This window comes from Cyrtonyx montezumae, unplaced genomic scaffold (genome assembly GCF_038088225.1).
Source record: "Cyrtonyx montezumae isolate F1298 unplaced genomic scaffold, pur_monq_1.0 scaffold_8, whole genome shotgun sequence".
NCBI classification, from domain to species: domain Eukaryota; kingdom Metazoa; phylum Chordata; class Aves; order Galliformes; family Odontophoridae; genus Cyrtonyx; species Cyrtonyx montezumae.
Genome location: NW_027072089.1, coordinates 64,701,682 through 65,707,705, shown reverse-complemented (window position 1 = coordinate 65,707,705; position 1,006,024 = coordinate 64,701,682). Strand labels below are relative to the sequence as shown.

The 1,006,024-nt window shown below is 38.8% G+C and overlaps 8 protein-coding genes and 1 pseudogene across 22 annotated transcripts; 4 read left to right on the top strand and 5 right to left on the bottom strand.

Moving 5' to 3' along the window:
• Positions 1-106,233: 106,233 nt before the first annotated feature.
• DDC (dopa decarboxylase) lies at positions 106,234-618,885 on the bottom strand. 2 transcript variants are annotated; one of them, XM_065751729.1, is made up of 13 exons: positions 618,658-618,885; positions 613,381-613,494; positions 612,585-612,704; positions 607,772-607,906; positions 604,386-604,529; positions 598,539-598,605; positions 595,868-595,962; positions 594,045-594,112; positions 588,719-588,795; positions 584,577-584,596; positions 583,765-583,863; positions 576,630-576,731; positions 572,475-572,777 (listed from the first exon to the last, which is right to left on the bottom strand). In XM_065751729.1, the coding sequence occupies exons 1-13, from the start codon at positions 618,856-618,858 to the stop codon at positions 572,562-572,564; spliced, it is 1,458 nt and encodes a 485-aa protein (XP_065607801.1). In that variant the 5' UTR covers positions 618,859-618,885; the 3' UTR covers positions 572,475-572,561. The 2 variants fall into 2 exon arrangements, 1 of the variants encoding a protein (XP_065607801.1); XR_010623129.1 differs by lacking the exons at positions 572,475-572,777; positions 576,630-576,731 and adding an exon at positions 106,234-106,249 and having other exon boundaries at positions 582,939-583,863.
• Positions 320,500-372,271, top strand: VWC2 (von Willebrand factor C domain containing 2). Its single transcript, XM_065752365.1, has 3 exons — positions 320,500-321,213; positions 328,450-328,579; positions 371,890-372,271. The coding sequence occupies exons 1-3, from the start codon at positions 320,500-320,502 to the stop codon at positions 372,039-372,041; spliced, it is 996 nt and encodes a 331-aa protein (XP_065608437.1). The 3' UTR covers positions 372,042-372,271.
• ZPBP (zona pellucida binding protein) lies at positions 380,086-400,822 on the bottom strand. The gene is given in 11 exon segments (XM_065752663.1): positions 380,086-380,166; positions 383,837-383,847; positions 383,921-384,068; positions 385,558-385,580; positions 388,006-388,224; positions 389,475-389,569; positions 389,571-389,622; positions 395,372-395,497; positions 397,413-397,474; positions 398,844-398,912; positions 400,779-400,822. Coding segments are annotated over 11 exon segments (930 nt in total).
• LOC136058878 (protein SPMIP7-like) lies at positions 404,323-404,837 on the top strand (annotated as a pseudogene).
• On the top strand, positions 410,730-426,391 carry LOC136058877 (protein SPMIP7-like). Its single transcript, XM_065752662.1, is given in 9 exon segments — positions 410,730-410,815; positions 411,734-411,807; positions 412,514-412,534; positions 412,537-412,637; positions 413,107-413,174; positions 413,989-414,046; positions 414,613-414,722; positions 425,467-425,574; positions 426,382-426,391. Coding segments are annotated over 9 exon segments (636 nt in total).
• On the top strand, positions 479,569-548,281 carry IKZF1 (IKAROS family zinc finger 1). 9 transcript variants are annotated; one of them, XM_065751728.1, is made up of 9 exons: positions 479,704-479,773; positions 492,220-492,273; positions 499,573-499,692; positions 527,317-527,376; positions 529,362-529,622; positions 534,853-535,020; positions 536,642-536,767; positions 542,159-542,293; positions 546,481-548,281. In XM_065751728.1, the coding sequence occupies exons 2-9, from the start codon at positions 492,234-492,236 to the stop codon at positions 547,185-547,187; spliced, it is 1,617 nt and encodes a 538-aa protein (XP_065607800.1). In that variant the 5' UTR covers positions 479,704-479,773; positions 492,220-492,233; the 3' UTR covers positions 547,188-548,281. The 9 variants fall into 9 exon arrangements, with proteins under 9 accessions (XP_065607795.1, XP_065607798.1, XP_065607797.1 ...); XM_065751723.1 differs by lacking the exon at positions 527,317-527,376 and having other exon boundaries at positions 479,569-479,773; positions 542,159-542,263; XM_065751720.1 differs by lacking the exon at positions 527,317-527,376 and having other exon boundaries at positions 479,570-479,773.
• Positions 566,298-568,655, bottom strand: FIGNL1 (fidgetin like 1). The gene has a single exon (XM_065751715.1). It carries the CDS (start codon positions 568,453-568,455, stop codon positions 566,368-566,370), a length of 2,088 nt encoding a protein of 695 aa, XP_065607787.1. The 5' UTR covers positions 568,456-568,655; the 3' UTR covers positions 566,298-566,367.
• Positions 618,886-649,193: 30,308 nt separating the features above from the next.
• On the bottom strand, positions 649,194-785,851 carry GRB10 (growth factor receptor bound protein 10). 3 transcript variants are annotated; one of them, XM_065751717.1, is made up of 18 exons: positions 785,783-785,851; positions 785,482-785,650; positions 751,054-751,151; positions 729,182-729,275; positions 703,951-704,167; positions 701,537-701,678; positions 675,667-675,823; positions 669,944-670,059; positions 667,079-667,153; positions 663,362-663,499; positions 662,637-662,747; positions 660,903-661,001; positions 657,489-657,566; positions 656,721-656,837; positions 655,772-655,838; positions 654,742-654,829; positions 651,590-651,683; positions 649,194-650,807 (listed from the first exon to the last, which is right to left on the bottom strand). In XM_065751717.1, the coding sequence occupies exons 3-18, from the start codon at positions 751,102-751,104 to the stop codon at positions 650,661-650,663; spliced, it is 1,791 nt and encodes a 596-aa protein (XP_065607789.1). In that variant the 5' UTR covers positions 751,105-751,151; positions 785,482-785,650; positions 785,783-785,851; the 3' UTR covers positions 649,194-650,660. The 3 variants fall into 3 exon arrangements, with proteins under 3 accessions (XP_065607789.1, XP_065607788.1, XP_065607791.1); XM_065751716.1 differs by lacking the exon at positions 785,783-785,851 and having other exon boundaries at positions 785,482-785,684; XM_065751719.1 differs by lacking the exons at positions 751,054-751,151; positions 785,482-785,650; positions 785,783-785,851 and adding an exon at positions 735,144-735,160.
• Positions 785,852-858,396: 72,545 nt separating this feature from the next.
• On the bottom strand, positions 858,397-1,005,179 carry COBL (cordon-bleu WH2 repeat protein). Of its 4 annotated transcripts, XM_065751711.1 has the most exons (16): positions 1,005,011-1,005,179; positions 965,221-965,427; positions 958,231-958,441; positions 957,282-957,510; positions 955,112-955,156; positions 953,104-953,198; positions 949,790-949,873; positions 929,688-929,882; positions 907,490-907,628; positions 904,428-904,598; positions 882,511-882,814; positions 870,917-871,014; positions 867,640-869,651; positions 866,923-867,042; positions 864,668-864,928; positions 858,397-859,748 (listed from the first exon to the last, which is right to left on the bottom strand). In XM_065751711.1, the coding sequence occupies exons 1-16, from the start codon at positions 1,005,052-1,005,054 to the stop codon at positions 859,731-859,733; spliced, it is 4,233 nt and encodes a 1,410-aa protein (XP_065607783.1). In that variant the 5' UTR covers positions 1,005,055-1,005,179; the 3' UTR covers positions 858,397-859,730. The 4 variants fall into 4 exon arrangements, with proteins under 4 accessions (XP_065607783.1, XP_065607784.1, XP_065607785.1 ...); XM_065751712.1 differs by lacking the exon at positions 949,790-949,873 and having other exon boundaries at positions 1,005,011-1,005,178; XM_065751713.1 differs by lacking the exons at positions 949,790-949,873; positions 955,112-955,156 and having other exon boundaries at positions 1,005,011-1,005,178.
• Positions 1,005,180-1,006,024: the final 845 nt, after the last annotated feature.

Genomic DNA, 1,006,024 nt, shown 5'->3' with positions numbered 1-1,006,024 from the left:
TTTCCACATCCATAAAATCTTTATCAAGAATATGATACTGAAAATAGTCCAGGAACAACTAAGTGAACAATGCTGGAACTTATAACACAGAAAACACCATGATCTCTGAGATTCTACTTTTGAAAGATAACTTTTTTATCATAAGATACCTTAGAAGTGTAATTCTAGCTTTCATAAATCAGTTTTAATGTTTGCAATTTCAAGTGATAGTAATTGAAATACTGAGGAATTAATTGAAGAAAGCTGTAGTAGAAGCTTGAGAGTTGTTTGTTGTGAGCTATTACATAGAAATATGATATACATATTTTTTTATGTAGCAAATGAAATGCTGTGTTTCTGTATGGAGGTTTGTATACTGAAGTGGTTTCAGAACAAAAAATAAGCTTTTGCAATACTAACACTGAAACCATCTCAGCAAAAAGAAAACACCAAAAAGTGATCCAGTAACATGAAGATATATGTAAGATGCATATGTTCTAAGCCTGTCAAAGTGCTTTTCTTGTTTCCATGAGGGGACCTGCTCATCAGGAATAGAATACTTCTATTTTCTCTCCAAAAAGACAGTTCACACAAGCACAGAGGCACTCTCTCAAGTACTTTTTGAGACAGTAATTGTTATTCTGTATGAACAAAGCATTTTAAAAGATACAGCAACAAGGACAATTTAGTGAAACCTGATACTAAACAAGTCCAGGCAAGATTGTGTGATATCATTGGCTGTCTGTCCATCATTGTGTGCATTAGACATGCGTGGATACTCAGAGCCTTCCCTTTGGTTGGGACCCTCATTGGCCACAGTGTAGTCCAGTTCTGTTCCCTCCTATGTTTAAAATATTTTCATGGTTGCAACATCAAACAGTGAATAATTAAAGAACAGCTTTTTTGTTACAACTATTTAGCACTTACATGTGTGAATCAAGCAAACAGAACTCAGACCTCAGTTAGGTAAAGTTTGGGAGTGTCATCTAATGCCTTAAAGCTCTTTCCTCTCAGAGAAGCTTTGTATATAATTGATTAGACACCCATTCTAGACAGGGAACTTGTATAGTAGTTGCTAAGGAACTGTGTCATGAAATATTTGGAAAGACAGTACCTACTATAATGAGGAACATAGCTTGTGGGTTAGCAAGCAACTATGATCCTACGAGGGGCAAGATACTGCTTGTTTCAAGTCACTGGGAATTTTAGCAGTTATTTCAGTGGAAATAAGTCAGGCTAATGAACTAGAATCTGTTTTGTTTGTTTGTTAATAAAAATATTTTCTGAGTTAGTAATATTTTAAAATTAAGCACCAGATGTTGCATTTATTTATTTTTTTAATTTTTGAAATCAAACCCATAGGCCAAACAATACTAAAGAGTGATGTCTTGCTGTGGGAACTGCTTTACTCAGCGATTCCTTGAATTGAAGCTCTTATAAAGATGAATGCATCAGGAACTAACTATAAAGAACACTGGGGATATTTCTTTTATCATAGTTGTGCCTGCCTTAAGCACACTATAGTTAAGGTTATAGCTCTGTCTTGAAACTCTTAGTCTGAAGGGGTTTTAACTTAGTGGAACTCAGTAAGCCAGCAAAAGTCTCCAGGGTCAAAATTCATCTGCCCTTCAAGGTACCATGAGCTGCAGTACCAGAAGGGAGAATATTGAATGGTTTTAGATTTTCTGTCTTGTTTTCTTGGGATTTGCAGTTCTTAAATAATTCATTTGAGGCTGCATATGCTAATTATAAAAGAAAAAGGCAATGAGATACGCCAGTATGGTGAGTTACTGCTTTGTCTCAGCTTACTGAATAACAAGACAATCTTTTATTTTGTGTGTTTATTTTCCATTTTCCCAGTTGCCTCTGATTCTCAGGTGATATATCAAGTACAATTTAGAGTCTATACGAAGACAATTCCTAAAATAGAGAGCTTTCTTCACTACATAAAGTAAGGAGTTTTCTGTAGTGCTCAGAGAATAATACCTTTCTCCTCTGTATGGAATACACAATAGGAAAGATAACTGATATGGATTTCTACCTGCCTCTTGACTATATACTAATCAGGTCATTTTAAAAAATGGAATACTTTTCATTACTCATCTAATCTAATTTGACACAGCTGAAAAACTTGAGTGAGAACCATGGTCACCTTAGAGTGACTTGCAAGAGGAAAGAGATAAGCACATCCAGGCATGATTCAGCCCATCTCTCCATATCTCTCTTCTGCTATTGGGCATTTTAGATAGCTATACTCCTACACAGATGGGGGCTGACCTCACTGAAGTAAACATGTTTGTTCACAGTTTCATTCAATCTTTAGCAAACTTCTTTGCAAAGAGGGAGTAGGAAATAATAGATTATGTCTGTACAATTTCACCCAGCTTTAGTCCCTGGAAAGATTTGGAGATGTTTGTGGTTTAACCTGTCAGGTAACATATGGCTCAGCACCAAGCAGTCGTTTGCTCACCCCTCCCTCTTCATGGTGGGATGGGAGAAAGAATAAGAAAAAAATAAGTAGAATTTGTGAGTTGTTATGAAACTACTTACTAAGATAAATGAATGGAAAAGGACAATAGCTATGACTAATCTATCTATCTATCTATCTATCTATCTAAATGTATATAATAAGTGTCGCACAGGCAATTGCTCACCAACCTCCCTCTACTGATGGTATATCCTTCGTTAGATGTATAGCCATCATAACAGGAGAACCAGTTACACATAGGGAGGAGTCAGTAAGAGTCAGTATTTCTTATAATAGATTTGAATACAGTCGGAAGGAAAAGCTTTGAGAGAGAGAGGCTATGTAAAAAGAACAAAGATGTCTGAGATGCTACAGTCTGCTCTATGCAAACAAAAAGGACAGGATTTATATGTGGAAATTTAGCCTCGTGTATTTGGTTTAAAGGTTAGAATTATACTTGAGAAGGCTTTCAGGTAGGTGTGATTCTTTTGGGCTGACAAACCAGTCTATGATGAGTTATCTCATTTTTTGTTAGAAGGAGATGCACTGCATTGAACAAGTGCAAAGCTGATGTAAGCTGCAGCCTCAGAGAAGTACTTGGTGTATTCAGAGTAATTCTGGACTATGGCAGGACTTCTCAGATGTAGGAATAATGGAATTAAAAGGTGTAATGTAAATGAATATCGAGGTTTCCGCTTGTTATCACCTAAAGTTCAGTTCTAATATCTTTGGGAGATCTGTAAGCACTGTTGTTTTCAGAGCGCCACTAGGCATGTTAAAGCTTTAAGATATTAGACTGGTTATGCTAAATCCCACAGTAAATCTGCAGAAGTGTGAGGGCAGCTTGTGAGGTCAGCTCTGAGTCTCCACTCTAAGATGCTGTGTCTCTTTGCTCAATCTACTAAAAGTGCATTCTTGTTTTTTCCAGTACCTAACACAAGCTATTTTCTCTAATTTGTCTCCATTGCTTTTCCTCATCTAACCTTTCCATAGCTTTTGTTAGCTGAGCTTCCATAATCAAAAGGACATAAAGTTTATACAATCAAAATTATGTACACTATATATACATAGTATGCCTCATTGAAGCCAGCATAAAAATTTCAGAGAACAGCTTTGTTTCTCTTCTTACTAGCTTATGTTGAAGATATTATGCAACTTGTTATATTTATATGTGCTCTTTTGAAGCTGTGTAGAGTGAAATTCATGCCACCTTTGTAGTACATCACAAGACCTAGCAAAGACCAATGCTTTGCTAGAGCACAAATGAGCCTGACATATGTGTAATTTCTGTGTTTGCTTCTGCACATCTGAGTTAGTTAGACCTCTCCAAAGCAAATGTTGATATCCCTGCAAAGCACTCTATTCCTTATTGCATAAATCTCAGGAATTATCAGAATTTGCAAGACTGCAAATATACTTAGATGATTTTGGACTGCTGTACTGTGTGTTGAGGTTGATTCTGCTGAAAATTTCTGTGCTTTGGATCTCTCTAGTAGTGCTATCTCCTCTTCTGCAAACACATGTGTATTCACACACATTCTAGGAAAAACTTGCGCTTTATTTAAAGGCTTGGAATTTAGAGATTCAGAAGCAGTGACCAGAGACATTGTATACTAAAGGTGTTTGAGGAAAGGAAATTCTGTGGGATATTTTCTGATTAGCTGAACTCTCTTTTAGTATTATGTTTTCTGTGACCTTTATAGTCATTTTCTGTCATCCTCCGTCCTAGTTATTCACAAAACATTTGTGGTTGTAGCTTAATAACTTTGCCACTGGATACTATGAATCCTTAGTATACAAACCCACAAAGAGATGTGAACAATCTAAATTGTAGCAAGTTCTGTGACACTGACTGAAAACCTCCCATTTCAGGTAAAATGCCCTGTTGTCTCAGGTGGCCTATGGACAACATAATAAAATTACTTGGTTTACACTGAACCAGTTCTGCTTGTATTTTTTTGTGGTGTTATTTTTCAATCAAATAATCATACTTCCTCTGGGTTAATTTTCTAACATTGCTCTTTATTTGATCTCTACAGCTGTACTTTGGAAAAGAGAAGACACTAGCATATAGTTCTCATTTCTTTAGGTGATATTTAAGAAACTCTAAATGTAAAGCAGTGAAAAATCTCATTTCCATTAGATCTCCTCTGGCAGCAACAACTGCGCCTCTGGCATTGAGAGTCACCTATGTGTTGCTTGGTTCTGTCGTTCTATGTGTTGCTATAATAGACTGCATAATTTCTTCCCATTTAAGTGATTCAATGGGAGAAAACAATATGATTTCTTTTGTTGCATTTTGAGATTTGACTAATTATTGTTTTTAAATCCAGTTCTTTTAAGGCTTTATCATGATGTTGCTAGTGGAATTTAAAAAATGTGTAAATAATAAGGCACTGAAAGAGAATCTCAAAGGTAAGGTTCTACTTATAGGTTCATAGGTTCATCGGTTCATTAGGTTGGAAAGGACCTACGAGATCATCTAGTCCAACCATCCTCCTATCACCATCCCTACCCAACTACTAAATTAAATCCCTTAGCCCCTCATCTAAACGCTTCTTGAACAGTGCTAGGGATGGTGCCTCAACCACCTCCCTAGGCAGGCCATTCCAGTGCCTGACCACTCTTTCAGAGAAAAAATGTTTCCTCAGGTCTAATCTAAATCTTCCCTGGCGCAACTTGTGGCCATTCCCTCTCATCCTGTCATTATTTATCAGGGAGAAGAGGCCCACCCCCTCCTCACCACAACCCCCCTTCAGGAAGTGGTAGAGTGCAATAAGGTCTCCTCTGAGCCTCCTCTTCTCCAGACTAACCAATCCCAGCTCCCTCAGCCGCTCCTCATAAGACTTGTGCTCCAGACCTCTCACCAGTTTTCACCTACTTATGAGGTCTAAACTTGCTTTCTATCCTTTGGCACTAACTACCATAATAATCTGCACTCCTTTGGAACCTCCAGCTTTTTTTGTAACATCAAATGGGAATGGCTGATTCCTTTTAATCTAAACACCTTGTTCAGGAAATGCCATTTGAAAGTCCTTCATGAAAAGGAGGAGAGGGAACCATTCTGAGCATCAAATATCAGCTGACTGTGCCAGAAAGAGGTAAGACAGAATACAGATGAATTCCATGTTTATCTTGTTAGCTCTTTTTATGAATGTGCGATTTTGTAAACCTTCAGCTTAGTTTATGAGTTTAGTTAATATTGTAAGTTCTTAATCAATGTTATAGATACTAAGAAGGGGATACCTCTTCCTTTCAATGTAAGGTGATCTGGTTTTCCAACTAACGAGACCCTCCTGTTCTTTTAAGCCATTTATTCTGTGCATTATTCTATTTTAAACAATCCAGTTCTGCAGTTCACAGAGTTTTCTGCATTAGTTTTCAGCAATCTACATGGAGAAGTCCTAGGCACTGAGGCATTTTCCTCTTCAGATTTTCTGTTTGTCAGTGTAAGATACCTAACTTAAACTGTTTAATAATCAGGTTGCCTCTTCGATAAAAGGTTTACCTCTTTGTTTATACAAGAATGATTGGAAAATAGTTCCAGTTATTTAAGAATACTGTATAGAAATGTTGACAGATTCAAAATACTGTGACTCAATAATAATTAGGTTTTTTTTAAATCAAATCTATAAAGTATTATTGTTATGATACAGGATGTCCCAAGAGAAACTATCACCATATCTGCAGCTTTTCTGTATACATTCATATTCTTGCTATTCATCATATTCAGGAATTTTTAGTCAGCAGCAGAACAGAAATTCCATAGTGTGCTAGCTTTTTTATGGTTCTTTCATCTTGAGACATTAGAATTGGGCAAAAGAAAAAGTAAAAATCTTTCATCTTGTATGCAGAGGCAAACAACATATAGTCTTGTCTCTCTTGCCAGAGTAACTGAGAAGAAACAGACTCAGGAAAATAGAATTCCCTTCCGGAGAGGATAACTCAAGGAAGGCTTGTGAATGCACAGCAGTTTGATATCCATCACAGCATTTTTCTTGATTTATGTTATTTTTAGCTTGGGACAACTTAAAACAACATAAAGACAAAGCATGGTCAGGAATCCAAAAATGCCTAAGGATGATATTCCTTTTCCCTACTCTCTCCTCATGCATTTCATGAGTGGGGTAGGCCACTGCCTCCTCTCTTTCTTTGGCTGAAAGAGAGAAGGTCTTGGAGAAGGAGCTCTTGATAAGTGCAGCACTGTGGAATAAGGGGTTTTCTCTGGGGTTTAGGGGGAGGTTTACATGTAGGGCTTATTTAAAATTTCTTATATACAATCTCATACATTCTGTAAATAATTAAATATATAGAGATAGGTAATGTATAATATATAAAATATAGAGATCATAGATATATGCATAAATATACCATATATTCAGTATTTGGGAAGATATGCTAAAAATGTCCCTAATGATTTAAATTCAAAGACTAAGGAATATAGCACAGTCCATTTCATTGTAGTAGCATTTCAGGAATGTTTCTTGACAACAGCAAATAGAAAAACTTAGATTTATTTCAACTACCAAGTCTGTTGAGTTCTTCATATTTAGACCAGAAAACTACTTGTGTAACTATCCCCACATCTGTGCCCCAAATTAAATTTTCATGCACAGAACTAAAAACTACTCAGTGAACTATTTCAGTGATCCCGAAAAAGTCTGGGAAAATATGCTGATGACAAACAAACTTCTTGTTTGTTGGATATGCATAGCTGTACAAATACTTAAGAGAAATATTTGACATGCTAACTGCTTGAATTAAAGCTAAGATGGAAGGGGAGCTGACTAGGTACTCATGGGAGCAAATCACTTGATATTTTAACTATTCATACTTCTTTCTAAGCAAATCTTTACAAGAAGCTTTGTATAGACAGTTGCTGTTCTGTCACTACACTACAAATAATGTTTGTTTGTAATAGTATGTAGGGAGGCTTCAAAATAATGGCTGGAAAAGTCAGTAGCAAAATTCCAATATATGAAGTGTTCAAAACAAGAAATATAAGGCATCTTGTAAATAAGAACAAAATTATAATTACAGGTGGAGAAAGTAATGGTATGTAGGTAAGGAATGATTCTACTGAAGCTGGAGAATAACTGATGCATGTGCAAGAGGCTTTGTAATTTTCATGAACAGCTTTATCCTATAAAACTGGAAAAAAAAAAGAGTTCGAAATGCAAGTAACATTAAGTGGTTTGGGCATTGTTTACATTGCAGCAAGATAAAGCAAGGGTGATGTTTGTATACAGTCATTGGTTTGGAAGCACAACAATAAGAAATCTAGAAAGTATAACTTGTTAAACACTATTTCTCCTCAATTTAATCAGACAATCACCAATATGCATGATTCCAAAGTGTAGTTGAATTGGTGTTCTGAAATGAATGACCTAGTGCTCTGTAGAATTAATCGTCATAGGATGGTGTCATTCATCTGGAATGATAATGCATGTGAGAATTTTGAGTCTTTTCCTCAAGGCTGTTGTTGTCTTCTGTTAGCTATATGTGTTAATTTAGGATTATTTTAAAACTATACTCTCTAGTTTTTAGGTGCCTAGTCTGTGAAGGAATCCAGACCTGCTAATTACGGATTACTGTATTCACAGCTTCTTGTTTCAAAAGAAAGCATTGGTCAAGGCCATGTGCTGAGTGGAGTGGACTTACATCAGTCTGACTGAACATGTCCTACTTTACACACTCATCACTTCAGTAGTGCCAGTTTAAGTTCCACTGAGTGTTTATTCAAGTACTATTTATTATTTGTATGTTGAGCAAATATCAATCAGAAAACACGTGTTTGTTTTGAGTTTTTTTTTTTTTTTTTAATATAGAGGGCAGTGTGACAGTTTCTACTATAATGAATAATGATGATAAAATTTTCTGAGACAGTTCTTGAATGTTCTTTGCATGAGAAAATTATGTGTAATGTTTGCCAGCAGGATCAGTGGGCATGGCAACAGAAGAAGTCACAGGAGGTTACACTGCCATGCTTCAAAGGCTGACATGATTCTAAAAATCCCTACATAAAGTCTGAAAATATGTGCACAGTTTGGGTAATTTATGTTCATCTAGAAACATTTATTAATTTAGAATGCATAATTTACCATAAATAATTCCCATCACCACTCTTCTGTTGCAACAAAGTAATTTAAACTAAGTAGTTTTTATTTCTTCTAGTTATGTTTTTATTTGATGGCTGCATTCAAGCAGTGGTGAATTTGCTTTTCCCCCACTTCAGAAATATTTTTCATTTCAAATTCAATTTTCTGTTTTTCTTCTCTATCTCTCTCCAGTGCTGATCAATAACAATTGTTTCTTCTGGAAATTGTTATTTAATACTTTACTAATAGCCAGTCCTGATATTTGATAAGCACACTTAAAATTGTTCAAAACTGATCAACAGTATAACTCTGATTAGCACTTCAAAATTCAGTAATTGATTGTAACCTAAACCTCTTCAATTACAGTGACTGCTACTTCACATTGCCAACCAAGTCTGTATCTATTAAAAAACGCTTAAGTTAATTTTGAACATCCTTTACATAGGCCTTTTTTCTGTCCAGTCTAATTATTTTTCTGTGTTTGTCATGGAGCTGTATAGTTATGGGAATCTCAGAAATTTTCACTAACAAAATACTAATTCTGTCTTTTATGTAAGCAGAGCATTCTTGTACCTAAAACATTTAGGGAGAGCAAAACGTGCTTCTTGTTAAATAATCTTAATTTAATTAATTAAGGTCCTTTGAAAGAGACTTGAAGCATAACTTGTGCTGTTTTTTTTCTCCTCACTGTAACTTTTCTCTTTTTGCCACAGGTAAGTTCTGAGATTTCCACAATGAGTTTCTTTTCAATGTCTAGTTAAGAAGAGTGCATTTTTAAACTTGAATATACATTCCTTTTCAGTGTAGAGCAACAGCTACTGAGAGAATATCTGTTTAAAGTTTGCTTGAAAATAGTCTATAAAGACTTCCTCTTCCTTATTTGAGTCAATAATAATGCTTTCAGTACATATGTACATGCTCATTAAACTTGCTGACATATTGGTAGGCAAAGTACGTTTGTTATGTTTATGACTCAATATGACGGTGCTGAAAGGTAACCTACCATTAACAATCAAATATTTTTTTTCAAAGCTAGGGAAAAGATTGGTCATTCCTAACCAATTGAAGCATCAAATCTTACCAATATAGACAGTACCACAAGAGGTACAAAACAGCACTGGATTTTTCTTCTCACCATTCTTAAATACTAAGTCTTTAAACTCTTATTTAATATTCACGGGTTTCTTAATTCAAATTGCAATATAAACAATAGCTATAATAAACCATGGCAGCAGTCCTCATTCCCTTCCACTATGTCCAAATTTGAAATAGTGAGAAATTAATTTACAAAAAAAAAAAATCACTGTTATAGGGTGCTAACAACCTGATCCCTAATGCTTCTTCCTCCTTTGATATCAATCTGAGAGCAAGAAACATTACATTTTTCTGTTAAATACAAAAGAAAGATGAAAGATATCATGGTGATGCATTGTCAGCAATTGAGAATTCACAAAGAATATAATTCCTAAGCTTACGGAGTAGGGCGTAAATCTTTTTCTTGTACACTTCCCTCATCTTTTCCTAGCTTCATTACATTTTTAGTATTTTCACATGCAAAGGCAAGTCACCACCTGAACTTGATTGTTCAGACATTATCTATGTTTGTCTCCATTGTGCTTCTGCTGAAACAATTTTAATAAAAAAAGAGATGTCATAACACAAAAATGAAGATGGTAATCCAACTGCTCTTTGTGTGGTTTCAGTTTCTTGACATCCTCTGAGCAATACCCTGCTCCCTAACAGTTTACCTAATTTCAAGGAAGGTGGAGTCACAAAGTACCCGTCCTTGTATCTGAGAAGAGTGATGTTTTATCAGTAAGGAGTGAAGTACAGTGCAAATTCTGAGCTTGAAACAATGATCATCTGTAGTCATTTCAAATATTCTGTTGATCTTGATGTGTGAGGATCCCTTGAAAAGATTTGCTGCCAATGCAGTTGTACAGCCTCATCTCTTTGGTTTTAAAATTAATTTACTGTCCTGTTCAACAAAAGGTGAAAATAGCTTTTTAAGATCAAAGACTTTGTTTATATTTGAATCATCAGAACAAAGTTCCTAAACCACCAGTTTAGAGCAATGACAGAAAACAACTGTAATTTTTTTTCATTTTTCATTTTTTAGGTATATCTTACAGCATTTGTGCCAAGTGTGCCCTCCTCTTACTAGAGTCTCTGGATACTATTGTCACATTCAAAATGACATCAGTAAGTATGGCATCAAGCTTGTATTTGCACTCACATTGTTCTATTTGTAAGAGCAGAATAAGTTAGTGGTCTTGTAAAATTGAATGTACTTTTTTTCCCTCCACACTAAATGTTATTTATTACTGTTAAGGATATCTGGTTAGCCCCAAAATGGCTTCTTTCCATCCATCCTAAATCTGAACCTACATGCAATGATACCAGCTTTGTGTATTGCAATGTGCAAACATAATCATCACCTCTCATTTTACACTTGAGAACTATATACCCTCTTGAAATACAGTGTCAACATCTGTAAACTTTCAAAATGCATAAAAATTAAGTACATCATGAATTGTATCCTACAGTTTGAATCTAAACATAATTACATATATTCCCTCATGTGTGCCAGGTAAAACATGATGCCTTCTTATACACTCCAGGAAATGCAACTTGAAATATATTTTTTTCTTTCTTTTTGTTCTTTTCCTTTCTTTGTCTCTTTCTTTGTGATGTGCTGGTAAGTCACAGAAGCAGAAATCATAATTAGGCCATAGATTGCTACAGTTGTGTGAAATGTATTTTTTTATTTTCTACTGCAAAGATACGCAGGTAATAAATTATCTGTGCTCAAGGATTACCAATAGGTAATTTGTCATACCTACTGAGGTAGGTTATCTTAAATGTTAAATTCCACACAAAGGTCATTAAACTTACTCTCCTTTATATTTTCAGAGTTTATCTGGAAACTGAGTCAAGACTTGTATAGACTTGCTTAAACTGGGCCTCGTAGCTTGTGCAGACAAGTAACTTTAGGAAAGAAGTCAGGGACCATAGAAATGCATAGTCAGGGGGGAGTGAAGAGAAGGAGGCAAAGTTGTGACACAATGCAACCCCCTAAAGATTTCCAAGAATACCACCAGATATGGGCCTACAGACCCTCCTCACATTCTAGGATGTAACCAGTTTCTTGGAAATGCAATGGATACGTGTATACTGTAACTACAAACGTGTAGTTGCTGCTTATCTTGGTGTGCATGTTTGGTGAGTGACCCCCATACACCCAGCACTGTAATAAAGGGAATACCTGCTTGACATAACTCATTGTCATGTCAAGTTACTCTCTCAGATTTCTCAGTTACATTGTGTGTCTCAAGAAGCACAAGCAAAGAATTCATGCAGAACCTGAATGTCAGAGTACGTCTCTCATGTCAAATTGTTGGATAAAATGAAGTTTTTACCGAAGTCATTACTTACGTATCTAAATGAGTGGCTTTATTTAAAAAAAAAAAAAATCATACTGCAGTCTCAGTTGTCTGTATTTAGAGGATGGCACTTCTGTACCATGCTAGATATGCATATGCATATCTAGAGCATATCTAGAGCACATGCGCTGCACAAGGCTGTGTAGGGATTCTGCTTAGCCAAACAAGAGCCTTCCAATTTCCAACCCGCATGCTATGGAGTGGGTAACAAAAGAGTTCTTTCTTTGTCTGCTGCTCTGCCTTGAACAAAGGGCATAGCCCTCAGGCTATCCAGTGGGGCTGGGCAGACTCCATCTTGAGCGTTCTGTCCAAACTCACTCAAAAGAGCTCTTTTGGGCGCTCTGAGTTCAGCAAGGCAATCAGATGAAACTGGAGGAACGCAGTAGCCCGCAACATAAAACAAGTCAGGCTCAAACCACTGGGCTGCAATCAGATCAATAGTATACCCTCTGTGCGTGCTGCCTTCAGTAATAGTCCTTAAACAAAAAGGAAACCAAAAGAAAAACAACAACAGAAAAAAAAAAGTCAGGAAGGAATAGAAAATGTGAGAAGTTTCTCTGCATGAAGAGAGACTGAAAACCCAGGATAGTTTGGTATGAGAGAAAACAAGCTATCTCCATTGGTGATAGAATAAGGAACAATGGGTGATATGTAAAAAATAGATCAGATGTTTTCATTAATCATCGCTCAGGGCGGCAGCTTAGTCTATTATTACTTCTGAAATAGTTTCAGGCCTGCTTATCTCCTGAGACTATGAAGCAGGAGATATTTTATATGTTGTAACAAAAACTGTTTGCAATGTTCAGATTTGATTTTTTTTTTAATTTTTATTTAATTCTGAAGATACTTCTTGCTTCAGTCTTGCAGCAGTGCACATTGTGCTATAATTGCTTTGAATATAGACATAGCACAGGAATGATTTTTCAGAACAACTTTCTTTATATTCTCAGGTTTATATTCCTGAATCTTCTTTAGGTGAACTGATACTTTTTGTAGGATGAGTCTTTCCTAATCTGTGTAGTTTTTAAATTCATGTTTTAGATAAATAGGTGTACTAGGCTGTTAAGAAACTGCAAGAAAATGGCAATTTGCATTTCTATGCTAATTTCTTTCTTTGCATTGAGGTGGTGAAGTAGTAGAAAGGTTGTTAAGGTGAAGGTTAAGATGCAGATAAATTAAACCACAGTAAGTCATGCATGTGTCTTCTCATTGTAGGTTTCTCTAATTTTTATTTCTCTTCTGAAAAGGCCTACCATGTAGGAGGCCTTCTGGTGGTCTCAGAAAATCACCGAACTGGTTACTTGTGTTTCTCTAAAATTGATTTTGGGGTTTGAAATTGTGGAGGCAAACACGAATCAAAACCCCTTTGAAATCACATTTGTGATTACTGAATAAAAGAAATCTGCTACACAGCTGTGTATTTGAATATAGAAAATGCACATTGATTTGTTGTAAGAAATATGATAAATCGAGACCATTGTTACCATGCATTATGACAGTTTAACATAAATTATGGAATGAGAAGGGATGGAGATGCAGCTATGCATTCAAAATCCAGCCTCGGGTACAGCTTTTTTTTCCCCACAATTTTAAACAAAATAAAAAATCATCATGTGCTGATACTGTAGATGCTGATGCCAGTGTTTGTGATTTGGGGCACATGACAGTTACAGAGCACTATAGGCCACAGATGCTAAGGAAAAACACAAAACAATCTGAATACTTTCTCATTACACTGATTTGACTGCCTGAACTCCTAACTTAGAAAATTACTTCATTTTCCTCAGAGTGCTGAGGCAACTCAGGAAGTTGGTGGTTTCCAAGGCATCCTGCTGACCCACCAATAGGGTGACACGATTCCTTCCTTCTTCAGCCCTCCTGCACTGTTCCCACCACATTTGCTCTGATGTTCAATACCAGCCTCAGGGATTGATACCATCCTCAGAATTTCCTTTCCTGAGGATTCCTTGAATGCTGATGAACATTTGACAGCTCTAACTGATTATGGGGTCAAGTTTGTCTTGTTGTGAAGATTTACCATGAAGTAACTCCATAGCTCTGGAACAACTACTTGACTAGCAAGTCTTGCTGTTCATCAGCCTCTACCCATTCTACCTACCATATGGTGGTGTTCTATTAGTATATAAGATTTGGGTAAATTCTTAAGATATCTTGAACATCTTGATTTGTTGGATGTCAGTGAATTAATTTTTAATCTGAATTTTGAGTTGAATCTGCATTGGGTTAGAAGAAGATCCAAGTTATTAGCATATACTTTAATCCTATTGTACAAGAAGTTGCTGTTGCCTATGTGGAACCATGTGGTACTATGAGGAGATGATGAGATATGTGGTCATTTGCTGATGGCACAGCATCTACCCTTGGATATTTCTAACTGTCTTTGATGGGAAAATCCTGAGTAATTGGCCATATATATATATATTTGTTCAATCTTGAGCTGTATCTTTAGTATTTTAAAAATATCCAGTTATATCTGATATTATATTTAAAAATCAATAGGAAATGTACAATAAAAGTATAATTACAGAGTTATTAGTATAGTGGATATATTCAGCTGTATGCTTACTTTGCATAGTGGATTCAGCATAAAGTAAAAGTCTCAGGTTTCCATTTTTGAAATAGCTGAATAGGCTGATGGCTAATTCCTACCAGAACCAATTATAGGAGTCTATGAGAAGAGGTGACTCTGAATTCAGACAGTGAAACAAATGAATTACTTGAGTATGTGTTCCTGAAGTCATGTAGAGTAGAGAGATAATGTTTGTATTGGAGACAATAGGAAATATGTTCTTATCTAATCTGTTAAAACAGTGTGTGAACTCTTTGAAGCTGATTGTCTGAACTGATAAGCATCTCCAGGGATGTTTTTATTTACTGGGTGTAAAAAAGCTAGTTTCTTGTTTACAATGTTTGTTTATTAAGCAGTAATATACAGCAGTTGATAGTAAATAATAGTGTTTAGAGGAAAAAAAACCAAAAACAAACAGCAGAGTAAATTTCAGTTCCAGTGAACTTGCCTAGTAAGGCAGAGTAACTAATTGCATTGTACTGTCCTCCTGGCTGGGTCTCTTTAACAGTTCTTTTTCTCCATTTATTGTGAAGATAGCCAAAGCAAAGTAGCTCTTTTTCTCTGACAGGTTAAGTTAGTCTAAGTTAGATCTCTATCTTACACCTTCTTCACAACACTGAAGTCTCTGAAGGGTTACTGGCTGAAGTGTGTTGAACTCTCAAGATATTCGTGCTTGTTTTCTTAGTTTCCTGAATAACAGGATATGTCTTACATATCGCAGTAACAAGTCAGCAATATTTCTAACTTTGAGTTAATCCTTCTTTCTGTATATGAAAATATTGGTCTTAAGGAGATGCAGTACTGCTCTTTTACATTGAAAAGACATCCTCTTTCTATGCAAGTATTTCTATGCATTCTCTTAGGATTCTCTGGGCAAGTATATTCAGTGAAGTCTGTTCCTCTAATTTTTCTGCAGTGGAATGTTCTAGATTTGCTTACATAATTTTGAAGGAGTATCTGGTTATCAGCTTCTCTATCCTGTTGGTACACCCTGTAATTCTTTTGCATGACAGCATAGGAACATACTGAAAATCTGCTAATAAAACTTCTGAGGTAAATTCCATGAGTGCTGCTAATATATTTTGATTGTACTACAGCTGACTGTGGGAGAAATTAACTGCACTAGTCAACATCCTGTAGCAAATGAGATATGATATCGTAGATATAATAAAGACTCAATTTTACAAGTGTCATTAGCTTATATGGCTATGACAGAGAAAATCCTTGAATCCAGAAAGCAAAATTTGCCACAAAAACTCAGAGTGCATTGTCTCCTGCATCTTTGTGCTCTATACTCATCATCTTACTGTTTTGGATAGCCAGTGGTGCTTTCTTACTCTCCACTCACTCCTGAAGGATATTAGTAAATATGAGGAAGGTTACTAGGTAAGGACAGTCAGGAGCACTGATGTTCTATCTCAGTGCCTGGGTCCAGTATCTGGTATCATAAACAGCCTGAGACCCATTGCATGTATAACACTGTTGTATCCATCTCTAATTCACTGTGGGATGATTTCATGCTGAATATTCAATATAGCTAGTAGCTATGAATTGCTTAATAGCAATCCATCCTGTCTACCCAGTTCATTCTTGGAATCAGCAGAAGCTTTCTGCCTGTTTTCTTAAATCTGCCTCTCTTCATCACAAATCATCTTTTTTTAACCTCTGATAGCAGGAGGTGACGCAGGGAAGCAAACATCCCAAGACCAGTTGTCCTAGCACATGCTCTGAGTCGGAAGGATATTAACTATAAGGAGGAGATGTGTAGGGAGCTATCCTTTCCCAGGCTGAGCTGTGCAAGGGAAGAAAGTCTTTTAGAAGCTCTCAGCACAGAGGCAAATAAAGGGCCCAGTGCTTCCCTTGGAGCAGATAGACCCTTACATCCACTCAGAACAGATGCAGGCATTTTTATTTCAATGCAAGATATTTTTAAGCATTGTAAAACATCCTTTTATCATGCCCTTTTGAACACCTTGCATTGGTTAGCTTGCTGACCTGCTTACTTATTCCTCCTGGTTAAGAGTGGGGTATTCTTTAGATTTAAAAACCTCTTATAACTGCATAAATTCAGTAGATTAAGAATGGATAATCACAAGAAATGAAAAATCACCTAAACAAAAAGAGAGACATGCTTGTGTTTATAATGCTAAGAAGTAATAAAATTACTTGAAATGAAAACTTATTTGGCAAGGGGAAGTTACAAGGCTCATTGCCTACAGATCATTAATGATCCATCATTGGTGTTGTAAGCTCAGGTCATATGATATTTCAGAAAGACAGAATACAAGAGGGACACAAAGCCCAGTAATATTCATTAGATCGGTATAATTAAAATAATAAAGTGAACAAATCTATTATAGTTTGCATTAGAGTGGAGAAAGACTGATGGCCAAAATCAGAGATTAGTCTGAAATCTAAACTGTTATAATTTACAGTTTACATAAAATTTCCCCTGAAGATATGATCCATCATTTATTTAGAATCCTTTTATGCTAGCTGTGCAAAGGAGTCCTTAATTCTGAATGTGAAGCATATTGTTGGCTCTGAGTCCCCCATAATGATGCCTGTGGCACAAAAGCCAGAACAGAAATTGCTGGAGCATCTCTGCATTTCTTGTATCTCCTGCTTGCAGCATCCTGGGCTAAAAAACTGGGCTTGTGTCACTGAGCAGTCCCAATGGATGGATTTACCCTGTGGCTCATCCAAAGGGATTTTATGATGTGTCACTGTAGGAGATGATGAAAAAGATAAATGCTGAATTAAAAATTAAATTAGTAGAAAGTGAAATGATAAATATCTACCAAGAGAATAAAATTGGAATGAAAGAGATATGGCCTCCAGATCATATCTTGGATTCAGTATTGTTTTATTTAAGATCAGAAAGCACCTGGCATTTCCCTGTGGACTGAAATAAACTTGATTGAAATATGAAGGACTCAGCAGTGAATATCCTAGTTTATATAAATATCTATTTAATGCTCCTAACTAAACACAGTATAAAATCACAAGGCTGATTTACACAAGAATAGAAGCCAACAACTGTGTGAGAAGTGTAAGCAGGAACAGAAGAGGATGTAAATAATTAAAAGAACTCAGGGAAAATACTGAATACAACTAAAAGAACTCAATGACAGAAGAACTAAAAGTAGACCTATAGGAACACAAATCCAAGACTTCTTATGCAACAAAACTGAGAATTCACAGAAGAAAGAACTGAAAAAAATCAGATGTGGAGATCAGAAAAGAAGATGGAGAGAACGACAAAGCAGACAATTACACCAATGTATCTTCAGTTATTTTTGCTGGAAAGGTCAGAAAAAATATTCCATCCAACACTCTTTTATGCAGTATTCTGAATGATTCTGTGGCCAGGGAGCAGTGAAATGCTGCATAGATTTATTGTCCAGATATGGCAGGTTAAGAAAACGAGTTAACATTAAAAATAAGCCAAATATTGTGAAATTAGTTTCCTATTCTTGTGTAGGTCATAGAAAAGTAGATCTCTAGTGGGGTATCATAGCAGAATTTTCTTAATAGTTTATTTATCTAACGGTTCTGATTGGAGCCTAAACTCATCATTTCCATGCCGAGAGATAATTCCAATCTGGTGGCTGCGAGGAGGGCTGAAGCTGACTTCTCTGAAGTTTTACAGAGACTACTTCACTGGTACAAATAAGCACATTTTCAGAGGAAAGACATTGGTTTAGACAGAATTTTGTCTTCATGCTGGCACGAATGAAAAAGGAAGCTTGGTAAGTTTGAAAGAGTGATGAGAGCAAGACAGGAAGTCTTCCAATGGAACATAGAGAACATAAGGAAAAGGAAATAGTTTTGTCAACTTGTTTTAGTGAGTTCACATGACTGGCCCTCATGTGAACTCATGTTGGTAGAAAAAAAAGTTTTCTCTTACTCTCTCTATTAAAAAACCCTCACGAAGAAAGGTCTACTTGTGCCCAAGGTTGTCTCTGTTCCTTGGGCTAATGGAAAACCACAACTGCGCTTTACCACTTAAATCCTAAATACACAAAGCACTACCTCTCTTGCATAACATGTGCATTTATCTCTGACAGATGATACAGAAGGAGAACAAAGGCTGCTTTTTTGTTGTTGTTTTCCACTAGATTTCTCCTAGTAACTAAGAAAAAGTACAGGTTGCTCATATTACTTGATGTCTCCATCTGTCCCTTTCAAAACTCCATAGTTTTCCTGCCATGTTTAGGATTGTGGCAGGTATGTACTTTCTAATTACAGTCTTGGAACCAGAACTCTCAGACATACCACTTTCCATCACCTTTGTGACAACCTAGTGTTTATATTTGTATGCACATATTTTCTTTGAAGTTTTGATGACACCTTGTATTTCATTGTTATGCACCTTCACTGACATAAAACATTCAGAACTGCTTAGTAAGAGTTTGTTCAGCACTGTATGAATTAAGAGTTTCAAGACAAATTTCTCCTAATTGTAACTATTACACTTGAAAAGAATAATTAAAAATAAATATGACTGTCTTATTCAAGTCATTGAAACTGGGGAGTTGTAAATCTTACTTTCTTCAGAAATCCATTTTCCTTACTTATTTCTGTATACTTTCTTGTTAATTCTGCTGTATACTTTCTTGTTAATTCTGCTGTGTAAATATGACAATGAAACAATGTATTGGAAACTCTCAGTTTATGCATCATCCATCCAATTTTCAACAGGAAATATTAGACTGAGAATGATATTGGAGGAAGAAAGTATGTAGTTTAAATATCACATTCTGTGCTGAATTTATGGGTAAAGCTTCTCCATTGAATCATTGTCATGCTCCAATATAAAGGAGTGAGATGAGGTTCTTTGATTATGTGTATACCCAATGGTGAGATTAAGACACAACGGGTCAAATGTTAGCCCAACCAGTTTATTACCAATACTAGTTGCTTAGGGATATGGGGAAGGGAAGGTGAGCGATAGAAAAGAGATGAAAAAGCAAGGAGACTTGGCAGAAAGTAAAAGGGTGAGAGAGAGCATCACCACTGTGGATCCAGTGAGGTCCATAGTCCGTTGATCTCAGGAACTTGTCAGGCCACCGCGGGGGATGGGAGATAGCAGCAAGCAGGCCTCAGGGTCCATCCTAAGTCTCTTCAGGAGTTCTCCTCAAAGATTTTTTTCTTTGGGAGTTATTCTCCAAAGTTCTTTTCTGAAAGTTCTTCTTCTAAAATTCTTAGTTCAGTGAAAGCCTTTTATCCCCCATTTCTCAGGTGTTTTTTCCTTTTCTCTTGGCTTGTGTGACATGTCTGACCCAACAGATAAGCCAGCAGTGGATGTTGCCTTCATTGGCATGCAGAAGCATTGTTGTCTTCTTTTTTTTTTTTTTTTTTGTGGTGGTCAGCTTCTCCAAGCCATACCCCCCAGAAAAGACTATTTGCCCCTATTTCTACTTATCTTTACAACCATAAACAGAGACAATGAGGCACAGTAACACCCATCTAGATAACCGGCAGTTATCAGTCAGAGTCTTGTCACCAGAAAAGGCCTTACTAAGCAAGCTTTGAGACAAAGGAAAACAGTTTCTGTCTTTCACAATCATATGTTTAGTTCTGAATGCCCCAAGTTTTTTAAAGACATAAAAGGAAATGAACATAAGAGGTAAAGTATCATAATTTTTACATAGGCATTGCTCAAAACTAAAGACAGAATTTACCATCTTCTGAACACGCTTATAGGTTCATAGGTTCATTAGTTTGGAAAGGACCTACAAGATCATCTAGTCCAACCATCCTCCTATCACTATCCCTACCCAACTACTAAATCAAACAACAAAAGTGAGAAGGAACAAATGTTAAAGAAGAGCTAATACTCTAAATAGCTTGACTTTTTATGCAAATTCAATTTTTTGTGGAATTTACCTGATCTCATGCCTGTTGTTTGTCTTCTGTGCTTTGAGAAAATTGTGGGAAGGATATTGCATATATTGATACAATATATTTCATTTAGGACTGACATTTCATGATGGGCTGGCAATATTTACTGCAGTTCAGACAGCGTCCTGTGAAGTTTATCTAGAAGTGGTAAATATTTTCCAGGCACAGTGTCTGAGATTGTCATAGTTTAACAAATGTTTCCTTGAGCAAAAGGCCAACTGGGGTATTGAACTGTGCCAAGGAGCTAACTTATGCACTACTCAAAACTTCTAGACACAATAGTCATGTAGTTTTTCCTGAGGCAAAGCAGTACTGTATGGGTACATGTTTTTTTTATTATTATTATAAAACTTTGATTTATGATTTTTAATATTAAAAAACAGCACTTTCAAGTAGATTGATCTTTAAATAAGCAAATATGTTGTCATTTAACCATACCCTTAATGGTACGCTACTTATAATTGTAATGATTGTTTGCCATGCATAGTTTCAAATAAAGAAAGAAATGCACAGATGTTTTTCTTATTTAAGTGCATTAAAATGCATACAGAATGTTTAGAAATGCAAATCCTTTAAATCAACTACTTGACAAATTAGGCTTTGTTCCAAGTTGTTGTAAAAGGGCCCTTTGCATATAAATAAAAGATTATGTTACAGGGAGAGAGAATAAGTCATCTGAAGAACAGCAGTCAAGACAAGAGGAATCTGAAAAGGGTGAAAACACAGGGCTGTTGTAGTACTGAGCAGTTTGGAGAAGCAAATTCTCTGCAGTTTTTTCTGTAGGTGATTGTACAGCAGCAGAATTATGTTGATGTACTTGACCTGCTGTAGTGGCATAGAAAGAATTTGCTCGATTTAATATCTCAGTGTTATAAGTCAGTATTGCATTGTTTTTATTTATAGCATTATTAACACAGTTGATAATACCGTGCCCCCTCTTAGTCCTCTCATTTATAGTTTTATACCAGTTTATCTTGGATTTCAGGAAAGACTGACGTTTTCCATGGGAATAGATGTTAAACCACTGCCAGCTGTGTTTTGAGATGGTCAAAACATAACAATTTCAGGACACGTAGATAGGCAGTCTAGTGATAGACTGCTTACTACTTCTCATACTAGAAATGTTTATTCTCCTGAGAAATTCAGAAGGGCACTGCTTTTGGATCTAAATAAATCTCAGGTGATTATCTCCTCCTGTAATGAAAGGTAGATTTGAGGAAGCCCATGAGAAAAGTCTTAGGAAAAATCTGGGACAAGTAAGAAGTGCGAGAATTATTCTTAGTAGAGGAAGCAATAGGAAGAAAGAAGGCTACAAAGAATAGGAAATGTGTAATTTGAGGAAGGAGCTGAGTTTTTGATCACCAAATTACCTTGTTTTTCTTGGCTACTCCACTTTTGTTGTATGACATCTCATCTTCCCATGACTATAGAATTAATGTTCTGTATAGGAAATCTAATGCATAAGTAAAAAAAAATATTGATGGAGCCAAACTAGAAGGGAGTTTAGTTACCACACGATGTGTAATGCTTCAATGGTTCTTGTGCCAAGAGTTTTGTGGTTTGGTATTTAAGGTGGATGAAGCACTTAGCAAGAGATATCTGCAGTTGTGATGTGGATCAATGGTTTCTTTGCTAGCTCAGCAGCCTAGTTGTGAGGTTGGATTTGAGAAGGTTTCATTTGATTTTCCCTAATTTTCTCTTTTTCGGTTGAGTAACTGAAATAATGAAGACAGTTACTCAGGAGATACTAGTACTATTCCCAAGACTCTTAGGCAGAGTAATGAATATTCTTTGCTACTGAAAACATAAAAAGTGGAGAGATACTTGAAATATATGCAGTGAGGAAAGGCTTACATTAAATACTTTTTGTAATACAAATCAGATGAAATAGACAGAGATCTGTTTATCTGCAGCTAGCAGTCTTATAGTCAGATCATATTGATGACCCTGTTCTAGCTGGTGATCATAGTAACATTGGATGTTACCATTTAGCAACTAGTCTTCACCTGAATATATGAAATCTAGAGCCTAGAAAAAAATGTGTTCTGTCTGTTTTTGGTGGCTTTTTTAATAAAGTTGCTAAAAACTCTAAAGATTTAATCCCATACATGATTATTGTTGTATTGCTGCTCCTGATATTTAATGCGAAATTAAGAGACAAATGCAGCAATGAACTAATATATTAAAACAGTGATTAACAAAATTTTTTTGTAATATGTTCTGGTAACTTTTCTTAGACTCAGATAGCTACAGGGGACAGAATTTGCTCTACATTCTCCAGAACAGAGTTGTTCTGTGGAATAAGTGTAATGAAATACTGATTTTGTTAGATCAGGTGTAGGATAGATAGGGCCAGGAAGAGTGAAGACAAGAACACGAATTTTGTTTTATATTGTAGTTTTGTTCTACCTAGCTGTAATAAATTACTATTGGTACAAATCAAAGTGGCACTTATTTCTGATCAATTGTATTTTAAATCCAGTTTGCTCTCATGGGGTAAGGTTCAGAGGAATGGAAACAGATCAAAATTTTGACATAGCAATCCTTTGTTTAAAAACAAAAAGGCATGTACCAGTGAGACATCAGCTTCTTTCCTTCCCTCTCCAGGCATACACTTTTCCAGTGGGATCAGTTCTTTGTTCGCAGTAACAGCTGTATGTATATTTGCATGCACATTTGCATGCACATTAGAGGTTGAGCTTGGAGGGTAGACATTTTTACTCAGTAAAGTTTGAGTTTCATGTACCATAGGAAGAGAGATAATAACCTGTGAGGCCAGTGATCAATGACAGATGAGTACTTAATTGTGAATAAAATGCTCCAGGAATTGCAGTTGGAAAAACAGCTGTACTAAGTTGTACCAAAAGATTGTTTCACTTCATATCCTATTTGTAGCAATAGTTGTGAAAAAAATGTTATTAGGCAGGAAAACTTCCCTTAATATTCCTCTTCTCTGCTGAAATACATGTTATCATTAACTATTCACTATATCTGTCAATAATGTTCTTCAATGAACTTGAGTCACAGTCTGTTTTACAGTACAGGCAATTTTTTGTTGTCATGTTCCATGAGAAATTTCCTCCTTGTGTTGGATTTGAGCCTGGCTCCTGGCTTCTTCTTGATTCTTGTCCTGGGAGAGCTGATCCAGTCTAGTGTCTTAGTCCTTGAAACCTCTGATTGAAAAAGATCTCTTTTGTATCATCTTCTGTTGTTGCTTGCCTGGTCAATTCTTCCTCATGCACCTTCTAGTCTTTATGCACTTCGTAACCCTTCTGTGAACCTCTCAATTTTAGTCTTAAGAGTGAGTGTGTTGATCAGATATTCTTTTCTCCACTCCTGACATCATTTTTCCTGTGTCCTGATCTTTCAGTATGACAATGCTTTTCTTACACCAAGTTTCCGGCGTGTTTATTCATTCTGATAAGAATTCCTTTTCTGCTATGTGGTTTCTTTTTAGTATTGGTGTTACTTTTTAGTATTGGTGTTTTGCTTCTCATGACATCTAATATAAATGTCAGTCTGGTGTGTCTTATGGAACTGTTTCCTGTTCTTCATGAGTTAGAGAATTTCTATGGCTTGCTTTGTAAACTGTAGAGTCTTATGTAAATCTTGGCTTTTCCCCACTTTTCAGTTCACTTATAACTTTCTTGTCTTTAAAGACCAGCTACCTAATTCATTTAAGGATCAAATGAAATCCACCCTTCCTTGTTGACTTTCTTTTACTCCGTAAGACCTTAGTGTTTCATTGTAATCTTTTACAAGTAATGAAATATGACATAAAATATGTTTATATAACTGAAATGTGAAACAAATGTGTAAACAAAAAACACATAAAATATTTTAAAATGTAGCAGGGAATAGAAATTTATATATATATATATATTATTATATATTTTTTCTATTGTTCAAATATTTTTATTAGAGAATTAACCTATTATTTATCTAACAAGACCAGAGAATGGTTGAGAGAAATTTTTCATAAGAGTTACTGACAGTAACTAAGACTTCAGTTCTCTCCAGAAAAATATGAGAATATGTAGGTGAGAAAATTCATTGTAGCCTTGAATGCTTTTTCAGGATATATATATAACTATCTTGCTCTTATGAAAGATCAAAAAAATATGTTAGATAATAATCTAACATATTTGAAAAAGTATGCTTTCTGACTATTGAAAGAAGTAATCAAATTATAAATATTCCTACAATAGAATATAATATTGATTTTATTTTTTAATGTAGCACATAACATATAACAATATTTTCTTTCTGAATAGCCTTTGTTTTAAGTGGGACAAGCCCATCTCACATGTATGTTAGTGGAAGGCCATCTTGGAGATCAGTCACCCAGTTTGACAGTGAGCTAAAAAACAAAGAAAATTGGTATAAAAATAGTGCTTACTCTTCCCATGGTAACAATGCTTTCTTAATCAATGAACTTACAAAGCTATATTGGCTCTTTATCTGTCAGAAATTAATGGTGAGTCTTTTGACTTTTAAAAAACATTTATTTCACATCAATGAGGTTGCTTACTTGGATTATTTTTATTGTCTAAGTTGATGTCAGGAAAATTGTCTCCTGAGGCTATAGCTGATGGAGAGAAAAAGAGAAAAAAAAGTCTCTTCTAGATTTATGACTTAGATTGGGAATTTAAATCATTGACTGATTTGCCCACTGAAGGATACTTCTCTTGTCTACAGCTGGAGTGGAATGGCTGATAAAGTTGGAAGTATAAAAACAGTAATGATAAATTCACAGTAGTCTTTTTGACTGAGTTTTATGAGATTTTCTCAAGTGGTGTTGTTTTTCCTTTGTTCTGTAACTGTACAAATAATGACAACATTTTGAACAGAAGATACAACAGAACGTGGAAAGCGTATTTATGAAAGAATGTTTTTGTATGTCAAATGAGTGCTTCTCAGTGTGGAAATCAATCACTGAGAGATAACAAACAAGAAAATAAATAACAAGTCTTTCTCTTTGCTCTACAAAAGAAAACTGCAATTAAAATAAATAATCTTTAGTTTTATTATAGAATTACAATTAAAACAAAAATCTTTATCTCTTTATTAGGATAGATTTCTTAACATCTCAATATATCAATACATTCCATTTTCTTTTTAACTGTTATTTGTTCTTTCCTGCCTGAAACATCTTTCCCTCAATGTGTTGTATTGTTCTTGCCTATTCAAACATCCAGAAGGACTGTTGCTAGGGTAAATAATGAATGCTCTCTACTCATTTTGTATGAAAGAAAGAAAAGTAACACATGTATAAGTTCTCTTTATGTCTCGTGGTGTTACTTTTAGTGTTGCAAATATGACACTACAAATGTAAGGTGCAACATAAGGTATGTGTAAATTCTGAACAAAGATAAGTTCTAAACTGATAATGCATAATCAAATATATAGAATTTCTATCCTGTTTAGGTTTTTCTTGAAACTGCAACTCTTTATCTTACTCTTGTCCCATTATGCTTCTTGTTTGTTTGTTTGTTTGTTTTCCAAGTAGCAAATTCTGAATATTTGTGAATGATACAGCACAGTCTTAATTTTCAATACTGCAAAGCAAAGTAAATCATTTATAGGAGAATCTGATAAATAGCTTTAAGTGACATCATTTGTTTCTTTCTAATTCTAATCTATCCTTTAATATCAAGAGTTCTTTGGCAGAATCAAGTTGCATCTCACATTTGTTGTAGAGGCAGACAACTTACACATGGGAATCCTCAAATTTTGTGTAATTTAAGTACATTACATTTCTTTTTATATGAATAGTCAGCAGAATGACAGAATCAGAGTTTGGAAGGAACCTCTGGTGATCACATAATTCAACCCTCCTGCTGAAGTATGTAAGTCTTATAATGAGTTTTAGAAATCATAGTTAAATATATTGTACTTCTCACTATATGTTGTCTCTCCTTAAGAAAATAGACAATAAAAAAAAAAAAGGAATTTATTATTCTTCTGATTTTCTCTTGGATTTTTTATCTAGTAAGTACATAACACAAGATAAGATAGTTCAACTATTACAGACATTTTATTATCAAATCTACTTGCCGTTCTTTCTCTGCTGTAATTTCCCCACAATTTCACTAGGTAAATTAAGAGGCGCTACTCCTTGATGAAACTATGAAATTAATAATTGTGTATTTTCTGTTATTCAAAAATATACAAAATAACTGTTTTAGTTACTCCATTTCTATGAGATCTGAAATCCTTATAGCATTAGATACTTCTTGATTAAATAAATCTTGTCTTTCAAAAATAGTCATTTGGCACAAGAGATAAGCTAAAATAAAAATAGTTAGATGCCATGGCAAAATTACTTAATTTAAAAGCTACCTCTTGAAAACTCACCTACATATTTAGTGCCAGAACATTCTTTTTTAATTATTATTAATAATTTTTATTATATAATAAATATTGACTGTCCATACAAAAAAAGGCATTCTTCATAATGTGAAGTTTTTATATTGCCATCATTCAGTGAATTGTGGTATGTTGTCTTAAAAAGATGACCTACAGAAATATTAACAATAAAATATTTTAAAATCCTTTATTAATATATTTTGGGTAAGTGCAGCATTAAGCTCGACAGCATGTATTTTCTTGACTGTCTGTTTCTCCACGTCTTGAACATCCAGCTGAATTATGTATCACCTAAATTACATGTACGTTTAGCTTTAATATATAAAAGGAAAATTTATGACCTTTAACTCAACATACCAAATCTGTCAGAACTAAAATTACCACATATCACAGTTCTCAGGTCCCAACCAGCCTGATTTACAGGTCCCTCATGCTTAGCTATTCTATAGTATTCAAACCTCTTAATTTGTCATTGCAACTTATCCATGTTAAGAACTGCTAATGAGTCAGAGAACCCTGCTGTCAGGTATTTAAATAAAGTTGTCTTAGAAATTATGTGAAACAGAGGGCTGATTTATAATCCCTTTACAGTCAGTCCACATTAGAAAGGGTACATGAAACATCCATTGGTAGATCCCCTTTGTGTTTTATTTACTCACTTTAATTTGTGATATACGTGATTTTTTTTTTACTCAGGTAATAATTCTGAATGGCTCATACACAACATATGTAAATATCTGGGGCAAATGCAGAAACAACATTATTTGGAAGAAATATATTGAAAAAATGTAGTCAGAAAAATAGGCAAAAATAAGAAAAGCTTAAAGTTCTCTTACTTCTCAGAGATAAAATGCATAACGTACTCAATATGCCTCCAGATTTGAGGAAGGGATACGTGAGGTATCTAAACTAATCTTGTCATATTTTTAGCTGAATGCACAAAGAATCTCTTCAAAATAAACAAAAGTAAAAATCCTGTGTAGTGACATTTTTCCCATGTATCTGTTTTAAAAAATTGTGGTGTGTGTGTGTGTGTGTGTGTATAATTTTTGTTGTATTCATTCAGTTTTACTCAAAATTTGGTTATAATCAATAGAAGTTCATGAAGTTCAAGGAATTCGTATTAGAAGCTGAACAAAATGGGAAAAAATGGATACTTGATTAAAGCTATATTCAAATAATGATGAGTTTTTCCTGAGTGAAAACTATTGACTTTTGTTTCCAATAAGATATTGTATGTTATCTGAGACCTGTATATGTAGTAAATAACCAAGTCCTGCTTGAGATTTTTCTGTTACAGACATTGAACTGTAACAGTTGATAGATCAGAACAGGTAGTCCTACATCTTCTGAAACATCTTGCAGGATCTGGGTGGCAGAGGAGGAAAAAAAGGAAAAACAGAAGTTGTAATGCACAAGCTATTTAATTCTAAAAGAGGCTTGTTAGATAGTTGGTTTTGTTTGTTTGTTTGTTTGTTTGTTTGTTTGTTTTTTGGCTCTGTTTCTGCTTCTGTCAAAAAATTACTCAAATTCTCCATCAATGGGAAATTGGTACAGTCCACCAGTCCTGTGAATTCCACAGAACGCAACACAGCTCAGGTCCTGAAAACAAGAAATATGGACTCAATTAATAGGTTAAAATATTTAAAAGATAACAGATCTATTAAAAGCTAAAGTATATTGTCATGGGTAGAGCATTGCAGTAACATGGTTGTGTGTGTGCAAGTCTCTGAGTAACACCAAATACCATTTAGTGTCTCTGTGTTCAACTCTTTCATCCTATTCAAGTACACCAAAAGTAAAGCACTTCATGAGCATCTAAGAATCAGCATGCACCACAGATGTTTTGTTATCTGTCTCTTCTTATAGAACACTTTTAAAACTCAAACGCTTTAATATGTTTTTTTAAAAAGCCACCTGTACTCAAACAGATATGCCTCCGTTCTACTTCTTCTGTCAAAAGCACATGGCAAATAATATTCAGAAAACCTTCTCCTTCCATAATTTAATTCAGAATATTTATTAACATGTCAGTTTTCTCTGGGATGTAGTTCTATAAAATGTAGACCTGGCACTTAAAGAAAATCAAATATTCTTGTGATTTTGTTGCCCATTTCTGTGCAAACTGGGCACTGACTGCCCCTGTATGATCAGACGATCATATAGATGCTCTATTAGTTAAACTCTTGTCAAAGAAAATATAGCAAGCGACCAAGGCTTGAAAGAATTTGCTCTAGCATTTACACTGCACTGCTCATCTGTAGTTTTCAGTGAATGATCTATACCTGTGCTTTACAGAAGAGAAATGGAGTTGGCATACAGAATTGCTCATATGAATATGATAAACGGATGAGCTGCATTGGAGACCAGATTTTCATCCATCTCGTATAATTTCCCTGTGGTCACATGAGAAGTTTGGTACAGAATCAGAGACAAACTTCTGCTTCCCCACCTGACAATCTACTTTTGAATCTGCTGAAGAAAGGTATGGCTTATGGTTCTTTATTTGAAGAGCATATGGATATGATACGGATAGATTTCATTAGTAGCAATGGTGTGAAGAGGCTGATGAAACGTGTACGGTTGTGAGACCAGTAAGAATTTATCAGAGATACAGTGAAGATTACATTGAATGAGAAAAATACTCCTTGTACTCTCTGCTTCTTGCTGCTTGCCATGGATATATCCCCAGAGAAACCGCTTTCGTTGTTCCTTATAATGAACTGGTAATGTCATATAGTGGAAACTTCAGTTTGAGTCTGGTACGAAATGAAAGATGGGAAATAAATATTTCTGTTTGGAAATAAAGAAAAAAAAAAGAATAATTTATTCGTTATTTACATAAGAAAAATGTCTTATTTTGTTTCGCCATGCTGAGAATCCTCGTACACTTGAGAGAGAATGTTTTCTAAAGAGCAGATAACAGAGAGAAGCCAAAGTTGAACTAGTTTAGTACATAATATTGCCTATTAGAGTAATAACTATATCTACTAGGTTGAAAACTTAGGCAGAAAATTTATGTGAAAAAAAAAAAAAAGATGATTCCACTGGGTCTTGCAATGTACCTTATTATTTCCTTTAGGTCACCAAGGTATTTGTTATTGTTACCACTGATGGTTACTTAGAATGCTGAAGGGATAAACATAGTCAGCTTTCTGAAGGAGAATACTGGTCTACTCACTCTAGATTTTCTTCTCTTGTAATTATTTTGTGTCTATGGCAATCACATCATTCCGAGTAAGCATCGATTTACAATTCTACCTCTAAGCAATTGTTTTTATTCTGATAGCTGTAACTAATAATGTTGTGCAAGAGATCCTAGATTTAGGTGGCTACTTTGCACACCTGAAAATAATTTCTTTTTTTTTTTTCTGCATTTGTAGAAAGGAGTGGGAAGAAGCATTGTTTCACAATATTTTTTACATTAAACCTTTGACATTTCACTACTCTAGTAATGCCATATATTTTCAAGTGCCTTATGAATGTTCATAAAATGTATATTCTATTTTCCAGAGCACCTTTTTATCTTACTAAACATTTCTTCATCTTGTTTCTGGGTATAGGAGGTCTTGTCAAATTGATGAAAGTAGTACCAGTGATGGATGATGGATATACCACTCCATAATTATTTGCATTTTTCATTTCCCATTAAATGAAAGAAAAGTCTCATGGAAAGATCTGAGTGCAGCTGCAACTGCCACATGTGATATATGTCAAAACTGATGAGTTGACAATTTTACCTATCCTCCTAACAGTTTGGACAGAACAACTAAGGAAAGACTGTTTTCTTATGAATTACCATCACACTTGTGATGTAAAATGCACTAACTCTCATCTTTTTTATTGAGATTTAAGCTAAGGACAGTGTCAGAAGCTACTGCTCAGCTTTTTAGCTTTATTAGTCACTGTTTTTCTGACTACCACACTTTAAGTTGATTTGCTTGAATTTGCATTCTAGTGCATACATGGTTATTTTCCAAATCTTTTTGCCATAGGAGCACAGACTGGATATTGTTAGTTCACATATTCTTCCCCTAAGCATTTTACCACATGGCTGAGATGAGTCTCCTCCATTTTACAAACAGTTCCAGCACTGACTCTACTTTGCTCTGCCATGTGGTCTGCCCTAAGAAGATTAGCTGCTGTGAATTCTACTGACTACTCAGGTTTTGCTCTGAGTTCATTAACAAGGATGTTATATCTCCTATGGTCTGTAATTTCCCCCACTACTGTCAACAGTTTGAATTGTTTTCTGAATTGCAGAAAAATGTGTAGTTGATTAATAATTAAATATTTTCTGGTGGAACATTTGTTCACCCATGAGATACTCAGTTCTTAGAAATATGTGAGTTTCTATAGCTCAAATACTGATTAGAATTGTTTAGGAGAAGAAGTGAAGATAAATGTCATAAGTATTGCAAACTGCATGGGGAATTGCAGGCAGGCAAAATGAAACTTGCAGATTACATACTTGATTGAGATGCTGGAGGCTCTTTTTTAAGTTATTATGCTATATTATTCTTCCATTTAGTGTAATTTATATTCTACCTCTTGAACCTGTGCAGATAGACTTATTAAAATACTGTATCTGTTCTGAAATAGGTCCACATTTATTTGCAGTAAAATTGCATTTTCCAGATAATTTCCCAAGTACTTAATATAAATGACATATTCTAGTTTTGGTTGCACAAAACCTATGCCATTTTCAGTGTTCTGGTGGTAATTAAAAACTGGGATATTTTTAAAATAATTTCTTTCTTAAATGTTAAAAGAAGCTCATTTTTAAAAATTATTCTTTATCAAGATTTTGCAACCCAGAAGTGGAAAGGAGTCAGTAATTTCAAGTGTGGCCCTAATTGTGTTAAACAGTATCAGTTTTTAGAGATGGGTCAGCAATTAACATTTTTATGTTAACTGAATAACTTATGCTAAGCTGGTGATACATATAGACTCTTTTAAGATACCTACAAGTGAAAGCAGTAAGTCATTTCTTTCTGGTTTAGGTTTAGAGTGGACAGATATGTACAGGATTCAGAATATAAAAAAAAGGAACACTATTACCTAACAGCCTGTGGTGAAAATATATTCCAGAAATGCAGTCAGTGAAGACACATGATTGATAGTAGAATAGTTGATGATGTTGATGTTTTACTTTGTCTGAAGAGACATTTAATAAAGTATATGGAAGGTACATTAAGAACCCTGATAACTCAGGGCGTTACATATTCATTACTAGCAAAAATAATAAATTTGCTATTCATTGAATCATGAAGCTTACTTCTCTAAATATTAGAGTTTCTAGACTGAAAAGGGAAGGTGTGCATATAGCAATTGTCTCTTCCCTTTATTTGCAAGACCAGTCAGAATCATAGTGCTAGAGATAAATTACTACTATGCTTTCAGATTCTCATTAACGTTCTTCTGTGCATATATCAGAAAAAGAAGGATCTGTCCTTAAATTTTGCCATTCGTGTTTCTGCATGTAGAAACAGAGCCACATCCACCCTTTAGTTTCACAAGAGAAACAATTCCATACATTTTCTTAGAACCAAGGATACTGAATGTACCAACTCGGCCAATTCCCCCTCATCTTGCCATGCAAGAATAGGCTATAGCATTAAAAACTTGTTCTGCCTTTAAAGTGTTCATAGCTGCCAGTAACTATAATGCTTTGGTTGGAACAGAGTAGCATCTTGACTGGCATCATATTTGTCTAGTGTCCCTAGTTTTTTTCAAGATGTCAAGGTAATGTTTACATACCTTTTGCTGATCTTTGAACTCACGACCTGAAGTGAAAATACTGTTCAAATCCACAATGTATCTCTGTAGTTATATTACCCTTTCAATTCCTTACATATAGTTTAGAATAGTACTGTAGTCTCTTTTATATTGCCTACAAAGTTGTGATTTAAGACAATTAAAATTTTACATTAGTAGAAGTTCTGAACAACATAATGGAAGATCAAAGATCCTAGGTGATGCTTCATGGAGTAAAAGAAAATTATGAACTGAATCTGATTGCTAAATTGACTTGTATACAGTATAAATTGTTTTCTTGGGGATCTCCTGGGTCCAATGAAATCCAAGCTACTGATAGTTCTGAATCACAGATCTGGAATGAACCTAGAGAGGTTAAACAGTACATTTAACTGGCCTAGAAGAGAATCAACTACACCTGTATGGTTTTACAAGCATAATTTCTCTACCTGCCAAGACAGAGCATTTTACAGCTTTATACATGTACTGTTACAGAATGTTATTGGAACAAGAGACTGCTTTAATGTAAGATCCTCTTGTCCCACCTACCCTGAGAACATAAATGTCCCACTACAGGGGAGAAACTTATTTAGGGAAGGAGTGCCTCAGCATAGCACTATCTGTGTCCTTCATGGGCATCCAGACCAGTTGGAGTTTATAAACTGAATTCTGCAGTCTCTTTAACGGCTGTCCTTTTGCTATCTGCTTATGTACCTGTTATCTATGCATTTTTCTCACCCCTTTTTAAATGTGCACATCCTGTCTGCCCTTTGACCTTGTTGCAGCAAGCTCCAGAAGGTCACTGCATGTTGTGTAAAGAAGTAGTAAAGAAGTAGTTATTTTTATCTGTCTTAAATGTAGCCTGCCTCAGTCCATTTGTCTGGCTTGCTTAACAGTGTTGACTTGCATTCAACTTTCAGTCTCCAAATCCCTCTCTAAAGACACAGTGTCACAACAAGTTGCACCCTGTTCTATGTGTTCAGGTTATTATCCCTACCTAGTAACCCTAACTACCTGTACAATCTTGTTCTCTGTAAATTCCAATGTACTTGTGACCCCTCTCGATTTCCTGCTTTATTCAAATTTAAAGTACATCATCACTGTGTAGGCAGCATTCCACCATCCAGGTTGCCTAGCAAAGTAACAGTGCAGAACCTCTCCGAGTTCCACTTCCTGCAGCTCTCCATTTGGATGGCAAACTATGTGTGACTTGCATTTGGCCTCTTTTAAGGCTTTGTTTCCACATCCTAGAAGTTTTACTAACAAAGCCATTATTTCCAGAAAGCTACTCTGAAACAAGCTTTAGTTAAGATTTATGGCTTTGATGCTATCTCCAAAACCTGTTATTCTATAATACAGGGGAATAGGTTGGTTTGACCTAAATTGTCTACTTTTACATTAGTTATCACACATTTATTTCTGTTTTCCAATTGTTTGTTCCGTAATTTTCACAGGATTCAGCAAATTTCATGACAATTCCCTGGCTTCCCTTTAATGTCTTCTTCTATTTCTTCCCCTTCTCCAACCATATAAATGCTCTTAGAAAGGACTGTTAACAACCTTGAGGTTGCTTCTGACATCTAGTTTCTTAATTACCCTAGCAGGAAACCTAGATGATGTTAAAAATATATATTTATTCATATCATCTCTAATCCTTTTTATCACCAAATTTTATGTTGAGAATTTATTCCCATTCCTGTTGGTATACTCTGCTAGATGTGACCTAACACTTTATAATAAAAATTAATGTGAAAAAGGCACTAAATATGATGCCCTTCATGGACCAACTCACAGTAGCTTCTCTTATCTGATGAGCACTAGATTAATTAATTCCCTTTCTTTCTGCTACTGTATTTCAAACAACAAAAAAAGTTATTCTTGATGTTTTGAAATTGTCACTTAACATTTCATACCTTAGTCATTCAGCATTTTATTTTTTTTCCTGTGCTTCTCTTTCTTGTCTTTTCCTCTTGTCCTTGATAGATAATTTTTGCTTTCTACCTCTTATTTTTTCTATTTGAGATATAAGAGAGCATGTGATTTATCTAAATCAAACAAAGGCAGCATTTTGCCTTTAGAGGAGAGTTGTTTATCTTCACCCTAGTTTGGAGATCTGCTTTTTCCAGAGAGCACTATCTGTTTGGGAAGGTCCAGTTCTAGGTTGCTCCATTTTTTAACTTCCCTGTCTTGTTCCCTAATAGATATAGGGTCATTGTGTTATGCGTTTATGTGAACTAGGTATGTGACTTCTATTAAATCAAATAGTTATATATTTATGTTTTTATTTGATTGTCCAGAATCACAAATGAGATAAAATATATATTTCACATAATAGCCAGATTGCTTTTTTTGATTGTCATCTCGTTCTTGATATGTCCACATAAGGAGGAGTTAAGGCATTTACAAATGTGTAGATTCTTTATTTTCCCGGTTGAAATTTCACTTAATTCTTCAGTGGAAATTGTTCTGAATAAACCATGATGTAAGCAAATTTGAGTAGCGGGTGCTGTAATAGAGTGTTGTCATAGAGATGAGGAGCAAAAAGGAAGAATATCAAATTAACTGAAAGTGAATAGCAATTTCCCATTTTTTTCACCCTCTTCAGGTGCATGGAGGACTTGCTCAAAAGCATCATCCTTGTGTCTCTGTTCTTAGCTGCCACAGCATTGCATACCTGCTGATTTGGCAATAACTTTCCTGTAACAGATGTAAGACTGGAATAGGGCAGTGTCAGAAACAATTATCCTTTATTTTATATTGAACAGGAAATCATTCTCTGAATATAAGATTGGTATTATCGTCTTCATTTAACCAATTTGTTTTCCATATTAAATGGAATAAAACTGAACAAACATCTGAATAAAAAGGGTGTGAATTTATTTCACAAATGCTGAAGAGGAATGTCTCATGATGGAAAATTCCATCCTATAAAGTAGAAAAATATGCACAAGTTGTTTACAGCTATGTCACTTGTTTCAGTTCTCAAAATAAAAACCTGCAGTACATTTGATGACTCTTGAAGTTCTTAAGCTTAAAGAAGCACAATGGGAAAGTGGAAAATTATTGTTACTGACAGTTTCTTCTAGTTGGGAATATAGAGAAAGCAAGCAAACTTCAAATACCATGATGCTTTTTATTCAGTTATCTTTTTTCAATTACATGCGATTTTTAGAAAGTTCTTCCAAAGCATTGGTGGCCATGGGTCAAATAATGAAATGCCTTCTACTTTTGAAATATTTAAATGACATTGTCTACTTCACAGTCTAGTTGTACAAAAATTCAATGTAGGACTTAACTGTAAATTTATATAGATTTTTAGAAGGTAAAGCAGTAAGTCAGCATAGTAAACTGGAAACATTAAGAGAAAAACCCAAATCAATTGTAGCTGTGAATGCTTATGTATGCAATCCTCTGAAAATGCCTGTCTGAATTTGGATGTGGAAAAGTAGACAGACACACTGTCATTTCAGATGTTTATTTTTGAGTGGAATTCTGGGAGGAAAAAGACAAGCTTCTTGGGTAGGAGAAAGAAAGATTGATCTAACTAAGAGCATATGTTTTCACAGTGAATGTTTGTGCTTCTTCTATAAGAATCTGCTATTGTTGCCAGCATGTGTAAGTGAATATTATGATATCACAGGTGAATATTGTGATATTAAAATAAAACTATGAAAAATTATTGAAGGCTTACAGAATATAAAGAAAAGAAATACAAAATATTTGAAAAATCGTCAAAGATGTACCTAGGAATTTCTATAGAGAAGTTGTAGAGTAAATAACTCCTAATGACGATACTCCACCAGGGAATAGTATAGAAGATGGTATATTTTGAGTAGTTCTATATAAACAGTTATACAGGTAATACAAAAGAGAAGATGGCTCACCTTTAAGATGACAAGGCTCGCAGAGGACTCCACATGGGAGGGATCTCCAAGAAGAGATCCTTCCCTGGTGGTGGTCAGCCCTTAAATGGGGTTTGAGAGAGGAGGAACTAGGCTCCACCCCTTCCACCCACACAGGTATATCACCTTCACCTGTGCCCCCATGGCTGACTTGGTGCTCACCTCAGGTGACCAATCAGTGGTTCAGGCCGTGATTCAGCAGTTCCCATACAGAAGTCTTCTATGGATTTGCTTTTAAATAAGAAATTGTCTGAACTATGAATGAAAATGAACATCATTGCCAAAAGGATTCCACAAAACTGAACATTAGTTTGCAAATATGTCTCTATTTCTCTGAAATGTCTCTCTTCCTCTTGCTAAAGGCTATATTACATTGGACTATTTCCAGTGTGCTGTCTTCTTAGATTTGCCCATCAGCTTCACTACTGTTATTCTTGCAACTCTTTCTGATACTGCTTGTGCCAAGATTTCAGTGCAGATCAACTGTGTTGCTTCAGAGGTTTCCCCTCTAGTGATTTTTAACTGGCACAAGTGGTGTGATTTTTAATTCTCTGAAACCTGAATGTGATTCTGCTGGAATCATTTGTTCTAATTATTCACTCTTTGATATTTCATTTCTCTTTTTGATGTCCTGTATTCTGATTTCTATAAGTAAAACACTGACTGGCATTTTACATGATGGCACCTTTTCCCACAGAACCATATTAACGTGTTGAAAGGGACTTCAGAGGGTGTCTAGCCTAGCTATCTCAAAGCAAGATGAGCTGTGAGATCAAGTTGCTCAGTGTTTTGGTCTCTTGTTTCTCATTATTTTTTTGTAGGACTCAATACTATGTTATCCTTCTTATTTTCCAGGAAATATTAATATCATTTTTGGCTTCCAAATTTCAGTATGCAGTATAATAATCTTCAGTGCTCCTTAGCTAGTTCATGTATTACAGAGTGATAACTCTGATTGCACTGTTTACTACTTGTCTGATAAAGTAAGGCACTTAATGTCTGTGAGTAATACCAGCACCTGCACTGCATTCCTGTGTGCAACAAGGAAATTACAAGGCACCATGGTACAGTAACTGATCATTTGAAATGTATGCAACTGTTCAAAAGTGTAAAATCAGAGATATAAATCAAAATGAGTTACGTGGATGAGCACAAAAAATCTCCTGAAGTGTCCTACATTATCATGGTACAGGGAAGAAATTTGCAACCATTTTTCCACTGAAAACATTCTGTGTATTTAAGAAATGACTATTGCAATTGTGACTGAAATGGATTGTTGAACTTTCTCATAAATGAGAGACGACTGATGTACTGCAGGAAGGAAAAAGAAGGAAAAAAACTTTGCCTAACCCATAGCAAAAGATAAGCATCACCTCTTTACAACTGTGGAAGTGTAGTCCATAACAAGTACAGAAGTCTGGCACATTAGTTCAAGAGAAAGCCAGTGGTGGGACTGCCCCTCTCCTGCATCATGGCCTTTGATTTCATTACAGCTGAGAAAATAAATGAACATTCTGAAATCTTTCTTGATTTCATAGGACAGACAAAACTGCTTTCCACACAATTTTCCACCATGCAGCTGTGACAGCTTGAAGAAAATGTTAGTATTTTGCCTTCTTTTATTGCCATATTTGTTTAGGTTTTTTTCTTTCCTTCATTTGAGACTGATTCCTTCACACAGCCAAGTTTTTAATTCCAGCCTATGCCACAAACCCTTTGAAATAGTTCTGTGTGAGGAAAGGACTGCACGGTGTTTGCAGATTGAGAAGTGGCACATCTGTCACTATAAAAACTGTACAGCAAAGTGGCATAAGAAAACCATTCCATAAAATGCTTTTTAAGTAGTAAAACTAAGGCAAAGAAAGGGAAGGGAATTTTCAAATTAAACATGGCACTGCCTAATCCTGTTTACACATAAGCTTTAATTTTCAGGTGTCTGACTGATGTAACAATTCAGTTATGACAGTAATGGGAAAATAATATATTTCTTTATAGTCCTCTACTAACATAAATTACAGCCTCTGAAGGAGACATTAACTCCTTCCCTTTTAAAATGTGTTTTTCCCAATTGTAAAGGCCCTCCTCAGATCACTTGCTATATGATATAAATTTTGTTTAGTGGCATCACGGAGAGTGAACCTGTTAGAACTGAAGCACACTCATTCAATCTCTCTCCACAACTGATGTCTCTTGATATCTCATTTCAAAATGGAAACTGACACCTCATCTCTTTGTCTGCCCTAATCCAATCCTTTTCTTCTTTCACCATAGGCTGCTGTTCGGTGGAAATTATATTTTGGTGTACATTCAATGTCTCATGAGTCTGGGCTACAGGTAACGAGGTAGGTAAAAGCAGAGGCTTACTTTCACCTTCAAAAAAAAAAAAAGCAGTCAAATTTGCTTGTTTCAAATTGAGCACAGAGAAGCTGCATGAGAGCAAATAAAAGCAGAGCTCAGGTTTAGTTGCTTTCAATTTTTGCGGCCTAGAAGTTGAGATATTGATAAAAATGTTGGTGATATAAGAAGGAAGAAACTTTTCTTTGCAGATTTGAAGAAACAGAAGCTAATGAGCCCTCCTCTAGTTACATTTTCTCCTTTACAAGCAGATTTTCTATATTCCTGGTTGTTCTTGTAGCCAGAGTTAGCCCCCAAAAATATGTCCCTGAAGTTATAACTATGAATTGAAAGATATTAAATACAGGAAATTTTACTCTAGTATATTCTTTATTTAATGTGAAAAAAAAAGACTTTTATTTTAAGTACATAAATAGCCAGCCTGCATCAACCCCCTATATCTGAAGTGCCTTGTTAGGTACGTAGTCATTGTAGTTAATGGGGAGGAAGAGATTGCTCATGAGGAGTACCTAGTTCTCTTCATATCTGAATTACTTTTGCAGAGCTGTCTCCATTTATAGATGGAGATTAGAGTACAGTTTCAGTAACAACCCCAAGGAAGTTGCATATAATATGACTTTGTACCACAGTGCAGAACTGAGTGCAGAGCTGTAATTACAGAATTGAGGAAAGGGAGAAACTTCATTTTAATGCGGTTGCCTTGCGGATCTGAAAACAAATACCTTATTTAATGGCTGTATATGACTGAAGCTCGGAAGACTGAGTTCTGAGAAAAGTGGTGCAGTCTGTGTGTGTGACAAATGCTTGGGCTGCCAAATCAGACAGGTGGCTGATGTTGCATCCTTAGAAAAGTGACTTCAGTAGGGTGGAAGAAAAGTCTAAAGCTGTGGATTCTGTGAAAGCTTGAGTGTATTCCCTGATTCTTCACCACTGGTGAGGAACCTTCCTTTCATTTAGTTAGAATACTAGAGACTGTGCAGGGAAGTGATATTACCCTTCTGTGTAACTACGGAAAAAATAATTCTCTTTAAGATGTCTGAATGAAAAGGTCGAGTTCTACACAGTACAAAACCAAGCCCACAAATGCCTAGGCTATTACCCAGAGATTTAGGAAGGAAAAACTGAAAGATTCCACTGAAATTGCAGAAGCCTTTATCAAACTGAAAAAATGAATGCCAGTTAGAGCAGAATAATTAATAGGAATAATTATTTTTAATAGAATAATTACTTCTGTTTCCTTACTACATTGGATGTTTTTCATCTTCAGCATTGGCCATGCATGTTCATTTGCATTTTGATCTGTCATATGCTGATTCTCCCTGCCTGCAGGGATGTAGGTTAGCTCATGTTTCCCAGGGCTGGATTGCTGAGCCCTATCTGATGGGATAATCTTCCTTTTTGTCTTTTTTTTTTTTCCTTATTTTATGGACAGTTACCCTGATCAATTTTCAGAATGATTTATTTTAATGATTTTGCTTCCAACTATGTGCAGTGTGCTATTCTGCCTCTCTCCAGCTTACTTAGGGAAACACACATTCATTTTGGACAACTTGCACAGAGCGTGGTAGGCTGTGAACAGCATGTACACCTGTACTATTTGTTTCCATACAGAGGAACTGCTGTTAGGGTGTATTCATTTTCTCCCCTCTATATGTTGTCATTCTGTTTTGCAGTGAAATCTGAGAAACTTTCTCACAGACTTATGTGGACAAACAGGTGAAATTCAGACACTGCCAAGATCACAAAGATATCTACAGACACAAGATAAAACATTGTTGCAACTCTGCATGTTCTCCTTTTCCTTAAAGTTTTCTACAGATCTTTCTTTTGTTAAATTTTCACTGTAAAACACATAGAATTTGGGTTCGATTATGCAGATTGAACAAGAAAATGAAATCCATGTAATTTGCACAGATATAATTTATAAGGAGTCAAAAGGACAAGGCTGGACTCTTCTCAGCAGTGTGTGGTGATAGGACAAGGGGAAATGGCCACAAACTGATGTGTAGTAAATTCCACACAAACATGTGTGGGAACTTCTTCCCAGTGCAGTGACGGAGCACTGGCACAGCTGCACAGAGAGGTGGTGGAGCCTCCTCCCCTGGGAATGTTCAAGACCCACTGGGATGTCTACCTGTCCAATCTGGTCTAGAAAGCCTGCTTTGGCAGGGGAGTTGTACTTGATGATCTCTAGAGGTCCCTTCCAACCCCTACAATTCTGTGATTCTGTGATAATTCTTCTCAAAATCATATCAACTTCAAAAAGAGAATATGATCAGCATAATGTTCTATTTTGTGAGAGAAAAATGTAAATACTACTGCTCTTTCATTCTCAGCATTACTCTCTTTAATTTTCTGACTTTTAATTTTTTATTTCTTTGTGCACAGCACAAATTGACTACTTATTGTTAATTTTTCTTTAATTAAAAAAAATAACCATCAGAAAATAGCATTATTCAGTAAACCTTGGCCTTTGACTTGCAATCCTTTTGTGTAAATTCAGGAATAGAACAAACTATATGAGCGTAAGAATTGATGGCATAGATTGGTGTCATTAATTGCCTTTTATCTACTTCATACTGTCATCTGGAGAAACCTGGTTCGAAAACTGTTGATATGGTCAATTGCTCAGGCTACTTAAGTTCTGTATTCAGTTCCAGATACATCTAGCACCTAAGAAAAACACAAGTGTTCTGTTGACTCTTTTCCAGGATATTCTGACTCTTCTATGGACAGGGAAAGCAAGGCAGATGCCTCAGCTTTTTAGAGCATGTTTGTACTGTGGCTGTAACTGATGGTGCTTTCTATAAATGAGGCAACATTGTCATAAGCATTACATAAGCATCAAGTAGCAGGATGATTTTTTCCATAAGATTATACTTGTAGAATTATTTTACCTGGAGAAGACACAAAGCAGGATTTATAAACGTCTCAAATTCTTTCACAGCTAACTTCTTTGTATTTATTAAGGCAATAACAGGACAGTGTCTAGGTGAAGTATGTAATTATGAGGTTCATTTTGGAAGTGTGTATGCTTAATCAAGGAAGTAAGTAATTTGTGCACATTGTGGAAGTGAGGAATTTTGAACCTAGTAATTCCAAACCCCATAGTATGTTACTGGATATATTTAGAACAATAGTAATTCAGAAAATATCTCACTTTGCCTATTCAATGACTACAGAAAAAATCTGATTCACACCCCATTATATTTTAAATTGACTATTATGTTCTGAATATAATTGCCAGACAGGGATAGTTCATGATGTTGCTGAAAGACCACAATATCATAGGAACTTCCGTTAGCCTCCATGAAATACTGCTACTTCCCATTGCAATGTGATGCTAAATTCTGTTTTTCCAAACTTAAGTCAGGATTGATTTCATTCTTATTCCTTACCAAATCATGTGAAGATTACAAGCATATGCAGGAACACAATGAATTATACCTTTTTCTAAATAGAGTTCTAATGATGAACTATCACAGAGGCTAGTAAATTCTCTCTGTCTGTTTGACAGTGACTCTCAAAAGGAATGCTGTGATCATAAGAAATTTTAACTGTCAGCACCAGGTGTGAGATATAGAAAAATAAAGAGAACTTTTGATACTTTTGAAATATTTGCTCCTTTCAATATCTATATGAGCTTTCTAAACAAATAAAGCCTAGCTTCACAACATAGTTTTCATTGATGTTGAAACAAGGCATATTCAGATCATTTTGGTTCAAAATATATATTCTGTATATTTGATAAATTCTGCATATTCAGAATAGAGTTGTCAGTGAAGTTAGAAACACCTCTATTTCGGATCTTACGTTTCTCATATCTACAAAGAGTTGCATGCTGCATGCTAACCCAGGATATTTTTAGGGGTTTACCAAAAGCCTCTAATTTATATTTTCAAAGATGAGACAGTATGAGGAGAAAGCCAGGAAAACAACAGGAAGATTTCTAATTTGATGAAGGAATGCTATGTTTTTATGCAGCATTTTCTGTGAAGGAATAGCATTCTGCATTTTTTGAGCCTATTTATGTAAAACTGAAATCAGTTTGATTCAGGATAGAGCTGTAGTGCTTCATTTTTTCTAGGTCATAGTAATTAGCTGTTAACTTCCTGTTGCTCATTTTAGTCATTGAATCACAGAATGGCTTAAGTTAGAGGGAACATTAAAGATCATCTGGTTCCAATCCTCCTGCCATGGACAGGGCTGCCAGCCATTAAAACAGGCTGCCCAGGGCCCCATGCAATTTGGCCTTGAACACCTTCAGAGATGGGGCATCCACAGCTTCTCTGGACAGACTCTGCCAGTGCCTCATAGCCCTCCAAGTAAAAAATTTCTTCTTAACATCTAACTTAATCTCCCATGTTTTGGCTTAAAATCATTCCCCCTTGTCCCGTCGCTATCAGACCATGTAAAAAGTCAGTCCACCTCCTGCTTGCAAGCTCCATTCAAGTACTGGGAAGCTGCAATGAGGACTCCCAGCAGCCATCTCTTCTCCAAGCTAAACAAACCCAACTTCCTCAGACTTTCTTTATAGGAAAGATGCTCCATCCCTCTGATTACCTTTGTGGCCCTTCTCTGAAGCTTTTCGAACAGCTCCTCATCCTTCTTATTTTAGGGGCCACAGGCCTGGATGCAATGCTCCAGATGGAGCCTTGTAAGGGCAGAGTAGAGGGGGAAAGTCACCTCCCTCATCCTGCTACTACTCCTCTTTTGATGCAGCCCAAGATACTGTTGGCCTTCTGGGCTGCATGGTGGCACATGTATGGTTTTTCGTCCACCAGTACCCCCATGTCCTTCTCCATAGGGCTGCTCTCAAGGATTTCTTCCCCCAGTTTGTACTCACATTTTGGACTGACTCAACCCAAGTGCAAAATATTGCACTTGGCCTCCTTATACTGTGTTAGAGTCTCATGTGCCTCCACCTGGACAAAGAGCCATGGACCACAGCCCTAAGGCTGCAAGCTTCCAATCAAATACTTATCCATCAAATAGTCCAGCATTCAAATCCACATCTCTCCAATTCAGAGATAAGGATGTGGTGAGAGATTGTGTCAAAGTCCTTGAACAAGTCCAGGTAGCTGACATCAGTTACACTTCCTTTGTCCATCAATGCTGTCACTCCAACACAGAAGGCCACCAGACCAGTCAGGCACAATCTACCCCTGGTGAAGCCATGCTGGCTGCCTCAGAGATGATCCTTTTCATCTCACATGTGCCTTAACATCTCTTCAAGGAGGATCCAATGCATGATCTTCCCAGGCACACATGAGACACTGTGTCTTCCTTTCTCCATTTCTTGTATATGGGAGTTTTCTCTAACATCACTCATTGGTGAGACTTTGCTGACTTCTGTTTATCTTGCACTGTGAAAGGCATCTACTTTCTGTGGTTCATGTCTAATGTGTTTTGCTGTTGCAGCATATGCAATTCAGTAAGTTTACTCTCCTTGTTTCTATTAGTTTAACATCTTGCTGCATAATTTTATATGTTGTGAAATAGTTTGTGTTTGCATCTGATTTTCTCCAAATCATTTCTTGTTGCTTTGTGCAAATGGGAAAATCAGGTTTACATTCAACAGGATACTCATCTAGATGGTATAAGGAACATCATAGTTCCATCAGCAGTTACCTAGATAATGTTCAGTTCATTTATTTTTTCTTTTAGCACTTACCAATATTTTTCCTGTAGCTGTGATTCCATGATTATTAATACTAAATCTGTGCTAGACCATTCAGCTATACATGGTAAATATTTGTTTTCACTTTTATTTTTGGGTAAATATAGCATGATACCTCTATATTTTTGTTTCAAATCATTGCACAATAATGGGAAATACCTGATATGGTGTGAAATCGGTTGGTGCTGAAAAGCGATACTGATCATGTATAGAAAAAACTTGCATGAAGGTTAGCCATCAAAAGTTTTTGAGCTTCTGACAAGAAAAACTGGTATAATTCAGCAAAAGAATGGAACAACATCTGGCCTTTTGAAGGGAATTCAGGGGTTAGATCATATATGAATCAGCATTTGATTTATAAAGATTAAGGCTAAGGTAGTAATTCAATATTTTATTATTAAAATATCATTGGTATCTTCATATCTTATATAATTCTGTCTAAATGGGTAAGATGAGTTCTGTCCACTTTCAGTTCTTCTCTCAGGAGACAGTAACTGAGCCTCAGAAATGCAGATCACAAGATTTTGTTTTTATACACTGCATTCATTACTGTGTTAGAGGAGAGATCTTTTTATTTCCCTTTTCCCTTGATAGCATAGGAAATTCAGAAATAAAATTGCTGTTGAGCAGATGACTTTGTACATCAGCAACACAGCCAAACAATATATTGATTGGAGCATTATCCACTGCATTGAAATTCATATTTCAGAATGTACTGTAGTTTAACATTAAAGAAATAAATCTGCAATTAATAGGTCAGTGATTCCTAGTAAGAAATATAGGAATAATGTTCTCTAAAATAAGTTCTGTTGAAGTCCATTTCCAAATCATAAGTCATTAGATAAAATACTATTCTTTTATTTTATTTTTTATTTTTTGCAATGAGATGGAAAATAAAAGCTGATGGAAGATCGCTGTATTCTGACTTTAATTTCTTCTTCCCTCCAAAATAAAAATTATATGTTAGAACCTGCTTAGAATCAGGGTTTTCACTTTTCTTTTGATTAGAATGACCTAACTCACATATAATGAAAATAAAGATAGTGAAAAATTTAGAGGAAATTTCTAAAGGACTAGTGAAATATTTAAGAAGATAAAAAATCTCAGATAATGTTCTGCCACTGTTCTGTCACTCAGTGTGTTTTTGAAATGATTATTGTGTAAACTCTACTCTAAAGAAATGTAAGATCATAGTTGATATTCATTATGAAAAATCTCACTGTCAGAATTGTTGATTTTTCATGCCATCCACACACACAAATAAGGATAAGGCCTGTCTGAACTACCTCAACTTTATTTATTATACTTTTAAGATATTCTTCAGTATGCAGGAGAGGGCTTTTTTTGTTTGCTTGTTTTTTTCTTTCTTTTTTTTTTATTTGTTTCTACAATTTCAATTTGATAAAGACTTTCCTACCTCTGAAACATGTAGGTGTGGATATATTATACTAACTCTACAGACTTCAGATTTTCAGCTATAACTGCAGCATAGCTTTCTGGTTTCCAGTACTTGCCAGAAGCAGAAAGAATAAAGGTCATATCTACTTCTTATAACTCTCATCATCATTTTTCTGTGTCAAGGACATATTTATTTATATGTGCTCCATGATTTTCTCTAATCCTTTATTCCACAAAACAGCCATTTCATTTTCAGAGAGAGATCTTGGAAAAATCAGAATGTTTGCCTTAAGTTGACCTATACAACTTATGAATCAGAATCACCCAAGTAATCAAGAAGAGAGAAATGTATACATTGAAGAAGGAACTCAATAAGGATTGAGCTAGTAAAATCATCTGTTACAAAACAAATGGTAGGCATTACTTTTCCTGTACTGCAGACCACGAAGGTAAGGAAGACCATTAAAAAAATGAGTTGTTTATATTAATCCAGCAGGTCAGTGACAGAACTAACTGAATTTCAGTTCTTTCAGGTTACCTGTGTTTGAAATAGTGTAGATTTTAAAGCAATAGAGTTCACTGAGTAAATCAGTTTCCTGGAAGTCCAGGGAATCTTGTTTTGTTTCCTGGTTTTGCTGCTACACAAAATGTTCTTCAAACCTTGTGCTTATCCACCAGGTAGCTTTATTTTTTCTCAGTACATTGCTGTACCTCACTTCTGCAGAATGTGGTGCACAAGTGCCAAATTTTACAAGTGCATGAAATCTAGTTGGAAGGGATTCACGTCTGTCTTCCTTTAAGACTCCTTGTCCCTTTCCCTGGATAACTGTACTATGTGTAAATGCCTCTAAGTGACCTTTGTGGGAGCACAGTTTTGCCATTAGGTTCTACCCACTGGGAATATGTCTTCCTTCTACATGATATATTTCTTTGGATGGGCCAGGCTGGAGGGCTGGAGTCTGCACAGCTGACAGATTTTGCTGTAATTAACCCCTGCTGGTGTCACTGGTGCTACCAGCACAGCTAAGGGTTCAGTGCTGGAGGACTGAGCTCCTTGTCCCTAAGAGAATGCCAGGGACAGGCCTAAGACCTACTATTCCCAACCCCACAATTCTGAGTGCTCCTTCTGAACACAGAAACAAATGGTGTCTTTAATCTCTGTCCCCATTCAGCCTGCTGCCACTGAAATGATAGCAGCACCAGTGAGTTCAAAGCGCTTTCCGTGAAACTGGGAAGACCTTTTGCAGAATGTGTTGACTGTGGCTGCAGGCAGTTTACCCTTCCTTCAGTACCCATTTACACTCTAATACCCCTTGTAACACCCTGACCCTAGAGCTAGAAATATGCTTAGCAGATAATCTGGTTTTGAGAGAGCGGCTGTGTCTGTAATAGGCATCTGATGGGAGGGCAACAGGTCAAATATTTGAGTTTTGTGTAGTTAGGAACACAAAATGAGTCAAACTTCAAGATTCTCATTTAGAAGGACCTCTGGAAATTAACTTTGGCAGTGTGTCATTCTACTAGAGTAATCAGTGGCAGTAATGATGTTTCTGAATGACAGTAATAATAGTGTTAGCTGTATGAATTTAAAATGAAGTACTCATGATTTTTTATTTTTATTTTTTCAGGAAAACTTAATGCCTAATAATTCAATTCACTCTCATCAAAAAACGAGATAATTATCTCTAATTCTCTCCTCTGGGGCTGCAATTTTGTTATCATGTAGACACTGTGTATTCTTAAAGCAAGTCATTGTTAAATACTAATCAGATCACACATGACAGGTTCCAGACAATCTAATCAAACACTAGCTCTTAAGTCAGAAATCTGAAATAATTTAGACAATTTACTTAATTGCTTATGTGTTAATTAATCAAATGCCTTTCCCAAGGTAGTGATTATTTTAGTCAATATTCCTCTCTCATGTGCACAGACACACACACATGAAAATTATTAAGCAGCTCTTTAAAAAATATTCTATATGCTTTTATTATTTTTGTTGAGTGTTTATTTTCCTACTTCTGCAAGATAGAAATTGTTAGTTAAATCATAACTCTTAAGTTACTTCTATTTTATACTATACTGTATGTCCTGTGATATTAAAATAATCAGAAATGCATGGATTGATTAACAGCTTTTGCATTCTTTATATTCCTAATACCTGCAAATTCATTTATAACAATTCTGTTCAGATCTCAAGTTTGCTATTACAGTGATGTTCCATACTGCAGTGTTAAGCATGTACCATAAAATCAGGTGGAAGAATAGCATTAAACAACATTATGTATTCTGCTATTAAGTGTTTAATGCATAGTCACATTCTGTATCTGCTACTGAAGCATACATCTTCTAAGGAGTGATTGATTTTACCAATGATATCACATTGTGCTATTATCTTCATTTTAGGTCAACATATTTGAAACCCTCTATTGCTTATAAAGGCAGGGGAAAGAGTTTTATGTGAAAATTTTCAATTTCTGTAGACAGCTTGAATAAAGTAATGCTTTTAATTTAGACTCTTGATCTCACATCCTATCTTTCATTACTCCTTTACTTGATACTGTGGAACTTGCATGGTAATAGGATGTTCAACTGACTATGGCCTTCTTTCACACTGGAAGGTTCTAAATTTTAAAAGAAAGTCCAGTCCTCTCCTATTGTTAACAGCAACAGCCACAAAAAATGTCTTTCGTAGGTGAGGGCATTTGGAGAAAACATGATAATCTTTTAGAATGAGAACAGTATATTTTTGAAATTTCCTTTTGTTTTCCCCCCAGTTGATTTGTGAGACAAAATCCTATCAAATTTCTGAGAGCACTTTAGGATAGTTTGAGGTTATAAACTACATCCTGAATTTCACATACGGTCACAAAGTGACTTCAAATCTTCTGATGTTGTCCCTATAAGTACAAAGTATTTCCTACTCTTGTAGTTTTGTTTTTAAATATGTTTGTTGCTGTTATAGCCAGTAGCTGAAGTGTTTTATCTTTAAACACTATGGAGGCTGGATCCCTGAAACAAGATCTAATGACAGATTTCTTCAGTTGGTGGAGATAGAGTGGCACATGTAGAGTTGTTTATGCAAAGGTGATTTCAAACTTACAGAATCACTGAAGTTGGAAAACATCTTTGGAGATCATATTGTCCAGCCTGGTCCCGCAGTTCAAACAGGGTCAGGGACAGATTTTGATTCTAAACAGCTATTTTTATTCTGGAAATATTTTATTGTTACAGAACACTGTACTTTATCTTGAAAAAAAAATATTTATTTTTTAAAGAGAATGCTGATTTTATTGTGTGGTACCTTTCATCTTTGAACAAATATGGTTTGCTTTTATTTAGTGCTAGGTTTTGATAAGAAAAATTGGTCATAGTTTTTAGCATGGAAATCTTTCACATATCTCACAAAATTTTTATGAAGCTTCATAACAATTTCTTCTTTGACAAACATGATGTGGAAGTGATTAGTGTCTGGGTTGCAGTCATATGTTTTTTCATTAATTTTTTTTTTGTCCAAGTACCACAAAGTTGAAAGACAGCTATGTTTTTACTCTTTCCACAAGAGATTTAAGATACGTAAAGAAACCATATGTTTGGTGATATTAATTCTAAGGAGTTGTTTGAAAAAGATGAAGCACTGCAAGAAATTGGCTTAGCAGAACACCCATACTCAGCTCTATTGTGGATGATTCATTGCCTCTGCCATCAGTGAGCCTTTTTCTTAGTAGCTCTAAGAGTAGCATTTCCAAAGCTGGTCAACTCTAATTTATATATGCACACATAACAACAGGTCTTCAGTTTCTGTTTCAAGCCTCTCTACATCCCTCGGCGATGGAAATACTCTTTTTTTTTTTCCTCTTTATTGTTGAAAAACTTTTTTGAATGACCTAATTCAGTACTAAGAGTCCTTGCTATTGTTGTGTAAGTGGCTTTATATGTATTCAAGCATGCTCCAGAACATTTTGATGGGTAGCTCGTTTATTATATTGATTGACAGTTAAACATCAGGAAAAGCATCTGTCTGTGACCGCTTTGTCAGGAGAAGAACTGTCTGTACTCAGCTGTCAAGGCACATCTTGGCATTTTGGCACAACATCCAAATCACTAATGAATGAAGTGCAATTCTAATGAGCACAGTAGTATTGGCGATGACAGAGTATTTAATAACAAATAGAGAATCACGGAACCTCAACTGTAGGAGGTTATTGTCCATAGAGTTTAATCTGTGAAAGTTTTCAATTTTTTCCCTGTCTCACTGGTATTTCTTTTTATTTCAAAATCCCTTGGTACATATTGTGAACATCAGAGATCTTACGACATCATGTAAGCTTGTTTTAGAACATCCATATGAAAAGTAGTCTTATACAGATCCATTTGATAAATCAGTGGCATTTCAAAAAACAAACAGCAACTAACAACCCAGATACATACACTGTTGATATAAATCTGTTCGTGTTGCCTTCCTTAACACCCATGCGCCAAATTTTACAAGGATAAGTGTGCATCTTCTGGATTAAAAAAAACTTGTTTGATTTTTGCTCATCAAAGACCATGTTCTCTGCAGATGCAGTTTGGTATGCAGGACTGTACTTTCAGAAGTTGCCAGTAAGAGTACTCAGAATCTTCAGATGAAGGTTGAGTTTAATAATAGGCGATACTTTTAATAGTATTTAATGTATTCATTTCCTAAATGGGAAGATGAGGCCCTTGTGGATTATTTTTGGAATCACTTTTTCTGATTCCATCTTTTTTTCTGTTTTTCAGTGGCTATGCAAAATTCTGGCATACACATATGCTGGGAAGATGAAGTAGTTTAAAGACATCCCAAAAGAAAATGCTGAAAAGCTTGAGATAAAAAGCAAGGCTCTGAGGTAAAGATATATCTCCTCATTAGTGTCCTGGTTTTCTACCTCCCAAAGCATTGTTTATCTGTGTTTGATTGTTTATAATCCTGCTTCTCTCATCTTTCAAAACCGTACTACAACAATTCTGCCTCTCTGCTTTTTCTTGCTTTTTCTTCAGAAGCAATATATTAATGTCAAACAGAAGTTTGGAGTACTTTGGGCTTACTTGTGTAAACATCTCCAGCTTATTTGCTACAACATCTGTGAGACATTTTGAAGTGCCTGGTGGAATTATTCTATATTTTATTTTTTATTTTTAATATCCCACTGGGTTTGCTTAGCCAGTTTTATCTCCAAAAATACCTGTGTTTCAGTTTGGTAATGCTTTGAAGCACAAAGGATGTGCAGAAGCTAAGCCCAAATACAGTACTCTATGTGTTCATTCTATTCCATGTGTTGAGATGCAGCAATTGTCTTTGTTGGTCTCTTCTGACTCAAGTTACTGCTTTACAGACTTCAAACTTTTGAGAAGTTTGCATCAGATTCTGGATTTCATTTGTGCAGTTTATACTTTGTTCTAGCTGCAATGCTCAAGTCTTAGAAGAGAGTTTTCGTAGCACCTGAGTAGACAAAGGGGAATCTAGGACATGTTTATGTAGTTTTATATATGTAAGCATAGGTCTTCGAGCAGCAGAGTAGGCTGCCCACATAGTCACTGGGAAGAGGAACTTTGTCAGAAGACTCCTGTTGACATCTTTCCTTACTGTATTTGTAATCTGAATTCTTAGTTTAGGCATGGGGGTTTAGAAACCCCATGATGATCTGTGTGAAGGAAAATTCGTAAAAAATTGAAATGAAAGAAATAGTGATGACTTCCAAAACAAAAGATCAGATGAATTTTAAATACAAGGATAATTTAATATTAAAATAGACATTATTACCAGGTAGAGCAAAATAAAATGGTCAGCATATGAGCCATCTTCCCTAGAAAGTCCGTCCATTTTTCTTTGCAAAGGGAAGACAGTTGTGAAAACATAATAAGGAAAGTGTCCCAGACAAAAACAGAACAAAAAATAAATATATCACTATATAAATAAATGAAACACAGTCTAGAGGGAGAAACAAACAAATGGAAGGGAATTGGAAAATTTGCTGAAAATAGAATTTGAGTGCAACAAAATGCACCAAACCAAGATGAAGAGTCAGCAAATAAATTGTGGCTTGTTAAACCCAGGAAATGAACTACATGTCCCACTCCAGAGATCAGGCAGAGACTGTGAAATATTGTGCATAATGTACATAATAAAAAGGTCACTAGTCCAATGGACAATGGATCATTACTGCGGATGTCCCTGTTGCACCCAGCTTCTATCTCTATTAATGTCCCTCTGGGAAAGCATGACAGTTCCCTAGCTACTTTCACACAGACTTTGGTGGAAATTTATTTGCTATACAGTTTGAATGTCTGGACATATATATTTTATTCTGAGAGTATTAGGAAACTGAATATGCATATTTTGTGTGTGTTGTATTGACAGAGTGCTTCCTGTATGACAGGCTGGCCCGCTTTTAATTTCAGTATTACTCAGACAAAGTAGAGTTCTTCAGTGCAACTGGAGTGCAAGAAGAGGTTGGATTTTTTATTTTTTCTGTCATCCCCCTCTCCCTTCTCTTTTCCCCAGGAACTGTGCGCAAATGGAAAAGAGGAGAAAGCAGCAGAAAGAATTAACTTATGTTTCTCTATGTAGATCTGTTTCATGTGAAAACTTTGTTATACACATCTATTTTTCATATTTTCTCCTTCTGCGCAACACTAGATTTTTTTTTCTCTAAAAGTTTGTATCTTTTACTCTCTCTGTTTACAATTTATTTCACAGAATTACCAAATTGTAGGGGTTGGGAGGGACCTCCAAAGATCATCGAGTCCAAACCCCCTGCCAAAGCAGCTCCCTAGCCCAGGTTGCACAGGTAGGCGTCCAGGCGGGTCTGGAACGTCTCCAGAGAAGGAGACTCCACCACCTCTCTGTGCAGCTGTGCCACTGCTCCGTCACTGCACTGGGAAGAAGTTACCATGCACATTTGTGCATATCTTCCTATGCATCAGTTTGTGGCCATTTCCCCTCATCCTATCACCACGCATTGCTGAGAAAAAGCCCAGTCTCATCACTTTGCCTTCCACTCCTTAGATATTTATAAACGTGGATCAGATCCCCTCTGAGTCTTCTTTTCTCAAGGCTGAACAGACCCATTTGTTTGCTTTCCTGTTGTTGTTGCCTCATACTGGATTTCAAGACAAGATTGCTTTTTATCTGCAGAACCAGCCTCTTCAGATTAATCCAAACAGTAGAACATTTTGTGAATCATTTGAAATCTCAGAGTTTCAGAGGTGGAGTTTGGATGAATGCACATCTTCAGTGCTGTTGCTGCAACTGTTAGAGCTGCATAGAAATACTTTTCCCATCAGAGTTTCAATGAAGAAAGGCCGCAAGCTTCACTTTGAATTGACACTGAGAAGTGCCTCTACTAAGAGTTGCAGAATGATATGCATTTTGTAGGATGTTAATAAGATGCACCAAGCTTTGAATTTGAATGGGGGCTCTACTCACTAAACAATGAGAAACAAAACCATTTATACAAATGATCTGGCAGAGGTACAGGAATCACTATACATGTTCTTAAAAAAGGAAAATGAAAGAAAGCTTGAAAGAGAAGGAGATTAAAAAAAATAAACTACCATTGAGAAAGGTATTTCAGTAAATATTCTTGCTCACTGTTACAGCTGCGTTTTTTGTTTTATAGAGAAATTTGCTATTTCAGTTTTTTCCAACTTTGAAATATTTCTAATTGGCTAAGGGTTTTTTTTTTTTTTTTTCTGGTAAAAATGTGTGTAGGAGTTAACTACGTGCTGATGGAAGATTTCCAGACAGCTCTGTTAACTGTAAATCTTATCACAATCATAACTAGCTACTTTCTAATTACTTATACTGGGCAAAAAAGTGTAGATTCTCTGATGATACTGGCAAATGATGCAGGAAGCAGATTGAAAAAAAAATCAAAACATTTTTTAAAGGTACTCTATTTTTCAAATTGAAAGCTGATCTTAGGTAGGAACTTGCATATAGTTCTGTGTCAAGGGGACCAGATTTAAATGCTGCAATTTTAATTTTTTCACACTTTCTGCCATGTCTGATCCATATATTTTCTACGCTCCAGTATAAATTTTAATTTCTTCTGTTTGAAAAAAAAAAGGCTTAATGCCCTTTTTTAAAAATTTTAAAAATGGCTATGTTTTCTAAATGTTCTATGGGATCTCACCTTCTGTTGAAGCCTTACTTGTCCTTTTTACCATCACAATAAATGTATTATTTAGTAATACAATGTACTAAAAGCACAAACTATAGTGAATTCAGTAGGATATCTGCTCTTAGATTTGAGAGATATTTTAATCAGGGTCTGTATATAGTCAGTCTGTAAATATGTAATGACTACTTTTAGGTTTATTTTCATGTGAATTCCCTGTTACTCAAGTTCAACAGGTTGTGAATCTTTCCATGGTCTCACTCAAACTCTTTGGTGGAATCAGAAATGAAAAGCTTGGCTTTAAATTAATTTTGATTTTTCAGGGGAAAAAAGGCAATATATCAGTGTTTCATTGAAAGGTAAAACCACTTCGATACAGCTTGTGTTTTCTGTGGCAGTCGCAGAGCCAGCCTGTCCTGTAAGGATATAGACTGCAATCTTCTGCTAGGCTAATCTGCTACTCTATGAGAATTTTTTTTTTTTTTTGCCAAATACTTAACAGTATGATATATGCTGGTAACGGAAGAGAGAACTTGTACTTATGTGCTTGGTCTGCATGTGACTCTTCAAACTACTGAGCTAAGGATGGGGCATCTCCTACCTCTGAGACCTTTTTATCAGCAGTCTTCCATTCATGGAAGTTTCTCAGTGTAACAATGTGTTAAGGACTAATCAATATAATTAGATCCTCTGCCATTGGTGTTAGGTTTGGTCAGAGACAAAAGGAAATGTTGAGAGGACTACGCAAAACAAATGCTTGGAGAGAGATTTCAACACTTATTAGATGATTTGTGGTGAATAGAAGCTTCAACTATATTTTCTCTAGAAACAAAATATTACTACAAAAACAAGTCCAAACAATTCTAGCCAGAATTAAATGAATGTTGCTGTTTTAATCACTTCCTCATAAGTTAAAGAAATTAGAAACCTATGGAGGGTTTTCAAATTTTCTTGATTTGAGAAACAGTGATTAACTGAAGAATGTCTGATGAGCTAGGATAGCGATAGAGCTTTCTGAGGTTTTGTTTGCCTGTGATTCTCTTGATGTATGCTTATGTATTAATAAAAATGACTATAAAGCCAATATTTTATGTCTAGCCTTGCACCTGTAGTGGTAAAGGGGAGGTTTATTATTAGTGCTGAAGGGCAGTTAGAGTAGGCCCACAGCTAACTCCAGGTACATGGCTTGGTGTAGCTCCTTTTTGCCACTGCTGCTGTGAATATTTCTCTAGTTAAAATTTTTGGAATTTTTTTCTCTCCAATCAAGCCACCATTTCAGATAAACCATGCTTTTCACAGATCTCACTATGGAGCCTAAATACTTTTGTCTTTCTTTAGTGTTGGGCTTAAGTTCACCTGAAAAGCCTCCTGGTAAACTGTTTTCCGTTCCAAGTTTCATAATGAAGCCTCAGCTCATCTGAGTTTTTCATGATTTGGGATTTTGTGCTTTACCAGCTTCCAGTTACATTTTGAGCCATTTAGATCTATGACTTCAGCAGATCTTACTTTTGAGACTTTCACAAATTCCATTAGGGCAATGGAGGAACAGCAGCAGAAGTAATAGGAGGGCAAAATATGTCAGTCTGGAAAGCAGATTTTCAATAGTTTTCTCCTATAGTATCCTGGTATGTCTGGATTATAGTTGTTTTTTAAAGAAAACTTGAGCAGTTTACCTGTAGCTGTAACGTATTATTTCTTAGTGTTAATCTACGTGAGATTATTCAAATAAATTAGTATGAGTAATTTCTGAGGTGAACTATTAAATGTTGGAACAGTCTTTTTTTCAGAGCTAAAAATACCACAGTACAGTTTAACTGGAATCTTGTCTTCATGAGGAGGCTTAATAAAATATATAGAAAATATTTTTCTGCTTTATTAGTTACTTCATATTGAGCTCCATTATCAGCTTTTTCAGACAGAACTAGGCTTTCATATGTTGCCATCAGCCACTTTAATTCTCAGAGTACTCGTGTGTGTGTAACCTGATGAAAATAATCTCCTTTAATGTGCTTTAGTGGAATGTCTTCTTTTAGTATTGAAAGTAATCATTATATGTAACCCTTTTAACTTATTCCCACAGTGATAATTTAGTATATTAATTTTCAACCTTTTCTTCTTTCCTCCTGTCTATCCAGTTAAGTACAATATTTAGTAAAGACAAATTCTCACCTGTGGTCAAGGCAGCTTTGAAAGGTAAAAGTTTTGTGCTATCAGTAATTCACATTTAACATTAGATCCACATTTTTTCTTAATGTGTTCAAAATAGTTTCTTAATATGGAATTCATTTACTGCTGTGCACTGTGAGAATATTTTGGTTAGTATATTAAACATGATCAATTCTTAAAATGGCTTTCAGCCCCTAATTAACTGATTCTATGGAAACTTTAAGGTAGACCTATTTTAGTGGGTTTGTTCCAAAAGATTAATCCATGCATTTGGACATAGCACTTAAGTTTAGAACCACTGTCCTTGTTTGAAAATTCAATGACGCTTGCTATTAATATAAATACAGCTTTCTGTAGGAACAATCTGTTCCTTCCCAGAATATAATGACCAACATAATTCTGATGTCTCAGGTTTCTGTGTAAAAGGCACATGCTTTGGAGGAAAACCCCAAGGATACATTTCACATCTGACATTGCTCAAGGCAATATACTTAACTTTAGAAAAATACTAAAATATAAAACCCATAAATACTGGGGTGGTTTTATGAAACAAAATTTGCAATAAGGCAGATGTAGGTTCTGAGTTCATTTCCACTGATGAGTGATGACATCACAGCAGTCATGTATAGCTGTGCTGTGCTCCATCACTCATGAGTTATATATAAGGTCATCAGAAATGAATAGATAACCTATTTAGAATAAATAACCTATTTACAGTAACTTCATTCTATATTCTTTGTTCTGTACACAACTCCTCAAAAGCAGGTCTCCCCATAAGATCAGAACTTTATAAAAGATATTCAGTGCTCATAAACAAGTAAGTAGATATTTAGACAATAGTAATTTTAGCAATATTGATATTGTAAATATTGCTGATATTTTTGTTATGTTCACATTGGGAAATATATAGAGAACAGTAAGTCAAGAGAATGTCCTTCACTGAATGCTACAAACTTTGACCTCTGTTTGATATCCAGATTTTGGCACTTGGTTTCTTCAGAGTAGGCAAGTGTAGGATTGGAGAGGGCTATAGAGTCTGCTATCTGTGGTCCACAAAGTAACAGGCAAATCCTTCCCCAGAGACAGCATCTGCCCAACTGGAATATTAAAGAAGGGCAGACCATTGTGATTTTGCTCACATCAGTGAAATCCCTACTCTTCACCTAGACCAGGCCCTCAGTCAGAAAAGTGAGAAACAGGAATGAAGATGGTCTCCAAGAGTTAAAAATCCTTGCTACGTGCAGTGTCAAGTCATATGCATTTCTTGAAGGATGACAAATACAGAAGGAGCTGCTAATCAACAAAGGTAGATATAGTGTGTGCAAATTTTGAAAGTTTGCTAATCACATAGAACTTTTTCTTGCTTCATCTCTAACCTTATGTTCCTGATTCCCAAGGGTTATATTATAACAACATTTTCCTTCTTTCAGCTTGATTTGCATACAATGATCTGACACAGCACCAATTTTGCTTCCATTCTTTTATAGCTAAAAATCAGCTGAAGTGCTCAGTGGGAATAACAGCCTCTTAGCTGCCTTATTGTACACTATATCAAAACGGTCTCTCTGGTCTAACAACAACTACAGTTAGTGTACATTAAGGACAAAAGAGTCAACTGTAATTTGTGCCTACCTGCTAATAATGGATATTCTTTATATGCAGAATAATACTAGATTTTAGTTTGTTTTGTGTTGGGTTCTGTGGAGGAGAAAGGAAGGGCTGTCATAAACCTAAATCTGAGCTATATAATTGGCATGAAAAATGTCACCTTATTTTCTTTCAGAGGGTTTGTCAGTATCTTAAAAAGAATTTGTATAGGGCCAACACACATTAAAATTCATAAGGTCTTAACTTACCTGGCTATGTCACCAGCTGTCAGGCTGTTCTTTATCTGTCTCCATTTCTACAATCCCATCCACACATGAAAATAGGTTGGTTTTGAATGTGGTAAATAGAAAAATGATGCCAATTTTCTTTCTCTGTTCTCTGTTTATCTTATTCATTGTCAATCACATTATCCATGTTACTCATCTGAAGCCCTTCTGTTTTCTTCTTTTGTTCCACTTACCGTTCGTATTGCGTTTACACACATCTCTCCCCACCCACAAACACACAAATACAGTCTTGACAGATAGCACTGACAAGCCCCTTAGATTACCACACACAGATAAACAGATGTGGCACTGAAAATGTCACAGCTCCTCTATTCAGATAGTTCTTTAACTTCAGTAACAAGATAAAATAAATTTTGCCTTTTTATTTTCCTCAGTTTCATTATGTATGACTTGAAGTATGAAATCTTTTCATTCCTTAGTCATAGAAACTCCTTTTTTCCCCCACAATGACTTGTTTTGTTGTTTAAAACTGGTTTTCTGAACTCATCCAAAAGCCATGAAGTTTAAAAGTATTCAAATTTGAAAGCAGCTTTAATGTAACCCCTCCTGATGTTACAAAAGGATATTACAGAAAGGAAAATATTTACAGCCATGGCCTAAATCAGTCTTGGTAAAGACAGTGTAAGCCTTTGCAAGACCTCGGTGGCTTTGAATTTGGTCTCAATGTGCTATTTTCTTTCACCTTGTGCAAGTCAGTGGGAATTTTTGGTGCTGGCTTTATTGGGAGCGTAGTTTAAAAAATAATTATTTAGGTTTTACTTTCTGCAAATCCTTCCCCCAGTATTACTGAAAGTTGTGTCTAATGCTGCTTATTCATCCTGAAAGTTCAACTGAATGATTGTAAAGAATACAGACAGGGCTGTCCTTTGAATGTATTCCTTCATTATTAATAGACCAAGCTGTATAAAATTGCTGTGATGTACTTTTTATACCATTTCATCTATAGATAACATTAGATGGAATTTGTTTCTAAATTGTTGTTTGCTGAACTCTGGAGTATTCTACTGAATTTTTTTTGTACTTTGGTGGCAGCTGTGCTTCCTTGTTCTGACATTGTTACCAGATTCACTCTCTGCTGTCCAGCTTTCTCTAAACTTTACCATTGCTGCAGATGCGTGGTTGCCTAGGTAACATATGCCATTAATTTCCACTTTTGTTCTAAAAGTCCATGAGGCCCTCCTTAGTATCTATCTGTGTCCCTGGAGCTGGACTGAGCTGCTTAGGTGTTTGATTAAAGGGACCAGACGTCTGTGGTCCTGAGGTGAATTTGCAGCTCTGTGAGCTCTGTGTTGTGTTTTTCTTGCGTTTTGGGTGATTTTTTTTTTTAAGAAAGACCATTCGACCCACCAAAACACTGCTAATTATTATGGATTGGTTTATAAGGACTTAACCATTTTGGAAGAACAAAATAATTATCATTACAGGTAGACTAAATGAAGCTGTCAGCATAAATCTTCCCTAGGACCACAGTGTCAGGGCAGAGTGGCTCCAGACCTCCCATCCTTTCCCTCGCTTCTACTTCTGCAGCAGCCCTGCTGCCCCCAGCTGGGTCCCCTGCAGGTAATCTCCTTTTTCTTCTGGGGCTGTGTTCTGAATTTTGAAGGCTTCAGTAGGTCAGCTTTGTCTTTAAGAGCAGACATACATATCCTTGAATTCCTAGAGAAAAACTGCAGTTCCACTGCTTTCCCTTGCATCCAGCAGTGTTTTCCTTAGACCTGTTGTCAATAAGTTGTGAAATGGTGAGAAAACAACCAAAAAAAATCCTGATCTCTCTTCAGATACCCTTCCCTGAATTATATACAATTTAGATAATAATATTATCTTAGAAAGATAAAATAATGGGGAAAACTTGCTTTTTATATGGACTTCATGTGTTTTTCACATACTCTAAACCATAGCTGCAAAAAATACTTTCAATAAAAAACAGGATAAGCTTTAGAAGTTGTTTTCCCATCCCGGATAAATGTTTGAAATACAAAAATGGAGATTTACTCGGAATAGAGGGAAAGAATGAAAGCAAATGAAAAAATCAGAATTGAAATAAAAGGTGAGGGGGAAAAAACGAAATCAATGTACAATTAAATTTTAAAAAGATTTGGGACATTTTGTGAAGATTTATGTTCCTTACAGTTCTTTAATGAAGTAAAAGAACCAGATTAGCCAAATGAAATGTCTTTTAGACTCTCCTCATTCATTTATTTAATATCCAGACACACAATTTGACCAGCATGGAAGCTTTATTTTTTAAAATGAGACATGATTTTAAAATGAGACATGCCTAGGTTTTTCCTTTAATACAGTCCTTTATATATTTGTGTTGTCAGAAACATCTGTTTCCAAATCCTAAATTGCATATGAGAGAGGGAACATTTTATATATGCTCTCATCTGCTTGTACTTTGAATATCAGCCACATTTGAAATTTTGAAAAACACACTGCCACCATCAAGATTTGACGGAAATACTATTAAGGACTTAGATGTGTCCTTGCAGTGCAGGTGGGAACTCTTGTATTTTAATTTTATTTCCCTCATGCATTGGAAGATGAGGTCTTTACTATTTGCCTTCCATTGTAGCTCTCTATTTTATTGGAGATTTTATTAATGATACCAAAGTTACAGGAAGGTTTAGAAGTCTGTTACCTTTAAAATGTTACTTTCTTTCTTAGAACCTGTAAGAAAACCTGTATCTTGCCATAATATTTGAAAAATTATTTGTGTATTCATCGCAGTTAAACAAAATATTCCAATAATTTGTTACTGAAAGCAAATAGTGCCTCAAAATCATCAGCCCTTCACCATAATGAATTAATGCGCAAGCAGAAATGAGAACAGTGTAACTGCTATCATGTTCTAGTTTCCTGCTTTTGAAACTTTACTTCCAGCCCTGAAAAAATAGCTAAAACAAGAAAGAATAATAAAAAATACTGTGACTTGTTGACCATGTTATTGTTATACTTATTAAAATTTCAAATCATTTCACTGCATATCTTATTGCAACATAATAATTTTGTATTAGTTGGATCATAATCTGTAATTTGAAAAGCCATTTCATTTTAAAGCCTTTGAATTTTTATATCGGAACAGTAAAAAATTAGTTATCTCTTTAAGAATCTAATAAAGGAAAATAGGAATGCTGTATTGTTGCATGTGCTGCTGTTGTATAAGTTAGCCAAGGATTAGGTTAAAAAAGGGAAACTGTGGCACGAATTCTGATTAGATTACCTTTAAGGTCCTCTGATTATTATTGCCCCTGTTGAAGTACCAAGAAGTGCTTGATTTTCAGACATTTTTCAGACTTTGTGAAATCAAACTTTCTAATCACTGCTGACTGCCTGATAGTCCCTAGTTATGATTGAGCATTAAAAATACAATAACTCTTTATTTTTTAAGTGCAAGACAGAATTTTGTTTTGCTAGAGTTCTGGGGGTCTTCACTCAGTCTCATTACCAGGAACATGTGCAGTTTGGCTAAGATACAGACACCTACAGTAACTTCATCCTATTTCTATAATTTATATATTCAGAAATGTCAACAGTCTATTTCACCTGGTTAGAGTGTATGTCGTGTTTCTGTTGAAAATGTTATTGAATTGATGGTGTTTGTTTGTTTCTTGTGGTTGTTGTTTGTTTTGAAAAGCAATAAAATTTCTAAGAACAATAGCATTTACTGTGAATTATTTCTTTAGTCAAAACCCTTACATTAAGAAAGGTTTTACTGATATTTCTCTCAGTATTCCAGAGCTAGTATCTAGTTACACAAAGGATGGGTGCAACATTTAAATTTTCCATAATGTTAATGTGAAACAATATCTTGTACAAATGGGATACAGATGGGATTTTTTTTTAATATATATATATATATATATATATATTTATATTTATATTTTATATCTTTATAGTGGGAGATTTATAGATAAAAATTAGACTATCACTATTTCAGTGATTGTCTGACGGTTTCATAAGGCGTCAGTCTCGCGCTCTCTGGAGTCCGTTGAACTAACAATTTAGATTTCCTCCTTTGCTCCAGAAGGCAGAACTTGCTGGACAAGGAGGGCACTTGCTTCTAGCCCTACTCCTTCCCAGCAGTGAGGATAGATCATGACAGGAGAGAATAGCACTATCCCTGAGAGATGAAGGCAAAGAGATGGAGGCAGGGCAGCTTGGCCAGGTTTGCATGGGACAGCACAGAAGGTAACACAATTAGCACTGCAATATGATATCTGCAATGTGACAGGTACTTAATAACTTTATCTCATGTGTATGTAGAACAAGGTGTTGACTGAGGTGCACAGAGTGACCACGTGTTGTCATGTTAGAAGGTCTGCCTTCTTAATATTAATATACACCTATCTAGCTCAGGCAGAATCTGTTCCAAAGATATTTGGGAATTTTTGTCACAAGTAGCAGAAAAAATTGTGTTATTAACTGGCATTTCTGGAGGCACTCATTGCAGGTTCTGCTAAGCCTGCCAGTGTTGATCATGTGAAACAGTGGCTGACATACACCTCAGTTTAGAAATGTTGTCAAGAGGAATTAAACTGTCAGCATGATTCAGCTCTTACAAATTGCTAATGGATTTTGTGCATGTGTGATCTCAAGTTACAATACTGCTGTTTTTGTGTGTATGTACTTCTGGAAAATTCTGCTGTTAAAGCTAATAGTACTATGTCATACATGTGATTGGGAAGAAAGCTCTTATCTGATTTTCTTTGGTTTGTTTTAATTTTATTCCAGAAGCACAAGGCCACAGATCCTCATTTGGAAATCAGTTTTTGTTCTTCAGTTTTTAATTGCATGTAAGAGCAATGTTACATTCTATATTGCAGCTCTATTAGGTAGTCCCAAGGTACACCTAGTTTTACACCTTAGGGTAGAAAACGGAGGATGCTTAGCAAAGGGCATGAGAACAGGTCATTCATTTGCCATCACATTCTTAAACTTTCAGTTTATGTTCTAAACAGAGAACACAAACAATGACTGGATGGAGAATTCACCTTTAGGTTTTTACAGGCAATGACAAAATGAGGAATAAGCAGACAAAAAACTTCACTCAAATATACAAACCAGTAACTGAAGCCATTTATTTCTACGTCTTACCCCAGAACCAGTAAAATATCACAGTTAGACAATATCTGTCATTCATATAGAAAAAATGTTAATTGTACTTAAAATCTCACATGTGGTTAGACTAGGACTAAACAGCTTGGCCTATTCAGTGTTTAATTCTCTATTCTAACTGGGGCCAGAGCACTTACTTAAATATCAGAGACAGTTCCTAAAACAAGAACTACATCATTCTCATGAAATCAGTAGATGCAGAGCTATACCAAACAGATCTGGTTATATTCAAAGGACTTAAATTTGCATCATGGGATCATTAAATGTTCAGAACATGGGCAGTGCAAATCATAGGTTATCGTGCGTGGAGTTTTCTGGGCAATCCAAATGGTGATTAAGTGAGATTGATATGTAAGATTTTATGAAAAATGGCAATACTTCTATAGCTGCTAAATTATTAATCCCTATACTATTTATGGTAATATTTTTAATCATAATTAACCTATTTAGTATTAATGAGGATGTAATATGTGAGATGAAGTCCTATTAATTTTGTCGTTAAAAAGCCATTCAAATTTTATGCTGCAGCATCAGAATGTGGACATTAGAGTCATAAGAGCAATAGACATGGAGGGAATAATATTTCAGCAGGCCACAATAAGGACAAAAATCTTTCCCTTTCAAACCTTTGAATCCTTTTTAGCCTATATCTTACTTATTGTTTCAGGAGCTCTTTAACTTGTGAAAGCAAAACCTGCATTTTCTTAATAACAATGGCTTATGTTACAGTATGTGTTACTAAGTAGAACCTGAGGCTATAGTTGAGCATTGATTTGGGGTTGTTGTTTTTTTTCAGTAGAAATCCCTTGCGTTGAAGATGAGAGTATTTACTGAAAAATTGATTGCTTGACCTGCACCTTGATTTAACTCAGACCTGCTCACCTCACATTTTCTGCATTACAGTACAAAAGCACATTGATGGGTTTTCTTCCAATGAAGTAACTTGTCCCTTGATAGACATTTAAAAATGAAGAATATATACAACACGACTAATTTCCAAAAATAACTGATAGTCCTGCCTGACTACATCATATATCTGATGTTAGTAATAGGTGAGAGTCACGTGCTCCTATGCACTCATTATAAGGCAACATTGGCTGTGCTGTTGGGAAAATCATGGCCTGAGGTCCTTTCACTCTAAAATCCATTCTTCGTGTTCTCTTTGAAACTTCTAAGCTCTCTGCTTAATAGGAGTGTTCTTCTTTAATGTCCTGCAGGTAAGTTTTCAATCACCATCATTTTACCTTCCCATTTATAACTGAAACCTAAACCACTGTCCAGAGGCAGGAGACTTTACTGAATTGCTTTAGAAGCCAAACAATTCATGATCTACTTCCTAACCAATGCTTCCCAGGACTGGCCCTTCTTGAAGGGACAGACATGACTTGCTCATCAGACTTTGATAGGTGATGTCATTCTGGTTAGTAATTTGTTCTTACCACAGGAACATTTGTGTTCAAAAGGAAAATTGTGTTTTCGAGTTCAAAAAAGACTAATCTTAGGCAAGCTCTGTTCAATATCAGTGCAGCTACAGAAGAGTGTTTTTTTTGTTTAGGTTAATGACAATGGGGAGAAGGATTTTTTTCTAAGTAAAACAGTTCATTCTTAGTAGGTAATGCTACAGAAGTAATTTATTTATATCTGTTATAAAATATTCCTGAAATAACTTTCAGAGTATTAATTTTCCCATGTTCAGTACTAAATGAATAGCATTTTTGAGACTCACAATTTAGTGCCTCACCAACCTAAGATAGACTTTCTGTATTTTAGAATACAGTATTTTAAATGAGGGTTGTTCTTTTCTTTTTTTTTTTCTTTTTTTTTCTTTTTTTTTCTTTTTTTACTATATACAAAATCTTATATATTCATTAAATTGTGAGTTATCTGGCTAATACTAAAACAGTTTTAGAATTTTTTATATCAGATTAGGCAAAAAGTTGCAAGACTGCTGTGCTAGTTATCTCCATATCTCTCTTGTATACACACATAAATTTACTTTGAGTCTATGACTAGCTTTATATGAGAGACAAAAGAGTTTAAGATAAAGAGGTGACAAGAACTGCTGTAGTATTTCAAAACAAGTGAATATCTGTTAAAACTAGCTCTTTTTTTTTTTTAATCATTTTATTCTTCCTTTTTTTATACTTCCTTTATTTTTTCTTGTCTCTTATTTCTTCTTCTTCTTCATCTTCTTTTAATAAATCTTTTGACAATTTCTTTCATTTCTAAAGAAAAATGAAGCACAAACACAAGGGCTTAGCTGGAACTGTGTCGGGAGAGATTTTTTTCTGTCTTATGCTGAAGGTTGAACACGCCTCTTCCAGTTATGCGCTATGAATTTATCCTTGCTGATTTGGAAAAAATGTCAAGTAAACTTAACCTGAAGTGGTACAATTGGCTGAATTAAACCGAACCGTGCTCCTGGAATGGGAATATTACAGCAGTACAGCTGTGAAATGGAATTCTCAGGTATGAGTTCATATTAACTGCAACTTTTTGTCATAAATGTTGTAATGTTATATTGCTACAACCCTTGAGGAAGACAAATATATTATTCCAGCCCCTTTCTATCCCATGCAGTCATTTTAGAGATCATCAGGCTCTAGTGTGAGCCCTAGCTAGTTCTCTTGCTCTTGTTGCTCCAGCTGGAAGGGGTTCAGTAATGCCACCACCCACTTGCCAGGTTACCTGAATTGCCCAAAGCAATGTGTTGAGGAGAGATTCAGCAAGCTGCAGAAGGTCACCTAGTATTTTGCTACCCTGTTTTGCCTAGTGACATTTCCACAAAACATTGGACTTGCTCTGTTCTGCATGCTCCAAGTTCAGTATTTCTAAAACATGGTCACCTTACCAGGCACCACGATTCTACAGCATATTTCTAGTGATTGTGAGTGAATACTTATAGGCATTTGTTGGTGTACATAAGGCTGCTCTAAGCTAATATTATATATTATGGTGTACATAAGGCTGCTCTAAACTATATATATATTTATAGTTATTCAAATAACTAGCATAGTGACACAGCAATTTTTCTGTCTGAAGCTGAAATTATACCTAACTGTTGTCTTCTTATGTTTGCTCGGCTTCAGGAATCAATAGAATGAAAATATCGAGAAAAATAATTTAACAAAGTAATGATGTTTTTTATTACCTATCCATGAAAGAATTCAGATTATTTAAACAGCGTCAGGAAATATTCTCAGCAAAGCCTGACTGTCATGATTTTGTATCCTCACAAAATAATTCAGAGCACATTATCTCCTCATCTGGGAAATAAATGCTGAGGAAAAATGTGATTTCCTTTCTCATTTCATTTTGCTGATTTTGATTATATAGCAGCCATGGTTACAGAAAAAACTTTATATCCTGAATGTGCAAGGAGGAAAAGCTCAGAGTGTATCCCCTCAATATATCTCTATAGCCAAAATGTTTGTATGACACATTCTCTTGAAGTTCCAAGCTTAAAAATCAGCATGGATGGGGACAGAGCTAATTAAATCCATGAATGTTCTTTTCCAGTGGACTGAGATATTGTTTATGCAAGGGAGACAGATTGAAAAGGACACATTCTTTTATTTTCTGCTGGGCTATCTGACTTTTGGATTTTGGTCATTGTGTATAGGTATGAACAGTAAATGTAGAGAAGTATCTCAGTGGCAGCTCAGAACTGTAAGTTAGATGGCTACATGCTGTCTGTATAGATCTATATAGATCTATCTATATCTGTATAGAAAGGCTGTATAGATAAGCTTAATTAGATCTGGATATTGGGATTTATATGAGAACCAACATGATTAGAGCTTTCGCCCTGTTTGATCCTCCCATAAACTCACTCCCATTCTTTCCCTTAAAGCTATATTCACTGTTCTTGAGTTTCCTTCCCCACAGGATGATTACTACTGGTTAGGGTTAGGGTTAGGGTTAGGAAAGGTTGAGCAGAAAGACACATCAGTTCATGCTGTGCTTCATCTCGCAATCATCAGTTCTGGGCATTAGTAGCCAAGGACCCGAGCATTCTCTGGCATTCTTTTGCACCCAACATCTCCATCTCTAGGATTTTCCTCAACCTCTCTTTCCTGCAGGCAGAGTATGACCTTTCTGTCTCCAAGATAATTTTCTCTTTTTGGGAATCCTTCTTTTCCACACTTGCCCTTCTTTCCTGAGCCAAAGCCCCAGTTTCCCAATAGGAATAGCTGCTCAGTAGAAGCACAATATGTGACATCCTAATTGGTGATGCTTCTCTCCATCATCCAGAGAGCAGAGAGCATGACAGTTCTATTTTGTCAAGGTATTATGAGTATTTGCAAACAGCTCATTACCCATAGTTGCTAGAAACCAATAGACTAGAGAATTCAAAAATTTTGTTTCAGACATCCACCTGTATATGTGCCATAATTTGTTGCCTGTCAGTAGTCCCGTTTGTTTTTCACCTAAAACATCTTCTCAAGGCAATAATCTTTGGGCAATATTGCTTTAGGCTGCCCTTCCAGTTTAGGTTTAATTCCCTTCTAAAGTCCAAGGTCAGTCATAGATACTAATTGATGACAAATAAAGAAGTCAAAGGGAGAGGATAGGAATCCCATTCAAATGCACTCTTTTCCTCCCTTTTTCTTTACTTTTAGGTGAGAGTCAGTGAAGTTGATCTGCCTGCATGTTCCTTGAACTGTACTTGAAAAAGAATGATCTAGTTAAAACTCACATCATTGTTGTCTTTTAATATTTTATGGGTGACTCTAAAGCAAATGGTATGAGTAACTTATTTATCAGGCTATACATGAAAACAGTTGATTTGTTGACAAGGTCTTTTATCTCTCATGAATAATTCTTCTTCAGAAAGAAGCAAAAGTTTTTAAATTTTTTTTAGAAGCAGTTCATGTAACTCTGAAAGAAAATGTTTATAGTTACTAGTTATTAATGCTGTAACATTACTGAGTATATAGAATACTGTACTTAATAACATGGGTACAGCTGACATTTGTATTGTACAATAGCATTCTTCCTGTCTTTACCAAAAAAGATTTCAAATTAAAGTATTTGCTGAATATAAATCCTGTGACAATACAGTGGCAAACTTACTGAAGAAATAGATTAACATGCTGCAGCAAGAGACAGCTAATGAGACAATATGGAGCTGAAAAGCCATCAACAGAAGTATAAACTTAATACTGTGAAAATTAATCTATGTCTTCACACTTGCATGTATTTAATTTTATTGACAGTGCATCACCATTCTACTTATCTGTGTAAAAAGTACATTGCAAATAACCTAAAAGGCACCTGCAGCTAATTTTTTTTTGAAAAGACTTATAACTTATGTGAGACGTGTGCTAAGTGCACCCCATAGATCAAGTGCCTCAGGAGCTTCAGTAAAATCAGGCATAGGTTGGATACAGAAAAAGATGCATTGTAAGATAGGTGAGAGATATTTGTTGCACTTTTGTATGTACACAAAAGTCAAGCATGGTACTTAGGGAAATTACGAATTAGAAGCAAAGGAAGAGAGAAGAATCATATTCCTCCAGTTAGTCAGCTAAACAGGCTTCAGGACTTCTGTACACAATGTTCTTAGAAGCATTGTGTCAAACTGTGCATCTTAAGTAATCAAAGCACTTTTATTTCTTTTCAGATCTGGTCATAAGTGAAGATTCCATTATTCTATTTACTGCATAATAAAAATATTTCTTTGAAAGTTTTAAGCATCTTGTACCACAGGTCCAAATAAGAAGGATATTAACAGTAACACTGTGTAGTATAATACTATGCAATTATGGTAATGACTGTTTACATGTTAATTTACATTTAAAAGAATATATCAAAGGAGCCTGAAACCTTGCATTATAAAATTCTCTTGTTCTATGAATTAGAGTCCATTTTTGATGGTAACAGATAAGTTATTTTGCCACACATTTGTTCCATGACAGCAATTGCTTGCATATTATTATTAGCAGTAAATATTTCTGTTGCTCTATGGTGACTACATGACTAACCTTACTTTGGTGGAGAGCATAGGAAAGAAGTAATCTTATAGATTCATAGAATCACCAAGTTTGGAAAAGACCTACAAGATCATCCAGTCCAACAGTCCACCTACCACCAATAGCTCTCTCTAAACCATGTCCCTCAACACCATGTCTAAACATTCCTTGAACACCCCCAGGGTTGCTGACTCTACCACCTTCCTGGGCAGCCCATTCCAGGACCACCTGACTACTCTTTCAGAAAAGTAGCATTTCCTAATGTCCAGACTGAACCTCCCCTGGTGCAACTTGAGTCCATTCCCTTTAGTCCTATCACTAGTGCTCACAAGGGAAGAGGCCTACCCCCAGCTCACTACAAACTCCCTTCAGTTAGTTATAGAGAGCAATATATATAGCAATCTACACATCACCTGATCTATGTCCAGAATTAATTTTAATTTAACAGCATTTTGTTTGCAGAGGCTCCTATTTAAACTTCCAAAGTTAGCCAATAAGCTCAATTCCTTGGAAAATCCATGAAATGAGAATCAAAATACATGAGAACAGTTGAGTTTTAATTTCTGAATCATAACCTTTGTAAACCATAAAGCTTACAGACCTATATTGCAACAGCAGTTATAATAACAATGAATCCAATAGTCTGTAGTCTCTCAGCTGGAGGATGTTAAAGGGCTTTGAATAAACAAAGTAAACTCAAGTAGAAAAACAAGAAACAACAGTATCCTATTGGATTTGTTCTGTTATGTTTCTATGTTTAAAGTAATACTTTTTTTTTTTTTTGTAAGAGAAACTGAAACTTCGTAGTAAATGCAGTAAGAATAAAAATGGCCTATTTCTTAAAATAAATAAGTAAATAAATAAACCATTGTTTTTATTGAAAGACTTTTTTATGGTATGTTATTTCTTGCTGCTATCCATTTTTCCATTCTTGATTATCAAAATAATCATTGAAATGGCAGTGCTTAAATCTTTAAAATCTATTTTTTTTAATAGCATGTTGATAAACTATTAAACTATTAAAATGTCTTAATTAAATTTTAATTTTGAACAGTAAGTTCATAAAGACATAGTACCTGAACTTTGGGCCTACAGCTTGAGGGAATCATTTTCCTTCTCCTTTTACAGAAGAAAGAAAGGAGTAAGGCAACTTCAACATTGCTCTTAAGTAGGACTAAAATAATCAGAGCAGGGATGCACTTGGGGTATGGAACAACAGTGGCAGGAGTAAAGCTGAATTATTCTTTAGGAGAATTGATTCTTGTGATCTGAACTTTATTTAGTATGTAGCGATTGATGGACAACATATAAAAATGTTAAAGTATCATTAACTTCATAGAAGTGCAGCAGCAGCAGACCAATTATAAGGAAGTCCTAAAAAAGCAAACTTTTTCTTCATTGTTTGATCAGAATGGTTTTAAACTTGCTCACTGTAGCTTCTGAATGTGTATTGCTATGCTGAAAGCTGAAAATTGGTTTGTTACTGTACGAAAAAAACTTCATTTGAGATGAATATAGAGAAGTCTCCAGTAGAAGAAAGCTTGTAGATAAAGTATGTAAATGTTGAAAACTCCAGGCCTCAATGAATGTGGTGGTAAGGACCCATGGGGAATAATGAGAATTTTAACTGGGAGTGGTCATGTGTAATCCTCCTAGCTAACCTTAGCTTCTGAGCAGAATCTGCAGTTGAGCTGCGCAACCATGAGGAAAAGTATAGTTACAATAGTGCTCATAAGTACTTTGCTTCTGTAAGCTGCTAGAGGTAGGGCAATTACTTTTCAAGTTAAACATGTGTAATGATAAAATCCCTTAATAGGAATATGGAGATTGTAATGCCAAAGAGAAGAGGTTGCTCTGGTGACCATGGTGGACTGCAGCTGTTGCATATTTACTTTGTATCCCTCCAGTCAAACTAATAGTCTTGATCAGCCCCTTGTGACTGACAAATTTCACCTGCAGAAGAGGGTTATACTCACTTGTGTTAAGTTAAACTGCGAAATGAGAATGTGAACTGAGTGAGACTGTAGTGCCTGAAATTCCACTGATGGGTTTGTGAGGGTCCCATAGAACTTCTGAAGGTTCAGTAGAGCTATCTAAATAACTTGGTTTTGAATAGAAAATGAGAAAGATTTGGTAATCTAAAGGAGATATGAGCTTTTGGGATTAATATTCAGCTAGCTATATGTAAAGTCTGCAGCTTGAGATACTGTCATAAGGCAAAAGACATCATATTTTTTCTACTATCTATTTCCAAGACACATTTCTAAAAACATGAGAAAATAGTTTCTGTTGAGTATATATATATTATATATACATACATATATATATATATGTAAATACTGTATAGATATAAAAAGGCATATATTCTTGATAGATTCTCAGTAGGAATAAAACTCCTTCATTTGCTGATCTTTCTACTGAAATATTTCAACATGGGGTCCTATGATTTATGTGGACATCTGTCCTGTGAGAAGGGATTGCCAGATTTAACTAAGTTAAATCTACCTACTGACAGATGGCAATGATGGACACTGTAAGAAGTGCCTGAATTATTTAGAAGTAAGATGCTCTACACTGTATTATTGTTCTCTTTAGTCTAATTTTGCTGCTGTTTGTTGCCACTGTTACTGGCAACAGAATTGTTGAAATTATGGGATTATAGAAGAGAGTAAAACCTTTTTCTAAAGCTATTATTTGATGAAACACATCAATATACTATTAAGTTTAATATGGCTAGGTACCGTGAGCACTTCATGGACTGGAGTGAAGTGTTCTTGACTGAATAAATGAAGTATTTCCAGGGACAATCAAGAAAGGCTTTCCCACATATGAGAAGAATTGCACAAGTGCAAATGAGGTCTAAGAAAATTCTAACTATTTGTATTTGGTGTATTTGTTTTTGTGAATATATTTTTTAAAATATAAGCTTACTTAGTGTATAAGTACTTCCCCTAAAGACAAAATATGCTTTCATCATTCACCAACAAAAGCTATCAGGTCTCTCACTTATTCATGAAATAAACATAAAAAAGAGGAGGTGGCAAACCCATCTATCATATCCACATACAGCAAACAAATACAAGTGACAAAATATAAAAAATTGTGTTTCAGACTCTTTGTCCAAAGCCACGAGAGTGAATATTCCAAAGAAATAAATAGACAATGCAGACATTTTTCTTTCACTTCCATCCCTTGTGGGAATGTCTTTTTATTTCAGTTCTTGAATATGAACAGCAAACATAAAAAAAAAATTATTTTGTTGGGAAAATAATACCTTCTGCAGTTTTCTAAAAGTAAGCTTGTTCTTATGTTCATCTCCAGTTCTGTGCTAGTTATGTTAGAAAAGTGTTTTTGCAAAAGCTGAAACTGAGATGTGCAGCAGTTATTTCTGTGGCTATGCAGATGAGATGCAACAACACTAATATGCAAAGTGGGATAAGACTGGAAGAGTAACTGTACATTGGAATGTGAGTGTACATGAGAATGTGCACTGGGAGAGGTTCACAGTGGACATTAGGAAAAACTTTCCTGTGAGTGTGGTCTAATACTTGAATAGGCTTCCTAGAGAGTTAACTGATGATCCATGCTGGCCAGTGTTTAAGAGGCATTAAAATAATGTCCTCAAAAATACATGTTAGCTTTTGATTAGCCCTAAAGAACTTGAGCAGTTGGTCTAAATCAGGTGTGTCCAACTCATGAACCAGATGTGACCCTGTACAATAAGTAACGTGGCCCCAAATGATCATAAACTTCTAACGTTACTATATGATTTCATTGATTTATTTATCAATATGTAAATTATCTTATTTAAGTGGGCTTGTGTTATTCTGTAAAATAATTAAATAAGTCAACACATTTGCCGTGGAAGAAAGATCCAGAATACCCATGCAGTGCTGACAAATTTAGCATTTCTGGTGAATTTGACTTCTGATTAAATGAGCTAAACATGCATCTTCAAGGTGAAAATCAGTATATCTGTGCTGTTTCAAACCATAACAGCACTCAAAATGAAAATTAAATTATGGCAAATAATTTTATGCATTTTTATACAGTTCGTATCCACTCAATATTTATCACTTGAGATCTCAACTGTGAATCGTGAAATACATTTATTTCCGGTGTTTTACATGACATGATCTCTTGGTTTTTTTTTTTTTTCATTCCCTTTCATTTAGATTTGGTGACAATATGGTGCTCTGTGGTGTCTCTTTCTGAAGGACTTCAGAGCTATGGGCTATTCTGTCAGCATTACAGCCATCAAGGTTTGAGTCAGGCAGGTACACACTGCAGACAGATGTGAGACCAGGAAATAACAGTGAACTGAGGGGCATATGCACTGCCCATAATCAAGTGTGTGAACTTGTTAATCAGAAGAGAAACCAAAAAGTTTCCACGTGCCTCAGTGCTTTTGACACATAGAGGATGACAGCCTTCCAGATTGTGATGGTGTCACGCTTCTGTTGTTGCTGCATATGTTTGTGTGTGGATTTTTTCCCATTTGGAGACATCAGTGTTCACGCCTCATCCTACTTTTCCTGTTTAAACTTAGTAAAAAAACCTACAAGTATATTGCATACTAACCTATAATTATGTTACCTTTAAAACAGGAAGAGCTTACTGTTCTGACAGAAGTCTTGTGTCTTTCTCAATATTTAAAGCATTCTGGAGACAGGCAAAGGCAAAGGCAAATGCAAAGGCAAAAAAAAAAAAAAAGGCTTTATGCTGACTTTTTCATGCTGCAAATTGTTTTAGCTGTGAGTTTTATACAAGCATTGTTCTCAGAGAAGTGGACTTTGCAACAGGCAGATGTTATTTTCCTTTCAAACTGAAACTAATAAGGAAATAAAATATTAATAGTATCAAATTACCTTTGGTACATTGTTTGTCCCAGTACAAACTCTTCAGATACAGAAGGTGTTTTCATCTGATCAAATATCCATCATTTTGTAACAAATAATGAAAAGAATGTGCTATTACTCAGAGCTAGCTTCTGAGGAAGTCCATATTGCAAAGTAAGCCAAGATGGTTAGTTATCACTTCAACATCGAAGGTGTGATATCAGAATATTTGATAAGGATTGCCAATAATGGTTGTTGTACTTTATGGCCATTAGGCTCTAATGTTAATGTACTAAATCAATAATTCACATACACTTACAGAACCTTATTCTGATAAATTAAATTAAAATAATACATGAGCTCCCTTGAATTAGAAAAAAAAAGTTGGCTTATGACCCAAGTGTGATTTCTTTTCTCTGTCAAGTTTTCTCCTGCCAATTTCAGAACTTCCTTGAGGAATAGCTGTTAGTCTTTGGAGCAAAAAGCAATATGTCTGAGCTTTTTCCAAATTTACAACTAGTCTGTCATTTCCATCAGGGTAGAAGGGTCGCACAATTTTGAACAAAATTCAGTTTTTTTCGGACAGCGTACAGAAATAGGGGCTGCCTAAAAGAATTGAGGCTTCTCATTGGTATATGCAGCATTGGTATATGTGTGGATCCACATCTACCAGATGAATCTGATTTGACTAGGACTTAGCAAATATGTATTTATGCTTTACTCCATTATTGTTTGATCTCTTGCTCTAAAACAACACCAGTTGTTTGATAAACAAAAATCAATCATGAGGTTTTAGTTGTTAAAAAAAAGAATAAAATTTAAAAAACTGATTTTCTTGTCTGTTATAATCTGTACTCCTGTCCTGGTGATTAAGACATTGTTGTGGCAACTTATATCACCTGAGGCAAAAATTCAAAGAATCAGAAACTTAATTGCACTTTCTATAAATAATCTGCTGTGCATTTTCATAGTTATGGGATTTGGTATTTACTTTCTATAAAAACTGTATTTATATTTATATCAGATTTCTCTAGCACTCGCTTACAATAATGACAGAAATACTTTTCTAAAACTTGGTCTTATAGACAGATTACTAACAAGGCAATTCTAGCAAACAACTGGAATATTCTGTCCCAGTAAAGACTTTGTTTCTTTGTCTTCTACCCAATAAATGAGAATATATATATTTTTTCAGTAATAGAATAGCTCCTGCAGGCTCCGCAATAGTAGACACGCAATTCAGTTCACCTAATAAACACTTGTCAGGAATAATTATTCCCTACTAACATTTCTGTAAATAACGGAAAAATAAACCTCCCCAAAGTCAACATTGCCATTAGTCACTTTGCTCAGCAAAACTTCTCTGTGAAAATTTGGGCCAAATTAATGAAGTTTAATTAATAATCGGACATAACTTAGTATGATGAGAGAAAGTTACTTCTAGTTCCTTCAAATTAAACTTAACCCTTAAAGTTTTTACTAGGACATGTGAATACTTACTGCTTGTATTAATTATAGCCTATATATTGCTAATAATAGTTGCTAATATGATTGACATTACAGTTTCTGACTTTTCCCAATTAATTGTTTCCATAGATGACATATGAACATAATTTATGATTATCTGATCAGCTCTTTCATGCTTTGTTCTTTTGTGATTTAAAAAATTATTTTGATATTAGTTGGTTTTTTTAATCATTGCTCTTTTTTAAAATATTATTGTGATAGACAGTATTCTGCAGTTGCATTCTGTTTATCTTTTCTCCTGGCAATGCATTAATTTTATTGCAGAAAAATATGGGTGCAGATCATTTTGCAGTATTATTCCCCTTACACCTTTGGAAAGCAGTGCCTCATATTTCTGTTAAGACAGACATACAAGAACAAGAAACATCTGTTACAAGAGCGAACCAGAACAGTGTACTGAAATCCTTAATGAAGGTTGTCTCTTTAATATTACTATTTTTCTTCTCGTTCTCTCACTTTTAATATGTTACTACTTAAGAAGCTTCACTTGGATTGCATATCCTGAGGCCTGAAGACATCTTGCTTTGAATCTCATTGTAGGAAAATGGGCTACATTCATTGAATATAGTTAATAATGTGAGAGCGTCGTTCAAATCCCTGCTAAATTAACAAGAATGTTATAATCTGTGATGATTCTGCAGCAGTGAGATTCTCTCTGGCTTGTCAGATCACCTGTCTCTGTGCAAGCTGCCTGATTATATTCAGTCCTGAACTTCATAGGTTCTAATGAGAATTTGCTTCAGAAGGTTGCTAACGATACAAAAAAAACACAGAAAGAATGTCATAAAACAAAATGGTAAAAAGTTTTTGTCTCTGATTGAGAGCCAACTTCAGTGCATTCAGTTCTCCAGTTGTTCATCAGGCAAAACAGGCACAGGCCAGCAAGTGTATGCCAGTGGACCTTTTTAGCTTACTTCTCTGCTGAAAAGTTACCCCAAAGGACTAAACTCGAGGAGGATGTTGAGGCAGATGAGAAGACATCAAATGAGATTCAGCCAGCACCTCCTGTCAGCACCTTTAGTCAATGTAGAATGATGATTTCTGTGCACATATGTATACACTCTTCCTGAAAGTAAGCTTTGATGTCTGCCTGTGCCAAACTTTTTTGCACACAACTTTTTTTTTAAATGAAGAGAACATTTTTTCTCATTTTTTTTTCTTTTTTTCTTTGTAAAAATAAGGCTGTGTAAATCCTTCAATGTATTCAGCTGTGATATAATCCAATAGTTTTGGTTGAATTCAATTATAGTAGCATCTTAATTGAAGGTAAATTAAACAAGACTAAAACCAAGAGCTGTCATACTAAATGAAAATCTAAATTACATCGGTAACAGACAGCTCTGTCCTAGAATTATGACTTAAAGAGTGTGACATTTTGTTTTCAGGTTAATCAATGAAAGCTTCACAAATATTTTGAAGCTTTCCTTGATCTATTAAGGGCTAAATTAAATCTAAACTTCTGAAAGACACTGAGTAGGAGAGCCAAGTGTGTCAATTCACTTTGGAGAGGAAAAAATGTTTTCAATGAATGAGCAGGCCTTCTTGAAGCTTTGACGGTCTTACAGAGTGGGGGTTCTTCTAGTCCAGTGACAAATACAGAGGTAACTGATCACTCGGTCTTATTTTTATTTATTTTAATACCTGATCACCTAGGTGTTATTTTTGCCATCATGTTTACTATGGTGTTAACTTGTGCTGGCAGCCAGCTGCCCATGTTAGGAGTGATTGCCCTACCCAAGACTAGGTGAGTGAATGAAGGAGGGGACTCAACACCCTGTGGAAATGTTTGCCTTCCTCTTCTCTACCTTGTCTCAGAACAGCACTAACATTACGTTGTTTCATTATCATAGACACATCTATCACTATTTTGTCTTGTAACTGCTGTGATATGTATCCTCCAAAACCCTCCATGCTGGCACAAAAGGAACTAAGACAGCTTTACTAACACATGCTTTCCTTAAGATCACCAACCTAGGGTTTTTTCCATTATCCCCCACAAACAAAAATTAATAAAAATAAAACATAAACAAACAAACAAAAAAAAAAAGCAGAACCAAAAACAAAACCCAATAGAATAATTTGATGCATTCTAAGTCACCAGTCATGTCACCTCCTTCCTGTTTCCTTAGCTGTTGAATGGGAACTGTTGAATCTTGGCCTAAACCACTGATTGATCACCTGAGGAGAGCACTGACAGGAGCACAGGTGAAGACAATTCACTTGCGTGACCAGAAGAGGTGGAGTCTGACGCCATCTCTCCTAGACTTTATTTAAGGGCTGACCACCGCTGGGGAAAGGTTTTATTGTTGGAGGTTCCTCTTCTGTGGAGCTTCTACCTGTGAGCCTATATCTTCAAAGATGAGTGAGCATTTCCATTATTATCAATTGTCTCTTTGCTATTTTGTTCATCTTTCTAAATTACTCTGTCTATTGAATATATGACTGACAATGCTATTCAGTATTATTTATTTTGTTTTCTACACTACAGCTGTCAAGTCAACCAGCCTCTGCAAGTAAACTACCAGTCCTTCATCAATAGAGCTTGTCAGCTGCAGGCTCTGTAACCACATTTTCCTGCTTTTTAGTAGCAGATCTTAATATCCCTAAGAAAATGAATGCATAGCTAACAGCCTGTACTTTTTATCCATCCATAAATGCACAGCTGGCATCCTTTTGGGATTCTTCTATTATATGTATTCAGACTAGTGTTTTCAAATCTTCAGATGTGGCCTGTGTTATTTCTTCTAGCAGGGGAATAACAGCAACAATAACAAATCTGGTACAGAAGTAGGGGGCTGTTCTCTTAATCTTTTGGAGTTACCTAAGGTTATCTTTGGGATGTGAACAGAACCTTTTCATTTTTATTCACTATTACCTTTAATGGAATTCTAGAATGTATGTAGTCACTTTTAAAGAAACAGGCTCACCCTCACCTTAGGAAATATACAGCTGGAAGTTGATCAAGACACAGGTTCCAGACAGCTGTTTAATATCATGTCCTAGCTTCTCTTTTCTCCAGGGAAAGTTACTAGTTGATTGACAGTTGTAATGGTCCACAGAAACTAAAAAGTAAAGAAAGTACAAATCTATCATTTTCTCTAGTTTTACTTGCTTTTCTTTATTCTCTTAGACAGCACTGTCAAAACTATGTGTTTCTAGAGGTACTTGCTTTTTTTAATTTTTGAGATTAAGTTTTGTTCTTTTGTCTTCCTGGACACTCAGAGAATTATGTTTGGCATCATGGTTTCTCATCCCTGGTGACCTCTTCAGAGTCATATCCAGACTGACCTATTCATAACTACTGACCTCTTTATTATTCTAACTCAAGCAGCTCAGAAAATTATATAAAATGTCCTTGATGAAAAATACTTTTTTCTTTAGACAGATAATCTGTCTTATTGAAAACCTGTCCTAGAATGTCATAAATATCTACTAAGAGAAAGAGGAATTGTTAGAAGCCCTCTACTAGAAGACAGCATGGGCTAGAAGCATCATAAGGTACGTCTGTAGACTTCAGAATCAGTTTCATTATCTCATGGAACCAATTTGGTGTTCTTTAACAAATTAATCTATGATATGCTGTATATGGCTATACACAAAATTTTATGTTAGAAGAAATCAGTGACCTATCACTAAAAATACTTTAGCTCAGAAGTCATTTGTCCCTCTATTTTCCATGTTCTAGGGGAGAACTATTATAAGGGAGAACTGTTATATTTCCAAGTTCTAGGGGAGAATTATTATAATTGTATACTTTCGAACATCTTTCTATAGCTTTTCCCTCTCATGGCCAGCTTGATCCAGCATCATTTTACAAGCTTAGATGTCTAAAAAGCAGTGGTTTCTTTATTATTTGTTTGAAAAATCAGGATGCTTGCATCTTGTCCAAATGGTGGCAAGACTTCAGAAGGAATAGTGGGATGAGGGGACAGGTCTGCTGTCTTTGCACCTGCAGATGTTATAGGGAATCACTTGGACCATGGGATTTGAATGTGCCTCTGGGTCCTGACCATGGCTTCTAGGGAACTGTAAAATCTAGAAGTTAAATAAAGGAATATTGCTTTTCAAATTCCTGACCCAAGTAGAAGAATCCAAACCCATAAGTTATCTTTTAGGCCTCCTATGTAAAGGAATAATTAGCTGCTTCTGAATGGAATCTCCAAGAACAGTGCACTCTCTAGATACCTGGTCAACTCACCTGATATAGCAATGCAGTTTGAGATAGCAGAAAATTCAGGATTTATCTTGGAATATTGCCTCTCTGGAGACTCATATAGAGAATTATTATTACTATTGCTATGACCCTGAGTTCACTTCTGAAGGCTATTTCTTCTAAATAGGGAGGAAACTCCCTTTTAGTGGCTTGAATTTGTAAAGGTGGATATTGGAGTAAGAAGGTTATCTCTTTCTGTTGATATCCTGTAGTCTATAAGTTGTAGTGTTAACTCAGGAAGTGGTAGAGGAAGATTTCTTTCTGCTTCTTCTGCAAAAACATAGTATGAACAATGTGGTCATTAAAATATCATTTAAAAAAATGTATGTTTAAGAAAAAGCAAGATTTCAGTCTCAATGTTTCAGTCTTCCTGGTTCAGAGTTTTCTATTCTTTGTTATATCTTGGAAGATTATAGAGTCATAGGAAGTTCCACAAAATTGATTATAACTTTGAATTAAATTATATGTATTTCACCCTACTGGGCTGGAAGAGATAACTTGCTTCTTAGCAGATAAAGAGCTGAGCATGGTTTCTTTAGGAAGACTGAAACCAGTTTCAATTTTCCTTAATAAGCACTCCAACAGTAAGTTTCTTCTCTCACGTGAGGAAGGGAAAACTCCTCATCTAGTATTTTTAAAAGAAAGTCCAGATTTTAGTTGCATTTCTTTGAGGAATTTTGATTTTGTGCTGTTCACATGTTTACAGAATGTGTAGTAAGCTACTTAGGGTAGTGAGGCAAATGGTCATAGTATTTCCTTTTTGTGTTTGAGTAAGTGGTAAATTGATAGTATAGTTTGATTGTGATGTCTCTCAATATAAATATTTAAGATAAAAACAAGTCGGCACATATATGACGTTTCTATTTTGCAGCTTAAGATTCTCCACATTTTACAGATTTGTAGAGCCAGAGAAATCACATGCAAGTGCTCTTGATGTCTTATTCTTTTGATATTTTTTCATTATCCAAAGCTTTTTATTGTGATACTCTAAACGGTAAAATGCTACATTAATCTACAGGAGTATTGATGACTATTTTATAAGTTGAGGGTAGTTAAAACACGGAGGCCTGATTATCTGCATATACTATATACCTATTTAAGTGCTTATGCATTTATTTTGTGATTCCAGCCATTTACACTCAATTACAGATTGAGTAATAACACCAGAAACCTGGCTATGGTGACTAATTTTTCCTGGTTGTTAACAAAGCTCTGGTTAGAGCTGGTGAGCTGTCAGGAAACTTTCAAGGGATAAGTCTTTTTCTGGAAACTGTGAAGTTCAGTGACTGGTGAATTCAACAAATGGAACATGACCACCTTCAGGGCTCATGAATAGTAGCTATTTAGGGCTCTATCCAAGAGAAAGCCGGGGGTTGTAGTGAGCCATTTGTATAGCTAACCTGATTTGCTCCAGGAGTGTGCAGATAGTTTAGAAGTACAGTCCCATGATAGCAAATTTCTCAGGGCAGCTGCTGGAAGCTATGAAGTTAATGTAATTTATCACTAGCAGATACCAGAGCATAAGTTTAGCGGATGCCTTTTAGATATTTGCAAATAGAAACACCTGTTCTCAAGTAGCCAGGTATCTCCAGTTCCCCATTGAGGCATGGATAATGAAAGCGAATTGCAAGCAAAATAATGATGGTGTTCCAAGACGGTTTCCACGGCATGACTTAACTTTATTCAATGTGCATTTTGTGATGACATTTGTGCATTATGAGTGCTAAAAGATAGTGAATTGCATCATACAGCGCATGCTCTGTTTCTTAAAGGCCTTATTGTTCACTAGTTAATAATTCAGTAATCATTTTGGAGAGTTTGGTGTGAAGTGCCTTTGTAAGTTTGTTTGGAAATAGATTTTCCAAAATTAAGGGTTATCTCTTTTGGCAATGCTCTTCCAGCTCCAGGAAACTTTGTGGGAGTTTATTTTTCTCAGAGATATGTTAAGTTCTTGTTTTGACTATTTTTCATTTCTAGTATATTTAGCTCAGTTCTTCACAAGTTGATTGTCAGCAGAGCAAGGAAAACATGGTCAGTTCACATGTGAAAATGCTGGAAAGATAGCCTATACATATTCCTGATTTTCTATTATATCTATTTAATAAGGTACCTGGGTAAATTTTAATAAAGAGATGAGAAATTGAGCAGAGTAAGAGAGAAGCAGAGATCCTCAGTGCTATGAGGCTTATCCCAACTGACAGAAGTCATCTCTGTACTTACAGAGACAATTGCTACATGTGAAATGGCTTCAACTGAACAGCTGATTTTGTATAACAGTGACAGCCTCTGTCTTATTAAAAGCCTTTTTAGCCTACTCCCTCACAGCATTCTGCTTCTACTTTAACTCTTAATCATGTTGAATAGAAGAGTATAATCCTGATAATTTGGCTAAGTGACTTGTAAAAGCTTCTTGGGGCATAACAGAAAAGTTCTGAGACACTGCAAGAATAACTGTTATTCTACTAAACTATTATATAAACTACTAAGCTATCTAAACTTCTAAACTAAACTTCTACTGAACTATTATAACTACTTCAGTGCCTCATAAAGTCAAGGTGACAGCTTTTCTTTTGGATCAATGTTCCACTTTCTGAAATCTAGGTGGCAGTCATCATAAAGTTATCATATACCAGTTCAGCCACTGTGAGGCAATGATCAACTCACATTAAATATAGAGGTAAACAACTGATTATAGTTCCCTTAATTGTTTATTGAATGCAATAGGAAGCCATTGGCCATTAAATGCTTGCTACATGGGAAAATACCCTTGAAATTTGAGCAGGATCTGCCTTTGCAAATTGGGCCTCTGTTTAAAAGAGTATGAATTGCTGCCACAGATTAGGAAGCTGTGAGCATAGTTGCAGGTAACGTGCATTCAGAATGCTCCCAGGCATATGCCATACCCAGCCAGTTCTTTAACCACTCTGCCACACTTTGTGTGTAGAATACATAATGCACACATACCAGAACCCCAAAAAGTGCTGCTGTCTTCACAGTGCGCTAGCCAGTTTATGAAAGAGGAGTGTCTGACTGGCATACAGTTTCCAAGTGCTAGGCATATTTCTTGGCAGTAAACTATATTTAAAGAAAAGCTTCATGAGATTGTACCTACTGATACGGAAATTTCTGAGAAATAAAGGAGAATATACTCCATTTCCCCTTTTTGCTGTTTTCCCAATAGCACCATTCTGGAGTATTTGCCTTGTGCCATGTTAAACTGTATAGTGGAGGTGATCATAATGAACAAGCCTTTCTGTCTGAAGAAGTCATGACTCAGTGAGCAGGTAGACATGCTTTACAGCACACCAGTGACTCCACATTTCAAAGCACATAGGTGTGACACGCATCTCTGTTGGGTGCCCATTGCCTGTAAAAACTGACAGTAACCAATACACTGAAAGTACTCTGCTCCTGTTTAGCTCCCTCGTATAACTGACATCAGCTCTACCTGACATGGCTGTCTGCACATAAGGCTGAAAGTAGACAACTTATAACAGCATGCTGCACTGGTAGTGCACAGGCACTTCTGTAAATTACCATGCTACTGACAGTTTTTTATCATTGCATTTTTAAGGCAACTGCTTTTAACCTCTCCTCTAGATAGTGACTTCTCAAAGAATACATCTACTATCCAAAGGAATCTTCAAGCTTTTTTTTTTTTAAGAGACAAGCTGTTGATTTTTTTGCTTTAACAAACTGCCTTGAAACTATTCATTTTCAGAATATTCATTGCTAATATATTTAAGTTTCTTTCCCTCCAGCATGAACAAAGTAATATTTACTCTCTGAAAGAAAATATCAGACTTGACATTTGTAAAATATGACATCTTTGAAATTCTTTGTGGCAATGGTGTTGTCCTTAAATCTGTCAGATTAGGCACAACCCCCTCATTGCAGCAACGTTTGAGCAAATATCAGATGGGAACATTCTCAATGTCTATTACATCTGCTTCTGCTGCTCAGGGCAGAATCATAGTTCTGCTTTAATGGTTAGAGAAATCATCTGGTGCTGTGGATATACATTTTGTATACCTCTTAAACTGTTTTATTAAAGAATGTAAACTTCCTACTGATGTGAGAATTGAACTCTCCCTTCATATTCTTCTGAGTTTAGATAAGGAGCTGTCACTGTGAATAGGATAAGAAATTTTATCTTATGTAATTACTGTTTATAAACAGATGGTTGAAGCTTGTTTTGCATGAATGTGATAAAACTTTTCTGCTCATATGAACCTCAGTTATCCATAAAAGGGAATGCACATAATCCCAATACTAATCATAGTTTAGGATAAATAGGATCATGCATAGTATAGTTTTCCAATAATCTCAAAGTACTAAATGCATAGTGCGTGAGGAATACTATCAGCTCTGATTGCATGAAGAGTCCAGAAAAATACAAAATGAGTTAACTTTGATCCACAGTAAGTGATAGCCCCAGTGGTTGGTGAGAGTTGAGCAGGGAAAAGGAGAAAAGAAATAATTTAAGATAACAGGATTGTTTCTTCAACTATTAAAATCTTTCAACCATTTTCCTTAGTGCAAACATGATTTCCTACTCTTTGCTGACCTAAAGTGTGAGGAAGATGTCAGTAGCAATATAACAGTGAATGGTCTTCATATGTAATGCTGCTGCAATGGGGTTGATGGAGCAAGGCATAATTTTCCTAGTAAAGAGATTAAGAGACTTCCTTCCTTGCTTTCTTTAGAGAAGTCTTGCATTTCTTCCAGAATGAATATACGACACTTGCAAAGTTTCTGATTTCCTGCAGACTTTACCTCTTCATGTTGTAGCATATGTATAACTTACAAGTATGCCTCTTGTGGGATGAATATCATTGTGTCTATCACTAATTAGAGCAGCAAACTTGGATTTGGTGATTGTTCTGTGGAATTATTGCTTTCATTTGAAAAACTTTGTGAACGTAGCAGTGCTACCAGTGACCTTTTCCAGAACAAGTATTTTGCCTTTGTTTCTCTTGGCTTTAATGTTTTTGTGATGCTCCGACATTAGAAAAGGCTGGAACTGTAGAGTGTAGCAAGCATAAAAAATGTAACATTTCTTCTTTGTGCCTAGCATATTGATGCTGATGGCATACTGCAACATTGCCCACCATGGGAACAAGTTCTGATATTTCCCCTTCCTCCTCATCACCCTTCTCTGCACACTAAATACCCATATATGTTCCCTATCATTATTCATACATAATGGTGAGGAAGTAGATGTTAAGGACCCTTTTCTGTCATATAGTTGTGTGTGATTATAACAATATTTTCTGGAAATTTTAAAATTTCATGTCTCTCACTTTTAATTGCTATGTCTGAAACTTATACACGTAATATAATGTGTGTCTCAGGGCTATGTGGAGTGTAGAAGATTTTTGTGTGCGTGAAGTATTGTTAATGAGCAGAGACCTGGGGATGCAAGAACTGGCAGGTGGGTTGGCAAAGAAGTGATGAGCACTCACTTAAACGAAGGCATAATTCTGGCAAGCTGCTGAAGCGGTTCTGTTTCTGAGAGCTGTGCTGAGGTATTTTGTTCCTGATCATTTGTACATTTTGCCCTCTTTTTGCACTCATAACTATTGCATCTTCATGTAAAATCGTGACTATATCTTTCATGGTGGAATATTTTCAAAAACAGGAAAGGAGACATTTTTCCCTCTGGAACTTTCAACCTGTTACTGCTATCCTTCACTCTTTTTGTATTTATATACGGTCCTCCCATGCACCCTACACTTCAGACTGTTTCATCAGCTGTACAACAAATTACACTCAGTCTCTTCAGAACAGATTTTGTTTGCAAGATTAATGTTTGAGGTGGATTTGGAATACTTCTGGCCTGCTTTTCTAAGGAAGTGATGCATGTGGACTTACATCGCCCATCTGCCAGCTTTTTAGCTTTCCACTTCTTTTCCTCCAGGGACACTTATGCCTTCTGGTCAGATTCAACTAAGACCAAAGTCACTGACTCATAGAAGACCACAGAAAATTTATTATGAATAGGGGAGATGAAATAATATCACTGCAACCTCCTGACACAGTGCAATATGGTGAAACCAGCCTCTATCTGACCTACTTAGCCTGTCAACTAGCAAGCATGCACTACCTAGCTAATTAATACATGTATGTCTCCAAACTGACCTTCTCTTCCATAGCTGGTTACTTTATGACTCAGGGAGGTGTTAGTAATGTAGTGATGCTTGGAAGGTGTTCAGACAGCTGTAATTGTTTCTGCAATACCTGCAGAGGATACAAAAGATAAGAAAAAAAATCAGTAGGCTACCAAGCTTCAATTGTTTGGTTGCTCATTGTTTATTTTGGTCTGGTATGTATTTCACAAGTATTTCAGAAATTACTGGGAGAATCTGGGATATAAATGTCCTTACTGCATCTGAGCATAAAGGAGGACTGTTTCTACCCATCTTCCAGAATGGATGAATCACAGCATTTAGCTGAATCTATGTATAGTTCATCCTTATTGTTTCTTGTTTTATGTCTCTTGCTGAGGATTTCTGAAAGTTGAAGACCAATAATGCTATGAAAAGTAAGAGATCATTTTTATCACTGGGAAAGCCCTCTGAAATAGAAAGATGCTTATCTGTGTCAGTGGATAATTGGAAGTGATTTGAAATGTATTCACTTATATAGAGGCAAAGATCATCTGCACCACTTTATAGAAAGGGCAGAGATATAAAAAACAAAAAAAATTTAAAATAAAAACATATGGTGACTCTTCACTTCTTAGTAGGCGAAGATTTTATAGCCACCATTGTCATCCATTGGGCCTATCTAAGTGATGATCTTCCAGTCTTCTTCACAGTTATTTTTCCTAATATAGAGAGGTTGATCTCTGGTCTCTTCCTTTCTGAGCTAGAACTTAAGGAATGAATGAGGACTTCTCCAAAAGTAATACCTTCTGTTTTATTGTGGAGGCCCATGACATGGGCAGACTTTGGTGGTAGGGCAGTAGAGGTTGAACCTTCCCACCAACATTCAGTTATGTTTTGTTGCAGTGTGACAGATGGAAGGAAAGGGGCAGTGTGACAAAATAGCATCTGACATGGATGTGTCTAGGAATCAAATATGTGCTATTAAATTCCCCCATATGGAAAAAGTGGTGCCTATTGATATTCATCAATGCTTGCTGAATGTTTTTGGAGACCAAACAGTAGATGCGAGCACAGTGAGATAGTGGGTGTTGCATTTCAGCGGTGGTGACAGCAACAGTTGGTCATCTCTGGTGCAAATTTTTATTAGTGCAGCATGCAGGATCTTGCTCATCACTGGCAAAAATGCATAGCTAATGGTGGTGACTGTGTTGAATAATAGCATTTTGTAGTTAAGAATTTGCTCTATCTAATAAAACTGTTGTTCTCTTTGTATTGTTTGTAGTATCCGGGAAATAAATAGGAAGAGTCACTTTCTAAGCAAGTACATAACATCATGTTTAGGCACTACATGGTTCATGTTGCTTTCTACTCTAGCAAAATCCTAAGCTAAACCCAAAGAGCCCCCCATGTTACACTTGCAAAGATTTTTGTGTTTCTACATTAGTTTTGGCTTCACAACAAACTGTATATAATACTTTTCCGGTTTTCCCTACAAAAAAAAAAGTACAATCTAAGCTTCTTCTGTATTACAGAACAGCTAAACATCAAGAGATTAGGATAATTCTGTGTTCTGGGTGAGAAGCAAGTGAAGATTTTCTTCCATGACTGAAACTCCATTAAAAACTACAAAAAAAAAAAAAAGCACATTTAAAAAAAAACCACAAGCAAATATGCCTAAGATAGCTTCTTCAGATAAGTTCTACTAGCTTTAATCTAAATATATATTTGGAAAACATTTTTTGCCTTCACATTTTTCAAGATATACATGTGTTTGTAAATGCAATCATTTACTTAAAATTCTTGGACCTATTTGAGACTTATATTCCACAAGTTACGTTTTCCACATATGTGAATGTCAAGAAATAGATTAAGGAGTCATGCATTATAACACATTTCAGGATGGAGGATCTGATAATAGATGTCAAACCAATCAAGGGTATGGCATGATCTTCAGTTTCAAAGCTGTTAACAAAATGTCTGCTCCATTCATGAGTTAGGAAATAGAATCCTCTGACCTTCAAATAATACTGAAAGTAGTCACAGTTTTTTTTATCTATGATCCTGTTGCATTTCAGAAATTGAAAAGCTATACCTGGTGCGTGTATGTTTACTTCAGGAATGAAAGATTTCCAAAGCAGATCCAGGGTATGAAGAAAAAAAGTCAGATACTTATGTATTAGATATTATTATTTAGATGATGATTATTACTTAAATGATTATGAAGATTAAAACATGCCATATCATTATGGCACACTGTGCATATAGCCACAGAGTTAAATCAAATAACATTACAGAAAGTGCCTTGACACCTTGATTTATAAAAACACCCCACATAGAAGTTTTAGCTATATTCTCCACTGAAAGTTGATTTGTTACAAAACCAGATAAGGTTTCTATGATGTAGGGTGCTGTTTGCAGTCAAAGTTTATGGAGAAAAGTATTTGAGTGGCATGTGCTTTTACTTGGTGTACAGAAAAGCTCACTTGGGGTCTATCTGCTGTGGATAAAATGAGGATTTAAACATGATCCATTTGCATATTAAATGAGCATCATTGTTGAAACATTTATTATTAGGGATTAATATTTTCCAAATACTTGAATCCTTATGTATCTAGATCTTCGGAAAAGGCTTTGACTTTTGTACCACGTTCTTCTTATTGCATCCAACCGTTAGTAGATGCTAGATTCACATTTTTATCAGTGTTGCTAGAGTAAGTTATTGATTTAATTTGGCTATATATTGTTTAAAACTACAAAATTGTCATATTAACCAATGAGTCAGTGCTAATGTTAGATAGAAGAAGTTATGTCTGTATTAACTAATATAAAGTTATCTTACTGAGAATACCAATAGTTAAATGTTCATAAAAAGATGTGAGTAACATTTATTCATAGAATTACAGCTTCTTTTAAAAATTAAAAAAAGGAAGCAACATGATGTAAGCACAAACAATAAAACAAGAGGTCTTTCAATTAAATATGCATAACATCTGGTGAGAAAAAAGTAACTAAACTTTATGAAAATCTATGATCACAGACTGCAGGAGTTGGATTGAGGGAAAAAGAAATCCAAGTTAGCATGTTAATTATAATCAGGAAAAAAAAAGAAATAATGCAGCAGAGGCATGCTACTGGTTGCTGTGACACAATGAGAAACAGAACAGTAACACAAATCAGGCATGAGTCATTACCGCTAAAATCCAGGCTGCATTTTTAATCCTAAAAATATCCTAATTTTTTTACCCCTTTATAGTAGGAACTGGATTTTTTGCAGTTGTAAAGGTTGTCCATGGAACTCTGATTTGTCTCCAGTCTTAAACTCTCTCAAAGTCACTGATTTTTAGAAGAGATTTACACTTAATCACTTCACTATCCTAGTATTTTCATAAACAGTCCAAAAAATGTCCAGATTTCAAAATTTTAATTGAGCATCAACTGCTGGCCACGTCTGAAACAGTCCACAGAATCATTTCTAAGTTCTCATTTTTCTTGTTGTTTAACTGTTTATTGTTACTGGATTTTTTTAATTATACCTAAATGTACACAGTACCTCATAAACAAGCCTTGTGAAAACTGGTTCAAAACTGAATATGTCCAATAGGATTTTTCTTCCAAAGCTGTCATGATTTCAGGCATGGCTGTGTGTCCTTGCAGTGATTAGATGTGCCAAGCATTGCTTGTCTGATGGCGAGACTCAAAGATCCACATTAGGATACTACTATTCTGTAAAGAAAGGAAGAACATAGATTTCACACAGCTGAATTTGTGAAGATGAGCTTCTAATTATTCCACTTAAAAATGTAAAAAGAGAAATGAATTCACAAGAATTTTTTTGAGTGCTATTCCCTGCTATTTTATGGTAAAAGCATTTAGGCAAACTAGTTTGCTCCTGGGAGGTGCTCTCATCAAGAGCCAGCAGTGTAATACTTGGCCAGTAGCATGACTAAGCTGCACATGAGGTGCAGAGCAATACCGTAACACCACAGACTGCTTTAAGTTCTTTACTTCATGCCTGTATATTGAAGGCTGTTACTCATCAGCTGTTCAATCTATCTCAGCATAAGTAACTTAGCATGATGATTTCAGACAGCGCAACACATGTGGGAAACAAACAAATCTGACTGATAGTTCAGAAGATTTCATGATGCAGTGGCACAAACAGTGCATCCACAGCACATTGATTCACAGTTTAATGCAATCAATCCAAAGCTTGTGCCTCAAAATTTCAGTTTTGTCATCAGGGACTGGAAAGGGGATAATGACTTTCATCTAGAAATATAATTGGAGGACATAGACTGGTATTATGGGACTATCATGATAGAAGTCACTTCTTGGTGTTCTAAACTGGCTTGGGAAGAAATCTCCTCAACTGACCTAGGTGTTTTCTGCAGCTGGACTCAGGCCAGGATTCTCTGCAGTGAACATCTCCAGAAATAACATCACTTAGGCCTTAAGAACTAACTGGAATTGTTGCATATTGCCAAGAAGTATCTTCTAAGGTCGGAGGGGGAGTTATGGGATGTCATTGTGACTGATCCTTCCCACAGGCATCATGAAGGGCATGGCACAGTCCTGATCTAGTCTGACATCTGAGGTATGTCTGTCTCCATTCCCAGTAACCTCTTCCCTCTGAACTTACATTTTCACACAGGTGGTCATGCTTTCATGAGTCTCATGCCAAGGTTTTTCTACAGACATAAGGTTAGAAACTTTCCACCTTATCCATCAAATTTTGGAGTACTTCATGATTATTGCTCTTAAACGTCTGCTCTTTTGTCCCTGTGTAGGGTGAATAACCCAAAAGAATAGTATTCACAGAAAATAGTGAGAAAGATGGTATATTTTGCTAGGCTTATCTGGATGATAAACAGACAACCAGTAAATAAAGAGAGGCTCACCTTTTGCAGATGGTCAAGGTTCACTGATGACTCCACAGGGGAGGAATCTCCAACAAGAGATCTTTCCCCAGTGGTGGTCAGCCCTTAAATGGGTCTGGGAGAGGTGGAGCCAGACTCTACCCCTTCTGGTCACACAGGTGCATTGCCTTCATCTGTGCTCCTGCAGCTGACTCAGTGCTCAACTCAGGTGATCGATCAGTGGTTCAGGTCATGATTCAACAGTTCCCATACACCCTGTATATATTAGATAAAGCTCCAGTGTTTACACCTCTGCTTCATCCCATGACAAGTGCTATTTGAATACAGGAGTCAGATCTGTGTCCCAGGCTGCCCAGTTCCTTGAAGGTGAAAGCACCTATCTTCCCAACTCCACCTGTGTGAATCTCCTAAAACTGCCTGCTGTCTCCACCGTAACAAAGGAGGTGCTTTACAAGCCATGTGTTTGCAGTTTGCTACTGCAAATTACTTTTCTCAGCCTTGTTTGAGAATCATAGAATGAACGCATCAGAATTTTACTGGTTTCTATGTTTTCCCCCCTTGGCTGGAGAGAAACATAATTGTAGCAAAAGCCCCAGGAGCTGTCACATTGCTTGTGTATTCCCACTCATTCTGTCCATCAAAGTTGTCTTCCTAAATAAGAAGTTAGTAGCCCAGTTCATTTTTCAATTTAATTTTTTGGATTCTGTTTCTATTTTATGGCTGAATACCAGCATTTAGATCAAGAAAAGTAAGGTAGTAATTTTGATTTCACATAAATGCTAGCACATTGAAAATATACTTCACAACAAGATTTTGATTTATGCTGCTGGCAATATGATCTCTTCGAGCACTGAGTTATTAGCAAATATTTAGTGATTAAAAATGTCCTGCAACCAGACAGCTAAATCCATTCATTAAATATCTTTGTGTTTGTGAGACAGCACTGTCAAGTGAATAATTAGTTCCTAGAACGTTTCAGGCTATACTGTTCTCTTAATGAGTATGTTTGTCCACTTGCTTTTGACTGGTAGATTTTATTAATTTCTGACATGTGCTTTACTCCCTTGATGGCTTCTCTGTTTGAAAGGACATAATTTTTCTGTGTCTGGTAGAAGTTTTAAAGGATGAACATTGTTTTATACGTAATGTCTTACTTAAGTGCTGGACTTAATGCTGTCTTTGCTCATTAACTTTACGTCTCAACTTTTGTCCTCAGAATGCTCATTTTGCCAAGGAAATCTCTCTTACTTAATGAGAAGGCACAAGCAACAAAACTACTAAATGAATTCAAGGACATTTATGGAGTAGATCTGCTCACCTTCTGAAATGAAGATAAGGTTAGAAGGAGAAGACAAATCTTATACCCAGCATAAATGGAAAAGTGGAAAGAAAACATGGAAATGGTAAAAAGCTGTCAGCCATGGAGGGAGTTGTGTCCTCTGGGGGAGAAGTATGTAGATATGGACAAGAGGATAGTTTTTAGAGATATGAAGCAGTTATGTAACATGATGAAATGCAGAGAGGCAGAGCTCTAGGGCACAATCATTCTCTGCTGGCACGATACTCAGTCATGCAAAAAACATTTCCAAACAGCAAGTTAACTCAACAGGAATAGAAATTGCAGCTGCAATGAAAAAATGCCACATTCAGCATTAAGGTTGTTCTGATTGGAAACTGTATGTGAGGAGTTCTACTCTTCTGCTCCACATTCCTCAGTCATTCAACAAACAGATGCAGGAAACTGCAGGAAAGATTTCTTCCTCTAAAACTGTATATGATCCTTTATATTTTTGTTTTTATTTCCTAATGGAATAAGGGCTATTGCAGTATTGCTGCCTGGATATCTGTTCACCTGCTCATCTGTTTCATTGTTTTTCCCTCTGTTTCCACAGAAATTGGGACCTATTTATTGGCTTTGGAGGAAGGGTCTTACATGCTGTGTAAATTCATGGATCAAAGCAGAAGACCTACTATTCTACTGGAGAAAAGGCAGGTAGAATTCAGGGGTCATCTGTTAACCCAGATGGGAAATCGCGATGCCCATGTTTCTAAATAAGAATATATATATATTTTTTTTTCTTGAGAGATGCCTCACAAGTACTTCATGAACTTGTCCACTTCTTGATAGGAGATTGAATGTCAGAGAATGCAAATTCAGAAGAAACATTTCACTATCTCTGTTTTTTGGACAGGACATTTTGTGAATTTTTTCTATATCAAAGAAAATATTTTATTCATAACACCCCTGCAAACTAGTGAAATGGGCTATCTTGGTGAATGGCCGGGATGCTGGGTACAATTGCAAGCAGGGAAAAATTAAGGAAGTTCTTCACTAAGGTGATCCTATTGCGGTATATAGATCTATATGCTCCTTTTTGAAATATTTGTTTAATTCTCCCAAGACCAAAAGCAAATCTGCTGCAAGTATATGGACAAACGAGGCAGAGTAGACAGGTAATGTTAAACTGTAGCTTGTCACTCACAGTCTTTTCAATTGTAGCTACGTATCAGCCTCTCAGCAGCATCTTTTAGGCATCAAAGCAAAGTCCCTTCAGAAGTGGATTCTCCTTTTCTAATTCCACTTACCATCTTTCTTGTTTTCATATGGCTAACATGGAATCTGTTATTACCTCTAGCTGAACATCTCGAATTTGTTCTGCTTTCTAAGACAGCTTTATTTATCATGCTTTTTGATTCGGTGTGTACTTTGAGGGATGTTTTATATGTTTCATTTATTTTTTATATTTTTTTCTCTCACATCCAACCTCATCTGTCCAAAGATCATTTCACAGTTATTGATGTTTTATTATTACTTTATTGACTAAATAATATAAAAGCATTTTAATAATTTAAGAATAATTCTGTTATAAACATGAAAGATGTATTTGCTTAGTACTTTTTTTTAACATATGAAAATATTGAAAATCTATTAAGAATGAGAGGATAAGCTAAATAAAAAGGTAATTTCTCTTTGCCAGATAGGGGCTAATTTCTATTCCTTATCTCTTCATCAACTTATTCTATCTTTATCTAACCACAGCGCTATTATAAAGATGAAAATACTGATCAATCAACCCTGAAGTGTTTTTTAAAGCTGAGATTAATTATAAAGTTCAATACTTGCAGAAATCAACGTGTAGCTGTTTTGGAAATCAATAGAAAGGAGATGTACTAGATAATACATGAGGATATCAATTTATTGATATAAACAATGGGCACAAAACTGAGAATGCATTAAAAAAAAAGCAAAAATTCTAGATAATTACACAGGCCTACATCTTCAAAAATAATTGACAGTTAAGAAACCAGCTTATAATAAAATCCATAGGACTGTCTAAACACATAATAAAATGCTCTTACATATGGTGGTGTGAAATGCTTGGTTTTCATTACTGCTTAATCACTTTACTTGTATTGCAGCATTTCCCAAACTGAATTTGATTTTTGCACCCCAGTAACATGCATAGTTAGGAAATTGCCCAATTAAAAGAATAAAAACCTTTGTTGATTGACTATCTTATTATATCTTTCCTTCAAATTACTCACTTTTGAAATGCTCCACTGGCTTTTAGTAACATGTACTGGTTCATAAGGCTAGTCAATCACTTAAATAAATGTGTGATGATGCAGTGGTTGATGAAAGATATGATCTTAAAGGGTTACCCTGAAAATGAATGCTGAAAGTTGGATGATTTACGGTAGCCGGCAGAATGATCTCTGCCTAAAGTCACAAGCGAGGGCAAGAAACACTGTAGGTTAGTGAAAGGTGAAGCTGCCCTATATTTCTAACCAATTTATTGAAAATAGGTAATGACCTGAAGCCAACAGGTCTTATATTTCTAATAAACTAAATCTAAACTGATTTGAGGGGTATCATCTTGTAAGATTTTCTTAGCTGAAGTTGTTCATGTACCCAGTAATGCAGTCTACATAAACTATGGAAGTGCTCCTTTTTACACTATTTGCTAATGAAATTAAACCTAGTTTTTCTTAGGGAAAGTTTTCCAGTGTTATTTTGTTGTTACTAAAATACATAGTACCAAACTCATGACTTTCTATAAGCTGTTTTCCAATTTTACTGAATCTCATTAAACATAAATGACCTCACCACAAACAGATTTTATAGTTTTGGATAACCTTTGCAGTTCCAGGAGACCAAGACCAAACTGACTGAAAATGAGTGTTGGAATATTCCCTTTTTCATTTGAAAAGCAGCCAAATGGTTTCATGCTTTTAGTACAAACAGCCAATATAAGCGAAAAGTGAGAAAATACATTCTAGTCTATTGTGCCCAAGGAAATAAACTTATAAAAGCATTTCATTTCTGCTACCTTGAATTATATTTCCCTCCCATCCAAAGTTGTGTCACCCATGACTCTAACTTAACATTAATTTTGGCGCCGGTTCATACAAACTATTCGAAATCATAAAATCACAGAATGGCCTGGGTTGAAAGGGACCATAATGAAATGAAAGAACAAACTTCTCAATGTCTTCACATTCAAAAATAGAATTATTTTTTTTTTAATGTAGTTAAATCTCAGGAATTATACACAAGGTTTTTCTTTACCAAAAAAGAATGAAATTAAAGAGGCTAGATAGTATTCCAAGTAAATGTAGTAATTATTAGTTCTGAGAAGGCTACAGTTACCATGGTAATATTAAAATTTCCTGGCACTGAACATGATAGGTTATCATTAATTTTAGAAACTGGTACATGTCCATTATGATAGCACTGGGGCATAATGTACATTCTTGGACAAGGGTATGCAATTAACTGTAACTGAGGGCACAGAGATACTTATGGAGATCTGGTAATTGTACTAAAGTCTGACCAGCAGGAAGCAAGATTGCACCTCTAGTGCTGCCAGGTTTAGTTCTGTATATTCTCTTTTCATCCATGAAATACAAACAGTGACCTGCATCTGCAGTCTGACAGACTGCAGGAAAAATCAGAAATTAAGAAGGTTCTTCAGCAATGCTAGAGTCATTTATTGCCAAGCATTATCAGGCTGAATACATTTTCCCCACATAAAGATAGCTTTGCTCTAATGTAAACCCATTATCAATTCAATAGAAAATAATGTTTCCTATGCAAACCCAAATGTCCTTTAGAGTTTCCTGGAGCAGTGCAGGCTGTGCTCCTACTGTCATCAATGAGATCTGCTTGCATAGATGTGTCCTTGCATGACAGGTTTCATTCACCTCGCTGGATTTATTTACCAGTCAATCTTTGATTTTTGTTCAAGAGATAGGAGGAATATAGGAAGTCACAATATAAATGTACATACACAGAGGATATTGATTCTTATCTGAGATTATCTACTTCAACAAGGAAGCTTACACTGCTCTAGAGAAAGTGAAGTGACAGAAAGAGAGCAAGGGGAAAGGACCGTGTATCTCACTGCTGTGTGATACAGAACATGTCCAAACACCTTGACACATAGTTGCAGTTAGGGATGAGCAGGCTCTTCCTGAGCGAATCCAGTTGGTGCATAGATGCATTGTACAATAAAATTTGTACAACTTTGTGGACTCAGCCCGTTTAGGCAAACTGTCATTAGAAGTTATGCATCTGGGAGCATGACACAGCACGTATCAAAATAAATGGATTTCTAATTGCCAGTAAACTTATTTAAAGTTTAATAAACCCACAAAATTTGGTGCATTTGGGCTGTTTAATGCTTTAAGCTTGAGATTGTCAGTTTCTCAGTGTTGATTGCTGCAGCTATGTGGCGATCTGCCAAGCATAAACACTGTGCAAAGCGTTCTTTGAAAGGTCACCAAACAGTTGCTTTTGTTTCATTTCTGTATATTTAGATTATTGATATTCACATGCCATTAATCTTCTCTTCTTCGCCCCAAAAATGCAGAGTTTAATGTATGTATTAATAAAGGAGAAAATACGTTCCACCTGAACTTTTATTATCATTTGTGTCTGTACAGTGGAAAGAGTTTTATTAATCCTGATTAATATCATGCTTCTTCATCAATCTTTGTTATCCCTGCACCTCATAGGAGTGGAAATTCAATCACAACATATCACCTCATCATAATATTGCAGCTAATTCAATCTAGAGACAAGTGCGTGAACTTAACCTATCGCGTTTTTCCCTGCGGAGATTTATTAACTGAGATTTTATTCAGCCTAAGCAGCTGTTGATTTATCTGAGCTGCTTAACTTTCCTGTGCTGATGAGTTGACAGAAAACCTTAGAAGAGTATGTTTACTTATGACACTTTCAGGACCCATTGCCAGTGAAATCCCAATCCCATCAAAATAAATGTGAGTTTTGCTATTGGCTTCAGGGTTTTCCTTAATCGAATGAACTCATCATGAAGAGGCTAGGAACTTCTGGACCTAAAGTACAGTGTGTGTATGGAAATAATTGAAAAACAAACAAAACAAAAAACCCAAACCTCTTTTTCTGGCCAAAAAAGCCAAATAGTTTTGGATTTGGACCTCTACTAGCATGTGTCTGCAAATGAGTAGTTCTTGTGTTAGCTGAAGCACATGTGTCTTTACAAATGATGGCAAGAGCTGAGTTCAAGTTGGAAGCAATGCTTATGGGAATGAAGCAAGGCAAACTGCTGGAATTACAAAAAGACTAGGAAAATGATGCATCTTAACTGAAATTACAGAGACAGAGAGAAACAGAAAATACAGCTAACAGAGAAGACTGACCTTTTCGCTGCTTCCAGGAACTTTGTGTTGAGAATCAAATTTTTTTTCTTCCAACTACACCTTCAGGTTTACTGAGGGATGGAAACAAGCTCCCAGCATCTGTTACAAATTCTGCCCATTACTACAAATTGCACACTACTCATCACTCAGTCTACTCGTACTATCTTTTTATTAATTTCTTCATTGCATGTGTTGGATGAAAGCCCCAGCTAATGGTATAAAACTTAGCTTGTAAAAATCTAAAAGTTGGACTAAGATGTAATTATTCATTGACAACCAGATGACCTGTCCAGTAAAAACTGGCATCCTCTCTGATGATGTACAATTGAGAATAGGCTAAGGAGCTAGCTGATCAGTCTTTAGGTGAAAGTTAGTGATTTTGTTGCTGAAAGTGCCACTGTTTTGGCTCATATGATTCTGCAGAGTATTTAAAGTGTGTCATTAATGAATGATGCACTTGATATCAAGACCAGCAAAATTGCTAACTATGAATAATTATGTGAAGCATTCTAGCAATTTACATCCAAAATTGTAGTTCTGTGAAGACTAGTATTTCATAGAGATACAAAGCAAATGTTTCAAATAATTTGTTTGTTCTTTCTTTTCAGTGAATAAACTCAGTGTGACATATAATGATGGAAGATTTGGGTTTCCCAGTGTGATAATAGAAATTTGCCTTTCAGAGTCATCTTTTTTAAAACATGTTTTAAGATAACAGAAGTTTACAGGAGGCTAACACTTTTTCAGGGTAAGTTTTCTTCTTTATCGTAGTTTCAGTCCAGCATGGTCAAGAACAGGGATCACAAAAGTGACCTAGCCCCATTATTCTATTTGAATTACTGGCAAGATTACTGTGTACTGGCTGCAGGTCACTAAACACACCCTTTCACACTTTACATCTTCATGTAGTTAAAACTGTTTATACATCTGCATATACTTATTCATAATTCCTAATGTTGATGTTTTCTATTTGAGGGTTGGGGAAAGATCACAAATAACGATGTCTCCTGCTAATTAAGATGGCTGCCCTGAAAGTAATGCATACTACTTTATTGTGGCTGCCCATGAAGTCAGATGTGGATGTTGGTGGTAGGGGATGAACCTTCCCACAATATCCCATTACATGTTGCTGCTGTGTCACAGATGGTAGCAGAGGGGTAGTCTGACAAAATGACATCTTTACAGACATGGAGCAATGGTGAGTCATTTAATTCCCCCATGTGGAAAAAATGGCAATCAATGACATATATCAATGCTTACTGAATCTTTGACACCAAACAGTAGATGTAAGCACAGTGAGATAGTGGGTAGTGAGTTTCAGCAGTTCTGATAGTAACAGTGGGTCACCTCTGCTTATTCAGATATTTATGAAGACAGTATGCAGAATCTTGTTCATGGCTGGTGAAAATGCACAGCTAATGGTGGTGACAGAGTTGAAAAATAGTGTTTTGTAGCTGACAATTTGCTCTATCAAGTAATATTATTGTACTCTTTGTTGTAGCTTCCAAGGAAATAAATAGAAGACACTTCTTTTGGAGTGATCTACATAACCAAGAGCAAACAGTAACTGTCTTGGAAACATCAGTGAAGTAGCATCTTTGAAGATAATTCAGATCAAATGCAATTCCATTTGTTATTCAAGAAAACAGATGTCCTATGTCTGACAAGTAGTAAATTCCAGACGAAAACAATGAAGTAGGTGCATGAGGCAGAGCTTGAGAAAAATAAAGGGTACATGAAATACAGTTTGCTGTGCAATATAAAGGACAGAAGAAAAAGTGGGCATTATTGTACCCTCAGATCCTCTACTCATGCATTGTTGTTATGTTAGTTAAGTGAAATGGGATTCTGAATTTCTCTACTCAGACAAATTTTTGTGGAAGATACAGAAAAAATGAATCATTATTTGGTCTAGATTACCTAATATTCTTCACAGAACACCATTGGCAGATTCTGTATTTTGGTTTCAAGAAGGCTTTAGTCTTACAGTATAAGAAACTCTGATACTGTTCTTGCCATGACCTAAACAAAACATTTCATCTCCAGAACTGTATTTTTCTAAAGTATTCCAAATGCCAACTGCGGGCTCTTTGAGTGTCTTCTTCCATCACTATTGATTTATTCCATAACACACTGAGAGAATAGCTGGATGCATCTTTGAATAAGGTTGTATTTTAACAACTTTTAATGTCATGCTGTTTATTCATATTTTGCTTAAAATTCAAGATTTTTTTCTTTTCATTTTTATGTATTTTAAAATACTGCTGAAAATGCACAGAATAACGTGCAAAACCACAAAAATTAGAGTATTATTTTCCTTTGTTCTATGCTAATGAATTCATTAACGGTTGTTCAGTTATTATCAGGGGCATTCTTCAGTTGTTATATTAGAAAAATATTTATCTGTTTTTATGTGAATCTGTTCATTAAATATCTGAGAAAGGGCAGATGATTTTTTCCTGCAGAAAAATAACCTCCAAGCCCTTGAAACACACCATGAAATGTTCTGGTAATTTTCTTGACTCTGATGTGTATTTGTTTATGCACTTCACTGTGTTTTTTTGTTTGTTTGTTTGTTTTGTTTTTTTTGAGACAGATTTTTGAGATCACTATGAATCATGTAAACATGCCAACAACTGTAAGCAAGGAATGATAATACCCATTCTGTATTTATAATAAGCAGTGTAAACAATAACACTTTTTTTTACAGTTCTGTGTTTTGTCAAATAATCTTTTCTAAGGCATAGAATAAAATAGGTTCTCATAGCTTTACTTATGTTGCCTTTAATTAGTGATGAAATTGCTTAATTTGTAGATAGTGCCACTTTTGTTGCTTAAAAATTTTAACTATAATGAAATTTTACTTCTAAGAGATAACACATTTAATGTAAAAAAGCTAGAAATATTTTGAAATCCCATCATTAATTAACAATTGCATCTACTTGTGAGTGTATTACAAGTCCAATTCACTGTTTTACCTGATGACCCCCTCTCATTGCTCTTTGATTTTATGCATGCTATCTTCAGATTTTTAATGCCTTCTAATCACAAGCCCATTGGAGGTATAGCTTTGGTATTACAATTTTAAGGAACATTGTAGAGACATGTCTTGATTCCTAGTGGAATTTTGTACAGTTTTATGAATTACAGATGACCTTAGCAGGGGATATAATAGGTGATATATATATATAATTGAGGTTACGGATAGCAATTGTCCTTTCTAGAAGGAAAAGTTGTACATGACGTGAATGAGAAATGAAAACTGAAGAAAGGGGAATGTTTTACATAATATTGCTTCTGGTACTTTTCAAGCCCGTAGTGGTTGTGTGTGAAGTCACAGGCATGACTAAGTACAATGCAGAAATGCTGTGAGATAAACCCATACTGTGGGGTAACTGTCAGTCATGGTACCAGTATAGCCCATGCTCTACTTTTGCTCTGCTCGTGTTATACAGCAAAGACACGTACCTTTGTTTTGGTACTGACTCAAATGCTAAATGCCATAATCATGTAAATAACCTCATGAGAGGTAAAAAAAGAAGGTGGGGATTTGGGACAGTCATTATCCTTTTGAAAGCCATGATAGCATGTCTGAAAGTAAGCCTGGGTGTAAGTGCTATGCTGGATAATAGCCAGAGCACTCAACACACAGCAGAGTAAAGCGTCTCTTCTCTTGCAGCAGCAGCTAGTGACACTAGACAAACCAGCTACATTTATCTTGCTGCCAGTTCCAGACCCTTTCCCTGGAGGCATTGTTCCTTCCACTCATTCTGAGTGGCACTTCAAGGCAAAACAAAGGTCCCTGACAATGAGAGATGCAAAAAGTCAGCCCATAAAAATGATACCACGTAGACACAAGGACTCAAGCAGTAAGGGAGAAGGAAGAGAAAATTCTGAATTTTGTAGTAAGTGACAGAAAATAAAAGTGTTCCTAGAGAGCAGCTGCAGTGGCTGGGATCCCCTGATCAGATAATTTCCTTGAGGCTTAAGGGAGCCAAGAGCTCTAACCATCATGACAAATGGCCACTTTTACATTCTGTTTTGGCTTTCAGGACTTGGTGTCCTCTATAAAAGGGAAGCTACCATTCAAATGTAAGTGATGGGCTCAAGGCAGAAATTATGAGTAGAGCCTTCTATGCTTGTGTTATGTGAGAAGACAGATGAAACAGCCAGAGAAGTCCCTTCTGGCTTGAAGAGATCTGGGAGTTGAGCATTAAAGATTTCAGCTTCCTGGACAAGCTAGGTCAAGTGTGCAGGATAGATCTTGAGGGAGTTTTGAAAGAAGAACATTAGGGCCTGGCAGGTCAGAAAGGGTATCCCTTAGAGAATAAATTAGTGTCAAGTTCCTAAAATAAATTGTATCTAGAAATACACAAGTGATCCATGTGCTTTAATTATGTTTGTTCCAAATTCGTACGTGATACACAATGAATTTTGAATAAATAGGTAGCTATAGAGGGTAAATTCTAAACTTTCATGAGCAACTGATAAAGTATTTTAAACTCATGCATGCTGAAACTATATAACGTGGGGCACAGCAGCTCCAAAACGCTTGTTCTCTATGCCAGAATTTAGACAACCAAATAAATCAGACAAGCATCTGGCCTCATTGTTGCAGTTAAAACTAGACATGAAGAATTACTTTATATGAATGTGATGAGACAAAATTAAATTTAAACTTATAATGTAGTCAATAAATTTTACAATAGTCTAATTTTTCAAGGAACCTTGCCGCAAGCAAGAACCACAATGGGAAAGATATATATATATATAGTTCTTAACTTCTAATACTGAATATCTGTTTTCTCCATTTAATAGATTCAGTGCTTCATCAACTCTATAACTGCACTTATCCAGTTAAGAACTAGGAGGGCTGCTCTGAAAGTAATGCCTCCTATTTTGTAATGTTGGCCAGTGACATCAGAGGTGGATGGTGGTGTCATGGCAGTATAGATGAAACCTTCCCAACAATATTCCATTACAATAATAAACCACATAAAATTTGTATTTTCGTTTGTCCTGCAAATAACACAAGGAATGCCCCTGTTAGGGACTGAGATGTGATGTGAAATCTGTGTGGTGTTTCTGTGTTTGAATAGATACTAAGCAGGCTCCACCTACTTTAAATCCATATATCTCTCTCTTTACAGGTATTTGTCATTCATGACCTTTCAAATCTTATTGTATTAGGATGGTAGTCTTGATGCATTCATGTCCTATGGAGACAGATATGTAATTCTCTTGCCTTGTCATCAGAAACCTCTCTGACAGAGGTAAACTCTGTTTTTTTTCAATTATATAGGCCAAGATTTTTCAACCCTGTGTAAAAGCTTTATAATTACCAAATATCAACAGCTGAAAAGTGGCTAATAAAGCAGAAGTTATTAAGAAAGAAAAAAAGATCCCTTAGAAGTTTATTTTCAAAATTCTAACCGTAACGGAAATGGTGTAGTCTGAGATTCTGAAATTATTTCTTTTTAAAGGATTCCACACAAAATGATAATGTGTACAGAATATCAGATTTTGAAGCTGAAAAAAAATACTGATGAAACTAAAAGAAATGTTGGTCCCCTCTAGCATCTACAACCAGCTCATTCTATCTCGTACAGTCATTATTCTGAAGTGACCTATTTTTTTTCACAACACCTTCATATTTGCATGACTACGAACATTCGCAGCAGTAAATAAATTCATTCATCTGAATAATCTCACTGAACACAAATAACAGTCTATGTTACAGCAGATCCTGGGTGGAGGGAGATAAAATAAGCCTCTGTTCCTCAAATCCATGCCCACAGGGACACAGCCAACGCATTAGCAACATCTCTGCCTTCTTTGTGCTGTCTTGTCTGTGCCTGGGGTGAATGTAGGAAAAAAAAGCATGGTAGGCATGGAGTAACAGAGGGTAGGGGAAAAAATGCAGTCACTCCAGTAGAATGATAAGGGAAGTAAGTTTGTCTTATTGTAGGCAAAATTGCTTCCCATTATCCCACTGCAGTTTCTTTTGTAAATCTTTGTTACTTGCAAGTCTTTCTCATTCAACCTTTTCAAACTACTTAGAGCTTCTGATCTGAAATGTATGACATTTTTCATCCTTGCTTCCCTACTGCTCTGCATGCCCCAGAGTCTGCACACCAATAATGATTTTCTGAGTGTTTCTACTTTACAAGGAACTCTACCTAAAGAAACTTAAGAAACAATCTGTTTAAACTTTTATCATGTTTCATCCTGGTTATATTTTCATTTAGGCCTATAAATGTATTCATGCAAATATTTGTTTGGGTTCTGTTATAACCATTTTTTCCTTTTTTAAACCCTTCCAAATATTAGATTTGTGTTGAAAACTACTCCCACTTGTTTTGCACTCCAACTTCTCACTACTTCTGTTGATTTTATGTAAATCTTTTCTTTTAGGCTAGAGATTTCAAGGCACTTTCAATGGTTTTTTAATGTTAAATTATTGAAATTGCTTTCTTTTGTTCTTTTTTCTCACCCAGCTTTAAAAAAGGATGTTTATATAGACTCCGAGGTAAAGCAGGAAATTCATGCCTGTGCTAAGAGAAGCATAAGAAAAAAATTAATCCATCCAAATAGAGTTGCTGTGAAACACAGATGTTTTGTTGTGCCCTCCCTCAGCAGGACTGGCTTTTATTCTAATCACCAGAGATCTCAGATCACTTTAAAGACTTGCCACGGTTTGTGTCATCGATCCTTGTTTTTCTGCCTCATAGTCTTCAGATCCTCTGTAACTTTATTATATGTATTTCTCCTTATCTCTGCCAGAGTCAATAAAATTCACTTGCATATTACCATATTTTAACAGCCAGAAATATTGCATTGGCTAGAGTAATTCCATGAGACTTGGATGTGTTTATGAGACTTATGTGTGTATGTTTCTATGCTCATATTTCAGGCATGTCTGCTGGGTGAGAAATGCCAGCTACTGTCCTATGATGATACACTGGGCTGATGTTAAAGTAGGTGCAGGAAGGACCTTTGGAGACATTTACTAACAGTGTTTTACCATATGGCAAGAAAGAATCAGCACAAATGGGAGAGCAGTGCTATCTATCATCAGAGATCAAATCTACATCCAGTTTACTTCAGTGTAGCAATATGAGCAGTAAGCACAGCCAGAGGAATTGGGTTTGATGTTTATCAGTTATTGTTGATATCCAGTTATCAAGGCACACGTAAATTCCACACAAGAAAACACCAGCACAATTAATTAGTGATAATTTTCTCCTACTTGAGAAATTGACCTGGATGGTTCTCTGTGCTTTGTGGGTATTTGAAAAAATATCTATTTCACTCCATTATGGTTAACTTCCGAAGTCAGAGGCTAAAGTCAGCTAATAAAGTGTGTTTCCTTTTTGCCTGGCCCAGAAGAGATGTTGAATTGTTACACTCATGACAAGCATTGACTTTCCTTGTGTAAGGAGCCATAAATTCAACAGTATGACTTAGCCATAGTATCACAGAGGAAAAGCATATGGGTTTTCCAGACAGAAAAATCCCCTTGTAGTGTTTAAAAATGTATTTTTTCTAATCAGAAGAGTGTCTCAGAAAATGATGAAAACACAAATAGCTACTTATTACAATAAGCTGTAACGAAACTCCCTGTAGTGAGTTAGTTCATTTTATTTTATCAATGAATTGCACTTTAATATAGACTCCCATAAAAACTGACAGACTTTTACACTGACTTGAGAGGAGTATATGCTACACTCAATAAACCCTGTCAAATAAAGGCACAAATCTAATTAAGGAATAAGTCCATTAAAATTGTTACAGACAGTTAATGAATGGCTTGCATTCTCATAACAGCAATGACATATTAAAAAAGCATTAGCTGATGTAGTATAGCTGGAGTAGTTATGCTGACAAATTAGTCATACTGGCATTTCATGACTGACTTTTAACCACTTGGAGCTGCATAGATCTGCTTGGTTTAGAACTTGTGTTATTATTCATAAATTCTATTAAGTGAGAGTTAGTCTAAGTATCTATCCGTATTTGTAAGATATCAGTTTTACAAAATGAGTTTGGTTCTCATCTTAAAGATATTCTTCTCAGTAGAACAAGCACCTCTGGCTGATAGCAATCTAGAATGAATATTAAATTTGAGACCAAAACCACCAGTTTGTAATACAGGTTGTAAAATCAGTGTATTTAACAAAAATCTAATAAAGAGATACATTGCTGTGATATGTTGGTTTTAGGAATACAGCATTAATTGAACTCATATACTTTGGTTTGCATGACAGGAATACATCTAAACCTTAGTTCATAATTTGAGTTAAGCCAAAGTTGAAACAATAGCTAGGATTCACTCCACTCTCCTCCAATTTCATTACTATGTAATTTGGTGGATTTTGTTGTAGTTTGCAGTTGGTGTTTTTTGAAAAAACAGTTAGCTATGGGCTTCTTTCTGTTTCATGTTAACCCCACTGAGTAGCACCCGGTTCCTGTTTATTTACCAAGTGACTGCACACTGAGTACCAGCAAATCCAGTAGTTTGTGGAGAGTGGAGATTAGCATCAGGGGTACCAAAAAGTAGTAATGTGCTTGGGGCTGGTGACCTCTTTTGGGGTAATGCTTCTCCCCAGTAATCCTGAGGGTCACTTACTCTCATGCTGCAGTCAATCTTCACCATTACATAACAATTATGCTATCGCAATTTCAGACAGCAAATGTCTGAGCCAGGTGCTGTGCTTATTTCTAACAGACACACATTATATGCAGCTGTTTTAGTTTCTGGTGTTGAAAATATGTATGGAACTTTGAGATGTTGTAATATCTTTAGTAATAATACTGTGTCCCTGAACACTGCTTCAGCTGGAGAGACAAATGATCTTAACAGGCATTAATAATAAGAGTCTAAAATATCTTTACTTTCATTTAACTTGTTTTTGAAAAATAAACCCTTTATTCCTCTTTAAAATGAATGTATGATATCTGTTATTTTTAAAGAAATATTACTCGGTTTATTTAATGTTCATATTAATAGGAAAAAAAAAAAACTGGTAAAGGTTATAGGCCAGCTTTATTTATATTTATCTTTCAGAGCAAGGGCCTGCACTTGTTCATGAATGTCAGAGGTGAAAATCAAACTTCTGCAGAAAGGTCACAAAGCTTACAAGATTTGTTAGGCTCTCAAAGAAAATCTTGTATAGGATTTGACAAATTGGTAGGATTTCATGTGAAGAAGAAAGAACTACAGAAGATGAAACTACGTTATTTATCTTTGAGGAACTGCAGCTGAAACTTTTTCTTCTAGATGCGTTGCTATATAAATTTCCTCCATGGAGTCACATGCTTTAAAATTTTGTATCATTTCTTGAGTAGATTCTCCCCTTTTTCCACTAATGTGTGGTAAGTATTTAAAGGAAATAAAGGTGTTGAGCTTGTGCTAAGAACACTCATCTCTACCTTTTCACTTGTATGAAGTGACCCTATTTAAGAGCACAGGTGCTGGGAGTGATTCCTATAACCAGCCCCATCCTGACACTTCTGGAGCTGTGCAGGCCTGAAACAGGAGAGCTAAAAGAGAACTAAAAGATGGTACTTGGAAACTGATCTCCTGTTTGAACAAATTTCTCCAACGACAGAATATCTTGCATTATCATAACTCATTTTATAGATAATTAGTGAGTTATACTCAAACATGCCAGAAATACTACAATGTTTAACACATGAGAGATGAGGGGGTAGTTGGCAGCTTGAAAATGTTCATCTGATCCAGGAATCTAGGATGGGGCTTGTCTGAAACTAGCAGGCTGCCTGCCTGTCACTGTAGGCAATGGGATAAAGTCAGACAGAAGACAGGCAGCATGCTGTCTGGGTGAATAATCATAGAATCATAGAAATCATGGAAAAGATCTCTAAGATCACCTAGTCCAACTGCCTAACTACCACCAAATTATGTGAGTAAACTTATTCTTGTTCTATTTGTACCTGCAGGGTCTAATCAGGAAGGAATTCAGATAGCTTCATGCAAGTCTAACATTAATTAATTCTGTTAACTGGCTTGTATAGATCATAGCAGCAGATGAAGGATTTCATGGCTTTACTGTGGTAATAAAGATGGATTTCATGGTATGTCATCTTTTTGAAGATTAACAAGATTGATAAAAAACTACTGAATAAGTTGTTATGTTGTAAAAGAAAGAAATATTCCCAAATTGTTTAAAGACGATTTAAATACAAGAAATTGTGTTAGCTTTTATTTTCTAGAAATCGACAATATTCTTATTAAGTAATTATTCTTTCCACTAACATAGTTTGCAAGTTATTTACAAATGACAGTAAAGTCAGAGAAAGCCACAGAAAAACTATCAGTTCAGGTATAGGATAATCAGGATACATTTTCTCTATAGTCACCATTGGATCAAATTCACCCAGTGCAGAGCAAGAGTTCATGCCTTTGTGAAAAAATCTAATTTGAACTTATAAGACATGTGTAATTGCCTTAATGAAGGCATCTCCAACATGTTTTGTTTGTTTGTTTGTTTTGTTGTTGTTTTTTTTCCCTCTCATTAGTCTTATCTTCAAATTAACAAGGTATTTAATGGCATGTGTTCACTGTTGAAAGGTCCACAGACATAAAAAATGCATTTCAGGTTTATGATATCTATCACAAGTCATCCACTCAAAAGTACTAAGGTACTGTCACAAATACTTTCATGTTTAGAAAATACAGTTTTCTTATCAAAAGAATGACAGAAAGATTCACATGAAGACTGAGAAGTGATTTAATATCAATTCACCTCTTAAACTGTTATGTGTACTCTTATATCTAGTTGAATCTTAAAACCAATACATTCTTACTATCTTTCAGTTGATGCTCTCTCAAAATGTCTTTTATTTCATTTTTTGTTAAGCTTCTTATACCTGGTACAAGCATAGAACATCCTTACAAAGACCATGGGGTATTCCTATATTCTTTAAAATTTATTTGTCCAAATCTCTAAATCTAAATGTCTATTTGTACACTTTACAGTTAATTCTTCTATCAGAATTCTATCAGGAATCTATCTTTCTGGAATTTCTGCCAACATTCACATCCTGGTTGCCAGATGCTTACATGATATTTGCCTTTTGCTGTAGGAAGTCCAACACACTGCTCCCCATGGAGATGTTTACAGGTTTTTAAAAGGGCTAAAAGGCATTTGAGACCTCAAAGCTTGTGCGTAACTGGAAGGCTGCCCAGGAGATCAGGGATGTATATCGACTTAGAGAGAGACAAGTTGGAGTGGATGGAAGCTGAAACTCATTCTCAGGTGAGGCAAAGAGGATCACCACCCACACAGTTTCACTTCTGTATTTTCCCTTTTCTTGTAATGTTTTGACCTAGAATATCAGTTTCCTTAGTGAAAGAGGCAAAACTATATTTCTGTGCTCTATCAGACAGAGCACTGAGTGGTTAGCTGAATACTTGGACCTCAGAAGTGCCAGAAGGCAAGCTAAAGGTTAAAGTGTGGATAAACACTTTACTGTTCTTAGCTAGTGCATCAGCTCATTTCCTGGTCTTGTTTATTTTACAGATATGTATGTAGCCAGCTGTCTGCCAAAGCTATAACTTTTCCATGAAGTCATTTATCAGTAGGATAATGAATCAGACAGATAATCAATGCTAAATTTCAAATATGGCCTCATTAGTGCCCTTGTTTAGTGTCAGGGAGAAAATATCTAGCAGGTCACTTGTTATTTTCTCCTCTCACTTCTGGGAATTACATTTTTCTTGCTTTATTGTCTTTACACATTGTGTTTAATTTGATTCTAACCACTAGACTTATAATCCTTAGATTGCATCATGCTGTATTTTTAGGAACTTTGACTGGCTATTTCCTTTCCCATCCCTCAGAGTTGTTCACCTAGTACTCCAAGTTGAGTAATCTGCTTACCCATCCTGAGCTTATTCTGAAGAGTCACTGAGGACATCGCTGTGGTCCCCATGCCATACACATAAGAACTCCAACTGAGCAGGGCTGTTAACTCATATGGCTGTTTTACCTCTTAAGGTAACTTCTATCTCTATACAAATGTGCTATGATCTCCCCATTCTTGGCTTTCTGTCTCATCATGCTTCAGAGCTTCTGTGTCATTTATTGTTCCTTGCAGCCTAAGAGAATCATTTCCTTTAAAGCAGTTCCAGACTAAAGCACTTTGCACCTGTCTCTTTGTTTTTGTCACTCACTCACTGTCACTGTAACCCCATCTCTTTTATTCTCAACCCAGCTGGGTTTCTGTGTTTGTTTGTTTAATGGCAGTGCACCAGAAGAACAGATCTGGACTACAAATACCTTCATTTTATTTCATGTTAAGAAGGCCTCATTAGCAGATATATTGCACAGTACGGTTGATGATCTTTTGCAGCAATATGAAAGCACCAGAGAAAGGGTTGGAGCCTGATACTGGAGAGAAAGAACAAGGGTGAGCAAACAGTGCAGTACGTAAGCAGGCATTGCCATTGGGGAAATACCATAAAGAAGCCTCACTCGGTACAAATATATTTTCTATGATATTTTAAAATGACTGTATAAATGATATAAGTCCTGTGGCATCTAACATGCATAGGTAGTTTTGCAAAACCTGTTGGTGGAAACTGATACCACCAAGTTTCAGAGCAATACTCTGATTTTTCAGTTCAGATAAGGATTTTTCTTCACATTTTTTCACTCTCCTTTTTCCCCTTTGTATCTTTACACTCACAACTTCCAACAATTTTTTTCCAATTTTTAATTTCCACTATATTTTGTAAAATCTTATACAATTTTCAGTACATCTGTTGCAGGCAGAAAACCAAATACATATTTATTAAACATTTTTGATCTCCGAGAAAAGCTGCTTTTTAAATTGTCATATTATTTTACCACTTTCAACATGTCATGCACGTGTTCATGTCTATGGAATACAATGTCTACAGAAACAGCATGTTCTGTAAGGTGCCTGGCTTCAAAGTAACTGAGAAGCATTTGAGGATCAGTCACAAAGTGGTGTTTGGAAAAAGCAACTATTTTGGGTTTCTTTCATCCCATGATCTCATAGGTCAGATTCTTACAACAGCTACACAAGAGACAGAAAAATGACTTTCTGAGCTGTAGAACCTGCTAGAAAAACAAAAGCAAGTCAGTTCTGTATCAAAATGATACTGAATGTTATTTATTTGTTTATTTATTTTAAGAGAAGATCAAGTTTTGTGGATGTCTGAAACTTTTCAATTATAATTCTCTGAATTTAGTAATGGTTATGTCTTTGTCACCTCATTAATTTTAATTTAACAAGACTCTTCACTTTTACCTAGGAAACATCACCTTTGTATCTTGGAATTCTTAAGTCAAGTTTTATGACTTAACATATCTTTCAGTCATGAATGATCAGTACCCTATTTCTGCATCTAGGTAACTATGAGACATTTTTAATGTTCACTCTTTGTACTACTATTACTATGGCATCATTTTAAGTTAATTCATTCTTTTCTATCTAAATTTTCTAAATCATGAATGAAATAATGAATTGAGATACAAATTCCCCATTTTTTTGAAAGCATTGTACCTGAAAATTCGTAATACTGCAGATAATTTGGTAGGATTCATTTACATTTGAAAATGCACGCAAATTAAGATAAATCACCATAAATCAGTGAATCTTCATGTAACTCGGAACCACAACCAAATTGTAATGTCTCATCTGAGTATTAGTCTCACTTTGTTAATTGCATTGTATTCTGATTTTATATAATTAGTTTTTCTTTTTTAAAGTTCAGTGAGTAAATACGTAATGATCTGAGGACTCATTGCTTTCTTTCATTTCTAAAATCAAATATTTGAACAGATTTCTCACTGTTTCTGATTTCTCCTTTGAACTTGATCCATTTCTGTATCCAAGTACTTAAAGTGAAAACAATAATGAAGTTCGTCATGAAGCTGTGATGACAGTTGTCTTGCTTTTTATATCTAACTTCCAGTATGACATTTTTAATGATGGTAGATTCTCTCCAGATAGTTTTTCTAGTATTTGAAAGTACCCATCAGGACTGGAAAAAGGTATTGCATTTCACTGGGAATGTGCACACTGTGCTAGGTAGCAGCCAAATAGATTTGTGTCAGTGATGCAATTTCAGCTAGCATTAGGTGTTTCTTTTCAGTGTTTTTGTGAATGGTGAAATCCAGTTCTTTCATGAGCAGGCACAGCCAGGAATTATGCAGAGTAAGGAAATATTTGATATGAAACCAGCAATACAGTATCCATTGGGTTACTAAATTGATAATTACATAATGCTGTACTGGACATAGTAATTTTCATTTAGGAACCAGCATGAGATTGACATAATGACCTTCTTAGCAATATCATTTTTAAGCACTGGGTTCTCAGCTGAGTATTGCTACCTTTGAGATTCTTTCATCTCTTTTATGCAAATAAAAAAATTACCTTCTTTTTCCTTCCTTCCATTGAAATATATGCTAAATGAAATATTTGTTATGCCTTCTGGGTTACTGTCCTGTGGAATTAGTGTTTGTCAAACTAATTATTTGATTTTTTTTTCTTTTCCTTAGATGGCTTCTATATTATTTCTTATTTTTTAGAATTGTTGAAATAACTTGACATCACCTTTTTTTTTCCTTAGGGTTTTTTTTTTCACCATTAGTACAGTCATATCCAATAAAAAAAACCATAAACAATGAATAATTTTCTCAAATATTAAGAAAAGAATATTCATTTGTTGGTGTTGTCTACCCATCCTATTTAAAAATAAACAAACAAACAAATACAGAACTCAGAAGGGGTATCATATGCATACAGCTTACCTCCTTTGTTCCCGGGGTGAGAACAACTGGGTAAAAGAATTTTGGATGACAATTTTTGAATGACAGGTTTTACCTATAATCAGCATATCAAGTGTTTCACTTTACTCCTGTGGGTAGAGAAATTTGGAAAACAAGACCATCTGTATGTAAAAGTCTTTTATGCTAGATTTATATCAAAGTAACTTTGTTAACTTCATGTCGCTTTATTCCAGGCTTTTATTAACATGAGATAATTCACAGGCTCAAACAAGGTGTCGTTAATACATGGATGACTATACCAACAGGTAAGCAGCTGTTGTGCTGGACACAAAGTGAATATTTTAGGAACCTGCATGATGTCAGCATAGGCAATGTACCTGGTCAATGCACTGAGGTTTTCCTTCTGCAAGCTCTGTCTCCTATCGCTACACTTTTTAAACAGCAAATACTCAGAGAGGCTGTGACAGTGGCATAGGTTAATTTAAATGCCATTAGACAGAGATTCAAACAGCTCAGCTCCCAGGACAACACTTCTATTCTCCCTCCTGAGGAGTATGGCCTATGAGGACAGCATTAACTGAGCCAAACTTCAACCATACTGCAGGAGAAGTTTATGAGAATCACCTTCTACTCCAAAAATTTGGATCCATTTAATAGAAAGCAAACTGTAATTGGAGAAAAGCTAAATATTACCTTCTCCATCTCCCCTGCCTGATAAGTTCTCAGTGCTTTTTTATCAGAGTTTCAGTAATTTACTGTATTTTGCTTTGTGAAGATATTTTGAAGCAAATATATTCATACTCAATTGGGGTTACTTTTATTTTAACTTACTGTTACAAAAAGCAAAATGAAAAATGCAGAGGAAAAATTTTCATGTCTCCATGAAATAAGATTGAAAATTACCTGTAGTTTGATTTTATAAATATATTTGGGCCTTTGTATATTGGGATTATTATTATTATTATTATTTTATTATTATTATGCACTTTATTATGTAATCTCTGATTCATAGATTTTTATTACCTCTTCTCAGTACTCTAATTTAAGAATTGATGACTACAAAGAATACATAATAATCTAGGTCCAAAGCAAGGAAAGGGGTGTATATTAATAATTGTTTACTACACAGGAAAAATCACTGAAGCTAAAAACTGCTTCTTTGATCTCAGAGTCCAGTGTGGCTTCCACAGATAACACCATAGATACAGAAATTCTCTCAATTTTATGTGTAATTTTTATTTTAAACTGAAATCATAACAAGATGTTAAACCAGGCATTAGTCTTCATTAAATCTGTCAGTATAGGAGTCTATAAAGAAGGCACAAGAACTTCAATAAATAACCTTGTTTTAAAGAAATTACTCGTTCTCAATACGCTGTCTTTATTGGGCATTTTTTTCAATTCTCATTTTTAAACATACTTTTCTTATTGAAATGGAGCCTACTGTTGTTGCAGAAGCATTGTATGCATTATCTAGATGGGTGAGTAGAAAACACGTAATTAGAAAGACCACAGTCAGCTGATTTGTATGAAGATAGGTACTGCCTTTTTAGTTGTTATCTACTTACTATAAAGTTACAGTTGTTATTTATCAAAGTTGGCCTCCAGCACATAGCTTTTCTTGTGCAACTCCTAACAATCTCTAGGGGAGATTTCAACAGCAGCTGCTACTTCTAATACTGTAAGCAAGCAAGGAAGGAAGATGCTTTTGGCTGTGAATGCAAATGATTAGCTCAGGATGTGATCTGTATCTCAGAATGGTTTTGATAGCTCAGCATTTTCTTGGCTATTTATCTTTCCCCAGTGAAATAACAGTCTTTTCAAATAAGTCCTGTCTATCTTGGAGTTACAGAAATGATATCATGCAGAATTCAACATTGCCACTGCTCATATATTAAAACTAGTAAGTAATCAACAAAATATTTAAGACAAATTCAAACTCTCAAACTTGTACTTAAATCATCTTTTAAATATTCACAGATGCACAAGTCTAAGAAAAGCACAAAAGAGCCAAAGTCAGCTTTTCAGATATTCCGATCTATTGCAATAGATGTAGATGACAAAAGTTCTCTTTAAGACCTTAGCTAGTATATTTCATGGCTAGTTTTGGAAGATCTCTTGAAAAAAAGTTATTGTCATTGTTCTTTACACACATTGACAATGTTTAGGCCAACTGATATTGGATATTATGATAAAGTAAAAGCTGGTTGAATAAGGTGACTTTTGTCCTCCATTACGCAGGTGAGAGTTGTACCATGCAAATGAATCAGAGGAGAAAAAGAAAATCTTGAATGGCACAGTCAGTAGTTATTTCAGACTATGGGCTAAAGCAAAACCATAGGTGAGGACTGTGACTGTTGGCCTATGATTTTTTCTCTTTACATGGCCCAATTCATTCCAAATTACAGTCCCTTTTATTCTACTGGATCCAGGGTTTATGTTTTTGAACTTTTCTTCATGACTGCCAACACCAGCTTTGTTCAAAGAAGTGCAAAGTTAATTGGAACTACTTTAGTTTTTCACAGTGAAAAATTGCCTCAAAAGTACTGGAATTACTTTTTTCTTGATAGATCTTTATTTTTTTTAATACTCTGCTTTGGCTTCATGGTATAGAAAACAAGCCAGGAAGTGACTGCCATTCAGAACTTCTATTGGCAGTTCTCTGTGTTGACTACTACAAATAAATAGTAATAGCTTTCTTAAATTTATATATATATATATATATATATATAATAATGTTCACCATATTTTTGTTAATAAACTATATTTCTTCAGTACAATAACACTACAGGAGTTTCAGAAATGTTTATTTATGAGGAAAAAAATGTCATTCTCACTGCATTCAATGCCTGTTTTTGGTGACACCTTTTTACCCTTAGGGTTTGCTTGCAGGGATCAGAGACAGAATGTTCTTTTACTAAATGTTTCACTAACTTTTCACCTGCTGTCATTAACCCTCGGAGAACTTGAATAACATTACCCGATAAAGTAATTTCAGCTGAAAGCAAATAATTGGCACTTGTATTTCTTAGAGTTTGAGGACTGTAAGATGCTTTGCGAAACATAGAGGCTTGTGAGAGAAAGGATTTTCCTCATGACAGCTGTATTTCTGTTTACTGTATGAAAATTTTGTGTGTATATATATATATATATATATATACACATTAGGAATAACAATGGATTCTGAGAAGCTGTTTTATTGCAGGATGTTTTACCTCTAATTTGACAGTCTGTTGAATTTGAACTTCCTTCTCTGATGGTTGTTAAAATGTACCTCGTAGGGTGAGCGGAAGGGCAGTGGTTATTTGTTTGTTGCTCCTGCTTTTAATATCGATAAGAAATTGGATGATGGTGGTATATAAACTTTAAATTAACTACATTACTACTGCTGTATTAAGAAAAGGTTGCTAAAATGGAATGTAGCATGCATGTGGAACAGTGGCATGATTATACAAACTATACCAGTGGTGGTAAGATATAATCCAGTTCCTATTAAGACTAAAAAGAGAAGTTCTAAATTCAACTGGACTACATTCAACCATGTGTTTCTTTAATTATCCTTGTTAACTGTGACGGGTGAGGGAAGAAGCAGATATGAGAAATAAGTGTGAAAGTTCTAGCTGTTATAAAACTACCTGACCTGATTCTGGCCTAAATTATCTTCGCTTAAGTGGTATGCTTTCTTAGGGACTATGGTTCAAAAATTGGTGCAGAAGAATATCTTAAAAAAAATGTACCTAGTGCATACAGAAAAACAAATAACGTAGCTCCTTAAATTAATGCCATTGGGAAATAAGAAAATAAGTTTAGGAAATAGAATCAAATTACTCTTTCATGTCCTGAAATAAAATGCAGCTGTATAACTAAACAGGGACCAATCCTCTTATTTCGTCAGGTAAGGAGTAGCGTATCAGTGATTACTGATTAGAATTTTTTTTTAAAGATGTAAGCAATTTTAATGCTCTCTGTAATCCTATTTGTTCTTGATTTACCTTGCTAACAACTATTTCAAGTAACTACTTTGCAGGATAGAGAGTTTGGGCTGATGGAGTTCCTGGAGGGAAGGAAAGGCTACAGAAATGCCTGTGGATGCAGCTTAAAATAACCCATGCTGCTTTGAAGCTTAGGCTGAAAGGAAAATTTGTGAAGAAGAAAACAAGATTCTCTTTCCATCCCACAAGTTGTCCTGTACAATGTACATGGATGTGGCTACCTGGATGTCTAATGGAGAAAACCATTAGATAGGCTTAGAGAAGCATGGAAAATTGTTTGGGATCTGACTAGACACATAGGTGTCCGTTTCTGACCTGAGGAGATTTGCAGAGGACAAGAGCATCTTGAGAAACTTGATGAGAAGTTCAGATGCGAATTTAAAACGGTTAATATTAGCAGTGCTTGCTCCATATAATCTTGTCTCCTGAAACAAAAAGACAAGTCATACACTATCAACAATTCAGAGATGACCTGGTGTTTAATTGTTGTTGTTTTTCATTATTGTTGCCAAAACATTCTGCATCTATCAGATGCTAACTGCTACTTCCTCTTAATTCAGCTTTTCTTTGTGAGTTTCCTTATACACGCATGCCTCCAAACATACTTCCAAAAGTAATATTTCAAAGAATCACATAATGGCGTAGGTTGGAAGGGACCTTAAAGTCTATCTATTTTCAATCATGGGCAGGCCTGCCACTCAAAAGATGAGGCTGCCCAGAGCCCCATCCAGCCTTGCCTTATATGTCATCAGAGATAGGGTACCCACAACATTTCTGGGTAGCCCATGCCAGTGCCTCATCACTTTCTGAGTGAAGAATTTCTTCCTAATGTCTAAATTAAATCTCCACTCTTATAGTTTAAAGTAATTACCCCTTGTCTTATCACTATCAGGCAATGTAAAAATCACTCTCCTTCCTGCTCTCTATCATCTTCCAGAGGTGCCTGAAGACTGGAGAACAGCCAGTGTCATGTCAGACTTCAAAAAAGGCAAGAAGGAGGATCTGGGAAACCACAAGCCAGTCAGAATCACCTCCATCCCTGGAAAGGTGATGGAACAGCTTGTTCTGCATACTGCCTCCAGGATTAGAAGAGAAGAAGGTTATCAGGAGTAGTCAGCATGGGTTCAGCAGGGGGAGCTTGATGAGGGGATAATGTCCACCCTCAGCAAGTTTGCTGATGATACGAAGCTGGAGGAGTGGCTGATACACCAGATGCTGCCATTCAGTGAGACCTAGACAGGCTGGAGAGTTGGGCAGAGAGGAACAAATGAGGTGTAAGAAGAGCAAGTGTAATGTCTTGCACCTAGGGAGGAATAACTGCATGCACCAGTACAGGTTGGAGGATGACCTGCTGGAGAGGAGCTCCGAGGAGAGGGACCTGGGGGGTTCTGGGGGATGACAGGTTGGCCGTGCACCAGTAGTGTGCCCTGGTGGCCAGGAAGGCCAAGGGCATCCTGGAGTGCATTAAAAAAAGCATGGCCAGCAGATCGAGGGAGGTAATCTTCCCCCTCTACTCTGCCCTGATGAGGCCTCACCTGGAGTACTGTGTCCAGTTCTGAGCTCCCTGGTACAAAAAAGACAGGGATCTCCTGGATAGAGTCCAGCAGAGGCCCACAATGATGATGAAGAATCTGAAGCACCTCTCTTATGAGGAAGGGCTGAGCTCCCTGGATCTGTTCTGCCTTGAGAGAAGATTCAGAGAGGAGCTAATCCACGTCTATAAATATCTAAGGTGTGGGAGGTAAAGGGACATGGTTGGACTCTTTTCTGTGGTGCATGGTGATAAGATGAGGGGAAATGGACTCAAACCGATGCATAGTTCTGCATCAAATCCACAAGATCCATCGTCATCCACAATGTTCTGCACAAATGTGCGTAAGAACTTCTTTACAGTGCAGTGACGGAGCACTGGCACAGGCTGCACAGAAAGGTGGTGGAGTCTCCTTCTCTGGAGACGTTCAAGACCCGCCTGGATGCCTACCTGTGCAACCTGGGCTAGGGAGCTGCTATGGCAGGGGGCTGGACTAGATGATCTCTAGAGGTCGGTTCCAATCCCTTCAGTTCTGTGATTCTTATAAGACCCCATCAAGTTCTTCTTATTTCCATAGCAACTTAAACAGATACAAAGAGGACAATAACACTATTCAGTAGAACAAATTCTCAGCTACATTTTTCAACACTGTCACCATTATTAGCCAATTTATGGGGATTATTTTGTGCTGTGGTAGTCTTGATGGCCATCTGGAGTGTGGTTTATCTTTCACATCTCTTTTGCCATTTCCGAACCTTACCACCCATTGCCTCATTGTGCTCACATACACTGTTTGATCTCTATAAATGTTCAGCAACTGTCAGTGGATGCTAAGGAGTGCAAATTATTCTACATGGAGGAATTTAGTTCCACGCCTTTATTGCATATTCTCTTCCATGTCAGACACCATTTTGTCATACTGCCCCTCTGCTGCCATGTGTTGCATGATGAAAAAAATGTAACAGAATACTATTGGGAAAGTTCATCCTCTACTGCCATTCTATCAACTTCTGCCTCTGACTTCATAGATCGGCATTATAAAATAGGAGGTAATACTTTCAGAGCAGCACCTATACATGGATTTTAGCTGAATTTTTGAGACAGACCATCATCATCTGTAGTGTAAGTCTAGGAATGTAAGTTGTTTCATTTAGTAAATTGCCTAGGGCTTTTAGGACAAAGTAGGCATTGATCTATTAGCATTTATTGGCTCATTAAGTCTAATAACCTTAGGCAAAGGATTTACAACAGTATTGAGCTTTTGGTTCAATCATACCACTTCTGCATTTTTGTCTAAAAGGTCTTTAGGTTTTAAAAAGGTTTTCTCAACCCTTGCTTTACTTGTTATTATATTCAGATGAAAGGTTTTTTCATAGCTGAGCTAGGAAAATGTTCAGTGGCAATTCAATAATTGTGAACCTCACCACCTGCAGATCTGTTCTTACAATTATGTTTTTCAGTTTTGCTTTGAAAGAAAATAAAAATAAGCATAAAACCCTGTAGTAGGTCATCTTCCTGTCTTTCTTTAATGTCTGTAAAACCCTAAGTTGTTCAGACATCATTAATTATGTCTGATCAATTTTCTCACTGGGAAAGAATTTTCAGAATTAGAAAAATTCTCTTCATATTTTACTCAGTTTCAAACTGAGGTGAACATTTAAGTTTGTGGACAAGATCAAAATACAATTAGACTATATATAAATACAATAGCTCCCCAAATTGGGAAATTGTTTTGAAGTCTTTTTATGCAATACAAAGAGAAGTCCTGAGAAGCAAGAGATTAAATAGAAGACTTTTCTTCTAAGACAAGAGACTACATCCTAACTCACCAGAGTGTGTCCTCATATCCATGAATCTCAGGCAATATTCAGATTCTTACTCGGAGGAGACCCACTGATACACACTAATCTTCCCATCATTTCTCACCTCACATGTATACACTTAAATGGCATCCAGTTTTCATGGAAAGAAATGTGGGCCAGAAAGATGCCTAAAATATTCTCCACCCTGTTTACAGAGTTGCTGTGCATTATATGTACTTTACTATGCATACTGCACATGTGTAAGTTATGTACCTAGAAGACATTAATATAATTTTTTTGTTAATCAAAGGAGACAAATTGTATATTTATGTTAACCAGCAAAGAGAGTGTGTACATGTGGTGGCTTTCTACATTAACATGTACACAGGCTGTACATGATCCAAGAAAGATACCTGTAAAGTTAAATTTTATCAACACCTAAATCATGGAAATAGCTGGTGTGCATTTGATGTAATTTTACAGAACCAATGTTTAACAATAGACTAAAACTTTAAAAATATAGGTTAGAGTAACCTTAGCTCAAAAAACAAACAAACAAAAACCATTGGTAAGAGCTGTTTCTTCCTCAAATGATGTCTTTAATGTAATCTTATCTTACCAAGTGGAATAAGATAATGAAAGCTGCTTTTACAAAGCACTTTCTTTGATTTTCTCTAGTGTTAACTCAGGGTTTATTTGTTTTCTGATGTGTAGATGTGCAATTTACTTGCACAACTTCAAATGTAACTGTTTAGGGAAATACATCTCACAAAGATTTAGCTGAAAATCAACAGGTTACTGGTAAACTAGTTATTTTATTTTGGCTTTAATAAGCCAACCCCAAATGCAAAATAAATAAATAAATAAATAAATTAGCAAAGATCAGAGGAACTCTGTAAAGTAAGGAGAAGTATTTCTTTCAACTTACCTTCTGAAAAAGTGAGAACACCAGATTAAAAAATAAAGTGATCTGTCTTCATGGCTATGCCTGAAGTGGAGTAACCACTGAATTGTTGAGGTAATCATTATCCAAGCATAACCAAATCTTTTGAGATTCCGTCCTTTGATGCAGAAATTTCAGCTCTGAACTATTCTCTCCCTCTCCAGTTGCCAAAGGCAAGAGATATACTATGGTGCACAGCTATTCTGCCATCAATCAACTCTTAAACAACTGCTTTTAAAGTATTATAAAAATAAAGCTTTTTGTTGCCACCCAATAGATCAGACTGCCCAGAATCCCATCCAATCTGGCCTCTACAGCTGGAGCAGTCACAGCCTCTCTGGGCTACTTGTTCCCGTCCCTCACCAGCCTCTGATTAAACAATTTCTTTGTCATTACAGCCTTCCAGTATTTAAAGGAAGATTATAAGCAGGAGGGAAATAAACTTTTACACAGGTAGGCAGTGACAGGACAAAGGAGAATGGATTTTAACCAAAGGAGGGAAGACTTCAGGTAGAAGTTTTTCACAGAGAAGGTGTTGAGGTGCTGAAGCAGGTTGCCCAGAGAGGAATTGAATGCCACATGCCTGGAGATTTTTAAGGCCGTTCTATGATCTTATGAATAATCTGAGGTTTTCTCCCACTGCTTCCTAAAGTAACAGTGTTCCCTGACTCTTCTCTGTTTTTCAGCAGTACATCCCCTTTTCCCGTCAAATCTAGTTTAGAACACTGGTGATGAGCCCTGCCAGCTTGCTGCCTAGTGTATTCATCATAAAATGCAGCAGGTTGAAGACCCCTGATAGCATCTTGTTCATCTAACTTTGCTATGCTACCCCACACCTTGTCATGGGCAGGGTTGCTATCCCCTCCTTTCCTCTTAAAACCTAGTTTAAAGCCCTGTCAATGATCCCAGACTGCTCTTGTGCCAAAATTCCTTTCCTCCTATGACCTCTATGACCTAGTTGTGTCCCATTGGTCCAGGTGCTTCATAAACTGTCCCATTTTATTTAGGGTGAGAGGGTGAGGAGGTGAAAGGGACATGCCAGCCTCCTAGAAAACAGTGGGGACAAACAGAAAGCTGGCAGTATAGAGTGTAGAGCTGGTGAGCACCTCTCTTCTTCCACGTAGGTCATATAATGCAGACTCTCCATGAAAGCCACAGTTCAAGTCTGTATTCATCCAAAAACCTTCATGTCTGTATTGTCTGTTTATATATGAGAAAACATTATTCTAAAGGACTGTCTCACAGAGGAATTTAATGCTGATCACTGAAAAGAAGTTGTAGATGTTTATTCCTAAGGATTACCTCAAAGCTACTCTTAGCATGCAGTGCAGAATTGAATGCTGTAGAAAAAAACGAATCCTTGACATTTGTTTCTGTATCCATGGGAAGGCTTGAAATAAGGGTGAATCTACATCCAAAATAATAGTGATGGAGAAAAAAAAAAAAAGGACCAAAGAGAATCCTCTCTGTATAAGGCACTGAATGAGGCAGAGGTTATATGACTGAGCAATCAGGGATGACAGCCTTCATCCCAGCCTACTGGAGCTACATCGCTCTTCAGTTCCACCAGGTGCAAAGCCCATCTGGCAGCTGGAACAGAGGAGGAAGGACACCCCCAACCCACAAATGCTATCATTTACCTTGTGCTTTTTGTACACAGTCATTCTTCCATGCTGTACCTTCCTAAATCAGTAACAACAAAAAAAGATTTGGATGGTTTTTATATGAATGTAGGTTTTTATATAAATATATATATAGGCAAAAGTGCCTATAAAATCATAACATCACAGGGTAATTCAAGTTGCAGAGAACTGTGAAGGACAGAAACTGTTTTTACTTTTGTTGTCTCAAAGCTTGCTTCACGAGGCTTTCTGACTATAAGACTCTAAGTGACAACTGCAGATCATCTCGATGGTTGTCGCGGCACCTCAATGTGTCTGTTTATGGTTGTAAAGATAAGCTGAAATAGGGGCAGGTTGTCTTTTTCGGGGTACGGCTTGGAGAAGCTGATCACTGCAAAGGACGATAATACTTGTGCATGGCACCGAAGGTGCTACTCCCTGCTGATTTATCTGTTGGGCCAGATGTGTTACACGAACAGAGAACAAAACTTGGAAATGGGGGTGGGCATAAATCAAACTAGTGCCAGAACATGGAGGCAGCTAAACTTGTCGATAAGAAAGCAGGACAGACATCCTGTTGTCCCAACAAGATAACCAAACAGATGTCTCTCTCTTCAGGAATAATGAGGAGCTCTCCCCATTCAAGGTTTGAAAATTTACAGCAAAATTGACCCTTAGGTTTAATCCCCTTGATAACCAGAGTTTGGAATGTGATGAATATGCATGTGCTATATCTTTAAATATGTATTTGTTTCTCTCTTTGTTGTGCATGTTTGGTGGAGTGATTCCCCATGTACCCAGCACTGTAACAGGGGGGAATAGCTGCTTGACATAACTCATTGGTGTGTCGAGTTGCTCAGTTGGTTTTCTCGGCACCACTAAACCAAAGACTTTGAAGAAGAGACTTTCCTGAGGGAAAAACCTCTTTGGAAGAACCCCCCGCACAGTGCCTGCTTGCTGTGAAGCTTCCCAGCTTTCTTCCATCCCCCACGGTGACCAGATGAGTTCCTGAGATCAACGGACTACAGACCTTGCTGGATCCATGGTGGTGATGCTCTCTCTCTCTCTCTGCCAAGTCTCCTTGCTTTTCATCTCTTTTCTATCACCCACCTTCCCTTCCCCATATCCCTAAGCAACTAGTATTTGTAATAAACTGGTTGGGCTAACATTTGACCCGTTGTGTCTTAATCTCGTCATCAGGTATACACATAATCAAAGAACCTCGTCTCACTCCTTTATATTGGAGCGTGACAAGAACCTCTTGACGTCATTTAATGTATCTCCTGATCAAAACAGGAACAGTGATCAGATCACTCCTGGTTTTCAGGGTTCTAAAGGATGAAAACTTCAGAAAGACCCAGAATTACAACAGGAGAGAAAGCTGGGTCACAGCAGAAAGACTGAGAAAGAAAAGGAAGAGGAAAAGGCAGAGGAGGTAGTAAATGTCTTTCTCTGGTACATATACTGTAAATGCAAATAAGACATAAAAAATACACATTACCAATGGCAGCAATTGTACAGGGATAGATATGAAAGAGCAAATCAAGTCTTCTCTAATCATTACTTTAAGGTACACCAAAATTATAGCTCAAAATAACTAATAGTTATTCATTATTCCATTGAAATTTGTGAAATAACTGAATTATCATAAACCTAGGCATACGTATCAGTGCATGTATACATAAAGAAAAATACCTGAATGATAGGTAACTTAGTATCAGGCTGTATTTATAAAAATTTGTGACACCTTGAGAAATTATCTAGAGTGCACACAATAAAGAAATTTATATCAGAGCAGCAACAGAACTTGGCAGCTGAATATTTTGAAAAATCTATCTTGGAAGTTATCACCTGATGCTCAAGCTCCAGATGTTGGTTATAATAAAGAAGGGAAAAACAAACAAACAAACAAACAAAAACAATCAAACAAAAAAACATGCAGGAATAATCGCCTACAAGTGTGTGTGAGGTGAAATGAAAAATTCTGGAAGGCCTACATGATCTTCAGTAGGGTAGTAGGTTACAGAACAGCTAAATAGAGTACGGGATGGATTATCATGTTTCAATTCATCCTAAATGCTAAATTTTTTTTACAAGGGAATATAGATTATCAATTGCTTTATAAATATACAGAGGATGTTCTTGCCCAACAAAGGTGCCCTAAATCATCTTTTTTTCATCTTATTCTATAGAAAGACTAGCCAATTTATATATATATATATATATAGTATACCCTAGGTACACTATTCTTAGGTGATGTAGCTCTCAAGAAGTATCTTCAGTGGATACTGTTTGATTTCTAATGATCTGCTTATATCTAGTTCTGCAACTGAGTAAGTCACATTCTGTAGAATGCAACTAGATGCTTACAAGGAGATTGGAAAGCTCAAAGTCTGGCTGTGACATTCAGCTTTTTGTAAAATCAGGCCACATTTGACAAGCTATAAAACAAAAGGAAATAAAGCCAATAAAAACAGCTTTGTATGTGACTTTCATGCTAGACCTTACAATAAAAGAAATTGCATTAAATTAGCAATTATTCCAAAAATCCTTTTAAGAGTAGCTAGACAGCTCATGTAGCAGAGGAATCATTGTTATAGGAACCATCACAAATCAAAGACATTGGCAAGGTGATTGTACAAAAAGATATTGAGTGCTAAATGGATAATTTTCTTGCCACGGACTTTAATTCATCTCTCCATGGCCAGTTCCAGCAGCTAGGTATAAATTAAATGCACACCAGCTGCTACCTAAGCTGTGAGTCTGTAGTACTCTGACATTTCTTTTCAAATCTCCAAACTTTGTCCTACTTTCATGAACCACCTTATGTGCAATGACAGTTCACCTAGCATGAATTTTCAGTCTTCCCTTAGGAGCCTTTCTTGAAGAAGGAAGGAATATGAAATATCATTTAGAAGTTTTCATTGGTAGTTATTCTTATTATCAAATGCCTAAGGAAAATGTTGTAGATTAAATACCAAAGAGTTCACACTATTTGAGCAACTGTATTATATGAGTTAGAAACTGCGAAAATGACAGTCACCCAGGATTAATCTTCTGCCCATTGGTAGGATTTGTTAATAGTTCATGTTGTACTTGGCAGAAAATTGTTTAGCCTATCCTTAGAGATCTTCAAAGTCAATGTCCCAACATCCCAGAAGACTCTTCTTTATTGGTCTTCACAATTTATCAAGATATTATCTCGTGGACCTCATGTACTGGCTTGCTAGGATGTTGAAACTGCTAAAGAAACTATGGAGATGAAGAAATATTTGAGTCAATTATGCCTGTGCTGCAACAGTAGTATGTTATAATAAGCTGCCATGTAAAGCAGCAAAATGTAGCTGGAAGGGTTATACCACAGAGAGAAAGGTTTTAAAGCCTAGTCTGCAGTATTTTCAACTTTTAACAGAAATATTTTTTTGCCTTCTCAAATCCATAGTGTCATCCCCAGCTTCACTGGTACACTCTGAATTAATAATGGAGCTGTCTTAATATCTTCTGTTCCTCAAAAGAAGAAGAGTGGCTGAATCCCAAAACTTACTGGATGCATGACAAAATATGCCACCAGCTCCAAATTGATGTAAAATTGCTTAGTCCCTTGGTTGGACAGAAGGTAATATATTTTTGATACACAGTCCCTAACTTAGTAAACCAATTAACATAATTACTTTTCTTAAGATAATTTGCTGGGCTTAAAGATGTAGATTATTCCTGAGTGACTGATCATTGTAATTCCACCAATTGACTTTTACTGAGAAAGTAAAAACATGATATGTTTTTAGTTGAAAAACTTATGCAATTAATGAAGAGTATTGTTCCTTGTTTTGGAGAAAGAGAACACTGAATGCTATACTCCAGATGGGGCCTCTCAAAAGGTGAATAGAGGGGGACAATCACCTCCCTCTCCTTGCTGACCACTCTTTTTTTAATGCAGTCCAAGATATAGTTGGCCCTCATGTGCAAGCACACACTGCTGACTCATGTCCAGCTTCACATCCACCTGGACCCCCAGACACCCAAGTCTTTCTCCACAGAGCAGCTCTCCAGGAGTTCTTCCCCCAGTCGGTATAAATACCTGGGATTTCCCCAGCCCAAGTACAGCACCTTGCACTTGGCCTTGTTGAACCTCATTAGCCTCACACAGGCCTGCATCTCCAGCCTGTCCAGGTCCCACTGGATGGCTTCCCTTCCCTTCAGTGTATCGACTGCACCTCTCAGCTTGGTGTTGTCTGCAAACTTGCTGAGGGTGCACTCGATTCCATCATCTATGTCATTGAGGATGTTGAAGAACATCAGTTCCAAGACTGACCCACCACTCGTGACCGGCCTCCATCCAGATGTAGAACCATTGATCACAACCCTTTGGCTACAACCAGCCAACCAGTTCTTAATCCATCAAGCAGTCCATCTTTCAAATCCATACCTCTCCAACTTAGAGAAAAGGATGTGGTGACATTCCCATTATTTACATTACAATGCAATAGAGAGACTCAGATTAAGATCAAGATCTCACTGTGATGAGTGATGTACTGAGAGGTGGACAGAGGCAGTTCAGAATTGCTGTACATCAAGGAAGTTCTGGGTGGTACCATGGACATGAGTGATGTGTCCATATTCATAGGAGAGTGAGAAAAATGGTCCCCTCAGCGCCAACTTTATGAACTTGTTAGTGTGCAGCAAGAATTCTACATTCTTCCATTTTCCCATGTCCTTTCGTGTCTGTTCACAAACTGTTGCATCATAAAGAAAATAGCAGTGTAGTTCTCTGCTAAGTGTAAATAAACTGTATGTAGTTACAGCTATAACATTCAGTGTCCATTCAAGACAGTGTGAAATAGCTTTTCAGTAGTCTTTGAAAGGAAACAGTCCTCGCTCAGTAATTGCATGCACTTTTAGGATATTATGTTTATGTAACTACATGTATGTTCCAAGACAAACATGTTACTTTCAGAAAACTATATTTTTTTGTAATTTCCAGTGGTTTACCTAAAATACAAAGTTACTGTGTTTGTAAAGGACTTGGATATCTCTTCCTCCCTATTTTTTTTTTCTGAGAAGACATAAAAACTTATTTTTCTTTTTAATAATGGCTCTTTTCATGGATTATTCTTGTGCTTTTATTGTAGCCTCTGGTAAGGAGGTACCAGATGAAGAAAAAAATGTTTGCAATGCCCTTTTCTGTCCTGGAAGAAAATCTAAGTCAACTTGCTGGTGATTTGTCATCTTGTTTACAAGTTACCTAAGCTTTGCTTTTAAAAGGGAGAACAGTTCACTCCTTTTATGATTTTATAAATTATATTTGAAGGCAGTTTTTGTTTCTGTCATTTGGTGCAGCTGTGCAGGAATATGTCGAAGAATTTGATATACTATTGACATTATTTTATGAAAACAATGTCAGATTTTATTTGTGTAGATGATAGCTAGAAGACCCAAGTGACTGTCAGTTATTACTAGGAACATCAAAGAAAATAAGCAGATGGGCATGAAATACACCCAAATATGGGACAAGAAAGTCACGTCAATTTGTTGTATACTGTGTCAAATCATAAGGCATTTAATGGTGTTACAGCTTTCCAGACCAAGTGCATTGTCTTAAATTGACTAGTTTTGTTTAACCAAGAAAATAAACAACCAATCAACCAGAACAGTTCTCTTGAGAAATTCCTCAGACCAGGACATGCAGTATCTCTGCAGAAGTTGATCCTTACATGCTATGAGAGAAAAGGGCAGCTGTTCCAGAGCTTTCTATGATAACTTTATTTATAAAAGGTACACTATTAGTACCTGAAACTTCAAAAAAGCGTATTATATGGATGGCGTACAAACTAGTGAGAACTTATGCTTTGTTACACTGGCTTGATTGAACTCACACCTTGTATTTTTCAGAGGTGTCAACATGATTGACGCTTAAGTTCAAGGATCTCTCTCAACAACTTGCACTTGATCCTAAGAACATATAGACCCATTCAACTCTATTTTTCAGGAATAAAAAGTGTGATTCATCTCCAAGCTATCACTGGACAAGGACAGTAAGTTCTATGGCAATCAGATGTTTTGCAGATCCTTTGCTGTTTTCCAGTGAGCTGCATTCTTGCCCTGATTTAGCAACGCTTTGTTTTCACCTTGTATAAATCTGGGAACAAAGCAACACACACCTTCAGATATCACAATTCCATGAAAGATTGTTGGTCCCGCATTTCAATTCAGACACCTTCTTTCCGTTCCACATAATGCCAGCATACTATAGCTGTAGTCAGAAATACAGTAGCCTCATTCTTCAGTGCTCTGTTTTTTCACATTGTTAAAATTTCACGTCTATTACCATTGAATTTACCATTGAATTTGCAGAATATATTTTGCCCATGCCTGTGTCGGTGGAAAAGATAGTGAAAAAAATTTTAAACCTGTTTTTATTGCCTGAATAAGAAAATTCTTCACACAACAAAAATTACCAACCGAAGAAAGCAGCAGGAGACAGTTTTCAAGGTAAGTGTCTTACATTATCTATTATTTTTAATAATCTTCAAATTTTGAACAGTGATGAACTGTCAGTTTTAGACTTAATGATGATACAAAGTTGTTTACTAGACTAAGTGAATGGAAATGACAGCAATTGTGAAGATGTTTCAGATACGATCATTTTTAAAGATGCATAATACATACCATACTAATGAAACAGGAATATTGAGTATTGAAAGAAGAATATAGGTTTGGGTTTTTTTTGTGTGTGTGTGAAATAGGTGCTTTTTACAAAATTTTATTAAACATATACAAATTTAGTGAAAATATAACTTTAGTATATAGAATACATGTATACAGCATGCACCTTCTGTGGTTTAACTCATATATCATGCTCAAATTCATGAATGAGAATTTTAGAAAGGTATGAACTGCATATGCAGTTAATAATTAATAATAATTAATAGTTAATTTTCACTTTACTTTTGCTTTATTTTTCTTTTGAACAAAAGTTACCTGAAGAGATCCTTTTAAATATGAACATTTTTATTCTCTAGTGTGATTTAAGAAGCTGACATTTCAAAGCAAGTGCCAAGTATAGTTTGAACTGGACTTGGTTTATAGCCCCATGGTGTACACAATAATTGTCCAGTACAGGCAATGGATAATTGTGCTAAATAATCAATATTCATACCTGGAAAAATAGCCATACACAGAAAAGAAAATTGTAAATACGAAATTCTTCATGTATTTTCAATAGTTGTAGTAACATTTATACTTACGTGAAAGGAAATGCCTTAAGAATCATTGTAAATTTATCTAAGGTATTGTAAAGTTAATTTGGCTTAATTTATTTGAAGAAGAGCACCAGTATAATCAGAACTAAACAGGTACTATCATTCAGGTATAAATGTAACCTGGCCTGTTTACAGACCATAGTTTATTTTATGGCAACATCAAAGAAATGTTTTGTTCTTTGTAACTGATTAAATGAGGCAAAACCAGCTGGGATTTAAGGTATTGCAAATTTATCAAAGCTGGTAGATTTATATACACTTGTATTAAATCTGAATATATATTACATATAATCTCCAAATCATCATAACATCAAATCAACAAATTACAGTTCTGGAGGTTGCTGGTAAAATTATTACACATAATGCAGACAATAATATACATATGTCCTCTTAATGTTGATAACAGGGCATTTCTGACAACAGGTAATTTTGCTATTGATTATATCTGGCTAAGAATTGGTGGCATATATTAAAAGCCATGGAACAGGTTTTTGTTTTTTTTTTTTTAAATCTGCATTTTATTTCAGCCACAAGATTTTAACCACTATTAGAAGAATAAGGCTGGTTTACAAGAAAATATGTTTGCCTGACCGGAGTGACTAAGGAACTGCAAGTTAAGAGTTCTAGCTTAGTTGCTTGTTAACTTTCAGTTAACTAAGAGCCACTACAAGCAAAATGAAGAAAGGATAGATCAGGTTTGCCATTTCAGGATAACTCCAACTGGGAACAAGTGCACAGAGGAAACTCTCCATGTCCTCAGCCGTCTGAAGAATGTCTCCTGTAACAACTCAGTATTCCCAAGTGATACCTCAGCCTTGTGAAAAGCCTCAGAACTTGGAGATAAGTCCTCTGTCCAGTATCAGCTATCAGCTTAGCATAAATGAGATGAAGCTTAGGATAGGGAAATGACTAACTTAAGTCAAGCTAATGAATACTCAGACAAGCATTCTAAATAATTTGTCAGAGAGATGATGAGGTATATTAACTGCTGAGCACTTATTTTCAATGTTTGTGTCTCCCTCAGTCACTTGTTTACAGTTGATCACTTTGGCTAAATTTTCAAAGGGCAGTCTTTAAAGTTTGCTAGCCTAGACTGAGACTTGGTACAACTGTGATACTAAACATAGCTGATTATGTATCAAGGAACAAAGGCTACCAGAAATAGATGGTATTGTAGAAAATGTTTATAGATTCAAGGAAGAAGATCAAAACTATCCAGCATAGTGAGTAGCTATCAAAGGCAGAGAAGTTTCAGAAAAATAAAGCATTTCCTTCGTATTAGGTATTTCAGTCTGAGCAATGAACAGTACTATGTGATATTCATCATCTGTTAGCCTCCTATCTATTTCATTAAAACCTAGGATGCTCAGTATAGCTATGGTGGTTGCTTCTAAAAGAGTGTAGGAGTCTTTATGTCACTAGCACTTGACAGAGGAGGATCATTGCATTTACTATCCATTGTCCCTCAGTCTGCTGTGCCCCCAAACACAGTCAGAGAGACAAGACAACCCACTGCTTCTCCATCTAAGCTCTACTACCCCTTCTTATAAGAAGGGTAACATACCTCTATGGTTCTCATTTCATCAAGAAGCAAAATGGCTGGCTGTGCCAGATACTGAATGAGGAAGATGCTGATTAGCAGTATTTGGAGATATTCAAACTCATATACTAGGAGGTTTTGGCACATTGCCACCAAATGTTGTCAGATTATAACTTCCAAGAATCAGTTTCTTTGATGGAAACAGCTCATAAAATTCACTAGAAATATAATCTACAACACACAGTGTTAAAGAAGAGAAAAAAGTAAGTACAAGAAAACAAAGAAATAAAACATCTATAAGTATAGGACACATTTACAAAATCAAAAATAGTTGATGTCTGTATGTGTTAGGGTGCACCTCATGTTTCTTGACTTTTGCTCTGACATTTTACACCAGGTTGAACACAAACTGTTTGTTTTGTTACCTGACATTGAAAGCACTGTCAGAAATGAATAAAGCCCACACTATTTCTGCAGCTAGTGTGTGGATACTCTTATGGAACTGTAACATTCTTGGCATTTTTTGAATTATAAAACCATCTTCAGATTAGATGAAAAATGAGCAGCACCAAAAGAGCAAAGTTTCACAGCCTGAGGCCATGTTCACAGAACTTTTCAAATTTACTGGGGAGTGACAAATTTGTAAAACAGCAGAAATACCAAAATATGTCTCAATAATGAACAATATTTTGTCCTGTACTTTGTTAAATATCACCTCCAACGCTGGCTGAAAAATCACTTCTTGAATAATGTATGTGGAGAACAAATTCTGTTGTTCTCTGAATGTGCTGGTTAACATTTCTTTTATTATTCAGCCAGCAATTCAAATATTACTCATCAAATGTGATGATGATCCTATACACGTCTCAAGTTGTGATCAGGCACTTCCAATTACTACATGAGCACAATGAGGGGTTTCTCCAAAACCAGGTCTTTCTCTCTCCATTGATTAAATCACTTCTAGATGGCTTTGTCTGTGTCACATATAAGCAGGGATGGTCTTGAAGGTTTAAGAGTTTGTCTTCCTCCTTTTGGTCATTAGGAATGGGTGCGTGTGACCAAGCATGTTCTTCTTAGTTGATGGAAAGCTCCGCATTGATTTCTGTGAGTAGCAGTTAAGGCTAATAGTCAATAAGAATTTAAGATCTTGCTTGTGTTGACATAAGATGATGAGGAGAATTTCATGGAATGGTCAGTTTGGGTGCATAGTCTGTCCCTTCCCTCCTTCACGAATTATGCCCACTGTTTCTGTTACAGTTTCAAAAAACAAAAACCCTCACTCTTAAATATCTCCTGCATGTCCACCATATGGCTATTAAGAAACTAACTTTAAAAAAGAAAGGAAAAGAACTTACAAAAAGCATGTTAGTATCTGTTGTCAAGGCAGAAAACAAGTTGCATTTTGCCTAGAACCAAATTCTTTGGCTTTTTTTTTTAATCTTTTCAGGTATAGGTCATCCATGTAATAACACAATCCTGTAAATGAGACTAACATCAGCAAGTTGCATACATGACAATCAAGGTAATAGCAATACTGCCTGTGAGCTATTTTAATATATGAGAGCAGAATTTTTTTTCCCCTAAGACTGATAAAGCATTTTCATGACTCAAACTTTTGTTTGAGAAGGTCTGTCCTGTTTTTTGTCCCTTTGGACATTTTTTGCGAGGTTTGTGTCTGGCTGCCAGAGTTCCAAAACTTAAATGATACATCACATTCTAAGTGATAGGAGAATGATGGTTAAATTAAAGAGATTCTTACTACATTAATTCTTATTTCAATTATATGGAAATATAATCTAGCCTAGGAAATAGGTGCAATGGCTCAGGGTCACAGATTAACCCACCTCATGAACAAGTTTACAAGTTACCACTTAGAGCAATTTAAGCATTACTCTGCTGTAAAATATTTGGGTATATATCACTCATAATTACTCAAGTTTATGTTAAAGCAGCACTATGCACACAGTGATATTATTCTAGACAGAAAAAGAAAAGATGTTATTTTCCATTTTTTTCCAGAAGATTATTTCTCACTCTTTTATCATTCCTTATTTTGGCTCTCTCAACGTGCCCAACAGTCAGAATAACAGATATTTTTGTTCAAGAGACTTTCTTAATGGTAATACTTCTCCTTTGCTGTGAAAAATCTATAAAATGCCTGACTGGAACAATACAATCAATAAAACAGGCACTGAACTTGGGTTGGATAATAATATTTTCCTGGCAGTCCAGAAAGAAAAAGAAAAAAAAAAAAGAAATGCACATTTGTGCCTGTGGCTGTCTGTAGTACTTGATGCTAACTGAAACTGTTTTTCCCTGAAACTCAGATTTTACTCCACTCTCTTTGGAGATTTCTATCTTCTTATACTCCATCTCTCGGATGCAGTATAGTAAAGGAACCCTTGCCCATTAGCTTTATTGCAGAAGAAGAAAGAATGTGGATTACTAGGATGTAACACTACATTACCTTTTGTTGCCTCAGGTATTTTTACAATGAGGTTTTCTTTATGATATATAAAAGCTTGCAACAGAATTTTGGAGTTGCAAATGAATTACAAATCAGCTTGAGAGTAAAAGATTTTGTGAGAAAGGAAGTTAGAATGAAAATAAGCGGAGAACAGAAAGACAGGTGCTTTCTGAAGACCATGATTATCTCAAAGTGGCTACATTTAGCAGGAAAAGATAAAACATAAAATTATTGATTATAAAATCAGCTCATTTTTTGATGCAAGCAAGCACACTTCACTATGTTCAAAATATATCTGAAGGTAAATCTCTCATATAGGAGAACAGTAAAAAAAAAAATAGTTAATGCAATCACAAAATGAAGGATTGTAACCTAATGGAAAAGTTGTGAGTAAGAGGCCTGGTATTCAACATTCAAGAATACACAATTAGAAACCAGAAACTCACAGAACACAACTGACAGGCAGTCACTCATCAGGCATCTGCCACCCAAGCCTCTAAAATGATTTGATCAATCCATCCAAGTTAGAGAAAACGGGGACTTTCTGCCCAAATGTGCCTTAACATGAGTCTTGGGAATCTATTAAGCATGACTTGCTTAGTAACTATACTGCCATGAGTTTTCATCACTTTCAAGTAATTCTCTCAAATTTCTGATAGGTTTTGCTCTATATCCAAGTCTCTAAATTCACATTTGTTTTTGTGATATAATAGGAAATATAGTCAGGGAAGGATGGAAAATCATATTCTAGGATTTGGAGAGTCAGCCTGGGTACAGATAGTTTTTATAACTTTCAGAAATGCAGGATGACAAGGCTGTAACCCCAACCATTGTTCTGTGAGTGCTTGGTGAGGAATATGCATTACAAACAAGTTTCACAGACATGGAGATAGCAAGTCAAATATTAGGAGTGTCAATATCAAGAATCTGCAAATTGATTTTTTTTTTTTTCAAAATATCAACACGAGTAAAACAATTCTGGATTATTTTCCCAGCATTTTGGATTCTGGGCTTCTTTCACTTCATCACGAGTAACAGCCCCTAGCTATAATTTGAGGCTAATTATGAAATCCAAGAAAGACTACTACTGTGAGAGTGACTGAAAAACAGACAGGTCTGCACTTCCTAAAATGGGAACATGAGAAAACATAAGAAAGATGATCCTAAAATGATCAGAGAAAAGAGATAGCATTGCACTTCTATCGACCTTAAATCAAAAGGAATGATATCAGCAAAGAGAGGGGGAAAAAAGACCAAACTTCAAGTACAAATTGAGTAATTATCTTCTGGGCATGTCATACTGTCTCTGGAAGAAGCCCAAGGGGATTATATTTTTCCTTTATTTAGGCAAAATTTGTTGTACTTTGTCATACTGATAAAGGTGCATTAGAGTAGTCTGAATTCAAATAGACAGTTATGTCAGGAGCATTTTGAAAGTCAAGGACTAAACACGATATCCAGAAGCTGGGTGTCCCACATGGACCTGATTTCCTGATCTATGGTGTGAAGATGAAGTTTATCTTGAAGAGATCATCAATAAGCGTGGTAAATCAGGAAAGAGTCTGCAAGGCTTCAGTGGAGGGAAATGCTGCCTTGATGACCCATGGGATTCCCAGAAAAATGCTGTCATGGGCCAAGCTGACTTTCTCCTCCTCCTCCCTAGCAGGCAAAAGGTGATCTGCTGGAGTTAATATATCATATCTATCATTTCAAAAAGCCTTTGAACACAGTATTTTATTAAAGATTTTTAAAGAAACAAAATTGCCATGGAATTTGAAGACTGCTTTATTGACTGAAGTTTATTAATGAGTGGGAAACAAAAATTTAGTCTTAATTATATTCTTTCATAATGGGGAAAAATCAGTGTTGGAAGTGGTTTTATTCAATAACATCACCAATGACTTGAAAAATAAACCAACCATGAAATCTCAAGTTCATAGATTAAGCTGAGATCTATCAAGCAATCATATTACTTCAGAAAATCCTCTTCAGAAAAGACTATCAGTAAAAGAGTGACAGATGATCTTCAGTGTTGCCAAATGTGAGACAAAGAGAAAATAATTTAAAATCTGCTGACCTGGGGCTGAACTCGGTACTGATGGTTATACCTCAGGCTATTGGAGCTATCATCAGTGGTTCTCTGAAATCCTCAGCATACTGTGCAATGGCAACCAATAAGCCAACATAACGCTGAGCATCCTTAGGAGAAAAAAAGAAAGGGGACATTTTGCCACTATTCTGCCAATAGAAGTACACCCCCAGGCACCTGCTCTTGTGTACTGCAAGGACACAAGGACACAAAAAAGTTAAAAAAGGTATAGGAAGAGCAACCAAATGATCAAGAGAATGGAGCAACTTCCTTAACAAGGAGAGATTAAAAAGGGTAGAGCATTAAATAACTATTAGAAGGCAAAATCTTTCCATACTAATAAAATTTTGGATTTGTGTGTTTTATGAGGAGTAAAAAAACAAGAAAAAACAATGCCTTAGGAACGACAGGGTCCAAATGGAATCATCTTTTAGTAATACTGGAACCTTTAACATTACCTTTAAAAAATAAATAAGTTATTGGATTTTTTTTTCCAAAATTTTGCCTGATACTATTTAATCATAGAAACATAGAGTCATCAAGTGTGGAAAACACCTACAGATAATCCAGTCCAACTGTCCACCTATCACCAAACCATGTCCCTCTCATGATCTCTAAACCATGTCTCTCAACACAATGTCTAAATGTTCCTTGAATACCTCCAGGGCTGGTGACTCCACCACCTTCCTGGGCAGCCCATTCCAGAGCCTGACCACTCTTTCATAGAAGTATTTCCTAATATCCAACCTGAATCTCCTGACAGAACTTGAAGCCATTCCCTCTTGTCCTACCACTAGTTAAACAAGTGAAGAGGCTGACATCCAGCTCATTACAACCTCCTTTCAGGTAGTTATAGAAAGCATTAAGGTCTCCCCTGAGCCTCATCTTCTCCAGACTGAACAATCCCAGCTGCCTCAGCTGTTCCTCATAAGACCTGAGCTCAAGACCCCTCACCAGCTTGGTTGCTCTTCTCTGGACATGCTCCAAGGCCTCAATGACTTTCTTGCAGTGAAGGGCCCAAAACTGAACACTGTAATTGAGGTGCAGCCTCACCAGTGCTTAGTAAGGAGGGACAATTACTTCCCTGCTCCTGATAGCAGCACTATTTCTGATACAAGCAGGATGCCATTGGCCTTCTTGGCCACCTGGGCACACTGCTGACACATGTTCAGCCAAGTGTCAACCAATACCCCCAGATCCATTTCCTCTATACAATCTTCCAGCCACTCTGCCCCAAGCCAGTAGCATTGCCTGAGTTTGTTGTGGCCAAAGTGCACAATTCAGCACTTGGTCTTGTTGAACCTCATCCCATTGGCTTCAGTCCAGTTATCCAACCTGTCCAGATTCCTCTGCAGGGCCTCACTACCCCCAGGCAGATCGACATCTCCAGCCACCTTAGTGTCACCTGCAAACTTATTGAGGGTGTACTCAATGCCCTCATCCAGATAATCAATAAAGATATAGAAGAGGACAGGCTCCAGTACCAACCCCTGGAGAATACAACTTGTGACTAGTTGCGAGCTGGATTTAACTCCATTTACCATCACTCTCTGGGCCTGGCCATCCAGACAGCTCCTTACCCAGTGCAGAGGGTACCTGTCCAAGACACAGGCTGCCATCTTCTGCAGGAGAATACTGTGGGACACAGTGTCACAGGTCTTGCTGAAGTCTAGGTAAACCACATCAACAGCCTTTCCCTCCTCCACCAAGTGGGTCACTAGATCATAGAAGGAGATCAGGTTGGTTAAGTAGGAGCTGCCTTTCATGAACCCATGCTAGCTAGGCCTAATCCCCTGATTGTTCCACACATACTATGTGATCTCCCTCTGGAAAATCTGCTCCATAACCTTCCCTGGCACTGAGGTCAGGCTGACAGGCCTGTAGTTCCTTACAACCCTTCTTGTAGATGGGAATCATGAAATTGCCACCTTCCTGCCAAGCAAAACCAGATTACATCCTGAAGCAATGCTCTTTTCTGTTCCTGGGCATACAGATGCCTTCAGTTCTGGCTTTCTGATGGAGCTGATGATATTGCATCAAGGAATAAACAAGCATAGGAGCTCCAGGTTTCTGAGAAAATTTCTAAAAATCATGTTTCACATTCATGGTGGTAAGATAACTCACCTTTTAAGGTTATCACAATGATGCATTTGCTAGCAGAAGCAGAGGGCAATTCTCTTAAAATAAATAAACAAACAATGGGAAAATGCCATTCTCTGTATCTGTCAAAGTGCCTTATTTTTTGTCTTTGTTGGCTTAACCACAAAAAGCATATGTGAGTATGGAGTCTGTCACAGTTAATATTTCAAGCTAGATTCTTAAATGCAATAATCAAACAGATGTTACAGCAGCATAAACAGACATGAGCAATTAGAGAAAATGAAAATGATTTCTATGACCAAAAGAAATAAACCAGTGTCCAGGATGGGAGAAATTACTGCTTGTCAGAATGACAGCTGACAACTTTAGTCATTACTGTTTTATCTCCAGCAGGACTGTCTATCCTGTTGGGAGTTTTTACTTCATCGAGGTCTGCAGACTAGGTGGATATTCAACATTTGGCCCTACTTTTCTAGAGTTGATATGGTGGCACTCTTGTCAACAAAAGAAAAGAGGGGAAAAAAATGTTTATGCTGGTGATTGTGGAAGAAATATTGCAGGGACTAATTAGATTCTGTATCTGCTAAGTTCCAGGTAATTATAGCTTTGCAAATTGAGCAGATTTTTCCCTGAGACACAGTTTTTGTGAAGAACATAGGCAAGTATCTCAAAGTTTGGGTAGTGAACTTTCTGGGTCAGTAATTTGGAAAAGTAAAAAAAAAAAAAAAAAACAAAGGTGAAAATCCATTATCTCAGTCCTTAGCATGAGGACTAGTTAAGACTGGTGTGCAATTATGAGGGGAAGCCATGCTATGAATTATTCAGAGCAAAGAAAAGCAGAAAACTCACTGTGCTCAGTACAGCTATTTCTGTGGCAGCTACCAACTGCTCTCTCAGAGGAGAAGGAGGCAATTATGAAATGGGAGGATGAGATTCTGTAGCTGAAGAAACATTGTGTCTTGTTACAGTGTCTGTATAGGAGGCTACTGAGCATGCTGAGGCAAGGAAAGTGCAGCAGAAAGAGAGCCCAAGTGCAGGAGTCTCAAAGACTGAGCAAATTCTGGGGAAACAGGCACATGGGACTGGGTCTGGGAAGGCTGAGTGGCATGCAGAAAATACTGAGTGGAAATACCTGGGAAACAAACAAGGATAGCAAGAGCACAGTCCAGCACCTGCCCAGACACCAACTGTACCCCAAGCATTGTAAGATCTGTACAAGAAACTTAGACAAATGGAACACAATTCGTCCAAGAAGCTTCATACAGCCTCACACTAAAAGTCACTGACATTTGTGAGGACACATTTTTGTTTGCATCTTTACCAGTGTGAGAGAGAGAAGACAATCACCACCTTCAGCTTCCCTGGGACACACATGACAGAATGGAGCAGTGTAGTCCTGCTCAGATGACCAGGAAATACTATCACCACTATCTCCAGTTGAAAAGATGGAACCATCTGAATGATATTATTCTGCAGGATACAAGTTTGCTGTGGGAATCATGAAAAGGAGATTAAATTTCATCAAGTGCAAGGGCTACTAACACTGCAAAATTTAGCACCAGGAATAAACCAGGAATAAGTTTGCAATATTGGAGAAGCAATCAATAGTGGAAAAAGTGGTGAAAATAAGGTGAAAAAATAAATAGGGATTCTGGATAGATTTAAGAGGTAGCATAACAGGGCAATTTTGGGCCAGTGCAACAAAATCTAGGTCAATTTTAAGGTATGTTGTGATCCAGAAACCATTATTAAGAAGACAGATAGAAAAAACTCTGGCATCACCAGTGAGAGTTAAAAAGGAGAATGGGTATATAAGGGTCTTCAGAATGAATATATTATTCAAATGCAGTCTAACAGAATAAGCATTGATATAAAGATCACAAAAATAAATCATTTTGTGATCAATAATGAAGGGCTAGGGGATTTTATGAAAAGCAAAAGAGCTGTCAAGTATTCTCAGTGTTCTAGAAGTTCTCCATGAAGAAATCCAGGTGGGAAATCTTCAGAGCCAGTTCCAAGTTGTAATAAAATTGAAAACAAGGCATAAAGTGGAGTTGTCATTCTAGTAAGTATGCAAGCAATGAAATCAACATTTGGATTGTAACAAAAATCAGCAGTCTTTCATTTGGAAAGCACCATAAATGATTCATTAAATAACATAATGCAGCAGTTGAGTGTGGAACTTCAGATATCCATGAATCAAGAACATGTAGGACAGTGGCAGGAGGCACTGTACCAATCACAGGGAAAAAGTAAAACACTTGTCTTTTTTAAAGTCACGAAACCAGGCAATTGTCAGCTCCAGATAGGGCTGGACCATAAGATGGGCAGGAAAAGGCAGCTAAATCTCCAATGGTATTGGTTAAAACACTGTTACCAAAACACAGTGAAATTATTTCCCCCACAGTGCCCTCAAGGCCACAACTGTGTGTTGTCTTCTATAAAATTAAAATACTTACCGTAAGAAACGTGGGGTATATAGAGACTAGCAGTGTACAGAAACAGTGTTAAAAATTATCTTGATTTGGTTAAACTTCTTGAACAGGGCAAATAGTTTTGCAGAGTCAAGTCATCCACTCTAGTTCCTTGAGTGTTATTTTGAGTTTCTTCTAGTTTTTTTTTGTTTGCTTATTTGTTTTTCTTTTCTAATTTTATTCATGTTTCACACCAGTCAATACTGTGACAAAATAGAGAAGAATAAAAAACAGAAACACAGCACATTCTCACCGTGCAAAACAGGCATTAAGCACACTAACAAATTTTGTTACACTAATGTTTGGCCAAGATTATTCTGTTCCACTTTCTGATACAATCAAGAAAAACAAACAGCCTCTGACTTAATGTCCTGCTGCCAACACACTCAATCTGAGCACCAAAGTTGTTCTCTTTGGAACCTTCATGCAGCATATCCAAGAGCGAAGATGAATAGAAAATGCCTTATGAAAGACAATGTGCATCCCTTGGATTACAAGATTTCCTTCCCCAGGTGGTACCTCAGCATGATCTTCATCAGTTTCTAACATGATGCCATCTAGGTCTCAAGGGAACCATAAAAGTGAGTTCTGACGTAGAAGTTCGACATTTTTTCTAGTCATCAAGACTATCCAGTCTGATGCTAGGCTGTTGCATAAATGAAGGATGCAGACTCCTTACTCTGTACATTCAAGCTTATCCTAGTCACAATGAGATGAAAATGCATTCTTGACTAATGTATTTTATTAATTGTATTGCATTTGTATCTCTCATGAAGTCCTATCTTTCCAGAGGGTCTGTCAACTTTACAGATTTACAGTCTGTGAGGAGGAAAGTATACAGTTAGTTTCAAGGATTTCACATAAAACACCACTTACAAAACATCACTGTGAAGAAGAGAAAATTAGAGGTAGATAATCAAATCAAATCAAATCAAATAAATCCCTCCTTCAGTATATCAAGGATAGCGGAAATTACTGTTTTGAATTGAGATTAGATGTAGATTTTCAGTCCAAGACCTTTGTCCACCATTCCTTAAAACAGATTTTTTTTGTACAGAAGCCCTCAGAAGATTGCTCTCATTTGTTTTTCTTTTAATTGTGTATCATTAATGCTTGTCTTATCAAACATTTATTATCTGCTACTGGTGGAATATCAAAACACTGGTTTATAAACAGGGTGCAGCAAACACATGAGTCAGTCAACCAGTGATGCAAACCTGGTATGTGCAGATTCATCTTCTCTGTACAGCTCATGGTCATGCTATGAAAAGACATAATAGCACACTGTTCAGCATCTAATTCTGCAAATGTGTTTCCATGAATGCTTGAGACCTACATGTGATTCAGCACATACAGCCTAGAACAAAGTAAAAATCTGGAGTTTGACCACTGTACCCTGACCCAAGCCAATGTTGTCACTTTACAGAAGTGAAATGGGCTCTTCCAAATGGGTGCTGAAGGTCTGAATTCTCTTATTTAATCATCAGGAGCAAATACTCTGTCTGAATAGTAAAGTGAAAGAGTACAAGCTATTTTATTTTACTTCATTTAATTTATATGTTCATTTAGCTTTGGATTATGACATATAATCCAAATATAGTTTATGTACTGTATTAAAAAAGACGTAAAATGTACATTTGGACATCTTTCTGTATCTATAAATACAGATGAATAATGTGTTCTTTCTTTTCATCTAACAGGATTTTGCATGGCATTTTATGTTTCTAAACACCATTTTACAATATAGTCTGTCCTTTATGCATAAATTGGTGTTTTGATTTTTTATTATGTATGTCTTCGTCATCATAAATAACTTTAACTTTCCTTTGAAATCTCATAAAACCTACTGATTCAATTTCTGTGATGGCTCAAACAGACAAAGAATCATTGGTTCATGTGAAGCAGTGCCAATTTATTTCAGGAGAGAATTTGGCCAGAAGGAAATGAAGCTATATATACATCTTTTTTTCTATGTTGCTTCTCTAAATGATCAAAATCAAGGGTGGGAAAATGCAATTTTATTAGTCTAAAATCAAAGGCTGCTTCTCAGTTCTAATTAACACAACAAAACTGTTGCTATTCAGGAGCAGATTTAGGCACTGAATGGAGCTGTGTAACTGCACTGTTGTGTGCTGTGTTTCTTTGGCAAGAGGTCCTGCTCCTCCTGTACCCAGCCCAGAAGATCTCTGAAACACCCAACACAGGGCACTCTTTATACACTTTTGGTCTCTAAGCCTTTAGAAGCAACTATTTGTGTGAGCTTAATGAATTGCTCTCCTCTTTGCTTGTGCTTTAGTCCCTTCATTCCTTTCCTCTTGCTGCTTTCTCCGTTCCAGCCCATGAGACCTGCTGCAGCAGCTCCAGGCAACCTGGAGGGCATATCCTGGTCCCACCTGTGCCAATCAGAGGACAGTACTGGTTTCAGCTTCCAGATCCAAGCCATGCAGTGTTCACCCCCTAAGGGCTGGCTGCAGCAGCGCAGACACCTTCTGAATGCACCATGCTCTGAAATACATTTATCAAATAAGGCAGCATTATAATGCATACACACGAAGACAACTAACCAAATGCCAAATGCCAAAATAGGACATGGTGTCAGCCCTCTGTGTTAGTCAGGATCTTGGGAATTTTCAGGTAATGTTCTCATGATGCCTTTTGTTTTCACCACCTCAACCCCACTGATGGGAAGGTCAGGTTGGTGGAGGCACAGCCTGTTTTTGCACACACATATGTGATATGGAGTGAGCGAGGAGGGAAAACAAAATTGTAATAGTTTAGAATATATACATATATGTATGATAATATGAATGCAGTGTGAGTGAGGAAGGGAGATAAAGCCTAGATTTGGAGGAGAGTAGGATGTTGTCTTGTCTGTTCATTGTTTTCTCCAGTGACACCTGAAACCAAGCCAGATGCAGCTACCTTTAAAGTTGGGTTGATAAACTAGGATTTTAACCCCGGAGGATTTTATTTTCCATCAAAGTCATTTGTCAAAGTAACTTACAATTTATGTGTAGGAGCATCTGTCCTCTATTCACTGGTGGAACAATTTACAGTCAAGTGTAGCAAAATCTTCTACCAGAACAATAAATAAAACTCCCCTAACTTGGTCCCAATCTGAAATTATCATAGTAACAGTCTACTACTTACCAATAATTACTTCAAACATGAAGCTAATATTAGCCTGCCTGGGAACGTGCTTCAAAACCAGACTGAAGCTTGTTCACTAAGGCATTCAAATAGTTCCCCAGAACACAAAGATTCAGAGATGAACAACTGCTCATTCCAAAGAAAAAAATAAAAAATAAATAAATAAAAAAGCCCAACATCTGCTTCATTCTATGAACAATGATATTTGCATTTGAAATTATAGTTAAATGGAAACTGTGTTATTTTCTGGCATAAAATTCATGGGTAAAGATGTTGCAATTCAATGTGCATTCTTTTTCTGGATTCTAGATGTGCTTGCAATTTATCTTCCTGTTTTGTATGAAATTGTGAAATTTTTTACAGCATCTATGTGGTAGTATGTCTCATAATGAACTGTCACAAGGATAGATGTTTTCCATTTTTTTAAGAGGTTCTTTCTACTATAATTACCATTTTTAACTTTTTATCTTAATTTCCCAGCTGTTTGACCATGCACCAGGAGGGAAGGAACACGAAACAGACTATATGCTAAGAATGGCACCTCTGCCCTGACAAGCAGGAAATCAAAGTGAGTATCTCCTCCTGCAAACTTGTTCAAAAAGCTGTGTGTCTTGAATGGAGTAAGAAAACAATTAAAACTTTCTCACTGGTCACTTCCTTTGTTACTGAATTGTTCTTGCATATGTGAGAAATGAAATATTTAGAATGTAACTTTTGTCACAGTTGTAGGTTTTCTCCCATGCCAAGTGACTGATGTTCCCCATTGCCATTCTTAGGCGTTATAAGGTTAAGACTGACACTGGAACAGCTGATCTGATGTCCTACATCCAGACATAAGATATACATTGAAAAAATGCCAAGGACACCAGATCTGCACAGAAAAGACTACTTCAATATATAGATTATTTAAAGAGTGGCTATTAGAAAGAAAGAGATTGACTCTTTAGCAAGGCCAGTTGTCACAGGACAAGGGAAATATTAAAGAGGGAAGACTTAGGTTGGATATGAGTAAAAAGGTTTTTACAAGAAGGGTGGTGAGACACTGGCACAGATTGCCCAGAGAGTGGAAGCCCAGTCCCTGGAGACATTCAAGGTCAGGCTGGATGGAGCTCTGAACAACCTGATCTAGCTGTAGATCTCCCTGGTCATTGCAGAGAAGTTGGACTAGATAACCTTTCAGAATCACAGAGTCACCAAGGTTAGAAAAGACCTACAAGATCATCCAGTCCAACTGTTCACATATCACCAACAGTTCTCCCTAAACCACGTCCCTCGACACAATGTCTAAACATTCCTTGACTCCACCACCTCCCTGGGCAGCCCATTCCAGCATCTGACCTTTAAAGCCTTCCAACTCACATTATTCTATGCTTCTATAATTTGTTGCTGCAAAATACACTGTGGTAAAGTATAATGTCTTTTCTTTACCAACAGACAAATACTTCTGCAGTTTAGGTCCTGAGACATCCAACAATAAATGGTATGATTTGTGTTTCTTAATCTCATGAAGGTGAGAGGAATCTTCATGATTTTCCTCTCTAACATTGCTGGTGATCAGTGTGCATGAGATATTGTGAGTAAAAGGGCCTTCTAACATGAGATGGAGTAAAAAGGAATTTGTTCTTTAACACATACAGGCACTAAACAATAGGAACGGTCTCCTTGTGCCTGTTGACTTTGTCTCAAATCTTCATGACATTTTTTGCTCTTTTTATTAATGCTGCCTGGTCTCATTTTTTTTTTCCCCACAAATCAGCCTGAATACACAGGTAATCCAATAATACTTGAGCACTGAACTTTTGAACTAGAAATGTGTTCTAAACCCTCAAGCTAGATATAAAACGTTTCATATCATTTCTCTATGCAGAGAGGGCACAGCAGTCGAACCATGCATACAACTGATTCTTTGCACTAGGTGTAAATCACCATTTCTTTTTCACAGAAGTTATTTTTGCTGCAATTAAATAGCTATATTTCCAATACTAAAGGAAGGTCAGAATTTTCAGTACTGATATCTCATAGCTTTCCATGGAACAAGCACTGCAGAAAAAAATAGCCTGCACTTTCTTCTAAGACTCCCATTTGTAACCCAGCCTGTCTACTGCTCTGTCAGTGTGAAAATCCTTTGCCCTCTGCTCCATCCAACCCTCACCCTCCATGTCACTTTGTACTTAGCACTGTTTACATGTTTAATGGCCACAAAACTAACATGATTTTCTACTGCCATAGTGGAACATGAATATGAAATATTTTTGACAGGCCCTTTTCAGGTATGTTCAGGAGTTGTAAAAAGGACATTACTAGTGGAGTAACCTAAGATCTAATTTCATCCAGACATATCAGCAAACAGCCAGAGCTTATATTAATGATCTTGAAGCAATCCTGAATAAAAAATTATGACTGCTGGAGCTAGAAGAGCTGAAACATTTTTTTCAGAGATTTCTAATCAACTGAATTAATACTTCATACATGCCTATTATGTTCTTTTTTCCCTACATGGAGTGTCCTTTGGATAACTGAATTACTTTTGATATGTATCTAACACATATCAGGAGTACACATGGATGAATAAGAAGTGCGTAAGTGACAAAGTCAATGAATTTTGCCAATATTCTTACTCTTGACTGGACAAAACCACTACTATATTGCTTTATGTATAATAAATTAAATGACTATCAGTTGCTGTGCAATTCTTCATTTAACTTTCTGCATTATTTTGAGTGAATACATCAGCCAATTCCTTTTCCTTTATCACAGGTGACTTTAACCTGCTAATCAGATCCCACATTTCCTACCTGAAGGAGAAAGAATTGACCTTTTAGAGTAATACGGTTTTATCATTTTGCATCCTTTAATAGAATAGGAACACAGAGCAAACCCTCTGTACAGATATGACTCATATTCCATGATATGACTCTTATTATTTTGCTGCCAGAGATGCTGGCACCTTACTTTGTAAGAATAGGACATATGTGATCACAAAGAAATGACAAGTAAAAATTTCTTGCACACAGAATTGAAGAACACATTATCTCCCTTAATCAGGTCTGGATTTCCAGTGTTCACAGTCTTCTGATCCCACAGGCACACCTCCAGAGATATTTGTGTACCGTCAAAGAATATATTTTGGAACATTTGAAAGATGTATTTCATTCTGAAAATGATTCTTTTCAGTGAGGAAGTAATACAAAGTATAAACTTTCATTATAAGGTCAGTCTATTCACTACTAGAGAATGGATTTCTCTCCATCTTTGTAGCTAAGTGAGTTCTACTTGGTTTCAACTCTCCTCCTCTTAGGAAGACTATCGTTTTCTAATGGCTACAAAGGAAGACATCAGAAAAAAGCTTTCCCTCCTACAGTAGGCGGGTTCATTTCATTCAAATTGGATCCCTTCGCTAATTCTTCTGATCTGGAATGTGCCTGTTTTAGATGGGCTGATGCATCAGTGTCGAGTTTCTACTGATAACAGCATAGGGAAATCATGATCTTAACCTAAATGAATCACTTAGGTGAAGAATGACCCTATGTTAAATGTTTAAAATGATGTTAAAACCTTTTGTTAGGTCACATTTTCCTCATTGACACAGAAATGCAGTAGTGTTTCTATACAGAGTTTTCCAAATTAATTATGCTTTGGTTTAGAGATCTATACTACACATGTCCTCATACTCCTCTCACTTAACTACTTCTTGCTTTAATAGGGCAAGTAACTCAATATATTTTTAAAATTCATGTATTGACAGGGAACTATGGCAATGCCTGAGTTTTAATGACTCTTGAATTGGTGTTAACTCCCTTCTCCTTATCTATTTTAACCTACTGATGGAAACCATTACACTACAATAAAAGTTAACTGTTGGGACAACTTGTTCTTGTGCCAATTTTCTTCTTTCCCTGTAGAAAAGTAGCTTTTTAAAAAAAGAAATATCCAAAAATGAGCAGACTAGCTCAGCAACAGTTTTGCTTGTCAGCTGGGGTTCATTTGCAGAGTTCCATTGGTCCTTAAGGGAACTTAGGGTCCTTAGGATCACAAGACAACCAATAGAAATGTAGGTGTTCTTTTTCCAGGTAAGAAAACATGTCTAAGTCCAAGCTATGAAAAATCAAATTAATACTGAAGCAAAGCTCATTGATTTTCTTTCCCAAGTCAGAAATGCAAGAAAGTTTGCTTCTTAGGGTATATACTATAAGTGGTTTTCCAAGAAGTCTCCAGTCCTGTATGCAGATAACATTTACAGGGTTACTGATGTCAGAAGATATGAGGAAGGGATCCTAAAGTGGCAAATATTCTACTTTTCCTGACTACTCAGCAGCAATGCTTTGGACAGGAAGGCATTCCTTCTTCATAGCAGTGTGAAAGCCAGGCTTACCATGAAAATCTGTCAAAAATTTTTGGATAAGTTAACCAACTTGCCTTGTGTGCCATTGCTTGTATTCTTGAACAGGTCCACTTGATTCAGTTTCACCAAGGGCTGCTGAATAAATTTGACAAGATTTCTTTTGGAGGTTGGTCTACATGGGCTAGCCAGCAACTGCAGAAATGAATACAGAGAATAGCTGATTGCTGTTTTCTCACATGGTTGTACTTCAAATGAGTTTGATCAAGACTAACAGTATGCTCATTTCTGCTGCCGTAAAGATTTCTGAATCCAGCAATCCCATTTCCTTGAAGTAATTCCTACTATTTCTTTGGGAGATTGGATAAATAACCGAACAATAATTAACATTTTAATCCAAACCACTTCTTAATCATTGTCTCTTCAATTTTCAGAGTGCTGAGATTATGGCAAGTATAAGAAGCTCGCCAGTGGCCTGAATTAATTGTTCTTAATAAGAAAAAAAAGGAAAAAAAAAAAAAAAGAGAGAAGCTTGGATCTGATGGTCTGACGTAGCTGTCAATAAACTTCTCAGCAGGAAGCTGTTTCAAATCACCCAGTGCTTTCAGCAAAATGTCATCCAAGGGTGATGTTGCTAGATGTTCCTAGACAGATGTTAAATTGGAGAGAAAGAGAAAAAAAAATGAAGAAAACTGCCAGAAGCCCTGCTAACTATTAATCATGAAGAACGCACTAGTGCTTTCTGAATATAAAGAAACATACCACAGCTTAGCAGAAACACCAGTTGTGAATGCACCACCATTCTCTACACTTGTATCAAAGCTGCTGTGAGGAAGTTGGAAAACCTGAAGATGGACTTAGCTCCTCACACACTGCTTCTGTTTTTTGTTGTTGTTTTTTTTTTTTTTTCTGAGGGCAATGCAAGTGGTGTCCAACAGGATAAAGTGATGGGGGTAAAAACTGTGCTTTACACAGTAGCTGTTTTTAAAACAGAAACATAAAATACTTCCAGAGGTAGCAGAGGGAATATTTACCTTGTTAATGTTTCCTTTCCAATGCCACTGCCATACTTATCTACTAACATCAAGCCTACTGCATACTGCACTGCAGAAACTTGCTGAGGAGGGTTACTAAGGCTCCTGATATAGCTGTGTTACAAACATTCCGACACACCCTTATGTCTCAATGATGAAGACCGAGCAGAATACTGAGGACTGTTTCGGTTTGAATTGGCAGGTGGCTAAGTACCACTCAGTCATTCATTCATTTCCTCTCTTCCCAGTGGGATGAGGGAAAAGAAACAAGTAGAACTCGTGTATTGAGGTAAAAACTATTCACTAAGATAGAGAAACAGAAGAGGGAAAAAAAAAGGTTAATAGTACAAATATATATATATATATGTATACATACAGAAGAAACAATGCACAGGCAGTTGCTCACTACCTGCTGATTGATGCCCAGCTAGCCTATGAGCAGTGGCAGGAAGCCTGATGAACTTCCATCTTTTTCAGTGTTTCCTTCCACATGATGTTATGTGGTATGGAATATCCCTTTGGCCAGTTCAGATCAGCTGTCCTGATTCTGTCCCCTCCCACCTCCTTGGTCTCCCCCAGACCCTCCCTGGCAGGACAGCACAAGAAGCTGAGAAAACTAAACATCTTTGGCTCTGTACAGCACTGCTCAGCAACAACTAAACCATTGGGTTGTTGTGTTATCAGTATTGCGCTTGTCCCAAAACCAAAATACAGCATCATACCAGACACTATGAAGAAAAACAACTCTGTCATCTGAAACTAAGCCATCAGAAGCAAAGATAAAGCTATGGTGAAGATAAAAGAGAATAGAAATGCAGATTGGTTATGAATAAAGGGAATTTATAGCTCAAACAATTGGTATCACATGTAGAAAGGGAGAGCTATCAAAGGCTGTTTACCATTATTGATTATTGTGAGGGGTAAGGTGGCACCAGGTCTAAGAACCTGAAATTCTATATTGAAAAAAACAGTGACTGAGCTATTTCTGTGATCCTATAATTATAAAATGGTAAGAAGAAATCTGCAGCATACTTTCTTTATGGGAACTCAGGTGACCCAAAAGCAAACTGCCTATACTAATCTTTGAGAACATCCCATTTATTTCAAAAATTTTTGCAAGACAGGGGAAAGTGGCCTAACAGAAGTTCTACAAACTCTTTGAAAATGATTCAGCATGTTAATAGACCAGTGAGGGAAGTTATACAGAGTCTTGGAAAATGATGTTTACAGCTCTCGTCCTACCCATTTCAGCTGACAAAAACTTTAAAACCAGCCTGTGATTCAATTAAATAGAAAAGTAGAGGGTTTTTTTTTGGCAGAGAAACTAAATTATATCAGCTATGTGAACCACTTGTCAGGAATCTAGCAGCTGTTTTCTTGAATTCACTGACAGCCAAGGGAAAACTAAAGCTGTAAGAGTTACAAGCTGCTTGCTAATTCATCTGTTCCTTTACACAGGAACAATCTGAAACTCTCCAACACCCACTGGAGTGAAAACTCATCCATGCCAAAAACCTTTCCACAGGCAGGCTTCAATAATCTACCTACAAGATTACACTTGAGCTTCCCTTAAGAGGGTGCAAGAATGTGATATTAACAGTGAGCTGATTTGTCTCTTCACATTATGCTCCTGTTCTGATGAGGAGCAGGGAGAGACGCTCTGGTTGCACATGCAGGAGTAGGAATTAGGGAGGGAAGGGAAAATTAATTAAGTGCTAAGCACCTTCCTTAAGGAGGAGCTCCTAACTCTGATTTTATGCTGTTACCTACACTATTCCACTGGCTACCCGTGAGAGGAGCGTCCAGCGCATTGCCTTTGTGAATCACAAGGCCAATCTGCAGTCTGCATGAGTAGCAGCAGTGTTCCAAGGGACTGCTTTGACCTCACGAATACTGCATATGCATGCAACCCACAGTTTTTATATTCTTGTGGCACTATATTGTTATGTTTTAATAAAAGTATAAAACAAGTTTTATTTACTTACATACATTGACTATATTATATATTTCATATGTGGCTCAAGACAGTTCCTCTTCACTCAGTGAGACCTGGGCAAGGCAAAAGGATGGACTCTTGTGAATTAGGTCTTACCCTGAACATGGGTACCATGATTTCAAATCTGTGGTGACTATTCCACAAAAAAAACAGAGAGATTGCCTGCATACACTTTAATGCTGAAGGGGAAGCTTTGGTATGTTTATGACTTCTTTATCTTAGTAGTCTTATAAGTGGCCAGTGTTCCCAGGATAATTATTCCAGCTACTTAAGCAAGGTTTCTTCAATCAATATCTACCAAAATCTAAGTGCCTTCAGATACAACTTCAGAAAATCAGTACTTAAAGATACAGGTTTTTCAGTACTTTTATACAAATATCAGTTTACTTCTTTCTCTTCTGCATGGAATATACTATTGTAAGAGTATGATTCACACCTACCAAAAGCTCTCCTATGCCTTCAGCAGTTTCAAGGAGTACTTCAGCCATATAAAATATAAGAATAAATATCTTTAATATAAGAGACCTTCTTAAAATACATTGTCTTTTATTTCTGCAAGTGGATTGAAAAGGATGATCAGAGGGCTGGAGCACCTCCCCTACAAAGACAGGCTGGGGGAGCTGAGCTTGTTCAGACTGGAGAAGAGAAGGCTGTGAGGAGATCTCATTGCAACCTTCCAGTATTTAAAAGTGGATCATAAAAAGGAGGGGAATCAACTTTTTCCACAGGTAGATGGTGACAGGACAAGGTGGAACGGTTATAAACTCAAGGAGGGAAAGATTAGATTGTATGTCAGGGGAAAGTTCTTCACAAAGAGTGGTGAGGTACTGGAACATGCTGCCCAGAAAAGCTGTGGATGCTCTGTCCCTGGAGATGTTCAAGACCATGCAGAATGGGGCCATGGGCAACCTGGTCTAGTATCAGATCTGGAGGATGGTCACCCTGCCTGTGGCAGCAACTTGGTGATCCTTGGGGTCCCTTCCACCCCAAGACATTCTATAATTCTAAGATTGTACCAAAAAGATGTTGAATGCTGTCAGTTATCAACTCAGATACAGGCTGTAAAGATCTGCTGTGATATTTTGATACTTTTCTGATTTATGCCAGGCAACAAGATACCATAGGTCAATGAAACAGAAACAGAAAGTTAAAGTCACAGTTGCTTTTCAGACATGGTTCCTGCAGTGAATCTGGTTTCCAGGGGCCTAATTGCATATTTTAAATGAGGCGTACACTTAAATGGTTTGCTAAGTCAAAACCTTTTCTGTAAGTTCTCTTGCTAGCTGTTTTTGCCCATTTCCTGGCATAATGCAAAATAAAACTCCCACTTGGGTGCTTTGATATACAGTGAATAATTAGAGCCGAATGGAAAATGGAAATATTTTTCAAGAAAAATACCACCTGCCCCAACTATAAATATTCTAGCAAGTGACTACAGAAAAAAAAAATAGTGCTTATAATAACATCAATGTAAAGTAATATATATTAATGCAAAACAGCTAATAATAACAATGTAAAAATGATTTTTAACTTGTGGAACCATTAAGTAAATGGCTGACTCAGTGAATATTCATATTAATTTCCACAATAAAATTCACTGGATAAAGAAAGAATATTTACTCAGTGGGAGTAGCAGTATCAGAATCTGTCCTCAGTGAGTTAACATTCTGTTTTCATGTATTAACTGCCTTTACTAGCAGAATTTTATTTGAATAGTTTAGAGTAAGTAAGACAGAAAGTGAATGCTTTTTAATAACTGAAGATTGCTTGCTGGTGTCAACCTTTTGGGTTTTTCCAAGTGTATGCATTCAAAGTAAGGTTAGAAAAAAGAGAGTAAACCAGTAACTTTCAGTTGTATCAGTAATAACTCCCAATTTTAGTAGCACACAGTGAACATGTGTGGGTACACCAGTGTACTGTCATTAGATCTGACACAGTATAACCATAAATAGAAACTGAAATTGTACGAAAATAAACATAATAAAGCTTTCTTTGTTCTCATTCACTGTTTTCAGGTTCAGTTCAAACCATCTCAAGTAACAGAGAATTACTGAATGCTCCATGGATTAAGAAGTAGAACAGAGACACTCCTCTAAAAACAAACAAACAAAACAAATGTATACTGAGAAGGAGCATATCTTGCAGGCTGTGCTGCATTAATAAAGATTTTCCAGAGTCCCTCCAGCTCACACATAGCTAACCTTTCTTTTCTCTAACTGTCCCATGTTCTCCTAGTACAGTTTTCATGAACCAATTTAGTCCAATAAAGAATCTCAGGGCTATTAGCAGCTTTTGGTGAATTACATCCGAGTGATTTTATGAAAAAATATCACTGGTTTCATATTTTTTCACAGATGAAAAAAGAAACAGTATAGAAAAGTAGATAAATTTCTGGTTTTACTAATTTCACTGAACTCTGAAGACACTAATTCATAGTATCCTTGAATGACAGATTTTGCACTGAAATCTCTGATTTAGAGGAAAGATGTATTAAATGAAAAGCAAGTGCTTCTTATACTTCTATCAAGAATCCAGTGCGCTCTTTACTCCAGAAAATATAAAGGAAAAAACTCCCATTTCTGAAATATGAGCTGCCACTATCATTGCCTTCAGCAGCTCTGTGAATCTGACAGCCCAACAAGTTCCTGTGGAAATCCAACCTTACCCACTGCCTTCAGATGGACTGTCTTGCCAACTGACTCATTAGTTCACTGTACTTTTGGCATGAGTATCTTTTCTGGAATAATTTGGAATTTCCTATGTGTGTCTTTCTCCTTTCAGGGGAACTACAACCTCATGATTTCTTCATGTCTGTACCTCTGAGTGAGAAATGAGGGATGTCACTGAAGAAAGTTATCTGAAACACGCAAAACGGGTCTATAACAGATGCAGAGAAAGCCAATAATGTCTGATTACTCATCTTTTCTATTAAACCTTTGCTGAGCAAAAGTCATCGTACAGCATCACTGCCAGCAGGAAATGTTCTCCGGGTGGAGCCAAGATAAAAAGGTGGTAGCGGTTATTGACTTAAGTAATTCCTGTCAGTTAGCACAAGTTTTGTAAAGCCTTCTTCCGCTTTTCATCCTTCTGATCTGTACCTCTACTACAATAAAAATCACGCAGAACATCAATGAGCTGTAGTCTGTACATGTGGCAGTTTGACAATCTAAAGCCAGTAATTTTCAGGAGGCAGTGGCAGGAGATAGAGGCAGACTTGAGAGGCAGCAGTGATGTGCAGAGTGGGAGGGAGGGTGGTAGGAAGAATAGAATTATTCATTTGGTGGAGGAGAATTTATATATGTGGGCGTTATGTATTTTATGTTTATATTGACAGCAGATAGATTGTCTTGCATCTGGTAGGCAATGCAAATTAAATCTTTTAATTTATCACTCATTTTATATGTTGTTTTTTTTACTATCTTCCTCCCCTTTAATTCTTCCTGAAGATATATTCTTCAAAATTTATAAAGTTTCATTGTCTGTGTTTCAGAATCATGCTATACTACCTGCTGCCTGAAAGCAATTTGAGGGGGAAAGGGGAAAGGCTTTGATCATATTGCAAGGTGAAATGTTTCCAGAATGCGTTTCAAAGCACGCTTATCAAACCTGTACCAAATCCTCTTCTTCTTGCTTTTGAACAAATCTGTCAGCTGCCCACAATACTTTAGAAGCACAGGTAATAAATGTTGTATCTTTCACATTATTTAGTTCCCCAGATGCAAACAATCATTTTGACACATTGATAGGCTTTTTGAACTCCGTAGGAAACTGGTGCTAGCCTTAGCTTCTTTGCATAATATCCATTTTGCATTAAATAGAGGACATCTTTCCACGAGTGAGGAACAATCTTCAGGTGTTTCACTCTCCAGCTCAAGTGACTAATAGTCAGATATACAGGAGTGCAGACACAGGTGTATAAATACATTTAAACATCCATGTGATATACTCATTAGGTCCTGAAATACTGCACAATGAATGTGCAAATGACCTGTGTCTAGTTGTCTTATATGTTCTAATAAATCCTATTAAATTAAAATTCTATTAAAAACTCTTAAAAAAATCAAACAAAACAAAACAAACAAACAAAAAACCTGTGCAATTTTATAAAGACCCCTTCCTTATAAATCTAAGTGAAGTAGAATTTCTCCCTTTCATTACAAGACCAGCTCTGAAGATATATTACTGTTCAATCCAGATCTCTTCCATATTTAAAGATAAGCCACTTTTTAAGGTGTTTCATGTTTATTAATTCTTAAAAGATAAGCTAGACTCCCTGTAAAAAATAAAATAAAATAAAATAAAATAAAATAAAATAAAATAAAATAAAATAAAATAAAATAAAATAAAATAAAATAAAATAAAATAAATAAAATAAAATAATAAAATAAAATGCAAAATAAACCACCAACAGTGTTGTCTAAATATCTAAATATCTCTGAAACTCTGTGACCCTGATAGATAGCGTAGGCAGAATGGAAAATAGAATGATAGTATGGAATGTGATTAAAACTTCAGCCAACAGATTAGCATCCTGCTCTATTTAACTTTCTCAGACCCATCATCAAGCATTTTTTTATTTTATTTTTCATTATATTAGAATTATGTCCCTGGGTTTTATCAAATAGGATACCTTATATACAAAAGGTGACCAGGGCATGCAGATAAGTCAGAGTTAAAAAATAACAAATACCCAATAGACCTTTATACCAGTAATAGAAAAATATACTAAAACAAACTATCAAACAAACACCCTGAGTGTTAAAACAACAACAGCCACGAAGTACGTTAAATCAATATGAAAAAAATAGGTTAACAGACCTAAAGAAATGTAGGAAAGGACATATTCCTCATTTCATCAGATCACAATCTAGAATGATTTTGTAGTCAAGTTTAAGTTAGAGAGCACAATCAAAGAGAAACTATATGAAATCTTATGCATTTTACTACATGAGTTAAGATTAAGTTCTGATTGACCTATCTGATTTTACTAATAGATTGGCATATGCTTAAATTTAAAATGAACAATTAAAAACAATATTTTGCATGAGTAAGCTTTAAAAACTCCAGTGAACTACACTGTCTCCTTTGAGATGTTTGATCAGTATATTTTACAGATCAGAAAACTGAAGTACACTGAATATATTGATGTGGTCAAGACCTTATAACCTTGTGACTGACAAAAATATGACAGAAAATACAAAACCTTTGCTCTAACCTCTAGCAAAAATCAATAGTTACACTAAACAAGAAAACAATTCAAACCCTGTAATAACTTCAGTGACCAAGGTTAAATTATCTAACATATATTATTTTCCTTCTCAAAATAAACAATTTTTTCAACTACTGTATTATTTACTATGAAACAATATATAAATATTTGTACTAGTAGCTTTGTTGTGAGAAAATATTCTACAGTATTTTGATATTTAGGAAATTTGAAATAGAGTAGTCAAATAATAGTACAATGAAAACTCCTACAACCATTTTTTTTTCCCAGTTTTTCCTGAGCTTGTTATTTGTTTCATTACTAGGACTGAAACTAACACTGCTATTGGACATATACAGATGGCCTTTTCCAATCTTAATTATTCTATGGTTAATGATTCTATCATGGTATTGTTCTCATAGACATTTTAAGGGATTTAATTAGTCTCTGTGTCTGTACTGGCATACAAGTATATATACAGTTACGAACATATGAAAATAAGTTATGTGAGTTATGTGTGAAGGGCTCTCATTAGTCTAGCTAGCTATTTTACAGGTGCAAGACACGCAGTTATTGTGCTTTACATTGAGCAAGAAATCTATACCAGTGAGACCTGCATAGAGGAAAAAGTGAAAAGTGAGATTTCTTTGAAAAACGTCTTCCATTATTCATTGCCATTTACTGAAGTCCCAGTTATGCTGCACTAAAACACAGTGAGAAATATGTGCTCCAGTGTTTTCCTATAGCTTTTGGTGGTACCTCATACAGTAAAAGATACAGCACACTGGAAAAAGTGGGCAAAACCAAGGGTATATTATTGTGTACTTCATATTCCTTTTCAATTGGTACTTCAAATTCATTGTTCAATTTCCACCTCAATCTCTTTTTCCAGTTAAATAGAGACAGCAGTGGGTCTTTTTTTTTTTTTTTTTGGTGTTAAGTTCACCCTCAAAAAGATATACTATCTATATTTTTCTGTATATGGCAGTTGAGAACACGACAGCCATATAAGAGATTTCTGTTACATTCTGGCAGAAAGATGGGGATGAATTGAATTTATTTCAACAGGGAATACTTTTTCAATCCCAGTTTTTACTCTGAAAATAAAAACATATTGTTGAGCAGCTGGGGAAATTGCCTAAAATGTACACACATCCTGGAGTCTAGAATCAGGGTCACAGTTGCTAAGTAACTACTTTTAGGAATAAAATAGATCTGATTACGGTCACTTTTCATTGTGGATAACTGGAATGATAAGGAAGGAATGCATTCTGCAGTGGATCATTCTAAATACAAAAGACTGAATAGTGCTGATTTTTTGTTTCCAGATCACTGCGGGGAAAATAGATTTGTAAAAACAGATTAAGAAGGAGATACTGAATATATTTCAGTACATTTAGATTCAGAATACATTGTTCTTTGGATCCCTAGCTGTGAGATAAACTGTTACCTCCATGCTCTGTGTGAATGGTAAATTAGAGATTTCGGAATTAGCCTGAAAATTGAATTACCATCCTACATAAATACTGGAATTCTAAATTTCAAAAAATTCCTGTAAATAAATTTTTCCATTCAACTGAAATGAATTATTCTAATATTGACTTTTCTGCTATATGACACAAGAATGTTGACTGGGGAAAGATATATTTTAAAAGGAAAACTAAACCTGAGAAAAATGAGATGAGTGATTTTTTTTGCACCAAATTTAGCTTGTATATCCTGATCTTCTGACCAAGATATACTACCATTTTGTAAAAGTAGGGAAGTGTCTCCAGGTTTGTGAGGTATTGCTGACATGGAATAAACAACAACAACAAGAACAAAATAAATCACCACCACCAAAAATGCATTAGGATACCAAACTAAGTCAATAACATCTCGCACCGAGCAAGTTATGACTCTCCCCTCTCCCCCACCTTCAGTCATTATAGATGTATATCCTGCTTGCTGAGCAATGCTATAAAGTAATTCTATAAGTAATCACTAGCAAGATTACAACCTTGAAGAGTACAAAGATAACAAAAGATAGGCAATGGAAAGTGAGCATTTTTGTAAGAATCATGAATGCTTTTATTTAATAAAATAGCATTTCAAAGGCTAAGAATAAGTCATATAAATTAAGAGATTTAAAAAATCCAGATTTTTTTTTTCTTTCATGCTTTTGTTTTAAAGAGATTTAGGAATTCATTATTAATAACTTCTTTCCATGGGAAGGAATTAATGTTATCTACATACCCTTTTTCCATTATGACACTATGTTACTTCCCTGGAGGTTTACACAGATCTTCACTGTACCGTGGTTAGCAGCCACTGTATCTCTGAGAAAATAATGGCATATCACTAATTACCATAAGCAGTATTTATATAAGCTGATCTGATAGTTACAGTTCAATTCCTTCTTTCTTGAACCTAGCTTAACATCAAATTGCTCCGTTCTTTAAGTGCCATATGTGTCTCCTTAATTACTTCACTAGGTCTGTCGTACCTTATATTCATATTTTGCTTGGGTAAAACACAGATATTTATATTGAAACAATAGCTGGGCCCTCCTTTTTTTTTTTTAATGACATATGGATTTGTCTATTCCAGTCTGCTGGTAATTCTGTCTTTCCATCACAAAATATAGTGCATGTGTGCACGTTTGTGTGTCTGTGTTTGCAGATAACAGGAAATAAAATAAGAAGAGGTATGGTGAAAATTTAGAACTATTTTCAATCATGAAGACTTCCTGCTAAGATTTCGTTCCCCAGAGAGCTGTGAACAATGTGTTTTGATTAACTTCAAGAATATTTCAAGCAGTATTATTTACAAAAGTATGCAGGAATGATATTGCATTGTAATGAACTAGTCCAAACTCATCAGTAATGGTGAAAAATTGTATTTCTGCCCTTTTTTCTTTAAAATAATAATTCCCATGTTATTTTACCCTGAGACAAAACAAAATAGCTTTTCCAAAGGAAGCTTCTTTAGAAAGAGCTTCAAATGAGATACAATTTTCAATACATTAACTTAATACTGGACTCAGATTTGAGAACAAAGATCAATACTTTTAAAATGCAACATTGCTTCCCACCATTTGAAAACACAGAAGTGAATTTAATTGTGGAAGTAAAAAGGCATTTAAGAGGTGATGATGCCAGTTAATTTTCATTATTTTCCTCGAGGAAATGAACACTCAAGCAATTTGAGTAGCTTTAAACACACAACCCTAAACATACAAGTATAGATATGAAGACCTAACTTTTCAGCTTCTCTCTTGTCCAGAATTGAGCTGCAGCTAGATAGCATATCCCATATAGTAAACCTGTGCTGCTCATACAAGAAAACTTCCATCAGTACATTCACTGCTCCCTTCTGTTAGCAAATCCTTACCTAGTCAGCAGAGGAGTAAGTGGTCATTGAAAGCATGGAGTAAGTGGTGCTCCTTTCTTAAAATCTTTTTATGTATAAATCTAAATATTTTAACATGAAGATGCTACCTTCAGAAACTCTTCAGTTAAAACTCTTCCGAATATACCCTGGATAGAGAGTAATCTCACTGTCTAATTGGATTGGGATACATTTCAATGTGTAGAAATAATGAATAAAGTGAATAAATCAAGCTTCTTATTCATCTATTATTTTTATGATAATAGTCTTCAAAACTTTACGACCTAAGAGCTAAAAACTTAGTTACTATGCTACTGCTTTTTCTTTCAGTATCAAAGCCTAGAGAAAAGCTAATTTGGTAATGGTTTTCAGCTGTTTAAAAGATGTGGCAAAGCAAAAGGAACAGACTGTTCTCATTGTTCATGTGGGGTGAAGGAACAAACAATAGGTACAAATTGCATCAGAGAAGACTTAATCACATTTATACTGAGGGATTTTAAGATCAGACTAGTAGAGAACAGAAATATCTCAAGTTGGAAGGAACTCATAAGGATCATTGAATCCAACTCCTGGCTTCACATCAGGACCACCCAAAAATCAGACTATATGACTAAGAGCATCATCCAGATGCTTCTTGAACCCAGCAGCTTAGTGCCATGACCACTGGGGTGTCTGTTCCAGTGCCCAAAACCCTTTTGATCATAGAATCGTAGAATCATCAAGACTGGAAAAGACCTCCAGGATCATCCAGTTCAACTGTCCCCCTACCGCCAATATTTTCCCACTAAATCATGTCCCTCAGTAGAATATCTTAACATTTCTTGAACACCTACAGAAATGGTGACTGCATCACCTCCCTGGGAAGGGAGGAACACCAGAACCCGACCACTCTTCTGAAGAATAAATTTTTCCTAACATCCAACTTGAATCCCCCCTGGTGCAACTTGAGGCCATTCCCTCTAGTCCTATTGCTAGTTATGCAGGAGAAAAGGACAACCCCTGCCTCACCAAAACCTCCTTTCAGGTAGTTGTAGAGAGCTATGAGGCCTGAGCCTCCTCTTCTCTGTACTACACAATCTCATTTCCCTCAGCTCCTCTTCATAAGACTTGTGCTCAAGACCTATCACCAGCTTGGTTGCTCTTCCCTGGAATACTCCAAGGGCCTCAATGGAGGTTCAAAACTGAACACAGTACTCAAGATGTGGCCTCATCAGAGCTGAGCACAGATGGATGATCACTCCCCTGCTTCTGCTGGCAGCAGTATTTCGGATAGAAGCAGGATGCCACTGGCCATCTTGGCCACCTGGGCACACTCCTGGCTCATGTTTAGCCAATTGTTGACCAGCACCCCAAGGTCCATTTCTGCACTTCCAGCCACTCTGCCCTAAGCCTGTAGCACTGCCTGGGGTTGTTGGAGCCAAAATGCACAATTCAGCACTTGGTCTTGTTGAACCTCATCCCATTAGAGTCTCCTTCTCTGGAGACATTCAAGACCTGCCTGGATGCCTACCTGTGCAACCCAGTCTAGGGAGCCTGCTTCAGCAGGGGGGTTGGACTAGATGATCTCTAGAGGTCCCTTCCAACCACTACAATTCTGTGATTCTGTGATTGGCTTCAGCCCAACTATCCAGCCTATCCAAATCTCTCTGTAGGGCCTTTCTACCTCTGGGCAGATCAACACTTTCTCCCAGCTTGGTGACATCTGCAAACCTGAACTTGTACTCAATGCCCTCATTCACGTAATCAGTAAAGATATTAAACAGGACAGGCCCCAATACCAACCCCTGGGGAACAACTCTCCTGACTGGTCACCAGCTGGATTTAATTCCATTAACCACCACACCTTGGGCTAGGCCCTCCAGCCAGTTCCTTATCCAGCAAACAGTAGATCTGTCCAAGACATGGGCTGCCAGCTTCTCTAGAAAAATCCTGTGGGAGATATTGTCAAAAGCTTTGTTGAAGTCTAGGTAGATTATGTCAACAGTCTTTCTCTCATCCAAAAGACAGGTCACTAGATCATAGAAGGAGATTAGGTTGATCAAGCAGGACCTGCCTTTCATGAACCTGTGCTGGCTAGGCCCAAATGCCTGATTGTGTCACACATGCCATGTGATCTCCCTCAGGACAATCTGCTCCATAACCTTTCCTGGCAACAAGGTCAGTCTGACAGCCCTGTCCCTGTATCCTCTTTGCAACACTTCTTGTAGATGAGTCACACTGACTAGACTTTAGTCCTATGGGACTTCTCAGACTGACCAGGAATGCTGATGAACAGTGGAAAGTAGCTTGGCAATCACCTCTGTCAGCTCCTTCAGCACCCTCAGGTGGATTCCATCTGGCCCCATGGACTTACAACATGGAGTAACAGGTCTTTAACTATTTCCATCTGAATAGCTCATTGAGAAGGATTCCTTGGTGCAAGCCTCCACTATGAGGCTCATTTACACAAAGTCTTTGCTGAAAATTTTTGAGTTGATGAAGTACCTTTTCTTGATATCCAACCTGAACCTCCCCTGTCACAGCTCCGTGCCATTCCCTTGAGTTCTATCATTGGTTATCAGAGAAAGGAGATCAGCGCCTGCCCCTCTACTCCCCATCATGAGTAGTTGTAGGGCACAATTATGTCTCCCTTCAGTCTCCTTTTCTCTAGGCTGATTTACCCAAGGAACCTCAGCCACTCTTCTTTCCCCTCCGAACTCCTGTGGAATGGTTCTACCATGTATAGTTAAGTATTTAATTCTTAACTGGCTTTATGGAGAACCAATTGAGACTATAATCAAATCCTGCTAGATGCTGAAATTGAGTTGTGTGATGCCCCAGCCACTGTAACACTTAGTTATTTCATTATTATTTTTTTCCTAAATTCACATTTTTTAAAAGTTTGAATTTTTAGAAGAGTTTACAGTTTTAAAAAATCACTTATTCATTCAAAACAAAACCAAAAGCTAAACAAAATAAAAACAGAACAAAACCAAAATCTCTAAGCAGCCAGCTCTACTGACATCGCTATCAATGCCTGCACAAGAAAAGGAGATGAACCAAAAGACTTAATGTCATGTCAGTGAAAATATGGGGAAGAGAAACCAGTTGTTAAGGTTATCTATGCTAGAGCTGACTTAATGTCCAGAACTGTAGTTTGTTTGTTTGTTTGTTTGTGATTAGGAAACCAAACAGGGCAGAAGAAAGTAGTTGGAGTTAGTTGGGCACAGAGCCCAGAAGACCCATGCACTGAAATCTTCTTACATGGATTTCCTAGCTAATTATAGTCAAGCATATGCTTGGAAGAGACCTGGAAGGGCACTTGCTCAGAAGAAGAGCTGAATGCTTTAGGACACCTTCCTCCAAACTACCCTTACTACAATTTATACACCTCTAGAAAAAATCCAACTAAACAGACTAGGTACCTCATAGCTGGAGACAATACCCACAGAAATATTGAGAGATTTTTTTCTTTCTAACTGTGGGCTTCTTAAAATAAACATTTCCTTGATAAACATAATTCCTATTGTTTAAATAAAATATGTTAGTCTTTTTTTGATTCAGAAATAATCTAATTACGGAAACTATTGGAGTAAGGAAATGCAAATGAAAGAGTGGCCAGATATTTAATTTTCCCCCTAAAGAGCATACAGAATTCCTCTTGGAAAAGATATGATTCAAATTAGCTCAGCTGTAATACTTTTAAAATTACAGGCTGCATTTTGAAGATGATATTGTTCCGCTTTAAAGTGCAAAGTCATGCAAATACCAAGATCACACATACTCAGTTTGCATTCAAAACTGTCATGAATATATAATAAACGGGAAGCACAATAGTGTACGTTGTCTTTTCTTTGTGAATACATGATGTAATGTGACTGTGTTTTAAAGTGTGTGTTAAGAAACTTATAGTCTAATTGAGTTTGCTGTCATCTTGCCTTTCTAGCAGGGAAGTAGTACTCCTAATTTCTACACCCTGAAGACTGACAGAAAAGATAAATAACATATACCAAGTCTGTTCCTTGAGGTAAAGCTACAACTTGATAATGTCTTGTTTTGTAGCTACAGCCCTTCAGTCTTCAAATTATGGCACACACACTTCATTTGAAAAATGGATGAGATATATTACTTGTATGTGTAATCAAATGAAAGAAAGAAAGAGAACAGTATTTCTGACAGCAAAAAAAGCCTATTATATTATCTTGTTCATATACCAACCAATATGCTAACTACTGCTGCAACAAATACGAAAAGTTAACTTTCTCTTCCACATAAATATTGATATGCTTTCCTAAAATGATCATACAAACTTTGGATAAGTTTGTACATGTCACAAATACTGGGCTCAAAATGTCATAACCACAAAGTCTCGATAATTCTACATAGCTTTCTTTAAGTCACAAAAGAAGAATTTTTAAAAACAACCAATCTACAACAGTTTCAAAGCTCAGAAAATCATTAGACTTAAGGATAAAGTTAGATTTTTATTTATAAAACAATTCACTCACCAGCTCTTGTAATTTACCTAGAGCAACTTAGAATGTGAAAGAGATTTTATTAGGCTTTTCAAATATTGTTAAATGTAATTGGTGTGAGCACATTCATCTTGGGAATTCATGGTTTCTTGTATTTTCAAAAGACATCTATAGCAATTTATTCTGCATATGCACTGATATGTGACTATTTCTGAGAGGAAGTGTTCATGGAAGAAAAACACTGAAAGGCAAAATCGGTCTCACAGCTGATGAAGAATATTGCACAATATACAGCTGGTATTTTGCATTATTTAGAAGACAGATTGAGATTCTGCTGGAATTGTTTTTTAACAGTTAAGTATACTGGTAGCCCAAACTGGATAGTATTCTGATATTCCAGTTTCTTTATCTTCAACCTGTAAACATGCAGAAAGTTTCAAGACCCAAGAACTCGGGACTTAAAGGTTCATGGAAATATTCATAAAAGCACGCAAACATGAAAATTTGAATTACCGAGTTAGATTTCAATTAGTGAATTTGGCTCTACTTCTTAATCATTCCCAGTTTTTCCAAATGTGTCAGTGTGATGCAGTTTGCTGGAGTTAGAAAATTCAGCAATCTAATTCTGCCTACCCTTAAACCTTGCATTGCTTGGAGTTTGATTCATAAAAGTCAGATCCTCAAAAATGTTAATTCCCATCAATGGCCAAAAATGTACAAAGTGCCCTAAGGAATCTGTACCTCAGTTTCTCAGACTATTCAGTCTTTCAAACTGGCAGTTTTCCTCCACCTGCTGTCTTTATCTGCTCTGTCAGCATTGCAACATCTTACAGACCAACAACTGAACTGAGATGAAGAACGGCTGGCCATTCAGCTATTGGAATAAACACAGAATCATAGAATCCTTAGAGTTGGAAACGACCTCTAGTCCATCTAGTCCAACTCCCCTGCAATGAACAGGGACAATACAGATCAGGATACCCAGGGCCTTATCCAGCCTCATCTTGAAAGTCTCCAGGGATGGGGCACTAACCATATCACTGGGCAATCTGTTCCAGTGCCTCACCATTCCAACTGAAAAAGACTTTTTCCCTATCTCTACCCTATACTTGCACTATTTGAGCTTGAAACCATTTCCCTTGTTCTGTCACCACAGGCTCTGCTACAGGTTGTAACATACGTTTTTTTTTTGTGTGTGTGTGTGGCCTTGGGAAAGGGAAGGGGGTGGCTTGTTCTTTTACTGATGGAGATTTTGTATTTGTGGAGCTCCTTTTTAGTATTTTATTAAAATCCTAGGGGGAAAAGAAAACAACACAGCTGTGCTTTTCATTCACTCTTGTTTGTCAAAATGCAGATCATTTGTACCATCACAGCAGTGAGCAAAACCCCGTGGAATCTGAGCAGCCCAGGCTTACAGCATGCCAATGAAAAATTGGCCATTCATCTAGGAAGAAGCTAGATGCTGAACTCAGATGGATATTGATTATGTTTCACTGTCATGGTCAAGAATAGTGGTATCCTAACAGCATATAGTGGTCAAATGCCTTCAGAAGAGGAAGAAAAGACATTCATACCTGCAAAGACTCACAGCAGAAATGCAAAAACAAACAAAACTAGCAGGAATGTTTAACTAATCAAACAAACAAACAGACCAATAGGGCACTGAAGGAGGTGCAACTGTCCAGCAGTGATACTGGAAAAAAATAACTATTATTTACTAACTATAATTATTCCATACTTTAAAACAGTTCTTAAATTTGCTCTATTAAGAATAAAAAGGATGATCAAAAACGGGTCTACTTAACAGAGAGGAAAATTGTAGGTGGATTTGAACATTAAAGTGTTTGATGACATTTTTCCTAGAACTCCTCACTAACCAAGAGAGTTGTGATCAAGTGATTAATACATTTAATAGGATAGATGCCCAAAATACTGTGGAAAAGATGTTCAGATTAACAGCTTGTATCTACCTGGAAAATAAGGAGGAAGTGACATGCAGACGGCAGTCAATGTGACTTGTTTTTTCTAAGAACATATTTTGTCAACCTAATCTAATTTCCCTCTAGACAGGATGGCAGGCTGGGTGGAGAAAAGTTACTGAGGTCATTTATCTTAACTTTAATAATACTTTTAATATTCTTGCATGAACATTCCATAAATTATACAAGAAACACAGTCACAATGACATTGTTATGAGGGGAATGCAAAACAAGTTGACTAAGTTAATGATATGTCAAGTGGAGTTACACAGGGTTCTCTCATTGCTTATCTCCTATTCAATAGTTTTATTGAAGACACAAATGTTGGAATTGAAAACAAGCTCACTAAATTTGCAAATGACTTAAAGATATGATCAGAAAGACAGATATATGGGTAAATGCAAAGTACAACATCTGAAGACTTAAATAGATGTTTTCTCAAAAATGAGTTTGAAGGGGCAGTTTCATGCTGTTTTTTTTTTTTTTTAATGGAAACAGCTTATCAGGAAGTATGGAGGGAACATCACAAATTTCACTTTGCTTTCCTTATCTCCGATACGTCTTCAGCTGAAATAATGAATAACGTTTGAGAACTGTGTTTCAGAAAAGTAATGTGGACTAATTGGAAATAATCCAGAGGTCACAGTAGATCACAAAGTAATGAGTTTAAATGCAGTAAAGAAGTTTCAAGTGGATATTATGAGCTATATGGTAGCAAAAATCTTTTGTAGTTGATAGAGATTGACTAGGAAGGCTGTGGCCAGTGGAAATCTTTAAGAAAACATCTGAGAAACATTTGCGGGGAATTACATCAGCAGAGGTGATTCAGTCTCAGAACAAAAGTGGGAACAAGGGAAATATCTGAGGTACTTTCAACATTATGCTTCTGTGATTCTCTATGTTTTATCCTGCAACTTTATTTCATGATCCAAGTTTCTTACTCTACTAGAGTTTTGCTCTGAAAGTTGGATGGGCTATCTTCAGAGGTGGCTTACTGGGTAGCTTTGCAATAGCGTAAATAATTCTGATGTCTGCAGTTTTCCATAGGTATAATGCTAGAACTGTTTGTTGCAAAGGGATATATAAGTGCTGAAGATGGTCCTATGGGCAGAGCTATCTGTGGGATGTGTCCTTCAAATTTAATTTCTTGCATTTAGCACACAATTGTGTTCTCAAATATTTACAGAACAGGAACTAATCTCCAATGCATTTTCATCTATTATCTGCAAGCAGAAAATCAGAGAACATGATTCAAAACCTAGCACTACTCATTTTAACACAGAGTGGATAGCTTGAAATTGTGTGCCCAAAGGGTCTATTAAGAAAAACAGTATTCAAATTAGATTAAAACTTGCAGACATATTTTGAGTAATGTGTGCCCATTTCCTACAAGATTAAGGTTTTCTTCTGTTGCCAGTAACATAACACGAATTAATGCTGGTATTTTATTATATATATGGAAAAATATCATTTACCTGCAATAAAAAATATACAAGATCATGTTTACTAAGTTTGGAAGCACTACTCCAGTTATCATGTCTCAGACTAAAATCATTTTCCCCTAAGGCTTACAAGATAATTAGCTCTGATTTTTTCTCCTTTAGCTTTTTTTATGAGTGGAATTTACATCTATACTAGAATAGGATGAATGCAAAGTGAATAAGGAAATTTTAAAATATCAATTACAAACATATTTTCTATTCAAATTATCATTAGGACTATACATTTTCATAAATTTTTGATCATACTGTTTTTTTCTTTTTAATAATACCAAATCATTCTGTTAGTTACAGTAACTATACTGCAATGTCTATAAGAATGTATATATTATTCTCCTCAGTATATCAGATATCAACTACAGAAACATATTTTAATAAAATGAGAGTTAGTTCCTTTAGGCAAAGCATAATTCTCTTACCATTAATCAGGCTTCCTGATGATTGAAAAGTAAGGGTTTTGTTGTGTGTGATTTTTTTTTGTACATTTTCTGTTAAGAGATGCTTTTTCCTTTTAGTATACTGGCATCTAATAGTTAAACTCAAGATTCTTAGTAGAGAAAGCAGTAATAATCATTAAGGCAGAGCAGAACAGAAACCCAAAAGATTTTGAATCCTTTAAAACTGATGAGAAATGTTACAATTGTTGATGGTGAATAAAAGAAAAAAAAAATCAAATAAATGAGAAAGTAGGTCTAAAGGACATCAGCATCTGCACCAGGGTAATTAAATCCATAAAGCCCTCAATCATGGTGGCCTTTAACACTTCCTTCTAGATTGAAAATTTACCATTTTTCAAGCATGATTTCAAACAGAAATTAGAATGCTACATCGGGTTTTATGACGAAGAAGTTTAATCATATGTAATATAAAAACATATAATCTGCTAAAATGTAGGACACAATTCCCTACAGTTCAAAATGTTTCAGAGTTCACTGGCAGATACAGAGAACAAACAGCAAATGGTATCTAGCATGTACATAGGACACTGTACTACCTGAAACTGTCCTCCTCCTTTGTCAAAATCAGATTTAAATCTGAAAGTACAAGCTTTCAGTTTATGTTCACTAGTAATGTTTTTTACCATGGAGCTCAGAACTTAGGGAAGTTGAAAGTGCATTTTGCTTGTTCTGAAACAAATTTCTGTTCCACATTGTGAGGTAGGTGATCAACCAGTACTCCAGGTCCATTCAGTAAATATACACCTGATAGTATTGATTCTCTCTGAGGACTCATTTGTTACTAATTTATTTATGAACTGGTGGTACAGGCACAAGGTTTCTTTGCAATTAATTGGCAGTGATCCGGCTGTGATACTAGTGATGTTATACTGAACGAGCTTCTGGGTGAAGAGTTTCTAGGTCAGACTTAGGAATGGTTCCAGTAAGACCTCCCACTACCATATTAAATAGAAGCTGTAATTCTTATACCATGAGAAACAGGAATGCCCACAAACAGGAGGTGCTCTAAGCACAGTGTCACTGAAGTTGGAAAAGGCCTTTAAGATCAAGTCCAAATCTCAAGCCATCATAACTATGCTCACTAAACTATTTCCCTAAGTGCCACATCTACACATTTCTTGTACACTTCTGGGAATAGTGACTCCAACACTTCCCTGGTTCCAATTTCACACCACTCTTTCAAAGAATAAGTTTTTCCTAGCATCCAACCAGAATGAGTTGAGTGCTATAGCAACGTTCATCTGAATACTCAAGGTTGGCCTAATTTTGGACTTTTTAGGAAATGTAAACATTGAGATATCATGGAAATACTCAGCCCACTGATAGACCATACCCTAAAACTTGTAAAAGCAGGTTGCAATTGGGCTCAAAACATAGGGCTTTTATGTCAACTAAGACTTTCTAAAACTTTTTACTATAAGACTGTCAGACAGGACAAATATTCAGGGGCATTTACTTTGTTCTATTTCAGTGTGTCCGCATCCCTACTGATGAGCAGTAGCATTCTAAAGATAGTAGGAGCAGCTGTGAATTAACTGCATGACTTTTAAACAGAAGAATAAACTGTTAACAGTCAATGCATTTGCTAAGCAAAATCTAATTTTAAGAGTTATTTTTCCTGTCTATCTTATAGCATAACTTTAGCTTTACTGTTGTAGACTGATTTTGGAAAGAATGTGCCTATCTCACAACTAAGAATATGGGACCATATAAGAACAGCGGTATTTTCTGACAGGCACATTTCTTGAGAAATCAATATTAATTCTAGTTTTGTTTAATGCAGTTTCCCATCACTATAGGATTCAACAAGTAGGATATCTGGCTTTTGATATGAGGCCTCCTTGTCATGTATATTCCAGCCAAGGAATGATGAAGACTCTGTAACCAGAATAATCTTGAAAAACAGCACCTCAGAACAATGGAGTAGCTGCTACCTCAGGGGAAACGTCATCTACTCACTGTAGGGATGTTGAAGTGATTATTGGAAAATTATCAGGAAAAATGAGGGAACAAAGATCTAGAGTGTCAAAAACTAGTTCTCTAGGACTCTGGAGCTTAGGGGTAACAAAACACTCTTTTCTCTGAATGACGGAAATATTATGAATGTTATAGATCAGTAATCTCATGGGAATATAATGTAAGAGCCAGTAGATAACTCACAACTTGAAAAATTTAACTGTACAGAGGTGATCAGACACAAGAAGGAGGAAGTGAAATGCCATTATGTATTAATAAAAAATCTAAAAAACGCTCAGGCTAGGAAGAGTAAAGCACAGATTTTTTAAATAACAGATTTGACCTTGATCTGTAAAGGCAGCAAGCTACATGGCAGGATCCCATGGCATGTGGCTTTTGATAATGGTCACTGCAATCTGCACTTGCTTTCTTTTTAAAATCTGTGTATCTCCTCCATTTTGTCACTCTAACAGGACTCAGAAGCCCTAAGCAGCACAGGGAGGCTGGGCAATGGGTCTGGGGACACCTCTGAAAGCCCCACTCTGCCACCCCTCCCTCACATGAGGCACTGGTCCAGCTAGGATCTCCTGAGGCTCTCACAATCCATGGCTACTGGGCCTGGCCATGCCCTCACACCACAGCCCCAGAGCACCTCGCCACCACCTGGTCACCCTCACCCTGTCCAAGTAGCCATCAAATTACAGCTCTGGAGGAGGATGTGGTTAAAGAAGGGCTTGGAAAGGCCTGTTCATGATGGTTAAATAAGGAAATAATGTTGCAGTGCAGCAAGACTCCTTTGGAAATTGGATGCATTCAGCATGTGAACCCAAGGGGTATGATTGTGGACTGTGTCTGGAAATCTCAGAAGCACACAGACTGCCTATATTAAAAGAGTAGTAAAGGAAATCAGTAACAACAGACACTGAAAGGAAGGAAAAAAAAACATAAAAAAGTTTATTAAATGTTTGTTGTCTTCAAAGCTTTACTTATTAATTTTTGTGTTTTCAGCAGAAATTATAACTACAGTGTATTTCAAATATTCAAGTGCAGGAGTCAGGCTATGCAAATACAGTGGCTTTATTTTGAACCTTATTAATCCCAAAGCACAATAGCAATCAGGGTTTCCCTTGTATTTCTTTAATCCTCTGCATGCTTTTGGTGTAATAAACTGCTTTGCTGGCTTGTTTGTAATACATCTTGTGTGACGTTCTGCAGCCCCAGCCATTGCTGAGCTCATTTAAATTCACAGATAAGCTACTTTTCTCCCTTTCCAAGCACAAGGTCTAAAGGAGGCAGTGTAAATATGGGGGATTCAGAAGGCTTGTGAGAACTGAGTTTTTGGAGTTTACTACAACTTTTTGCATAATTCAAGCTCCTTTCTTCAGAAAAATAAAAAAAGGATTCAGTTTATGCATAACCTTTTTTTGCCCTAAGTGCTTCATCCAAAGCTCACTGAAGTTAATGGAATGACTTCTGAGTGCCATGTCCATCTTGAAATGGAAATCTGTGCCCTCTATTACTGTTAAGAAAGCTCTGCACACACACAGCTGCCTGGCAGCAGCATCTTTAATGCACTTGTTCTGCTCTGTATGTTCCTCTTCCTGATTCTTCCCCCATCTATGAATGTGTTTTCCCCTGTCTCTTCTATTTCTCATCCTGCTTTTGTCAGGTTGTTTTTTTCTGTTGACTGTTTTTTCTGTCACAATATCTCTGTGTGAGGAGCAAATAACACTGTCAAAAAATAATTTTTATGTCCCACTTCCCAGGGCTTCATCTGGTGCAGGAGCAAGCAGTGAACTTCCTTAATGTCTCCATCTTAAGGATTTGTCACTTGTGCGTAGCTAAGAAAAGATTTAGGATAGTTCTAATCTCAAGCCAAGATTTTTAAACCTAAATTACTAATCACAGGCTTCTAAATGCACATTCAATCATATAAATAATCATATATTTTCAAAAGTGCTGAGAATCCAGTGCCTTTAAAAAGTAATTTTGCTCTTTATATAGACTAGATAGATTTAAGAGCCCAATATTAATTATGTGGGTTTAAAAATGATGATGATTCTACAAATTTCTTAAAAAAAAAAAAGAATTTATCTGTTCATCATTTTGAATTCCTTATAGAAATTATTTATATGCACAAAGACAACCTGGAAATTTCTGTATTCTGAAGTCTAACTGCAACTTTGTTGTTTTTTTCAATAAAGTTCTCATGTGTGTCACATCACATTTAAAGCGCTGTAAAATGAATAGCAATGATTTTTTTTTTCTATGATTTTCATACAGAAGAATGGAATAAAGGACTGAATCGCCAAACCATGCTGCATTTATAACTGTGCAGAAGAAATCCTCAGATGTACCTCCTGCAGGGTTAAAAAAGAAAAAAAAAAAAACCAACACATATTCTAGTCTTTTTTCATGGTAAAAATATTTGAATTACATAATTCATTTTTGTCTTACTCTTTTCCTATTGTATTGCAGCAGAGTGGTCCAAATGGCTACATTTTATAGCAAAACCTATAACCTATTTGCAAGAAACCACAGAATAACACTTCCATACACACTTGCCTAAACAACACATATGTAAGTGGATTTTTCAATCTGTGAATGCAGATTTTTCAGATGGGTTGTGGATCACAAAGTAGACAAAGAAACTCCAAGGTAAAATTGTGAAAGAAATAAATTTGGGAAACACATTTCTCCTAGTCACCTTCAGTCTTTGCAGCCAGCAGATATGGAGACTATATCTTGTAATTGTTGTCCTTGCAAACAGGATTTATTGTTCCTTTATGGGCAACCCAGGACCAGCATATTCCTGTTCTAAATGTCACAGCCCTTCAGCCCTGACTGAAAGGTATCCTGCAATGCTGAGTGTGTCACAAAAGTCCCATGGATGGTTATTAAGGAGCAGATGTGCTTTCAAGAAGAGATCTTCCATGCATAGCAGCATGGAAGGGAGTCCTGTGTGCTCCAAGGTCTCTGCAACCTGTCCCAAATGCTTGGGTTGGACTGGAGGTTATGGGGACAGCCACGGAGCTTGGGCCTGTTGGCCTGGATGGAGGAGGATGGGAGCAGATTTTCAGGAGCCCCCTCAGGGCCTTCCACCTCACTTGGGGCTGCTCCAGACTCAGACATTGGTCCCAGTTCACAACATGTCATGGATACTGTGCTGCTGGCAATACCCTTCCCCAGACCCAAGCCATCAGCTTGGCATCCTCTTCCTCTACAACAAGGTGCTCTCACAATGTCTGCATGTGTGGAAGATGGCCATAGTAGTGCAATAGTGCAACTCTTTAAATGGACTCATACCACTGGGAATGTGCAAAGTACTAATCAGTTTATTTTACCCTGGCTGTGATGAGACCTTCCACTTAATAAGGAGCGATTAGAAAGTCACTCACTTGGTTGATGAAATCATCCTGAACGTTGTACGTGTTTTCTTAACACAAATCCTTGTCTAATAAGATACATCAGTTCTTTTAATACAGGCCACTGAAGAGAACTAAAATTAATTGGAAGCAGAACTACATCACCATCAACTAAGGCAATTTTTTAAAATAAGTTGTTGAATTCTGTATCAGATGAACTGATGAAACACCCCAGCAGGTGACTTAATACTGTCTCACTGGACCTATGTAATGGCATTCTCAAAACTATTAGGCTTTGGTTTCCTAGATCAAAGCTACATGCAGCTAGTTACTGATTCATATCATCTGTTATCAGATACAAAGTGTAACATACTGATTGGTATATAAAACCATACTGAAGAATGGAGTTCATCACTATTTAAAGCACATTTAAACAACCATTGCATAACGTGTTGAGATTTCTCTATACTTCACGGATTTTCTGAACATCATTTTCTCTTCCTGCATTTAGCCACTGAACTTCACATAAATTTCATATTCTTTCTGCCCTATAAAATTGTACATGTCCGTTGTAAATTCCTTGAAAGCACATCTAGAACTGCTGCAAAGGTTATGAGCAAGCTTGGAAGTAATCTGTTGACATTCACTACTGTTCAACTGACTTCAAATACAGCAATGAAAGAATGTTTTTAAAGAAAACATTTTGCTTTGACGATAAGGAAAAAGTATGCACCTCTCCACTTTTAATCATTGATACTATTAACCACAGAAAAACTCATGATTTGAGGAAAGCATTAATTATCAGAACTTGATGTTCAAATTTACATTCATGCATATAAGAAGTCTGGTAGATTTTAAAGCAGGAAGTGACCATTGTTCTCTAGATTGTCCCCTTGTGAAGATCAGACTGGAAATTAATTAAATTAAGACTACTCTATCTACTGATATGAAAAGAACTGTCTAACCTAGTGTTTCATATTGCCAGGACCATAACCTCTATATTATTCAGTTGAAATATGAAGTTCTGTCAACAATATACCCCATTCTTCATCTCATAACCTTTTTTTTTGTACAGTATTGTATCAGCAGCAAAAACAAGGGATGAGTTGCTCCCTGTAGATGTTACAGATCAAAATAATCGTAACTATGGTAATATCATGTAAGAGTGAGATAATAACAGACTGTACACTTCATTAGCAAATAACATTGAGAGGTGTTAAATTATGGAAATCTCTGAAGAGAACTTCCTCTGAAAAGGGAGAAACACAGTGGAGAAGAATTTCTCCTTTATGTATTTCTATCACAGTTGTGAGATATGTTAAATAAGACCTGTTCTTCAGGTGGCTGATGGATGTGTATCTATCTACATATTCAGAAACCACTGTGTTACATTAAGTTTTAAAACACCACAATTTCTAAAGGTACACTTTTAATTATATATAATTAGAAGATTATTGTTTGTTTTGTTTTGTTTTGTTGTTTGTTTTTTGAGGTTTTTAACTTTGTTGAGGTGATCTGAATCAGGCACAAAAATAAATAAAGCAATAAATCAAGCCTTTCAAAGGAAATCTGTCAGAAGTTAGAGGTGATGTTCAGCTTAGGAAAAGCTTAAGAGTGGTCAGAAAAAAAAAGGATCATCTTGCCTTGTCAATAAAAAAGCAGTCTCCAAGAGGACATTCCAACAGTGAATTCCATATAAAATCTAAGCAAAACAAATGCTTTTAAACAAGGGATAGTCATGTGTATTCAGGATGTAAATTATTTTAAGTACATACACAAATTAATAACACATCCTATTTTTTTGAAGGTGATGGCCTTGCTGAGGAACTGCTGACTTGGGAGAATACAGGGAAAGTCAGCATATCTGAAAGAACTGTGCTAAAAATAGGTATGAAAACTGAAAATTTGATCTTAATTTGTCTGTCCCTCAGAACATGTCACGTAAAAGATGTGTAATCGTTTTAATTTGTAGCCAGAAGATTTTATAGAAGTATACTTTGAAATGTGCATACTGCTGCAAAACATGACAGAATAATAAGCAAAAGAAAAGTGTAGAAAAATAGACAACAATATCTGATTTAATTTATCCAAATGGGAGAACACCATCTTTCACCAGTAAATACAGAACAGTACATTAATCAGGAATAAGTCTAAATGAACCTGTTCTGAATAACACAGGATTTCTGTGAACACAGCCCAGGAGTGTTAGTGCTTGATAAAAATGAGTAAGGAAATATTTACTTCAATAAAAATTGCTCCACTCTATTTAGCCTTCAGTTTTGTTGTAGTAGTCATCTTCATTGCAGAGTGGAGGGCTACTGTTATCTCTGTTCCAAAAACAACACTGCAGGGTCAGAGCATGCATGACCATGACTGCTGGCTATCTTTAATAAGCATATGTAAGAGAGCTTTGCTGATTAAAGAATTCTAATGACATTATCCAGTGAAGCTGCTAGGTGAAGTTCACCCTTGTGCATGAGCTGCAACAAAATACGTGGAGAGATGTTGAGTCTAAAATGCATTGACAAACAGATATTACTGATCATAACCCAAATTCTTGTACAAAACATCATTGTACATTCATTTCCTAACATGAGAAATCATCCCCAGGAAAGACTGGGAGGGACTTTTTATAAGGGCATGTAGTGACAGGACAAGTGGAAATGATTTTAAACTGGGAGAGGGTAGATTCAGACTACATATTAGGAAGAAATTATTGCTCTGAGGGTGGTGAGTCACTAGAATGGGTTGCTCAGAAGGATATAGATGCCCCCCCTGGAACCATTCAGGCTGGATGGGGCTTTAAGCAGCCTGGTCTAAAGGGAGGTGTCCCTGCCTATAGCAGAGGGGGTTGGAACTGGATAACCTTAAGGGTCCCTTCCAACCTAAACCTATTTGGGGGTTGGATTCTATGATTCTATGAGCCACTCAGTCTTATGTTCTAAATTATAATCAGATTGATGAAGGAAAACAATTATCTTTGATTTCTAAAAATATGACAATAATATTTTATACACTTCCTTAATAAACTATCCTAATGAGAGGAAAAAGATTACAACCCAGTTCAGCTTGAGCAAGAATGTCACTACTGTTTCTAGTAGGAACATCTTTGTCCTTACAATAAGAAAATAGAAATGAAATACATTCCATATAATGAAGTTTGGGTATTATTTTTTGAGCTCGTGTGTGTGACCAGGTAAAGCTTACTATTATTCTTTTCTCACTAATATTTTCCTTTAAACTAGAGAATCAAAGAAAATTTCTATCACCATAATTAATTCTTATTGTCACTGTTTAGTTTTATTACTCTAAGATAAGCCAAAATTGAGAGTGTCTGTGAAGTTAGGTATTCAGTAATGACCCAGGAGAAACATCAACCCTTTCTAACTCTGAAAAGCAGAGAACTGCAAATGTATAAAGAATGAAACACATTTCAGGCTTGCTTTGTCTTATACACAATAATATGAGGAGTGTTTTCCATTAAGAAAACCTATTTTTTCTACGAAGGAGTAAAGCCTTATTAGTAAGTGATGTTTGTTGTGAAAACCCTCATGTGCAAAGCTCTGGAACCTGGCAAAGAAATAATTTTAAAGACCTAGACTTGTCCTGCTGTTCGTCTTTTTCTAAAGACAGTTTTTAAGTAATGAGAAAGATCATAACAATGCTGAAAATACATACTTGTCGGCCAGGGCTTTGAGGATCCTTATTGCAGTTAATCTCTCAGACTGATGCTGTCACTGGCCTTCTTTCTGAACTATTTCCTAATTGGCTCCCTTAAAGTTCAGCTTCTTGCCCTTCACGGAGCAGCAGCGTGGTTGTTGTCAAAAAAAGGAGCCACTTAGCTCAGGACAGCATCTTAATAAAAACTCTGTCTTTCCAGAAGCATTACATGTACTACTACTCCCACCCCCACGCCCCCTACTTTCTTTCATACGTTAACAAAAGGGCACAAGAGCTTGGAGTACACAGAAACCTTCCGAGCAAATCTCGTTTAAAGTAGGCAGCCTTGCTCTGCTCTCATGTATCTCGGTGTGATGGGTCGGGAACAGCAATCCCTGAGTCGGGTCGTTTCCCTCTGGGAATAGTTACACGAACAAAGAGCAAGGAGAAAAGCAGGGAGGAGCTGGGAGGAGCTTTATTCCTCAGGCTACGATTTCCAGCAGAGTTTAAAGAAGCCCCAGACGTACTCTGGTTCCACCAGATATTAGTCATGTTTCAAGTCAGAAAAGACTGTTGTGATTTCAGATATGAAGGGAAAGAAAATCTCTGTCTTCTCTTTGATGCTTGCCACAGAGCAACTGAGCTCAGTCTGCCTCTGGGTATTTATTTTTATATGATGTTACTAGGCAATCAGTTTCTTCTTTAATTGCCCCAAATGTAATTGCAAATGTTGACTGTTTTATTAAAAAAAAAAAAACCAAAAAAAAACTCAATGTGGAGTGACCAACCTTTCGGGAGCAGATCAAATAGATCTGGAGCACATCCAGCCGCAGGAGAGGCTGTCATAGGAGCTGCTGGATGACCCAGCAGCAGAAGAAAGCCAGCCAGCAACAGCCACCAATCAGCCTTAACAAATTTTGGTGGGCTGTTCATAGAGAAGACTGGACAGCATATGTTACGAAGCACACTAGTGGGCATAATCCCAGGAGATGAATGATGTGGACTTATCTCTGTCAGAGAAGGAAATTGTCTCCTTCTTATGCATGTCAAGTGTCTAACAGAGTTGTAAGACTCTGTTATAAGAAAAGCATTAATCTTGTTCTGTATTTTGTAAATTGGTCTTTTAGCTGCCATTGCTTTGTGAAAGAATTGCATGAAATTGAGTATTTCAAATCCAATTTTGTTCTACTCATGGAGTTTTTTGTTTGTTTGTTTGTTTCTGGATGCTTCTTTTCAGTGAGAAACAGTCAGATTGTCTATATGAAGTGACTCCCACTCTTCACTCTCACCAATCATTTGGCAACTGAACAAAATAAAAGCTGTTTTTTCATCTATTCTCAAATAAATTTAGTAAGGTCTTAGAGATACAGTTTTGAAAATCCTGTTGTCCTCAAGGCTGAATGCAGTGATATTTTAAATCCATAACATCAGGTAGAGAATGGTAAGTCAATTGACTTTTTATGTTGCTGAAACAACATACAAGGAATGTAGCACTGGAGATTATCCAGTCTGTGTCAATGAGATTAGAACAAGAAAGGACATATTCATTCATGGCATCTGTGAAATAAATATCTCCATGAAAGGTTTTATTTTATTTTGTTGTTGTTTTTGTTGTTTATTTCTGATGGGTAACAGGCAAAACTGGTTTGGATAATGAAAAAGTAAGCATAAAAATATTTTATTTAATTAATACATGCTTATTCATACGTTTTGTGTGTTTTTGACTAACCCAAAACATCTGTCTCTCCTATAAATTCCTGAAGCTACACTAGTCAAATCAGCAATAGAGAATGAATATTTTCTACCAGATTTTCTTTCAATTAACTTCAAAATATTCTTTGAATAAAAAGAAAGAAGAACTGAAAAAAATGAAACATATGTATTGCCTGTGTGATAGCTGTACATATATTAGGCAAATCCTGACAGAGCAAAAATTATTCTCTGATTTCTTCCTCTCCTTTCATTACTTGTGGTCTTGTTTTGCACCTGTTCAGCACTTGTCCTTACAGATGCATTTAGCTATCGTTTAGGCACTTGCAGGAGCAAAATGAGAACAGATGCGTCATAAGTACAAAATATGTGCTAAAAGGACATGCTGTAATGGGAAATCAGAGCTGAATGGGAGGAAAAATAAAACACGGCAGGATATAGAGGATGCAGACCTAAAATTAGCAAAGGATAGATACACTGAAAAGACAAAATTCAGCAGATAAGAGCTCCTGGTTTATTGTCTAAAATATGCCTATCTGCATTCCCAGGGAACAGCATCAATCTGTCTTGATTTCTGAATAAATTGAGCTCTCAAGCAAAATCCCTGTAAAAGAAAGCAACTCTATTTTTATCACTGTGACCTTTTTAGAAGGACTTTAGAAAAGAAGGAAACAAACTTATCTGAGTGTGTACCACCCGAAGTCCAATTATGCTTTCCTGTCTGCTTTTTTTTTATTTATTTTTTGCCAGTTTTATAATCTGTCACTGAGAATATTTGAAAATGCTTATACTGGAACATGTTCCCTTAAACATTTAGTTTTTTTTTCTGTTCTTTAACTGGTATTAAGATGTTACCTAACAATCTGGATCCCATATTCAGTGAAGTTGCTTGGTGTCTTTAGCTAGCCTCAAGTCAAAATCTGAATTCAAATACATGACTTCATATGTATCTGCAGAACTACAGAAAATCCATAAAAGTAATGTCTTAGGAGCTCTGTTAAATGCATTAACTAGATAATTAGTTTTTTATTTTTGGCTTATTGTACATTGCCCAAGATGAGAAAACCCTGATTTAATTAGGAGAGTTACTGGAACTGCTAATATCTGGCTTGGAACAAAGAGAGAGTATGTATTCAGGGCTTCTGTTCTAAAATGAGGGAGTGGGTGTTAGGATAAAGGATTTTTATATAGGGGGTGTTATATAGGGCACGTTCTGGCATTTGCAAAAGCACTGTAGGATAGTAAGATAAGTGGCTGAAACAATCAGAGAATGTTTAACTCCTATCTTTAAGGGTGTGATACCAAGAGTCTGAAAAAGGCAGGTATAGTAATTATTCTTAAGAAATTAGGACATAAAGAACTGTAGACAAATCAGCTTAACTTCAGTTTCTGGGAAGATTTTGAAACAGTCAGTTAATCGACATGTATGAATCTGGAAAATGGAGAAGTGTCACAATAGTCAGGATATCACTGTGTCTACCAAATCATGTCAAATATGTCTATTATCTATGTTAGCAGGGGTATTGAATAGGGCATGAACAGATGAAGCTTTGAACAGATGAGGCTTTTGATACTGTCAAGTAATATACTTTCAAAAACATATCTACAAAACATGGTTTTCATGGACCTTCTCTAAGGAGGGTGTGTATGTTCATAACTAAATATAGCTGAAGTGCAGGAATCAGTGATACAATGGAAGGTTGTATCAATCATGGCTTTACGGGGATGAGTATGAGTATGAAGGTATTCAGTACTTTCATTAGAGATGAGAGTACTAAGGAAATGTACTTCGTGTTCATGAGACACAAGTTAAAGGGCTGCAAAAACTATGGAAAGCAGGACGAAAATGTAAAGTTTGCCATAACACAAATATATATATAAAAAAAGAAAAATCAGTATGAACAGTTGTAAAGTTTAAGCTTACACAGAAAGATGTTTGTGTGCTAGAAGAGGCAAAACACTATTTCAGTAACAGCTTTTCACAAATGTTGTTATATCCCAAATTTCATCATGTTATAACAATATCAGATTCCTGTGAGGAAGGTGGAAGTGATACTTAATCAATAAGAAGGAATGTCCTGAGTGTTTGCGAAATCCTTCTTCTCTCTTTGCTAGCACTGGTGAAGCAGTTATTGGGATGAAAAGAGGCTAGAAAATGGGACCTGCAGGTAAGAGCAAAAAAAAATAAAAGAAACAGGGTTGATGGCAGTGACTAGCAACTCAAGGACTCAGAAGAAAACTAATGACCTAGAAATTTGAGAAAAAGGTAGAAAATAAGGAAACTGCAACCAAGAAGCAATAGAGGTTATTACTTTCCAAGCTGACCAATAACTACCTGGCTGTCATACATTCATTGTTTATGGTGAGGTTATTTATATTTGTTAAGTAGCTGTATGCAATCCGTATGCAAATATATGTGTATATATATACATATAAACATAGAAATTCAGAAAAGATGGGGAGGCAGTCAGGGAGTGCTATAAAAGAGCAAGATATAACGTTTTAAAGTAAAAGAGAGTAAGTTTAGATTAGATATTGGCTAAAAAAAATCATGATTATGATGGTGAGTCACTGGCACAGGTTGCTCAGAGAATCTGTGAGTGCCTCATCCCTGGAAGTGCTCAAGGCCAGATTGGATGGGGCTTTGAGAAAGCTTATCTACTGGACGGTGTCCCTGACCATGGCAAGGGGGATGGAACTAAATATTCATTAATATCTTTTCCAATCCAAGACATTTTATGATTTCTATGATAAGCAGCCCATTATGTGGAGGGTCACAGCAGGAACATACTGGCTTGTATCAACATAATTTGGCAAACTCCATTACAATCTGTGGAAACTAAATGGGCTCATTATTTTAAAAACCAGATCATAAGTACTAAAGCAGGCCCTATCAGATAGTATTGCTAGGGAAATCAAGATGGAAGACTTCGAGATGTGAATGTGTGAATCAGCATACTGTTGGTTCACTAAAACCATGCCTGCAAAAGATCTGTTAAAAATTTAAATCTGTGACATAAATTACAAGAATTGCCTAATCTTATTTTTGAAAGAAGGTAATTAGGTTTCACTCCTACAAGCAGGAGGATAATTGGGTCCCAAAGGTCTAGAATAAGGTTAAACAATTAGACTGTATTTGCAAATGAATATATCCTGATTGGCACTTGAAAGGATAAAAGGTTTATTTGAAGTCATTAAGAATTTAACCCATGATTTCATGAAATGCACATATGTCAGGCTTGCTGCTAACTTGAAAACATCTCTGCAGATACTTCTGGCTGTTCTTCAATGGAATTTGAGGAAAGATGACTATATGATTTTAACAAGGACTGCACTGTGTGATCCAGCTGACTTCTTGTATCAGTGACTGAACATTAGGATTTATTATTAGGAAATTGTTGATTATTGGGTCAATGTATCTTGAAATATACTCAACAAAACACAGCATGTATTTATCACAGCAGTTTTAGAGATTAATAAACGGAGACAAAATTGGACTTATGAACCAACCAGAGGTCACACAAGTGAGTTAGAAGCAAAACAAAGAACAGTGTTTCTAAGAGCCAGCTTCCAGTCTAACACCTGAACTGCATGGGTTCAAAATGAGTAGCGCACAGACAAAGCAACTTGACAAGACAGAAAATCGATGGTAAATGAGACAAGAAATATTGCCACAGAAGTAATTTTTTTCTCATGTGTGGCGAAGTCTAGGTAAAATGCAATTCTGAATGATTTCTGGCTCAACTATGCAGAAGCATGGTCCCAGTTAGTAGTATTTGTCACTAAATATACTAGGCTATAAAATGATGAAGCTGGTTGAAAACACAATGGAATTCAATCCTATTACAACTGCTGATCTTTTCAAAATTTCTTCAGCTCAATACAGAGATTTATCTCCGTTACAGTATGGATACTAAGTTCAATGACATTCTTTCCTCACTGCATTACCTTGATTTAAAATGAGAACTAAAAATTTTCCTCTATCAGGTAATTTAAGATAATTTTTGGAATTGTGCTTTCAGTAATTATGAAATACAGAACAGTAAAGCAAGACATGGTGGTGGATAAACCAAAGAAGTTGTATAAAATGTTGGAACAATTCTGCATTACTGAAATAGAAGTATAGGATGCAGTTTTCAGTATATTTCTTTACTTTTGTTTTTTGGAATTTCAGAAACTGTAGAACATGTCCTGGTGCACAACTGAAGCTACACCAGAAGCAAAGCTTAGATCTCATTCTTAGGAGAATCTAGATGAAATAAAGCAATAATTATAATGGCTTGAATATGTGAAGGTCTTAATTATTCATAGATAATTATTTCAATTCTGTGTTTTATAACTGGCAAATCTAGAACAGATTTAAACTTCTAATTAACTGCTTGTTGCTCACATGTAAAATAATAGCTAAACTTCCTAGTTAAGTGGAAAGTGTGGCAGCATACAGTAATACTATGGATGCACAAATCTTAAATAAGATTAGAGGAATTATTTTTTGGAAAAATAAATTGCCCACACTGAAATTGGGTCAAGTTATATCGTGTTGATATATTAGGCATTCCTACAAAGAGTACAGTATGATATATATATATTTTTTTTCAGTTTGGAGCTGCTTATAGAACTTTTCTCAAAAGTCAGTCGTCTAAATTGCATGATCTTTATACATTTTTTAAAGAATCTGTGTATACTGAGTTGAAATAAAATGTGCATAGTAGTCAGTACAACTTCTCTACAGCTCTCTGGACATAATCGGCTTGGATTCTTTATTGAATGAATGATGTCTGAAAAATAAATCTGTTGTTTAGGGAGTTCAGTAAGGTATGTGAAATGTTGTCTACTATTCCAGAAGAATATAGAGATTGGCTCCATTAGTAAAACAAACAAAATAGGAAAAAGTCTTCAGAAGTTTATCAACCTAATTGCTATGTGTATTGTTAGGTTTCATCACTAAACAGAGAGCTAGAAAGATAATTGGAATATTTATCATACAGTATAAATAGTGAAAGTAAAAGGTAGCTGTAGTCATGTTCTTACCCTCTGTGTCTGCTTGTTTTCTAGTTCATAGAAGGAAACGCTTCTTTCTATAAAAGTGTTCTTGGCGGATTCTGCATTATTTACTGCCAAATACTGATGAACTTGTTGTGTATTGCGTGAGATCCTGAATTAATTCTCACGGACTCTACAGTCATGTTACAGGACCTCCACACTGCTTTATCAGGCAGCACTGACTTCAGGGCGATGTCTCTCCTCTCCTGACACCAAGTATATGCACACAACAACCTATTCAGACACAGTTTACCTTGCAGCCTCCATAACAAAGGCAAATCAGGGCAGAGCCCTTTTCAACTAAGTTACATGCATGAGTGTACCATCTATTCTATCAGCAAACAAATTCAACTGGAAAAAAAAAACAAACAAAATTGTTCTGCTGCTCATCAGGCCAAACTGAGGGCAACTACTTCCATAGGTAAGCAATTGAAGGGAGGCCTGCTGTTCCATCAGCAGCAGTTATTCTTGCTTGCTGTTCATTACCCAGCCTATCAGAGAAGGTTGTGATAACCTGCAGATACACATCAGTTGTCTCAGAGCTTGTTCTGGAGGTCTTGACCATAGTTCCCTATATCTGAATTGATTCGCATCTGCCCACTGTAATCTTCCTACAGTGCTGCTGTAGATGTCTAAAGGAGTTTTCTATTCAGGCCAAGAAAAGCTGAGTTCAAACTGTAGGAAGTTCCTCATGACTTACTTCAGGAATTGATAGCCCTTTAGCTAACAGGTGGCTAAACAAGTGCTATGCAAAAGGATTTCAGGTGTAACCATTTTAAATTGGAATGTCTGCCTGCCTGACTCAGGAATATTACTGGGAAAGCTGAAGCCCTGCCTTGTGAGTTTATGCTTCAGGGGTGTCACGGACTGAAAAATAGGACAGCTGCTGTGTTATTGCATTGCTTCACTACGGTGGTTACAGTTTATTTTCAGCAGAAATTGATCAGGGCTTTGTTCTTTATCTTTAGCTGTCTCTCTGTGCTGCCTTCTATCAAAAGGATGATTTAATTGGTACAAGTATCACAGTGAGAAATGGGATGGTAAAAGAAGTAGAAAATGCTCACGCCAGTTCTATTTTGCTTTTCAGTCTCTGAACAATAGGTAAAGCTTTGCCAGACACCAAATAATGGTTGCTTAGGCTCAGTTTGGGGTTTGTCTTAAGCATTTGTATCCCTTTGACCTTTGATAAAACAGAGATCCCTTAAAGCTAGTTTTGTAAACAGTGCTTCAGTGTCTCGGTTGGTTAGCAGCATTTGAATGTGTCAAGCATCATCCTTTCTGTTGAATATTCTCTTGAAAATTTCTTGCTGTGAAGAAAAGTCTAGCACAAGAAAATGTGCAAGGCAAGCCTTGAAGAAATTCTTGGATCCTACATCCCAATTTCAATGTGCTTTCCCTTGGATGCTTCGGGTGTTTTTTTCCTACTTCCTTGCAATTAAGTTTTTGTTTCCTTAAAAACAAAACAAACAAACAACAACAACAAAACAGCATAGAAGGTGAACTTTTCTGTTTCCAAGAAAGGTGGAATGGAGTTAGGAACCACCAAGAAAACACAGCCTTAAATGAAGAGTTCACCTTGACAAACACAAATCTAAATCTCTCCGATTATATTTATCACCAAAGAGCTGTATTGGGCTTAAAATAATTCCTGTCTTCCCCTGATCTTGGCAGATTTCCAGAAGAAAACTGCATTCTGGAGAGCTTTAATGCAGATTATATAAGAATAATCCAGAAGCTGCATTTAGGGATCATATGTAACATCTGCTTATTTCTAGGAAGTGCAAGAATAAAAAGTTACCATCTTGAAAAGAATGAAAGAGAGAAAGTGTGATATCGGGGAACAAATTAAAACTTTCAGCAAAAAATACAGCACATTAAATTCCAGCAGGTAACTAATTTCTTCTTTTTATAAAATAATAATAATAATATTAAAAAAACTCTTCCTAATGTCACAATAGGTAGAGGTTTATTATACTTAGAGAGGATTGCTTTTATTCCTGTTTGGGAAATGAGTTCTCTTAAATAGAAAAAAGAAAAGATTCTAACTCCTTGCACATGGTATAAATGGAAAGCAATTGCTCACCAGGAAAAAACTATACTAGGTTTATAACATGAAAAATAGGATGGAATCTGTTCTTTAAAGGTGAATGCTGACTCATTTTTTTCATTAAGTGGTATTACAGAAATGAAATTCCAGCCAACATGGGATTAGGGCAAGGATACTATAGGTAAATATGGCCAGAGTGTCCATAAAGGACCTGGGTTTGTAAACCCTCAAGGAGTACCTTCTGACATGTCTATGCACGTGCCCTGAGGTAAGCATGTAACCTAAGTAGATGGGAATCTAAATTAAGGATGGGAAAAATAAACTGGAATTTTCTACCTCAGCTTTCCCAGCTTTTAGCTGTCTGATTTCATGTTTCCAGGAAAACAGCACTGCCCACAGGAAGCCCTGCAGTCTCCAGAGACAGTAGTTACTGTAGAGTGGAAACAGGTTAGAAGGCAAATGAAAGTTTCAGGCTTCAATAAATGCAGCAAGTTGTGCCTGAGAATATTCTGCAGTCCAAGCAGTGCTCCAGGAAAAAGGCTCATCAAGGCAGGTATGAAAGGAGGAATGTAAAATGTTTAGCTGTTACTTTAATGCAACTGACTTTATTTTGAGACACAATGCTTTTACCTGAAGGCACTGTAAAAACCGTTCAGCAGTATCGTTTGTGTCTGTCACCTAATCTGAATCATTGCAGTCATCAATGACTCTGAGCTGTAACTGATACTTAATGGGCTGGAAAAATCAAGGCAGGTTTGGTAGGCTCATTCTACTTTTCAAGTTCATACAGAACACGGAAGACACTATATTTAATCATATATCCAGTCACTACTCTGTATGTTTCTGAAGAGCAACAAGTCTTATCCATTATGCTACTCCCTTATCACATTTTCTTGTAAGTATCTTTTATGGCTGGCTGTATTTTTTTTTCATATATGGTCACATATTAATCATTACAGATGTACTATTTTTTAAGGCATATGAGGAAATGTACAGAAGTTCATGATTTTTTTTTTCAAATCTGATATTCTTTATTAGTAATGTTTATACAGTTGCCTGAGGTCTTTTTTCCATCCTACCTAAATAAATACATCCCTCAGGAGGAAAAAAAAAAAAAAAAAAAAAGAAATTCAGGATGTGCACAAGGTTTTCTTGTGCAGTGTAAATATTTGGGGGGCTTACATGCTGTTGGTGCACTATAGTTAAATTCTGTGAAAATGATTTTATTTTCTTATCCAAAAAGATTTTGTGCCTGGCTGGGTTAAAGCTGGGTTATGGTCTATTAGCATGATGGATATCATGCTCTAAGGGTAGTGTCTGGAAACCATTTGTATAAGTTTATGTGGTGCCCAAGGGTGACAGTTCAAAATTCCTTAGAAAAACAGCAAATCCATCTTCTCAAAGTATGCTCTTCAGCCTGAGTCACCTTGTCAAACAGGTAATAGCAGATGAAAATTCACTAGCGTTCAGTTCCTTGCCTGACAAAGCCATTGTCTCTCTTTGTTTTGCCTGTTGCAGTGAGAGCAAGAAGGCTATTCCCTTTTTGTGAACCTCTGCAATCCCACATGATGAAAGCTTCTTCTTTGGCCCTAGTGTGATTCTGCCATATCTGTCAGATTCCAAGGAGATCAGAGAAAGAAGATAGGTCTGTTATGAATGTAGATATGTGGGGGTATTAAATGTAAATCCTCAAATAGGTTATGTCAAAACTACAGAGGTCTGAGGCAGATATTAAAATTCCAGAAATTTCCAGAATAGAGCTTTGATTTTTAGGAAATACTTTTCCAATTCTACTGAGGAAATGGAGAAAATCATTTATCTGAACAACCTGATTCTGATATTATGAGACTCCATTGTGCTTACCAGTTTAAATGACTTCTTGCCAAATTCAGCACTCCAGGCATGAAGAGGATCCTGTTTTTCTCATCATAAGCTCTGTGACATAAGCAGAAGTTGGAAGAGTTTGACTGCTTCTAGCTTTCCTTTGAGATGTGGTGGCAAGTCAATGGAAAGTATCCATCTGGGAACCTTGAAAACAGTATTTTATGGGAGAAATCAGTACATTTACTATTTGTGAGCAGACTCTCCACTCCTTTTCTTATCTTGTTTCACAGTGCCATTCTAACAAGTAGTTTATGAAATGCCACAGATAGCTCTGTTCTGCCTGATTCATACAGTAGTTTGGAAGTATCAAAATGTATCTCTGATTTTGTATCTGTGATTTTGCTTTATGTGGTTTATGAGGTGCATGTTAATGCACCTAACATGTGCATGTTCTTATGAAAAATCAGTGGTATCTTACTCAGAGTTTGCTCACCATCTTGAACAGCAATGCAATCTGCTGTCTGTAGTGTCTTCAGAAAAAAAGATTACGAGACTTACAAGCTATCCTCATGGCCTAAAAGATATCATAGTTAAGTTTAGGAGCTCTTATCACAGTACAGGGGTCCCATAATAAATTTTTCTTTATTAGATTTCTTTCTCCCAAAAGCACAATTCACACAACACACTCTGATTGAAAACACTGTATGGCTAAGTTTAACAATGAGTAGAAAAATTCCACAAAAACTCCAAAAACTCTGGACACAGAATAAAGTTGATTAGATGAGTGGACCTATTGCTAATTTATGTTACTAACCTTTCAGCTCAATTTTTCATTCTGACATGTTTCTTTAATAAAATACCTTAAAAAGCCTTATGAAAGAGAATAGCCTTTTTTCTCAGTCAGAAACCTGTATGTTATATAGCCTCAAGTTCAAACTCACAGATAATTAGAGAAGTATTCACAAGATCTGGTTGGAAAGTATTTGACTTAAGTTTCTGCAGTATTTTTTTTAACTGGGCTTCCTTTATTTATGGAAAAAAATCTATAACTGATTTCAGTAGAGGAACGTTTTCCTCTGCTTTCCTCTCAGATCTGACATTTTGCAGAGGACACAAAAATTTGCTGACATCCTCAGTATGCAGAACTTTACAGAAAGAGGTGATCCAATATCTTTCAGATATTCTTGAGACGAAGTACACATGTATACCTTTTTGAAAGATGCTATTCTAAGAATAAGATGCTCCTTTCTGAAAGTAGTGGAGATATCCTAAAACAAAGTTGGGTTTCAAAATTCACTTGTTTATTGAAGGGCAAACACATCACTCATGTAACACCAGTATGAAATAGTGATACCTGAGATAGATTCCTCCACAAATATAACAAGGGCAAGTCTATTCAACTGGATGAGAATTCAACCTTGAATGAAGCTAGAATATAAAATGTTGGTGCTAGAAAACATCAGTAGCAGTGGAATATTTCACCTTACCTTTCCAATAGAGTTTTACTCTCTAATAAATCCCAAGTTCATTTAAACTGTGGAGCACTGAGAGTTGCAAACTTATATTGAAAAGTTAAAGTGTTATAATGTGGATTTGCCAGGTAATCAAAAGCAGCTCTTTATAACTTTAAACAAAATCAATGAAAGGTACTTTAATAAGCAGTCAGCAGTTTTAGTTTCAGCAACTTGTCAAATGTTACTGCATACATATATATTAGCAGCAACATGCAGCCTGAATCATTCAGACGCTTAAATGAATATTTTCCACGGGCTCTATGAAGAAGTCATGTATTGCACATTACACTGCCATGGTGGTCTTTGCATGCTGGGATAAAACAGAATCAGAAGCTGCCCTTCTCATCTCCTTTTACTTGGCTGAATTGTGTGAAAGTTTGCCCTCCCTTCCAGTTTCTACACCTAGAAAGTGCATGTGTAGAAGTAATGATCAAATCAAAATTTACTGTTGAGTAAAGTTCACTTACAAACCTAAAAGTCCTGGCTTACCACTGTGAGACTGGGAGAGGCTTGGAGGGTGAATCTTCCACTTCTGTGGGAAAAGGCTGAAGTATGAACCTCACAGTGGGAAATCTCTTCCTTCAGTATGACCATGCAATAATAAATTGAAAGTCTGTTCAGCTTTCTACCTTCCTATCAGTTCCTCTTCCAGAGGGAGCTTCACTGTAACAAGTCTGTCATGAAGAGCAGCCTTCTTCCATTTTCTCTTTTCCAGAGCTTGTTTCTGACCCATCTGTTACACAAGGTATCAGGTTAATGTCAGTTAGCAAAGTCAGTGCAAAGCTAACAGCAGCAATGTTTTCATGAAATCATAAACAGTCCAAAGAAATGTCCTCTGATGTCCTCAAAGCTGGCTGGAAATGAGGAAAAGTTTCAGAGTTTAGTAGTTTATTCTGTTTTGGGGAAAAGGGGTTTTATTAGCCTGAATTGTTTTTCAGCCTATTACAAGCGTTGCTGAAGTCTTGTATAGCCCAAAGGGATTAGAAAGCAAATATTTATCTCCGTTGTTTCAGTCTGTTTACTTTGCATTTGACTGAACTTTGGATATTGCCAATTTCACAGCAAATGACTACCCGCTGGCAGAACAGGGAGCAGTGGTAATCGTGATTCCAGCTGTCACGTTTCTTCTCCTGAGGAGCTCTGGGACAATCAAGTTGCTTTTTGCCCCTTTTTTATGAGCTGTGCCCAGCACATTAAAAGAGCTATTGGGATTTTTGCCACTGGCTTCTATTAGCAACCTTCTTCAGAGCTTACTGTTGCTGATATCTGCCCTATGCTCGTACCTTATACGAGAGAATTAGCAGGTAATAAACATGGTAGGAGAAACAAAGAAAATCAAACCCTTCCAGCTCTCCCAGAAAACAGGCTAATGCCAGCATCACCTCTTTTACTACTCTCCAAAAAGGAGCTTAATGACTGCTTTATTCCAAACACAGCAAAGCACTTCTCATACAGATTTAGCTCTGGGTGCAGACATAATACCGTGAAAAGCTGACTACTCATATAAGGGCACACTTGTAGAAAACAGTTTAGAGATATCTTTGTGACAAACCAAAGGCAGAGTTCTTGATCAGCAAAATCCTTTTTGAGATTCTCAGAGTCTTCTAGACAGTCACAATAGGAATCATTGAAATGTCATTTAGTGTTGCACTAGTCAGGTAAAATTGCTGCTGCCTCAGAGGCAAATGGGAAACATTTTGAAAAAATTAAAAGTAGTAATAAATAATACAGTGTTCCTGAAAGACTGTAATGGCAAAGAGGAAGAATGAGACATTTCTCATTTGCAGGAATTATTGGAAGGGAGAAGAATCATTGCACCTTCATTCTTTTTTTCAGAGACTGCAAAATTCTGTGATGTTCTTCAGATGAGCAGTCCAAACCTACCCCCCTGGAAAAGTGAAGCTAGGTGTGTAATTGTCTGTAAATTTTAGGATGATTTTGGCTGAAAATGCAGCAATTCCAGCAAGTTCTGCAGAGTATTTCATATGTTATCTGCTGGTGCCATAATGAACATTTTGTATTCCAGCTGTCTGGTTCAAGCCTATCTAACATTCAAATTGAGCTGTATTAATCAAGAAGGAACTAGATTATTTAATGTAAAATTCAGATGTTGAGCACAATGAAATGAAAAAGCAAAACAAAAAAAAAAAAACAACAGAAAACAGTAAATGTCTTTCCCTGAAAGCATGAGTTGTCTGGCTCCAGTGGAGATATTAGTGTGAGAGAGGAGCAGGTCTTAGTTATTTTGTCACTTCTGAGACTATTGTAAATTGAGGTATCTCCATTGAAGTCAGGCACTGCATATCTGTAAGGTGAGACAGAGTTTTCTGCCACCTATATGATTAAAAGAAGGCCACCCTGGAAGTACTGAAGTCTTAATCTAACACTATTCTCAGCAGAGATGCTGGCAAATCTGACAGATATGGTGGTTTTTGAAAAAGAGTACACAACAGCCAATTACTATCTTGTTGACCAGACTAAGGTGCAACAGCTGTGCAGAAGTGTAAGCAAGGCCTTCGACTAAATGCCTCAGAAGTCTTTTTTATACAATATTTCTAATATAGAGATTTTTTCTATTGCCCATAAATTGGACTTGCTTGTTGTTTGAACTGGAAAATAAATACCCTTTTTTCTAAAATTATGTTTGAGTTGTTTGATAGCAAAACTTTTGGTTAAACTGTAACAAAATTAATTTCCAGGATACTAGAATAATGTATTGATATAAATTTGATTAAAGTACTGAAGATAACAAACAAGAATTGTACACTGTGCAATAAAAAGAATGTGACCAGCAGGTCAAGCGAGGTGATCCTCCCCCCTTCTACTCTGCCCTGGTGAGGCCACATTTAGAATACTGTGTCCAATTCTGGGTTCCCCAGTTCAAAAAAGGCAGGGAACTGGAGGAGTCTAGCAATGGGCCACGAAGATGATAAAGGGCCTGGAGCATTTACCTCATGAGGAAAGAGTGAGAGACCTGACTGTTAAACATGGGGAAAAGAAGACTGAGAGGAAAAATTGATTAATGTTTATAAATATCTAAAGGAAAGTGGGAGGTGAATGGATGAGGCCAGGCTCTTCTCAGTTGTGTGCAGTACTAGGACAAGGAACAACGGCCTAAAACATGAACATAGGAAATTCCATACAAATATGCAGAATAACCTCTTTACAGTAGGGGTAACAGAGCAGTGGAACAGGCTGTCCAGAGAGATGGTGGAATCTCTTTCTACAGAGATATTCAAGACCCATCTGGACACCTGCCTGTGTGACTTATTGTAGGAAAACTGCTTTAGCAGTGGGTTGGAATCAATGATCTCTTGAGGTCCTCTTCCAACCCCAGCAGTTCTGTGATTCTGCAGCTCTGTGATTTAGCTATTAATTGATATGGTTATGAAAGTTATGAAAGATTTAAGGAATAATGAACAAGATATAAAATAAGATCTGAAATAAGACATGAAACTAAATTGAAGACAGAAGTTATTTGAAGAGATTGTCAGCATGATTTCAGATATGGGTATTCATTATTTTTCCTTATGAGTATGTATAGATAAAAAAATTATTTTGAATCTTCTAAGTGTAAAAGGCTGACTCTCCTTAGTTTCTGTTTAACTGATCCTTTGACTTTAAATAATAACAATCTGGTCAAAATAATGCTATAGACAACTACAATTGAGAACATCTGAACAGTTATATAAATCCGCTCATCACAAAACTTTATTAAAGCAACTTTATTACATTATATATACTATATGCGTTATACTATAATGCATCTCAGGGCACAAGGAAGTACAACAAAGATGATGAAATCTTGTGCCAGACTTGTGTATTCATGTAGTAAAAGTCTAAAAAAAATAGTCTTCCCTTTCATACAAATATTTTAAAAATAATATTATTTTTTTAATCAAGTTGCTGTTGAAACTAAGTAAGCTAGCTATATTCCTTTTCACAGTATTCTCTTTAGTGCATTTTCTTCCCTTCTTCATCTCAAACAAAATAAATGTTGAGAGTATTAGAACAAGAAGTGTTATAAATTTGAGTAAAATTCTGGAGTCAGCAAATAAGAATTGTATGTTTATCTATTATCTTGTGTTATTATGACAGATGTAAGAAAGAATGAACAAGATGTAAAATAAGAGCTGCCTTTTGTATCTCTGAAAAAATATACATTAATAATCATTCAATTATTAGATTTACATAGAATCATATATATAAATCAGTTTTCATTCATTTACTGAGCAGAGGAGGAAATAAAAACCGTTATGTCTGAGATATGTTTCAGTGTGATGTTGTATACACAATTTGTTCTGAGAGGTGCACTGTGTGATAATATCCTCAGTGTGCAAGCGGTCTTCTGTAAATTCAGAGGCAAGGGGCTATCCATGATATCTGCTGGGATTAAGCCACAACAAGCAAATATGGCAAGGCATTTTCTTAAACCAAGATTTTAGAAACCTCCAGAACACTGTGAAGTTTGCAGTATTTGCTGAAGGAGAAGTCCCTAATAGGAATTTTGGCATCCCTCCAGATATTCCCCAGATTCATGCCCATATCTGCTTCTGCAAGGGCACTGAACCAGAACGAATAAGAGTTCTTCATAAATAAATAAATGTAATATTCCAAAAGCTTGTCTAAAGCCAGATGCCACTGAGAAAGTAATACAGCTCTGTGAGGAGGATCACGGGGCCTAGAGAACACACTGAGTTGTACAGAGCTCAACCTAGTGAAGAGAAAGTTAAGTGGTGGTTTGGTCACAGTGTATAGATATATACAAGGAGAGAATAATTCTCATGCCAGACAGCATTTTGATTTAGAGATAAGCTGGAAGCTAGATAAAGTGAAGTAAGACAAACTTAAAATGAAAATGTTTGCATATTTTTCATGGTGATCAGGTATCGGAATGGATTTTGAGGCATGTGACAGTTGGCTTAATTCTTGACTCTTTTAAATCAATCTTGCAGGCCTGACAAAAAGTAGAGGCAGGACCCTGAACTTCAGGAAAGCAAACTTCAGGCTACTCAAGTAACTGCTGGATGGGATCTCCTGGGAAACTGTAGGAACAGAACAGAGCTGGCAGCTCTTTAAGGACACCCTTCTGCAAGTGCAAGAGCTCTCCATCCCCCAGCAGAAGAAATCAAGCAGAGGAGGTGGGTGACCAGCATGGCTGAGCAAGGACCTGAAGCTTAAACTGAGGGAAAATAGAGAGATGTACAGGAAGTGGGACCAGGTTTGCGTAGCCAGGGAAGAATACAGGAATGTTGTCTGTATGTGTAGATATGTTGTATGTATGTGTACATAGGCAAGAAGAGACAGTGCTCCCTGCTGATAAATTAGAATGGAGAATTGGCTTCCACAGTCACGGAAAAAGCTGAGGTGTTCAATAAGTGCTTTTCCTCGCTCTTCCCTGGTGTTCAGGCTCCCTGTGTCTGCCAGGACCCTGATCCTTTAGGTGTGGGTGAGAGCAGCAGAGTCCGTCCCACTGTAACAGTAGAACAATTCCAATACCTCCTCATAGAACTGAATGTATTTAAGTCCATGGGGCCAGGTGAATATGCATCCCAGGGTTCTGAGAGATATGGCTGATATGGTTTCCAAGCCAATCTCCATCATATCTAAAAAATCGTGGCTGTTGGATGAAATCCCCACTAACTGGAAAAAGATGAACGTCATTCCCACTTTTAAGAAAGGGAAGAAGGATAACATGGGGAACTACAGGCCGGTGAGCCTCACCTCTGTGCCTGGGAAGATCATAGAGTAGATCCTCCTAGTTACCATGCTAAGGCAAATACGAGACAAAAACGAGAAGCCAGCATGGCTTCACCAAGGGCAGATCTTGCCTACCCAATCCGGTGGCCTTCTATGATGGAGTGATGGCATCGGAGAACAGTGGAAGGGCAACAGATGTCATCTACTTGGACTTCTGCAGAGCCTTTGACATTGCCCCAGTGCCCAGAAAGAGGAAGGCCCACAGCAGACAATGGCACTCGTCCCCACCCTGGAAGAGGCAGCTGCAGCGGCAGCACTAGGCCAGCAGCCCACCACCACACAGAGCATTGGAGGCAGGTGGGGTGGGAGGCCAACACCTACCTCTCAGTCTGCTTTGGAGAGAGAAACAAAAATTCTAAAAAAGAAAGGAAAAGTCTGTGTTATTGACAAGGCTGTTAGTGTGTCTCTCTCTATCCATGCTGATTTCTTCCTCTTCTGGGCCTGGGTGAGGCCTCAGAGTCATTAGTTTATTTCCTCTACCAGAAACCAGCAAGTTATGGCTGAGCTACTAAAACAAGAAGGGCTATTTCTACAGGAGCTGGCCAGGAACAATATGAAGGAACATCCTTAGAGTATCAGGACACTTGTGAGTGGAAGTCTTTTCTACCATTAAGACTATTATTACTGGCAATTATATTAACAAAACTATTGAAAGTTCACATAAAATGTCTGCATTTTTTTTGTTAACCAGGTACATGATGGACTAGGAAGGCAGGCACAAATTAGAATGCATTATTAAATTTGGGGTCTGATGAGGTTATTAGCACTCAATGTGTCAATTCATCAAATTCACACATCTATCTTCCTATCAGTCCAGATTACATATTCTACAGCACTCAATAGACAGAAACCAATACCAATTAATATGCCATTCAGACATCTCTAAAGTTAGGCATAATTTTCTTATTGCCACTTAACTTACGTTAGCCTTTAAATTTATTCTTAAAGGTTTTGAGATAAGTAGAGGGAAAAATGTAAAACTCCATAAAATCATGATGAGCTTTCCCTTTAGGAAATGGAAAGACCTTACTAATAACGTTTATTATTTTGAGAAAAAAGTAATTCTCAGAAGGATTTATTGCATATTGTGTGTTTATAATACACATATTCTTCTCTCTCATTCAGATTCATCACAAACATATAATATAAGGAATATGAATGCTATGGCCCCAAATAGGAAAGTGTTGTAGGGCAAACAAACAAAAAAGAAGCAACTTGTACATCTCCTTATTCCTGCTTCTTATTAGGTGTAAATCATGGAGGTGCCTCCTGTTTCTATATATGGCACCGCAGTGGGCCATTTGCTTTTATACAGAAACTTCTAGATATTGGAAAGTTAAGAAGAAGGAGGATTTTAAGTTAGATAAAAGACAACAATGACAAGTCTTAATAATATAAGGTGTAAAAGCTGACCAGAAAAGTGGCTACAAAGAAAAGTTTATAACTAATAAATTGCTATTATATGAAGTCAAAAGGAGAGCTTACTCAAGGATTGACCTTAGGCATTGATATTTGGGCATCTTCTCTCTGTAATTTCAACTGAGAATTGTTCTGGTCCAATTATTGCCCATAATAACATTAATGATCCATCAGTACATTTTGCATTGAATTCTTCATTTGACATAAAATCTAACAGTGGTAAATTTTTGATGACTGTTTTGTGACAAGATATTTTTTTTGAAACAAATTATTTTCACTGATTTTTTTCCAACTGAGTTTTCTAAAGCTATGAGTAAACTATATCCCATTGAAATTATTTGGTGGCATAAAAGGTCATTTACTATGATTTACTAATTTTTTTTTCACTTTTTTATTTAACTTTCATGTCAGGTCAATAAGAGTCTATTTTTTATATTACTAATTATTCTATGTGATGCAACTTTGCTAATGAAATAAATAAATTAGGTCTTCCTTGTTGATCCCAATGCTTTGTCAGAGATTACAGGTAGGTAATCTCTGTGCTTATTTTTGGGGAGATATTTCATGTTTGGAGAATGAAGCTGTCTTCTCTTAGCTTTGTAGATACTATCATGCTGAAATTAACTGCATATGCGGACTTTATTTCTTACTGATCCATTTTAATAACATATAATCATTTTAAATGAATTTCTTTTATTTTAATAATTATTATATTTTCTTAGACTTTGCACATTAGTGTTTGTATCATATATCCAGTATATATCCCAACTTTTTGGAACTGATCTACATAAGCAAATGGAGAAGATTCAGGTTGAAATACTGATAATGTTCCCATGCACAACTTAGAAGTTGTCTATTTTACTATGCCTGAATTTCACAACTGCTTACCTTGTCATTCACTGAAAGTTGTGAAAGTTGTGCATTAGAGATCTTGGAAAAAGAAAAAAAACTGAAAAATTCACACATCTCCTTTACAGTTCATATTCTATTGTGTACTATCTACTAAATGTACTATTCCTACTTTCACTAATACTACATTTGCATTTCTTTATTTTGTGTATCACAGAAAAGATACATGAGGATGTCATATCCTGTAATATTTGTTAAAAAAAAATGATGTCTCAGAGTCAGTACATTATAACTGTTGTATTCACAGGAGAGATTGGTGTAGTAAATGGTACATTTTTGAATCTCCTAGCACACTCTAGATCTGCTTTTTAAAAATGGGTTAATTTTGAAACTCTTCGTCTTTTTTATTCACTTTGAGCTGCTAAAAACACAATCTACACAAAATTTGTAATTTGGCACCAGCTGATCCCGAAGTACTGACTAAAGCTAACAAATATTACTCTTATATTTTGAAGTCCTGAGGTAAATAAAAATTAAGTAACATCCTCAGATCCACAGAATGACAGGGGAGAGTAAAAAAAGTAAATCCTTTATATCCCAATGGCAGTATTCATAACTGCTTTCCACAGGCTTTTCAATCTGTGTTGTTAAATCCATTGACGAACCTGATGCCCATATGCTGTCATTTCATGATTTCATTTTTTTAAGTGGCAATTTAAAGAAAAGTATTCTTGTGGGAAAAGAAAATCTGCCTTTTTTTTCTCTATGGTGCTGCCATCTGAAAGCAATTTTCTAGGCTTCTTTAAAATATTTTGAATTGCTGTGTGGGGAGTAGTTTCTCTCCTCTTATTGCTTTAAATGAACTCCACTGTACTAAGTCAGGAAATGATCACTTCAAGTTTCCCAAGTAGCCAAAAAGCCTAAACCTCTACACAACGAAATAATACTTTCCTTGCTGCTGTCTCAAAGCACTTAGCAAACATTAAAGTCCAGACAGCTCTGTTCGAGAGAGATAAGTACTGAACCATAATCAACTCCATTACCTATAATGCTTTACCGTTCAGCTTTAAGCAGAGTTTCTACAGATCAGCAGCTGCAAATTAAAGGTAATCTAATTTTTTATTCTGTGGATTTTTGTATAAAGCGTGTATTGACCTACCAACATTTAAGTTATTTTTATCCACAATTGCGATGTTACTTTAAGTTATCACTTGTAGTACATGGTAGCTGTTCCTCAAGCCAATTGAGAGTACATTTTCTGCTGACTGAGTAGCAGATCTGAGAGATCCTGAACTGGCTAAAGTCATCCCCAGCCTTTTCCATTTCCATTAGTCTTTCTCAATATCAGTCACTTCCAGTCCTTTTTTGATTTTGATTTCTGTTCTAACAGAGAATCAAATTATTAGGTGATTTTCCCTCCTACACCAATCTAATTGAAGTTAATAGATTTCTCTTTTTCAAAAAAATGATGATGAAATATATTGTGCTCTGAAAATTGCAAGTATGGGCAGATCAAAATTATATGTTAATATTTCCAGTATGGAAGAAAATACAATTCAGCATTTCATTTTGATATTTTCAAAGGAAAATTTAAAACTGTTCTTGATTTCAGAAATACAGTTAACTTTTAAAAAGTAAAATAAATGTTGAAAATCAGAATAAATAGCAGCCTAAAACATAATTTTGAAAATTTATTTTTCTAAGCATATCATAAACACGATCTTATCAGGTCCAAGTGAAGTTACCCAAAAATGCAGTAATACCGTGGAGCGTATCACTGAAGGGAGCAATAAGATTAATCCACTCGCATACTGCTGAGTAGGGTTTCCAGTCATTATCACTAGAATTCATTTGTCCAGACATTAAATCTACTCAGTAATAGGATCAGAGAATTGTAAATGTTTTCTATTATGGCGGCATTCCTATTTTGATTTTTTCTGGACATTGAGGTGTGTATGAAGTGTTCTCATTTCTGTGCCATATTCGTTGAATCCTTTTTCTACTTCTTGACTTAATTTTTAATGGGAGGATTATTAGTGATTTACTACTGTTTCACTTGCATTGAGGTCACTGAGCTCATCAAATTCCTTTTGCATTTACTTGTGGCATGGTCACCAAAAGCAAGCAGAAATTCCCACCATTCTGCAGTTGGTTCTGATCAGGTAGTGAGAAGGCTTTACTTTCATTTTTATTCTCCCTTACTCTTGCAGTTATCTTGCATGTGGACATATTTTTCCATTTGATTCTTGTATCTCTGATCCAGGTTTTTCCTGTGCTTCTATTCATGTAGAGAATAAAAAATCCATCTTCAAGTATGTGCATGAACTTTCATCGTTTTCCTTTATTCTTTTGCTATTTATCTATTTACAAGTTCTTTCCATCATGACTGAAGTTATTTCTGATGATTGAATTATATAAAGGAGGAGCCTGATGGAGAATTAAGTTGTGCTTCTGCTCAGTACAGTAAAAATGAACTGCTGACTCTTTTCTTCCTTCCTTACATTTGTTATTTCCTTACATTTGTACATTTCCTTACAACCATAACAACATTCTTCCCCCTAGACTTCCAATTTGATGTAATTTCTGTTAAGCATTTACCTCCAGGGGTATATAGGGATACCTAATGGAGGTGCTATTGTGCTGGCTTACAGTTGTGTGTCCTTAGTACTTCCCCTGAGGGCACAGTTTCTTGCATATTAACTTGTCTAGCAGCCTAAATGCATGCCATTATATGTGGAGCCAAAAGTGGTGCAAAATGTCCCTATTCGAGAAAACTAAAGGAAATAATTGTACTTGACAGGTTTTTTTTAAGACTATCAGGGGACAATAACACATCTAAGAATGGTTCCATACCCTGACGTCTCCTATCCTGCCCTCCATATGAGAACCTGAGCTTTCAGAGGACTCTACAATCCATGCATGGAAAAAAGAATTTGTTTCTGTAGGTCATGTGGCTGATGAGGGACAGGGATTCAATCTAAATCTATTTGAGAACTTAATTCTTGTGAACTCATTAAATATCTTTAAAAGCATTGAGTCAACAACCACTGAAATCATCGTGCAGATTACTGACACAATTAATAGACTTTGGTGTAGGTTCTACATTATATAGCTTGCCCTGTAAGTGTGTTAAGAGAAGAGGCTTCTGTGGTCTGCTTTTTCTAAAAAGAAGTTTTTTGTTATTCTTTGTTGAAACAGCATGTAATTTCACCCCCTAAGAAGACTTATGTGCTTTCATTTTGAGACCACACATTATTAAGCACAGATTCATTTTAGCTTCATGAAACATTAAGTAGATTTCCAGATAAAACTGGTTTTGTTCCCCACATGTGTAGAGTTGTTTGGTTGTCATAACAATGAAAGCAAAAATAAAATATGTGAAGAGTAATGAAATCACTCAATTTATTTGTAGTGATAATGGCATTATTCAGTTCAAAGGATTTCATTAAATCATTGAAAATTCAGGAACAAATTATGAATGATCTAGGAAGATGCTACTGTTAAGTAGCAGATGTGGAAGATTGACTTGCATGATGTCAATTAGAACACAATACAATAGCTCACTTGGGACAGCTGAGATAATGATACATACCAAACATTGATTTACTCAATTCTGTTTTCAGTGGATACACTTACTAAGCCAATGGTAGTTTTATCTGTGCTAGGAATATAAAATCCATCCCAGAATGACTTGCATTGTCCCAAGCAGACAACAAACTTGTTGGAAATAAGATTTCTGATTGATACTTTATGCACTGTGACAAGCTAGCATCTTTAATTTATTAGAACATTTTCCCTCTAAAGTCAATGAGATTTTTGTCATTTGGTTTAATTGTGCTAGGCTAAAGCTCTGCTTCTGCAGCACATATACGGAGCAGGCAGGTCCCAAATTGCCAAAATGTGAGAATTTTTAAGTAGAGTCGTTGACTTCATTAACATTGTTCATCTGACAGAAATTAAGGGGAACAATTCCTTCTTGGAACAAACCTTGCCCATGTGTCCACTTCTCAGTTCCCAACAAGCACAGCTTACTTTCCAGCATTCTCTGATGCACTCAAGCAAGGCAGGCTATTATTTTATCCTAAATATTCACAATTTAATTGAAAAAGGAATTAAAATGTGCCTGCTGTCAGGTGCTAAGTGTATTCTGCTATGTAGCAAGAGGGGCCAGACTGTAGTGGTCCTTTCTTAATGTCAGGCATGGGCAGGAGTGGCATATAATGAGCTTGTAAACTAGCCCAGGAGTGCCCTGTAACAGGATGTTTTCGTTCTTTTTTCCAATGAATGTTTGCACTATTTCTGCAAAGAGCAGTCTATGTCTAGAAAAAAAGGACCAAAGTGGGAAGTTGAAAGTGATGGTGATTACTGAAGGACTAGCTGTTTTATTCAAGTTATTTAAACCTGAACAAATTTTCACTTGTTTGTTAATGGTTTGTATAAAGCATACAGAAATCCATAATAGGTTTTCCATGGCTTCTGCAGCTTTGAATGAAGCCTTTCTCACTCCTTTAAAATACATTTTCCTATCTTCTTTGCTCACCAGTAATTCAACTCTGAGATCACATACATTACAAGTACCGTGAATTCAAAAGTGTAATTGCCCAACTGAGAAAACAGTGAGAAGAGATTAATTAATATCTTCATATCTCATCTTTTATATAATGACTGTTATAACTGAAATTGTCCTTCTCTTATCATATTGCCATTTTCTCCTGGTTTTAACTGGGCGTTACACTTGAGAAGGTCAATTATGGTACTTAAAAAAAAAAGGACAGAATTCTGAAGATGAACAACTGACATTTAACCTACATGATGATGCTCTGCTTTTTAACTGTGAGTTTGATTAATTTAAAACCAATTTGAATCTATTCTTTGTTTCATTGCCCATGCAGTAAAACTGCAGAAATTTGACCCAAGAGAATATATTTCAAGATGGAATAGATGCTTAGTAGATATATATGTCTCACTCATAAATTCTTTGAAGTACTGGAGCAAATGTAATTAAATTAAGGGAGTCCTGTCTTAATTTTTTTTTCTCTCTTCCATGTTAATTTGAAAGCAGAAACAAGGTCTGTTTCCTGAAGAAGGACATCTGTCTTGCATTTACTGCCTCTCCTTTGGAAGATGTTTGTTTCAGTGACAATCCACTGTTGTGTTAGTACTAAACAAACTCTTACTAGTAAATCTGTAACTTGTTCTAATTGGACCTCACCCGGAATGACAGCATTATTGCTTGGTTTTATCCCTGGATGATGTATTTAAGACTTTACTCTGACATCAATGACTAGGAGTAGTATCCTAGCTGAAGTCAGCAGAACTACTGTTTAATAACAGTAATAACAGAACTACTTTTTTAATAAATGAGTGTTTGTATTGAGCAGATGCCATAGGAACCATCACTTAATTCTTTCTTTCTTTCTTACCTACCTTGATGTAGAGTATAGTAATCTGGACTTTGTTAACTGTGAAAATTTGGAAAATAAATGGGAGATAAAAGAGATGGCGTTTTGATTGTTTCTGTCTTTATTGTTTAGATGGTTTTATGCTATGTGCAAGTGTGGTTATGGTCATAGGGTACTCCAGTTACTTCTTATTTTTGAATTTGTGCGTATACTTAGCTGTGGCCTCACTGTCTGCTAGTCCTACACCTGCAAATAGAAGTCCATCAGCTTCTCCTCAGTGTCTTCCTCCATCGTACAATTCCCATTGTAACGCTTCTTACCCAGATAAATGTGCATTCCTCAGAAACGCTTTGTAAGTTGTCAGTATTTCTACAGTGGGTACAATTGCAATCAGTATGAACCTTCACAGTCTTTGGGTCTTTCCTTTTTCAACTGCTGAGCATTCAGGCATGATCTAAGGTCAGGAAAACCCTGCTGTCATTGGGTTGCTTCAGCCTGTCCTCTTTCCTGTTATAGCACAAGACATAGCCTACATATCTATTAGCAGCAAACACTTATCTTTGAACAGTGTCCTGTATCAGGTGACAGTACAGCTAAATTTGGGGTGTGTGTCTTCTGCATAATAAATATATTTCCTGCAAATTACAAACAAGGGTAGAACATCCAGCCATGTTCTCACAGAAAAAAAAAAAAAGAGCATAAATTTAAGTTAAAAAAGAATTGTTTTATCACAAACTGACAAGATATTCATTTTTTGTTCAGACAAATATTCAGGTTCTTCCTATCACCCCAGCTCACTTAGTCGTTTGCCTCAATGGGAAAATGACCAAGGTAAATAAACATGGAAGTGGCACAGTTCACTTCATTTAACTTATGAGATATTGTATGTATTGCTTTTATTAGTCATTTATTTATTCATATTCATATCCAAATATATCCCAGAAGTGAGATGCATTAATCTCATTTTAAAATTTCTCACAATGGCAAAAGAGTACATATCACTCAGGGCTGCAGCTGTCTCAGATGTCTTTTACAGAATGACCTGAACTCTCACCTGTGGTAGATTTACCATGTGCAAGGAAGTTCAGGTTCTCCATCATAAGAAAATTATGTAGCAAGTCTGACTTGGATGCAAGTGCTCCAGCTTCTGTATGCAGCATTTCTGTCCAGATATTTTTGAAGAAATAGAAGGTTACAATCTTTTCTCAGCTCATTTTTTTTTCAGTGTCTCATTTTCCTCTCTATTTATCTTTGTACTAATGCACTCCAGGATATTGTTCCCTACTTGAATCTCTCTCATAGGACTACTGCTTAAGTCTACAGTGTCACAGAGCAGCTGGTAGTATTTAGTGACCTCCTGCTCTATTAGATGGAAATTGATTTTCCTCTTCTAGGCAAGTGAAAAATCCATAATGTGCTCCATCAACTTTGTTTGTGCAGCAGCACTAGAAATTGAAGTTATAGGGGAAGACACAACTCTTCAGACATCATAAATGACAGTGTCTTTTCTGATTATTAGAGAAAACAGATTGTGTTAAAGAAGTTCTCGGGAGGTTTGCAAAATAAAAAATGAAACTAAAAATAATAAAAATAAAAATAAAAAATAAAAACCAACCTAACCAATGGCTTGCTGGTATAGTTTTCTTTCTTTTGTTGTTGATTTCCCCTGTTAATGTTTCTACACTGTGAAGTCATACACAATTTATTACATCGTGTATCCACAAATCTGTCCAAAAGTCTGCAAATACTTGCAGTCTTTACCCCTCAAGCATAGCTGGAGAAATACTACCCGAGTAATAGTGCATAGGTGTGCTTCTCCAGTTAGAGGGGAAACCTTGAGATTTTCTTCTGGTTGCAGCAATTCATCTGTTCTGCTACAGAGTTAAATTATAAAAAAATAGGTATTTATAAGAAATAATGGTGCAAACAGCCTTTCAATATAATAAGATGAGGAAGTGCATCATCTTTCTGGACTTTAAATTACTATCATTCTAGACATCAGTTCTTTTTGAGCACTTTGTCACCCTAAATATAAGGTCAGAATGCATGTTTTCATCTCTGGGTCTAAAGCTTTGAACTTAATTCCTGTTATATGTAAGAATGACCAGAGACATCATCCAGTCTCCAGCAAATATTATTTCCTTGACAATAGTTTTCTCCACAGCAGCTCATAACCAGTTAGTAGCTGAGGAATATGTGCACTAGAACCCAATATAACACACTTCAATGTAAGGAGAGGGAATTGAGAGGAAATTTGGTCAATATAGCTCACCTTGATGGGCACTTAGCTGTATGAAGTGTTCAGACACCATAATCTTGGGTATAGTATAAGAACCTGCACAGAATACAATCAGACTAAAGGCAGTAGAATATATAGTCACAATAATACCAAGGGGAGATTTTTTCCAACAAACTAAAGAACATCTTTTCTGGGAACAACGTTGTTTTTGTTTCTCTGGAAAGATGGATGAAAATTTTTAGGTAAATATACTCACTAAAAAGCAAATGAAAAAAGACATTCACGTAACTGCTAAGGGCAATCACAAGCTAACCACAGTCATAAAGCAGTTAGGAGTATTGTTTAAGCATAAGCAATTTCTTAATTTATCATAATTATCAATGAAAACACCAGACACAAGAAGACAAAAAGAATACAGGAATTTTATATACTGAAGTCCTAGATCATGCACTTGCTTGTGTGATCCAGCATATGGTATAGCCTCAAGATTGTTAGTGGTAGTGTATTTGCTAATACAATGAGAGTATTGTTTCCTTATCATACAAAAGAGGTTACATAACATCACCAGTTATTGTATCACTGTTTTTTTTTTGCATTACATTTTTTCTATTAATGACAATGTTTTCTTGAAATGGAGATAGATTGTGATGCTGTGGGAGTCAGGGTTTGTCTTGAAGCAGAGCACAATACAGAAGGCCTGTAACCATTGCCTCATTTTAAGGGTTATATCACTGATACTCAAATTTTCTGAGGAAGCAAAGACCATGGGAGAGCTCTGTTATGCCTGCAAGAGAAATCCAGCTCTGTAGTTTCAGAGTTGCATAAAGGCAACTACATAAGTATGAGTGGGATATTAAAGACCAGACAAAAACTCTGGGAGCAATCATGACAGATAAGAAGTGCAAAGACTCTCTTGCTTTTCAGTGTCCACTGTCTCACCTCCAAATTACTTCAAAAATATGTGTGTTATTATTGATGTATTTATACATATAGAATAAGCGTGTACATATGAGATAAAGTATGTATAGACTAGCAGGGCATGTCTGCCATTCAAAGAAAAGTTGTGCCCTTTACAATCTGAATTAGCTGAAAGAAAAGTGTACTAAAAATTATTAGGATTTTGTAGTGGGTTAACATTTCATGCTCGTACCTAAACAAATAATTTGTGTTAGACACCAGTATTAAACTACTTTTATGGTCTACCTATGAGAGACAGCAAGAAAATCCATGCTGGATGGTACTGAAATGATTCAACTTGCTCAGTGTTCTGCCTTCATGGTTCCAAAAAGCTGCTAGTTATCAGGGAGAAACATATGAACCCATGAAGCTTTTTAAGACTGTTCTCCCTATTCTTATCAACAATCACAGTCATTGTATTAGGAATATCATACACTACATGCATGTGTGTTCCCTTTATTATCTTTTTATAGATCTGCTCATACATTTGTTGAGTTTTCCCTTTCACGACTACTCTTACTTCTTCCAGTGCGGCAACAGTTCCTAAAGTTCATCAACTTCTCCATGAAAAGATACATTATTTATCTTCTTTAAGATGCAGTTTGGAGTGAATAACACCCACGGTCAAGATATCCACCATTTTAGTCATCTTGTAAAACCCAGTTAAGTCACACCTTACACACCTACTCCTCATTAAGTTGAATAACACCAAGTATTCAGCATCTTCACATAGGTTGGCTGCTTTGTCCCCTTGTGTCTGTTGCCCTTTTCTGCTTCTAGCCCTGCCATCTTGGGATGTGAAGTCCAGAAGTGCCTGAAATATTGAGTACATGAATGCCAAAGCGAAAGTGGCAAAACATAACTCTGTCCTATTCTTATATTCCATAATGACAGTGTTCAGCATTTTGTTGTCTTCTGGTGATTGCTGCTGTGCATGGATGAGATAATTTCAAAGAAAAATCCATGATGACTCCTCAGTCTCTTTCCTGAGCTGTAAATCCCTGTTTTAATCTCAACAGCAAGTAAGCATGTTTTAGGCTATTTAGTCTAACATGGACACTTTTCCGTTTACAACTGAGACCAGAACTGATATATCCTTTGCTCCTGTCATCTGTCTCAGACCTATGCAAAGAGCTTCTCCTCTCTGCTAATTTTCTCTGCCTTGTAATTCATCAATTCCTAGAACTCATGCAGAGGAAGAGAGGATTAAGCCTTATTGTTACTGCTGTATATAGCTGCATTAGGGAGCTAAAATTGACCTTTCTTTTTGTTGGCTCTTTGCCCTCCACATTTACTTTTCTTGCTTTCAAATACAAATCTGGAGTAAGTGGAAAAGAAAATATTGTCTCTTCCGCAGTAACAGCTGTGGGATAAGTGATCTCTTACCTCCCACCATCAGGGCAGAAGTCATGTCTGTTATGGTTTGTGTTTTACATTTGCTTGACAGGAACTGAATGCTGTACTTTCCTGAAGTGCACTCTTTCTTTCATTTGCTATTGAGAGAAAGCTGCCTCTTTAATGGAAGGCGAGGCTTTAAAGGTACTCCATACCCATTTAAAGCTACCTGTATTTATTTATTTATTTTTAATCAGATTGAACACATTACTTCTGTATTGCAGAAAGGTGATTTGAGGTTTCTTTAGAGTTAGCCTCAGGGCCAGCAACAGTGAAAGCTGTGTATTACAGATCTCTCAGAGGGCTTATTCTGGAAATCCAGTTTTGAAATGTCACAGTGTTTTTCTGTTTCCAGCAGTACAGCGCAAATCCACAACAATGCCTTTTTAAGGGAGAAAGCAAAGTATATAAAAACAAACAAAAAAATAAGAAAGAAAAAAGAAATCCTGCAACTTGGGTCACCTCGTAAGAACCTCATGCAGTTTTATATACATGAAAACATGAAATGTTTGTTCTGTAACATGATTTTTTGGAATAGTACCTCATGAAACATTATCTACTAATAGAAGCAATAGGTGTAAACCTCACATTAAACAGACTTAACTCAGTACTAAGTTATAATACATCCTTCCAATTTATCCCCACTGCAATTTTCTCATTCCTTTCCCATCATTTCTTCATAGCTTTGAGTTTATTATTGCCTACTGTGACTTTCAGGTGGATCACGGCCTCTACAGGACAAGATGTCAGTTTTGTAGCCATATGATGGTTAATAATGAGAACAGGTACTCTTATTTTTAGATGAGCTGAAACCAAACTGCAACACCAGCTATATATTTTGTAGTTAATTTCTGACTCTGTCCCACAAAAAAACAGTAGCAACTGTTTTTCTAGAAATCAGCCAGACTTTTACAAGAATGTTCCATATATAAATACTTTTTTAAATGACTATCAAGTCAATCAGGTTGTTATGGCAGCATACCAATGAGACTGTCAACTTTTAGCTAAGCCTATACCTTTTCCTTTCCACTTTTTAAAGTGGGTTTAACCAGTCTCCAAATACCTAGACTTCTGTAGACCTGCAACAGCTAGGTGATACACTTGCAAAGGTATTTGTTTGCATCATTTTGTAATGTGATCTGTAATGAAATGATCAAAAACCAGCTTGGCTTGTCAACTGGGATGTGCCATCATAGCCCACTTTCAAACTTTGAGACCAGCCTTTCAAATCACTAAGAGGCTGACCACATGTCTCAAAGTACTGTTGTCTCTCTATATAGGACAATCATATCATCCATTTTCTACACATAAGGTGTTCTGAAGCTGTGAGAAGAAAGTTTGTAACATGAGAAATTTATATTCTGTTACATGCCATCTACAGTAAAAAAAAATAAAACTCATTTCTTGAGGTCAGGGTAGACCCATGCATTGATATGCATGTATACTGTGTTCCAAAAGAAATACCAGACATGGCTGTCTGGAAAGGTAAATATGTCTTTTAGGAGAGAGGTGGATAGACAGACAGACAAACATGTAGACAAACAGAATGAAAAAGAAACAAGATCCAGCAAATAAGTGGAATATTGGGATGCCTGCAACCACTTCTGTCAGACAGAACTTCTGTAAGGTAGAATAGATTAAATAACAAGGGGCGTAGCCTAGAACAACAGATCAAATTCTTCTATCTATTAAAATTGGTCTAAGCCTATAACAGGGAACACGGCTTCACAGCACCAGAACTTTTTGAAGAAGATTTGAATGTACTTTAATTCATTCATGACCTAAATCCTTTTCTATAAATAATGTAATGTGATCAGAAAAAAAAAATAATCATACTTTAAATCATAATTTCTTCTTCCTTCCTACTTTACAAAGATGTCAGTTTTAAGTAAACATTTTGAAGGATGAGTTCAGGCCTGTAGGAAGCCTTGTCCCTTGACCTAAAAGTCATTTCCCAACTGTTTTGTCCAGACAGAAACATGATATTTTCTTAAAATTCAATGCCTAATTTCTCTTTAAGCACCTGAGCTTTGATTTTCACACATTAGCTTAATGAAAGAGGTAAAGTCTTCAAAAACATGTTCTGAAAATAATAACCCACTGTTTCTTTTTTAAAAGTTCCAGATGTGCTAACATTACTATTTAGTGTTAATATGACACTTAATGAAGTCAAAGCTTTTTTTTCTATGACTACTGTAAAGTACATTTATTGATAAATAAATATTTATTGGTAATAAAATTATATTTCTAATGTGTTACTTGAATTATAAGCAAGATCAGAAAATTTACAAGAACCAAGGACTTATAATTAATTAATAAGTTTTCACCTCTGTTGCAATTCCATATTTATGAGATGCAGGTGGCCAGGTCTGGAGAAAATCCAGAATTTTTTAATGAAAATAAGTAATTATCTATGTAAGACTAATGTTTTGTACGAAGTCCTGAAAATGCTAGTATTGGAAAATAGTTGGTCTTTCCTGTTTCATTCAATTCACATTTCAGGTTACTATTTACTATTTGAGTCTAGGGATTTACTTTCAGTGATTTTTAGGTAGGAGACAGATGAATTTAAAATATATTGTGATGCATATTTTTTACTAAGAACATATTACATGGAATCACATTTTCCCACTGAAAAAATTGAAATGAAAATTTGGCTTAATTTGTAAAAATGACTTCTTTATATTCTTTGCATTATTATGAATATTCTTATTCTTGTGGGATGAGAAACTGAGAAAAAGTTTGCAATCAAGAAGGTAAATATTGTGTCTCATTCAAAAGCCACCTACATTTTACACTTTTAGAGAGACAGAATTATGAAATGAATGCATCACAAATTTTTTCACTTTCTCTTAGCATTTTCAGTGGAAGAGTAGGGGAATCATTTTGCTTATGGAAGATGATGAGAGCAGTTAAAAATGTCAGAAAGTTGGATTTTTTTTTGTTTTGCATTACTTCTTAATGAAAACAGCCTGATGGTAGGCTTTTATAGCTATATTAACTAGAAGATCTGTAGTAATATATTTTCTCAAGTGAACCTCATCATTTTTAATTTTTATTGTGTTGTTCATGGTAAGTTGACTGCAGTGTTTTTGATCTGCATAGTAGAGCATACAATTTTCATACCTGCACCAGATTTCACTGTACCACTTCCACTGCACTTAAAGGGGTAAACTCATCTAACTCCCAGAAAAATAACTCTAAGGACAGTTTATAAACTAGATCTTAACAGCACTAATAAAACTGTAGCCATTATAATCTATACTTATAATTTTGCACCAATCTTTTGTTTGCTGCAAGAATTGGCATATTTTTCACTATTTCTGTAAGAAGTGATTATCCTTTGATCACAGTAAAATGCTCTAGCATGATGTATTTCCCATCTTCTACAGAATAAACTTCTTAATGCTTGTCACTACTGTGTGTAGGACTTCTGTGACTTTTTTTTACTGGTTGGATTCAAAGGGAATAGCTCAATGTTATAATTTTACTTGCTTAAAATGGATCTCCCACATGACTCTTCCTCCTGCAAGCACCAACAAAATGTTATTTTCACAGGTGAGTTATGGACTATTTGAAAGTAAACACTCGGATTCTTTGCAGTTGAGGACAAGAACAACTACTTTTTGCATTAGCTCTAAGTAGGGAGTATGCTAACAGCAAGCACCTGCATGTGAGGTATAGTCTGTTCTCTATGGGCCTCTTTGAAACCTTTTATGTAACATGGCCCTTATATCTAAAGACTCTAAAGAGAACTGATTTTGATAAGGTAGGCTAAGATTCTTGTTTACGTCCTTCTCTTCTGAAGTTGCATGCTTCTTGTCTTAAATACTGGGAGAGGCTAGGAAATGCAATAGACAGCTGCCAAATGATATTCAGCTTCTTAGGGGAAAAGCAGAATTTTAGAGTGCAACCAAATTTGCTCATACAGAAATTTGCAAGATTTAGTAACATTTTAAATTTTCTAAACTCTTCACTAATCTCTCTCTCTCAAGAAAAAACTTTAACTAAAATTCTAATTTTTCATCTTTAAAGCCATATTAGTTCAAACTTCAGCTACAATTTTCAAGTTAACTATCTACTCTAAGCAAACAACTTGTCTGATGCGATAAATGCTTTTATTATTAAATCAAGAACTGACATTGCAGTTCCTAAAGCAAGTATTTGGATTTAAGTGCCTGAAATATACTTTATGTGAAATACTGGTAAACCAAACAGAAGTGTTCAGTATTCCACATCTTTGTAAATGTGTGCCAAGATTTCTATGATGGAGATAACTAAGCAACTTCTACATCAGTCTTAATTTACATTAAATTATTTGTAAAAAGCTTATGACTAAGTTCTTACTTGTCATTATTTTCTAGTACTTTTCTGGTAGCTGGTATTACATTATTCTTTTGGAAACATATTTTCTAATAAATACATTGATGTAAACAGTGGTTCTTTTGCTTTTTATTTCTGACTGCTTTTACCTTGCTGCTTATTCTAAAAGTTTATAAAGTTAAAAGGTTTCTTAGGCCTCAGCCATTTAATTTCTTTCCCTCACTTCATACTCTAATACAACTGTGCTTTTAAAATACTTTTCCTTTGGAAGGGTTGCAAAGATGAAAACTTAGGCAAATCCACTTCAGGGTTATTGCCAGCTCAGTGGCCTGTCCTAACTACAAAACACAATACAGTTGTTTGAATAGGCAACAGTGCAGTGAATTTCCAACTTTAGAGGAGTGAGTTTGACTTGGATGCAAATTCCTTTTCCTACTTTACACGATTACCATTGGTGTACATGTCACTGAGAACAAGATGCTTCCAGCTTGGCTGATACAACCTGTACTCATACATACTTTCAGTCCCCAGCAAAACAGATACTGTATATTTTGTTCATATATACAGAGATGAAAAAATAATATCTATTTTTAGGATGTCAGAGGTGATTTTCTTCTCAAATCTGCCTAAGGTTTTTGAGTAAAAATATGCTGTTTTCCATCACAGTGCCTAGAGTTATGAATCACATGAAACCATTGTGTTGAACATTGGAGTAAGGTTTATTTAGCAGTCAGCTGCAAGGGGAATCACTTCCAAATACTATACTGGCACATTCAAGGATAGTTGCACGATGTTTTTCATAGCTGAATGGCTTTTTTTTCCCCTCTCTTACTCCCTTGAATAGTTCTGTTTGAAACAAATGTCAGACTCTTTGGGGTCTTATTCATTAGAACTACTTTTAATTGAAACAATGCACCTGAAGCAAGACTACTCTTGGTTCTCTGTGTATTCATGTGGCACAGAATAGAATAGTTCATCAGTTCAGTCTGGTTACTCCTTGTTAAATCAGTTCCCTCGATAACTGTACCTGTGGAATGCAGCATTTGAAATTCATGCTCAGAATTTTGAGCAGAGATCTCAAAAAACTTTGCTATGATATTAATTTTCATGTATCTGGATATGAACTCTTCTTTTTTGTTGCACAAATAATCTTCCATGGCAGACGCTGAAATTTCAGGGTTTAAATTACTTCTAAGCCTAATTCCTATGATACTTCTCTCTATGCTGTAACACCTATCTTGTAACTTTTTGGTACAATTCACAAATGGATAGTATAGAGGAAATATCAGTCAATGCTGCTTTGTCTAATCAAGTTCCTCCAAAAACAAATTCATGCAATGAACTGTGAAAAGAATGTTCCTGGACACTAGGATGACTGCATCTCAATTTGAACTGATATTCTTCCATGAGTTTCTTGCAGCAGCATCACTTGTAAGCTGTTCCTTTTTGTCTCTACCAAAGAGCACTAAGTAGAGGCTGAAAGCCCTCCAGGTCTGAATGCTAAGTGACTAGAAGCAAAGACAGATGTAAAATTACTTTCTACATCTTGCACACAATCAGGGTCAGATAGAGCACGTTGTCTAACACTACATCCCTTAGGGTGTCTGTGTATCTCCAAGGGTGGAGATGTCCCACCTTTCTCAGTAAACCTTTTCAGTGTTTTACTGGCTTCATGGTATAGGAGTGTTTTCATATGTTTAGATAGAAATTTCTGGGTTTTCATTTGTTTTAAATTTGTGCCTCTTGTCCTGTCTCTGGGCTTTCCCCATGATCTCACTCCCTTTTCATTTTTCCCAACCATAAGATATTTGTACACATTGATAAGATCCTCACTGAGCCTATGCTTCTCCAGGCTGAACGGTCTTAACTTTCTCAGCCTTTCCTCATATGCAAAGCTCTGGTCTGTCAGACATCTTTGTGGTCCTTTGCTGTGCTCAATACCATGGACTCAAGAAACATTGAGAGAAAAGGCAGTCAAGGAAATGATAATATTGTTATTATAAGAGGGAAATATACTGCAGGAAAGGCCTATATTTTTAAACAGAGTTTATTTCTAAAGGAAGAGATTGTGAGGTAGAAGAGCTGGCATTTTCTGAACGTATAGGGGAGAGAGAGTAAAGATCGCCATTAATATCACTCAGGGTGTTTAAGATGCAACCAGTCAAACGATGTAGGGAAATGTTTGAAAAATTGATAGAGATGTCAAAATTGTACTTCAGCTATTTGCAAATACTGTATTTTTTCTAAACTGAGATGTCTGTGCATGAATGTATGCTTAATTTTCTGAGTATTATCTAGAGTTCTATGAGGCATTTACTGAAAGATTGTCTTTCTACAGAGTTGCCATTGGTATGATGACTATATTTTCATATATGTAAAAATATCTATTTCAGTGTTCTGTAGAACATACCATGCAGATTTATAAATATACAGAATTCTACTTAAATAGAACTTATAGTGGTTTAAGAACTCCAGCTTACTTCATGTGTAACATTGTCAAAGACCAAGCCAGTGTGTCAGAAAGTGATATTTGAAATACTCAAAAAGTCTTCTTTCTAAGAAAGGTTGTATTTGTGGGAGTCTATCTCAAAAGAAACAAAGAGAACAAACATGTAGGGAATGCAAATAGAAAAAGAATTTACACTCTAAGTTCTAGAACTGAAATAATCATCAAATAATTCCATGAATTAATCCTACTGTAGAGGTTTTTCGGCCTCAAAACTAGTACTTTTAACATAATACAGTATATTTTATAAAGGACAGATCACTTGTACTAAAGTGTATGAAATTAAAAACAAGTTCTAATCATGATGAAGATGAGCAGAAGGACACAAGTGATGCTAACAGGGCAGGCATTGCCATTTGCAGATACCAGCCCCAACCATTACTGTTGCCTCTGTTATTTTGTACTTGACAGCAGAAAGACAGCATGCGATGAACAAAACTGCTCCGGGGTTTTTGAAGCTCTGGGGTTTTGAAAGCAAGAGCATCACAGAAGAACTATAACTGTTTGATATTATGCATACATGAATTCAAATAATGCAAGTAGAGCAATTACAACACATGATCTAGCCAGTTGAAATATTCTATCTTAACTGTTGTTCCAGCTGAGATATTCCAGTCAACAGTTAGCTCGAGGCAACTGTGCCTGAAAACAGAGTATTTTTCCAAAATCAGTATTGAAAAATAGGCCCCTGGGAACTACTTTTTTAGATACTTGGTGATTTAAATAAGGGCACTTTTAAAGGAACATCTATTGCCCCAAGATTTGCCTGTATTTGCAAAAGACAGAGCTGCTCTGTTTAGGAAACAGGAGCCTTTGGCATATTATATGGGTTATACATAATTTAACCTTTTAACAGCATGTTCTACATTACCCACAGAAAAAAAAAAATATATATATATATATCTGTACAGTCACTGCAGAGCAATTGCATTACTTCTAAAGTCATCTTCAGACCTGTTTTCCTTTTATCCTGTTTTCTGTAGACACTAATCTTGATCCAAAGTAGTTTCAAAACACTCCATTTGAAATCCTATGGTAAGATTGTTTTCAATGAATTCTGGTTTTCCATAAAATTGAAAGGTTTCTACCTCATTTTTTATGCATTTATCAGGGAGACCTGAGTAAGGAATATGGAAGACATGTAAACAAAGAGAAGAGAAAAAATAATCTCTTATTTTCTTTAGACTTCCATGTAATGCTGAATTTTGTAAACTTTCAAATCTAATCAAATTCTGTGAGTACTGAATATCCTGTACAGAATCGCCTTCTCTGCAGGTTGTAATCTGAATTCTGTGTTCTAATACTCACTGTTTAGTGGCTTGCTATTTTTTTCCTTGTAGCTGGTTCCTTCAAACTAAAAGATATATTAATATTTTAATTCAAATCAGGAGATTTATTTTTGCAGACAGTCTACCAACTGTCCCTTCTTGCTGTGCTTTGCTACAGCACATACCATATTCCTTTCAGGTGTGACTATATCAGAAGATGCACACCCAATGCACGCCAACTTCCAAGGCTTGTTTAAATGTGTTGGGAAATGGCTGCAGGAGCAGGGAAGTCACGGTGATATGTACGAGCATAGTTTGCATGACAGCACAGACTATATACTCATGGAAAAGTATTAGATGTTGATAGGAGGTCATGATGTCCCTGGGCCAAGTGACAAACAAAGTGGACATGAACTGCTTCAGCTGAGCAACCCAAGTTGCCAAGATGTCTATGGGAAACTTCTGTGATTATGTTGTTCAGCCTGCCTTCAGTGAAGAGGGCCTCACAGGACTGCTGATAATTGTAACTATAGGTATTTTTTAGAGTAAGTTGTCCTTGATATTCTATTCTGTTTAGCTAGCAGGTGTTCCCTTTAGGCTCTGTGTTATGCACTGGCCACGCTGATATGGTACTCAAAGGAAACTACACTGTGTGAACCTTGAGAAAAATAAAAGCAGGAGATGGTCTGTGGCGAGTGGGAGAGGAAAAGTGCACTTTGAAGCAGGGGACGCCCTGCCAGCACTGCCTTTCACATCTGCTGCTGACGCATTCCTGCCTGGTTTCTTAGGATTAGGATGATATCAAAAGTCGCCTCCTCCAGAATGTGTTTCTCACTGGGGAGTTGTTTTAAAGTTGTTTTTCTCAAGGCTCTCTACCAATGGTTGTGTGATATTTTTTATACGCCCCTGTCTTAAACACTATAAGAATATGGCTGTCCAGGAAATAAACTGAAGCCTGATCACTCATGTGTTGAGTCCTGTCGTGCTTCCCTACCCGAGTGCAATTGACTCGGACCCTGATATCCGCGGCATAAATATATACCATGTTAGTGTCAGTCTAAAATAAAATCTCTTGAAGTCACATACTTTCTATATAACTTATAAAGTAGATGCCATCTTTACTGTACAGATCTGCTCTTCTTGATGTACAAGGTAGAGACCACATAGCTCTGTACATATTGTCAGAGTTTGTCTAGAGAAATAAATCACTTCCCGAGAAATGTTTCTACCACTGAGCACTTAACATTTAGATCAGTATGAAATCTTTACTGGTTCTAGAAGGGTTTTCATTAAAGAATAACATAGGCACAAATAAGACTATTTTGCTCTTTGAACACAGAATAACACCAACCCATACTGGGTTTAAAGGTAGGAACTGTAAGTAAGTATTCTGAATGTCATTTACTGAAGATGAAAGTAATAGTACTGTGTTTTCTTCTCAGAATTCAAATATGCTTTCTAGGGAAAGCAATTTAAGGAATGAAAAATCTGAGTGATCCAGTCACTTGATGGATTTTTTTCTTCTTAACATCTCTCTCTGACCTCAGAACTCTAATTTAAGAGAATATATAAACTCTACACGCCTTTCCATGCCTTTGTACTGTGTATCAGTGGATGGCAGAAGTTGAGGTTCTCTATTAATCCATCCAAATAATTACCAAAACATTTGGAACTCATGAAAGGGCACAGAGTTTTACTTCATATAGAAAGGTGTTTAAGCATTAATTTGCAAAAGTCAGTCTCCTCCTTAGCCATGATGTAGCTAGGTGTACGGTCTTGTCTGAGTTAACCTAACTTTATATATTGTTTCCTCTTCCATATAAAACAATAAAATCAATTAGTTAATGCCTTGCAGTACCTTGAAAAAAAATACATGGCATTTATTTGCTTTCTTATATTATCAGAAATTTCAGCTATTGAAGATGGTGTGATTCAGTGGGTGTCACTATAAACCTGAAGAGTTTATCTCTCAGTATTCATTTGCAATATCTCCAAATCTGCCCATAATCTTGGATCTCAATATTATTTCAGATATAAGAAAGTATTTTTACTAAAGCCTTAAAGGAGTGTTCTCCTTAATGCTTGAATCTTCTTCAAAGGTTCACTGCACTTTCACTGTCACTGCTGGACGATTCCCCGTACAGACTCAGCTTCTCTGGCTACTCCAACCTGCTGCACACAGAGTCAGTAGCTACTCCCCTCATGTGCTCTGGGCTGGGTGTTCACTGAAGCAGTAACAACCATCATTAGAAATACCTTAATTAATGAAGGGAAGCTCCACCACCCCTCCCCAGTACATCATGATAAAACATGGATGGAACAAAATTGGATTAATTGGATTAATTGGATACAATTCTTTGCATTATTGAGTCAAGGATTTTTTAATACAGAGCAGGTGGCTTTTGTGATAAGTGCTGACTCAGATGTGTTGTTAAAGGAATGACTGAAATCAATTATATTATGTTAGATGTAAAGCGTACTAAATTTATAAGGGATTATTATAACTATAGCCTAAGAGGCAAAAAAAGTAATGCTAGAAAGCAAGATTTAGGCAGAGCTTTTCACTTGGATTTGGTCAATTTCAGTACCTTTAGCTTATGTGATAAACTCATCAGTACTTATGTGTAAAGGAGCACAGAGGTATGGCAACAAGAGGGGGACCCCAAATGACCCTCCTTCCAGTTCCTCCCAGGCCATCAGCTCAGCAAAGGCCACAAGCCTAGGAGGGCAAAGAACAGTAGATGGGAATATGAATGTAGAAGTCCTGAGGAATGGTCACCTTGTCCCAGCAGAGCTATCAGCCCTGGTGTGCAGACTTGAAACCCATACTGTAAGTTGGGGGAAGAAGGTCTCCAGATCACCTGTCAGATTAAGGCAGTTACTTACTGAAGGAGGAAAGCAGTTTGAGGTCACACAGAACTTATGGGATGTTTGGGAAGGGAAATAAATGTGAGACAAGGACGGGTTCTGGGTGACTTCGGGAGAAACAAGTATGAAGGAAAATGGAGAGGAGAGGGGATAAAGAAAATCCAGTTCTGTAAATAGTTGGCTGTTCAATATTCTTGCCTAGCAAGAATTTGTATGTACATATTTACTAGGTGATTTCCCACAGGAACAGGGCTCAGTCTCCCCAGCTACTGGACTCCCAGGCTTTCAAGACTGGAGATCATGAATATAGTTAGACTGCATTTCAAATTATTGTTGATGTGAAATATTTGCTGTAAGTTAAATTCTAATGCCTTTCATTAGTTTTACGTTATTTCTCGTATTGAAAAAAACCTCCAGGGGAGGGAGATACTGAGTGAAGACAGAAGGTACTGAAACTCAACTTTAAGTAAAACAACACAATATTTGTTAGGTTCTTTGAACAGCCTAATATAGATTTTATTAAACGACCTATATGCCATAGTGGTAAACTCACATCTCTGCCATAGAAAATAAGAGCTTGTATGGAAATAGTAGATTAAAAAAAGTGAAAGTTTACTTTCTTTTGGACTTCCTGATAGCAGAGAAGATAAAATAGGAGCAAATGGCACCATGAGTGTATTAAGAAAACAACCACTTAGAGTTGGAAGCTTATTCTAGCTTGAACACTGTCGATAGACACTTTTCAAGCTTCACTCGTTTTCTTTTTAATCGTCAAAAAACATAATGAAGGTTCTTAGAGAAATTAAGAATAGCCTTGTTGTAAAGGTTAAGCAAGGGTGTTACTGCAGTCAGTAAATGTGCTCAAGTCACTTCTGAACTCCTTTACAGGAGTCCATAAGAAAATGATCTTAAAATGACCATTTGAAAGCAGGCAACTAAATGGAAGCCTGGTCAGCAGTGTTGTACCAGCCCTGATTCCTCCCTTCAAGCTGGCAATTACTTTTAGCTATCACTTCCCATATTTTGATTTTGTAAGATATGCAACCAGGGAGAAATAAGCCCTTACCTTGGCTGAATCATATAATGTGTGAATGTGCTGAGTCCTAACACTGACTTTGTTTTTAGCAAAATAAGAAATGTGATAGCTCATTACGCTAGTTGGCGGAAAACATATACATATATTGTTTCAAAATTAGGCCTTTGATAGGGAACAATTAGGCTAAGTTGTAATAAAAATACAACTATAATAGATTTAATTTAAGTCAAGTGAATATTAAGGTTGATGTAAAAGTGAGTGGGAATCTAAATGCATGAAAAATTATGTAATACCAAAAATATTGTATTTTGTAGCATTGTACCGAAGCATGGAAAATGAGTTATAAAGAAGGAAGATATATTTAAAGGTGTTTCTCCCAGTTTTTCCGAATCTGATGTTGACTAGGTAGGTACATTGTGTTCTGCCCAATCAAAGCAGTAGACAGTCTGGGAAAGTGGAAACAGTTTTGATTCTACCACGTTCTGTGCTTTTCTCCTGCTTTTTTGCTAGCAGAACTACTAACCATGTCTTGGCTAGTTTTCTCTTAGTTATTTCTAATGCAACTCATGTTGCCAATGGAGCTAGAAAGGAGAAGGTAATAATAAGAATATAAAAGGTAAATATGTAAAATATGAGATAGATGAATATTACAGTGAAGTGGTCTGGAGGTAGAGGAACAGAAGAGATTTTGCTATTTAGGTTCAAATGGATTATATAGCATTTTTATATTACAGACAACTGCTCATTTATAGTCTTAGCAGTTTTCCATGTATGGTTGCAAATTCCTGCTGTGCATATATTTGGTCTCAAGTTAATAAAAGAAAATATATTATAAAAGAGTGTATAAGATAAAAGATTCACGCCCCCATGACCTGGATTTTGACAGAAAAGGGAGCTATTATTAAATTGGAGGTTAAGGAGCAAATGAGAAGGAATAGGTAGTAGGTTTAGAACTTGAAAAGATGGGAAAAGAGGATCAGAACTGAAGGATTGAGGTTTTTCCTTATGGCTCTTAGTCAGCATATCTTATAGGACAAAGCGCTGTACGATTCATATTGCCTCAGCATCATGATATGCTCTAAGATCAGGATTACCTCATTTTCCATGAAGAAAATCTGCCTTATATCTCTAAGTACACATGATTTGAAATGTGGAAAATGGCAAAGTATTCTCCTGTGAGATATTAGAAACATTTTTCCCAGAAGGGTAAGAAGTTCCCAGCTCCTTGCCTCTTGTCACAATTCTTCTCTAGCACTTTTTGCAGTAATGCTCTTTTGGGTAAAGTATACTGTGGAAGCAAAACAAAAGTGGAGCTAGGAGAGATTTATTTACAATCTCTCAAGGACTGATGACCACTAACATTTAGATAATTAATGCCAACAATAATGCACAAGTAGAAAATTATGGCCAGGACATTTTTAGGTATATTAACTTCAATTATGGATGCTTTTAAAGAACAGTTACCCTTTAAACTTAGTCACAGAGCAACATATTAATTATATACAGAAATTTGGAGACTAGGAAAACAGTAAATTTAAGAGTAGTGTATGCATGATTGTAATTAAGCATGGAAGCATCCAGAAAATTCCTGTCCAAATTTCTGAGAGAGTAGGATAGAAAATCTACTTTGAGCAGACTGTAGTTTACGGCCATCTTGTTTTGCAGTCTCTCTTAGCTGTTCTTTTGAGAGTATGAAAGAATGGTCATTAGACCTACCTAAGGGATCAGACTGACAGAGCTCCAGCTGAAGACATGTTTTCAGGCAGAATAGAAACTTATATTATTTCTGGCTAATCAGTGACATCTTGGCATGTAATACAGTAGCCTACATCATTACCCATGTATGAACATCTCTAAGCACGTTATGACCTGTGCCCCTCTGATTTTTATCAGCTGAGGACTGTAGGCACAGAAATTATCCAGTTCTTGCAATGCAACTTACATTTTCATAGTTCTGCCATCTCCTATGTCATTTTTTCCCTCTAGTGGATATGCCTAGGAGCATGCCCTCTAGAAATGGCATAGTGTCAGTGTTCTTGTTTTCATCATTTATTCTTGTAGCATTTAAATTTCTAAATATGTGTAATTCCATTGTTTATATCTCTTTTTTATACCTTTTTAAATCTTGTGTTGTTGCATGTGAACTATTTCAGCTTGTGGCCAGAATCTGTCTAATCTGTCATTTGTGTAAGATCCAACCCACTCCACCATTTTTTCTCATTAATATTGGGAATAGTCATCAAAAAAGGAAACATTTTCATATAATGCATTCTAGAGGTCATCGATATTTCCTTGGGTAAAATCCATTTCGCCATTGCTTATGACATGCATAGTTATATAAATCCATATTTAGTTCCATGGAGGATATTAGTGCACTTCACTGCATTAAGGTATAATTTTCCAACGTTGGACAGATCCAGTCTAGGAATCAGAAGATTTTTATTAGATGTGAATTACTGATGCCCTAATAAAAATTTGTATCTTCATTTTTTTAAGTGCTTATTTACACTCCTAGTCTAGAGGGGTGAATTTTTCAATAGCTCTATCCTGCCAGAAATACCGCATAATATCATGCATTACCCCTGTGTATTTTAGGCAAAGTCACTGCATTTTTTTACTGCCTAAAAATGAAAGCTCCACACTTTCTTTTAATCTTTATCTTCTCCAAATACTTTAATCTGCAAAGATCCCTTCAGATCTGCAGAAGCTCATGCACCTGTCACATCAAATGACTTTTGTTTGTTGTTTTTTATTGCTCTTTTTTTTTAATTTCATTTTAATAACATGAATCCCCCCGATGCATGCATTGCAAAAATGAATGCAGGAAGAGTTACCCTTTCCATTCCTACCTCCCAGGGCAATCAAGTACTTTGATACAAGACATTAATTCCTTTTTTTTTTCTTCCTTCCAAATGCTTTCTTATTACTGAAGCCGATATGTTTATACTTTAGGGCACCAAAAGACTTGCTAATCCTGTTGATGCTTTATCTCTTGGGACTTGAAAAGCCTTTAAATGCCACCTGCAAACATAGTATTATCATGTTTGTTTCATTTAATTTCATGTAAGTGAAAAAGTTTTTAATGATGTGGTTTAATAATGGACAAGTGCTAAATGATTTGATTCAATTTGCATAAGCTGCTAAAGCTTTTGGACATTTGTTCAAGTTTAAATTCTATCATTACAAAATAGGAAATTCTTACAAGAAAAGACATTGGTACATGCCTGAAGCCATTCCTCTTTCAAGCTAACTCACTTCCAGCAAGAAACAATCTCTAATGAGTATTTATATTGCTGAGACAAGACTCTGTCATGTTCTGTTCTTCCTGTATAGTACAAGGTTATGACATCTGTGGAGATTATGGCCAAAATTCCCAACTCACTTTCAGAAAGATAGACTTGTGAAGAACCACAAAACCAAAGAAATTTACCAAAATTCACTAAACAGTTTATTGAATGCCTAAAGAGTTAGACAAGAATTTTATTTTTGTTTTCAGTTAACGAGACTATAAGATGTGCTATGTGTATTCAAGTTCTGTTCACTTCATCTTTCTCCTTCATTATGTCCATAGTTTCCCTGAGGGACCTGGGCATATATCTTTGAGGAATTCTTGAATCTTCTTCCTAATCTCTTTGCCTTTGCCTTTATATTGGTGATACATTACAACATTTCCTATGCCCATTCTTTGGCTTTGGGTCTTTAAGCATAGAGTAAGGGATATTTGGCTCATATTTTAAGAAAGACATACTCTTGGATCCCCCTCCCCTTCCACTTGAATATAAATAGAAATTATATTGGGAGTGCTTAAAGTAAAAGAAGAGAAAAGCAAACAAAAAAATGGTAAGGTGTATGGAAGAAATTGGAGTCTCTGTCAAACCAGAAACCTTTTTTTGTTATACTAGCCCATGAAGGCAGTAGCATCACCTGGCAAGCAATAGATGTTAAGTCTTGCTGCATTTTTTGCTATTTGTGTGGTGTATGGTGCCATTGAAAACACTGCTTACAAATTTACCTGGGAATTCCCTGCACACAAAGCATGACATTTTCTGATAGAAAACAAACAGGAAAAATTATTGTGAAACTTTACCTTGTTGTCTTTGGTAGAGAAATCTGCCAAGAGTCCTAAGGAAAGCAGACAGGGGAAGACATAAGCAGAGAATGATGTGAATCATGCTCTCACATTAGTGATGGGAGTTAGGTCATCCTTTTTGACATATCACTAGGACAGTGAAGCTGTTTATTCATTGATAAATTATAATGTAATTTAAAAGCTATAAATACCATAAAATTTACTATAATATAAAAAGACATTGAAATCCCCAAGTCTTCCAAAACTGAAAGATCATCCAGTTTTAATCCTTAATATAAAGACTTGATCATCCAGTTTTAATCCTTAATATAAAGACTTCACACACTCAGAGAGTTCATGTATATTTTATTTCCAGAGTCTTCTAGCTTGGGAAGTCATATTATCCTCATTCGTTCATTTGAAAGTGACCACATCCATTGAACATCTTAAAATTTTCATTTATTTCCTAAGACCTGTAAGTTTAGACATTCACATTATTTTCTGTTAAACATTTTATTTTATTGAACTTCTTACTAGACTTGTGACTTCTAGGAGTTGTATTCAAAATGAGCTCAGGTCAGAAGATGCTGTGTATAACTGCCTTTGATGTCCAAATGTATAAATAGACAAATTAGAAATGCCACTAGTGAGAGAGAGTACAGGGATGTATGGTAGGTGTGTAGGTATGGTTGTTCTCTATCTACTACAAAGTAGAGGTAATATTTAGTAAAGCCACCAGGCATAATGGCACAGTAATGTATAGAAAGCTTCTCTTTCATTAATCTCACCAACCTCCCTGCTGGGTTGCATCAGAACCAAACCAACCCACTGATTTCTGAAGCTTTATTTGTTCCTGTAAGCCAATTTCTGTCTTGCTTTCCACCAGCAATGGAAGCTGTGAAGGGGATTATAGTAATTCTCAGAAGACTCAGATGTTGCACAGATTTTTATTTGAATATATACTGATTTCTTTGTATGTAATATCTACTTGCATTAAGATTTCACAGATGGGTGCAGTGAATCCCCAGGACAGCGGTCACAGCCCCAAGCCTGCTGGTGTTCAAAAAGCATTTGGTCAACACTATCAGACATGGGGCTTAATTTCTGGGTGGTCCTGTGTGGAGCCAGAAGTTGGACTCGATGATTCTTATGAACCCCTTCCCACTCAGGATAATCTATGGGCTTCTTGATAATGAGATGGTCTATGCAACACCAGGCCTCTTGGCACCTGATAGGTTGTACCTGTCACAGAGAAGAAAGGAATTTCTGCACAGGAACTAGCAGGGGTAATAAGCAGAGCTTTAGACTAGAAGTTGAAAGGCTACTCAAACACTGGAGTCTTTTCCATTCTGGCTTTGTACACATAACATCTAATTTATCTTCATTAAAATTTTGTTGATTCTGTCAGGCTTTTCTAGGTTATAAAAGCTCTCTTGTTTAGTATGGAAACAAAATAGGGAGTAGATCAACTCTGATTCATTTTGCAGCATCTAGCCTTTAATGGCTCTGCAGTGACTTCACATGCTGTACTTCAGGAATGTGAGAAAAGTACGTACCAATACCAGTTATGTATCTTTAAAACATTCCAGTGTTTCCAGACCTTCAGTGTATATGCACAGACACTTTGAAAACATTTTTCCCCTGTATAGCAAATCCCTTAGTCTTTTTAGCTCAGTTAAGAGAATGGATTTTTCAAATACTACAAAGATATTTTCTATTCACTGAAGTGCCCCACTGAAATTATTTATAGTTCAATCCCTTTGCTTGTAAGGGGAATTTTGCCCTCCATAGAATATTTTAGAAGAAAATTTTGTATTAAAATATCAGCACTGTGCTTCCAAATCTTTATTTTTTTGCTGACTAAAAGGCCCAGAACAATACTTGCTTTAATAAGCATATTTCAGATAAGCCATCTGCTGAGCTGTTAGGTTTATTTTGTTCTATTTCTTCCTGGGTTTCTGTTTCCTAAGAATGTTTTTTACAAAAATGTGATAAATATAATAAAGATCGGAAAGTGAAATAAAGGAATGGGGGAGGGAGAAGAAAGAGTAATGTTGAATCTGACATAGTCCAAGCCCTCTCTCTAACCTCCAGAATATCAGAGAAATATGATTTTTTTCAACTCTTTTTAACTCTTCCCTGCCCCCACTTAAAAAGATACTATTTCCACATTGAGTATGAATAATTTCTCCTCTGATTTTTCAGCTCTTCCAGGGCGTTTAATGAGCTTAATAAGTTCATTGTTCATTTTATATTCTCTGAAAAGAAAAAAAAAAAGAGCTACCCATGATGCCTCTGAGCTTGAATCCCTCAAAGGGGGTTCCTTTCATGTTCCTGGTTAATTAAGAGATCTAGTAGACTTGACAAGTTTCACTCATTTGGCAGGAGGAGCTTTTATTTTGCATGAATTTGAAGTTGTTTCTTAAACATGTTCTTACTTTTTTGTGTCCCTGAGACATTTTTCTGCTTTCCTATTCCTTTGAAATCTTTCAGTCAAACTGTCATTGCCTGACAGCTGCAGATCCTTTTGTATTTCTTATCCACAAGAAAGAAAAAGTGGCCTGCTGAGAAAGAAGATTATTTTTACTTACGTTGTTAAAAACAAAACAAACACAAACAAGCAAAGAAACAGAAAACCCTAGACTGATCATCTGAAGTTAAAATATATTTAATTATAGTAAGTTATAAAGTAAAACCAAAGAACTTTAGTAGCACAGGCTTTTAAATTTAGTTAAACTAGTATAAATAAGAAGTACTTTCATTGAAGCCAGCATCATTTCTGATTTAACCCTGATGGAGCTCTGATAGAACTCTCCCACAGCATTGCCTTCTTATCTGAACAGACTGCTAATAACACACAATATACTCAGTGAATTGAGTTCCTTTTTATTAAGATTTGGATCTTTCATTGTGCCAAGCTCCTCTGCCTGCTCTTCTCTAGCATTTTTTTTTCTGGAAGGAATCCTCACCTTGCATGAATCATGACAGTGTTCATATTGGTAAAATATTTCTACAACTGAACAGGAAACTGCTTAGCCAGACTACTATAGTTATCAGTAACAGTAAGCAAGCTGTGTTGCCTATATGCTTCACATAATCTGAAGCTACCTTGCTTACAAATCTGTCAAAAGACTTTGGAAATACTTCCTAGGGTCTACTCACTGATATTCATGTGTTCACTTCTCTCACCATGGTCAGTGTTCTCACCATCACAGTAATGATGGAAAAATCAAATGCATTTACACAATATACTTGTAGAGCCCCCTACAAACCGAATTATATAAACAGCTTTGTTCACTGATTTCATGACTCTGCAGAAGGTGCCTATTTCCTTCAAGAGAATCACTGTAGAAGTAGGGATAGTGAAAAAAATAAATTTGATCCATCCTGTTTGTGTAGCATTTGCAATGTTCTCAGGGAAAAACATCAGGTGGCAGTCGATAGCACAGAAGGTGATTTAAATATATCTTGTGCTGCATCTGTGTTTACTCTGCCTTGGTGCTGCAAAATCAACCCTCATGTGGGAAAGCGGGCACAAAAAGAGTGTAGGTACAACCATACATGCTGTTTCTTAACATTCTGATATACTTAACCAAGACTCAGAAATGAGGTTGAAGACATTTAATGGCTTACAATAGGTGGCATCAGTCTTATGGTTGACACTGTTGAAGGACTATTTTTGCCTAGTCTCTGAAAAAATATAGTCTTCTCTTTGCACATTCCTGTGGTTCTGCAACATTAATTCCCCATTCTGGAAACTTCTAGCATCCTAGGAGCATAACATATTTGTCAGAGTAGGAGATTATTTCTCAGGTGATTTGTATTTTCCAGTTACTACTTTCTTTTGCCTGTTGTCAGTGTTTTGAAATCAACAGAGGTTTCAAAAGAGATTTTTTTTTAAATCAATAAGATTTTTTTTTTGGTTGGTTGGTTGGCTGGTTGATTGCTGTTCTTGGGCTGTTTAGTAATCCTTCAATAATATTGCTCTTTTATTAGCAAATGCTGAGATATTTCTATAGTCATGATATCATTACAAATTGTAATACTGTTTCAGAAGTGCCATAATGCATGTTGACATTTTTGGAGCAATTTCCATCGTAAAGATAAGTTAATAGAGTAATGGTTGAGTTTATTCAGAATTCTTTGGGAGAGATGCCCAGAAAAATATCCACTTTGTATGTTTATGACTTTAAAAAGGGCTGTGTTTCATTAAAGCTAGCTTCTCAAGTTCTCGCTTTCCCCAAATGAGTTAATAAGATCTAAATTTACATCATCAGATATTCTCCACATGCAATACGCTTGACTATACATGCAGTTCTTGAATTCTCTCACATCTGAGAAATGAAGTGTATTTATATGAATGTAGTCCTTTTGTATCTGACTTCTTCATTAAATACTAAACCCTAAGGATTTGCTTCATAAAGCATTTCTTCACAGTTCATGTGAAAGCAGTCTAGTTTTGTCTACTTTATGACCTGAGGGAGACTTGAAAATGGTTTTATGTTTTTTCAAGTCTCATCACAACTTCACCTACCTTCTCATCCATTCAAAAGTAGCAGTTTATTTAGTCATTGAAAAACAAGGCCAAGTGTGAAATAAAATTAATATAGGCAAAGCTAAAATTTATTTCATCAAACTTAACTAGAGTTTTAAATTTTATTGAATTTTTAACAATTATTATTTCAATGGTACTGTTACCATTTAATAAAAGTACAGCTTTGATTAATTTTATATTACCATGCTAAAATGTTAGAATGCTTTAAATGACACGATGAGAGTTCATAATGAGGTTAAACATCCTTATCTATTTGGTCATAGAATCATAGAGTTGTTTTGAGTTGGAAGGGACCCTTAAAGGTGACCTAGTCCAACACCCCGCAGTGAACAGGGACACCCACAGCAGACCAGGTTGCTCAGAGCCTCAGCCAGCCTCTTATGCCTTTTCATATCAGTATTGTCTCTGAGTCCCTGAATGCCTCCAAGAACAGAATATCCACCACCTCTCTGGGCAACCTGTTCCAGTGCTTCATAACCCTTATAGCAAAAAATATTATCATTTCTTTTTACTACTTATATAAACTATACCTCTTCCAGTATCTTATATTTTCTTTAAAATTTTTTTATCATTTTTTGCAGCTGGATCTGCTTCAACAAGAGATATGTAATATTAAATACTCATTGTTCTCAAACAGTTACTTATATATATATATATAAGAAATAAATTAAGAGCCTTTAAAGTTATATTTGCGGGTGTGTTTGGTGTAGATGGAGGTAGATGGAGGTCATTGCAGAACACCCAAACAATAAATAAACGTTAGCAAAGGCAGATGTGCAATTTATCAGGTGTACTCTTGCTCTTAATGATCTAAGAAAATCTTGTTGCAATAAAAAGGAAAGCTACTCTCTAGATACACATAAAATACAGCGTAGTGAGCAAGAGCAGAAAAAGTTATGAGAAGCTTTTAAGATATTGGCAATAGGAGTCAGTCAGTCTTAGTTATGGAAGTATCTTATGGAAATCTCCTTGTGAATACCATGCTTTAGGAGAGATTATACTTGTGATCCACTGAAAGGAATATTATCAGGACATAGTTCATTCTTCCTTTCAAATGTTTTAACAAGTGCTTCCAGATTTGGAGTGAAACTTGAAGAAATTAAATTTGAACAAAATAGATACATGTAAATTCCTTCCCCATGTCCCAGGAGGAACAGTATGAAAGCAGATCCCTGTTAGCTGTAGAGCTCGTAAATGAAGAATTCTTTGAGACCAGGATTTGGTTTTATATTCTCACAGTGAAAGTTTTCCTTGTAATTTGAATGAAAACAGGATTTGTGTCATTACCTTGCTAAATGGCAGTGATGAAAATTAAGTGAATAGGTCTCATAATATCCTATTTGCCAGTGCATGGATGCCTAATTGATTCAGATACTTGATGTGCAATCATAAGCTTGGGAAATACCAGTGAGCTACATGAAGCTCTAGACTCTAATGACCTAAGTCTATGTGGCCAGTGTATTCTGAATCTTAAGTCCAGATGTGCTCTGAAGTCATTACTGATTACGTTTCTGTTTGCAGTGCTGGACTAATTGTGTGCAATATATTAATCCAGACACAGGCAAGTGCGAAAAGATTACAGTGGTCAATTTATGATAATTTATGACTAACTTCAGAAAATACATTTATCATTTTATATTCTTAGATGTGTGTGTCTGTTTGTGCTTCAGCTCATTATTATTCTGGCCTTTGTTGCATGGGTACAGTTCAGTCAAAAAAATTAGCTAGGTCTACCATCCACTATATGTTTGATATTTTATTGTTTGTAACATATCACATACAGCCTTTGCACCCTTCCATTCCCGTTGTGTAGGGATAGCTTTGTACTTTGCTGATAAGATTCCAGAATATACTCCTGTTAAAGATACTTTCTCCACCAAAATCAATTAATACTATTTGCATTACATTTTAGGGAAGGAATTACAGGTCCTCAACACCTAAAAAAATTGAACTTTCTTTTCAGACACTGAAATGTGAATGTAAGCATGGATCTAGAGTTACTGTGTCTTGCAGTTTTGGGTCTTGACACAATGATGTTCTTGTTGCAACAGATCATCCCTAACCGAAGACATAAAATAGTTAAATATTGAGCAGCAATGACTGTATCCTTAAATATAGTTAGGATTCAGTTTAGAAGAAATAATCTCAGTAAAAGGGTATGAATGAAACAATGGTAGATGTATTTTCTTTCTTTTTATGATTGCCTTGACTTTTTTCACTGAGTCAATTGAGAGTTTCTCAGCCTAGGAAGACTGGTCTCCTATATCCTTCACAAAAATTCCAGTAGAACATAGCCTAATCCAGGATATCAATTTTAGATCAGTGCTACTGGTCAATTTAGGCTTTTGTTTAAAAAAAAAAAAAAACTAATAAAATTTGAATGCTACTGTACATGAGATGAAAATATTTTAATCTGACAGTATCAAAGAAGTCTTAGATTTTCAGCAAAATCCTTGAGGCTCATAAGATACTGGGTAGGGTTTTTTTCCTTTTTTTTTTCTTTTTTCTTTTCAGTAATAGCTGAATTATTCATATTAATTATTTTTTTAGTGTTCAGTAGTTCTGCAGCTGATAGTGCACTGAGATTTATGAAATAAGCAGGAAAGGAACAATTTTAAAAGTTTAGATTCTAAAAGGCTCATGAAAAATAAAGCTTTCATTAATTAAATGGATGTTCTGTTCATAGTTTATTTAAATATTCAGATGTGATGTAGTTCCAAGCCTGCTTTCACAAAAGAAAGTTTGACATATTTGAGAAAGGAACATAACATAGATGTATTTGAAAACTAACCTTTTTTATTTTTCCCCCACCATTATACAAAGAAAATTGCAATGCTACGTGAATTTTATCAGACTTTGAAAAATAAAATTGGAAGGAGATACTTGTGGAGGGAAGCAAGTGGTCTGCCATGCACTTGGTTTAGGCTTCTACCCTTTTAACAGGCAACGAACAAGCACATAAGGATGCTTATACATAATAAACAGTAAAGTATTCTTATCTTGCTCTCTGTGTGCACAGCAGTAGTCTATGCTGTACATATAATACATATAGTGCATTAGGACATCTTGGACTTAATCCCGATAACTTTTACTCAGTTTGTGTCCATTGCTCTAGGATTTCAGTTGCTATACAGCATGATCAGAAAAATCTAGAAAGAGAAAAAAATAAAATGAGCATGTCTAGTCTTAAAATAAGAAGAATGGAGAGTAGCTTTTGCTATTCCAGTTCTCTCTCAATTCTGCATAGATAGATGAGGAGAGAGCAAGCAGCTTGTGGGAGCTCTGCTAATCAGGATCAACCCACAACCACAGATCATCTACATCCCAGGAGTTCCTGGAAGATGTAGGACAGTTTCATCCAATTGCTACATATGTATTTTATTATCTGTCTTTCTCAAATGTGGAAAGCAAACCGAACTTTGACTAAACCAATTTACATCTTCATGAATTCTTTTTGGAATGGGAAGTTGACATAAGGCTCCTTGAAATGACATTCATTGTTTATACTTTCAAAACCACGTAAGGTGGATATATTTATATATTTATAAATATATAAATACATATAATAATATGATATAATATATAAATATATATAATAATATAATATATAAATATATATTTTAAATAAATATATTATTTGTATAAATATATTTATATATTTATACTGTCCAAACCTACATAGGGTAGAATTTTAGTATTATGTAACTTGAGATGCAGTTTTGTGTTTTTTTCCTGCTTTTATTTATTTTGAATGTTTTAGGTCTTCGTTATGAAATATTAATATGCCAATTAAATTCTTACCAGGCATGGATATAATGTATCAGTATAAATACTTAAAGTGCTTAGAGAGTAAGGTCTATAATATATATTAATGTGTGTGTTACATATGGCATTAATGCTCCCACACTGTTACTATTTATTACAATCATAGGAGTCATTTCTTTTCTTCTGGAAGTCAGAGTACTTTTTCTTGGTATGTCGCTATATTAATTGAACATTCAAGTTATTTTGGGGCAAATGTGACACTTTGTTAGAATTTTTTAATCTGGGCATCTTTTACCTTATACAGAAATTCCATAGAAGTACCAGAGTAATTGTATGCACAGTTTGTAAGCATATAGCAATTATTTACTGGTGAAATACAAACAAGTAGATGGGAATAATGAGCACTAGACTAAGCATGAGTATGCTTAGTAGCACAACCATTAATGAGTCACTGCTACCCAGACAATCTTTATTCAAATACATAAGTGTCATACCTGCCTTGGTTCTTTGAATGCACTAATCCTTGACCTTTCTGAGTTGTTTTTTGACTCACTGCTTCTTTTCAGTGCCTTATGCCTTTTCATAACAGTATTTTCTCTGAGTCCCTGAGTTGCTACTACAGTTTCAACAATTCCTGTTCTGTTTTCATTTTTACTTTTCTCATCTTTTTGACTTTATCCTATATCAGCTCAATGACAATGTTTCCATTAAGGTGAGCCAAGGTCACATAACCACACCATACAAAACTTGGCCATGGTCTACAGACAGCTGAACTACTTTGCCATAGATTATATCAAGAACAAAGTTCTGCTGAAAAAAAAAAAAAAGCTATAACTTAAGACCAAGGAGACAGGTATTGCACACATTTCTGAAATAGTATTAAGGTCACTTATATCAAGGGTAATGATTTCTGTTATCTTTGACTTTTACTTGATCTAATAAAGTTTGGAGAAAATCTATTGATGCTTAAGTGCAGTACACACACAGAAAAGAGATGTGTCATCATTAAGAACTCAGGGATGGACGGTTTGTTTACCTGAAAAGTTGTAATTTCTTTTTACTTCTTTTTGTTACCCCAGTGGCTTCTGAATACTGAAAAAAATCTCTCATATTCCTGACAAGGAACAAGAATACCTCTGACAAATGAACACAGCATTATTGTATGGAAACATACAGTTTCTTCAGAGCCACAATGAAGAGCTGGATAGTAGGAATGCAGAGGTTATGTGGCAGGCACCCTCAGAAGGAACGCAAAACCATGCAAAACAGGAGATACTGTTGCTTTTGCATAAGAGTGTGGTGGTGGTGGGGAGAGGGAATTTGTGCTGAATAGTATCTTCATTACTGTAATCAGAACCTGAAGCAGTATTTTTGCCTCCTTTTTAAAATAATCCTCTACTTTAAATAGCTTTTCTTTTCTTATTTTATGTGCTCTGACTGAAATAAGTGCTATTTCACTGTCCTCAGGAAGAAGAAACCTTTGTGAGTCTGTGCTAAAACAGAGTGGGAAAGCATGTAGTTCACAGCTTGCAAATGTAATGACCGGTGTTTTTATTTTCTGATCTACTCTTTGTTGTCATATGGACAGCATAATTCTTGAATAACAGCAGCAAGAGAGGGTAGCTAGAGCTGGTCTCATCTTTTCAGTCCGTGTTGTGATGTTCTCATTTTTGCTTGTGACAAGCACAGAAAGAATCTCCACTGGACCGTTCAAATACATTTTTCAGATAGTTTTGTGGAGAGAATATACTAAGATTGTGATAGTGATTTAATAAGATTTTTAACATTATGTTGATCAGTTTTACTCTATAAATCGGCACAGGATAAACTGAATGTTGCTTCAGGAAGGAGCACGATGTGTTTTCAATGTGTGTAACCACAGATCATCCAGGTTTTCCCCAGCTGCTCCTGACATGGGTATAGGCACAGAAAAGAAAACCTTACTGTGTTTACTTGAATGAATATTACACTCAGGACAGTTTGCAGAGAGCAGTTCTCAGTGATTCCTCTTCCCTTCTGTCATTAAAAGTTTCCAGGATGTAAAGCTATTTGGCAAATTCCTGTGTGATTGACACTCATGCTTGTCCTTAAAATTGCATGGGTTATTGTTTTTTCTCTCTGAGAGCGAGCTTGAATGTCACATTATAGGGAGATGTTCATAATACATGCAGGAAAGCGTGCTGCAGATATTGAAGCTTTTTAGTAAGAAGGGAAATAATCTGCCAGGAAGAGATAGAATAGAAAATATTGCATGTCAAACTCAGTTCACTGCTCTGTGATGTTAACAGTGACACATCCTAGGGACCTTGGGATCAATAACATTCATTATCTGATATCCCAGAATAACTTTTTCTCATATGCAAACATCACCAAATTGTTGTTTACAATTCAGCACTTTTGCATCATGCCAAAGCTGAGCAACAGTTAAGCAAACTCCCTCTCCTAATTTTTGACCTAGAGGACTGGTGTGAGAAAATCTGGGATGGTGTATCTTTTTGATAAGTTCCTGTTTAGCAGCCAGAGAACAAACTGATCTCTGATCTAAGACTGTTAGTCTCTGTTGAAGGACATTAGCATTATTGGATCAGAACAAATCAGTGCAATAGACAATTTTAGTCTCAGGACATTATAAAATCTGAATGATGATACAGAAAAAAAATAGATCTTAGAAGAATGTAAATTGATTGAAGTACCCAAACTACTAAATCTGAGTACCCTTCACTGCCAAGAATGCAGCATTGTATTAGCTTGAAAAAAGTTGTTATAATCTTCCTTAGGGTAATAACTACATTTCAGACAAGCAAGATAGTAACACTCATCTATCTAGGTATGAGCTGTGTAGCAATAAAAAAATCACACTTACAGGTAGGCTAAATGAACTCTGAACACATATAAAGAGTAGACACTGTAACCTCTACCTTGACTTGGCATTATCATTTAGATAATAATGTTATCCAAAGCAGTTTCCATATTTCTAGGAGTATGAGACCTTTAGAGAATTTTTCCTTTTTTTCTTTTTTTTTGCTTTATCTATCCTATCTAGGAAGTATAGGCAGATCTCAAGGCCTAGCTAGACTGCTTGTCAGAGTTACCTTGACTTTTCAGAGTAATAAGTTTATTCAATATGATAAAATAGCACATAAGATGCTCTGAGAACAGAAGCCAGCTTCTTTGCTCTGTTACATCAAATCTCCCTATCTTCTGGTTCCAATAAAGCTGGTTTTATCCTTTTTTTTTTTTTCCTGTCTTAAAATTAATTCCTGACTCTCTTTCTTTGTGGAAAAGTGTGATTTCTAAAACGCAGAAATTACATTCTACTTAAAGCAAAACAAGAACAAAAACACATAATGACCTAAAGTTAAATATTTATCTTTTGATTTGGCCTTGAAACTCTTAAGTATCAATTAAATAAACTATAACAAATGGCCATGAAGAGCAGAAACTGAGGGACAAATGCTCCTTGGCTCAACATAGCCAAATATTTTTCTAAAAAAGTGTAATGACAAGTACATACAAGTATATAATTGTTGCCTTGTCAAAAGGCAGCAAAAAGAGAAAGCACTGTTCCCTCAGGGATGTCTTGAGGCATGAAACGCAAGTTACTTTAACAAGCATTGGGCTCACTATTGTCTACCATCCTGCCCTCAAGAACATGAATCACTATGGCATGTAATCACAGACTCATAGAATTGTTCAGGTTGGAAAACACTTTCAAGATCATCAAGTCCAACCACAACCAAACCCTACCATCCTAACTCTAACAACCCACCACTAAATCAACATTTCTCATGGTGATGAGCTACTACAGGTCCATTTGGAACCATAGAATTATAGAATCACTCAGTTTGGAAAAGATCTTAAAGATCATCAAGTCCAACCACGACCTAACCATACTATCCTAACTCTAACAACCCTCTGCTAAATCATGTCCCTGAGCACCACATGCAAACAGATTTTAAACACATTCAGGGATGGTGATTCAACCACCTCCCTGGGGAGCCTATTCCAGTGCTTAACAATACTTTCTGTAAAGAACTTTTTCCTTATATCCAACCTGAAATTCCCCTGGCACAATTTAAGGCCATATATGTTGCCAGTTATCTGGTGGTTGTTTACCCCATGTCTTGTGACCTGTCACCAGTGGGAAGAGACCAACTCCACTAGACTTCAATCACCTTTCAGGTGTTTGAAGTGAGCAATAAGGTCTCCCTTCAGCCTCCTTTTCCCCAGACTAACCAGCACCAGTTCCTTCAGTCTCTCCTCATAGGGCATGTTCTCCAGGCCCTTCACCAGCCTTGTTGCCCTTCTTTGCACCTGCTGCAGCATATCAGTGTCCCTTCTGTATTGAGGTGCCCAAAACTGAACACAGTACTCAATGTGAGGCCTCACCAATGCTGACTACAGTGGGAGGATTACTTCCATAGTCCTGCTCACCACACCATTTCTGATACAATCCATGATGCCATTGGCCTTCTTGGCCACCTGGGCACACTGCTGGCTCATATTCAGCCAAACGTGTAGAGACTGTTGTGACCAAAATGCAGGACCCAACACTTAGCCTTATTGAAACTCATATAGTTTACCTTGGCCCATCAATCTAGTCTATCCAGGTCCCTCTATAATACCTTTCTACCTTCTGGCAGATCTACACTCCTTCCCAACTTGGTGTTGTCTGCAAACTTCTTGGGGGTGTACTCAATCCCCCCATCAAGAACACTGATAAAGATATTGAATAGGAGAGGACCCAGTACCAAGCCCTGGGGAACAACACTCATGACTGACTGCCAACTGGATTTAACTGCACTGACTGCAACTCTTTGGTCCAGGATATTCAGCCAGTGTTTCACCCAGACAAGTGTATGCTCATCCAAACCATGGGCAGCCAGCTTCCCCATAAGAATGCTGTGGGGGACAGTGCTGAAGGCTTTACTGAAGTCTAGGTAGACTACATGAACAGCATTGCCTTATACTGATAAGGCAGTATACAACTGATTTCAGGTTGTAGAAAAGAGTATTTTGGATGACAATTGGAAGTTTCAGTGCTTGGATATCTAAGAAAAAAATACGTTTTCTCATTCTAGGTTTTTAATTTGGAAATTATAAACAATCCCATAGAACAAGACTAAAGCTCAACTTTGAAAAGCAATGACCATTCTTGAAGGACAAATAGTGCTTGTATTTAAAGTATGTCTACATGGACTGTAACCACAGATCAGTGAAGTGTTGAATGCTTTCACCTGTCTTTTTTTTTTTTTTTAAGTAGTATGTGCATTCAGTCTGTATACTATTCCTCTCCCAAAAAGCCTAAATAAAAGGATGATCTCTGTTGCTAATCAATTCATTTTTGCTCCTAGAGAAGAATAAATCAAGGTCCATTAATTTACAAGACTTAAATTTTACATGTACCCTTTTTCTCTCTTCATTTTCACCTTTTTCGTTTGGAATCCTATTTAGCTATTTGGTTTGGAATATTTTCTCTGTGACACTGGGATGTAAAATCATTTTTATCTTGAGCTACTGTTCAGTAATAATCTTCAATCAAGACCCTGTCACAGAATCAAGTTCTGTAGAGCGCATCTTATTTCAGAAGATTAGTAAGGAGAAATAAATCATGAACCTTAGAACATGGTTTTCACTGGTAGAATATATCCACAAAAGCAAATTCTTTACAGTCTTACTTCAACAGCTGATTAGTGATTGATTTATTTAGAAGTTGTCACAGCATCTTTCTGGGCAATGCAGTTGGTTGCCAACCGTTTTCTCAGCTGTTTTCTTAGGAACTACATTAATAAATCTGATCTTACTTCATCTCAGTCAGTGGAATTAACAGGAGTTGTTTACTCTAGGCTCACAGGTGGCAAAGGCTACAGGAAAATTGTTTTCATATCATTTTTCAGCTGAAAACAGAGCTTCAGAACTTGTATTTGGTCATTGGTCAAACTTAGCCTCAGGTTATTTGGACATTTGGTTCACAGATTTTCTCAACAATATTTGTTCAAGGAATCTGTAGTCTGTTTACAAGCCCAGCTGGAAGAGCATCATGAGCCTTGGAGTAAGCTCTGGCATGTATATTTTTTCTCTCTTTGGTAATGTACAGGCTTGTGAAATGCATGCCAAATAGTTTTATTCTCTATCCCAGTATCTAATGCTTCAAAGATCTAGCGGTTGGAATAAGTATGAGTGAAGAAAGCAGTGGATCACCATTAAGTATGTAGCTTATGATTTCACCATGATGCTGAAAATCACACAAAAGAGCTATGAGCACAGAAATGCTATGACAGTGTTTAACATAAACTTCCATGGAAGAGCAAAAATTAGACTATTTTGAGAAGGACTGACTGCCAATGTAGATGCCAGTGACAGTCAAAGAATCAATAGACCAGCTAGTCTGCATCTTTCTCATCATCTCATTAGCAGCCTCAAAAGGCTCTGACTCAAGTCAGAGTTGAACAAAGATTTCAGAACTGGAAAGTTTCTAGGAATTTTCACTGCACCTGGTAAACACTAGCAGAGATTCAAGGAATCTTCTTAAGGAGGTAGCAATTCCAAATCTCAACAATATTCCAGGCAATTCCACACCTAAAACCATGAGCTACTACATGGTGAGCTTAGAAGCCGACTCTTACAGCTTAGACACTTGTCTACTTTTATGGACGTGATTTAGTGGTAGTGTTTGACTTGATGATCTTATGGGTATTTTCCAGCCTAAATAATTCTATGACATTACAGTGGCATTACAATAGCAGGTAGCACCACTTGTGAAAGAGTCTTATTCACTACTACAGTGCAACATCTAAGAAAATTGTTCACCAATTCTAGTAAATCCATGCACCTGAAATTTATTCCCCCTAGATCAGAATTCCTCTGTAATAAGCTGAGACTCACAAAACACTTTCCGTGTAAAAACAGAACTGTCTCTTTCAAATAGGTAGTTCTTCGATTATGCTTCATAAATTGCCTGTGTGACAACAAGGCATAAATTAAACTATCAGTGCTGTTGAAATTAGAATCTATTAGTCACTTCTGAATCTGACAGAAGATAGCCCTCACAGTCTTAGGACATGAATACAAAGAGAAGAGTTCAACAGGATGAACCTCTAGTTTTAGATTGTTCCAGTCTTGAGACCAGCAAATGCTCTGGAGAAACAACAGATGAGATCTGTTTCCAACCATCCAACAAAACATTCAAAAAAATTGCACAAGAAACCAATTGTAAAATCAGTGGTGAAATCTGTGGATTAGATATTTATTTAACCATTCCATCTTTTTGTAATTGTGTACCTAACCTCGGAGAGGGATTTACCGACCTTACTTTTCCTTGAATAAATGTAGCCATTTCAGGTCATTTCCTAAAGCAATTGTCAGTAAGTATATTCATATTTCAGACTGCTTCAGAGAGTAGATTTAGTTTGGATATATGGAAAAGGTCTTTTATAGCCCTGGAAAAAGTTCCTCATTTCTGGAGATTCTCATGGCCAGGCTATACCAGGCTCTGAGCACCCTGACCCAGCTGTGGATGTCCCTGTTCATTTCTGAGCAGTTAGACTAGAAGACCCTTAAAGTTCCCTTCCAACTCTGAGGATTCTATGAGTCTCTGATTCTATGATTTTATTTATACATCTGCAGAAGATTACATACTGCCTCTTTCTTCCCTAGACATCAGATACTTTTCAGATTAAAGTTAGTGTTTCTATAGGCAAAAGCACTCGTAAACGCAACATATTACATTTTGGTGGATTTGTGGTTCAGGGTCTTCATTGGACTGGATCTCTGGTGTATCTGAACTGCATTTTGAAAGTAAGAGGGTAATCAGTTTTGGAAGCATAGGATGGAAGTAGTTGCCTGTTTAATGACAAAGGGAGTACTCTTAGTTAAGGGACTGTCCTTAGAGGGAAATTGGGTAGTTATTCTATCTAGCATTAACAAGTCCCACTGGTAAGAATAAAAGCCTTTACAATCAACTGAATTATTGCTGAGAAAATTAATGAGGAAAGATTCACACCTGCCTTATTAGCTTATTTTGAAGAATAATAGAAAGCTTTTACCTACAACCTCATTGTGACTCACAAAATATGCTTGTGTCTTCTTGAGAAAGGAGAAGTACTGTGCTAACATGGCAAGCCATTAGCAGTGGGGAGATGATGCAAGGCCTGAGTTGCCAGTGCTGAACCAAGTAAATTTCAATAGCCCCCCCACAGTGTATGGTCAGGCCCAGCAGCCATAGGTGATTCTCAGGAAGAGTCTGGGGAAGAAAGAGCAGAACACCACAGAATGAAGAAGAGGGCTATAGGTGCAGTTCTCCTGAAGGAACTGCAGTCCGTGGATAGGCCACACTGGAGCATGGAAGAGGAAGGAGGGGCAGGGAGGTACTGTTACAAGCTAAAGTAAAATTTCATTAAAAATGTCTGATGAGCACATTGAGAACATTAAGAATAGCAAGCGCTGCCATCAAACTTGACTGGTGTGCTATTTTCAAGGCCACACATCCCATTCCACTATTTTTTTTTCTAGAGTATAGCTTACAAAGGCTGCTCCAAAAGTAATGCCTGCTATTTTATAATATTGGCCCATGACATCAGAGGCAGATATTGGTGCAATAGAGGTTGAATCATCCCACCAGTATTCTGTTATGTTTTTTTGACATGTGACAGATGGCAGCAGAGGGACTGACAAACATCTGACATGCAAGTGCGTATGAAGTGAAGGTATGAAGTAGAAATTATCCATGAAAAAAAAAAAAAGATGGTGTTCATTGGCTTTCATTGATGTTTGCTCAACATTTATCGAGATCAAATACTGGATATATGCACAGCAATATCAGCATTGCATTTCAGCAATGGTGACAGCAGCACTGGATCACTTCTGGCGTAGGTTTTGATGAGGATGACATACACTCTTGTGTATTGCTGATGGAAATGCATAGCTAATGTGGTGACTATGATGAAAACTTTTTTTCTGTTGAGAATTTTCTCTATCAAACAGAGTTACTGTCTTCACTGTACCTGTTGTAGTTTTCATGGAAATAAATAGGAGGCATTACTTTTGGAGCAACCTACACAGCCCAAGAAAACAACTCTTCATTCATCACGACCCAAGCAAACCGAAAGGTTTGACATCCATGCTTTAATTTGTTCCTCTCAAATTTAAAAATCTGAATGAAATACTAATTTCTAATGCTTCTATCCCACTTCTAGTAATTCTTCCATAGCACTAATACAAAATTCCAAGTTGATGGCAGATGAATAATTAATTTGTTATTAGAATTATGTTAAATGACAAGATCAAATGTTTGTGAGTTAATTAACATCTCAACAGTATTCATTTTCTCCTCCAAAATTGGTTGTTGTTGAGATAATGCTCATCTTGAGTCTTAAGCTAAGGAACACAATCAATTCCTGTCAGATACAACTCTCCCTTTGGATTATTTCAGTGATTTTGCAATAAGGGGCAGCTCTGATAAGGCCTAGTCATCATGCATGTTAGTTACTCCATAAATACAGTACTTAGCATGACTTAGAAAAGGAATTTGGGCTGCTGAAAATATGACCATAGTTATCCAGTTATTTATAATGACATATTAACTGTTGGGTTTTGGGTTGTTCTCCTGCTCTGTCCTCCCAAGCAGTGTTCTCCACAACTCTTTTTGGTTTCTTGTCCATCTGTCTCCTGTTGTGAACTTCATTTGTCTAGTCCTTGTTGAATTTCTCAAACAATTTATCTATTTCTATTCTTATATATTCATGCACTTTCTCTATATTTGCCTGTTCTACATATAGTTCTCAAGAATGTTACCTCTAGGTGCTGCTTTTTCTTTAGCAGCAATAATGATTTTGAATTATTTTCTTGCTATTTCAAGGTGATGTGCTGATTTACCTGCTTAAATCTTCACATATAATTTTTGGACCTAACCCAAACATAGGAATGGGAGATTTGCAGTGGATATGTGTATGACAGCTGCTGAGTCACCACCTGAACCACTGATAGAATCTGTAGACATTGATGAAAATAAATTTCTCCATGTGAGAAGTATGAACTAAGATCTTACAATCCTACCAAAAGGGCTTGCACATTGATGTCATAACTATCTGTTGTTGTAGGATTTATTTATATCTGGCAATCAGGAAAAAAAAGTGCTCAAGAGTAGTCACTCTAATATACTTAATGTGAAGAAACAGCTGGTAGCTATTATTGCATATTGTTTTGTACTCACTTTGAACTGTGGCCTTTTGAAAATACTCACTGTTCTGCTACCTGTGTTGAGTTACAACTGATGTGAATGGAACTGTGCTTATTAAAAAGGACACAATTACCTATTTGGAACATGAAGCATGTACTTGGCTTGTGAAACTTCAGTTTTCTGTTCTGAGTATCATTATTCTTTAATACCATTAAATAATATTAAAATCTGATGACTTCATTAGTGATCTTAATGGAACTAACATTCTTAGTGCCCCTCCCTCACCCCCTTCCTTGAGTTACTTCATTTGACATCTTCACTGAATTGAGTTTCCCTCACTCTCTGATTCTATCTTTCACTAGATGACATCTTTCAAAAAGGGCTTGACTACATATTAAAGATGAAACCACATCTTTAAAAGAGGTACTTAATTCAGTCCATGTCCCAGTTGTATACTCAGATAAAGTAATTTGCAATATGGATGATATTAAAATGAGTCAAATCAGCCCTCTGAATCTGACAAATCAATATGTTGTTGAGAGCTGGTTGTGCCTCCAAAATTAGGTGCTAATCAGTTTTTCAGCAAATGTGCAAATGACGGGAATCCTGAGACTTGGACTATTCTCAAAGGTAAACAGCAGTGCAAGCAGCTTTAATAGGACTGGAAGATTGATTATTGCACCTAAGAAACACACAGTATAAGACATAAACAGGCACCTTGAGAAGAATCAGGGTGGTGAAGGGGTATTCTCATTGAGAAGGATGTGACCAGTCCCTGTTTTACCAGTGCAGCCAGTGATAGCAGCCTCTCATTAGAACATGGCCAGAGGGCCTCGTCACCACACACTGCAGGTGCTCACATAACTTTTCATGATGTTATTTTGGTTGTCTTGGAGTCATGATGCTGCTGAAACCTCAGTAGTCAACACCAGCTGATGAAGACGTCTAAACCGTCAAAAGCTTCCAACATGTTGAGACTTTTCCATCCTCTTGTTCCACAGATACAAGAAGATAATAATAATGCAGTGTGATCAGACATGTCTTATGAATGCTGTGGATAGTTTGAAAAGTGTTTTTCATTTCCATTACATTTCTGATGTAGCTGCCTTGCACTAGACAACACTCTTTTCACTCCATAGCCTACTTTTCATTGAGACTAATCGGCCACACAAATTCTTCTGTTTAGTTGAAAGCCCTTCACCATATGCATGGCTTATGCTATTTAGACTTAAAGATGTAGGGTTTTTAATCCTTCTAAAGAAGGAAAACTGGAAAAAAAACCCCACAAATTACAGCAGGAACAATTTCTATCAGCCCTGGAGTTTCATTGTGTTAAAATGAAATTCTATCATCAGGCAAAGACACAGAACTGATATGAAAAGCAGTTTAAAACTAATGTATCACCAACACCATTCCTCAAGTATTTTCAGTATGAAAAGAGGTTATCACTTCTGTATGCCCCTTTGTCAGTGAGGCAGCATGAAAATGGATTGTATTAACTCTACTTTATTGTGAAGTTAGTAATCAATTGCATACATAGTGGAATAGAAGCTGCTCAAAGGAAATTTTATTCATAACTTAGATTTACTTTATTTTTTTGCCTAGTTAAATAAAACAATGTTAAACAGCTATCAGCAAATGCCACTTCAACTTCATGTAATAATATGCATATTTAAATAAATATATTTATAAATACATGATTCTGTGTCTCCAAAATTTTTTGTTATGGGACAGAAATTTGGAGAATTTCAGTTATGTTGTTGAAAACAAAGTAAATTATGTAAGATGTTTGCTGTGAATAGCCAGTAGAAACTCAAAGAAATTTACCTCAATTTCATTTAGCCACCCTTTGCTTCTCTTGTAGACATTTAGTGCATACACAGTAATAAGTGTCTTTTGTTTCCTATTTTTTGACAAAGGGCCATGTTGCTAAAACAGCCTGAGAAGAATTTGTGAAGTTTTGGAATGGATGTTTTAAATTCAGTTTTAAAAATTCAACAGGAAGCATCATAAACCAACTTCTATTTGTTGATAGGCGGTATTAATTATTGAGATTGGTTTATTTAACAAATCAACTGTTTCAGGTTCTTAGAAGAAACCTTTAGATATGTCACACCTGCTATTATAAAAGTGATATTTTCTTGGCATTGGTGGATCATTTTTTGCTCCTGTAAGCATGTGAATTTAGGCTTTTCCTGGGGAACAGAGAGAAGAGAGTGTTACTGTATTGGTTTCATGCTGTCTCTGTCCTTCTAAAATGAAATGATGACATTTCTAATGAACAACAAATTAACAGTTATACGGAATGCTTTACTGTAACAGCCACTGAGAAAACAGAAAGATTTTTGCATTGAAATGTGAAGTACAGACAGAATGGAGTTTGCAGAATGTACTTTTGCAAAAGACAGAGTCTGATATAAACATATTCTTGTAAAGGAAGGTTTTCTTGCTGTCTCTCATCAATTTCTCCTGATAGCAATTTTGCCAAAATCTGTTCAAAAAGTAGATATTGTGTGTTTTCTGATCTCTCACATAGGAGCAACAGTAGGATATATCAGACTTGCTGTTCAGGAGCAATTGATGTTATTTTTTCCTTGGTGCCTAAACAATGACAAAGCAAGAGTGATACTTATTTCAGAAGTCCAGTAACAAAGACTACTCAAATAAATAGCCTTAATATCACCACTATCTGCTGTAAAGCAGATAGGCTTGGTCTTTTTTCTTTTAAGGGTTTTATTCTTCCATTTCTTCCATGTCTCTACAATTTCTCTGTTCAAGTGAACACAGTGGCGGAAAATGCAGTTTGTCTTGGAATATGTAAGTGTACAGATGAAAACCTTCACAGAAGCCAAGCAATGTTCTAAGTGTATGTAGAAAATGTATGTATGTATGTAGAAATACAGCATTTACTTTCCAGTCAGTTGGACAGCCTTGAGGATCAGACAGTCATGAGTCCAGAAGCTTGAGCAGGATGAATAGCCATAAAGCTAGGGCAGAACAGAGCATGGAAATGATGTGTTATAATGTCTAAGAAGGGAATCTTAAGCTAAAGATTTTCATATGAGAAATTAAACTTTGGGAAAAAAAAAAGAAATAAGATTAAGAGGGCTCTAATGTGCTTCTTCATAGGACATGAGGTCTTAGATGCAGACTCATATTAATGAGAGAGAGAGACAGAAAGAAAGAAGAAAAGAAAGATGTTAACTGAGAGAATTAAAATTTAAATTAAGTTTTAAAATAAAGTAATTTAAAGGCTTATTCCTGTCTTATGTGTTTTGATTTCATATGTGGGAAAAAAATTGTAATTTATCTTTCGACATGTACTATATTCTTGTCTTTCTGCAATGTAGAGTAGTTGAACAAATAAAGGACAAAAAAAATGGACAATTCATTTGCCCAGTCTGCTGTACATGGTATCTCAGGTCAGATGCAACATGTTTGCATTTGCAGATACATTTATAAAATGCTTCAACATCAACTAAAACAGCATTGTTTTCTGTGGGAAAAAAGATCAAAATGTGTTTTACGGAAGGCTCAAGCACCATGTATACTTTATCAGAACTTCCTTGTTTTGTAGTCCCTCATATTACTGGGTTACTAGTATAAAAGTTATCAAAGAAATAAAATTTGGAAAAGCTGTTCAAACTCTAAAAAATGCCTTGAGCTGAATTCTTTTTTCTTTTAATCTGAAATACTATAGCTTAAAAAATAAGAACTGCCAGATTTTAAAGAAAATCAAGATATCAGCAGAAATAAATGTTATCAAGACTATTTCCCTACTGAAAACATGGGGTATGTTTTCAAACAGCAGTACCTTAGATATTAATAAATGTAAGATATTTCTTTCCTGAAAATCGTACGTTTTGTGGCTCATTGTGCTGTTATAAACTCGCTGATGTTTGTAACATCATTTCATTTTATTTCTTGTCAGAATGTTCAACAGCTTACTACTGCTTAGGTCTAGCTTGGCATTGGTGACAATTTTATCAGCTTCCTAGAGGTTCATTTAACAGCAGATAACTTAGCAACTTTTGTCCTAAACCACAGGTTTATGTCTCCGCAGTCAGGACAACATCTCCATTATATGTGAAGGTGTTCCAGACAATTATATGTGAATTTATTCCAGACAATTTGTTTGACAGTATGATCACAAAAGACAAGCTCTTAATAGCTAAGTCAAAATCTTAGATTTAGGTAGGGATGGAATTGAGGTTGTTAGAGCAATAGAGGTCTGTCTGGTTGTACACATGCAATAAGAAGCTGAAGTCAGCCTCCACCAGTTCTGAGAGTTCAACCAAAGGGCTCTTTCTCCATAACAGCCAGTTTTTTATTTTGTTCTTCACCTCTAGTCCTGCTTTTTCAATTTCCAGTATTCCAGTTTTGCTTTTGCTTTTAATTTTAGGGACATCCTCGTTCCTACTCAAGCCAGCAAGAAAAATCTAGGTTAGAAGAGTCATAGAACCAGAGAACCAGAGTGGTTGGAAAAAATCCTCTGGAGACCATCTAGTCCAACTTCCCTGCTGAAAGTGAGTTCCCTACCATAGGTCATAAGTATGTTAAAGGATCAGATCCTTTTGTGTGATAGCAAGCAATTCCCAGATATCACATTATATTAATTAGCGCGTTTCCACCTACTTTTCTTAGCAGAAATATTGCAGGCAAATCACAGAATCACAAAATCATTAAGGTTGGAAAAGACCTCTAAGATCTAGTTCAATCCTTAATCCATCACCACCATGCTCAGTAAACAATGTCCCTAGATGGTGTAATTCATGTGCCAACTTGTGAAATGATGAGTTCTAGTCTAAAACTATGAGGAGATTCAAGATGGTTAATGTATTTTTGTGCAGGCTGTGGTCTTGCTGACAGGTGCTTGCTCCTCCCTATGGATACTCCCTTGTTTGTGGGTGCTTTATGCTTCCTTAAGTGCTTCACCCAAGGCAAGATCTGGGCTAATGCTTCAGTACAGTCCTGCAAGATGTTAAGTGGAGAAAAACCATGCTTTCTCCCATTCAGTCTCTCCTCTTACCACCCTATGTGCCTGGCACAGAGATTTGATTACGCGTTTGCATTTCTGCATTCAACGTCATCTGGCAAGAAGGAGCTAACAGACTTGTTTGATTTGGCTCAGGGCACTGTGTCAGACACCTCCATTCCATGGCAGCTCCATGCCAATCAGTGAAAAGAAACAAAGAAGGCAAAAACAATGGAAAAAGAAGTATTTAGATTTCTTTGGGAATTGAAAAGGAAACAAAGGAAATTGCTCAGGTAGGACCAAAACATTTCTTTAATTCCATAATAACACATTTTGTACAGCATTTTGGGTCAGAGGTTAAAGGGTAAAAAGGAAAGTAATTGTGAAAGCTGTCTAATCACAAAAAATAATGAATTTGACTAGTGTCTACAGAGCAGATAGGGTACCTGATAACATCCACAATTGTCCTCAGGAGCTGAAAGTACTGCTTTTATGCAGACAGAGTTTTTCTTAATGCAGATTTTGTCTTTTATTAACTTGCCTACTGAGTTTTGCTTTGCTTCTGATCTGTAGACAATCAAATATATTCCATATTTATTTCTTGCAGAACATTTCTGTACTGAGCGAAATTTGCATTTCCTTCATTATTTCCTTTTCAGATCTTCTAGTTTCATAGATTCTTGTTCTATTATCCCGTGAACTGAACACAGGAGTCATTCTGATGTTTAGCACTGCTATTTTGCGATGGAATACTGCTCTGGAGAGACAGATTTTGATATTTTTTCCACATGTGGGATTTTACTGATTCCAAAAACTTTCCTATTGAGCTGAGAGAGTTATTTTTTGAGGTAAATTGTGATTCAGCAGTAGCTTGAGAAGCTGGCCTGTATCTAACAACCTTCCCTTCTGCAGTTGCTAGCCTACTGCTTCTTCCTAGAGCTCTGGCAACAACACTCCTGAGCAAGAAATATTTCTTACTATTTCTATAAAGAGGGGCCAACCTTAAGCTCTACTACCCTGAGGCAAAGGCTTCCAAGAAGACAATGTGGAGCAGGTGATTAAGACTGGTCTCACCCTGGGAGTTGCATAAACAGACTCTCATGAACATGAAAGTCAGAGGGGAGACTGGAGGAAAGAAAAAAGAAAAAGACAACATAAAAAGAACAAAAGAGGGAGTTATATAAGTTATATAACTGGTTATATATCCATCCAGAAGATTCTATTCAATTTCATAACCCTCAAAGGTCGCGTTCCCTAACATTCCCCCAGACATAAAGAGTCGAGCTACATAACATACATAGAATAATCTGTTGATCACCTTAGATATTTTTTGTCAAATGATTCTGGCAGCACATTAGCAGCACACCCAAGAACATTAAATTCTGGTTTCTAAAAATAACTTCTCACCTGCAGTACATAAGTTTGATTCAGAAAGCAGATTTTTTTACAATTTCGTGAACTGCGTACAATGAATATGGAAGGAGTGTCTTATTTTTGCCTTTGGGGGCAAGTTTTTGCATAATTCATGTTATCCTATCAAAATGGTTTGTGTTATGACTTTTTTAAAGGTCACATACATTTTATCACATTTATGAACAAATGTTTTTGTTATATGTGTTACACTCAGGGAAGTCTGGGAAGTTTACAGTGCATCAGGTGCTTTTGATAGAAGATACCTCATTTCAGGCTTCTCAAAATGTATCAGATAAGATGATTTCTTGTCAACTGGAAATTTTACAATTTCACTTCTATGTTACTGTTCTGTTAAGCTTGTCTGCTGCCAGCTCTGTACATCCTGATCACAACTTTCATTTTATATTTGCAAGCATATCACTATCAAGTAATATAGCAGAACCGTGTAAAGAAAATTGGAAGGAAATAAAAAGAAGTATCTTAAAAATGATATTTGCCAATACTCCAACAAAATATATAAGTAAGAAAGAAAACCTAAGTACTAATCTTCTTTAACTTTGTATTATCATGTTGTTACTTGGCATAAAAATTATAGTGATTTTTACATCTCGCAATTTCCTCACCAGGAGTCCTCCAAAAATATGCATTTTTCCCCCTAGTTTGGTGTTAGCTATGGCCTTTCTGCTTTTTGCCACTAACTGAAGCAGGAAAACAGATCTCATTCCAGCACATGCACTGTCGATCAATGGGAAGAGTAAATTATGTTTTACATTTACTTTAGTCAAGTCACTTTACTGAGTTGTCTATCCAATCAAAAATAATAGAGTATATCCCAAATTAGGTGACTAATTACAACACAAACAATAAATGAAACTGGCTTTGCTCACTTCCTGGGTTATTCAGAATTTGAACGGTTTTCTTAAGCCACAAAAGGCTCTGTTTCATTTTTTTGAAATAACATAGTCATGATTCTCTCACAAGAGTATGTGAAGTGACCAGTAGAGGGGAAGCTGAAGAACTCTTCAGAAAACATGTTAAGGTTCATACTTCAATAACCTTTTGACTAAATAACAACCTAAATCTTGTACTCTATACTGCAACATAATGAATATTTTTGTGAGATTTTTTTTATCTTTCTTTCAATTCCTTGTCTTTCTTTTTATTGTAATTCTTCTAATTGTTTTACTTGCAACTACCCATGTACATAGGTATATACATATACAAGGGATACTTGTAGAAGCTGCACTCTGTTCCCTCCTGTGTTGTGTTTTATATTGCTTATTCCATTGTCTCCCTTTTTCAATATATTACAGATCCCTGTTATCAATGCATAACACCAACAAATAGGTTATTAAAAGAGAGTCTGGGAACACAGGATTGTTCATCATATCTGCCTACACAAAAGTTAATTTGGAAAGGAAACAAACAGTAGTAGATAGAAAATAATGCATTGTACTTGATTTCTTCTGCAGTTAGTCAACAATAGGGATAACTGAATTGTCACTGTGTAACTGCAGAGTTAGCCACTTATTAAGATGAATGGTCAAATTTCTCAGCTCACCTTTCAGGATGAAAGTAGGATTATCGTGTATACTTAGCTCGTATTTTTAAGGTTATCTGTGTCATCAAAAGGAGTAGGAAAATTCTTTGCTTCTGTGAAAGCAGTTCCTAGAACACATTTAACATGATACTATTTTTTTTTACTGGAATTTAAGGAATGGAAATGTACCACCACTTAGGTTTAAAAGTGATAATTTTAATAAGCATAACTTAAACATTTTTGACTGCAAAATTGAAATTCAAGACTCTCTCTCAACAGATATTTTTAGTGAATAGTTTCAGAGGTAACAGTGGAAATTCCATTTAAGAGCAAGTAGTTATTTAATGTACAAATAGTTCATGTTGAGTTCACTATTATAAAGAAAACAACAGTTTCCAATATTGGCATTACTTTCTTTCATAGATATTTGTCCAAACCAAGGGTAAGATTCTGTATTCAGATACATATGTATTGGGTATGTTGTTTTAACTAAGCATTCATCCTTAGATGAATAATTATTACCAGTACTTAAGATATAGTCACAGCTAATAGGCTTTATATTATCTCATTATTTTCTAATTCAAAAATCTCAGTGGTTTTTTTTTTCTTCTTGACTTAATAGAGATGTTTTTGAGCTAAGATGTTTTTTTAATGTATTCTTTTTTTGTTCCAAGACATCTCTTCTCTCTAGTCATTTCTTTTCAAAACTTGTTAGCTAGAAGGTCTGTGTGGCTCATGTCTATTTGTCGTACTAGATTCCCCGAATCTCATCAGAACCATGTCAAATTACATCAATCCAAGCAGTATTCTAGTTGTTTGATAGTATAGCACAAAAGGAAATGCATGGCTTGAAGGTAACTGGAAGACAAGTAGCTTTATCATCATTGTGAAAGTACCATAAGAGATGCAATATTTTACTGAATGTTCACACAATACGTTGTCTTTGCTCCACCACAGTAATCTGAAATTTTCACTGACCTACGATTTGCAAAAATATATAGAGAAAAATGCATAAATTCCACCACAGATTTTGTGCTGGGGGGAAAATTATTGGTTATTTTCCATGGTGAGTTTCAAATAATTCCTTCAAAAGCTGCCAGTAGTAAGAATGCTGGTCTTCATTTCTTAGAGTTAGTTATAAACTCCTACTAGTGGAAGGATGTTCTTTCTCCAAAGCTTTCTTTCTTGCCCAGTCAGTGAGGAACCAAGTGCTGAAACAGGAAATTAGAAAAGAGCTCCCTGAATTAAAGTATGTTGCAAGATACTGCTCTCCTAGCTATGAAGTCTGAGAACATGGCAATTACATCCTCTGGCTGCACAAGCTCTTCTATCAAAACTTCTAGAACAGATGCAGACAAACCAGACAGAGTGATTTTCCATGCAGAACATGACAAAAACCAGACCATCAGAAAAAAATCTATACATTATCATATGCTGTTTCTACCATTAGGCTCTTGTGTCTGTAATGTTTTGACAAGCCTGGTCACACAGAAAGTGAACCTTTCTCATTTTATTCCTGGACTAGTGAAGCACAGAGACTAAGCTGTCAGAACCAGGGAAGAATTGGCCTGTTTCTAAGGCTTCCTCTGGCAAAGTTTATGTCTTTCAGAATAGACTACTTCATTACTCTTTTTGTTTGTTTTTTAGCCTTTTGTGAATGATTGAACAGATCTGGCAGAAGATTTCACACACTGCTCTAAATTTCCCTCCTGAGGAATCAAGAGCTTTGAAGGGACAAGTCTAAATTTTTTCTCTCTCCCACTTCTCCCTTAAGGCCAGTTGCTATTGCACCAAGCTTAACTTGCACAAATCCCTTAAATCATCCTGTGTCCTTCTGGGACTGAGATTAGAGAAATTTTCAGGATGCAATTACCAGCTCATTCAAGGGGAGAAAAAAACAAGACATTCCTGAAAATTCTTTCACTGTGAAGGGCAGCAAGGTTATCTGTCAGTACTTTGAATTCACTCAAGCAATTCCTTCTGTGAGAGCAACGTCTTATCCACTGTGTGTGATCTTACTGTTCCTTTCCTGGTTGTTCTGTCCTAATAAGCCTCCTGTGCAGTCATACACAATGTAATACAATGCCTTTTTCAGATTTAGAGCATATGAATAGCCCAGAGTAAATTATGTTTAACTGCTGTTGAAGATTTAATGCTGAGAACATATTTATTTAAAGGCATTTTATGAGATTCCCTGTCAGTACATCCATGTAACTGAGATCCAGAAGGTTGCCCCATTTTTTTATAGAAATAAAAAAGCTGAGTTTCAGATGGATCCAAAATGCTGGTCACCTACACACCAAGGTTGTGTCAATCACTTTGAGTAGTTCACAGATTTCCTGTACAGCATTGTCAATCTGTTGTGAGCCTGACAAATACTGGTGTTTTTAGCTTCCATAATTAGAAGTTTAGATATATTCAAGTTTCTAAAGGCAAATAAATATCTGTCATTTATTGATTTTTTTTAATATAAAATTGTACAATTTTTATTCCAGTCATGATTTTAATGGAGCATATTAGGAGATTCTGAAAAAAATAAATATCGATATTGTATTCCCAGCTAAGTGTTCCTTTGGACCTGCACAAACCACTCTTAAATTTATCCTGGAGCCTCTGACCTTTGTGGGTTTTGGCTTAGATTCATAAATCCACATGCATAATCAGGGAAGCAGGAGGCACTTTCATGTTGTTTTTGCTTTGGTGCTCTGTCAGGTACAGCCTAGCTTTAAAATATCTAAGTTTTCTATGTACCACCTATCTAGAACAGCTACTGCAGCAAAATCTGATGGTTTCTGATCTGGGTTTCATGCACCCAGAAACTAGTTACAAAGCCATGTGATCCAAAGCTCTCTGAATTTGAAGAATGGAGAATTGATGTCCAAACACTAGACTTCCCATCCAGCGGCTCTTGTCCTACAGCTGTGAACTGCAGTGGTGCACAAACTAATGATGAGTTCTTTGGGCACTTCAGCTGCTAAAGGGGAGTGACATACCAGAGATCTAGGCTGTATAGTCAGGGCCATTACTCCAGGCCACCAGGCTCCCTCTTTGGCTGTTTAGATACAGTGCAAGTGACACTGTGCATGGATGGGAGGTTGATATATCCTTCAGTCTCTTCTTTGTGTGCCCAAATCTGATTTATCACATGCACTGGACTGAACTTGGCTCTGTTCCTTAAGAGGCAGTAGCGTGAGCTGAATCACTTAGAACAGGCTAATAACTGCTTTTGCTAATCTGATGGTGAATATGAAGAACAGAAGTGAATTAGACTCAGCCCATAAGGTGGGCTTTCCACTTCTCAAAATACATCTTTGAGGTTATGTCTTCACTGCTCAGTTGATTTATGTTAACCTACATTTAAGGTAATCTGGTCAGAATATCTTCACCACAGTGAACTAATACTTGATATACAAAGTCCAAATTAGTGTCAGTAGTTCACGTACAACTCTAAGACCTTTCGCTGACATATCATCTTCATTGCTGCAATAAAATTGCTTACATTAGAAATTCATTTATGCTAATATTAAAGAGAGAATTTTCTGTCCTGTAGGATACATGTGGGAGCTGTGAGAAAGCATTAAGAGGCTAATAGAGTTTGATAACTTTTATCTGCATTGACACTGTACAGTGGTCTTTTTAAACTATGATGAGATCAAAATCTGCTGACCCAGGGACAGGACATCAAACTGAGTAAAGCAGCCATAATATGCTCATAGGTTCAGGCATGCATGGACTATAGCCAGGACTAACCCCAAGGCTGTAACTTTGGTTGTCTTCAAAGCAAAGGCAACATTTTCAGCTGGGGTCAGGTTGGTCATATCCTTTCAGTTCAGTTTAACTCACACAGTTTGCAAGTTATTTCTGCATGCTATATGTTATATAATGCTGCCACCAGATATACCGCATTTAGAAAGAAAGAAAAAAATATTTTGGGGGAAAAAACATGAGCATTTCACTGATTCTGAGGAAACATTAGCCCTTTAGTGTGCATTTTAGGCTTTTTCTTCATTGGTTATGTCTTTCATTGCAAGGTGTAATCATGAGCAACAGGCTCCATTGAAATCATCTGTCTTTGTACTGGCTCTGAAGCAGACAGAAATCTCTCAAACAGGGAACTAAATAATCTTTCCACAGTATAAATTTCAATAGTTTGCTAAATAATTTATGAGCTATATCTATCCAGTTTTCTGAATCCTCTGCAGCTCATCCTGATACCAAAAAATTCCTGAATACTTTTCCTCCCACTACATATTGGTACCAATATTCTTGTTTGTTTTACTGGAAACTGAATAAGGTCTTTTTCATTCGACCTTGGTAGCTAGTGAGGAAAATAAAATTTCTTCTTAGGCCAAAAATACACTAACAATTCCATAATTTTATGGTAACAACAGCAAATTATGTTGGAATTCTTCAGTTTTGCCAAACTGTCATCTAAAGCAACAATAGGAATATAAGTCCAGTTTGTTCTGCCAATTTCTGAAGGTGTCATAGAGGTTAAATACAAATAGCTAATGTTTCTCCTTTGGATGATGTTATAAAGGAAATTGGATAAACACTGGAACATAAATCAGGAAAAGGCATTAGAAAATGATGCCATCAGTTAGAAAAATGTGCGGTACTAATACCTGATCTGTCCTCTTGCTTCCTGAAAGTAGAAAAGAGAAAAACATTTAGTATCTTGAGTAGTCTAGGCACTGATTGATTTCATCCCATAATGTTTTCTAATGTATCTTCTAGAGGACCTTATAAATCACCTGTGTTGTATTTTTTTTTTTTTGCCCTGTTGAATGCTACTTGGTCAATTATAAATTGCTCAACTATCAGAACAAAGATAGAAAATCAGTGTCTCAATGGCTTGTGTTTCTCTTCCTTCTGGAGTCCTTGATTTAGTTCAGTATTTAGGTGCATGTTAGCCTGAAGAAGGTGACTGATCCCATTAACGTTGTGTGCTTAAGTAACTGCAAAGACCATTTTCAGTCTTTCCAGATGGTGTAATACTTGTTATCTATTATAGATAGAAATTCCCATTAAACAAAGAACAAAATAAGATGAAATAAAGTAGTTCACAGGGAGAGAAAGAGGGATCACTTTTAGAAAGAGAGGAAAAATAAACAGGAGGGCTTTGGCTACTCAATTTTATTTATTTCAGGGATCTGAGCACCACCATCTCCTCCTCCCAACCATTAGCTGATTTCGGCACTATCTCCTCAAATCTGGAAGATTGTTCACTCTTGGTTTTATTTGTAACATCTTGTGGGGAATATCTTGCAAAGCTTTCTTTAGCCGAGGGTCACACTTAGCTTTTCTTTGAGAGTTAATGTACATGGGTCTTTGAAACAGATTTAGAAATATATAGTGATAATGGAGACTGTGGTAACTGGCAATTAGCATGGTTCAGCAAAACATTGGTCATTATGGTATTCTTCTGAAACTGTCAATATCTTTAGTATATGAAGCTATTTTAAATTGCAACTGGTAAGCTATTCCGCAGAAATACAGTAGTAGCAATTCCTTCTGAAAATGTTTCAATATTACATTACATGTATGGTTATTATCTGATAAAATTATGTTCTGATTGCCTCTGTAGGCACCTTTTTTTTTTTCATCACAAATATATATATATATATATTATTAATGGAATCAGAAGTCACAAATGGAAAACAGGCTGTTAATTCACTTAATTCATCTCCCATCGAGGTAGAAAGCCTAATAAACACAAACCAACATTGTTATAGACAGTCAACAAAAATGACATAAAATTGTAACTATGCCTTAAAACCAATGCAACTCATATTTGGCACACAGTAATCAACAGTGTTCTTTCCTAACTATACTGATAAGGAACTTCAGAGATTTTTAGGATCCCTGTCTGCCCTCATTTTCTAGGCAACGTGCATGATTTTCTACTTCTTCCAGATACAATACTGTTTCCCTGCTGAACATATTTCAGAGGCTTTGAAAGCCAACATTATTGCTTTTGAAACAGATTTAAAAGTATTCCAGAGTCTGGCTTCAAAATGAATGATCTACCCTTCAGTGTGTGACCAGATCGAACTAAAACCTGCTTGTGTTCTAGTTCAATTCACTCATCCTCAGGAGTGCTCATCAGACTTACAGACCAAAACCATACTTGTTCGGGTCCTCATGGAGCTGTGCATTTCGAACCAGCTTGTTAAACCATGGTTGCACAATTACTGATACCCTCACCCACATCATGCGACCCACATTTCCCAAGTCTCAGTTGCCTCTCCTGAGAGGTCTTGACATATTTAGTCATCATGGTGAAATTCAGAATAATACCACTAGTTTATAAAAAGTAAACAAGCTCATTTCAGTGAGAAGGAGAAGGGAAAAGAAGGAAATGAGACGGTTCAAGTGTGAAGTGCAGCTTTTTTAAAGCACATCTATCCAAAGTGAACTTCCCTGTGAGGTAACGCTGCTTTCCTGCTAAGGTATTGTTGAGAGGATTTACATGTAATGGGAATAATGAATAATCCCCCTCATTCTTCACTCATCCTGTCAATGAGCTCATGTACTATGCAGGACTGAAGGCTTATCACAAAATGCTAGAGGATCAGGGCACTGCGGGATAAAGTGACTGTCAAGTTCTACTGAAATGAGTAAATACAGAGGCACTATAAGTTGCTAGAACTGCAAAGATTGTAAAGATTGAAGGATGGTACCACACCTAGTCTCTGTCCTTTGTCCTCATAGCAAGACTCACTGCCTCAGTATGCTTTGTTCCAGAGTGAGATCCATGTCTGAAGGTGAGGCTGGAGAGGGAGAGGGTAATTCCTTTTCAGGCTGAACTGGCATAAACCAAGACTTGTGGTTTATAAACCACTGGAATAACAATGTGAAACAGTTGAGGCAAAAGAAAAAAAAGACCTAAGTATGCTATGCTGGACAGCATATTTAACAGAGAGACAAAAGATTAAAAGAGCAGCACAAATGATTGAATTCTGTCCGTTCTTGTATTAGCTAACATTCTGCAAACACTAATATCCAAGTAGAAAAAAAAATAAAAATAAAATAAGGTGATCTTTCCATGAAAACCCTCCCCTTAGGAACAAATGTGGGACCACTGATGAGGGAACTACAGAGCCCTGTGACAGTAACTGCCCTTACAGTTTCCTGGTGGATACAGAAGCAGCAGTTGACTGCCCCACACTGCACAGTTGGCCTCACCCACTGAGCATCCATACTTGGAGGGATTTTCTGAACACAGCAGAAATAAATGAAGAAGGTAAGAAAACAAAAAAATAAGGAAGGAGGACAAGAGAAATGCTTTGATCCCTAGAAAAAGACTAAAGAAGTATAACAGTTATCGATGAACACTAAATTATTCTAGATAAATAAATAAATATTAAGAAAAAAGAGATGTACTTTTCCAGAAGAATCAGATCTTTCATACAGAAGTGATGTCATATGATGAAAATTGCTTTTAAAACTGCAAAGGTTCCCCATAAAGAGAAAATCCTGAAAATCCCCTACGTGGCAAATGAAAATTATATAATGATACTTGTTCCTATTTATTAAGTTCCTCCATGAATTTAATCCTCTATGTGCACATTTTATGTACAGAAAACTTTAAAAATTATAAATGCACGTGTCCATAATATTGTAAGCACCGGGAAATGCCTGATATGTTCCAGATAGAGCACTGACAATAAGTTCAGTTGGTTAAAATATTGCTTTCCTGTGCTTATATTTTCAATCAGAAAATCCACATTTTAAAATGTCCTCAATGATATGAATGTTTTTTCCAAGTGGGAAGAAATATTATTCACAGAGTGTACAGAACTTATTCAAACAAACAAGACTACAGCTCAAGAGTGCTGTGAGTTAGAAAGGAAAAGGCTCAGGTCACATACATATGCAATTATTAAGTGATAAACAAAGAATTCCAAATATGGGTGTTATCAAACATACAGAGAATGAACAGATACACAGCTACAGCTGATAAAAATCCTTAACCACAATTAACCACAGTTAATTTCTGGATTAATATTTTTAAACACTGTTTAACTTTGTGTGTTATTAAAAAACTGAAACATCTCATGAACAAGACACAGTTCTACGTTTAGCATATTAGAAAAAAAAAAAAACCAACCAAATAGAGAATGTAAGTGGCTGATTGAAAAGTGAAAGATAAGTCGTCAAATCAGCAGAAAGCATGAAATAAAAAATGGTGTGCATTCATACAATTTTGAAATGGAGATGTAACTGAATTTTTATTTTATTTTCCAGCTATTCTGAAAGACAGAATGAATCCTACAGTAGAAAACATGAGAGATTACGTAAGGCATGTAAATATGTAGGTTGCTTAATACAGTAAATAAACATTGCTTAGTTGTTCACAGACTGTGTTCTGAAAGGTTAAAAGACAACATATTACCACTCACTGCACAGTTCTGATTTACTGAGGATCCAGTAGACCATATGAACATCTCTCACGGACAACTCCAGGGCAAGTCATACCTAGGCTCTCCCATGTGAGTAAGGCCAAGCAATCTCATACTGCTGAACACCAAGCTAAGCAGGGTTTAACTGAAAGATCTCCTAGTTGGTATTCCAAAGAAAATTTGTGAGTGTTATCTCTCAGCTACTGTGCTGAAAATCTCCTAATATGTTAATGACCTCTACACTATGCAAATTTTCAACTGTTCTGACCACTATAAACTCCTTCTTAAATTGACACAATACCCGATCAATAGAAGAACTCATAGGTAAATTGTACTTTATTAGTGTCCAGACATGTATGCATGAAAGCTAGATAAAAAACAAAAATAAAATTATCTCAATTCAAGCAATAATGTTGTACTATCTTATACATTTCAAGAAACTTTCTTACTTCTGATAATAGGTGACATTTGAAACGCTATCTGACCCGTCTATTGTACACGAATTACTTTGGCACTTACTCTATTCGATGTCTTCCTAAAAACAGAGAAAATGCATTGATTTCTGTTGCTGCATTTGTTACATGCTTTGCTCAAGTTACCTGTGCAAGGAATTAATGCATTGGATTTTCACTAATCGCTATGCACAATTGTTTCCTTCTTCTCCTCTTAGAAAGACTGAACTGTCTTAAATGGGAACAGAATAAATATCAAATAACAAGTCTCAGATAATGAGATACGCATCTTCAATACCATCTTTTATAGATGAACAATTATTTGTTCTATTATTCTTGAAACATGCTGGATTTACTAAGGCAAATTAATTGCCCACTGTTTGCAGTATCTTTTGGAAGATAAAAAAAAAATGTTGAAAAGCTATAATTTCAAATCCACAATCTTCTGTTGCTGTATGTCTTGTATAAATCAATGTTGCTGACTGAGGGTATCTAAATAAGTAGAAGCACTTGTGTGCCTGTTCAAATCCAGTAAACCAAAAATTCATTTCATTTTAATCACATTTCATTCTTTAAAATTACTCAATTTTTTCACATCAGAGAATAAGATGAATTAATTTGCTTGACATGGCTATCCTTGTTCCTCAAAATAAGTGTTGCAATCGCTTTGTCTCTATTTGTAATTATATCATTTACTTGATGATATAAAAAGTTCTGGTTTTGGTCTATGTTGCTCAGGCACTTTGTGTTGTTCCATTTAACTATCTTTACCCCAGAGAGAAGAGAAATTACAGGGATGAGATGTAGATTTTAGTTACTGCATGTTCTCAGGGCAGGTCCCCAAATGGGGAAGCTCAGAAGGATCCAACAGGTGGAAGCAACAAGAAGTAACCATCCTCCAACTGTGGGAGGGGCACACTGCTGCTGGCATGGCTCTTCCAAGCAGGACATTTCATGAGTCCAGAGAATCAAAGCTGAGGAAGTTTGTTTCTTTTGTTCATGCTGCAATTGTCAAAGATAAAGCCAATCCATGACATTTTTTCCAGTAGATCACCTCCTGCTTTGGCAAATTGCTTGGAAGGAGACTCTGCTTATCACTTTATCTGCTGCAGACAATTAAAACAGATTATATGATAGAATCTTTTATATGAGGAGACTCATGAAGAGAAGTAACAAAAAAAGTAACATTCCTGGTAAAAGAAAATGATGTGACTGCTGCTCCCACATGGGAATTTGTTTTTATATTCCTGGACATAATATTTGCCTGTCCCAGCATAGCTGAAGTTTTGATTTTGCCAACTTTCTGACCTACCAAAGATGGCTGAATCTCAATTTTGATGGAAGTGAATCCAGTTTGTAAAATGCTGTGAGATCTCTTGCATTGAGAGCTGGTATATAAATATGATTTATTAAAGTAAATGTTCTGTAAATTATATGACAGCTTTGATTTACAAATACTTAAGGGGCTTTAAATGTAACATTTCATATGGTCTCTTTGACAAGTTGGATATTATTAGCAAACCCAGAGAAATAAAAAGCCAGAGGGAGAGAAAATTAAAAGCCTATGAATTTTTTTTTTCCTTTTTAAGGATAGTGTTCACCAAAACCCACTTTTAAAACAAAATGTCTTTTTCATTGGTCAGTCATTTGAGGAACTAAAAGCAATTAAATGGCACATTGATTTCAAATTTGTTTCTTCCACACTTCAAGTGTACCTTCTTTGGGAGCTAACAATGAAACATTGTTATTCTACATCTACTTCTGGCTATGGCACAGTACTTCACAAAGCACGCTTTCACATCGTTATGTGAGCTGGAGCTGGAGCCCAGCGTATTACACCAACAATTATGTTCCCCTTAAGTAAATAAATCTGTGAGGGTTGAGATGCAATCTCAACTGTAGGTGTCTATACAGATCCTGATGGGAATAGCCATAAGGCCAGAAAAAGCTATATCTTCTGCAGTCAAAGATCTTTCTAGGCCAGCAGCCTACCACTGACACCACCTAAGGTTTGATAATTAGGGAAGAGTGTAATTGTGTATGATGGGATGATACTTCAACAGTCTGCAGTTCATGTTTGAGCTGAAAGTGGTATCATTATGTTTCATAGTGCTTAGTGGATTTTTCTTATGAATTTGTTCATTCAATTTTGTAGAATCATAGAATCGTAGAATCATGGAATTGTAGAATGGCTTCTAATACCCCTGCTGTGGGCACAGTTTCCAACCATTAGATCAGGCAGCCTAGGACCCATCCAGCTTGGCCATGAACACCTCCAGGGATGGGGCAACTTTGAACTAACATAAATATTAGTGTCCTTCAATAAACTGATTAGGTAGCTAGCAGATGCACTAAGCCTTTGGTGGAAAAAAAAAAAAAAAAAAAAAAAAGCATATTTAATTATTTAAGGTGAATTTTTACTACAGACAAATAAATCTCAGCCCATGGCAAAGATATGAACTGGAAAGGTTCATTTGTAGGCAGAGAAGATAGCTCAAAGTATGAACTGTGAAATTACCTCTCGTATTTTCTCAAGTCACTTTGGCCAGTATGAAGACACAGGTAAGCTGTATACCATGAGCTGTATTTATACTTCAGAAAATGACAATGTCATATATCGTTCTGCACAAACTGCCTACCAAGGTGAAGTGTTTTTAGTTAAGGACTAGCCTTACTGTGAAACAAATGCATTGGGGTTTTTTTTGTTTTGTTTTATCTCTTTTATTTTGTTAGAAGAATACACTGTTGAATTTTGGATGGACAAGGACTAGGAAATATGATTAGATTCACTTTAAGATGCTGATTTAATTGTGTAACATCTTCTCCTTAAAATTGTTTTGTTTCTTTGCTTGTTTGTTTTAACAAGTCAATAGGGAAACATTTTGTCTTTTGTTCTTTTTATCTTGAACAAATTTAACTTTCCTTAGATGTATGTGAGCAATGATTTCCAAGTTAGAAATATTAGCTTCCATCTAATTTGCATACTATGTGGATGTACTCTTGAACTCAGCTCAGTTGAAACACTGCAATCCTGTCATAATTTACAGACCTGTGGTGGAGATATGTCTCTCTGCATTTTCAAATGCTGGATTTGCTCTGTTATCAGGTCTGATAGCTGCAGCACTCTTGACAGCCTACTTTAGGGTATTCAATTCCACTGTAGGTAGAGAGCCTTGATGAAAAGAAAGCTGTTGTGCATGAGCTAGCAGCAACCAACCCCTTTATATACCCTTAATGAAGAAAAATGGATTTTTGAATTCAAAGTTAGATAGGAAGAAATGAAAAAGGAGCAAAGAAATCCCCGTATTCACAATCAGAAAATCAAGTTTTTAATTGTTATTGTGTGTTTTCACTCCACAAGGAGGAAAAACATAGTTATCATCAGTTAACACAATAGTAAATTCAAGAAATCATACAGTACCCTTCATCTAAAGAGACCTGAAGCAGCTTATAATCACTAATTAATTAAGCCTTGTAGCATTTCTGGAAGCGATATGCAACTTGAATAATGCATTTCTCAAGAGACTCAAACACAATCTTTTTGTGCAACCCACAGTTTAACAGGAAAATTCTCCATCTCACATTTTTAATATCTGAGTTATTAATGTATTTTAAACTCTTCCAACTCTATTAAAACAGTCCCACTGTGATGTCTTCCCCACAGAAGAGGAGCAAGCAGAACACAAAGAGGGATTGTGACTATAACAACTGCAAAATAATGGAAGTAGAAAAAGATAGGACTTGTGACTTACTCCATGTACTCAGAGTGTACTCTAAGTTTGGTGGTCAGGCATGTTCTTCCAGAGAATTTCTTATCATGCAAAGCAGGCTAGTGAAAAGTCTATGATGACTGAATGTGTCCCACTTGTATTACTGCCTTCCATATAGGCTAGGTATAGCACAGCTACCTTTTTCCTAAGAGCAATAGGCACTTTTACAGAGAGCGTGTTCATTGTATTGAAACCTCGTCTGGCATAGAGTCTGCCATCAATTTCATGATCAGTAATCTACAACAACTTCGGTAAAGTCACTAAGTGGGTTTAGATCAGCCCTTATGAAGTCTACTAAAATCATAAGCTGACAAAATCAAGTTTTAATAATTTCTTAGAGAGACAAGCTGAATAAAAATGTGAATATTTGCAAATATTTATACCGATAAAGGCTTTCATCTAAGCACTTATTGATTTGCACTAACTACTGGATTTTTCAGTTTTATATATACCCAAAGCACAAATCTGCCTCTAAAGCTCCTCCAGTCTTACAACAAACCTAAATGATGTTACCAATTTCTAGAATACTTTCTTATAATTTCACTACTTCAAGGACAATGCATCCAAAAGTATGCAAAGATGTTCTCTGAGCTGTTCTCCAGTGAAAGAAGCTCTTGTATTTATAATATTATCTGATCTATCTTTGGAACTGATGATCAACTTGTTATTATTGATTTATGTGTAAAAACTTGGACCATCTTCTCGGAGGCTGACAAGAGGGAAGATTTGTGTTGAAGCACTGATTATCTAGCACAGTGTGTACTAAGAAGAAGAATGTAAATGTTTTAAACCATGCTTTGAGTAATACAGTACAGATAGAAGAAAAAAAATGCAAGTGAGGAAACTTAGAGAGGGATCCTGGATTCTTCTGTTCTGAAGCATGATGCTTGAATGAGATTTTCTCAAATTATTTTTCTCTGTCTTAACACCTGAACCTCATCAGAACTGTAAACTTAATGAAAGCTCTCGTATTCCAAAGAAGTAATAGAAAGTTCTAAAGGAATTAAAGTGACAAAAACAAAACAAACAACAACAAAAACAGAACACAAACAAACAAATGTAAACCAACCACCATAAATAAGAAAGGATATTTACTAGTTTATTTTTTAGCAATCCACCAGTACAAAATTTTGTCAGATAGATAATTACTTGAGTTTGTTCTGTTGAATATGCTTCTATTTTGCACTTACCCAAGTACAATCTGCAAGTGCCTTGGGTACATCTGGTGATATAAGTTTTGTCTTCATCTTCCATGCATGTGCTAGTTCATAATACATGACTGTGCTTTATAGAAACATTTGCCTACTTTAATGCTAGTATACGTTCATGTAAACTCATTTGAATAGAATTACTGCACACAGTCTAGTGAGTCTATTTAGTAATCCCTATGTTACCCTAATTTTATTATTCTCAAACCTGAATACATTCTCTGCATATCCAAAACAATAGCAGCCTCTTGGCAAGTGTTCAGTATGCTGCCCCCATCCCAGTTTTAAATTAAGGTCAGGCAAAAAATCCCGCACACATACATTTTGAAAAGGTCAGGTTCTGCTCTCAGTGACAGCAGTATGCCTGAGAATAGTTGTAGAACCTAATGGCTGCTGTCTGTCACACTGCCACAACTTAAAATGGTAGTAATTTCTCCTTTTCTCTGTCTTTCAGTAGTTACTGAGTTATAAAAAACAAGATTAGAACAAGGAAAGTGCTGCTTATGAGTGAACTTTTTATCTAAAGGACATTCTCACTTATCTAACAATGAAAGTAGAACTATAGCAACAGTATGTCATCTCAGATGGTTACCAAGCCTTGCACAGCATATCTTCTGCATTTATATCCTACAGTACTTTTGCATAAATAGAAACAAATGCATATCATTGTAGCACCTATTTATTCTGAAGTAGGCCACTACAGACCAGCATGTTATGCCATAGTGATAAGTCTGTTCAATCACCATCAACCTAAACCTGAGTAGAAGACATTTAACCACTTGCTCCTTGCAAATCTGTTAGCTGAATTGGTTACACAAATGTTTTTGCTGGTGCTTGAAATGGTAGTTTGCAACTCTGAATATAATTTATTAATTTAGCTCTCCTTAGTGGGTTGTTCTATTGCAATAATGAGACAGATTTAGGTTAATATATGTGTTCTGAAAAAATTTTCTTCTAAATTAGAATGTTTCCATAGGCCTCAGAGTACCATCCAGAAACCACAAGAAACCAAGCCACGCCCTCTGTTAAATGAAATCATACAATTTACCAGTGATTTTTTAATGAAGGTCAAAATAAGCAATTAAGATCAAAATAAGAAAAATAGACTAAATAATCAAATTTGTGAATCCTTTCTTTTTAGAACAAGTAAATTTTATCACTAAGTATTGTTACAAGTTTTACAAGAATTATATGAGGCTTTCACTGGGCCTGGATATTATGCACAAAATGTCAGCTAGGGAAAAAAATAATATGCACTCAAAAATCAATGTCTATTTTCTTTTTATACCCACTAAAATAGTATATGAAATGTGTCTTCTGAAAGTGACACAAAACAAGTAAAAAGAAAGAAAGAAAAAAAAGAGTGTTATACTAAATGAAAGAACTAGACTTGTGTTAGGACTGTAAAATGAATCCAAGTGAAAAGAAATTTTGATGGGGATAAATCAATGAGTCTACTTTTCAGTAGACTTATACAGCACAAGCGCAATGAAGAATGTAATGACAAAATGACACACAGGGTTTGCTACATGAGTTCTTTCTAGGCAAGGTTTTTCTATGGAATTTCTTCATCACTTTGGACTCTACGTTCTTCAAAACAAATATTTTTTTGAAAATGGACATGGTACTATTGTATTATTGTTATTTATGTTATTATTTGCATTATGTACGGTTTGCAAGATGCTGGGACATAATTGTTTCAGGCACCTCAACTAATTGCCTTCATTCAAAAGAGTTGAACTGACAAGGAATTGAGAGGGCAAAAGTGTTTATGATTGAACAGAGTGAAAAATATGGTTTCCTGCAAGTCTAATGAAAATGGCTTGATACTGGAAATTGTGATTTCAGCAAAGACAAGACAGATGGCAGCAAAGAGTAAATGACTTACACTGATGACAAGAGACCTTGAAGGAAAGAACTGGAATGATACGTTAGACAAAACAAAGAATATCCTTAACAAAAACTGCTACTTAGCAATATAAAACAAATCCCTCTGTCCTCATCCAGTCCTTTCTGTTCCTACCCAACCTCTACTCACTTCTCGCTAATATTTGGACTGACACCTCACAAAAAGTTTTGTGGGCACGTGAACAAAGTGTGCTTGAGGTAGTTTATCTAAAAAGTAGCCTGCATGGTTTGGAAGGGGTTCTTGGGCTTTACTTCTAATTCAGAGAGAACGACAGTATCACTGGTGATATTGTATTTATGAATGCAAATTCTTTATGACCATCTGTTTGTGATCAATACTTTCAACATACCTCCTGCCATCTATAGATTTCAAAACCACTGGTTTCAAATAATGCACAGGTTCCAAATGCAATACATGGAAATATTTCAATCTGCAGGCAGTAGTAGGAAGCAAAGCCGCAAGTTGGACATGCCCGCATTAGAGCTTGTGTGTGCATCTTGGTGTGATTTTAGGTATTTTCAGTAAATCCACAGCACTGTTCAGATTCTCCTGCATATTCACCAAGAACATTCTCATTTCTGTTTTTGTCAAACCTGGATAGCCTTCTTTATCATCTGCAGGACGCTGACTGACCCCAGGACTTCCTATTTTTCAGACTTTCTACCTGACAACTCCTCTATGAATTGGTGCTGTAAATGAATGTGCAGATGAATGTAATTCAAATACTAAAACGGCTTTGTGCTGCATACTCTGCAAGAGAGAAAGGAACCGCAATGCACCCAGCACCATTGCAAAATTCAGCTTTTTTGTTTCAGAAAATAACTGAGATTCCTTAAATTGTCAACGCCTCACCCCTAAGTAACCTAGCTTCTGGGAGAGCATAATAATGAAGACCAAGCATGAAAAACTAAATTTGAGCAGGTATACTGTGATAAAGTTATGAGTAACTGAAAGAAGGATAGTAACAGAAAGCATCTGTCTCTTAGTATATCTCTTGCTACCAGCTTCAGACACACTCTGATAAAATATACACAGATAAAGACACAGAGACAGCTCAGTTTTGGTGTCCTTGTGGGCTTCTTCCACATTCTCTGATCTCTAATTGAGACAACAAGGAGTTGTGTTCATTTCTACAGTGTCACTTATCTGAAGACACAGAAACATTATCTTTACTCAGCAAAATGTGCTTTGTTTTGAAAATCACTTCACTGAATCAGGTGACCTGCTGCTGGCAAAACAACATGAAAAGAATTTGATTTGCACATTGTCTAGTTCTTTGAAACCACATATAATTTCATTTAGTTCTATTACTAAAACAGATCCAAATATTTCTAATTCTCAATTATAATTGTTATATGGAACAGAAAGCATAAAGTTTCTGCTTTTGCCATTTTGTTAATTTTATGTAAAAATAAATGTTGATATGATGTATATTACAACATCATGGATTTGCCAAGAAGCCATGAAATGTTTCATTGAGATAAAAAAACCAGCTTAGTTGATACAGGTATTCTTCAGGTACAGCACTGTCTGCCTAAAGTTGCCCAGATCTTGAAGAGCAATTCCATAGAAACATAATGAAAAGATTTTTTAAATCATAATTATGAAGCTATTCCTCAGAAGATGATCAGTCCTTAAAGTTCCAAGTTAGAGAAAGCAAATTGAGATGGTATACTAGCTGGGCTTTTATGTAGCTAGTTCAGGGTGAAAATTAAGTCCTACACAAAATTGTTCCTTTTAAGTGAATTTGACCGTAAAAGATCATAGCTTTTATGGCTTATTTTATAAATCTGTCTTTGTGACAAAGGCTTGCCATAACTGATAAGAAGGAACACTGATAGGACTTAAAAATAAATTTGACCCCGTTGTACAGAGTAGCATACTCCATGTGGGAGAAAGAGTCATCTATTTTTAGTTAAGCTATACTCCTAAGAAACGCATTTTTCCTCCCACACTAAGAACTTATTTTACTTTCACACCTCAGTGGACTGTTAGTAAAACATTTCAAGCAGAAAATCTGGTAAGATTCAGACAAGTGTACTGCAGACTTGAAAGTCACTCACCAAAATTTGCAAATGTTCTCTATGAGTTAGTTAAGTCCAATTCCTCCCTGATTAATACAAATATTTCAGCTCTTCCTGCTTGTTCTTTGGTCAAGTTCCTCATGTACAGTATAAATCCCTTCTTAGTTTGTTTGGTTTTGTCTTGTTTATGATATAAAAAAGTCATTGAACATCTGCTTATTTAGCAAGTTAACTTTCCAACAACATTCTATAGATAATATGCTGCTCAAGCTAAGCTTTCAAAAATCATAATATATCTGATGAATTTCCACTATTAGGAATGATATTCTACACACAGAATAAATTAGGTATTTAGATACACCATCAGAAAAAAAAAAAAAAAGCAAGAATACGACAAACACTTTTCATCATGCAACCTCTTTCTCAGTTCTATAAGAATGCTTGAACTATGCTTGTAATGTGCATAACTATCTGAAATGAAAATTTGTCATGATTGTAGTAAGTTGATTTTTTAAAATCATTTCACTGAAAGTAATTAAGCCATCCTCAAGGATAAGTTTACAGGAAAAATCCCAACACTCCTTTTGTCCCAAAGATTGACATGGAATGGAAGGATAGTCGGAGAAGTCTGCATACACAGATTAGGAAGACAAAGGGGAACATCTTGATGCTGTCTGTCACATTTTAGGTGTTCCTTTGTTGGTTCTTTGGCCTTATTAAAACATAACAGCCTTACAACTCTGCCCATCTACTATACTACACCACAACTATCATCCACAACATCTAAAGACTACTGTGTGTTGCAAACAAGCATTAACAGAATATTTTGTCTAATTCTTCAAATCACTGCTCCACAGGGTTTTTCCACTCCAGATGCAGAACATTGCTTTTGCCTACTCTTCATAGTACTGGTTAAAAGCACTCCTGCACTTACATGTGGAGTTGATCTGTGCTGTTAGGGTTTGTACTCCTGCCTAGTGGTAAGAATGAGTTAGAAGCACAGGACAAAAGAAACTGCCAGGTTCAGTTGATCCAGAATCCTGCTATTTCTGGAAGCTAGGGTGATTATTTCCCTAATTGATAACCATTAAATAAATATATCTATTTTTTACTTTTACTGGTTTCCTGGTTTGCATAATTTCTTTCTTGTGTCAATAAATTCTACAGTCCACAATTACCTGAAAATTAACTCCATGTTTTCAAATGATAGCTTTACACTTGAACATGGATGTTATCACAGTTAATCTGTGAATGTGAACATGTACAGTAGTTGTTGTATGGAAGATGATGGCTGAAATATAAAATACAGAGAGGCCTGGCAGGTGGATTATATTATGCTGCCACAAGTCCACCATGTCAAACACAATGTGCTTACAATGGTAGAAGCAACCACTGGAAAACTGGCAACATATATGGCCTCAAGTTGTGTCAGGGGAGGTTTAGGTTGGGTATAAGGAAAAACTTTTTTACAGAAAAGGTTGTTAAGCACTGGAATAGGCTTCCCAAGGAGGTAGTTGAGTCACCATTCCTGAATGTACTTAAAATCTGTTTGGATGCAGTACTCAGAGACATGATTTAGAGGTGGGTTGTTAGTGTTAGGGTAGTATGGTTTGTTTGTGGTTGGACTTGATGGTCTTGATGGTCTTTTCCAGCCTGAGCAATTCTATGATTCTATGATTCTATATCCTGCACACCATGGTGCCTCAAAAAATACTGTCCAGGGCTTTGAAAAGCAAGACTTGTGACAACATGGCACCCCATAAAGAAGTGAATCACATAATACAACTCATTTCTGAAACAACCTCACAAACACTTGAGACAAAGAGTATGGCATTGAGTAGGTATATCACATCCCCTATCATAGAATCATAGAATACGTAAAGTTAGAAAAGAGCATCAAGATCATTTTGTCATTGAGGATCACCACCATGCCCACTAAACCATTATGCACCAGCCTCCAGACAAATTGAATGATGCAACGAGCTGTTAAGGATGACACTGAAAGCAATGGATACTGGGACATTCAAACATTAGGAAACAGGTTTAACACAGGCTACTTGGTTAATCAACACTTGGGAATCTGCCAATCGATCTCACCCTGCCTAATCAAACCTCTTACAAAAAGAGGACGAAGTCACTGTAGAGCACATGAATTACATGCTGGGCAAAACAGTATGAGATATTTCTGTTTTAGACAAAGGCCATCTGCTTTTGATTAAGGACCTGGGTGCACCTGCTGGGTAATGTGCAAGGGGACATCCAGTGAGTCCCTTGAGGGCCTCAAGGGTATTTGATGCTGGGTGAGAACTTATATGGTGAGCTTAAACAGCTGTAAGTATGTAGTTGGGGTATTTGAGCCACAATGCTGATGACTGAAAGAGCCTGATGGAAAGAAATCTATATTTTTTCTAGCTTTTGTGCCATAGGATTTACAGCTGAATTTTACCTTGCAGAAGGGGTGGCTTCTGCTGTTAATGTCTGTTTTGCATCAGAGCACAGTTGGTTGTTTAGGCAGCAAGGCTTCTGTGTTCTAAATGAAGATTCCATAATTTCACCATTAGAGCCAATATATATACAGAGGTGCTTAAAATCTTTTCAATACCAGTTTACACATATCCCTGCCCCCTGGTATAATTCTAGAGGTGATTAGCCTTCAGTAGAGGCTTCCCTGGGTAAAAATGCAAGCAAAGAAGACAGAGGTCTCTATCACATTCACAAGCCACTATTGTGTGAGTGAGGAAAGAGTGTAAGAGCTCAGATGAATGTTATACTGTACTAATCTCTTGTAAAATTTTACTGCAAAGAAATTGTAGTGTCACGCTGTTCCTCAATTAGTATGTGAAATAGTTGTTGATATTTTTGATGGTGTCAAGAATGTCACCTTCAAAAGGTCATTGTCAAGAGTTTTTTTTTAAGCTGTGTGATGAGAATATCAAAGTTGGACTCTAGAATCAATCCTGTCCTTGCCTTGTGAGTAGACAATCTGATCAGGCAGTTTTAGGCTTTCTGAAAGTGAAATACTTGGATTTCTGCCTCTTTGAGGACAAGAATATGAGCATGCCACATGATATAGAAGAAGCCATACTTTAACCTAATATTTCTAAGATTTGATGTGATTTTTGATGGAGACTGTAATAATAAAAAAAGCAAACAATTAAAAATAAAAGATTCGGACATGCTCTAGAAGTGTGCTACCAAGATGATGGCAAAACATTTCACTTCTTTTTCCTTCTAGTTTGAAACCTACAAATTGATCAAGGCACTATTTAAGAAATTTTTCATGTAAATTACTTTAAGGTAGCTACATTTGAAGATACACTGAATGATTAGATAGTAATTATCACTTCAGATGGCTCAAGCTGAAGAGAACACTTCACAGAACCAATTAAAGGACACAAACTTGCTAAGATGGATAATGAACAGGATATAAAGTACGTAAGTATCATATTGAAAATCAATGAAACACTCCCTGCAGATTCGATCCAAAAAAGATTGAAGAAGTAGAGAGTGTTCAGAAACAAACATTGAGAATTACTAGGTATATGGCATTCAAGAAAACTGTTTTATGAAGAGATACAAATTATAAGATCTCAACTGAGTAATTTTTGAAGCTGATTCATTCAAGTTACAAGCTAACATGAGAAAGGCAGAGAGACGTATGTAGATGCAGGTACAGTTCTGGTATATAAATAACATGTGCATATTCTTTTCCTCCACTCACACATGAATAGAAGTAATAAGTGTGGACAGGTAAAATTAGGTTTATCTAAGAACTCCCATCTACTGGATCTTTGTTTCTTCCTCACACTTTATATGTGATATTTAGGAACAAGGTTATAAAAATCTGTGTGTGAGTTAAGAGTTTATTTTCAAGTTCCAGTACCTATATTAATTAAATGAAAATATGTTTGCTTGTTGAATACATTCTCAGAAGACAAATGAGTTCAAAAGCTCCATAGGATACTTAGCAGTCATTGTTGATGGTAGCCTAATTTTAATAGATATTTTAATTGATAAAATAATATGTATTTCAGAATCATATTTAGGATTCTATTCTTTTGAGTATGAAGAGTTCGTATATTTTGGTGATTCTTTTTTTTCCTGAAAACACATCTCTCCATGATCATTTACTGAATTATTTCAGAATATTCCGCTAAAATATCAACTACAACCACCGGAGATTTGTCACTGGACTGCAAAAAAGTACTCTCTGCTCTGTAGCAGTAATTTTTGGGAAAACACAAACATCGCTAGATTTTTCTAGAAAAATATTTCAAGATAAGATACAATTTCTCTCATTTTTGGTCTGTAAGTTTAAAACTATAATTGTAAATTTTACATGGCTATCCAACAGCGTCTCTTCTCATTGAAAGTTATGGAATGGTTTAGCATAATAATGAAATGAAAGTATACTTTTTTCAGAGTATCTAAAATAAAACCACCAAAAACATCCCAGCAAAACACATCAAATTTTAGAAAACCTTTTCTTGTTTTGTTTTATTTTATTTATGTATTCAGATTTATCTGGGCAAAACTCATCTCTGCAGTTTCTCCAATTATTCCTGCATTCTCTTTTTGAGCCAGGACATGTGAACACTTTCCTTAAAACAAATGCCTGGTCTGCAATGCAGAAAGATGAGCAATTATCCAGTTTCATGTATTTTATATTAACTATATCTCAGGTTAGTCTTCAGAAATTGATGTTTTAGAGACCTACCTGTGGAAAGTGACATTGGTTAAAGAATTTGTGTTGAAACTAGTGCTTATAAACAAAAAATCACATAGATTACTTTCTGATAGAAAATGGAATAGCAGTTGAAGACATTTAGACATAGTAGTAATGAAAAGAAAAAAGAAAACAAGTGAAACACTTGATACATCTTTAGTGACATGACAAGAGATGAATAGATATGAAACATGAATGAATAAACACACACATCCACTCACAGACACATATTCTTCCACTTGTTTTATTCTCTGCTTCTTACTCATCAACTTATCAAACATCACCAGCAAAATAATGCAGTATATTGTGTACTAAACTATCTTCTTATCCAGAATTTCGTCATCAGGCTTGGCTATGTACTATATTTTTTTTTTCAGAGAAACCTCTATATTTTTTACGTTCAGTGTTCTGCTGGAGACTGAATAAAATAAATAAATAAATGGAATGTTCTTATAGGTAAAATGAAAGCTATTGAACCTTAGAGGTAGCTAGGAAACAGACTTAGTGGGCACCAAACAGTGGCTGATGTGAGAAGGATCATCTTGCCATGTCAAGGTAGTCCAAAAAACACAGATTCACACAGAAATTGTAGAGTGAAATGCACAAGTATTAGAGATAATGTGCCATAGGATCTTTCTGAAGTTCTAAAACATTTCGTGATTCACTTGTGAGTGTTTAGCACTTCTCTCTAGGTTTCAGAACAACTGTAAATCTTCCTTTTAGGTAAAATTCTGAAACTGCCACAACAGCTGATTTCATCATTGCCAGATTAAGGCTACTGTAGTTATTCTACAGTAAGATCTTCTGTGAGCCATTCATGGTACCTCTGGTGACAGAAGGAGAATGCCAGTCATAGTATCTCTGCTTCTCTGCTGCAGTGACACGACTGTATATTTTGGGTTAATGCACCTAGTGCCTAGTTGCTTATGTTCTATAACTCCCGCAGATTATAACAGAAATATCAAGTTCCAACACTTCAGTTTGATTTTTTTGTCTAAATTCTTTGGAATTGCATACCGTTATTCATCTTTTGTGAGTAAAATGTTATGGTCCTTTTTTGATCAGCTCTCAATTCTGTTGTATGACACAAAGAGTTCTTGTCTACTTCTCTGAGGGAGGGTGAAAATGTGCTTTAGTTATTAGAGTTTTCAAAGTTCTAAGAAGTGAGAGTCCTAATTTCAGGTACCAGCATCAAGATAAAATTATCTCCTCCAGATCAAATCATCAAGATGATTCTGATGCCTTTAGTCATGTAGCTTATAGCACAACGTAAATAGTCCTACAGAGATCCCACTAAAAGTACCTGTGGTTTGCAGCAACATTTAATGCAAACAAGAGCCTCTGCTACCAATTGATAATGAGTAAAGAGGGTCCACTTTGATTTTAGTTAAATCAATAGGAGTGTTTTCATTTGCTTTGCCAAATAGGCACTTCTACATTTTTACAGGCTTTCTAATAGTCCGTTTTAGAATATGTTTCTCTCTAGGGAGATCAAAACACATCCTATACTGACACACAGAGCATATTCCTACTGCTGTTCTTTGCATCAAAAGGAATTTTCAACACAGTAGCAGTCAATGTGCCATTTTACAGAGTGAAGCGTTTACAATGTTAGGCACTGCTTTGGCCATTTGTGTGCCACGCAAATAATAAGCCAGCCACACAGTGTGACATGCAAACAGTAAAATATGTTTTCCTAAACTGTGCAACAGATAACAGTCACCCCCCACCCCCTTTAAATGAAAAGCGTCACTTTTTTTAACCATAAAATAATTGGAAGAAGAAAAAAGTCATTTTGCTGTGTTGGCTAAGAAATGTAAAGGACACAGTACCTCCACCCCCCAGAGAGTTCTTACAAACTGGTAGCCCTTGTAGCTTGCCGGAGCTTTAAACTATTTCAGTACATGATGTTTCTTCTAACAATTGTAAAAAAAAAAAAAAAAAAGGTAGAACAGACTCATTAAAATGCATGCAAATACTCAAACAGAACCTTCCCATCGTAGAGATTTCCCTTTAAAATGTAAATGGTTGGCTGCTCCTGAGGTTGCCAGTTTAGAAAAACAAGACAAAACCTCTGAACATTTTAAATGAAGATATACATTATCTGAAAGTGATTGGGATAGATGGATAGAGCTTAAAAGGAAAGACATAGATGGTTTGTGTGCATGCTAATACTTGTGCTATTGCAGCTCATACACATTCCTGCCAGCATATAATACTGAAATCAGATCTGAAGAGGAACTCATGTATTGGCTTTTAGGGCCCTGCTGTGAAATAATGTCTTGAACTCTATTAGGCCATCCCTGTAGCTTCTCACTGCTAGATGGCAACTTGGCAAACATTTTTTAAAATTACTATATTTTACTAATAGATAGAACTGAATGATCTTTAAGGTCCTTTCTAAGCCAAGCTATTAACTATTTTCATAGCCAACAGTTTCTCCATTTAAGGTTAATTATTATGACAACAATTTCAGCTGGCAATGTATGAAATACAAGTCTACTAGTAACCTACTGAGGTTTGCTCATTTCTAATTTCAGCAATGGCCTGATTTCCACAATTGCTGGAGTGAGTCACTCAGTGGCCTAGTACAACTGAGGCTGTACCCACACAAAGGAAAACACAATCTGGACTGCCTTCTGGGCTTTGCAGTCTGTATGTTTGTATGTTCTTTTAATACAACCAATACAGCTTTCCTGCTGAGTAGCAGACAACTTACTACCATAGTTATTCATTATTTCTTGCAAGCACGTAATTTCAAGTTTCTTTGGAATAGATTCAGCCAGCAGCCAGACTGCATTTTCTTGAGCATAAAATGTGAAGTGAAGGGATGTACACAATGAGTATATTTTTTAATATGATCACTATGTGCATGCAGAAATGCCACATTATAGTCTCTAATTCCTTGAAAGTTACAGGAATTTTTCAGTTTTCTCCATGAATGCTAAGTTCTAAACCCGTCTGCCTGTATTATATGGGTAATTTAATGTAAAGCTTTTTATGTAATAAAAGATCTGATTCTACAAAGAGATAGTCTTTACAAATGTGAATACACAGTCAAAGTGGATTACTGAGAATAGTAAATATAAATGTTTGCAGAGTAAACTGAAAAAAAGAAAAAACAAAATAAAACTTTCCCTCACTTATTTTGTTACAAATGCACTTTTTCATACTTGCAACTAAAAGAGTCCTTATCACCCTCGAGCATTCTCACAAGTTAATGTGGTGCAGGTATGTGGGTAATCCTTTAAAATGGGCAGTGATTAATCATTTTTCTCAAGATAGAGAATGTGATGTCAACAGCTCAGTGAGGGACTTGGGGACATTTGTGAAATCCTTTTGAAAAACCTGAGAAGATTCATGTGAGTAATCCATGCTGATCTCAGCTTTCTGCAAAACCACAGCTAACCAAGTTTAAAGTTATTCCAGTTATTACATATGCTCCAGGTGTCCCGTATAAGATATGGGTTCAAAATATGTAAATATGCGTGCAGTATTATTTTAAATTACATGATGAAATCTGAGATAGATTTTTGAAGCTATCCTGATGAATTTAGTGCAACTCAAACTATATCATTTACAAGACAGCAGACATGCACAGACCATATTAAAATGTACCTAAATCTGTACATAACCTGGTATTATAAGGCTTATAGAAAGGACACTCTTTCCTTAAACAAGCATTTTTAAACTCATAGTTGCACCAGCTTGGGAGATGATTAAATGAAGCTGATTTGATAAAATGTCATTATTAGACATCCTTAATCATTCTTTTCCTGATATCAGAGTGAACATCCTGTGTTTCCAAAATTTTATATACAAGCTCATAAAGATGACATGATGTTCTTTAAAATGCTTTGAAATGTTTTGTATGTATTATCTAGTAGGAGATCTCTAATTCAGCAAAGCACTAAGTTAATTTCATATTTGCCTGGTTTGGTCAGACTCAAGAATCCAATCCTCTCAATAAATATTCCTTGAGGACAGCTACTGTATCTTTTCTCCAAAAATTGCATGCAGAGAAAAACTCTGCTTCTGATTCTGTATTGCTAACTCTTTCTTTTCTACTTCTCCTTTTACTGACATTTGGTAGTTCTTGAAATTTGGAAGTGGCTACCAGCTGCAGCCCATAGGGAGCTGTTATGTACTCTTACAAATACTGCTGGAACCTGTGATTTTTTAACATTCTAGTAAATAATGTTTGAATTTTTGATGATGGTGGTGGTCTTTTTTTTGTTTTGTTTTGTTTTTTATTTACAGCACCTGATAACTATTTGTGTTTTGATATAACTACCTGAATATTTTAGAAAGAGATGATTTTTTTCCCTGGGGTGGTTTGAAGGTGTTGGTACTCTAATATGTTTATGTAAGTTTGATGAAGAGCTTTTCCACAAGTGTTCACTGTTCTTTACAGGGAATGTCCTTCCAACCTTTAAGCATGTGTCTGTTATTTTGAGAAGAGTTAGACACTTGTTTTTCATTTTTGTACTTGCATCTTTTACCTTGGGTTAAAGTAAATGCCAGATTACTTCATACTCTTACCTGTGAAGGGGGAAGCATTTTTACAGCAAGGCTTTCTACAGATTCAAAGAAAGGAATAAAGGAATATACTGTATCTGGTCTTACTTAGCAAACTATAGAAATCTTTATATCCTTGTGGCTGAATGTTTATGATCGAACTCCCTTTGTGCTGTACAAAAGTAAGAGTAGGATTAAACAAAGCATGTTTAGTGTGATCCATTCCTTCTATTGACTGCATCTCCTTTGTATTTTCTCTTTCAGTTTAGCGTGGTTTATCAGGTTGGCTTGGATTTTTATTGTTGAGGTTTTTGTCTTGATTGGGCAGATACTTTTGTATTGTTTTGATTCTCTTGTGTCTACTTAAGGGTTTTTGATACCATATGGTTTTGTTATTTTACTGCAAGATATATAACACAAAAAGTCAAAAGAAAACAGCAACATGGGCAGTAGAGTAGGATGAAATCTAAGAGAGAGTGGGAGAAAAGGAGTAGGAGAGAGAAAAGCCTGTTCTGTGAGCAGAAGTTTCCCAAAGTGGTTAGTTGTGTGGCTGCCCAAACATCAGCCCTGGAACATAGGCATGTGGAGATGGAGCTGTGGAACACAAAGGCTATGACTGCTTGTTCAGGTGCTCACTTTTGTGATGCAAGCTGTGAAAACAACCAAACTATGGAAAGGCAGTGACTAACCCTTCATTTCCATAGCCTGTGCTGTTTTACTCATTTACTCCTCTACCTCAGATATGTGACTAACTGACCCACTTAAGGATGAAAACAAACAGCAGACAGCTGAGAAGCAATTCCTCTTGAAGAAAAATAAAATGGAAGTCTTAATGTAGCACAATATAGTCCCCAAACCCTTAGGCTGGTTTTGCTTGTGACCTAGCAGACAGTGTTCTATGTAATTTTCATTAATTTATGCAATTTCTGACCATGTCAGTTTTGTTTTATGGTAAGTTAAACATGTAATTTAACAGTCTCAGAGAAGGGGAGAGTCTGCAGAAACACAGCTGACATTACTGTGAATCCTCACGAAACAGTGAAGATTATTTGTCCTAATGCATTTGGGACTCTAATTTGAGATAACGCTACCTCTGCCCACTGTGCTTATTCTTCTCAAAACAAGTATAACTGATTTTTTAGCTCTGCAATCTTTACTAATTACAAGCATTTTCCTTTATTTTATTTTGACAAATGTCTCAGGGCTCTGTGTGTTTGTATTTTTTTTCTTTTTTACTTTTTTTTTTACATGTAGACTGAATAAATGTGTGTTAATTTTCTAAATCTTAATCACACTCCTCTCTCCAAGACCCTGTACAAGTGCATAGAAGTGAACCGTTTCACGCAATAAAAAGTATTCCCTTATCTTTCACCTTCATGATTTATCAGAGTGAAGAAAAATGTCTGTTCTCTACATGTGAAAATCCCCAGTGAAATACATTTTTCCACTTGTAGAGCTAGTTTTTAGTGATCTATATTGTCTATGATGTGTGAGTGGAAATACATAAGCAATGTTTAACTTCCCTGTGCCAAAACCTGAGTAACATAAGGACTCAGAATGGATTGCACATGCTACATGCTGAGATCAGTGTTTGATCTGATAAGTAAGAAGAACCATTAACTAATGATGGTAGTTGATATCAACACAATATATCCTGTCTGGATTTCTGTGCCTAGTTTTACAACAAAACATCTCTTTTAAGTCTTGCAGTGTGAGCAAACATCTAGCTACGCTGCCAGTGAAGATAACGTCAATTTAAATTTGTTTAAACGAAATTTTGTGCATGGTGAGGAAGTGTGAAATGCACATAATATTTTCTCCACACCAATGTCTCCCAGCTCATCTCTTTCTCTTACAACAGCACCAGCAACAGCAGCAACATAAAATGCAATTCTGCTCCAGTGTGCTTTGTGATGCTCTTGTTAGCTGTGGAACAGAGTTAGAATCACAGAATCAGCGAATCATTTGAGTTGGAAGGGATGACCTTAAAGACCATCTAGTCCAACTCCCCTGTGATGAACAGGGGCACCTACAGCTAGATCAGGTTGCTGAGATCATCATCCAGCCTGACTTTAAGTGTCTGAAGGGACAGGGTTTCCACCACCTCTCTGGGCAAACTGTTACAGTGCCTCACTACCTCTGGATGTCTGCCAGACCTCCAGGTATTCAGCGAGGTTGGATATTCTGTAGTGCTGCAAGGCTAAAATCAGTAAGTACTCTTCAGTCCTCAAATAGGAGGTGCCTTGCAAAAACAGTGTAGGATCTTAGATGTTATACTTTTGATGTACCTTTCGATGTTGATTTTGTGGTTTTATGGCCATTATGAGCAATCCATGCTTACAGTTTGCTCCTAGCTGTGTACTCACAGAGAAATGCACTGCTATGAAATGGTAAGGAGCATGAATGAAGCTGGAGAGACAGAGTTCTGGTACTGAATACATGAAATGAACCCTCAGAGCTGTAGTGATTGCAAGCCTGTAATTGGTATTTCATTGATGATGTTATTTAGACAAGAGCTCAGAACAGAATGCACATCCACACTGTTGATTGGGAAACAGATTGAAGTGCCCATAGCTGAACCTTGATTTGGGCTCATAACAATTACATTTATCATTTGCTTTTGCTGTTTGAATACAGTTATCAACTTGCTCTGTATGATGAAATTGGTATAAGCATGGAAAGGAATAATTCGCATATAATTCCAGCCTGTAAAGATGATCTACATTAATTTAAAGGTAAATCATACTTTCATATATGTGTTCTTAGAGCTTAGGAATTTAGCAGGGTCTTAGCATATACATTCCCAGTTAGGGAATGTGTATGGGTCCCTTATACTAAAGGGTCCCTTACTTTAGTATTATAGCCATATACGATTGTAATTAAAATTTATTAATTTCAACAACAAATATTACCCCCCTAACATATTTGTGATACAGACTTCACTTCAGAAAAAGAAGACTTCTTAAATGTTTCATTAACAGATGTTGCTGTTAATGAAATATCTCAAGGATACATGCATTATGAAACAATCACCTGGAAAGGATGTAAACTTAGAAGAGGAAATTCAATGCAGAGTCATAAATATTCTATGTCGAGTAACTGCTTGTTACTGCTGTCTTTATAAAACTATGGCTGTAGCACATAAAAAGAAACAAAAGAAAAAAAATTAGCCAGAGACCCTTGCCAGCTAAAAGTAACTGCTGTCTGCGCTGAAGCAAATAAAGAAAAGCTTCAGACAGGTCAAAAAACTTCCAGCAGACTCAGTCCTGAGGCCTTGCAAGCTCAGTACAAAGCTTTTAGTCTGTTACTAACATTGGCAATATTGTATTGCAGTGCTACCACGTTACATATGCAAACTAATCATATTAATGGGTGAAATTTAGCAGTATGTGAGGAGAACATAGAAGGAACATTTACTTTTCAATAAATGAAATGAACAGATAAATGTTTCAACAAGTAATTTTATTTCTCGTTAGTGGTAAATGTGAAGACTTAAATTGATGCATAGGATTATGACTATACAGTTATTATTACAGTTGATTAACTCCTTACTTCAAGTCACGATCTTTCCTAAATCTCTTTGGCTGTGTCTGAATAATTTTGCTCTTTTACTTGAGCACTGTTAAATGTTTGGGGTGAAGCAGAAGTCAATCTCATCTGTACTTCAGGGAATCTAAATAAACACTCTCTCCACTTGACCTGGTTTATAGGTTTATGTTCTGCAAAAAGAGAGTGGTGTTTCATGGCCTCAACAGAACTGAAGAGCGAAGGGGAATGTAATAGAGAGACCAGTTGTAGACAACTGAAATAAATTGAAAGAGGATCTGAACAGGAACATTTATTTAATCTCATTAGCCTCTGTGAGCTCATGGGTCTTTCATGAGCTCATTAAACTTTCTTATTCTGTAAAAATGAGTGACATTTAAGTATGGAAGCTATACCTGTACTTGAAAAAATGGCTGAGTTAGCATTCTTTGGGCACACCTTCACTGCGTGCAGTTGAAGATTCACACCAGTCATGATCACAGTGAAGGAATCAAACTCAAAATCACATAAAAGCTCTGTGATGTGAGCTATTCTTTCCCACCATTCATTCTGCCTCCTTTTTCTGTACATCCTTCAAGATCTACATTCATTAACTTCTAATAGAAATCTTTCTTTAATCCTTTCAAAAGTGTGATTCAATCAGCCACTGAATCTCTTCCTACATTTTAGGTAAATCCTAAGCTACCACAAAAATGCTCTTTTTAGGTATCTCCATTTACTTTTTCATATGAATAATTTCAGCGCTTCAGTGAATTTCACTAATAACTATCTAGTTCTTGGCCTCCATCTCTCACAGTCTGCTTTCAGGGCTATATTTTTATTAATATTTCACCATCCCTTCCATTTGGATATCAAGATTCTCCAAATGTAAGTAACCTACTGCTATAGCAGTGGCCCCAGTTCTTGAGCATTCTTTTTCCTGGGGCTGCATATTAGCTGAAAATCTAACTTGTGTTGCAGAAAAAGTCCTCTATTCCAAAGCTGTGATAGTGGCTTCAGAGCAACATGCCTTGTCTCATGCGTTAAGCAGGAGACTCACTCCTCCTCATACTTCTCTCATCCCATCCCACCACATGGCTTCCAGTGCAGCACCTCTGCCACTTGTTGCTCTTTGGCTCTATATGCTTGATGAAGTTCATCCACAGATCTGTGAGGCAGTAATCAAGGGAGACTTGTTTGGGGAGAATGAAGCAAAAAAGAAAAAGCCAAAAGAATGTTTTAAAGAAAGATGTATTACTTCAGAGTAGCTTAAAAGTGTGAGCCCTAGACATTAAACATCACTGTACACAAATTCTTTGTATTTTTCTGCAACAAGACTCCCATGCCAAAAGTTGTCACTCAAGTCTCACAGACTAGAATTTCAGTAGTTCAAGAAATATTCTCTATTCAGTTCTCTAAAAACTGTATGAGTTTCAATAAGGCCAAGAGTAGGGTCCTGCATTTTGGTCACAACAACCCCAGGCAGCCCTACAGGGTTGGGGAGGAGTGGCTGGAAATCTGCCTGATGGAAAGGGACCATGGTGTGCTGATGAATATACGACTGAATATGAACTTGTGCCCAGGTGGCCAAGAAAGCCAATGGGATCCTGGCTTTTATCAGGAATGGTGTGGTGAGCAGGACTAGGGAAGTAATCCTGCCCCTGTACTCAGCATTTGTGAGGCCTCACCTTGAGTATTGTGTTTGGTTTTGGACACCTCACAACAGAAAGGATGCTGGGGTGCTGGAGCAGGTGAAAAGAAGGGCAGAAAGGCTGGAGAAGGGCCTGTAAAATATGCCCTATGAGGAGCAACTGAAGGAGCTGGGGCTGTTTAGACTGGGGAAGAGGAGGGTGAGGGGAGACCTTATTTCTATCTTCCAATATCTGAAAGATTCTTACAGCGAGAGTGGGGTTGGTCTCTTCTCACTGGTGACAGGGGATGAGGGGAAATGACCTTAAATTGTGCCAGGGCAAGTTTAGGTTGGATGACAGGAAACACTTCTTTACGGAAACGGATTTTAAGCACTGGAATAGGCTCCCCAGGGGAGGTGGTTGAGTCAACATCCCTGGATGTGTTTAAAAACTGTTTGGATGTGGTGCTCAGGGACATGATTTAGCAGTGGGTTGTTAGAGTTAGGGTAGTATGGTTAGGTCATGGTTGGACTCAATGATCTTTAAGATCTTTTCAAACCCGAGTGATTCTATGATTCTGCGGTTCTAAGTGGACCCGTAGTAGCTCATCACCATGAGAAATGTTGAGTATTTCTCTCATCCTTATGGAGACTGATTTAACCTCTCTTATATGGGGTTAACTAGTCTTTTCTCCATAAAAAAACTATTGTGTTTGGAACAGGAAACTTCTCACTGAGCTTGCCTGCAAACTGAAGGGACACAGAAGGTAGAAGCAGGGATATTCTTCCTGGTATCAATATAGAAACACATCCTGAGCATGCAGGGGTGGTGGCATGTACCTCTGAGAAGTGTGAGTATCATAATAACACTGCTGTCTCATATTTTTCAAAAGTCATACCAATCAGGGAGAGATTCCAAAGACTGAAAGAAAGCAATTGTTATGAGTATCTTAAAGAGCAAGAAGTCTGATAAATGTTACTTCCTACACAGGCTGCAAAATAAACCCTCCTTAAAGCCATTTTTTAACTATATGAATGACAAGACTGCTATGAATAGTGGAACCTGTGAATGCAAATCCTGACTAACTCAGCTGATTGCTTTTTGCAATGAGACAAATAGCTTTGTGAAGAAGAGAAACAGTACATACTGTATATTTTGGGTATAGGAACACCATGGTTTTCCATAATATCCCTATTACCAAAGTGATTAACTATTGTCTAGATAAGCACCAATAAATGTCACTTCAGTAAGTAGACAATAAGGTAATGGAAAAGTCGACTGCACTGTCAGGCTCAGAAGGTGCACATCAGTGTCACAAACTCAACTGTGCCTTTTACAAGCGGCATGTCTCAGAGATCAATACTGACACCAACACCATTTAGCAGTCTTACTAATTACTTTTGTAATTTTGTGAATTTGTGAATGACATTAAAATGGAGGAGCAGAAGGGTGTCAGGTCACTCTACTGAGGGCAGGACTGCTATTTAATGAATCCTCCAGAAGATTCAAAAATGTGCTTACAAGGAGCTCTTAACATTTGATATAGGCATGTGTGAAGCCTTGCATTTGGAGATGAATGATCACATATGGTAGGATGCGCTGAGGGAAGAATGGATAGAAGACAGCTTCGCAGAAAATGACCTTTTTGCCTTGGAAGTCACATTAAACCTGGGTCAGCGGCATGAAAAGCAAGCCAACAACTTCCTGGGCTCTGTTACCGCTTGTGTAGTCAGCCTTGACAAGCAGGTCAATCTGACATTTCTGAAACTTTGCTTGTGTCCCTTGTGGACTCACCAGTGAATACCAGGCAATATTCATTCCTCAGTGAGTAGAAGGTGACAATCTGAAGTGGGACCAGTGAAGAACTCCCAGGGACCTGGAGCCCAGGATGCATGAGTAGGCCAAGGAGGCTGGGTTTGTTCAGCCTGGAGAAGATAAAGTCTTGAGGAGACTTTATTGCTGTCTCCAAATACTTGCTAGGAGGGCTCAGGAAAGGTGGAACCAGGCTCTTCTTAGATGTGCACAGGGAAAAGCCTGAATGAGCACCAGTTGGGAGATGGGAATTTGTGATTGAGTGAGAGGAGGAAATACATATTCAGCATGGTAGTGAAAGACTAACACAGGTGACTCAGAGTAAGGCTGTGCTGTGGACTCTGTCCTTGGAGTACTCAAACTCATCTCTAAGCAGCCTGTTTTAATGGGATATACTATGAGCAGGAGATTGGACAGGAAAATCCCCAACAGTCACTTCCTATGTAAATCTCTGATTACAAGTCTGAGGTTATTTCTCTGAATATTTTAAAATGTGCTAACTGGAATATGCTTAGTCAAAATACTCCAAGGTCTTTTGCATTAGTTTTTAATTTTCTCAGACATTTCAGCTGAGTCATGATTTTCCAAAAGCAACTCTTCTGAGAAAAGAAATCTGAGAATTTTATGGACAGCAGCAACATGGAAAAACAGAACTGCAGTTTGGCAGGAGCTAACTCTAAAATAAGCAGCAAAGTTCATGCACTTGTAATCCTGAACAAATTGTGCCAGCAGGTACTGGTTTGGCTCTAGGAGCAAAGAAAATATCTTCTATTTCCCTTCTTCTCTGGCAGACATTGCTCAATCTTTTTTCTCTAACTGATGATGAGAGAGGAAAAAGACAAGAGGAACAGTTATCAAGGCTCCTTAATTCTTAATTTCAAGGGAATTGTCTCAGCCCATTTTCTCACTTGCCTACTCTTCCTAGGCTCTGCTAAGAAGCATATATTAGATGGGGTAAACAAGTAAACAAACATTAGCAAACAAACAGAACACTAACCACAAAACAAGCAAACAATAATAATAATAAATAATGTCAGTTGGAAAACCTATGGAAAGGCACAATCTACTCCTAAGTTTCAGAATAAAAAGTGTTCTTGAGCTAAGTCAAGGGTGATAAGACCACCTGTTTGGATAGTATAACAGTGTTACATTTGTTTTCTGTTTACAATTAAATTTGATTACTTCTCTGATTATTTAACAGTGTAGAAAAAAATTAAAACTTTAAAAAAAACCTTTTTCTTTAAAATTTAATCTTTAAACCAGAAGAAAACATATTTTTTTTGTGCTGGGGGATATGTATTCATTTCTCAGCTAGGAGAACGTTTGATTCATTGCAGATTGCTTATGTCAATATGAAACAATACCATTTTCATCCTCATTTCATTATATGAATCATGTAATGAGATTTAAGCAAGACCCTAAGGGACAACATGGGGTAGGTGCCTTTCCTAGGCAGCAGATGTAATTACCACCATCCTGACCAGAGCCTGTAGGCTCATGGCTCCTGGGGGAGTGACAGCAGTGGGTACAGCAGGTCAATGCTCCTAGCAGCTAGAATGACCACAGCAAGACAGTCATACGGATCTGGCTGTCAGCAACCTGCACAAAACAGAAAATGTTAAGAAAAAAGGGGACTCTTGGTCGCAGTAACTTTAGGGCTGTGCAATCACTTGGACTCTGTCATATTCATGAGGCTATGTGCTGCAATGCATCCTTCAGTTCTATGCATGTAAACACTGGACATTTTAATTCAACGTAGTGCATGTCCTGCTTTTTTGTGTTGTGGGGTTTTTTGTTTGTTTATTTGTTCATTTTTGGTTTTTTTTTTTCATTTTCATCAGTTTTGCTGTCATGACATCAGAGTGAATGAGCACTCTTAACTTGCTCAATGCTCATGACCCAAAAATGACATAAATTCAGTTACTCTTGTAAGTCAGGTTCCACATGATGTGGGCACTTAGAGACCTCATTTACCTCATCAGTAAACAAAAATCTTTATAAGAATATGGACCTCTTACTCATTGTCTATATGCCTTTCCCCCATTCTGCATTAGATTTCCTAATATTTTTCTTACTCCATATTTGAGCTAAAAAGGTTATCTTAATACCATTCTGAAACATAGTTTATGGAGTTAAAATTTAGATATTGTATCACTGTGTAGTATATATGTAGTGGGTAAACCCCAAGTATTTTCTGTCTTAATGATTTCTTTCCACTCCAGCCAGACTTAGTTCAAGCCACTGAATTTCTTCGCCTGCCTTAGGTAGCTTCAGTCCCAATAGTTCCCCAACATTGATATAATCAGGCAATATTCAATTGCATTTTAGAATCATAGAATCATGAATCGTTTGAGTTAGAAGAGACTTTTAAAGTTCATCTAATCCAACTCCCCTAAAATGAACAGGACGAGAGGGAATGGCCACAAGTTGCGCCAGGGAAGATTTAGATTAGACCTCCGGAAGCATTTCTTTTCTGAAAGAGTGGTCAGGCACTGGAATGGCCTGCCTAGGGAGGTGGTTGAGGCACCATCCCTAGCGCTGTTCAAGAAGCGTTTAGATGTGGTGCTAAAGGACTTAATTTAGTAGTTGGGTAGAGATAGTGATAGGAGGATGGTTGGACTAGATGATCTTATAGGTCCTTTCCAACCTTATGAACTTATGAACTTATGAACAGGGACAACTACAGCTAGATGTTCAGAGATGTTTACTCCACGCGCCTTGCTCCTTTTCCTACAAGCAACTCTGTTGTTTATATAATGCTGTTAACTGTGGCATGGTGTCAGGGATGGTGCCAAAGCTTGGAAGTGTCCCCATCATGTCTGTATATGCGTCATGCTGCTCAAAACTGAAGAATCTCCCTAAGAGGCAGGAGCTGCTGCCACACTCAAATAGCCATGGGGAGCTCCTGCTGCAAGCTGCAACTGTGGCTGGGCATTTCTAGTACAGCTGAATCATTCTGCAGATGGAAACTGATTCTGATGTTGTCAGCACAGAGCTGTGATTGGAGTTGTTTGATACATCTGTGCTTGAAAAGGAATGATCACTATTCTAGAGCACAGTGTTGTTGTACTGCAAAAGAAGCAAAGAAGAAAGGTGGGGAACCTGGAGTGGACACAGGGTAAAGGGAGTGTCATTGGACAGGATATTTCAAAAACAAGTGGAACAGAATGGACTAAAGATGAAACAGGACAGAAAAGGGGGGACAGGGGGAGATGAAGAGTAAGGGAAAGATGTCCAAAAGCAAATTAGACAGTTGAAGAGTCTAAATCTGGAAAGGATCTTCCAGTGGAAGCCCTCTTGCACCAAAAAGAAAAGAGCAGGGCTGACTCAGAAAATAAATCAGTCATCATCCTGACTCCATAGCTCCATATTACTCCCTTTTTAAAGAACTGGCTACACATGCAAAGACATTAAGAAAACCGAAAACAGTTCCGAGTTTAAACACTGAGTTTAGAGATTATAGAAATCAGTATTGACTTCAGCTATGTTCCTCACTCTCTCCAATACACCAAGTTATCTGCTCTCCCTCCCACCCCCTCAGGCTTTAAACCTGCTTCAACACTATCACAGTGGGTTGAGTTACTGCAGAACAAGGAATACACGAAGATTCCAGGGTTTTGCCTTTTGCTTTTTTTTATTATCTTTCTTTAACAAGCTTCTCATTGCTTGAAAATGTCATTCTAGCCAAAGATATTCTATAATTAAAGAGCAAAACTGTCCAAATAATTAGAAGTTTTCTCTTGCCCTCAGCATAGCTCTGGGCATAAAAACAGGGAGTTTAAGGCAAACTGCACAGCAGTAGAAGTAATTGAATTATTTAAAATGAATGTCTACTTTCTGAACTCAGTGGGAAAAAAAAGAAAAAAAGAAAAAAAAAGCAGTGAGATCAGGAACAACTGAAAAAACAATAGGGGATTTTCCTTACCAAAATTATCAAAGTTAAAGTTATACAGATCTTCCCCACTCTTCACTGATACAGTGGGTTTTTGTCTAAGCCACTGGGTGTCACATCCCTAGAGTTTCTGGGCTTGATTATGGAGTTTTTGCACGTGTATGACTGGCTACCATCAGTTCCTTTCCTATGAGTTTCCTAGAGAAAATGATAAGACAAAATGCACACTTGGTGCTTTTTGTTCAATAGAAATTGCCTGTTGTAGAAGTCTTTGGTCTCATTTTATTTTTCTGTTGATAGAAAGAGAAGCACCTTGTCTAATTAGGTACATCTCATCCAAGATTTCCTCTCACAAATCTCCCATTTCTGATAATGAGGTGCTCCTGCTCCCTCTGCAGGGGCTAAGCAAGCTGCAGTCAGAAAATAACCAGCTTCTGCATGTCTGAGAACCAGGTGAACACACAACTCAGACCATAACTGTCCTCTCATTAGTGCAGCACTGAAATATTTGTCCAACTAAATGTTTGGAGCAAGTATCATTCAGGGATTTACAACTAACTTTCTCACTGTCTTGGTATTGTAATAATGCTGAAAACATAAGTTTGCTTTGTGCTTGTGCTGATTGCATCTTTTGGTTTGCTAGGCTGATTTTTAGGATATGGTATGGTATGGCATCTTTAGGGAACAGAACTTCTCTCAGCATTGTAACATCAATGCTGCTTGATAGAAAGGATAATGCTAAATGTGACAAGAACAAAAGACAAGGCACATCTGTGTTAACTGCAGCTAAAGTTCCTCATACCAAACTGAAAAACTCAGCTTAATGTGCAAAGCCCTGGAATGCACCCATGCATTTCAATAGTTTTATTCCTATAATGAAGCTGCACTTCACTTATTTACCATAAGATACTTGTGTGTCTGTCACCTAAGTGTTTGAAATAGAGATAACAAATACTCCCCTTTCTTCTTCCTTGGAGACAGGAGAAATGGCTTGATTAATTTACTATAGGCTTTTGTTTGCTTTAAGTTTGTATGGATGACTGGGCTCAATGTGTTGGAGGCTGGGTGAGAATAAATTATCAAAGGAGAACTATAGGAAAGCTGAAAAAAGGGAGATCTGTGAAAGTTCATTTCACTCGAGGGTGCTTGCCACCACCTGAAGTCTTTCTCCCAGTGAGTTCTGTTACTAATAGGATGCCCTGCTGCATTTGCTAACAGTTTTGACTTTTCAAGCTGTCTGGCTTCGTGTGTAAATGCTGTTTGCAACCATCAGTTCTGGCACCCATCACACATACTCTATTAGTTTATACTCTTCCTCACAGTGATCATCACAATTTTGTTACTTGAATCCTTAAAGCAACCAATCTTGTAGATATTCTCAGGCTTTGCATGAGAAAATACTAATACATAAATGTAAATATGGCTAAAAATGTGTCTCCTCTCTTGTAACGCTTCAGCTGTAAGGAAGGGAAAGTTATTTTCTTAACCTCCATATGGAAAAGAAAGAAGAGGCTTCTAGTAGAGATTGAAAAGATGCCCATCAACCAAGAGAACTTCTAGCTTGAAAAGAGAGATTTGATGCTTCACAATTATTTGCACTCAAACTGATGGAATTTAATCAAGAAACTTAGTGAAAACTTCAGTCCTGGCTTTGAGAAAGTCTCTTCATCCAAAGCTAATACATCACTTTCCAGTAGTGAGCAAGCAGGAGGGATGCCTCTAGGGAGAAGTGTAAGCTGGCCAGAGAGATTTTTCCTTTTCACTTTGGAATCACAGTGACAATGTGAAGGAGATAGACAACACCACAACACATACATCTGTTAAAGAGTCTTTGCTCCATGCAAAAAAAAACCCAAAAACCCACACTGGTTCTTGTCATTCCTGATGTTTCTTTGGAGCTTTATATGCATGTATATCAGCCAAACATGCACATGGCCTAATCAGTCACTGGGAAGAGCCTGGAAGTGAATTTTTTTAAAACACTGCTGAAAAGTAATGCTTGTGTCCCTTGGGGATTCATACACTTTAATATCCCAAACAGTATGTCTACACTGGTGTGAGGCTTCAATTGTTTCAATATTTTTCTAAAATAAGAGACAGAGACCTCCCTCCACCCCTGATAACTGCTCACTCAACTCTCCTGCCTGCTTTTTAAGATAGCAGAGATGACTGATTAGTATGAAATGGAATCATAAAACCATATTAAAACCTTGTGATTTTATACTCTTTGTACTACCCTTCAGACTACCTTTTGAGCTCCTTTAGTTCCATCCTGCATTATCAGTGTGTTTGTATTTGCCCTTGCTGATATTTTTTCAACTCTCCTTGCACTGCTCCAATAATATATGGAAGAGCAACATTACAAGTACTGTAAAATTTCCAAAACAAGACTAAGACAAGAGGCAACCATTGAGCTAATGTGGAAGGATGAGGCAGGAAAGAGCAAGATTTTGAAATGAGAAGTAAGGATAAATTAAAACTCTTCACTGCTAAACATATACAAGAATATAACACACCTGAAAGATCTGGATTTTTATTTTGAGGCAAGCTTTCAGACTGTGGCAAAAAAAATGCTGGCAATTTTAGATGACCGCAAGAGATACCACATAAGTACACAGGTTTTCAAAGGCTAGTGGCTAGGACCTTCTGAAAGGTTCAAATTTGGTATCTAGATATTGAAACAATAATTCATTCTGAAAGTTTCAGGCTATATAGACATGATAGATAGGCATTATGGCTATTATAGTTTATGGGCCATAAGTGGATTGAGAAAAACTCTTTTAGGATGCAGTAAAGGTTCTGCACTTTCTTTTCAGCTTTTAGGAGCTCAGAGAGACACCCCAACCTCCACTGTGATGGAGTCAGTCTCTGGAGGTGATCAAGAACAATGTGGATATGGCCTGAGGGACATGAGTAGTGGGTATGGTGGTGATGGACTGACAGTTGAACTAATTGATCTTAGTGATCTTTTCCAACCTTAATGATTCTATGATACTATGAAAAGAGTGAATAGAGTGAGACGGAATGTGGCCTACAGCAGGTTTTGAAGAAGTCATTTTTCCTTATTCCTTTTGGTGGATCTGAAAGACACCCTAATATACTAATGGAAGACAGGAGTGCCTTGATCATGAAGGATTATGAAAATGTGAATTCAGTCTCACCTTTCCAGAGCAGGATCTTCTCTGTGCCATGAACTTAACTCCCAAGTGAATAAATAATACATATCCCAGTGAGGTGAAATGCCTGTTTCTTAAATGCACTTCATTTCCTAAAATCAAAATAGATTAGGAAGATAATTTCCCGAAAGTGTCTGTTTCTATCTAGTGACTACACATGGAACCCAAATTGGACAACACCAAATCACCAAACCTATTTAACATCACAAATATTTGCACATTGGACCCTACTCTACCTTCTTAAGCATACTGGAAATGGTTTCTTTCTGTGCTTATTTTCAGTCTTGTTTCAACAGTTGGCCCCAGTATCAACCCTTTTGCTTCCAGGTCCCAAACAATATGGAAATCTGGTATAGTCTGAGTCAGAGTTGCCTTTGATTTTCTGATTGTGAATTTTCAGATGTAATTCAGAGAGTAAGTGTTCAACTAATATTTTTCAAAGGAGTGGGGATCTGTATTAACTGTACATTTGAAACCCTTGCTGAGAATCAAGACACATTATTTCTGATACATTTATTTTTTCCCTTGAGTCAAGAAAGATCTATAGATCTCTTTAGGAAAAGGCTGGCTTTATAAATTATTGAGGTATAACTGCAATAATCAGCTGGCTTTTTTCAGCATTAGGCTCCATATATAGAAGAGCTGCTAATCTCTCTCTGTTTATTGTTGCTTTTGTCTCCTTATTAGATTACATCTCTGTGATTTTGATCACTTTGTAATGAATATTGTATTAGAGAGTTCTAAGTGGACTAGAATCAACATGTTACTTATTTCTTTGGTATTGTGGAGAGTTTTAAAAGGTATTCAAGTTGTCTGGAAAAAATCCAGTGCTTTGAATTCTCTGTCTTTTCTCCATTGATTTTTTTAATTACTTTTTTTTTTTTTTTTTTTTTTTTTTTTTTGTTATTTAGTGCTAGTTTGGTATAGCTTATAAAAAAACTCCTAGGTCATGTACAATTTCTGCTCTGTGTCATATGGTGCTAGGCTTGCATGTTGCAGGGTTGATTTTACTTATTGTAGCTGTGTAATGTTCAGTGTTTTGCTTCTCCAGCCATCATGCTTCAACTGGCCTTTGGAAATAACTTTGGGCAAATTATGACCGACTTACAGAAATATAGTAGAGTGTAGAGTCAAACATCAGATATGTTGTCTGGTAGTCCCCTAAAGCATATGACAACTAGACATGAGTCCCACAGAACATTGGTTAGTGTGTGCTAAACTGATTTTCCAACTTCTATATCCGATTTGAATGCTTTTCTGCAGTGTTGAGTGGATGCTGATTTGCAAACGAAGAAGCCATTTATTGACATCATCAGTGCCATTCTTTCATTGCAGAAAACCTGTGAAATGAATCAAAATTCACTGCACTCAAACTCCAGAAAGCATTTCACACACCAAGCACTCCTCTGCTTAACACATTTCAAACTACAGTAACTGCTAATGTGATAAAAGCAGTAACAAATCAGAATATTAGCTGCAACAATCATGCATGACTTGCCATAGCAAACAAATCCACTCTGAGGAAAGAGAAAGCTCAGCGTCCATTTCAGGCCTCCTGCTGCAGCCTTTTATGCTTTTTATTTTTATCCTGCTTGTCAAAATAACAGCCCTTTATCACTGCTGATTGCAGAGATTTTGACTCCTCGCCTGCTGTGTTCTCCCTCTGCTCTGTAGGGGTTTTCTAATTGAATATTTCCCCTGTGACTAGGAAAGCTTTGAATAAGAATAGGAAAGAAAATTATTAACATGGTCTTGAAACTTACCCTGAACCTTCCACCCCAGTCTTGCACACAAGATCTTCCCTCCCAAAAGCGCAGAGTATTCTTTCAGTGAGTAACCTCAGTTCTAGGAAGGTGACATTGTTGCATACTGAACATCGTAAATGAACTACAGAAAACTCCTAACTTGAGGGTAGCAAAATGAGAGAGATCCATTGATATGTGAGGAGCAGCTGAGGTCCCTAGATTTCTTTAGCCCAGAGCAGAGCGAGTTGAGGGGAGGCCTGACTGTGTCTCCAGCTGCTCACAAGGGGAGTGGAGGGACAGTGCTGAGCTCTGCTCTCTGGTGACAGCAGCAGGACCCAAGGGAATGTCATGGAGCTGCTATAGGTGATGATCAGGAACAGATTCTTCAACAGAGGAACAAAGCATGGAGCAGGATCCCCAAGGCAGTGGTCATGGCCCCAAGCTGCTGTAGTTCAAGGAGCATTTGGACAATGTTCTCAGCCATAGGGTTTGAATTTTGGATGGACCTGAGTGGAGCCAGGAGCTGGATGCAAACTGGCTGGAGGGACAGACCCAGTTGTGGTGAGAGCTCCTAAACCATCTGGCAACTGGCCACAAGCGGTGTTCCCCAAGGGTCAGTATTAATTACCTGGATAAGGTCACTGAATGCACCCTCAGTAAGTTTGTAGATGGCACCAAGCTGGCTGGAAGCATCAACCTGCTGAAGTCAATGGCATGAGGTTCAAAAAAACCAAGTGCAAGGTCCTCCACTTTGGCCACAACAGTCCCAAGGAAACACTACAGGTTTGGGGTGGAGTGGCTGGACGACTGTATAGAAGATACGGATCTGGGGATGTTGGTCAACGTTCAGCTAAACATGAGCTTGCAGTGTGTCCAGGTGGCCAAGAAGGCCAATGGCATCCTAACTTGTGTCAGAAGAAGTGTTGCAAGCAGGAGCAGGGAGGTGATCATCCCTCTGTACTCAGCTCTGCTGAGACCGAACCTCTGGTACTGTGCCCAGTTTTGGGCCCCTCGCTACAAGAAAGACACTGAGGCCCTGGAGTGTGTCCAGAGAAGGGCGACAAAGCTGATGAGGGGTCTGGGGCACAAGTCTTACAAGAAACAGCTGAGGGAGCTGGGATTTTTCAATCTGGAAAAGGCTGGTGGATGATTGGACTGGAGGATCTTGAAGATCTTTCCCATCCTTGTTGATTCAGTGGTGTCTTTGGCTTTGAAAGGTGCTGTCGTAAATAGTGGGAGAAAAGGAGGTCCTGGACTGTTCCTGAGAGCTTGGTGCCAGTTTTGATTGTGCCTGGAAACAGCCCTGGCTGTAGACAAGAAAATATAAGTCATTCTTTTGTAAATGAGGCAGCTTTGGTAGAGTTAGATACAGAGACTAAAGGTGGGACCAGGTTTTAAATTCCCACAGTTGGTATTTAGAGTAGCGTGCCTCTTCTAATGAAGCCCCGTAGGTATGTGAAAGAGGACAGCAAATGTACTTTGCACTGTGTGGTGGAACACGCAAAGCAGCAGCAAAATGGCTGAAGGCCACAGCAGAGATACACGCAGCACTGTGTCAGTGCAGCTCAGTGAGCTGCTCATGGGTTGTCTGGTGCAGGCAGTGCTGGGAGAGAGTTATCACTAGGTGTGCTCAGCATGGCCACACAGCAACCAGCACAACCCTAGCACGAGGTGCAAGGAGCTGGCACCACAAAGCAAAAACTTAAGCAAAGGAGGCAGCAGGATGTAATAAATAAGTTAGAAAATACATGTTTTGTAAGGGTCATTTGTGAAAGCACATCTGCATTAAATACAATTTAAATGAAGCTTGCACCTAAGCCAAAGAGCAGTGTTCCAACTCACTCTTACCAATACATGTTTTTGTGAACAGATCAATTGAAGTTTTCAGCATACACATGCCTAATAAATATTATATATACTGGAACATGTTCATCTCATTTTGAAATAAAACTATATCTTCATTAAGGCTCATGTGGGCTTCTAGAGATATGATTCAATTTTACAAGTTGTATGCTTTTAGAAATTGCTGGCAGACGGTCTGGATGTCTGAATTTTTATCAAAAGCATTGATTGAAAATGCATATGCATTTAGTTTGACAGTGTCCTCAGACAGTAATTTCCCGTGAAGTCAGTGATAAAATAGTATATTTCAGTTCTTTGCAGATGCCAAACACTTACATAAATACACATCTGATTTTAGTGCAGAAAGTGCATTCAGTTTCCTGAAATTACCAATACTACAATCATGACTCTCAGATAAGAAGAAAATTCTATTAGATCATGCTCACAGAAGCAGTACATTTTGTACTAAATAGCTGCTGAAGATCTTGAAGGTAACATCTATAGAAGATAGTATTTGATTAAATATCATAATATTTGTATGTATTATGCAGCATATATATAAGGAAACCTTTTTTAAATGCTTATATCTCAATTTGATCCTGTAAAAAGGACTAAGTCTATTTCCAGGCATATCTCTATTATCACTTTGCAACTTTGGGGCCACTTTCATTCAGAAAGTATACAAGTGCCTTTAGCTGGGTCATCCCAAATCTGGTGTTTCTAACAAATATGATGCCATGGGGCATTCCTCTTGTCCAAACATTCTTACTTTATCCTCTGTTATTATGGCTCTATTATTTTCCTTAAATATTCCACTTTGATGATATGCTGAATTCTCAGATTTTCAAGAAATGTCCATGATATAATTACTTCAATCACAGTGTGTTTCAGTACATAGTATGTTTTGTCTCCAATTTTCAAGGAGTTTTAAAATTATTAAGCTTCTATCAAAACTACAAAATCAAATAAATTGGTTATGGGTTATGGTCCTTCTACATATGTGGACATATCATTAATGTTCAAACAAAATATTGTCAGAAGTATTAAAAATGTGTATAACAAAGCATGGCAATCCTCACATGCCCAGTGTAGAAAAGATAAATCTGTAGGGTACTTATTTCAATATTTCCATTGAATAACTAGTACAATTTATAGGAGATACTGTTGTTGAAATATGTGTTTTAATCCAAGGTGTGAAACAGCATGGAAAATGATTTCTACTTTAAAAAAGGAGACTTGAATGTGAGCTGTCACTCTTTCGAGATATATTAATCAAGCCCTACTGCCACTTCTATTACTGCTTTAACATAAACCAACACTGGAAAAAATAAAAAATAAAAAGAAGCAGGTATTTTAAATCATTGCTACTAAATCCTAGCTGACTGGCTAATAAATTATATTTAATGTTTCTCATTTGTTTCACATTATCTCAAATTTATTAATAAGGTGTTGCCAAAATTGTTTATTTTTATTTTTCGTTTTATGTATTTCATTTCCTCTGCTTTCTAAATACGTCCACATTATAGATTGAAAAATAACCTAGCTAAGAAGGAAATAAACCTGTAGTACAGAATGCAAATTATCCTAGGTCAGGTTTTTCAGAATAGAAATCCCAAGAATATGAATGAACAAAAGATACAAAGCAGGGACCTTCTGAGTCACCATGCTTTGGAAAAAGATTATTGTAATGAATGGGAAAAGAGATGTAATGTAAGTAATGAACATAAAATTCATTTAAATCGCATGTCAATAACTTGATTAATACTGTTATTAGTACACTGTACATTTTGTCCTGGTTGTCAAGCATCAATCAAATAATTGATTCTTCTGTGTTTAATGATAGGCAGGACTACCTATGTCTGCCTGGACCAACACTTGGACAGCGTGGCTGCAGGTGAGATGCAATCAGCAGAGCTGATGTCAGTGTCTGTATGGGAGATGCCCAAAAGACCACCAAGGAACCACTACTCTAACCCAGAACTTGACCTTATTAACAGCCAAGGGTGTTCTTAGTCTCCTATCTCACAAAACTAGTATAGGTACAAGCTTAAATATTTTCACACTAAGGGTATTTTGTCAGTTTGATACAGGCAGTATGAAATCCTGGGGGAAGCAAAGTCTGCAATGATAATAGAGCCAAGTCAACAGTTCAGAAATGTCTGGGTGTCTCTATTTCCATCTAACCATGACTGCAAAGCATAAAGGCTATGCCAATTGTACTGTAAGGCTACATTTCTGGACAACTCAGTCTCTGGCCTCTGCTAGCCATAAGGCGTTACCATAAGGAAGAAGATTGTGTTGAATATGCTGCAGGTTTTTTCATACTGATGATACTGCCATCCTTTAACATCTTCTTGAAGACCTCATGCTCACTCTAGGTTTCTATGCAAAATTCCTCCAGTGATGCAAAAGATGCAGAAGAAAACAATGCTCCTATTTATTTATTTATTTATTTGTTTATTTATTTATTTATTTATTTATTTATTTATTTATTTATTTATTTATTTTGTCCCAACATTCAGGGACAGTCTCCCTACTTGGCTGCTAAAGAAAGCTGGACTAGTCCTTTCACAACGGGCTGGAGAGAGCTCTGCCAAAAGGCACTTGAGGTTTGGAGAGGAGACTGCCATGGTCTTGGAATACTGACGGAGGCCAGAGGGGTGCCCCACTTAGCTACTGGGAGATAAAGGAGAAGACAACTTTTTCTGTTCTGCCTTTTATCTCTTACTGCCCATGGGCCTCTTACGCAGTGCATGAGTCCCTACCTTTCCCACCCGCAGACAGGTCATACTGTGCTTTCACAGCTCCTTCATACTGATGCAATAAACTTGAAAGAAAACTCTTGTCTGGGTAGTTGTTACCAGTGGAGGGAAGCTTGTCAGCAGACTTCATCAAGCCAGGAAAGACAGAAATGATGTTGCAAGGAGACACTGTAAGTGCAACAAGGGGAAAACAGAGTTAATTGCTTTCTAGAGTTTCTATTGCTAAGCAGTGTGCGCTTTATTTATTTATTTATTTATTGTATAGCTAGTTACTTTATTTCTGTAATTGAGATTACACCTGCCCTATTAGAGTATTCCTGGGTACTTCAGAAACTTAGGAGGAATAAATTTCAAAGAAATCATAGAATATCCTAAGTTGGAAGGGACCTAAAGGGATCAGAGAGTACAACTCCTGGATCCATTCATGACCACGCAAAAATCAAACCCTGTGTCTGAGAACACTGTCCAAATACTCCTTGAACTCCAAAAGCTTGAGTCCATGACCACTGCTGGGAAGCCTGAAGACCATTGCTGTCATTGTAAAATCCTGCTTCTGTGCAGTATTAAACAACATAGTTCAGATTTTGAGTGTAAACATTCCAACTAACATTTCCATCAGATGCTAGAGAACATGTCACATCTGGGAAATATGTTAAGTATAATGCACAAGAGTGGCAAAATAAACTTCAAATCACAAAGAATCCTGCCAATGGGGCAGAGGCTGAGTTCCTGAAGACAACTCCAGCCCATTGTTCCAGGGAGGCTAGCAATCCTGCAGGCTGCCAGTAAAACAGGGAAGTTAATTCTACTAGATTTTTGACTTGATTGTGCAAGAACAAAGGTAACTTTCTTGCACTGAACAATACAGACACGAAAGGATAAGAAGCTGCATAGGAAAAGGTAGGGAAGTGTGTTTTTACGCTTGCGTTTTTAGGGTATGTGGCAGCTGGTCAATCACAGATGGATGCTTTGGGCAAGCAGGTTGGCTATCACAGCTGTTGCATTAGGCCTTGGCTTGCTTCCCCAGTCTGCAGCTTCATCGGGGTGGGTTGAATGAAGCTCTTTCTTCACCCATTCTTCTTGTGCTAAACCACATTCAGTGCTGGGACTGTGCTGTGGTGCGATGCAACTCTGAACAAGGCTTCAGTGACATGAGAGGGAACAGAACAGGGTAGAGGAGTGAGGAAGGACACGTAGCCATGCAGTGATGGAGGGAGGGTTCATGCAGCTCAGAGCATTCAGAAGTTAAGGCCCATGCCTGCAGAGCAGTCATCCAGGCCCTGCCAGCCTCATATCACTGCATACTGCAGCAGCTCAGCAGCTCTTTGTTTCGGACCATGATGCTATGTGTCTTTTTCCTGTGTACACATAAAGCTCCTAAGACTCTGAAATGATGATTGATCTAATTAAAGACTGATATAATTAATGATATATTTGAGTTACCAATTAATTTTCTTTCACTTAAAGGTCTAGATAATACCACAGTCCTTAAAATTCAATAGCTTACTGTGTTTGAATTATCTTATATTTTTCTTCTCCTTCTAATCCTTCTGTCAGTAGTCATTAGAGACTATGATGGACTTTCACCAATTTCCTACATGTGAGCTAGCCAATTCAGAGGCATCAATTAATTCCAGTATACTTTTCTATATCACATAAGTGCTACTTGGAACCAACCATGTGTTCATCAAATTATAATAACAGAAGGAAGAAGTAAGAAAAATGTAGCTGATAGCTCAGGGTTCCTCAGCCCTGAACCCCAAAGGCAGTTACATACCACAGTTCGATGAATGTCCATTTTCTCTTCATCTTTTGAAATCTTCATCCCTTGACTCAGCTCCTGCTGCCCTGATGCCACTACTGGCTAAATGATCAGGATTTTAAAGTCTCAGCTGAGGGCTGCCTATGAACTCAGGCCTACGATGCACACCTTTACAGTGAGGGATGTCTGATGTGAAGCTATTGCCACAAGTACCAGCTAGTTGTGACTTCTCAGTGGGAAGTCTCATGAGGAAGACCTTCTTCCTGAGATGTAGAGCTGTAGGTTCTTTATTGCTTTGCAACCACAAGAGCAGTTGTGAGTACCCGTGGCAGGGAAGGGGAGATGTAAGACAAGGACAACTAAATGAACTCTGTTCGAGGTTTAAGACTCTGATGCACCATGTGTTGACCTCTGCTGAATAGAAGAATCAAGAGATAGCAGTGTAGACTGAGCTCAGTATGTTTTATTTATAATTTCTACCAACATCTGAGCATATACTTCAGAAGAGGAGGATCTCCATTGCCTGCAGGAATTTCCAAAAGACTTCTGGGTCATCACCAAGAAGTCTTGAAGGATATTTATTTCAGCACCCTGTGCCAGTGGACAAATGCAACTGCAGTGTGCTGCTTCCTCTGTCCAAAAGGTCACCTCTCCCACTGCTCTGGTAGTAAAAGATTGCTGGGGAATAGGTGAAATCATAGCTAATGTCTTAAAAAACTGAGTACATAGATGCAAATCTGCATATGAAACAGTGCTACCGCATGTTAAGTATTGAATAAAACAACATTCAGTCCCATGCTGGTTTGAAATCAGAACATACTTATTCATTTGTATTATTTAAAACATTCCTTTTTTTTTTTTTACACAAATGCACTCATTAGAGTCAGAGCATTCTGTATGGCTGAAGAAAAAAGAGAAGAATCAGTAGCAATTAATTTTAAAAATTGGTTACACATGTATTGAATGCATGCATGCATTATATTTATATAAGTCCATGTGTATATCTTCATTATATTTACAGAATTTAATATGGATATTCAGCAACGGCATAGTGGCTTCATTTCAATTACTGTGAGTACATTAAATCTGAAAGCACAAACAAGAGCAAAAGAGAGTATTTTGTCATATAAACCTGAGAAAACATTCCAGTTAATAGGGAATGAGGAGCCAAAGCATTTCAGCATTTGGAAAATGCAAAATATCATGTAGATAATTTACTGTGCACAAATGAGCAGCATTTCCTAGAGGGCAGGGCCTTTCTCTTGGCTAAAACACACAGATTAGACTAAGCCTGCATTTATGAGAAGGTAAACTCATTTACAAAACATTTTTTTCCTTGTCTAAAGAAGGCAAAGTCCGAAGTGCTTCTCACAGAACAATTTGTTTACTGAATACAGGGACTTTCCTGTGTGCAGTAAAGGACATCTCCTGCTTTCATTATGCATGCTCATTGCTGCGCTGGGAGTCAGGAGCTAAGCAGTGTGGTTCGCTGCTGTTCTGGCCCTAGTCCCCAGAGCACTCGAGGAGATTCTGAGAATCCGTTGGCTCCTCAGGGGATGCTGCTGAGATACAGGGCCAGTTTTGCAGCCTAGCATAGGTATAAGAAAATGTATAAAAGCAGCCTGGAATTCCTGGAAGAGCAAATTGGACTAGCTGGCCCTGATGGTAGCAGAGCAGCGATTTGTTTCTCTAGTATAAGTTACAGCCATGTTGGTGACCTGCTCTTCACCCAAATCTGTGCTAGCTGCTTATCATGCCTGCCCCAAGGAGCAGCCCAGATGAGGGGATGCAGCTTCCCCTCTGCCCTCTGTTAAGCAAAGCACAAAGAGTGGTCAGCTTCCCCCTCTGTGACTTCAGTGCTCCTCTGAAAGGAAAGATAAGCCACCAGTGCATCAGTTTAGCAAAACTTTGGCAAGACACCAGGAGGATGATGCTTCCAGCAAAGCAAGGTACCCTTTACTCCCTCTCTGCAGGTTTTATATGGAAGATGTGATTATATAAATCTAGATGAACTTCTGTGAGAACAAGATTGTACAGGGTAAATAGCAGTCTATTTCAGAACTGAAACATGCTGAAAGTGGGTATATGTATACAAATTTCAAAAAGGTATATGGACCTCTATGGCAGATTGTTGTCCCAGGTTGTGTGTAAGACTTTGCTTGCTAAGGCTGTGCTTTTCTCAGTTTTATTTTCAGTAGCATCCATAGAAATCCTTGCCACACCAGCCTGTGGTACCAACTGATTTGCTGTGTATGGCCTCAAGGGCTGCACTGTCATGGGCTTTGTTTAGGCACAGAGAGGAAAAAAACACTGTTCTGTTTCGTGCACAGGATCCTTGAAATCTCTCATTCCTCTGAGTTTTCAGGAAATTAACATCTTGATTTTGGGTTGTGTCAGCTGTAGCGGGGAGAGGAGCAGTTCAAAACGCAGGTAAGACATTCACACATATGCACCTAACACAGAAGGAATGCTTTCCAAGGGAGTTGAAGCAGTCAGAGATTTCATTCAGGAAAATGGAGGCCAGAGTTCAGTACAAACACAGACAGCATCTTTTTGATAGCCATGGCCATGTGCTTTCAAAATGCGTTGCAGAAGGACGGTATTGATTTGTTGTGAATCAGTAATGAGTAATTCTCACAGTTGCTTAGTTCTCCAATCAAAATACTGTTTTTCAGCAGAAAAACAAAATGTTCACCTTTATGAAGTGCTTCAAGAAACAGTTTATCTGTGATGATGCTCAAAACGGCTGCTGTTTTAATATATTTCCTTTTCCACCTGTCCTCCACTGGTGACTTAAACTGCTATTTTCAGACTTGAGAACGCAACAAATAGAGCTAGATCACTGAAAATCTATGGATTTTCAGCCTCATAGGTAGAAATTTTTCTAAGTTAAGCAAAAAATTACTTAGTGTGTCGTTGTGCACTGCACAAATGAAAGGGAGTTCTGCTGTAGTCTGTGGTAGGTATAGATCAGGCCATCCACTAAATACCACTAGCCTTGCTATTGCTATATTGAAAGCAAAAGTTTGCAAATAATAAGATAGAATCAAAATCTGGTCTGTGTTGGTTAACTTTAATAATTATTTCATTTCAGTTCTTTTTTCTGAACTTCCTAAGGACATAACACTCAGGCCAAGGAAAAAGAAGTTTCCTAGGAATTTCTAAATGGATTATTCAGAGCACTTTCTTTCAGAAAGGGTTTGTCAGTCAGATGGAAGTTATCTGACTTCACAAATGCATTCACATAGCAAGATGTGTGCCTTTTATACAAAGCATTAATGCAAATACATATGTTGCACCCAATTCCAGCAGACTCTATTCTTCTAGAACCCTGAGACTAGTCTACGCCTTTGTTCTGGCCCTTTTTGCAAAATCAAAGTGAAGGCAAGGTATGAAGATGTTCAAAATCCCTGGCAACAGCAACAGGATATCTCCTCTGTCCATATGCTGTAATAAACCTCCAAGACATTGCCTTTCCATTAAACATGGAAATGGTTAAGTGTAAGACCTGACAGATGAGCATCAAAGAGTATGCAGTTTTAAACAAGTCTATATTAGATGGGACAACACCAGGGAGATGACTGCAGATTAAATACCCTCAGAGGTGTCTAAGTTACATGGGCTCCAGAGTAGACTCAAATACCCAAGTATTTATGCCTCATTTTTATTACTTAATCTCATTTTCAGTGCCCTGTTATTTTACCTATGTGCAGAAGCAGGATTAAACTCACAAAGATTTTTGTTTTCCCACAGGGACTTTCTTGCTAGGAAAAGGAAAAAAAAAAAGAAAGAAAATCAAATTTGCTGCAGTATATTATGTAACTTTTTTTTTTCCTCCCCTGATGAAAAAGTGTTGATTCTTTCCTTTTCTGCATCCTGGCTTCTCAGCTGCTGGCTTCCTCACTTCTATTACAAATTCTGTCACTTTAATTTGATCCTTTCTCTGTGCTACATGATGTTCTCACTTTAGCTTGTGAAGTTTGCTCCAATTGGACTTCATTCTTTTTAAATGAATTGACTGCTTTCATCTTTATCCAGATTGAAGTCGTGACTGTGTGTAGTTTACCAGCAACATGAGGAAAAAATCAGTTTGCTTGATAGAGATTTGAGGAGATCTTTTAGCCTGAACCATCTCTGCTCCCAGAACTGAGATTTCCTTAGGTAAGCTTATTAATGCGTAACATCATTTTATCTATTCATCTATATTTTTTCTTTTGTTGCTTTAATATAATCATCCCAAAGAGTATCTGTTGAGGTTATACATTATTATTGTGAGATATGGTTGGTTTAGTTAAAGATTCTGCAACATCCTGCACTATTTCTTCATTCCTTGCAGATACAAGGTGGTACTTTTTCAAACAGGATCAATGTTTTTAGCTGAAATCTTTCCATCAACACAGACACTTTCAATGCAGCTATAAACATTTGAAAACCTAGGGCTTATGTATAGCAGCCAGAACCACTTGTAAGAGGTGTTTCATGGCCCATTAACAAAGCTGTCATATATGGCTTGCCTTTAATTAATTATTGACAAGGAGTTAGTCCTAGTGCAGTATCCCCTGCAAATATGGAAAAATCCTTTTAATCTGCATAACAGATCAACATGCCAATGCACTGTTTACCCCTGTACTTCTGTCTGGATGAAGCTGACACACACAAAATGAAAAGGCTGTTCAGTTTCCAGTGCCAGCTGAATCTCTATTGTCATTACTAACACCATAATTAAGGAAGCCAGTTAATGTCAGCAGCAATTTTTGTGAATGGAGACTTATCCACTATGGGATTTTCATTTCCATGATAAGAATTACCAAACAGTAGTTTCTCAATAGAGATTTTATCCTGAGCTTAAATTTAACCTTTAAAAGTTAAGAGGTCTGCAAAAGTTTCCAAGTTCAATGTTAGACTTACACAATTCAATAAATAACTATTTTTCAGTTAAATGTTCCCATCCTGAGAAGAAATCCATTGCATGCTCCCCTCTCCCTTGCATACCCCGAAGACTGCACATCTCTGGAATACTTGACTGTAAATCTATTTTCTTTATCTGCAGTCCTTATAACTGTCAAAGATTCTTATGTGCCTTAGCTGGTCAGTACCATCATGCATAGGAGAGACGGGCAAAAATATGTTTTAAACTGTAGCCTTTGTATTTAGAGGCTTCTGCACTTTTAGGCCTGCCTTTTTCCATTAGCTTTTTAATAAGTACTTGTGACTAGTGATCTCTAAACTACTTTTTATTTCTCAAACAAGAGAAAAAAGACAATGTGCTGACTGTCAATTTGAGTGCAGTATTTAAGACTAATCAGTTTTTTTAAGAACACTTTTCACTCAGCAGACGTTCCACAGAATCAGCAAATTCTGATAAGTTTGAATGATTCACTTATACCATATGAACACTATTATGTGGCTCTCATTTCTTCTGATACTCAATTTTACAGCCAGAATTGTCTCTGAAGAGTACAAGTGAATCTCTACCTGGATGTACAACAATCTTTATATTGCAATAGTGTATAAATAGATTAGTCTACTTCTGACGTGGAGTTCTTCTGAATTTGGTTTTCTTCACCAGATTCAATCCCACATAAATATTTATCTTTCCAAATTGATACAGAATTTAATGAACTAAAAACATTAGCACTTTTTACTCTATAGAACATTTTAATACTTTTCATCAATACAAAGGACATTATTTTCTCACACCTAAATGCTTATAAACAGCAAGCATAAGAGCATTGCAAGACATAAGAATAAGGAAAATGTTCCACTATAAACAGCTGACTCCAAGAATAGACAATTTCAAGTTGGTTAGTTATTGGAATCTGGTCCTGGCAACTTGCTCAGAAAATGCTTCAGGCCAGTGGGGCTTGATAGAGGTACTATTTGCTGATGTGTTTCCAAGTACTGTTATTACTAGACCGTGCAGTTCTACAGTTGTCTTCCTCCACAGGGGGGATTAGTCTATTTAAAGGGATGTTCTCCAATGCCACAGTCAATGGATTCTATTTCTTTGTGCACTTATCATGTGGGTTTGAGTTGTACCAGATAAAATAATCTGACAGCACTGGATCTTCTTTAATGATCTAAGCACAGGTTGGAGTCCAGCCCAGCTCTGCAGATGTTTTCCTACTGGCAGGGTTTGCACTGATGGAAACATAACTTTGGTATCAGAGAAACTTCTGCCAGCACTCAGTTCTGAGCTTTCAGTTTGTGGAAAACTGTCTTAAGATGGAAAATTCCTTACTTTATTGTCAAACACTCGAGCAATGGGTAATCTTTATAACAGTGCCAAAACCCCATCACATTTGTGCCCTGGAGTTACCTTACCTTATCAAATGAAAAAAATAGAAATGAAATCTGAAATAAAACTAATGCAAAACATTAATAAGAATATAGAACCACTGTCACAAAAAAAAAAAAAAAAAGAACCAACACAATATATATATATATAGTGTTGTGGTTTTATATATATGTATATGTATATATAGTGGTTTTATATATATATATATATATATATATATATATATATATACACACCCAGCACCACCAAACAACAACAAAAACAACATCAAAATACTAGTCACTCCAAACAACAAAGAAGCAAATGAATAATTGCTATTTAAGATTTTATTGGAGAGTCGCAGAATTGTTTAGAAAACAACTTGAGTGTTTCTAGAAATTCTGCAGGGCATAACTGTAAGATTTATCTATTTGGTAGATACTACAGAACAAGGAAGCTGAACAAAACTCACAGGAAGGAAAATAAGTGGTAGCAAATTATTTTCCAATTACAGAATCCTGCCTGTTTTGTGAAAACAAACTTCATTCAGTGATACTGAATAGCACCTTTAAGGCGGAGGACTTTTCAGCAAGAGAGGATGAATATTACAGCTTCAGGATTATATTCATTACCACAGTAGCGAGAGGTTACGCAAGTGAAACTTCAATGTGTTTGTTCTTCTGAGTCCAAGTAATGGGATCATGCATTGTGTCCTTGCAAGAGGTATTCAAACATACATAACATTCCCTAATGGGTCTTTATCACCCTCAAACATATATGGGCTAGATAAGGAATTTCCCTATTCTGTACACGTAGAATAGAAAGGTAGGCTAGATTAAGAGGCTTGCCCAAGGGCATAGAGAAAGACTGAGTCTAACCACTGCTCTTGTCAACTGGAGCAGCATTTATCAGGTTGCTGATTAAGTGGAAGCTCCTACACCCTTTTATTGGTGATGCTGGTCTGACAAGAAGGATTCATCAGTCCTGGTAAGATGGCATACAAATGAACCATGTTAATTTAAGTACCATTAGAAACACAAGACAGAAGAGAAAAAAAAAATCAATGCTTTGTTTTATAGTAAAAAAAATCAATAAGGAAAGAAATGGTATTTTCTAGTATCTCAGAAAATGTGTTGGACAATGGGGTATAGTTAGAGCAAATTAAAACTATTTAATATAAGTTGGTCTTGTCCTTCTAGGGGAAAAAATGGTCTAGAGTTATCATTTTGCAATAAAAACCTGAGTAATATCAAGAAGTAAAAATCAGTGGGAAAGAAATAATATCAAGTAGAGGTTGCTTTTTTAATTAAACTGGTAGCTAGCTGCAGTGAATCTGTGAAAACTGCAGAAAATGTTCTAAGAAATAGAATTCAAAAATAAACATCTACAGGAAATGAAAAACTATGTGTAATCCCCAAAAAACATGAGGCAGGTTTACATAAACCTGACAGAGGATCTGGTCTTGTTTTTCTGTATCTCACAGTAGTCTATATCAGATGGAAAGGGAAAAAACATGAAAACAGGCCAAAGATGGAATCAACTTTTCATAGTACTGCCTCTTGGCAGTTTGCAGTCCGAAAGTTTCCTAAAGGTTGCATCTGGGCCATTGTGTTTAATTACCTTTGAAATCTCTGTCATAATTTTAACTGCTCTTTAAACTCAACATAATCTTTAGAAACAAAATTCACCATATAAAGAATGTATTAAAAATAGCAGGTTTGGTTTGCTTTAAACTTGCTTACTGATCACTGAGTACCTCTAATTCCTGTAGCACAACAAAAGCTGAAAAATTGTCCCCCTTCTCCTCCTTATATTGTTTCATAGTTGTCTGACAGATTTCTGTTTCTCCTTGCTCCTTGTGGTCTTTGATATTTATTTTCCATCAAGAACAAATCACTCAGTACCTCTAGATTACATCTTGTTCATCTTTTCAGCTTCAAAGCTACTTTTGGTCAGAACTCTACATAGTGTTCAAGATGTGAATTTACACAGTGTCATAATGATGGTCCTTCTATTTGTTTTTAACTGCTTCTGAATTGTTCCAAATATTTATTTTTTCTTTTCTTTTTTTTTTTTTCTTTTTGTCAGTCAGTCAGTTTGGGGCATTAGATTTTAAACTCATGGGATTTTTCCTTAGTGCTAAGATACCCAATGTTGAATCCATCAAGTATTTGACCTTTTTTTTAATGTTGATTGTCACATTATCTGAAACTTTGTCATTCTACTTTCCACCTGTTTTCCAGATCCTTTCATATTATTGTGAAAAAAAATATGCATATACATTTGACCATCAGAGATTCTACAGCTTCTATCAGCCATGGTGAAAGCTGGCTCTCCATTTCCTGCCTTTCAGCTAGTTATCTGTCCATGAGTAGATCTTTCTCCTGAAGCACAACCATTTAACTTGTAGCCACTTTTGATGACAGATTTTGTCTGAAATTTTGTGGATAACTGCAGTTTACTTCACTTTGCTAGCTGGGTTATTCTTCACCATATTTTCAGTGATTTTCATGTTTGCCATATGTTGTAAATTCATATTCTATGGCCTCCCCACATTTCCATGTCAGACGAATTAAAGCTGGTGATCTATAAGTACTTATTGCCTCCCCATATTTCCATGTCAGACAAATCGAAGTTGATGATCTATAAGTACTTATTGTTTCATGAGAAAAACTTCCCTCTTGTCCAACTTAGTTAAAGTCTTCTAGGAAATATTTCAAAAGCTTTCTCTCCTCCAGACTAATGGTTTCCATTTATTCCATTTATTATTGTTGGTTTCCAAAGAAGGCCAATAGATTTGTGAGGCATAATTGTCTTGCTTGAGTCTCCAATAATACGTTATTTTGTTCATATGCCTACTGTAGTTCAGCATTAAGCTAGAAATCTTGGATGAAACCTGAGAAATTGCTGCTGATCTTTATATCAATTGTGCTTTAAAATCTTCAGTTTGAGAAGCAAGCTTTGATGCAGTGCTATAAAGAAATATTCTGCCACAGTGAACAGATACGAAAATTCATTTAGCTTCTCTGTTATCGCCTGGTTTCCTCTCAGATCTTTTTATGTAGTTTGTTTCAAAGAGATGGTCAGATTTCTTATTGCTTAGCAAAACTGAATTATGTTGCTCTTCAGTGACAGGGATTGAAGAATATAACATGCTGGGTTATCCTCTTATGGTTGGTTCCAGGAACTATTTGTATTTATACATGTGTGCACTTCTGGGCTGCATATTGGATGCTGTGGAAAAGAAGACTTAGCACACAAAGAACAGCAGAGGAGTAAAAAGGTCTAGTAGGTCCATCCTGAGCTGGAAATGAAAGCAAAAAGCAGAATTGATTCTTTTCTCCCTCAATTCAAAGCCTCACAATAGAGTTCATGAGAACATCCCAGCTATTTCAACAGTGTCTGACCAGCTGTGATATCCTGCTTTCACTGGCATAGTCCTTTTGAAAGTAGAACAAGATGAACATGCAAGGACAAACTTGTGGTTATGATGTACTTTATCTGAAGACAGTAGTTTAGGAAACAGATTTTCTAACTTCTTGATTGCTGTATTGCTTTTAAATAGGTTTGTATACGGGTGAAGAGTCTGGCAGGTTTTTATTTTGTTTTGTTGTTATTTTTTACCTGGGATTTTAAGACTGATACAGGTCGCCTCTACTCCACATTCTGCTGGTTGGAGTTTTTTTATGAAAAGTTTCTGTTAAGGAGTATTCCTTGAATCAAGTGGACACAGCCATGGCACTGTAGCTGTTAAACAGGGGGCAACTGGGCAGCAGTAGAATAATTCTTATCCAGAGGTTGGGACAATCCAATTGGACACAGGGAATTTTGATTATATGCTTTACTGCCCTTACAGGTTGCTAGTGGACCATTCCCATTGGGTGATCTTCAATGCATGTATTTCCTTCTCCACTTTTAAGCAAATAATCCTTGAGAGAGATGTTGAAATGTATAAATCATAGATGTTGTGCTGGGCAATATAAGGATGCAGCACTGAGAAAGAATTGCTGCAGAAGTCTATCTCATGTTTTCTCCTTCCTAAACAGATCATTTCACGTTCTTAACTTTTGTGGTGTAATGATCTCAAGCAGAAGTGTAAACAGAGACAATCTAAAATCTCTGAAAGGAGATTGGGCTACTTCAGTAAATGGTTTGCCCATTTACTTTTACATACCAAAATCAAAGACTCAGTGTAACAGTGCTGAAATTCCAAGCCAACCCTCCCCATAAAACCTGCCCTTTCGCTCTCCACATTTTTTCTCCCTCCCCCACCTTTCTCCTAGACAGGTCATTTGATGCACAACCCAAGCAATACTTCGGAGAGTTGAGAAATATTTTTTTATTTACTTTTTTCATTCCAATGAGGTTCTATTTTGCAAGGAGGTCAGGTGAAGAAAGAGAAAATTATTGGCTTTGTGTGTGTGTGTCTAATTCTTGTATTTTGTAGAGTTGTGCATTTTTTTTTATTATTTTTGAAGTATGCAATTCTGGCACGACACATTCTGGGTCTGTTTGCAGGGTTCTTCTTAGATTACTCTAGCTAAAATAAATCCCCATTTCTTTATGCTAGTTCTTTTCTGAGTATAAAGAATCCATGTTGCTACCCCTCCCTGGCAAGGTGAACACAGCACTCCAGCTTTGTCTGTTACTACACTTTTTATCCCTGATGCAACAGCAGTGCCACTTATAAAATATTGCATATATTTGTACCGAGAGATTTGACCTCAGGCTTGTCATCAAGCTCCTACAGCCTTGATGTAATTGACTGGCTTTGACAGCCCTTTTCAGCAATTGTAACAATTAACCCTGGGGACTGAGGGCTCATCACTCCAGCACAACAGTAAATTTCTCTCCTTTAGAAAAGAATTTAATGGATCATCTAAAGATAGTTTCTTCCCGAATCACCTACTGAAGCCTCTCTTTAAGATGAAAAATTGTGGGATCTATTTGTCGTGCACTCAACAACCAAATAATAAAGCACTTTGAATAAGACAAGAGCCCTCAATTGTCCAGCTGCCAACTAGCAAGTAAAAGAGTTACGTTATCTATCCATGTGGCCTCTTCATCTTGCTGTACCTCTGGCAATCTTGAATCGCTGTGGTAGTTTTACACTGGTCCGTAGCTCAGCACACCATGACTCTCCCTCCCCCTCCTCAAAAGGACAGAGGGAGAAAATACAGTGAAAAAAAGCTCAAGGTTGAGATAAGGACAGTGAGACTACTTTCTAGTTACCATCACAAGTAAAACAGACTCAGCTTAGGGAATATTAATGCAATTTATTGTCATTTGATAAGAGTAGAGAGCAGTGAGAACAAGAAGAGAACCAAAATCATCTTCCCTCATCTACCTTCTTCAACAACCTCTCCTTGAGCAGCTGTGATCAGACCACAACACTTCATATCTGTTGCTCTCTCATCCTCACCCTCCATCATTTCCGAGCTCCACATGGCTCCCTTCCGCTGTCTGACAAGGGGCAGTGCTGGGCTCTGCTCACATGGCCGTCCTTGCAGCACCCCTCTACCAAACCTTTGCCAAATAAACCCAGTGAAGTTGTAAAGCATGAAGGCAAAATGTTATTTTTAATTTGAACCCAACTCCTGGAGAAATAATATCTGTCAGGTACACCTCAAAACAAAGTAGCTTTCTCTTGTGCAATCTGAGCATTGCAGCAGGAAAGAGTAGAGAAATTTAGCTGTGATACCCGCAGTGCAGATTCTGAAGAGCAACATTTAACACCAAACCTGACCAACCATATGAACTAAGGCAGCAAAGGAAGCAGTGAATGTATTCTCATTAAATCTTGCTTCTATCAAAAGCCTGAATCAACCTGTCAAAGAAATCCCCCTAGTACCAAAGCAACAGCCTAAACACAGACCCAGTGAACTACTACTTGAGTTCTGCCTCTGCTTCAGGGATTTTATTCCACCTACAATTCACCGTGGATTTGTTAAACAGCAGCAACTGTTTGTTTAAAACCTCAGGTGCACTTGATATTTTCTTTTTACAAAAGTACATATAAACTCAATTTTTTTTCTAAAGAAAAATTAATCCCAACTGAGAGAAGAAAAAATAAGCACAGGAGAAAGCATTTCTTTTTCTTCCTTTATCTCATTCAATTCTATTTAATTGAAAAAGTACAAAACTTCTGAGAGTCTATTCTTATACATATTCTTATTCCTTACTTACATGCTTTACTAGGAATGAAAAATTAAACTCCAGGCAAAAATCTTTGAGAAAGAGCATTGGGAGATTGTGCCATAATCAGCCATGTCACTTCCGTGAAAAGCACAAAAGTTTTTTTCACTAGACTTTTACCCAAAGATAGCCATAATATTAACAACATTGTACTCTGAGATAAATGCAACTTGAGGGTCTGAGCTATAGAGGCTCTGGTCACCGGCAGCTCTGATCAATTTCCATGCGAAGTAGATACCTCTGCAGATCAGAATTTACTGGAACAGAAATTCAGCCTGAGGACAAAATGAGACTTTTTAAAGAAATTAAATTTACAGAGAGAAATGTAACTGCTTAGGGTGGTTGCAGGTTGCATGTGAGGTTCTCTCTAAAGGCCCCAGCTAGTGTTTGATGGAGTGAAAGTAAGACATCTAACACTGTGGCTACAACTCATATAAATTGTTAGTCTCCTTAATTAAAAAAAAAAAAAGCAATTTGAATTGATTGATATCCAGCATATACAGGGGAAAATGAAACCCCAACAGGATATCAGCCATAAAAGAATGAATGCTATGGTAGCTTTAGCTCTAGGGAATAACTGGTTCCCAATTCTTTGAATCATTCTTATGTAGAAGTTAGCAATGTGAAATAAAACCAATTTCATTGTATGAAAGTTCTAGAATTCATCCCAATAATCCATGAAAATTGTGTATGTGCAAATAAAGGTCTGTTCCTGAATCTGTCATGAAAAAGGTATTTAAGTGCAGTCTTGTAATAAAGACAAAAAAAAAAGACACAAGGAAAAAGAACTCTAATTGCTTAAGTTTCAGAAATCAAACAGCTAGCAGAAAAAAAGCTCATTTCAAATGTCAGCACCTAGATGGCTTTCTAGGCTGATTGCTATTTTGCAGAAAATAGTGATGGGGGCAGAACTGTGGCTAGGAACCAAGGAAAAGGACTGGACAGTGTTTTTAGGGTATGGCAAGGCCTAATTATTCCAGAGTCCTGGATGTTCATGTTTCTGCTGTGACACTAACTGCTGTTGTTTTTCAGAGCAGTTTGGTGCCCAGTAGGCTGAGGTCCTTTGACAAACTGGCTCCCTGCTATCATAGTTACATACTTGGCTAGAGAGGACTGTGGAAAGGCTTCCTGAGTCTTACAGCCACCAGATGAATTGATCTGCCCATTCTTTTCCTCTTCTGTTGCTGTTCTTAGGCAGATTCTGAGGTACAGCTCTTTGTGAAATTGCCGCACTTGTTCAGCAATCTGAATCTGCTTGAGGAGTCAGGGATTTTGCTAAAACCTCATTTAATTTTACTAATGGGGAAAGGAAGATTATATTTTGAAAACTTTTGAAGGTATGAGTTTAATGACCTGGGAGGATAACCATGTTAGGACTGGTTGGCTCAGCCAAACCAATTCATGGCTGATCTAGTTTAATATTCTTAAAAGTCTTCAACAACCATTTTACCCCTGGAGCAAGACTCAAATTTTTACTTTTTTTTTTTTTTTAGCTAGAGCTTTGGGCAGTTCTTGGTTTACAATAGTCATTCTGAAAATGTTAAATAGACTCGCAGAAGTAGGGACTGAAGTCATAGAGCACAAGTCTAGTTCATGTGAAAACTTATTTTTATGGAATTTCTGGCTAGGGTTAGATTTGACAGAGCTATTGGAAGAACACATGGTTTAAATCCTATCTGTTTCTAAGTCCTGAATTGAGCTGTAGGGTAGCATGAGATGTGGTTTGATTAGTTCTTCCTGCTACAGGTGTTCTGATTCAAATATGGTGTTAGTTCCTTCTCCAGGAAAATGTGTTGTATCAAACAGAAACAAATTAATCACTGGTAGGACAGTGCTTAGGGTATTTTAATGGGAAGGTAGAACCATGGGGTTAAATATGCTCAGACAGGGGAGGGAGTGATCTTGTAGTTCTACATGGAATATTCAATCCCTGATCTACTGGTCACCAGCATTACAGGGAAGATTTTGTCAGCAGCTAAGGTGTCTCCTTTATTTATCTTGTAGGAACCTAATACAAAAAAGTCATTTATTTACTAAGCCCTATCTGAAACAGCTCTCAGGCATGGATAACCATATAAATTGCATTGTTCCCTGTTATCTTCTTCCAAAAAGGATATAGTAAACCAGCATGACCAACTTGCATTTATTATCAAAATTGCATAACGCATCTATTTCTTTCATGTTCAGCCTGGTACCATTAGCACCTTGCTTACTGTAGCTAATGACATCATACATGGCAATGTCAACTAAGCAAAGTGCAAAGTTTATGCATGAATGAACACTGGTTTTTGTACCAATAAAAGGAATCTACTATACCAGCTATTCAGCTATAGTCTCATTATCTTACTGGGGAACAAAGGCAATGTAGACTAGCAAATGAAATACTGAAAGAGGAGGGAAGCAGGAGCTTTCAGTTATATTCTCAGCTCAGTTGCTGACCCCTCACTGTAAAACTTCAGGGCACTCACTGCTGCTCTCCCTTCCGTTCTTTCCCAGTCACTAGAGGATGCTCAGTTCTAGGCATACTCATTAATTCATTACATTTTTGTGCAACGTGTTGTGACTACATGTTGGAGTCCCAGTTTACTTGGGGTCTATAGACCCTATAAGTAACCAAAATTAAAAATAGTTCTTCCATCTGTCTGTTTCACAAATCAAGTATTAACTCAAAGACTGCATACTCATGGTTGTTTTGTTTTGTTTTGGTTTGGTTTGGTTTTTTTGTTGTTTTGGTTTGGTTTGGTTTTTTTGCTCAGCTCTGACAGCTCATAGTCTAAATCATAATTTCTGGGCTATATAACTTTTTTCATTAAAGGCAGACAGAAAACTGTATCACCACCCTCTGTGATTGCAGAACTTCCTGAATGTAATCATCTCTAGTAATTAGATCTAAAGACAGAACACTTGGGAATGTGCAATTCATGAAACTTTCAATATGCCAGAAATTGTAATTTCTCCAGTTTTTTAAACCATGAAACATATATGAATTAATTTAAAGGCCTTTAATTTAAGAAATTAAAAACAAAATAATCCATTGACAACCCAGTATTTTATCAGAAGGACTGTTAAGGAATAATTCTGTAACAGTGTACAGAAGTGTAATGACAGGAAATCAGAGGGTTTGAACACCAGAATTAGCAGCCTTTTTTTATAGTTTGATGCCTTTAAATCAGTGAGCTCTGATGTTCATGAGTGTGTAAACTCTGATTGTGTCAACTGGAAAATAAGTATCAGCATAGGTGCTGTCTCATCCAGAGCTGCTGGTGTGCAGTAAGGGACAAGGTCACAGCACATCTTCAGGGACAGCCAGTACAATGCTGCTGTTCTCTACCAAGCCATCTATTTTTGTGAAGCTTCAAGGATTCAGTTTCTTTGCCAAGCCTGGTTGAACCTGGCCAACAGGTTCAAAAGTAGAGAGGGCAAGATGTGCCTGCATTTATACATACTATGTGTCATTGCAAAAACTTCATTTGCTACAAACGGCAAGGTAACAAAAAAAGAAAAAAAGAAAAAAAGAAAAAAAGAAAAAAAGAAAAAAGAAAAGAAAGGGAGGGCAAACAGTAGGAAAAGTTTGAAGATACATTTTTGGAATTATCTCTCTAAAGCTTCTATATGTAGGAGTATATGTTCAGTGGGTTTTGGAGATTTTTACCCAAGAGACACAGTAGCTCTCTGAGTCTGAAAACCATTATATTACAGGATCCACTGTCTGGAGGTTATAGTCTAACTTTATAAACTATGGAGAGAAATGCAGGCTTTTTCACACATGGCTACAAATCCCTTAATTTTTTAATATTTGAGTTTGCAATATTTATTTACTCAATAAACAAAAAAAAAAGGAAAAAAAGAATAAAATCTTCCATTGTAATACTAAGCATGTTTTATGACACAAGCTATGTAGTACACTGATTATTTTTAAGGACATGTGTTTGGAGACAATGTTATAATTGCAGCTATACATCAGGTAGCCTTACTGTACACAAATAATGTCAACATGAGTATTTGAATGAGAAAAATCTCTTTAAAATACCTAGTTCAGATACAAGCATACATATCCATCGTTCTAAAAAGTGAGCAAATAACTGTGATGTTGAGCCACCTGCTGGGTTAAACCACAACAATCTTAAGCTAACCTATTTGAAGAACAACAAATTCTTGATAGTACTATTTCTGCTCAAGAAGTTTGAAAGGAAAGTTAAAAATATTACTTAACATTGGTTAGACTTACAGTGCTAAATCAGTTTGTACAACAACAGCCTTTATTTTTCCTTATCATCTTAAAACTTGTGATAGTCAGTTCTTTTATTGAAGAAACTTACTGTAAAAACAAATGTATATAGAGCAACTTAAATAAAACAAGAAGGTAGTTATAAATAGTATAGGAAAACATTAACACCAATCTGTATTTTCAGCTGAAATCTATTTTCCATCTGAAAAGAGATAAACACAAGCTTTGGAAATACTTTGTTCAGTTTTCTAACACAATGACAGTGCAAAAACTAAAAACTTTAGTGCTGCATTCCTTGGGTTTGAAAAAGGGAAGACCAAGGCACTCTATGAAGTATATGTATATGAAAAAGATGGTGCATTTAAATATGTAGTGCTATTCTGTGCATGATCACATACAGGTAAACATGCTTTGTTACCTCTTTTCAAGCAAAAAGGCACAAATGTCTAATAAGATTGTGAACATGATTAAAATCCTATTTCCCTTGGGCTACTAAAATTGTGGTGAAAATAGGTGCATCAAAATCCATTTAAAATTGTCCTCATGTCCCATAATTATGAGCACAAAATATTGCACTTGGATTATTTATTCTCAGAATGAGCCCATCTACACAAGTACTGAACAGTGTTTCTCCTTCTCTCTCCAAAGGTTTCACTGCACAATTATTATTTAACAATGGCAACTAAGACGGTAGTTATCCATCTCTGAAGTTTACATTGTGAAAACTTCAAGTACAGTTCTGTAACAAGCACATAAAAATAGAAAATGATTTAAAGTGGTAGAACTTGTATACATTTTATACATACTTGTACACAGGACGCCCCATCCCTGGAGGTGCTCAAGGCCAGGTTGGACGGGGCACTGGGCAGCATGAGCTGGTGGGGGGCAGCCCACAGCAGGAGGTTGGGGCTGGGTGAGCTGTGAGGTCCCTTCCAACTGTTCTGTGACTGTGTGTCCAAGAAAAGGTAGCATATATTTCCCTTTCTCTTTAATGGGCATTAATGTCCACAAAGGGAACTTTTGCTGAGTTGGAATATATGCACTAGTTTCCTCAGAGATTAAGGGGGCAGATGATTTCTCACCATAGAAAGAGAGTTTTTCTCTTCCCGATATATTACTTGAGGTGAGCATTGCTTTAAACAAAACCAGTCTTCATTCCTGCATTTTGGAATGAGTCTCTTTATGAATACTTTTAATTAAGGATGCAGGTATTTTATTTCTATTTTACTTAAGGTGTGCTTAATTTACTAAAGACCAATCATAAGCTAAAGGCATATTTTTTTAGAACATTTCAGTAGCAGCAAAATTCATCTTTAAAAGATGTTTCATAAACTTATGACTTCTAAAGCTTACAGCTCCTTCTGGACTATGGAGATTTTTTTTCTAATTGAAGTAAAAATAATAAGAAAAAAATATGCATTTCCAAGCCTGCAAAAATGTGATTTACAAAAGTGTAAGGAAAGTGCTTGTATGGAAGAGCCTGAACTCTAAATGACAAAGGGATTTTTAACTTTTGTATTCTTGCATGTTAAGCAGAAGAAAAAATGTTGCAACAGATCACTATCAGTGATAAAGTGAATAATTTAAAAACCATTAATGAAGACAGACAATTGTAAGTACAGTTTGTGTAATATTTCTTCAATAACTACTTACCAGTCAGCTGGAGACATCAGAGCAGGGAAGAAAGGAAGAACTGGAGCACTGTGCGCTCAGTAGCCTTTGACAGCTGGAATGAAGAAAATAGAAGAAATAAAAATGAAAAGATGAAAGCTAACCTAGTTAAAAATAGTTATGGAAGCTTGCTTTTTCTTTCTTTTTTTTTTTCTTTTATAAAGCACTGTTTAAACTGCTTATTTATAATTCAGCCTCTCAAATATACATGAAATGTTGGAGTGATATGTACCTTGGCTTTGTCTCCTTTAGTTTCCAGTCTGACTGCTATTTGGGGGCCTTATTTCAAATGACTGGACTAATACTATTCCACAAATTGCTGCCTTTCTAAGGCTGTGATGTGAACCTGCCTGAACAACTACCACTTTAGCACCACAATAAAAAATACCTTTCATATAACAACGCTCTTCCTTTCAGGGGGAATAATAAAATAAAGTAAAATAAAGAGGAATGCTTGTCTGTTTCCCCAGGCAGCAGATCCAGTGGTACACAGAGCTGGAAGAGTTGCTCTTTGGGAATGTTTTCTGCCCCATAAAATCAGAAGTGGTACACACAGAGCATACACCTCCTGCTGCACAACTCACACTGAGCACATCTTGTACTCACAAATAACCACGTCACCAAAGCCAACCTCAACGTTGCATGGGGTTTTCTGAATACAGAAACTCCACAGGCTCACAGAGGTGCTTCTTCTTTTCTATCCCCGTCTTCTCACTGAAGACAGGAGACACTGAGGAAAATTCTCAGGAAGTTTGCAGATGGCACCAAGTTTGGAGGAAGTGTCAATCAACTTGAGGGTAGGTAAACCCTTCAGAGTGATCTAGATAGGCTGGATAACTGGGCTGAGGCCAGCTACAAGTTTCAACAAGACCAAGTGCCCGGTCCTGCACTTTGGTCACAACAGCCCCAGGAAATGCTACAGGCTTGGGGCAGAGTGGCTGGCAAGCTGCACGGTGGAAAAGGGTCTGGGAGTGCTGGTCAACAACCAGCTGAACATGAACCAGCAGTGTGCCCAGGTGGCCAAGAAGGCCAACAGCATCCTGGCTTGTATCAGAAATAATACAGTCAGCACGACCAGGGAGGTCATTCTCCCTCTACACTCAGGACTGGTAAGGCTGCACCTCACGTACTGTATACATCTCCAGCATGAATGTCACTCTCTCAAGCCAGGTCTAATGAAGTTGTCCATCACACTAGTTTAACTTGAATCATTCCCTGCCAACACCATTTCCCTTTCAGCTGCTGAAGCCTTTGTTTTAACTCCAACTGGTTCCTAGCTGAATTAAACTAAATTACCACTGGCTGTTCTAAAAGAAGTGCACACATCATGAGTCAAATTTAGCCTAGTGCAAAGTTCCCAGGTAGACAAGACCCAGCAAAGCAGAAAGTGTCTTGAAGGGAGATCTAGAATTCAGTTCTCATCCAGAGATGCAGTTGGTCCTTGCTAGTGGGAGAGCAGAATGGGGAAATCTGGACTTATGTTTTTTATAGAATATCTATTCTGTGAATAAACAGAAGGGCTTCAGTCTGCAGGGCTTTCTATGTTACACCAGAAGTTTCAAATTCACATCAGAGAAAGTGGATCTGAAATAAGATTCTCATGTTTCTCACTTCTAGTTCAGAATACACACTGAAGAAAACACCTAACATTTCCTCCATATCTGCTAGCATACCATTTGGATTACAGTATTCTACAGCTTTACTCTACGACATTAATGAAGTAGTCAGGAAGGGTTCTAGCGTCAGGTACCATCCATCACTCGATATACCTATGAATCTGAATGCACAGAAGCGTAAGTCCAATGAGAATTCCTTCAGTTAAAGAAATGAGGCTGTTTACCTCCAGCTTTGCCAAGAAGGCTCAGATCAGCAAGTTTGTTGCTACAGAAGCTCTGAGGCTTCATCTCCCCTTGTACATTGTGGTATCTTGACCCTCCAGCCCTACCTGATCTACATGATGCATACATAGATTCACTTCTTTATCTACAGGTAACTAGAGATTAACTTTTAATCATCAAGAAGTATGCCTTCAAGTCAAATAATGAGAAAGGCCTAGCTTAGCTCTACAAGATGTAGCCTGGAATCTGTGTGACATCTGCAGTTTCATTTTACTTGTGTAACCATTTGGCTGCTTTTCATCCAACATTTCCAACAAATCCAACATTTAATTTTAAAGTTTTAGAAAATGAAACCCTTATATGGCTCATCATGAGAGACGGTGTTAACAGATAATTCCCTAAGCCAAGCCAGGCTCAGGGATGTACTGTGAAAACCCAGCAGCCAAAAGAGCTGCACCTGCATCCTGCCCTGGAGGCGTGTAAGTGCCTGGGTTTTCAGAAGTATCAGGCACTCGGGAAGGTACTTAGCACTGAAACATTAATATTCAGCCAATCTCCATTGCCCTCGTGAGCACCCACACTGCAGTGCTACCATTTTATTGAGGACACTTCCGAAAACTTTACCTAGCCTAGAACTTTGAAGTGCTCTGGGCAATGCGACCCAACAGGCTGCTAAAGGTACACTGCAACGCTGGGGCTAGCACAACTGGGACTACACAGGGACATCTGCAAGGCAAAACGCACAGCATAATATATTGGGATAGCATCTAATGCAGGTTGGCAGTATACAAGTCTAAGTAACCTTCTTGGGCTCCCAACGCCTGCTCAGTTGTAGATGGAAAGCACCACACTTAAAGACCTCGCTCGGGCTTTTCTTCTGCGTTTCTGTCCCACCACTCTGAATACCTGCGCTTCCCTCCGCCATGTGAGGGAGCGGGGGCCGCGGCGGAGCCCGCCCCCGGGGGCGGCGGGGCCGGCGGTGCCGGCGGTGCGTCGGCCTCGGCGGGCGGGCATCCCGCAGCCCCGCCACGGCAGCCCCGAGCCGCCGGCGGGGCTGAGCCCGGCTCCGCGCAGGTAGGGCCGGGCCCCGCCGGAAAGTTCGGGGCTGCGGGAGGAGCGGGAGCGGTGCCCCGCGGTGGTGCCGCCGCCCCCGCCGGGCCGGGCCGCCGGTGAGGGCCGGGGAGGCGGGCGGTGGGGCGGCTTTTAAATGGCTTTGAGGAGCCGTACCTCGGAGGTGGGGCTGCGCCGGGAGCTGGAGCGTCTCGGCTCGCCGATGCCGGAGCAGTGTACGTATATGTGTGTGCGCGTTCGGGGTGCGATGCGCGGTGCGCTGTGGAGGGATTGAGGCGGGAGCGCTGTCGGTGCTGCGGGAACTCCTGCGGGCTCCGCTGTGCCTTTAAAACACGCGGAGGAAGGGATGCTGCGTGCCCGTTCGGGGAGTTCGGGACGGACGTAGTTGGGCTCGGGGCGCTTCGATGCGATGGTAGGTATTTAAAAACCAGCTGAACAAACCGACACTTGAGGCTGAGTGAGAAGCTCGCGAAAAAAAACACCTAGCACGCAGATGAGCGGGACGCAGCCGGCTCCGCGCTGCTCCATGCCGGGCTGCGCCGTCACTCAGCACCGGGGCTGACGTTAGAGTTGGGGGGTTGGACCGTGACCCCGGGACGGGGGTCGGCGTCTGCGGCCCGGGAAGAGGTCCGCTCCGGAGCGGGGGAGGAGGAGGAAGAGGAGGGATGGATGCAGCAGCAGGCTGTGCTCTGCTCGGTGCTCGAGGTGTCGTTGCGTCGGGATGGGGGAGAGGTGGCCGGGCTGAAGTGTTCTTCTAATCGCTCTCATCCTAGGGGCTGCGGATCCGCCGCGCACTTCCCTCCGATGTGAGTGCAGTGTCCCCTGTGGGATGCAGTAGGTGATGCCCAGCTCTACTGCAATGGCAATTGGAGCTCTGTCCAGCTCTCTCCTGGTAACCTGCTGCCTCATGGTTGCCCTCTGTAGCTCCACCATCCCCCTGCAGAAGCTGGCCAGGGCACAGGACAAGCAGGAGATCAAGGCCAGCCAGGAGAAAAGGGACCACACGTCGACGAGGGACAGCCAGGCTGGAGCAGGGAAAGTGGGCGAGATTGGCCGCGGCGGGAGGGAGGAGGGCAGCAGGGACTGGAAGAGCAAAGGCAGCAGGAACTACTCCACCAAAGAGTCGTGGACCAAGCAGAAGCAGGCTTGGAGCAGCCAGGGGACAGGTGGCAAGCCCGCCAGCATGCCTCTCCAAGAGCAACAGGACATGGCGGTCGAGGCGCCTCGTCCAGCTGAGGCCTCGTTGCTGCCGACGGCAGTGGCCAGCGCTACCCCGGAGCCCCTGGAGGAGTACGCTTACCCGGACTACCGTGGGAAGGGCTGCGTGGATGAAAGTGGCTTCGTCTACGCCATTGGGGAGAAGTTTGCGCCGGGCCCCTCAGCCTGCCCCTGCCTGTGCACAGAGGAGGGCCCGCTGTGCATGCAGCCCGAGTGCCCCAGGCTCCACCCTCGGTGCGTGCATGTGGACACCACGCAGTGCTGCCCGCAGTGCAAGGAGAGGAAGAACTACTGCGAGTTTCGGGGGAAGACCTACCAGAGCCTCGAGGAGTTTATGGTAAGGGCTGAGCAGAATGGCGTTTCGTGGGGCCTCGATCAGTTGGGGCCACACATGGTGCTTTGAGTCTCCCCCTCCCCTTTTCATTTCTGCCTTAACGCTGCTTCTGTGGTGCTGAGAAATATTCCCCTCAAACATGACCTTTCTTGTGCTGCGATGCTGAAACATTTTTAAACGAAGGGGCTGGTCTGTATTAATTCTTTTGGTATTTACAGTAAAAAATGCGACTTGAAAGGATGCTGCTTGGCAGCAGCGTGGATTTGAGGAGGATTTCCAGCACCGTGTTTGTTCTTTTATTTTACCATTCACTCTGACACTTGTGCTGTGCAGGGACCAGGCAGGGGTTGTGGGCTGACTCCCAGCAATCAGACAGCGAAGATACCTTTTCTGTAGCTCTTCCCCTTTTTATATGCTGCTTAATCTGAGCTGAAAAGGTTGTGTAATACTTTCAGAGAACAAGGATGGGCCTGCCTTTTAATGAGAGCAGGGGTTACAGTCTGGCTTACAATGATGCTAAAACAAAGGACTTGAAAAGCTGTGTTTAGAAAAAGCTTTTCAGAGCAGAGTCTCTTAAACATTGTTGTCCAAGGTTATTATCGTTAAAAATGCATCTTGTTTGTTGCAGTGCACTGAAAAGTTTTGGAGTTTTCCTGGTTGCTTACATTGCCCTTTTCACATGTTGTAGTGGCTGAGCTCTGCAGGCAGGCTGTAAGGACTTGCTTGGGAATGGCTGAAGGTGCAGGTCTGGATCAGCGCTTCTGTGGGAGCACAGGGCTTTGGCTTGAGGCTCTTTGGAACCCTGTCAGCTTGAGCCTCTTGTAAGGTAAAGGTAAAGAAACTGCATTTGTGAAGGATGTAAATAAGTTGCCCCCTCTGCTCTCTGTGGTATTGGTGTGTTCTTAGAAGCTTATTTCTATTTATAATGTCTCCACATTTCACATGCAGAGCACTGGTTATTTTCACAGCATGGCAGAAAACATTGCATCCTCTCAAAGATGGCATTCAGCACTGGGGCAGTGGTTCTACTTTAAGAGGAAGATTGCTGTAGCAGGGGCTCGTTGGTGAGACTTCAGAGACAGGTTGTAAGAGTCCTTATTTTCTAGCAGTTAATTCTAAAGGGTGGCCAGAGCAGTGATGCTTTTGCACGTGCTCTGTGCAGGTCTCCACATGGAGGTTTGAAAGGCTTCTCCTCACTCTTAGCCCAACTTCTAACGAGTTGCTTTTCTCTGTATATGGTGGTGCCTTGTTAATGGCTGCAAAGCAAATCTGAAGTCCTTTGTTCAATGCATGTTGAGAGTAAAAACTAAGGACTTCTGTTGTACTTGAGTGTGGGTAGCAGCCTTGGTAAAAAAAGGAATGCATGGAGTGGCATGTACAAAAATATTAGTACAGGCTTTGACTTCCGAATTCCTTTTTAACCCTGTTCAGCCTTTAAGTAGTTGAACTGATACCTTCCTGCAACAAAATAGCATTTCCCTTACTGCTTTGGAAAGGAGGGAGAGTGGGTGCCTGCTCCAGGCGTGCGAGGAAATTTACCAGCACTGCCCAGTTTGGCAGTAGGTTTGCAATTGCTTCATTTTGACACGTGAGGACATTGCTTTTTAGTTGGACTCCCACGCTGGTTCCTATAATACAAGCACAAAACTGTAAACACAATCATCTGCCCATGCCACTGCAATCAGCTGCGATGCCTGGCAAAGGAAACCACAGACGTGGTCAGATTGCTGCTCGGTGGAAACAACTGCAAATGCAAATCATTATGTACAAAGGCTGTTTTTATAAGTTAAAAGCTGAGTGTCTAACAGACATTTCTGGTATTTATAAGAGCTTTCTCCTGATAAAGGTCAGGGAAGGAATTATACAGGGTTAGAAGTCTGATTTTATTCTGTCTTCACCTTTGTCTTCTGTTTATTGCCACTCATGAGACTTCACTGAAGGAAGAAAAATGTGACAACTTTTAGGTGAAGTTACCTACACAAATATTTATGTACATATGTGTATATATACATGCAGGTTTAGGAGTCTGCTTATATAAGATTTGTATATAATTTGACACAGCAAAACATCTCCCTGAAAAGAGCCAGTGCTAACTCAGACTCTGAGTTTGCCAGGGAATGGAGATTTGATGCATTTCTTCTTTGATTGACAGTCAAACCCACGAGCTCTGTGTGTGTGTACATTTGTGTTTTTCTGCTTTGCAAAAAAAAAAAAAAAAGAAAAGAAATATCAATACAAAATCAGAAGGATGAAGTTTCCTGAAGCTGTTTTGATCAGCACCATTCTGCTCTCCTGCGGGTATCATGATGCTGTATGGCAGAGGATTCGTTGCAGGATCTGTACAAGTGAAATTGGAGCAAAAATCTCAGCACTGGTGGTGAAATGCAGTTAGAATAAAATTCAGCACTGGAGCTAGGATTTGCTGAGTGCGTACTCCACGAGATGTTTTTCAGTCTTACAATAACATTTAGATATGCAGGCTGACATACAAACTAATAGCCTTACAGGGACCATAAATTATCTCCAGAAGTGTATGATTGTATGGAAGAGACGTATGTTTTTGGAAGTTGTTGTTTTGTGAGTTCTTTTTGAATGTCTTTGCCACCATCACAAATTATGTTTTATTTTTTTTCTTTGTTTGTTGTTGTTGTTGTTTGGGGGAGGGCTGGGTGGGTTAATACCCTAGAAATCTGGAAGTCAGCAAACCTAAATGAATTTTGAAACATCTTTGACACAGAATCACAGAATTGTAGGGGTTTAAAGGGACATCTAGAGATCATGAAGTCCAATCCCCCTGCCAAAGCAGCTCCCTAGACCTTCATACTGTGAAGTGACAGAGAAATGAAAGTAAGGCTGGTACATTTAATTCTTGTCAGCCTAATTCTGTTTATGTTCTCCTAAGCTGTGTGAGTGAAAGAAAATACTTATTCAAATTCCAGCAGAATAGCAAAACAGTTTGGGATTATTATTATTTTTTAAAAAGCTTAGATGTTTTCAATACTCAAGGAGCAAATGTGGATTACGTATAATCTGTAATATTTTATTTGGCATGTGAAACGGGAAAAGACAAAGCTCAGCCTACTTTGTATCAGAACTTTAATGAGTGTAAATGACTTTTCACTTCTTAATTATGGCAATTTAAGTTACAAGTTGCTGGATAAACCCACTACCCTTACTAGCCTTCAGTTTTCTTCATACCCCACTAGTGGGAAATCTACCTGTTCGCACAATTACGTGTTTGCGTTTTTTTCCTACATCTGCAACTTCATAGCAAAACATTTGTGCATCTGCTCATAAACTTCCCTGTAAACAACTCTAAAGAAGTTTTTATTTTTGCCATCTGTACTTCATTTTCTACAGGCTTTACAGCTGTCTGGTGAATACTGCAGACTTCTGTGCTTCTTGTTGTCTTTATGCAGTTTTTGCATAGGCAGAGCTACTGCTGCTGTGTAGTTAGTAACTTCATCTGCAGACCAGAGAGACATGGCATTGTTAGTCTTCAGAGAGAGATTACTAGGTCATGTCATCTCCAGTCCAGCCTAGTTATGTCAAATATGCTAACTGTGAGTTCTGTGTGACTGGTGGTTTCCCAGATGAACAGGTAGGATGTTCATTGCTTTGGCTGTCATTAGAGACTGCTGCAGCAAATGTTATGTTACAGGAGTAAAGGAAAGGAAATGAAGGACCAAAAATGTCTATTCATTCTGATTTATTTAACTTCATTTGTAATACACTGTCTTATTGTCTCTCTCTCTAATGATGATTATGTCTCCAAGTATTTAGCTTCCATTAAGATAAGAAATTGTTTTTCTACAATTCCTGCTACATCATGATAATATTTAAAAGCAGTGCTCTACCATTTACTCCAAGGATGAGCAGATAAAGGTTGACACTAATACCGTTTTAGCAGCTACTGTGGTTCACTTACATGCTTAAAAGAGGTTTGTGAGCACAAACATACACAGAAACTCCTTGATGCCAAGGAGGGGCCAAGGAGGCCTTTTCTCACCAAGGTGGGCTGAGCTTGCATGTATAGCATGTGTTTACTCAGTGAACAGTGCAAGAGCACTCTGAGGTATAAAAATCATCATTGAAGTGGGGGAAAGCAGCTGTGTCAAACAAAAAATCTCTGGGTATGACACATACCTGGAGTTGGATAATACTATGCATGGCTGATGGCTTTGCTGTTGTGTTCCAATGGAATGTTCCTGGGTAAGTGGAAGGTGGGACTTTTGGACTAAAGAGTGACAGGGATTCATGATCTGCTGTTCGTACATTAGACTTCACGGAGAAATCAGAGGAGTGTTTATCTCACCCAGTAAGGGAAAAGTCAGTTCATCCCACAGCACCAGTTCTGCTTATCAGAAGTGGCCCACTGAGCCTGGCAGTTGGCTGTGCGTACTAAAGATGTGCAATGTAAAGATGGAGAAAGACTTTTTACCAGAGCACGCAGTGGCAAGAATAGGGGCAACGGTTTTCAATTACAAAAGAGTGGGTTTAGATAAGATGTTGGAAAGAAATTCTTCCAAATGAGGGTGGTGAGGTGGTGGCACAGCTGTCCAGAGTAGCTATGGTACCTCTTCCCTGGAGGTGATCAAGGCCAGGCTGGATGGGACCTTGTGCATCCTGAGCTGGTGGGGGGCAGTCCTGCCCACGGCAGGGAGTTGGGGCTGGTGGGCTTTGAGGTCCCTTTGAGCCCAAGCCATTCTGCACTTCTATATGCATTCTGCATTCTACTGACATGACCCATCATTGTCACACAGGAGTTCATGACTTCAGTGTAACATGAGCAGTAGTGTACTTGGTTCATGAAAGATGTAGCCCTTGACTGAACACATAGTATAAGAGGAAAGGGCACCATTCCAAATTATCATTACTAGACAAAGATTTGATCAGTTTTGTTTGTCATTTTGCAGTAGTATCAATGCTTTTCTTAATGGTTTGAATCTTATGCATAGACTTATGCATAATTTTAGTAAATAACCTATTTATTTAGAATGTATTTAATTATTACAGATGAACAACTTCAGGAATAACATCTTTATTATTGTTTGTATATTTTGTCATTGTTTCCTGAATATCAGTAGATATCAGTAGATATTTTTACATCCTTTTAAGTACAAAACAGCATGGCTACAAAGTGAAATTATGGGAGAGGGAATTATCTATTGTAGTTACAGGCTTCACTGACTTATGGTGATTAGCAAAGTTGCACTTTTTTCAAATAATAGCAAAAAATGTTGAAGCCTATTGAAAGCTATAGATGTGCCTTGTTGAGCCTGATCCTTGGAACTGAGTTCTAGTAGCACTGATCAAGTAGGATTTCTAATATTTTATTTTCATAATTTAGTGAGCATTTTTTCTGCACCTAGATCCAGAGGGAAGACTCTTACTAATGACTTGCAGATAGCGAGGGGCTCAGTTTTGCTTACATTCAAACTTCCACATGGAATTCAAGTGACTGCCTGAAACAGCTGACTCTGAACACTAGACTAGAAATCTCACCTGCTGACACTCCAACTCTGCAAGTGAATGTGGCAGTTTTTGAACGATTACTAGACAGAGTTTCTGTCCCAAAGCCCGCAATAAAAGTCTGCAGTAGTGGGCTGTCAGCCTCCATGTAGCATTTTATAAATGCATGATGTATTGCTGTCCTGAGTGGAGTGCAAAGCAAAGGGAAATCTGGAAGCAACTAGCTAGAAGAGGAAGACTGAAATAAATAATAGCAATAAAAGCAGAAAGCAACACAGCAAGATACCCTATTTAGGCATTCTAAGTAGAGGGGATGGTGTTAAAAGATACATGAGTGCATAAAGAAATGACAGTCCTGGCAGGTGGGAAGAGAAGTGGCAAAGCATGGATGAGCATTTAGCTGGAGATGATGCTGTGCAAGCATCAATGTATTTGAACTCAGGCAGTGAGAAAGATGTGAACAGGACATGCAAGCCAAGAGTGGACTTGAGGAAAAAAGTGTGATAGGCTGCTTCAGAAACAGGGAGAAGATACCAGAGGATCTGCAAGTTAGAGGCCTGCATGATTCTTCATAACAAAGAGTATTTTTTTTAGCTTTGAGGTTGCTCTGCTCATGATGGATAAATGCAGATGATGGTTGTTCCTCATCAGCTGAAATCTGGGATGGGAAAAACTCTAAGCAAAACCAGCCTCATCAGACTGTTGACCTTAAGTAAACCTGGAATGTGCACAGATTACGGATTTAGAGGATCACTGTTATTAACATGCAGCCAGATTTTCATTCTGCACTCTGAGCACAGATAGCAGTGTGGGTTTTCTTGAGAATAGCGATGTGATTTAACATATAACATTTCTTCTTTGGCACCCTTCCTTCCCTCTGCCTCCAGCTCCTCTAGAAGTACAAGGACATTTGAGATGCCATGTGCAGCACCTTGTGGGGAGCAATGAAGAGAACAGCTGGAATTATACATCTAATGAATGCAGACATATTAAAGTCCATATCTTTCCTAAAGGGAGCCTTGATTCCATTCCTTTAGAAATTAATTTAATTGAAGTAGGTCATTTAAGTAGTTATCTCCTGACTCTTCTATTCTACAGAATTCTTCGAAACTGGTTACATTTTAGTAGGTAGAAAAAGATGCCCCATTTCTTTTTTCTTTTTTTGCCTTCACCCCTTTCTTTGAATTGCAATTTCTTTTTCTGGAAAGTTTTAAATATTACGAAGAGTAGCAGTTAACCTCTGGGAAGTACTTGGATTCAAAGGATGTTTTTCCTGACTTCACAATGAGAATTTTCAGTGAAGTTGCATTCAGTGAAATGCAGCTTCTTGCCACCAAAAGGTTCAAACCTGGAAAAAATGCAATAAAGGTTTCCATTAAAAGAAGTTTTGCATTTCATTTAACAAAAATTATCCTTTATTTTTTAATGTATTTTTTTGTGAAAAAAATTTTTTTGAACATTTAATAAAATTAAACAATTTTAATTGAATTCGGAGTTTCACTAAAAATGCAGTAGCAATGTTTTTACTTTATTTGTGTTGAAATCTAAGGAGTTGTTCCCAGGATCCCTTTGGCAGTTCCATTTGGGGCACAGGTTCAGAGCAGAACCTGCAACTCGTTCTGCTGCAGAACTGTAATTCTGCATGAGCCCAGCCTTGCCCTCTGCATTATTCAGGCCATAAAAAGCATTTGTTTTAAAGGGGGAGGGATAAGAGACAAAGGAAAGAAGGAGTGAAAGAATTAAAAGATGAGTGGATTTGTGTTTCAGGTTTCTCCATGTGAGAAGTGTCGCTGTGAAGCCAATGGTGAAGTGCTGTGCACTGTGTCAGCTTGTCCCCAGACCGAGTGCGTGGATCCAGTATATGAGCCTGATCAGTGCTGTCCTATCTGCAAAAATGGTAAGTGACTGCTGCAAAACTAGAAGGGGGTTTCTCTCACAGGGATCCAAATGGCTCTGTTCTATTTCTGCAAAATAATTTCCTTTGCTCCCTCTTTCTCCAAAGGGAGATGGAGAAAGATTGTGTATTACTGATTCCTTTTCAGTGTGGGGAGTCAGATCTGTCGCTGACTGAGGTGGACTCAAATGTGACCTATTGGTATTTTTGTTACCCAGGAGACAACTAGAGTGTTAGTGCCATTTATCTGTGTGGTTTCTGGACAGAAACTGTAAATAAACTCATTGTGGATATGTTTCATATAGCCACACTAAAATGCATGCAGGCTCTTCATGTTACACACCTTTCAATTTGAGAAGTAGAAGTTAGGTTTTTTTTTCCCCTCCTTATTTCCCCTTTCAGAGATTCTTCCCTCCTCCCCTTTTTTTTTCCTGAGGCAAATCAAATGTACCTTATTGAGCTCATTTAATTTTCATAACTAAATGAATTAAACTCCTAAATTTAATTGAATATTTTTCGTAACTAAATTAGACAGCAAGTCTCTCTACTCCCAGCAAGGGCTTGCATTAGATCAAAGTCTTGGTCTATTTAGAAGAAAAAATTACATGACACACTGGCTCATCATTTATAAAGACAAAATGATAATTTATTAATAGAAATGAATACCACAAAATCTCAAATTAAATTATATTTTAAATGGAAAAAGAATTTGAAAATATTCAGGTAATTTGCAGTCATATATTATTTCTTTAGTATAGGTAGGTTCCACTGCATTAGCTAAAACAAACTGATTAAATTTGTAAAAAAACTAGGGGAGGAGAGATTGTGCAGCATGTGCTTTTCAGAAATTCAGCTGTAGATGATAAGGAATAGTTAATTGTGTTGCAGGAGTTTCATTTGTATGGACATAGAAGTAATTGCTTTCCATCGCTTAATTGGTTGTTACAACCCTGAGGGAATTTGTTTCCATTGGTACAACTTAAGTGCACTCTGCTTTTGGAGATGAGGACAGGTATTTCATGAGGCACTAAGGACTAGGAGACTGCTGGGAAGGGTAAGGTCTGTTCTCGGTGCCAGGGATGGAGCACAATTTGTTAAGTCTGCATGGTCTTTCCCTCTGACTGTCTCCACGGTTGCTTACACTATTGGGAGCTGCAAGGACTTTCCTGCCAGTACATACTCTCTCACGCTTGTGGTGGTGGCCATCTCCCAGTAGTCACTTGCCTTTGAATTAAGCTGATATGACATTGTGGGGCTTGGCTTGAGTGGTTCTAAAGATCCCCTGATGCATTTCCCAGAAAAGGAGGCCTGTTTCAAAAACCGTATATAAGCACCCCTTAGTTACGACACAACTGCCGGCTCTTTAAACACAAAAGCTGGATTACTTGAGTTCTGCCTGCAAGGAGAGGATGTTCATGCCCTCAGCTTCTGAATCCCCCAAATTAATTGCATATTCCTTTGGTATACCCAGAAGCTGGCATCACTGACCCAGTTTCAAACCAAGGTGACCAAAGCTGACTGTTTCCAGTGAGCTGTCCTGTCACTTCTGTGCATGTCAGAGAACTGAGAGTGGTTTTCCTTGTTAGCTTTTAGACAAGAAAATAAAGCCATTAACAATAACAACAAAAACAAGTTGTTTCAAAAGAAGCTTGACTTTTCTGGTTCAGCAAACAGCTGTCATATATTATTGTATAGAAATTCCTGAGGAATCCTCCCCATCTAGAGAGCTAATTTGAAAAATATCAGTCAGTTTGCTTTCAGAGTTTATTGTAAAGCATGGAATGTATGTAGTTTGCAAGGAATTCCAGTGAATTACTGAATGTTTTTAATTAGATTGGAGCAAAAACCTACTGAGCAGGAAAACCTAGGTTGCCTCATCCCATCCTTTTCAAGCCTACTGGAACAAATGTACTGTGAATCAGAGTCAGGGGGAACAATCTCAGCATTGTGCTACAGGGTTGATCGCAGCAGAGATGACATCAACAACATCATGTTAGTAATCCAAAAGAGCTCAAGAGATGTACAGTTTGCTCAGCCTGTGTGGTGGGAAAGATGGAGCCCAACTTTCTAGGGAGCTGTGGAGAGCATGCAAGTGAGATGACTGCTTTCATGCTTGGCATCCTATCATAGACAGAACAAGAAGAGGTAGAAGGTGAAGTTTGGGTCCTGTGAATTGAATAAAATCTGTGGACTATAAATTAATAAAATCCTTTTCAGATCCACCTCCCATTCCTGGCACTTTATACCATAAATGCTTTCACAACTTGCCTGACCTGTAGATCACTAGCAGTGAAGAACAGAGTCGGAGATAGACAGTTGTATCCATCACCAATAGGATCTCACACAAATGATTATGAGCTGTGAAGGAAATTTAGTGGAAGCCAGTCATGTTTAGAAATGAGTGAGCCCAGTCACTTCCCAGATGTGAGTCAGTGTACATTATCTCTTGTAAAAGGAAGGGTGAGTTCTTTGACTTCTATAATCTGATCACAGAATCACAGAATTGTAAGGATTTGAAGGGACCTCTAGAGATCATCGAGTCCAACCCCCCCCTGCCAAAGCAGGCTTTCTAGACCAGGTTGCACAGAAGTACTGACAACCCTTCAGTGAAGGAGGAATAGACTGTTGTGCAACTCTGCATGTGCATATTTTCATGCTTATTTTCAACTAAAGAGGTGAATGGAAAACTTGCAGAGCCAAGAACCACCTTACATATAGAATCTCATAATCTTCTGTATCACATCCTGTCTGTCAAGAAAGAGCCCAGATAGCTTCATAGCTGAAGATGTTACTTTCTTCTTTGTGGACAGGGACAGGCAATACTTCAAAGAAGTATCTGTTCTGAAAAGTAGCTTACAGGAGTGATGAAAGGTGTGCTTCACTGTTAAAATCCTTGGTTACGTGGAATTTGCTTCTTTTTGTATCTGAAGGCACTATAAGAAGGAAGCCGTTTTGTGTTTATCACATCTGTATGCCCTGAAAAGATGCAAAGTAGAAATAGGGGAATGGAAGTGAGGCTTTCTTCATGTGGAGGTTGAGCTTCAGGTAACCAACGGCAGCAGCAGGAAAAAAAACCCACAAACTTAAATTGCACTTCAGAGAGAGCTGCGCTGGGTAGCAAGTGCCATGTCCTGTTCTCCTTCCTCTTTTGTGGCACTGGTAGTGCAGTTGCTTCTGTAGAGGCAGACCCTCTTTACCTCAACACCAATATGCTTAGAATCAGGCACATACATTTCTACAGCTCATCAGGAGTGAAGAATGAAGATAATAAGCATAGCACTCTCCGTCCATTAGAAAAAGGCTGGGTATTTATTGCCAGTGTATCATTTGGGTGGCAGGGGAATGGCTAATACCAAAAGTGAATTATCTTCCTGAATTGAATTACCTTGCTTGTCTGCTCCACTTCTGCTCTCTGTTTGAGCCCCGATAGCCATGCATAGCTGAACTGAGCCTGCTGTGTGGGAGTCACAGAGCAGCTAGGCTAAATCAAGGGCCCAGGAGAAGCCTGAAAGGGAGTTGCTAGACAAAAACAAAAACAAAACAAACAAACAAACCAAAAAAAAAAAAACAAAAGCAACTCAAAACATTTTATTCCAAGGTCCCAGCAGTTTTTTGTTGAACGATATTCCCAGATAAAAAAGAAGCTGGTATAGGTGCCTCCTCAGTATTACCTGTTTGTGTTGGTGGTGTTTCAGTGGCTCAGGTGGGCTTCTGAATGACAGACAGGAAGTTTGTGTGAGGTGCTCTCAGGCGTACAATGTGGCCTTATCTCAGTGTGAGACCCAAATCTACTTAAAAATGGTGGAGAATTTGTGAGTTGTGTCCTGGAGACAAATCCCACCATAGCAAGGCCAAGGCAACTTTCTTCAGGTGGACACGGGGACACTGCTACATGGCAGTGGGGTGTTTGTTCTTCCTGCAGCCCCAGTTTTATATAAGCACCATGGAGAATCTGACCTATAAGATTTAATGTCCTTCTGCAGTGTGCTTAAATAAAATATGATATCCCCTCAACCATATATGGCTCGGTCTTGGGAATGGAGAAAGCATCGCAATGCTGTCCTGGTAGATGACAAGGCAGGACTATTGCAAACATCAAGAATTTAACTGATGAAATTTAAATAAGCAGTACCTTTGATTCTCTTCTTCATCTACTTTTGTTTTAAAGACTCTTTTCAGTCATGTCTTAGCAAATAATTAATATAAAGCAGAGAAGGTGCAAATGTTTAAAAGCCTGGGAGTGAGTCTTAGTCCCCCTTAAGAAAGGGACCACATATGGTGATCGTGGTGATGTTCTGGATGTAACTATGGGATCACAAAGTAAACGCGAAGTCCAGTTGCTAAGATTGAAATAGTACATCATCTATTACAAAAGGAATTTTCATTAAAAAAAAAAACCTTGTAATTGAGAAATCCTTATGCCCTAATCCCTGTTCTGTACATGCTGTATATACCAATTGTTCCCTTCTGCTGTGTTCAGTTCAGGCACTCAAATGACTTCTTTTGGAGAGGATAGTTACTGTTCCATGTTTTCTGTGATCATCAGTCACTTAGCAAAAACTTCTGCACAAACTTTGTTCTTTAATTGGCCGTGTTTCACAAAATGATTTATAATATGGGACTGTTAACTAGGAAATATTAATGTTTCAGTGGGAAAAACACTATTAAAATTTCATGAACAGCTGTATGTGATTAAAATTGCCTAGTGAATATGCAGGTAGGTAGAAAACTGCAGCAGAAAATTTGGCAACTGTTTATGGAAAACAAAGAAATGTTAGACTTGTTCCTTTATGACTGCATTGGGCATTTAGAGTGGCTTCAAATCTGGTAGGTGAAATCAGTAATCTATTAACAGTAATTTTTATTGCTTCTCTAAATTCTGTTAATGAAATTGACAGGAAGATCAGTCTGAGTCATCTTATTTCTAGGGGTTCCTTTAACACTCTTTAATCTCTCTGTCTGCATCCCATTTCTTCTTCTTTACTCTGTAAGGTTGATGGCTACACAATCCACATGTGGTTCCAGTGCAGAAATCCCAGGAATTTGTCATTGGGACTTTTTTTTAATTTTGGATTAGACCTGTTGTAATGTGCTTGGATTACCACTGCAAAGTTGGTGGAACAAATTTTTTTCCTAAATAGGTGTAGTCCTTTTTTATTTCAGTCATATATGTGCATTCCCTCACTGCAAGAAGGATATTGAGGACATGGAGTGTGTCCAGAGAAGGGTAGCAATGCTGGGAAAGGTCTGGAACACAAGTCTTGTGGGGGATGGCTTCTTCTCCCATGTAAATAGCAATAGGATGAGAGGGAATGGCCTCAAGTTGTGCCAAAGCAGGTTTGGGTTGGATGGATACTAGGAAAGACGTCTTTTCAGGAGGAGTGGTGGAACAGGCTGCCCAGGGATATGGTGGCATCGCTGTCCCTGGAGGTTCTCAAGCAATTTGTAGTAGATATGGCACTGAATATCAGTGAGTGGGCATGGTGGTTGTGGGTTGATTTCTGGACTGGATGATCTCAGTGGTCTTTTCTAACCTTGATGATTTTCTGATTCTATGCATGTACATCCAGTGAGATCCATTGTTGACTTTGGAATTTCTATGTTGATCTAGCTAAGTAGTTGAAAATGCTGTAATTGCCCCAAAGTGTATTTCTTCAGTGTGTATGTCACACTGGCTTGCAAAGCATTTGGTTTATTTAATGATAGACAGTTAACAGAGGATGAGAAGGATTTGTCTGAAGACATGGCAAAATTATCCAGTTATGCTGAGCCTTAATCTGTTAATGGAACAAATCTCTCTATATATGTTTATTGCATAAAAGTACCAAGTATATATTCTGTTGTTTTTATTTCTGAAAAGCCAAAAAGCTTTCCACATGGGAATTCTGTTGTTGACAGGCAACAATAACTGTCCTTGAGCATATAGCATGCTGTCATTTTGCTCAGACATGTGAGGGCAATCAGAAGTTATACTAAAGCTTAAAGTGGTGCTTATATACTAAGGTTGGACATGCAGAATAGCCTATTAAAATGTTAAGTCTATCCTATAAGCTTTCCAGAACTCACTCTGCAATATTTTCTCATTACAGACTGCTGCAGTGAGCTTGAGTCGCTTCTCTTCAGCAGCCAGTTTTTCTCTCTTCAGTTGATACTGCAGGTTTAGCTGCTGTGTTACTGCTGTATTCTGCCCTGTCAGTCATTCTTGATAGCTGCTGGCAGGGACTGCCACTTTGCTGTGGGTTAAACAAGTTGGTGAGGAAGTGTGCCGTAGAGCTGAGTGGCAGGGAGAGTCCTAGGGGAACAAGCTGCACGCTCCTCCTAGTGCAGTCAGGACCCTGCTTCAGTGTGTCATGGCTCCTTCAGAAGTGTTCAGCTTCAGCTCCTGGAGTAGAAAGATGAAAATGCTCCCTCTGTCAATACCAAAAACAAAACAATAAAAGCCACCTGAAATTCTTAGGGGTGTGGGAGAATAGCTTTTATGGCAACTTACATGTATTTAAAAAAGAACAACGAAACATACTTTACATTGTTCACCATGATACTGTTATGTACCTACCATCCTGTGTAGTCCTGGATGTGTTTCAAACAGAAAAGGACCCTCATGGTAATATCCACCAAGATACTGTGGTAAACAGCATGCTATCGCTTCATCTGTTGTGTCTGACAGCTTCTCTTTCGCACAGAGGCACACTCAGGGATTTCTTGTTTTCCAATGAAATGAGTATCCCATCTTTCTTCAGAATGAACTCATCAGTTACTTTTGCTTTTTAAAAACAGCTTTTTGTAAAAGAATTGTTTGAGTTTGTGTTACAGTTTAATTTGCACGTAGGTATGGAGCTAGGTAAGAAGTGCAAATTAAGTAAAGGTATCCTGGAGCTTACATTGTGCCCCACAAACTGCATCCAGAGCTCCTTCTTTGCTGTTCAGAGAGAATTCTGAAAATTAGAGAAGTTTTTCCTGCATTTGGTCTTGGTCTTTATGCTGCTTCATTAGGGAGTGTATTACCAGTGTTAATGTTACTCCTATGTTTTGCTCTTGGATTTCTATTTTAATTTTTTATATGATGCTAACTGGAATTGTGGCAAAGTTTCAGGGGGCGTGTGTGAATCCAAGGTCTGAAATATTCACGTGCATTTCACTATATATCCTTGGAATAAAATTCTGTATCAGTGGGATATCATAGCGTGTGATTAAACCTTGATCTCTTAGATTCTGAAACTCTACCTTGCTCAAGATTGAGCCTCACTACATTTGTGTGTTGCCTGACATTAGCTGAGCCACAGCAGCTGTCCATGTCAGCTTTCAGCTGTAATCTCTGCAGATAGTTCCCCTTGCAAATAGAAGCTAGGCACTATACTAATGCAGTGTTAGGAGTACATGGCTGCTGAGTGTTTTGCAGTGCAGTTAAAAGAAGCGATGGAGAAATATACATACTTTGTATATGGTCTTTATATTATTTTGTTGTTTTTTTGGTTTTTTTTCATTACTATTTCATTAAGTTCAATTAGGCATCCGAGAGTTTGCTTGGTTTTGAGGGGAGCTGGAGTCCTGTAGTAAGGTGTTGCGATATGTTAATATATTGGCAGTGCATCACTTTGGAAAGTGCTATGCTCAAAATCTCCTTTTACTTCTCTATGCAGTGTAATTTTCTGTGATAGTTAGGGTGTAAGTGGTAAAGAAGATATGAATTGATTTGGATGACTTGTTGCCTAATGGAAGCTGATTTCATTCAACTGAGGTTTCCAGACTCTGTTTGTTAATGCTTTGCTATTCTCTCATTTGTGCTGTGCCCCTGTGGTGGCCTTTCCTCATAGGGCAGCATTGTGAGTGCTAAAATGAGTGCTGCCCTAACTCCTTGTAACTCCTCCTCCTTTGGGATGTCTTCAGTTTTAAAAGAGCATGACAGCAATCTCAGAAGTTTGTTTCCAGTCTTGTTTAAACTTCATTTCTGAATGAAGCACAGATCTGAGGGAGAGCAAGAACATTTCTTTCCTTTCCTGACATTACATTGGCCAGGCGCTGATTTGTATGGCTCTTCAGATGTTTGGAACAGGACTCTGAAGGAAGAGGAGTGAGGGGTTCTCATCAGAGAGGCTAAAAGCCTCTAATATTTTTATTAATATTTGTAAAATTGCAGTACTGGCTAATTTTTGTCTCGTGGCTGTAAATGGTGTCTTACTGTTTCAAACCATTGCAGTGGGGAAGTCTCCTGCATTGTGTGCTGTGAGAGTCCTGAATTAAGTCCTTGATAATTACCTTTGCCCAACAGGTCTACCATCTTTACCAACTGGAGACCAAATGCTGTCCTGATTTAAAACCTTGGCTTCTAAGTTAGAAGCAGCTTCCACTTAGTGAACCCTTAGATTGTTTCCTTGCAGTTCCAGTGATCCATGCCGTTTTGCTTCCTTGAGCACATTCAGCTGTGTAGCTGCGATTAAAAATATAAACAGAAAATAACAGTTTTTAAATAATTCCTTTCCTTTACCAGCACAGTTATCATAATGATTAGCATTCCGAAGATGATAGGCAACCGAAATTTGTGATTGCTGTTTTCATTTAGGAAAACATTTTAAATAGAGGAATGATTTTCTATCAAAAAACCTTCATTTTCTTCTAAATGCCCTTTTCTTCTGACAAGTATTGAGCCTTTTCTTCTGTGCTGGTAGCCCTTGGTTGGGAGTAATTCTGGCCTGTGTAAAATTCTACATGTAAAAACCAGCGGGATGATGAGTATTTTTCTGCTCTTGACCCCCTTGTTTATTGTGGTGTTGGAGCACACTGCTGTTGTACAGTGGCTGTAGGAAGTGCTACTTGAAGTGCTTGCAAGAAGGCCCTCCACAAGTCACACTGTTCATCTTATACAGTACCAGGGAAGCATCTTTTCACTTCAGGCTCACGTAACATGCCATTTATTTCTTCTGTTTTCCAATGGAATTGATCAGATGCAGTGGTGACAGGAGAAAGAACAAGCATTACATTGTAGCAGGATTCAAAATCCTATTTGGTGAATAGCCTTGAATGTAGAACATCTATATCCAAACAATTGCTTTGGGACCTCTTGTGTTTGAAATATTTACTTAGAATGTGTTCTGTCGTTTCTCAAAGGTACTTCTGCAGTTCTGTGGTGTTAATTGCTTTTCTCAGAAAAAGTAAAGTTGTTACTTCCTTTGCTCCAAAAGCGTTCTCATTCCTTTTTGATAGTATAAACCCAAACTCTATGGTCTAAAACCTTCTGGAACATTTTGAGATCAGAATGGAAATCACAGGTTAAGCTTGGTAATTTAGGGGGAGATATGCAGTTAATGAGTCCAATTAAAGATAGAACAGAAAGAGGGAATCGTGACTGTTAATGATACTTTATGAAGCTGAGTAACGAGACAGCGCAGTGGTAAATGTAATTGACCATACCCATATGTCAGGTAGTGAGAGAAATTGCTTGGGTATTTTGATGACCTCTTATTAAAATCTCTGCCAAAGGGTTTTAGTTAAATATCAATGTGAAATGCTTTCTGTAAACATCTGTCAGGCTTCATTAAGAAAGGCTTGCATTTATTAGAAGTAGGCTGTTATACAAAGACGTGTTCCTCCCACCTGATTTGTATAATGCTGTGTATTTGCTGAGCACTTAACGGGAACAGGTTGCAGAATTACAGTGAGGAGCAGCAAGAGTGTTTTGAAGACCACTGAAATTTTCCCTAAGATAACAGGTTAGGGCTCTGGTATTCTTAGCACTTGAATCAGAAATTGCAGGGTTAAGTGTTACACTGGGGGAAAGGGATAGTACCAATAAACATCTTCCATGTACTCATAAGGCAAAATCAAGAGAAAAGCAAGTAAATTGAAAGTCATCATACATAATAAGGTCTTTAGTGCACTATGTAATTAACCCATGTAACACACTGCACAAGACAGTGCTGATGCACCATTTCCCAGCATTAAAATAAAGATCAGATCTTTGATAAGAGGAATCAAATACCAGCCTTAATCCAGCTGCAGGGAAACTGCTTGGCTGTAGTCTGGAAGAAACCTGGTTATAGGAGCCTCTTTTCAAAGCACTTTGCAGAAAAAGGGCTGGGCTACCTTGACTTCAGCCCAGCCAAATGCATCCTGGAAGTACGCTTATCTTTGGTGAGGGCGAACGACAAACCTGATTAAGAAATCTTTAGAACAGTAGCAATCCATCTCCCACTCAACTGTTGCACAACCATTCTGATGTGTGCTGGGACACAATAGCACCATCTAAAATTGTGCTTTCAAGTTACTCAGTACGTGCAGATGATGGAGAAAAGAATTAATGAGGATGCCTTTTGGCATTTTCTGATTTTAGCTGTTCCAGAAACTGCGTTTAAATGACCTCAAGGTAGGTCACCCATGAACTGCTTGTATAATAGCTATTCATGCTAAAATGGTAGTGGTTGGTCGAAGGGCTCTCTGTAGTTGCAGTTTGTGCATGTTTCAAGCAGTTTTTGGAAGGGTTAATTAAACAAAAATAGGCTTAAAAAGAAAAAAAAAAAAAGATGTCCGTGTATGGAGTTATTTGTTTTGTCAGTGCAATGGAGAAATGTGCCACCCTGCAATGGAAAGCTAATTATTTTCCTGCTATGGCAGCTTGCTAACTTGATATACTGCTAATGAACGGATTAGATGGAGGCTTGGCAACCACTAACATGAGCAAATGATTGTTTTTAAGACCAGCTCCCTGATGCTGAGGTCCAAGCAAGGTAATGATTATGAAAACTTTCAGAGACCATTCTGCATCTGTTATTTAGTGTATCACTCTCTCTCTCATGTCCCATAGGTATTTAATTATCCATGTGCATCCCTAAACACTCCTACATACAGCTGGAATATACATCAGAAAATCTCATTACCTGGTTTGTAGCCTAAACATTCAATCTGCAGGCTTGGTCTTTATTTCACTGTTTAAATAAGGGATGTTTCCCCCCTGGCATGGCTATACTGTTCTGTTGGAAACAGGTGATCTTCTAGCACATGGAGACTGCTAACATATGAGTGCTGGAAAAAGTGGGGTCCTTGTGTGCTGCCTGACTTGGGGAGCACACCTTCTTGGAGCGTACCACATATGTGCCTGCAATACTGGAAAATAGCCTGTTTTCTTGCTGACAGTTCGTCAGCAGAGGACTTTTACCTGTTGTGCAACTTTCATTATGGGATAACAATGCATTTGTCAATGTGAGACTTCTTCATTTTGCATCAGTGGAGGGCTTACTCTTTAGTCTTTTTAGTGAAGTCCATTCTGACAGCTGATTATTTGCAGTGAAAATGACTGGAGAGTCATGTCAATTATTTTGATATATACGTGCTTGTATTGGTGCATATGTGTAACTAACTCAGTTTGGACTCTGTGGTTTGCTGTGGTGCCTAATACTTCACAGGGGTGTGGTACTCTACTTTTGTCAGTGCAAACAGCTGTCTAAAACCATGCTCCAGAAGTAACTTCCATAAAGATTTCCATGATATCAGCTATTTGGAGGAGCCTTCTGGAAACCTCTGCCATCCTCGAATCAAGTTTTGGGGATACTGAGCAGTAAAGTGAATTTCACCTCCAATTTTCATGCCTGCTACTGGAGATAAATATTCTGGATGAGTAGATGACAGAAAGTGGCAATCAACCTTGACATAGGTGATGTTAATGTAAATTAAGTATGTGTGATCCAGACTGTGTAAAATGAATTTATAGATTCAGATGGCATAAAATATGCTCATGTTTTCTCTAAGCTGGGATTATGTACAAAGGTTCTTCTCACCCTGTGTGGTCCAGCCTCTTAAGTGCATCCTTTGTATGTGCATATGTGCATACAAATATCTATTATTAATGCATATGCTACAGGAGTCCATAAGACACCATGTTTAGTGAGAGCATTTCCCACTTGAGGCTCCCTCTTGAAACACCTCCCTGCAAAAGCCATCGCTCCCATACTTCACCTCTCAGGGTAAAAAGACAGTGAGTTAGGTTGTGTACTGCAGCTCTGACTTCCTCATGGCTTTCTCTTACCCTCAACATGGTAAATGGAGGGCACTGAGAAGGCAGAGTTTCTGAACACCTTCTCTGCTTCAGTCTTTACTATAACACTGTCCCTTGGGAGTCCCAGACCCTGGAGGTAAGAGAGAGTGTCTGGAGAAAGGGAGCTTTCCCCTTGTTCGAGGAGGATGTGGTCAGAGAGTGTCTAGGCAAACACAAATTCATGGGCCCCGATGGGATGCTGAGGGAGCTGCCAGGAGAGATTACCAACTCTCTATCATCTTTGAAAGGTCATGGAGAACAGGAGAGGTGACTAAGGAGAGGAGGAGAACCCCTGTCACTCCAGTCTTCAGAAAGGGCAAGAATAGGGACCCAGGGAACTACAGGCCAGTCAGTCTCACCTCTATCCCAAAGAACACAATTGACCATCATCCACAGGGAAAGCTGTGGATGTTGATTTCCGCAGGCTTTTGATGCTGTCTCCCATAACTTCCTCATAGGTAAGCTTAGAAAGTGTAGTATAAAAATGAAATGTATGTGTGGGCAAAATGCTGCTTCTTGAGCTTATGGACCATTGCACCCACAGTTTGCATTAGAGGAGATGTTGTATTGGTAATACAGTCTGTGACACGGGAAAGAGCATTTTGTTTGGCTGTCTGAAGATGTGGGCTGTTATCATCAGATATACTTGGCTTATGTTGCAATACATTTGTTACAAGGCTTGAAATCTTCAGTTCATGCCTTCTTTTTGTTCCCTTTATGTCTAGTTTATAAGTGAAAGCAGAGACCTGGATTTAATTGTAAAATTGCTGCAGGACTGGGGCTGTTTAGTCTGGGGAAGAGGAAGCTGAGGGGGGACCTTATTGCTCTCTTCCAATACCTGAAAGGTGATTGGAGTGAGAGCAGGGTTGGTGTCATGGTTTTATGATTTTTGGCACTGGTATTCCACATCATAATATCATGTAGTGTATTAAGAGTTAATGGAGGCGCAGACGGGGTTCAAACCCACGATCTTCTGAATTGATCAGGGAATTCAGATTCCCTAACTGGGAATTGAACCCGGGCCGCAGTGGTGAGAGTGCCGGCTCCTAACCACTAGACCAAGAGCATTAGCTCTTTAGCTCTTAATACATTACATGATGTTATGATGTGGAATACCAATGCCAAAAATCATAAAACCATGACAGTTGGTCTCTTCTCACTGGTGAAAGGACAAAGGGAAATGGCCTCAAGTTGTGCTAAGGAAGGTTTAGTTTTGATATAAGGAAAAACTTTACAGAAACAGTTGTTAGGCACTAGAATAGGCTCCCCAGAGAGGTGTTTTGAGTCAACATCCCTGGATGTGTATACTATCCGTTTGGATGTGGTGTTCAGGGACTTGATTTAGTGGTGGGTTGTTAGAGTTAGGGTAGTATGGTAAGGTCATGGTTGGACTTGATGATCTTGAAGGTCTTTCCCAACCTGAGCAATCTATGATTCTATGATTCTGTGATGTGGTATATCATCCGTAGTTTACCCTTGGCTGTAGCTCAGGTAGCTGAATTGAATTCTTTAGCTGCATGTTGTTGAAAGTGGGAGTGGAACTGTAGAATCATAGAGTCATCTAGATTGGAAAATACCTTCAAGATCATCAAGTCCAGCCATCAACCTGACCTACTGAGTCCCTGTGAATGCGAGATTCAACTCTGCCCAACTACTCAATAAAAAATTAAATTCCCATCTCTTGTCACTAGAGGTCAGTGTTAAAGTAATTTTAAGGTCAATTTTCTTTTTACATAGTAGCAGATGGTCTACAAACTTGGGGAGACTTTAGGCAGCTGTGGCTCAGGTGGGATGAGAACATGTCAGAACTCTGTATAGGTTGCAAAAGGGCGGTGGGGAAGCTTTTCTGTGAATTTGGTGCCTGGGTGATGTCTATGTGTATGAGAGAAAATTGTGCGCAGTAGAAGACATGAAACTACCTTACCGAATGCCCAGTGCATGGCCAAGTGGAGTTGCATGTGTTGGGATATGCAATGTGCACTTACACAGCTTCTGGATTATCTAAATTTTTGGCTCCCTGAGAATGCCAGGCCTCAGGGATACAGAAAAAAACACTGACAGTCTCTGCAGCTCACTGAGCCAGCTCTAATCTCTGTGGGAGGGATGGGACTGTTGAGGAGTTGCTCTTATCTTCTGCCTGTGAACTTCTTCCAGAGTTGCTTGTCTTTGGGGTTGTGATATGTGCTTTGTTCATAACAGACTGTGCTTAGCAATAATTGGAACTCTGTCTAATCCTTTCTGTTTTAGGATATATTGGTTAGGAAATGAATTATATGACATGAAAATGCCTGGAAAATAACAGAGTAGTCTCCTGTGAACGTGATTCTTCATCAGTGTGTGTCTGAACATTGAGATACACACTGAGGAAAGAAAAATAGACAGTACAGAAAGGAAGGAAGGCTTCACGTGATTTCAGGGAGTCTGTGGTATCTCATGTGGCCTTTGTAATTGTGAAATAATGAGCTTATTTTCAAACAGAAGATTAATAGATTATATTTGCCTTTATGATTAAAGATAAAATATTATGATTTAAATGGGTGTCATGCCTTCCATTTATAAAAGGTGAAATGATGACATTTGCATTTTGTGCCGTCTCAAAGCCTTTACTTCCCCAAAATTGTTTTTCTGTGACAAACCACCCTCAGTGGTAATTAAAGAGAATAGTTTAGCATAAATGCATGTATATGTGCTTTCAACATTTTCACAGAAAGACAGCTGAGTAGTCTGCAGCAGTGAACTCTCACTGCTGTTTTCCATAGGGAAAATTCAAAAAATACTGAAAAAACCCAAAACCCAGTGCTCAAGCTCTTGCAAGATACATCCGTGGAGACACTGTGAGTCAGTATAGATGGGTTTCCGTGGATTATTTGGCAGTTTCTTAACATGACACAGATTTATTCAGTCAACTTCCATTTCTGGGTGTTTTTATTAGGAAGGTCAATGATCTGTCTGAGTCTTAATTATCCCATCTGGCTACTGTGCTTAAGGCACACAAGTTTCCTGCAGTTCATGTACACAAACGTAGTTAGAATGTTATTTATTTAGCTCTGACTTCTCAGCTGAACTGAAAGGTATTTGCTGACAGCTACATTGCTAAGGTAGCCTGGGGTGTGGGTCTTGAAAAGGACTTGAGTTTGTACCTCCAGCTTTATGGAGAGAGCTTCCTCTGCTGTTCCACTCTCATTTTCACCATGGCTTTTGTACTCACTGTGTTGTCTCAGAGAACAACCAGTGTGTTGCAATTTTCAAAAGTTTTTCTGCATTCTTTTGGTAGCACAAAAGTATTAGGTGTTATCAGAAGGGCTTGGATCATGCAGCGTTGTGCTGCTGGCCTTATCTATTTGAAGTCCTCATAATAGAGCGTCATGATTACGGTATGTGGTCATCTCACAACCTCCAAGGCAGTGCAAGCTCACAGCGCCTCTGTAACACATGGAAGAGGGTCATGGGTAGAGGAGTACATGTACAGAACATGGATGAAAAATGAAACAGTCTTGTTAAATTTCAAGTTAGATAGTAGCATGCAAACCACTGAAGTTCTCCATTCTTCTTAGAGTGTCCATTCAAAATGGCTGCTGAAATTCATACGGATTACCAACAGGCAGTATATTTAAACTTCCACCAACTCTGTATGCAAAACTGAAATCTTCTGAGACATTATTAGTGAAGCTGTTCGGTCATATGCAAAAATATAGATATATATTTTAAGATGTCAGTTTCCATGCTTTGTAATCCTATTTTAGCTCTTGAAAAGAATATAATTCTTACTGTAAAAATCATCGATAAATCTCTGAGTTTGGTCAAAGCCACATGTCCTTTGCTTGCTGCTAAGCTCTTTCTTTAGTGGCTCTTGACAAAACAGTACTATGTAAAAGGTGACTGTCAAACTGATAAAAATCAAGTTTTCTTTTTTTTTTTTTAACCAGAAACAGGTATGCAATCTTTGTATTTCCTCCGTGATCTTTGAGACCTTTGGCAGGACTGAGATAGGTCTGTAGGTATCAGGTTTGCAGCTTGAATTCCATCACTGTTTTCCCACTGGTATGAACTGTGTCTGTTAGCAGAGCCACAAAAGAATGCTGTGCTAAATAGTGATAAAGATTGTATGTGCTAGAACTATAAAATAAAATATTATCATATCCCTGGTTTGTGCTGTTACATTCAGTTTTATTTATTTAATACTGTAAAGAGGGAGAGGCATCTCAAAGGAAAAGCTTGCTTTCTCTTTTCCCCCTTTCTCTCTAGACTAATTTCATAAAAGAGCAGAACAGCAGTTACAGAGAGAGTTTTCCAGAGAGTACTAGTTCTTGTCTAGTCCTTGTAATGTCTGTATTTGTAAACAGACAGACTTGTAGATAGTGTAAATGCATCTCTTCTGATCTGGAATGACCATGGGAGTACTTTTCCAATATAGTCATTGAAATTTTTCAACAAAAGGCCTTGGTTTAGGGATTAGTTATTTAGAGGAAAAAGACAAGTGGATGTTATAGGAGTGTGGAAAAAATAAGAGAGAGGAGAATGGAGAGGAGGAAAGGGTGGAGGAGGAATCAACAGAGGGAGAAACAGAGTATGACAGACTTAAGAAAAATGTGCAGAAATCACTGAATTGTAGGGGTTGGAAGGGACATCTAATCCCCCAAAATTTTGAAATTGTGAGGTAGGAAAGAGACTTCTTATTTGTAGTCTGATTTATTTTCTACATGTAAGGGAAGAGAATGTAACTAGGCACAAAGTGGAAATATTTAGAAGTCAGAAATTAGAGACTGTGAGGCATGGAAAGCAGAGCAGTGGTTGCCATATGTTGTGCAGAGCTCCTGTGCCTTCTTGGCTGGCTATAACCCTGCAGGGCAGGGCGGAGCAAGTTGCCTGGTGCATGCTCCACTGGATGAACACCATTTCCAGCTCACTGTTTTAATCATCATCAGTGAAGTCATCCATAAGTGTCTTAAAACTTTCTTCCTTGGATAGGAACTAAGTGGAAGTTTTATTGATATACTTACTGAGATTTTATGTGCATCTGATGGTGGCTTCCATCACAGCATGGTTCTGTGACTATGGCTGGGAAATTTTAAATAAAATGTATGAAACAGAATGGGGCATTAGCACAGCTAAATATTTATTTAAAAATAATTTAGAAAAAATAATAATAATTTGATGGTACAGAGCTGTAAACAGTAATCTGTAATCCATGGGCACTGGAGTGTTCCAGAAATAGAGATATTAGATGAAATTTCATTTCTATATATACAATTTTTTAATTAGTAATTGTCTTTAGTCACAATAGATTTTTCATGAACTTGAAACTAATTGTGGGCATTAGAGGGATTTAAGGAACTTTGAAGTGAAATCACTCAGTTTTAAGTTGTTTTTCCAGGGTGCACAGACATTATGATATTTTTCATTGTTGGCATAATGTGTCACTCCTGAGGTCTGTAGAGGTACTATCTGGTCTTTTGTGGTTACAAAAACCACATGGATATTGTTCCTTTTTAGAAGAGTGGAGGAAGGAGAAGAGATGCAGTCTTACCTGTGCAGTAAAACTTCCTTATCATACTCAAATTCAGTTATGTATTTTATATGCTTATGGGCTTTTTGTGTCTAAGGCAAGCATCCTGCATAAAAAACTCAGAGAACAGTCATAGGGGGACCCAGTGCAAGTCAGTCACGTCTCTGCTCTGTTGTTTGAGGGAAGGCTATGATAGCCAATTCTGCCAGAAAGCTGGTTTCAGCTGGATAAAATGTGTGAGGCTTGGGGAATTATTTTCTTTTTCTTCCTATTTTATTTTAAGGAAACGGCTGATTGGAAAGTGAAAATGTGAAGTTTTGGCAGTGGCAATAGCTACACTATTTGGGTAAAAGGACTCTCTCACTGCTGCATTTGTGCACATTCATGTTTATGTGTGAGTACTTCAGAATGAGTTGCCCAGATCAGTGTCAACGGTTTACGGGCAGGTTCGGCCCAGTTCCGTGATGATTAGTGCGAGGGACCCACGGACCCACGCCCCAGGAAAGGGGAAGAGGGAAAGGGGAAAGGGAGAAGGGAGATGGGCCTAGAAACAAAATAGCGGCAACGATCTGAGGAGAAAAGCTAATTTACTAAATAGATATCGGAAAGCAAAATACCACAATATAATACAATATAATTGGAATTAAAGGTAATAAATCAAATAAAATGAGCAAGAGAGATAAACCGAAGGCCACAGGTTTTCTCACCTTGACACGTCACCTCTTACATCCACAAAACCAGGGGATTTGGCTACCACTGATAAACCTGTCTAGTATGGAAGGAAAATTCCTGATCATTATTTTTATTCATGAATTACACAACTGAGGACAGTGTATTAGTGATGCTGCACCAACATGAAGTTTGAAAGTACTGAAGAAAACAGAGGGTGTCATCAATCAATAATCTAGAGGCTTGGCCAGTTAATGAAGCAAGGAATCTTCAGGACATCTTTAAAAGTAATTGTTATTCATTAAAATGCTTACTTCAGTTTAATAAGTTTGCTTATTTGACCCTAGCTTGAACTTATTTGATTGTTTTCATTAGAGCAATAAGGAAGGTATGAATGTTTAAGTAAATCAGACACTTTGTCCAATCAATTTTATTTATATACTTCTATTTATTTATTTATTTATTTGAGGGGAAAAAAAAAGGTGTAAGAGCTATTGTTAGATGAGGATTTATGTCCAAATGAAACTGAAGCATCTTTTGGGTTGTTTTCTCTTTTTGTATAATTGTAATTGCCAATCATCTGACTCACTGGTTTGAACTGTAGCTGGATTTCATTTGGGTTGTTGCCTATTTTTAGTGTTTTCAACACAGAGCAGGTGTTGAGCTGTGCTTACAGTTATAACTATTTACTGTGGACTTCTGCTTTTAAGAAATTACGGATAATGGAGAAATCTCACTTGTAATAATGAAAGTTCTCTCTGACTCAAGACTGAAGTGCTATCTAATTCAAAACATCAGTCTTAAGAATTTTAAGGATTCATACTGGAGATCAGACTAGATGATGCAGTGGTCCCTCTGTCTTCAAATCTTCCTTATGAAACGGTGAAACTTTTCATAAGTTAATTACTTATTATTAACGTGAATTACACAATAGACCTTTACAAAGGTCTGTTGTGATATTACAAATTTTGCTGCACAACTGCAAGAAAGGAAGGAGTTCTTTGACCTGCATATAGATGTGTAAATACACTGCTAGAGCCTTGAGTTATCAAGTCTGATTTGGTTCTGTTTCACTGTCTGTGGTTATGCAGTCTTAACACATTGAAATAAGGATAGGCTGTTTTCTGAAGTTATCCCTGGAGAAAAAGGAAAGAAAATAAAAAATGTAGATGAAAACAGCAGGACCGCACAGCAGCACTGCAGCAGGATCCTGATCTAGGACGTAATCTCCTGTTGATACTCAAAATAAATATCAGCAGTTGCATTTCACTACTGTAAAAAAATGAAGTAACTCATGTCATTGTGTATTACATTCACTTTCCAGAAAAGACGAAGTTGTGTTATTTTGTGTCTATTTGTTGAACAGTACTGTAGCGTCGAAAATTAACTGTGAGGTAAGATATCAGACAAGTGCTCATATCTTAAGTAAACAATTATACAGATGTAAGTTCATAAGTTCATAAGTTCATAAGTTCATAAGGTTGGAAAGGACCTATAAGATCATCTAGTCCAACCATCCTCCTATCACTATCTCTACCCAACTACTAAATTAAGTCCTTTAGCACCTCATCTAAACGCTTCTTGAACAGTCTAAACGCTTCTTGAACAGGAGATTGTAAGGAGAGTGGGAGAAGGAAGAGTGGTGAAATAAAGTTGTGCAGACACCAACTTGGTGTGTGAAGGTTCTCCATAACTCAGTACTTCTTAGAGCTGAACATTTCCAATGTATTGAACTATTAAGAAAATCTCCTTTTAAACCTATATGTTTAAGTTTGTACTGACCCATTGTCTTATTTGCTAACAACTAACTCTGAATGTATCAGACTATGGGAGGTAGCAGTGTCTTTCTGTGTCTTTCAAGCTGAGATGGTGTGAATGGCTTGGAATGGTTTAATGGAGAAATCCCTGCACCCTTCGAGCAAGGCTTCAGGTTCCCTCTGGCTGCTCAGTCTTCTCTGAGATATACAAACCTCGCAGTTCCTATCTTTGGCCTGCAGTTTTCTATACTTCCCAATCTTTTGCTCACCCAGGAGGCAGGAACTGCCTTTGCTTCAGCTCTCCACGTGTGTATTGCTGCTTCCTTTTCTCTTTCAGGCATTCTGGGCAGCAAAACAGGGTAAATCTTAGTCTCTAGAGTTCATGTAGCAAGACCGAACTGACGGTGGACAAACTAATGCCCAAAAGTAATCTAATTGGGCTTCAGGGGGTGTTTGCGTATGTATATCTAGAGATCAAGGTATGAGAAGAAGCCATGCATCTGAAAATTAAGAGAAAAAGAAGGACAAGGTGTAAGGATTCTAGGGTGCAGAAAAATGGAGGATGACCAAGGTGAGCACGCTTAGAAACTAGCATTTTCCTGGCTTAATCGCTAGTGCTGCTGAGCTTATAAAAAGCAGGCCACGATGAAAATGAGCATGGCTGTGTTTCAGGGAAAAAAGCCAGTCTGTGTCTGCTTGCCAGGTGCAGGAAATAAGGAATCCATTGCCATGCTGTGGCTGAGCCAGTCTGGCTGGCCAGGCTGAGCAAGACGTGGCTGCAGCGCTGTGAAGCTTCATGCACTTGTGGAAGCGTGTCATCTATAAAATGCCTGGTGATTTAATGGATATGTATTAGTTCGTCACAGTATGATGGTCAGGTGTAATATCAAGCCAGCTGGAACTTCAGTCAATTGAAACTTTGCTAGCATCAGGTGGAAGTCAGCAGGACCACACTGACGATGGAACCATAGAATCACTTGAGTTGGAAAAGACCTTTAAGATAATCAAGCCCAACCATCAACCATTAACTGCTAAAACACTTAAGGTCTTAGTTGCAAGGTCTGTGAGCATGAACATGCATCTGAAGTACATACCTCTCTACTGCACTCCTTGGAGGTGCTATTCCTATCCTATCACCACAGTGCTACCTGAGGCCGTGGACTATGTGGGAGGCTTCCATGAAGTTCTTGTCCTCCAAAAGCTCAACAGCAACATACTTCTTGAGTAGGTTGGCATCTGCATTCATATTCAGTATCCTTTGTAACACGAGTGATGATTTTCCCACTCATAACATAAAAAGATGGGAGAATCGTCACACCAGAGTTGTTTGTCACTTTTCCTGCGAATAGAAGTCATCATTGGATTACTGATAATTAGAGGATATGTTGACTCATTTGTCTTTGCTGTTAAGCTAATGATCATTGAGAAAGGCAATGAAGTGGCCTCTGAGCGAGTGAAGTGGGGAGGGGTTACCGCTGCAGGGATTGTGCTCCCAGAAGTAGATTTGAGATTTCACATTTTTCTTTCTTTTCTTCATATTTAATATAATTTAAAATAAATAGGAAAAATGAATGGAGAGGGACAAAGGGGAAAATAAAATGGAAACATGGATGTGATTAAAGTGAAAAAAATCTGTTAAAAAGTATGCAGTCTTTGATGTCTTGGTTGTTTAGATTGCATAGCATTAAAAATGGGATTGAAAACATATTCATTTTAAACATTGTATCTCAACTGTTCCCAGCACTTTCAAGTTGGAGTCAGTTAAGGAGCTTTAATGATAATGATCAAATTATTTTTAAGACTTGATAGTAAACATACCATGTCAACATTTAAAGGGTTTGAATTAATGATTTCAACTTTAAAACTTGGTAAAACTACTGTAAGAAAGAACTATGAAACTCCATTGGCGAGCCAGACTTTAATCATATTTTATTATTACAACAGGAAGCATTACTTAAAATTGGAAGCCTGTGAATAATTATTTCTTTATTTGCATCTGTCTTTGAGTGGCATTGCTATGTTCGAGTCCTGCATGAAAACCATTTGTGGTAATTCAAACATCGTTAAATAATTTCCAGTCTTTCAGAAGTGAGTAACCACATACTGGTGTTTCCCTACACAGACTGTGATAACAGTTGCACTACTGGTTATTTTCTTTAATTTGATTATTAGAGTACATTTTTTCATGATGTTTGCCTTGGAAGGAGATAAGGGAATTAAACTGTACACTTCATAATTGGTATAAGATGAGCATAGACTCCGCTAGTAGTCTTTTGGGGATAATAGAGATGCTGGGTAGGTGTCACTAAGGTACTGTCTCTTCTGGAGTAGTTGCCCATAAGCACACACCCAATGGTAATACTGCTCTGAACCAGTTTATCCCTTTTCTTGAGATCTGAGGAGCAAACAGCTCAATTGGTTGCTGGAAGCAAACTCCCCTCTCATTCCAGCTGCCTGCCAGGACAGCTCAGGGAAATGCTGAGCCAGAAATGTGAGATGCTGCCGTGATTCTGATGGACTTACTGCTCCTTGAAACAGCTGTCAGAAGGGCAGTTCATTTCTCTGCTTGGCAAATGCTTTAGAGAAGGCGCTAAAGAAGTAAGAAGAGATTCGTCTAAGTTGTCCTCTTGTTATTCACTCAGATGCTGTTGGCTTTGTTCCAGTATGACATATTCTGTGTGGAGATAGCCAACATTCCCCAGCTGGGAAAATCTAGTCTGTGCTTCTGCACTCATTTAAGTGAGTAAAACTCCTGTTTTTTGGTCTTTTCTGAACAAACCAAACAAGCAAAAAACAAGCAATAATATGACCTAGAACCGTAAATTTCATCTTGCAGTGTAAATATTTTCTTCTGCTTTTCTTTGCTGTGGGTTTTCATCCAAGATGAAGTGATGCTGTCCAGTACCAGGCCAAGTAGTAAGCTTGCACTGAGGATAGGTGCCCTCTGGCAGAGCAGAGTTGAGCTCTCTTACAGTAAGGACTGCAGTGAACTGTGAAGAGCTGGTGGCCTGGGGTGACCTTTGCAGGGAGTTTGGTGTTCCTTTTCTCCACATCAATGGTGCTATGCTAGGGCACATATATGTCTGTTTCATACGTGTAGTGTCAGAAATTTTTTCCATTCTTTCTGAAGAGGCACAGTACATAATACCTGGATCATGGCAAGTATGTAAAAGAAGAAATTATTTTCACTGACAGTCTTCTATTCCTAGTATTCTGTAATATTTTAGGTCTGTACATATGTTTTATCTTTGATTTATGGAATACTCTCTTTATGGATAACAACTTTGAAATACCATGGAGAAACTAAATAATTATATAATGGATTTGATAAGAATAGGCACAAAATTTTTTTCAAAAGCTCCAGCTTATTTTCCAATCCACTGAATTTCTAGTCTTACTTTTACTATAGAGCTATCCATCCATAGCTTGGTGTTCCTGACAGGAAAAACTTACATTGCAGTGAGTGTTTGCAGTTGACTCTTTCCTTCTCTTGTATGCTGGATGAGGCAGCCTTTGTATGGTGAAGAGTCAATCAGTTTTTGCTTTGGCACAGTAATGTTAATTTGGCAACAGGCAGTGTTAATTGGTAACATTTATGTGCTTTTAGGGATGTGGAGGTGGCGTATGATTTCCTGACATTTCTGGAAAAGAGTAGTAAAAACACTGTGTGCATTCACACACACACAGAGAAATATATTCACCAACAAACATCTGTCCAAATATTTTGAGTTCCCAGCTTTCTTTGCCTGCAAGTGCATTTATCAGGTGTCAGACCAAAAAGACACCTGTCAGTGCTATGCAAGCTTTCAGCCCATCCATTAACAAATTGTTAATCTGTGCTTAAATTGTGTTGCATCTTCTGAATTTATTCTGTGGTGGAAAAGTTCTGTCATTACCGAGCCCCTGCAGAATGCTATGTGTGTAGGCATTTAGCATTAGTATTGTTGGCTTCAGTCTTCTGTGTGGAGGTTGAAGAACAAGCAAAGTAATTTGTTTGTGATGGAGAGGTGATTTGAGAAGCTGGATTGCCTTTAGTTTGCCAGAGGCAAAGAAACTAACCAAAGGCTTGATAAGATCATTCTTCAGAATCTCTCTACTGATAGATTGGTTGGCTTTGCTTTCATTGAAACACGTGTTTGTGAGCCTTCAGTAAATGTTGATGAAACTGCACGTTATTTTGCACATACTAGTGCTTGTGTCCTCATCCTCCAGTCTTTCTCCCTTCATCCTTCAAACAGCCCATTCTTGTTTATAGCCAACTGCTAGAGCTGCTTGGTGTCTGTGCCCACTTGTACCATCTCCTGAGCCAGCAGGAACTGAAAATCAAACATCCATGTGGTCCAATGTGTCCAGAGATGAGGTCCCAAGTGATTACTATTTTACCCCTAAACTTTTATCCATCTTTGTCGAATCTAGTACTGTTTAATGTAGTTTCTATATGCAGTATATATATATGTAGTTTCTACTTCCCACTAATGGGAAGAGGGGAGTGATTTTGAGAAAGTTTCATAAAGAAATAAAGAGGAAGTTTGTTTTTCACTGTAAGCTGTTCTGATAATTAAGCTAGGGCTGTAGAGGTTTACCAGCTCAAAATACATAGGTGCTAGTGAGACAAACATCCCAATCCATATAAATGCATGATAGAAATGAATCAGCTGTAGATTCTAGAAGGATTATTCACAACTTACATCTGCAGCTGCTGTGGATAGAGCTGCTCTGGTTTCTTCGGATGGTCCCTAGTGTCTGAGGGCTTGGCCCCCAAGACTTCGCAGGCTCCTGGTACCCAGTGCTTGTTCTTTGCATTTCTTCTGGGCTGCGTTAAAGATGGCGGAGATGCAAAAGCTGTTCTGTGTGTTCTCTCTCTGTCATTGCTTCCCCCTTTACCCTGGGGCACCTCTATGGGGGCTCTATACATTTCCACATTTAGTTTGGATTCCTCCAGCTGTGCTTGGCGGGGCACTTACTGTGATCTCAGGCCTTGCTCTTTCTTTCAGAGGCAGTGGTCACTGGGGTGAACTGCAGGATGTCTCTGGTGCATGTAGGTCCCTGAGGAGCTTTCAGCTGTTTTTGCTGGAGACTTACATTTCAGGCTGCTTCAGAAGACATCCAGTAAAAGTGTTTTCAGAAATATTTTCAACCACCGACCTGGTCATCACATGTTTCATGCTGATCCATTTCAAAGGCTGATCCGATTGTTCTTCCAAATTATCTCCTAACACAAAACAAATATCACTGAATCACACGTTTCCTACTGTGCCCTGTTGTGTGCCTGTGATTGCTGATAAATACTTATTTCTTGTACAAGCAAGCATCTTTCCAGCTAGCAGGTTTGTCTCCGTCAGGCTGCAGTCTTCATTTCCATTTACAAAGTTGCTGTTTTTGTGCTAAAAGTTTAGTCTTCAAAAAAGCAAATACCTAAATTCTATCCTGTATTTATATTCATATATTTAACTATGCAACAGTATATAATCGGTCCACATTTTCAGCAGGGCTCAAATAATACATGTTGTTCAAGTTCATACCTAAAAGTCAGTGGGGGTAATCTGGTGTATAACAGCCATGGATCTGGCTTGTTTTTCACATGCAATGAAGAATTGCTAAGCATGTTTATACAACCCTCTACTTTGACACAAATTCTTTGTGACCTTGAAAAAATGAGATTTTAGGAATCCCTCTTATTTAGAATGATGTGAACAGTTCTCCCTTTCTCTTACCCATCTTTTTTTTCCTTCTTGACATCAGACTGTGACAGAGCAAGTTTCGTTATTCAGTCATGCGTTGTATCACAATCAGGGTCTCTGGAACAATAAATATTACTATTTATTATTAAAGTTCCAGTTTTTCAGATGCTTTTCATATTGATCTTCTGTCCGTATGTACATGTGCACACCATGGTTACATTGGTCAATGGTTTAATGGTTGCATTAAAAATGAAAGTTTCAAATACCAAGATAAAAACTACTGTCTGTGTTGAGCAGCAGTATGTATTTCTATTTGCATGGGGTCCATGGCATGCTGCCGGTATAGCTCTGGCCTGGATGATCATAGAACTGGATCCTTTGGACACAGCATACTGCACAGCAGTATGTAAGCTACAGCTATCATTAATGGATCACAGAGCAAAAGGTTTCAGTGTTCCTACTGTTAACGCAGCAAAGTAAAATCCTACATAGAAAATAACATGCCCTTTGAGGGATAGCTGGAAGTTTAGCCCACTGGGGAATACAGATTCAGCATAACATGATGGTTTCCCAACCTCTCAGACCCTTGAGATTTACTGTATAAAGCCACTCTGTGTAAGAGCTTCAAAAGGTCTTGTATGGCAGCAGACATTAGAGTGCAGACTTATTTGAGAGGCATACAGGATAAGCTGAGGCAGTGCAGAAAGGCAGTGGCCCTGCAGTGGGCTCACTCCCATAGAACAAGCTCACAAGAGTGAAATTTAGGAAGCATTTGGATGATCGTGACCCCTTTCTTTGAGAGGATGTGCATCTGTGGTGATGCTTGATGTGTCCTCCGTTCATATGCTGAATTCCACAGAGACTGTACCTAAACTACTGACATTATTGTACTGCGGCCATTGTATCTATTTTGCTGTACCCCAGAGACACCTGTATTTCAGTGCCAGATGAAATGTTCTTCAGAGGTTTATGTTTAGAATAATTGACTAGACTCTGAGGTACATAGTAGATGCTTTGTAGACTGATGAATATTAAATAGGAAATATGCTTATTTCCGCAGGTCCATTATGAGTCTTTCTCTCATAATACCTGCATTATGCGGTATTTCACCCACTTGGGTGAAATAGTTTTTGACTGTGTTGTTAGCACCATTTTTTTTTCTCTTATATGGGTTAGTGAACCTGCCTTCCCTCGCAGATATGAACTTGGGGTGGGGTATTTAATAGATTTAATAACCCCCCCTGCAGAGTTGAGGTTTTGTGACAAAAGTGGTCAGAAGGCAGCTCCTCTGGGCTGTAGCTTTGCAGCAGCAGTTAGCATTTACTTGAAGAAGGAACTGATAGCGAAGTCTCATCTCATGGCCTTACCCAGAAAATCAGTTCTGGTGTGACTGCTTCACTTTCAGAAACAGATGGGCTCAAGCAGCTGTGTCAGAAATCAGGAGGGGCTGAGGGTGAGAAAGAGAGGCAATCCAACAGGAATAGGATCAGATTGAGTGAGGAGAGGCAGAGAGAAGAGGTCAAATGTAATGACAGCTTGGAGCTGTTTGATCACACACATTTTATTTTACAAAACATGCATATTAGAAGGCAGAAAAAGTGCATACCAGATTGTACTTCTTGTGTGCATGTAGTGATCAGGGGATTTGTGTAGCCAGAAAAATAACGAGAGCATGGTGGCACTGAAGACTGTGATGCAAACAGCCTTGACATTGAGGTGGGCTTGAGAGAACTCGCTTTGATGTGAGGTGCTCATGCCCTCTCTGATACCTGGAGGAAGAAAGGGTGTTCCTCAGTGTTTTTGATTTATATTAGATGAACTCTTTTGAAGTGTTTCTAGTGCCTTGGGCCTAGTTTGGGAGCATACAGAGATGCAGATTTCAGCTTGGGAACACTGCATCCCTTGCTCCAGGCTGGTCCTGTAGCCTGGACTGCAAGCACTGCTGTCTAGCACTTCCCAAAGGGCCTTGGGTGAGACCTACTGTGGAGGTCAACCTTCTCGCTTCTCTAGAGTGAGTTACAGGGGCTCCAGAAGAAAAAGCAGTACTTGCTTTGCTGTGGCAACTGCACTAGGGATGCTTTTTCAATGGAAGTGTGCCCTTTTGCTCCATTTCCTAAATACAGTGTCCCAGGTATTTTCTTTATCATTAAAGGAGGCGGCTTGTTGGAAAATATAAATATCTCTAGCACATGGAAAATTTGTGTTTCAAATTGGTAGGAAAGAAGGACTCCATATTTCTTCTGAATGACTGTTTAATAACTTCTGAAGGATTGTTTAATTTCTTCACTCTTTTCCAGATTCTTCTTTTCTGCCATTCTTCATTCCTCCTCTTGCCACATGGACAAGGTGCACACTACTCCACTAGATCTAGGTGGCTAAATGTCTCCTTTGAATTTGACTACCCTTTTGTGTAGCTGACACTTGAAAACCAAACACAGGGCAGAAGAACATCTGAAGGGAGAAAATAAGAACCTAGGGATGAGGCCAGGAGTCTCTATTTAAATCTTCTGATTAGTAGAAAACAAATCGGAAACCAAGGCTTAGGAAGTTTGTCTGTAATGGGAATCAAATGTTGTCAAAGATGAGTAGGCAGGCTAACTCCTTCCTCTAGACATTTTTTCTTACTTTTTAGCTGCCTGGAAGCGGAATCTGGCTTTTAACTGGAATCCTTTGTTAGAAATGTCCTTTCAGAAGCAACGTCTTGTGCAGGAAGAGCTTGTGATAGATTAGTTACTGGGAAAAATAAGTGAGTGCAGCTTTTAAAAGCTTTGCTTTGAAAAGATAGGAAGGCTGAGAAGGGGAGGTACCAAAGAGATGAAAAGCAGAGTTTCTCTTGCTGCCTTCCACTATATCTGACATTTTAAGAGCCTTTCTGTCCTGTCAGTATCTATGTTCAATCATCACTTGTCAACACCATTTTTTATTTAGTGTGAATAAATACAGCATAATTAGCTAAAATGTAAGTCTCTTAATTACAGGTGTAGAGTTGCTTTATTTGCTAAGACTTTGTGCCCAGGGAGAATGACACAACATGCCAGGAAGGCTTAAAGCTTGGAATCCAAATTTGTCAATCTAATTATTCAGATATGATTAGGGTATTTTGACTTTGTCCCAGTATCCTTTGACAGTTCTAGTGTTTTCAGCATTAGCTTAAGATGCATTTAAGTATAGGGTTTATGACAGGCATTCTGAAGATGAGTTGCTTATGTTTGCATACCATTCCCTCAGAGAATCTTATCTTTGCAACTGGATTATTTTTTGCCCTGCTGTTAGTGGGGGCACCCGGAGCAGTGTTCCTAATAAGTAGAAATCAGCTGACACTCAAGCTTGAGGGAAGACTCCTTGATGTTTTATTTCTTCATGCAATTTGTCTGAAATCTTACAAATTACATCTCAGTTTACATCCCAAAGTGTCCTAGCCTATTTCAAGTGATCTTGTTCACAACACTATGGTCAAGTCTTCCCTTAAAAAATCATTCTCTTTTTTTTTTTTTTTTTTGATTGCTTCTTAGAAATAAAATAATCCCTTGTTAGTCCGTAAAATAATAATAAACATTATTTCCACATGCATTTTAGACAGCAAGCATGTACTGAATGCTTATTAGAAATTGGCTACTGTCTCTGTACTTCAATTTTAAGGGAACCTTTCTTTCACCTAAAGGGTATAGGTGGTTTTTCCTTTGTTAAAATACAAGGGGAGAAATGTATTAAAAATCATTGTTATTCTTGTGCCTAAGAAAGTGAACAGATCCTCAAAATATGAATTCATAGAAGAGGGGAAATGGGTCATGAAAGTCAGTGAGGAAGCTGAAATCACAACTACTATCACAACTGCCATCCATGGCTTTTTGGAGTTCGATGTGTAGAGGTATGTCTGCAACTCAGTCACTGAAGAACCTCCTTGCTGTTTCCCAGTGTTAGCATGTGTGTCTGTGTTATTCATGTGAGAGCTCTGAGTCTTCTCAGAGCCTCCTGACTTTTGTCATTCTTTGTTCCCTTTATAGCTGATGTGTGAGAATGCATATGTATTGTAATTTTTTCTCACTGTTCAATGAGATATTACTTTTAGTTTAACGGCCATATCAAATAGCTAACATTTAGTATTTGGACTCTGAAGCAAAATTCCTAAATGCTCCTATAGAATGAAATTTAGTGGTCACAATGATGATTAATTTCCAAACTAGGATTGGGGCGCTGCTATGGGAGGTCCTGTGCAAAAAAAAATAATAAATAAAAAAAATTAAAAAGGCAAAAATAGCCTTAATCCCTTGTAAACAATGCAATAACCAAGAAAAGGTAAAAAGGAAAAGGGAAGGAAATCAAAAGATGCCATATGACTCGTAAGCTTATTACTTCTTGCAGGCTGAATTGTCTTTCCTTCGATCTTTGTTCATTTCTTGGTGGAAATGAGTTTCCTCTTAAAACTCCTGCTTTCTGACCACTTCCCCATTCTCTCTCAAGAACATACCCCAAGATTACATTCTGGGAAGATTCCTCACCAAACTGATTTTTATGTACTTAAATACATTGATATCAGTGGCACATGCACAGGAAGTTGAAATAAAGAATTAAAGAAATTACTAATCCGTTAGTGTTTGTAGACTTTTAAGTACATACTGTGTTACTAAAGCTTCTGATATCAGGTGCAAAAGGAGCATTGGCAAGGTCAGTCCCTGAGCAAGACAGGAATAAATCATGCAGTGCCAAAGGAGATGACACAGAGAAGTTGCTGGTTTGTTTCCCTTGGACTGATATTTATTCCCCCTTCAATAGGACATTGCTTCTTTTCTGAGAAACATTCCCCATCTCATAATCTCACATACTTTACAACACTTTGATCCACTCTGTAATTAAGAGTTCCAGCTTTTAATTTAGTTTCTCTTTTGGAGGAGGGGGAGGGGGTGGTTCTGTAAACTAATAACTTAGCATCCACGCCAGCTCTGCCAGCCTTCCTGCAAATGGCGTGTGCACTACAGGTGAGGAGAGATCATTTTTATTACCACAGAGTAGAATGCCCTAAAGACAAATGGAGTGGCTAACACTGTAATCATAAATTGAGTTCTTAATTGCTGTTTATAGGCTATTTAGGAGCAGTAACTTAAGAAGAAAAATAGAATCTATTATTTTCTAGTTTTGCCATTTTCATTTTATTTACTACTCTTTTTCTAGTGCACTAATCTGAGTTTTATGAAAATCAGTTCAAAGTGTCTTGGGAATCATTTATGAGTTCCTGAGGCTCCAGCTTTACCTAGAAGAAAACAAACATAGCTTTCAGATAAACATAAAAGCACCAGCTGTTTTTCCTCCAGAATTTTTACTTCCCTATTACTTGCCTTTGGAGATAATTCTACAAGAAGAAACATGTAATGTGTGGAAATGTTTAAGAATGAGTTTACAATAATTCTGTTACTGTAAACACAACTAGCTTTTGTGCCTCAGTAACTGCTCCAGGAGTCTGATGTGTTGGGGAAAAAAAGTAAGAGAAATCTTGGAAGCGGACCAACTTAACCCTCTGCCAGCTTGACCAGCTTTGGGGCCCATTGCCTGGCAGGCAGTTTGCTTTTTGCCAAGACGGTTTTCTGCTCCGTTACTTCAATAAGGCCTGATTTGTTACTTTTTCCAGAGTGTCTTTGCTGGAGCTTGAAGTGACTGCTGCTGTGAACAGTAGATTATGTAATGTTGGTAGTGCCTGTTCATGGCTTAGTGATAGGATATGTAAAATGTTCAGCCAGTGACAGGGAATATCCTGTCTCTTCCCACTTTGTCACTTTTACATATGTATTTCTGCTGTCTAGATTATATTCTTGCATTTACTAAGCAAGCCTTGATTTCTTTTGAAGATATGCCTGCATCCTGCTATCTGAGTGGTCTCAACTGTTGCCTCGCTGTAGCCAAAGCAGCCCTCCCGGAGATGTTAGGGTTGGTGGCTAAATACATAAAATAAATCCACTGTTACCTCTTAACAAGTTGCAGTTGGAATGGTGGAAACATTTGGCTCATCATCATATTAAGTTTTATTCACAAAAGCTTGATCCTTATAAAATATGTTCATGTACACAAACGTGGCTATTCTAAGGGGATTCACTCCTTTGCTGCTTTCCTCCCAGTTTCAGGCCTTTGTAACGGAGAAAAAAAGCGTGCACTTAATGACAGTTGAAGAGAGTGCTACACTGTCAAATGATGTTCTTAATTTTGCATCTGTAAAAATTCATGCTGAACTCTGACATCAAAAATGAAGAAGTAGAGCAATATTATGTTGAAAATTTATTTTGGCTAGTGCATAACCTTATATGACTGCACCTTCACATGATATGCAATTTCAGTACGGCAGCACTCACCTAAGATGAAAGGGCTTGTATGACTCCCAAGAGACAATTTCAGCGTTTAACAAAACCAGTTCCTGAATTTTTCATTATTCATGTCTCTCACTTCAAATCATCTGTCTTTCCGCGTCAACACAGACGATCCTTTAAAATCTTCTTTCCTACCTTTTTCCTTACAGCTTGTGTTCCCACTAATTTGGTTTCTTCCACCACCAGTGGCTTCTGAATGTTTTGCCTCATAATGAATCTTCTGGTTTCCCTCTCTTCCTACTCAAAAGCATCTCTTTTCTGATTCATGAATTGTGTAAAGGTGACAGACATGGAAACATGAGGGAATTATCTTCTGCAATATAATGATAGATTAAGTTGCAGCAATATATTTAGATCTATTTATCTGCTGTTTGCATTTCTAAGTGGTTGTGTGTAGACATGGTCCTAAACTGTTGTCAGGAACTAGGCCTTAAATTCGCAGCTCTGATTTGCTGACAGATTCTGATTAACATAATAATAGATATTATTTGGTGTGCAACTTCCTGTCCCTTAGGGGATATTTAGAATGTTTATCAGGAAGAATTTCTGCACAGAGATTGTGGTAAGCAGTGGAGTGGGCTGCCTAGAGAAGTGGTGGAGTCCCCATCCCTGGTGATATTTAAGAGATGTGTGTATGTGGCACAGAATCACAGAATGGTAGGGGTTGGAAGGGAACTCTGGAGATCATCTAGTCCAAAACCTCTGCCAAAGCGCATTCTCTACAGTGCTTTGCACAGGAAAGTGTCAGGGTGGGTTTTAAATATCTCCTGAAAAGGAGACTCCACACCCTCCCTGGACAGCCTGGTCCATTGCTCTGTCAACCTCAAGGAAACTGTAACATTCTTTCTCATGTTCAGATGGAACTTCCCGTGTTCCAGTTTGTGCCTGTTGCCCCTTGTTCTTCCAATGGACACCTCTGAAAAGAGCCCAGCCCCATCCACTTGACACCTTCCCATTAGATATTTATCAGCATTGATATGATCCCCTCTCAGCCTTCTCTTCTCCAGGATGAACTGCCCCAGTTCTCTCAGCCTTTCCTCATAAGGGACATGCTCCACGCCCCTCCTCATCCTTGCAGCCCTCTGCTGCACTCTCTAGATATTCCTGTCTTTCTTGAGCTGAGGAACCCAGAAGAGGGCACGGTGCTCCGGATGTGGCCTCATCAGGGCACAGGAGAGGGGGAAGATCACCTCTCTCGACCTGCTGGCTGAGCTCTTTGGATGGCACCCCAGGATCCCATTGGCCTTCTTGGGTACTGCTGGCTCACGGCCAACCTGTTGTCCACCAGCACACCCAGGTCCTTCTCTGCAGGGCTCCTCTCCAGCAGATCAGCCCTTCACCTTTACCAGTGCATGCAGTTATTCCTCCCCAGGTGTAGGACTTGACACTTGCCCTTGTTGAGCCTCATCAGGTGCCCCACTCTCCAGCCTGTTCAGATCCTGCTGAATGCCAGCACAGCCTTCCTGTGTGTCAGACACTCCTCCCAGATTTGTGAGGGATGTGCTGAGGGCACATTCTATCCCTTCATCCAGGTTGTTGGTAAATGTGTTTAACAACCGACATGGTTTAGTGGTGGCACTTGGTGGGTCAGTAGGTTGGACTTTATGATCTTGAAGATCTTGTCCGAAGTAGATGATTCTATGATTCTGTTCTGAGAATTTATGTGGTAAAATCTGCTATCCTGTTTTAGAATCTCAGTCTTTCTGTGCATAACATCCAAAAGGTAAGAAAGTGATGTGAACCCATTTCAGAAATAAGAAGCTGATACATGAAGAGTGCTGGGGAAGAGGAGAACCCAGAGACTTGACTGGTGAGCTGCTGTGGCAGTGTTTGATGGTGTCCTCAGACTGCGGATGGCCATGTTACTCTCAGCTGGCCATCACCACTGTCTGCATGTCAGTCATCCCTACAAAGCTGGAGGTAGAGGTGGTGTGTGAACTGCTCTGGAAAGGCAGTGAGGTGTGTTGGGGCCGGGTGAGCTGCCACCCGTTCTGCTGGATTGGTCACTGCTTCTCAGCACCTCCTAGAGGATGTGAGATGAGCTGTTCTCTAGAGATGCCTCTCCTTCAGTGCACAGAGGGTTTGTGGATGGCTGGCTTGGACCAGATTCCTCAGTTTAAGGAAGCTAAAGCTGGGTTCAAAGTGACTCACAGTCCAGGAGAAGCACGTTGATCCCTGAAGTAGGCACCCAAGCCAGGCTTTCCCTAGGCCTCATCAAGGTCTCATGGGTACAGAGCTGCTCAGGGGCACCCTTGAGAAGGTCGTTCTTTCACAGCACTGCTTTTGTTCTGCCCCTGATTTTTTCTTCATCTTCCTGAACAGGTACAAAATGCAGTCTTTACAAAGTAAGCTGTCTTACTTCTGTGTTTCATAACCACCAGGGAAAAATCATTGAACTGGAAGAAGGAGTAGAGATATTGATTTAGTAGCATGGAAGGCACAGCATAACCTGACTTTTATTCATAATACTGTGATTTTCTCAGTTGTGGAGTAAGTTGGGTAGATGCATCTTAAATTTCGTAAATAATTTTATCTTGAGAAAACTTAACATCTCTGTTATTTTTCCATACATTCATGTCATGCTGCAGCAAGTTAAAATGACCAGCAGTTACAACTGTACATCTTGTAAATTTTTGCACCTCAGGATAGTGCTAATTCATTAGGTCTGAGGAACAAAGAGGCTTTTCATTTTCCATTCTGACTCCAATGAAGTAAACTTGGTTTTCCAGTCTTGGAAATACAGCTTATTATTTTAGTGAATAAAGATGAAAGTGCATGCAAAGGATGTTGTTAGAATTCATTATATTTTAAAGTGATATACAACATGCTTATAATCGTAAATAATTATTGGCATAGGACTCTGCTGCTTCTAACCCTCTAATAAAGGGTAGTATTGTTTATCTATCTGTTTTTGGGAGGCAGATTTTTGAAACCAGTGGAAGTATGAAAGGTGGGAGGAGGAGAGGAAATGGTTGTTCTTCAGTTAAATAAAGCCTACAGTGAAACAGTTTTCTTATGCTTTACATAAATTTTATACTACTTTACTTTGCTTTAGGGCAGTTTTATGCCGTGTATTCTCCACTTAAACTCCCATACAGGATGGAAAATTGTGTAGTTTTAGCACTAGTGGTACAGCTCTCATCTTGAAAGGCAGTAGCAGAGGCAAGGCAGGGTATGGGGTGTCTGGAGAAAGACATGATGAGAAATCCATAGTGCACAGGGCCAGGACATGCACTTGTGTTCAGGAGTGTTTGCGGAGCACGGATAGGAGATTAATCCCAGAGTGAAATACTGAAAATGACTGACATCACAGATGCTTGAAGGGGTGGTGAGCGAATTATGATAATATTCAGAGTGAGGAAATTTGGATGGTGGAAGGTAACTGTTGTTTCAGGAGGGAATATGTTGTGCTCTGGGCATGGAAGCCTTTTGTCAGACATAACCACAGACTAAGATGGTGTTTCATCATACAAGCAACTGCAAGTGAAGGATGATAATCATGCGCTGCAGTCAGCCTGCGTTGAATTCTCACCTTTTGTCACTGAACTCAGAGGAAATGGATGAAATGAGCACAACTCTGTAGATATGTTCTAGAAATTGCCACAGGACTAGTCTCTTGGTACGAAGTTGACACTTCTGATACTCCAGACTATTTCTGTCAATGCACGAACTTTACTCCCTCTAAGAGTCTGAACTCCTAATCCCTGTGTCCATTGTTAACCAAGTTTCTCATAGCACTGCTATGTAAGGTATCACGAGTGGCATCTGCGAAACCAAACTGCTGGTCCTCTGGTACAGCTGCCTCTTCTAGTTTAGTTTGTGTAACTTCAGTGAGAGAGCCACATTAGCTGCATCTCTACGAGTACAACCAGAGCAAGCCAGTGCCAAGGAATCTGGATGAGGGATTAGGAATTTCTATGTGTAGGCAAGCCCCTAGGGAACCAACAATAACAAAAACAGCAAAACCAAGCCCTTATAGATCACATCCCTGATTTAACATTGTGCAGTATATTTATTCTAAAACTAGGTTAAAAAATGGCTGGCACTTGACCAATACCGTTTTGTTGTTGCTTTGACTGAATGACTCCCTGTAGCAATCAGTAGCCATTGGTCAACCTTCTGCACCTATTCTCACTTTCCAGTGGTTTGTAGTAACTAGAAAAACACACAGATTTATATTCCACTTGACTGCCAAGGCAGTGTTACACTGTACTTGAGTACCACTTTAGCTTTCAACTTAGCTGAAGCCTTTAGGCATTTTACTGTAAGAATTCTTAAACATGCATTAACATGCTGCACTTTGTGTACTTTTCCAGGCCTGTCCAATCCTGTGCATTACTGCACACCTCTTGGTGACCTAACCAGGCTGGCTGATGGACTGCATGGCAACCAGTGCAGTAAATGCTTTTAGTTCCTGTTTTAGCAGCATTCTCTGATGCGTTAAATTAGTGGCACACGCTTTTGGAAGTGCAAAGCTTGTTCTAATTTGCCCAGTAGTACTTTAGCATAACTTGCTCAGGATCTGTCAGCAGAGGCATTTCACACAGCTTTCTGAGTCTGAAGGGCAGGCTGATGTGTCCCAGTGAGGCTGAGAGTTTGGGGCTGGAGATGTGTGATCATTCACCAGACTTCAAACATCACTAGGCCCAGCAGTCACTGGGTAAAGAAACAGCTGCAGGTGGAAAGATTCGCCCTGTTAACTCCAGTGCTCCCAGCAGTGAGTCTTTCCTTGTCAGAGGCCTCCAACATGAGTCATCCCAATGTGTTACAGCCCATCTCTCATTTTCCAGTCACCTGGGTGGTGATGGAGCTGCAAGAAAGCTGTGCGCAAAATTGATGTGCCACTTGCTGGCTTCAAAGTGTTGATATAATTTGCTGTGAGATAGACACAATGCTCAGCTCATGTCTAATTGGTGCCGTTGCTGGGTGGAACACAATATCCCTTTATGAGCCATAGGACTTCTGAAAATCATTGTAAGTGGAGTATTTGAGTCCTTCCTATATTTTCAGGGATAAAGGAAGTTGTTTGATGCAGTTTATTTTTGCGGCACTCAAGCCTCATATTTAATGGAGCCCTTTTATGCTGCGAGGCTTTCTGTTTGCCTCGTGCAGCATTTGATTGTGGAGTGTTCGATGTGCCTGAGCTGCTTTTTGTTCCGTACACAAAAAGCCGATATCTAAATTTCTGTTCTTCAAATACACATAAAGATCCACGGGGACAGCAGCATTGTCAGGATTACACACTGTTCCCTTCTCGCAGGCCATTTCTGTGTGTGCAGGAGTAATTGTGCAGCGCTGGTTGCGGTAGGAAGCATTTTGCATGGTTGTTCCACAGGTGCTAATGGCACCACAGAGCACACGGTGGTGAATCGGGCTTGGGCAGTGCTGTCAAGGATTATCCCAGGGGCTGAGATTGCTTTGCGATCCGTCACATTTTTGGACACTTCTCCCATTTTTAGGATGGAAACCAGACTAAAACATGAGTCAATAGTACTGTTATGTATGATAAATCAAAAGGAAAACTGAGCATAATCGTAAGCAGGGTTTGTGAGTCTCATAAGCAGGGTCTAAAAACCCAGTCATGAATTAGGTTATGGCTTTTTTATTTTCTGTATTAAGACGTGCAACACATGCACACATACTAATGCATACAGACTATAGCAGGTGCCTGGCTGTGATATCCCTGTTGTGACAGCCATGCAATTGAGGACGTGATCATCCCATTTCCTTACAAGATCTTCATTGAGCATCTTCCATCTGTCCCAAAGCAGCAGATGCTGTTTACACCCACCCTTCTGAAGTACGTGGCAAAACACTGTTTTTAATTGTTTTGCCTTTGGCGTATTTTCTTGCAATCTGTATGTTTGCTGTGCATCTGACAAAACACGATCCTAAAAAGGGGAGGGAGTTTATTCTTCTTAAAAGCACAAAGGTTCTGTCTGGCATGAACAAAACACTGCTTTCATGAAAGATAGCACATTGCTTCTTGCCACAGCTTGGTGAAACCACAAATGGATGAATACCTTTATTTTTATTTTCCCTGTCATACATACACATTTACTGAGAGTCTATTAAGATATTTGCCATGGTTCTCCAGCTGCCAGTATCTTAAGGCATTGATAAGGCACAGAAGCAGTTCACAGATCCTCAGGGTCCCAAATTGCTCTTCAAATTGGGTCTACCCGAATCCTTCTTCCGTAATTGAAAATTCTCTTATGGATTTGCTTCAGCAGCATAGAAAGGTATCGAGGCAAGCAAAAGGTTGCTCTGGGCTGGGAGTTGTTGGCACACTGGCAGCAGCAGGGTGATGAACTTATTGTTGTGAGGGAATGAGACTCCGCTGCACTCATCACGGACTGCTTTTGCCAGTTGCTTTTTGTGCTTTATCTTCCAGGTTGGCGTTGGACAGGAGATAAATGTATTATATATATCCACATGAGAGGGAAACAAAATCAAATCGGAGAGATACGGACCCTTAGAAGAGATTAGAGATTGGAAGGGCACAAAGTACGCGCAGATACCATCTTCAGAGAAAGTGATTAGATGTGAGAGGAATGAGGGAGGCATGGCCTGCATTCCAACCTGGATGTGTTGGCACTGTGCTGGGGGGCAGGCATGGTCTGCATGTACACCCAGTTTGCTCCTCAGATCTGACTACTGAAAGTAGTCAGCAGGGGCTGTGATTACAGAGCTGGCCTCCTCAGTCTGCAAGTGTGGTAATGGGGGGAACGGGAAGTGTGATGGTGGGCTACTGGGATGGCACAGCAAATGGGGAATGGCTGTTGTTGCCTCTGCCACTAGAGCTACTTGGGGAACCAAATTTAGGTAGAGGATGGAAGGCAGAAGGCAACGAAAGAAAACTGTTTTACCCTGCATGCAAGAGCTGTAGATCTCCTTGTCACCACGTGTGGTAGAAGCTTTTATAAATTCACCAGGGTTTTGGAGAGGGTAATTGTAAAGATATACATTAATGGATACTGGACACACAGGAGCCATTTACAGTGCCTCCTATTCAGAGTTCTGGAAAGTAGCACTGTATGTTAGGAACGCTTGCTGCAGTTTTGCTCTGTTCCTATGCACTTCCCTCTGCACCTTCTTGCTGTTGCAGGTATCATGTGCTTCTCAAGTCTTCCAGGACAAGTATAGGATGTGTCTTTCATGTACTAACTGTCGGAAATCTCTTTGTTAAACTTGAAAGAAAAAAAAGAAGGAAAAGAAACAGAGAGGAGCTATGCTAAATATTGAGGTTATGTCATTTAGAAAGTGCTCTAACTCCACAGTGATGAGTGTAATGTAACTGTCAACATAGGTGAGTCCGCTGTCAGATACCTTAAAAGTGACCTGTTTGACTGCTGCAGGGAGCTATTAAAAGGGCAGCTATTAGAGAGTTCAGTATGAAACCAAAGCCCAGGGCAGTCTTGTATCAGAGTATTAAACTGTAGAGGTTGTGACTGCAGTTCTAATTGGCTAAAATTTGCCATGACTTATTCTCCAGGCAAACAAATTAACTTGCAGTTGAACAGATTTCTCCATCCGTAATTTGGTTTAATACCTGATGAAAACAGTTGATTAAAACACAATTTACTGAGTTACCGTGTCTGACTTGTATTTTTGAACTAATAGGAACATGTGCCCATGCAAAAGCAGGGGTGGGCTGCAGAGAAAATAGACACAACTCTATTGAGTGCAGCTGTGGTTTTGTGGAAGGAGAGGAGGAGGAGAAGCTTCAGAGGGTCTCTGGCAAGGTTGTCAAGGTTACAGATACTGTTGCTACTGTAGGTGAGTGGCTTGGGCATTCTCTGTTGATAATTGGTATCGGCTGTTTTCTTCCGAGATGGCAGAATTTGCATTTTAATTGAATTGTTGCATTTATCAAGACTAAAGAATAAAATGTAAGTCACCAGAAGCTTTGCAAAGGATCAGCATAAGGAATCTGGGGGAAGAAAAAGAGTACAACTGTTGCGTTTACCCTGATAATATTTACAAACTTCTTAAAATACTTAAGAAATGAGACTCCAGTTATAAACTCTCCATGAATTAGCCACCAGATAGGCTCTCTGGATGGATTACATCCCAGCACAAATGCTGTTTTGGAAGCTAAGATTCACCATTTCAGACATTCCAAGCACTCCAGTCTGGTGCTCAGTGTGAGAGTGCAGGGCTTGCAGTTTGTTTGCTGCTTCAAGGCATTGCTGAGACTGTGGCTGCTATGCTGTAGCCCTGGTAAAAATATCTCCACTGCTACCAGCATGCTATGGCTCAAACAGAGTCTGACAGCATCAGGACATACTTTAGGAAAACAAATGATGTCGTGATAGATTTCAAACTGTGCTTGGAATTGCTACAATATGTCATATTGAATTTTCTGCCAGATTTAAGAGTGATACGGTGAGATCTTAATCTGCTCTGAAGATGTGCAGCACCACTGGCTTCCTTAGAGCTATATAAACATATTCCAGTGGGGATGTGGCCCAGGACATTTGTACTCCAACAAGCTGCTGCTGCTCTAGGAGAAGCAGATGTGAGGGTCAGGCAGTGGTGCCACTGCAGGTCAGCGCAGGGAGCAGGCAGCCTGCTTTGTCGGCCACAGAGAGGAGTTGCACTCTGCACTGCCCTTGCACCAGTAACATCCAGCCAGAAAATCCAGCAACACTTTGGCATTGGAGCAGCCCCTGCTTACTTTGGAATGTTTTTCATGCGCAAAGTGAGATAATATGGAGAACTACTTAAGAACTCACCAAATGTCTTGCCCTTTGTGGCAGGAAGCTGTAAATCCCACTAAATCTATATGAACTGCCCGATGTTAAGTAAAGAAGTTCCAGCAAATGCCATGCCTTTGGGGCAGTGTATCCACTCTGGGTTGGGAGGAGATGCTGGCTTCTGTTTTCTTCCTAAAGGAGAGTGAAGAAATGGCACTTTCTGGTCTAAAACCACCCTTCCTGTGCCTGCTCGACCTCCTTGTCCCACTGCCCCTTAAAATCCTCAGTTTCTCGGTTTCCTCTCTGAGGTAGAAGGAGAATGTCATCAGGCACTGGTTCATTTGCACCATCACCATGATGGGCAACACCCCACACCCCTCTGCCTTCCCCATGACACAGGGGCAGGGGCAGGAGAAGATGTCTTAGGATCTGGAGGAATGATGAAAGGAGAGCTGTGAAACTGTTTTTCAGCACTGAACACCATATTGTACTGGCATTTATCTGTGGGGTGTTGCAGTAATACAGTAACACCACTGTACATGGGATTGTCATCACATATGTTTTTCTCATGCCTTTAAAATAGTGGCTGAATTTCAAGTGGACATACAGGTCTCACAGAGAACTTCTCCATGGAAAGTGGATTCTATTGTTAATATTTTAACTCTTTATTGTAGCTTTGTACATCAAGGAGCTGCCAAGAGCCACTATGTAAAACACTCAAGTATCTTCCTAAAGTGAGGACAGACCCCTCTTGGGATGAAAGCTTACTGTGCATCAGAGGAATAAGTGTATTTAACTGATGGAGTATTATGCAGCCTACAGTGGATATCTCTCAGAATTCCGTGGAGGACGACATAGTAACTTTGCTTTATCTCAGTTGTGAGCATGACAGTGCCCCATGTGCAGAGGTACCCAGCAGCTCTTCCTTTCCCTACACTGCTCAAGTCTTCTCTCTTGCTTTGTCTGCCCCAGGGACACTGCAAGGACAGACTGAGGGATGGGCAAACACCAAAGCATGTTAAGGTAGTAATGCAGGTAACTACATGAGATGTGTGGAGAAAGACTTGGGAGTCCTGGTGGATGAGAAGCTGGGCGTGAGCCAGCAGCGTGCACTTGCAGCCCAGAAATCCATGCGCTTCCTGAGCTGCATCAAAAGAGGGGTAGCAGTAGGGAGAGGGAAGTGATTGTGCCTCTCAGCCCTTGTGGAATCCCATTTGGAGTACTGCATCCAAGTCTGGGGTCCCCAGCACAATAAGGATATGGAGCTGTTGAAGTGGGTTCAGAGAAGGGGCCGCAGAGATGACTGAAGTGCTGAAGCATCTCTCTGATGACGAAAGACTAGGGAGTTGGGCTTATTCAGCATGAAGAAATGAAGGCTCTGGAGGGACCTCACTGCAGCCTTCCAGTACTTCGAAGAGTCTTAAAAACAGGAAAGAGATTTTTTACAATCTGATAGTGATAGGACAAGGGCCGATGGTTGTAAACTAAAAGAGGGAAGATTTGAATTAGGTGTCAGGGATGCAATTCTTCATTCAGAGGGCGGTGAGGTGGTGGCACAGGCTGCCCAGGGATGTTGTGGGTGCCCCATCCCTGGAGGCTCAAGGCTAGGTTGGATGGGGCCCTGTGCAGCCTGAGTGGGTGGGGGGCAGCCATACAATTTCAGAATGTCAGAATTTCAACTGCTAAAGAACATCAGAATGCATCAGTACACGCTGTCCCACGCTGCGCATCCCACCTGGTGTGTGCTGGCATGCAGTGCTGCAGGACAGCCAAGCTGTGCTCCAGCAGCAGTTCTGTGTGCTCAGCAAATAACAGGCCCAGTCATGCTGAGAACATAAGTAACAGGAGGTGAATGGTAGGGTTCAGTGCTGCTTTACAAATGCACGTGGATATTCAAGGCAGAAATAGATGCTTCTTTTTCACAGTGCTGTAGATAATGCAGCACGTGCAGCCTTCTGCAGTGGAGAGATGTGAGGATGTCACCTTTTGAAGGAATGAGATCAGTCCTGTGAACTTGGTGCCAGTGGCTTGTTCTCCTGCCTCCTCCTTGGAAATTAAGTCATTTTGATGTAGCACAAAAAAGAGTGTTTGCTGACTTATGTAAAACGGAATACTTCGTTCTGTGCATGAAAAGAAACTTCATTCAGAAGAGGCTGGTGCTTCTACAGCTTGGAATTTCTCACAAAATGGAAAATAAACTAATCTGATACTTTGGCTGCACAAAATGCAATGTATGTTTCCAGTGGAGAATTAATCACATTCACAGTCTGCTCCCTACCAGCACTTCTCCATCACTGATGACCAGGTTTCCTTCTTGCTTAAATCTGTTTTCTGCAGTGAGCAGTCTGTGCCTGTAAGAGACGTGTGCTCCCACAAAGGATGTGCGGTGCCCTCACTTGCAGAGGGCAGGGCAGCCATTGCTGAAACCAGAAGACAATCAGAATGCAGCCAGTTTAGAAGGCAGGGCTCCTTTCCTCTTTGCCTCTTCTTTGTGATGTGCACGACGATCCTGTTTGTTAACTGTGCCCGGTGTTAGATTTTCAGTGCTCGAGACTAAAACTGAACTGTACTGGATTACAGTGTGCTGTGGGTGTCACATTAACAAACTCTTTCCTTTTCTTAGGCCCCAACTGCTTTGCAGAAACCATCGTCATTCCTGCAGGCCGAGAGGTGAAGACTGATGAATGCACTATATGTCACTGTACTTATGAAGAAGGCACGTGGAGAATTGAACGGCAAGCTATGTGCACTAGACATGAATGCAAACAAATCTAGGCAATCTACCAGTCCAAGAACTTTTGTGGTTTTTATAAACTATCTCACCCAGCAGTGGGTGCCGTGGGTGACCCAGGGAAACATGAATGAGCAGATCGTGGTGAGGAGCAAAGAGATGATTGGTACTTGACTTTTCAGAGTCACGTCATTCCACAAGGCAAAGAAGAGAGTATATTTAAAAAGTTTGGACATACGAATACTTGTCTTAATAAATGTGTTATTTTCACAGTGAGTACACTAAAATACACTATAAAATATTCTATGTATTTCTATAATATCATGATAGAGCTTAAAAATAAATGTTTTATATAGACAGTACAGATTAAAGTACTGTATCGTTGCCTGTCCTGTTGTGTACATGCACCATAACTAAACATTGCGTTTCTATTCTAGTTTTATCATGGTAGAGTTTTCTTTGGGTTCTCGTGTTTGGTATTTTTTTTTTCCTGTTTGTTCATTTTCAGTTCAGTGGGTCAGGAAGGAGTCAGTATGTGGTAAAACTTTGACATCCTCGCTACTGGAAAAAAATGTAGTCCAATGTGCAGTGTGCTCACTTCTGCACTTCTGAGTTCTGCTGTAATATTAAAGCGAGCCAGCTCCTTTTCTTAGCTGCACTGGTGTAGGTCTGCTGGTGCACAGATCGGATCACCTGGAGCAGTACTACAAAACTGGTCTCCCTAACCTGTTTTTATAAACCGTTAATTGGCCAAAATGAGTTCCTAATATGAAGTTCAGAAAGAACACGTTTTGGCAGGGCAAATCCCACTGTGACATAAACAATACAGCACTTCTGAGCTGGTGGAAATAGGGTAAGTTAGTGGGTGGCATCATCAATGTAATGTGCAGTAGATGTGAAGTGTGGATGGGCTGTGGCTGTGCACACACATCCTTGGGCAACAGAGCACCATCCCCTATGCCCTGCTGTTTCTGCCTTGGCTGCTGCTTGTTCAGCATTTTGATTCATCTCAGATCTGTCTGGCTGACTGCACAGGCTCTGTAGCACTGTGCATTGACTAGAAATGTTTGGAGCCAGCTCTTCGAATCCATCAAAGGGTTTATAGCACAGAATCTGACCTGGACACACGTGGAGTGAATCACATCTCCCTGCTTCCGACGCTTACAGCCTTTGCTTAGATCCATGTTCTTTTTAATTTAGCTTATCTCCAACTCCTGGACTGCATCTGCTTTGAATATCTGCTAAGACAGTGGCTCAAGAGAACACAAACAAGGGCTTAAGCTCTTCCTAGAAAAAAACACAATGAATAAATATTATAAAATGAATAATACTGCTTAATTCCCTTATACTGCTTGCTACTTATTGTCATGTGGTAACCTGGTTTCTTGGTTTGGATCCATACAGTGTGATTGTCTGGTACTGGTGAAGACCACGATTCGACAGCAGTTATCTCCTGCAATCTGTATTTGGAGTGTGTGTCTATTTGTTGCTGGGATTAGTTTTCCCCAGTGATGGAAAGGGAAAGGAGGAACGATAGAAATGGAGGAACCATTTCTCATACATTCATTCTTGTGGCAGTCAGCCATGGCCTACTCACAGAACGGGGAGAGAGGAAGACATTACTGATTTGAGTAGTTCAAATCACTCAAAAATCCAGTAAATAGCTTTCACTGACATGGATGTGTATGTATGTAAGCAGTGTACTGAGAATGCTGTTCTCCAGTTACCCGAATGCTGAGCAGGGATGCGAGTATTACACCTGGCTTGTCGCTAACTCAGCTGCTGGCAGCGGAGGATGACACAGACTGCACATTGATTGCATTTCCTTGGAAGAGGGGAGGAATTGTTTTGTCTCTCATGTGCAGCTTCTCCTTCACTGAAGCTCTTGTTAAGCTTTAAAGTCTTTCCTTGGGCTTGAATTTATGTTCCTTTGGGAAATTCTCGAGGTATTGAAAACAAAAGGTTAAAGGCTATTTTAATGTGTCTTTCTAGTGTAACTTTTATAACTATTTTCTACTGCCTTTTTTTTTTTTTAATGATTTTTTTCATCTCTCAGCCCTGCCACCAACATATCCGTGTAATCTTCAGTTTGGCAATAGGTTGGTCCGTTCCCATTTGATACGGATTTTCCTGGACAAATTCATCTTGACACACAGCTCTGTGGATTATTTCTTGAAGACTACACTTTGAGATGCGATCTATCCTTTCTTTTTGAGGTATAATCTTCAAGTCTGTTAAGATGTGATTTTTTTTATTTTCTATTATAGAAGTGAGATAAGATTTGGACCTTCTGCATGCCAAGGTCACTGGCCACGTACAGTTTTGTCCTCTGCTATTATTATGATGAGAGCTTTTTGGCCTTTTCTTAGCATGGGCAGATAGCAGAAACCTCACCCAGCTGTGGAACAGGGTGTACCAGCACTCTGTTGTTATCCCAGCAGGCAGGTAGCACCACACAGCAGCTCATTTACCCACCTACCTCTCCCCTCTCTGTTCCCAGTGGGACAAAGAAGACACAAGGAAGAGCAAAAGCAAGGGAATGAGAAGTGGAAGAAAAAAATCATCATGAAAAAACAAGTGATGAAAAGGCAATCACTCGCCATCTCCCATAGGTAGATTGATTCCTAGTCAGTTCATGAGTAAAAACAATTAATGTATCTAAAAATTACTCCGCCTCTGTTTTACTGCTAAGTTTGGTTTTTTGTGGTGTGGAGTATCTATTTGTTGAATCTGGGTCATCTGCGTGGTTGTTACTCTACCCAAACTCTTGCACGCTCCCAGTTTATTTACTGGGGCAGCAGATTAAGAAACAGAAAAGGCCCTGATGTTGTGCGAAGTGAACCACATTCCAGAGAACACTGGCCAACCCACTGAGACGTACTCTTCGGACAGCAGAAAAAAGAAACCAGCACCAAAAAATACTGAAAAGGAAGATAAAGCCTTGGTGTCTCTTGACAATTTACATGCTATTGGGAATTTTACATTTATTTATTAAGTGCACATTTTTTAGCAAAGTAAAAAGCTCAGTTAAAAGTGGGTAAGCTCTACGAAATAATGCTAAGTTACAGTGGGTATTGTCTGTTGGGCACGTTGTCCTAAAGGTGGCACTGGTGAAGCCTAAACACTTGTTTTTAGCTCCAATGAAAACACTGTTCTGAGAGCTGCTCCGAAAGTAATGCCTCCTATTTTATGATGTCGGCCCATGATGTCAGAGATGAATGTTGGAGGTATGGCAATAGTGGCTGAACTTTCCCACCAATATTCCATTACATGTTGTTGCTGTGTGACACATGGCAGCAGAGGGGCAATCTGACACAATGGCATCTGATACGGAAATGTGGATCAAGCAAACGTATCAATAAATTCCTCCGTTTACAAATAATGGCACCCTTTGACATTTGTTGACGATTGCTGAACTTTTATAAGAAATCAAATACTGTGAGCACAGTGATGTGGTGGATTGTGCATTTCAGAGGGGGTAGACAGTGACATGAAAGACAAGCCACATTCTGGACAGCCACGTACAGCTGTCACACTGCAAAATGGAGAGCATCTCAAGCTGCTGACTTGAAATGATGATGGAAATGATGGTTACACTGGAGTCTCACAAATGAATGCTCACAGAGGAACAGAATGAACACCACATGCAAGTTTATAAGGGCCAACTGAATCAGTACAGGGCTGAAGGTGACAGTGTCCTGGATTGCATCATTACAGGTGCTGAGATGTGGTCACCGCTATGAGCCTAAATTAAAATACCAGTCCATAGAGTGGCAACATGTGACTTCCCAATCGAAAAATAAGTTCAGAATGCAGCCCACATCACAGTAAAGCAAGGTGCACTCTATTTTGGGATAAGGAAAGGATGATCCTTCTGGATTTCCTGGAACCTAGTGGAAGCATCATCACTGACTGCTACATTGTGACACTGACTAAACTGAAGCCTTACACTTCCAGAGTCAAGCCGTAGATTATGACAACTTCTCTCTTGCAACATGGTAATGCCAGACCCCACATCAATTTGAAGCACATGGAGTAAATAGCCCATCTTGGCTGAACTGATCTAACACACCCACTGTACAGTCTGAATTTGGCGCCTTCTATCTGTTCAGACTGATGAAAGATGAACTGCATGAGCAACATTCTGCTAGCAATGACACCACCATAGCAGCTACGAAATAAAACAGTGGGTCACCTCCACTGATGAGGCATTCAGTCCCTTGTTCATCACTGGAGACAGCGCTTAGCTAATGATTGTGACTGTGATGAAGAACAGTGTTTTGTAGCTGAGCATTTGCTTTATCAACTAGTTTTATTGTGCTCTTTGTATCTGTTGTAATCTCTATGGAAATAAATAGGATGCATTATTTTCGGAGTTACCAACATATGTATCCTACACATGAGTTTTTCAATTTTGCAGGTGGTTGTCACTATAAAAGCTGTATTTTGGGATACACTCATAGCTCATGAATAATTTTGTATTTTATGTCTGTTCCTTTAAAAAAAATGCATATTCTTTTCAGATATTCATATGTAGCTGCACTGGCATAAGTATGAGATTTCTGCTTCTACTGCTATTGCTTCTGCTTATTTCCCATCTGAAGTAATGCCAAATTAATTCTTCGTTTGGCTTTTTCCATTTTTGTAGGAGTGTACTGTACATTAATTTGGCTTCAAACCTGTGTAAGTAGGTGCCTGAAGAGATAATACTCTCGATGGTTTCGGGTAATTATAAAATTGCAGTTACTGTGCAACAGTAATATTGTTGCTCATGTACAACTCAAGAGGGAAGGGCGGATATTCACCTAAATACTTATGCAAGATTTTAAAGGGAAAATGAGACATAAATGAAAGATGTGAGAAGTGAAACGGAAAAAATGAGCATTACAGCAGGAATGTGAAAAAAGGAAAAAATAGACCTACAACATTGTAAAGGTGTTTTACAGAGATATTTTCAAAGCATATCTTAAGGAAAGTAGATGGGAAGTGTATCTGGGCATAAACTGAAATCTATGAAATTCCATTTTGAAATGACAAAAACATCTTAGTGTAAAAGGAGACTGATTACTGGAAGAAATTGCCCTGACAGGTTGTAGAGTCTCTGCCCATGAAGTTGTTCAAAACCCTGAGTAGCCTGCTCTGGCTGGCTCTTGTAAGAGTTGGACAAGATTGAAAATATAGCCATTTTGAAATAAAATTTGATTAAGCTCTTTAGTACAAATAAAAAGATACGAGGTTCTTTCCCTTTGGAAAACAATCTCTTCTGTTTTCTTATCGTGTAATATGAACTGTACTGTCTACACTTGTAATATTTGATGTTAGTTTTGGTGGTAACTTCAGTATTTAAACTCGGATAGCTCCGTAATAGTTAGGAGGCTTTGAAAGATACAGAACAAGTCCAAACCTGTATGCCATTTATCAGCTACAGACAAGTCAAAATTTAGTATTAATTGATCAGTAATAGAAAAACATTTACATAATTAGCAGTACAAAAGATAATGTTTAAAAACAATCAGCTCTCAACTTACCAGAATTATCTGTTATGTTTATATTAAGTTCATCTGGGGCTATGAGCGAACAGCAATCCTCCTGCTGTGAGATGTTAACAGTTTCCTGTTTTTGAACAAATCATGAATTTTAAGAAATACACAGCATAAAAAAAGATTTTGTTGACAATAATATAATAATGAGTGGGAAGTTAGTCTCGTTGAAGTAATTATTCACGATGTATTCATGGTAAATATTAAGGCTGCCACCTACTCTTATCTATAATCTTATCATCAATTTAGAACTTAGGAAGTTTGCCTGCTTCATGTTTATTTGGCAAAGAGGGAAAATACCACCCGTAGCACTAAACATTCCAGTTCCAGCAAAATGCAGAGCACTGCCACATGTTATTTAAGCAGAGATTGTAACTTACTGCAAAGAGGTGGATTTATGAAAATCTTTGAAGATAGGAATGCTTCTATCAGTTCATAAAAAGAGGGGAAAAACAGCAAACTTAAAGAAGATCTAACATCATGAAATTAAAAGAAGTTTAACCTGCAATTAATTTTGACAGCAGAAAAACAAGGAAAACCTTTTCCCTTGGCTATGTATACCAAGAAATTTCTTTCTTCTGTCTCCAACTATAGAAAAGCAAACTTCAGGTAAGACAGCAAGCGGAGATTAGATGTCCAGTTTAATACTGTTAACTGAGATCAGGATTTGTTTCCTGTGATATATACACAGTAAAGCATCTGCACTTGCCTGCTGCCAGTGAATGAGAGAACATTTGCAAAGGTTCACATGAAGTGCTTTTGTTCATAATAGACAAAATTAAAGGCAAAACTTTATAACCACTTACTTTACTTTTTCCAGTATGTTGTAAAGGGTGAATTAAAATGAATTTTACTTATCAAGACCAAAATATATCATTTCAGTACTCTGCTAAAATGCATATAAATGCCCAGAGAAGAAAGTCAGGTTTTTTGTGTGTATAAATCCCAATTAAAGGCACATCAGTTTTTTTATTATTACCCCACATAGTACAGGTACAATGCTATAAGTGCCTTTAATTGTTGGAATGGTTGGAAACTGTCAAAACCAGAGCTTTCTGGTTTTGAAATACAGTAGAAAGGTAGATATATAAAAAATGTAAAAATACTGTTTAATTTATATTCCTATTGCCTTAAAAAGCCTGCGTTCATTTCAGAGGGTAATTGTCAAACTAATTTGCTCTCCATACTGTAGTAAGCCCTGTGTGCTGCTATTACTTGTTAAGTTGGTTTATTTTACCAAAAGAAATCCCGTATTTTTGCGAGGTAATAATGCATAATGTGCTTTCTCTTTAGCCATTGATACTTCGAACTAATGCTGACTAACACAGTGCTGTCATGATTGGGAAATCATTAAGATCATATAAGAACGTGCAGTACTCCAACCAAACGTAATGACTCCTCTCATTTGCGGTCCATTTATTTCTTGTTACCAAATGAAAATAAGGACCAGGAAGCTTTCAGTCATTCTGTGGATTACAGTGAAACAGAATTGGAGTTCCTGACTAACTGCTAGATGTTTTTTTTTTTTAACATGCTCTTTCTCAGCTGTTCATTTTCAAGCAGTATTTGACAAAAATATCGATTTTATATGTTCTGTTAGTTATGCTGTTTATACTAATGTTCAACCAACAAGCAGTTTCATGTTTAAAAAATATTTCTTAGAACTAGTACAGTATTTTTAAGTCCTTTTTTGAGAAGAAAATATGTGGAGATGCACTTTTTAGACCTGAGGTTCACACTTGTGCTTTAAAACACAATTATATGCAAACCTCATTTTTTCAGATGGCAGACAGCTAAAAAATGACCTACACACATCTAGCTCATGGTCATACAACTGAGAGAGGGAATCATAAATAGGATTTAAAGCAGAACTCTTACAGAATACCAATTTAAATGAGGCTACTAATGAGTAATAACAAGGATTTTAACTTCATCGACTTGTTAATTCTTGACACTCTTAGAAAAGAATAAGTGCTATAAAAATTGTCATTATATGTTATAGTTTGTTCAGGTAAGAGCACGTTATGCTGCAACTGGTATCTTTAAAGATAGAATAGATGCATGACCTAAGTAAAATCTTGTTATTTGAAAAGAATACTATTCCAGTTCACCTTGGAAGAAAGTTTTGTTAATGTTTTTGTACCTGGGCCTATACTGAGCTATTCAGTACAGCTCTCCTAACCAAAGACTGAACAGTTGGGTAGATGAAAGCTGCTATATAGTGCCCTTACACTAGTCTATGTCAACAGGAGATGACTGTAACCTAACTATGCAAAACAGCCCTACCTTCTTTTTTTCTTCTTCTGATTTAAATAGTTAATTATCTTTACTGCTCTTAACCTGGTGGGTAATTACAAAGACCTTAAAAATGAAGTACGTAATGCAAACTAGAACATAAAGATGAATCATTATTTCTTAAAAACAAGTGTATTCTACTGATGTAACCAAAACAAACTGTACTCAGGTAAATATTTAAATAAAAATATTTATTAATATTACTGGGTTAAAATGATTGAGAGCTCTTGCAGCTTTGCCAGTCATTCTACTGTTAGCACTTCGTTGCTCCATATATCAAACTGTTGTTGCACTGAAGACAGTAAATTCCATAACTAGGATTGCATGATCTTGGCTGCATATAGGGACAGAAAAAAAATCAAGGAATTTCAATGGCATTATTACAGAACTGTTTGCATTTGAAAAGGAAAAGATGTTTTTTTTCCCCCATTTGAGCTATTTGGTTACATCTCAAACTTATCCTCTACAACTATCTTCAATTTGTCAATGTTAGCCTTTGTTTAGGAAAGCAATTTAATGAACAGCATTAGTATTCAGTATGCAGGGGTGTTTAAGACTTTCCATCCTTTTACAGAGTCCATGTTTAACTGGTTATTTGGTTTTGCATAGCTTAATAACAACTTCTTAGTCACTGTGGCACAAACCTTCAGCAGAACTTTCAATATCTGGATTACCTCCATTTGTTGAAGCTGGCAGAATTCAGTTGATTCTTAGTGGGCTGTTATACCTTACCTAAGATTTTTTGCCACTTCTATTGACTATAAAAGATTTTAGAGGTCTTAGGAAATACAAGCAGGAGGGAGTCCTTTGCAGATGGCATCTACACTTTGCATTTTTAGTACATTATAATCTAGACAAATCAAGATGGCTTTACAGGAAAGAGAAAGCTTTATGAATATACATAAGCAAAAGCATCTACTGGTATACCACAGGAATAACTATATACTTTTTGTCAAAGCTTATAGATACACTTCTAGAAAATGATTCAGATTCTTTTGTTTATTTAATTGGAACAAGGTAGCTAGCCCTTTACTGCAACAGGATACAAAGGTTGTTCTTCTGTTGTGCAGTCTGCTATCGAGGGGACAGCATAAAAAGGATAATGGAACCTTAACTAGATGTCTTGTAGCTCACTTATACAGCTGCTGGGAACTAACTTCTCTTCATCCTTTTCAATGACTGAAAACTCCTACTGGTAGTAAACCATCACTTTGAAAGTATGAGCCTGACATGAAACTAAGTATTATAAAAATACTAGAGGATACAGAACAAATAAAACTGAACATCCTCCTGTTTTGACATATGAAAACTAGAGTAAGTTTTTGTTTATGAATCACGCAATATATATACTTTTTGGTTTTTTTTTCTCCATGTTAAGGGGTCTATGCCATACTCTTTACAATTCTGTCACATCCTTATTGAGATCAGAAGCATAGAAACATATGTTTCCATATTCCAAAACAGAACTGGCATATGCATGGGTAACACAATTATCTGAGGTTCACAATGCATCTGTGGTGACACAATACGGCTGGTGCTAACCTACGGCTGATGGTTAAGAAATGCATTATACATTTTTCAGAAATGAGAAAAAGAATCAGTTTACTGAACAGGTGGTCAGATTCCTATACTATATAAGATCTCATGAATGAACACATGCATGTATGTAGAAAATAATTCAACTTGATGTGGTTTTACAGTGAAGACAAATACTTAATCAATCTGAAAGCACCTGATATGACAGCACATGCAAATTCAATAAACTGCAGAAAACTACAACTAGAAGAGAAATTTTAAAAGGACTACAGAACAATGCATAAAGAAGAAATAAGAGTAGGAGAGAAATTGATAAAGGGATTGCTCTTGGACCATTTTTACTATTTCCTTTTTCACTAACAAGGTTATTAGAAGTTCTTAGCACCAAATAAATGCAGTAATTGTGTAAAAGGTTCTGGTAAGAACTCATCTGAAACACCCTGCTAAAGCATCTATGTGCAAGAAAATTAAACTCAAAATGGGGCATGTGAGATGAAGGTTTGTCAAATGCAGTTTCTTATAAAAGTAGATGAAAGTGGTTATCTTATTCTGACTGTAAAATAGAAGAAAAAATTTGTGTAATTTAAAGGCCAGTCTCTATACTAGAGCAAATTAATAGAAACTTTCTGTGAATTACTTCAGATTAGAAGCTGGATCTTCTAACGACAGAGTCAACAAGATCAAAACTTCCAAATATTTTTAAAATGGACCTTAAATCTCTTAACAGAATGACATCACCTGGTTCCTGCAACTCCAAGGGAAGATAGTGGACCACTGAAGAAACTGAACTCTGCTTCATGGAAATATATTTTTGAAAATGCTTCTATGAGTGCTTGCATGTTTTCAGGAAAAAAAAAATACAAAACAACCACAATCAGGCACAGAGAGTATAACTAGGCATGTGTCTAAGACACAAAGCAATTCTCCCATGTTAGCACAGTCTTTTGAGAACTACTATGAAATTTGAGACACTGAAAAGAAACGTTGAGAACTTCTAGTGGACAGACAGTAGTTACGCTGTGCAGAGGCCATAACCCAAAACATGACCTAAAAGACTGAACTTTATTTCAATGAAGTTTTCATCAGAAAGTGGTTGGAATCTTCTAGCTGTTCCTAAGGCAGGGTTGACAGAATTGTTTACAGATATACTAACACATAACAAGAAGTAACAGGTATAAACAAAATCAAGGGAGACTATGAAAATTTAAGCTTTCTAATGGTAAGGATTTTGAATACTGAGTTACATGTCCTTAGAAGTCTGTGAAGTCTGTCCTTCGAGCTTTTTAAGATCATGAAGGACACATCCATCCATCAGGAAAAACTGAAGCTCCTATCTTGTTTTGAGGCAGAATGATGGACTGGAGTATAGCAGAGGACTCTCAGCTATATTGCTCTTTCAGCTGTATGTGCTGTTCGGGATTCTGGCAAAGGAGAAGATTAATTATACCAAGAGGTTAATGAAAGAGAAGAGTGTGTCTGAGAATGCTGACAGAATGACATCTGCAGCATGGGAAGTAGTAAGCAGACACGTTTCAGGACTGTTTCAGACTTAGCCATTTCAGAAGTGAAATCTTGCCTCCATATCTGCCAAAGATGCATCTGTTATGAACAGCTGAATAGTGATCAGCTTCTTGGTTTGACACTGGTGTAGAGCTGTGTAACATTTCCTCCTAGAGCAGGAAATAAATAAGACGGTGGCAGCTAAAACAACAGTATTATTTTTCGCTACTGATATTAAACGGCCATCAGAGCTAAGACAAAAAATGATCTTTTGTAGAAGAAAGGAATATAAGTTAGTTTAGAATGGACTAAGATACAGCAGGGCAGAAGACCAAATCAAAACAGCAGTCTTTACAAAACAGATCACCCTTTAGGATGAAGATATGCTTTTCTAAACTTGATTTTCAAGTATCTTTCCTTTAAATCACGTGCATTGATACTTCGTATACAAACAAGAAACGCACTACATTTGGTATATATCTCATCCTTCCTAAAATTATGCCTTTCTCATAAAGACAACAAATGGGAAGAAAAAAACAACCTGCATATGGAAACATTTCCTATGTCCTACAATTTTAGAATTGTCTCTTGTTTGTGTTTTCTCCCATATTCTGAATATTTATTTTTTGAAATTGTAGTCCATTCTGTTAACAGTCTTTGATAAGTAATCCAGTGTTTCTTACAACAGTTCTAGCTGTGTAAAGAACTATCTGCATAAAAGGCTTGGCCACAAATTTATACTCTACAAATCTGTCTCCTGATGTTCCTGTTCAGCACATGGGAATCATATGAATGCCTTTTTTTTCTGAGGGAAATTCAATCTGGCAAAGCCATTTAAAACATAAATCAACAAGTTCTTAGGAAAGTTCTACCCAAGTACTAACCTGAGCTCGTACTGTTTACCCTGACAGACTTGATGGGATCGCATCCCAAAAAACAATTTGGATTAACAAGTTCATAAATTTCACACAGCAAAGTACTCTGTTCAATCAGAGAATGAAACACTGTAACAGTATTTAATGCCTGTAAGATAAATGAATTTTGTCACTTACCACAACACTCTGGGCAGTCTGGTTGCCTTTCAGCATTCACTTCATATCCTGGATAGCAACAATCAACCCACACCACTTGCAGTGTACCTTCAATGTAGTACATTTCAGGCAATGGTTCAGAACGTTTCTTCCTAATTTCCACCTCTTGCTTAAAAATCTATGAGGTACTTTGCTTAAATTGAAACCAATAATTATTTTTTTTCAGAATCACTGATGCAAAGAGATCAAAACAGAAGATAGACCATGAAACATGGGTGTGAGTTGGGATTAAGATTTAAAGGCCATATTTCTAAATCTTTTGATTGTAGCAGGTAGGTAGAATGGAAACAGGAAGGCAATCTGATATTCTTTGATATGTTGTTTTTAATTTAGATAAACCTTGCTCAATTAATGCAATCTCTCTAAATGTGTTCAGGATTATATAAATACAACCATTAAAGCTAATCCAGCTTTAACTCAAGCTGGATTATAGCATTAAGGATGGATTATAGCATTAAAGCTATCCTGCGTTAGGTATCTGTAGCTCATCAGTAGTTTTGCAGCTTCTTCTATACCGGTAGCATTAATTAGGTCCAATTATATTTCATGATTTCCATCCATGTTGATTATCTGTGTTCAATAAAAAGAAAATACACAAATCACAAAAATGGCAAAAATAACTGCATTTATACATTCTTATTTTGATCTTCTTGTCTGTATGAAAAAGATAACTTTCACCATAAGCTTGCCACAAATGTATGCTTTTTTCACTGGACAGGATGGAAACTCTTAAATGAGTACCACATATTTTAGACTCCCTTGCCCATGCAGTCGAATCCCAAAGAATGACTTACATACCTGATATTTATTGACAGTGGATGAAAAATAGTAGATGCTTCAGAACAGCGTTCAAAACCAACATTATATTGAACAGAGCGAGTATCTATAATGAGCATACTGTGAGGGAGCTGCTTAGAGCTAGGCGACAGAAAAAAACACTGAGGTCACAAGTGTCTTGAGCTTTCCTTTTTAAGTCACTGCAGTACTTTAGGTCAGGTTGCAGAGCAGTATAATCATGATCCACATTTTCCTAGGAAGTATCCCCCTCCTAAGAGTCTATAAGGCATATCTTCCTCCTATCCTTCCTTTCACTTCCTCCTTTGCCTTTGAGGAATCTCTAAATCAAAGTAAACCTGATAAGCAAAAGTTTGACTTCTATTTCTCTGCTGTGAGGGCCATAATCTTCAAGGAGCTAATACTTCAGCAGATTGCAGCATCACTTTGATGTGATGGAAAGGCATGCCACTGCAAAAACAGCATGTGTAATATTTGCAAGACGGGTCCAAAAATTCCTGATCATCTTGCTACTGTTAGTATCCTTAAAATATTTTCCTTAATACAAACTGATAGTGTGATCTGCCTTACCCATATGGGCAATGGAATATTGGTAATTTTAGCTGAATTTAATACTTTTTTTTAAATTTAGAACTAAAACTCCCCTATTGGTTTATTTACTAACCAAACTTCGTTCCATATTTTATCTTGATATTATACTATATAATTATAGACTATTATGTTAGTTGTAATTTTATTCCTCTGTCTACTTTACATCGTGTAATCTATGAGCTGCATCACAAGCTTAGTGGAAATTGTCAATTGTTTTCTGCGTCTAAGCAAGTAACTGTAATGAAATAGAGTCTGTTTACAGAAGAACAAAGTCAATGAAATCAATATTTCTATTTACTTGTTTAATATTATAATAATTTCTGATGCAAGTGTTCAGGAACTTCACATCTCTGACTTGTAAGATTTAAAAAAAAAATAATTCAACCTCCAACAGACATTATGTCTATTTAAGTACATTGCATATACTTAAATATATCATGGGAAATCTTCATTTGTAAATTCTGATGGCAAGGAAACATGATGGATGCTTCCCAGATATACAGATATACAAATCCTTTCAAAACTAAACTAAACTAAACTAAACCAGACTAAACTAAACTGAAATAAATAATACAATACAATACAATACAATAAAAACCATAAAATAAAATAAAGCTTCTCTCTCTCTATTTGCATAGGTATTATTAAGGTTTTATAAAAACAGATTCTGAAACAATCAGCCAGGAATCCTATGAGTTCAAGCTTCTGACTGTTCAAGGAACAGACTCCATGTTTTCTCTCAAGAACAACTTCAGCAATACCAGTGTTTTTAATGATTTTCTAATTTCCCCCACTGATCTCTTCCTGTGCCCATATCTCAGTTCCATATACTCACACACTCAACCCATTCCATCCTCATAGGAATCTCTATGAGATACTAAACCAAAGGAAAACTTTCAGTATGGACTGAAGAAAAAAATGTAGTGTCATTTTAGTCAATCAATTTGCATGAGATCACATTCCTCATCAACTATTACTATTATGATAAGGTAAAAGCCTGAGATGTGCTTAAGAAGCTGCTGGCCTACTTTCCAGAACTGACACTTGATTAATCTGCCATAATAGGAATAACATTATCTGTTAACATATTAATATAACTTCTTATAAGAAATCAGAGAAGTAATTCTGAAACACCAAAACTGCTTAGAAATGAAGAAGTACTGATACCTCAAGGTGCTGAAGAGTGTGTAGTTTACCATTGGATTTTATCAAAATATAAATTCACCTAAATCTCTAACTGCAGAAGTTCTCCTCCTGATGGCAGAAAAGCTTCCAAGTATTGCTTATTTATGAAGTCTGCACATTGGCTAAATCTCACTTATATCATCTCAGCAAACCTAGAATTACCCTGAACTAATGACACTCTTCACATCAGTGCTATCCACTACAGTTACCATCTTCAGAGAAACACAACTAATAGTTTCACTGTTTTGGAAAGTGGAAAACAAAGAGAAACTGATGTACTTTGTTCGGAAAGAGATATTTTCAAACTGCACAGCTTGATATATATTGACTAATATAATATATCTGAAAACAATGGCCTTTTTAGAGCTGAAATAATTAAGAGTAAGCTCAATAAAGCTATATATATGTATGTTCTTACCCATATTCAGCTCAGCAATTAGAAACTAGGTATGTTTTTAATAACAAAGTTTTCAAGAGAACTAGACACATACTGGGTCTGCTTTGCTTATTATTTCATCCCTCTTTCACATCATAATGGATATAGGACTTTTTTTCATATGGTTTCAGAGCTCGGAAGGAATACTACGAAAACAAGACTCAATAAAATAATATCTTCTTTGCATTGACACAACACTGAGAACTCTGACTTTCACAGCTGATGCATTTAGTGAAAAGCTGTTAATAGAAACATTTTAAGAAAATTAATGTCTGTTGTGGTGAAAATGTATTTGTAGCACATTAATTTTATGAAAGGATGGTAAGTAACTGATATATATAAATATATTTTAATATCATATATATTAGATATAATGTTTATAATTATTACAATATTCAGTGACAGTAAGAAGGTTTAAATATCCCATAGCGTAGTGACATATAACAGAGCTACCTAATTATTTTCTTTTAGTTGTGACTAAAGGAAACTGAAAATTACCAAAGTCAACACAGTATTTTTGCAAACCAGTTTTACCCACATCTCCCTTGCACATCTTTTGTTTCAGAAAAACTGGAAAATTATTAAATTTCCCTCTTACACTGTTGCCACTTAAAGAAGGAACTGTACTGGGACTCATCTCAATTTACTCCAAACCACATCCATAGAGAGATTTATACCTCTATAACAGTTGACAAGAGGAAGGTCATCTAGGAAGTTATGGAACACAATGCATCACTTTTCTTCCCATGATAGTGCGGAACAAGGAACATGATAAAGTTTTATGATACAAAATAAAACAAACACATTGATCTATGTGCAGTTATAAAAAGTTCTGAACTCTTATGAAATAATGTAAAAGACACATTTTTGAGCAGAGTAGCTCTCTTTTTGTTACTGACATCAACTTCATATGCAATACCTTGAAGCATTTCTACAGTCAAAGAACTTAGGTACAAAAAACACTTTCTGCATGTAACCAGTTAAGTTCCATTAGGTATAAAATATCTAACCATTCCCAAAATCCAAACTAGATTTTTACCTGAAAACGTAAAGAACATTTCATTATGTAGGCCTCCTCTCTGCATTCCTACATGGTGGCATTCTGACTTAATGAATGTAACCTCACATGAAAGGTCAGCAACAAGCTTGTTTAGTATCTAAAACAATGCCTATCCAAAAGAAGCATTATAAAAACTATTGCAGGGGGTGGCGTGATACTGGACTCTCAATTCATAGTAATACCGAGGATCAGAATAAGCTGCAGAAAAAAATACAAAGATGATGAGGAAAATGTATGAAAAAATGAGTTATTCACATACTTGAAAATAAAATTGTCAATTTCAATCTTTAATTTATAAACAAAATTAATTTGAACTATTTTTAATGATAAAATAATTAATGCTGGGCTAGTAGAAACACTTAAGAAACTTTTCAACCCCATATTCTTAATTATATCCATAGTTTACTTACTACTTATAACAAGTAAACTACAGTAGAAGTATCAAGAATATGAAAGCTAAGGTTAAGAAGCATGTTAGAAACTATCCTGTAGTATTAAATGTTATAGCAGTGTGTTTACTCTCCTAAGTCAACTACCACAAAGAAAGTATTTTTAAGGACGTAAAAACTGAATAGAAATTCCTCCTCTACCAATGTAAGTGCCTGAAAAGGCTACCACACAGATACGAAATTTACTTTTAAGGAAGATTCAGCTATTCAAACTTTACTGCAAAGCTATGTGCACAATCAGGCATCTTTCACAAATATAATGTACCATCAAATGTATGGTTCTAGTTATTTCATGATAACCACTCTACTTATCCAAAGCTTAATATGAGCTAGATAATAATAGAATGCTGAATAGAAAACAGAAGTAAAAGAATGAAGAATAAGGGACACAGTGTGGGTAGAAATATAGAAATAAGGAGGGACATTTGCAGAGAAAAAAAATGAAAGAACAGAAATCAAACCAGCTGAAAGGAAAAAAAAATGATAGAATGACAGAATGGTCTATGTCAGAAGGAACTAATTTATTAATTTATTTATTTATTTATTATGTAATTAATTGATACATAATTAAAAATTCAAAATCACATTGAATTAATAATTAATTCATTAACCTATGTGAAAGAAATCCATGAGGCTGTGCTAAAATTCATCTCCTATAGAATAATTTCATTTTAAATCATAATATTTTTATTTTATTAAGGACTACTGCCTATTTCTATTTTCTGCACTCCACTATGTGTTATGATTCTCTTTTAAAAAGAACTGTATTCGTAAATTTCTTAGTCAAATAGTGAGCTTCATTGCAGGCTCTGTAAATGCCATTAAATTAACTGCCTGGTAGCAGTTATTACCTGATATTTAAAACAATTTGTGCAGAGAAACCAAATGTGTTCACCTCTCTGAGTTAAATTCTAAATAAGCACGCCTTCTTCATGAGTAGCAACATACATTTAAAAAGAAAATCTTTAAGGTACCAGCACACTTACCAAGGTTAATAACTTACCATAATAAGATATTTTATTGTGAGTCTTGTATCAGGTTGTGCAGCTATAAGCTTATAAACAAGGGAACAAGTGTAAACTCCACTCAGATCTGAAGTGTCTCAATATTAAAGTTCCCGTTGGTGATATTTGCACACTGCTATTTTCTGGTAAAATGTAACAAAATAACTTTAGCAGTCATCATGAGAAAATGCAGAAAGAGTCCAAATGGTTATGTCCTCTTAAAATGTGCACAGCATAATAATGTTATGAATTCAGCTGAAGGCTCAGGACTCAGAACCTAAGGCTGACAGGGTCTCAGGTAGTTCAGCATTACACAGATATGGTTATTGCTGCTGCTTTTATGTACTAGTTCACAAAGCAGCCCTAAAAACCTGTTTTTATTAAACCTCCGATATCTATTGTTCTCTCCAATACCCACTCCCAGATAAAAAAAGGAAAAAGTGAACAAATAATCTTTACAGTTTTAACTTTCTACACTCAAAGTGAGTGGTAACATTTTGGTCTCTAAGATCAAAAGCCTTAGGGTGGCGGCCTAAATCTTAACACAGTTCAATGCAGATCAGAAGTGGAATCCTACTTTCAAGTACAAATCATATGCATGTCTATTTAATTAGTATTTTTTACAGAAAACAGAAATAACTATTTGGGCTGTCATGTTAAGCCTTACAACTCTCCCATGTAGCCTGCTTGCAGGTTATGTGATGACAGCTGATGAGCCCTTCCCTGACTTGAAGAGTCCTCAGACAGTGATGATATGCCCAAGGGTTTCTTAAATAGTAGCTTATCTTGGTTGCTGTCAAATAAAACCTTAGGAATCACTGGGTTAGCACAGATCATAATAGACCTGAAGGTAAAATTATCACTTTGATAAAATATTTTGAAAATAGATTGTTTTGCTTTCTGGAGAAAAGGGAAAGAAAATAATATCGTGTATGTAAACTAAGACAATTAGTGTGGTGTGAAAAACATGTATTTTTCTGACTGAAAAAGTCAATCTTAAGGACATGAGATGTATATGAAACACATTTTAGGGTCCCTACTTCAGACCAGTCCTAATCTGCTTTAACGAGCAGAACATGTATTATCTCTCAAAGCTAACTTTTCCAATTAGCTTTATCCAAAAGGAATCCAGTTTCTGCACCCAACAAACAGTTCATGATCCAAACAAAATGCTGAAAGTGAGCAAAATTAAACAATTTACGTCAAAGCCACACTCCTATTCAAACTAGCAAACTACTGTTACTCTGGATGCATGCTGATTTTCCTGCTATACAATTTGAAGGAAGATATTAAGAAAAATAGCTTGATCAAAGTGCTTCTTTTCACACACCTGGCAGAAGCATGTGGGACAACTTTGTTCCCCAAGATGGAGCTGTTTTATAAAGATGAGAATTCAAGTCCTGGTTTAGATAGATAGATAGATAGATAGATAGATAGATAGATAGATAGACAGACAGACAGACAGACAGACAGACAGACAGACAGACAGACAGATAGATAGATAGATAGATAGATAGATAGATAGATAGATAAACTAACTATTAAAAAGGCTGAAAGTACAAATTCTTACTTGCAGTGTTTGGGATTCCATAATAACTTAGGTTCTCACATTAATGGGACACATAATTATCAGATTTAGGAGGATGAAGAGCTTTTTAATCCAATGATGAACAGGATGCTAAGTCTATAAACTAGGATGTCATTTGCTAATGAAAGCTGAAATAGCCAGCAGATTAATATTGTCAGAAAACCAGAATAGATTTAAGAATGTAGTTCTGTTCTTTGGTGTATCCAGCTGCCCTGTGCAATAAGCACCATTAACTGACTTGATAGCTGGTGCACCTTTAAGACATATCACAACCAGCTCTGCTGTACCTACAAAATCCATTACAAAATTTGAAAGATGACAAGGAGTCCACAAAATACAAAGCTTGGACATCCAGTGAAGAGATTATATCACAAAATTTTTTTGAAAATGCATCACTAGAAATAGGAAAGTAAAGGATTCTTCTTAAGCCACTGGTTTGACTTTAGCATTTTATCCTACCTTGAACAATGATTACCTTCTATAACAGAAAGGAACAGAACTTTTGAACAGTAATTCTTAATTGTTTTAATGGTATGTCCATTTGGATCAAAAAATCAAAAACCTATTTTATTTTTCTTCTTAGTGTTATAAAGGAAACTACACTAAGCATCCCTTGCTTCGTGGGAGTATCTGGATGAATACTGCCTACTTATATGAATTTGAATTCATGAAAAAGACTGTTACCTTGAAGTGAAACTTTAAAAACAATTTATTTATGCATTTTTTTCTTGAATGTAGCGCTTTTTTCCATGTTATTCTGCTGCAGCAGGGTAAGTAAGATGAGTTTGGATTTCAGGTCACATTTTGTGATGTAAATGACATGTATAAACAATATGATTTAATATGCCTCTCTTACACAAGAGGCATTTCATATATGTGATGGACAAGAGATGCGACCAAGTTCAGAGTTTCTTTGTGGTTGACATAAATTGGCATGATGTGAAATAAAAGAGAAGTTATTTTTTAGTTTGTTCTACAAGTTAGACAACAGGATCTGTGTATACATTAGGTGATAATGTCTATAAAAAAACAGGAATTTCCCTGGAAGTGTTTCAAAAACACCACTTTCTTACTCTTTCCTGAGAATGAATTCATAATTATACATTTCCATTGAAAGGATTATTTTCTTTCATATGAACACACTGAGATAAAGTATCATGTAATGCTTTTGAATCCTACTTTCCTTATAGTATGGACATTCACTATGATAGACTAATATTAGAGACTAGCTGGATGCACAAAGGCCTGTGTGATTTTTCCCAGTTAAAGAGAATTCGACCCCTTGTAAAAGAAGACCTGGCAAAAAAATTCTACACAACAAACAGTTAATAAACTAGAAACTCAAAAGTGTTTGTTTATACTTGAGTTGAAACAGAATGAATGTTGACAACATCCTTAGGAAACTAAGAACTATCTTTGTGTCTGAAGTTGAAGTCTTCTCATTACTATATTCTTTCAACATTTTTTCCTAAAAACTCTCACATCTCTATAAAAATCTTTGTCAGGAAAGCACAGTCTTGGTGGGTTTTTTTGTTTGTTTTTGGGTTTTTTTTTAACTGTATTTTGCCCTCCTGCTTCTGATCTAGCACAGCTAAAGTTTCTAGTCATCCACGTCTGGCACAACAACTTGAGATATTACTGAAGCAATCTTCGGGAAAAGATTTAAACTTGTCAAATGAAAGTCTGAGGTCTCCATGGTCTTCTCTTCTGCATAGTTAACTCTGTCGAAACTGTCATTTGAGTAAGCAGAAGCCAGAGGACTGAAAAGGACAATTTTTGTTAATTGTGAATCAGGAGGCTGCCTTCCGTCTGATCAGATTAAGCTCAGGACATATACACATGACAATGTATCTGATAATGTGTTTGTCATGCATCACAGAGTAGGCATCAAAGTATATCATTTACAAGGCAGGACAACACAGCTAACCACTACGTATTCATTTCAAGAGAGATTAACATTTTCATGTAAAGAGACATAGCCCACAAGCTTAAGTATAAGCAAAAACATCTATAACTGTGAGGCAAAGAATGCTATAAATTCATCCTCAAGGTTAAGCCTGTTATCAGATTGAGAGCAAAACCAGTGTAGTGTCAGATGTTATAGAAATTTGAAATGCTCTGTGATGAAGGCTGGCATGTAGCGGATTAAGAATCACTATGATATCAGCAGTACTTCAGATCACATAACAGGAAAAGGCACTTGAAAATACACAAACACCAAGGATGGAGGTAAAAATTAAGAAGAAAGTGAACAGAATTTAGAAACACTGCCATTGTGAGTATTTAATAACCTAAACTATAAACTAAACTAAAAGATTAAACAGGTTTAAAATTAATCACAATGTACAGAAATTACATTAAAGAATAAATGGGACATATATGGAAGGAAATAAAAAACAGAACTTGGTTTCCCTTCTCAGACTTGGAAAGATATTGCTCATGAGCAAGTCATGATCTCTAAGAAATCTTCTTCATTACGTGAGAATTGTAAAAAAAGTATTCCAACACATTCCACAAAGAAACAGCAATTAGTAGTTTTCCTGCTACACTAGCAGAATAGGAGGATGGTTTCATTGGAAGCATTTTTATGAAAAGTAATGTTTACCTTAAACTAGTCATTAAGCAATTAATCAGAAATTGACCTTGGTAATGGATGCAAAGAGCCAACATAGACACATGCAATAGAAGAGCAACAAAAGTGTCAGCCCAAGGATGGGGGGAGCTGAATGACTCAGAGACAAAGGCGTAGTATGTAGTAAACATTCTTTGTTTCACTCATTCCTGGTAAGAACTGCCTTTCAGCTATTTCCCAGGCTCAACCAGAGCCTAAGGGAGATCATACTGGGAAAGGGAAGTATGATGTTAGGGACTTATTGAAGTGATACACAAGTTAATAGACTAGAATGAGATTGTCTATTCTGATGGTGATGTCCTCCCCAAAGATCAGAAAGAGGCAAATAATACACTCATCTTCCAAACAGACCAGAGGACACAGGGAATCACAAGTCAGATGTCTTCATCTCAAACCCTGTCAAGATGGAACTGACGGACTCCATTTCCAGATCCGTGAATGCCAAAACTGTTTATTAACAGGCAGTACAGATGAAAAACTGGATGGATCTCATTTAGAAGATTGCTTGATAGTTCAATTTGTAACATCAGTACCACTACCAGTATCTTTACCACTGACCTACATCACAGAACAGAATGACTTCTTGTCAAGTACGTAAAAGAAATCAAATTGCACAAGTGCAATCCTGCACTTGGAACAGAGTAAGAGTAGCATATACAGTTGCAGTATACTGTTGCAGACAGGACTTTTGGTAGCAGCCCTGCAAAAAAAAGGAGCCGGGAATCCAGGTGGATCCTGAAAGTGACTCAGAAGCACACTTTTGTAGCAGTGAAGGCTAACTGAGTGCTGGGCTGCATCAGCAATAGTAGAGCCAGCAATGTAAAGTAAGTGATTATTCTCAGCTCTCATTTGGGCACTATAGAACATCGTGTTCAGGTTGAACTCTTCAGTACAAGACAGATGCTAACAAACTGGAGTGAGTCAAACAGGAAGCCTATAAGATGATCAAGGAGATGGAGCACAGGACAAGAGGCACTGGAAACTAGGATTTGTATCCCAGAGAAATCTAGGGAGGGAAATGCAGTGCTTCACTACCTAAGGGGAGCTACAGGAAAGAATAAGCCATACCCTTTAAGAGGTACATCACAAAAAGACAAGCAGCAATAATGAAAAATTGGGATGAGGTAAATTATGTGTGATAATGTGAAATAAAATTGAAGAATTTCCAGAGAAAGGAGAAAAAATGTACATGGAGATATGGATATAGAGATATACAGATACTCCAAACTCCAGAGGTCAAGGCGATATGCAACTTCATGTCTGAAGGTAGCCTGTCATTGAGCAGGAGTTTGGCTAGATCACACTGCCTATGACTAGTATTCTATCCTTATGTAACACTCCCAACTGTCTCTCAGTGCAGCAAAGAATGTCAACCTCAGCCTCAGTTGCTTACGTTACACCTTGTCTTGTCTAGCAGCCTTCAGAGATGCCATCATTTTCTACAGAGATCTCCAGTGCTTTGTTCTGGTTATCTTGAATTTTTATCCAAAAATGTGAAAGTTTATCATTTATATGTATACTGTATATCATTTATGCAACATACATACAAACACTGAAGTCTTGTCAGTTCTCCTCCATTCACAGTTCTCTCTGTCTTTCCAGCTATGTTTTTTTTAGGGGAAGGAGGAGGGTAAAAGAGTGTAGAGGGCCGTGTAAGAAAATAAATTCTTACCTGAAGAAAGATAACCACCTGGTCCATTCCACCAGAATACTGGATCAATCATTTCTGAATTTTGCAGATGATTTGTAATATGTAAAATATGTGGACTGCTGTGATCCAGCTTGACATAAACCTTAACTGAAAAAAGTTTTATCATTAGCATTAAATGCTTATCACTGCTATCCTACCAGTGAGATACAAGATTTTAAGACTTTTAATTGTATTTAAAGCTTTTATTTTAAAATTATTATTTTATTTAATAAAATTAAGAATTTTAACGTTACTATATACGTAATTTCATTATGTACAGTTTGTTTCCCCTCCTAATGACATTCTGCAAAGCATTTGCATTCTTCAGAAGCATGAGATGCTACATATTTATACTCCAGAGTACTCCAAACTTGAATATATTGTGCTATCCTAATGACTTTGAAAAGCCACAGCTACTGTAAACACTACAACCACTACATTTGTGGTCTAGAGAATCTGACTTAATAAGTGAAATTGAATCAAATGTACAAATTGCCATTTATTTTACAATGCCATTCAGATTCCCTGCAGGTGGAAAGCTGTTTAGGTGTTTGTTGTGGGAAGGAAATAACATTTAGAAAAACAGTTTTCACTTTTCCATTATGTCAAGTAGTGGTAATGGCACAACAGTTTTCTGTCCCCTTCAAGGATGATTGTTTCCTTTCATTAAAAAATGAAAAGCCTCTTAACATCACAGCACAGTATTAGACTACTTAAACAGAATACAGACATAAATATTAACATTTGATGCAGAAAAATAAATTTAGAATTTTTATGGTATTAAGATCGGAGGAATGTCCACCGCAGCTAATAATAAGCTTGTTACAGTGGCTTATATTTCAGAAAACAGAAATGTGTATCTTTTTAACTGTATAACAGAATACCATGGAAATAAACATCATTTGCAGGTGTTATTTCAGTTTGTTACTCAGAAAGGACTGATGGGAGGAGGACACATCCCAGTCTTTCTAATCAGAAATGCCTTGTGTCAGCACCTTTCATTATTTTTACCATATAAAGGTATACCTTCATTTGTTTATGATGTTAGTTCTGGGTGGGAAGAGCAGCATGATACAAGGCACAAATGGAAAATTAAAGGACTATATACTTCAAGTATAGTCCTCACAAAGAGGAAAAAAAAATAAACTCAGATTTCTAGTTCATCTCCATATACACTGAATGAAAACAAGTATTTTCAAAGTTTTATCTGTGACCTTGAAAGTGTATCTCTCATTTTACAATTGAGCACAACAGTCTTGACGAAACTCTCTGACCAGATGTTCTGTTCTGAATCTGAGTAGTTTGACAGAGAGATTTACAAAAAGGAATATTTATCTAAAAGCATTTCATTGTTAAATTCCCAATTATAAGTTTGTTTGTTCCCCTTGGCTGGCAAAAGCAATTCTGTATTCACAAGCTGAGTCCAACCATCAAGTTCATTGAGTCCAACCCTCCTGCCAAAGCAGGCTCCCTAGACCTGGTTGCACAGGTAGGTGTCAAAGTGGGTCTTGAACATCTCCTGAGAAGGAGACACCACAACAGCCTTTAATCTTCAGATTTTCGAATAGCTGCTTTATTTAGAAATAAAGTGATAAAGTTAAATTAAATTTAATAAGTGGTTGATTTTTTAACTTTTCTTAATTTTTATTGTAGAATATAACATAAACCTCAAGTCTCAGGTTCTGTGTACACAGAAAGAGAAAAGAAGCAGGAATATCTACAGTGGAAGAAAACAGTATTTCAGGGTAAACACCTTACAGTCAGAATGATGAGTACAAAGAATATTTTTATTTTTATTAGAATTATGGAAAATATTTATCTTCATTTAAAAAAAATTACAAGAATATAAAAAATTAAGTGGTAGGAATATGAGCTGTTATGGCCTACTAAGTATACATGTCAGTCCAGAATTGTAGTTAATAAAAGCATTTAAAATAATTTACCAACACGAAATATGATGGAGAAGGGCACTTTTGTAGAAGGCATATTTTAACTGAAATTGTTTACTTTTAAAGAAAAATACCTGGAAATAAGATGAATCCTACTATTTTTAAGCTATCACTTCTTGACTCTGTGCTTCTCAAGTTAAAAGATAAAACAATTGCATCAACACAAATATTACATTTCTCTGAGAAAGCAAACATGCTTCAGGTCAGTCTACACCCCTTATGGACTTGTTGTTCAACAGACATTAACTTTGTATTTGTCTAAGGTCCTATGCAGGGCAGGTTTCTCAATAAGGCAAGGAAAAGCAATGACCAAGGGTTGACACAGTAAAGAACCCTCATTCTGAACAACACTTTAATAAGTGTTGTTTTAACAAGCTTTAAATATGCTTCTAATTGTTACAGAAGAACTGTCACATTTTAAATGAAGCCTCTCTATAATGACAGTAATGGGAATCGGCACTGTCCAAAAAGGGGATGAGATTTAGCTGCGTTTTTACGATACACTCAGTCTGAAGGTCAGTCCATCTGTGTACTGATCACTAACAAGGCAACAAACATAGTTTTTGTTATTCCAGTGATTTTCTTAATTTCCTCTGTGAAATTAAAATACAAGCTGGTTGTTTTAATTTGCATTGCTTCTACTTAAAAAAAAAAAAAAAAAAAAAAAAACCTTTCATAACAATTGAAAAGCTCTGCAAGATATGCAAAGCTTCTGAAAGAAAACTGAATGATGGTGGGCAGTCTCAGGTGGGCAATCTAACACAAGTCAGATCTGATTTTCTTTTACAGGTATTCTAGATATGCTGAAGACAGCGAGCAGAAAGTGAACGCTGGCTAGCAGACCTCAGCATTTTGTGTTCTTTGTCTCCACCTCCTGTTTAGAAAGAACATGGGTTAGTGGGAGTTAAGGCATGTGTGTGAGATTTAATTCTGCAGGGGAAACTGGGAAAGCAAGTAAATAACAGAGGAATACAAAGTCTCCAACACAAAAGACTGTGATGAAATACTAAGCATACAATTAGTAGAAATTATTTCACACAGATGGGCTAAACAGTTGTGTAGCACCAACTGTGCTTGTTGCTAACTTAGATTCAATAGTTACCAAGTAAAACCAGCAGCAAATAGTCCAGTCAACTCATTTTCGATTGTACATGAAAAAGACTGGGTCAACTCCCAGCTTTGCTTTGATTTACCTTGATTAGAACAGTAATGGGAAATCACCAATTCGCTACGTCTATTATAAAGCTGGTAACTGTACTCCCTTACCATACATTGTTACTATGGAAAACAGAAGGAAGTCAGACTATACAGCAATCAGGACAAGATAATCAAGGTTTAGAAGAATTGTCTTTTTTTGTTAGTTGAGAATATAAACAGAATATTCTATTCAAAATACTTACAGAGTCGAAAAAGAAAACTGAAAGAAAACAACAAGGAGCATCATATCTGATGGATTTCTGCAGCTAAAAGTATAACTTACTTCATAACACTGCTTCACCAAGTACCATTTCACAGCTTCTTTTGTTTTGAGGAGTAAAATATTTTCAAATACCTTAATTTTCCCCAGAGACCTCCTAGAAGGATTGGAGGGTTTAAATTACAAAATAAATCAGATTTGAAACTCAGTTTGAAATATTTATATTGTCTTCCAGAACTCTGCTGCACTGCCAGGAACAGAACTCATTGCTCACTGAAACTCAGTTTGAAAAAGAACACGATCTGGTTCTTCATTGCTTTGATTATAATAAGAGCATACTAGTTTACATCCAATTATAAATCCTATCTGAACCATAGGCTGTTTTAAAATTCTTTCTGTCAATATTATCTGTCCATATGATCAGTTATGTACTGCAATTGGAAAGGAAAAATACAATCAACCCAAACCAAACAATGAGAAAAACTGTTAACAACTGTCCTATACAGAAAAGATTCAGAGATTATGAAAAGGCAGCAGAACAAATGTTCCTAAGTTAAGCACTACAGACAGATGATATAGGAGCAGATACATAACTCTTCATGGGATGTTTAAGGCACTAACCATAAAAGGGAAACAGTGATTTTCTACTGTGGTAATTTAAACCCAAAGATGGAGCTCCTGCTCTTCTAATTCTAAAGAATTAAAATAAGTTGAAAGAATGTAGTTACTGAAGGAAGATAGTGTAAAAAACTACAGAAATTAGTTGTTTTGATATCATTAAGGCCATCACATTTGCCTGCTCTTTCATGTGCCGTCTGTTCAGTCAGTAAATGCTTCTGTCCACACATGAATCTGACCTCAATACACTTTTTCCCTCACTTTCTGTACTGTCTTTACTTTTTTTTTTCTTTTTAAGCCTTTTTTCAGGTTTCCTACTTGAATTCCTTTCCTCTCCTACCAATTGCTTTAGTTTAAATGGCTCTTCCTCAGGCAGTCTCTAGCACAAATGATCTTCTCATTTTCACTCACTAGTTTAAGAGTGCATACAATCAATTTAAACAGATTCTTATCGCAGAAGAAGTATTAAGAGGTCATTCCAAAGAAAATGTAGCAAAAAACACAATAAAGATAGGGCAAAATAAGAGCTAAAACTGCATTTTAAAGTCATTAAATACACTATTCCATCTCCTCAAATTGCAACAGCACTTATGAAGCAATGGGAAAAGCCAAGTTTCATTCATTTTTGAGAAAAATAAAGGTAATTTCTTTATTAATTCTCTCCACATAAGCTTTTCTAAACAGACCAATGGACAGGGTGTGATTCTTCCTTGTATTGCATTTCTTACAGGCATAACACGAGCTGTAAGCAGCAGATCCTTTTGCAGATGAATACAGATGAAGAAAACTTGTTTTGTAGCACTATCAGATACAAAGCAGTGAAGTCATTCATCTCCAATTCTGAGGAAAACTCCAAAGCTTTCTGGTAACTACTGGAACTTGAAGGAATTCATTCCCCTATCTATGTTGATGTATATGGTATCTATGTTACCTGAGTATCTATTTAGTTCATCAGCGGACTCTAAAATCTAAACTTAACAGCCTTACTTCTAACTTATGTCACTGATTCAGTTACGGAGTTCAATTAAGTGTAAAATGTTAACACTTAGTTTTGCTGCATTTAAAGTCTACTTATCTGAAGTATTAATTCTACCCAAAGCAGAAGTACCCAAAGTAAAGAGAAATGATGCTCGTGTATTTCTGAGGAGTTCTGTCTGCAGGGGAAAAGTCTCAGTGCTAGATCACAAGCACAAATAGATTGAATTTGCAGACACACAAAGCCCCCCTTCTCCTCCCTGTTCAACTGTGCTATGCAAAGGGGTCCCTTCTCACTCCCTGCCCAAAGGAAGAATCTGGTTAGGTTAACACTGACTACAGGAGCACTGAGTTGAAAGGGAATGCCACTACCCAGCTCTAATTTCCGCATAAAGCAATTCAACCACTTCATAAAATACTTTATCCTCACCGTTTTAGTCTTAAGATGAACACTACAGTAACAAAATTAGTCATCTTCAGAGTAATTAATCAGAAGATGATATTTGTCTGCGAAGTGCAGTGGCAGGAAGTAGTGCTTAAAATGAGTCTTAACTAATGAAACAATTTTCTAATGAGTAAAATGCTGTACTGCTAGAACGTTCAGTTGGCACAGTTCCAATTCATCTATAAATGAAACTTCTGAAGTTATAGGAAGAGATTTAAGTTATGGTGACTGCTGATTTCTTTTCTCTTTTCTCTTTTCTTTCTTCTTTCTTCTTTCTTTTCTTTTTTCTCTTTTCTCTTTCTTTTCTTTTCTTTTCTTTTCTTTTCTTTTCTTTTCTTTTCTTTTCTTTTCTTTTCTTTTCTTTTCTTTTCTTTTCTTTTCTTTTCTTTTCTTTTCTTTTCTTTTTTTCTTTTCTTTTCTTTTTTTCCTTTCCTTTCCTTTCCTTTCCTTTCCTTTCCTTTCCTTTCCTTTCCTTTCCTTTCCTTTCCTTTCCTTTCCTTTCCTTTCCTTTCCTTTCCTTTCCTTTCCTTTCCTTTCCTTTCCTTTCCTTCCCTTCCCTTCCCTTCCCTTCCCTTCCCTTCCCTTCCCTTCCCTTCCCTTCCCTTCCCTTCCCTTCCCTTCCCTTCCCTTCCCTTCCCTTCCCTTCCCTTCCCTTCCCTTCCCTTCCCTTCCCTTCCCTTCCCTTCCCTTCCCTTCCCTTCCCTTCCCTTCCCTTCCCTTCCCTTCCCTTCCCTTCCCTTCCCTTCCCTTCCCTTCCCTTCCCTTCCCTTCCCTTCCCTTCCCTTCCCTTCCCTTCCCTTCCCTTCCCTTTCCTTTCCTTTCCTTTCCTTTCCTTTCCTTTCCTTTCCTTTCTTTTCCTTTCCTTTTTTTCTTGTAATTATCTTTGGAGGTAACTTTTGTAAAGAGAATTCTGCACCAAAGGAAGGCATAAACAGCGACGCTGCTTATTTTTACCCAGTAGTGCTAACAGACGAATTATCCCTGTATCCAAGTGTTTAAATGATGGTTGGCATTTCCAAGCTGCCTACTGATAGAAAGTGCTGCGTCGGCAAAACCACACAAGCCCCAGCTGCAAGCATCAGTGAGCAAAACAGACAAAAGAACAGTTTAAATTGTTCACATTCTGAACAGATCTGAATTTGGAGTATATTAATAACAAAGTAAAATCAGTGTCTTATTTTGGAGTTTCTAACATCTACTATGCCTATTAAAACCTAGGACAGAGGAGATAATGTAACAGCAACGCTCCAGTGCATAAATACTAAAATGCTGTTAGGGATTTTCTTCTTTTTTGTCCGCTGCCCGGCAGCCCTTAGCGACCCCACCGGGCAGCCGGTCCCTGCCGCGGGGAAGGCTATGGAGGGGCTTTCCCCACCGCAGCGCCGAGCACCTCAGAGCTCCGGCGAGAGAAGGCGGAGTGCTTTCACATCCTCAAAGCCCAGGGAAACATCTGCCGCGGAGGCAGCTCAGGCCAAAACCGTCCCGCTGCAGGGGGGTACGCGATTAATCCCGCTCCATCGGCGCACCAGCACGTTGTGTCTGAAGGAACACATAAATAAGCAAGCAAACAAATAAAAGCGAGGAAGTTTCCGTTGCAAAAGTGAACTGAGCTCGTCAGCATCACGAGGTTCACCGCCCAGTTCGCGTAAAGCGTTTGTAATCCCAGGATGCTTGCATGCCCCTGTGCTGTAAGAGTGTTTTTAACTTGTACAAGGTTAGACAATGCCTGACAGGAAAATTTCACTCCTGGAAAAATGTGATTACTGTGCCAGAGATGAAAACATTTCTGCTTACTCCAAAGACAGACAGTTCCACAGGAACAGGGGCACTGAGACATGGTTAGTGGACATGGTAGTGGTTGGTCAGTGGCTGAACTGGATGGTCACAGTCACAGTCACAGAACTGTAGGGGTTAGAAGGACCCTCTAGAGATCACTGAGTCCAACTCCCTGCCAAAGCAGTTTCCTAGCGCAGGTTGCACAGGTAGGCGTCCAGGCGGGTCTTGAACATCTCTAGAGAAAGAGACTCTTCCAACTCTCTGATCCAGTGCTCTGTCACCCTCACTGTGAAGAAGTTCTTACACACATTTGTGCAGAACTTCCTATGCTTCAGTTTGTGGCCATGTCCCCTTGACCTGTCATCAGAGATCTTTTCCAAACTTAATGACTCTGTGATTCTATGGATCTTAAAACCTTGAGAGTACCACCACAGGCAGGTGACCAGCTCCTCCACGCGCTTCCCTCTATCACAGATCACTTCTGAAAACTGACAGCAGAAACCATTTGGCCTTAGTTGACAAACTTGCTTTCCAGGGGACATCTCTTCTGTTGGCAGATATTCTGCCAACAAAATCCAGGATAAGGCATTACTTGCATTTCAGACTGTGAAATGAACGCAGTGATGCAGGAGTCATCCTTGGAAAGGCATCCATCTTGTGCCTTATTCCAGTCCCACATCTCCTGACATCTCTTTGTAAAACTTTCCAGGAAAGTGGTACAAAATAGGATAGAAAGCAGCTTGCTTTTAATTATTTTTTTTCATCAGAGAACATCTCCAAAGGAGAACCACTATAATTCTGCATTATGAAATATAACTTCTTTAATACTCCAAACCTGTCCTGCGATATACGTTAGATCCATTTCTGATTTCAAGTTAATCAAGAGCAACTTAGGAATTCAAGGAAGTTACACCTTTGTGACAGTGGCATAAAGTAATCAATGCGTGTCAATCTGTCCAAATAAATGTGGTTAGTTTTTGGTTGTTTTTTTTTTTTCATCTTTGCAGATGGCACTGAATTCATGCAAAGAACCAGTATAAATCAGACTGTTTTTTCCTAGGTTGTTAATGAAGACTACCGGATTTGGGATTAGGAAATAAAGCAAATGGCAAATATGCAGGATTAAGCTGCACGGGATGCCATAATGTCTATGGCATTTACTTAGTCCGAGTAATAATTTATCAGTTTTCTGAATTTTTATTTTTTCTATGATTCTGTTTGATAAATTTTGTTTTATGTCAGTGTTTCAGTTTAATTCAGATTTGTTCTCTAGATATCAGAAGAGTAGTTTATTTTAAAATGAGTCAGTGAAAATACCAGATAACCCTTAGTAAAATTGAAAGGGTCTTAATTTTGCCTCTTCTAGGTGAATAAATAACTGGCAGTGTCATTTCATATCTATGTCCTTGTGAAGAAAGAGGTTACTGCAGTACGTGTGAACCATATTTCACACCAGGAGATGTTTCATTGTGAAGTAGCTTCCATCATCACCAAGCAACAAAAAGACCCACTGTTCATTCAGCAGCTCCATTCTTTTTTACACCTTTTTGATAAATCCCTTTTTCAGGAAAGAATTCACCACTTAAGCCACTGCTTTGCTCTTTACAGATGCTTTGATCTTTACAGATGCTTTGCACTGATGTTCTGGAAAATGACCTATAGTTTTACCGTGGTTTGCTGGCTGAAACTTCAGGAATTTGAAGAAACAGGAGTAAACAGAGTCTTTTGAATTTACTAAGAGAAATAAAAGAGAATGACTATGGTTTCTCATGGAGCTGAAAGGCATGCTGCCATGTCAGGTGAACCAACTCATAGGTTGCATCACCAACAGTATCAAAGTCTGTTAAAGAAGACATGCTTGCCCTTCGTCCTGAGAACAGACATGACTTTTCCAGCTTTGAAGAAAAAGACAGCAATTCCTTCCTTAAATTCCACCCAGACATCCCTCTATTTGAGCCAAATTACCCCTTATTCCCACACCAAGATGATGTGCCTTTAGTAGATCTCTGCTCAGGTTTTGTGAGTGCAGGAAGGGATGCTGAGCTGTAGCCTGGCATTGGAAAAGCTAATTAATCTGTGATGGACTCCAGTGATGTGAAACCTCACCAGAGGGTCCCCACAGCAGGAAAGGGAGTCCAGACTGCCCACAGGAGGCATGTGATCCTCCTGGAGGAAACCAGCCAGGACAGATGATAGAATTCCAGAGCTGTGCCAGGTGCTTTGATCAGGGCACCACTCAGAGGTAATGCAAACTTTCTTATTTCTTAATCACTAAGGAAAAATCATTGATGTTTAATAAACAAAGTTTTTTTGTTTTATTTTTTTTTCTGAACACTGTCCCCCAAGGTTTTAAAAGAACAACCATATAAAATATATTTGTGCTGGATATTTGAATTGAATGTATGCAGTGCTGTAGAACGTGTGATACACAGTTCTTGCCGTAGCAAAGAGGTGCAAGTCAGAAAATTCTAATAAGCATTAAATATATATATCTTTGAAAATAAATAATATTTTAAACAATGTACTTAAATTGTGAAGAGATTTATGATAGTTGAAGTGAGCAACAGTTTTAATGTAACCTGAAATAACAAATAAATGCAAAGTGTCAGGAAATCCCCTGAATATTTCTCTGTCATTTAGCATTTCCTGAAAAATAGCAGTGCAGAGCATTTAAAACTTTTGGCCAAAATTTAGTTGATGGGAAAACAGAAATCCTTGACTGCCATCACATCTTGTTTCAAGTACATATTACCTTTCTAATTTATTTCAGTGTGTTACACCTGAAGTTAGGTCTGATTGTTTCATATTAACTGCAGCATGAAAACTGAAATTTTCTAATGGCAAAGTTTCAAAACCATAGTCTGCTGAAAATTATGGAGAGCATGAATATCTATCCAGAGCTTCTAGGGTCAGGCATTATTAGTGGTAAGCAATATGCTTGAATAAGCCAATTCCCACAATTTTTATAGAGAAATGCTCATTACAACCACAACACAATTTTATGAGAACTCAGACAACACACTGAAATCTCTTAGTTAGGAAGGGCACTACTCAGAACAAGATAAAGAAATGTAAATAAGCTCTTTTCTCCATTTTATCATACAGAGATAGCACACCATCTTTACAGTTGACTTTATCCATATTATTCTCCTCATGAAGTCTCTATATACAATATATTCCAACACTATTTTTGGCACCTTGTTTCCGTCTTAGAAATTTTCACTTAAAATTACTTGAAGCCTATTGAAGTCATGTAATAGAAGCCAAAAGAACCCACAAAACCATAGAGAATAAAATAATAAGACCTCATAATATTTTTTCTTGCTTATTCCAAATTAGTTTTGCTTTTTTCTCTCAGAGATCTTCTGAAATTAGATCTAAGAAGTCAATCAGAAGTGACTAGCTACAAGCCTATGAAGAAACAAAGAGGAAGGAGGAAGTATGATATTCTATCTAATCATTAGTTTTTCCAACACAAAGAAGAACAGAGACAGAGATAGAAATACTATGACAAATTAGAGACAGTCCTGAAATGAACTCAGGCAAAAACTGAAACCACATGTCATCAAATCAGTTAACTGTTCTACAGTTAAGAAAATGGAGAGTAGTTCCAGAAGTCAGATAGAAATTGCCTGATGACTTTATGTTGATTTACTGTTGGGTGAAGTTCACTATTAATGTGAAATAGCAACTTCAATGAAGCTGTCTGCAAAAGTTAAACTTAACTTGTGCACCAAACCTTGAAACACAGAGAGTCCAACATACATTTATTAGGGATAGCTCTGCAAATGTTCTTCCAAATCTAGTATTCATTTACCGGTTTTCCTGTGACTGTGTTGACTACAAATGTGTAAATATAAAGTGATAAAAAATAGTTGAGTTTTAAGATGCTATTTTCATCGAGGCTGCGAAAACAAATTCCAGATTTCAGCTATTCAAGTCAGAGCCCAACTAGCAACCCACAGGCACATGATACTTTGAAAGTGCTAATCTTTCTAGACATCGGTCCTGAGACATCATTCCCCAGCCTAGTTGTTTGGGGAAGTTGTGCTATAAGAGAGATAGTCAGGCATTCTGCAAGCAAATTCTGCACTAAGTTTCTCCACTGTGTTGATGATAAGTGGAAAAAAAACAAAGAAGCAGCCTTTGACACTTAATAAGACTAATAAGAAGCAGAGATTACTTTCCTTTTTGTCCCTGCTGAACACTGATGCATGATTCATGTAGATGAAGTTTTCTTCAGAAACATGGAAATGAGAAACACTGTAGTGTTTATCTCTAACTTTGAAACTATTATTTATAAAAAATAAGTAATTCATTCCTGCTGCTACTAGAGTGGCTATATCTGGATCTGCCCAGAAGCCAAACTACTCCAGTATTCCAGAGAGTGGATAATTAACAGACATCAGAACCAAGAAAGCATGCCACTGTACTTGTAGAAGGCGGTGTGCTAGTAGTTAGCAACCATTAATTCATAATTTGTCTTCATAAATACATCTAGTTGCTTTTTGAGCACATAATTAACTCCCAACTCTCTATTTCAAGATGATATATGATTATGTTAAGCAATGAAGTCCTAACTCCAGATCTCCAGGTCTCTTTACCAGGCATCTGTATACATCTTAAGCATTGATCATTCACCCTTTCCTTCTTTCTCTAATCAAATGAATTCTCTTTATTTCACTGTTACTTTAAGAGGTTCTGTTGAAAAATTTTATGTGGAACTTGTTGAAATAATTATTGTCACATTACTCTTCTTCCCTTTTACAGGGAAGTTTTCTTTTCACAGTGCTTTCACCCGTAAAACAAGAAGCATTTTCTCCAGAGGAATTGTCATCCAGGATTAAGCTGCACCCTGAGTATGAGATGTGTCAGCCTCCCCTACTTTTCAAAGGATGAAATTAGAAAATGGCTCTAGCCAGTACTTGTGCTACCTCATTTTGTAATATCAATACTTAGTGAGACAGAACCTGTTGCCTGCCGACAGAAAGAGGAAAAGCTAATCAGGCAGCAACATGAGCAGTGAAGAGCAAAAAAAATCTAACCCATAAAAATAAAAAGTCAAGAGTACTCATGAATAGCTTGTAATTTTTTCAATATAAAGACAAAGTCAATTAAGAATGCAAATTGGCCTACAGTAGGTTCAAGAATATCTCCCTATGGTCAGAAGTACTATTATGTAGTTATCCATAGCACAATGAAAAGAATAATAGCATACTGTCTAAGATGCTAATAGGTCATCCAGAAAATAATACATAAAAACCCCTAACAACCTCTTGAGAAGTGAGTACCATTGCATGAACAAATACTGTGGTTTTGCTAAGGATTTGCTTACTTATCATCTCTGCGATCATGTATTTCACTGTGTACTTGTTTTTCACATACCCAATAGCAGAGAGATATTTCTTTATTTAACAACTTTGTTCCTTGCTTGTTGCTTCTTTTGTCATACATTTCCAATCTAAACTGTCGGTTTTATGCTTACATAACATTCGTTTCCTGTGGGTGAGTTAGGTCTTTTTTTATGGATGTAAAACCAAATAGAAATAATCATAATTGGTTATATTTATTTTTCATATATAAAGAGAAGGAGAATAATTCATCAAAGAACTACGTGAAGAATTTGGAAGAGTTATCTGTATACTCTTCAGGTGGCATTAGTCTTGTTAGACCCATTGAAGTCAACATTCCTACTAATTTTAAAATGTAAAAAGTCAAAAACTGCACACAGTTTTCAACCAACAGTGAAGTGAAGTGAATCTTGTAAGACCGCTGGTTTTGTAAACCTCTTTGCATATGACCTTACGTGATGACATAAGAGTGTCACTTTTTCCTTTATAAACAAAACAAAAAGATATTCTAGATTTTGTGATTTCTGGGAAATGAATTTAAAAAGTGAGTGAGTACGTCTTCAGTTTCTGACTCAGAATGCAAAGCAGAAAAACCTCAGAATTCATTATCCATCATTGAATCCTTCTTTCTCAGATTACAAAATTGTTTAAGTAATAAACTGAAACTGACATAATCATCAAGATATTGATAGTTGATGATAAGGAAAAGGCTGAGGTTCTCAATGCCTTCTTCACATCTGTCTTTAATAGACAGGACAGTTATCCAAATGGTACTTGCCCTGACCTGGAAGTCCGGGACGGGGTGCATAATGCACCCCCTGTGATTCAAGCAGAGACGGTCAGAGATCTTCTCCTCCATCTGAACTGCCACAAGTCCATGGGGCCAGATGGGATCCACCCAAGGGTGCTGAGGGAGCTAGCAGAGGTGATTGCCGAGCCACTTTCTGCCATCTATCAGCATTCCTGGTTATCTGGAGAGGTCCCACAAGATTGGAGGCTTGCCGATGTGACTCCCATCTTCAAGAAAGGCCGTAAGGAAGACCCGGGGAACTACAGGCCTGTCAGCCTGACCTCGGTATCAGGGAAAGTTATGGAACAGATGATATTGAGGGAGATCACACGACACGTGCATGGCAATAAAGGGATCAGACCCAGCCAGCACGGGTTCACCAGGGGCAGGTCGTGCTTGTCCAACCTCATCTCCTTCTATGACTGGGTGACCAGACAGGTAGATGAGGGAAAGGCTGTTGATGTAGTCTACCTGGACTTCAGCAAGGCCTTTGACACGGTCTCCCACAGTATTCTCCTAAGGAAACTGGCAGCCCGTGGTGTGGACAGGTTCACTCTTCTCTGGGTGGAGAACTGGCTGGAGGGCCGTGCCCAGAGGGTAGTGGTTAATGGAGTTAAGTCCAGCTGGCGTCCTGTAACGAGTGGTGTCCCCCAAGGGTCAGTTTTGGGGCCCATCTTGTTTAATATCTTTATTGATGACCTAGACGAGGGAATTGAGTGTACCCTCAGTAAGTTTGCAGATGACACAAAGCTGGGAGGATGTGTCAAACTGCCTGAGGGTAGGGAGGCCCTTCAGAGGGATTTGGATAGGCTGAACAGCTGGGCTGAGCAAAATGGGATGAGGTTCAATAAGACCAAGTGCCGGGTCCTGCACTTTGGCCACAATAACCCCATGCAATGCTATAGGCTTGGGGCAGAATGGCTTGAAGAATGTAGAGAGGAAAAGGACCTGGGGGTGTTGGTTGATGCTCGGCTCAACATGAGCCGGCAGTGTGCACAGGTGGCTAAGAAGGCCAACAGCATCCTGGCCTGTATTAGAAATAGTGTAGCCAGCAGGAGCAGGGAGGTGATCATCCCCCTGTACTCAGCTCTGGTGCGGCCGCACCTCGAGTACTGTGTTCAGTTTTGGGCCCCTCACTACAAGAAGGACATTGAGGCCCTGGAGCGTGTTCAGAGAAGGGCAACAAAACTGGTGAGGGGCCTGGAGCACAAGTCTTATGAGGAGCGGCTGAGGGAGCTGGGATTGTTTAGTCTGGAGAAGAGGAGGCTCAGAGGAGACCTTATAGCACTCTACCACTTCCTGAAGGGGGGTTGTGGTGAGGAGGGGGTAGGCCTCTTCTCCCTGATAAGTAATGACAGGACGAGAGGGAATGGCCACAAGTTGCGCCAGGGAAGATTTAGATTAGACCTCAGGAAGCATTTCTTTTCTGAAAGAGTGGTCAGGCACTGGAATGGCCTGCCTAGGGAGGTGGTTGAGGCACCATCCCTAGCGCTGTTCAAGAAGCGTTTAGATGAGGTGCTTAAGGACTTAATTTAGTAGTTGGGTAGAGATAGTGATAGGAGGATGGTTGGACTAGATGATCTTATAGGTCCTTTCCAACCTTATGAACTTATGAACTTATAAGAGTGACAAAGTCAAGACATTGAGCACCCAACTTAAACAAGAACAGGTCATGCCATTTTTAGTGCTGAGGACTAAGCAAGTCACTATGTGTGTTGAAATCTCCAGATAGTTGACTTAAAGAAAAAAACATTGTTGCAGTTTTTATGCTAGATCTTTCCACTAGAAGCAAAAAGAGAAGCAAATGTCAGCAAGAAAATAAATCATTCCAGCAGCAGGGCAGTAGTATCAAGGTAGTAAAATACTCTAGTAAAAGCTCTACAGAAAATGATATGTACAGTTACCAAAGCAAATTTAAAGTTATATACAGAAGGATCTGTATATATATCACTGTAGCTGAAATGAGTTTTACACATACAGAACAAGGAAAAATATTTGCAAACTTTAGTTCTTTAATCAATGAACAAGAAAAAAACTATTTTTATGGAACAACTAATACATACACATGATGAGCAATCTGCCATTACTGCAGAGAGTATTGCTATGTGAGTATGAAGTAATTACAAAATATAAAACTTAATGGAAACATTCCCACCTGAGTACAACCATACATCTGCAGATAAAATTTAAAATCTCCACCAGGCTGAGGCAGTGAGGATGCAGACAACATCTTTACTACTACGCGTGCATTGACTATTTAAGAGACATTTTCCAATTGACTCGTTTTAATCAGAGAGGGATTCAGTTTGAAAGCTCTTTTCACAGTACAAATATCCATAAATTCTGTCAAGCTTTTTAGTGGGAGGTGTCCCTGTCCATACTATGAGGGTTGGAAATACATGGTCTTTAAAGACTTCCAACCCAAACTATTATATGATCCTATGATTTTATCATATAAGGTGAAAGTCTTAAAGAAATAAGTAAATAAGAAGACATCGGTGAGTCCATAGCACAACCCTAATTAAGTCTTTCCTGTTCTGAAAATGAAATGGTATCCTTCATCCTCCTACACTGATGTTGTAATTCCCAGTCCTTAATGTGTTGTACATGCTTGAATAGATCTTTAAGCTGGACTCCTATAATACCTATAAACATTATACAAATATATCAGGCACGTATGAGAGACTGCATAGTGACTTTATTATGTCATTTTATAAATAGCATAACAAATGGAAAGCTACATTCCTGAGGAGTGAAGAGACAAGGACATTCTACCAGTTTATAAACTTGTATTCACTTATTACATTTTCCTTTACCAGTAAAATTCATCAGAAGTAGATCCACACTCCAAATAAATCTGCAGTGCTGTCTGGTGAGGAACATGAAATTGCATATTTCACTTTCTGATGCAAAAGAATATATTAAACTAGAAAAATGTAGATGCTTTCCGTTCACTCTTCAGCAGCCATAGTATCATATATGTTGATAACATTGCTTTTTGCTGTCTCTTTGATTTCTCTTAGGAATCAAATGATCCTTCTGCAAGTTGGACAGAAAAACAAGAGTGGGGCTATTTCTACAAGTCAAGTCCTCAAAAGTGAGACATCATTTCTTTTAAGCATAGGAATTGTTTGTGCTTTGCTTCATTATTTTCTTTTTATCGTATTTTGCCTTGATGAACCTCTATGTAGCAGAACATGTAAGACCACAATCAGTTTTTCTGTCTCTTCAGAACTTCTGGTATTGCAGCAGCAATTGTTTAGTATAGGATTCATCTCATTACCTGCAGTTATCTAAAAGTTTGTATCCAATCTGTGCCATTCATCTCTATTTTCTCTATAGGCAGTGAAGAGAATCTGGAATTTCCTAAAGGACATTCTGTACATCTGTTCTTAACAACTGCCATAGGCATGATATGTGGGACGTCTAATCTCTATTTATATCACTTAACTGATTTTTCAAACATAGATAAAATAAATCCCATCATCACCATAAGTTAATTAGAAGACAAACTACTTTTGGAAGATAAATTATTACTTTCAATTAGTAAGTGAGAAAGCTTAAATAAGAGAAGCCTGTTAAACTCAGCCATAACTATTTTCTCACACAGAGGAAACATATATTTCCCATCTTCTCATTGCCCTTTGAAGAGAAATACACTTGTTTTTTCCACATCCTTGTCACAAAATTTGTATCTAGCGAGCTACAGATGTCATTCAGTACAGATTATATTGCAGTTTCTTTAATCTCCTTTTTTTTGTGGTTTTTTTTGTTTGTTTGTTTGTTTTTGGTTATCGAATAAGTTCCATGGGATAATATAATGTCATCAAAATCCAGCCACCTGAATCAGCAGTGGAAGTGATGACTGACCCTGTTTCCCAGTGTTTCACAAAATGGAGATACAATCTTGAATCTGAAATTTGCCAAGTCGGTGGACAACTTTCCAACTCTTTTTAGATTTTGCTAATGGAATGTAACCTAAATTTTTCATAGATCATACAGATAAACACACAGTAATGATTTCAAATAAAAACATTCCCAAGTGACTATTTAAAGTCATCGTCACACTTGAGAAATTACCTCACGTTTCATATGTCTTCTCTTGTTCTCCCTGTAAATTGGTACAAAAGATATACATGCACATTACCAAAAGAGAGGACAAAGATACTGATAAAATATTATAGCACAGGAAACTATATGTTAGGTTTCTTTATGTCATTACTATCTGCAATAATGACTATTTTTACTAAATTAAAACTCACTCTTGAAATTGGTTCTGCACAGGTCATCATTTCCTTAACAGTTTATTTCAGTGATGAATTGCAGCATAAAAATGTATTAAGTCAAATTACTTAAGTGATGATGTCTTACAAGAAGCATCTAATTATGATTTTAGGTTATTGGAAACCTTTGGGACAGATGTCAAAGAAGATATTTTATCTCTTCACACAGACCTGTTGGTTTGTACTTTTTTGTTTGTTTGTTTGTTTAATATTGAGGTCCTCTGAACAATTCCTTATGAAGTTATTCTATAACTAGAGAAGTTAAGGTATTCAGTCAATGCCTGTATGAAATGTACACTCCAACATGCTTTTCCTGTGATACTTAAATGTAAAAAGCAGATCAGAAGAATAAGTGAATGACTGTCACGATTGCATGCATCTGATGTTTTTGTTGAGACATGAAATCTATGAAAATACCACAGTGGTAAGGGACATTTACAAACTCAAAATTTTGCCTGCTTTCCATAAAATCTTGAACAGCTTCAGAGTGGAGATTTGTTTGTTCAAACTCAATAGAAAGGGGTACTGGTGGACAGTAAGCTATAAAATGGGAGAGACACGCACCTCTGCAGAGTGAAAGGGAGATAAGAGCTTATCACTGGCTTCCTGGATGTTTCTCTTTCCAAGGAATATAAATGTGAGAGCAGGTTGCAAGGACAGAGCAATAGAGCAATTCGGACCTGATGTTAAATTTTCCCATGTTTTCAAGAACTGCCTAAAGAGTTACAGTTTAAAGAAAACTTGCATATACTATTGTAGGAAAACGCCTGAAGCTCCAACATCTGAGGATGAGGGTTAAAATGAAAGATTCTGCATGCCGAACTGGGTCATTTAGCATATATGTCAACCTAATCATTTACCACAGCCTTTTACCACAACTCAAATGAGCACTGCATCATTCCAAGAGCAAACTGTTGACTTGTCATCACCTCTCTTTTGGGACCTCATAAATATTCTATCAGAATATTCTGCTTGGTGAAAAAAAAACGATTGAGATATTTTGTCTTTAATGGTGTAAGCCAAAGCTCTCGAATCTGTCAAATCCCTTTGTATATGTATGTACAATGTCCTTGAGTCCTTCCTACTTCTTTTTTTTTTATCCCAAGCAACACATCTCTTTCATTTTCTAAAGGAAGAATTTTAGATGAAGCAAGAAGCAAGATGTAGAATACTGGATCTATCCTTATGGTGTTTTCTGTTGCCAGGGAGGAGGGTGTGCTAAGTTCCCTCTGCTTGTGGAGGAAGCCTTCTACCTGTGAAGTAGAAAGCAGGACTCATTATGTCCTCTTTGGAAGAATATCCCAGTCTGATCACTGGCATATGGCATAACCAGAAGGACAAGGGATTACACATTTCTGTGTAACTGCCACTCTTCACAAACCTTCTTTATGCACATATGTACTATGTGCTGTCATTTATTATATGCTGCAAGTTTAGCAAATGATTGTTTTTATCTTGGGATATGCCTAGCACGCAGAGGGGTTCATCTCCACATTTTTTTCTTGTGGAACATTTTAATAAATAACTAGAATTTTGGAGTATGCAGTGTATGGTTCAGCTGCCTCCACCATCTGTCTTATAAATAATGTACATGTATTTGATTTCCTTTCTATCCTAACAATGGCTGTGTTCGTGCAGTAAATTTTGAAGACATTGACAATCCCAGTGTGGACTTTATCGTGTTTAACCATGTGCAAACTTCAAAGCCTTGCTACACAACGACTGCACAGTATGTTCTCTTATTAGCAAGATTATGATGCTTCATCTTGAGTTCTAGATACTTGGGAAAGGAAAAAATACTTAAGATCCAGGCTGGGTCCAGAAGAATTTAAAAAGATAGTAGAAGCATTCCTTTTTTTTTTTTTTTTTTTTTTTTTTTGAATGGGGTACAATTCACACAGAAAGCAAGGTGGGTTTTTCAGGTACAAGGCTGAACTTGAAAAAGACCTTCATGATAACTATGTCAGTAGTAAATGACCTACGGTAGTAAATGCCTACTGCGATTAGTGTAGATCTGTGTAAATATCAGGGACCATTCAGCCTAGATACTCAAAATCTGTCAAGGAGCCTTAAACAAAATGAGCAGAGAGATGTCTACTGAAATCATGATATTAAAGATTGTATATATCTATTTCTTTTATGGCTTTAAATGAAAAAAAATTATCACAGGAACATCATGACAGTAAAGTTAATTCAACTGTATGTTCACGTGACTGTACCAATCTTCTGGTGTTGAAGACAGAGTTTCAAAATCTAGGAGTTGTCCTGTGACCCAAGTGATCCTTACATTCATTTAGTACAAAATGGGAATAATGGACTGACAGTAATTGACTGTCAGATCAAAATCTATCCTCAGTGTTCTTTATCCTGGGAAATATAGGCTATATGTGGTAACAATATGCTTTCATGGTCAAATGAACCCTTCATGATCAGCAGGCTGTGACCTATGCTGGGATGGAAGTCAGAGTATATTCTTCTTTCTGCTTTTAACCTTTCTAGATGAAATGTACATTCAAGATTTAAGAACTGGGCAGGCACCTTTCCCTTTTTCTCATATGAGAAAAGTTGAATGTGAAGCTACTCTGAGCGTATTTGCTAGATCACGCCTACAAACACCCAACCTGTAGCTCCTACTAATGCTCAGACCACCCAAAACAGGCATTTCTCTAAATGTCCAGCAGCAGGAAACAGATTTGTGTTACATTCAAGGCTCAAGTAGAGAGGACAAGAGAAACTTCTGAGCTCAGTGCACCCCAGGAGCTTTCCATTAATGCCATTCTGAATAAATTCCTTTCTCCCAAAATGTTACGTTAATTTTGAAAATATTATTATTTTCATATTTCAAACAGTTCTGTTCCAGTATTCGTGAACATGACTTCTGGTTTAAAAGGGACTATAGCATGCTCCGATGCGCGGAAGTACTTGAATGCTGTAATGATGAAAATGTGATTTTTAACTGTAGCCACTAGATGGCCTTCTAGTTTGCGAAAGTCCTCCGAATGCTATTAGGAATGCATTCTTGTTTGTCGTAGATCATTGACTTTGACGTTTAAAAGTTTTCACTTTAAGTCCTTCCTAATGTTGTCTTTAGTAGTTTGAGATGGTATGAAGCCCTTATTTGCAAGCTTTTCACACAGCAAAATGGTGAGAGTAACAATATAATGACAAGAGCTGAGAATTGTAAAACAAAAGAGGAAAGACAGCTCTGTTTACCTGGTCAGACTTTTCTTTTTGCAAGAGCCTTTTCTTTCTTTCCTTTCCACAATCTTGCATAGTTTTGTGGGAAAACTGCAGAAGAGTTACAGCACTGGAGAAAGTAGAGGGAGAAAATCTGTAAAGACACTTCTCTGTCTGGTATGCTTGGCCTTAGTCATAAAGGGTATTACTGGCTTAGAAATGGCTAGAATTTCTGAGCTTCACTTTAGATCTCTTCCATTCTGTTTCTTATATAAGTTTTTGGCAGAATACATTATATAATGTAATGCATTATATGCTACCACAGTTAGGAGGAAAAAAATTCCATCCTCCACACATCCCTACCCATTATAGCAGTAGATCCACAGACAACATACGGTGCTAAGCATTGTAACAAGGTCAAATTTGACCCATATTACTGCAAGCAAACCTATTAATACCAAGCTGTTAATGTACCTAATGCAACCCTCTGATTGTCTAATCTCACCTCTTAATCTGGTCATCTGTCTTCTCAAAGCCACTACTTCTGTTTGAATTAGAACTTAAAATGATTAGAAAATGATTAACAAGAAATGTGCTTTAAAATACAGCATACGTGAAATACAATATAGTGCTGAACAGAGATTTCTGAAGTTAGTAGATCCATTCACTTTTAGTTCTGTTGTATTATACAGCTGTTGCTGTTGAGTTTCAGAAAACAGAAGTTCATGTGTACACTATGTTGCAAACAGACAGACATCTTGACTGAAGCTATTTGCCATAGTGAAGGATACCATAGTGAATTTATATGTTTGAGCAACAAATTCCATATTACCTTCTCCATTATTCTCCATTTTCTTGTGTGTTAGTGAGACCATGATTTTCATTGATTTCTGGCAAGCAGGAGACCAAGAGCTCTGACACCTTGAAGATTCTGATACCTCAAGGCTGGGAAAAACTCAGTTCCTCCTGCAAAAACTATTCTTGAAGTATACCTCTGCATAAGGTATATTTGTTTACTATATATATGACTGCCAGATATTAAGATCTGTATGATTTTAAGCTGAAGGAAAAGTTGGAATGAAGGCATACATGTATTTTTCAATACCTGGAGGGAGATACTCTTCATCCCCAGACCATGCAAGAAAGTTGCCAATCAAATGATTAACAAAGCTGAAACTAGCTAAGAGTCATCTGTCATGTTATTTCACACAGACAAACAGGAAGAGTGGTGAACTTGGGCATGTTTTGTATGTTACCCTTGTGCCCGCCCTCTCTTCCTTTAGGCAGAGCAGGAAACCATCTTCTGTTTTTCTTTTCTTCTTCTTCTTCTTTTTTTTTTTTTTTTTTTTTTAAGGAATTAGAAAAAAGATAAAAAGTCATAAGTTATGGTTAAGTTGAGCCCAGAATCCCCTAGTGTAAAATCAGCCTCGTGGAAAGGCACTGTGAATATACACACAACTCCAGATAATACAGTGAAGCCCTTACCATGCATTTTGGAAGCTTTACAGATGGGAATTCAGGTGGAATTAAGTGGCTTGCCAAATCCCATTTGGAATCTATAGCACAGTTAGGAATGAAACTTAATGTTCCCTGAAACCTTGCCCTTTTTTTTATCATTTTTTTACCAAATTTTGAACTTTAAACTATTGAAACAGTGCTTAGCTTAAACTTGATTAGATAAATAGTAATAACTAGCAGTAAAAGTTGGTCACAGTTCTTAAAAGTTATATTGAGACACAATTGATATTGAAACACAATTGCAGACACAAATTTAAGTCATCTTTTATCCAGTCTTTCATCTCTGTGATTCAGAAACAGAATGACTGTGCATTCATCATATGTAAAAATCTATATAATAAGTGTTGTGACTCAGCTAGGAGTTTTAAATTGATAAATCTGGATTTATTGATCAAAACCATCTTTGTGTTCTGGTGGTGGTCTGAGATATCAGTGGGCATTTTCATGAGGGAGCTGTGAAAATACTTTTCTTATGTCGCACTCATCATCTTCATACCTAATCAAAGATCCTGCAAGGTAGTTTAATTCTTCTCATTCTCTTCCATGCTTTCATTAAAGTCTGTCCTGAAGGGGAAGGGATGGAATGTATCGTATCATCTGTTCTAGCTCTGAAACAGCATCATTCTTAACATCTTTGATTTGTGTATTCACTCCTCAGTTTGCTTTAGAATGAACTTGTTCCTTTTTTCCATCCTTCATAATGTTGCAACGTATAACTGAAAACTGAAATCTTCTATCATTTATTTGCTAAGGATGACAAAAAATATTAAAAAATAACTGATAGAAATAAGTAGGAAACTGTTATGAAGGAATACTATGAAAATATCTCTTATAATCCCTCCCTGATGTAGTCCTTTCCAATAAGAAATTTCAAAAAATCTCCTATAAAATGTAACATGATCTCATTTTACTTCTCAAGGCTGCACTGACTGAACTACACTGCCAAAGTACATAGGTTTGAAGTCTTCACATGCCATTAACAAGCAAGCTTTCAAATGGAATAATTTTATGTATTTTCATTAAATGCTGCTTGTGCAATTTTGTTAGGTGCATTGGTCAGTGTAGATCTGGTGGCTCAAGTGTTTTTTTCTTGCTGTTGTATTTTTAAATTTATTAATGTTGTTTGCATAGTTTCATCTTTCTTCCTTGTTTTATTTTTTTCCTACTTTATCTTCTTGTCTACCTACTTTAAGTTCTTGTATTTGATTTCTTTTCCTTCAAATTACTGAAACATAAATTTCAATGGAATTAATTAGTTGAAGATATTAGCTTAACAAGATTTCCTGAACAGGGACAGAATTGATTATGTAGTCTTAGACTTTGCAGAACTGAGACTTCTGCTATTTGTTTTAGAAGACTCCAGAGTTTACAATGACCATGCCTGTTTTCTTTAGTTTGTTCTTGTTTGTTTGTTTGTTTGTTTTTGGTAGCATTGTTTCTTACAGATCTGATTATTAATTATTTGCTCATACTATTTATTTATTTGTGGGAGATGAATACTGCGCTTGATTTTATATGTCACATGGCTAACCATCTACCAGGCAGGGAAGCAGCTGAGAGCTAAACAGTGTTTTCTGCAGCCAGACAGGCTTTCAAAAATAGCTCAGCAACCACACTTAAAACCAGAGTTCAGAAAGAGCACACATTCTGCCTGTATGTTGATTGGTAAGCTCCTGCAAAAATCTGGCCGCAAACACCACAATGAAACTTTTAGATATAGAGCACTTTTAAAAATCTGGCCCCATATGTAACTGCTGCTTCAACCCAAGTAAGTATCAAAGAAGAGGAGGATGGTCAGAATTCAGAGGATACACGGTATTTTCAGACCATTTGGACAGTTATGCAGCTACCATGACTTTCAGGAAGGTTCAGACTCCTAAATCCCCTGAGCACTTCAAGAGGCTCCATCTTATTGCAGATACACAGTTATTTAAATGATTGTTTTGTGTTATTAATGATCGCTTTTAAAAAACATTTTCTTATTTAGAAGTGTACTCTGAGCTCAGTAATTTTGAAAACTATGCACGACATGAGTTTGCTGCTTCATATGAATTCCCAACATAATCATCTGCTGTTCTCATTTTCTTATACACCTGTATCAGTGTGCAGTTTTGTATAATCCTCATTCAACCCCTAGTCAACAGCTTTTCCTTCAGTTGACCTCTTCCCCGATAACTACCGAAACAAGGTTATGCTTCATGTGGTATTTTAGTTCTGCAGGTGTTTTAAGGGTCAATGGAAAAAAGCCTCCCACACTGGTGATGGGGTTTTCCTCTGTGACGTTCGTGGGCAGGGCTCTGCTAAACACAGTCTGACAGACTCAAATAACTCTCCTTCTTGGCCTTGTTAGAGCTTCCTTACACACTCTGCAAGTTACCATTGCTTATTATAGTGGTAGTGCAGCATACTTAGTGCATTCCAGTGTACACAGCAACTACTGCTATCAATCAAATGTCATATCTGCTTATTGTATCACAGTAGCTCCCTGGTTGTGGTACTTAATGCAACCTCTTAAAATCTGACAAAAGCAGCTAGAATGGAGATTACATTTTGTTTTTCCACATTAAAAGCCTCCAACTCCAGAATTAAACAAAAATCTGGCATTTGTTCACATTTTAAGACTTGATACTCAGCAGAGGGCAGTGCTTACATAATCAGAACACTGTTGTCTCAGTAACACTTTGGAAGTGTCAGCTAGTTCATGCTCCTAACACAGATAAGGTAGATTATGACATTAATTTTGGAAAGATGGGGACTGAGGAATATGAATTGACTTGTTCAAGGCCTTGGAGTTTTTCTTTATTGGAGAGAGACTAGGATCTCACCCAAATCCATTTCTGGGAGCAGTTGTTTGGAAGGTGAACTTTGAAATGTGAATTACTCTGTGTAATACGCAGTTTCCCGGAAGATCGAGACCTAAGTGTTTTGAGTCCTACCGTTCTTGCACAAAACTGTTCTCTGAAACATAACCTTTGTTCTCAGTTCTCCAAGCACATTGCACAAAATGCTACTATCATACCAGTATATCTGTATTGACTTCAGTCATATTTCTTCAGTGTACAGTCAGCTTCCAACCGTCTGTGTGCATGCCTCCCTTATCATTTCAAGTTACCACAGAAACCTCACAGGCCACAATTAACTGAGGACAGGACCCTCCGCAGCCTTCCACCTTGCATAGTCATTTACATGGGCTGCCTATGAGATCCTTCACACTGTGTCTTTACTTCAGAAACTGACAGCTTATCCACTATGTATGCATTTTCACCAGTTTTCTAATTTGAGTCATGCTGGGGGTGGCAGGGAGTGGACAGAGCAAATATCCTCATTTGACATTTTCCAAATGAAATTTTATAGTTGGCTTGAAATTATTGTTTTTTTCAAGAAAAAATAAAATAAAATAAAATAAAATAATAAAATAAAATAAAATAAAATAAAATAAAATAAAATAAAATAAAATAAAATAAAATAAAATAAAATAAAATAAAATAAAATAAAACTCATACTAAAAAAAGGACTTGAAAAAGTTGAAAGCAGAATTGAAATTATTTGAAATTTTAGGAACAAAATATTCTAGCTATACCTCGTCCAAAATATTTCTAGGAAAATGCCATTTTTGTGTTTTTATCATTAGAAATCCCAAATCCATTCCTTATACTGCTTTGCTGATTAAGGGACAAGAGTATAAATGAAGCCCAGAATGCTTTGTTCAAAAATGCTGTTGGTCCCATTCCTCACTCTGTGTGGAGCACCTTGTTCTGACTTCATAGGCTCTCTTGAGTACATTCTTACCCAACACTGGGGACTATCTGCACTGAGTTTCTTGACAGAAAATAAAGTCAGACGTTTTTACCACAGGTTATTCTGCTACGCAAAATGGGTCATGGAGTAAAAGAAGGGCCACAAGTGCAAGACATGTAGGTCTTCCTGGCAGAGAATTTTAGGTGCAAATCATGTGCAAGACTTACGTATTGTGAGTGAGATCTGAGAGACCTGTTTTGTAATTGCACTAACCAAAAAAACTAATTTATGACTTTATCTGATGACTTAGTTATTTGGGATTTGTGCAAGTATTTCTAAGAATGAGTAAGATGTTAGGAACCCTTCTCAAGTGCAAGATATGAATCTTCAGGACTGTTTTCATGAGACAGAACTTTTGCACAGAGGATTTGCAAATCTCATTCATAGAATCACAGAATGGTTCGGGCTGGAAGGGACCTTTAAGATCATCCTGTTCCAACCCCCCTGCTATAGGCAGGGACACCTCCCCCTAGACCAGGTTGCTCAAAGCCCCTTCCATCCTGGTCTTGAATGGCTCCAGAGAGGGGGCATTCACAACCTCTCTGGGCAACCCTGTTCCAGGGTCTTACCACCCTCGCAGTAAAGAATTTCTTCCTAATATCTAGGCTAACTCTACACTCTTCCAGTTTAAAGCCATTTTCTCTCATCCTGTTGCTACCTGCCCTTATAAAAAGTCCCACTCCAGCTTTCCTGTAGGTCTCCATCATGTACTGGAAGGCCACTATAAGGTCCCTTTGGAGCATTCTCTTCTCCAGGCTGAAAAGCTCCAGCTCTCTCAGCCTCTCCTTGTAGGGGAAGTGTTCCAGCCATCTGATCATCTTTGCAGCCCTCCTGTGGACCCATTCCAACAGCTCCATATCCTTTTTGAATTGGGGTTCCCAGAACTGTACAGAATACTCCAGATGAGGTTTCATGAGAGCAGATTAGAGAGGCAGAATCACCTCCTATCACCTGCTGCTCTTGATAGGATACGGTTTGCTCAGGTTATGGATTCACTCAGATTGAGGTGCTAGGTACAAGGTTTTCAATAATTCCAAGTGATTTGAGGCAATCTTGATTTTGCTCCTCTAAAGACACCTGGGATTGAATTTATGTGACAAAGCTGAGCATACAAACCCCTGCAGATCCTACAGTATCACTTGCAACTGCTGCTTCAGAACAGTATGAGGTGTTATATGGGTCCCATGCTGTACAAGGATGACTTAAATACTGCAAGGCATCTCCAGTGGCACTCAAAATCTTGCAGTTTTTGCATATGTTAACATGGTATATTTATTACTGGACTGAATGCTTCTAGTATGATAATAAGGAAATATATGAACAGGAGAGATGTCATGGTTACAGAAAGGAAGCCTGATTACAACAGCACGCAACAGGGTTTTATATGTTGCCCAGTGGTAGTTTGACACTTAGTTGTTTTCTTTAGCAGCAATAGTCTGCTTTAGCAGCTCATCAGAGAAAATACATGAGAGCCAAACTGCATGATCCATACAGCAATCGAAAGGGGTACTGTTTTAACCTAATTTTCTTCTGCTTTATAACATACATAACTGCAGCACTTTTTTTCCATCTTCTTTGCAAGTTCCCAAGCGAGCAGCTGCTTTACTGTAGTATGTGCTTCCTTATGATCCTGGTACTTTTAGCTTTTCTCTGCACATTTCTCTTTCAGAGTGAGATCATTTCCATGTTATGAAGCTGCTGACTTCTGTGAAACCTTTCTGACAGACAGTCTAAATCAAATCTTCAACTTAGGTCATCTCTCAGGCTTGATTTTTGGGTCACACTTGGTCACTTATGATGGTTTTCTCTCTTTTAGTTTTGCAAGCACTAGAGTCACAATATTTTATCAATCAGATACTTCACAGTGCATAATGTATTTTAATATCTCACTTGTGTAGTTTTTCTGTGAATTAACTCCTAATGAGCTTATAAAACATTAGGAGTTAATTCAAGTTAGTGTGGAGCTTCTTGAGGTCTTCTCCTCAGTGTCGCTCATAAAATTTCAGGGAGTTGAACAGAATTTATTACACACGAGAGCTGTATCTTGATTATAGGGTGCTGCCAAGTTACTATATATCTGTTTGTAGTCTAACATACTGAATGTCAGGTTTGCTTTGGGTAAATGCATGGTCTTATACTCACACATACTTAATGTCCATTGTGTACCTCAGTGGGATCCCTGTGTATGAAAATGAACTTTTCTACACAAAGTTACTTCAGTTGTGTATAATCTGAAAATTATTTGCTTTGATATGAATAGACAACTTTGTTGGACAGCCATTTTGGCCAGTTCTGAAAATGTGTCTCACTGTGATACTATATTTTCGGTCCTGCTTGTTAACACTGTGTGGCTGCTGTGAAGACAGAGAGTAAGTCAGTTACTTGCTCAGCCAACAACTTGGGGATTCCCTATAAAGAACAGCTTTTTAAGTGCTGCAAAACTGCTGTACTGATTCTACAAAAACATCTGGAGGGTCACGCAGTGTAGTGTGGCCCAGGGAATGAAGCAGTTTATGAATATTTGGGTTAGTGCAAGGTTATTTTAAAATCAGACAAAGAACTAATTGATGTTTCTGCCAAATATGGATAGTTCACCCATATTTCCTTACTGTAACTAAGGTAGGTCAATACAACATTTTGTCATTACCTCAGCTGTTCTGGTGAGGAATTTCAAAGCTGAGTTTCCTAGCACGCCAGTCAAAAAGGTAGCTGATAAAACAGTGTATGTCCAGTTTTGCATCCTGCTCTGCATTTAGTTGCAGAGAAGTAGCTAACTGATGATACCAAAATTAACAGCTTGTCTACTAAATGAACTGTTTAATTTTACCCAGAGTACAAGGAAACAAAGAAATATCTCAGAGATTATTTTAAAGAGGGCACTCTTGCTGTTCTTGCAATCAGATGGCTCACAAAAGAGTAATACAGGCAAGGTTAACAGTCCTCACTATGTTGATTCAGTGGGTGAAACAGCTTGCCATGACCACTTATGCTTGTATGTATGGGGATTCTGAATATGTTTATTATTTAGTGGTATCCTCTTTCGAACTGACAGTATAGGATAGGACTGTTGGTACTCCGAATAATTTTGTGTGGAAAAATAAAGAAAAAGCTATTAAATTAGGTTATTAGATTTTTTTCATTATTAAACTTCATAGATTATCATTCTGAATTCATATTAGTGCCTTTTTTCTTTTTTTCTTTTAAATTTGGTCCATCTTTGTTTTGTCTCCAATCAAATGCTAGTAAAATTTTCTGTGTGCTGCTTCAAATAAGTAGATTCCTCCTATAGCTTCTTTGAGAAGCTTTAGTTTTGAATTTCACATTAAAAACTTTTCTTCAGAATTAACAAAAGTGTTTGATATTCTAACATATGATATACACTCTCAATCTTCTAGTGCACTCATGCTAGATTTTTTTAAGTGCATGTATCTGAGCAGTGTTAATGACAATGTACATACATGAGAATTTAGAGAACTTTAAAAATGTCTGGGAAGTCATTTCACCGGAAGTCACATCGGTTGGCTGAAAGCCTACTACCTCAATCCCATGTTTAGATCTGGAACGTACTTGTCAGCTAAATCTTTATCACATTTAGAAAAATATTTTCTTGTTTTTTTATGAACTATGTGACTCCATATTTTCATTGAGATGAAATAATAAAATATTGCTTGTAATCATTAATATCATATAGATATTACATGAACTTAAACAATTGGGGAAAAAAAGATATTGTCATATCTAAGAAAGATTTTGGATCAGATCATCAGTGCGATTAACATGAGATTGTTTCATTGATCTTAAAGAAGCAAGGCCAGTTTATATATTTTAAGGACTACTTACTGTATGATGATTTTTAACCCCACTTATCTTTGATAGAGAAACACTAGCTATTTTAAGGCTGATTTGTAAATCATATTTCAAGTCTGACATCATTTAATTTACTCCTTCTTGCCCCTCACCCTTTTTACTTATTTATTTATCTCTCCAAATATTCCTGGATATACTGGCAAGGTTCATTGGTCAGTAACCCATCTGGCAAATTCTAATCTCCCATCAACATCACCATCAATAATTGCACAAATGCATGGGTAGGTATGAGCTATATTTCTCAGCATGTTCAGAAAGATTACAGGGAAAATCCTAATTGCATTTATTTAATTAAAGAACAATCAAATGTTAATGTTATTTTCCCTTGACTTAAAAAAAAAAAAAAAAGGAACAGTTTGTGTTGCATTTCACAGCATTATTGTGTCGGTAATCTGAAATCATCTTGAGATTTTTTTTAATTTGTTAGAATGTAACCAGGTACATATTGGGAAGGTACCTTAACACGGAGGTAAATAACGATTTCTAAATGGTTCTACACTGATGTATAGTTTCTCTATCTTAGGTAACTAAGTCATGGCTTCAGTAAACTTTATTTTTTGATTGAAAGGAGACCAAAATTAAAAGGGCAAAGTTAAAAATTCCACAAGGAAAATTGTGGTATTGCACTTTCAATATGGTGCTGTCAGATTCTCATGAAATGGGCACGTGCTGTACAGAAATGGTTGTTAAAAAAGAGTGGATTTACTCAGAAGGCAGCATTGCACACCCCGACATTTATGCAGCTCATGATGCTCTAAGTATGAAACAGAATTAATAATCTTTATTCTTTCTTGTTTGTTAAAACTGTGGGTCACATTTCTGAAGTATGCATGTGTCTAATTCCTGTTGGTTTACACAGAAGTGGACTCTTCAGAAAACCTGAAAAACTCTATTCCTTCATACAGAATCTGACATAAGCAAAGATCCAATCTACCCTTTCTCCCAGCATCAGAACTATCAGTAAATACTTGTTTCCCATTCCTTCTTTATGATTTTGTATATTCTCTTTCTGATCTCTTATTTTCTAGGATTATCTAGGACATGGTGACAATATCCAAGTTTCCACATATTCCTTATAAATTTATCTTTAATTAAACTTTAATAGACCCTTGGGATTCTGTCAAGAACACATTTCTCAGCAAGACCTGGACAGGCCGGAGAGCTGGACAGTCAGAAACCAGATGAAATTTAACAAAAGCAAGTGTAGAGTCTTGCACCTAGGGAAAAATAATTGCATGCACCAGTACAGGCTGGGGGATGACCTGCTGGAGAGGAGCTCTGTAGAGAGGGACCTGTGTGTCCTGGTGGACGACAGGTTGACCATGAGCCAGCAGTGTGCCCTCGTGGCCAGGAGGGCCAATGGCATTCTGGGATGCATTAAGAAGAGTGTGGCCAGCAGGTCAAGGGAGGTGATCCTCCCCCTCTACTCTGCCCTGGTGAGGCCTCATCTGGAGTACTGTGTCCAGTTCTGGGCTCCCCAGTATAAAAAAGACAGGGATCTCTTGGAAAGAGTCCAGCGCAGGGCCACAAAGATGGTGAAGGGCCTGGAGGATCTCCCCTATGAAGAAAAGCTAAGTGAACTGGGTCTGTTCAGCCTTGAGAAAAGAAGACTGAGAGGGGACCTGATCCAGGTTTATAAATATCTGAGGTGTGGGGGACAAAGTGGCGAGGCCAGACACTTTTCAGCAGTGTGTGGAGACAGGTCAAGGGGGAACGGACAGAAACTGCAGCACAGGAGGTTCCGCATGAATGTGCACAAGAACTTCTTTACAGTGAGGGTGACGGAGCACTGGCACAGCTGCACAGGGGGGTTGTGGGGTCTCCTTCTCTGGAGATATTCAAGACCCACTTGGACGCCTACCTGTGTGACCTGGTGTAGGGAGCTGCTTTGGCAGGGGGGTTGGACTCAATGATCTCTTAAGGTCGCTTCCAACCCCAATTCTTTGATTCTATGATTCATTACTACCAGTGTGATAAGTGTCCAGAAAATCGTGAGAAGCTTTAGGGAGCTGCCTGACTTTTGAGGAAATCAACTTGTCAACAGTTTCATCGTTGTACAAAATGCGCTGACTTCCATTTCTGCTATCTACCATCTATTCACTTCTGCCCTTTTTCTCCTGTGGTTAGCCCTAGAAAATAGGCAGTCACCTGTAGTCAGTTTGCTGTTGACAGGGAATGAAAACATCCAACAGTTTCAAGGCTGTATAACTAAACAAAACTGAACTCATCTTGATGCAAGACTAACTTGCTTTTAAATGTCAGACAAATAAGAAGGCAAAGCTATCTTAGCAAAGAGCATTTTCAGGCTTCAGACAGTTACCACATTTCAAGAGCAAAAAAAAACAGATGCCAGTGTGATCTAAAAAAGGAAAACACATCTGTTACTTCATTTTACTTTCTACAGGTGTTATTGTGAGCATATTTCATAGAGGATGAATTTTGTTAGTTTCTAGTAGAGAGGAAGAGTAGAGTTTCTTTTCTGTGCTAGTGGAGTCTTTAGAATCAGGACAGAATCCTCTGGTCTTTTGAAGATGGATATATAGTAAACAGACAGCAAGCATGATCATACTCAGAAACTGCAAAGTTTTTCTATTCTTTTTCGGAGCTGAGTGGTATCTCCCCATGAGACTAGAACCTCTGGCTGCAACATTGTAAGAGACGTTTTTTTTTACTTTCTCTCTGGTTTACATGTTAAAATAGCGTTCACTGGCTTAAGAGGGAGGATTTTAGCCCTCTTTGATACTTCTATGTTTCAGGTGCTAGAATTATCTCTCTCCCTCCCCCACTCCCAACATTAGTTAGTGGTGCCCTTAAAAGAGAAATGTTCAACAATTGATTTCTTACTTCTGCAATATCAAGGATAAAATTCCTGTTGATATCAGTGGTCACAAGTCAAGCTAGACTGTAGTGGAGAGGATATGTTATTCCTGAAATGTGGACTCAGACTACCTTGATTCATCTCCGTATGCTTTTCATGTGGGGTGACATCTCATTCTCACTGTTTTTTAAATAGTGACCCATTTGTTTCCCTTTTTGATCTTTTTCAAGCCATGACTGTAATAATCTCTCAGAAAGTAGCAAATGGTTGCATGTGATGAATATTTTATAGCCACTTTACTTGACATGTCCATAATATATGATAATTCTCTTGATGACAATTATGAGTGATGGAGAGAGTCACTCATCTACTGCTGACATGGTCTAATCTTTGAGAGCTAACATCAACACCAAGCAGACCAAACAGCATGCAACCACTTCTATACTGTATTTCTGTTGCATGGACCTTACACAGCATGTGAGGCAAGATTGTTTATAGTATTTTTAAGCATTCTGAACTCACTGGAGTTGTATAAGTTATAGAGCAACAGAAATATTGTTTCTTCATTTAGGAATATGAATAACTTTTTTGTATGTCAAGTTTTATTGCTATCTTGTATTATTTCAAGGCAATCCTAAGGTGAACTTGGAAAATTAAGTTGCAAAGTTCTCTAGTACAGTTAAGTTCTGACCTCTGTGTTAACTCTTGCACAGAAAGGAATATTTGATGTGCATCTCTAGTTGTATGACAATGCCTTGGAATTACAGTAGTTAACACAAGACAGCGCTGGACTTCATTGCATTTTAGAGAAAAGACTTGCATCCTTTCAGCAGGATGTTTTGGAGTCTTCAAGAGGAATCTTTAGGTCAAAAGAAAATCAGTTTGTTATTTGAAGATTTGGTGAACACAAGATATTGTGGTTAGTTCTGTGTCAGATCCACTTTTGATTTGAGGCTTTTCAGCTGAGGTGTTACACTGTATAAGACTGCAGGTATGCAATTATTGATTTTGTGTATCTTCCTGTGAAGATTTTGAAGTATATCAGAAGACTAGCATAAATCATTCGCTTCCATACAGTCCCCAGCCTATTTTCTAAACCCTACCCCAGTATGCCATATCATAATGACTGGACATTTACAGCAGGGTCGGCATGGTGCTAACAAGTTGTTTTTTCAAGACTTGAAAACCAAACCTCCAACATCACCAGGGTTAGCCCTTCAAAAGCTGTAGGGTCTTATGTGCCTGAATGCATTCAGCATACTCACAGCATTTTGCCACATGATGTGTAATTGTTGGAAATAGTTGGAACTCTGCATCTGAGAAAGGTTGAAAAGAGACAAAAGGAAGAACATACCCTTCCTACAGTTCCTGTAGGTGTCTATCTTTCAGCACATCACAAAAAAGTAAGATTTAAAACTCTTAGGAAGATTTATCACCACTGTTCCTAAAGAGACTGATTCTCATAATATAGGATATTACAAATTGTTAATGCTTTCTCTGAAACTAAAAACTCAGAAGAAGAGAGAATGTTTAGCAATATGAGAACTTATTTTGTCTATTTTTTTTCTTTTTGTAATTGCATGAAGAATATACAAACTCCTGTGGAAAGTAAGCTGACAGCTAAACAAGGAAAGCAATGACACTTAGGTATACCATTTTTTCCTAGTAAGGCTACAGCAGATTGCTAATCGTAAAGCAGAGCAGAAAGACTCTGGTTCTTAAATTGTCTGACTCAACACAGAAACTCCATAACTCCTGGTTGTCTCTATTTTCACTGTATAAATATCACAGATACCAGATTATTTTAAAGAGAGGTTCATCCAGCCAGTTTCTCTGTATGCATTACATTTTAATTTTATGTATGCATGCAAAACTAAGGCACACCTGCTTTTGCCTATTATGCTTGCCCATTTTGGAGTTGCACGTTTATGTAAGCTGGTGAGCATTTCAAATAAAAACATAGTCTTTTCAGCAAATCTGACATATTGTGTCTCATTGAAATTACTAGATACCATATAAAAAATATTTGCAAATTTTTTTACTGGATGCAAAGGTTATGCTGTTATGTGCTTGAGAAGGACTCCGATATTTCAGAGTCCCAACTCAGTAGTGAAGAGGTAGTGATCTGGCTTTGGGAATCTAGGAACTGTCTTTGTGCAGTGCAGTGCAGCATCACAGGCTGTATCATGATCAGAAACTTAAATTTCATTGAAATGAGCAGATGAAAACTGATAACATTTTAAGCCAGCAGTGGGCTGAGAATGCTGACTGCAGAGAGATGCTGTCGCTTGAGTAAGTTCAGATTGGATGCTTTGTATAAAAACATTTTACACATAGCATAATTAAGCCACAATAATCTAAAGAGATAGGAACTACAATTAAAACAGGACAGGTTATCATCAAGATAACTCAGTGTAGTTTTCTTTGACCATACATGTTGGGTAAAATTCAGAATCTCTACATCTAATAAGTGAAAGCCATGTGTTAGAACACCTTTACATAAGTCAAAATCGTAAAATAATAATAATAGTAGCAATAATAATAATAATAATATATTTATATTTATATTTTTCCATACTGCTAGATCAAGCTGAGGAAATCTCTTAAAAAAATAAAGGGGAGGAAAGGTATTATCAAAAGTCAGTCCCTAGTTACTTTCAGTTTCTGTGAGTCTTGAACAAAGAGCAGTAAGCACGTGGGCTTAAACAGTAAATTGAAGGGAAATGCTTGCATCCAAAATATAAAGCTCCTCGTTCCACTTAAAAGAAATCAATTAAATCCATAATATGCATGTTTTTAGACAGTTTTTCTCATTAAGAAGTTCTTATGATTTTAACAAATCTGTATTTTTGATCCTAAAATTATGAGACAGTATTCCTTGAAACACAAAGGAGGGAAGATTTTCAAGTATTGAAACAGAAAATCTTACAAAAGTAGTAGTTAGAAAGGAGTTATGTGAAAGAGTCAGTATAGGCCTATTCCTGCTTTTGCTGGCTACAATGGCTTCATTCCTGTTAGTGAAGACAGTTGAGGGCTCTTGACATCATGTCAGTCCTATAAAGAGCAACACTTGATTTAATCTGGACCTTCTTAAGGTCATGTGATGCATGGTAGGGTGTACTACCTATTATTATTTTCAAGCTTTCTGACATATTTAAACTATCCTAAAGAGAAATAAAAAAATATATATCTACAGTATCCTCTCACCTGATTTTTTGGCACGTGGTATAAATTAAATGAAATAAAATTGCTATTAAAGAATCTCAGTTTTTCCTCCAATTGGAAACTGAAAAAGAAATACATTAGTTCATGGGACAACTTCTGCCTTGCATCAGTTGAACACTTTGCCGAATCAAAGATGCCATCAATCAATATTTGGCCACAATAAAACAGACAAATTTCAAGTCATTGGAAATCATTTTTGGATCTGTTCCCTTGAGTTATTGCATCTACATCTAGATGAACAGGAACAGAGGTGGCTTCCGCTCAATAGTAAAACCACTGAAAAACAATGCTGCTGTGAGAGAAATGGTTTCCTGGGTATAATTCATTTGGCTCTCCTTCTACAGTCTTCTAACGACTTGTAATGGTGTTGTCTTCTAAAGCAGATCACTTATGCCGCACCAAAATTTACTACATCTGCAGCTTGTTTCACAGAATTTCTCTTCGTATCAAGGTTTGGAAGGGAATTGATTTGAAATAATCTTGTGTAAAGTAGTTGTTAGCATAGCAACTGTTTTTAGCATGATAACTTCCATGTGCATAGTAAATGAACATGTCAAACTGTTCTACTGCTTTCTAAATATTTCTAAATAATGTATATGTTTTGTATATGCGTAACTATTAAAGGCAGTCAAATATATTTTTGCATTATAGTGAGCATATAATTAAAAAAAAATCAGCATGGAAAAATTAGCTACATAAAATAATTATCTTAACTCTAACTAAAGTTTATATTCTCCTTATATTAGATTCTTTCCCCTTTTGCTCCTTTCCAGGAGCAGATATACACATTGTAAAAAATTGTTTTCCTTTGGTTTGTTTGTTATTTTATTCCTAATGCTTCTCATCTGCCATCTAGTAAAGGTCATAGAAATATTAATGTACTTCCAAAGCAAGAGGACCAAAAAGCTTAGCTTTCAACATAGCTTAGAGTATGGTGATGCAAATTGCAAAAAATCAGTGGCCTGTATCTTCTCACAGAATTATTTAGTAATGAATATACCAAGTGAAAGAGAAGTGCCTGTTGGGTAAACAATGCACACAAACAACTTCATGGTAGGAAAATACTGTGATGTAAAAGGCTGTGGCGATCCTAGCCTGAAATCTTGAAAATGACTGGAGAAAATAGGTACTTTTAGAGGAGACAGAAAGCAAAAGCCTGTAATAACTGTGAACTTTGTTTTGTTTCATTGTATATGGAAGCATTTTTCATCTAATAAAATTCAATTAAAAACAGAAAAACATCATAAATATGTAAATATTTACAAATAAAATTTTGTACTGCTGAAAGGAATTGTTTGAGATAGAATATGATGCGGAGGATAAAACATTTAAGTGAAGTGTTTCCTTCCACTTGTGGGTAACTGCCCCTTGTCTGGGGTCTGAGCATCTCTTAACCTCTGTCATCTTCTCTCTCCCTCAGCCAATGCCAGGCTCGAGGACCTTGTCTAAAGCTTTAGGACCATGTTTTCCCCAAAGTGAAAGATGATAAAACAGTAGTGCAAAGTTTATATGGAGTGCATGTCCCAGTTGCAGTTGCTTTCAAAATACTGACACATCCTATTCTGTGAAGCAGGACTCATCCAGTCCATGTGCACTTAGAAAACATAGTTGCTGGTTTTGTAGTACAGACGGAGGACACTCCTCTTGTGAATACTGTGCCTACTTCTTCCCATATACTGACAATAGGAAGTCAAGACTGCTCCTAATGTCTTCTCTGTGATCAGCCTCAGGAAATGTGTCTCAGCAAAGGCTGAGAAGGAAAATAACCACCCAAATCATCCCTCATTCATTACATTTGACTTTCTATCATTTTCATGGGGGGTTTCTCAGAGGAACATCAGTCAGGCCTAAGTGTAGTTGTCTATGGGACCTGACAAAGACATTATTGCTATTATGGTCTCATTACTAAGCCTACAAATGAGGATATGAAGTAATGAGCACGCTAATTACAGTTTCTATCATGTGTAGTATATTTATTGCACGTGTACACATACAGACCCTTAAAGTCAAAGGCCTTTTCACTGCCTTGGGAGTATCACCATCTCAACAGCTGGATAACATCAGAGCGCTGCCAGTGGCATTCCTTTTGCCATACCGTAGACTGCAAACTTTGGAAAGTGTCCTCTCTCTGCTATCATTAAATAGATATTAATCATGTTCCATCTTTAAATAAAAGGCATTGTATGCCTCCCTGTTGTCATTCAGCATGAAACAATTCTGTATATGTAAATGATACCTAAAGTCATTAAGTTTGGATTTGGCTGTGAAATCCTTCAGCATTTTCACAATTGGACTACAAAATGAAATTTCCAGGACTTTCTAATAAGGAATAAAAAGGAAAAATAAACAGTAAGAAGGAATTCAATGGAACTATACACACAAATAAAATTACATTTGTGCTTCTCTCATCTTTGATGTGGGCCTTTGATTCAAGAAATAATCCCTGTGTAACAGATTACTTATAGACAAAGCCAAACACCAGCACTTTGCTGACACCCAGTTTTAAAACACTGTATACCTTGCTGAATATTCCAGTGTAAACCTCTTCATTTATGTCAATGACCACTGAAAAATAATAATATGCACAGTTCAGTTCTTCAACAAGAGCCTCTGAGTATGGTTTACATCCATATTCTGCACAAGGTTTAAGTCAAACTCTTGACAAATAAAATTGTTTCCAGCTTTCTATTGTGCTCAGTTCAGTGGTAAACACCAGTCAATTCACAATAAAAAGTTACCCAAGACAAGAAAGAAGTCTGGTTTTGGTAACCAGACACAAGCCTGAGAATTATGGTTTTCCAATTTACCTACATCATGCTCTCACTTCTCCTTACATTTATCTCTCTGCTACATGCATGCACTTTAAGTACAGGGATAAGAGCACCTTGCTTTGCAAAAAGAAAAAGAAAAAAGAAAAAGAAAATCAAGGAGGAAAAGGGATAGACAAGATCTAAGTGACATTACTATTATTCCCTATCAAAATTAAAATGGCGCTAATTTCTTTTCTTGCAGGCTCCACGTCTCAGAAAATTTCTCCATTTATCTAGTTCCAACCCTAATCCAAAGAGCTGTTACTGTGAAATTTCTCAGAGCTTCCTAGGCTTATTTCCACATTATTATTTTTTTCTGACAGCCTTGTGTGGGACAATTAAATGATTTGGGTAAGCAGTCACCCCAGTCAAAATATTTTCCAGTTAATTAGCAGATCAGATATCAGTGAAAAAAGCTTATAATTGTATTATCCACCATCAGTTTGATATAGTAAATATGCTAGTATGTACACTTCTCAAATAATGACACAGTCAGCAGGCTATATATCTGACTAATTTATACCTAAAATAATTAGAGAGTGAAGGAGAAATGGCTGGAATGACTGAAGATTTCTTAGAATGCAAGCCACAGCGCAAATATAAATGATTAAAAACTCTTAATTAAAGCCTTGATAAAGACACCTAAATTTAAGTAAACTATTTACTTTGTCAGTAAAGTAGAAAGAAGCCAAGCAAAAATAAAATAAACCAAAAAATTCTAAATTATCCACTGACTTCAGTGGTATATAGCTTAGGTTATAGCTTTCTAATGGACAGGGACTAGGTGCACAGAAGGGATATATACCCAAAGCAGAAGTCAGGGATGTAATTACTCAAATTAAAAACTGAAACAAGTTCTCCCCACAATACAGATCAATCTGCACAACTGCCCATGCATCCTGAACCTGATCCTTTGGCCTGCAAGCTCCTTAAGCACTGAGGCTGACCCCTGGTAGATTAAAATGTATCAGGGACAAGGGTCAAGGAACATCCAAAATCTATACTGTTATTTCTAAGAGACTCCAAAACAAGGAGGCTACATGTAAGAAGAATCAGCTACGCCCTCCAGTTTCCACATTTATTTCTGATCTGAGATATTTTTGGGTGGGTGGAGAGAGATGCTCTAGAGCATAAACCGAAGCTATGTCAGGGATCATGATAACTATTAATAGTAATATTGAACCAAATCTATGCCAGAGGTCATGCAAACTATTAATAGAAAAATTACTGGAGCAGTTGTACAGCTGGGAATATTCCCTGAGAGTTTTTATTTTGGATATACATAAACACAGAGAAATTTGCTTCCAAGCTTGTACAGAATTACCTGGCACAATGCATGCATAAGCCAGAACAAATTCCAGAAACCAGTAATGACAGTAAAGAAACAGTTGCCTGAAATCAGCCTCTCCTCTGGGACTTGGGATTTCTCCCCCAGACCCTTTCCAATTTGTCCGCAGTGACCTCCTTTATCTCCATGTCCTGCTGGATCCTTTCAGCCAGGAGATTAAAGAACTGTTGGAGAATTTGGAGGTTGGAAAGAGGGATAGAAGAAGGGAAAGTTGCTTCCCCAAGTTCTTCTTAATTAGAAAGTCTCTTGTACTATTTTGTCTTAAAGGCTATATTCATCAATAAACAATAGGATTCTTTTACAGAGCTATGTATGTTTCCATATCTATACACACACACATACATTCATATGTGTGCTTGCATATGATTCAGTGTAAGTATACATATGGGTGTATCTCCCACTGGCTTGGTTTAAATGGCTACACACCATGTATTTCAGACAGCCCAGCCCAGGCTTCCACCTGCCCCTGCAGTTCCTGCCTTTCTTTAAACTCTCATTCCCTTTTTCTAAATTAAGGATATGACTTCCCCTATGAGATGGGAATACCTCAAAATTTGATCCCCCACTTTAAGGCACTTACACTTCCTTTTTTGTTGTTTTTTTTTCCCTTTTCATTTGGCTCAGAGTGCTCATTATAAGAGAAGTTACTTATATACTCATTTTTTAACTGCCATGGGAGCAATACGTTACTTTGCAATCCTAAGCCTCTCTCCCAAGTGGCAGTACTGTTGCACGGATGCTATTTTTCAGCCCAGGACAGGGTATCTATTGACTTACAACAACTAACTTGCTTCCATGCACCATTCACTGGCAATGTGCCATGAATTTCCTTTCTAACAGCTATGTCTCACTCTAATCCATCTTTCTAGTGAGCTAATGAAATACAGTGCTACGGTCCATACTTATTAAAAAAAAAAAAAAAAGAAAGAAAAAAAGAAAAAGAAAGAAAAAAAGAAAAAGAAAAAAAGAAAGAAAAAGAAAAAGAAAAAGAAAGAAAAAGAGAAAAAGAAAAAGAGAAAAAGAAAAAGAAAAAGAGAAAAAGAAAAAGAGAAAAAGAAAAAGAAAAAGAAAAAGAAGAAGAAAAAGAAAAAGAAAAAGAAAAAGAAAAAGAAAAAGAAAAAGAAAAAGAAAAAGAAAAAGAAAAAGAAAAAGAAAAAGAAAAAGAAAAAGAAAAAGAAAAAGAAAAAGAAAAAGAAAAAGAAAAAGAAAAAGAAAAAGAAAAAGAAAAAGAAAAGAAAAAGAAAAAGAAAAAGAAAAAGAAAAAGAAAATGAAAAAGAAAAAGAAAAAGAAAAAGAAAAAGAAAAAGAAAAAGAAAAAGAAAAAGAAAAAGAAAAAGAAAAAGAAAAAGAAAAAGAAAAAGAAAAAGAAAAAGAAAAAGAAAAAGAAAAAAGAAAACCACACCAAGTCTAGAGTTCTGAATTGCAGGGAGAAAAAGACTAATATGGCAGAGACCATCTCCCATCATATTTGTAAAACTTTCCTAGGAAGGAAATCCTGTCAGCTTTCAAAAGTTCTTCATCTATCCAGACATTTCAGTTTGAGCTGTGTTTTTGTGTATAATAAATTGCTTCTAGTTGGCTGAAAATCATTTTTAGCTCTTATCTCTGTGATCAGTTACCTCTGCTGTTCTTTAATGGCCTTCACCTCATTATGCAACTAGTCATTAAAAGCTTAGTATCCAGTACAATGGTAGCTTATGTAAAGTGATCTATGAGAGCTTTATATAGGCTTACCAGCCGCAGCCTTAATTTTACTCATTCGTCTTAATTTTTTGTAATCATTTTTTGTAAAGAGGGTATAATGTCAGGCATGCTTCCCTGCTACTGACAGATCCAATCTAGCAGATAATTACCATAAGGAAATTGATGCTTTAGTGTGCAGGGGAGAATTTAATTTACTCAGACATCCTACAGTACAATGCATTCCAAAAGATATGAGGATTTAAGTTTTTAAGAAATTAAATTTCACTATTTAACATGATTACTTATGTTGAACATCATTAACTAGCCTTTTTTTTTTTTTAACTGTTTGATATAATTACAAGAAAAGTTATTTGGTCTAAAATCCGAAGTTGTCTTTAAATAAGGGTTAAGGACCCATGAAGTAAAAAAAGGAGAGTAGTGTTCTTAGTCTCCCCCTCTAACACCATCCTTCCAGCAGCAGCATTAAAAAAATCTATAGAGATTAACTGAGCCAATACTTGAACTATAGAGCTTTTTCCAATGATGTTTTAATAGATCCTTTGTTATCGGCCTATTCCACTTCCACTCCATTGATCAGGAAAGATTCTTTAGTTCTATTCACAAACATAAATTACTTTTAACATTTCAAAAATGATAGAACCTTGAAGGAGTTGCTGAGATCCCAATTAACTGAGATGATTAACTTATGCTGAATTTGGAGGATTTGAAAAATTCCAAAGGAATCCATAGGATTTAGCATTATATTAATTCAATTATTCTCTATAAAACTGTTTATTTTCCATATGAAAATTTTCCTTTTTGCATTGAATACCACAGGGAAGGCCCAAAATGCTGAGTCTTTTGAAAACAAAACTTTAGAGATTATGCTGGCCTTATGGCCTTATGATACCTTGGGAATGCAGTCAGGACAAGGGTCTTTGCCCTACTCTCAGACTAAATGAAGTCGCTGGACACCTGATCACCAGCAGTCTGACAAGCATTTCTAGCTCCACAGGAGACTTATCATCGAATAAATATTCTTTATTATTTAAATGAAAGACATTCAAGAAATAAAGAATTCTTTCAGTAAGGTAAGAATAAGACCAGTTGTTGATGCCTCAGGTAATTCCAGATAGCTTCTGTCTTTCCTTAAAAGATCTTTGCTGAATGCACACTTCTCATATCTGCAAAAGAGAAGGTAAGACACTGTAAATAGGACAAGAGAATCATATGACTCAGTATTATTTCTAAAATAAAGGGTCATGCCATTTTTAGTTACATTGATAGATAGATACACAAATGTTAAATGGAAAGAATATAATGTCAGCAATGACATCACACTCGCTCTGAAGAAGTTGTTTTTTTAGACGAACTGCACTTATAAGAATACCTCAAAATACAGAAAAGAATATGAAAATAACAGCGGAAGCACAGAGGTTATTTCTTGTCAAAGTAAGTAGGTCCATTTACAATGGAAAATATTTCTCCTCAGTTTTGAGTCTCCCAGTAGAAGACATTCATAGATTCATAGGTTCATTAGGTTGGAAAGGACCTACAAGATCATCTAGTCCAACCATCCTCCTATCACCATCCCTACCCACTGAACTACTAAATCAAATCCCTTAGCACCTCATCTAAACGCTTCTTGAACAGTGCTAGGGATGGTGCCTCAACCTATCTGACTTATTTGAGAGAGTCCACATAAGCGCCACAAAAATGATCAGAAGAATGGAGCATTTCTCTTATGAATAATGCCTGAGAGAGTTGGGGTTGTTCAGTTTGGTGAAGAGAAGGCTCAACAGAGACCTTATTGCTGTTGTTCAGTACCTAAAGAAAGACAAAGACTTTTTTACCAGAGTCAGTAGTGACAGGACAAAGGATAACAGTTGTAAACTAAAAGAAGGCAGACCAAGATTAGGTACAAGGAAGAAATTCATTATCAGGGTGATTAGGCACTGGCACAGATTGCTTAGAGAAGCTGTGGCTGCTCCCTCCCTGGAAGTGCTCGAGGCCAGGCTGGATAGGGCTGAGAGCAGCCCATCTAGTGGAAAGTGTCCCTGTCCATGACAAAGTGGTTGGAACTTGATGATCCCTTCCAGCCTAAACCGTTCTATCTTTCAGTGATTTTATCAGCAAAATTCTTCTACAGAATTTCTTGGGGGAGGTGGTTGGGGAGGGGGGAAATAAAGCCAGAAATACAATAGTTTAAAAGAAATTATTTCTCTTTCTGGAGTTTACCAAATGTCAACAAGCTTGCATAAAAATCTCTTGCTCTGAGAAGACATCCTTCCTAATAGTTATCTGCCCAAACACTGAGTATGGCTTATCCATAGTTCAGAAGGGAGCCTTAGCATCTGAGGAGTTTAGTGATTAGGGATGGTACATTTATCATCTGTGCAAGCACTCCTTGGCTTCTGACTTACAAGTTTGTGTTTGCAGACTTGAAAATATCACAGTTTCAAAAGTTTCAAAATAAGTAGGAGAAAAATATGAAATTAAATGGGCTCTCAATCAGTAGTCACAGTATCTTCTGAATCATGTTTCCCCTTAGATAATCTGGAGCAGAATTTGCCTAGTCTGTGACATCCCAACTGTGTCTTTGCCAAGCACCACCTCCTCTCAAACCTATGATTCACTCTAGTCCCTTTGTAAATCTACATATGAAGTGTTTGTAGGTACATATTTGTACATAATCACACATATTTTAATGATATATTTATACAAATGTATGTATGTTGTATAAAAAGTATGTTTTGTATACTATATACATAAAAAAACATATGAATGCACACACACTTCAGTTGCTTTCTTTGGCTTGCTCAGAAGTACATTACTGTTGAATCTAAATCAGTAGCTTCGGAATGTAGGAAATATTCTGTTCTTTTAAGAGACCTCTTTTCATGATTATTTTTCATCTTAACACCATCCCAAAAGCTGTGAAAAAGTTGTGAGCCTTTTTTTTTTTTTTTTTTTTTTTTTTGTCACATAGAAGTTTGTTTTCCTTTCCCCTTACACTCAGAAGACAGTTTTACCACACATTTCCAAAAAGTTGTAGCTTCAGATATAGGCCAGGTATGGAAATTTTTAACCTGAATGGTGAGAGTATAAGAGTGGTTTAAGTGGGTGACTGACAGAGAACAGTGGGTTAGAATGGAAATTATTATGCAACATTGGCAGAGACACGTAGGGGGGTGCCACTGATGTAATAGACTGGGTGTATTAATGCAAATATTTAGCGTAGTGTGCCATATGCTTTTAGCAGCAAACAAAAATCCTAACTTCAACTGAAAGAACACTGTCTCCTCTCCTCTCCTCTCCTCTCCTCTCCTCTCCTCTCCTCTCCTCTCCTCTCCTCTCCTCTCCTCTCCTCTCCTCTCCTCTCCTCTCCTCTCCTCTCCTCTCCTCTCCTCTCCTCTCCTCTCCTCTCCTCTCCTCTCCTCTCCTCTCCTCTCCTCTCCTCTCCTCTCCTCTCCTCTCCTCTCCTCTCCTCTCCTCTCCTCTCCTCTCCTCTCCTCTCCTCTCCTCTCCTCTCCTCTCTTTTTTCTGAAAAGGTGAGCAGTTCAATGTTCCTTATTTCAGTAAGAGCAGGAAAAACTTTATCCCTCGAATAGGCCATGGGGTCTGGACAGACAGCACAGGAAGAAAATATTTCTTATCTTACCACCCAAGGCCTTTGTGTAATTGGAATTCAGAAGACATGAGGGTATCATGCACTAAACAAGCAAATAGCAGCTTTTTTGCCACCATGCAGGCAGAGCACACCCAAAATGGAGGAAATATTAAATGAAAAATAAGAGATCAGCCCAAGGCTTCTGTTGGGTTTAACAAGTTGAGAGCAAAAGCTGTTGTCACACCTCTGAAGAAAGTGATGCCATGGTCATCTTTTCCCAAAGAGGGATAGACATACTTTAGCTGTAAGTGACAATACTCTCTTGTTACACCTGCTTGGGGAAGATCTTATCACTGCACACCAGCAGCCAGGAGATACCCAGAGAAAGCTCCGTTTTGGGTACAGAATGAGTCTAGGGACTCTCTTTGCAGGAGTCTCTAAGATGGTGTCTAGGCCCTGAGAGCACTAATAGATCTTAATTGCCCTGAGCAGCCTCACCTGAGGCTTCTACTTGCCTCAGTTTTGGACAATGAGACAGGGAAGAAAAGTTTACTTTTCTGTGGCTTTCTCCCTTTTTTGTCCTATGAATCATAGAAAGCAGATGCAATTTTTATTTACTTCACCCTTTGAAACTTTGGAAAGAAGGTAACATTTGAGAACCGCCTCAAGGGGACACCTCATTCCTTTGTGTCACCTTCTCACTGAGACAGGTCAAGGGCACAGCTCAGGGAGAGGCGGCCCCAGACAGGCCTGAACTCAACTGGGTTGGTGCAGCTCTGAGGGCCCAGGGAGCTCGGTGCAGCTTCATCCCCGAGCTGCACAGAGTGGGATGCAATTTGAGGATGGCACATGAGGCACTGTGGGTCCAGCTCTGATGCAAACAAAGGGTGAAGGGCTTCATCTTCCAGTTAAACACTGCAGACAGTGCAGACCTTTGTGCTGTCGGAAGGTACGTGTTTTATATTGAGCCTGCAAAAAGATTTCTTAAAAGTTAATATTAAATTAGTCTTGTAAAAAAATGACCCTGTAACAGATATATCCTTAAAGCTTTCTCAAAATTAAAATCATATTTTATTGTTTTCTTGTAATTAAGTAAATTAATTTGTAGCTTTTGATTTAATAATTATGTTTTATTATAACTGAAACTGTCCATTATGACAGAGGGCTTTTTTAAAAATTCCTCTCAGATGTTGAGTTGTGACATCTAGTCTTCTGCTGCTGGTATTTCTGCAGTGGTGGTGGTGCTGGGAAATACTGGAAAACATGGTCCTTTTTCAAAGCAATCACAGTCACTGGATCTAATTCTACAAATAATGTTGCACGTGCTTTGTTATACCATGTTAACTGTTTCTCATAATTGTATTAATATTACTCATTGAGAACCATTGCTGCTTTCTTCCATGACATTATCAGCACAGGCAGGCTGACAAGACTTTGCATACCACAGAGTTGCTCCAGAAAAAACCCCAAAAGGAAGGGAATTCGGCTATGGCAAACATTTGACATGGCCTTCCTCTCTGATTTGTCGTTAGTTGTCTGCAAATTCCCTACTCCAGGGAGAAGCAGAAAGGGATGATCAAGGTTTGGGGAAGGACAGGAAATGAGCGTGCTAATATTGTGGGAGAGATTGTAACCAAAACTGGGGTGTTGACAACTTCGAGAGAGAGAGGGAGATGTGGTTGGAAAATGTGAGTGGAGGAAGAAGTGGAGATGAGGATAAAAGTGCTGATGACAGCAGTGAAACAGTAAAGGAAAGGGATATAGACATACATGTGAATTAAGGATTAGAACACAAATGTCTCTTGCTCAGAGAGCAGGTCTTGTCTGTGAGTGTATTAACAGGAAGGAAAAGATGTGTGTAGGGGGTATTAGGGGAAATTTTGATTCTACTAAGGCGACAGGCAAAACTTACATGGTTTTACCAGTAGATGGTCTTTGATTTGCAGAAGGAAAAAAAAGAAGATACATAGAAACTTTGCTACTGTTGAATCCACTGGTAGCCAATGAGCACAGAGCTGGGAAAATGACAAGTGACTGAAAATCACACATACATTATGGAAAGAAAACTACTGAGAACTTGAAAATAAAAGAAAAAAAATCAACTCACTAAGCTGCCTAAAACTTCATGGAAATAGATACAGAAAGAGGTCTGGGGCTTTGGCTTTTTTTCCACATTGGATATTATGAGGAAGTATTGGGAAAGGAATATCATACATCTGGGAACTACAGGGGGTAAAGATTATACTTCTATCACAGTAGCCATCATTCTATAACACCTGTAGCAGTAAACTGTACGCCTAGTGTTTTGAACTGTATCAATCAAAGCGAAGACTATTTATGACTGAATAGTCTTTTCTTCCAAGCATGCACCATACATAGGAGCTTGAAAAAGAATTGCTCAAATAAGCTGTATGACTAATACTTTGATGTAAATATAGACTGCATTGTTGTGGCCTGAAGTTTTATCTCTTCCTCATACAAATAGATGACTTTATAATCATGATGAAAAACACAATTCCTCAAGAAAGGTCTGTCCTTACTTAGCATTCATATGTCCTACTGAATATTCTCATTTATTTCAGTCGGAAGTCGATTTAATTGCAATGTGGTCAACCAGTAGAAAGACTGGTGCTGTTTTCATTGGACTAGGAACAGACCCATTCACTGGCAGGCAGATCAGGTACCGGAACCATGAACTTCACTGAAATCAGGGCCAAAGATATGTTGTCACAGTAGGATACAAATTGATAAAGAAGACAGTCCAACTAGTTTATCATTAAATACACAGAATTCAAGCAGTGAAATCACTGGAATAGTAATTCTGTTACAAGCCATGCAAATAAGTGCAGTTTGATCACGGGAGGTGAAAAAGGAATCAGATAAATGATTGCTAGCTAGACAGTAAGTAACAGATAGAGAACTGCTTGGGATAGTTCTTCCAAGGAAAACTCAGTTATTTTTTAAAGTTAATACTTCTTCATAACTAAACAAACTCAAAGGAAAAGATTAAAGTGCACTAAAATTCTCCTTGCTTTCTACTATCTTGCTACTTCCCTTCAGCATGAGTATTCACTCATTTATATTCACTTTCTTCCTCTTCTATGGGAAATTTGAAGTACACATGATCTTGATGACTTTTATTTTCAAAGAAATTTCCTGCGAGAGATGTTAAAGTGAGTCATGATTAGTCTTCAGTTTGCAGATATCTTAAAGAACACAGAAAGGTTTATTGTACGAACTCAAGTAGATGTCTTAAAGTCTGACAAGAAAGAATCTAGTCAATAAACGTATATTGAGTAGCCACTGAGTCATTTCTCTTTAACCCACAGTCCACTAAAAATGGGGCATGTGATTAAGATGGGTTCACATACAAATAGACTGAGAAGAGACTGATTGTTATCATTAAGTGACTGAGAATTGGGTTCAAGTCCTCAAAGGTGAAGAAAACTTTGATATTCTGGCAGAGTCCTGTAAGCATTCAGTTAGCAAGAAGGTTGCTTTCCTTCTGTTGAGAAGCTCTGCTTAGGTCCCTCATTCACAACTAGTCCGTGTATTCTGGAATTCCAGAGGGAAGCCGGCAAAAAGAGTGTTTTCTCCTAGTAGCAAAAATGCATTATGCTCTCCTAGCCTGGGGTTGTATCTGCACTACCCTCCCAGGTGATTTTTCCAAGCCCTTGGCAGTTGCTGCTTTTTGTGGAGTCCTGTGCAGGAGCACCTGATTTCTCTGCGCCTACTGTGTAGAGATTTGAGGTGGACAAGTCAGAGCTGTAAACTGCTAGATTGCAATGTGAATCTCTGTTCTGTAACTCTGTCCTTTCATCCGTGTGTCTTGATTCTCCATCTGGTGGTAGAAGTACTTCCTGGTATTGAATATATTTTTTCAGAGAAACTGATAACTTCCTGAGGTTTTATGAACTGAAACTAGACTACAGATGTAGGATAAATGTCCTAGATGGTGATTCATTTTAGTTGGGTACACAATGAGGAGCAGCATGCAGTTTTAAAGATCAGTCATTTGTATCCAGCAATTAATATCTCTAGTTTCAAGATTACTGACATAAGTGCATCTGTGTTCATTCCAGAGCAAAGAGAATCAAAGCAATATAAAACGAGAGAGAAGAAAAAAGATATACATATAGCAATACTAATTTCTCTTAATTTGACTGTGACCAAACTACACGTTTATGCAAAACACAAGTATCCATGGCCACCCAGCTTCAATGCTGACCTAAACTGACAGGGGTTTCCTATGAAGCTGCTTTGAAAAGCACCTTGCCTTCCCCTGTATCTATTCTTGCATCCTTGATAAATCTTGTTTGCACTCCTCTGCACAAGAGTGCCAAGGAAACACTGAAATCTTTATATCAGAGAAGCCCTAAGTTGGAGTGAATTCACTCTAAAGTAAAGTAGCTCTGCTGTGCTGACTGATCTGGGAAAGCAGGGATATGGGTTGAGAAGTGCTGTATAAGGAAGATTCCTTTCAGCTAGGAAAGTCAGTTGAGCTCAGTGCAAGCTGAATGGACGCTATGCACTGCAATCAGGATGAGCTGCATGTGATTGCAGCCCCACTCCTCTCTTGGTTTACTGAACTATTCCTAGGTCTAGGAATAGTTTCTGAACACCGATTTCCTCAGACTGCCTCTCTTTTTAAGATAACCAGACATAAGTTTGGAGTTGATAGTGAATAATGCAGTTTTTTGTCTCTCAGTATATTGAATAGAAGAGGATTAATAATGAAGGAACAGTTAAAGGGCTCCTGGGATATTCTGAACCCTATCTAAATTTTAGTAATAGAAATCTCGCAAAATCCTGCTACATACTGAAATTCTCACTACTTCCTTCTTCCCAACAGCCTGATATCTTTCTAGAAAAGTCTTTCCCACAGTATTTTCCATATATACTTTCTAAACCAAGAAGAACACATCACAAATTACTTCTTGACTTTTTTTTTTTTTTCAGGGAAGTCCCTGCCTTCATTTAGAAGCAAATGCAGATAGTCATTTAGATTTTTAGGGTCCCATCTGCACTTTAGAAATTCCAGGAAGTGATGTATCACACTTAGATATTTGTGTTAAACTTTCAAAACCTTAATATATGAGTGGCAGGCTGCTCTGGAAGTGAAAAATAAAGGTTTCTCCATCCCCACAAAACAATAAAACTGCATTTTACCCTAGGGAATATGAAATCAAAATTGACTTTTTTCATTTGTAGATAATATTTGTGATAAACACAAGTAGAAATGAGCAAAGAAATAGATTCACATCTTGATACTGAGAGTACTTGATCTGAATCTAACAGATTCAAATCCTGTCATCCTGTTTATATGATAGAAGGATGCTATTGGAGACAGGAACTCTGTTTTGATACTGATCTACTTCTACAGAGCAGCTGTAGGTCGCTCCGAAAGTAATGTCTCATCTTTATTTCCATGGAAACTATAACTGAAACAAAGAGTACAATAACACTATTTGATAGAGCGTCTTCTCAGCAACAGAACACTATTTTTCAGCACAGTCACCATTAGCTATGCATTTTTGCCAGCAATGAATGGCATGCTACACATGTAACTATCTGCACCAGCAGAGGTGACCCATTGTTGCTATCACCAATTCTGAAACACACCACTCCCCATCTCACTGTGCTCACATCCCTGTTCGGTCTCCCATCACATCAGCAAGTGTCAGTGAATGTCAGTGGCTGACATTTTTTCTTCATGGAGGAATTCAGTGGCACACTTTTGCTCCTTTTGCACCTCCATGTCAATCCCTATTCTACCAGACGTCTCCTTATCACACAGCAACAAAATTCCTATTCATAGCTCTGTCAGTCAACAAAATTGCCACATGTGGGAACATGTGCTCTAAAATAGAGGTTATTGTGCTGAAAGTGTGATCAGGCTCTGGAACGGGCTGCCCAGGGAGGTCGTGGAGTCATCAACCCTGGAGGTATTCAAGGAACGTTTAGATGTTGTGTTGAGGGACGTGGTTTAGAGAGAGCTATTGGTGACAGGTGGATGGTTGGACTAGATGATCTTGTAGGTCTTTTCCAATATTGGTGATTGTATGATTCTATGAATACTCATATAATAAATGGTTTTTAGGGAAGTGACGATCTTTACTGATGCAGTGGAGGAAATTAATATATTCTTTACTCAAATTATTCCCTGTAAGTCAAGTGTGACAATCAACAATATATTTGTTCCTACAAAAGGTATCTACAAAATGCAGGTGTTTCCCTTATATCAGCTTATATAGACCCTTTTGATATCTAAAATAACACCAGGCCCATTTATTAGTTTCTAGTGGTTTAATTGAAAATTTGGGTCACAAAAAATGTACTACAAATACTATCTGAAGTGCAACTTTGCTGTTCAGTGGTACACAGAGTATTTAGATGGTTGAGAACACTGTTTCCCAGCATTGGGAGATGTCGGACTTGGCAATCATTTATTCCAGTTTCCTTGGAGGATATAAAGGAAAGGTTTTACCAAAGTAATCCCTGAGTAAAAACAGGCAACAGAATGATTACTACAAAGACTCTGGATTATAGAATGAACAACTTTATTATACCTGAATAGAGGATGGAGTGATTGTATGATTTTACCTCTATAGGGAAATATATGTTTGTTTTTTCCACACACACAAAGATGGTGGGAAAATTACATGGGATTGATTTCATGAGTTTGGAAATGAGCCCTGGTGTTGAGAATGACTTCACAGCCCAAACTCTGGATATATTTGGCAGTGTAGACTTAAGAACCTCTCGCTCCCAGCAAAGGCTCTTCTGCCAGTGGTTTCAACACAAAGGGAGTTTGGCTCGGAAAGGGCAAGTTGTGATTTAATGAAGTCCCACTATGGAGTGGAAAAAAAGTGGATTTGTTTTCATCTGGAACAGGATAGTTTGTAGGAAAGGAAGAAAAAAAAACAGTCCGTGCAATTATTTATCTTGATTCCTCTGTAGAGCTATGCAAAAAGATTGTAAAATGCAGGTTTAGCCAATGTAAGATTAACACATTGCTGCAATTTCATCTTTTTTTCCAGAACCTACCTCATCTGTAGAGATTTTTGTAGCAGGACTTTTGGTCTTTTCAGCTTCCTTAAGGACATGAAGATTCTTACACCACCGTAGGCAGCATGCAAACCATTGGGGGTTTCCAGCGATATTTGACATGAGGCAGGGACCATAGATCAATCATCTTCCTACAAGCCTTTCTGAAGAATTCATGCTTGTGCAGAGAAAAGAGCTCCAGTTTAATGCCTGTAGTGAAAACAAAGGGAAGTGGGCCATTATGTTGCCTAATGGCAGCAGGAGTGTCAGGCATGCAGGAAAGTCTAGGAGGTGTACAGGGGTGTTGTGTTTTTTAGGAGTTGAGTGTTTAAAGAATAGGGTATTCAACTCCAGTAATGATGCTTCATGCTCAAAGACACTTCTAAATGTTTAAAAAAATACAAGCTAAACCTCCTGTTCCCTTTTCAAGCTTTCTTTTCTGCATGACCTTTCCCTACCCGCTTGTCTTAACCATGCCTATGACAACATGGAGTTAGCAGCTTGGGTGGGCTGTACGTTTTCTTCAGGAAGATTTTAACCATTCTAACCATTGGAAAAATAAATTAAAACTCTCATGTGTAGATGCAACGAACTGAAACTGTTACATGCTGATCTCAGAATAAGGCATGAGACCACAAAACCTATTTTTTAAGACTCAGAGTAATAGCCTCGCTGCTGAAGCAAACAGAAAATGTGTTGGCTGTGCAGATAAGAGAACCCTAGAGTACCTATGAAACTGTGACTCAGCACACTGAGGCTACTACTATTTTACAAGAAGGTGCTGACTCATTTACTAATTGCATGTCAATGGCAAAGCAGTCAAAAAAGCATCACCCTCTTCCTCCAGAAAGATTTAGACATTACTACTGGCAGTGACAATAAGCAAAGAAGGGTCAGAAATATTTTTTAGGAAGACAAATGATTCTATGCTCTCCAAAACTGGTTGTCCCATTGGGAATTACAGATGGCTTTCAGTAATAAAACTGATCATCGATAACAAGAGAGATGCTGGAAAAGACTATTTTGATTCTGAATGCTTGCTTTCTTGCTGGGCACTGAGAAGAGTCTTAATTTGAAGGAGACTGATCAAACTTTGCATGTCATTCTGATGAGCCATTAGAGATGAGGAAAGGAAGCAGTCAGAGACAGATCTAAGTTATTCTTCCTGCTGTTTCATGCTTTTCTTAAGGCAAGCCGACTGGTTAGAACCAGATTTTTTTCTTCTTTATGGCAGCAAAAAGATAATGTATGTCTCTGCAGAGATCTACTGAACTCAGAAAATGTCTATTCCAATGCATTTGTTAAGGTTTTTATGTGAGATTAATGATTTTCCATCAAAAATAACTTGCCAACCTTGAGTTATTTTCTTTAGATTTCCTAACAATGCATGCACTAAAAAGCAGGAAAATGCAAATTAAGCAGTCATTAATACCCAGACAGTCAGTCCCAGCTGATGTATTATTCAGCATCATGCTTTGTTTCTTCTATCCCAGACAAGTGATGCTCTATTTCCAACATATGGCCACCCATCCCTCCAGTTACTTCCACGCAGCCTCAAATTGATTCCAGCTTCAGTAATTCTAGGTGTCACATGGAAACGTGGGCTAACCCTATGTGAGCACAGTGTACCTAGAGAAGTCAGTGGAATGGATGCCAAAGAAGCACTGGACAGAGATGGTGGCTAAATATTTCTGGGCTTGTCCTGTTGTTAGGAGCACTTTTTAAAAAACATCATTATGTCCACCTGAGACACATGCTATTCAGTTTGTGCGCAAAAATGTCACCCCATCTGTCTCTAAAAATGACTTGGAAAGGATGAGCTTTCTTCCACAGAACTCACTTGGCCAAAAACAAGGTAGGGATCTGAAAGCAAAGACACACGTTCAACTAGTATTTATACGACCTTCTCAGAACTCCCAGCATGGGAACAGGCAGTGCTGCTCCCAAATGCTATATGTTAAAAAATATTTACATCAAAACCATTTTTATTTCTTAGAAATTAAACCAAGGCAGGGTAGGTATGGAAACTGTGAGCAATGGCAATTTGCAAGTACTGCTCTCGTTCTTCCCCTAGGTCAATGGCAGTGCCTCATATGTAGAAAACTCTCTATTCAGCAGATTTGGCAGTGGATTCAAAGCACTATCTTTGCATCTTACTGAGAAGGGCCCAAACCTGAGTTTTCTGTATTCCAACTGAGCATTTTATTCAATTTGTGCAGAAGGATCCTACTAGTTCCATTCATTCTTTTCTTCAGGCCCCACTATACTGCTGACTGAGAAGTAATAGAAATCTTGCCATTGCTGGAGACACCGAATTTTTCTGGAACAAACAGAAGGACCTGTAGGGTTAGGCAGCTACTGAGTGGATTGGATACCACTGACACATAAATGCAGGATTCATTTGAACCTCTGTTGAGTTCACAGCTTTTTCAGAATGCCCTGACAAAGTGCCTCAAGTCTAACCAATAAGAGATAGGAAGCTGGGTAACCTTTTATGCTTTTTGCTTACTGTTCCCTGAAGAGTTAATTAGAATATAGCAATAATAATTGCTTGGTCTCTTTTTTGTTCTTTTTGCTGACTGAGCCAGACAAATAGGGAAACGAAGGCAACAAGCAGATATTAGCCCAAATTCACACATCTAGTGAGGCTTAACACTACAGGCAGCTCTGCTTTGTCTGTTGACTTTTCATTCCACATACCCCCAAAGTCTGGCTTTGGAACCCAACAATTAAATTAAAATTGTCTCTATCACACATTCTATGTATGTGTTCTATACATGTAGTATCTAAAAATGAGGAATATCACAACACATCACAGGAGAAAAAGCACTTGCTATTGAAACTAGAGGGAACTTGAACAGTGAATGCATTGGTGCAGGGATTTCATCCAAAACAAAATAAATTTGTAAATTAACACAGTGGCATACTTCCCCCTGACTATGTCTTTGCTATATAATTGTAGTTGTATAAATGTATGGAAGGAATTACACAGCCAAAGAATATAATATATATAACCAAGTAATCTGCTGTAGGAGATTCGTAAGCAGGAGACAGTCTCTCATCAGAAGTATTTTCTGCTCAGCTATTTGGTAAGTCTCAGGCGGTTTGTGTGATCCTTGCATTTGCTTTTGATGGAGTTTGTTAAGAAGCAAGATAATGGGGAACTATAGCCCGCCTCCAAGTGCTCAGGAAAGTTGCAGAAACATCAGCTCAGTATCAAATCCACAGCATACCAGTTTGTTTATTTTGAGGAGATGGGGAAAATATCATGCATCTACATGGACATGCATCACTGTCTTCTTTCATAATTTAATTTGAGAAAACATAGTGAGCACTGGTTTTTGGATCTGATCTGTATCTAATTGCTTGTGTGTATGGCAGTAACAGAGCTAACACTATCATGCCCTTGACCTTGCCCATTTCCTATGGCAAATTTACTTTTTTTTTTTCTTTACCCACCATGTAACGTTTCAGCATTGTCTCTTTAAATACGTGAGCTCTGCTGTGGTTACTGCAGTGCTTTTATTTCTGCTGGTTGTCAGGAACTGCTCTAAACAGCAGCCAATGCCTAAAACTTTCATCTGCGCTTTGAAAGCAGTTAGTTACAGCCCTGTGGCTTCTGCACATTGTTTTTATCATATAAAAAGCTAAAAGCACAGTGCATTTTCTTCTCTAGTGATCTGCTACCTGGCTGTTTGATTCTCTCTTCCTCTGAAAAGCTTCAGGCTCTGTTTCCTCCTCACAATGCTTCCTATCTAGCACATATTTTTCCCGTGTCTTGTAGCATCGGACCCAGGGCAGAAAGCAGTGAAGCTGCAGTAGGATCTGGAGAAACTTCTATGAGCACCCTGCTGCAGAGGGTCCCTGCAGAGAGAAAGATGAGGAATACATTCCTTGGGGAGAATCCACAGGTGTTTTTAGCTCTGTTGTGCTGTGCATGTAGTGTCAGGGGGTGTTGCTGGATGGACCGTACAACCAGATTTTGTCTTGTTAGAGGAAGATCTGAGTGAGGAATAACATGATGGTAATTCGGAATTTACCTCAATCCATAGAGCTCACTTGGCTGTTGACTTGTTGTTTTGCCTTCCCTAGTGTTTCACATGGACTTTAAGGGACTTAGGGGACACAGGCAAAAGTGAAGTGTAACTTACAAATAATTTCCAGGGTAAGAGTAATGGGGGGGGAGTAATGGGTGGGCAGTTGTTTCCTGGAGATTAGTTTATAGTCAGTATGACTCAACCCCTCAACCCTGATAAGATCAGCTTATAACAGGATAGCTGATCATGATTTCTGAAAAAAAGAAAAAAAAAAAAAAAAGAGAGAGAGAAAAAAACAGTGTAATTTTATGTCTTACAAATTTTTCTTAGAGAAGCCAGACCACTGTTACAGTCAGCGGTTGACAACTTTAAAGAATGAATCTTCAGCATCTGTGCACTGCTTAGTATTTGTCACACAGGTCACTGAGGGGATATGGTTAACATGCTTATATAAGTCATGCATTGGTACTTCTGGGAATGCCTCTCCCTCTTCCTGGCCTGAAGGTCCTTGTGTGGCTTTTGCCTTCCATCCTAAGAGAGTTCAGGGACAAGGCTGTAAGCCATAGCCACCTTGGGTCCTCCTGAAACACAGGCTAGGGCTCCTTCTTCCTCAGTGTTACCTCCCCCAAGTCCCTCTGTATGAAGTAGGGGGCTGGAGGTCTGCGTGTAATGCTGAGAGAAGGAATCTCAGCCTGGGAAAAGGTTCAATGAAGTCAACGGCAAAACTATTTCAGTAGGAGCACATTTGGGCTGTGAGAACAGCTACCACCATATTTTGCTGGTATTGTTATCAGAAACTAGCCATGGCGGTGCCACATGTATGTGCCAGGGTGCTGCAAACAACTACCACTGTCCCCTCACTGGTGACATGTGTGGGGTTTGAGGAAGACAGCTTGAAAATGCCAGCACCAGGATGCCATCAGCAGACACTGCCTGTAGTGCAGCTGAAGTATCTACAAAATGAAAGTGACTACAAAAGAAGAAAAATGTAGATTCCTGTCATTGAGATTAAAAAATCTCTGTGCAAAATGTCCATCTCGGGTGTATATTAGGAGAATGGATTAGGAGAAATAGCATGTGAAAAATTCCAAAGTTTGAAATCTGTTAGTAAAAAGCTTTAAGGTTGTGTATGTGTGTATGTTTTCACTAGTTCCCTGTGAGAAGGTTTTCCAACTAAGGTCTATTGTTGTGTGGAACTGAGAGAATTAGTATTATTATTATATGATAAATACAGTAAGCAATGTTTAAGATATAGTCTAAATGGGATCTTCATAATTAAAGCAATGCATAGCTTTTGCTATAACTACCTTTTCCCTTTGGAAACATTAAAATGCTGTGTTCATCATTAAAAGGCCATTTGGAGATGCACTATGGTTGGAAATGAACAGTTGCTTGGTAGCAGGGGGTAAACCCAGAAGAGCTTATGCTAAGACTGCTGATCTGCTTGTACATGGCAGTCTGAAATTGCTCCCTGCCCCACAGGGTGGAAACATTCTCTGCCCCTACTTGCTGCCCACCCCAGCAGTGCAAGAGCTGCCCAAGCTTTGCTATATTTAGTCAAGGCTCAGTTCTCTCCTGCACAGGTCAGTGGGAGGTGTTGAAACCAAGATGGGGGAAATGAGTGGGAGTGAGCCGGCGCATCCTGAAGCTGGGGGGCTCTGGGAAGAGGTGGGTCACTTTGGGCGGTCTCATCCAGACAGCCCGTCTGTGGGTGTGAAGGCAGAGAATGAGGCAAGGGAAAAGGAGCTGGTGGTGTGGAGGTGGAGTGGGGCGTTTGCTTTAGTGGGGAGCTGTGTTGTGTGAGAAAGATGGGACTGAAAGAGGCGGGCTGGGGAAACTGTGAATGCATCGCTGTTGTCTTTGTGAGCTGGCAGAGTGTGCTGGGACTGTATCCATATAGGCTGTGTAGGAACGATGTAGAAAGGAGTCATACGTTCCTCTAGTCATATGTGGCAGAGAGGTTCCCATGCCTGAAGGCTGAGTTAATATTTCATTTATAACGCGTGTTATTATTACCACCTTAATTGTTGAGCAGACAATATTCCTCAACTCTGAAAAGTCCTTTCCCTTCAAGTTGAAATCTGATGAAAAAGACACAAATATTAAGAGAATACTTCCCTTTCTGAACAAGGCTTTTTTGTTTGGAGTTTTGTTTGGGATTGTTTGTGTGTGTGCATGTGTTTTTTCCTTTTTTTTAAACAATGTAAGTTAGAAATTACAAGTTTTCTACCTGTGCTAATGATTGATTATTATTATTTGCCCAGATTATCTCCTAACTGGAAGGGACAAATGTTTCACAAACAGGTACAAAGGAGGAATTCCTGCTCTGAGTATCTCAGCCTTTGAGGCTCAGAGACAAACTGCAACTACTTCAGGGGAAAAACAAGCAGTGTTCAAGTACAGTTAGAATAAGGAGTATGAATTAAAGACATGCTGAACAGTGAAGTTGCAGGGTAAAGCTAGCATAGCTTTGAATAGGAACTGCCATTTATTCTCATTGTAGATGATAAGCTAAACTTGATGTCTAACTGTGAACACCAACCAAGGATTAAAGTGATATATATTTTATATATGTACATATAGCCTGTCATGTAGCATTCAAAAATATTCTTTTCCTCAAGTAGATGAGATTCTTTCTGTAGGAAAGGAATGTGTATCATCTCAATTTCACAATGGGAACATGCTTGCAATCACAGAAGGAAAACTAAGTGAGGAACAGGATGCAGGTTCCCTTAGCTGAAAGATGTTCTTTTTCTAGGTTCTCTTAGCATTCAAGGAATGCTTTTGAGTTTATATTTGAACCAGCATTCACTGGGTGAAATAGTGCCCACTTCCAGCTCAAGGAACTTGAAGCACCTTTAGGATGGGGAACAGTCCTAATTTTTACATAATTTGTATTTCAGAAGAATATCTATGCATTAATTGCATGCATTCTTTCACACACAGTAAATGAAAAAAAGGGTTGGTATATTCATCAGAACATTACATTTTGGAATTAGAAAAGAAAAATGGAAAAGGGAGAGTGGAAAAGCGGAACTATTTTATTAGATTGCAACTTGCATTCTTTATTTGGCATCTATTTCATTACCTCCTATTTCCTAACTACAGTGTAATGTCCTCTCCTTTCCTGTTACCCAAGCATTTTTACAGAACACATCTTGCATCTTTTCTGTTGGCAATCATGGACAATTTGACATTCTTTGCTTCTGTTTGCATGACTTGATATCAAGTCTTTTTCAAAATTGCTCTCAGTGAGCAGAATACATCTTCTCCTTTCCACCATCACATTGAAGGGCAGTAGATGTTGCCTGCAATGAATTTCAAGGCTACAGATCCCTTTGTGTGCCTTTGGAGTGAGTTGCCACTCTTGGTTGTTACCTTTTTGTGAGTCACTAGCTGTGTGGGACAGACTGTGCCATCTCAGGCATTATGAGGAATCATTTTGTGCCAACCTCTCCCAAGAAAGTGTTTAAATCAACATATTTTTGACATATATGCACTCTTAAACTTGGGAAGACGGCCTCCCTTTCCCTCTGCAGACTCCATTCCCACAGGCCCTGCTGCATCCCTACTGGGAGCTGCCAATACATCAATATATCTGTTCTGCAGACCCTTTAATAGTTTCAAGCTGCTCTGGCAGCTGACTGCGCTCCTTCCTGACTCCTAAGTGAGACACAGAGGTGTGTCATCAGAAGATACATCCTTCTCCTTTTCCACAGCCCTCTGCTTCCTAGCCCACAAAATGTGTTCTGCCCAGGGTGTCTGTGATCACTCCTAGCTGAGCAAGGCATGACCTTACCTGTATATTAGAGTATTTTGGTTCCAACATTTTACTTTCTGTCTTTCATGATTTTACCACTTCATATACACGTGTTCTCTGCCAGGCTGCACTGACCCTGCTACAAGGGCTTCTTTTTTTTTTTTTTGTCTGGACTAAATTAGTCCCTATTAGAGTTTGAATCCTCTTGATCAGTAGAGATAAATTCGTTCTTTGGAATTCCTCTGGAATAAGGCTAATTTATTGTCTGATTCTTAAAATTAAGAAAGCCTCTTTAATGTCTCAAAGGTGATTCAGATGTCCCATTCCCCCAGCAGTTACTGTAGTAATCAAAAGAGCTACCATGAATTCCTGCTCTTCAGGCACTAGTCCTGGCACTGTTAAAGAAATCTGAGGTAGATATTAAAGCAACTGTCAGTAGACCCTTCTCTAATGAAGATCACACTTCCTATAAAAATATCTTTAATATTTAATAGTTGGCTATCAGATATCACTACAGAGAGTGAGAATCTGATGCACCCATGTCTAGAGAAAACAATATTTTATTTTTATCGTATAGAGGATCTGTAAATCAACACTGATTAACAAATTACGAGGAGGTAGAACTTAAGTATAACTTCTTATACAGTGGGTTGTGGTTTCAGTCTAGAACAGGGGAGATTCAGATGGGATATAAGGAAGAAGTTTTCTACAATAACCATGGTGAAGCACTGGCACAGGTTGCCCAGAAATGTGGTAGAAGCCCCATCCCTGGAGACTTTCAAGGTGAGGCTGGATGGGGCTCTGAGCACCTGATCTAGACTCAGGTGTCCCTGTTCATTGCAGCGGAGTTGGATCAGAGGAACTTTAAGGGCTCTCTCCTATTCAAATGATTCTATTTTTCTGTGGTTCTATAAAGTCCCAAACTTGCCTTTTTTTAAGCAGGTTTCTGAGAATGGCGAGCTGTAGTATACTCTCAGCTGGCTAAGTCCCTTTTATTTTCATTGTGAAGACGCTGATACATACCTTCTCACTTATGTTTCTTATTAAGGGAAGTGATTATATGTAAGAAGTGCCTGTGTGGGAATGCAGAGAATGACTTACGATCTTGACTGTTCTCCAGGCAGAATCCTGGAGAAAAACATGGTTATATTCTGTAGATGATCACATTGCATATCAGCCAAACTAGTGAACTCCACTTTTAAGTTGTTCATATGTGTAAGCTTTTTGGATAAAAAAAAATTGTAAAGAAACAATTCTGCCACATTACGATTGTACAATTTCTAAGATTCCGTTTGTACCACACATGAAATAGGTGGTATTTCACCACACGGACCTTAGAGTGAGATTTATACCTTGATGGTCAGGGCAACAGAAGTGGCTTTTTCAGTGCATGCCCAGCAGCGTGGACAGCTTTTGTGAGTGAATCCTTCTGCCTTCAAGCTCTGTTGGGACCAAGGGGTGAGGAGGCGTGAGCTCAGAATGATCGAGTCTAAGAATAGAGGCTGAAGAACAAGAAATTCCCATTCTTCAGTGTATTTGGACTCTTTGCCTCCTGTACATTTGAACATCGAGTACTTTGAAGAGGAGGAAATACTGTGGCAATAAGTGGACAAAGGAGGCGGTCTCTAGCTACATATGCTTCTTTCCATAGAAGTACACCAGCTGAATGCAATGATAGGTATGCGAGAGTCCAAATAAAAGAACCTCTCTTGTCCCTTTTGAACTGCCTAAGCATGGATCTTTGGCCAGAGCGTCTATTGTATCAAACTGTGAGCAGCTGCTGCTGTTATACAATTGAGAACTGAAGTCTATTTAGAGAAATAATTGCTTTAGTTTCCAAGATGCTCCTGGAAATGAGATATAAATTTCTCATTATAGTCTTACCTGGCAAAATACAGTATGTTCTAAATAATGATTAAAAATTCTTAAATTGAAAATTCTTAAAGATGGTGAGTTAGTCTTCCAGGTTTGTGCTGGGCAAAAAAAAAGTAGGAATAAACAATCCTCTTTATTTGTCCCCTCTGTAGAGGGGACAATACTAATTGTATCCTGTTCTCTCATCAGAGTGAGAAATCGAGCACCTGCGTTCATCTTCCATGGAATATTGTCTGAGAGCATATTCCTCACTTGGAGTGTTTTTCATTAAAATATTTAAAAATAAAAATAAGAGAAAAGCAAATAATCTGGATGTCTTTGATTCCAAGTCACCCCCACAAGATATGATGTAAATTGCTTTACTGCCTAAATACTTCACACACACTGTACATTTCAGTAATTTTATGTTTTATTTTCTTAAACTGTTTTTAAAGAGTCATGCTTTTAAAATGCAACCAAAATTACAACTATCAGTAAAAAATGTAAGCAAGTAAAACAATTTATTGTATCTTGCTATTAAATTCCATGTTCCTTTCTAATGCTGCTGATCTTCAGGATACTTCTTCAGAATGCTAAATCAGCAGCACAGTAGAGGAACACAGGTAAAGGCACAAAAAAAAAAAATAAAATCGTCATGTAAATATCATCTTAGAGCCACTTTCTAAGTACTATCTAATACTGGGAATCAGGACATTGGGCAAGAGGTTACTAATTCTGAGAACTCATCTCCTGCATTTTATAGTCAAGAATTTCTTCCCTTTTCCTGTTCTTCACAACCAAGATAGTAACACTTTTTATTTCCTTTCTAAGTGTGGTAGCAAGACTAATAATCTAAGGTAGCACAGTTAAAAAGAAAGTTCTGAACTAACCTTAGAGATGTTATCATTTCTATATCAAATAAACATAGTTGGATTGACACTGTAGGGCTTCACATTCTACCTTTTTTTAATCTTTTTTCCCCTGCTCCTACTCACCCAAATGAGTAAGGACTGAGAACAGTAGGACCGAAACCATGAGCAACAGGAGACTTATTTCCAGAATATTAATTTTGTTTGAAGAGTGAATTCCTAGAATCCCATCTTACACTGAACGTTTTTTTTTCCAGAAGTATGGATGACCTTATGGTTCTCAGATGAAATGAAACCTTGTGAGTGAAAAACACTGTTTTTACTTGGTAAAATAATAAATGTTCAGCCTTTATCTCTTAAGCATCAGTCAGAAGGCTATGCAAATCCGGGAATACCAAGGGAGAGAGCTGACTGAGCTCGTACCTCATGGAGCACAACTATTCCCCCATTGCTTAGTGTACAAGACAAGTATGAACCTTTGTACTGGTTCCTCTACTTGGTGAGCCTTTCATGTGGCACTAGCTGAACACTCATGCTGAGAGAAGCCTTCAGCCTACACAGGTTCCTGTACACTGAGGACTAACTGTGGAGGAAGCATAACATTTGTTGTCTGGATTCAAACATCACTGAGGTTACAGTAAGAGCAAGTATACTGCAACATTTTTAAAAATGAACCAAATCTAACAGTAAAATAAAAAAGGTCAAGAAATAGCCAGGTAGTCTAGGTAAGGTAAAAGCATACTTTAATAATGACACCAGAAAAATAGCCTCCTACTGCAACATTCTGTTTCTGGGACACTGCCTTGAAAAGGGCAGTGACTATTCTTGTTTAGGAGTACAGCATCAAGACTGAATGTCAGTAGATCTTAAGAGTTGTTGCTCACCTGTGTTATATATCAAACCACAAGTAAAATACTGGAAAAAAAAGAGGGAAGAATATTTTAGGGGCAATCTCAGTTGTGAAATCTATGTTGATGCCTGAAATTGAACTGGTTTCTAACAATGCAAACAAATGGGGTGCATAGGTCACAGCCTGTTTCAAAAAAATCCTTCTGAGTGAAATCAGTCATTTTGGTGACAAGTCGAGTCCAAGAGGAGATAGAGGAAGCAAGTTAGAAAAAGGTTTGGAGGCCTAAGACGTTTCCTACTGTAGCATCACTTAGCTCTCCTTTGCCACAGCTTGATGCAAGCTATACAGAGAAAGAAAAGGAAAAATGTATACATTACTGGAGGTTTGTCCTGAACAGGGAAAATCGAAAGGAATCCTGGTCTTAAACTGGAGACAGAAAGGCAACGTAGAGGCTTCCTGATCTCTGGTTAGCTTGAAAATAACTTAGTTTACCAGCTGTTAACCCTGCTCTGTGAGTTCTTTTTTTTTTTTTTTTTAATTATTATTACTGTTTTAATTATCTCATAGTGTTAGAGCATATTGCAGGTTGCATGCAGGGGGTGATGAGTTATTTCAGCTAACAGTGAGGAGTGTGGGTGATCAGCATCTCACAGTTTTAATCCCTTTTACCGAGACATTAATGGTTGGAGACAGTGAGCAGGTGGAAACCATTTACACTACAACTCGGCTAGGAGTTTTGAGTGATGTTGGTAGGAAGCAGAAAGCCATAAATCCACCCCTGCGCCTCACAACCCTAGTAGTGAAATGCCATCAATTTACTGGGACTGAATGAAGACTCAGGAGCAGTTAACGTATTAGCAAACTGGTCTATAATTACCCTAAGAACTACTTTCAGATCATTATTACTGTTACAAAATGTAATAGCAGTATTACATAAGCATAATAACAATAGTACATCTCTAAATGGTTGCAGATTGCCTCTTTTGACAGCTGTGGTAGAAAATGGATCACTGGATGGTCATGAAATGAATATTTTCCCTAATCAGAATGGAGAGCTTTATTACCCTTATAATTACTTGTTTAGCAGTCACTTATTAAATTTTTTTTAGGTCCTTGAGTAATAAAATGGGCCTGTTTATTAAATAACATTTTAATTAGGAATCATTTTTAATGTGTGCCAAGTTCTTAATGTTTTCTCCCGTGCAATTACGTAGATGAATGGTTGTATTTCTGATAACTCCATTGACACCATCAGCCAAACTATGTCTTCCCTTGTGCAGAACTCATATAAAATAACGTTTCATATGCTTTACCTTCCCCAAATCATCTGATTTTTAACATATGCAATAGTATATAGCTTATTTTACTAAATTGCTTTTACAGCCTCCCCCTAGATACTGTGTATTTACAGCTTGTTTGAATTGAAATATAATGGTTTTGCTCAGGTAAATTTCTTATTGACTGTACTGGAGAGCTTACATTTAGACTTTTGAAAATGAATTTTCATGTTTCTATTAAAACACACCTCATAGGGCATGTTAGCGGATTGTTTTGCACATATCTATGTTCTATTTGGCCATGCATAAAACTTGTTTAAAATATTATGAAAGCTGATGTAATAGTGAGTAAATACTTTAAACATTGATTTAAAGATGAAATAGTAACAATCACACTGATTAAATAAAAATGTCATTTGTGTCTTTCACAAAAGCTGTTTTTTTCCCCCTTTTAATTTTGAATGAGAAGCAGCAGCAGCATTATGCCTGCTTGTTCACGCACCAGATATTGGCACAGCTTCTTCTCTAGTCCTAAGTCTGAAACTCTCACTCAGATCATGAACAGAGATGTTTTTCTTTTCACAAACATGGAACATGAGTAGATCAAATCCTCTGCTATGGCAGATACTGTGCCTAATTTTGGTGTAGGAATTATGCCAGAGAAGTATGAATTCTCCTAACAGCACAGGACCTACAGAATCCTTGCACAGATCAAACTGCTTTAGTGAGCCTTTGTTGATATATGCTCACCAGTAATTTCGCTCTGTATGTATAGAAACCATGGTTTCCATGTGCTTTTCTGCTGCTTCCCTAGCACTTCCATATAGACTGAATGGCATAACAAATGACAATACAAACTGTCTCATGAATCGCCATTTTAATTATAAGCTTGTATTTTAGTCCTCTGTCACTGTTTGGAATTTCAGTTGTATGTTCTAGAGTTGACTAAAAAATTAGCCATTGAAGAGTCAGTGCAACTTCACCAGGACAATTTAGTCACTTAGAGGCATTCTTTATACAGAGGTGAGTCCCCAGCTTTCCCATTAAACACTTTCTTTGGAAATATTCTGGTATATAATTGTTAGCATTTCTCAGTAAGCAGTGGCAGGATAAATTTTTGCTTGTAAGTTTAAGCTCTGTTCTGAGTGAAGAAGAGGAGGGGAGGGGAGGGGAGGGGAGAGGAGGGGAGGGGAGGGGAGGGGAGAGGAAATAGTTCTGAAGTATTTTTCATAATATGACATTCTTGGGAATCATAACTCAAAGTTGTGAGGAACTCAGGTTTGTTTTTTACTCATGGATCTTACAGGACTAAAAAGCAAGTGATCTTACCATACATATATACCTCTAATTCTTTGAGAACAAACAAACAACAACTCCATGGTCACTTCAGGAAGCAGAATTTGAAGAATGTAGCATTCCAAAGAGGAAAAGAGCCAGGTGAATGTGTCTTGTGGCCACCAATTGAGTGTATTGTGAATGTATCAGATAGGTGCAGCAATTCGCAAAAATGATGGTGTTTTCCTTGACTTCATGCTGCAGATCTTTTTTCTTGGTTTCTTTCTTTTATCTTTCTACTTGGATTGGATTGTAGCTAGTCTTGGGTGGTCAGTCTAACCAACTCGTATGATTGCACTTTAGCCCTCTCTGATTCAGTTGCATAACATAGCTAGTAGAATCTTTGGAACCATGATTTTTTCTCTGACCACAGATACAGCTTTACCTTACCTTTTACTTTGGAACTTCTTTGGTTTCTTAATCAGATTCTTCTTTCCCCAGTTATGGATCCTGATTCAAATTTCTGTGCCTGATTTCAGCATTAGCCCAACTTATTAGGCCTACTCCTCATTCAGCTAGGGTCTTGCATATGTATTTATGGTAAGTACATGAAAGCACATAACCTGCTTTGCTAAATGAAGGAAGGAAAACTGTTTTCCTTGTTCGTCAGTCATAGCAACAGATCAGGTCAGGTGGCACCAGTGTAGCAACAGGGAAAATAAGCTGGTTCTTGTACTATGTAAGGGCCTGGTTCTCAGGAACACTCAGGTCTAAATTCAAATAAGCAAAAAACATTAATATAAAAACTCTGTGACAGAAGTTTCTGCCTGGTATCAAAGCTCTAGTCTGCATACTGATTGTATGACACTTCATGCTTCAACATCCACATGCACTGATAATGCCTGGGGTCACATTTACTCTATTGATTTACTTTGTTAGCATCTAAGTTTTGTGACTTAAAATTTGATTTGTCCCATGGAACTCAATGCAAATTTCATTGCCTTTACAAGAATTAATTTGACCTTGTAATGAATTATTCCATGGCTGAACTAGCTACCTTCCCTCTAATCAGACAAATCACACAAACATTTGAATGCCTGTTTGTATTTTAAAACTTTGATCATTTATACTGTTTTTTCCCCCCACTTGATGACTACCTTAGCTCTAGCTTTAAAACTGGACCTGCTTTGAGAGCAGAATGGACATGATGGCTTCCCAACTCTCTCCTAATAAGTTTTTTAGTTATTCTATGACTCCCTGGTGCAAGTTTTGACTGGAAATCAATATTTTTGAAGAAAGGAAATTCTAGAGACATTTGCTTATAAGTTAATTTTCAGTGCAGAACTGTCAGTATATGGAACAGTGTGAGAATATGGAAGCAAATGATCCGAGTCTGCTTCCAGTTCATGATGTAGGTGAATTACCCCTAACTTTTAATCTGCACACACATAAAAAGTATTCAGAATGTCTCGCTATTTACATATATATGAAAGAATGGCATAGATTGATTAAAAACTAGCTAACATTAGCTAACATGAGTTTAACAGCAGTAATAATTACTAGTTTGAAATAATGGCATTGCAAAGGAGAAATTCAAGATCTTGCCTTTGCTCACCATTTTGAAAGTTACAGAATTTGTTCTAAATCATAGACTTTCTTTCCAACCCACTCAATAAAATTACCTTTGATTCTCACAAAAGGATACTCCTTTGACAATCATGGTTTACAAGTGTATCCTGGATTGTATTGCTGTGTATGTTCTCCCAGTTTATCTCATGCTAGAGGGTAGTATATGTGAGAGCATGGTTTTCCTGTAGTAAGAGACTGGATTTGAAATTTATGGCTGGTTCCTGGGCCTTCTTTGTCCTTACTGGAAATTCTCTCCAACACAAACATGTTGCAGTACTGAATTAACACTGCTGAAAAATCTAAATTTCCCTATACTGCTGCCTGGTGGAGCAAATATTGTGCAAATATGCCTCAGAGATTAATCAACCTTAGTTTTTGGGGAGGCATTTGAAGGCAAAAGCCACAGAAGATGTGGGCGGTGTTGCTGAACTTCTTAGAAAAGGACCCCTCAGGATCAGTGTGTTGAGGGTGGCATTTTATGCAGACTTAAAGTCGCTCTCTTAGTCACATATGTATCTCCAATTTGCTGGAAAACACAAGCTGGTACTTGATAGTCACAGTCCTGAAATCTCCTTTGGTAGTTAGCTTTGTATTATGTTGTCTGCTTTTTTCTGACAAAACACAGCAGAACTTCTTCCTCTCACCCTGCTTCCTGCTCTCCTCGCACAACCTTTTCTATGCCAATCTCTGTTGAGCCATATATAGGAGACCTGAGTTCAAATTTCACATCTGTCTGTAGAACAGAAATCACCCTTGCTATGAAAGAACATTGCCAGTTGGTTGAGAGCTGAGAAAATGACCATTTGGGGCAATGCTTCAAGAGGCTTGAACCTGGATTCTGTAGAAGTTCCTTTCATGCCTCCACAAGCATGCCTAGATGCTGTAAGCATTCAACCAGCAGGGTGCACAAACTGCAGTGCTGCCAGATTGAGGAGTCAGGTGAGGCTCAGTCTGAGTATTTTGTCCTGCCAAGTTATCTAAGCATGTAACTTCTTCATAATTGTCAGTTTAAGATCTTGTGTGCATCAGCTTCCTTGACAGTTGGATCTGAGGCTTGGACCCTGCTTGTATCTGTGCTTCTTCTTCCTCTCTGAAAAAGCCTCCTGATGTGAAGATTGCCTTATCATGACAGCCTCAACTCAACTGAGTGTTTGGAAATATTCTTGAGACAAGATAAGTTTCCTTATTTTGCAAGGGAAAAAAAAAAAAAAGGAACATTGGTGCTCTAAAGATTAATAAAAGATTTTCAACCTAAACAGTTTTAAAGTTTAAATGGCTGGGATACCATGTCTGGCTGTTCTGGTTTCAAGAACAGAGGCAAACAATGCTTGTCAATGCTTGACTCTCTGAAAAGACACTGGCTTTTTCTGTGGTGGTACTGCTCAGTTTCCACTGCTCTGGCTTGTTCCATTTAAAATTTGCAATGAAAGAAAAAAATTCTAAAGCTGGTAATCATGCGCCTTCCTTGTATAAAAACACATCTTGTTTTTATCATCAGTAACCTGTACTACACAAGAGCTCTGACACATACATTTCAGGATAGATTAGGAATTGCCTGCTACATTTACATAACATTAAAATCACTGTCTAGATACACAAAATAAAATGAATACCTTCCTGATTCTCTGGTATGGGCTTGCATAAAAATGATTTTACCTTTCTTTCTTTTTTTTTTTTTCTTCATGAATGCAACAGCCCCTCTCTTTATTTAGTAGGTTGGAAGAGAGGGATTTGATAGCTGAGTGAGGGGACACTTATGTAATTCATTTTTCTGGCAGCTTTGGACAGCATGCTTACTGCATTTAAAAAAAAAAAATGGGGGGGAAAAGTGTTAGAAAAAAGTGTATGGAGTGTGTGACAGCTAGGACTCTATCTGGTTCTCCATCATTCCCTGCAGCTGCCGGAAGACAACCGCTCGTCTTTCCAAACCACAGGCTCATGTGGGTAATGATATGATTTCCTCTGTCTTGTGTTTTGTGCACACGCTTCAAGAAAAGTACTTCTACACACCCATTTAATCAAGGCAGTATGGGCTCCTCTCCTCCTTCTGAAGTGACTCTTGCAGTGCTGGGACGAACAGTTGAAGGCTACATCTTGGCCATGGAAAAAGGTCACCCTCATTCTCATTTTTTCTTGCTTGCTTTGGGTTTTATCTTTCATCTCATTACTTAGCAGTGCCCTCCCTAATTGAAAAAAGGAAGTGGAATTCATATAATCTGGCTTCAGGCTAGTATGAAATCTTTGCTATTAGACTTTTGGAAGCAAATCATTCACATACAGCAAGAAAAAAATATAAAATCAAGACATTTTCATTTCATTTATCATCACTGTTCTCTTTTGAGAGCCTTTAAAATGCTGCCTATATGCCTATAAATATGGGAAATAATAGATGTTGTACCAAAAGAATTAAGCACAACCACATTGAAAGTATCTATATACCTATTTCTTAACCATAAGAAGTCCCATATAGTTTATTCTTCAAGTAGCCATCTTGTAGTCCACATGAATCCTTCCCTACTATATTGTAGCTATAAATTCTAGTGCTTTTATGACTGCTACAAACAGGTTGTTAATTTTAACTTTAAGAAACAGTAGTTCAAGTTTCACATAAACCTGTAGCTGAGAAACAGTGACAGAAAGGGAAGAATTCCCATTGGTTTCTTTGGGGCAAGGATTTCACAGCCCAGTTTGTCTTTGCCTACTTAAAGTATTCCATTGTTTTCAACGTTTCAGTAGTAACTATATGAGTAGTAACCTGCTCATACTCATTCTACCTTGAACCTTGAGGTTTGTTTTTAAAATATAGCCTGTTGTTCCTAACACTGTGATAAACGTTTTTATTAAATACTGTGCCCTAATGTTAAATGAGTAATGTTCATCATTCTTAGACTGATATGGAACACAGCAGAATACTTTGTTGATTTTAATGAACATTAAAGAATTTCACTATTTATAAAGACCAGTTCATCAAAGATGTCTACAACACACATGATTTTTTCTCATTCAAAATCTATCCATTTTAGATTCTAAGGGCTACCTCTGGCTTACATGTCTTCAGGCTTACATTTCTTACAAGAGAAGAACTTTTTCTCAAGGATTTTGGGATTTACAGTTAGGTATTTGGGATCTTTATTTGTTTATTAAAGACCTCAAGAGAAGAGGAAGTACTGAGAAATGATACTCTTCAGAGTGCTGTCATTCTCAGCTTGCTCACAGAACATAACTATTGTCTAATCACCTGCCAAGGTGGAGTCACAAGGAACATGAAGGATTTCAGGAGCTACTCTCCGTGTGGAGAGAAGAAAGGTTCTTGTTTGAAAATGAAACTGTGGGATTCTGGAAGCATATTTCAAAGGCCCATTGAATGTCAGGGTTTATATTTTGAAAGAATGAGAGTTTATAGGCCAGAAGAGACTCAAAAAACAAACAGATTCCTTTTATCTTTCTTAATTGATAATTAAAATAAAATAAAATAAAATAAAATAAAATAATAAATAGCTAATGGGGGAATTAATCTAGGGGCAAGCAAGAATGATGTTCTCTGTAGCCATATACTGAGTGAACACAACTGAAAGTAACTAACTTTTTGTCATGGTGAGAAGAAAAATATTACAGTAATCAAGACACAAGGGGAGAAGAGATCAAAATTAGCTATTTTATCTGTTGGATGTATAACAAAGAAGTTTTTTGGAAACATGCTAAAGAAACTTTCAAGAACTGACAATAGTTTAAATGTGAGAAACCAGAATTCTGAGCTGAGGAAGAGGTTTTGGGTTATGGGCTGAGTAATGCGGCAAGATACTTATTTTGTCTGCTGTGTTTCAGAGAAAGGAATGACACCTGTTTTGGCACTGTTTAACTGGAGCTTATAGAAATATTCACAAAGACGTAGTAAATAAATTTGAATTTGGAAAGAAAATGACAAGTGTGATTGATAAGCCCGTCAATAACCAACATGGAATTGGTAGCTGAGTTTGTAACTGCAAGAGCACTTTGCAGTTTCTTTTTTGGAAGGAAAAGAAAAAGGCCTAGGACAGAGCCCCACATGCATCCCCAGAAAAAGAGGGGTTTCCAAAAAGTTTGATGAAGCTACGAGGAGAAGCAAGAATCAGCACTGGTTTTGAAGACATCAAGAAAAAAATAGATTATGTAAAAGGGTGCAGACAAGAAGGATAAGAATAAGTAAGTGCTGGCTCTAAAACTTGGCTGGAAAGTGATCATTAGAGATTTTGACCAGAACAGCTGGGGGCGTTGGGGAGAATTCAGTATATACTTGCCTATACTGATAGCACTTCACAGGCATCTGGTTTTGTCCACTGTGGAAGACAGAATACTGGGCTAGATGAACCTTTGTTCTGACCAAGTTCATCTGTTCTTAATTTCAGTGGAGTAAAATATTGCAGAAACTAGATTAAACGTTCTAGGGTGGAAATGGATCACAGGAAATGTTACTGGGGCTTGCAGACAGTGCACTCTGCATTTAGATAGGAAAAAGAAATGTAGCAGGACAGGCAAGGGAAGACAGGAACAAGAGAGACTGCTGTCAAATTGGTATGGAAATGAGGGAGAGGGCATATACAGAAAAGGGAGTCAGAATGGGAGGAGGAGATAGAGAGATGGTAGGATAGATGGAAACCCTTGGGAAACTGGAATAATAATTGAAAAATTCTTGTGCTTGTGGGAGTGGTGAAGGAGAATTGAAGGACACGAATGAGACAAAGTAGTGCTGTTAGAAGTGTAGAGGTGATGTTGGGCCAATTTGCAGTCGTTAAACTTTTGAAGTAAAGAAGCACAGTGAGGTACAAGAAATGTCAGCTGTTATTTTTCACCCTTTTTGTTTGTATAATAACAATGAATTTACAAACGCAATACGAAGAATATTAATACACTTAACACTGAAGTCAACAGCAGTGCTTTGGCCAAAGTGCCATGCACAGAGGTGGTCAGTTGCTGCAGTAGCCTCTGAATAGGTAAAGAAACTGCAGTTCTCTCAGTGTTTTCCCATTTGCCTTGGGGGCTATTGGAGGGGTTCTCTTTTCCTAAACCCTCCAGCAACTGCAACAATTTTCTCTGCTCTTGGTTTCCATCTGCCTGGCCATCAGGAGAATGTGCACACAGTTTGCTTAGTCCTGAACAGCCAAAGATATAAAAATCCATGGCATAAAAAAAAAGATGTGTCCAATCAAGAACATCTAATGTGATCACAGAATGATAATAGGGAGCAGTGTGGTCTAGGGAGTAAGGCATCTGGCAAGGGCTGGAAGATGTGTTATTTCTAGTTCTTAAAATTGTTCATAAAATCCAGCATTAACTTACATGGTCTGAAAATTCCTTCCTGGCACAAAGCTGCAAAATAATAACACATTGGTCATAAGAGCACCTTATTCTACCACACAGTGTTCTATCAAAACTATACACAATGCATTCACATTCCAACTCAGGGAATTGCAGAACCATAGAATGCCTTGGGTTGGAAAGAGAAACCCACCAGCTCAGGCTGTCCAGGCTCCATCCAACCTGGCCTTGGGTGCTGGTGGAAATGGGGCATCCACAGCTCCTCTGGGCAGCCTGTGCCAGCGCTTCACCATGCTCTCTGTAAAGAATTTCTACCTAACATCTAACCTAAATCTCCCCTCTTTTAATTTAAAGTAATTCCCCCTGGTCCTATCACTACACTCCCTGATCAAGAATGCCTCTCCTGCTCTCATGAAGGCCCTCTTTAGGTCTGGAAGGCAGTAATAAGGTCTCCCCAGAGCCTTCTCTTCTCTAGATTTTACATGCTCAGCTCCCTCAGCCTTTCTTCATAAGAGAGGTGCTCCAGCCCTCTGATCATCTTCATGGCCCTCTTCTGGACCCAATCCAACAACTTTTTTGTGTTGGAGGCCCCAGTTTTGGATGCAGAATGCAAGTTCCAATGAAATAGTATGTATGTATCAGACAAATTACAAACAAAGGAAACATAGGAATTTTGGTTTTTTTTACCACGGGGCAATTTACACAGCACCTGGCATGATGGCTGCAGGTGGAAGCAGCCTGTCTCTGAGAGGCAGGAGGATTCTAGCCGAGGAACTGGCAGGACTTATTGACAGGTCTTTAAACTAGGTATGAAGGGGGAAGGGGACAAAATGAGGGCCACTGGGGCTGAGGGGGTAGTTCAAGGCTCAAAACAGAGCTTGCTGGGTGAAGAGAGTGGAGTTCCTAGGCATGGTGAGAAGCAGGGGGGATGCTGCTTCCCTTAAGTGTCTGTACTCTAATGCGCACAGCATGGGAAATAAACAGGAAGAGTTGGAGATCTGTGTGCAGTCGTAAGGCCATGATCTCATTGCGATCACAGAGATGTGGTGGGACAGCTCTCATGACTGGAATGTTGCCATGGAGGGCTATGTGCTTTTTAGGAAAGATTGATTGGCAAGGCGAGGTGGTGGAGTTGCTCTTTATATGAGAGAGCAGTTAGAATGTATTGAACTCCACTTGGAGGAGACTGATGTAGTAGTGAAGAGCTTGTGGGTGAGAATCAAAGGGCAGGCTGGTAAGGGTGACACTGTTGTGGGTGTGTACTACAGGCCCTCTGATCAGGAAGAGGAGGTTGATGAGGCAATTAGAAGTAGCGTCACGTTCCCGGGCGCTGGTCCTTATGGGGAACTTCAATTATCCAGATTATTTGCTGGATGAGCAACTTGGCCAAGCATGCACGGTCCAGATGGTTCTTGCAATGTGTTGAAGACAACTTTCTGATGCAGGTGGTGGAGGAACCAACATGGGGAGGGGTGTTACTGGACCTTATTCTCACTAACAAGGAAGGACTTGTTAAGGAAATAAAGGTTGGGGGCAGCCTGGGTTGTAGTGATCATGAGATGGTAGCGTTCAAGATCCTGAGTGGAAGGAGCAAAGCAAAAAGCAGGATTGCTACCCTGGACTTTAGGAGAGCCAGATCTCTTCTGGGACCTACTTGGAGCTATCCCATGGGCTAGAGTGTTAGAAGGTAAGGGGACCTGTGAGAGCTGGTCAGCTTTTAAACAGCTCTTATTCCAAGCTCAGGGTCAGTGTGTCCCTTTGAGCCAGAAATCGGGAAGGGGTGGCAGGAAACCTGTGTGGACGAGCAAGGAGTTCGTGCAAACTCAAAGGGAAGAACAAGGTCCATGAAATGTTGAAAAAGGGCCTGACCACTTGGGAAGAACATAGAAAGGTTGTCAGGGCCTGCAGGGATGCAACGAGGAAGGCTAAAGCACATCTGGAATTGAATCTGGCAAAAGTGATAAAGGATAATAAAAAATACTTTTTAAAGTATGTTAACAGTAAAAGGAAGATTAGGGAGAATGTGGGCCCCCTACTAGGTGAGGGAGGTGTTCTGGTAACAGGGGATGCTGAGAAGGTGGGGATACTGAACGCCTTCTTTGCTTCTGTCTTCAGTGAAAAAGCTCTCCCTCAGGAATCCCAGACCCTGGAGGTTAGTGAGGGAGTCTGGGGCATGGGAGACTTTCCTTCAGTCAGGGAAGAGGTGGTCCGTGAGTGCCTAGGCAATGCTAATGTTCATAAATCCATGGGACCCAATGGGGTGCATCCACGGGTGCTGAGGGGGCTGGCAGAGGTGATTGCTGAACCGCTCTCTATTATCTTTGAGAGGTCTTGGAGAATGGGGGATGTGCCTGATGACTGGAGGATAGCCAATGTCACTCCAGTCTTCAAAAAGGGCAAGAAGGAGGATCCTGGTAATTATAGGCCAGTCAGCCTCACCTCTGTCCCTGGAAAGGTGATGGAATAGCTTGTTCTGGATGCCATCTCCAGACAATTGGAAGAAAAGGAGGTTATCAGGAGTAGCCAGTAAACCATGGGTTCAGCAAGGGGAGGTCATGCTTGACCAACCTGGTGGCCTTCTATGATGTTGTCACTGGCTAGGTGGATGGGGGGAGGGCAGTGGATGTAGTCCACCTTGATTTCAGCAAGGCATTTGATACTGTCCCCCATGACATCCTTATAACAAAGCTAAGGAAGTGTGGGATAGACGAGTGGACAGTGAAGTGTGTTGAGAACTGGCTGACTACCAGAGCGCAGAGGGATGTCGTTGGCGGTGCAGAGTCCAGCTGGAAGCCTGTAACCAGCAGGGGTTCTGTGCTGGGTCCAGTCTTGTTCAACATCTTCCCCCTTGATGAGGGGATAGTGGCCACCCTCAGCAAGTTTGCTGATGATACAAAGTTGGGAGGATTCGCTGACATGCCTGAAGTCTGTGCTGCCATTCAGCAAGACCTGGACAGGCTGGAGAGCTGGACAGACAGAAACCAGATGAAATTTAACAAAAGCAAGTGTAGAGTCTTGCACCTAGGGAGGAATAATTGCATGCACCAGTACAGGCTGGGGGATGAGCTGCTGGAGAGGAGCTCTGTAGAGAGGGACCTGGGTGCCCTGGTGGACGACAGGTTGACCATGAGCCAGCAGTGTGCTCTCGTGGCCAGGAGGGCCAATGTCATTCTGGGATGCATTAAGAAGAGTGTGGCCAGCAGGTCAAGGGAGGTGATCCTCCCCATCTACTTTGCCCTTGTGAGGCCTCATCTGGAGTACTGTGTCCAGTTCTGGGCTCCCCAGTATAAAAAAGACAGGGATCTCTTGGAAAGAGTCCAGCACAGGGCCACAAAGATGGTGAAGGGCCTGAAGGATTTCCCCTATGAAGAAAGGCTAAGTGAACTGGGTCTCTTTAGCCTTGAGAAAAGAAGACTGAGAGGGGACCTGATCCAGGTTTATAAATATCTGAGGTGTGGGAGACAAAGTGGCGAGGCCAGACTCTTTTCAGCAGTGTATGGAGACAGGACAAGGGGAAACGGACAGAAACTGCAGCACAGGAGGTTCCACATGAGTGGAACTTCTTTACGGTGCGAAAGAACTTCTTTACAGTGAGGGTGACGGAGCACTGGCACAGCTGCACAGGGGGGCTGTGGAATCTCCTTCTCTGGAGATATTCAAGATCCGTCTGGATGCCTACCTGTGCGACCTGGTGTAGGGAACCTGCTTTGGCCGGGGGGTTGGACTCGATGATCTCTTGAGGTCCCTTCCAACCCCTATGATTCTGTGATTCTATGATTCTACGAATTGGGAGGTGTTTTCATGTGGCAGTATGGGAAATGGAAAATCCAGGATTCCCCCCAAGAGCCAAACTCAACAAACAGCTTCTAACTGCAGTTATGTATTACTGTAATAGGAGAGAAACAAGAACCTTAATTTCAGTTTTAAAGAGGGTAAAAATACGGTATGATTATTTTACTTAGTTGTGTATTTATTTATAAAAAGTATTGCAAGGTGTGTATGTTTAAGAACTTTTAAGTTCCCTTTCCTTAACGTAGTTAATAATCTTAAGTAACATTATATCTGTAATGCATTTCTGTTCTTTAATTTACAGAAATGGTGAAAGTCTGGCAATACTTCTGATACCTGTTTGTCTTCTTGACTCTTCACGTGACACACACACACACACACACACACACACACACACACACAAAAGTTGACAGAATAATCTTAAAGTGTTTTTTGCTAGTTAAATTTTGGATACTTAATATTCTTAACTCTGTTTCCCATTTATCTCATGAAATATTACATTATTCAGACTGAGCTCTACTAGGCCAAATTCTTACTTAAGGAGATCAGACTAGCACTTTTACAACTGCCTAGATGACCTTAACTTGTGTGGATTTTATTTTGCATGCTGGAGTTTGGGAGCAGAGAGTTCAGTAGAGTTTATTACTAATAATTTGTATCAGCAGTCACAAGAAAAATAAAGTGGCAGAAAAAAAGCTTTTGCAGTAAATAAAATTTGGAATGTAGGATTTTTGCACACATTTGAAGAAAAAAAACCATTTCCCAGATTCAGAAGAAGCTGAGATTCTGAAATAATGGCATATTCAAATTTCTTTTATTTCAAAATCAGCCTATTAGTTACAATTGTGCAATAGTTAGTTATGATATGTAGACCGAAGATGTGTAATTACAAAGTAGGTTCCACAACTGTTTGAAAGTTCATAACTATTATTTAAACATACACACAAAGGTATACTCCAAGAAGCTAAAAATAAACAAAAAGCAGAGCAATGTATATGGAATATTGACTACTTCAGCTGAATTCAGTGAGAACCACCATTCTCTAATTAGAAAATTGGGTCATATACGTGGATGTTTATTATATTAGCTCAGCACTTCAAAGTAGTAGTATTTTCTGGAATTCATACACAACATCTTAAGTGTTCAGTCCAACTTTTTTTTCAACTCTCAGCCCCACAACTACTGGAGGTAAGGAAGAAAAATATTCTCATTTGCTACATGCTCACTTTTATCCAATTATGAGCCAAACTTTTTTTCTATGTAACAATAAGTACTTATTGATTTAGGAACAAGCAGACATATCGATCCAAAGGGAAAATACACTGTACATGTTGATCAATACTTAACTTGTGGGACAAAACATCCTGATATTCACTTCAAGGCATCAATATATACATATTACTACATGTTTGTGTCATTAAGTCAGGTAACCAGGCTAGATTTCCATCTAAGAGTATAAACTCTCCTAATGATTATTTTTTCTAGTCAAATATTTGTCTCTAAAGGGAAGGAGTAAAGGACCAGAAAAAGAATAATTGTTCACCTCCCTTGACATAAATAATATTTTTCATTAAACTCAGCTAATGCCTATTAAGAGCCACTGGATTGATTATATAATATAAACAGTTATAATTCTGCCAAATCCGAAGAGTATTTACCTGCACTGAGGTGAATTTGGAAATTTAAGCACACGTGTGAAGATATTTAGGAGCATAACTTGTACTTTTTTCAATGTCAGAGTCAACTTGTACAGTAAGGAGATATTTCCTTTTAATATTCAAAGTTAGAGCACATCTAGGTTCGCAGAATATCTTTAAACTCTGAGCAATCCAGACATCACCACTTCATTTCTTTTGGCCTCATAATAAGCCAGGAGTTTCTTCTTGCTGGAATTCACTGACATAGAACTAACCATAAATTATACAAAGATAAACTAATTATAGAGTAATGGAGCAGTTGTGGTACACATTTTTTTTCTCTGACATTTCTTTTCTGTCCCATAATAGCTCTAACACTGGGTTAATCATTTCTATTTAAATGTTTTCTTTATGGTTAATTTCACCCTAATATCACCCGTCTCCATCTTGAGTCTCCTGAGGCAATGAAGGACACACCCAGGGAAGGGGCAGGCTTAGGACAAAGAGAAGCTGTGTCAGCTATGAAGTTTATACTTATTCTTGACATGATCAACTCTATAATAAAAATGTATAATACATGTTGCTTCAGAATGGCATAAATTACATGGCCCTCTTTAAACTGCTTTTATGGTTTCCCCTGCAAAGAATATGCCTGAAAGCTGTGGATCCTCTCTGCACTTCTTTACCCATGTGGGGCCTTTCTCAGGCCTTCACATGGTGGAAATTCGTGTTTAAATTCTCACTATCTTCTGTTTTAGTCAACTTAGCCTCATCTCTTCCTTGACAGATCCAAGCTTGTCCTGTCTTTATCTATTGGAAGCACTGGAAACATTGCCTTAGCACACAGTTTGGGGTATTGTGTCTATTCCTGTCTCTCTCTCCTCAGGTTAATTTTAAAGTTTTCTTTACTTACCCATATTTCTGGGAGGCTCTTGTATCTCTGACCACTTCGTTCAACCTACGTGTAAACACAACTCTTTAGAAACCCAGGTTTAAAGTGTTCCTTAATAATCAGATGCACCCAGATGAGGGGAAGAGGTATAATGTGGATTCACTGCTGCAAGCAGGTGCACACTGGAAGCCAAACAGCCGTGCTTCTGCCTTCAGGCTAGCATCAGCAAGGTGATGATTTTCCAGCGTGCTGGCCTGCTGGCCGGCTCACAGTGATGGCAGGGAAAATGGAGCCTGTCCTGCGGACATGCCAATATAGCAGACTCCTTCATCACACTTAATGAACTTTCAAAACACTTATAGGGTCCTGTGACTACCTTGTGAAAGAAAAACTGTTAATATTTCCTTTTTTTTTTTTTCAGAGAACTAAAGTTCACTTAAAACTGCACAACAAATGCTATTACAAGCCTTTTACTTGTAAACTGGAATCCTAATCTCTAGAGCAATCTTTGTCTCACCATTATAGAAGAAAGCTCCCCCTTGGATTCCTTAACAGACATTTTAAGCTGCTATTAAACTAAATAAAGGTTTCCAAGTGATAGAGATCACAATGGCAAACTGACCACAAAGGCAATATGACCACATACATGTCATTATTAACTGTACATAAGACAATCCAGAGAGAAGACACATACTCTCAGCTATATTGAAATTCATTGGAATAGGAAGGCATAAAGATAAGGAACACACTTTACTTTTCAATGCATCTGATTCCCCAAAGTCAGGTTTTTCGGCATGTCTTTTGCAGAAAGTGTCTGAAGTTATAGTTCCTAACTAACTACATATGTACAGACAGTGGAGTGGACAGTCCACTGAGTAAGGTGGGCCTGTAGAAGATGGTAGACCTCAAAGAAATGACTGGCATTTCCTAGGGCCAAATAAGCATGCTTATTGTAAATCTGAATTGAATTTTACTAATAAAAATGTTCGGTGAAAGTAGATATCTCACAGAATGAATTCCAGATTCACACGTGGACGCTCTTGCCACTTCTAGGCAGTTCAGAAACAGTGTTACATGATTCAAATAATCAAATAAAACAAGTGAATGTTGAATCACTACGGAATGCAAGTGATCAGAGATATTCACTAAATAATTATCAGTAGTAAATAATTAACTTGAAACGATCAGAATTTGCTGTTGAGGCTTTCTTGAGCAGTAAGGTTAGATCAGCCCTTCAAATTATTAGCAATCCTATTAGTTAACTCTTTCTGGAAATTGAAAATAACATCATTCTGAATCACAGCAATGCAAGGAGGAAAATGATGCAGACTGCTATGAAAGAAAGAAGATTTCAGTGCCACAGTGACAATGCTTGGTATTTGTATGTCAGTAGCACAGGTGGTATTTCCATGATCTGGAAGGAGGAGAGATCAGGGTGTCAGTGATGTAAAAGCACTGAACTCTGCTACAAGTGAAGGAATTATTTTCTGAATTTAAAATTCTGACACTATGGCTTAGTGGATGAACAAAGGAATATGCATTCAATGCTAGACATTATGTGGGATGGAAATAGTGACACCTGATAACTGCTGCCTCTAGGCACTATGTGCAAAGAAGACTGGAACAAATCTGGTCATACTTAGTGTTGTGGTAGAATTCAGTATTTAGGGGAGATTTCTGACCATACAAAACAACATCAGTTGCCCATTTGTGTCTCCGGAAATTTCACATGCTTTGAGTGATTCAACGTCCTAATTTTGATCATGTTTCCAAATCGAAGGAGAACTGCTCACCCAACAACTTTACAATCCCAAAAGCAAATCCTGTGGACATTGTGTCCATTTTTCCTTTGAAAAACTAGGACTCAAACATAAATCTTGTGGCACAACAGCAAGAGGAGCACCTGTCTTTTGCATTCCAGTTGTTAGAAAGAATGTGAATGTTCTGAGCATAAAACTTGTTCAATTTACAAATTTTTTTTTTACTTTTCTATCCTATTATTCTACTTCATCATCATCACCTGCCTGATAATGGACTGAAGCAACATGAATGTAGCACACTGTTCATTCTGAGTCTATAAATCTGCTAGTGAACAGAGAATGGCAACATTCTCAGTAGGAACACTTTACCTCCTTCAGTAACAGTTATTACTTATAGTTAAGAATGGAACCTGAAGGATATCTCCCCTATTATTGTCAGACCATGTAAAAAGTTGGTCTACCTCATGCTTGTAAGCTTCCTCCAGGTACTGGAAGGGCGCAATGAGGTCTCCCCAGTGCCTTCTCTTCTCTGAAGACTGAACAAGCCCAACTCGCTCAACTCCCTCAACCTATCCTCATAGGAGAGGTGCTCCATCCCTCTGGTCATCTTTGTGGCTGAAATACTGCCAGAATCACAGCTGAAGAGTCTGGCTCCTAAAGCCAGGGCCTAAGTGTGCGTCTGCAGCTACACCTTAACAGATCTGCTTGAAGGAGCATCACAGCTCTCTCTGGGATGACTGCCCACTGCTGCCAGCAAAGAATTTGCTATGTATAACAGTGAGTTCAGTGCTGCTGTGCTGTGTCACTAGCAATTCTCACAGGCTCCAGCTATAATGGGATCTTCACAAGACTGGTGTCTTCAGAGCTCCCTGGGCTGATGATAAATAGCAGCACTGCAACATGCAGAAGTTGCTCAGCATCTCACAAGGCACAGTGGCAGCCAGCTCAGCTTGCATATGTCTGGCAATTTGATTTCTGACCTTAAAAATTCTTTTCAAATGTTTGATGAGAAACTGTGGATTGTGTAGTGTTGAAGTCATGCTGGAGCAGGCTCAGACCTGCTGGCCCTACAGAAGTTGGAAGGCAGAATGGACATGAGAGCTTCTGAAAGCACAGCCACCTGAGAAATGTCACTCTTTTTGCTTCAGAACTTCTGGATGGGAAATCTGCTGCATCCTTGAGCTAGCCAGGTTCCCTTTCTGAAGAGTGGTTGTGAAGTTCCCCCTGCCTTTATCTCCTGGTCTCACCGAGGCAGAGCTCTGTGTTTCCTGAAAAAAGGCACAGACTGCTTAGCCTTTGGTGGCACCTTTCTGTGGAATTTTTTCCTTTCTTACTCTCCTTCTTTCTTTCTTTCTTTTCTTTCTTTCTTTCTTTCTTTCTTTCTTTCTTTCTTTCTTTCTTTCTTTCTTTCTTTCTCTTTCTTTCTTCTTCTTCTTTCTTTCTTTCTTTCTTTCTTTCTTTTCTTTCTTTCTTTCTTTCTTTCTTCTTTCTTTCTTTCTTCCTTTCTTCCTTTCTTCTTCCTTTCTTCCTTTCTTCCTTTCTTTCTTTCTCTTTCTTTCTTCCTTTCTTCCTTTCTTCCTTTCTTCCTTTCTTCCTTTCTTCTTCTTTCTTTCTTCTTCCTTTCTTCCTTTCTTCCTTTCTTCCTTTCTTCCTTTCTTTCTTTCTTTCTTTCTTTCTTTCTTTCTTTTTTCTTTCTTTCTTTCTTTCTTTCTTTCTTTCTTCTTTCTTCCTTTCTTTCTTTCTTTCTTTCTTTCTTTCTCTTTCTCTTCTTTCTTTCTTCCTTTCTTCCTTTCTTCCTTTCTTCCTTTCTTCCTTTCTTTCTTTCTTTCTTTCTTTCTTTCTTTCTTTCTTTCTTTCTTTCTTTCTTTCTTTCTTTCTTTCTTTCTTTCTTTCTTTCTTTCTTTCTTTCTTTCTTTCTTTTCTTTCTTTCTTTCTCTCTTTCTCTCTCTTTCCTTTCTTTCTTTCTTTCTTTCTTTCTTTCTTTCTTTCTTTCTTTCTTTCTTTCTTTCTTTCTTTCTTTCTTTCTTTCTTTCTTTCTTTCTTTCTTTCTTTCTTTTCTTTCTTTCTTTCTTTCTTTCTTCTTCTCTCTTCTCTCTCTCTCTCTCTCTCTCTCTCTCTCTCTCCCCCTTCCTCCCTTCCTCCCTTCCTCCCTTCCTTCCTTCCTTCCATCCTTCCATTCTCACATTTGCAATTCTGCATGTAACATTCTGCCCTTTCCCTATATGTAAACCTGCTGGAACACATAGGGGTGTTCTGCAACAACTGATAATCGGCTCTGGGTTTCTGTCCTATCAGATTCATAAGGTCTGCATGTAAGTAGTGATACAAGGAGGGTTGTGCACTTCTGCAAAGCTGCAGAGAGAAAAATGACAGCTTACAAACTTGAGAAGCAATAGTGTGTATCTGGTTCACATGGAGTGTGCCCAGATATTACCTGGAGAGTGAAGGACACATGTGCAGGGCTCCACAGAGGGAAGGGGCTTGAAAGAATCCCCCAGGTGCAGCCTTGTCATTCCTGGTCTAAAAGAAAGCCAGCATTGCCTTGGGGACCACATTTTACCATTCAATGTAGGATTTTAGTAACAGACAACTTCTGCAGAGTTCAGAGGGCAGGCCTGGGCTTTCACATGCTTACTGCTCACTTAACTGTGCATCTCTGGATCATCCCTTTGAAGTCCACGAGGTGACTCACACGTGTAAAGTTATCACCATGCCTATTTTTTTTTTTTTTTGCACCGTGAAAGCGCAGATGAGATAGGATGTGAGAAAGGAAGTACGACTATCCTCATCTTGCAGATGAGGAACTGAATGAAACACAGCAAAAATGAGATCCCTCTCCACCACCACAGCGCGTAGACGCGCTTCATCGCTGCGCGAGTGAGTAATCCCCTCCGGATCCTCCGTGCTCTCCGGACCGAAGCGGGAGCTCTGGATTTCAGCCGCCGCCGTTTTTGAGTAAGTTGCTCAAGTTCCGACCCCGAGCCGCTAGACGCGGGTGCGCTGGGGCGGCTCTGCCCGCTGACCTCCGCTCGGGGAACCCCTCCCCCGCAGCTTCAGCCCACGGGCAGCGCGGCGGGCGCGTACCGGCACCGGGAGCACCGCCCGCCCGGAGCTGCAGGTAGCGGGGAGCGGGTGGGTGCCCGTGCGGGGCAGAAGTTGCCGCGGACCCGCCGTGCTTCCTCCCCGTGCGCTCCCGTCCTCCTTCGCTTTTTGTTTAAAAACCGCCGCGCGCTGGGCCGGGGCTGCTTGAATGCCGGAGAAGAGAAGCGAGGAGCTGTGGGCATAGGCTCGCAGGGCAGGGGACGGCGGGGGCACTGCCCCAGCGCTCGATGCTGGCAGCAGTAAGTGCGGGAGGAGGCGGCACAGGGATGGGAGCCGCGGGACCCAACGGGCGGAGGTTTCCTTTGCCGCTGCTCCGCAAAAGTTACCCCTACTGCGGAGGGGCTGTTTCAGTCTGTAGGCAGTATTAAGGAAGATGTGTGTAGCGAGGAACCGCGCGTGTGAAGGAGCTACTTCCCGCTGCAGCGCTTGGTGCTAAGGAAACTTAATTTGGGGCTTTAAGAAACCTGACTACTTCTTGGATTACTTTCCTACCTTGGTCCGGAAGGTATGCTAATGCTGCCAGGTGCGGCGCGAAGTGTTCTGCTAACAAAACTTCTAGAAGATGGGATGGTGGTTAATACCGTGTCAGTGAGCGTTTGGGGCTGAGGTCTGAAATTATCCTAAAAAAACGGGTGTTTTGTGGAATGCAAGTATTTTTAGACGAGTATGGACACTGGCTTATACTAGGTGAATGATTATAAAGGAAAATAATGCTGGTTCTTTTTTTTCTTTTCTTTTCTTTTCTTTTCTTTTCTTTTCTTTTCTTTTCTTTTCTTTTCTTTTCTTTTCTTTTCTTTTCTTTTCTTTTCTTTTCTTTTCTTTTCTTTCTTTTCTTTCTTTTCTCTTTTTTTCTTCTTTTCCCTCTCCTCTCCTCTCCTCTCCTCTCCTCTCCTCTCCTCTCCTCTCCTCTCCTCTCCTCTCCTCTCCTCTCCTCTCCTCTCCTCTCCTCTCCTCTCCTCTCTCCTCTCTCCTCTCTCCTCTCTCCTCTCTCCTCTCTCCTCTCTCCTCTCTCCTCTCTCTCTCTCCTCTCTCCTCTCTCCTCTCTCCTCTCTCCTCTCTCCTCTCTCCTCTCTCCTCTCTCCTCTCTCCTCTCTCCTCTCTCCTCTCCCTCTCTTCTTCTCCTCTATTTTCTTCTCTGTCCTGCATTCAGTCTGCTAACACATAGCACTGCAAGTGGCATTTTCAAAGGCTTTGAGGCATGGATGAGAAGTTAGAATGAGATTTTCCCGACCTCATGTTTTTATTTTCAATAACCGAACGCCACAAATCCATATGCATTTACTGTCCAGCAGTCCAAAAGAAAAAAAAAAAAGATATCTAATTCTGATTATAATTCATGCATTCACCTTTACAACCCATTTGCTAGACTTTAATAATCTAGTTCTAAAATTAAAGGCTTTAGTGCATTGTAAGGGCCAAATCCTTTAAAAGACGCACTCTGCTAGCTTCAGTTGACTGCTCACATGCACACTGAAGTACCAAATAGTGTGGCTGTCTATTAAACATTATAAATGAAATATAAAGAAAAACGTGTAAAATAATAATAATAAAATAAAATAATAACACCATGTTAAAATCCTTCCAAATACCTTGAAAGACTTTGTGTGAATTAACTCTGGCAGGGGATGTTGTGGCTGCCTTTCTGCACCACTCTCACCTGGCTGGTGAATTGCACAGTTTAAGGGTTTGGAGTCTTAGTGAAATGGAGAAAATAACTAACTTTGTTTATTCTTTCTTTCCTCTACTGGGGGAAAATTTAAGAAAAACAAAAAAAATAATAAAGTGAAAATAGGTTTGATTATATTACCACGTAAAAGCCCAATATTCCTCTTTTGAGGTTAATGTAGCAGTATCATACAGTAGTTCATAGCATGTGCCTTTTCCAAAAGGTGTCATCGCTCCCATATAAGAATTTCTAATATCAACATGCTTTCCTTTGAATTTTAACTTATATTTGTTTTAAGACTGAATAAAAAATACAGGATATGCTGCTTAGAGTGCAGTGTTATCTCCACCTGTTCATTTATTCCCAGCCCTCTCACCCCCAAAAAAGAATCCCTCCTTCCTAAACAGCTCTCCCAGGAAGGAATTACATGGACATGTGCCTTGCTGCTGTATCAAAGCCTTTGAAACTTCTGCATGTGGACATAAGAAACCAAGCACAGACCATGTGCTAACACTCTTAAACTGATAGCTGTCCTTAGCAGAACTGCGTGGGGGAAGTGTCTGAAATACTGCAGAGCTCTGCACTTTCCTTAGTTCACATTTCTGTTATCCCAGACTTGCTTCCAGCCTTAAAGATTTTCTCACAAATATTATACTTGTTGACTATTTGAATGTTGTTTATTTTTGGGGAGTGGGGTACAGGCTGAACAGGGTTGAATTAATCTAAACCTGGAATTCGATGTATTGCACATCTGAAAGTATGTGAAGAACTATGAAAGTTGTCACCTAATATGAGGTAAATTGAGGATAAAAAGACAAGGAGAAAGGAAGCTTATCCAGAGTGGGAATGGGAACCACATGGAAGTCAGTGAAAGCACAGTGCAGGCCATCCTCTGGAGCCAGGGTTTCAACCCTTCCGTACTATCTGCAGGAATCACACACTTCTGAGGTATGACTTCCAGGGAAGCAACAGGAAGGCAGAGGCATAAGATGAAATTCCACTTACTGCCTTAATTCAGGTGGGAAGGAGTGGTGGGCCTTGGTGAGGAGACACCAATCTCTTTGCCCCAACATAGTGATGGGAAGGCAGTATGGAGCTTGCATCCCTCTTTGCCCTTCGTGCTCACGGTGACTTGGAGGTGCTTTGACATGGGTCCTATGAGCATTCCCTGTGTAAGATGCATGTTCCCAGACTGACTGCCCAACTTCTGGTGAGCAGAATGCATCGGTGTGATTTTGCAGGACATGTGTACACCTGCAGCTTCCCACCTTGGCTCCCAGCTGCCCGTGCTTACTCTGGAAGTAGCTGTATTTTTAATTATACAAGCATCAGTGACATGTTTGTCATTTGTACTAGGTGCAGAGTACAATAAAAATGCAATAGTATCCACCTCAGTGTTAACGTAGCAGTTTTCCTTTCCCTTGTGGAGGTTAATACCAAAAACCTGGTTTGCTTGCCACTTCCACTGACTGCATAGCTATGCAGAAATGTAAGTGGAGAATCAATCCACAGAGTTTTACAACAACGCAAAGCTTGTTTCTCATCATTAAAATTGGATAACTCTGAAATCAAGCCAAAAAATGTCCAGGGTTGTTTTATTTGAGCTTAGGTACTTCTTACACTATCAGTGCAATCTTACAGAAAACAACGAGATGGGTCCGGTTTGCATTTAGGGGACGGAAAACAAGGAAGGGCATAATGAATTGAATGCTATTCTGGCAGATCATTTTTGGCGACTTTTTTAAAGTCCAAAAGATATCAAAAGTCGTGGATCATAGCCTAATTGTGTGGCTCTTTGTCAGGAAAAACTTCCACTGAGGACTTGTGGGATTTTTTAATATGTTTTATGTGTAAAAAGATCTCGGTCCACAGTGAATTTTATTGTTTTACAGTCAAAACTCACATATGTACTTGATTACATTTTGACCAGTCATTATGTTCTACTATTATTAAAAGTAATAGAATTAGACCAAAGAAAACATAATAAAGTAGTAAAATGTAGTGCAGCAATAATGGGGTCTTTAGAAAAAGTTGTCATCTTTATGTGTGCAAAGAAGGATACGTGGCCGACATTGTAGTGGACTCCCATGGAATTCCCCCTTTCAAAGTGACAAACCACACTTTTCTAGGAAGTTGAGTATCCCACACAGAAGAAAGCTTTGGGAATGATGTTTTCTTCTCAGAATCCTTCCCCCACAAAAAACAAACAAACAAACAAAAAAACCCCAAATGGGAGTGGAGGAGGTTGCATTGCTGGAAAAACATCACTGGGTTGAATGTATTTGCTAGATACGTTCTAAAGAATGCCAGGAATCTATTATGTTAGTGGAAGGTAAGGACTCCTAAAGTTTTTCTGGGAATATGACTTCTTGGGAAATATTTTTGTTAGGTGCCTGAAACTCAGTGCAAGAGTCTGAAGATGAAAGACCCATTCCTCGCAGGCATTCTTTTTCCTTTAATGCAAATATTCTTTTTTTTTTCCTGCTGGATAGCTAGAGCATTCAGAGAAAAGTGTGAATTCCATCAGCCAGATAGGCAGCCTTGATCTTCTCAGTTTAATGGTAATTCCCAGACAGCACCTTCAACTCATCCAGAGAGGCTATGCACCATCTCACCTCCCTTGTGGCTACCCAGCAAAACTGATTCCAGCTGGGAAACTCCCTGCTTCCAGGTCAGCTGTGGTGTTTTGTTCCTATGACTGTAATCTGGACATAAACATAACTACAACTTGGAGTCAACAAATCTTGCCTTTGCTTCCTAAATTTAAAGAGAATTACATTGGCCCCAGAGGCTGCGCTGTGATGTATCTTTATTAAAAAAACATCTGCCTCACCCTTTTCCTTTAAGACCTTCCTCGCTGCTTTAAGCTGGTAGATAAGAAAGGACTGCAGGTTTTTTGGTACTGGGCAGGTGACAGTGTAGGTCCTAGTCCAGAAAATCTACATGCATGTTCTGAACTGTATTTGTGCCACTCAGAATTCACGTGGATGGGACAACGCAGATTTGGGACATACATGGTGCACTTGTGCTTCTGGTATAACTGTCTCAGAAGGCCACTCGGACTGCACATGTGGAAGAGCATTCACACTAAAATTGCCTTTTTATTTTTTGCCATATAAAGTAAGTCTGCCACTTTTGTTTATTGTAAAATATACCTCATGTGAATGATCTAAATTTCTTCTTCTGATACCGGTTGCTCAAGCTTTCTCAGTAAAAGAGGAACTTCTTTTGTATGATAGGTTTGATTCCTTGCTGCATTGCTTCATTTTTCCACTTGTGTCAACTCACTGAGTACAGTGGAGCAATTGCATTATAAAGTTGGAATCGTCAGTAGTGAATTGGCTCCAAAATATTTGCAAAAGCAGAATGTGTTAATTGAAACATGTAGCGTGGAGAAACTTGCTAATTCATTTCAATTACAGTAATTTTAGGAGATATTCTTAGGTTTATTTAGAAAAAAAAAATCACACGGATCTTTAATATGCTCATTCAGGCTGATAATGTCCTTTAATAATCCGTAACAGCTTGAACAGTTTGAAGAGAAATTAGGAAGCAATTCTGAGATTGTGAAGCAGAGTTATTGAAACCTATAATTTGGACAAATCAGCAACTGATATATTGTTCAGGATACTTGGCAATAAGAATTCTAGATATAAAGATCCTTCTGTTTATTCTCTACTGCATATTTAGATATGCTGTTCTGAAGACATCCTATGCCTTTAAATCATACGTATTTATTTAAATGGATACAAAAGGTGCAGTTTTGCATCTGCTACTTGCTTGACTGAGTGTTCTGGAAGAATATCCAAAAGCTCAGTTGAGGCACTGGAGGATGTGCCGCGTTCTTAGATTGAGTGCCGCAATTTCCAGTCCTCACCTTTTTTAATCATTTTATTTACATGATGGAAGTGTGTGCATTTTCTCTTGTCATGGAGAATTTATTCCTCTTTTCTTCACTAAAAATCAAGCAAAAAGGTGACAGAGTTTAATGAGTTAATAAAATGTGACCTTAATTAGGAAAATTATCTCCATATTTTTCTCATATCGTGCAACCAATTTTAATGACTGGTTGCAATTTGAAAACTTGAAGGAAGAGACTTTTTCATATTTGCAATGATATAAAGTCCAGTAATTTGCACACAGTCTCTAAAAGACTTTTTCAAAATCTCCTTTAACTAGGAGTTGCTACCTGAATATAGTCAATACAGACAAATGTTAGTAGGATTACATATGGGAAACACATACATGCATGCAAAATACACTCTTTATCATTTGTCAGTGCTTGTACAAAGAATTCCCAAAGAATTGAGAATCATGTAGGATCTTCGAGACAACATTTCTTACACCCTCACCATTGTTCACTAACATGGAAATTAATTTTACGTGTGCCAGACATACAAATGTTTCAAATATGTACTGTTAGCAGAGTTCTTTTCTTAACCTTACGTGTTGAATTACAGTGCTGCCTTCATTTTGCAGACAGGAGCTCTCCATTGAAATTTGACTGTATGCTTATAATTGTATTGTCAGTTCGTGTATTTAACCAGAATTTACACTAGAGAAGAGACTGAATAAACTAAGCATCTCCCTAGGCTTCACAGAAAATGCTGAATATGGAATTAATGGAGAAGGAGAGGAATAAAGGGAGAAAAAAAAAAAAAAAACACGATCCACTTACATTAAACATTTTAAGTTTTTAAGAAAGGACCACCCTTCATCTTTTTAGTTCTTATTTACATTGGGCAATGTGATGTGGCGGAAATTAAAAATAGAATTAAAATGATTCTTAAGTAGAGTCATTCACGAGATTGTGAAGTCTAGCATACTAAATTATAACAATAAAGCTAATTATCAGCTGCTTGCTGAGATACTGAACACTTTTAATTAGAACTAGTTTGTAGGATTCTGGCAATTTTCTTCAACTGTTTGCACTGGTTATGCAATACATACTACCTTTTACCCACATGTAACAGCCTTCCTGTTTTGTGCTCACTCATTTGTAGGAGGTAAAGGTCGTATGGGAAGGAAAAAACCTGCTAAAAAAATTTAGATGATGTCCTTTTTTTAAGAAAGGGAAAGTCAGGATTAAATTCTTCTACAGGGCTGTCTTTATGCTTCCCCTCTCTTGGCTGTTGTTTCAAAACCCGATGGTTTGAAACTCAAGTGGATGTGAGAAACTTGGTTCTATTAGGTCAAGATGAACTGATGCAATTAGAAATGCAGCTGTACAGGTCTGCAGGTAGATGCAACTCCCAGCTTAAAAACAAAAGGGATGATGCCACAGCACATGTACCACTCACTACCTGTTGTTAATTGTGCACATTCTCCCATCAGATAAATTAAGTGCCGTAGATGTTGCATTCCTGTTGTGTTTTCCAGGCTGCAGCCTGGTTTTGCTGTATTTATTTATTCAACTTCTTCATATCCTGTGGGTGGTGGAATCTAGGACCCATCTTAAGTGCTTTGCATAAGATTTAGGTTGTAAAGCGGGTTGGGGTTTTATACTTTTGCTTACTGGTTTGGATTTTTGTTTTTAAAAGCTGTAGCCTGTATGATTCAGAGCCAATGAGATATGTCAAAGACCACAAAGAGGAGCTGCGCTCTTGCACGAGCACTTGCGTAGAGCCAGCTGCTCCAGTGACCTGTGTGAGTGGTCCCTTTTCCTCCTGCCAGGCAGCTTGCACAAGCTAGAGTTGTGAAATCAGCTCCTTCCCCACACTGGCTGTGGAAGCGAGGTTTGCCAGCTTGCTTCTTCGTTTTGTCGCTGTTAACCCAGATCGACCGCTGCTGAAGAATGTGTGACCCACTCTTTCTATGCTTTCAGAAGCACCTGCAAGACACAAGTCTTCTGTAAAAAGCTCTTGCTTCCCAGCAAACTTGAGTTTTCTGCTCCAAGCCTTCACGTTAAGGTGTACGTGCCCCTGAGGGCTGTATTCCGGACCAAAGAGTTTCTTTGAGGACCTTTCCGATTACCCAGAAAGGCTACACCTACAAATAGGAAACATGCAGCAGGACATGGTGTGCATATATGTCTTCCTTGCAGTACCAGAATTACAGGTATATATTGATGGAAGGCCTGCTCTAAGTTAAGCTGTGCTGCACACCAGTCCAAAGTAACTCCACAAATGTCAAAATTTGTGATTTCAAGACCATAGATGCCACTGTCTTGAGCGTGAAGCCCATCTTGTCATGGGGAAGTTAATAACTACATAGATGGTGAACAAAGGAAAAAACAAAAGAGTTACTTTTTGATACTGAGTTAAGTCATCTCATTGGAGTATATCACTGTTCTTAAGAGAGTAGGATTTGCAGAAGGATAGCATGCTCATACATTTCTTTAAATTGAAAAAAAACTGTATGAGTGCTAAGCATTTATTTTCCTGAAGAGGAAGTTCATTTTGAATTTGTGTTTTAGAACAGAAGATGAAATATTAAATTAAGGCTTGCAAATAATTGATTTGGTGTATTCTGAGATTGAAACATTTTGACCTTGCAATGACTTCATCCTAGGTGCAGTCAGGATCCTGTAAGTTCCCAAATTCACTTGTAGTTGCAGTTTACAACTGGTACAGAGTAGTGCCTCAGTGATTCATGGGGCATACTCTCATGTTCTTAAGAAGCAGCACAAGTTGCATTGCAGAGCTGCAAGGAGATGGATCAGTCCTGTATGTTTTTTGGGGGGCTCAGAGTTGTGTCAGACCTGGACAAATGCCAGCTGATTTAAATCCAAAATTTTTGTGTGATGGTGGTCAATTAGGTGTTTCCTTCTTTAAAACAAAATCAGTATCTCTTCCCAGTTTTAGTGTGTTTATTACTAATTAGCTCAAGAGCTCAACATTTGATTCTTTTTCTTCATTAGCTTCATCTGTGATATGCTATTTGAATTGTGAAGAAGAAAACACATAGGTTTGAGTTCTGTATCTGAAAAGACTTAAAGAAGAAGTTTTATACATTTTAGAGGGAACTTTAAAGCTCTTCAAATAAGGGAGCTAGCTTTGAAATTTTTTGGATTCCTAAAGAGAAAAATAGATATATGATCACCTAGGTGCTGATCCTTTTCCTACCATAAATGAGAGCTGCACACATTCAGCATTTGAGAGTAAGATTGCTTTGGTCAGCTGTCCACCTGTTTTTCAATTTCTAACTTTGGCTCCTAAATTACCTACTGATGTAAACGGATGTGACTGCATTGAAGACAGTGAGGTCATAAACACTTCTTTTGTTAGTAGGAAATTTGATTCTGTGGATACAAGTTAAAATGAAAAAATACAAAACAATTTGTTCTTTTTCTTGCCAAAACAGTTAGGGTACCCATGTCATAAATATTTCAGGTGACAATGTTTTGACTGATTCTAGTACAGAGGAGAAAAGTGAAGTCACAGAATCTTATCATAGAATCACAGAATGCCTTAGACTGGAAGGGACCTTAATGATCATCTTCTTCCAACCTCCCCACCCCCATCCCCTCCTCACCCCCCCCACCATGTACAGGGTTGCTGCTGTAGTTTCCCATTAATAGATTTACCATGCCACATTCAAAGAAGTAAATTCTGCTCTCAAAATTATCCCAGGTCATGTTATGTCCAAGTTCAATTTGAAAAACCTTTTAATAGTCACAGAGCCACAACTGAACACACTGTTGTCATTGTAGAATCAGAGATGGGGGAATGTCCTGCGATGTTTTCTTTGCTGATACAGAGTCTGCACTGAAGTTAGCTGGGATTTCATTGGTATTTACCGGATGCCATAAAATGCTGTGATGTAAGAGTGTGACTTTCCCCTGTGAAAGATTCAGCAACCATTACGAATTTTTAAGCTTGTTTGTTTGTTTAATCACTTTGCTTAGCATTTGTGGATTTTCATCTATATGTAGGAACCATACTTAATTATTATAAGCAACCTTTAGAGAAAAAAATCTTTTCCTACTCAGTTTTCCACCATCTCTATTTTTCTCACAGTGTCTTATCCTCCCAGCAAAAAGAACAGTTTTGTTGAATGTCCTGAAATCATCTGTATCAGCTTTGAAGTCATCTCTTAGATAACTAAGGGCATCAGTTTTTGGGTGGGCATTTATCCACTATCACAGAAAGCAAGCCAGGGAGTATTCCATTATCAAACAAAATCCATGCATACTTCATTTTACCTCATCTTACCTCACCTTTTAAGAGCTGGGGAGTGTTTTCAGACTGAATTCTGTCTGATGGCAGCCAAAGACAGGAAGGAGTAAAACGTAAGTGTGCTGCCCAAGTTGCAGAAAAGCCGAATGTAAAGTCCCTCATGCCAAGAGTAGGTAAATCTGGGAATACTGAAATAGATCAATAACTTTTAAAAGTGCTTGTCTACAAAACAAAAAAATGGCAAACACGTAAAGATATCTTTCTCTTTTGCCACCTCTTCCTCGTATGTTCACTCCCAGCTTTGCCAAAGTTCTAGCAAGAGAGAAAAATGGGGGCACTAGGAATGAGGTGTCCTTCATGGATGTCATTTCCTTCTTGTAGATATTTTCTTTGGATGTTTGCTTTGGTTGACTGAGGTTCACTGTAGTCTGTAGGAAAATACATAGTAATGAATTGATTAATAGCAGCCAGGTGACGCCCACAAGCAGTAATAGATGCATAAGCTTTTTTTTTTTTTCTTTCCATTGTGTTCAATCATGCTTGCAGTAGAAGTAACGGTCTATACTGAGCACTTGTGCTATAACACCTGCCATAATGCACTTTATTTCCAATAACTGAGTAGGCTACTTTGCAGGAAGGTGCTGGGTTTTCCCTCTTGCAAGAGAAGCTGCATTTCCTATTGACAGCTACTTTAAAATGGAGCAGTTGAAAGCTCTAAGGTATGATAAGAAATGATGCAAATTGTTGAGTAGTAGGTGGCTTTTTGCATGGCTGGAATCATTTCTGAGAATTGCATGTGCATATTAAACAAATCGTTTTGTCTGGAATAAAAGTTTAAGACCAGAATAAGGCAAACAGAGCATTATTGAACATTAAGTAGTGCCACAGTATGCATTCTGTGAGAATTCAGATCTTTTTTGCCAACTTTATAGGCAAAAACCTGTTCCCCGCCTCTCTGTCCTGAAGTTCCCACTCCCTTGTTATGAAAATCTATCATGGATCAGATCAGGGAAGCCAGCTTTTGGAAGGTGGTACAGCAGCATACCGGTTCTCAGATATCCTTCTGCCATTCAGAAGTAATGAGGAGACCATAAAGCTTAGGTGATCAATATGTACGACTGCTGCTACTGCATGTCTCCACTGCAGTCTGTGAGGTAGCATGCAGAAGAGCTGGAAAAAAAAATACAGAAATCATGCAAGTTGCGCTAAAAACATTAGGATATCTTCAGTGCCCTTTCTGTAGGAGCCCAGGCCACATCCTCCTCTGCTTCCAACTGTGAAGAAAATGCAATTTAATTTTAGGACACATGCTGATGGGGGACGTATCTTGGTTTTAAGGAACATCACAGAGCCAACTCCTCCTTTGGTGGGATGTGAAGTCAGTCACGTCTGGCTCAAGCTGTAACCTAGCTCACAAAGTGCTTACAGGCTTCTTCCCCTCCCCACCTGAGGCCACCTGCCCACACTATAATTTGAGGTCAGGAGCGGGTCGTGCTGGGACTACCTGCTCTAGCAACGCGTGCGTTATCTGCAGGGCTACCAGCTGTCCGTGGCCGGTGTGTGGGGCCCGGGGCCTGCTGCAAACCTGAGTTTTATTTCTACCCCACTAACCCTCCGCCTGCTTCTCCCTGGTGTTTGTGGTCACTGGTCTCTCGCTCTTCGGAAGATGGTGTGTTGCAAGAGGAGGGCAGGAGCTTCCCAGTATGACTTACCAAGCGGTGGAGCCAGCCATCTGTCAGCAAAACAGGAAGGCTCGGGTTCCTTTTCTCTCCTGGGCCTGTTTTGCTATTTTAGGGAGCTGTACTTCTCCCCACGTAGTGCCAGGCCGGTGTGGTCTGTAGGAAGGGCTCCTGGACGAGCGAGGGGCCCATGCCTGAGGCTGCTGTTCTGCCCATCTGCTGCTGCCTGAGGTGTATTCATTATTAATGGAGGTAGTGGCGGTTGCTGCTCAGATATGCAGCCCTGCCTGGGTAAATGAGACATTCTTCAGCAAATTGCTTCGTTTTTTGATTGCTGATTGTACGCGTGTCACCAAGCTGACTCAAGGTTCATCGATGCATGCTCAGTAAATTAGAAAGAACATAACTATGGATCAACCAAGAGAATGAATTCTGTGCCTACAATGACCCAGGGCCATTTAATTTTCTGCTTAATTTTGTTGCAGTCAGTTTGCATTTTGGGTTATTATGCAGTGGGAAATTAACAATAAATAACAAATTTGGTCCTCCTGTGCTTGTAATGATATTTTTATAAATCTTTGTAATGCTGTTTTTAAAAGGATCAAGGTCTGTGCCAGCCTGATACTCCAGCAAGTATGCAGGGAGGAAATAAAGAGAAAAATACATTATTCTTCCCAGATAATCTTATAGTTAAATAGCAAAGGCTTTTTTTTTCTTTCTTTCCCCTTCTTTCTTCTTCTGTGTGTGTTTTGGGGGGGGGGGGGAGGGAGATTCTTCTTCTGTGTGTGTGTGTGTGTCTTATTTTGCATTAACTTTAGGCTTTTCCTCTCTTCTCAGATAACCTAAGGAAAATGGAAACAGATGAGGTTCAAGATATGTCCCAGGTTTCAGGTGAGGTCCTTAATGAATACATTATAAAGAAAATCCTAAACTCCTGCTCATCTTTCTAGCACAGTACAATGTTTTTCTTCTTGTCAATAAAAATTGCTTTGGGTCTTTTTTAAAAACCAGAGTGGGAATTGAGATATAATTAATGATATCACTTAATATCAAGCTCAACAGTGCATGGATTTTCTAAAAGGAACTGGGTAAATAAAGAAGTCAAGGGAATATAGCAGCATATAAGTAATTTTGCGTCAAACCTCTGGTAGTATATCCCTGAAGTGTGGTCAGGTGCACATTTACACTCTTTCTTTGGGGAGTAAAATTCTGATTGTTACAAAATAAACACAGAACAAACAAAGTTCACCAGATGAGGGGGAGGGCAAATACTAATTAAAAGCAAACAAACTTTATTTACTACATAAGGTTATTTGACTTTTTCCAAAGATTCTGAAACTAAATAAAAGACTGATTGATGTGAGACTTTAAGCTTGTAACTACTTTTGTCCAGAATGATAATATTTTTGAAGCTGCTTTAGGAGGGGGTTGGAGCAGGTCATTCCACAGCCCACTTCTAGCCCCCATGATTCTGTGATTTTGAGAAATGTATGAAAAATAGAGAAGTTAGGTTTATAAAATTTGACCTGTGGTGGTCTGGGTTCTGCAGTCCCATACTGATATTCCTATGGGGAGCTTTATTCTTAATTTACTTGGAAACTGATGTGGAAGAACTTAGCAAAGCAGCACCCTTCAGCAGCTGAAAAGGGATAAGTTAGTCTCTTTCCTGGTTTCCTTAATGTGTTAGCAGCTGCAACAGTTAATGGCTTTCAGTTTGTACTTTCAGTGTTTGATCTGGAGCCCTGTTCACTGTGGCCTCTTTCCGGCAGTCTCACTGGGCACATGGCTACTTTTTAAGGGAGAGCTCTTGGACTCTCAGTTTCAAGACCTAGAGACCAACAGTAAGAGACTGTGAAGCTCCTGATCCAGTGTGGGTGGCCGTATTGTGAATATTTTTTCCTAGAATATATGAACACTATTTTCTGTCTTTTTCCCCTTCTTCATAAAACGTTGAGGAGTTTCCACGAAAATTGGAACACAGAACTTTTAGATTCACCTGGAAATTGAAAATCAGATACATTTTCCAAGTGAAAGAACAGCAATATAGTAATCCTTCATGCTAACAGATGATTTTCAGCTAGATTTGGTATAGGAAAGTTATTCCTAGTAAGCCCTGTGGAAACGTGCTACACTCCCTTCCTCGGTTAACAGTTTTAACATTACAGCTGGGCATACTTAACGTCAACATTTTGTTGCAAGCTGGAACAATTTGTAAATGAAATAAAGCATGTCCCATGCCTGCTGTCTTTGGAGCATGAGTGACTCTAGCTGAAAAGGCAGTGAGATTTTAATGCCACAGCCCTCTTGTGTGGAGAAAGCACTGGATCTGCTCAGAGCATTAAGGCATGTGGGCCCAGCTATTCTGGATGTACAGAAGCCCTTTCCTGCTCATGTGAGCACCTGGGGCCAGGAGCTCTCATCTCCTCTTCCTGTGTGGCAGTGCATACTGCCTCGGATGCTCACAGTTACCTAGGTGGCATTATCACAATGGCAATAATGTGAGTTCCAGACTTGTCTCTTACAAGCACAGTACATTTTCATTGCATGTGAGGAAAAGATATGTGGAAGATGTTAATTAGAGTCTAGTGGATGAGAAGATCATTTGGCCTTCTTTGCTGTCTGCCTCTCTCCTTGAGAGGAAAGATATGCAGGAGACTTTGCAGTGTGAATGTTTGTATATGTTTAAAAATGTATACATGTACATAATTTGTAGCTTTCAAAGTTTTCCAGAGTTTGAACCACTGCCATACTTGTCTGTACCCTTTAGCATTTTTCTATCAAATGATGCTGATGAGTACTCTTCTGTGATTAGGGGTAGTTCTCCTTTTAAAAAATAAATGTGTCAGTGTAGGAGGAATTTTATAACTGACAAAAGACATAAATCTGTATGAACCCTCCCTGCCCTTCCCGTCACTGAGTTGCTGATAACTTCATCTGGTACATTTGGTGAGCAGAGGCTGTATTGGACTCTTAGCTGGATTTGTAAACAAGTGGACAAATAAAGAACTTGCAAATACACTTCCATGTTATGAACTCAGCCTTCTACAAGTATGAGTTTGTCAGATTAAGTTCCATGGATATTTTTTATCTGCTCTTACTAGACCTTAAAAGTAGAGGCTGTGAAGATACAGGGTTGTTGCTTCTTTTTCATAGGCTGTCAGGTCGAGAAAGGAGTTTTTCCCTGTCTTGTCCTCTTCATGGGATTCTACATGTTCCTGGGATGCTTCCTTGCATAACAGTGGAGCTCTACTCTGTATTGGGAGCCAGTTAGACAATTCCACAGTTTCAGGAGTGTGGGATTGTCATGCCAGATGAAAAATACACCTAGCTGTTTCTTTTGCTCTGTGAGTAACGCTCATCAGATGTAGAATAGTCTCTGAGTCTGTGGAATTAGGTGGCTTGGTTCACCAGCACACTTGGTTATGCTTTTTTTTTTTAATAAAGGTTTGAGGAGTTTTTTTTTCTTTCTTTCTTTCTTTTTTTTTTTAATCTGAAATAAAATAGGTCTCTAGAAACAGTCTTCTCAGCTGAAGAGCAGTGATTTGCCTCTGTTTGCTTTGTGCAGCTGCGACTGACTCAGGTGTGGCAGCGCTGAGCCAGGCCAACAGAATACAAAGCTCACACGAGTGAGCCAAATCCCACATATGCACAGGCAGTTCCCACTTCTTGGAATCCAGGCACCATGTGCTCCTAGAGGAACCAAAATACTGCATGACCACCTCAGAGTTCACAGTTTTTACTCTTCTCCTGAAAGCGGTATTTCATGAGACAAGCAGTTGCAGTTCTGAAATGAGGAGAGAGCTGACATACATTTAACCAAGCAGTATCCGGCACTCATAGAAGAGAGTCAGAAAACACAGATAATATCTCACTTAACAAGCAGTATTTTTCCTGCTTTTTTTTTCTTTTTTCTTTTTTTCTCTGTTCTAGGGCATAACAGTCAAGGAAGATGAAAAACTAGTACAAATGTTTCCATGTTTAACATTAAAAAAATCCCCCCAGCACCTGCCAGGCTGTGCCACGTGTTGCAAAAGCAGGAAGAAGAGTTTTGCATTTGAAATTCTCTCTAGATTCTGGGAAGGTATAAATGAGTATATCCTGGGCTGATTTCTACCACCTGAGCGTTGGCTCCTGTTCCAGGGTGACTGTTTCCTCATTAGCCTCAGGTTGGAGATTCCATTAGAGAAAATGGGACATGAACTGGGTTCTGACTCTCATCTAGAAAATCTATATATTGCTGTTCTTGCTTCACTGCTTCATAAGTGGTTCCAGCACTGCCATACAAAAGAACTAACTCGCAGGTGTTAAGTCCAGCATTCCTTTGTGAAAGAGTAGTGAACTAAATTTCAGTAAGAAAACCTGTCCCAGACTTTCCTTTCAACAGCTGTAGTTTTAGCAACACTGTTGTACTGCGTGAAGAGCTTCCACAATGGAGTAAAGCTGTTAAATCACCATGAGGCATGCAAACTTTCATAGGAATAAGGGAAGCATAAAGCCTTACTGGATTGGACACTTCGTTCCCTTTTGTCGTGTCTCTACAAAATGTGTGGGGAACAGATGAGGAGACAGATGAGGAACTGAAGTATGGAGAAGCTGAGTAGATATCTTACCTGGCACCACTGATAAGTTAGGCCATGCTGTGAAAATTTTCATGGCAATGGATGGCAATGTTTGGAAACCTGAGACTGTCTTTCAGAGCTTCAGTATGAACTGGGATTACATCAGGCAGCCTGCATTTGAACTTACTTGCATTTATGGCTTGGCTAAGGGCACTGTCAATCAGTTGCAGAGCCAGAAACAGAACTTCAAGATTAATGGCTGAAGTCTTTTATATTTTCCTCATATGGCTCTTGAAAAAACCTAATAATAATAGACAAACAAAAACAAAAGACCAGAGATTACTTTACAATTCACTTATTGCCTTTGAGCAAAAATCTATCTCTGGAATAATTTTTTTATCTATTATGTGACATTTTAACAATTTACCCCAGTATTTTCTGCTATTTTATTTTTATTTTCATTATTATTTTATTTTTATTTTTATCTCTGTCCCTTTGACCAGTCATTATTCTGGACACGGTTGTTAGAAAGTAAAGGGGAAACTGTTCCTCTTTTCCCTCACCCCCTTTCCATTTCTAAATTCATTGGCAAAAGGATGTTAGTGAGATTGCATATCTGTCAGATTACCATGCAGTAGTGAACCTATCATGGTGTAACAATTTAGATGTAGTTAGGGCATGAAATATGAATATCATGCTCTGGAATCTAAAATGCAGAATTCAAAAGAAGTATTTTAAATCAGCTACTCTTACCCTGCCTTTTTGCATTCAGGGATTTCTTTATCATGTGTAGCGTGAAGAAGTCAAATGATGGTAGATGAGTTACTAAAGCCAAGTTTTCTAAGTTTTCTTAGCTGCAGTTTCCTGTGAAGAAGGAATCATATCAGATATCCTCCTTCTGTCCTACCAGGTCTGCAAGGCTGGTCTGATTCATGGCATCTGGGCAAATTGCTATTCAGTTAATAAACAGGAGGTCCATATTTATTTAGTTAATACAAATTGTCACCATAAACTATAAAAGTACCAATTTATTAAAATATTCATTTTCCAAGAGACTGCATTGACTTATCTTAAAAACATCCTCCTTTGCTTTCTTTTTGTAGGATGCTCAACTACATATTAATAACATTTTGGTTTTGTTTTCTGTTCATAATCTCATAGCTCTGATACTGTTTATATGGGTTTGTAGCCATTGGAATCTTCAGCTTTTTAGGTAATATGTTTTTCTGAATCTAGATTAAGTCAAAGTATCGGTGTCCATTTCTGTAACTGGGAGCACACTTCAAACCTTGGAAGTTACAGGTGGCTTTTGAATATTATTTTTTGACCATATCTCTTAAACTAGATCTAGTGCCAAGAGAGTTGATTTGTAACAGACTGCCTCTTACTTTCAGATCAATATTCTGGATTTTTGTTTGTTTGTTCATTTGTTGGGTTTTGTTTTGTTTTTTACCAGGGAGAGGGTTGAAAAGCCTGGAATATTTCTTCTGTCCCTCCTCACCTGAGCCTATCTTTAAGATATACCTCGGTTTGACAGGCATGGGACTTGCATCAGTAAAGCTGCTGAAGATCCTTACAATTCCTTAATCTCATAAAGATGCCTTTTTATTTTCCTCTGCTGTGAAATTCATAGTCCTTCTTTTTCATTTATGCAATCCATGATCACTGTTGCACTCATGTTCAATGGGCATAATTTTGTCCACTGAAGAATACAACACAGAAGCTGGAGATGGAGGGTGACTTACTAAGTCTTCTAGCCCATCCCTCTGCCTATACATGACTGATCTGTGGACAGTTTTAATTGGTTCATCTGTCTCTCACCACCTCCTTTCAGGGATTGTTCCACAATCTGATTGGTGCATCGTTAAGAAATGCAGTCATTCAGTTATTACATTCATTTAAACCTATATTTGTGCACCACGGCAGTGAATTTCCCCCACTCTTACCCTATTTTCATATACTTTGAGCTGATCTTCACAAAAGATTGCCAGCCATTAAGGGAAGTCGAGTATCAAGTAGATGGATTTATTTTGTTCTCAAGGACATACAGATAGATATTTTTAACAGTATTTCTTGTGGGAATTTTAGTCATACACTCTTCTCCTGCAAAGGGTAGAGCACAGATTATCCCAGTATGAGGGGGTTTTAGTTGCGTGCCCCTTGGGGCATAGGGAGGATATAGCATATTGCACAGCAGGGTAGTGTTCCCTTCAGACTGAGTAGAAAACTGTGACCGGGACTGTTATAGACAGTCCTGAGTTTTCCAGGCTCCTAGAAGAGGGAAAAATGACATGGAAGATACTTAAACTTACCTATTATTTTCTGCCATGATCAATGTGCTCTATTCAAGAGGCTGAAAGCCATTTTCTTTTTCCAAGTACGCTGTACAACAAATCTGTATCAACTGATTGTTAGCAATTATACAAGTAATGTTTGTTTAAATTTTTCTGAGAACTGATTTCAGAAATAATTAACGTTCATGTGTTAATGTGGGAATGCTCATTAGAATAAATACTTATTTTCTAGGCCTTTGTGCCATGAAATTACTGCTCCTGATGCTGTGCTGATTGCCATAGGATGTCTAATAGATTGCATCACTGTAAATTGGTAACATCTCCATTTTGGAGACAAAGGTCTTATGTTAATATTATTGAGTTCAAATACTGATGTGGGCCTTTTTCCTTCTTTGCTGTTAATTCAAAGATTGGTCTTTCAGGAATAGTCAAGAAAACTAATCATTTAATAATTCTTTTGGTAGTTGTTTCCAAGGCATGTTTTGCAAGCATATATATAAAATCACTGTAAAAGAAGCTCTTCAAGACAGAGATAGTCTTGTGAGCAGTACACATACGCTGTGCCCCTCAGTTTCTGGAAGTGCATTACTTAACAGGAGAGTTATTTTCCTTATCGTATTGTATTCAGCATGAACGCAGTTCCATTATACTTAAAATAATCTAAAGCCTCAGACTGATTTCTTCTGCAATACCTCATGTGTGAAAGGCATAGAGGTTTGTTTCCTCTTTGCAAATACAAGATCATAAAACCCTTCAAGTTATGCTTTGGCTGACCTCTGCTAACTGTATGTGTCTGGGGAGGTCCCAGGAGCTGCAGGCACTTAATTATTTGTAGGCAGGACAGCCAAAGCCTGATCTGTGGGTATTAGTGAAGCTTGATGAAGATTTTGTTGCATTTTTAGCTGAAGATAAAATTTCATTCTCTGGGTAGTTATGCTAGTGTCCAAGAGTACTGTGGTGGGTTAGACTTGTTAGACCATGTTGTTCGTGCAAAAATAGATGCACACTCTGGAAGCTTTTGCAGAAACAAGGACAATTTGATACACTTTATACTCTGATACCCTTTATACTCTGTCAGCCTGAGTTGGCTTAACTGAACCTGATGATCAGAGCAGCTGAAAAGCTAAATAAATAAATAAATAAATAAGGTCACAGCTGCAATTCTCCCATATTCTGAAGAAGCAGTCCTTGCAGTGAGGATGTCACACATTTAGTAGTGTTACTAATTGGCAACTTTTTTGTTGTTCAGTTTTATTTGGTTTGTGGTTCCTCTTAACAGTCATATTTGAGAATGAGGCTACTTGATGATTCACCAGTGCTATTTTCTTCACTACTAGGAAAGGAAAGTCCTCCGATTAGTGATGTCCCAGATGATGCAGATGAACCTATGCCTGTACCAGAAGACCTTTCTACTACTGCTGGAGGACAGCAGGGTGTTAAGAATGAGAGAGTCTTGGGTAAGATGAAAAGTATTACTCAAATATAATGTTAAACAACTATAAAGCACGTGGGTATACAAGCAGGTCCTTTTCACCTCATCTAGCAAAGAGTTACTTAGGTGTTTAGTGGTTTTTGCATGCAACCTTCTCCTTGGGAAGGGCATTGTGAAGGATCGCAAGCCTTTTCATCTGCAGAGAAGTTAAAGAAATCTCCTATTTATCATTTTTCTAAAGCATAACTGACTTCACCATGTTCCCCTAGGAAAGATTGTTTTCATTCTGTGAAGGGAAGGAATTGAATGAAATATGTGATTCCAGGTGAAAAGCACATGAATTCAGATTTGATAAAAATTCAGGAAATTGTCAGGTACGTTTGTTAGAATTTTTAAATGTAGTCTTGAAAGTTAACTATTAAGATTATTCCAGGAATTTCATAGCAGAAAACATATAATGTTCATATTTCAAAATCTAATATCTGGTCTTAATTTTCCCTTGCTTTTTTTTAACTGCAAGGATTTTAGAAAAAAAATTGAATTTTGTTCTTCTAGGTAAAAGTCCACAGTCACTGAGGTCTGTTGAATCAAAATTATTTTCCAGAAGTGACTTAGCAAAATCCTGATTCTTTTTAGGAATCTCAGGCTCCACCTGATGGACTAGCGATGCTGCTGACTCTGCTGCATGCATCAGCTCACATTTAGTCCACTACAAAAATAGACAATATTACTTGAGCGTGATGCTTATTTAGCAGTAGTAAAGAAAACAATAATAATAAAAATGCAGTGACTCCCAGAAATATGGAATGCTTTGATTAATGCCTTATGTGATAAAAAGTATTCCAAGACAGGGGTGTCTATTAAAATGTCTTTGTTTATCTGTGAATAAAAGTGTTGCTCGTCATTTTTATATTTCCATTGTAAGAATGAAGTTCAGGGTGGAAGACTGATTACAGAAAGACTGCAAATGCCTTTAAATGTTTATAGTTTAAGGAAATACAATAAAGGATGGTAGGTGGAAAGGGAGGCTGTAAAGGCAAAATAACCAAGTCAAGGTAGTACAGCAGGATGGTTTCAGCATGTTAGAACAGAGGCTACTTCCAAACTTCAGCACTAACTGGTAAATAATACAGCAGTTTGTGTAACTTCCCTTTATCTCTTGATCCTCTTTTACTAGAAATGTGAGTGTAGAATTTATACTCTTCAACAGTCGGGAAATACCAATGAACAAACTATTTTAAAACATTCTTTTTAACAATCTGATCACTTATCCAGTGCTTTTCTTCTCTCAATCTGTAGCTCTTTTGATAAAATCCTTCCTATATTGCTTGTTTATCAACTCAGTATAGTCAGTTGATGAGTACACAATACAATTAGTACAAAGTAACTAACCCCCCAATAAAAAATAGCAGTATTTATAAGACTCCCTTGCCCGCATCTAAATAAACACCCAGGATTCTGGTTGCATTGAGCATACCTCACGTCACAAATAGAGAGAATCAGCAATCCTGAAATTTACATTTTCTTCTCCTAGTACTTTACTTGTATATAATTATGAACACGTATTAAAAATTACTGTAATAAAAGATTCTATGATTCTATAAATGAAGGAGAACATTCTACCTTCCATGTCCTAAAATAAGTTCCATCTGTTGTTCTACAGACATTTTCCCTAGCAATTTGTAGTGAGATATTGACCATAGTCAACAGAATGACAATTCATAGTATTCTGTTTTATGAATAATCTTAACTGTAGGTGTGAACTCCAACACTTGTCATGTTTGTCTTTTATGTAAAGCTATGTATACTTTCACCTCTTCTGCTCCATTTTCTAGCCCTAACCTGACTTTCTGAAAAGAGTATACTGAAAAAGACATATTCTCTTACTTGAAAAAAAAAAATAGATCTGAACATGCACAACAAATGTATCATGATCTGTATGATTTCTGTCACATTCTGGATCATTGTCAAATCAGTTTATTAAGGAAAAAGCAATGCCTTGAGAGGGGTGTTTGACCTGTATGATCCCATGTATCAGGGGAATATCTTTTTATGTTGACAGTGGTATAGCAGTGCAGGCAGGCTTTGTGTTCCATCCATTGTTGTCATCTCTAAGTCCTAGGTTCTGTTTCTCATCTCTGTTTATCACAAAACCTAGAAAAGAAAGTTCCAAATATGTAGTTTGAAGACTGGTAGCTAGGAAGAGAACACACACTGCTACTATTTACATCTTATATCTGGAAGATAGGCTGTGGCCTATGATAACTGACAGGCAATGCACATGAGCAGATATGGCCAGACAACAGTTTTGCTTTGTATGAATTTTCTAATGTCCCATTTGCTGCCGTCTTGAAAAGAGAGTCCCCTGTGCATTTTGCTGTATTTTAACATACAATTTGAATATATTCCTTTTTTTTTTTTTTTTTCAGCACTCTGAAAGACAAGCTATCTTAATTACATGCACTGAGGAATGTTAATTTGAGTCCAGTCCTTTATCAATGAGTGCCACTAGGCTCTGGAACACTTTTAGTTCATATGTTATAGACATAACACTGGAAACTGCAGTTTTCTTCAATGTAAAGAGCAACTGCCTCATCTTATTAAAATTAGATGATAAATCTGTTGTTAATTTTAATCAACATAAGATATATTCAAATGACTGATTGCTTACCCAAATTTGTAGTAAATCTTCATAAAATCTTTAACCTCAGTATCAAAAGCTTTATTATCTTTTTTTCATCAATTTAGCATTTTAAAGGTCAAAGATTAGGGGAAATAAAGTGTTGTTTTGTTTGTTTGTTTGTTTTAAAAGAAAGACATAGGCTTTAGCTCCTTAGTGCATTTTTAAAACTTCTTTCTTCTTCCAGCTCTAGACTAACAATTGAACTTGGTGCTGTAGACCTGATAAAAAGAACTATTTGAAGCATCTTTCCCCTCCTGAGTGAAGGTGTAGTACACTTTGTAAATTAAAATACTAAATTCACATGCTGAATTTTCATTGGGAGCCTTCAGTTTTTGGCAGTCTCAATTAAAATGACCAGAGAGGGCACCAGTTTCAAAGGGGGGTGTTCAGATGTTCATTAAATGTATGCTTCGAGCCATCTTTCTGATGTTGTAAATCCCAGAATGCTGGTATGTGTTGAGCAGCTTCCTCTTGGCAATTTTATTTCTAACGCTCTGTCCATGAATTAATGAAGAATCTTCATTCTTCCTTTCCACCTTCTCCACCCTAGATTTCCTTCTCAGACTTATCATTCTGTGATTCTGTGATTATCTGGCCACTATGGGGCCGTGTGCTCTACACTTAAGGATTCAACTCTTCTAGAAAATGCAGTAATGCTTTCAGAAACACAACAGCTAGATTTTTAAGGTACGAAGAAAAGACTGCCTTTTACCATCTATGTTGGTCTATCACACTCCTAAATACCTTCTGAACTTCTAAGCTATTTAGAAATACATATCCAATTGAAATTCTATTCCATTAAGAATTATTTATTTGTAGCTTATTTAAGGTGAGCAGCTGCTTTTCCTATGTTAACCTGTAATGCAGAAGCTGATGTGAAATATCTTCTGCTGATTTCTACTGCCTTTGTTCAAGTTTCAGGTTAAATGTTGCGTGCATCTTTTGTGGATAATCAGTACTGAACATCCTGTGTGTGGTAGACGGTTTCAATTTAGGACTATTTCTGCAGGGGACTGTATCCTAATTCAAGCCATGTGTGGGAAGCTAATAATTCAGTGAGCTGTAGGTCAGACCCTATTTAATGCATAAAGAGCCACTTGTTGCAGTTGTAATGCTTGTCTGAGAAGGTAACCTGTTTATCCATAACTGCCCATACCATATCTAGCCACTGATGGATTAAAAAAAAAAAAAAGCCATCTCACAGTTTCACTGGCCTTAGAAAGTAGCTGTGGTCTTAGGGCAACACTGTTTCTGCACCGCCTGATGCTGAAGATGACCATTTGAAATTCCAATGCATAACTCATGGGTTTCTTGTAGAAAAAGTGGTCATATCTTAGTCACAGATTACAGCATGGACCTGGAATGCACAGTATGTATAGATATTCTTCTTTTTGAGAGGAGGTAATGGGGACGGTTCATCTCTTGGAACTGTTGGACAATTGACAGAGATACCCAGTGGTGCAAGCCAAGTTGGTCCTGGACATCAGTGCATGACAGAGCAGACTAATGTGAAATTAGAAACAATTTCTTTAAAATTCAGAACACTAGCATGGGGAGATACGTTAAAAGGGAGGAGCCTTCTGACACTTTCCTCCCTTAGAGCTAGCATCACTGGGAACCTGGCACTGCTATTACATCTTGGGGTTTTCCCTCTTGCCATGGGTGTTTAGAAGTGAGAGCCCGTACCAGTAGCTAGTTACTGGTGCAGGCAAGTGTCCTTGCTCTGAGCCACTTTATTTCCTTAAAAGGAGCTCAGCATTTGAGAGCAAGGACACGAGCACTTCAAAGGGCCACCAGACCAACCACAACAGTTTGCCATTACATCAGTTTACTGCAACCTATACAGAGCTGGGCGGAGGCAGAGTAAAAGTGTGGAAAGGCTGAAGACTGAGGGGAGAAAGGAGAAAAGCCAAAAGGGGAAGTGCCCCATCCCAGCTTGCAAAACTGGTCCCGTTGTTTGAGACAGGTCCACCTTGCTGCTCTCCCCAAGCTTTGGTAGGGTAGGGAAATGGTCTGAGGAAAAGACTGCCAGAGCAAAGAGGCTTTAGGCACCCTCCTGTGGGAGCTCGCTGGCTATGAGGGTAGTATGTTGTGCATAAGCAATAAAACACCTGTGTGACACGTATGTGCACAGGCACATCATTATTCATAGAACTAACAGAACCTGGAGAGCTGTGTAATGTGCCTTGCTTGCTCAGATTTCAGATGTACATCTTTGTTGCTTGAAGGTATGAAAGTGTAGGAGCTGATTAGCCTTTGTAAATAACTGCTGATAAAACCTCACCTAATGTAGTTCTGCCAGCCCTGAGAGTGGAGTGAAAACTGGTTTCAAGATATTTTGGGGAGCTGTCAAAACGGTATTTAGAGTACTCAGTCCTCTGCAATGAAACAAATCTCCTCAGTCTGACTGAGCAGACTTCTGAAGGAATTGAAAAACTTGTAACTCAAGTATTTTAGGAACTTTTACAAATAGAGAAGTTAGGAATCTCCCTTCTTGTTTGGTCTGAAGCTCCCATTTCTAGCTCCAAAGTGTCAGTCTCTACTATGGACTGGGTGTTGTGTGCTCTAAGACCCGGTCATTATGGGTTACCTCATATTGAGAGGAGGATATTTTTGTTGGGATTATTTTTTATGCAAAACTCTTCTGGGAGTTTGTACAGAGGAGGATAGGGTGGTGTGGGTGAAGGCACCAAACACGTTTCATAAATGCCCTTCTGTATTCTATACAGTACATGCCAATCTACAAAGATGTGTTTTGCTGTGCATAGTGTGAAGAAATGTGCTAGAGTGGGATGTAGAATGTGGGATATATGAGACCACTGAAAAGCCACACTACCAGAGCCAAGCTCTGCTATAAGTAATAACTTACATATTAACATGTTTAGATGAGCATCAGCCAGCACCCCCGGCTCTATGTCTTCCATACAGTCTTCCAGCCACTCTGCCCCAAAACAGTAGCATTGCCTGGGGCTTGTTGTGGCAAAAGTGCAGGACTCAGCACTTGGTCCTGTTGAACCTCATCCCACTGGACTCAGCCCAGCTATCCAGCCTGCCCAGATCCCACTGTGGAGCCATCTCTCTCCCAAGAATAAAATTTCTTCTAAAAATTTGTTTGTTTGTTCGTTTTTGCAAGGAGTTTTTCCTCTCCTCATCCACTTGGTAGAAGTATGGATTCTGTTGCTGCTGTGTGGCAACATAGTATTGCAATGGATTATGAAGCTATTTGTTTATTTTTCCTTATATCTCCAGAGCTGTGCAGTTTGTGGAGCTGCAGCCAATTCCATCAGTGCCTGCTGGGTGCTGCCGTGGTTTCAGAGGGGGTACATCAGTGCCAACGACAGGGAAAGCTCTGCAAGTTTTATTTCTTTGTGGTTGAGAAAGCAGCAAGTGTTTGAACTGGAGACATGCAGAATGTTTAGCTGTGTGGCTTTTAAGTACGGATACTGGGCCTGCTGATCTAATCTGCAGTTAGAGGAAGTTGTCTTTATCTGAACAGAAGAGATGTGCCTCAGAGATAAGCTCCTTTCTAGCTCAGGAGTTAAAATTATCTAGCAGGATCTCAGCCGTGGCTGCAGCACGATTCAAAAATGCACAGCTTTGGCTGGAAGTGGGACAGTATTTTAAGCTGGGGTGGACTTCTTTAAATGCACCTTGCCAATCCTTGGGCTATTTTAGCGGAATTACTCTGCACCAGGGGTTTGGATGGAGCTCCCAACACCACTATCTTCTGTTTGCTGTTTATTGGAGGCTTACTTTTTGTCTTGAGCAACTTCGTGTTCAACCTGAGCGCTCTTCAGGAGTGTACTCGGAGTTAGAAGGCTGAGGTGCAGCATGAGGGACACCTACCTCCACACAGACACTGTTTTGATTTTGTTAGACTCTCCTCATGTTGTTGTTACTTCATCTGCTGTGGTGCATCACCAGGGGAAGACTGAGTCTGACTGCAGTGGAGCTGCAGTGATGTGCCTTCCCCAAAGAACAAGCTCCCCAGGCTCTGTTCCACTGCAAAATGTGCAAATCCAGTGGCTTCATCCCCACAGTAGAGATAGTCAGCATTGCCATGTTACCATGGGTTCCCCAGTAGAGAACAAGCCCTTTCGTGGAGTAAACTCCTTTTTAGAGCTGTAGTCCTAGAGCCAGGATCAAACATCCCATATTAAAGCAGTGCAGAGCTTTGTCCCTGAGCCGTTCTCATTGAGTTCACTGGGCAAGTCTTCATGTGTGAAGCCCAGAAAGATGCTATCTCCAGGAGAAAACACTGCCACATGTGCAGTAGGTAAGAAAGTCATAGCATCCAGTGCAGGCTCATTCTTAATGTGGCATTTATGGTGAAGAAGTGTGACCACAAGCTATTAACAAGTAAATGTGAAGAAACTCGGACCCCAGGTTTTGGGGGCAGATAATTGGAAATTATTTTGCCTCATCAAACTGCTTCTCTTAGAAGGTGAGCCAGCACAGCAGCAGCCCAAAAGTAGCCTGCAGCATGCAATGTGAGACATTTTCTGCTGCTGCTCTTGCCCTTCCAAATAAGTGAATTCTGCATTGTAAAGGTGCACATGCAAGGAATGTGCATCCTAATTAAGTAATCCATCTGGGGTCTGTTTCTCTTTCCTTGCTCTTTACAAATTTTAAGTTAAGAGTAGTGCCTAGTTTTTCTGTTCACTGCGGGTTGGGGATACATTTTTCAGAAGCATTTAGATGTGTAAGCATAGAAGATGCCAAGAAGGTATCTAATCTATCCTACTGTCAGTTATAGCAATACCCTAGACACCAAAGCAGGAGTAACTTCTCCTCTTTTCATTTTGTCTGTAATGTGCCAAACTCTGTAAATAGAATTAAGAAGCCTACTGAAGATTTGTAAAGCATTAGTAAATGTAGAGACAACACAAAATTATTCAGAATTAAAAACCAAAACAGGGTTGTTCCAAAAATAAAAGTTAATGTTTTGCTCTTTGGTTTTCACCATCCATTTCCCCTGTTTCTTCTCCCCCAGAGAGCATCTAGTATGGGAAGTGTAAAAAATAGAGCAAAGGTGGAGAAATGTAGCAGAATGAATTGACTTCCACCCTCCAAGCCACATATCAGAGTCTGATGGAAAAAAAAAAAAAAAAAGGAGATCCATAAACCATTTGCTTTTACCATGGAAATGTTACTTCTGAGGAAGTAGCTCTTACCAGAGTTGCCAGTAACTTGTGGATTGTTTTATGGGACAACTTAAGAACTCACCTACTCACTGACCCTTCCTTTTAAAAAAGAAAAAAAAATGTGGGAATTGCTAATTCTTCTGTATAACAGAGTATCTGCACATGATTTTGCCCTCCCTGTTGATTAAGTAACATAACAGAAATGTATAGTGCAATGGAAAGGCGGGTTTTAGCTAAAATTGGTGACACTTTCAGCTGTTTTGCAATTAATAGAAGGGGAAATATTCATTCTCCATATTTCATCATTTAAAAGCATCCTGTATTGGTAAGAAGCTGTGATAGGCCAACATCCTCACCATGGATTTGAACTTCCCAAATCTGTGGTCGTTTTAGTGTTACAATTTTTTTTCTAAACTTAGAGCGCTTTGTGTTGTGATCTTTAATGATGGCTTAAGGATCGTTTTTGTTTTTGTTTTTTTGTTTTTGGAGGAAGATCAGTCCCTTCACATTCACAGTACTGTGAGCCTTACCATTATATGGACTGAGTTACTGAACCTATTTTTTCCTGCTGTGAATATGTGTCGCAATGCTCGGAAGTGGTGGCCATGGTTGGTGTTGAAGTAGGATGGTTTCATTAGCACTGAAATGGCTTTTGCTGGCTAGGGATCTCTGCCATTCTTGCCCCTCATCTGTGTTTTAGAGCTACCTTTCCAGTTATTTCCATATGAGAGTTTCTTTTTGAGAAGAACACATGCGCATCAAGAATTCACACAAAAAATTGATTTGCCTCCCTGTGAGGTCAGTGAGTTGGACTGAAACCCACTGCTTGCTTTTTGTGCCAAGAGTCACATACAGAAAGAAACACCTATGTAGAAATTGTCGAATTATTCATGATCCCCTCCAACCCCAGCTGTCTGTGTTCACAATATGGGCTGTTAATTTCACTGTTTCTTCAGAGCAAACCACCCGGCTAGTCCCTCTGCTTCCCTGCTCCTTGTCCTGCCAGTATGGAAATGCAAAGCTCTGTGGATGGCTTGAGCCGTGAGCAAGGAACTGAGAATATCCCTTCAACATCGACATGATTTTACCACAGAGGCACCTTCATTTTTGCATCACAGTTACTCACTTTTCCTTCCAGAATCCAAACACTTTTGTAACCAACACCTCACACTGCTGAAAGCTGGAGGGGAGGCAGGGGAGCCCTGTGGGCCAGCGGGATGTGGGACTCTGTGTACTGCAGGTGTGGACCTACAGCAATTTATCTAGAAGTCAAATAGGAACTAGTTTTTCCTGCCTATTTGTCCACATAATGGCAAGTAGAAATAAAAATGAGAAATGATAATGTGCTAGCAGAAGACTTCAGTGGCCTTGGAGCCTAACACATGTAAAAGACAAGGAATGAATAATGGTAATGCAACATTACCTCTGGTAGCAAGACATTTGTTTAATCTTACCACTACATTGCTAGCAGATCCTAGTAAAATTGGTATCCTATCATGGGCTTATGGTGGTGTTAAATGGATTTTTTTTCTCTCTGCAAAACAGTCTAGAGAAGTCTCATATTGTTTGTTCTGTAATTACACATTAATGAGTCTGTACATTTGCTGCATAGTGTAACCACTGCTAATAAGCTCATCTCCTCTGGGCTGTGAAAGAGACTGATTTATACAATACACGATGTAGCCCTTTGAGTTAAAGAGCCAATGCAAAAGTATTTTTCATTCCAACAACTTTTTGTAATTCATTGCTTCTCTCTAAGACTTCCACTGAAGTTAGAAATAACTATGAATTTTCCAGCCAAAGGGGGGCATTTATTCTACTTTCTCCCTTATATGTGTGTAAGTACATATGCAAACACACTCATACATACAAAGCCATAATGTAGGTCTGCACATGTAAAATTATATGCTTACAAATCTGAATTCCACTATGTGTATGTGTGGGTAAAAGACTGAAAGAGGGTACGTTCACAGAACAGCATTTCTCTTGAAAGCTGAGCTTTTCGTTCTTTTAAGGCAGAAAGAAATGACCCTTTAAACATGCAATCTGCAAAATAAATTCATGTTACGGAAAACTTTTTTTCAAACCTAAAAGAGGAAAATGTTAGTTCCTGCTAACTTATCTGTATCCCTATAAGAAATCTAAGTGTAAATTCCATTTGGGAAGTGGGCAGTGGCTGAGGAAGATACATTTGTACCCGTTGTGGCTTTTGCAGTCTCTGTAGAATCTGTGCCATAGAGGTGAAAGTCATAATTATACAAGGGCCTCCAAGAAGTTTAAGAAGAAAGGAAGTGCTTTGTAAAAGGAGAGGGAGATTCACACTCCATTCCTCATCATAGATGTGGTATCCAACAGAGCTCGTGCACAGCACAACCAAGCCCAGTGAGGTTAGCATGGAGGAGGTGGTGTTTGCTCTTCCCATGCAGGGCTGCTGGCTCAGCAGGTAAAGAGTCATGGGCTCCTGCGGCCATCTCCTTGCAACATGTAATGCGTGGTGGTGAGAGGATGGCAGCCACCTCCCAACATTGAAGCTCCCAAAGGGACACACAGTGGAAAGTGATCAAAGGCTCCAGAGGCCTGGGAGAGAGTTTCCTGTAGGCGATGCTCCCCCACATAGAGGGAGGTTACCTCTTCTGTGAGAAGAGGCCAAGGACTCTCCTGGACTTTGTCTCTGAGGAAATGGCACAACAGAGGTCCCTGTCGCAACAATGCTGTGATCATAGAGTCCATCAAGCTCTCCTGGTGCAAACAGAGATTGCCCACTTCCCTTTGCTGGGCACTGGTTTAAGTGCTGCTCATTCACTCATTCAGATATTTTATTCACTTAATTTCCTACAGCATCAGTCAGATGAATTCTGTAATGGAGAGTGAGGACTAGGTAGATGAAATAGTTTCTTCAGAAAATTCTCCCATAGTCCTATTCTAAATCTAGCATTGCACAGTGAAGGTCTGGGAGAAGTCTGGTCCTCAGAACAGAGGGATAGTTGACTTTAAATGTTGAAATAATCACATGGAAAAAGCAGATATAATATCTTTTATCTCTTGTTTCAGATACAGCTTTCCACTAAAAGCTGATGCATGCCTAACTTGTAGATCTTTCAGTAGCTATTTGAGCAAATGAGAAGTGAGGCACAACTAAAAGAACAACTGCAACAGATACCGTGATGAACCTTTCTGTACTCCCATCCGAGAAAGTAACAGTGACTGATATACGGGGAATCTCCTTATGCATGTCTTGGGGAGCTACAGTTAGGTGTAATGTATGAGCCTTGCAAAGGCAAGGCTTGTTGAGCAAAATGCAGTCTCCAGCGTTCCTGTGTGTGGATTGGTCTTTGCTGTACAAGGTTTTTTTTTGTTTGTTTGTTTATTTTTTTACCCTCCTTTTTTGCCTTCAATGAGAGTGAGCAAAGATAGTTATATTACTTGCATACTTCCTGAGAACACAGTGATCCCCACGTTCTGGGCTGTGGGTTCTGTTTTTCATGTTCAGGCCTAGGATGAGTTGATCAGATAGCAATTGGGAGCTCTAGCAAATAGCACATTTGCATCAGCAGAAACAAATTTCACAAGACTTGCTGGGAAGGTTTTTCTCAGCATGCCACTGTCCTGCACTGCTAACAGCCACTGCACATTCATCCGAAAAAAAAATGACGACAGAAAATGAAACTTTCAACGTTCTCTTCTACAAACACTTGAGAAGCACGTTACCCTGAATGCATGAGCCCACAGACTTTCAGTGCAACAGCACTTTTCAGCAAAAGGAATTTGAGGTGGTAGATGAGCCAAACTTTGTTTGTCCTGGTGTCCAGGAGAGCTCTCAATTTCTGGGAGTCCACAGCCTGCCACTGGGATACTGCAATAACATGATTTTGAGCACCTGAGAAACTCAGAAATGCTCAGCCATTACGACATTGACTTTTTGTGTTGGTCAAGGCAGTAGCTTCTCTCCTTGAGATGCTCTCCTCCAAATGAACAAAAAATTGCTGTCCCACCTGATATTTTTGTCTCTTTTCTGGCCATCTTACCAGTTAATGGTCAACATTCTAAAGGCAAAGTCTGACACTTGCTTGGCAGTGGCCTGGCTTAGCCCACATGTTCCACTACAGCAAATTGTATTTTCAGATTATATGTGTTCACAGATGGTGGAATTTGCAAGATTTAGTTTGCGTTTCAGACCTCACCCTGTACTCAACAGTACAGAGCAAACATGGTCCAGATATAAAAGTTTACTTTAGCTAATAAGAAATAACTGCTTCTATAAAGCTGCTTTGCATTTTAGGAAGGAAGGTTTTCACCTTTTCCATTTGTCTTACTCTTAATTCAACCACACAATCTGGGTGTCAGAATTATATTCATGTGCATTATTAATCCTGGACTGAGTAGTATTGATGCACTCTCCAGCTTGATAGCAACAAGTAGTTTCAATACGGTAGTTCATGGGATAGGTGGAGGTTTCCTAATTGGAGTACCACACCTGGTGATTTTTCATGTGTCTAAGCAGCCTAGGGTTTGTATTTTAGTGACACTGAACATGAGAATGAACTTAGAGATGCTGGTTTAGGGAGAAGGTAGTCACTGTGTGAGTAGTCTTTTCAAAATGATGAAATTCTGTGTAAGGTAAGAGTATAATTTTGAAACATACCAGTTCAGATCTTGAGTTCAGTGTTGTTCCCTTGAACACACAGACTCATATACATATAGATATTTAGATGCAGCAGAATTAGTCCTTCAGAGTTTTGCCTATCTAAAAACTACCCCTAGTTAACCTCTTAATAGGATGTATCACTGGCCAATAAATGTGACTGCTTGAAAGTCACAGGTGAGAGCAGAAAACTTGTAACACATTCTTAGAATCCTTTCTGTTTGGTAAAGATGGGTTGTTGTTGTTTTTTTGTTGTTGGTTTTTGGGTTTTTTTTTTTGCAATATTTGGAGAGTATTTGAAGCAGAAACTGAATGGATGTTTTAAAAAGGAACAGAAAGAGTCCTCCAAGGGCACTTACACTGTCTATGACATGAGACCAAGAGTGGAGAGGAAGTTTGACAAAACTTTGCCTGCTGGACAGTTTCAAATATTCCATTAATGCTGAGAGGGCAGGAAAATGCCAAAGCTGATAGCCTAAAAAGATCACAAACACATGTGGGATATCAAATTTTGATCACTGTGTCTGATTTGTAGAGGCAAGTGTCCAGGTCTGTGCCAGTGCAGTGGGTGGAATTTACAGTCCAGTATTGATGCGACAGGACTCTGAGTGAGGCTGATTCTGTGGGGATAGGCAGGGGGAGGTAAAGCTTTGCTCAAGCTGTCTTAACTTGCAGGAGTTCAAATCTGTGTCCTTGTCCAGGCTTTTCTTTTTGCTGAGATACTTCTGAAGATCTTTTCAATTACAAAATACTCCAGTAATTTGGTTTTGTAGGGATTTCACAGCTAATGACTGAATGTAACTGAGAAGCACTACAGATCTGATCTGGAGATGATACAGATTTCAGTATTTAGTCATGTCCTACAATAAAGGTATAAGTCCCTCTTGTTTCCTTTTTCAGGCCACTCATAGCTTCTGCCATGCTGATGGCAGTGTAACAGGAAATTCTAAAATGTTTTGGATATTTTAAACAGCTTATATTGTTTCTTTATTGAAGTAGTTAGTTACCTTCATGATGTTTACTTCTCAATGGAGTGGCAGCATGGGAACGGGCTGGCTGAGGAAACTTTAAGTTCCTTTCTTGCTCCTGTGTCAATAGCCTGAGAAAGAAAAAGTCTCCTTTTTGACCTGGAGCAATCCCAGATAAGGGAGAACAGGATGAGGAATCCAAGCACGTGATCTCCAGTGTTTTATGGATGTGAATTTTACTTAGATGGATGACAAAAAACCTTCTACTTGTGTAATTCTGTGGGCCATGTCACAGATTATGTGTGGCATTTTCACCAACACCTAAGTGATAGCAGCTACCACTGCTGTCTGCCCCATGCTCCTGTTGCCTCTTGTGGGACACATGCCAGGAAAGCGACCACAGAATGGCCAGATTCTGGCTTCACATGTTAGGACGTTTGTAAGGCGTGCACCCTGATAGAGTAATCATTCCTGACAGTAGCAAAACTTTTGAGTTTCCCCATTAAAAATAATTACAAAAAAAAGTCTTATCCCCATTTAAAAAAGAATTGAAAGATGTACAGATAGGGAAGTAAAGGCACATGATGGAATAAGCGCCTTTCCCGTGGCCACACAGGAAGTCTGTGGCTAAGCTAGGAATTAAACCTAGATTTCCCAAGTTATTCTCAAATTATTTTTAGGCTGGAGTAGAAGGCCACTGTTTGTGAGGAAGAAAATTATTAAAATAAAAGTACGGTTTATGCTTGGTGAGAAACTGAGAATAGTTCTGGACCAAGTATTGCCTATTTCTAATGCTATTTAATGTTCTCTATTTTCCAAGTTTACATCAGCATAAAAATCCCCGTGTGGTATTGCTCCTTAATCAAGCAAACTACTCATGCCTTTCCTCGTGGCTAGGACTGCAGTATAGACCAGTGCTTAGCTGTTTCCTGCTGTCCTGATTTAACAGTTAGTAGCATTATGACTGTCTTGACAGGAAAATAAAGTTTCTACTTCTTTAACTAGCCACTTCTCATCCAAAATCAAATTTGATCCATTTACTGTGGAGAACATCCAGAGCTAAATTCTCTCTTACAGTACTCTTTTGACTTGACAGATCATTGTTTTTTGACTGACTTTTGTCTTTGGACGATCTCTCTGCAACTCTCTGATAGGAAGTTGTGGCAAAGTGGAGGTTGGTCTCTTCTCCCAGGGAACAGTGATAGGATGAGAAGTAATGGCCTTAAGTTGCATCAGGAGAGGTTCAGGTTGGATGTTAGGAAAAACTTCTTCTCAGAAAGAATGGTTAGGCATTGGAACAGGGTGCCCAGAGAAGTGGTAGAATCACTGTCCCTGGAAGTGTTCAAGAAAAGGGTAGAAGTAGTACTTAGGGACATATTCTAGTGGGCAGTATTGGTGGTAGATGGACAGTTGGACTAGAAGATCTTTCAGATCTTTTCCAACCTTAATGATTCTGTGACTCTTAAGAGGGGCTGCACTGAAGTTAAAACTAGACTACAACCAGAAAAGCCAGGAGCATTCAGGTCATGGTCCTCACACCCAAATTATACACCAGACCTTCTCTGTAACAAATAAGGTGAGTAAAACCCTCACAGTAATCATACATCTCTCATATACAGGGGCTTCTCTGAAAATAATGCCTCCTATTTTATGATGTTGGCCCCTGGTGTCAGAGGCAGATGTTGGTGGGTTGGCATAGAGGTTAAACCTTCCCATAAATATTCCTTTACATTTTGTTGCTGTGTGACAAATGGCAGCTGAGGGGCAGTCTGAAAGGATGTTGTTTGACTTAGAAGTGAGTATGGAGCAAAACTGTGTCGTTGAATTCCTCCATGTGAAAAAAATGGCACGCTTTTGTCAATGGGTTTGTTAAAGCTTGCTGAACGTTTATGAAGACCAAACAGTGGATGTGAGCACAGTGGGCTGTACGTTTCAGCAGTGGTGACAGCAGTGTGAAAGATGAGCCACATTCCAACAGCCATGCACAGCTGTCACAGCACAAAATGAAGAGTATCTTGATCAGCTCATCCACACCAATTGGCAGATTATGACCAGGGAATTTTGTGTCGAGCTGAATATTAGCTTCAGTATTGAAATGATGGTGGCAACGTTGGAATGTAGCAATTTGTGTCAGACAGGTCCCATGAATGTGCACACAGGAATAGAAAGAACACCATACGCAAGTTTATTAGGACCTACAGAACCAATCTAAGGCTGAAAGTGAAAGCGTCCTGGACCACGTCATTAACAGTGATGAGACATGGTGTCACCACTATGAGCAGGAGTCAAAACGGCAGTCCATGGAGTGACATGAATTCTTCATCAAAGCAAAATTTCAAGACACAGCCCTCAGCTGTCATAGCATCTGTGAAACAGCAGGTCACCTCTGCTGATGCAGATTTTACAAGTGACATGCAGGCTTTTGTTCATCGCTGGTGAAAATGAATAGCTAATAGTGGTGACTATGCTGAAAAATAGTGTTTTATACACTTGCTCTATCAAATAGTCTTATTGCTCTCTTTGTTGTAATTTCCATGGAAATAAATAGGGTGTATTGCTTTTGTTATGACCTACGTATATGTACATGGGCATGTATGCACGGAATCATAATTTACTTATTTGTGAATAGAACAGCTTGACCACCCTGCCATTCCTAGAAAAGTATTTACAGAATCATAGAATAACTTGGGTTGGAAGAGACCTCAAAGATTATCCAGTTCCAACCTTGAGCCATGGGCAGGGATGCCACCCACCAGCTCAGGCTGCCCAGGGCCTCAACAAACCTGGCTTTGAGCACCTCCAGGGATGGGGCACCCACAGCTTCTCTGGGCAGTCTGTGCCAGGGCCTCACCACCCTTTGTGAAAAACTTCCCTCTGACATCTAATCTAAATATTTCCTCCTTTAGTTTGAAAGCATTTCCCCTTGTCCTGTCACTAACCATGCATGTAAAAAGTTATTTTCCCTCCTGTTTATAATCTCTCTTTATTGGAATATATATGATACTTGATCATGAGCTAGAACTATTATATTTGTAATGAAGCACAAGAACACTTAGAGTTGCAGGGTGGGAAATGCAGTGCAGATCTCCAACAGCCACAAAGTCTGAGAGAATGCTGCTGTTCATCAGAAGCTAACTCCTTCACACACTGGTAAACTCCTCTCTTCTCTTTCCTACATGATCCAAAATGCATTAACTTTGGCTGTAGAACTCAATACTGATTGAGTGGCCCAGAGCATATTCCTATTTTACAGATAAACAGTAGGGAAAATATCAGAGCCTGCTGGTGCTTGCTGTGCAAGAGTGTTTCAAAGAAAGTGAAGCCTCACTAATACGCATTTCTTATCACCTCCTAGCAGCCTCCTTTGTGGGGGAATAGCCACAAATGGTTTTGAACGAGCTCTTCCAACAGGGTAGTTTTCACGCAGTGATGAACAAATAATTATACCGCAGTACACCTTTGTGTAACACTCCTGTCTTCATTTACATACAGGATTTCACCACTATCTTCCTGAAAAACTACAACATTCAGTTAGCCACTAGATAAGATAAAGACTGAAGCTTGACTCAAAAAGTCTGCATAACTATAGGGGCTGTGATATTTATAGAGGGTCATTTTACAAGTTTTACTTTTTACTCATGCCTGCATCAGATTAATTCTTACAGAAAAGTCCCTGAGATGGGGGGAGCGTAAAAAGCTCAGTCATATGCTGTTCTTTAACAGGTTCACATTCTGCTTTGTATCTCTTTTGACTACAAATAGAGAAGAGAAAATTCTTCATGTGAATTTTAAATGCTTTCTGCTCCAGCCAAGTTTCATTCTGAATTAGCAGGATGGAACAGTACATGATCTCAGGGGAAGGACTTCCATCCACTGGCCATCAGGCAGGATTGCCCAGTTAGGCAATCCCTATTCTTCTTTAGCTAATTTCCTCCAGTACTCTTCCACCACTCTGCTCTCAGCAAAGAAAACCATTGCCTAATCGAGTACTCTTGCCTTAAGGTGAAGCGTCTTGAGGTCTTTCCTTTGTGTTTGTCCTTCTCTTCCTCAAAACAATACTGATTCTTGTCCACCCTCTTAGTAGGAAGATGCAAAGCAGAGTGGCAGGTTCATCTCATTGAATTAAGGCTGCCCACACAGTAGCACAGTTCAGTAACTATCTTCAAGTAGGTAGGAAGGGAAGTACAGGTTAAGTGAATGAAAGTTGGAGAGGATTAATACGAGAGACTATTTTAGGGGCAGAAAAGGCTGAGCCTGTGTATGTTTTGTTTGGTGTATTTTTTTTCTTCTAGGCCACCAAGCATAATTCCTGGTCTGTGCTTCCCTTTCTGTCACTTCTCCATAATTCTTAGCATTTCAGTTGGGCTGCTCTCTCTCGGCTGCTTCCTCTTTTCCTGCTTTCCTATATTTCATTATTTGCACTTCTTCCTCTTCAAGGCCTTTTACAACAGAGCGAGGAGGATGTGGAAACCCGGTTACAATATGACACACAAACTGCAGTGTCACAACTGCAGCTATTGAGTTTCACCTCCAGGAGTGTGCAGAAGCAGGTCCAAGGGGAGAGAGAGCAGGGGAGGCTGAGAGAAAAAAGGGAAAGATTTATTAATAGGGAAGATAAAAGATACAAAGGCATGAGGCTTCTGGCCCAGGAACTTGAGGTAATGTCTTTCCTAGTGTAAAACAATCCTGCTGAACAACTACAATTTCCTTAATGCAGTGAGAGATGGCAGCCTGTTTAAAGGTCTTCCAAGATACTACTGCAACAGAGATAAAGCCTTGCCATGTTCCTGAACTTGAATGTAGAGGAAGGCATGGAAGCTGAGCAGACCTTTAGGCCTCATGGTGCACAGACACCTGAAAACACCCCCCCTCAAAAAAAAACCAAAAAACTAGTAGCTCTGTGTGTGTGTAATAATTTGAAGGATGCCATGGGTGAGAACAAGGAGGTGCTGCAGGTTTCTTGAGATTTCAGCAGCTGAGGAAGTGCTCCCTCAGACTTTACTCAACTACTTCTAGAGCACCCATTACTTAGAGGTGAACATTTCTTTCACAGTTCTTTGCCTTTTTTTTTTCTCCTTTTTTTTTCTTCTTTTTTTTTTCCTAGAGTTTTCTAGAAGCCATTCTGCTTGGTTATCTAAATTTACATCATAGCAACTGGTAAAGCCCGAACTTCTAGACCATGACAGATGCTAAGGAGATAAACAACTGTGGGGCAGGAGGAAATGGGTAATATGTCCAGACTGTTCTGAGTGTTTGTGGAAGGAGTTAGAGGAACAGCAGATAGAGGTTTCCTGTTAAGCCGGACAAGGAGGAAGCTGTGATGTTTCTCAGCTATGGCTGCGACTGGACTCAAGTTCGACAGCATTCTTAGTGTGGGTTTCTTTTTATTCTACTCACCCTGAGAAGCTCAGGTTGTCTAAAAAGTCTAAGCATCATCATAAATCAAGGAGATTTGAATTCCCAAATAATTCAGATAATCCAAAATTATTCTCCTCTGCTGCGCAGTTGCTTGCATTCTATAGGATGTTGTGGTGGAACATGTGTTTAGAAGTCTCCCTCTGCTGCAGGGAAGCAATGCCTGAACTACCTCTGGAACTTTGAAGCCAGGATATGTCAATACGTGTTCTTTTTGCTAACTACTTGTCCACTCTTCAGTTTACAAGTCATGGCAATGAGTTTGTGAGAGACTTAACACACAACTTGCCTGAACATGCATGCTGAACAGAGAGTGGACCTGGTTTTCAGATGCTCAAAATTTAGGTACAGAACTTGAGACAGTAGTTTGATTCCTCAACGATCAGTTTTTTTCAGACTGATCTGTGTTTTCTGACCGTCTAGTTTTGTTACTGCGTCCAGTTGGAAAGCCAGAAAACATTGGTTGCTTTTTTTAAAAATCTTTCATTAATAGCCAGTTGTTAAAAAAAGGTAGATGTATTGAAACGAGTGGAAGAATTTAGTGAAATTCAAGCAACATTCAAATGATGTTTAAATCATCTTAGATTACTCAGTACTACATCCAGAAATTAAGGCCTTGATTAAAGAATTTCTGTGGTCTGAGTTATGTAGGTTTCACTTGATCATAATTGTCTGGGGCTATTTATGACAATGGACTCAAGAGTAGTGCTACCGAAAACCTTTTAATTCCACAACTATTATTTTGTAAGCTTTGAACCCTTGTAACCCTCGGTGCTCTGCCAGAAACATGCTGGCTTAGATGCTTTGCTGATCTATCCATGTGAAGAAAACGGTTGCATTTTGATGTAAGATGCTGATACTCAGCATAGTGTTTGTGACTGTTTGGAGATTGTGATCTTAACTGTGTTTCCAGTGAGTTTCAAATATTCAAGAAAGTGGTGAATAATCTTTAAATGCTGTTTTATGTTCACCATCCTTAAGCATTGCTAAAGGTTTGAGAAAGCTGGACCTCAATGGCTTACCATATTGGCCTTTCTCATTTGGAGGCATGATAACAGCTGTACCAGAAGCCCACCTAGCTTCAGTTTAGAGCACTCTTCTGTGACATGGCTCCCTTCTGATCTTGGAAACATCTTTCAGAACATTAATAGGGACTCAGGAGTTTCAAATCACCACTGAGATGCGCTTGGAGATGGGAGCAAGGAAGTTGCCACAAGTTTGACCATTTTGGGTGTGACCTCTTTCCTGAATTATTTTTAGGGAAGAATGACCTTACTAAAATAAACCTCCTCATGGTTTATATGTGGCCTCTGAAATTAGAAAAAAATTGTCAGAGTTTCTTTTTACCATCTACTGACATCATCCTCTCTCCACCACTAATGTCTTCAGTGGAATTAAATACACCTAGCATGAAAAGTCATGACCACCTGCATGCAAGTGCACTAGCTGTGAGACGTCATTCTGATCTCTTTTGCATTTACGTAACAGAACTTAAAAGGAGAAAAAGCAGTTCCCGATGTAATATCTTTTACATACATAAAATTATTTAGCCTGAACTTCTGTCATGAGTTTTTTCACTTCTTTTTGAGAAACTTCAATTTTTTGAATAATCTGTTCTTCCTTCTGAGTCAGTTTTTAAAGAAAACTAATGAAATTAATGTTTTTGTGTTAGCATTGTGTTCTAAGACCCAAGGAAACAGTATACATTGCAGTTGTTGGATGCCTCACAAAAAGGAAAATTATGTCAAGGGTAACTTATCACAGTGCTAATATAGTTAAGAATGGATTCTGTTCAGGGAAGGCAAGGTGAGTTTGTTTTTCCTGAGGTAAAAGTGATAAAAAAGCAAATAGGAAAACTGGCCAAGGAAGTGAGGAAAGACAACAAGTCCTTCAAAACTTTGGACTCCACAGACTTGTTCTGCGGACTTCCAGAATGATCCACATACTTCAGCTTTCGGGAGACTCCCAGCATCATTGGGAGTTCCCTGCATGAAAGACTGATTGCCTAGGAGCTCTAGATCCTGTGGCAAAGCACTGACTGTAATATACGATGAGAAAGAATTAATTTTGTCCTGATATTTTTCTCCTCAAGACCTATCTGGTATGCTTATATTCAGAGAATTTCTGTCGTTTTTTTAGTAGAAAAATTTATGCTTCTTCCCCAGATGTAGACTAGGATTTACTACTGTAGTGTGAGGACTGCATTTGACCTTCTTTAATCTAGAACAAACTTCCGATATCCTTGGTTGTTATTTTTCACTGTCCAATGGAGGAGAATCAGCTCTGGAATTGGCTTTGACAATAAAATTGTCATCAAGTATTCCCTCTTAAGTGCTCAAATAGCAAGATTCCTCTCCATTTCAACCTCCGACCTCTTCTTGAACGAGCAGACTGACAACGCACAGCACTGGCACAGCACCTCCTCAAACCTGAACAGATGCTTGATCTAATTTTAGATCTGCTAACCCTTTTGCAGCTGTGGAACTATTGACATTTGTGTCAAATAGCACTCAAAGCATCATCACTGTAGCTGAACAGTCCCCAGTAAAAGTCCCTGCATTTTCTTGCTGACTGAGAAGGCGTAGTGCAAATGTGCTAAAGGGAGGACTCACAAGGACAGATCCTGAGCCAGTGAGGATGTGTGCCACTCGAGGGACAAAATGAAAGATGTCTATGCAGACCACTGAATTGGAGCATGAAAAGCGGAAGGTTTGCAAGGGCTAGTTTTGCATGCAGGGCAAGGCAAATTTAGGTGCTCTGAAGCAATATGCAAACAGTTCTCCTTTCCCACCCCTGTGCCCTCCCTGCACCACACTGGCAAGTCTGGGAGCTGTGTCCTCCCCTTCCTCCCACAGACCAAGGACAACTCCCAGGCATAGCTCTTCTGCAGGGCAGTGACCACCATCTTCATCTGGTACAGATCTGACCAATGCCCTGTGTACCTGTTCAGATTTCACAAGCTTTTCTCTTGTTCAGTTAGGCTTAAAATTCACCCTCTAACTGGTGTTCACATTGTTTGTTTGTAGCTGATCCCATTAAGCGTGTAGTTACATGTTACCCTCTATACTTCTGCTTTTGCTAAGCCCCTTGCTTTGTCTAGGGATGCCCATAGTAACTCAGTGTTTGTAGCACACTAAGGATAACTTCCAGTGATGTCCATATGGCTTCTTGTAAGACAATACTTGTCTCTCTCATCTGTAAGGAGTGTCTCTGCTCTCCCTTGTCAAACCTTGTCTTAGTCACTCCTCCAAAACAGACTTTTTTGCAGATGTATACTCTGCATGAACAACAAGGGGTCTTTGTGGTATCAAAGCTCTTGTTTTCATCTTCTTCCAGGCTGCCACATGTGACTTCCTTTAGCTAGAATTTCATTGCATTAGTTGAAGTCACCTATGAATTTCACCCAAATACACCTTGTGGAAATATTAGAGAAGTAGGATGCCGTACAGATTTTAGGTTATGGAAGGTATGAGACTGCTTCTCCTGGACAGCTGCTGTAAGGTGCAACGTTTATGGAATTTCTGGAGGATTCAGCTTCGCCAGTAACAAACTTAGCACGTGAACATTCTTCCACACATACGTACCTCTGTGAGCCAGGAATATTTTCATATGTTTGGAGTGTTTTAAACTCACTGTTGTGTATAGTTACTTGAGGTTATTTTGCTTTTTAAAAATTTCTTGTTAAATGCCCTTTTGGTACTTCCTCATCCTTTGATGCCCACAGGAAAAAAACAAAACAAAACAAAACAAAAAGAAAAACAACAACAAAAATAGTAAGACAAAGTTGTTGAGGATGACAAGCTCTGCTCTTGCTGCAGGTTCTCAGCAAATATTTCCCTTCAGTTTTTTCCCTTCAGTCCCTTCCCAGCTTACGTTTCATAATAGAAAAGTGTCAGGAAAGGCTGTTACCAAGAAGCCTGCAGCAGCAGTTTCCTTAGCTTCTCTGTCATGTGGCCAGTGAAGGACACAGCACTCCTTATAGAGGAAGAATGGGTTACACATGGAATTTGAGAAATAGGTTCAGTATGTCTTTTCTTGATAATGCTCTTTCTTTCTCTCTCCTTCAAAACTTTGCTTCATTGGCAATTCAGATGAACATCAAGCAGACAGGTAGTTACCATTTCCTTGAAAAAACATGACCCCAGTACAAGACGTACCAACAAGTAGCGTGATAAAGACTAACCATAAACACAAACTAGAACAGGCTCTTGGATGGTTTCCTGCTGAAACACCAACTCACTGCCAAAAGAACTCTGCCTCAATCATGTGACCAGATTTCAGGATCATTACCTGGCACTGTCTGTAACCTATCCATCCTCACTGGTGCATTAAAGGATTCCTATGGCTAAGCCATTTGAGCTTACTGGGAGTCTGCACAGTGGAGCTAGAGTCCCTTATTTTTATACCAAGAGAGGAAACACTTTGCTGGTTACTTACTCATTTGGTTGTCTTCCCTGCACCCTGATCTCAGTGCAGCCCCATAAAGCTGTGTTGATGTGTTTTGCTCCCTGCACTGTGCTGCCAAAGCCAAGGCATGCAGGCAGGTGCTGGGGCTGCACCCCAGGTGCCCACAGCTGGGTGGCAATGGGAGGAAACAGTGGTGGAGGATGATGAGAAGGGTGGAGCATGTCATGCTGGTTGTCCCACCAGATATAGCTTATCTGAGGATGCCTGTCTTTCTGGAATAATATCCATTTGATTGGAAGCCAAAATTAGAGTGGGTAAAATTGGCTGACAAGGGTTGATTGGCACTTGTTGAAGGTGGGGCAGTTCCGACCCTGCAAGGACAGTCTTCTTATCCAGTGTACCCAGTCTGCTGTACCTACAGGTGTGCCTCTGTGGGTTGTGCTGTTACACATCTTTCTGTAATTTTTGTGGCCCTTTAAAAATCCAGCTGAGAGCTTCTAACTAAAAAGCTTTCACTTTTATCTGCCCCCCCCTCTTTGCCACAGTGCAGCCTGCAGTAAAGAACTCAACACTCTCAAGTGAAGTGATAAAGTGCCTGTTCTATATCAGGGCTTCCTTACCAGCCTCAGACACCTCCCCTGGTGTTTGTGCTCTCACTGTCTTCTAACATGGTGAGTGCTGGCTTTTTTCCTAAACAAAGTCCTGTGTAACAATTTGTGCAACATGGGCTGCATACAGCCTATTTTACTTACTAATTATTTTTGTCCATAGCAATTAAGTTTCATCACAGTCAGTTCTGAGCTGACATCTAACTTTCAGCGTTTTGCATGTGCAGATACCACAAATGCCAGATAAACTGGGCAGTGCAGTGCAATATGTAGAAAAGATCAGTCAAAACAGTCATATCTAACAAGCTTTGCCATGCTTCATCTTCCAAATTTTATTTACTGAGAGCTTAGATTATCACATAGCTCATTATGGTTGCTCTGCCCAGGCTTTTGGTTGGCCTTTTTTTTTTTTATGACTCTTCATGTCTCTTCAGAAGCTCATAAGATAAAGATACTATGAATGGAAACGCAGGTTGAAGAATCTGTCTCTGTTGCTGTCAAGATTTCCCAGAGAAAAATGAATCCTTAAATATTCTGCGAACAAATAACCTCTTGTGAGTCTTGTACTTCTGAGAACTACATCCTCCACCTGCACTATTTTTCTTTTGTCAGAACAGCACTGATGCCATAGTTAATGACTAGGATGTGAAAAGAAAAGGGGAAAGTATGGATTCCAGGTCATAGCTATGTGTGAGGGTATGATGCGCAGACAGAGTAGCTGTTGTTGAAGAAGTAGCAGGTAGAATTGCTTGCAACACTCTGTTTTATCTGTATCTTGGACTTGTGTAAACAGGAAGAGATCCTGGCAGCTTTTGTTGACAGCCTCGTGTTGGGGTGGTTTATTTCAGTCTAATAGGCTATTTTCATCTTGTTCTACCTTTGTAGCAGCATTTTATATAATTTGCTAACATGAATGATGTTAAAGGTTTTCTTCTTCTTACCATAATACTCTACTGCTCAAATGAATCAAACATTGTTGCAGCTTCATCTGTCTATTGCTGGAATAGCTGCGGTGTCTGCACACAAAACTATTGCTGGACTTTAAAGCTGCTGTTAAGCACCAACTAACATCAACAAAACACTTCTGATTTGTCTTGGAATAACAAACAAAAAAACTGCATGTACTCAAATTATTTGAAACAACTTTGAGATGAATTTTCTTTGCTATTGGCTGCTAAGTACAAGCAAGAATTTGCAAGGAGTAACGCCATGACCAAAAATTAGATCACTGTGGTTACTTTCAAAGAAAGGCAAAAGGACAATTTCTTTAAGACACGTATATGCCTCACAATGCATTTAAGTACCTTCATTGCTATAAAATACTTAAGGTACTCAAATTGCATTAAAATCAATAGGAGTTAGGTCATCCTTCAAATTCCTCAACAACTTCAGTGTGATCTTTTATTCCCTGTTATTCCTTAAATACCTTTGATATCCAGGTCTTTTTTAATTTCTTCTTTAAAAATCCCAGCAGAAAGGGTTATGAGTTGGGATGTGAATGTCCTCTTTCAAATGAGACTTTAGCCTAGGCACTCAAAAACCCAGTACCAAAGCCTCACAAAACTTTGAAAGGCATTTACATGTGGGAGGGAGGCCACGTGGAGCTGAAGACAAAGCAGTAGTCCTACACATGCCTTTTCTCCAGCTGCCTACTCTCTTGTCCTTAAATGCTGCTTCTCCAAACCTTCCTGTTTCCAAGGAAGTGCATTTGGTTTCTCCATTCTCCCCGCTAAGAGACTCTTTCACTCATTGCAAAACACCTACCTTCCCTCTTGGCATTGCTCAGTTCTTTCCAGGGAAGTGTGACTCAGGCCCTTGTCCCTTTTTACGCCTTTCTGGGCATCCCAGCCTGAGTGCCATGCTGAGCCAACCACAGTGCCCTTCCCAAGAAAACTGCTTGGATCTGAAAAGACAGACAAATCGTATCATCACCCCTCTTCCCCTTTGCATGTCAGTTCTTTTTCATCCAAATACTTTTTCATAAGCCATGTTTTGTCATAGCAAACACTCTTCAAGACATAAATTTCAAGTGCATTTCAGAAAATACAGAATGAAGTTCTCGTTAGACATCAGATAGCACAAGAGACTTACAGAGTGCCCTGATTTTGGTTGAATTATCCACAGTATTGATAGGTCAGTGGGAGGGTGGGGAAAGAGCTGCCAGTTCAGTGACACTGATGCACTCCACATTCTTTGCACACAAAGAAGCGTTTGGTTTAGACCTCCCGAAATTACACCAGTACTGAGTGAGTACTGGTGTGCAGAGAGTGCACAAGGAGAGTAGAACACAGTGCCTTATAAGGTGGTCTCCAACCATTAAAGTCAATTAATAAGTAAAGCTTTGATGGTGTTGGAAGAGCCAATGAAAAATTGTTAGAATTAATTATTGCACAGGTAATTAATGCCTGAATTTACCAGACATCATTTCTACAAAGACTGCATTGAGTAACTGTTTGAGAAAGCTGTGCAAATGCAGTGTTCTTAGTCAATGCACCTGAAAAGTCTTGATTCCCATCTAGCTGTGACCCAGAAGTGATTTTTGCCCCCTATAGCAAGGGAGGAACAGAATATCTCTCATGAAAGAAATATAAGATTATATTGGTTCTTTTTTTTTTTTTTTTTTTTTTTAGTCTAAGTCTTCAAATAAAGCCGTGCAGCCTTTTCTTTTTTTTTTTTTCCCATTTCTCAGTCAGACTCGACAAAAAATCATGTGTATTTCTGCCCTGTTCCTTCTCCTGCATCAGTGGAGCTTTTTACAAGAACCTATTTTTGAAAAACAGGCACTCAAAATGTGTTAAATTTGAGCATGAAGAGATTTTGTTTTCTAGTGAGACCTGAAAAGTCTCTGTGAGAAGCCAGGGGTAGGAATGTGGCCTCTTGTCCCCAGAGTGAGCCAAAGCAAACTGTTGGTGTGCAGTCCTGCAGGACATCCTGGGTGCCAGCTCTGCTTTATGCAGAGCTGCATTGCACAAGGGAGCTTTGCTGCTCCAGAGGCAATGCTGCAGAGCTTTAGTGAAATTTGAGGAGATCAATATCTCTGGCACTGCTTACAGCAAGTAATGGACTGTATCATTAACACTATCAACATACCCCATGGCACGTTAGTTTGCACTTGGCAACACATAACATTCACGCTGTATTGTGTTTCTACAGCTACTTTTGTGTAGGATTCTAGCATCAGGAATACAAAAAAAAAAAAAGTGCCAGTACACAACTATATAGATAATCTAACTCTTTGTTGTTCCATTATGTAAGTTCATTACTTGTGCAAAGACAACAATGCAACCTAACTTTTACAACTGCAGTGACTAGAAATGAGCACAGATAAAGCAGAATTCTCTGCCATGCAGGGAGAATGGCGGTGAAAGGTCTTCTCATTGCAGGGGCTGTGGTTTCTTTGGGACTGGGAGAAGGGTGGGTTAGGTGCTCCACTCTTGTTTGCCCTTGTTCTAGAAGCTTCAGCCAAAGTTCCTCTTGACTTCAGTGGGAGTTAACCTGCAAGTGAGGGGAATGCCCAAGAAAGGTTATGCTTTTAGAAAACATGATAAAACTTGTTTGAATGCTTTGGAAAACATGGCATTTTCACAGATCAGAGATGTCAGAGGCAGGTTTGAATTCCTCTGCATGCTGTCCCACTGCTCTGTACTGAACTCTTGTCTTACTTCTGTGATGGTAGCCATGTCTTTCTCCTTGTATTTCTCATATAGCAATAATGCCACCTTCTCTTACATGTACTGCTAGCTGTACCACAAACAGCATCCTGTTTGCCTTCTTTATTGCAGCTGCATATCGGGCAGAAGGCTTTAGGGACTTTCATGCGATAATTCCCAAATCTTTTTCCTGTAAGTATACTGCAAATTCAGCTCACCGAATTCAGAGCATTTCCATCTAGTTCCTACTTCTGTGATTTATTTGTGTGTCATTTCACCTCTCAGTAATGTTCATTTGTCCACTTATGCTTCCAGAGGGTTTAAGTAGTGTGATCTTTTTGTTTTGTTCACATATGTTTTCTTTCAGCTTAACATAAGCCACCTTCTCCAAACTTGCCTAGCAGGCAAGGCATATGCAGTTTATTTACATAACCAATTATGATGTACATATTTACATACAAATTATCATTCTTATAATTAAGAGAAAATACTTGTGTGAATTCTGTGGAATACTGTAGAACACTTCTGATTAGCCACTTGTACCATCTTTGTAAATCACTGTTTTGTCACTGATTTTTTTTCCTTACCTTAAATTCTTCTCCTCTTCATGCCATAATAGTTAAAGGATTCCTGCTGTTTTGGAGGTGCCCTTTATCTCTGTTACATATGACTTTTTTATTAAAATTTGGATCAATTTTTTTAACTGAAAAAACATTCAACTGCCTACAGACCCTTTTTAAAAAGGTTCCAGCCAGGCGTTCAGAAAAGCAAACACCTTTACTCCAAGCATATTTCCTAGCAGGGCTTTCCTTCAGACCCTATCATCAGACACACCCCTGCAGCCCGGCTGGAACACCTGGGAGGTTGTGGGGGGGTCACAGGGAAAAATTGAGCAAACATTTCATTTTCAAGAAAGTGTTAGGATCTTTCAACCTTTAATGTAATTAGTGCCCTTAGCTTAATTTTGTCATTGCTACTGCACCACATAGGAATAAGGCTCCCGTTTAATTGCTGAGCAAAAGAGACCTGGCTGTCTATGGGATGAAGCCGACCCCTTACATACTCATCTAGCCACTACAGTAAATATTCTCCTCTTGGGTTCTGGAGAAGAACTGGGTTTTTCACTGAAGGGAAATAAAGATTTGGTCTTTTGGAGTTGAATGAAGAACTGTTTTTCCACTGAAGTCATCAAAACAAAAAACAAGGAATTAACCATAAAGACAGTTTATTCTACACACACAAAAAAAAAAAAAAAAAAAAAAAAAAAAAGATAATGCCGTCCTGCAGAGAGAAGAGGGATGAATAGTACTGCAAGCTGATCTGAACCATGGCCCTTTTCTGTAATATTTAGGTTTGGACAGATACAGTCTACCAACCTACAAGCTTTCCCATGTAGTCAGACTATGCCAAATTCACACCTGCATTTTTCTTCTAGTTGCAAGCAGTTGTCACCTATGGGATTGTAATACAGAGAACTTGCCCAAAAATTCAAAACATTTCTCCCACTGTCTTCGTTGATTTGACTGGTCTTAATAGAAGCTTGTGGCTGTAGATATCTTTTCCTCTTGCTTGGTGACCCTAATCCTGCTGCCCTAAAACACAGTTATTACTCCTGTAATTTCCTGTGATGCCACCCTTGCTCTTGAATTCTTCCTTCCATCTTTCTGCACTTTTGTTTTATAACCATTGTTTGTTCTCTTTGATCAATAGGAACACTGTCCTAACATCCTATAAAACTGCAAAACAAATACCTGAATTCAGTACAACCCTCAGGACTGTCCTGCCAAGTGGAGGATTGCATTTTCAATTGTCTTTGATGTGTTGCTTATTTTCACAGCTCTTTGGGACAAATCCACGAGATGCTGATCAATTTCTAATTTAATTTCAATTAGCCTGAACTGTCAAAATTAATATTACAAACTCAGAAATCTCAAAGTGACCTAGGAACAGAGTTGCAATATTATCTGGGTTCCCAGTTCCCTGGATGCCTTGTATTTTGCTTTCCTGATGTTAATTGTTCATTGCTCCATGTGTTGTAAACTCATCGCATGGCACATAGACCTATAGTTGTGTTTGTAGCTTCTGTTATTTGGATATATTGTACATTCTCCTTTGATGTGATCCACCACATTTATCCTGCAACAAAACTGAGTAGCATCCTCTATTGTTTTTTTCAGCCGGTAATATTAAAATAGAGACTCAGAGTGATGAAGAGAATGGGCGTGCCTGTGAAATGAATGGGGAAGAATGTGCGGAGGATTTACGAATGGTTGATACTTCTGGAGACAAAATGAATGGCTCACACAATGGCCCAGGCAGCAAGGCTATGTCAGGAGTTGGAGGCATTCGACTTCCTAACGGAAAGCTAAAATGTGATATCTGTGGGATAATTTGCATCGGTCCCAATGTGCTCATGGTTCACAAACGAAGCCACACTGGTAAGGCCTGGCATAGTTTTTCCTTTAGCTGACAAGATTCAGCCACATATTAGGAACTTACACTTCTTTTCTGAGTATAATGCACATGTTCCCTCTTGTAAGACAACGCAGCATCGGTGGGCATTTGGAACTCGGTTGTTTGTCATTGCATTTTGGACAGCACTGGAATTGATATTTCTTCCTGATGAAACTCCAGCTATTGGTCTAGAAACTGGGAAAAACAAACAAACCAAGGCTTATTAGAGTAATAGAGAACAGGCATAATTTCATTTATTCCAATCAACAGTTGTACATTATGCTGATACCAAAATTCATGTCTGAATGACTGTGTAGTTTGTTTGGCCTGAAGATACATGAAAAAATTAAGTTTTGAAAAAACCTGAAATCTTGCTTAATTGCTAAGAAATTTCTAAGAATTGCTGGAAAAAAGGTGTGTCCAACTCTGAAATTGACCCAGTTCTAATGTTTCCAACAGTGCAACAAAGTCCATTATGGATCAATGATTATAAAAGTGTTTGGCAAAATGAATAAGCAATTTAAAGTTTTAAGGGAACTTTACTTGTAACATAAGGAAATAAGGTGTTAGTTTTAGGTCAAGCATTTCATGAAGTAAAAGCAGGTATTGTCACTGGTTAGATCTGGACTAAAAGTTTTCCACTGGGACACTGAAAGAGACATGTAAAGAGGTTCTTCTCCATGATGATGGCTTTTCATTATCAAAGTACTGCCTCAATTTTCCAATTCTAAATAGTTACAAAGAGCACAAAGTATGAAGAGACTTAAACAAATGAAGTTCAGGGTGAATCTCATCTTACCTGCTATTACCTAAGGTAATCACAGCTAAAGGAGAGGAGCTGAACTGTACTATTGTGCTGTACAAGTTACTTACAGTTTCGCATGAATATTCAGATGGCAGGAAAGAACAGGTATGTGTCTTTATTGGGAAAGCTATAGCTAGTTCCTAGAAGAGGGGCTGCAACATACTTCCTAGATATAATAACAAAATGCTTTCTTAACATTGAATTTCAGTGGGATCCTTTAAAAGCTGATAAAAAGTGTATAGAAAATGACTTAAACATGAGGCCTTTTGAATAGGCCCATGAGCATAAGTAGAGTTTTGTGGCAGTTTAAATAAGATGTGAATTAGTTGGGAGGCAGAAGGCGTCGCGCTAGTTCAAGGAGGCAAAGTAAGTTCAGGAGGAACAGAAGAGCTGGTGGTCTATTCAGTGCAGCTAAAGCAGAAAGTCAGTTCATAACTTGTTAAAAAGATGACAAAATGAGAGTGACAAACAGATGGACTGCATGCATATTCACATGTAGACACATGTATGTATGTGGAAATGGGAATGGGTACAAAGAGGCCAAGCTGTGCTTGCCCCAGTAGTGAAAAACTGGAGAAAAGCATGTTAAATCTGTGAATTTATCCCGAATTCATGTTGTAGCAATGGTCAGCAAAAAATATTTGCCCACACTGTCCATGTGTTCACGCACTGTGGCAGCCATGTCTCAATGGGATGAGTTGCGTTGCCTTCCCCCTGCCAGCCTCTCCAGAGGTCCTGTCCTGCCTACTGAAGCAGGCTTCCAGCTTCCAAAGCATTGTGCCCGGCACAGCAATTCATACAAATGCCCTGTCATCATGTAGGTGTGGAGGCTCTGGATCTTCTCAACCCCCTACAGCACCCATCCCTTGGGTCCTCTTCTAAGTAAGGGAATGTAGTTAAAACTCAGAAAGTAAACACCGCTTTGTTCAGCAGCATCTCCTTTTATAAGCAACTAAGCTAAGGGTTATGAAGTTTAATCGCTGAATCCTTCCATGGAAATAAAGCCTTTGCCTTCTCTCCTGTCTAACCCTCAGGCCCTATTGCAAGCACCTCTGAGAGGAGCTGTGCTTTTGTAGGGAGCAGAGGCCCGAAGCTGGCAGTTTAAATTAAAGGGACATCATGAGGTGACTGCTTTTCCTTTCAGTTGTGCTGTGAAAATTAATGTAGAAATGGGATATACTATTACAGACACTTAACTGTCTACACTGAAGCCCATTTCAATACATGCCTGATGAAGGAATAAGCCTCGCAAATGAATTACTTTGCTGCTAATTCATGTAAAACCTGCATATGCAGTGAGGCTTCCTTAAATAAATATTTGATAAGTGAACAAAACTCTAGCACACTGAAGTGCCAAAATAAAATGACTGCCTGACCTGATAAAAGCCATAATTACTTTTAATGAATACACCTGCCAAGTGCAGATATGCAGAGCAGCACCTGATATGTCTGGCCCTTCTCCCTGCCAGCAGCTGGAAGCTGGCTGCTTCCCAAGGCCTGACCTGTTGCACCCAGCTGTGGGGCACATCCTGCTCACACATGTCCAACTCCATTGCTCAGCTGCCCCAATGCTTCAGCATGTGTGTGTTAGTTACCTGCTGCTTCTCTGATCAGTGTTGGAGGAAAAGGAGAGAAAAAACCCTTCCAGCCCCACATCACCTCAGCCTGTACCACACATGTGTCTTTGTGTGCCTATATGGACATATTTGTGTGTGTGTATGTATGTATATTCCCTCTTCATACACACATCACTGTGTCATGAGTCACCAGTTAGTTCAGTTATGTCTTGTTAGTTGGATCCGAAAGTCTCAAATTTAGTTAGAAAGTATATATCCCCTTGAATAATTGGTGCTTCTGAGCATGTGAGGAAGGAGAGCTATATGCAACTCTGAACGATTTTGTCATTATGATGCTTAAGAAATGAGAAAGATTTCAATCAAGATGAGAAATACGCTTCACTTAATAAGTAGTCCAGGGTCCCACTAAAGCTTGGAACCAATGCAGTGGTGGGTGATTAAATTCAGGGCTCCATTCTCATTTTTGCTCAAGGGGTAAAAATCAAGGGGCAAAATTTGGGCCTCTGTCCCTCCATAGCTGCATGTCCAGAAGTTAAATCCACTCAATGCAGACAAGTGCTGTTCAGCACAGGCCGGAAAATAGCACAAAAAGCTGGGAGAAGATGCATTATGCATTTTTAACTTTGTCCTTCTCCTCCCTCTTGTTTTGGGATAGCTGTAAAGCCAGTCGCTTTCTACCAGAGAAATGTTTCAGAGTCTTTTGGTGGGGATGTAATTTCACTTGTCCAGCAGCATAAGCCCAGGGTCCCTTAATTTCATCCCATTCTAAGTTTTATACAAAAGTGTGGTATGCAGCAGTCTCACCCAAAATGCTCCAACTATCTGTATTTTCTATCCACAGTGTGAGACTTATCCTGTAATTAAGAGAGCTGTAGGCTGGAGATATATTTCATTCTTACTTTGGGCATATCTCCTAGAGCACTTCTGTGATCATTGTTTTCTCCTCTTAATGCTTGTCTGAGTAAAAATAACAGAAATGAATGCTAGAAAATGTCACCTGGTAAGAATTAACCATTTCTTCCGAATGTGTCCCCCATTACAAATGGACGTCTTCATTGCTGTTTCAGTCATGTTCTGAATAACACCTGCCACACCAAGTAACTGCTGAGAGGTGCAGCAGATACACTCTTACCCATTTTCATTTTTTCCTAACTGCTGTCCATGGCTTATTAAGCATAGAGAACACACCTGCAGGCCACCCCAGCTGAAACAGATGTGGATATCGTTTAGATGAATCCAGTTACCTGCTGGACAAAGCCAGTGAACTCTCACTGGGCTGGACAGGGAAGGGCTGGCTTGTATGGGGCTGTTTGACCAGTGAAAATATTTTGCCATAAAGAAGGCTCATCTCTCTGCTAGCTGCTTGCTTGAATTGCTGGCCCTGATTGCAGTTTGTGGCTGTTTGTGTTGGAGCTGTGATGCTGTCTAATTGCTGTCCAGCTCTTCTTCCACCATTATCCAAAAGTAAAAAGCTGTCGTGTTGCACTTGTATGGATATACAGGTTGATCCTAGTTGAACAGTGCAACACATGATGGTTAAGTGAGAGAGAAGGGAGGAGTTGTTTAACCTGTATTTATTTTTTTGCATGTTTTAACTTCAGCACTGAAATCTTATATTCAGTATTATTGCTATATTAAAAAAAAAAAAGGCATCTCTGAGCTTTTTCTAATATCATCGATGAATTATAATTACTAAAGTGAATTACATCTGTGCATAAGAAAAAACAATTCAGCAAATGAGTTTCAGAGGCTGGTTTGACTTAGGCAAAGGCTGCGTCTTAAGAGAAGAGGGCATGCAGGAGCAGATCCTGATGATGGAGTGCTCTCGTGCTTTAAGTTTCCTCTATAGCTGTCTGGTACTATTGGAAACGTAAGAGACACTATTTCCTACTGTCTAAAGGCCTTGTATAGCCTAAATCAAAAGCCAAAAGCTAAGGGAATAAAACAGCTCTAAAGCAGCATCGAAAAGCAAACACCAGCCATGTATACTTTTTTGCAAAGGCGACCTATTTCACTTGCTTGGTAGCAGGCACCCATTTAGACAGATCAAGCCTGTGCATTTTTCCCTGTGCTTTTCCAGGCATGGCCCAGGAGAGGCCATTTCTACAACTCCTCTGCTAACACCTTGCCAACAGAGGAGCTGGGAGTGTCGTGTGGAAGTACAGGGCCTCCTCTGCACTGTCTCAACTTATGTGATTTCACTCTCTTTCTCTCTCACTGTCTCTTTCCTGATTTGGCTGCTTAGGGACGGACAGGTAATGGAGAAGAAATTGAAAGGGAAAATACAGGGAAAATGTAAATGAAAAGAAGTTATTATAACTGTTATAATGAAGTGCCTTTCATTTAAATATAAGAATGTAACGCTGAAATGAACTTGTGATCCTGAAATGCATTTTTAATGAGTTTCCTTTTTATTTTGCTGCTTCAGTGGCATATTTTAAAGACCCTTTGAAAAAAGCCACATTAAAAACCCCACCAAATGCCACAACATGCAAAATTGGATATTGGTTTATTCCAAAACTGCTGATCAGGAAGAGTGGCTCTTCAACACAAAATGTTGCAGTCACTTTATTTAAATGAGTTTGAATTTGCATTGTGATGTGCCATTCTGATTTAGAAAAAAAAAAATTAGATTTTCAGATCAAATTGACCCAGCCAGTGAAGCATTAAGAAACTGGCAGGTTTAGTCTGAAAGCCTCATGTTATATCAAACCTGCAGCCGGTGGAAGTCACAGAGCAGCAGGGAGAAAACAACTTTTTTTCGCTGAAATCTTTCTCTTGTTCCTGTGTTAAGATTTTTTGTTCTCACACATTTCCTCCTTCTCCCCTTAGGAGAACGCCCTTTCCAGTGCAATCAGTGTGGAGCCTCCTTTACGCAGAAGGGCAACCTCCTGCGCCACATCAAGTTGCACTCGGGTGAGAAGCCCTTCAAATGCCACCTGTGTAACTACGCCTGTCGGCGCAGGGATGCCCTCACAGGCCACCTGCGGACTCACTCGGGTAAGTGGGGTCATGGGGTCACCTTGGGGTGCTCCTGGACCACAGAGGGGATGGAGGTGTTGATGGCTCCAGTCATGAGAGGTCTTCTCACCCTGGGGTGGCCACTGGTTGTGTGTCAGTGTCAGCCAAGCAGTGAGCTGGCCGCAGTGCTCTAGCAGCTCAGAAATGACTAAGCTGCTTGTGCTTATGGCCCTTCACCAGAACTGCTTTGCTCCCATACTTCTTGGCCAATTAGAAATTTCTGTATTAGGGTTTTATCTCACAAACTGCATGTGAGTAATCCACTTAATGGAACCACTAAGACAAAGCTGTTGAAAGTAGACAGTAGATTTCAAGTTGTGAAGTCTCAAAAACATTCAGCTTGGTAGTCATTCTCAGTATAAGGGGTGAATGCTACCTACAACATTTAGCAGCAGTTATTTGTCCTACCTGGTTATTTCAAAAACATTGAAAGAAGAAGGAGGAGGAGGAGGACAAAAGAGAGATAAGAATCTTCCAGAAATGAGGGCTCTGCTAGAGGTTTTTAGTGTTTTCTCTTAACAGTAACATGGAGATATGAATAAATGTTCTTTGAATTGTTGCATTTTTCCAATATGATTAACCTCATTGTTTAACAAAAGCCATAGTCACACACTTCTCTGGAGCAAAAACAACTTAGCAAGTATAAAGCATGTTAAAAAGAAGAGTGCAGTCTCTTCCCAAGCTAGGATGGAAATACAAATTGGATAGCAGACCTCCAAGATGCATGGCTATAACTGACACTAGTAAATCTGCATGTGAAAGTTGGCTTGGAGAGTAGTTCTGAGTTGTGGATGGGAAGCTCTCAAAGAGCCATTTCTGTGTCGTGCAAAACTAAGGAAATTCTTCTAATACACATTAAATGATAAGAGTCCAAGGCTTGGTCCCAGACATCCAAAATAGTTTCTGCTTGTTCTGCTTAGTCCCGACCTGAGTCAGGGAAAGTACATGTTTAAATTTTCTATTTTGCCTCCCTCCCTCTTACTGATTTTAGTGACTATACAGCTTTAACCCTATTTTTCCATTTTATACACAAAATCATCACTGTGAAATTCCTGGAATTGCTTGAATCTGGATGGGTGTAAAACAGAACAGTTCTTTTCATGCCCTTCATTGAGAATTTCCAGGAGCAGGGAGCAAGAAAACATGTGAAATCTAACACTGTCCTAGAAGAGTTGAGCTGATTCTTGTTCCAGCAGAACTGATATCCAGTCGTGGGCAGATGTGTGCCCACAAAAACAGTGCTCATCACAGGCCTTCCTCAGGCGCAGTCTCTGTTGGATCCAGGCTTTAAATAGCTTTGCTCAGATCTTTGAAAGTTTCTAATTCGTGTAGATGTCATTTCTGAAGATGTAGCATAACAGTCAATCTGATGTGAATAACGTGAAATTAGCTTGCAGCACTCACAGCATTGGCCTGTTGATGCAAAGATGTGTAATTAGTTTTCCATTATTATTTTTAAAAATAGAAAAAAATAATTCTTCATTTCCATTGATGAGATTCTTTTGAGGTATTTTCGTGCTTTTTTCTTTTCCTGTTATATTTAGATTATTAATATGGTGTTGCATCATCTGAATCTCTCAATTCATTTTATTTTCTCTAGTTGGCAAGCCTCATAAGTGTGGATACTGTGGTCGCAGCTATAAGCAGCGCAGCTCTTTGGAAGAACATAAAGAACGCTGTCATAACTACCTGCAAACCATGAGTATCTCAAGCAACCTTTATTCAGGTAATGGAAGTATCCATTTGGGGATTAAAGCTGTCTGGTCATGTACTCAGAAAAATGAATTCAAAAGTAACAGCTGTACCATTTGTTGCATCTTTTCTGCTGGAAAGGCAGAGTGTTATGTGTATACGCACACATACCAACATCCATGTGATATTGGACCTGGATTTATTCTACATTTGATAAATATCTATCTTTTCTTAATTCTTTTCAGCACAAATAAAAAGCCAGAGTGAAAGTCAGGTACATAATAAACATTTGGCAGACCTGGAATATTTCAGTTCACCATCTCAATACCAAACATCATTTCAGCACTTCTTAGTTTTGTGCGGAGTCCAATATTGTCAGTACTCTTGTAGATGTGTTCTTAATGAGTTAGTATTAGTGTTTTAGGTAGGGCTCCAGAATCTTCCACATTGATTATATCCTGCCCTTCCCAGGTACAGCTTAATGGGCTTACTTGACCACCGTCACCAATACATATATCAAGAATGAGCTATCTGTCCTTGATTTGACTTCCAAACAAGAGTGCAGGAATACAGATGGATTTAACTTAGCCAGTCTGAGTTCAGAAAGAATAACAATTTATTAGCAGCCTTCTTTAACAGTTTCCCATTTTCACTCAATTTTAAGAGGAACTCTTGTGCTTCTCACTCAGTCTTACAGTGAAGGTGAAGCTCATCTCTTAGTGAACGCAGAATATAAAACTATACCCAGAAACAGAATAAAAAGACTGGGGATTGAATTATTTTTAACAAAGACACTAAATATCTATACAAGATTGACTGCAGAAAGTAGTCACATACAATTTTAGATAGGGAATATAAGACCCAGTATTTGTGGTAGAGCTTCAGGTTATAGCCCATCAAGTAAGTTACATTTCTTGCACACCCTTTTCATCTTGTCAGTATATATTATTCAGTTTGTCAAAAGACAAAATGGTAGGTTCTCTCTGACTTTGCAGTGATGCCTCATTTAATACCTTATATCTGGACAGAACCTGAATATGTTTTTACATGCTATCAAATAACGTAAAGTATATGCACATAATGATAACAGCAAATGCAGCTGAGAGACTTCTGGGAGACAGCATATTAGAGCAGTGCTCCTTCTAATTTTATTGAGGGGCTGGAGCGTGTATGAATAGAAAAGCTCAAAGTAACATACAGTAGGCAGCAACACTTACCACAAAGGAGTGATAGGATTTAGAAGGAATTTTTTTTCCTTGAGATTCAAATTTTTTGTATCTGGCATTGGATTTGAAATGCCTGCATGCAACACATGAAGATCAACACAAATGAATAGCTGCACTAATACTAAATACTTATTAAGTAAAAATGTACATATAGAATATAAATATGTATATGCATATATATAAATTTAACTACAAAATATAAAAAATGTATATATATAAATGTATATAAAACTGATGTGAAGAATCAGAATATATAATGAAAAATAATATAATTTTACAGATAGGATAATTTTTTAATAGCAAATCATGACAAAAGATTTTTCAGTAATTAGGACTGAATATCTAACATCTCATTGGGATGAATACTTGGAGTGTTGATTAACACATTGGAAAGATGCTTTCCTACCATTTTCTGAAACTATCATATAAATCTATATTGGATATAATAGGAGTGCTTTTGCAGTTTAGAAGAAAGTACGGGATTAACTTTTAGCTTTAGCCCTTGTATCCTCCTAAAGATTTCACTCAAAAATAAAGTTATTAGCACTCAGTTATATAACATAATAAATCAGTTCTTTATTTTTCCAAAACTAAAAATTTCCAGCATTTTTCTCAGTATATTTCATTATAAACCAGTTCTATTTCATTGCAAACAAGGCAGTCCTGGGAATACATCACATTTTGCAATCTTTACAAACTCAAAGTTGAAAGTGTCCAATGAAACAGTTCAGAATGAGTGAGTGTCATGCAAATTTTCACACGTTCTTCTTTATAAATAGAATATGAAGCATTTATATTACCAATGTTCTTATGGTATATCAGGGTATGATACAGAGTGCTGAAAGCATTTTTTCCCCCATACTCAAAAAAAATCATATAGATATCTTCTAAGGCATCTGATTTGACATTCTGCTATGGCAGGATGACTTTTAACCGCATTTTTTTAATACCTCATGCAGAAAAAATAAGTCAGTTGAAAAGATCTAAATTAATAAAACCTTTCAATCAACTTGTAAACTTTATAAATGTTATTTGTGCAAGGGAAAGATCCAGAAAAGAGGAGGAAGTAGGGTAGCAAGAGACTATGTTTTAATTATTTTTTGCTATCTTCAAAAGAAGGAGTTTCAGCATGAAATTAGGAATATTCTGAATCTAATGGCAAAATTCTTACTTTAGAGACTATAATTTCACTGTTCATGTGAAGCTTTTCTCTTAGAGATATTAATTGGATTTTTGCAGTTGAGTGGAAGCACGGTGAAGTCTTATCAGGCCTATGTAAAAACATAAATTATAGAATGGCTTGGTTTGGAAGACCCTTCAGAAACCATCATGTTCCAATCCTTGGCCTGTGTCAGGGCCTCACCACCTTCACAGTAAAGAATGTTCTCCTATCATGTATTCTAAACCTATCATGTATTCTTTTAGTTTAAAGCCATTCCCCCTTGCCCTATCACTACACTCCCTGATAAAGGGTCCCTCTCCAGTTCTCTTGTAGGCCCCCTTCAGGTTCGGAAGGCTGCAGTGTGGTCCCCCCACAGCCTTCTCTTCTCAAGGCTCAACAAGCAGAGCTCCCTCAACCTCTCTTCACAGGAGAAGTGCACCAGCCCTCTGACCATCTTTGTGGCTCTCCTCTGGACTCAATCCAACAGATCCTCATCTTTCTTGTGTTAGGGACCCCAGCCCTGGACACAGTACTCAAAATGGGTCATCACAAGGGCAGAGCAGAGGGGCACGATCACTTTCCTTACCCTAGTAGCCACCCCTCTTTTGATGCAGCCGAGGGTATAGTTGGCAAGCTGTATATAAGAGAGAAGAAATAAATAGCTTATGAAGCTTAAGAAGGGTCAATTACAGTTCTTCAGTCATATGTGGAATTCCACTTGGAAAGATAATTTTTGTTTTTCAGTTCACAGGCAGCAAATAATAGAAAAATATTTATAAGAGTGGAGGCAAATTTTGTGGGAGTTCAGTTGCAAAGGCTGGAAATTAGTATTTTTCAACTTGGGTTTTTTTACATATAAATTTTAAAAATTGTAATATGGAAAGATTGAGTGAAATTGAAGGCATAATTTATCCACTTTTGAACTATCAGACATGGGCTCTTGTAATATCCTAAATATATATTTCTCAATCTTTTCACCTTTATAACTATGTAGGTCACTCTTAAAGTAATGCCTTCTATTAATTTCCATGGAAACTACAACAGATACAAAGAGCACAATAACACTACTTGATAGATGAATTTATCAGCTATAAAACAGGATTAATAAATTTAATCACCACCATTAGCTATTCATTTTTGCCAGCCATGAACCTGCATGGCACCATCATAAAAATGTACACCACCGAAGGAGACCCACCATCACCATGGCCACTGCTGAAATGCACCACCCACCACCTCCCTGTGCTCACATCCACTGTTTGGTTTGCAGAAACAGTGACCAGGTATTGATGCATGTCAGTGGGTGCCTCCTGCATGGAGGAACTCAGTTCCACCGCTTGTAATTCGTATGCACGTCCATGTCAGACACCATTCTGTCTGCTGCCATCTGTCACACGGCAACAAAATGGAATGGAATATTGGCGGGAAGGTTCAACCTCTACTGCCATACCACCAGCATCCACCTTCAACATTGTGGAACAATGTAATAAAATAGGAGGCATTACTTTTTTTCTTTGTTTGTTTCTTCCCGCTGTTGAACTGTCTGCTTTGACCATTCTCTGTAAGATCCTTCCAAGGAGTACCTAGAAGCCTTGGCCAGCACATGCTAGCACATGCTGGTGACTGGATACCATCAATGCCCTTCAGTGTCCTGCATCCTCATGACAAAATTCTGATCACATCCCTCTGTCAGTCACAATCTTATGCATCTTCCTGGCATTGTTATGTGTCACTGCAATATGTGCTGCTGCTGCAGTGGATCAAGGGCCACTTATGTGCTCTTCAACTTGGTAATGCATTGTCTAAGACACTTTACTTGCTTTTTCCAATTATCCAGTAGAACCTGATGGTGCATATTTCAGGGGCAATGAAACTTCCACAGCCTTGCTTTGATGGCAGTGCTGCGCTGCCGGAATAACATTGCATCTTCCCAACAATTAAGAAGCACCCAGGTACCACAGTAACAGGTCCTGTGAACCTTTCCCAGAGCTAAATTGAGTAAATCCAGTGATGAAGTTTCAGCAAGCAGAGAAGGTGAAATGTAGCAAGGTGCTGCACCTATTTAAAAAAGCATGCACAATCTAAGACTAAAAAGCATATTTTGCTTCTCCCTGTAATTGTAAATCACAAGTTCAGGAAAAAAAAAATATCCCAGAAGCAGATAAAAATAAAATTAACCTCTTTCCTACTTTTCTGGAAAAAAAAATGCTGTGATCTCACTGTGTATTACCTTTTCTTTAGATGTTGGAAGTAAGAAACAGTGCCTTTGCATGTATTTTTTATAGCCTTTGTTTTGAAAGTTTCCTCAGAAAAGCACTGAAGTGAAAGACACTTAAAGTGAAATGATCTCCCTGTTCTTGAGCTGCCCAGCTAAGCTCCTTCCTAATCCTGCAGTGTCTTTGGCCACTGCACAAGGCTGTAAAACAGGCTTGAGTATCAGATATCAGTGCTCCACTGTAGCTTTAGTGATTTAGTTAAAATTGTGATTTACATTCAAAAATTGCATCAGAGAAGTATGGCAATTAGATACTAGGGGGAAAGAAAGGTGTTATGTTTGGGGGTGTTGTGTAGCTTGCAAATACATTTTCCACTATTGGAGTTGAGAAATTTGTCTGTTATTCCTGCTAAAGGAGCAGTAATTCACATAGGCTGTGACAAGTAGGGGTGACAGCAGAAGGATGAAAAGAAGAACTGTTTCATATCCATTATAATATTAGGACTTCATCTACCCATGGCAATGCAGACTGGGTGTAGAACAAGTGCGGAATGATTATGCTACATGCAGGCAGATGCCTTGCAGTTGCAGTCCCTTTTCTGTATCCTAAATGAGGTTGAAGGAAATATGAACATGTGAATAGATTACTCGGTGTAAGGGACTTCATTACCAAGAGTGAGAATCGACCTCTGTGGTGGTGAGCTCCTCATTCCATCTGTTTGAGAGCTAAAAGACATTAGCTAAGAAACACTAGCCTGAAGACAATGGTTCCATTAAAATGGAACAAGTGTGCCTAATCCTTCTGATGTCATTTGATTTCAGTCATAAAAGAGGAAACTAACCAGAGTGAAATGGCTGAAGACCTGTGCAAGATAGGGTCAGAAAGATCCCTCGTGCTGGATAGACTAGCAAGTAACGTCGCCAAACGTAAGAGCTCTATGCCTCAGAAATTTGTTGGTAAGAGTTAAAAGTTTGCTGTCTCCTAAAAAATAAAACAAAACAAAATTAAAAAAAAAAAAAACCTCAAAAGATTTTCACTATTGCTTTACGATTTTACTTGTTTTACTAAATCAGCAATATTTATCTGTATATCAGCAGATACATGTTGGGGGAAAAAAAACAAAACACTGCCAAACTTCTCCATTATACGTTTCTACAGGTTTAATTTTCCACATCTGGAGATCTATTTTAGGTCTCCTGATCCATTTCTTAATGCTTATGAACCAGATTTTCAGAAGATCAACACAGGTTCCTGAAGTTGTCTCAAGAACCTGAAAATGGTCTAAGAAATATGTCTCCTACTGGGAAAGTATGTGACCATACACTCATGGTTATTTTATTAACTTCTTAAATGATATCCAGATTGGGGCGTATTGGTATATGTGGGTGCATTTGTGAATTGTTCAACCTTTAAAAAGTCTGTATAGTTTTACAGCCCTAAATGTTAATGAAAACAAATGTATATACTTCTGAGAATTATACCTAAATGAAAAGATGTTTATGTACATTCTAAGAATAGTGCAAAAATGTCATGGCCATTTGCACCTATGTAGACATATTTTTTTTAACAGTGAAAACGTGGAGGCTATACCTGTTTTGTTCTTATGAGCCTTGTAGCAATTAATCGTTAGATCAGGTCTTTAACAGTCAAACCCACAGACGCTATCAGCTATGCTGGGTTAGAATTAAATGAATAATAAGATGAGTGATAAGATGACAGCATATACTCATATCTACTTTGATTCTCTTATAATTTTCTGAATGTTCATATATAATATTATTCTATAGGAGACAGGGAAATCTTGAAGTCTTGAAAAAAGTATGTTAAGAAGGTCTCCAGTCAAAAGTGAAGACAAAGCTAGACCAGTTTATGGGACAGAAATTCAAAATACACATTCTTCAAAGAGGACAGAAGGACAAATGGAAAGTTAGTTTTTCTGAGACAAGAGAAGGAGAATTTCAGCAATGGCTGGAACAAAAAGTTTGCAGCGGAAGGCCAGCATTCTTTGCAAGTCCAAGTCAACTCTGCCGGAGGTGGTCAAGGATAAGAAATGAATATGCTTACAAAGTCAAGGACAAAAGTTGCAGCAGAGGTAGTTACCAAAAATATATCCACTGTGTAAGGCAGATCAGATTCATTCAGACACCCTAATTGCTGATGGTATTAGGCAAAAGTACTAATTCTGTGAAAGCTCCAGGAAGACCAGAAGTGTTAAAATTTAAAAGCTATTAGCAAGCATCCTATGTGCAATATATCTGTGGGTGTGGACTGTTTTTTTTCATTCTCTTCACTCTCTTCACCCTGAGAAACAGTAAAGACAGCCAGTTTAACTATGAGTCTTAAGAGAGCAGAGTTTCCTGTCAGTTAGTTATTGAGGGTGCAGTGTAGGAAGACAATATGCTGACAGTAGACATTTATGGAAAATTGCTAACTTTGACAAGGATGAACTTTTCTGTCAAGAAAATGCCCTCGAATCCTTTCCCTTCCAGTTCTCACCTGCTGCCTTGTGTAATAGGTAAATTCCTGATTAACACATGGTTGGGCTATCTGGTCAGGGTAAAAAAACGTATTTATTGCTCCTGTAGATTACCATGTCATCCCAATCCCCATGCTGAATTACAGGGAGAAGGAGCAAATGGAATCTTTTGCATAAGAGAAAGATTGCTGTTTCACTCTCTGTTCTCAAAGCTAAATTCATTACCTTTCAAAAGTGAGGCTGTTCACCAAATTAAGCTACTTAACTGTAAAATTCTTTGACAGCAAAAAAGTCTGCAGGAAGCCCTCTGTGTATTCTAAACTGGAATAGCTCCCAGACCTGAAAACAGAACTGGGCCTTCCATACTAGGGAATGAGAGCTACAGGTGAGATTGACACGTTTATCACGTTATAACAATAAGCAGAAAAGAAAACTGAGAAGCGGAAAAAATAAATAAAAGAGCAAGAAGCCCGCATGCACTGGATGCATATGTGTTACTATTTAAACTCTTGCTGCAGAAATCTGAAAAGTGAAAAGCTTGAAGTGCATCAAACCATTAGCAGTTTAATTTACTTATGCTCTAATAACCACAGAAATGAGCTATTATTTTTAATGAGTGCAAGCATTATCTGCACTGCCCAGATGCAGAAATGATACCTGCCTACCTCAAGTTTGGGTATTTGCAGACAGTTCTGCTTGGGGAAAAAGAAAATTCTTATGAGCACTTGATCCTGTCAGTCCAACAACCCAGTAGTTACGCTACATAAAGCAAATACTGCCCAAGAAACAGTTATTAAAATTACACCTTCCAGATGCCCAAAATTTTGTGTATAATAAAAACCAGTTCAGCTTTTCAGTGGTATACAGTGTAAATGGCATACAAACAATGTTGGCTCTCTTTCTTCCCCTATGATTTAAGGGTTTACGTTCACATTAGGAGAGTTTTTCTACGTAGCATTCAAGACTCTTTCATGTCTCCTGTTCTGATTCTTCAGACTTGAACGCTGCCTCAGAACTGTAGTATCAGAATGGGTAAATCTGAAATACATACATACATATGCATCGCAGTAGTGGGGTGCTCAAGTTGGTGGAATGTTAGGGTAAGGTAACAAGAAGAAGCAGAAGCTTGTACAGTACAACTAGAAAGTGTCTACACATCCCTCAGAGGAACTTACGCAATGCCAGGAGTGTTTCTTTCTCTGCTTACAGAGCACACACAAAACAGTATGAAACTGTATCTCGTGGGAAATGCTGACAGTAGGGCTTTCTACACTTGAGGCCCATTATTGCAGTAGTTCATGCCACAAGTTTTCTAGGCTGTTGCTCTTCACTGACTTTTTTCCCTATTCAAGATGAATAGAAGCTGGGTGGGAAATCTGTGGATCTTCTGGTGATCCATGTTCCTAGTAATGTACATTTCAGGCAAATTAGGATGCATTTTATCATGCCATTTATATGTTGGCAGCTTCAGGGAAAAGGAGGGGAAAATCTAAGGCCTACAAGCAAATGCAGTGTTGGTCAGGAAATGGTGACAGCACTACAGACTTCACAGAGATGTCTGTGGCTTTCACTGAATTTCCCAAGACTTTCTACAGAGCTAGGAAAGACATCCAGACTGCACATAATGTGGTATCAATAGTTCCTAGAAATCTGTGGGATTTTTTCATCCCTTTATTTTTGCCCAGATTTATTATAGGCCTCATAATGTTGATGGTTTAATGCAGTGTTTCAGAAGACTCTATATGTTCATAAAATCTGTGCCTGGGACTTAATAGTTTTTCTCACTCCTAACTTCTAACTTTTATGTTTTTCTTAGTCCTATTTGTCCAGGAATTTTGAGAAACTGTAGTGGTATTCAGTATTCCCTGTGGGGGTATCCAGAAGGAGGTACATCAGGGCAATCTGATTTAAAGAAAAATGAAGAGTATCCCTTAGCTTTGTCTTCCCAAATCAGAATCAAGGTTACAAGTAACAAGTAATCTTGCTCTTTGCCTGCATTTCTACCTCATAGGAAAAATGTCTTCCAATTAGAACTGCACTTACAAATTTTCCATGGTTATTCTTTCTTCTTGTAGATTATAACTTTTTGACATAACATTTCTAGAATCTGGAGCTTCTCTAAATGTGTCCAGTGTATGGCTTTTTTAAAAGACAGGTGTGGAGGGAATGTTGCAATACTAAAAATTAAATTTTTTATTTGTTTCTTTCAGAAATGATACACGACCACATTAGTGATATGGGCTATTTGTAAGAAATGGGATGTTTAAAACCGAAACATACATTTTCTACTCTCAAATTATAGTATTCTAGGGAAAACCGTGCTGGTACACTTCACCACAAAGGCATGCCCCAGTTTGCTGCAGGAGTCAGATGGGGGAGTCCAATTAGAAAGGAGAGGGCGAAACACTCAATCTACATCTCCCACAAGTCCCCATACACCTGTCATCTTGTACTCGTTTCTCCAGAAACCTCCGGTTATTTTTGCAGGTTAATAAACAAACCAGTTTTCTGACCAGCTGTGTTAGAAAACTAGGAGTACCAAAGGTGAATTTCAAAGGTGGATTCGATTAACTCTTTTGATTTCGTGGGGTTTGTTTTAATCATGGCATTCATTTCCTTAATTTTGTAGAAATCGTTTGTCTAACTCCTGGCTGTTTTTCACCGCAGGTGAGAAGTGTCTGTCTGATCTCCCATACGATGCCACCACCAACTATGAGAAGGAGAACGAGATAATGCAGACACATGTCATAGACCAGGCCATTAACAATGCCATCAGTTACCTGGGGGCAGAGTCCTTGCGTCCCCTCGTCCAGACACCACCAGTTGGTTCTGAAGTGGTGCCCGTCATCAGCCCCATGTATCAGCTCCACAAACCTCTCGGGGACAGTCAGACTCGCTCCAACCATACTGCTCAGGACAGTGCAGTGGAAAACTTGTTGCTGCTCTCCAAAGCCAAATCAGTCTCCTCTGAACGGGATGCCTCTCCCAGCAACAGCTGCCAAGACTCAACAGATACGGAGAGCAATAATGAGGAACGCAGTGGTTTAATTTACTTAACAAACCACATAGGTCCCCATGCAAGAAATGGCATATCTATAAAAGAAGAAAGCAGGCAGTATGATGTCCTGAGGGCAGGTACTGACAATTCCCAGGATGCTTTCAAAGTGATCAGCAGCAGTGGGGAGCAAGTGAGAGTTTATAAGTGCGAACACTGTCGAGTCCTTTTCTTGGATCATGTGATGTACACAATCCACATGGGCTGCCACGGGTTCCGCGACCCTTTTGAATGCAACATGTGTGGCTACCATAGCCAGGACAGGTATGAATTTTCTTCCCACATAACTCGAGGGGAGCACCGTTTCCACATGAGTTAAAATTCCTCGGGCACAGATCCGTCCTCAACAACCACGTTACTGGAGCTGCACAAGCAACAACAGCAACAAAGCACAAGACTAGTGGACAGTAAAAGTACAAAAAAGTCAAAAATTCAGATATATTCTCCCACAAGAAAAGATTTGGTAGCATGTGTTGCAACTCAGTTTTCTAAGTGAATATTAAAGTTTTTACTGAAAGCATTTGAACACAAAAACCTTTAGTAATGTACATAGGAGCTTTTGTAGTCAGATAGCTGAAAGTCCTTTCCTTAACTGATGCTTCTTGCAACCCTCCCTTGCCAAAACTGCTACCCACACCAAGAATGCACAACATGGATGTGAACATGAGACAGGAATGGCGTAGCTTTCTTAACACCCTGAACATAGGGTTCATACACCACATTCGTTTGTTTTTTTTTTTTACTTCCTGGTTTTATTTGACTCATACAGAAAGATTAAACTCAACTAAACATTGAGGGACCCAGCCATCCCAGTTGATGTTGCAGACAGCTGGCGTGGGACTGGAATCCAATCAGAGGGTCCAGGGTTACTTTGGCAGTAAAAGGTAGAACATTTCCACCTGCAAGGGTGCTGTTGGAATTGACATCATGGCATGCCTTGTTTGTGTCACTAGGGATGCAAGCAGGTATGTGACAGATATAAGAAGCACCCTTGTGATATACTCTGTGAAGTATGAATTGCATTTAATGTATAGAAAAGAATACTGATGGCTCTTCCTTAAATGTTTTCTCTCTTTATCCAATAAAACCCCACTTACTGTTAGGAAACTCCTCTCTGCAAAAAGAAGTTACAGTATATTTAATTTTTCTTTTTTTAAGTTTTAGTTATTTAGAAAAGTGTAATGTACAGTTGAAAAAAAGCACTAGCTAGAAATACATGTGGGGGAAATTCTCCTTGCGCACATTTCTCATTTTTTCATACAGCCTGGAAAATACCCAAATATCCCTATATTTTACCTTTGAGAAATTCCCATTCTGCTTCCACAGATGACTTCCTGCAGATTTTGTGGCTCTGTTTGTGTTACACTTAATTATTTGTAAAACTCTGAGCTGAATTAAACCAGCCAGTCAACACTTGCAGCCTTGTTCCTCTTTCCTGGTGTTTGCTATTTAAGGAGGGACCAATCCCTCAGCGTCAGCCTCTTTGCAAAGGTGCTAAGTACCTTGGCTTCTTGTTCAACAAGGCATCCAGAACGCACTTGGAGCTAATGTTAGGGTTAAAAAAAAACAACCAGTGTTTTTGCTGAATAGAGAGCAGAGAATGCAGTACTTCGCAGAGCCCGAGAAATTCAATGCAGCTTTCTCCATGGTGGATTCTGCTGCAGATACTGTAACTTCAGTTAGAATAAAAACCAGCTGATACAAAAAAAAGCACTTTTTAAAAACTTAAATTCCTCTTCCAAATAGCTCATTCCTCTCTCTGAGTGCCCTTGTAGTATGGGATTGATCCGAAATGAAAATTGTACAGCTGAAGAAAACAACTCTAATCAGCACTGCAATATTTCCTGGGCATCATTCATAAAAACAACAGACCCAATTAGCTGAATGTCTAACTACTTGCATTCCCTATAATAAATGTATGTTCTCCAATTACAAAAATAACATAGCCAACAAGTCTAGCTGTCTTGTAATACAGTTACACGTTCTCTCATAAGTGCATGCAAGCACATATGTGCTTTATAAAAGAGATTTAATGGAACCGTAAGCAGTTGTACCTAGAGCAATTTGGCCTGATAGGCATAGTTAAATTTAATACCACAGTTCTATCACGGACACTCAGTTCCTTCTTCTGCTTTCACTTTTGCAGGTGTAAGTCAGGAGCAATACCACAGAAGTTAGAGGAAAAACACTGATGTAATAATGAATTACAAATATATTCTTTTACACTCCAGTGGTAGGACACATGCACAGTAGTACTTTTTCACTGTGTGTCCATGCATGGTGAGTAGCTTTGTTACCAAATGTGAATGCTGCATGTGAATGCCCATGGGCTGATGCATACACCTACAAAGTGAAAAAAATATAAATAATATTAAAAAATTATTAATAAATTATTATTAATAAAAAATTATTTCAAGTAGCAAAAGCACATACAAAATGTCCGGTGTCCCCCTCCCAGACATTAGTAATGTTACACACAGGTGCAAAGCTGAGCACTCCCAGCATCCTGTTTCAGCTCAGTCACGAGACCTGGCTGCTTTACGCCTTCCAGCCCAAGCTGGCTGCAGGCACTGAAGGATCGTGGGCCAATTATTTCATGCCACAAGTGTGGGTTTTGTCAGCTCATCTGTTACGCGTTCAGTTTCAAGACAACCTATATGTGACAGAAAGGTACCACCAATTATATACTTTGTGTAGGGATGACCTGAAGAAGACTTTCAAGGGAGAAGCTTACCTTGATGAGGGTTTTGTTTGTTTTTGTTGTCATTATTTCAACGAAGTTTAAGCGGGCTCATTTTTCCCATAGTTATTAGGGATATATTCACCTGCTCTTGTGCCTCTCAACCTTCAATTGATCCTTCAATTGATCCAGACCAAGAAGGGACAAAGTAATTTCTTAAGCCCCTCTTTGATGTCATTTGTGTAGCCCTCCTGCTGTTATGACTCTTAGGCTATTTTTTGGCATAAAATATAGAAATATAGAAGTAGGCCACTATACACCCCGTGTCATCATTCTCTTAACTCTACATTTTAAGGCTATAAAAGAGAAGGTGGCAAAAGCTTATTCAGGTGGTCTCATTTCTTTTTCTCTCTTTCTCTTTCTCTCTTTCTTTCTTCCTTCCTTCCTTTCCTTCTTCCTTTCTTTCTTCCCTTCTTTCTTTTTCTCTCTCTCCTTCTCTCTTTCTCTCTTCTTTTCTCTGAAATTCAATACAAATAAAGCAACATTCATTAACCATATAAGCAAGCACAATTCCAGCTTTCCAGTTCCACAGTTCCAGAATTCAAAACTTCATTGGACTTAGCTTCATTAAATAAGGTTTCTGACCAAGGTCACTGCCTTTGCAACATTTCTGTGAACACATACATGTGTATGAATTTCTGTGTTACTTCTCAACAGGCACATGTTGTATCCTTTTGTGTATCATAAATTTTATATACATATATGTTTGTGTATATATATATATATATATCTAAAATGGTTCCTATCACATAATGATGCACTGTCAATCACGGTGGGTTTGCTTCCTGGGTATGGAGTTTCTTTATTTGTACTATAACAGAACATGTCAGTGTTGTATATGAAACAGTACAGTTGTATAAGTAATATTAAGATAAGGTGTATCAGAGGGTGTAGTCAAAAGGCAGGAGCGAACAGCATTTCCCGTTCATGAGGGGAATTCAGGGGGTTGTTTTTTGGATTGCTTTTGCACAAATCACCTTCAATTTGTTTAAAACCAAGTGTTTTGATAATTTTATTGAACATGAAAGGAAGGCATGAAAGTAGGATGTTGTGTACATACATCTAAACAAACCGTGCCCTCAGTAAGCTAGCTTAGTGTTATCTCTCTTTTTTTTGTTTTGCTGCAGTGCAATAACCTAGTGTGGTTTAACTGAGCCCTAAAAGAGTAAATATGGTGAATGGCTTTATACCTGTGTGAAAAAAAAAAAAGGAAAAAATAACCACTTTCCCGGCCTTCCCTACGCACTGCGTTTTCCAATAGAAACATTGCATTTACAGATTTTTTTTTTTGCTGTGTTTTTATATTGTAACTTTTTTTTGACAAAATTGTATTTGAAAAAAATCATAAAAAATGTGAAATGTTATTAAATTTTGACTGCAATGTGAGATGTATCTTGTAAGGTGAGAGAACATGGTTGGGGAAAAAAAAAGAAAAGAGAGAGAGAGGAAGAGAAGAGAAAAAGACAATCAAAGGAGACATGAAAGCCCAGGACATTTCTGTTGCTTTCTTAGTAGTGAAGAAACAGCTGAGTAGTGAAGAAACAGCTTAGTAGTGAAGAAACACCTGTGTGGGTGAGTGCAAGTGAGCAGTGTACATCCCACAGGCAGCTTGGTGGACAGCATTAACCTCGGCCTCTGCTAACACATCTATAGTGAGTTTGCCCCTGCTGTCCTCCCAGTCTATCTTCAGTGGCCAAAAGAGATCACACGGCTTCTGACAGGCTGCATAAAGCTGCCTTGCCAAGCCATTTCCAGCTGCACATCAGATTCCCAGATTTGCTACGTCCTACCAGCAGCGCCCTTGGCCAGAAAATCTCAGGTAGTTTCTTCGTGCAGCTGACTTTAAGAAGGCTCCTTCCCTTCCCTCCCATCAGCAAGACTAAGCCATTACAGAATACAATTACTTCTGCATGTAGAGTCGTGGTAATTCAAAAGAAAACACTGAGAAATTATTTCTACTATTTACCATAACAAAGGTGATTTCTCTGTGGGTGTCTCTGTTTCCTTCGGATTCCAGCGCAGTAAATTTCACATCACATATTTAATGCAAACAAGAATCATTGTTTTGTTTTAAAAAAAAGCACAGTTTATAAGTTTTAGAACTATTTCCATTTGTAAAACCGTATTATTATGAACAAAATGGCATTGTAAAAGAACCCTTGGTATCGTAATCAACTGTTTCACAGGTTCCTAAAATCTAGATTTTGCTCAAGTAACTGTGATTTATTTTCATCATAATCTATTACGACTTTTCTGTACGAAGGAAGCTTCCAATGTCACTGTTGCCTGTTGTCAGCAATTGAACTGAACTACGCAGTCCTGTTTCAGCTGGTGGCTCTCCAGCAAATTAAATATGAGATGTCAAATAATAACAATCGCAAAAAATGACCAAATACAATAGTCCCAATCAAAGTTATTAAATCCTTGAGCTTACCCAGATTTAAAGATTGTGCTGCTAAAAACCCATGCTAGGTATTAATTGTCGCAAAGATCTTCTATCAAATCACCTTACTTACCTTTTTCCTACTCTCTGAACTTGATTAAATGGTACCAGAAATGGCTATAGGTGGAAAGGATGAAATGTTACACAGACACCAGTGAGCATTTGCAGCTGTGAGTTCCCAGCCAGGATTCCCAATCCATATTTAGGCATCTACACACCTGCTCAACAATCAGTGTTTTCTAGTTAGCTTTTAAAAATCAAGAAACAAACTGAAACACCCAAGATCCTTCAAGTAGATGTCAAAATAAGAACTCAGAACCAGATCTGGAGTGCATAGATCTGAAAAGGTCATTATTTCCTACTTTTTTCTGTGTGGGAAAAAAAAAAACACCCAAGGTAACCGACTTTCCCAACAGACTGAAAATACTGCCACATTTCTACCAGCTTGTGAGCAGAGCTGGTCAAAATTGAAAGAGAAAAGGGTTTCACCCAAAGCTTTGAGTTTTCAGTGCCATGAGAAGTAATGCAAAAGCTGAAAACGCTGCCACTGGAAACACAAAATGTTTGATTACTGAAAAAACTGTGTTCCTGTGCGCCTTGCAGGCCAAAGCTCCAGGGCATCCTTCTCTGCTATGGGACGGTGGAGGTGCATCTGCAATCAAAGGACACAATCTACTGATTGTTGGGAAGAAAAATGGTGCATGAGACCAACTTGTGGTCTTAATACAGCATAAAAGACCAAAACCCATCAGACCTGGGCTGTAAAAGGCACCAGAATTGGGCAACAGAGGTCTTAATTAGGTCTTAATTTTAAAAAGAGGTCTGTTATCCCGTTTCCTAGTTTTAACTTTTGGCTTTTTTTTCTAACCCTGAATTTTCAGGGCTCCTGAACACAAAATTCCTGCTGAAATCACTGGAAGATGTTCAGGTGCAGCATTTCTGAAATCCTGCCAGCAATGCCAGAAGATGAGTACCCAAAAAAACAGAAGGACCAAAAGGTTAGCAGAGTTCCCCTGAAAATGGGAAACATGGGAGAAATCCAAACACGGGCTTCAGAGAGCAGGAGGTCATCACTTTCCAACAAAAACAGAAAAATGGACTGCAGCAAGCGCAGCTGAAATGGCACTGCTGCTAAAACAGACTATAAACTGCTAATTTATTTAAAGTACGTCCTCAATGCTTTAGGGAAGGTCCCAGGTCACAGAACAATTCCCAGTTTTATCTGTCCCAACCACACGTATGAGTGACAGAGGGCAGCTGCTGCTGTTTCTGCCACGGGTGGCGGCTGCAAATCACACAAACCAACGCCTTCCTGTCCCTTGGGAGAGAAGTGAAGGTTCTGGTTTATAAGCAGTTAGCAAAAAAAAAAAAAAAAATCTACACCTTGCAGCAGACAGCGAGCCCAGGGCTGGCGGGCTGAGGAAGTTAATCAGCATCGAGCAGGCTGTTCGGGATGAGGCCAAACAGATGGCTCGTCTCTGAAACGGCAAAACGGGAAGCAGATGTGGCCACCGCTTCTCCCCATGCATAACTGGGAACCAGCCGGTTGGTGAGGAAATTTGCATAACAAGGATAATTTGGTATCAAAACTGTCCCTAGAAGTGATCTGAATGGATCTGGGCACACTTGACAGTTTTCACTTCTTGTTTCCCACTCGGCGTTCAACCAGATTAAATTTTAATTTTGAGCCGCCTGTCTGCCCGAGGTGGCTCACAGTACTTCCCAGGGAAGGCCTTGATGCGGGAGGGGGGATCTGCGCTGCACTGAAGCTTTCGGGGCCAAACCCCTCATCTGTTAAGCCAGTGAAAATGTTAGTGACTCATTTCAGTGGACTCTGATTATCAGTTGAGAGCCTACATACTGCAAGTCATCCCACGAGCAAGCAGTAAAACCGAGTCTGAGCGAATAACATTTATTTGCATGCACCGGAGTGAGGGGAGCTGAGTGAGATGGAGGCCCGGGGTGAAACCCTTGGCAAGCTCCTTCCTGTGAAGGACAAGGCCCCAAATACTCAAGCCCCTCTCCTTGCCCCCCAGCAACCCCTAGGGCACCCCCCAAGACCTCATGAGCCACTCAGAACTGTGTGCTGACGCTTCAAGAAAACAGGTCAGAATTAAACTTTACCACAACAACTCTGAAAACAATATTTAGGGAGCAGTTGAACACATACATATGATGTATACACAATTAAAGGAGTGTTTTCTTTCTCTTTCCCTCCATCTTTTCTTTAGAAGGTTGTAGTTAGGTTTATTTGACTGCAGCTTCGTAGCGTTCCTGCTGCATTGATAAAGACTAAATACTGCTGCCTTTATATGCCATCAAAATTTAAACAGAGATCCAAAGCGCTCTTAAAATACAGGGATGTTCAAATGCGGATTGAAACACCACAGATTTCTTTAACTAGTGGTTGTAGGATACAAAAAGTACATTTGCCATGGTATAGAGATACCTGTGCTGAACCAAGGGAAAGACTACAGGACCATTCCCCTTTGTGCTCGATCAAAAGAGAAATTAAATACTTGCTGAAAAACATATTTGCTGGCACATGTAAGAGAAGCACTGGTATATGAATTTAACTTTTTGCCTTCCTTTAGCACAGCACATTTAAGATTTACCCCTCCCATCTCAGAAGTCCTATCCTGAAACGTTAAAAAACTATTTTTGCATTGCATCCAGCATCTAAGCTGACTTGAATAGAGTTTGACTATATATATAATTATTTCATTTACATAGTCTATAGAAATGCACTTAACGCACTTCCACATATTTGTAGGGTGCTTTTTTTTTTTTTTTTTAGACTCATTAAGTATTAGTACAGATTAGAATGATTACTTCTGCTTTGGAAACATCTGCCTTACCGTTTTAAATATAAGTGCCTGGGAGACAAAACAGTTTTTAAATCTCTGATGTTATGATAGCACCTGTCAGGAGAATTCTACTGAAGTAACCCAAGAAAACCTGAATACGGGAAAATAATCAAGCTGATGAAGAATTCACTATTAAAACACCCTACAGTTCACACATCTACAGTATTCTGCTTCTCCTGAAGTCCTAAGAACACTGCATGTAATCAACCTTTTATCAAAGATTGGACCCTGACCTGCAGAGAGAGTAGAAATCAGCAGAAAGTAGAAATGTTAGCACAGTATTAGGATATGACAATGAAACATGCTTATTAGTAGATTAAGAAACCTAAAATTATTGACTTTCAGTGACATTCCAGAGCCCACATCAGAAAAGAGAGACTGCAGGCATCTGTTTGAGTTTGTAGAACAGCTCTTGATGGCTGAATCATAATTTGGCCTTTGAAGGTAGGGGCAAATGTACTAGAAGTGATAGGAAGACCAGAAGGGAAATGAAGGGTGATAGAAGATTGGATGGAAAAATTAACACATCAAGTTCAGCAGGGATGAAGAAAGAAATTACTTTCTACCATAAGGGTTATTACCACAGAATTAAGAAAGGCCAAAACCAGTGCATTTCAGGAAAAAGAATTGACTCTTAATATTCTTAATATTTGCCTGTCCTTTATATATTATGAAAGAGTTGCCTCTGGCCTTGATTATTTTAAAATGTAAAATCAATTTGTGAACTAAAACTACCCTTTAATTGGATATTAGCAACTTCCCACCCTCCCACCGCCAAAGATAGATAGATAGATAAATAAATAAATAATGATCCACACGGCCAGTGCAGGTGTTCTTGCTATACATTCACACTTCCTTTTTTCTGCAATACCTGACAAAGCAGAGTCACATAGTGTAAATCCTTCTTAACAATCCTTTCCAGTTTGTCACCAACATTAAAATATTCGCTATTGATATTTCTTAATATCACAGTCTCTGGAGACACAGTTCTGGAGAATATAAATTTTTACTTCAAATATGGGAGATATTTAGCTCTCTTGAGCGGGGATGAAAAGAGGGGGATGATTACAATAAATGGAATTCTCTTTAATGACTCAGAACAAAATAGGAATAGCATTTCATCCTATTATCTTTAAACTTGCTCCACAGTTTCCAGAAGAGTTGGTAAAAGGAACCATTACTGTGAAACTATTAAATCCTTCCCCCTTTCCTGAAAGGGAAACTGTGGCAAAGCCTGAATTCCTTACGCAAGATCATGCAATGAGTTAGTGACAAAATCAGGATTGGCAGTCAGGTCTTCCACCACTTGCTTATCCACTAACCACAAGCTAGTCTTCCTCTTCAGTGGGTCATAAACTCAAGAGTTCATATTTGCAGGCCCTGGCATTAAAATCTTAGAACAATAAAAAGGATTGAAATCTAAGAACTCATGTCAGGCTTTAAATTATATCAAAGCGTGTTCATGTGTGCACACTATAAGTATCTAATTCAAAACGGTTAATAATTTATACACATTTAACCAACAGTTGCTAGTTTACCTTACTTCACTGAGAGATCTTACACTACTTAAATTTACAGAACATTTTGTCCTAACTTGCAAAGATACATAATCTTTTCCATGATCAGTTGTTGCAGTTAGACAACATTTGCTTTGCAAATGTCTCGAAACGAGGCATAGATAAAAGAGAAAACGATAGTGGAAAAGAGATTTCTGTCTGATTTTTTTTCCTGTTTTCCTTAAGAAAAATCATGACCTTTACTGAAGACGTTATCATATATAAAAGCATACAAAAACTGTTTTGTAGCCATCAGTCAATTGAGATGCTTTTCTAAGCTGGGAAGAAAAATAAAAATCCCCAAACTGCTCTATTTAGCCTCCCAACTATCTCAGGGAAAGTAAAGCAACAAACAAAAAACAGTGAAAACATTGTGCTCCAAAGAAAAGGAAGGATGTGATGGATTTAGTTAGCAGGCTGGTTTGCAACAGAAAACAGAAGGCTCACTGGAAACTGCACAAATACCAACGTGCAAAATAGAAACTTCAGATAAGCTGTGGAAAGAGGGTGGGATTTCCAGAAAATAGGGAAGGACTTGTTACACCCTCCTTGTCAAATTTTGCAGGATCACCACAGCTTCTCTGGAGAAACAGTATGTGCAAAGGGGAAAGCTAAGAGCTTTCCTTTTGGTTCTGCTTCTTCTAAGTGAACCGCTTGCCCAATTTCCTTTGTAATTAGACAAATATTTGAGTCAAAAAGTCATCCTTGCCACATGCTACTGTGCCGTGTGCCTTTTCTACTAAGCCTCTGGCCATTTACATAATTGGGAATATCACATCAGTACCTAGGTTTTTCTCTGAACTCAATACACACGTTGCACTAATCTGTAAGAAGCTAAAGCTGTCGGTGCCATGAGAGCAGGCAGGATCACGCCAGCCAGCAGCTTTGAAGAGAAGCTCTTCAAAAGGTGTACAGGAGTGGAGGGCTGTGTCTCTTTGCTGCTTGACATCACACCACAGGAAGCTGCACAACTCATATTTTTCACTGCTGAGGGCATCTTTGGAGCTTTTACTCCGAATAAGCAGAATAGAGGCCTTTTCACGGGACTCACTCTCTAACCTCTCCCATCACGAGTGCTTCCTGACAGCATTGCATTTGGAATCCTACCACTGCTTACACATGCCCTCTGCGTTCAGCCCGGGACGTGCCCTGCTGAGGCTTATCTGTTCCTCCAGTGTCAGAGCTGGAGGAGCTTGTGGGAGCAAAGCACATTGTGTCACAACCCTGATCCTCAGCCTCAGCTATGTTTCCTCACCAGGGATGTGCTCACCTCTACAGCACACCTTGGCACTTTAGCTGGCATGTAGCTACAAAGCATATACCTAGGAGAAAAAAATACACAGGATTTAGTTAGCAGAGCAGATGCAACAGTCAATTAATATAAAGATATCTAGGGGACAGTAAAATACTAAAAGCTAGCCTTGTTTTAGTTTCAATTTTAACTACCTATCAGGAAAATTATGACTTCAAACTGGTCTTGAAAAAAATGCAGAACAAATTTCAAGGCCTTATAGAGCTCGTCAGCCCACTTTAGGCAGAAAAAATGAATACATGATCCAAGAGTGTAACTCTCCCCATCTGAGATGCAGGAAAGCTACATGTGGCATAGCAGCATCACCAGAAATGCTAACGGAAGACTTCATTCTACTCCAGTGCCCATCCCTAGCAAGATTTCAGTAGCTGCACATTCAGAGCCATAGGAAAGCTCTTGAGAGAGGTGTTATCACCATTTCCTCCCTTCCCTTGGACAACTGGTCTGTGAAGTGCATACTGCTTATGAAAAAGGAGGATTGCAGTGGCACAGTGCCTTCTGCTTGCCCATCCGTGCTGCTGCTCTGTGCTCTTGCATTTCCAGGGATTTGCCCAGCAGCAGCAGTACACTGTTGAGATCAAATATGCAGTCCAGCAATTTGTTGGTTCAACAAAAGGCATCGCTGAAACAAGCTGTCTGACTCAAAGCGCATACACTTCCTGTTGTTGGCAGAAAGTGAGACTTCTCACTGTTCCCCCCTTGCTTCCTTTAAAAACAGTGCCAGGAATCGATGTAAATTGGCTGTAAAGCATCTGACCCACAAAGCAGGGAAGTGAGAAACTGCAGGACTTGGGAAGATAAAGCAGTACTAGTCGCACATATTTAAATATCTTTCCTATATATATATATATTTAAATATCTTTTTCTGGTTACTGATTTTGGATTGCATCGGCATGTTTTCCTTCAAATATACCAAGGGGCTGATGTTTTCAGCAGCTCCTGAGAATTCTCCCCAACTCCAACATTCACAGTCACTGCAGTGGTTTCTTTAGTCATAATAACTACCTACAATAGCAACCACAAATAGACAAGCCTTACCCTGCCAAGCCAGCTCAATCAAACTTTATGGGAGGGGTCATCCAGCAAGTTAACTAATTACCCAACACATAGGAGCTGACCCCTCTGGGATTTCTGTCAAGTGGGTCAAGAGGAGGCCTCTGTACTGCTGCTGCAGCAGTGGTGCCAGAAGTTCAAGCCTATTATGATTGCACTAATGATTTTTACTGGTGAGGCAACATGAAGTGAACAACAAATGCCACTTGCCGTTAATGAAACCTCAGATGAATTGAGTGTTGAATTAATTGGATTCAGCTCCCTGCTACCTACCTAAACTTCAGTGCATTCATTCCGTGATCTCTAGATCACACATACCCACTCATTTTTTTTCCTGATATTTAAGTCCTAAGAACGAGGATGAGCTCCCACACAGATGAATTATATCAGGATTTTCACTTCTGTGCACAACTGCAGTTTAACATAGCAGCCTGAGACACAAGGTAGAATTATTTTTGAAATAAGCTGCCTACTAACAGGTAGTTCTAGGGATGCCACGCTGATTTTCACAACTCCCCTCACAAAAAAATAAATGATAATAATTAATGAAATAGTAAGTAAATAAATATACTTTAAAAATCCAAGTCCACCAAGCGACTCATCAGTTATCCTAAATTAAATAACAGTAGCAGTCATTCATACTACATGATTTTAAGTGACAAAAGAAGGGAATAACTTTGACTCCTCCTGGGCTTTCCTTAAAAAACGGCATGGACTTTGGGAAAAGATCTCCATCTGGTGGCAGGCTATAAAATCATCAAGTCAATGCTGCAGGTGCATTACTTTCCCTTACAAAGACTGAAGTTATCAGAAATTCAGTTGATTAATTGTGGCTAAGTTTTTCTCCATAACGTTCTAAACCTTATATAGGATACACTGAGCAAGGCTTCTTTTAATTATGTCAAGTTTGTTCTAAATGCACGTCTCACCATTAAATATTCACTTTCTCCCGAAGGAGAGAGTGTGGAGTGTGTTTTCTAAGCACTGTTACATATTTCTTCCTCTCTTTCTCCTCCCAGCACAACCAACCAACTGCAGTAGGTGGGTAAAGGAATGAAGAATACAGACAATAATTTTGTGGTAAAAACCTGTGACTACCATTAATGCTTTGGGGAAATCTGTATGATTTCTGGAGCAGGTGAAATAGATCCAATACAACTTGACTCCTCGAGGCTTTGTAACCTTTAGTCCAGGTACATAAGTGCACCTCAAGAGTGGCTGTCCCACGTGGGGCCACCAGTAAGGCTGTTTGTTACCACATCCACCACTCTCCAAGAGTAAGGACGTAACTAATTATATTTAATTATTTTATTTTGTTATTGCCCATTTTAGACATTCAGCTGCTTTATTCTGAACAAATAGCAAAACCATTTGAGTTAATCTGATTTCCTTTTCCCCATAGTACAACTCTTCCGGCTGGCAGTGCTGTGGGAAAGACATTCTCAGTCTGTGCAGAGAGCGTGAGTACTGTTGTTACCTGCATCAGATATATCAACCATACTAGGATTGACCTACTGGCAGTGGTGACATCCCTCAATATAACTAAGATAGCAGCAGTCCTCTCCCCATTATAAAGCGGAAAAAAAAATATTACAGATGTATTTTCCTCACAATGTGGAGGGAAAATATTCCACAAATAACAGTTTACCTTTGCTGGTATCTATAACTTACCACTACTCCAGCATGACTAGAGGACGGCACAGATCACTCCTAACTAACTGGGAGCTGTACTGTCATAACTGCTTTCAAAAGCACAAGAGAAGAAGTTGAATGGAATGAAACCTAAGTAACCTAAAGCTTGCAAGCTCTGTGACATTTACACATATAGCATTACATACACTTCTAGTGGATAACATCAACAGTGTCTGAAAACTTGATCTTGAGCTCTTGCATTGCTTTGGTGCAAAACTTCTAATACTACAACATTTTAATTGAGTCAACTCTAAGATTGTCATATGATAGTAAGGCACCACACTAAGCAATTTATCATTAAACTGGTTGGAAAAAAAATCAATACAGCATGTTCAGAAAATAAGAGCAAACACAGAATGTAGAACATATTTCCTATTATTCCTCCCTTGTCACTACAAGCACATTTTCTACCTTCTCCTTCTCTGTATAGGTAGAGCAGCACAGAGTTTTGGTGACTTCCTTGAAAATACAGGTTTTATATTTTTTATGGCCTTTCACCATAGATGCCGAATGTACACTTTTTACAATGCTTAGCCATCAACAGATACCGAAGAGATCAGCATTGCCCAAACAACTTCAAAATGCACGTTTATTTATATCTTTACCACAACACTTTTCTATTTTCTTTGTCGACTCCTTTTAAGTTTTCTCCCATTTTTCTAGTTAGATGTCAAGTTATGATATCTGGAGCAGCTTGCAGAAACCATCTTCTGGTCTGTGCACTCTTGCTGAAAAGAAAATATATCTCCAGAATTTAGGCTATATTCTTCACTGCAAGAGATTTAGAACCATCCTGGGTATGGGGCAAGCCATGCCAGTACTTCTAATTTGTCATCCATCCCTGCTGGGTTTAGCAGGAGGGCTGAGAGCAGCAACTTTTTCTGGCACAATGGCTAAACAGAAATTGGATGTTTCCATCTAACTAAACACAAATTGCTAAACACAAATGGAATCTGTCAGCTACCACAGTTTAAAGCCCAATGCTCTACAGACTGCAACTACTTGTTACTACATACAACATGACTGTAGGCTGCAAACTGTTGCAGCTGAGGAATGGAAAGGCGATAATTTCATCTAACTTGAATCACTATATCTTGTACATACTTGCTATGCAAGAAATGTAATATACTGAGAGCATTCAGACTCCTTTTGTCAGTCTCACATCTCTTACTTTTATATTAGAAAAAAAAAATCCACAGCTGACATAATAACAAAGGCCAAAGTTCTTCTGCAGGGTATTAAGTATATTAGCAGAAGCTGCTGTGTAAAAGCTCTTGTAAGAAACGTCATCGACATCAGATTTGCAAACACAAGCAGTCATTAGCTGAAACAGGTACAAATAAAAGGTGCCACGCTAACCATGAGGTCTACAAACCAATTTACATGAAATAAAGCTGCGCTCTAGGTCTAGGCTTATGCTGTTGTAGAGAATTTAAGGCCACGTGTATCTTTTACTCACTCCTAGTCAGGATGGACTATATTCTGACTCCCATCCAGCTAATGTCTCCAGTCATGCCCAGATGGAGAAATGGCAATTGTTCCTTTTTCCCACAGTAACCTACTGTAAGGAAGTACTGCATCAACCCTCTACCAGCCAAAAAGCATATTCAGTCTCTCTTCAGCATTCCTGCAGCTGATACTCACTTTCCTCAAACCTTGTCTTCTGTAAAACACTGCCTTTTGCTTGCTGCTGCAACTTCCTCCTTGAGAAAATAATAACCTTCTTGAACAGGTAATGTTCAAGATTGCCATTGCCTTGGCAATGTGGGATTTACCTTCTGTGAGACTTTAACAACTCTTACAATATAAATTATTAAACTATTTCAATACCAGAGTACAGTTAATTGTAAAACCATTTTCAAAGTGCAGCTATAGCCGAACTGGAAAAATCATCAAAGATTTCACACAGGTACTTCCTGCATCAGTGCCAATGTTTACCTTAACAACTTCAGTGACGGAAAAGAAAGGTTCCACTGTGTAACTCTGTTGCTGACAGCAAGCTGGGAAAGATGGGAAAACACAACAACTTCTGAACAAGGTGACCTATAATGTGAAGTGAAAAAAAAGTATTATACTCCAATGAATACTTCACCTATCACCCACGTTCAGTCCTTCCACTCCACTCTTACTTCCAATGCTTGTCACTGATGATCATTCTACTGGTTGGGCTAACTCAGCTTAGGAGAGAGATGAACCTAGAGAAGTAATCAGAATTCTAACATAAACAACATCTCTGGAAGATGTAAAAGATGTGCGTGATCTAGATAGAATAGTAAAGTCAAGCGACAGCAGATCTCAACAGTAGTGGCTATGAAAGTGATAAGTAAAGCTTTCCCCATGTCAATGAGTCATAAGAAAAGGATAAAGTAGAAAAAGTTTATATTACAGTAATGGATATGAGGCATTAGGTAAGAATCTTGCCTTCCTTCAATCTTGCTAAAGAAGAATCAACACAAGAAAATTGTTTCACCAATAATTAACATTAAGTGCTTATCAAATTGCATTTGCATAGCAGCAAATGCTGTACAGAGAGCAGGTCCTAAGAAACATCACATGATCACATGCATTCGAAGTAAAGATGGCTTAAGTCCAAGGAGAGGTAAATAGTTCTATACTTACTGAATCAGGGAAGTCATTTTAAAGTACAATCTGGGCAAGATGTGCCCCGGGAAAAACTAATTCACATGAACTCTATGCAAAATCAGAATTTTATGATCTCTTAAGAGTACTTTCCAGACTCAGATCTGTACAATAATGCAATTTTGGCTCTTCATATGAACTTTCTGACCTAATCAGTACTACCTGTTTTTGTCCTATTAATTAGTACAACTTTAGTTTATAGCTACAGCACTGTATACATGACTGTTTTGCTGCAGTTAAGATAAAGAATGGTAATAAAACATTAACAAGTAAAATCAAGAAATCTACACCTTGCAAATTTTATGCCAGCATCTTCACTAAGCACTGTAATTACATGAACTGTGCTCCCGAAGGCATCTATATAGGCTGTAGGTGTCAATGTCTTGGTAGTGGGAGGGGCCATAGGGGTGGCTTCCCATGTGAAGAAGTCAGGGGTTGCCCGGTGCCAGATACAGCTGGTTCCAGTCATCATCACAATGAACCCACTATAGAACACAGCTGAGCACATCAGCCACATGTATGGTGATTCTGGGAAAACATATTTAAGGGACAGAGGGAAACAGGCCAAAAAGAGAGGAGGAGGAAATGAAAAGAGTGAGAAACAGTGAAGTGAATGCAAAGTTTTTGCCCTATCCCACAGAGGCAAGGGAACAAGCAAGCAGCTGGGTGGTCATCTGGCTGTTGGTCAAGGCTAACACCCACAAATATCTATTTGGTTAAAAGACCTGCTGCTCAGTCTTCTTTCAGAAGTGTCCCAAACCTGAGCTTTCATTAACATTTAAAAGGAAAGTGTATTAATGAGCTTGAATACAAATGCAAGCAACGTTTGTAGCTCTCAGCATCTGCTTATTAAACACAAGAGCTCACTGTGACTGGCCTGCTATTTCCAACAAAACTGCAACTTTAATAGGAAGCATTTTTATTTTGCTTGCTCATTCGGTGCTTCTGTGGCTGATGTTTGTTTTGTGTCTTTTTCCCAATTACATGGTAATTTAGGAGTGGCAATTTTGTAATATCTAATAGAAAAACAGAAATTGCACGATTTCAATTGGACCAACTTACCAATACTCTTAGAGGCCAGCCTGTTTTTCATCCACGTGCCCTTAGTAAATGCCAATCATCACTACTTCATCAGCTTCTTCCTCCTCGTGTTGGCACAGTTTAATATAAATGAAAATTCAGCTACGGATTTCAAAACGCTCCAAGCCAATTTAGCTAACTCAAATACAAGATGCACCAAGAAAGTGAAAGGAGTGTGGATTGCATTTATTAATAAGAGCTCACCTTTCCAGGACTGAAATTATTTACCTTTATTTAAGAGAAAACTAAGAGATTGTGCACCAAATGTTACTGAACCACAAAACCAAAGGAGAGTCCTGCATTTCTAAGTTCAGTCAGCCAAAAAGAATAAATAATGAAGTGCATAAGTTTCTGCATACACTAAACAGGTCCATTAAAGCAGATTTATATGCACCATTTCCCTTAAATTGCAATCATGCTCTACTTCTGTGCAATCTTCTATACTTTTGTGAAATTATGTTGCAAGGGAATCAAATTTTGGTGGCACTGCTATAGTGGGTTATGAAATACATAGTGGGCTAACAGTGGAAGTCCTGCTGACTTGAATCCTACAGCAAAGCCTGAATGTTGCTAGGTCGCTGAAGAGTGTCATAGTACAAAGAAAAGGAAAAATAAGTTTCCTTTCTTCTACTTCTATATGAACTTCATGTCATTCAAGACTGCAGAGTATTGAATAGTGTTAAGCAGCTGCGGGACAAATGCTGCTATCTGGTGTATGGCTCCACCTTTTCTTTCACGACTTCTACTCTGCAGAAAGTAAATGCAGCAGCACAGTATTTCTTTCCCAGTCCTTGCCATCTTAGGAGGCACTTCACTGTCTCTATTAAAAAAAGAAAAATAAGATACATATGTGAAAGATATGCTTGCAGAGCACACCAGCTTAGTTTTCAGCATGAATATGGCAATTACTTAAGAAGATGCGGTTTTTCTTACCCTTGAACAACTCTTGAGTTGTACTAAACTTAAAATCCCCTCGGTTTTTCATTCAAGTTTTGAAGAACATATTTTTCATTAGGGTTTAGGATGTTTGGAGAGAGGTCATATTGCCAAAAGCACGTTTATAGCTCCCCAATGCTAAAATGACACAACTTGCTTATTTTTAATAACGAAATCCTTCTATTTCCACTACTTCAAAAATTAAGTTCACATCCCTAACACAGATCGTACTTAAGGGACACAGCATTTCTCCTTCCCATCTATTAGCAAAAGCTCAGTGCTACAGACAGCCCTATTTCTTTCCTTGTCTCCAGGTGAACAGGATTGAAGCTCACTGGCAACACCCTAAGCACCCTCCTCCCTGCCTACAGGCCGTATTTTGGCTCATCCCAGATCCTACTTTCCTCCTGCTTGCCAGATAGTCCAACCTGAAGATGGCTAGTGATTTCTTTCAGTGAAGTTTGCACAGACACAAGCACCATCGCACCACACACCCACATACAACAGGCTGACCCTGAAAGTCTACAGCCCCCTGTGACCCTGCAGTTGTTGGTGCCCTCCTGATAGGGCATGGCATGCACACAGACACAGAACAGAAGACAAGGTCAAATGGAGAGGCAATCAGAAAGAGTTTAATTACAAGCTGGAAATAGACTACAGTGATGTGAGCAGGACTCAGGCAATACTACTATTTACTTGACACCATCCTCTTTCCATCCCCCTTCTAATTTTCCACACAAGTTTCTCCTCTCATCCACATGACTCTTTTCTTCCTGTGTTCCTGGCTCCTTCCAACTCAGTGTGCCCCCAATTACTTTCCCCATCAGCTCCAGCTTTGCTACACCCCTAACCAAATTATGTAGTTCTGATATCATTACTTCAGTCACCTTGTATTACAGAAAAATCACAGCTGGCTATGCAAGACTGCACAATATTCTCTCCAATTATGGAGACATTTTTGTCACCTCCCCCTTAACATCAGTGAAACTCATCCATCCATCGTTCACAGTAGCAATCTGTAATTCCTCAGTTTTTTCAGGTAGCTACACCTCAAGGCAAGCACCTGGGCATCTGGCTGCATAAGTTTAGAATGTTTATTACAAAGACAGACGAAATGACCATGGGTTTAATACATAACTAACAGTGCTAAAGGGTTGTTCCTGCACAAGTCAGGAAGCAATCATCTGCCACAGCCAAACGTCCGGTTCCAGGTTTCATACAGCTCGAGGTCCTTTGAGGACACGCTAGGCCGCACGGTTCTGAGGGCACTCTCAAAGTCAACAAAAGCAATGGGTCGTACTTGCTCTGGCATGATGGTTGTGATATCCATGGACTGAAGGCTGCGGATAGGGCCCAGAGAAGCTTCGCGACAGAGCTGTGTCATGTCTGCCCCAGAAAACCCGTCTGATTGCTTAACTATAAGCTCAATTTCCTCGTCGCTGAGACAGCTGTGCTCCTTTGACATCAGACGGGTAACAATCTGCTTCCTAGCGGGAGCTTCTGGGAGAGGAATGTACAGTCTCTTCACTAGTCTCCTTCGGGCAGCCTCATCGATTTCTTGGGGTCGATTTGTTGCACCGACCACCAGAATACGGTCTTCAGAGGAGGTTGTTGCCCCATCTAACTGGACCAGAAATTCAGTTTTTATTCTTCTTGAAGACTCATGCTCCCCATCCCCACGCTGAGACAACAGAGAATCAATTTCGTCAATGAAAATCACAGCTGGCTGCTGACATCGCGCCACAGCGAACAGAGCACGGACCATCTTTTCCCCCTCACCTACCCATTTGGAAGTCAGAGAAGAGGCACTGATGCTAAAAAAAGTAGCACCAGACTGGCAAGCAATGCACTTGCCTATTAGAGTCTTGCCAGTTCCAGGGGGGCCAAAGAGAAGAATTCCTTTAGGAGGACCACGTAACCCAGTAAAGATGTCCGGCCTCAGCATAGGCCAGACTACAATTTCTTTTATTGTAGCTTTAGCAAATTCAACTCCAGCAATGTCATCCCAGTTCACAGGAGGCCCGTGGTCCATGATCTCATGCATAATGAGTTCCACCATTTTTGGTTCTATACTTTTCAGTCGTTCATCCACAGGAATTAACGTATCTGTTGGTCCTCTGCCAGGAGGTTTACACTGCACTCCTCCAGATTCATTTCCATCCTGTTTTGGGACTGGAGGAACAAACTTGCTAAATGGACCTCGAGATCTACTGGCACCCAGTGACTTTTTTACGCCTCCGTACGACGAGAGTGGCGCACGCTGTTGTAAGCTTTGAGGTTTCTTTTGCTGATCCACCCACAGCTGTTCTTTTGCAGTCCTAAAACCAGGCACACTGCTCTCTTCAATTCCATTTCTATTCCCTGAGAAACTGTTGGCTTCCGTGGTATGGGAAGCCTGGCATGGAGCGAGGCTAGAAGCTGCAGTGCTGCCTTTATCAGACAGACCATAAAATGCTTTTCTCTTCCCGGACCATGCTTGTACAGATGACTGACTGGGAAGAGGCACATTTTGTCCATCACTACAGCTACCTGGAATTTTCAGAGAAGCACCATTTGTCACGTCTTTATTGCCGAACAGCGGTGCTGCCTGGAACCCCATATGAATCTGTTCGCTCGAGGAGGCAGAAGATGCAGGAAGTATATCTGAAGTTTTGGCCACAGGAGGCACACCGCTTTGGAGAGACTTTGAAGACGTGGGATGCTCAAGGAGATGTGGGCCCCAACCTGCACATTTTGATGAGCCAGCACAGTGTTCACTCTCACTGGCGCTGCTGAAAGCACCGAGCCTAGGAAGGCCTGAGGCAGCGGAGGCACTGACCCCTTTATCAGCTAGTACAAGGGCATCTGCTGGTGCCCTCTGAGAGCTCTGGACATTTTTGCCAGCCTGCATCCTCTCTCGCACACACTTCAGTTCAAACACATTCTCTGTTGTCAAGGCAGATTGCCACTTGTCACTGTCATTTTGCTGACACTTTGCCAAAGTCAAAATGTTTTCAGCGTAGTTATTCAAGCCAGTCTCTATGTTGTCAGAGTCAATAATTGCAGAGTATTTCTCTGCGTATTTTTTAAACAGGTTGGCAGCGCAGACCTGAGAGATCTCAGAGTTTGCCCATGCATACTGAACACGCAGAATTTTGGCACGGTACTCGTCAGCCTTCTGTCCGGGTGTGCAGGTGCCAGAGGCAATAGCAAAGTAACTTTTCTGCCAGTCACTCAGGTGCACGGTGCCATGCGATGGGGCCTCCATTGCTGACTCTGAAACATACATGAAGATACCTGTTGTTAACAAAAAAGTGTTTCATGGCTGCTTACTTGGCTGCTTCTCCCTTTTCTAATTGCAAATAAATGAAAACACACATCATTTTAATTGAGAGAAATAGTGCAGCAGAACTTGTAAGTCACTGAGACAGACTGGACATTTTTCAACAAGGAAGCAGCTGTGTGGAAAAAGCCACTCACACCGAGGTGCTTTTTCTTCCTTGTTCAAAGAATAAAGGAAAAAAAAAGAAGAAAACAGAGAGTAAGAGTTTGCATCTAACCTGCACTCTCCTGGGGAAGTAAGCAGACTGCAAAGAATGCTAACAGATGGCCAAGCAAAAACTGACCTTGTTAAATGAAATCAGCAGTGCTTTTGCTCCTATTTTGACAGGACAGTGAAGAAGAGGTCTGAGTACAGGTCAGTGTTAAAAAGATGACATTAGTACAGTGACGATAATAAAAATGAAAGCAAAGTTATTGAATAAAACAATATGCAAACTGTAGGGGGAGGTAAAAGTGCAGTGAACAGGCTTGAATTTCAGTAAGCTTTCAAATGAAATAAATACTTACAAGTTTGTAGAACATATTCATAACTACTTATTCTGTTTAGAATGCACTAAAACCTCCCCCTATTTTTTTTTTAAGAAACAAAGGCCACGACTGCTTAGAGCAACATTCACGTTTCAGTTTTGAATTTTAGAATTTGAATTCCTTCCACTTCTTTTCAGTTTAAGAAATAAGAAAGATGCCCCTTGGCACAAGCAAAGCTTAGAGAAGTCTACTGCTGCTTCTGCATGGTTTACAGAACGTTTCTAACACAATTCTGATCAGCACTTCTCATCTTCTGATCTGCCCATAAAGGACTTCCTCCACATGGCTGATACACACCAAGTCCTAACTTCTGTTAGGAATGTGTACTGGGTTTTTCCAATGAGAACAAAAAACGAACAAAAACCGTGGAGGCCTGTATATTATCTCGCCCGGCAGACGAAATACAAGCCTCTGCGTTCTTTAACCAGCCGCAGATTGAACCACGGGTTCACACTGCTAGGAGCAGCGTGTGAACGCAGATGAATGCGCAGATACGAGGCTGCCAAGGAGCGCTGGGGACGTACAGTTCCGAGCAGGCTCAGGGCCCCGTCCCGCCCGCAAGCCAAGGTAGCGGCAGTCCCTCAGAGGCCCAGGAAGCCAAGTCCGGCCGAAGGGCCGTCCCGAAAGCAGCTGCGCCGTGCCCCGCACCCCCGAGGTGAGGGAGCACACCCACCCGCCCCGCGCGCACCCACCCGCCCCGCGCGCACCCACCGCCCGCGGCTGCCGACAGCCGCCACTCCGCATCCCGCGCGCGCGCTCTGCCTCAGGCCCCGCCCCCTTCCTCCCGCCCTACCAATCGGATAGCAGCGCCCTGGCGGACGCAACCAATCGGAAGGAGGGGAAGGGGGAAGGTACGTTGCGCTGACGTCCTGCGCTCGGGCTCAGCGCGGATGGGAGGAGGGCGCGGGGGCTGTCCCGCTCCCTATTGGCTGCAGCGCTGGAATTGTTGTGGCCCACAGGGGCTTTTGGATGCCCAGTTTGTTCAGAGGACGAGCTGAAAGTCCCTGATGGGGAAAGTTGGAGTGACAGAGGAGATTGTACCCCTTACAGTGGATCACGCGTGGGCGAAATGGGAGGGGTTCGGCTAACAGCAGAGGCAGACAACGGCTGTGGTTTTCTTTTCGTTTATTAGCGCCGCTCATAGAACTGACATGCCGCTTTGACAGGCTTTGCACAGACATCTTAGAGGAACGGTACGGCTCACGAAAAGCACCGAACATCAGACGACTTTTCCGGTTGGGTTACACGGTCTCCACAGATGTCACATACACATACGTACCACCCACCACCGTGGGCACAGTGACGACACAGGCAGAATCTGACACGTAGAGACGAGGAAACGAGACGTTTAACAATTCTAGTCTGGGTTAGGGTTTCACGGGAGGCCTCGGGAGAGGCCTCGGGACGATCAAGGTTGGAAAAGGTCACCTAGTCATCAGCCCACCCCACCGTGTCCACATCCACACATTCCTTTACACCTCCAGGGACGGTGACTCCACCGCTTCCCTGGGCCACTTAAGGCCACTACTTCTCACGCTAAACACATTAGCAACACCTTTCACAAATACAACTTTTCAGTATTTCACCATCAGTAATAAAATATAATCTGCCATGATTAAAAGAGTTGTAGTAGCCTTCCACTCATTTTGTTGTTGTTGTTACAGAATCCACGTGGTTACTGAAAAGTTGTTTTTTTCCCTTCCGTGGTAGCTGCACTGCATTCCTTTTGAGGTGGGTATTCTACTAAAGTGCATTTCTGAGATCTTGTAATTATTTTTAACAGCATCAATCAGCACAGACTGCCATTAGCTTTTGAACACAAGGCGCTGAGATAAAGGTTCACATATTAACTATTCATAAATACAGTGTTTCCCCCACCAAAAGTCATTTCACTTACAAATAGGTTGCAAAGCTACAGAACAGAAACAGCAGAAAGGTCCTTCTTTCAAAAAGATTATTTTTAACAATTTTGTTCTTGAGTTGATTACATAGCCCAGAATTTTTTTTTTCCTTTCAGATAACTTCACGATAATGTTCTGCAAAGCAATTATCACATGGGAAAAAGAGGCAATGGGAGACTGATTACTACAAAGGCCTTCATTGACTGTAGCTTCAAATCATTCCCAGATTTCAGAAAAAAATAAAACTGTGAAATTCAGATTTTTGTATCATGCTGGCCATGAGGAAATGCAGTTCCATGGGTATTGGAATTAGAATAGGTCAGGTGGAAGGGACTTTCAGAGATCATGTAATAGGCCAACAGTCTGATCATTTCAGGTCTCACCAAAAATTAAAACTAGGGACATTGTGCAAATGCCACTGAACACTGACAAGCGTGGGGCATCAGCCACCTCTCCAGGAAGCGCGTTCCAGTATTTGACCACTCTCACAGTATAGAAATTTTTCCACATATCCACTCTGACTCTCCACTGGTGCGGCTTTGTGCTGCTCTGTGCATCCTGCTATTGGTGAGCAGGGAGCAGAGACCAACACCTCCCTCTGCTCCCATCCCCTCAGGATGTCACAGACAAAATGTGGCCAGGAGTGGCCTGCATGCCAAGCTGTTCCTGGTACACATTTCATTTTGAATTATTTTTTTTTTTAATTAAACAATGAAATAAGCAGAATGGCAGCCATAAAAAGATATCACAATTCTATTTCACACAACATAGGATACAGATTATTTTCAAGTAGTTAGTGCTCATAATAACTCAGTTGAAAATACAGAACATCAGGTAGCACACGGATTTTGGCAGAACGCTGAAGAAGGAGCATCAGTATGGATGACTGAAGTGAAAATTAATGAGCAGCATAAGCTATGTGCTATTTGACAGAGTAACTGTCTGAAGAACAAAGTTTTAAGGAGATAGAACCTGCCATAATGGCAGCAAGCATTATTCCCCCAGTTTGGCTGTATAATGAAAGGAGTCTCAAAGTTCTAACTTCATTTACAAAAATACAGCAGCAAGCGTGTCATGACATGCTAGGGACCCAGCTCATTACATTTGTTCTTGCTTGCTTAGATAGGACCCAAACAGTATTATAATCAGGTTATAAAGCTTCCTACAACCTGTTCTTTTTATTTTATTTTTTTTTCTGAAGTCATGTTAAATTATTTGGTAATAACACTCACGTTTTCTTCTATGGAGTGGACTTTGTGTGCTGGGGGCTTAATGTCAGCAACAGAGGGAATACTAACCCTCTGTTTCCATTGCTGGGATCAATAAATGTCCTTGATAACAAACAGGAAAGAAATGACAGCTTGAGACTCCGTGGATATGTCCCTTCTGGAAACAGGCAAGATGAGAATACAGTGCATGAGAATACAGTGCAGAGAATGTATCACTAAGGTTACAACGCAACTTGCTGGCAAGGATTTTTGCTACTGCAGCTGGGCTACGTAGCAACAGCTTTTGATTTTTTTTCCCCCCTCATAACTCATTTTCCCACCTGCCCCTAAAATTAAACTTGGTAACACAGAGGAAGCCAGCTGATTACCTCCTCCCTGCTGCTACCTCACCACTGTTACTGCTGCTGGTGGTTTTGTTCCCATGTTTTCAGGAGCTCAGTCGCCAGCTGTGAGATGTGCTGCCAGGCAAACTTGACGTGGGTGTTTTCCACCGTGCGGGAACAAATAGCGAAGCGTAGCACAAACTTTTCTCGCAGGTGGCATGGGACCAGGTGAATCTTCTTGGCATCATTTATGCTTTTAAGAAGTGCCTTATTTAGTTCATTTGAGCCCTGAAATCAATTGTAATTCAACAGATAAGGTAATGCATTTTAGAAGTCTGGAATATGTAAATCCCACCAAGCAACCAAACTTAAGTGTCACCAGTAACATCTTAGACACTTTCTCATCTGTAAGTGCTTTGCCATCAAAGGATTATACAAAAATGTGATGTCTCTAGAGATCATTTTCCAGCCACAAAGAGATTTATGGATCAACGATAGTTTAGAAGCTGTGTTCACTCTACTCTAGGGCATATGTGGTGGCTGGCTGCTTTTTCGTGACCTAAGGTCATGAGCTAGGTTGCTTCGCTAAAAATCACTGATGATTGCATCCATTTCATTACACTTTTCTTTTCTAGATCTAATTAAACAAAGATTCAAGACAGTTTTGCAATGAACTCTACCAACATTTGTAAAACAAATCTTCCAGTCTTCACTTAAGCATGGCTGCCTTTAGAGAGTCTTTGGAGTATGAGGATGGAAATCTTGTTCTTAGTTAAATAATAATTAAGGTAATATATCCCTAGCAGTAAAATCAAGGAAGCAAAATTTGGGTCATCCTATTAGAAAACACTCTAAAAAAAGTATTTGCTTAAGGTTTTATAGGAAGTGTCCTTTACAGAATCCTTCAGAGTGTTTTCTACTTGAATTTAGAAATGGGATAAACTAACCCTTCTCCCACTGGCAGTGACCATTCTTCTGAACTCAAAGACACAAAGATGCTAAATAACTTGAAGAAGGTCAGAGGGACTCTACATGCATTGAATTTTATCTCCTTTTGTATTTATTCCTTCTTGTATTCAACTACTGATTGTGAGGATTTCCTTTAGAGCAGCTGTATGCTTCCATTCCAAGTCCTAAAATAAATAGGACTGCACAGAAGGGAACTGATTCTTTTACAGGTTTGGATGATGTTGATTTAATGGTTTTCTTAGTTATGTTCATCAGCATTTAAGAATGAAGCAAAAGATGTTATCAGATTTTCCAGAACAGCAGTAAATTGTTTCAAATGAAAACAATGACAGCAGGGTCTTGGGGTTTTGGTTCACATTTAGCAATGGAGGTTGAAGCGCTGACTGCATATCTCTGACAGCCTTTATTACCTAAGTTAAAGGAACCCATATGTCTAATTTTTTTATATCAACAGCCTGATGCCTTCAGATTTGCTGTCAGCTTGCCATAATAATGTAAAATATACTATATTGATTTCTAATGCTGTAATTCTACTCTTTGGAGAAATATCTCAGCTGTTGTGCTGCCTTTGCTCTTTCCATTGCACTGCTGGTGATGCAGAATTGCAAGAGATGACAATTCCCTTACTGACCACTGCAGTACTAGAGCTACAAAAGAACAAATTCATCTGCAACCTGCTAAACAGTGTGGGTGGTTTTTTTGCACTGTAGCAGCCATGGGCCTTCTTGCAAATATCTCCATTACAAAATATTATTTCAAATCTACACAGTTGTGACTTGCCTTCTTGGCCTTCTCCAAAAGAAAACAAAGCATAAGAGAGACATGGTTGCCCATTGGCAGTAAGGACAAATGTATTCTTTCCATACTTTTGGATCATTTTACAGTTGGAATTGAACCCAAGTCAAAACCTTGTTTTGACTTAGCATGAGCTGTTAGGGAATTTGGATGAGAGCCTGAAATTCACGAATTAGGTTTCTAGGAGATATTCAAACAATTTTTCTGAGACTGTCATGAACATTCCTACCTAAGGGATGAACCAGCATCAATGCTCTACATGTCCCTGTGTCTCCCCGCCTGCCATGGGTCAATCACTTATGACAGTGATGTGCCAATTTCTTATTGAAGGTAATCCACCATTACAATGATGATCCTTGCTTATAATATGAAATGCACAGCACTTACTTCTAAGCAATACAAGTGGTAATATGATGTTAAGTTTATGTCCTTGGCAGGAATAAGAGGAAGAAGGAGAAAGGTTTCTTTATCTTTCTTCTGTTCTGCTCTCACAGCTGCACCCAGGGGCTGCTGTGACACTCAGATGTCACATCAAATTGAAGTTAGCAGTGACAAATCATCTCCCAGTGCTTTGAAAAGCAAGAAGCCAGCTCTGATTGAGTCTGTCAGTTTTAATAAGCCAGTATTCTCACTCCCTTGGAGAAATGACTAGCTTGGCTTGTATTCATATACAGACATGACAAGAAGGCCAAAAATTAACCCTTTGGCATGGTGCTTGGATTCCTTCTCTGACATTTCATGAAGTAGTTTAATATGAAAGTCAGAGATTATTATTACATCTGCTCTCCAGCATGAAAGGCATTAAAAGCTAAAAAATAAAAGAAGATTCATCAAGAACAAAGGAATGAAAAACAATGCTGTTACTTTTACAGCTGTTCAGCATAACAGTTCAAGTTTCCTGTCCCTCAGTCTTACTCAAATTCCACATAGGTTGGGTTTGGGTTGTTGCTGTGGTTATTGTTTTTGTACAGGGAAGAGAAGTGGTGAAAACACTGCTCTTTCAGCATTAGATTTCAGAAGAATCATGCCTTTGTTCTACAACTTTCCTGAAAGTTTATTAGCTAGCTATCCAGTATTTACCTTCCCTTGTTTAATTGTCTTTCCCTGTGTACCTGTTTTTTTTCCCCTAGAGCATGGAGGAAAGGAGACCAGATGTGGATGAACCTCTGATCTGATCAAAAATGACAATTCCTGTGTGGCTAAGCTCTGTTTCACCAGGACCAACTGTTTCTTTAAACTAAACATAGAGCATTGACAGCTGTCTCTGAATCTGCAAAAGTGGTGTTTGCTTGTCCAAGTCAGAGGACAGACTCCAACCAACATCTTGTAACTGAGCAGTAAGTCCCACAGAACTTATTCCTCAAAAATTTTGAAAAGTTCTCATTATGAAAGAAAATAGATTCACATTTCCATTTATTAGAGCAACCCCACATTAATTAGTCTGTCTGATCCTCTAGTTGCTGATTGTTTTTTTTTTCTTGAAAAAATTAAAATGAAACCATTTTTCTATTACAGATTAATTTACCATTGCATTATCGTTACAGATAAGTTAAAACCATCAAACAATTGCCTCAAACTCAAGTAACTAGGGCAACTGAATGACTGAGAGAAGAATTTCTGAGAAGGAGTAATATCACACTACATAGAAGGTGCCAAGATGGGCTTTCAGAAAAGCCAAAAGCTCATTTGGAGACCTAAACTAAAAAAACATGTGAGATAGAGAACACCAGTGCCATTTTTATTATTGTTTGGTGTTCAGATTCAGGGTCAAAACACAGCCCTTTACAGAGGTTTTAGCTGCAAGCTCCTTTATTAAATAAGTTCCTTATCTAAAACAAGATGTGGATCTCCCTTTGATGTCTGATGTTTTCTTTAAAGAAAAGAACAAAAAGAACAACCCTTTTATTACTCTATCTTCATCCATAGAAGACATTGTACGTATACAAAATTGCCTGTTAAATATACACACATATGAAATTAATATGAAAATAATCATCTAATACACACACACAGACATCATAAATAAATATAAATAATATAAATAATTGAGAAATATATTAAAAGAACCATCTAAATCAAAGTCCATCAAGCACTGAATACAACAGTTATTTTGTATGTCTGAGTTGACTATGACCACTTGTTTGTCTTGACTATAGATTTCCATACTCTACTATGCTTGAATTTCTTGCAGGCATTTGATTTTAATTTTAAGAAAAATGTCTAAGGCTTCTTTCTTTAATCCACTTTGATCTAGATGAATTCTCCCAGCTTTCTTTAAAAAATAATTGACTATATTAACAACAAAGATCGTATTCTACTGCAGCTGATTGTGTTGCTATAAAACATGCCAGAAATAGGAAGTCTCAGATGCCTTACCTTCAGTCGAAAGCAGACTAGTCCCAAGACAACCTCAGCACAGATCTCAAATCTTTCATCCTGAAGGACTAAATGTTCAAATTGGTGCGACAGCCTGACATGCTGAGAAGAAAAAGAGTGTCTATATTGTATAAATTTGATTCATTAGAAGAAATGATTTGCTAAATTGCTTCCATCCTTAATCTCTTTTCTCATTTCCCTCTCCTAATAGGTGATAATATTCACACACTGCCATCTGTTTATGTTAGCTTATACCATGTTTATGACTGTCTATGAGTTGTAAAAATATCAGTTGCTCAGTTTATCTTAGGGAGTACAGGTCTGTTTCTTAATTTCGGCACCATTTTATGACTTTCAGGATGCCATAAAATAGTAAATATTAGCAATAATTCTTTTACATTTTCTGTCATTCTCAATTTTGGTTGAAACTGTCTGCAGAGTCTGAAAAGAGGAAAGGGGAAAATGCATAGAGAAAAAGACCACAATGCCAGGGGAGAACAAGATGGACAGAGACAGACAGGCTTTCTAGAATAGTTCATTTAACATGAGAATAACAGTGAGGGAGATAAATCGGTCACTCTCTAAGGCCTGGATGTTCAGGTCTTGTTGAAAAGAACAATGGTGGCAGTAAAACAAGGAAACAGCACACCTCAGCCTGATCAACAGTTACACTGGACACCAAGCTAGAGCTATTATTCCAAAATGTACCAAGATCTAAAATAAAACAAATAGGAAAAATACCATCAGGCATACTAACAACCATCAGGGAAGTCCTAACATCAGTCAGTGCAGTTTGTAAACATTTACACAGACTTTGCTTTCTCCCAAACAGAAAATGAATACAACAGCACTTTAAACAAAGGATCCTACATCCTCATCAGGTACCTGCTGTACTATATTCAGCCTTCCCCCCCTCAACAGACTATAATCAATTTCATGCTCACTACCCAAAAAAAAGAAGTCTTGCTATTAGAATTTGTTTGTGTGTGTGCAGTAGCCAGTCTACATAGAAAACTATCACTGCTTTCCTATAAACAAAACAGAAGCAAAAATTAAACAACAGGTCTAACAACTTTTCTTTCTTTTCCACTTCACTTTCTTACCAAATTCAAGTAAAGACAGCAAGTAAACATAAAACACATAGGGCCAATATGGAATATTTCATCTCATAGCTACTTTTGTCTAAAGGCAAAACAAGAAATTACAGAAGAAAGGAGGGAAAAAAAATCAACTAACAAAACACATTTTGCAATTTTAATCATAGCTTCCAAAAATTTATTTCTTAAAATAGAAAACATTGCTTAAATGGAATAACACTGTTTCAAGGCACTCTGACTGGGATGCTAATACCCCTTGCAACCAGTCAGTCTTACTGCTGCTACCACTTCCTCTCTGCTGTTTGTTGCATCCATCTTTCCTCTCTCTCTAAAATTAGACTGAGTGCTCCTTGAGTCAGGAGCAAGAACAATAGAACGCCCAGTCCTTTCCAAGGCATTTGAATGTTTTGCTAACATAAATAGCATGGGTTTACAACTATGAAATTTGACTATAATATACATCCGTACATTTGTATGCATAAGTGCGTGGGAAACATATATGCAATATGCAAAAAGGATGTAACAATCTTTTACTATCTCCTTCCCTAGTTTCTATAGCCTCAGACAAATTATATCTTTGACACTGCTCTGCAAAATTCCACACAGCATATTCCCTGTCTTGGAAATCAAGACCATTAGAAATTTCTGTTCAATATGATGAGAATTTCACAACCGTTTAGGTGAGTGTAACCACCAACTGTATTTAATCTAAATCTGCCTGGTGATAACCAAATAAAATGATAATTTAAGGTTTGGCTCACTGCAAGTAGTTTTTACAAGAAGACTACAGATGCTGTACTATTTATTTTATTTTATTTTATTTTATTTTATTTTATTTTATTTTATTTTATTTTATTTTATTTTATTTTATTTTATTTTATTTTATTTTATTTTATTTTACTTTATTTTACTTTATTTTATTTTATTTTATTTTACTTTTATTTTATTTTATTTTATTTTATTTTATTTTATTTTATTTTACTTTATTTTATTTTACATTAACAGAGTTTTCAGGAATTTGAAAGAAATAAAATCAAGGGGACACAGGGGCTATTCTGTAAAACACAAAATTCTATGAATTTTGTGTTAACATATGGATGAAAATAATTTTATCCTCAGCAAGCTTTAAGAAGTAGCAATAACTGTTAAAGACACTGGGGGGCACCAAGCGTATTGAGATATTTAGAGGACGGGGAAGTGGAGAAAGTTGTGACCAAGATTCACCTGTGCAGCTTCGCTTATCAGAGTGATCCAAGACCCTGCACCTTTGAACTGTAAGCTCTTAACCTGAAATGCCCTTACAAAGATTGTTGCAGTGAAGCATAAATAAATTCAATAAAGTTAAACATTACTAAGCCCAGATAAACTGAAGGGCTTTTAAGTGTCACATCTGCCTCTGTGCAACTCCAAGAGCTGTACACCCATTCTGGACACGGGTATGGTAATAACTCACAGGGGTCACACATGGTTTCAGTACTCCAGCTTTTCAAGACAGGCGGATAAACTATTAAAAGCAAATCTTGTTTGGAGAACTGAAAACTGAACTGTTCTCAGATTCCTGCTGAATATGTACAAAACAGGCCTGATCCATGGTTATTGTAACCCTCCAACTGTGTTTGGTTTTGACATAATCACCATGCTGCACTCTTAGCACCATTAATTTAAAGCTGACCTTCAAGTCGCATTTATCCTTTAAAAAGTGTTTTACATTGTTGTATATTTTGACCCCCAAAAAAGTTATGTTCACAAACCAACTCATACTGTTTCTGGTAATGCCATTCAGAAAAACCCTTTAACACACAGGTTCGTAAAGTGGAATTATGTGAATTGTTAGTGAGAAATATCAGCACATAGGAGCTAAACACCAGCACTTCTCTTCAGGATGACATTTAGCAGATGGAAACTGTAGCTTGCAAGGGATTTCTCTATCTCACTACCTCAGGTAAATAACCATTGCCTTTTTGCAATGAGAAAGGAAAAGAAAAGCAGCTAACTCATGAGATTAATCAGGATTTGGGAAAATGTCTCGCATAACCACTGAAGGGAAGAGTAAACTCATGTGACATTAAGGTGCAGTCCATACAGATCTGTATTTATGGACATGTACATATATATATAAATAGAAACCTATAAACACGTGTGGGCTGCAGCATTTACATATTTCAGTTGAGAATTCACTGTAGGACAGATCCTTCCAGAACTAAAATAGTTTCTGTTTCAAGGGAGTTTCTTAGAAGCACCACGGCAAGTGCATGTACATTCATAACCTTGAGAGGTTTTTTTTCCTAGATTTCACCCCTGTGCCTGGTTTAGCTCACAGCTCACTACAGCTCTGCAAATGCTGCAGAAAGTGTCCTGTAAACAGCCACTTGGACTGTGCCACCCTCCAGCTGCAGTTCCCACTCTGGCATTGCTGTTCTGTACCATTTCAGTTGGTCTCTGCTGTACAATTTTAACAGAGTTCATTATCACTGGTGGGAAGAGGAGAAGGTGGTAAACTGACTTCTTATGACCTTCGGAGGATTTCTCTTACTCAGAATGTTTATGGGGATTACCAACAAAAATGTTAATTTCTAAATTTTTCAGATCACTTCTGAGAAATTTGAGATGACTTAAAAGGACAAAGGAGTAATATATGGCCAAGAAGTTTATAATGAGCTGTTTGGGTTTCACATCTGTACTGATTCTGAGTGTTTGGAATCAAACTTTTATTGTTGTTTTTGCCCTGTTTACATCTCCTACATAGCTGTGGGCTAACCACCAAAATTCATGTTTTTCTCTCCCCATATCCATTAGAAATGACTCCCTTTACCACTGCTTTAAAATCTATACTTTGTGACAGGTTAATATTACATATTTTCTGGGAAGAGAGTGCATAACTGGAAGGTTTGGAAAACAAAACAAATTACTATCTAAATAGAAGTCACTCATTCTCATCTCTTACAAATATTTTGTTTCCTAAATGCCTGTCTTGTTACAAATGCCAGGCTGCAGTGGTTATCCAGTCATTCTCATGCAGCCAAACCAGCCCATAAACTGTTGACAATCCAAAAAGAAAAAGAAAAAATTGTGAACAGATAGTTGCATATGTCTTTGATCTTCTGTATGGAATATCACTAATCATACAGTAGCTTTTTAAGGACATACAGTGTTTCTTCCCTCTATATCATGACGTGGCTCATCACCATTGAAAATCCCAAATCATTCTGTAAGTATAACCTGTCTGTGCAAAGGAAGTGTGACTAGAAAGCTTTAAACACTGGGTAAATCTTCCTAGTGCTCTGTGACTTAGGAGCTGAGGTGTCATTTTTGTTAAGCAATCACAGCATTCACACTGAGATTTATATAAATTTAGAAAGGAATTGAAACTCTTGATCCCAAACCTCTTAACAAGGCCCAGTTATGCACCTGGACAGGCATGCCCTAGCTGCAATTGTATGGAAAGAACAGGCACATGGCCTACAAAGGAATGTTGATGTATGGGAACTATCTGCTGCACAAGTGGGCAGTACATCCAAAACATGCCTCCCCTTTCCCACATGTCAACCCAAGGAACTGTTAGAAAACTGCTTTTCTGCCTGATTCTGTTTATATGACCTATTCCGTGGGGCACATCAGAGACGGAGAACTTCCCACTCCCCAGCTCAACTCTATTCTCTACCTGAAGGTTGCAGAACCATTGCAACCTGTATCTCATGCTGTGTATGTCCTATCTATGACCTGCTCTTATAAATACAGCTTTAGAAATAATTCTGGTAACTACAGGGTTTCCCTTTAAACAAAAGTACCATAAGATACAGTAGTAGCTATCTTCTTCAAAGATTGCCTTTGCCAGTAGTAGGAACATAAAAACTGTCACTTGCAAGACATTATGGTGTTTAAATGAATGCATTCTTTCAAGGCCAAGTGCTGGGACAATCAATGTTAAAGTGAAGAGAACAAGTTTAGTTATATTCCAATTTATATTCCAACTCTGAATACCAGAAAATATGAATCATCATCAGGTTGGTTTCATTACCACATGATCAAAAGTTATCAAAATATATCTCGAACCCAGGATAATTCCTGAGAAGAGAGAAAAATGGGTAAGAGATGAAACACATTCATAATTGTTATTTTGCAACTATTGATAAAACTTTACCAACAAGTCTGCAGACTTCAAAGTCATATTTTACTTAAATTCTACTAAAACTGGAAGCAATCAAAATGCAGTTCCTTCTTGAAATGGAAGTTCATCTATGAATTGCTGGAGACAGAAATGAATATCTTTGTTGATTGTTTTTTTTTATTATTATTTTTATTTTTAAGCTGTTTTGCAATGCACCAGATTTAATTAGTACTCATCAAATAGGGGTGGTCAGGAGAAGTCAACTTAATGGCTCCAGTTTGACATATGCATACAGTGGCTCAAATTCTGCATTTAGTTACCCTTACTGTTTTTCCAAAGTTGAAAAAAAAAAGTTTATAACTTTTCTTTTCCTCTGTATACAGGGGAACACTTTCATCCATAACGAAATATTAAATACATTCATACAGTTCAACAAGGCCTTGGAAATTTAGTTTTCTGAATTTTCTTCACAAATCCTTGGGATCATATGATGGTTCCAACTTTGGAATCAGTATCCTTAGTAAAGGATTGATTTGCTTTTCCTTCCTGAACTGTGTTGTCAGAGAAAATATAAAAACAGCTAAGATGATGGAAAGGCAAGCACTTTTTGGCTGGACAGACAGAGAGACAGGGAATGAGAAAACTGCAAGACATCTTGTTGAGTGTGAATATTAAATTGTAGAAATCTGCCTGATCAAGGCCACATAATTAACATTGGGCTTCCAATCCTTTGTTTTCCCAGGGGGAGATTTAGCCCTACTTAAAAACTTGATATCATGCTGAAATAATTGCAGTCTCCAAAAGTATGACCTGAGAGAGCAAAGCACTAGGAACTGTAGTGTAAGTCTAGTAAAGCAGTAACGAACTATACATCAGTTTTTCGTTGAAAGGTGTGTGTCAGGTTGCCACAAGGACAACAGAACATCAGGCTTGCCACTGTTGTCAAAATTTGCTTCTGACAGTCTTATTAAGGATAAAAATATAATTTAAGTCACTGTAGAGTCAGTTGTAAAACATCGTATAATGAAAATGAGGAGTGAAGAGGGTACCCTCCATCCCAGAACCTTCCCAAATTGGAAGAGATTTTTTCATGCAGCTTCATACAGAAGGAGAAGCCTTTCTTAGAACTTAATCTGTTTAGCACCGCAACAGAAAGGAATGTGTGCCTGCAAAGAGTTTGGTATATGAGACCAGATTCTCAGCTAATGGATATTTTTGTAAATATTTAGAGCCAAGTCATCAAGCTTCTCTCACTAGAAGTTTTCCTGATCTTCATAAAAAAGAAAAGCATGCTTGAATTTGATTTTACTGTCGCAGAGGAAGTATATATATGATTTAGACTGGTACCATGTCTAAACCAAGACTAAACTTAGTACTTATTCACAGAAATGCTAACAAACTGTAAATTGTACACATCATGGATTTTGTTGTTCTTTTTTTTTTTTTTTTAATGTTAATTCTAAACAGGAAGTAGAACCAGCAGAAATCGTCACTTCAAGGTTAGGTAGACATGCCCTGTAAGTTACTGTATCATAAACGCAGCCCAATGACCTCAGTCATAATCTAAACATGCAATCAATGCATGCCCATTCATAACATGAAGAGATAATGTCTGTTTCATGTTTTTCTCCCTCCAAAAACATTAATGTACTCTGGCTTAATTTGGGAGGCTCCTAAGGTCCTGCATCGTCTAAATTTAAAATTCTGACACTAGTATTCTCTAAAGATTAATACAAAACAGATGACAGTTTTGATCCTGCCATCATAAAGAATTAGGGCATGCAAGTAGTACTCCTACTGACTTGAGCTCTTTCAAAGCTGTTGCATGAGCATTCTGATGTGTACAAAAGTCTTAGAAAACGGATAGGGACAAAGCTCATTTTCCTTTGCCACCCCGTGCAGACCATCCAAGAAAACACATAGCAGTTACCTTGCGGATATGTTCCTGCAGTCCTGTGACCCCGTACATTCTCAGCACAAACCAGAGTTTCAGGGAACGAAACCTCCTTCCCAGGGGGATCTGCCAGTGCTGAGGGCAAGAGGGAGGCATACACATGAGAAGTCAGCCTTGCAGAAATACTGCAGAAACTGTACATCCTGCAATGACTTCTAAGTAAAACTCATTTCAGATACTCGAGGTCATAGCTACAGGTGGGCCCAGTAATAACAGAAATGGCCATTTTTGGATAGTGCCCTACTATGACCGTTTAATACTCAAATTTCTCAATTGAGAAGCAGAAAAGAAAGTCATTGACAGAAGGAATGGGTCACAAGGCAAAGCCAATTGTCCTTTTGCATTCTGAATTCTTCTCAAAGGCATTGGAAAAAATAAGCATTGGCTTGCAGATGTGGGGCTTAGAATCTAGTATGTCTGGCCTTTTTTCTACTCTAAAACAAGATTTTCTATTGCCAAGGTTAAAAAGTGCATTTAAAAAATGGTAGTATCCACTATTTTAAAAAATAAAACCTTTAGGCAATTTCTTTCTACTTACTAAATCCTGAAATATTACATGTGCAAGATACACTCTGCCTTAAACACAATGCTGTTTTTTGTTGTTGGTTTTTTTTTCCAAAAAGAGAGTTTAAAGCTTTAGCTTGAGTAATGTTAAAAAGTTAGCAAGCTGAATCCATCCTGAAAAGAAAGACAAGCTTTTGAAGTTTATGGAAGTGATGGAAAATAAAATCCCTGGACATACCAGTGTATACAAAATTTAATATTAGTGAGTATATTGATGTACTTACCCGGTAATCTGTTACAAGGCCTGGAAGTTAAAGAAAAAATATTTGCATTGTTTCATCATAATAGCCAAAACCTACAGTCATTCTAGTACTATTGAGCATGCTGTTTTTTAGCTATCCTGGATGTTTTCTACAAGCAAGCATCACCAGCGTCAGTGGGTAATAAACCTCATTCCTTGACTAGTCAGAATATAGCACTCAGAAATTAAACATTTTTCCTTTTTGTGATACTTAAGATCCCATAGTGATCATAGTCTCAGCACTGTGTTTACTTTCCCCTTGTAAGGAAAAGAAGGAGTAGATGAAGCAGCTTTTATTAATTTTGTTCTGTAGAACCTCCAAACTGATGCTTTTCAAAATAATGCATTCCTAACAACTTTTTATGCCCACTCATGCATTTGTTGTTCATTCTTCAGCATGTCTAATAAGTGACTGGAAAATGTGACTCAGGAATTCGACCCTCTTTGTGTTTGGAGAATAATATTCTGCATGCTTATGGCTTTTTATTTGATGTACTGAAAAAAAACCATATACAAACCATGCCTCAAAACGGTCCAAGGAGACAAGCAGAAGGCATTATTTGTTGTCTTTTATATAATGACACAAAGTCAAGATGCCTCTACCTTTGCTTTGAATCAGGTAACTAGGCTGATTTCATGGTAAAGCTGGATTACTTGCAGTAAACCAGTGACAAAAATTAAATTGACCTAAAATCTGAAAGCACGTGGAAGCATGTGCTTAGCTTTTTTATTCTGCTTTATTTTTCTGCAGTGGAGTATAAGCTTCACAGGGAAGTATATACTTATTGACCGGTCTATGTCATTTGTGTAATTCCCAGCCTTCCAATTTCCTGGGACTCTTATAAAATAAATTAAAAAAAAAAATCCTCTGTTACACACTGCCTTGCCAACATTCTCACATACATGCAGCCAAACACATGATCCTTCTTCCCTGAAACGCACACTCATTTGGTTCTTCAGTGTGTTCCTAGGTTATCTTCCAAAAGGGGGAAAAATAACAATTGTTATTCTGTTTCTGGACTTCATGGTTGTCTCAGATCAGTAACAGGGTAATTTGATAACACTCATGCTCTGCATTGTCACAGCCATTTTTATTTGATAGCTGCAAGGCTGGTAGCAAAGAAAGTAAAGCAACTGGTGATAGATAAATAATCCTACACTGCTGCAAGGGGCTATGTCTAATGATCCACAACAACGCCTTTCACAAGCTGTGAAGCAGAATGCAGTCAATGATTAGTCTTTGATTACAGGACTTAGCCTTACATCTGTATTTAACCAGGAGGAATTGCATTGTGGGAGCACACACAGCATTTATAATAGAGCATGGAGCTCATTCTTCTTACACTGCCATTAGGATTTGACCTATATCCTGGGCTCCCAGGCAAGCTAGTATAATCTTCCTGGTGGGATGATGCAAATCACGTGAAATTATAATTAATGACAAAATAAAGACTTTCCTCTTGGGGGCACACATAATTGCCATATGGTTATTAAGACTAATTGCTCACAGACAGATATATTTTTCCACTCATTTAAATTCTTGAGTGAGAGATGAGTGAATTCAAAAATGCTACTTCATTTGTCTTGTAGACCACGATGGGAATTCTCAGGCCTGAGACATACTCACAAAATAAGATCCGCCATTAGACAAATCTTATTTTCAGAAGTGCTGACATCTCATAAATCACACAGGGATCAACAGTGACTGTAACAGCCTTGCACCCTTGCAACCCTGGATGTTTTGATTGAAGGCATATGTGTGGATTGGATTTAACAGTTCAACTAGAGGTGTTTGCATTTGGAAAACTGTCCAGATCTTAGGAAGACTATCAGCAAATGGGAATAGAGCACAGAATATATCAGTGTCGCTTCACTGCTAATCATCAGCTGATCTACTTGGAATCTTCATGTCCAGATCTAATGAAATCCTAGCACAGATAGGGAAGGCAAAGCAAAGAATGGATGACATTTCATCCACCTGGAAGATAAAGTTTTATTATTACAGAATTATTACAGAGTTGTAGGGGTTGGAAGGGACTTCCAGAAATCAAGTCCAACCCCCTGCCAAAGCAGCTCCCTAGCCCAGGTAGCACAGGTAGGCGTCCAGGCGGGTCTGGAACGTCTCTGAGAAGGAGACTCCACCACCTCTCTGTGCAGCTGTGCCACTGCTCCATCACCCTCACCATGAAGAAGTTCCCACACACATTACAGTGGAACTTTCTATGCTTCAGTTTGCGATCATTACCCCTTGTCCTATCACCACACACTTCAGCCCAACTAAGAAAGGTTTAATTTTCCTTTGGTGTTATTTAACCTGGAGGAGGCCTACCACACTTGTATCGGTGCTGTCAACTTAATTAACATGAGATTTTTTTTTTCCTCAAAAGAAGCATTTTTCTTGTACATTAATTAAAAGCTAGTGACAAGTGTATTTGCAATAATTAACACTTTTCACTTTAAAAGGTAAAAAAAAAAAGTACATATTTTTCCTTAATAATTCTAGCCTTCAGTGGGCGAACCTCAGCTTCAGAGTTATTATGTTTTCCTGTTTACTCCCCTGTTCCATAATTGCACTGCTTAGAAATGTAGAAAAATAAAATGTAGAAAAAATTACAAAATACAAAAGCTCTGACAGCTCAGAATTAAGGTACAAAATTTTATTATACTTAGTGTTGTTTTTTGTTTGTTTTGTTTTGTTTTTGCGAATGGTGGAATTCTAGATGGTATTAATTAATTGGGAAGGCCTCATGGTGTCCTACAGCTCCTCACAAGGGGGAGTGGAGGGGCAGAGCTGATCCCCTCTCTGTTAGCAGCAACAGGACCTGAAGGAATGGAACTGCATCAGAGAAGGGTCAGATTGGATATCAGAAAAAGGTTCTTCATCAAAAGAGTGGCTGGACCCCAGAACAGGCTTCCCAGGGAAGTGGATGTGGCCCCAACCTGACAGAGTTCAAGAATTGTCTAGACAAAGATCTCAGTCATATGGTCTGATTTTTGGGTGGTCCTCTGTGGAGACAGGAGTTGGACTCGATCCTTAAGGGTCCCTTCCAACTCAGGATAATGATTCTAATTTAAATCACAATGAGTTTATGGCTACAACGGAGAGAAGTGTCCTCTGAGAAGACCTCTGAGCATAGATCAGCACCACCAACTCCAGGAAACATATGAGATACAATAAATAAAAAGAACATGCTCAGGTGCCTTGAGGTGATGCACCTTCTTGAGAAAGCTTACTCTGAGGGTTGACAAAGCACTAGAAGAAGTTGTCCAGAGAGGTTGTTTGAGTAACTCCTTGTCTAGAGATACTCAGAACACACTTGGACACTTTCCTGTGCAACCCACTGTAGGGAATCTGCTTTAGCAGGGGGGTTAGACTCACTGATTTCCTGAGGGTTCTTCCAACTCCTACATTCTGTAATGCTGTCATTAAGAAGGAACTTATCCCTTATTGACTCTACACTGTTGTGACCTTCACAATTAATCACTCACCAACTGAATGTGCACAGCCAGCCTTCAGGATGGCAAATGCCGCTTTGCAGCTGCTATGTATGTGCAAGGAGCAACACTAATCTGTTAAAGAGCTTTGTACACGGCCTAAGATCTGTACCTTCTTTGTCAGTGCTTCAGGAGGAGCTTTTGTGAGCATTTTGTACAAGACCAATGACCTGCACTTACCTCCTTTGCAACAGTCAATTTAAGAGCGTGAGCACAACGTGACAGCATCTCAGATAGCTATCACAGAAAACAGAGCAGATACCAAACACAGCTTATCCTTTCTTTGTACTTTCAGGGAATGTTTGCTGCTGACACGAGTATCTGAAAATATGAATCAGAACTTGAATCCATAGCTAAGAGTCAGTAGTAAATGCAGAGTGGGGGAAATCCTAATACAATATCTCATGAAATGGCTTTCCCTCAATAGTTTTTTCTACTAACTAAAATCTCACTAGACATGTTTGCACTTCAGTAAGCTTTGCTTCCTAAGGCGTTTTGAATATGGAAATAGGCTGCTAAACAACTTGGCTAGTTTTAAGAATTTCAGTTGTCATCTTAAACCATTTTTTTTAACGTTAAATATCAGCATGCAAATAAAATAATGGTAATTGTATTTAATAATAAAATTACCAGACTCCTGATGGTGATGCTGCAGGTAAAGGGGTTCTAACTTAAAAGCACCGATTAAATCTGATCTCTTTTTCACCCTGTATGAAAGAAAGATAAAAAATGAGAAATATAAGAATTAAAATTTAAAGCATTCAATTTGCAGAAGCAAAGGAAAACTAAATGTGTTTGAACTGGCATATTTCCTGAGCGCAGCCTGTGCCATTTTCAGTGCTTTTTCACAGCAATATCAGTACTGTACTTACAAGCAGTAAGTGTAAGGCTCAGCAGGAATGGGCAGCATGACTGCATAACTGCATGTTTAAAAACAGATAAGAAACAGACGCAGAGGATCTTTTTATGGTGATAGACAATCACACCAGAATGTGAGACTAGTTAAAGCAATGTTCATGTTTGCAGTCAACAGAAGTTGCCTGCAAATTACTGCAGTACAAAGCAGTATGGGAAGAGCTGTCGCTTCCCAGACATCGTGTGGAGCAGTGCTGGGGCTCTGAGGATGCTGGCCACTGTCTCCCCACACTGCAGCCACTAGCATAGCGTAGCCACCTCAGAGAGAAAGTAAGCTTCTCACCAGGGGGAAGCACTCTAGGTATAAGACCTGGTCTAGGGAGCCTGCTTTGGCAGGGAGGTTGGACTAGGTGATCGCTAGAGGTCTGTTCCAACCCCCACAGTTCCATTAGGCCTATAAATAAGTCACAAAGCAAGCAATAATTATTTCAACTGGGGGAGGGGGGGGTACTCTAAATGGCAAAAGTCCTAACCTTTTATCATAGTTTTTCTGTATCCTTTTTTACGTTGTGATTGTTTCTGTTGGTTTTTGTTTTGTTTTTAAATGTAAAATTGCACATAAAACTACACACATAAAACATTTTATCCTTGCCTTCATGTATGGAAAGTATCTAGCTGAAGATACATAAGTTTACACACATTGAACAAAAAATAAGTAAAAGACATTCAGAATACTCTTAATTATGTATATACATACATAAAGAAGTCAACTATTGTCTAAATGCAATTTTTATTAAGTTAAATATTGTAAAAAACCTCTAAATTGCTCTATTGTATTTATTTCATGAGTTTGATTACTTTGATATATTTGAGTAGCTTATTCCATAGGCAACTAACTCAAGTTATAAATAATATTATTAGTTGTATTCTGAGAGATTCATTCCCTCTCCTGTGATATGCTGTGCTAAACAATAGAACACATAATAATTATCCAGGAATATATGTTCAGTTGTAAGACATTAACATCCCTATCGAGTGTGGATTGATACATGGATTGCTATTAAAGTGGCATCAGTGATCTTTGTGATTTTCCTGCTTTTTTAAAAGATGGTGGCTGTTCCAGCTGAGACTTTGCAGGTCATAATCTGGCAACCATAAAAAACTATCTAATAGGATTACTAAAATAAATCCAAAGCACGGACATAAATGTATATGGATCAGTTGAACTGTGCGTCTATACACCCTGTCCAGATTTCACCCTTTTTGTTTAACCTTCTTCACAGTAAGTGCTTGTGTGGTCTGGTAACAGAGAGAAGTGGTATTCTTTACTTTCTTTGCAAATAACCAAGACTGACTGAAAGATCCTGAACATATATTTCAAAAAATTTCTTCATAAGCTTGATATGTTTTAATGGCTTGATGCGATGGTAACAGATTAGTAAAATCTAGCTTGAGTTGCATAAAATTCACATATTAAGTTCTCATCATATGAAATACATGGTGAAAGATGTGGTGTGAAAAGCAGTGAAAATCTGTGAAAATGAAACTATTTGGATTGCACACTAGAAGTTTTTAGTAGCCTCATTCTATTCTGCATATTGTAATGATGTTTACAATTCTAATATATTAAAAAAAGAGAGAGATGGCTTCATATTACAAGCCAATGAGAACATTTTTCTACCACTCACAGAAAAACATTTCCTATTAGCACCTTCCTTTAAACGCATAACAAACTTTCTGAACAAGAGTTAGCACTTAAACCCTGAAAAGAGAAAAGCAAAATTAACAAGACTTTTGTAAGAGGATTATTTTTACTCTCTCTGAAAGAAGACATTTCTTCTTTTGTAATATTCCAGAGCACCAATTAGGCAGTCCAACCAAAACTGCCTGGCAGTTTCAAAGTAGAGTTTTTTAAAAGGCCTCTATATATAAACATGGAAAATGTGCCCTTCTAAGATACATTATATTCTTTTATTTTTTTTCTTTAGGATCTATTTTTTTTTCCTATATATCAGGAAGTTTCAGAATATTTTGCAAAAGACTGATAATGAAATTACCTCCAAATCCCATATGACATCATTGCTTCATATTGCACCAAGTAGTTAAATAATACATTACAGATCTAATGGTTGGATTTTCTTAATCAACATGAAAGGAAAAGAAATGTGTTCTTTGAATGAAATGCTGAAATCACTCAGTAAATCTGGGTGAATTAGAAACCTTCAATGGAATTCAGTTTAATTTGACTTTGACATGTTTTTTTATTGAACTCTTTCTGTATTATTACAAAATCATGGTTAATACTTCGTGTGGACCCTAAAATCACATTTATTTCTTCTTATAAGGCTCCTTCATCCCTTATTATCACATTTCAAATGAGTTTTCATCTCTTCAGCCAGCATTACAGGCTGGCAATAGGGGTCAATATTGGGCATAGGCCTCAGAAATTGTTGGTTTTCTTTTGGTGATATATATGTATTCAAGACAAAGAGCTCAACTTTAGTTATATGCTTCATTCCATATCAAACAAATAACACCAGTAGATGAATGATGATGAAATGAATGATGATGAAATGAAGCCTTAGTATTAGGCTACAGTTGTGCAGCTTTCAGTAAGGAGACATCTTTTGAGATTCTTTGAAATGGAATCTTCTTACCTACAGAAATACGCATTCTATATGATTATTTACAAATAAAAAAAATGCAGGAAACAAAATGGTGAAAAGCACTTCAAAAGTACACTCCCTTACATGTGAAGTCTAAGATTTGTTAGGGAAAAGCTACAGTCTCCTGAAATGGGTACATAAATATGTTTACATATATCTTGTTCTCCTGGAAAGCTAGGTAAAAAGTGCTAACATGGTTCCATGGGGGTATTGGTGAAAGTAGAATTAATGAGAAATTTAACTGGTTGGGACAATAATCTGGCTCCTAATGGTCCTGTGAGCATTAAATAGAATGATGGTGAATTTTATCATTTCTGCAAGTGGCTACTGTGCTAATGTCTTCAAATAATTGGAAAAAGATGGGAGAAACTTGCAAAGGAGTTCCATCTTCTCCCTACTTTTGTATGAAGAGACAGCTAGTTAAGCAGGTCTTATAAACCAGAGCTTTGGTTAATCAGTGTCATTACTAATAAGTGAGTTGAATCTAAGCCATTTAATCTAAGGGAAAAAAAAAAAAAAAGAGGCTTGGAATATTTGAAATGTTTATGTCAGGAACAATCTTACATTCAAAAATGTACCACATTAGCTGAATAATACACTTATTTGTGCAAAAGTCAACTTCATTAAAGATTTCAGAAGATCCAAAAATCAACCAAAAACAAATAAAACACATAAACTTATCGTTCTTTTCTTCCAGGAAAGGACAGCTTTTTTTTCCTGGATGATGTCTTAAAGTTTTCTTGTTAAAAGAAGTTTTCAGTTTCCCCTTCTTGCTCCAGTTCTGCAAAAAATCTTCTTAAATTATTACTGAAAGTGATGTTTTAGTTTATCTTGATAAATAGTCTGCATTTACTGATGTGCTGTTTTGATATTAAGTATCATTAGTTGTGATGCTGGTAGACATTATGTTCTGAAAATTCCACTTTGGGACACAATCTATTACGGGATGTTATTACTACTGCTGTGATTAATTTGCTTTGTTTCAAAGTATGTCTACAGGTCTCTACGCTGGCATCCTTTTATATCAAAATGTAATCTCTGCTGTCATGTGGGGAAGTTGAAATATCAGTACCAAATTGCATAAATACTCCTTTTTGAAATTACCTGCTTTTCATCAGCTAAATCACAACTATTCTTAGAGAGGCTTTTGAAGGAATCAAGACTCAAAATTATACTTTATAGAAAAGAAGAAGGTCTGTTTAACATGCTGTTCATTATATTAACGTTCTTAAAGAGATTTTTTTAATTTGTATTTTCAATCAGGCATGTCTAACCCATTGTCCATGGGCCACCTGTTGCCATTGACAAGTGGTAGGGTGGACCCACAAGAATTTAAACTTCTAACATTATTTTGTGAATTTTAATGATATTTATCATGAGCTGACTGCATGTAGCTTGAGCACAGACTGTGTAGTTGACAACAGAACCCTGTGGAGCAGAGGGAGCAGTGCAGTGCTAACCACCTCTCACTCCCCACGCACACAGTCAAATAAATGTAATGTCACACATTGCATGTGCTTGTTCTGCTTGGCAAGTAAAACACAGCAATGGTCAGAAATGTTATTTCAACCCACTCGTCGTGTGTGTGCCCCTGAAAATATATTTTTTGTTTTTAAGCAGACATGTAACTTTTCTTATTTAATTATTAAACTTGGCCTTGAGTTACTTCATAAAATATTTTAAGTTAGCACATCCACTGCAGAAGAAATGGAACATATAGACTTGCAATCAGACATTCACCTCAAAGAAAAAAATGATCGTATCTTCTTACTAGACTTGTATAAGCCCTCTCTTATCAGAGAAAAATACCCCTCGCTTCACAACCACATCTTATTCATGTCAATGCTTTTTGGCAGTATGTACATTTGTGAACAACTGTTTTCAAGGATGAAGCACAGGAGGAGTAAAATTAGATCAAAATTCTCTGACAAGCACTTTGAGAGCTCATTAAGAATTGCAGCCACTGCCACTAAACCAGTCTGATGGGTTAGTTTCACAAAAACGAGGTCACATCCCTCTAGCTTTATGTTTTGTTTCCTCTTTTTTATGTTTTTTTTTCTTTTAATATATTAAAAAAAAAAGCTTTGTTACTTCTGCTATACACTTTATATGTGGGCCAAGACAATTCTGCTTCACTCAGTACAGTCCAAGCAAGCCAAAACGTTGGACATCTATGTGTTAAATGGTTGCAAAATAGAGCAAGTGTGAACCTGCCAACTTTTAGGTACTTCTCTATAGCTCAGTCCTCTTTTAAATCGTACTTGTTATAAAATTGGATTATATGAAATAGAGAATGTTGTAAATTACAAGAGTTAAAGGTATCCAGAACGCATTTCAATACAGAAATGTAAATAAATGTCTATTGCTAGAAAGGTGGATTAATTTAAGATGTGGTTTTTGTCTCTCATAATATTTCTTTTTTCTATAATACTTACCACATAGCAGAGCAGTCAAAATTCACTAGGAGCCATTTGTGAGGATTAAAGTTAAATGAATCTGCAAACTGAGAACAGATAAATAATAATTATGAAAGAGAAAATGTGCCAATGATATATCTTAATCAAATTGTCTCAGTACACCTTAACTTCCTGAGCAGGGGCTTTATAGGTAAAGTTCATACTGATATCACTTTATTTATTAACTACTGCAGCTGTATCTTCATTTCATTTTTGAAATTGAATCGAGGTTTACCTTGCAGTTTAACTACTGTTATCATCAAAATTTTGAGTGTTTGCTAACAGTTGCACCTTTCAGATACATATGTTATGCTGAAGTATATATTTCAGTATAAACTAAATGATTTCTCACATAATAAACATAAACACAGTCAGCAAGAGCTGCTGTGGTTCATATCAAATTTCCCAAATGATTCACTGAGCTTTCTATTTCCAAGATTATTTAACATATAAACACAAAATTCATGTAGAGAGACAAATGATATATTTCATTCAGAATCTGTGAATCACGTTTAACCATAAAATTAAAAATGATCAGGAAATTACTTATTTTTTTAGGGCTAAGGTATTTTCTTTTAGTGGAAATTTTTTCCTGTAAAGCTGAAAAAAAAAAGCCTACACAGAACAAACAGGTATTCACAAAACATTATGTAAATCATGGTAAAGGATGGTTTTACTTGACATAGCATCAGAGGGAACTCAGATAGGTGAGATTGACATCATATGGAAAAGGCTGCTTCTGTAAGCTATGTGTTAAGAGAGACAGAAGCAATGAGCCCTCAAATATAAGGGGAGATAGGAGCCTAGAAGTACCAGGGTCCGACTACTCTGTAGCACTGCTCAATCTCATTCGTCTCTCGGAACCTTCCTTGTCACTTGTAAACAATTAACAATTTATCTCATAAGAAATTATCTATCTTCCTACCTACTGATCTGTCTCCCTGCATTGTGCAAGGCAAGAAACCTATTTGTGGTTGTTAAATATTTATCTTCATGGCGAATGCTGGACCAGGCAAGGGTTGCTGTTTCATTTCCTTCAGGAACTAATAACAATAAGTAAAAATATATCCCCCCAGAGGAAATTACAACAAGCTTCATTTGCTGATAAAAAAGAGACAGAAAGAAATGCTTTATTTGCTGGGGGGTGAGGGGTTCCCTCCTCTTCTTTATTAGTCACTACCTATCTGTGCTGTGTTTAAACTTCTGCCTTCACCAAACAGCAATATTTTCTCCACTGACATGGAAGACAAGGACTTATCTGACTGTCTGAAGGGAGCAGCAGGAAATTGAAGTATCCTTATCTAAGCAGCTGAATGCCAAGTAGCTCAGCAAGGGGAGCGGGGGGAAGGAACACAAGCGCTGATAGGGGAATATTTCATTTAGCTCTTTGGTTATTAATCCCTCTCTTTTTGAGATACAGCTACTTGTTATATTCTACATGACTTTCAGGATGCAAGCAAAACATCAGGCATATTGAGCACATTAATTTGTTGAACTTTTTTTTTATTTGTAATGTAGAATTAGGGTGTTACAGATGTGCCTTTTTGAGGGTATTTGGTTAACTCCTATTTGCTATTCTTAACTGACTTCCTCATACTGTAGTAATTTGCATACTTCCAAAATAAACCAGTAAAAGTGACATAAACATAAGTAAGGCAATAGAATACAATGGGACTTGTAGTGTAAGTTGAAGTGCAAAATACTTAGAGATTCTATAAAAGCTGTTAATATCGGATGTAAAAGAAACAGAAAGATTCTGCAGGACAGCAGGATTTAAACAGGTGGCTCAAAAAACACTTCACCTCCACTCCATTTAAAAGATGTCTGAATTCAGGACAGATGAATGCACTCCCAGCATAAGCTGCATCAATATGCATCCAGATATTTTCATTATTACCTAAAAAAAAAAAAAAAAAAGAATTGAATGGAAAATAAATTGAACAGAAGATTAAAAAGTGTGATACAAAGTTCTCAACAGATCTTCTTTGATGCTAGTGTTTTCCCAATTTAAAATTAAGACATGAAATGTTGCTACCATTTTGGTTTCCATTACTACATTAAGATGTATGCATAAAACATTATTCTCCCTTCCAGTTCTTCTAAAGCAGCAGAGTCCCTATATATATATTGGTTCTTTTTGTTACTATTAAGCAATATAAAATTTTAAACAATTTTAATGGAAGAACCACTAAAATATACTCAAAAATATGTTTCTAGAGATGTAGATATTCATTTCTATATTATTAGCACTACAATAGCAAGAGGAGCTAGAGTTCTAGCTGTGCTCCCCACTTTTAACTCATATGTCACAAATGAACACACGTTTCTAAACTGTTTTTTTCACATATTGGTATGTGCTTGTACAGGCTTCTGAACCATGTGAAATGAACTACTTTGAAGACTGATACACTTTTATTCAAGAGCAAGTACTAAAAGGTTAAGAAAGGACCAGTTTTGATTACTCACTACAGAAATAGTTCAGCATATGAGCAGTTCAAGTACTTTCTGCAATAATCACCCTCTGCTATTAATTCTCTGTATTAATTCACACTGGAAACATGCTAGTCCATGAATTATTGGAGTCCACATAAAATCTTAACACTGGTCTCCAACAAATTCTAAAACATATTTGTACATACAAAGGCATAGCCATTCAGATCTGCAATGGGGCACAAAGGTCATGCAGGAATTTGTAGTTTGCAAGTATTCATTTTCTTTTTGCACAGTGTCTGGAACAAGTTAATAAAATATTATTCTTTTCATCATCAAAAGAGAGGTGGCCAACAGGGTAAGGGAAGTGATCATCATCATCCCCCTCTATTCTGCCCTCGTGAGGGAGTACTACATCCGGGTCTTGGATCCAAGTTCAAGAAATGCATGGAGCTGTTGGAGCAAGTCCAGCAGGGCCATGAATATGATCAGATGGCTGGAACATCTCTCCTACAAAGAGAGGTTGAGGAAGCTGGGCCTGTTCAGCCTGAAGAAGAGAAAGCCCAAGAGAGATTTCATTGCAGCCTTTCAGTACCTAAAGAGAGCTTATGAGGAAAAGGAAGACTGACTTTTTAAATGTATAGATAGTGATAGGACACACAGGAATAGTTTTAAACTAAAAGAAGGAAGATTTAGGTCAGATGTTAGGAGGAAATTCTTCTTTCAGAGGGCAGTGAGGTGCTGGCACAGGCTGCCCAGAGGAGCTGTGGTGCCCCATCCTTGGAGGTGGTCAAGGCCAGGTTGGATGCCCTAGGCAGCTGAACTGGTGGAAGGTGTCCCTGCCCACAGCATGGGAGTTGGAACTGGATGGTCTTTAAGGTCCCTTCCAACCCAAACCATTCTATGATTCTATGATAAGGTAGACTTATTTGAAGAAATGCTAATGTTCATTTGATTATTTATTTTTTACTGTATTTGTTTTGAAACACTGCCTTTATATTATAGGACTAATGTACTATACCTACCCTAACCTTCTATACACAGAAATGCTAGCTTAAGACGTTTGATATAATTAGTACGTAATACTGCTGGACCCCATTGCACAAGCAGGAAGACAGTGAGAGTGATTGATGAAATAGTCACAATTAGTTGCTGTCTCAAGGAGTATTGGTGTTACTGTTTTATTAGGTCAGGTCTGTAGGATTCACCTCAACAGAAAAATAATTTCAAGCTGCTAAGCAGAGTACTAGAAAACCTTTTCAGAAAGGAGAACTAGAACACTGAATCTCTGGGGCTTGTGCTGAGGAGCAGGGATCTGAAAGCATGTCACCACCACCTAAACTTGGCTCTAGGCTCTGCTTGAATAAATGAACAAAAGATCAAATCCATGCCTATAAATTTCCTGCTCTAAAGATACACTGGAATATACATATAATGCAATTCTGTCACATCTTCATCAGCCAGCAAGTGTATTCTTTTGAACAACCCTCTTTGCAGATCAAAACTTGCCACAACAGATCATAACAAATTAAAACTTAGGAAGAGTCTGTGTCTTGTCCACTGTATTCATCACCCTGGTACTTGTCCTGTCTTCTTACAAGAAGGAAATAACATAGAAAAGAGGAAGGACTTAAAAATACACATGGCTTTTGGTGCATAATTTCCCTGCCTTTTGTAGTCATCAGAACCAGAACCAAACAGAAACAAAACTTGGGTACAGAAGAGACTTGGAGGTCAGCTTTTCCAAGATTTTCTCCATGGTAGGTAGAAAGGCCTGAAGAAAAAATGTTACAAACTAAAATACAGTGTGTTTTCATTGAAAGCATTCAAAAACGCTCCATCAAAAACCTTGGGTCAAAGTCCTCTTTAATGGTCTGAGACTGTTTGACCTAATATTAGAAATAAAATTGTTTATATAAAGTCTCACCTGCAAGTAACTTTACTGAATTCAGGCACTGACACTGCACAGTACCCTGGAAATGACTCAGCATGGCTTAAGCCAGTACCTGCAGTTTTAGAAAGTAGCAGCAGATAAAGACTTACAAATAGGACCCAGTTCTAACAGTTTGTCAAAGGAGCAGCAAGGTGTGGTTCCAAGTGTTGCACAAAACTGCAACAAAAATAAAAAAAGAGAAAAAATTGTTAGGTGTTGCAGCAAAGAAAATTATCAAGTCAGAAGAATTGACTGCAAAGGCAACGGTAAAGAGAAATAATTGAAGTTATAGGATAAAATCATTTGATTTTAACCAATACATATCCTTCAGTATAGCCTTTGGGAATCTAGGCTTTTTTCTCAAAGCTTCCCTGTGCTTCTTATGCAGGAAAACACATAAAGTGACTTCGTAAAGTTGTCTGATGAATCAGTCACAGTATTATATTAATATAAATATTATATATTTTCTGTATTTTCCACCTATTTATCATGTGGCCTGATTCCAATCCCACAGATGTAATGATCATCAAAATGATTTGCAGTTTATGCTATACTGGAAATCTCTGAACTTGAGCTACTTCGAGGTGCTGGAGTTCCTGTTGACAAGTTACTGCTTGAATTAAAGAGTCGCAGCTCTGTAACAGATACTTGTAACTAACTTACACTCTAGGGATCTGCAGTCTGGGACTGCTCTCTAGAAGCTTATATTCGCTATCAAGTTTGCAAAATTTATTTCCAGATAAACTTCTTCTCCTAGATCCATCCTAAAATTCTGTTAATTTCTCACTTAACGTCTCCTGCTGCGAGACTGAAAGTGGTGGCAACATAAATACTGAAGAAAGTATCACGATGGTAAAAGAATATAATTAGGTGAAAATGAGCTATGGTAATTCACTGGGAATATACAGATAGAACTATAAACCAGAAAACAACTTCCAAGCACATTTAAGCTGACATTATTTTTTATTGCTACTCTTATAAATTTAAGCATCTAGTCTTATTTTTGTAACTACCAATAAAGTCTGAAAGTCAGTTTTGCCCTGTATGGAATTATTATATGATAAAATACTCTGTATAGTTTATATAGGCAAGTAAATTATACTGTTTTATAGTTTGAGTAGTACAAAATAATTAGATCGTTCAACCAAGGTCACATGCAGACCATAGCCCAACCAGGCAACCGTAAACACATCAAAACCAGAATTTTGTTACTGTTATAACTTTTGCACTTTGTTATTTTTTTGGCAGTTTTGTTTGTTTATGCCAACACTGTCAATGCACCATCTTCTGTTTCCTCTGTTTTTCCCTGTACATCTACAGCTAGCCATGTTTTGCAGAGGTTTTCTACTGTGTGCATATGCAGTCCCGCCATGAACTCACGAGAAATCCTGTTAGAAGGGTAAGGAACACCTACGTGATGCTTGTCCATCCACTACACAGTTCAGAAAACAAACACTCTACCTTAGCAAAACATACAATTATATGTTAAAACTCCATACAGTGCATTCATGTCACACAGCTCCCTAATGAGTAGATAGACAGGGCCTTTTTTTTTTTTTTTTTTTCCAGGAGGAGCAAGGGCCTTTCTCTTGATTCTTTCCCTGGAAAAGAGTGCACCACAGAATTAGCTTTGCTCTTATGCATATATTTTATAATAATAGGCAGTGGACTTCCTGATAAGATTGGAGTGAATTGCTTGTCAGTTCAGCAGTTAAAGTAATCATGGCAATTTCACAAGGGAAACTTTGAAACAGTTGTTACTAGTGTTGTAATGCAGCTAAAATATTCTTCCTCTAGTCAGTGTAAGGAGTATGCTGCTTCAACAAGAGATTATACTATAGTGTATAAACATATGCTTAATCATTTAAATAATGGCTTATTCTGTAAAGGATACCTCAATTACTGAAATAATTTTGTTGTTCTCTCAGTAGGTGACTAAGCCTCAAGGCTACTTGTTTTAATTCTCAGAAACCACTTAAAATGACAGCACCCTGCTCTTGTCATGGTTCTCATTACCCTGCCTCAGCACTAACCAACAAATTAACTCAATTAGTAACCTGTACAGAACCAGGAAAATCACATTTGTGCAGAGGGCAGTGGAAAGGCAGCATCACAAAAAAGGGGCTGATGGCTCAGTATAGCCTGAAGGCCTTCTCCATCTCAGGTTGTGCACTTCAGATTTGACTCAGACCCAGCTGCAAATGCAAAGCAGCTAAAATGGTTGAATCAATCATCTCACATATTACTTTCCTAAAATCAAGAGCTATGTTGGGGATAATACATGAATCTTTATGATGCCTGAGAGCAATGATGCTTAATCTTCTCAACCTGAAGACCTCTGACAGCTTCTTAAAAAGATACAGACACATTTTGTATACTTTTACCACAAAGAAATTTTTTCCACCACTTGCAATTCACTAAACAGAGGCAGAAATTCCTGTGTTCTATTATTTTTCCTTTCTCCTACTCAGCTCTTTGCCAGCTTGCACTCATGAGAATATCCGTGGCTTGGAGAAAATTGCAGTATTTTATTAAACCACCATTCAATATCTAATAAAACATTGCCCTGGATATCTGTATGGATGTTAAGAACATTTCTTCCAAATGGAAATCTGTAGTTAGGATCTTAGCGCTAACACCTAATGAAAAGATGGCCTCTCTTTCAGCCCAACTCATTTTGTGCTGGGCCTTTGTTCAGCAAGAACATCCCACTGCAGTAGCATGATATTGGATGCGCCTGTTGAAATATATTGTATGATATATAAGCCAGTTGTGGTACATCTGCGCTGATTTATGACAGCATAAAGCCCACAGACTATCACACACTTCAAGTAAAGGAAGTCCTAAAGCAGTGAACCCTACCTCTGAATTTAGCAGTGCATGACTCACTGGTCTCCACATTTGGGCATCCCTCGTCAGCACTCATCCAGTTTAAGGCCTATCTCAAACTGGGAGCACAGGGCCTAAAGGAGAATATTATTTGAGCATGTGCTTATCCTTCAGTTAATGTTCATTTCATTAATTATGAACATGACTTCAGCACAGGATTTCAGGACTTACAGCTCCCTCTTCACTAGTGGCCAAATGCAGGGCTAAGTATCTGACACACTTGAACATTACTCCTTGGTAAATCATGACAACTTCATTTCACCCACACCTGTTGCAGTTAGATGCATTTCAAAGTCTGTTGGCTTTACTGTATCAAAATATGTCTGTATTTCAATTTCTTCACAAGTATTTTGAAGGAGATAAATTAACACAATTCTGAAATAATTCTTTTTTAAAAGGAAACAAAAGCAGCATTCTGAGTTCACTGTGAGGCAGCAGCTTACACTAAACAAACTAGCATACACATTGCTAATGCTAAAAGATGGAGGACAGGAGTTCAAAGGCTCTTTTTATATGCCTTGCCCCTAAAAAAGCTTGATTACCCAATCTCATGTATGTGGAAAACAAACTTGTAATTAGCAGGTTGCTGTAATGACAGAACCTCTTTCACTCAAGGAAGTGCACCCCTGATTCTCCACTCACTTCTAAAAGAAACTTCAATATATTGACTTCTCATTTGTTCTGTGAATACAAGAGCAAGATCCTGTGTATAAAACACTGAAATGTGCTTGCATTTTCTTTTTAATCTCCAAGAAAACTTTTCTTTTGCTGACTGCATCAGCTTGGAAGCCACCAAGATCTCTTTATTAGCAAAGATCTCTGCTGTTGGAAGTGTCATCAAGCAGAATTTCTTCTGTTAAACTTTCTGCATTTATGTTGAATCACTCTCCTTAGTGAAGGATCAGTGAATACAGGGAGACACAGAATAAAGCGGCATAAGGTGTTTCCTTAGCAGTGTGCATAACTTTGTTACCAGAACTAAATTAAATAACACCAAGTTACTCAAGAACAAAAGAAATGGAAGGGCTTTTGAAATCTGCAAGGCAGAATGGGGAGCATTAATACAGTGCATGGACTGTTGCTCAGCATGACAAAGAATTAACACACCTTTGAATTAAGAGGCCAGCCATAAGGATAATGAGATCTAGTTTAATCTAAGCTGACATGTTTTATGTATACAAATAAATGGAAGACCTGGCACAGGCCATATTAACACAGAGTAAGCCTGTGCTGCCTTTGAAAGCCTCTTGCACAGCTAAGCAAACAGAGGAAGAAATAAACAACAGTTAAATTACCCTTTGTAAATGTGTTGCTGAATGCAGGAAATAAAATTTTTGATTTCCTTTTGATACACATAGGAATATTAATAAGGAGTTAATATTCATGAGAGGTAAGTTGCATGTAAATAGACAAGAGATGAGGAGAAAGAATTAACTTTGTTGTTAGTGCATGGAAATGTGATGTAGTGCTATACTTGGAATCATAAAAATTCACAGTGAGATCAAAATGTAGGACTTTGTATCAGATATTATGTGCTGTTACAATACAGCAGAAATGAAACTTCACAGCACATCTCCACTTCAACAGGAGCAGCCCACAGAAGAAAGTCCATTCAGCCAACCCTATAGATGCTTTGTTTCTCCATCATATTCTAGTGATGTAGGAAGGCAGCTGATGAGATGTGCTTGGTTATCCCAGTGACTTGCCAATTCTTGACATCCTAGCATATATGAAAAATATTTTTCACTCTGTTCATCCTCATAATACCAGACACTAAAGGTTAACAACAACAGTAGAAAGATTATATTTTCAAAAGGCTTGGAGAAATATAAGCTACTTCATCCTATTTGGCACTTATCTATATATCTATATTAAGCAAGTAAGCTTAATCTGCTTTTTTTTCTTCTGAAAACAGTACAAAGAAATCTGAGTCACATTAGCACTTTTCAAAATGTTACCACATGAAAGAACAACTGTCGTCAGACATTAATTTTCTGGGGAAAAAAAGTCACATTTTTTATTCTCCTTAAAAATCCATTTCTAGAGTTCTCAGTTTCTAAGAGATATTCTTTAAGCTCTAGCTTTCATTTAATGGAAGGTCAATAGAAAATGTATTATTGCTGACATATTGCATCCCTTTATAAATCTATGCAGGTCATGGTCTATATCAAATTTTGCGGAGGTATAATGCTTGGAAATGAGCAAAACATTTTGTTGATGATGTACAAAGATAAAACAGGTTACTTATTCCATGGAAAAAAAAGGTAAAATATTGTTTTAACTTGAATTGATAAGACAGTATTCTGAACTGAGAGATTAGATGATTTGACAAAAAAACAAATATTCTTTTTAATAAAGTACTTGTCATGGAAGAACCAAACTTTAAAATTTTATCTGTGTCAAAACCTGGGGAGCAGTGAGCTTTAGGTACTGAGATATAAACACATTTGCTTTTGCTGGACTGCTGTGGAAATTAGAATCTCTGGAAAGGAAAGTGGACAAGAAGAAAAGATGACACCAAAAATTTTGTGTTTGTTTATAATAAGTTTGGGATACTGTCATTTAAAGATAGGGCTTTTTTTGTTTGTTTTGTTGTTGGTTTTTTTTTTTTTACTTTTTAGACCCTGAATAATACAAATACACCTTTGAATAAGAGCCCGTTTGGAACTCAAGTATTAGGAGATCATAACATTGCAGGACTAGATGAATAAAACTAGAAAATTCAGCTGCATTTATTCAAATGTTTAGTATAAATTCATCTCCTTTTAAAAATTTCTTTTTGCTCAGAACTGCAACCAGCTGCTCAAAGGTGTTGCTTCTCCTGCAAATTAATACTTGCTAAACTTCAAGAACGTCTCAAGTTAAAGGGTTGTTGTCTTTTTTCTACATATATGAATACTTGAAACGTCTCTAGTAAAGCTCACGTTTGTAAAGAACATTCATGGAAACTAACACACTATTCCAACAAGTCTGCCCATCAGTCCTTCTCTTAGGAATAAGATCATCTACTCCTCTCAAAAAGAACTGATGAGTATAAATCCACTGACGACTTAAAATCCAGTACTCACAAAGAGTGGGATAAGACCAGAAGCTCTGTCTTCATCCAAAACTTTCTTTAGGGCTGAACCACAAACAGCAAATGTATCATCCGAAGGAATATTTTTCATCTTCACACCACTGATCAATGCAGCCCTCTCCACAGATGAATGAGCCTGCAAGGAAATAGGCAAGTTTTAAGACAGACGTTTTTTATTGGAATTTAAAAAGTTTATTTGAATGTGGAAAGTAGAATCATTCCTTTCAAGTAAAGCAACGTTTGAGATTCTGGGACTGCTGCTGGTGTTTAACAGTTACTATAAAAAAATCTTTCAGATATATAGATACACAGACAAATGAGAACATGTACATATGCACATGATCTCTCACATGCATACACAAAAATACACCTTGAAACTACCGCGATGGTCTCATTCAGACAATAATTCCATTAATGCAAGTGAGATCTTTAATTAACACATTTTCAATTAGGTAGAATTGATTAAAAGCATCAGGATTTGGCTCCAGATCAACCAAAAATTATGCAGATAATCATCCTGCCTGATAATAATTTAGTTGCTCGAGAGCATATTTTTATGATATTCAGCTTTCCTGAACCATAATATATATAAAACAGCGTGGTACAGATATCAGATTTAACTACTGAATAAACTGTGGTTCAGTAATTCATTTCTTTTGCTAGGTAATTAAGGATTGTTCCTAATAATCTATTTTATTTATAACCCATTTTATTTGGATTACCTGAAATTAACTTATTTTTTAAAAAAACATAAAGCACATCTCAGAAAAGTAAAACAATGAAACCACTTAGAAATCTTTAAGAGTAAAAAGTATAACATAATAATAATTCTATTAATAGTAAAAGGTGTGGTTAGCCACAAAATGCTCATTTAAGGGATGGGTAAACAAAAACAAAACCAACATTCCCTTTCACTTTTCTAATATTTTGTTAATCATTACTTATCTGAAAGAGAAGCATTTCTCACCTTTGCATATCCTGACTGTTCTCACTCATGATCTCCACGCTGCTCTTGTTGAGCCTGGCTAGTGCCTATGAGAGCACTTAACAGCTCTGTTCTAATTTAGCATGCAAACATGGAGAAGATTAAGCCAAACCACAGGCTGAACAAGACCAGATGAAACAAAGTTTCTGCTTTCAACTTTGCCTATCCATGGGAGGACACATTTTAAAGGTAGCTTTACTATTAACTTGTACCTCAGCAGCACCTCTTGTTAAAGCACTCAGGTGAACTAATTAGGCTCTTGCTTGACAAAATGTGGAAGTCTAGACACAGTTTGCTTTGAAGTAGAACACAGTGTGTTTACCATAGTGATACCTTACTTCATTTAAGAATACAGTGGAAAAAGATGTTTTTTAAACAATTTATACAAGGGAAGAATTTTAAATAACTACAGTAATAGACAGATTCTCAGCTAGCCAAAACTTAAGAATTACATCCACAAGCCTCTCACATAGGAACTAGGCTCTTTGATAACTCTAGCCATTCACAAACTGAAGGTTAAAAACACAAAGATGCCTTTGGCCTACAGCAAATCTTCAGCAACATGCTGCTGACCTAGTGCTCGGTGAAGTAGCCAGAAATCTCCCACCATTCTCTAGGAGAAAAATGAACTAAAAATGAAATAAGTGGGCAGCTGCTTAAGGTAGCTGGAGAAAAGATAACAATGAATAAACATATATATATATGTATATATATGTTTGGATTTTTTTTAAGGCAGTGAAGGTAATGATCTAAGAAAACTGGAAAATATCAAATAACTCCCCTGACTTCTGTCCTGGTTCCAAGCAGTCAGCTGTCTACTGTCAGGGGTAGCCAGGTGCTTCTCCATTCTCTGAGGTCTCACATTCAATGGCCTTGCATTATGTGCCTCAGCCAGGGCAGCTCAGGCACCTACATTGCCTCCAGACCCTCAAGTAGTTGCCGGGGAAAGTTGCTGTCCCTGTCCTGTGCTCATTAATACAAAGCAGAACATTTTCAGTGTCACTTCCTGAAATGCATAAAAGCTAAAATGATCTCCCAAGACATGTGAAATCTGAGTCCTTCTAGTGACCAGCTTTTTTGCCACACTGCTATTGTAGTCTTGCACTCTTTTGCTCTGCTGGTGCATGATTTTCTCTTCCTCAGAATGGCTTAGGCTTACTTTCTTTTGTGGATTATTGCCTATGAGTCACACAGGTCTGTTCTTAATGCAGAAGGACCGGTGAGCTCTGCAACAATCTGCTTTTAAAGGTCAGCAATATCTTAAGGCAAATCCTTCTGTAAACAGAAGATCCCCTGACCTTCAGCATACATGGTGGCCTGTCAGTCCTTATTTCAAGTCAGTCATTGACACTGGGAAAAAAATTATGAAAACAAGTAGCAGGCTTTGTGCATCACTGGGTCAAAGTTTGAGCAGAACACAGACCTTAGGGTCCCAGATGAAAAAGAACAAATATCTTCTGTGCCTTTTGAATTGTCTGTCCTCATATTTACTTGTCCAGACTGCTCTCAACCAACAAATCCCTTTTCTCTCTTAACATACTCTTAAATTGCTTTTCAATGCTTTTTTTAACTAACAGTAGTAAATGGAGGCAAACCTAATAGCTGGCTGTTTTATTCTGCATAATCAGATATTACTTTGAATTAAACATCAAGTGCTAAGATAGAGGGAAATATCTCATTGACATTTAACTAAGAAAATGTCACAGCTATTGAGAGGAGTAGCACTGTCTGGCTCTTCAATAGGATTAGAGCATTAGGAAGGTAGAAGCAACAGAACTCATAAAACTAAAATTTGCTTTAATTAACAGTAAAGGCCTCTCACAGTCCTGACCTGCTCGTTTAGCCTCATTCAGTCTGCTAAATACCTCTCATAGAATGCAAGGATTATGATTTTTTGTTTTCCTAGATTTCTCAGATAGATAAATATTTTAGGAGCTTTAAGAATGTTTTGGATTTCTTGAAGTGGTATGTCAAAATTGCCTTATATACATGCAGTGGGTTTGTGTGCAAGCACTCACACTTTTGCACGCAGGGGGAGGATATATGCGTGTGTTTGTGCATGCAGATGTGAACACACAGGCCCTATATTTGACAAAATATGATCAAGACTTACTCAACACAACTGAAATTAGCAACTTATTCAAACATCTTGATTTGCTTCAAGATCAGCAACACTTCCGTGACGCTGACCTTCGGGTAATTACTATTTGTACTATGGTGGCACATGTGAGATTCCAGTCCATTTATGCTGTACAATAAGATTTAAAAGAGAAAAAACAAATAGTCCCTAATCCAAAGAGCTTGTATGTTAATTAATCTACCTCTTGAGATAGCTGAATTATTTTGAGTATGAACACCATGTTTCCAGGTCCATGTTTTTGAGAGGTACTCACCTGATCAGAAGCATAGGCCACCAGCCTGCCCATGATATCTGCCTCTGTTAGCTCAGGCTTTTCTGACTGCACCCGTCTGATGGTTTTTGTTCTTGCAGCAAGCAGAGCAACAAGGGTGGCCTCACTTGCACTTCCCTGTGACAAATTGAAAGAAAGGAGAAAAGGAAGACATATCAGACTATCTTCTTTTATATGAATTTGTGAAGCTGGTAACAAATTGCACATGAGAAATTGCTCAATCTCATGCTTTCTGAGAGTAGATGTGACAGCAAGCGAGGAACTTCTTTTTGACCTTTGTCTCTTCTTCCCCATTGTCCTGTTTGTCTTCTCTATGCTTGTTCAGTTTAGGCACCAATCTTGCAATCAGTGCTAGAAAGCTAAACTTGCAGATTGAAGAGCACATGAAAATCCTCTCAAAAATCAGACACTGATCATCAATTGATCAGTAGCCATGGCAGAGTAACTGTTGATTCCAGTTACTCTGGATTTCACATTTAACTTCAATCAGAATCTAATAACTCCCATTTCTGTCAGGCAACATGCCTAGCTATAGTGCTTATTTAATACTTAGAGTTAAGCTCAGCAAGTCAGTCATTGTAGTTAAGAGAAAAAATACTGAAAAAGCAAAAAAGTTCTGGTTCAATGTAGCTAACTGCTTTTTGAAGGATTATTTATATACCTTCCTAACATCAAAAATACACAGAGTACTCCTAAACAGCATTTTGACTGAAAAAAAAAAAAAAGAAAGAAAAGAAGAAGAAAAAAAGAAAAAAGGAGTTTCAGTTGTGTATTGGGTACTCTGTGTCGTTAAAGATGGGAAATTTTTTTTATCAACTGATCTGTAAATTTTACAGGAGTATACAAAATAATTTGTGGAAATCTGTATTCTTTTCTCTGAAACTGGCTGATGAAATGCGCTGTAAACTGCTCTTTTAAACTGTAAGAAACTTTCTGTAAACAAATGTTCATAAATATCAATATTTTCAGGTGTGCATACTCAAGAGAGAGGTTTTAGGTACTTTCAAAGTTGAGCAACTGTCATACAGCCTTCCTCTGCCAAGCCACGTAACAGTGCAACAAATACACCTGCTTATATTAATGAGTATACCTCAGAAATATCCAATGCCAGCAAGTTGACTTTGGAGTGAAGTTTCTTACTCTGTACCAAAATTTTATCCTTCCTCTACTAAAGACACGTGCATATTTACTAACCACAAAGTAACAAAGTATTCAGCAAGTCTTACTTCTTAGACCTGATACTACAGATTTCATACATGAGAATGAACTTAGATTCCATCCTAACTAATACTCAAGTTAGTTGAGCTTAGATTCCATCCTAACTAATACTCAAGATAAATGAGAGACAGAGGTGCATTGTATGCAACAACAGTGAGTAAGCCCGTAAAGCAGCCAAAATTGAACAGAGTAAGCAGTAAAAAGGACAGCCCCTAAACATTTATTAAATGCATTGCCCTGATGAAGGGGCTTTATTTGTCTTCCCAGGGCTGTGGGATTTGAGGATGCAAACCCCAGAACTTGCAGCAAAATACAAAGATGAGTAGGAAACACCTCTGGCTGCTGATGCTCCTTATAGCCTCACAGAAACTCAAGGAAATATTACAGAATACAGAATAATATACACAGAACATTATGGGAAGGCATACATCCTACACAGGATATTCTAAGACGATATGCATCACTCCTGGTTCAAGTAAAGTAGCACTTTCATGTTAGGAAAAGGGTGAGGGAGATTTTGTCCATTAACTAAATAACCATAATGCAGTAGAATCCCCATACCAGACTTTACTGCCTAATATACCATTTCCAGCAATTCAGTACATGAAAATACTTTATATTTGTGCAAACTGATGCAACTTATTGTGGCTTTCATACTGTCTTTCAGGTAAGTTGTATATCTACAGAAGGAAGTTGGGCAACATAAACCCATGAACAGGTTTTATTTTAATTCCACAAGTCACTCAAAACAACCTTCCTAAACTTGAGTTCTTCACTGTAAAGTCTGACATTGCACTGTAAAGTATGACTTGTCATTAAAATAAATAATTATGAGAACATATTTAAATCTGTCAAGTATATTTGGAAAAAGCAGTTTTATATTTTTCTTTGTTTTTTGGCAATGGTAAGGCCATGTAAAACTCTTTCTAGGACATGTAAGGAATTTGTACTTTTAATAAATGTGCAAAAGTATATACAGGAAATGGCTGTAGGAAAGTCCAAAAGTTAATTTGATATTTGGGAACCTAAGTTCCCACTGTTCAGGGGACTTAATCAAGGCAAATTACTTGGGCTCCAGAAAAGCCTCAGTTTTCTGAGGAAAGCCACAAGCTGGTCTGGTACTCTGGATATTGTTCATCCATCTGGTGCCTTGACACCAAGTACAACAGCTCTTGTCTAAATATCATTCCTTGGAAGCAAGGTTAGACAGGAAAAAGCCATCTATGTGGCTGAATCTTGTCTACTGACAGCAAAGCTGGAATACAGCCTAAATGTACTGAAAATGCGTTTTGATGGCTCACAACAGTAACACTTTTTTCACCTTTTCCCAAATTCCATTAGTCACCTTTTTTTTTACTGAAAATGTTTGCAAACATTGTTTGTAGGGTTCCTCTATTCCTTGGTGCCACACTCTTGCACTAAATGAGTTTGAGGACTGACTGGTTCTTGGACTACTGTGATTCTGTTTACTGGAGGGAAAATCAGGATGTTTCTCACCAGATCAAAGATAGGCTGAGTCTAATTCTGTTTCACTCTTAAAATACCTTTTCTTTGCAGAGTTTAAAGAAAACTTCAAAACTTTTTAGCAGCTTGTCTAGAATGAACAGCAGGAGATGTGCGCTATATTCAGGCAAGCTTCATGAAGAGAGTAGCTTTCTCATTTTTAAAAAGCTGTTTTTTCTCCTCTTGAATGCTGCATTCTGCATTAAGTGAAGGATGATGATACCTTTCCTTTTACCGCAAGCAAACAAAGGTTGCCATGGCAAGCAGGCTCAAGAGGCAGAAGAAATATCAGTAAGAGCTGATGTTCATGTCCACCAGAGCTCTGAACTGAAATTTTCCTTCATATTTTGCCATTTTCAAGTGTCATCCTGCTCACAATAACACAGTGTTTCATATTGACATAGGCTTTCAGATGTAATTAAGAGCTAATTTTCACAGACTCCGTTTTACCCAATACTACAATAATTACTTGGTATTTGCCAAGGGAATGACTGGCAGTTTCACACTCTCACATTGCTTTTGCTTCACACTCTTATTTGTATCATTATTGTTTCAAGAGCAAGACAAGATCTGCAGCATAAATTACTTCATCGTAAGCAAGAACACAGAGCATACTTTCGATTCTTGAAACTGACTTGTGTCTGATGAAAATTATGGGCAATCCAGCACTGTCAGCCTGGAAGGGCAATTTTTCCTGCTTATAACCATCAGGCGTAATTGCTCACTTTTACTGGTACAAAATAAATGCCAGAGATGCATGACAAAAGCTTGATTTCTCAAACATAACTCTCTGCCTAGTAATTGTAATGGAAAAGGTCCTAACAGAGCAAGCAGGATGAGTAAAGAGTTACTTTGAGAAATACACAGGTGTAGATGCAGGTCCATCTATGAGAATTATAGCAGTAGGGTTAAATTCATATTTGCCTGGAAAGACTTTGGGCAGAATTGGCTGGAATATGCTGCAGGTGGATACAGCTGAAATCAATGAGAGAAGCCCCTGTTTTTAGCATGTAGTTCAGATATGTTTTAGAAGCCAGTCTTAGCATAAAATGGAGTCTGCCTATATTTCCAATCACTGGACTTCAGAGATAATCAAATGGACAAAGAAAAAATATTTAAAATTCTTTCATTCTCATGGCAGACATCAATTTTAATTAGGTGAATAACCATGATGAAATTCTGTGCATTTGAATAAAGATCGTATGTGATATAGGAGCAAGCCACGGCTGGCAATCTGTATAGGTTTACTATGCACATAAGTTCACCCATCAATAATATATTCATTATCATACAGATAGCCTCAGTTCAGATAGTGTAGGCTTTTATTAAGAAGAAAACTTCCCAAAAGTTTGGAGGGTGTTTTATGTTGGATATGGGACTGTAGACTGAAAACTATATTTCCTAATGGGAAAACACTTTAGGTTCAAATTTCAAGCAACTTCGTTTTATTCTGACCTTCCAATTCTGAACTTACCTATTTTATGTAAGGTAAACTTAAAATCATGTGAATTTCTGTGTAAAAGATTAACAGATTTTCTACTACACTGAGTTACTTCTACTTTAAATAATTTCTCTGCTATATTCTTATCCATCGTTTGATCCCTGACACCTTTCTGAAAAAGAAAAGAAAGGAAGGTTGTTTTGGAAACTGAGTGAAGCAAATACTTGAACATGTCTAAGTTGAACTTCACAGGTTTTTTAAACCCTCTTGCTTTATTCATAATCCTAACATGTATTTCTACTTAAGAAGACTTTTTATAGTCATTTTCAGTCATTAAATGTTACTGCATATTGTTGATGACTTTCTTAAATTGTTGATAACAATTTCTCACAGTGAATAGTATTTGAGAGTTTTTTTGGGTTTTTTTCTACATTACCACAATGAATGCTCCCACCCACTCATGGACATTCTCCCCATGCATCAAGCATCGATTGGTCTGTCTGAAAATGTAGAAAAAACTCAAGTGACAAGAAAAATATCTGCCCTTTATTAATGCTTTGGTATGACTGTTTTACAAAATCATACAGACCACAAATTCATCCTGTATTCTTTTACCTGTATCCCTTTTCTTACCTGAATGACTCCTCCACCTTGTCCATCCTTCCCAGCTAAAAACTCTTCAGGCAAACTAAGCATCTTCCCTAGCCAATCCAGCATGACAGTCTCCAGCTCTGTGCAAGCTGGACTAGCGGCCTGAGATGAAAAAAAGAAGGGAGAATAACCTCATTAAGGTATGAAGAGAACCAAAAAGCCTTGCCCTGGTGGATTCTAATTCCTCTGTCTTTAGAAAACAGAGGAAGAGTCCCACTAACTTTACTAGCTAAATTAGGGACCTAACTACCATTGTGAATGGCGCTCCTAATTATTAAAAAATGTCAAACTGAACCTCATATAGAAGAACTGTGACTGTCAAATGTCAAAGCTAGGATTTGTATCTTAAGAACTTTCCTTTTTTTCCCACATCCAGTACCATTCTTTTTCTGAGAAGAGCCCATCTAGCATGAATGTTTTCTTTTTTAAAACATAATTTTCCATGATACAAAAAATAACACAATCAGGCAGTAGACAACAGTTATACTATGCAATGAGTAGCCCAGCAATCTTACAACATTACTACTAATTCTAAAGGACGGTAATTTTTCTAGGACAAAACTTCCAGGAGAAAATAGTCTTTTTCTGCTGAAATCATTCCTGGTATCTATGTGAAAACACTTAATATGTCAAGGAAAGTTACTTGTAAAAAAATAGTCCTATGACTTCATTGCTATTAATCAATAATTTCACTGAAGAATGTCATTGAAACACTTAAAATCTTGGCAAGGGGAAATATCATTACCTCATAGCTATATTTATACCCCAATGATCTTACCCAAGAGAAGCCCACACATCCTATTCCACCACATAGCATGTCTGCAAGAAGAGCTGGGAAGGAACTGGCTGAAGGGAAGTAGGCAAAAAAGTAGGGACTGTGCCAGTGAGTCACCTGTAGTAAGAGAAAAATAGTCTTTTTAACCAGTGCAGGAAGTAAAACAAACTGTTACAAAATCAGATCCAGACAGCAGCTCTTCATTACATGGCCATAACATAGGATCCCATTTTTTGGAAAAGCTTAGCTTGTTTTTGAATTATTTTTTTTTAATGTCCCTGTAACTCAAAATAGAAAGAAGACATTCAGCTGAATTTAGTTCTTGTCCCTATCTCCTAACAGTCTCAAAATCAGTTCTCTACATTTGTCAGTCTAGGAGATAAGAACTGCCCACACAGTGGCAGCATGAATCTCTGTGTAGGGCACTGTTCTCAACCCTCTGCTTTCTGGGACTCCTCCTGAGTATTTATTTGATCTCTGTCATGCAACTGACATAGCAAGGGTATCTTTAATCACATAGATCTCTCTCACCCAGGCCTTCCATTTATTTGCTCAAATTCCTGCACCAAATCTGGCCAAATAGTCCCTCCTCCAAAATGAAAGAATCCATTTCAGTATCCAATGCTTTCTCCAGAAAATTATACAACCAATCTTCCAGTAACAGACTGTGATACATGCACAATTCTAATCTGTGCGTATTAATAAGAACAACACAATAACCACAAAACCTAACGATTGTTTTGCAGCAACAATATTTAGCACTATCTTTTGAAATATCTAAGCAATTTTAAAGACTTTACAAGACACTTGACAAGGCTCCACAACTCCATTCTAATAACATTTAAGAATAGGAAATGCACTGCCATGCTGTAATGCTCAGGGGAAATAATAAGGTATGAAATGCATGGTAAAAGCAGCTTTCTCATTCAAGATAAAATGTAAATTTAAGAAAAAAATGCTTTTAGATAATTAGATGAACTATAAGCAAAAATTCAGCAGAACACTTTTCCTCAGCTAGAAATCCATAGTCTGCTGAGTTACTGAAGCTAGCCTTGTCTTACACTATTAGTTGTTTTATTTGTTATTTAATATTGGAGTTCTTCTGTTACAAGTGAAGAATAGGAAAAGCACACGTTACCTCTTGCTTGAGCTCAGCGTTTTCTTTACACTGTTTTCTTGTTCTGCATGGAACAATTCCCATTGTTCCACAAGCTGCAAACACCCATTTTATTTCCTCATCTGTCCTTTATGCAAACAAGCAGCTCTTCCTTAGGAAACAGGGCAAACTATCTTATCTCTTAGATAGATATAATGAATCAGATGTCACTTTATATATTGCAGTATACCATAAATACTTTTCAGATGTCCCTGCCCTTTCACATGAAACCATCACATCACATTTTTGATTGCCTAAAATAGCTGTGCACATGGTATGCTCAAGATTTCATTCTCACTGGTCACTAGGTCCAAACCTTCTCAAATCACAAATTCAGAGGCAAGCCAATGGGAATATTTTTATCCGTCTCCGCTCCATACAATAGGGATATTTCTTTGCTATAATGAAGTTTTAGAGCACATGTGCTAGACACCTTCTTTTAGAAATCAGGAAAAAAAATGGAGCAGGATACAGTTATTAACAGCAAAACAATAAAATGATTAAAAATACCCAATAAATAGCAGCCCATGATAGGACCCACGTTCACAGACTTTCACTGACATTCATAATGAACCAGGGCTACCACTGTTCATCTTCCCAGCTATAATCCTGTGTGATCTGCAAGACTTTTGACATTTATCTTGGGTTAATCAAGTTAAACTGCCTACTTGCTGGGAGCCATTTGTTTGATGAAACATAGCAGATACAATTTCCACCACTCTCACAAAGTGAAAAAGCCAAAAGCCCCAGGGCAAGTGCAGCTGTGACTCTTCCTTCCCTTCTGCCTCTCCTTCATGTGAATCAGCTCTGAAATTCATCTCTTTTGCCAACAGACGCATTTAGCCAAATATTGCAAAGGGTGTGACATGACTGGCGCTTGTTTATTTAGCCCTCTGCTGATAAACTGTGATACACAAGTGTCATGTGTTCAGTAATTACCACACTAGTGCTTCTCAGAGATGTTCTGTTTCTTAGACCTCATCTAAGGGTGCCCTTCTTTCTGTGGCTTGCTTAGTCTACACAAGAGTCTTCCTTCATCACATAGTAGTGATAGGAACTTCAGCTGAAATTTCATAGATTAAAATATCCAGTGTGTGACAAATTAGTGCCTTGGTACTATGTGCAGTCAACAGCAAAAGTTGAGCATTTTTAGCTCCAGAAAAGGATAGACATTTCCAAACAACAAAGTCTGAGACAGAAACAGACTCTCACTGATATTTTTGTGTCCAGATTCCTTCCACCTTGGCTTCCAGCTGTAGAAATTAAGAGTCTGGCTGTTGTTGCTTCAGTTCCTGTGTTAATACTAGAAACTTAGCACCATTTTGGTTATTATCATTTAGTGAACTGCTCTACACCCAATATCACAAGAATTCTTCATAATGATTTTTTCCACTCAAGAATGCTTATTGCCCTATTGGGTAAAGACAGCAATGGATACTGTATAATCGCTTTACACAACTGGTTATCTTTTGCCTTCTCTAGGCATGCCACGTTCACTTTTTCAGCCATCGCATACGTAGATAGTACCTGAACACAGCCAATAACGTAAAGATGTCAACATGAAGGAAACACATATAAACTTACAGTCTACTGATACCCAACAGGAAATGTAATGTTTTATGGCCTCTGTCATATTACTTATCCCCACTGAAGAACATTAATTCCTCATTTATAAAATCAAAATATGACAGAGTGCTCCCTCAGAAGACTTGCAGATGATATAAATTTCCTCTAATTCTGTACACCATAAGGTCACCTTACAACAATGGATCCTCAACAGCTGCAGAAATAAGCCAATGGGTATCCCATGAATTTCAGAGATGATTGCAAAACCCTATAGTTAGGTAGTAACTACACCCTGAACTAGCAAAAGCCAAGGGTCAACTATCTGGAAAGCAGCTCTGCAGAACTAGACGTAAGGGCAACGGTGAACAATAAGCTTACCAATGTGCCCTTTTGGCAAAAAAAGGTTAACAGCAATCTGACTACATCAGGAAAACTGTTGCCAGCAGGTCAAGAGAGGTGATGCTTCCCCTTTACTCAGTGCTATGAGGCCTCATCAGCAGTTTGTATCCAGCTCCAGCTTTTTCAGTACAAGAAATACATGGACATTCTGAAGTGAGTTTAATGAATGGCCATGAAGTCAGTTAATAGGTTAGAGCATCGCTCATTTGTATAACGAGAAGCTGAGATTGTTCAGGCTGGAAAAGTTTAGGTGAGGGATCTTGTGAAAGTATATAAATGCCTCATTAGAGCATATAAAGATGATGAAGCCACATTCTTTACAGTGGTATTCAATGTAAAAACAGGATGTCTACAAACTGAAACACAGGAAATTCCACTTAAATATAATAATTTCTTTTACTGGGAGAATGATCAAACTGTAGAACAGGAAAGAGAGGTAGCAAAGACATAATTGAAGATATTCAATACTCAATTTGCCATGATCCCAACTAACTGACCCTGCTTTGGGCATGGAGGTAGACTAAAAGATCTCCAGAGGTGCTATCCATCCTGAGCTATCCTATGACACAGCTATCATGAGACTACAGTACTTAATATAAACAATGCAGGAAGAATCAGAGTTGTTAAAGTAACTTGGATTTATATACTCATGCTCATTGTGTCACAAATACTAACATTTCATACGAGACAGAAGTTCGGGATAGAACAATATTTTCTTCAGACTGCATCAATTCCACTAAGTCAGTGGTTACTTGCTGTTTACTTGCAAAACCAATTCAGGTAAGAGGGAACATCACACAATGAAATAATTGGAATTCAATGTCCCACCTTTTATTCTCAAGTGATTCATCTCTTATTTTTTAATTTGTTATTGTTTCATTGAGCATTCTAAAGTATTCTGATTGGCAAAGTGTTGTATGTTTGACTTCACAGAAAAAAAAGAATAGCTAACATTTTCCTTCAGTGGGAAAAAAAAGACTTTAAAAAATATTAGATATGATAATAAAATGTAAATATTTTCATAATATAGTATGGGCATTTGGTATAAGCTGTCTTTATAATGAACTACTGTGTATTATAATGTATGTAATATTTAAACAACAATGCTATGAACAACAATCAAAGTATTTGCATACATTGGTCATAATTATCTTATGGAATTCATGCTGATTTAATTTTGTTAGATTTAAGACTTTACCTACAGATTGTTGTGAAGAGTGGAGCAATTCCCATTGATTTCAGTGGAGTTTTAGTCAGTGAAAGGATAGAGAGTTGGCACCAAGGGAAACACGATAAAAATAAATATTTACATTGGTCAGTGAAAAGGAATTGGTGTTAAAGTACACAGACTAAACACATCTGCAGAGTAGTGATTCCACATTTAGTCACATAACAGTCATATCACCTATCTTCACTCAGAAAAGTAATCCAAAATGGTTACTGCAGGGATCCAAAGGAGATATTTTTTAATTAAATCTATTAATCATTCAGTCCTTTTCAAGCTGTTTAAAGTCATTATGAGACAAACATATAATTAAAATTTTAAAAGTATAGCATGACTGGAGAAACAAGAAAGATTCAGAGCTGAACAAATGCCAGATGCTTTGATTTACATTGTCTGTTCAACACTAATCTATCCAAAGGCTAATATTTAGGCAGTGACCATCTGCCTTAAAATGTACTAGTAGAAGTCAGCATTTTGGAGAATATGTCAACATGACAAGGATTGGAGAGAATCCTTTCTGGTCAGATCTGTAATAAAAAGAAATCTCACAAGAAAACTTTAACATTTAAAGATCAGTTTGAAAAAAAAAACATTTTGTGTGTACTAATAAAAATTCCATTTTAGAAAGTACTGGATCACATGAAATTGAAAGTTAGGAAGCTCTGCTTTAACCAGTTCAAGTTAGAAAAGAGGATTATCTCCAAAAGCAAGCCTCACATGAGACAAAAATAATCATTTGATTATTTCTAAAAGGAAAAGAGACTGTTAGTAAAGTGTTTAACTACAGATATATAGAAATTCCTCCCTTTTAAATGCTAAGTAACATGGATACTTCTGTTTGTAAAGTTCACCTGCACAGCCTTCATCCACGCTTCTTGTTTTTGAACACCTAGTTGCAGCACTGAATATTGATCAACGGATCTATTTTCCTTACCCCTGGCATAATGATCTTCTCAATGTCTTTAAATACATCCTCAAAGCTCTCAGGATCCTGTGGTGCACAGTCTGGAATGAGGGTCCTCAGATATCCTGGTTCCACATCTGGGAAGACCTGTCTTTTTTCTATCTTCTCCAGGTAATCTGCAACATAATCCACCATCTCCTTTCCTCTTTTGCGGAACTCTGCAGGATCCATGGGTATCAGAATTTAGGACCTAGCAGAAAAAAAAACCTAAGAAGAAAGAAAAGTTCAATTTGAAAGAAAATATCACTGTTTTCAGACTGTGATGGGGTGCTTCCCCTCCAGTTAAGTTACTGTTAAATCATTACATTACATCAATAAATATATTCCTGTTTCTCTCCTGCTAGTGAGATACATAGTGTAGTTTCTTCCATCCACAACACAGACCTGTTATTTGAGTGATTTAAAAGATCACTCCTATGGTCCTTTGAAAAAATTAGACCACAAGTTCTTTTACTTCTGCATATTGTGTCAATATCCATATACATTGCATTTTTCTCCACTCGAGTTTTGCTGGACACCACATAGGAGTGAACAAGGCTGCTAAAGCTTTGATGTCTACATCATGAAGTACATTAGATTAACACAGTCAGGCGAGCAACAGAAGCACATCAATGAAGATACAGAAATCACAGATTTAATCCCTACTGCACCTGGTCAACACAAGATTGTGGCACCACTCACACTATAATCAGCTCCTGCTTGCCTTTTAAATAAGAGGTCTAAGGTAATAGCATGTTACGTGTCTCTTTTATAATCCATAACACCAAGCTATAGTAATCAAAGTTATCACAGTTATAATGGCAGGGCAGCGAACATATCTACCTCTTGTCTCCTGTCTTGCTTCAAGATTCAGCATCATTACACTTTCACCGTAAACACACATGACATGATGCTTACAATAAAACCTTATTTCTTATTTTGCAGTAGGTTACAAAGAAACTCTGCCTGGGGCTGTCTCTGTTTCTGAGACACTGGGCTGGAGCTCCAGCTATACTCTGTGCCAGGAAGAAACTAGATGAGCACAACCAAGGTATTGTTTGGCTGGGATGACTGAGCTGGAGCTGTGCAGACAAGCTTGTATTGCTAGGGTGCCTGTTTCCTCCATCCTGGCCTACCCAAATTCTGTGCTTTATGTGACTGTGCATTTTAGGAGCTCGGTGAACACAGTACTGCCTAAAAAGCTCACAAGCATCTTTATGCACTCACACTGAGTGAGCAGTGTTGTTCTTTGGGATCCAGAAAGAAAACTGGTAAGGAAAACAAGGGTACTCACTGCTGGTGTAAATAATCATTATGCTTCGTTCACATACCTTCAGATCTTCACTTTGTAAGGAAATAATCATATTAAGCAAAATGTGAATATTATGTAATTACGAGACAATTCCTTAGCTATTGGTTATTTCTGCTGAGGATTTATAACTGAGGACATCATTTTGAGAAAAAATAAACCCTTCAGGGCTTTACTACATTTGAATTAGTGCTGTCTCATCAAAAAAAGAAAGACATTATTGATGAACATCATCCTTGAGACATCTCTGCTGCCACAAATAGAGGGATTGCTGTGAAGCAGCAGCTGCTGCTGCTATTTAGGAAGAAGTGGTGCTGCTATAGGTCACCAACCACTTAGCAAAGCAAAGCTCTGCATGTCCGGGACTTCGAGCCCCCTAAGAGCATAGCTGTTCTTGTTGCTATTGTATCACCATTGCATTATTCTCTTTAACCATCGTGTAAGTGTTTAATTGGCTCTCTGTACCTTTCTGAAAGGAGACCTAGTATCTTTCTCAGATCTGAATACATTGCTGATTGCAGTTCAAAGTTTTGATAGATTTCTTAACTGATCAGTATAAACTGCAGTAATCAGTGTCTCTCTGTGGCAGCAGCCTACTTACACCCAAAGGCAAAGTTCTTTTAAATATTCTTTTTAAATATTTTTGCCAGAAGAAGTCTAAATATTGCACTGCTTCACTTTTTCAAAGCATCTCCACCTTAACCCCTAATTTATGCTTCTTTTTTTTTAAATCAGATAATCACAGAATTGTAGGGGTTGGAAGGGACCTCTAGAGATCGAGTCCAACCCCCTGCCAAAGCAGCTCCCTAGCCCAGGTTGCACAGGTAGGCGCCCAGGCGGGTCTGGAATGTCTCCAGAGAAGGAGACTCCACCACCTCTCTGTGCAGCTGTGCCACTGCTCCGTCGCTGCACTGTTACTTCATTCAACAGTTCATTCCTATAGCATGCTCTAAAGAGCTTCTAATGGCAATCTGCTTTGGGGTTGCTTTTTATTTTTATTTTTATTTCCCAACTGCATTCAGAGATGAAAGCTATAAGAACAAGAATTTAAGTTATGAATGACCAACAATGAATGGACCTGAAGTCGAGGATCTGCTCTGCTACCATCATTGACTTACCATCATTCTTAAGGACATATAAACATTCAGTTGAACTTTTTTTTCCCCCCCATGTCTGTGCGTCCAATGACCTCTCAGTGCTATTTCAGAACAGATATAAGTATCACTATCCTTTCATTGGCTCTCTATAGCTTTACTTGATATCACTCAAAGATAGACCATTTAAGACAGAATTGTCTGTGCATCACTTTGTCTTTTCCCCAAATACAAATCAAATGGCTTAAAGAGCATCACATATAGCTCAGAACAACTCAAACAGATAAAAATAAATGTACTTTACCACATTACTACACCATGAACACTACGTTATACAGCTTGTGACTGTTTTTCTACTGCCTAGATTTTTTTGGATCTGAGATCTCTTTCTATTACAAGTGCTATTTGCGTCATCTTGTTCCTATGTAGTTCACTGATAGAATTTATTGCCACTTTTTTATTAGTAGTAGATTGAACAAAGCTCTTTCTGGATATCAGGTTAAGCAAATTAAAGTTGGATCTAAACATCAGGTACACATTTTGTGACTTGGGTCTATTAGCACAGGACTGAAATTATGTCAGCTTTTTGCTGAAGTACAAGCTTTAGGTCTTATTTGTTCTTCCTGAGAATGGGAGGTCCAGTGGCACATCCTAACATCGTTTTGGCTGCACTACTTCTCTTTTAACACACTGTTGCAAAAGCATTCTCAAACTTCAGGAAAAACAACTAAATTACAAGGGAAACTAACTGTTTTGTGTGGGATAGGTAATTGATCTGAAAAGATTAGGCACACACACAAAAAAAGGGAAAATGAAACATCCACCCCAAATCAGCCTTGAGTTAATTGCAGCATTCTAAGTTTATATATATATATATATATACACACACACTAGTATCTATTTAACTTCTAATCAACTTCCAATTCAGCTCCATCCATTGAAATACATCAATCTGTTTCAACTTTAAGCAAAGGATTAACTCTTCTTACCCCAGTAGTAAGTATAGGTTCATTTCAACTTCTCATGTATCCTTGCTTTCACTTTTCCTCCCTAAAAGACCTTGCCTAACAATTCTTTACCCACTGTAATATACTTTATCAGTCTCACAGGGAACTGTGAATGCATAGTACTAGCATGAGCACAGCGGTCATCTATATTTTCTTTTTCACTTCCTATTTTACATCTGTCCTTCTATGAGCAACAAGACCACTTACAATCTCATCACTATTTTTATTCTCCTCAAATAGATTTAGCTCCATCTGCCTAATAGCACTACTTGCAACAGGAACCACATCCAGTAGACCGAGTATCTGGCAACTGTAATGCTGATTAGTTAGCACTACAAAGACAGAAACTACTTCACCTCTCTCTACTAGTACAGAGAAATTCTCTTTTCTGTCTCATACACACATGCAAAATGTATGATGTAACAACACAATGTACAGAGAACATCCCTGTGTGCAAATGCTCTAGAAATACAGAATATGAATTTCCAAGAAGCAAAATACTTCAGACAATTCAGCCTTTAGGGTATGGACTATTTGAGAACACCCATATTTTCCAAAGGGCTAAATGTTAAAATCTGTGCGCACTTGGAAAGGTTCACATAAGTTGAAGGGACTGCAAAATAACACAGGCAATGTTTCCAAAATGAAACAGAAGTTCCACAGAAACTGATCCTCTCTCAAAAGTGTTTAGTAGGGTCTGTCTTTCCCAAGGACATGCAGACCGACAAAGGCTCCATCCTACACCTCTCACAATTAATTTCAGCACATTCAACATTGGCCAGATGAACTCCAAGTGAGGTGTGCACACTTTCCAGGAGGCACTTAGGCTAACCATCAACCCCTACTAGTTTGGAAGGACGTTCTATTCAGATTCATTAGCAGCCTCACGCTGATAAAATACCATTTTTATATCAAGCATACATTGTGTCTAAGTACTTTTCTAACCAGGAAGAGTCCTCAGATGTTGTCACCACTGCATACCTCTTGGGATCAAGTTCCTGTTTCCACTGTAGAAGACTGAGTTTTGTTATTACTTCAGGTAAAAGCAAAAATAATATTAACCTTAAATGATATTAATTTATTTTTATTCACATGTAAGTTCTTCATTGTTTAATTTTGCTGGGATATGTCACAGGACAAGTACACTACATGATCTTAAGTTGACATAACTTTTACTGCTTTATTTATACTCCTACTTCCTCTGAATTTAGACATAGTAACATTTTATATCACTGAAGTTACCACAGTTTTCATCTTTAGATATACTCAGTATGATGTTCACTCACAAAGCATTTTCTACTTTATCTGTAACTGAACCATATGAATGGACACTATATGCACAAGAACACTACATACACTTGTAGATACATTATTTAGAGGTAGTTTTGACCATTAACTATTTCTGTTAACAAAGCATCATCTATAATTTTAGAATTTGTTTTTTGTATTAACTGAATGTAAAAGATCTCTAAATACTCCTAAGAAATTATTAAATGAAGAAAGAATAGGGAAAAGAAAACAGAAAAGATGGAAGAAAAAGGAGGAGAAAAGTAAAGAAAAAAGGGAAAAAAGTAAATGTAGGTGGATGTACATCCAGTGTGATTTTATGGACACCTGTTCTCCAGTTGATCAAAGCAAAATAAAAAAAGGTAGCATCAATAAAAACTTTTAGCAGTCCCTAATGTTAAACACAGAAAGGAAGAAGGTATGGACAACAATAGCACCTTAGACTGATGGCTGCATTAGCTCATAAAGCAATAACTATATATCTTTCCAATAAAAGAGACAAGCCTGCTTTCTATAATTCCAACTGTTCGCTGCAGAACGCAATGTAACTGAAAGGCTTGGGATGCTACAGTGACACTGCTGAAGCCTCGAGGACTTTGTGCCATTGAACCCATCAAGCAGAAGGTTTTTCTGCCTGTTTGTACTGTTAAGCTAGATTTCTACAACAGACAATGAGAACATTGCTTGAATAAGGACTTCAAGATGAATTTTAACTTAGTATTTTAAATTTTAACTTTTCCTTTCTCGAGTAGAAAGGAATCGAGTCTGCTCTTAACTTTTACCTTCGCATAAAGCAAGAGTTAGTTATATATGTTACAGGCCCTACATTTCACTTAGTAATTTCATTTTCCAATTAGAAGTTGTTGTTTTTACTCAGTGCTCTCACTGACACAGTCTGCCACTTACTAATTTTCCCTTCTGAGTTTTTATTGCTGTGGAAGGGTTACTTCTGAGGAAAACCTCACCCTAATAAGTCATGTGTTGGTTGTATCTTGAAAATGTTATTATGCAAACTATTCAGTAGAGAATTTCTCAAGGTCTGCATGGTTATTCAGAACTGGTGCACTTGGAAAAACAAGTTATTAACTTTTGGATGTATTCGATTCTGCATAAATATACACAAATTGTTGTAATGACATAAATCATGTAAAAACATATAAACATAAATAGAGAGGTGCAAACCACATTGTAAAAACTTAGATTAAAAGGGAGTGCTTTTCTGGGCACCCCAGTTTATCCCTAAAATAATATTCTCTGTCTGTTTATTAGCTGAGCTTCAACTCCAAGTAACCAATTCCCACACTAATCCAAACATACTTACTTAAGTTGAAATAACCATAAAGCTTGAAGGACAAAAAAATAATACTTACAGGCAGTTGGTGAGGTCCTTCCTTCCCCTCTCTCCCACTGCCTCTCTTTGCTCCTCTGTGACAGCTGTAGAGCACAGAGGATGCAGCTGCCAGTATATATAGGCAAAGTATCCCCCATCCCTTCAGCCTATCACAGCCAAGTGCTTTGCATTCAACATTCAGCAGCAGCATTCCCTCCCCACCCCCCCCCCCCAACCTCTCACACCTCCTCCAAAATATAGAGGAAAAAGCTTCCCAAAGGGCAGAGGGATCTCAGGGAGAAGCAGCCATTACCTACATTAGCTGCTGAGTGAAGTCGGGTATGATTCCTTCTGCAAACATTTGACCACACACACCCCTGGTCTGCCTCACACACTGCGTGGCACCTCTGCTGTGGCTGCTGCAGTAAAAGCAGTGCGCTAAGACCCCCTGTGAAATGCTCTTTTAGGGAGGAAAGCACAGGTGGGCTTGAAGTACCACTCAACTCTCTGCAACATTGAATTGGCAAACATATCCGATTAACAGTGTCACAATAATCCTCCGATATGCTGCGTCTAACTTCTTTCAGTTTCTCTCTTTCATTGGCTTTAAACTTAAAAGCAACAAGAAATTTTCAAGCTTTCTCCTGTTCTCAAAGGAAAGTTTTAGGAGTTCTCTTTTTCAGATGAATCCTGTTAACCGCCTGTCGCTTTTTATTAAGTTTGTTTTAAAAAGCATTACCAGCGTCTCACAGCCTTAAACAGCTTACAGCCAGGTAGCAGCGGCGGGAGCTGCAGGGCTCCCCTGCTCTCACACCGACATTACAGCCAGGCTTTTTGCAAAGGAGGACACGTTCTCTTCTGACTTCTCAGTATTTCAAAACACTTGTGTCTGTGTCTGCTGTTTTAGTGGTACAAACCCAATTGTATCTGCTGACCATTCTGAAAGAGCCTGTTCAGAATAAAAAACATAACCTAAAATCTGCGGGCTTGAAGGATTCACAGTGCTTGTTGTGCCTGACATTCTCTGTGATCAGACCTGTGTTTCCAGTTCTCAGGTCATGACTGCTGCAAGACCTTGCAAGCATCAAGAAACCCCACCGTCACTTGCAGCTGGCTCTGTGTTTCCCATTGCAAACTGTCTCCTGAGCGAGTATGGTTACAGCCTGGAGAAACGTGAAACTCACCAGAATAAAAGTGCTTTGAAGATATTCTCTATTATTGTTTTCCTTTCTCCCTGCATTCGGGTGAAAAGGCTGAAAATTCAAAATACATTGTACAGACGTAAGGGAAGCAGAAACAGAAGCTGTGCCTAGTAAACACAACGATAACTCAAATTAGTTTTGATGCTTCATCTAAACGGCTGGCAAAACTAAATAAATTCCAAAGGAAATTAAAAGTGGATTTACTATCAACATCTCTTTCAATCACTTGCTGAAATGGCACCTCAGAGTAAGCTGATGTGGTTCTACCTTTCTTCTGTACCTGTTATTCACCTTAGAAGTTCCTGTGACCATAGAATACTTACATTTTCTAAGAAAAAATATATTTAATTCCTCAGGAAGAAAAGGGAAATAAATTGTGAGAGGTACAGTGGAGAAGGTGAAAAAGAGGAAATAAACACTCTTCTAAAAGGCATTTCCCAAGTCTCTCTCTGTAAGTCTAATAATTCTTCTGGCAAATACTACTTTTCCTAATTCTTATTAACTTTTGGTAATACACAAATACAGAATATTTTGTGGCAAAACCAAGACCATTTCATACTGATAGCTGAGCTCCACCACACTGCTTTCTCACTTCCCTTCCTCAAAAGGAGAGGGAGAAAATGCAACGTTTGAGATAAGGAAAGGGAGACCACTCATTATCCGCTGTCATGGGCGAAACAGGCAGCATAGGGAGATTAATGTAATTTATTGCCTCTTGCTAACAGACTAGAGCAGCAAGAACTAAAAGCAATCTGAGAACCCCTTCCTCCCTGTCCACCTTCATCTACTTTTTCCCTGAACAGTGCAGGGGAACAGGGACTGCAGTCAGTCCATATTGCTCTGTCTCAGCCCCAGCTCCACAGAACTACCCTTCCCAAACTGATCCCACGTCTGTTCTCCACAGCTCCCTCAGCCCTCCCATCACACCATGGGACGTTGCCCACGGGCTGTAGCTCTATCCCAGTACAGGAGGTGGGTGCTGCAACCCTGTGTGTTTGTTCCAGACCTTTGAGTGGTCTTGGTCCTCCAGAGAAAGCTTCTCTTATTGCTGAAATATGGAGGAAAAAAAGAATTTCCCTGTATTGCAAAATTGTTTACAAAAACCAAGTTCCAATATATGAAATGATCCTCAAAGGTATAAAGGCCAAGATTTGTTGGCATGCAACCAACAGATCATTTTACTAACCAGAGATGGGCTCAAACATTTTTTCCACATTGAAATTAGTCCCTCTGATGATGACATATACTGACAGTTGCCCATGTAATGATAGTACCAATTCAACACCATTTTAACATCTTTGCTGAACCCTTTGGTTTGCAAACGAGAGGGAAAGATAACATGTTTGAACAGGAGGCTCCAGCTTGGAACTGGAGAGGATACAGACAATGTGTTATCAGTCACTTTGCAGTCCCATGTGCCAGTCTGTGAGAACCAGGCATGGATCAAAGCTGTGGCAGCTACGCAGCTTGTATCCACTTCCCAATATTTTTCATCTCCTCCATTGCTACCTAATGTGGATAGAAATTGAAAGGCAGTTTTCCCAACCCTTCAGTCCAGTTATAATTAGGTTAGTTACTCACAGCTTTATTTTGCCCTCACTTGTGATGAATAATACAACACATTACATGCTACCCCCCTGGTGTGACTACATTTGGGCACAATGTGGTTGTGCTGTAGATCACCAACTCTAATATTACTTGAACAAATGTATTCTGAGCTATAACGTGAATAACTCCAAATCAACTCGTGTATCACCAGTATCTTAGACAATGAGAAAATAAATAACTTGAAGGAATCGTATTACCATAAAGCTTGTTCTTGTTTTTCTCCATTTGGTGTCATACAATGAATGACTGCTGTCCATGCATAAGAAAGAGCACTGGCTTATTGCTCAGTGCTTGATTTAAAGCAGATTTGTCATTTGAAGATGATGTCTGGAGGCTGCAGGCTTTTTTTCCTCCTTCCCTGTTGCTTCTCCAGAAGAAAATAGTAGCAGAACCCTATTGCGACCTAGCTTTTTTTTTCCCCCCTCTTAATATACTCTCCCAAAATATTGGTAATGGAAGAGAAAATTATCTACAACAAGGAAAAGAAAGAAAAGAAACACTCAGAGGTACCATATGTCCTTATATACGCCATAAACAAGGTCCAAACTTGCATGAGTCACAAAGATGAGATAAGTGAATATTTTAGCAGAAATGTGCAACTAAATTTTCTGTAAAAAAAATCCACAAAACCAACAAAAAAAAACTGTGGGTGCATTTCCTTTGGAAGAGAGTAAATTAAATAAAGCTTTCAGACACAAATAGATAGATTACTTGCATTGTATGAGGATAAAAACTAAATCTCCTGTAGAACATAAGTAGACTTTGCAACAGATTAGCCAGGAGGTGAATCTCAGACAGATCTGACAAACTGGGAAAGTATCTTATCTTTCATGAATATTTTATGTGACTTGTTTTCCCTATTCAGTTCTGTATTACAGTGTGAGTGTGTGAAGGTAAACCAAAGATGGACAAAAAGGAACTGCTAACAAAGTGAACAGTGAATGTGGACACAGACTCAAATGCGTAGATTCAGAGGATTTAAGGTACACTTTCTGGCTCAAGGCAACCTAAGCATTTTATGCTTATGGAAGCAAGCCTAAAGAGAAGAGAGAGGTTGTCACGAATTGAAGAAGTGTCAATAGGAAAGCTGACAGGCTGTGAAGAGTCACAGGCTGCAATCATAGCATACATGTTCTTCCAGTACAGAGATAGGAATAGCTTGTGCCAGAAGTTGGGATGTGTTTAACCTAGGGATGCAGGCAGTGCTGGGGCACTTATCCAGCTATACAGTGATTACATAAAGAACTTCCTAAAGCACTGTGAGCCCAGTGAGACCCAGAGTGTGTTATAGCAACAAGTTTCTAAACTAAATAGTCCACTGAAGATGGAACCAGATGAGGCATGAGGATCAAAAGGGCTTGAGATACAAAAGGAATATAATGCAGTGCTTGCTTTTATGTAGGTGTTTTGTTCTGATCATTGCTTATAAAGATATTAAAGATGACAGTGAAACACAGAACAGCTTGGGTTGGAAGGAACTTCAAAAACCATCCTGTTCTAACACCCCCACATGGGTAGGGTTGCTAAGCTTCTGAGGGCCCCTTAAGACCTGGCCTTGAATGAAGCTTGGTCCAAAAGGCATTTTGTCACCACCTGTGATTTATGCATTGTGTTAAGAACTATGCACCCCCATGCACTGCTTTCAGTAAGACTAGAAGAGCATTTGTCATAAGTATAAGCCTCCACTCATTTCTTATGGGATGAGAGCATCAGAGTCCCAGTTGCCTGAAATTACAGCAAGTACTGTGTACGACAAGGGACCATACTGGTGTTCCTTGCCCTTTTCCCTGACAGCTCTGACTCCACCTCAGCCCTGTGCCAACAAGAACATTAGTCTCCTAGAGAAGACCAGTGCCAACTTGAGGGATTTATGCTTAATAAATACACAACAAGAATTAGCAAGTTTATGGACTTAAATTGCTTCACACATAACAGACTCATGGTTCTGGACAACTGAGTGAGAACTGAATAGTTCATAGCCACAGGTCTCTGGTCACAGGCAGGTTTACAGCCAAAGCAATAAGAAGGTAACAGTTGCTACCTTCTGTGATGGGTTATAGTCTCCATCTAAGAGGTGACAGTGAAACATGAACACATCTCAATTGCTTGACTGTAACATATGACTTTCACTTGGGTAGTAGCATTTAAAGTAAAACATGATGCTTTCCATCAGAGCCAGCAAATATCCACATACCATTTGGCCAGCTTTGTAAGAAGGGCAATCATCTCCAGCTAGGAGGCAAAACAGGGAAGATAACAGCTTAAGGGGTTGCAGGTAGCTACACCACAGCACAGCTAGCCACATTCCCAGTCAGAACTGCCTACTATCTGCTCTCTTTACAATACTGCTATGTTCAACACCTGGGATAATTACAGCTTCCACATTATCATTAGAAGGGAAAGGAACTCATTCATCTCTCTCCTAACAATAACACAGAAGCTGTGATTATTTAGGCAGGATTTATGCATGACTGAAGGAGACAAGCAATTAAACAAGGATAGTCCTATTCATTACCTTTTTTGCTCAGAAACAGTTCAAGAGCTTGCTTCTGTACTTCAAAACAAGTCTTTGCCCTAAGTTGTGCAATTTTGGAAAGCCCATAGGAAAAGGCTCCACAGAACATTTTCCTAGAAAGAGCTCTCTTCCAGCTTATTTTTCTTTCTTTCCCCATTTGGCTCCCACTCCTGGTGGAATCCGAGTAGTCTCCATCTAGACCAGGTAAAAATGGCTGCACCTGTCCACACACACACCATCTCTGGTCAGACACAGAATTTGATTTTCTGCGTGCTGCCATCAGAAGCCACTAATTGAGAAGCAATCCACCTTTACACCAGTCTGACTTTCCACGTAGTTCTCTGAAAGATGATCTGGAAAACTATTTGGAGTTTGAGGATCTCCATTTTTTTTCCTCTTTCCAATGAATCCCTAAATCTATAACTACTTGTGTTATATAGGAGTGGTCTTGACTTGAGTAGACTCAAGATACAACTCTTCTGCAACTTCCGCCAGCTTAACTTTTATCAGAAGGAAACGTTTAAGAAATAAGATTTCTCACTCTTCTTCAGTGCTCACGGAATACAGAACGTGGGGAAAGTATGCTGAGGGAAGGAGAAGCACCAGCATATTTTATGTTACATACCTTGCAATGTATCACGGAACACCAACTTATAATTTCAAAGTATATCCATGTAATGCCATAACATGATGGAAAATACAGCAATAGTAGCAGTGCAGCAAAGACTTTAGCTGCAGTAAATGAGGACAAGCCTAAATGCAGCAGCTACAGAAACAAAAGAAAAAAGCTGCTTACCTTCAGAAGGCTGCAAGGAGGCACCCTCCACTGCCAACCTTTAAATAAAGTCTGGGAAGGTGTGGATCCTGGTTCTACCTCTTACAGTCACTCAGGTGCATTGTGTGCACCTGAGATCCCCTGGGTTGGCCCTGCCTTTCCACCAGGTGCTTAATCACTGCTTCAGGTCATGACTTAGCATTCTCACTAAATCCACTACTCATTACAGGAGCTTCTACAGTTAAATTAACTACTAGTAGTCTGTAGGAATTGTATTTTTTCAAAAGACTATTCATCTTCTAAAAGTAAGAATTAGTCTTACTTCTAAAAAGTAGTAGTGCTGAGCAGTAGAGACTGCAAAAAGGTGAGAAATCAGTACTTGGTGGCAAGCTCAGCTGCATTAGATATGATATTCTTAACGAGGCTCAGCACTCCAGAATACCAATTCATGGTTTGTTGGTTTTTTTTTTGTTTTTTTTTTTTTTGCATTTTGTACACCAAATATATGCACTAAAATAAATATGTAGAAACAATCTGTGGCAAATAGCCTCCATCCAATGAGGATGTGGAGGCTAAACTTTGTGCCAAGAAAAAGAAAGTTGTTGAAAGTGTGAATCCATTTTTCCCAGTAATATAGTAGAAACAAGCCAATAGATCCAGCACAAACTTGATGAATGTTTAAATATTTTAAGAACATGAAATCAGAGTTAGGGTTAATTTTCTGATTTAAATGAGATAACTGAAACCAGTTGTTTAATGCTCTGCAACAGGATATAAATGAATAGGTGGGGAAGAAGGTGCCAGCAAATAGCACTTACCAATATGTAATAAGCTTTACAAGTTTAATAAAACTGTCTTCCCTTTCTGCCACACCCTTAATATCTAGCTCCTATTACTGGCTGTGATATTTCTCCTAAATTTGAGTCTTTCAAATAACTACTCAAAAGGCATATTCCATCCCAAACTATTGCTCCAGCAAGGTACAATGCATTTAAAAATATATGTATTTATGAAAATGGGTAATAAATCTGCTCTTGAAAATCTCTGAAAAATGTTATCCAAAGGAAACTCTAAACTAAGGAAAAAAATGCAGCAAAAAGACTGAGATCTTTTTTCATCTATTATTACTTACGATGGTGATGATCAGAGGGCTGGAGCTCCTCTTCTATGAAGAAAGGCTAAAGGAGCTGGACTTATGGGCTTGTTAAGCCTGGAGAAGGCTCAGGGGAGACCTTACTGAAGCCTTCAGTACTTAAAGGGAACTTATAAACAGAAGAGAGAATGACTTTTCACACAGGCAGTGTCAGAACAAGGAGGAGTGGTTTTAAACTAAAAGAGAGCAGATTTAAGTTAGATGTTTGGAGGCAATTCTTCACTCAGAAGGCAGTGAGATGCTGGCACAGCTGCCCAGGGAAGCTGTGGTGCCCCATCCCTGGAGGCACTCAAGGCCGGGTTGTATGGAGCCCTGGGCTGCCTGAGCTGGTGGGGGACGGCCCTGCCCACGGCACAGGGTTAGGGCTAGGTGGGCTCTGAGGTCCCTTCCAACCCAAACCATTCTATGGTTCTATGTTTCTAATTTTTACCTTAAAGGAAATACAGGGAAGCCACAGTAACAGCAAATGAGTGCTTCACTACTCAATCTTCAAGTCACTTCAGGACTAACATGCACTTAAATAATTAGAGTGCTGAGCAGACCACCTTTTAACGTAGTGTATTATCAAAACGTAAAAAAAGATAAATAAAAATAAAAAACATTTAAAGGATGATTAAATGGGTAAAAATATTTGTTTCTCGTCATCATGTCCTTGACAAAAATCAATTGCAAAAAAAAAAAAAGAAAAGAAAAGAAAAAAAGGACAATTATTAACCTGTACAATCATATAATCAGGCTTTATATTTATTAATTAAATTCTGTTTGTGTAGCTGTGTATGGGAAGTATGTTTTTATCCTTCCTGACTTGAACAGATTCTCTCAGATAAACAATGAAATGAGCGAGGTGCAGTTGGGCAACATTGCCTTTGAGCCCTGATGGCCAGACTTTGATTGTTTTCTGTCCAAGACAGAATTTGTGAAGCTTGCTTACCTTCATAATGTTTAAATGTAATTTTCTTTGTAACTCTCTAAGTCACAGTAAGCTGGCTAGACAGTGCTAGAAGAGAACTTAACCAAAGCCAGGAGCATACGTGTTAGAATGTACAATATAATTATTCATTAATAAACTTTAAAAGAAGTTTGTGGAAGCAGATACAATAGCAAACCAGAGTACAGATTCACACAGACATTGTGTGCCCCGGGCAGGTGATCTTGAGATGAGTCTTATAACTAGTTCAGCTGCTCCTGCAGCTACAGAGAACCCTTATACTTGTGTACAACCATATCATGTATTTTATTTTGTACCTTAAATGTCATTAGCACAAATCACTTCTGTAAAATTTCTTAGTTTACTCATTATGGTCAGTAACTTGGCACAATAAGGCACCTACCCAGCAGGTGGTCCCAAATCTGTAATAGACATATATGTACCTCTTCGCCAGGTATCTAATGATAATGGTTGAATATGGGCCAATTTAAAGCCTGGCAAGGCAGGCATGTGAGGAGATGAGCCTTCCTAGCCAGAAAATATTTTTGGCATGTGCAAGGCAACAGAAAACAGGAGAAAAGAGCATGAGGCACCTGCCATATTAGCAACTAGCACGTAAAGGACTTCTGAGAGACTGGAAAGATCTTGTAAAAGGAGCTTAACATCTACAAGCACGTGTTGACACATCCATCTGAGTAAAGGCTGTACAGTTGCATGTCATTATCCTCTGCAAACATGACAAGGAAGGTTTTACTAAATAAATAAATAAATTCTAGTATGTTGTGATAAAAAGAAAGATTCTGGGAACAGATGCCAACATTAAATATAAATTTCCTTGGAGAAAAAAGAACACTGAAGAAATAGAAGATTATGCTAGAAGAAAAATGATCAAAACACAGAAAACTGAAAGAAAGAAAAACCACAGAAGGAGGCACACAGCGTTCATACACTTAGAGCTGGCTGCTTCCTGCTGGCTCAGGATGCAGGGTAGCAGTGAAACTCCGGATCACTGCAGGGCCCTTCTGCTAGCCCATGGGTGTCCAACATTTTGGCTTGCCTGGGCCACACTGAGCGGAGATGAATTGTCTGGGGCCACATCTGTGACTGTTGCTCTGAAAGTAATGCCTCCATGGAAACTATCGCTGATACAAAGAGTACAAAAAGTACTATTTATCAGAGCAAGTTCTCTGCTACGAGACATTCAACACAGTCACAACCATTAGCTATGCATTTTTGCCAGTGATAAGCAAGAACCTACGTGCCATACTTGTAACAATCTGCACTAGTGGAGGTGACCCACTGTTGCTATTGCCACTGCTGAAACACACCAACCAGTGCCTCACTGTGCTCACATCCACTGTTTCATCTTGTTTAGCAAGCACTGATGAATGTTAGCAGGTGCAATTTTTTCCACACAGAGGAATTCAGTGGCACATCTTTGCTTCATCTGCATTTCCATGTCAGATGCCATTCTGTCAGACCGTCCCTCTGCTGCCATCACACAGCAACAACATGTAACAGAATACTGGCAATAAGGTTAAGCCTCTACTGCCTCACTATCAACAACTTCCTCTGATCAACATCATAAAACAAGAAATATTGCTTTTGGAGCAACACTCATATAGTATATATATAACATATAATAATAACTCTTCCTGTGCTTCACTCTTGAAAACAGTTGTCCGTAATTGTAGGTACTGCCAAAAGCGGTGACATAAACAAGGCATGGTTGTGAGGTGAGGGATATTTCTCTCTGGTAAGAGAAGGCTTATACAACTCTGGCGAAGAGACATGATCAGACTTCAGATTACAGCTCTGTACATTCCATTTGAAAATTTGCAGGTAATGTCTTTATGTTTGTCAACGGTTTGCGGGACAGTTTGACCCGGTACCGTGACAATTGAGGCAGGGGACCCACGGGCCCACACCCCGGGGAAGGGGAAGGGGGAAAGGAAAAAAAGGAGAAGGGAGATGGGCCCAGGAACAAAACAGTGGCAATGATCTGAGGAGGAAAGCTAATTTACTAAGTAAGATTTCAGAAAGGAAAATAACACAATATAATATAATTGGAATTAAAGCTAATGAATCAAATAAAACAAGCAAGAGAGAGAGTGTCTGATAAACCGAAGGCCTTACGCTAACGCTGAAGGCGGATGGCTGCAACAAACACCCACTGCCGAGCTCGGTCCCGAAGGGAAGAGAGAGTCCCGTGACCACAGACAGTTTTATCTTTCCCTCCGGGCGGAAACATGTAAAAATGCAAAGCATTGCACAGTCCTCTGGGGAATGCAGTTCTTCTCTTCTGAGACAGGTACACCTGGAACTATCGATGATCCATGCAGCTGGAGCATTAACTCTTTAACTTCCAATACACCACATGATGTTATGATGTGGAATATCAATAATACAACAAAAATCATAAAACCATAACAACATTAACTGAAAATGGAGTTGCAAATATGTCAAAAAATTGATGATTTTTTTTTTTTTTTTTTTTTACAATCTTGAAACCTATTCTCAAACTGCTTTATCAAGATAGAAAGCACAGCTGCATATTTTTTACCATTCACAAGACTGCATTTAACCATAAATTTATTTGCCGTAACCTGAGTTGGCAGTGCACTGCACCCTGTGTCCATCTTGCAGGCCAGAAGGTGTTAACAACACACTGATGTCATGTTGGCACTGATGTGAAATGCCTTCTGCTTGAGCATACACTTTTCATAAACCTATGCTTTTATTGTTGGTGTTTATAAAGCTTTCTAAATGCTTTCATGACTTAATTGGTTATCCTGAACCAATTGGCTGAATAGGTTTATTAAGAGGAATTAATGTAAATTAAAAAATTACTTGATTTGAGATTTATATTTCTGGGAATGATAATTCGGTACCTACATTTATAATCAAGTTTGACTCATACCCTAGTTTATATTTGTTTCTTAATACTAAACAACATCAATTAGAGTGGTGTAGATTTCCAAGCTGAATCACTAAAGTCAAGACTCCCTCTGTGTCTACACTGTAACATTAAACCTTAATTATATGATGTTTAGGGAACCTACTTATAGGAGGTTTTTAAAATAAAATTCGGGACATAATTCGCATGAGTTTCATCTTTAATGTAAAGACACTGTTAACAGCATTCAAGTTTCTACCTTTCAAAAAATGTTCTCTAGTTGTCTTTTTTTTTGTCCAGAGATTCACTGTTCTGTTCACTGAGGACTTCCACTTCCTTTGCAAATTCTGTAGAATTAATTAGTCCTTAATGCTTGGGCAGAGAATATTACCATTTTAAGTAGATGTCAATAACCAAAGAGAAAATTTCCACAGATTCTCTCCTAAGTGCAGGCTTACTCTTCACCTTCTGTCTGCTACCTGTCACTACAACACAAAATGTATTTCTCCTAGCCCACTCCTTGCATTTTCCATCTCAATCTCCATCCTTGCCAAGGAGGTCAAGTACCTCTGCTCCCTAGAATACATGAAAGCCATGTTAATTTTGTACTTATTAGTAAACACCTTTTACTAAACATTCAAAAGCTTGTAGTGAAAGGACATCATCTCTACTTCTTTCAGTTTTTCCTATTAAAGACACAGCACAGGTACCGGGGACGACAGCTAGGAATGTCACTCATTGAATGGCCAGTACAGAACCTCAGTAATATCAGTTTTGATGTAAAGCAAACGGAGGAAGCATGGAATAAAAATCTTAAGGGTCAAAATAATGGACTCAACCTAAGCAATCGTTTGATTGATAGTATGGTCAAGAATATTATGAACTTAGGATGCAATATGAACAGGCTGGGGAATCATAAAAAGAACATTCTAGTGACATTTGATCTATTGCTGGAATGATTCTAGAATATTCGATATTCTAGACTGGAGGTGTTAATTGATGGCCAGCTGAACATGAGCCAGCAGTGTGCCCAGGTGGCCAAGGACACCAGTGGCACCCTTGTTAGTATCAGAGATAGTGTATTCAACACAGCAGGGGAAGTGATCGTCCCTCTGTACTCAGCATTGGTGAGGCTGCACCTCAATACTGTGTTCAGTTTTGGGTCCCTCGCTAGAAGAGAGACATCAAGGCCCTGGGGTGTGTCCAGAGAAGAGCAATGAAGCTGGTGGTGAAGGGTCCAGAGCACAGTCCTTATGAGGAGCGGCTGAGGGAGCTGGGATTTTTTAGTTTGAAGAGAAAGCGGCTCAGGGGAGTCCCTGATTGCTCTCTACAGCTCCCTAAATGGAGGTTTTTTGTGGTGACTAGTGAGGTGTTGTGGCTTCAATTTGTGCCCGGGAGGATATTAAGAAAAATTTACTCTTGGAAAGGGTGATTAGGCATTGGAACAGGCTGCCCAGGGAGGTGGTGAAGTCACTATCCCCAGAGGTGCTCGATAGAAGGGTAGATGTGGCCTTGAGGGACGTGGTTAATGGGCATGGTGGTGATAGGTTGATGGCTGAACTGGATGATCTTAGAGGTCTTTTCCAACCTTAATGATTCAATCTATGATCTTTTCCAACCTTAATGATTCAATCTATGATTTTCATTTCCATCATGGTTCTCCTGAAATTTAAGGAAGGACTTCTCCTCAAAGGCACTGTCCCCTGCTTGGGGGAAAATTCATACGAGTGGGCCTGGAACAACAAGAGCTAAGGAAGCTAAGGAAAGGAAAAGGAAGGAAAGACTAAAGGGAAATGATAAATAACTTCCATTTTTCAAGTTTCAAAAGCCCAAGAGGGACTACCCAGTGCAATTAAAAGATAGCAGATTAATAGCAGACAAAAGGAAACAGTTTTTCCCATGATGTGTGGTTAAAACAGCAGAAAAAAATAATTACCACAAGAAGCACAGCAGTCAAAAACTCAGCAAGATTCTGATGGGGTTGCAGATGTATAAGGATATCAAACAACATAAGCAATTTGAAACTGCTGGAAGGCACATGTACTTCTTCAGGGAAAACTGTCCAACTTCTTAAAAATTGCACAAAGAAATGTACAAGTAAGAGTTAGATACAGACAAAAAAGCCTCTGAAGATCTAAGATAATGCACCCACAGGATGCCATTATAGAAATGCCATATCCTCCTAAATCCTTTGCATTTATTCCCTCTCCCTTTAAAGGAGTAGTACAGGAAAGGTCATTATGAGCGCTATTGCAAAGACCAACTCCTTTATGATATTGGTTGAAGGGAAAAGGTGTCTGCTGGCCACCTTCCTGGTCTGCTGGTGTTTTGGCAGCTTTCAGCCCATCCTAATGTTAATTAATCACCTGGAAATGCAGACAATAGGGTCTAGGAGTAGCTTGACTGTTTCTAATTCTCTGTACTTGGATTGCTTCTAAAAGCAGAAAGTGACACATGATATTTCTGAAATTTCCAGTTTCTTTTATACAGGACTGAGTAGTCATAAAATGATTCTATAGAAAACTTTGTATTATTTCACATATCTGTACACGCACTCTGCCATGTGTCAGAGAAAAGAATGTTTCCACACTGATTTTTTTTTCATTTAAATTAAACAGTCTGTTCACAAGACATCTTTGAGGGCAAAGCACAGGAAGGGATTATAAGCAACCTCATGGTAGCAATTCTCTGACACTGAATTTATAGCTTTCCTAGTCAGTATATTCCAGTGCATTATTATTATTACTGATATAGAAGATTTTTTTCTAGGATAGTTTCTCCATCAGATTTACACTGTTACTTTACATCCACTATGCCAGATGAGATTATTCCTTTCCTTTATGCAGCATCGTTCTGTGCATTTTAAAAGGTTGATGTATCACTTGAACTTCAGCTTGTACAACAGTATTACTCACATCAGTGCTTCACACTACCCTAACAAGCAGCCAGGGACTTGGTATAAAATAAGAATTTTCTGGTACATAAGAATGTCAAAAACCCATATCCAACAGGGCTGACTTGTAACACTGACAAGCTAACAATAGCTATTTCCTAAGATCATAAGTGTTCCAGCTTCTTGCTACTACTATGACTTCAGTTCTCTCATAAATTCAGGCTAGTCCCACATCCTTTGCTCTTACACCCTTCTCAGTGACAGAAGTCAGCTGAATGGTAAAGAGAGAAGCTAGCTACCGCGATTCACCACCCTAAACTAAGTAAAACTCCTATTTCACCACACATATTCCAATTTCCTTGCTTTGCTTTTAATTTATGATAGTGGTGGGAGATACATACTTTGTATGGCAGACATTCAGCATGCTCTTCTGAAAAAACCTTTCCTCACATTTCACAGTATTTTTATTTGAAAACTTCCAAGTTTTCATTGTGGTATCTATTTTTTTTTCCCTTTTTTTTTTTTTTTTGACATTGACAGGAAAGTTTTATTCCCCTTTCCTTTTCCAACTATGTCTCTGAACTGTAGTTCTTATTCCATTACCTACTTCCTCTCAGAACCCAACCAGTGTTGAAGTAACTTTGGTGTTGAAGCTATTCTACATTTTACCACACACGATGTGTAATGTTAATATATGAGGATAATTCAACTCCCTGTGCTATAAAAGGACCCCAGTGGGAAGAGAAGCCCAATGTCACACATTTACAATGAAACCAAGGTATAGGAAATGCAAAACTTAATTTTCAAACAAATGAGAAATTCTGTTCCAAACAAATTTGAACAGGTTAGTAGAATTCTCTTAACAGACAAGATTGTCTTATTTTGTCCAGTATGCCAGCATGGCAAGGTATTGTTGTCCCACCAGACTGCTTCACCTCACAAGCATTGCTTTCAAGTCTATGTTTAGAAGCAGGTAAAATGATTCTCTTAAAATTTTTAAATTCAAAATTTGTACTCTAAAATACTTTATGAGCTCTCAACCATTTCAACAAGACCGTCTTAAAAAGATGTATAATAAAACAGAAATAACTTTAGTATAATATGTTGCATTCGTATATACTCACAAGCTTACTATTTAACAAATCATGCAGGTTTATCAGATTGGATTACTTGGTGGAAGTACAGAGGTATTTTCACTTTCAAACATTAGCAATTTTATTCTTACCTGCTTGAAAACTTCACTCCTTTGCCAGATACTTTGGAAATGGGTAGTTTCTGTAGTTTCCTTGTATTCTTGTCCTTTTAAGAAAACCTCACAACATACAGCTAAAGGATTTTGATCTCAAGAAATTGCTTTCCAGTAACTATCTGGTCTTCACTGCTATTAAGCTTATCCTGAACTTTTTAGTTAATAATTAAACATGTGTTGCACAATGTTCATTATCTTTATTCCTTCTCAGTGAGGAAGAAGGAAGCTTCTGAATGCATTCTGTGGCCCTCCAGTGGCATTTAGTTAGAGTGGGGGGATAAGTGACGTCTCAACCTCTTGCTGAGCTTCAAGTGAAAACAAACTAGAGGCCAACACAACACAGAATAAAAAGAGCCAATGGCCAAGCAGACCCTACTTCTGCCTACTTGAAGTTCAGCAATTATGTTTACAAATTATGTTTTTTTTTTCTATGTCCTCTGGAAGATGGGACGGGCTACTTGGGGAGACTACAGAGAACTGGCCAAGATTTGCAGGCAGAAAGTTAGAAATGCTAAAGCCCAGCTTGAACTTAGACTGGCTACTGCTGTAAAAGAGAACAGGAAACCCTTTTACAAATATATTAACAGCAAGAAAGAACTAAGGAGAATTTCTCTCCTTAGTTGAGGCAGGGAATGTAACCACAGAGGATAAGGTTGATTGAGGTTCTCAATGCCTTCTTCACATCTGTCTTTAATAGACAGAGCAGTTGTCCACAGGGTACTTGCCCTGACCTGGAAGTCCGGGACGGGGCGCATAATGCACCCCCTGTGATCCAAGCAGAGACGGTCAGAGATCTTCTCCTCCATCTGAACTGCCACAAGTCCATGGGGCCAGATGGGATCCACCCAAGGGTGCTGAGGGAGCTGGCAGAGGTGATTGCTGAGCCACTTTCTGCCATCTATCAGAATTCCTGGTTATCTGGAGAGGTCCCACAAGATTGGAGGCTTGCCGATGTGACTCCCATCTACAAGAAAGTCCATAAGGAAGACACAGGGAACTACAGGCCTGTCAGCCTGACCTCAGTATCAGGGAAAGTTATGGAGCAGATGATATTGAGGGAGATCACACAACACGTGCATGGCAACCAGGGGATCAGACCCAACCAGCACGGGTTCACAAAGGGCAGGTTGTGCTTGTCCAACCTCATCTCCTTCTACGACTGGGTGACCAGACAGGTAGATGAGGGAAAGGCTGTTGATGTAGTCTACCTGGACTTCAGCAAGGCCTTTGACACGGCCTCCCACAGTATTCTCCTGAGGAAACTGGCAGCCTGTGGTGTGGACAGGTTCACTCTTCTCTGGGTGGAGAACTGGCTGGAGGGCCGTGCCCAGAGGGTAGTGGTTAATGGAGTTAAGTCCAGCTGGCGTCCTGTTACGAGTGGTGTCCCCCAAGGGTCAGTTTTGGGGCCCATCTTGTTTAACATCTTTATTGATGACCTAGACGAGAGGATTGAGTGTACCCTCAGTAAGTTTGCAGATGACACCAAGTTGGGAGGATGTGTCAAACTGCCTGAGGGTAGGGAGGCCCTTCAGAGGGATTTGGATAGGCTGAACAGCTGGGCTGAGCTCAATGGGATGAGGTTCAATAAGACCAAGTGCCGGGTCCTGCACTTTGGCCACAATAACCCCATGCAATGCTATAGGCTTGGGGCAGAATGGCTTGAAGAATGTAGAGGAAAAGGACCTGGGTGTGTTGGTTGATGCTCGGCTTAACATGAGCCGGCAGTGTGCCCAGGCGGCCAAGAAGGCCAACAGCATCCTGGCCTGTATTAGAAATAGTGTAGCCAGCAGGAGCAGGGAGGTGATCATCCCCCTGTACTCAGCTCTGGTACGGCCGCACCTCGAGTACTGTGTTCAGTTTTGGGCCCCTCACTACAAGAAGGACATTGAGGCCCTGGAGCGTGTTCAGAGAAGGGCAACAAAACTGGTGAGGGGTCTGGAGCACAAGTCTTATGAGGAGCGGCTGAGGGAGCTGGGATTGTTCAGTCTGGAGAAGAGGAGGCTCAGAGGAGACCTTATTGCACTCTACCACTTCCTGAAGGGGGGTTGTGGTGAGGAGGGGGTGGGCCTCTTCTCCCTGATAAATAATGACAGGACGAGAGGGAATGGCCACAAGTTGCGCCAGGGAAGATTTAGATTAGACCTGAGGAAACATTTTTTCTCTGAAAGAGTGGTCAGGCACTGGAATGGCCTGCCTAGGGAGGTGGTTGAGGCACCATCCCTAGCGCTGTTCAAGAAGCGTTTAGATGAGATGCTAAGGGATTTGATTTAGTAGTTGGGTAGGGATGGTGATAGGAGGATGGTTGGACTAGATGATCTTATAGGTCCTTTCCAACCTAATGAACCTATGAACCAAAGATATCCATACAACTTTGTCCAGAGGTTCACACTGGGAAGCAGGTGGGCTGATTTGGGACATGATTCCCTCTAGTTCCGGGATGAAGCCAGACCCCACATAATCCCAGCATAGAATGGCCTGGGTTGGAAAGGCCCAACGGATTATCAAGTTTCAATCCTCCTGCCTCAGGCAGGTTTGCCAGCTGCTAGATCAAGTACTAGATCAGACTGCCCAAGGCCCCATCCAACCTGTATTTAAACACCTCCAGGGACAGGTCATCCACAATCTGTCTGGGCAGCAAGTTCCAGCACCTCACCACTCAGTCAGCAGAAAACTTCCCCCTGACACCAAATCAAAATATCCCCTCCATTAGTTTAAAACCATTCCCCCTCGCCCTATAACTCTCTATCTGCATAAAAGGTTGATTATCCTACGTTCATAAATTGCCTTTAAATATTGGAAGACTACAATGAGGTCTCCCCACAGCTGCCTCTTTTCCAGGCTGAACAAGCCTAGTTCCTTCAGCCTGTCTTCACAGAAGAGGTGCTCCAGCCCTTGGATCATCTTTGTGGCCCTCCTCCAGACCCTCTCCAAAAACTCCACATCTTTCTTGCACTGGGGAGCCCAGACTTGCATGCAGTACTCCAGCGGGGGCCTCAGGAGGGCAAAAGAGATACAATCGCCTCCCTCTCCCAGCTGGCCACCCCTCCTCTGACGGAACCCAGGATGCCATTGACCTGGACTGCCAAATGTACACTGCTGGCTCATGTTAAAACTTTTCATCCACCGAGACCCTCAAGTCCTCGTCAGTATGACTACTCTCAAAGAGTTCTTCTCCCAGTTGGTACACATATCTGGGGTGATCTACTGAATCATCTTAGTGTATGCGATTGTTCCTGTAATTATCCATCCTGTTTGTTCATCCAGTATCTTCTCCATTTCTACCATGCCCTAAGATTCCATTTTCAGTGCTGCTTCATTTCCTATTCCCTTATCCCTTCAAAATCTGCAGTTCAAGGATTTTGTTGCAAGGGTGTGCATACAATACAATGCCTTCTCAGTCACACTTACATCTCTGCAATGTGGTTTTCTAAGAGAGGTTAAAGGCTTATCCAGGCAATTCATTTTAAGTATTTTGAGGCAAACTTTTTAAGCCTTTAGTGATTTTCTTCCTTGTTTAGACAGCTGTTTTCACAAGCCACATACTCTTCAGTGAAAAAAAAAACCAACTTTTTCTACCCATCCCTTCTGTCATTTTTAACTTGTTCCCTTCTGTGACTAATTGTTTTGCCAGATACTTTTTCATGAAACCAATCCTCACTGCTTGCCTCATTTCCATTTGGGTTTTTGGACATGAATCTAAGAGTACTTCACTGACACAAAAACTGAGTATGTAGAAGAAACACAGAACGCATCAATATCTTGCAGAAATTCAGAGGAAAAGGGAAGTGTAATGGAAGAAATTAAATGCTGGGAAGTTCTATCTAAATTGAAAACTTTTCAAAATAGGATTCATGGTGAGGCAGTGAAGCTGTACATTAACGCAATTTAACCGTTCTCATCATAAAATTATTGTTGATAGAAGATACTTTCACCTTCCTCTAGTATTGATGGCAGCTGGACAGACATTTGAAGAATGAGCAAGTGGGAGAAAACATCAATTCCGTAGCTATTTCTCTTTCTGGTAAATAAAAACAGTGATTCTCCCGCCTCTGAGGAAGGTGTATCGAAAGGCAGGTGAAACGGAAGTCTTTAGTAAGGTGTGTCTTCACTAGCTTGAGAGGAGAGGCAGTTAACTTTGTAAGGGACTGGTGCCCAGATACTGCAATAGCTATGTTCCTAGTAACACATAAAACATAAGCTAGACAATATCTAACAGTAATTTTTCTCCCACTTCATTTCACAGAGAAACAGAATAGTAGGGGTTGGAAGAGACCTCTGAAGACCATCTAGTTCACACCCCTGTTAAAGCAGGTTCCCTACCATGGGCTGCCATAGGAAGTGTCCAGATGGGTCTTGAATATCCCCAGAGAAGTAGATACCATAGCCTGTCTGGACAGCCTGTTCCACTGCTCAGACACCCAAACAGTAAAGAAGTATCTCCTCACTATCGCATGGAATTTCCTATGTTCCAGCGAGTGCCCATTGCCCCTTGTTCTGTCACTGGGCTTCTCCACAAAGAGCCTGGCCCCATGTCACGCTCCAATATAAAGGAGGGAGACAAGGTTCTTAGATTATGTGTATCCCTCTTTTATCCTCCATTTCTCTTGCCTATGTGACAAATCCCGTGCTAGGATGCCAGGCAAGCATCTCCTGAGATGGCTATCTCCCCACGGAGATGAGTACCACTCAAAAGCATGTTAAGCAGCCACTGAGCTGCAGCTTATCTCTCTTTCGTTGCCCCAGGACATGCCCATCTGCTTGTCCCTTAGACAGAGGATTTCACAACCCTTGCCCAGGACTAGCTTGGACATGTTCAGACATGCTCATTAGCAAACCAGGAGGCAACGATATAAAAGAACAGTCTCTTACACCCCACCCACTTACCTATCACCCGTTAGGTATTTATAAGCATTGTTAAGATCCCCTCTCAGCATCACTTCTCCATGCCCCTCCTCATCCACGTGGCCCTCCGCCACACACTCTCTAGAAGTTCCTGTATTTATTGAGCTGAGGAGCCCGGAACAGGACACGATGCTCCAGATGAGGCCTCACCAGGATACAGGAGAGGGGGAGGATTACCTCCCTCAGCAATGGGCCAAAAAAAAAAAAAAAAAAAAACGGCAACAATCTGAGGAGTAAAGCTAAATTATTAAAAATGAGTGAGACTGTCAAATGCCATACTGAAATCGAGGTAGACTATATCCACTGTTCTCCCCTCCATCCACCCAGCCAGAAATGACATCACAGAAGGCCAACTGATTGGTCAGGCATGACTTTCCTCTGGCAAACCTACACTCTTCCAACTGCCTGGAAACAGCATCCAGAACAAGCTGTTCCATCACCGTTCCAGGGACGGAGGTGAGGTTGACTAGCCTGTAGTTTCCTGGATCCTCCTTCTTGACCTTTTTGAAGACTGGAGTGATGCTGGCTATCCTCCAGTCTTCAGGCACCTCTCCCATTATCCAAGACCTCTCAAAGACGATAGAGAGCAGTTCAGCAATCACCTCTACGAGCTCCCTTGGCACACGTGGGTGCACCCCATCGGGGCCCATGGATTTATGTACACTGATGTTAGACCATCTTAGAGTATCTCCTCCTTTAGCAATGGGATACCCCAGGATCCCATTGGCCTTCTTGGCCACAAGGGCACACTGCTATTTCAAGGCCAGCCTGTTGTCTACCAGTGTAAGGTAAATAACTCCCAATGATGGTACTCCACAAGGGGATAGTATAGAGGATGGTATATTTTAAGTAGTTCTATATAAACAGTATACAGATAATACAAAAGAGAAGATGGCTCACCTTTATGATGACAAGGCTCGCAGGGGACTCCACATGGGAGGGATCTCCAAGAAGAGATCCTTCCCTGGTGGTGGTCAGCCCTTAAATGGGGTTTGGGAGAGGTGGAGCCAGGCTCCACCCCTTCCACTCACACAGGTATATCACCTTCACCTGTGCCCCCATGGCTGACTCGGTGCTCACCTCAGGTGACCAATCAGTGGTTCAGGCCGTGACTCAGCAGTTCCCATACAACCAGCACACCCAGGTCCTTCTCTGCAGGGCTCCTCTCCAGCAGGTCAGCCCCTCACCTGTACCAATTATTGCACACGGTTATTCCTCCCTACGTGTAGGACTCTACACTTGCCCTTGTTGAACCTCATCAGGTTCCCCTCTGCCCCACTCTCCAGCCTGTCCAAGTCTCACTGAAAGACAGCACAGCCTTCTCGTGTGCTGCTCTCCCTCTTTAGTTCTTCTCAGCTCCCCTTTTTTCAAGATTTATACTTTGCCTACAACTCGTTGAGCATTATGAGTCCATAAACCCACGCTGCATGTTGTTTCAGAGCTACCTGCTTTCTTTTTACTTTCGCTTTCCTGTTAGGCACTCCAGAGACCAGAACCACGTAGGCAACGTGGTGAACACCTGTTTTAAGCAAATTATTCAACTTGAGAGATCAAAGAGTGTTGTTAGGCACAGCTTAACATCTTGTGATATACCAATATTTATTGTAAAAACATCTGCTCTTATCTGTGTGAAATGATGAACATTTAGAGCAGAATGTCTTCAGGCTAAGAATTTGCAATATTAGTGTTATACAAACTGATTTATTTTGCGGTCTCAATTGTGACTACTCAGTTATCTCCTGAAAATCATACAGCTCTTGGACATAGTTGTGGCTCCATTAGGTTTTGAAATCCTAATTAAAGGAAGGACAGCATAACATTTGAGACGCTTAAGCAGTGGATATTCCAAAGAATTATCTCTTTTCTCCATCTGCTGATGCTGCTTTAGAAGTTTCCAAGATGTTAAGACAACCAATGAGTCACAAAGCAATATTGAAACTGGACACTGACAAAGCAGATTAAAGCGTAACTACATTAGCAGTGACTTAAGTCTAAAGTTGTCTACAGTTCAACTTACTTGAAGCAAAATGGTTCCTCTGGTGGTGTCGTTCTTTGCAGGTACAAGGCTGAAGCACCCGTTTGGTGTTACAACAAACCCAACTTGACGCTTCTGTGAATCAGGATGAAAGTGCTGCAGTCAAAGGCTGCAAAACACTCATCTGATTTCAGTTTGCTTATAGGTTCAAATGCGTTTGCGGTGTTTTGCAAGGCGAACTTGATGCTAGAAGGCTTCATGTGGGTTCAGACATTGGCTCACCATGTCAGATACTGGCCGTTGTCCTGTAGCTAAAGTAAACCAGCACAATCCTCCTATTGGGAACAAGCTGTTTCAACTCTTACGTATTCCCATTTCTGACCCAGATTAATGTTGTACTTGTGAGGGTTCTGACAGCACCCGCACCCGCAGAGGAAAGCACCTCAGGCCAGATTTGCAGCCATCATTTTGCACTGCCACAGTTGCGAGTAGGTTGCACAAACACACAGACAACAATACTGCCCTGCCATGGGGCAGGCTTAGCAACACCTATTTGCCGTGTTTCTTTTTTTTTCATGTCACCTTTTTGTCTGTTCCAAACATAATACATACTGAAATAATTTTCTTCAAGCAGAAGGGGTGAACAGCTTCTTTAGATACAAGACACACTGTCCTTGCAGGACAGAACAGTCGAAATAGAGGCATCTTATTCTGTTTTCCTTCCAGCTCTTCTTAAGAGATGCTTAATGATAACCCACCCCAAATAACCCAGAATTAAGACAAGAGATTTGCTGTGAACACAGACACAGCCAAGAGAAGACATTCATTCCAATATAAAATGAATAGCATTGTATTAACGTTTATTTCTAATTACAAGAAACAGAATATCAGTCCCTTATTTGTACAAAAATACCTGAAAGATTACAATTAGGTTCACAAGCCAAAAAGCTATTTACAGTATGAAGCAAAGCATATTGAATAAAGGTTTTGTCTCTTAAGTTAATACCTTTTGCATTCCCTGAAACTTTAAACTTTATTCCATTTTACAGTCACTAAATCTTGCATTGTGACAATATAATTTACGATAAGCAAGTCTTGCCACTGGAAAGGTGCATTGATTGGTCAAACTGTCAGGTATTTAGTGCAGAAAAGATAAGACAAAACATCTAAACTGAGGCACGTGTTTCTTCAAGATCAATTAACAAATAAAAAGTTTTTTTTGTACTTTTAACACCTATCATAACATAACTTAACTAGTAACCTCATTACCAAAATGGTTTGGCATTTTCCTTCTCAACATATTCAAGATTGCTACATGAAGTATTTATTTAGAAAATAAAATCACAGGCAAAAAGATAAAAATTCAACAGGCTCCAAAACAACCCTGAGCATCCCCTTTACATTCATGTCATTTAAATACAAAAATAAGAGTCAATGTCCTTCAGTCCTTGGTATTCTGAGCTGGCAGTCAGCTGAATCTGTTGGAAAACTAAGGTGGTACTGACTGTTTTCCAGCAGAAAGAAGACAAAGCAGTGATCTGCTTAAGTAAGATTGTTGCCACTTTGAAGGTGGTCACTTTCTCAAAACAGCTCACTTTAGCTGGGAAAAGTACAAAATACTAAGTCAACCATCTACATACAAAAATCATGATTCATAGTCAAACTTTTATTCTCAATTTAAATAAGATGCAAGTTTTTCTTTTTTTCTTTTTTCTTTTTTTTTTATAAATATGAAACACTGCAAGTACTATCCGCCTACCGGGAAAAATGCATGGTTGTCACTAAGCTATGTAAACAGAAAAACTTAAAACTACAGCATAAATGGCCTTGTTAAACTGGTAGTGTAGTCAATACAAGTATCCTTTTTCTCCTAATAGGGGCCAAATAGAAGCATGCAAAGTGAAGTCAGACTTAAGTTAGCTTAATTTCAAGGTTTTAAAATACATTGTCTAGAAAGCAGGAACACTCATTTCACTATGCACAATTAAAAAAAAAAAAAGGCTTCTACTAAAAACAAAATCAAGTTTCTTCATTTTTATATCTAGACATTAAATGGAAAAAAAATACTAAATGTGTTCTGTAAACTAAAATACAGTGTTTCTATACCATTGACATAGTTATAAGCTGATATGGACGACTCAGGCAGGTCATGGTTTGTCTTAAGCTATTCTCAACACTACATGAAGACCTAAAGGTGTGGAATTTTCTTCCTCCTTTACCCTTTCCGATGGCTAGGATCTCAAACCCAGTGGCAAACATGAATAAGGGTGAACGAGTCTGCATAAATCCTTTACCATCTCAAGAACGCTCCATTCTGCATCATGTTCTGAAAGTTCCCAGGGTGCAATATTTCACGCTACGGATAACCGCACGAAGTGTTGGAAAGTTAACTCAGTAACAGTTCCTGCACCGACTGTTTTGTTCAAAGAACACTATTCGCAATTAGAGGAGTGGAAGGGGACTCGTTTAATTTTAGTACTGATTTCTCACCAGAAAGAATCACTGTGTAAACATGAAATAATTGATTTAAGCATTAACGATAAAGTAACTGTGATGACAAACCAGCATCAGAGCAGGACACGAGTTTGTTTGCAGCAGGTACTGGTACGCATTAGTGTGTGGACACAGGAATCACCAGTTACCTCCGTGGATGACATTGCCAGCAGCTAGTTCACTATTGCAAACCCCAATGAAATGAGTTTCCATTGCCAGTCTGCTCTTTCTCACCATGCAAACTTTCACGGCCACACCAAAAGCAGAAGGGAGATGCTTCTTTTATGCCCTATTCCCCAAGAGAGCTTTGTGTCACTGCAGCTTTACAATATGGAAACAGCTCTTTGAAACAGTCCAAAAATTCAAGGAGCTATAAAGCTAAAAACACTGTTTTCCTTCGTTTTTGTTTTCTCATGCTAAGACTACCTGCAGAAGAATCTTCTCACAAAAAAAAATATGGTGGTTTCAGATACAACTGTCATTCAGTCCTATTCTGTTTAGTAACAGTAGGTTTCCTCAGGAGAACAGTCAAAAGGCTGTAAAAAACAAATCACCACTTCAATAATAAAAGTTTGTGCATAGAATCTAATACAGTCTTCGCATGACTGGATGCCACTAATATGCCACCAACATACTACAGCCATAATGCTACAAGTCAACAGTTTTGAGAGTACACACACGGTGGTATGTTCTTTTAGAATTGTATCCTCATTGCTTCTTCAAAGACTTCTGCAGATCACAGAACCTCAGGTCTCCAGAGAAGTTTTGAGACGCTCACACGCGCGCGCACACGTACAGACACACAACACGCACACTTCTTGATTTTCTTCTAGATCCGTTTAGGCTGAAGCATTCCATACGTTTTAGGGTGCAGATTAATACCCAACTCCTGCATGAATTTTAAAAGCCACATCAGCTCCTAATATAGGCTGCATACAATATCCAAAACAAAGTAGGAGTGCAAAAAAAGTGATCAATACAAAAAGTAAACACACTAGTCTTAATTGTCAAGATTATTCCAGGGCAAGAGTTCTTTTCAAAGATTTCTCTTCAAACTTGTTCCTGTTAAGTGGCCCAGCCAAGATAGTTTCCAGTTTTGTTTCAGATTTATTAATGGTTTTACATAACCTCCCTTCCCCCCCCCCTCCCCCGTTTTTGGGATGCTGGGACACTCAGCAGCAATCACTCTTAGGTGTTAGACAAACCAGTAATGTCGGTCTGTTGGCACCTGTCGAATCCATCCCTTTCAGAGTCCCAAGGTGCATAATATTTTTATTTATTTTTACCAACTTACAAATTTGCCAATTCCCCAGTATCAACGTTCTCTTACAATTACTCTTCTAGCAAATCCAGTCTTCAGTGAGAGTCAAATTTGAGGTCATAAGGCCACTCGGATGCAGTGGTGTTTGAGTTTGCAGGGCAAGACTCCTTTGTTTAGTTGATAGAATTCAACAAGCTGGATTAGATCACTGAATTTGGTGTTCCCATCATCCAGACTGAAAAATATCTGTCCATCATCCTCACACTGGGGAAATAAAATGTCCTTTTCAAGTTAGTGCGTGAGAGGATGCAAGCACAGCAAAAACAGGACAAGTAAAAGCATGCGATGTGACATATATTATAGGCACTGCACAAAAAACCTAGCTCTACAGTTCTGCCATGAAATCAGGCACAGTGCTAGAAAAGAATTTATGTTAAGCCAACTGGAAATCTTTTCTTCACAAAAAGATGAAAGCTGGTGGGCAGAGTAATTCTAAGTCGTAGAGGCAGCACTGGTTTCTTTTACATAGAACAGAATTACCACAAAAATAATTGACGACTGTCTGCAAGATCAGCAAGCAAGATGAGATGGGACGGTTTGGACCAATAAGCAGGTCTACATGATCTTAAACTTCTGCTGCTCTTTCCAGCACAAATAAAATCAATTAGTTCTCACTATCTCGATATAACATTTTATAAGCTCATCATTATGGGATAATATTCCAAATAATTTTTTTTTAACTTCCTGTAACTTATTTTAAGTTTGCCTAAGTGGTATGGAGACAAGTGCGGCTGTTGCTGCCAGTCATGTAGTATAAGTTATGTTACTTCTCAGTGACTTAACTAAAACTAATTGGTTTGCCAGGTAATGTTAAGATGAAATTTTATTCAGACATTTGACAATTCTAAAGAATTATATTTCCTAATGGAAAAATGCCTGTTCATGACATTAGTAGGCAAAAAGAGGCCTCTTCAGATAATGACAATACTGTCTGTTTTAAGCATTTATTCTTTTTTTATCATCAGTGTTAAAAAAAAGTTACTTACCGGCAAGATTTGAAAATGCTTTATTTTTTGATGATGGCACAGTGTAAGTACAAATGCCTTTGGATTGCTTTGGCTGTCCCGGAGAAGAAATAGCCTAGGAAAGAACATTTTAAAGTACACAGTAAATAAAACAATCACTTTCAACATAAATTATCATAAGTACTAAGTAATTTTGTACCACTGCCTAACTTTTCTTCACCTGCTTTAGGCAATTTGCTTTTCATTTTTATATCATGTTCATGCAAGACTAACTAAAGAAGAAAAAGTGAAAAATGCATGTAATTACTTCTTCCCCTACATATGAGAGCTGCTTCAAAAAGCAATGCCTCCTATCTTACGATGTTGGCCCATGATGTCAGAGGCAGATGGTGGTGGTATGGCAGTAGAAGCTGAACCTCCCTACAATACCTTGCTACATTTCGTTGCCATGCGACAGATGGCAGCAGAGGGGCAGTCTGACAGAACGGCATCTGACATGGTAGTGTGGATGAAGCAAAGTCATTCAATTCCTTCATGCAAAAGAAACTGCACCCACTGACACGCACTGACACTTGCTGAACATTTATGGAGACAGTGCAGTGGATGTGAGCACAGTGAGGCAGTGACTAGTAATACTGTGGTTAGAGGCAACGGTCATGTGAAAGGTAATCTGCCTGAATCTCCAGACTGTAACCACGGAACTGCGTATGGAGCTGAATATAGGCTTCAGTACGTTGGAAACAATGGTGGGAACGCAGGAAGTGTGCAAGGTTTGCACCAAGTGGGTCCCCAAATTCAAATACAGAGGCAGAGAGAACACTGTATGCAAGGCTGTCAGGGTATCGAACTGATACAAGGACGAAGGTATCAGCTTCCTGGACTGCAATGTTACTGGTGACGAGACGTGGCGTCACCACTACAAGACAGAGTCAAAACAGCAGTTCACCAAGTGGCAGCGTGGGTTAAGTGATGCGTACCGGTCCATGATACTGTCTTCTGGAATAGGAAAGGGGTGATCCTTCTGGATTTCCTGAACCCAAACAATCAACTCTTGACTGCTGCATCCCAACGCCAACTAAGCTGACTGCTCAGCCTTCCAGAGTCAGACCAGAGAAGAAGACAACCTTTTCTTTGCAACATGGCAACACCAGGCCCCATAACAGTTTGAAGACTGTGGAGCACACAGCCCATCTTGGCTGGACTGTTCTACCACACCCACCACAAAGTCCGTATTTGGCACATTCTGACTTCCATTTGTTTAGTTGTATGAAAAATATACTGTATGGGCAACAGCACCATCATAGCAGCTGTGAAACTGTGAGTCCCTTCCACTCGTGCAGATTTTTATGAGCACAGCATGCATGCTCTTCTTCATCCCTGGTAAAAATGCTTAGCAAATGATGGTGACTACACTGAAAAATAGTGTTTTGTAGCTCAGAATCTGCTCTATCAAACACTTTTTATTGGACTCCTTGTATTTTTTTTCCACAGAAAAAAACAGAAGCCATTACTTATGGAGCAGCCCATGTAGGAGGCACTATTTTCAGAGTAACCTACATACGTATGAAGCTTTTGTTTCTTAATATACAAGAACTTGTTCCATACTCTAATATCTTGCATTAATTCACAGAACTTCTTTGTTAGTAAATTATATTTAAGCTAAGTGGCTGCAATCCCACAGAAAAAGCTCATTACTTTCTGAAATTACTTCTCAGTTAAGTAACGTCCACATTATCAGGACGGGGAAAACACTGGCTTTCCTCTAAAAGAGACTGTTTTTCTCTCAGCATCATCAGAAAAGAATATACTTCAAGAAGTATAACTAGCAACAACACACACCCTGGAACTGTCACTTCTGAGTTGACCCACAAAGTCCTAATTCAAACAGTTAGATCCATACTATATCAAGGGAAAGTATATAGACAATTTAAATAGTAAAAAAACATCTCTTTTCCTTAACATTTATGAGCTGAGGTAGGAGAACTTCTCTGTGCCACAGGAAACAAGTACATCCCTTTGGCATAAGGCCCAGAATACTAATCACATGTGGATTCATGAGATGGCCAAGCACTGTAGTTGGGCAGGCCTCAAGCCCTCTTAATTGCTACCCACTAAGGCAGGAACATGCTCTTTCGAGGCTGAGTTGTGAGAACTGCTTGCACTTTACGGACTTGAAATAACTTATTCTAGCTCCTCAGAACCAGCCGAGAAATGTCCACGCCACAAAAATGCACCATCATAAGCGGAATGACTCCAATACCAAGAGACAGTGCGTCTTGGCACTACTGGAAAACATGCTTCACCTTCCTTTTTCTTCCTAGTATGACTAGATGTGTGGAAAAGGAACCTAAGACTTTACAAATTGGGAGTCATCTTGGCAAGAAAGATCTTACCTGCCCTTGCCCTACAGTCACTCCAGCTGGCCCTGCAGATATTTCTGAATTACCTTTCACCAAGCTATTTCAGATAATGCAAGATATCACAAACTGGGGGCAGAATGCAAAGATCAGCATAATTGACCCTCCAATTATTTATGCAACTTCTCTGGCAAAAAAAAAACAGCCTGCCAGCAGTAACAATGACTGCACATACAGATATGTGCCTCAACAATAGCTTCAAGAAACACAAAGAATAGAAGCATCACCTGTATATTTACACTGCTGGGCATATTAACAAGAACCACTGGAAGCCTTCCCTATTCTTCCCCAGCATTAACTTTTTAACTTTCTTTGTTCAAGAACACAGCGGGAAAACAGAACCAAGACTTTTCTACCCTGAGAATTGTAACCTATAGATCCCAGAGCACACAGGTAATACAGCTCCTTTGCTGTAACTGAATGACCTCACTACAGCTGAATGCTAACCAAGCTCAGCCTTCCCATGGTGACTAAGTTGTCGGAGGTACAAACTGAACAGACTCAAGTGCATGAATGATTGTATGAAAACTCAAAAAAGCATGGGCTACTAGATTCCTAATGCAACAAGTCAAAATAGACCCAGGATAGCCAAGCAGTTCTGTAACTCAGGCTTCTGGAAATCCAGGCAAGTTATAATGGGACTGCTAAGGATCAGGTTACTCATTAGTGCTCACACTTTAAGTCCTTACAGAAGTTGTGTTCTTGTCCATAGTACTTACTTTGAGACCACAAATACAAAACAACAGGAATACCTACCCATCTACTAGCCCTTGTTGCTTAATAATCCTGTGAGATTCTTCTCTAGAGATTCTGCCATGAAACCAATGCTGTGTCCTATGAATAACTGGAGGTGAGAAGGAAATAGACAATGGTTATAAAACAGCTGAGGTGTACCAGTTTCTTCTGCTTTATATTTCTTTAAACATTTTAAAAGTGGGTATAGTTTTGTTGCATTAAATGTCTTTAATTGATCGGTGTAAAAAATGAAGCAATATGAAAAAAAAATGCCACAGATTTTATGATTTGCAGATATATGATCAGGTTAATGAGACATTGCCCTTTCACCATTTCTTGAAAATGCTGTGCCTAAACAATTCTTGGAATATAACTCATGAGCTAACAAGGTAGAACCAAGTCCCTTTAACTCCAGAAGAATGAAAAGGACTTCAGATTGTGCTTTGAAGGGCACGGTGATCCCCAAATATCTTTATTATTGTTTCATTGTTCTTCAAACAGTATTTTTAAGTTCTATTCAACAGAATATAAACTCAGAATACCTACATTCCCTCTTATGGAATCTAGGACACTAATATGCAATTTTCTATTACTGTAATATTCTCACAATGCCAAAGAGACGTTCAGGGCTCACATTAAAGGTATTTGTACTTTATGTTATTCAATTATTACAGAATAGACACTATTTTGAAGACTCTTATTTTAAAGATTAACAATTCACTTGTTGACATTCCTTGTCTAAAATGGAGAACGAATTTCTGGATTTATTTTTTACTGGAAATATTTCTGTAGTCACAATTTTTGTAAAATCTGGGTTTCAAAAGATTAAAATTGAAGAAAAGCTTGCATGTGCCTTAAAAGTAAGGTAAGTTCCTTCTACTATGTCTTTATAGGTAGGCATACTAATGACAGATGTTACTCATGAACATAAAACATAGTATTTCGTATCAAGGCATTAACACTACACGGTTGCACTCTATCTTTGTAGGAAATAATCGTTTATTTAACCATCAAAGCCTCTTACACTATGCTTACAAACAGCAGAATTTACCTGTACTCAGTGTGGAAGGATGGAGTGGACTTTGGCTACCCAAGATGTTCATTCTTGTGCTACGTTTCTATAGAGAAAATGAATTACCATTAAATCCACACTAAAACCTCAAGAGAAGAGAATTACTGCACATGCAATACAGATTTAATTTACAGGAAACTTGGGGCTGGGCAAGTTTAATGCAAGGATGAGAAAAAGAAATGCAACTTTGAAGGGAACTAATCTACAAGCAGCGGCTCAGTTCAGTTGGCTTAAAACACAAGCCAGATGTTAATGGTGAAAGCTCGGTATCTTAAAAAAAAATAAGGAAAAAAAAAAAAGAAAAGAAAGAATATGACAGAAAAAAAGAAAAGTCTGATACGTTTCTGCTCAGGCAAAATACTGGGCACTCAGTAAATCAAGCAGTATTTCCCTCCCATACATAAAGCACTAGCTAGTGCTTCAGTGATTACTCCTATTCCCTAAGAGACGAGCATGGGGGAAAACTTGTACTGCAGCTGTCTGTCCACAAGACACTATAAACAAATTACATCAGTTTTCATTGCAAGAGGTTCTGCCTCTTGTATATTCTGCAATTAAACTTACTGGGAGCAAGCCATTAGTCAGAGCCCCAGCCTCTTCCATGTGGGGAAGCATTTAATTTGACATATTCCTCCTCAGAGACTGGTTTTGCAAACTGGCAGTAAAGTTCTGGTGAGTCTGCTTTCCCCCTCAACTTTCCTCTGGACACTAGGGGGACAGAGAAGCAGTGGTAGAAGGTTGTTGTGAATGTGACAGTTTTGCTAAAGATGGATATTGACTTTCAGATCTGCATGCGTGCAGTGTGATTGTTTCAGGTCGGATCTAAGCTATACTGTGACCAGCACTGCACTGCTATCATAGCACACTCTGTGTCTTGGCTCTCAACAGACACTGATGAAAAAAATAGAAAAGAAGTGAAAATAGCTACCCTCCAAGCATGTCCTTCTTCCATGGCAGCACTCTGTGCTTCAACAGGGTTTTCAATAACTCTTCCTATTTGCCCCGAAAAATCCATTGCTACTAGTGAGTTTTCAGATACACTTCTCTGAAAAGGAATTTTCACTTGTTTCAAAAAACAGGGAAAGAAAAAACCAACTTGAGAGAGTTTCATTTCAAAATGTTTTGCTTTCAGAAGACTTTCCAAAGCTATCCTTCATCAGCATGGGAAACACAGCTATTTTTCTTTTCCTTAAAAAGCATTAACAGACACAAAAATATGTTTTTTCTTTATAGGCCATATGGAATGGAGAGCATCCAAAGCCTCTGTTGCTCAGGTTGCCCACTTGCTCTATTACCATACCCCACTCATTTCCAGGGCCAGTTGGGATCCAAACATAGCATCTTCAATTTTAGACAGCTAACAGTCAGCTTTTGGCCCAACACTTTTTATGAGATTTAAGAGTGTGTTTTGCCAGACCTAAGCTGGCTTCTTCAGGGACAGCCAGATGCCTCTGTGCTGTACATCTCTAAGTGCCTGGCATATCCAAGATTTTTCAATCACGTGCATAATGTAAATCTAAGATAAGTGGAGAGCCAGCTACATAAACTATACCCATAGAAAACGTGAACTTTACATTGATTTGCTCCATAATGCTGAATTTACATTTCTTAGTGTAACATTTTCCACTTTTAAAATGTAAAAGTAAATACATCATTTTAAGCACGACAGATTAAGGAAACAAAGTTCATTACTTACTACTGGAGTGGAAAAGTGAGGAAGCATGGCTTTTCTCTGCTGGGGAATTCTGTAATTCTGATACAGCAGCATTCCATACTGTCAAGAGAAAAGCAAATGAATTGTTATTCAAAGGTATTCCCTAGAAAACAAAACAAAACAAAACTGCAGTAATTCCAGAACACCACTTACACTGGAACAAGGTGCTGTTGTTTATTTCCATGATCAGAAACTGTCCCAGTGCACTTTGCATTGAGGAATAGTGATTGGCAAGTGGGAATAGAGCATTAAGTATGCACAATAACTTGATTTAAAAGACAGCACTTTTACAAGCCTGAGCAAAATACACAGCTCATCTCTGCCGCTCTCAGCTATTAACATATATTCCTTATAGAATACAAGCTTTCACTCAAGGTCCAGGTATCACCTCCCCCACTTTTTACCCTCCAATAATTTGAGCTTTAAAAAATATAAACATGCATAAGAAGATTTATAAAAGGTAATACAAAGACAAACTCAGCTTTCACTATCTCATAAAATATAATGCTTTCTAATTCACAAGAGTTTTAATAAATTTTGACAGGAAGTAACACTTGCAGTATTTTTCTCATCCTTAAAAACTGAGTGAACTAACCATGTCCCTCTCATACTGAAATCAATTTTAGAAACACTAGCAGCTAAGACAGTAGGAAAACACCTGCTCGGTGCCTTCCCAAGAGGGGCACCACTGAAGTATATCAACACTGCTTACAGAATGTTCTAATTGAAGTTGTGTATCTAATTTTGTTAATAAGGTAAAACTGTATGAAAATTGAGTCTGTAGGTAAAAGGAGAGCCACAGCCATAGCTGTGAGGCACAGCTTTAATTTTCCTTGACTACACACCTTTAATCATCTTTCACTGTTTCTTAAAAACAAAATCTTTCCTTTCCTAGTGTTCAGTGCCTAAAGGTCATTATTAGATGCCAGAGCACAGAAACTGAATGCTATCCTGTCTTTGCCACAGGCAGCAATGCAAAGAAAGACACCTCTGAACACTTAAGATGCATGTCAGCACATTCGGTATGAATAGCTAACTGTGTATGCTGGGGAGGTTCTTCCTTGCCATTCCAGGATCATAGTGTGTTCACCAGTGTACTTAAATTCTTCCTTCTTTCATTATAAGTGATAACCTCAAGATACAATTCACTATAATTAACCGATTTCACTATTTCTGCAGTTTGTTCAAAATGAAAAATTATGCATAAATCAGAAATAACAACAATCAACGATCACCAATAATAATCTCAAAGCATCTGGATGTGACAGGGTAATAAAATATTCTATTAAATTTGAGCCAAGTCAATGTAGTGAACATTATAGAGTATGAGGGCCAAAAGAGTCATCAACTTTGCAGAAAACAAATATGCAAATTGTACCTAGGACTGTTTCTTCAATCCTAACCCATAACTGAAATAGCTATAACCAGTACACCTTTTTATTTTTGGTAGAAACTTAAAAAAAAAAAAAAAAAAAAAAAAAGGGATGGGGTTTCTGTATTGCAATTTGTGAAGAATTTCTTACAATTAACAAACCAGGCAATACTTGGGAGATCATTAGAAGTCATGTGGCGGTTTGGAAGATGACTCAATGTAAATGGAGAACAGGCAGCAGACTTCTTGTTTCATACCTGCAGGCCTAGATGTCTAATTAACTCTCCCTGCTTTTACAGGGCATTGCATGATACACAGTGTACCCAAAGAATGGAACAGATAACTGTAGCAAACATTTGTCACATCTTAAGAAAAGACCGGAAAGACAAAGTTTTGAAAGGTGCAGGGGTGGGGAGTAGAAGACATTCAGGCAACACACCCCATCCCAGGAGGCATCCAAGGCCTGGCTGAATGGGGCCCTGGGCAGCCTGATCTAGTGGGTTGGCAATCCTGACCATGGCAGGAGGGTTCAAAGGAGCTGATCTTTAAGATCATTTCTGACCTAGGCCATTCTAGGATTTAATGATTCTGTGATCTCTGGAACTCTTGCTCTGTACCAGGAAGCAACAAAACCACGTAGTCATTGACACACCTCAGCACCCCAGTCACAGTGTGGAAATTGGCCCTCAGCAGGCGTTCCCACAACACTGGTGGGGAGAGGGGCACTTTGCTGGAGAGGTCTGGAGTGGAGAGGAACACACAGGTACTGCTGATGTGGCCTGCTGCTTACGCAGAAAAGGCAACTGTAGTCATCTGGAAGAGAGACCAAGCAGATGGAGCCCAGAATGGCCTCAGGGAACATCCTGGCATAGCTCTGAAGCCATGTCCCCGTCCTAGTGGCTTGCTCACAGCACTACTGATGACAAATCTCATCCTGGGCACAGCTTGTCAGACAGCAGTCACTAACAGGACACGGTGTCCAAGGACCACATCCTGGCCTCGTTCCCACTGCAGTGTCTGGGGCCAGCCCTGCTCCGTGACATAAAGTAAAGGGGTTTTGTGGTTTGTTGTCCCTTTCCAAGTATCTGGAATTATACGTTTACTACAGAGAGAGTCAAAGCTGACTGAGTTCAATATTTCCATTCCTATTTTGGTGGATGTGTATCTAGTATGGGGTACCATAGCACCAGTTTGTACATGCCTGTAATTTTTTTGATTACATTTGTTTGTTAGATTTTGGAACAGAGTACCGGAGAGAGGATAAACGCATGGAAGAGAAGTGAGATTTTTATGGGCAACACATTAGAGAGAACCTGTAAATACTTTGTACATTTTATTTTTTTTATAGGTGCATATTCCCTTTAACATGATGAAGGACTTAGTAGTAAGGTACATAGAAGAAAATAATGGTCGTTTTCGAGGCAGCATCTTCAGGAATAGATTTAAAAAGAAAATAACTTCTGCTTCAAACACAACAAAATAACAGACCTTCTCCTCAGTTCTTCCTACAGTGATTTTCTGTTCTGCGGAACAGAAGTTCTGGGGAACATCCTTCCACACTATCAAAAAATTTAACTGTTTCCTCTCAGGTATGACTAACTTCAATCTACAGAGTGACTTATTTTTGTTATTTATTTTGTTTTGGAATCTTCAGAAAATTGAAAAAATTAACAAGTGTGTACAAAGCACTCTGTTCTAGGTGAGATATTCACTTGCCATAATCAAAATTTTATTTTTTTAATGATACTTGCAAATAACTGTTATACAATTTTGTTGGTTCATTCTCATATAATACACTTGCCTCAAACTCTGAAATTATACTGGATTCATATACACAGAGGATTCATCTCAGTGCAGTGCTTAGAAGTTCAGGGGGGACAGTCCTATCTGGCATAGTGCTCCTGGCCCTGTTGCTTTGGAGGTAGATGACATTCAAGAACATACAGGTATTTTCTAAAGAGCAAAAAAATGGCAACTGCAACTTGATAACAAGTGTAGCTCTATTCACACACAAAATCGGATACCTTGAGGAGTCGAAAGGCAGTCATCCAGCACGTCCTACTTTGCTCATCTTCAGCACACAACAACCTCAGTTCCTTTGTTTCATTTCTTACTCTGTTGGGCTATAAAGGGTTAGAAAGTATTCAGCTCCATTACAGTAAAAACCAACAACACTGTAAATGTACTGTAAAGTAAAAACAGATGTCGTATACATCTACAAACTGGTCAGAGAAGGCTGACATCATCCTCAAGCTCCCATCACACCATCAGAAGCTGAATAAGTTTTGTATGAAATTACTTTCTCTGCTTGATCCAGCAAGATCAGAGCTCTGTAATACTCTGCAATTCTTGCAGCTTATAGGAACAAGGTACTCAAGTCATTTCAGAAAGAGAAACAAAGAGTATAATACATTTTCCGTTTGTTTGTTTGGAGACCCACCCGAAGTTTCAGTCAAGCCCTAAAGAATCAGATATGGAGAACAGATCCTTCCCTCCACACCCTCTTTGTTGTACCACCATCATTCCCATACAGTCATCGCTCGCTCTGGAAGTTCTCCTGCAGTTTAAAGCTTTTCCTGCTCTTTATGTTCAGATTTTTATGTATCTCCCTGAGCAGCACCCTCACCATCTCTGCATGTGGGCCTCCATGTTGCAAGCATCACAGAGCAGCCCCTCATAACTTTCCGACCTAATGCACTCAGTTGCTGGTAGTGGCAGCTCCTGAAGATGACCACAAATGAAGTGCCCAATTCCTGCATGGAATGACATGCTTTGTCCCAAACAGACCAGAAATGCCTACATTGCTGTGATGCCGTCCTACAGAGAGCGCTTGGGCTCTTCCCACTGAGTACCTTCCCAAATGTCTGCTTTCATCAGTTCAGCCAGCCTCTACCAAACTGATACTGTCTAGCTCCAGAACAGCTGCTAGGAAGGAGATGACATCATCTCTTTCAATAAAACCAGCTCCCATCCACATTTTCTTGACAGAAATGAGATGGAGCTTTGAAGTACTTTTTACTGACATTTCAGAGGCAGTACATAAAAGAGACAACTCTGGATGCAATCTGATCAGGAAAAAGACAGCTTATGCTGCCATACCTTACTCTTCCTCCTCTATAAGTTGTACAAGTGTAGGCATGTGCTAGAGAAAAGAGTATCTCTCTCTAAAGGAAGCAATATTAGTAATAATCCTAAATGCTAAGAACTCTTCTTAACTGACCTGGTTATTCGTGCAAAAAATATTAATCCTATCCATCAGAACACTTTTAAAATCCTTAAAGGCAACTGCTTATTTGTATTTCTATCTTCCACAACAATCTTCTACTTTAAATATTTAAATGCAAACCTCTGGCCCATAATTATGGTACAGTTATGTCAGATCACAGTTCACTGCTTGCTGCTATATAGTTTTGGTGCTCACTGTCCAAAGAAACTTTCCTGTTCCATCACAGCACTAGGAAAACACGATTTTATGTTCAAGGTGAACCAAGGCCACCTCACAGGCACACCATGCTTCAGTACTGAACTGATCCTGCACAGAAATTTCCCAATCCAAAGAAGCAACAGACAAAGTGTTAAAAATGTCACATAAAATGATGGCAAGATTCATAGGCCATGCCTGCCAAACGAAACAGTTTCAAGATGAGGTCTTCCTGACAGAAATACTTGCAGACTTTTACATACAAATCCCATTTATCTAGCAGGGCTTTGATCTACTGTCACCATCTTGTACTCTGAAAGAACTTCATGAGATTTACCTTTATACAAAATCCAAACTCCGCAGGCGCATTGTACAACTTCTTGCCTGCTATCAACGAGAAGATATTGCTGTCTTCTAGGTCAGCCAACAACTGCAAATGTCTTGGCTCCTGCAGAAGTAAGGTGTTTTAGAACATGTAAGAATAAGCCCCTGGAGGAACACCTTGCTGCAAGCACGCAGTCTTGAAAGACCAACATCCAACAGAGGGCAGTATATGAACGCTCTGCTCCTCTGAAAGCTGAAGTGGACACTGCGAGTCGCGTTTCAATTATCAGTCAACCAGCCAAAGGAGCTTTATAGAAGAAGCTGACAAAATACTTATTCAAATACAGGGAATTGAAAATGGCATAGCCTATTTCATTGCTTCTGGAAAATCTGAAAATTAGATCATGCAGAATATTTTTTGAAGTATCATTTAAGATAAATTCATCAACAACACGTCTGAAGAGTAGGATTTTTCTTTCTAACCCTGTTAAGGTGATTTCAGCTACCACAGTTGTGTTGTCTGGCTAGATTGGTTTTATTATATAACAAAGTTAAAAAGCCACTGTTATACGCTGAGAGCCCAGGACTTGTTTTCATCTGATCATGGTTTTTCTGTGCAATAAAAAGGAAATGCTTTGTGCAGAAATTAAGAAAAAAAAAGCCCTCCCCCCAAAAAATCCAATATAAAAGAAAATCCTTTCACATATTAGTAGCGTGCGACTTCTTTTTTTATCTTACCTTTGAAGTTCCTTTTGTAGAACAATAAAGTCCTGATCTCCTCAAACACACATACAATTTCTTCCATGACTTCCTACCCAGCTCTTTCACATGCAAGAAACCTTGTATTTCAGGACAGCTACTGGAGTTTAGAAAGTTCTGTTGGAGAGGAAAATATAAGAGATAACTGTGTCCTACACATTCATCATAAAATTGACATTTTTCTTTGCAGAAAAGTCAGGCAAATTGCAAGCCACTTCACTGACTTTGGGCATTATTTCACTATATGCTTAAATTGACCTACATGTTTAAACTGATTTACAGCCAAAATGGACATTACTTCTCCCATCACATCTACCTTGCTGACTTCCTGTCATCTCCTCTCCTCTGAGCAGCGAATATCAGCTTTATGATGCAAACCCAGATGGACTACTGTTGAAACCCTCCCCAACCCAGAATAGTTAATGTCCTGACAGATAAATGAACTTTGCCAAGACATAAGAGTCTCCACACAGTTTCAACAGGTGGGAATTTGGCTGCACAGCCAGGGCCACAGAACAGCAACCACCAAGTGGCAGCTACAGCTGGACTGGTTTGAAAGCAGATGTGAAACAGGAGCTTTAATTAGGGTGTTTCTGAGGCAGAATCCCCATGTTTATTATACAGCATGTTTCTCTATAGTACTGTAAAAACAATCAATTCAAGTTCATGTACTGACATTTTCCTGTTTTCCATTTTAATATTTAAATCTCCAAAAGACTAAACCCTTCCCTGTATCACCACTCGTGCTTGGCCCGAAAGGACACAAAGTAAGCTTACTCATTACTTAAAGCAAATAGTACCTTGTCAGTACAATTCAGCTGACTAGTCTAACTTGAAAACATTGGCAAAAATCTTCAACTTTATCCAAAGTTTTAGAGTGGGAACAGCCTACTGCAGGATTTCCCATACCAAACACCTGTACAGCATACATGCACCTGTCCCAGGACAAGAAGTATGACAGACCTCAGGGGGGTTGGACTTGATCATCTCCCGAGGCCCATTCCAACCCCTCCAATTCTGTGATTCTGCGACAACAGAGTATATAACTCAAATGGAAACTCAGAGCAGTAAAATAAATGTCAGCAATGATACTACACCTCCAGATCCAGAAGTATTTAAGTTAAGTTCTTGGCATAATTAGAGGGACCACATATGGAATCATTTGATTTGCCGTATGTCAAAGGAAGGGAGTATTAACTATGGTTAGCCAGTTGATGGATTGTTCCTTTACTACAGTGGGCTAGATTTTTAAACGACAGAGAGCTTGGTAAGTAATTTAAATGCCAAACTCTTAATAAATTCATGTAATAGGAAGAAAAATTAACAAAACCTGTTGGTCTACATGCGTGTGAAATGTCGTATAGAGTTGTGTTACTCGGTAGGCAATGCTCACAGAAAACAGACCAAAAAACCAATGCCCTTTGTTAGAATTTTTAGTTGCATTAAAATGTAATCATTTTTCTCTTCCCTCCACAACATCTTATCTAACAAACTGGAAAAGAATAGTCAAATTTCTTGCTATTTGTGCTATAATCTAATTCTCAGCTATGAAAATAAGAGGCCAAAGGAACTTAATATTCTGTCCACAGACAGGAAACTTGTCCAGGTAGATAAACTACTTTTAAAAGTAAACTAAAATACAAGCTTTTTGTATATCTGAGCAAGACTAACATCAGAGAAAACAGATCCCACCACATTTCTAACACTAGAAATAATAGCTCTTAAAGCTGAACACGACATTCTGATGTGATGCTCAATTTCCTTCCCGTATTCTCTGTAATTAAAAAAACAGCGCATACACTCAATGTCTGAGGTAGCCTCAGATGCCACATGCATAATGACTACTAGAATGCAGAAAGTTTACCTTCCACAAATTACAACGGTCGCTGAAATTATGACAAATAGTTGTATGATTTTTTTAAAAACAAAGGTTTATTTAATATAAATGCCTTAAGTAAGATTGGTTTTTACAGTTAAACAACAAACTAAAGAGAATGTATCCACGCTCTCTGTACAACTCTCTTTTACTGTTAATCCCCATGGGTCACGCTTTTCCATAACTGCACCTAACTAAACCTTCCCAGAAGAAAACTCTCTTGTATTTCACAATGTGAGCCTTTCCTCTATGAAGCTGCACTATGCTCCAAACTTTCTCCCCCTCCAAAAATTTTCACTCTTTTAGTCAGTCCTGCTTCTCATCTTAACAAGCAAACTCAATTCCAGACATAATGCTGCTAGATAAAGAGTCTGAGGTGTATTCACCTCTACTCCTACCAGTCTGGGTTCCTGATAAAGCACTGGAAGGAGTGCTTGCCCATTCAGAGTGCCTTCTCTTCATCTGGCCCATGTCCCCGCAGATTACCCAGACTGAGTAAGTAGGCCATGAAGTACTTGCGTGGCGACATGAAGGAGAAGTTCCTGCTCTAGAAGTATTTAGTGTGCTGTGAAAAGCAGGGTCCTAATTAGAGAAGTATGACTGCAAAGTTGACCCAAGGACATTTGACTTTGTTGGACGTGACTTTCATTTTTAATTCCAGGAACAGTCTTCTTGTTTCCCAGCTGAAAATGCCTGCTAATGCTTTAAGCTCTTTTTGGTGAAAATGGAACCAGTATTTAACGGATTTTAAAGTGGTTAGAGGTCAAAATGAGCAAACTAGTTCAAAAGTGAGTGGAAAGTTAAATTTTACCAAGCTGTCAATGTGAAACTGTGCACACGCAAAAGGACAGAAATCAGTTATTTGTGCTTTATTCATATACTTGAGCTTTCTGCTTTATAATTTTCCCGTGTTATTTATGATACGTGTTATTCACATCTTCCAGGCACCAATGTCTTATCCACTGAAAATGGTATTACTTAACAATGTGTTTTAATTTGGCCTCCACACACCTGAGAGTTAAATGTCTCCTATTTGAGAAAATGACTTCAGGTGAAGAATATTTGACTAGAGGGTTTAGGATGGTGTGCTGTAAGGTTTAAATGTCTGAGCTACAGGTCAGCCCTTCAGCTACCACCTCAGAGATTAACTGACTGTACTACAGCTCCTTCATGAACAAGCAAGAAACTGTACAGTGACACTGAAACTGCAGTAAAAACTCAGGGAACGTACATGTCACTGCCACATAGATTACAGAGCTCTACCAACACACATGCACGGGGTACACACACCTGTAATTCAGAGTGGGAAGCTTTATGTGAGATAACTTTGCAAATTATACATCTAGTCTTCTGCAACTATTTGCACTTATGTCCATTACTTCAAAAAATACTTGGTGTGCTAGGATTAGGAACCTGAAGCATACTCTAGAACTTCCATCTGAACTACTGACAGAAGTCAGCAAGGGAGGCAGCAGCTACCAGCACAAAAACACTAGAGAAGGAGAGAAAGTAAGTCCTTTCATGACACTAACAGACAGAGGAGGCTGCCTCTGGGTACCCACAGAGCATTTACCTGTGAAAGCCCAATAACCAACTATGGAACAAATGCATATGAATACAGCTACAAATACTTTGTGTTTGTAACTTACACCTCAAAGTGAATGAGTTAGCTCTTTGTCAGGTTCAATATTAATAATAAATGCTAACTAATCAGTCTTTCTCCAACCAGCCATTTCTAGACCTTTGAATTCCCTCTCCCATTTCCTTCAGCTACTCCCCTACAGTTGCAAAATGTTGTGCATACAGATAACTTACAGTACCTGCAAAAGTTGTGACTGTGGAATACTGCCATTTGTTTGCTGGCACCAGGCAACCATTTGCTCTGGAAAGAAATTCTAAACACAGGAAGAGAAAACAAATTTAAGTCATACTATATTTGAACCCTCTTATATAGAATCAGTGAAATTTTGTTCCAGTCATAATTTTGTGAAGCTATCATTCTTAACCTGGAAATCTCTTTTCACACAAAGTAACACTAGGGCTTTCAAGTACCATTCTTTCCTTCCTTCTGGTCAACAATGCTGTAAGCTATGAAGACACTCAGACAGAATTTGGATTTTTAAACATCAGGTACACAGTATTTCCTAAGTTCATTTTCCCAGTGCTTCCTCTTCTCCTAAGTGCCTTTTTAGCAGCCTCTAGTTTCTAGGGAGGGACAGGAAAAGTGGTCCTGCAGGTTGGGAACTCAACAGCTCTTGTTCATTGCACATTTTGCCACATTTTACCTTCCTGTCCAGGAAGGCTAACTGGTCAACAAACTCTCCGTAACTCCACTTGCTGCATGGAAGATGGAGAGCAGGAGGAATAAAATTTCTCTATCTTGCGGAGCCAAACAGGATGAAAATGCATTAAAAGAAATCTCAGGTGGGAATGCTGCAGAATCTTCAGTAAGTACTTCTACCGTCAACACTACTCTCCTTTTACACAAAATACACTTCTTCAGTGCTGCATCTCCCAAAGCTAAAACCTGCTCAGTTCCATTAGAACGCTCCACATGAACGGCCATTCACAGAGCTTAAGCATGAGAAAAGACTCATGTGTGACTGTTGATGCTTTCAGTTGGTTTTAAGCATGAGTAAAGGCTCATGAGTGACTGTTGATGCTTTCAGTTGGTTGTTCAACAGTGAGTCCAGACTCAGGACTTCAAACTTTTCAATCTGCCATTTGTAAAACCTACCCCTACATCTGTGCTTCAGGATGATAAAACACAGCCCAATATTTTTTCTTGTAATGATCAGTCAGCTGTGTGTTCTAGGAAATGAAGTACTAAAAACTTAAAAAGGACATGTGCAATCATTCTGACTGGCGCCACATTCCGTGCTTCACATGCTACACTTGAATAATCTCAAAGTAAGCATCTATCCTCTTCTCCCCCACCCTGTCATCACAGAGCAAATATTGCCTAACACACAAATAAGGTGCTTCTGCAGACGTTTTAATTTTCAGGCATTCTTTACAATATCTCATTCATCCTGAATCTTTACATCACAAAAGTCAAACAGCTGTCTGCTAAACAGACGACTTGACATTATGTTTTTTTTCCCCCCAGTTCTCCTTTTCATTAACCATGCTTAAAAATGTTCATGGAATTTGGTACAATTCCATTAAATCATTCTTGAAATATTTCTACATTATTTCAAGCATAAAGACATGCAGAAATGCCTGAAATAAAACAATGACTGCAACAAGATGAATAACAACAAAAAACGTTCTAATTGAAAACATTACCACTCTTCAGGCAATATAGATTTCAGTCTTTAAGGCATAAAGTGAAGCACTGAAGAGAAATCACCCTTCTGCCAGGTAGGCTGCACAATGAATTACGAAAGCTAACATTTACCAGCTTCTTTGAGAAGAAACAGTGCCATATGGCAACAGCTAATGCAATGGATCGGAAGCGTTCACATTCTTAAACCAAAAGAATGATTTATTCTCAGACTGCAAGAGTTTGGGACTGAATGCCAAGCATTCTGGGCTTTACTCCCCTACTCTCTTTTTAATTAAAGCACACCACATTAAACGATGCGCTAGCTCTTACGACACTAAACATTCTGTAAAACACTCAGGTCTTCACTGGTTATCAGATGGGAAGTTCAACAGAAGTGCACAATTACAAACATTTTGTGTACAGGAAGGTTTCAAGCAGTAAATCAAGGCATGAGTTCTGAAGCAAGCACTAACAGATGACAAATGTCCATGGAGGAACATATGTGAGGATGCAGCAGTTGTGCCTGACCGTCCATGAGAAAGGAAATTAATTTCTCACTGCAACAATTTCTGCAATGAGTTTTCATGTGACCACAGGTATTTCTTTTGCTTCTGGCACCACCAAAATCTGTTCTAATCTAAACCTTCTTTAGATTGTCCCTGCTCCGGCTGTTTAGATGGGTTGCCCCAACTGACATAGGTTCATATCACTTGCCTGTTACCACCTAATTGTTCAGATAAAATCTGAAGAATAATTCCCAAATAATCAACGACACTGTGCAGTTGAAAATTACATTATTCTAAGGGCATGAGATGAGTAGTGCCACATACAGTTACGATATATAATACCTCTTTCTTTTCTAACATGGATAAACACGAGGGCATGGAGGAGGTGAGTTTCTATGAGTAGAAAAGAAGGCAGAGCACACTAGTAAAGCACAGCCGTATGGGAGACAACGTCCAGCATGTATTACGAAGACACAGAAGTTCCTTGTACGTAACAAAAGGTTACAAAGAAATTTTTTTAGCACTACTGTCAGAAATCAAAAGTTTGATATCGCGTACTATTGGATCAAGCATCAAATTAAGTAACTTGGGAAAGAATGAGAAAATTGCTCTTCTGCTTGTTTTTCCTGAGTCAACAAAGATTTTTCTGTGTTGGTCACTCTCCAACACAGCAACAGCCATTTTTAAACAAGTATATTTGGGAACATGAAAAAACAGTCGAGGTTTGCAGGCTGGGAATAGAGTACAAGGAATTTAAACATTGGTTACAATTTCTTTGGAAAGATTTCTGTTTTGTTTTGCTGTGCTTTTTTCTTATTTTTAAATAGATCTTTTAAGACCTAACGGTGCCCAACACAGTTACTGCAACCCATCCTTCTCTCTGGTGCAAACAATGAAGTAGAAAGACTCACCATGGGGTTTTTGAAAAATTCATATTTTGCGTAATTCTTCCTAAACAAAAATTTACTTTCACTTCCCATTGTGGATTCAACTTGAACTATGAGCTCGTGATCTTCCAAGCATCTCTCTGTGGAAAAAGAACAGAATGTTAACACACAATCAACTAGAAGGAACAGTAAAATCAGCTTCCAGAGAATATTAGTAAAGCAACTTAGTACAATTCCATTACCTTTACTGAAGTTAACAAAGCATTTTGCAGCTTTCAAATCGTACTGTCATGAGGTTTTAAAGGAAACAGGGCTTAAGTATTACAAAGTTCAATGTTATAAGGCAGAGTTTGTTAAAAATACCCTACATACCTACAAAATAAAATACCCCAAATACCTACAAAAATAGCCTACCCTATGGCTACGCAAGAATGGACTTCTGAGAAAAGAAAGAACAAGATTTTTTCTGTGTGCCTCGCTGCCTGTCAGTAGCTTAAATAATACACACTAATCTCTTCCTTGGTGTTTTCTATTTGCTGTGGAACAGGAAATGTGGAAAGATTTAAGGGGAAAAAAAAAGTGAAAAGGCCACTGTTAGGTCTTGAACTATCATGGAAATACAGTGCCTTATTTGACTGTGCTCTATAAAAATACTTCATTTCAAGGTGAACTTCAGGCCTTTATTGTAGATGCTAGACAATGGGGTTTATTATGAAAAAGGTCACAAGATCTACTTTACAAGAATACTGACAGAGACAAATGTTTTGTACACATGACAGGGCAATTTTCTGCTCTGCATTTGGTTACAAGGTAACTCCCCATAACCACTACTTCTTTGGTCAAAAGAAGGACACATCAAAGCGTGAACAGATAGCTTAACAAATCCAATTCACTGAAAGCAGTAACTCAAAAGAAGGCAACTGGCCTAAGTGTACACTACATAATGAAATCATTATCTTGGCAAATCTTCAAAAGTTTCTAAGAAAATACGTAGGTGTTCTTCAAAAGTCTAATAGCCAGTACTTTCCGCTTGAATATAATAGGGAATTAAAAACGAGGTCAAACAAAAAAAATAACTTTCACATAGCTCTATCCAAATCACATGACCTGCTGACCAAAAACATTTGGACAACCCTTTCCCCACTTCATATTCCTGCATCCTTGCATTCTCACAATTAGAAATGCCAGGCAGCCACCCAGGTTCTCTTGGGGAATATTCTGGATATAAAGCAGCTGGTATCTCCAAAAGCAGCACATTCTTGAATGTCGCTTGAATTATTTGACTTGGCATAATAATGTTAAGGTCTTTGAAAATTTAACTCCTCTCTGAATGATCCCATTGTCTTTTTCACCTGCACTTAAGACTGTCAGTCATCACCATCTCATTGATGAATTCAGAATTTGCCACGCCTTTGCAATGTCTGGCCTTGCTACAGATTGCATTTCAAATTTCAAGGGGTTATCATCAAAAAATTTCCGTATTTAGTGACTTCTACATTAAGAGCTGCTTCCTAACGCATCGGCCACAACACTACTTTTAGTAGTTCTTTGACTAATGTACACTGAAATACTACCACTGAAATAACTTAATGACATTTTATACTATCTGAGGCCTCATCACCTAAATCCCTTTACATTATCTACAGGCTTCACAGGTGAAGTTTTGAATACTGCTACTGATTTATTGCTATTGTCAATGGTTTTAGGCAACTGCTTAGGTCAAATCTCTCTTCATGCCATGAGGAATACAGCGGGATTTTGAGGGTGGACACTCTATTGTCATTTTTTTTGCTCCAAAAATTAAGTTGTACTGATTGTAATCTTCATCACAGTATGAACCCTGAAAGACCACATGTTCTACTCCTGGATGCTTCTGTTACTTACAAAGTTGTGAACTTTGCTTTCCTAACACACGGCAGACTCGCTAAAGGCAGGGACAAACCATGTCTTCTTTCTTCTGCAGCGTAGATGAACAGTTGACAGTTTGGCATTCTGATTGTTAGTTTGGATAAATACACACAGTGACTTTACATTAGATGCTTCATATAACTGACGCAGAGGTATTTCTTCCCCAGATCAAGATCCTTCTGACATCCTGTATTGATATTCCTGTCAATCTAATGCTGATGCTTTCGTATTGCTGGTGAAAGCCATCTTGAAGAAAAGGTGCAACAGTTCATAGCACAAGTGTGTAAAAAGAAGCTAGCCTTGGTTGGTTTGCTACTATCCCATGAAGGCTGCACAATTGGAAAGTCCTGGGCACAAGGTTAGCACAAGTGGAATGAAATGCCACTTGACATGCTAGCAACTCAACTTCAGCCCTGCTTTGAGCTTTCTGCTACAAAACAAGACGTCAGCCTGTTATGTTCAATAGGTCAGCTTGTCTTCAAGTGTCATCACAGAGAAAGTGACCAGAATGCTCTCTGTTTATCAGATAGCATCAACTCAGTCTCCTCTACACAGGTGCTCAAGGTGCAAAATATACTTCTTTTTTTCCTCCAAACTGACCTGTATTACTAGCTAAGCATATACAGAAGTGTGGAACGGACACAAGATGGGAGAATTAGCCAGATTCCATACTGAACAACACATATGCATGTCCCACAATTAGTGTGAAATAGCCCACCCTGTTTCTGTATTTGAGCAAACTGTGTGTTACACTTTTAATTTGTTCACATTAAGGCAAATCAAATTCAATACACATGTAAACAAAAATACATATGCATGAAACTGTGCAGTGATTCCTTCTTCTAAACCTACATACATTTTAGAGCCCTCCTACTTTTCTCTCCTGCTTCAAGTTATGTTAAATAAGATATACAGTCAATTCTGAAGCTGGAAAAATGATATGTGTCGGCAGAGATTCTTTCAATATCCAGGCACATACTATCACCACAGTCTGTCTGCATTATTATTTCTGATAATTTCTAATACAGATACCTCCTCCCATTCCTAAAAATTAATGATAGTTAAGAATGGAGTAGCACTAGGAGAACAGCACATTTTAAGAGGAGGTTAGGTATATTTTCAGATACAGACGAAATAATGTGGCCAAGTTTCACAATGCTTACATCTTGACCACAAAGCATTTTAGATACTAGTGGCAAAGTGCAGCAGCAATCATTTACACATGTCAAACCTAAGCCTGTCTTATGACAGACTGCCGCCATTGCCTCTAGTGAAAGCAAAAATAATCTGTGCAATCCAATAGCTGCTATTTGCAAACATGCATGTTGTTCAGAAGACCATTGAGTATGTGCAAAGTAATCAGTTAGAGGAAGGCTCCTTACAAACTGGGACCTAGAAGCTCACCATAGTGATAACTATGCAGTAGCACTGAAGATTTACTCTTGTCCTCAGTCTGCCCAGTATTAGAAGATGAACTGGTTCTGTAAACTGAACTCTTTTGAAACCAACATTAGGCAAGCCCAGGAAAAAGATGTTAAACTTAATAAAGGAATCAGCTTCTTTTGGTGGGCTTCTGGATTGACACCTACAGCATAAAGTCAGCAAAGATATCTCAGTAAGAAATATGTCTTCTACAGAAAACACAGGATTTTTGCTGCTCTGAAAACACTTTTCTTTCCACACTTCTAAGTATCTACTCATCATTGCATCACACTTCTGCCACATCGCATATGCTGTAAGCAATCTTAATTTTAGAGGGAAAAGTATGGAACTTCAGACAGCTACTTTTATCTTCACCTGGAGTGAGGAGTATGGTACCTCTGACAGTATTTGACGTACACAGGGAAGCAATTAGGTCACCAAGAACCTAGAAATGTGCAGCTGCGTAACAGAACTCAAACTGCAAACTACAAGTGGGGGAACATGTAGAAGCTGGAATCTGAAGTTTATTGTGTGTGTTGCAATGAATTTTTACCCCCTTCTGTGCCCACATCCCTTCAAATACTAAACATATAAAATCTGTATCATCCCTTTTTGACACTTGAAACTTCAGCCTTACACCCTCAAACAATGTGCTGCTTTGCGCAGCCTTCAGCTATGGAGCCTGGGGACAAAGTCTGGTGGCTGCTGGCGTCATCGCCTACACCCCTACTTCTGTGGGACAGCCTGGGCCTCGCTTTGTGCTCTGCTCAGAGTGAGAGCCCTGAGACAGGCAGGCTCTAATGTATATAAATGCAGCTGATAAGTATCTTGCTCTTTTCCCATCATTGTTAATTACCAACTTATTTGTGTGTAAACAGAAGCTTTTGATTTCCTAATCAGCCTCCTGCCCGTTTCATTCAGAGATGTCACACACCAGAGTTTGACAGCACAATTAGTCACCATGGAAGCTATTGTGATGTCACAAACACTGAATTGTGGCATCATTGAATGAATCTGGCAGGAGAAGGATGTTGGTTACAAAGGAGAAGGCTTCTATTTACACAATACCTTGGTAATCAGCAATGATGGGAAAGGGAATATAGAAAAAGAGAGCCTAGCCTGGTAGTTTAATGAGCATTGATAAAACTCAACATTTGTAAAGGCTGTTACAAGTGTGCGTATGGCACGTTAAGCAAAGGATCGTAATTTATACCTTAATTCTTCACCTCATCCTATGTCCTCAAAACTGAAAAGTATTCCACAGCCATACGTGAATGTTTCCTATTAACTTTTTCACTGATTTATACGTTAGGAGAGGTACTCAATTGAAATCCCTGAATAATCAAAATATCTTACGATTTCTTTTTTTTTTTCATTTTTCAAGTGCTATTCTGTGGAGCAATGAATCTGGGTTTAACAACGTCAACGTGGGGCACTACATTTCCAGCAAATTCTTTTTTATTTGCAAGGATTGTGAACTGCATTTTTAAAACTAAAAACCTGAATTAGCTACAGACAGCAGTCGCAGTTCTAGTGCTGTTGACTGCAGCTCACAGTCTGCCTTCCCTTATTTTCTAGAAAAAGATTCACCATTCAGTATATTGACTAATACTCCAAATGCTACACTTTTTTAAAGCATTATCCTGCAGCAGAATTACAGATAGCACATCTGAGCGGTATGTAGCTGCATGGTGTGCATCAGGGCCACTCAACTCATCAGAGTCACAGAATAACAGGAAAAGAAGGACTGAATAACACAAGAATCTTTCAGGTACTGTAATTAAACTGATTTGCGGTGTTATTTAACTCCCCACAGTTCTTCTTGCTGCCTTCTTGAAACTGTAACCATGACACCTCAGTTCCAGTCAGATGAAGAACACTGGCTGGGGAGCAGATGCTGGTCCAAGTACTGCCCATGTACCCAGTGGTGCCACCGCTTTTCCTCCCCCCAAGTCAAGTTTGGCTGTCCCCTGCTCACCCCCCACCCTCGCTGCACCTTTCTTAAGCACTGCTGTGGGCATGCGAAACCGAGTGTGCTCGTCCAGGGCTCTGGCTGGTGATGAGCTGAGCTGAGCTGTTCACAGGACCAGCTCTCCATGGATCAGGCTTAATTTGCCTAAGCTGTTTATGTGCAGTAGCTTCAGACACAGCAAGGTAGCAACAGCTCCAGTGTGAGGATTAGACAATTACTGTTATTTTTTTAAATAAAAATATAAGATGGGAAACAAGAGAAAGGCTTAGAGTGGCTTAACGCAACAAATTGCAACACACAGAAAGCACGTATGTGGCTTCAGCTAATGTCACAAATTAAAGCAGCAGAAAAGGAAGTGATCCGGCTGAAAGCGTATTCACACGAAGCACACGAAGCACACGTCATGTCCCCAGGTAACCACGCCACCCCTTTAACCATTCCCTACCTAATCCTAGGTGAGGGTGATGCTCCACTAGAGTCCAGCTGTTATCATCCACACAATGACTTTTGTAAACCAGCAGCTGGCAGAGGTCCCTGGCTGTCATGTCTGCTAGAATCTCGACCACTTTGCTCGTTCCATCTTCACTAAAGACTTTTACATCCTGCAACATAAAGGGTACACTTACAGATCAGCAGCTCTGGAAAGAGGCAAACCGCACGGCCGCTGCCGGACAGAGCGAGTCCTCGTTGTGCGTGGGCTCGGGGCGCGGCAGCAGGGGCACGTCGGGTGGGCGTGTGGCACTGGGCAGCACTGGTGGCGAGGCCTTGGCCTCCTGCCCCTCCCCCAGTGCCTCCCTGCACCAGACAAAGATGAAGCAGCGTTAATAGGACCACATAGACAGGAACAAGCCGGCAGCAGGTTCTTTATCAGGCTGTGCGAGGAAAGCAAACGTGAAACAGTATGAAAGGAGCGAGAGCTCCTGCAGGGTACCGGGGTGCAAGAAGGCAGACGCGGTGGGCACCCGCAGTTCTCCTGTTGGTGCAGTCGGAGGCCTCTGGACGCTGGCGGAGTGGCAGGCAAGGACCCTGGGGATAAAATGGCTCGTGGTGCCCCGCTAACTTTGGGCCGCTGTGCCGGGGAAGTGCCACGCGCAGCTCAGCACGGGCACTGCTCTCCCTTCCTGACTTCTCCTTCCATCCCGGGTTCTGAGGGCTTTGGAACCAAACCCGCCTGACCCACACATCGCAGATAATAACAGAGAGAAAGAGCAAGTCAGGAACCTTCTCCCCACCTCCTGGATTACACAGATGCTCTCCTCTTGGCATTGTTCTGCTCAGACACGGCACAGACACACTTGCTGCGGAATTATGTCCCCCGCCAACCCGCAGCTTGACGCTGGAGAGGAACTCCCCGCTTCCAACGCTGCGTTCTGGCCGGAGAAGACAAACCTAACAAAAAGCCGGAGGGTAATCCGAGACGGAAAATCTTACCTCAGCAGCACGTAAGAGGCAGCAGTCAGAAGAACAAGATGGCATTTTAAACACAGATCGCCTCTTGGCAGAGAGTTTGCTCTGCTGCCGGCCTCGGGGCCGGGCCGGGCCCTGCCCGCTCCGCACCTGTCGCCTCCCTGCCCGGGCTGCGGAGCGAAGCGGCCCCGCCGAGCTCCGCTCAAAGGGTTACACGCAACCTTTGCGGTAGTGAATCAAACCACACCGCGCAGACCAATCCTAGCCCTCCCTCCGACTGATGTAATCGTTTCCCACACACTATCAGACTTCCAAATTATTCCCGCCCCCCCCACCCCTCCCATACAACAACAACAAAAAACTTACAAAGGAAACCCGCTTTCGCGCCCGCCGGCCTGCGGGCACCCCTCCGGCAGCCCGAAAAGTTCCAGGGAGGGAAAGCCCCGCGGCCGCTGCAGTCCGGAGGGAGGAGTCAGCCCGGCCAGCAAAAAGTTGTCTTAAAAAAGAGCGCCCTGCTCGGGCCGGCAAACTGCAAACCCAACAGCGGGAGAGATGGAAAGCTGGTGCTTGAGTTTGCTTTGAGTGGGGAAACAGGAGGCAACAGCGGCCGTTTAATTCAATTTATTTATTGGCTACTTTCTGTCGCAGTCGACTGAAACGGAATGATAGGAGTGAAAAGAATTCCCTCCTGCCTTCTGCAGTGACACCAGCAGGTGCTGTCCCTCAGGGGCAGCCCAAAAGGCTCTTCCCTAGGCCTTGCTGGGCCTGGGACCATACGGGGAGAGGCTGCACCCAGGTCCTGCAGCTGACCAGTTCCAGGCAGGAGGAAAACTCTTCTGACAAGGGTGCCTCTCTCAGACCAGAATAAGACGTACAACCACTCTGCTCCTATGAACGGCAAGACTTGGTGGGGCACAGCCAATGGAAGAAACCTGCTGCTGCCTTTCAGACCCACTCAGGTCACGCGTCCTTGTGCTCCTACCCATCCCTCCTCGCCCTGCGTGCGGCCTGACATCAGCTCTGGGGAAGCGCGCTGGCATCTCACCAGGCAGACACCAGCAGAGCTGAGTCAAAAACCCCACTATCCTTATGGCCACGGCTGGTTGCAGTGGTGCTCAGTCATGGTGCCTTTAAAGCCAAGGGACAGGCTGCATGCAGGAATTAAGAAGTTAACATCACTGACTATTAATAGTGCTGTGTTTGCCATCAAGGACAGCGCAAGGCCACGTATCGCCACTGACATCAGAGATATAAAAGACTCCATCAGCAGCAGATGGAATGGCCGGAGCTGAACTTTATAACAGAGGACAAGAGAGAGGAGCGAGGTGAAACCCCATCCCTCTGCAGAGGCAAGGCCGCCAAGGTCCCAGAGAGACTGATGCAAAGTGTAAGAGGATGCCTTGCTCCACAGAGTGCTGTGGAGCACGACCTACAGCCAGAGTGGAGGCACCGACTCACAGTAAGGATTCGGCAATAAACTTTCTGACACTTCCAGCAACAAAAGAGGCAGATAATAATACTTCTCTAGCAGAGGGGTCTTGAAGTGAGAGGGTTCAATCCAACCCTCAAACACTCCCTATCATCCCTTCCGCCCCCCTCTTTTTTTTTAACCACTTAAGATGTGTAGCGTTCCCCATTCAAACTCATTCCATCAGAAATATCACTTCATTTGCAAAATTTATTTGGAACTTAATATCTGCAAAGGAAAATATGGCAGAACTCATTCTGAAAAAAAGCACTGCAATAGTGAAACCACTTAGCCTGCAGCGGGGTTCAGAAAGTTAAGACTGACACTTTTGCCCTGCATCCCTTGGAGAAATGCAGTGAGATACAACAGCACTGCCTGCAACAGTGATTTACAAAAGGCCCCAATTACGTCAGCAGCACAAGGCACCTTCTATTCAAAATTAAGGTTAAGAATGCTAAGCCAACCCGAGCACTATATTGGCTGAACATTCAGTGCTTTACAGTGCAGAGGAGCAGATAACAGACTGCACCATTGTTCTGCGAGGAATTCTTCCCCCCAGCTTTCTTTCTTTCTTTTTTTTTTTTTAAAGACAAAGACTTAAAAATTAAAAATTTAAAAGAACATTAATATTAAACACTTCGCTAGTTCCATATAATGGGTTGTGTATCAGCAGTGCCCTCGTGGTTATTTCATCTCTGAGCCTCAGCTCTTCAACCTCATAGTACCAAGCAGAGCATTTTGCGTGCATCAAGTAATGAAAACAGTATTAGGAGAGAGGACAAAAATGTAAACCCAGACATGTCATGCTCACACTACTTTCCTCCTCCTTCTCCATTTTTATATATGTGCTATTTTTTTTTTCATTTTTGTGCAAAAGAAAACTTAAAAGCGTATACAATTATCACACACACAAAAAAAAAAACAAAAACAAACAACAAAAACCCCGAGGCTTTGAAGTGACATTATGCTGACAATCTTCAGAGCAAATAGATCAGCTTTTGCATCATACAGTCTGAAACAGATCACAGTGTAATCGATGCCAGTGCCAATCAACCTCTGCTGTCCTGGGCTCTGACTCCCAGCTGAGTCTGAGGAGAGAGTACTGGCAATGAGAGAGCATCAGACTGCAACCTAGCAGAGAAAAGGCTTCTGTATGTTAGTTCTTCACAAATTTTCCTTTGTAACAGCCAAATATCACAGGAAGCCATTAAAATACACTGAAGAGTCATTTCAGCTTTCTGTTGTACCAAAAGCTGCACAAAACTCAACATCAATCCAGCAAGTTTCAATATTCATCCCCAAATTTAATGTATTTGTTCAGGAATGAGACACATACCACCAAAGATGCTAATAAGAAAGAAAAGTGAACTGAAATGTATGTATCTTGTACAAGCAGAAAGAGTGATTTATTCTTGATGGCACTTATGTCACAGGCAGATGCACCAAGACTGCACTGATCTGATATGATCATTTTTCTGAAAGCTCTCTGCACTCATGGGCTTACAAGAGTAGAATCAAAGTCGCTGGAAGAGCAGGGAAGCTCTTGGAAAATGCAGAGCTGCTGAAGACTTCAGCTTCACATGCATGTTACCCTTGAACTGCTAATTGCCTAGCTGAATTGTAATGGAAAAGTTGGGGCTTGCTTCTTGGAGCTGTAACCTTTGGTAAAGAAATGCCTGTAAGCACGCTCTGTGCACATCTGCAAAGCAAGCAGCTCATCCAGCCCCAGCCCCAGCCCTAGAGGTCCTCCCCGTTCCCCCTAAGTGCCTAGCAGCACTGAGGCAGCTTTGTGAAGTGAGGGAATTTCAAGCTCTGCAACGAAATAAATATATAGGTCAACCTTGTGGCTCTTTTTGCTTCCTTTGTTACACAGCTCATGCAGGAAAGAAAGCCCTTCAGACAAACTGCAGCAGTAATAGCAATAATTTGCAGATAGGACCACCTGTATACAAGTCATTACACAGCACTTAAAAAAAAAAAAGAGCGAGTTATTTGATCATTGCTTTTTTGCTCTCCACATACAAACATAAAACCCTAGGAAATGCTGAGGTTAAGGTTCTCATAGCAACATTAACTCTCTCATCTGGCGTATACTATATTTAGGTACACATTTAGCTGCCTATGAACAACAAAGGAGAACAATTGTAAGATCAAGATCTTACTCTTTGACTTTCATATTCAGGGTGGCAATCAAAAGCAAAGGGAAAAAATAAAAAAATAAAAGACTTGTCGCTGTTATCAAATCCCAGTTCTGTCCCTCTTTGCTGAGGTATCAAATTTTATATCCATTTCCAAGAGCCAGAAGAACAACTTGACATGAAGGTGAATTGTCACATGATCAGCAGTCATCAAATACTGGTATTCAAACCATCACATTTCTGAGGATCGTGGCAGCAAGACAGGTTTTGGGAAGCACCATAGGATGGGCAGAGAATGACATGGCAGGATTAACACTCCATTCGAGTAAGAATCTATATTTGTATGCCAGCACTTCAGAACTGCTCATGTACAAACACCCCGGCCCAGATTCACCCCAGGTAATTTTAGAGAGTTAAATTCCCCTTTAAGCTGTCCCCTTGAGCTCGGGGACAGACTAACCTAAGAGCTAAAGCACATGATAAAGGCATTTGTCTCTGCTCACCACAGGGAGAAACCAGGCTCCTATCTTGGGACCTCAGTTGGATGCCTTAAGCTGTACTGACTGGATTCAGGCCTTGGTGACTAATCAGGCAAACACGTCTCCCTACAAGACTGGCACCACTGCAGGCTGTAATTGTTGACATTTGAGCTTAAAAAAAAATTATCCAGTGTGTGATGCATATACACAAAGCACATTTAAAAGAACTCACGGGATGAGAACATTCGGTGTCTGATTAAAGTTTGAAACCAGAACACTGTGAAAACAAACCTTCTCTCTTCTCATTCAAAACCACAAGTGAAAATGGACATGTGTTACAGACGCACCTGACAAAACCTGTTCTTACTGTTTCCATCTTCTCAAAACTTCAAGCTCTAATGCCCTCTGTATAGGCTTAGGCTTGCACCATAACTGTGCCAAAGCTTCAAAAATCTCAGCTGTTGACATGGAAAGGTGTGAACTGCACCATGTGCTTCTAAGAAAAAACGGCACCGTGCACATTTTCAAGACACAGGCACTGCCTGTGCAACAAAAGATTTATTCCAGCATGTACTCAACATATTTGAAGGCTGAAGGTTTGGAAACTGCAAGTTGCTACCCTGTAATTTCCATATTTTACAAATAAATAGCAGAATGCAGATTTAAGTGCTACTTGCCTACATACAGACAACACACTGATTTTCTGTCAGTATCTTCTGAAGCTATTTCTCTCTTTCCCACTTCGGCTTAATGCTCACACGCTCATTTAAGTCATTTGACCTATTTGACATTTTTCTGTCTTCCCACTCAATTCCTCCTTTGCCTCTGGTAATTTACAGGTAAAAGAAAGGAGAAAGACTAATTTTCAATCCTCGCAACAGAATAACAATAGGCCTTTATGAATTTTGTTGAAGCTTCTGGGTACCTGCAGGATACTGGAGGTAAGAAAACGTAGGAGGGAATTCAGACAGGCTTTGAAAAAGTAACTGGCTGTAGAGGGGGGAAGGCACCCCACCAGCCAACTCATGCAGTCCTGATCTGGGGCCCAGACTGGTGGTCACAGCACCAGCACAACTCGTTTTCCTCTCTGCCCGTGTCCTCCCCCTACCCAGCACTTACCATTAGTTTTGATCATCAGCCTGCAAATGAGTTCTCATTGCTCCACACAGCTCCTCCCAACAGCAATTGCTTTTCATGCAAAAATGCCTTCTAGTTTCTAGATCCTTTATGTAAGTAAAAAAGATAGCTACACTGTTACACTCCTTTGATTATGTAATGAAGACATTAAGCGGTGTTGCTGGCATTAACCTTTATCTGCCATATACTTTACTGCGCAATTTATCCCTAGATAGTTTGCAGTCGTCCTCAGCTGTGCTCGCAGAATGCATTATTTATTGCCTGAGTTTGCTCCAAGAGAAATGTTTAGAAAAAAAAGTTCTTGCAAACGCAATTTAAGTCCCTAGTAATTCTAAAGGGGGAGATAAAAAATAAAAAAACCCCATAATAATTTCTAATTTCTTGATTAAAATTCTTAAGTAACCAAGCTAGTTACCAAGTATTTAAGATTGTTTTGTCATTATAAATTACTCTTTAGAAAAGCAATTATTACCACATTTTCCTCGCTATACCGGCCTTCGACCACAAGAACCACATTAATTTGAAGCTTGGCAGACAGCATAACGAGGCTCCAGGGAGCAGCCTTCCACAGGACTCAGAAAAATGGTGCAGGCCCCGTCAGCTTAGACCACTGTTTCCTTCACAGTTGGACACTGCAGCAACAGCAGCTGCGGCACTTGCCAACTGAGAGCCCTGGCCACGCTCTGAGCCAAAGAGCTACCTCTGTATAGGGTCTGGCAATAAACATTTAACTTCTCACTATGACCTACTGCATTCCAAGAACAACTTCCACATGCGCAGCCTGCAAAACCCCCCTTCCCTTCCAGGCCTGTCTGAGGAAAAAGGAGCAGGGAACTTACAGAGCAGAGCACAGGAACACCACGAAGAGCTGTACACACAATCAGACTCGGCTCCAGCCCTCAATCTCCAGACCCGTAAGGCTGGTAAAGAAACCAGAAGCCGCTTTTTAAGATGCTTTTGGAAGCTGAAGATGAGTATTTGAAAACACATTCACTTTTAGTGCACAGAAAAATCTTTAGGGTAGCTCCCTGTTATGTAATACAGAAGGAGCCCAGGTTTCTGACTGTGGTAGACACAGTAGCAGAAATAAAACCCAACGTAACATCCAGATGCCAAATAAACTATAATGGGAATATCCAGACATGACAAAACAAATACATTATTTTAAGAACTGGTAGTTATGAAACTGGTCTTAAACGGCAGGAATTCAATTCACCTAGAGTAACAAGAAATGTAAGCAAGTACCATATTTTTGAGACCCAGAAGATGTGGAGACAGTCAGTAACTACAATTGCAATGCAGAACAAGACAAAGACAGACCCTCTTCTCTGTCCTGTACATCTCTCTCCTTCCTCCCCTCCATTCCCACCCTCTCCACTCCATCCTTCCAAGAAAAAAAAAAAAAGAAAAAGTAGAGAAACAAAGGCTATCTGAGCCTGTTTCCTGGTACAGGCAGCTGTAGAGTTCTTAAGGTTTTTTTTTTTTCCTGCAGCTCTGGGGACAAAAAAAAAACTAAAAAAAAAATTAAGCCAAGTCCTCAGCTGAAGCCCCAGATCCTGAAAGCAATATTTCTTGCTAGAGTTGACAGTATCAGGATAAAGAAGAGTTTTCACAACAAGTAGGAAGTTGTACTGGATTACAAGAAGCAATTAACTATCTTTCCAAGAGTCACCTCATTACCCTCCACATCCAAACGTAATGACACTGATGTCTCAGTTCTGGAAGCTACAACTCAGCCACAAGGATTTTCCCATCAAGGCTGAGTTTGTCCTGCTCAAACAAAAGCGGGTGCTTTACCGTCAGCTTAGCTGGGGCATCAGGCAAAGCATCTTTGAAGCCTGGCCATCAATGCCTTCCTCACTGTCTTCCATGCTGCTGGTGACTTTGAGCCATGAGCGTTGGCTGATAGTTGCTACCTTCAACTTTCAGGATGTTTTACAGGTTGGTTTGTCACACACAATAATTAATCCTCCAGAGCTGTTCACATTTGGACAGTATTTTTGTGCAATTTTGTATGCATCAATTGTGTGAGTACAATGAACCCCTCACAGATTGGAGCCTGAGAAAGGTTGTGTCAGTGGCAAGAGAGGGCTTGTATCATCCTCTCCCCAGTAAACGTACAATTCTCATTTTCAACAATTGCTTTAATCACACACTGCTCCATAAAACTGCTAGCTCCACTGTTTCATTTGTAGTAAAATTAGATATTTGAGCAAAACAATAGTTTTCCACAAATTCAAGAATGATATATAGAAGGTTCCTGGACCGATGCAAAGTCTGGGGATATGTCATCGTGACTAAGCTCAAAATTTTGTCTTGAATGCAGCAAGCCCTCACTCCAGTCCGACCCAACTGGAGAAAAAACAAGTGCAACCATATGAGCAATTGATTAACAAATGTCTAGGTGCCTTTCATCAAAGCACCCAGTGCAAGGAGAGACATCAGCATGACACTCTGACATCTCCCTTTAGGCTGTTCCCTGCCACACTGGTGGGACTGACTTGCAGACAGTACCGGGAAGTTTCACACCACTCAGCTCTGTGCATCTGTCCTGAAGTCCCTTCCAAGGGTTTCTTCCAGGCCCATTTGTAACCCCCTTCCTCCTAGGGGGAGCACTGCAAACAAAACAAAACAAAAAAAAAACCAACAAAAAACAACAACAAAAAAAACCCCACACAAGCCAACCCTTTGCTGAGCTCCCAGGGACAAATTCCCTGCTGCCATGGTTACCACTCCAACTTGTCTGGTGGAACTAGAAATAAAAAACTTCCTTGAGAACAGAAGGCTATATAATGTTAGCTCTTCCTTCCTCCCCTTGCTCATCATTGTTAGCCACTAAATCAGCTACATCTGGCATATTTAATTTGGGCTAAATAAAATGTCACTAATTAAAAAGATGCCGAACAAGCAATACATGACATTATAGAAATGAAGAGCTTAGTATCTGAATGCAGCCTATTAGGAACTGAACAGATTCAGCTAGTTTTACCAAAAGCTGCGAAGCAAAGGCAACTAACGGTCCTCTGCACAATCGTACTCATGGCAGTGCCCCCCAGCAGCTCTCCCTTATCACTCAGGTGTACTGAGGTTTCCAAGCATTCCTTCGTGGAGCAGTGGCAAAGCAGCTAGCTCATCACACGTTGTATCGATAGGCTGGAAGTCTGCAGCATTCATTCTAACTTTTAAAAAGAAGATTACTTTGCTAAAGCTACAACAGCTAAGATGTTTGGTAGACCTGCACATGAGCTGTATTAAAGCACCTAATGGTCATGGAGCAGACCCTGAGCAGCAGCAGCAGCCTCCGCCCTCCTCTGAGAACATTTCTGCTAAGTGCTTTGGTCCAGGTTCCCAGCATCTACACATCAGACCACTGGCTTCTCTCTGGTTTTGCTGGTGTTTGGTTATACTTCAAATACCGTTGCTTAATTTCACTCTTATTGATGGTCAAGTGAGATTCAAACATACAGCACATAAACTCCTCACCAATAAAATAAATTTTAACAAAATTCTCCCCAAATGAGTGAGTGCATTGCACTGATAATGCAGCCATACGTGAGGCAATTGGTGTGTGCTTAGTAAAAAGATCACTCTTTTCAGAGTAATCAGTATTCATAGCTCAGTATTCATAAATGACTTATCATCACCATTCCAAACCTTAATATTAGGACCTAACAGGAAGGTGACACATTTCAAAACCATCACACCTTCCACCCCTGTTTTCTGTTATGAAAGTATAAAAACAATCACAGAATGGCTGAGGCTGGCAGGCAGCACTCCACCAGAGATACCCTGAACCAGGCCTGGTGGCTTTTGGAGATCTCCAAGGATGAGACTGCACAGCCTCCCTAGGTGAACTCGTACCAGTGCCAGTGCTCAGTCACCTACACAGCACACAGCCTGGTGTTCAGAAGGAATCACCTGTGTTTCTCATTATGCTGAGTCACGCTATCAATGTTTGAAGTGGTACAGAAACATTTAAAAGTCCATTTGTCAAAAGCCAATGAATAACTGTACAAGTTTAAATACGAGGCACTATGTTGAAACCAATGTCACAGTTTAAAAAAAAATGCTTCCTGATATAGAACTAGATAACATAATGCTAAGAGGTTCGATGCCAGATCTTGCATGAAAGAAAATGCCACTTCTTCATTCAACATCTGCCTCAGATTATTTTACATGGAAGCTGCTGCCGCTCTGAAGCTGTTAAGACACTCAGCTTCCAATTAAGCCATCTTATCTTTGGAGCTGATGGGAAATAAAGCTTTCTACTCCCTATAGACGTCTCCTTAAAATTAGATAATCTGAGACAAATTCCAAATGCATTTACTCTGTGTTGTCCACTCAATTAAACATCTTGCGCAAATGCAATCAACGAGACTTCTCTCTAATTGAAAAGCTTATCCAACAATTTTCATGAGACTTCCATTAAACATTTAAAATAATTAGCTGCATTAGAAAGACATTTATATTCAAATAGCTCACGTGCCTAGTTTCTTTGTTTAGCATAGGCAAATGAATATGAAAAAGAACCCCAGAGAAAAAAAAAACAAATATTTGGTGAATCTTTTCTTTAAGACAATAGACACTCCCTGGAAACCAATTCTGCATGGTATTAAATGGGAAGTCTTTGAACAATGGCTTTATTACTGTAACTGATGGCAGAGAAACCAAACATTTGCAAGACTGAGACAATGACAAGCGATTTTACTCTGTATTTTTGTATTTTACAGATAACAGAAATTGTCACGTTCAAGCAAGCTTTATTTTTCCCCCTCCCCCTCCACTGTTATTAAGAAGTTGAAGAGATCCACAATGCAAAGCCATCAGTAACTTTATTTCCACCCTGACACAAACAACAATTTTCAAAGCATTCTGATGGCTTCACATTTACATCATAGACCTTTACAAATTATGTTGAGAAAAATCTGGGTCATTGAAACCTTCTTGAAATGAACTGTGTAGAAACTAAGAGAACGTAAGGGCGCTGATGTCAAATCTATTTTGCCTTTCATAAGCTCATTTTCTTTTTTTCCAGATTGACTGGCAGAAGGTAGATCAACCTTTGGACATCTTTCTAATTCTGAAGTTTCTACGAGTGAGTGAATTTCACTTCCATCCAACATAAACCATTCTGTGCATGTTGCATATGTAAGAACAACTTCAAGGCAGCTGTGCTTAAAGGGCCAAAGTACAACTTACATCAACACAGATGGTAAGTAAACATCTCACCTTAGGATTCTTGACAACATACTACATCTAATACTCTAAGTCAAAACTTTATTCTCTAAATAAATAAACGTATATGAACAAAAATAGTAACAATGGGTTGTTTTTGGAATTAACTTGAATAGTTAACCAAATTCTATTTTCTTTGGAGTATATTGTTACTGTTGTTCTCCATTTATGTAAACTAGTAATCTTATTCTATAGATTTCAACTTGAAACATCTACCACTTCAGCTCAATCATCACGTCAATTTTTTTTAGCATAACTGCATAGCTGTACACATTTAAAACCATTTTAAAATTTTAAAACCACATTTAAAATTTTACTTCGAAGTGTCTATTAAAAAAGCTACCATGCTAATTTCTAGCCGTCAAACACAAATCCATCCTAACTTCAGCAAATACATCAGATTCTCAATTATCACTCTTTGTTCATTCATTTGGAATTAACAACATTTGTGGGAAAAACATCACTGCCTCTCTCAACTTCAGGAAACTGTGTTTTTGAATGGTGGTTTAGCATAACAGTATATTTTATTAGAAAAACATTCTAAGTTGACATTTATGTAAAAAAATTAGATAACATTTGCTTCTTCCACAATTTTCCCATCCTACTGCACAAGATTACGCACTGTGAAAAAAACAAAACTTGGGCTAGCTGCAGAGCATTAATGACAATTACTCTGTTCAGAAGCTAATTTCTGTCCAACTGTTTCTTGCACTCCCATGAACAAAACGTGCATTGGTCAGACCCAAAGTGGAACTTCCTTATAAGTGGTTTAATAGGTTTCTCGCTAGATTTCTGCACTGTTTCTTTCAATGCACTCAACCCCACTGAAATTGCTCAACCTCAAGTTTCATTGCTCTCCTTTCATCAGCTGAGGCTCTGCCAACATATATACCAAGAATTTCTCATTTTAATATGCAACAAAATAGCTAACGGATGGACTTACACAAGCTACTCTATCAAAATCGTGTTTAGAGAGTAATTGGAAAGGTCCATCTTCTTCTAGATGACTGTGACATATTTCCTCTCCCATATATAATGCCATGTTAAGCCTAATAGCTTGGTCTTCTCTGCAGAGACCATTATTTTCCATGTGTACAGAACAGATTAGATAAACTACTGGGGAGCTAACTTCACTCCAGAATTCAGCATGGAAACCATACTGAGTGGACAAAATCAGCTTAGCACGTGCATTACAGTATCATTCCAATGACTCTGACACCTCACAGTCAAGATGATTTATTTAGGGAACTTTCTTCTCCTTCAAATACCAATGTATGTTTGTTGCATTTGGTTTTGTACTCAAAACAAATGCTGAGAATAGCTTTCCCTATCACAAAAAACACTGGAAAATCAGAGGTCATTTACTTTTTGAAACAGTGGCCAAATGCCTCAAAAATCCACAGTAGAAACTTCTGCTGTCAGTTCTCCTGTGGGCTCTCAAACACCTTTTCTCCCTTCCTCACAGATTCCTTTTTGTTCCTCAAACTCATTCTTTCACAGAATTGGGGTCACTATAAGGTATTAACTACTGAGGTCTATATGTATTTGACCATAAAAGTTCACACTTGTTTCCCGAATCATTTATACGTAGGTCTGTATGTTGAAAAATGCTATCTCAGATGTCTGACCGTTATATGAGTTAAAATACTAAGATGATGTGTGGAAGAACACTAGCTTTAATTAATCTATACAACAAGAATCTAGTTCTAAACTGGTCATTTTTCTTGAGGCCTACAACAGAAGACAAATAAAATTAGCCCTATGGTTGCCAGCATCCCTCCTGATAAATTCTTCTGTTTCTGCCATGTGCAGTAACTGATGAGGAGGCCAGACAATAAGGTGAACGGGCAACATAAATTTCCCATTAGAAACAAAGCTAGACTTGTTCTTTATAAAAAAAGTTCAGTAACTTCAGGGAAGGAAAAAAGGTCTTACATCACAGATCACTATCTAGTTTAATTTTTTTTTTTTTGCACTTCATCCAAACCTCAAAGGAGGTATTCATTTCAGTTCTCACTAGCCACCTCAATCTAAGCACTCAGTCTTCACTTATCATTTAGGTTCCAAGGTCAATGGAAAGAGAAAGAGGCCCTTCAATATATTTTATCTTCAATAGTTTTGCTACCATAAAATGTCATGAATATTCTTGAAAGATATTCTTCTATAACAACTAGTAGGAGACACCCAGATAAGCAACTCAAATTACCTATTTAATCACAGAAATAAAATCTACCTGAAGATTATTCCATTTCTTGACACTGTGAAAAACTAAAATAAATGGTTTCATAATATCACATTTCTTTATTTTTCTATTCTTATGAGTAAAGAAGTATTACTTATGATTTGCTATGTAGAGGTATTTGTTAGAAAGTTCTACTTTTCCTACTGAATAAATTCAAAGGGGAACAGACAAAATTTTGTAATTAACGTTTTGTTTTTGCACGGAGCAACAGAATTTTGAGTGGAGCAAACACAAGGGTCCTTTGGTCAGACATGAGGCTATGAGCCAAGACATGGAAAGCAACACCTTTCTGAAGTAGCATTCAAGTGTTGTTTTTAAAATCAAGAGGTGTTTGAGCAGAAGAACGGTAAAAGATCAGAGCTATCATACCTACCCTGAAGGAAACTGACAGCAGGCGTCTGATACCTTAAGGGTGAATAAACCCAACTCTTGTTACGAGTTTATGCATGACTTTGTACACTGAGTCCCAGTCAACCACTGACACAAGCTTTCACAATAATGAGGTCAGATGCAGAAAGGTTAAGATCACATACAGCAAGAAACTCCTCCAAAGTCAGAGGTTTCCATCTGAAAGTCTTACAAGCAGATTCAAGAAGGAACTGTCCGCAGTTGGCATAAGTAACTATGCTGGATATGTTCACTCACCTACACACCACTTTCAAGCAACAACAAAATGCCAGTGCACAATATGAAAAGGCATTCCTACTGTTTTTTCACTGTAGGTAAGGACCCTCTGAGTCTGCCTTGCACTAATGCACACCTTTTATAATTCAGTATCTAAGTAAAGTATTAATTCCAGAAAATGATTCTTTAGCTGCAGCATATAAACCTAAATTGTAATCACGTTATGAAAAGTTAAATAGGTCCTTTCCAAGTACTGCTGGCCCAGAATAACCCAAAATATGATTATAGTGACAAAGGAGAATCCCTCAGCCTCCTGAAGGATCTACTAAGTCAGTAAAATTGGCCCTGCGAAAGTTTGTACCAACAGAATTTTTCTTACTCAAAAATAATGGACAAAGCCCTTTTATACCAGGAACCAGGTTCTCCACTGAAACACACAGCTGTGCTATGTAATGTAAGTTGCACTCAGACTTTAAATACTTTCTCCTCAAATATTTCTACTGATGTATTTATTGAACTCAGTGAGACTTTACTGATTTGAAATTCCTTTTAAATACTGTCACATTTTGAGGGAAAAGAAATGAGTTTCTACTTCCCTACAATAATAGACTTTAAAGAAAGAGTAACAAAGCACTTCACTGAGAGAAGTAAGCAGTTCCTCTACACTCTCCTTCAATACCTTTACTCAGATACTGTTTTTAAGTAGCATCTCCTGATGTAAGTGTATGTTCAGAAGACACATAATTAGTAGTAGAGATGAAATGAATGACATAGAAAGCAGAGGTTACTGCAAGCTCATGAAAGAATGCAGTCACTGTGAATGATGTCTGGTACTGTTAATATGTTTTACATTATTTTTGCTAGAATTATATTAGTCTCCCTTTCCTTAATGGCTGCTACTTGAATGTAGGGAGATTAACACTTGTAAGATTCTGGCTTAGAGGAAAACAGGCCCTTTGCATCTACATCATCCTCAATCATTTTGCTAAACAGAAATCAGTTAACAATCACAGTTTTTACAGCTGTATGTTAGAGAAAGCTCAAGAAAGAGGCAAAGAAGAAAAACTGATGTGAGCATTTTTACAGGGCTGTAAAATTTACTTCATCATCTGCAGAACTACTAGATTGTTTATTTATTTAAGGGATGAAAGTAATATATAGAAAGCTTTCTACAGAAACTTTATAAAATTCATTCAGCTCTTTCATTTTCATGGTTATACACCAACACAGCAAAGTCTTTCAGCTTAGACCCATTTGGGCATCTGTTCGATGGATGAACTGCTAAAGATATTCAAAGCCAGCAGCTTCCATGCAAGAAATTTCTTGGCCCACTCAGAGAGCCAATCATGTCCCCATCTCATATCACCTCTTGCAGAATTTCCTGCTTTAGTTTAACATTCTGAAATTTCTCCTAGACCAAGTGTGTGATTGCTCAAGTGCTATTCCAAGGAAATAAGAGAGGGCAATCAGAATGAAACTACAGACAGAGTAGCTAGAGTAACCTTGTGCAGCACTCTAAGTTAATTTCTCGTTAGCTAGATTGGCTTTAAGTTCCTCTGTATTGCTCTAAGCACTGCAATTATGTACTGCTCTAAGCTATGCTTAATTAGCTTGTAAGCAAATGCTCATTTGTAGCTCGCAGTGTAACGCAGAACTAAATGTTCACTGAAAGCAAAGGGAAATTACACTGAAGGTACATTTGCACAAATATAACTGGCTGCCTCCTGACAGACTTTGCTGTCTTATTAATATCCTAGAAAATATTAAGAAATGTGTCACATTGTACAAATAGTTCGAAATATATATTCCCCAGTCTTGGAACTGAATGCAGTGCTTTCCTGCCAGCTTCAGCTCAGAAGCACCCTAGTTCTCTCAGATGAAAGATTACGTTTTTCATCTGTTTAGTAAAAAAAAAAAAAAAAAGGGTAAAAAAAGAGACTAGGATGTGAATTATGAAATGTACAGATACTCAAAGATAAACAAGAAGTACGAATGATTTTCACTAAAGCACTTTAAAACCATCAGTCAGAGTAAAACTCAACACTCAGGAATGAAGCTCAACTTCAGCACCTCCCGTGAAGTGAACAGATAATGAAATTAGTACTAGGTTCTTAGGTACATTTTATGTTTTTCTAACACTACAGCCAAAATGCTTTCAGCTTTGAGCATAGCAAGGACATTTTTCAGTCTGAAATTGAATCTGCCAATCAGAACATTTGACAAGGCTGTAACACAAGAGCCAAGGCTCAGTCTCGCTTGAACAAGCTTTACAGTGCTTTGCCAAACTACTTAGCATGTTAAAGAAAAAGGTGCAAAGGTCATCTATGAATATCATTCACAGAATAAAACTATTAACACAGAAATATTTTGAGTATAGAAAATATACGGTTTTACTGTGTGATTAGGTGTCGCTATTCCTGCAATGTCAGCTTTCAACTCTTTGTCTAACCAAGAGGAGGGTAATCTGCACACCTATTTCTTTCCAAATTGATCCACAGAACATTTAGAAGGTGTAAGACAGGACTGCAAGCCATCTATCCCCATATATGTAATACTATCTTCCTTAGGGATGGATGGCTTCTATTCCTCTTACCTATTCTGTCAAGGATAGTGGGAAACATGATTTGGAAAGGCGAATGACAAGACACATAGAGGAACACATGCAAAACTACACACAGTAACTTAAACTTCCCTTACAGATGCAGAACACAGACAATGAAGGCACCTGAAGCTGTTTCTTCAGTGCAGTGGAAAGTGGTGTTGAAACCATTCCTTGAGAATAGGCAAGTACCATACCTGCACAACTCCAAAAAGCAGACCAGTATCTCACTCTGGCCTGATTGGTATGTCTAGGCAATAAAGGGGGTGGCTGGAAAGATGGAGATGCTTTGGCATCTGTTTGATTAAGAAACTAACAAAGCTTTAAGAGCCCTTGCCCAACTTCATCTTCCTCCCATCATAAAAACTCATGGAAGATCGTTTTGGTTTGCTGTTAATGAAATTTCACATTATAAGTCTGCTGGGATAAAATTACTTTTTCTACCTTACCCAGAAACATTCTGTGCTCAGCCCAGGCTCACATCCCAACTCCCAGCTGATGGTTAATTCACTTCGCTTCCAAATGCTAATCATTTCCCCCTCGGCAACAGGAGAAAAAAAACCAAACACTTATTCTTCATGTCATCATGAAGATACATTCAACTCTTGCTTCCTGAAGTGCAGTGGGACAGAGAGGCTCCAGTAGCCCCGGCAGCAGCAGGATCTATGACTGGAGGGAATAAACAATCCTAATGCCAATGGAGGAATATGACACGTAGCTTTTATGAACTGGTGATGGCTTGCCTTTTAACAAGTTCAGGTTGAACTTATTTTTATGTACATTTTGTAAATAACGTTCATATTACAGTCAAGCTAAGCGAAGACTGAAGGTACTTACATAAATTTAACAAAATCACTTTTTAGAACAGTAATTCTGCACTGTAAAGAGAAAGAATAATACAGTAAGAATTTGATAATAATAAGGAGACTATAAATCAAGAGAACAAAGAACTGAAACTTGTCCCATGATGATTTAATTAACTCATCTGTGGTCTTCTAATGCAAAAACGTTATTAAATTCCATCTAACATTCCTTCCATTTAGGAAATGGAACGAAAACACACATGTAAGTTTTAGAGGAATGCATAAACATCCAATTCCCACACCAATGAATTTGCAAGTTCATTCTTCCACTCTGCAACCACACACAATCACCGCCTAAGCAAAGACAGAAATTCCAAACATTTCCCTTTTTAAGTGTGGGCACACTTCACTGCTACAGGTAATTACTGCAAGTCTAAAAAAGCTTTCTTCCTGCTGAGAGTGAACAGCACTAATCCCAATACTTGCACAGACAGTTTGGAAGTGAATAGTGAACACTGGCTCTGCCTGCTGTCCCTAAAAGTGGATGCCAACAATCAAGTTGTGGTGCTGCAAGACTACATAGGATACGCAGTGGCAAAGTTCCTTGCTTTCAGCTGGCGATTACTTGGGTCTGTCTTTCTTGGGTAACAAAGGTGCAAAAGGTTTTTATTCAGAATGTTTAAGTCAGATCAGAATCCAAACCTTGAGTCCTCTTAGCACAGAGGCCGAGGAGAGCTTAGACTCAGTGCAGCAATGCTCATGATGCTGGGTGGCTCCTTAAAGGCTATCAGTATAAAGTTATGACATCTCTAATCCATCTCAGACATCCACTTACAGTGTAAGTGGAATCACTCAGTATAGTTCTGCACCTTTTTTTTTTTTAATTCCCTACTGCACTGATGCTTCCACTAAAGCCCACTTTTGCCTGCCTCACTAAGAATTAGAGCTTCTCTCATCCTTTTTCTCATTTTTCCCAACACCTCTGGCCTGATAGCTTCTCAATTCTATCGACTTCTGATCAAAGTAGAGGATGGCTAAATTTTATTTTCACTGTACTACTATCAAAATATACCAGGAACCTTGTTACACAACAAAAAATATTCAAGGGCTGTGCATACAAAACACAATGCGAATATGCCAATACGCCACTACTATAGCTTACATATATATATAATTGCAATGGTGCTACTACTGCAGAGGGGTCGTTAAGGCAGCTGTAGGCCAGTGCTGCACAGCAGCAGTCCCGCAGGGCTGCCAGTGCAGGCAGTAGGCCGGGCCTAGCGGAGCACCCCCCCCCGCAGTGCGGCCACACTCCTCAGCACACAGCCCGCCTCCAGCATGCTCGCCTCTGGGTAGAGAGCCAGCATGCTCCGGGAGCGAGGTCAAGTTTGTGTCATTAAAAACAAAACAGAACAAAAAACCACCCTCCAACAAATAACATAATTTTTGGTTTGAATGCGAGATATTCTTCATATTTCCAGTAATCAACGTTGGGACTAGAGCTACTGTTCTGGCACTTCACAAAATCAAGAATGTGAAGAGAGTCAATTCTTCCTACCACGCCTCATGATGTAACAGTCACGAGGAAGAAGAAATAGTGGCTTTGAATTCATCCTGGTCCTGGGCCCTGACAGCCTCCAATGCTCTGTCCAAAAAGCCTTCAGACACCCTTAAGGCTGGCTGCACAGTCCAGTGGACTCATTACCACTTTCTTCATTAGTCTCATCTTCAGTAATGAGCTACTGAGATTTTCAAAACCACATGAGCTCACTCCCTAATTTCTTCAAGAGTAATTGGACAGCACATCCGCGTGACACAGGTCACAAGATGACAAGAAATGAGATGCCTTTCCTACATGTCATCTTAGTATTTGTCTGCTGAATTTAGTTCATCTGCTCTGGGAAAATGTTGTTTCTCCAAGTAAGAGGTACCCAGGCAAACGCAAGGTCCAGTTTTATACAGATAGATTACAGACCCGCCACAGAGGCCTGATCTTTCCCAGTCACAACTTTCTTAAAAAAAAAAAAAAAAAAAAATACAGTTAAATATGCTATAGAGCGATGTATGTATGATTTATTTATTTAGCTTAAGAGTCTTGATTTAAAGCTCAAGAACTCTCAAATGATGCATCATGGCCATGGAAACACATTTTACAGTTCAGTCTAAAGGAGAGCCTTGAGCTGAACCTAAAGACTTGCTTCAGTTAATCTAGGTGCAGGAGTTGGCCGTTAAGAGGAGGTAAAAACTTGTTCACTCATCCTCTTGTCAGCATTTGTTTTCAACAAGTCATGTTAGTACATGCTATTCCAATTAAAGATCAAGTACAAAATTTGCTATCTGTCACACACATAAAATTTAACTTGGTACGTGGGGTTTATATAATATAATACAGTTCAAATTTTTATACAACTTATCTTTTCAAATTCAACATCCTTGTCTTCAGAAGAGTCAATATGAAAGCTTTGCAGGAAGAAAAAGCAAAAAAAGATATATTCATCGTAATACATAATTAAAACAATTAAAACTAAGAAGTCTGTTCACACGAGTTCCCTTGACGGGTAACTAGACGTAGAAAAAGAATAACATTAATTCATACCCATTTGTGAACTTAATTTGCTAGAAAAGAGTAAACAATTTTGGTGCACCAAACTGCTATCTGGAATTTTGCCTGGGCTGTATAGAGGGGGGATGTGAGAAATTTGCCCTATTTTTACAGTTGAAAGCTTCATTGACTCACACAAGATACTTTAGACTAATATCCTGTGGCATCGCAGTGACCTACATGTAATTATTGCATACTTTTTCCAAAATATTTGTACACAACCAAAAATTATAAGCTAACTTACCAACCAGTTCTTAGTTTATACCAGCAACACAAAGACGGACTTCAATTAGTGGCGACCTTGCTGTCTGATGTTTTTAGCAGTTTTTTAGATGAATGTTTGGTCTCGGTTTGGTGTAATTTTCTGGTTACCATTTTTCCTACACAAACATATTTATCCAGTTAAGTAAACGATGTCTAAAAACTTGCAGTTGTCCTTCCTCCACACCAGCAATCAGTGCCCCCTCAGACACGCAGTGATTTCATGTTTGTAGGTGCGCACAATTCTCACAAAGACAGACACGGGTCCTGAAGTGCCCCACCGAGTCCCCATCGAGCAGGAATTCCTTCCTGCTCCTGCCTTCACTCACCCTTCCCAGGGCAGAGAGCAGGGTTGTTGAGGCAGTTGTGAGATCCACTGGAGTTTTGCTTGGCTGGTGGCCAGGCGTTGTGGGGAAGGCGGATGGGTGGTGCTTGAAGGACACGATAAAGATAGGAACGCTTAGTCCTTTGGTCTCTCCAGTTAGAATTCACCTGCCAAAGCTCATGGACAAAACTTTCTCTGAAAGTTCAGCTGTTTAGTTAGTACTTTATGTTTAGAAGAAGAACTTAAATGCTTTTTGGCAGTTATTGCTCGAAGGGTCATCATCAATGTCCCATCCCTGGAGGCATCAAGGCAAGGCTGGATGTGGCTCTGGGCAGCCTGGTCTAGTGGTTGGTGGCCCTGCCCACAGCACGGAGGCTGAAATGAGATTACCTCTGAGGTCTTTTTCAAACCAGGCCATTCTATGATTTCTCCAAACATGAGACATCTGAAGCATCACGCTCGTCCCATCAGCAACTGATGAAATTGCAGTCATTTGCAGTCACATTTTTTCTTAAGTAGCTATTGATTCAAAAGCACAGGTAGTCAGTTTTTCCAACTCCTGTGCTCACAAGCTTGTTGACTTCAGTGGTGCTAATTTATACAGAACTGCCTGGGTTGACATCTAAAACTTCTCAGTATAAAATTTAACACAAAATGGGCTTTTTCTACCTGCAGAATTGTAAGAAAGGATAATAACGCTGAACCTCCCAGGAGTATCTGTCTGCTCAACTACAATACATGTTTTAACTTCTGATGCTAGAAAGTGTTCGATAACACAGCTGTGTTAGCTCAGAGCTGCTCCAGACTGTGGACGTTGGACAGTGCAGTACAGCTTTTGAAACTATTTAAAGGTTCAACATTTATTTTCTTAGTTTGTTACTATGAAATCTTACATCAGTGTAATCAAGCTGCCTATGTGATTAAAAAACCCAGTGTATTTACGTATTTGTTTTTTTTTTTTTTTAATAAAGAAGAGTAAATCTTCATTGACTCCAGTAAACCTAATACTCAGTTTTACATCCAGGACTGATGTACTGGTGCTTTACCCCACCGGGCAATTAATCCATTTGCCTACGTGAGCTTTCAATTTTCAAGAAAGACCATTATCACAGCACAAAGGCAACAACTACGCGATCTGCAGATCAGATGAGAAGTCTGAGCTGTCAGCAAATTTGGTGTGGACTCTGCCACAGTTGCAGAAGTGAATGAGACTCCTGCTTTCTTACAGGAGGCTCCTGCTTCTCACTGCTCTCTGATTTTAGGAGAGTAGTTGCAGTTCTAGCTCCTGCAGCCACCAGCTTTGCGACACTAAAGTGCTCAATGGCACTACAGGTAGCAAGTGCACACTATTTCCTACTGAGGTGAGACCAGTACAGACACCAACAGATCTCGTGGGAAAAATGAAATAATTCTCAGCACATTAATATCTTTTTTTTGAATAAAACAAAGAGAATAGTTTATCACAAGATAACAAAAATATCAACTGCAAAAAACAATGACAACAACAAAAAGGGAGTGATTTATTACAGCTATTTTTCAGTGATTTACTGCTTTTACCTTTCTTTGCAAAGATAAAACATGAAACAAATGCCCAGCAGCGCATAAGCAAAATGTTGCAAACTTCTTGTTGAAAAAAGTTGGGGAAACTGAATAAAATAGGAAAAGGGTCTGAAGTGTCTTAACAAGAAATACATGTCTTAAGCTCCAGCTAAAGTAGTAAAAATTGGTGTATAAAGAGCCCGCACCCCTTTTTTTAAATTATTTTTTATAATCCAAACTTTATGGTCTGAAAGCTCATTTTATGACTCACATTCATTCCCACATGCATCCTTTTCCTAAAGGTAACTATACACTGGACTATACACTGACACTTTTAATTTAGTAAGACTGGAACGTAGCATACACTCTTTATACTCAAGACCTGGTAGTATGACATGAGAATTGTCATTTCTGTGCTTAACACAACTGGATGTTTAGATTCCTCTAGCATAACCACAAACAGTTTCCATCACTGCAGGGTTGTGTTTCTGAATTACTGAAAAGCAAGATCAAGCTGTTCCATAAGCACCAATATTAAGAATGCTTCATCTCTTTGAAAGTCACACCAGACATCTCAGCTCCCCAGTAATTTTTCAGTCAACAAACAATATATCTACTCTTCTCTCTGATAAATAATGACAGGACGAGAGGGAACGGCCACAAGTTGCGCCGGGGAAGATTTAGATTAGACCTGAGGAAACATTTTTTTTCTGAAAGAGTGGTCAGGCACTGGAATGGCCTGCCTAGGGAGGTGGTTGAGGCACCATCCCTAGCGCTGTTCAAGAAGCGTTTAGATGAGGTGCTAAGGGATTTGATTTAGTAGTTGGGTAGGGATAGTGATAGGAGGATGGTTGGACTAGATGATCTTGTAGGTCCTTTCCAACCTAATGAACCTATGAACCTACTCCATTCTGCAGCCCAAGACAAGTTGGGGCCCTCTAAAGCCCCCCTAAATAGAAGCTGACCAAAGGCAACATTTCGCCTATGCCACCACATGCTGTGACAAAACTTGTGATCAGAGCTTTCTGGGCTCACAGTACAGGCTGCAACTGCTCTTTGCCTATTTGCCCCCAAAGGCTCAGCAGGCTGCAGGGAACCCCTTTTCCTTAACACATCACATAACCCATATAAGCAGAACAGCTCATTCCAATCTCCAATTTTAATCCTTGTTTATAACCTGCAAGTAAAGAACTTACATTAAGCATCATTACATTTGATCTTGGTTTCCATTCAGCATTCTAAATCTACGGTTTGTATTCAGGTGTTGGGTTTTTTTTGTTGTAGCTGTTTTGTTTTTTGTTTGCTTTTTTCATATGGCTCATTTTAACTAAGTGCTGGCCATTAAAATGTACTTTTGCCATCCTCCTTTCACTAAAATTGTCCTTTACTCCATTAACCAGTAGCTTATTATCCACTTATGTAAATGAAAGTGTATCCTAAAACAATATATCAGAATTCCCAAAGTCTACCTTTTTTTTTTCTTACATTGGATGAAGGTAAGAAAATCTGTAACATTTCTTGAGAATTTTTTGTTTTTTAAACTGACTATGTTTCCAGTTTTTGTTGAATTGTACTACAACTGGATTAAATATAATTAAGGTGCTCTGGGGAGGCTGAATGGGCCTTCATATTTATATCTGAGACATTAAACAAAATGTTTCTCTTCACAAAGGAACTTCACTTTTTCTTAATTATTATTTTAAAATTCATGCCCATCAATATTCTAAAGCTAGAGGATTTTTTTCAGTTCTGTTTCTACTATTCCATTAAAGATAAGAAAATGATGACTTCCTACCCTTCCCTTGGGTCAAGCAAGTGTTTCTTATTTGCCTCCAATCAGTTGATAAACTGAAATGAGCAGTGTATCTGCACCTATAGAAGCCATTACCATCTAAATGTTCCAGCTCCTCTTATACCCCACAACTTTTACAATTACAGTGGTTTGTCTTTGATTAAAAATTTCATCTGTATTTCATTTTAGGCCTTGAAATGGTTTGTCACCGTTTATCATTTTTAGATTAAGTGTATTTTTAACAGAGAACTATGAAGTAGAATTTACAAAAAAAATGCTATTATTCAGTCTTCATAGTCATCTTCTTACATATGTTAAGGGTATGTTTGCTTTTATTCTTAGATCCTGTTAAACCCTTAGTTTCTAAATATCATCCAAAAATGACACACAGATATTTTAGGATTCTTAAGGCTTTGTAGAGCAATCCTTTTGGTGGTGTGGCTATATCTAGTGAATCAAAAATAAAAAGCAAAGTGAGAAACATTTAGAAAGATAAATGCAGACTCATCTGTAACTTTAGCTTGCCTCCAAAAAGCAGCCATGCTGTTGTTCTGTTGGCAAGAACCAGGAGACACTAGAGAATTGCCCATTGTTTTCTCTCCCCAGAGTCAGATTACCACTCCCCTGGCAGAAAAGCCTCTCTGCTTAGCAGTTACTGAGGACTCACACAAGACCATGTTAAATTTATAACTGCATGACTCACTATTCTCTTAAGGCATTATTTGTTTATCTATCTCACTTTCATATGTGTAAGAAATACAGTAAAACCAAAGAACCAAACAATGAATCTTTCAAGAAAGCTGACAGCTCTTTACAGAGATATAAAGTAATACAGAATATACAGGACTGCGTGTTATGGTCTACTGCTCGTAGCTGAACTGCCTCCCCAAACCCCTTAATGATACCAGTCACAGGTGCTACTTACAAACTAAACCAGCAGCAGCAGAGAACAACATCATTTTTATGGGTACTCAAGTGCACATCCATTCTAAGACAGTATTCAGTATTGTTGCTTACACCGTTGTTTTTGTGGGAGTATTTTCTTTAAATCCCTGTGCAAGACAGCATGGTTTACAAAACTGTAAAGAACTTTACTGTATAAAGGACTTGGGAAGCTACTCAACCATGGGGCAGTTCTGCTCATCAGTCCCATTAGAAGGAGCTGTGCCTAGTTATGTGCTCTAAGAACAGTATTTTGCTTTCTGAAAAACAGCAAAACAATGAGGCACCATGTCCTCAAAGAGAACAGACAGCTACTTACAGAGGCAACAAATTTTAAATGGAAACGGGTTGTTAAACATCTCTGGGGCAACCAGACTATGTGGTGTAACATTCACAGATACTGCTCCAACCCTAACCTGACTTCTGAATTAGTAAGTCATTACCTTGGATAATGCAATTCCAAAGATATTAGGCATTACTGCTTCACTCACAGCATGCATATACTTGTAAAAGACTTGCTTTATTCTTACAAACTTTTAACGAGAAACAAAAACTTTCAAGCCTCTCTCTGAAGATGTTCTTTCTAGCGCTGCTCTACTCACAGATGAAGCCTACAGACATTTCTACGTATCTGGAAACTTAGCCTCTCTGCCTTCAAAATGAAATCGTTCATTGCAGGTTTGAATGCTAGCATGTAACAGAAAGCTTTGCTCCATACTCACATGTTTATTAGCAGGTTGACTCTGAGGTAAAGATCCAGGGGCCAGCACTGGAGAGCTTGCAGGACTACAGAGTTCTGGAAATGGATTTGGTATGGCTGGCAATGATGATGTTCTGAATTGCTGCTCTTCTTCTTGTAGACGCCTACAGACACAGAAGCATTAAGAGGAGCAAACTGGCATCACTAGGACTGTATCTCCTGCCCCATCACCTGATTCAACAATTCTACAGCTACAGCAACTGCAAGCCTATTTTAGGTAACAGCATGTGAAAAGACGACCACTCATGCATCTAGCTTGTTTTATTGCTTAGAACTCAATCACTTGGGTGAATAAATATGGGAATCTTGTGCAAAAAGTAAACAGAAATATCAGCTTATACCCTCTGTAAAAAGCACTAACTTACAGGCTTCAACTCCGAGTGTCAGAAATTTAGTTAAGATCTTCAAACTGACCTAAAAAAAGCAGGAGGACATAACTGCAGGAATTTGGAGCCAAATTCCACAAGGATCTGCAAAGAAACATGTCTCCCAGTAAAGTAGGCATGCTGAGGTTGAAATTGATACTGTCACTTCATTACAATATGACATTCTATTTCTAAGCAAGTCAGCATTTCCTGCAGAGATGAAAACACGAAGACTCACCTTGAGTAGTAAACTGCAATTACACTCTCCTAGCTTATGTAACTTGTAAAATTACTATTCAGACAAGTTTTACATGCATCTCCTGAGATGCATCTCATTAAGTCTAAGCAGGACCAACACAATTGCAAGTTCCAGTCTGCAGTACACCTGTACTGCTCACACCAACTAAAGGTCTTCCAGTTAGCACAGTAATGTTAGAAAAGATGACTGTTCACCACCATGCAGACTGCTTTAAGTTTCCTGCTGCTCCTGTTACTAGGTGACTCTAGGTCAGGTTTGCTTTTAACTCCTTTGCAGAATGCACCACCTAGTGGCAACCGTAGAAGTTTCCTGTAATTGAAATGCAAACCACTCAAAACTTAATTTGACCGCTTTTTTTTTTTTTTTTTTTTTTTTGAGTTCTTCAGCCTGTTTGCAGTGACCTCTGTTATAAGAACTGGAATTACACACCTGGCAATTCAAAAGGTGCTGCTTTCTTAACTGGAAATTAGACTATGCTGCACTCGGCTCTGCCTAGAATGCTGCCATGCATCATTTATTATATCACTGAGATAAACATAAAGCAGTACTTTCAAGAGTAGTAACCATTCTGCTCTGGATGAAGAAAAGACACAGCCACTGCCCTGTACTAGAAAGGTGTCTAGATACATCTGAATAAAAGTTTTGTCATTATTTTCTTCAATGATAAACACATGATGCTCTATAGGATTTATGAAGCTGAAGTATCTTTCAAAAAAAAAGTCGCTAAGTTTAGAAATGCCAAAAACAATTAAAAGGAGTGTTTTGATTAAGATACAACAAAACTGAGTCCTCGAGAGCAAATTTGTTAATACAGCACTGTATTCAAGGTCAAACCTGAAACTTGTAAGAACAATTGCATCACTGGCTGTATAATGCAGTAACTGCATACTGCACTTCCATATAGAAAAGCTGCCTGTCTTAAGAATGTAATTCCCATAGGAAATACATCAGTGTAAAGAATTAGGAGCAATCCTTTTTAGATCTTAGATTTTTCTTCTATTATTATTGCTCCCCACTTGCCTCAGTGAAGCCTTTGTCAGCTAGAAGGAAAAGAAAATAACAAATATATCTGATTGAAGAAACAGAGATGCACATACTGACATTTCTTAAAAAGATTTAAGAGTCTCAACATTACCTATAGGCTCTCTGGTTACCTCCAGTCTGTGTGTAAAGCATTTCACTTTAAGCTTCATTTCAAAAGGGAGACATCCTAAAACACTCCTGTAATGTCTACCACAATGTGCTCAAGTGAAACAGAGTGCTCTGGGAAGAATGGTTAAAGAAGCACAAGACATTCATTTTTATTTCTCTTGCACCTTACAGAAAGCTTCCACTGAGAGATATTTTTATATATGAAAACCAGCTGAATGCAACCTCATCTATCTACATCACTCGTGATGTATAATGTCAAGAAGCTGTTAATTGTCAGTACTGCTGGCAGAACAACTTATAAACACTTGGATTTGTTTCCAAACATGGACATCGCTTCTGAAAGTCGATATCAGTCCTATGCTTCTATCTATGCCTGCTATCAAAGACACTTAAGAAAGTAGAAGAACGGCACGTCTGCATTTTACAAAATACATGGAGAATCTCTATCCTTCGCCTACCCAGTGAATTTTCTTCCTACATAAAGACCGCTGTGATGCTACAAGACCCCCAGTGGAGCCGATCTACTTCTTCCAAATGTAGATCCTTCAAAGCTGCTTCAAGATGACTTGAAGCAAACAGGGTGCAGTCCCCTGGTCCTACCTGACTGCCATAATGCGCACAGGCTGAGACCGCTGCACCTTCTGCCTGGGAGACGTGGGCTGCAGGGCGCTGGATCCTGAGGCGGGCAGCGGGCTGCGGTTAAGCTGGCCATTCTGAAGGAGCGGAGTGGTTTCCGACTGCATACTGCATGTCGAGTACAAACTTTCAAATGATGAATTCATGTCATTTACCAAAGCTTCTAGGTCCACGTCGTCATCTGAAAGACAAAGTAAAAGCAGCATGACGTATGTGAAAGTTGCAGACAAAATAAATTTGGAAAGATCGAGGACTGAATTTCGGTCACATAATCTATAGTTATATCTTTACAGTGCAAATTTTTATTTCTTTTACAGAAAAAAACAGCAACTTCCAAAAAAAGCCACTGGTGATCACGTCTGTCTTCTTCAGCAAAATGCCAGTGACTCTGAATGAAATATTTCTACCACAGTATTTACTGATCTTTAGAGTATACGTATACTATTCGCTGATAATTTGTGTGATTTTTAATTCCAATGCTGATGTAAAGCACCACTTAAACTGACACACATTTCAAAAAGCATTTCACAAATATCTCAGTTCAGCTTGTCAGTACATCAAGCGCAGATTGTCAAACAGTGTGATAAATGCCATTTGGAAGGTCTAGTACCCTAAAGACAAAAAAGGGATAGTGGCACACAAGTCATCAGGTGGAAGATAAACACCTCCACTTCCTAAGTGGGAAAATCTGCTGTTAGTTTCCTAAAAACCCCCTAATCTGGACATCTGCCTGTTTTTGAGATAAAGTATTTTGAAGGGAGCTGCTAAGTTTTTAACTGTCATTCCAAGGACTTTATAAGAAGTTTTTATAAGAAGTTTTGTAAGTTTATTCCTGCAGTGGAGTAAGGAGACTCCTGCCTTAAGGAGCTTCAAGTAAATCAACCAGGAATGTGGCACGCATGCTTAGAGAAACATCATTAGTCCCTGAGACGTACACCAACCCTTCTGTGCATGCCAATTTACCTTCAAGTAAGTAACTCGAGTTCATTTGTTCCTCTGTAACAATAATTACCCTGCAAGACAACAAAACTGGGAGCCTTTTGAACTAACCACTCTCTGAACTCCAATCTCAGTCTACTGTAATTACACCCTGGCCACAAGTTACTCTGTATCACAAGTTCAACACACTGAGGAACACACACATAGGCTTTTGTTCAGACAGTCACTGTGAAGTAACCAAGCACTTCAATTGTTTCCAACAATTCACCCTGTCTTCCCACTGTATCAACTGGCCTGGTACAACATACCACAGCTGCCTACAAACTCTGGTTTCTCAGAACTGTTCATGACAGAAATGGATAAAAGCAGAGGACCCTAACAGAGCTAGCTAACATTTACAAAGGACTATGCAGCTAAAATATGATTCCTGCCTGAAGCAAGTACTTGCATTGATACTTTGTCCACATTTTCTAGTTAAATTGTAGAATATCCTGAGCTGAAAGGACTCATAAATCACTGAGTCCAACTTGGGCCAACAGGAATAATTATTAATCTTATGATCCACTACCAGCTTTTTTTATTATTATTTCTCTTTTCTTTTTTGAGATAACGTAAGTTATTTTGTACCAGAATCAACTTTCTGGTAGGCATCATCAGAAACAGTACCACTGCACTGGCACTGCACTTGTTTTGAACACTGATGACCATAGGTCCTTGGCACTGGATGAACTGAAGATCTGCTGAGAAAATGTGCTAGTCACGTACATACATCTGAGCTCTATCTGATCATTAGAAATATTCCATTCCTCAGTGAAAGTCAGGAGAACTAGTATTAAAGTAAGAACCACTTGGCCTTCACTGAAATTGTACTCACAGCATCTGTAGGTTTGAACATGTATCTGAACAAAACAAACAAACAAACCCAACACTCAAAAAAAAAAAAAAAAAACCCAAAAAAACCCAGCACCGCCAACAAACAGGTTTCCTCTTTTTTATTTCTTTATTGTTATTTCCCTCAGTCTCTGTACTTAGCAGGTACTACAGGTACTATCCAACTATTAAGACACCTTCGCTACGCTGCACTATCTTCTCTGTCTGCTCATATTTTGTAATAGTCTAGTCCTTGCCTGCTTGGATAAAGTCATTTTCAGGCTATTCTGAGATTCAGGATTCTGAGACAGAGTTACAATTTAAATGTCATTCCATCCTCCACATTCTTATCCTGTTTGGAGAACACGTATCTACAACACCTCTTGAGCAATCGGAAGGGAACCACAAGAGTAGGAGTATAAAGAGGAAGAGGCTGGATCATTACATGGCTTTTGAATTTTATCATTCAACTGAAGTACTGGAGGACTAAGCCATAGGTTCTCAGATGTCTGTCAAGTAAAAGCTTAGCAATTGGTGAAGGAGGTGCAGAATAAAAGACCCTGGCCACAGAGTCATTGAGTGAACTACAGCCGCTAACACTGGAAGGGAAGAAAGTCAAGACATACAATCTGAGGAAGTCTGCACAGTTCTGTCCTTGAGGGTGCTAATTTATTAACAACCTAGAGAAGGCTATGAATATGAAAGGTCATTAAGTTTTCAGATGATTGTAACTCACAGAGGAACAACTAAGAGTGAGCTCAAGCTACCTGAATAACCAGACACAAAGGTGTAATACAAAGTCTTAATAAAGCACAAAATGAGGCACTTCATGCAGAACACTAAACAAACCAAGCACACTTCTTAAAGCACTCAATTGCCATTAGCAGGCTTTTAAGTGTAGTTACACACCTAAATTCAACTTCCAACAAGACAGGCAAATACAGAGCTTTCTTAATAATATGTTGCACTGAACTCCAGAATCTGGTTTCACTCCTGTAGGTTCCTCTTCTCCAGGGGTGAAGCACTGCTAATTACAGCCATCAACTCTTCCACAAAACTTTTGCAGGAGTGCAGATCATAAAGCTTTGTGGACATAAAAACCTTCAATCTTGAATTTGACACAGTTTCATCTTTATACAATAGCAATTACTGTTAAGTACCGTTATGTTGTGGAGATATTTCAGCACATTGCAATAGGAAGCCTCAATGTTGCAAGCCTGCCTCAGAAGTGCCAGCAGATGTCTCAGCCTGTCAAGCAATACAGTGCTACTTGGTGAAGCTTCTCTACAGAGCCCAATTAAATAAAAATAAAATTAGCAATCCATGGGACTTCTAAGATAAATGTTAATCACCTGCAGGTATAGTATCCAAAAGGAAATTTCAGATACAGTGCAGTCCTTCAGAGTACCTTTCCCTGCCAACCAGCAACATTCAATCTCCATCAAGATCACAACAAAATGCTGACTGGGCTGGATTTTGAGGAGACTTACTAGCTAATCACTAAATTTAAACATCATAAGACTTGAAGTCAGTGTGTTACCATGCTGGTCCTCCAAGTATGCACACACACAAATACTGCAACTGACCTGGAAGGTTTACCCTCGTTGGTTATAGCAGGCAGAGCTGCAGGTACTCAAGGAAGCCTCTTTCTTTCTCCAGCTATCTTGCAGAGGTATGCTTCCATGGATGCTAATGACTATTTCCTCAACTTGAATTAAATTCTACAGTGAAAGGAGATATTCAATGTCTGCTTTTCTTCTCTGAACTGAAGTGCATAGAGGATAGTTTATCACTTCCATGCACACACATGCAAGCAGCCTTGAGCTTTTTAAAGTTGTTTTTCAAGGAAAACATTGGCAAAAACTAGCTCTGGCAAACTCCCACTATTTACTTATTTATTTATCCATAAATAAAAGAACTTTCGGTGTTGATTTTATTTTTTGTGTAATAAGCTTTTGGTAATGGAAAAGAAACTGGTAGTTTTGGAGACTTCCTCTACCCTAAGCAAATATACTTGGCATGGCAATGAGCAACACTGCCACACCTTTCCTCTCCCCAAGCAGAACTGAAGTGCACTCCTCGGATTGAACTTTGAACTTAATTTTGCTTTTTTGCCTACAGTTTGTTAAACTTTGGCTTTGCTCACGAACTAGCTCCACTGGATGTTGCAAGTAATATTTTTGATAAATTAGATCATGATTTCAATTACAAGAAAGAATAAAAAAATCAGTCCAAGGCAAGAGACAACTCTGTTATAAAAATAAAACCACTATCGAGTTAGTAAGCTAAGCTCTCATGCTCCATAAAAATTAAAGTACTTCGAATACCATTTGACTGTTTTTGAGCATACCACAGTGGGATGACAGCCACTCACTTAGGTTTGAGTAAACTTCAGTCTGTGCCTAACCAAAGGACTTCCAAGTCCCATTTATCTTTCTGCTTCTAGTCCTCCCCTGTCCCCCAGATCCTAATTTATTTACTTATTTTGGTCCTTGCTGGCCTTGATGTGTCAACTCAGTAATGGGAACAAGCAGGATCCTTCTTATTCTGAAGCAGGATAACGCTGAAGTGAGTTCTGCACAGCTTCATCTGTGGCAGCCTCCTGAATTAAGCAGGTATTTCCACAGCTGTCAAGGGGCTCGTTACATTGAAGAGCTTCTGTTTACTGGAAAAAAAAAAAGCTGAACATGGAAAGAATCCTGGCTCTGGACTAGAGACTAGGTTACATTTTATTTCTCTAAATGGCAGCCCAGCAAACACCCTTCTCTTTTACATACAATCTGGGCAGCTTGTAGAGAATGCTCTGAAAAACACGGCAGGAATTAAGTCAGCTGTGATAAAACTGTATACTTATATATATAATTTCCTTCTTGTTTGCTCACTTCAGAATTTAATTCTTCAGCCTTACTCCTCGTATCATTTCACAGAAAAGACCAACGTGAATGCTACTAAGAATTCAGCAAAAGAATTATAAAGAGGTTGTACTACCTCTCTGTCTCCATGGAAGTGTATTTGATACTACAGGTAACATGACAGTGTGTACATAAACAAGTACTTGATATTACAGTAGGACAGCTGCTGCTTTTGATCTTCTGTCCCCTTCTGACAGAAAAGCATTACTACTGTATGTCCCTCCAGAACCAAGTCCAAATGCTGGTTTTATAAGGTTTTTCACAAATTCCAGCCACTAAAGCTTTTTGGCAAGATGTCAGCATTGAAAACACACAGTGCTGTAAGGATACACAAAGAAATCCATTCTACATAAGCCACAGTCCTCTGGTCCCTTCTTCCTCTGAATGTTGTAAGCACATTTTCCATGCTTACACAAACGTCTCAGCTCCCTCCATGACCTGCATCAGTTCTGCTGATGCCACAGGCACCAGTTGCCTATTTGGACTTGCAGTTCGTGTTACCTACAGGCCCCTGTGCTTGCAGGCACCTAGGACTTGAAAGCTACTACACCCAAGGAAGATGTATGCAACAGAAGGTGGGTGATGCAAAGCAATTTCCTACAATTTCCTTTGACACTTCCTCCGTGATCTCAACAGAAACGCTGAATGACGCATCCCAGCTCCCAGAACCAGCTCCACTTCCACGCAATCAATCCTTCTGATGTTAAGAACCACAGAGAGGCAGATTTGCACGAGAAACAAAAAGACTAGCAACTAAAAACATCTACAAATCCTACGCATTCATTCTGTTTTCCAGGTCTACCACTGGACCCAACTGTTAACAGTATCCAAAGACTGAATTAATTCAACATCAGAACCCTGCAGGTTGGTTGGTTTGTTTGAAGTAGACACAAGCCCAGCTTTGTCTCCCACAGTCATCATCAAGTTCAAAGTGATCTAGTCTGATTTTAAAATGTCAGCCTTGCACCTCTGAACTCCTCATCTCTGTGTACCCTATAAGTGCCCTCATGGGACTCTGCACTGAAGAGCTGTCTACCTTCTAAGTAACATCCATCATCTTAAGTGAAATACTCTACTCCACACTGTAACTATGGTTGCTGGCTTAAAGAATGTCGCATCAGCGTACGTGCAGCATCCCAAATGCTAAACAGATCATACCATGAAAAGAAGAGAAAGAAGCAGAGATGATGGCCTGTAAATGAGTGTGACAGTGAGACAGGCATCTGCAATCCTTGAGCTCACTGAAATGCCACACACAGAAGTCAACAGGGAATTTGTAACCACTCCAGTATTCTCCAGGCAATTTTTTAAATCCCATGTGCATCTAATTCAATCCCTGTCAAAAAGGAAATATTAACACAAAATGCAGGCAAGTAAATTAGTGGGGAGGGGAGGGGGAATTTACTTCATAAACATCTTACTAAAGGTTTATTAGACTCCAGTAATGTTCTTACAATATGCTTTAAAAACTTCTTGAAACAGAAGACAAACTAAATTGAACAAAATTAATGTTGCTAGGTAACAACTACAGGAATGAGCTACATATGAAGGGTATTCTTCAAAATTAAAGCACTAATGAGTAACAAGAACAACTAGTTACAGGTTTCCTACAGAAGGAAATAACCATAGAATCATCAAGGTTGGAAAAGTCTCCAAGATCATCTAGTCCAACTGCCCACCTACCAACAGTATCTCCACACTAGACCATGACTCTCAGTAAAACATCAAATCAAGGTAAAGTACATCTAATAAAGATTTTTAATGGTTCTGCCTTTTGATGAGGCTGCAGTTATTCACAGACAACTTCAAGAAGCATCTCCCAGCATGCACTTTCCCATTTGTTACCTAGGAACTGTCAAGTCACGCTGCCCCTTTACTGCAAAGCACTTACATTTGTCATCTCAACTGAAGGCTGCTTGCAGTGGGTTCCACCATCACCTCTGCTGCTGAAGTACTAATGACTTTGCTATGAGACAGAGTAACCTACAGAAAACTAAGAAAACATCTAGAACACCTAGAACAATGATCATACATACACCTATGAGGTTTATTACAATTACGAGAAAGAAGACAGAAGAGCTATACTATGGTCAGTTCCTTTTACATGCCCAAACACTCCAGTTAGGGAACACAAAGCTGGGAAGACTGAATCTCAATATACATTTTCTAGGAAGATGCAGCTTAAAAAAAAGAAAGCTTAAAAAAAAAAAAAAAAAGAAAACAACATCCTTAAAAGAAGCATCAGGTGCAAATTTGAACCAAACCCCAAATGTAACACCAGATGATTCAGTGTTACTGTGCAGGCAGTAGGAATGACCAACTGCTGGTCAGCAAACGTACTATACCCTGGTTCCAGCAGTCATTGATGGCAAAGCTCCTGTCAGCAGCAACCACCAGCCTTTCAAAAGGCTCTTTGCACAGCTCATGTTTGCAGAAGCAATGATGTATAGTAAATAGTGAGTAAACAGATCACTTAGAGCAGTCTGAGGTTAAGTAGACCTCTGGGAAATTATCATTCCTGGGACGGTTACAAAATCCAGTCATGATTAATTTTCAAGAAACTGGTAACATCTGCTGGGTTCAGTGGTTTCCCTGAACCATTTTATCGTATCACCTGATTTTAACATACTAGTTTAAGAAAAAGTCTGAGAAAGAGCTTAAATGGAAAGTATGTGTCTGGCTGAGCCTAAAACCTAAAATCCAAACTGCTTCAGTTTTACAGGGGATAGTAAGTAACACTGACAAGAGAAGAGACTCCTGTAAGCACCACACAGGACACTGCGGGGCACCATTTCCAAGTCCAAACCTGGAGCTGGAAGAGACCAATACTGAGGAAGCCTAGAGAAGAATATAGCCGTTCCATCAGAGAAAACCTCGATACATCATCCTTGATACATCATGGGGTAAGCAGACCCCAGAGCAGAAACAGAGGCAACTGTGAAGCTTAAGTCATGATCATGACTTAAGCCCTTTCCATACACAGGCAGAAAAAAAATTAAAGAGAGCACGTGAACGAGTGCATGAGACCATCAGACCTACCAAACAACTAGATCAGGGACCCTCTGCTCATACCCTGTCTTACTGGTAAGGTGAACTGGATACCTCAGTCCTGGTGCATCATCTCTACAGCAAAATTAGGAAAGAGAGCTAAGCTGTGGCGTTCCAAAATCGTAACGGTGAGAAAGCTGTCATTTATCCTTCCAAAGAACACAGCTGGGTAACGCCTGGCATGCCCAACAGGGCAGCAGAACTACTGCTAGACTGTGGAAGCCGCACAAAAATTAACAGAAATCCCACTCTGGCTTTTCAGAGCAAGGGAAAAACAGCACTGACCTACTGACCTGCTACAAGGTACTTCCAGTCCAAACTCAGGAAGCACAACACCGGATGCAACAGATTGATGAATTGAAATACTGTCTGCTGGCCACACAGTAAACGCTTGGCAGACTGCATCTCACATTAGAAAGCCATATTTATGGGTGAGCAACTTTTAAGAGGATATCCTGTATCGGCATGAGCTGCAATTTGACACAGCAAGGGCCAGGTTTAGTCAAATGTTTATTAATACTGCATATTTTTACACTGAGGAAACCAAAGAAATATTTTAAAAATAGCACGTTCTCCTTATGTTCGTTGCATGAATGAAAATGATTGTTTTTTCAAATTTATTCCACCATTTCCTCATGTACGTATTTCTATTCATCACACTAGTTTTAGATATCTTTTTTTTTTGTTACCCATCTCAGAAAAACGAATAGAGCACAAATCACGTACACACACATAAATAAAACTCAGACAAGTCAGAGTTCAAAAAGGAGTTAAAACGGATACAGATGAGAAGAGCAACCATGTCTTGCAACCCTCAAAGGAAAATAAAAAATGCAGTCAAAGCATCTATCGCCTTCCTTCAGGGAATCTATGCTCTCTCCCTGATTAATGTCGTAATGCCTAGCCACATAATCCCAGCTGAACATTACCTAGGACCTGATATAAATACTCCTGCCAGGATTAGTCACTCCCATCCTGCCAAGAAAGTCCAAGCTTCACCCCAACTCCAGGGTCCAGCAACACATAGCCTTGTACAGAGCTGCTACTCACCTATGGCCGGAGCCCCAAATATCCTGCTCGGGGCTGCAGGGCAGGCTGGGGACAGGGGCTGTGTGCCTCGAGCAGCAGCATCACTTTGCTTCAACAGTGCCACACTGCAGCCTGAGCAAGGCTTCCGTGTGATTTAAGCTGGGGGGTCCGCTAGTGCATCCCTTCGCGCAGGGGCAGAGCCAACACTGCAATGTCATCATCATTAAATCAGGCAGCTACCTCCTCATGCCAGATAATCAGAGTTTCAGTCTTTGGGTCTTCAAACCACAAGCTTTTAGGATTTCCTTGGAACAGTTTTATTGCTGGCTTAGGGAGCACTTTGAAGAGGATGTAACGCAAGTTCTAGCAGTTGCATGTGGTAATTAATGAATCAGCTACTCCTCTGGCTTAATTAAAGATTGCCTTTTCAGAACATAATAGTTACCTAGCTGTGATCCACGTATCAGCAAAACAGACAACAAGAATACATCATATTTTAGGGTACTTCTAGTCAGAGTTTAGTTAAGAGAACTGAAATAACCAAAAAGTACAGATCTTTAACACTGGAGTAATTTGGGATTCTTTTACCAGCTGGTTTAATAGTTTACTATTAACTCCAGCTGTAATTTCAGTAAATTACCTACAAGAGACTGAGCTGCAGGAGTGTCGTTCGTAATTTCAACATCAAAAAAGTCTCCTAAGAGCCTCTAATTGGTTACTCTCTAAATTCACAACTGAAGTAACAGTGAGTGAGCTTTGTTATGTTAACATCATTTTATTACAGAGGAAGGCGGCTGCTGACAGATATTCTCTTAGTTTCCTCAGCATCACCTGCTATCAGCTTTCCTTATGCTTCTTTGTCATCTATTTCAGGGTATTCATTTAATTCCACGTCCACGTGAATACCTTGCCCTTGGGTCAGAAGCCTGTTTCAGCCTTTCTCTTCCCACCAGTCTAGCTCAGGAGTCAGCACACCGAGGTCAGGTGCAAAACAAGGAGCTCTCCCCTGACTCTGCCAGCAGAGGAAGCCCAGCAACAGGGGTGGATAATTTCAGAATTGTAACTGTAATAAGGTATGAACCTCTCTACTGCTTTAGAAGGGAACACCACAGCCCTGTCGCAAAGATTCGCAGATGGCATAGCATATTGCTGCATTCACATCCCAAATGGCTGCCTGGAGACACTGCCACATGCGCTCCAAGCCAGGACATGGGAGCTGGGCTTGGAAAGGGGAATGGGCATTCCCAAATAGCACCTTTACCCCCAGTCCCAAGAGCTCCCATTGGGGAACTTACTATTTTTATTTTAATTATAAATACAGGCTAAAAACAGGTCAGTAAAAATGAAGAACACACAAAAACAGCACCGAAAAGGAAAAACCAGAGATGCTGGTTACAGAGAACTGTAAGGAAGTTTCCTCAGCTGTCAAAAAATCTCCCCTACTCTTGTGTCACTCTACATGACCACGCATTACTATTCCAACTGATATTAATTCAACTGCTTGCAGTCAATCAGCTGAGACCAGTCACGATGCAGAAGGAAAAGCAATCTATTTACCAATATATCTAGGCCCAAGAAAAACAGATGCTGTTTGCTTCTTCTAGAATCAAAGAATCCTAGACAAATCAGGTTTTCTTTTTAAATCAGCTATTCAAAAGCTTGGTCCTTCATTTTTTCACACCCTGCAGGCAAGCTGCACCAGTTAAATAAGTTAGGATCAGGTTAACCCAAAAGCAAAAGCCACAGACATGCTTCACTGAAAATCCACCATAGCTCTATATGAGTCAGATCCCAGGGGTCCAGTTTATGCTCATTGTCCTTACAAGATCCATACACTCAATTTTACAAGTTGCACACATTCCCAGTATAGTAGTCAGGATATCACGTGATTCCTAAGGACCAGTCTGCTGCTCTTCCCATCCCATCCTGTTTCACAGGGTTGTGGGCAGAGACCTGGGGCTACCTCCATGCACACCCACAAAGCAATACTGCTATCTGGACAGAGAACACGTATTTCTCTTTGCTTGTACCCTGTTAACAAATGATGCCTGTTTGTAAGGCATCCTCCACTTCCTCCACTCCAACAGCAACCAAGCCCTGTAAGCCTAAGGCAGCTGCATCCATGACAAAGGACACCCAGGACCCCAGGTACATCACCATTGGCCAGAGGTTAGCCTGTTCATCTCACTGCATTTCACATGTGAAACAGAGCCCAGAAAGGCAGTAAAAACTGCCTCCTCCACCAAAAGCATGCCCACAAACCCAGAGGCCTAGGCCTAGAAAGAGGCCACAAACTGGACAGAGCTTAAGGCAGGCAAGAAGCATAACCATAGCACCAAAAAACCTTGGTGTTCTGATGAACTTCCTCAAACGGCTTTTTAACAGCAGCAGCAAGCTCAGGTTAGCTGCTACAGTAGCAATACCCATCATCGTCCAAGCAGCAAGCTGCTACAGTTTCAGTCACCAAACTGGAGAAACCTGCAGCTAAACAGTGCTGCCACAGATCCTTGGAGGGAGACCTGCGTTTGGCACAGACCATAGATTCACCCCGATGTGTGTTTTTATTCTACCCAGTCTCTAATACTCATCATTATTTGCTGAATAATATTTTAATGGCTACACATCAGGGTACAAGCTATACACACCCGCAAATCTTGCTGAGTTCACTGGGCACATCATCCACTTGCCATTCAGCTACAAACCTCCAGGTTAGAAACTCTGTAATTTGGGTGGGCTTTTTGTTTGTTTGTTTTGATTTTTATTTATTTTTTTAATAAATAAGAGCAAGCTCATAACTAAACTGCAAAGACAAACTCAAAAATTAAAAGTCCCGTGATGCCGTTTTTAATATACAAACTTACAAACATGCAAGCTTATAAAAACATACTTGCATATGTAAGCTTACAAGCACAAGAAACGTCTTAAGAAGTGCTAACAAGATGCACAGTGCAAAACATGTCCTTGCGCAGTAACGAATCCACTCAGACAGTGGTGCTATAGCATACCGTAACCATGCATGGCTTCCAGCCTCACTCCGTGCATGTCACAAACTGCCCATAATCTTGATTTGGACAGAAAGACTCAAATGTTGTTACTGCAATCCCAACTTCATTAATGAAATTGCATACTAATTGCTTTGGTCAATAGCACCTTAAACACTTCAATTACTTAAGAAGCTGCTTGCTGTCAAGAGCTACAAATGTAGCTACATCTTTCATCCCGTATTTTGGTTTCTTATGGATTTCTTTTGCCCCACTTTATATCTGCTGGTTTTCTTTGTTTGTTTTTGTTTTTATTTTGTTTGTTTGGTTGGTTTGTTACTTTTTTAGCTGAAAGTATCATTAGTTTGACAAAGGCTTATCTATTCTAACAGGCAAAATGAGATTTAAGTCAATTAAGAAATTCAGACTGATCTTCCCTTGATACTTCCTGGCTTTAGGAAAAGTGCTGCAAACTTCTGCATCCTCAGTGCAACAATATCAGCTGCTTGGAAATTATACATTTCTCAAGTACCCTCACACAACACAGCTCGCCATCCTGAAGGGCTGTCAGGAACCACTTGCAGTGCTGTGTTTACATAAAGGCAGAAATAAATAGTCTAGCACTTATCACAGTCAGGTAAGTTCAAAGACAGAGATGACTGAGGTTTATTGATACAATGCTGCACTCTGGGGATAAATATTACTGCACAAATGATAAATTACAACAGTTCTTCCACAGACTTTGCCTAGTTTATCAAACGAGGAAATTCATCATTTTTTCCTCTTCTGTCACATGACCTTAAAAAAAATGCTGGCTTATTATATTTGCTTATGAATAATAAAGAAATTTCAGTTACATAAGTATACTGGTACACTGTTCTAATTCATTTTGGAACAGCTTTTACACCACGAGAAGATTTTTCAAAGCTACGGGCACCATAAATAATACAAAATACCACAATAACATCAAAACAATTTCCTTTGGAGCAATAACGTGTTTCCACTGATGATGTACAATTTTTTGTCAGATCCTTAATGAATCTGTAGAGAATCTAAATTCCAAATGAAGCAAAACAAAAAAAGCAAGGAAGCTGTTTTCTTATTTGGCAAATACACAACGTAAAGCATAAACCACAGCACTGGCAGAGTCACACCAAAATATACAGTTATCTACAAGTGTCTTAAAGTTTTAGAAGGAAAAAGTAAATGAAGCTTGTTTCTGTTTTCTGATATGCTTATACAACCACGAATTCTTAACTAAGATCATAAAATGGATTAAACTCCATCACAGTTTGAGAAGAGTAAAGGCATGTATAAGAGCTTTTGCACCACAGAAACTGCTAGAACTAGTTTCATAGCTTTCTCCATCCCCAACAGCCCTCCCGTGCAGACTCCACCCAAGCTTCCTTCACAATCTCTGGGAACCCATTTCGAAATTTACCTTGCCTGAGCTGAAGGGAAACACTTCCTTTTGAACTTGATTCAAATAAAGTTCAGATTCTTATCATCTTACTCCTCCATCACAGGAGGCACTTCATCAATGACAGCCACTTGCTTGCTCTTTTCTACCACATTAACTTCTATAGTGCCTGCTCCACCAGTAATCCCAATTTTGTCCCCACCAACCAATTCTTCTGTTGATACCCTACCCCAAAATGAGGGTGTGCTACAACACTCTACACTCCCACAAACCCTCAGTAAAGAGCATACTGAAGTAACCTAGACAAGGCACTTTGCATGTTTTGACTGATATTTTTTTAGGCAGGCATACATAAAAAGTACTCAACAGCAATTGCATCAGGTCAGTGAATAAAATACAGTCTGCGATATAGTAGCATCTTTCAAGGTCTACTTAATCTGTATATGAGGACCTCCCACTAGTACAAAACACCGCATGCAGATTGCACACCTGTAATGACAATATTATACACACACAAAAGTTTGAGATTCAGTTCTTTCCAAGCCTATTTAAAAGCTATTTAACCCACACAGCTAAAAATCTCTTTTGTCTTGCATGCTTGAAACCAACAAAGTTTTATTTAGGTAACAGCACAAAAACATTTTTCCTCTGTCCCTTCTGTGTTAGATTTGTGCTTACAACAAATAGAGATCTAACAGTGAGGAATGAGCCTTCTGAGTTTGTATGGTAACAACATCAGAAGGATTGACTTCAGGCTGGACCTGAGGCATATGAAATAGCCCAAGTGAACCACCTGAATTCACTAAGCATAGGGCTCTATGTTTGCCTGAAACACAAGAACAGGTGCTCATTTCATTGGAAACAAATTCATACAAACTAAATAATCTATATTTCTAGACCTATAAAAATGTCTACAAATGCTTGTACAGCAGAATTTCATTTCACTTGTTAAATCAGAATAAACTTCCTTCAGAAAAAGAGGGATTTTTTTGCCATTTCCAGCTGCACCAAACTGTCTGGGAGACCCAAGACCCTGGGGAATGCAAATGCTCTGAGAACAGCTTACTTGAAAGGACAGCTTTTTCCAGGGAAAAGTCACCAGCACTGTGATCACGAAGTGCTCCTGCTCAAACACTCGCTGTAAGAAAGGAGGCTTTCACCCAAGCAGCGTCTTTAACAAATCTCTCCACAGCAGTCTCAAGTCGCCTTGGAGCTAACAATCTGCCAAATTCATCTCTGAACTTGTTCTTCAGTGAGGGATCTCTCTGTTCCGTGTTTCACCAGCCTAGCACAGCAGGAGACATGTAGCCCTGGCCCCAACTGCTATGCACTACTGCCATACAGACAGAGGGTTGAGAGGCTTTTTGTTTTGCTTTGTTTGGCTGTTGTTTTTTTTTTAACAGAAGGTTTACAAAGATACACAATGGTGGAAAGATATTGCTACAAACATAAATACTGTATTAGTAGACATCTCGGCTCCTACAGTAATGAAAATGAATTATATCTCGTTCAATAGTTACACTCCAGCTAAATGCTAAAATCATCTTAAAGAAACTCCATGGCTTTATGCCTCAAGTGGCTCTCTCTTATCTCATCCCACATTTATGCCAATTTTTTTTCTTTTTAGTAAACATTCCAAGGTCAGTTTGCAAGGCTGTTCATTACTCCCAACTTTGATTTTATACCCCCCCCCACACACACAAAGCTTCAACTATCCTTCAGCTTAATTCATATCCCTACTGTGTACTCAGAAACAGATCTTCAATCCCTCTTGAAAAGCACGTTTACAGCACTTAAATCTGCATGATATTTCACCACTTCCAAGTCATATACCCCATCCAAACAAGCCACTCTATAGGATAGTTATGCAACACATCAAATTAACAGTCTATGTTTTTCCCTGTATTCTAAGGCATACCCTCATGTATGTTCATGTGTTACGCGTTCTTCCTAAGCCTTTACTTATTACAGAAACAATATATTGTACTGGGAATGAGACAGCTTGCTCCCCTCCTATAAGTGAGTGAAGCCCCATCCACTACTGAAAGCGTGTCATTTAGGACAAGACAGAACTGTAATTCTGCATAAGATACTACGTGTCATTTCATGTATGAGAGCTGCCCCCAAAATAATGCCTCCCTGTTTTACTATGTTGGTCCATGACAGCAGAGGTGATATGGCAGAAGATGAACCTTCCCACCAAGATCCCATTACATTTTGTTGCTGTGTGACAATAGGGCAGCAGAGGGGCAGTCTGACAAATGAAGTCTGACATGGAAGTAAGGATAAAGCAAAAACATGTCACTGAATTCCTCTAGATAGAGGAGAAGTGGCACCCGCTGACATTCATCAATACTTAGTGAATGTTTCTGGAGACCAAATAGAGGATTGTGAGCACAGTGAGGCAATTCAGCAGTGGGCACAGTGAAATGAAAGAAAGACAAGCCATGTTCTAGGCAGCCATGCACACTTGGGTTTTTTGTGTTGTGTTTTGATTTATTTTACTTTAACATGGCATGCAGACTCTTGTTCATCACTTGTGCAAACACAGGGCTAACAGTGAAGACAATGTTGAAAAATAGCATTTTGTAGTCGAGAATTTGCTCTGTCAAACAGCGTTACTGTACTTCTCTTATCCATTGTAGTTTCCACAGAAATAAATACAAGACGTTACTTTCAGAGCAATCTACATAACATCCAAGCCTCAAAACAAAATCTTGAGAATAGCTGTTGAGGCCAGGAGGCTTTCCACAGAAGGGCATACATGACTCATAAGAGTTGCAGTGGAAACACTTCAGTTTTGATTATGTCTCCCTGAGACTGGTTCCCAACTTAATGCCATAAACAAAACAAGACCTCATCTGTGCAAACAGCATGCACTCTATGAAGCACATCTCAACAACATACTTGAGATAAATTTTGCAAGAACAATATCCTTATTCTGCTAAGAAGAAAAACTTAGGTAGACCACCAAGAGTATTTGTTTCACTCCATGGAAGAGGCAATTTGTTGGACAAGCACTTCTAGCTCCTTGCCCAGCAGTCAACACCGGCAAGTACTTTACAGCTCCTACTGAAGAGTCAGTGGGAGTGGAGAGCCCATGGATGCTCCTCTGTGTTCACATAAAGATACACTTCGCAACATACTACAATGACTTCTGGGTACAGTTTTATTAAAACCCCAGGTCAGGTCCAATTGTTCTGAACTCCTATAGTTGTGGCTGAGGTACAGATTGCTAACAACACATGCAGGTAAGTTCTACTGCTTCCGTGATTAATTGCTATAGTACACAATCCAGCTAGTTTGCATACAAGCATAAGAATCTCTCTACGACCCCCCCCTCAGCGCAGTCTTTGAAGGCATGCTACTCCATGCATCTTTCAAGATGACTGAAAAAGGAAACTTCTCCCAGAAATACCCTAAGGCAAGCAGCTGGCTTCAGGTTGCTTGTTGTCTTCGAACTACTCTCTTCCAATGGCGGTGTATAGACATAGGTCTCACCAGCAGGCTACTGTCATCAGAACTTGTGTCACTATACATTCTCGTATACACACACATTCTTGCTATCTTGTCTGACTTCAGTCTTGAACTCAAACATTTTTTAAACACAGAAAATCATTTGTTACTTAAATAAACACAACACTGCCAGTATGAAAGACTGCTTTCACGTTCACCCAACAACAACAGCAAAAAATCAGACAGGTATTTTAGTGACATCCATTTTCTTGAATAGACCGCAGTATATACTCATCTTGACATAGCTGAGTAAAGTTATACTTGCTGATACAGACCATGAACACATTCCAATGCAACTTGTTTGAATCAGCTAGAGGAAATACATTCCCATGCTGGAAAAACCTGGAAATCTGCAGTCCTCAGCTTCACAGAAGCATCTGGCAGAACCAAGGCCTTTTACAAACAGATTAGAAAATGCAATTTTAAGAAAGATGTTGTTTAAAGCTTTAACTTGAACTGGGCATTTTCTTCTCAGCTACAAGATGTGTTCTATCTTTATTCTATCTATATTCCTGCAATTTATCCTACTATGCAGAAAATGGTACAAAAATCTTAAATAGTTCTATAGTTGTTCAGACTGCTTAACCAAAATTTGATGTAGTTGTGCAAAGACTTAAAACCCTTTAGTAATTCCTCCTCTAACTTAAACCTGCAAACAAGGAAGTCCAGCAAGCTGTTGAATCATAAAGAACTCTGAAGCTTTTGCTGTGGGAACTGTCCTGTCTCAAATATGCCTCATTTCCCTCTTGCAAGCAAGTCTTACCTTCTCCCTTGTTCTGTTTCTTAACCCTAGAAATGTTAGTGATTTAAACACTACTTGATTTTTTTTGTATTGATTAACTTATTTTAAGGGGAGCAAAGTGAATTTCTGTATGCATTTGTAAGATAAAAGCTGTGCTTACAAGATGAACCTCATAAAAAGAGAAATAAATATATATTTTGCCTCACCTGAGGCACTGGAAATAAGAGGCAGAAACCAAAAGTTAAGACACTTTATCATTAGGACAAACAATGGAAGGAAATAAAGAGCTGCACTGCCTGTTCTCCACCCTCTCTCAGCACTTTGATACAGAGACCAAAAATACAACCTTAAAGGTCAGGGAAAATAAAAACCTAAAAACTGAATACACGTCTCACAGCATTGTTTGCAGACAAGAGGGCTGCACTGTGTCAGCGATTAGAAATTATCTGCCATCAGCAGAGAGATCAAAGGTACATGGCTGATCAGAGGCAGAACACAAATCAGTTCAGTGTTCTTTAAATGGGGTTGGGAGTAACTCAGGTCTTTATCTGAAGAAGTTAAATGGATTTAATTCTGGGGAAAAACGATGTCTGGTCTCAGCACTGCTAAACTGTACTGGTGTAACTAAGGCTGTTAAGAGGTTCCTTGCCAAGCTCAGATCTAGCTGGTTTCAATAATTCAGGGAGAAAGTACTTTCTGGCATAACAACTTCTTCCACCTCACCACACCACTGTTAGGACCTTCTTAGAAATAAGTTATGCAGGACAGTGGGAGGGGAGCTGTATGACAGCACAAAGGCACTGTGCTCTCTGCACATTGATTTCACTAACAGGTAGAGATTTAAAAAACAAAGCAGTTCTCTTTGGTCACAGTAATTTTAAATATTGCATATACTGTGAATCTGATTGCAATTTATCTGCATTTATTCATATCCCAGAGGGCATAATATCTTTATTTCATACTTAAACTCAACAGTCATGAAACCAGATTAGCACTTTAGAGTCTTCCATGTAATGAAATATTGAATGGCAGTTCTTCCTCTATTAATGCTGACCTTGCACAATGTCATAGCTCTTTTATTTCAAAATTAGAGGTGCTTACACTCTCAAAAAAATTGTTTTAAGCAGTGTATTGTAACAGGCAGTACAGCAGCAGTGAAAAAGGTTGTTTCCATCTTTGAATATACACCTCCCTCTTTACATGTCAAAACAGCTTTGAAGCTTCAAATTTGATTTTGGGTGTTAGAATTTGAAGTTGTTATGATGTCAGAGAGGCGCTGCTATCACTGAACAACTGCTTTTGTTACAGTGTGATTAAAAACTACGTTACCTAATAAATCAACTTTCCTAGCTGGAAAGTTCATTATGCTGATACAATTCAAGTGTCCACAGACATGTTTTGACATTTGGCTATGACACCTTCACTGAAAGGTTCAAAAAACTCTTACGTAAAGCAGAATACACTTAAATACACCTCCTAAGAGGGAAAAAGTAAGCAGAACCCAAGGAAATACAGGAAGATAGTAGAGTAGCACTGGCAAGAATTCAGCTCAGCCACATTAAAAACATCATCCCTAAGTTACCAAAAGAGCCTTTCCTACTAGTATTACTTTCCAACCTTCTCTCAGCATCTTGACTGTACAAATTTAGTCAGATTACAAAAGAAAACACAAGCATAAATAAAGGCAATAAAATTATTCCAGAAAACATATGAGCTCATCTCAAGGTTTTACAGTTAGCTTACATTGATTAAATTAGAAGAGGGCATTTCAAATCACTCAGCTCAATTACAGACCATTAGCTTAAATGGAAGAAAGAAGCCACCTAAGAAGCCGAGGACAACCTGAGGCTGCAAGTCTCCCCATACCTGTTAGATGGCAAATATACCAGCATATAAAACAATAAAAAACATTGAAATCTATTGCACTTGGCTGCTTTAGTAATCTGCTTACAGAAAGGATGACGTAAGTAGTTAAGAACATAGATTTACACAGGAGAGAGCACACTAACAGTAGGATTTGGGGCTCAGGGGCTCATTTACTCACAAAAACACAACAACCATGAGATGAGATCTCAAGAAATGAGCTCAGTCCAAGTACTTGGGAGAAACACCTCAACAGAAGCAGATCTTGCAACTTTGCTTTCCATCTAATATCTAAGTCTTCCCAAGCATGTCATTTCCAACGGGACATGCAAGCTCGAACTTCACACTACCAGCTGAAGAGCAGCACTGTTCCACATGGATAATGGCTGTCACAGTTTCCTGCCCATCACTGAAACAGACTGCTTGTTTCTAAGGCTCAAGCTTTACAGCCTGCAAGACCTCATCCTCAGTCAATATTCCATGCTGACAATAGAACTTAAACTTGCTCAAGTTTGACCATCAGCCACAAAAGCAACTCCATAACACAATGAAGATTTCCGATGAACTATTACTGCTTCGGAGACTGCAACAGGCGCACCAGACAGACAGATGCAAAAAGGAAACTTCCCAATAGCTTTTCTCCAGATGCCTGCCAGCTTGTGGAAGGTACTGTTACCCATTCCTTCAGCAGCCAGCCTGGCCTTGCATCAGCCTAGCAGCAGATGAGTGCTCGGCAGGCAGCCAGCTCTGCAGCACAACTGGAGGAACACAGGAGCTATTTGCGATGGCAATGACATCACCTCTCCAAGCTGCCAGACCTCTGCGAAAGCGTGCCAACAGTCAACAAATACATTGTTTGAGCATTTGCCTCCTGCCAAGAGAACAGGTTCCTTTACAGAGTAACGCACCCAGGCACCAAGCAGCACCCCAGCCCCTTCCTGACCACCTCACCTAATGTTTCACTGTGCTGCAATAGCTGGAGCACGTACTACCAAAATTTTCTACAAGAGGCTCAGAAGTGCACTCTTTCCTCCTCCATGAGAAGAGGATGTCTGTGCAACACTTCCTGCTCTTCTCCCCCCAGCATTACCCTAGCTGAAAGCTGGCCCAAGGATGCAGAAGTACAACCACTCCAACATTTAGTCTCAGCTCCTCTTGTGTGCGTTTCCTGCTACCACTCATCCCTTTGATTAGGAAAAAAAACAACAGTTTAAAGGTGAGACACTATTAAATACATTATAGTCTCTGTGGACATTTTCTGAGAGTCACCACAGGCACACTTTAGGCTTATATTAGTATTATGCCAACTTGTTTACAAGCACATTTATGTAAGAGGTAAGGGAAGAAAATACCCTCTTGCACAGAGAGACATGAAGAAAGCAGCACCAGAATCACACTACCCAGACACTCAATTCAAATCTTCCCTTTCCAAGGCCTCAGGCAAGAATTTAGCAAGAACAACAAGAAACGAGCTTCTAATCACCCTAAACTCACACCTGATGAATCTCCTCCAGCAATAACTGGGAACTGAAATCTTCAAAGTGTAGAGATGCCATCCCTCTCTGTCTTCAGTAGGACAAAAAGACTTACCCACCTATACAGCTTCAGTACCTAGGGATGGTGTTACAGACTACCTTGAGTAGGGAGTGTAATTTATAATATCATAACACTCATTTTACATTTACTTTAAAAATCTCACTTGTAGAACATCCAATGAACAAGGGCACCTAAAGGATATCACACTACTATGCAACCCAGGTAGAGAGGTCTTTCCATTACCAGAATACTCCCATAGGGGAATTCAAGATAACTGGAGTATTTGTGTGTTATTGTTTTTTGTTCAAACTCTTACTGTGTAGCTTCAGCAGAATACATTCAATTTTAAGTATCTTGAGACTTAAACTCTTACAAGTTAATGTATAGTCCTTTTCCCCATATTTTACTGTCTAGTTAAGAAAGCAACAGTTAATCTCCTAGTTAATGAAAAATAAATCTGTCACCTGCAAATACATTTCTGTGAATACACAAGCATTTTGAACTGTTCTTAGTCTGTCTTCTCATTTGACTGATTTCACTCAGTCATCATTAGCAGACTGTGTATACAGAGTTTTCCTGACACGCCGTCAGCTAGTCTATTCTGTCATCCTGTAGCTTGATGCAGAACTCTGAAGTTATCTGTATTAAAAAGCAACCTAATTTGTCTTCTTTTCATTTTTTTAACTGTTTCAATTCTGTGAGCTCACAGGTTTGGGAACTAATAAAATTAGGGAAGTTAAACTTCTGCACAGCTATTAGAGGTCCCTTCCTAATAACTGTGCTAACAAGACTCATCACAAACTACAACAGAAGCCTTCTCTAAAATAAAACAGGTACTGTAATGAGCAAGGCAGGACGCAGGGTCTCAGTTCTGTGTGTAATGGTAGTTAGTGTAAATCCTTTGGGCACTAATGGTGTTTTTTTCTAAGGCTGGACAATGACAACAACGTTTATACAATACATGAGAATTCATGAATGCCTGGCAGCTTTTGGTATTGTCTGTAATACAAACAAACTATCTGTACTTCATTCTACATTTTCCATTCAGTACCAGCTGGATTCTGCAAAAACATGGGTTAGTTCTGATGCACCAAATAACTGATTCATCCTAGTGGGATCCCATGATGAAGCAGACCAGAGGTAGCACCAGAACTTGCTGAACATAATCTTTAGCTACAAAACTAATAAAAATACCACCTCAATTTCACATGCCCTAGGCAGATGCAAGAGGCAAGTAATAACAGTAACACTGAAGAAAGAGGCCTGTGCAAGATCATTTCTCTAGGTTAAACCTGAGGCATCGTACTGCTTCATCTACATTCATAGTATTCAAAAATCCTTTTCATTTACATGCATCACTTTTTTTTTTTTTAGAAGCCAGCATTAACACTGACCAATTGAAACTTGTTCGCCACCTCAGTGTAGGCAAGATTTCTACCACAACCAGATAAAAAAGACCAAAGAGTGACCTGACTGTCAACTCTAACAACTCATCTTACTGCTCCCAAAGCCAGATACATGGAATTATTCAGCTCAGCTCTCACTGGGTACTCCTGTGACAAAAAGCATCAAATCCAACAACAGATGAAACAGCTAGTAAGAGAGCAAACGCAGATCTAAAACCAAGAGAATCTTTCACTGCAGAGCTATTGCAAAATGCATTTGTACAGATACTGACAATTATCTCTACAAGTAAATACAAAGAAAGCACCAGAACTGCATGATTAATACTTCGATTAAAAGTTAAGGTGACAGAATGTATCTTATTTATGCCTAACTTCAAAACCCTGAATTACAATTAGGTACAGTATCTCAAAAGTACGTCAAGTATTAATAAAAGGCACTGCCCATAAACTTCATTGCTGAGACTGGAGTTGGCATAAATTACTGCTTGTTAGAAAACCAAACAGAAATATGAGCTCTGAAACGCCTCAGTGAAGAAAAGCCCAGAAGTATGAAGTCAGAAGAGAAACAGCAGCGGCACAGCATGCAGGTTCACCTTACCCCCTGAAGTCTAAGCGTAAATAAATTTGGTTGTTTTTCCAGTTTTCTATAGTATGCTGTATTTTGCTATCATATTTCATATGGCAAGGCCACTGCTAGCTAGCACAGGGAAATCAATTAAGTAACTTTACCTTGCTTACAAAGCACAGTGAAGAACAAGTCCTGTAGCACTCAACCAAGGGGAATAAGGCTGAGCTATCAGATGGTTGGAGAAGGAGGAGGAAGCTCAGGACAGGGCAGGGGCAACGAGTGTTGAAGCTGGTGGGCTCTAATAAAGACTTCAGAACACTATCTCAGTGTTCTGAACTCTCAAATGCAAGAGTTCAAACTAAAATCACCGTGAGAGTCTCCAGCCTTGGCCCAGGCTACTGGACAGGGCACAAATCCTGCAAGCATCCCTGTCATTGTGAAATATGAAAGATTTACGAATATTAAAAGTTTTACAGAACTGAGACATAGCTAAGTAGGCTTCATCTCCACGCTCCTTGGGAAAAAAAATGAAATGGCTGCTTCCCTCCCCCACCAAACATGGTTTTACTTCCCCTTTCTTTCTGTGGGTTTAAAGACGGTAAATAATCCTGACCACGTCCATACTTTTTTCATTAGTTCTTCAGGAAATGCCACATAGTTCAGACATTTTTCTTCTCCATGCTCTAGTCTTTACTACACCTTCTGAGTGACTGCTTGAGAAACACTTGACTTGCTGTCTATTAACTATTAAATACTGGCTGTTGGACTTTCTCTGGTGGACAGGCCTGTTAGACTTCCTATGGCTTTCAGGCAGTAGCTGAAGTGTATCTGTTTCTTCACTTCACTAGATGTTAATACTGTTCCACTGGATGAAGTTTTTATTTATGAAGTAGCTTCTGGCAACATAGGTTAAGAAATCTTAGTTCCTGTTCCCTGGTAGTACTTTTAATATTCTCGTAGAATTATCGGAAAGTGAGTTCTCCATAATGGTCAGAGATTTAAAAAAAAACAAAAACAAAGTATGTTATTAGCTTATCTATACATAAGCAGTTATTACTTCTGTTATCACAGGGAGAAATACCATTCCATCTACAAAACTTCCAACATTTGCTTTACAAAAATGTGAGTATTTTGAGACTCCCTGCTTTACATAAAGCATTCTCTGCTCCCAAATCAGCATCTGCTTGGGCAAAAGAATGATTCAGCAGGAAACACGTACTTGAAATACCCTTCACAAGAAAGAGCTTATTCATGCAGGGACAGTTGGCAGGGATATCTCAGTCTCCGCTTGCATGCTCCTTTCCCAGTTTGAGTAGAAAAGATTCAGATGCCTCAGAGGAAGCTAATCACCATTTTTATAGGCTGTGGAAAGCAGGGTCTGGTTCAGAATTGTAAGTGCTTACACCAAAGCTGCCTGAGTAAAAAGCAAAGGGCTGTAAGTTAATGTTCAAAAGAAACTGGCAAATCTGCTGTGCTAACTGAGTAAGGCAGTCAGGTATGAATTGCAAGTACACATGCTAAAAACAAGCAGAAAAATTAACTTCAGAAACTACTGGGAATAACAACTGTGTCCTGACTTAGAAAATGGCCTTTAACTACCAGTACCCTCCATTAACAGCATTCTATGTAAAGATAACTGCTTTGGAAATTAGTTTGGACCATTTTGCACAGGCAAAAAAGACTCTTGCTCAAGCAGAGTCCAGGTGACTCCATATGGATCCATTCAGTGTTTTAACATTGCTAGAGTAACAGAATGACCCAAAAAGCAAGCATGTCCATGCTAGGAAGATGTCAGGCTACAAAGTTCACGCTTGGTCATCAAAACACAATGCTACCTGCCTTCTGGATTTTTAAAGGAGAAGTTAAGCACATAACTTTTAGAAGGCCAGGGTCAAGGACTTAATTCCAAGTTCAGCCGTCTAGAACCCTAAAGAGAGCTCACAGATTCAGACAGAACTTTCCATTATTAATTATTTCTAAGCCAAAAACTGAAGCTGAGCTGAATAGTCCCCACTAGAACAGTAAAGAGCTGAAGTTTTTAAAGTTTTTTTTTTTCTTAGACACTGCAAATGCTGAATTTAATTTCAGTACTCCACTAAAAAAAGGAGAACATTTCTTCTGCTCAGGCCAGCAAACTTGACTTGAGCTACAAGACTTCAGATTCCCTGCAGGTGCTTGACCATCTTCATCCACATCTCACAGCACAGCTGTGATGAAAAATCCCACATCTTCTGCTCTTCTACTCCAGCCACCCAGAGCTCAATTTTATAAATGAGAAGGAAAAAACCACAAAACAGACACAAAACTTTATCTTCATACTCAGATCTTTTCCTTCAAGGAGACTGGATTCCCACTCATTCCTTACCTTGGTGATTTAGGGACATACGATTAGATGGTTCCTGGAAACCTGGTTCCACCAGATCCCGCCGACCATGAGCTGAAGTCTGATCTACATTGTCCTGAAAAAGAAAAGGACAGAAAGATCTCAACAAAAACAGGCACGCTGCAGAGAGTCAAGAACACTGACAGAAGAAAAATCTCTGCTGTATCTCTCAAAGGAGAGTAACCAGTATTGGAGAATGGGGAAAGGAACAGGTTAGGGCATAAAGAGGGGACACTGCTCAGCTATAGTAATACAGGCAGCACAAATCCAGAATAAATGACTATGCTGTTGGCTCATTTGAATGTCAATTTAACATTTCAAAATGGGAAACAGCAATGTAAATGCATTTCCCAGTTCAACAAAAGTTTCTTCTTGCATCAAATTATGTGGAGGCTTGGGGTTTTGTTTTCTTTAATTCCAGCTCTGTGGCTGAGGGGTTTGTAACTAATTAACTGGACTGAAACAGATTCAGTAGTGAACTACCAAACCTCAAGAGGAATCAGAAGTTCAGTTTAGATAAACATCCATGGTTCTGGATGCCAACCTGAATTTTTTTCATACTAGAACTCTCACAAGATCAGGTTTCACGAAGTTTTAACACAGACTGACTTTGGCCAAGTCTAAAATACCATGGTTTCTCACAGGGCTTGCCAAAAATGAAGACTAGGAAAAAGCAGGAAAATCGAAATATAAACAAAAAATAAGAAAAGCAAGATAAGTCACAATGGGTTTCAGGAAATTCAGAGCTGGTACACAGTTTTACAAAGCTACTATGTCTTTGTATATACCAGTTCCATGTGACACGGAAACACAAAAGCACATACAAGAAGTTGGTTGCACTAATAGATAACTGCCCATGATATACATGACTACGTACATTTTCCTACTGCACCCAAAGTGTGAAGTAAATACACAGTGGTACTTATGTCAAAGCACAGGAACCATCTTCATCACAAATTACATAATTATGGCAGAGTAAGGACAGACACTGAGCAGCACTTCTCACTACATGTAACTGGGAGCTAAACTCAGCACTTACAGAACGTAAGCTAATGCTCAACATCAGAACATACAGTGTTTGGGGATAAGAACTGTATATAGTTAGACAAGATATTAAATAAATTAAATTCTTCAGAGATACTGCCTCAAACAGCATATTTGTGCTGCTTTGCTTAAAGAACTGACTGATACCTAAAAGGCTCAAGTGCAATCCACGAGTGCCTTTAGAGCCAGTACCACTGGGGACCAATTCAGGAACTCAGAGGCGTTCATAAGACAAGAACTGTCATCACTGGCATGACTAATTGAGGCTTTTATAAATAAATTATACATGATAAGATACACGTGATATCTGTCTGTCCATGCCAGATACAACGGAGACCTTCTCACTCCACGTTGGCTACCTCCTCCCTTCAGATCTCATTTTCCACAGTTCTCTTTTCTTCTGGGGAACAGTCAGCACCAACCTGGACCACAACAAATCAATTTCAAATTTCAGGCAGGAGAGCTGGGGCTAACAGTACGAGAAGATAACTGCAGGAAGCAGAAATCACACAGAAAACAAAGACCTTGTTCCCCAGGAAGTTTAGCTTAAATCCTTCAAAGGCTCCAAGGGCAATAGCAGGGAAATATATATAGGAAAAGTTTCAGTCAAAACTCAAAGCTGAAGCTGATTTCTTCTCAGTTATACTACAAACCCAGTACACTGTCTGAGCTGAACATCACAGGCACTGAAAATAAAGCAAAGCATCTTTCCTTTCAGCACACAACTCATCTTTGTATACCATTTATGAAACCCAGCATCATATATATGTTATCAAATAGATAAAATCAACTGATGCAGTTGAGCAGCCTTAGTTCCCCTCCTGCAAACAAGTACGGCCATCTTACTCATGGATGTAGCTGTATATTGCCCCATGGCTAGAGGAAAGCAATAGGTCATTCCAACAGAAATTAAAAGAGGAACAAGAAAAACAGTTCTAAGCCATCTGATGCAAGCATAAGGTGCTTTCAGCCACCCCAACACATAAAAGCCCTTACTTAAGAGAGTAATGGAGGTACGATGTGGTCAAAACACATCTTTTTACTTCGGGATTTTCACAGCCTTAAACACAACGGTTAATGGAGAAGACATTATTTCAGAGATGAAAGCTCACAGCTGCCTGCACGTAACTCCTCAATCAAAACAGATTTTTAACAAGCAGTTACCAGTAATTTAGAGGAACAGTATATCCCTCTCCTCCAGTTGCACCAGAAGATGCTAAAATCCAGAGACCTTATTCACAAAGACGAAGTCAAGTTCACAGTATAATAAATAAATCAGTGTTTTCAGAAGCAGTTTCAGTTCCTAGGCAAGAAATGGGATGGCCCTTGTCTGTTTCAGAAGGTGCAACCCTTGCTCAGGTCTGCAGTTTGCCCAAAGCTCGAGCCAAGCACAGAGCAAAAAGTTTTCCCTCAGGCCACTCAGGGCCAGCACAGCCCTGTTGCTAAAGTAAAGCAGCAGGACTGCATAAACAAAACCACACCTGCTAATGCAATGTGGGCAGCCGAGGAAAGGTAAGCACTGGGCAATTTTAAAAAGCTCATGATAGTTTCACATGACCCTTCAGAATCTATTTATGTCAGTTGTTCAAAGACAAATAATGGCAACTCGCCAGCTGCAGCAGAGATCAGATAGACACGGGAACGAGGTTAAAGGAAAGAAATGAGGGAAAAAAAAAGTTATACAGATACTCCATGCCAAGGTGCTGTGGCACAGCCCCAACGCTGCCTGGTCAGGAGCACAGTCATGGCCCAGGCCTCTTAGCACATGGGCACCTGCTTTGGCCCATCACTGCCTTTCTGCTGAAACTGGGCTCCCAATAAGTCATGTGTTTCACCATGTTTTAATCCCCAGATCCCTGTTCTCTTCCAATAAATGCTCTCAATATGAAATTAATGCATGTTACTTAACTTACTGTACCATCCAGCTATTACCGTATTTTTAGAAGCTAGCTGAGGCATTACTCTTCACTAACTTGTTTGCACGTACTATTTTCTCTGTCAGTCAGCATCTGTGACCAAGGATGATTTAATCAAGTGACTAGCAAGAGTGTGAGAAGGATATGAAGCATGGTTTATTTTTACAGAGTTTCTTAAAGCAGTTAGCATTTTATATAGCGCGACACTGGCATTACAGGTTAGATTTCAATGTCCTTTTGTAAACTGCAATGCAGAAATGTTCCATGTCGGCATTATACCAAGAGCTAAAGTCCATTCATAGAGAGTGTTATCTCTATGTATCAGTAACCCAGACAAGCTGGATTCATTCTTCAATCTATAACCAAGCCTTTCAAGGTACACTCCTTCAACTTCAGTATACTGTGTCTGCTGCTATTTGTGCTAGCGTAAGTATTTCAGTTCTCAAAGAAAACACTGGATCTGGTATTTAAATCAGAGAATCAGTCAACCACATACTACAGTAGCTCTGCTGTCTGCACAAGTGTTCTTCAATCTCTGCCTTGGCTCCCCACGCTACTGTTCCTGCCTGCAGTTTAGCTCAGTGTTTGCTCGGAACAACATTTATCAGCACAAGACGTTATTCAGCTGGACGGTGTATTGCTGCTACTCTCATCCTGGTTCCTCCAGAGAAGGTTATCTTGTCAGTCAGGCTAATCTTAAACAGGGCTTAGATAGGAGGAAGCACATCCAAAAGTACGAATAATAAAGCATCACCCACACTTCCCTTCTCCCCCACTTCTTTGCACAAAAGGGACCTGAATTTAGCTGAGAAAAAGTAGCTTTCTCTTGAGGTCTGGAAATCCCCTTTTCCTGAACACTTCTAACTTAAGCAGTCACTAGAAGTTTAAGAGATTAAGGAAGTCTACCAGCAACAGCAGAGCTTCTCGGAAGCTTCTGGGACTATGCCCAAACAGTGGATGTCCAGACCACCAAGATGACAGTGCCTGGTTTTAGATTTACTGTAGCTGTCTGCAAACCAATACAGCCATGCCCCTGAACAAAAGGTTCAATTGAGCAAGAGTCACGCATACTCATGCCAGCAATCCCACAGTGACAAATTAAGATCATGACATACTTCTGATGTTTGTACACTGTCCAACACAACAGAGTCAAGTCAGACATGCTGACGGGTTCCACTGCGGTTTGAGACTATCAACACAGATAAGCCTCAGTTTACACACAAGCACTCCTACGGCAACAGCAGCGCCCTACCTGGTGATATGACTTCATCATACCAAGCAGATGTTTCAAAACTAGTCAAGCATAAATGGAAGATTAGTCAGGTCATTACCTCAATCTCCTTAGCTTTACCCTGTTCAGGCTACTGGGAAGCAGTATTAAGTATTCTTTTAGCACAGGTTAAAGAAGATACTGCAAAGCATAAGGCGTTAGTAAGTAAAATTCACACAGGAAAACTCTACCAAAGGCAGCTAAAGAGAAGACAACTCCTGGCCCAGGGAGCCCAGAATCAGGGAAAGGAGAAATACCTGCAAATTGCAACTCTTAATCGAAGGACAAAGAAATATTCATCTGTCACTGTATGTGACCCAGTATTGCTGTTCTTTGCATGCTTCTGCAGTTGCATTAGACAATGAACAGACTAAGAAGCATTTCTCCTGAGGAACATATCATGCAATCATTACTTCACAGATGAAACACTATTTGCATGAAAATGAAGAAACTCTGCATTTTTTTTCTAAGCTATGCTTTTCTCGTTTTTTTTTGTTGTTTTTTTTTCCCCATTTTGGCAGCTTTGGACTATGTGAAGACCATACAGAGTCTATTATGGGTAAGAACCAAGTAGCCAATGATTCAGTAAGTCCCCTTTCCTACGGTTTCCTGGTACATGCAGCCATCAACACAGTTTCTGTTCTACCATTCAATTTTACCCTCAGTCTACACATGCCTTCACAGGACAACTACAGGAAGAAATCCACCCAAAAGAGCAAACCCAGTGTCGTTCAAGTTCTAATCTAAATTCGACAGCTGAGATCAATTGGTAACACACACGATGGCTTTCTTAAAAGACGCATGTCACTCAGCTTCTCTGCAGCTAAATACAGCAGCACAGTTCCCCAGCAGATAGCAGTTTGGTACAACATGTTTTCAGCCTACTTTATCACTTATACCCCAAGACCTCGAGAAAATTTTTCTCAAGTACAGCTGTGAGGAAAAAGCCAGGCTCCCAGGTCTGCCTAGTGTCACTGCTTTGCATATCATTTCCAATTTACTCAAAAATATTTCTTGCTGCCTTTTCCTAGAGTGTCAGTCACATCTTCTCTGGGCCAGCGCTTAATATGCAGTAGAAACAAGGAGAAAAATAAAAGGGCTCTGCGCGCTAGGCAAAAAACTTCAGAGCAAAGACAACCCACATATTACATAATTAAAGAGCTGTAACTAGGTTTCCTGCCTCTAAACTACAGTCATTTGACTAAGTAAGAGCCAAGTGAAAGGCTCAGAGAGTCAACAGTGTATCTGTGAACCTAAAATTTTAACATTCCCATTGCTAAGAGAGCTTGTACAAACACCGGCTTAAAATAAAGCCACTTAGCTCTGTCAAAAGTCAGGCTCTGTCCTGGAGTAGCAAAACCACTAACTTCTGTAATTCCTCTGAGTTGACAAGACTTCTGTTAGGACTGACAGCAATAACCCTAGAAGCCAGCAACAAATAAGTCCAGTTCAGGATTATCTGAGCAGCAAAGCTTGCAGCATGCTCTGTCGTTTACTCCACCTGACACACTGAAGCACCTCTGAGCACAGAGGCTGAGAATCACAGAAAGCATGCAATAACCTGTCAGGGTGCACAGAGCTATCAGTATCCTCACGTTCACACAACCCTCAACAGATTTAACAGCTCACCACATACAAATGCAAAAGCTACAAGAAATACAGCATATCAGGAATTACTAAAGATAGAAAGAAAACGAGAGACTGACAGACAGACCTGCGTCCATGGTTTATGTCTCTGCAGTGGCAGGGAATTTGTTAAATGAAGTTGTGATCACAGGAATTATATTACATCCCATGATACACAGAAGGCAGAAAAGCTTGCCAATCTGTCCTTGAAGAACTTCTCTCCTGACCCCCTTCTGTGTTTTAATACCCCAGTGCCCAGAAAGTCCTTCAAGTCAGCAAAAACTGGGGCTCTTGAACCTGTCAACACCTAAACCCCATAGTGTGCATGCCCCCAATCAGCAAAGCATTTTTTCTCCTACATCAAGTAGAACAGCTTGCTTAAATACAGGGACTGATGCAGTTATACAACATGCTAGTAGAGTTGAGCCAGAAAGTTATTTTCTGAGGGTGTTTCAGATTTATTTTAAGGAGTATTTCTAGTTATGGGACTTGTCATTACCAGCACCACAGCTGCTACCCTGGCAGCATTGTTTCACACCAGGACATACCTCTAGCTACTAGTCAGTTTCACCATTTAAAAAATAAAACTTTTAAAAACAAATTAAAAAAAAAAAAAGGGGAGGGTTTTTCAGTCCCAAATCCCAGAAAAAAATGGAACTACTGTTGCAAGAGCTGGACCATGATTAGCAACCTCACGACAGATTTGGCAACAGCAGTTTATTCGTAAAAGACTTTTCTCTGTGTGCTGGAGTTAGCTCACAACTTCAGCAGTGCAACCCTCCAGCATGCATACGTGCTACTTCTATAGGCAAGTCTTGGTAGAACTGGTATTAGCAGGGCTTGCAACCTTACTGTACCTATAATTTGGCAAGAGTTACGTCAAACTAAATCTGTTCCATTAGAACAGTTCTTTTTCAGTATAAATTAACCACTTCTGCACTAATTCAACTGCCTTTGAGAAAATGAGTAATAAATTCCACAGTGTGCACTCTTCGGTTCGTAGTGTCATTTATTATGGTAGAAGAAATCGAGTGCATCGTGATTGTTGCCTTTTAATCAGCTAGCAAGAAGCAAATCCAACTGACAGGCTTAGAAATGCTAAAAGCTTTGTTCTATTTTTAATGAGTCTAAAACCACTCTGGCTGTTAAGAGAGTTTACATAGTTTACAGCTAAAATAAAGTCTTGAAATACAGAAAAGAAACATCACAAGATTCTCAATGAAAGCAATCACTTCGCAGAGCTGTCTTCTGCTAGAAAGCACTTACCAAAATGAAGCATTTACTTTCTAATGTCTGTTTCTTTTTTGATACATACACTAAGTTCCCTTCCGCTTCCACCACTAAGCAAGTTTAGTATTACAAAATGGCAACCGTCTGAGATCTTTACAGTGGATAATTACATGCTTATACGGAAAATGTGTTTCTTTGACTGCTGCCCATAGATCCTGAGAATGAATATTTAGCCTGTACTTACCCATAAATTTGCCTGACCTCCAAGGCAAGGGCCTGACACTGACAAGGCTACCAAAATCCTTTTTACTGCACGTTCCGAGCTACTTTGACTTTGGTCAATATTGACTCCACCAACAGTCACTGGAAGATCTATTTTCTGTGAGAGAACTGTATCAAGCACAAGATCTGCTACAGTAAAACATCATATTCCTCTGTTTTTTAAAGAAGCTTTTTAGAAAGTTCAACATCACTCTACTATTAAAGAACTGATATTTAATAGACTGAATTATGTCACCCATGACAACGCTGCTACTTTCTAACATATAGAAAGAATGTAAAGGACAATCATTTCCAACCTGTAGCTCTCCCCACCACTCAGACCTGTGAAAAATAAGGTAGCTTGTCTACTCTATTTGGCATTGCCTCTGCTAGAGCTCTGATTATAGCAGTGCTGCTTCAAAGAACGCTGGCTTTGGGAGCTGGGTCTGGAAAGCAGCCTTGCATGAAGTGGATGGGAGATGTTCTACGAACCGCCCTGGACAGTCTGTCCCAGGCTGAGGCTGACGCTGCCCTGCATTAACCTTGGGAGGCTCAGAACTTGGAGAGATGACCCGACCCGGTGGCCTCTGAAATTTGGCAAGAGAGCAATGCACTCATATGTCTCAGGCCAGGGAAGAGGGGGAGGGAAGGGAAGATTCCTACCTAGGTTGTAGGTATTAACGTTTCTACGTAAGCACATGCTCTTTAAGGACAGGCATTCAAGCCCGTACACTCTGGGGAGCAGCAGCTACAGCCAGATAACCTACACTACACCTAAGCACATTGTCCCTCATAGGTCATTTTCTCTGAAAACTCAGGAGTGACAAAACACTAACAATGGAATGGCAGTAGCATAAAACAGAACAAAGGCGTTTATGACACTTGAATATGGGTCTGCTTGCTTAAAGGCAATAGTACTGTCCCTGTCTGTCTTCTTGTTGGCTCAGCTGTGCAGAGGGTTCAAGTCCTTTAGGGCAGGTGACAGCAATTCCTTACAGCCCTTGGCAGAGCTAGTAAAACAATAAATCTCCCACAGGTAAGTGCCACCATGCCCACTGAGACCTCCTGAGTTCACCAGACACTAGCTAACAAAGTAACCCTCAGAGTGCTAATGAGTTTACTTTTAGGAACTTCAAATTTGAAATGTGATGATTTCAAATATCACATTAAACAAATTCACATACAAGATCACTCTGATATTCTTTCTTGCTTCAACTACGGGTTATATGATCTTTATCTATTTTCTGGCCTATGCGATCAACTGTCATCATTTTGGTGTGCTTGATGTCCCTCCCTCTCCTTCCCTGAAGAGTGACCCTTGGCACTAGAGAAGTAATATCTCTAGGACTAGAAGTAGCTCCCCTTTCCAATCAAGCATAAGATCCCAATTGTACTGGCCACGCACCTTTCTGTATAAAGAATGATTCACTTGTTACACGGTCAGTCTGACCCCTCAATAACTGCCCTCCCAAGAAAAGGACATTTGCAGTTCAGGGTGCAGGTCCTCAATTAGATACAGAACCAGCTCTTTTAGCATCTCTAGAACAGCAAGTCCTAGGAAAAGAATGTATTAAACCACCTCAGATATAGGGTAGAAAACTCACGAATATCTCTACACCGTAACAACCACATCTTTCACCACTAGCAACCCAGCATCAGATCTTGTACAGGGACAGACCATCGTGGTCTTCTGCTAACCAAACGGCAAGCAATTCAATAACATAATTTATGCAAAGAAAAACATGAACTGTAAGGTACAATCTACAATATATGGGTACTTAAAAAAAAAAACAGTCCTTTTGTACTGCTTATATTGCAAGCCTTTAGTTATAAAATTGTTTTCTCCAATCAAGAATGTGCACGAATTTCTGCATTTCTTCATGTCTATATTTCATTTCACCTCCAGTGTTTTAATAAAGTGATATTACTTTATCTTCTATACTTATGATCAAAACAATTTTCATAAAAAAAATCCCCAGAAATGATGGTTATTAGACTCAAAGTCACCGCTCCCAAACATTACTGACAGTTGGACAATATTTTCAGTGCAAACTATACTGCTACAAACGAATTCTCCTTTCACGCACACATCTCAGTGCAGTGACAGCCATGTTTCCTCTTTCTTAAGAGCGCTAAATGCAGCAGCTCTACCAGTTATCTTGCATCAAAACAAGATGACTTTATCAAAAAATCTTCAGTGACTTAACACTCTCTAATGAAAGAACATTCTCAAAAGCTTAGCCATTTGTGTTTAAACACTAACTACACATGAAGGTGCAACCTGTCCCCAGAAAACCCAATACAAAGCATAAATCTTTAGTTTTTGCACAAATTGGTACTTGGAAAACAAAACCTTCACCTGCTCACTAACAGCAACTGTTGATTACCTTCTCAAACTTGAAGGTTTAGTTTTCATTTTGTTGCAAAACTAGCTGTTTGCACCATAAATGAGCCAAGAGAACTGTGGGGCACCTTCAACCAAGTTATTCACAGCACTTCCTAACCTACACTGCAACGTTTCAACAATTAACAACAGCTGCTTTAATTCTGCATAAATCCCCTGAATATTACGCTATGTTAAGGCCTTGAGAGATCAAAGAGTTTTCATAATTGCCAGTGCAATGCTGGATGAAGGAACAGTGTGCCAAACTACAAAACAAGCAAACCAACCCCAGACAAGACAGGCACAGGTACAAGGTCTCCAACAAGGGATGCATTTCAGCAGACACTGCAAAGCTGGCCAGCAGAAAAGCTTAAGAAATCCCCTAGTAATAAGACTAGCACCATTTGACTGCACCAGCTTCAGCAATGCTACAGCTGCTAACCATAAGAATGTTTCTGTCAAATGGCTTTATAATATTCCCTCTGCAGAAGGTAGGGTATGATCTCCCCTTTTCCCTGAAAGCACCATGGAAGAGATTAGGGGAAATGGCTTAAAGCAGGTCAAGAGGTAGCTCTACACAAGCAGCTACTCAGCTCCATCTTAAGCCGGTGAGCTGCTGTGGGGTTCAGGCTGGAAACTTACACAGCACAATCAGTATGATTTATGATACCGCTTCCTTGGGTTTTCAGCATTTTTTTTTTCAATCAAACAATGCAGATCTATGGAATAAAGGTAGTAGAAAATAATCCTTGCTGAGACAAATCAGAGATAAAAAACAAACCTACAGAAATTGTAGTATTAGGAAGAAAAGGAAGACTTTGAACTCGTCTTGACAAGCAAGCTGTGAGTGAAAGAAGCAACCTCTGGATACAGCTGTCCTGAAGACAAGAAGCTAAAGAAAGTAATATTAATTGCGGCAAATTTCTTGGGAGTTCATTAGCACATCAGCACCATACTGACAGCATGCATGTAGTCTTGCATCCTAGAAATGTGTATTGTGTCAATATTCCTGTTTCTGAATTTGCTAGTGGGATAGTTAGATGAAAAGTTTCTGGTCTTGTGGTTTTGGGTTTATTTTAAACTACAGTGCAAGCCATACTCTAAAAGACATGCTGTCAGAAAACTATTTTTCCAACGTGCTCTCATCCAGCATAGCGGTTATGGTTTGTGACTGAACTATCCAGCCAATTCACATTCAACAGCCAGCAGTTTATCACAATTTTGAGGACGTAAAGAACTCCAGAAAAAACAAGAATACAAAAGATGCCTTTTTCAGAACATGCTTAGCACTCTTGGGTAACCGTTTGTTCATGCCAGAAAAAAAAATACTTCATGCAGAGGTTTCATCAGTGTGTGTGCAGGAAGGCATTTCTGCCAGTAAACTTACAATACACCTATACTTACGTATGGTCAGAAGTAATGGGCACTCTGAACTCTTAATTCACATTCACCTTAGAGAACAAGCTCGGCAAGTACCTCCAGCTACAAAACGTATGAAATGACTATCTCCAGTGTTAAAGACAGTACTCCGTTTGAAAAATCCCAAGTTAATAAGGAGTTCTAACTTCTTACTTATTTCTTTAGTCTAAATCTCAAAACCTTGAGCATGAAAGCTCACAAACCACTTAGCAAGGGTCAGCTTCCCCATGCTGCCCCAAGACTGATTCTAGGGAGATACAGCTGGCAGTACATCCTCAAAAAAGGAAGCGTGGCAGAGAGCCTGCTTCAATCCAAGCTTTGGGATAGAAGGTACACACGAGAGAATGCAGCAGTATGCTGTGACAGGAAACTCAGTACCAAATCAGGGACGAGAAAGAATGGTTTTAAACTAAAAGAAGGGAAATTGAGATTAGAGGTTAATGAGGAAATTCTTTATTCAAAAGGCAGTGAGGCACTGGCACAGAGAAGCTGTGGGTGCCCCATCCCTGAAGGCGGCTCAAGACCAAGCTGGATGGGGCCCTGGGCAGCCTGAGCTCGTGGGGGTGGCAGCCCTGCCCACTGCAGGGAGAGTGAAACTAGGTGACCCCTTTCCACTCAAGCCATTCTATGAAATGCTTGGCTGGCAAGCCACAAAGTACAGCAGCAGGCAAGGAGGCACCTGGGCCATGGGCCCTTAATTTCTCTTTTGCTTCTGTCACATCCTTGTTTCCCACCTCAGTGATTGCTTCTAAGTGACCTCCATCATCTCAGAAGAGCTGAAAGTTAAGAGTACCTGCCTTGCCCCGGCCAGAACAAGTTCACTTTCGCAGCCAAGTACACAGGATGAGGAGAAACAGGAGACAGGTCAGCTGTAACACATTTTTGATCCACTTACAAGCAAACAGTGTAGTTCCACAAGTAGCCAGCACTGGACACTGGAAAAGATTTCTGGAGTGGGATGAAAATAACTTCACTACACAAGTAATCAGTAAGGCAACCAGGGAAGCATTCTGCTGAAGCTAACAAGCTAACAAAGCTGACTCATGGGCAAAGAACAACCACCTGGAGGAAGAAATTGATGGCAGCCTGATAGCATCCTGAGATGAAGGGAACAGGAGTAAGCACAGGGAGCGAGACTACTAGTAGAATTTCAGTCCTGGACTGCAAGAAAGCAGTTTTTAGCTTGATCAAGGATCTGCTTGCCAGCTTCCCATGGGAGACTGCCCTTAAGGTCCACAGGTCCCAGGAGAACAAGCTTATCTCCAAGAACAGCCTTCTCAAAGGACAAGAACAGCATGCAGAAAGTTACAGGGGAATGGCAGAATGCCAGAGTGAACAGACAAGAAACTCCTGCCTCGTCTCAGATGCAAAGATTGAAGTATAAGAAATATCAAGAGACTGCCCAAGCAGAAGAGCTGAAGCTAGCAAGGGATGTCAGTAAAAACAAGGATGTCCATAGGTAAGCAGGAACAAAAAGATGGCTAGTGTTAGCCTGGTTAGTGCTCAGTTACAGATGCAACGCAAGCAGCTGAGGCACAAGAGATCCACAGTTCCTTTGTCTCACTTTTTGCTTCTGAGGTTTGCCCTCACATCTCTCCTCATGTCACTTGAAGCAGTCTCAGCATCTGAGGGTGTGAACTTTCACACCATGGGAATTACAGATGGCACAAGCTAACCGGACCACGTCTGTGTGACCAGACAGGATGCATTGGAAGGTGCTAAGTGAGTGGCCCAATATCACTATGAGGACGGTCTCTCATCTTAAAATAAACAAAATTAAAACCACTGTGATCAGAGGAAAAATCTGATGACTACAGAGGCAAACCACACATTGTGCTACCTTTTGAGTTCCCTCATGCCGTTGCACATGCTAGGTTCCTCAAACATATAGCTAAAATGTCACAAGATTGGTCAGTCTTGAAGACTATTTCATTACTTCGATTAGAGAAGTAAGCATGTCATTTGTACTTCTCAAAATAATCTGCCCAAGCTATAGCTGAAGATTGTAGTAAAGTTTACTGTGAACCCGAGAAAGATCCACTACAATAATTCAAGATTAAACACAAACATTGATGCTTCACTGGAGGCAAAGAAGTTTTACAGAAACCCCCATGAGCTGAAATAATGGTCTGTCACTCTTCTACACTAATAGTTTCAAGAACTTCTCCAAGAAAGGTGCCAATACCACTCTGTTAGAAACCCCCTCCTGAACTGGGCAGAAGTATTTGGTATTCTGGGGAACTTGCCAGAATGACAGTGTTTACTGTATGACTAATATGCATTAATGAAGCACAAACGGACAACTATTTACTTGTGCTAATAACTAAAGCGCTTTACTAGAGCTTAGGCCTCTAGCACGAAGGATTGCCAGGTTCTCCCTACTTGCCAAAATTATGTCAAAAAATGGAACCAGAGTGTAAGGGCACGAAGAGCTACAGCCAGTGTGTAGTTGAGTCTTAAGCCATTGTTTAACATTCAGTTTGCAAAGGACAAGTACACTCCAAAACAACGGGCCATTTCTGAGGGCTTGTCTTTTCATTATAGAAGCTAGAATTTCAAATGTGCACTGGTCTTACCAATAGTACGCAAGCAAAAGCTATCTTAAAACAGCAGTGACATCTTTGCTAACATTTGTAATCTACATTAGATTGCTTGCTGTCCTTTCAAGAGAAGAAAACACTGTGTCATAAAGCGCCAGATTAAAATATCAATACTACCGAGCATAAAAGGCCATTAATACCAATCATTTGCTGCTTTCTACATGAAAGTTTCCTGAAAGCTGATCGATTTGGTAGAATTCCATCTCAGAAAAGAAAAGCCAATTCTTCCAGAACAAGAATGAAGTCCTAGATCCCTTTCGTGCTCTCCATGCAAAGAACACACCTGCAATGCACAGATTCAAAATGAGCTCTGCCATAGGACACTGCATTAACAATAACGTTTGGAAATTTAACCCAGTTTCACTTTAGAAATAGAAAAATTCTGCTCTCAGAATTGTTACACTTCATGCAGAATTAAGGGTCTGTTTGCTTCTTGTTTTTGTTGTTTGGTTGGTTTTGTTTTAGCTTGGAAAACATCACTGCATAAATGCTTACGAAATAATATTCTTCCTTTGATCGGTTTCCCTTTAGACTGTGTAAGGCAAGAAAAATCTGTTGGGTATAACTTTTAGCAAGGTCTGTATCTAGATATATTTCTTAGAAATAGTTGTGTATAACATTATATCTGTTCTCTACCAAGGACAAAAAACGGCTTGTCAGAGCCAACTGGCATGGACAGTAACACGAAGAATTATCTGAGCCACAGCATTTTCTTGAAAAGTGACAGCTCCAAATGCACAGGAATCTGATATTCCTCTTAAAAAAAATAAATTCATCTCCAGCAGTTATTGTTTCCTCTTAAGTAGAGTACAGAACATCTGCAGAAGAAAAGTTCATTACGAACAACTCTCCCCAAATATCACAAGTAATTCCAGTTGACCACAGCAAAGCCAACTGTATGTATTTCAGTTATTCTATATTTACACAGATTCTTGAAGTACAAAGCCATCTCAGACTTAATACATCAACTTCTCTCTCGCATTTTGAGTTGTTACCAGCATGTATACACTCATGCAGTAGCTACCTAAAACAGCTAGATTAGATATTTCCTCTTTCCAAAGACAGCATTGTTCCTCGCCAGGTGGAGGACTTTGCTCTTCCCCTTGCTGAATTTCCCGAGCTTCTTCTCTCAGCCCATCTCTCCAGCCTGTCCAGTATGGCCCTCTGGTGATCAGCCACATTGTCACAGCTTTATGTCATCAAACCAGCTTGTGGTATACTTCACCCCACAGTCCAGATCACTAGCAAAGACACTGAACTAGACTGGGCTCAGTACTGACCCCTGGGTACTCCACTCATTACTGCTCTTCAGCAAGACTTCATACCACTGACCACGACCTTCAGCCGTTCCGATATTTTTCAGTCTGCCTCATTACATACTCTGGCTCACACATCAACGAATTCTATAAGAGCAACTTCCAGGAGAGAATGCTGAAAGCTTTACTGAGTCTAGGTAAATCATAGTAACTACTCTTCCCTCAAACACCAACCTGGTCATTTTAATTGTATTAAGTTAGTTAAGTATGATTTTCCCTTTGTAAATCCGTGCTGACAAGTTTTGATGATTTTCTTGTCATTCACATACCTGGAAATTTTCTTGCCAAGTAGCCTTGCAAAGAATCTGAATAAATTCCATTAAGTTTTCTCTATAAGTTGTCATCAATTTTTGCCTGCAGCTATGAGACTTTCTAGAAATAAAGACGACAAGCATGTGAACTACATGCATTTGAATGGAAAAGAATGGCATGAAGGAGACATCTTTCAACTCCATCGTCAGTTGTGTACGCACTTTAAATCTAACTTCAATATACCAGGAGCCTGATCAAGAGACTCTTGAGAAAAAGCAGTGAACTCTGGAGATCTAAACGCTAGCACTAAGTCTAGAGATAAATCTAAGAGGGTACTCAAAAAATGATATAACAAGATTTAGAAGATAGATTCTATCTACTACTGTTCAAGCATAAGCATTACTAAAAAGACACAAAATTAAGCCTCTTTACTTGCAATTTCCTCACATGATTTCCAATATCTAGACTGTCTCCTTGCTGCTATTAGCAGTCATGTAAATAGAAAATGTGAGGGATACTTGGCCATTAGAATGCTTTGGGTCCTTTTTTTTTTTTGTGAGTTGAAACTAATACATGAAGAAATACAGATCTAGTATGCTTAACTTTCATGTTAACATTTAACTTTAAAAAAGAATTCTCACTTCGCTGATCAACTGTGTAGATTAGAACACAGAAGTGGAAGTGCAAACAGTTATGGTCAGTTTTTTTCCAACTGAAACTAAAAAAAAAGAATTGACGAGTATTTAAGAAGAAAAACTATCTAGTTTTATAGAAGCTTCAAAAAAGAATACAAATTTCTTTAACTTTCTTTTGCATCACATAAAATATTCTGATCACACATGCACTACATTTGAATTTCCACATCAGTGGAAAAAAAATGCTTCTGAGACAATTCTTTTAACAGATCTTTTTGACAAAAATGTACACCAAGGCTGGAAACACAGCTCCAGTTGCTCTTCAACAAAATCTACTAAGTAGCTTCAACTCTATCTGTAAAAGACATTTACAATCTGCACTTGGCGAGACAGATTTCATAACTTCATATTGGAGGCAACACATCCTGTTAAAACATTCACTAATGTTCTCACCGCTCTGTGCGTTAAGTCTGCTGCAGTCCGTCAACCCTACACACCACACACACCATGTAAACTGTTAGAACAAGAGCATCATCAACAAAATGAGTGTTGACTGACACCATATTTCAGAAATCTGATGACTTCTTGCATTGGCAGTAGCAACATTTCAGCTTTATTTCTTCACGGTATATGTGGAATGATGCACTTCAATAATGCCACTGGTGTTTTTTCACTCAGCTATGACCAAGTAGTTTGAAAGGCTGCTTGTATACTCTGGTTGATCACACACACACACCAGAAAAAAATCCAGATCAAACTCCTGTGCGTTTAAGCCCAAAGTTAAACCACTATTTTCAATCTTAAAAATTCTAAGAAAGAGAATCTGCATACTCTCTCTAGGCACTTGACACTAAATAAAAGTTTTTCCGACAGCATCTGGCAGACGTTGGGGCAAAACATTCCTCCTGACAGTCCTGTCCACATAAGCTTTCAGGCCATGTGAACACAAATTCTGCAAGTGATTTTTTATGCCTTCTAACAAAGGGCTGAAGACATTTTATTCACACGAACACCAAAAATAGCGTGCATACCTACACTGATACCAACTAGTAGCAGAGATGAGACTAAGTTCACAGGAATTAGGCTTCTGGTATTTACCAAGGTAACTGAGGTACATATGCAAGCATCATATAACCAGGGAAGAATACAGAGGTGCAGTCTGGACTTGCAGAGATGGATTAGGAAAGTCAAGGCACAGATGGAACTGAACTTGGTAAAGGATGTTACAAGAAACAAGAAGGAATGCTACACGTACATAGGTCAGAAGAGACAAGCTGAAGAGAGCGTGTCCTCTGCTAAATGGGAAAGGAGAATTGGCTGCAACAGATACGGAGAAGGCTGAGGTACTCCATGAGTTCCTTGCCTCAGTCTTCGCTAGCAGACAGGATTCTCACATTGCTGAAACTCACATCCCTGAACCTCTAGGTGTGAACTGAGGGAGCAAACCACACCTCCCTAACCCTCCCCTCCCCACAACTAACACACAGTGTAAGGGCATAGCAAGTCTGAGACCGAATCAAGAGACCGAATGTTTACAAGTCCACGGGGCCAGACGATGCGCATCCCAGGTCCTAAGGGAGCTGGCTCATGTGAATACTGAGCCGCTCTCTGTCATATTCAAAAAGTCACAGCTGTCAGGCAAAGTCTCTGGGGTCTGCAAAAGGGAAACATCATTCCCATTAAAAAGAAAGGGAGGAAGGGGGACCCAGCGAACTACAAGCTGCTGAGCTTCACCTCTCTGCCTAGGAAGATCATGGAACAGATCTTCCTGGAAGACATATTAAGGCACAGGAGGGATGAGTGGTATGTATGGCTTCACTAAGGACAGGTTGTGCCTGAGCAATGTGGTGGCCCTCTGTGAAGGAGTGACAGCATCAACAGACAAAGGAAAGGCAATTGATTCATCTATCTGGACTTCTGCTAGGCCTCTGACATGTTCCCCACCCACCACATCTTTATCTCCAAATTGAATAGAGACAAATGTGAAGGATGGACTACTTGGTGGATAAAGAACTGGTTGGAAGGTCACAGCCGGAGGGTTGTGGCCAATGGCTATGTGTCCAGGCAGAGACCAGTAACAAGTGGTAACCCCAGATACGTATACAAACTGGGAGAAAAACTTCTTGATGGCAGCCATGCCGAGAAGGACTTAGAGATCCTGGTGGATGAAAAGTTTAACATGAACCAGCAGTGGCACACATGCAGTCCAGAAGGTCCATGTCATCCTGGGTTCCATTAGAAGAGGGGCAGCCAGCAGGGAGAGGGAGGTGACTGTCCCTCTTTCCTCTGCCCTCTTGAGGCCCCAAGCTGGAGTACTGTGTCTAAGTCTGGGACTCCCAACACAGGAGAAACACGGAGCTTTTGGAGAGGGTCCAGAGGAGGGCAACTAAGATGATTCAAGGGCTGGAGGTACCTCTCCTATGAAGATGCACCGAAGGAACTAGGTATGTTCTGCCTGGAAGAGAAAGCTATAGGGAGAACTCACTGTGGCCTTCCAATATTTAAAGACAGTTAATGAACATGAGGGAAATCAACTTTCTACACAGGTAGATAATGATAGGACAAGGGGGAAAGGTTTTAAACTGAAGGTAGGGGGACCTAGATTAGGCCCCTTCCAACCCAAACTATTCTATGATTATGTGATTATCTTTCTTTCTGCTAGAACAGACATCCTCTTCAAACACCTAAGCAAAGCAAATGACCTCCAAAATCCACAATTCATAGAGATGAAGCAACCTTGTATAACCTCAGGATGCCATGGCCTTAGATCATAAAATCTCCAAAGATAGCTTTGAATTCAGTGTATGATTTCGAAGGAAGCAAGAACCAAAACTCTCATACTAAAACCAGAAAACATTGTACACTCAGCTCAAGGCAAAGCTTAACTACTGTTGTTGTATTAACAGCAATCAATTTTCTTCACAACTACAATTCTAACAGCAATGAGGAGGAAAACTTTTATTACACTAGCTAGTCCCTTAGTACTTCTATATGAAGTGTTTATCTCCCTGATCTTGAAGGGCACAAAGCTTCTGAAGTATGATGCACAATACTATGCCATCTCACCTGGTCAACAGGGCCAACCCTGAAATCCATCAGGCTGTAAACATGAGAAAAAAGCAATTGTCGTTCTTTTCCATTTTGTAATCAAGTACTTGTAGTGCATTTTATGCAACGCAGATGTAGAACATGATCTGAATTAGTCTTTTCTCTAGTAAGAATCCAGCTCTCAAAAACCAAACTCTGTGGAGCTTAATTATTCAGAAAGTCATTCCAGCATCATGGTTATGAGAAAATAAACAGAAGGGAAAAAATAGAAGATGAACAGAACACCTAATTCCCACATGCCTAGAATTTCATCTTTCGAAGCTAAGAAAAGCATTATTTTGTTATTTATGTCACTAAGACTTGCACAATTAATGCATCAAAGGGTTAAAGAACTAAATCTTCCCCCAGAGTTCAAGTCACTGCACATAAATACTGTTGTGACTACAGATTGCAAAAGAACGGAAACACAGTAAATCATCCCATTTTTTTCTGAGAAATTCTGGGACTATGTTCTGAATTTCCAGGAACAGAAGACAAACACTGCCAATTCTCACTGCCGGATTTTTATTGAAGAGTTACAGAATTTGGAAAGGGCTCCTGAAAGCCACTAAAAGGTAGTATTGATTTTTTCCACAAAGCTCGAGATTGTTTCTAGGAGAATACACACAGTAAAACTGGTTTATGTGCTAATTCCTGAGAAAACTAACTAACTAAATAAAATAAGCTCTTAGAGAAGACCTCAGAGCTTCTAAAAGCAACAAACATTGCAAATGAAGAGCCCTGTACAGAAGTTAAGACATGCATATCCTTCCTGTCTCCCCCAAAATAAGAAAGAGGGTAGAGGTAGCTCAGCAACTGGCCATCCTACAGGGCATTCTGTAGTGCATATTCATGTAGCCAGGCTCTCAGTTCTTTCGCAGTCTGTTTCAAATGTAATCCCAAACTCGAATGTGTCATTTATTCTAAGCACCAAAGTTGCAGCTGTAAGATCCCAACCTTAGGGACTCTGGAGAAGTGTTTAGTATAGTCGTCCATCCATATTAAGTCAGAAAATGTACTCAAAAAAAAAATAGAATACTCTTCACACTCTACTCTAGAGCATATTTACTTTAACCTTCTTTCAGCCCTTTACCAATACAATATTGGCACTGAAGCCAAATTTGAAAGATAAGCTGCTGAAAGCTTTTAAGTCAAGTAGGGGAGGAATAACAGATGTCCACTTTTTTCATGTGACCTTAGCTTCTGACAGAAAGCGTGGTAGTTGTGAATGGGCCTTCAAAGATCTAAACCTGTTACATGCACACAGGACTGCTAATGCACAATAAGCTATGACCAAAAATACTAATTAACAGGGAGTCACTTTCCCACCATCTTAAGTAGCACTTTGAGACTTCCAATCTCTAGACCACCCTAGACTAAAGCCTACTATAGGGTTTGGAAAAGCAAGGGAAATTCACATTCTTACTTGTCATGACATACCTCAAGGCTGCTGAACAGGGGTACTAAACATACTGTCTTCATAAGAAAGTTTAACATCCAGTAAGAATTTCGCAGCTCAAAAACAACTGCTTACAGATGTCATGCTTCTCTATCAAAGCTCTCCTCACCCTCAGTCTAAAATCATGACTCAGATGATGCTCTAGATGAATTGGCAGCATAATTTCAAAGAGCATCAAGTTTATGAAGTCCATCTATTTCTGTGGCCTTTTAAAATTACACTTATATGTACAACGGATTTGCAGAACACCTGATTTCTAGAACTGCATTCTATTTTTTGTAACTGCTTTTTTGGTTATAAAGGAATTGTTATATTTCTCATGCCAGGAAAAGTCTTCAGGTACATTCAGCTTACAACTCAATATATACCAACATTAGTATAATTAGTGACTAATAGTAATTAGTTAATAAATTTGAAGTTTCCTGTTGGGGAAAAAAAAGTTAGTTGGCATATTATGAAACAGATGAGTACCTTGCTGAGGATTTTTTTTCCTCAGATATGTAGCATGACTAGTAATTACTATTAGTAATGTTTCTCCTGGGACAAAGAGAAAGAAGTTTCTATGTTGTAATATAGTCTATTTAATCATTTATGTATCTGCAGGGCCCAAATTCATAACTGAATCCTTAGGGTAGTAAGCACTGTATGATAACAAGAGAAAAAAGGGCAAAAAACAGGTCATGCCTGAAATAACAGATTTGCAGTTCCATAAAAATTACAAAGCATGCATTATACCAACCACAACTGCCTGGAGAAAACATACAAAAAAAAAAAACCATGAGAACTTGCATGTGTTTTCTGCCTAGGACCTTTGAATTGAGGGTGTTTGTTTTTTATTATTATTAATATTCTTTATAATGTGACATATTGGCTGCTTAAAAACACCACAAATGTAAGATCTGACCAAGTATAAAAAAAATCTACCTGTTTCTACAAATATAGCATTCAGCAAACGAATTCTTTTTGGTGCAGTTCTTTTCAGCAGTACTGCAGCTTGCCATTTTTTTGGTGTCTTTTTTTTGTTTGTTTTTGTTTTAGGAGGGTTAGGGGAAGCAGAAGGGATGATAGAATAAGTGAAGTCTAAGTGCCTTCTTCCAAATACAGACCAACTCTTTTGAGGAGAAGCATCAGATCTTATCCAGTGACCCAAATTATTATGTGTTAGTGACCCAATTTTTTCAACAGGACTTAAACACAGGATGGTAACAGAGGCTCTGCTACTAAATCTTAGCAAAGCCCAGAGAACTGCCAGACAGCTATTAGCAGTTCGATGAAAAGTCTGAATGTACAATCAATCACTGGCACATAGCAATATGATGCTACAAGCTGACACGAACATGCAGTTTTGTAACTTACTATCCGATAAGGAAGATGTAAAAAGGAGTCTGGGCAGCCAGCTAAAGCCATTTGTTCCTTCAAATTTTCTTCAAATTACATCTAGTGCTTCACAGGACCTGCAGAGTACAAACAAACTGTCAGAAACCATACTGAAGACATCACATCAACTTATTATTGAAAACAGTTGGAGGGGGAAGACGGAGAAGAGCGAGATGAGGTGACAAGGATTTGCATCAACTTGAAGTAGCAAATCTGCAAGTTTGCTGTCTGTAGCCTAGAAAACATATTCAAATTGATATTTCGTTATAGGAAAAAGAGCCTATGATGCGCTTCCCAGACTGAGTGGATCCTCTGTTTTAATGATCAGACATCAGAGAAAGCCACTCATCATACACAGACCCAAGCCCCTCAAAGTCTGGCTCTTACCAGCCAAGGCTACATTCTCAATTGTGGGAAAAAAAAAAAAAGGTTGAAATCTGGTAGTTAACGTGACAACGACCTACACATTAGCCTTCAACACCTAGCTATACAACCTCTCCCCTTTAACCTCTCCAGCACGTTTACCCCTGCACCTTCATTCTCATGTTATACATCAGTCAGGTTTTCCATGCAAATTTTCATTCAACTCTTGCATTTCCTCCTCCAAGTGATTATTAACAGCAACTTGATAAATTAAGCAATATCTCTTTCAAGCACCACCTCTACGCTCAGAAACAATTTGAATTCTACACATTTAAAGGTGCATAATATACTTAATATTTAATAACTTAAATAAACTTGGACTTAAGATGAATAAATAAATCCAACAATACTAAAATTAATAAGGCCACCGCCTTTCTGTCAGGAAAGGAAAAAAAGCTAAACAAAAGCAGATACGTGTAACAGCATTCGCTACTCCCAATGTCTCTCCCAACCAGTCGCATTCACTGTAAGGTACCCCTGCAATGTCAGCCAAGTGACTTCACTTCTGAGCAGATAAAAGAATGGACGGGTGCAAGCAAGAGAGAAGACTGCAAAGCAGATGCAGAACTTTTGCTTCTACCACAAGCACTCTCTTGTCTAGTTCACTATTACAATTACTGACTATGTTCTCGGAACAACACACTAAGTTTACTGCTCTCCAGTAGGCATAAACTATTAACCAAACCAAAGCTCTCGGGAAGGTTTATGTGACAGTGAAGTCATGAACAAAGGTAAAAGACCCTGGGAAAACTGCTCCAAGAGGAGGTGCAGCCTACAGCCCAAGGAAACCATGTTCTCATTGTGGCAGCTTTATCCTATCTAGCTCCAGGATAGATTTGGCTGAGATATGACAGCCTCCCTGCCCCTTAGAAAGGAAGATGCACTTCTGGGAGCCTCTTCCCAGGAAGAAGCCACTGTGCTTCTCAAGCTTTCCTGAGGTGCTAACTTTCTGCAGTCAATTTGTATACCCTATTGCCTTGGGAGGAAAAATTTCTGGCAACAGCAAGTAATCCAATATGCACAAATCAAGTTGTTTATTCAAGATAATTTGTCCATACTATTTCCTTAAGACAAAAATCTTAATTTCCTTTTTTTTTTTTTTGGGGGGGGGGGTTTAAATGGGGAGAGACTACCTCAACCATGTAATCCTGTAGAGATGAGGCCAACTTGTTGCTACTTGGACCTTACATCATGCAAGCCTCAAAACACAGTGGTCAACAGCTCCCTAGCTCCCGCTCCACACCTCTTAAAAGGGAACTGAAGATTTCATTTTCAGAGTGAGATTTCCCTCATTCTTCGAGTAGGTTCTGAAAAACTTAAACAGAAATTCACGGAAACCCTTTTAATGGTGGCTGATCGTTAAAAGCAAAACAGAAACAAAAAAAATACCTTTTAACTTTGGGAGTACTGTTTAAGTACCTCTGAAGTGAAATTAGGCAAGCAACTCAATTAACTGTTCTGTAGTTGGCACAGTACAATAAAAACAGAGAACTGTATTATTAGCCTGTGAATACACTAAGATTTAAAAAACTTTACCTTAAGAGATATAAGAATTCAGCCTTGCATCGCAATAATTTTGCATTTACTGATAACTTAAGTATTCAGAGAACAGATAGTCAGCAGACAGTCAGGACTGCTGTAAATTCAAGGGCAGGTTTCTTTGGACTGAGTATCAAAATGATGGCTTTTGTCTTGATGTTTCAGCAAAAGCCACTGATTCACTTACAGCAAGAGAGATTAAATACGTTCCTAAACAATACCAGACCAATTTGTCTGCTCTAGGGTGTGCTGCAGTTTATGCTACAGCTCCATTACAGCAGTAGAAGATCATCAATTACCTCAAACAATAGCTCAAGTCAAGACTGCATAATTTATCAAGACCTATTTGCTTCACTGCTACATTCTTCAGTATTCACTTGTTAACACCGCAGAAACAGAGGAAAGCAATAATCTTTAGATGATATCATCCCTTGTCAGTCATACATTAACACTGATTTAAGATCACATCTCTTTTGTCTGTCTAAGAGCAGTTTATCAAAGTAGCCTTACCCTAATAACACAAAAAGCCTTTGCTCACGTTTGAGATATAAGGCCTTACTGTAGCACAACATGAATATGTTACATTTTATAGGAACAGAACTCTTATCAATTCACGTGTTCATAGTTATAAAAAAAGATTTAAAAATCGTCAACTTTTTCCTATTGTCTTTAAACACGATTTTTAGCTCGTACACAGATTCACATGTTCTCCCATGCGCATTAAACAGCACAAAAAGAAAGATATTCAAGTGCCAGTTTTCTGCCCTTTAGATGCAGTAGATGGGGGAGGGAAATTCCAAAGGCTTGTAAATAGAAAACAAGCTTTGCAGTCAATTACTGTCACAAAACTCAGCACATTCATAGGCTAGAACAAGAGTCACGCAGCATAAACCCAGACAATTTGGGTACATTCAAAACCAAGTGACTCCATGCACTTTCACTGGCCTAAGAAGTGTCTTCCATGGACAGCAGCCCTGAACAACGTACAGTCAGGATAAACCCAGTTTCAAAGGTTCACTTTCAGTACGATATCCACCAGCCTAATAAATAGTCTATTGTGGGGCGCAGCTTCGATATCTCAGTCTCTCAAAAGTATTAAACCGACTCGCATAATCTAAACCAAGACTGATACTCATGCAGGTATGTATCCTGGAGATTAATGATGATCTGAATGAGTTGCTTCTACTGCACTCGAGTTGCTCAGCTAACCAGTAGATTAAGTTACCTATTAACTAGAAATTAAGCTTGCCAGCAGGTTATGCTTTCTGATCTATCATCTGCTCCTTACATATTCTCAGCAAAGGGAACAGTATCTCTGGAAGCACAGAGCCCACACCTACAGCCATACAACAGGGAGAAGGCAATAGTATGGTCACTGCCAACCCAGGAAGGTTTCCAGGTTCTACATGTACCATCTGTCAAAGTCTTTAAATTCAAGAGAAAAATAATAAAAAAAACAAAACAACACAAACAACTGATCTACAAGTGACTGTTAGGAACAGGAGGAGGAGAAAAAAAAAAAAGATTTCAACCCAGCAGAGTTTCAAGACAAGCGCCAGAGCTCTTGAAAATTAGGAGTTAGGTTCTTTCATCAAAAGTACCTTAATAAATTTACTGGATGCTACTCTCTTTCATATTCTGGGTAATTTAGTTATTTTTTTTTTCCCTGTCACATTCTGCTTTCCTCAACTGTAGTACTGTGGAAGAAGGAGGGGAAAAAAAGTTGCCTTACATTTTTACCTTACCTCAAGATCTTTCTCCAAGATCTCAGGTTTGAGATAATGCTTAAAAACCATTCCCTGTTATGCGTCTTTCACTCTCTAAGACACTGTGTCATCATTTCTCCCCACAGCATAGCTCTAGTCTGCACTGGAAATGCTATGTTTTTATAAGAAGTTAGAACAAAACGTTAAAACCAAATTCATGCACTACCCATCTCTAAGTCACCATCAGGACTGCCTAGGTCAACTTAAAAATCAACATCCTGAGAGGCAGGGAAAAAGAGATGCTGTCTTACTGATCCAGAACAATGTACAAGATCCCAGCTCCTTCCTTGCTGCTTCCAGGTCTCCACTGTTGCATGCCATTTAGGAGAGGTTTTTGTTTTCACTAAAGGATTCAAGTCTTGAAGCCATGCTTCAGAAACACACAAAGGCATATATAATAAGCCCCAGTGCCAACACAAGGCATAAGGACTTAGACTCATTCGCCTTCTTACTAGGCTACTCCTAATGCCACAGCTGCAATGGAAACAAGATTTGGCTAATGGCAGCACGATTTTCTGCTGTTGAGACTTGCAAACTAACAGTAGCCCAGCTGCACTCCTCCACTTGAAGAGCTCAGGATGATCCACACAGCTGCTCAGGAGGGAAGATGCACACATCTGCCACCAGATCTCAATGTCATTTCAGCAATCAGTACACGTAAGGATTTCCATGCGACCTTCCCTCTTTTGGTGATTTCTATCCAGACTGACAATTTACAAGACTGAGGAATCCCCAGTATCAGCTTGGTCGAGAAGGACTCAAAAGTTTCCTTAGTATTAGCTGGCAAACAAATACACCCAAAAGACCCTGACTTCCAACCTAATGTTGGTGACTTTCTGCACGAGTAACAACACGGTGCAGCTGTGCTAGGCACTTGGAAGACTGATAGATATTTAAAAAGCACAGTGCACAGCAAATGTAGATTAAAGGTGTCTCCCCACACCACCACACCATCTATGTTTCCATGGGCAACCCAACAGCATCTGAACAGATTTCTCATAATTTATTTCCCCATCACTCCAAACACCTGCCTGCTTCTTTCCCAGCTCTCCCGGTCCCTCCCCACACCCAGTCTATCATTTTCACATGCTGAAAAACAGTACTTGGGCAACTTCCATTTGAAAAGATCTCTTTTGCCCAATGCTCCGAAAATAACTCCTCAAATACTCTAGAATGCCATCACTCTGCAACTGCAAAGGAATCAGTGATGTTAGCACTGACATCCGATGGCCTACTGAGATTAGGACTAAATAACATTTAAGAATACTTGCAAGTTTCTTAATTGCTTCCCACTTCCCTTGCACAAGGTGGCATGTGCGCACACATTTCAGACGTAAGCACCCAAAACGCATTTGCAAGTCTATGATACAGAGCAGCTGCCTAGCTAGAGTAATACTTTGAATATGTCTTCAAAAACAATGCATTGTTCTAGTTAAAACTTCAAGCGAGTGTTGCACTCCAAAATGAAAAGCACTGTTCAAAATACAAATCGTCAATCAAAAGCACTTCAGTCAAGTCCAAATACACCCACGACTGCATACTAAAAAATCTGGTCTTATAAAAAAAAGGGAATAAAATTCTCTTTGCCATTCTTAATTGCAAAGCTGTTAGTCTAAATATTACACCTTGTAAAGGAAGCCATTTGCCATTGTAATTTTGCCAGAAAGTGAAGAATCTTGGCAACAGCAATTCAGGCTTTTGAAAGCCAAAACAGATACATACTTCAGAAGAAGCACAGAAGAACCGATGCCATCCTACTTTAAGTCTTGCCAAATAAAATTAAATAAAATTAAATAAAATATAGGCAGTTCAGCAATTTTGGGTTCCCTGAAGCTGCCCAAAACCCTGTGAGGGCTCCTCAAGACTCAAAGTTTGTGTTCATCCCATCAGGATGAAAAGTGCTGGAAAAAAATAGTTACCCATTTGGGCAAGGCGTAATTTCTGCAGGGACAGGGAGAAAAATCCATCTTAAAAACCAAACTTTGTTACAAGCCATGAAATATTTATGAAACTGCAGTTCTACCATCTCCCTTGATCGCTCAGAATCCTGTTCTACCTTTTAATAGTTAAATCTATAGCTTTGAAGCGGGAACTCTGACAACTAAACAGTCTGCCTCCCAGTCTAAATGAAATGTTAATTAGACAGAAACTGATGTAAAGAACTCTGCTGCAGCATACAGTACACAGGCCATTAGCCATATGCAGAAGTAGGGCAGGTCCATAGAAGCATGGCTGGGGCAAGTGATGCATTAACAAGGCAGTCCAGGGACATCAACTGAATATTCAGGGAATAATGGTCTCTAATTTTGCATATATGCTTTCTCACTACCTTTTCTCACACGAAAATCATGAAACTGACCCTTACACACTACTGATTCTGTCCTCCACGTGGTCATGTTTCCTTTAGTTTTTTTCTCATTGTTGTTGGATTTGTTTGGGTTTTTTTTTGTTCTGCACAGCCCGTTCACATTTCTCATACTACACAAACCCAAGTTCTGTAAATTTGGGAAACAGCCTAAATAATTATTTCCTTCTGTTATTTTAGGCTTTTATTATCCAACCTGAAGACTTAGAGTGAAGTTACACAACAGTTGGGATGATTTAATAGCTTCTTTCTGCCAAGAACAGGACAGGCATCCCACTCTTCATCATCCCTTGCTCTGCTTTCTTCCTCCACTTCCTCCCAGCAACTTTCTGGCACTCCTTTCTCCTCTTTTTGCAACATGTATGGTCCTTAATGAGTTCAGTTTGCAAAATAAAAAAAAAGTTTTCTGTTCTCTTAATTAGCACATTGTTTCTGCTGGGTTATTTTTCTGTTAAGTTTATTAAACTTAGATCTGACAAGCAGCTCAGCTGGCACAAAGTGAATGGCAGCAGAGGATGTGCAGGAAGGGAAAGGAAGAGGAACACTCCTTTCCAGTGGCAGCAAAATATAACTTTCATTTTCTTTGTTTACTGCCATTAGGAGCTGGCAAACCCCTCCTGTTGCATGTCTGTGAGAATTACTGCTTTCCAAGCATCTCACAGAAGATAAACATTTGGGTAAGTCTCCAAACAAAATATAAAGTTGCATCTTCTCAAGTGCACTTAATTTCTGCTTTTCTTGAATAGTCACCAAAGCACTGGGTTTTGGATCCAACACACTACCCCCTCCATCCTTTCAACCTCCACTGGTGCAAACAGTCCTCTCTGACATGGGTGGGATTTGAAAGCCAGTGGCTCTCGGCCCCCAACCCAGACTGAACTACAGAAAAGACATTTTTCTATATAACTGCTGTAGAAATAGAACAAGTGCATCAGCTTGCACGCTAAGCATTTTGCCTTTGTTGAAGGAAGTCGTATTGTTACAGATTCTGGCTCAAAACACAGCTTAAATCAACAGCGTATCCCCAAGCATTACATCAAGGAGATGTACCCAAGTTAATCAACTCCCCCTTACTAAGATGATAAGAGGACAGGATGCTCCCCACCTTGGAGTTCCCTAACAACAAATGCTAGGAGAGTGAGTAGCTGAAACATATACATGCATCTGACACAAAAGGGACACGCAAATTCATACAGCAGTTATCTAAAGCATTCACACCCCATCTTTCCTCTGTTTACTCATTCCTCTTCAATATTACTGTTTTGGAGGAAAATCTTCCAGAGCTTTACCTGCCCTTCTAACTGATGCAAAATAAAGAGAAAAGAAAAACCATGAACAAAACAATCTCCCATCACATGACAACATGATCAGCTTTCCCTGTTGTGGTAGGCGTGGCTGGGACATTGGGATGTTATGGGACAGGACCTCCTCTGCTCTGAGACTGATTAATGATGCATACTTATGGGCGTAGATAATGATAGATGTACGTATATAAAAGAAGCTGCCGTGCCTTATTAAACACCATTTTGCCATTTTCTACATAACCATATTGGTGCCTGTGATGGCAGTGGCCCTAGCGTGGGGAGAACGCTAGCCCCGACGGTCCAACCTTCCAGAACGGTGACAACATTTCCCCCAAGATCCATTCTACGATAATCACAGTTATTTGTAGCTTGCATTTCTTTGCTTGGATGCTTTCCACGTGGAAGCTTCCCTCTCAGTGAGGTTTACACAGAGGGCTTAGCAAAGCTTCTCACAGAACTCGGCCGTTTTAGTAACACAGCACTGGCTACAACACCTCAACAAACCTGCACGCAGAGGTGTAGACAACTATCGCTCAATGCCACCCACAATTCCTCCTCTCGTCCTCCCTTCTGAAATTTTCATGTGGGTCAAAATATTTCTCCTGGATTTAACTAAGGCTGAAAGACATCGATGCAGAGCAAGGACATTAGAAAGGTTTTCCATTTTGATGATTTACGGCACTCACTACTAACAGTTAACAGTAAGCTTAAGTGTACATATGTCACTCACTGTTCTCTTTGTACAATTTCCTTTTTTTTTTTGGAGAGTTATTAACCAGGATTATCAGAAGCTTTTATTTAGACAGCAAGGCTCGTGTTTTTAAAGCAAATCAGTTGACTGAGGCTTTTACAGTTATCTATAATTTATGTTAGTGAATAAGCACTAGTTTATTTACACTGTGTAATACCATATAAATGGCTGAAACTGCAGGACAAGCTTAGACATTTCAATCCAAACAGAGTGTTTCTCACTACAACAGAATCGCTGAGCATCACAAGAGGTATGCTTAAGCACACAGGTTATTCTCACTATATTCCTTGTTCACAGGGTGGAACACTCAGGACAAAGTCTTTCTGCTCAGTCTTCGCAAAAATTACACACTGTAAGCAAAGATGCGTGCCTCAATCTCAACGGCACATTAATTTTAGGGTGAGATATTCCCAAATATGATTTATTCTAAAGAAGTCAAGGTTCCAGTCAGCCAGAAGCCAGCTGAAACATGGAGAAGGAATAAGTAATGAGAGTAACTATAAGCAATAAACAAGGAAACACTTTACCTCTCAGATACAGGATAGGAATTACAGTAGTAGAGATGGTAAGTGATACTTTAGAGCTGAGTAGATCAACAATGTGAATGAGCCCTAGACTACATCAACCCCAAGGAAGAAGATGACCACTAGCTCATCTCCTATTTTTAAGGAACACAAAAAGGCAACTCCAGCAAATGCTATGTAACTCTCGAGATGAACAGAAGATTCAGCCATTCAAAAGGGTATAGCAAGAAATGCTAAAGATAACCCACCCGAACAAGAGCAACAGATACATCTTCACGTGACTGGAACACAAAAACTGCACCCATCCAGCTTAGAGGACGTAACCATGAGGCAGCAGTGAAGAGAATGAATGTAGTGAAACACTAGCTGTGGCAAAACATACTCAGCTGAAAAAAGTACGCTCAGTTTTAAGATGCTGATGTCATAGTTACCTCATGATATCTTAACACCACTTTACCAACAAATCAGAGCAATCTCTTATATCAAAGAGAGCATTTTGTAATCTCAGGTGCATTTGCTGGTAAGTACACAACACAAAAGCTCCAAATGCATAGGTGACTTACAACCCTGACTGCCTGCTGGGAAGTGTAACACCACAGCTAACGTAATCACAGAATTGTAGGAGTCAGAAAGGACCTCCAGAGATCATCAAGTCCAACCCCAAAATACCACACTTTAATCCTACTAATGTACACAGCCTTTCAGGCTTCCTAAATATTTCAGTCTAAAGCTTTACAGTCAGCTAACAAAAACCTGAAACAATGCTGATGTCCATTTTAAATAATCTACTGTCAGGAATCACATAAAAGAATGTTTACTGCTGGTCTATTCTTGGACACAGACCAGGAATTTCTCCTTAAAATAAATAAATACTAGATAAGAAATGCAAAAGTCTTTATTACTCCTGTGATTTTTTTGTCCCTGTTTCAATCTGATATTTTAAAAGTGAGTATGTTGGTCTACTAGCAAAAATAACTCCCCCGGACAAACAGGGCATAGCTTTTCCAACTAAGAATATACGAAACACAAAATATACTTACAGAATTGGTTAATATTTTATAGAAGGGTTAATGTGTTAATGTGCAAAGGAAAGCTGAAGTCTGGCCAACAGATCACATGTCCCATGTCCATTCATGTACACTTATTTATTGCTACTAACCTGCACCTGCAGAAAGATGAAGAAAGAATATTCATTCTTTTGATCCTCAAGGTCATGAGATGACTGAAAATCCCAGCTTCACAAAGACTATGGAAAGGTTCTAAGTGACACAGTTTCCATCAAGCTTTTCAAAACGCAGTGCTGGAAAGCACAGGAAAGAAACCTGAAATAATACCACCCAGGCTTTGCAGACTATGTCAACTTAATTAGAATGGTATTTTGGCAGCACCCAAAGATTACATATCGAAGCCTGGGTAGCAGGCCAAATACTTGACTAGAACATTTTGCCAAGCCACCTACATTAAGAGCTACTTCCCTGTTCTTTCAGGGTGCCATATAGCAAATGTGTTGTTTCAGGTCTTATAAGACTATTTAACTGAGGCATGAAACAGTGAAAGTCACCAGCATCAAAGGTTAACTGGATATGCACTAAACTAGAAACATCCCTAGTTAACCTTCAAACTATAAAGCTGCTGAAGGGGAACATTTGTTCTCAGAGGGCATAAGCTCCAAATGTCGTGAAAATACCATCTGCAATTTCTTACTCTACATACCGATGTATTTTAACCCTAAGAACACTTCTACCCCAAGCTTGGAACCCACACCCAGGTCTCACATCCACATCCTTCCATTCCTGAAGTTGTCCATTTGGTACTGGAAGTAGCTGCCCACGTTGCACACTGAAGCAAACCTATGCCCAGAGCTGGTCATCCCTCTACTACAGGACCAGCACTGCTAGAAGAGATGGCTTCACATAACTGCCTGCTTTAGACAAATACTTGCCACAGGTTTTCACACTTCTTTCCCATTAAGAGACAAACACTTCCTTTACCTATAGCTCTGCTACTTACAGATCTCAAAGAGATCCCTTCCTTGCAATATCTTTTCCCCTTGGAAAAAGGGTACTTGGGCTGCAGTACCACAGAATTTGCTACCAACACCTGATACTCTGTCCTCATTACACCTTTGTTAGTCTTAAGTAAATTCTGCTATAGCTCAGATGCCATCATACATTTGCTTCCTGCGATCTTGCCTGCGGTTCAGGAAATCATATAAGTCAGTAGCCTAAAATAAGCAACAGCATTTTCATGAGAACTGTCTCATTTGACAATGTGAATCTCTTCATTAAGCAAAACAAAACAAAAAAAATGCTTCCCTACTCCAGAACACAAGAGAGATGCAGAAATCCATGGAAGATGTATGTCTCTCAAAAGCAAGGCTTGAGAAAGCTAACTTGTAGGGAAGAAGGTTCATGTTTGTTTTCTTTTTATTTTCCCCATGGTGCAGGAGATGCTGTGGTTCCCAGAAAAGCTTCAAGCTGTAAGCTATGCCAGTGTTGTCTTCTGAACTACAGTCATGCCGTCATACTCCATTCCTGCTGAAGTGCAACCCTCCGTGTAACAGCATGTTGCCCAATAAAGTATTTTGGTAAATTGCAGTGTGACTACTCAGAATGGTGAGGTTAGTGGCAAGAATAACAAGGATATCATTTCTCCCGTAATTGCAAGCAGAAGTACCAGCCAGAAAAAAAAAATCTTACAGCTCAAGAAGTTTAGGGTGGCAGAAAACCACTGACACCAGATGGAGAAGTAGAAACACTAAGCAAACAAGCATAAGAAAGACACACCTCAATTTCATCCAGGGTCTGAGAGATGGAAAAGCGTGATTGCTTTCTACCAGGCTTTGACATGACAGAGCCCTCCATCTTTTGATATAGTCAACTGTTCTGCAAGTAAAGCCTTTTAAAATCTTATGAGATAGATACATATATATATTTAAAAAAAATGGAAAAGGGCAGAATTGTTTATGTTCTTGCATGGAACAAAGCAGAAACCATTTCCTCAGCAGAGATCACATCTAACAAGAGGGACTACACTCCTACCACCTGCACATGAGCATCATTATCATCATTCTCTGGTAATATGGAACGATGTGTCTACAGAGGAAATGACTAGCAAAACTAACAAGTGACCCTGTACAGTCAGGCAAAGTCAACACGGGGATTCTTACTTATAAGGAACCTCATTAGAAATCATAGGAAAATATTTATGCTTATATGACTTCGTCTGAATGAATGCTTCTGAATGAAGTTCAGAACATTCTCTTTGATTTGAGAGTTGCTTTTATTCATAATTTCTTCCCCTAACACATTCACAAAAGGTCCCACTAGCATTAGAAGTCAGATATTCACAGCGCGGCCTCAACAACCACTTGCAGAAACATCCAGCCAGAACACACAGAGGTGCTCACATGCCATCACATTTCAGGAGCTAATGGAAATAAGTCAGAGGCAGAAAATTACCCCCAACAAACCAACTCCGCTTCACATCATGAGATAAGTCAGAGACGATGGCAGTTTAGGAAAACCTGTCTTATCAAAAAGGACCAGGCCAGCTACACAGTCAGCATCAGGGCCTGAGGTGAGTGGCCAACTACAAAGCAAGGCCACACCACTGCAGTTTCATTCATTGTGCCCACACACAACTCCCACTGCTCCTACCACACTCAGCATCAGCACACAGCTCTTGGTCAAACCATGGCCTACACAGCTGGTGGTCACTAGCACCGGGATGGCAAGGGAGTGGTTAAACAGCATGGATTTCACAAGCCCGCAGTTACAAAACAGATATGAGCAAGTACTCTGCTGGCAATTACAACTCTAGCTTTATTTTATTTTTTCCTACCATAAGAGCAGATGTTGCAGTTATTCGAAGGTTTTCACAACCTTAATTGTTGACCTTAATTGTTGTTAATCTTTCCCATGCAGTGGAGACAGAGAGACGCCACCCATGTTTTCTGAAGAAGATAGTGTCCTACGGCATATGAGTAATAAAAGACAGCATTGTCTGTCTTCTCCCTCCTGTGTGAAATACGAGAGTATTCGGATTGGCCAGCAGCATGGAAGAGAAGGGACGAACGAGTGACTCAGCCATTTCATTTATTTTCTGGAGGACACATCTGCTGCAGGACAGTGCTGTGACATCGAGGCTGCTTTTCCTCTCCCTGCCCTGAGCGTGGCAAAGCTTCCAAGCACCAGTGAAGGAAGCACTGCATTTAGACTTCAAGACGCCTGAAACAGCTGATCCACAAAGCACCCCGTCCACCTCATTGAGCACCGTTGAGCTGTAGTATTAAGGAGCAAAGCACCGAGTTTCACAGGGCAATATTAAGTTTCATAAACAAGCTCTTGCACTAGGCAAGAACGAGACGTTTCAGTGTGCACTTAAGTTCATTGCAACGATGCACAGAAGCTCCCCCAGTCTTCCCCTGTGCTAACGGGAGGCTTGACAGGACTTCTTGCTCATTCACGGAAGCTCATCTTTTTGCTTCACACCATGGCAACTGTTTTCTAAGAAGTACATTCCTCTAAATTTGTTCTGCCAAGTGTACTTGAAGATGTTAACTCAGTGTCCCAGTAACCTGAGAACCACCAACACTGAAGTCGGACACTGAAGTTCATAAGTGAAACACAGGATGTACTGATGCTGTAAAAAGGCACTGCTCCTAGCTTTAGGCATAAGCTCCAGAAATCAGGAAGGGGGAGATCAGTTTCACGTTTATGTTTAGCTTCAAACAAATGCCCAGAGTGAACTTGGATACAAGGCCAAAACCAAAGACCAGACTGCAGTGGCATGTGCCACCTGTTTCAATGCAAAACACGAAGTAAATCCTTCCTTGTTCTCACCCTAGAATTCACCTCATCAGCAAATATCTTAAAAGTTCTTCAGCAGGAAGAAAACAATGAAGTAACATCTCCTAAGTACTTTTGTTCCATGTGCTCACCAAAAGAAAAACAGTATAAAGTAAAAATTGCTAAAAGTCAAGCTCCAAAAGCTTACCAGGCACCATACATTAGGCAATGGTAAAGGACAATTTAGGACATGTGTTAAAGGCAGGAGTAAATTACTAGAATACAAAGAATATAGCCAAGATTCTTGAAGGAAAACGTCAAAGTGCCAAGCTATTAATTACAGTTAAAACTCTGGCATACCACTACTGAGCTGGACATAGCACAGCAGTTGGTAAGTTCAAATCAGTTTTCAGAATCGAGTTAAAGATAAATCTGGAAAAACTCAAGAATTTACTTCGATATCAGAAGAACTAGTTAAAACTAGATCAAATAGGCATTGATAAATATGATAGCATGAGGTACAGTCGGCACAGCTTTTTCAGAAGTTTTCACTCAAAGCTACTCAAGTTTTGCGACAGGAAAGAGCAAAGACACTTGGACACTATCCCTGTCTAAGGACTCTCACAAGAAACTGACCTGCCGCAGTTTGTAGCAGTAGCCCCCTTCCCTTAACCATCATCTGAAAGATAAGAAATTAAGGCAGGAAAACAGTGAGGTTGTTCCATGTAAGAGTCTTAGGTGCCACTGACGTTTCCATTCTTTTCAATGTATTTATATACCATCCAAAGGATGACAAACAGTGGAAGTTGTAGAGTTGTTGACAAGGCGAACTATTAAGTCACCTTAGCTAGAAAATAACCCAAAGCACGGTGCAACAAACTCATGACCCTGAGTAAATGTGCAACTGAAAGGGTAACTCTGACTTTCCATACACTGAAGCCAATGTATAAAAAAATAGAAAAAAATAACCCCATCCTTGAGTATCACTGCAATAGCTATCTTAAGGCTTATTTGAAAGCATCAGCTTGGTGTTCAGAAGGCAGACAATACCTCACATGGAAGTACAGCATTCAAAATTAAGAAATTGCTGCAAGCAAAGCAGAATCATGACAAGTCATTAAACTCAGGGCACACCCACTTCTCAAAACCTGTGGGCTGTTATGACACCAGAAGAGTAAAATAGAATTAGAAGAAGTACAGAGGAGAGGAATTCCAACAGCAGAAATTAACAGACCTGAATCTTTCAGCTTTGAGAAAAACAGGGAGAAGAAGACAGACATCATCTAGTCAGTTATGAATGACACAGGCACAGTGCCCAGAAAACTGACTATTCCCTCCAAAAGTAATCGGTAGGCAAGAGATCTAAACTGGGTAAGAAGTGATCAGTGAAAAAAGTCATCCATGGGATGATCTGGACATACCAACATGTCAAAATAATTTAGGCTGAATACTGGAAAAAAAACAAAACTTGTCAAAAGCTCCATTTCCCTTATTGAGAAAAGGAGCCCTGCAACAATTCCATTTTCAAAGAAAGAAACCAAGGCAGCCAGAAAGGATTTTGAGGTCACCAAACAGGCCCCGAGCACAGACTGCAGCAGAAAGAAGGTTCCTGAGATACAAGCTCAAGGCATTGCTATCCCCAGCTGCCAAACCCAGCATCCTTCTGCTCAAGGTCGGGTCCTCCCCTACAGGCTGCAGGATAGAGGGCTACTTACCCCTCCGCTGGTCTCATTCATATAGCACTTCCACATAACCTGAGTGACAATGCAAATTAACACCGTTAGATCTTTTTAAAGTTAATATTCCTGCTGTGAATGGTGGGTGCTAGACACAAAACTCACTGTGACAGTGGAGGAGAACCAGAGGGACAACCACACTGGAGAGGCCAAGAAGCACAGCCTCAGCACCACTGCACTGGATCCCCAAAAAGGTAATGCACCAAGTTAACAGATTTGTACCTTCAACAACTTGGCACAGGCTTAAAAACTGCAGTTGCTAGGCATCTTCCAAATAGCATTCACTTTTAACAGCAAGTCCCGCTGAGTGCTGCAGTATGCAGAAGGTAGAATACATATAGCTTGTGATTTGACAAGCATACGCCTAAACGCTAGCTCCATACAACACAAAACACTAACTCCTTCACTGGAGTGTCTGTCCCATGATTTCTACAAGAATTTCTTGCACCCAGGATGTGGTGCATTTCAGCTCTGATTACGAAAGGCACCACTTTCACGCCAAGCATCCAGGAAGACTCTTCCTTTGTATATCAGGACAGACTAAGAACAAATTTAAATGTAAAAGAATATGAAACTTTGTATACCGGAGAATGAGCTCTTCATACCACAAGTCCAACACTGTACTGAAAGCTGTTAAGAGTCAGCAATTGAATAAGGCCTCAAACTCCTCTTTCATCAAGCTTTTCGTTTTGAATGAGATGAAAAATAAATCCAAAATAGCATGAGAGTCATAGCACCAAAAGATTCTGGCTTTTTCATGTTCCTAAAATAACACACTGGAAAGATAGCTACAGAAATACCTTTTAGGTGCATTCAGCTTTCATCTCAAGCATCGTCACAATTCTATCCAATGTGGCATTCGCATAAAGCTACATTAAGTGCTACCTCATCCGCAGCCACGTTCTGACAAGGAGAACTGGGACCAATGGCTTCAAAGCACCAGGGCACTTAGATACCATCCCCCCATGCACAGAGAAATTCAGATTCCACTAGCTTGCCTCACTGATGTCTGAGCGATCTAAGAGACGGTGGCAGTAAGCAATGTCATCAGAGGTAAAGCCATCAGGAAGAAAGCGCTGAAGTGGAAAATCGTGCTTTGTTTCAGATGCTTGAAGGTGCAAGTTATTTTCACTGTACTTTTTGTCCAGGGAATGTTTTGACAGGGGAAAGTGAGCAGCAGCAGTATGTTCCGGTAACCATACTCAATTTCCTTTATTTCTCCTAGGCAAATCAGGGAACAGTGATGTCTTCTTCGGACAGGCCCCCGCTCCTCAGCTCACCTCAGCACTCTGCTCACGGGGAAGGACACAGCTTGCTATCTGTGGTGAGATGGCACAGTGCAGCCACCATCACCTCCCACACTCAGCCTTCTAGGAATTTCCCAAGTGGCTGCTGAAGGATTAGGAGCCATAATGCTATTAAACACTGCAATATCAAAGTCTGAATCAAAGTACACAGTTCTCTCTTAATAGGAGGATTTTTGTTTTTATTTTTAAACCTCTGGAAAAGCATCTGAGGAACACCATCAGGAAGCGAGGCCAGCACTGGCAGCTTCACAAGCGAGACAGTAGGGCTTACTTTCACATTGTACTCTGCCTATTACTTCAGATTACTGATTGCAGAGCAACAAGTTATTCTCTCCCTAATTGGGTTCCAGTCTAAAATAGTCCTGTTATTTTTAGTATAGTACTTAAGTATCTGAACCATGGCCTGTACTGCAAAAGCTGGCATGTGTCCCCGGCCATACCAGAAATTCCGATATTAAACAAGAACACACATGCCACATATCTAGGCCAATTTTTGTTCTTCTTTGTTGTCTTTAGTGGGAGACTTTGAAGACTTTAAATGCTAAGAGCAGGCCAAAAATGGCACAGGCATATTCGCTAATGCTGCATTTAAAGCCTCTCTACCAGCTACTGTGTGACAGGGGAATCAACAGAGCAAGAAGAGAGCACAGGGCAGGGTGGCAGTGGTGGAGAGTTCAACAGCATGATTAGTTAAGATCAAGTTGACTGTCTCTCAACAGAATAAGGCATAGGTAGAAGACGAGAAAGGGAGTATTTCACTTCAGCTTTGCTTACTACAAATTCTGAGCCACTAGAAGAGAGAGACTCTAACTGTACCCTTGTAACTCATCCCTCTCCGACTCCCTTCCATGCTGCACATACAGTGATAAATTCAAACTAGAATGAAAGGTCCGTGTTAAATGTGTTTACACACAAGCAGAAAGATTATGTAAGCCATGTCTGACAAACAACACGCAACTGCAGAAGAAACAAGAGAAGACTAAAGCAAGACTTCACAATTTCCAAGTCAGTCTCTCCACGTTCCATCAGAGGGGGTGACCACTGCCTTGTAACATGCTAATTCTGAAGCATGAAACCTAGAACAGGATGTGAAGCATCATCAAGCTGTTCTAATGAAGTCTGTCTACCTTGTGGGATCACCTCCTCTTACTTTGCACTACCACCGTGAACATGTTTTTGTTAGACAAGGAAGAACAGGTTTCAAAAAGGAATTGATTCTGCCCTTATGCATTTTGGAGAAAGTTAGTCAACTCCCTGGAATAGCTTTCAAGAGAAGATTCTAACCTGAAAGGAGACTGCCAGCCAACAAAAATTTGTTAGTGTCTATTACTACTAGACCATCTGTTCTTGAAACTGTATGTTCCTTTTCAGAAGGAACAGTTTTGTGAACAGTTTTATCATTGTTCGTTGTTTCCACTCCATAAGCATCCCCTTACCCAACATGTTTCTAGATCTGGTTATGACACATAGCCAAAACTCTAGTTTATCTTATTATTTAGACATCTGGGTTCCACTGATATATGTAAGTGCTTTTTAAACAATCATGGACTCAGAAAGCAGCAGAAATACCACAAAAAAAGACCTCACAGAGCTTACCAATTATGACAAACTGATTGAAACACCAACTAAACACTGTCCTCAAACCCAAAAACTCACTAACATGAAGATCCAACCTTTTGGCATTTGTCCATTTACCATTTAAATGGGATGATCATGGATGAAGGAATTTGCCTTTGTATTTTAAGATATCTTTCTACCATTGTTTGCTCTCTTAACTCCAGCTTTTAATTGGCTTCCAGTTAATCCTCAAATCTGATGTGTCTAAGTTTTATTGTTACCTACATATAACTAAAAGCAAGTAACAGCTGTTTCTTCTTCCCTACCAGCTGTGCATGTCATGCACAGTCCCTCTACCTGCATTACAATACAGCACTGAAAAGAGGAAGAGCCACAAGGGAATTACCACAATTTGTGCAATAAGTAGAGGTGAAAGCAAGATACATTAACAAATAATGAAACAAAAAAACCTCAACCTATAATTCTACAGCAATAAAAGAGTGATCAAGGTCAAGTCACTCACTTTTTCAGAAAAAGCTGCAGGTAACAAGATGGCCAAAACAAACAAAAAACACCTAAAACTGGTAAAAATAAAAATATAAAAATAGCACAGATCAGGCACCACTAAGGTGAAAACATTCTCTCAAATTATTAGGTTTCGACTTAATTGAGTCATGAACATACTTATCAGTTAGGGCTTCTGTTAAAAACTCAAGCCATTAGTAATCATTTTTCAGTTTTCAAAGACAGCTGATGAGGTAACAGAAGCTGGAAAAGCACAAACAGCAGTATCTTCAATAAATGAGAGGGGAAAGGATAAAAAAGAACCTGAAGAACAATCATTGTTTCTTATTTGCACTTGAATTGTTGTTAAATTTATCTGTTTGCACTGAGAAAAAAAAGAATAAGATCAGAATAAACAAGAACTGATTGTTTACGGATAAGTCAGGTCAAACAAACTCAACTTCCAACTCCAGAGAAAAGGCAGAAGCAGTGAACACAATCCTGAAATTAGCAAAATCACATCAAAAGATTCAACCCATATCCTTATGGAAAACCAGGAAAGCTCTGTCCTATAGCAGACTATAACAACTGTCTTATGGTAGACTGGAAAGTGATAGGTAACTGAACTTATTTACTCACAGTCAAAAAATACTGGAAAGTCTTAAAAAAAAAAACCTACATGACACTGAATAACTGCTGCAGAGATCTATCTAAAGATCTCCCATGATATTCTAATAGAGATGCTTCAGGTAATGAAGGAAAAAGTGACTTGTAAAGACCTGGGGAAGCTGCTAACTTAGACAAACCTGTCAGCTTGCTGGAATACTGAACTGAAAGTAAATTTTACAAACTAGAAAAGCTCTGTTAAGGAAAAGACAAAATACTATGTAAGAGTATATAGGGAATATATGTGAGAATCAAGAAGTAGCAGTTCTGTTCTACTTGTAGCTGATAAAGCTTCCAACACAATGCTGTATGCAGTTTTCAGCAAATCTCAAAAGTGATCAACTGGAAGGAATCCAAGAAAAAGCAATAGGAACATCATAGAATTAGAAAAACATGACATCTGGGAGGGAAAAAAAACTGGAAAAAAAACAGAATGAACTGGAGTTCAGCCAAAGAAGAGAAAGTAAGGGTCATAATGATATTCTTCATATATATATATGAAGAATATATATATATATAAGCCTGCTGCAAAGAAAGAGGAAAGAGTTCTCCATGCCCACAGCTTTCAGAACAAGAAACAGAAGTTTAAAAAGCAACAAAGAAGATTTAGGAAAACATCACTGGGTGGAGTGGCAGGGAGGGTGTGGTTGTGAGGGCACTGAAGAAAGGGGAAAGAAAAACACCAAATCAAAATTGCAAAAAGGAAAAAAACAATGAGTCAACAAACAGACTGTCTGGAAAGTACATGGAGTCTCCCCATCAATGTCACTGAACTTCTAGAAAAGAAGCAGTTATGCCTCAGCTTTTCATTGACTAGCTGACTTCCCTAAACTCTCCTCTCCAAATCTAGGACTGGTTTTATTTCTCTTGTGACCCAATGAGTTACAATGAGAACACCGATGAGGTGCGTACGGGCTGTAACTTTGAGCTAAAATACCTAAAGAGAAAGATAACCTGTTATTTGCCTCTTGATATAAGGATTCAGCTGTGTCCCAACTCTACAAATAAACCAGAATTTAACAGCAAAGAAACATGTGGCCAACACCTTGCAGGGAGCAGCACATGAATTTTTCTGGAGTCATTCTAGAGGACAAAGAGCAGAAACACCACTGAAGTGCACTGTCCTGAATATTTTTATGTGCTCAGCCATGGTCAATGAGTTGCTGATCAAAATTATAAGGTTTCACTGTCTGTCAGGTTTTTGACAGGTACAAAGAGTGGTGAAAGTTCTTCCAAAGGAGTGTGGAAGAAAACCATGTGTATGTGGTTGATCCATCACAATTAAGTGAAGTTAATTCTGTAAGATACAGCCCTATCACTCTGCAGCTTGGCATCAATGCTTGCTAGGTACCAAGAGTGTATGAAAGTTAAGAAATATTTCAGTCCCTCTAGTATTTTTAGCTCGTAAATTGTGAGCACTGAGATGTACCCACCAGCAGACACCAAGCCACATCTACATTTGTTCTATCTAAAATCCCAGGGAGTATTTATTTTATATCAAAAAAAACAAAAAACAAAAAAACACCGAACTACTCTGATTAGACATAGATGCAATCATTTTCATCTTACTCAGCCAGTCTTCTCTTCCCAGTTCCCCCCGCATACACCGCAGTTTGGATTCCACCACTTACATCAACTGAAGTAGCCTGGGACGTGCATTTTACAAATCTCACAAATCCTCCGCTCCGGGGTACAACACTTAGCTTAGACTTCAGCCATGCTACTGGAAGATATTTAAGGAAGCCACAGAGGCTTAAGGGTGGCTTTGGGATTGCATTTGCTTTATAACTATTTTTTGACACAGTATGTTATCTGCCATCTTTTTGTGAGTATACCAAAGCAACACGCCGATTCAGGGAGAAATGTTTATACGGCTGTTTCACACAGTTTTTCTTAAATCCATCAACTAGATCTAACCACTTCTTGTTCTAAGAAATAGGAATTTATGTAAATATCACAGCAACGTGAAGGAGAATCTGCAAGTTAAGATCAGGTTTCTGTGCATGGGAGGGGCTCACTGTGGATTTATCAGATTAGCAGTGGTGCCCTTCCCTCACTGTGAGGAATGACTTTCCACTCCCTGCTTTGCATCTTCACCACTGCAGATACTGTGATGTTTGAGAGTACTAGGCTGACAGTTCACAAAGGCAAATTACCAGTCCTTCCTAAAGGATGACAAGGCTGGAGGGAAAGAAAAACAAATAAAAGTAGGTGTAGACATTTTAAGCCAAGATAGCTGAGCAATCATTACCATCTCATAGCATTTAGAGGTACCATCATTTGCATTCAAGACAGAAGTATTTTTGCTTAGCCACCTCGCTGTGTGGTAAACCCTGAGATTCTTGGCTGTCCAAGCCGCCACCAGACTACAGGACACGGCAAATAAACATCTACTCAGAAATGACAAATGTGGTTTAAAGTAACACTGAAGTTAGGCCAAATTTTAGATGTGCAACAGCTACCTGTGTCCCACGTAGGATGTTTACCACACATTGCGGTATAAATACTCAGTTCTCTCCTGCTTTTTTTTTTTTCCTTCTTCCTAACACTTCCTCCGCATTCGAAAAGGCAATCATCTCATAAAATTTAATTTCTATAAACTGGGATTTAGAAGCCAACACAGAACGATGTATCAATCACACATGCAAAATGCCGCCCCTAGAAACTGAGGCTCAACAGTGGCTCCAAAAAGTGGTACTTGCACTCTGAAGAGATCAGTCCTCATCACTGTCAAGAGCCACGACCTGGCCACCCCACGAGCTAAGACCGTTCCCTACCACAGCTCACATCCTACACATGCTGTTCACCTGAAGGATGGGACAGCAGCCTGCTTTATCATCACACTAGAACTACCTATACAGACTGGGGAAGGTATCTGATTGTCTCTCATATTGCTGAGAAATGAGTGTGCTGGAAAAGTCTAGACATGGACAAGTCCTGTGCATGAGACCTTGCTGAACAGCTTCTGTGTGAGACCCCAGCAGTATCAACAAAGCATTCCCTGAGTGCAAGATGTAGACTGCTTAAAGGAACTGCAAAGGAGACAGGCCCACTTCCAGCTCCATTAAGAGGCTAAAGAGAATAATACAGGTGGAATACATACTCTATTTACTAATCCAGTACATTTCAATTGAAGAAATGCCAACAGTGCACTAATCCTAACATGCAGAAGGAAGCATAACACCCTATGAAAAGCAATATTCCTCCTTTCACTCTTCTCTGTTCTCACTTCCCACACCTTGTGAACAGACAGTTTTATCCGGAGATCAGTTGCAAGGCCCATACCAAACTCCACCACACCACAGAGCTGCTTCAGTATCCATTAAAGATCCCCATGAACAAGTCTCCAACATCCATAATGTACTCTGGAAGCTCTGTGCAGACATTTTCTGCAAAGAGAATCTGTACTCTCTGCAGTATTACCTTGGTTTGACTAACAGTGCAAAGCACAAAGGGGCAAACTCATCTTACCCCAAGATCATTTATTTTAAGGCACACTTCTATCCTTTCCTAGACAGCTTCAACTTGCCTTGATTCTGTGAAAAGTACCAGTGATTAGCTCTGTTTCACCTTCAAGGAAGACTAGTGAGGGAAGAGATTAGTAATCTTTCAGACATTTCCTCTCAGTGGTCCTCTTAGGCACTTCCTCCACAACACTGCTGCTTACTACCAACCCCAGCTCACAGTAGTCATCACTGGGGACTTCCACGAGCTCTCCTGACAGAGATCTATGCACTCCTCCCAACCCTGCACCTCAAGAAAGAAAGAGAGTATTTGGATAGCAAGGAGGAGGACAGCACAGCCATACAGCCGCTCAGTGCAGGACTGAGGGTATTGCTGAAGAACTGCTTGGAGACAGCCCCGGCTGAAGGACAGGAGAGGGATGAGAAGGAATCATTTGGGAAACTCTGTTCTGTCCCTGCAGCAAACTAGGATTTTTAAGAGTTCGAAAGCTCCTTAGTCAAAACACACATTCCTCAGTTCGGCTTCAGACAATTAAGACTCAGAATTAGAGGATGCTTGCATACTGAGAAGAAGAAGTAAAGTAAGAACAGCTACTGGATGAAAGCACTGCTGCCCACATAGCACAGTGATGTATGGCTCAAACATAGGTTTAGGCAGAAATTCATTCTGACCACACAGCTTGATCACAGATTTATACTCAAACACTGATTCCAGACAAGCTGCAGTTTAAAGAAAAAAGTCCCCATAGATGTTTCTGTCTGGGTAAGTCCTCCCTGAATCACTGCCAAAGCCATTACAGATGTGACATGGCTGAAGCCAAGCAGGCAAGTCAGCTAGATCTCTACTGAGAAGAGGAAGAAACCTGGCTGAACCACGTTAGTTACTTCTGTCATTCATTACTCCCTTCATCTCAATAGCCCCAAATCCAAATACTGCTATACAAATGGATTGAAGCATTTATAGTGAATGCTGCTCATAAATTTGACCTTCATTCAGTAGCTGGTAAGCACTCAAAAGATGGGACAGCTAGACTATTTAATACTTTTTGTTTGTTTGTTTTGTAAATGATTAAAAAAAAAAAACAAAACCAAAAAACATTATTTTAGACCAAGGCAGAACCCTCTAAGGAAGGCCTAGGATAGATCACTTGCTCAAAGCATTTAAAAGTTCACATGCTACAGAGTTGGTACCTAGCCAGAAAGTCTGAGCTAGTCAAGTAACTCGTTTTTAGCATTAGTATTATAGAAAAATGCTAAGGGTGAATGTTTCTGAAGAGAAATAGCATTCTCTACTGTGCAATCGAGAACCTAAGAACCCAAATTTCAGCTTTTCACAAGCCCTGGGCAGTAAAACAAGTAAAGCCATGATCTGCCACCCCACACCAGAAAAAGATTCTATATTTCCAAGGTAACCAAAGATGATTCTTCATTTTTACCACAGGCAAGAACAATAACTGAAATCAGTAAAGCAGCATCTTATTTCACTGTTCCTATGCTTCCCCACCCCCTACCTCAGGTAAAAGCATATCAGGTTTAGCAAGGCTGAGAAACTTGCAGCTCTATCAAACACAGCCCCTCAAGACTCACAGGAATTTATGAATGAGATCTGTTCAACAGAAACCAAAGTCCTTTCATAGTAGCCAACAGCAGTCATCCCTAATGCCTTTTTTGACTTCTGCTGTAGAGATCACTTTTCAGAACTGAGCAGAAATCTTGTGACTGTGAGACATGCAAGAAAAAAAAAGTGAAGGTATTCCAGGAAAAACCATTTTGACCCATGACTGACCTGAAACAAGTACGACTGTAACAAGCAAGTGAATCCAATCTCCGTTTTCCCCCACAGCACGGAGGTACGCACAATCAGCTATTACACTCAGTATTTCTCATAACGTGAATAATGACTGATTTATTACCAGTTACTTCCTTGGTGTTTCTGACTTATGGCAATCATATTGCAAGAAACAGCTACACATTACTTGCATAATCATCTGGAACTGCAGATGTACTACCTGTGCTCTTCAAATGTACTGAGCTATAGAAACATTTGTGTTATGGCTGAGTTAATCAAGAAATCCCCTCACACTGACACATTACACATTCGTTTTAAGAAAACGACCAAACAACACGCACCTAAAAAAGTCTGAAATTGAAACACCACTCACATTCACATTTCAGAGTACTATGCAGATCAGAGACATAAGCTGAACTCAAGTTCTTCTCTCCAAATCCATGCACCCATTGTAAAAAGTACATAAATTACAGTTTCCTTCTGTAGGTAACCCCTTGCAAATTCAGCCAGCCACTGGAAATACTGTGCAAAGACATATCTATTCAACAGCTTGGTTTTTTTGTTGGTTTTTTTTTGTTTGTTTTGTTTTGTTTTTTGTTTTTTTTGCACAGCTCTGTAACATTTGGAAATCTGTAGGATTATAAACTTACACTGGGACTTCATAAAAAAAAAAAACACAGTAGGCTTCCCTGGCTGAGTTGGCCCAACAGTTTACTATCACTGAAAGAAAATGAAATCCATTCTTCTCTCTGCCGTATCTTCCCCTTTCTTTTTCCTGCAAGGGCATGTCTCCTTGGCTGCCTCACTTCATGCTTCCCAGAGCTGATCCCATTCTCTAATCCAGAAGGCAACCAATTCATGAGAAAACAAGCATGCAGAGCAGCTCAATGCCTAGTTACAGCCAGCAGTGAGCACATATAGCGAATGAGCAAGATGGCACAAGATAAGAGACATTCTGGCAAAACAACATAATCTTTCAGCAGCAGACAGCTCTTTGCATCACTCACACCTTTTGCCTCTTTTCCACAGAAAAAGCTTCTTCAATCTTTTCACATCTGCAGACTTTTCATAACAGAAATCTGTATTTCAGCACTAGAAAAAAAGATAAAAGTGACTCATGTCACTCCTGGCTATGCGCAAGCTGACTCCCTGAAGCTATACTGAGAGCTGCCAAATTGACCTGATGAGCTGCTCACACCATCTACAGAAGTACCACCTTGGCCTCTCTGAATTTTAAACGAGATAAACTTGTGGTGCAAATCCTGAAAGAAAGAGTTGGACTACTATACATTAAGAGGACTAAAAGTTCTCAGAGAAGTGTACTGGCAAACCTGAATTAAGATCACCATAGCACAGAACCCTTCCTTCAATCTGCTTTCTCAATATCACCCACAAAAACTTTTTCCATTGCTGAGAAGAGATGGAGCACATAAGTCATATGCTTACTAAAACATGGTAAAACTAGCAAAATGTCTTGTCATTCTCTACCAATGACAGTATCAGTAGGACTGTATTCCAAAGAAGAGGTGAGGAGCAGGTAACCAAATGGTATCATACACCTAAATTCATCCTGCCATTCACAGCATCAGCTGAAGCATCCTTTTGCAAAGCTCCTCTGACTCGCCATGTGTTAACAGAGTAATCCCCCTTGCTAGCAAGGAACTCCAGAGAGATTTTTCCTGACCTTTTCAGCATCAGCTCTGGAACAGAAAATGCATGTGAAATAAAAAACAAGCCCTAGCACACGGAAGATAGCATTTGCACTCCTACAGCTCATCTCCTTGTTCGATTCCCCAAGAGTCTTTTCAAAAAGAGAACCAGGGATTCCTCTGAAGCCTTTTCGATATTAAATGCCACAGCTACTGGTAACACTACAACATCCTACCAGTTAAGAATTTCAAAAGCCATCAGCTTATGAAAATCAAATATAATCTGTGACATTATATTTTGATCAGACTTAGCGTATAGTAATGAGTTATTTTAATCACTTCCTCCTTACAGAGCCTTCACTGAGAATTATCTCTTAAAGACAAGAAATGAAGCTACAATTCTGTCAGCACAGAAAAAAAAAGGCAACAAAAACCAGCCTTTCCACCTCAACTTAATGGTTCAGAATTCATTAAATGCTTCATTACTTTATCACAACAGCAAAAAAAAAAAGACTTAAAGTTGATGAGCTTTTTCATAAATTGTTAAAAACACAAATTTGTACCTACAGCAGAGATCCTGGTGGTGAATCTGCCTCCAGGTTAAAATGTAGTGGCAAGCAGGAGTCTGTCCGAAGAATTACACTGCACAGACACTTTTCTCATGAAAGCTGTTTACTACGCTGCTGGTTGTAACCAGGCACAGTAACTTGAACATAACAGCTAAATGAGGCAAGAAAAAAATAAAGCAACCTGACCCACCAAGAAAGTGCTTGCTCACTTGAGCCATTGTTCTGTAAAATATCAAGGCTTGAATTCTGACATAATCCCCTGACATCGTGGGTGATGTCAGCACAAGCAGCTATTAGAATGAAGAACGATCACCCACAAGACATTAATTCGGGAAGTATTCCTCCTTTAACATTCTCCTAAGTGGACTTTAATATATTTGAGCCAGAAGGGGAAGCAAGCCCTTAGGAAAGGCTTTGGCACAAGATTAAAATATCGCAAGCTTCTGAATTTTCAGCCTCTCTGAAGTTTGTGCTTTAGTAGAAGTTACTTGCTCCTTTCCAAGGTTGTTTGGACTTATAACAGCACACTAAGCAAAGCCAACCTATAGACTTAACACTTCCCCCAGTCCTTCTCACTCTCCCCTTCTTTGAGAAACTCCATTTAAGGAGGATCTTCTGTGCCTCGTAGCTTGGTCTAGATGAACATCACAGGAAAGAAGTTAAAAAGAAAGGACCTATTATCTCCTATCCCCCCCTCCCCCACAGAAAAAAAAAAAGTCACTTACCTATGTTTATTTTGGCTCTTGAAAGCTTCTGGTTTGATTTCCCTCTAATATATAGCCAATATTGTCCTATTGTCTTCTATTAGAATCAAGATTTGGAAAAGTTTTCACTCTAGAAAAGGATCCAAATCTTTACTGTCAGTTGTGAGATCTGAAGCACGCTACAAATACACGAAGCACACAGTTACATAGCACAGCAGCAACTCCCTGATCAAGAATATGTTAAGCATGACAAAAATATCTGCAGCCAGACTCAGGTGACAGGACAGGGATTCCTTTCCTCATTGTTACGCTAGTATCATGAAGATGATTTAGAATGAAGCTAATTAAAGGGAAAAAAAAAAAGCTTCTGAAAACTTACTCGGCGATACAGACCAACAAGAATTGTGACAAAGCTGCAGCCTCTTGATCAAGCCATCAGAAACACAGCATTTAGATCCCAGGAACATGAAAGAAGCATTCACCAAATTGTCATCTCCACCATGAAGATTCTACAAACTTGAGAGATTCTTCCTGCCATTGATTTTCTCACCATGGATACATAATAGAAGAACGATATTAGTGTCATGAAGTACGACCCAGCCTTGTTTATCTGCAGCCTTCAGCATCCACAGGCTCTGCTTCATAGCAACCACTTGTTTTCTCTCATTTATTGGAAGACAAACTCTGCAGCAGTAAGTCTGAAGGAAGTGTAAGAACTGCATTCGGAGCAAATACAGAAATCCTTACTGCCACTCAGCAGAAGAGCCTCTTCCCACTCCACTATAAGTCTATTCAAACTAGATGGCATGGCATTTCCTCTCTGGTTTGCCTGCCAGGAAAATCATTTCCTAATTTTGTCCTGTTGAAACCTAATAGAAGCTGGCATTGGTCAAGGCTAGGAAGAATCAGATGCTGGTTTGCTAGTGGTACAACCAAACATGTGTTTACAATTACGCCAATCATCACAATTTGACAGTGTAAAACTGCCTTTTTGGAACTTGCCCGTGTTCATTGGCTTTGGCCTCTAGAAAAGCTGAAGCAAACTCGCTAAGAAATAGATTGTTTGAACAGATCAGCATTATTTCAGCAACTGTTCAATAGTTAATAATCTAATCATTAACACAGCTGTTGGGCATTAAGACCAACACATCTGCTGTACTTACTGCTGTTGGCCTACAGACAACAGCTTAGCAGGAGAAGGGTTAGATAATGGGAAAAGCTCTCACAATCTTCCACTGGAGTCCAGCAAAGGAATACAACAGTAACAAGACACTGCTTTTCTTTCTTAGATACTCTATAATATCGGTCCACAAGAACATAACACAGATGGTCAAAACGCTCCCTGTAAACTTGTCTAATGCATTCATCACCTCCGTATTTAAGGACCGCAGCTATCAGTGCAGTCTCATCACATCAAGGATGTAATCATTTGCCAAAAATGACTTAAAGATTCCGAAAGGCTTTGGGAAGTTTCTTTTCTTTAGGGACTTGCTGCTTTCCAGTGTGTTGAAGGAAGTGACCCTTCTTTACTCAGCTCTGTTTAGACCACATCTAGAGTACTGGGGAAACAGATCTGTATCCAGCACATGAGAGAGACAAAGAGCATACTCAAGCATCTTTAACATGAAGAAAGGCACAAAGACCTGGGACTATTCAGCTGGAGAAGAGATGGCTCAGGGTGGGTCTTACCAGTGTGCATAAAGACCTGATAGAGGGACTGAAGCCAGATGCTTCTCAGCAGTGGCCACTGACAGGATGAGGGAAGAGAACTTTATGTAAGTTGTTTCCACCTCAACACAAGAAAACACTTCTCTACAGTGAAGATAATCAAACACTGGAAAAGGCTGCCCAGGGAACAAAAAAAAAAGTCTCCACCTGTGCAGCCATTAAAAAATAACTGAGCACAGACCCAGGCAACCTGCTTCTACCTGACCCTGCTTGAGAGTCGGGTCCTTTTTAACCTCAGCAATTCTGGAAAGCTAGTTAAGGGTAGAAGGGTTGGAGGGGGGCAGGACTAGAAAAATTATTCATTTAATTTTGAGAAAGTTCTCCGCTCCAGTAGGGAAAATAAGAAACTTGCATCTCACCTTGGATAATACTGCTATGCAAATTGCAAGCTACAGAATCACAGAACTGTAGGGGTTGGAAGGAACCTATAGATATCACAGAGTCCAGCCCCCTGCCAAAGCAGCTCCCTAGCCCAGGTTGCACAGGTAGGCATCCAGGTGGGTCTTGAATGTCTCCAGAGAAGGAGACCCCACCACCTCTCTGTGCAGCTGTGCCACTGCTCTGTCACTGCACTGTGAAGGAGTTCCCATGCACATTTGTGCAGAACTTCCTGTGCTTCAGTCTGTGGCCATTTCCCCTCATCCTATCACCACACACTGCTAAAGAGTCCAGCCTCGTCCCTTTGCCTCCCGCACCTTAGATATTTATAGACATTTGTCATGGTTTTATGATTTTTGGAATATCGATAATATAACAAAAATCATAAAACCATGACAACATGGATCAGATCCCCTCTGAATCTTTGGCTTACAACAGAGTATTAACAGAGTTTTGAAAAACTTGTGCAATCCATCCTACCTCTTTTCTGCAGCTCATCTTTCCACTGTGAGTCCTTTACTTGCAAAAAACCTCAAGAATGCACACAACCTCCTTTTTTTCCTATAAGAGGGTGACTCACACTGTAGTAAGAACATCTTCCAACAAGCGCTCAGGTTCATTGATGACACTGGCTCTAAAGCATTAAATTGAAGCCACAGAATAGTAGAAAGGTTTAGGTTGGAAGGGATCTTTAAAGATCAGCTAATCAAAGTCCCTCACCACAGGCAAGGACACATTCCAATAGATCAGGATGCTTAAATCCCCATCCTATCTTATCTTAGGTACTTCCAGAGATGAGGCATCCATTACATTTTCAGGCAGCCTGTTCCACTGTCCCACCACCCTCACAACAGGGGGAGACTTTCTTATAAGCTTCCTTTAAGTACTGAAAGGCTGCAGTTAAGATCTCACTGGAACGCTGATGACAAGTTGTGCCAGCAGTGTGCCCTGGCAGCCCAAAGAGCCAACCATATACCCTGGGGTACACCAAGCCCAGCGCTGCCAGTGGGCAAAGGGAAGGGCTGTCTCCTCTACTCCATGCAGCCTCACCTCCAGCAACACATGCAGGTTTGGGTGCCGCAATATAAGAAGAAATTAGAACTATTAGAGCATCCAGTGAAAGGTTACAAAGTTCGTGAAGGATCTAGAGGGCAAGACATATGAGGAGCAGCTGAGTTCCCTGGGTTGGCTCAGTGCAGAGCAGAGGAGCTGAGGGGAGGCCTGATGGCAGCTGCAGCTCCTCATGGAGCGGAGGGCAGCGCTGAGCTCTGCTCTGTGTGACAGCGACAGAACGGCATGGAGCTGTGTCATGAGAAGGTTGGGTGTCAGAAACAAGTTCTTCACCAGAGGTGGTCAAGCACTGCAACAAGTCTTTTACAGAGATCACGAAAGAGAACAGTTCACATGGATGCTACTCTGAACTCAGGTTTGAATTCATAATTTCCATCCTAATAAACGCATATATTTAGGCTCTGTGAACTGATCCATTCCAGGAAAGCAAAGCAAAAAGGGGAATGATTTTTTAAGTAATACATACATCTTGAGTCCAAAAGCTGCCACAAACTACAACCACCACCACTTCCAAATGAATGTGTCCTGCTATGAAAAATGTAGTAACTGTGTCTCTAACATCAAATATCTGCTGAAAAGACCATGTCCAAGGGAAAAAAGTGTGCCAGCAAAGGGCTTTGTAGGGTACATCCAGCCAGATCTCAATGTTCTGGTTATTTCCATCGCTGAAGTGTTTAAGTCTGCTTGTAGACAGGATGCCATGGCCCTGACCAACAATTTCCTTTTATATTGTACTCACAATGGATTCTGGCTCCCTTGGATAGTTCTCCTATATACATAACACAAGAGAGATCATCCAGTTCAAAAGATGGCAGGAGAATCAGAAAGATCTGCCACAGGACAAGTTCAGAAGCATACAGTTCAGCAAGTATACTTGCTAGTAATGTGACATCTGTTTACTTGACAATTATTACTTGTTATAATAGCCACTGGTTTGGGAGAACAATGATAGCAAACAAGACTACTTTGCCATGGCCAGGTTTAGGCTGCAAAGGGCTCTCCTGACCAGCAGGCAGTGCAAGGATAAATAAAGTTCAATACTCATAGAAGGACTTCTTGGCAACCTGATGGTTCCTAAAGAGATCTCAGTTTCACCTTTCAGGAAAAAGATCTCCTTTCCTAGATTTCCCTAGGTAAAGAGTTGCAACTGTTATACTTTGGACACGTCCAGGAGCAGGTCTGAGTTCCAAGTAAAACAATCCTTACTTCTTAGCCTGCTTTCCTACAGAAGGAAGCTTATGCAATCACCCTGTAACCAAGCCATTTGGCAAACTTCATGCAAGCTTGACAGAAGCAGAGGTCTCAGGAGTTACCTTTCCCATTTGTGCAAACAGCGGGCTTGGTGTGCACATGCAAGGAACGTGGCACTGTGAACCTGTGCCGGTACATTCAATATATAACAGCCCTTTATAAACGCTGCTGACAAAAACGGTTTTGTCAGAGTTCACAATGTATTCAACAAAGGAAAAAAACCATGAGACAAACCCAAAGACAAGCAGGCTTCCTTGGTCCCAGCTTTCACACAATGTTGGGCTTAAAATGAAGAAAAGCACTTCCACTGCCCACTAACAAAGTTCACATAGAGGTTTAGAATAAGAAGGCCCAGGAACACAGCAAAACTACCATCTTCAACTGTTTTTCTTTGAAATCAATCCAAGAAAATCTCAAGCTTTCACAGTACCCCACGAAGAAACCAGCAACGTTTTTTCCCCACGTTGTTTGGTGTAACCTCTAAAATTTGTACCTGACGAAATATTTAGGTGCATCCTAAAAAAATCACTCCACTGGTCATCAAGAGGCACCCATCCATCTCCCACCTCCCAAGCTTCCAGCACTACTTCACCTCTGAAAAAAGTCCTTGAGTTCCCCCACACTCCACCTTCCAGGAGAGAGCTCTTTGGTTTAAGGAAGAGTTCTGCCTACAAACCTGTCCTCGTTTCACGCATCACTGTAAACTGCTATGCCTGGCAGATAAGGATACAACAGCAGGGAGAAGAGACGGGACAGCACTGCCCCATCCCATGCCACACTATGCAGGAGTCCACTCGATTCCACAGCTGTGTGTGTAGGGTTTGCTGCCCGCTCCTTGCTGTCTATAGGGACATCTGCTAGTTCAGTACTGTCAGAAAACAAGCTCCCAGCACAATACTCTCCTGTTGCTGGCAGAAATGGCACATGACCCAGCTATGCCTTTCCTCTGCCAGTTGGGAACTCCCCGCATCAGAAGAATCCCTTTGCCAAAGAGATCCAGATACTTTTAGCCCATTTATACCCAGAGCGCTGCAGAGAGAACACAACCAAAGATTTCTAAAACCTTTGTGACAATTCTTGCTAGAGTCGGAGCCATTTAGGTACTTGCAAGATAGAGAGTTGCAAATGTTTGTTTTATCCACAAAACACGTGGCATAGTCTTAAGCAGAACTGCGAAGCAGAAATCCGCTTTCATTTAGGCAATGCTTTTGGACTATACAATAAAAACATATAGAAGTACACTACTGAAACCCAGGTGTGGCCATATCTAAGGACGAAAGCCAACTCACACAGCAGAAAGGGAGGGGATATTTTGATTAACAAAACCAAGGAAAGCCCATGAAGTACCACAAGATGTTTAATAGGTAGCCAGAGCAAACAAGACCTACTTCAAGAACAGAGTCCAAGCGAAGAAAATAAATCAGGGTATAACACAGTAAAATGACCACTGTACAAAGCATCAGGGTCCGCTGCTCTGTCCATTTACCACTTGGAACAAGGCTACCAAACACCACTCTCCAGGCTTTATTGTTTGCTCCGCGCTGCATAGAATTTTAAAGCGTTCTGGTTCAGAGAAAGCAAGCCCTCAGTGTCAGCACGTAACCATGCAAAGCCAGCCAGAGGAACACAGCTCCTGCTCAGCTCTGCTGTCCTGCCATCCAGACAGAGCAGCACACTGCCGGCCCGGTTACCCTCCCAGCCTCGGGACAGCCGGGAAGCACAGCCAGAGCTGTCACATCAAGTTTCCAGCACGTTTCCCTTTTCTACGCAGGTTTTCTAATCCCCATACGCTTTTTTTTTTTTTTAACCTGTCCTCATAACTCACTCCTTTTAATCCTGGGATTAGCCTCGCTGCCCTTCTCCATACCTTTTCTGGTGCTATAAGTACAATGAGCCTCCGGATGCAGGAACAGATCGAGCTGGAGCGTTAGGGCATCACTGCTTGTCCGCCCCAACAAGTCTTTGTTAAAGCGAGGAACTGCTTTACAGGGCATCGTCACGCTCCATCCCAATGCGGCGTTTCCCCGCATCCCACCACCTCAGCTCCGGTTGTTCCCCCCTTCCCCCTCCCTCCCCCGATCCACTCTTTCCTAAAGAAAAGTAAGCCACGTTCTTGGGGCCGCTGGAGAAAACCCCATCAGTGCCGCTCTGACACACCAGCAGCACACGTTCCCGCTTCGACAAATAGGAACGCTTTCGGCAGACCACCACTTCAGATGGAGCAGGGCTCCGGGCTGCTGAATCAGCACTTTCCGTCCTGCCGGCAGTACGGAGTTATGCGAAGCTTCAAAGGAGAGCGGGGGGGGGGGAAGCACACACAGACACACACATACACACCCCACAGCCACCGGCATCGTGGCCACGAGTTACCGGGACATGTCCGCAGTCCGCTCCCACGCCGGAGCCGGCTCGGGCCGCTGCCCGCGGGCACGGGGCTCAGCGAGGGGCGCCGGCGGCCCCAGGAAAAGGAAGTCTGCTCCCCTCCTCCTCCTCCTCCTCCTCTCCCGGCCTCTGCCGCGGAGAAGCCGGCAAAGCCGCTCTCCCCCACACCCTGGCTCCCCACGTCCCTTACCTGCAGCACTGCCGGCCAGCACCCGCCCGCCGAGTTCCGGAGCTCGGAGGAAGGGGTCGCGAGCGGCGACGGCGGCGGGGATTTAGTTTGGGGGTGGGGGGGAAGCGTTGGAAGGAGGTGTCCGGGGCGGCGTGGGCTCCCGCAAAGCACGCGCTTCGGAAGAGGGAAACTTAAAAGCCAAATTAAAAAGAAGAAAAAAATAATAATAAAGAAAAATAAATAAATCTTAGCAAAGCGACAGCAACAAAAATGAAAAACATAAAAACGCAATCGAAGGGGGGAGGGAAATCTCCGCGCCTACCTAAGGCGGCCCCGGACTGCGGGAGGGCTCTGAGGAGAAAACTTCTGCCCGCGCCGCCGCTGCCGCCGCCGCCGCCGCCGCCGCCGCCGCTGCTAACGGCGCCCCAACGCCGCCGCGCGCTCGCCCCGCGCCCAGCTGACTCTCGCCGGCGCCCCGCCCCGCCCCGCCCCGCGCCCGCCCCCGCTGCACGCAGCCGCAGCCCCGGCCCGCGCCCCAACGCCGCCGCCGCCGAGGGTAGGGGTCGGGCGGCCGCCCCGCTGCAGCGCCTTTCTGCACGGGGAGTCGGGGCCGCGCAGGTAGCGCGGGAGCGTGCTTTGCGGGACGCGGGGCTCCTGCTGCCGGCTGCGCTTCCTGGTATCGCCTCCGAGCCCCGTCGGAGCTCCGAGGGATCCGAGACCGAGAGAAATTCTGCTCCTGCGGGAGCAAAGTTAGGCGCTTCCCTCAGAGCATCACGGAGCTCGGCGCAACCCGAGGTGCTCCACGAGCGGAGCGTTGCCTCCTGCAGCGCTATGGCAGGAACCGAGGGGAGCAGGAGGAGCCTCTTCCCCTGAAGCCGCACGGACGCGTCCCGGGGGCTCAGCCCGATGTGTTTGGAAATGTAACGTGATGCATCGCCTCCCTTGCTCTCGTTCTGCCTTCCTCACTGTACCTCAGTGTACTTAAGAGAATGGTTTTGCTACTAGCCCTCTCTCCCTATCTTGCCGACAGCTCCGTACCTTTCCATTTCCTCACACACACCGCACCAGCCAGTCTCTTGTCTCTCCTGGCATCGTTCTGCCGTTGGCCACCTCCCAGATGTCCACACGGTGTCCCGTCCTACTGCCATGTCCTGGCCCCAGGTCACCTTTGTCATCCCACCGCCACCTCGGCCTGCCCTGACTTTCCACCCACTGTTGTTCATGCTCTGGAGACAGTCACCTCCAACCTGTCTTGTATCATGGCCGCACATGCTCACACTAGGCTCCATCACATACAGAGCAGGACCTGGCTGGGGTTTGTGCCGTGGACTTCCCCATCAGTCTGTGCTCCTCTCCTGCCATGGGCTCGTTAGCGTAGCCTATTGTTTAATGCTCTTTGCCCTGACGCATCTTTAGCTGCAAAACAACACAGATAACGCTTTGTTGTTGACAGTATTTCCACCCCAGAGGGTCGCCCTTCAGCCTGGCATCATGAGAGTCTCCAAGAAAGGAGTGTGGAAGGACAGGCACTGCACAGCTACACTGGTACAGCTGTCAGTCAACCAGTGAGCCAGCCAGACAGTCAGTCAGTCAGTCAACCATTCAGGCACCCCAATGCTTCACTCTGGAGTTCCTGGCCTCCGAAATACATCTCTTTCCCAAAACTCTAATACCTCGGCCTGACAAGCACTTCATATATACAAAACCTTAACTCCAGAGCCCGTCGTTAGGAATGCACGTGCTACATCCAGTGCTGGAGCAAGACCAGGAGGGTAAAGCTCAGGTGTTTTGGAGCCATCCCACAGGCAGCCCCTGGCGGCCTTCCAGCATGCCCTTCCTTTAGACGTGCTCACTGTGCCTCTGGAGGAGACTGCTGATACATCAGTTAATTGTATTGAGTAAGTACCTAAAATTAACTTCTAAATTATTAATGCGTGAGAGCATATCCGTTTGCCATGCACATTATTTTAAAGGATTACAGCGTGTACACTGAGTGCCATTAGCGTTACGTTCTGAAGACAGCAAATTGACTTGTATGGAAATCCAAATAGTTGATGGATTCCTCCACCAGTGCTTTTGACAATGATAAAATGTTACGTTCAGTTGAATTTTTACTAAGCGTGTGTCTGTATTTTAATTTCTTTCTGATACCCACAGATCGAGAGGCTGTGAAGCCGTCACCATGCAAAATTTTTCATTTTGTGGTGGGTTAAAAATACAGAGATATGTGAGTGTTGAAAATGTTCCTCTGACAAACAACAACACTAGGAAAGATATGTTTAGTTTCCTAGACTACAGCTGTGTCGTTCAAGACAAAACTGTGCTGCCATAAAATTGTTTATCAAAAATAGCACCGTTAAACCTGTTAAATGTAGAAGTCTCAATGCATCCTTTCCGTGGCCACGTAAAGGGCGTACCTATGGCAGTTGTCTGCTTTTCACTTAGCAAATCTTTGAAAGATCCTACAGCAAGATGTACTGTGAGAATAAGGACCTGAAAATCTAACATTTCCTCTTAAGTATTGTGATTTTCTGCAAGAAATAATGATGTCGATAACATTCTGCGACTGTGTAAATGTTATTTCTACTCAAGGGCAGTCAAAAAAGTAAGCGGAATTGTTAGTGCGGATGCCGCGGTACCTTCCGGACTTCTGTGCATGGGAACTGCTCTAGAACTGTAGAATATCCTGAGTTGGAAGGGACCCATAAGGGTCATTGAGTCCAACTCCTCTCTCCACACAGCACCACCCAAACATCAGAGCATAGGAGTGAAAGCATTTCCAGATGCTTCTTGAACTCCGGTGCCATGGACGCTGTCCTGGGGAGCCTGATCCAGAGGCTGATCTCCTTCTGGTGAAGAACCATTTACAAGCCAAATACTGTCTTTCTCTATCTACGCCTATTTAGCGCTACATTTAGGATCCAAGACCTAATGATAAATGCTGTTAAAGTTCAAGTACAGTGGACTTAGTTTGCTTTACGCTGAGACTTATACTCTGCAGGGTGACTTTTCTTCCTGGAACTTATCCAAAGGACACTAAGCTTTGCAATTCAGCTAGCTCCAGTAGAGAAAGAGGTCATTTTAACTCATTAAATTGAATTACAAAAACTCCCTAACAGAAACAATGTTTTCTTTAGAAATAGTCTTAGATTTCATGCATAATCTGAGCATGATTTTCTTTTCTATCATGTTGATTTAGGAAATGAAAATCCAATAGTAGAAGATCTGAAGAAGGATCAGAATCTGGCCACCGCTTTCATTCTCAAAGGCACTTTCATGAAAGCGTTATATGAAAGTCAGCACTGAGCATCATCTTTAACTAGTATCAATGCATTCATAAAAGCCTTCAGCAATCAAAAAAGGGTCAACGTGGTCATTATTACCTAGTAGGTATATAAGCAAAAATGCTGACCAACCTTTCAAATGGTAATATGTTTCTTTTGTCAAAGAGGAGGCTTTTCACCTTAAATAGACAGGAAATCTTCTAACGCATCAGGATTTTCAGCAAGGTTAAATCTGGAACAGAACCAACTTAAAATTAATATGTCTGTTGCTTTTACTACAGATGAAGCAAACGCTTCAAATAGTTTTAAAAGCTACCCAGAAAATAAAATAAAATAAAATAAAATAAAATAAAATAAAATAAAATAAAATAAAATAAAATAAAATAAAATAAAATAAAATAAAATAAAATAAAATAAAAGCCTCTTTTAATGTTAAGATAGGGAAAAGACACATTCTCCTTCCTCTCTGTCTACATCTTTCATTCTCGTACTTCTTTTATTACTGCGTGGCGGAGATTGAAAGCTGAAAGGAGAAAAGAAAATGCTTTAAACCCTAAACATGTTTATAAAAACATTCACTAAGTATAGCTAAAGGATATAGATGGCATTTCAGTGCTCGACAAATAAGAAATGACATTTTGAGAACTTTACATTTATTCAGTTCTGTTTTCACCTGTCCCAGTCAAAACTCTACTGAGTACGTTAGTTTCAAAAGTTGAGATAATTTGTTTCCTGCCCAGTTATCAGCAGGATTTCTTAACACTAGTTGAGAATAGAAAAGGCTTTTTCTGTAGTCCTTTTTTTTTTTTAAAGATTAACAACACGAAAATAAGAGCTACGGCAAAACCGTAACTGAATGAACTCACTGTGTTCATGGGCTGCATTATGGAGATGTACTTTTTGTTGCTAGGTAAGTTATATCTCTCTTTATAGCTTTTTCAAAAGGCTGAATAGTCAGGGACATTTTGTAATTTGAGATGGAGTTGTGTGCTCCAGTGAAAGATATGTGCTCTTTCTTGGCTGTACAAAATAGAGCAGTTACACAAGGTGGTGGAAAGGAAAAGGGAATTCTAAGAGAGACTGATGATCCAAACAGAAGCTGTATTAAAAAAAAACCAAATTCATTTAGCCCACCATTCTACAAAAACACATCTGTTCCCAGTGCTAGCTGACAATTAACACACTGCCTAATTCAATGTTAATGACTATACATTACTGTACTTTCTCAGCTCTGATCTAGAAAGTCAAGTACGTTTGGACATCAAAGATGTTAAGTGAAATGACACGTTAGAAGTATTTTGCTTTTTCCAAATCAAAGTCAGCTGCTTTCCAGATGCATAATTTTTCAACCAGGATGCCAGATAACACTAGATGGGAAGAAAAATTCAAAATTATACTGCGACAGGAGGAGATTCAGTTCAAGCTATACTACATATTCTCATTTTTGACAAGAGAAATTGGGATTAATTCAAAACATGCCATGCTCATTCACAGCTTTGCCACCGAGGAAGAGAGAACACGAGTGCTGTGACTCAGAATGAAATCCAGCCATGCTGAAGTCAGTGGCACAGCTCTCGGTGAGCTTAGCACGACCATGATTTCATCTCAAGTCTTTTCTTGGTTCCTGGAGGGAAAATAAGAATGAAGACAAAAAAAAAAAAAAAAAAAAAAAGAACTTCACTGCCATAATTTGTCCTGCATGCTGAAGCTATTAGGAGCGTATTTTCACCATTCCTGTAGCAGGTTCTTCTAGCTAGTGCCATCTGAGAACCAGAAACGTTACAGAAATGTAAAAAAAAAAAAAAAAAAAAAGAAGGGATTACAAAGAGAGAGATTTTACCAAGCTAAGAGAAGGGACACGCCATCCAGCTGTACTGGACCCAGACCAGATCCTCCCTTGATTTGTGCACTGAGCTGTGTGCACACTGCAACACCTTCAAAATTCAAATGTGTCCGTAGTGCAAACCCCATAGTGCTGGGTGTCTTTTGCTGATGTGCAGCTGCAGAGCTGAGACCCAGCCTCATTCTCCCTGAGTCCTGTAGGCACCTCCAGGCTCTGCAGCAGTCAGCTCCCATCTCGCCCCATGCTCCAGTGCAAGCCCATGCAAAAATCTGAAAGCATTTCCATCACGTGGATCTAAATGAGCAAAACTCAGACACCTGACTGTCAATTCAAGTCACTGCCCTCTTTGGGGACGTCAGACCTTGCACGGTGCCCACTGTTGTGTGCTTCATGAATGAGTGAGCAGTGACTGGATTCATCTCGCTGTGACAGGTAGATCTGTGAGCTACTTCTCTTAAGCCGACCCACAAAGAGACAGTGGGGTCAGCTAGGCAAGGCGCTCCCCTAGGGAATGTCAGTGTCTGATCAATGTACCAGGCTGCCTAGCACACAACATTGTGTGACCCTTTGGTAAACAACTGGAAGGTATTCCAGTGTACTTGTTAGAAACATATCCAAATAATGTCTCTTGCTCATATCTGATAGAAAACTGAAATGTACTTAAGGCACAGAAAAATTTGTATTCTTCCCCCTTGAACTTTCAGAGATGCCTGTAATTTCAGGGTTGCAACGCATATTTAAGTCGAGTGGAATTTCCTAACTGAACTTTCAAATTCGTGACTTCTTGTATGTAGACTGCAGTTCCAAAAGAAATCACATTTAGCTTTCCTGGCACAAGAGATTACCAAAAAAAACCACTGAACCAAAACGAGCTGGCACTGTATTATTATCATCTAAATTAATCCCTTGTCATAAAGTTGTAATCCCTCACAAACTCTCCTTAGCCAATTAAGCCAAACCTTTCTCACGAGTCACCTGACAGCAGGAGATTCCCGTGCTCCACCCATGGCAAGCAGTAGGCATGTTGCTTAAGCAAAGTACTGAGAACTAGCATTAGAATGCAAGTTGTGCCTGCAGTGATCTCACATTTTCTCTTCTACAACTTGCCTACTTATTAGACTATATGAGAGGAGTCATCCTAAAATGATCCCTTTTTATGTTAAAAAATATATTTATTTAATCAGGCAAAGCGAGAGCATGACTATGAACGACCCTGAGACTTCACACAGCCCTCCAGGACAGGAGAGTCTCATGCTTCAGATTGTCCATACAGAAGCAGGCATCTTTATTATAGAGGAAAACTTGGAGGACAAATTGTTCATTGTTGTATACATCCTTTGTTAATAGAGCTCTTGAAACAGAAAGGACTGCCTTGTAGCTGCTATCCTGACATAATGCAGATCTCCTCTCAAATTACAAAGGTTGTTCTTTGTCAAAAGATGTCCTTTCCTTGATTGTCAGAAATATGCAAGAATCTGCATATATTCTTAGCGTGATCTGTAACATCCTTGGGAAGGAAATTTTTTAAGAATTTGCCTACCGAAGAATATAATTAATCTTATTAAGGTCAATTAAACTTATTGAGGTCAAGTTGCTCCTAATTGTTCTCTCCTGATTCTTCTTCGGTTGTGAAGTAGAAAAACAAAGACATGGCACAACGCAGTAGCTCAGATGTTCCTCTCCAGCAGTGCATTTAGGTCCAAGAAGGATGACAAGCAGTGAGATGTCTGGGGGAACCTTGCCAGAGCTTCTGCAGGACCCACTGCTGCAGCTGAGAGGAGATCCCAGTGCTCCTCAGGAAATTTCCAAGTCTATGGCTGGAAGTTTGGGGCAGGAAAGCTTGTCAGCCACAGCCCATAATAGAACTATGCGTTCTGTTTTTCTAGTCGCATAACGGTGCACTTCTACCTAATACCATAAACCATTCAGACCTTGAGAAGATTAGGGAAAGTGAGCTGAATCCTTGTGGAAAAGCATTTCATGACAGTTTCGCCTACCAGGCATGGTCAGTTCCTTGTCTTTCACCAAGCATCTTTCAAGATATGCTTTCTCATGGACGTGTATGCACATATATGCCACTGGATGGCTAGCTGTTGGTCCTCAACAGGATCAGGGCTCCACTGAGAAGGGCTGCTTTGAAGCAGGAATTCAGCTTCTTCTGTGTGAACACTTGCCCACCACAAAGACACGAGTTCTGTTCCAGACAGCCTCTGCTCTACGATGACAAATGACATTTCTGGTCTTACATTGATCGCTTTGTAGGTTCTCCCTCCCCCCCCCCCCTCAAGATTTGGTGATCCTCTTACACTGGTTATTGTTTGGGAAGCATTTGTACTGACCTTTATTTCACCCATGCCTTAGGGATGAGATCATTTAGAAAATGCCATATTAAAAAAAAAAAAAAAAGACTTCATTCTGTGAACCACAATGGAGTGAGGACACAGCAAGGATATTTAGAGCAAATCAATGAATCTTACTAATTACTATCCTCTAATTTAGAGGATTTACTTTTACAGTGGGAGCAGGCTACTGGTGGAGTATTCCTTGCTCCTTAAGACATAGAGCTACATATGTCATATTGTGAAAATGTGATACAAAATTGATTCTAAAAAATTGCCTTCAGATTACTCACCGTGAAGCAATTGGAATCAGGCCAGGAGCAGATGGTAACTCAAAAGGCAATCCTCTTCCTCCTCTAGAAGTACTATTACTTTGTACTTCAGTAGTGGCATTGATCTAAGAAACCTGCTGCTTTTTGCAAACAGTTACAAATGACTTTCTTGTACCCTGATAGCACTCTGAGAAGGATTTCTCTGCTTTAGCTTGTGGAGTGACTGATGCACGTGGAAGTTAAGCTTACATCACCCCCGCACCCCCACTTTACCAAGAGATCACATTCTCCATTTGAACAAAATCTCTCAGCATCTCCAAAATCCCAATGTTCTACCGCAAATTTGTCATGCAAAGATCAAACATACAAAATTAATGCATGATTATTACAGGGAAAGCCATTGCCAAAAGTGTCTTTGTCAACCCAAAGAAGGCAGTGCACAGCAGAGGCAGACCACACACTGCTCACTGCTGCCCTGTGCTGTTGACACCCCGTGGGGTGTGCCCATGTGCTCCTGAGACTGCTTACCCACACACCGCACCTCTTAGATGATTTAAGCAGTTCTTTAAAGCAGGAACTGACATCTTGAAGGTGAATAGCAGCTACTCATTTTATCTGTCTGCGCAGCTGGATGCAAAAAGAACATGCCGAGATGGTGAAACTCTGTGCGAGCATGTGTGCAGTATTCTTTCCTAGTAAGGGCCAAACTCTTCAGTAATAATGTTTACATTTTTTCCTGTAGAAAAAGGAGGAAGATTTTCCTACTCCTTTTGACATCAACATAGTAGCCAATAGAGTCACGTTTTTGAAATGCAAAGAATTTCAGCCTCAGTGTTAGAAGACGGTATAAAAATAAGTTAATTTGTGGCTGGGAAAAATCTTGCATATTTCTGAGACCATATTCAATATGTAGTGAAGTCAAAAGCAAAACCCTCAGGCATGAACAATGTTGGGCACACAGCAGACAACTGTAGTAAATTAAAGTGCATATTTGCAGCAGCAGGTCTTGTGCTGGAATACACCAGCAGCAGAGCCATAAAATCGTTTATCAGCCAGACTTTGTCTTCAGGACCATCAGGTGTACGTTATATAAAATACATTGCATGATATGCAAAGCTCACAATGCCACTTAGAATAGAAGTGGGGATTCAGCTTACAAGTACTTTATTTTGCACTTCTTGTAGTGTGGTTTCTCAGAGATGTTTGAAAGTTGACTCTTCCGAATTACAAGTCCTTATATAATGATCTTCACCAGGTAGGTGAGCAAAAAAGAAATGAATGTCAAATCACCTAGTAATTAAAAAACAATGCACATATCTGGAGAGCTGCATCCCTTTTTTTTCCCTAGCACCATTTCAGAAAGTTAAGCAAAAAAATAAATACGTTACAGAAATTAAAAAAAAAGAAAAAAGAAAAAAAAAGAAAAAAACCCAAACATTTACTTAAAAGAATTTGACTTAATCTGAATGTATTTCAGTGGCTGACATTCATGTCCTGACGCACTACTTAGCCAGAAAGCAGCCTGTATTATACACTAGGATGCAATGCTGGGCACAGCGAGGCTAAAGTGCAAGTTCAACTTGCATTCAAGTTGATTTCCTCATCTCTAAACTCTGCAACACATACTGTATACTCAAAAGTCATTTTTTATTTTAACTGCTTACATGCTAGTATTTTAATTATTCTTAACAACTAGGAAAATGAAGGGAAATATGTTGAGGTCTTTTTATTTTTTGTATACATAAAACCTTTCCACGCAGTGAGGCAACAAAGTAGAACACCTGTATATTGCCACATATGGACTGACTGAACATTTAAAAATGGGAAGAAATAAAATATTCCAGGACAGAAAAACAAAAGAACAAACCAATCATTATGGGCTTGCAGAAAGCAAGCAGTAACTTATCCTAAAATCCTGGTACTAAACCCTGTGTTCATAGTAGGCAGATAACCTTGATACCTGCAGTTAGAAGACCCTTCCCTTCAGATGCATAGAGTACTGCCTGGGAAACATGGTTCTTATGGTAAGATGATACAGACGTCCAGTTCCATGCATGGCTTTGTAGCTTCAACATCACATCGTATCCATTCCTGCTGTATAACCAGGCATGGATAGCTCTGGAAAATGCCAATACCTCCATCGTGTGATAGAGAAGAGTCCAAAGGGCATGAAGAAAAAGGAAAAACATGGAGCAGGCTGTATCTGGATGTTCTGGTAAAAACACCTGACACGGCCAGTATGGCACATAATACGTATCCATGCTGTAGGGATGGATTAAAAACAGTGTTTTTGTGTCACAACATGCAACAGCAAAGCAAAGAGCACACGTAATGATGTGGCCGCTACTGTATAACAGAACTAATATATAGAACTAGAGAACACAGTTAAACCTATGCTTCTACAGACAGAGGATTAAATTCATTTAATAGAGAGCACTCACTTACTTGGACAGCCTTCCAGCCTATGTTTTCCGCTGCTTCAGACTTGACAGAATTACTTACACAAAGGAAGCAAACTGCCTTCAAAAACTAGCAAAATCCTGAGTCTCCCTTTCTCCTTGAAAAGAACAGAAGGCAATAAACACTAGCCCAACATCCTAAACCTCCGTTAGTTGTACTACAACACCCCCCAGGATCTCTGATCACATACCAGAAACTCATTGCACTGAGCAGACAGTGGAAGCATTTCATTAGCTGGTAGAGCTATTAGCCCATCTCCATCTTATTAGGTGCACCCCATAATTGAATGCACTTGACCTCAAATGCAATTGTAACAAGACAAGCTGTTCTCACTTTCTCTACCAGGAGAGTTTTGCAATGCAGCCACAGTGCTGCAAGCTCACAATGCAAACACTAGATTTTGTGTAAATAGAGTTTGTATGGCAATGGCATAGCAGTATTTACACAAACTTCCCCGGTCTATGAGGGACCTAAGGGCAAGCGATAACAACAGAACAGGTTGGGACCATTTGGGTAATCAGACCACTAACCCTGTAATTGCAGGCAGTTGTGTCAGGCAGAAGCATTGAACACTCAAGGACTTGGATCATCCAGTTCAGCCTTAAGAAAGTCTCCTGCTCAGTGTACAGTCCCTTCCATGAACTTATCAAGAAGTTTCAGTTACATCTCCTCTCGGTTCTTCCAATTTAGAGAGATGTGTTAAGAACTGTACTCCTCAGGTAGTCTAAAGCCACCTTTTAATTTCCAGCCCAAATATATTCACAGCCAATCTTATTTCCTTTCTGCCACCATTTGTCTGTCTGGTCTATTTGTGATTCAGTCCTTATTTATGACTCACCAGTGTGAAAGATAAGATTTGTGGCTTAGCGAGTGGCCTAATTGCCCAAGCATGATTACATTAGAAATGCTCAAAAGGAAGCATGTGAGTGCCCTTTTTAAAGCCCAATTAAGAATATATGTTTGCATCTAAACAACTCTAAATAAAAAATTTTAAATCCATTTGACCTGGTTTTTCCTCAATAAATATTTATGCTGTGTTTACTAATTAATTACTGCAGCAATTTTCTCTCTGATCCTCTTGTTCTACGTGTGTGAGGAACAAGACGAGGCAATTGAATATATGATGACACCACCTTTCTCTGTTTCATTAGCCTCCAGCTGTAGGAGTGACCGGCTCCCTCAATGTCTGTGCTGGACTGTGGTTCAGATGAGCTTGGTGGAGCTGAGGGTACATGGGAAGCTTCCAAAACAGCTGGAACAAATGGCCAAGTAATCTTTACTCCACTGGTCCAGGGAGTATGTTCTGCCTTTGGTTCAACAGCTCTGCCCCATAAAGGTCTGGCTGGAATTTCAGCTACTCCTAGATGTTTGGATAACAGGAGTCGACAACAGCATTTTTTTTCCAAAATATGCTTAGATCTCATTTCTGCAATGCACTAAACATAATGGGATGGAAGGTTTCGCAAGAGCAAAAATGAAGGCTCATAGGCTGTTTGGGGAAGGCTGTTTTAGTATTAATTATTAATTTTTATTATTCTTGCAGGAGAACCTAGAGGATCTAGCAACAGATGAGATCTCCACTGTCCTCAGCAACAGAAAATGTTGGAAAAAATGGCCGCCTTTTGCCCCAGAGAAGATCACATTTGGTGGAGCAATAGGAAACATTTTCTTGGAAAATGCTGTATTATTTCATGGCAGTCTATCAAGTCCTGGTTTCAGATGTTCTATCCACCACCTATTTCATGACTGCTATTTAGGCCTTGATCCTCAGCTGGCATACTTCAAGCACTGGGCTTTGTAAGTCAGCAGAGCCCTGCCGATTTGTGTTTGCTGCGTCACCTCGGTGAAGCTGATGAAGTTATACCAACTGACATCAGCTCAGGATCTGGTCCCCAGCCGCTGTCAATGCCATTTAGTGCCACCCTTCTTTTTCGGCTGCTTCCTTAGCACTGCGAGATTCTTCTGGCTGACTGCAGGAGCCAAGAGAGACAGCTCCGCTTCCTATACCCAGTCTCCTCTCCAGTTCATTAACTCCAGTAGGAACAGGGATGTGGGAGGGGAGAAGATCCGGCCCCTTAGAGGTGGTTCCATTTATAAATATTGACTTTAATGTTAATTTCACATGTAGTTGCTTGTAAAAGTCTTTTAGGCTGAAGCAGAAGGCATACTGCAGATGGCAAGTATATTTTTCACAGTTTTTATGGTGGATAACAATATACTTGACATTTTGCTCATTAAATGTGAGCCCTGGTATGTGAGTAAACACGCTAGGCATCTGCGCTCTAAAATTACCAGCGTGAAAAGCAACAACTGAAATGTTTCAGTCAATAAATGTACAGCACAGAAGCAACATTCAGCAACTTTCTGAATGCTGCGTGCAAGGCATGGACTCAATTTGCAACACTACATGGAACACTCTAGAACCAACAAGGGAGAGGAAGCATATTGCTTTTGCGTCTGTACTTTGGAGAGAGAGGACTGAATCCAAAAATCTCAAAAGTCAATGTAAATATGTGGTAGATCATACCCATCAAATTTCTGCTTCGAGGAAATCTACATGTGCATAGTCAAATGACAAAACTGCATCAGAAGGGAAGGAAGATAACCCAGTTTAGCTCAAACGATGATCTGTGTTGATCTATGGAGGGTGGGCTATAAAGGGAAGGGCTCTTTGCCCCTGGGAAGAGCAGCACAATGGGATAAGAATGGGTGGAAGGACAAACAGTGGAACGTGTTGTGACCAACCAGAAAGAAACCACAGAGAATGGAAGGCACAGAACCAGTCCTCCTTTCTACTACAGCAAGTTATCCTTGCCTGTAGATTTTGGCACATTCGCATGAAATGAAAAGAGAAAAGATGAAAACTAAAATGGAAAGCTGAAAGGATGAGGTAGCTGCAGGATCTTAAATTAGTACTTGTGTTTTCAACATTCCGGATGTACTACCTTGAGATGGCTGCAATTCTGAGCAGTAGCGAGATAAAATAAAACTAGAAGTAAAAAGAAGAAGTATTAGCTTAAGACATCTTGTAATGCGCACAAATACAAGCTGTTTCAGCAAACAATATCATGTAGGCAAAGATAGCAAGTTCAAATTGTAAAAAAAAAAAAAAAAAGATATCTAGATTGAAGTAAGAGGAAGACTGGTGTCTCATAGTTTTATTCATGGATTTAGTATGTGTTTTGGCACATTTCTTCCTGAGAAGACAGCTAATTTGTTATTTAATTCAGTAATGGGAAAAGGTGTGAAGAAACTGAGACATCATATGAAATGGCAATTTACTTTAAAAAAGACCAGGAGCATTAAGGTAACGTTAATTTCTTCATTATCCTACATCTCTCACAGCAGCACTGGCCAATATAACATGTTCTTTTATTTCCCAATATGCAGAGATGTCTCTCCCTTTTCTCACTACTCCACCTCCTCTCATGTCTCCCAATTAAATCTGTGTTTGTTCCAATGTAAAATTTCCATTTTGTCTGACAGTTACTATGCAAGACATGTATCTTTTCTTTCTCTCCCTCCAAATAAAACTCCTTGAAATATCTCATTATTTTCAGGGAAGGTCTTTGGTACACCGTGTCATGATTTTAGAGATACTTACAAAATGAAATGTTTTGAGAAGTCAACCTGAAATGTGAACTTTGGTATATACCTGGGTATACCAATCTCAGCCGTAGTACAAGGTTCTGTCAACTGAAGTGGTGAATAAGCTTCTGTTAATACAAATGAAAATGAGATCAGATCCAAATTGACCAAGTTAAATTATATGGGCTGGATTTTACTCAGGAAAGTAAATATCTAGAATCTTTGCATGCTTTGCCACATCTAGCCATCTGATCTAAGAGTTCTCATGCTCAAACCATGCACCCTTTTTTTTTTTTTTTTTTTTTTTTGTACTTATAAAGCCATGAGAACCTGAACAAAATCAGAAACAAACAAGCAAGCAAACAAACAAAAAGATGTCGGAAAGGCTGAGTTTTCTACAGAACCACTTAAGATAGTGGCAGTATCAAACATCAGACTCAGCAAGATCCAAAGAATAACTGAAATCCCAGAGAGGGGTTAGTTAATGTGCATAATAAACGCATTAAATGTCTTCCTGACCTTTGAAAGATTTTCCCTTTGACACCTTCGTCTCTCTACTCTCAGTTAGGCCCTGACTCTTTTACATGCAATATCAAAGCTAACAGTGTTAGCTAAGCAGTCATGAAGTGTCTAGAAATTACCATGGCTGCCAGGTATTTAATTTGTATTTGATAAATACATAGCCAAATCAATATGATCAGATACACTTTTGTAAGTGTAATATCAGAGCTGATGGAGCAATGGTCACCATACCAGGTTAGCCATCTAAATAGATGTCTGCACTAAGGTTTACAAAGTCCTCAAACCTGACATCAACTATATAAAAGAGCTTTATGGTTAGCAGCTAGTAATAAAGAGAAAAAAAGGGCGAAGGGAGCAAGCATGTTAAATAAAACACACCTTGACTTACAGCTGAGATCCATGAAATAAATACATGAATTCGGTCGTACGCTTTTCCTTTGAATCTAATGCTTCTTTATGCAGTAGTATGAATATGCAAAGCTGTTCCTTGATAATCTCTGAAGATCCCATTGAAATCAGTCATATTAAACACAGTGAAATGAATAGTTTTCCTTCCTTGTCTCCATTATCTTCAGGAACCAACAGATAGGTGCCCCAGAAAACGAGCAGTATCTTCATAGTTCAGGTATCGCGTGGCCCTTGCCAGTTCAAGCATGATAAATTGGGTTTATAATGGCTTCTGTTTTGTACTATGTATCCAGAACCAGGGGGCTGAAGGAAGAGAGGTGGGTTGTGGGAGACACACATAACTTGTACTCCATAGGTAAATACGCTATTGCTGCTCTGCTGAGCGATCCTTAGAGTAGCTCTGGAAAGCGGGAGGTGTTACCGCTACTCACTGCTGTTTGAGGTGAGGAAGGGTGACAGGATCTATGCTGCCCCATTTTCCTATAAATGCTTATAATCGGCTTGTTGTGATGAATGATCTGTTCTGCTGTTTAGTACTCACAGATCATAAATCCTTGTTTGGTAGGGAATGAATAAGTTCTTATGTTTGATATTAATATATTCCTTAGCTGACACCAGGGCATCCAGAGCACAAGACATTTATTCCAGACAGATAACAGTGAGGTATTTCTGATTATTTCTAACAAGCTGGCTTGACATTATGACATATATTCTATAATTTAGAAGAAACCGAATAGTAAAGCTGTGGCATCTGTTCCTCATTTGTTAAAATGTAAGACTTGTAAGTCAGAGCTGCAAAGGTTTTGCTGTCAAAGAACCAGATACACTGCTAGCATAGCCTTTAAATGGCAAACAGTAGTCGCAGCTCCAAGACCAACCCTGAGACACCCAGAACACACCATTTCAGTATCTTGGTGTGGCGTGCTGTGACACAACTGCTAACCTGAGTAAAGCAACTCCATTGGGCGTAAAGTATTTCTAATGGAGAGCCCAGAGTCGTGCTCAAGTCACCACATTTAAAATATTCCCAAATATCAGTTGAAATGAGATTACCATTTACCAGCCTGAAGCAAACCTAAGGTACTGCAGCAGTTTGAAATGCCTTCACAAGACAACAGACACATGGTTTTGGTTGAGATCTTCAGGATCTGTTGTAACCACCTTGGAGGAGTGATAATGTACCACCAGAAGTAAACGGTGCAGTCATTTACTGATCAGAATCCATGCCTCAGCACGATGACTGTGCATTCTTTGTCTGTAGTGACATGACCCTTTTTTCACTGCTGATGGAAAAGGGCTATCTTTGGAGTTTTGCCACAGAAAAAAAAGCACATTCAGAACTGGTTTGTGAAATGCCTTCTTTTTTTCACCTGTGACACTTTTCCACAGCTGGAATAAGATGAGGAACTTCAGCATGAGAAGAAGCTAACAAGGAATGATTTTAGCTCTGGGACTGATGGAGCAGGCCTCTTAACACAGAACTGGCTGTGTGCAAGGATTCTATTACATTAAATGTGCATCAAGTAGGTGCATTTTCATAGATAAAATTGCCTGTACTGCATCAGACCAAGGCCTACCATCCCTATGTCCTACCAATGAAAATGACCAGCAAATAGAGGCTTATGGGAGAATATAATAGTGGGACAAACATAATGTAATTATTTTCCTTCAGTAGCTCCCTGTCCTCCAAGTTCCTATGGTTCAGAGATTCCCTGCATTGGGGGCCTTTCCCCTTAATGTCTTTCCCAGTCATTTTTTGAACCCATGCAAATTTTTGGTCTTTATAACACTGTGTTATCAAACTGGGGAAGCACTTACAATTTGTAAAATGCAGCATCTCTGCCTATTTTATACCTATTGCTTGCTAATCTTTTTTTCGTGTCCTCTAGTTTTTGTATCAGCAATCAGGTGCCCTATCTGTGTATCTACCCTTTGCCCCACTACTCATTGAAAGGACATGGCTTTTGTAAGGGTGATCTGCTGCTGCATCTCTCTTCCTCTGCCTGAAATATTCTGCCCAGACTGCCTGTGAAGAGACAATTCTGTTGTCTAATTCAACTTTTTCCTTCTAGCTACTTCTTCATTTCACATGCTGGGAGGAGATAATCTTTCTAACCAGGAAGAACCAGAGCAGGTATCATGGCAAAACAGAAGAGAATGGGAGGGAAAAAAGAAAACTAGTTTCAGAGAGCACGTTTTTCCAGAAACATGGAAAGCTTAGCACAAGCTCTCTCTTAGGGGCTTGTCTTAGGTGTCTGCCTGACCAGCTGGAGAAACTTCTGTGGCACCCGTACGGCACAGGGAGCATGAAGGAAGTGCAGCAGCTCCTTTTTCCTGATCCCAAAGCCTGTGGAAGCAGGCACTGCAAATACATCAGTTAACCAGCTTTGTACATGGACCCTCCCTGCTGATGGGTACATAAAGAGTGAATCCGGAATAGTTTCCAGGAGAAACTGTGAAGTCTTTGCCCTGCAGGAAAACATGGGACGTTTAGGGATGAAAACAGTGGCGAGAGTATCCACATGAATTTGCTTCAAGGTCCACGCTGTTGAAGGACCTGTACATTAAACAAGGATGTGGGCTAAGCTGTATCTCTGAATGAATTTGCTCTCTTTACAGAAGTTACCATCACGCAGAGCAGAATAGAGCCTTTCACTGTGAAACCTGCTAGGTCTGCACTAACAGGCTTCCCTGCCAAAGCAAACATCGCTCCCACAGCCCCTCCGTGGTACGTGAGGAGTACAGTTTCAAACCTCCCCGGCTCGTACAACGCTGGGCACCAAATGCAAAACTGGAGCCAACCCCTCAGCTGGTCCAGGCTGCCTCGATTCCTTCAAAACCAGTGGAGCTTCACAACCGTGGTCTGACTGGGGTTTTGTCCCAGCACCTCACCTTCAGCCCGTCCAAGAAGGTGAGCATTGGCTGCGCACACCCACTGCAGACATCTCTTTCTTCCCATCCCTTCTCCCCTTTCCCCTCTCCCCCCCCTCTGCAGCCATCTCCCCCTTGTTCCCTAGGCCAAGGAGGCTCACACAGAGGTCATTGTTCGTTACCCTTTACAGGGGGTGGAAAGCACTAAATCATGGGTTAGGAAAATAAAGCTCTTACCCTGCAGCAACCTGAGGCGAGCGATACTTCACCACTGAAACAGTATGTGCAGTGGTGCATTTTAACTGGATTCCAGGGCACAGAAATACTTGTTGGTCTCGATCCTAAATTATACTCACATCCAATATCTTGGATTTTCATATTATTCAAACATAAAACTGTCACCATGTACATTTGGGCCTTAAATTATGTAGAGATGATATTTTATTGCATAGAATTTGTTTCACATCTCTGTGGAAACCTGGCAGCCACCCCACCACTGAAGTCCAAAGGGGCAGTGAAAACTGAAGAACGAGCTGAGAAACAACCCAGGGAAACAAGCTACACATGCTTTGTTATCTAATTGCGTACTTTAATGTTGGAGGGAAAAAAATCCTAGGAGAGAGCATGGTTAAATAAAAACTGACCTTGAGTAATTTGGACCAGAGACCAAGCAGCAGCATAGAATATTTTCACAGGAATTGGCCTTCACCCGGTTAGGTTCTTGTTTGGGTCGAAACTAACTCCCATATGGGATTGCATAAGATATGCCTATATGGTAGTAGAAGAGAACACCTGGTTGTCTCCCGCATGTAGATGTGAGCAGGCAGACAGGCCTGGGTGGTGGCCTGGGCTCGTGGTGAGCAGCAAAGGGGCTGCAGAAGCCTGGGACTTGGCCAGGCCTTCCCTCGGGTGCTGTCTGCAAGGTTTGTGCACCTGGAGGTGTGCCTGTGGGGTTGAAAGGAGCGTTTCTTGGGGTGGTGAGGTGAGAGGAGGTGGGTGCAGGCCCCTGCTGGCCTGGGGACCAATCCAGGCACTTCTCACTGTGACCTCCAAGTGTGGTCCCACTTCTCCTCCAAGTACAGCACAGCCATTCTCCTACACAGGGCAGAATCCAGTGGATACAGAAGGCTTTCCGAAGTCACCGAGAGAGCAAGATTGCTGTCTGCTCCCGGGAACCATGTGTCAGACCACATGGTTCTCACTTCTGCATTTTATCTGAGCTGGCATATCATGCCCAGTGTGAAATTCAATGGAAAATGACTTAGCATGAAAAGGGTCTTGTGATTTGCTTGTTGGTGTGTGCCTGTCTTAAACATTGGAAGGGAAAAAAGAAAGAATTCATGCCTTGTGTTGAAAAAGAAAAGAAAGAATTTCATTATGAAAGCTGGACTTTGTTAGAGGTTTCCTTTAAAAAGAAAGCAAATGAGACAAATAATATACATACACCTCTGAACAACATTTCCTCTAAAGCAATAGAGAAAGTTGCTAACTGATGTTAATTTTCATGCTTCTGTGGGAGAAGTGAAAGAGGCTTGCTGCAAGGGATATTTTTGAGATGCCTCTAATAAAAATGCAGCATAAAAGTAGGACCTCGATTCCGTGTTCAAGTCAGAGAACACTCTTTTCAGATCAGGTTTTTGCTCATTCTGTTCCTTCACTATCTGTACACCAAATAATGTATATATATACATACAGATATTTATACCAGCTATCAGTAGTTCCATAGCCCTACTTTCTGCAGCTAGCAGAGCTAGCATTTCCCAGGATTATCTCCCTCCTGAGCTGCGCTTTGTACAACTAGTTGCACTAATGGGAACCCAGCCAGTTTCTTCTTGCCCTCACTTTTGGTTTTGGCTGGATCCTACCACACACAGACAACTGTCTTGTTAGCACCCTTGTGAGTCACGAAGGACAGGACAGCAACAGGCCCCATGCTACAGCCTCGCTTGGCTGGTGATTCTGTGCCTGTGTTGGCCTTCACTGGAAGAGGCTGTATGAAATGGAAGACCTTCCCGGACAGCTCTTCTCCTGTTCCCCATCCTGTGCACTTGGGAGAAGCAATCTCGACAGGGAGTTGCCTGAATGTTTATTTCATGCATGGTGCTTATCTCAAGCAGCTCCTATTTTTGTACATGTTGTGTCTAAAGAAGGATGCACAGGAAAGCATGCCCTGGGCAGCTAGGATTAAGCACAAGGAAGGTAGCTGGTGGTAATGCCTCCAAAATTGGCATGCAGATTTTTAAGCATGTGCTTACTGGGGTTGCTGAAAGCACTTAGTATAGCTGGTACTTTCCCAGAACAACTGCAGCTTTGCTTCTGTTCTCGGCTGCTTGTACTTCTGTGCTCAGACAGAGCCTCCTCAGATGCCTCCGTTCTGGAGAACTCTTCCCACTGCCTTGCCACCTTCTCCAGCATTCCCACTTTGCATGTTCTTGCTCCCCACCATTTCTATTTTGTGGGTGGAAGTCTCCCTGCTCAGCCGCCCTTCTCCCAACTTGAGGTTGGGGTCTGGAGGGGACCAGAGGACTCCTGCTCTTCCCTCCGTCTCTGTTTAGCCCCACAGGATCAGCCGTGGGGGATACAGATCCCTCTGCCCACCCTTGCTCCCTTGCACCTTGTCCCGGGTGGAAAACCCTTTTCTTGTTGCAGAACAAGAGCTTCTCCCCTCCTGCTGCTCTGCGCTGCCTTTGCCTCTCCCCAGAACGAGCGGAGCTGTGGGGGAGGGAGGCACAGAAAAAGCACTCCCTTGTGCAGGGAGGATCTGCAGGCACTCGGTGCTTTTGTTATATAAAATTTTAAGAGTGGATTTGCAAATATTCAACACTGATTTCACATCTACAAAGGTGGAAAGGCTCTGAGAGAGGAGCCCTGGGCCAAACATATTTCAGGGTAAGAGGGGAAGGGGGCAGATACGTATGTAATTATATTAAGCAACCAGCGTTATCTTCTGTTGATGTTTGTATGTAGGGCACATATATCTGTGAAATGTTAAAACCCCAGTAAAGGAACAGCTTCAGAAAGATGTCTCTAGATGCATATTTATTTTTTTAAAGAGAGTACATAGCTATAAAACTCTCCAGCCAATTTTTTATTGTTATTTTGTTAGACTGCCTGTGCATTTCTTTGCAAAACGAGCTAATAAAGCGAAGAAAACTGATGACACTGGTGCTTGGACAGCTATCAGAGGAAAAGAATAAAGTATTAGTGTAGGGAGAGAACTGAAACATTTCCAGAACTCCATTAACAGAATGAGAAGTGGTTTTAGAGAAGATGAGCTTCTATATTAGGAAAGCTTTACTTATTTCCTCTGAGATTCTGCCAGTCCCGGGGGAGAAAGAAAAGGCAGTGGAGGGGGTAGGAGCAGAAGAGCAGCAAAGAAGCAGGAATTGAGTGGATGATGTGGAGAAAAATACTTTGCCACTGTTTATGCAGGATAAAGTGGGGATCCTGCCTGAGCATGCAGAGCTTTCTGAGGCTGCACCTGCCACACAGTTCTCCTGCAGCCTTTCAGGTCAGGGGTGCCTGGGGGACAACATCCTTTGCCCTTGCACACAGTGGAGTGGTCTGAGCATGAGGGATGACACCAGCCACCACCACGCACCCACGCTGCCGTGCAGCCACAGCAACAGGGATGTGGAGCTGCACAGAAGCACCCACCTGGAGCAGAGCGTGTGACAGAGCAAGATGTAAGTGGACAAGTGTCCTCTGCATGACTGCACTGCAGCAGTGGGGGCAGATAGGAGCTGAAGTGACAGCAGCAATTAAAGACAAGAACGGCTTGCATCTGTTGATGTGCTGCTGCAAGTGAGATCTGTATTTACAATAGCTGAAAGAGATTAGCAGGAAATTTCTGCTCCTCCCCCTCTTACTCAAGACATTTTACAGCTCTCTTTATTTTTTTAAGTTTCAGTGTCTTTACTCTTTAATTTGTCAGTTCTCCGTGTTTGTGCAAGTCCTACTCATAACAGTGTGTGGAACAAGACCTAGAAGATAGGCAAATATGATTATAACCTCCTCCCTCAAAAACCTGCATGGTTTAGCAGGCAATCACGTTTGTTATCTAAAGAAAAAAAAAGGTCAATATAAATTTCAGTCAATGTCTTTTAAGTACAAAAGAAGATCTGTGGCAAAGAAAAACATCTTACAAAAATGGAAAAACAATGGGAATGAGAGGAGGTAACAGTTTACTATAGCGACTATGACTTAACTGTAGTTACAGAAAGAAAGATCATAATTTGCTGCACAATCAAAGCTTGACACCACAGTTAACACTGAGGCAACACTGTCCCCAGTAATCTTTCTGATCTCACTCTCCCCTTTCCTCCATCTTGGTCACCAACTCTTACCAATGCATTAATTGGACATAGATGAATTTATGTCATGCTGGTTCACTAGAGTTGTAAACCTCATTTTTATGCGTGTAAGCCAGCAGGCAGGCTACAGTGGTGGTTTTGCAATCAGTGCATGGGCAAGGGGAAGGGAGATGCAATTAAATATGGCAGGAAGTGTAGCAGCTCAGCATACACAAAGCCTCTTCTTATGTTGCAAAGCAGAAGAGGTTCACCCAAACTGAGAAAAGAGAATCTCTCCATCATCACCACAAGGAGAGATCAGACGTCCAACCAGGACCTCCTACAGCAGTTGGAATGAAACCCAAAGCTGAAGATTGTACTGCCTGAGACCCATGGTATCTCAGACTTATGATGAAGCATTTCCCTAGTACTTATAGTCCCTCAACTGAACACTTGTAATGACCTTGCCATGTAGATTTTGAGATAATCTACATGTTTCTACCTCCCAGCGATAAGAATATTAATTAATTAACCCTCCCACCTGCCTAGGAAAGAGAACAAAGACAAATGAGGGAGCATGCTTTGCAGGAATGCAAATACAATAATAGAGAAATCAGCATAAAGAACACAGGGTTTCATACTTGTATTTATGTCTGTCCATGCTAAAGACAAACATGAGAAATGCAGTGCTATTGATGTGTCAAGGAGCCCATCAAGGGAATGAACTATACATCAGACAGAGCTGTGAGTGGGAAATTCTGACTTAGATTTTGCCTGAATGGTTGCTTGAGCCCAATACAAATTTTTCAGTTCTGCTTCATTCACATCGACTGGGTTTGACGTCTTCTGGAAAGAATCCATGTATCATCCTCAGTTACGCAACTCCTGGGTGACCATGAAGCTCTGATCTGCTGTGGCCTCTGTGTTGCTCATTGCTGTATATCTGCACACAATTTCTCAAATTCTTTACAGATGTCAACAACTCTAATGTCTTCCAGCCGTCAATGGATTGCCTCAGAACAAGAGGCTTCGTTCTCCACCCAAATGTGAAGCTGGACAACACAACTTTAAACACGAGAGATGGAAGAGTCCCAGCTTTCCCAGGCTAGTTCACACAGTTCAGTGGCAAACTACTCAAAGAAGCTAAGCAGGGTAAATGCAAAGCAGTTTCTTACTTGTATAACAATTAGTCTGTATTCCTTAGAGCCTGTATTGCAGACTGTACGTATCTGTATTGTGTTGTGGTTAAGTCCCCATATAACCCCTGTAATTATTCATCTAGACTCTGTAGCAATTTCTTAGAACTTCCTACTTAAGACCTTCAGATGGAAGGTCATTCTCTCAAAAGCCTCTTCCATTCGTATTTGTTGGAAAACTCTTCTTAGCCTCCTGCGTGAAATTTTATGTGAAAGAACAGACTTTGTTCCTTCTTATCTTTATAACTGTTAGAAGAGTGAGCAAATTGCTGGTCTTTTCACACATGGCATAGGAGAGAGAAGGAAGGTCTAGAATGTTCTGGTTCCAGACAGACACAAACACAGAGGCTTCATTCAGTAGTTGTTTATCTTTATTCCCGGTTCACAATTTGATAAAAGGAATCCATGTACAGAAAAGATGATCCAGCAGAGAGAACAGATATAGCTAGGGGGATTTTGTGCCTTATGTTACTAAAAAATAGTTGAAATCTACCTGAATAGAAGACAAGGTTTCCGGATGAAAACATTCAAGATCACATTAAACCTAAAACCTTGCCAGTCCCTCTAGACGATGAAAGTCCATTTTTCTTTATTCCCAATAATGCACCTTTATATCAAGTAATCATTCTTCATTTAATCATATGGTTTAGCAGTAGGATAACTAAAGGTAAAGGCAAAGTTGTGGTTGATAATTCAGGCAAAAACAGGTGAGTTTGTCAGGCTTTCATTTACTGCTACAATCTGAATGCTACATACAAATAAGAGACAATTTAGTATTCAGCTCCAACAGCAAGTCTCAGTGCTGTACTGTATCCTTATGCTTTATAAAGCTGACCCTACTTTAATGAGAGTGCATAAGGAATTTTCATTCACTTTCAGTAAAAGTGAGGCCAGACCTCTATAATTTACAGAAACAAATCTACGCTTTCTCATGTTGGAGCACAATTTCTGAGCAGATAGCTGACCTCATTTCCCTAGGCAGTTTTCTGACAGATAGGGAGCAATGTACCCTTACTTTCCTCAAGCTTCTTTTCATTAGTCTGTCTACCAGTTTAATATTACACGGTGCAGAAAGTTCATTGGGAATGAAAATGGAACCAATATCTAGGTGAGCTCTGTCCTATCACGTAAGCCAGGTTATAAAGAATCACACGTTTACAACCTAGTAAAATCATCACACCATCTACTTCATTTTAAAGCTTGTTTTTGAGACACATATGCTTTGTATTGTCCTTTAGGAGGAGTAAAAATTGATGGCTCTTTTATGAGCCTTGCAGAACTTCTCCAACACCAAGTTCCCAGACAGAGGAAAGCTGAGCACCACAGCTGCCAGGCGCTGGTACAAAAATGATTTTGGAGTTTCTTCTCCTCCCATCTTGGGACCATTTCATGCAGGTCTTCACACTAATACTGTAGTAACCTTTGCTGGTGCTTATTAGCTCTAATGGATGGTGGATTTCAAGTTTGCAGATGTTGTCAGGATGTCTGCAAACTCTGTGGTGCCCTAGACGTGCAGTGCATGTAGAATGAGCTATATCAACACCGTGCATAATTATCTCATTGTTATCCAGCCTTCTTTTAAGAAATCAATTAGCCCTTACTTTCAATTGAGGTGCAATACATGTGTCTGTTGCCACGCATGCTGAAGTGCACGTGAAGCTGCCTGAAAGGGCTAACAAGACAAAATAACCCACCAATTTCCAACAAAATTGTTTTTACTTTGCTTTGCACTCAGATATGTGGGGGAGAAGAGGTTCAGGGATGGAGAGGCAAGACAAAAGAAAAGGAGATCAGCTTGTAACCTTTGATTTTTATTTCAGGAACATATAATGGTGACGAGTAGACTCCCTTGATTACTCGAGCCACATTAAATATGCTTAGGGCTTTTCCAGTATCATTTCTTAGTTGTTTTGAAGGCTGTTCTGATCTCAAGAGAAAAAAACATATCTCCAAACACGGATGATACAATACACTGGGAAAAGCAGTTTTGAAATAATCCATTACAGTAAGGAGTATTTAAATACTTTTTCTTTCTGATTACATTACTTACTTAAAACAGGCATGCAGCTTGTGGAGGTGAGGTGATTACAAGCAGCAAATCATCTCAATTGAATCAAACTGAATTAGACATCCTGCTGGCTTTACTCCTGTGCTTAGACATTTACAGGGTTGGGCTGTTGCCTAGGGAATTGGCCTCATTAGGAAACCATATCATATATGAGTATGACTATGGAGTCATTTATACAGACAATGACTGGCTATTCTTCTACACTGCAGAACAAGAGAAATCATACTTCTGCCAATTCTGATTTAAGTTTGGTCTTTGAACACTGGATGGGCAACAGAGAAAGGAAATGTCGCATCATTTATAAGCATAGCAATGATAAGGATTTGTTAAACATCCCATATTTCATGGAGGAAAATGCTTCAGTCTAGAAATACTGGAGAGACAGTCTCACGTTGCACATAGTTCTCTTCATTTTATTCAGTGGAAGTGCCTCTAAGCAGATCAGGACATCTGAACAAAAGCATTAGTTTTGCCAACAGGAGTCAGATAAGCGTGTATGTATGCATATAAATATAGATTTTTATATATGTACACATTGATGTATATCAATCATCTTTTTTTTTTTTTAATTTAGTGTTAATTTAAAATGCCTGAAGACTTTTTCACTTATCTTAAAAAACAAAGGAAAGCGCAAACCTTAATCTAAGTCCAAGAATGGAAGTCGTATGGCAATCCAACTTGCTTCCAAGTCAGAACCTGGATGGTGCTGGGATTTGCAGTGCTTTTATAATTGCATGCACGCAATGTTTCATATAAACATTTTTCAAAAGAATCTATTTAAACTAGGTTGAATTAATTCACTTACAAACCAGACGACGTTTTTTAAAATCAATGTAAGAACAACTTTGTTGTGTAGGCAAGCCCTTCAGAAGTGTCAAATGTGGGAAGCTGAAATTGTAGACGTATGTATCTGGTAGTGTCAGCAGAGACGTCTTCAACGTTGCTATTAGTTTAGAGTGGTAATTTGTCAGTACTGCTAACTTTCGGAAGGGGTTAGTCTCTAGTTAAAGCTAGTGATTGTCTCACTTGCCACCAGACAGAAAAATCAGGCATTATACATTTTTAAACTTGTTAAGATTCCCCTAGCCTAGCATGTAGGCATAAATATATAAGCACAGCCGCTACATACTTAGCACCCAGACTTTACATCCACCAAAAGTGAATGTACAGTTTCCAAACAGAAAGGCTGATTAATGAAAATAATACCAGTACATAACTAATATCTAAATACAGACATAATATGAACACCAGAATAGCTGGTGGCAGATCCGCCAAAGAACATGAAGAGATTTCTCTGCTGGCATTAGGAAATAATGTCTGAATGGAGGACTACCATCCGCCCGGGTTTGCCCACTGTGCTACAGCCCACTCTTTCTGGAGTTGTACAGCTCGTGCCCAATATTCTGGGGCCTTTGGGAAGCAGCTGACGTGTAGTCTGATACAGGGACAGTGTGCACACACAGCTGTTAGGAAAACAGACACATTTATTCAGTTGTGATTCTTTCTAAGTGCGTTTCCCCTCCCCAAATAGGAACTTCCTGATTAGACTTTTCTTTCCCATATAGTTTCATCAATTGTCGTCAGCTGGAGGACGGCCAGGCACAACTCCCAGGCCTTTGCTCTGGGGCAGAGAGATCTTCAGTGAGCAGAACTTGGAAAGTATCCAGGCAGGAGCAAGCTGCAATGCGTGTTTTATGCCCAATTCATAATTCTGTCTATAAGATCCTGAGATAATCTAATCTTCACAGAGAAAGATGGGCTGTCAGTGAGAATATTTTAATTTCACCTATTAAAAAGGGAGAAAGGCCATGACACATCAGCTAAACAGATTAAAGGTGTGGGGATCTTTGCAGGGGAGATAAGCTGATGAGCAGTAGCTTTATAAAGTAAGGAGGAAGCTAGAAGCAGGGGAAGATCTAAATGGAGTGACACTAATTAATAAAATAACAATTTGTTTTAAGGGTTGAATGCGTTGTGGAGAGCCGACCTTAAAAATCACCTCATTTTGGTACTCCTGCTTCTGATTTTACAATTCTACAATTCTATGATTATTCACAGCATTAACATATACTGAACCAACCCCCACCCCCCCAAATTATACAGCTACTTATCATTAATACAATTATACTAGTGAATTTGCATTCTGACATGAATAAAACTAATGTCACAAAATACAGTGTCAGCACTTCCACCATCTAATTTCGTCTTCTTTAACATACAGAGGAACAAGAAGGCTCTGAGCCTCTGGTTAGTTTCTCCTGCAAGTCCTTCTGCCTACATCTCCTGCATATAGGAACTGATTGCTCTGATCTCTTTTGCTTATTTCCATGGAGCTGCCACCTGTAACAGGCCTGCCTGAAAGAAAAAGACCAAAAAAACCTACTCAGAACCCTAGAAGCACGTTACTTGGGCTGCCCTCTTGCTTTTTTCTACCCTTCCAGTCAGGCATGATTTTAACAGGTTCTATCTTGAGAAGTACTAAATCCAGAAACCAGTATTTTATGCCATCTGGAAGCTTGATATCCTTGCTTTTCAAATGGCTTACAAAAATATATCTAATTCTAAATACAAACTATGGGCTGCTGAATTCCTATTCAGAGCAGAATAAAAACTAATGGAATTGAAGTAAATAGAAAAGCAGATCCATTGCAATACATTGGGCAACCGGAGGAATCAGCACATAAGAGCTGCCTGAGAACTGCTGATGGGCTGGAACAAGGAAGGCATTTTCCAGACAAGAACAACCTGAACATGTAGAAATGTTCTTGCAGCCCCAGGACAGAGCAAGGAGAGCTGTGCCAAACAGGACTTTGGGCACAAGCCTGAGGGCAGGCAGCAGGGTGCTTGCAGCGCTCTCAGAGAAGCATCCACAGAACAGAGGAGCCAGCAAAGAAGCTCAAGCAGGGGGTCTGAAGCCTATTTATTGCAAAACACTGAACAGATTTGAATAGGGGAAAAGGTGAGAGCCTTGGGGGAGAGAGAGAGGATCACCAATCGCTCCTGAGGAAGAGGAGAAGGCACATGAAGCAGGCTTTTGGCCAGCCTCCTGGGAGAGCTGCAGGTGCAGGGCTCCACATCTGTAGAATCATAGAATCACTGAAGTTGGAAAAGACCTCTAAGATCATGCAGTCCAACCATCAACTCATCCACACTATGCCCACTAACCATGTCCCTCATTGACACATTTACCCTTTTATCATACCTCCAGGGACTCCACCACAGCCCCGGGCAGCCTGTGCCACTGCTTCACCACTCTTTCTGAGAATAAATTGTTAGCAATATGCAACCTGAGACCAGGGGCAGGGTTCCTTGCTCTAGCTGCTCTGGGTGCTAGGAGCAACTCCAGCAGGAAAGCCAGCTTCCCAAGCTTGGCACAGAGTTTAAAGGATCATGGAATATTTCTCTTCAGTATGTGTGTGTATAAATGTGTGGATATATACACATAAACACACTTTTTGTTCTCCATCTTTTCACAGTTGCAGCAAAAATAATCAGTGGCATTGCCAGCTACCCTTGAGATTGCTGACTTAAAGATAGGCACTGGTGCTTCCATGGTACCTCCTCAGCAAGCACAGCAAGGAGGTAAAAGGCAGGCAAAAAAAAATGCACAGTAGAAATAAATAAAAGTTAAACTCTAATAAAGGAACCATTCATCTTCTCTATTCTGTTATTCTTGGGTAAAATATAAAACCAGTCTTCTGTTCCTGAAGAAAAGTAATTGCACTACAACTTTTTTTTTTTTTTTTTTTTGAGAAGAAAATGAGGACTACTCATGGTTACATAATGGACAAGAAAAAATTGATTCTGGCTGCAGTTGTGAGAAGTTTACAAAAGCTTGGAGAGAGAAGGGAATTTTCCACAGTCTGATGTCTTTGGGAGTTATTGTGGAAGTATAGGAGCGTTGGGTTGAGAACACTTCTTAGAATTGCAGCCAATTAGAACTTCTAGTTACTTTAATCCAAAGCGAGCTGCAGGCAGCCCTTTTGCAAAGTTCAGATCTGCTATTCTAGTTAAGTGCTTTCAAAGAAGTACATTAGGCATATGCAGACAGAGGGAGAGAACACTGAATTCTGTGAATGGGCTAACCCCACTCCCTGCAAAGGAAAGGGAATTCTCCCACTGCTTTGGCTGGAAGAAGAGCTTTCCCCATTACTGCTTCAGCACGTATTTGAGCAGGAGACATTCCAAACCTGACCAAACATTATTTTAAAAAATGAGCCATTGATCCATAAATACATCCCCAGATGTTCATACTGAATTTGCAGTATTCAGCATGCTGAGCCTAATTGTCCATTCAAATCACCCTAGCTGAGGAGTTCTCTGCTCAAGGGAGTTACCATATGCCAATATAAAACCTGTGTTAAGTGACTGAAGAATCAAGCCTACGCTGTTTTACTTTACATTGCTATGCATTGCTGTAATGTGACTGAGAAATAATTGCAAACGTTTTAGCTGTGAAAGAATAAGGAGTCATAAAACCTTCAATCATATTTTAATATGCAGTCACACTCTACTTGCATAAATAGGAATTGGAATAATTATAAAGACATCATTTTTAATTGTCACTCATCATTCAGCTGACTCCTTAAGTAGAACACACATTTAATTAATGCCTTAGATTTTAGTGTCAATTACCACATTAGATGTTCTCCCATATTCATTCCATCTGCTGCAAGTAAATATATTGCCACTGTGCAGTTATACACCCATACAGGAACCTGATCACAAATTTTCCTGCCTCCAGTATGTGACCTATTGTACAGTATGTGGAAACATTTGCAAAACACAGGCACAAAAAAAAAATTGGCTTGAAATTAGAGATATTTTCTTATAAGCATAAGGAATTTGCTCAACCCGCAGGTATTGGTTTAGATAAGAACGACATGTTGTGCTTATTGAAGATGTGCAATGAAGAGCATATTAGGCACTGAGGAGTCAGAGTCAGTATCTCACAGTTATCAAGCACACAGTGTTTAGGATGTTTGGAGTTTTTTGTTTGTTTGTTTTGTTATTTCACTGTTTCTACTCCTTTTTCTGTTATCTTACATTTTCAATAGTCAGTTTGATGGTTTAGATTTGACTCTGCTTCAGAGAACAGCACCAGCCATGAATTGTGTTCACAGCTGAACTGTTAGACCGCAGTCCTTATTTCCTGTAAGGCTAAGTCTTCTAAGTTATTCTTGCTGCTCTTCTCTGTCCTTTACCAAATTTCTGTGGGGTTTTTTTTGTTTGTTTCTTGTTTTCTGGAGCAAATCCTCAGTAGTTGAGCCACAGTCTCTGAATCACCTCAGGCAGGCACAGTAATCTCTCTTCCCTGCTCCATCCTGGTGACCTGGCTCACTTTTCCACCTATGGACTCTCAGGTGCCCTCTGGACAGCAAGGTCACACTGGGAGATCCATTTGAGTTATCTGCAGCACACAATTACTAGGCTGTTATTAGCTCAGATCTGGAGAAAGAGCAAGGCAAAAGGAGAGAAGGAGAACACAAGGCCTAATTTGATGGGGCCTAAAGAGGCAGGTAAGGCACACAGAAGTCTTGCAGGTGGAGGAGCATAGGCCGGGCATGCTGATGTCACCCCAAATCCTTGCTCCCTGAGGCACTTTTTAATGTAGGATGCTGGCCATTCGCCTTTCTGGCTCCCCGTGGCAGAGCCTGGGGCCTGTCGTGAGGGCATGGCACCGAGCACTGGAACAGCCAGCACACCCAGGGCACTACCCAAGGTGTTTGGCTGCCCAGGAATACGACTGACACCGGCCTGCCAGGAAGCTCACAAAGGAGCCCCCTGTGGTTTTGGGGCCATTTATTGCTGCCGTGAAGATTTTTGAAGCGTCTGTAGGCTTTAGGTGCAACAGCTGATATGTGCTGGGAACACCTCTGCAGGGCGCAGGTAATGATGGCCTTTACACCTGTGATTACAGGGTGTAAGAGTGGAAAGGAATGTGAGCCCCCATGGCTCCTCTGAGGTGCATGAGGCACACTGACAATTACCTCCCTAAAAGCAACACCAGGTGCTTGTGTGCAATGCAGTTCACTTCTCCCCTCCTCTCACACGCAGTTATTTCCTCCACCAAAGAATCCTGACGTGTGAAAATCCCACACTTAGCCATGGTCGTCTGCTGAACTGGAACTCCCAAACTGATAATCCCTATTATGACTTCCTCAGCATCTGCCCATTGGGTGGAATGACCTGAAAATCAGGAAGAACAATGCTCCCCAGGATCCCAATCAGCGCTGGCACTCCTAATTGCTGTCCTGAACAATGGGCTGCTGTGTTACCAGTGTGAGGGACTGCCCTGGGAACTCTGTCATCTTCTGAGTAGTCATCTCGGTCTTTCAAAGTCATCTCAAACAACTAAATAGCATGGCTTCAGCATTTGCTCAATCACCTGGCAATTTCCTACAGTAAGACAGACTGCACATGTTGCACAGATGATATCTAGTGTTTTAAAACAGGTCTGTAATTTACTTCATCAAGTCATATAATTTTAAAATAATAGTACAGGTTTGGACACCTATTTAAAAAACTGGACATCCAAAACATGAAGAATACACACCTATCAAGGTGCTATTTTATAGCAGTGATGCATTATGAAATTTTTATAGGGTTAGAGAGTGTTGCGTGTTTGACATGATGGTCCTGTCAGTGATAGTGCATACAGAATGAATATCTTGTGAGAGAATGCTGAAATAGGCATGAATTTTGAGTATAAGCAACACAACGATTAGCTGAACTTTGTAAAGGTTAAATTTTAATTAAAATACTTTAATAAACATTTCTAAATGCAGATTCCATTAGAAGAATTTTATGAGCATTTTAAGAGTATTTTAAGGAATTCTGAGAGACTAGTCCTCCAGAACATTTTACTTTTTTGTTCAAAAGCAAAAACCCATTTGCTGATGCTCAGGACTTCACTGTCTCCCAAACAGCTGTATATCTACTTCAGCTTTTGGACGTAATTTGTAATTCACATTTCATATCCAATCCAAACAAGGCCTTTGAACTAATGTGCTGTCAGGGTATTGAGCCTTTCATATTTATTAGCAGTGAAAAACATTCATTTTGTTCAGATTTTCCAAGTAATTCATCAAAAATCTAAGTCAGTTCCTAAACTTCCCCAAACCAAGAATTTTACTGCACAGCTGAAGTTTAGGGATGCCAGGTCAACAGTTCACTTAGCAGCCAAAACAGAGTTCTTGCTTTGTTGTTGTTCTGTAATCTACTCTTTTACTTACTGAATGAATGAACTATAATCCTATGTTGCTAGCAAATATAAATGATGAACATCAACGTCTTGTAGGACAGAGGAGCAATAAGCATGAGGCATCCATGGAGTATCAAGCTGAGTTCTGCTCTTGGATGGAAGAATGAAAGCTGCTGAAGGAGGAGGAGAGATGGATGATCCTCAGGGCTAATGTTCCACTTAATTGTACAGACAGTGAATACAGTCTATCGGAAGTTCAGTACTGAGACCGACTGATATGCAACTTGTCTTCATTTAAATGTTTCTGACTCAAAAACAAATGAACAAAATCCTGAAACAGGCTCTCTAAAGTACAGGTACAAAGAGAAGTGACATTTCCATATCGTCCAAGCATTAATTTTGAAGATTTGTTCTGAAGTTCACTTTTCTCCATCTCACATCTTTCACTGACTTTTCTTCCACAATTACGCATGCACTGTCATCAAGCTCCATGTTTGCATCTAAATCCTTGTTCCAGTAATTCCTGTAACAGGCAGAACAGAAATGGCACGGGAACAAAAGATAGCCAGAAAGCAAGAGATATTATCCAAAAGCCAGAGTGTGGGCATTTCTCCACTGTCTCTGAGGCTCGTTGTTCTTTCTGTCCACTACATTTATTGCCATGGTGTTTAGGAATTTCAGCCCTGGGATCCCATAATGAGCTATTTCTGTGAAGTGCTGTGTAAAGGCAGAACAAAGAGATGGTCCTTCCTTTAAGATCTTACGGTGGACGGTAACAGATGGTGATGAGCAGACAGAGGGGGAGTACAGGAAAACAACAAGACAACTGTGAAACTAATTAGGATTGTAAAACTCTGGACAAGTCTGGTCACAATAGAAATATTAGTGGTTTCGGAGGGTACATTATTTCGACTTCGGAATCAATGAAGCAGTCATTAGAATAAATCTGCAGGCAGTGTCCTTGTTTTGAGAAGGGAAATTGTATTAATCTAGTAGAAAGCGAACACTTCAAAACAGTATGGATACAAACAAAGTATGGGACTTCTATATAAAATCAGTGATTTTCTGTTCCTCCTTTTGTCAGCCTTGCATTATTGCAGACAGGTCAAAATACAACTCTGTTTTCTTTCACACTGAGGGACAGTTAACTATCCTTTTCATGTCTTCAGATGCTCTGCAAGGTCCAAATTAATGCTTTGATTTTCCTTTTTTCTTATGTGGTAATCATGTGTCTTCTTAGTAGGGATGTTGTTCATACACCATACCAATTTTTTACCACTTCACAGGGAGTATCTGCTTCTGAAAATCAGCAGTATCTCTGTGTCAACAGTGGTTAATTCAAAAAAGAAAGACGCTGCTGTCTTTCACTTCTGAAATTAAACATTCCACTTCTCTCTGCACCATTTTATTTCTCCCTGAGACATCTACGTGCTGGCATTGTCTCTGCATTAGTCATGTTTCAGAGATGGCAGAATCAGCTGAGAATTTATGAATTGCTTTTATATCTTTGGCTATTTGGTCTTCAAATCCCTCCCTGTTTTTCCCCGTGTTCTGTCTTCTGCATGTGCTATCCATAATTTATACTTCTTGCTGTTATCTTTGACAGAAAGTTGTTCAATAGAAATATTCCTTCCTACAGCTTTCTTTGCATTCCATAAACCCCATTTGTTTCAAGTTATTCGTCTATATAAAGTAATGTGGTGCTTCTTTCTGATTTATCTTAGTAGGCCTTGGAACCATGCTAATCACCAAGTTATGACTGTGTTATCAGCCAAAAGAATGTGTGGGTAGCATTTGTCTACAATCAGGAGGGAGTCCAAGAGCCAGCCATAAGGATATTATTAATATTGTGTCTTAGGTTTAAGTATTAGCACGTCTCTTCAATGCGCTGAAAAATACGCCTGAAGAATCTACATAATATTCTAGGCTTTGACAAAAAACAAAAAACAACAACAAAAAAACAACAATAGCCAAGTTCCAGTTTGACTTCACCGTTCCCATGCTGCTGAAATGCCAAAACAGCTGTGACATAAAAACGTAAATGTCATGTAAAGAATTCAAAGAGAATGTCATGACAAGTGTATTTCATCCCATATGCTCCTTCCTTTTGAGCTGATGTCCCAGTGATGGTTAGGAGAAGTCTGAGCAATGCTGAAGTGAAAGTGGAAGTAAATGCTGTCACAGGGAGCCCCACAATCCCTGTCCCAAGGGAGAGGAGGAGCAGAAAACAGGGGAAGATAGTAACAGGATTCTTGGCCATGAGGCTCATGGTTTACATCTTTGCAGCCCTTTCCAAAGCCGGTCAAGACTAATTAATTTGTTGTATTGCACTGTATTGTATTTATTTCACTTTACATTTAATTTTGTGTTGTTCTTCTTGTTCTGAGAATCAGGTGCAAATGTTAGGTTTCTAATCGAAAACGATTGTCTAAATTACCTTCATAGTCACTAAGGACCATTGGATTGGATGACCTCCCCTGCAGAGTAGAGAGGACTAAATTCTTTACTTTTAAATGTCTGAGTTGAGGTGCAATCTGATACATACGTAGATCACTCCAAAAGAAATGCCTCTTATTTATTTCCATGGAAATTGCAACAGATACAAAAAGCACAATAACACTATTTGATATTTAGCCTGGAGCTTAATATTTAATTTGGAGAAGAGGATGCTCAAGGGAGACAATATTGCTTTCTACAACAACCTAAAAGGAGGCTGTAGCAGGGTAAAGTTTGTCCACTTCTCCCAGATAACAGCATTAGGACAACAGGGAATGGTCTCAAGTTGCACCAGGGAAGTTTCAAATTGGATATTAGGAAGAATTTCTTCTCAGAAAGAGTGGTGAGTTATTTTAACAGCCTGGGGAAGAGGTGGAGTACCTGGAGGTGTTTAAAGGAAGGGCAGATGTACTACTTAGGGACATGGTTTTGTGGGCAACCAAAATAGGTTGAAGGTGGACAGTTGGACTAACGGTCTTAGAGGTCTTTTCCAACCTTAATGATTATTAAGGTTGATGATAGAGCAAATTCTCAGCTACAAAATGCTCTTTTTCAGCATGGGCACAACCATTAGCTGATCTGCATGGATGAGCTGAGAGAGACACTCTTCATTTTGTGGTTTGACAGTAGAGCATAGCTATCCAGAATGTGACTTGTCTTTCACATCGCTGTCACCACTGCAGAAATGCACCACCCACCGCCTCAATTGTGCTCACATCCATTGCCTGGTCTCCATAAATGTTCACCAAGTGTTGATGAATATCAGTGGTGCCATTTTTTCCACATGGAGGAATTCAGTGACACATCTTTGCTTTGTATGTATTTCCATGTCAGATGCCATTTTGTCAGAACTACCCCTCTGCTGTCATCTGTCACACAGCAGCAACATGTAATGGCATACTGCCAGAAAGGTTCAACCTCTACTGCCGTACTAGTATGTATGAGTGCTGCTCTGAAAGCAGTGCCTCTTATTTTATTATGCTGGCCCACATCAGTCAGAGGTGGATGTTGGTGGTGCTTCTGATGTCATGGTCCAATGTAATAACATGTAATATACAAAGTGGCATGTGACATGGAAGTGTGTATGAAGCAACTGTTACGGTGGCAACATCCTCACCATGATCAGTGAAACTGTAAATGAAGTAAGGTTGTCACTGACATTTAGTCCACAGTGCTCACACAGCAACACTCTGCACAGTTACGTATACTCACTGTAGCTCACGTAATATACTCTGATCCCGGGATCCTCGGGTTCTGCAGAATGCATTGAGCAGGTTACGAGTTGACATGGAAATCTGGCAGAGCCATCCTCATGTGACTTTACAGTAAAGCCAGAAACAGCCCTCTTGAAGTAAAGGGATGTCCAGTAAATGCTTTGTGTTATTGTCTATCACTACTGTAAAAAAAGAGGCTCAAGGGAATGAGCCAGAGGGGCCTTTCTTTGGACTTGAACATCATCTCTGCAGTGGAGTGAATAAGACAGATGTTAACGAGTCCTCAATTTTACCACCTTTGGGTTCTCCAGAAGCCACTCTGTACTTCTATCAAAAAAGATGAAAGCCGTAAGCTTGTAAAACTTAGCTTGAAAGGGATACCATTCTTCCTGATGTTTTTCAGCACTCACAGTTTTCTAGTGAAAGACTCAACCTAGGCTGTTGGGTTAGGCTGTTCATTATTTTTAAAAGTGTGCCTCCTATTCCTGCCTTGGTTTCAGCAGGAACGAAGCAGCCATTTTATCACAAATGAGCACGTAAAAATGGCTTTTCTCCCACTCACCTGTAGGAGTACATTATCTTGCTGTCAGAGAAGAACCGAACAAAAGTCTTCCAGAACAGAATATAGAGGAAACTACCGAGGATATCAACTTGCACTGTCTTTTGAATTATCTTTAGACACGTCAGGACACATAGTTAATACAGCACCAAGTACAGCTAACTTCTTTTAAAGTCGATAGTTTTCATGTATACTTGCAACAGCTGATGTTGACAGATTTTTACTGGAGTAGTGAGCATTGCTGTGGATTTCACTTTCTGAATATTTTTGCGAAACAATTTTCTAGCTTTGAAGGACATAAAGGGGGAATATTTTTAGGGATGACTAAAAGGAAGTTTTATGCTCCTAAATTTATCTCTGGTGGAGCTGGATTTCCCCCTCCCTTTTTACAAGATACTGTTTTTATGGGCCATTACTTGCCTTAGTGCTGCATATAACACTACTGTATACAAAGCATTACTGTCTGACCTCCTCGTTAATTATGCTAAGCACTACAGCTGCTTTCCACTAACTGGTGAAATAAAACATAATAGCTTGCTTGCCCGAGGACGTTGGCTCTCCACGTCAAAAAAGGCAGAAACAAAGTCTGACCTTTAATCTAGTCTAAAGTTTAGATACGTGCAAGGGGTGGTTGGAGACACGACTCACACACATGCATCTATACTGCTGACTCCAGCGTCTGTGGCTGTGCATCCTGTCTGTGACCGACATGTGGGGTGAAGTGCTGCTTTCTCCTTCATCAAGCTGTAATGTAAGTGCACGTGACGTAACTAAGCAAAAACACGGTGTGAGTTTTAATGGCAATTCTAGCTGTTGAACGGCTGTATTCTAAGCACTTCTTCCTGGCCATTTGAGGAAATCATGGAAGGAATCTGCACTTATTGATGATAACCTTACCCTACTAAACAGAATTTAACTACAGCCTGAAATAAGAGTTTTTTAAAGAATGACTAAGCAAAACTAAAGAAGCCACCTCTGTTGATGCCATCTGTGTTGATCTAACAGCTGTCCTTTACTAAGGAGCTAGCACTGGTGCTCCTTGTATCAGCAGCATCACCACAGAGATCTAGCCACACTCTTAATTCCCACAATGGCTTCTACTATTCCAATAATTTCAAAATTGATTAGTTTTCTACAGGTGTGTAAAGTGATTTCAATTTTTTATGGACTTTATTCTTACTCTTCAGACAGACTACAGGAAAATAAAATACTTCTCTGTGGCATTAAGTAAAGGACTTCATCTCTGAACATTGCAGTGACAAGGATACGTTGAAAACCAGTGGGAGGATTTGCTTTCCACGTGAGGAACCTGAGCCATGGAGGAACTGAGTTACTCAAATTCGTAGCAAAAGGAAACTGAGAGCCTTTTTGGTGCCTGAAAATCCATTGCTGAGGAACATCCACACCTCTGAAGGCACATAAGGGTATGTCTGTCTTTCCCTGATAGAAGCAAAAAAATAAAGAGGTCTGTGTAGTCACAGGAGTATCTCATCTCCTAGAAACTGCTGCTCTGTTATTGCAGAGCTTTGCTTTGTCACTGACACTCATGAAGTCAGAACAGCCTTTGGCTACTCCCCACATACACTGCTACAGAAGCGAAATAAATAGGCATGATTTCTCAAACACTACCATGGAGTTTTTAAATAAGGTTTAAACAGAAGTCATCTTCTACTGAAAACATCCACTGCAATGAAAGTGATTGCAGAGAGGAAATGATGTGAGTGCAAGAGTGACATCAGGGGTCCTCCAGAACAACGAGGAAAGACCTTTCCTGGGTCTGCTTTTCAGGTGCCCCTCAGACAAAGGGGACAGTTTTCTTTCTTGGCCTTCTGCCATACCGTTAGCTGGGCTGCAGCGAGCCATGTTTACAGTTCACATTGCTGAAGATAATCCTGACAATGCATACACTATAAGGAGAATACAGCTGGGCTACTGAGAAAATAAAACATCGGAGGATGAAAAAGCGGAGGAGGTGGGGGCTTGAGAGCTTTGAGCTTTTTCCCCTTCAGCTAGGGTAATCAACACAGTCATAAATTAAATATTTATTCCAGGACATCACATAAATTACTCAGAAGCCATCATCATCACAGGGCTCTTATTCACAGAGTCTGTACATAGTTGGAAGGGAAAAAAAAGAGTATGCTCAGGGAAGTGTTGTTTTTCTAAGTAGTTAGTCAGTATTTGTGGTCTTTCCAGATAAGAGGGCAGAACATATTACACTACTTATCGCCAACATTATCAGCCATTAGACACAACTGAGTGGGATCACTCCTTCTATTTTTACTTTACATTTTTTCAGTAAACAGAACCACAGAACAGTTACATATAACTCAGCTCCATACTTTCTCTCTTTTTACTTCCTACCAATGAACAGATAACTTTTTCTGCAACTGCTTATTCAAAGAATGAAATGAATTAATTTTCAGTATGTACGTGTGACCTTTGTGGCATTAAATGTGACACTGATCATGTGTGGAACGAAAATTATTTTAAATTTTTCTATTGGAGTATAATGTAACATTGATACATGTTCTTCATTGATCCAAAACTGAACTTTATGACCTGAAACAACGTAGTAGCCATTAGCGCTGTTTATTTAATGACAGAATATAAATTCCATAAGGTACAGAATGTACTTGATAGGCTCTTGCTCTATTTATTCAAAACATAGAGTGTAAGTTACGTGTATTGGAAGAACAGTTATGAAGGTCATTGAACTCAGCACTGCATAAATTTCTGTGGTATCCTCCCTTTTCTCTGAACTGTACACCAGCCGTAAAGTCTTTCCTACTCTTGCCTTTAAGTGTCATTTGTTCCAAAACTTTGATAGATGAACAATTTAGGGTATCTACCCATAGGTTCTCTGCTATGGTTGTTTATCAGTTTTACCACGTTGGGTTATGCTGTATCATTTTAGCACTGCGACTTGATGACTGTAAAAGTCAAGTAAGCAAGCAATCAAATCACCTCTTACAATTTTGGATCATTTAATATTTCAAAGTAACAAATGCTGTGACCTTACAAACAACTCAAGTAGTAAAAGCTGCTATCCTACAAGTAGCTGTAAAGCTCCATCTTCACGCATATGTTTGCAAATACACTCCTTGTCATTCAGCCAGCTTTTGAGACAGTCACAAACAACGTTTATATCAGGCACTCAAAACTGTAAAAATCTGTGAGAATTCTGTCCTGGAACTACCACTGATCAGCTTCAAACAGTAAGATGTCAAATCTCTATAAAATGTGGAATTTCTGTGGAAAGTAGAATTTCTGTGGAATTCCCCTCCTCAGTTCCCACACACATACGTAGCTTAGTCTGGGGCTATTCTCAGATATAAATTCTATCAAGGCAAGAAACAGAGACTCGAGAGTTACATCTTTCCTAGTCTTTCCCTTTAAGGGCTTTTATTACTTATAGAAAACCTGCTGCAAGGCAGTTTTTGAGTTTCCGGCATTTACTCTCCATATTTTATACTTTCTCCCTCAAGGTCTGTGTGGTAGCTGCAGAGTATGACAGAACTCAGTATGATTTTATTACAGGCTAAGTCGCACGAAAATTAGCACTAATATTAGCACTTTCTCTGTATAACATCTAAAAGTGTTGCCTTTTGAGAGGAAATTTTCAGCAAATAGAGAGTGTTTGATTGTACTGCACAAGTAAAAAATTGTTTGGGAATAATTTGCCATTTATTGATTAGTTTGTAGGCTTTCCAATTTCAATTTAAGTGACCATTTCCAAGTTCAGTTTTTATCATATTCTGGACTGCACCATTTGGATATCACTGGAGTGACCAGGACACACTTAAGTTGGTTTAACCTGGCCTACGATATCTTGCTCAAGCCTCAAAACTTTGTTTTCTGTATCTGTTTGAGGAATATGAGTAATCCCCAAAACTAAGCCTTCAGTGAATTTCTGCCTTTCACATCTGTGGCATTAATTACCAGTTTGGGTCCAGGAAACTAACATAAACTGTTACTTAAGTTGTTCAAATAAATTAATGCAGCAAGGGCTAAAACTGAGCAAAATAATAATAATAATAAAAAAATAAAGCAGTGGTTGACTTCTGAATGTAAAGAGACCACATCTACACAAGAGCCCATGGCTAGAAATGCACAGGAGTTGCAACAGGAACCCAACTTGACCTTTTCTTTAGTTCCAGGAAAAACTTATTTATCTGGGATACCAAAAATGTTGCTGCCCCTCTTTTGTTTCAGTGAGGCTGGGAAACAGGAATCAAGCAGCAATAGGACAAAAGCTATTCTTACAGGTTTCCCAGCTCAGCTAAACCCGGGACTGACTGAAAGGCCACCAGGAAAGCCTGGACTCTGGAGACCTCCAGCCTGGTCCTGAGACTTCTGGAGTCTTATCCACTGGGAACAGAAACACTGAGAGTCACACTTGGAGCCAGGCTGGGAAAGTGTCAAGAATAGCCACAGGCACAGTATTTCTGTACTACCGCTTCCTGCCCAGGCTGAAACAAGGAAGGATAAGGTATGTCACTTTTTAAACACAGTTCTCAAACCCCCGGTTTTGTGTGCTTTTCTATTAAAGGTCAGGAACCAGGCAGCAGGGCTAATGAGATTGTGTGGGATATAAGTCGCGGGTAGGTGCGACGTGCCGTCCCGTTATAGCAAGCACCGCTAAGTGGATAAAGTGGGTGCTGGGGACCAGGTGCTGGGATGCCAGTCCTATTTCTGTTCTGCTTTTCTTGCAGTCCATGCAGCCTGCTTTGGGTACCTTGGGTTTCTTCTGCATCACAGGAGCATGCTGGGAATGCTTTTTTGAGTCCTAGACAAATGCTTTGATATCTTCTGATAAAAAGATATTTCAGAGGTGATAAGCATTATCATTTCTATAATGTAACACTGAAAGATGACTCAATACTGTTACCTATGCCAGAAGGATGCAGTTGTGTCCAAATCAAATCAGTCCATAGTTTTCACATAAAATTCATGTTTTCATACTTCCTCTCTGTTTGTTGACATCCACAATGAGATTTACCCAGAATATCACTATAATAAAACTATTACAGTTCATTTCTACGTTGGTGCTGTTAATATTTAATAGACAATGTGACAGGTGTCCCAGTTTATGAGGCCATAATACATTGCCTGGCTGAATAAACTATGAATGCTGAATAGATTTTTTTTTTTCCCTAGGTGGGAACGTGACTATTGCTGATAGGGTATCTGTTGTTTTGTCTAGTGCTGTTCTGGTTTAGGAAAGTACAAAATCTTCCAATCCTGCTTACTGTGTTGAGCTCCCAGCTTCTGAGTCTCAAAAACCATCTCACGAGACTTCAGCTACTCAACTCATAAGGTAGGAATGCCTACCTGATCTGGAGCAAGAATGATATAGCACTATTTACTCCTGTCCACTTAAAAATTAGTCTATTCTTAAACATCATCAAGGAGAATGAGAAAAATGAGATGTGTTAGGTTTCTTCACTTTGAAAGAGGTTGTTTGGATGCAGAGTAAGAGCATTATCTAAGTCTGACACAAGTCTGTAGAACTCCCAGTCCTGGGTTGAGATGGGTAAGAGTGCCTAATGACACAGTAGACTCAGAGGCACCTGAAATGAAGCCAATATGAGCATCTGTGCTAGAAATTCCACCTCATGATCACAGTTCTCTTTGCTCTACTGCTTACAGAATCTGAGCTTTCAATTTAGCTTTTAACTGAAAGGCTTTTATTTTTATTTTAAGATGCTACATATGGTATAAGGGGAAATGGATAGACTTTGGATATTTCTCAGCTGAACACCTGACACACGATTTTGAGGCTAAAACTCAATAGCTGATGTTGTCCTATGTACTCATTTCTATACCTGTCAGAACTATAACTAAGAAAGTAATAGTAGTTTACTGTGACATAAACGTAATGTTACCCTTTTGCTTCTGTCTCTCTATATCAAACAGAGCCCATCAACTTGATATGTTGCCTCAGGTGCTAAAGTGTTTTAGTGAACATGTTCCTCAAGGATGAACTTAATTGAAAACCTTGCTTGTAAAGTTAGCCTGAAATATCTGTACATCCTTGAAGCAAATCCAGATGTTCAACAGGCCAGCTCTATGTTGTAGTCAGCCTTTCCTTATTTCTTATCTGCCTGTTACAGTGCAGGTCATGATAAGTCTGAGACTATTCGCCTTTCAGGGGAAAAAAAAATCAAACAAATACTCAAATCTCCACAAAGCTTACCTTACCACAAAGCTAAAATAGGACCTGCAGAGAGACCCGTGAGGTCTGATGGGTACTGGTCTAATGCCACCAGGAAAGGCAACGTGGCTGGGCACAGAACAGTATTTTTCTTGAGGGAAGTTAAGTAGTAGCAGATCTGCTATCTTCACTCTCCATGTAATAGCCTTAGTAATTTGAGGGACCATCATGAGCAAGAAAGACAACTCTCAGCACCTCCATGGGTACAGACAATGGGGCATGTGTGAAAGGGAAAACAGCACTGAAAAGGGCATTTGGTTCTCAGGCAGTCCACAAACTGACATTTCATTCAGCATTCTGCTGATCCCTCTCCAGAACACTTGAACCATGCCTTTTTTTTTTCTGAGCAGGAAGTTACTGCTTGCGTCAGCAGTTCATAACCTGCCCCATCACTTTCTTTGTTTTACAGGGAGGCTGATGTGGTCTGGTCCACTCAACTCTCATCTGGAGCTCTGAGGAGCAAACACTGAGTTTAGTGGAGCTACTAATCTGTTTAATGATTGTGAGGAGAAGGGAATAACTTCTTTTAAATTCACTGACCTCATTTCTTTTCTGTTTCTTCTCTAAATAGTTATCTTCCACCCAAAATGAAATTTAAAATAACCACAAAACCTCAGCTCCTAGAATCACATAGCAAAGATAGGAGAATGTATTCTGAGCGACATCAGTTTATAATTAAAACATTTTTCTTTTACAAAGAGTGCCTAGGCTATTCTTGTAGGATGTATTATTTTTTGTTAGGTGTATTTCATGCAGATTTCCTTCTTGTGGGAGAACCGAATATTTAAACACATTAAGTCTCAGCAAATCATCTTCCTTTACTACCATTTTTATCTGATGCATTTGGGACTACACAGACTGCAGAGTTCTTTCAATTAGTGGTTAAGATCATCACTACATGCAAATGTTCTTCATAAATAGCTATAGGCTCTGCTTCTGCACAGTTCTGAGCTGTTTCAGCCCTTACCAGTATAAAATGTGAGTCTGGCAATCGTCCCAACTGTCAGGATCAGAAGGACAGAAGGGGCAAGATTTCTTTTTCCTGCAGCTGAAATGTTCTTGAAGATACCACATTCATAATTCGAGCCACATCCATTTGAAACCACTATCCACCAATTTTTCTTTTTCCAGCTTCCAATGACTGGGCAATCAAAATCGCTAGACCATTCACCATATTAGCGGTGATGGAATACTCCAACAAGTATTTTATGTTAGCTGGCACTTTTCCTGGTATAGCAGGGCATAACTCTTCTATTTGCACTCAGCTTTCATAAGGGCAACAAGGTCATTGCACAAAACTCCTCAGCCCACCCAACTCCATGGGTCAGAGCCTCTAGGTGGTGTAATTCAACACAGCCTCATCAACGCCACCCAGAAAAGACATGGACAATGACCTGCAGATAGTTCAATGCCTCCAGAGCAGTTTCTGCTCTCCTGAACCATTTTATTCTGTCCATCTCAGCTCTTGCCCAGTCTCAACTCATGCCTATTGTCTCCTCAGCTTCACAACTCACAAGACATGAAAAACATTTTGCCATGTTCTCTTCCCTTCTATAGCCAGCATTTCCTAATAGTCTAAATGCCTCAAATTCTCCACAGCTGGCCCCTAAGACAGTTGCGGCTGTGGGTGCAGGGCTGGGTATATCAGCTATGGTCACGATTTATTTTTGGGATGCAGGACTATGCCCACATTTTAGCAGCTGTGAACGCTGGCATGTGCTTGGGACAGGAAAGGTTTACATTGTCTGGATTCCAAGGGACTGATTTAGAGCAACTCATTTTGAGGCAATTGGCCAGATAAAACCCATGCTGACTCCTTCCCTGCCATTTAAAAACAATATGGTCACATCTTCATCTTACAGGCAGTTGCCCTCAAGAAAACCAGCAATGCTCTGGGGCTTCTTTCTGTCTTGTGCCAGTCCCTAGTGAGCTAAGGACAAGGGGCAGACACTATGGTTATTTACTCCTCTTTCTGAGATGGAGGTCTCCCCCAGCAGTACCAGGGCTGGCAGGCTCCCCTGCAGGGCCGCAGGAATCAGAGCCGTACAGCTCAGCAGCTGAGCCTGTTGATGGAGGCATGATTTGTTGTTCATTTTTCTTAGGGTCAGCATCCTTGGACCACAGTGAGACAGCTGATGATTAACTCCTACACTTTTTGCAACGGTGACTAGCCCATGGAGCATTCTGCCATAACCCAAACAAAGATATGATGCAATGATTCAGGGAACAATTAAAACTGTGATTATCTTTTTCTAACAACTTTACTAATGACAGCAACAGCAGGAAAGTTTGCCCTCTCTGAGCATGCATTTCTCCGTGACATAATACAGTTTGAGCTTTAAAGCACCCTCGTGGCTGTGATAAATGAAACAATTCAATAAATTAAACATTGCTCAAAGAGAGATAGCTGGTGAGTGCTGGCTGACACTTGGTTCATGCAAGAATAAAACAGCAGAGGTCCTGAGGCTTCATGCAAAGCTGTGCTTTTGATTAGGCTTGCTTGTGGTGTGGTAGGAGGTACTGCGACCTGCTTAAGCTGCCTTGCAGGACTCATCTCTGCCTCATCTGCTTTGGATTCACCACATGACAAATGCTATCACCACTGCACAGCTGGCAAGAGAGACATGTCCTGAGGTCACAACTCATGAAAAATCTGGGTGGGACAGCATATATTTTAGAAATGCCTGATGCAAATAAATTGCTGAAGCAGCCCCTTTTTGCATAATGGTTTAATTAACAACTGCCATGCTGCTGGGTTTATATGATTCACCGTGCTTATCAGTGGGCTGCTTTTTGGAGACAGGAACCATCTCTTCCTGCAGTGGTTTGTAGGGGTATTTTCTCACTCGTGCAAGGCCCCACTTCTCCCTCAGCCCCTAAGCAGCACAGCAAGGCAGGCAGTGAGCCTGCCTGAGGAGCTACTAGGCCAATGGGGGCTGAGGGCTTGCCTTTTTGAGGGGAAGGCTCCTGGCCTCCCCCCAATCAGGCAGTTTACAGGGGTTCTTGCAAAGCACAGCACAAGACCTCAACACAAAGTCTCACAGCAGTAGCCTGAACCCCACTTTTTATTCCTTATTTGTGTTCCAAAGTTGTGGGTTACAACCAAAATCATTGTCCTGTTCTGGGACTAGAAAGAAAGAGATAGAGTGTGCCTTAACAATTCTGCTAGAACAGAAGATGAGCCCATGTAGCAGTGCCATCCACAGAAGAGACTTTGGAAATTTCTTGAAACTTACACAGTCCTTAACATTTTTAAAGGCTGTTTGTATCCCGAGCTTTTAAGCTCTGAGGGAATTGGACCATGCCTCTATCTAAACTGTAAATAATTTGTGGTGAGAGCTGTTTTTATCACTGTGCTTCAAACAACACTCAGCATGCTGCTGGAACCAATTATATAAATAAATTATATAATATGTCTTTGGGTAACTTAAACACCATGCTGAGCAGGCAGTGGTTTAAAGTTGAAAGGCGCCGAAGTCAAATTTGAAAACAGAGGGATATAAAACATTAGATAATTCAGTCATATTTTTAATCCTTTCCATTTTCTGCAGCGGGCGGCAATATAGATAGATCTTTGAGTTAAAACTTCATTGTTCCACAGAACAGATGTTTTCATATTACTTTCTCAATTGTGTTTAATAATGTATTATATGATATGCTGTAGTCATAACACATTGTTAAGAAATTTCTGCAGATACAACATTTACTTTTGATTAAACAAGTTGTGCTGGGACTTCAGTGTGCCCCAGCATAATTAAATATTATTATTCTGTTTTGGAGCAGTTAAATAAATTGCACAATGAGCTACTTCAAGAAAAAAAAATGAAGAGTAACTTTATTTCTAAAACTTCAGGTAAACAAATTTAATCAGTTTAATGCTGAACATTGCTTTCTGTTGGGAAAAAAAAAGCAAAATAAATCTTATTCTCCTATTTAAGTATCATTTTTCAACAGTGGCAAAGCATTGGGCTCAAAATACAGACTGTAAAGTGAGGGCTAATGTGAGCTCTGAACAAATGACAGATACATTGTACTGGACACTCTACAGATTTAAATCAATGGAGATGGAGCAGGAAAGACAAGATATATGCCTGTACTATAAGGCTATAAGGCTAAAGTTACATTAAAAAAAAAAGGAGGTTAACAGCAAGATCAGTTAGTTCTGAAGGAAATGATGCTACTGGAGCTGGAGAGAAACAAACATGAAGTTACCACAGATAAAGAAAGGAAGGCAATATCTGTCTAGACAAGAGGTCATCAGCTGGTGGGAAAGACACTACCAGTTTCTTACAATTAATTTTCAAACATCACGATTAAAACGGGATTACAAAAGTAAACTGCTACACTGCGGTAAGATTCCACAGTGATGTACTTCCAGTACACCTTCTTGATTGATGAACGAAATGAAAGAAAGCATTTGGCTTAGTTGGGTGGCAGTTAATGACTAAGATTGTGCCAGGACAGATCAAGGAGAAACTGTGAACTCTGGAGAAAGCACAGCTTTAAGATTATAGGAACAATCACATTAATACAGCTTTTTACATCATATCCATGGTAAAAAGGAAACTGCCTCTATTAAGGTTATGAGGTCAAAGTGTCCTTGCCATGGGTAATTTGATCATTAACTTCCTAGCACAAAGTTTGAATGTGTATTATTTAGCTGCATATCATATAACCTCAATGTATCTGTGTGACGGAGTATCCTTATCTGAATTATTAACAGTAGATCATAAGTAGTTGCTAAAAAAAGGCACAGGAAAGATAGAAACAGTGCCCTAATTAAGTAGCATCCCCTCAAACAGGTTTACAGCTCCAAGGTGACAGCTGTGGCTCTACAGTCCAGAGGCAAGGTCGCTTACCAAGGTTTAAAGGAAAGTAACTGAAAGACAGATACTTTAAGGACCTGATTCTCAGAAAAGGGAAAAGAGAATATTTTAACTCACAAAAGCAAGTAAGCAGAGAGTCCAGAGTGTAACCAGGCTTTCCAGAGAAGGAGGGCACTGACATTATGCCTTCTCCAAGTGTGAGATGAATTCCAGGCCAAGGCATGTAAAGTGAAAGCATCATACTCAACCTGGCATGAAGTTACTGCCTGGAAATGAAACTAAGGAGATCATTAGCTCACACCAGATAAATAAGTGAAGGGACCTGCCTACTGTTTGGAAAGGGTGCCCTCAGGTTGCTGGGAAAGGTCTGAGGAGAGGCAAGATGGGTGACAGACGGCGTCAAGGAAACCTGAGCCGCATCAACAGCTCATTTGAGGAACATAAGGTCACATTCATAGTATTTGCTGATGAATGGGTAGCTATTACTGCACATTCTAGGCAGTCTACCCCATGCTATTAGGGATCATAAAGTAATTTAACATGTGAGTATGTAACTTGATACTTATCAAGTCTGAAATCTCAGTTTCTGCAAAGAGTCACACCCTTCTGCTTAGACAAACTGTTGAATAATAAAAGTACTTGGACTTAGCATACCGTGACATTTGAAATCAAGGTTAAATGTCAGTGCTTCAGTTCAGACAGCCAAGGCTGGCCTAGGTGAGGCCATCTGTCACTGAACGGAGTTAGGGCCTGCCTCATAGAGTGAGCTACTGCTTCCCAGTTGATAGAACCAACTTCATGGGTTTTCATGTAGACTGAAAGCTAGTATCTCCTACTTGGGTAGAAACTTCTTCTCCCTCTATTTTATTTATTTCACACAAAACCCTTGATTTGCAGTTTAAAATATTGGACAACGTGTAACCTTGGGAAACCACAGTCCCAGTGTTCAAACATATTTTGAGGCTTTGCTAATATGATATTAAAGTGTATGAGACACACTGGCTACCATTTGGTCTGAAGGAAACAACAGATGCCAGGTAAAATAAGAATCCAGTGCTGCCAGTTGCAGGGCCTGGAGGAAATACCAGAGATGTCAATGGAGCAGAGGACAGTGATAATTCTAGGCTATGTCTACACAGCTTGTCAAGCAAAAATAGGGAAAGTCTGATGTACCTTCTGACCCCACTCTTTGCATTTGTGCCACTAACTCTCTAATTCCTCTCAGCCAGGCCTTTGGCATCCACATTGCATCAGAAACTCAGAGCTATACATTGCATTTACTGCTAGGTCAAGGAACATCAGGAGCCACGTATGAAGGATCACTTGGACATGTGGACACAGGGGCAGATGGGATAGATGGCTGTCACCAAGTCACTTAAGTTGCATCTGTTCTGTCTGCAGCAGAGTAACAAAGCATACCTTGACACCCTCATGTCTTCCCTTGCCCAGACACCTGCATGTCCTTCCATTCTTCCTTACATTCATATTTGAGTGCAATCATCAGAGACTTATGGGTGAACTTGGGCTGAAGTGTAAGCCTAGGTCACTTCAGGCAGGCATTAAATGTACCCTTGGTATTCAGAGAGCATCTCCAGGGAATTCTTTCTGGCAATTCTCTGAGTGGAGAAATTGAACTGGTCAGATTTTACCCTTGGTCCTGGCAAAGAGCTAATTCCAGTGACAGCCTCCAGAAGCATAAGAGTAAAAACACAAAAAGCTGAAAAATTTCCCCCATCTCTAGGATTTCAAAATGAATGACACTTCAGATAATTTTCCAGCTTTTACACTTCTGTTGCATCTTTGCTTCTATTAACTCTTCACTTTTTTTCTAGTTATTCCTTTCAGAGGAGGGCTTCTCCAAGAGTTTATCACTGTCTATTCTGTGAATTCTTATTTTAAAGATATTCTTTGAACACCTTGTGTCCACTCCTGCACCTAAGTGAAGTTCAGATGTCCTCAGATGAGTGTGCCTATTATTTCTCAGGAGATGATTGACACACAAACTCCTGCTGTCTGATTTACTTAAATGCAAGATCCAAATGAATACAAAGACTGTGGACGAACCATTTCAGATGCTAGAACATGAAGGCTGTTCAGAACTCCTGCTTCACAGAATAAATAGCCAGAACCAGGGTAGCTATAGCAACGTGTATATCCTCGTGTTTAAGAGAAATCTAGTTTTCATCATGGATAATGCAGTCTAGCAAACAAGGCAGATACCTATGCAAATCTAATGAAGTCGTTAAAAACAATTTAAGATTAATACAATGATATAAGAATCCTTTCCACGCAGCATGCAACCATTTTAACTCTTCAGCTTCAGCAGATAGCCAGGCTTAGTACATCACCAAACAGTGTCAGAAAAAAGCTGTTACTAAGAAACAAACTTCAGCTGTCAATCGGATGTTTTATACACATGAGCACACACATATGCACCCACCTTTCGTATAGGCAGTCTATATGTGACTTACATGCACAAAGCTCATGCACTTGTATATACACTGGCACACTTTTAGAAGTCATGCTCTTCCTTAATCTCTTACCATAATATTGCTGGTGCCATCTACACTGGCAGCATATCTACACAGTCCTTCAGATCAAAAAGCAAAGGCCTTTGGATGTGAGCTGAAGAATTTCATTCACCTGCCAGCAGCTCAGGGCTTCAGATGCATCCCTGTATGGCTTGAGTACAAGGAAGTCTACTGGTAGACTGCCCTTTAGAGTTAATCAGCCATCTTCCTGCCAAATCCACAGCCTCCTATTCTCCTGGAGCTGAGGACACACTTCCCAGTGAGTGGAGGATAAATAGTTCCTTTCGTCTGAAAATTGGTGAACAATTCCTAAAAGCACAAATTTACATTTTATGATTTTGGCCCAACTCTCCCTCCTCCCCACTGTTTCTCATTCTTGGAAATCCTTCCCTCTTGTATGATCCAAGTAACCACCCATTTTCATTTAAATCATTCTCTGAAATACACTTTCTCTGGGAAGCCTCTGGCTACAGATGACTGGATATGGCAGAAATAGTATTTGAATTCAGAACAAGGGTTTGTTTGAGCAAATTGTTTGGGGAATAGCCACTTTTTATACCACACCTGATACTCAACAGAGTATTAGCATGCAAAAAAGGGTGTTTTTTTTTTTCCACAAGTCATTATTTAATTATTCTTCCTCTTAAAAGAACTTCAGCCATCCAATCACAGCACTGAGGGAGCAGAGATGCATCACATCACTCAGCATGCCAACCACAGGCCTTAAAAAAAGGACGAGCAAATAGCCACTGGGAAGAATCTGCCAGTTTGCCTACTGTACTCCCCAGGGTGAAATTAGGTTCTGTTTACAAACAAGCAAACAATGCATTTTTAGGAAATACATTTGCAGTCAGTATCTTAAGCAACTCTTTTTCAACAGAAATCTATTGTGGAGAAAAGTTTACTTAACAAGAGCTAGGGAAAAAAAAAGGTATCATTTTAAACCATTCCCTTTAGTTGAATTGTGAATAGTCTCTTCATGTTCTTCCCTAAGTCATTTTGCAGCTCCATATGAGAAAGGTTTCTTCCTGCCAATAGTTACTGAGCCTGTAATATCCCTAGTAAGTTTCCATAATGGTGAAAAGGCAAACTTTCTCGAATTGTGCTAAAAAGCAGAATAGAGGAGTCTCAAGGGAGAGCTAGGAGTAGATCCTCCCTAGCCTCTAAACACACATTCTTCAGCGTCCCTCTGCTCACATACATTTGCACATGTCAGAAGCCGTGCCCACCACACGAGTGCATTGCACCAAAGGCCACTGAGAGAAAAGGTGACAGCCTCAGAGAGGGAGCCACCAGCAAAGCCACCACCACCAGCTGCCTGAGTCCTGGGGGAATTCCTCCCACAGAGAAATAGCAGCGGATTTATGGGCTACGTACAGGAGGCCGAATAATAAAGTGGTAGGAGGAATGCCCAGTTGTCTGTGTGGGCGCAGAGTCTCATTGTCAAGTGCTATAAATTCCTCCTGTGATCCTCTGAAATTGCGTCTTCAATCCAAAACATCATTAACCACAATAATCATATCGTCCCTTTGTTCTCAAGGCTCGATTATTTTTCATCTACTTTCTCACTATCTGGAGGCCCTGAAAAAAAAAAAAAAGGCTGGATCATGCTGACTTAACCACTCTGTCAAGGACTAAGTAGATGGGAACAGTCACGTTCCCTGAGAAGAACCCAGCTGAACAAAGCTCGACAGACCATTTGATACCATTGTTTGACATTAAATAATCAGGTAGATGCTGAGAAGTGCCATGTGGTGAGGCAGAAACATTACATAAAACAAACCCAAGCCAAACCCAAATATTTGGGCCATCGTGAAGTGGCACCGGGAGGTCACTGTGCCTGAGCAGGCCATGCTGCTTTGTGTCCCTTTCCCACCAAGACCTCGGGTGCCAGCTGCTGGCAGGCTGATCCTAGCACTAGAAAGTGCTGTGCTGCATCATTCCAGACTGCAGGAAGACAGGAAGGACAGTGATTAGACTGCCTTCTCAAACAGTATATATGTGTGCGGGCACAGGAAATAGTGCAGGTATGAAAAATGCTCTGGAAAAGTAATATATACATATACATACATACACACACATATATATATATATATATATCCTCACTTCAAAGTTAAGGTTCAGGCTGCCTACTGTGTAAGTACATATACTAGGTTCCTTGTTAATTGAAGCAAAAAAACATCATATTCTTCATCTTCTAAGGAGAGGAAAGTCGCTACCAGTTGTGCTCGTGCAGTCTGAGCAAAGCCTTATTAGCACATCCTGCAAAATGCTGTCAGTGTGAAGTCCTCACCTAATATTTATAAACACTTCCTCATAAGAAACACCAGGCACTCCAATGTTTTTAATTTTAGGAAAGCAGCTGGTCCAGAGCAGTGGAGACAGTATTATTAGTCTCTCTCTGGGGCAGGACTGATCATGCTTTCCCAGGAAGAGACCAGACAAGTGGTGTTTTGGGGCAGTTCTGGTGCCATGAAGCAACCTCATGTAATTCATCTGCCCAGCAAAAGATTCATGACCAAGCTTTCCAACCTCCAAAATCTTGTCTCAATAAACAAAAAAAATTCTATAGTTTCATATCAAAGCTTCACTCTGTGGTTCATAGCCTAGGGCAGAGCTTACAACCAGTGACCTTATAACTTACAAGAACCAGTCCTGCATCTTCATAGAATCATAAAGATCAGCAAAGACCACTGAGATTGTCTAGTTCAACCATCTTCACCCCATGCTGCACCTGGAGGAAAGCTGTGCAGAGCTGAGTGACATCAGAATATCCACCGGCCCAGTTCAATCCATTACACAGATGGACCTGAGCTGCAAAAGCTCTGATCCAAGTATATGTTCTGCACCACTAGGGCCAGGTGGTGCCACCTGAGCCCCTCTTCACTACAGAGCATGAAAAAAAGCATATGCAAAACCTCAGAGCAGAGGCATGGCATAGAATGTCTCTGTGAAGCACCTGTGCCAGTAACACTGCCCTGCATCCAACTAGGAAGCAAGCCAGGATAGTGCAGTCTAAAATGCTTCAGCAAGAGTTGATCTAAAGGCCCTAATTCAATTTGTACCCAGCTCAGCTCCACGACTGTCTCTTAGCTGCTTCAAATTGCTTTCTTTTTGGCAGCCCAGAAATTAAATGCTAACTCAGAGAACTGTATTAATATCTATTAGCAGGGAGCTGGAATCTAAACAACTTGAACCTAGGCCTTGTTATACATCAGCTAAAGCTACATGCATTTATCCAACCTAGAAATCAGTTTGTCAGGCAGAGCAAGCATAAGCAGGTGCCACAAAAACACAACATTCTAGGCACACTGCTTACCTTGAAATTGTTTTATGGCTTGCTTAAGAAAGGCCCAAATAAACAAAAAAGCAAAATTATGACAAAAACTGGAAACTGATCGAGGAAGGCTAAAAAAACTAAAAGAATTCAAAACATTTATTTTAAGCCTACCCCAAACACTGCAGACTGTGATTGCATTGCTGCAGGTTCTCAGCTGCTACTGTTGTGTTTCTGTAAGGGAAACTCTCTCTTAAATAGTTCTTCTCTCATAGAAGAAAATGGATTTCTTCCGTACAATACGCGGTGCATAGAAAATGCCTGCCTGCCACCTAAACCCATTTCTCTCATTCAGGCAGAAGCAGAATGCTCAAAGGGAAAAGAGGGCAAGAAATGCAAAAATGAACAATTATTGAGGAACCTGCCCCTAGCCAAAGTTGCCTTCTAATCACTGGGCAATTTATTGTTATTTATGATCTAAAGCATGGTGATTTATATCCCTTGTAATTTGTTATTCTACTCAGAGCAGCACTTGGTGTTTGTATTATTCATGGGCCTTTTTAAATCTTATTTATTCCCTGACCTCAATAATAGCAGCTGGGGCAGTGAGCTCCACAAGTTAATTACTGGTTGTGTATAAAGCACCTTCCTGAAAAGAATTGTATTTTACTTACGTCTGCCTCCTAATTTGTTTGAGTCTCTCTCGTTCTTGCACTCTGAGTATGGCTGCTTCGTCTAGAGGGTTCATTATCCTGCTTTAAACACACTTCTACAAAGCATTGCTCATTTGTCTCTTTGTCAGCACCAAGCTGCTGTATCTTGCTATGTGGATGACCATGTGCACCATGAATCCTCCACCAACCTTTGTCCAATGGATTTTGATGAAGGTTGTTGGCTTGCAGAATTGCTTTGCCCTTTCAAGGTGACCACTAGAGTGGATGCTGGGGCACTGACAAACAACAGCAAAAAATGAGGAATTCCTTCTCAGTTCTCTTCCTAATTAGGAAGCGAGGCCCTAAGCACGGCTTCAGACCAGCCATGTTTGCACTGTCTGCCAGAGCTGTCACAACGGGGAAATATATTGTCCCTGGACAGACTTTGCCTGACAGTGAGGACTGAAAATAGTGCCTCGTTCGGGCTTGCTCTGGCTCCATGCCCCTCACTGAAGTTGCTTGCCCTCTCACTGCCTCTCCCTGCTGCTGTCCAGCTGCTCTCTCAGCCAGGCCTCAGTTGGCAGCGACAGGGAGTTGCTCCCTTTAGGCCCGGTGCCCACATTGCCTGCTCTTCCTCTGTCCCAGCCCCAGAGTTAAAGAGAAACTCACCCCAGTGACTTCCCACCATGGCCTGACCCAGTACCTCTCCACACACCCTGAGATTTCACAGGGTTCATTTCTCAGTTGACTACAGCCTTGGGGGCAGAATGGCTACTTCTTCCTACTTCATTTATCCCCCATGTTTGACACCAAGCCCTCTCCCATGCCACATATCTAGCCACTGCCTATATCTCCAACTTCTTTCCAATGGAAAGGTGCCCCACACCAGGAAACTCCAGCAGGAACACTGATTCTTGTCCCTCTGCACAGCCAAAGTCCACAGAGAGAGACCCCATCCCCAGTATGCCATGACCCTGCACACGGTACTCATTTTAAATTAGCAGAGCCTTGAATTAAGCTAATTAACTTGGGAGCATAGCCCCTAACGTATCCTTTGGGCTAGCAGGACGCAGCATACCTCCAAATTTCATTTCAAAAGCTCAAGTACTTGCCTAATACAATCAATCCTGACCAGAAATACCAGTATTCCTTCAAAAATCAGTGGAAAGGCTTTTCCAGAAATCCTGAATCCAGTGAGGGCCAAAACCTGTGTGCTCGGCAGGGATGCTGGAACAAGCTAAGCAGCTGCCAGGTTCCTGGCTTGGTCAGATGTGGCTGGACATTGCCCTCTGCCCATGTGTATGTCCACACCTTACTTGCCTCTTCTGCAGCACAATCCCTTAAGGTTAAAGCTTATTGATCTCTCAATAAAATGTATAGTCTATGAATGCTGTTAAATTACAGCTGGCTTTCAGGGAATGCTTCTGCCAGAAGGCTCAAGTTTTGAGAGCTGCCTCTTGTTGATGAGGTAGAAAAAACCCTTCTCCTTTTGTCAATTTTAAATAAATTGTCTTTCCACTTAACAATATGTTCTTTCAGCTCACTGCCCTTCACAAAAAGCACTCTATCACTTACTCCTTCCTCCTACATCCTAGCTGAGAGAGAACCTTCTAGGCTTCTCCTTGGAAAGGTTGGCAGCTTTCTCCTTTTGAGAGAAATCATTTTGAAGTTGTGTCTCCGGGCAAAGCAGGATAGAAGGGGTTGGGAAAGCAAGTGAAATGTGACCCAGCAGCCAGGGTAGGAGTGATGATGAGGGTAGATTTGAGGGCTGACCCACCAGCAGGTCAAGAGAGGTTGTGGAGGAGTGCAGCACATGTAGGTTTGCATGTATATATATATGTGTGTGGTAGGAATTACGGATGTGCAAGGGAGTCCATCCCTGAACACAACTGGTTCCACAGGGCAAAGAATGTTTCCTCGAGGACTGTAGGATGAAAACTGATAAACAACACTGCTATGGGACAAATTTATCTTCCATTGGAAATACATGGTAGAAACTACCAAAAACAAAGCCAGCAGATTTCATTGGGCTTTTTAACATAAGGCGATATTATCAGTGAATGAAGCAGGGATGCAGGGACCAGTGCTCATTCGAAGCAAAAATGAATACAGATTGTTAAGGTGGGAAAGGAAGAAGAATGAATTGTACTGTTTACAGGAGATAGGAAAAATAATACACATACTCTAGTGTAACACTATAATACAATGGAAAACACAGCAATGATAGCAGAGTAGCAAATTCAAAGACTACAGCAAGAGAGAATATACTCAAATACAGCAGCTATAGGGGCAGAAACAACCAAAAGTAACTGCTTACCTTTAAAAGCCTACAGGTGGGCAGAGATCTCCCGTAAAAGACCCTTGCTACCACTACCACTGAGGAATGGAAAGGAGTGGATCCTGGTTCTACCGATTCTTCTCTCTCAGGTACATTTCATGCACCTGAGCTCCTCTGGGTTGGCCCTGCCTTCCCACCAGGTACTCAATCACTATTCAAGACATGTCTTTGCATTTCTGTTACAATCTACATACTAAACAGTGATATGACTGTAATAAGTGATGCGGTAGCTGGAAGCGGGAAGAAAGAACACTAAGGTTTTGAAGATGTTGAAGGATCTAGAGGGCAACACATATGAGGAGCAGCTGGTTGGGGGTTAGGAAAAGGTTCTTCATCAGAGGGTGGTGGGCATGGCTTCCCGGGGGAGTAGGCTTGGGTCCAAGCTGCCAGAGTTCAAGAAGCCTTTTGACAACAATCTCAGTCATAGGGTTTGATATTTGGATGATCCTGTGTGGAGCCAGGGAATGGACTTGGTAGACCTTATGGGTCTTTTCCAACTTGAGGTATCCTATGGTTCTATGTAAGGCCTCTGAGGCTTTCACTGATGATCTTCATAATGGTTTGATTGATACTGTGACTTATTACTAAAGACACAGAGTGCTTATCTACTTTTGAACCAAGATGTGTTTCCTCTTTAGATCTGGGTGGAAGGTCTTTACAGGATCATCGGTTCATAGGTTCATAGGTACATTAGGTTGGAAAGGACCTACAAGATCATCTAGTCCAACCATCTTCCTATCGCCATCCCTACCCACTAAACTAACCCTTAGCACCTCATCTAAACGCTTCTTGAACAGCACTAGGGATGGTGCCTCAACCACCTCCCTAGGCAGGCCATTCCAGTGCCTGACCACTCTTTCAGAGAAAAAAATTTTCCTCAAATCTAATCTAAATCTTCCCTGGTGCAACTTGTGGTCATTCCCTCTCGTCCTGTCATTATTTATCAGGGAGAAGAGACCCACCCCCTCCTCACCACAACCTAACAACAAGTGATAGAGTGCAATAAGGTCTCCTCTGAGCCTCGTCTTCTCCAGACTAAACAATCCCAGCTCCCTCAGCCGCTCCTCATAAGACTTGTGCTCCAGACCCCTCACCAGTTTTGTTGCCCTTCTCTGAACACGCTCCAGGGCCTCAATGTCCTTCTTGTAGTGAGGGGCCCAAAACTGAACACAGTACTCGAGGTGCGGCCGCACCAGAGCTGAGTACAGGGGGATGATCACCTCCCTGCTCCTGCTGGCTACACTATTTCTAATATAGGCCAGGATGCCGTTGGCCTTCTTGGCCGCCTGGGCACACTGCCGGCTCATGTTAAGCTGAGCATCAACCAACACTCCCAGGTCCTTTTCCTCTCATCATTCTTCAAGCCATTCTGCCCCAAGCCTATAGCATTGCATGGGGTTATTGTGGCCAAAGTGCAGGACCCGGCACTTGGTCTTATTGAACCTCATCCCATTGAGCTCATCCCAGCTATTCAGCCTATTCAGATCCCTCTGAAGGGCCTCCCTACACTCAGGCAGATTGACACATCCTCCCAACTTGGTGTCATCTGCACACTTACTGAGGGTACACTCAATCCCCTCGTCTAGGTCATCAATAAAGATGACCGCAATAACAATATCTAGGTCATCAATAAAGATGACCCCCAAACAAGATGGGCCCCAATACCGACCCTTGGGGGACACCACTCGTAACAGGACGCCAGCTGGACTTAACTCCATTAATCACTACCCGCTGGGCATGGCCCTCCAGCCAGTTCTTCAACCAGAGAAGAGTGAACCTGTCCACACCACGGGCTGCCAGTTTCCCCGGGAGAATACTGTGGGAGACCGTGTCAAAGGCCTTGCTGAAGTCCAGGTAGACTACATCAACAGCCTTTCCCTCATCTACCTGTCTGGTCACCCAGTCATAGAAGGAGATGAGGTTGGACAGCCCTCTGTGAACCTGTGCTGGCTGGATCTGATCCCCTGGTTGCCATGCACGTGCCGTGTGATCTCCCTCAAGATCATCTGCTCCATAACTTTCCCTGATACCGAGGTCAGGCTGACAGGCCTGTAGTTCCCCGGGTCTTCCTTACGGCCTTTCTTGTAGATGGGAGTCACATCGGCAAGCCTCCAATCTTGTGGGACCTCTCCAGATAACCAGGAATGCTGATAGATGGCAGAAAGCGGCTTGGCAATCACCTCTGCCAGCTCCCTCAGCACCCTTGGGTGGATCCCATCTGGCCCCATGGACTTGTGGCAGTTCAGATGGAGGAGCAGGTCTCTGACCGTCTCTGCTTGGATCACAGGGGGTGCATTATGCGCCCCGTCCCGGACTTCCAGGTCAGGGCAAGTACCCTGTGGACAACTGCTCTGTCTATTAAAGACAGATGTGAAGAAGGCATTGAGAACCTCAGCCTCTTCCTTATCCTCTGTGGTTACATTCCCTGCCACATCAAGTAAAGGAGAGAAATTCTCCTTAGTTCTTCTCTTGCTGTTAATATATTTGTAAAAGGATTTCCTGTTCTCCTTTTCAGCAGTAGCCAGTCTAAGTTCGAGCTGGGCTTTTGCATTTCTAACTTCCTGCCTGCAAATCTTGGCAAGTTCTCTGTAGTCTCCCCAAGTAGCCTGTCCCATCTTCCAGAGGACATAGACTCTTCTTTTCTCTCGGAGTCTCAACAGAAGTTCCCGGTTCATCCACACTGGTCTTTTTCTCCTCCGGCTCGACTTACGGGACTCTGGGACATCCTGCTCCTGTGCCTTTAAGATTTCCATCTTGAGGAGCATCCAGGCTTCCTGGACCCCTTTACCCCTCAGGAGCAAGTCCCAAGGGACCCTTGCAACAAGTGTCCTGAACAGGTCAAAGTCTGCCCTCCGGAAGTCCAAGATAGCAGTTTTGCTAGACACCCTCTTGACATCACCAAGAATAGCAAACTCCACCAATTCATGGTCACTCTGGCCAAGACAATCCCTAACCTTCACAATATCCCACAACCTTCACATAAATGGAGTCATTCATGTCTCTGCCTCTTCCTCAAGCTTTCTTGAGAAGTAATCCTGCTCTCTGCCTTTCTGAACTAGAGCTAGCTGTAGAGAAAAGAGCCCATCACTGTAATGGGAGACAGCAAGGCAGCTGCTGTGAACACTGGAGGTTCACAGGAGGTAGCACTCCTCGCACAGAACTGCTGCTCAGTCACAGGCTTCTGCACTGCATCAAGTTCAGTGGCAGAGCACACAGTATGGGCTTTGCTGGAGTGCCACAAGTGCTGGGGAAAAAGCACCACTGCGCTCTGAGAAGTCCCATACTGTAATCAGCATGGCTGTGGATGGAGCATGCTAGAGATATGTTAAAAAGCCTTTATTGCAGGTATGAGACATAAAGAAACATAAAGAAATATAGCTAAAAAAGGCAGGAAAGTTCTGGTACTACAGTGTTGCAGAAAAATGGATCAACTTTGGAGGTGCTGCTTTTCTCCTTTCTGACACAGTGTATTATTTGGTGCTGGGAGGAAAAGGAGCTTGGCTCTCACACTGCTTCCTCCATCTAGAAAGAGCTTGTGCTTTGACTCAGCTGGTACCATAGCTGTAACAGATGAAGAATACTGGAGAAAAAAGTTCAGGCCAATGTGTGTTCAGGCCAGGACAGGAAGGCTATGAATGCTGACTCACCAGGGACTGTGTTCTCTGTGGGGAGAGAAGAGGATTTGGGGAGAGAAGAGGATTTGTCCGCACCCAGCAATTAAGATGTCATCTTCATTTGATGCAGCAATCACCTCTGCAATTTGCTTCTACAGATGGACTTTGGTCCTATTACTTAATGTGACAACAAGAAGTTTTTCCGATATTTAGTGCAAGACAGAACCTATATATAGAGAGGGTAACAGCACAGAGCCCTTTCTGATCTAAGAAAACGCCCAGAAGCCTAAAAGAAACGCTATACAATGTGAGCAGGACTGACTTTTCTCAAGACAAAAGCAACAAATTATCAGACTGAATAAAAAGGAAAAGCAGTCCTTCTAATAATGGAAGTGAGCCCAGGAAACCAAGTAATTTAATGGCCTTTAATGTCTCCAGCCAAGCTTCATATCACTTGGAGCAGTAAGAAAAAAAAAAAGGAAAGAAAAAAGAGAAAAAAAATCAAACCACCTTTAATTCCACAAGGAGGTCACAGAGTTTATTATGTCCAAAGGCTTATAGCTTGGTACTAGGGCTACAAAAACCAGCAGGGAATATTATTTCATAAAATGATACATCTTTTTCCCTTCTGTCAAGATTTTGCTGCTTTAATCAGATAAGGCACTTATTATATTCAGTATACTTTAAAAAGAAAGAAAAATATGAGATTGTGGCTTTTATTCAACTTCTTTAAGGCCTTAAAGAAAACTGTAACAGAAAATCCAGCCGGTCTGACTACTTCTCTCATCTCACAAAAAATAGGAAGGCTATTAATGTGTTAATGTATTGTACCAAAAGTTCAGCTCAGAGGCTCATATTCTGTCTCTTTTTTCTTCCAGCTCAGACTTTCAGGCATGCTTCTTGCTGTTAACTTGACATGAGCACTGAGGAGTTTGGGAAATCCAACCTACCTCTGCCTCATAGGAGAGCCTGTGGAGTACCACTGCAAAGCAATCGTGCAAGTGAACATAAATGTGCTCATCTCTTTCTGTACTTGAACTCCCAGCAGTTGAGGGAGAAACTGACCTAAACGTACATGCCCTTGCCTCTTCAGTGAGAAAGCTCCCAGTTTACTTCATTGGTCCTCTCAGCAGGCATGAGTAAGGCCATCATAAAGCTATCTCACAGGTCAACAAAAGCTAAACCTGGTAGGACTTTGATAATAGTAATGGAAGAAAACCAGTCTTGAACCAATGTTCCTATCACAGAGACATCAAAGCTTTTAGGCCTGGACTACTGTAATGCAAGATGATCCCCAAGATTCTTCACAAACAGTTTGCTAAGCAGGAGGTACCTACCTGTATGGCTGAGCAGACTACAGAGCCCATTCATACAACAGAAGCTACCAGTTATTCTGCTGTACAAATACACTCCTCAGCTACATGGCTGCAAGTGAACTCAGATCTGGGCATAAGGGAGAAACCATCTCTTCAGTACTGCTGCCTGTGACAGGACAACTCTCACAGAGAAGAGTCAGGCACACCTGGGAACTCAGTGTCATTGAAATAACAGAAGTCAATGTTTAAGGGATTTTTTTTTTTAACTCAGAAACATTGGAGCACTTCTCCAACACTTCTGAAGGCTAGGAGTGGTAAAACCTCCACAAGAGCACTTGTTGATTGGACTTAGACAAGGGAAGAAAGGAGTGAAATGGCCTTCCAGCTGTTACGATGGCCCCAGACTGTAATGCTATAGAAGTGATAATCCAAACATAAGATAACGTTGAGCAGGGCTTGAAGCAACAGAGTTAAAAAGTCTCCTTCTAGAGATCTATGTCCCCATGAGAAATCTTGTATTAGGAAGTTCACAAGCTAACGACAACCACATAGGCAAGATATGACCAAAAATAATGACAGCTCATAAGCAATTTATATACAGCTGGAGCAAAATGCCAGATGTATCATTGACAAACTTTTGCCTAGGATCTGAGGGAAAGATTTACACTGTCAAGAGAGCTTCTTTGCCAGGCAAATCAAGCATGATGAGGTTTTAATAATCAGCCATTAATCAGAGGTAGGAGAAAGGAGGCCCCAGGTCACTGAGAGCCCCTGTGGCCCTTCCTTCACCAACCCCTGGCTACTGGGATTGGGGTTTGATGAGACTTAAGATGAGGCCCTTGCTATGCCCCTTTAACTATCTTCTGTCAGATCACCATAATCAAAAGACCATAATCATGTCAGAAACTGACCCAGATCCCAGATGGATCTGGGACTGTGTGCATAAAATGGATACAAAGCTATCACCAGACACTCTTCTTCCTCAGGTTCTGAGGCAGCCCCAAGAGGACCATCTGCATTCTAGGAGACATACTGCATAATGCTACCTTTGAAAGGCAGCTCCCCTCCTTTGCTACTGCTTTCCAATAACATAAAATGTTTGCCTGCGATCAGGTGAAAATGAATTTATTATATTAGTTTTGCCCACCACCTCACTTACCAGGCTTCTTCATAACGGCATCCACTTTACTGCTCCTTTTTCCCTCCTTAAGGTTTATCTGAGGATCAGAAAAATCTCTCTAGGAAGCCAGAGCCATCCAGACAGCTGGAAAGACCTGCCACCTCTGGAGGAAGAAAGCCAGACTCAATCGGTTGTTTTCCAGGAGGAGCCAGGTTCTCCTGGCAGCTGACTCGGTTGCTTGCCAAAAGAGCTAGGGAAGCTGGGGAGGGCATTTATAAGGAAATCCTCAGTCTTTGGCTCCAAATGTGTGGTGTAAGACCCAGGGATGAAGTTAGGCTGGAATTCAAGATCTGGAGACGAGAAAATATTTATTGAGAAAATACTGATGCTTGAGAAGTATTTGCAGAGAGAGGGGAGGCGTGAACTGTCACTGATTATGGAGGGAGAGCCTGGAAAGTGTGAGACGTGGAAAAATAACAAGCCATGCATTTTTAGACACTGCTAAAGATGCTGAATGAGACTGGGGGCTCTGAGGATGGCAGGGTTTCATAGAATCATAGAGTCACAGAAATACAGAATATATTTCTGTCTTAAAAGTGACAGACAAGGATCGCTGAGTCCATCTCCAGCTCTGCACAGCACCTCTCAACATTCAAACCCTACGTCTGAGAACGCTGTCCAAACACTCCTTGAACTCCTACACTCGGGGCCGTGTCCACTGCCCTGGGCAGCCTGTTCCATGCCCACTGCCCTCAGGTGAAGAACTTTTCCTGATATCTATCCTGTCCCTCCCCTGACACAGCTCCATGCCGTTCCCTCGGGCCCTGTCGCTGTCACACAGAGCAGAGCTCAGCGCTGCCCTCCGCTCCATGAGGAGCTGCAGCCGCCATCAGGCCTCCCCTCAGCTCCTCTGCCCTGCGCTGAGCAAACCCAGGGGACTCAGCTGCTCCTCGTACATCTTTCCCTCTACAGAGAAGAGAAAGAGCAGCTCTGGGCGTCACAGAAGATTAATCCAGCTGAGCAAATCTACTGCAGGTGTAACCATGAGACAAGGCTTCGATGTGTTTTCATCATGCAATTCTGCAGCTGTTCTGTGCCAACATTATCCCTGCTGAGAGTTGTCTCACTATTGCCCAGGTTACTGTAGGAGCACCGTGGTCTAAGGTAACAAATACATTCAGTTTTAATCTCATTAAAGACGTTGTGGTGTTTGGGAACCTTCTCTCTATATTAGCTTTAGAATTCAGTTATCAGGGCTTATCTGTGGTTTTGTTGATGACCTTCTCTTTTGGTTGAATGGTTATAAAGAGATGACACTAGAATGTACTGCACTTTGCCTATCAAATTTTTGTTTCCTCTCATTTGGAAACTGCTCGTGATATCGTCCTGTGCTATACCAAATAAGTAGGAGTTTGGATGACTTCTTGTTTTCCCAGAGTTTTATTTCAAAGCAGATGAAACAGAGGACTCTAAGAGAAGGGATACCCTGTACAGACAAGGGATTGGAAACCAGGGTATGTGAGAATTAAGCAATTTGCCTGGGCCCATGAGAGGAGCTCATTACTGCAGGAAGCTGTATCACAGGGATATAGCAACTCACCATGGCCTGACAGCACTGATGTACAGCTCCCTCGCAAATCCCTGCCAAGCCTTTACCCTCTATGGCTAACCTATCTCCTCTTTAACATGAATCAGTTGTGTTTGTTCTGCTGATAAAGTCTTCACTTTTCTTTCTCTCTTTGACCACATTGGCTACCCCGACCTTGCAAAAAATGAGATGAAATACCACACTGGAACCAAATGATTTAAATATGAGACTGCACATTTCATCTTGAAATAAGGTTGGTCTTATTAAAGTGTGAAGGGAAAGCAGTCTGAAGTACAGCCTTTTGTGTTCGGTTGGGTACATGTATTATTTATGATGTAGAATGAATGACTGATTGCCTTGAATTTTGATATGTGAGGCAAATGAAGAAATGTCACCTCTTCACATGCAGTGCTACAGGAAAGTGGTTTCTTCAAGTCTTCAATGTGGGGAAAGTTGGGATGTGGCACATTTTGTGTATTTAAGCTGTAACTGAAAGGTAAACAGGCAGAGCTGATTTAGCAGTGAAGACCTACAGTAACCTGTGGTGCAAATGCTATTATTCGTCATATTTAATAGTACAGTACTGGAGGTATATTTGCCCAGAGTGTGCTGATTAAAACTTCATGTGACAAGCATTGTGGTTACTGGCAGGGCAGTGACCTTCATCCTGACACTTGGCTTCAAGGGGCACAGAGCTCTGCGGCTGAATAAGATTTGTGTCTGCACACTCATGAACACTGAGCTGCTGCTCTGACTTTGTCATCATCTCATCATGGCCATCAGGACAGCAGGTGAATTAATCTCTTTTTCACACTGCCAAAGCAGCCTCTAAATTATTAAAGAGATGAGAACTGTATTTGTATATAGCAGGAGAGGATTTGGGTCATCGACTGGCGTACTTTATCAGCAACATCATAAGTAATTTCACTGTCTGCAGGCGTTGTAAAGCATTTTGACCCTATTCCCCAGTTACCAACCTTAGTCCAGAGACAGAGAGGTTGACCCTGTGGTTCAGTGCAGCTGGAAGCCCACGATGCCTGTCTCTTCCCTCCCACCTGACTGCGGACACCCAGCAACTTTCCGACCCCTGCTCCACATAGTTCTCCCACTCCAAGTGCTGACCTAGTGAGTGCTGTCTGCTTCCCTCATATGTCTATGCAGAGCTTATGAGAAAGGACAAAGCACTCACACAGACAGACTTGCACATATAGATGCTGGTGGCATGACTTCAAATATAACCGGAGTTTGCAAGGTGTTTTAAGGTGAAAAGCTTTGTGTTAACTGCTGGCTGTCATTAAAAGTCATATTTCTCCTTCCTTTTGCCTGGCAGATGCTGCCTGCACATGACAATGTTCCTAGCACAGGCTGCTCACAGGGTAATGGCTTTCTGCTGCTTTGCAGTGCAGTGGCAAACTGAAGATACCTGTGTGTGAGTGGAGAGGCACTCGGTGACACCGCTCTGCTATATTCTGCTTCCGTAACACCAGCTGGGGCAGACATCCCAAGAGTAACTCTTCCTTATTGCAACGTGTTGCAAAAAATCACTTTCATTTTACCCACCATCTGCTTCTAGATAGGGCAAAGCTGCTTGCCCATTGGTGTTGGATCTTAGCTATCACACTAGGCAGCAAAAGTGAACAAAGGCACTTTCTGCAGCTCTTTTTGGCACAGCAAGGCTATGGACATGGTGAGGGCTCAGGTAGAGACCAAACCACAGTGCAGCAGCCATCCCTTGCAAACAAAAACGCAACCCTCATCACCATGCAGATCAGTTTCCTGTCTTCATGGCTCTGACCCATCATCTTCATTGCTGATGCTGCTGCCTCACACGCTTAGAAATCTGCTCCTTGGCTCAGGTCAGGCAGATTTGGGATGGGGCTTCTTCGTGCATTCCGCTTGTTGCTTCAGTGGAATGGTTTGTGGTGGGGAGCAGTGCTATCTGCTCCTGGGAGAAATCTCCTCTTGAAACTTTTTTTCTAATCCCGCCTTTGATTACTGGTGATGATTAACTGTCCTGCACATATCAGGCAAGTATCCAGTTTTCCCATTTTGGTAATGGTGGAAAATTTTCTCTTGGCTAAAAAGAAAAGGTACTTCTGTGATGCAGTGTGACAGCAGCATCCTAGGAACACAAAAATCCTTACCCATCATGCCCAGTCTTGGGGACATGCAGCATGTCATTACCCTGGGCTGAGCTCCGTGGAATCTCACAGCACAAAAGGCACTCAGAAGATGAAGGACTGCATTACACTGAAGAGACCACACAAGCCCAAGAAGGGCTTTTCAGAATCAATGCAAAAGGAGGGAAAAAAAAAAGGGGGCAGAAAGAGAGTACAGACCCTTCTCTTGCTTGTGCAATCACTTTGCTGAATTCTGACCTGTTTTAGAAGCAGGATTCCCAGGATAATGGGAGAATAGGCACAGGTGGGCTGGAAGCTGTAACAAGCACAGATGCTATTCAATGACTGGGGAACTTACGCCACGCAGAAAACCTGTTTCAGACTGAGCAGCAGAACTCTAGCTTCTTTTTCTACTATGTTTTTCTTGGAGACTTATGTAGTTTGGATATAGGTACCCAAGAACAGGTTCATCTAAAACTTCATGCAATTGGGAGAATAAAAAACACAAGAGCACATTAAGGATGCCCCATCCCTGGAAGCACTCAAGGCCAGGTTGGATGGGGCCCTGGGCAGCCTGAGCTGGTGGTTTGCAGCCCTGCCCACGGCATGGGGTTGGGGCTGCATGATCTTTGAGGTCCTTTCCAACTCAAGTCACTCTATGACTCTTTGAAGGCTAGCTGAATGGCTGCTTCCCCTGGATCCCTATCACCAGAACTATACCACATTTGTTTCTTATTTGATCCATAGTTGCTGCACGCAGTGTATGGGCCAGGAAGCTGCATGACTGGGAAACATGGCCAGGCTATGACACATGCATCCCAAGTCCCATCCCAAGTCCTAGCTGTGCCTCTGCCACCTCAGGCAAGGCACTTGAGCACCCTGCTCCCCTCTGACCCTCTTCCCAACTCTTCTGGTTTCTAAACGTCTTCGGGGCAGGGACAGTCGCTTGTGTTTGCACAGCACCAAACACAACTGGGCTCAGGAGCTCAATTAAGGGTTGTATTTACAAATATAAGCAAAGAGTAATAAAAATAGAAGCCATTCTGCCAGCTCAGCATACTGCTGCTGCTGCAGATTAACCCATTCCAGAAGTCCAATGTCTTCTTGACCGCTTTGATGCCAGGACAATATGAATAAAACATGCTACTCATTACTTTTAAAAAGCATTTGCATAAAATATATTGCTATATTTTACTACATTTTCCTGTTATGCAAGCCCACCTTTATGTGGTAAGATTTATTGCAAGCTAAGATTTATTGACTTATTTCAGCATGGAAATGACTATTAAGATTGACCTGTCAGCAGTTTTTAATTTAATTGCTCTTTGATCCCTCAGCCCTGAACTTATTTGCATTTTCAGCTCAGCATCTCTTGGCAGCACTTGTAGCTCACAGCAGAAGCAGCAGCTGAGATGCAGAGTTCTACGAAAACCCATGAGTTTCTCCACCTGTGGGTGCATTCTGGTACACAATGCAATAGCATTTCGGTCTCACTTTCTCTGTGCAAGTGGGCTTGTGGGTGGGAATAATAGCACTGTTTGTTGTCATTCCCCCATCCCACTCTGAGCATAGAAGAGAGAGAACCTCAGGGGAACAATTTTCAACTTGAAACTAAAACAAGATGCGCTCAAATCTGTCTGCTTCCTGTGTTCTTTACCAAAATATGTGCACAGGACTGATCCACAGGAGAGGGGAGTGAAACTTGTTGCTGCTCCGCATGGTATCGTAGTTTGCTCCTTCACAGAAAGCAAAGGTCTGTGAAGACAGACGATTTCCATGGTGTTTCTATGGAAAAAAATTACACCTCATCCTTCTCCATGGAGAAAAGCTGCACTAATTGATATGTACTCTTCTGTGTAAAACTGACTGTTTGGAAAAGAGCTGCAATGATCAGGACTATAAATGAGAACGAGACGGGAACAGCCCTTTCCTGGAATGAAAAACCTAATTCCCAGCTCGAATCTGGAAAAATTCTGTCTCAAGGCAGACACATAGGATAAAACTAGCAAGCTTTAACTTGTGTAACTGGGTTTAGAAGAACACTTTGTACCAACACCAGCCCCAGCAGCAGTAAAGCAGTAATTCTACATAACGCAGGATCGTTAGTAAATTATTCATCAACACATAAAAATATAACTCTTTGCACTTCTGTAGCTCTGGCTATCTGCAAATTGCCTTTGACAGTTCCTTCCAGAAGCTAAAAGGTTCAGAACAGTAACAGTGAGGCTGAGAGATTAGATGTTAGGGGGAAATCCTTTGCTCGGAGGGTGGCGAGGCACTGGCACAGCTGTCCAGAAGAGCTGTGGTGCCCCATCCCTGGAGGCATCAAGGCCAGGTTGGATGGGACCCTGGGCAGCCTGAGCTGGGGAGGGACAGCCCTGCCCACGGCACGGGTTCCTTATGGTCCATTCCACCCAAACCAGTCTGTGGTTCTGCAATTCTGTGACTGCTGACCAGGTGCCTTTCCACGTGACATTTGCACTGCGATGTGCTGGTGGAAGCTGCAGCTTGTTGGTGTGCATGCACATCACTCCCAGACTTTGGGGGCAGACACGTCCGTTTTAATCTCACCGTACCATTACCTTAGATTTAAGACTAAGAAGAAACCGTGCAGACTGCTGGCTCCTGGGACCTGGGTGCTGCAGTTGCGTCCCCCTTCCCCTGTGCCAAGCACTGCGAGGAACAGACCCAGCGCATCTGACAGAAACTCCTCTGTTGAATGCATGAAATCAGACAAAGGAAAGCCAGGCGTCTTTGCACTGTGTTTGCTTTGTTCATACAGCAGTAAACACAGGTTACAATATAGAAGACAATGATGTTCCACAGGCTTGTTCTTTCAGCACGGTTTCCTTTTTTCAATTCCTGAATTGCAAAGCAGACAGCGTGTTTGTGTGGGAATAATGTCCTCTTTCAGTCTGATATACAACTGCAACAACGTTATGCTTTGTTCAGGGGAAAACCTTTTAGGACCTCAAACACAATAAAGACCTCAGAAAAGAGACACGGCATGTGCATGTTTTTATAAGCATATAGACAATAAAAGTAAAGAAGAAGGAAAAAAAAAAGCAAAAGAAATCGGCTGAAGACATTCTCTGGAGCTGGGTTCGACACTGCTTCCAGCAATGACTGCATGAGGCCGTTGTGACCGCATCAGCACTTGGTTGCTGCCTTTCTGAAAGTTCCTGTCTCACAGGATAAAAAGGCCGCTCTCATGAATGGAGCTTAAATAAAAGCACAAACCCCTTCAATTGCTGGGCAAGAACAGGAGAGAGTGACTTCTACATCCTGTGCAACATCATGCAGTCCATGAGTATTGAAACCAAATCATTCTGCTTTAAGAAATACTTCAAAATATCTGGTAGCAATAACAAAAAAGAAAATACCTTCTTGTTCTTAGAAAGGTTCATCTATCTTAGCCCACTTTGTAGACCAGCCCCATGAACAGAACGACTCAGAAACTTTCCCCAGCCAAATGAGGACATCAGCAACACATCAAACCCCACGCCCTATTCAGCAAAAGAGAAATGCAGACCGAACAACGCTCTACCAAACCCACGTGAGTGCTCCTGAAAACCCAGGGATTTCTTTTTTCATTTTCTCTTTGAGAAACGCTGCTGTGGAAAAGAGTCATTTTCTGCAAGTGGGGAAATGCAACCCCAGTGGGAGCTACAGCTGTAGGATGCAGCACTGCAAATCTTATTGTAACAGTAACAAACGGAGTAGGAATAGGAATATTCTCATAAATCTCATTATGCATCTCAGAGGCAAAGGATGTCGGTACACACAGCGCATATGTAACTCAGTGGAGGAACAGAGATGAGCAGAGAAATAGTGCACAGTAAATGCGCTAAGTATTTTAAAATGCACATTTACCATTGTCAAAGGCAACTCTTTTTCGTGCTGCTACAACAAAGAGCCAAGTTATGAACATTTCATTCAGACAAACTTTGACTCAGATGGAGGCTTGTGCACATTTTTGCATTCAAATTAAAGCGCACACTTAACTGCTAAGCAACACTAAACAACACGACTGATTCTCTTCTGGAGAGATAAGGGGAAGCAGCCACAAACTATCTCTGGGTGGCACTCTCCATTGTCCCATAATTGCATCTCGTTCTCTTCCATCTTCCTACACACTGCTGAAGTGCCCATGTTTTGGATGTCCTCATCAAAAGGCTTTCCCGTGCAGTACTTCGCGTGACCAACATCAGCAGGCTGTCTGCTCAGGAAGAAGGAATCTATAATAAAGTCCCCTAAGTCAAACAACTCATGCAGACAGCCTATATTTTTTAAAAACTAAATATTTAATCAGAGGTATTTTATGCTTTCTTTATGGTTGAGTGATATTCTGAGCTCAGCCAAAAATAAATAAATAAATAAAGTTAATAAAAACACATAAAAAAGAAGGCAGGGGCGGCTCCAAATTTTGTTTGAGACATTCCTTGTATGGGGACAAATCAAGGGTGAGGCCCTGAACACTGGTTTGTCTCTATACAAGGAATGAAGATATCAAACCCAAATTTTCCATTCTATTTCCTCGTCGATACTGTTTTTCACCGCATTTAAATATATCTTACCCACATAAAAGGACAATACGAAGGAGCGGCGGATGGAGGAGTGTATGAGACTCTTTCTTCTGTTTGAGCTGAGGTAAGTGAATGTAGGCCAAGAGATATACTGCAGGAAAAGGGAGCTCACTGCCCTTATTTCAGTCCTTCAAAATAAACCCTGCCTGCAAGTGCCATGAAAGTACACGCCAAGGACTAAGCTAGGCGGAACGTAGATGTAGACTACACTAGCAAACAGCATGGACCAACGGGAGCAGAAATATACCAAGGCTGCTCCAAAAATATTGCCTCCCACTTTATGATGTTGGCCCATGACATTAGAGACCGATGTTGGTGGTATGGCAGTGGAAGCTGAACTTTCCTGCCAATATTCCATCACAGTTTGTTGCTCTGTGGCAAATGGCAGTAGAGGGGCAGTCTGACAAAATGGCATTTGACATGGAAGTGCAGATGAAGTAGAAGTGTGTCACTGAATTCCTCCATGCAGAAAGGAATGGCACCCACTGACATTCATCAACACTCGATGAACGTTTATGGAGAGCAAACAGTGGACGTGAGCACAGGAGGGTGGTGTGTTTTAGCAATGGCAACAACAGTGTGAAAGACAACCACATACCAGATGACCACATGGATTTTTACAAGCGCAGCATGCAGGTTCTTGTCCATTGCTGGCAAAAATGTGGGGCTAATGGTGGTGGCTATGTTGAAAAGTCATGTTTTGTAGCTGAGAATTTGCTCTATAAAGCAATAAGGCTCTTTTGCTCTTTGTCATAGTTTCCATGGAAATATATAGGAGGAATTACTTTTGGAGTGATTCTCATGGATGAGAATACTTGGATGAGGAAGAATGTCTTTAGCAGATACATTTTAGGGTTTTTCTTTCAATTTAGGACAAACTCTGGCATGGTCCCATGGGCTGAACGTTAATTTCTGATGGAGCTCATCTCCCAGATTCACTGCATCCAGAAGCAACTCAGTTCTCAAGTCCTGAATCATGGTAAAAGAGTGGGTGACAGGATAAGCAGACTCAAAAGCACTTACCTGAAATACACTAACCGCTAACAACGATGTATGCCTACTTCCCAAATGAAGACTGCTATAAGCTTTAATAGGAAGTTATTGTATGGAAAGGTCATACCTGTAATTAGACTTCAATGAAAATGGGTTTATATTAAAATTTCCATTTGTCTGGGCTTAAATTAAGTTGCTACCAGGAATTCTGCAACACTTAGAATGACAACGTTAACAGCACATCAGCAGGAGAAGGGAATGCACAGCCAGTTCAGCTTCTTACTGTAGACAGCTGAACTCTCTTTCCATTTTTAGCTTAGGCTGTGAGTGAGCCAGCAGAACAGTGAAGGTGAGATCTCATCTTGCAGCTGTTCTTAATCTCATAGTATTTTAGCCGTGAGAATTTGATAATCAGCAGTTTATTCCAGAATAAATCTTTTTATAAACTCTAGTTTTATAAAGCCAGATGAAACATCTGAATCTCTAAGATTGGAGTATCTTGCTATCTCAAAATCCAGTTCTGGATCTCTTACATTAGAAAGTATATACCTACACAATGTTAAAGGAAAGTGGCATTAAGAAGGAAAAGCTACAGATCCATTCAGACAACATTAAGAACAACAAAAAGCATCACTAAAAACAACAAAATAACTGCAGCGAATTCTATCTTCCTGTACTGCACCAAAGAAGCTGCCTTAGGTATTGGTGGGACAATCTGTTCAGTATTCAAGCTTATGAGTGACTGCCTCCTTTCCTGCAACACAATTATAATGTTAATACTTCTTATGTAAAGCACACTGAGGAGACTTTCAAGGAAAAGAAGGCTAACCAGTCAACAAAGGAAATTTTATTTATCTTAGGGCATGAAAGAGCATCTTAACTCTGAATATATTAGCTTCCCTAATGATGAAATGGATCTATAGGAGTCCTGTATTAATACCATAATGTATAAAACTACTATCTTGATTCTAGTTGATTACTTCTGCTTTCCTAGAGAACTAGTTTTCCCTGTTCAGGTTTGAGACTTTTTTTTTGTTAGAGCTGAGATATCAAACACAGCATAAAGTATTTGCTTAAGTCCATCTCTAGTTCCATTTTCTTTTTGTAAATGGAAAGCCATTGTCAAAAAGAGTCTTTCAAGTCATGTAAGGTTTTCATTTTATTTTTACTTGTGGCACTAACAGACATCGATATTTTACAATATATAATACACAGTCATATTAAATGCAGATGGCTAAATATTCTCTTGCTTTCAACATTACATAGCTATACATTTTAAATTTCAGCTTCAAAAAAAAAAAACCCAAAAAACCTACCAACACTCGGGTCTGTGATTATAAAAGTGTAAATGTACAAACTTCCTCTTCCTCAGCCTCATTACAATACAGGAAATACGAAAAAGCATTTCTGATCTCTCCTTTATAAGTTAATCATTTCAATTCAACAAAATATTGTCAAAATATGTACAACAGCAACTACCAAGGTAGTTAACATTTGAGAAAGATGCTGCTTATAAATACTCAGGAGACAACATACAACAACGGTGACAAGATAACCAACAACCATACAATCTGGAAGCAAAGGGTGAAATTATCCATGACTTGACCAAGAGACAAAGGCTTTGTTTCTAATACAAACCAACTTCACTCCCTTTTGCAGTGTGGGAATGAATTCTAAATCCTGGACCCCTACGGAGCACTCTGAACTCTTACTTATAACTCTCACAGTCTGTTGCAAATAGAGATTCTTTAAGGTGTCTCAGTTCTTCAAGTGCCGTGAACGTTACTAGGGTTCGGTATATCTGTACATACTGGTATTTGATACGTCATATCCCATAAGTAACTCTTCAATAGACACGGGCTCACATTCACTCTTGACTGACTGTGTTCTCAGAGCTCCACCAAAGATACGATGTTCACTTAATCTCAAAAAAACAACAATGACTCTGCATGTGACAGTTGAGGTTCCTTATAAGGTACCACAACCTTTTCCTTGTGATTGTTTTCTACAGATCTTTATTCTCCTTTTCCCTGATTGCTTACTGCCCTTTCTAAATCAAATAAGAAGTAAATGGTTTGAAACAGTTACATATTCTTAACAACTTGAAATGAGTATTACTTTTCAGATAGCTAGCGAAGTCTTTTCATTTTGCCCATAAACACAATTAAGTATGAACACAGGACTGCACAGTGTTTATATTCTTATTAACCTGCCAACAAGAATAGTTTATTGGCAACCTTAAATATTCAGAGGCAAAACACAATTCCTTGGCACAGAAGCTTTACAGCACAGCAACATATTTTTCCCTTAGAACCATTATGCAGGAACACAAAGAAAATGAACTACAACTTATTTTGGCGTGTAGACAAAAGAATAAACTGAACGTCTTGATGTTTTTTGCCCTTCAGAACTTGAATGATGATTATAGGTGCTTATGGGGTTAGATTTTCCAATTACTTGTTCTTTATACATGATTCAAACCAGCAGAGGCACCTATAACAAAGGAAAGCACATGATCATTCAAGATATTTTTAAACTTCAACTGTTGACATTGTTAACCAAACATTCTCCAGTGGGGCTGTTTTCAAACCTACCCTCTTCATCAGCTCCTTAAGGCATAAAACTTACCTGTTCCTCTTTCTAGCTTTATCACTCGGTCTTCAGGAAGTTCTTAAGTCGGTCTTAAAACCCCACACCTCATATATACGTACACATGGTAGTTGCAATAACATTATTACATGAAAGTTGGCAATGTGTTTTTCAGTGAACTTCCTTCATTTTGTGGATGAGCAGAAACCTGGCTGTGAGTATGCAATACCCGACAGCCAAACGCTGTGTGGCATTGGATAGCTGTCACTGGTCACATAAATCGACTGATGAGTACTTTGCTTCCTGACAGAATGACAGAAACCCTTACAGGCTTTTAAGCAGGAAGATCCTTAAACAAATGTTGATCATCCTTCCTAATCCTCAGGTCATCGAAGCATTTGCTTAACTTTAATGCCAGTGTACTCTTCCAAAATCAAAGTTATGTGGCTTGATTCTATCAGGGAGATACACATTAAGGGGATCACAAAAGCTAAACAGGAATAATGTATTTGATTAAGTTTCAATCTTCCACTTCAGCCTCAGTATCCACGGCAGAAGCCTTATTCTTAGGGAAAAAAATAGGTCACAGTACAAATTATTAGTAAGGTGAACAGTTCAAATTAAATTTTATCTTTGAATTCAAATGAAGTAGCAGTATGCAAATGTCTGTCTCTCATTATGCATGGGAATGAGAATCACTTTCTCTGCTCATTTGACTACCTGTATATCAAGCTTGGCCAACCTTCTAGTGCGGCCTCCCACCCCATTTCCAGCATAGCAGTGCCAGCATCAACTGTGGCTTTGAGTCTGTAATTTCTGTCATTGCTCACACAGACACAGACTATTATTAAATGAGAAGAATAATCCAGTGCCAGACACAGAGGTACAGAACTAGGCCATGCTTCCTAGAAGACACTGAACATGAAGTAATTCAGATCAATGTATTACTTGTTGGCAACCAACTTCAAATTATCCCAGCATATACCACAGATCTACTGTAATGGGTGCAGTAATTACCTTACCTGGCTCCTCTGATTGCCAACAGAGTGATATACTGCACGTACCAAGAGTTCATGTGACTAAATGCCAGTGCCAATGGGATGATTGCTTGTGGATACTGCGATAGAGCCAAATTTGCATTGTTAACATAAGACTGCTTAAAATGCGTGTGGCTCTAATCATTATTGGAAAATATATGGTCTGTTGAATACCTCCTGCATGTTCTATTAAAAGGTGGTCTATAGAAATCATTTCTCCACAAAAAATAATTTCTCCACAAAGCCTGTTTTTCAGATAGGCAACTTGCCTTCCCCAGATCGTGAAGGCACATCCTCCTGCAGTATTTCTACCAGATCCCTCAACTCTAATATGAGTACGTGGTATAATGCAGCATGAGCAACTTCTGTAACTTCTCTTCATTGGGTAAAATTTCCCATCCTGCATGGACTTGTGCTGCAACTATACCCACAGCTAGACATCTAACAGATTATTTGCATGCGTAGTTATGTTTTTTTTCCACGGATAATCTTAGTAAATCCCATGGTAGGTTACACAGACAAAAATATACATGTGAAGTTATACAGAATTGCATAAATCTAGTCAGATTATGTTGCATTTTCTGAGATGGAAATAAAAAGTGTAAGTTAATAGTAAGGAACTTAACTGTATGAAACTCTGAGAAGAGTTCCTTAATATGATTAAGGAAAACACTAGCTCATTTTTAACAACAGAAACTCAGATGGTACAGCTTTGAGACCTGACTAATAGATCTAGCCAAAATCTGGTCTCAGATCAGCTGCTTATTTCCCAGATCAACTGATTATTCTTTGTACAGTAGCCAAACTGCATGGCTAGAAAGCAGTCTCCTTGCTAGTGAGACACCTCTACTTCTGAAGTAGTTAACAGCCAAAAACACCGTGTCAGCCATCTTGACTGTTGTCTTTGCTTCACGCTGTCTCCATGATTTGCTACTGCACTTCGAATGTACTAAACAAGTAACATTTTGGCTATTTTGTGAATGAAAGCAGCAATAGTGAATATTGTAATGTCTTTTCCAGCCTGGTAAGTTCATCACCTTCCAATAGCACACCTGTATCTCCATTCTGTTTGGGTAGGATATGAAATCCATCCCCTTTTCTGGCATGTCTCTGAACTGCACTGCACTGGGATGAACCATTTTCCTAAGGAGGCCCAATTGGGCTTGGCACTCACAAGGATTTTCCTTTGGGACTCTGTGGACAGCAACAGTGTGCAATAAAACAGAAGCCATTTCTCCAAAACAAAGTATGATTTATTAGCCAAAGCAGGCAAAGTACTCCAAGAAACGGATTAAGAAACAGCCAGGGAACCTATGCACATACCATCTTATCCACACTTGGCATGCTCCTCAAGTACCTATTTTTTGCTCTGGTTTGTTTTGGGTGACCCAACTACAGCCTATGTGGTACAGAGCCTGACTTGGAGCAAGGCGAGGTCAGCCTGCAGCAATTTCTTTCCTCCCTTCCTGCACAGTGGATCTTTTAACCTTAAAGTTCATGACTTCAGCAAACAGCTGTGTAATCAAGGGTGGAGTGGAGGAGTTGCCTTTTTACAGATATTAATAGAGTTCAAATTTTTGTTGGGATGCTCCTTATCTGTGCAATTGGTTGCTTTTCATGTTTGCTTCCCCTGACAGCCCTGTTTGATCTACTTCCACTGCGAATAACCCCTCATAAGTAAGGCCAAACTGAGTCATACATAACTAAGCAATGCAGATCCTTTTCAGTTCCCCACAATATTAGCTAAATGAATGACTTCACCATCAGAAGCCCTCATTCCATAAAACTTCAAGAAGACAATGAAGGAGAAACAGACACAACTACAGAATGGAACAAGCAAATCTGCCGTCTAGCTGCTGAGACCAAAACTTAGAAAGCAAAGCCAAAAATGGCTTTGTGATTACACCTCCAAATCATGGCATCAGAGATGATGGACACACGAGGCAAAATACAAAAAAATGTTTGCGTCAGCCCTGGTGCAAAACTACCTGCCAGCCACTCTCTGTCAACAACTCAGTGCTCCTTGGAGACACATTCTTCAACTATGAAGGAAAAAAGAAAGCCCTGATACATGATATGTGATACATGCTTCTACCAATTCAACTTTTGTTACTGTTATAAATTGCCCTACCCCAGGAAAGACCAGAATTTAGCTCTCACTTAACATAGCAAGCTAGGAGAGACATTAATACACACTAGATACAAGCTCTTCAAGAAATCTGCATTTTACCTTTATCACTGGTCAAGAGCGTGAAATTTCAGAGGTCAAAGCAATATGATGCCTTTAGCATATACAAGACTTAGCTTGCATGTCCAGTACGTGAAGGACAGCACAATAATAAGAAAATCTTACTTTGTCTTGCACAAAATGCTCCTCTCTTTTATTTTCATAAAAGACCTACACAATAAGAGACGCACTCTTCTGTCACCTCAATGTCAAAACTATCAAGAAATTACTTTGTCTTGAAAATGAAAAAAGACAGACATAGTATTTAGCAGAATACGTCAGTATATCTAAATTACTTTCATGGACTGCAAAGGCCATCCAGCTGTTTCAAAATAAATCCCCAAAGACAGAGTAAGGACTTGTTTAAATGAGTAGAGGTATGGGTTCCCTCAGAGATTTATGCAAGAGTAACACAGTTGGATGAACCAGGAATTCGGACCAGGATCTAGAAATCAAACAACAGCATGAAGTATTCTTGAATGTCCAAATTCCCACTTCTGTATTTTTTCTGTAAGTTAGTGAAGTATGGAATCAAAGGCCTGATCTAGAACAGTAGTTCTTCTTAATTTGTAGTCTTCTACTAGTATGCATAGTATAGACACATCTTTTCACGTAGAATGTGAACCATTTGGATGATTCTGTGGAATTTCTGATTTATCAGAAACAAGATTTCTTTAGATAATTCTGCCTTTTTATTTTTAAAATGTATCACATTTTCTGAATTATTTAAAGAGGACAAGTGAGCAAGGTTAACGTATATTTACACACACTTCTGGTTGGGATTAGTCAAATCACGTGTTGGGAAAATGACATCTGTTACTGTGCATTCCCTAAAGTCTGTGGATCAAAGTCCATTCTTTGACACTCCAGTGTAGATAGTAGTCTCAGATACTGAGATAACTCCACCGAGGCCAACTGATCTACTTCTCTTCACCCAGAAATATAGTATAACTCAAGATTAGGAACAGCAAATTTTGGTCAAAGAGTTAAGTGAACCTATGCCAAAAAATCACACCTGAGCAAGAGATCATTTAGCCACCTGGGAGTTGAGTAACCCACGATGGACCGTGGAACTGACACATACATCATTCAATTAACAAAGTTCAGATTGATATTAAAAGAAACCCGCAGTTTTACTGCCAGCTCCTATGGAAATCAAAGCTTAGTCTGTGTCAGTTTTTCACTCACATTACTGAAGTTGGGACAGAATATTTCTCTCTACATTTCCTCTCATAGCTATCCTTCTTAAATTCACCTAGTCTGAAAGACGAGCAGTATTATCTCAGATTCACACAATAGAAAAGGGCATGGAAATACTTTCTGAAGTGATATTCATGCTCTTTAGAAAGTACCAGCTGCTCATACACAGGCACCTTTTAAATACCTATTCAAAGGTTTGAAATACACTCTCAATCTTTGATTCAGTTAGAGAAAACACTGAATGCACCACTCTTCTGGTGGCAGGAAGAAATGCGTGGCTAGAACAGCTTATAAGCAGCTTCCAGGGCAGAGCAAGACAAACTTATTTCATCCACAAGGAAATATCACAGTGCATTTACCTTTTTTAACTTTGCTGCTCCAGCACCAGAGCGAATGGCCTCCATTAGGGCTCGCCTTGCCTCTCCAGGGTCACCTGCAGTCGTGGCAGAGAATTTAAAAGTTGCTGTTGACAGCTGAGTGGGAGGTGGTGGTGGTGGTGGTGGTGGCTGGGGAGGGGCGGGTGGAATACAGAGCCGTTCTTCCTGAGAGTCTTCTGCTTTCTGTAAAGACAGTTCTGCATTCCTGAAACTCTGGAGTTCTTCGGAGGCCAATGAGGAGATCTGCTCAAGATGCAGTTGAAAGGAGATGGTTAATACCAAGCATGACTAAATTGTAATTACTTGACATTTGATGCACTTTAATTTCAGTACCCTAATTTCACTTTGCTTGAATGACATAAAACACGTAGAGCTTTTGTTTGCTCATGAAGTTGAACATCTGTTACTACTCACTCACATCACTCAGCTGGGCTGATTACAAGCATCAAGGATTTGGCATTGACTCTGACTCAGAAACTCAATCTTTATTTACCACAAGCTCCAGCATCCTGTAACTCTTCTTGGCATTTAAGGTAACAGACTGAGAGTTGGACTTGGAATTCATTTGCAAAGAACCACAAGGGGTTTTGGAATCAGGAAGATATATTAAGGCTGCTGTAGCCACCCAAGAATCTTGTTACTTCTCACATTCTGGGCTGCACAGAAATAATCTCAAATGACAGAGATGCTCTTCTGGATTTGAGTTTTCAGAACTGGCTTCATTGAAAAAAACAATATTAAAGTTTCAAGTTACATTGAAAAAAAAAAAATACAATTATGTGAAAGCACTGAGAATAAAAAATCAATAGATAACTCTTCCAAGTGGCTTTCTGAGGAATTTCTGAACCTAAAATTCCTGCACAAATTACTTACTTGGAAACTTGTTCTAGTTTAAATAATGTAGGGGAGGAGGTAGCCTTTCAGACTAAGCAACTGCCTCAACAAATATTTTTTCCATTAACAACATTAATAGTAATATTCCCAATCAATTAATAGCAATTATAAGGGTTTGGGAATTATTAGGAAATTCAGTACTATGTGCCAAACAGGAAGTTTTCAAATGGATGCTTTATCATTCTGTTTCAGAGAAACGGAGGCACAGCTTTTCTCTAGTAAAGAAGGGCTCAACTCCCATCAGATAATCCCAACTCAGGGAGCTCCTATGTTCCATTCCTTTGCTGTACATACACATACATAAATACATGGTAATAATGCAGCGTCAGCTAAGACATGAGCACTTGAGATACCATGGAAAGGACAGCCCTTTCATCACAGCACATCTACATCCTGCCCTGTATACATACAAACATGGCACTTCATCTGGCACAGGTGACACTGTGAAAAAGAAGCCCGTGGTTTCTAGGCAGCTTCCTTTAAAATGATGGCAAAATCTCTGCAGGCACAGATCTGCATTTATTCCTAATGAACACAGACTGCAGTTGTGTGCACAAAGATGGCTGCAGCCCCGCACATTTTGCTTCCAAGCTCAGGGGAAGCTGCATCCTAAATGATGCAAGGGCGATAGGATATTCATAACTGCTCTGAGGGAGGGAGTAATTCCCAAACAGAGACAAGGGAGACTTTCTACCTAGTGCCAGCTATCTGGATATGTGCTAATGGTCTTAGTCACTGCATGAGGGAAATGGGAACCTCCTTGCCAAATACATGTCCTTGGCTGCATTAGTAACTGAGTGAAATCTAAGGCTAGAACAATGCAGGCTTTGGCTATTAGGGATAAGAGATGCTTTAATGATTAGGTAAATCTTTCAGATAGAAGGGAATGTTCTGCTGGAATGAAAGTGTTTGAAATTTTCCGTCAAATACTTGCATACAACTTGCACGCATCGGTTCAAGTTAACAGATAAACAGCATGCATGAAAAAGTCCTCATGTTCTCAGCTAATTGGAACTGGATGTATACAGAAGAACAACACCTGAGATGTGAAAGCAATGAACATTTGATATTTTCTGTGCACATTCCCTGTAATCCATTCGGATTTCTACACATTTCTTTCTCAGTTAAAAGCACGCCAGTTGAAGGAGTGCTAAGTTGTATACCAGAGGGTGGAATCTGACCCTCTGCTATCTATCTATGTCAGATCCATCTTGCATTGTAACACTCCCCCTGTACTTCTCTCCTTCCAACGCAACTTGTAGCTTGCATTTTCTCTAGGTTTATTTGAGTATTTATCCTACTCAATAGGAACAGACTGCACTTAGATCATGTTGATTTCTTACTTTTTTCAGCCTGGAGGTGCCACTGTGGCCTCTAATTGCTGCTAGCAGGGCTGAGCGCTCGTTCTCTGGCTCACTGTACGACGGTTTCTTGTGATTGCCATTTAGCACGCTGTCTGAAACCTACAACGTGAGAAGTATATTGTTATTAGACATTTACATAGCGATATTTTGGATATGTTACTGAAAGAGTTTCTAGCTTGCACTGGAATGCAAGCTATGGGGACTACTCAGCCAGTCTGCTTTTGTGCCTGCTTTTACAACCTGAGCTCACACTGAGCGTAAGGATGTGTGCAGGTCCCAGTTAACAATGCCACACACACAGATGCAGCCTCATGTCCCCCGAGCATAAAATCGGTGGCTAACTAGTTTGGTCTGCTAACACAAACTAGGGCCTTCTTTCTTTCACAGGTTTACAAGTTTTCTACGAGCTGTGTGATCCTTTTTATGTAACACACTGAAACGCAGGCGAGGCTCCTTGGCTAACCTCAATTACCTCTTGTCATGTTGCGTATCTCCCCCTTTGCCTCTTGTAGCTAGGGCAGCAGGAAAGGTGTTGTGTAACATACAAGATGTGCAGAACAACCACTGGCGTGGTCTGCAGTTTGCCACTATAAATTTTTCAAACGCCATGTGCTGCAGTTATAAAACCTCTGGTGTCTGACAGCCTGCCTACAGGTTTCTGTAACCTGAACGGGCCAAATAAGATCTGCACTTTACCTTTCTGAGTTTCTCTTTTCCCCCTCCTGTTTGAATGGCTTCCATTAGGGCACTGTGCAGCGATGTATCCTTTGGAATTGGTTTTTGGACAACAGGTTTGAACTTCTTTTTTGGTCCGAAGATATTCGTCTGCACATCCAGTTCACCAGCAGCATTAGCAGCCGACTCATCAGCTCTGTCGCTCTGTTCCGATTCTGCCTTTGCCGTCGCGCCGTCCAACTCAGGCGATGCTTTCAGGGGACTAAGTTGCACGCTGTCGGCAGGAGGCCATTTGGGGATGCGCAAAGACGAGCTGAAAGAGGGCGAGGCTCCTTGGAGATCAGGGGACTTGAGAGAGGAGGCTGAATTACTGCGGGGCAAAGTCTCGCATTTCTGCTCAAACAAAAGAAGCGCCTTTTTCTCTGCTGTACCTTGTTTGCTGTTTAAACTGTGATCATCTTCTGCTTTGTTGTTATCCTTTGAAGAGGATTTAGTAAGTGGGACACTGGCATTCTTTTTATAGAAACTAGCAGGAGTTGCTTGACTCGGTGCCCTGATGTTCGCTACTTTGTTTTCCACGCCAGAATTATCACCAGGTGTGAATCTGTGGGATGCTTTTTGACTACAAGTAAAAATACTCGAAATTTTTTCTCTTGTTTCTGCTGATTCTGTTTCCCAAGGGCTGTACTTGGCCACAATAATACACCTTTTGGGGGAAACTTCAGCTTCATTTTTAACCTCTCCTGCCCCGTGCTTATTTTCATCTTTCTCATGGAAGTCTGTAGAGTCAGACCTAAAGGTAGGTAGGTTGATGTGTTTTGCAATGGCAGAGGCCACATACTGACTGGAAGTTCTCCTGTGAGGCTTCAGAAATGGAAGCTCTGGCTTGTCCTTATTAATGGCTGGGACCACTAATGGTTTTACCTGAGACTGCATAACTGGAAGATGTGGTTTGGTCCTCTCATTCTCAGACTGTTTTTCACCTACCTGGGAAATAACAGTCTGTGGTGGTACAGGTTTTGGAGCTGCAAGACAGACGGGTTTGCATTCTTGCTTTATAACAAAGGACTTAGAGTTTGTGGTAACGGCTGGCTTTTTAGCAAGATGCTCAGCAGAGTCATCACTTTGTTTTTCCATAGAACTTGACCTCCAGAATGCCTTCACTTTCCCAAGAGGAATTTCCTCACTTTCACCAGTAGAGGTACCTGGTATGTTCTTACTGACGACAGGCTTTGGGTTGATAAGGTTGCCTAGCTCATCGATCTTAATGGCACCAGTGGAGACCGAAAGTCCTCTGTCAAAACTTTTTACTTCAGGTTTGGGAGGGACAACTTTGAAGGTCGTCAAACCCATTTTGGGTTCGTAATTTGTTTCCAGTTTCTGTGCGCGATGACACCAAGGCGGTGTTGATGGGACTTCTTCTACTTCAATTTTTTTTGCAGGGGGCCGTTTGATTTCTAGCTCTGACTTACTTTTTTTCAGAGGTCTCTCCCTCTTACTGCATTCATTAAATGGATTTACTTTCTCTTTTGCTGTACTGATTTCAGTCGCAGTCTTGGGGTGAGATGAAGTCAGCTTCGATTTACACTCCTCAGGCTTCATGCCATGTCTGGGCAGAGCTTCTACTCTTCCATTCTTTTCACTTCTTTTTTCAAATGAGGATGTGAGAGATTCAAACATATCCCTCCTCTGTTCCACAGGTAAGTGACTGAACTCATTATCAGACTGCTGCTGATACATTAGGTCCCTGGGTATACATACAGCTCCACCATTGGTATGTCCCTTATCAAAGGAACCTGCATTGTTGTTTTTATTTGTAAAGTGTCCCATATTAACAGAGTCAGCTGATAAATTCTGTGAACCCCTTGTCTCTTGGATTTCAGCTGAGTTACAGATGGTAACTTCTGGAGCATCATCTATGACTGTTACTGGAACAGAACTAGCAACATCTTGGGAGACCTCAACTTTTCTCGTATGTGGGCTCAACGCTTCACTGATGTGCTCAGAGTCAGAGTTACTTAAAACATCCATTGCTGTAAAACACATATATAATATACATAGGCAAAATTTAGGCAATATGACTTTAAATTACACAAACAGCTAATACAAACATACACTGGTCAGATATTCTAGTTCCACTAAAACTAGCAGGAACATATTTATGCTTCTATTACAAAAAAGGAGAGATCTGTGTCCTTTTTATTGTCTGGCTGCTGATTAAGATCAGCTAAAATATTCCTGCTGTCCTTCTTCAGCCAGTGGGAAACATACGAATGCAGCTGAAAGCCGAATTTAATCTATTGTTCATACCTTATCTTTGACTAACTTCTCTCAGTGATAAACATTTCACCACATGACTCCAAAGGAGAAACATTTCTGAGAAACAGTGAGCAACTTCAAATTATATTTCCCAGACCTGGTTAGTAATAACAACCCAGCTGAAGGATTTCCTTGAGCAAGCAAACAAAGAAACAGTACTTGTATTTTTTTTTTTCTTCATTCTTTCATTTTCCTTCATTACCAATGACTCCAGAAGCCTCACTGTGCAAGAAGCTTAACTTTCCTCTCAGATTTGCTAGTATAAATCAAGGGTTACGACACTGAAGGTAAGAAATGACAGTGTTAGAAAACTGAAAGAAATTAAACTGGAATCCAGTTCACTGTCAAAGCTCTGAAATAAAGATGGAAAGTTTTAAAAAGGTATTGAACGTCATGTCATGGAAAAACTATTAATAGTAAAATGTTTTTATTTACCATAGGAAAAACAGAAGTACAGTATTGCTTTGTGGTGAGATTTTATCTCTTCTCATTGTTTCTTCTCACATTTTTTAATGTTTAACTTCAAAACATGTCTGCTAACGGAGAGGAGAGACTGGGTACAAGGATGTCGCCCCTTCTCCATTTCACCATGATAAAATAAGCAACAAAAACATTGTTCATGAAAGACAGCTCAATTCACTACTGATTTAGCTTCACTGAAGTATATGAAATCATACCAAATTTAGCTCACTGAATGTGTCCATAATCCGTTGTTCATCTCTTTCTGGTAGCAGACACCAAAATACAATGACAATCTGATAAGCAGCTTGGAAAATATTTTGTGCTGGTGTATGAAGAGAGGCTGCACAGGAAGCAAAGGGAAAGCAGCCATTGTAGGTGGACCACATTCTGACTCAGACCTGTGAGTTGCTGCTAGTGATCTTAGTGAGAAATGAAGATGTCTCAGAGTGCAGTTTGGCTGCGTTTCTCCAGGCAGTGCCTATGTCTTTTACGCCTCAGAGGCTGTACAGTTCCCTACCTTCTAAATCTTCATCCAGGTCAGCCAAAGTCTGCTGGAGCTGTGCATCAATGAATACATCCTCATGCTTAGCCGCAGCTATTTCTTCATTTTTGCTGCTAAATAAAGAGAAAAATATGTTGGGTCTCCTGTTTTCTTGCCTTGTACTGCTGCTCTGAAATATACCCTCATTTCAGCCCCTTTGGTTCAAGCGGAGTTCTGAAATCTGTTCCCTAAAGTACAAAAAATATGCAGCCTTGGACACACAAACCACACAGACATGCTCAAATCTAGCAGGGATCTCAGTGATGCCTGAGCATACTCCATGTGCTGGTGATCAAAAGATTAGGATTAATAAACTCCATCACAAAGAAATGGTCTGGCTTCACCGTGAAGCATGCAATTCAGCTGGACTGCAGAAAATCAGCAAATGCTGAGGCAAAGCTTTTGTATATCCAGGCAGTTTTAAAGCAGACCGCTAGCCATCCCATGTAAACACTTTGCCAACAAATCTGCACCTTAATTAAATAAAAATTGCATGATGATGAAAAATAAGAGTGAAATAGCATTAGACAATCACTCTGCATCCTGGGGGAAGGGAGGGGAGGAGTAAAGAGAAACTAATCCCTTGAGAGCTGTTTCTAATGAAAAGTGGCCTGATTTTGCCAAGAAACAACTCCATGCTTTTTTGACGAAGTTGTACAATGATCTAAAAACAAGTCTAAAACCAGAATGAGTGCCAAGTGTTGTCTTTGCTTATTAAAAGGAAAAAAAGAAAAAAAAATGAAACTAAGAAAAATCTTAACAAAAAAAAAATATCTTAAACAACAACAACAACAAACACATAAAAAACCTGTTACACAACAGACCTTCTGTTCCCAAGGAAGAATCCTGACCAGCAGAGATTTCCTATCTAAATCAGTGAAGCCAGGATTTCACGTGGGGCAATTCATTTTTTCTGCTACCCGATCATCACCTGAAGTCAAAACGTCATCTGTGACACTGCCTCTAAGTTCTGCCCTTGAGATTAGCCTGTTGACAAAATAATTTTCCACCTAACCACACCTAAGCCACTCTGGTCAGGTGAAGCAACTTTGCCCTTTTCAAGATCAAGCACTAAATATCACAGATAAAGTGACAGGTGACTTCTTGACTTTTTTTTTTTTTTGGCTAGTTTACTGAGCATCACCTGAAAAAATGTACTTTTCTGCTCCTCTTTAAGATAATCTTTTGAATAAATATTTGGGAGATCTGTAACAGTGTTTCTTCTATTTTTTGCTATTGTATTATTTTCTATTGTTCCGAGCAGGACTAGTTGAAAGCACATGTTCAAGCACCAATTATTTCATTTAATTTATTTCATTTCTCTCCTTCTTGCTTTATTATTATTTGCATTCACCTCTCCTCTCCTTCTATCCTCTGTGCATCAGCTAAACAATATGTCTACACAGTGTGGAAGGCAAATACTGCTTTTTACAAGACTGGCCTGATGGGACTGTTTCTCACAGTTGGAAGCAAATTACTGACCTCCACTGAGACTTTCTCTAAGCTACTGTGAAGAAGTCACTTTAAGTGATCATTTGAGAAAAACTTTGGAAGATAAATGTGTAAATCCATATCCATCAGAGAATGAGACCTTGTTCCATGAAGGCCATGCAAGTTCACCATCTTCCAGTACTTGATTTTATCTGTCTACTGCCTGACTACTCTTCAATACAGCCAAACTCTGTATTACTAAGGTTACTGGTATTGGGCTTTCTCCAGCAAATAATGAAAATAATTGGCTTGAAGATTTTATGGACAACTCATCTAATAAAACACATCTGGGGCCTAGGACAGGTATTCTTGGATTCCTAACAGGCACTCTGGGTTGACTGCACTGACCAGCTCTTGTCGCATGACAGCTGGGAAGAATCTTTCCAAGACTCCTTGCACAAAAATCACCTTCATAGGCACAACAGTCATCAGAGCTGGTTTCTTTCATTATCCTCTGTGCATATATGCAGGACTATATGTAATTTGCCTCTCAACTTCGGTTTCAATCTCCACATCTAGCAAACTGAGATAACACTACCCATGTCAGAGATTCTTTTCTGAGGGAAAGAGAACAGTGCACTGAAAATGAAAGGATTCTTCGCCTTCTACAGATGGAACTTCAGAAAAAGCAGATCTTTCCTTGTGCACTTCCAAATTCCTAAAAGGGCTATTGTTCAATTCATCTCCAAATTCACCTAAAAAGCAAGCCAGAAGGTGCATACTAATCACAGAGCTCTTCTTGAAATCTTTAGCATTGCGAATTTAAAATGCGATATGTGTTTTGGGAGGTGAAAGTCTGGTAGTTTCCAGTAGCTCACATAGTCTATAAATATGCCTAAAAAGAGTCTTTCACACAACGGTATTTGGGAAAGGAAAACAAGAGGGCCTCTAATATTTTTTCAAAGCCTTCTTCCCTTCTAACACTATACGCTTTTCTTTTGTTGACAGCTCTATTTTGGTCAGAATCCAAGAAAAATACAGGACTTATTCCAGCGCTATGTTTTACATTCTGGACAAACATTACTAGTGGCATTTTCTCACACATGCTTTTTTTTTTTTTGGCTTAAGGAACAACTTGATAACCTTTTTGCTGCCTTTTTGGTAACGCGAGTTGTTAAAAATGGGGAGTATTTAGCACAAGCTCAAAATGGCAAACATGTATGACTCCTGGAAGCCTGCTCTCTTATTACTTATGTAGATTAGCTAAGATTTGTGCAGGAGTGCAGAACTGAGCAGAGAGACTACTAAACTACTGCTTTTAGTGCTCCACTGAGCTCAGGCTACAATACATAATTACTCCTCGGCAGTCATTCGCACAGTTGGAGACAAAATGAAACTTACTGCAGCATTTTGTCAAATTAGTGCAATGAGAGACAGATATTTATGAGAAAGTTTACATTCTAAGAAAAAGAGAATAAAATCCTTGATAAATCTTGCTTGAAATGCATTAAAAAGAAACAGCAAACAGTTAATTTACAACAGATTTGCAATGACAGAAGCTGTCATTTTGCTCTACACTTTTGTTCTCAAATGGAGCTTTGCAAATAGTACAACTGACCAAGGCTTCTTTGGGCATCTCTCAAGAATTCTGGAAAGCCTTCCCCGAGGGACCACGGGCAGATCACAGCTTCCAACATAACTGAGAAAATACAATGCAGAGCTATTTACAGAGAAGAGACAGAGGAAAAGATTCAGTTGTCCAATTGGGGCACTCAGTACCATTTGAAATAATGCAGGGCACTGAAGACATCTGTGTGGGGCTGACAGACACAACATGAATTGACAGAGACTCATGACCTGCTGGAGAAGAAGCAGGCAAGTGAAATGGCAGCAGATATTTCTCAAGTTCACTGAATGCTTTCTGAGTCTCACCCATTTTGCACTACCTTTATTAGATCAAAAACCTTGAGACCATAGTTCCTCTAAATCACCAGCTCAGGAGGGCAGACAGAGCCACTGCAAATAACAGCCAAATCCAGAAAGGCTTGCAGTGCAGTAGCACACAGGGGGAAGGAGTGGCCAGGTTCACGAGCGCCTTGAGCTCCTCATACACATTCTCAACAGCCAACAGGAACTGACCAATGTGGAGGATTAGTATTCTGGTGACCCTGGACTGGGCTTTGAAGCATCTGGGCTACCTTCTCTGCTCTAAGTGTCCTCCAAGTCTGATACTAGAGGTTTAATTTAACCTTGGTGCATATATCCAATTTTTTCCTCTTCAAAATAGATTAAAAATATTCTCCTTTTACGTAAATGCTGGGGAGAAAAATATTTCCACCTGTGGTCTACCATAGTTGGTGTTACAGAAAAGGCTGATCTTGAATGATTTTAAGTTGCAGAAAGCACCCTTTTTTAATATGACTTGCTATTCAACCAGGCCAGAAACGACATCAAGTAATTTCAAAATGCTTATTTACTCGCTTCTGTTATTGATGCAGCAAAGTACTCTTCAAAGGTGGAGGAAACTATTTTCCAGAGTAATCAAGAGTATATAAAATCTAAGGGATTATTTTTCTGTTTTCTGTATTTTTTAAGCTAGATAAGCTTTTCCCTATTTCCTTTCAAGGAAAGAAGAGTAGTTAGTATAAGGACTGAACTCTGATCATTGAAGCTATGACCAGACCAATGAAATTCTTTTTTTCTGCTACCTCATGTGAACATGAGCACGAAGTTTAGCTTTGTATGACCAAAGCCTGTTAAAATGCCCACACTAGACAGTTAATATAGTAAAAAGCACATCCCTCTTAGAACTGCCTATATAACGAAGCCTTCAGTTGTCTTTCATGCAAGATTTCTGAAAGTGTCAGGAACTAAGGAAAGGAAAAAAACACACAGATGTTCATGTTCTGTTGAATGCCATATAAGCTTGTTTTTTATCTTCTTCAACAGCCAGTTAAATGAAGACTGCACATACTTTTTGAGAGCAAGGTGCAAGTATCATTTCTGTTCCAAATTTTTAGTTTGTGTTCTGCTTTTAGCTCTGCAAGACTGCAATGGTCTTTAGGCAGTATTTATATCTGTGCTGAATAAAAATAACCAGAAATTAGATTAATCTGGTTTCCAATCCTAGAATACAAAGGTCCAGTAGTGCCCCTCAGATATAAAAAACACCTGATTAAAATAGGAACTGGCAAGCACAGAGGAGAAGGAAAACAATTTTTCTGCAGCATCTAGGTTTATGGTCCTTTTGCAGTCCTCCAACAGCATTACTGGTCAGAAACAGAAAGCAAATGAAAAGATTTCTGCTTATTTATAGTATTATTTTGTGTTTTCGAGTCCCTTAATGCTAGAAATCTCTAAGCATGTTACATACCACGATGACTTAAGCTTCCAGAGCCCCAGACATATGTCTCATACATTTCAGGGTCCTCCCATAGGCTGCAGAGGCAGCAGCTTGCAGTTGCTATACAGCTGGAAGCATGCCCCTGCTCCCCCTCCTTGCACCGGCCTCTGGCAACAGTTTCTCAATGGGAAAGCCCGCAGGCAGACAGGATTGCCAGAAATAGTCAAGGAAGTGAACTAGCCTGACTTAAATCTTAATACAGCATCGTCACCTGGGCACAGCAATTCTGCAGGTTAAATGATGGCACAGTGAGGTTAAATAATTTCTCTTGGTTTACACACAAAAATATGAGAGAGCAAAGACCTTCACTGCACCTTTAGCAACCCAAGCTGCTTCCTACCATCCAATGCATCACACAGCTCTAAAGTATACAGCAATTTTTCCGGTCAACGAGTTTAACAGAAAGGCTAATCTGGACTCCTGCTCTACAATGACTGAGTATCTATTACTTAACCATAATATCATTAGTACCTTTCCTCCATGAACACCTGCCAGCAAAAAAGTGTATGAGAATATCTAAATCTAAAGAGTTTTCTGGAACAAGAGGAAAGGGAAAGCCAGAGATAAGGAAGGAAATTAGCAGAAGTATGTAAGGAGAAGAGGCTTGCAAATCTGTCAGATATCTGGGGCTTAATTAAGTAATTTTTCACCCATGAAGCTCTCTCTGTCGCTTTAACCCTTTCTCTTCCTTCCTCCCCATTAGAAGTACATTTCTGTTTTCAAAAAAGTAAAATTTCAGCTGTCTACCCAGCTAAAATAAAACCTATTCCCTTACAGCGGAATGACAAAATAAAGCTTTCCAGTATTTCTCTAAGATTGCTACGAGTGACAAGTAACTATATAGAGTATACTTGTACAAACAAATGTCTATATATATGTATACTGCTATTTTCATTAGAGTTTTCCCCTCCCTTCTGACTGCCTTCTGCCACTCACAATTATACTTTCTCTTCCTCTGACCTGCTTCATCATTAAATTCTCTCCAGCTACCAAGTTCTTTTTCCCCCCTGTCCTTCCCAAGAGGAACACAAAACCTTGTAACATTTGAATTTGAATGGGCTGAAAATTAAGCAGAACAAGTTCACCCACCCTTATCCTTTCAAGCGTTTATTTTAATCTAACTCATCAAAACCCAAAGAATTTTGTAGCAAACAGCCAAATATTTCTCAGGTTGGTAACAAAGGGAACAGTTTTCCCTCTCCTCCCCACAGCTCAACTACCACAACCAGAGCCAAAGGTAACAAATTCTCCCAAGAGAAAGGGAGGAAACGGGATTCTCCCTCTCCAAATCCAGAGCATGAACTGATCTCTGCAGGGTTCCCCCACCCCCACCCTATGCCCTCAATTAGCTGTACGTGAAAAAATAATCCTCCTTCATGGCTACTGACGCAGGAGGAACTCAAGGGAGGGGAAAATCCCTTTTAGGCCTTTGGAGAATGTTGTACCTTATTGTCCCTGACAAGTCACCATCTATGATGATGCATTTATTTAGCTTTAAAACCAGCACGTTCCCTTTAGATTTTAATACACTTAAAAAAATCCCACTGAAACCTTCCTAAACTTTAATAAGATATACTGCATTTTAAAGGCTAGTAGGACAACCCACTCTAAAAGCCCCTTAACTCTCATTTCAGTTACCTACACCTTGTATCTTTGATAGGTGGCAGTCCAAAGGCAGCAACATGCATCATGCCTGTGAGCACTCTGTTATTTTATTTCTGCCAAAATGCTTAAATGCCTTTGAAGAACAGAGTCTGGAGGAAATGGAGAGGTGCATTCTGATACGTGAAATGCTGTTTGAATGTTCACTCCTGTAACATAAACAGGTCCTGGGTCCTGTGTGGTCTAAATAGTCACTGGTCTGCCTTGACCCTGTGAATTACCTTTCTTTTTCTACAGTAAAATAATGCTACAGTGCCTCCTCTTCATCTCACATGAGTACTGGGAAGAGAAATTAATTAAAGTCTGCATGGCACATGGATACCAGTGTGATGAGTAAGATAGAAAGAGCAAGAGGAAATTAAATAGTCCTGGCTCTAGAAGAGAATGTGAACTGAGAGCAAACTGGTATACCTGCTTCATTAATTGAGCTCTGAAACTTAGAAAGAAAACAAAATGAGTATGATCATTTAACCAGAGACTTTATCATACTGCACAAAATAGGGGGAGGAATTAAGGTTATAAGGGGGGAAACTGTGGTTACACAGTCTTAATATTAATGTTAGCTAACTTTGAGCATGTGACTTAGCATCCCTAATAACATTATTTTAAAATAATTTTTAATGTGTAATTATTTATAAAGCTCGAGACAGTAGGTGTGCACTATGCTTTACAGGCATATAAAATTGACTGATCCCTGCCCCAAGGAGCTTGCGTGATGACACCATACAAGGGATGGGAAAGGAGGGGGTATGGGAGGACAGAGTTGCAACACTGTGAGATCATGAGATGTGCTTACTGCTACATAAGCAACATTTCAGCTTCTTTGTGGTTTTCTTGTTACTCATTTAACACTATATATTAAAATTTGGTGAACAGATACATAACACAAATCAACTGTAAGGGAGGATATGAAGAAAGAGAACTACGTTGTACTGTGCTGGGAGTCAGCAGTTACTAAAACATTCACAGCCAATATCGCATGTAGTCAATTATTTATAGGGGTTATCCTAAGTCACCTCCAGCTGAGATCAGGATTCTGTTCTACCAGGCACTGTATAAACATATTGTGAGATATCATAACTATATGCAGAATGTTACCCAGTTACGAATCAGAAGCAGAGACAAAGATGGTCTAATAGGCTACAGGCAGAACTAGGGGTAGAGTCATTTGGTACTCTACATGGTAACTCTTCTGTGTATTTGCATTAAGATTGCTTAAACAAGAATCCCAAAACAGAAGAAAGAAGGGTGAGCATGCACGTGGTTCTTACATTCTGGAAAACAAGACCACGGAGGACTGGACAGCCCTGAACTATGGGTGCTTTCTTTCAGAAACTTGTCTCTCTTCCTTGGGAACAAGATTCACAGTACATTGCAATTGTCATTTCTGTATGTATGGAGTTTGTATATGACTTACTACCCTGGCCATACTGTTATGCTGCTACGTGCAGCCAAACCTACTGCATGTTGAAGACTGTATCCTCCAACGCTCCATGCTTTCCCTGACCCCAGCAGCAGATGAAGTGCAGACCCTGCTGTGATATTCTAAAGCTATCAGACATTGCAGCTGCACTGACACCACCCATGCCATGCAGTGAATTATTCCACAAGCTCCAAGAAAAATAAATTTAAAAATACATACGCAATTAACCAAAGTAAGCAACATGACAAAATACTCTTCATAATCTGGAGCGTGGGCTAAGACCTCAGAACAAACCTACCGAAGAACTGTGGGCTTGACCGTGCTCTTCACTGAAGGTTGTCAGGGTGCACAAGCTCAAGACCTCTTGGTCCTTCCTTATAGCCTGTTCATACTCTAAATATAATCTACTTCCACTTTAAGGATAGTTTTTATTACACACACAGTACGGAATGATTTTAGTACATAGAATTATAGTTATTTCACAGGGTAAAAAGCCCCAGTTTTAGCTAGCTTTACAATTTAAAGCTAAATATTTCCATTATTTTTATTAACCATTTTCCCCCTCAAGCCTGGGCCAAATGTGCTACAATTCCTGGCTTTGGAGGAGCTGAGACTCAAGGAGGACTCAATTTCACTTTCGCTAACTACTATTTCTTTACAGTACTGACATGTTCTCTAAATGAATTTTTTTCATATCTTCCTTTTAGAAATGAGTTAGACCTTGGTGCATGGACTGGAAAAAGACAAAAAGGAATTGTGAAACTCCACGTAAAATTTTCCTTCGAGTTCTGTAGTTTTTGAAACACATTTGAGACTCTGTAGAGCTTGGTATTGATTTTTCATTTAAATTGCACTTTGACTTGTCTGGGAATTTCGAAGGCTGCTCTGGTCCTCAAAGAAGCTCATTCATCACAAGAACTACACAATCTCAGAGCTCCCAGTAGATTTTATCATCGGGGTGGTGGCTGCTCTGACAACAGTAGCTGAAATTGATGTTCTCCAAATTTGAGTGTACTCAATACTGTACTCTGAACTGATTCAAATTCCACTAAAACGAGAAATTAATATGAATAGCTTAAAAAAAAAAAAGAGTCAATTTTTCCTCTCCTCAACATTAAGGAAGTGGCTTCTAAAAACTTAGCAAGTTAACCTCAAAAGGATTTAGAAGAGCACAATTTTCAAAGCTGGTTTTTCTACAAAAATAGGTTAGGAGAGGAACTGGCGTTACTTTCAAACATTGCTGGCACATTCAGAAAACAAAAGATTTAAAGATTTTACTATTAGTATGTTTTCTGTGGCAGCCTCCATGGCTGCTGCCATGAGACTAAAATCCATCATAAATGTTGGATTTTGGCTCTATACTAGAGTTGACTTGAAATAATTTTGCTGTTCAAGAGACAAAAATAACCCACAATTCAAACAACCCTCTTCTTAAACAACAAAACTGTCTCCTATTTCCTCTCCTTTTTAATCACAGACATATCAGATAAATACAGAATATTTACAGTACTAAAACCACCTAAGTTTAGCTTGGGAGCCTAGTCCAACCTGCTGCTTCAAGCACGGATATTTTCAAAATCAGCTGAGTCTTTCCAGGGCTTTGTCTAGCTGAGTTCTGAAAACCTCCAGACACAGAGATTTCTTGACGTCTCAGTGTAACCTGCTCCACTGCTTAACCACTCCTATTTTGAAGAATTTCCTCCTAATATTCCTTTTTTATTTCCTTTACAGCAGCTAGTGACTTGTTCCTGCCACTGTGTACCCCAGGAAGCCTCTGCATCCAGATTCTTCTCACAGTCCTCTTTTATTAAATGAGAAACCAATGTGTCCTCTCCCCCTCATACCCTGCCACCCCTGTGGCTCTCCTACAGACCCCCTGCAGTTTGCCATCCTTTCTCGGGGCAGGATGCAGTAGTACAGAACCGGACTCCCAGGTGCTGGCAGAGGGGAAAATGACCTCCCTGACTGTGATGAGCTGTACTCTCACAGCCCTGTGTCTTTCCAGCTTCCAATCCTTCTGCCTGGCAAATGGTAGCTCTGCTGACCAGACAATGAAATGGTTCCCCAGACCAGTGGCTTTCGCAAATTCTACTGATAATGCTTTTTTTTTTTGTCACCTCGTCCTGTTGCCTCTTCTTTAAGTACTCTTTCCAACTATTTAGAATCAAAAATTTAGTTCATTTGTGTAGCAAAGGCAAATCCAAAATCTAGAAAATGTCCGAAGTATTTCATGTTGATTAGGATTTTCTTACAGTGCTTAGCCTTGATGTCTTCACTCAGTATTATGGCAATGTTTCTATTTTTTTTTTCCCTAAATGTACACGTGTTTTCCCAACCCTTTAGTTCCCTGACTTTAAGGAAAACTGGAACTGCTTAGTTATCTTACTACTGAAATTAATGGGTCACTTTTTTGGATCATGTCTGGAATGTTAACTGTAGCTACTATACTATTTTATTTAATCCTCCAAAGGCATACTATATCAGGACCTAAAACACTGCAGAAGGAAAAACGAGAAGAAAAATATATCTTTCTGAACAAGTATCTAAATGAGACTTGACCCTGCTCCCCTTGATATTGATGAGAAAAAAGCCCTGAAATCATTCCAATAGGTTAAATACTGCCATTGGCCTAATTTATGCCTAATTCATCATCCACTGCATGATCCAGGATGAAGTTCTCCCTCAGAAATGTGTGGAAGGAAATAACTAGGTCATGATACATGCTCTTATGAAGGGGCTACAGATTAGTAGCTGAATGGAGACAGACCAGAAAGCACAGACTTTGTGTCAACTGAGAATTCAGAGGAATTTCTGGCCCCTGTCCCATGACTCGGCAGCATCACACAGAGTGGATCCCTGTCAGTATTACCAGGCCACCCTCCTTGCTGGAGGAACAGCTTCCTTCCTATTTGGCCAGTTTGTATTTGCAAAGTCCTATAAATTTTGGGTTCCCACTGTGGCCCTGCCACCAACTATGTGAGTTTTGGCAAACAAACAGTGTCAGAGTCACTGCTGATTGAGGGCAGCTTCTAGTTAAATTCCAGGTTCTCGTATTTTCTTGCAAAAACTGCAGTACAATGTTTGTTTATTAAAAAAAAAAAAAAAAAAAAAAAAAAAGGAAGTGTAAAAAAACACCAAGGTACAACACCAGTGGAAGCTAGCAGTAGGTGAACATACATATGCATCTACATGCACACACCCACAAATAAACCCCCAGATTTCTCTGAATATGATCCTTTTCTACCTGACTTCCAACGGCTTGAATTTTCCCATTTATGAACTGTAAGATATTTTTCTAGATCAATAGAAAATATCATTTTAAGTACTTAACATACCATCAGAACTACAAAAGAAACCAAGTTATAACAAAGTTACTTCAAACTTTTTGGAGAAATTAACTCTGGAGGGCAGCAGTCTTTAGCAAGAAACTTAACTGCAAGTTCAAACAGAAAAGTGACCTCTGCCTGTTGGTACAAGTATGTCACTGGAGGGGATTTGGCAGTGAGCTTCTTCCATGGGAGGAGTCACCTGGCATTGGTACTGGTTTATGAAAGAGAAGAAGAAAGTAGAAGCAGCTGGCTTTCTTCTTGCCTCCCTGCAAGAAGGACATGCAAAATATTTTCCAAGAGTTGGCTTGAAATGAATTCTTACCTCTGTGGAGTACTTGCGTATCCCATGTTATCGCAGTACGTATTCTTTACAGAGCAAGTCTCTGCCCCATAGATTGTGTCTGAGTCCATGTAGCCATTGACCAGCTTGATGTCTCTCAACTTCATACTGTCATTTTGTGAATCCAGTGACACAATGTCAGATGGGGAGCTCACTACACCCGAGTCTTCTGTGGTGTCCTCAGATGCAAAGCAGCTGCTTTCTGATGCTGTTTCTTCTACCTCTGATAGCTCCATAACTGTATCATCCACTACACAAAAATTATCATGTGCAGGCAGCAGGCTCTCTAAATGAAATACAGCAAGTAAAGTTAGTTGAAAGTCAGTAGGAAATACACAGAGACCTATTGCTTTGTAAGTAGAAAATTAATATATTAAATTCATTAGAAACAGTAGAAAATAACAGAGTTCAATATCTGTGTATCCAAAGGCTGCTCTGAAAATAAAGCCTATTTTATTATGTTGCCTCATGATGTCAGAAGCAGATGGTGGTGGTATGGCAACAGAGGTTGAACCTTCCCACCAATATTCCATTCCATTTTGTTGCTGTGTGACAGACGGCAGCAGAGGGGTAGTCTGACACAAAGGCACTCGACATGGAAATGCATGTGAAGGTGTGGCACTGAATTCCTCTGAATGGAACAAGTGTCACCCACTAACATTCATCTACTTTTGCTGAATGTTTCTGGAGACCATACAGTGGATGTGAGCACACTGAGGCAGTGGGTGTTGTGTTTTGGCAGTGGTGACAACAGGTCACCTCCACTGGTACAGACATTTATGAGAGCAACATGCAGAATCTTGTTCATCGTTGACAAAAATTCAGAGCTAGTGATGGTGACTATGTTGAAAAATGAAGTTTTGTAGCAGAGAATGTTCACTACCAAACAGTGTTAATGTTCTCTTCATATCTGTTTTAGATTCCAAGGAAATAAATAGCAGGCATTACTTTTAGAGTAACCTACGAATTACAGAGATGACTTGTAACATGACAAAACTTTCATCTCTCTTTGCTTTTTTAAAGGTGGTTTGCTGTGCATGTCCTGTGGAGCATGGGCTTGATAATGTTCTTAGCATCTTCCTTACTTTTCTAAAGAAACAACTCTACAGGGACAGCAATTTGAGGAATTAGAGAAAAGTGAGCTCTCAACTCCTTCCAATGAAGTAGGAAGGTAAATTTAAGTGAGATGGTATGCATGTGTATGAGTGAAAAATAAACAACAAAACAAAGAGTAAAATCTGACTTCAACAATAAACCAAAGTTTAAATGACGTGGTGCAAGAAATGATTCCTGTTATCATTTGTGATGACATAGTCTCAGTACCCCTTTTAAATGTTGCCCAATTATCTCCCATAACACTACACAGAGGAAAAATAAGCAGCATTTCCCAGGTAAGACACCAAATTGGTAAAATAGATCTACACTTGGCCTTCTGGATGGGTCACTTCATTTTACCACCTTTCAATTTCCTATGTGTTAAGTGGGAGAGCAACAATCATCTCTTAGCAAAGCATAAAAAATCAAGTAGAGTTAGAAACAAGACAACTCAAAGCACAACCTTTCCTAACTTTTATTAATCTGTAAAGGAGATCAAGGGATATGCCCTTTGCACGCTTAATTGTATTAAAAGTTGCACGTGATGAAAGATGATTAGATACTGTATGGTTTTCCATGTTCAGATTTAGTTTGTTACCTTTGAGATACTTGTGGGTTGTTGTTGCTGTTTGTGTGTGTGTGTGTTCTTGCACCACATCATTTAAACTTTTTGTTTTCTGCTTTGTTGGTATTTTTTCGTGAGAAATACAATTATGTTATTTTCCTTAGGTAATGTACAACTGGACTCCACTCTGCAATCATGCTATTAAGGGGAAACAGCCAATAACATCAGTAATTTCAGAGAGTGACTGAAGACAGGAGCAAATCCAAACACATTACTTTTGATCATAAGGAATCAATAAAGACTAATCTGAATGTTTAATTGGTAATTAAAAGTGTGCCCCACTTTCTTCTTCAACCTCCATAAGCAAAAGGAAGGTTAAACAATTGGTTATGGTCTGATCCTGCAGACACTTGCGGTAGATGTTAATTACATGAAGAGTCCCATATCTACAAGTGTGATTAAGATTAAACATACACTTCACTATTTGTAAAGTCATAAATCTACAAGTTTTTGAAGCATATATAAAACTACACATCAATAACAATCACAGAAATAATTCAGTACTATACTGTATACAGAAAACTATTTTTTTAAGTCAGAGAACTGAACACAACTTTGTTTAAAAAGAAGTGTTACAAAAATAATCTTCTATGGGTGTAACTTAGTGAAGCTTTGAGTAAAACTAAAATAAAAATCAAACCAACATTCTCCTTGACTGAGGTTACAAGATGCCATTAAGTACTGAAATTGATTTCTGACAGCAGAAGCAATAAAATTCATAGGGTTACAAATCATGATTAAAGTTGTAAGTGCTGTCAAGCATCAATATTAATGATGGGAGATGATCCAAAGACTCTATTGTGACTTTGGAAGTAATGTTACTTGATTTCTTTGACCTTATTTTCTGTAACATTAACTCCAGGTTCCAGATTTAATCCAAGAGATTGTTCCATGTAAAAATATCAATTATAAGAATGAATTATGTGACATTGATGGATTATAGTATGCTCATGACAGAACTACAATCAGGAAATCAGTATCAAGGAGAAATAAGAATAACTTGATATTATATATCCAGCAATAAACATCCACAAAAATATACAGTAAATGTACAGGTAAGAGTGTATGGCCTGCTTGGCTTTCAATTAATCAAACAAGAAGAAAACCCCAGCAACCTACTACCAAAGCATTAGTAAAAGCAAAAATAGGTTAAAAACAGAACAAAGTAAAGTCTGATATAGCAAAGAAATCACAAGTGGAAGGTAAAGCATGGAAGCAGATGTAAAGTTTTGAAGCAATGCACAATGCAGTATATTTTGATGCAAAGAGACCTCAATGTAACACTGGCCACACCTGTTGCAAACAAGATGCCATACATGATCTTCACCATGTAGCTGGCACGACAATTTATGACTAAGTATCTGCTTCCAGTTCCTGATACCAGGGTGGCAGGCTTTTCCTCCTGAGCTGTCTCTCATTTCCTGCTCCTCTTTTTCCCTGCCTGCAACTATTTCTGGCATCTTTCTGTTTGGAATGATAGATCTTTGGTCACAAAGCCTCACTCACATACTGCAAAATCCTTTTCTCAGAGGTTTTATCCAGCTAGGTGCACTGCTGCAGGACTTCTACATCCCGACTCCTTCCCACACACACTGATTCTCTTATTGCCAATGTCCACACATGTGAATTGATTCCTATCAGTTATGTTTGGGTCTCAGCAGCTGAATCATCCAGTTCAGTCTAAGGACCTTCTTATTAAACAACTTCCATCTGAACTACATGAATATAGAAAGATGTTTTTCAATTCAATTATTAAATTCCTATGCAAAACCAAAGCAGTTCCCTTATCTTTTATCTTCACAGAGAAGATCAATTAATTCTAACATAATTAACATATGTCAACGGAGTTGCTGGATGAGGTAAAATGTTTTGATTACCACCACTGCTTATCTTAACGTGAAGGCACACTCGTGAATATTGACTGCTGAAGTTCTACGTCATGTTTCAGCTGTTATGAAGTGGAGCTATCCTTGGGATGGTTGAGGTAAGAACCTGTTCTTCCTTTTACACACTTGAACAAATCTTCACCAGTCCAAACTGAAGATGTCCACGCCACACGAGGACACAGTAGTTTCCGGGTAAAACACACAACACAAAGAAGTCCACCTCAACTTACTGAGTGGTCTTGATTCTGGGAATCAGAAAGTAGCTTTTACAACTTTCTAGTCTTACGCAGTTAACCAGGTAATAAGCAGTAGCAGGCTACAATTTTTGTGTATTTTCTTCTCAGAGGGAGTGTGCATGCAGAAAAACACCACACACTGAGCACTGTGTGATCACAGTAATGGCAGCCAACTGAGGCAATTCTGCAGCCAAACGAATAAAAAATTTACTGTTTGATGCTCTCTTCTCTGTCATGACGCTAAGATCATTTCAGTTTGGTGTCTGATTTTTAAGACCTTATGCAAATACAAAACAACCAGGCTAAGACACAGAAAACCGAGCATTTACTCCATGACCTGGCACACAAATAATGACTGCCACAGACAACGTAATACTGAAACAGTGCTGCACCCCAGAAGACTGTCTGCATTTTTGAAGGAGCTACAATGCCAAGCTCTTCTATCGGTTAGACGTTAGCCACTCAGAACTATGGGTACACTGAGCTGGGAAGGTCCCACAAGGTTCATGGAGAGTTCAGCTCCTGGCTTCAGGTGAGTTATGGTCTCAAACTCTACCAAAATTAGTGTGATAACTCACCCACAGTTTAAGTCAGTGTCCCTCCATGCCTCGCACTCCCCTATACCTCTTCTGTGCACCAGGAGGAGATGCTGCAATGCCCAGAGAGCCCTGCCTCAGCATTGCCCTGCTCCCCAGCACCAGGCCTGCCACTGCACAATTAGGTCAACCACAACCGACAACTGCTTTCTTGGGGAAGCTGTTTGAAGGAATGTTGCCCCTGATCATCAGGAAGCAAAAGGGAGAGTAGCTCATCAGTAAAGAATGCGAGCTTCTTGTTTAACACAAAAGAGATTTCGTTGCTTTAATCTCAGTAGGCTGTAAGTAATTAGAACACTGAGCTTTGAGTTTAGAAGAGCCATATCTGCACTTGTGCAGCTTGATGTTGTATATATGTACATATTACTCATACAGAGTGCCAATGATGGAGAGATAGATAAACATCTGGTATAAATGCCAATACACACTTACAGAAATGAAGATTGAATTCAATACATGAGGACAATCATGGGTAAAATCATCACTTTGATTACTGATATGAAAATAACCACCATGAAATTCAAATGAGACTGAGATCAGACTTAAGTGTTCAAAGGATGTGTGTCTCACCCAGATGTATAAAACCAGAAGCCAAGTCCATATCAGTGTGATGACCAAACCGTCCCTCCCTCAGAATCCACTGTGTACATGACATATGACTTCTCTTGCCAAAGTGCAAATGTAAACCAAGAGCTGTGACCTCTCTCCTGCTTTTATGACACTGCTTGCTGTTTACTGTTACTACTGTTCAACAGTGATAGAAAGAGTACATCTGAAGGCACTTCTCAAGAGGCAGTAGCTGATGTGAACAACTGGAACTTCGTACTGATTCTAGAGATGCAAAGTTCCTATAATTCCTCCAAGTTCATGTTCTCTAAGAGGGTGGCAATTATTTTCCAATTCCTTTCACCACTTGTTCCACTGACAAAAAACTTTTTTCATGTACTGAAATTGCTCTGCTGTAGTTCAAATGGTCTATTACAATAAAATTGTTAAAAATATTACAAACTTCATCGTGTTGAAGAATAATAATTCTTATAATGATGCCCAAATTGCAACATAATTATTTTACTGACAGTACTTAAAACTTTTAGCAAGAGAAAGAATTGCTCTAGTTCTTTGCACTGGCAGTACAAAGTAAAGATTAGCGTTCAAGAAAAGTGTGCATTTTTTCCCATACTTGGAAGAAGCATGGTGGAAAAAAAAGGGAATTATGGCAATGATTAACAGAGATTATAAAAAAAAGCAATGCAGGAGCAGTGTAAGAGTTTTCACGCAGGTACATTGTGTACTATTTACATTTTACTCATTTTGCTCATCAATCAAAAACTTGTATGTGAAGCATAGGTTCAGTTAAAGAATGAGACAGAATGAGCTGCCTTCTATGAATTTATGGCAATTTTGATTGCTCTAATTCAACATGTTTTTTGGTATACTTGAGTCTACATGCCTACTTTCACTTTTGAAATTTAAATAACAATTATTTAAATAATGAGCACTGTTATCCATTGACAATAGAATTAGGGAAGTGTGGCAACAGACTGAGCTCTGATACATTCCTCTCAATTCCTGTAACTGCCCTGCAGCAGCTGAAGACATGCCCAAGGAAGGCAATGGTGAGGATGCTTTGCTACTCCAGTCCTCCAAAATGAGGATGTAGGGCAGCTTAGTGCTTCCTCAATTCATTCAGCTCATGGAATTCCAGAAAAATTTCACTTGAAATAACCCTCTGAAAGTCACTTAGTTGAGCATCCCCCTCAAAACAAGGTTTACATGCAGCTTAGGCGGTTCAGGACCTTGAGCAGCTGAGTTCCTAAAATCTCCAAGAACAGAAACACCATAGACACTGTGGAAAGTCAAAAATCACTCCCTGGGCAAGGCTGCTGCCTCTGGTATATAAGTATCTTGTCTGAGAGAATTCAAAACTTGAACCCACATTTGGACAATGAGCACAGATGTGGCTTCACAGCAGCCAAGTAGAAGGGAGTAATCATTTCCCTTGATCTGCTGGCTGTGTTCTTGCTAGTGCAATTCAGTATGTGGTTAGTGCTTCATCACCATGAGGGCACGTTGCTGACTCATGCAGTCACGCATGTGACTAGCAGTTCTCACATAATGAGGTATTTTCAGTCTCCTTCCTAGCCTTATGTGCCATATATGTTTTCTTTGCCAACAGGTTCTTTAAATGTGGTTCTTCTTTCTGCAAAAACTCTGCAACAAGAAACTACCAACTCAAGAAAATGGCTGCTACCTTCTCCCATTTTAGACCTTTAGTTTTACAATCTGCCACACATGAAACGAGAGGAAAAAAAACGTCCAAAATAATGCAAAAGAGATTTTTAAATTGGAAATTAACATACAGGACTTCATTATCCCTATTTTTTTTCCCACAATCCATTCTTCAATGACTGCAGAAATCTCTCTGACCTCTATAAAGCTGATTTGTCCTATAATGCTGCTTCAATTGCTACAGCGATTTTTATCTTTCCCTTGTTGGCACTCTTGAAACTCACTTTTCACTAGTTCCTTGGTTTTACAAAGACCTTATCTGAAAGCTTTGATGACTCCACACCATTAGCCACCAACTGCTCTACCTTCTTCTACAAGATCAGACACAATGGATTCCAATCCTCCTCAAATGCGACACAAAGAGCAAAATGCTCTTTAACACGAACAAGACCAAGTGTGCAAGGAGATAGGTTTTTCTTTTGATTAACTTAAGAACACTTTGCTTGGAGGAAAATGAGTCGGTAGTGTGAGTTTTCCACTTCCTATTATGCACCATAAAGCATGATGGGGACACTTTTCTAAGAGTTCCCAGAGCAAGCCAGAACTACATACAGGATGCCTTCTCGGCTCTCTTTGTTTCTTCACTTATATGAGGCAGTGTGCCTCATCTGTGCAGCTCGAAAGACTATGAACAGGCAGACAGCCTAGGTTAAAGGAGCAGGATAACACGGAAATATATTTAAGAGTATATAATAGATAGCTTCACACTTACACTTCATAAATCATCATGTGTAACACCAGTAACATGCTGTGATCAATACCGGTGCTCTTTGGAGGCTTTTGTGGGAAAGGAAAATCTACATCTAACACCAGAAACTGTCTGATACAATAAGTCTGGTGAAGAAATAAACCACTCTCCACATTTTGCTAGCAATTATTAGTCATAAGTGATAGATTTTGGCAATCTGCATCCTTTGCAGAGGTGGTTGGCTTCAACTCAAGTATGCTGCAGAATCTAAACAAATGGACTGTGAAGGTGATTTTCATGAGCCACCTCTGAGTACAGACTGTAAAATTGTCTGAAAAGTGTCTGCGGTATAATGATTAAAACCAGAAATGATTAGTGCATCTATGCTGTAAAACAATGCTTAATTAGGTGATTTTTAGGACCACAGAAGAAAAGGCCATTTGCTCAACATTTATTTTCAAACTTCTCCACCGTTCCCCCTGTGCTTTCTCTTCGATTCATTCCTTTCTTTGCTGTTTGTCTTTACTGTTAATGATTTCATAAAACCTGTACTACAGTTTCCTATTTCCAGCATCGTCCAGGGAAAAGAACCATTAAACACTTTAGCATTGTAACTGCATTTTCCTTTCCCAGATACTAGCTGCTAGCAAGCTCAGCAAAGTAAAAGACAAAAAATAACCTCGAAACCAAACATGCATACACACACACTTGTGGGATTTAGGAACTCATTCTGTATTAGAGAGATACCATTCCACTCACAACTGTGCATTTATTTCTGATGAAAAGTGACTTAAATTTGAGAACTGTGGAAGAGAATAAGATTTATCTGTAACTGACTATCCATTACTGAGGCCATCAGGAACTACACGCATATATGTAAAAAAAAATTGAACAGCTCCTTTCTAATTCTGGGGACAAAGTATACTTGTCTTGTGCATGTAAGTACTTCTATTGAGAAACACCGCATGAATGAGAATACCTGTACTGCCTTCCTAACAATACAGATTTATTACGCAGTCAGTAATGGCAACAAACACTTGTTTTGCCTAATAGCAACAGCTAAGAGTGAACTTCGGACTGGACTGGAGGTTAACTAAGTGGGATTTCATCACCTTGTTGAGTTTTTCTCCTTCTCACAGCACCTCAGTCCATTCAGAACTGTGATGCTTCCCTTCAGTACCACCATCAGTGCATCTGTCACGTTCCCTTACATCATCTTCTATCTTTGTTCAGAACAACACCTACAGCATCATCTGAAGTCAGACAGAGCCCTGAGAAAATTAAACGTTTCATGCACAAACCACCTGTCTAACTTACAATTAGGACAGCACAATATAACCCCATTTAACTGGTCAAAACATGCTTCAGCCAAACCACCAATAACTTAAATACCATTCCAGTAGCTAGCTCCAAATTTAGATATGAAAATCTTTCCATGCATATCTGTGCTATAAAGACACAAAGCTCACTCTTACCTCCTTAGATGCACATTACCAGACTCTTTTCCTCTTGGACCATCCAATCAACGGAACACCAGCTTCCTCTCTAAAGTTCAAACTCCAAGAGGCCTGTCAATATGCTTTGGGTGGTGATTTACTTTGGCAATTATATTTGGAGGAATATTTTATCCTGTAAAAGCATTCTTCTTCTCTGAGTTCAGGTATTTCACATTTTACTAGGTATTCACGCTTGACTTCCCTTGTAGGTAACAGAACTGAAGACCAGAGTATATGAAGTGTCTCCCTGAAGATCCTGCATAAGACCTTTCACAGCGGTATTGTGCCATTCTCAATGGACACTTCATGGCTGCCCTGCTGATCAGATGTCCTTCTGGGCAGTGCTCAAATCAAGGGCAGCAAGACCAGGACACTCACCACGAAACATGCTGCCTGGGACTGCTGCATAAAGGCCCATAGGGGCCACTGTTTATATGGAAGGACAGCAGGGGACAGCTGTTTTTTTCCAGTAACACAAACAGCCAAGAAATCACTGTGGGGGTAGGAATCAAGTACTGAGTACCATGAACTCCAATTCATGCTCTAGCCACGAGGTTATCTTTTTCAGACATACACCAAGAGCTTAGTTAGGAGGGAATATAGGACAGGTGGAGAACACAGTGCTCACAGAACAGCTCTACTGTTATGCAGTCATGTCTGCATGTCATACACCCTTTGATAGCACATGGACTTGATCAAGTCATTTCAGACTTAAGCAGAGATGAGAATACTTAAGTCAGAGCTGAATTTGGCCCATTCCTTCACAGCCCTCTTCTGAAGTAAACTATCTCATCAAATGTGCTTTGCTTTTGGGCTCTTTTACTCTATTAACTTGGAACACCAGCAGGAAGAGATGCAAACAAGTAAGTTTTGTAAGTGGATGTTATGGTTTGTAACAATTTGTGTACAACAAAATGTTAATGGCAATACCTTCTCTGGCACTTCTGTCATCAGTACCCTCATGGAAGAAAAGCTCTTCTTTGGAAATGGGTCTTCATCTGAGTGCTGACTTCAAATAAATTTTCCCCTTTCATATTTTACTCTGTTAGTATTGGATCCTGCTTCCATTTTGTCAGGTGGGTTTTGCCACTGACTTCAATGGGAGCTGGATCAGACCACTTCCTGATTAAAATGCAAAGCTGCAGGTATCTCCTGCATGGGAAGAATCCCCACAGGGAAAATGTGTCTGCATTTTTATTCATGTGAAGCATTTTAAGACTTTCATTTACACAGTTCGTTCAATAATAATGTGCATAGTGTATAATGGGGTACCCGATTAAGTATGCTTAAGTGCCTTCCTGGAGCAAGGCCATTTCTAGAATATGATGGTTCACTATGAGCACACCCACAAAACAGGCAAGCTAGTTTGGAAAATTTTTCAACTGAGTTAATGGGTTTAATTCTGAATATGATCGGCATAAAAGGTTGTTTTTCGTATGTGAAAATTTGAATTGTTTTTAATTTTTAGCCTCAGCTCCCACAAAAATAAAATTGAGTACATCACATTTCTGAGTTTGTCTATGAAACCCTTCAGTAACTTTTAAATCCTAAAAACTGGCAATTTTTTCTGAATTACTCAGGAAGGATAAATTCTGCTAAAATTCAATTCCCAGAGTTTCATCAAGAAGTAGAAGGACTTTTATAAATTACCAGAGAAGAGTAGCTATCTATTATTCATCTAATGAAGGACAGAGGCTACAAATACAGCAAAACTCTGATTCAGAGTTGGTGTTTTTTGAATGCCTAGAGAACTGAGTAATTAAAACAGAATTCCACAGGAACTGCTCAATGAAGAACTTGATGGGGTCTGGAGGAGGAGGAGAAGAAGAAGAAGAAAAAGAAAAAGAAAAGGAAACATTCACTCCATCCATTTCTTCCTTTAAAAACATGTCTCTTAAGATTTTGTTTTTAATCCCAAAAAACCCTACACAAGGATTGTGCTTGGGAAATTTTACACACGTGTGACTGGTTACTGCACCAGTTTGTAGTCTGGTTTATACTGTAATGCTCAAACATTATGTTCACTCTCCTGATTGCTCATCATGACCCTCTCACCGTAGAGTGTCCCCTATCACACCAGTGCAGAATCGAGTTGGTGCTTTGTTATTACTCTTCACATAACAGCATGTATGTTTAAAGACTTCTGTGCGTTTAGTCTGCTAATTTTCTCACAGGCACCAATTTAACTCCATGGAAAACCGCAAGGAGTTGCCTTGTGCAAGGATTTTTTGTGTAAAAAACTTCAACCAGTCCATTGCCAAAGCCTTGTATTATGAACAGTGACATGTATTTTGTGTACCCTGAAAGTGTAGAAAGGCCTTTTTAGTACAATCTGTGTCCTTTGTAGGAGTACACTGAAGACAAATGATTTTATTTGAGGAACATCTGAATCACATCGATTAGCTTGATGAATACAGAACAGGAAAGCTGCCAGGTACAAAGGAAGCTGGGCATGTCCACAGGGGAGTGGAGCAAACAAGCAAATTACAGTATATGCATGGGGTTTTTTTTCTTCCTTTTGACCAAATGTTTTCATCTGGAAAACTCGGACACTTAAACCTCAAAGTTTCTTTAACAGACTGGTCAGTTAATCAGCACAGTATTCTCTGTTTCTGAAAGCAAGCAGAATGGGGTTGTTTTAAAAGTAAAAAATACATTTTTAAACCATATCTGATCATGAAAGTATCTATATGCATTGTATTTAACTGAAATACGATTTCTTTTGGGAAAAAAAACCCCAACAAAACAAAACAAACAAACAAACAAAATTCCTTTCTTTGGAAGGAAAGCAGACTAAGCTTTACCGGGTAAAAGAGAATTATGCCAATCCTGATCATTGACTGAACATGTCTGAGAGACTGTCAGTATCCAAAAGGGTTTCAGAACAAAACTAAGATACTAATGCATTCTTTCCATAGTTCCCAAATATTCAGTTTCTGCTCTCAGTAACAACAGGAAGCGATATGGGCTGGCCCTTCCAGGGCACTCAGCTGGTCACTATTAGGCCGTCTCCACACATAGTCAAGCTGAAAAGTCTATTTAGCTTCCAAACTGCTCCTTTTGTTACAGTCAACAGTTAACTGCAGAGAATTCTTACCAGGTGTTCTAAAATTTTGCCAGTACTTCATCTTTTCTTACTTTTCTTACATTTCTTATATAATTCTTTATAATTTGTACAGATTAAGAATTATAAGAACTCTTATATCAAAGTCTTTCGTGTATAGGAATGGTTTATAAATAGAAATTGCTTCACTTTTCTCTCAGTTGAGAAAAAATATGTTGGAAATAGCACTTCATTAACTTCAAAGCTTTTACAAAGTGAAAAAAAAATTCTTTTCAACTTCTTATCAAGTGAAAAAATTGAGGAAAAACTTACTAAAAATTAGGTATCAATAACAACTTTCATAACACGCCTGAATGAAAAATATTAAATATTCCCCTTCCACTGCTTATGATAGGTCACCATATATTTCTAGCAGTTTTACTTTCATCTTTTAACCACAATAGTCTTATAATAAATATTTGCCAGCTACAGTGCTCCTTTCTCATTCTTTCCTCTGTCTTCTTTTGGTTTAGGTCTTTGTCCTCCATTACACCCCACCTTTGCTTATGGTACAGTAGGTTGGAAAGTAATTCTTTTATCCATGCCAGGAACCAATTATGGAATCCACAAAAGGAGCTGACAAAAGAGGCTCTGTCTCTGCTCTCAGCCTTTTGCTCCCTCAGGCCCTAAAACCCAGAAGTGAATGTGCATGGCCAGAATTCTCAATTTCTTAGAAGAAAGAAGGCAGTCATCTTAGTGAGTGTTTACAGGCTTAGAAGTGATAATAGGAAAAGCTGAGTATGAGCATCTCTGAGGTTGGACGAGCAGTTTGGTATGAGTATTATCATCCACCTGGTATAAAGAACACTAGATTTTCAACCATTTCCTTTCTACAGCTCTGTGTCACGACTACACTTGAATCAGTAGGATCTTGTACTACAAATTTCCATGCCATTTCAAACATCTACCACCCTGTTTGGTTTGGTCTATAATGTGTAAACGAAGCCTAACTTCCAGTGTATACCAGGGACAGAAGTTTGGAGACACACGTAGTCGCACCACGTGCAAGCACTTGGCTGGACACAGACGTTTAGTCCAGCCTGTTAGTGATAAAATGGAAGTTTATCTACGGGTATGGCTGTGGCAGTTTCTAGAAATCCCACAGAGTACGTTTAAGATCTCACCCAGTTATTAAAGGTGAGCCTCACAAAGTTAATCTCTTATTCTGACTAAGAAAGAGGAAAACGGAATTTGGTTTCATGTAGAATAAACACAGTTTATCCACAGACCACTTGGATGGCAGAATTGGGCTTCACGGGAGTTAGAAGAGAAACGGCTTTATATTTAGTCAGAGTGGGAAATGGGAAGCTAAGTTTTACTCCAAACATTATGAAGTAGACAACTAAGCAATCAAAGAACTATATGAGGAAATGAGATTAGAAAGACAAGTTGATTCACTGGTGTCCAGTCCCTTGCTTAGAGTATTCAGAAAATATTTTGTTATATTCAAAGGAATTACACTAGGGCCAACTTCTGCTCAAAGTCAGCAAAGTCTCTCATATTATTTCCAATGTTATTTCACCCAGCAAGCTGAGTGAATATGTAAGGGAATAGAACATATGCTGTTACCTTTACAAAGGACCACATCTCCTTTTTCAGAGCTTTCTCCAATCACGAGAAAAATGAAAGAAGTGTAGTGACCCTAATTTAGAATTTGCTTATTGGAACTGAACAGAAAATTAAGCCTCTGATGTTCAGAGCACGTTCAAGGGATACAAATGACTTAACAGTTATGCCTCGTCACTATATCATCTGGTTCTGACATAGCTCTTGCTCCTGGGCTGGATCCTTTTAACAGCCGTTCACCACCTGCAGTTAGACCATTACAGAAGAACATGCAATAAACATATCATCAAGCAGCTTCATGCACAGAAAAGTACAAGGCCACCCTTTCCCTTCTCCATCTCAGCAAAACTCAGTGAAGCTCATTAGCTATAAGCTCTTCTGCATGAACAAGAAATTACTTGTGTCCCTTTTTCCTCTGTCAACTTCTTATGCAGTGGATTTCTCAGGCTGTTACAGGTGCTATACAGAAGCTTATCTGCATACTACAAATGAGATACCTGACGAAGTGTGTAAACAGTGACAGCAAGTTCGACTCACTGCCCTTGAGGGGGGAGTTCATAGTTTTGCAGTGACATTAGAAAACAACATGGCTGTAATTTGGGAGGGATGGAATAAGTTACATTCTGTCTTCTAAAATAACATGTATTTTAGTACGGAAAGTTAAATGGTGCCTACTGCATGAACTAAATATATATTGAGAGTTACGGTAGCGACAAGAAGCCAAGTTAGGGAGACAGAACTGCTGTCTTATATATACACACTGAGCACAACTTCCACGCTGAGGCACTTTATACCCTGATGGAATTGTAAGGAGGGCTTAAATGCAAAGAATGAGCATGTAAGAACCGTACCCACAGAGCTGACTTGAAATATGAGGAATACAGAGACAGATGATGGGCATATGATAAATTGCATGGCCATGTTTAATAAATAAATGCATCACAAGCCTTTGCGATCTATCACAACATTTTGACTGGATGATCTATCTACCTATCACTCTCCCCAGCACTTATTTGAGTACTCTAGACCCCACAGCCAGCTACAAATAACCTTCCATTAAAAATGAACAAAAAGAGACATAATGTCTCCTTCCATAGATGTATTTAAAATATTCTCTCCCCACCTCAACTGCTCCCAATAAGTTTCAGTTCTGGACCGATACAGCAAATTTTCCAAAGATAGAAATGGAACTAATTCAAAGCTCAGTATTCTACAGCTCTGTTGCTGGAAAAGAGAAAAATCCAGCTGCTCAGTGCAGAAGACAACATTCATTTCAATCCTTAAAGATAAATCATAAAAAAAGACAGCATTATGTGTAGGAAAAATATTTAAGGGTGCTGGGAGAGTCTCTGAATCTTTAATTTGAAGACGACTGAATGACTGAATTGCTGGCAACAAAGTCACTTGACAGTGGAAGACAATGGATACTAAAATCATCTACACACACCTTTAAAATGCTACAACTCATGCTGATAAAACATTCCTTGTCGGACACATCCTTCTAGATCTACACTAAATGTGGCCAACTCCTATGTACTTGCTCTTATGCACATACACCAGTTATATGGTCTGATTTCCACACCTTGGACGCAGGCTGCAATAAATACACAGGCAATATCTACAATGTAATAAGTAACATAACATGCCTACACCCTTTGTAAACACTCTTAAGAGTTAAAATTCGAGGTCATGTCTAGAAAACACCACCAAAATAGCATCATACGCAAATATGATTTGTTTTCGTATTTGTGATTAAATTGATTAAAATCATAGAAAAAAAGTATTCTTCTTTTTAGCTAATGAACAGAAAAATTCTGCAAACTGCATACATTGTTATGAGTGTCTTAAAAACTGAAAGTCTTTGCACAAATGTGATGATACTTATAGCTTAATGTTCACCTTTAGCATTACCCATACTTGACAGTTATTGCAGATATGTGACAACGCTGGCTCCCTCTGGTGGTCAACATCAAATATAAAACAACAAAATCTGTCCAGCACGAAGCTTAATCTGTTTATATGTAGAAGGACTTTGTAGGAGCTAAGGACATTTACCATGCATCAGAATGGGATAAATCTGTCCTTATTTCGTAAAGGCACTTAATGTCACAGCCGCCAGAGTCACAATTCGTAAGCTATTTTGATCCATATGCTATCTCTGCATTTACTCACCCTCCTCAAACACTTCCCAGTTGTTAGGGGGTTTTGTTTCTTTCTTTCTTTTTTACCCCAGATAGAGCAGTACTTCACCCTGAAGTTCAGTATTTCGGCAATGCTGGCTGGTAGTGCAGAAAAGTGCTGAATAACTTAAATGCATTTCTTACTAACTCTGCTAAGATCATCTTGATAGAAAAGTCTAGCACAAGTCTATTTATCATCATCTTCTACATGTCATTCTCATCACATTTCCCTTGTCTCTGGATAAAATGAAAGGCATAACACGAAGCCAATACACTTTTATATCTCTACAGAACTTAAGACTCCATCAAACAGAACTAAACTGACACTTCTTCCTGTCACTGAAAATGACAAACACACTCATCCATTTTGCAGGAGCAGAACTGTGGTGGCTTCAGAGGCCCTGGGTCAAGGCACAAAGCAAGGAGGGATTCCCTGAGTGCACCTCAGGGCTGACCTGCAAACCAAGCTTCCATCAAGTTCATGTTCCCATGGTCTAATGTTGCTTGAACACTCTACCCCCTCACATACACATCATTAATTAATTAACAGTCATGAAACAGCTTATCTATAAGCTTCTATTGAATAGATTTGGATATAATGAGTGCCACTGGAAGTTCATTCCCACACTGTATATAATAAAGGGAGGTTTTAAACATGCTAATGTTGGAATATAAGCATAACTGCTTATAATTAAGATGATTTCTTGCAAAGACACAGCTTTTCTTTTCTTGTTTCGTTTCTACCATTTAATGCTACATATATATACCTGACATTTGTGAAATTTGAAGAAACAAAGGATATGAGCAAGCAAAATACAAACTTTTTGTTTCTTTTTTTAAACTCAGGCAGACAGTGCTAGCTAGTTAAAATTGGTCACAATTTTACACAGAAATTTCATGGAAAATGTCAATTTCCACAAACACGAGAAAAAAACAGGACAAAAAAAAAAAGAGGTAAATTTGCAATTTAATACAAAAATGAAATAAATTAAGGATGAGCAATGAATTTTTGAGTTTTCAGACAGAGCATTTTCAAGTTCAAGCAGACCATCTGGAAACAGCTTTTTTACAGCAAACTTGCCAGATAGATGGAGAGGGTCATAGTTGTATTCTTTCATGGTAAGGAAACTTCATCAAAACTATGACTTAGTTAAAAAGTTGACCTTCCACTAAGCTGGACTGGTGTCAACGCAAAGAACTGCTTTTACAATATACTGTACTTCTACACTGTACTCAATACAAACCCCTTTGATTCACCACTTCATTATTCTGTCCTCATTCTAGTCTTAACTCCATGGGGCATGTAACTCTGTGGAATTACAATTGAAATGTAAATACTGTAATAAGAATAGGTAAATTAGCTCCTTAATCTTCACATTGTGTATATCTGCTTTTTTTTTTTTTTAAGAGAGAAGACATACAATTAAACTATTGTCTTGTCTTAAGAAACTATTACAAAGTACCTGGCAGCATAGACAGTTCAATTCCACTCCACTTTTATTAGAATACCTTAGGGTATTAAATATATATTCTGAGGCATCACTTAAAACTTATTAACTACATGTCGTATTTGTATTAAAAGCCATCAAAACCCTTTTTAGTCATGTTTCACATTATCTGTAGGAATGCTTTGTTTTGTTATTCTCCATTTTGCCTACCTGGAAAAGATTCAAGATGAACACGACTGTTTGCTTGAGGGTAAAACAATAATTTTTCATCATTTAAATTAGAGTTCTGTATTGCAACTCACTAATTTAAGTAATATAAGTGTCTTAAATCATGGCACATGTGAGGTCAGAACAGTTCTGGGCGTGTGCACCATTGCCACTCATAAAATGTATAATTCAAAATGATTAAAAATATATGCCTCATGGGCCACTCACACGAAGAAATCTCTTCAGTGTAAATAAATTTTTGGTGAGTAGAATCCTACAGCAGATATTTTAATTATAACTCACTGAATATTCCTATTACAACTGTAAAAAGGTGAGCTGTGGAACGAGAATTATCTTGAGCAAAGAGTGTTTGCCTCGTCTGTTACAGAAATAGAACACACACCTTGATTGCCATAGGATGACTCCAACATCAAGATAAAATTAATCATACTAAGCACTGGGATGAAAGCACGAGTAAAGCCTATGAATCAGTGTATTTGGTACTGATTCTTAGTATTATTTTTAAGCTTCTTGTAATCAGACAGATCTTTCATTTTTTTCTTCACACCTTGAATGATAGCCAAGATATAGAAAGAATCCTGTACATCAACTTGACTAGGCCATGCCAAGTTCTACTTTTGTTTCAAAGAACAAAACATACTAAATGAAGGAAAAATAAGATAGATTTGAGAATGTAAAATGCTATACCTAGGCTAATAGAAAAAAAGAAAAATGTTTTTAGGAAGTTTTCATGAAATCTTTAGATAGTATTTGGAGACGCCCTTTCCCTCCTCCACTCCCCCCATGCCACACACTCTTTGAAACACCAAATCAAATTAAACCATGACTCCAAGTAAAGAGAATCCTTCAAAAAAGAACAGACAAATGTACAGATAACACCTCTGAGGCTGATATATAGATTTATGTAACACAGCATTCAGTTCTGGAGCATACATCTCACAAATGAGTATGAAATGAACCACAGCCAAAAATAACCAATAGTATATTAAAAGAGAATGTGCAAGTTCAAAAAGAAAGGAAGCCAAAATTTCAGTCAGAAAAAAAAAAAAAAAAAAAAAGGTTGGTTTCCAGCAGAGGAGGAAGAAAGGCAACAGAAGAATCAGGGTAGCAGAGGCAACAGGAGGTTCAGAGGTATGAAGGTCATAGGAAGAGGGTCTGTCAGACGCGCTTGGTGTATGAAGGGAATGATGCACAACAATAAACTGTTGGGGGAAAAAAAGAGTAAAACAATAAAATTATGAATATTGTGTAGGAACCACAACAAAATGGCTAGCATGCTCAGTAACCTCCAAGAACCAGATGCCCATAGGAAGTGTTGCTACATGGGCCCGTGTACTGAAATTCTGAATTCCACAGATGCTGTGAGACTGACTCCCTGGGTTCAGGTATAAGCTAACACAATCTCAACAGTGTGGCACCTACCAATATGCAACGTATCTACAAACTTTGCTTAACTCGGCCTGAATTTAAATTCTCTAGAAAGTACAAGATAGATGATATTTAAGATTCAGTCTTTTTCTTCAGATCAGGATGGACAAGTATAAGGAGTGATGGTGGTATGAGCCTCCTACGTCATCCTTACCGATTTTGTTTTACATATCTGTAAGGAAGAGAAGACTGGGCCACTTGAAAGACTCCTTCTGCATCACTGCATTACGATAAGCCAGCAAAATCACCCACTCAGCAACCTCCAGTTCTCAATTAACTTAGAACCACATAGTAGTTTTCTCTCTCTGAGTCTCTGCACCTGCTTTTGCTTTAACAAAGTCCAGCCCTCAAAAGACTATCCCTACTGACTGTGAAAGACTAGATACATATCCAAGGTGACTGAAGAAACAAATTGTGAAACAGTCACAGCTTTATCAAGTGGCTTACAATATCAATGACATAATGAAATATAAATAAATAGATATGGGACAAGGGTTCTTTCTACTCAGTTTCTTAAAATGCATCTGGTACTACCCAGTTTATTGAGACTTTCAGGTGATGTATGATACAACCAAAGCCATGCAAAAGAGGTGACAATCTCAATTTCTGTACTACCAAAGCACAGTTAACTGTACAGTCACAGGCCATGAAAACTCTGATTAGTAAGATAAGGAAGAAGACAGGATACTGTAAACATATCATTTTAAACATGCATACAACATGCACCTAAGGGTCAACAAGACCAAAATTAACAGGAAATCTCATGTAATAAGAACTAAAAGTTTAAAAACCAAAATCCAGTTGAAACAATTGCACTGCTGTTAGTGGGAGCGACTCTTACCACTAAATCCAGAAAAGCCCAAATGTCTTAGCAAAAGCCCTATTCATGAATGACTTATGCTCTACCTAAGTTTGGAAAACTCCATGAAGAGCGATTACCAACATCCTCTATGAAATGAAAATTCCTTAACATGGGTTTCTCAGAGCACAATGGGACAACTGTGCGTCTGCTGGGAAGGAACGAGGGGTGGGGCACAGTACCTCACAAACTACGGCAGATCATAAGAAACAAGAATTTAAACTCCACACGATCACATAATTATAATTTCTGAATGGGAATCACATCTTGTCAAATTGCTGCTGACAGTCACCCACTCAGCAAAAGGAGACCACAATCATCATCAAAGAAAGCTGTTTTGAGAATGTTTTCAGAACAAATATGCCTTTCATCAATATCTGGCATCAGTAGCTTATCCTCCTTCCCACCTTGCTCTATGAGAAAACACATTTACTGAGGTTAGAGTCAGGAAGATTGAAAACTTTGTTCTTCTTTGAATCTACCGCCAAAGTCCTATTTGCAATGCTTGAGGCATTCTCAGGCAATAAAAACCATCATTGCAAAACCCTGTTCTTATACCACTCAGTCACTAAGGTATATAACCTCCTTTTGGAATTGAATTAGGCAATGTAATTAGCATACATCATATGTGCTGCTTACTCTCATGTGTACATCTATACACATTTCTCTCCTGTCAATCTATATGCACAGCTCTATCTAGGTAGAGTACAGCATAATTATAAAACTGAACTTGTCCCTCTCCAACACTGATGCTTTATGTCTAAAATAAATATCCACTAAACACTATTGCTTTGCTCTCAGTAAACTGAGGATAATAAAAGCTCACATTACGTTTCCATGTACAAGCTTAATCAAATGATTTTGGCTAGGATATTGTGTTTGTTTAAGAGCAAATGATCAAGCTGATAATATCAGAGCTGCATTGATTAAAGTGTATTTGATCACCAAGGCAGATCAGGAAAGCGTTGCAAAATATTGGACTGGTAGAAACTCAAATGAAGCAGAAATATTAATGTAAAGAAGGCCACAACAGATTTTAATAAAGAAAATATTGTAGGCAAGCTGATGGTATCTAGCAAAAAAGGATTTCAGGTATGATATGATTTCTGTGCATGTGTTGGTAAACAAATGAATTAGGGTTAATCCTCAATAAGAGTCAGGTTTTCTGTTAGTATGGATCTCCTCGGTTTTTTTCTTTCCCCACAATAAAACTCAGTAGTCATTATTTCCCTGGCACAGAAAGAAAAGCAATGCTATAGATTTAGTTGGTACTGAACAGCAAAACCACTAACATTAAAGTGTCAGAGTAACTGCTACCTGTAGAGTAATTTCAGTAAAGAAAAAGGTTTTTTTCCAAGACATTCTCAAATTAGCAGCTAATGGATGCATTTCTCGATCCCATGGTTCGGAGACAGACTCCTAATCTTCAAAGAAGTGTCCATGTGATGCCATAGTATCCAGAGCTTTGCTGCCTTTACAAGATCTCCATGGGTGTGCAGGTCAAGCCCACGGGGAACACGCTACATGATCAAAGACTTGGATCGTGTACAAAGAATTAAAGACAGTCAATGGATAAGCATGAAAAAGTAACGAAAACATGCTTTTCACAAATACCCAAGGATGTGGAAACTATCTTATTATTTTTGTCTGATAACAGTTATGCCCTGAGGGGAAGAGAACACAAAAGAGTATCCAGAGATGTCAAGGAAGATGTATCCATTAGGACAGGAAGGCCTTTAACAACATACAGCTCGTGTAAATGGTTTAATTTTCCTGAAGGGAGACACCCTGCAGTTTTCAACCTACACTCACAGACCTACTGACTCCCAAAGGAATTTTTCTCTGCAGAGACAGAAAGTGTTAGTACAGAAAATCAAAGACAGAGAATTAATACAAGGCAATGAATCTTTGCTTCCAGTTGGGAGAATTCACGTTTTGACGGTTGTTTTTAAATGTTTTTAACGGCCAGGGATCTCTAGCAAACCTGCCTGCAAACAAGTGCTTAATTTACTTTGCATTAATTAGTTACACTGCATTGGGCATTCCAAAAGACAACAGGCTGGAAAAAAAGAGAAAAAGCAAACACATATGTACAGAGAGGAAAGTCTGGAAAAGCTACCCCTGAGAGTAATCATCAACAGAGATGAAATGCAAATATATATATTCTGAAACATACGTTTAGGTACCAGTTTTGTTGCTGCTGTAACATCTGCTTCTCTGTAAGAGACTGCTGGATCCATATTGTCTCTGTCAGGAGGAGGGTAAGGTGGGGGTGGGGGTATCACTAACTGAGGTGGGCCACGAGTTGGGCCCCTAGGAGGCTTTTGTGGCACCTGCCGTCCATCACCTAAGGGGATCAATTGACTAGTTACTTCAGCATCATGACAAAAATTGCTGTGCTTAGTGTTTTTATAACATACGTTGATATTCCCTTACCCATATCCAAAGTCTCTCTGGATACAACTCTGCTCTCATTTAACCCCAGGTAATTAAGGGAGAAGAAAAAGCTTGGACTCCTACATCAATGAGACTAGAACCAGGCCCAAAACATACGTGCACATCACAACTAACAGTTGATATCTTTATATATATTTTGCCAAATATAAGGAAGGAGAAAAATATCTGAAAAAAAGGCAAAAAATAAAAATAAAAAAAGGCTACATAAGGAAACGAAACATGAGAAAAAGGTTTTATTACCCCTAAATATCAAAGTGAATGTATTTGCTGACCTCTATGATACTTTATGCGACTATTTCCCGCACTCCATAAGAGAAAAAGGAAAATGCCTGAAATCAGTATTTTTAAGCAGGTACCTTGACAGGTTTTTCTTTTTCTAGGTAGTTTTTGTATCATTTTGTATCTCTTGAGAGGAAGCAGCTGATTAAGTCATTCTTAACAAAACTGTTAAGCTAAGCTATCAAAGGAAACACTCATAACTTTGACTGGGAGCCTATTCCAACACTACACGCAATAACTAGATAGATACGCATCACTGCACTAAGCTGTGGTGTTGAAAAGCTGCAGCCAGTTTGTAGTGCATAGACCTAGAGCTATTGCAATCCAAAATGTTCTCAGATGCTTAAAGCAAGCTGAGGAAACAGAATTGTCTGGTTGCTTTGCTCTCATACCTTGCCCTAGGCATCTGCAACTGTTAACTGCTGAAAATGGATACTGGCTCAGATGGACCACTAGCCTACTCCATTCTCACTGCTACTGCACTCTGAGGCACATGCTCTAGTGCTGCTGAGAAAGGGAGTAGCACCAAGAGTGAGGAAAAAAGATTAAACCATTATCATTACTAGTTAGGAGTACGTAGAGACTCCTAGACACAATTAAATGCTGCCAATATGCAGACTCTTTTAAACTGCTTTGAGAAAACAGCACAATGCTTTGGGATCAGAACAAGTGACTCAGTATTGAACACTGAAGTGCTCCCCATCTGTCTGTTTGAGAATATTTTAAATAGGATCTTTTGCTTGGATTCATGAGGCTAAGATGGGAGATGCACAGGTAGCTTTAATCCTTTTTCATCATGAGGCTGCCTATTTCTCACAGCACATTTCCCCCTCACTACTGTCTTGCTTTTTTCACAGCTTTTCTTTCCTGCTTTCAGAGCCATCTGTGCTTTCTCATCGTTTTCTTCCAAGGGCCTAAAAGAGAAGCTGTTTTACCAATCTTCCTTTGCTATAACATTTCTTCTTGTTAATGAACACATTCATTCAAGAAAGTAGCAGAAAATGAGAAGCACTGAGGACTGAGCTACTGTGGGATGAGCTCTTCCTTGGTGTAAATTAATAAGGCTCTGCTAAAGTAAACGATACTAAAGAACCCTGCATCAATGGTCTGGCCAGCAAGTACTTACGCAGTACTGAACTACCAGAAGTGGTTCTGCTCTGCTTTATTTCAGCTGCAACATTCTGAGCACTGATACAAAATAAAATTAACACTTAAAAAAAGTTAAAGCACCAAGTGTTATCAATCATTGGCTTGCAATAGGGCAAGACATGAGAAGAGTCAGGCTGTGACATCAGCAATAGTTAAAAGTAAGCCTATTTGCTGAAAATGCCTGTATTATATAGCATTGATATTAGATTCCCCTTGGGGGGTTTAAATAAGAGATGTCAATGGAGTCGAGAATGTCACAAGATAATGGACTCCCGCTGCTGCATAAATGCTGAGGCATTAAATGTGAAGCATTTACTGAAAATAAGTGTTGGAACAAAGCCAAGAAGTTTCTTTCTAAACTGTGAGGCATTCATAATGTAAGCAATTATGTATGACAGGATGTCATATCTGTATGTCTTAGGCACTTTATGGAACATGAGGTCAAAGGCATGAACTGAAGTGCACTGAGTGCATTACAGCACTTAAAGAGTGATTCTCTTAATGTACTGAAAAACGAGTTCCAATATGTGGGGTTATTATCTCATATATTTACCCATTATAAAATCACTTTGTTTGCTAAAAGCGTAATCTTGGGGTCCTCACTTGGACAAAGCCCCCACCGACCTGAATGAGCTTGCAGTCAGATAACAACAGAGGTCTGGGAGAACATTTTTCAGTCTTCTTGTGTGATAGTGAATGTGACAAATGCAGCTGAAGACCACAGTTCCTTTACTGACTCCAGCTACATATGGAATTCCTTTAAAAGCACCAGTTCTTTTCTTCTAGCTAAAGACTAAGGAGAAATTAATTTAAAAAAAAATCAAGGAACAGATTCAAAATAAAAACTTCACTGAACTTAGTGAGTTGATATCAAACTCTTGGAGGACTACATGAAAAGAAGATGTCTTCCTGTTTTAGGGACATTTAGGAGAACCTGAACAAGCCTGACTGTACTTAAGTTCTAGTAGAATCCCATGGCTTCGGATGGATTCAGAGTTGTCCAGCCTATTTCCTCATTTCCCTTTTACTAGCAAAACTACCATGACCTTAGAGGCACAGAAAAGGCCCAGAACAAACGCTCTGTAACATCTAACTTGTACCAAACATTCATATTCTCCACAGGGTCATCTATGTTTTACTACTCCATAGTCCTCTGAATGGTGCCATTAAAACAAGAGGCAATACACAAACATTTACTTCCAGACTTTCATTCTGTAGAGTAAATGCATTTCTTTTTTTCCCCCAGGTTATAAAATTGCCAAACTCACAGCACAACAGAATTAAGAAAACTCTGAACACTGAGTGCTGAAGGCACATGCATGGAATTACACCAGAGAAAAGAATGTCTCTCACCCATTGTGCTCTTCCTCTTGTCTTCCATCTCTTCCCTCCTATTTGGCATGGCAGGAGTAGGTGGAGCAGACTGAGCCGGGGGAAGAGGTGCACGCCTCTTCTTTTTCTGTAGATCGTTTAGAGATGCTCCTTGTGAAACCTAGTAAAGTCAAAAAAATACGCAAAGATGTGTTTGCGTTTTCTTATCGATAAATGTGACTGTCACATGACCTAATTTATTTAGCACACAGCAGCATCAAAACATTTAAGTATTCACAATGACAACAGGAGACTGATAAAACTGAAGAGAAGCTCAGAGAATGAAAGAGTCAAACTGCAAAGAAATGTCACAACAGAACTACCAGTATGTTTCATTAGATATTTTTTGTAGAAGGAGATTGGAGAGCAATGCACAGTATGTCACTACGTGTAATGACAGGCTTAACTCATAGCATACTCTTGTTTTTACCATTGGTTTCTTCAGATCTTAAATTATGGTTAAATACTCCAGACTGTATATGAAGGGAATAAACACTTTCTCATTTCATTCATTTTCCTCGCAAAATGATGCTTCAGGACTTGTGAGAAGAGAATCAAAATGTAAGGTCTGCTTGTGTAATAATAAGAGATGATACTGTACTCCATTTATGTTTACTGGACTTCTTAGACATAGTTCCAATGATCTGTAACACCTCTGCTTTCAAAAGTTGCAACATGCTGGTTGGCCAGCCAAAACTTCATTACTGTTTACAATGCTTTTTATAATATAAAAAATGTTATTAGAAGTGACTTGGATTTCACCTCATTGAATGATATTTTCTGTTGATTGTTGGAACATAGCTCTGTTTCCTTTCACTGGAAGAATAATTAAAAAAAAAGAGAAAAAAAAAAAGCATGTATGAAAATCTGTCGACTTTATATTTGAAAAGTACCAGGAACACTAGACAGAACCAGGCACAGCTGAGGCAGAGGGTAATGGAAGCTGCCCACACATGGCATGCTGTTAGCATTCCTCAGTCTTCCCTCATATCGCTTCACTGCTCTGCTCATCTCGATAACCTACACAGCTGAATGTACCCAATATAAAGAACTGCCTGGCACTTTTCTAATGTTACGAAGGCCTAAATAATAATAATCATTCCCTTAATCCCAAAGCCTAGTGAACACTTAAAATACATTTGTTGTGGGCGATTTCATAAAATGAATAGTAGCTTCACACTGCTCAAAGCTATTATCAGAGACGGAGGAAAAGCATTCATTTGTATGTGTCCTTTCCTAGGCTGAGTGGGAACTCTGAGGTTAAACACATTCTACAAAGAACAGAGTCTCCCACGCTTAGCCTTCCTTTTCAAAAGGCCTCAGGAAGGGTCTAGTTTGTAAAACAAGAAACCCAATTACCACTCTGCAGGACAATGCTCTAACCACTGTGCCACAGGACATACAGGTGCTCTCTACCTGTACTTGGCATCCTGCACATGGAGAAACTTGGTAGTAACTGCACTGCCATTACAGCACATTAAACAGGATGGGCTGCAGGTTCCAGCAAACAGGGACAGAGGGTGGGTAAGGAAAGGTGTCCTGGCTTTGGGACCTCTTACCAGGGACTGCTTCTATATTTTGTATTAAATATCCATTGGACACCGCATGTGACAAGAGCCAGCAAGGTCAATCTAGCTAAAACTAAGCATAATTAGTGGCCAAGAATGTTGGCCAAAATTTCATGGAATTTGAAAAAAAATCCTTCTCTTCAGAAAAGAGCACCAGGCCAAACATTCAGAAATAGGTACAGCAAAAACTGAGTTTCTTAGGAAAACGTTAATACAAATTTTAAAAGTTATATATGGGGCATCACTCCTGATCAAGAAACTGCCTGCTAGTTGTTAGAAACTGACTATAACTGACTAGAGATGGATTTGATATTTAAACAACAAAAAAAAAAAATTACAGTACCAAAACATCCAGCATACAGCTGAATAAAGTAGGGGAGTTCTGTTCAGTGAAACAGACTCATCAGGCTCTAATTTTGCAGACTAGGAATTACGTGGAGGACAACTACTTAATTCTGCATTCTTCACGCTTGCTTAGGATATTGGCAAAAAGACACCTAGAAAAAAAAAATCACAGTTCTCTGCTCTGCCTTTTAGAATAACCAAATACATTCAAGCTTTTAATACTTGATTCTTTAGGATGGTGCTTTACAAAAAAGAGAAAATTACTGAAGTAGGGATGAGACTCAACATTAAAATCTGAGTCGTGTCCAAAATCAGTAACTACAAAGAATCATCTGAGAGACAGGCAGAATTAGAATTTCCCCAAAACTTGATGAGTACAGGCCATGACTTTTGCAGCTATTTAATAGCATTTTTTAGCTTCCAGATTCACTTATGTCTCTCTAAGCAGAAAGGTCACTTTACTTGAAAATAAAAAATGGATTGCTCATGATTCAAATGATAAACGTAGAAAATTTCAAGAATCAAGGCAGAAAGAATAATATTTTTCCATTTGAAATGATAGAGATAACTAGTCCAACCCTCTCTGAAGTACCAGAAGGGTGAAGGATATTAGTCTGGTATAACCGAATTTTTGTAAGATACATTATGATGTTAAAAAGAAGAAAGAACTCTTGACAGAAGCCAACTAATATCAGCTATATGTATTCTTAATTAGTGGAACCTTCTGAGGAACATGTACGGATGAATAAACTGCTACTGCTTAAAAAAGGCGAAAGAATAGATAGTACACAACTGCAATAATGAAAGTTTGAGCAAATACACACAAAAACTTTTATCGTATGGTCAGCTAAGAACAGCATACTTCACAAACACTAAAAGAAGATGAACAATGCTGAAAGCTATACAGACTGCAAGGTATGTAAGAAGTGCCAAGTTCAAGAACAGGTTGTAAGGAACTGTTAGTAGTTCTTTAAAGCTAATCTCAATAAATATATGAGGCTAAACATCACTACTAAGAAAACACAAAGAATATTCTGTTTCCTTCTTGCAATTGTATATACTAAAACAATAGAACTTGAAAATAATTTGTTATGGCTGGCTGCTTCTTTTAAAAAGAAATCAAGCCTTAACAACATTATCTGAAGTAATTTTCCATCCAAATTTTCTTACAGGACCCCCTCTCTGAGTGTAACAGTATTTCCAATTCTTAGCACCTTCAACTATCTATCATTTTTTAAGGAACTAGAGGAAAGTATTAGGTGATCTTCAAATCATGCAACACTTACAAAGTTAAGTGTTCTCTGACTGATACTATCGACTGAACTAGAGATGAAGTGGGTGAAAATCTGACAGTGCAATTTGTTTCCATGCTGATGACAGTAAATACAATGAAAAAAAAAAAACCTTTAAATTCATATCACAGAATCACAGAATTGTAGGGGTTGGAAGGGACCTCCAGAGATCATCGAGTCCAACTACCGTGCTAAAGCAGCTCCCTAGCCCAGGTTGCACAGGTAGGCGTCCAGGCGGGCCTTGCATATCTCCAAAGAGACACAACAGCCCCACTGGGCAGCCTCATATCATGGCTCACATGCTGTTTGAAAAACACATCCAATACTGCAAACAAAATTTTGAGGAACATTCTGAATGCGGCTTCTTTCTGTTTAAGTTCAAAACCTACGTTCAAATTGGAGGGCTCAGAACATACTTAGTACAAAACAATGTCACGAGGAGTGCCAAAGGAAAGGAGGAAAGGTACCCTACGTAAAAGATGCTAGAAAATTTCCATCAGTAGCACACAACAGTCACATAACTTGCAAAAGGGCTCAGGAAATAGTATCAGAGAATGTATAAATTGATTTTTTTTTTAATGCATAAGATTTCAGAATTTTGTCTGGGTTACACTGCATCAAATAAGGTATAATGAAAACTATAAATGGAGATCAAAGGAAACAAAAGCCTAAGTATTGAAAGAAAAGGAGGTGCTCAGATAAACTTCCAGTGGGATCTCTACTCCTTGCCTTGCTTGTCTTGACTTATAGGTCAGCCCCCTCCCCCGCAAAAAAAAAAAAAAATGTCTTCTAATAGTAACGTTTATCTGTGTAATTATTTGCTAAGTCATTATTTTCACAAATACCACATTCCTTTTACTCACAGACCAACTTGAGCCTAAATATACAGCAGGCATAATGATCCCCAAACAGCTTCCTTCTGGAATCCAGACACCGCATCGATGATTTCTGCTCCCTTGTGCTCCAGCATCCTCTAGCTCTGCAACTCACCTGCTGACACTGGCTATATATTCTGTCTTCTTGATGACTACATTGACCAGAAAAGAAATCTCACTGTGCTGTTTCCAAAGACAAATTTAAGACTGCAACACCACATTTGGAGAATCACACATCCACATCTCTGGCCTGGTAAGGGTAGCCCACAAGCACTTGCTACAGATGTTAGAGAACAAGGGCCTAGGCTTAATTCAGCCTTGAAAGATGCCTGTAGTGTGTCCTCATTAAATAACAAAATACAGCAATGTTGCACGTACTTCAGTTTTATCTTGCCAATTGAAGTATGAACTAGGGATTTACTTCAAAATGGTGATACTAGCAGGTAAAAATGTGTAGGCTAATACTAGACACCCAGCAGTGTTTTGTGGGTTTGAGGTGAAAGCTTCTAAAATTGGATGCTGAAGGCCACCTTTGGAGCTTTCTGTGTACTAAAGCCTTTCAAGTAACACATTTTATCCATTGACTGAATAGATGTGAGAGACTGGATAATCTTCAACAATTACTGTGTTGGGACACAAAGACCAGAAGGAAGAGACACGTTACCTTCCTTCTACCAAGAGATATGTTTGGGCTGAAGAAGTGAGAACAGACACAAACTTTCTAAAGGACTGAGAAAGAACCTGGAAAAAAGCCGAGTGAAGATTTTTCCAGCTTAGAAGCACAACTAAGGACACAAGAAGCGATCAAGCTAAAAAATGCAATGGATAGATTCCCATAGATTCCCTTGGGCTTGCACGTTAAAAGCGAACAGAATCTTCTTGAGTTACTTTCTGGATTAACAAGGTTTCCACTCAAGGAATCATAATCCAGTACAAACTGTTCTAACTGTGCCTTAGAAGAAACCCTCTCAGTGGACCCAGGCAACATGTGATAGCAGTGTTGAAGAAAAATGCACAGTTTGCATTTCAAAATCCAAACTACTCTTTCTAGTACTTTCATGAAAACAAGAAACATTTGTCTTACAGCAACAGATTTTTCCTTTCACTCTCACTCCTATCACTTTGACATAGACCAGGAAAAATGGAAACTTAAAAACCTAACAATTTTCCATGGTTTGATTTTTTATCAAAATCACCATTAAACAATTTTATTTCTGCTTAAACATCCTAGAAACAGACAATGCATGCATTTTATCATTGAAAGAATAATATTTGGACTACGGACTGAATGTAAAGGATGTCTTATGATAGCTCAGCACATTCAACTGTTTTACAGCAAATTACATAAAATGTGTGAAGTAAGCTCACATACTCTCTTGCTCATTTACCTTTTTTTTAATGCAATGTCACAAGTCAGGATCTTTCACTGTTTTACAGAATGTTTGTATTGTTGTGACTTCAGTCTCACTTGTATATAAAACGTTGTTCAGGGAAACAGTGATTATCTCTAGAACTTATTTTTAAAAGTAAATACAAAGGACTGGAAGAACACGCATGGATTCAATCACAGTAATGTCTTAACTACGAACTGATTTATGTCATCCAACATGGACATGACACAGACATTGATTTAAGCAAGCCAGACTCTGACACACCTGTTGATCATGATACTGTGTGGGTCAAAATGCCTACTCAATTACAAGAGCGTTTAACTAGAAGTAACAGAAAATTTTGAGAGTTAGCTTTTAACTGAACAAATAACAGTATCACCTCCATCTATGTGTGGGATTATCCCAACCCTTTTCTCCTCACAAAGAACTGTACAAAATCTTGAAACAAGAGTAATTTCACACTAAGATCTAGAAATAAAAAGACAATCATTACTAACCACTTTCTAGATATAAATGTAACTGCACTGATGCTTTTTCGCACTGAATGAAAGATAAGTGGTAGACTGGTATGCTAGTAAGATTTATGGCTTGAGAGTTTTTAAATATATTTTTGCTATGATTTTGTGCATAATTTAAAACAGTTGAGAAAAAATATTTTGATCCAAGAGAAGCCATTCTAGGAAAATTAGAGAGATAAATATTTCAGCTGCAGGACAGAGACATGAATCTGTCCACTACACTTGATGATATAAAAGCTACTCTATCCAGCTAATTCTGAGCTTTCACAGGGCAACAGATTCTTTAACACGCCTAGCACAATAAACCACAAGAAGTCCCAACTGAACATTAACTTAAACAACATTCACTCATATATCTAATATTCCCTGGACCAGTCATACATTATTAGGCTTTTCACTGAAATTAAGCATAAACTGACAAAGAGATTTTCTGGGAACTCCCAAAGAAATGGAACTTACAAACAACTCGTGGCCAATCACTGACAGTTACCCTATATTAAACTGTCTATTTAGCACTGAACCTTATTTCCTTATTGGGCAGTACCACATTTCAGCTGACTGAACACTGAATTTTTGAACTCTGCGCATGTTACAAATGGCATTCAAAAGTGGCAGTCTGATGTTTCCCAAAAACATGTCTTTATGTTGCAGATTGTATATGAGTGGTGGGATATTTAAAATGCCTGCTAAAATCCCATGCAATGCAACAACATATTGTAAAAGTAACATATACACAGATACTCACAACCTGGCACATGGAAACAGATTTAAAGAACATATTCTTTGAAAAAATTGTCATTTTGATAAAAAAAAAACAGCATATAAATGATTACACTTTCAGAAACTAGCAAGCGATTTCTCTGGATCGTGCATTTACATTTTGAACATCTTGATTTCCTAGTTCTCAATCTCACAAACCCAACAAGAAATGAATAGTAATAAATTTAAAGGAAGAATTTTAAAGAAGCAATAGGAAGTAAAGAAATAAATCCTGCTAAAAAGGATTGACATTTGGATTGACTACTCCCAGTATACTGTGTTACTCTGGATACACCAGCTTCACACGGCACATACCTACATAGGGAAATCCTAAAGCTACTGCCCAACCCAACACCAGCTAACTCAACTGACAGTTTGGCTCACGCCTCAGCCATACTCTTGGCCTCAGTTTCTGAGCTGCTTTTCTGCTAGAAGGGTTCAGTCACCATGTCAAACTGAGAAGTCAGGCTTGTAACAAGGGTGCAAGCTGTAGTTCTATTCTGAAAATACCATTATTATTTTCATTAGATGCCACAAAATATTGTATAATATTGCCCAGTTTTATGTTATCTAATTTCAAAATTAATTTCTCACACTATATAACTCTTGCATTAATTTTGTAATGAAACTTAACAGTCACTACCAAAACTGCAGCTGTGACCATAAAAGCATCTCAGTATTAATAACAGATAAAAAGCTTAGTATCACTAAATTCTACAGAAATTGCTATATTCTTGTGTTGTTTTTTTTTTTTTAATTCATAAAATAAAAAAGACAAAAGTAAAGGATGTCCTTGAATACTCAGTTGATTGGCAACAGAAAGCTAAATCAGTTGACAGAAGAAAGCCACCACGAGGTGAAGGGGCAAGCTCATTTTTCCATCTGTTTTTACTGAACACACCCTTTCTTAACATCATGGTCAAGGGCAGTTAAAAATTAATGTAACTCTAATCTTCTTTAAACACTTTAACTTGTTAAGCTAAATGTGTCAAGCAGGAAACTATCCATAAACAAATCTGAGATGTTAAATTACTAAGATAGTTGTGATTTCCTTCTTTTGCAAAATCTCATTACTAGCTGGAATATTATTTCCACTCAAGGAAGTCACTCTACAGCACCAAATATTTTCACATGCATTGAAACATGTAGACTACACAAGTCTGCGGATGTTTGTTTTGGCAGAGAATTAAACTTCCTCTGTTTCTCTGAATACAATATAATCCTCCTCATTTATGTCTTAAGGAACAAAAAATCCTCAGATGGTTAAAAATCATATTTTAATAGCATACCAGTTTGTAGTGGTTTTAAGATTGATTTTTCTCATAGATATGGACAATAAAGAAAAAAGGCAAAAATATCCTTTTTTTCATGTTTGTGCTTATCTTTTAGCAAGAACAATATACTTGAGAAGAACAATTGAGCACTAATAAAAGTTAAAAATACACAGTAGGACTGATGCTGTATATTCTTATGGCAACTTTATGAATGAATTAGATAAGTATCAGTCATAGATCCTTGAGCCAGTAGTGCCTTTGGAAAGGTGTAAGGATTTTATATATCATCTTTTCTTCCTCTGTCTCACATTTAGGATTACATTCTGGTTGATTAGTTGGGCTGTTTGTCTGTCCTTAAAAATCTGAGAGATATCATAAGCCAGTTGAAGATCTTCAATATTTCATTTGAATCTCTGTCCAGTTTTCTGCTAAAAGGATGGGTTGTAGCCTAAAACATGATAGGTCTAGAAAGCAAAATGCAATGTCACAAATATTTGGCCAGAAACAAGGAGAAATACATCATTTCTACTACCACTAAGTTACATAATTCTCTGGTGCTTAAGTTTTCCTTTTCTCCTACAGGAACAGTCAATGTGAATTTCAAGCACTTAGAATAGCACCAAAACCTAAGTAACACCCCTCACAGGTTTTTTTAATTTAGAGAAGAACAAACTGGTCTTATTTCCAGTTTTCCCCCCATTTACATTAGTTCACTCTGCCTGCAGACACACAGAATGCCTGGGAAACCAATTTTGGGCAGAAAGTCAAGTGACTGTTTCACGACAAGTTTCCTACTGTTCCCTGCAAATTTCCACTCAGTCTAGATCCTTCCAGGACTTATGAAGGGTAACAAAAAGCCCCTACTTTCATGACCTTCAGAACTCAAGAAAGTAGAACAACAAACTAGTAGAGAATCAAAAATCAGGTATTACGGATAGTAGTGTAACATGGCTCTACATCAATTGACCCCTTATAAGTGTAAGATTTTTATAATCCAAAATGATGAATGGGCTCTGCCACTGTGACACTCCACTTCCTATCCATGACTGGAAGTGGAACTAACATGCTGCTGAGCAGGACTCGGGGACGGTCTGCTAAGCTATGACTTTCTAGTTATGGTGAGCACACAACAAACAGAATGAGGTGCCTATTTTTTCGAGTGACCCACACTTAAGACAGTTCTTTCTCTAAAGAGGTGAAAAAACTGTGGTATGCAGTTAGAGGAACTAGACTTGCATTCCTGCTTCTCTGAATCATGAATTAACTTAAGTAAAAATAGCTTTAGGTATCAGCAAACAGTTTGTAGTAGATAATATTTATCTGGGATGTTTTAACTTGTTTTCTTATTTAGCTAGTAACAGACCAGAGAACAAGGCCACTATGATACTGAATTAAACCTCATTTACACAGCACACATTTACATAGTTAATTTTTCTTGTATATACATGTCTATTTATTTATTTATTTTGTTTAATATCTAAGAAAGGTGGAGTTACAAGTGAAATCTGAAAAGTGACGCAAACTCAGTTTCTAAATCAAGCATGGTGTTAGGGTCATTTTTCATTCCTTGCTGAATGCTAGCTCTTGAAGTCTTGCCTCGTCCATTAGTCTCCCCTAAATAATCTGCCTGACAAAGCTAATAATTACTCAACACATACTTTCTCTTTAATGGGAGTTAACTCTTACGATGACATCAGCCTGTTCTATTTGTCTGTGACTCGCAAGCCAGATGAAGTTTACTTACTAAATGTTGCAACCCTGCCAAAATCCAGAGCTTCACAGAACAGTATGTTCAGGCGCTGATGTCTTGCCAGTTTTCAATGAAGTGTTTGACAGAGACCACATGTGAAGGTCAAGTGATACTATCATGATCTCACCAGATGGTAAGTTGTGGTATTATTCCCAAGGCAGGTAGCATAATCTTTTCAGAAACAGCTGGCAGGTGATCCACGATCTCACAGCCAGAAGCAACTGGATTATTGCAAAAGATCAGGAATGTTATTGATGTTGGTGAGGAGACTTTTCCAAGAATTTCCTTGTACATAATCTAAGGATTCAACTCTCAAGCTGCATGTTTTCTTCTAACAACAACAACAACAAAGTTATTTTATTAACTGCTATCTTAAGTCAGAATCCTTCATGTCTAACAAATCTCATGCCCTTACATGGTTATGATATGACACATGCTAAGGGAGATAAAAAGACAAAGCAAGCTCAGGTTGCTTTGGTTCTTTTAACTACACAGGTTAGAGGGCAGTACTGGACTGTTCTGCAGAGAACGGGGAAGTTGACCGCTGAGGATTAGTACAACATGTCTTCTTTTCCCATCCCTCTACAATATCCATCTATCCACACTGAAGAGTGAAACACCACTTTGCACAATCCAGTCTTCAGTTAAAGCAGGCAAGAACTTAATATCAGTACTGGACCCACCTGACATTTCCTGGATGAAGCTGCAAAGTAACTGCTCCTGAAAATGCAACAAAGTCACGTGGTAGACTTCCTCATAAGCCACATTTTCCCCAAGCTAGAGAAGCTATATTCTCCCTCTAAAAAACATGTATCTTTGAAGCAGGTTTAAAATTTTTTAAGTTTAGTGTGATACCTAATAATTGACCATGCATTTGACCTGAGCAAAGATGGATTATCAAAGGACCAGAGCAGAGGCAGCGTCACCCCCCCATGCACCTTCCAGATAATATGTAAATCTCCATCTTCCACTGAAATTCTATAAGAACATTCTTATTCACACTGGCCAAACTTCAGAGAAAAAAAATAGTTTGCAACTGAGAAAGATAAGATTCCTTTTGATTGATTCATCACACTAGGATATCATATGCTATTTAAAATTACAGGACAAGGGTGACAAAAAAGTAATTATCAGTTAAAAAAATAGGGATACAGAGGAAACTGTGAAATAAATTGCTTAATTTTGAGTTAAAGAAATGTCTTCTGAAACATTATTTTTACATATGATGCATGATGCTAGTAAATTAATGTGCAGCAGCATGAAGTTGGGCAGTGGAAGATCTAAGGAGGATAAGTGGCAAATTGCACAAACCATGGAATTTCTTTACAGATACAGAGAAAAATTATGCAATATAACATTAAAATGTAACATATCCTTAAACAACACTAACTGAAGATACAGAGAAAGTAGTCACTACAGTGCATAATAAACTACCTGTAGCTTTTGATAATTATTTTAAAATGCAGTTTGTTTAAATGTGCCTATATTGAAAATAACTTCTCAGATATGTTTTTCTTTTTAGAAGACATATAACTATTTCATTTTATTAGGAGCATTTTTTGAGCTTGTTATATTATTTTCCTAAATTTGATTCTACATACGACAACAAGATAAGCCTTCAGCCATGACTGCACTTTTCTCTCTTTTAATTTGGGCCTGCATCATTAGCCAAACCAGAATGCACTTGTCTAGCTATATTAAGCATCCAGACTGCACAGCAAACATTATCTGATGTTCTGTCGGCTGGTTTCAAGTTTGTCTGAGCACTGTTTTGTCAGACACGAAAGGAACAAATCTGGATACCTCTCATTCAGCTAACTCAATGTCATATTTAAAGCTCTTTGGGGAAAAATGAACAAATCACCTTCAAATCAGAAATTAATTGTTCCGTGTTCTAATTTCATAGTCATTTACTTCAATATAGGGCATTTTAAGGAACACAGACCTTTACTGCTCACAAGTGCTTCTAGTAATTGGTTATGGTACATATTGACAATGGACTATGTAATAGGATAGCACTAGTCAGGTTCAGCTCCAGTGAAAATATTAAATAGATAAAACTTCACAGATTTAAGATCAGTTACAAAGACCACTGTTTCTATAAAACTTAATTTAGTATGTAATCACAGAATTTCATGTCTATGAAGGGCAACAGTTTATAAATGTTTTTTTTTCAACATAAGGCAATTAGCTTAAAATCATTAAAAAGTACCCCACCCTTATACGCTCATTTTAAATAAAGAAATGTTATCCTTTGGGGAAAACTGCATAGATCCAAGAGAGCATCATGCTATAAGAGATCTAGCTGACTTGCCACCCTTTGAAAGGCAAAAATATAATCACTTGCTACGCAAAATAATAACCTCATCACATCACAAGGCAGAAGTGTACTAAAAAAACCATTCCTCAAATAACCTGTAATCTGGACATCAAGCACAGAAAGCACAGAAACACAGAAGAAAGCAGTGAGCAAGCATCAGTAACAGAAACAGTTCAGCTGCTTTTCTCTTTAAAACAAAAACTACCTGAACAACAACAAAAAAAATGTTGTACGTTGATACTGACTGATGATGATGATTGCACTTAAAAGCAACAGCTGTGGAGATAAGGCTGGGAATAGCAGCACATCTGTAGCACAAAGCTACAAGTGTAGTTCTTGGGAAAGGAGAAAAGAAAGTGCAAAACATCCTAACTACCTACTCATCCATTTCTGTTTTGTCTTCCTCTCTAAATCAATAAACACACTTGACAATTATCTTTATTTGATGCTGATTTTATATGGAATGGAATCAAATCTTTCATGTTGCTGTTTTTTGTCAATGATTGGCATATATTTGTGGGAGTGCACTGGACATCAATGAAACAGCTCTCAGCAACTGCAATTTGAGCTGCCTACCTGCTTCTGTGCAGTCTGAGATACAGCCAAGGAGGGCTGAGAATAAAACCATCAGAGTACTCTAGAGCTCTATGACACTGCAGTTACAGTACTAAGCTGAAACACATATACCAGGCAAGTTGCTTAAGGGATCACTCTGGAAAATTATTATTGCTCATATAATTTACTGGCAAAACATAAGAGCTAATTCTGCAGAGTTTTACTCTTTTAAGACCACAAAACAAAGAGCGCAAAGACTAGGAATTGGAATCACATACATCATATTTAACCACAGAAATGTTGCCTGGTTATCAAAAAAGCTCTGATAAGATGTTCTAGTGAATTCTGTGTAAATATTACCAATGACTTTTCCAGATGCTATCAGATTACACGAGCCAAATAGTTTTACCTGGATGCCTACCTATGCAACCTGGTCTAGGAAACCTGCTTTAGCAGGGCGGTTGGATTCCATGATCTCAAGGTCCCTTCCAACCCCTATAATTCAATGATTCTGTGATTTATGTTAGAACTTCTTCAATTTTCTCTAAAAAGAGCTACACTGGATTGGATCGAGGGTTTTGTTCAGGCTGTAGCAAATACCTACACGAGAGCAGAAAAAAAGGGATGATATGTTCCTTCCTACTGATGTTTTGCAGCTAGTTACCTCCTGGTGTGATTTCTATTTAAAAACTCTGAACAGATTTTTCTTCCTTGTAGGATTTCATTAGCTTCCTTTTGAGCCCACATAAACCCTTCGCACCACATCAACCCTTGGCAAGGAGTTTTACTATTTGCATGAACAACCATATTCTTTGGTTTTACATGTTTTGCCTCCTATCAGCTTCAAATGATGCCCACCTGCTCTAGTAATTGCTGGTTAAATAGCTGAACAGTCAAATTTCTATTTGTCGTCTTTATATCACTCTTTCAAGATGAAGAAACAGCTTACTTAAGTTACAGTTGTCCTTGTATTAATCTAGTCCATACCTCTGAGCACACTTGATGCCCTTCCAGGAAGCTTTCTACGCTGTCTGGGGGGGAACAGCACTGGTATGCAAGATGGCATAAAAAAGATCACAATGGAGTAGAATAACAACTTGTTTTATCTTCTTTTCCTCTCCTAAAATACTCTGCATTTGACTTTATTTCACTTATATTGAGCTTTGAGGTGATATTCACAGAACTACGTATTACGAACCTACGGTCCTCCCAACAATACTTTTACAAGGTACTGGAGAAAAATCACTGTTATTTCTCTCACATCACGTTAATCTATAAAGAATTTCATCTGCTTGTTGAGCAAAAAATAAAATAAAATAAAAGAATCACACTCACGAACTCTCAAAATCAACAGAAATGCATAAATGAAACTAATGAGCTTCTAAATAAAATTCAGACAGGATGTCTGAAATAAAAGTCCCAAGGCAAGAGGAATACTGAAAGCCTAATGAAATGTTTCATAATTACCATACAATATTTGCAGCCTACAACATTCAAAATAGTGTTTTCTACACAAATTTATTGTGAAATACAGAGAAATAAGTTTGCTCTGGAAGTAATGCCACTTGCGTATTTCCATGGAAAGTACAACAGATACAAAGAGCACAATAACTGAGCAGAGGAAATTGTCAGCTACAAAACACTGTTTTTCAACACAGTCACCACTATTACCTATGCATTTTGCCAGTAATTAATAAGAGCCTGCATGCCATGTTCGTAAAAACCTGCACCAGCAGAGGTGACCCACTGTTTCAGAGCTACTAGGACAGCACAGTCATTAGCACTGCCATGCAGTCTATCTTTCATTGGCCCAAAGAGATGGAAGTTAGAAGGTGCCAAATTCAAACGAATGTGAGTGTGACAATATGCTCCATCATCTTTAAAACTCTTGTGGAGCCTGGTGTTATCATTTTGCGTGAGAAAGGCTTGTCTTCTTTTCAGGCTTGACTCTGTAATTTCAAGCCTTCAGCTTAGTCAGCATTGTAATGTAGCAGTCAGTGTTGATGGCTGTCTGTTCATCAGGAAATCCAGGAGGATCACCTCTTTCCTATTCCAAGTGACAGCACACATCACTGTACCCACTGAGAGCTGCATCTTGATCTTTTTATTTGATGTGAAATCCACATTTCTCCACACCATGGACTGCCATTATGACTCTGGCTTGTAGTGGTGACACCACGTCTCTTCACTAGTAATAATAAGATTCTGGAAGATGTCTCCTTCAGTCTTGTACTGGTTCAACAGGTCCTGATGAACTTGCATACAGTATTTTTTCAGTACCTTTGTAAGCATTCTTGAGACTCATCTGATTGCATGATTTGAGGTATTCCAACATTACAACTATTGTTTCTAGTGCACTGAAGGCAAAATTCAGCTCTGTACACAGTTTCCTGGTCATAATCTGATCTGCATGAATGAGCTGTTTGAGATGCTCTCCATTTTACGGGGTGACAGTTTTCCGTGGCCATCTGGAACAATGAGGTTTGTCTTTCAAGCCACTGTCACCACTTCTGAAACACACTATCCATTGAATTCAGTGACACACTTTTGCTTCACACACACATATCAGATGCCATATGTCAGACTGCCCCTCTGCTGCCATCTGTCGCACAATAACAAAAGGTAATGGAATACTGGGAGGAAGGTTAAGCCTCTACAACTATATCACCAACATCAGCCTCTTATGTCATGGGCCACATCATAAAATAGAAGATGTTACTTTCACAGCAGGCCCTCATACAGATAATTAATAAAATTTCCATTACAAATGGATTTCTCTATTTATATCAACACATGGAGTTAGACTCAATCACTCAGATCCTATCAAAACAGTGACTCGTGCAAATTGTGTAAGAAGTCTCTGCCATTGTACAGGCATTGTACTATAATACAACAATTAAGAAAAGAGGATGTTTGAGCAAGTTTTCTTAGGAGTTGTACTACACTACTATAATCTCAAGAACTCTAGAAAGTAGTATTAAGTTTATTTTTGAACTATAAAAGGTCATTTTATACATTCTTGACTACTTGTTTACTATTTAACACAAAAAGGAACGTTTCTAATGTATGATTACATAACTTGGGCATCTAAACACTGCTTCTGTGAAAAACTATATTTAAGAAAGATTTAATATCCTAGTCTCCATCACAAAATACTGCTGAGCGATCCCACAAATTGGCTAAGGGTTCTAATATGTTGGCCACCAACATCAGTGACTCTTATTATCTCACACTCTTGATGTCCCCAGTTGTTAAATACTATGGATCTTTGAAATTAACAAGCACCACTGATATATCAGGTCTTCTTAATGCACAAAAAAGAACACTAAAATTGAAGAAAGAAACAACAACAACAAATAAGGGTTGCAAATCCAGTCACTAAATTTCTGTTCAACAATTTTTAAAAAATAAATAAACAAAGCATTCCCCTTCCTCTGTGGAACAAATCTTGCTTTCATAATCCTCAAAGAACTTACTGAAAACTGACAAGCGATCTACAAGATGTAGTATTTTGTAGAGCTAAAGGACGTATTTTGAAAAACAGCTTTTTCCTAGTGCAGAAACTGATTCACTGCATCCTTCCTCAGAATGTGTAAAATGTATCTGTTATTCTCAAAGGAGACTCCACAGAAAAAAAAATAAGAAGAAAAAAGAAAAAATAACTGCATTCACAGAACACTTAAGGGCAAAGGAAATGTGTCATAAGAGAAAGGTTGCAAAGACCTCACCCAGAAGACCTCTGAGTCAAAAGAAACCTCCCTTCCTCTCTCAAAGATGATTAAAAAAAAAAACAGACACTCATATCTTGTTGACTTCTAGCAGACATTTTTGGCCTAGGTGTAACCTATGGAACAGAGATAACTGAGTCTATCCACTCAATTGTGTTGAATTATAGGCTCCTTACTAACAAAGAATACAACTGTCACATAGTCTTCACTGCAAACTGCTCAATACCTTTCACTTCATATAGAAATAAGGAAAAAGTGTAATTCAATAGGGACAAAAATACCTACAGCAGAATGTTATTCTGCTGCAATACAAAAAACCAAACCCTTCTCTTCCCTCTGTTACCACACGCAGTTATGACTATAATCACTTATGCAAAAAGAGGACTGACCACCTTGGTAAATCTAAACAGATTTGAATCTCTTCCTCTCAGAACATAGGCCCCTGGTTGGAGAGAAGTTTTCACAGTAACGAATGGGAGCTGATGCACAAACAAATCTGCAGTGGTTTTTCTCATTCAGTTGTAGTGAAGTCGAGAGACCAAGTTGCAATTGCAATGCCTGCTGTTATCATGCCTCTCCCATAAAACGATGCTACTCATAGTTGAAGGAAACTCGACAGAAAAGAGGGCACAAACACAGGCTCCTTGCTAAGCACTTAGCTGCTTCTCAGAAGTGAGGCTCACTACAGAAATAATATTGCTACTTTAAATGTCAAACTGATTCGAAATGCGCAGGGAATGAGAAGATTCAAGAAACTTTAACTCACGCGGCAGAGAGATGGAGAGCTCTACTTAAGGCCTCTTTAATGACACAGCTGTGAATGCTATAAATGTACCTTACTCTGCACTGTCCTACAGTGTCTGTATCCATTGCCTTAAAGTCCAATTTGCAGCCATATGGAAATACATCATTTCGGAAACCTGATGTGAACAGTAACAACAGTGTGATTTCATACCAATTGAGATTATCCTTGCAGTCAGCAAGTCAAAGATCTGTGCCCCTAGATGACAAAGAAGAGAGGTGGAAGAGTGGTAACTGCACCGTGGAAATGAGCAAGAAAGATATCTGTACAGAAAAATGAGAATATGCTGGGGGAAAACGTGAGCAGAAGAAATGTTTGCTTTGTTCAGATGTTTATAATCTCAATTCCAATTGCTTTTGCAACAGAAGGTGGCATAGTGAAGAATAATGTGATATTAAAATCCCAGTGGACAGACAATGAGTTGCTGAGCAACCAAACGTAGCTTCTGACATCTTAAAAGTTGAAAACGTCAAGCTACAAACTCAGCTTCCTAATTATGAACAGCAGAGAACTGTTTCTAAAATCTTGGCCACTGTTCTAAAATGTATTTCACTTAGAAGAACGATAATGAGTCATCCTTGCAAGTGGCTTCCAAATTCATGACTGTAGTATACACACGTATATGGGAAATCTGACAACTACAAATTCAAGGACTGAGTCTGGAAATCCAGATGAGTTTAGGGTTTAATAATTCTTCGAACAAATGTTGTATGTTAGTTATTATTTCAGTATAATTTCATTCGTAGGCTTCTTTCAATGCCTTTCCTTTACTTTCTCTACTTGAATATTCTGTGGTTCTCGCTGGCAGAACAAACCTCAGGTATGTTTTCATTACACACTGTGCCCGTGTGATTTCAAGTATTTCAGGCCTGTCTGCAGGTAAGACAAAATCAATGGCTTCCAAGAAGTCATTTCTTTAGAATACCTCATTCTTTTGACACACTCCTAATATCCTCAATAAATCAGAGGGTTTGCATCTTTCAATAACTGAGATATTCTATTTAGATTAGTTTATACTGAAATGGATGAACAGTACTATAACACAGCTTCTCCTGTGAAAAAGGCATCACTACCAAAGTCATGAAAAATGCTTCTCAAGGTCTAATCTAGGGGCCTGCTAGTTCAATGGCACTCCTCTTGTTGAGCGCAGCTGGAACTGGAACTACTGCAAACACAAGATGGGCTGGAACAGGGAAACATGCTGTGGAACGCATCTGCCTCCCACAAAAGTACAGGAATAGTCCAAAAAAATTAAATGAAAAACAACAACAAAGACGTTAAGACTAAGACATCTCCTGTTTTATCTACATATAATATGAAAGGTTTCTGCTTCTGACAATTCCAGCAGCTGAAACAGCACACGGTTCCTTTATCACTGTCTACAAATTGCATTTTCTGGCTTATGCAGTTGACATTAAAGCTATTAAAAAGATGGAGGCACTGAAGAGTCCTCTTCTAATTCTGAAGTTGTCTCCAAAAAGTCTCACGATTTTGCTTGGAATAAACTAATCCATTTTATAGAAAAAGCTCTTACATAAAGCCCCCTCAGGCCTTATCATCTCCCTTCACTCCAATTTCTTCACTTTTCCATAGACATTAAAAAAAAGTAATTATTCCCATAAACTTACTTGCCAGTATATAGTATTCTCCATCTCCAAAAGATTCAAACACTCAGTTGTACAATTCTTCCACTAAATGACCTGAACTACACTTCTTTCTCTTTTCTAAGTAAGGTAACTGAATAAGATGTGCTTAATTCTGACACATTTCATGTGCAGCTTCTCTCCATGTGCTCTACAATGGAATACTCATACAGATTTTCACTCGTGTATTTTGTCTAAATGGCATGTCCTTTTTGTCTTGGTGACTCGCTTTATACTCTGCCTACCATATAGTGACCCCAGGTTTTGTTAGCACATCCTTGGAAATGCTGTGACAGTGAACAGAAAATGTCTGTAAAGGAATTTCACCTTTTTTGCACCTCCATGCACTGTACTGCTCTACCTATCTGAACAGTATAGGCTCCAATTGCAACTTACCAAGGAAATGATCTCCTTGCTCCTACAGCAAGGCATCTTACTTCTTGGATTTCCTATTGGAAATGCTATCATATCTTGATCTTTCAAAAAGTACTTTTTCAAGTGGCTTCCCATTATTCTAGATTGCATCACTTGAGGGATGTTTACAAAAAGGGGGTAAAAATAGTTTCTAAAGAATAAATATATGTGCTCCTTTCTCTAACTCTGCATTCCCATATAAAATACTTGGTGCATGCTTAGCGCACTCTGAAACATTGCTCAACTGCCATCTTAAGAGAAATGAATACTTACTGTAAGAGATTTAAAACAGTTACGAAGAAAACACTACCTCACAACAGACATGGAAATAGGAAATCTAAACATGGAATAGCAAAACTAATCATGTTACCCTATAAAGTAATTAGAGTTACTGCCAGAGTCTTACCCTCAAGGAGGTAAATTACTGTAAGCCCCACATAAACAAAACTTGCACTGTACTATGATTATAGGAAGCAACTCACCTACCCAGAAAAATTCACACAGAAAATATACATTTAAAAGCCTAAAAATCCCTTTGTAGTCGTGGAAATTTCTGATTACAGTTATTAGGTAGGGAGATAAGATGTATATTCCTAAAGCAACATCTATTCTGTAAAGAAAATGGAATGCCCTAGAGCTTAACAATGGGTTAAAAATAACATGCTTGTTGGGTTGGATAGTCAAACTGCATGTCTCCATAACAGCTACTGTATTTGCTTTTCTACCCAGCTTTATGGAAGGAGATAGTTTGAAAAGAAAAATGCTTCTGAAAGTTCAGAATACCATGGTTTTCATTTTCTATTAACGTGCTACATTCACTGGAAATAAACACGTTCCCCTTTTGCAGGATCTTCCTGTTAGTAACGGTTGCACATAAATAAAGTTTTCTAAACAAACATCTTATCTTTTTATGGAAGGAAGTCTATTAATAAGGAATTGACGTCCTTCCCTGAAAAAAAAAAAAAAAAAGATCAGTGCTAATTCTTTCCCATAAACTAAAGAAATAAACTTACACCCTGAGATTTTTTACTCTATTTTCACAGCAAATGGATAATCAGCACGTAGATAAAAAAGAACTGTTTGGGCTTTTGTATAAACAGTATTCCTGTTGCTACCTTGCCACGTAATACATAATTAATCTCCTCCCTCAGTTTTTGATTGCTTCATAGAACCTGTGTCCCATTTCAACTGTACTCCACATGTTCTTGTTTGAGCTACAGTGAAACCTGTGAAACACTTTCAAACTAGGAGCTTTGGAAGCACAAATACAGTTTAGTATTTTGACACGAGCAATTGTTTTCATAAAGATGTCCTTTTCCCCAAAAATATAGGCAAAGTAACTCCAGCAACGTGTTATACTTTTTACCATACTACTGGCTTCGTTGGCTTGTCAAGACACTTATATAGCCCCAAAACAGCTTTTCCTTTAGACTATCAGAATTTGAAAGACACTCCTGTATGCTATTTTTGTTAAATTCTTATTTCTTTCCAAATGGCTTCAAAACTGCAGCAGTTTTATCTATCTGCAACAATGCTGAAAATACAAATATTCGTATTAAAAAGGGATAAGCTTCTCATTGGTTTTGTGCAAAAGAATTTAAAATGTCAGTGCCATACCACATGCAAATAAGCCTAAGAGAATGGCAGAATAACTGTGATACTTTAAAATTTTTAATTGTTTTAAGTGCCATAACATTCTCCTACAAAAACATCTATTTGTCTCAAACACAGTGAACACTTCAATCCGGGGACACAAGAAACCTCATCACAACATGTACAGTAGGAATTTCGAAAGAAAATTTGAAAAAAGAAAGTTGCAAGATAATACTGTTTCTCTTGAGCCACGTTTGCAAAAGTTATATCAATGACAACTGTGAATATTTTGAAACATGAAGCACTTCCACGTCCCACCAATCATGCTTTCGTCTAGTGTAAGCATTGGAAAATAAAATCCTATGATCCTTTACCAAGTTAACTTTGCTTACACAATGATTCATTAGAGAAGGCACCCAAGGTGTGTCTAACACAGGTAAATAAGAGAGTGACAAGGAGTGAGCCTGAGCATTAGACTCCTCCTCAGCAACTATGCTGAATTTAAAATTCTTTCATGACTCCATTTTAGATTAACAGTTTACGTTCCAAAGATAATCCTGCTATAGATAAAGAGAAACCCTAAGGAGACAAAGCCAGTCCCATTACATGACCTTGAAGGTATGGCTCCTTGCATTCCTATTTGGCATCCATATCTGGTTTTGTACACCGACTTTACAGTTTACATTTAGAATAATAATGTTTTTTTTATGGCGGACGCAAAGATCTTGTGCATTTTCAGTAAATCTTCTTCACGTAACTCCATTCATTTCAAAGGGTTAGGTCCTCGGAAAGGTTTTTCTCCTCAATTTCTATTTAATTCAGTTTGAATATGTCATGCAATAGTGAAATAGAGCATTGCTTTAACAGTTCACATGGTACAACTAGGAAAATCAGGTAACTCTGGTATCCAGCACAGCAAACAAGGATGTAGGCAACAACTTGACAAGTATTTGAGGAAAAAACATGTTGAGAATTTCCATTAGAACACTGTGCAAAATTATCCCAGACCATCCCGGCCAACAGAGATATCTAGCCACTCTATATAATTACCAGTTTTTCTATCCTTAGTTTTTCTTCTCTCTCCTTCTTTCAGCATAATAATGCTTCACAAAACTTTTTCGCATTTATAAAAATTCTTAATGGAGGAAAGCTTGGGGCAGTCTCAAGAAGGCCCAGTAAATATGCACAAAGCTTCAAGACTTTTAATGTTTTTATTTTGTGAGATCAATAGTTTCAGTGTGTTAGACTTAGTGGTAAGTCAAAATGTCTGTGAATGACTTTATCTGTGATTAATGAACCGATGGTAGCCAGCATATTCTGCAAATAAATCTATTTCTGTGGTGTCACTGTTACCTGTATTGCTGTCTTCTCCGGTCCGCTCATCTCCATATTCTGCAGCGGAGGTGTCAAAACTGGTGGAGGAGGTGCTCTGCGTTTTTTCACTTCTGGGTTTGCTGTCATTCCAGAGATATTACCAAGGGACAGTGATGGACCTAGGGTACTGGAACGGGAATTCACCGAAGGGGAGTTTGGTGCTGTGGAAAAACCCTGTAAATGGATTAACATTTTGGATTAACATCACTTTTTAAAAACAATGAGAGAGAAAGAAGAAAAACAAGACACATCTGGTTGCCGTTTAAACAGTGATATGAATAGTCGTGTATGTTTGCTTGCCAGGCTTACTGAATTGCAAACTGTAACTTTTGGACACGTCTAAAGGTCAACTGGAACAAAGCCTACAAGCAGTATGAATGTCAGAATGCACTACAAGCATCTACTGCAATGCAATGTTACAGTTGATGGGAATACTGCCACTGTTTTCTATTTAAAATACACCATATAGATATGGTTATCTAAACACATTTTCAGTTTTATTTGAATTACAAGTAATACGGATTTCTGAAAGCAACCTTTCCTCTTCATTGAGAACACTTCATTAATTGTCTGTATCCCAGGCTTGCCTATTTTATTTCTAGTTCTCCACAGATTTACACAAAAGAAACTCTGCTACCATAAAACTATTTTCAATTTGTATGCATAATCAAGTGCAAACGTTTATAATACTACACCAATCAAGGAATATGCTAAAAAGAACTCCTACTGATGGGCACCATACTTCATTTAAACAGGCTCAGAAAAAAAGAAAAACAGAAACTATTTTAGTAATTCCTTAATGTTAAAACTTACTTCAGTTTCCACTCAAAACTTATTAAAACCAAGAGAATAATTTTCACTGATTTCTGACCAAGATCTTCATGCATTTTTATATTAATACTCATTCAGAAATACATGCAGTCATACAGTGATAAGTCTCTTCGTAGGAAAAGTCTAGGAATTGAGATTGCGAGAACATACTGATTTTTATTTTAGTTTTACACTGAAACAAAACTTTAGAATTATATTTCTGAACCTGCTAATTAAGATCTTTCAAACACATTTCTCCAAAAACCTGTTAGTCCTTTTTTGCTATATTTATTAGAAGCTTCCTTAATAAGTAGATTACTTTTCCATTTAGTTACAAGATGGTTACTTCTGAAAAATGGTTTCCGTGAACTATTCCTGGTATCAATCCACTATGAGCTGGAGTAGGATGCACTCTGCAGGAGGAGGTTGATGACCACGGTGATAATACAGTTAGTTGTATGTAGAAGTAAGCCCTTATAATCTGTTTTATTTGACAGCAATAGGTTATCGTAAACATTCTGCTCAGAATCAAATTCAGTTTCTACAATCTGAGTGCTTTGTAACTATTTTGCAGAATGAAAAAAGAAAACAGCAAAAAAAAGGTCACTGGATTACATAAGGAGTTTTTAAAAATGTCTCAACTTGTAAAACCTAGCAATTACACTAGCTTTACAGCACTTTGCTAGCAGTTCCAGTGATTAAGTAATGCATACCAGCAAGAAAAAACAAAGTGTTTCCTCTCTTTTTTTTTTTTTTTTTCTTCTGAATTAAGCTGAAGAAAACCCATCATAAACACAGTAGCACCAACACAGGTCCCCAGTATCTGGACTCTAGCTCAGCAAGAGTCTTGAACAGCTCCTACAGTACAACCACAAAGTTCATTTCACTTCCTTAAGACAGATGTTGGAATAAAGCAAGAAATAGTTTGTACAACCTACTATGGAGTATCATCATCAGGTTTCATGCATACACTGTTTAGTGTTCGATTTGCCATCTAGTTTCTTTTCTGCTCCTTAAACTTCTGAAATATAAGGGACCTTCTTTTTTCTTAATGTACTTTGGGGATAAAAGGTTTATTTTCCAAGCATTACCCCACTTGAATTTAGCTTTCAAAGACCTTTTGGACACCCAGAGAAAGACTGGTTTCAAAACACAGGTGCTTAAAGACTCAGAGCAATTTGATTGTTTAGGCATACCATTCCCATGTTCACTTCCTACAAGACTAAGAAAGTCCACAGCCCATGGAACTCAACTCAAGCATTATAAAATGACTTTTCCAAATGATTTCCTTTTTAGGATGAACTTAAGCTCTGATGTCCAGGAGGTATTTAGGAAAATTTTAATGATCATATTAATAAAATAATGTGAGATTAATCTATTTTTTAAAAAAAGTGCTGTTGTGAGAATCCCATTTTACAAAAAAAAAAAAAACAAAATAAAAGATATCTATAAAAATGGAAGTCAGTTTCTGTTTGCTTTCAAAAGATATCCTTGATACCTCGCTCTCTTAACCAAAGCCCTGTTGCTAGCACTTCCTTGATTTTCTGATGACACTAAATGGCATTTAAAGGTCAGCAAGGAAGAGGCTGCAGCTTGCCTGAGAGTGATTTGACTTCCCGTTCCCTGTCCACACCGGACAATAAAAATTTTTCAAAATGTCAAGTTCCTTTCTTGTGAGACCTTTCTTCCACAGCTCTTTGCCAAAACTCACATATTTGAGCTCTCAGTCTTATTATGCAACTTCCTTCTGAGAAATTTTTAAATCTTTTTAAAGGTAACCAATTGGGGTTGTTTTTTAGCACTCACGTATCAGATGCATCAGCAAAAAGTAGTTGTTTGGGCTTTTTCTCCCCCCCCCCCCCCAAAAAAAAAAAAAGAGAAAATAAAATTTCATTAAGGAAATCAGTATGTTTGAAAGTGTAATGTGTAAATATGAAAAATAAGATCTAGAGCAGGCATGCAAATCCTGTTACACAGTGACAAGAAGAGTATTTACATCTGTTGGAAATTTAAACCCCATTAATGTAAACTTTTATTCATTTGCTGAATGACACTGCAACTAGTTACAACTGACCATTCGAAACGCCACACGTTTCGTCAGATCTACTGCGCACAAAAGTCAGAGGCTGCTTGCCTTGATAGTGGAATTTCTTATACCAGCATTAAATATGACAACACCAAAACTGAATCCAATCTCCCGCTTCAAAACCAAAGCAAAATACTGTGGTCACAAGATTGCTTGGAGCCACGTTTTTTTTGTTTTTTTTTTTTTTTTAAAGTAAATAAACTGTGACTTCTCAAATCTTCCTTTTAAACTAGCCACACTGAATATAGTTTGTTGTTGTACTCCGTAATGTCCTTGTGACTATCACTATGGTACTTGCAGACAGCCTGCAGCCAGAAAGGAAAAAATACACACTTCCTTGCTCCAAAAGTTTTAAAAAATGCATTTTTATGTAATTTACTCATGTTGGTTTACTGTTCCATCCCCAGTTCATATTGGCAGGAAATAATCTGGTCACTCATCACAATACTAAAAGAGAAAAGCAACTATTCCATTTCCACAGCAATAAGTCATATAAGCAGAAGCATGATGATTTTATGTGTCTGATGTAGCTTTCAAGGTCTTCTTGTAAAATTTGAGTTATGTTCTGAAATCTGTAAACCCCCAGTTCATTTTGTCCTCGTCTAAGTCTATTTTAGTACTGAGCTATCAATTCCAGATCCTGCGGTCAGGGCTCGAGTGGTGGACATCAGAACTCAAACAGCTTGAGTAAGAAATGCCTGAAGATATTCTTCTTGAGCCCTGTCAATTCTCCCTCATCATGGCTGACCACACTCTTCTCATTATAGTAACAAGTTTGTTGACCAGAAATCCTAGCAATCCCAAGTCCGCAAGAGTGCTCCTGTACAAGCTCTTCATCTCCCAGCAGCAAATTAGTATTACCTATCTGCCCCTGTAGAGGTTACTAAAAACTTCCTGCGATAGAGGTATACACCATTTGCAATTACTCTGTTTTATTGCTAAGCTATCCTTATCGTAATATATTTTTTCCTTGTAATTTAATTAAAATTTCCCTTCCTAGAAATTTATTTGATTATTCCCTGTCCTTACCTTGATAAGGTCATTCAGTGTAAAATATCCCCATGTCTCTACAGGTAGAAGTGTGTCTTCTGTCTATCTAAACATTTCAATCACTGCAGTAACTTGCAAGCATGCACCCTATGGGCCTTGCTGAATCAGAGCTGAGGAAGCTGCTAACAGGAAGAAAACAAAACACCATCAGTTCAGAGCTATCAGCGTTAACAAGTCAACTTCAACTCCGTAAAGTGAAAATGAACTTGCTACGGACCTTTCTCATTCTCTATTTATTTAGTTACTGGCACTGCCTGTCCTGTGAAGGATGAAAAATTGTTTTGTTGAAATCTGAAGCTAATTAGCCACAAATGAGAGAAACTAGGTTGCTGAACATTCTTTTCTAAACAAACGTGATTGGTATAGGAAGTAGGTGTATGTTCAGAAAAGCAAGCTTCAACTCCTAACCACACAAGCTGATATATTTTCCACTTAATATTCCATGTACAAACTACTTTCTGTCTTCCACCAGACTCTCGATTCCCAGAAATACAGCTAAAAATCTGTGAAACATGAAGTTCTTGAAAGGTATTTCAACCCTGGTATAAATGTAATGACATCCATGAAAGCCACAAGCTTCAGCATGCATATGTTACCTGCATGTCCAATCCCATTAAATGCCACCTAAAGATTAGGGTAACATACAGATCACAGAGAAATCAGACATGTTTACACACAGACTTCCAAAACACGTCAAATTCCATTACACCCTCATTGTACTATGTACTTGATACAATAAGGCTAAACACTTCTTTTTCTATCTTCTGGATGACAGATGCATTTTAAGTATCTATAAAATGTAAATATTCTTGGTTTTGGAGACAAAATTTCCAGTAAGAAGACAAAACCCTCATTAAACATAGCACAGAAAACACTTCTCCAGTGGATATTTTCTATGGCCCATTGTAGCTTCATACAAACCTCACTGCTCATCACTCTGGTGGGAGGTAGGACTGCAGGCTGCACACACTATGAAGTGAATTTGTAAGTCAAGTTGAACCATGGATGAAGATCTGTACCACTAGCTTAGAACAGGTGCTTAGAATAAGGTTACCTTACATTTTCTAAAGTGTGAAATGATTGATTCTGTCTTTCAGAAATGCACAGAAAATTATGTCTCTTTTGTTACAATAGTGTCTTTTTTGTTTTGTTTTGTTTTAATAATAATACTGCTTTGGGAACACGCCAGAATCTATTTATACATAAAATGTACCCTGTCAGAACTGACTTATATCTTCCAGGTTAGACCGCTAGAAACCTATGTTCTCTAAGTCCAACCCTTTTGTCATAGCACACTGTCAAAATGTGCCAGCCCATAAAAAAAGATTGTATTTTGAAAATAGGCTTTTCATAATTGCCAAAAATATGAATATGTAAAGGCAGTATGGGAAAAAAAGATTAAATTCAAAATATTCTCACAAGGGAGCATCTAACAGGAGCGTCAGCAAATTCAACTACTCACGTTATTTATCATACTTTTGGATAGTTACATGCATATGGACTAAACAAGAATATCATTACCTGACAGTGCAATGACAGATACATGACAAAAAGAAAAATGTTGTCATGTTCTATGCCAGTCAAAATAAAATAAAACACAAAACAAAAAAGAAGACAATAAAGAGAAAGGAAAATTTATCTCTTCAAATGCAATTTATCATCAAATAGAGATGAGAAAAGGGCTTGCAATGAAAGAAGGACAGGGAGTTCAACGAATTACAGTAGTACACAGGGAAAAATGTGAAAAACACTACATGTCTCTTTTGGATATCCATACAAGTGGTACAAATAAGAAAATAAAGAAGTACAAAACAATATAAGAAGAACTGAAAATGGCAACAAAATCATAGAATCACAGAATTACTCAGGTTGAAAAAGACCTTAAAGGTCATCGAGTCCAACCACCACCTAACCATACTACCCTAACCACCCTTCACTAAATCATGTCCCTGAGCACCAGATCCAAATGTTTTTTAAACACATCCAGGGGTGGTGACCCAACCACCTCCCAGGGGAGCCTATTACACTGCTTAACAGCCCTTTCTGTAAAGAAGTGTTTCCTGATATCCAGTGTAAATTTGCCCTGGCGCAACTTAAGGCCATTTCCCCTCGTCCTGTCACCTGTGAGAAGAGACCAAACTCCACTCTCGCTGCAAGCACCGTTCAGATACTGGAAGAGAGCAATAACGGTTCATTTAACAAAATGTAGTTGATATGTTCAACAATTTTGACCAGAGAGGTAGTCTTTGCAGAAATTACTGTAATCCAGAAAAAGACAGAAGCAAAGCAGACAACTTCAGTAAATGCTACAATAAGCTCAGGCACTTACACACAACAGAAACCATGTTCAGCAAGAAAATGCAATGACTGTTTATACGTTAGTCCAGAAAGATGGCAAAGTCAATGCTCAGTTGTTCGTGCAAAGATGGTGGGGATAAAAGGTCACATGAACAGAACTCAAAACTGGTAAAGATTCAGTAGTGAGAGGAATGGAGAAGGGGATGAAAATACAGATTTATGAGCAAGTAGTAACTATTTCTGTGGTAAAAAATAAATGCAAACAAGGACACAGAATCAGGCTGAATGGAAGAAAATAAACAAAGAAACATCTTAAAACCAACCAAGAGATGTCTAAAAACCAATGACAGACCTAAAGTGCATTTAAAATACAAAGGAAATTCACATGGACTCTAACATCCAATTAAATCTCAGTATAGAACAGAGACAAAAATACCATACACGAAGGAAAAAAAAAGGGAAAGAACATTTAAAAAGAGCCTGTTTACACTTGGCCATAAGAAGGCCATTAGTAAATCTAGTGTGAACGATCTTAGAAGAATTAAGATGGAAAAAGCCAAATTTTTCTAAGTCTGAAAAGGCTGCTTATTCCTTTTCACTTACACTTTTGCATTATCTAAAAATAGACGAGCTCAACCAAACAGTGTAGCACAGCCAAGCCAAAACCCCAAATCTGTCTTTATTAAGGCTTTGGCAACAGACTTCAGGAAACGGAGTTCAAAATGTCAAAGACCAACGGCAGTAAGAAAGACATTTTCATAATTTCCACTGATGTTAAGCATTCATCAATCATAAATAACCACAGTAAGGATCAGAGATCTTGAGCAAAATTAATTCATCATTGCAGTAAGAAGTAATCTTTTCTAGGCTTTGTCATTCTTTTAAATCAATCAGCCAATATGCTCAGGCTATGGAAGACGTGAGTTGCTGTACTTGTGAAATATATCTTCATGAAATTCAAAATATTTTGAAAAACGAACGAAAAGAACTTCCACTGCAATAAATTCTTTTAACATACAGGAACTATTGGCCCACTAGAGCTGAACATCTTCAATATATTTTCATTGTAGACATTCCACTGTGTACTGGAAAAGGAGATGGAAACTTCACTTGAAATGTAAAATTTTAAAAATACCTGCTCTAATGTCTGTATAGCCAAATCTTACAGAGATAAAAAATATGAATAAATCCTGGCATAAGTTTTTTTTTTTGTGTACTTATTTGAATGGTTTTGAAGAAATAATTTCTGATTTTATTGAAAGTGTTTTTATTCCAGGTATATTAAAGTGTTCCCCCTGCCTTTTAGTGGAAGTGGTGTCCTCCAGTAAATTTTCCAGAGACAAAGAACACATTAAGAATTGATTCTCATCATCTTTCAGTGACTGCTGAGCTTCTGGAACACACAACTTTTGGCATGTAAAAATTTAATCATGGTAAAAACAGTACAGCTGTTGATGAATGGAAAAAAATGTGTACTCATATTGAAAGGCAAATTTTCATTGAGATCTGCAGAACTTCTCTGAAGTAAAAAAAGCTGCTCTGATTTACTCAAGCGCAGGGAACTGGCTTCCACTTCCAGTCCCTGTAATCCAATTCCCACACAAATACTTGGTTAATTTAGAACGTAGTTGTGCAACGACTTTTCCCTTTGAAGTCTATAGTAACTGTATGTGTTCAGCTACAGGGAGACAAAATCACCCAACTGTCAAAGCACATATTCAAGAAAGAAGCCTTCAAAGTTCTTAATGATAAAACTGCCAAAAAATATTACTGAAAAATGATATAACCTCCAAAGATATTAAAACTTATTTTAGAAGAACAAAACAGCTTCAGAACTCTGAAATGAATACAAATCATAAAATAAATGCTAATTACAGAGTAACAAAAAGGACTCAAGTCAACAGCCAGGAATTATACCATTTCAATTAGCTCTTTTAAATGACTATACGTGCTCCTGTGTGTATATAACCTATGTGTGTATACACGTGTATATATATACACACACACAAAATTTGTTGCTTGAATAAACTCCCTCAGATGTCTGTATACATGCTTATGTGTGCATGTACACATACTTGGACACAAAGAGCATAACATTCTGATTCTTAAACCATAAGTGGAAGCCTAGATCAGTCCTCAAACAGTGTCTACAGTCTTCAGGCTAAGCATTTCTGGCAACAAATAATGGCACCAAAGCAGACTGGCCCTTTAAGACAAAGACAAAAAATAGTGTACACACATTATGCTCTTAGCTTAATGCTTAGGTGTTGATGGCAATGAATCATTTTGGTTTATAACCACTGAACACCACGATCAATAATGGTGCTCAGGAAACAGTGCAAGGATGAGAAGAAGATGACACTTTCTTGTTGGACAATGGATAGAGCACATTCAGGTGGAGGTACACATCTGCCTTTTGCTTCATAAGGATAAAGATGAATACCTACAGAAGTTAATATTGTTCCGTTAGAGATGAAACATTTCAGTAGAAAACACATGCTCTGAAAAAGTCACAAGAAAATTAATTTCAGGATCACAAGAGATTCAGGTCCAAAACTCCCATTCTGAAGCATTCTCCAGAGGCTATTTCCTTTGGAGAATAATCAATATGCAGGCAAAAATCATGCAAATTCAGTAATGGGGCAAAGGAAAGCACTTTAAGAACAAAGAAGCAGATACACCTTTGAATTGTCTGAGAATTTTATTTCAACACAACTTCAAATATTTTTGGCCTTTTTTTCTACTCAATGTAAGAAGTCACTCTTAATAGTTTTAACTCTTCATCTACACCAGTCCACTTCCTAAATAAAAGTCAAGCCAGAATACAGAAAAGTGACTGGAATTACAGCTGTTCTAGAACTCAAGCTATTTCATCCTTTTCCACTTATCTGCTTTATGTCCATTATTTCACGTTTTTGTTTTCCTTTGCAGTATACTACAGCTAACTGAGTTTCTCCAAGTCAAAAAGTACAGTACGATTTTCCTTAGGACACCAGAGTATGACTTCTGATATTTGTATGAGATCAAATTTCTCACTGCACATAGCTTTGTTTCACATGTATATTCTGTGTGAAACTGTATGAAATCAGAACTCAAACAGCTTTTAGAAATGCTTGAAGATGTTCTCCCTCTTGCACCCTGTCACTTCTCCCTTACCATGGCTGACCACACTCCTACTTTATATACTCACACTGATAGGAGGATTCCAAGCCATCAGAATCCATTCCACACTGTGGAGCTGTGGCAGAATCTTTTCAAGCTCATCTCTAAATTCAGGTGAAAATTAGGTTAAAATCTGTGAAAACAAATACAACACATACCTGCACTAACTCTTTCAACAGCACAATAACTTTTGAAAAAGTGGAAGCAGCACTGAGAACTGTACTTATTTTGCTGGGTATGCACTCCAGACAGCAGAGAAAAACCTGCTTTTACAACAAATAACTCGTTGATGAAATCCACTCCTTAATTCGCCACTGTTTGCAATTCATCTTCTGTAAGACTTAACATGTTTACTTTGGGGTTTTCTCCCTCCCCAGTCTGAAAACACTCTATAAGCAACTCTAAGGACTTTATCTGTGCCAACTGTCTATCAAAAAGGAACTAAATTCATATACTTTCAAAGATTACAGTGGAAGTGCCAACAGATCTTTCTCCTTATAGAAGAGTAGGTTCTCTAAAGTACCACAAGAAAGAATGATTTTAAAGTGGCCTAGCAGATAATGGCTAATAGCTTACAAAAGACATGGTCCAAAGCCAGCTGAAAACAGCAAGAATTTTTCCATTGGCTCCAATGAGTTCTGCATCAAGTCTCCAATGAACACTCTAACTTTATGATGCCAAAAGACAGAAACACTGTACTCTAAACCATGTTGTCACTTCTCCAGGAAATCTTTTTCTTCAGTATACTTCTAAACTCAATGACAATCATAACTATGCTGGCATAGCTCTCATTTTTTAAACACAAATTTTGGTTTCAGATATGCATACTTCAGTCTCTACTGTAAAAGAAATGAAGAAATTGAAGTACCTACCAAAAACACACAACAAATAAGTAAAGGTTTGTATTAGAAGGGTTACCTCAACACCAGAACAAAAAACATAAGAAAACAGCACACACACCAGTGGACACCCTAGTTGTGTAACTATTTGGAGAGGATTTAAAAAAACAAATTGTAACCACTCCTAGCCCCCCACCACAGATTATGTTAAAAAGCATATGGAACAAATGACTACAAAGCTAACAGACCCTACATCACTTTCGCCTTCAGCATGATGCTTTCCTTTGATTTCATATTTAGCCACAGGAAATTAAAAGTAGAATAAAATATTCTCTTGATATTAATAAACTCTTGAAGTCTTGCCTTTTACATGGACATAGTAGGAAGTTGTTTTTCCTTAATTCAACAGGTGGTGTATTTTCTCCCAGACTTTTTTATTTTTTTTTTCTTGGGTGGAGGGAGCAGATTTGAAAAGGCAAGTTGCTTTTAATTAACTACTAGTTAATGACTCTAACTTCTACAGTTGCCAATATTTGTGGTTAATATTGTCTTTCTGACCTATAACCCTTAAACTACAACAAGGACACTGTTTAACATTTGTTAAATTTAGACGGCGCCACAGACCAGTATTAGTCCCTCCTGCCCCTGCTGCACTAATCTCCCATGCCAGCTGCTTAAATGTTTACATTTGAAGGGCTTTCTCTGTTTGTGCAGAAATGGTCTCTGCACAGTATCTCTCATCTGTACATTTGCCAGAATCAAGGCAAGAAAAGCCTTGCTGCTGGAATTCTTGATTAATAAATAGACTTAAATGTTTCTTCTGCCCTTCCCTCTTCTGTCAGATCCACTGCCATTAGGTTTTTACAAGGCAAAACTCCACAGTGCACTTTATTGGCCTGATTCTTGTCCTGTGCAAACAACTGTAAATCAGAGCAAACTCCATTTAGAGCCTCTGAAATTACAACATCTCTGTGCTGAAATTGAGACGTGTACCTGAATATTTACTGGAATGGGAAGAAGAAAATGTTATAATCATAGGAAAAAAAAAGTTAAGAATACTAACAGTCATAAATCTAATGGTAATCTCTCCATCTCTCTGTGCTGATACGCTTCAAAGTGCCTGCTCAGCTCATTTGCCAAACATTGTTTCCACCTGGCTCTCACCAGCTCACAGAGGAAGCGAAGAAGCAAAAACTCCAAGAGGTGTTCAGTATTACACTAAAACTGTGAGTGGGTCCACCTCCTATTCCTACAGCCTATCATCTCTTTAAAACTTTCCAATCCTGTTTTTCGCTATCTGCATAGTCTTCTTCTGGCCTTCCTTCTTGTCTAAATGACAACAACAAGAACAAACGAAGAAAACATAACTATAAGAAAGAGTATCTACCTGAAGGTTTTACTGCTTCACGTTACATAAGTCTTTAGAAAGACTGGCCACTATTTGACACTCTCCCTTTCCCACCTGCCTCCCAAAATGCTGCCAAGAACTGAAAAGAAATGCTAAACACAGGAAGATAAGGGAAAAAGCAATGCCTAAAATACTTGTTATCATTTTTGTTAAGCTCATAGGAGAATATTAGTATTGGAGCTGCAAGTAAAAGACCAATGAAACCTAATTTAGCAACTGCTCACTAAAAAGGAAGAATGTGAAACAGCTCCATCGATCACAGGCATTACATCTATCCTAAGAGCTAGCAGCTGAGTAGCACACACAGAAAAGAGTGTTACACAGCCCTTGCTTCACATATACTACTCCTATTGAAGTTTAAGGATAACCTGTAAGGGCTGCTAAAACTTATGCAAATTTGACTTTGCATGATAGAACTAAGCCACAGAGTTCACTATGGAAAACTCCCCCATCAAAGTGAAATCTTCTGCGTCCTGTCAGCAAATGTTGTTTTGCAAATCCTCCCTCATCCGTCATAAGATGTTACTGAGACATATGGTTTCACACACCACCAAGCAGCTCAGTTTGGCCAATGAACAATAATGCACAGAACAAATATGTGTGGAAATCATTAGATCATCTAATTAAAAGAAATGTTATTATTTGCTACTACTTTTAATGAAATCAAGCCTTAGCTGTCCACAGAAGAGGCTTGGAAAAGAACCAAATCCTATTAGCACTCATGCTTCAAAAATTCTTTGCAAGTGAAAAGACGTTATACCTAAACCGACATTGAAAAATCTCTACTGTACCTAAAATTTCTACATGCTAATAGGATATTTTAGACTAGTATAATGAATCTATGGTTACATGGGATTTAGATTATGCCATTCCAAAAAACAGGTGTCACTGTCTAAAAAGAAAATTTCCATTGTGTATTTGCAATATGGAATCCATGACATGCAATTAGCCATTTCTGATTTCATCTAGTAAAGGGCATTGGCATAAATACACCCTAATCCTTTCATTACAGTAGTTACATTTGGAAAGCTTTAGAAGAAATATTTTGGATATTCATCATTAAATCAAACAGAAATGTACTTTGTAATGGAATTAACAATTCCCTGTCTCATTCCAAGATCATCCCAAAATTAAACAGAAAAAGCATTTTATGTACACAGAAATATGTGAAATCCCTTTTTAGGTAACAGCATCTCTGCTTATCCAATATTCTTTAAAGGTGGTACTTTCAACACCACTGTATACTTGCCAGTTACACTAAGAACAATATGCTGAATAAATTATGACCAAATAGGAATTACAAGGCTATTATACACTATTAAGGGGCTCTAGCAATATTAAATGCCAAGAAAGCAAAGCCTGAGTGGTTGAGATGTCACTAGAAAAATCTCAAATGGAATTTAAGTTTGGCTGCTTGGTTTTTTTTATGTCCTTTTATTAATGCAAATTAAAAACCATTGGCCTTATTAGTTGCTGCTTTATTCTATTTTTTTTTCCAGTGAGTTAGCTTCAAAACTTTTCAGTGAAATCAGTAACAAAAGATGAATCAGACATAAAAGGATTTTAGGTGGTTAAGGGTGTGTCACAAGGTCTTAATTAAACATCCAAGGGAGATATCTGAGCCAACTTATGCCAGCCCAACTAGGTACAGGCACAGAACGTAGAAGGAAGCCATGCAGCCCAGGTTTGGAAGCTTAATAGCCTCATATACCTGGCTAGCCTAACTCACTGCATTCTCGTTAGCTAGGGCCTCTCCAAGTCACACCTATCTTTGCTTTCCCTTCAATAAGCCCGACACACATTCTTATGATGTATGTGCTTACTCTTGTTTTGGGTCCTGAATTCTGCTTCTGGGCACACTGAGCATGAACTGCTGAGAACTCATGCTCCTAACCTCTTGCCTAAACTCCTAACCTCCATCAGGATCCAAGAAGTTGGCAAAACTGTACCCATCAGAGAGGGCTTTATCCAATTAGGTCTGGCTCCACACAAAACCTAACTGCTGGAAGAGGCAGCTGTTATATTTCTCTCCTGTCTCATCCTCCGCACCCATCTACAAGTTCAGCAGTTCTCTAAGAATATGGGAAATTCAGGTTCAAAACTTTATTCCAGTTGAGAATTAAACTTCCATCCCTCCAGAGCAGACTGAGATTATCATCTGCTCAAACCCATGAATGTGATTAGGCAGATGGAGACTGAGACAAGATCACTCATCTAAGCAGGAAGGAATCAGCCATTTGGCTTCTCCAGTTCTAGCTTCAGTGTTTTATTTGTTGGAAATAACATCTGCTTAACACAAGACATACAAAAACATCTCTGGTGCAGGCACTGGAACGCAAAGCTGCCACCACACTTTAGTTAATTCCTTGTTGGTCTGAACAGTTAAGCTTGCTCTTGGTCTCTCCTTCTGAGTCACTGAATATTTGGGTATCTTTACGAAAGGATGCTTCCCACATCAAGAATACCTCACAGCTTTGTTCCAGTCATCTCTAGCCCAGGCAGTATTTTGGTTTACATTACAAAAGAAGAAATAGTTCCCTCAATAATGGCCCTGAGAGAGATAGATTGGCTGCTGTCTCCAAATGCACAGAAGGGATCCAAACTTTGTTCTTTCATGTTTTGGCTGCTGACAATGGTAGGTAGCAGTTTTATAAAGTAAAATCCCTAAACTCAAGATTTCATTCTGAGTAAGGGCAGGTAGCAGATGCACAGGCTGGTCAAAGTTTAATGCAAAAAACTTGTGTACTGATTTCAGTGGCTTGTAAACTCAGTAAATTTGACTCTGATGCTTAGATTTAGCATCCAACATAACTAAAATTAATTCCTTCAAAATACCCTGCAAAAGCCACTGGAGGAACAGAACTTTCTGAGATGCCCTTTCAAAAGCAGAACTGCAGGGGAAGAATGACACAACTCTGGATTTTTGTTTTGTTTCTTATTGTTTCAGGACAAGCAGGTGAACCGTAGTGAGTACATCACAATGCACTGTGGTGATTTTACTCTCAATCATATCATTTTATGTAAAGACAACTTCTGGTGACCACTAACTATATGACAGACCTTCTTTTAATAAATTTTAATAAAGTCTTTCGCTGCAAAAAAGTAATTAGCTATGTGACTTGTACAAAACCAATTCTCAGCAGAGGAATGGAGGGAAAAAAGTCCAGCCTAAAATATTTTTTTAACCAGATGATCTTAAGTCACTATAGCGTGATGAGGGACAGAGCTAACATGAAACTCCTGAATGCAATAAGTTAGCAGTCCAGTGGCTGTACAACCTAAGAAGCACAGCCAGAAGATGGGTCAGCCAACACCTCTCTTCACAAGAGTCTGTTTTCAAGAGCCTGAAACACTATGATGTTTTAACCATAGCTGCCGAGACTTTCCATTACAGCTGTCTGCCTCTGGCTATTTTTTTTTATTATTATTTTTGAGCTGAAGTAGTTCAGCTGGTTCTGAGAACCAGAATTTTCTTTTACACTTCACATTAACTCGAAGGGCCTTTTATTTGAAGAGGTCTAGTAACTCCAAGCTTTGGAACAAGAACTTGAAGACTGGTGTCAAGCAGCCACTGTTCTGAATTCTGTAAGGAAAAATATGAAGGTATTACATCAAATATATGAATGTATCCACAACTTATGTAACTGAAGACAGTGAATCCTCTAAATGCATACCACAAAGGGAGCTGGGAAAAGCTGCATCTTTTCAGCAGACATAATTCTTGCTGAGAAGCACCTACACAGTCCACCTAACCCATCCTTCTGCTCAAAGTCAGAATCAAATGTGCGTCACTCCTTAAGATATCTCTAGAGGTTTTGCAGTATAGATTAGGTGATAAATACGTCACAGTCTCTTTATAAACCTACTCTGATTTGAAATCTTCATGCAGTCAGCTTTTTCTCCAAGTTAAATTTTCACTGTGATAAATAAAGAAAATTATTTCTCCTGCCCTCAGTGGAAAAGGAGAAAGCAAAGTGATCACTATACCTAAGTTGAATGTCAGTTACAAGCAAGCTAAATCTAGCAAAGCTCACCTCCTCAGAAAGAATTTTTTTTTCTGAATATCAAAGGATGTAAAAAAGACCCTAACTAAAGTTACTGCTGTCATCGTGACCCTTACCCTAAGATATTTGATATTTATTAAATTATTTTTCTTTTAACCATATTAACAGTTGCAGATAGAAAATCATTTTTAATTCTTCTATATCTTCCTGAGTGTCATGCTTCAGCATCTAACTCCACCAGCTTATAGACATGTTTAAAAAAAGAACTGTGAGGACAGACCAGTCTGCTGTAATACTTAAGATGAACCTCCATACTAATGTTGGGTTTTATGTTTTACAAACAAAACCATACAAAGCTATGTTTCAAGTGTTTCAAAGCCAGATCACAAAGTTATGTCTTTTATGTCTTGACAGTGTGCTCTAACATCTGTTCAAGAAGCGTTTAGATGAGGTGCTAAAGGATTTGATTTAGTAGTTGGGTAGGGATAGTGATAGGAGGATGGTTGGACTAGATGATCTTGTAGGTCCTTTCCAACCTTATGAACCTCTGAACCTATGAACATTGTTAAATGCTATAGAACTGTCCCAGGATTTGACCCCACAAATATGAATAAAACACCCAGGAGACCAAGGAACAAGCAAAGGAAAACAAGAATATAAGATGCAACTATCAGAAATGAAGTATTAAGAAAAGTTGATAGCTATTCACTTCCATATAGATACACAGACAATATTATCATTGCTGCAGCTCTGTTACTGCCCTAAACAGTATCTGGCTACCTGAGTTGAAATCCTGAACAGCGGACAATGTATTCAGTTACTGCTTGTCACTTAACATGGTTGAGGGGTAATCAAATTTTCAATTATGTTTGTGTAACTGTTCTTGATCCCTCTCCAACTACTTCTGAATTGGGGAAGTGTATCATGAATGCTCCAACTCCTGCCAGCTCTGAGGCATAAAAGTTACAGTACGTGAAGAGCAAATAAGGCCCTGAAAAGGTGAATAATGTGTATATATATAAATGCTTCATAAGGAAAATAGTTGTTCCTATCATTTACTAAGTGACTACCACAGTTATGAATGTACTAAAAGTCTTGATTATTTTTTCCCAAACTTTAGAGCACTATCTTTCTTCTGAAAGATAACTTTGCTTCCTGTATGGAGACTAGAACATAAACCAAAAACCAAACAAAAGCAGCTCTCCCATACTCCATCCCAAAAACAACCCCTCCCCAACTACCCCTAAAAACAAAACAGAAACAACAAAACTTCTGTGTACATCCAAAATTTCTCTGCTACCTACTTGAAATCTAAAATTACCTTTTTTTTTATTCCTGGATATTTTTGATCTTGAATATACATATAATGATGGCCATGACAGATCCACTAAGCAGAAAATTTCCAGATTATCTGCTTCACTGAGGTTCACTGATTCTGTTATGAGTAAGACATTCAAATACATACACAAGACTAGACTTTTTAAAAGTTCTTCCCTAAGTACTGACAAAAATATTCTAACACTGGTCTGCTGAAACCCTGTTTGAACTAGAGAAACCTTGTGTGATAAGACTTTTTGCTGAAATTTCAAATCCTCTGATAAATGTCCCTGGCTGTACTTTTAAATATTTTTTCCCAAGCCGATTTATTACATAAACAAATTCCACATCAGAGATACACATCGTTCACCACTTGGGATGTGTTTTTTCACTCTTGATTTATGAAAACACAAAGGCCACTAAAATAAAAACAGCTAATTTTAGTACTGTGTTCTGAGCATCAAGTTTCATCTTCATCAACTGTTTACTTGACGACAGTGACACCAAGTGGCAGAGATTACTCACAGTCCCTCTTTCCTTAGCTGTTCTAAAATTCCAGCTACAAGAACATATTTGGCATCTTCCAACTGCTTTATTTGTATGTTGTATTTATATGCAACTGTGTTTCAAGTGCGTTTGATTTGTGAAAAGGTACTCTGGTTTCTCTACTTAGAACAAAACAGTACAGATTAAAGGAAAAGATTTTTGATTTGTGATATAATCTGTTTGCAATAGATTTCAGATCCATTAAGTTGTTCATTGATGTATGTTATTAATGAATTGCTGCTTTTTGTGCACTGTCACGGACAATTATTCCATATTTACAGTCTCCATGGTGTTAAATTCCTCTGTTTTTGTTCACACAGTAAGTGCACTTTTCATTCAGTATAGCTGTTGACTTGCACATCAAGACTTAGAAAATCTGCTAACTAATCTACTAACAACAATTACAAAAATATGGAAGTGATGATAGTTTGGTTTATAAAAAGAGAGTATAACTTGTGGTTAAATAAATATCAAAGATCTCTTACAGCTTTATTCCTCTCCTGCATAATGCCCACTTTCCAAACAAAGAAGAAAAATATGGACCAAAATCATTACTTTTTCCACGATTCAGTGCACACTACCACCATATGAAGTGGTAAAAGGATTTAAACTAATAATACCAACAAACTTCATCCTGCCCTTAGTTGAGCTGTACTTCCACAGTTGCCTATTTCCACACAGGCAAGATTTTCCTGATCCTTTCACTATGCCAAACGTAATCTTAGAAAGCCAGTACCGAACTATTTTCAAAAACTATTCTGAAACTTGAGTTCTGATTCCTACACTACAATGAAAAATACTTCCAAGATGACCCAAAACAATAAAGGAAAGCAGAACTGAAGAAAGCCCAGGAAAGAAACCTTCCACTGGATGTCGTGTAGGTCTTCTGTACCAATCTTCAGAGAATTTTCTTCTGTATAATGAGATCTAAACGCATATTTGACATAAACATGGCCAAGCAAGACAGCACATAGCCTGAGCAAGGATATTCAGTTCCACCAAAGTATATAAGTGATATCTTTTGAGCAATGAATAAATAATTATAATGATTGAGGGGGCTCAAAGCCAAGCCTAAAAGCAATCGCTAAAACAAACTGTTAAAGTTCTGGATATAGCCTCATTAGAATTTTCATTTGAATTCTTAAAATAATACCTGTGACCTATGTCAAGTTTATAGTATTTTATACTTCGTTTCCATTTAAGATGTCACAGTTAATATTTTTATCTCAAAGCCCATCTAGCCTGTTTGAAAGACGGGCATTCTATGCTGCCAAGAGGATCAATTAGACTAGTTTAATACATTTTTCAACAAATCTAAAAGAAAAGCATCAATTTAAATGAATATACTGAAATAGTTCAGTTTAAGTATGTTCTTATTTCTTGTAGGATCAGCACTTATACAAACAGAAGTGTCAAGTCAGAAGAGAAAGATGTATACACTGAGCAATATCTATGTTGTTCTTGAAGATTAATGCCTCTTAAAAGGGAAAAAAAAACTGAATTTGTCTAACTGAATACAAAGAACAGCTTTTCTATCTTTTACTCCAAGATACCTTTGCTCTCTAAGCTATATTGCTTATGCTTTTAAAAAGCAGAGTTATCCTGTTTTGACAAGACAGGTTGGTTTTTTTGTGTTTTTTTTTCCCCTTCTGATTTCTTTCACACAATCCTTTTATTTTGGGTTCTGTTCTTTCACTCCTGCTCCATTTTTCCACAGTGTTCTGTAACTCTTCTCCTTTGTGTATTTTGTGGAACAGCTATTCACTTTCCAAAAATTTGTTTGTGAAATGGGGATTCAGAGCTGAGCCACACATTTAGGTTTCTATTATGTCATCAACATGGTCTTCTCCAGGAGCAAGCCATTAAAAAAGCAACAAAATTACATCCAATTCATTATGATTGCAAATCCATCAAGAACAGCTTTACAAAAATATTTAAGATTCACACTTCCTAACTAGAAACCTAAATCCTGGTTATTTAATAGTCTGTAAGGAACTTAAAAACCTTTCTAAATGTGGTTCATAGGATTTTAGTACCTCAAACGCTACTTGTAAATAACAAAAAACCTTCTGTTATTAGCAGAGTTTTAAAGCAGAAGTAGTCTACATCCCAAAGTTATTTTAAAAACAACTGGAATACTGCCATGCAGAAAGTAGACACAGAGAGATTAAAAAAAAAATAAAGGTATGATTTTGTACAAAGAAAAAGCCATACAAAACAACAATGAAAGCCAACCCTAAAAGTCACTGACAAGGGTTACATCAGGCAGCTTGAAGGCACAACAGGTGCATCCTCGGTTAAACCACTTTTTGCTCACAACTGCTTAGAATGTAACTTTGAAAGAAACTTGTTTTATGGTTAAGCTACCTTAACTATGGAGTTCATTTTAAGAAAGTACACTGCATTTCAAGATATCAACTGTGGACTGAGAGAACTAAGGTAGGAGGAAGTAGGTTGTGACTACTTCTACTTGGCTAAGCATAGGGAACAGCAGCGGGTTCTGGTTATTCAAATTGCTGGATCTAACAGCAGTAGCATCTACAAGCCACATTAGTACTTACATCCAAGCTTCCTTCACTTGTAGATGTAGAACTAAAAACATCCTCCTCACCATAATCTCTGTTCATCCTCAAGTGTTCTTCTGTCTGTAATACAAACAAGTATCCTACAGAGCAGTAGCAAAGGAAAGAAAAGAGCAAAAACATGCCAGAGCAAAGCACCAAACCTGATCACAGAATGAGAACAAATTGCCTTCGTAGTGCTAGACTGACTGGTGATAAAACGCTGAAGGAGTCTGCAGTATTTCTCTAGGGTAGGCAAGCCCTTAAGAAATTCATTAGCAGAAATATAAAGAATTATGGTTTTAAGATTATAAAAACAGAACAATGCTAAGGCAAAGAAAAGGAAAACAGGTAGCAAGCAGGTCCTGCAGTAACAGTGGCCAGGCTTCACTATACCCACACAGACAGAGGAATAAGCAGAGAGCTTCCTTCTCCATGCATGTCAAAGACAAGATTATGTCTTTGTCCTATTAGATACCCTCTACATATCCCATAATCATCTGCATAGAACCTCTGGACTACTGGATTGCTTAGCAGTGTCAATTATACGTGGATGTAGCCTCAGGCACATGATTACATTTCATATCAAAAACCATGGGATTCTGCTGCCTTTGTGTCAGCTGCAGGAGAACAGAGAGTAACTGATCCAGAATAAAATTAGAATGGACTGAAGAAGGTGATACCTGATCTGGCACTAAGCCTGTAAGCACAAAGTTAACCTAAAAGATATTTTCAACCAAGAGAAAAGATCTCTGCTTTTATTCTGTCATGGTGTTTTACATATAGTTGAAAAAAAAAAAACAAAATCAAACAAACAAAAAAAAAAACCCAGAAGAGTTCAAAAAGCTGTATCTACTATATTCTCATCCCATGATTACTGTCTTCAGCGACCTAACTGAGAAAGTAAGAGTGTGTGGGCACGGAAATCTGAGCGTGGGCCTGTAGAGTGGAGTGACACCTGATCCAGGACATTTTGCAAGACAGGCTAATACTCTCTTCTTCCCTAGCAAACAAAGTCATCTTACCCGTAAGAGCCTGAAACCCTCAGCATGTCTTCTGTTCAAGACTTCAGGCAATTCTTGCTATCAGCTAGTTCTAAAATAGAGACTACACATGACCAAAGGCAGTGCTCCTATATTTCTGTGTGCATGCAAATGACAATACAAACAAACAAAAAAATAAGCAGAACCAACCAAAGTCTTGCAGAGGAGTGGAATTTTAACTGAGAAACAGTACAAGCTAGTTTTGGAAAAGACATTCAGGGCCTTCGTGTGTCCTGAAACCACAGGACATCTCATTATACAATCCCTTCATAAACCTATTAATTCTTTCTTAAAATAAGTTAATGAATTTGCCCCCATTCCACTAAGTATCTTCCATATTTTGGCTGTAAATTGGCTGTAACACTGAGCCACATCTATCATGGTCACTTAACATCTGCTGCTTCTTTGTATGTTGTGCTATCGTTTCAGTTTTCAGTAGTTCTTCTGTCTGTTTGGGCACAAACTACTACAGAACATACTAAAAAGGCAACGATGACTCCCTTGCAGGTCCAAACAAAATGGCTGCTAAATCACTCTTCTACTCTTAATTTGAAAGTAAGAGTCCAGTAAATGAACCATTAGGAAAAATCAATTAACTTGTCAGAACTAGCAGCAAGACTTAAACCTTCACCTCAGATTTTGAAGCTGGTTCTTCATACTTGTTTGTACAGTTCCCACCCTCTCCAAGGACAACAATTCTTTACGGATTATTAATAGAATCTCAATACTTTTAACATCCATTAAAATGTATGTGTCAAAAAGCAACCTGAGGCAATGACCTCTTATTTTTTAACAGGTATAAAAAATAGAGGTGGAAAAGAGTGGGGTATAGAAGCATGATAAACTTGTAATCCTAGCTGTAAGAAACCCACTGCAGTAACCAGAGCACTGCCACGTTTCACAGCAATGTTGCAAGTGCAATTATTTTACAAGCTAAATCTGATCTGCTCCTGGAATTACAACTCCAATAGCACACACTTCATATTGAAGGTCAGTAACATGGAAACAGATGACCAACTATCATGCAGTAAACATGTTATGCTCAGTTCCTCCAAAGGAACTGCAGCACCGTAGTGCACCCTCAGAGTTCATGTTGATCTTGCTTGTGAACTGGATTCTTCCAGGTAGATGTAGCATTATTGCATCAGTTGTGCTTTTGTTCCCTACTAAATGGGAAATATGTTGCTTACATAGGATAAAGACTCCACAAAAAAAAAAGACTTATTTTCCCATAAAAGATACCTTTGCTGCATACTTCAAAAAACATTTAGAGTTAAGAATAGCTCAGGATCCACAACAGATCAGATATTTCAATATGGTAATTCCCAGTGTTGATATTGGAAGCCATTGCCTGGTAACATAACTCCAAATTTGAGTGTAATGAAAAATTGTGAGAACTGAATGATTCTGGAAAGCTTATACAGTTTTACAAACATGACTGGAACTGCATGCATAACGCCAGTCCATCAACATAGCACATGTTACTTAGTACCAGTTCATCCCATGAATGCAAAAGCCATGGAGGGCTTCTAAAATCAGACAAAAGAAAATATGCTCTTTGCTTATGTTCGAGCTAGACAATTTTCTATATTTAATTTCTTTAATGAGGGGTGCATATTTTTCATAAAGCATCTCAAATTCTGTATCTCTCAAATACATAGAATGCATGAATACCACTTTCCAGCTTTCCCCTTGCAAGAATGCTGTCATATCTTCATAACTATTTGAAGTTATTCAAATATAGCAAGTGTAACAGTATCTTGAGCTTAGCTGAAGAAAGTTTTTTGTACTACTTTTCCTTTCTGAAAGTTTAAAACTGCTTAACATCTATCGCAGCGATGATCCTTCACTGTATTATTCATTTTAGTACTGCAAGTTATTTCTGAGTCATCAGTTTTGCTGTTGTTATCATCTCCAAGATTGCACATATCTCACTGCAGATATGCATGCTTTAAAACAGAGTATCACACATGCACAGAAGAGTTAGACATATCTAATGTGTTCTATACTACATCACTTCCTTCATAAATGCTTTTTTTTCCCTTCAATCTATGCATTACTAAGTATATTAAAGTTAACAAGCCTGAATCTCCACCTGTGCTAATTAACCATAGTTAACACATCTGTTGACAGATGACACCTTGGAAAAAAAAACATTAATAAAAATCAATAACAAAACCAAACAAAACCCACTATTCACAGGAAAAATACATGTGTAAAAAGAAAAAAAAGGATTCTCTTTAGCAAAGTAATATCTTGATGAACACTTACCTTGCTGTTGCTTCTATTAGCTTTGAAAAATCCCAGAAATCCTTTCTTTTCTTTTTCTATTGCATCATTGCTTAGTGAAACACTTCGACTTGGTTCTGAAACAGTTATAATGGAATATTTTTACATTTTTGAAACAAAGATCGTTATTTAACACATCCCGGGTTAATGCTGTACTTTTACAAGCTATAGATTTTATGAACTGCATTATCTGAGTAAATGCCAGATTGTGCCCTTCCTTTTTCACCAGACTTATTTGTTCTGAGTTTGCTTCACAATCTAGAGTAAGGAAATGGAATAATGTCATAAATTTTGGTAAGTTTTCAATCACAATTTAGTATTTCTCAGAGCTCTGTGATCACTCTGTCTCCCTTCAACCTCACCAACACTAGCGGAGTTGGATGAGCAATGTGATAAGGTCATACATTACAGAGAACAACCATTAGTTTGACATTCAATATACAGACTGTAAAATTCTACTGTATTTTTAATGGGCACTGCCTAGTGCCAGAGATTTCTCTCTGCTTTCAAGAACATCAGAGTATCTCACTAGCACAAAGAATTGGACAAAAAAAAAATTCATTCTCTTGTAAATATTTATTTGCATAACACTGATTAATAAACATACAAAATGGCTTGTTTCTTGCCAGAAATTTAAGATCTACTTCAAAAGAAACCTTCACCACAGAATTCCCGACAACTGACTTGCATTTCACACATCGAACACAATTTTCATGAAGGATCACTTTGCACATCAGTAATGTCAACTGTTAGGAGGTGTTAATCACAAACAGTAGTTCAAAGCACAGTAGAAGAGTGGTGAGTCAATAAGGAGGTGGTGAACCACAAGGAAAACGGAGAAACTATTCTTAAGGTTGCAACTCTCCAGCAAAAAAAAAAAAGGCAGCAAAAAAAAGCAGTAATAAATGAATACCTTCCTCAAATAATGTCTAAGCTCATTCACCAGAATCACCTGTTTTTTGCTCAGGTCTGGGCTGTAGCTGGATGTGAAGATTACCTTGCTCATCTACTCAAAAACAAGCAGTAATGACTAAAGGGTAGCATGATTACATTAATAACTGCTGATCATTAATAATTTGATGGAAATCCAAACTGGGATTTTAAACACTGGGATTTTTATCACCTCAAAACAACAAGGAATCTGGATAATCTTAAACACATAGAGCAGCTGTGCACTCTACTGTGATGCTCTGTATAAAAAAAAGACACAGCACACACGACACAGGAGTTAGCAGGAAACTTACTGGCTTCAGAGAAGCCAGGAGCCAACAGGTCCCTAGACAGTGACATCCTCTCAATGGCTGTCACTGTCTGCTGGAGATGGATTTCAATCCTGAAAATTTATAGAAGTTATCCACTGCCTTATTTTCATTACATTGTGTTTACTGTTAACACAATGATGTAACAAATCAAGCACACCTTTCCAGAGGATAATTAACCTAATGTTATATAATAGACTCAGTAGAGGACGAGGATATACTAAACATACGTCTTTTCTGTTTAACAAGAAGCAGAAGCACAAATGTAATCCAATCAAATCCTATGTACTGTAGCAATTCAGAAGTCAGCATCTACCCAGCATTATGTGTGTATGCACACATTTCAGATTGACATTAAAATGCTTCATCACAAATAAACTCAATTTAGTGAAAGATCTCACAGAACTCAAAATATTCTGCCTCTGCTTCTGTAAGAAGTTTGAATCTAAACTACTGGAAGCATACTGTGTTATGCAGTAGATAATGGACAGGATTTGTTAATTGCTGGCATTTAGTGGCAATTACTGAAGAAGTAAGCACTCAAGTTTGTTTATTCTGACAAAATGCATGGCCCTGGAAACAACATGGTCCTAAGGACAACACACACAGAGACAACAGCTTGTTTGTCAACAGCATTTTACAGTACAATGTTAAAGATCCATCTCCCAGAACCACATTAAACAACAGAGCAAGGGAAAAGCTGATTTCCCCTCAGCAGCATTGTACAGTACCTCTGTAGTTCAGAGAAGGTTCAGACTGAGTTTTTGATGGAGGAACTGGAAAAGGCAGACAATGAAAGGACAAGAGAAGACATATTAAAGTTCTAATATTGCCCAGTAAGCCACAGTATTCATTCACTGCTCCTAGTACTTGTGTTCCTAGGACCGTAGAAACAAAACCTTACCTGATACCAGGCATACAGTTTGTACCAGAAGCTGTTTAACTATAAAAAGTTTGCTCCTCAATTCACTCATGAAAGAGCTTCAGCTGCTACGCCAAAGTATGTTAGCAGGTGGCAGCAGAGCTTGTCTTTTAAATATACTCTGCCTTTGGCATTTTTATTTCAGGGAAGAAGAGGAGGATGAGTTTTTTGTTTCTCTAGAACCTGCTCTTAGAAACACAGCTCGTGAGAATATACTTTAAAAATCTCATAGTTCTTCTGGTAATTAGTGAGCCTGGACATCCTATTCCATGCACAACTACTATGTAGAGCAATGGGATTATTCCTCTGGAGGATTAGGAATGAAAATACATTAGGAAGGCAACCGCTTGAACAAAGAACTGTTAGTAATTTGCATGTGAATTTATCATTTTTCTCATGGAGAATCACAATGCAGAGTAAGAGGAAGGCAGAGAAGGCTGATACACACTCAAGATCAGGGTCATAATGCACTGGTATAGACTGCCCAGCTCCATCCCTGGAGGCGGCTCGAGGCCAGGTTGGATGAGGCCCTGGGCAGCCTGAGCTGGTGGGGGGCAGCCCTGCCCATGGCAGGGGGCTGGAAGTGGGTGGGCTTTAAGCTTCCTTCCAACCCAAGCCTTTACATAATTCTATCATTCTAAGGTGACAAAAGGCACACCAATAGGTTTAGAATTATATATAAATATTTTTTTCTGAAGCTGAGAGCAGCATACTATTAAATGTTACAGATTTTCTGCTGTAACCCTAGGACTGAAGTACTGTTTTTGAGCATACAGGATAACTGCGTTCTTTTAAACCTTGACCTGAGGATTCATACAGCACCAATAAAATGCACAACAACCTTCTTTAAAAAAAAAAAAAAAAGGAGTTTAAGGCCTACACTAATTATTCTGTATGTTTTTTCTGAAATATGCTGAACATCTCTTGTTGAATCTTGTGCATTTTCAATATGCTGCTTCCAAAATGCTTGGCTTAATTACAGTAAACAAGTCTTTAAAGAAAAAAGAAAAACACATAATTCAGTTATGACACACTGTCAGCCACTTTTTGAGCATCCTGACAATTCAAAGAAGGAGGAGACATTTAGTTTACATGAGAGTCTAAACTCACTGAAATTTGGCTCTTGCAGAAGTAGAACTGTCACTTACCAAAGGAGTTCGAAAGGAGAGACAGAACATCAACATAAATAAATAACAGTATAAATAAAAAATAAGCCTGCTGCTCAATGCATACAAGACTGACATTATCTAAACAATAAGTAAGGACATCCACTATGCTGGAAATGATACTGATTGAGACAAACTGCAGGAGACAGTGCTAATGAATATCACTTTCTGATCTCAAAGGAAGCAGCAGTTTTCAATATGTATTTTTAAAGAATGTATACTTTAAAGTACATAGTGTACTTCTGCTTTTTGAATACACAATCAAGCTGATGAAATTCAAGCTCCAGCTGCCACTACAATACTGTCTACAAGAACAGAAGAGGGAGAAAATAAGAAAGAAAATAAAATTTTAAATACTAATACCTCTTAGCTTCTTTTCACAAAATCATCAGTAGCTTTGCTCCTTGGAGGAACCACCTCCGCACCCATTTGCAGTTTGTTCGTTGCAAACCCTGTTCCGTCACCTCCACCTCTCAGCTTTCGCAGCTGCCATGACTGTGGCACGTCTCCTCTTTCCTTCTCTCTGACCCACAGCACGAGTCAGTGACAGGCCTCCAGGTGACGTGCACAGGTACCAACAGCAGCTCTGAGAGGTACAAAGCTCCTCCTTTCACTCTGCCCTAGGCCAATGCATGCCCTGCCCGGGGCCAGCACAGCTTGACTCTGGCCCCAGAGCAGCTGGAGACAGCTAGACACACCACTGACCTAGCTGCTTCTCTCTATATTGAGGCCCCCCAAAATGCTCTTCAGTTGCCTGTCTAATTGCTGGCACCTCATCTAACACAGCAGGAACTGCTTTTAGTTGTAGCTCACCTCTTTTTCGGTCCCAGGCGTACAGCTCACTTATGCCCAGCTCCTCCAAGGATTTGGTAAGCTCCAGCTCCTCCCCAGTGATGCTGTCTCGCAGAAGAACAATGTGCTCCTGACTGACCTCACACTTCTCACAAATAGCTGGGATGATGTTGTGGAGAGGCACATCAGGGCTGACTCGAACCACTGCCTTCTGGGTCTTCAGGTAATTTACCACCAGCCTCACAGATTTCTGCAGAAACAAGTACAACACTTTATAATGGCCACGCTCTCTTACAGCGAGAAAGGCACTGGGGGCCTCAGAATTAACTTCATTCCTCTTTGACTAACTTCCCCCATATGAACACTTATTGCAAAAAGATATTAATAATAAAACAAAAATTCTTGGAACATCTCTGTCTCTAAGGAGAAAGTAAGGAAAGCAGGCAAATAAGGAAAAGGAATTAAAGGCAGCAATCAATTTAATGCCGCTGTTTTTTAAGAACCACCATTCAAATTTCAGCAAACTAGTATTTGGAAATGGCTACTTGTGAATCTTCACAAGCTGTGAAATAAATTTGTTAATGATCATTCTTCTCCCTTACCTTTAATACAGATTGCAAATAAAATCAAATATAACACTACCAAAGCTGTAACTACCTTCACACAATCCCACAACCCTCATTTTATCAACTACTGCCAAATTTCTTACTTAGGTCTTTGACCAAAAATCTTTAGAAGAACAAATTTCCATCTAAAGAACCACACAAAACATAAAATTCTGTGTAAATGCTGCAGTCCAGATTGGTAGCTGCCAAGTGTATGTGCAAATCAGCTAAACTAGTAGAGCAGGTTATAGTCAATCTCAAGCATCCTCCACCTGGTCTGAAGAGGCAAAGACTGGAAAAACTGCTTCAAGTGATAAAAACAAAATGATGTTTTCAAGTCACTATTTTAGTGCTAGAGTACTGACCTCAGGAGCCCTTGGCAGAGGTCTTTTTACCTTCTCTTCAGGAACCTTCTCTTTCAGGAGTACTGTCTGTACGTCCAGTGCTCCTATCAAAGTGTTTGGCTTGTAACTCAAAGGTTGTTGAGTTTCCAAAGACTTCAATTCAAGAATGTACTGGGATGGATTCAAGTGATACCGGCTGCACAGATCAACCAAAAGATCCATCACGGCTTTACTGTGGGGAAGAAGACACTCAATTTTAGCATAGAGAAAAACATCTGCTACAAAAATTCACTTCTGTTTTAATATCAGAGAAAAAATACAGGACAAGCTGAAGATGTGTCACTAGCAGGAAACAGTGCTGATGCTCTTAAATCGTAAATAGATCAGACAAAAACATCTGGAATTAAGTATATTTGAGGCAGACCACAGTGCTGATAATAACAAACATAAGCCTAAAGTGGATGAAGTGCATCTTTTCTGCTAATGCTTATATTAAGTTATCCTGTTCAAATTCTGTTATTTAAAGTGAAAGACAAAATACAAATAAATGGCTCATTCAAGGTACAGTAACCTCTAACTACATTTGAATGAAAATCAAAATAGAACATAAATCTGGAACAAGGAGTAGACAGGCCTTTTTCAGCTTACAGATTTCTTCTAAGATTTCCACTATCCTCCCCATTTTGACACTAGTAATATTTTCAAGTACAAAAGATGTATTTATTTTGGTGAGATTATTAACCCAGTTTACAAACATCTGTTTCCAAGTATTTTCTTTATCAAGACTTCTCATCACAGATGTGATTCCCAAACCATGAGTTTAAGAAGTCAGCCATTTTCATCTCTTACTCCAAGACACAAAGCAGAGGCAGGAACTCAAATGTAGCAGTAAGGCAGCTTGACACTGTCTGACACAGTGGATACGAGCTGTGAGTCTCCACACCCCAGCAAGTCTCCTCTCTATCAAGATACTGATAATTCCCAGTAAATACTATCTAGGACCAGATAAAATAGGTTTATTAAAATTGCTAATGTTTATGAAAGGTTTTGAATTCATAAAACTGTATCTGCTATCAACAAAACCACCAAAGTCAAAAAAGTTACAGACCCTTTTTGAAAACTCTAAGACTCTAATATACATAATTTAATATTAAATGCTTAGACAGCATATTTTCCATAGGAACTGGTGCTTATTCTTATAACGTGTATAATGGAAAAGTGTATAAAGATTTGAAATGCAGAGGAAAAACTAAGGAAAAAAAAACCAACCTTTACAGATTATTAACTACCAGTTATAGCCTAAGAATGCCCTTGGTTGCAAGCTGCAGCTGCAGGCATCTGGAGAGTACTCTTGGGGAATGCCCACCTTCTTTCTAAGTATATGCTGTTGGCCAACAACTGGACAAGAAGTCACTGAAGAACACTGGAAGGCTAATGGCAGAGAAACGCAATGAAAACAAAAAATGAGTCTAATCCCTTATTAACAGGCAGAAGGCTAAAACGTACATAGGTGCCAGCTCTCCTTGTGTAGAAGATGAGAAATCGCCTAAGGACCTTCTTTACAGTAATCTATTTCAAGTTTAACTGAGTTATGCAACGTGAACTGAGAAAGTGACAGGCATGGAAAATTTGAAATACATGATCATATGAAAGGAGAATGAAACTGAGTTAGAAGACAAAGAACAAATGAGGAAAACATTAATATGTATACGAGGCTTCAGAAAAAAAGAGCACTGTGGTAACTTTTAGCATAAAAGAGTACCTAAACAGAAACATGTATCCAGGTCACTTCATGACATTTTCTGATAACTTATTCTGCCAAAATCCTCAAACTGCAAATGCCTCTATTTTGCAATGACTATTACTTCAAATGTAACAAGCCATAAAGCAGACACATTTATATATACTAAGTTCAGACTATAGGAGAATTCTGCACACTCTGATATTTAAATAAACATTCATTATGCTGTGCAGTATTAAGCATTTTTAAAAGTGTCAGTCTGTCTGATACAGATCTCAGCTTGTCTGTTTATAGCTACACATTTCTTTTAAAGTCAAATCTGCATACTTTTTTTCCCCTCAGACTTCTTACCATTGTTTCAGAGAAAAATAAACAACCTGGCAGAACCACAGCACACGGTGTTCTATTTGCTACACATTTTTATTTAAAATGAAATGCTAATGTATTGCTGTAGCACATAATATTGTGATAATTCATTCAAGCGTAGACTCTTACTATATCATTCTAAGCATTAAAAAAAAAATCACAAACCAGCCCTTGAGAAACAGTTCTTTATACAAACCTATATTCCATTAGTTTATGATTCTGTGTACTTTCCAGTGAAATTATGAAACATGTTATGTAGTAATAGTGTCTCAATTTCAAGATTACAAACCTCCCTTGCTATCTCAGACAGTAAGTTGCAGACAATCATGAGTTGAAGAAATTTGTCCAGAAAATGAACAATTTTAAAATCCAGCCAAACATGAGATTTCACTATATTGTTGATTACAGAGCAGGTTAATGAAAGTTAATGAACACTTAATGAAGTCTGAAGCATCCCGACCTGTTTCACACTGCTCAGAAAATGCAGCTGTTTCATGAAAAGCATCCCCAGGTTTCATCTGTACCATTTAGGAGTCCAAATTAAGCAGTATCTATCTCTGAAGCTTTTGCAAGAGCTTTAGAGTGCATAGAACGCTCTTCCTGGAATGCAAATTTGGGAAAAACATTTCAACAAAACTTCAAAAGGATAAAAAACAACATGAGGTTTTCTACAAACAAAATTTAAAATTCATATGTTTCCAGAGATGTAAGAGTTGGGATTCCTTGAAATGAGGTTACTCTTTTATCAGACTTCATCACCAACTCTACAGATTTTTCAAATACAATACAGTTCCAACTGATTTAAAATGGGAGTTTATTTATCCATATGTGTGGCACACACAGAAGAGAGCTATTAAGTACAGCCAAGAAAATGGCAGTGTATCACCTACAAATCTAAACCAAGTTTTTTTTTTTTCTAAAATAACTTTTCCTGAGCTGAATATGGCTTGTGGAAGATGCAAAGCATCACTCCTTTCTGTGCTTCAGTCTTGTTAAAATACTGATATGCCTTTAACCTCACTGTGAGAACTGGTAGAGAACATTCTGAAATGCAGGCAAGTCTGACCATAAGACTAATTCTAAAGCTGAAACAAGAAAATTAAATGCCTCCCATATTTTCAAATGTTCAGCTAAGAAACATGTTACTTTCTTCCTTTAGCAGGACTTCACTGGAGTTAAGGTGGAGACCAAATGTTACATGACAAAAGCCAGACGTCACTGATAAGCAAACAGAAGAGCACAGAAATAAAAATGGAAAATGAACCCAATTTATGATTCAGACAAGATGGTTCAAACAACTATTTTTAGCAATGGACAATACTTCAGCTTTATCCTGATAACTGTACTACTAAGCAGTTTGACATTTGAAAGCAAGTCTGTAAAGATTAACTGTTGTGTCAGCAGTACTTATCAGGCTGAAGTCCTACTCAGAAGAGTATGTTGGACCATTTATGTACAGTTGTTCACCAGTAAGATGCAGCAAAGACATACAGAGTTTGAGAGGAAGAAAAAAGAGAGAGTTCTTTTGGATGAGGCTTGGCAAAATCTCTCTGGGATCACAGGGAGTACTCCATTTTAAAATAACTACCTTGTATGCCTAGGAAATGTATCAGATACAGTTGTACTCTGTAGAATGACACTGACTCTCCTGTTGCCTTCTACTTTCATGCTACAAGTGCTCACAAAATCTAATTGGAGGAAAGAATTTTCTTTCTTTAGGTTACTTTCGAACACATATTAGGAATCTAAAAATGCCAGAAAGAAAAATGGTAGCATGAAGTGAGTGAGTTGAAGTCTCTGAGGCTTTATCCACATGCGGTCAAAGAACAGCAGTTTCAGTCATTACCATTTTCTCATGTTCCAAAGCAAACCAGGCATCTCACAAAAGGACTAGAAGTTCTTCAACACAACCAGAAAAGCGTAAACTAGAAAGGCAAACTTCATCAAAAGAAGTCAGAAAAGCATGATAAACAGGTATTAACAAAAGGAGAGTGTTTATTATTTTGGTGATGAGTGTTTGGCTCTCTTTTTCTACACTGGATGTCCACCAGTGAGAGCCAAGATCAGAGGGACTGGGTTTGTCCCACATTCTGCATCTTCATTATTTCATCGTTCTCTATGTTGAGCTATAAGCCAGCGAGTATTATCACTTATGTCTCTCACTACAGATCATATGAAAACATTCTGTGAGAGTATTAGCTTTATGCACCATGTAACACACACAGTCAGATCTGGCCTCCATTACTTGTTGAATGGGACTACTGATCTCTCAAGCTGCTGACACTAGAGGTCTGTATCTGCATTAACCAGGAAGCCCTCCTCAGTGTCACTCAGCATGAATGCAGACAGATGCACGATCCCTGTATTTGTAGCTTAACAATAACCCATAAGAATCACAAATAGGACAAGTTTCTGGTAATTCTTGTGAGCTTCTCCAATAAATTTTGTTCTTTCTAAACGTCTAGACATTCCCACTGTCAGATCTGCTAATAGTTGGTGTGGATCTGCTGCTACACTGTCTATCCTTCATGCAGTCCTCATAGAACAATATAAATATTGGTTAGCTGTGGATGGTATTTTATAATTCTGTGGGGATGGGGAGGTAGACAGGAAGGTTAACAGTTTTGCATGAAAACGTCTACCTGTTTTACAACAGAATTCACAGCGACCAGTTTTTTCTAAATACCATTCTAATGTTACACACAATTCTTAAGGACTTGGTGTTGTCCTTAAACTGTGCTATGCATTTCCAAAAGCTGAACTCAATCATCACAAGACAGCAAAAAATAGAGACTGTCAGCTTCTGTTTTTATAAATAAAACTATTCAATTTTCCAGATTCTAAGAAAATATATTTAAATAACACCTTTTTTTTTTTTTTGGACTATCTTCCAAAGAAATTTAATGATAATATTCTGTCCTCTTGCTGAGATTCAGAAGAACTTTCTACAAAGAGAGTAAAATAAAATTCACGATATACTCCCTTTGCTTACATACAATGAGCAAACTGAATGAGATAATTTTGACATTTTGGTTCATTTATAATAACCTTAAGTGCTATTAACTACGTAAGTTACATTCCTGAACATCCTCTAGTGTACTTCATTGCTCTGCAAAAATTTCCTGAAATTACCCAACCATTTTTCATTACAGTGCTGTTCAGAGCAAGGGTTGGCAAACTTTTCTATGAAAGAAAAGCTATTTTCCCAGAGCACTCCAAAGCAAATTTTAAAGAATTAGGTTCCAGTGTTGGCCATGGCAACACTGAATATTTACAACAGTATAAGCAATAGCAGAATTTTCTGAAATGGCCTTCTGTGGTATCACTATATATAAAAAGAGCAAAGGAGGAAAAGATTGTATTAACTGAACTCCCATACTTGTTTCACACTAAACTAAGCTTTTTTTATTCTGTTATCTCCTCACTAAATGTTTACTTCTGATAATCTCTGTACTTAATCCAGTTAACAACACCAAGGCAATGCAAAAAGATGAGAATACCTGCACTCTATCCCAAACTTGGAGACTTAGGTCAGTCCAACCTTTAAAAATTTCAAATGCTTTTGGGATTTATTTTAAGCTTGCATTCCAAATCCCTTAAATTGTAACCTCTGTAAACATTCCAAAGATTTTATCTTCTGCTGATGAGGAAGAACAGCAGTACCCACGAGGACACTGTCACACAGGGCTCATTAGACAGTCTCACCTCCTATTTCATCAACTATTTGGGTAATGCACCCACTCCTTGACTTCCAGTCCCTTCCTCTGCTGACAGCTAGTTGCCCATGATTGCCATGTGCCAGTAGTGTCCAGACCCAGGGCTCACAGCCATGATGTGGGAGAAGACTCACTGTGATGAAAAGATGAAAGGCCCCTTCCAACCAAAAACATTCTATGATTAGCCTCTTGGCAGGTCTCCAAATGCCTGTATTTGCCAATGAAATATTACTTTTTTATTTTGATACCTCACAGTCTGTAAGTTTCATTTCTTGTCCTGGTTTCTAGACCTGTTCACTTCTTTCTCTCATTAAACCCAAACCTCTACCATAAAATTTCAACCACCAAATGTACAACTGAAGAGCTCCAATGGGCACTGCTTTCTACTCAGTCCTTCAATATCACTCTGGCTTTAGGGTCACAGAAGTTACTGCTAGCAATAGCCTCTTCATTGTGGCCAGGCAAACACTAATTTCAGCAAGAAATCAGAGTGAAGAACGAAGCACCAGCCACTGCATGCTTCTCCCTCAGCCATCTGAATATACTAATCAACAGTCAGAACAGACAGCTATATCACACCAAGATAAAGTTTTACAGGAAATCAGATCAACTACTACAAAGCTCAGATGTAAAATAAGCACAGACTCAGATTTATCAATAGGCAACTATACAGCCTCCTAATCTGATATCTGACGTTGGTAGTGCCTAAAGACAAGGAGAACCTCTTCCCCTTTCTATAGGGAAACTAACATTGTTATACAGAAAATGTTTCCCCAAAACTAGCAGATGTTTTGCTACCTATGGAAGTGTAAAATATTTGTGAATTTGATGAAACATTCACTTTGTGATCTCATTTCTTGGGAAGTGCTGTTTCCAGCAGCATTGCACCAGCACCTCCGTATTTGGAGGTAACCCAGCACTGTCTAAGCCTAGCCCAGTGGCCCTGCATTGGAAGTGACAGGCACATACACAAGAAATACAGTGACATGATAGCTGCTAGTTCTTTCCTTTCTCATTAAAAGGGTCGCTTATTGGACTTTCAGGACTCTCTGGTACAGCAGCTGCCTAAAGTGTAAGTAGAAGCATGACAGAGAAACTTTGTCAACCTGGAAAGGGAGACACAAGTATCATTAAGTATCCTACTGGGAATGGAGGGCCGTGAAATGAGGAAGCTAATCAAAGCCTTACCTTCCTTGTACTGTGCACTTCTGTTCCACCCCGCTGGGTAAAATGACTGTGAAGTCCACCATTCTGTTTATCATATTCTCCTTCATGCTCACAATGCTCTGATCAGAAATCACGGCTGTCTCTGCAGGTGACTTGTGCTCACTGTTAATTCTACTGGCCGCAGAAGGTTGATTTGGTGGAGGAGGAGCACGAGCTTTCATTCTTCTCCTACAGAAAAAAAGAAAATTAAAAATTTTGCATGAGCCAATTAAAATACTTGCTAATGAGAAAATACATCCTTCCAGCCACGATCTGAGATTATTTCTAAAAGTTCCTACAGCAAAAGACATTTTTCTTCACAACAAAACTCTTCAATTGAGATGTAATATATTTTTTACTTCTTTCTCTTTCAAAACGCACTGATTTTTTAATGATGCATGTCCTCCTACTGCTTGCTTTCCATGCCTCAAGGTATGAATCAGTTTCATAATTATGACATGAAAATAATCATTCTTCTGTCAACTACAAAGCACATTTCTGTGAAGAGAGAATCAGAAGAACTGGGTCCAGTCTAGACCTGACTCAAGACACAGTTGTATTTATGTAAATGAATGCTCCCAAGTCAGAGCAGCAGGAGAGGAGCTAGGATGAACTTTGATTCAGCTGTGTTTGGGTTCCACAGCGCTATCCTAGTTGAAATGTTGTCTCTTTCTCTCTCAGTGAGTAGTATGAAATTTGGCTCATTGTAGTCATTCTCCAGCAGAAGCCTACACACTGTGAGCTACATACAGAATAGCTACATCAGCTCCCACCGATCAAGCAACATACTCTGCAGAAAGATAAAACTGCCACAGACACATAGTCTCCTTCACTGACAAGCAGTGTGGTAGATAAGCAACACGTGCATGCTGTTAACTTCTGAGCTGGCCTCATACCAAGAACATGTTTAAGAAAATATATTCTGATGATTAATATCTGTCACCTCTGCTGATTTATGCCTAATTTAAGTCAGATTTCATTGCAACAGAAGGAAAAAGCAGTAAAATATTTACTGAGAAATTATTACTCAAGCTTACTGACTTAATTTTTTAATTTGTCTGTTCATAGGGCACAGATTATGATTCTATACATCATTTTCACTCAGCAAAGAACCAGCAAATAACCAGAGGCCCAGAAAAGAAGGCAGAAAAAGTACTCTAAGACTGCAATGTGTAGTGTTCAGTCAGACAAGGGCAAAATTGTGCTCAGGAGAAAATACATTTTAAATTTCAGAATCTTACAGTGTTTTCATCAGGATGCTGTAAGATACTGATACTTTCATTTATCCCTTACATGCGTAACAAATAGCTTTCCCTACGAATAAGCAGGGAGATCTACTGCCATCCTTACTACCGTATTCAGCATTTTTCTTCTATGAGACATTTTCTCTGAACATTCCCTTTCTTTTTAATCCTACACACACCCAGTGACTCATTAGTCATGCAGGCTATCAACTACTAACTTGCAGCTCCCACTCTCCCATCATGGAGGTGATGATAAGTTCAAGGTTTTACTGTTTGGCAAACTACCTTGGCTTTCTATACCTCCCCGAACCAAACGCCTAATTTTTTTACTTATCTATAGAGAATAATAATAATAAAAAAAAAAAAAAAAGAAAAGAAACTGGGTTTGTCTTATGCTCAAGTCCCCCTATGCCCAGCTACAGTTGTTTGTAAGCAGGTGGTGAGAGACATGGGATATTTGCATAAATCCATTTCTTGCCAATGAAGTCATTAATATTACTCAGCTTAACAAGTGCAACACTGAAAGACTTCAGATCAACTTACAAACTCCGTAACACCAACTGCATCAATGTAAGCAGCTTATACACATAGCTTTACACAAAATCACTCCAAAGCAAAGCTTGTTTCTGGTTTTTAACACTTCCCTAAAATGTCAGGGACAATCTTGAGCACAGTGCTGCTGACAGGACATCACAAGGGCAGGAGTAACAGCAGTTAAGTGTCCTGAGCCCTGCACAGCTGGTTGGTTTGTTTTAATTACGGTTAATTTACCTGGACTTGTCAATTCCAGACCTCACAACAAACTGGGAAATACAGCAGAAAGCATGAAACTCAAAACAGCTGAAACTGAAGAGACTCAAAGTGTCAGCGGAAAAGTGAAAAATGACTTGAGTTTTGAAGCTGATGAAAAAGCTGGAAATGAGTTTGGAGTGTGCTGTGTCAGCATTATTCCTCTGCAGTAACATAAAGATGCATTGTTTTCTGACTGAACAAACAAGGCCTGACATCTTAACACCAATTTACAGCTCTGAAATGGGACCATGATTTTTACTTGTCCACTTATTAAGTGTTCTTTATATGCAGCTCTGCAGTTACAGACCTTGCACAATCCTGTTTTTGCAAAGGTAAATCAGGAATCAGAACCACCAAAAGAAGCCATTGCACACTGACCAGTGATGCTCACTTTACCTCCACGTAACACTGAGTATTGTTTTTGGCACTGAGCAGTCAGTCTTTTACATGCTACAGCCCTCTTGTCTTTTGCTCAGCAAGGACAGCACACACCCATTTCCTCCAAAGAAACAGAAAAAATAAGAATTCAGGAAGCATTCCCACTACAACCCAGTTAACCTAGCAACAACTCAGGTGACCTCATCTGAACTTTCTCCTGAAACACTGAAACCGCTTTCCAACATTTCCCCAAGTGACAGATCTGACTGTTCCAATGGAAGAAGGTTCCTTTTGGGTTCACAGAATCACAGAATGCCAGGAATTGGAAGAGACTTTGAAACATCATGTAGTCCAATCCCCCTGCTGGAGCAGGAACACCTAGATTAGGTCACACAGGAATGGATCCAGGTTGATTTTGAACATCTTCAGAGAAGAGATGCCACAACCTCTCTGAGCATCCTGCCCCAGTGTTCTGTTCATGCTTGTAGCATGATAAGTGGCACAGATCTGCACTTCCCAGCTATCTTTCTGAGACATCTCTGGCAGCAGAAAGCAGCTCCACAAACCACAGTCTAGGGACAAGAACCTAAGCTCTTCCTCTGCAAGAGCATCTGCTTCACAGCTTACTTCCTCTGTCATAGTCATGATGCTTACAAAGGACAATTCAGCATTAAAATACACTGAAAAGAACAAATTAAAAGCTTGTTTTAAACACATTTATTTTCCACAAACTAACATGCCAAAAGTATTAATAAAAAACGAAAGAAATTGCATGCCTTCGCCTAAGACAGATTCAAATCAGATTTAGCTCAACAGCAAATTATGTTCACACCTTTCCTATGGTTGATATCTGCTAAGCCATTGTCTGCTATTAGCCAACTGCTTAAGTTACAAGCAAGAACACCTCACGCCTGATTTACTCATGGTCACAACCACTGCTTCCATTTCTGCCTAGAGAATGAGACAAAGCCATAACACGCAGCTGATCCTAAAATAAACATACAGTGACTTTTAATGAAGAATTACATAGTTCATTTGAAGTTTTTCTGAGCTGACAAAATGCATATTGCCATGAATTAACCAGGCAGAATACATAAACAACCTACCAGCACCAATCTCAGCAATAGGATTCACAAAACAGGAAAGGAAAAACAACCAGCAGAGCAACCAGTTTAGCTGTAGTACAGCCTGCAGAAGAAAAGCAATAGAAGGGAAGAAAAGTTTTGCCAGATTAAGGAATGTCAAGACAAGGTAACATAAGCCCTTTGGACCTAGACTTTATTAATATATAACTATCAAGCAACAGGATCCAACCTTGACTTTAAAATCCCATGCTGAAAAAGCATGATCTCTCTTTCAAACTAAGGAAACCAAAGTGTTTCAGGGACTTCCATGGCAATGATGGCAATACTATGCAGAGACTGTCATCCTTCGGATAAGATAAGGGAAAAAATAAAAAAAAATAAAAAAAAGGGAAAGGTGACTCCAGCACACACAAATGAATTCCAAGATACACCTCATGCTTCAGGAAAGCCAAGGCACAAATGGAACTGAACTCTGCAAGGAATGTGAAAAATAGCAAGAAGGGACTAGTTAGATACATTGGTCATAAAAGAGAACGGACCTCAGTGATATAAGAGAGGACAGAACTGGCTTCAAAAGACATGCTGAGGTACTCACAAGTTCTTTGCCTCAGTCTTCACTGCCAGTCAGGCTTCTCACACCTCTGATATCCATGAATCACTTGGCAAGGATGGGGAAATGAAATCCTTCCCCCCGTAAAAGCACAGCAAGTCTGAGATCACCTCATAAGGCTGAACAAGTCTACAGGGACAGATGACACGTATCCCAAAATCCTGAAGGAACTTGCTGATGTGGTTGACAAGCCACTCTCCAACATATTTGAAAAGTTGTAGCTGTCAGGCAAAAAATCCCTGGTGACTGGAAGGGAAACATCACTCCCATTTTTAAGAAATGGAGAAAGAAAGACCCAGGAACTGCAGACTTGCGATCCTCACCTCTGTACCTGAGAAGACCATGAAATAGATCCTCCTTAGAAGAGACATAAAGGCACGAGCAGACAAAGAAGTGACACAAGACAACCAGAACGGCTTCACAAAGATCCGTTTGTGCCTGATGAATCTGGCGTCTTTCTATAATGGAGTGATGGCATCAGTGAACAAAAGAAAGTTAAGTGATGCAATCCACCTGGACTTGTGCAAAGTCTTTTGACATGGTCCTGCACTGCATCCTTATCTCTAAATGAGAGAAATATGGGTCTGAAGGCTGGACTATCAGGTGGATAAAAAGTTGGTTGGGTGGTTGCAGCCCAGGCAGAAGTTGGTCACAAGTGGTGCTCCCCAGGGCGCCATCTTGGGTTCAGTGCTTATTCAACATCTTTATCAACAATGAAGATGGTGGGATCAAGTGTACCTCAGAAAATTTGCTGATGATATCAAACTGAGTGATGCAGTTCACACAATAGAAAGAAGGACATCATCCAGAAGGACGTTGACAGGTCTGAGAAGTGGTCCCATGCCAACCAAATGACGTTCACCAAGGTCAAGTGCAAGGTGTTGCACTTTGGTCAGGATAATCTCAGATACGTATGAAGACTGGGAGATGAACTCATTGAGAACAGCCCTGCAGAGAACTGGTGGACTGGTCCCCTGCAGGGACTACTGGTGGATAAAAAGTTGTACATGAGCCAGCAGTGCATGCTTGCAGCCTAGAAGACCAACAGCATTCTGGGCAGTATCAAAAGAGGAGTGGGCAGCAAGGAGACAGAGAGGATGGATTGGCCTCCTCAGCTCTACTCTTGTGAGGTACCATCTGGAACACTGCACCCTAGTCTGGAGCCCCCAGTACAAGAGGGATGTAGAGCTGTTGGAGCAGGTCCTGAGGAGGAACTGTAAGATGATAAGGGAGCTGGAGCTCTTATGAAGAAAGGGTGGGGGAGCTACACTTGAAACCTCCTTATGGCCTTCCCTCACTTAAAGGGTGCTTATAAACAGGAATGAGATCAACTTTTTACACCAGTAGTTAGAAACGGGAAAGGGGAATGGTTTTAAATTAAAACGGGGAGACTTTGTTTAGAGACACTGGAACAAGTTGCCCAGAGAAGCTGTGAGTGCCCCACTGAGGCTAGGTTGGATGGTACTCTGGGCAGCCTGATCTAGTGATTGGCAACCATCACAACAGCAGGGGGCTGGAGCTAGATGACCTTTAAAGTCAATTCCAAACTAAACAATTCTATGATTGATTCTATGATACTTCAACTTCTCAACACAGCAGTTTAGAAAAACTCTAACGCAATATGGGAAACACAGATTAGAAAAAAAATAAAGCCAAAAAGACAAAAATAAAGCCGAAAATCAAGAGCAAAAATTCAGCAAATCCTACAAAGATACAGAACAAGGAACAAGCAAGGAAAGGAAATAGTTGTAATGCCCATAGCCAGTACAGGAGCTCATTCAAACACTGCTATGTCACAATCTAGAACTCCAATACACTCTGCCATCTGTAATGTTTAAACTAACCAGACTGAGCTTCTTATAGCTTGTACAGATTGTAAAAACAAAGAGATCAGTGTGAACAAGGAGGTGTTACAAAAGAAGGAAAATGAATGCTCACTCATCTCTGAAGATCTAGGCTTATGGGGAAGGAACTCCAAAAAGGATTGATCTCCAACAAGAGATCCTTCCTCGGTGGAAGTTAGCCCTTAAATGAGGTCTAAGCCTGGCTCCACCCCTTCTGGTCACACAGGTGAATCGCCTTCATCTGTGCTCCCAAGGCTGAGCAGGTCTTTCCTTCCAGTGCTCAATCAGTGGTTCACGCTGTGACTCAGCGATTCTCATACATAGCTTATTATATATTATAGGTCTAAAATATGACTCTCAATAATAACTTATTTCCAGTATTATTTCACATTTCCTACTGTTAGAAACATATAATACTTAACAGCTGAGACTAAGATCTAATTAATAAAATTACTCTCATGCTGATAAGCTCTAGGAAAAATTAAGGTTACCTATGATGCTTCGTTTTCCCATATTTAAGAATTCCTTTTGTTCTAAACATAGTCTTCACTTAGAATTCACATAGAATTCTCTGGCCATTATGGTACATAATTGTTTTATGCTTTCCTCTTTTCAAACGTTTATTTGAATTTCCCATTACTTTTAAAAAATCATTCTGTTTTTAAGGAAGCATCACACTGACAGATATGATAAAAAAGGTTTCCTTAAGGGCATGATAAAGTCACCCAAAATAGACAAGAAAATATAATTTGTTTTTGGTGAAGAAATTAAAGTCATTTAATTATATTCTTGATCTTCCATTAGATTCTACTGATGAGAAGAAACCCTACAGTTCTGCATTTTTTAGAAATAAAATTTAATGCCAGGAGAAAGAAGAAGTCCAAGAAATAAGATGAGTGAGAGCACTATAGAGGAGGAAGCAGGGATTAAGTACATAGCCATGCTTGCCCAAGGGTGAAATTAAAGGAAAATACAAATAAAAATCCAGCTGAGATGACACACAGTTCAACAGAAGTAGTTCCTAGCATTGTAGCTCCAGTTTCAAACTTTTCACAGGCTCAAGCAATAAAAATCAGTGATTAAAACATATTGTACTGCAGTTTTCTGGTCTCACATGTGCAAGCAAAAGCGACTGTTCTGAACTTGCTTCCAAGGATGACTCCCGACCTCTGTGCTAAACCAACGGCTCAAACTTCCAGCATCAGTCCAGAGAACAAGACAATCTTCTCTTGCAACATAATAACAAAGTCAGGCCCCATACCAGGTTGAACACCATGGAGCACACTGCCCATCTTGGCTAGTCTGTCCTAACACTCCGGATTTGACACGGACTTTTATTTGCTCAGGTCAATGAATGACAGGTTTGTGAGGGCAATATTTTCCTAGTAATTCTCACAATCGTAGCAGCTGTGAAACAGTGTCACCTCCATTGGTGAAGACTTTTACAAGCATGGTACGCAGGCTCTTGTTCATTGCTGGCAAAAATGCTTAGCTACTGCTGGTGACTAAGCCAAACAACAGTTTTGTAGTTGAGAATTTGCTCTATGAAATAGTGTAATTGTGGCTTTTGTATGTATCTATTATAGTTTCCACAGTAATAAATGAGGCATTACGCTTAGAGCAACATACATACATCCGTTTTTCAGAGACAGAGGAAACCATCACAACAGGAGCTGTGCAAATTCATCCCACTGCAACTTCATTTACAGTGAAAGCCAGGATGGAGGTATAACATGGAGTGAGTTTTAAATGAGCAAGGAACAATACTGCAGCTTGCACATGTTTACAATACCTACAAACCACTGACGTGCTAGGGACCCTGACAAAGCTACTTCTATAGTTCTGAAAACAAAATAAAATACATAGACAAGTCCTAGAGAAGCACATTAAAAAGCAGCCAAATCGCAGTATTTAGGTTGATGCCTGCAGCAGTTAATGAAAACAGTGCTCTAATAAGCACAGCAAGGTCTGGCCTAACAGCTGTATTGCAGGACTTCGGAAACGCCACCCACATTTCACTATGTGGCAAAGACCACACTACAAAGCTGGTGCCATTGAGCATAATTCCAACAGCTTCATTCGCACTGATGAACAGGAGTGAAATGGGAAAGGAGATAATGCTATGTAATTATTTGCCTCATCCGCTGAAGTACACCTTAAAGAAAAACAGAAGTCCTTTGTGGTTAAAGGCAAGAAAGCATTGGAAGTACTTATTCCAGCATGTTAGACTTCTATGATCTAAGCAGCAGCACTATCACCTATCTGTGTCAGAGATACACCAACAGGTTTAACTCTTCAGCTGGGATAAGTGACCTGAACAAAAATAAAAAAGAACACTAAACATTCATACTGGAGGCAATCTTTGCCTTCATAAAATGTTGTAATAGAAAAGCAAAAGTAGAAAAATAGTCCACTAGGCCAGGACGGTGGAACTTCTTGTTTCATAGTGACATCTGCCAGAGGAAAAAAAAAGCTTATGAAGAAAAATTATAGAATCACCAAGGTTGGAAAAGACCTACAACATCATCCAGTCCAACTATCCACATATCACCAATAGTTCTCTCTAAACCATGCCCCTAAACACAATGTCTAAACATTCCTTGAATACCTCTAGGGTTGCTGACTCCAGCACCTCCATTCCAGTGCCTGACCACTCTTTTCAAAGAAGTATTTCCTAGCATCCAGTCTGAATCTCCCGTAGTGCAACTTAAAGCCATTCCCTCTTGTCCTATCATTAATTACAAGAGTGAAGAGACCAATGCCCAGCACAATGCAACCTCCCTTCAGGTAGTTACAGACAGCAGTAAGGTTTCCCCTGAGCCTTTGCTTCTCCAGACTGAACAATCCCAGCTCCCTCAGCCATTCCTCATAAGGCCTGTGCTCCAGACTGCTCACCAGCTTCATTGCCTTTCTCTGGTCATGCTCCAGGGCCTTGATGACTTTCTTACAGTGAGGGGCCAAAAACTGAAAACAGTACTTGAGGTGCAGCTTCACTAGTGCTGAGTACAGGAGGACAATTACATCCCTGCTTCTGCTGACAACACTATTTCTGATACAAGCAGGATGCCATTGGCCCTTCTGGCCACATTGCTGGCTCACATTCAGTCAAGTGTCAACCAATACCCCCAGGTCCATTTCCTCCACACAGTCTTCCAGCCACTCTGCCCCAAGCCTGTAAGAACTGCCTGGACTTGTGGTGGCCAAAGTGCTACTTAGTCTTGTTGAACCTCATCCCATTGGCTTCAGCCCAGCAATCCAGCCTGTCCAGATCCCTCTGTATGGCCTTGCTACCCCTAGGCAGATGGACACTTCCAGCCAACTTGGTACCATCTGCAAACTGACTGAGAGGGCACTCAACACCCTTGTTCAGGTCATCAATAAAGATACTAAGGAGGACAGACCCCAGTACTGACCCCAGTGGAACAGCACTCATGATCAGTCACCCTGCTGGATTTAAATCCATTTACCATCACTCTCTGGGCCTGGCCCTCCAGACAGTTCCTTGCCCAGCACAGAGGGTACCTGTCTAAGCCACAAGCTGCCATCTTCTGCAGGAGAATACTGTGGGAGACAGTGTCAAAGGTCTTGCTGAAGTCTAGGTAGACCACATCAACAGCCTTTCCTTCATCCATCAGACAGGTCAACTATATCATAGAAGGAGATCAGGTTGGTCAAGCAGGACCTGCCTTTCATGAACCCACGCTGACTAGGCCTGATTCCCCAGCTGTCCTGCACACATCATGTGATCTCCCTCAAGACAATCTGCTCCATAACCTTCCCTGGGATCAAGGTAAGGCTAATAGGCCTGCAGTTCCCCAGATCTCCTTGCAACCCTTCTTGTAGATGGAATATGCCAATACAAATGCAGGCTTCTGAATGAAAATGCTTAGCCTCCAGCATCTGAGCCAAAACTACCCACCAGTCTCTGAATGACGAAAAGTAAGGCTGTGAGACAATGGTTGCTCAAATGATCTACAGTGAAACTAGCAAAAAACTGGTGCAAAGCATTCAGTGACCAACCCTCTAGTGCCATTCTCACAATTATCTTTGACTTCTTCCTCCATTACTCACACGGTTGCATTGTTTTTTTGTCCACTGAACTATTAGTCAAATTCCATTCCAAGCAAGCAAACAAGTAAAAAACAAAAAACAAACAAAAAAAAAATCAAGAAAACACTGAGGTGATAGTCACATTGCTTATGCTCATCTGAAACGTTACTCAGTGTCTTTCAGCTATGACTAATGTGATGCAAAGCAACTTGATTTAAAGAGGAAGAAAAAAAGAAAAAAGATAACTGCTATTCTTACATTAACAATGCTTAAGCACAACTGCAAAAAATAAAAAGCTAGAAAAATAAAAATGGCCATGTTAAGATCACAAATAAGAGACATCTAAGATATTGCTGCTTAAACTGCAGCACGCCCAAGCCTTGCTGCAAACATATTCTACCCTGTCCCTAGTGCTCTGATAGTCTTCATTGGGCTGTTTTAAGGATGCTTGGTTTTGCAAGAAGGCAGCTAAAACCATGCAGACAGCCATTACACCATGAGCTCCCTGCAGATGGTAACTGCTATGGCTGAACTGGGAAAACCACAGCATTAAAATATTAGCTGTTGAGACAGTTAGTGAGCTTTCTCAGCACTGTTCATGAAGATGTAGCCAGGTCTGTGCCGGCTAACTGGATTCTTAATCACCAGGCTCACCTGTGGGAATATACTGTCAAGAAAACAAAGCCAAGAGCATTTCTAAGTGGGCTGACATCACCACTAACACTGTGTCCTCGGCACGTTCTGGGCAAACATACATCCTCCCAAATGTGCCCTTTCTCCTACTACCAGCTGAGTTTTTGCAAGGACACAATTCTCAGCTTGCTGCCCATGACTGGTGCAACAATGCCGTCCTGAGCTCTCTAGCAAAACTCTTGAAGTGTGGAAACATTGTGTTTGATAGGTTTCATTAGTACTGAATAATTACAGCTGCATTCTTCATGTTTATTAACAGCAAAGCAGTGAGAAGGTAATTTGCTTCTAGATGGGTCAAAGACTACAGACACTATTACACAAACCAGAGGCATGCTCAGAAATCTCCAGTTAAGGTATGTCCTCTGAAGTTACCAGTGCTGTACAGATTTCAGCGTGGCTGTCCTTTCTTAATCTTTTCTTATCAATAATTACTTTCAATAAGGTCGTTTGAGTAAACAAATATAAAAGTTCATTGCCTAGCAACACTTTTAAATTCTCCTGTGACAATCATTATTGATTTTGAGATGCAACTATGATGTGCATTTGCAGTGAAGATGATTAAATGTACGCTAGACTGTACTTGTCCTCATAGTTTTTACCTCACTGCTACCTACTGAAAACTCCCCCCTTGCTTGCTGCAAGCTTGACTGCAGATCAGGGCTCAGCTATAGCAAAATGCTTTATTTATTGTTTTGTTCTTTACAAGGGATACAGAAGAAGAAACAGAGAAAACAATAGTATATATTTCACTGCATATATATACACACACATTGTGAAATTTAACTGCATTTACTGTGCTAATTTTGAGTTTTATATATGCTTATAAGCTAGTGGGCATTTCAGTGAAAAAATTCCTGACATTGCTATAGAATAGTATTCCTACTGATGCTTTTTTCAATGAAGAACACTCCTGAAAAAGCATTCATCTGATGTGCAGATAGGGAAGAATTACATTCAACATGATTAACTGCTTAAATACATACAAAAAAGTTAGCATACATAACCAGAAGCCAAGAGATTGTTGTCTCTCATTTAATGAGAATGCTCTAAAACCATGCTGCCGAAGTTCACCTGTTACTGAAAATAGCTCATCTTTTCTGAAACAGACCCTACAAAAACACACCAGCTGTGGTAGCGAGGGAGTTTTGCTATCCACAGAATTAAACCACCAGTTTTTCTGTGTGGCCTCAATGCTCCCTGTCAAGTTTCCCTGCCCTTGGAGAAGGGCTTGTGATCTTGTCATGCTGACCTTACACCCGATTTCTAGGGGTGGGGAGGTTGCAGGCTGCATCTGCATCCAGTGCCCACTGTTCCTACATATTCAAAGTCCAGATCTGCTGACACACTGGAGAGGAGCAGGGAGACACAATTTTCTTACACTGAACTGCCCAGTCTAGAACAGAAAAGGAGACAGTTTCTTGTTTTTTATTTAAAATTATACTGTAAGTCACAATTCTGTAGAAAAAAAAATAAAAAAAAAAATCACAGAAGCCAGAGCCAGAACTACAGGGCTGACCAGTTTCTATCTATAGCCAGATCAAATGCCCTACAAGGTTGAACAGTGTATTTCTGTGAGAGCCTGCACCCATATGCAGAGGAATAAAAAATGAAGACACTAATACATTCCTCCCTCCTTTAATCATCTCCTTAATTAGCATTTATAATTTGTTCTTAATTCACACTCTATTGCACAGTAGGAAAATCACATGTATCAGTATATCAAAAAATTTTAATGAAGCAAATACATAGCGTCAATGAGATAAAGAAATACCCCACTTCAACACAATACTATTAACAGTCTTCTGATCCCATATTTATGGGATGCCACAGATGCATTTACTAGAAAATCTCACTGCTTCAAATGATTTGCCTGGTGACAACTTACTTAATAAAATTCTCATGAAACAAAACAATTTTTCTTTCAGTTTTAAGATATTCTGCCACTTCCAGTGACACAGGAATAAAGTATTTCTTAGTTTGAAATGAAGCCAGATTATTTTTTTATTAAAAAGAAACCATAACTTTTATTACTTTATCTAAATTTAAGTAAACTAAGTAAACATAAATAGAACTTAACTGTAAAGTAACAAATCCTACCCCAACCTTAACTACACTGTAAAAGGCTTACACTAGTACAAAAACAAAGTCTGAGTGAAGACAAAAAAACCTGCAAACACTAAGTTAGCACAGATAAGTACACTTATAACACCCAAGCTGAGCAGTGGGGCTCTGAAGTTTTACCTTGACTTATTAAGAACAGAAATATTTTAATGCTTTTAAATGTGAGCAAAAAACATTTGTTCAGTTAGTCTCAATTTAAAATTCTTTTTAACATATCCTGTAGGCACGCTTAGTACTTAATGGATTTTAAATCTAAAAACAGAAAGGGATATAATAATAACATAAGCATTTAACAGTTTCATGAAGTGCAAACTATGAAGAAATATCAACAAACTAAAATAAACACATGCCAACATACCCCTAGAGAATCAAATGAGAGGGGAAGGAGACAAATACCCTGCTCTCTTCATCACATGCATTCAAATCAAATATTCGATTATAGTGAATATTTCATTGATGTGATGTGCTGGCTCAGCAAACAGAAGACAAGTGAGAGTCTGGGCCATTATGGACTCTGTACAGCAAAATCAAGACCTTGAATCACCCCAGGAGCAGCGCGGAAGCCATGGAAACATGCACCACATTGTATATGAGAAACACTAGGAGCAAAGGTACTTACCAATGAGGTGATTTAAATCCTACTCAGAGATAACCCAGTGAAAACATGCCAGAGGCTGCTCTGCAAGTACTGATGGGGCATCACAGCAGTGACAGCAAGTTTGTACAGACATGCCTGAGCTAGCTGCAAATGCAATGCAGCCTACAAAACCAATACAGCATCCAAGATACACTGTCTTTCTTTGTAACATACATTGCCACTGTCACATTAGAAACAGCACAAGCTACACATACATCAAATGTATATCAACAAATACAATAATTTAGAGCTAATCTTTTAACCAAGAGGATTTCCACTTCTGAAGCACTGGGTGATGGCTTTGGAGCACCCTCCAAGCACAGCGGTTAGAAAGCCTCTTCTCTTTCCTAGCCAACAACTTCCCAGAGATGTTTTAAGAAGTTATATTAGGCTTCTTTTTCCTTCTGCCAGTTAAACTGAAAGAAAAGCATCATTCTGTAGAAAAATAATGTTAAAATCTGGCAGCGCATGACTCCACAAGAAACAGGTATCTTGCAGCCATTCCTCAACACCTGTCCTGTCTGCTAGCTGCCACCTGGGAATGCTAGATGAAAACAGAGGAAAGGAGAGCCTACAGTTTCCTCCCCACAGCTGAAAGGGAGAGATCTTGACCTCAGTGAGATCAGTGGGAGTTTTGTGACTTACTGCAGAACTACTTCCAGCCTGGCAGCACCCAGCAGAGCTCAGTGTCTCCTCTGCATCATACTTCCCAGTCTGAATACAACTGTAGAGCACCAGGACAGGCCTAGCAGCAGAACGGTGCCTGGGAGATGCCTGGGGCACCAGAAGCAGCCGCATGGCACTGACCTGGGCATCCTGGTCAGATCTGCAAAGGTACATCTCTTGTGTGTTCTCAGGAAATCTTATAAAAAACTGGAAGTACCACACGTAACAAGTGTATCTAAAAATAAAGTCAAATTTAAAAAAGAAAAACTAAGAAAAAATATTAATGAAAAATGCAAGCAAATCTATCATTGTACACCACCACCCGGACTTTGTATCATTTCCGATTCTAAAATGGGACAGAGAGGTCAAGGAAATCTGAGGACACAAGATCAAGTGGGAGCTGCCACGCCATAGGCTCTTTGGTCACCCCTCTGAAATAGGAAGGTCAGTGACATAGTGATAATTGGTGAAATTGCCTGTGTGGAGCCAGCACTGCCCGGGCCAGGGCCTGGCAGGTGCTCCCTTGACAGATGTTGGCACCGTTCTTCCCAACAAGAGAGAAGACTGCTCGACTGCAAACAGACACAGCATCCTCTCCAAAGTGAATCCTGCATACAACTTATGGAGCAAAATTCCTTCAGAGATGTCTCTTCTGCTGAGCCTGATGCAAATAGCATCCAAACAAAACTGCGGGGCAGAAGAAACACTGGGTGAATTCCAACGAAACAAAAAGTGAAAGAGACTTGTCTTCCTAGCTGAGTAACAGGTTTTCCATGCGGAATACAGGAGTGCAAAAGGTAAGAAGGGAGCTACAAAATTTAAAGGTGGCATTTCAAGTTGATGAAAGTCAGACCTAACCCCTCGACAAGCAACAAGAGCTCCAGGATGTCTGACAGACCCTCCAGGAAAAAAAGCTGCCTTTTATTTTGGGGTTAAACCAGAACGCATGCCTAGTTTCCTCTACTTCCCGCATAAAATCTTGTTTATAGCATTGTTTGAGTGCCATTTTTGAAGTATAAGCCTAAGCTAAATCGTGCATAAAAGCTCCTTCCTCCCTCCCCTTTCATAGTGCAAATTGCTGAAAATAATTATCTTTTTACATATATGAAATAACTTCTTTTCGTACCCTCAAAAATTTCAACCTTCAAGAGGTTGATCTTTGCTGCCACAAGGTGAGGTTACTTACATCACATCATTACAAGAACTCCGCTTCAATATTTTGACAGTCCCTCTCACTGTATCACAACAGACCATGTCAAATGTTAAGCAAATGAGAGCACACTCTGGTGACAGTACTACTACATGGCTCCAGTACCCACAGAACTATGTAAAAACACTGCTAGCATTCATTAGTCCAACCTACCTTTTGTTTTCAGTGTCTCACCAGGACCCAGAGAAAACACTTCCGCTGGCTCCCCAGCAAACCTGGGTGTGCCACAGTATGTGTAGCTAATTGCATGCACTGAGCATGAATCATTAACCCAACACTGGGGCAGGAAGGCAAGGAATGACCAGCCCTCAGCCCACTGCTCACTCAGAAAAGCCTGTCCAATTCTGAGCCCTCTACGGTACTTTAAATAAAGAAAAGATGAGAGACATCCACTGAAATAGGCCTGTGCCAGTTGATCCCCATTGCTCTACAGAAGGATGTGATGAATGTTGCTTCTGATGTGGATTGCTGCAGACCTCCAAGCAAGTTTGGTCTCACAATTCCAGCATGTGGAAAAAGCCACAGAAGTCTGTCTGAATATAGGAAACTGCCAGACTAAACTGCTTTCCTACCCACCTTGACCTACTAGACTGCTACATGACAAAAACATTCCCATGAAACTCCAAGAGCTTTAAGAATCTCTATGTCATTGCTGCCTTCTTAGATCTAGGGAGAGATGTTAAAGGCATTTGTAACCCACATCAAACCCTTACAGCAGGATGTGCTGTGTTTGACAGAGCAGATGGTCTGTTAGGTCCATAAACACGAGAACAGAGTACAGTGAAGTTCTACCTGGCCTATGACCATCCCCCTGCTACCAGACATAAAATCCTGGCTTCTGTACAAGGCAGCATAAAAATTCCTGGAAGCAGATGCCTCCTGACATACACCAACAGCATCAGGTTGGCATAAGCAGCAACAAAAAGTTCACCTGAAGTGCATCAAACACACACAAACCAAAATACTGCTTGCAAGCAGTCCTATCTCAGTCATCGTGCAAAGACTTATTAATGTGTCACCCTTACTCCAACTGCAGCCACACAGCTGTTAAAAGCAAAGTTTACCACAAACTTCCTTAATAATGGGATTAAGATCCATAGAGATTGAGTAGGAAAAGTGAGAATTTCATTTCACCTCTGCTGCTTCTCACTAAATAATGAATTAAAAGCTTAATCTTCCACTGAATAGCTGGCATATTGACAGTCTTGGCAAATGACAGTCAAATTAAACATATATGAATGGTGTCACGTAACAAGTCTAACCACTTATTTTTAAACTTGGAAGAGTCTGAACAATTGAAAATATCTGGGTTGGGCTTACAAAGTAATTCCACACACCCTTTCCGTGCAGTTAAGTCTTCATAACTGGTATTAGTATATGCCATTGGAAAAAGAGAAGAAAACTGAAACAAAGAAAGAAACGCTTCCTACACTCATGATATCTATGAGAAAACAGTATGTAGCATATTACTGATTTTAATTTCTGCTGGAAAAAACGAAGTACTGAGAAGAAAAATATGGAAAAATATGTAAAGAATTAGTGCTGGCATAAAAATGCTTTATAAAAATAAACTATTCTAACACCAGTTGGCAGTCTCTCCTTCAGTCAGCAAACTTAGCTACATGAACTTGGGTCAAACAGACAAGAAGTAGGCTCTTACATTTTAATTACGTATTTATGCATAAAAAGAGAATTTCTAATAATCCAAAAACACCTTCACATGAATAAAAAAAGTTAGCAGAAACTTTACTCTGGTTTCATTTGTTTCTGCTTCAGCCAGACAGAAGAAAAGCCACAGATATACACAGACCAAGCACGCCAAGTATTCTGGTAGTCATTTTCCGTACACAAATTATAGCTGTTGGGGGAGGGTACCCTAAAGGATGTGTACAGAGGCCTGCATGTCTAAGTGGAAAGGCAAGTATTCCACCCGCCTGTCTGACAGACAGCAGCCAGGCCATGCTCAGGCTGATGGCCTTGTACCGTACCCTGAGTGAGGTGACAGCAGCACAGGACTGGAATGAGCAGCCTCATCCTGCTGCTTCTTTCTCCTCTTCACTCTTCTCCCACATTCCATTGTGGGTCTTCCTCCACGTGCTGCCATTGCTGTACCAACTCTGTCATAGAGCTACACCAGACCCACCGATCTCTCATTGTCGCATGCCTGACATTTCTTATATAGAATGGGATCTCACTGTCCCTGCTAAAGGATTGCTCCATAATCCAAGCAGATCCCTCCACTTCTTAGAGCTCATCCAGCTTCTACTTCTCTGGAAATTCAAATATTAACCAAAGCATTCAGACACTGCTGGAGCAGAGAGCTTAGCAAGTTGTAAATAGACAAGACGACAGAAACAAGGTTTCTTGATGATGTGTCCAGTGATCTACCAACAGGCCAATTTGCAGCATGTGGGTTGGAATGATTCACAAGCAGACCAAGTGGCAGGCTATCTTTGAATTGGCATGTGCTAGATAATCCAGTAACTACTACAGAAAAACAGAAATCAGCTGCAGCAGCTGAAACCAGCATCAACAGTCTCCACTAAAACCCAGGTTCCTGCCAAGATCAAGAATGCTACATAATAAAAATTATGTGCATCTCTTTCAGCCAGTTCATCTCCTAGGGAGTCACCCTGTCCACCTCCTATTACTCACCAAGGGTGGTATGTGCTTTATGAAAGTACAAACAAGTTGATTATGACTCTTCATTAGAATTACATTTTCATATCTTCGTTAATGGCATCGACAGTGGGGTTGAGTGCTCCTCAGCAAGTTTACAGATGACACCAAGCTGTGGAGTGTGGCTGACATGCTTGAGAATGGGATGCCATCCAGAGAGACCTAGACAGGATTGAGCTGTGGGCCCCAGAGAACCTCATGAGGTTCAATAAATCCAAGTGCAAGGTCTTGCACCTGGGACAAGAAACCTCCATTACTAATAAAAGCTAGAGGACAAAAGGATTGCGTGCAGCCCAATTGAAACCCAACCTACCTGGGGGTACTGGTGGATGGGAAGCTGGACACGAGCCAGGCACAAGAAATGTGCCCTTGCAGCCCAGAAAGCCAACCGTACCTTGGGCTGCAGCAAAAAAAGCTTGGCCAACAGGTGAGCTGGGGGTGCTCAGCCTGGAGAAAAGTAGGCTCCAGGGAGATCTGATAGCAGCCTTTTAGTATCTACAGGGGAGTCACAGGAAAGAAGGGGACATAATCCTTAGTAGGGTCTGTGGTGATAGGACAAAGGGAAATAAGTTTCAAACATAAAGAGGGTAGATTTAAGTTGGATATAACGAAAAAGTCTTTTACAGTGACGGTGGTAAGGCACTGGAACAGTTTCTCTAGAGATGTGGTGGATGCCCCATCCCTGGAGACTTTCAAGGGCAGGCTCTAAGCAACCTGATATGTGAATGTCCCTGTTCAATGCAGGGGATTTAAAATAGATGGACTATACCTTTTATTTATTTATTTATTTTTAAAAGGTCCTAGCCAACTTTAAGGATTCTAGGCCAACAAGAAACTTCACCTATGGCCAAGTTCCTCTTTCTAAGGCCAACACTCCTCAACCACACACAGCCTCAGAATTTTGGCAACAGGACTTCAGTTTTCTCTCTGCTCCGGAGATTTCACTGGCCTTATACCAAGACTTGCTACTAGCATGAATTCTCTAATTATTTTGAGAAAAATAAAGTTTCTTATCATTTTTGCCCTGATTTCTTCCTCTGACACTCAAATCTAGCACACCTGTGAAGCAAACGTTTTATTCTTCAGTGGTCATTTGAAAATACCTGAAGACAAACTTTAATATTTAAGTTTGAAAGCTAGTCTTCATTTAAGCAAACTTCCAAAATTTTCATGAACACAAAAGTAAAGTTAACAACCCAAGCACCCAGTGAAATCAACTACACAAAAAAGTAAACTTATAACAGCAGTTTCATAAAGCCAGCTCATGAAAATGTTATTTCCATGTCAAGCACTAAACCAAGGTAAATACATCTTCCTCTTACGGTATCTCTTACAGTATAAGGATGTAGTGAAAGATCTGAATGATGGAAGACAGACTCCCCATTCTGTTTAAAATACAAAATCCCATACCCATATTTTTGTTTCAAGTTTTCCATTAGCTTGCTAGTGAACACAAACCAGTAAAATAAGGATTATAAATATTTAAGATATTAACTTCTCACTCACAAGAGTTGGTAGTAATGGTCTTCAAAGCAACGAGCCAAATTCTGATACACCTGCTCAACTTGGGATCTTCAAACACAACATAGTTTTAAAAAAGCAACTCATAAAATAAAGGTAATTTCACTGTTAGTAATGCAACTGTAAGCCACACTCATACACTGGCACCCTTTCCAGGGAGTCAGCCAGAGCAGCTTGAACACTGCTTTCTGAACTGAAGACAGATTCTGGGTTGTTTTCTATGGCTAGTTGTTTATAAAAGCATGTAAAATCTCATCAAGTAATATGCCTCTATTTAAGTAGCTCATATTTATAGCTTTGTTTCTATTTTCAGAGAATTAAAACTCGTTACGTTTCTCTTGAGTGATATGAAAAGAAGAGGGAGAAAAATAAAAAGGTATTTATTTGATACTGTGCATTTCTGTAGATGCTGGTGAGTATTCTTAATGAATCTCCCAAGTTTTTTAGCACAGCTGTAAAATTAAAGCATGTCCAGAAGCAAAGTGTGCCCAGGGAGGCAGATATGCTCTGCTGGGAAGCAGCGAGACCTCAGGTACTGGAGCAAGGCAAAGCAGGCAGCAGGAGTTGCAATTCCCACATCCCACAGTGTTCTGGCACTTCAAATGGGACAGACACTCATATACTTCTACTGACGAATTCTGGCTGTTCATGATGAAAAATAATCATGAGAGCTAAAAGAAGAATCCCCCTTTCCTTTCATAACACTATGCAATTTATGCCATTACCAGGGAACTCACTCGAGCCTCAGAAGGCAAGTAAGCATGTCAGCTACCTTGACTGGACAGAGACAAGTGAGGAAAAAAACAACAGACTGTCTCATTTTGTAACAGCCCTTACAGAAATAACATTTATTTATAAGTAGTTAATTCCCTAGGTATGTAAATCAGCATAGCCCATTAGGTTAATTTAACCAGTGAAATAAAGATTCCCTTGGATCTCTTTAACCCACATTCTATTACTGAACTTTATTCATTAAATAAATTTCTGTGTCCCAAACTAACTGTAGAATGCAAAACTTTCAGTCTTATTCAAAAAAACAATTACACAAAATTTATTAAAGGAAAATATGTCTAAAGTATGGAAATTCAAAACTGATTCCATGTCATTACAATAACAAATAAAAATTTAAACAATTCAGAATGTAAATATAGAGTATCTGTGAAGCACACAGTATTTAATTTTATAGTAATTAATTTAAGAAGCATATAGTATTTAATGATTAAGAGAATAGGAAACCAGCAGTTTGGTTTTTTTTAAATCTCAGATCCAAATTGTACAGCAAACAATATACAATGACAGCAATGTTATCTTTCTTAAACCCAAAAGCCTGGAAGGGCATACTAACAGCACGCAAATCACATCTCTGGGGCAGACAGCATTAGCAGAAAAGAGAAGAGTATGAAAGCTGTATTTGTGCAAACTAGGATCCAGCTGGGAAACAAGCAATACAAAATAGGTACCTTCTGAAAACGTTCAGTTTAACACTGTGTATTATTACTGGACCACTCACTCTCATCACACTTTACTCCTATAACCGTCCATATAGTAATAAAGAATACCATTTCACATTTTCAGTACAGTTTGAGGCCACTAAAAACAGGTGGACAAGTTATTTTGTTAAGATGGAAAATGAGAAAAAGAGCAGGCAACAAGGTGCCCTGCTCCCAGCAAGTAACAGCAGGGCTGTGAAAACCACTGAAAGTTGCTGTTTTGCCTGAGCAGGTGGAGTGAAAGTTGGGGTTCTCCAAAACTAACCTCCTGCAAATATTTTCTTACCTAAATTAGAACACTTGTCACACTATAACTTGGTCCGCAGTTTCAAACAGCTCACTTTTATGTTTTGAATTGTTTTTTAAGAAGGGAAGCAGTGCCCCAGACAGACTTAGCGGAGGATGGTTGAAGTGCCATGCCTCCCAGCTGAAAAGAGTCTGCAGAGAAACCCAGTACTGCAGATATCCAGTGTATCTGTGCTTTTTTCAGTGATCTGCTGAAAGCTAATCTTCAGTGTCACAAGGAAGCCATTGTGCACAAAGAAAAAAAAAAAGCCCAGTGTCTCTACTACTGCTGCACATACAGAACCACGTTATTCAATTCCAAAGCAAGAAAGAAAAGGAAGTGGTTATTTACAGTCAATATAATGGGATTATGGATCCATGTGCACATCTATTTCATGTTGCTGAGAATCAGAAACTGATGAATTAAAAAGACTCGTCAGATATATTCTAATTCCTATTTCCTGACTAATTATTAGTACTTTTGTGGATAGCTCTCAAAGAAAGAAAAAAGCTTAATATTGCATGAGGCATGCTTATTCGTATCTTGAGGTAGTATTTTGTTGGCATTGTTTTTTATTATTTATTCTGTCTGTTTGTTTTTTCACATCATCATACTCATCTCAAGTTTAATTATTAACTATGTATCTTAAAACTCACTTTCTGTTCTGCATTGTGGCAGATCCTGACAGCGCCAATGGCTGAACGAACTGAAGTCAGTGTCCTAATTCCTAGCTTTCCATGACCTCTCAATCCCATGACTTCACAGAACTAACAGAAGGCTCGACTTTTAACATGAGTTTTAATGAAGAGCAAAATTTCACACCCATTAATATTCTCTGTACAAAAGATACCTGGAACCAAACTGCTCTTTCCCACTCATTGCTGTTAGTGCTGCACGTAACAAAAGCCTGAAAACAGAGCAGCTGAAAGACGGATTAGTAGAAGAGATCCGACATCTACTCAAGATTTTAATAATGGCCTCACCAGCTGTAGCATCAGTGTGTATCAGCTTCTGCTAGACTGATATATACATTCATTTTGCATATGAGGACAAGTAAGATTTGCAGTTAGAACATTGAAGATCCCTGATGGCTTGTTGAAAAATTAGTTCCAAAAGGCAGTAAATGGTTTTTAATAGCAAAAATAAGAGCTCCTTTGCTGTTCACTACAAAAAGATGCAGCAGGTGAAGAACATGCCAAGCCCTGAACAGCAATAGATGCTAAAAAAGGGATTCGCAGACAACAGTGAGGTGATGGGTAAAGTATTATCAAGATCCAAAATAGATAAATAAATGATTCCAACCGAAATATGTTTTGAATATAATTGATACCATAACTTTATTCTAGAAAAGCAACTGATGGTGTATTACAGTTAGAACAACCTTGGCAAAAAAGGAGTCTGATTTACTTCCTCAAAGCGTGCTTCACGTTCCTTCCCATTACCATTCTAGTCCCAGACTAAATACAGTACACAATCCAATTTAGAAATGCTCCTTAAGTTTGTGTCCAAAATTTGACATTAAGAAAGGACACCCTGTACAAACTATTCTTGTACTTTTGCCTCTACTCAGATCAAGACTGAAAACTACACCCTCTGTCAAGCCCCTGCTTTCAACAGCCTCTTCCAGTCAAATCCAAATCCAGTGTATTTTCAAGAGCTAACAAAGTACATGAGTTATTATAAGCAAAGGCCCCCTTTTGAATAACGTTTTTGCTCTCACCACTGTATTTAAGCACCAACATTTGAGTTAGCAATTGCACCTATCTGCCTGCCAGTGGATGCTCAGTACAGTAATTGGTATGAATGTTAAAGTTGAAAATCACAACTTAATTGGGGGGTGAAAAAGTAGGACAGACTTCCTTCCATTATCTTGGGTATATATCATAGTACATGTATCTTCAAATATCACAGCCAGACAGTTAAGCTACTCGTCTTTTCTAAAATAACTCAAAAAAATGAGAAGGTGCATTTATGCCACTTTCCCTATGATGTTATTATTATTTTCACGTACCTTTAGTACAGTAGATAATCTACCCAGGGAGAATTCTGCCTCCACACAACAGCTTAATTTCAACTGATGAAGTATCACATCTGCTTCAGCCATCCTCCCAGTGCAATGAAAGAGGAACCATTTCCTACATGGAACTGGAAACCCTTTTTTTTTCCCCTTGATGCTGGATTTATATTTGCAGCTGACCATCAACAAATCTTTGGCTTCTAAATGGCAACAGCTCCTCTGACTGCAGTCAACAAAATCATGAAAGAGAAATGATGCACCCCCCACTCCAAAAAAAAAAAAAAAAAAAAAACAGGAAAAACACATTCTGCTGGAGCCAAGCCTCAGTTTACACAGTGTGAAACAATCTCTCTGCAAGTTGGCTTCCATTCTGAGTTGGTTTCATGGCACCACAGTGTGGCAAACATGCACAAGATGTTTTGCTTATGCCGTGCTCCTGCCTGCTCATGCCCTCTTCTCTGAAGGCAGTTCATATGCGGCAACACCTGTGTTATCTTAGAAATACTTTGGCCAAGAATAACCCAGCACACAGCAGACTATTTACACCTGACTGCTGAATACAGAAGGGCAAGTAGCCTTGCCAAGTGGTTTTGGGCTGGCATGAAGAGTTTTTGCTCTAAAGCAATGCAGCAGAAGCAGTGGCTGTGAAGGACATGCCAGCAATTCAGCTCAGCAAAAAGTGGGGATGGAGGCTTAAGGGGAGCAAGCAGCTGGAGAAACACGTCAGACAAGGCAGACATGAAAGCATTCAAAATGTTTCAGGGTGTCAGGGATCCTGCATTACACAGGACCTGTGGCAAACCATGTAGTGCAACAGACACAACATCTTTAGGTACAGAACATTTGCAGAGGCTCCCATGCCAATCAGAAGCTTGTAGCACCTTTTAAGGTGCTTTTCTGAATACTCCTCCTCATTGCCCCCTTGCTCCTTTACCCACACCAAGAAAACCAGAATGGAACTGTATAACTCAGGGCTGGCTTAAGTTCTCCCAGGTGTTCTGGTGCTGCACCTCAGTCTACAAAGCATCCATTAATAAAGATTCAAAAACCATGAGGACCCTGGATCCTTACAGTGTATTCTTCCAACAGCTGGATCAGCTGGAAAATTCCACTGCAATTTCCATTAGCAAAAAAAAAAACCAAAAACCAACAACAAACTACCTTTACTTTTACTGATGCCTACTGCATCAGCAGTGTCTAAGTAAACTACTCTTAACAAAAAATAAATAAACCAAAAGATGCACACTGTGAGAGACTGTTCCTTCATTCTGCAGGGGGTTTTGGACTTGGATGGTTTGTTTGTTGCTATTGTATTGTAGCTTGGCCTCACAGCTCCAGAGCTATGTAATTATCTAGCACCTTCCCCAAGGAGCACGACATGGCTGATCAGAAATGAGTTTCTGTGACAGAGCAAGCTGTGATGCAGTCCCCTTTCTTGACAGAAAGCTCCTCACAGCGACTGCTTTAACCAAAGCTTCAAAGGTTACTGAATTTGTCAAAAGTAAGGAGGCATACACCTGGGTAAACAGTGTAACCCCATGTGCTGCTGAGGCTCCACCTGCACAGTCCGATGAGGTCTGTTTTGCAAACTCCTCAGCCAACCTCATGGCTATTAAATGCAGACAGAGCCAAGGGCTGAAGACCACAGCCTCAGGATGAAGAGACAGGCCTTCCAGATTAGCACCCACAATCCCCAAAGATTTGCTTAATTATGATAAATTTAAATTATAAAATTATTTCTCTGTGTTAATAGTTTTTTTTTAATAACCCTCTAATTTATATTAAAATGCTGTATAGCCCAAACAAGTTTAAGGCTTGCAAAGCAGCGGCTACAGTCTCACAAATCACCAATTTCCACTAAAACAATCCTGATGTATACCCATATACAATGTACAGATTTAATCTTGTGGTTGGCTTCTTCCCTGTATATGCAATGGACAGCGCACCACCACAAAATTCAGTGAGGGCAAGACTGAGCTTTGCTATTGCCATCCCACATCACGTGTGAAATTTGGAAGCTCACAAAGTTGTGCAAAGGAGATTAACTTAATCTGGCCAAACACAAACTCTCTGGTTCTGAATATCTAGTTTAGCTTGTGAGGAAAATTATTTTAAGACTCCTGAAGACACACTGGATATGTGTCACCCCCAAGAAAGTGAGCAACATGGAATGAACTTCTGTAACATAAATATACTGTTAAATGCAGAGACCCGTTCTCATGCTTAAACTTGCCTTCAAGCACTAGAAATGGTAACACAGACATCACTTAAAAGCTTCAAAACAAGACGAAAGGCAGAAGAAACTCAGTGCTGCATTGATTCTGCATTTGAGTTAACTACAGAACTTTACAGAGAGCAAAGCAAAGGTGAATTTTTGTTTCAGATTAAAGCCAAAGAGTGTGTGTATACATATATATATATAGCAAAGATACGTGGAACTGTCATTTAAAAAAGTACTGAAACTGGAAAGCACAGAGCAAACTGGTTAACCTTTACAACTGCACATACAAACAGCCTAACTGCTTTCCAAGCATTAGTGTCACCTTGAAGCATCATCTTTCCTAGTGAAAAAGGATCCTGGTAAATCTCTGTATGAGGGAGATACTCATTTCTTTAAAAAAATACTCTGGGAAATAATAATAATAATAATAAAAAAAAGGCTTGTAGCTGCTGTTGGCTGTCACAATGAACTGCCAGCCACCTCTCTTCTCCATCCCACCTGCTGCACAACAGTGCATTCATGCAGTTCCGCAGCTCTGCCAGCAGTACATTATGAATCTCTATCAGAATGGGAGTATTGTCTTGAGGATTTATACCAAGTTACTCTCTTTTTCCATTAAGGCTAACTAGCAGTCATGTGTACAAAAACAGAATAGCAATTCCTCTCCAAAGGGGAATTACAGAATCATACTTCATAATTTCCCTGAAAAATAACTACTAGAGAGTAACTTCCCCCCCCCCCCCCCCCCCCCATCTTGCCATAATAAAACCACCCCCAGGCATGTACCTTGGAACCAAGTAATACTCCATGTTCCTCACACTAAGAGTATTCTACTGCACAGTGAATATGTTCTGTAAGAGCTTCTTCATTCTCTCCAGAACAGGAATGTCTGGAATGGAGGAATATGAGTGACTTAGGTCTCATAAGCGGGCTCCCATCAGAGTAATCTTTACAGTTTGTGGAACTTTTCCTGACATTGTCACTGAAAACTTCCCTGCCAGCCCCAGAGCCTAAACCCTCTCCTGACCTTCACTCAGCACTGGAGTGGAAATAGCAGAAGAGGAGAGCTGACCAGGACACAGCATCTTTGTACATTAAATTGCACTTTTATGTGTGTGTATACATAACTTTATGGGAGTTCACTTGGCACTGTTCTTTCAAAAATCCCAGTCACCATCTCAGAAGATAAGCTCAATCCATTGAGTGCAACCCCAAGGTGGGTGCAGTCTCACTAGGCAGATCACAAAGCCTTTCAGTGTAAATTAGGGCAATAGAACACACGTACTATTTATCTGTCATTTTTCTACCTGTTTATGCATGGGGAAATACAAACATATATACATACATTCATGTAATCATTGGCTTGAGGAGAGACAAAGTATCTCAGTTTTCAGTATAAAGCTGGGATAAAGCTGGATTAGTACTGGCATCCTTTTAACATTGTGTGTTTCCCCATGGGTCTTTTCATATTTTCTACTCGATTTGTAACTAAAATGCAGCTGGCAATCACCTTGCATTTGCAGTCACTTAAAAGTCTCATGATTCCATGCCTAAATAAAGAAGCCTGCCCAACCACAAGCTTGTCCTTTCAATGAAAGCAGGACAAGGAGCCCTCCTCCGCCCCATGATCTGAGTGCCCAGCACCACACAGCTCCTCTGCCGGCTCCGGGCAGCCCACACACCCACACCACATAAGTCCCGGGAAGATCATTTCCCAGTAGACATTTGCAGACACGTTACTAACGATCCAGCTGCTAATTTAGCATCTGCTCATGTTCTCAGGTTACCAGTGGGTACCTCCCCGCCCCAGCAGCCTGCTCTGAATGGGTAGTACTCACGCACAGCATTGCCTCTCTAAAATACAGGGATAAATTTAGAAACGGCCAGCAACTTCACACGGTAAGGCGGCATGCTTCAGATTAAGTAGGTAAATAAAACCCAGTCAAAAGTAAAAAAAAACGACCAAAAAAACCCCACACTTTTCCAGACAACATCTTCTTGATTTAGCCACTTCAAGAAAGACTAGAGGGAGGAAAAAACTTTTTATACTGTAACTTAATCGAGGAAAAAAGATATTTCTTCTCCCCCACCCTTTCTCTAAAAAGCGATTTGCTGCCGTTTATTTGGAGTTTCTTCAATGTGAAACCAAGGTATGCAAGACATGCTACATATATTTACTACATGAAATGAAAAACCTTCTGCTACCACAAGTACATTTTTATTAGACCTGGATTCAGATATTAAAACATTACTTAAAACTCAGATGGAAATGAATCTGCCACCAGAAAAGCTCTGTGCTTTCACTTCAGACTAAGTCTGTGCTGTAGATGAAAAGATCCTACTCTTTGTATGCTCTGTGTCTTCGTTGCACGACTAGAACTGAACTTCATGGCTTATATAATACGCTCAGAAAGTTACACAACATCCACTTGTTTTGATTATTAAGTTCTACAATGAGGTAAAAAGTAATGTTCCGAAGTACTAAACCACCATAACTCTATTCCTGGAATACATACATAGAAATTGAACAACTTAGTAACAAAGAAATTAATGCAATGAAGCAGTAAATGCTACTTAAAAAGGAAAACATTTTTCACTGTAAAAAAACAAGAGCATTTACCTGGTCAGTTCTTTCACTTAAACTGAAATACCATTCTAGTAGAATACATTTATTTATGCGAGCTATAATAACGACAGCACATTATAAATTACAGGCTGATTCAAACAGAGAGGCATACTCAGACATAATAAATGAGTCGATGCCAATATTTAGATCTGCAGCCAGAGGACATATGGCTTGTTATCAATTTTATGTAATTGCAAAGGTGTATATCAAAATACACCCAGGTTGTTTAAAACAACTGGAAGCAGACTGCATTTTTCCCCCTCTTTTTCTGCAGGGCATGAATCCCTGGTTAGACAAGATCAGCATGGAGGCTTGAAAAATGTCAGGAAAGAGGACAAGAAGCAGCTTAAGAAAAAGTATTCACACACCAGTGTGCTTAGGGACATGGTTTAGTGGACATGGTGGGGATGGGTTGAAAGCCCTCAAAGGTTCTACAGGCTGTGAGAGCTCTCAGCCCAATGCTAGCAGGCTGCCAGCCATCTGGGCCACCCAAGTCACCACCTGAGTGGCAGCCCTGTCACAAGTTGTGGTTTGCAGAGGCGACATGAGGGACCATGAAGCAGGGAAAAATCAGCCACAAGACAAGCAGGGATAGCGGTGGTTCCTTCCAGCTCCTTCAAATCCTGGCCCCTGAACAGCAGTAACTTTACTCCAGCTGTAAACCCAAGGATTTCTTTCTACTCTTCCATTACAAATAAAAATTTGCAAGGGAGGCTAGAAAGAATAAGCCTCACCATGAAGGAAATGAAAGTTTTCTTCAAGTTTTCTCTCCATTTGTTCTGAAAACCACAAACACCTAAACTCTACTGATTGCTGAAACCTGCATGCACCTTTGACGCTACCCAAGACAATGACCTCATCTAGAAGTCTACGAGTCTTGTCTCATAGACACAAGGCTATGCAGAATTTCAGATGATTTGGGAGACTGCATCAAATGTCTACGTGGATGCATTCTATACTAGGCAATAGTAAAAGTGAAGTATGCATCTCTTGGCTCTTGCCCTCCACATACACTTTGAGGAACACAAGCCACCTCCCAAATTTTGTTTCAGCTCATAATATTGCTCTTCTCTCCAAATAACTAGAACTTCATCAGAGAACTTTCCACAAGTACAGCAGATTTTACCATCCACAGCTTGCACAATCTTTCAGACTATCATCCTCATAAATCCACTCTGCATTTGTGAGATGTAAATGGCCCAATAACCAATTCTGGAAGGACCAGAATAGCCACAAAATTCTGTAGATGTGCAGACTCCAGAAGCAAAGCTCTCCACCAAAGCATTTCCATTCAATGTTATTCAGTACTTATTATCCAGAGTTTAGTCTTCTCTCTGCAACTCCATGTGAAACAAATACAATTAATTATTCAGAGATAAGCTGAAGTTTTCAAAGAATCCTAAAATAGTTACACGCTTGCTTTTAAATGTCCAGGGATCCTACCAAAGCAATAAGATCAAATAATATACTTCCTTCTAAGAGCAGTAAGTCACCTCAATGGCTGGTACTCACTGAGACCAGCTACACACTGTGCATGAAGCACTAACCTATTCTCATCCTTCCTCAAATCAATACCAACTAGCTATACATATACTAATGACCAGCAACACACAAAGCAGCCCAAAAGAAAGAATTCATCCACTTCCCAAACAAGGCCCATGAGAATATCTCTATGGCTGTTTAACTTACTTAGGAAGAATGGAAGCATTTTTATTATGGTACAAACCACAAGCACTACAGGTGATTCATGAAGTTTTCATTTAATTCAGATCTTCAGTATCCTTGAGTTTTATACAACATTTATCCGGCTGCTAGAAAATAATACTATTTCTACTCTCAGCTGAGTTGATACAGTACAGTTGATCACCATTACACTTACTGGTTTTCTTTCAACTACAGAGTTATGGTACCCTTGGTAAAAGGAAAAAGGAGTGCAGAAAATTAAGAAAAATCTAGACGGTTTTAAGGCGTCAACCTTAAATAATGCTTGGTGAAAGCAATTTAAGACAGGAAAACCCCTGTTGCTGAAATAGAGTTTTGTCTTAATATAAATAATGCTAATTAAAGATTTATAGATATTTGAATACTGTTACACACGTATAGCCAGGTGCTGAACAGAGCATGTGGGGTTTGTTTGCAATCTGAGCTTTCACATGTTTTTCCAAGTAACTCTGCCCAGCCCTTCCTGACCAAGATGGGAAGAGAAATTCAGTCCCCATGCTAGCGACATATCTGTTCCTACAGGCTCAGAATAAAGAACATAGATAATTCATCCAAGATTCATCAGAAGGCTGAATTATGGAAGGCAGCCTACAAAAAAAAATAATAATAAGAGAGTAATAGAATATTGGCCCATGTGAAGAATTTGGGTCACTCTGCATGGTTTGTCTGCATCAGGGGCTGGCACACACAGGCTGCCTAACCATGCGGACATCATGTGCTGCCCAGTGTTCACATTTGGCACCTGAGCTCTGCATGTGGAGACTATTTACATGAACACTGTTCTCTGTACTTTATGTACCAAACAGTGTTATTTATCCAATAATCAGAAAGGTGGGTGGGATTATACATTCAAAAAGATCGACTAAAAACTGCTCATATAGATGTCCATTTGCACACACGTGAACTATCCAGTACTGTTAATTTCTTCCCAGATAAATCTAAGCTAAACTGTAAAATATAGGCAATCTAAGACTTTTATCAGTTCGATACTACACCAAATTAAAAAACAACAACAACGAACAAAACAGAAATTATTCTCAGGTAGCAAATTAGTAATATAAATAATTGGCAATGCAGTGCAAACAGTATTTCTTTCCAAGTAACTCCTTATGAAAATGAATCAGAATGGGGAATTTACGGTGCTTTTCATGGCAAGAAAACCCAAGGTATCTGTATAAACAGGTTTTATACTTCAGGCAGTTTTATATTTGTAAAATAATTTCCCATAGACCTGGATCCCATTTTTAATAGGAGAAAGTATGGAATTTAACCACTTGAATGTAAAGAGATTTCATTCCAAAATAACTATGGCTAATTTGAGAATACACAGTGAAAAACAGTAAACAATGATATGGATGATCAGTCATCTTAAATACAGTTGGCGCAATGTATTGGCAAGTTGTGGGCATTTAAAAAAAATTAAAAATAAAAATGAACACTACCTGGTTCTGTAAAAAGAACAAGAGAGTTAACAGAAACAACTGACCTATTTATCTTCAACAAATTTGAGCAATATATTGTTAGCACTTGAAAGGTCCTTAGCTGTAGAGACCTAGTAGAAACAGCACTCCGAAGTTTATTATCATGCCAATAAAGAAAAACAAGTGGAGTACAAACACAAACTACAAACCAGAGCACCGGTAAAGAGATGTGGGCAGTGAGTACCCACAGCCAGCCCCAATGTGCAAGAAAGACACTGTGCTGGTCTCTCTCCCACGTCTGTGGCACAGCAGCAGATGCAGGGATTTCAGCTGACATGCCCTGAAACAACAGGCACTTGGATGTGCCCTCTTTCCTCCACAGTGAGTGGATCCTACAGATTCAAGCTACTCCACAGCAGCTGACCAAAGCCCCATTCTTCAATATTGCATTAAAAAATCAACCAGTGCTGTGGCTGAGCTTGATTTCCTGGCAGGTGCAAGCAGATTCACCCTCTGCCCCAGCAGAGCCAAACAAATGACAGGCATGGATTGATTGCCCAGCCCTTACTACTGTCTTTGTGCAGAATTATACTGATACACACTGTGATTATTTACATTTTTCTAAAGGCCCTTGTTTGTTTTAAATAAGGGTGGAGGAAAATAGTTTGTTTAAAAAATGGAAAGAAATAGCAAGAAATAATATAGCTGGAGGGTGGGAGGGGAGGCAGGCAGATGAAGACCTCGCTTCTTGATCCTTTTGTCAAGCACTAAAACCTACGTTTATTTACTGCAAAATAAAACTACCAAAAAAAAAGAAGCCACTACTCTGCCATTAATTCTAAAATACACAATTTGTCTTCTTCAGAAAGAAGAATTCTTCTCCAAAGGCATAGTAAATTATCCTTAGAAGACTAATTTTTTTCTTCATGCTTGTGAGATTGATTTGTGATAGTTACAGAATAACTAATTGTATTTTCATGATGGTATTCCCTTGTTTCTTACAAGTTCAAGCAAGAGCTGGAAGGAGAACGCATTTAACTGTATTAACTGCTAAAAAGTTAAAGAGAAAAGAAATTTTACTTTCATTATGAAATAGCTTAATCACCAACATATAATTCCAGGTCTGTGCTTGAGAGTCTCTTTTTAAAGAGTTCTATGCAGGTGGTACAAAAATTGAATTGGAGGCAGAAAAAACTACACTTATTATTTAGAAGTGCAGATTAACTTTTTACCCTCCGAAGTACGCAGTAATTGGTAAAATCCACAAATATCTTGGATTATTGTTCTGTAATTATCCATGTAAAAGTCTTTTTTCATTTCTTTTATATTTTATGTCTGATGCTGGACTCCATCCATCACATGTAGAGTTGTCTTAAAATAGAAAACCCAGGTTTGGTAGGAAGGAAGTAATGCTGCATTAATATACACTCAGGAATAACAGACTCGACATGACGACAGGGTTCTTCAATTTACTAATTTAAGAACAGAATTAAAAATATACTTCAGTCTTAAATTAAAGCTTTCATTTAAGGCTGAATTAAATTGTCAAGTGATGCCCAGACCAAACCCAGCCCAAGTGGTCTTGGGGGATGCCGAGCACATGGCCCATCTCAGGAGGACAGGCAGCAACCCCAGCTGCAGAAAGAGCTCAGGATGAGATGTCAGTCCCACTCTGTCTCACTCTAGGCAAGGAACCACAGCGTTCAGCAGTCCTAAGGAGCAGCAGAGTGGCAGCAAGAAGAATATGCATTGCAAAAGGCACATAGTTATGGACATCAGCCATCAGCACATTATTTCCGTGCGCTGTGCTGCTGTGCATGCTGTTAAGATGACCAAGTGATTCTCCAGTTCAGCACAGGCAGGGAAACAGAGGTAATTAAAGGCAAGCAAAATAAAGAATTGCGTTGATTACAGTATAGCAACATGACCTGACCTAGCTGTAACTGCATGCAGTGAATTTGTAGAACCAGTCTTGGGAAGACCTGAAGCTGTCACCACACCAGGATTTTAATCACGCTGAAAGCCAATGCTTGGTATCCTTCCTGAGGAGAAAGTCTCAGTAACTGAGATTTGTCAGCACAACACAGCACGGTCATCAGAAGACTCTGCAAGCAGTACAATCAGTCCCAAACAGAGAAACAGCTCTGATCCTGAAACTTGAGATGTGTCCCCTGAGAAACCAGAAGTAATTTCTTTGGTATCTGTGAAGGCTTTGGAAAGCATAGGCTAGATACCAAGAGAAGATACTAATATATATATATATATATACACACACACACACACATTTATTTATATATATATAAGGTTGTGTAGATGATGCAAGATTGAGCTCTTTGCAGCTTTGGAGAAATCGACTTTGACTGAGCACTTCCTACATCTGGCAGCTCTCTGTAGACAGCAAGATGAGGACCTCGGCCTGGCCCTTGGAGGACAAGCTCCTCCTCGTATCACTGTGACACCATCTCCGAGCTCAAGTATTGAGGAGAAACCCAGCAGACTCACCCAAAACAAAACAAAAAAAAATTTGCCTTTTCAGAAGAAACAAAAGATAATACACAACCAATATCAAAAAGCTGCATATCAATGTAGATTGTAGCACATATGCTTACTAAAACAATGTTTGAAAATTCAGAAAGCACCTCATCAACCTGCAGTGTTACTCATTTTAAATCTGTGGGTAATTGTGTGAACTAGAAAGAAACTTAATTAATTATCACTTGTGGAAAAATAACAGTTCCACTCTGCTGGCTCAACGTAACAATGGTGTTTTAGTAGCAGTTGATCGGCTCAACCTGTATTTTCATTTAAAAAAACCAACACACAGAGATGGAAAACAGGTGTAGATAATGGAAAACGGTACTGCTTGTTAGCTGTCCTTACTGAAGACGGAAAGGAACACTTATCTGATTAAGTTCTGGACTGGTGCTTGCTGTTAAACTTTACATTATATCTGTATTTAGATACACTGTTTAGATATTAGAACACTGTTAACATAAAATGTAATTCTCATGCTCAAGCTCCATGCCAGCAGTGCAACTTTGCATCTTATCCGCTTATTTTATTGAGCAAGGGAAACTAACTATTAGCACCACAGACCAGAATAGCTCAGTAAGACTGTACTTTCTTCTGCCTCTGGCATCATTACCAGGGCTTGCAGCAGAAACAAACACCTCTTTCAACACAACAGCTTCAGGAATACCATAAGGCTCTTTTTTTTTTTTTTGTCTTTTTACTCAAAATAAAAGGGTCTTTTGGGTGGTCCTGACAAACTTTGTGCAGCAACAGTTAGTGCTGAAACCTTCGTCCCTCCCATGCACAGCAGGTCCTTGTATGTGGCTCTCTGTAAGCTACTTCACAAATGGCCTGGCTGTTGGTTACTTAGGTGAGAGACTCTCCATTACAACTTACCAGGCTGTTACATATATCACCACAACACAGAGAAACTCATAGACCAGCCTTCTAGCTCAGGCACAGCTCAATTGCCTTTAATAAAATAGAATTTATCAGTGTGTTATCGCTTTTTGACTCTCACAGGAAGTGCTACAGTGCCATCACTGGCATGATCTCAGGAGACTCCTGACTCTTCCCATGCAATACACTGCAAAAAACACACTAAATGCACAGCTGAGTTTACTGGATCAGCAGTTATAATTATTACTATTATTATTTTTTTGGTCCATTACTCTCTCCCTGTCTGGAAACTATAGCGATTACAAAGGTGCATTAAGACTCCTTCAGATGTCTTCCCCCTCCCCACATTCCTGATGACAACTGCACAAGCACCCAGTGTCTTATGCAGCTTCTTGGCTCCGGGAATAATGAAACCTAAAAGCTTTCTGGCCAATTCTAAAAGCAGGCACTGGGTACTGTGTGTAGCAGCTATCCTGGCGCTGCCCTGCCACTCAACCTCTGACTCACTCCTTGGCACATCACTGGCATTGTAATGCTGAAACTATGACAACAATACGCTATTCCCAGGATCCCTTATTTAATGATAAGCAGCCCAGCTCATGGGGCAATTGATAGCTCTGGAAATACCCCATATGTTAAGAGGATTAGTATGTGCTGCAACATTCACTATCTGGAAACGCAGCTACTTGTAAAAGATCCTTAAGTCACAAATTTGGGTGGAAACAGAGATAGTAAGCCTTTTTCCACTCCTGGCTTCTAATACGAGATCCAGCTTAGCCCACTAAGCATAAGTAAATTTCTAAAGTCCTTTCAATCTCTTAGAGAAAGCATTGAAGTGTCAAAGCTGTCAATTTTACAGAAATGACAATAGCAAAGCACCACAAAAAGCTGCAGTATGCAGAACATTGACACTGCCAGCAAATCAAGTGTTTGCTGATGCTGAGAGAGTAGCTAAAAGCCGAGCACAGGGGAAGGCTTGTTCAGGCTCTGAATTGGGATTCAGGAGCAGAGAGTTGCTTCCTAAGCTCTGCCACAGGCCTTCTGGCAGCTTCCAAGTAAGCTATGTAAGTATGGTCACACGTCTGCCTGTATAACATGGACTCCCTAAGTCCATTTATTAGAAGAACGTTCTTAGAAAGTCTTCATAAATCTTCTAAAACAATTCAAGTCTATGACAATAGGAGTCTTAATACACACCTGAAACACAATAGATGCTAACTATTACGTACATGTATTCAAGAAAAGTCTAATTCCCTCGTTCCATGGCAAAAAATGCACAAATGAGAATGGTCTAAAATGTAATTAAATCTCCTTTCCCAGATTTTATCCACTGTAGCATTCTGGAAAGACATTGTGATTGGTACAGCTTGCCCTAACAGGGCAGTAAGTAAAATCAGTCCCATCGAAATATAGTGCTTCCCCTGATGTGTACATTTATAAAGGCAGGACATTTGACCATGATGTAAAGTTACAGGAGCAAAAGCTGCAGAAAAAGATGAATCTGGAATTACAGGAAAAAAGACACGAAAGAACAAATGAGACAGCGGAAAGCAGGAAAGGTTCAATTTCATCCAACAGTGCCAGCAGTAGCATAAAAAGCAAGATGAAAAAATACAGAGGATATCCATAAGAAAGAAAATAATGAGAGTTTGGAGACTGGAAAAGTGAGAAAAAATCTTGAATATTCTGGATCATCCAGAAACGACAGACTTTAAGAAGCAGATTTCTAGAACAAAGGGAAAAAAGAAAAATGAAGAAAGGAGAAATGGGAAACCCAATTTCAGAAAGAACAGCTGTTGGAATTGAACCACACTGCCTTTATCTCACCCTTTTGCTTGTTCTTACAATTAGCTCGCTTATCTTCAGCAATCCTGAGATACTAGTCATAACTGAAAATACCTATGTTTTGCAGGTCAGTAGTCATGTTCATACAGAGGTGCAAAATACAGTAAAACCCGCCCTATTTCAGTTTACACAATAGGGAGCATAATTCTGTTACTCTTACATGACTTTTTTTTTTTTTAATATGATTTTTGTCTACTGATTCAAGAAGTAGTTTGAGTTCTAATTACTTGTGAGAGAAGGACACTACCAACAACATGCATACTCATAAGAATGCCACCTGAATCCTGCCAGAGAGCTGTACAGACAAACCAGAGCACAGCATGAAGGATAACACTAGAAGTAGTTGGGCAGTGAAGGAACTGCCAACACAAGAACCCTACTTTTTCCACCATGCTACATATGATGACATGCAGTCATCATTCTTTGCTATCCAGCACTCATGTCTCTCATAATACAAAGTAGGTGAAATGCTAACATGAAAAATGGGAAATTTTCAAGATTAATTACATGGCTGTTTCTGTATACCTTAAATTTTGTAACATCTGAATGTCAGAAATGGTTATGGCATAAGCTATTTTATGCTGACATTGACACAGATGCTATGAGGACAGTAGGTCTCTCCAGGCTTTTCCATACAATGATCACAAATAATATGCTAAAAACTGATTTTTTTTTCAATTTTTATTTTATTCTTTTTTAATTTGGATGTACAATTTCACAAAGCAACTTGCTTAAGGCACAGAATAAAAGAAGAAGGCTTTAGCAAATTTGGATGTGTGACTTATGCTTCACCCAGGGGTTTACTTTTCCGAGTTCGGCATGTAACGTCATTGCTGCTTCACAGCCTTTATCTGACTTACACGGTCACATTGGTCCAGTAGATAAATCACTCCAAAGCAGGTGTGCTAGCATGTGCCTCTATTTCTGATAAGATCCTGTGAGGCAGGGCAGGAGTCCACAGTATGAGAAATAAAGGTTCTATCCTAAGAAAGCACCCATACAATTTGTTTAATATAGACACTTCTTTCACCTATGCTGCAGGTTGTAGAGCAAGCTTCTGTGCTCAGCATCGCAGCACAGGAAAGTACCTGTACACCACGGGAACCAGTGGGAGTTGGCAATACTTGCACTTGTAGGGGACAAAGCTCTGCCCTTTGCAAGACCTGACCCCGCACGTCCCCATTTTAGGCTTGAGTTCTCTATGCCACTTACGATCACTATATGACAATTTTTCCATGTTACAGCCAGTAAAGTCATCAGTTGGATGTTCAGGAGATGCAGAGGCTGCTTCTTCTCTCTCCCTACCAAACTAACACAGCTGTATGCACCGAGGCAGTAGGTTTTCAACAAGTGTTTCTCCCTTTTCCAGTCATGCTCTCATAGCACGACTACAGAACAAATCCCATATTCCACTACTAGTATTCAACGCTTTAAATTCGTGTTCATAACCTAAAATAAGTGTAATTAAGTAAGGCATTATGGACTTGATAAAGCTTTACAAAACTTTTGTCTAGCCATTAGCATTAATAAGATTCTTCAGATTGATGTCCACAGTTATTCTCCAAACATAGCAACAGGAAAAACCCTGCAGCAATGCCACAAACAGCATCTTCTTCTTTGTCATTTAAGACAAAAGCAAAAACAAAAACCCAACAGCTTCCTACTTTTAAATGTGCAATTCTTAGCAGCTGTGCCACAAACACGTGCAGCCAATTTATCCATGCAGAGCTGCTGGACTCTACTAAATGATACATTAAATCAGATCACTGTTTAACAAGGGAAACTCTTAACATTACTGTTAATGATTTACACAGAGACAAAACAGCTCTCCCTAAATTTTGTTAAAAATTATAGAGCTGGAGTCATTTTAACCTCTTGCTTTCAGAACTGCCAGATAACTCAGTCAACGAGCTGGGAACGTATAGTGCAGTTCTGCTGCTGCAAAAGGAACACATTTCTGCCACAGTCATGTAAAAATCTGCGTACCCAGACAAGTTCTATAGACACTGCTGACATCTGGATCCCTATGGGAAGCAACAAGGACAGACAAAGCTGTTCTCTTGCTGTGTTTTCCTGGTCAATTTCCTCATAGAACGAATAAAAGCTAATTAGGGAGCAAACATCCATTGATTTCCAATACTGACACTGGAAATTCAGAGAATTACATACTGCTAAATGAAGCCTACAGCTAACTGCATGGGCACATCCAGGCTGAGATTCTACAGCTTCCAAGGAAAAACAGGAGTACTTCAGCTCTTAAATGAACTCAGGGCAGGCAGTGCTTGAGTACAAAACAGCTCTACCACCAGCATATTGCCATACAATATCCCCAGTGCAGTGTGACCTTAGGGTAGATTTCTGCTCCTTGAGCTACGCTGGAAGTTCACCAACTGAAGTTAATGCACTTACAGCAACTTCTGCCCGTCCTTACAAGATCCATCTGCTCGTGGAACCAGCTCCACGCTCACAGAGATCAAACTGGTTGTTTGCGAGTTCTATTCGATATACTGCTGAGCTCTGAGATGCACAAACAAGCAGCTCTCTCATTCTACATTCTAACAAAACTCCGGATACCCAGCAAACAGACTTTAATCAGCATTACGCAGAGATGAGTGCTTCTTACTCTTCAAAGCACACGAAGAGAAAGCCAGCAGCCCTGCTTCCCAAGTCCAAGAAACATTACAGTTGTTACTGCAGCATCTTGGCATCTTCACCCACTGCCCCCTGTTCTAATTTTGAGTCTCGTACTACAAGACTTCCCATCAAATAAAGACGGAAATGAAAGATTACAAAAAACAACAACAAAAAACTACGTTATCCCTCAAGCACGCACTTTAAAGTTGCTTTTTGTTTAATTGAGTCGATGACATAAATATTGGAGCTCCGAACAAACAAACAAACAAAAAAGCTTCAGAACCAACCGCAGCCCTCCTCGGTGCGAGCAGGCAGCGTGAAGCCGAGCAGCAAACTGCCCCGAGCGGTCAGCACAGCCCTAAACTTGCCACGCTCCCGCTCCGACCGAAGCGATCTCACCTCGCTGCCGCTCCCTTACCGGTCGAACCTCCCGACCCGCCCCTACCACCGGGGCCACCCGCTCGGCCCAGCGGCCCTGAGCCCGCACTCCGGCTCGGCGGGGCCCCGGCACCTGCCGGCAGCGAGGGCGGCCGCTCGAAGCCCGAGGCCGGGGTTCGGGAGCGGCTTACCCGCTGGGCGGCTTGCCGGCCGCGGGGCGGACGAGGGTCTCCATGGGCGTCCCGAAGGGTCCCGGCGCGATGCGAAGCGAAGGTCGGAGAGGAGCGGTGAAAGAGAGGGCAGCGAGTGAGGAGCGGATCCCCACGCCCGCACGCTTTCCCCCCCTCTCCCCACCCCCCCGTCCCGGCCGCGCTCCCGCAGCCGCTGGCGGGGCGGGGAAAGGGCAAAGTTACCGCTCCCCGCTTCGCGGCGGGCGGCACTCCCGGCCGGGGGCGGGAGCCCGGCGGGGCGGAGGGAGGGAGTGCGGCGGCCGCCCCCGGGGCAGGCACGGGCGCACCGCGCACGCGGAGCCGTTTCCATGCGAGCGCCCGGGACAAACACAAACACGGCCGCCCCCGCAGCCCACGCACCGGCGGTCCGGCTCAGAGGCCTCTGCGGGGTGACATGGGGGACGCGCCCCGTCCTTTCAGCCCACGGCGCCGGGCGAGGCTGTCACCCCGCTGCGTGCACTTTGAAGCCTCAGGGTGCTGCGTCGGCCGGCAGAGCAACTGTTATCCGTGTGCGTGAAAGAGAAGCTGGCTGGGGACTTGTGTGACCGCAGGATGTGCTCGCGCTCCGACGCGTCTCATTTTGGGCGCCCTGGCCCCTTGTCATGGATTTCAGCAGTTCCTCAGCTTCTCTCCGAGCCTCTATGTTCACGGGTCGTGGTGGCAGATGGGCCAAGCCACTGCCAAGGCAGGGAGTGGGAGCGCTGAGCACAGAACGGGATGAAACCCCATCACAGGTGTGAAGGAAGGGGAGATGCCTTAGCCCTCCCCATTTGATCCGTGAGAACTCTCCTCACCTCCTGGCAGATCAGCAAAAGTTGAGAGCACTGCTTTCTATTTCCTCCTCTCCATCCCTGTCCTACAGAGAGGGCTTGGGGGTGAGTCAGGCAGCTGGGCATCCTGCTGTAGGGAATGAAAAATAAATTCTGCAGGATTTTCAAGCATTACAGATCTCTGATTTCCCCGTTAACGTGGCTA

What these genes read in the sequence shown, in the direction of transcription:
- DDC (XM_065751729.1), bottom strand. Translation starts at nt 618,858, where the DNA reads ATGGATCCTGCAGAGTTCCGCAAAAGAGGAAAGGAGATGGTGGATTAT. An exon ending in AGAAGATCATTATGCCAGGG is followed by an intron (nt 613,495 to 618,657) that starts GTAAGGAAAATA and finishes CTCTTACTACAG; the next exon opens with GTGACTCACTGGCACAGTCC. An exon ending in GTTAGAACTGGGTCCTATTT is followed by an intron (nt 595,963 to 598,538) that starts GTAAGTCTTTAT and finishes TTTTTTTTTTAG; the next exon opens with GTAATAATGAAAATATCTGG.
- VWC2 (XM_065752365.1), top strand. Translation starts at nt 320,500, where the DNA reads ATGCCCAGCTCTACTGCAATGGCAATTGGAGCTCTGTCCAGCTCTCTC. An exon ending in AGAGCCTCGAGGAGTTTATG is followed by an intron (nt 321,214 to 328,449) that starts GTAAGGGCTGAG and finishes TTTGTGTTTCAG; the next exon opens with GTTTCTCCATGTGAGAAGTG. An exon ending in CTGTCCTATCTGCAAAAATG is followed by an intron (nt 328,580 to 371,889) that starts GTAAGTGACTGC and finishes TCCTTTTCTTAG; the next exon opens with GCCCCAACTGCTTTGCAGAA.
- FIGNL1 (XM_065751715.1), bottom strand. Translation starts at nt 568,455, where the DNA reads ATGTATGTTTCAGAGTCAGCAATGGAGGCCCCATCGCATGGCACCGTG.
- GRB10 (XM_065751717.1), bottom strand. Translation starts at nt 751,104, where the DNA reads ATGGCTTTAGCTGGCTGCCCAGACTCCTTTTTACATCTTCCTTATCGG. An exon ending in TATGTCCCTAAATCACCAAG is followed by an intron (nt 704,168 to 729,181) that starts GTAAGGAATGAG and finishes TTTGTCTTTCAG; the next exon opens with ATGACGACGTGGACCTAGAA. An exon ending in CTACAAAAGGAACTTCAAAG is followed by an intron (nt 662,748 to 663,361) that starts GTAAGATAAAAA and finishes TTACTTCTGCAG; the next exon opens with GAGCCAAGACATTTGCAGTT.
- COBL (XM_065751711.1), bottom strand. Translation starts at nt 1,005,054, where the DNA reads ATGGAGACCCTCGTCCGCCCCGCGGCCGGCAAGCCGCCCAGCGG. An exon ending in GCCGGCAAGCCGCCCAGCGG is followed by an intron (nt 965,428 to 1,005,010) that starts GTAAGCCGCTCC and finishes TTTTTTCTGTAG; the next exon opens with GAGAAGAATGAAAGCTCGTG. An exon ending in ACCTTCTCTGAACTACAGAG is followed by an intron (nt 953,199 to 955,111) that starts GTACTGTACAAT and finishes TAACTGTTTCAG; the next exon opens with AACCAAGTCGAAGTGTTTCA.
- IKZF1 (XM_065751728.1), top strand. Translation starts at nt 492,234, where the DNA reads ATGGAAACAGATGAGGTTCAAGATATGTCCCAGGTTTCAG. An exon ending in TAAGAATGAGAGAGTCTTGG is followed by an intron (nt 499,693 to 527,316) that starts GTAAGATGAAAA and finishes TCTTTATTGCAG; the next exon opens with CTGCATATCGGGCAGAAGGC. An exon ending in CTCAAGCAACCTTTATTCAG is followed by an intron (nt 536,768 to 542,158) that starts GTAATGGAAGTA and finishes ATTTGATTTCAG; the next exon opens with TCATAAAAGAGGAAACTAAC.